At 39.1% G+C, this 983,067-nt stretch overlaps 2 protein-coding genes and 1 pseudogene across 4 annotated transcripts; all 3 read left to right on the plus strand.

Moving 5' to 3' along the window:
- Window positions 1-5,872: 5,872 nt before the first annotated feature.
- E2F3 (E2F transcription factor 3) lies at window positions 5,873-86,552 on the plus strand. Of its 2 annotated transcripts, none has more exons than XM_059940688.1 (7): window positions 5,873-6,271; window positions 74,440-74,551; window positions 75,773-75,992; window positions 77,313-77,471; window positions 80,401-80,515; window positions 81,824-81,959; window positions 83,122-86,552. In XM_059940688.1, exons 1-7 carry the CDS (start codon window positions 5,873-5,875, stop codon window positions 83,382-83,384), a joined length of 1,404 nt encoding a protein of 467 aa, XP_059796671.1. In that variant the 3' UTR covers window positions 83,385-86,552. The 2 variants fall into 2 exon arrangements, with proteins under 2 accessions (XP_059796671.1, XP_059796673.1); XM_059940690.1 differs by lacking the exon at window positions 5,873-6,271 and adding an exon at window positions 7,227-7,474 and having other exon boundaries at window positions 75,791-75,992.
- Window positions 86,553-124,542: 37,990 nt separating this feature from the next.
- CDKAL1 (CDK5 regulatory subunit associated protein 1 like 1) lies at window positions 124,543-772,729 on the plus strand. Of its 2 annotated transcripts, XM_059940691.1 has the most exons (16): window positions 124,543-124,597; window positions 125,433-125,476; window positions 137,540-137,714; window positions 138,974-139,086; window positions 226,411-226,495; window positions 291,989-292,085; window positions 310,435-310,483; window positions 339,291-339,411; window positions 401,522-401,625; window positions 502,596-502,762; window positions 536,693-536,838; window positions 599,190-599,370; window positions 642,312-642,374; window positions 735,669-735,752; window positions 738,744-738,908; window positions 771,719-772,729. In XM_059940691.1, the coding sequence occupies exons 1-16, from the start codon at window positions 124,545-124,547 to the stop codon at window positions 771,908-771,910; spliced, it is 1,839 nt and encodes a 612-aa protein (XP_059796674.1). In that variant the 5' UTR covers window positions 124,543-124,544; the 3' UTR covers window positions 771,911-772,729. The 2 variants fall into 2 exon arrangements, with proteins under 2 accessions (XP_059796674.1, XP_059796675.1); XM_059940692.1 differs by lacking the exon at window positions 124,543-124,597 and having other exon boundaries at window positions 137,545-137,714.
- A 193,699-nt stretch (window positions 772,730-966,428) lies between these two features.
- Window positions 966,429-967,278, plus strand: LOC132374289 (large ribosomal subunit protein uL18-like; annotated as a pseudogene).
- Window positions 967,279-983,067: the final 15,789 nt, after the last annotated feature.

Raw genomic sequence — 983,067 nt, forward strand, 5'->3', positions numbered from 1 at the left:
CAACCGGAAATTCAGATTCAGTAGATGAGATGGGCAGCGATGCTCTGTGCTGTAAGTTCATCCTAGATTCATTTAAAAACGCAAAGGGGTCTTCCCAGGTGGCGCAGTGGTTGAGAATCTGCCTGCCAATGCAGGGGACACGGGTTCGAGCCCTGGTCTGGGAGGATCCCACATGCCGCGGAGCAACTAGGCCCGTGAGCCACAATTACTGAGCCTGTGCGTCTGGAGCCTGTGCTCTGCAACAAGAGAGGCCGAGATAGTGAGAGGCCCGCGCACCGCGATGAAGAGTGGCCCCGGCTTGCTGCAACTAGAGAAAGCCCTCGCACAGAAACAAAGACCCAACACAGCCATAAATAAATAAATAAATAAAAATAAAATGTCTTGTCTATAGTTAGCATTGGACAAATGAAAAAAAAAAAAAACGCAAAGGCTCTATCTAAACAGTACCTTCCTGGTCTGGGCAAAGAACTGAAGACAAAACGCTCTACGCTGGTGCCCAAACTGCTATCTATAACAATAATGGTCAGTTTTCTAGGATGAGCACCTAGAAATTTTATTATTAGTGTTTGATGTGGTAATGGCTTAAGGCCATACTCCTCTTTCTTCCTAACCAGGAAAATAAAACAGAGAATGTTATTTCTATGTGGGCAACTAACTGAATTGCAATAGAAAAGACTTAGACTAGTTTTTTTCCAGACCCTAAAATTTAAAACTTTACACTCTCAATCCGATGTGACAACCAGATTTGGCTAAACTAAATTAGAGGCACAATTTAAACTTTAGATGTTCCAAAGATTTTCTGGGCTTGTGAACAGTTTCCTTAATCTCATAATATAATATAATAATATTATATATTATTTATATAATAAATATATATTTATTACATAAATGTATTTATATAATATAAATATTTCCAGCTGAATATTTAATATTGAATTCCCATATTATAATAAATATATTATATTTATATAATAAATATAATATTATATATTTATATAATATATATTAAATAAATATAATATTATATCCCATATTATAAAAATATAATAAATATATTTATGTAATATAAATATAATAATATTTCCATCTGAAGATTTAATATTGAATTCCCAGAAAAACTGTTTAATAGTATTGTTTCTTGGGAGTTATTTATATAGATCTTACAGATGTTGCCAAAACTGTATCCGAAATTGAAAATGAAGACTTTTAGAGAAAATTGTAATGTCAAGTTTTATATCTATAGTATGTATAATGTACATATATACGTGTATATATGTGTATATGTATATGTGTGTGTGTGTGAATAAAAATTCAGAGCTTGTTATGGTAACCAGCAGGATGAGAAGGTGTAGTAGGGGATTGGAAACACCCATCAAGTTATTAGACAGAGGGGTGGCAACGCTAGCTGTAGCAATGGGATATAATGGGATATAATGTAGCAATGGGATATAATGGGATATAATGTAGCAATGGGATATAAAGTCGTACAGCTGACTGTGGCCATCGATCTCTAGAGCATAAAGGAATTACCTGGAGGGACTTGTTAAATGAGATTCTTGTGTCCTGCCACAGGGATTCTGATTGGTTGTGAACCTGCACTTTTATAAGCTCCTTGGGTGAGTCTGCACCGGGTGGTCAAGAAGTGATACTTTGAAGAATCTTCAACAAGCTGGCGATAAGTTTCATCGATGTCCAGTAAGGAATAATATCTTGGCAGCAATCCAAAACAAGTGAGTAGCAGCTAAGAGGTCTGAGGTTCAGGTAGGCAGGCTAACAGACTGCATTAGTTTCTCAGGGCTGCCATAATAAATGACCACACACTGGGGAGCTGAAAACAACAGAAATTTATTCTATCACAGGTCTAGTGGCCAGAAGTCTGAAATGAAAGTGTTGGCAGGGTTCCGCTCCCTCCAGAGGCTCTAGGGGAGATTCTGTTCCTTGCTTCCTCCAGCTTCCGGTGGCTGTTGGCATTCCTTGTCTTCAGCTCCTCATCCTAACCTCCGCCTCTGTCTTCATGTCTTCACATGGCCATCTCCTCTCTGTATGTCTCTCTTCTGGGTGTCTCTTTTTTTTTTTTTTTTTAATTCAGATAGGAGCACGAGGCTTTGTGTTTCTTTCTTTGTTATAAATTTATTTATTTGTTTATTTATCTTTGGCTGCTTTGGGTCTTTGTTGCCGTGCGCGGGCTTTCTCTAGTTGCGGCGAGCTGGGGCCACTCTTTGTTGTGGTGCACGGGCTTCTCATTGCAGTGGCTTCTCTTGTTGCAGAGCATGGGCTCTAGGTGCGCAGGGCTTCAGTAGCTGTGGCTTGCAAGCTCTAGAGCACAGGCTCAGTAGTTGTGGCGCATGGGCTTAGTTGCTCCACAGCATGTGGGATCTTCCCGGACCAGGGCTCGAACCCATATCCCCTGCACTGGCAGGCGGATTCTTAAGCACTGTGCCACCAGGGAAGCCCCTAGGTGTCTCTTATGAGAACACTTGTCCTTAGATTTAGGGCCCATCCAGATAATCCAGAATGATCTCATTTCAAGATTCTTAACTTAATTACACCTGCAAAGACCCTTTTTCCAAATAAGGTCACAACCACAGGTTCTAGAGATTAGGACAAAGACATGTTTTGGGGGGACAGGCACCATTCAAACAACAACACAGGCCAATTCTGGGACAACTAGCTGCCTTGGGTCACTGTCAGAGCAAGGGAAAGGGTGGTGGTGATTGGCAAGAATAGTCTGGCTCTAGTGCTAGAGCAGTCTGACCTTTGCGGGAAGGTCTTGGGAACTCAGACTTAGTAAGCAACCAGAAGCTGCCCATGAACAGATGAGCAGGTTAGAGTAGGATGAGCAGCAGAGCTGACTTTATTACCTTGAACTTCGGAGTCAGGATTCTATAATCCCTACTAACCAAGACATGATCGTGCTCCTGCCCTGTGATAAAGCTAAGCTGCCACAGTAAGTGGACATCTGGGGCAGTATAAAGATTAGAGGCTGGGAGTCAGCTTGGACTACAAAGAGCTGCAAAGCACAATCACACAAACAAGTAGAATCATAAGTACCTACCACTTATTGAGCACTTGCTGTATACCTGGTAAAGTGCCATTATTATTGCCTCTTTTCATCATAATCTTGCAATACCGGTACTACAATATGGGTTCCCATTGAACATACAAGAACACAGGCTTTTAAAGATTAAAGTTATATAGCCAATAAGTGGCAGAGCTAGAATTTAAACCAGATCATTCCAGCTCCAAAGCCCATTTTCTTTCTTCTAAAACATGCTACCTCTCCACAAATTAATAGCCTGCCCCAAATTGTAGCATCTCAACTTCTAACACCTCCTCTTCTCTCTTTGAACCCTTCCCACCCCATCCTGTGGTTCACTAGGCATAAAATGTCAAAACATCTGTTTCTCTACTGAATACCCTACGTTAAAAATTATAACTTGGCTAAGGTAGAATGGTAAATATTTCAAAGCTTTCTAAACCAGAACCACAGGTGTGAATCTAGATGGTGAACACTTGCTCCCTTGTGACTGTGTTATATCCATCTTACTGTGACCAGTAAAGAGGAGTGTGAGGAGTTCAAGCAGAGACTCTGTGCACAGTCCCAGGTCCTAGGCTTGTCTCTAATCTTAAAATGCAGGTCTTATAATGACTGTGCATGTTGCACCATTCCCTCCTCCCAAAATCCCCACAAGAGCCACCAAAATGCATGCTGCCAGTGACGTTCTACAGCTGGTGATATCCAAGTAGTTACAGTACAAGTTTCCTCCATAGTGACCCACAGTGGAAAGTAACTTTGATGGAACAAGGTCAAGGAAGTTGCTAATACCTTATGCCTCTAGCCCAACCAGCAATTGATGCCCCTTGAATACCACCTAATCTGCCCTAAAGATAGTGTCAGTTTCATGACACATATCATTTATGTCAGTAAATGTTTGGCTATTGGGCCTTGGATCCTCAATTAGCTTGAGTGCAAGACCAAAATATTCCTGAGCCTGGTGCAAGGTGTAACAGTACTTTGAGTTCACCCTATTTCAGGTAACAGGACTGAAGTAGTAAGGACTCCTAGCCTGAACTGACATATCTTGTCAGGCCTTTCAGAAGACTGAGCATATGAGTTTTGAAAATTAATAATAATAATAATAATAAAAGTCTTGCAAAAGGGCTTGAGGTATTGCAATGCTCATCACCCAGTGAGCACCAGATCAGCAGCTATTTTGTGCAGTTCTCAGTGACTGGAACTGTAAATGATGACCTGAGCTAGGTACACCTTTTCCCACAACCTGCCGGGGTCCCTTTTCCTGCTCAGTCTCACAGGCGCAATCTTCAATTTTAAGACCCATGAACACTTGCACAAACACAGAAGTCAATTTGACAATAATATTTTTCTGGTGGCAATTTCTAGCTTACTTTAAAAAATTCTTTTAAAATATTTTGGAATAGGTTTGGGTCGTCGTGTCAGAGAACTTGGTAGGATACCGAAATTGTAAAGTGCTCGTGCCCAGCGTGCAGCGTTTGTTAGGAGCAAGACGTCATCGTGGGAAGCACGTACGTCTTCGGATTACTGTTTGGCGGATTAGAAACACGCAAATCAGACCTAGGTTAGCCCAGATTAACTGCCCTGGGTGCTTCTGGGCCAGTGGGTAGGGTTTTGGGGGTGTCTGCTGGACTCAAACCAGTACTTGTGGTAAGATTTCACTCGGCAAAACATTCGGAGTTAATTTTTACTTAAACCCCATCCAGGCTAATAATGAAGCTACCGGTAATGATCTGGAATGGTAACTAAATGGTGCCCGCAATCACGTCAGTCGAACCTACTGCCCCCACGATTCTGTCGGCCCACATGCTTCTGTCCATCAGCCTCGGCCTCGGGATCAGCTCTCGCCGCGGCATTGGTCGGATTTCAGGAAGAGAGAAACCCACGATTTAAAGGGCTCAGTTTCCACCTGCCAGGCGTCGTTCGCAAGGTCCAACATGCCTTTGGCATATACTTGGGAGAATCTCTCGCTGTTGTTCATCTATTACACTGACTGGTCAAACGGAAGAGAGTTCCCGAAAGTGTCCCCTTTAGTCACCTTGACAATTTACAAAAGCGAAACTTGCGCTCTAGGTTAGATCCACACTGAGTCTGCGGGGCGCGGAGTCCCTGCCCAGGTCAGCAGCGCCCGCCCGGCTGGCGGGCGGGGACAGGGGCGGAGCCTGCACCAGGCGTGGTCTTCCGTGGGAGAGAAGGCGGACTTTACCCCCACCTCCTAAAACCCCTACTCCCTCCCAGCCAATCAAGGAAGCATATGCAAATAGGGCCCCTGTCGCCCCGGCAACCATGATGCACGGCAGCCAATGGAAACCGGCAAGTTGCGACCCTGCTCCGTGATTGGGACGGAAGGAAGGAGACAGAGGCCCAATGGGCTGTGGGAACGGTCCCCGGCGGGTTGAGGGGCGGGGATATGCAAATATGGTTTGAAAAGCCGGCGGGAAATCTGAGTTTCGCGGGAGGACCTTGGCGCGTAAACCGTATCCCTTCATTCATTGTCAGCAGCAGCTTCCTGGAGCCATTTTTCAGCTGCCGGCCGCAGCACCCGTGCTGCCGCCGCCGCCTCGCAATCCATTGCATCGGCCGCCCCCGACGCCTCCATCCCCCCTCGGGGCCCGATATCCGTGCGCCCGGGACCCTCCTCTCTCCAGAGCCCCGATTATTTTTGGCCCCCGGGGCCCGGGCGGTGCGGAAAAATAAAAAGAAAAGGGAGAGAAGGGGCTCGGAAGCGCCGGGCGGGGAGGAGAGAAGGAGAGACTTGGAAACTCCGACTGCAAATAATAAAGAAATTGAAAACAATACGTTAATATACCATAGCAATAAAAAGAGCAGGAGCGAGAGATGAGAAAGGGGATCCAGCCCGCCCTGGAGCAGTACCTGGTGACCGCCGGGGGTGGGGAGGGGGCGGCTGTCGTCGCCGCCGCCGCTGCAGCCTCCATGGACAAAAGGGCACTGCTAGCCAGCCCCGGCTTCCCCGCCGCCGCCACCGCCGCTGCTGCCGCCGCCCCGAGCGCGTACATCCAGATCCTCACCACGAACACTTCCACCACCTCCTGTTCCTCCTCCCTCCAAAGCGGCGCCGTCGCCGCCGGCCCCCTCCTCCCCAGTGCCCCCGGCGTGGAGCAGACCGCCGGCAGCCTCCTCTACACCACGCCGCACGGACCCTCCAGCAGAGCCGGGCTGCTGCAGCAGCCACCAGCGCTGGGACGCGGCGGCGGCGGCGGCGGCGGCGGCCCTCCGGTAATGCCCTCCCGTTCCCACCGTCCCCAGCCCGGGCGGGAGGTGGGCTCGCACCGCGCGGGGTGGTGGGCGCGCTGCGGGCCGCCCTGGGAGAGCGCGGGGCCGAGCGTCGTGGGCCTCGGCGGCTGCCCCTCCAACGAGGGTTTATTGTTAGACTTGTGTGTTCCCCCCCAGCCCCCGAAGGGTCTGGGGGGCTCCGCCAGGCAAGCGGGGCAGCGGGGATCGTCTTGGCGCGAACCACATCAAACACTCCGAAACTTTTCGCGGCCCCCCCTTCCTTTCCTGCACTTTTCCCTACCCCCACTCTCCCCTCCCCTCCAACTCGAAGCTTCCTCTTTCTCGGGCGTAGGAAGGGGTCACGCCCCGGATGGAGAAGGGGGTGGGGGAGGGAGTAGTGAACTGGGGAGTGGGAGACTCCAGGGGGGTGGAAACCGGGGGGCCCTGGGGGTGATGGCCGCCCGCCGGCCTCGGAGGCCCGTTGGCAGCCGGGGGTCCTTAAGGCGTGCTCGGAGTGCAGGGGCTTTGCCAGGCTGCGCTTGACACATTTTGGGATCTGTAACTCCCGGCAACAAAGGGGCTGGGGGAAGCCGAGGGGGGAGGTGGAGCTGGAAGCCGGCTGCAGGCCGGGGCGTGGGCTGTCTGGGGGTGAGGGGCTAGCGGGCGGGCGCCCCGGCCTGGGCGCATCCCGGTGGTGGCAGCGGCGGCGCCCGCGTGGCCCGAGCGCCCGGGCCTTCCTCGCCGGGCCCCGGGCCTGCCCTTGACCCGCCTCTCCCCTTGCCCCTTCCTTCCCCGCCCTGTCCCCCTCTCCGCCCCCCGGCGACGGAGGGCGGGGGCAGCCGTGTTCCCGTCCCGCCGCCTGGGTCTGTCCCTCTCCCCGGGACCCGCCGGTGACGTTTCGCACACGTGCGCGGAGGACGCGCCTGTGACTGGGGAGGAGGCGGCGGCGGGAGGGGGCGCTGGAGGGGGAGAGGGGGCACCCACTTCCTCCTGCTCGCCGGCTCCCTGGCCTGGGACGGTCCCGGCGCCCTCGCACCCGCCCCCGGAGCGGCCACCCTCCCTCTCCTCTCCCCAACCCCCTCCACGGGCGCCCGCCCTCGCCCGGCGCCGCCGGTCCGTTCGGCCCTCCGGGCCCCCTCTCCAGTCGGCCCCCCCCCACCTCCCCCCGGAGCCAGGCTGGTTTCGGAAATGCCCTTACAGCAGCAGGTTAGTGACCGGGACGGCTCGGGGGCCGCCGCCGCCGCGGGGGCACCGGATTCTGTTGGGGGTTGGAGCCGTGAGGGTAGGCGGTTGAGCGGGGTTTTGGAGTGGGAACGGGGGGTTGGGTGCTCGAGGGAAATGAGTAAGCAAGAAAAATCTAACTAAGTAAATGCCCGGCCTCCGGTTCTAGGAACCTCCGGGCAGGAGTGTCCGCCCCAGGGGGTGGGTATGGTGTTTACGTGTGTTTTTTTCTAGGGGGCCGAGGGATGGGCGATCGAAAACCGGAGGGGGGGCTTCTCGCCAATGGCCGAGTTGAGCTCTGTTTTCTATCTTCCTTCCCTTGTGCTGGAGGGGGAGGGGGGCGGGTCAGAGGGTAGGGTGTCTGTAGGATTCCCAGGCCACCCGCCACCCCCTCCCTTTGTCCCTGTAATTTATAAAGCGCCTTTGAGAGATGATTTAGGTCAGTATGCGGCTTCTCTTTTTGTTGATACTAGAAAGAAGTGTGGCCCGGAGGTCTTCCTCCTTTCTCCTTTTCTCTCCTTCATTCCCTTCCTCCATGCCTCCTGTCTTCACCCTCGTGGTGAGGCTCGGCCCCCACGAGGCTAGAAACGAACCAAACCCAGTTAGATAAATGGTTGGCTGATAATATCAGTCGTTGACCTCACCTTGTCTCGGCTCCGAATGGACTGAATTTTTGAAGAATCAAGATTTTGCAGGGGTCTTTAAGAGAGTGGGCACCGAGGCAACACTTTGGGGGATGAGATGGGTTTTGGAATAATGAAAAATTTTAATTAATACTCTTCCCAGTTTCTCCTCGAGTTGGATCTTAACTGCTTTGCAGCCCCAGAGATACTTGCTAGGGATGTGTGATACCGTCTCAGTCAAAGAAGCTCATGGTGTTTTAGTGACTAGGGTCTGCCAGCAGGGGGGAAAGAGTACAGTACCTGCTTACACATAACAGTATCCAGTGTGCCGGATTCTCAGACACGAGAATATGCCATGCTTTTATTAGCATTAAATACTATTACTGACTTGACCTAAGCGTGCTTGGATATATTTTAAGCATATTTGCCCCCTACAGGGTTCTGTCACTATATCATAAACCTAATCTGAAACAACCAGCTATTGACATACTTCTGGGACTTGATTCAGATTTATGGGAGGGTAGTTTTGACAATGGGAAATTGTGAGACGACCAGTTTGCGCTTTTTTTTTTTCCTTTTGAATTTTAGCCCACCTGGACCAGGTCTCTGAAACTGTCTAGCCAAACTTCTATGTAATTCATTGTATTTAAGTATTTAAAGTGTAAAAAATTACCCTCACCACCTTCCAAGCTACTTCAAAACTTTATCCTCCTTGCCATGAGATTATTATTCCAAAATCATGAGCACTGTATATAAAGTTTGGTTTCTAATTATATTAGAGTCTAATTATATTAGACTTCTATTTAAGTCTTGAACTTTTGTTGATATTCTTTCCCTAAGCAGGAGGGACAACATGGGGATAGCTAAGTGATTGGCTGAGCAAAGAGATCATTTAAACACTTTCCATCCAAGAAGAGGTTGAGAACTCCCGTTCAAGTGGCCACAGTTACAGACCCACCTGGTTCTGATTCCATATTCTGTCTCTAGAACAACCAGGAGCATATTCTTCACCTTTTTTTAATGTGGAAAATACATATATATACATATGTATATCTCAGTACTACCTTACTAGCTGTAATTGCCTCTGTCATTTACAAGTCATTGGATCTTAGGCAGATAACTTAAACTCTCACAACACAGTTTCCTCTTCTGTAAAACAGGGATAATAACAGTATGAACTTGAAAGTTCCTTTTAAGGGTTAAATATGATAATGCATGTAAAACAGCACAGTGCCAGGTAAATAGTAGATGCCCAATAAAATGAATATTCAGAAATTTATATTTTTTTGGAACTTAGAGAAATAATGTAAGACCATGTGCACACTGCCCCTTTGTTGACATATATGAGTAAAATGGTTAAAAGTTTTTAAAAATGATATGTAATTATTTATACCTAGTTAACTTGAGTTTATAAATCCATAAATCATGGCTCTCCTAAGAATGGATAAAATAGGGACACGTCAGTACCACAGGCCTATGTTAGAGATGGTGGTGATGAACTGCCCCAGCATGAGCTTGTGCCTTGAGTTGTGACAAATTTCGATCAACTCATCCTCACTTTTTTGCCTCGCTCCTCCCTTGATTGCATGGACCGGCCATCTTTTGCGTGCAGCCCATGCTTAGTGGCTTTTGTAGAACTGAACTCTTAATCATCACCATGTCAGAGACATGCACTAGATAAATTCAGTTCTAGATGGTGAGCTGTTGCACATGGAAGGAGTCTAGAGAAACCAGAGTCACAAGTGCTATATATCTTCTGGAACTGAAAGGGCTTCATCATTTTCTGCCTCTGCTAAAAAGAAGCTGAAATGATTTCATTCCGCTTCTAGAAAGTTTGGGATCTATTAATGCAAGAGACAATGGCCTGTCACATGTGATTTAATTTAATCCAGTCATAGCATCCCACTGATTAGACTTTGGGAAGGAACCCACAATGCTTGAAATTTCCCTGTAAGAATGGAGAAACCATAGGTGCTACAGCTGAGTCTCTTTCTTTCCTGTATAAGTATAAAAGAAGAAAAATGCTGGGTTCCTGTGGTTCTGTAGTCAATAATCTTGCTTCTGCTGAGATAGATGGTTGGTGCCAAGTTTAAGCTAGGAGAGAATTTTTAGTCACTACATACCCCAAAATGGAAGTTTTAATATAATGCAGTGCCCAGACTCAGGCAGTACAAATAGCTCCACTATAATCAGTACCCAGGGCACCACTCTAATCATCCTCTGAAACAAAGCACCCTTAAACGTGGCTCTGTGAGCTAAGGAACCCAAGCTTGTGAACAGGAAAGGATTTTTTTTTGTTGTCGTTTTTCTATAAATCGTCACCTTATGTAATACTTGGAAGAGTAGATTCTGAGATTAATGTTGTGCTGTGTAAAGCTAACGTCAAAACAGAAAATAATACTCTAAGCTTAGACATGAATAGATAATAGCACCTGGAGATTGAAAGGTTGGAGGGAAAAGTGGCTTTTATTCTCACTTCTCATAGGTATAATCCATATGGTCTTTTATTGCCATCCCCAAAGACACACCATCCATACCTTTAGCCTTTTTCCAAAGGACCTGGACCCACTTGGCAAGGCTTCAAACATTCATAGTTGATTTTTCTGGCTGGTTTTCTAATTTAACATGACTTAACATATATTCCATTTGTATGTCTCGTTTACATCCACTTTCCCAGGCTGACTGACTCCAATTCCTTTTTAATCACCTACTTTCTACTAACATTTTAAACTAGGAAGAATGAAAGATCAGCCACTGCCTGTGCTCATTAAATCACATCCCTCCTAGATGCCCATGAAACCACCCCAAATAGTGCAAGGCAAAGAAGGTAGATTGCAATTCTTATCAGATGCTCTGTTTCATTTTGGTTTTTAAAGAGAGGAACTTCCCTGAATTCTTTGAGGTACTAAGCATGTGGTTTAATGCATATTTTTCATGCTTGTTAGCAGCTTAAAAGTGTTTCGGGGACTGTATTTACAATTGCTAAGAAGCATTTTTTCTACTAATCATTTTTCATGGGACTAAGAAGGGAAGCTAACTGGGAAAGCAGTAAGTATAGGAAACCACTAATGGTATCTCCTTCCTCCTACGCTGACCTTCTCTCTGCCTCCCAAGAGTGGCTTGGAAAATGTATCTTACACGAGGAAAAGTTATACAACAGAAGGGACAGAAAGACAACAGCTGGGATGGGGTAAGGAATCCTGGAGGGCAGGAGTAGGGTTGATATAGAGGGATAATACATATAGCTTTGGGGCCAGTAAGAAGGAAATCGGTTTATTTTCTGTTGTCACTTTTGCTTCACATGCTCTCCTCCCAAAGCAATGCGTTTTTAGAACTCAAAGAATGTGTAAGTTACAAGGATGCATTCTCAGTCCGCCTCCAACCTTAACTGGGGGTCAATCTTGTTGCTGTGACGGCCACAGTCATCTACAATATAACTTTGAAGGGGAAGAGATAAAGCCCACTGGTTGCCAGGTTGCCATCACAAAGCCTGGGCCCCTTGCTTTGCTGGAGAACCTGGGTGAAACAGACCACTGCGTAGCTTTGTAAACTAAGGCCGGGGTTTTTGTCAGCGGAGGTTGATAGCAGTGAGAATGGACAGCTGATGGAATAGAGAGGAGATAGGAGGAAGTAAGAAGAATAAAAGTAATTGACTTCAGTCTGCTTTCTATTACTGTAGCCCAACCCTCTGGGGCTATTTCTAGTGTCCAGACAACATTCTTATAACTAATTCTTCTAATTAGCATAGGCAATAATTGATATTCCCAACTGTCTTTGAATCGTAACATGTGAGAGCTGTAAAGCAAGAGTCATCATCAGACCCAATCCCCTTCATTTTGCAGGGGAGGAAATTAAGACCCAATGCAGTTGTTACTTACCCAAGGTCACAAGCTAACTAGTGGCAAAGCCAGAACTGAAACTGGAGACTGGAATTCTTAGAAGCAGCCCCATTTGCCAAGAGAAAGTTAACTAAGTCTCATGTGCCCTATATGGGAAAATTGGGATGTGTAGAATACATTTTAGATTGCCTTCAGGAATGGTTACATTTTTAAAATAGACACATACAGAAGTGTCCTTTGAACAGTTGGCTTTAGAGTGACAGCTCATTCTCAAAGGTACAAAATAAGCCACGCTCCTTTAGATGTTCAATGAAAGGGAATTTTAAAAAATGGAAGGAATGACTGACTCTTATAGAAACATGATAGTAGCCTTCTTAAAGCTTTATTTGTTATTTGCAAATTTTTGTGGATATGACACTTCCGGTGCTCAAACGGTGAAACATACTTCACTGAGAATAGAACCTGAAAGGATTTTTGCCGCTCTCTTCAGGAGAAGGGCACAGTACAGCTCTGGTGTTGGAGGTTTGTCCTGGGCTGTCCACATCCTGGGTGACTGTTGTGGTTTTCAGAGGTCCTGGGGCCCTTGCCCAGTGACATTAGACCAGGTGCCCTTCCTTCAGGAAGATTGCTGGTTTAACAAAGTTTAACTCAGGGGAAGAAGTCCTCATCCCCTAAAAACCAGAACTAATTTCCTTAAAACGTCTTCTTTTCCTTGTGGAATTGAGAAAGCTTAAAAATAGAATCACTTCAAGCCCTGAAGCCTAAAAGTGAAACATAATCCAATGTCGCTGTAGTTCACCAACGCGTTAGGGGCGGGGATATATGGCTTGTCTATAAACCACAAACCAGAAAGGTGCCATGTGTAGGTGCGGTCTTAGATCAGGGAGCAACTGCTGGTGAGACCTGTAGTTACCAGTGAAGCTGATTTCCCCTGGAGGACTTTATGGTGGATGGAGTCCATCTCAGGTCGCAGAGGAGCTGAACGCCCTTGGTCCTCCCAGCCAGCTCATGTCTGGCTACCCAGGAGATCCCGGCGGCTCCTCCAGCACGCGCCTGACTGCTGAGAAGCGCTCCCCCAGGCTCTGGTTTTCATGATCCTGAAAGTTGCAGCTCTGGACACGGGGGGTCACAGGAGGTCAGCTCAGAGCCTATAGATTTCACCCCTCCCTTGCCCTTTTTCCACGTCTGATGCTTTGAGGCTCCAGAAATATATAACCAGAACAGCAGCCCTGTGACCCCATCCCTTCTGAGCCTTTCTGGGTCTGGCAGCCCTCAGGAGAGGTGAAGGCTTATATGTACCTAACCCACACCCTCCACCTAAAAGGCAAACGGAAGGGCAGCCAAGTGTACGAGTCAGACGATGGAGCCTGAAGCCAGAGTGTCTGGGTTCTTATTCTGTGTGACTTTGGGCAACTCTGCTTAACCTCTGCGTCTTAATTTCCTCACCTGTAAAATGGGGAAATCATAGTAGCTACCTCATGGGGATCGGGACCATTAAATGAGTTCATATTTGTCAGGTGCCTAGACCGGTGCCTGACCCATGGGAAGGATTCAGTAGATACGTGGTGGAATTGCCCTTTTCTTCCATGGCTGTCTCTTGGGCCCATCCTTTGGTGGTTTAGTTTCTGAACCAGCCCTTGCGTTCATCCAGACCCAGTTTACACCTCTAAAAATGGCGGTGATGAGGAGGAGTGAACCACGGGGCGGTTTTCTCCCAGCATACTCTGTAGGATCTTTGTATCTCTTTATAAGCCGTCCATGGACTTGGGAGACAGAGCAGAAAGATACACGTCTTATTACAGTAGTCCTTTCGGTAGTGATAAGTGTCATGACGAAAATCTTTATTTCTGTGATTACCTGTGTTAATAAAGTTGCACTCTTAACATGATTTCACTCCTGTACAGTAAACTAGGGCTTAAGACTGAATGGTGGAGATCAGGGTGTCTGAGGTGTCTGGGGCCCTGCAGGATTGGAGGCCCCAGTCAGTGTCGGGTGGGGGGGAGCTACCTGCGGGCCCCCCTGTCCCCTTCTCTTCTCCCTCTCTCAGTGCCTAGTTGTTTAGTGTGTTAATGCCTGTTCCTCCCACTTACCCCTCACCTCTCCCTCTGCCTGGCTTTTAGAAGGAGGCCAGAATCACAGCCTTCACGGGCTGCTTCCGTGACTTATCAAATTGATTACAACCTTTTTCCCTAGCGTTGGAGGTCCAGTGAAATCTCGCCCTTCCCGTTCTGCTTCCCATCCCTCCCCACTGGGGTCCTGGCATGGCACAGTGCTTACAGTGGCTGCTGCTTTCCCTCCGGTGCATTTATCTGCTTGTTCCTCTTGCAGCCGTCCTTCCCACCAGCCTGTCAAGGACGCCCCCTGCACAGAGCCTTCCCTGATTCCCCAGGCCTTGGGTCCCTCCCTTCCCTCAAGTTACTGCTTCCTTCCCATAGCACGTCTTAGTCTACCTTGTATCCTCATCAGTGGTGCCCTTGGCTTACTCTTCCTCCAAACCCACAAGCTTCAGGAAACCAGTCTGTGGTTTTCTCATCGTGTCGTCCTTGCAATGCCTTCTCCGTTGTGGACGCTCAAATATTCGACAAGAGGCGTTGTCATTAGGCACCCACAGTGTGCTTGGCACCCCAGTCTTCCTGTTGAGGATGCAAAAGAAGTATGAAGTGTGATCCACCCACTCTTGAGTTTATAGTCTGTTTGGAGAGACAGGCTTTAAACACAAGTTGAGTCGCAAGCAAGACTAAACAGGAGTCAAACAAGACTCATCTTGTCCTCGGTTGTACAGTATCGACAGGATGTGCCAGCTGGACCATGGGAATGGGCAGGCCATGGTTCCCATGGTCACCGGACCTTAGAGCACATTTGGGTGTATATTTGAATCATCTTGGCACTTTCGAGAAATACCCCTATCTAGACGTGAGTATTTTTTGGAAGTGTCCCAGGTCATTTTAACGTGCACTCAATTGGAACCGCTGGAGTAGGTGGACGGGGAAGGTTTGGGAGGCTGTTCATGGCTGGGGAAACGTCATGAAGCCAAGGTAGGAAGGCAGGAGGTCGGCTAGCATAAGGAGACCAGTTGGACTGGTGTCAATATGGGGGAATAATAGGACCTAACACTGGATACATTGGTAAAGTTGGTGTGGAATAGAGATTGCCTTCCTACAAGGGCCGGGCAGGGAATTAACTGGGGGGTATGGAAAGGTGGGGATAAGTAGTGTGGGAGTTGGGCTTGGACAAAGAAGAAATGCCCTATCAGAAGGCAGCCGAGGAGGGACCCCGCCCCAGGTGATGGCTTCCAGAGAGGAAAGCAGGTCCCATCTGTTGCCAGATCTTCCATTTTCTTAAAATGCCAGAAATCTACCAGCTCTAAAATGCAGGCTCAATTAAAACGGAAAATGTGCAAGCCAAACAAAATAGGTCTCTGGGCCAGATTTGGCTTCAGGGCTGCCACTCAGCAGTCTCTGGTCTATGGGATAATAATAGCTAATGTTTATCAAGTGCCCACGTGCATGGAGGGCACTAAAGTAAGTGCTTTATGCACATTAACACATTATCCACATAACCTATGAAGTGGGTATTATTACCATGCTTGTCCTGCACAGGAAGAAGCAGACAATGAGGGGTTAAGAGGCTGGCTCAGGGCTCCGCGGATGAGAGAGGCAAGTGAAATTGAACCCAAGGAGACTGGCTCCAAAGTCTGCAGACCCCAGAAACCTGGGCCAGGTGCACTGGTACCCCATGCCGACCCTTGTACCAGCTTCTGGACTTCCAGGTCATTGCCAAGGCAAACCATCCAAAGACGAGTGACCCAAAACCCAAAGGAGGTGAAACAAAAAGCACTCCCAAGGGGCTGAGAACTTAGGGGGTCCAAGCAAGCACTGTTGCCTGGCACCAACACCACTGGGAACCGGGGTGATATGCTGGGCACCCGGCCCTCAAGGGATTTACTTTACCCTATAGCAGGAAGACTTTCCATTCTGTCGGGTCTGGGGGCCTGCCTGGAACAGGTTACCAAGTGGACAGAAAGGCAGAAATTCCCCTGGGAAGAAAAGTAGGGCATACCATTTAGAGCATGGGTGCTACAGAGTTGATGATTCTGGAAGCAGCGCAGCAACAGTGATGGTGTGAAAGGCAAGATGGAAGTGAGAGACAGGCTAAGGGAGAAAAGAAATACAAGACCTTGACTCCCAAGATGGTTAGCTCCTGGGGCTGAAAGAATGGACACTGCTGAGCTTTTCCTGCATCAGGGTTTGCACCCCGTGGAGGGAATGGTGAGTTTGGAATGAGCTGGCTATGAGGGATGCCGTGGGCCACCCCGCTTTCTAAGAGGCTAGGACCCAGCCCTGGGAATGTGGTTTTGGCACAGAGGTTAAAGTGGAGGGCTTGATGAACAACAGACAGCCAAGCCTGGCCTCCTTAGCTTAAAAAAACAAAAAATTAACGTGGTGCTACGAAAACCTTTGATCATTTTCACTTCTCCTTCTATAATATGAAAACGAGACAGATTCATCAGGTTGATTTGGGGGATCGATACTGTCAGGGCTCCCAGAGACGAGCCATCAGATGTTATTTATGACATACTTTCCCAGGTCTGGGCCTGGCTCCTAGCTGCTCTGAGAAAGCAAAGAGCCAGCTGGAGAGTGCTGTGCATAAAGAAAGGTCACATAATTATGTCTTGAACTAAGATGGCTTTTTTGACCATTATTTCCTGTGCTCTCTGATTTTGCAGATTAAAAAAATATATATCTTGGATATATTTTCTTAAGCCCTAGCATATTAAAGTTTAAAAATGAAAGAGCCATGTAAATTCCAAGTATCTTTATCATTGATTTTTAAATATGTAACTTGTATTTAAGCCTAGTTGCAGTAACCCTTGAATTGACCAATTTTGTTGCTATGTTTGGTAGCAGGACTTGTGATGATCCCACTAATAATGTGGTAAAGTTTTCAACCTTTTCTGTTACTGTTTTCCTTGCTAGCATCTCAGATACTCTAATCCTGGGACTAGTCTTTAGGAGGGAGGTTTTCAGCTCTGGGGACCCATGGCATGGTCGTGGGGTACGGAAGGCTTGATATCTGGCTCCAGAAACGTGCTCTGTCGCTTATCAGCGTGTGACCTTTCACAAATTCTATGAGCTGTAGTTACCTAAAATAGTGTTCCTGTCTCCTTCAGTGGTTGGAAGAATTAAATGAGATAAGTTTATAGGACGTGTACTGTGTGTTCCTAACTTAGTGTGTTCACCCCGCTGCCCCTCCTCCGTGGTTAGGAGTGAATTCTCAGCATTTTTACCCATTTGAGGGAAAACAAAGTACAGGACACTTACTGAACACCCACTCTGAGCTGAATGGGTTCCCAGTATTCTGGGTGTTTCAACAACTAAGATGTTCTTCTGGCCCTCAAGGAGTTCATCGGGAGATAGGGGAGATGAAACAAGTTCTCCAATAACTAAGACAAGATAAAAGACAGTGCAGGCTGTAAGAGAATATCGATGAAGTTTCTTAGGCATCCAACCTGGGGCAGGGGTGGGACAGAGAAGGCTTTGAAACTGGAGCAGAGTTTAAGCACCACTGATATTTTGGCCGGATACCTCTTTGCGGGGTGGTGGGGGTGGGGGGGGTGGGGGTAAGGCTGTCCTTTGCCCTGTGGCTACTCGTTACTCTAGTGAGGACTCCTCACCAGATGCCAGTAGCACCCTCCAGTTACGACAATCAAACCTGTCTCTGGACACTGTCCAATGTCCCCCGAGTGCAAAATCGGCCCACATGTCTCCCCCGCCCCCTTCCCTGCCCTGTGGATGCACCACTGCACCAGCCCCTTATCAGGCGTGCCCAACCCCCGCATGGAACCCCAGCGCTGTGATTCACCGTCCCACTCTTGAGAGATGATCTAGAGAAAACGTGCTCTGTGTAGCTAGCCAAAGCCCTGCCTGTTTTATGATCAGGCATACTCGGAATGGGCCACTCGAAGCCCCTCCGTCACTTGGGGAAGAAAGGATCAAAGCCCGCAGTTCAGAGAAGGCCAAAGAAGTTTTGCATTTCTCGTTCACTCAGCTGGGTAACGAAGAGAGACCTTCTGCTTGGGACCAGCTTCTCCGTAGATAGTTAGGTGGTTTGGGAGCATTACTTCCTTTCTAACCCGTTTCCTCACCTGGTAAATGAGGAGAATCCAGGTTCTCACCTCACAGGTTGTTGTGAAAGCTGAACGCCCCGACGCATGTAAAGTGCTGGCTGTCGCTCCAGCCGCGTACTAAACACGCCCACGTGTTGGCTAGCATCGATATTATTACTGCTGTCGTCGTTGTTGCCATCATCGTCAGCAAGTTGAGCTTCCCTTTCAGGGCAATTCAGCTGTTAAACGCCATTCCCTTTGTTGCTGGTGTTTCCACAACCACTTCCCTTGCTCCTCCATCCCCACGCTGGCCCCAGTTTCCAGCACGGGCCATACTGATTCATTTGACTTACTTAGCAGTTATGTATAGGGCACCTAGTGTATGCCAGCCCCTGTCCTAAGCGCTGGGGATGCAGCAGGGTCGACACAGACAAAATCTCCTGCCTTCGTGTGGCTTGGATCGTGAGTGATGCAGATATGGCCGTGTAACAAACAACCCCCCCACCACCACCCCCCCCCTTCCTGTCTTTGATGGATCCTGTTCTGTTTTTTTCACAGCAGTGGTTCTTAAATGTGTAGTCCGGGACCAGCAACAGCACCTGGGAGCTTTTTAGAAATGCAAATTTGGGGTCACACCCGAAACCTACTGAGTCAGAAATTCTGGGTGTGACCAGCAGCTTGGGGTTTGACAGGCACCCCCCCAGGTCTTTCCGATGCCCAAGTTTGAGAGGCACAGTTTGGGAAAAGATACCTCTCAACGAGAAAGGACATGGGGAAGCCAAGGCCTGGATTGGGCTGTGTGTTACGCGACGAAGAGGGTGTTGCCCATACAGTGCATTTCCAAAAACAGCAGTGCTTACAAAAGATCTTAGGTGTATCAAGACAGCTCAAGACTGGCAGTGCCCTTTGATCTCTTCTGGGCCTGGCATCCCTTTTTGAAATGGGAGGACTCTGGGAGGATCCTGTGAGCCACAGCACAGAACTCAGTAACAGACATTCTTAGCCTTCTTTGGGCTTTTCAGCATCATCCCGTGAACAGGAAAACTGCTTCCCTCCCTTTTCTCCAGAGGCTTTTGATGTCTTTGTTTGACAATTATGTTCCTCCTTTTAATTCCTTCTCATTTAATCGTCCTCTTATCTAGCACCAGTAAAAATCCTTATATCTATAACTGAATTGCCAGCCAGATGTACCAGGCTTCTCTGGAAATGAAATGGTTGCTCTCCTTACATGTCTGGTAATTTGGGTATTTAAAGATATCGTGAGGAGTAAATGAAATGAGAGACCCTGGGCCAACGTCCAGCCTGGAGCTGGGCACAGAGTGTCCGGCCACTTGATAAATTCCCGCCCCTGTTCCCAACTCATTATGAAAACCAGTAAAGGCAATAAGTAGATACCACAGTTCTTTATGTGAAAAGCTTTCGACTACCCACAGTTTGAATGGGTATGAATAATCGTCATATAAATTATAACCAAAATCATGGACTCAGAAGTTCTGATCAGTTAAAACTTAAATATATATGTAATTAAATAAACTTAGAAACTTAAAAGAAATAGATGTTACCTGATTTTTTTTTCATGAAGATGAATTTTTTTTTAAAGCCCTAATCAGACTGACAGAAATTCTTTACTTCTGCACTAGCCCAAGATTCTGCTTATACATCTAAATTGATAGATTCTTTCTTTTTTTTTTTTTAAACTCTACAAAATATTTTATTGCTTGGATGTGGGAGATAAATTTAGGAAGCAGAAGAATAAATACTGGCTTTCAAATTTCTTTGCTAGTGATACACAGAATACAAAAGGAATAGTTTCACAAGTTACAATCAGTTCAGTTTGGGATACATTGTTTGAGTATGAGTCTGAAACACCAAGAAGCATCCTAGATATAGAATTAAGTTGATTTTTTTCATACAAAATTATCTAGCATAATACATTGATTAATCAATATAATGCCAATTTATAATAACACCAAGTTCTCATTATATGTGGGTCATTTCTTGAGCACTCTGAACTGTTACATTGACATACAGTACCTGCCCACTCCCATGACAACATTACACTAGTTTTATTTTAAAAGTCTTGTTATTGCATAAATAAGTCTCCACACCTTATCACTACCACATCTTCTTCCTCTTCAAAATTGTCTTGGCTGTTTTGGTTCTTTTTTTTTTTTTTTTATACAGCAGGTTCTTATTAGTCATCAGTTTTATACACATCAGTGTATACATGTCAATCCCAATCACACAATTCATCACACCACCCCCCCCACCCCCCCGTGGCTTTCCCCCCTTTGATGTCCATACGTTTGTTCTCTACATCTGTGTCTCTATTTCTGCCCTGCAAACCAGTTCATCTGTACCATTTTCCTAGGTTCCACATATATGCGTTAATATAAGATATTTGTTTTTCTCTTTCTGACTTACTTCACTCTGTATGACAGTCTCTAGATCCATCCACGTGTCAACAAATGACCCAATTTCATTCCTTTTTAGGGCTGAGTAATGTTCCATTGTATATATGTACCACATCTTCTTTATCCATTCATCTGTCGATGGGCATTTACGTTGCTTCCATGACCTGGCTATTGTAAATAGTGCTGCAAGAATATTGGGGTGCATGTGTCTTTTTGAATTATGGTTTTCTCTGGGTATATGCCCATAGTGGGATTGCTGGATCGTATGGTAATTCTATTTTTAGTTTTTTAAGGAACCTCCATACTGTTCTCCATAATGGCTGTATCAATTTACACTCCCACCAACGGTGCAAGAGGGTTCCCTTTTCTCCACACCCTCTCCAGCATTTGTTGTTTGTAGATTTTCTGATGATGCCCATTCTAACTGGTGTGAGGTGATACCTCATTGTAGTTTTGATTTGCATTTCTCTAATAATTAGTGATGTTGAGCAGCTTTTCATGTGCTTCTTGACCATCTGTATGTCTTCTTTGGAGAAATGTCTATTTAGGTCTTCTGCCCATTTTTGGATTGGGTTGTTTGTTTTTTTAATATTGAGCTGCATGAGCTGTTTATATATTTTGGAGATTAACTCTTTGTCCATTGATTCGTTTGCAAATATTTTCTTCCATTCTGAGGCTTGTCTTTACATCTTGTTTATGGTTTCCTTTGCTGTGCAAAAGCTCTTAAGTTTCATTAGGTCCCATTTGTTTATTTTTGTTTTTATTTCCATTACTCTAGGAGGTGGATCAAAAAAGATCTTGCTGTGATTTATGTCAAAGAGTGTTCTTCCTATGTTTTCCTCTAAGAGTTTTATAGTGTCCGGTCTTAACATTTAGGTCTCTAATCCATTTTGAGTTTATTTTTGTGTATGGTGTTAGGGAGTGTTCTAATTTCATTCTTTTACATGTAGCTGTCCAGTTTTCCCAGCACCACTTATTGAAGAGACTGTCTTTTCTCCATTGTATATCCTTGCCTCCTTTGTCATAGATTAGTTGACCATAGGTGCCTGGGTTTATCTCTGGGCTTTCTATCCTGTTCCATTGATCTATGTTTCTGTTTTTGTGCCAGTACCATATTGTCTTGATTACTGTAGCTTTGTAGTATAGTCTGAAGTCAGGGAGTCTGATTCCTCCAGCTCCGTTTTTTTCCCTCAAGACTGCTTTGGCTATTCGGAGTCTTTTGTGTCTCCATACAAATTTTAATGTTTTTTCTTCTAGTTCCGTAAAAAATGCCATTGGTAATTTGATAGGGATTGCATTGAATCTGTAGATTACTTTGGGTAGTATAGTCATTTTCACAATATTGATTCTTCCAACCCAAGAACATGGTATATCTCTCCATCTGTTGGTATCATCTTTAATTTCTTTCATCAGTGTCTTATAGTTTTCTGCATACAGGTCTTTTGTCTCCCTAGGTAGGTTTATTCCTAGGTATTTTATTCTTTTTGTTGCAATGGTAAATGGGAGTGTTTCCTTAATTTCTCTTTCAGATTTTTCATCATTAGTGTATAGGAATACAAGAGATTTCTGTGCATCAATTTTGTATCCTGCAACTTTACCAAATTCATTGATTAGCTCTAGTAGTTTTCTGGTAGCATCTTTAGGATTCTCTATGTGTAGTATCATGTCATCTGCAAACAGTGACAGTTTTACTTCTTCTTTTCCAATTTGTATTCCTTTTATTTCTTTTTCTTCTCTGATAGCCGTGGCTAGGACTTCCAAAACTATGTTGAATAATTGTGGTGAGAGTGGACATCCTTGTCTTGTTCCTGATCTTAGAGGAAATGCTTTCAGTTTTTCTTCATTGAGAATGATGTTTTCTGCGGGTTTGTCGTATATGGCCTTTATTATGTTGAGGTAGGTTCCCCCTATGCCCACTTTCTGGAGAGTTTTTATCATAAATGGGTGTTGAATTTTGTCAAAAGCTTTTTCTGCACCTATTGAGATGATCATATGGGTTTTTTTTTGGTTTCTTTTTTTGTTTTATAAATTTTATTTATTTATTTATTTATTTTTGGCTGTGTTGGGTCTTCGTTTCTGTGCGAGGTCTTTCTCTAGTTGCGGCAAATGGGGGCCACTCTTCATCGCGGTGCGCGGACCTCTCACTATCGCGGCCTCTCTTTGTTGCGGAGCACAGGCTCCATACGCGCAGGCTCAGCAATTGTGGCTCACGGGCCCAGCCGCTCCGCGGCATGTGGGATCTTCCCAGACCAGGGCTCGAACCCGAGTTCTCTGCATCGGCAGGCAGATTCTCAACCACTGTGCCACCAGGGAAACCTGATCATATGGTTTTTATTCTTCAATTTGTTAATATGGTGTATCACATTGATTGATTTGCATATATTGAAGAATCCTTGCATCCCTGGGATAAATCCCACTTGATCATGGTGTATGATCCTTTTAATGTGTTGTTGGATTCTGTTTGCTAGTATTTTGTTGAGGATTTTTGCATCTATATTCATCAGTGATATTGGTCTGTAATTTTCTTTTTTTTGTAGTATCTTTGTCTGGTTTTGGTATCAGGGAGATGGTGGCCTCATAGAATGAGTTTGGGAGTGTTCCTTCCTCTGCAATTTTTTGGAAGAGTTTGAGAAGGATGGGTGTTAGCTCTTCTCTAAATGTTTGATAGAATTCACCTGTGAGGCCATCTGGTCCTGGACTTTTGTTTGTTGGAAGATTTTTAATCCCAGTTTCAATTTCATTACTTGTGATTGGTCTGTTCATATTTTCTATTTCTTCCTGGTTCAGTCCTGGAAGGTTATACCTTTCTAAGAATTTGTCCATTTCTTCCAGGTTGTCCATTTTATTGGCATAGAGTTGCTTGTAGTAGTCTCTTAGGATGCTTTGTATTTCTGCGGTGTCTGTTGTAGCTTCTCCTTTTTCACTTCTAATTTTATTGATTTGAGTCCTCTCCCTCTTTTTCTTGATGAGTCTGGCTAATGGTTTATCAATTTTATTTATCTTCTCAAAGAACCAGCTTTTAGTTTTATTGATCTTTGCTATTGTTTTCTTTGTTTCTATTTCATTTACTTCTGCTCTGATCTTTATGATTTCTTTCCTTCCGCTAACTTTGGGTTTTGTTTGTTCTTCTTTCTCTAGTTCCTTTAGGTGTAAGGTTAGATTGTTTATTTGAGGGTTTTCTTGTTTCTTGAGGTAGGCTTGTATAGCTATAAACTTCCCTCTTAGAACTGCTTTTGCTGCATCCCATAGGTTTTGGATCATCGTGTTTTCATTGTCATTTGTCTCTAGGTATTTTTTGATTTCCTCTTTGATTTCTTCAGTGATCTCTTGGTTATTTAGTAATGCATTGTTTAGCCTCCATGTGTTTGTGTTTTTTTCCCCTGTAATTCATTTCTTTTTTTTTTTTTTAATTTTTTTTTTATAGCTACTTTTATTTTTATTTATTTATTTATTTTTGGCTGTGCTGGGTCTTCGGTTCGTGCGAGGGCTTTCTCCAGTTGCGGCAAGTGGGGGCCACTCTTCATCGCGGTGCGCGGGCCTTTCACTATCGCGGCCCCTCCCATTGCGGGGCACAGGCTCCAGACGCGCAGGCTCAGTAGCCGTGGCACACGGGCCCAGCCGCTCCGCAGCATGTGGGATCTTCCCAGACCAGGGCTCGAACCCGTGTCCCCTGCATTAGCAGGCAGATTCTCAACCACTGCGCCACCAGGGAAGCCCCTTGTAATTCATTTCTGATCTCATAGCGTTGTGGTCAGAAAAGATGCTTGATATGATGTCAGTTTTCTTAAATTTCCTGAGGCTTGATTTGTGACCCAAGATGTGATCTATCCTGGAGAATGTTCCCTGCGCACTTGAGAAGAAAGTGTATTCTGCTGCTTTTGGATGGAATGTCCTATAAATATCAATTAAATCTATGTGGTCTATTGTGTCATTTAAAGCTCCTGGTTCCTTATTTATTTTCATTTTGGATGATCTGTCCATTGGTGTAAGTGAGGTGTTAAAGTCCCCCACTATTGTGTTACTGTCAATTTCCTCTTTTATAGCTGTTAGCTGTTATGTATTGAGGTGCTCCTATGTTGGGTGCATATATATTTTTAATTGTTATATCTTCTTCTTGGATTGATCCCTTGATCATTATGTAGTGTCCTTCCTTGTCTCTTGTAACATTCTTTATGTTAAAGTCTATTTTATCTGATATGAGTATTGCTACTCCAGCTTTCTTTTGATTTCCATTTGCAGGGAATATCTTTTTCCATCCCCTCACTTTCAGTCTGTATGTGTCCCTAGGTCTGAAGTGGGTCTCTTGTAGACAGCATATAGATGGGTCTTGTTTTTGTATCCATTCAGCAAGCCTGTGTCTTTTGGTTGGAGCATTTAATCCATTCACGTTTAAGGTAATTATTGATATGTATGTTCCTATGACCATTTTCTTAATTGTTTTGGGTTTGTTTTTGTAGGTCCTTTTCTTCTCTTGTGTTTCCCACTTAGAGAAGTTCCTTTAGCATTTGTTGTAGAGCTGGTTTGGTGGTGCTGAATTCTCTTAGCTTTTGCTTGTCTGTAAAGCTTTTGATTTCTCCATCAAATCTGAATGAGATCCTTGCTGGGTAGAGTAATCTTGGTTGTAGGTTCTTCCCTTTCATCTCTTTAAGTATATCATGCCACTCCCTTCTGGCCTGTAGAGTTTCTGCTGAGAAATCAGCTGTTAACCTTATGGGAGTTCCCTTGTATGTTATTTGTCATTTTTCCCTTGCTGCTTTCAATAATTTTTCTTTGTCTTTAATTTTTGCCAATTTGATTACTATGTGTCTCCGCGTGTTTCTCCTTGGGTTTATCCTGTATGGGACTCTCTGCGCTTCCTGGACTTGGGTGGCTATTTCCTTTCCCATGTTAGGGAAGTTTTCGACTATAATCTCTTCAAACATTTTCTCTGGTCCTTTCTCTCTCTCTTCTCCTTCTGGGACCCCTATAATGCGAATGTTGTCCCAGAGGTCTCTTAGGCTGTCTTCATTTCTTTTCATTCTTTTTTCTTTATTCTGTTCCACAGCAGTGAATTCCACCATTCTGTCTTCCAGGTCACTTATCCGTTCTTCTGCCTCAGGTATTCTGCTATTGATTCCTTCTAGTGTAGTTTTCATTTCAGTTATTGTATTGTCCATCTCTGTTTGTTCTTTAATTCTTCTAGGTCTTTGTTAAACATTTCTTGCATCTTCTCAATCTTTGCCTCCATTCTTTTTCTGAGGTCCTGGATCATCTTCACTATCATTATCCTGAATTCTTTTTCTGGAAGGTTGCCTATCTCCACTTCATTTAGTTGTTTTTCTGAGGTTTTATCTTGTTCCTTCATCTGGTACATAGCCCTCTGCCTTTTCATCTTATCTACTAAATTGATAGATTCTTAATTGAATCTATCAATTGAAGAGTCATCTTCAGTTTACAAATGGTAATGAATTACTATTATGTTGATTATGTTAAAAGGAGTGTTTGGGGTGGATTGATAGTTCCTTTTGATAAAAGGCTGTGTCTTGCAAATGCATGTGGAAGATTATAAGGCTTTACTATGGCCCAGCTTTGTCCTGTTGTTCTCTTCTAAAAATGTCTCTCTGGCCATCAGTGGGCATTGCCACCCCCTTTCCCTCCACCTTCAGCCAAAACAACTTCTGGTTACAGTGACGGTTTTAAGTTTGCCATTTGTGGTTGATTATATTATAGAAGTTGGGAAAGTAAGGCGAGCAGTACTCATTTCTTGCTTCCTGCCTTGCTCGAGAGTGAGGATCAGCTTTTCTAAGTCCTTGACTTTCAAAGTTCACTGCTCTATCTGGTACGGGTGGACAAGGTGTGGCCCTTATGTGCCACCACCTCTGAAGGTCTAACATGACTCAGCGCCTGCCATCCTTTCCAAAACCAGGTCTGGGGACCAGGGTGTGGGCCTCCCCTCCGCCTTGCAGAGAGAGTAAAAGAAATTAGACTAGACCAGAGCCATGCCATCTACATAGTTGAGTTCTATAAATATTTTTTAGATAGATTGTTACATTTGACAGTAACAAGTTGCCGAGTGTTGGGCTCTTCTGAGTCTTGCTTTCCCTTTGCTGTAATGTAAGAATAATGGTACAATGGTCAGCTTATTGGCTGCCCGTTTCAGGTAAGGTAGGTCTCCGTCTCTTTTAGCACCTTGGAGAAGTGCTCTCAAAAGGACTAGATATAGACCCCAACTTTGCATGATTAGGGACTCAGATTTATTGCTCTGGGGACAGTTTTGTGTAAATCGGAGTTCTGAAAGCTGATAAACTAGAATGCAAACTTATTAATTTACCATGAGAAACGTAACTGCCAAGTGGACAGTTGCAGAAATTGGTATTGCCTTGGGTTTCCGATCAGAAGGTTATTAGCTGACTCAGAATAAAGGGGTTGAATTATCCTTTTAGTACCCTCCCACTGTGCTAGCTCCTCTCTGGAGCTCACCTGCAGGGGTGGGAGTCCTGCTGGCTGTTTAAGGAACATAATGGACACTGTCATTTACTCAGGTGTCCAGTGATGACTGTTATGAAACACTGACTTTGTTGCCCCTTCCTTTTTTTTTTTTTTAAGAAAAATACTTGCTTTTAGTACAACCTTGTTATTTAAAGAAATCAAAGATGGTATAAGTCAATGGAGTAAAATCTGAAATACTCTCTTCACTCACTCCTGCTTCACTTTCCAGAGGTAATCACAACAGCTTGGTTTGTCCCTTTTATATCCATTTGCAAATAGATATTTTATATAAAGGTGCAAATTGTGGCTTGCAGTTTGTACTTAGCAAGGTGTTAGACACATTTCCATTTTGGTATTCATTACACCTTGTATTGCCACCCGTTATATGGATATGCCAGAATGTAGTTAACTCTTCCCATTTGATTGTTATTCCTAATTTTATAAACAGAGCTACATTGAATATCCTTGTACATATGTTTTTGTGCATGTGTGTATTTCTGAAGGCTAGATTTTTTTAAAATTGAAGTATAGTTGATTTACAATATTATGTTAGTTTAAGGTGTACTATACAGTGATTCAAAATTTTTATAGATTATACTCCATTTAAAATTATTATGGCATCATGAGAAAATCTACAAACAACAAATGCTGGAGAGGGTGTGGAGAAAAGGGAACTCTCTTGCACTGTTGGTGGGAATATAAATTGTTACAGCCACTATGGAGAACAGTATGGAGGTTCCTTAAAAAACTAAAAATAGAATTACCATATGACCCAGCAGTCCCCCTACTGGACATATACCCAGAGAAAACCATAATTCAAAAAGACACACGCACCCCAATGTTCATTGCAGCACTGTTTACAATAGCCAGGTCATGGAAGCAACCTAAATGCCCATCAACAGACGAATGGATAAAGAAGATGTGGTACATGTATACAATGGAACATTACTCAGCCATAAAAAGGAACAAAATTGAGTCATTTGTAGAGACATGGATGGACCCAGAGACTGTCATACAGAGTGAAGTAAGTCAGAAAGAAAAAAACAAATATCATATATTACCGCATATATGTGGAATCTAGAAAAATGATACAGATGAACCGGTTTGCAAAGCAGAAATAGAGACACAGATGTAGAGAACAAACGTATGAACACCAAGGGGGGAAAGCGGGGTGGGGATGAATTGGGAGATTGGGATTGACATATATACGCCAATATGTGTAAAATTGATAACTAATAAGAACCTGCTGTATAAAAAAATAAAATAAAATTCAAATATAAAAAAAGTTGTTAGGTAGGCTAAATTTCTATATGTATATTGAATTTCTATCACAGGGCACATATAGTAAAATGCTGGACAGATAAAGCCAAATTATCCCCCCAAAAAGGCCGAACCGATTCATCTTCCTCTATTTTCTCATACTCTTTCCAATACTGGAATACATTAGTCTTTTGCAGTTTTGCTCATGATGGTTTTGCTAGTGATGCTGGATACTATCTCCTGATTTTTATTTTGTGTTTCCTTAATTATACTACTGTTATCACCACCACTGCTGCTATTATTACTGCTGCCGGTTAATATTTATTGAATGTCTTATGTGACAGGATTGTTTTAAGCACTTGACATGAAATTTACCAATTTAAAGTTTAACATCCCTGTGGATTTGGTATGATTATTGTTGTCATTTTACAGACGATAAAAGAGAGATGAATTAGTAAATTTAAGCGTCTCTGCTCACTTGGTATTTCTGTGAATTGCCTCTTTGAATCCTTTATCATTTTTGTTTTTAAGGCTGTTTATAGTTTTCTTACTGATTTATTGGGACTTTTCATGACCTATTGGAACTTTCCAGATATTGGACTTTCTCTGGTGTGTGTGTGTGTGCACACACGTGTGTGGTAAATATTTCTTACCAGTTTGTTACTTTTCTTTAAATTTTATCTATGAGATGTATTTCTCTGTACAGAAGTTTTGCTCATTTTTTAACATATAAAACTACAGTCTTTAGTTGATGACTTTGGTGGCTTGTTTTGGGAAAGCCTTTCCTAATCCCCAAATTATAACAATATTCTTTATTTCCTTCTTCTGACCTTATACTTTTATTATTTTGATATTTAACCTCTTTGGAAGGGGTTATGTGTATGTGTTAAAGATCTGACTTCATATTTTTCCCAGATGGATAGCCAGTTATACTAGTGCCATTCATTGAATGGTTCAGCATTTACCCATGAATTTGAAATGCCACTCTTGTCGTGTGTGTGTGTGTGTGTGTGTGTGTGTGTGCGCATGTGCAGGCTCATGCATGGATCTGTGTTGATCTGTACCTGGACCTTCTACTGTGCTCTGTTGATATCTTTGTCTCTTTCTAAGGAAATAGCATCCTTCTTTAAATACAGTAGCTTTATGGTACGTTTTGCTACAAATAGGGAAAATCCCACCCCCTTTCATCTTATACTTGGTTTTTTTCATTAAAATTATAGTTTTCATTATTACATTTTTCTTTACACATTCTTGCAATTGTACAGATTGGGGTTCTGTCTCCCCCATTCACTGTCAATTTGAGGTCATAAGAAAGATAATACTTGCCTACCTTATTGAATAGTTTTGTACACTGGGAGTGGCAATGAGCATTTTACACTTGTTATTTCATCTGATAAAGCAACCCTCCCTCATCTGTAGAGGAAGAAAGTGAGGCTCAGTGGTTAAGCAATTTGTCCCTGGCTACACTTCCAGACCGTGGTAGAGCCAGGATTCCAGACCAAGGGATTTCGAACCTCTCTTTTAATTCTGATGCTCTCCCCTCCACCCCCAGACACGTGGAGTCTCCTCATGGGATATTTACTGGCCTTTGGGATGGGTTATTAGGTGTCTCCATGTCTGTAAGATCTCTCCTAAGTACTCACCTATTGGGGCAGCAAGACTTGAAAAATCCAGCTTGGCCAAGGGTATTTGTTCCAATTTAGGAGGAGTCAGGGTGGAGCCACAGTGTAAAATACAAGTGAGAAGGGAGAGATCATTTAGCAGATGCTTCTTCTTAGGCTGGACACTTGTTTAACCTCTGAGATCAGTGAGTCAGGACGTGGTTTGTACAAAGGTGAGGAGGACACAGCCCTTGACATTAAAGTAAGGGGCATTCTAGTGGGAGAGGCCACATACACAACCCTGGGAGTTTCTACCTTTTCGAAGAAAAGGCAACACGTGTTGACTCCCTAGTGGAGAAACAAAGGTCTGCTGTGATCCTGAGAGGGGCTTTTAAACGGGGGCACTTTTCCTCTGTGTCTAATCCATCTACCTACCAGTCTAAGCCTTCTTTTCCCTCTGGTGGTTGCCTCTTGATTCAATTTCTCTCAGGTGCCTTCTGTGGATTCTTACAGGTGAACATCAGGAAAGTAATTTTCTTTAGAGAACGTTGCCTCCCAAACAGAAGTCCAGCTGAGCTCCCACCGGGAGCCTTGGGAAAGTAATCCTATTTAGTAGTAGTAGTATATTGATTTTGTGTGTAAAACGGACCCAGAGGCCTGTGACAGTGAGTCCATTTGAAATTATAATTTAAAATATCTAACAGAATAGCTGGGCAGAACTACTAGCCCAGAATGTAAATGATTAGATGCTTAGTGAATTTCTCGTGTGCAATAATTAAATTGGCAATTGGTAGGTCAAGTTTTGTTTTCGTGTCCTAAATCCTTTAATTTACCTTTTCTTCAACAATCACTGGTGTAAGGGTAGAGGCATAGCTATTAAATCTTAGAGACCTTTATAAAAATACATAGTTTTGCTTCCTTGTTTGTTTCATTAGCCCACTTTACCCAATCTTGTACAATAAAATAGAAGGCATTTCATCAAAGAATTCTTCTTTTTACTGCATGACTACACTCTTAATTTTGTGAAAGCTTGCAAGGTTTCCTTCCAGATTGAAAGGTAAACGTATAATTATTTTTTTACGTATTTAGCACTCGCTGCCCGACCTTGTTTCTTAGGTCTGCAGTTATGGCTGGTATGTCCATTCCCCGCCTCCCCGTTGCTAGTGTCTCTGCGGTCACCACCTAGTGTCGCTCTGGGATTATGACCACATGTGGGCCTCCTGGGGCTGCACTGGTGGTGACCACGCCGGTGCCGGTAACGCTGACGTCCTGGCTTCGCCTCTGCTGACCCCGGCTTTCTCTCACTCTGAGGGCTGAAGCTTTAACTCTGCCCACTCTGTTAGCTGTCGTTCTCCACCTTTCCTTTTAAATATACTTTCAGGTCTTCCTTCCCTTCCCCCCACCCCCCAATACGACTCACTACCCTGGCCGCCTGGCTTTTTCCATTCTTGACAAATGATCTGTCCACTGTAACTGTAGCTCCGCTGTGCTGATATCTGTTGAAATTAGACCTAGAATCTAAATGTGGCTTCATGAAACGATAGGTGAGACATTTTTCTCTTTGAGTAGTCTGTGATCTACTGGCACCCCAAACCACGTACCTGCACCTTCTCCACTGTGATATTGGGGGGGAAATAGGGAAAGTGATTTAGAATTGAAAATTCTGTATAAGGCACCGTGTTAGCTGTTTTCTGCATCTGCAGTAAAGCCGAGGGCTGTTCGCCGCCATCGCTGCCTGCTCGCCCACCCCCGCAAGCATACTGAACGGACTTCAACCTAACTGCGTTTCCTATCTTGTAATAGGAATCAAGAACCTTCCCTTTGTTTGCTCCTACAGCTGCTTCTTACCCTAATGAGACTTTGTAACCCAAAGCTTAAACGTTTCAGTGTGCTTTCGGGAATGAGTTACCCAAACACTTTGTATTTGGGCCTTTTTCTTTCAGAAGTTCAAAACAATAATTGGGTCCTGAAACTACTCCTGCAAAATAGGTGCGTGACGAATATGACTGTTTATGTTGGAGGCGGGCCAGACTACGCGGTGATTTCTTACATGGAACGGGAGGCCGCCTAGGAAAGAAGGATTAGCTGGGGCCTGGGCAGCACAGGGACTTGCCATGCGGTCAGACTTCTCAGGGGGACCTGGGGTCTGGCAGAGCTCACAGCCTGAATGGGCTGGATCAGTTCTCTCACATCTAGGCTCATTTGTTCTCTGTCAAATGTGAGTGATCTTTATGGACCCCTTCTGCTCAGATCTCCTGTGACTTTGTCCACTAAGCTACAGGGGTCCTTAGGGGGCCTCGGGGAGGTTTGGGAGCTCAGCGGAGCCACTCAGCTGCAGCCATACATTGGGAGTGCCACTGGAGGTGACTGGGACCTTAGCAAGAAGGGAAAGCCACAGAGGGCGGGATCTTCCCACCACTCGCCACCCACACCCCTTCCCAGCCAGCCTTGATGTCTCTCACTTCTCCTCTTTTAAAGTCCTAAGGGCTAATAATGATGTTTACTATTTACATTTGCATTCCTGATAGTACTCTTTCACAGTGAGTTGGCTCCAGTTCATTTTCTAGTCTAAGTAGATCTCAGAATCAGGGTGTGTTTCTTCTGGCCTATGAGATGGGCAGAGTTCAAGTACAGCAGGCCTAGGGGAATGTTACAGTCATTCAGAAATCACTGAATATCGCTGCCCGCCCGTGGCCAGGACTTTGGGCCCTGCCCTCCAACAACTCACTGAACTGCCTTTAAGTTCTTGCCGCGATTCTGAGAAATACTGAGAAATGTTATTTCCGGGTTACAGGTGAGGAAACGGAATGGAGGTCAGAGACATTTAGTGACTTGTTTTTCCCCTGAGATGAGAGAGGTGGTTAAGGGGTTAGACTTTGCAATTACTTAGGTTTAAAATCTCACGAGCTGTGGGAACTCAGGCAAGTTATTTCACTTTTCTAGACCTCAGTTTACTCATCCATAACGTAGGACAATTAATGGCCTGCCTCTCGGGGTGGATGGAGAGACTGAATGAAAAGGCATGTCATAGTAAGTGACCAGAACATAGAAAGTGACCAGAAGTTTAGCTCTTCCTAGATATGGTGAGCAGGTGGGAGAGATGGGACTGAAAACTGGTCTCCGGTCTAAACCTTGTGTTAGCACACAACTTCCTGTGCATAAAGAGAATTAGAGGCATCTTTAGATAGATAGACCCATTTCCTTTAATTATACTGTAAATATATTTAGAACAATTTTGATCAGCATGGATTTGGTGCAAATTTTGTTATAGTTGTTTTCTGTTTTTGTTTTTGTTTCTCTCTCTCTCTCTCCCCACCTCGGTCTGTTATTCTAAGCTGCCCTGAAATGATTTTTTAAAAATTGCTGGGAGCTCGGGACTAGAGAGAACCAAGACTCTAAATGTTCTCCTAGGCCAGTGGTTCTCAATTGGAGACAATTCTGCCCTCCTGGGAATGGACACTTGGCAATGTCTGGAGACATTTTGGGTTGTCATAACTGGGGATGGGGGGCTGCTACTGGCATCTAGTGGGTAGAGGCCAGGGATGTTGTTAAGCATCCCACAACACACAGGAGGCAGCCCTCCCCACAGCAAAGGATTATCAGGCCCCAAATGTCAGTAGTGCTGAGGTTTAGAGGCCGTGCTCTCAGGTAATCCCATTCCTATTGCAGTCAAACTTTCTTCCCTTATTGCAAAGTCATATAAGTCTTTTCAAACAAGGCATACACATTTTCTAAGGTATATTGGTTTTCCATGTGAAAAATCTTCAAAGTCCTGAAAATCTAGGACCATTTCTCAAACTGTAAGGGGAGGAGGAGGTTGGAGAGGAAATTGTTCAGATATTTCTCAAGGTGTGTAAAGCTTTCAAATCCAATCAGAAATTTTCTCAACAACTTTCTTTTTTGTGTTTCCCCTGCGCCCCCAGGATCACATAACCTACGTTAATGGCTTAGTTTTTGTAAGCACTAGGTAAACAGTGGCAAGCTATACAAATAAAATGTGTTCTTACTACATTTTAATTGCTCTTTTTTATACAAATAATGTATGGCTTTTGGTTCCTACACGTTGATTTCAGGGCAATTTTAGTCTTTATTTTTAAACTATTTTATTTCTCTCAAGTTAAACTACCCTAATTGTTAGAATGAGCCATCAGTTCTAAAATGCATCTTGTTTGTTAGAATAGCAGCTTGTTCTAACTAGTTATTCTTTGAGCATGTGGTTTATCGAGGTTAAAACAGGAGCTTTAAATTTTAAAGAGAAATTTTACTTTTAAATTCTAATTTTGATAATTTCCCATTCTGGAATATTAAGGTAGGTAGGATTGCCATACAGAATATAAGATGCCACATTCATTTTGAATGCCAGATAAACAAGTACTTTTGGTATAAGTATGTGCCGTGCAGTATTTAGGATATACTTATAATAATAAAAAATTATTTGCTGTTTGTTTGAAATTGTAATTCAGCTGAGTGTTCTGCATTTTTATTTGCTAAATCTGGCAACTCTAATGATAGGACTCAGAGTATTGGAAAATACCAGGAAATACCACTCATGTCTGGCATCTCCCTGCATAACTTCATCTTGGATGTTGTACTTTACAAAACTGTTAAATAATAAGTCTCAGACAATTATTTGCCAAAAAGATGGAAATAATTTTCTGAAGGCAATTTGGAAAATTTGTTCTGCAATCACATTCATTGGTCTATTAAGGGTAGCTTGAATAAACTAGAAGAAATCTCTCACCTGATGTTCAGAAGTGCCATATATCGGAACTTAAAACTCAATTTCAGAGGTGAAAGCTGGATGGGAGAGAATCCTTTCTATGGTTTGGCTTCCAGGGACTTAAATGAGGTGATTATACAAAATCTAAACTCTTGCTGCTCTTCGTAAGTGGTAGAATTCCTTTTAGAGCTGAAGGGCCAGTTACATCAAATGAAACAGGTGTGTTGTAAAAGACTTAGATCGGCTTTGGAAAACAGCAAAAAAGCCCAACCAAAATTCTCATCTAAAAGACAGAATTTGCGGGCTTCCCTGGTGGCGCAGTGGGTGGGAATCTGCCTGCCAATGCAGGTGACACAGGTTCGATCCCTGGCCCGGGAAGATTCCCACATGCCGCAGAGCAACTAAGCCTGTGTGCCACAACTACTGAACCTGCGCTCTAAAGCCCATGCTCTGCAACAAGAGAAGCCACGACAGTGAGAAGCCTGCGCACCACTCACTGCAACTAGAGAAAGCCCGCACACAGAACAAAGACCCAACACAGCCAAAAATAAAAACAAATAAGTAAATAAACTTTAAAAAAATAAATAATTTAAAAAAATGAAAGACAGAATTTGCAAGAGTCTGCTGAAAGCGGACACGCCCAAGTGAGTCTTCTTTAACGTTCTTTCCATTATCTACTGACACCCATATTTACCTCTTGGGAGGAAAGCAACTGTCATGGATGCCAGCATCTTTACATCTTTGTGGCCTCGAAATGGGTCCATTGCAGGATCTTGCTACCTTCAGCTGTTTTAAGGATGGTTTTGCCTCTGGAGGAAGAACCAGCTGTGTCAACTGTCGTCAGCTAACTTCATGTTTCTTCTGGGCCCACATCACATCCCCGTGGCCCACCCTATTTTTGGCCACCTCTGGTGCATGCAGTACTGCTTCTTGCTTTCTCCCAAATAGCTTCTCTAGTGCCCCGCCCACACGCACTGCAGCTTACAAGTCAAGGGCGCTAACATCCCTGAGGCAACCCTCCACCCCTTGGGAAAGGAAGGGGGCCAGGGGGTAAATGTCCCTGCCTCTCAGAACAGTCCTGGGGGCATTCTATTGACAGACGCTTCCTGGGAGACCCCAACAGAATTAAGCCCCTGTCGCCCATGGCCGTGAGCTGGTTCACACACTCTTCAATCATACACCTGCCTCATGCCCCCTGCTGTCTACTCCTGCTCCCTGGGATCACTTCCAAATAAACCACCTGCACCCAGGTCCTTGTCTTGGTTTTGGTTTTTGGAAATGTCTAACTGTAGACACCTGTTGTATTAGTTTGCTAGGGCTACCATAACAGAATACCACTGACTGGGTGGCTTTAACAACAGAAGTTTATTTTTCAGAGTTTGGAGCGTGGGAAGTCCAAGATCAAGTTCGGGTCTTCTAAGGCCTCTGTCCTTGGCTTGCAGGTGGCTGCCGTCTTGCTGCCTCTTCTCACGGACCCCGTGTGTGTGGATCCTGGTGTCTCTCTGTGTGTGCAAGTCTCCTCTTCTTACAGGGACACCAGTCGTTGGATTAGGGTTCACACTAATGGCCTCATTTTAACTTAGTCACCTCTGTAAAGACGCTGTCCCTAAATTCAGTCACATTCTGAGGTACTGGGGGCTAGGACTTCAACATGCGAATTTTGAGGTGGACACAATTCAGCCCATAACACCTGTGAAGAAGAAAAACTCCATCTAGAATACAGGCTACCCCACCATAATTATTTGGTCTCAAGTTTGTGGTTGTTTTCACAAGCTTTTCTGTCTTGTCTACCCTAGGACCTTAGAGAGGTGGGTCTGTGAATTTGGAGTGGAAAAAACTACATTAGTTGGCTATCTTGCTTTAACTTTGACGAGCAGCCTGTATGTGTCCACTTCTGCCCCGTACATTCTGGAGAAGACATGCCAGGCAAAGCTGCTGCCTCAGCCTGAAGGAGCTTAAAGTCTAAAGAAGAAAAAGAGACCATTAGACATACATCAGCAGAGTTCAGTTTGTTTGTTTGAGACAAGCTATATGATACAGACCATAAACTTAGAAGGTGAGGGGAGATATGCTGCTTCAGTGGGGTTGAGTTTCTTGTCCCTGAAGAAATGATCAGATTATGATAGGTAATGTTTGACTTAGGTGATTTTTGGAAATTCTGCCCTGAAATTCTCTGATTGAGAGATTAGTGTGGCCTGGAGCGTGTGAACATGTGATAGATGTGAGGAAGAAGGGAGGTTACGGTAGAAATGAACAGAGCCTCTTCTTCTTCCTCCGGGGTCTTGAAAGAGACCGGAGGGTCTGTGTGAGGGAGTGGGAGGAAACGTTGACAGGTTACAGTGAGGTCAGGTGTGTTGAAGAAGAGGGAAATTTTTTTATATGTTTGAGCAAGGGCCCCACAGCACAAAGGAAGATGCACTGGGCAGCGTTGTGTAGGAGGGAAGATGGGTCCAGGGAGGAGAGCAGCATTTTAGGGTAAGATAAGTTAGGAAGTGAGAAAGACCTGAGCCAAGCTTCTTTCTGCCTCAGAGCCTTTGCGCTTGCTGTTCCCTCTGCCTGGAATGGCCTTGGCCCACATCTTCCCATGTGACCTTGGCTCCTGGTCACCACTGACACTTCAGAAAGGCCCCTGCCATCATCCAGTCTAAAACGCCCCTCCCAGCCACTCTTTATCCTCTTTTCGTGTTTTATTTTCTTCACACTAATCTCTGTCTGAAGTTAGGATCTTCGCCCAGTACCTAGAATGTGGCCAGACAGTTACCACGTGCTCCATGAATACGTGCTAATGAAGGAAGAACTTGATTGGGCTCCGGGACCCTGGCCGTCGGGGTCGACTAGCTGTCCCACAGGCTTGGGTTTGGGTTCCTGTGCACTGAGTTGTGCGGTCTATTGCAGTGTATTAAAGCCCAACATGTTAACAAGTATACGTTTATTTTCAATGGCTGGCGGTAGGTGGACTCGCTGAGATTTGGGAGGTGGGAAGGTCACTCAAAGTTTCCTTGGCTCCTTCCTAATATTTTTTTTTTTGAGGTCATATTTACTCAGTTCAGTTCAGACATTTACTGAGTGCCTATCTCGTGCCGTGCATTATGCTTATTTATTTATTTTAATTTATTTATTTATTTATTTATTTATTTACGGCTGTGTTGGGTCTTCATTTCTGAGCGAGGGCTTTCTCTAGTTGCGGCAAGTGGGGGCCACTCTTCATTGCGGTGCATGGGCCTCTCACTATCGCGGCCTCTCTTGTTGCGGAGCACAGGCTCCAGACGCGCAGGCTCAGTAGTTGTGGCTCACGGGCCCAGTTGCTCCGCGGCATGTGGGATCTTCCCAGACCAGGGCTCGAACCCGTGTCCCCTGCATTGGCAGGCAGATTCTCAACGACTGCGCCACCAGGGAAGCCCCATTATGCTTATTAGGTATCAGGAATAACGGAATGAATAAGACCTTAAGGACATCACAAGCCAGGGTATGGTTCTTAACCTGGGTCCCCGAATAGAATTCTAGTTTCCTACTTTCTTTTTACTACCCTGTAACTGAAAGTTAGCATTTCCTTTCATTACGAATGTAGGCAATAAACCACAGTAGTACCGGCAGTACCTTTGACTTCGTCACCTACAGAAATCACAGATATTTTCATGTCACATTACACTCGTTGGCAGGTATCTTGAAATGCTGTGTATGCTCATCACAACTTCAAAATTACAGTGATTTTTGGACCTGCTACTGGATATTTTTATTGATTGCATTAGTAAAACACATAGATTACTGTATAAGTTTCTTTTTAATATTTTTTTAATATTTTGTATAGCTGTATTTCAATACAGGTGTTTCCTTTGTGATCCTATGTATTTTATTTTAGGTATATAAAAACATTAGTCTGAGAAGGGGTTCATAGGCTTCCCCAGAAGGCCAAGGGAGCTCACGGCACAAAAGAAGTTAAGACCTTTAGTGGAATTATGTTATAATAAATAAATAAATAAATAAATAAATAAATAAATAAGAGGTCCTATCACTTTATCTTAAATTATGATAGTAATTCCTATCAAAAATGATCCCACCCCTTGCTCTGGACTTACTGATTCTTTTTGAGTCTTCTTCCCTCCCCCAGGAGCTTGTATAATTTTGAAATGGACTTTTTGGTGAAAGATTCTTTTTGTCATAGTTTGATTGGAAGATGTACTCACCTTGACAGAACTGTAAGAGGATATTGCAAGCTTTGATGATTGAGCAGAAAAATCTTAGGAGAGCTGGTCAAAACAAGCTTGTCCTGCCTTGTGGGAGGGACAGAGCTTTCCAAATGATCTTTTGGTTTAAGACCTTAATTAAAAACAGCCTAAATTCACTTGTGGCAAGAATTTATTAAAGGAAAATAACAATGAGTAAATCCCTGTTGTGGTCTAAAGAAAGGAGCGATCCAGTGGGGGTCAGGAGGCTTGAATTCTGGTGAACTCGGTGCAGGGTAGCCAAGAAACCTCGGACTGGTCACTTAACAGTTTGTGATCCATATAATTAGGGGGTGGGATGGTCACTAAGATCTAAGAGTCTCTGAACCTGAAGACACTATGATTTGTGGTATATTTAGGTATAGTTTAACTGTGACATCAAGATGTCAGAAGAAAAATTTACAAGTAATACATCTCAGTTTTCTTTCTCATGGGAGAAGCCACTTAGATCTTAGACCCACTAAAAGCATCTCAATGCATCAGTGGACTTTTCAGTATTACCAAAAGTGTCCTGCTTGTTCTTTCTCCAGAAAGTACATAGAGAAATGCAGGTTTCTTCCAAAATGCCTTTATTAAATTTAACTGTCGTACCTTGGAGCTTCACGTCTGTGTCTCATTTAGGATCAGAAGGGGGCCAGGTAGCTGAATATCCTTTCCCTGCCCGGACACCCCATTCACTGCTGCAAACTTTATAATGCTTGTGGGCATCCTTGGAATGAGAGAGCACTGGGGACCAGCCACGGGTAATGCTGAGCAGAGCCAGTGACTTCTACTCTTCAAAATTAGCAAAGTCACACGCACATAATCAGAGCATGGCAGATGGAGAGGGGGTGGGGAATCTAGAGAGTGACCAGTTCCAGGCATAAGCAATGGAGGAGGGCCCTGGAATATGGCGCCAGAGCCAGAAGAGTTGGCACCGGCCCCGAGTGCTCTGTACAGCACTGATGGGCTGCTGGGTGTGGCCATGGATGAGTGAGGTTCTGCTGGATTATTTCAGAATATTTCATGATGGTTTTAATGTGTTCTTCCCAGCAACAGCTCTTTGAAGTAGGTGGATCCATTTTACAGAGGAAGAAGTTGAGACCTAGGTTGGTTATAACTTGCCCAAAGTCATGTAAAAACTTAAGTCAACCCTGAATGTGTGGCGACTTGAATATTGCTTGGACTTTTGATTTGATAGCGAGACCAGACCACTTTAGCATAATAAAAGTTGTGGAAGTTTACAAAGTCAATTTGTTAACTTAAGTAAAAAGAGAGAGGGAACAATGAACATTACCAAAATTCATTGAACTGCTGAATACTGTAATTAAAGGAATACCAGAGGTAAGAAGAATGGGCTCCTTTTGTTATTATAGAACAATAATAATAGTAATAGCAATTGTTATTACAGCTCTTTCTTTGCTTGCTTTCTTGTTCCTCTCAACCTCCCCTGGGGAAAAAGAGAACTTTACCAAAACTAAGATCGTACACTAAAGAATTGTCTTTGTAAAAGAGGAATGTTTGGGTTTTCTCTTAGAACATTTACGGTAGAATGGAGATTCTAGATTTTCTTCCTCTCTCTGTACATTAGAAGCTTTCTCTCATTAGCAGCCCTTTCCCCCCTCCTCCCTTAAACAAAAGTACCAGGCAGGAGTAGGAAGGCATGAAGGAAAGGGAACACAGTGACTAATTCAATCCCTTGAATTCCAGTAAAGTTCTAATACAGACTTACATAAAAGTGTAACAAATAAGTCAAAATAGGGAGCAGGAAAATCTTTCATACCTTTTAAAACATCAAAAATCAACATTCCCAAGTGGGATGTGCTACCGAGAAAACGAAGTCTCTTGGCTGGACCTAGCTGATATGGAAAGTAAAACATCAGTCATCGTGAACTACAGGTGACTGGTAATTTTGAATAGAATTTATCAGCTTTTGAAATGGCATCAATTTAAAAGGAACAGTCTTTGTCTCTAGGGCAAGACTGTTCTTATGCTGGCTTTCTGATACCCTTGATCTATCAGAAGAGTATAAAAATTGGCTGATGCAAATCCAATTTGGAAATGGAACTAAGCGGCACTCTAATCTACAGAAAACGTTGAATAATTCTCGAAACGATTGTTCTGTAGTGTTCATATATTGCTTTACTTACGTTGGGCAAAAGTTGGTAAAATGCATTTTAGAACTCTGTTTTTGTTTAGCTGGGGAGAGTGGAGAGCAATTGACTTGGAGAAGCATCTAGTATCCAGAAGGGAAAGAAAATCGACACTGAATTCTGAGTAGGCGTGAACAGAAAAAACTGAAGCCACTTAGTTTCACAGCCAACATGCTGTTGAAGGGCCTTTTAGAGATTCTTTACTCAGTCCTTTCGCTTTACTGATTAGGAAACTGAGTCAGAGAAATCCCTGACCCAGGGTCAGAGAGAGCCAGTGGGAAAGCTGCCTTCCTCATTACCACCTTCCCATACAAACTGTGTTCTCCAGCTGTGCTGGGTTATAAGATTTATTTAATGACATGTGTTGACTCTAAGACTGTGATGGTGAATACCTCAGATTTGACCGGGTAATGTGATCTTTTTTATTTGCTTTAAGTTAACTTTAGCCTGTAGCATGGTGTGTTGGAAAGGGCACTAAACTTGGATCTAGAAGACTTGGGTTCAAGTTTCAGCTTTGACCTTAGCTTTTTGCTTCAGCAATTCTGAGAGCCCTGTGTTCTTAATCCGTAAAATGGGAATAATAATACTCACCCAATCTACGCTCCACAGTTGTGAGGATTAATTAATGTGAAGGGCTTTGTAAAGTATAAAGTACTATATAGGCATAAGGGTATTAATCTCATGTTTTGGGTGTTAGGCTAAAAAGACATTTTCAAATTTTGCTTACTCTATTTGCATAATCATACACATTCTTTCTCTATTTTTACTCTGAGTATCCTTTTCCTTTAGAATTTCTAGATGCGAAGAATGATAGCATCTCTCTTGATCTGGCCTTTGTCTTAAGGTATATACATTCAAAGCAGTGCCTCCAGTGCAATTTGTCAGTTCTTTGGCCTATCTGAAATTTTTGATTCTTTGTTCAGTATATGAACTGCATCTTATAAGGCCATAGGACACTTCAGCAAATGTTCAGGCTTATATTGTGAAAATCCTAGCATGCTCTTCACTGGGGAAATGGAGAATTGAGTATGGTTTGTGATAGAACATCACCTTAAACAACCCACCTAGGCAACACAGATTGGAAGGCGATTTGGTAATTACACTCTTCCGTTCTTCTATGAATATAGCCGGTCTGGGCAATTTGGGCACCAGAGTGAATTTTTAGGCATGAATTATCTGGTTAAGTTAGCCAGATAATTGCCAGCTGTCTCCTTTGCTCTCTGCTCTGTAGACCCCAGCCTGAATAATTGTCTTCTGTTTACTCAGGCAAGCAAGTTGCTGGTTTCCATTTTCAAACAAAAAGGAACTACATATTAGAATGGTATTTTAATTGAGCTATTTTTCCGGCTGATTCAAAGGTCCCCCACCCCTTGCCAAAGGAGTTGCCCAGATGAGAACCCGCTAATTTAGTTGATTTGGGGGCTTCCCTCGTTGAGTCTGGGAAAGACTTAAATATAGTGAAAGAGATTTGGAAGTTGATGGTATGAGATTTTGTGAAATATTCAAAACTTATCTCAAATTCTGACCAAACATTTTTCTACTAATTTTCCTAACTAAATGAAAACTGCAGCTGTATAAATAATGATTTTTGTTTGAAAATATTTCTTCCCTTGTTTTTAGAACCATCAGGGGAATTAAATTATAAATAAGTAGCAGCAAAGAACTACTTTGTCAATGGGAAACAAAATGTAAAATCGCTCAAATTTTGAACTGAGTTCTAGAATGTAGACACCACCCTTCCACATGGGTTGACAAAGCAAGCTGCCCTTTCAAGAGGGAGGAAGAGGCTTACTCAGATGTTTCTTTTTGTTTGTGTGTATGTTCATTCTTATTTGCCCATTTCTCTGTTGGATCTGATTTTAATCCTGCAGTTCTTTCCTCATACTTTTAACTGATTACAAGTGCAGTGATGTGTCCCTCTGCACCCATCTTTTTTTCCTCGCATTTTTTTCTTAAAAAAAGAAAAAGAAAAAGGAGAACTCACATTTCACTGACCTCACAAACCTCATCCTACTTAAGCATATGTAAAGAAAATACCTAAATTGATGATCAGTACTGATACTTTCCTTTCTGTATGTTTGTGTTTTGTTTATAAACTCCAGTGGAGAAAGCAGTGACCCATCAGCCCAGCCAGGGTGCTCTACCCAGTACTTCATCTCTTGCCGTGAAACCTCCTTATCAAAACGTTATGCGCTGTCTGGACCCTTTGTCGTACTTTCTCGAAAACTCCCATCACTGTACATCAAGGACGCACTCACATTATTGAACTATGGGCTTCACGTATTTTGAACTCATCTTTTGTTTCGGAGAGTCATTTTTCTTATGTTCTTCATTCCACAACTTACCCAATGCATATTTTGTGACAGGGCTATTACTGCCAAAGAATTGGTAACAATTATTTAATTCGGTTATCCAGAAAAATTATAATAACCTAGGTTAATATTGTCACCATTATCTTACGTTGAACATTCTTTCAGAATTACTCAATGGAAACAAATGGTTGCTGTGAAGTTTTATCTTAGCCCTAGCTTACTTCCTATTAAGACAGTTATAAAGAGAAATATATCCATCAGTCTAAAGAAGAGAGGAGAAAATTCAGCCTTCATGTCAGGGAGAGTGAATGATTCACCCATCCACACATGGAAGGCTCAGCCCCTCTTCTGTGTCTCGGGCTTTTTAGTAGGAAGTCAGTGATACCAATACAAAAGCCCATTTTTCTTAGGATTTGGTCTGCTCTCTGGAGGCCACTGGAGGCACTGAAGTTTTCTTTCCATAATGATCTTCAATGTTGGTAGTTACCGTCTCTGTGAAAACTCATTAAGAATGAGTTCTTTTCCTTTGGAAGGGGAGGTCACATGCTGGAGCTAACAGTGGAATATCAGAACCGAGGATCACAAGCCTCCTGCTTTAACTCTGGTTCCCAGATTTATTTGAGCCTACTTCTGCCAGGAGTAATTTCAACCGACATCTCACAGGGTACAGACGGTCAAGGAAAGGGAAAGTGGTCAGAGGTAGGGGTGGGGAGATCCTGCAATCCAGTGATGACACGCCAGGGAAGGACCTGCAGGGGTGAGGGTATCCTTTGGGAATCCTTGTTTTGTTTGTTTGTTTTAGTGTGGTAAAATATATATATAACATAACATTTATCATTTTTAGGTGTATAATTAATTCAGTGACATTAAGTACATTTATAATGTTGTACAACCATCACCACTATTTCCAGAATTTTTTTCACCATCCCTGATAGAAACTCTGTGTCCACCAAACAGTAACTCCCCATGCCCCTCCACCCGCCGGTCCCTCGTAACCACTGTTGTACTTACTATCTCTGAACTTGACTGCTCTAAGTGCCTCATGTAAGTGGAATTGTAGAATATTTGTCCTTTTGTGTCTGCCTTATTTCACTTTGCATAATGTCTTTGAGGTTCATCCATGTTTTAGCATATATCAAAGTTTTACTCCTTTTATGGCTGTATAATATTCCTGTGTGTGTGTGTGTGTGTGTGTGTGTGTGTGTGTGTGTGTGTGTGCCCCAGTTTGTTTATCTGTTCATCTGTTGCTGGACTCTTGGGTTGTTTCCACCTTTGGGCTATTGTGAATAATACTGTGTAGAAGCATCTGAGTTCCTGCTTTCGATTCCTTTGTGTGTACACCCAGAAGTGGGATTGCTGGATCACATGGTATTTCCATGTTTAACTCTTAGAGGAACCTCCACACTGTTTTCCACAGCGGCCGCACCATTTCACATTCCCACCAGCCTTGCACAAGGGGGGAATCCTTGTTTTGACCCCTCTGAATGTCACGTAACTCGAATATGCTCACCAGGCCTCATTCCTCACTGGGTTTCCCATGAGGAACTGTTTTTGCTGCCTGGTGAGTTAGCTTTGGCTGGGGGAAAGAGCATTTTTGTTTTGTTGTTACCTGGTTGGGTATGGCAACAACCATATCTTTACGCAGTGTAGGAAGGCTTCCTGAGCCTTGGCTCTGGGTGCTGTGCTGCTCTGTGCAGTCTCCTATAAAGGGAGCCAGTTTGGTGAGGGCTTACCGTGCCTCCAGAAACAGCCTGCCCTGGAGTCTTTTCACGCGCCCGCTAACCATCCTCTTAATAGCTGCCGGTTCATCTAAATGAAAAATTTATCTTGTGCTGCTTGCCCAAAGGAAAGGCTCCTCACCTGCCAGATATTATTTTACCAATTATCTCGGTAACTTCTGTACTTTTTATTTCTTCAAACAAAGGTGAGAATTATTTGAGTCCCCGTAACCTTCAACTTTTTACACCTTTTTATTATCATCAGGTAGTAACAGTAAATTAAGCAAACTTTAGAATTATTTGAAATGCTGTAACACCTTCAATTATATGTGTGTGTGTGTGTACTTATATCTGGACACGACTCTTTTCCTTGATCAATGCAGGTAAAGCCTTTAGTGAACATTTAGGTTTCTCAGATAATCACTTTTATGGAAATCTCAGATCTGTTTTTTTAATTTAATTTAACCTTTGAAACATTTGTATGAAGTAGGTGGCTCTTGAGCACGATTCTTTTGGCAGATGAGGAAGGGAGCATGTCTGTCAAGAAGGAAAGCTGGACCTGCCCAAAAATTCCCATGGGGGTGCAGTGGGGGAGGGGCCAGTGTAGGCTGGGCACCACTGCCTGCGATGGGGGGTGGGTAAGCACGAGTTGGGGCAGAGATGTCTGCTTTCATTTCTGTGACTCTTTTCTCTGTAGCTGTGTCCTTCTCGGGTCCTCATTCTTTTTCTCTTCATGGAATTATTATGTTGGATATGGACATAATTATCCCACATCCCAATTCATCATTTCCCCATACCCTCACACTTTACAAAATACACACTTTCTTAATCTGGAATCCCCAGTGTGGTGTTATTAATAACGTTTTTTTTTTTGAAAACTGTAGTGTTTCAGATCCTGTGTCGGCCTGTGTGAATTCCCATGGCTTTATTGCCTATGGAACTTATTTGACAGTTTAATTGTGCGTACTAATATTGCATGTCTTCCATAAGTTAAAAGTTGATTATTTTATTTTATTTCTTTTACTTTAATTTCCTATCAGCTGTTTGATCATTGTTTAGCTTGTAAGCTTTTTCGATAAAAGTTCCATATTAGTGTCCCCATGGTGTCTGTACCACATAAGTTCCCCGATCAGGGATTGAACCCGTGCCCCCTGCGTTGGGAGTGTGGAGTCCAAACCACTGGACCACCAGGGAAGTCCCACAAAGAGATTTTTAATATTAGCTACTCACGATTCATCACAGGTTCAGCCTCTGTGAAATAAGCTTCGTCAGATCCTTGAGCTGTCCAGTGCGTTTTGCAGTAGAGCTACGTAGTTGACACATTGAATAGATTAAAGGTTTATCCATTTCTTAGTTCATCCTTTCACAAAACAAGAACACCTGGTATCTAGTATGATCCCTAGTGGGCCCTCAAAAAATATTAGTTTCCACCTCCACCTTAACTTAACTTGTAGGTCTATTTCTCTTTACCCCATTGCATGTGAGTTCCTTACTGTAGCTGATTCCAGAAGAAGAGGCAGGAAAGCAGTGTGAGTGCTGTCCTGGCAGTTCTGCCCAACTTGTTTACATCCTCACCCAGAAGCAAGATCCTTGGAAATGAAATGTTATGTCAAAAGAAAAAACAAAACAAATCAAAAACAGAGAAGACACATTTTCTTTCTTAACCAGTCAATTCAAGACTTTATATTAAGTCTTAGGAAATGTTGCAGAGTCAATCCAAAGGCCTTGGAAAGTCGCCCTGAGTCATGAATGGGTGTAGTTTAGGGCTGGGATATGGCATCAGGACCTCTGGGCTTTCATTCTGCTGCTAAGTTCCCCGAGGGCAGGCATCACCAGGGGACCCAGGCCCAGCACCGTTTGCCACATAATAGGTGCATGTTTTTGGAACTGAACTGCCTTGGCCCTGCCACTCCTTGGGCCCTTGGACAGATCACAGCCTTCTGAATCTCAGGTTCCTCCTCAGTCGGGGTGGGGAGTGGGGAGCAGGTCACAGTGAGTTGTTTCTTTTGTATGAGAATGAGTGTATTTTCTCCATCTTCTTAGACATAACATTTTTTGGCAGATGTCATCTGCCATTGATCTCTCCATTTGTTTATGAAACAGTGGTACCTCTTGCAATCGGGGGCTTCTTAGAGCCGAGGACTTTGTTTTCTCATCCACTCTTGGAGGGAAATTGGGCATTAGAAAGACGGGTTCGAGTGGCTACTTTGCCACTTTCTAGCTGACATTGCTTCCTTATCTGTGACGTAGGAGTTCAAGGAAGATGAAATGATCATTTTGAGCACCGAAATCCAACTTTCAGCAGAGGCTCAGTGCATGTTAACTCTAATTATTTCACCAAAAGCCTAGGAACTTACCCTTTAAAGCACGAGGAGCGCCTAATTGACACATACAGGGGTTGGGTAACATCATGGGCAGCGCTTAAGGTTGGAAGCTTTGCTGACCCCTGATGTAAAATATCTGTTTCTGGATTAGGAAATGAAAAGTGAGATTTGAAATCTACCCTCTGTCTTATTTTTGACAGGATAGACAACTTATACACTTAGAGGGAACCTAGAAAGTTAAAAGTAAGAACAAATAAATCTGAATGCCAAAAAAGCAGCTTCATAAAATGTCACTGTTTTACTGAATCTTTATAAAGAAATGCAGCCACCTTGGACCCAGAAGATGTTAGTTTTTTAAAATGTCTTCCTTGGATAATATCGGGATGCAATGTAATAAGTTAGATTAACATATTGTATTAGCTGTGGCTTCTTGTCAGGGAAAATAGGTAGGTCCTCAGAGCACAGAGGAGAGAGGAACCGCCACGTTATCTTGTTGAATGTCGTTTGGAAGGGGAATAGGACCAGCCACTGCCTCGTGTTCTACAGCTTTTGACAGACTTGGGGAAAGGGCCCGGCCTCTCTTGTGAGGTTTTTTTTTTTTTTCTTTTGCCCAAGGGACAAATGAGTTAAGCAGTGCTGCATTATTGGTTGTGTGTGTGTGTGTGTATGAGAGAGAGAACCACACACTGGCAGAGCTGATAAGTCTTGCCATTTTGCTTTACATCTGACAAGCCAAGCCACTGCCTTCTCTGCTTGGGCCTCTCAACAAGGCAGTTCCCCACTGCCCCAGACGGAGACCCACAGTGATCTTCTGGGATTCTTTTTTTTCTGAATGTCAGTGATTTGCACTGATCCAGACTCCAAGGGGAAGGGACAGAATGAAATAGAGAATTTATTTTTATATTATGTCATCTCGTGCAGAGACTGCTACATAATCAGAAGTCAGAAATCGAAAGGATTAGACTGTGAAGTCATTTTGCCCACGAGTTGGGTTACAACACATTCATTCATTGTAAGCAGTCACCAACAGAAGAAGGCACTGTCGTCCCCATAATTTATTCTTGCCAGTAAATTGGGTGTTCTAGTGACAGAGTAAGCTAGTGGAATTAAGCAACCTGGAGTTCCAGTCTCTGTTCATGAGTGCTGGGAAAGACCTCTGTGAGACCTCAGGTACCACCACCGCATTCAGATGAGTAAATGGAGGCCCAGGGAGGGGCAGTGACTTGCCCAGGGTCACACAGCGAGTTAAGGCCCTATCAAGGACTAGAAAACAGGCGATTCTTGATACTCTGTCCTTGGGTCTTTCTACTCCACTTCCTGGTGACACAGTGGATAGGATTTTACTCAAATTTCATTCCTGGGGGTTGATGTGAAAGGATTTTCACTTGTCCAACCCCATTCTCTTTTTCCAGGTAGATTACAGGTGGTGATTTTAGAAACTGAGCAAGGGATGCTGGGAAGGTAGTTTGTGGAGTGGGCTTTTTTTTTTTTTTTTTTTTTTGGTTGGTTTGGTTGTCATGAGTGCTCTCCCTGCATAGCCTAGAAACACCTCCAGAGAAATGATAATCGGCTCTCCAACAAGTGCTAGCGCGATGGCAGGTTCGTGCCCGCTGGCATATACCGTCCTGTAAGTCCCTGCTGCTGAGAGTCGGTACAGGAAAGGTCAGCTGACTTGTTTTCTTTCACTGAATCATGACAGAAAGTCATAGAACCATAACTCTGGTGTCTTGACATGTGCCCAGAATATGTTTGTCTTTATTTTTTTATTATTATTTTTTTAAAGTCTTTTTTTTTTTTTTAAAGGAACTCCCTTATTTACTTATTTATTTATTTATTTATGGCTGTGTTGGGTCTTCGTTTCTATGCGAGGGCTTTCTCTAGTTGCGGCAAGTGGGGGCCACTCTTCATCGCGGTGCGCGGGCCTCTCACTATCGCGGCCTCTCTTGTTGCGGAGCACAGGCTCCAGACGCGCAGGCTCAGTAGTTGTGGCTCACGGGCCTAGTTGCTCCGCGGCATGTGGGATCTTCCCAGACCAGGGCTCGAACTCGTGTCCCCTGCATCGGCAGGCAGACTCTCAACCACTGCGCCACCAGGGAAGCCCTGTCTTTATTTTTTAAAAAGTTTTATATAAGGTTTACATTAACTGTATAAATTTTATGTAGCAGCAGTCTGAACATAGAGGATGATTTTAAAATATGATATTTTAGGGACTATGTAAAAACTGGCATCTCTTCAGGGAGACATGGAGGTACTAAAAATTTGGTTACTTTGCCTCATTTGAATACTCTGTGGTGTCCTTTGTACAGTATCTAAAGGTGCTTCCTGGTTTTGCGTTAGAGAAAGGACAGGTTTGAGGGTTGGGGGGAGGGTAGAGTGTAGTTCTTGTCTGATCTGGGGAATTTCATATTTCTGAAGTCTATAATTAGGTGCTTCTGTTGGTTATTTATTAAAACAAAAGTGGGGAGAGTGTCACGGAGTGAAAAACATTCTATGGCAAACATCTGAGTGTGGCTTAAAAGCATGGGCTGCAAAGAAACGTAAATTCATTGGCTTAATTGGAGGAGAGTATTTATAGAAATTGAATGATACAGTAAAACTAAAAGCCTGGCTTCTTTCATCTTCAGAGACCTGCTGTAGTAAATGCTCTTCCGAAAAGCACTTGCCTGCAAAGTGGACTTTGCCATCTAACATCTGGCCTTCTAGAGGTCAGTAATTTTGGCCTAGCCCTATCACTTGACTTGTATTTACTAAGTACTTTTTTTGAGGGAGGTGCAGGGGCGGGGCTTTGACTGGTGCTGAAAACATGTAAAGAAAAAATATTCAGACACCAAAGTTTTCTCATGTTTTAAATAATACTACAATTTGATTTCAATCACTCTTAATAAAGGAACTTTTATAAGAAGGCTTACTTGAAAATCTTGCTCTCAGGCCTGTTCCCATCCACCCTACCCTCCTATTTCCATTAGTTTCTTGTGAATTCTTCCATTGTTTGTGCAAACTCAAAAGATTAAATATTTTTATTTTCCTCCTTTTCTTAGAAAAGAGGACAACTGTTATGTTATTCTGCGCCTTGTTTTCACATTTAATGATATACTTCAACGAGCCTTCCACGTCAGAACGTACAGAGCCACCTCATGATTTTTAGAGCTAAATAATATTCCATTGTATGGATGTGTCAGTTATTAAACCAGTCTCCTATGAAGAGTCTCATAGGTTCTGCCAGTCTTCTGCTGTTACAGACAAAGTTGCACGGGTATCAACTTTATGCACGTGCAACTGTAACTGCAGAGGATAAGTTCCTACTTACTGGCGATGGTGTTGATTGCCTTTCCACCGGATTGTTTCATTTTGCTCTCTTACCAAGAACTTATGAGAGCTTCACCAACAGAGTAAGTTTCCACACTTTGGAATTTTTGCCAATCTGATATGCAAACTCTATCTCAATATGGTGTATATTTGCATGCCTTTTTTAAAGAGTGTGAGGTCAGACATCTTATCTGTTTAAAGGCCATTTGTATTTCTTTTTTTGCAAACTGTATCTTCCTGTACTTGACTTATTCTTCTACTGGGTTGTTGGTCTTTGTCTTATTGATTTATAGAGCACTTTATGTAATAGGGAGATTAATTAGCTCTGAGACCATGATATGATCTCCAAATATTTTTCTCCGTTTATCATTTTCTTTAGTCTTTGAGGTTTTGGTTTGCCACATACAGAAGTTAATTTTTATAAAACATATTTTTTTCCATTCTTTCCTTTGTGGCTTCCAGATTGTGAGTCACAGAAAGCGTCCTCTTCTATCTACCTTCCACACACATGTATGAAATTGACCCATATTTTTTTGCAGAATTATGTAGAGATTTTTTGTTTGTTTTACATTTCAATATTTGCTCCATTTGAGGCTTATCCTGCTCTTCTGTAAAGTACAGAGTCAATTTTTTTTCCAGATATTACTCTATGGCCCTGACCACGTAGTTAAACAGCCCACCTTTACACCCACTTAAATGCCACATTGTGAAATAAACATTTTGTAAATGAAAAATAGCCAATATTCCTTTCTGAAACAAGAAACCATGGGTCAACGTTTTTTGGGGGGGGGAATGTTAAGATCTTTCTCTTTTAACTTAAGACAGCTCTTAAGCTCTCCTCCAAGGGTAACATTTGCTCACAAGTGAATGAATGAAGTTAACTGAACCCGTCTGTTCCTCTCTAAGGGAATGAGAAAATTTTACCTCTTGGCATAAATCTCAAGATTTATCTTAAGACAGTGTCTCGTTTCACTCAAAGTGAGTTTTCTCTTTATCACAAAGCCTGAAGCAAGGCAGGAACATTTGTGACTCCGGGAGTACCATCTGTGAGCGCTTGGAACAGGCGTCCTCAACATGTGGCCCTCACCCCAGCAGCATCAACATCACCTGGGAACTCGTCGGAAATGCAAATTCCCACCCTCGACCTACAGAATCACAGACCTGTGCCGTGGGGCCCAACCATCTATCTGCATTTAACAAGCCCCCTGGGTGATTCTGAGCATGCTCAAGTTTGGGACCCGTGGCCTTAGAAGTTATAATTAATCTCTTAATGGAAAATTGCAACCTTATGGCACTGCCTTTTAGGTGGACAGGTTTGGTCCTTATCTTCTTGCCATAGAAAAATGTAAAGACTGGTAGGAAATGACAACATCTGTTCTTTGACAGTGATATTCTTAGAGTAGAAAGCCTCTCTGGATTTTTTCCGGAAGTCATAGAGATATGTCACTAGTGCTTTGGACTAGTACATCTTCCATCCAAAATTCAGCCGACTGGGTCAGTGCTTCCCTTTGTCATATAATAAAAAACCAGCAAAACTGGTTTCCGTAATACGCTAGGAAGTTCTGTAGCACTGAAGACTTGTCTTACTGCTACAAAAGCATCATTGTTCCTTCTTGTCTCTTGCCCTTCTGCCTTTAAAAATAATTTGGTGACAGAACAGAATACATATTTCCCCCTGATGAGTGTTCACCACACCATAATTGTGCTTGTATTTGGCAAGGTAAGGCAGACTTTCCATAAATGGCAGTAACTTCTGAGCCTAATTGCCAACCAGGGTTTACCGTAGAGCCATAGTTCTAAAACTTTTCTAGACGTTAGACTCAGTTGCATGGCTTTTAAAAATCTTGCCACCCATGCAGCAACACGGATGGACCTAGAGATGATCATATTAAGTGAAGTAAATCAGACAGAGAAAGGCAAATATCATGTGATATCACTTATATGTGGGATCTAAAAAATGATGCAAATGAGCTTATTTACAAAACAGAAATAGACTCAGACATAGAAAACAAACTTATAGTTACCAAAGGGGATGGCAGGGGGTGAAGGGGTGGGGATAAATTAGGAGTTTGGGATTAACATACACACACTAATATATATAAAATAGATAAATAACAAGGACCTACTGTATAGCACAGGGAACTGTATTCAATATCTTATAATAACCTATCATGGAAAAGAATCTGAAAAGGAATATATATACACACAAATATATACACACACACACATATATGTATATCTGAATCACTTTGCTGTACACCTGAGACTAACACAGCATTGTAAATTAACTATACTTCAGTTTTTTAAAACAGGTTTAAATAAACAAACATTAAAATTTAAAAAAATCTTGCCACCCAGACCATACCCATATACCTAATCAGTATCTCAGGTGGGACCCAGGCATCAGAAATTTTTGAATGTTCCAGTTGATTCCAATGTATATCCAAGTTTGGGAACCAGGATTTGTGCAGTTATTTTGTAGTGATTTCGGTACCACAAGGACTGTAACAGTGACCAGATATCACATGCAAGAAAATGATCCTGAAAATACCAAATACAATCTGAGCAAGAAATAGCAACTTGCTTGAAACTTAAATCACCTGCTTTTTTAATTTTTTTAAATTTATTTTTGGCTGCGTTGGGTCTTCGTTGTTTCACACGGTCTTTCTCTAGTTGCGGCGAGCAGGGGCTACTCTTCATTGCAGTGCATGGACTTCTCACTGTGGTGGCTTCTCCTGTTGCGGAGCACAGGCTCTAGGTGTGCGGGCTTCAGTAGTTGTGGCTCGCAGGCTCTAGAGCACAGGCTCAGTAGTTGTGGCTCATGGGCTTAGTTGCTCCGCGTCATGTGGGATCTTCCTGGACCAGGGCTCAAACCCATGTCCCCTGCATTGGCAGGTGGATTCTTAACCACTGCGCCACCAGGGAAGTCCAAATCACCTGCTTTTTGGATGACTTTATCATCTTTCGAAGATTCCAGGTGGTAGCATGTGTTTCTCTCCGAATCCCCTGTATTTTGTTGTAATAGTCTTGCTGATTTTGTTGGCAGTGACAAAGTGCCAGGTGGGTCACTTTGGACTTTCCCACTGGCTCTGACGTCTAAGAGACGTCCCTCAGCCTCTCTCTCTGTCTCTCTCTCACAGACACACACACACACACACCTTGGCCATTCCTCAAGTTTAACGGTTGAAGGAGCTGGTGAGAGAGCAAGCCTTGTGTGTTTGGCTACAAATGAAGTCACAATCAAGAGACTTTTGGTATTGTTAAATTTCTACTTCGGTTCTAGGATGGCTTTTGAATTATATTTTCTTTACCTTATGTTCGTAACTAATCTAGTAAAAATTTCTGGTGAATTTAGCACTTGCCAGGTTCTGATTAGAACACACACACAAGGGCTCTTGCTCAGAAATGTAAATGCAAGTGAACAAAAGACGTGAACTTTGTTAGTAGAGAGGTTTCAGAGATGCTCACGGGCCTTGAGGCTCTGGAAAGTTCTCCAGGGATTTTTCCAGTCCTCTCTTCACTATGTACGAACAAAGAAACGGAGGCTCTGCAACTTGGCCAACGTTCTTGCTGTCCCTCCACAGTCTCACAGTTTAAAAAAAAATTTTTTTAAGTTATATTTTGCAAACTGACAAAAAGAATGATATAGTGACATGGTGGAAATAACACTCACTGTAATGTATCGGTTCTTGTAGTTTCTTATTTTATTCACCTTTATAAACTGCTCCGAGAATATCATCATAGAGAGCGTTCTCCTAAATTGGAATGTGATTCAAATAGCCCTGTCTCTTTTCCTCCCTGCTTTTTATGAAGCAACTGCCTACACCCACACGTCTTTTAGTGAGCAAATGCAATGTGTGAGTGCAAATAGAAAAAGATTTTGTGACAATTAATGTCATCAGTCCAGGAGTTGAAAAAAGTACCAAAGTAATTACAAGATTCATTAATCATATGTTTAATAACACTATCAGGGTTTTTTGGATTGGTTCGTTTTATTCTATAAGACTCTTTAACATCCTCAGATCGGTAAACTTTAACCGATTTGTAGAGATCAGGAAGTTTTATTTACCACACAGATAAGTTGTTTGTTACTATTTTTAATAATCAGGTACTGGGCTTCCCTGTCGGCGTAGTGGTTGAGAACCTGCCTGCCAATGCAGGGGACACGGGTTCGAGCCCTGGTCTGGGAAGATCCCACATGCCGCGGAGCAAATGGCCCCGTGAGCCACAACTACTGAGCCTGCGCGTCTGGAGCCTGTGCTCCGCAACAAGAGAGGCCGCGATAGTGAGAGGCCCGCGCACCGCGATGAAGAGTGGCCCCCGCTTGCCGCAAGTAGAGAAAGCCCTCGCACAGAAACGAAGACCCAATGCAGCCAAAAATAAATAAATAAAAATAAAATAAAAAATAATCAGGTACTTATTTTGCATTTGTAACGACCAATTGTAAAAAAGCTAACACAGGTCATAGGAACCTGTGGCTGAATTCTCAGGGTGAGACCTCAGGCGGTTCTTTGACGTTCCGCTTGGGGTCGCCCATCAAGAAAAGCAATGCATTTCAGGTTTGTGAACTCACGTTGCCACTCGCGAGATTTCCAGGCTGAGAAGCAGCGGGAGGAGGGGCAGTGGGGGGACGTGATGGAGGTGCAGCTTCGGAGATGAAGAGCGTTTGTGCTTCGTGCACCCACCTTGCCCGCATCTGGAAGTAAGTTCAGTTGTTCCTCGATTTCCCGGGGGGATTGGGTCCAGGACCCACGCGGATACCAAAATCCGTGGACGCGGAGCCCACTGAGACGGAGGGCTGGAGGGCGTACTGTATATAGACTAGGGGAGAAATTGTTCTCCAAATTGTCAGGTTCAACTTGAGTAATTTTTGTAATCTCTCGTTAGTCACCCAGTTAACATAACGTCTATTGAGGTAACATCCAGTGCCTAGAATTGTTGTAAGGTATATAGGCTAGAGGTAGTGAAAAGATAAACGGGTTAGAAAAAAACTCACTTGTTAAAAAAGGAGACAAGCTATATTGCCCCCTAAAGAAAGCCTGATTTGTTCCACCTGAGCTTAAGCCCTGTTCGGATAAATCGCTGCTTTTCCTGTAATTACCAAGCTGCTGAATAGAGCTAGGTCCTTGCTAAACTTTATAGTTTGTTATTGATTGTCATCATTAATGAAGGTTAGCATTTATCGTCATCTCCTGTACAACACACTAGCATTCTTTTTTTCCAAACTCGTTTAGATGAAAAACATTTTTCTTTGTCTACGTGTTCTTTGAATTCAGTATTATCAAGTTTGTACAGTTTTAGAGCTATTGTATCACCCCTATTCCATCCCACATTTTTCTTTTTTTTTTAAATTTATTTATTTATTATTTATTTGGCTGTGTCGGGTCTTAGTTGTGGCACGCGGGATCTTTGTTGCCGCACGCGGGTTACAGAGCTCTCGAGCTCAGGAGTTGCGGCCCACGGGCTTAGTTGCCCCGTGGCGTGTGGGATCTTAGTTCCCCGACCAGGGATCGAACCCGTGTCCCCTGCACTGGAAGGTAGATTCTCAACCACTGGACCACCAGGGAAGTCCCCATCCCACGTTTTTCATAGTATTTTTTCCTAGTATGTTTTCAAGATCTTTTTATGTGCATTTGGGAAATGAACATGATTTCACATGTATTCATTAGCAATCACTGCCGTAGGCCTTTCTTTTGATTTTTCTTCTGTACCTCAAAGGTAGTGGCTCATTATGAAGTAGAAAAAAGCTAAGACCTTTTTCTGAACCTTTATTGGGTAAGTGAGAGGCTTCTGAATCATGATCTCTATGAAAATGTTTGCCCACATTCATATAACGGGGAGTTAAAGTCCATTTCGTGTGTTAGAACCTGGGGAGTCAAAACTGCGAAAATGAGTGGAAGAATTTGACTCCTTTCAAAGAGTTGTATTTTTCCTATTTTGGTGGCTGTATTGTTTTGCCCTGTAGATCTAAAAAGAGAGGACCCATACTTTGTGTGCTCCAGATTGAGGGGTCTTTAAATCCTAGGTCAGGTGTTACCTAATAGCAGGAATCGCTCTGCTGCTAAAGCAGCCCATTAGCGGGACCCCTACTCACCCAACCAGGCTCCTCTGGAACCCCCCTCCCAGACCATTTCTCCACCTCCTCAGCCTTAGAAAGCTCGCTAGTGGTCCTATTTGGTGAGAAATTTCTGTTCTTTATTGTTTCTTTTAAGAATGTTGAATTCTCACCTGCTGTATAAAAAAATAAATAAAATAAAATTTAAAAAATAAAAGAGAAGAGCATTGGCACAAGAAGAGAAAATAAAAGAATATTCTTCTTCAAAAGTAAAAAAAAAAGAGAAAAAGGAGGAAGCCCCCAATTTCTCCTAACATTATCATTTTTTTTTAATTTGCCAAAAATGTTGGATACATGTATATCTATAACTGATTCACTTTGCTGTACACCTGAAACTAACACAACATTGTAAATCAACTATACTCCAATCAATCAATCAATAAATAAATAAATAAATAAATAAAATAGATAGCTAGTGGGAAGCAGCCGCATAGCACAGGGAGATCAGCTCGGTGCTGTGTGACCACCTAGAGGGGTGGGATGGGGAGGGTGGGAGGGAGACGCAAGAGGGAGGAGAAATGGGGATATATGTATATGTATAGCTGATTCACTTTGTTATAAAGCAGAAACTAACACACCATTGTGTAAAGCAATTATACTCTAATAAAGATGTTAAAATAAATAAATAAAGCTTCTGTGATAGAAAAAAAAAAAAAAAGAATGTTGAATTCTCATCTTAGAGCCAATACATGTCTTATCAGTATTACTTTATTCACTTTCCAAAGAATCCATTCTATCTTTTAAACTCTAGGAGATTTCTCAAAAACAGGTAGGCCTGTTGGTAAAACTGTAATTACAAAGGGGGTAAACTTGCCTTTTTTGTGGGTGGGTAGTGCTTTTTAAATAATCCATTCCACAGAAACAAGAAGCTTCTGTGGAAGTTACTGGGGAAAAAATAATTAGAATAATGGAGGCTCTTCCATCATCTGCCCCCCATCTGGGTGTTTTGGGGTGATTCTCCCATCTCAAAAGTTGTTGAATCCCATGTCTACCTTGTTGGGGATCATATGAATTGGGATCTATGTTATATTTCCCACAGTTGTTTGCTCTTCAGTGATCTAGCCAGCAAGAGCACCAGTGGGAGGAACGAACTTTACAGGGATTATCTGAAGAGACTTATGAATCCCAGGATAACCTATGAAAACCAAGGCTCCCTTATACCATTAGATGAGGAGACCACAGTCTGCCCTTTTCTATCTGCGGCTTCCGCATTCGCAGATTCAACCAACCTCAGATCAAAAATATTCAGGGAAAAAAATTCCAGAAAGTTCCCAAAAGCAAAGCTGGAATTTGCCATGTGCACCAGCAACTTTTACACAGCATTTACATTGTATTTACAACTATTTACATAGCATATTAGATATTATAAGTAATCTGAGATTATTTGAAGTATACCAGAGGATGTGCATAGATTATATGCAAATACTATGCCATTTTATATAAGGGACTTGAGCATCCTCTGATTTGGGTACCCTAGTTGGGGGTGGGGGTGGTCCTGGAACCAATCCCCTGTGGATGCCAAGGGACAATGGTGTTCTGAAATTCTCCTGTTGCAATATATTATGTTTAATATTGTGCTTCTGAATAGTCAGTGTATCTGAGAATTGACATCACTATGTTTACATTGATTTTTTTTTTTAAATACAAAGAAATTTTCATCTTAACAAATTAAGTGTGTTAGAGGACCCACCTTTCCTTAATTAAAATAATCTGTATGAAAGTACATGGTAGGCATTGGATACATTTTAGTTTCCTTTCTGGAAATTTCGGAGTTACCTAACTATAGGGAAGTGGAAAAGTGATATTATAGAAATGGTCAGTAATCCTAAAACCTAAAGTCTCCCATCCCCTCTTCCTTCCTTCTTTCCTTCCTGCCTTCCTCCCTGTCATCGGTCCATTCTTTCATTACACTTTGTTCTTTGTCATTCTTCACGGAGGCTTCTGTGCACCCCATCTCCCAGAAGCCCAGCCATCTCTGAACTCCTCATGTTCGCTGACCCCCACTCTTCTCACCTTTAACTTCTAGTTCCTCAAATTTGTCATTTGGCCAATCCCTGGTCCCTAGGCATTTTTGTTTACAACATGTTTCCTCTGTTAATATTCTATTTTCACCAATTTTTGAGATGAATCACAAAGATAGTATATTCTCACACACCTTCTAGCAGAAGTCTATAGAGTGTACCCCCTCCTCCACCCCTCACCTTCCTCCTCATTGATGGACTTCCTTTGAGGCCTTTTCTGTGTATTTTCGACAGTGGTTATTTTTGCCTTTACATAGGAGATCATAGGGCAAATACTGTTCTGAGTTGTTTTTTTTTTCTAACTAGATAAAGCCCAAGGTGGACCTCACCATAAAATAATGCAGCTACGTGATGTTCTATAATGTGGGTGTATAATATTGAGTGGTTTATTTAAGCATTCCCCAATTAATGGACAACGGACATTTAGGTTTTTGTTTTTGTTTTTTTTAACTTCCCCCTGTTAAATATAATGCTGTAACAAAATGATTGTACTTGCCTCTCTGTGTACATGTTTTTAGTATTTCTCTAGGATAAATTGGTCCCCAGAAGTACAATTGTAGGATCAAAAGGATGTGTATGTTTAAAATGTTGATCATGCTGCCAGATTACCCTCCAAATTGTTGGTCACATACCTACTTTTCTCTCACTAACTGACTCCTATTCATTGTTTAATTTTTCAAAATTTATTATAAAATGTTTCAGATACAAAGGGCAGAAAGAATAGCCCCATATATTGACATTAACAATGCAGTTGAATACTCTTTTGTTTCCCTCTCCAATAGTCTTTTTTTATTCTTGGCTCTTTGCACTTAACCCTACTCATACTTTAGTTCTACTTAAAATTATACCATGTACCTTATGAAAATATACTTCCATTTCTTCCCTCCTGGCCTTTATGCTAGTATTGTCATGTATTTTACTTATACATATACTTGATACAATTTACTATTTTTGTTTAGACAGTCAATTGTCTTTTAAAGGGATCTAAATATAATGGAGGGAAAACCTCCTATGTTTACCCGTGTGGTTACCATTTCTGATACTCTTAATTGCTTTGTATAGATCCATATTTCCACCTGGCATAATTTCCTTCTGCTCAAGGGACTTCTTTTAATATTTCTTTTAGTGCAAGCCTACTGGTGAAAATTTTTTTTGGCTTTTGTGTCTCTGAAAAAGTGTCTGTTTTGCCTTTGGATTTTGAAACATTTTTGCTGGGTATGGAATTCTGGTTTGACAGTTTCTTTCAATGCTTTTAAAGATATTGCTCCACTGTCTTCTGACTACATTGTTACAAATGAGAAACCTCCCGTCCATTTATTTCTTTGTTTGTAACATGTCTTTTTTTTTTTTAACCCCTCTGGCTGCTTTTAAGATTTTCTCTCTTTGTCACTGATTTTGAGAAATTCGATTGCGATGTGCCTTGGTATAGTTTTCTTTATATTTCTTGTGTTTGAGATTTATTGAGCTTGAATCTGTAGGTTTGTCATTCATGTCTCTACATAACTTTTTGAACATATGGAATATAGTTACATTAACTTTTATCTGTCTACTAATTCTAATATTTGTGTTAGTTCCAGGTCAGTTTCTGTTGATGGATTTTTTTTTTTTTTCTCCTGAATATGGGTGGGATTTTCATGCTTCCTTGGAACCCTGGTAATCTCTGGTTAGATGATAATCATTGTTGGGTGCTAGACATTTTTGTACTTCTGTAAATATTCTTGAGTTTTATTCTGAGATGAAGTTAAGTTTCTTACAAACAGTTTGATCTTTCAGGTCTTGCTTTGTTGGGTGGGACCAGAGCAGTGTTTATTCAAGGGTTAATTTTGCCTCACCAATGAGACAACACCCTTCTGAGTATTCTACCCTATGCCTCATGAATTATGAGGTTTTTTTTTTTTTTTAGTCTGAGAACAATCGTAGGAACAATGTGCCTGCAGTTTCAGGCCCTGTGGGAGCTCTAGGCACTGTTTTCTATTCCTTTCAGGAGTTTGTTTTTCCTAGCCTTGGGTAGTTTCTTCACATGCATGCACTGATCAAGGGTCTACTGAATCCAAGGTGCCTTCTGCGGATTTCCAAGTTTCTGTCTCTGAATATTCTTTCCTTTTTGGTCCTCTGTCCAAGTTCTAGCTATTTTGATCTCCCCAGACTCTCAGCAAAATCTTCTCAACTCAGGGAGTGTATCAGCCTCTACCTGGGTTCCTCCTTACTGTACTGCAGCCTGGAAACTCCCAGACCTCAAATACAGGATTAGAGTTTGCCACTAAATGAAAGTTGAGTGAGCAGGAAAGCAGCACTTTTTGGCCATCAGGTCAATTGTACAAGTATTGGATATTCCTGACATGATATGACACTAGCAGATGTCAGCTTTCAGTTCTTTGCATTTCTTAAAGTAACATTTTACTACTTTAAGAGGGAGTTCTTCAATTGGTTCTTAGGGTCATAAATCTTCCAAAACCATTCTTACTTCTTGAAGTCCATTTATCATGCTCCTGCACCAGGAGATAGTTTGTGAAACTGTGTCCTCCAGAGCCAAGTGCCCTGTCCTTTGGAGCCTGAGTGATAAACACATGCTCTTTTTCTGAGAGTTAAGGTACCAGCTGCTGTGCTGCAAGCCATTTTAGCAACTACATTCTGAAGTAAGCTTCTATGAACTCAACCAGTTTAGATTCTGAACAGTTACCCTCATGTGTTAACAGTAACTCAGTGGGAGAGAGTTTGCGGACAGATTTTTTTGGTGCTAGTTATGAAGTAGTTGAATTAATACTCTCTAAAATTGATCTGTCAAACCCATAGTAAGAATTTGTTTATAGCCCTTTATTGCACCTATAAACTATCTTTTTAGCGATGCATGGTTGAGGACATAAAAAGGAGTATCTTCGTGTGTTTAATTATCATTGTTTTCCATGGATGGTATTAGGTCCAACTATTCAAATGGATAGCTCAAATTTGCTTTTATTTTTAGTACTTGTTTCAAGTCCTCACATATAACACAGAGCATGACAGAGATGTAATTTCGTTAACCCAAAAGATGATTGGCTTTCTCACTTCATAAAATTTTAGTGTTTGGTATGAGCAACATAGATGTCCTTTGATAAAACATAATGAAAATTTGTAAGAGGATAATGATTTATCCCATGAGTCCACAAACTGTGGCCTGCGGGGCCATATCTGGTCCACTGCCTGTTTTTAAATAAAGCTTTATTGGAATACAGCCAAACCCGTTCATGTGTGGGTTCTGGCTGCTTTCTTGTTACAATAGCAGAGTTGAGAGGCTACAACAGAGCTGTGTCCCACGAGGTCTAAAATATTTACTACCTGGTCTTTTACAGAAAACGTTTGCCAGCTTCCTGGTTTATTGCATTACTGTTGAAGTGAGGTAAAATCTTAAGACCAAAACTGGGAATTGGAGAGGGAAGTAGAGATTAAATAGTACTCGAGTGGGAGATTCAAGTACACTATTGCAGGGAGACATCTGAGCAGCAGAATGAGAGCCTAAGCTTCCTAAGTGCCCAGCACTGAATATATTTTAAATACTTTTGCCAACCTCCACATTGGAAATTCAGATGTCTGAAGAGAAGAGTTCTTAAATTCCATTTTATGGACAATAACTACGTATTTAAGGCTAGCAATCATTTAAATGACAGAAGGACATGTTATGAACATATGAATAAATGTAGAACTGTCTTTTAAGTTAACGATTTAATTGCACAATTTTCCGTGCCGTGTATTTTTCTGTAAAAGCATAGAAAATCCAGACTTCGAAGGGAATAATAAAGCTTAAGCATTGCATGGGGGATAAAAACCTTTTGCCCACTCTGATTGAGAGACCTCTATGACTCACAGATCAAAAGGGTCATCATAGTGTTTCTTATTATTAAAAGTATTACTCATTTTTTCTTATTTCATCTGAGTAACATTAGGTCTATGTTACTTATTAATCAGGCCTTTCTCTTAAGCTTCTTACCCATTTACTGTTAGTTTGGTATAGATAGATAGATAGATATAGAATTAATCTGGAAAAGGTTTTCAGAGGTCTTGGCTTTTGAAGATCAACATCTAATTATTGGGGTAGAGACTTAGGTAGGAAAGATATTAGGGCTTCAGCATTTGCAAAAGAAACAATTGCCTCTATTATTTGAGTTCATTTACTGATATAAAGTGCCAGGCACAGTGCCTTATACTTAGAGACCCATCAATATCACTTGCTGATGAATGAGAATTAAACACATAGAGGGACACTTAAGGTTGAGAAAAGCAGATTGTCACACGTATTTATCTTCTTTCTCTTGAATCCCTATAAAAACAATAGTAAACAATTTTTTTAATCATTGAAAATCAGAAGGGGGCAACTAATGAGAACCTACTGTATAGCACAGAGAACTCTACTCAGTGATCTGTGGTGACCTAAATGGGAAGGAAATCCAAAAAAGAGGGGATATATGTATATGTATAACTGATTCACTTTGCTGTACAGTAGAAACTAATACAACATTGTAAAGCAACTATACTCCAATAAAAATTAATTTAAAAAAATAAAAGAAAATGAGAGGGGGGCTTTTCGTGGCCAAGATAATCCAACAGATCTCTGGAGCACAGAGAACTTGTAGAGGAACGGCGATCATTAAGTAGAACAGAGGAAGCCATGACCAAAGAGGGTATCCGTTGGCTCTGGAGAGTCACAGAAGCTCGTGTGACAAAACCAGAGATAAAAGGGGATTCTCATCAAGGTCTTCATGCAGAATTAATGTCCAGAAACCAGGAGAGTTTTCCCCAGACAAATAATTTTTTGAGAAATCTCAAAATAAATGGATTGGCTCCATTCTGTCACTTAAGGGCATCACCTCAACTTGAATCATACAGCACCCAGTTGTCGCTGTACTGTTTTATTCTCAAATGTGTGTCTTAAAGACACAAAGCTTGGCAAGACATTTGAGAAAAGACTACACTATAGAGTGAGACCAAGATTTTTTTTTTCTTTTTTAGGTAGGTAATTATGACTATGGAGAAAACAAATGAAACAGGAAACAAACGAAGACTTTAAAAGAAATAATTAGTGATGTTGGAGAGGCTATGCTATTCCTAAAACAAGAACAAGTTGCTATAAAAATAGGTTGATCAGGGAGCAAAACAAATGTTTTTGGAAACTAAAAATCTAGTTGCCCATTTTTAAGTCAAGTAAAAGCTAAATTTGATGTAAGCAAGTAAATAAATTTGATGTCAGTAAGTAGAACAACAACAACAAAAAAGACATGGAAAATAGAAAATAAAAGCTTTAGAGGATCAATCCAAGAGGAATAGGAATTCCAGAAAGATTAGATCAAGACAATGAGAGGGAATGGTTTACAACATAAATGTTTCTCACAGCTGAAGGCCAAGCACGTAGTTTCTAGAAGCCCATGATTTCCTCATGCAGTGAGTGAGAAAAAGATGCACACCTGAATACGTGTTATGAAATTTTACAATAAATGTTAAGACAGGCCTGGAAGCTTTCAGGGAGGTTAAAAATCGAATAGCTTCAAAGGAATGAGAATCTGGCTTCAGGTTTCTCATCATTAACACTGGATATCAAAACCCCAGGAGCAGTGCCTTCAGAGTTCTGAGGGCAACAGATGTTCAGCCTTAAATTTTTAGACAGACTATCAAATGTAAGGGTGAAATACGCATTTCAGATATATAAGGGCTCAAATTTTCTCTTCCATACTACTGTTCGGATATGTTCCAGGAAAACAATGGATTAACAGTGGGATCAGAAACTGACTCTATTGCAAGCAATTGGACACAACTCTGGCCAACTGAAGCAGAAAAGATGTTTATTGAAAGGATATTGGATCACTCGCTGAATTGTCAGGAAGATTAGAGAACTTGGCTTGGCAAACAGGCAGGAACAAGGAAGTATCCCTAGCCAGAACCACAGCTAAGACGTCAAACCACAGCCATCACCTCCGCTCTGCTGTTTTGCAGGAGCAACTCCAGACTCCAAATCTAGGGTGGGTGTGACTGCCTGTCCCAGCCTAGGTAACCCTAGCCCAGGTTCCAGGGAAGCTGGGAGAGAGGATTGGGAGTCTTCAATTTCTATGGTTGATTCAAGAGGGGGGAATTCTTCCCCCACCCCTCTTGAGCTCTTTTGGCTAGTCTGATGATTAAATTGACACAAGACAGATTAACAGAGGAGGAAAAAAACCAATTTAATTCATATGCACGGAGGTCTCAGAGACATGGGACCCCCAAAGTGACCAAAGCAGACTGTTTATATATCATTTTTAGACGAAGAAACAATTATTTGTGAAGATTTAACAAAACAAAGGGGCTTGTACTTGGGGTAGCAGACTAATGAAGAAGTAACAAAGTTTGTTTATACGGCTCCCTTAGCCTTGAATTCCCTAATTCTGATAAGGATGCTTTCTATACCTTCACATGGGAGATTTATTTCCCACTTTCATGGGCGACGGGGAGTCAAAGTATTTTGTTTTTTTTAACATCATTTTTTTTTTCCAGCTGTTTCTCAAGTAAGTTTAATTCAAAATAATCATTGTGTTATTGAGGCATATTTTGGGGTGGCCTGCCCTGGGCCCCCACAGTAAGAAGGTGGCTATGCCTCCCACCAAGACTGACAAAGTGGGGAATTTTCTAACCCACAGGAGGGAAGGGAAGGTTCAGAGGCTGGGCAGTCAAATAAAATGACAGATGTCCACCTCAGGCTTCAACACTGTATGTGGTGAGGGAAAACTGCAGAATGACAGCCATGCGATGGCCTGGAGAACCGTCTAGGGTGTAGACAGCAGGAGGTCCAAGAGCTTCAGAGAGAAAAAGTGGGGACTTGATAGAATATCTGATATGATGGAGAGTTGGAAAAAGTTGAGGATGTGGTGAAGGCAGATGGTGCCAGCAAGCGGGAAAGACAATCGGGAACTCCAAAGAAAACAGCAACGAACTTTACAAAAAGGAAACGCATTCTCAGTATACTGTTTGACTCTGAGGGAACGATATTTGTATAGTCAAAATGCACAGCACTGGCTTTTAATTTAAACAAAAATAATGATGTCACTATTGGGAGAAAGAGTGGAAGAAAGGTGGCTGTCTTATCATTGAAGGAAGTCTTCATAATAACTAAAATGGCTAAACCAAGAAATGTCTGTGTAAGCTTATTTTACTTAGAAATATGGAGGTGACCTCCAGGAAAAATAGTAAAATTTGTTCCCCTGGCAAGGTAGATCCCTGAACTAGTGGATTTTTTAAAAAATCATGTGCATCTATTTATTTTTAAATTGTTTTAAATTATTTTTTTTAATGATATAAAAAGGAAGGCAGTCAGCAGTTCATAAGTAAATGGATTCTATTCCAAAGTTATACATCAGTTTGAGATTCCTTTTCCTTTAGAAACATTCATATGTATGTGGTTAGATTCCCAAACTAGTCCACAAATACAAGTTAGAGTGAAGTTAAAACGCCTAGATCTGTAGTTTAAAAATCAAAAGGAGAAAAATGGTCAAGTTTGGGATCCATTCTAGTAATCCAGTGAGAAATGATGGGGGGATCTGGCTGGGACAGTGGGGCAGGCTTGGAAAGGGACATCTCTGAGAAAGGAGAGAGAATATTCAGCCCACCAACTGCTGGAGGCTGGGATGTGGAATGTAAGGGGAAATCTCCACCAAGATAAAATGCATACTAGCTACTCCTGGTGCCAGGTACCTCCGTCTGAGCTTCCGGCGTGCTGTTCAGTTCATCAGTTCTCTGAGATATATTGGTTTCTGATTAAGCTCCCCATCTAACAGCTCATAGAGACACTGCTCTTGATAGGTTCTGAGCTTACCTATTGCTGGGGGGAAAAACAACAACAACAGCAACTCCAGAGGAGACCTCAGAGCTCTTCATCTTAGGTAACCTTATATCAATGAAAGGTTGATGCTGGGAGTGTGGTTATTCGCCTGGCATGTAAGGGACCATGATTTGGCCCCTTCCTTATCCTCTGCATCAGAGCCCCCCTCCCTGCCACGAGCACCTCCAAACTGGGGCCCTTCCAAGTCTCTGTCCTTCTGGCTGTGCTTGGACAGCCTGCTTAAGACCCCCAACTCCCACTCCCTTTTTAAATGGTTAACCAGGTTGAGTTAATATATAGTCACAGCTGGAAACTTAAGTATTCTTTTCTTATAATCTTTGTGCCCTAACCCACTGACCTAATGGCCAGAATCCAAGTGGGTTTCAACTGTGGTCTAGTTTCAAGCTGGAGATCCCCTCCTTTGGGTTATTTCAGTATTGTATTTAATCTGGTCCTCATTCTACTGATTTAATCTCCATTTTCCTCTATTTCCCTTCTTCCTCTGTTCAAAATACCCTGTCTCACCCTTGGCTTTGAGACAAAATGTATCGTATATCTAGTTCTTTCCCTTGCCCAGATCTATTAACTGGGGTAAAGGGAGTTTATTTTAGTGTTCACAGTTTGTTAACCTACAGCCAGCATGCCTTTTTCTTGATTTAATTTTTTCCTGTGACTCAGTTGAATGGCAGATAAGAACACCACTTCCCTTCCCACTGTGAAAATAGGATGCGCATTCTGGTAGCATATCCCATTTCTGTTTTGAACCCATACCCGTCTGTACACATTGAATGGGTATAAACCACCAGACCTCTTTTGTTGAACTCCAAATGGAAAGGATTTTTGTTTTTCTTGTTATGCAAGAAACCCACACTCACTTTAAAGTGACTTAGTAATATTAAAAGTTAAGAAGAAGAAATAAAATCACCATAATCCTACCACCCAAAGATTAATACTCTTAAACTGTTTGTTATATATCCTGACTTACTTTCTTTTTATGCATATAGTTTCCCCACAGAAATAAAATTTTACTATTCACACTTTTTTTTTTTTTTTAATTTTATTTATTTATTTATTTATTTATGGCTGTGTTGGGTCTTCGTTTCTGTGCAAGGGCTTTCTCTAGTTGCGGCAAGCGGGGGCCACTCTTCATTGCGGTGCGCGGGCCTCTCACTATCGCGGCCTCTCTTGTTGCGGAGCACAGGCTCCAGACGCGCAGGCTCAGTAGTTGTGGCTCACGGGCCTAGTTGCTCCGCGGCATGTGGGATCTTCCCAGACCAGGGCTCGAACCCGTGTCCCCTGCATTGGCAGGCAGACTCTCAACCACTGCGTCACCAGGGAAGCCCCACACTTTTTTAAAAAAAAAACTTACATATATAGAAGTACATCATTATTAATTGCATAACATTCCATTATATAAATGTACAATAACTTACTGAAATTTTTCTTCTGAGATTGGGCATTTATGTTGGACATAAGTAGAAAAGTATAAATATTCAAGAAACTGGCTGTGCTGTTTTTAATAGACAGACCCTAGAAACAACATAAATGTTCTCAGAATGTATTCCAAAAAGTGGAAGTGTTAGTTTGAAAGATATAAATTTAATGTGTATATAGACATATCACTTTGTAAAACCCAACCAAATATTATAGAGCTATAAACATGAAATCATTACCTCATATTTAATTTTAGTTCTCAGAGATAATCTCCATTAACATTTGATGTGGATCTTTCCAGACCTTTTTCCTCATGGATACATGGAAAATTTCATATTGAGATCTATAGTTTTATAGTTTTTTTACCCCTATGAGATCATATTATACATAGCCTTCTGCAACCTTAATTTTTCCCCTTTATATTTCTTAAAAATCTTTCCAAACATGTAGATTAATCTCCAGCGTGTGTAAATATATATATATATTTAAGTATCCCCTTTACAGGTTGGTAATGTTGGAGCTTTGTGATTTACCTGCCAAGAGACTTTGGGAATTTATTCTTTGGTTCATTCAAAATAAATAAGTCAATTTGACTGAGTGCATGCCATATGCAAGGCTCTGGGAAAACTAAGTTACTTAAGACCTGAGACTGCACTCAGGTTCAGTGCAGAAACCTGGAGTATATATGTGTTATGATGGTGAAATCATGCCCCAGCAGCCTAGAAATTGCTATGGCAGCAAAGGAGTGACATCTCAATCAGTCCAGGGAAGTCGTGGTCACTGACAAATTATTTGAACAGACCTGGGTTCAATCCTGGTATCTGTGACTTATTAACTGAGACTTTAGGTAAATCCTTAACTTCTCTGCCTCAGTGCAAGATGGATATAGGAATGCCTACCCCACAGTGCCATCATGAATATTTATTGGGAAAGTGGTTATAGCAGAGGAGTGTTGAATGTCCATTAGTAGGTGTCTGGCTAAGTAAACAAATCATGGTATATTAATGAATACAGTATTATGAAGCTCTAAAAAATAAGGTCATTCTATGTGTACTGATAGGGACCAAACTCATGAGACATGTTATTAATAGTGTGCGGTTTGCTACCATTTGTGTAAAAAAAATTTTATAAGGTGTGGTGGTATAAAACTATATATATATACTTGTATTTACCTAGACTATCTAAAAGGATATCTAAGTAGCTTAGTAGTGCTTGCTTTTGAGGAAAGGAACTGGGGATCAAGAATGGGAGAAAGACACGTTGTTAATCAACTATACTCCAATAAAAATATTAAAAAAACTAAAAAGAGTGGGAGAAAGTTCTTTTTTTTTTTAATGGTTCTGAAACACACAGTCTGTTTTTTTATTTTTATGTTTTTTATTTATTTATTTATTTATTTATTTATTTTTGGCTCCGCTGGGTCTTCGTTGCTGCGCACAGTCTTTCTCTAGTTGCAGAGATGCGGGGCTACTCTTCGTTGCGGTGCGCGAGCTTCTCATTGCGGTGGCTTCTCTTGTTGCGGAGCACGGGCTCTAGGCGTGCGGGCTTCAGTAGTTGTGGCGCGGGGGCTCAGTAGTTGTGGCACACGGGCTTAGTTGCTCCATGGCATGTAGGATCTTCCTGGACCAGGGATTGAGCCCGTGTCCCCCGGCATTGGCAGGTGGATTCTTAACCACTGCACAACCAGGGAGGTCCCTGGGAGAAAGGTTTGCTACCCATGTATATCCATTTGTGCTGTTTGAATTACCACGTGCATTTTATGTAAAGGAAAGTTGTTTTTTTTTAATGATAAATAAAATAAAACTTAAGTTTATCATAAAGTAAGATGGTATCAATTTAATATAACTTTTCAAATATTTTTATGGCAATCTTTCACAATCATTTTATGGAGTGGTTATAAGCATGGACTTTGGAGTAGGCTTATTTACTGGCTGTGGGGATCTTGGAAAAGTTATTTAAGAGCTCTAAACCTCCATTTTCTCCTGTAAAATAGGAAATAATAATAACAACTATCTTATGGGGTTGTTGTAAAAATAAGATAATACAGTCAAATGGAAAGCAATTAACCTGGCGTATGACCTATTGTAAGCACTCAAATGTTGAGTGCATTATGGTTAGTACTAAAAGGCTATATCTAGGACTCTTGGTTGCAAGTGGTAGTAATCTAACAGTTTTCTCCTACCAAAAAAGGGAATTCTTCAGCTCACACAAATGAAAGTCTAGTAGATCTGTCTTTGGGACTGGTAAGATCTCGTACCTCCCTTGAAGGCACTGGGACTCAGTCTCTCTCTAGCTCTTAACTCTGCTTTCTTCTCTGTTGGCTCAGTTCCCAGGTAGCTCCAGGCTTACATCCTACCAGCCTGATAACTCCCAGTGAAAAGAACCCTGTACTTTCCAACAAAAATCCCATCATTGAGTGATTCATCCTGCTTTGGTCATGGGTAAACCACCCGTAAACCAGTCACATTCACCAGCTGACTGGACTACAGTGATTGGTGGGCCCAGATTAAGGTACTCACCTCTGTAACCTAGATAGTAAGGGCCAGCCTAAGATGTTGAACAGTGTCAGGCCTTTTGTTTTCAAGCCTGGAGACAGAGAAACCACCTGAACTAAGAACTGCGGAGAAGTTCCCCAAATGAAAAATTAGGGGCAACAAATGCCAGGTAGACAGAAACCATGGATGTTCCCCTCGGCCCACTGCTTGGCTGCCTGACGGTTACTCCTATTATTTTCATACGTACGTTTTCTGAAATGAGTAACAGTGCAACTGTTCCTTGCAGAGGCATGTTGTCATAGTTGGGGCTGAGGTCCTATAGTTAGCACATACTTCCTTTCTAGTAAAAGCCACCCTTGATCTGCTCAGGCAGATGCCGTGTGGGTGATCTATATAGCATCACTCATGTTCGGCCTTTACTCCTGCTTAGGACCAAATGGCTGGGCCTTCTGTTAAGCACCAGATATATTAGTTGCTTCACTGGTAGGGGCCATATAATATGAAGATCTGTTTATAAACAGGACAGCTCTCCGTTCAGCAAGATGTTCACACTAAGAGCAAACAAAAATTGAGATGACCAAGAGGAGATTTTTTTTTTGATTTGATTTTTTTTTATTGTGTTTGATTTACAATATTGTATTAGTTTTAAGTGTACATGGAACATTCTCTTGAAAGTGCTGACAGGAAAAAAAAAATCAACCCAGAATTCTGTATCCATTGAAAATATCCTTCACAGATGAAGATGAAATGTTTTCAGAAAAAATAAAACTAAGATGATTTGTCACCAGCATAGACTAAAATAAATGCTATAGGACATTCTTCAGGCGGAGGAAAAATGACCCCAGGGGATTACACAGATCTTCAGGAGCCAACGAAGAACAGCAGAAAATCTGAATACCAAGAGGAGATTTTTATCTGCGCTGGTGCTCTGTCCAGGGCAAGGGGGTGTAGGCAGAGACTACCTGCCCTGTTTAAGTCCTCCCTTCTGGCTTCCTGTTTGTTTTAACAAGCATGTGTGCGCGAACTCGCTAAGGTAAGCAATATGCTCCATCCTAGCCCTTCCCCAAAAGGAAGGCCAGTTACTGTGCCCGTCGTCAGATCTAGGACCTACAAGTACCGTGTGTTCCAGCTTAGTCCCCACTCACGCAGCAGTGGAGGAGAGGTAACAGGATAACCCAACAGAAACATCCATTTGGAAAAGAGGAAATCACACACGGTGGTCACCTCCCAGAGCATGTCATGTCCCCGTCAACAGGAATAGCAGGCACTTGGAGACTTGCTGGAGATGTGGCTTGCTTGTGGCGCCAAGATGGCCACCCCGATTGCTACCCTCTGGGAGGATTTTTCTGGGGCTGCCTTTCTTTCACAGCTCATTTCTTTTCAGTGTGAGTTTTATAGGTTTAGGGATTGATTCACTTAAAGACTGAGGTCTCATAGGCCTTTGCTTCCTCTGGTGCCTTTCAAATGTAGTCGATTTTCTATCTAGTATTGAGATTTGTCAACTCTATGGTTTGGTGCTTGGTTCCCAAAGTCACACAACCTGACTAGTCCTGGTCCTTGAAGTTAGATCGCAGTTTCTTAGCAACAGATCTTGGAATTTCCCCAGCCTACAGCTCGCTGCTTCCACAGGCCTTAGCCTCAAAGCAGTTTGAAACAGTAGCTGAGGATGGGGAGGCACAAACGACTATGCCCCCAGCCTGCTGGCCAGTGGGTGGTTCTTTATTGAGGGTTCAAGGAGAGTGTGGCCTTAAGGGGCCAGGAGCTCAGGGGCCCAAGCCCTTTTCCCATTTTGCCTTCCTTCTGTGGACTTTAGCAGGGGCAGAGAATACAGCTGTATATCTTCTTGGATTGCTCTCTACTGAGAAAAAGCCTCCAAAGCAAAGCTGTTTTCTCCTTCTCTACTTTTAGGTAAGCCTCTACAAAGCTTGTCTCTATCAGTAGTAATTTCCTGCAGGCCACAAGAAGTAACCAACACACCTGGCCCCTTGTTAGCAAGCCATGTCAGCTCCCCATTTCACTGGAGCCCGTCTTGACTCAGCCATTTCCACAGGTTGTCACATCCTCCCCACACTTTCAGGAGCCCAACTCAGAGTGCTTTGAGCTAAAAGGAGACTTTATTGGCTAATGTAACTGATGTAACTGAAAAGTCTGGGGAAGGCCAACTGCATGACCTGACCCAGAGTTTTGAATGATGGCCTCAGACCCCTTTCTCTCTGTTTCTCCACTCTGCTTTCCCCTGGGGAGGCCTCATTTCCAGGTAGCTTTCGGCTACCAGCTTATCAACCTTACTAAGAAGGCACACCCCTTCCTACCAGTAGTTCCAGAAAAGCTCCTGGGGTTGCCTTCGTTCACCCAGCTTTGGTCCTGTGCCAGAAGGACTGCAATCGCTGTGGGTGAGGGGGCGGATGGTGCATAAAGACCAGCCGGGCCTGGGTCACCTGTGTGCACCGGGGTCACCTGTGTGCACCAGGGTCACCTGTGTGCACCGGGGCACTCGTAGTCTGTGAGAGGGAAGGGAATGTTCACTGGGCCAACCGAAGCAACAGGCCCACACAAGGATTTGACAAGAGTGTTTGGGAGCAGACAATGAAATTAAGAAAGTTAATTTGCTCATTGTCATTCCTAGGCCTTTGGAGTGGTGATGCACTGCTCAGCAGAAAGATAATGTGTGCCACAAATGCAAGCCACATAGTAAAAAGATACATATATTTTCCATATATATATATATGGAAAAAGGTGAAATGATAATTTTTATAGCATCTTACTTAGTAATATTTTATGAAGCCGAAACAGCATCATTTTAACATGTAATCAACGTAAGAATTATTCCTGAGCTCTTTCAGCCTTTTTCGTGCTAAGTTTTGAAATCCAGTGTGTGTTTTACACGGACAGCACGGGTCAGATCGGGTGAGCTGCCTGTGGCTCATGGCTTCTTAGTGAACAGAGCAAGTTCAGCTGATAAGTTGTTACTTCCGTTTCTATGTCATGGGGAGTTATTTTGAAATTGTGAATCTCCTCATTAGAAGCATCTGCCCTGAAATGAGCCTAAGCGCACATTGTCACGTGGGTGTCTAGTTGGTACCACCCCCGTCTGAACACCCTTCACACCCGTGCAGTCAGGACTCAGCAGTTACTTATTTAATTACCTGGCTTCTCTCCTGGGCTCTGCGCACTAGGAACCAAGGGACTCTTACCTGTCTTGCTTACCTCTGTTCCCTTCGCCCAGAACCCAGGACATAAAAGGCATGAAGTGCATATTTTATATGAAAAATCAGATGAAAAACTTGGGTGAGAGCTTCTCGTTTGCCCAGTTTGATGACCAAATGGGGAAAGTAATCCTAGTTGAAACCCAGGATTGAGTGTTTGCGATATTTGTTATTCTGATGAATGAGCATTTGTAGTCTGTGACCAGTTGTGTTACTATTCAATCACCCTTTCTTTCACTGAATATATATATATAGAGAGAGAGAGAGAGAGACTGTGTGTGTGTGACTGAATTCCTACAGAAACCCAGGCTCTGTACCAACCCCTGGGTATGCAAAGATAAATCGGAAGCAGTCCCTGCCTTAAAGGAAATGAGAAACAGATAAGTAAAATAACTCTTACATCCAGCAAGTGTTATGATACCAATAAACACAGAGTGTTTGGGGAGCACAAGGAAGGGGGTTCAACCCAGGTCAGAGATGGAGACAGAAGCAGAGGTTTGCTGGGGAAAAGCGAATTTAAGTCCCATGATGCCTGCGGTATTCTTAGTCTCCAGCCCCGTGCCTGGCACGTATGTTGAATCAATGAGTAAATGAACGAAGCGGCTCCAGAGCCTAACCCTGAAGGATGGTTGGATTTGTCCATCTGAGCCCAGGTGGCGAGAGCTCCGCCTCCGGAGCCAGAGCCCCGGCTGGAGGGAACCGAGACCCTGAGTGAAATGGAGGGGGCCAGCGGGGGCTGGCGCGAGCCTGTGGCGTTTGGCTTCACTTGTGATCGTCCACATGACCAGCAACCAACGACTGTACTCTCTTATTCCAGGCAAAGCGCAGGCTGGAGCTAGGAGAAAGCGGTCAGCAGTACCTCTCAGATGGTTTAAAAACCCCCAAGGGCAAAGGAAGAGCTGCGCTCCGAAGTCCAGATAGTCCAAAAAGTAAGGATTCCATCATCTCTTCCTCTCTTGGGTGTGAGCTTCCCAACTTTCAGAGCTTGTGGCTGAAGGGATGCCAAGGTGTGGATAATTTTGGCATGTTTGGTTCTTTTTCATTTCTGCCTGTGCCTATCCAAAAAATAAATATGATGTCTGCAGACACCCAGTGAGAGGTTTACAGAGTCACTCTGGTACCTGAATACTGACTTCAGGGGAGGCCTCTTTTGATGTGTGCAGTTTCATTTTTCAACTCAGAATACAAGCTCTTTGGCACTGTTCCATAGTCAAATCTAACTTTAACTTTCCTTCATGGACCTTACTTCAGGGACCAGGGCTAGCTGGCTGTAGGTGATATCTATGCCAGCCTAAATCTCTAGTTCAGCATATGGCAGCATAAGAATTGAGACCAGTAAATTGCAGCTAGCTTCCATTTCCATCAAACACAATCGTTTCTTTTGGGAGAGAGAGAAAAGTAGGTTGGAAATAGCTAAATAGTCCTTTACATCTTTGGCATTTAATGCAAAGGCTAAATTAATTTAGACTTTGTCCTATCCTGTGGTGTATGAATTAGGCAATCCACAAATTGTGTGTTGTACTCAGTTAAACCCTTGACCTGTGCACCTACCTATAAGAGAATAAATGCAATATTAAATGAGGACAGTTCATTCCAGAGAGATGGGGAGACTGGATTGAATGACTTTTCCAGGTATTCTTCATCTATATTATTTGAAAAGTTGGTGAACGAGTTATATACACACAGAGACACTGGAATCTGAAAGGGCAGTTAGGATGGGTCTGTCTGGGCCCCATCATCAAATGCTGGAGAGATTCACAGCCGGACCCCATCAAATTAGGCTCCACATGTGCTGTTCCCATGAAGCTACAGCACTTTTTCATTCATTCAACAGAATTTTTGAGCACCTACTATGTGTGAGATACTTCACTAGACCCAGGGAGTAGGGTAAGCCAAAGTAGAAACTACTGAGAAATTCACAGTAAAACGCTTTAATCAAACAGGAGTTTTTTACTGTGCCTTCCTTCTCTAATAAAGCAATTTCATAGCTTTCCATAACTCACCAAAAGCATCAGCGACAACAGCTTTGCTTCCAACACTAATACCTGGGCTGCTGGGGGAATGGGGGCTTGCTTGACTGCAAAGAAACCCTTCATTTCTTTACCTTTCCCCCTATCCCCCCACCCGCTCGGCTTTTGTTTTTCTTTAAGCTCCAAAATCTCCCTCAGAAAAAACACGGTATGATACATCACTTGGTCTGCTCACCAAGAAGTTCATTCAGCTACTGAGCCAATCACCTGATGGGGTCTTGGATTTGAACAAGGCAGCAGAGGTGCTGAAGGTACAAAAGAGAAGGATTTATGACATCACCAATGTGCTGGAAGGTATCCACCTCATTAAGAAGAAGTCTAAAAACAACGTGCAGTGGATGTGAGTATGAGTCACGGCCCCCGCATTCACTGGCTCTGGGGTCCTTGCAAACTGCAGAGGGGTTTCTCCCAGGCCCAACTTTCACGCCCATGCCCACACTTCATTCCTTTTTTCTCCTACTTCTCTCTCCTTCTCTCTTCCCTCCTCAACTCCTTAGCCAGAAGTTCAAAGTCTCTTTACAAAGAGACCTTCTGTTTAGATGCTGTCAGAGATAAAAGGGTTTATATTCAATTAGCCTCAAGCAAGGGGATCCTGGGATTAAATGGAGCCCTGCATCTGTAAAGTAAAAGGCTGTTCATCTGTCACCATGATATCTACGTGTGTGCTCACATGTGTAATCTAATAGATGCTTACACAGGTCTGTGGCGTGTCTCTAACAGGAGTTTAGAAACTATCTGTGGCTGTGTATCAACACATCTGTGTGTACGCACAGTTGTCAGGTATCTTTATTGATGGTTCTCATTGCCGATTAACTCACTTTCTGTGTAAATTAAGTCAAGGTTCCTTCTGGAAAACCGGGATGATAATACTTGTCATCTACACACCCACATGTATGATTAAATGTATGATAATGTCGTTTGTGAATTACGGACAGAGCATCTGAACACCCAGTATATCAGAAGGAACTATGAAAGCATTATTGGAAGGAATAAATCTGTTATGGGTTGGCTTTGAAAAAAATATTACTTCAAACATGATAAAATGAACATGTACTTTTTTGGAATTTTATGACAATTCAGTGACCCATTTTAGCCTGTGGTTGAGACACACCTGTTGGGAACTGGTTTTTGTTCTTGCATCCAGCACATATACCTGTTTTCTTCACCTCCTTTTCCTTTTTAGTGGTTGGTATAAGACCCTCAGAAATGACCTAGGTCTCTCATGCTTCTTTTTTGGATGACGTTTGGTTGAATTTTGAACCATTCCATCTTTTTCTTCAAATTTTTCTATCTTGCTATGTCTTTCTGTCCTTTTTCCCCTGTTGCTTTTCTCCCCGCTGGGAGGCATGTGGCAGGAAGGAGCCGCCCCCTTTTGCCCTTTGAATTTGAGTCTTCTGAAGAAACAGGCTCTTCTGGAGGAAAGAAACCTGAAAATAGCAGTGTTTTTTCACTTAATTTCTATGGTGTGAAAAGTGAAGGACTTTACGTATGAAAAAATATGTATGAACGTTCTAATTTTAACACTTGGCTAACAAACAGTGTGACCTCCTGCATCAAGAGGGGACATTTACCCGAAGGACCGTTTCCCCCAGCCCTCCCATTCGCCCTCTCCCCTTTGGCCTGTCGAGCGGCCATGCAGAGCCTGTGTTTGGGTTTCCAGGGGCTGCAGTCTGTCTGAGGACGGGGGCATGCTGGCCCAGTGTCAAGGCCTGTCTAAAGAAGTGACCGAGCTCAGTCAGGAAGAGAAGAAATTAGATGAACTGATCCAAAGCTGCACCCTGGACCTCAAACTGTTAACCGAGGATTCAGAGAATCAAAGATATCCTTTGTGCCACCTGTTTGGCGGGGGTTAGTGCCTTCTAGACTGTTTCCAGAGTTGATGATCGGACTTTTATGCACAAGGTAGAATTTGACTCTAGTTTCATACAAGTAAGCCTGTGTGTGTTCAGTATTTATGGAATGATAGTCATTAGACTGCATCCTATCGTATCTCTTTCGATAGCCAGGTGGGAACTGTTTTTTAAAGTATTGTATTCATGTGTGGTTGGGACATACGGATACACTCAGAGCGTAAGGCAACACTATTAATGAGATATGTAAGGTGTCAGTAGTCATATTAATGATAACAATCAGCAGATTCATCTTGGGCTTCCCAGGTTTTAGGTGGGTGTTAGCTGTCACTGTTGCGGTTCTCATATTCGATTTTCTTTTCATCAGATATTGGGGGCAATTGGAATTTGTTGAATCTGTAATTGAACTATAGTTGAAGGAATTGAAAGAGTATAGAAGAATCGTTCTATAGTTTTTAAAGCACGTTATGCTGAATCACAACACCAAAAACTGATTTCAGAAACACCTCAAGGCCTAAGAAATCTCAGTTTATCCATTCATCCACAAACATTAGTCCTTGGAAGTAAAAATATAAAAAGCCAACTCTTGTTCTTAACTGGCTGACAATCTGTTGACCACCTGAGGAAAACTTAACTGTTCATCACCTCACTTCAGACCACAGAGGAGAGAGATTACTTCATCATGTTGACGAGAAGATTTTGCAATTTTCTCAGTTATTAGTAGAAGACAAAACCAGTATTTTAAATAATCCCATCTCTAATTTTAGTTCCCCATTTATCTTCTTTAGACAGAAAATAAAATGTGACCTGCCTAGTTTCTTCTAGTGTCTCATCTCTAGTAGGCTTTCCCTTGGAGTTATGGGGACATTTATTTTCCAATTTAAGCAGTTTTTTGAAACTCTGATTGTTCATTTCCTGTTGGCCAAAGGATTAACCTTGTCAGCTGATGATCAGTGAGCTGGAGAAAAGGTGTGATGATTCGACACCGCCCCCTCCCCCCTCCCCGTGGTGGCCAGAGTGGGCTTACACTGGAAGACATAAGAGTAGCTCTAGTTGGGCTGCTTCATACATTGTTTACTCAGGAGCCCCTTCGGGGAGGAGATATGGCTGTTACATGTGATTGGCAGCTTATAGCCTTGTCACCTACATTAGCTTTCTCTGGTGCCTTTGTTGCAGAAAATGAAAGCTTCCTTGCAGGGGGCTGCTAACCCAAGAAGCAAATTCAGGAGGGAGCCACAATGGAAGCACTTTTAAGTTTGTGAGATTAGAGAATATGTTTGCACAATCTATTTCAATTTGCCATCCAGTTCCGAATTTGGTACAGCTTGTTCACAAATGTGTTGAAATTTTCCTTCCTGCAGCATGTTGGGTAATTGTAGATGAGGTTTTATTTTAATAAGTGGTTGTCAAATAGCTCTTTGACAGTGGGCTGTGGAGTAAGTACCTAGTTATCAGTTTCCCCACTGTTCTCAGAAAAAATTCCTGTCAAGTCTTCTATGAAGACAGCAATTGGCTTCCTTGATGAAACAGATGATGACCTAAAACCCAGAATCCTGCGTGAGCTGTCCTGTCAAGCTCAACACTGAAATAGCTGTTGTCTGAACTACTGAGACTTAAAGATGATAGTCTGTGATAGATGCCCCTAAATGTACATGCAGATTTTGGGTGAATGTGCTTTTTTCTGGACAGCAGGTTCATAGCTTCATTCAATTTCTAATAAAAAGCTACTAATCTAAGGGACATCATTTCCTCTAGGCTTTCTAAGTCCTATTTCTGTATTAAACATGTTAGATCACAGACTCTATTCACTACATTATATTACCTCTGGAAATGCCTTTGTTGGGTTGTGATTTGCTGTTTTATCCTAGGCATTTTTTGTAAGTTAATATGAAAAGCAACTGGCTAAAGACATTGTATGTTAATTATGGTACTCCATGTCCCTTATAAAAGAAAGCTATGCGACCTATTCTCTTGTAGTACCAAGTCAAAGCCTGTCTCTCTAAGCAAGCTAGCATGAATACTTTATCATATAATAAGTACCATGTTCTTTCGTAATATCCTCTTAGGTTTAACTGTCAGGGCACTTTAAAGAATTGTTCAGTGCTCGGAAGTAACTACCAAGAGTACTGAAATATTATTTTACTCTCTTTTCCTAAATCATTTAGGTTGCAGATCATCTGGAAGCTGCTTTCCTCCTTGTGAACACTGAAATATTGTAGTTAATAATATCATACAAAGGGTAATTTTTCTAACAGAGAAGTAATGATACTCTTATCAGTAGGTAATATATAATCACAACCAGCCCAGGTACACTTAAGAAAACAAGCTCTCTCTGCCTGAGCAGTACTCGGAGTTCTTCCACTGATACATAGATTTCATTCATTCATCTGGGTGGCTGCTGACACTTTTTAGTAATCAAGTAGCAGATAGAAGTTACCGGTGTTTCAACAAAATTATGGTTAATAGGGCTTAAATTTTTTCTGTGAATTGGGATCTGCCATCATTCAATTTGAGTGACAGAGTACTTCATTGGAGTTCATGCAATACCTGTGCTCCAGAGGAACCTGGTTTGAAAATCCCTGACCAAATTGGGTTTCAGTTTTCTTTTGAGAGTTTATTTTAATTGTTCTGTTTCTGTGTTTATGTTAATATCTTAAGTAGCCATGAACTTAGAAATGGAAAGAAAAAAGCTAGACACTTCTTTTGTTGTTTAGAATAACAACCAGAAAAGAAGATTCATGGAAGATCCCATATATTTAAAGATCTAGAAGGAGAGACAGATATATTCTTCTAAGAAATAAAATACTTAAAAATTTTTCCATGCATCTATTTTGTTATTATCTTCGTAATGGTTACATCCGAGACGATTAGTTGGAAGATTTCCTTAACACTCATTACGTTAGCTTATGTTACATATCAAGATATTCGAAAAATTAGTGGCCTTAAAGACCAAACTGTTATAGTTGTGAAAGCCCCTCCAGAAACAAGACTTGAAGTGCCTGACCCAATAGAGGTAAGGAGATAACGTCTTTGTTCATCTGTAGAGATCTTTTTGGAATGCCTGGTGTTAAAGAATCATTGACTCCTGGTTAAAGTCTGTATTCTCCTAAAAGCTTGATAGTTCTTCCCCATCTGTTTTCCTTAATCCTAACTTTAAAAACATTTCAACAGTTGGATATGTATTGAGTGTCCAAAAAGTCTAGTTTTAACATAGCAGGGCATTCAACTCAAAGTGGTAAATGGGGCCCTGTCCCTCTTGTATTTTCTCTTTTTCATAATTTGTTATATGGTAGTTCTGATCCATTTGAACCGGTGGGGAATTTTACGTTGATTACCCTGGATGTGGTCCCCACCATGAACAGAGATATAAATGTTTTAAAGTAGCTCCCTAACTTATCTTAGGACATTTTAAGAATTTATCATTTATAACACATTTACTTTTAAGAAATCAAATGGGACTTCGGGTTAATTGATAGACTAGAATATTGTAAGAAAATAAGGAGCATATTTTTGTGATTGCTTTCAGATATTCTTTGATAATATAGGCCTAGACTATAACTATAAGATAAAGAAATGTAGTAAAAGAATGTGTAGAAAATAAAAAGAGAATGAAATTTGCAAGCTCCCATCTAGGGTAGAATTCTCACCTTAAATGATAATAATAGCTCTATGACCTAGATAAAGAAGAATTTTAAATATTAGTGTGCTGCATTCTCTTATTAAAGTCAGTTCCTAGCACTTAAGAGTACTATTCCTCCAGTGGCTATTAAAGTTCAACATAAAAAAACCCCTACTGTTAAGGAATAATAACATGGGAATGCTGTATTTGGAACACTTAAAAGACCTTCTAACAGTTTGCATAAAAGGAATATATATATATTTTTAAAATTCACCTCCTCTTGGCAAGGGTCAGCAAACTTTTTCTTTCAAGAGCCAGACAGTAAATGTTTTTGGCTGTGTGAGCCCTACAGTCTGTTGGGACTATTCAACTGCCCAGCTCTGCCATCATAGCATGAAAAAAAAGAAAAGAAAAAAAAAATATATCAGCCAGAGGCTACACATAAACAATGGGAATGGGTGTGACTCTGCCAATAAAACTTTATTTACAAAGCCAGTTAGTGGACAGGATTGACCCTCGGGCTGCAGTCTGCGGACCCCTGCTCTAGAGGATGACAGTCATTGACTGAGGCGGACTACCAGTAGAGAAACAAAAGGAACAATGAAAATTACCCTTACTTTCCATTTTTTGATGAAAATTACTATAGCTCTCATTTCCAAAAGAACTTTCAGTTTGAACTTCTCTCACTTCTTCTGTTCATAGAGCCTGCAAATACATTTGGCAAGTACCCAAGGACCCATTGAGGTTTATCTGTGTCCAGAAGAGACTGAAACACACAGTCCAATGAAAACAAACAACCAAGACCACAATGGGAATATCTCTAAACCCACTTCCAAAGGTAAAAATTCCACTTTTGTCATTTCGAAACTATGTTAAAAATGAATGTGGCTAGAAGGATCCTGTATCAGAATCACAAGTCTAGGCAAGAAACAAAAATTTCTGTTATTAATGTTATTAAGGTAACATTTTTTTAAAAAGGCATTCTGAATAGTTTGCAGAAGAAAATAATGATCTTCTTCAGGGCAAATGGTTCCTCCACCCACTTAATGGAGCCCCTACAGGCTTTTGCCATCAGCAGAAACCATTTCTTTACAGTGTTTTGGAAAACCAGCGGAAGTGAGGAGTGAAGCTATAAGCTGTCTGGGTGAATCACCAGCTACACTTGGCCGCACACCTCTGAGTGATACCGCAGAGACCATTAGAGAGGGAACTGAAAAAAGTTAGGAGAGAAAAGCCTTTTGCCAAAGAAGTTTTATCCTAATTTCCCCCGCAGTGTGATGGGGAGAGAATAAGGGAGGGAAACCCCAGGAAAATAAATCTAACGCATCCCTCCACTGTCCACACAGCAAGGGAAGCTTTTTGCAGTCTTTTTGATTTTTCAGATTGGAGATATGCATTTAATTTTCTTCTACTACCTCCCAATATAGGAGCAAGAATAGGAATGATTTAAGTGATCGGGTCTGACTTAATATTGAGGGGGAGAAAAAAATGCTACCTCAAATGGTAAAACAAAAGACCACTTTTTTTTTCCACCCTAGAACTTCAAAGTGGATGTGTCTTTTTATTTGTATTTTTAGAAGTATCTTTAATAAGCTAGTTGTTCAAAAAAAGACTAAGTTAAAATCAGTGATCTCTACTAGGGAGCCAACTTTTCAGTCTGTAGGTTTTGTTTTCTTCTGTTTTTCTTTACAGAATGACTAATTGATAGCAGGACATTTTTTTAAGTTTGTTAGCCTCTAATCTTTGAAGCTACGTGTATTCTTGTTTGCTAACCGTTGGTATTTTAAAAGATGAGTGAGTAAGACCAGAACACAGAAGGGCTTACCAGAGTCAGTGCGCACAGTGCCTGTTCGCATGAGGTGATCTATACTGTCATGTCATCTAATTGTCCTTAGCAAAGAGTGCATGCTTTTATAACAGCAACACGTACATGCTTCCCCAAAATTAATTTGATTTTTGCCTAACTTATTTTCTTCTTTCCACCAACTTTTTCCGTTCAGACTTGGCTTCAACCAACTCAGGACATAGTGATTGCTCGATTTCCATGGCAGACCTTTCTCCCTTGGCCTCCCCAGCCAACCTTTTACAGCAGACCGAGGACCAAATTCCTTCCAACCTAGAAGGACCATTTGTGAACTTACTGCCCCCCCTGCTCCAAGAAGACTATCTCCTAAGCCTTGGGGAGGAGGAAGGCATCAGCGATCTCTTTGATGCTTACGATTTGGAAAAGCTCCCACTGGTGGAAGACTTTATGTGTAGCTGATTATGCTTTGTGTGGACTTCCCTTATAAACCAATTATTTTTTTATTATGAAACCGAACATCTGTCATGCAGTGTTGTCCCTTCCTACCTTCTTCCTCCAAGATAGTATCATGAAGTAAACTACAAACTTCAGAACAAAGCTGACATTTTAATGAATTAAAAAAAAAAAAAAGTTGTCTAAACGCACAGTTGCAGGCTCCCTTGGGAAAGCCCTGCCTTGCCCCAGGCTCCAAAATCTCCTGGATGAGTCAGCAAGTGAGAAAATGTGCAATCAGGTGTCTCTCACCCGTCCTTTTCCTCCCTCCCTCCTGGATTGGCTTGCTGTGCCTGACGGATGGGCTGTAGACTGGGGTCTGGCCACCTGGCCCACTCGAAAACAGCAATCTTCCTTAATAGCATTTCAAGCCGTGCCTTCTTCGCAGAATGCATGTCTTTGGGGTCTGCTAATTTGGAATGGAACTGCAGGAACTGTAAACTTGAAGTCATGCAAAAGTATGAAATGGATTTCTTCAGCTCTTCTTAGGAATATTTAAATTACTGTCATAATTCAGTTTAAGCTATGGACCGCGTGTCCCACTAGGAGGTCAAGAGATCCTCCACAGCCTTTCAGATGAAGAAACTGTTTTCAAGTATTTGTCGCAGATACAGAAGAAGAGTTGAGTTCTGCCCCTCTGAGCTGTTGTGGATTTTTCCTGTCTCCATAAACCACTTCCACTCCCCTGCCCCCAATGTATTTGTAAGTTTGAAGTTGATTTGTAGCAAATGCCTACTTTGGAGTTCTTTGTGGATTATTTTAGATTTTTTTTTTTTTTTAAGCTGCCATTTAAGCATTCCTGTGGCACCCATCACCATTTCAATTTAATTGTTTACTTTGAAGCAGTTTTTGCTAATTCAAATTATTTAAGCAGAGGTAGAGAACCTCTATTGATCAGAGCATCTAAATGTGTGTGATCTGAGGTTTAACAGCCTCTGCGAGAAGCTTTGCCCCATCTTGCTTCCTTTCCCAGGAGGGGGCGCTTCGAGCCAGTGGAGCTCGCCGACAGGGGCGGCCCATCTGGAAGGAGAACCAGGTCAGATGACATAGCAGCCCCAAGGAGCAGCAGGTGTGGATCCCTCCGTCCTTGGGCTTCCCGGGCCCCCGGTGACCGGGGAAAGGGCTCTCTTACACTGCACTCAGGGAGACCACTTCTCAGGATGGGGTCAGATGGAGAGGCCTCTGGGGAGGAAGACATCCCCCGTCGTGAGTAGCGTTCTGTCAGCGGCATTTACTCCCGCTGGTGAGAACACGGAGCTCCCATTCCCCTTCCGCTACGAAGGAGTGAGCTGGACCGAGGGAAGTCAGGGATGTAGAAGAAGCAGGACAGGACACCAGGGCATCTCCCCCTTAACTCTTCAGGAATGGTGTCCCGAGTTGGAGGCTTCGTGACAGCTGCAAATCCTACCAGTTCTGTCCAAGAATGGCTTTCCCATTGGCCAGGGGGAGACGGCCCTCTCCCGCTGGGAATGTGGCAGAGTACCTCACATCCATTCCTTGGATGCTAAAGACTGTGGGAATGAGGGAGTCATCTAAAAAACAAACCTCAACGCAAAGAACAGTTAAATTGAAATGCTATGTGCCCAACACAGCGGTAGGCACATAGTAGGCACTCGATTCACGTGTTCCATTGAATGGCAAAGATATCCCTTAGGAAAAACACAAAACAAAACCGCGAAAGCCCTAGCTGGGTTAGTCTAGGTAGATTTCCACAATATGCAAAGTGGTGGTCGGGTCAAAACAATGACACCAGCACTTTAAACTATTTGTGTAGGTATGCATGGGTGTATGTTTGAGAAGAAAAACAAAGGTGCAGATCATCCTCCCTTTTCTTCGGCCTCCATCCCCACCCCCGTCCCCTCACACACACACTGGACTTGGTCCGAGATGAAGCATTTGGTGGGGGGGGGGGAAGGGGGAGCTTTGTGTCAAGTGCCTACTGGAAATGCACTGTGGGGTGTTTTCCTGTATGGGAAACCATTTATGCCAAGCTTTTCCCCATTTCCCATATTTATCTCATCTGGTTAGCTGCCTCTGCTTCCAGCTTTGTGTAATTCTCTTTGCCAGCTGCACAAAAGCTGATTTTTTCCCAAAGTCTAAAGACTGAGCTCACCTGACTAGGTGTTTGTGTGTTTGGTTGAATTTCTCGTTAAACCTTTTCGTAACGTGATGCCGTATTTATTGTTTTAAAAATGAAAGGAATCCTAATAAGTCTTAAAAGTTCCTTCATGCATAAGGTTTTCCCAGTTAATGGGCTTAACTGGTGTACATTGATTAGACGTCCATACTGTATTCTGTTTGCATTAGTCATTTTATTTTTGCAATAGTATCTGGCACACAAAGTGGGTTAGTACTACAGTATTTGTGTTACTTTAAGTACTGAGTATGCAGGTTTCCTGGTACCATTGAGTTGCTGCTATTAAAGCTCACACATGAAATGGCTAAAAGTTACAAGTGTGCGAATTATGACTGCGTGAGCCTTAGAAAGTAAACTGTATAAAGAGCAACACATGAGCTGTCAAACAGTGTTAGGTGTGTGTTTATATGTACAGATTTGTGCGTAGCAATCGTTTTATTTAAGTTGATACGCAGCCTACTCATATTTTCATTATCTAGCAATTTTGTACAAAAATAGCAATTAATTTGTAAACACTGCCAGAATATTTTCTAGCTGGTTTGTAATTTTTTAAGAGTGTTATTTTGTTTTTGTTTTTTTTTGTTGTTGTGTTCTTGTGTTCATTTTTGTTGTAAGTGTAGATCTGTAAATACAATTGCAGTATTTAAAGCTTTAGCTTTCAGGAAAAAGAAAGTAAGAACTCAGCGTGTGCATGACAACTCGTGTGTCCGAGAGGAGGGATTTGAAGGACAATGCCTTGCAGAGTGAGTCGGGTGGCAATTGTCAGATTGTGGGAATTTCTTTTCCTGTGGGGTACGTGATTTTGTCAAAAGGAAGTATTTCTCCCAAAATTGGGAGTAGGCAAACTACTAATCAGTTTAGCTTTGTGTTGTATGCTAGTTAAAAAAAGAAAATATGTAATATAATGTAAAAAAAAAAAAAAAAGCTTTTATGATGGATTTTGTAAATAGATTTGTTACAGGGTAACCTGTTCTCTAGCTGTGATCTTACCACTTCAAATGGGTGTAATTTGAATAAATTTTGTATGGTAAAGGATCAATAAAATGATTTTTTTTAAAGAGTTTAGACTTGTAGATAGATTTTCTTACATTGTCTTATGCTCCTACATTAATTTTATTTTTAAAGACATGCTTAGCAAGTTAAGGGGAACGTTTGAACAAAAACTCAAAACATTGTACGTCTTACCATTTAGTTGGGATTTGGGGAATATTAAGCAAAAAATTTTTTGAGCACCTGTGTTATGCTTGCCACTTTGGGAAGCAGAAGAACTTGCCATGTCTCTAATCACTTGGCAGAAACCACTACCAGGTATGGAGAAGGATTTTTACACTGAGAAAGTGACAAGTCAAGTTTTATTCCTCATAAGGAATACGAAGCCAGTCGATTCTATTTCTCAAGATTGGTAATTACCTTCCTTGTTCTAGATTCTGTATTTCTTGTAATGCCACCTATGAACAACTTCAGATTTTTTTGACTGCCATGTCACTCTTAACTCAGAGCTCATCATGTAAAAACTTCAAAATGTATATCGTATACACACACAGACACACAATCAATACACAAGAGTTAGTGTACAGAAAAGAAACATTCCCTGCCACCCCCCTGCCCCCGTCTACTCACCCCAGAGGTAACCACTATTTTCATTTTTCCTGTGTGTATCCTTCTGGTCTAGGTGTTTTCTAGGCATATATAAATGTGTGTAAGCATACAATTTTTAACATAAATCGTACTTAATACATATATGTTGATGTTTAGCTTTTATTTTTTTCCACTAAATAGCATCTTGGACATCTTTCCATGTTTGTACTTAGAGATCATGTTCACTCCCTTCGAAGGCTGCATAGCATTCCAGTGATTAAAATTTTATTTAATAATTTATTTACCTAGCTAATTTCCTGTTTGAAGATATTTTTGAAATAGAAAATATGTTTTATGGAATGCTTATACTATGCCAGGTACTATTTTTTTTTTAATATGGTAAAATACACATAGCATAAAATTTACCATTAGTGACATTTAATACATGCACCATGTTGGGCAACAATCACCACTCTGGTTCCAGAACATTTTCATCATCCAAAAAGGAAACCGCACACCCATTAACCAGTCATCCCCCCCCCAATCCTCTTCTAGTCCCAGCCCCTGACAACCACTAATTTCTGTCCCTATGGATTTGCCTATTTTGGTTATTTCCTATAAATGGAATCATACAATATGTGACCTTTCGTGTCTGCTTTTTTTCACTTGGCATTATGTCCTCAAGGTTCATTCATGAGGAAGCACGTATCAGTACCTCCTTCCTTTTTATGCCTGAATAATATCCCATTGCATGGATATACCACATTTCCATTATCTGTCCATCAGCTGATAGACATTTGGGTTGTTTCCACTTTTTGGCTATTGGAATGCCAGGTACTATTTTAAGTGCTTCATATGAGTGCTCTGTGGTTTTTCACAGCACACATCACTAGCTAATCCTATATACGTTATCACTCCTCTTCTAGAATGTGAGCTCAATGAGGAGAGGTACTTTGTATTACTCACTATTGTGCCCCCAGTTCCTAAAATAGTGCCTGGCAAATAATAAGCACCTAATACATATTTAAATGAATTATTTGTATTTAGCAGATGAGTCTGAGGTTTAAGAATGTTAATTAAAAGGTAACACAGTGATATAATGAGCTCAAAGGCTTTCTCACCTCATTTTGTACCTTATACTGGACTTTTTTTTTCTTCACATTTTTGTGTTTTATTTTTAGTTCTGCCTGGAGTCCTGTTTTCCCAGAGTTGGGGCACCCGATTTCTGTCATCCAGCATAGCCGCTGTCCTATCCAGGGGTGTGCACATTTGGTCAGCAGGTATTCTATAGTCAAGCCAGTGATGAAAGTTGAACAAAGTGAAACAGAAATGGATCCCTTCTTCCAGGTAGACTACTGAAAGTGGGGGGTGGTAGGAGCTAGCAAATAAAACAAGAATTGTCCATATACAGTTGAAAAATGTAGACAAGATGAATTTGAATCAATTGTGTAGAGCTGCAACTTTTCAAAAGATGAACATATGACTAGGATGTGTAAACAGTTTATAATTCAGAAACTTACCTGAGTATCGTTTTAAAATGGGCTCACTCTACTCTGGGGAGAATTGAGAAATCAGTCTGTAATACTGAGATAGAAAATAAAACCATTATTAAAAAGTTAATTGTATTCACTCAATGTCCATTAAGAGAAATATCAATAGTTGTTCATTTATTCATTCGGTCACTCTTTGAATGAACATAAAGTGATTACTATATGCCAGACACTGTTGTAGGTGCTGGAGTCCAAATGGAAAAAGACATAGATCCTATTAGCAAGAGGAAGCTTATAGTCTAGTGGGGAGAGGAACGAGTTTTAGCTAGGAGAAGTAAGTTCTGAGGGCCAGGTCTTAAGTGATTTTTCCTTCCAAAGCCATATTTGGAAGATCTGGAAGGATAGATGGTTAGAGGCAGAAATGGAAATGAAGATGTAGACTTTCTGCTGGAGAGCTTTACAAAGCAGGAAAGCTTCTGATCCAGAGTGATTAGAGACCTGTGCATCTGGATGCAGGAGGGCTTTTGCAGAAGACTGCCCAGGTAGGCACAACTCAAACGTGAATAAGCCAATGGATTCATTTTCTAGGATCTAGGGAGCTGGGGAGCCTCAATCCAATCTCGACTACAACCCGGATACCATGAAGGAAAATGACGAGATTAAATGGTAGGTCATGCCTTGGGATATGAAGGAGAATCCCTGCCCTGGCTACTTAGAATTAATCAGCTAGGGGTCAATCCAAAGTTAAAAGAAACACCATTGTGGTGCGCGGGCTTCTCATTGCAATGGTATTTCTGTTAACTTCTGATTGACTCCTAGCTGATTAATTCTAAGTAGCCAGGGCAGGGATTCTCATTCTTATCCCAAGGCATGACCTACCATTTAATCTCGTCATTTTCCTTCATGGTATCTGGGTTGTAGTAGCCCCCGCTCACCACAACTAGAGAAAGCCCACGCAGCAACGAAGACCCAACGCAGCCAAAAATTAATTAATTAATTTTTAAAAATAAATATATTTTTTTAAAAATTTTTTATAAAGAAATACCATTAATAGCAGGAAGTTGCAGTTATCCACAATGCAAAGAGCAAGGTTTTCATTGTGCCCTTAAACCTGGGACTTCAAGACTGAAAGACAAACAGGACAATTTCTTAAAATACTCTGGAATGTTTATAACACTAGAAATTACTACTATGCTTTGTTGTGTGAAGAGTACTGTCAAAAAGTTCTGGAGTTCCTTATGCTGGGGGATCTGGGAAGTGCTGGGGCAACCAGAAGGGACAAAGTCCTATGTCATCATGTGCTTTAGAAACAACACTGGAAACTCCTGCATGTAGGGCTTCTGTTGGGCTGTTGTAGGACTTGAGTATATACCATATAATAGAAAAGACAGAGTTAGTTCCTAGGGGAAAGGGAAGATGCATGTGGTTTCTCTTTCCTACATCAATTTCAGTGGCTGACTGCACCCAAGTCAGGAATACAGAAACATGGGCATTAGAACCATTTTTTAATTTAATTTAACCAGGGAATTCAGATAAACAAACCAAAAACATTAATCAAGGCCTAGTTTTTTTTCAACTCAGACAAAGCCATGTCAACTGGTAATGACCACAGAATCACAGAATTTGAGTTGGAAGGCAACCTTATCCCTAACAAGGAGCTGGTTTCATCATGTGACAATTCAGCGATCACGTTTTTGTTCATCAAGAAAACAATCTCCAGAATCCGAGTCCAATGCCCTTTCTGTGGTATCTATAAGGTCTGCTATAAGGTCTCTGATATCTATACAGGCACATCAGAAACCGCTTCTTCCCAGTTTTAGTCTTGGAACCACAGCCTGGATGACATGGTTAATTCGTCCTTCTAAATTAACATAAGCTTCTGGAAGATCTGTGTCCATATTATGCACTGGCACTGTTAATTTCTTCTACTCTCCCCCACCATGTTTCATGGGTGGATGCTATCATTATTCTCTGTGTCTCTGTGCACAGTAACAAATTGGGAGAGATGGAAACCATTGGAAGGCCAAGTTGGAGGACTTCTCAGTGGTTCTTTTGTCCTCAGTCTTTGATAAAAATGGATTTGCTCTGTTTAAACAGAGGAAGAATCAAATTGGCAACAGCTCCTAAATAGGATGTTCCATCTCCCCCTTGAAAGACTCAGACTTCTCTTCCTGTACAGGCTACTTTTCAGCTTTAGAAGCCTTTAAGACAGTTTTTCTGCATAATCAAATTCAGGGGCAGTTGCCTCAGCTGAAGCCTAAACTATACTGTGTCTCTCTCATCCTTGAATAGTCCTTAGCGTTGTACAAGGCTTTACAGTTTACAAAGTATTTTTGTTTGCCTTGTCTCTGCATCTAAAGCCATTTGTAACTGATGGCAACAGCTGCAGAAGTAACTAATCAATCGAAAAATGACAAACAGTATGTGGGCAGTGATATAAACAAAGGATGAAAAGCATTTAGCTTTAAGCCATACTCTGGAGACCAAGGAGCAAGAAAGAACACTGAAATTCTACAGGAGAGACCTGAAATAATGATGTCAGTAAATAAAAATTAAACCATGTCAATAAAGAGAGCATGTTTAAATGGGTTAGGGATGGGAATAGAGGTTGTATGTGCTTAGAAATGGGAGGAGACAGAACAAGACCCAAGATGCTTGAAAAGAGCCACAGCTAAATCCTATCCTTGGCAAGAAACCAAAGAACGGCTGTTCCTTTTGTCAAAGAGAAGGTACCATCACCATTGATTCAAAGTTTGGTTATCTATCAAGGGAATAAAGTGGGTGCTAAAGACAGGGGCAGGCATAGGGGTGTAATGAAGGAAAGGAGACAATAGAAAGTGTGGAAATAGTTCCCTTACCTGGTCCTGGGAAGGAGATAAACCAGCAACTGGGGGGAAAAATTAGTTATAAGTGAAGAAGAAAGAATTGGATAAGACTCCTGCTCTGGCAATACGGCTGATTAGATGGCCAGGAAACCCTCTTGTTACAAAAAACCTAGATTGCACAGAGAAAAAAAAAAACCTTTTTAATTTTTATTGTATTGCTGAGATTACAGGGAATTCCTGAAGACCAGAAGAATAAAAAAGAAAACTGAGCTGAAAAGAAAGGTTGAAGAGCCTGTAAATGGGAAAGACAGGTAAACCTTAGGTTGGCTACCAATTTCATTTCTAATACTGTTACTAGAATTGAGAAAAAATGTCTTAGGCCAACAAAGAAAGATTGAAGTACTGAACCTAAGACTCAGATTAAACCAGAGAAATTGGAAGAAGGCTCTAGTGCTCCAGGTCAGAGTCATCTGGCTTTCAGCAGAGCAAACACATACCCTTTCTGGACAAGACCTCCTTAACGCAGGACCACAGACTGCATCTACCAAATACAAGATCACAGTCACAGATCAACAAATATAGAAGGAAACAAACCAGCATTAATAGCAGAAGCAGGAAACATCAGATTTAGACCTCAAAGAATTCAAATAATGGAACTATCAGATATAGTATATAAAATAAATACGTATGAAATGCTTAAAGAAATAAAAGACAGTAACACAAAACGAGTGGTCAAGAAGAGATGATCAAAACCTGCCGCACAGATTAGAAAAAGAATAAAATAAAATGTTAGAAATTAAAAATAAAATTGTTGAAGAAAAGAAAAAAATGGTGGCTAAACCAGCAGATTAGATACAGCTAAAGAGATCATAATAAACTGGTGTGGTAAATCTGACAAAATTACCCAGAATGTAGCACAGAAAGAAAAGGAGATGGAAAATACAAATAAATTTTAAGAAATAGGGAGCAGGGACTGAAAAAATAATTTTTGTGTAAAAAATCCAGATAATAAATATTTTAGGCATTGTGGCCATAAGGTCTCTGTCAAAACTATATACTTAACTCTGCCTCTTTAGCGTGAAAGCAGCCATAACCAGTCAGCAAATAAATGAGCGTGGCTGTGTTCCAATAAAAATTATGGATGCTAAAACTTGGTTTTCATGTAATTTTCACTTGTCATGAAATAATATTCTTCTTTTGACTTTTCCCAACCATTTTAAGAGTAAAAATTGTTTTTTAGCTCACAGGTTGTACAAAAAGAAGTGGTGAGCAGTTTCTAGTACAACATGTGGAGTGTGGAAGTTGTCACGCCTGTCCTCACAACAAAGAAAAAAGCTGAACAATGTGAAAATCAACAACTCTCCTTAGATCTATGAGAGAATTGAGGTCCAGGACAAACTACCACCCTGAAAACTGGAGAAACAGGCAAATCCAGAGAACCAGAGCTTACCCAGAGCAGAAACAGCCACTGGAACCAGCAACTGGTATGAAAACCTCAAGGGTAATTGACTAGTTGTTGGGGTCTGGGTGTAGACTAGCTTGAGAAATGGAATCTCCGGAGGACCCATTCTTAGGACTCCTTACACCTTCACTAGTTTTCCCTCCAGGTGGGAAATAGGGAAACAGAGATGGGGAGCAAGGATTGGATTTTTTTTTTTTTCTGTAAAGAGCCAGATAATAAATGTTTTAGGCATTGTGGGCCATCAGGAGAAGGACCTCAGGGTGAAGATCTGAGAAAATCTCCCTCATGTTTCTGGTAGGGGGAGGGGAAAGTAACTATTTTGAAATATGCTCAGACCATTCTGTTCTCCTTAATAAAGGCCTGTCTTTACGGAAAACCATTTTGCCAGAGCCTATCCCATGTGGATTTTGCCAGAGTCTTACTGATGTGGGGGAAAGGAAATACCCAGTTCCAGCACTTTCTAGCCTTCCTGTCCCATCTAAGGGGGGAAAAAATGCTGAGAAGCTTGTGAAGGTCACAGCCAGAGGCAATAAAAGACTGAGATCTAATCATGGGATTACAGAACGCTTACCATTGCCCACACCTTACCACCACATTAATAGGGCTGTGTATAATCATAGGGGACTACAGTGGAAAGAACTGCAAGCCTCAGACTCTTTTTAAAAAGGAGTTTCTAGTAAAACCCAAAGACAACAGGAAAGGCAAAAACAATGATGCTAGAGAAAATTTTAGCCACTGACACAACAGCTACAGCAAATAGTACACACAACCTACCTCCTAGCCAGATAAACTTAAACCTCACACTAAAGGCCTATCTACCATAGTTCCTTTTACCCAATATATAATGTCTGAATTCCAGCCAGAAATTACAAGGCTGGGAATTCCCTGGCGGTCCAGTGGTTAGGACTTGACACTTTTGCTGTGGGGGCCTGGGTTTGATCCCTGGTTGGGGAACTAAGGTCCTGAGTGCCGCGAGGTGCAGCCAAAAAAAAAAAAAAAGAAAGAAAGAAAGAAATTACAAGGCACACTAAAAGGCAAAAAACAAAGTGAGGAGACAAAGCAAGCAACAGAACCGGACTCAGGTATGGTAGAGGTTTGAGAACTATGAGACTGAGAATTTAAAATAACTGTGATTAAGATACTAAGGGCTCTAATGGAAAAAACTGACTTCATGCAAGAACAGATGGGCAATGTAAGCAGACAGGTGGGCACTCTAAGAGAGAATCAAAAGGAAAATACTAGAACTTAAAAACACAGAAACAGAAATGAAGACCATCTTTGATGGACTCATTAGTAGATTGGACATGGCCAAGGAAAGAATCAATAAGCTTGAAGATATGTCACTAGAAACTTCCTAAACTGAAAAACAAAGAGAAAAGAGAATGAAAAAAATAACAGACTATCCTAGAACAGTGGGGAAATTACAAAAGGTGTAATATGCACTTAATGGGAATACCAGAAGGAGAAGAAAGAAAGAATGAAACAGAAGAAAAAATTTACCTAATAATGGCTGAGAATTTTCCAAAAGTAATGACAAACACCAAAACACAGATCCAGGAAGCTCACCAGAAACCAAGGATAAAAGGTCTAGGCCTAGGCATATCATATTCAAACTGCGGAAAGTCAAAGACAAAGAAGAAACCTTGAAAGAAGCTAGGGGTGGGGAGGACACCTTATCTATAAAGGAGCAAGGATAAGGATTACATTGGACTTCTCAGAAAAACCACGTAAGCAAGATGAGAGTGGAGTGAAATATTTAAACTGTTAAAAGAAAAAAAAAGACCAATCTAGAATTCTATATCCAGAGAAATTATCCTTCAAAAATCAAAGAGAAATAAAAACTTTCTCAGAAAAATAAACATTAAGGGGATTTGTTTCCAGCAGACCTGGCTTGCAAGATATGTTAAAACAAGTTCTTCAGAGAGATGGAACATGACAGAGGTGAGAAACTCAGATCTACCTAAAGAAAGGGGATTTGTTAGAGAAGTAACAAATGAAGGTAAAATAAAATATTTTATTTTTCTTACTCATAATTGAGCTAACAGATAATAGTTTGTTCAAAATAACAATGGCAACAATATGTTAGATGATCATAGCTTATGGATAAGTGAAATGAATGACAGAAATGTTATAAGGCATGGAAGAGAGGAATTGAGATACTGCTAGGAGATACCTGTACTACATGTGAAGCAGAATAGTGCTATTTGAAAATGGACTTAGATTACTGCAAATTCTATGGCAACAACTAAAAATTTTTTATAAAGAAGTATAATTGATATGATAAGAGAGGAGAAAAATAGAATCTTACAGAATACTCACTTAAAACCAGAGAAGAGAGAAAAAAAGTGGAAGACAAAAAAAGGGAGGGGGCAACAAATAGACAACAGTAACAAATACAGTAGATATTGATCCAACTATTTTCAATAATCACTTTAAATATCAATGGTGTAAATACACCAGTTGAAAGCAGAAACTGTCAGAGTGAAATAAAAAACAGGAGCCAACTGTGTTATTTATAAGAAATCCACTTTAAATATAAAGACAGCTAGATTAAAAGTAAAGGAATGGAGAAAGATATACCATGCAAATACTAACCAAAACAAAGTGGAGTCACTATATTAATTTCAGACAGAGCAATACCATTTGCATTAGTGCCAAAAAAAGCAAACACTTAGGCATAAACCTAATAAAATATGTGTGAGATCAACATGAGGAAAATTATGAAGCTCTGATGAAAGAAATCAAAGAGCTGTATAAATGGAAAGCTATTTCATGTCCATAGATAGGAAGACTAAAAATTGTTAAGATATCAGTTCTCTCCAATTTGACCTATAGATTCAACCCAATCCTAATTAAAATCCCAGCAAGTTATTTTGTGGATATCAACAAAGAGATTGTAAATTTTATATGGAAAGGGAAAATCCCCAGCACAGCCAACACAAAACTGAAGAACAAAGTTGGAAGACACTATCCAACTTGAAGACTTACTACAAAGCTATAGTGATCAACTCAGTATGACACTGGTAAAAGAACAGACAAATTGACCTGTGGAACAGAGAAGAGAGTTCAGAAATAGACCCACAAAAATATAGTCAACTGATCGTTGAGAAAGTAACAAAGACAATTGGATGGAGAAAGGATAGTCTTTTCAACAAATGGTGCTAGAACAATTGGACGTCCACATGCAAAAAAAAAAAGAATCTAGACACAGCCTTTACCTCTTTCACAAAAATTAACTCCAAATTAATCATAGGCCTAAATGTAAAACACAAATCCATAAAACTTCTACAGGATAGAAGAGAAGAAAATCTAGGTCCCCTTTGGTTTGGTGATGACTTTGAGATACAACACCAAAAGCATGATCTGTGAAAACAATATTGATAAGTTGGACACAGTTTGATATAATGGTACTGGTGCCTTATTCCTAAAATTACGTAGTGATGGGCTTCCCTGGTGGCGCAGTGGTTGAGAATCTGCCTGCCAATACAGGGGACACAGGTTCGAGTCCTGGTCTGGGAAGATCCCACATGCCGTGGAGCAACTAGGCCCGTGAGCCACAACTACTGAGCCTGCGTGTCTGGAGCTTGTGCTCCGCAACAAGAGAGGCCACGACAGTGAGAGGCCCGCGCACCGCGATGAAGAGTTGCCCCCACTCACCGCAACTAGAGAAAGCCCTCGCACAGAAACGAAGACCCAACACAGACATAAATAAATAAATAAATAAATAAATAAATAAATAAATAAATAAATATGTAGTGAGTTCACAGGTACTCATTTTATTATTAAGCATCAAAACTTACATTCATGCTGCACATAATTTTTTTTTAATGAATTTATTTATTTATTTATTGGCTGCATTGGGTCTTCGTTGCTGCACACGGGCTTTCTCTAGTTGCAGTGAGCGGGATCCACTCTTTATTGTGGTGCGCGGGCTTCTCAGAGCAGTGGCTTCTCTTGTTGCAGAGCACAGGCTCTAGGCGCGTGAGCTTCAGTAGTTGTGGCACATGGGCTCAATAGTTGTGGCTCACAGCCTCCAGAGCGAAGGCTCAGTAGTTGTGGCGCACAAGCTTAGTTGCTCCGTGGCATGTGGGATCTTCCCGGATCAGGGCTCGAACCCGTTTCCCCTGAATTGGCTGGCGGATTCTTAACCACTGCGCCACCAGGGAAGTCCATGCACATAATATTTTTGTATGTAAAATTATTACACAATTTTTTTTTAAATTTTGAGGTTGGGCCTCAAAATGTCAGAAGGATAAAGGTAAGGGATTGGCAACTGTGACAACCAACTGGTCTTTAGAGTACCCAATGTGATAGATCATTACCTGATATATAGCTGACACACCATAGATTGAGTTCATCTTTTTTTTCTGTGCTGTGCACTGCAATAAAGCCTTCTGATAGATAGATAAAAATAGGGAATTGGGCAGAATTAAGAGAAAGGCAAAGCTTTACAATTCATTATTTTTTTTAAAAGCCAAGAGTTAAATCAGAAACAGAATATTTAGAACAGAAGCAAGGAGACAGAAAAAACTAGAGTTTTACCTCAGCAGGACTATGGCGTGCTTTGCTTAGCCCTTGTTTGAAGTGCTGATGTGTGCAGAGTGCCAGGAACTGCCCTTGATAAAAACTGCTTTTCCTCCAGGCCCCTTGTCCAGCTGAGTTCAGTTACCTTTTCAAAGGCCCCAGGCACAACTTGCTTGTGGATAGGTGCCAGCAGGGTAGAGGCCGGTGAGAGCAGGAAGACCTGAGGAGCAGGAACCACCACTGATACTGTGCCGTATGCCCTACCCCTTTCGTAGTAATTTCATGAAAATAGTAGGCAAAAAACCAGAGTAAGAAAGGCCTTCTGAGCCATTCTTGCTGATTTATTCTTTCCTGCCTTTCTCACCTCCAAATTCCACAGCTTATATCGTATCATCTTTGCTTTCTCTTACTCCTTTCCTCCCTCAGGCCCTCTGTTTGTCAGGCCATCACAACCAGTGTGAACTTGACTTCGATGCACCTGCCCAGCACTGACCTCCTACCCCTGAGCCCAAATCCCCTCCCACCACCCAGGGTTTGTATTTGGCATCTTAGACCTTACTATTCCAATTCTGGCTATCACAACATGCATTAATGGAAGAGCAGAGACAATCAAACAATATTGTATTCATTATTTTCTGGAATTAACCATTCAACTCAGTTTACAATCTTCTTTGGGCCTCTCCTCTTTTTTTTTTTCCCCCATTTATTGTACTTTGGGGGAAATGCTATATAATCTATACATACTCTTTTCATCCTTTGCTTAGCTTTGTTTTTTGTTTTTTTTTGTTTTCAAAAGAGATTTTTATTTATTATCAACATTTGGCTTGATACATGAAGGTCTAGAAGAAACCAAAAGTTATTTTTGACTTTTTCATTTCAGTGATTATGTTTCAAAAATCAGAAACCCTACTATAATTGAGTAAAGCCTTAAAGCAGGTTAAGATACAGGTGTGTGGATTTCTTCACTAAGGTCTCAAGTTTCCTCCCAAGCAGTCAACCAATATTCATCATTAAGCCCCAATTCCCTAGCCATCTCTCACATGTTCAATGTGGCCTCTTATACACACGTGTCCAGTGCCACCAATCCACACATAACACACACACCAAGTCTCCAAGTCAGCCACAATGCACAACACCCTCTCAACATTCACCTGGTTGCTAATCAAGGGCCATTCTTCTTGACGCTGCCTACTATCTCTTTTTCCATTTCTCCCACAACACTCACTGCTCAAAACAAAAAGAAACAAGTTCCTTTTCCCTAACCGCAGGCGAAACAGCTTCTTTAACTCTATTCCACCCCAGCCCTCGCCCCCCGCTTATTCTGTACCCTGCCTTTATTACTCAGAAAGCACAAGGCCTGGTAAAATCTCACTCACCTCATGCTATACGTACCAGCACCCAGCTACTGGTGGACCCAGGACAGAAGAGCATCAAAGTCCTGCACCAGGCGTATTGTCACCTCATCCACCAGAGGCAGCTGCAGAGCCCAGGCCATCCTGGCTCCTTCCATACCCTAGAGACACCGTTTCTTGTACAAAGGCAAGTGCTGTGATTCTACCCCAATGGGGCCAAGACTAGAAAACTCTAAACCAAGATCTCCCACGCAGTACCCACCAGCCAGCCACCCCCAAGGCCGACCCTCACTGCCCGCACGCTTGGCTCCTTGCTCTTGGCTGCCCTGACTTCCAAAATCCGTCTCCCCAGTTCTCCGCAGCCGCGCGAGGCCCCTTTGGCTGACGTCTTCCCGACCGCCCGGAGGGCCTCTGGACTCCCCGCATCCCACTCGCTGGGCTCCCCCCTTGAGCTCGTGGTGGTCACCCGCTGCTTTCCAAACAGACCAGGGCAGCGACCCGCCGCCTACCCGGCGCTCCCACGCCGCTTTGGCACCTTTCCCTGCCCCCTTCTGCTGGAAGCCCCTCCCTCCCGGGTCCGTTCTCCTGCTCCCCTCCAGGCCTCGCTTCCCGTCATCCCAAGATCACTTCCGGTCGCCCTTTCTCAACCCCGCGGCTCTTAAGTGAAATCCAGGTTTCAGCTGAGCTGACTCCCCGCCCTTGGCAGCGCCCACGGCCTGGGAACAAGGATGGGGAAAGCCCAGCTCCGGCTTGAAACCCAGACTCGCCAGGCTCCTCCACTGCCCCAGCTGCTTAGCTTCAAAAAATTACAAAGGTATTCTCTTCCTGGTGAAATCACCGGTTTTGTCTTCTTGTATTTCTTTTGGCGATTCTGTGACATAACTGAAATAGATAGTACTAACGCTATGTCATTTATGAAAGCTTTTGTTTTAGGATGACTGTTTGTCTTACCAGGGCAAGAAGGTGACATGACAATAGAAAAGGAAATGGAGACAACTCTCTGGCCTCTTCCCTCTTCTAATTGGTCTGTACCACTTAGAGCTGCCATGCTCAGGACTGCTTGAGGGATACCGAATGAACATCACATAGAAAGCCTCAACTCTTGGGACTTCCCTGGCGGTCCAGTGGTTAAGACTTCGATCCCTGGTTGGGGAGCTAAGGTCCAACATGCTTTGCAGCCATAAAAACCAAAACATAAAACAGAAGCAATATTGTAACAAATTCAATAAAGACTTAAAAAAAATGGTCCACATCAGAAAATTTTAAAAAGAAAGAAAGCCTCAAGTCTTAGCATTAAGGACATAATAAAGTTCCTATTGCTTCAGTTATCAAAAATATAGTGGTTTCAATGTAACCTCCCAAACTTAATTATATAGCGGTGTAATTAAGGGGACTTTCCAGATGGTTCAGGAAAATTCTAACACCAGCCATGGTTATTGAACAGATTCAGCTATAATTCCCTTCTCTTGGTTCTCTTCTTGATCTCAGCAACTCTCTTACTTTACCTCACTTTTTAGCTCTAGCGCCACTAAACAAAGGGCTTCTTCTAGAAATCAACATATTTGTAGATCTGAGACAGCCTACATTTTAAAATGATTGGAGGAGAGTAGTTTAAGCTGGTTTAAAAAAAAAAATGCCTGGAGGTGTTTTGACAGCACATTGCAGTGTTGAGCACTTGGCTTTCATTATGCTGTGAGTGGTAAGAGATTGATGATAAGTGCTGAGTTTCTTTTGAAACTGTAAACAGGAAGGCCGGAATGGAAGGGATGTGGGAATCAGATCATATGATGACTTTTATAAAAGAGTGGTCTGTGTATATATATACATATACACATCCTATGGGTTCTGTTTTCTGGAGAACTAGACTAATGTAGCATCTGTGTAGTAGAAATCGTGTCTGTGCTTCCTCCAATATCAAACCATAGGGTCACAGGTGGGTCCTCTGATTATTAGTACGTGACCCCTCATTTCCTAGACTCAGCTGGCTGAATGCAGTCTCTTCTCCAGGAATTGGAATTGGGGCTAAGAGGAATTCATGTCTATTTCTTGAATGGAAGAGATGTAACCACTCAGAAGTGTTGTGTAGCCATCTTCTACATGAATTGAGTAGCAGAGGAAGCCATGGCAATTAAAGAAAAAGGAACTCCAAGGGTTAAGAGAAATGGAGATAAGAGACAAAGAGAGAGCAGTGAGTTCCACATGCTTCCTGAAGCCAGCAGCACTCTGGCCCTGAAATTCTCCTTATAATAAATTCTTCATTGCTTAATTGGGCTTCAGTTTGTTTGTATTACTTGCAACCAGAAGATCTTAACTAATATAATAACCTAGCATGTCAGACAGTTTGTCAGCCACTAGGGATATAGAGATTTAAAAAAAAGAAAAAAAAAAAAGGTATGGTTCTCATCCCACCACTGCACAACTCCCCACCAAAAAAAAAGTCCCTTCCTGCATGGAACCTCCAGTACCCAGGGGAGAGGTACACACGTAAGCAGATAAAGTCTACGTGGTATAGTAAGTGAGGAGATACTTTGTGTTACCAGATTTAGAAAACAAAAACAAAAGCAGGAATGCCCGGTGAAATTTGAATTTCAGATAAACAATGAACACATTTTAGTGTAAGTGTTTCCCAAATATTTTATCCGGCAACCTCAGAGATAGACCGTAGACAGATGTTAGAGAAGGGGGGCGCTTAACCCAAACAAGGGTGTCTCAGAAATCTTATTTTATTTATTTATTTATCTACCTGGTTAGTTCTTTTCTGGAGAAAGAATGCTTGGGTTGAGTTTGGAAGGATATGTAGGAGTCCGCCAGGGGAAGAAAGGCAGGAAGAGTACTTGAGTGAGAAAGAAAAACAAGAGGACTAAAGGCACAGAAGCGTGACACAGCAGTGTACGAGAAGGGAACGCAAGCATTTTGGCATCACCAAAGCTCACTAGTACAGGCAATGAGATTTAAAATGTCAGGAAGTGTTTAGGGATTCAGATGATAAGCTAAACACGATGATTTTCCATCCCGTGCATACGCCTATTGGAATGTCAGGAAAGATATTTTAAAAACAGTAATTCATAATGACACTAGAAATGTAGAAGGGCTGTAGGCAGCAGATAAAAGAGTTCAGGAATTCCTGGAAAACAGAACATTTATAGCATCACATTAGCAAAGCAACAAAATGGAGAAGCTGTAGCCAAAACACAAAGAGGAGAAAGTCGCTTCAGTGACATTTCAAGGGTGAGAATGGATTTTCCTAGGGAAACCCCAAGTTTGTTGTCCATAAATAGAAAAAAAGAAAAGAGCCTGGACACATCATAATGACAATTACTGAAAGATCTGACTTGGGACAGCAGGATCTGTTGGATCTCCCTCCCCTCCCCATGTGCTAGCAAAGTTTGTTCCCAGAATAAAGGCCTGAGAATGTTTTTCTCGAAGCATGGCAAGGAAGGGTTAGGGTTAGAGTTAGAATTATCATGGCTATTTGGGCCAGAGAGCAAAGCAAGAAGGCGCCAGAGGTAACTCTAGACTTTGGCCAAGACTATAGAGGGTGAAAGATTCCAAATTAAGGTCATGAGCACGGCTCTCTAAAGAGAGAATTGTATTTCAAAAGATAGAAGGCACCAGGTAAGAGGAAGGTGTCTCCAAAACCACAAGTCACCCTCAATCTCTCTCTCTCTTTGTATATAAAAAAATACATACAAACATGCATATATATTATGTATGTATTATCTTTCTAAACGACAAATACTCCTTCATAACAAAACTTTTTAAAGTATGCAAAGCCATGGTTTTGCAAAATATCAAAGGTGTCTGACTTTAATAGTATTGCATCTGTCTGGATACTCAGTTGATGGACCAATCATGCTTAAATGTGTAAAAACAATCTGTAATTCATAAATGATTATGTATTTATCCTATAACATTTCTTTTTCTTGACCATTTCAGATTATAATCAATATTTTCACATAATTTGTGTTCTATTGACAGTTATTATCTGAGGCGTTAAAAATAAAATATGATTATATTTGAAATGTACAAAATTGCAATTATTTTAATCAAAATGTAAATTAAAGTAAATATGAAAATTAATTTTTATATAGGTTTCAAATGTTATTTTTTCTTTTTTTTCTTCTTTTTTTATTATTTTTAAAATTTATTTTTGGCTGTGTTGGGTCCTCATTGCTGCACGCGGGCTTTCTTCTAGTCGTGGTGAGAGGGGCCTGCTCTTCGTTGCTGTAGGCGGGCTTCTCATTGCGGTGGCTTCTCTTGTTGCGCAACACGGGCTCTAGGCGCATGGGCTGCAGTAGTTGTGACACGTGGGCTCAGTAGTTGTGCCTAATGGGTTCTAGAGCACAGGCTCACTAGTTGTGGCGCACGGGCTTAGTTGCCCCACGGCATGTGGGATCTTCCCAGACCAGGGCTCGAACCCGTGTCCCCTACATTGGCAGGCAGATTCTTAACCACTGTGCCACCAGGGAAGCCCAAATGTTATTTTTTCTAAAGTGTTTTAAATTATTAAAATTAAATGACAAACTACAAATTAAAGTTAATGAATATTGAATTTTAAAATCAAATTATTTTTAAAGCTGAAATTTAAATATAATTTTTAAAAAATTTATTTAATGTTATTAGTTTTAAAATAAAATACACTCAAAGCTAGTCACATATTTAGTTTTCATGGTCCATCTGGTTGCCAATAGAAAGAATCAGCATCATGCGACATGCCTATTATGTCTAAACATGCGTGTATATGCAAATTTAAGAGTAATATGAATTATTTAATGTTGGGAAATTTAATTCACCTGTCGTGTACAATTGTTTCAAATGTTGAGCTAATTTAAGAGAACATTCAGATTCACAAAGGCAAGCAAGAAAATGGATGCTGAGCCCTCTTGCAAGAATCTACTGCATTCATCTTGAGAGGAATCTACTGCATTCATCTTGAGAGGAAGGATTTGTCACAATTACTAATTTGTATCTTCTCTTTCTTCAGTGTTTCTGCCTCTCAAATTCTCCCTGCTGAAACAATACCCATTTCCGAAATCGATAGGGCACAACTCACAAACATTCAGGACATTTGGACAGGATTGCCCTTTTTTGTTTCAAGGTCACGGACATGAGGAAAGGTGTTTCTCTGGGGCTTGAACAGTGTTAGCATGACAGCAGATGTTTAGGGTTGCAGATGTTCCTGGGCCAGGACTGAATGCCTTGCCTGAGTGGGAAAGGCACCTGTGTTTTCTTTAATAATTTATTTTTGTGCAGAGTCTTTTATGCCCAAGTGTCAGAGTGTGAATGCTCCTTTTGCCACATGACCCAGCCCTCACCTGCCATCATCAAAAATAGTTTTCTGTGATCAAAACTTGAACCCACTGATAGGTAACCAGAGAGTCTTATTTGGGTGTGGAAATAAGATGTTTAACCTAGGTCCACACAGCAAATATTAACAGGAAAGAAAAAAGTAAAACAAAGCAAGAACCACCAAACATCTGAGGAAAATCAACACTTTGAAAGACAAGCACCAAAGGCAACAAATAAGGGAACTAACACTAGGTTACACTGTGTTCATTAGAGGAGAGACAGGCGACAGCCAGATCCTGACGGGCCGTGCTGGTCCTGCTAAGGAGACTGGACTCTATGTAGCTGTCAGGGGGCCAGTGGCAGTTTCACCAGGGATGGGCTTCTCATATTTGTGTTGTAGACAGGTCACGGGCTGCCGTGTGAAAAACAGGTTCGAGGGGAATAAGATTAGAGGCAGGAAACTAGTTAATAGTCCAGATGGGAGTTGATGGAGGCCTGAACTAAGGCAGTGGGAGTAAAAATAAAAGAAAATCGTCTGAAAGTACTTAATATATATAATCATTAGAACATAATGACTGATTGGATGTAAAGAGTAAGAATAAAATCAGTCAAGGATAATATCCAGTTTCCTGGTATTTTGACTGTCTGGATCATTATGTTACTAACTGATTGGGAAAAAACAGGAGGAGAAACAGATTTGGTTAAAATTAAAATAAAAAAAATAATAGTTATAACAATAACAGCAAATAATAATAAAGATGGATGACATTTAATGAGTTTCTACTATGTCTCTATGATTCCATTTTATTCTTTAAAATATCTACATCTATTATTAGAGTTAATGCTACAGACAGTCTGAAAGATGGACACTATTAATTAGTCCCCTTTGACAGATGAGGAAACTGAGGGGTAGGAAGGTTAGGCAACTTGCCAAAACTCACAGACAATACCCTTAATAAACAGTGTTACTGTTATTGTAGCAACTAGTTTATTAGGGTTGTTTCTTTTAATGTCTGCTTTAATCTATTGCCACATAACCAAATACCAAAACCTATTGGCTCAAAACAACAATAAATATTTATTATCTCATACAGTTTCTGTGGGTCAGGAAGTGGGGAGCAACTTTGTTAGGTGGATCTGGCTTCAGGGGTTTCATGAGGCTGCAGTAAAGATGTCAGCCAGGGCAGCAGTCATCTGAAGGCTGGACTGAGACCAGAGGATTCACTTCAAGTTAGCTCACTCATGGTCAGTATGTTGGTGCTGGCTTTTGGCAGGAGGCCTCAGTCCTTCCCATGTGAACCTCTTCATAGGTTTGCTTGAGTGTCCTTATCACATGGCCACTGACCTCCCCAGGGTGAATGATCCAAGAAGGAAAAAGACGGAAGCTACATTGTTTTTTACGTCCAAGCCTTAGAAATCACACACAGTCATTTCCTTAATATCCTAGTGGTTATACAGATCAGCCGGATTCAATGTGAGAGGGAAATATATAAAGTTGAGCCTCATGGGGGTCATCTTGGACACTGGCTGCCATATGTTCTTAACCTGGCCTTGTGGCATTATGTCATAGTACCTTTCAGCTGTGCAATCTAGGTCTCAGCTCATCTGACTTAACCAACAGATAGATTTTTAGAGACAAGCATGTACTCCATACCCTTAAGGCAATCCTTTATTAATACTGAATCTGTCAACCAAGCTTTAGTCAATGTTGAACATCAGGAAATTTGACACTGTAATCGCTGACAGGTTCCTTGAGGCCAACGAACCTCTCTTGGTGGCTAACGGTATAGAAGGGCTAGCATAGCTGATCTCTGCCCACCTCCTCTCAGGCCACTCTCTTCCCATTCATGCATTCCAGTTTCACTGGCCCTTTTCCCCACCTTGAAGCCTTTGAATTTGCAGTTCTCTCTGCCTAGAATTTTTTCCCTTGCTTCCTCACACTCTCCCTCTCCTCTGGCTTCTTCTTATTCTAGGCTTCAGTTTACACGTCACTACCACAGAGAGAACTTTCCTGCTCATGTGGGATTCAGACGGAGAAATGGCCTCTCATAACTGGCGGCCCTGAACCACATTCTGCCATGAAGCAGGTGAAAAGAAATCTACTCTGCGTGAGGAAGGCAGCTCCACTAGCACCCACATGGGGAAGAAAAGGCACTATTTTTCTTGTTATTATAAAGGATGATAAAGACAATTATTGCTACCATTTGTCAGTACTTAGAGAGCAGTTGTACCCTTGTCCTCATCTCCTTCAAGAATTCATAAAAAAAAGAGTGACTAAAAGGGACTTTATTGAAGATGTCAAGGGAAGCATGAGAAGAAAACAATCTGCAAATAAATTTCTCTTAGATATCTCTGTTCCAAAGCAACTGATATATTTTATCCAATGTTGTGTTTTTACCAGCCAGCTCTTTCGGGGGTGGGAAGGACTTATTGGTAGAGTTGCCAACTGCTGTGGTGTAAATATTCCCACCATGGTTGATTTTACACTATGAACATGATGTCACTGAACACGCAGTTAGGAAGAAATGCCAACAATCAGCCCTTGGGAGCCAATAGGAGCCAGCTCCTATTCTTTTCTTCTTCCTCACAGATTTACCCCATCTCTCAGCTCCTAACCATCAAACATTGTGTATCCAAACCCTATTCAACATTCAGCAAGACAAAGGGCCTTCAGTCAGTAGGATTCACCCTCCCTAGAAGGCAGTATATTTTGTTGGCAGAGCTTGACTCTTGGGATCTTAGTCATCAAAGTATTTCTTCCAAACTCATGTACTAGATCATAAGAGAAATTCAAGGGAATGTTATCTCCTCTCTCTCCTTATACGTAGGTCATCTCATTTACAATCCCCATGGCTGTCATTTGGGATATTTTTATCTCAATTTTCCAATTAGGAAAATGAAGTTCAGGGAGCTTAGGTGACTTTCCCAAATTCACTGAGTTAGGAAGTGGAATAACCAGGATTTGAAGTTAGGGCTGTCTGGTTCCTTGTCTGGGCTCTTGATCTCTGCCTTACATTTTGTGTACCTGTGAACCATGCTGTGTTGTCAGGCCCTAGCTGGGAAGCACTGAGAGAGTTGTTTCTCAATCAGTCACACAGCCTTCCCAGGATGTTGCTGGAGAATTACAGAATTAACACTACAACTCAAACAAATAAAGTGTTTTAAATAAGGAAATTCAGAAAACTTTTCTTTGTGTCAGTTTTGTGCAAAACACAGAGCCAGATGGAGCTGTGAATATAAACCAGGACTAAGACCTTTTCAACATTTGTAGAAAAGCAATGATTGAGTTGTTTCAGGGCAAGTCTCACAGAGTGTTGCATCTTGGGGGCAACCCAGAGGATAATTATTAACTGGACAAAGTGTCAACATATCAGGTGAGAGCCTTAGAAAATCAGTTCATCCCCCCTGAACTCAGCTTTTGATGGAGAGCATCCATTTACCCTTCTTATTAGAGTGCTCATTTTATTCTTGCCTCCCCAGCCTTCAGTCCAGATGCTGCAGGTGGCCTTCATTCCATGTCCTACTTCCAGAGAGTTCATGTGGGATGAACTTTATGGCATGTGAATATTATCTCAGTAAGGCTGTTATTTAAAAAATAGAATTCATGCGACTTAGTCTGGCTAATTAGAATATTACATTCTCCTGGCTACTGTGAATTTGTTCAGGGACAGTTATGTAACCTAATCAAGCTAATAAGAAGAAATGAGACTTTTGCTGGGATTGTTGAAAGGCACACCTTTAAATTTTTTTTTTTTTTATTTGAATTGAATATGGGAAGATGTTTCTACAGGCAGCCATCTTGTTACCCCCATGGAGCCAGAGAATAAGCCCAACTTTTTTGAGACAAGAAATTGAAATGGCTTTTCCTGATGACATTTTGTTTAACCTTCCTCCCAATCCAGCCTTGACTGAAGCGATATCGTAATCAAGACTTCACTCACATAAGCCAATAACTTATCTTTCTTTATTTAAGCCAATCTGGATTATGCTTTCTATTATTTGCAATTAAAAAGAAGTTCTAAATGATGAAGAAATTTATACCAGAATTGGGGTGTAAAGGACACTAAACTGTAGAAACATCTAGGTTAAGGGTAGTTTCAGGAAGAGTGAAGGATCCTCTCTCCTGGGCTGGAAAGTTGGTAACTCTTAACCTTTCATATGAAGTAGGAAACAGCTGGTCGAATGACTGCCATGTATTTTATCTTGGGACTCAGACTGTTTATTGACAAAGGATGGAACATTAGAGAACAAAGTAGAACAATGTCAGAATTTTAGAGTGTATTGGCTATTTCTTGTGGCCTATGTTCTTATGCTCCAAAAAGGAGGGCTTAGGTTGAAAATGGTTCATCTGAAATCTAAGAGCCAGCATCAATGTTTTTAAAACACTCCTGACCCCACAGATTCTATCCAACCACCTCCCTTAATGTACTTCTTCTGCCTGAGAAAGTGGGCAATTACCATTTACAAAAAAGTGGCTGGAATGTAGGCCTGGAGCAGAATAGCCTCACCTACCTACCCCAGAACATCGTTTTGAACTCTTCAAGACAGATTTGGAGAGGAAGACCCCTAAGTTAAGGGTTGTAGAAGAACAACAGAGCACTGGAATCTGCTGCTAAGAAACAGAAGTCCATAGATCCAGTTCTAGACTCAGCTAGCTGTCTGGCTTTTTATTAGCCCAGAGAATTGCATGGAAGCAAAAGCTAATTAAACTCCAAGTCTGGCAAACAAAGACTAGTGACAATTTCACATCTAAATCTCTTGCCACACTATTAGTTGCTAAAGAGATGTGACCTCAGGAAGGGAAATCCTCCCCAACGTCCACCTCAAATGTGGCCATGGAGGAAAAGGGACCATTTTGGCCTATTAAGAAACTCACTCCATTGCCAGGATTGGAGACCTTGCTGTTCCTGTCCAGTAGTGTATAATGTATATGGACTGGAGACCACTGTATGTTTTTTTTCCTACTATTCCCTTTTCCAAAGAAAGGTTGATGGAAGCTTGGTAACCAAGACAGAAGATGACTGACAGATCATGACTTCACTTTTATTTCTGATTCTCTTCTCCAGGTACTTTGGTCCTGGGTATAGGGTGTTGTGTTGGTTCTAGTTTATCAGACTAGAGTAATGTCCATAAAAGATGAAGGGGGAGCAAGTTGGGTAGTGAAAGCCTTCAGTTGACAACACCGATCATACAAAATCTGGGTCGGTGCCTCGGACAGCTCTGTAGCAAAAACCGCAGTTAGAGTAGTCTGCACTGGACTGAAATGGTTACATATGAATAAGCCTGTCATGCTTAATTATCGCCTGGGGGGGTTGCTAAGGAAGAGCCTCGCCTCAGCTGAGAAGCTGGGGTGGATCCTGAAGGTGCTGCTGATGAAGCTGGCAGCTAATTGCACTCTTCCCAGCTGAGCAGCATGTACTTTCTTGAGAGCAGACGTGCTGGTTGCTCTTCCATAGCTGCCACAGAGTGATAACCAGTTGATTTGACTGTCCTGGCAGTTTGGTTCTCTCATTACCGTTAATACTATTATATATTGGGTATGTTGGGGTGTGTGTGTGTATGTGTGTGTGTGTGTGTGTGTGTGTGTGTGCTTGTGTTATTTTTATCATTTTAGTTGGGCTTTGCTAGATTATATGGAGTCACCCAGAGATCTTAGACATGTATTTCAATGGAGCAACTAGACAGGACTTTGAGTTGTCTTATTTTAAGGATGGAGAGGCTGTGTTTTGATTGCGTATGATATTCCTGTATAGAAGTGTGGGCACGTTTTAAGGTATATGTATGGAAAGAAGGGTGTGTGGGAATGTTGAGCTGCTGAAAGGAGTGAACTGGGTAGTGAAAATCTGTTTTTCTACCCGGCACCCATTCATCATTCCAGTTTTCCTCTGTGGGACCACGCTGTCCCACACCAGTCCAGGTGCTTTAGAGAGAACTTATTCCACCCTCGCCTCCAGGGGTGGGTGTGGCTCAAACAATGCACTGCATTGCCCTTGCCAGAGGGATTCTAAGGAGAGGCACAAGACCCAGTCAGAGCCAATGATATGCAATGAGACTTTTTTTTTTTTGAGATTCTTGAGTGAAAAGTAATTTTTCTTTTCTTCTGGATTTGAATCTGGAAATTGGCCTGGAAACTAATGATAGAGTCTGAAAATGAAAATGAGGTCAAGATGAATGACAGAGTCAAGACGTGGAGGGAGAAATTGGTCCTGGGTGAAATTATTTGAGGCTCTAAATCCATTTTTGCCTGAAGCATGAACCATCCTAAGATTTAAACATCCTGTTTTACTTAAGAAAATCTAGTTAGTGTGTATACACACACACATCACGCCCACACATGTATTATGTATATACACATGTATATACACATGCTGTTCCATTTCTATTTTCTTCTATATCTACTGCTATATATTAAAAACGAGTTCACACTGACATCTCTAATTCAAATCCAGTACCACAGGGTTCTTTCTTATTTTCTCTGTTTTCCTATTTTTAATTCTCTTGTTAGTGAGAAACTTGGCTCCCACTGTCCTCAATATATCATTTGCTTGATGCTCTTACATGTCACCAATCTCCCACTGTGGCCACCATGCCTCTTCCCCTGTCACAGACACCCTCCTCACCCCACTTGGAATCTGACACCCCACCCCCAGCCTTGGCAGACACTATTCTTACTCTGCCAGGGCTCTGATACTTTGTGCCAGGCTGGTACTGGTGCTGTCCTATACGGATATACTCTTCACCCAACTCCGACTCTGACATCCTAAGCTGGGTCACCCCTGCTGGGTAGTATCCACAGTATGGATGTACCATTGTTTCTTTAACCATTTACCTATTGAAGGACATGTTAGGTATTTCCACTGTGGGGTATTACAAATAAAGCTGCTGTGAACAATTGTGGACATGTTTTTGTGTTAACATAGGTCTTCATTTCTCTGGAATAAATGCCCAGGAATGCAATCGTTGGGTCATTTGATAAGAGCATGTTTAGTTTTTTAAGAAACCACCAAACTCTTTTCCAGAGTGGCTCTACCACTTTACCTTCTCATAGTCTAATGGCTTTTTCACCAAATTGTTCAAGAAGGGCAGGGCAAGGGAGGAAGACAAGGGAAGGGAAGGAAAAGAGGAAAAGGAAGAGATAGTTGTAAACTACCACCTACATTTAAGTCTATGTCTGGTTTCTTTAATTTTTTTCTTTTGATCTCGATTTCTGTTTTCATACTATTAACATATCATTTTAATTTTAGTCTATGGAATATTCTTTTATAAGAGCACTTTTCACCTGTTCTTTTTAGCATTATTCTTTAATATTTTGTCCATTAAAAAATTTTAAATCCAGGTTTACTGAGGTATAATATGCGTACAATAAAATTCACCATTTTTAGTGTATACAATTCTAAGAATTTTGACAAATGCACAGAATCGTATAACAACCACCACTATTAAGATATTGAACATTTTTAACACCTTAAAATGTTCCCTCATGCCCATTTATAGTCAGCCCTTCCTTTACCCCCAGTTCCTGTCGGTTGATGATCTGTTTTCTGTTTTTATAGCTTAACCTTTTCCAGAATGTCATACAAATAGAATCATGTAGTATGTAGCCATTTATGTCTTTTTTCATGCAGCATATTTGTGTGTATGTTGAGGAGTTCATTTTTCTTGCTGAATAATATTCCATTAAATGTATGTACCAAAGTTCAACTGTTTACTACTTGAAAGACACTGGGTTGTTTTCAGGTTTTTCTGGTATTTAAAAAAATGAATTTTATACACATTTCCTGATTTCTACAAAAATTCTTTTATAGTACTAATTTCTTTCCTTTATAATTTTATATTCCTTTTTATTTGCTTGCCATGTCTGTGTTCTTGTTTCTATTATTGTTTTTTCTCTTTATTGTGTTATATCTGTCATTTGTTATAGTAGTCTCTTTTTTAAAAATCAGCTGTTGATTTTACTTGTCATGTGTTTTTGTTTTTTTTAATATGATTTTTAAAAATTTATTTATTTTATTTATTTATTTTTGGCTGCGTTGGGTCTTCCTTGCTGCATGCATGCTTTCTGTAGTTGCGGCGAGCGGGGTCTACTCTTCATCGCAGTTCATGGGCTTCTTATCGCGGTGGCTTTTCTTGTTGCGGAGCATGGGCTCTAGGCACGCGGGCTTCCGTAGTTATGGCTCTAGAGCGCAGACTCAGTAGTTGTGGCGCATGGGCTTCGTTGCTCCGCCCGCGGCATGTGGGAACTTCCTGGACCAGGGCTTGAACCCTTGCCACCTGCATTGGCAGGTGGATTCTCAACCACTGCACCACCAGGGAAGCCCCTGTCATGTGTTTTAAATATCTAATTTACTTTACTATACTTTTAATATTTTTTCACCCAGTGCTAAAAAATTTTCTAAGATCTTAAATTTAATGTTTATTTAACTATTAGTAATAAAATAATTTTAAAGCATATATTTTCTTTTTTTTTTAACTTTTTTGTTTGGCCACACCGCACAGCTTGTGGGATCTTAGTTCTCCAACCAGGGATTAAACCTGGACCCGCCCCCCCCTCGACCCCCTCTCCCTGCAGTGGAAGCGTGGAGTCCTAACCACTGGACTGCCAGGGAATTCCCAGCATATATTTTCTTCTAAGAAGAGTTTACCTGCATTTCACAGTTTTTGAGAAGTACTTTATTATTTTTTTAAGTAGATTTTTATTGCGTTCTTACTTTTCTCCTTGGTAAGTTTATTGTTTAGGAGAATTAAATTTTTTCATGTAATTAGGGTTTTTTGGTTTTATATTTTTGTTATTAATTTCTGTTCTTATCACAACTGATGGCCTGGAAAACATTATGTATGCACTATAAATAGAATTCCTGCACCTCATTTAATTTATTACAAACATCAATTAATTCTGTATTTGAAGATGTCAGGACCTTTCATACAATACTTCATCCACTCAATCTCTCATATTGACAATGGAGAATTAAAATCTCCAGTATAATTTTGATTTTGTCAATTGCCTGTGTTTCTAACAAATGCATATACACCAGGGCTTTGACACTTGGTTCACATTCTCTACCTAATTTCTGCCACTTTTCCAGGTAAATTATACATTCTATTTCTTAGTGTCAGAGTTCCTTAATCTCTACTCCAACTCTTACTTCCTTTCAACAGCCCACTCTCCTGGCCACATCCTAGACCTTGTTACAGTTTGGGGCTCCTCTACCTTTGACATCTCACTCTCAGACCACATCCTTCCCCTTGATTCCAGGCTCCCACAAAGCAATAAACTCATGTAACCATGCCTTGTAGTCTCTCAGCTCTTTTCCTTCTTCCAGTTGGATTTATCCCATTTTGGATTCTCATTCTTCTCAATCCAATTTGACCCTCATTTTCAGCCACTTCAACTTCGTTCTCACTGGTACCTTCAATTTCCTTCTCTTCCTGTCCTTCTATTCTATCTGTCCTACAGATTCCCAACCCTGGGTCAATACATTCATCTGCCTTCTCTGTCAAGACATTCATTCAAGTACTTTCAGGGGCTGCCGAATCAGTAAAGATTCTTGATTGACAATGAGAAACCAACTGGAGCTAGCTTCAAGGAAGGAAATTAACATGAATTAACATAATTAACAAATTAACATTTGTACCCACTCCAGGACTTCTCTCTTTATTTTCATCTCTGTTTCTCTCTGCTCAACAGTTCTTTCTTCTCTCATTCTCTCTCTTTGGAACAGCTTTCTCTTCTCCACAGTTACATGGAAGCTCCCTTATAAACAACTCTTCTGTTAGATGTCAAAACTGATATTGGACTCTCTTAGTCTCAATTTTGGATTCACAGGGAAAGACCTCTGATTGGACCAATTTTGGTCAGAGGTCAACTCTAGACTGATCAATTAGGGACAGAAAGGCATGGTCATGTTTTATAAAAATGGCAGCTGGGGACTGTTGTTACCATGGGATAGTTGTTACCATGTGCTCATCCATGAATTTATGGCCAGGATTAGGATATGGTGATGGAGCTCGCCCAAGTTATATGTACTCGTAAAATCCAGTACATATTGTGGTCAGAGGAATACTAGGTTCTGAATGAACTGGTCTTAGTCACTTTCCCATTAGTAGAAGCTGAAGTAGTCCATGGCCACCTGAACCACATAGAATTAGAGTAGGTTCTTCTGTATAGAGAACAACAATGACTATCTGATGTAGTTGCTAAATGATAGATAAGGAAGCTGAGAAACTTCCTGGTGCATCTATTTATTGAAAGTTTAATATATGCAGGGCTAGGCTATGATCTGAGTAAGTTTTTACTCAGTATGTTTTTGTTGCTTTATTTGAAGTTTTAAAAAAATCTTACCGGGCTTCCCTGGTGGTGCAGTGGTTAAGAATCCGCCTGCCAGTTGCAGGGGACACTGGTTCGAGCCCTGGTCCGGGAAGATCCCACATGCCATGGAGCAACTAAGCCCGTGCACCACAACTACTGAGCCTGTGCTCTAGAGCCCCCGAGTCGCAACTACTGAGCCTGTGAGCCACAACTACTGAAGCCTGCGCACCTAGTGCCTGTGCTCCGCAACAAGAGAAGCCACCGCAATGAGAAGCCCATGCACCGCACCGCAACGAAGAGTAGCCCCCACTCGCTGCAACTAGAGAAAGCCCGCACGCAGCAATGAAGACCCAAAGCAGCCATAAATAAATAAATAAATCTATTAAAAAAAAATCTTAGAGTGTTAAAAATATCCCCATTCATTGCCAAATATCAAAATTTTTTTCAAAGTCAAATATAAATGACTTTAGATTATTTTGGATTAACCACACCATTGTTTCCCTCCATTAGCCAAGATAATCAGCAATCAACTAAATAAACTTATATGTATCATTTGTCTAATAATACATCACAATTTTGTCAAAACAAGTCAACTTCAGGGAATACAGTTTTGCTCTGAGCAAACTCATTTAGGATATGAATTCTGCCCATGTTTACATATAACATAATTAAATATATGCTTTGAAAATAAATGCTGTAATTATTCAGTGAGTGCCTTTTTTTCTAAACATTTTTTTCTGCCTCCTTACAAATCATTTACTGAGAAATTAAAGAAGGTAAATATAAGAATACAACAAAGAAGACAAAAAGTCTTGTGTCCTTTGTTTTTTTCCTGGCTTGCTTTTCCTTTTGATCTCTGCTATTACTCTCCAAGTGAACGGACAACAACCCCAGGGGGGTCTTTGAGAAATTTAGAAAAACCAAATAAACCAAATAACCCAAAACTGGACACTCCATCTTCTTCCTCCCCTCCTAGCTGTTGCAGTTTAAACCTGGTTTTTCTGTAGCTTCAGGGAGTATATTCTCATGAAGTCAGCTACTGCAAGAGTTGTTCTGTTCTCTGGCAGAGAGTTTCTGCCTAGTAAAGCCCTCCGTGGCTTTTATTATTCCCACTGCTCACTCTCAAAGACATTTTCTCTCCGTGGAATTGCAAATCTCTGAACTTCCCCTACAGATTTATCACTTGTAAGAAAGTATTTGGAAAGAAGCCAGTGAGAGATATGACTAATAGAGAGCATTTAATGAATGCATTTTTAAAAACAAAAGCCATGAGTATCCTATGGTTAAAAAGGAAAAAAAAGAAAAAGAGAAAAACGATTTTCTGTTTCCACATTTTCCTGGCAGTGACAACATTCTGATGCTTGCCAGTGAAATATATCTCCAGTATAATATTTTAGTTGACTCTTGGTCACTGCTAATGTCTTATTAGAAAGCTCTAGTTTTTAAAAAGTCACATTTCTTTAAATGTGTTTTTTAAAATAACATCAGCCAAATGTATTTGATTTTTTTAAACGAGGTGAACAGCCTTTATTTATTCTCCGAATATTTATATCTCAGTTAACTATGATATAATGCTTAGAAAATTGTCACTGTCCTTTCTCAGGAATATGACTTCAGCAGTTTCCCCCTCTCTGTACAGTACCGTCAATTTCTCCATCTCCAAGGGATTGTTTTCATTTAGCATGTCATCATGCTCTTGTTTTTCCTATGTTAAAAAAATTTTTCCTTCCTTTTGAACCCATTTTCTCCACTGCTACAGTCCTGTATTTTCGCTCCTCTTTGCAGTAAATCTTCAAAGTTGTCTGTAAGTCCTATCTCCAATTCTCTTCCCTTCCTCCCCCTTGAATCCACTTCATTCAACTTTTACTCACTCCGCTCCACCAAAACTACCCTTCCAGGTTGCTCAATTCAGTGATTTATTCTCAGTCTTCATCTTACTTGACCTATCAGCATAATTTGACAGTTGATCATTCCTTCCTCCATGATATACTTTTTTTTTTTTTAAACCTTCATTTTTTTTTTTTTTTAAAGTACTTTATTTATTCATTTATTTATTTATGGCTGTGCTGGGTCTTCATTTCTGTGCGAGGGCTTTCTCTAGTTGTGGCAAGTGGGGGCCCCTCTTCATCGCGGTGTGCGGGCCTCTCACTATCGCGGCCTCTCTTGTTGCGGAGCACAGGCTCCAGACGCGCAGGCTCAGTAATTGTGGCTCACGGGCCTAGTTGCTCCGCGGCATGTGGGATCTTCCCAGACCAGGGCTCGAACCCGTGTCCCCTGCATTGGCAGGCAGACTCCCAACCACTGCGCCACCAGGGAAGCCCCATGATATACTTTTATCATTTGGCTTCTGGGATACAACATTCTTAGTTTTCTTCCTACCTCACTAGTTGCTCCTTCTCAGTTTCCTTTGCTGATTCTTCTTCTCCCTCATCTTAGTATTGGAGTGCCCCAGGTCTCAGTCTTTGATCATCTCCACTTTTTATATCGATTCTAATCTCATTCAGTATTTTGGCTTTATATGTCATCTATATGCCAGTAACTCCCAAATTTATATCTTCAGCCTTAATTTCTCACCTAAACTTCAGAATCATAATTATAACTGCCAAGTTAACAGTCCAATTGGATGTCTCATAGATACCTCAAGTTTAATAGGTTTAAAACTGAGCTCCTGAAGTAATGCCACCCAACAGCAATGAGCTCATGTCCAGTTTCTAAATACCATTTCCCACTAAAAGGAACCACTACTCCTTGGAGAACTGGCTGATTCCAGGGATAGGGCAGAGAAAGTGCAAGGTGAGCCTAGGGCATCTTGTGGAGCCAGAAAATAAGGAAGTGCAAAAAAAAATGCAAGAATTCCCTGGCAGTCCAGTGGTTAGGACTCTGCACTCTCACTGCCAAGGGCCCAGGTTCAATCCCTGGTTGGGGAACTAAAATCCCACAAGCCGCACGGCGCAGCCAAAAAAAAAAAAAAAAAATGCAGACATGTCAAAAGAACACAGACACTAACCTGAAGGCCAATGGTTTGGCCAAGCTCATTTAATAATAAAAGTAGAAGGAGTAATGGAAATGGAAAATTACCATTTGTCAAATAGCACAGTAATAATTCTTGTCTACCAGAATCATTAAAGGATGCTAAAATGGTGGGCAAATACACTCTGGGAAACAGGATACTTATATACTCTAAAAGTATCTTCCCACAAGACACTTACTAATGCTAATGGGAAAAATAGTAACTTTACATTGCAGAGGCCATGTTCAAAGTACATCACTGGTAGATGAGACCTATAAACATCATGTACCTCCCTGATATGATGGGCTGCGAGGGGCACAGCATCACTTCTGTAGTAGTATTGCCAAAAATTCATAATCTGAATTTAGTCATCAGCAAACATCAGACCAACTCAAATTGAGGGACATTTTACAAAATAACTGATCTGTATTCTTCAACAGTGTCAAAGTCGGGAAAGACAAAGGAAGAATGAAGAACTGTCCTAGATTGGGTATCATATCAAATGTTAATAGTATCGTATCAATGTTAATTTCCTGGTGTTGATAATTATTCTTTGGTTATGTAAAATGTTATCATCTGGGGAAGCTGGGTGAAGGTTATACATGAATTAATTGTAATAATATTGCAACTTAAAAAAAAATCTAAAGTTATTTCAAAAGAAAAAAATAGTAAAAGGTAAACAAATTAAGAATATACTGAAACCTGATTTCCCCCTTCTGCAATCTATTCCATCTCCATTGATAGCAATTTCATTCCTCTTATAGTCCAGGCCCTAAACTTGGAAGTCAGCATCCTCTATTTCTCTTTTTTTCTCTCATACCCTAAATCCAGTCTACAGGAAATTCTATGGGTTGTGTTCTCAAATATGTCCAGAATCTAACCACTTCTTATCACCTCCTCCTCTTGCCTCCCTAGTCCAGGATGCCGTCAGTACCTGCCTGGATTATTGCAACAGCTTTCTAACTGACCTCCTTGATCCACCCCTCCTCTCAAAACCTTCTGAAGCCTCCCATTTCTTTCAGAGTAAAAGCCAAAGTTTGACTATGGCCCATGAGGCCACACATGATCTGGTTTTGTTCACTCTCTGACATCTTTTCCTATTACTTACTCCATTCCAACCACTCTGATCTTCCTGCTGTCTCTCTCTCTTTTTTAAAAAATTATTTATTTATTTATTTTTCTTTCAGTATAGTTGATTTACAATACTATGTAAGTTTCAGGTGTACAACATACAAGAATTTTGATTCACAATTTTTAAAGGTTATACTCCACTTATAGTTATAAAATATGGGCTATATTCCCTGTGTTGTACGATATATCCTCATAGCTTATTTATTTTATACAGAGTAGTTTGTTCCTCTTAATCCCCTGCTCTTGTCTTACCCCTCCCCCACTTCCCTCTCCCCACTGGTAACCACTAGTTTGTTCTCTAATACCTGAGCCTGTTTCTTTTTTGTTACATTCACTAGTTTGTTTTATTTTTTAGAGTCCACGTATAAGTGATATCATATAGAGTATTTGTCTTTCTCTGTCTGACTTATTTCATTAAGCATAATACTCTCCAGGTCCATCCATGTTGTTGCAAATGGCAAAATTTCATTCTTTTTTATGGCTGAGTTGTATTCCATCATATATATATATCACATCTTTATCCATTCATCTGTTGATGGACCCTGCTATCTCTTGAACATGGCAGGTGTGCTCTTCCCTTAGAGGCTTTCCACTGGCTGGTCCCTTTTACTTGAATGCTCTTTCCCCACGCATTCCTTTGCTAACTTCCTCATCTTTTTAAAGCTTTTGCCTAAAGGTCTTTTTCTCAATGAGCCTACCAATGTAGGCTTAAAAATTGCAAGTCCATCTTTAAAACTTGCAATCCTCACTCTTGGTTCTCCTTAATCTGCAGCAAATTTTTGGCCATTTTATCACCTCTGAGCACAATATATAATTTTTATTTATAAATATGATATATATTATTATATAACTCAGTAAGTTTGTTATTTGAGCCATATATTACTGAAGGACAGAGAAAACATCATATGTCTCTTTCCCAATCAGGGAGTTAGACAACTGTTATAAATTGTTTAAAAGCTAAGAGAATATGTAAAAATAGGATGAGCCAGGACTCTTGGTTGCAAGTGAAAGAAATCCACTCAAATTAGCTTCAGGGATCAAAAGGGGGGATTTACTTGTTCACAGAACTGAAGAGCTCAGAAGTAAATCTAGCTCCAGGCATGTGGATGTAGGGGGCTTACAGCTGTCCTCAGAACTTACTGATTTCTTCCTACATCGCTCAGCTCTACTTTCCTCTGAAATAGCCTGGGTCTCAGGCAGGTGTTCTCCACGTGGTCGTCCTGGAAGCTCCAACCACAGATTCTCCCACTTGACTGAGAGCCCAGAATTCACTCTGACCTGGCATGGGTTACCTGCCCTGAGGCAAGGGAATGTGGTGATCTCGTGGCTTTGGCCTGGGCCACAAAAACAGCCCCCAAACCACCCATAGTGAGAGTGGGAGAAGGAAAAGATACAATTAATTACAGAAATGAGCCAAACCAATTTGTGTAAATTGATAGAATAGTTGACATTAGAAGTATAGCACTCTGACCTCTAGTGGTTAGATTACATGGAGAAAATTCAGCATTAGCCCAAAGACAACAGCAGGTTAATTTATTTCACATTGTGTTTTATATAATCTTTTCTCAGTTTATTTAAGACCATCAGTGTCCTTCCCTTTTATCCTCTACATTGAAGCATTCACCTGTTTGGGGCAAATTTTCTTTTGGCCTTTCTTGTATCCTTTCTTTTTTCTCTATTTCTACGATCACCATCTTTTTCTTGGTTTCATATTTAGACCACTGTGATAATCTCCTAACTTATTTCCTTATTTTTAATCCTTTATGAAAACAAACACCTAAAAAGCCTTGCTTAAAAACTGCTTTAGTTGTATGGTGTCCAGCTGGGGAATTTACTCTGACAATTTATCAGATCCAATCAAAATCCCTGGGTCTAGCATTAATTTTCATGTGCCCCCTCATCCTTTTGTAATTAAGAAATTCCAGTTAGCTTTCCACCACATGCAGTGGGAAGCTAACATAAATAATAATATATTTGCATAATACATGTTGACCTGCTGAACTTTAAAAATTGAGAACACATACTTTCCTTATCTCATATATAATAGATTAATCCATTTTAAATTTCATTCTACTAAACTTACGTAATATTCTACACAGAAAATTTCATATACACTTACTATCATTTTTCAAGAGTGAATTAAATGCATGATTTATTTACCATAAAAAGATACTGATTGGAACAAATTTATAAGTACACTAGCTAATTACTCAAATCATAAGCTAAATCTAAAATATGTGCTCCTAAAAACAAAAAACAAACAAAAAAAACAAAAATAAGATATGTGCTCCTAAATTTTTTTAAATTAATTAATTAATTTTTTGTTTTTTATTTTTGCTTTGGGTCTTCGTTGCTGCATGCAGGCTTTCTCTAGTTGCGGCGAGCAGGGGCTGTTCTTTGTTGCGGTGCGCAGGCTTCTTATTGTGGTGGCTTCTCTTGTTGCAGAGCACAGGCTCTAGGGCACACGGGCTTCAGTAGTTGTGGAGCACAGGTTTAGTTGCTCTGTGGCATGTGGGATCTTCCTGGACCTGGGCTCGAACCTGTGTCCCCTGCACTGGCAGGCGGATTCTTAACCACTGCGCCACCAGGGAAGTCCCTGTGCTCCTAAATTTTTATAACTTTATTTTATTCTTTCTTGGTTAGTGGCTGAGATAGTAAGAATTCTCTAACTTCATTATTGCCCACATTTTCTCTTTGATTTTCACTGTAAAGAATATTAAAAGACTGAGTTAATTACTCTGAAGGTTTATAGATTTTATTGCACATTTCCCTTATCATTTTTTTCTTTTTTTCTCTCCAATGTTTTTCTTTATTTGAAATTTTGCATTTTTAATGAAAGTATACAGTCTCTTTCTTCTGAAGTATTTATATAGAGTAAAAAAAAAAAAAAGTCCCTGAAGTCAGACTGCTTAAGCTTCAGTTTTCTCCTCTGTAAAAAGGGGATAATGAGGATAATAATAGTTCTCCTAATTTATAGGATTACTTATAGAGTCATTGTGATGAAAACATTTGGTAATTCACATAGAGGGCTTAGGATGGTTACTGGCACACACACATAAGTTCTCAAAAAATGTTAGGTTTTACTATTATTTTATAGATTCACTTGCATTTTTAGCATGTCTTTGTGTACACGAATTGGTTTGTCTACCACCAACATTTATAAAGCATTTAATATTATATTGTTGGCTGAAAAAACAATAACAATATGGAGCGTCTATTCTTATGAAGTTTACAATCTAATTTGAGAAACAAAGCATAAATATTTAAAATTTGTAGACAAAATGTGGTATATACATACCATGGAATATCATTTAGCCTTAAAAAGAAAGGATATTTGATATGCTACAACACGGATGAACCTCAAAGACATTTTACTAAGTGAAATAAGCCAGTAACAAAAGGACAAATACTGTATGATTCCACTTATATGAGGAACCTATAGTAGTCAGATTCATACAGACAGAAAGTAGAATGGTGGTCATCAGGGGTTGGGGAAAAGGGGGATTAGGGACTTATTGTTTAACAGGTTGAGAGTTTAAGTTTGGGGAGATGAAAATGTTCTGGAGATGGATGGCTGCACAAAAATGTGAATGTACTCAATGCTACAGAACTGTACACTTAAAAACGGTTAAAATGGTAAATTTTACGTTATGTATATCTTAACATAATAAAAAGATTTAAAATTTAAATATTCATATGAAAGAAAATACTACAGTGTAACAGATAAACCAGTAAATTATAAATTATCAAATGTCATTTTATTTATAAAATGCATCCATTTATTTTTTGAATAAATAATACATCTGCATGGTCCAAAAATAAAAGGTACAAAATGATATACAGGGAAAAGCAAATCTTCCTTTAGCCACTCAGTTCCTTTTCCCAGAGACATGACTCCGTTACCAATTATTTATATATTCTGCCACAGATTTTATACGTGTATAAAACTGTAGTTGTAACTATAGTCATACACTCTATGCACTATGTTGCAAATTTCTTTTTCCACTTAAGAATAGATAGTGCATTAAATGCAACCTTTTTCTTTTTCAGGAGCTGTAGACACCATAAAGATGTTTAACCAATATCCTATTGAGAAGCCAGAGAGAGTTTTCAGTCTTTTGCTATTGCAAGCAATCTTTCAAAGAATAATCTGGCACATATGTCATTTTGTGTAACTGTGAGCATTTCCATAAGTTAAATTCCTAGAGGTAGTGTCACTGGCTTTTCAAATGATTCAGATTAAAAGTGCCTAAAGAGACAGATTTCGCCAAAGAAGTACTGGCGTCAGTTGCTTTATCCCCAAACTTGGAAACTTCCTTGTATCCTCTTCTTCTACAACTATCAATCTCTAAGTCTTGCTGATTTTTACCTCCTCAGTCTCTTCTGTCCTCCCTTTTCATTTTCCCATTGCTCACAGCCAACAACTTGATTTATGCTTTTCACTATTTCTTCATGTCTGAAATGTTGTCCTCAAACCCATCCTCCTGAGAGAATATTCTGCTCAGACATTTTCATGCTACCCAATACATCCAGGATTAGGTCTAATGTCTTTATTTTAGCAAACAAGGTTCACCTTAATCTGATCCCTGCACTTTCCTTTCCAGCCTTCTCTGCTGTCATCCAACTTTACTCTTTTTTGCTTTTATAATGTACAATAGTTTATAGTTTCAGGCCCCCATGCATTGGCCCTCACTGTCTCCCCAGTCTGGAATACCTTTGTCCATTTCCCTCACTTCACCCCTGGGGGAAGTCCTGATCTCTCTGTTGTGCTCCACAGGCCCCTTGCGTTCCTCTTCCATAGGGATTGCTATTCTCTACTGAAGCTATATCCTTGCAGTAGCCTGAAAGGGTGGTAGGGAGTTGTCTTTCTTCCTTTCTAGCTCCAGCATCCAGCAAGTGCATATCATATGGTATGCACTCCATGAAATTTGTTTGAACTTAACCAGATCTTGGGGAGAAGGGGTGCACTCATTCATTGATTCAACATGTTTATTGAGAGGCTATTAAGTGCAAGATTATGAGCTAGGCAGTGGGATTACCACCAAGAAGAAGGTGACCCAGGGCCTACTTTTGGTCTAGTGAAAGAGATGGGGCAACATAAACACACAATTCTAATTCAGCTGGGTGAAGACTGCTGTGGACCTTAGGTCTCAGTTCAGATTTTTTTTTTTGGATGAGCAAAGGGTGCCATTTTAGCTAGAGGGAAATACACTAGGAAAGTCATTTACAAAATAAGTCAATTGCCCCAAATCGCTGTGAAACCCCGTCACGCATAATTTCGACTTCCTGTTCATGGCTATTGTCTTCACTTTCTAAAGTGGAAATGCTTTTCTGGTAAACAAGGTCAGTGTCTGGGGTAAAGAATAATAAGGTGAGATAACTCATGTAAGGCAACCAGGTCAGAATCTGTATATACTCCATGAAAATTCTCTTTCTCTGCTAAACTGCTGCTCCTAGACTGTCTTCTAAGCATTAAAACAAACAAACAAACAAACAAAAAACACCAAAAACCTTGCTTGGTGTTAAATTATCTATATTAAGTTCAATCCAACTGTTCTTTTTTTACCCTTCTCCATTTTCTTTAATACGACCTATTTTCACAAAAGGTCGAGGAAGCTGGTAAAATGTAATGAAAAGAGCAGATTCTCTGGGAGTCCGGCAGAGTTGGGTTTAGCACAGAGGACTGTCACTGCTACCAGAATCACTTTGGGCACGTAATTAAACTCCCAGTTTCCTCTTTTGTAAAATAAGTATAATAATAAATAAGTGGGGAGATAATGTTTATGGAAAGCTCTGAACACAGTACCCGACACGTAGTAAGAGCTCAGGAGAAGTTAGCTATTAAACGATTCTAAGAACTCGAGGTCTTGAAGGTCTTATCTTCGTTCTGGCAACCAAGAGAATCGTTAAATGAAATCATTACTAAACCAAGTTGAACCTGAACGCGCACTTCCAGCGATGATGTAATTTGATCTCTCCGGGCCACCGTCTGCGAGCATGCGTAAATAAACGTGGCGGGACGTATGTGTCATGGCGAGCTCCATCTAAAGTCGCTGCAGTTTCCGGAGAGTGGCGTGTAGGTTCTCTTACTTTTGGCTGCTGGCTTGTTATTTCCCGACTGCTGGATAAGGGTGGCGGGTGGATCAGTGAGGGGCAGGGTTTGGTCAGAGTTCCTTTTACGGCGGAGCCTTGTTTCCCCAGTTTTAGTCTTTCTCGGGAGGTTTGCTGGTTTGTTTCGCAGTTAAAAGGGAACTTACCAGCTGGGCTGGGGGAATTGGGAGGCAGGTAGCGCTGCCAGAAGTGAGGACGGGTCTTTGGCCTTAGGTGCTGCAGGGCTGTAAGGAGTATTTAAGGGACCTCGTTGCTTATTGACAAATCTAACTTCATTCGTTTTCCCACTTTCTGCGTTAGTGAGTTTGTGGGATGGGACAAGGCTTTCACAGTTACCTAGCTTTCACAGAGCTGTATCTCAGAAATTTAAACTGAAGTTGGTCTGAAGATTAGGTGTCTTGATTTTTCACTTTTCCTTCTTGTTTACTGATAAAACCTGTTTCTGAATCTCGGGACGACACGTGTCTTTCGTGTGTCAGGTGATGTGGATACTTACTTCATTGCCATATTTCTGTTTTGTAGTTATCGGTATTACTTGAATCACGCAGACGTGTTGTAGTGCTGGATAGTATTTATTAACTACGGCCAGACGCTGGATCTCAGTCATAGCAAATGTGGCATGTTAACACATCTGTCCTAATCAGACAGAAATTGGGAGTAGTATGGAACATCATTAACCCTGCTGTATAAAGTAGCCTTTTATGGAGTTTAATCCCTTTTAGGTAGTTTTAAAGAGCCCTTACTGTGGTTTTGTGTAGTTGTTGCGAGCTTGCTTTTTCTAATCACTTTTTATTTTCCAGACTCATCGTTCAAGAAGATTTGAGACTAATTGCGAATAATCAAGGTACTCATTTATTTTAAGCCTTTTATGTTGGAGTGACGTGTTACATATTATAACGTGCAGAAAGGTAGCCTAATTTTAATTTCTTAGTGATTTTGCCACCATCATTATCTGGAAACGCCAAGATCTCCCTATTACTAAATCCAAGAAACGTTTTCATTCATTTTACTTAACTTTGCATTACCTGCATTGAGCAGCACTGACCATGTCCACCTCTTTCACATGCTCGCTTCCTTTTCCTTTTGTGACCCACTGATTTTCTTCTTCTCTAGTGGCTTTTTCTTGATCTCCATTATAGGCTGGTTCTCTTCTGTGTGGCAGGTAAATATGGAGTTTCTTAAGGCTTGGTCCTGTCCTCTTTCCAATTAGAAGAAATTCTGTTCTCTTTCTCTGGGTGAGCTAATGCACATCCTCATCAACATTGTTGTTCTCTTTTTTATTCTAGCCATCCTAGTGTGTGTGAAGTGGTGTCTCATTGTGGTTTTGATTTGCATTTTCTTTTTTTTTTTTAATATTTATTTATTTATTTATTTATGGCTGTGTTGGGTCTTCGTTTCTGTTCGAGGGCTTTCTCTAGTTGCGACAAGTGGGGGCCACTCTTCATTGCGGTGTGCGGGCCTCTCACTATCGCGGCCTCTCTTGTTGCGGAGCACAGGCTCCAGACGCGCAGGCTCAGTAATTGTGGCTCACTGGCCTAGTTGCTCCGCGGCATGTGGGATCTTCCCAGACCAGGGCTCAAACCCGCGTCCCCTGCATTGGCAGGCAGATTCTCAACCACTGCGCCACTAGAGAAGCCTGATTTGCATTTTCTTGATAGCTAATGATGTTGACATCTCATCATGTTATTGGTCGTTTGTATATCTTCTTTGGAGAAATGTCTGTTCAAATCCTTTGCTCATATTTTTCGTTGGGTTATTTGTCTTTCTGTTGTTGAGTTGTACGTGTTCTGTATGTATTCTGATACCACACCTTTAGCAGACATTTGATTTGCAAATATTTTCTCCAATTGTATGAGCTCTCTTTTCACTTTCTTGATAGTGTCCTTTGAAGCATGAAAGTCTTAAATATGGAAGTCTTAAATGTAAGTGCAGTCTTTTTTCTTTTGTTGCTTATTCTTTTGGTGTCATAACTAAGAAACCAGTGCTTATTCTAATGTCATGAACATTTACACCTATCTTATCTTCTAAGAGTTTTATAGCATTAGTTCTTAAATTTAGGTCTGCAGTCAATTTGAGTTAATTTTTGTATGTGATGTGAAGTAGGAATCCAGCTTCATTCTTTGCATGTGGCTATCCAGTTGTCCCAGCACCATTTGTTGAAAACACTACTCTTTTCCTCATTGAATTTTCTTGGCACCCTTGTTGAAAATCAGCTGACCAGGTAATATATTTTTGACAAGCATTCTAGATGATTTTTATGTAACAATAATTCTAGGACAGTGATTCTCAAACTTTAGTGTACATCAAAATCACCTGGAGGGCTTGTTAAAGATTGCTGAGCTTTACTCAGAGTATCTGATTCAGGAGATTTTGAGTGGGACCCCAGACTTTTCATTTCTAACAAGTTCCCCAGTGACCCCAATTGTGCTGGTGTGGGAACCACACTGTGAAAACTACTGGTGTAGGACTTTGCTTCACAACTGTGGCAACACATATGAGAATTACTGGAAAGTTTTAAAAAATATTGATGTCCAGGCTCCGTTCTAGCGATTGATTCAACTAGCCCAGGGCTCAGTTGTCGGTAATTGTCCATAGCTCCTCAGGTGACTATAATGAACACTCAAGCCTGAACCTTTGCTGTAGGAGAACAGTGGTTCTCAATCAGAGGTGTATAGTGGAATCACCTGGGCAGGTTTTACCTTCCCATCCTTAAATTCCACTCTGGAGAATGGGGCCTGGGTATTTGCTATTATAAAAGGTCTCCTAATAAATCACCTCTGTAAGTAACCAGTACTCTATATTATTCTCTCTTCATCATTTTCAATATCTCCTTTTTTCACTTACTGTTTTTATTTCCTTTATTAAACTTGATTTCCTCTGCCTTTGAGAAAAAACTTTATACGATCCTGTTGTTCCATTTAACTACTATCTTGCTTTCCTTTTATTCTCAAACTTTCATTGTTATTCACTTATTTAATAATTTCTGAAGGCTAACAATTCCATTTACCAGTTCGTTGGCAGTAAGAACGTGACCTAATTAATAGTGATGAGTGAGTTTGTTCAGGTGCTTATTATATGCAGCCAGGTTTAGGAACCTCTGCATTATATATTTGTCTCTTTTGTGTCCTTAGAGTGAATTTCTGGAAATGGAATTGCTCAGCAAAAGGATATAAGTTTTAAAGTTTGATATGTATTGCCAGATTGCCCTTCAGAAAGGGTATGTCAATTTTACCATGCTTTCAGCCAGCAGTTGGGTTTTTGTCAGTCTTTGTTATCAGTGGGGTAGATGGAAAATAACTCCTTTTTTAAACACATGCCCTCAGTGTGTTTGAGCATTCTTTCCTATGCTTAATGGCTATTTGCATTTCTTAAGTGTGTTGCCTTTTTTGGCTTTGCCCATTTTTTTCTGGAATGTTTTTCTTTCTTAGGGTTGCCTTAGACTCTTGCATTAGTTGTGCTTTGCCAATGAAGCAGAGCCATGTGGGGAGAGCTTGGTGTTGAGAGAGGGCCTAGGTTCTAATTTTAGCTCTATCAGTGGACAAATCTTTTAGCCCCTCTGGACTTCAGTTTTGTAAAATAAGAGGCTTAGCAGTGTTCCTTGCTTCCCTAACTCTGATATTGTATGTCTACTGCAGTAGACCCCTCTCAGCTCTCTTCTTCCATACTGTTTCCCTTCAGTGGATCCATAAGCAATTGTGTATGGGATGTAAATATTGTGTAATTAAAAAAAGTGAATATATGTCATTCAATTTATAATCCTTCAGTAGTTCTTTAGTAACATTGAAAGGCACTACCTGGTCTTAGCCTTTCTCACTTAACTTTGTTATTTCATAGAGTCATAGTTCATAGAAGAAACCGTAGGGGTTGGGTATTTATTTCACCTTCTCACCTACTGTAAGAATTTCCTCCTACGTTATAGAAAGACTAGCTAAATTCAGCTTAAGCAAGTGTTTATTTATCCATTCATTCAACAGGTATTCTGCGCCTGCTGTGGGCTAGGCATTGTTACAGGTGTTGTAGATATAGTGGTGAAAAAGAGATGACACCCTTGTTCTTATGGAGCTTACACTGTAGTGAGAAAGACAGATGCAGTTATATATATGGAGTCAGGTAGGTAAGTGTTATGAAGAAAAATGAAGCGTAAAGTGGGTTAGAGGCCGGTGAGAATGTGGGGGATGCCTAATCAGTGTGTGCTTATTTTAGATAGGGTGATTAGGAAAAGGCCTCTCCAAGGTGTCATTTGAGTAGAGAAGTAGGCATCAAGGCATACGAATATCTGGGGATGATATTCAAGGCAGAGGAAGAGCAAGTGTGAAGGCCCTGAGTCAGAAGCTAGTTTGGCCTGCTCAGAGAATGTCTGAAAGATTATTACAGTTGGGGCAGAGTGGGAGGTAGCAGAGGGGGCATATTTTGTTAGACTGGGTAGTGTACAGTAGAAAGTATTTATTGAGAAGCTGCAGTGTGCTAGACAGTTCTAGGCACCACCTGGGATAAAGCAGTGAACAAAGCACCCAAAATCCTTTACCTCTCCCCGCCCCCCCCCCCATCCCCCCAAGAGTATATATCCTAGTAGAAAGAGATAGTAACAAAATAATGAAGATATTTTCATGGAGGAAGAAATTTTCCTGTACCTTTCTAGGTTCTTCTGGCTGGTCTAAGAATTAAACTGACAGATTAACAGGAGGCAAATAAAACGAAAGTTTAATAACATGTATACATGGGAGAGACCCAGGCAAACAGTAACTCGCCCAAGTGGTTGAAACCCTTGCCTTAAACCCTTTTGTCTTCAGCTAAAGACAAAAGAGGATCTTGGGGGTAGTGGTTTGGGACCTCAGAGGGGAGGAAGGCAATTGCCATGCCATGGAAAAGCAAATGTTTGGTAACAGAGAGGAATTTTAACAGACTTTGCTAGGTTCCTCCCTGTCTGCACACGTAGTTCATACTCTAGTTATCTGTGGTGATTACTCCTTTCCTGGAACAGATGCTCTGTTTACATTCTTTTAGGCATTTACGGGGAAGGTCAGAGTTTCTTCCTGAATCTTTTGGTCCTTGATTGTTTTCAGCTCAAAATAATCGGCGTGGCAAGCAGACATTTTGGGGTGGCAAGTTTGCTCCCCTGTAATATCTAAGCAGGTGGTGAAGTGCTGTGGTAAGGAAACAAGGTGGGGAAGGCGGATAGGAGTTGTGTGTACCTGGTGAGGTGGGAGTTGCTCAGGAAGGCCTCACTGGTGACATTTGAACAAAGTCCCAAAGGGCTTGAAGGCATTCCAGGCAAGACGAAGACCTTGCAATCAGTGTGTGCCTGGTGGGTGTGAACTAGCCAGGATGCCCGTGTGGCCGAGTGGAGTGAGAGGGGAGAGTGGTAGGCAGTGGGGTCACAGAGGTAACAGGAAGCTGATTATGTCCTTGTAGAACTTTGTAGCAGTTTTTACTCTGGGGCTTTTTACTCTGAGATGGAATACCAAGGGAAGGTTTTGATCAGAAGCCTGAGAAGAATTTAGGTTTTAAAGGGATCCCTGGCTTACGTGCTGCAAGTGTCCTTCGGGAATTAAGGGTAGAAGCAGGGTGACTATTACAGTCATCCAGGCAAGAGTTAATGTTGGTTTGGACCAAGAATGTAACAGTGGGTATGGTCAGAAATAGATTCTGAACATATTTGGAAGGTCAAGCCAGCAGGCTTTTGTTGGTGGATTGGATTTAGGGTGAAGGAAAGAGAGGAGTCAGGGATGGTTCCAGGATTTTTGGCCTGAGTGGGTGGAAGGTTGGGGTTGCCTTTAAGTGAGACGGGGAAAGTTGCGCGAGCATCTGGTGTGATGTTGTTGGTTGCAGGTGGGGTGAGGTGGAGAGAGGATCAAGAGTTTTGTTTTTGACCTTTTAATTTTGAAATAACTATTAGACATTCAAGCAGGGGTGTTGAATAGGCAGTTGGACATCTGAGCCTGAAGTTCAGGGGAGGACTGGGGCTGGTTATATAAGCATACAGTTGGTATTTCAAGGCCTCGGGACTGGATGAGATCACCTAGGGTGTGTCTGTAACTAGAGAAGAGAAGTCCTGTGGGCATTCCACGTTGAGAAGTTGGAGAGATGAGGAGGAACCAGCAAAGGAGACTTGGGGAGTGGTTGACATGGTAGGAGGAGAACTCAGAGTGTGGGATTCCAGAAGCCAGTGAAGAAGATAGCTTTAGGAGGGAACGCGTGGACAATAGTGTCAGATGCTGCAGACCGGGTCAGGCGAGATGGCTGAGAATTGACCGCTGTGTACACTGTTGTGAGTCACTGAAATCAGGACAGCAGTTTTGGTGGAGTGGTCGGGGTGAAAGCCCGGTTTAGTAGAGAATGGGAGGGGGAAATTGGAGACAGTTCTTGCAAGGAGTTTTCTTTTAAAGGATAGAAATGTGGTGGAGATAGTAGGTAGAGGAAGTGGGGCCCGGATGAGGTTTTTGTTTTTCAAATGGGAGAAATAACAGTATGTTTATACCCGGATAGTAGTGATTTAGTAAAGAGACAATTAGTGATGATGCAAGAAGAGGAAGCATGGCTGGAATTCTGTGCTCGAGCAGGTCAGAGTAGAGGGATTGTTCTAAGGTGGGTGGGCAGTTCATTCACTGTAACGGATTGATATGTGGGCAAAGACCCATTTCACGGTAAGAGAATGAAGTCATCCATCTGTACAGAATGTGGGAGGGGATCTGAAGGTCGGCTTCATTCAGGCCTTCTGTTTTCAGTACCGTCTGCAGCCTCATGAAGAGGAGATCTGTGAGAAATTAATTTTCAGAAAACTCCAAAGATCAGCGAGTTTAAGTTTCTTTACCGCAGCTCTTCCCAGTCCTTGCTCTACTAATGCATACTGGGAACCTGTAAGAGGCAGACTTTCCCAAATTTATTTGACCACAGAACTATTTCTTCACTGATAGTTAACAAATAGAACGAATTTGGGAAAGACTAACCTAGTTCATTTCACCTTACCTATAGTTTGCTGAGTCGGCCAGGGCTCTCGTTTGCAAGAACAGAAACCCCAACTCCAATGAATTTAAGCCACAGAGGGAATTTATTAGCTCACGTGACTGGGCAGAGCAGGGCTGCATCTGGCTGCAGGCGTTGGTTGGACCCAGTTGCTCAAATAATGTCAGTGTTGCTCATTATCTCTCCAGCTCTTAGACGGCTTTCCTGCCTTGGGTAGGTTTCTGCTTTGTGACAGGCAAGATGGCCCCCAGTATCCTCAAGTTGACAGCCTCCTAACTTAGCCACTTCAGTGAAAGAGAAGCCAGCTCTCCTGTTAGCCCCGGCATAGAAGTTCTCGTGATGATTCTGACTGGCTCGCCTTGTCATGTCCAAACCTGAAACAATCATTGTGGCCCAGAGGATGAATTACTCTGGCAGGCATGGGTCTCATGTGCCATGGCTGCATCTGGGGAAGGAGGAGGCCTGTGACTGACAGTCCTACCCTGACCACGTGGTATGTGTGTTCACTATAATTTAAACAGTTCTTGATTGATTGCCATCTGGGTTATTTCTGATCTTTTGTTCTTCTGAGCAATGTAAAGCTAGCTGAGATTTGAACACAGATTTGTCTGATTTACAGGGCGTAGTTTGTCATACTTGTAAAGAGTGCATTACAGCCAAGGGCACAAAATGAGCCTGGCTGGAAATACTCTGTTAATGGAAAGATGGGAATCTGACAAATGAAGAGAAGGAATATTCATCAGAAAGGCTCGAGACCAGTGGAGAGTGTAGGACCCTTAATGCTGGTTTAGGCGACCTGGATGAAAAGTGGTCATTCCGGGTAATTAAGTAGGCCGTAGAGTCTCGCACAGCACGTGGGCTCAGGCTCATCTGCCATGGAGTCTTTGAGCTGCTTTGGGTAAGTTAGCTTCTCTGTGTTTTAGATTACTCTTCATTTTTTTTTTTATTTGGCTGTGCCATGCGGCTTATGGGATTTTAGTTCCCCGACCAGGGATGGAACCCAGGTCCTTGGCAGTGAGAGTGCAGAGTCCTAACCATTGGACAGCCAGGGAATTCCCTAGATTACTCTTTAAAGTGAGTATAACACCACCCCCTACCTCCTGGAGTTGTTGTGAATGGTTAATGAGGTGGTGCTGTGACGCATTTGCTTCCTGTCTGGACACAGTGTTAGCGGAGGTCTGCCAGCAAGTGTCCTCAAGGATCAGTAGATCTCATTTTCCTGTGCTTCGCTTTATTGTGCTTCGCAGATGTTGCCTTTTTTTGTTTGTTTGTTTTTGTTTTTGCACATTGAAGCTTTGTGGCAACACGGCATCCAGCATGTCTGTTGGTGCCATTTTCCCAACAGCATTTACTCTGTGTCTCTGTGCCACATTTTGGTAATTCTCGCAGTATTTCAAACTCTTTCATCATTGTTATATTTGTTATGGTGATCTGTAATCATTTATCTTTGTTACTGTTGTAGTTGTTTTGGGACGCCTTGAACTACCCCTGTATGAGATAGCGAACTTAATTGGTAAATGTGTGCTCCTACTTACACCAACTGGCCCTTCCCCCGTCTCTCCCCCTTTCCTCGTGCGTCCCTATTCCCTGAGACACACCGATACTGAAATTAGGCCAGTTAATAACCCGGCAGTGGCTTCTAAGTGTCCAAGTGAAAGGAAGAATTGCATGTCTCTCAGTTTAAATAAACTAGAAGTGATTAAGCTTAATGAGGAAGCCGAGATAGACTGAAAGCTAGGCTTCTTGTGCCAGTTAGCCAAATTGTGAATGTAAAGGAAGAGTTCTTGAAGGATATTAAAACAGATCCTCCAGTGAACACATGGATGATAAAAAAGCAAAACAGCCTTATTGCTAATATGGAGAAAGTTTGAGTGGTGTGGATAGATGATCAAACCAGCCTCAACGTTCCCTTAAGCCAAAGCCTAATCTTGAGCAAGGCCCTATAACTCTGTTCAATTCGGTGCAGGCTGATAGAGGTGAGGAAGCTACAGAAGAAAAGTTTGAAGCTAGCAGAGGTTGGTTCATGAGGTTTAAGGGAAGAAGCCGTCTCCATACGTAAAAGTGCAAGGTGAAGAAGCAAGTGCTGATGTAGAAGCTGCAGCAAGTTACCCAGAAGGTCCAGAAGATCTAGCTGAGATCATTACAGTGGCTCAGTGCCTGGTTTCAAAACTTCAAAGGAGAGACTGACTCTCTTGTCGGGGCTAATACAGCTGATAATGATAAGTTGAAGCCAGTGCTCATTTACCATTCCGGAAATCCTAGGGCCCTTAAGAACTATGCTAAATCTTCCCTGCCTGTGCTCTGTAAACGGAACAACAAAGCCTGGATGACAGCACACCTGTTTATGCCATGGTTTACTGAATATTTTAAGCCCACTATTGAGACCTACTGCCTAGAAAAAACATTCCTTTGAAAATATTACTGCTCATTGACAGTACACCTGGTCACCCAAGAGCTCTGATGGAGATATACAAGGAGATTAATGTTTTTCATGCTGCTAACACAGCATCCATTCCGCAGCCCATGGGTCAAGTAGTACTTTTGACTTTCAAGTGTTATTATTGAAGAAATATATTTTTATAAGGCTAAGCTGCTATAGATAGTGATTCCTCTGATGGATCTGGGCAAAGTAAATTGAAAACCTTTTGGAAAGGATTCACCATTCTAGGTGCCATTGAAGACATTCCTGATTCGTAGGAGGAGGTCAACATTTCAACATTAACAGGAGTTTGGAACAAGTCAATTCCAACTTTCATGGATGACTTTGAGGGGTTCAAGGTTTCGTGGAGGAGATAACTGCGGATGTGGTGGAATTAGCAAGAGAACTAGAATTAGAAGTGGAGTCTGAAAATGTGACTGAATTGCTGCAATCTCATGGTAAAACTTGGATGGATGAGGAGTTGCTTCTTATGGATAAGCAAGGAAAGTGATCTCTTGAGATGGAATCTATTCCCAGTGAAGGTGCTGTGAAGATTGTTGAAATGACAACAAAGGATTTAGAATATTACGTAAACTTAGTTGATAAAGCAATGGCAGGGTTTGAGAGAATCGACTTTAATTTCAAAAGAAGCTCTACTGTGGGTAAAATGCTGTCAAACAGCATTGCATGCTTATAGAGAAACTGTTCATGAAAGGAAGAGTCAATTGATGAGGCAAACGTCACTGTTGTCTTATTTTAAGAAATTCCCACGGCCACCCCCCTTCAGCACCCACCACCCTGACCAGTCAGCAGCCATCGGCATGGAGGCAAAACCCTCCACCCCCAAAAAGGTTATAATTCTCTGAAGGCTCAGATGGTGGTTAACCTTTTTTTTAGCAACAAACTATTTTAAAATTAAGGCATATGCATAGTTTTTTTAGATATAATGCTATTTCACACTTAATAGACTACAGTATAGTGTAAACATAACTTTTATGTACACTGGAAAATCAAAAAATTCATGTGACTCCCTTTATTATGACATTCGCTTTATTGCGGTGGTCTGGAGCTGAACCTGCAGTTATCTTTGAGTTATGCCTGCACGTTTCATTTTTCAGGTAGCTTTTCTTCTTAAGTATTTTATTTTAACATAATTGTAGATTTACTTAGTTATAAAAATTATGTGGAGATGCTGTACACTTCACCCAAGTCTCCCCCAAAGGTAACATCTTGCAAAACTGTAATATGTACAGTATCACAACCTGGATATCGACATGATGTGGTCAGGATGCAGAACATTTCCGTCACCACAAGGATCGCGCACACTGACCTTTATAGTCACATTCACTTTCCTCCCGCTCCATCCTCTCCTTAATCACTGGCAACCACTATTTTGTCTTCCATTTCCATTATTTTGTTATTTCAATCTCAAGTATGTTATATAAATGTAGTCATACAGTAGGTAACCTTTTGCAATTGGCTCTATTCGCTGAACATAATTCTCTGGAGATTCATCCAGGTTGTTACATGTGTCAATAGTTCATTCCTTTCTGTTGCTGAGTAGTATTCCATGGTATTGGATGTGCCTCAGTTTACTTAACCATTCAACCGTTGAAGGGCATCTGGGTTGTTTTCAGGTTTTAGCTCTTACAAAGAAAGCTGCTGTAAATATTTATTTTAGGTTTTTGTGTGACTGTCTTAATATTTCTCCTGGATAAACACCTAGAAGTACAGTTGCTGGGTTGCATTGTAGTTGCATGATTAGTTTAAGAAAATGCCAGATTGTTTTCCAGAGCAGCTGTACCATTTTATATTCCCACCAGGATTGTATGAGTGATCCAGTTTCTCTACATCCTTGCCAGCATTTAGTGTTGTCACTGTTTTTTATGTTAGTGATAGCTATGTAGTGATATCTCATTGTGGTTTTAGTTTATATTTCTCTGATGGCTAGTAATGTTGAATCTCTTTTCATGTGCTTATTTTTCCCTCTGGATATCCTCTTAGGTGAAATATCTCTTTGTCTTTTGTCTATTTTCTAACTGAATTTTTTTCTTTTCTTTTTCCTTTCTTTTTTTTACTATTCTGTTTTGAGTTCTAGATACTAGTCCTTTGTCAGATATGTAGTTTGCAAATATTTTTTTCTCAGTCTACAGCTTGACGTCTCATCTCTCAAAAGGGTCTTTTGCAGAGTAAAAGTCTTTAATTTTGGTGATGTCTGGGCTTGTTAATTTCTCTTTTTATGGATGGTGCTTTTGGTGTCAAGTCTAAAAACAATTCACTTAGTTCTAGATCCAGAAGACTTTCTCTTAGGATTTTTTTCTAAAAGTTTATAGTTTTGTTTTACATTTTAGTCCAGGATCTATTTGAATTAAGTTTTGTGTAAGGTGTGAGACTTAGGTGGTTGTTCATTTATTTGTCTATAAATGTCCAGTTGCTCGAGCAGAAATTATTGAAAAGGCTATCTTTCCTCCACTGAATTGTGTTTTGCAGTTTTGTGTTTTTTCGGTGTTTGTGTGGGGTGGAATGGTTATTGTCTAAAAGTTTTCTGTCTTGTTAGGCTGCCACTTTTCTGGTTCTTTGGCAACAGAACAGGCTTTTGTTTTGTTGAGGGCTTTTATTGTCTGTACCTGTTGGCATTTCTGGGTTGCTGGCTTCTTCAGCTCCAAGTCTGGGATATAGGAGGCAAAACAAAACCCAAGTAGCTCACCATGGTGGTGTTCCTTGGGTTGCAAGGTCCCTAGCCGGTCTGCCTTCTCTCCATCTTTCAAAATGTTCTTATGTTTATTTTACATATACGTCTGGAGTTCTAGTTGTACTTAGTGGGAGGGATAGGGAAAATATGTTTATTTCATCTTCCTGGAAGCAGTGTCCACATTTTCTTTTCTTAATTATAAAAATTTTGAACATTCAGGAAAGTAGAATTGGATAATAAACACCAACATGTCTATTTCCTAGATTTAAGAGTTGTAAATGTTTCCCCATGTCCTAATCTATTTTTTATTGTTTTAAAATAAATTATAGACATAATATTTACCTCCACATATTCAGTATGCATCTCTAAAAAATAAGATTTTAAACATAAAGACAGTACTTTATATCTAATGATTTATTGCAATATCCAAATACTGTCTAATACCCAGTTCATATTCTGATTTCCCTAATTGTTCCCAAAATGTCTTACAGTTGTTTGGACAAAGTAAGACCTGATCAAGAACATGAAGTGTGTTCATATTATCTTTTAAGTCTCCTTTAATCTTGAACAGTTCCTTTCCTGCTTTTTTTCTCCATGACACTGATTTGTTGAAGAAATAGTTCCAGTTGAACCCTGGAATGTCCCACTATCAATAAGATTTATCTGGTGTTTCTTTTACTGTATCTCCTGTATTTTCTGAAAACTTGAAGTTAAAATCTAAAGGCTTTATTAGATTCAAGTTTGGCGAGACTGTTTCACGGGTAATGTTATGTTAAACAGATTTTCTGAGGGACTCATACGCTTGAATCATTTATAACTTTTTTATGTGATAGAGAAGATGCCTTCTGCAACCTGTGATACATTCCTGGATGACATAGAAGATATTGTGTCACAAGAAGATTCAAAGCCCCAAGATAGGCATTTTGCGAGAAAGCACGTTATTCCAAAGGTGCGAAGGCGAAATACCCAAAAATATTTACAAGACGAAAACAGTCCACCAAGTGATAGGTAAGCTTTTCTTTTCTTTGAAATTATATTCCGTATCATACCAGGGGAGAGGCTGGCACTACTGTATATGATATACATAATGTCTCTTTTAAAAAAACCTTTGAAATTTTGAGAGGAAATATGTAGTGGTTTTTTTGTTTGTTTTGTTTTTAATTTGAATGGTTTTAAATTTAGCAAAGTCATTGACTAAAGAAGAAAAAGATGTCAAATTGCATGTTTCTTAAAGGCAGGGCCTAGGGCAGTATTTGGCACAAAGATAGCTGCCCCCTTGCACCCTCCCCTGGCTGGATTTCTTTGCTGTTACAGTAGTTGGTGTGTAATTGTTACTCCCACATTAAAAATTTTATTGGAATTTGTGATTCTTATGAGATAGTGGTGGTTCGGGCATTTGGTTTTTCTTAGCAAATTTACAAATACTTGTGGATCATCTAAAGGCATTGGGCACAAATTATTGTGCTGTTTACACTGTTATATTAGGTCTCTAGTGAAATTCTAATACAACGTAGCCAGAAAGGAATATGCAGTTATATAGTTTTAATATGCTTATATTTGTTTACCTAGTAAATTGTTGAGAGTTTTAATACACTTGATTATTTTGTTTGGAACAGATTCATAAGATGTATGAATTTAAAATTTGCTTATATTTTAATGAATGAAGTTTATTAAGTTTGTCCTAAACATGTCATTAAGGTAATGTCTATTTAATTATTAATTATCAGGGCAATCCAAGTTGAAAGTCCTTTTATTTCCTTTGTAAAAATATTACATTTTTTAGAACTCTATTTTTATATACGGAATGCTTTGAATAGTGCTGTAGGGTGACAGATTTTCATTTTGATTCAGTTATTTATATCTGTAAGTTATAAACTAAAGATTGTAACTAGTATATAGTAGTCTTTAGGTGTATTTAACTTTATTTGCCATTGCTGCTAGAACCATTTTCTGTGCTATTGTTGTTTGTTTGTACCTTTCCAGGAGTTGAACTTAGTGGTAGTATTTAGTAGTACTGAATGTAAAATACAACTCAGAGAAAAGATATTTTTTTTATAGTCTTAACTTAGAATTCTGTGCTGTTATTTTATCTTGTATTTAGATTTTTGGTGTAACAGCAGATTATGTATTAAGTTGGTGCATTTAATGAATAGCCTGTGAATGGATTGCAGTGAGTGAGTATTTTTGCATAATGGGCCCAGAAATTACCTAGTGCTTTTTATTTAAAAAATCCCTTAATGAGACTTCTTTTTTTAATTCATTAACAGCACTATTCCAGGCATACAGAAAATTTGGATACGAACTTGGGGCTGTTCTCATAATAATTCAGATGGAGAATATATGGCTGGACAACTGGCTGCTTATGGATATAAAATTACAGGTAATGAGATCTGTAATGTATTTTATTGATTAAATTTTTCAGAGCTAAGATTTTTAGAGATATCTATTCTAACTTCAGCAACTAAAGGACATTTTAGCATAACTTGATGATTTTAAGGGAAAAACAAAATGATACCTAATATATGTTGTCTAGATAACTACAGTTGACCCTTGAACAGCACAGCTTTGAGCTGTGTGGGTCCACTTATCTGGGGACCTTTTTCAGTACATACACTGTTATGTTTACAATCCGTGGTTGGTTGAATCCTAGGATGTGGAACCCTCGGATATGGAGGGCTGGCTATGGCACTTGAGGATATGCGGATTTTGGTCTCTGTTGCAGGTTCTGGAACCAATCCCCTGCACATACTTAGGGATGACTCTGTGTGTGTGTGTGTGTGTGTGTGTGTGTGTGTGTGTGTGTGTGTATAATATTAAAAAAAAAAACTTTATTTTGAAATAAGTTTGGACTTACAGGAAAGTAGTAAAATTGAGAGTTTGTATATGCCCTTTATCCAGGTTCCCCTAATCTTAATATCTAACATAATTGTAGTATAATTAATAAATTGGGAAATTAGTGTTAGCGCAATACTGTTATCTAAACTACAGATCTTGTTTGAATTTTGTCAGGTTTCCCATTTACATCCTTTTTATGTTCCAGGATCCAATCTAGGATCTCACCTTATGTTTATTTGTAATGTCTCCTTAGTCTCCTCCAATCTGTGACAGTTGCTCAGTTTTTTCTCATCTTTTATGACTTTGACACTTCTGAAAGAAAATCGATTATTTTATAGAATGTCCCTCACCTTGGGTTTGTCTGATAGAGTAAGGTAATTATGATTACCTTAGATTAGAGTAAGGTAATTATGCATTTTTGGCAAGAAGAGCACAGAAGTGATATTATATCCTTCTCAGTGCATCACATTGGGCAGGGGGCTTCATGATGTTAGTACACTACCCCTTGTCTGTCAGATTTCTCCACAGTAAAGTTACTATTTTTCTCATTGTAACTAATAAATATCCTGTGTCTCCTCAACCTCTTGCCTAGTAATTTTACTATTTGATAATTTTAGTATCTGTTGGTGGATCTTGTCTGCAACAGTTATTACTGTGATATTTGCTTAGTGGTGATTTTCTATTTTCTTCTTTTCTTCCACATTTAGTAATCAGAGTCTTCTGTAAGGAAGGGCTGTCCTTTCCTCCCCACTTTATTTGTTGATATCAGTATGAACTCATGAATATTTATTTTATTCTATAGGTTATAGTTCAGAGCTATCATTATTTATTTTGTTGCTTGTATTGTTCCAACTTTGGCCATAGGACCTTGTTTAGGCTGGCTCCTGTGTCCTTCAAACATGCCCCTATTCCTTTTTGAGCACTTCCTTATTTTCTGGCACCACAAGATATTCTAGTGTTGTATTTTCCCTTCCCCAGCCTCAGAAGCAACCACTTTTCCAAGGAATCCTGACCCCTTTCATTAGGAGAATAGTGTTTAGAACCAGACCAGAGATCTGGGCACTAGTTGTGCTTATTGCTACTGTGAAGTATCAGTGCTTCGAGGTCCTCTCAGTGGACAGAGTTAGGAAATATATATGTATATGAACTGGCACATACACACGTCTGTATCTGTTTCTGTTGTATGTACATTAAATGGGAACATAATTTGAATGCTTTGTGAGAGGCAGTGAATGGCCCAGTGCTTTATATGTGTTATCATGCTTAGTCCTTGTGATATAAGGACATATTAGCATCCATTCATATAGGTGAGAATGGAGAGGTTGTTTCTTACTTTAAATCACATGGGCGGTAAAGTCTGTTGCTCCAAAATATTGCTCTTGACCACTAGTCTATATCACATAGCAAATTGCCTTTGCGTGTGTAGTTGGCCCGTCCTAGCTTCAAGATGGATGTGAGGAGAAGGGCAGATTGGAAAGTTATTCCTTTCATAGCATTGTTTCCTTCAATAAGTAAATAACCGTATGTCATTAACTCTGTTTTTGATAACTCATTCTTTTTTTTTTAAATTTATTTTTATTTATTTATTTATTCTTGGTTGCATTGGGGTGTCGTTTCTGCTCGTGGGCTTTCTCTAGTTGAGGTGAGCAGGGGCTACTCTTCATTTTGGTACGCAGGCTTCTCATTTCGGTGGCTTCTTTTGTTGTGGAGCATGGGCTCTAGGCGCGCGGGCTCAGTAGTTGTGGTTTGTGGGCTCTAGAGCACAGGCTCAGTAGTTGTGGCGCACGGGCTTAGTTGCTGCACGGCATGTGGGATCTTCCTGGACCAGGGCTCGAACCCATGTCCCATGCATTGGCAGGCGGATTCTTAACCACTGTGCCACCAGGGAAGTCCTGATAACTCATTCTTTAGACAGCAAAATCAGTCTTAAAACAGGTAAAAACACTCAATCTGCTTTTAGAATTACTTCTCTGTGTTCATTAGTAATTTTTGTATAATTTAGCCTGTACTTAACCTTAATACATTCTGATGGTGCAGTTTGAAAATTAAGAAAATAGCCTTTAGGGTAACTTCCTAAATATTAAGAAAATTCAGAGCTTGACTTATCCTAGGTGATATTTAATATCTAACACATGTTAATTCATTTTAGCCTATTAGCAGGTTTTTAGTCTTATAACAGTACTCTTCTATGTAAAATAAGTCTTGATGTGTTTATACAAGAATATTAAACTTTGTTATGCAAACCTAATTTTCGTTTCATATTTGGGAATAGTAAAAAGGGAAATTGGTTTCTTAATCACTTGAATGTGAAATTTATTTTTCTTATTAATGTAGTTTATTTCTTTTATATGCCTGTATTACTTATATGTATTCGTATTAATTTTACATACTGTTGATTTTACCCACTTCAGAAATTTATCAGTTTTAATTCTAGTCTGGCTTGCATGCAGTGGACTATAGGACCACTTTCTTACTTGTCTAGAAGCCATAGGCCCAGAAAATATAAACATTAGCTTCCTTAAAATATTTAATAAGGAAATCTCTACAGATCTTTCATTTAGGTTAGATATATGAATGATTTCTGGATACCTATGCCAGTGGTCTCTTTTGTTATTGTGGAATAATGAGAGTTTATAAAAATTATTATTGCTTAATAGTTTATAATATTTCATTAGTCACATGTAGACCAAAAATATTTTCGTTTAACTCTGTAATTGATAAAATGAGATATATAATAGATTATGTATAATGTACACAGAGGTTACTGAAAACAGTATACAGAGAAATTCAGAAATCTCAGTTACCAATGGTAGATATTTTTACTATTTGGGGAAGAAAGAGAGATTAGGTATATACTTGAAATTGCTACTTCTAACTGTGTGAATCTAGGAGTATAATTACTCCATAGTAAGACCTCACAGAGGCTTACTCAGAGAAGTAAATGCTTGTTCGTTGCCTCTTTCAAATCCTTTTTATTTTGAGGAAAAGGGTGGTTTATAACTTATAAGATAATGCCTGCTTGCTTCTCATTTCAAAGAATGAAACCTGCTGAGGAAAAATGATGTCATTCTCTAAAACTCAGATACCTGTTTGCATGATAGAATTAAATCAGTATTATGGAAAGCAGTTAAACTGTCCTTGTAGGTACAGTGGCTTTTTACAGAAGTATGATTTGAACACATACATTTCATGAGTGTGTTCTTCAAGTGAGCAATTTTTATAGACTGACCCTCTACCCCCCAAATAATGCTGCTTTGGTTGTTGTTTTTGGATTATTTCTTTTGAATGTTGGTAAATTATTTTCATTGTCCTCATTGGTGGCAGATTTTTATATCTTGAGAATATATTTAGTGTTTGAATGGTCACAGGTCGTTTGAGGCCAAATCTGATGAACGAGTATTGTGGTATGATACTTATATGTTGGGACTCTTCATTACTGTGACATAAAATAGGATACATGCTGATTTTTCTGATCTCTACATTCTAGTTTTCTTTTTCTTCTTTAAACAGAGCATGGAAACATTTAGTTTTTTGTTTATCTCGTCTTTTCATCTCAACAGGAATCTCCTCTTGTGATAGGAAGCACAAAACTATGTTTCAACCATCAGCCTACTAAGTGGCACTAGTTTTGATTCTGTACTAAATTGTGTGTTATCCATACAAATTAAGTAGTGTTAATTTTGTTCTTGTTGTTTAAATCCTGAGCAATGTTTTCCGTATGTTTGAGAGTGAACTTGCATGGTTGATTAGATTCTTCACCTTTTACAGAGATAAAGAGAAAATCTAATTCACTCTTGTGAATTCTAAAATACTTTGGCTCCAGTTCCTGACTTTTTTAGCCTGGTATTATGTCAAAGTGAATGCCCACTCATAGTTAATAGCTTGCATGATAATCAAATTATTTTGATAAAAGTTTTAAGCTCAATTTTCTCACTGGTAGATGCGGGAAAACTTCATCTTTTTTTATCGTCTTTCTCTGGGAACTTGCGATCATTTTTCATCCTGTTCCACTTTTGGCCTGACCTTTTCAGGTCACTTAAACTTCTTGTTTGCATTTCTTGTAGCATGTAAGTGGTAGTACTTCAGCTCACATATAGTTGCAGTAATTTTTGTGAATAAATGCTCTGGAGTGCTCAGTTGTATTAAGATGACCAGTCTTTTCAAAATTGCTGGCATTCTGATACTGAACAACTTAAAAATATTTTTTAGTTTTAATATTTTAGAATTTTTTTTTCTAGGCCTTACTAATATTTTATACGGTCAGTGTTTAATTCAACACATCCACATATTTTTCACTGTCTTTACTCTTCATTCCATCTTGCACCTCAGACCTTTATCTGGAATCTTTCTGCCTAAGGTACACCCTTCAAAATATTTTAGAATTTTTATGAGTGACAAATTTACAGAGACTAACAGATTTTCATAAACTTCACTTTTGCTTAATTGCTTAATGATTCATATTGCCCTTTGAGATTTTGTAAAACTTTTTTTGATAATTCATTTAGAAACAGCTTGTGTTTAAACTTTATTTTTTAAGAAAATGGGCAGATGAGTAATTACCATGAAAGCTTCACTTAAAAATCTGTTTTTTTGCATTGTTGGCTCTGATTTTGAGGAAAAAACCTTTTTTCAGATGTTGACACTGGAACATGTAAAATAATGTTGGCTCTTTTTTTGGCTGTTAAAATTCTAGTTGGTTTGGATTAAAGACATGATGTATTTTTAGCTCTTGGACAATAGGTGGCAGTATTACATTACATGATCACTGCATCTATGCCATTAATATGAAAAGTGAATTTTGTGTTACAAATAGTCTTCTAATAAAATTATTAGAAGTCATTAAATTAGTTAACACTTTATTTTATTCTGACTTATTGCTTTTTAAACTTTTTAGTAGTACTTATATAAGAATCAGACAAATTGACCTTTTCAGAGGCAGCATGATCCAGCTCAGATACCAGCCCACCATATGTATGCTGGAGACCACATGTGAAATTATTCGTTCATTGCTTACTGCTTGACATCGTCGTTGCTCTGTTGCCCTGACTGTGCTTGTTCTAGAATGTGGTCATTGTCCTTTTGCCTAGAAGAGCATGCTGAAGTGGGAGTTTTTGAATCTGAGGACAGACATTTGATACCTTCACCATTACATTGCTTTCACACTTAACTAAAAACTAACCTTCACATAAGGTGCATCTTGAGTAATCCCCAAATCTATGAACATATATTAAGTTTAAAGAGGTTTAATATTAAAAGAGAATGGAGTAAATTACAGCACTTTAAAATTTCCCACTCATTCCCACTTTACCAGCATCAAACACATGTTTGATGGTTAATTCAAGATGATTTGAATGTCCAGGCATTTGCAGAGACTTTCCTTTTGGTTATTTCTTCATTGTAGCTTGGTGATTCTCAAATTTAACAGTTTCTAAGAGTTCTTGTACTGTGTTACATACACAAATTCGTGTATGTCATATGTATGGGTGATTTAAGGGCTTTTTGTGTATGCGTGTGTGTTGTGACTATACCTTTGATCACCTAATCTGATCATTAGCTGTAACTGCTTGTACAGCTGTATCTCCACTTGCCCTGCCACCATTCAGCTTACTTCCTCTGCTTAGAGATGGAGAGGCTGGTACCTCAGCTACTTCCTGTCTTAGGGTAATTTATCTTTTTTTTTACATGTTCTCTCCCATGGTGTGTGAGTTCCTTCTGTCTTAATCATCTTTACCTTTGGCATCTCAGAGACACTGTTGCTTAGTGATTAAGAGCAGACTGTAGCCAGCTGTTAATATTGAGCCAGACTGTAAAGCCAGCTACTGCCATGTATTAGCTTTATGACTTTGGGCAAATGACAATACCTCTGTGCTTCAGTATCCTTATTTATTTAATGAAGATGACTACAGCAGTCCTTTCTAAAGATTAAATATTAGTATGTACAAACGTGTTCAATGTGTGTCTGGTATTATCATCATCATCATCAAACTCAGTACCTGTCACACAATAGGAATTCAGGTGTTTTTTGTGTGTGCATTAGTGAACAAGTAAAAACAATGTTTTGACTATAATGTATTGAAGTAGTTTTATTCTTTCTTTATAGCAGAATAAAAACTAAAGTATACTCTAAAGTTTAAATAAATGTGGTATGTGGTATGTGTGTGAGTCCCTTGAGTTCTTCAGTAGAATCCTATTTAGTGGCTGTCAAGTCCAGTCTTCATGGTCCTGACATGTCTCAGATAAGATCCTCGTACTGTCACTTCACCTGACATGGACACTACAAATTATTTTGAATCAGAAATCTAATTTAATCCATTCTTATTAAATTGGAAGCAGTAATTGCTTTCAATTTAATGGGATTGAATTCAGTATTAGAAGTTTTGATATTCCTTCAAACATAATAAAATTTGGTTATATATATATTTCCATGTATTTGTGTGTATGCCTGTGCATTTGCAGAGAGAGAAGTGATCTTGGAGCATTGCTTGTATTCAGGTGAGTTATTTGCAGCGATTGGTAAGGGGGCATAGTATGGGGTGGCAGCAAGAGTGGCACTTACTCCTTCTTTTTTTCCCTTTCTGCCCAGGGAGAAAAGCAGGGAGAATTAAAAGTAAGGGCTTTCAAAGTGGGATTTCCATCCGTTCACAAATAGGGGAGGGAAATCAAGAGTCTCTAGAGAAGATCCAGAATGTTGTTTACTCTTGAGGGGGGCGCATCCAGCGCTCCCAGTGATGAAAAAAGAGCTGTGGGGTGAAAGGGAATCCTTTAAAAATGTATGCTTAGCATGTTTATATTCAGTCTTTCCCACTGAATCATTTTTAGAAATGGCTAGGTTTACCAATTTTTATGTCTTATACTGTGCTTTTTCTTGAATATGTCATGAACAAGATGTGAGGCTAATTAATGAACATTTCTGAGTTAATGTCTAATTATTGCATTTGATCGTGGAGTTCTGTTTCACAGAAGATGTAGTACTTCTGTCCCATCCCTCTGGCTCGCTCTTTGCTTTTACTCTTTCAGTGTTTTCAGTAACCATTTTAGCTACCATCTTATCAGCTGTTGTCTTCTTTCTTTCTTTTTAATTGAGTGGCAGTGTGCAGTAATTTAGGATGGGTTCATTACATATTAACTGATTTTGAAGTCTGCTCCATGAAGAACTACTGGATGACTGCACTTTGAGTAAAATTCATAGTAACAAATGAATCAAAGATAAAAGATCAGTGAGAATATTTTCTTTTTTCCATGTGAGAGCTGAATTGTTAGCTAGCTTACAAAAATAAGGGAGCTGTGAGGGTGTTCTAGAATAACTATGTTATGGTCTCATAAAAACTATTCAGGAAATCAGTGAAAGAGGTAAAAGTAGGAGACATTGAAAATGCTATACAGACATCTAAATATGAGATCAAATTAAGGCAAAGAAGCTTTAGGGGGAATATTTGAAGCTTATCATTTCCATCTCATTTGTAGCAGCTTTTAATCTGTGTCTTAGGTAAGTTGCAAATCGCATGCAAGCCATAAACAAGGGCTGTTTTTTTCCTGAGGAAAAAAATGAGAGAAGGCTTTGCAGTTTTCAGTGAAGGTTTTTTCTTTTGGCACAGAGGTAGGAAGAATACTGTATTAGATGAAGAGTTTTTGTGTTCGTGAAATGTAAACAGCTGTGAGAGTGTAGTCAGCGTTTGTATGTTCTTCATGTAGTAATTTAAGCATAAATATCTTTTCCTTGCAAGTATATACAAAAAACATTTTACAAATAAAATTTTGCAAAATCTTATTGAAGAATTAATGTTGAAATTTAAAAACTAGCAATTTCAAAATACTGATGACTCACCCATTCTTAACTGAGGGATATTTGAGTCAGGCATTAACATTTTCTGAGCCTCAGTTTTCTTTGAAATGAAATGGTGCTCTGCCAACCTCATGAAATTGAAAACATATAAACATGAGGTAATATTTTAGTTTTTGAAATATTTATGTTTTAAAATAAATAACTCATTTATTACACCTTAATGTTATTAAATTGTAAACTGATGTTTTTTTAATTTCTTGCTTTGCTCTCTTTCATCGCATTTAAAGATATTTTTGTACAATTTAGAAGCTCAATTCCTAAATGTACCAAAAGGTGGCACTGTTTACGTATATATAATATTTTGCTTTTTGATGAAGAAATGTGTTGCATGTTTTATCTGCAAATGTATTAAATTGAGGTTATATTTTTTAACATAAAATTTTCTGTTTTGTAAATGGATTTTTAATTCATGTAAGGTTTACTAGGACCAGGTTACTTTTTTTTTGGAAATGGTTTGGAAATTTAGATATTTGACAATCATCGTGTAGACATAGACTCCTGTATAATCCAATATAATTAATGGTAAAACCTTGTATTAATGTGACAAGCTAATGTTTCATGGAAAACATAGTTGCTTTTGTATAGCAAAAACCATTAATTTTTTTAAGCCTCTAAAAACTATCCAGTGATTAAAACATAACAGCCATAAATAAATGATTTGTGTGGCTTTTAGGTCATACCACATAGGTTTATCCATTCTGGAATGTTACTTTATGGTAAAAGTACCTTTGAAAATTTAGAAAAATCTTTCATTGCTTGAATTTCCTACCGGCAGTAGTGAGATGAAAGGAGAATCTAGGTTCTATGAATAGCTTCTCTAGGTGAAGAATGCAAAAATTAGATAATATGAATTTGACTTGAAGTGAGGATTATTTATATAAAGGATGTGGTGCATACATTTCCCATACAGTTAGGTGAAAACCTCCCTGATTGTTTATTCATGGAGCATATTACATCCAATGTAGTTTATGACCCCAGAAGATAATACAATTAGTATATTTTTATGTCCAATAAAAGCTATCTGTAGTTGTTTTTTAATATAAACAGAATTTGTCAATGATTTTTACTGGATGTAGAACAGCACAAAATGCTTCTGTTACTAATATAAAATGCTTGACTCTTGTTTTGGGTGTAAGATTAAAAAAATCTAAGATAATTTCAGGTGTGCTTCCACTGTTTCCTTTATTTAAAAGCAGAAAATGTTTGAAGTCAACATAACTTGTACATTTCAGTTTTTGTTATTTTTTCCTGAAGTATCTCTTTTTAAGGTACTAATCCTTAGAAATAAAGAGTTAACATCTTCCTCCATTAAAAACTCATCCTTATAACTCTGAAGTGACTGTCTCAGTTACTAAATGTATGTAGTTTGGGGGAAGTGAAGACACAATTGGCAGTTAGAGGGGTTCTTTTATGTTCATGAGAGTGTATGTGCTTATATTTAAATGTTCACTCTTATTGCTGCTTTTGTTGATGTTAGTAATAATGGTACATATGTGATTTGTCTGGATTGTTTAAAAATGCATAATTAAAGGAGGATTTGATTATTCAGCAACTGTTTCAGTAGCTGAAGACTATCATTTAGACATTTTCTTCCAATATTTGACAATTGTTCAGTGAGCTATGAACAGTATGAAAAATTGTAGGAAAGCATTGTAACACTACAATACTTCAGAGCCCACACTCTTAGGATATTCTTATTGTAGAGATTAATGGAGTGTTTTAATTATTTAGCAAGAAACAGATCTGTTTTTTAACCTAGTCTTTTTCTAGATGTAAAATTCTAGGGATTTGCTAAATAACAAAGATTATTTTCCTAAATAACAAAGATTATTTTCCTAAATGACTTTGTGTTTAGGGATTTTTGTAAGGACATTAGAAAGTGCAAAAATGCACTCAGAATAACTTTTTTAGAAAGCATGAAACTGAGAAAGACAGCTAAGTGTCCCCAACATGCTTTCAGCAGGTCCCCACCCCCTGCTCCCCCCCAGGCTCCCCATAATGGCACATGTGCTTCTCAGGGTAGGACCTGAAGCAGTAAAATGCGATATTATACAAGCAATATTTTTTTCCTAAAATACTTGTGATTAAAAGAAATCCAGTCAATCAGCATTATATATTTGTAAAAAAAATAGATCTATCATGCAGAGTTTGTCTGGCTCCTTTAGATGCCTTATAATAATGTGCTAATTTATGCTGATGATCTTACCTTATGACCCTTCTGTGTGGCCTAGATATGTTAATATGTTATAGCTTTTTAATTTTAGTCATCTGTGTTGGTTGAATATGCTTGTTAGTCCACAGTACCACTCACCAGTCTATGTCAAGGACTGGAAAAGAACAAGAAAAATTTATCTCAGAATCAGTTTCTTTAAGCATGCATTAGTAATGGAGGAAATTACAAAATAGACATAATTTATTTTTATTCTTTCTATAAAAAGTATACTCGGAGGGATTTTTTTCCCTTCTAATATTTAGCCCTTTATCTGAAAGTGTAATGTCCCTTTAGCTTAGCCTTGAAATTGTTGTCCCCCATTTCTGGTTCTCATCTTGATCTAAAAGACACTGATCAACTCAAATGCTTGAAAAACGTGGGGTAATTTTTAAATTAGCATACTTGGCATAACTGCGTAAGTATTTCTCAAACCTCTCTGAGCCTGTGATTCCTTGTCTCTAAAATGGGTTACAGGGTTGTTGTGAAAATTAATAAATGGTTGATAAACGTTAGCTATTATTATATTAAGTATTAATAAAGAAAAGTCACCATTATGTATGTTTTAAATTTGAGTCTCTGAAATGAACGGTAACTTAATGAAATTTAATTTAAATATGTGTTTTATTTATTTTAATCTATTTAAATGTCTTTTAGTTTTATGTATTTCTGTCTTGCACATCTTTTTCTGATGGTGACTGTTAATTAGGAAATGAGAATGGGATATTGAAGTAATGTATAATAGATGGCTTCCGGGGGGGAACCAGTGAGGCAGAAAGGAGTGATTTCATAGAAGGAATAAGGGAGTAGAAGTTGGAAGATTGGAGGTCTTGCTTTAAAGGTGACATGGATTATTAGTGAACTTACTTATCTCTTTTTTGGCTTCTTTTCTCCTTTTTTAAAAAAATGTATTTTATATTGGACTAGAGTTGATTTACAATGTTGTGTTAGTTTCAGATGTACAGCAAAGTGATTCCGTTATACATATACATGAATCTTTTTTTTGACTTTTTAATTCTTGCCTGTGAAATAACCCATTTTGACTGTTGCAGAAATATGAGGGTTGGGTGGGCAGGTCATGTTTTTTCACCTTTCTCTCACTCTGGAAGAGGTACAGCACTAGGTTAAGAAATATCAGGTGTGAAATCTTTCTCCAGCATTTCTCATTCCATTCCTCCTTATCCCATCTCCCCCAGCACACCTCCAAAGCAGGCTTTTCCTTAACCCACTATTACGACCAAGATTATCTTTATCTCTGCTTGTAGCACTCATTAGGCTCTACTGGAATTATTTGTTTACATAACTTTCTCTCCTGTAAGATTGAACTTGAGTACAGGGAGAGCCTTTTTTTCTTGTATTCTTAGTACCTATTACCATATTTGGCCTGTAATAAGCACTTGGTTCGTGTTCATTGAATGAATTTATATCGATGTTCATGTCATTCATGAGAAACAGGTAAAATTTACTGAGTGATTCCATGGAGTACAGAGGTGGTTTCTCATTTGTGTTGCCTTTACTATTAGGTGTAAACCACCGATGATTTCTTACCACCTGAAAGAATTAAATTTAGCATTTTTCTAGGTCAAGTAGTCTTTTATAAGTTTTTGAGACCCTTTTATGAGCCTGACCATAGTAAGTGGCCTTGTCGGTGCTTTACAAATGTTGTGATTCGTGGGCACCTTAAGTATAGATTTCCTGCTTAAAGTGACTGAACAGAATAGGCACATTGTTCTTTGTTAGTTTCCTCAATTGGTTCTTGTAATTTTCCTGTTTCTACTGGTGATACCTTAAGGCATCTGGCCCGTGTTGAGTATTTCTTCCTGACTCATCATTCCTTCTGCCACCTGCCAAAGAAATGCTTTTACTTTGGTCAAGAACATTTGGAGTGAGTTAGATTTCATTATGGGGTAGGTCATGGACCACCTGATAAGTCTAAACATGTCATACTAATTAGCATTGACTGGCTGCCACTAGAATGCTTAATTCTGGTGTTCTGCTTTTTAAACCTACAGGTGTTAATGGAGGATGGAAAAATCCTTTATCTGAATATGAAACTGGGCACCAAATTTGAAGACTTTTCCCCCACTCCCAGTATAATTTTACTTTGTGAGAAGCTCCAGTAGACTGTATTATGTTTAGTTTTATATAATCTTTCAGGATTGTTAGAATTTTTTCCTTAGGTATATTTAAGTCACCGCTTTTTAAGATAATTTAGAAAAGAGGAATTGAGGGTTGGCAATTAAAAAGGAAGAAAAATGGCTCATAGATCGTATGTAGAGGTTTTAACCTTTCATCCTGGAAGAGAGGGATACTTTGGGGCACTAGTGCTTATCATCTTGTATCTGAGAGCTGGGAGGCAGTTGAGATCTGTGCTGGAAGGTCCCCGGGACCCCCCGAAATAGGAATCCTTTGCAGTAAGAAAGGAATCTATTGGACTTACAAATGTTTGGACACATTCTTAGAATGCATTTTATCTGCTGCAAGCCAAAAGACGTTTACTCACATTTGAATGAAACTGTAGAAGGGAAATCCTGAATTTTCTCGAAAGCAGGGGAGGTTAGAGAACCTTAAAAGCGCAGTATCCATCCTTATGAACTGAAAGAGTAAAATGTCACTTATTGTCCTTTCTTTTAGTGCAATGTCTTTATTAGACTGTAGTAAATTTTACAGATATTGATAGGGGCTTCCATGGGTTCTTTTTCTACCTTTGGTCTCCCTGTCCTATCTTCCAATTAGATCTTAGATTCCCTCAAATATATTCTCCTGCTGTGGAAATCTTTAGAAATATTAGCCCCTTGACTGGGGAGGGACTACTTTCCACCTATATTTCTCGAAAGGGAAATGTACATAAATGTCTAGAAAGAGTTGTGTTGAGCTTAAAGAATAAGTACTAAAGGTGGGAGAAGGAACAAGAAAAACTCAACGTTAAAGCAGCATCTATTGAGTTAGACTCTGGGCAAAGCTGACCAACTTGCCTTGTGATCTTAGCCAAGCCATTTAGTCCTTCAGTTTACTTATATCTCAAATGAGTGAGTTGCACTCCAGTGTTCTCTGGTTCTGTATAAATTCATTCATTCATTAGATACTCATCGGGTGCCTGTGGTGCTGTGTGTTCATCAGTGAGCAAGGCAGATACGCTCTCATCCTTGTAAGAAGGCTTCTGTTTCCCCTGTCTCTGCTGACCTGTCTTTTTCCCATTCTTCCCTTATCTAGTAATTGGGTGGATAATGAGGAAATGAAGCAATTTGAAATGATTAATTACAAATTTGGGGACCCTGTCTGCCTATTTAGGTACAGAATGGATCAGTATTTTTTTGGGAAAAAAGAACAACTTGTAAAGACGATAGTTTATATACGTTAAAAAGGTTATTAAAATGAAGAAGTGAGTTATCTGTTAGTGGAAATAATTGGGTGTCTTAGGAGTGAGAGAAGTGAAAGAGAATGATCTTGTTTAAGTTTAGGTGTGCCAGGTATAAATGGAAAAGATTTATCCCTGACGTTGGAAAGTAATTTAAGAAAAAGTATTTGAGCTTTTTGGGTGTAGTTATGCTGTTGTATATGTTGAAGGTCAGATGTAATTTTTTTGGGTGGCGGGGGTGGGGGGAATCTCTTTGTTTTGAGTCCGCTCTAGTGTCTTGAGCTTTATGCCTTTAGTCTGGAGAACTGAAATTTATTATCTCACAGAAGGGGAAAATAATTTGAATAGAGTTAATTGAAATGAAAGGAGTAAATTTTTCTTTTTTAAGATTTAATCTTATTTATTTCTGGCTGCATTGGGTCTTCATTGCTGCACGTGGGCTTTCTCTAGTTGCGGCGAGCAGGGGCTACTCTTCATTGTGGTGCGCGGGCTTCTCATTGCGGTGGCTTCTCTTGTTGCGGAGCACGGGCTCTAGGCGTGCGGGCTTCAGTAGTTGTGGCATGTGGGCTCAGTAGTTGTGGCTCGCGGGCTCTAGAGTGCAGGCTCAGTAGTTGTGGCCACAGGCTTAGTTGCTCCACGTCATGTGGGATCTTCCTGGACCAGGGCTCGAACCCGTGTCCCTTGCATTGGCAGGCGGATTCTTATCCACTGTGCCACCAGGGAAGTCTCGAAAGGAGTAAATTTCTACTTAATTAAGAAATACACTGAGACATCCAAAATGAAGAAAACTCCCATATTTGGCTTCTGGATCTAAAATGATACTCTAGTCTGTGTAGGTTGGTTCAAGAGCATTTAACTCTGTTGGAGGCAGCCAGGTTAGCTTTGTGGAATTTAAAACTCTGACTTTTCCCTAAATACTGACGAAAGCAACTAAATTTATTGGTTATTAGGGAGCGAGAGTAAGTTCAATTTTCTCCAGACTTATGACAATTAGAGGTTGGTTCTAGCATATCTAATGCTTCAGTTTCAAGGCTACCTCTATTTGAGAGCTGTTTTGGGGAGATAACCTTGTAACACATACATTTTAATGAGTACATTACTTTTACCACCTGCTGAAGTCGACTTGGAGTGACTACTGACCTGAAGTGAATGCCTGTGTTCAATATTAATACGGCATGTCTGGATCCAGACAGCAATCTTTCATTTTGACATGCACATAGTCAAAGTAAATTAATGTTTAAAACCCGAACACTTTAAGTTCAGTCAGTGTGTGCATTCCATAATAATCCTTCAGAAGCAGTTTACATAGAAATGCTGCGTGCTTTCTTATACTTTATTTATCATACATACAGGTCCACATTATAGTATTCGTAACAAGATTTATCCATTGCTATTTTTGTGACTCACTTGTCTTGCGGTGGCTAAAGAAATTAATTATTTTAGGATTTAGTCTTTGCATGTTTTAAATAAAATTACACTGTTTTATATATTCATGCCTGGCAAGACCGTAGCCTAATTTCAGTTATCTTATTTTTAGATTTTTTTTTTATTAACCTAGTTCCTTCCTTTATTTCTGCTCAAATCAAACATTTTTGAAAGTATAGTAATTTTCAATAAACTAGGCCTGGAAATAATGCATATTTATGACTTTATGTATCAAGGATATTGCTGGAGGATTTTTCTTTTCTTCCTTACGTGCCGTTTTCTAACCTTGCTTTTATTGGTTAAAAAAAACATTCATGGCAGATGTAGTAATGGGAAAATTATATTAACATTTAAGTATTAAATTAGCCTGTAGCCAGAGTCTCCTACTAATATGATGACATTTAGTGAGTTCAGGATTTTAAGGACCACGCTGCACAACTCACTGTTGCACATTTCCTGTTTGCCTTTTTTGAAAAGTATGTTAGACCTGCCTTTTCAGATTGAAAATTTCCATTGTGGAATCCAATGTTGTTATTATTTTACCTTGCTTGTCAGTGTTTGTTATTTATGTATTAAGAATATGTGTATAGTGACCATAATGAGAATAATATGTGATTGGCGCCGTCTGCAAACAAGACAGTTTTCATAACACTTTTACAGCTTAATTTCAAAGAAAAATCTCAAGTTATATTTATTAGCAAACATATTTCAGCTAGGGAGTTTTTCATCCTCCAAAAAGATGGCAGATGGAAGTGAACCTAATATGTGTTAAAAGAAAATACGCTGCATTTATTTTAAATTTTATCTCTTACATCAGCATGATGCTTTTTATTTAGTCTTAGAGTTATAATAAATGCCATACTTTTGCTGTAAAAGTCAAAATTAGATTTCTTCTATGTCCGACAGAATTAATTTTCTGTTCAGAAATAAATAAAATATTTGGTTTAGGGCATAGACCATCAAATAACAGCTGTTAGATGACACTTCATACAGTTTTAGTGTCCTGGATCTTGAATATTCCTACATCAGAAAACTATGTGCTTTACCCATGGTACAGTGGGTTTAGATTGGATTTGGAAGCATTGTACAGAGAACACCTGTTGTTTCCCTTGAATGATGTATGCCCTACATACGTGACCTTTGTGACCCACCGCTCTTGCAGTGGTCATGGATTTGCACTGATTTGAGCACAGTCTTTCACTGGGTCCTGTTTTCAGTTCTCATGTGTGATGGCTGGCTGGCAGAATTAAACATCTGCCTTGTGGCTGCAGAAGGCAGTGTGAATGGCTGGTTCAAATTTACAACACTGGCTTGTTGAGTGTTACGCTGTCACTACCTGAATTAACTAGCTGTGGATAAAGTGTCTGTGAACATGCTCGTTTTTTGTCCTGCTGCATGGGGAATTTTTGTCCTGTAAATTTTCGTAAGAGGTTATATGAGTTTGGATTAACTGGAAAGTCAGCATTTTAGCACCACCTCTCTCCCAGAGACTTTGTTAGTGATTTCTACAAAAAGAGACTGTGTAAGAGATGATATGATCAGGCCTCTTATTCCTGATCTGATTTTAATTTGCTTACTTTTATAATTTTTCTACAAAAAAGAAAAAACCAGCCATATTCTACCTCTAGAAGGTTAAGGAGTTTAGCTAGAACGTATGCATGTGTAGGTTTTTATGGAGTCTTAGACATCTGTACAAACACACTATAGAGTAAGTGCATTTTTTTGAAGCAATAAGATCTCTCAGTAAGTAAGATGTATGGAGGCCCCAGAGGTCTTGGACTATTTTGTTTGAAGCTACCCCTATACCTCCATAGATAGATGACAAGGCAGACATTTTCTTTGGTGAAAAGTAGTTCCCAGCCAACTCTGATATCCACTTCTTGCAGCTTTATGGACTTACTTCAGAGGGCTGGCTACTGAGAGCAAAATATGTGCATGATTACATATAATCAAGGTTAATTTTTATCAAGGGTCACCATGTTTTTGCTATGGTCTGACAGTCATGACCTACATTACAAGAGCCCTGTGGGTCTGTCTGGTGTATTTTTGCTTGATGTCTGGGTAGTTTATTTCAGATGCTTGTCAGTTTCATTATATATTATCATTTGGGGCTCTTGCTGGATTTTCAGGTATTCCGTAAAAACAGTGCTCTTTGCAATTAGATTGTCATGAGGGAGCTTCTGTTTTATGGTGTGTAAACACTCTTTAATCTTGAAGGATGAGTAATTTGGGGGACACTTTCCATTTGTTTTTGTGTTATATTCACTTGGTACATTATTTTGAAATAGAATAAACTTTAGTTCTACAACCAAGATTCCAGATTTGGTTCAGTTAATTCATTCTTTAGCTCTTCTTGGGGAAAACATTTTGGAGTTTTCAATTCAAATGCATTTTCTTTGCTTAAGAAAAATCCAGATGAGTAGTTTATATCACAGCCAGCAACTAAGTGAGATTTATAAGTCAGAAATTTACAAATTTCTTCCCCTTTTGCCAGTACAAAGGGAATGATAGACATTGTTTTTAAAAAATGTGATTTAGGACATTTTGGTAACTCAAAGACAAAACTTAATGGCTGTTAAAGCTGGGTATTTGGTTTTGTAGTTTGAAATCATATTTAATTTTGGCCATATCTATCTTAGTAGTTTAAAGGATAAACAGTTCAAACAGTAAGAAAAAAGCAGTTTGTGTTTTGTCAGTTTTCAACTTTAGATATCAGTAAATCATTGCTGTAGCCTTCTTTATCTTTTGTTTGCACAAAAAACCTGTTAGAATTATGTCTGGGGGGACCATCTGGTGTGGTTCCCAGTCTTGTCAGTGTGATAAGGGATAAGCTGTATAAACAGGGGCACCAAAAAAAAAAAAAAGAAATGAAAAAGAAAAAAGCAGGCTGCTTCTAGGAAGGGAAAAGTATGGTGTGGGTTTAATTTTATAATGTACCCACAGAAAGTCATAGGATTTTGCTCATAGTCTATCAAGATTGAGGGTGTAATGTATTTATTTAGAAACCACTGGTCCATGTTATTTGAATGGTTTATCTTCACATTAATATTATATCTTCCTTTTTGATTACAGGGTTCCTATTTTGGAGGTCAGGTTTTTATAAGTTCTTTGAAAATATTGCAGTATAACTCTTGACATTGCAGTGTTTTCCAGACTGTCTGTTCAGTTTTTGGATTTTTTTTCCTAGCTATTAATTTTTCTCTGAGTTGAATCCTCAGAAATCATCCTATTCCTTTTTCATTTGCAATGAGGTCATGGTGCTTCATAAGGAACAAGCCAGTCATTTCCATGGCAACACATTATATCAAAACATTGCAAACCTGTCTTGCCCCTTACCTTTAAACTCTCAAGTGTAGGAAGAAGGAGGTGTGTAAGCAGTGGCATTATTCTTATAGCATATTGGATTACAGGAGGGTTGGCAGAAGGAGAGGAAAGTCAATTAGAAAAAATTAATCTCAAAAGTACCTTAAATTCACTTAGTTATACACATGTGGGGTGTGTGTGTGTGTTATGATTGACTTTATTTTGAATTAAACAGTTTTTTTTTTTTTTTTAACTAGGGCTTTGCTTTTTTTTTTTAATTATTAATTTATTTTTATTTTTGGCTGTGTTGGGTCTTCGTTTCTGTGCGAGGGCTTTCTCTAGTTGTGGCAAGTGGGGGCCACTCTTCATCGCGGTGCGCGGGCCTCTCACTATCGCGGCCTCTCTTGTTGCGGAGCACAGGCTCCAGACGCGCAGGCTCAGTAATTGTGGCTCACGGGCCTAGTTGCTCCGAGGCATGTGGGATATTCCCAGACCAGGGCTCGAACCCGTGTCCCCTGCATTGGCAGGCAGATTCTCAACCACTGCGTCACCAGGGAAGCCCAAACAGTTTTTTTAGGATGGAAAAATGCAGATTCCAAATAACTGATTTGAAGACTGATCATTTAGTGTTTATGAGAACAGTAAAAGAAGAAGAAGTAACTGAGTTATATTATCCATGTAAACATATTACACAGTCACTCCAGTCAGGAAAAGTCTACCTTTGCTTAAAGGCTCTAGCACATTCCCATCAGTCATTTTGGCTTAAGGCAGTATTATTTCAGCATGAGAGTGGTACCTTGAACTTCAAAGTGAGTTCTAGAATTTTGTCAGTTTTTTCTCCTGTGGGGAGGAGCTAGTGAGATGATGTGATTACCACTCGTTCATGGAATGGGAGGACAGTGGGTGTTGCATCATTACTGAAAATTTCATACACTTCAGTATCAGGTATTCTGGAGCACAGGAACATTAATTTTTTTTTTTTTTTTTAATAATAGCTACTATTTTTTTTTTAATTTTTATTTATTTATTTATTTGTTTAATTTATTTATGGCTGTGTTGGGTCTTCGTTTCTGTGCGAGGGCTTTCTCTAGTTGCGGCAAGTGGGGGCCACTCTTCATCGCGGTTAATTTTTAATAATTAAAAGAATTAAAAATAGTTTTTATTTCCTTGTCGTATGTTTTTGCAAAATTCCCAGGGTTAGCTGGTGTGACCTGTGAAGGTGGTTGGTATTGTAAGGCTTAGTGCCTGCTGTTTGCCCGTGTCCCCTGTCGCAGGCCTGCGCTGTATCTTCGCCAGTCCTCACTGTAGAGTCTACCTGTTGTACTCCCGGAGTTTGCACACCTGACTCACCCCTGCTGTTGGATGGCAGGTGCTTGGGAGGCAGGAGCTTGCTTTTGGATGGATGGATGTCGCGTGGAGCAAGTGTGCAGTAAACGTTTCCTGAGAGAATAGAGATCAGATTGAATGGAGTTAGTTGTTTGTGATGAACCATTTTTTTTTCTATGGCAAAGGTATATACTCCCATTTTTTTCCTGTGGATATATAAAGTGAAATTGGAATATGTCCTACACACCCCTTGTGCCTTTCCAGGCCTATCACACAGCTATCACTAGAGAACTCCTCAGCCTGTCTCTTTTCCCCATTTACTTCCGCTTCAGAGTAGTTAACCCTGGCAACTCTAAGCTGTCTGTTGTGGAAGAAGGAGCTGCTGGTGGGGAAGGTTTTCAAAGTCTACAGGCACTACTTGGTGGATTGCACTAAATTTTTTCATTACAAAATACTCGACAGAGAAAAAGACTAAAAGAATAAGATACAGAACAGCAATGTACTTCCAACCCAGATTTAGAAATAAAACATTACGGGTACAGCTAAAGCTCCCTATGTATGGAGTGGGGGTTAGGTGGGATTATATTTTTCATTCTGTCTGCCTGTTTATTCCAGAAAAGCTTCAGCCTTTAAAGGAAGTCTTCCCCTCCTCTGTGCTCTCAGAGTGCTACCCCAGGCCTATGAACCCGCCAGTGTGTTATGACCATCTGTTCAGATGTCTGTCACCTCTGCCAGGCTGGGCTTCACCTTTGTGTTCCCAGCACCACACACAATGATGGGGATGGAATAGGTGCTCAGTAAGTGCTTGTTGCATGAATGAGTGAATGAATGAATAGGTGCAGTTCTTTTCTAACAAATGCCATTTTAATGTAGGATTCTGTTTTTGCAAAACTATTTCCTTGTCTAGCCCATAGTTATAGTGCCTTGCTGCTCTGATTTGAACAAATTGAATTAAACATAAAATCCTGTAGAACAGATGCATTTACAAGTCTCTGCTCACACAGCTGCTGGTCTATTTAATAAAAACATAGCTATTTTGATTGAGTATTCATAGTCTTTCTTTTTGTTAACTCTGTTAGTATCGTAGTGTAAGCAGAGACTGCAAACTTTCTGAGATGAGTGGAAGAATGAGCCAGTGCTCAGAACTGGGAGAGACAATAGGAGATGGATGAGGTGGATGTCAATAGGAGGTGTGCTTTTAACAGGAAGAATAAATACGTGTATTTGTCCTCCCTGGACCGTAACTCGTACGTTCTTGACTGCAAATTTCTCAATTATTCTAATCTTTCCTCCTCTAAAATCACCTATGTTTATAACATCCCTACTCTCAATTACAAAGAGATATTTGCTTTTTAAATTAAAAATTCAGGTATAGTTTATATTCAATAAAATGTACAGGTCTTAAGCGTTCAGTTAAAAAATGTTTCCCATTTTGTACATCCATGTTCCACCACCCAAAGAAGATGGAGAACATTTCCATCACCCCAGGAGATTTTGTTGTGCCTCTTTCCAATCAGTCCTCCCTTTTCCTTCCCCTCTGTAGCAGGCAGCTTCTGATACTATCTGCTTGTTCTTGGGAGACGTACAAACAAAATCATATGGTATGTATCCTTTTGTGTCTGGCTTCTTTTACTCAAAATAATGTTTCTGAAATTCATATTGTTGCATATATAAATTCCATTTGCTTCTGACAACAAAATGTGCACACTAAAAACCAAATAAAATTTTATTTTTACCTTAAAGCTGAAAGATTGAGTTATGCTTTTTAACGAGTATTGTTAATAGAATTAATGACAACAACTCACATTTATGGAGTGGCAGCCCTTATGCTAAGTGCTTTGCATGCGTTATCTTATTCAGTTGCGTTCTGTGGTTATGTGTTTATTTAGTTCCCTGTGGCAGACCTATTTGGTGAAGGACTGTCTTGTGTTGTAAAATTCTAATTGTTTTCCACAGGACCATGCACTGTGAATGGCACGTATTGATGAGCTAAAATATGAACCAAGAGGAAAAGCATAAAAGGGCGATGGAAAAGTGGCATTGGGTAGGAAAAAAAGCAGTGCACTAGCGCAGTTCAGATTCCCCTTTCATGACTGCAGCGAAATAGCCTTTGTATATACGAAAAGTTGTCATGTTAAGACTTTTCAAAGATGCTCATAATAATATGATGCCGTTTTTTCTGTTCAGAGTTTTATCAGTCCAGCTTTGAGTTTTCACGTGTAGGTTTTGTTTTGCTGGCACTTACATAATACCTGCTATGTGCCAGACACTGTCCTAACTGCTTTACATGTATTCTCACAAATGGGCAAAGTGTGAATTTTTTCTTTTTAATTCCTGTTTTGCACATGAGGCCGCTGAGGCACTGAGAGGTTAAAAGACTGGACCAAAGTCACATAAGTCCTAAGGGTGGAGCTAGGATTCTTACCCTGGGTTAGAGTATGGGTAAAAATTTGAAGAAAAATTCTATACACGATATTAAATTCTTAATTTATCACAAATTTCATTAATCCTCATTTTTAATGCTGTTCCTCACAAAATGTAGGTATTAAAGTGACCCATGTAGTGTGACAGTCAGTAATGGCAGCTGCTGTAGCACCTTCAGATTTGAGCAGATTTACAGCCAGTACGAAGCGCCTGCAGCAGTCGTTGAAGTACAAATCTCCAGTTTGGGTTTTATTTTACTTACGTATGGTTTATACTAAATATCATGAAATTGCAGGTTTTGCCTTTTGCAGTAAAGTACAAGTCAGTAAACCTTTAACACCCCAGTTTTGGTTTAGCAATTCATGGTAATATCTAAAATGTACTTAGCTTTTACTGTGTGCTAGGCATTATTCTGAACGCTTTACATATATATTAACTTCATGTTAATCATGGTTTTCAAAAAAGTAATACTAAATCTTTTTGGGAAAATACAACAAAGCCGTCTTGCACACCCTGGGTTTGGAAAGCCCAGCACCACACCCCCAGTCCTTTTTAAAAAACATGTGCATACAGATGTATAAATGTATTTTCAAAAATAGACATACTGCAAATTTATAATTATTTCGGGGGAAGGAAGTACTTCATGTATCTAACCGATAAAATACTCTGATTGTTTCTTTCACAAGACATTTTATATAGACCTTTTCATATATGTGAAGTAAATTTTAACATGTTGCTTAACTGTTCAACGTATCTATGAGATACAGTGCTATGTGCTGAGGGAAATGATTTTAAAAATGAAAAGATTTGGTCCTTGTCTTTATTTTTTCAGTTATTGCAGGTGGCAAATAACGTATGATTCCAATATAAGGCGATGCCCCAGTTTTCCCAGTGACTAGATTAAATAAAGTGTTTTGACTAACTGGAATATATAAACTTTAGGAATGAAGATGAAATTGTCATCCTTATATTAAGTTATACATACATATTTAAAATTGCATTGTATGAAGTAGTTTTTAAATGTTGCTTTTCTCCCCTGGCTTTTCATGAAGCAATTTTATTTAAACACTTTGAGGGCATCTTGAACGTAAGGGTTTTTTTCCCCCTCCCTAGATCACTTTTTGAGTCGTCTGACACAGTTTTCAAGACTTCACTTCCATTCGACTTGTTTGAAATCCAACATATTTTGAATCTATGATGAGGACCCTGGAAATTTTCTCCCTGGTGCCTGTTCTCATAATTAAAGAACAGTTGGTTTTTTCTTTCCTCCTGGAGAAGCATATATGTTGATCTCTAAAGTGTAACCACTTATTTATTATAATGCTTTGTAAAAATTTGTCTTTGAAAGACTTGTTTACAGTGAAATCAAATACTTGCCAGTGTCAGGTTATATCCCTAGGAGTTAAGTAAGGCTTAAATCCATTGCAGCTCTTTTGACCGATTCAGGTGACTTCCCGAGGCTTCCAGGGATCCTGTTGCTCAGGGTAATGTCTTCTCCAAGTGATACTGTAACTCGGAATAAGGGGGTGGAGAGAATAAGAGCTCCTGGTAAAAAGAAATACTTGATATGGACTTTATTAGAAGTATAAAACAGTTTTCTCTTTTCTGAGGGATAATTGTTTTGGGAAAAATAAGCTGTGCCTTACATTTGGGCATTTTTTTAGAAGATAGCTAACACCTGTTGGAGAGAGTGGATAGGTTGTATTTTATCCCACTTTTTTCTTACTGAACTGTCGCCATTGCATACTTGCTTTTCCTTGCCATGAATTTGGTTCTTTTTACCTGATATTTTATTTGTACATTTTTCTGTTTCATATTACCTTGTTAGATTTTTCCCCCATTTTGTCAGATGAAGAACATTTATCACTGTTGATGTCTTCAGGACCATAAATATCTGTAACTCTTGTTTCGGGTGTTAGAGTAATGTTCTATCGCCTAAGATTCTACCAACTTGACCTCCAGTACATATTGTTGTATTTCTGGAATGAATGCTCCTGTGATCTTTGCTTGCACATTACAGCTTTGATATTTGAAATCAGAACTGTGCAGTGTGCAAAGACAAAATACACTCTTAAAATATTTGCATGATAATCTAAAGGACAAAAACATTTAGTAGGAGTGGTGGTAGAATGTTTCCAGGATCAACACTTGAATGCTGTGGGAGAAAAAAAATTTTTTTTAATGGATGGCAGGTGGCAGAATTGAAAAACAGGTTTTTATAATGGAAATGCTAAGAGTCTTAGCTATAGTGAATGGTATTGTTGCACTAGATATAGTAGATGTATTGCATTATCTTATCTAATCAGGCACTTTTGTTAGTCAAAGCTTCCCCCCCCCCCCCCCCCCCCCCGCAATTAGTTTCAGCAGGCTTGCTGCAGAGAATGATTCCTCTCAACAATCTGAGCTACTTACAGAATTTTTGAGAGACTGAGGATATTATTTTATCTTTGTCAAGTTTTAACAGATTTAATAAGCCTAAATTTATTTTATTAAAAATACTACTTTAAGCTAGGAAAGCAATTATAGGAAACAAGTCAGATGTATTCCAGATTAGAGGGGATATGACTTTGCCCCTCTAATGAACATCAGTAATGTTGGCTGCTTTCCTTTTTAAAATTTATTTATTTATTTATTTATTTATTTTTTAAACATCTTTATTGGAGTACAATTGCTCCACAATGGTGTGCCAGCCTCTGCTCTACAACAAAGTGAATCAGCCACACATAATTTATTTATTTTTAATGTTACTATTTATATTTCACATTTGAGATTTGTTTTCAATACCCTTACTCTTAGAAAGGGGCTCAGGAAATTTTGTTACATTTTATATAGTTAGTTTCCAATCTCATTCTCATTTAAAAATTTTGTGTAATTTCTGAAGGCTTTTTGTAAATAGGGGTCTGTAGTGTCTATAAGTCCGGGAGGCTAGGAGGGGAAAGACCACACAGGAGCTGGGTTTGGTCACAGTGAGGAAGGCACTCTATAGTATGCTTAAAGGCAAAGGGACTCAATTATATTCTAAGAAAGTAGAACCTGGTGGTCTGTTCTGAGTAAAGAGACCACTGTCTGGGCGGGGTGGGGGTCAGTCGAAATAAAAGTGGGTAGTTGCCATTTGGGGATTTTAATCCAACAGGCAGGAGGCACTTTCTGCATCTGCAGGCTGGAAATGCGTTTAATCCTCCCCCGCCATCCTGGAGCATCAGCATCGTGTGGGGAGGGGCGAGGGGGGGTAAGCTGTGGTTTGGTGATAGCTGTTACCCCTTTTCTTCTGTGTAATGTTGAGTGTTCTCGGTACAGAACGGACTGGTAAGTCCTGTGCAAGTCAAGGTTTAAGCTGAGGTCCCTGGGTAGTTAAGTAGTTCCAAGAATGTATTTGTTCAGTAGAACTCTTGAATGATTTAAGGTGTGCCAGCTTGCTAGTGCTAGGAATACAACGATGACTAAAACACAGCCCATTCCTTTGAAAAGCTATCAGTCTAATGAGGCACATAACTATTTAGAACCGTCAGAAGAGAATGTTCACACATTCCCAATACCAGATCCACCTACCTGCATGAATTTGCTTCACCTCCCTACTCTGGTCTCTCCACTGCCCTTGATGAATGTCCATGAGCCCATCTGAGGCCAACTGTAATCACTATGCACCCACCCCCTCTCACCTGCTTGAGGACATTGCTCCTGCAGTTTTCTTCTTCCTCCGTTGAATTATTTTCCCTTTTTACTGGATCATTCCTATCATCAAACATGCTATCTTAAAATGGTCTCCTTCCTTGACACCATATTTCTCTCCAACTATTCCATGTCCTTCTTCCTTTCTGTAGGTGGCAAAAACTCCTTGTAAGCAGTTGTTTATACCTGCTGCTTCCTCTACTTTCCCCAACTTACTCCAGTCATGCCCCTTTACTAAAAGTGCTCTTGTCCAGTTCATGAGTGACCTCTGTTTGGCCAAATGCAACTGTCACGTCTTTGTCCTTGTAGTCTTTTATCTGTTAGCATTTGACATAGCTGATCACTCTTCTCGAAATACACTGACTGGGCTTCCCGGACACCACTCTCTCTTGGTTACTGGTTCTCTTCCCATTTCACTGGCTCTTCCTTCAGTCAGTCATCTTTGTTGATTCATCCTCATTATTATGATATCTAAATGTTGGAGTGTCTCCAAGGTACTTTGTTTTACTTCCCCACCTATACTCATTTGGAATTTTATAGAGCACCCCAGCTTTTAAGTACTCTCTATATGCTGGCACTTCCCTAATATATATTTCTGAATCTAATCTTGCCTTTGAACCCTGGACTCTCTGCTTTATATCATTTGACCTTGGATTTTTAATAGACGTGTCTATTTAACATGTTTAAAGCTCCTAATCTCCCCCACAAATCTGCTCCTCCATAGTCTTCCTATTTCAGTACAAGGAATCTACCTATGTCCTTTCAGTTACTTGGGCCCAAAATTTTGGAATCAAGGATAACTACTCCTGTTTTCACACCCCACATTGAATCTATCAGCAAATCCTGATGACTCTACCTTGAAGACATCCAGAGTCCTACCATTTTTATCACCCCCACCTAGACTACCATCTTGCTCTAAATCAGTGTCATTTTTTTTTACCTAGATTATAGTAGTTGCCTGATTCATCTCCTTGCTTTTACCCGCACAATCTGTTTTCCACACAGCAGTCAGAGATTCTTTGAATACCATATTATTTTACTCTTCGGCTCAAATTTCACAATGCTGTCCAATAAAACTTTCTGCAATAATGGAAATATTCTGGTTTACATTGTCTGATATGGTTAAAACATTGTCTAATATGGTAGCCATTGGCCATATGTGGCTATTCAGCACTTGAAATCTGGTTAGTGCAACCAAAGAACTGAACTTTAAATTTTAATGAATTTAAATATAAATAACCACATGAGTAGAAGCCAAAGTTTTTATCATGACTTTTGAGGTGTTAGGTGAACTGAACCCTTTTTATTTCTCTGATTTCATCTCCTACTACCACTGTCATCCTAATTTTTTCTTTGAACATACCAAGTATGTGCTCACACTTGTTGTTCCCTCTGTGTGGAATGTTCTTCCTCCAGGTATCTACTTGTTCTGTTCTTACATTTCAGGCTTTGTTCAAATAAATATTACCTTGTCAGAGAGTCCTTCCATGACTCCCCTATATAAAATAACATCCTTCCCTTCTCTCTACCTCTAATTTTCTATATTTCCTTTGAGTAATGATCACCACCTGTTAGACTTATTTGTTTGTGACCTGTGTCTTCCTCACTAGAATGTAAGTTCTGTGAGAGCAGGGGGCCTCATGTCCCGATACAGTTGTAGCCCCAGAGCCTAGAGCAGTTGTTGGCACTCAGCCAACTTCATTAACTTATTTAGTTAATGAATAAGTAATTGGAGTCAAGGTGATAAACTCTTGTTGACTTATGAATGAAGGCTTCTTATAGATACAAAGGAATTAGTAATGACTTCAGCCTCAGGACTAGGACTACCTTCATAGAACAGTGAAATTTGAATTAGGCCTTAAGGAATGAGTAGAATATTGTCTTATTTTAGAAGAGATACTAAAATTATGTGACTTAATTAATATTTTAGTTTTACCTTGTTTTCAACAATGCTGACATTTAGGCAACTCAAATGAGTACACAAGTTCTGTTGTGTGGTGGGCACTGTGCTGAGCCCTGCTGATGCAAAGAAGAAGATTAATAAGATGTTCTTGCTTCCCTCAGGGAACTCATTGTATGTGATATAGTGGTGTCCACTGATTAGAAATAGAGTAAAATAATGAAAAGTTCAAGTTCAGCTTTTTCTATTAGCATTTTAAATGGTATATTGATTATTTAATAATTAAGAGATTGACATATAAAAATATATTAAGAGAAATGTCTATTTGATTCCGTCAGCACCTATAGTGACCATTCCTCCTAGTAGCTGATTTGCTCCAAGCTGTTGTTGATAGGGATTATTAATTTCTTTTTTCCCCACCTCTCTCCTCTTTTTCTCATTATGGGGTTGGGTTCTATAGAAAGCTCACCGGTACAGTAACATTCATCAGTTGTCTGTGAACTTTCAAAAATTACAAATCTGAACTGTTAAGATTTTCATTGCAAAAGAGAAGTGCTAACTAGGTTGATATGATAATCTCGGATTGCTGCAGAATAGATACTACGTGAATACTTGATGAATTTAATGCTTTTTAAAATCGAGTATAAATAAACTGAGGCAGTGTCTTAGTACCCTTTTCCTAGCATGTTGTGGTTCATTTAGGTGTTCTGGGTGATGAATGAGTGTTTCAAAAATACTTTCTTTTCTCCAACCCAAAGAGTATATTCCTCAAAGTCACCTTCAGCATCGCTCCCTCACCCAAGAAAACTCATCTTTCCTCCTAGCTGCCTATGTTACTCTTGTTTCTTTGAGCCCACCTTTGAATTTAGGACTTGTAAAATTATAAACATTTATAAATGTTTGATCTCTGTGTCCATGGAACAGCTTTAAAAATCTTCTTTAATCTCTGAGATGAGGCAGTCAAGAGTCAGGCATCTTCGATTATGGAATCTCTTTGAAGTTTTCTTTCTATTTCAGTTTTTCCCTCTAGCACTCCTACCTTCGGTGGCTCAGAGGTGGATTTTTTTCACTAAAACATTTTTTTTCCCCTTTTGCTTAGGTCTCTTTGGCAGTCTTTCAGAAGTTCAGAGGCAAAATTAGTAAAATTAGGCTTTGAACTTTGTTTATTGTTTTCAAACTTCACTTCTCTATTAAGATAGTCTCTTGAGATAGAAAGAGATCTCCTTTTAAAATATTTTCGTCTATTTTACATTGCTATTGCTGCTTCTGTTGTAGGTATAATAGCCCTAAAAACAAGCTGTTGTTTTCCTTGTCTAGACTAGAAAGCTCAATTAATCAAGATGTCTTGAGTCTAGCTACTATCCATTTTTGTTTTATAGAATTATACACTTAAGTTTTGAAATGAAAAATCTGAAATCTTATGACGCGGGATTTTCTTTTGTGGTTTTATATGAATCAAAAGCCTTGGTCCAGGGAACAATATGAAGACTCTCACTACACAGAAGGTATCTTGTTATTTTTTCATTCAGGTAGCCCTACGTGAAATTATTGGTAGTCTTTTTGTCTCATGAATATCTACTCTCCTGCACTGAGAAATTTGCTTTGCCTTTTGTTTTCGGATTCATATGTTTTGAATGTTCAGGGTAAATAGCATTAATCAGAGCTGTTAAATTACATGTATCATAATATCTTGCATATTTATGTTGGGCTTTTACTTCATTGATGGGTTTGCTTCTGCTTACTCCTTTATACTTAGTATTACACACACACACACACACGCACACGCACACACACATTCTAGTTTCATATTGCTTCCTGTTTGATTTTAGATGTAATTGCTACTCTTACTGAAAGCCAGTGAAACTGAGAGCCAATTGAAACTCTCTTTGTAAGAGAGTTTTTGTTTCTTTAATTCTGTAATTAATAATTATTGTTTCTCAAGTTTCCTTTGGCAGGTATTCTCATGGAACATTCCAGGATCCTATAATACTCCTTGTTTGATTAGAAAATTATTCATTACTTGCCTCTCAGTTCTTTAGGAAAATGCAGAGCCTCCCAGTTCACATCAGTGAGACTGAATTTCGGAAAAAGAATATACCACAAAAAATACTTATAAAATTATTTTATTAGGTGATTTTCTCTTATTTCAGTGAAATTTTAAGAATGAAGCCCAAATTTATGTTTTAGAGTTTTACAGAGTTACTCGTTGACTGTAGAATCGCATTGTGTTATTTTAGACATTCGAGGGGTGGTCTAGGAAAGCAGGTAAGAATGTGTCATGGCAACAGGCTGCCTAAGTCCAAGAGCCACTTCATTACTTATTTACTGTGTCACCTTGAATAAGTTGTTTAACCTCTCTGTACCCAGTTTTCTCATCTGTAAGTAGGGTGATAGTACCTATTCTATATGGTTGTTATGAATAATAAATGAATTTAGATTAAAATATTTAGGACACTGAGAAGTGCATAAAAGTGTATTGAGAGGAAACAGTACTATAGTAATAGGCAGCTGCTAGTACTATTATGGTTGTCCTTATTAGTCTTAATAGATCTGTGCCTGAATTCTTGCTTTGTCCTTGAAGAGTTATGCGACTCTCCCAGCTTACTTTACTTCACGTCACGTCTAAGTTTTCATCCTTAAAATGAAGATTATATTATGTTGTACCTAATAAAAGTCATCATGAGGCATAGAGACGCATATCTAAATGATCTACAGTGATCTACAAGCAGAGGAGGGCGCCATAACTTTATTACTGGTAGTTGTAGTATTAATATTTTTTTCTCTTGAAAACCCTGCCTGATATCTGTTTTCCTTTTTCCTGAATCTGTTGTAACGTTTCACTGCTAAATGGATATCTAGAGAGTTTCCAGAAAGAGTAACGCTTTTGGGATTCAGGGGTTTAGACAGAATTGAAATAAATGTTGCTTAATTGCCGGCTGTGAGAGAAGCATGGTGGGGATCGTTGTGCTTTCAGCAGGGAGTGTGAGGATGTGAGTGCTGGGCCAGCATTTCCCCCCGCCTTTATCTCCCATCTACTCTTCCTCCTCTCTGTCCAGTGATATCTGTTGTGCGGTGATTATGACCGCTGGAGTTACGGTGCAGACACTGTGGTGCCTGTAGTGTGAATCACAGCCCTTTTATTTTAGTGTCGGCATGGGGGCCACATAAAACTGTAAAGGCATTAAAGGATTAAATGAGTTTCAGAGGTACTGTTAGAAAGATGAAGTTGCACTTCCTTAAATTCTGACATTTGTAATGGTTACAGCTACAAAAAGCATTGGAATAATCTGGAACCTAGGGAAGGCTGTGGTGTGGGCTAGTTTTGTAGCAGAATTTGCTTTTGCTAATGTCACATACTGATTTTCTTTTCCCCAGAAGGCAAAATTGTTTCTAAACTGAAGCCTCAGCTTACTGAGCTTAATATTGATTTTGAGGGCTGTACAGTGATGACTGAAAAATAGGTTACAGCCATTTTTGAAGAGAGAATACGTTTGAACTTCTACATTAAGGATGGCATGTGCTGTGTGTCTGACACGTCTTGCTGAAGCAAGTCATTAATGACTTGACCTCCTGTCACAAGCATAGACACATGTTTTAAATTCATAAATGGTGGCCCACTGAGAAATGTCTGCTGTGTTCATTAAAATATACATATGAAACTAGAATCAAATTAAACATTTCAAACAGCTCATTTTATTAACTCTTAATAATTAATTAGTTTTTAGCACTGAGAATAAAGGTAATTAAAACAGATTTACTACATGCTATAAGATTTCTGCCTCAGGAAGATGAAAGGGGACATTTATTTTTCATACACTTAAACATTGGCATTTCTGCTTTTATTCTCTGGGGCTTTTGTATATAACAAAAGAACTTACTGAGTTTTTTAAATGATAAAACTATAATTGTAAAATATCTTTAATGCTTTTAAGTCTACCTAAATTCAGTTGCAGTCTGTTGGAATGTTAAAATTCCACCTTTAACTTTTGCAGTTAATAAAAAGGTATTTTCTGCTCCTGCGGGGTATTGTCACATCATTTTATTTACATTTTTCTTAATTTAATCTCTAGTATGATTTATATCTTTACATGGTTTAAAATACCTAAGACATAAAAGGATTCACAGGCAAAGGTATGTTCCTATCTGAATTCCTTATTTGCTCTGGTCTCATATCCTCTCCAGGTGAAAACGTTGATTAGTTTCTGTGTATCCTTCCATAGTTTAAAAAATGCAAACAAATACATGTCTTTGTCACATTAAAAAAGGTAGAAATCCAGACATATAAGGTAATAGATAATAAATGTTAGAAGATAACTTGGAAAGAACAAAGTCACAGTATTGTTATACTTGGAAATCAGTTCATTCAATTGTGTGTATCACCCTGCTCCCCTATTATTTCAGGTTGAGTGTACGTGTTTGCTTCGTCTTCAGAATAGAAAGTTCCTGGAGAGGACCTACCCTTTCTGGAACTGTTTCTGTTTGACCCATCCTATGCAAACTTACTCAGTCACGCAAACACTGTGTGCTTTATACAAATATTACCACCTGTATTTTTTATTTGTGTTTCTCAAAGGAGTTTTTGGTAAAATTTGCATAGTGATTCTGCTTTGTATATTGTTAAGAGTTCAAATGCTGTGGATATGAAAGACTATAGTGTATATCAAATAAAAAGGTACTGTGGCAGGCAGCGTTCTCAGGATAACTCTGTCTCAGGTATTCAAATCTAATTTGCATATTGAATCTAGACCTATGATTATTAACCCAACTCCATTTACAGTTGATGAAAATTTGCATAAAATTGGTTTTCTAGATAGCTTAAGGTATAGTGAGCAAAATGTTAACTCCTTATTTATGTAGCATGTGCAGCTCTGACTGTCATGATGAAAAACTAATCTAAGCACATTTGGTTTACTGACAATCTTTTCTGGAAATTAGCTGTGGTATCATGTCACAATGTCAGAAACATGTCTGACAGTTTTTGTCTTTTCATACTGGAAATGGTGGATAGCGTGTTTCAAATCCTAGAAGCTGTGCTGTGTCAAATCCTCTCTGTGGATCTTGGTAGGCAGATCATTCAGGAGAGGGGTACTATGGCTTGATGTGCTTTATAATTTTGAAAGAAATTACACTAATTTTGTTCACTTTATGTTGGCTCTTCCTTTATTTCTGGTGTTAACTGACAACTTCGCAAGCATTTGGTCTTTTTTGTTGTTGTTGTGTAGAGAAGGTGATTCTTTTTATTAAATATTGAATGAGTGTATGCATGTGTAATGATTTACTGGAGGCAGTGAGCTTATATAAATCTTTTCAGATGAAGTTCCTGGCTATTTACAAAGGTTGATTACTTCTTAGAACAGTGATTGCCTGAGATTTGCAAAGGCAGAGGAAAATCACACCTCTTATTTTACCTTTCTCCATCTGTTAAACCTACTGTAAATATATTGGTAAGGGTGTCAGGCCATTGAATAGGCCTCTGTATTTGAACGGTTTGATCCTATCAATTTCATTGAAGTCATTATCCTCTGTAAGACCTCAGGATGATATCACTTTTGAGGTAGTGCCTAAACAAACATCAGTCCTTAAGTAATACAATTTTATTAAAATTTTTCTCCTTTTATTATGAATAGTCTCTGTGCCTTTTAAAATAAGTTTTTAATAAGATGGTAATTGAATAATACTCAAGATACTTACTTTTACTTGTAAAGTTTTGGCTGCCTTGAACAAACCTAATGATGTCCAAAAAAACCTGAATGGATGGGTATATAAATGTAAAATATTTTGTAGCATTATTTATACATTATTTCTGGCTAGTGTGCACCCCTTAGTGTATTTAAAATATTAGATTTGTAAAATTCACTTTATGTACAATATTAGATTAGGATGTGTGTTACGTAAAGTGAGGCACGCCTCTATGAAACCTGGCATGTTTTTTTGTTCCCAGATTCTGTGGTGGGTGTGCTGAATGATAAACAGTCATGCTCTTAGTCAGATTGATCCTGGATCCCTTGAGGGAACTGGCAATTTCCTTTGGATGGCATTGCTAAATCTCCAGTTTTCTTCCTGACTTGCTCCTCCTGTGGCCCACACTTAGATTTCTGAGAAAACCTGTGTTATTGATGAATGCTTTGTACATGATTATAGAAGGCTCAGTACCTCTGAGAAAGAGCAGAAACACGTAATTAAATGCAAATGGTGGCAACTTGTTTAATTTTGAGTTAATGTGGGTTAATCCAACGCCATTGATCACTTGGGGGCAGCACTACTTGGGGTCCATCTAATAAATATCATAATGATTGTTAGTTTTTCTTTTAGATAATAAATGCTTGCTCTCCTCAAACATTAATTTATTAAGTTTGAGCAGACATTTCTTTGGAGAGAGAATGGTAAATGGTGATGAAAGTTTTGGGTTTAATAAATGGAAGGAAAAGAAAAACCCTGAGAATTGATTTAAATTTGTCCTTGGAGAAGTGGGAGTGCTCAGAGTTTCTCTGGTAGTGAGCTGGTAGTTGATGGGGATGAAGATGATGACATAAGCAACAATCTGGGAGCATCAAGCACAGGTATACTAATAACACAGAGCTTACAAGTTTGCTTTGTGCTTATTGCACTGTAGAATTGTAATGGAGGAAAGGACTCTTGACAGCACTCAACTGACACATGTAATAATAAAGCTAAGAAAACCGAGGCGCATAGAGAATGGAGGACATGTGCCAAGTTATGGAACTAGTTAGTGGCAGGTTGGATTCCAGGTCTTATTTGTTTAGCTCAGCACCTTTTCCTTCGCTACTCTCCTTACTTGTTTCTTGGTTATACAGAATTATTATTGGGCTACCAGATGGATAGGTATGATCGAGAAAGGAGGTAGGAAGACCTAATGCAAAAGTTTATTTCGCAATTCTGCTGCAGACCAGGGCTGCTGACAGTCAGTTAGTAACAGCAGCCAATGTAACATTGAGGGCTTTCCATATGAGAGGCAGGGGGCAAAGAGCTTTACATGTACTTGCATGTAATCCTCAAAAGAGATCTGTGAGGTAGATAGCATTGTTATACTATTTTGTAGATGCAAAAGTTAAGTCTTAAAGAGATGAAGTAATTTGCTAAAGGTAAGTATCTACTGAGGGTAGGAGCGCAGATTTTTTTTTTGGCTGCATCGGGTCTTCGTTGCTGTGCTCAGGCTTTCTCTAGTTGCGGCGAGCGGCGGCTACTCTTCCTTGCGGTGCGCGGGCTTCTCACTGTGGTGGCTTCTCTTGTTGCGGAGCACGGGCCCTAGGCGCATGGGCTTCAGTAGTTGCAGCACGCGGGCTCTAGAGTGCAGGCTCAGTAGTTGTGGCGCACGGGTTTAGTTGCTCCACGGCATGTGGGATCTTCCCGGACCAGGGATCGAACCTGAGTCCCCTGCATTGGCAGGTGGGTTCTTAACCACTGCGCCGCCAGGGCAGTCCCAGGAGCGCAGATTTGAACTCCTCTCATATCACATTCTGCTTCCCATTGTATGTCAATCACATAAGGGAAGACCTTTGCAAAAATCCAAAGCCGTTTCCAGCTCTAACATCCAGTGACCACTGAATTTTAATTTCTTTTCTTTTCAATTATAATGTGAAAGTTAGCCTATTGGATCTCACTTTAGCTTCTAAGAGGCGAGACTCTTGCATGTGGTAGAGTTCATTCAGGAAGGTCTGCCAATGCTTAGAAAGGGAGTAGTGAGGTTAGCTTGACATTATTTGGTCCTCAGGATTTCAGACTTCCCCTCACTGGTTAGTGATTTCTTTCTGAAGTGGTTTTAAACCATCTTTAAAATGGCTTATTTACAGTCTTTTGAGGATTGATGGCAAAGGGACATGTTACCCAATTTACTTTAGCTTTGAAAATTGGAATACTTACCTACCTTTTGTCTTTCTATATTTCCTTATTTCTCAGAGGTTAGTGATGGATTCAGCAGCCTCATCTGTTTGTTCTCTCATTATCCTGGGATATCAGTCACCTGGGCTGGATTTGGAGCAGTGAGGCACTTGATGCTTCTTTCTCATCTTGACCTCTAATTCCTTTTAGCCATGATTATTGTATTCTTTTCTAATCTGAAGAAAATGGTCACACCCAGTTTCTCAAGGCAAGGAAGAAAAACTCAGTGACCATCTTTTCTCTGAGTCTCCTTTATTGCTTGGGACTATAGTCCTGTCATAGTGATGAAATCTCAGAGGGGGATAGATTTAGGGAGTGGCATCCATTTGTTCCCACTGTGTTTGGAAACAGGGAGGGTACTATGAGCAAAGGTTGTATTCTATGATTTTTTTCCCTCCTGCTTTTCCCTTTTTCTCCTGATTATTTGCCTCTGGCAAACACTGGTAAGAATCACAGTGCAGACATCAAGTATTTGAAGGCATATCTATGCCCTCTTCTGCAGATAATGATTCTTTGGAGAAATAGCTCCTGGCTTGTATTGGGCCTTGCTTGAGACTGAATACGTAATCATGAGGTATCACGTGACCATGTGGCCTGAGCTTCCTACCATGAATTGGGTTTTGCCTAACCCATTTGGCCAGAGATTGGGAATGAACAAAAGCAATCTGTTATCAAATGGAAATGGTATATAACAGACCAAATTTGGGCAGGTATGGAAGGTATAAGTATGTTGTATGAGTAGGTGGCTCCGATGCCTTCAGTGCCAACTTTTGTTCATTGCTGCTGCTTTTTCAGTCTGTTCCTATGGCCTCCTTATGATCAGTTGAGCGAAGAAGAAAAAAACTTCAACCTGGTTTACAGATGAGTCCGCATGATATGCTGGCTGTCACTCAGAAGTAGACACTGCAGCACTAAAGCCCCACTCAAGACTAACCATGAATGACAGTGATGAAGCAAAGTCCCTACCGTGGGCAAACTTTGAGCAGTATATTTTGTCGCCTGCTATGTTTGGAGTGGGAGATGACCAGAGATAAAGACCTACATTGATTAATGGGCAGTTGCTAATGTTTTATCTAGTAGGAACAGAATCTGAAGATTGGTCACAAGGAGGTCTAGGGAAGAGGTGTGTGGATGGACCACTCTGAATATTCACAGACTGTGAAGATTGTTTCCCTTGCAAATGCCCACTGAAGGGCATCTACTGCAAAGAAGACTCTTACTAATGAGGTGCACAAAACGATGTATTCTGTGGATGTCAGTTAGCCTCTTTCTCCGGCCACCCTGGGTCTTGCTCAGTTGGCCTATGAAAAAGTGGCTGTTTTGGCAGGGCTGGAGGGTTCATGGTTCAGCGGTATGGACTTTCTCATAACAAGGCTGACCTGGCTAATGTTATTGCTGAGCGCCTAATCTGCCAACAGCAGGTTTACCATTGAGTCTTTGACATGGCACCATTCTCCAAGGGAACCAGCCAGCCATCTGCCAGTGGTTGATTATACCGGACCTCCTGTATCACGGAGAGGACGAAGATTTATCTTCACTGGAATAGTCACATATTCTGCATACGAATTTGCTTTTTCATCTATAACGCTTCTGCCAACACCACCATCTGGGTTCACAGAATGCTTCATCCACTGTCATGGCATTCTGTGTTGCGTTGCTTCTGATCAGGGCATTCATTCCACAGCAACATAGGTGTAGAATAGGCTCCTGTCCTTGGAATTAACTGGTTTTGCCACATACCCTATTACCTGAAAGTGGCTTACCTAATTGAAAGGTGGAATGGCTTACTGAATACTCCATTGCAGCACCAGTTGAGACAGTACTATGAAAGGATGGAGTTCTGCATTATAGGATGCAATATATACTTTGAATTATATGGTTCTGTCTCTCTCATAGTTAGAATTCATGGCTCTGGGAATCAAGGATTGAAGTGAGAGTGGCATTTCTATTATACCTAATAACACACTTATAGAACTTATGCTACCTGTTTTGGGAATACTGAGCTCTGCTGTTTTGGAGATCTTAGTCTCCAAGGGGAGAATGTTTCCACTAGGGGAAACAACGGTGGCTCCACTGAATTGGAAGATGAAGTTACTACTTGGCCATTTTGGGGTCCTTGTGCCACTGAACCAACAGGCGGTGAAAAAAGAGGCTAACTTACTCGCCGGAGTGATCGATCTTGATTACCAAGGGGAAATTGGGTTACTGTTATATTATGGAGTCAAGGAGACAAAATCTGGAATCCAGGGGATTTTGGGGGCGTTCCTCTTAGTATTTTTATTCACAGTAGTAAAGGTTAATGGAAAACTATGTCAGCCAAAAAAGGGCAGAATGATTAATGACTCAGATCTTTCAAGAATGAAGGTTTGGGGACTTCCCTGTCGGTCTAGTGGTTAAGACTCAGTGCTTCCACTGCAGGGGGCGTGGGTTCGATCCCTGGTCAGTGAACTTGATCCTGCATGCCATGTGTTGCAGCCAAAAATAAAAAAATAAAAAGAATGAATGTTTGAGTCATTCTGCCAGATAAAGAACCCAGAGCTACTGAGATAGTTTAATCTCTAGAGCTTCAATTTTTTTTTTTTTTTTTGGTTTGGTTTGGTTTTGGTTTTGGTTTTTCAGGTCTATGCTTAATTTCTTGAACATATGTAATATAGTTATAATAACTTTTTAATGTTTCTGTCTGCCAATTGTAATGTCTGTGTTAATTCTGGGTCAGTTTTGATTTATGGATTTTTCTCCTCATTATGGGTTTATTTTTCTTAGTTTTTGCATGCCTGGTAATTTTTAATTAGATGCTAGACATTGTAAATTTTACCTTGTTGGATGTGGGTATTTTCGTATTCCTGTAAATATTCTTGAGCTTTGTTATGGGATCCAGTTAAGTTACTTGGAAGCGGTTTGATCCTCTTGAGCATGACCAGAGAGCCATGCTTGGTCAAAGGCTCTGCTGAGGCAAGACCCTTCTGTGTACTCTACCCAGTGTCCCATGAATCATAAAGTTTTTCCATCTGGCTGGAGAGAACAGGCATTATTCCCACCCTGAGTGAGCTTTGGGCACTGTTACCTCCATTCTTTTGAGATTGTTCTTTCCCTAAATTTGGCTTGTTTCCTCACCTGTTTGCACTTATCAATACTCAGCTGAGTATTTGAAGAGCACCTTATGCAGACCTCTGGAATTCTCTTGCTTTGTAGCTCTCTTCTTTCCAGTTCTCTGTCCTGCAAATCATAGCAAACCTTGGTTTCCCCAGACCCTTAACTCTTAATTTGGATTCCTCTGGACTGTCTTGGTCAAATACAACTGAGACTGGAAACTCTGTGAGAGCAATAAGCTTGGGGCAAGTGAGAACCCATCTCATTTGTATCCCCTCTCTCAGGGGTCACTCATTGTCCTTTACAGTGTGATGTTCAGTATCTTAAAAACTATTGTTTTATATATTTTTCATGTTTTTTTGGTTGTTTCAGGTGGGAGCTTTTAGTATAGTGTTTGAGACCACATATTCATGTAACATTTAATAGGCTAAGATTAAACAGAACAAAACATACTGATTATTTAGAAAGTCAAAGGTAAACCTTTCTTCATAATGGGAGCCTGTTTTTAGCCATTTATAACCACTTCTTAATCATGGCAAGATACATTGTTATTGAAGATTTGTTTGTGTCCAGAGGTTTTCTTTATAAATTGTAGAACATAGAGAAGAGAGAAAGCAGGTAAGATTGACCTGATTTTCTCTGTAGGTTTGTGTTTGAAGGGAGGCTGAATGTATAGAATTTCAAGGTGATAGAGAAGGAGTAGAGTTTATCTGAGCACAAAGAATCATTTGTAAATAAATGCAGGATGAAAAAAGCAAAGAATCAAAAGAGCAGCTTTTAAAGCCCAGTATTCCTAGGGTCTTGTCTTCACGATGTATTTCTGTGTTTGTTACTTATTGATTTGAGATCTGTTTTATGTATGTTGAATTTATCAGGCTGAAGGAGTTGATCCACACATGCTACAGAAAAGTTGAGTAAGAAATGGGAGAGCAAAAAGCTAACTTTCATGAAGCTTTTCATAGAATCGATTTCAATTCAGGGTGAAAATGGCAAAACCCTGTGGCTCCCACTGCGGTTTTGAAGGGTATTCCGGCTGTTGGTGTGATTCTTATGAAATGAGGTTTTTATTTCTTTGGCTTCTTTTTGCCTTACTCCATGCCAGGTGCTTTACATATATTATCTCATCTTTTTCTCTTGACAAATCCTGTGAGGTACTGGGTATTAATCTCATTTTAAAGGTGGAGATTTTTGAGGCATAAAAGGGTTTAGGTAGTTTGTTTAAGGTCACTGCTAGTAAGTGAGCAGGGATTGTGCCTGGAACTTTGACTCATAGTCGAGTATTCTTTATACTTCATCACATGGGTTGTGTGTTTATAGTTGCTTTTTCTGAAGTTAATACATGAAGACTTTTTTCCTTGGGTAAAGAGCAAACACTGAAGAACTGAAAGTAGTTCGTAGGTTATCTCAGTTTCTTCTGGTCACCAAATTAACATAAAAAGGGAAGTATAGACTGAGTAGCCTGTCTAACCCAGGTTTTGTGTTTTCCCTGTTCTGACTAATGTACTTTTTGTTGAAATGCCCACACTTCTTTTGTTGAAATGACCATATTTCTAAATAAAATAGTTACATAATTTTAAATACCTATTTTAAACAGTTAATTATGCATTCTTGTAAATGATCTGTGATAGATTTTTGTATCAGGTAACACTTGGAGTCATAATGTTGGTATTACAGAAGAAAGATTCAGAGAGTCCCTTTCCCAAATAAAATCATCTGATCCCGAAGCGCAATTAAATAACACTGTAAAAACAGAGTTATTATGACAGGGGGTGGTGGCTACCCTTTTTTCTTGAGAAGGCAGTGGTTGTAAGAATAGAGTTGAATACATTCAATGCCAGCATGTATTCTTTTGTTTAAGCCTATTGCATTATGAAGAATGTTAAATAATGGTGTACTGAGATAGCTCTTAATAGATAGCTCATAGTACTTTAAGTCTGATTATGTTCTGTTGTTCCTGAAATAAGTTAACGTATGTGTAGTAGATATCACCATGTGGACAGACAGAAGGTTACTGAAGAACGGAGAAGTTTAGTGCTCGTCATATAAATGATGTTATTGCTTCTGGTAATGTCTAAAGCCTGTGGCCAAAGTTGAAAAGTTCTTGAACTAATAGAAATAATTCTCATTGTTTGATTGTGAGAGTGATATTGGCAATTGTGTACTTTTGTTTTCTTTGGTATATTCTGTATACTTTAGGAAATCAAAAAATTTAAGAAATTGAAGATCTTTTTTTAGTACTTTTTAGGTTTGTTCCTGGTTCCAAGTAGGTATCAGTTTATAAAACTGCATTGTACTATGTTTTACTCCATCCAAAAACAAACAAGTAAATAAAATCCATTGTGATATACCCTTGAACAAAAACATTATTTTGTTGCTGGCATATGGTTAGTCATTAGTTGTATTCAGTACCATACCTTCCTCATTTAATGGCACTATCTGTTAAAACTATGACTGATCCCAGTAGAGAGGAAGCCAGTTATTTTTTAGTTTGTGAACGTGGAGTAAATGAGAGTATGTCTGAAGTTGCCTGCAGTCAAGTACTTTACAAGTGGCTTAGTCAAACAATTGGAGCTAGTGCTACCTTGGGAAACCAGATCAGGAAAGAACATGATTTAGCATCTTTATGTACTCTTAGCAAGGGGTAATGCGTTATAAAAATTAAATAACACATGATTAAGTTATTCAAAAAGATTTGCATGATATGCTTTGTTTTTAATGCTGTTAAACCACGGGTGTTTGTGGTTTGCGATTGCAGCTAGTGTGCTGAGGGTTGGAAAAGGTGTTCTCACAATGAGGCAAAAACCTTTATAAGAATGATTTTTCACAGACTAGGATTTAGGACAATTTTGTACAGTAAAATAACTCTTAAAATTGTTAGACATTTATAAGTTGTTCCTTTTCATGTCAATGACTCTGTTCTGAAATAAAGTTTTGCACTGCATGTGTGAGGCTATAGCATACATTACAGGCCTTGCTGGGGTTGGGGAGACACTGGTTTGTTCCTCACGGCCCTGTGTGTCGGTGGGGGCAGTGAGTGTGTGTGCTGTGACTCTTTTGCTCCCTCCATCTGGGCTCTTGGAACAGTTTTATTATTATTTTTTAATAGTTTTGACTTTGAAATTACTTATGGTTGTGTTTTTGTCTGGTGTCCTCTTTACCCATCCTTCCTGCCCAGGCTCATTAAAGGACCAATAACCAATATTCAGGTTAGGGTTTTCCTTCCCTCTCTCTCCCCCTCCTTTTCCCCTTTCTCCCTTCTGTGAGTAAATCTTATCCAGATGATGAAAACAAAAATTAAGAAAATATAAAAGGGAAATATGGCAACAAAATTCAACTTTGACTTAGAATCAGTCTTAAATAATTGTGTCAGAAGAGGTCTGTGGTAGCATGACTGAACATGTTTCATACTTGTTGGAATGGGCATAATTTTTTAGACTGAAAATGATTTTCCCTCGGATCTTTGAGGCATTCCTTCCTTTTAGAATTCAGTCTATTTTTTTTTTAATGTCTTTATTGGAGTATAATTGCTTTACAATGGTGTGTTAGTTTCTGCTTTATAACAAAGTGAGTCAGCTATACATATACATATATCCCCATATCTCCTCCCTCTTCCGTCTCCCTCCCACCCTCCCTATTCCACCCCTCTAGGTGGTCACAAAGCACCGAGCTGATCTCCCTGTGCTATGCAGCTGTTTCCCCTTAGCTGTCTATTTTACATTTGGTAGTGTATATATGTCCATGCCACTCTCTCACTTCGTCCCAGCTTACCCTTCCCCCTCCCTGTGTCCTCAAGTCCATTCTCTACATCTGCGCCTTTATTCCTGTCCTGCCCCTAGGTTCTTCAGAACATTTTTTTTTTCTTTTTAGATTCCATATATATGTGTTAGCATACGGTATTTGGTTTTCTCTTTCTGACTAACTTCACTCTGTATGACAGACTCTAGGTCCATCCACCTCACTACACATAACTCAATTTCGTTTCTTTTTGTGGTTGAGTAATATTCCATTGTATATATGTGCCACATCTTCTTTATCCATTCGTCTGTCGATGGGCACTTAGGTTGCTTCCATGTCCTGGCTATTGTAAATAGAGCTGCAATGAACATTGTGGTACATGACTCTTTTTGAATTATGGTTTTCTCAGGGTATATGCCCAGTAGTGGGATTGCTGGGTCGTATGATAGTTCTATTTTTAGTTTTTTAAGGAACCTCCATCCTGTTCTCTATAGTGGCTGTATCAATTTACATTCCCACCAACAGTGCAAGAGGGTTCCCTTTTCTCCACACCCTCTCCAGCATTTATTGTTTGTAGATTTTTTGATGATGGCCATTCTGACCGGTGTGAGGTGATACCTCACTGCAGTTTTGATTTGCATTTCTCTAATGATTAGTGATGTTGAGCATCCTTTCATGTGTTTGTTGGCAATGTGTATATCTTCTTTGGAGAAATGTCTGTTTAGGTCTTGTGCCCATTTTTGGATTGGGTTGTTTGTTTTTTTGATATGGAGTTGCATGAGCTGCTTGTAGATTTTGGAGATTAATCCTTTGTCAGTTGCTTCATTTGCAAATATTTTCTCCCATTCTGAGGGTTGTCTTTTGGTCTTGTTTATGGTTTCCTTTGCTGTGCAAAAGCTTTTAAGTTTCATTAGGTCCCATTTGTTTATTTTTGTTTTTACTTCCATTTCTCTAGGAAGTGGGTCAAAAAGGATCTTGCTGTGATTTATATCATAGAGTGTTCTGCCTATGTTTTCCTCTAAGAGTTTGATAGTGTCTGGCCTTACATTTAGGTCTTTAATCCATTTTGAGTTTATTTTTGTGTATGGTATTAGGGCATGTTCTAATTTCATTCTAGAATTCAGTCTAATAGTTAAGAAGTCTGATGACAATCTGGTTTTTTCTCTCTCTAGGTATCTTTTCTTTCTTTCTTTTACTTTATTATTTATTTTAATAATAATATAATATTATAAATAATATTATAATTTACTTATAATATTATAAATATTATAATATTTATAATATTGCGTTGAGTCTTCGTTGCTGAACGTGGGCTTTCTCTAGTTGTGGCAAGCAGGGGCTACTCTTGGTTGCGGTGCACGGGCTTCTCATTGCAGTGGCTTCTGTTGTTGTGGAGCATGGGCTCTAGGCGCGTGGGCTCAGTAGTTGTGGCGCATGGGCTTAGTTGCTCCGCAGCATGTGGGGTCTTCCCAGACCAGGGCTCAAATCCATGTCCTCTGCATTGGCAGGATTCTTAACCACTGCGCCACCAGGGAAATCCCTGTAGGTATCTTTTTTTTTTTTTTTAGAAAACATTTAGGGCCTTATCTTTAGCTTCTGTGAAATATTAGAAGGGTATTTCCAGGTGTGGATGATTTTTTAGTTACCATACTTAGCACTCTATCAGACAGAAGTTTCCTGTGTTAACTCTAAAAAGTTTTAAATTTTATTCTTTATTTCCATACCTTTATTTTCTTTGTCTTTTTCTGGCAATCCTATTACATATGTTAGTCTTTGTGGACTGAACTTCTTTGCCTTTTAACTTTTCTTTCTTATTTTCTGTTTGTCTTTTTTGCTGTACTTTCTGGAATTTCCTTGACAGTGATACACTAAAAAATACATGTTAACAGTTAATTTTAGTGCATATTTAAAAATCCAAAAAAATAAAAAATAAAAATCCATATGTGCATTAATTATACCTAAAGAAATCTGTATTCATTCCACATTTTCATGGAGATTGTTAATATACTATTGAATTTGTATATACATATACAATGTTAGTTTTGTATGCTACTGATGACCACCTCTTTATTTTATCAACAGTAACTTCTGGGCTCATCTTTCATGCCTCTCTGGAATTTTCCGTCATTTCTTTGCTGTAGATTGCTTTCTTTTAACCACTTAACTGCCTTTGCTTTTGTTGCCTCCTTTCTAGCCCGAGAAAGTATGTTAGTGCACATCTACCCACCCCAGAATAATTTTCTTCCAGTTGTGACCATTTCATCATCTTACTTCAGTGCAGAGAAAGACTGCAGGCAAACCGTGCATTGTTCCTTGATAATATAGACTAGTAAATATAATGAGCAGTTGATTGTGCCTGCTACCTCTTTGGATGTAGGAGGAATTCTAATAGTCTGAATGAGAGCAAATTAGAGATTATTTTAAAGTGACAGTATCATTTTCAGGAGGCTAACTTTTTATTAGTATACTTTGGATAGGTAAGGCTTTCTTTGTGGCCCAGGACCAAGACATTTGTTTTGTATTTCAGTTTTAAACTAATAGTGTATGTAACTAAGACTCTGGTGTTTACTATTACTGTCATGTTTTTGGATCAGAGCTAGAATATTAAAAAAAATGTTTTTGAATGGATAATTTATTCACATGGCACAAAATTCGACAGGAACAAAAGGGTATAAAGTACTGGCTCCATCCGTTTCAGCTAATAAGTCTTTCTGAAGGAATCCAGTGTTAAAATTTCTCTTTCTATCTGTAAACAAGGACATGGAATTGTAAGGATAAATGTACATACATAATCACACATACACATATATAAACATACGTTTGTTTTTTGCCTCCTCCTTTTACCTAAAAGCTAGCATATAATACACATGGTTTTGCACCCTTTTCATTTAACAATATGATTTGGTGATCATTTTCTACCAGTTCATTACAAATTTCCTTATTTTTTGAAGTAGTATTATATTCTGTTTTAGAGATGTAGGATAATTTTTTTAACCAGATCCTTCATTCTAGACATTTGGTAGATACTGCCAGATTGCTTCCTTTGCTAATCTGATGAATGAGAAGTGATATTTCAGTGTCTTTGAATTTCTCATAAGAGCTATTTGTATCTTCTTTTCTGTGACCTATCCGTGTCCCTTTATTATTTTTCCATTGGGTGATGCTTATTAAATCGTAGGCCATCTCTGTTTGGGAAAGTAATCCTTTGTGATATGATTTCCAGATTGTCCCCTCTTTGTTGTATTTGTTGTTTATGGTTGCTTTTGCCATGAAGAAAGTAATTATTTTTTATACAGTTGACCTTATCAGTTTTCTTTTATTCCAAGATGATGACCGTAATTCTCTCATCGTTTCTGCTGTGACTTTTTTTTAAAGGTTCATGTCTTTTTTTAAAAAAAATTAATTAATTATTTATTTTTGTCTGCGTTCGGTCTTTGTTGCTGCATGCGAGCTTTCTTTAGTTGCGGCGAGTGGGGTCTACTCTTCGTTGTAGTGCACAGGCTTCTAATTGCGGTGGCTTCTCTTGTTGCGGAGCATGGGCTCTAGGTGCGCGGGCTTCAGTAGTTGTGGCATGTGGGCTCAGTAGTTGTGGCTCGCGGGCTCTAGAGCACAGGCTCAGTAGTTGTGGCACACGGGCTTAGTTGCTCTGCGGCATGTGAGATCTTCCCGGACCAGGGCTCGAACCCGTGTCCTCTGCATTGGCAGGCGGATTCTTAACCACTGCGCCGCCAGGGAAGTCTTCTGCTGTGACTTTAATGGTTTCATTTTCCTACATTTAAATCTTTGAGCTACATGGAATATATTTTGATTTCTGTGTGACATGTGGATCCAACCTTCCCCCCTTTCCCCAGATGACTAACCAGTTCTCCTGACACTGTTAACTGAGTCGTTTATCTTTTCTCCTCTAATTTGAAATGCTACCTTTACCATACACTAAATTCGTAGATACATTTGTATTTTATTTTCATATTTAAAAGTTATATTTGTTTATTGTGAAGGTTCAAACATACACACAAGTAGAAGGAATAGTTCATTGAACCCCCCATACCTATCAACAGATTCAATAATTAAGATTTATCTTTCTTTCATTATTTCTGTTTCTGTTGAAGAATTTTAAACCAATCCCAGATACTGTGTTATTTGACCCGCATATAACTTCTGCATGCAGCTCCAAAAATATGCACATTTTAAAAGATAAGTTAAATATTTGACTTTTTATTCCAAAGGTCATGAAGAACCTAGTGGCAAGACGGGAATAAAGACACAGACCTACTAGAGAATGGACTTGAGGATATGGGGAGGGGGAAGGGTAAGATGTGACAAAGTGAGAGAGTGGCATGGACATATATACACTACCAAACGTAAAATAGATAGCTAGTGGGAAGCAACCGCATAGCACAGGGAGATCAGCTCTGTGCTTTGTGACCACCTAGAGGGGTGGGATAGGGAGGGTGGGAGGGAGGGAGATGCAAGAGGGAAGAGATATGGGAACATATGTATATGTATAACTGATTCACTTTGTTATAAAGCAGAAACTAACAACAAAAAAAATATTTGACTTTTTATTCCAAATTCAAGAGAAAAAACATTTGGGGCTAACATTCGGTGTCTCTGTGCTTTTATTAGTAATCAGTTACTTCAGAGGGTGACATCATATTAGCCCTTGAGTTGTTTAGTATTGAGTCATCATGAAGCTTTCCTCCTGCACTGTTTTTTTTTTTGGAGGGGCCTGGCTCTGTGTACCGTGGGTATTGAAATGTTTTATTAGTGTAGAGGTGTCCCGATGATTTCACTAGTGGGCCGCATAACGAGCAGTCTGTGTGTAGGCTACATGAATAATAAAATTGTAAGCAGTGGTTAAGTATAGCCAAACGTATGGGTGGGAGCCGGGGAGTGATACACAAGCAGTTAAGATACATCTTAATCTATTTCTGACTTGTATAGAAGGCTAGTGCTAGAAATCGTTCTTGAGAATAAGGGTGTCAGGGCATATGTCCTATTTGATTCTAGAATTGTATCACTAAAGTTAGTGCTCGGTTTCAGATGTGTCAGTTTCATGTGAGAAAATACACTTCCATGATGCCAGATGGGTACAAAATGTTTTATATAACTATATATTTCGGTTTAAGTTATATTTGTTGATTAGATTCCATGGCTAGTATGTTTCCTTTCACTTTAATCTTCTTAAAACTGAGCTAACCTAATAGGGCTTGTTCTTGATAATTCAGTTATATCCTCAGATTTATTTCCAAAGGCAGCTTCAGAAACTTAAAACATGGCTCACATTCTTGTACATCTGTAAAACTCTTTTGAAAATGATAAACCATTTTCATCAAATAGCCCCGGTATTCACCAGGATTCACCAAATACCTTACAGTGATATAAAATGAATATAGAATTTAGTTATTATTTGCACAATTCATATATCCAGTTTGACTAGGAATTCTTCCCTTTTTTTTTTTTTGAAGAATTCTACAGTTCCTTGATTTTCTTCAGTTTTATTGTGTTTTATATGCCTTGTTATAATCTGTTACTATCTAGTGAGTCCCATAGATATTTGACTGGTTAGGTCTTCCAGAGCCCTACAATTCCTGAAAATGATCTGATAAGGCACGTTTTCATTTATCTCATTGGTTTTTACTATCTAGTCATTTGATTGAATTAAAGTCTCCATATTCTCCTTAAGCTTTTAAATATCCCCTTAATTTCTACGTGTGTTCAGCCAACTTGGGAAGGTTATAGCACAATCCCATAATGAATAATTTAGTGGAAAGCTACTCACACCTCTTATTTGACTTGAATAAACTGGTTGAATCTTTCCTCCCTTGTGTAAAATATAAGCAAATTATCTATGGCAGGTGTACTCAGTTTTTCCACATTAGACAGAATTTCTCAGTTTCCTTCTGGTAGGTTTTTATCTCTATTATTAATTCATATGTGCTGGCTAAATAGATGAAACAAAGTGGGGGTTGAAAATCTTATTTCCCACATGTATAAAAACATAGTTTATATTTGAGGGAAAACAAAAAACAAAAAACAAAACCTCCTCAATCTGTTTGAGGGGAATGGTAAAATCTGGAAAAGTATTATCTAGATACCATATATTTAACAAGATTGCTAAATTTTCTGTTTTTATAAATATAACCTTCTTTTAGAACTACTAAATTTAGAATTATTGGAAATAATTATTAGTCCAGATTCTTAAAGAATTTAAATATTTGTACCATTTGTTAAGCTTCTGCGGTGTGCTGGATCTGTCCTAGTAGCAACTTTTGTATATCATCTTTAACTTTGACAACAAATCCACAAAGTAAATATTATTTGCATATCATAGATGAAGAAACCGAGGCCCTAGAGGTTAAGTATCATCGCTGTTGTCACACTGCGATGTATGATGCGGTGTATGTGATTCAGTGAAGATTTAAAGCTACATTTCTGAATACAGAGCTCTTTCTTTTCAACATTTGATGGTTTCTACTGAATTCATGAAGATGAGAAAACTAGCACACTTAGATTTACTGTACCTATATTCCCTGCTTTTCTAACACCTATTTTAGATAGGTGTTAGGGGTGGGTTGGAGGACTTCAGATCTCAAAATAGATGAATATCTTTTCTTAACAGACTTAATTTTTTTGGACAGTTTTAAACTTAAAGAAAAATTGAGCATATGGTACAGAGTTCATATATATGCCCCTGTTTTCCCATGGTTTCCACTATTATTAACATTTATATTAGTATGGTATATTTATTATAATTGAGGAGCCAGTATTGATGCATTATTATTGACTAAGTCCATAGTTTATTCGTATTTCCTTTGTTTTTACCTATTGTTCATTTCTGTTCCAGGATGCCACCTAGGTTATCATGTTACATTTACTTGTCATGTCTCCTTAGGCTCCACTTGCTGTGACAGTTTCTCAGATTCTCTTTGTTATTGAAGACCTTTACAGTTTTAAGGACTCCTGGTCATTATATATTGTAGGATGTCCCTCTACTGGAATTTGTCTGGTGTTTTTCTCATGATTAGACTGGGAGGATGGGTTTTGTGGAGGAAGACCACAGAAGTGCCATTTTCATCACATCATATAATCATATCATATCATATCAACATGATTTATGAACATTGATGTTGACCTTGATCAGCTGCCTGAAGTAGTGTTTGTCAGGTTTCTCCACTGTAAAATTACTCCCCTGTACTCCACCCTTTCCGTACTGTGCTCTTTGGAAGGAAGTCACTTACGTGCAGCCTGTACTTGAGGAGTGGGAAGTTATGTTCCCCTTCCTTTATGTTTTTAGTTAATTAATTTTTTTAAAGAATTTTTTTGGGGGGAGTACTTCCCTGGTGGCGCAGTGGTTAAGAATCCGCTTGCCAATGCAGGGGACATGGGTTTGAGCCCTGGTCCGGGAAGATCCCACATGCCATGGAGCAACTAAGCCCGTGCGCCACAACTACTGAGCCTGTGCTCTAGAGCCCGTGAGCCACAACTACTGAGCCTGTGTGCCACAACTACTAGCCCGTGTGCCTAGAACCCATGCTCCTTAACAAGAGAAGCCACCACAACGAGAAGCCTGCGCACCGCAGTGAGGAGTAGCCTCCGCTCGCCACAACTAGAGAAAGCCCTGCACGCAGCAACGAGGACCCAGTGCAGCCAAAAATAAACAAACAAATAAATAAAATACACAACATAAAAAAAAAAGATTTTTTTTGGAATGTGGACCATTTTTAAAGTCTTTATTGAATTTGTTACAGTATTGCTTCTGTTTTTTTATGTTTTTTGGCCGCGAGGCATGTGGCCAGGGGATCAAACCCTCACCCCCTGCATTGGAAGGCGAAGTCTTAACCACTGGACTGCCAGGGAAGTCCCATGTTCCCTTTCCTTTAGACTGTAATATCTACATAATTCATTTGGAATTTTTCTGCATGGGAGATTTGTCTCTTCTCATTTATTAATTTATTCAGTCATTTATATCACTGTGAATGCATGGATATCATTTTATACTTTAGGTTATAATCCAGTACAACTTAATTTTGTTACTTAAGTTGTTCTAACTTTGGTCATTGGGAGATCTTTCAGTTGTTCCTTTGTCCCTTTGACATATCCCCATCAGTTTCTTTTTTAATTAAAAAAATTTTTTTTTAGTACTTTCTGGCACTACTGGGTTCTCCAGGCTTATTTGTATATTTTCTGCCCCATTTCTATGTTGACTTAAAGAACAATGCAAACACAAGAGTTGTGAGTGTAAGTTTTATTCAGGGTCTTGCTGAGGACTTTAGCCTGGGAGACAGCCATTCAACTCTGAGGAAACTGCTCTGAAGAGGTTGGGGAGAAGCCAGTTTATATATGATTTTTGGCTAGGAAATGTATGCAGTGAAGCATTTATCTTGGTAAGAGATTACTGCTGACCACAAAAAAGAGTATCTCAAGTTAATAATTTTAGTGTTTCTGTGTATGGGAAGATGCAGGAATCTGGGGTCATTGAAATTCTTCCTGAGGTATACTTCTAATTATCTATGGGGCTAATTTATCCAAAACACAGAGTGCCTTACCCTGATTTTTTCATCCTGAATTCCTCCAGGGTGCACTGTCGGTCAGCAGCTGCAGTGGGTTATCAACTCACCCTTGTAGAACTAGGTGGTGAGGAACATTCTTTGTTCACCCCCAGAAGCAGCCATTTCTCCGGGGAGCCCTGGTTCCTTTTAGTAGAGAGAGGTATTAGAAACCAGGATTGGGGTGCTAGGTGTACTGGTTGCCAGTGCTTGTCATTTCTTGTAGACCATCTCAGATGGCAAATCAAGGAAATACATATGTGTATACTAACCCATGTATATACACATATGTATAAATATTTCCATATGGATCTATATTAGGTTAAACATGAGTTCTTACCTATGTCTCCAGCTCTGGTTAGTATAACTCCTATTTTTAAAGTAATTTAAAAAAACATTTTACAAGTTTATGGCAGTTTTATCCTGTCCCACAACAGATACCCTTTTCTGTTGTTTAGCTTTGTTGTTTAGCTATATTTAGGTGGATTCAGTGTTCACTCCCAGTTGTTTCCTGTAAGGATTTCTCCATTCCTGTATCACTTTCATTCTTCCATGGATTATATAGCTTTTTTATACTCAAGTTGCCCCCCTGCCCCCCAGTGTTTATCGATACTGTATTTCCTAAGTTCTTACTCATATGTTTGAAATTTTTTTTTTAATAAAAATTGATTTCTATCATTGTGATATTCAAAAATTTTATCCATTCACCTTTCATCCTCATAGTACTTCTTTTATTTATTTATTTATTTATTGGCTGTGTGGCATGTGGGATCTTAGTTCCCTGACCAGGGATCAAACCCATGCCCCCTGCAGTGGAAGCGTGGAGTCTTAACCACTGGACCCTCGGGGGATTCCCTTATAGTTCTTTTTGATTTTGGATGGATAATGTGGGCAAAGGAGTGAGGGATAACACTGAGTTGATGATTGAAATCTTTTGTTTTCAGTTTTATATGTTTACTCTGCTTCCAGATGACATTTTAAAAAAATTTATAAAGTTTGGCCCCTTTTCAGTTTAGAACACTTGTGGTATTTTTCTTTGCTAATTTTATTTCTACTATTTAATTCATTGAGATTTGAAAAAAGATAGGTTCAGTGAGTCTGTGTTATAGTCTGCCATCTTTTCCCTTGACCAACACATTTTTTCTTGAAAGCCCTTTCCACTCTGCTTTACTGCTTCCTCAAATTTACTATTTACATTTAAGTACTATTGCAATATCTAATTGTTATCTTAGCTGTTATCTAGTACAACTCTCAATTTTTCAAGAACTTAGTTAGCTATCATTTTCATTAGAAACTGACATGTTGATTTTTTTTTTTTTTAATACTAATCTGAAACAGAAAGGAGACCAGTTGCATTTGCCAGGCTTTTTTCAATAAAATATTTGGTGCCTAAACATCTTTGTGGAGACTAATTATATTGTTTTTATATGGCTTTTTTGGTGAAGAAAAATGTATATTAAAGGTGTTTTGTTGATTAGTGAGCAATGAAATATAAATCTGTATATTTCCAGGGCAAAGCATAACTTCTCTTCAAATAGTTGTAGACAAGTTTTGTTGTTGAAGAAAGTCCATTCGTTTTTTAGTAACAACAGAAAAAGAGTTTAACATTGTAGTGAATTATATACCCTTGTTTTAGAAGAATGATAATTTTTGAAAACTCTTAAGATAATCAGTATATAAGCTAACTTTGTAAGCCAAGAAAGCAAACTAATAAGTTTATGCAGTGATCCATTTGGACCATGGACAGGGGAGTATGATATAATAATATAACAGCCTGCCAACTTAGACTTATTTTGTAACACTTAGGTTATTCAGTGTATTAAAGGTTTTAAAATGGGATCCTTTATAGTATACTTTCCCAAACTCCGTGGGAAAGGGAAATTGCTATGTTGTGTTCAAATCTTGTTAAAATAAAATCTTATTGCTATAATTTACAGAAAGAGTAGTGTACTGATTCAAAAATTTTTTTACGAAGTGCAAGATGCTTGCTGTATGTGTTTTACAAAGTAAATCAAGGTAGAGGTTAGTAATTAATAGGGAGGTTTTATTGATTTCTAAGCCAGGGTGCTTGACAAAAAAATAGTGCTATGTAATAGACTTTTATTTTATTCCTGATATATTTTGAAGTGCTTTTAAATACATTTGACAGCAGGAGTGTATAAGTGATTAAGGTTGCAGAGTCTGGAGCCAGATTGCTCAGTTCAAATCCTTGTTTTATCATTTGACAATGTGTGACCTTGGCCAAGTTACTTAAGCCCAGGTTCCTCATCTGTAAAGTGGAGACAACCATGTACCTGTCTCGTGGAATTGTTGTAGGGATTGAATGAATTTATGCCTATGAAACTCTGAGAGCCTGGCACAAGAATGTGCTGAGTAAGTGATAGTTATGATTTATATCTATTTATATCTCATTTTTAAAAAAGGCATATTGGTTTATTAATGTGCTTTCTCTGGGAGATTGGAGAACCGTTTCTATGCAGCTTATTATGGAATTCTTTTCTTGAAACTAGGTCCTGTGCAATCGGGAGAGTTTACCACCTAATTCAAGGGGTTTATTTTCAAAGTTTATGAGAAGGCATTTGGTGGTTTGGGGTGAATGCTAGGATGAGGGACTGGTCAGCTCTTGGTAGAGACCATTTTTTAGGAGTGGAGTGGTAGTATTTGGATCTGAGACCCATGGGGACAGCCTCTTTTCCCTATCAGTCAATTAAGAGGACTCATTAGGAAAACTCATAGTATTTTGTCTGTTTTTGTAAGACTTTTCCTCTCTCTTGAAGTTGCTTCTTTTTATCTTCTTACTCAGGAATAGGCTAGGTAGGTAATAGGGTGTCCAGCTGCTGCTCTGTCCTGTTTACACAATATGAAAGTCCTGCCTTTCTTTGATGTACTTGGATCCCTACTTCTTTTCACCTTAATGCTTTCTTAAGAACTCACTACCACCCTAAGCCCCCCAAACCATATGAAACTGGGCTATCATCTCAGATGAGAACGGAGGGCTAGACTTAATTTTAAAACATCCATTTCCACATATGAAGGGAGTAGTGGGGGGAAAAAAAAGGAGAGACATGAAATTTAAAAAAAATTTTTAAATTTAATTTTATTTTTTATACAGCAGGTTCTTATTAGTTATCTATTCTATACATATTAGTGTATGTATGTCAATCCCAATCTCCCAATTCATCCCACCACCACCCTCCTCTGCCACTTCCCCCCTTGGTGTACATACGTTTGTTTGAGACATGAAAATTTGAAAAGTATTTCAAATTATGAGATTACTTAGTATTAAAATTTTGTACATAAGCCTCTGTGTTTAAAATTTTGTATAGTACAGTATTTCTGCAGAGTTTATGGAAGCCAATTTTTGTTTGTTTAGTTGATTTTATTATATTCGCATCAACAACTGGTATTAGAGTAAGCTATAGCATAGAAATAGTTTCTTTGTAATAATGATTTTATTAAATTAAAAAAAAAATTTATTTATTTTTATTTTTGGCTGCATTGGGTCTTTGTTGCTGCACATGGGCTAAGCCGTGAGCGGGGGCTACTCTTCGTTGCGGTGCCCAGGCTTCTCATTGAGTGGCTTCTCTTGTTGCAGAGCACGAGCTCTAGGCGCGTGGGCTTCAGTAGTTGTGGCAGTCAGACTCAGTAGTTGTGGCTCGCGGGCTCTAGAGCACAGGCTCAGTAGTTGTGGCGCACGGGCTTAGTTGCTCCACAGCATGTGGGATCTTCCTGGACCAGGGCTCAAACTCATGTCCCCTGCATTGGCAGGCGGATTCTTAACCACTGTGCCACCAGGGAAGCCCAAAACAAAATTTTGTCTCTAATGTTTCTATGCTTTTTGGCACAGACCCTATGATTATGGTTTGTAAAATATTCCCACCTTCTTCATCTGTTTTCTGAGTAGTAGCATGATTTCCTAGAATACTTAGCACACTTAATTCAAAAAGGCAATATTTGGGCTTCCCTGGTGGCGCAGTGGTTGAGAATCTGCCTGCTAATGCAGGGGACACGGGTTCGAGCCCTGGTCTGGGAAGATCCCACATGCCACGGAGCAGCTGGGCCCGTGAGCCACAACTACTGAGCCTGCGCGTCTGGAGCCTGTGCCCCGCAACGGGAGGGGCCGCGATAGTGAAAGGCCCGCGCACCGCGATGAAGAGCGGTCCCCGCACCGCGATGAAGAGTGGCCCCCACTTGCCGCAACTAGAGAAAGCCCTCGCACGAACCGAAGACCCAGCACAGCCAAAAATAAATAAATAAATAAAAATAAAAAAAGTAGCTATAAAATTAAAAAAAAAAAAAAAAGGCAATATTTGTCTTTGCTATGGTTGCAATGAGATAAAACACTGACGCATTCTGGTTAAAGATATTATGGACAGTTAATTCCTAGGAAAATTATTTTATCTCTATTAAAGCATTTTGTAAGGATAAAACCATAGATATGACTGGTATCTATTTTTGTAACTGTAATATAGAAATAGTTCCATATTCTATTCCACTTCGGCAAACTTCTTTTAAATATGTTGTAAAACTTTTATTTACCTGGGTTCTCTTATCTATCAAATATAAAAATGGCTGTTAGAGAAAATTTATTGGTTAACTAAGTTAAAGCGTTCAGTCGATATGCATCCATTTTACCTTTTCTGCATTGGTTAGTTAAACAAGAATTCCAGTGATGTGTATGTTAGTCTAGAGTGTTTCTCACAGTTCTCACCAGGGAAATGTGTGAATTTCACTAAGTTAATTGAAAAGTTTTGAATGTCTTTGTGACTTATGATAAATTCCTAAACTTGGGGCTTTCTAATGAGTCAAGTTATGTATAGGTGGTGTGTAAAAAGTCAATATATTGCTCTAAGGTACAGTTTAATAAGTGTTTAGACATATTTGGCTTAAATGCGCTCTGTATTTTAACTCTCTTAAGTGATTTGTAATATTTGATCTATCTTCCCCGTGAGGTTAAGTAGAAGTAAGGCATTTACAATCAATACATTGCTTCTGGGTAGAGCATAACATAAACAGATTTGGCTGTAGTGAAGATTATAAAATATCATTGTAGAAGAAAATATAGACTGTTAAGTGAAAAAAATTAAGCGAGATTTTATAAAATTGGAATTGGGAGACTCTACATCCGTTTGACAAATATCGGCCTTTTTTTTTTTTTGGCTTAGCCTTAAAGCCATAGCACTGTCTCCAAGACCTGCCTTTATTGTGTTCCCTGTTACCCAACCATTAAAGTCTGTTTTGAAATCTGTGTTTTCTTTGCTGCAGTTACTTTGGGCAGAGTGGGGCTTGAGAATGTGGATTGAGTATATTTTTTTCCTGCTTCTTTTATTTTGTGATTATTTAACTTCTAACTTCACTGTTACTACTTTTTTTTCCCTTCTAGACTCACTGAGTTGGAGTAGTCTTATTCAGAAGCCTCCTTCCTTTATTGTTTTTCCTGATCCTTGTGTTGTACGCTGAAACTAGCTTCATTGCTTTATAAATGTTGGTGTTAGGAGAGATCATTTTCCATCTGTCTCATTTTGCAAATAAGCTTCCTGCTAGAAAGTAAGCTGGGTGGAAACAGAGGCCTTGACTAAATCACTTTGTTTTCCCAGCACCTGGTAGAGTGCTTAACACATAGTAGGCTCTTCAAAATACATGTTGAATGAAAGAAAGGAAATGAGATCCTGAGAGGCTAAGTGAATACATGTGGGGAATGTATAACACATACTATCAAATTAATATTCATTATAAAAGTACTCCAGAAGGCTTTAGAAAGATTAGTTATTATTAGTAGTATTCATACAATAGTAAATCATTATTCATACTTTTAAAGAATTTATCATTAGATAATGTAACTTGTATTTAGATATGGATGCTTTTCATTATATGTAACAAAACACCTAGTCAACAGTGGCTTAAACTAATGAGGATTTATTTTTCTTACATGAGAAGACGTTTGGAGGTAGGGATCTTGCTTACATTGACTTAGCTGCTCAGCAGTGTCAGGGCTGTTCTGTAAATTTCTTGGCCTTTCCTTCATGGTTGCAAGATGGTTGCGCCTGCTCGAGGCATCACCTTTCTGTCCGAGGTGCCACGAAGGGGTGTGGACTGACAGCAGCATCTCTCTTTTTACCAGGAAGCCAGAAGCCTTTCTGGGGCATCTCTATTCATTTTACCAGGAAGCCAGAAGCCTTTCTGGGACATCTCTATTCATTTTACCAGGAAACCAGAAGCCTTCTTGGGAACCTTGTAGCACAGCAGACTTCCCCTTAAGTGTTATGGCCAAAATTGATGCACATGGCCACCGTTAAGTGGAAGGAAGGCTGAGAAAGTGTGATTTAGCTTTTCCAGCCTCTGGTAGAGATGAGGGAAGGGAGAAAGAGTTTGGAAATCGGTATTGGGTTTGTTAACCAATAGTATCTGCAAAATATATCACTTTGGCTAGCCAAAATCAAAATATAGCCTTCTTCTTATGAATGCATTTTCCATGGAATACAGTTACCACGTTTCTGAGGGAGATGATACCTGTTCTCATCCATGATTGCATCTACCTCTTAGTCCAGGATGTCTGCTTGATGTGTACTTTTTTCTCCGTCAGGTCTGGTTGTAGCTCGTCTTCTGGTGACCTAAAGCTAAAAGAGAAAATCTGTGTTCCTTGTACAACCCAGAAAACTTCAGTGGATAAAGGAACAAGATAACTTTAATAAATCCTCCCACTTAGGAAGAAGGGGGAGAATTAAAAACTCAAAATAGTCACTGGTCCACAAAAACACCATACTGTGGAAGATGTTGAAGACTTCCTGTTCTGGCAGTGGATTAAATTCCTAAATAATGCATCTGCTGCCCCTGTTTTGTGTTCCCTGGGAGGGTCTACCTCGGTCACAAAGGTCTTGTTTACTGTGGCTATACAAGAAGTCTTAAAATCGGGTAGACTGATTCCTCCTACTTTCTTCTTCCTTTGCGAAATTGTTTTGGCTATTTTAGGGACTTTCCTTTTCCATATACATTTTCGATTAAGTTTGTCTGTGTCTACCAGAAACCTTGCTGGGATTTTGATAGGACTTGCGTTAAACTTACAGATCAATTTGGGGAGAATTGACATCTTTACTACGCTGAGTCTTTTAATCCATGAACATGGTAAGTCTCTCCAGGGATTCGGTCTACTTTAATTTATTTCAACAAAATTTTATAATTTTCAGCATACATATCTCATACATATTTTTTTAGATTTACACCAAAGTATTTCATTTTCGTGGATCACTTATATAAGTGGTATTCCTTTTGTTGATTTTTTTCACTTGTTAGTTGCTAGTATATACAAATGCAATTGAGTTTTGTTTGTTGATTTTATATTCTGTGATCTTGCAGAACTCAGTTATTAGTTCTCGGAGTTTCTTTTGTAAATTTCTTGGGATTTTCTACATAGGTAATTGTGTTATCTGCAAAAAGAGACAGCTTTCTTTACGATTTGTTTGTATTTTACTTCTTTTTCTTGCTTCATTGTGCGGTCTAGACCCTCTGATATTGTGTTGGATTAGAGAGGTGAGATGGGACATCCTTGCCTGGTTTTTGATCTTTCACCTTTAAGTGATATTAGCTATAGAAGTTTTGGTAGATATTCTTTATGTGATTGAGGAAAATACTTTCTGTTCCTAGTTTTCTGAGTGTTTTTATCACGAATGACTGTTGGATGAATTATAGATACTTAAAAATACTATAAGGGGGACTAAATTACTCTTTTTTAGTTGGAAATATGTTAGTGCACGAAGAGCAGAATGATAAAGTCTTTTACCTAATACATATAGTGCTTAAGGCACCAAAGACATTTTTACCTGGCTCTGAATCAATTTCACTTATTTCTCCATATTTAAGGAAAGATTTATGAATAATTACATGTGAATTTTTTTTCATTTTGGCTTTATTTATTTATTTTAACATCTTAATTGGAGTATAATTGCCTTACAATGTTGTGTTAGTTTCTGCTGTATAACAAAGTGAATCAGCTATACGTATACATATATCCCCATATCCCCTCCCTCTTGCGTCTCCCTCCCACCCTCCCTATCCCACCCCTCTTGGTGGTCACAAAGCGCCGAGTTGATCTCCCTGTGTTGTGCGGCTGCTTCCCACTAGCTGTCTATTTTACATTTGGTAGTATATATATGTCCATGCCACTCTCTCACTTCATCCCAGCTTACCCCTCCCCCTCCCCCTCCCCGTGTCCTCAAGTCCATTCTCTACGTCTGCGTCTTTATTCCTGTCCTGCCCCTAGGTTCTTCAGAACCATTTTTTTTTTTTTAGATTCCATTTATGTGTGTTAGCATACGGTATTTGTTTTTCTCTTTCTGACTTACTTAACTCTGTATGACAGACTCTAGGTCCATCCATTTCACTACAAATAACTCAATTTCATTTCTTTTTATGGTTGAGTAATATTCCATTGTATGTATGTGCCACATCTTCTTTATCTATTCATCTGTCGATGGACACTTAGGTTGCTTCCATGTCCTGACTATTGTAAATAGTGCTGCAGTGAACATTGTGGTACATGACTCTTTTTGAATTATGGTTTTCTTAGGGTGTAGGCCTAGTGGATTGTTGGGTCATACGGTAGTTCTATTTTTAGTTTTTTAAGGAACCTCCATACTGTTCTCCATAGTGGCTGTATCAATTTACATTCCCACCAACAGTGCAAGAGGGTTCCCTTTTCTCCACACCCTCTCCAGCATTTGTTGTTTGTAGATTTTTTGTTGATGGCCATTCTGACCAGTGTGAGGTGGTACCTCATTATAGTTTTGATTTGCATTTCTCTAATGATTAGTGATGTTGAGCATCCTTTCATGTGTTTGTTGGCAATGTGTATATCTTCTTTGGAGAAATGTCTATTTAGTTCTTCTGCCCATTCTTGGATTGGGTTGTTTGTTTTTTTGATATGGAGTTGCATGAGCTGCTTGTAGATTTTGGAGATTAACCCTTTGTCAGTTGCTTCATTTGCAAATATTTTCTCCCATTCTGAGGGTTGTCTTTTGGTCTTGTTTATGCTTTCCTTTGCTGTGCAAAAGCTTTTAAGTTTCATTAGGTCCCATTTGTTTATTTTTGTTTTTACTTCCATTTCTCTAGGAGGTGGGTCAAAAAGGATCTTGCTGTGATTTATGTCATAGAGTTTTCTGCTTATGCTTTCCTCTAAGAGTTTTATAGTGTTTGGCCTTACATTTAGGTCTCTAATCCATTTTGAGTTTATTTTTGTGTATGCTGTTAGGGAGTGTTCTAATTTCATTCTTTTACATGTAGCTGTCCAGTTTTCCCAACACCACTTATTGAAGAGGCTGTCTTTTCTTCATTGTATATTCTTGCCTCCTTTATCAAAGATAAGGTGACCATATGTGCGTGGGTTTATCTCTGGGCTTTCTATCCTGTTCCATTGATCTCTATTTCTGTTTTTATGCCAGTACCATACTTTCTTGATAACTGTAGCTTTGTAGTATAGTCTGAAGTCAGGGAGCCTGATTCCTCCAGCTCTGTTTTCTCTTTCTCAAAATTGCTTTGGCTATGCCAGGACTTATGTGTTTCCATACAAATTGTGAAATTTTTTGTTCTTGTTCTGAGAAAAATGCCATTGGTAGTTTGATAGGCATTGCATTGAATCTGTAGATTGCTTTGGGTAGTAGAGTCATTTTCACAGTGCTGATTCTTCCAATCCAAGAACATGGTATATCTCTCCATCTGTTTGGATCATCTTTAAATTCTTTCATCAGTGTCTTATAGTTTTCTGCATACACGTCTTTTGTCTCCTTAGGTAGGTTTATTCCTAGGTATTTTATTCTTTTTGTTGCAATGGTAAATGGGAGTGTTTCCTTAATTTCTCTTTCAGATTTTTCATCATTAGTGTATAGGAATACAAGAGATTTCTGTGCATTAATTTTGTATCCTGCTACTTTACAAAATTCATTGATTAGCTCTAGTAGGTTTCTGGTGGCATCTTTAGGATTCTCTATGTATAGTATCATGTCATCTGCAAACAGTGACAGCTTTACTTCTTCTTTTCCAATTTGGATTCCTTTTATTTCTTTGTCTTCTCTGATTGCCGTTGCTAGGACTTCCAAGACTATGTTGAATAATAGTGGTGAGAGTGGACATCCTTGTCTTGTTCCTGATCTTAGAGGAAATGCTTTCAGTTTTTCACCATTGAGAATGATGTTTGCTGTGGGTTTGTCATATATGGCCTTTATTATGTTGAGGTAGGTTCCCTCTGTGCCCACTTTCTGGAGAGTTTTTATCATAAATGGGTGTTGAATTTTGTCAAAAGCTTTTTCTGCATCTATTGAGATGATCATATGGTTTTTATTCTTTAATTTGTTAATATGGTGTATCACATTGATTGATTTGCGTATATTGAAGCATCCTTGCATCCTTGGGATAAATCCCACTTGATCATGGTGTATGACCCTTTTAATGTGTTGTTGGATTCTGTTTGCTAGTATTTTGTCGAGGATCTTTGCATCTATATTCATCAGTGATGTTGGTGTGTAATTTTCTTTTTTTGTAGTATCTTTGTCTGGTTTTGGTATCAGGGTGATGGTGGCCTCATAGAATGAGTTTGGGAGTGTTCCTTCCTCTGCAACTTTTTGGAAAGAGTTTGAGAAGGATGGGTGTTAGCTCTTCTCTAAATGTTGGATAGAATTCACCTGTGAAGCCATCTGGTTCTGGACTTCTGTTTGTTGGAAGATTTTTAATCACAGTCTCAATTTCATTACTTTTGATTGGTCTGTTCATATTTTCTATTTCTTCCTGGTTCAGTCTCGGAAGGTTGTGCATTTCTAAGAATTTGTCCATTTCTTCCTGGTTGTCCATTTTATTGGCATAGAGTTGCTTGTAGTAGTCTCTTAGGATGCTTTGTATTTCTGTGGTGTCTGTTGTAACTTCTCCTTTTTCATTTCTAATTTTATTGATTTGAGTCCTCTCCCTCTTTTTCTTGATGAGTCTGGCTAATGATTTATCAATTTTGTTTATCTTCTCAAAGAACCAGCTTTTAGTTTTATTGATCTTTGCTATTGTTTTCTTTGTTTCTATTTCATTTATTTCTGCTCTGATCTTTATGATTTCTTTCCTTCTGCTAACTTTGGGTTTTGTTTGTTCTCCTTTCTCTAGTTCCTTTAGGTGTAAGGTTAGATTGTTTATTTGAGAGTTTTCTTGTTTCTTGAGGTAGGCTTGTATAGCTATAAACTTCTCTTTTAGAACTACTTTTGCTGCGTCCCATAGGTTTTGGATCATCGTGTTTTCATTGTCATTTGTCTCTAGGTATTTTTTGATTTCCTCTTTGATTTCTTCAGTGATCTCTTGGTTATTTAGTAACGTATTGTTTAGCCTCCATGTGTTTGTATTTTTTATGTTTTTTTCCCTGTAATTCATTTCTGATCTCATAGCGTTGTGGTCAGAAAAGATGCTTGATATGATGTCAGTTTTCTTAAATTTACTGAGGCTTGATTTGTGACCCAGGATGTGATCTATCCTGAAGAATGTTCCATGCGCACTTGAGAATAAAGTGTAATCTGCTGTTTTTGGATGGAATGTCCTATAAATATCAATTAAATCTATTTGGTCTATTGTGTCATTTAAAGCTTCTGTTTCCTTATTTATTTTCATTTTGGATGATCTGTCCATTGGTGTAAGTGAGGTGTTAAAGTCCCCCACTATTATTGTGTTACTGTCGATATCCTCTTTTATAGCTGTTAGCAGTTGCCTTATGTATTGAGGTGCTCCTGTGTTGGATGCATATATATTTTTAATTGTTATATCTTCTTCTTGGATTGATCCCTTGATCATTATGTAGTGCCCTTCCTTGTCTCTTGTAACATTCTTTATTTTAAAGTCTATTTTATCTGATATGAGTATAACTACTCCAGCTTTCTTTTGATTTCCATTTGCATGGAGTATATTTTTCCATCCCCTCACTGTCAGTCTGAATGTGTCCCTAGGTCAGAAGTGGGTCTCTTGTAGACCGCATATATATGGGTCTTGTTTTTGTATCCATTCAGCAAGCCTGTGTCTTTTGGTTGGAGCATTTAATCCATTCACGTGTAAGGTAATTATCGATATGTATGTTCCTATGACCATTTTCTTAATTGTTCTGGGTTTGTTTTTGTAGGTACTTTTCTTCTCTTGTGTTTCCCACTTAGAGAAGTTCCTTTAGCATTTGTTGTAGAGCTGGTTTGGTGGTGCTGAATTCTCTTAGCTTTTGCTTGTCTGTAAAGCTTTTGATTTCTCCGTTGATTCTGAATGTGATCCTTGCTGGGTAGAGTAATCTTGGTTGTAGGTTCTTCCCTTTCATCACTTTATGCATGTCATGCCACTCCCTTCTGGCCTGTAGAGTTTCTGTTGAGAAATCGCTGTTAACCTTATGGGAGTTCCCTTGTATATTTGTCGTTTTTCCCTTGCTGCTTTCAATAATTTTTCTTTGTCTTTAATTTTTGCCAATTTGATTACTATGTGTCTCGGCGTGTTTCTCCTTGGGTTTATCCTGTATGGGACTCTCTGCGCTTCCTGAACTTGGGTGGCTATTTCCTTTCCCATGTTAGGGAAGTTTTCGACTATAATCTCTTGAAATATTTCCTCTGGTCCTTTCTCTCTCTCTTCTCCTTCTGAGAACCCTATAATGCGAATGTTGTTGCATTTAATGTTGTGCCAGAGGTCTCTTAGGCTGTCTTCATTTCTTTTCATTCTTTTTTCTTTACTCTGTTCCGCAGCAGTGAATTCCACCATTCTGTCTTCCAGGTCACTTATCTGTTCTTCTGCCTCAGTGATTCTGCTATGGATTCCTTCTAGTGTAGTTTTCAGTTCAGTTATTGTATTGTTCATCTCTGTTTGTTTGTTCTTTAATTCTTCTAGGTCTTTGTTAAACATTTCTTGCATCTTCTCGATCTTTGCCTCCATTCTTTTTCCGAGGTCCTGGATCATCTTCACTATCGTTCTGAATTCTTTTTCTGGAAGGTTGCCTATCTCCACGTCATTTAGTTATTTTTCTGGGGTTTTTTCTTGTTCCTTCATCTGATACATAGCCCTCTGCCCTTTCATCTTATCTGTCTTTCTGTGAATGTCTCTTGGTCATTTAGTAGTGTATTGTTTAGTCTCCATGTGTTTGTATTATTTTACAGTTTTTTTCGTGTAATGGATATCTAGTCTCATAGTGTTGTGGTCGGAAAAGATAATTGAAACAATTTCTATTTTCTTAAATTTACCAAGGCTTGATTTGTGACCCAAGATATGATCTATCCTGAAGAATGTTCCATGAGCACTTGAAAAGAAAGTGTATTCTGTTGTTTTTGGATGGAATGTCCTATAAATATCAATTAAATCCATCTTGTTTAATGTGTCATTTAAAGTTTTTGTTTCCTTATTTATCTTCATTTTGGATGATCTGTCCATTGGTGAAAGTGGGATGTTAAAGTCCCCTACTATGATTGTGTTAGTGTTGATTTCCTCTTTTATGGCTGTTAGCATTTTCCTTATGTATTGAGGTGCTCCTGTGTTGGGTGCATAAATATTTACAATTGTTATATCTTCTTCTTGGATTGAGACCTTGATCATTATGTAGTGTCCTTCTTTGTCTCTTGTAATATTCTTTATTTAAAGTCTGTTTTGTCTGATATGAGAATTGCTACTCCAGCTTTCTTTTGGTTTCCATTTGCATGGAATATCTTCTTCCATCCCCTCACTTTCAGTCTGCATGTGTCCCTAGGTCTGAAGTGGGTGTCTTGTAGATAGCATATGTACGGTATTGTTTTTGTATCCGTTCAGCCAGTCTGTGTCTTTTGGTGGGAGCATTTAATCCATTTACGTTTAAGGTAATTACCTATATGTATGTTTCTATTACCATTTTCTTAATTATTTTGGGTTTGTTTTTGTAGGTGTTTTTCTTTTCTTGTGTTTCCTGCCTAGAGAAGTTCCTTTAGCATTTGTTGTAAAGCTGGTTTGGTGGTGCTGAATTCTCTTAACTTTTGCTTGTCTGTAAAAGTTTTAATTTCTCCCTCGAATCTGAATGAGATCCTTGCTGGGTAGAGTAATCTTGGTTGTAGGTTTTTCCCTTTCATCACTTTAATTATGTCCTGCCACTCCCTTCTGGCTTGCAGAGTTCCTGCTGAAAGATCAGCTGTTAACCTTATCTTGATTGCCTTGTATGTTATTTGTTGCTTTTCCCTTGTTGCTTTTAATATTTTTTCTTTGTATTTAATTTTTGATAGTTTGATTAACATGTGTCTTGGCCTTTTTCTCTTTGGGTGTATCCTGTATGGGACTCTGCGCTTTCTGGACTTGGTTGACTATTTCCTTTCCCATGTTAGGGAAGTTTTTGACTATAATCTTTTCAAATATTTTCTCAGACCCTTTCTTTTTCTCTTCTTCTTTTGAGACCCCTATAATTCAAATGTTGGTGTGTTTAATGTTGTCCCAGAGGTCTCTGGGACTGTCCTCAATACATTCTTTTTATTCTGCTCCCTAGCAGTTATTTTCACCATTTTATGTTCCAGGTCACTTATCCGTTCTTCTGCCTCAGTTATTCTGCTATTGATTCCTTGCAGAGTATTTTTATTTTCAGTTGTTGTGTTGTTCATCACTGTTTGTTTGCTCTTTAGTTCTTCTACATTCTTTTTAAATGTTTCTTGTATTTTCTCTGTTCTGTTTTCGAGGTTTTGGATCATCTTTTCTATCATTACTCTGAATTCTTTTTCAGGTAGGTTGCCTATTTCATCTTCATTTATTTGGTCTTGTAGGTTTTTATCTTGTTCCTTTGTGTGTAACATATTTTTTTGTCCTTTCTTTTTTTTTTGATGGGTGGGGCTGTATTCCTGTCTTACTGTTTGTTTGGCCTGAGGCATCCAGCACTGCAGTTTGCAGGCAGTTGGATAGAGCCAGGTCTTGGTGCTGAGATTAGGACCTCTGGGAGGCCTCACTCTTTTTAATATTCCCTGTGGTCTGAGGTTCTCTGTTAGTCCAGTGGTTTATACTCGGAGCTCACCCCACAGGAGCTGGGACCTGACCCCCAGCCTGGGAGCCAAGATCCCGCCAGCTGGTTGCTGGGGGTTCCTCCCGTCCCCCTAGGTGTCTGTGGTCCCCCACTGGTGCCTGGTAGGTGCCCTAGTTGTGCGGAGACACACATTCCATGTCCTCCTAGTCCGCCATCTTGACTCCACCTGTCTCTCTTTGGATTTTAAAGTAGATATTCCTTTAATATAGACATTTACAAAAAACCCAGTTTGCCGATGTCTTTATTGATGCTGCCACTGACCTTGTTCCCATAAAACTGATGCTCCTTTTCCTGTCAGAGAAAAAAAACTTCCATGTGGATAGTCATATTCCTTGTTTTTTAATGCCTTTCATTCTCTTGCAGTTTTTTGGTGGCAGCCTTGTATTCTTATGTTGCCAAGCAGCCTGTCCGTCTGATTGCCTCTTGGTTTAAAAAAAAAAAACGATGTTTACAGAAAAGTTGCCGGAGCACTACAGAAAATCTTTTCCTTTCCTTTTCTTTTTCTAAGCCATTTGAAAGTAAGCTGTTCACTTTTGCCTCATCACCCCCAAATACTTTAGTGTCTGTTTTCTGTAAAGTTATTGTCCAACAAAAACCACAACACTGCCATCAAAAATGGGAATCGGCCCTCAGACCTCCCTACCATCTGTTCTTCACTCCTCACACAGGTTACCTCTGTAATGTCATTTATAGCAAGAGGATTTTGCATTGAGGTGTCATGTCTCCTTAAGACTTCCTAAATCTGGACCAGTTTCTCTCTCTTTCCTTGCCTTTTTATCATTGTCACTTTTGAGGAGTACAGGCCAGTTACTTGAATGATCCTCCCATGATTTGTGTTTGTCTAATGTTTCTCCTGAGTAGGTTCAAGTTAGGCATCTTTGGTAGGAATATCTTCAGAATTGATCCTCTTAGTGCATCCTATCAAGTGACACCTGACTTGGATTTGTCCCATTATTGCTGATGTTAACTTTGGTCCGTTGATTAAGGTGATGTCTGCCAAGTGTCTATACTGTAAGGTTATTTTTTTCCTGTTGTTGATAATGTATTTTGTGAGAGGGTTCCTTGAGCTATGTAAATTTCCTCCTCAAACTTTCACCTCTCTCGAGCTCCTGTACTCTGCACCTTGGTGCGTCCCTACAGAGATGGCCTCGTCGCCCCTCCCGGATTCCAGTGCCCTGTGAGCACACCCTCCGAACACCTCGCAGGGCCATCCTCCTGTGTGCGTACTTTCCTCACCCTGTTTATGGTCTGACAGCAGACACCGGGCAGCTGCTGCCACCCGCTCCACGCGGCGGCCCTCGTCACCTCCCCTGGGCTTGGGCACCTCAGGCCAGGCTGCCCTTACGTGCGTATGCCCACCTCACTGTGCTCCAGCTCTGACACCCACTCTGGGCTGCCCCCTGCAGGGATGCCATTCTTGCTCTTCCTGGGTGCTGAGAGCCTGGGCTGGGCTGCGCGCCTTGGTGGACGCTCTTGCTCTGCTCAGGCTCTGCCCCCTGGTGTCAGGCCACTGTCCTTTGTGACCGTCCCTCCCTTCTTCACTTCTCGTCCGCTGAGCCCCCATGCAGAGTCACCCTCCTGTACAGATGCCTTTCTCCTCCTGCTTGTGCTCTGACAGCCTCTTCCCCTTGGATGGGCTCTGATGCCACCCACCGCCCCCAGCGTGACTGCTGACCTTGCTCGGCCCCACCCATTGCCTTGTACGCAGTCAGTATGGAAGGCGGGGAGGGTGAGGGGTGCTCCAGTCTCCTCTGAGTTGTTACATTCTTATCCAGACCCCCGATGTTTGCTTTCTCGTCTCTGCTTTCTACTTCATAGCTCTTTATATGAGGAGTATAGATAATTTATAGCATTCTAAATATAAACTTTATTTTCTTTCTTTTTTAAAAAAAATTAATTAATTAAATTAGTTTTATTTTTGTCTGTGTTGGGTCTTCGTTGCTGTGCGTGGGCTTTCTCTAGCTGCGGTGTGTGGGCTTCTCACTGCGGTGGCCTCTTCCGTTGTAGAGCACGGGCTCTAGGCGTGCGGGATTCAGTAGTTGTGGCACTCAGGCTCAGTAGTTGTGGCTTACGGGCTCTAGAGTGCAGGCTCAGTAGTTGTGGCACACGGGCCTAGTTGCTCTGTGTCATGTGGAATCTTCACAGGCCAGGGATTGAACCCATGTACCCTGCATTGGCAGGAGGATCCTCAACCACTGTGCCACCAGGGAAGCCCTAAACTTTATTTTCTGTAGAGGAAAGTAGATGACTATAATCTGTGACTAAATGTGCAAAGCTTAGTTGTTGTAGGCACCACGAAAGAAGTAATCCCTATACATGGGAGTGAAGGCAACATTGCCATTTCCCTCAAAAGGGAAATTGATAGCGCAGATTTCAAAGTGCTTCAGTTCACCTGTTAGAGACACAGGTCGTCCTGGCCCTGCCTCCTGGTTTCCAGTTTAGGACGCCTCTCTGCAAGTCACAACATCTTTCTGTCCCTGTTTCCTCATCCATAAGATGGGGATCATAAATACTTCATGGGGCTGCTGGGGAGACTAGATGAGATAAAGTATTTGAAAATGCTTTGCAAAGGGTAAAATGCTATGCACATATGGTTATTTATTTCTAATTTATTGCATAGTCAAATGGAAATCTGCAGGAAATTAAGTCAAGCATTTTAATTGCACTTGTGATTTCTAGGTGAATTCTCTCTGATTCATAAGGCAGAGAAGAGGTCAGCATAGTTTTTGCTTTTCGCTACCACTTTAAGTCCATTGTTCTGTCACCATTACTCAGTCAGGCAAACACTCCTCTTTTGAAGTCCTGCCCACCCATTCTGCCTCTGTGACATATTTCCACCTCCTTGATGATTTTTACCCCCTGGTGTACAGTAGTCCTCCTCACTGCGGTTCCTGCTGTCTGTCATCTTTGGTGACATCAACGTCATTGACCTTATATGAGTTCTGTCATGCATTTACAATTGTTTGTGGCGCAGTTCTGCTCACATAGATCACTGGATAGTATCTTAAAGTGAACGTGTCTAATGCCGAAGTTACACTCTTTTCCCCTGACCTCCTCCCTACAGCTTCTACTTACGTTACTGGTGTTACTCTTTGCATTAGCCTTGTAGGTTAGAAACCTTAAATCTTCACTCTGTCATTTCCCATATCTAATTAGTCACTGAGTTCTTTTGTTTTTGCAGAAACCTCTTTCCCACTGGAGGCTTCCTTTTCCCATAATTAACAGCCTACCTCTGTCCCTTATTACCTAATCTCTGAACTATCTGTATAGCCTTCTTCAAGGCCAGTGTTAGAACCTTGGCTTGGCAGGTTCCAGCATGGGCCCCTCTTGAATAATTGGATGAAGCGAGGGCCCTTGGGGTCAAAGTCAACTCTCTGAGGGGCCAGCCCTTCCAGATGAGCCATTTGGATGCTATAGAACATGTCTCCAGAGACCTTACGAACCTTCAGATGGTTGGGATCAGGCTTGGGGAAGAAGCTCTGCCTTGTCAGGCCCAGACTCGTGCCTGAAAGCCTCTAGAATCTAGGAAGACCTGATGTTTAGAATATGAGTGCCATTATCAAAATACAGCTACTGTTAATATTTTGGTATATTTCCTTCTAATCTATTTTTTTTTAAATTTATTTGTTTTATTTATTTATTTTTGGCCGCATTGTGTCTTTGTTGCTGCATGTGGGCTTTCTCTAGTTGTGGCCAGTGGGGGCTGCTCTTCAGTGTGGTGCGCGGGCTTCTCATTGCGGTGGCCTCTCTTGTTGCGGAGCACGGGCTCTAGGTGCGTGGGCTTCGGTAGTTGTGGCTCGCGGGCTCTAGAGCACAGGCTCAGTAGTTGTGGCGCATGGGCTTAGTTGCTCTGTGGCACGTGGGATCTTCCCAGACCAGGGCTCGAACCCATGTCCCCTGCATTGGCAGGCGGATTCTTAACCACTGCGCCACCAGGGAAGCCCTCTAATCTATTTTTAATGCATAGGGTTTTTATTTTACTTTTTCTATATATGTATAAATTTCATAATGTGTTAAATGAAAAAATTATTTCTGTGATAATTTTGTAAGTGTAATTAAAAAAAATTATCAGTACACAGCGTTCCATAGAATGAAAAGTTGCTGCTGTTATTTGTTCTTGTTAGAACAAGATCCCCTGGAAGAAATATCAGATTCTCTATCAGAGCTTGACCCCAGCTTCTGCTGAAAGTAGTATTTCTCTAGAGTTAACTTTTTGATTGCTGACAAGAACTAGTCTGTTTGCCCTGGAAGTTTGGTCTTGATGCATACTCATTAACGCGGCTTTCTGCTGCCCTGATCTTTGCTACTTTGCTCATTTGTTCATTCATGCATTTCCCCTCCCCCCTCCCTTTCTTTCTTACTCTCTCTCCCTGCCCTGCCTTCCCCTCTTTGCTTCTCTCACTCCCTCCTTCCCTCTCTCACTCCCTTCCCTTCCTCCCTTCTTTCCCTCTATCCACAATAAGAGCATATTTTCTTCTAAGTCCTCAGCTTGGCTCTGGGGATTTAAAGGTGAATAGACAATTGAGGGACTCATACTAAAGGGGGGACACGTTTATGAATCTTTGTCAGGATGTGCCACTAGCTCATCTGTGCACACACGGGGAGCAGTGCCTTACTCTTTCTGAAGAGGGTAGAGAAGGCTTCCTGGGGTGATGACATGTACCTGAGTTGTGAAAGGTGAGTAGGAGTTTGCTAGGGCAGGTGGGTGGAAGAGACATTTAGGCAGAGGGCACAGAAGTGAGAACAGTGGTGATGGTGTGGCTCAAGCTTATCTGTAGTATTTTGTTATTGTTGTTGTGTTTTTTAAGCAGTTTTATTGAGATAATGATTCTCCTACCATACACCATTTGAAGTGTACAATTAAGTAGTTTTTAGTGTGTTCACAGCATTGTGCATTCATCACCACAGTCAATTTAAAACATTTTCATTGCCCCAAACAAACTGCTTTAGCTGTCACCCCTCAGTTCTCCTTGCTCACTTTCCCAGGCCTGGGTAATCAACAGTCTGCTTTCTGACTCTTTTGACAATTCATTTAAGTGGAATCATATGACGTGTGTTCCCTTGTGACTGACCTCTTTCACTTATCAGGTTTTCAAGGTCCATCCGTGTTATAACATGTATCACTACTTCATTTCTTTTTATTGCCTAATAATATTCTGTTTTATGGATCTACCACATTTTATTTCTCCATTCATCACCTGATGGATGTTTGGGTTTTTCCTACTTTTTGGCTATTAGGGATAATGCTGCTATGGACATTGATGTACAATTTTTTGTGTGGACATATAGTTTTATTTCTCTAGGCTATACATCCAGAAAAGGAATTTCTAGATCATATGTTAACTCTATGCTTAACAATTTGAGGAACTGCCAGACTGTTAGCTATACTAATAGTCAAATTAGCCATACTGTTTTACATTCTGATCAGCAGTGCATGATGGTTCCAATTTCTCTATGTTCTCGTCAACACTTGTTATTATTTTATTTTATTTATTTTTATTATAGTCATCCTAGTAGATGTGAAGTGGTAACTCCTGGTAGTTTTGCTTTGCATTTTCCTGATGGGTATTGATGTTGAACATCTTTTCATGTGATGATGATTTATTTGTATATCTTTGGAGGAATGTCTATTCAGAGCTCTTGACCATTTCTAATCAGATTATTTGCCTTATTTAAATCATGGAATTGTAATAATTTTTATATTGTCTCTAGTGTTTTGAAGCAAAATTAAGACTAGAATACTTTACTTTTGACTTTAAGTAGAAAATGACTCAATCAAAAGTTTGAATCACCTAAAAGAATGAAAATTTAAATCTGAAAAGTAGATTTGGAGATAGGGGATATCAATATTAATTTTCAAAAGTGGTAACATTAATATATTCCACAAGTCAAATTCTAGTTAAATGATCTTACTCGTTTTATTAAGCTAATTCTCCCTATTTATGTGCACTGGTGTCAGATAATCAAATACTCGCTTCTCTTAGGAAGTCCCCAGCTGCTCTGACAAATGGGCAAGGTTTTCTAATCGTTTCCTAATCTATTTCTCTCCCAAATTATCCTTTAAGGCAATGGTTTTTCTTCTCTTTGTCTCTTATTCTTTGTCTCAAATTGGTAAAACATACTTGTAATTTTAGAAAGTTTGATACTGTCATTTGGGGATATTATTTATGAATATCTGTCAATCAATTGAACAGCAGTTATTGGATGCCCGCTTAGGTATACAGTTGGCTCACTTTGTTTCTCTCCGGGAGTCATAGTCAAAATATATAACATTGGTGTGGTGTGGGCATTAACAAATCCGAATGGACACTGGCTTTAAAGTACTTCACTCACAGTCAGTTTCATTATTCCAGTCATAGATCTTTGTCATTCTTCTTTGTACTTTGAAGTCCAGTGAACCTATGCCTAGTCCATAGCTTTATTTTTGATCTGGATCTTTCCTCCCTTGGCAGTATCCTATGGATATTTCTCTTTTGATTACCAAACTGGTGATTGTTTTGACCCAGTAAGATTGCTGGGTCAAAATCCTAGAGGTAGCTCTGGTATTAGCGATAATAATATTCAGCAGATAACCTAAACTTCCCTTCAAGGAGATACTTCTGTATTCCAGAATTGGTCATGGAAGTGTACCATTCCAAGCAGATGAATCAAGTTATCGATTTGTGCTAAACAGTTGAGCATTGTATATAATCTGAATGGAGACCAGATGTTTTGCAAATTTGCTAGTGAGTGGTTTCTCTAGGTTGTTATGATTTGCTCTTTGGCTAAATAGAACTCTTTTCAATATACCACTTTTAAAATGTTTGAATCAGGAAGGAAATTTTCCATGGAATACATGACTGTAAAGATACAATTGGACTAGTCGGCTGCTCTGAAAAGCCATCTTTTCATTGTCCCCGAGACGGGCTCCCTGTCCACTGCAGCCACAGGTCTGTATGCCTCCTCCGCAGACATGGACTCAGGCTGCTTCATTGCCAGAGTCCCCGAACTGGGGCTTTCTTTTTTGTCTGCTGCCTTGGATCTCCGGTGTGCCCCACCGTGTCAGACACGGCCATGGACACCAGCTCTGAGATCATCACCAAGGACTTAAAGGAGAAGAAGGAAGTTGTGGAGGAGGTAGAGAGTGGAAGAGGTATACTGCTAATGGGACGGCTAACGAGGTAAATGGGGAGCAGGAGGCTGCCAGTGAGGTAGAAGAAGGTGGGGAGGGAGTGGAGGAGGGGGAAGGAGGCCGTGGGGAGGAAGAGGGTGGACTGAGGACAAGGAGGCTGAGGCAGCTATGGGCAGATGGGCAGCTGAAGGTGACGAGGATGACAGTGTTGACACCAAGAAGCAGAAAACTGATGAGGATGACTCGACAGCAAAAAAGAAAAAGTTAAACTAAAAAAAAAGGATGCGGGGGAAGGCCACCCTGAGCCATTCACTCCCCACTTCCTCTCTCAGAATCTAAACATGATTACCTTGGAGAAGAGAGGCCCCCATGCTGCCCACTGCGGGCAGAGTCACCTGCAGGTGACGCGTGCTCCCCAGCACCCAACCAAACCCACAACGGGAATTTGCAACAGGAGAAGAAAAAAATGCAGATCTTTCAGGGTCCTGCTTCTTTTCTTAAAGGTGACATGGAAGACAAACTTATGGTTACCAAAGAGGAAAACGGGTGGGGGGGGGGATGAATTAGGTGTTTGCTATTAATGTATACACACTACTATATGTAAAATAGATAACCAACAAGGGCCTACTATAGCACAGGGAACTATATTCAATATCTTGTAATTACCTATAATGGAAAAGAATCTGAAAAAGAACAGATTTATATATATATCAATATGTATATATTTGTATAACTGAGTCACTTTGCTGTACGCTTGAAACTAACACAACATTGTAAATCAGCTATACTTCAATTAAAAAAAAAGTGCTTTCAAAAGGAAGATTTGTTTGTATTTTAATTTGCATTTTTATTTTTGAACATACTGTTAGGGGTCAGCCATTTTTAAGGATCTTGGATGACCAGACCAGCCTTTGGAGTGTTCTCTGTCCTACTTCAGACTTTACTTGTTGTGTGACCATGTTCATTATAATCTCAAAGGAGAAAAAAAAACTGGTTAAAAAAAAAAACAAAGCAAAAGCAACAACAAAAACAGTCTTATTCCCAGGATGCCAGTAACTTTTTTTGGGTATGTACTTAGCTGTACTATAAGTAGTTTTATGAGATGGTTATAAAGGCCAAAGATAAAAGATTAATTTTTTCCCCTTTTTTTCTCTATGAAGTGACTGGTTTTTTTTTGGTCTGTTGATGTATGTGTGAAACACTATTGTCCAACAATAAACTGGTATTTTATTTTACTGAGTTCTTTAAAAAAAAAAAGATACAATTATATATTTTTAAACAACTCTATTTTTTGGTTTGTAGCAAATTCTCAATAATTAATTATTTTCTCCTTACCAAAATACAGTTGCAGTTGGCTGCCAATAGTGTGTATCTTATTCGCCCACTTTTCATTGTCCACACGTATAGATTATCCATGATAATCTAGTTAAAACAAAACAACTCTTGCTTCCCTTTGGTTCATTGATAGTTTTCATAATTGTTGTAATGGCAGCCGTAGGGAGGGAGGAGACTTATACAAGGGTGGCAGCCGTGGAGATAAATAGCAGACATATTCACATTCTTTGGAGGTAAAATCCTTTGGGAGTTGTTGGATTTGCTGCAGGAGATGGTGAGGTGAAAGGAATGATTAATGATGACTCCCAGGTTTCTGGTTCCAGCATCTGAGTACACCTAGATGTACTCTTAGATCTGAGATGCCATTTGTGGAGATGGGGAATTCTGGAAGATGGAAGGTTTAGTCATTTGCCTGCTGGCTCTCAGTTTCAATTCCCTGACTTCCTCTGTCCTCTGTATTGCATGGAACTGCATTTCAGTCTCCTTGCCTTTTGGCTTTTGTGGTTAGATTTGGCCAATAGGAGGCGCTAACGGAAGCCTGTCGGATGGAGTAGGGAGAAAGGAGGGTGGTTTCCTCCCACTCTTGTTGCTCTGGGTCCGGTTCCAGGAAGTGGCAGCTTCATTCCTGTGGCTTCAGTCCCTATCAGGCAGCTCCTCCGTTCGTTGCGGTGCTGCTTTCCGACGGCAGCTCCTGTTGCTGCTCTTGCCTCTGCCAGTGATCACAGCTTCTGGGCTCTTCCAGTCAGTCCCTCCAGCCCTTAGGCTGATGATGGTTTCCTGCTGTTACTCATCTCCTGGTTGCTTCACCCTTCCCCATTTGGTGAAGACATTTGGTGTCTTGGCTTTTCCATCGCCCACGTAACCACACTTCTGTGTTAATTTTTCTTTATCTTTACGCCTAGAGTGGTTTCTCTTTTCCTAACTAGAACCTGAAAATTTGAGAGTTCAGTTTTGGAAATGGTCTGTGTCCAGTTTAATATTTTTTCAGTCTGTTCCAGTGGAGATGTTACTAGATGAGTTGTATAGTGAGCTCAGATGGATGTCTGAACTGGGAGAATAAATTTGGGTATCACCTCTCAGTGCACTGGTAGTATTTAAAACCGTGAGAGGTATGGTTGGAATCATCCAGTGAATAGATGACAAGGGAACCAAAATCTAGTCCTAAGGAACTCTACTTCATGGAGGGCAGATGGGAATGGATAAAGTAGAGCAGCCAAGGAGGTAGGAGGAAAACAGGAGAGTGATGCTATCCACAACGTAAAGAAAAAAGTGTTTGACTGCATGGTGCGCTGTCTATGGCATTTGACATCCGTTCCCTTGGTGAAAGTGGTTTCCGGGGAATGGAAAGTGGTTGAAGGTCTTCATCAAAATGAAGTGGTGGAAAAGTGGATGGGAGGTGGCAGAGTATATCTGGTACAGAGAGACACGTCTTTCCAGATGTTTGACTATGGAAGGGAGTAAAGAAATGGGAAGATAGGAGGATTAAGACAAGCTACAGTTTTTACAGTTGCTTTTTTTACTTTGAAAATGCTAAGTTTTTGAATAGGTTCAAAAATAAAAAATAAGTTATACAAGGAAAAAAATCTTCCTCTTGTTTCCCATCAGTCCTATTCGACTCCCTCCTCCCCATCCCAGCCATTGCTATTTGTTTCTGATGTACATCCAAAAATTTTTTTAATATGAATACAAGCAAATGTGAATATGTATTCTCAGTTTCCAGTGGTAGCATAGTATATATATATTTTTTAGTGTCTTATTATTTTCTTTGAACAATGTGTCCTGAAGATCTTTTTATATTAGGACTTAGAGGTTATTCTTTTTTTTTTTTTTTCTTTTGTAAGTAGCTTATAGGAGTCTCAATTCTTTTTTTTTTAATTTAATTTTTATTTTATATTAGAGTATAGTTGATTTACAGTGTTGTGTTAGTTTCAGGTGTATGGCAAAGTGATTCAGTTATACATATACATTTATCCATTCTTTTTCAGATTCCTTTCCCACATAGGTTATTACAGATTACTGAGTAGAATTCCCTGTGCTATACAGTAGGTCCTTATTGATTATCTATTTTATATATAGTAGTGTATATATGTTAATCCCAAACTCCTAATTTATCTCTCCCCACATAGGAGTCTCAATTCTGAATAAACTAAAATGTCTTTAGTCAGTCACCTTTTGCTGTTAGAAATAAAGCTGCAATTAATGACTTTGCATCTGTGCAAGTACGTTTGTTATAGCTAAATTCTTGGAACTTCTTGGTCAGAGGATATGCATTTGCCATTTCGGGAGATCATGTCAAATTGCCTCCATAGCTGGTGGCCTAGTTTATATTCCCACCAGCAATGCGTGAGAGTGCCTGTTTCCTCACAGTTACATCAGTTCAGTGTGTTATCAAACTTTTGGGATTTCGACAATACAGGAAGTGAAGAAAAATGGTACAGTTTTTTGGGGGGGTGCAGTTTTAGTTTTCATTGATTAAGAATGGGGTTCAACATCTTTTTGTATGTTCAGGAGCCGTATGTGTTTCTTCCTTCGTAAACTGTTCATATTCTTTGCCCACTTTTTTTCAATTAGATTTTGGTCATCTCAACATTTGAATTTTACTTATTAGGCCTGAGGGCCTAAAGGCTCAGTGTGGCAGGAACATAGTAGCATACAAGGTGGGCTTTGGATAGAGGGGTGGGGACCAGATCATGCAGTCCCCTCTAAAGTCCATTTGGTGTATTTATTGCTTCTTAGTTTACAAACCTATTTAACACCTAGAAATAGATATCCTTTTGGGGATTCTTTAGACACAGTTACTTCTGAAGTAATTATATATCGGGATCAGCAGAGCAATTTAATCTGGAAAGAGAATGGGGGAATATTAGCAGTGTTCTGTTCTACATAGTAAGTAAACGGTCTGTCTGTCTAGCGCTCTGATTTTGATTATGACCAGGTCTGTTTCGCTATATAATTAATCTCCAGTAGTTACTGGTAGAGTTTTGCCAGCTATTATTTTTCATTTAGGAGAAAAAAATGTTCTTTTCCCTTCATACAGTAAACAGAGTTCAAGCTGACCCTTAGTTTCCTCATCTTATTTCTGCGAAGCGCTCAGCATGACTGTTTTAAAAGAACAAACTCATTATGCGTGTAATCTCCAAGCGTAAGTGCTTTCCCCAGGAGCTGCTATGTTCTACTTCACTCAGAAACACGCCGAACAGTCACCAACACTGCACAATGGAGGAGGGTCAGTTCTTGCTATACGTATTTCAGCGAGGGAGCTAGAGATACTCTGTCAGTCTGTCTCTCTTTCATTTCTCCTCTTCATCTTTCCTACACCTTCTTTTTCTCCCTGTCTTCTCCCCAGCCTCCCACTCCTCCAAGCCTAGCTGGTTAAAGGGAGCATTCTTTGTCATGGATCACTTTGCTTTTATAAAATAGATTTTGAAAGCATGGTTACTCCATGCTGTGCGTTTCCACAGTCCCTATAAAGAACAATAAATGAAATGTGGAAGGAAAATATGAATCTGTTGACTAGAATTTTTATTTTGCCTTTTATTGGTTTTAAGATTTTTTTCAATATGCTCCTTAAAGGTGCTTTAAAATTTTTGTATTATAGCATGCTCTATTCTCTGAGTTTTTTAGTAGGCATCCAATGGTTTGTATTACATAAATAAACTCCCAGCTGTGATTAAACATAATGGACATTTAAACTGTTTGGACTTGCCTTGCCTTCCAGAGTTCTGTGGTAAAAAATTCTCCCCAAATGCTGTTGGGTCCAAAATAATCAAGACTTTTCTCCCTGTTCGTTTTGTTTTTAGTGAATTTTTATTTGTCTCAGCTTGCTTAGCTGCCTTACTTAAATTATGGATTTAAGTAGTTTAAGGCTCCTCTTACTGTGTGAGGCTGCTCCTCTAGTTGACTTTCAGATGGAACAGTTGTGTAAGGTAAATGGTTTATCGTGGGTACTGTTGATATGAACCATGCCCATCTCTTCTGTAATGCCACCGTTATGCAGAAGGCTGCAGGGGGAAGGGAAGATTGGTTGCTTTGAAAGTCAGCCTGTGCTCTGCAGTAATGCTCCTGCACTCAGTATTTTTCTTTTTTTGAATTTTTGAATTTTATTTTTTTTAAATTTTTTTATATAGCAGGTTCTTATTAGTTATCCATTTTATTTGCACTGAGTATTAATTCTTTCTTTACTTGCCTGTTTCCCACTGATAACGGAAGGCCAAGAGCTGACATGTTCAAGATCTTGGAAATTTTGGAAATAGCCAAACAGCTCCTTTTGAAGCCTGGTTATTTGTCTTATTAGAAGTAGTATCATGAGGCAACTTCAAGGTCATGTAATACATTTTTTACTTTGTTTTTAGGTATTGTCTATATTATTTTTGATCAAGAAGCAAAGAGCCCCTAATGAGGCATTCTAATTTCCTTAAATTTACAGTCTCTGAAGTCAGTTTGTCTGGATTTCTCATCCTGGCCCCCTCTCTTACTGTGTGATTTTAGGCAAGTTACTTATCCTTTCTAAGCCTTAGATTCCCTCTCTGTAAAACTGGAGTGAAAGTTGAACCCACCTCAAATTGGGAGGATTAAATGGGAAAATAAAAAGGAGTATGACGTGCTTGGCTCATTGTTGGGTACATAATATGTACTCAATAATGTTAGCTATTATCATTATTGCTAATCAGATTTTTATGACTTTGGATTTAGAAGTAATTTATCTTGTATACATAAAGAAATAGTTTGGAAAGTAAATGCGTTTCGATTAAAACAAATAATAGTTTGTTTCTCCATCCTCACACTCAAAGTGGGTGGTGTGTCAATGACCATCATTTTCTTGGTTCAGTGAGTGCAAAAGCTTTTAGCAGTGGGGAGAAAAGTCCCAGAAAATGTATATCAGGTCACTGTTTTCATGATGGATCACAGCAGGAAAATAGTTTATGTTCTTACCTTAAAATGAAAGAACACTATTGATTCTGAGCCCTATGAAAAAGGATATTAAAAAAATTTTTTTAAAGGCTTGATTAGTTTTCTTTAGTTTAGTTTAAATGCTGTTAGAAATTCAAACAATGCAGACGGAGGTAAATTAAATGTTAATGTGTCCCTTCTCAGGGTTAAACTTTATAAAATTATAAAAGTAATATCCATGCAAGTTTAAACAAAAAAAAAGAGACTATAAAAGTGCATATTAAGACCATATTGGAGGCCAGCTGAACCTTCATCTTATTTCCAAGGGCAAACACCTCAAACGGTTTCATATTTATGCTTCGAGAATTTTTTTTTTTACTTAGAACAGGATTTCCTCTTTTTCCATTTTAAAACACAAGTGAAATACAAGACCTACTCTTCACTTTGCTTTCATCTGATGATATAACAAAGATTATTATAAATTAGTACTTACAGATTTATCTTGCTTTTTAAACAGCTGAATGGCATTTTAGCTGCAGTCTCATAATTTATTTAACCAGTCTCCTTATAATGGATATGTAGGCTTTCCAAGTTTTTTGCTTTGTCAGTAATCTTCCATGTGAATTTTAAAATTTATACGTGTGTACATATATATGTATATGTATATGTGTGTGTTTGTATATAAATATGTGTGTGTGGTGCAAGTATCCTACAAGCATGTGTAGGAGAAATTCTCATGCACATTTAAATTTTTGACAGCTATTCCCATGTTGCATTCCAAAGAGTTTCATCAGAATAGACTCCATCAGCAGAGTAGAGCTTGCCAGCTTCCCCATTCCTTTGCTAGCACTAGGTAGTACCATACTTTCTAATATTTTCCAATTTGGTATGAGCACAAAGGATCTTATTTCATTTCACATTAAAAAAATTCAGTGAGATCAGTGTATATCGGGGTAAAGTTCTAATAGAGCAAACATCTAAATGTAGAACCCTATGTGTATTAAAATAAAACATGGGTGAATTCCTTAATAATCTGGGAGTAGAGGAAACTTTCTAATTATGACTGAAAATCTGGAAGCAGTAAGGAAAGTTGGATAGATTAGCAGATACAAACTATTATATATAGGATGGATAAACAACAGGGTCCTATTGTATAGCACAGGGAATTATATTCAACATCATGTGATAAACCATAATGGAAAAGAATATGAAAAAGAATATATATAGGTATAACTGAGTCTCTTTGCTATACAGCGGAAAGTAACAGAACGTTGTAAATCAACTATACTTCAATAAAATTAAAAAAAGAGAAAAGTTTGATAAATTTGATATCCTGAATATAAAAAAGCATGAAGAAACTATAAAAAAAGTAAAATAACAAGCCGGGAGAAAATATTGTAACTTCTATCATAGACAAAAGATTAACATCCTCTTTGTGTGTGTGTGTATATTTGTGTATATTTGTAAATGAAAACTAGAGATTAAAGTGACTATTTATCCTGATAGAAAAATGGGCAAAAGATCTGAACAGATGGAAAACGGGGGGAAAAAACCCCCAACTCTGCAAAGGCCCTTAAACATGTGAAAAAATGCTCAACTCATTCTTAATAAGAGAAACGCACAGTTCAAATCCTACTGGCTTCCTGTTTCTCACCGCATTGCCCGAAGTACAGAGGTTTGATAGCACACTCCATGGGTGATACTGTCGATAGATGGGCAGTCTCATGAATTGCTCATGGGAATGGGAAGCCATGCACCCCTTATGGAGGGGAATTTATCCTTTGACCCAACAGTCACACCTTTTTGGACTTGATTCCACAGGTAATCTGGGAAAAATACAAAATGATATATGTACAGTGCTATTCATTGCGGCGCCATTTGAAATAATGAAAGACTGTAAGTAGTCAAATCTTGAGGTCTACATTCCATCTGGCTAGCCTCAAGTGTGTAGCTTTTTACCCCAGTACTGATATCCCAGCTCTGGCATTGGCAATATTTGGCTTATGTGCAGATGATTTTCAGCTGCGTGTCACGGGTTAACAAGGACAAGTGTTGGAGGACAGGTCTCACGGTAGGTAGAATTGTTTCCTGGGTCTTCTCGAAGTCTGTGCCTCCAGTCTTGGTGCCTTCTTACTGCCTTTCCCTTCCGTGGTCCGTTCTTGCCCATTTCCCTAGTCCTGTCCCCTGTGTTCTCCTCTAATTCTGTTTCCCTGTCCCAGGCACTGGAGAACCTGACGTGGATGCTCTGATTAAGGCAAGAACATAAGCTGTTAACCTTCTCTTAGCAGATAGTTAACCCAGTAACCTAATTACCTACTAGCAGTGGGATGTTTGAACAATTATTTTATTTGGGGTGGTGAGGTTCTAGAAACTGCACGTCTTCTGGTATTTCCCGATTGTTCTAGATGCTGCTGCTCTAAGGTAGACATGCCAAATACTAGCTTATTTCTTCTGTTTCACATGCATCTCACCCCCACCCTGCCTCCTATATTAATGTTTGAAGTTGGGATGTATCTTAAAACTTAAAAGAACAAAGAATAATGTTCCACCTCTCTTGAAGAGCTGTTACAAAGTTGGTTGTGTTTCTTGTTGTTGATGGCATCTTAAAACCCAGGAAATGTGTTCATAGGGGGCAAAACATGTGGAATCAGCATTACTTATTGGCAAATAGCCATATACGATTTTCCTCCTCACTCCCCTTTTGTAGTGAGTTTGTTTTCTGTGTTATTTAAAAACCTTAAAAAAGGGCCTTTGCTGGGTGATTGTAAGTTGGCACAGAGCAAGCAAGTACTCAAAATTGAGAAAGGAAAATGAAAAAGGGTGGAGGACCATCTTATTTTTTTTGGTAATAATACTAATATTTATACAGATATCTTTCTTGAACTCTTAGCATTTAACACAATTGATTATGTCTTTTTAATTTAATTAATTAATTTATTTATGGCTGTGTTGGGTCCTCGTTTCTGTGTGAGGGCTTTCTCTAGTTGTGGCAAGCGGGGGCCACTCTTCATCACGGCACGCGGGCCTCTCACCACCGCGGCCTCACTTGTCGTGGACCACAGGCTCCAGACGCGCAGGCTCAGTAACTGTGGCACACGGGCCCAGCTGCTCTGCGGCATGTGGGATCTTCCCAGACCAGGGCTCGAACCCGTGTCCCCTGCCTTGGCAGGCAGACTCTCAACCACTGAGCCACCAGGCAGACTCTCAACCACTGAGCCACCAGGGAAGCCCTGATTATTTCTTTTTAAAGTACTTTCTTCTCTGGATTTCTATGACACCATGCTCCCTAGTTTTTATCCTCTTATCTTATTGGCTGTTCCTTTTCCATGTCCTTTTCTCATCTCAATTCCATCAGACCATTGAACAACCCGATGTTCTGTCTTCTGCTTTTTCTCTCTCCTTTTTCCCCCCACCCTATATTCTCTCCTTAGGTGAGCACATCCATTCCTATAAATTCAGATATCTTTTTAGGGTTTAGATTCTCCCATTTGTGTCTCCAGCCTGGAAGACTTCTGTGAGCTTTGGTTTCATATATACAAATGGCTGATCAGTATTTCTAGTTGGACATTTAATAGGGATCTCAAACACAACATGGCCACAACAGAACTACCAGTTCTCTGTTCCCCAAATCCGTGCCTTTCCAAACCTCCCTCATCTCAATAAATGGCACCTCAGTAACTGATGCTCAGGCCAGAGTCCCTTCCACGTGTTTAGGGATCCTACATGATTTCTTCTTGCACGACTCATACCTGATCTAACAGTGAATTCTTTAAATTCTGCCTCCAAAACATGCCTCCATTCACTTCTCATTCTTGCCATTGCTATAATCCCAGGTTTCCATGGTCTTTCGCTTACTCTTAGACCAGTGTATCAGCTTCCAACTGATTTTCTTGCCTTTACTTTTTTCCCCACTTCTTTTACTTTTACCCCATCTACAGACTTATTCACAGTGTTTCCAGAATGGGATTTCTGAAGTAGGAATTAGTTCATGTTTGAAACCCAGTGGTGACTTCTCATTACTCTTAGAATAAATGTAATTTTCTTAACTTGCCAATATTATCTGGTTCCTGCCTACCTCTTGGACCTTTCTCTCCCTGTGTCCAATCACACTGGTCTTCTCTCTGTTACTGGAACATGACAAGTTTGGGCCTGTTTCATGGTCTCTGCACTTGTGCTATTTTCTCCTTGGAATGCTCTTTCTTCTGATCTTTGCGTGGCAGATTCCTTCCCATTGTTTAAGTCTCAACTCAGATTTAAGCTTCCAAGGGAGACTTATTTTGACCAGCAACCCCACAATTATTCTCTGTTCATTACTCTCTTTAATCATCTTAATATCATTGACTGGTACCTGAAATTATCTTGCTTATTTCTCTGTCTTTTGTTTTGATCAGACTTCCTCTTTAAGGCTGTAAACTCCTTGAGGGTGGAAACTGGCTTCACTCTCATATCCCTAGTACTTAGAACAGAGCCTGACACATAGTAAATCCTCGTTGTGTTTTGGTAGTTGACTGATTTATGCTCATAAGTAGAACAATCTTTTGACAATATTAAGTAAGATATATTAGCACAAAACTGAGTTCGGAAATAATTGGATAAGAAATTCCTGTGTTGGGCTTCCCTGGTGGTGCAGTGGTTGAGAATCTGCCTGCCAATGCAGGGGACACGGGTTCGAGCCCTGGTCCGGGAGGATCCCACATGCCGCGGAGCAACTAGGCCCGTGAGCCACAATTACTGAGCCTGCGCGTCTGGAGCCTGTGCTCCACAACAAGAGAGGCCGCGATAGTGAGAGGCCCGCACACCGCAATGAAGAGTGGCCCCCACTTGCAGCAACTAGAGAAAGCCCTCGCACAGAAACGAAGACCCAACACAGCCATAAACAAACAAACAAACAAACAAACACCAAAAAGTTAAAAAAAAAAAAGCAACGGCTGCACATTCCCCAATTAAAAAAAAAAAAAATCACAATGCCTGAGAGTGAAAGGCCTTTCGGTTTATTTAAAAAAAAAAAAAAAAGAAAGAAACTCCTGTGTTCATCAGAGAAGGGACATTGTCTTTTTGGGGGTGGTTACCAAAAAGTTAGGTAATTTTGTGGGCATTTTGGTATATTCACAGGATTCCTGTTGATTGCAATTACTGGATCACCAAGCAGTATTCACTTTATTTTGTAAGTCAGTACATTTCAACATTGGCAAAATTCCAGACAGCGTAGAATAATATGCCTTATTTATTGCTGGAGTTCTCCTTGAGAGGGCTTTTGTTGAAGTATGGGGAGAGTTGTCTGATGATTTTATGGTGACTGAAGAGAAGAATGTGCCAGGATACAAAGTTGGCATCTGGCACAGATAGTTCTGTCTTTTGATTTTTGTTTGTTTGTTTGAAGTAAATCTGTATCTCTGTATTTTTATCATTAGCTAACAGACATCCATGACTTTTTCTTATGTGCATAATACATTGCTCATAGTATTGCTTCATCTTTCAAAATTCAACATTCATTCAGTAAATACTTACTTAATGAGTATCTACCATGTACGAGGCACTGTAATAAGTGCTGGGGATATGGCTGTGAATAAGATAAAGTCTCAGCCCTAAATATTTGTTAAATAAATTGATGACTTTCTTGGAGTTTATTTCAGAGGATTGGTATGGCCTTCAGAGCTTTAGGAAATTGGTAGATGGCATCTAACAAACCATATGCATGTGGTCCCACACATTATCCCTCTGTCATCTTTTTTCTTGTACCTACTTGTACATTGTCTAGTGTTCTATGGTTATTTGAATGTCTGTTCTGTGCCCATCACTGTGTTAGGCCCTGGACATTCAGAGAGCAGCAGAAAAAAATGTTGTCTTCAGTGTCTCATAAATAGTAATAAAGACAGGCTGGAAAAATGAATTATTTTAATACAGAATTGTAAAGTGCAAGAATAGTCTAGACAGTCTACTGTGGGAGTGCAGAGAGGAGGCATCTCACAAACATCAAGCTGAAACTGAAGGATGAATAGGAGTTAGCCAGGTGGATAGGCAGGTGAAAGGGGTATGAGCTGTCATTCTGTGAAGAAAATAAAGGTATTCTAGGCAGATGGGATAGTGCAAGCTTGAGGAGTTTGGTTTGGTGTGGCTGGAAGGAGAGACGAATATAGGGAGAAATGAATGTCGCAGTTGAGGAGGTGGAGATCTGGATAGGTCTTGAATACCAATTGTAAATCACTGTAAGATTGAAAAGGTACTACGATCAGATTGCTACTAGAGGATTATCTTTTAGGTGGCATCGTGGAGACTAATTTGGAGGGAACTAGAAGAGGTAGGTGAATGCTCGTCATTTCCAAGTTTGAGCAGGCAAGTGGTGTAATCAGATCGCTGTTTTACGAAAGGCCACTCTGGCTGCTGGGTAGGAAAATAGACGACTGGGTGAGGGTGGGGAGTATGAATGGAAGGAGGGAGATGAGTTAGGAGGGATCCTAGTATTCAGCTGATGTATAGTAATGAGGAGCTTTCCTTTTCAAGAATTGAGGATCTTACCTCTTTGTAAAAAATTTACCATTTTTATAATAAAATGTTGGGGGAAAAGGTTTTGCCAAGTTACTAGAAGCTTGGATGTGCTCACCATCCCTCTCGTGTAATGCTCTCACTGGAAGCTCCATTCCCAGGTAGAGAATGTACACACAGACATCCATATGTCCTTAGTTCTTCATGTCTTTTGACCTTTGCTTCTGTTCTTATTGAAATACCATTGAAGGTGCTGCAGTTTTCAGCTTTGGTTTTCCTTTCATTGTGGTAATCCTATTTTAATGTATAAGTCCTTCTAGGCAGCAAGGTTGTTGGAATAGCATCAAGCACTTCAGGCATTTATGAATTCATTTCGAGGGACTTCCCTGGTGGTGCAGTGGTTAAGAATCCGCCTACTAATGCAGGAGACATGGGTTCTAGCCCTGGTCCGGGAAGATTCCACATGCCGCGGAGCACCTAAGCCCGTGCACCACAACTACTGAGCCTGCGCTCTAGAGCCCGCGAGCCACAACTACTGCAGCCTGTGTACCACAACTACTGAAGCCCACGCGCCTAGAACCTGTGCTCTGCAACAAGAGAAGCCACCGCAATGAGAAGCCCACGCACCGCAACGAAGAGTGGCCCCCGCTCGCCACAACTGGAGAAAGCCTGCGCATAGCAATGAAGACCCAGTGCAGCCATACATACATACATACATGCGTACATAAATATTCATTTCGGTAAATGTGATGGGTTTGGTTTGGGTAATTTGTTGTGTTGCTGGTGAGTTTGTTATAGTGTATAACAGTATCTAATCAAATTAGTGAGGAATAAAAGGCTCACTTTGATGTAAATCATTAACTTTTTCAAAGAAGACAAACAATATTTTTAGTAACATCTCAAGCGGAAGAATATTCAGTGTATAATACATGTGCTTGAAAAATATTAACACACAGCCTGAAAAGGGGCAATTAATTTCATGTTCGGAGGTAAGATTAGGCCGGTTTCACTTTAGTTTTTAGAAGTATTAAATACTCGCAAGTATTCAAAATGTTCGAAGAAAATGCTTATCCTCTTTATATTTTAAATGAGAAGATAATAGCACAGGTTATATATTTTAATATTTATTTCTCACCAATGTTTCCATGTTGAAGCAGTTATCTACTATATTGTAATTGCCTGTTTACTTGACTCTACCCACTAGCTCTCTCTCCTCTCCCCCTGCAGTCCCAGTGCCATCTGAGTAAGCACTTGGATATTTTTGGCTGATTAAATGTGATACTTACTTTTCTTTTTCATATTTATCTTTTTAATAGAAAATGCATCAGAGGCAGACTTATGGCTCCTGAATAGTTGTACTGTAAAAAATCCGGCTGAAGACCACTTTAGAAACTCAATTAAGTAAGTGGAAGTTGATTTTTTTCTTATCTTTTATAAGTGATGTAAGAATTAATTTTCAGGAAATTAGCTTTTAAAAGATTCCTAACATTACAAATACTCAGTATGTTAACAAAAGTATGAGTTGGACTTTGGGCATTATACTGTTTTGAATTTATCTGATAAGGAATGAAACTTTAAGGTAGACTTTTCTAATAGGTATTTGAGTATTTGTGAAGTTAGCTAATAGGTGATTTGAATATCTGTCAAGTATTAACAACATACTTTTCTCAGGGAATCCAGTCTGTACTTTTGAAACTATCCAAAGCAGTCCTTACCTCTTTTCTCTTCCCTGTCCATTAGCACTGTTCTAATAATGCCTGGCCATCAAGGGAAGTACAGTTTATTGGGGGAGTGGGCATGTAATCCATGGTTCTTGAATTGTTCCTCAAGTTACAGTGAAAGAGGTATCTTTTTTTCACATCTCTGAATCTTACTCCACCCACTCCACCCACTTCTTACAACCTTCATTCTATAAATTATTTCCTCATTCACCTCTATTTTCATCTCTCCAGCGCCATTGGTGCCTTTTCATTGGTATTTAAACAAGCTCAGATCTACTCAGCCCCATACACCCCTTTTAGCTCTGGTCCTGTTTTTCTTCTTGCCTTCCCCAAGAGACTTTTACAATTTTTGGCCGTGCTGCGCGGCACGTGAGATCTTAGTTCCTGGACCAGGGATCAAACCCCTTGCAGTGGAGGCGCGAAATCTTAACCGCTGGACCGCCAGGGAAGTCCCCTGAGAGACTTCTTAAGATTTTTCATTTCCTGACTTCACTCTCAAACTCACCCCGCACCACATTGGTTTTATTGTCAAATATATCATACATAAATGAGTTTATGAAACATGTGCAGTTTAAATAAGGTTAACAAACTTAACACCTAATATCTACCACCCAGCAGAAGAAATAAAGCATTGCTGAGACCTTAGAAACTGCCCCGTTGTCCCTCTTTCAGTCATATCCCTGAGATGTAACCTTTATCCTGACTTTTGTGGGTCATTCCCTTCCTTTTATTAGTAAATTTATCGTCTATTAAATATATCTCTAAACAATGTGTTGTTTAGTTTTGCCCTCTTTTAAACTTCATTTATTGGACTTATACTGTTTGTGTTCTGAGATTTGCTTCTTTTCCTTAACATTTTGCTTTTAGATTTATCCATGTTGATGGATGTAAAATAACTGGCCATTCATAGTATTTTACTGAATGAATTTGTCACAATTTATCCATTTTATTATTGAAAGAGTTTTGAATTTTCCCTGTGTTTTGCTTTCACGAGCACTGCTGCTCTGAATATTTTGAACATGTTTTCTGGTGCGGATGTGCAAGAGTTATTTTAGGATATGATATGTACCTAGGAATTATGGGTCACAGGTGTGTGCATATTCAAACTTTTAGGTAACGATGAACTTTTCCCCCAGCGGATGTACTGGCGTTCACTCCCACCAGTCATGGAGGTGTGTGGTTGCTCTCCGCTCTTGCCAGTACTTGATATGGTCAGGGTTGTAAATATTTGCCAATCTGGTGGTGGCGATGGTATCTCAATGTGGTCTTAATTTGTGTTTCTGTGATTACTAGTGATGTTGAGCATCTTTTTATATGTTTATTTGCTATTTAGATTTTCCTTTTCTGTGAAATGGCTTTTTAAATATTTTTCCCTGTTATTTTTTTATTATTTATTTGTGGGAATACATTAAATGTATTCTATATACTAATCCTTACATATTACATATGTTGTATCAATTGTGGCTTATCTTTCACTTTCTTTTATGGTATCCTAGGATGAAGAGAAATTCTGGCTTAAAATTTATCAACCTTTGCCTTTGGGTCTTTGCTCTTACTGTTTAAGAAGTCTTTCCTTACTCTGAAGTTAAGATAGTCTATGTATTTTCCTCTAAAAATTTCATGGTTTTTACTTCTTACATTCAGGTTTATAATTCATCTGGGGTTGGTTTTTTTTTTTTTTTTTTTTGGTATGATACCAGGAAGAGGATCCCATTTTATTTATTTATTTTCTGTGTAGACTCCGACTTTTTCCAGTATCATTTATTTTTTGAAAACCTGTCCTTTCTCCTTTTATCTATATATTATCTGCTCTGTCATAGGCTGAGTGTCCATAGATGGTTGGGTCTGTCCGTGGGCTCTCTATTTGGTTCCACTGATCTATTTCTTTATTTTGGTGCTTATTCTACTACTGCTTACCTGACATAGTCATAATTAGTATAGATTTATAATAAGTCTAGATGTTTGATAGTGGGAGTGCCTTTTTGTTCTCCAGTTTGAAGGAAGACATGTTTTTGTTTTTGAACATGCTGTATTTGAAGTTACAGCTAAATATTATAATAAAGTAATGGATAATATTTGATTTTTATCAAGTATCTTCTATGTGGCAGGCACTGTTCAAAGTGCTTTACATCAATTGGATATTATCTAGTTTAATTCTTGCAGTCTGCCAATGAGTTGTAGGTTCCAATTTTATTTCTATTTTACAGATGAAGCAGCATCTGTTTTGCAGATGAAGTTCTCTAAAGCTGTTGAGTTCATAAGTGGTGGAGGTGGGATGTTAACCTAGGTAGTCTCACTAGAGCCTGTGCGATGTTAAATTTAATACCAGGTAAAGAAGTCAGGTAAGCAGTTATAGAATTGAGGCAGATATCAAAGAGGCAACACTAGAGGTACAGATTTTGTATTGTTTCCATAGAAGCGATAGTTGAATATGATGGTTTCCTCAACTCAGAAATCATGGAAGGAGCAGAGAAGAGTTGTTACCTGAACGATGGTGGGAGGCTTAGGAGGGTGGTAGTGATGTGAGATGGAACAGGGGAGTTAGGGTCATGGTTAGGACCAGAAGAAGGGAGAATTAAACCAAGAGCAGAGCACGATGTTTACCAGGTGCTGCTTATTTTCAAAGAATGCCTTTTATGGGAAGTCTGTCATGTTCCCTGATTATCTACTTTTTCTCCTATAGGAGAGGCCTAAGATACAAAGATATTTTAGTGCTACTGATAGCCTCTAAGTACAAAACCCAGAGAATTCAGTTTGTGTGATTATCAATTTTAAAATGTGATTAACGGATACACTTCTAGACTGTTTCTAAAAGTTTACTTAAAAACTCAAATATAACTTGTGTCAATGGGTTTTCTTATATAAACTGTTGTGAATGCGGTTCAGGGTAATGATACGGTGTTTGAAAGATTAAGTGAGGTAATCACTTAAGATATGTTTGTCATTTTAACACTACAAAGCTAGTGGTAGAGAGCACAGGTTTCTTTAATGCACTCTTCTGCTGGCTTGAAAGAAAATTTAAAAACAGTATTATAGGTGATTAAGTATTTTTTTAAATGGTTTTGAAAGCTTTTGATAATCACAACTAGTTCTTGTTAACATAACACCTAAGCTAAAGTTGAATTTGTTTCCAGAATAAATATAATCCTGTAGAAGGCACAGTAACAATTAACATTGAGAAAATGTCAAATTCAAGTGACATTTATACATTTAAAGACTTTCAGTGAAAGATTACCTACTCTTGTCAAGCATTTTGCTTTATTTAAATGTTCCCCCCCTTTCACCACTGTCTCCTAGCAAAGCAAAACAAAGAAAAATAGTTCATAAACTTTATTACACCTTCAGTCATGCGACACATTTGTCTTCTCTCAACCTCTAGCTCCATCCTTTCCCTTCCGCCTCCTCACGAGCATGCATTTTTTTCCCCCATGACAGTGAGGCAACATTTAAATTCAAGGAGACCCTGATAGGGTGTTTCATCTCTCCTTGTTCAGCTGCACCTAATGCATTATGCTCATATTCACCCATTTTCAGGATGGGCTGGGGGCTATTTTTTTCTAACCTGAACCCCCTACAAATAATGATTGCTTCACTTTGCCACTTATTTCTGAGTGTTTGCCATCATTTCTGATCATCTGCTTTTGTCTCTCTTCCAATGTATTCTTTTTTTTTTTTGACTGTAGAAATTTTTTTTATTGAAGTATAGTTGATTTACAATGTTGTGTTAATTAATGCTATACAGCAAAGTGATTCAGTTATACATATATATACATTCTTTTTTTATATAATGTCCATTATGGTTTATCATAGGATATTGAACATCGTTCTCTGTGCCATATGTATTTTTGATATTTAATAGTTGTTTGTCTGTTATCAACTCATTTTATTTCTCTTGAGTTACCAGGCAGTAGACTTCTTGTTTTAACAGGAGAAAAGAAAGAAAACTGAGAGATTTACTATCTTTCATGTAATCAATGCATAAGATCCCAGAATTGTAAATTTGTGACAAGACAGCCAGGGCCTTTTTTTTTTTTTTTCTCTTGGTGGCGGTGGTCAAAAGTATTAGTTTTGCAACTTCACAGTATAAAAAATATTGGGAGTATTATTTAACCTTGGTCACAGAGAACATTGGCTTAAAATTATTTGGAAATTTTCATTTTATACAGTAATGCTGATAGTAAATCATTCTATTTTAAAGTAATTCCTTAATCTAGTCCAAGTTACATACCTGGCATGAAAATGCATACCTGTTAAACCGTAGGCTGTACTCCTCAGTACTTTCTACTAGTTGATCTAATTACTAAGGTTTTACAGCGTTTGTATTATTGATGTTCAGATTGATAAAACAGTAGGAGTTTTAAGTAGTAAAAAAGGAGTTAAGAATGATTTTTTTGGCTGCCTTTTGAACTTTGAAATGTTAAATGCTATTGCCTTTACTAATTTTGAAAAAGTCTCTAATGAGCCCCATGTTTTGTGATGGCAGCCTGTAGTATGCATATTCTTTCCTCTTGAGCATTTGCCAGTTGCCCTGTCCTTGTTTTATCCATTAAACCAGTTTGATTTAGACAATATGGCCTTAAACTTGAGGGGTTCTTGAGTAAACGAAAAAGATCAAAAGTTTCAAAAAAATAAAATTTGCTCTTAATGAGAGTATCAAATAAGAAAACTCCTTTGGTTAGTGCTTTATAGAAATGTGGGATCTTTTCCATGCCACCTAAAGGAGGTCATTCAGAGGCTGGTGAAAATAAACACGTCTTGTGTGTTCTATATAAATGACAGAAAGAATAGCCAGCTTGCTTTGATCACGGACTGTCAACCTCTGTTTGACCTTGTGCGTTATTAACCCAAATGGGCACTGTGGTTTAGCCACACTGATAGTAGATAGACGAGTCACTAGTTCTTTGAACCACCTTTGCCTGTAGAAATAAATGGTAATGTTGAAGGGATGGTTTAGATATCTCAGTGAAATTACTTGAAAGAACAATGGAAATATAAGGAGAAATGGACAAAGAAGAAAAGTGTATGTTGAGACAGAGGATAACCTGCTTTGTATGATATCTTCTGTTTAAAGGAGGGCTCTTTTTAGAAATAGCATTCTGTTGATCAAGTAAATTATTGGATATTCACTCCTATTATGAAAAGATTTTTTGCTTTATGTGGATTTAACTTTGAGTTCTTCATTGTAAATTGAAGTTGGGAGAGGCATCAGAATATTATTTCAACTTGAATTTGTAAAATAAATTGCCTTCAAAAAAGCTGACTTATTAAGAACAGAGAAGTGCTTTCCTTTTCAGTTAGTAATTATACAGTTTAAAAAAAGAAAAATACTCAACTGGTTCTGTTTTTAACTAGATTTGTTAGTAATCAGGTTATCTTTATTTTTTTAATTAAAAAAATTGGCATTGGGAGATAAAAAATAATACTAGGTTTTAGTTTGGCCTTTTGCAAGAAACAGGTTAGATAACGCAAGTTCTTTTGTTAAACTTATTTTTTAATGTTGTAGGTTGTGGATTTTTCCTTAAAACTTAGATATTTTTTTTTTCCTTTTTTTTTTTTTAAACATCTTTATTGAAGTATAATTGCTTCACAATGGTGTGTTAGTTTCTGCTTTATAACAAAGTGAATCAGCTACACATATACACACGTTCCCATATCTCCTCCCGCCCGCATCTCCCTCCCTCCCACCCTCCCCATCCCACTCCCCCAGGCGGTCACAAAGCACCAAGCTGATCTCCCTGTGCTATGTGGCTGCTTCCCACTAGCTATCTATTTTACATTTGGTAGTGTATATATGTCCATGACACTCTCTCACCCTGTCACATCTCACCTCTCCCCCTCCCCATATCCTCAAGTCCATTCTTTAGTAGGTCTGTGTCTTTATTCCCATCTTGCCACTAGGTTCTTCACGACCTTTTTTTCCCCTTAGATTCCATATATATGTGTTAGCATACTGTATTTGTAAAACTTAGGTATTTTAATTTTGGCTTTTCTAGTATGAAATGGCTTTAGTTCAGTAGCACTTTTATGTTATTGTTTCAAGTGTCATTCATTGTTTGCTTTTACCAATCACAGTCTCATGGTTCCAGCTATCCTTTCCCACCTTAAAGGTTTCCCTCTATATGGAAAGTTAGTTCAAAATATTGTACTGTTTAACTTAATATGTATTGTCAATTAAGTTTTGTCTAAGGCGATTGTTCTTCTCCGAACAGTGCTATTTTTAACCTGAGTTTACATTTCCTCCTACCATTTCTCATCTACTTCCACTATTTAGATACTATCTGTGTGTTGATTACTTCAAATTTCTGTTTCTGACCCTGGCCTCTCCTTCCAAGAACCAAACTTATATATCCATTGTATGTCCAACTGCTTTCTGGACTTTTCCATTTAGATGCCCCGTTGACACTTTAAATCATCGTGTCAGAGCCTCTTCATTGTCTACCTCACCTTTTCCCCAGCTAAGGTTCCTGTTCGTATTGCCTATATTGTTTGGTTACAAGGTCACCTATCAGATGGTCTGGGAGTTTTCTTTGACTCCCTCTTTCCCTCCCCTATTTTCCATCCTTCAGAACTGATTTTACTTCTAAAATATCTTTTCCTTCCTCCCTTTGATTCCTTCCTTCTCATTACTTTTGCCCAGTGTTGTTACTGTTTTGTTGCTTCTTGGAACTTGCAGTGAACCACTGTGTTCTCATGTTTCATCAGATTGCCATGAACTAGACACATATCTTTTGAATTTAATCCTTTCTCTCCATCCCTGTTGCTAATGTCTTAGTTATGGTCCTCAATATCTCTTGCTCTTACATTACAGTAGAAGTTAAGCTTGTTCTCAGCTCCTTTTCTGTTCCAGTTCATGCTTTCCTCTCCTTCACACCCTGTAATGGTTCCTTCTCAGCTACAAGATAAAGATATAATTTCTTAGTGTAGCAAGGTCTTTTAAAATAATCTGTTCCTTGCCTACCTCTATGGCCTCTTTTCTCACCACTCCTCCATAGAATTTTACTTCTTGCCTAAATTGTATGATTTTCCAGACATATAATGTGTTTGCATATGTTTTTCCTATTCCTTGGAACATGCTCTCCCTTTCCCCCAAAGGCGTGCATGTGTGCATGTCCATGCGCGTGTGCGTGCGCACGTGCACACAGACACACACACACACACACAGACACACACACACACACACAGACACACACACTCTCATGCACCCCATGTAATCCTACTTGGCAACCTAGTCATCTTGGGGGACTCATATCAAAGGTAATAACTGTGAGCAAGGTTATCTCCCTTGTAACTCCCACCCTTTACCTCCAGGGTCCCCAGAGTTAATCACCCTCTGTTCTGTGCTACTTCTTTATCCCGTACAAACATCTATTGTTGCATATTACATTTTATTATTTGTTTACATATTTGGCTCTCTACTAGATTGTGGTCTTGAGGTCAGGTTATTGACCTCAGGAAAATCCTTTTTTATGAAGTCTTTGACCCTCTGACTCTACCATGTAATGATTTTCCTTTTCTTGGGAAACAGATACCATTCATGGAGTAAGACTTGCTTGTCAGCTGTTCTGAGAAGAGACTCCCAAGGCACCTGTGAATCCCTTGTAGAGACAGGCTGTATATTTGCAAAAAGGGGAAAGAACATTCTAATTTGCAAAGATTGTACTAAAGGGCTCTCTTTTTAAGGAATCGTGCTGTTTTGCTTTTTATGTTTTGCTTATAAACTAGGAAGAAACCTGCCCCTTCTTGTCCTAAATGAGATAAGAAACTTATGCTTGCCACTGTTGGTCCACAGTTTCTTTCCAGAGTAAAGTAGTAAAAGGAGTGAGAATTCTTCTCCCTTCTTGGAGTATTGCTTGGTCATGCTGGCAGAAGCTCAGCTGTGAGTGGCAGGACCCTGTTCTTCCTGCCAAACTAAGTGAACTGGGTCTGCTTCAGGACCTTGGCCATTGGATTAATTGAAGCATCTCATCTTGAGTCAGAGGGTAACAAAGGTGTAGATAAAAATCAGGTAGTGTTAGACCTTGTTTTAGACACACAGTTGTACTCAACATGTGTTTGTACACTTAGGTTAGATTGATTGATTCTTCTTTTTTTGGGAAGAGTGCTTGGCATCATTCTGCTGTCAGGGCATCAGCAAGTCATTGCTAATGTATTATTTTGTGTTAAGTATATTATTAATTATATAACTATATTAATATCACAACACTTGTCTTACATTTGAGTATCAAATTGTCCAGTTTCAATGAATGAGCAAAAAACATTAAAAACACCAAAGTGGGAGAAAGAAATCAACATGGCTGTTGTGGGGTAAGAAGTAGATGTTTTGGAGAGGTTGACTTGATATAGGATCTTTGAGAGAGGAGTGGAACAGTAAGATCTATGCTTACGATGTTGTCTCAGTTGTTTACTGAGGGATCCTTGGTCCTTGGTACAGTGCCTGGTAAATATTTGGCACTGAGTTTTGCATTGAACTGAAAGCTGATTTGATGAAGACCAAATTTCTCTGGATAAGTTGCTGTTTATGTGTTAGGTCTTCTTACTGTCTACCATATGTGAATTCATATTATTCAAGTCTTAAGTCATGGGTCTGTTTAGTCTACTTTCTGTTGATGCTAGGACTTTGTATTGTTTTTTCCCTGTCAGCTAGTCTGGGGTTAATGATGGTATTAGAGGAACATGCTTTCTGTAAACATAAATGAAGAGTTCTCTGTTGATTCCTAAAGTGAGGGGTGAGAGTTACATAATTCAGAGCAGATTTTGACCCATTTCCTGTTACAGACTTCAGTTGTTTGTCCCCTATCCATGGAAAACATGGAGATGAATGGGAATGCAGGGAGATTATTACATGACAAATCCCAGTGAGAAATTTGATGGGGAGTAAAGGAGAAAGTATATTTTAGGATTGAATTCCTGGTTGACTTAAGAAAAATGAAAGAATAGTTAAATTTACAGTTGTAAGATAAGTTACTTAATTTGCAAATCAGGAACAGAAAAAGCAGTTTAGCTGTAATAAATCATTATTAAATGCAAAACTGAGTTTCATAGCTACCAAAAATTTTTTTGGAGAATAGTATTTTGCATATTTCATGATTACTGTTACATCAACAGTTGCTTTGTTTTTGGCATTTTAAGCAAGAGAGTAAGTGAAAGAGGTCAGAGTATTATGTACTGGCAACAGCTGGCTGATAGCATTGAATACTTACGTAATTAAATATATGTGTTGGCTGTTGTCCTAATAGCTCTGTAGGTGGAGGCCCCAGAAAGCATGCAGAAACTTGCTTCAGCAGGATTAAAGAAGAAATCAACATGATCTAAGCCTGTGCTTTCAGCCAAGAGTGATTTCCTATTGTTTTGGTTTGAAAGACATTCTACTTATTCTTGGTGTGTGTGTTTATACAACAGCAGAGAAAAAAAGACACTTGTGTTTTTTTACTCCCCTTCTTGTATGCTCTAAGTGTGAAAAACATAATCTTTCTTAACTTTTGGTCACTCAGTAGTGTTGTTTATTAACTGATAATAAATGAAATAAAAAAGTGTGACCTTTAAACCCATAGGACACAATACTAAAATATTAAATGTTAACTATTTCTGTTCCTCATTTATGGTTACAATTAGGTTTAGGTGTCCTCTGGGCCATATTAAAATAGTTACGTTGATTTTAGACTGCATTAAGGAATGGTTGTCTGTGATCATCGAAAATTGGATAAGGGGTGGCAGTGAAGGATAAACAAAATCCTCAGGTAAAATGCAACTCTGCCTTTAGTTAATAGTCTTATGTGTGGATGCAGATTCTACTCAGAGTACCTTATGTTTACCTCTATTACTGTTTTTATAGCTCAAGGGCTGAGGGCAGTCCTTGAGGCACCTTTGGGTACAGGCTTTGATGAGTGGATGTTACCTGTGTGGGATTAGGAAAAGATGTCGGTTCTTGTAGAGACAATCCCGCACAGCTGTGTGTGGCTGCGCCTATAAATAACCCTGTATTTTAATCATATCTTCATCTGTCTGTAACCCATTTCAGAGTTCCTTAGGGACAGCGACTATGTCTTTTATCTGTATCCCAGCACCTAACACAGTGGTTGACAACAATAGTTGAACAAATGAATGAACCAACTCATGTGTTTGCTTTCTCTGTATGTTTTTTCTCCTCACCCCCCCTCCACTCCCTGCCTCTGTCAGAACAAGTGTCTTCCTCCGTAGCTTTTCATAGAACTTCTTCTGTATCTCTTTCCTATTAGATTGCATTACTTAGAAATTAAGTTCAGCCGCATGTCATAGAGGACCCTAAAAGTAGAAGCTTAAATAAGATAGGGGGTTTATTTTTCTTTGCATAATGCAAAGTCCATAGTTAGGAAGTTGCTGGCTTTGGTTTACCAACTCAAGGATGTGAGGGCTAAGTCTCTAAAGTTTTATTGATCTTTCCATTATGATGTAAAATGGCTGCTACTCTTCAGCCATCATATGTACTTTACAAAAAGGAGGAACTACCAAAAGAGACAGTGCCAGCTGAGTTGGTCCCTCTTTTAAAGGCACTTCATTGGAAGTCCCACACAAAACCCTGTGTTTGCATCTCATTGGCTGGAGCCATATCACATGACTACCTCTATTTGTAAGGGAGGCTAGGAAATGTGGTTTATTTTCATTTGTTTTAGACTAGTCATGTTGTTGTTCCCAACAGAATTGGGGTTCTGTCAGTACTGAAGAAAGGGAGAATGCTCATTGAGTCTTAACTCGATGCCTCTGCTACAGGTTGTAGTCTTTGAGGCAAGATACGTATTTTATTTACCTTCTTCATTTATCAGGACTAGAGTATTGGATGAGATTCTCAACATATTTGTGAGCCAATGGCCCTTCTTTCTCCTGTTTACTTTATTCAGAATGTTTAAGAAACAACATAGTTGACATTTGAGAACTTTTCTTCTTTTTGGTTACCCTGAGCTGTCTCTGATGAAGTATTGATAATAACAATAACAAAATACACTGGAGAAGCTCATGGCTTAGATGTTGCATACACAAATAATAATAACAAAAAAGGATAATTGGGATTTTTACATATTTTCCACTCTTAAGATCTGCAGTGACCATATTTGAAATGGAATCTATGAGGAAAGTATGTATCTCTCATTGTTTCTGATACTCTGTTTTGTGATAATAATGATTATACACCTGGTTTAGAAACTAGAAATTTTACAAGAATTTAGACAGGAAGCAAAAGCAGAGTTTAAAATTATCACAGAAGGTCTTAACTAATTGGAAGAAAGGTTGAGACTTAAGTTCATTCTATAATTAACTGCTAGAAAACAGTATTTTATATAATTCTAAAAAGTTTGTTTCAGCTGAGAACAATGCTTCTTTTCACTCAGATGGAAAGTTAGTGTTTTACATTTAACTTGAAAAAAAAAAAAAAGTGGAGAATTTGATGTAACCAGTGAAAAGCTAACCAAAGGGAAGAGTCCTATAAAACTTGCTGTAGGGTTTCTGTAGGTTGGTGCCATTGGATATTATTAGAGAAAAGTTAAGAGTATCCAATCCTTATCCTAGGTTGTGAACAATCTGAACATTCTGCAACAGTGTCTTTTTGTGTCCTTGCAGAGATACTCTGCTGAACCATTGTTACAAACTGCCCAGACATATTTATGTTGTAATGACCCATTCTTTGGTGTTTTTCTTCTTGTGGTGAGTGAGTGAGAGAGACAGAGAGAGTGTGTGTGTGAGAGAAGGAGAGGGGGAGAGAGGGAGGGAGAGAGGGAGAGGGGGAGAGAGAGTGTGTGTGTGGGAGAGGGAGAGGCAGAGAGGGAGGGAGGAAGGGAATGGGTCTGCTTTTCTCAATGTTGGTGCATTAAGAAAGCAGTGACAGAATCACATGATACAGACAATTTTGGGAAAAACACAAGTTAAGGTGTATGTCAAGGCTCCTCTTTTACAATATGTTTTAGAAATCAACAACTCATCCTTTGTGCCAGCCAGTGATGTGCTTTCTAGCTCATAACTTTCTTTTCTAAGAAGGATCAGATAAGCAAGTTTATGGCAAAACTAAAACGTTTAACTTGATGCTTTCCTTAAATGCCTGTCAGTAGCTTTTGATAGTTACTGAAGGGGAAGACTTGTTTTGCTTTAAATGAGAAAATGTTTTGAGTCAACTTTTAAAATAATTTTTTTGTCATCGGCAGTTGAAATATTGATTAATTTGTTCTTTTGATGTTTTTACTCCTTTAATAAATAACAAAGGTTTTGGTGTCATTGATCATTTACATTTAAAAATGGTAATTTTTAAAGAAACACGAAAATAGGACTGACGGATATTCCATTGAGCAAATCCTGGGCACATGGTACCTTGAGTATATATGTTTCTTATCCCCTCATTGTCCCACTGGCTAAATAACTTTGGGCATCTTTTAGAGCCTTAGAACTCTGTGTTAGAGGAGAACACAGATGGAGTTGAGACCCTGGGTCCTGGGAAGAAGGTGCACCTGTGTAGGTGGGATTAGAGGAGGGGGCCTTATCTCTAGTCCTAGTGGGGGTGGAGAGGAGGGTAAAAGATCTAGAGTCTGTGGAGTCTTTTCTTCTCCTATAGGCCTAAGGCAGTGATTCTGAACCTTATCAGACCCAGTGATCCTTTTGTATAACAAATGTTTAGAAAAGTACCTTTTAGTAAAATTCATGAATAACATAACTTACCTATACACATTATTACAAATAACACAATGCTCTGAATATAATTAATATGGGGGGAAATAAACAGAAACATTGGTAATGTAATATATATTTCAAAATATAAATACTCAGGTACTAACACACCAGAAGACCTGTTGAAATCACCTGTATGTAGAATTACACTGAATGTGAGAGTGATGAATTCCATCTGATATGTGTATAGCCTTAACAGCTTAAATACCGACAAAGACATTGCCCTAGGGATGCGCCTTAGATTCTAGGACTAGATAATGTAAATATGTTTTTTACCTACTTGAATGTTTGATGGGAGATTCAGAACTCTTGCAGGACATGTGGAGTTCTTTGTACAGGACAGACATGTGCCTTAGAAGACACCTAGCACCTCTGACTTCTGCCCACTAAATAGCAGTTACATTCTCCAAACCAGTATCACAACCAAAAAGATTTGATAGATTTAACCCCTAGTGATTATAATTTCTGTATGGCCTGAAGCACCCAAAACAAGATTTAAAAAATCTATAGAGATTTAAAAATATATATAATATATGTGTGTATATATATACATATATATGTAAATATAAATAAGTGTATATATGAATAATATCAAAGAGCTCCATAAATGAGACAGCTTAATTAAAAAGTCTTCAAAGGGTATGAACAGGCAATTTATGGAAGAGGAAATAAACATGAAAAGTTTATTCATCCTTACCAGTGGTCAGAAAAATACAAATTAAAATGAGATACTGCTTTTTTGCTGAGTAGATTGGATTTTTCAGTAGAACTGGTGCTCCTAAGATTTGGGGGAAATGTTTGCTCTGATATTATTGTTGGTGAGAGTCTGAATTACCACAGTCTTCTAGGAATGTAATTTTTTGATAGGTATAAAAATTAAAAATATGTATACCCCTTGATTTAGCAATTCTTTGTTTTATGACCCTCTCCTATAGATATAAAAACACATGTCTGCAAGGACAGGGATATAAAGTCATTTATTGCATCATTGTTTATAACGGCAAAAAGTGTTACAGCAAATCTGACTCTTCTATTCCTCTCTCCTTTCCTCTCTCCTTCCCTTTATCTCTCCTCCCTCTTTCTTCTTCCCTCCTTTCTTCAACTAACTGTGTACCCTGGAATAATTCCCTACAGGTGTATATAAATCTTCCTTATTTTTATAGATTCATAGACTACTTTGTGCTCTTATTTATTTATGGATTCATAAATGTTCTATTTTATATACATGAAATATTATTTACTCATCTGTTGATGGACAGTGAGTTTTTTCCTAATAATTGGCTATTATAAATGTTGTTTATAAACATGCTTTGACTGGAATTTTATAGAGTATTAAACTTTTTTGTTTTAATTTGCATCTTGAAATAATGTCATACTGAAGTTTCAAGAACAGTGCAAAGACTTCCCATAGACCTTTCACCCAGCTTCCTCTAACGTTTAAATATCTTACATTACCATAATGCAATGATCAAACCAGGAAATTAATATTGATACAGTACTATGAACTGTTATACAGATCTTATTCAAAATTTGTCTTTTTTTTTTTGGTTCAGGATTCAATTTAGGATCCTACACTGCATTTAGTTGTCATGTCACAGTCTCTTCCAGTCTAGGACAGTTCTTCAGTCTGTCTTTGTCTTTTATGACATTGGCACTATTGAAGATTGCTGGTGAGTTTTGTTGTGGAATATTGCCTAATTTGAGCTTTCCTGATATTTCCTCATGATTAGATTCAGATGGTATGCATTTTATCAGGAATACAGGGAGTGATAGTTATGTGTTCTTCTCAGTGTGTCATACCAAGGAGATTCAGGATATTGTTAAATCTTTTTTTTTTTTTGTTAACTTTGACATACAGTAACTAGGTGTTAAATTTATCTACTTAAGGTGGTAGCTTTCAGCTTTCTGCTCTATAGTTACTATCTTCCCCTTTGGAGGTAATATGTATTTTGTGATACTTAGGTTTTATGCATATATCCTGTTTCTCATCATGTTTTCACCATTACTTTTAGCATCCGTTGATTATTTTTGCATATAACATTTAATACTGTGGTATTTATCAAGTGATGATTTTTCCGTTGCCATCATGCCATCTGCATTAATTAATTGGAATCTTACTGTAAGGAAGAGCCCGACTCTTCTACCCTCCCATCTGTCTGTCTGTCTTTGTAATATTGTCTTCATAGAGTCAAGGTTATTTATTTTAACCTTGGGCATAATCCCTTGCTATCATTATTTTTACTGCTTGGATTGTTCTGGATTTGGCCAATGGAAACTCCTCTAAGTTGGCTTCTTTCTGGTACCATAAGAGTCCAGGCTCATCTTGTACTTTCCTTGCTTTGGTTATCTGTCTGTATATGTATTAACAAGCATGAGGTCATACTGTGCCCTTTGATTCTATTTCAACTGCATAGGATTTATTTCTAGCCTAGCCTCCCTCCCTCCCTCCCTCCCTCCCTTCCTTCCTTCATCTTAGTTCCCCGACCAGGGATCAAGCCTGAGTCTCCTGCATTGGAAGCGCAGTCTTAACCACTGGACCGCCAGGCAAGTCCCCTTCCTTTTCTTATATGTAACTTCATTCTGTAACAGTGAGAAACGCAGCTCTCATTTTTTACAATGCATTTATGTTATTTGTTCAATCCTGTTAAACATCTTAAGTCCTTTTTGTCTTGAATCTTACATTATGTAGTCAAACTGCTGCTTTCCAAAGATACTGGAATTCCCTGTTTATTATCCCCATTACTCTCTTTCCATCCTATTCCCACCTGTCTCCATTAGCTTCTAGTTTATTCTTCCTTTTTTGTACATATAAGCACAAGTCAAGTTGTGATTCTTCTATTTCTACTATGTCTTCTACATTTATTAATTGGACTTTTACTATGAGGAAGAGTTGTTTTCTCCCCTGTCAATTTATTTAATCATTTATATCAGTATAGACTCATGGTTATTTATTCTGTGGGTCATAATCCCACAGAATAAATATGCAGAATTCTGTATGCGGAATCCATGTAAATTTTTAAAGTCTCCCTTTGTTTTTTACTTAAATGGTAGCATATTCTAGATATTCTTTTATTCTTTTCTTTTTGTAATATAGCCTGGAAACTCTGCATCAGTTGATAGAGATCATCCTCATTCTTTCTTACGGCTGAATAGTAACTTCATTGAATGGCTGTATCATGGTTCATTCAGCTTGTGTGGACATTTAGGTTATTTCCAATATTTTGTAGTTCCAAATAGTGCCGTAGTAAGTAAACTTGTGCACATATATTTTAGTATTATTGCAAGTGTATCTTCAGGATGAATTTCTAGAGTGACATGGCTAGGTTGAAAGGTAAGTGAATACATAGATATTACCAAAATACTACCCCCTGCCCCCCCCCCCCCCACCAAAAAAAAAATCAGTCTCTTGGATTTTAAGTTTCCTTCTTCTGAGGGCGCATTCCTGAGATTCTCCATTTCATATTCTCTGGTTCAATTTTAGATTGAAATCCCTTCACTCTCACCTTCTTTATTTTAAAAGGGTGGTTCCAGCATTATTTGGTCCATGAATATTTCTGTCTTACAATGCTGTTGTCAGTTGTGGCTTTAGAATTAAAGTGCTCTTTTCACATTTAATCCTTGTAGCTTGAATTCTATTTTGCTTTCTTTTGTACTCTTTTTATACCTTTGTCTGTCCCTTTAATTTAGCCATTCTGAACTATAATACTTTGTTTAAGACGTGTCTTGTGTATAGAACAGAGTTGGATCTTGCTTTGTGAGCCAAACTTAAAATTTTTTTCTTCTAATAAAGAAAGCCAAGCTTCTTTACATTTGTTGATATGACTGATATATTTTGTCTCTGTGGTGATATTTTGTGATCCTCTCTCTCTGTATATATTACTTTATATTTGCTGTGTTTCTCTATGAGATGTATTTTTTTTCCCTTAAATTAACTAAATGGTATTTAGGAATGTTTGTGTTTTTATTCTAGTAGTTACATTTGTCTTTATACCTTTTAAATGACTGTATTCCTTTTTTACCTATTTAATCATTTACCGTCTATTCAGTGTTAAGAGTTTAACTTCTTACTTTTGCCAACCAGTGAACTTATTTTACTTTCTCACTTCCTCTGCTTTTTCTTCACATTTTTTTACACCGTTTGTACTTTGTTACAACTTGTAAAATTTGTACATTAATCTTCAGCTTTCAAAGATTAATGTCCCTACTTTTATTTTAGTCTCATATCTACGGTTACATGTATAAATGGATGTATCACTCTGTTTTGCTGAAATTTCCCTAGTCTTCGGTTGGTGCATTAAGCTCATTCTGTAGTAGAATCTTCAAGAAGGGATTATGAATTCCTGTATGTTTAAAACTTTTTGCATAGCATTGATACTTGAAGGACAGTTTGATTGGATATAAAATCCATTATTCATTCTTTCTTTCATTGAATTTCTTAAAAAAAGCTGTTCTGTTGTTGCCTTGCATTGTGTTTTATTTTAGACAACTCTGATCCCAGATCAGATCCCAGATTTGCTTTCCTTTGTTCATTATTTTATCTTTTTTGCCCGGAGGCCTTGAGTATCTTTTCTTTATCTTTGAAGCCTAAGAGTTTACTAAGGTGTGTCTGGGAGTTGATTCTTCCCGGTTAATTCTCCCAGGTATTGGGAGAATTTCAATATGTAGATTCAGATCTTCTTTTATTTCTGGAAAGTTTTCTTGGCTTCTAGTTTTAAATATTGGTTCTATTCCTTTTTTTTAAAAAAAAATCTTCTGTTGGACTCCAGTTTTATGAATGTTATTCCTATTTCCTGTCTCTCTCTGACTGTTTTTTTAGCTTCTTTATCTCATTACATTGATTGTTTTACTGCATTTCTTCAATATTCCCTATTGCATTTTTATTAGATTTTAGAATGGTTCTTTATAGTTAGGTGGGATCATATTTGGGTGGGCTAGTTGGGAAGGCTTTTGAAAGAATAAGTCTTAATCTAGATCTCAGACGAGTTCTAGAATATTTATTCATAGTAAGAGAAGAACATTCCAGACATATCAGAAAAACACTAAATAAAAATCTTTGTATATTATATTCCTTGCCATTCCTCTTGCTGCCATTCTAGTTCCGGTCCTCTTCAGGTGAGACCTAGATTATTACTTGGAATGGAAATTATATGTGGGTAGTATTTTGTTCTGCTTGGAACTAGCTGACAAAGGGTTTGTTAAGATCAGGGGTGGTGAATAGAATAAATTAAATGACTATTTTTAAATTAGTAATTGTGAATATGAGATAAAATGAGTGGCACTGTTATCCATGGCCTGAGCCACCTTGTAGATTAGACTGCCATGTAGAGAGACCCTTTTAGCCATTTCTTCAGCAAGTATCATCATCCCTTATCTCTTATATGTTGGACGGTATACTGGGCACTGGGGCATGGCCCCTGTCCTCAGCTATAAATAAACCTCTTTAGAGCAGAGCTTTGTTCTGTGTTGAATGGCTTTAGAGGGAGGTTCTGGTGTAATTAAATTGTATAGTTTCTGAAAGATGAATGAATGTTGCTTTTGAAATTTATTGGAAGAACATCTTAGAATGCAAGGACATTATCAATTATGTCAATTTTTTAAAAAAACTTTATGATGATTGTACACTCCCATGTGTTAGTAGTTTTTAAAGATATGACATTATATTTGAAGTTAGTTTTCTTGTAAATATGTGCCAAATTAAGGAAAATTGAGGGTGAATTTCCTGACAGTGCTGTTAGCAATGTTTGATTTTTTACGTTCATTGCTCAAAGCGCTACTATTCGAGGACCAGTCTTTTTTATTTTTTATTTATTTATTTATTTTAAAGATGGTTAAAACTATAGACAGGTTGTCACTTACCTGGAATTTTTCTTTCAATAAGCAAGACTTGATTAAGACTGAATGTTGTCTGTCACTGTCTACATCTGTGATTCTCTTTATTCTGATTGAAAGAAAATCTTTACTTTCTACATGTAGCTTTATATAGAAATCTGGCTTGACAGGGCACTTTTTGGATCAAGTATTGAGCCTTAAAAAACCTTGAAAAAGATAATTTAGCAAACATCCTTCTGTTTAGCAAGGTGAGGCTGTTTATAATAGGGCAAAATTTAAACCCATGTTTCTTGTTTGCTAGCTTGCAAAGGGGTATTTTGTTTGATCATCTAAGTTTTCTGATATCAGGATGTGATTTTAAGGGGAGAAAGTAACAATTTTTGATACCAGTGATGCTAAAGTTTTTTTTTTTTAATTTATTTATTTTATTTATTTATTTTTGGCTGCATTGGGTCTTCGTTGCTGTACACGGACTTTCTCTAGTTGCGGTGAGCGGGGGCTACTCTTCATCGTGGTGCACGGGCTTCTCATTGCGGTGGCTTCTCTTGTTGCGGAGCACGGGCTCTAGGTGCGCGGGCTTCAGTAGTTGTAGCACGTGGGCTCAGTAGTTGTGGCTCGCGGGCTCTAGAGCGCAGGCTCAGTAGTTGTGGCACATGGGCTTAGTTGCTCCACAGCATGTGGGATCTTCCCAGACCAGGGTTTGAACCCATGTCGCCTGCATTGGCAGGCGGATTCTTAACCACTGTGCCACCAGGGAAGTCCCGATGCTAAAGTTTTTAATGCCTGAAACGAACAATCAGTATTTTGTGAGAAATGAGAAACAGGTTGGGAAGGATCCATGGTTTCAGTTTTGTTTGTTGCGTCACATTAGTTGGGGATCTTTAGCTTAAGCCTCTTTCCTGTTGGCCTGCTTTACCTCAACTGTTCAGTGTTGTCATGAATGCATTTACAGTTCTTCTGAACGATGGCCTCTCTTTGTAGATGAATCCCTATAAAGAACACAGGAAGTTGTTATAGCAACTCCTAAGCATGCTCTGGAGTCCAAAATGTTTCCAGGCAGCAACAGTCCTGTGCGTGCCGATCTCCGGGAAATCCAGTTCTTTCCTGCTGCTTAGTTATGTGTCGTCGCCGGCCCATGACTGGACAGGCTTGAGCCAGTATTTGCCTGGGTCTAAATTCTGTGTTCTTTCCATTTTACTGTGCTTTACAAATTTATTAAATTCCTACTTTATGCCAGGCATTGTATTAGGGGCCAAGGACCAAAAAATGACTAAGGCAGAGTACTGTCTTTATTTGATAGGAGAGACAGTGTGCCAGTTATCTGTTTATCATCTCTCAGCCCCCAGTTCAGCCTTCTTTGCCTTGCTTTGTGGGACTGGAACTGGACCTGGACCTGGACCCAGTAATAGTTCTCCTCTGTTAGCAGCTGCAGTCAGTAGAGGGTGCTGGTGGGAAGTTGCAAGGCTATAGTAGCAGGAAAGCACTTCTCCTCTGGGTTCCAGGCCTCTTTTCTTTCTTATTCACTGCAGAGCCAGGTGTGGGTGTGTGGAAGGCCTGGTGGCGTTCTGGTGACAGTACAGATCCTGCCTCCTTTCCAGGGACATTGCAGGCCATATCCCTCAGGAAACTCTGGTTCTGGCTTTACCGTACCGTCTGTACCTCCCCTGATCTTACATTCCTTCTCTGACTGGATAACATTTCTCTTTTATTATCCAGATCTAGCAGTGCAAGCACTTCCCTCTTGAAGTCTTCCCTGAACTTCCAGCCCAAGTTACATTTTCTACCTTGCACTCCTTTGAAGCGTCCTGTGTTTACCATAGTTTTATCATCCTATTAGAGGGGATTGTAATTTTCAGTTGGATGGTATTTCCCTCCTTCAAAACTGTGAGCTTTTATCTATTTCAGTATACCCAGCACCTAGCATAGCCTCCCAGATGCTGACTGAATTGATTTAAATCTTTTATTTCGCTCTTTACCTCTTCCTTCTACCTAGTAAAACATTGTTTCTGAGGGAAAATGATAGCTATCTTTTATTGAGCAGTACGTGAGGCACTTCTATGGACTTTGTCTTATTTAATTTTTTTTAAACTTGAGGAAACAAGTATGATTAGAGGGGTCAAGTATCTTGCCCCCAGGTTTACATGGCTAGGAAGTGATGGAGTTCGTTTTAAACCTGGGTCTGCATGTTCAGAAGATGTTAAAAGTTAAACAAGTTTTTGTATGTTTCTAATTTTTATTTTTGTTATAGTTAGTATAGATCTGTTAGAGTACCATAGTAAACTAGCATTTGGTTAATGATTCCTAGTTTTATTTATACTTAGAGATTTATTTGTTAGCAGGAAATTCTAATGGATAGTGTCTTCTGCTCTTCAAAATTGGAATTAATACATGGTTCTTTCGTCTCTCACATAGTGATTTTTAGGGGATGAAAATCAGGGGGTCAAAACCATAATGTCCATTTTATGACTCTTGTATAATTCTACCTGCAAATAAATGGTGTTTTCTTTGTCATTGATTGTTGTTTTTTTAAAGGTTTATATGTTGTGACATTGATTTTCAAAGTTATAGATGCTTTATCTCAGAATCATTCAAAACTGAATGATAAGGAATTCTGTTTTTATTGTATAAGACTTATGTTTCATAAAGCTAGTCTTAGTGTTAAAAAAACAGCTGATTTTTCAGAAATATTGTTGGTTGGTGATCCATAGACTTTTAAAACAATTTTTCTTCTCAATTATTTAAAAAAAAAAAAAAGGTGACTTGTAAAATGTTTGGAAAATGCAATTTGAAAGTCACCTGTATCCCTTTAGGCAGTTAACATGCTGCCGTATGACTTTACAGTCTTTATCTGTATTGGTTTCTCTTTTACATAGATGAAATTGTTTTGTGCTATTTTTGTATCCCACTTAAAAAAACATTTAAGTTTATTACTTGATTAATATTAATTTTAAATGGCTGTGTAATCTTTCATTTTATGGATAGTTTATGTACATTCTTTGGCTGTTGCTTAGATTTTATCCAATTTGTCATTCACTACAATAAATGTATTGTATCCATCAAATAAATGAACATCTCTGGGTGTAAGTCTTTGAGTTCATTTCTGGCTGTTGTATATTTTCATAATGTAGCTTAGATTTGCAAAGGTGGAATTTTAGGTCAAAAAATGAGCATTTCAAAAACTCTAGCTATACTTTGTCACATTGCTCTCTAGAAAAAGTCTGAGTTAGCCTCCTGTCCAGCAGTGACAGAGACACACTTCTCCCTCATGTGCTTTTGGAATTACGAATTTTGACTTTGCTAATTTAATGGGGATTGGGATGACAGTTCATTGTTTTAATATGCATTTCATTGATTATAAATAGAATTGAACATTTTTACATGTATTTGGGTTAGTAACCGTTTACCTTGTCTTTATTATAGACAGTGTTTTTCAAGTATGCTCATATGAGCTTCTTTGTATATTGAGAATCAGCTATAAGAGAACTTTTAAAATCAGGACTGCTTTACTATGCTAATAAAAACAGTAATCAAGAATAAATTTAACATTGAAATCTTGGGAGAAGGTTTTGCAGATCTAATGTGTGTTCATTTACTAATATTCGTATGTATCCACCTTGGTCTGCTTGAGTACTTTCATCAGTGTACAAAAAAAAGGAAATTGAAACGTAAAATAGATAGCTAGTGGGAAGCAGCCGCATAGCACAGGGAGATCAGCTCAGGGAGATCAGCTCGGTGCTTTGTGACCACCTAGAGGGGTGGGATAGGGAGGGTAGGAGGGAGGGAGATGCAAGAGGGAAGAGATATGGGGATATATGTATATGTATAACTGATTCACTTTGTTATAAAGCGGAAACTAACACACCATTGTAAAGCAATTATACTCCAATAAAGATGTTAAAAATAAATAAATAAATAAATAAAAAGGAAATTGAGATTATATGTTATGATAATTATTTTGCCCATACATAATGATGAATATATTTTTCAAATAAGATGAAATATACATTTCACGCAACAAATGCTATATTACTAGACTTTTTTAAAAGTAGGAAATATCCAAGGGAATAGGCAACAATGACTTTGAATTCTTTAGGGACTGTGGGTGGGTAAGATGCTTTATGACCTAGCTCCCAAGAGGTTTTGTGGCTCTCATTTGTAAGCTGCCATTCATTGTCCCACCTCTTGTCTTTGGCTCTCTCCAGCTTTCTTCCTGAATCTTTGGACTAGTTCCTGTGGAAAATATGAGTTCACAGTGGTGCCCTGTGGGCCAGGGCATCTCTGGGCCAGCAGACCCTGAGCAGCCAGTGCTGCTGAGAGCAGGTGCATGTGCAGATGGCGTGGTGGGGCCAGCCTGCCTTCTGCTTGGTGGAACTGGAGAAGGTGATTGGTCATGCAGCTTGCTCTGCATAATGGTCTGAGGCAAGGGAGCAAGTGTACCAGGCTAAGTGAAAGTCAGAGCTGGCAGAGCAAACATCCACACTTAATTTAATCTGAGTTTTATTAAACTTCCTTATTAGTACTCTTAAGCAGTGGCCTCCGCACATGCTGTTTTGCCTCCTTGCCTCCTCTCTTGCCCTGTATCTTCTGAGGGAGCTGATGGTAGTAGATACGGAAAGGGCAGAAAGCAGCTATCCAGAGTTGGAGAAGGTATTCACTTGTCAGTGCTCTCATAATTTAGAGTGGACTCCAAGGCAGTGTAAAGGCAGCTCCTTATGTGCCTCTGTCTGGTTTCTGTCTTTTCTTGTAATTATCTCTAAAATGGAGTACACATACCCCTAGGGTAGATAAAACAGTGCATTGGGAGTTGGGTGGGAAGAAAACAGTAAAAACTTCATTTTTATCTCATACTTTAAAAATTTCTACTTCTATATATCTTTTATAAAATACACAATCAATTTGTACAGTAAGACAAGTATATAATTTATAAATAAATATGTATAAATTGGGGTGGTATGCTCAAAAGTTTTTTATTTTTAACTTTAAGTTTTCACAGCATGAAGCTTTTAAATTTTGTAGGACTTTGTCTTATGGGATTTGTTGTATAGGTATGGTAACTTTTGCTTATTAATGCTAGGACATTGGTGAAACTGCAGTCTTTCTTGGATGGGATTTGACACCTCAGATTGGGACTTGAACCCCATAATCCCTGATTTAGGAGGGGACTCGAACCCACTGTCTTTTAATTGTCTTTAATTTAATCGTCTTTAACTCACCTGGTGTCAGGACTTAACTGAAGCTCAGATTCTTTTGTTTCACAGAAAGAATTCAGCTTGAGGCAAGGCCGTAGGCAAAGAATGAGTTTAATAGCATAGGACGCTTGTGAGAGATGTAAGCAGGCACACAAGGAAGTGCAGCCCTGAGAACAAAGAGGGCTACATTTTTGTAATCAAAGGAAAAGTGGGGAGAGGAGAAGACCACCTTCTTCCTCATTTGGGGGAAGCTGTCATTAGTTCCTCCTTTAACCCTGTATGGTCTAACTGGTACTGTCATGGTGCTATTTAAATCATATGTATATTAGCAAAAAGGTGGTAACATATATTAAAATATGGCAGTTCATCTCAGGTTTCGGTATAATGTCCCTTTTCACGTATATTCCTGTCTTGGACACAAGCAGGAATGCACCTCTTCAAGGACCATTCACTCCCTGACTTCATGTAACAAGATCCAGACCCCATGTCTATTGTCTTGTGTTTTAACTATCAGGACTTGGTGGCTTGAGTGTGCCTGGAACTTGAATGCGCCTGGTCTTCCTTCAAGGTAGTGTAGACTGTTGCTTGGTTACTGGGTTTTTTCCTTGAGTGGTCATTAGCTTAGGACAGTCTCCCAAACTCCCTTAAAATTCCCTTTCTGTCTTTAATCCCCTAGTGGGACTTTTAAACTAACTAATTATCCTACTCTGTCCCTATCATTGGAACATTTATATAAGATTACTGTCTACCTATTAAGAGTTTTTTGGTTTTGGTTTGTTTTTCCCTCAGAGTAAATCAGGCTTAATAGAGTACATATGAAGGCCATGAGCTCTTTGCTAGGATTTTACTCTGAATTTAAAAATGTCAAAAAGAGTAAAGGCTTCAGCGCTGGCTAGTGTGGATGCATTCTTGGTTTGTCACTCAACCTCAGAGCTCACCTGGAGTTTTGTAGCTGTTTTAGGCAGCTTTCTGTTTGGAGCCCCAAGCGTCAGGAGCTCTTGTGAATTCTGTCTACAGCTAATAAATAGGTGTAATGATAGTAATTTGTCTCTGGTTTTCTTCATCTTTCCTTCTTTTAAATGTCTGTTTATGATGTTTGAAACCACTCTGGCCTTTTAATTTGGTATTCCACAGAATTTCTGTATGGGTCACAGAGGGGTTAGTTATTTTTGGGAAGTCTGAAATTTTATTATTCTTGAGGTTTGAAAATCATGAAACCTGAAGTGAGACCATTGTAGAAAGGTTAGTGATGGGGATTATCAGCTGTGAGAATTTATAGTAATTCTCATTTTTGCGTTTTTTTCCGTAGGATAAATTATTTTTTGAGGCTTCATTTTTAGTTTTAGTTGTTGTTGTTTTTCAGCAGCCCCGAACATAAGAAAGAATAATCAAACCGTTTGGATAAATTTGGAAAATCAGTATTTTGAGGGGTCACAATTAAGAGAAGATGGGAGCTGCCAACAGTGGTAAGAAATGAAGAAAGAGCCAGAACTTGCAAGGGATCAGATCTCAGCTGATCTTTGTGGAGGGTGGCCCTTCCAGTTCTAAGACAGACTCTCACTTTTCTTCCTTCATTCTCATTTCCTCGACAAATATTTTAAGTCTGCAAATATTTATTGGCTCTTCTTGTTAGTCAGAAATACTAACCATTTGTGATAATTTACTGAATTGAGATAAGGTAATTCTTGTTTATGCAGTTCCAGATTACTGAAATCCCTTTGAGACTAAACTTTTAGAACTACCACCTGTTAGAACTTTTTGTGTGTTTTTTATCAAGAGGAAGAACAGTCACTTTCTTGTTTCCCAGAAACAAATAGTGAAGAACAGGACAAATGACCAAATTATCTTTCCAGATAGATGTGTTTCTTCCAGGGACAAATGTTCTGTACTTAGTTTTTTTAGTTGATATACTTCATATTAATGTACACTTAGTACTACACACAACAGCATTCTTACTTTCTTGCCTTTGGCTTCCCAAAAGGTCAAGACCACAAAAATACTTTTGCCTTCTCTTGTCATGTCTCATCCATTTAATGTGGATGATTGAAGTCTAATACTGAAAGCTTTTCGTAGGACCTAGTTATACTTGAACTTGGGGTTACTTAACTTAGAAAAATTCTAGTTTAATTAAACTTGTAGTTAATTCACTTGTAGTTCAGAACCTGCCAGCTACATTCATAGGAGTCACAGTTTTTACTCTGGATGCAGGAGGAACCCCTTCAATTCCATAGAAGGAGAAGAAAGGACATCTCTACCTGTGCATCAGGATGTCCTTCTTTAAGTTGTGCAGAGTGTTCTCCGCCCCCATCTTTTGCATAGTCTCCATGTTTATATTAATTTGTTAGGAAGCATCAACTCAGCAGAGGTAACAGGAACAAGAGCTACATTGATGCCAGGGCTAAAGAAGTCCTTTCTGTCTTGTTCATACAGCCCGAGAAAGTAATGAACTGTGTCATCATCCATGTACTGAAATACATAAAAATCATAATGAAGACCTTTGTCACTGCCTTTCACCTCTAGTGAAAAAGTAGAAAATGTTTTAAGTCCCTGTATAATGCAGAGCTGCCTCTTTTCCAGCCTGTAAGTTTGAAAAAAATAGATACAGTACATGTTTTTTAGGACTGTGTCTTCCTGGGAAAAAAATCAGGTTGTTTAGCGCCTTCAGAACTGGACGTTCTCATGCTTCTAGATGAAATTTGGTATTGATAGGTATGTCCAGAATTGTTTCTAAAAAGGTATCTAGGACATTTGGCCCACCTGCCAATAACCCTTTATCTCTCAGATGAAGGGCTTGTTGTAAAACTCATCTTCTAGGACTGTTCAGGTTATAGTTCTATCCAGATGTTCATAAATACACACAGTCTTCTGTTTTAGAGCTGAGCCCAGATGTCAGGTTATACTTGGAGGAAGTGGTATTTCTATTACTACTAAGGTGCTTTGGTTCTTCATATCTGCTAATTCAGTTGCCACCTGGTTTCCTGATATCTGTTCCTGCTACTTCCATCATTCTTTTGTTGTTCACTTTTTCTCTGGCCATGCAGGTATACCCTGGACTGCCACCCATTCTTCAGGATGCTGTGTGCAGCAATCCTGGTTTTCACTGATTTTATTTTGTTATTACGGTAAAATATACATAACATAACATTTTCTGTCTTAAACACATTTAAGTGTACAGTTCAGCGGCACTAAGTACATTCAGATTGTTATGCAACCGTCACCACTGTCCATATCCAGAACCTTCTCATCTTCCCAAATTGAAACTCTGTACCCATTAAACAATAACTCCTCTTTCTCCCCTCCCCTTAGTCCCTGGTAAACACTATTCTACTTCCTGTCTTCATGAATTTGACTGTTCCAGGTACCTCATATAAGTGGATTCACTGAAATTTAAAAAATAGATCTGAAAAGGCCACTGCCACATTTCTTGAATGTGTGGTTTAAATCACCAGTTAAGTTTGCTTTTCGTCTTCTCTTAGCTGTGGCCCCAAAGGCATTCCACAATGACTGGCCAGCTAGGAGCAAGAGAGCAAAACATGGAGGAGACCCTAGAAATCTTTGGCCTTCCTCCTTTTAATAAAAACCGATCCTGAGAAGTTATCTAAAAATGAAAGCATTCTTCCCCATATTTTTTCCAGCCCTCAGTGGCAGCAACGTTGTACTTCTGCAAAACAGGAAGGATTTCAAGTTCAGGCTTTACTTCGTCTCCAAGTCTCTAAAGATTTTTAAAGTTAGACTGTGAATTCTTTAAGAAATCAGGTAGCTAAAGGCATGTGAAATTAGTGAATAAAGTCCATTCTTAGAAAACAAAAATTAGAAGTTAGCCTCACATTTAGCAAGGACATTTTCTTTTGGTTTTCTCTCTAAAGTTAGTATATGGACATTTTAATTTGGAACTCCTTTTTAATCTCTAGCCATCATTTCATGCTTGGATTAGAGAAAAATTTGTTTTTATTTTAATAATTTTTTAAAGTAAGTATTTTAACAAAATTATTTATATTTTGACCAAATGTCTCTAAAGTTATTTTCAGTTTTTTGAATTTTATTTTATTTTATTTTTTATACAGCAGGTTTTTATTAGCTATCCGTTTTATACATATTAGTGTATATATGTCAATCCCAATCTCCCAATTCATCCCACCACCCCCCCCCCAAAGTTATTTTTAATAGAAGATATGTTAAATTGAAAGATACTGTCATGCGAGAAGAACCACAACTGATGGTTATATAGCATTTGAGTCAGTGCTGTGTAACCCTTTCAGTAACTTTAAGAAAGTAGTCCATGACCCCATCTCCTGCTCATTTTCCTTCCAGCTTTCCCCAGTTAGGACTTGATCCAAAACAGAACATGCTGAAGGATATTTTGTATGATGTGGGTACTCGGCACTTGCTTTTCATAGTGTTCATTTGTGATAAATTTTAGCATTTTCCCATGTTTGCTCATGAGGATTAAAAAAAAATCCCGCGTATTGCTTTATCAGACACTTGACTGCTGAGATGATCATATGACCTTTAGCAGCATTTCTGGTGACTATTTAGAAAGTTTTTTTTCTGTACCAGTTCATTCAGGATGAAAAAAATCATGAGAGAGGTGCAAGAGAAAGAAAATTATCCATTCTCCCAGGCTGGATGAACTAGACACTAAAAGATATAGTTCAAGAACTAGTGTAAAACATAGCTGAAGTAAACTGATTTTGTTTATAAAAACCAAACCAACTCCTCTGAGATGTGCAGATCATTCACGCCCTTGGATAAAATGGTTTGAAATCCAAAAATGCATTGTTCATCATTGTTTGAAAATAACGGCTTCTTGAAGAAAGGTTTGATTTCTGCTTTGGGTAAGGTGTTTGAAAGGTCAAGTGAATTGTATAATAGTTAAATTTTTCTCTGTTTTTAGAAGGTATGTGGTATTCATTTAGATCAAACGAGAAGGCCACTTGTTTTGGGGAAAATAGAACTTGTGTAATTTAAGGGAAGACTTATTTTAATGGAAAAAACAGTAATTGTTGGTTGACTTGATTCCTCAGGGCTGTATGGTCCTTAATGATTTCTGAGTCACAGATCATTTTAATAATCTGGTAAAAGCTAAGGACATTCTCTCCCTACCAAAAAGAAGCACATTCACAAACACATGGAAAGTTTTCATACAATTTCAGTTGGATTTCTGGAAAGCCATACATGGATGTCAAGTTAGAACATACACGGATGCCAAGTCTTTTCTCTAAGGGCTGTAGTGAGTTGACGTTAAGTCAGATTTGTCATTCACAACACTTAGTTTTTGCCAAACAAGTTTGAGGCAGGGGAGCTACTTCTCTACAAGTCTCACACCACATTCTGCCACACAGAGATATGTATTAATCATTCATTAGTGAAGCAAGCTCAAAACAGTTAATGCAGTTTGTTACATAAGCTTGATTGAAGGTTCAGATCTCTGTGGTCTTAGGTGCCTCGACCGGCACTTTGTCTGGAAGTTTCATCCAGGCAAATGCAGTGACATTTTAGAAGTAGGATTCAGTTACCTTTATATTCAACATCAGACAACAGAGAATCCTCCTAAACCCATGACTGGACACAGGACCTTCTAGAGATTAAATTTGGGGGGCTATCTCATAGGCTAAGAGCTATGGGCCTCACTAACTCGTATGCCCTGTCGATTCAGAAGTGTGTCATGTCTCTAAATTGTTTGGTCAGTCTATATGTGTCAAACACTGTTACTTTCAATAAGTGAAAACCCATTTGTGGCAAGAATCCTGCAAGTCAACAAGCTACTGTTTTTACCAGTAAAAACTCATTTCTGACGTTTAATGTACCAATTAGCAAACCCTGAGTTGTTACTTGAGATATTGATAATAGAAGTATTTACAGTAGCTGTCTCTGGAATTGGGATTCTGATTAGAGTACACTGGGATTTGCGTTCTTGACTAGGGCAACTGAATGTCCCCAGACTCCAGGTTTGGACTACAGAAACTACATTCTTTATGCTCAAGTATTTTAAACGAACTGACAGACATTGTAACAGCAGGTAATAATTTGTATGCTTTCTATCAATGAGACCCTTGTTTCATACTGACTGCTTTTAATCATTTTCCTATTGGGTTGATTTTAGTCCCAGTTTTGTGGTGTTCCAGTATGTGTTCACATGGTCCCTGTCTCATGGTGGGGTCTCCAATGCATTGCATTGTATGTGGCTATAATATTTTGGCTGCTGAATGAATTTTGGTCGAGTGAATAATGAACATTCAGAATCCCCGCTGAGCAAAACTTTAGACAATCTTTTAATTTTAGAAGAATTTTAGATTTACACAAAAGTTGTGAAGATAATGTAGAGAATTCCTGTATACCCTTCACCCAGTTTCCCTTATTGTTAACATCTTATTACATCACTATAGTGTTTTTGTTACAACTGAGAAATTAACATTGGTTCATGTTGCTATTAACTAAACACCGTGCTTTAATTCAGATTTCACTAGTTTTCCCCCAGTGTCCTTTTTTCTGTTCCAGGATTTCATCCAGGATTGCATTTAATGATCATGTCCTCTTAGTCTCTAGTCAGTGACAGTTTCTCAGACTGTCCTTGTTTTTGACAATTTTGAGGAACACTGTCTTGTAGAATATCCTTCAATTTGGGTTTGTCTGATATTTTTCTCATATTTAGAGTGGGGTTATGGGTTTTGGGGAGGAAGATCACAGAGGTGACGTGCCACTCTCATTATGTCATATCAGGGGTACATGCTAAATAATTTTATTTTTAATATTTCAATCTCAGAATGGAGAGATGGAGAGAGCAAGAAGGTGAAATTTAAATAAGTTAGTTTTGCCATGGTAAAAATTGTGGTAAAGGTAAGGCGAGGGCACTGAATCTACAGGAAAAATTTCAACTTATCTGGGGGAATTCAGCCCTTGGTATTCCTGTCATGCATTGTGTTGTATGTTGGAGAGTTGGTAGTATTTACTTTATTTAAATGCTTGACTGATATAAATCAGAGAAATGAAAAGGCCAGTGGTATATAGATAGATATACATCAAGGCAAACTGCAATAATCTTTAAAAAGTCTCTCAAATAACCAATTTTTTGAAGTCAGAATAATTCTTAATTGGATTTTTTTCCTTTGCGGCTATGTTTTTTTTCTTTCCCTGTGTTCTTCTGCGTTAGGGTTTATATTTTTCAAGCTGAGTTAATGATATTGAGAAACATTTCAAAGCATTTGTCACCAGAGTAGTTCATGCCTTAATTAATGGTGAGGTGGTTTTGCAGACAGGGGACACACTTTAATGTACTGCAGAGACTAGTCTTGTTAGTTATTGATTAGTGGCGAATAAATTACTGCCATTTTTAATCAGAAGAAAATTTCCTTTGAGGATAATTAATCAGATTCGTGTATTTCCCAACCAGTGTAGGATTATCATCTTTTTTAGCTACAAGAATGAACCTGCCTGCCTCTGCCCTGGATAAATTCAGGACAGAGCAGACAGGTTTCCAGGTTTGTATTTTGATCTTTACTTTTATTTAGGCAGATGAGAAGTGTACTTGCTTAAAAATTACTTCAAACTGCCTTTCCTGTTGAGTAGGTTTTGAACTACCTGCCTGACAGATGGTGTTGGAAGTAATTACTAAAATCGTGTGTTTACCTGTACATGGACATGTGTTCACCAGATGCACCCTGTTTACCCAGTGCTGCTGATTTCTTAAAGAAATATACACCTTCTGGATAGAATTGCATAACTTAGGAGAAGGAATAAAAGCTCGGCCAGACGGAGCTCTCCATCTCTCTCAGTTGCAAAATCAGCTGTACTGAGGACCATTTACATCTGTCTCTTCATGAGTAGTCAGATTAGTTGAAAGAACCACTTTCAGATATTATTTAGCTTTCCTTCTTTTGACTGACTTAGTATTTTTATTTTACCTGTCTACTGATTTAACAAATAGCCCCCTCAACTGTATACTCAACAGTAGTAAAAGTGATCAGTCAGGCTTTAATATGATGGTATTATATATTTTTATTTTATTATTCATTATTGTATTCTTTTATTTTATTATTATATTATTGTATTATTTGTACTCAGCATTTTAAAAAACATGTTTTCCAGATCATATGGTAAAGATATATCTATCCTCTCTATTTCTAAATTCTGATTTTGGAGGTCTGGCCTTTGGATTAAGCTTTTTTTTTTTTTTTTAACAACTCATGGGCAATTTCTTTATTCACGAAGATTGAGAACATCTATTTTAATGTTTTATTTATTAACCATCAAACCCTAATTTATGTTTTCCACCTCATTTCTATTTTACTTCTGTTTAAAAAAAAGTTTCAAAAACTTAATTATAGTGACCCCCTTTTAACATGTGTGCCTTAAGTGTTCAGTTTTGAAACTTGGTACATTTAACTGTCTATAAACCTTGAGAAACAAGGAAAGTCATTGTTTCAAGATTTTGACAGGTGCAAAACTGTAAATAATTACAGGCCTGGGCAGAAACTAGAACAGAAGTTGTACAGCAGCTGGCAGGCCTGACCTGTGACAGGTCTGACCTGAGTTAAGTAGCCTAAATTTTATGGCAAGCTCGGATTTGTTTTATAGCACGAAATTCACCTTCTGCTACAAGATTCCAATGATTGAGACTAGATATCAGCTGCAAAGGGAGAAACGTATACAGAATATTGAGAAAGAAGACTGTCCATTGAGCCACCGTTTGTGTGACGTTAGGACCAGATGGAATTTTTATAGATGAATTTTGAAACTGATTTACATGTTGACTGAAATAAATCACTCAACAAACACCCAAGGAAGCGGGGTGGTGGTCTGGCTTTTTTTTTTTTTTTTTTTTAAATACTTTTTATGTTATCTGTTTCTAAAACATCTTGATTTTTAGTCTTAGGAACATACTTGACTTTTGTAAAGAAGAAAGCAATTTTAATTATTTATATCTTGGGAATACCTGAGTTGTACTTTTCTCGGTCTTCATAGAGAATAATGCAGATTTTTGATGGGATTTGATCACCTTCAGGTTCCATTAGGCAGTTGCCCACCTTACAGTTGCCAGGTTTGTTGCCGACGCATGAACTGCCTCCCACCGCCCGCAGCTTCCACCTCCACGCACCACGTTGTTACTGCTGGGGAAGATTATAGTAACAGCTAACAGGAAAACATGAAGTAATACAGTTAGTAAAAACATGGTATTAGTAAAAATTAGTAAAATAAAAGTTTTGTTATGTTTTGGGCTACAACTTTTTTGGAGGGAAGAATAAAACGGCATTAAGTATGAAAGCATGATGTTATTTAATTAGTTTTACACATAATATTTTCAGGAATATATTTAATGCTTAAATGTGCACATATGGTTCATTGCGGTGTTAATTTAAACTTTGAAAACTGCTAAAAGTTTCAGTTAGTAGAGAAATAGTGAACTTTCATTTAATGATCAACTTATACATGAACGAACTCACGATCTTTATTGTTTTCAATTTTGGGAACATTTGAAAATAGCAGGCCTGTATTGTGGGATTCATTCAGCATGATGATTGAGTGTCTCAAGAATTAAGCACCGTTCTAGGCACTGGGATTTCAGCACTGAATAAAACACACTTAGTGAGCATCCATGGGCAGGGAGAGAAATAAACATTCATTGACATTTATTGAGCTGTACCAAATGCTCTTTTAATTCCTTGGGATATAGTAGTGAAAAAAGCAAATTTTTTGTCTTTTATGTGTTGACATTGTAGTTGGAGAAGAGAGATAATGTATACCTCTGGAGAAGAGAGGTAATGTATAATTCTATGACGAAAATGAAAGCAAGGTCTTGGGGGAGAGATTGGGGATTCTAATTTGGATAGGATGGTCAAGAAAGATTTCTCTGATAAGATGACATTTGAGCAGAGACTTAAATGAAATAAGGTAATAGCAGTGGGGATATTTGAGGAAAGAATATTCCAAGCAGAGGGAATAGCAGTGGGATAGGAATGTGCTTGGTTGTTCAAGGAACAGCAGGGAAAGGCCAGTGTGGCTGGTGGAGAAGGAGCCAGAGGAAGAAGGGTAGGAGATGAGTTTATTTTCTACTTAGTGAATGGCTCTGAATATATATATCGGGGTAAAGTCACATGGGACCAAGCTAAATTGTATATGAAATGACAGTGGTATAAAACAAGAAAATAAGGATCTGTGGAAGATGTCCCTAGATGAGATCAGGAAATAATAGAGTCAATTTGCTCATTGTTTCTGAAATTAAATCTCACTTGTGTGACTCTCCTTGCGATTTACTCTTTCAAAGTGGAATTCTACATGGTGTGGTCCATGCCCTGAGGTTTGTATAAATTGTTGAATTTATGGCATGGCAATACCCATTACAGGGTGGTGATCCGGTTAATTTGCAGCAAAGAGTATGAGGTTTGGAATAAATGGGTCAGAAAGCCTGACTAAAATGAGAATAACAATTCACATTCAATTAAAATGTGCATAGCCTGTAATAATTTTTCATTGTAGAAGGGTTAAGGGGAGAACAGAAGTAGAATGATAATTAATAGTTGTAAATTTAAAAGTCAGCTTTATTCCAAGTGTTAATTGGTCAAGTTCCTGAAATTGTAGAAACACAGATCATTGTGTTTATAATTGAGAGGCATGCTAGGTAGCTGACCTCAAGTGTGAACTAATTAACTTATGGCTTGTGTAATCTGCTTTAGCAAAAGCAGATATATAAAGATAATTGTTTTTTTTTTTCATTTTACCAATGACAATATTTATGCTTATGGGGTTTTAATTTATCGTACTATCACTGAGAACATTTTTATCGTGAATTCTTTCAATTTTAACATAGGTATCAATAAATGAAATTTTGTTTCAGGCATAATAGTATTACTTCAGCTTATTCACAAAATATTTATAAAGAACATCATCAATCAACTGTTAAAACTCTACCATATTTAAAACAGTGCAGGTTTTTGAAATGTAGTAGTAATGATTATTGAAATGCCATACAAAGATAAGACTAATTAAATCTGTACCGTTCAGAGAAGTATTTCACCAAGAGGGCCCCTACGTGTAAACAGATTGTATTAAAAAAAAGTTCTTTTGCAAATACTTGCTGGAATTCAGGACTCATTTTTACCCAGGAGTAATAGTATATATGGTATTTGATTTTCAGCCAAGCCCAAAATATATTAGGAATCTATACATATGTCATGGATTTTAGAGACAACTCTGGTGCAGTTTTGAGCAGATCTAATTTCTAGTAAGAACCTGTAGCTTTTCTTTTCCTTGGTGTACGTGTTTCAGCAGCACATTCCTCCTTGAGTCTGTTTAGGAATACTTGTCTATTTGTTGCGTGTGTCGCTTTGTCCCATGTGGTGGGTAAGGGGGTCTGTGTTCATAGGGTTGCTTCATGAATTGGGTCTACGGGTGAGGCAGTTATTGATGTCACCAAACATTTAATCCTGTCACTAGCTCTTCCCAGGGCAGCAGTTCTTACCCATGGGTCCCCATCCCCTTGATTCTCAGCCACAAGAAAGCTGAGGTGATGGGTAGGGCCATGGCCCTGACTACCCATTTGCTCCCCAAGTTGTAGGACAGTAGGAGGTGGTGAATGCCAGGTGCGGTGCTGGGACCGATACTCTCTCTCTACTTAACGGTCTAAGGTGCTTCCTCTGAAGATTCCTTTGCCTTAATTCCGCTGCTAATGAGGGGATACCCACCCCCCTCCCTAGCTTTGCCTGATGCAGGGAGGCAAAGTTGTTTGGGGCTGGGTGTTGGCTGGAGGGTGGATTGTGTGGTGGGGGAAAATAGGGAGGAAAGAAGAAGAATCACTCAACCTAACTTCTCTTACTTTCCATTAGGCTTTCTTGGTCCTTTTTGGTAAATTTGAGGTAGTGATCAGATGCCCATAGGCTGACCCAGCCAGCTTTTGCCTACTTGCCACTCTTAAATTTCTGTTAAATATATCCTATAAGTCAAATTCCAGTGAAACTGGCCACACCCTTTTCCTTACTTCTGACTTTATTTCAGATTTGTAACATCTTACCTTTATTTACTGACACCAGAATGTTTGTTGAATTGAGCCCCCTAATTTTACAACCGAGCAAAACAGTACCATCAAATATATAACCATATTTAACTATATATGTGTGTATCTGTGTTTATGTATATCATTTATGTATGTTATCCAAATTAATAAATAATCTAGGAGTACAGCATCTGTCTCACCTGCTGCTCTCTTTATGATGTGAAGGGATGAGTCACATGAGTAATTGTATTACTTGTGTAAAGTACTTGGAAGAGAGTTTCACTTGCCTAAGTCCTTTGCTGCATGTCATAAAGATGAAAAGTTTGAGCCATCTGTTACTTAAAAAAAAATTACCCTAGTATACCACCTGGTGTTTAACTAGGCCTCGGGATTTGTTCCAGATACAGCACTGCTTCATTGAACAAATATTGGGGTGAGTGGTGGGTAGGGTTTGGTGATTACTTCTGCAACTTGGGAGGGGCCCTTTTCACTAAGTCTTGAACAATATTATTTGGATCATTGTTATTTCCTATTGTGGTTTGCCTGCCGTTAAAAACAATTTTGTCTTAATTTTGAAAATTGGATATGAGGAGTAACATTACACAAAAACAACATTATACAATGATGGAGATAATGTTCTGTGCAGCATGATTTAATTTGGAGCAGTGGATGGCCACCTGCTAGGCCTTTGTTCTTGTGGCAGTCTGGCAAGTGGCCCCAGTGTTTTGGTTCTTTCGTTGGTCACATGGCTGTTGAGATCTGCCTGGTTTAGTTGCAAACCATTAATCTGGTAGCACAGAATGATGGAATATTTGACTACTGGGTGTTTGAAGTAAGAAAACAAATCCCTTTTAAAGTTGTTATTCAGCAATCACAGAATGCTTTTATCTTGTTGATATAACATCTGAGTCTTTACATTTTATCTAGGGGTAGCTTATTCTTATCTACAATGTAGAAACAGAAATCTAGTAGTATTTGGCATTATGGTAACTAGCTACCATATAGCACCTGTCTGCTTACCCACTGTGGTAGGGTAAGCCTGTAATTCAGTGACCAACCTGGGACCCTTTGAGCGTGACAGAGAGCCACTAAAAATTATAATGGGATAAGAGGCATAGACTAGGACATATGGGTACTCTATTTATAAGACATGGCCATTTTTATCATCCTCTGTGATCAGGAATAACCAAATATTCCATATGTTTTTAAGGATGATTTCTATATTTAAATTTCCTTAATTGTGGCTGGTACCGTGTCTCATACAAAGTAGGCACTAAATCAATATTTTCAAATTGAATAAATGTTTATGTTTTTAAAAAACTTGGGCTTCCCTGGTGGCGCAGTGGTTAAGAATCTGCCTGCCAATGCAGGGAACGCAGGTTCGAGCCCTGGTCCGGGAAGATCTCACATGCCACGGAGCAGCTAAGCCTGTGTGCCACAACTACTGAGCCTGTGCTCTGGAGCCCGCGAGCCACAACTATTGAAGCCCACGTGCCACAACTACTGAAGCCCAAGTGCCTAGAGCCCGTGCTCCGCCACAAGAGAAGCCACTGCAATGAGAAGCCTGTGCACCACAACGAAGAGTAGCCCCCGCTCGCCGCAACTAGAGAAAGCCCGTGTGCAGCAACAAAGACCTAACTCAGCCATAAACAAACAAACAAACTTAAAGCTTCCTGCTATTTAAAGATATTTATATTTAAAAATGTACATTTTACAACAGCTTTGGGTTAAAAATCCTCTATATTTTCCCGATATTCAGGCCCAGTCTCAGGCTTCTCCATAGTGATAGTACCCATTGGCCTATGATTTGAACTCTGAAACCGTTTTAATATGTAGTTTATTATAAAGGTAGGGAAAGCACTTAAAAATTGCAATTGCCTATTGTTCTGTCTAAAATAATTTAAAATACATACTAAGAGAGTGAGCCATTTAGTCAAGTGCTTATGACTTACCCCAGTAACTTATTTACTTTACCTTGTTACTTGAAGTTGTAGAACAGTTCATTGGTTACTTAACAGTTTCTTGAATTTCTTCTGACAAAATAAGGATGCCAAATTATTCAATTTAGTTATCTGGTAGTACCTAGTCAGAGACTTTCATAGTAGGATTGAAATTTTGAATAATTTTTTATGCTGAGCTTTAAGTTTGTGTTTATCACTTTAGAAATTTTCTTTGTTTTAAAAAATTTTCTCTCTCTTTATAAGCCTTAATTTATTTCATATAAGAAATAGAAAAGGGTGCAGGAATTTCTCTCCTTTCTACATGAGATAGTCAAATGGTGTTTCTTGCCCATCTCCTTTTCTATATGAGATAATCAGATGGTGTTTCTTGCCCATCTGGCCATCTCATGAGATGGATTTTCAACCCTGGAATGTGGGTTACAGTGTGGTGGGTTTTGGAACGTCAGTTGTGGTTTAGAGACAATCTGTGATGTGGGCTGGGAACTTTAGTGTTTTCTTCTGGTCTGAGATAGGTTTTTTTCTTTTCTGTTTTCAAAAGAGGTGTTAGAAGAGGCTGGGTTCTAAACCTTGTTAGTTGGTTTGACATGCTATTTGTCCTAGTCTCCTTGTTTCTAATATGAAAGAGTTGAAATAGATGTTAAATTCCCATTTCTTTGTGTGTGTATGTGTCCTGATGATTTCATAGTCTTGTTCTTTCTCCATCTTTCCCTTTTTCTTTTCTACAATTCAGACCTGATTTTTTTCTTTTTTTCTCTTGATCTTTCAGTTTTTTCTTCTTGTTCTCAGGTTTTGTTTCTCTGATTTTTTTTCATGTTGGTAAGAGTTCATGCAGTCTGCTTGTTTATTTCTACCCTAATTGTTCATAATATTCAGATACTGGTCATGATAGAACTTTCTCAGGTGCTTCCTGATTTTCATACAGCAGAACTAAATCCACTAGGGAGATATTTATTTACCTGTTAATTATCTTACCCTTTTGCAGTGGAAGGTCCCAGGGCAGGCATTCTGCTTTGTTTACAGCTATAACCTCAGAGCCTGGAAGTATGCTCGGTGCCTAATCACTATGTAAAGAAATGGATAGAAATGCTTTAGTTTCCCGATAGTTTATTAAGTCAGATATTAATTAGGGAGAGTCTTGGAGTTCCTTTGCTTTACAGAAAACCTGAGTCTTAGCTGGTATTTGAACCGTCTACTGAAGGGGAAAGTACTTTGGAGTCATTCTTCTCGTGATAACGTGGGCTTAGAGTCTCTTTCCTTTCTACTGCTTTTTGTCCCCAGACTTGATTTTACTATTTTAGTTAAGGTTCTTTTTGCTGCGAGTAGTAGATATCTCAACTGAAACTCACTTAAACAATAAGGAAGTGGATTATTCTCACAACAGGAAGTCCTGGGAAGCTTCAGAGTGAGTTGATTGCACTTTGCTGTTGTCATAAGAGACCCAGGTTCATTTGTTCTTTTTCCTCTTCCTTTTACATTCTTAGCTTCATCCTTAAAGCTGGTTCTTTCTGTGGTTATTAGGACAGGAGCAACAGTTGAGTCCCTATTTTACCAGTGGGAAAGAGGCTGGCTTTTCCTTCTTTGAAGGCCTGAGCAAGACTTTCTGCATGTATCATTGGTCCAAATTGGCTTCAGACTACTCTTTCCTGAACACTGGCAAAGAAGATGGAAGTATAGCAATTGACTTGGACTCATCATCTCTAGTGAAATAGATATTGGAATCAGCTACAACAGTCACTAAGATCTCATATGAATTAACCTTTTAAAATAAATTTCTGAAGACTGTTGATTTCCTGAGTTCCAGGTTAGTACTTCCCAGAGTAATTATGTTCATAACCAAGAGGATGCTGAGTGAAGTCAACATCATCATGATAATTGCTTCATTAGGGAAATTAGTGTTTAAATTAAAAGATGTGACAATTTTGTTCTGTCTTCCCAAAGTCTAATAAATATGACGTGCTACAATGTTTCTATAAAGTAGAAAGTAGATATGTAAAGTCAGAACCATGATTCCCCCTTAAGTGTATTTGCACTGATAACAATTGGTATGTTTAAATTATTTAAATAAAATGAAATCTTGTTGACTAGAAAAGTGGAAAAGATAACTAGGACATAGTGAAGCTTACTTAAAAAAATAAAAAGTCAATATAAAGGCAATGTGCATCTGTCACCTTAACTTACTAAAAGGTTTTTGATTTACTTGAACGTAACAGTAATGGATTATTTTTGTTTGGCCAAGAATTATCAGTAAATATTTAATGCACAACTTGGAAGCATTATGATATTGTGGAGAAAGTACTGAATTAGGAATTGGAACCCAAATTTCTAGTTCTGATTCTGACCCTAACTACCTATGTGACTTCTAGTAAAACATTCAACCTCTATGAGCCCTCATTTCCTTATCTGTAAAAGAGTTCCTCTTTAGTTTTCTAAAAATGTCTTGCGCTTCACTGGTTGAAACCATTCCTTTCCTGGGAATTTAGTGATATATCTCTTTCCTTTAGAGGTGTGACCTTTTTAGTGTAATTAAGATCATATGTGATTTAAGTTTATTTGAACAAGGAGGGACAGGTAAAAACTGAATCCAAGTTGTGAGATAGATAGGTGTTCTATCTTCAGTGCATATAGCTTATAGAAAAGAGTCTTTCTGTTCTGAAACATACATCAGAAAGGCAAGTATTTTGTAGATACATGTGCATTACATTTTCCCAACACTCCTGGTACCTCATTAGCCAAAGATGAGCTTCTAATGATGTCTGGCATCTGGAATGATGTCACACTAATAAGTTTGTAAACAAAATGCAGATGCATGGATTCCCCAGATCAACTGTAATTCAGTAAAAAGAGGTTTGGATTTGGAGTCTTAAGAGTAGGTTGAAATCCTGGCTCAGCTAGTTGAGAAGAAAGCCTGGTAGTATAGTAGAATGAGAATATGGACACTGGAAGGTGTTTGGTTTTACCACTTACATTAATACATTGTGATGAACCAGGACATTTCAGCTTGGATACCTTTGGCTTTCAGTAGCAAAAGACTCAACCAAAAGCAGCTTGAACCGTAAGGGTTTTATGATCTCACATAACAAGAAGTCTGGAGGTTGTCAGTTCTAGTTCGATTCATTTCATGGCAACAACGTCTTCTATGAAACACGGTCCTTTTGATGATGCTGTTCTTTCTTTGTGGCAATATTGCTATAGTAGCAGTTTCAGGTATTATGTGCACTTATGATGACAGCCAATGAAGAGAGGTATTACTCTCATAATTCTCTTCTTAGTAGAGAGGAGAATCATTCCCCATAGTGCCAACTGCATACCACTGGCTAGAATTGTATCCCAAAATCAGACCTAAAAGTTACTTACTGGCAAGGAGAATGAAGACATATGACTGACTTAGACTCTTTTTTAACCTGCCCTGGGACTTTGGGAGACTCTTTCCTGAGCACAGTGCCTCAAAGGATTGACAACAAACAAAATCAGGTCTTTGCGAGCAAGAAAAAAAGGCGTGGGTTGGGAGAAGGGATCTGAGTTGGAAAGCAATAGTGAGCGTACCTTGCTTCTTAGAATCTAATAGGAGACGCACATAAACCAAGAGATTGTGATAACAGAATATGATACAGTCTATGACAGGGAAGTGTATAGGGCACTACAGAAGAATACAAGAGAAAAACTTAAGTCCTAAAGTTGCAGTGGTTGGAAAAGACTTTTCTGGAGGAAATGGCATCTAAGTTGTTACCTGAAGAATGAGTGGAAATCAGGCAATTATTAGTCATTGAACCGCGCTCCCTTTTCCCACATTTATAAGAGGTCAGAACCTAGCCATCATGGTGTATCCAGGACTATTTTAAGAAGAATTTTAGGGCAAAAGTTGTGGATTCAGTACCCAATCAGACTTAAGCCCCATTACCTATAGCTATAACAACTAATGTTCAAAATGATCCTTATTCTTCAAGTGAAAGTTATATAATAATTTTCAAAGTGCCAAATATTTTCGGTATGAAACACTCTTTTATCTTTGTAGGAGTCTAAGAATCAGAGGACTTGTAATTGTGCTGCTCTAACCTCTTCTGTAAAAATCAACCATTACTCACCTGATGCCCTGTAGTGAGAAGTGTTTAGTAGACCAAAACCTAGGATGGCTTTCATTATTCAGGAAGCACCGGTGAGAGACCTTTCCCCTTTGATTATAATGCAAAGCATATACAGTTGGCCCTTTGTATGGAAGGATTCCACATCTTTGGGTTTGCATCCGCAGGTTTCAATCAACTGTGGATTGAAAATATGCTGGGGGGTTGGGGGGGATTCCAGAAAGCTCTAAAAAGCAAAACTTAAATTAGCCTAACGGACAACTGTTTACTTAGTATTTACAACTATTTACACAGCATTTACATTGTATTAGGTATCATAAGTAATCTAGAGTTGATTTAAAGTATATGGGAGGATGTGTGAAGGTTATATGCAAATACTACGCCATTTCATATAAGGGACTTGAGCATCCTTGGATTTTGGTATCTGTGGGGTCCTGGAACTAATCCCCCCTTCTTACCGAGGAATGACTGTACCTGGGATTAACCATTCTGCTATGTTATTTTACCTTTACGTGCATTCTTTAAACTCTTTCTTCTTGAGTTTCAATTGAATTAATTAATTAATTTAGAGAGAAGACTATCAAGTGTTTTTCCTTCTTCTAATGATTAGGAAGTGAGAGTCCATTTTCTGTCCTCTACTAGTATTTTTGCATGTTTTTCTTCTCTTTAAATAATACCAGTATCTTATATTCTTTAAAAATGATACTGCTTCCTGAGAAGAGTACATGAAGTGACTCATTTTTGGCTCCTAGTCCTTATTCTCCACAGGCATAGACATTGTATTAGGAGATGGATACTCTATTTTTTTTCTTGTTACTGGGAGAATGTTTGCAAGATTAACCAGCAGGTATTTCAAGTAGGAAAAGGGTGTGGTAGAGTTTACAAATAAATTCTTTTTTTTTTTTTTAACATCTTTATTGGAGTATAATTGCTTTACAATGTTGTGTTAGTTTCTGCTGTACAACAAAGTGAATCAGCTATACATATACATATATCCCCATATCCCCTCCCTCTTGAGCCTCCTTCCCACCCTCCCTATCCCACCCCTCTAGGTGGTCACAAAGCACCAAGCTGATCTCCCTGTGCTATGCGGCTGCTTCCCACTAGCTATCTGCTTTACATTTGGTAGTGTACATATGTCCATGCCGCTCTCTCACTTCGTCCCAGCTTACCCTTCCCACTCCCCGTGTCCTCAATTCCGTTCTCTACATCTGAGTCTTTATTCCTGCCCTGCCACTAGGTTCATCAGTACCGTTTTTTTTAGGTTCCATATATATGCATTAGCATACGGTATTTGTTTTTCTCTTTCTGACTTACACAAATAAATTCTTGATGAACTAGGACTCATACAATGTACAATGGTAATTCTTAATTAAGAATTTATAATTGATATTGCCTTATGTTTTAATTTTCTCTTTCCTCATCTTGCTGAAAACAAAATAAAATTTAAGTTCAAGAAATGTAATAATTACAATTGAAATAAAAATTTCGGGCATGTTCTTTATTGAGCCTTTAAAATACCTTATCACAAAATATTACAAGGTGAGTACATGGGAGAAATCAGAGTCACCTATTTGGGTTGGTTACTGTAAAACCCAAATGTGAGAAATATATTATCTTCTATATTAGCAGGCTATTTAAAAATCCATCTGTGATACTAATTTTGATCATATATGAACTTTTAATAAAATTTACCCTCACTTCTTTAAAAAAAGAAAGAAAACCTAAGTGTAAGGAAAATGATTTATAGGATATTTATAAAGCATTTAATAGAAAAGACAGATTTTTTTCCACTTGTTTTGCAGGGGGGAGATCAGGAATTCTGATTGGATCATGCTTAATTTGAGATGCTTACGAGATACCTAAGTTGATATGTTTGTATATATGAGGTTGAGGTTTGAGAGAGGTATCTGGGAATCCTTATCCTGGTATATAAAGCCATGAGACCGAAAAAGTTCGTGTAGGAAATTAGGGTAGATAGAGAAGGAGAAGACCAAGGACTAGGATCCAGCAGAGGAGGCTCAGTCGAGGTGGAAGAAACCAGGAGAGTGTTTTGTCTCAGCAGGCAATTGAAGGATATGTTTCAAGAAGAGGGATTGATCAGCTGTGTAAGTACTGCTGAGAGATTGAGTCAGATGAAGACTGAGAATTGATAGGCTGGATTTGTCAAGGGTGGTTCTTGATGAGCAGTTGCAGTGGAGAGGTGGGGATATAGGACTGATTTGAGTGGACTTAAAATAGAATGAGAGAGTGAGACAGAGTACAGATTGCATCTTAAGGGAGGTTTGCTATAAAGGGAAGCAGAAATGGAGCTAGAGCTGTGTGGGGAAAGGTTTAGAATCAAAGGAGAGTTTTTTTGTGTTTTTAAGATTGGATGTTACTGCGTATTTGTATGCTGTTGGATATGATCCATTATAGAGGTAAAAATTGCTTAGTAGAAGGAAAGAGGGTAATTATGGGAGCAGAGTATACAAGAGGGACCGGGATCTAGCACACAAGCAGAAGCATTGGGCTTACATGGCAGTAAGGACAGTGGATTTATTTTAACAGATGTTGATACAGAGCAGGTAGTTTGATAGATGCGGTGGCGGAAAGAAAGAGCAATTCTCTTCTGATTGCTTCTGTTTTTCAGTGAAATAAGAAACAAGGTCATCTGCTGAGAACCTTAACGGAGAGAGGCCATGTTAGAGCGACATAAAATGCTTGCTTTATTTTCTAAATAATATTTAGGAAATATATTCTTCCCTTAGCTGTTGAGTTTTTGTTGTTGTTATGGTGGTTAGCAATCTATGCCCATACATTTTATTTAAACAGGGAGAACCGAATTTCACTAGGACTTGTATGGTATAAATCAGATTCTACCTTCTCCCCTCCCACTGCCTTTTGAGTATGGGGATTTGAAATTTAGTGACCTTATGTTTTGGTCCTTCTCCTTGTTCTAGTTCTTTAATTTTTCAGTGGTAGAGAGGGAAGATGGTTTCATTGAGTTCAGTTATGTTTTGCAGCATGTACTTGCTTCCAGGACTTGGGAGTAGTTGAAAATGCATTCCTAATACAGTGAAGTGTTCCAACTTCTGAAGCTCTAGTGGCCTACCTACCCCTCTGGTGAAAGTGACCCGAGTGGAGACGTGCTTTTGTTCAGGTTTTAAGTGAAGTCTTGTCCTTCTCCTTCAGTAGGTGTACAGATCTGCATTTCTTCTGTTTTCTTTGAGTACTTCACAGTATCCCTTTTTTGCTTTAAGTAGTAGAGACCAATGTTAACTCCTCTTTTATTCTTGTGTTCCATTTTTCAGCTTGCTTCTCTGAACTTCATTTTCCTCATTTGTAAAGTAAGAATCCCTCACAGGTTCTTGAAGATTTCATGAGGTAGCATGTGATGTATGTGAAAATTGCTCTGGAAAAGCCTAAAGCAGTATAAAAAGCAAAATCCTGTTGTCATGATGATAATTTTTGTTATTCTCTAGAAGACATGGACCATCATTTAGACTCTTGGGTTTCACCTTACAGGGGCATTCATTTCTTGTTTTATTATTTCTTATTTCTTTTCTGTTAGGGGCTTAACATAGTGACTTGAGTAGTATTCAAGATTTTGATGTGTGGGGTTGAAATTTGAACACTGCAAAACTGGAGGTGGGAGGAAGGAAACTGAATTTATTGCCTGCTTTCTTTTTTTTTAATTCTAACTTTTTAAAGCCACAAACTTTCCCTTTTACCACAGTTTTACAAATGGATATGTGAAAGCATAAGCCAGAATTTAAAATATTAAAAATGAACTTTCTTCTTATATTTTCATTTGCTAATTTTCAAGTCTACTACAGATCAGCTGGGTGTAAAAAGATTGAACATACATTGCAGCTTTTTGGGGGGAATTTTCAAAGAAATTTTTCTTTTTATTCTAATTAAATAAAATTTACTAATTGAGAAAGAAAAAAATTTCTAGCAATGTTTTTTGCCACTGTGGTATTTTTTCTTAATCTTGGTGGCAAATGCTACCTTTTTGGGGCAGATATTTCTTATGTCAACCAAGATATTTAGTGCTGGAATACGCATCAGGGTTCATCTTGTTTAACCATTTTCATGTATATGTGAGAAAATTAAGGCTCAGAGACAAAGACGATTTGTCTTGCTGTCAATTCATGGTACAGCTGGGACCTGAATTTAGGTCTCTGGACAGCGTCAGATTTTCCTTCTTGAACCGCCCTGCCACTTAAAGCTCACAGTTGTGTTTGCAGAAAGAATGAGAGAAGTTGCCCATACACAGTGCAGGAGAGCAGACAGAGGTGCATTCTGTGCACTTTTCATGCTTTTTAATTTTCCTGTCCTTTCAGTGGTATAAAGGGTAATTAATTGCCACAAAATATAGAAAATAAACAAGTTTTTGTGATGTTCTCTTAGAATATCTTCAGTAATAATTCTGACTTACTTGGTCTTTTCAGTGTCATTCCATTTACCGCCAACAAAGATGGTCAGAGGACAACATACAGTTTTGTTTCTACAAGCGTGCATTGGGGTTCTTCCAGCTAACTGTGACATCCTGTTTACATACCACAGGTTAAAACCGCTTTCATGTGGGTTCTGAGATATAGGGAGTTTGAAAAGGCTTTAGAGATGGCTACCACAGTTTTACTTCTCTTCTCCTTTTTGTTTACTGGGAAATCTCTGGTTATTTAGTTCTAGAGTATTTTTTATTAGAGATTTATTTTAACTTTGTTGTAAAATGCAATGATAAGTTTTAAAATTGCAGAACAACGTATAGGTTAGGGAACTATTTTAAAGCAGAGACCCCTGTCACTATCCCCCCAGTTCAAGAAGTAAAACGCTGCTAGCCACTCTGGAAACCCCCTTACATCCCCCATCACAGTCAGAGCTCTCTCCCTACCCCCATAGATGAGCACTGTCTTGACTTTTTTTTTAATTAATTAATTAATTAATTATTTTTGGCTGCATTGGGTCTTTGTTGCTGCGCACGGGCTTTCTCTAGTTGCGGTGAGTGGGGCCTACTCTTCGTTGCGGTGCACGGGCTTCTCATTGCAGTGGCTTCTCTTGTTGTGGAGCACGGGCTCTAGGCACACGGGCTTCAGCAGTTGTGGCACATGGGCTCAGTAGTTGTGGCACATGGGCTTAGTTGCCCTAGGGCATGTGGGATCTTCCCGGGCGAGGGCTCGAACCTGTGTCCTCTGCATTGGCAGGCGGATTCTTAACCACTGCGCCACCAGGGAAGTCCTGTCTTGACTTTTATAATAATCACTTCTGTATGGCTTTATCCCTTATGGCTTTATCACCCATGTTTTGTTTTTAGACAATGCAGTTAAATCTTGCCCATTTAAGAAAAAAACCTGAAGTGTATTTTAAAATCTCTCTTAATCAATAGGTTTCCCCTTCTAAGCTCTTTCTTTTCCTTACAACTTACCTGTTGAAGAACTTGGGCCTTTTGACCTGCGAGCTCTCCATAGTCCAGATTTTGCTGATTGCATATTCAAGTGCAGTTCAGTACCTTCCTCTGTCCTCTGTTTTTGCTGCAAATTGGCAGCTTGTATAGAGCCTTGGCAGGATTTTAGGTTGAGTTGTATTCTTTCATTGGGAGGCTCGTAATGTGTGGTGGTTTCTCTGTTTTCGATGCTACCAGCCGTTGACGTATAACGCCGTGAGTCATTATTTCTTTGGGGTTTGGAAAATGATGACATTCTATTATATCATCTTGTCAGAGATTAGCTGTAATAATTTGATAAGGAGATGTCTCCCCTCATCAGCTATTTACTCATTGGTAGAGTTTATAGAGAAAGGCAGGATAAATTCTAGATTCCCTTATTTACCCGATTTCTAAGATAGTAAATTGGATCCTATCATTCTCAGAAGGTGACTGATAGTCCCCCGCCCCTTTTTCTTTTAAAGTATGATTAGAAACTCATGATTTTAAACATATTTGGGCTTCAGTCAATTGCGATTCTTACCCAAGTTCAAATTGTCCTGTCTTTGGCCACTGTGATCCCCTTCAGGTTGATTTCTGAGTCCTTTTGACATGACCCTGGTATTCTTTGATGGCTTCCTTGCTCTCAGGTGGTTTGATAAGATGTTCCAAGCTCATCGTGGACGTTTCTCATCCCAGACATGGAATCAACCATTTCTCTAAGGAGCCCTGGTTCCTTCAGTGGGAAATGGCATTTCATCACCACACCTGGGTGCTTTGCTTCTGTCGTTGGTTATTGTTCCTAGGCTTTTCCAGTCTTTTCAGTGGACGCATCCACACTCCAACACAACTTTTAAGACAAAATACCTCAGGAGTTCATATTGACATTTCCAATTTACATTTTTTTTTAATAAATTTATTTATTTATATTTATTTTTTTGGCTGTGTTGGGTCTTCGTTTCTGCGCGAGGGCTTTCTCCAGTTGCAGCGAGCGGGGGCCACTCTTCATCGCGGTGCGCGGGCCTCTCACTATCGCGGCCTCTCTTGTTGCGGAGCACAGGCTCCAGACGCGCAGGCTCAGTAATTGTGGCTCACGGGCCTAGTTGCTCCCCGGCATGTGGGATCCTCCCAAACCAGGGCTCGAACCCGTGTCCCCTGCATTGGCAGGCAGATTCTTAACCACTGCGCCACCAGGGAAGCCCCAATTTACATTTAAGATTATAGATTTTTACCTTAATCTCATATATTACATATATATTTCCTTCCTTCTTCACCAAGAATCCTAGTTCTCAAGAACATAGGGGATGATAGAATTAGAATTATCCCATAGTCCTCATTAGCTTTATTCTGCTTTATTTATTTATTATTTTTTCCCTCCAACCAGTTTTATTAAAGATAACAAAATTCTGTATACAAAGTGAGCTAAACCTGTTGCTTCAAACATGACACTTCCCTGAACTAGCGTTTTGATAAGTCAATCCATAGAGTGTCAAAAAGCAGCTTCCTATAAAGTTAATAGAAAAGTGCCCAGTGCACATTACATGAATGGCCTAATTACTGGAACTCTAATAGTTCTGTAAGATAATTAACGTAAGGTACAATTGAGTCTCTATGACAAGGTGCTGGAGAACTGATACGGGATGTCTTATACATACAATAGTTTCAGAATAATAATAGTACTTGTACATACATCACCAGTCATGATTACTGAAAAAGTTAAAAGGATTGTTTTGCAAATGCTATATCCCCATTCTCCTCCCAAATATTTTTAATGGGAATTCTGTATCTACATTGTCAAATCATATAGTCATTACATACTCAGTTTTTCACTTTCAACCCTTATTTGATATTCATTCCGTAAATAACTATGTATTTAATGCCTGCCACAGAGACCCCATGTAAATACCCTTCTAGTTATTTTTGGTGGTTTGAAGTATGTTTTAGTAGGTTCCTTAGGAAGGGCCCCTAGGAACAACAGTCTCTTAGTCATGATATGTTGATACTACTTAGTGCTCCTTATACTGTATATACAGTCAGTTTTGCTGGATATAAAATTCTTGGGTCACCTGTTCTTTCTGGCATAGAGCACTGGTTTCAAAGTCTGGTGGCAGTGTAATTTTTTTCCCTCCTTGTAAGTAATGCTTTCTTTTTGCCTAGAAGCTCAAAAGAGTTTTTTCTTTTTCTTAAAGTCCAGTAATTTTATTAGAATGTGTCTTGGTGTTGGTTGTTCTTATTGTTCTGGGGTAATGTTCTCAGGTATATAGTATAATCTTCCAATGTATGGACAAAACTTTTAAATTTTTTGATGTAAATTTTCTTGAATTATAATTTTTAGTATTCCCTTCCCTTGCCTTCGGGTTTCTTTTTCTTCTTCAGGAACTCCTCTCATTCATATGATAGATTGTCTTTGCCTATCTTCAGGAATTGTTACTTTCTCTTGAATCTTGTGGTCTTGCTGAACTACCTTGTTAGTTCTAGTAGCTTTTTATTCCTTTAGGATTTTATCCATATTCAGTCATTTCATTTGTGAAGAAACCCTTTTGATTCCTTTTCTCTGTGATTGTATGCCTTTTCTTTCCTTATGCCTTAGCAAGGGCCTCCATTACAATATTGAATAAAAGTGGTAAGAATGGGCATCCTTGCCTTGTTTCTCATCTTAGGGAGAAAACATGATGTTAGCTGTAGGTTTATTATAGATATCCTTTATCAATTTGAGGAAGTTCTCCTCTAATTTTAGTTTGCTGAGACTTTTTTCATGAATGGATTTTGAAATTTGTCAGATGCTTTTTCTGCTTTTGTTGAGATGATCATTTGGTTTTTCTTTTTCAGTGTGTTAATACAGTAAATGTGGTTCTATTTTTAGGAGCTCTGATTCTAGTTGTTTGCTTAAGGGGGTGCTAGAAAGGATGATAAGATCACGATTGGCTGAGGAATGGCTTCCTCTTGTGAATATGGGAGTTCTTTCAGGTGTGGTGATTGTGGCCCTGTGGTGGCTTTAAGTCATTCGGTGGCACTGCTCTGCTTACCTGGTTGCAGTGCTAATGCTCACAGGTGCACATATAAGACCTTCTGCTTTTATGTTGAGAGCTGTACTTGAGGTCATAACCTGTAGGTAACTCTGGAAGCCAATTGCTGTGAGGACAGGGGACTCAAATCATTGTTTGTCCATCTTTAATTATGGAGATCAGCTTTTTCTAGGCTCCTTTCACCTTTGATTTATAGGTTTTCTTTGGAAAAGTCACTTTTTTTTTTTTTTTTTTAAAGTTTTACACAAATGCTCCATGACTTTGGTTGCTCGTGTTCCCTTTCCCATGTATAAATTACGTCTTCTCTGGCATTTTGGGAAGGCACAGAGGTGTTTCTGTTCATTTGGTCATCTCAGCTCTCTGCTGGGATCAAAGTACATAATTTGGCTTTACCTTTTAGAAGGAGTAAGAATATAGTAAATTTCCACACCTGTTTTTTGTGTTTTAAGTAAGGCACTGGCGCCAGCGGCTGCTGTGGTTCCAGTTGTAACCTGCTCCTCCACAGCAGTTTTTCTGCAGTAATTCTGAATATAATTCTCTTATTTCTTTCAAGTCCCATTTCTTTTTTTTTCTAGCTTCAAATTAAGGATTTTTTATATTATTTATGTGACCATAACAGTCTAATTTTTTTTCATGTGTAAAAATACAGGTAATATGTAGTACCTTATTAGTTCTGAGATAAAAATGAGGGAATATCAGTCTAACAGAGTGTTGGTTTTCTCTCTTTTTCTTATATATATATAGGTATGTATGTGTATACTCCTGTGCATTAGTAAAATATAGTTACTTAAAGGGCCAATTAATTGATTAATTTCAGTAGAATTCAGAGAAAAATCTCCAGAGGGAAGTGGAACCTTTAAATTAACCACAGATGTCAGCTAGCCTTAATAATTAAAAAAGCATCCCAAGAATGACATGCTTTGTTTCTACATATAAAGGGAAATGGATAATTAATAGGATTATACAGTTAAAGCAAACCAAATCTTTCTTTTCATCCTTAACGTATATAATTTTTCACCCCACATATTTCATACTTGCTACATAGTGATTGTTCCATACGTATTAGTTGATTAAATAAAATTTTTTAAATTGCTGCAGTCCTTTGTGTTGTTTTTCATGTATACATACAGCCTTTTCATTGTTTTTTCTGTTCCCCCTGGCGACAACATTGAACATGGAAGAGACACTCTGAACATGTTGTTTTGTGTGGCTCAGAGGGAGCCTGTAGTCTCTTTCTGTATGACTCTGCTGATAATAATGAAGTAATAATGAAGAAATCCTCTCTTTAGTTTATTATGGTATACTTTGGTTTAAGTCGTGTTGCTAAATGGTGAATGTCATTTGCTTGGTTATTTCAGTTGATAATTTGAATTGATGTCAGTCTGACATTGGTATCAGGGTGATGAAGTTTGTCCTTTGCTGGCATTGCAAACAGGAAAAACTTGACAGTTTTTTTTCCCCATCAAAATGGATTTTGTTTTGTACATTGATGTTGGTAAATGGGGCATTTTCACGTAGAAAGCAGTGTTTGTTTCACTGAAATTGCTTTGCTTTCTGGGACTGGAGTGGAGTAGTGGCTCCAAGGTTTGTCTGTGACCAACTATGTTGGTTGCTGCTATAAAAAAATCTTTTTTTTTCTTGTTAAGTTAAAAAAAAAAAAGTTGTATTTGTGATCAGTACCTTTCTGAACTGAGGTCAGAGTAATTATAACTAATAGCTGTATTACTTTTCTGAAGATAAAATGAAAATTTTAAACAATTTTTAAAGAAAGAGTGATGGAGGGGACGAAGGAGAGAGTTGAAAGGAAAACCGTGCTGTTTAAACACAAAGAAAATTGTTCTTAAGAATATGATAGTAATTCTTATGAACTGTTTATTTGATTTATGAAAGAGTCTGAGGACTTACCGTAAAATTCAAATGTACATAAATGGTGTTGACACTAATCAAAGGTAGTTCCTCTGATTGGATTATCTGTGCTTCTGATGATGAAAAAGATGGATTGCTGCTTAGTGTTGGCCTTATTAAATTTTAAGAGCCATAAGCATGGCTCTTAATCACAACTTTAGTTAATGATTGATTCTAGTATTATTTCCTGTTAATTGGTTTTTCATTCGTTTATTAAGTTGCAAGAGGTTTCTTGAAAATGTACTGTGAGGTGTGTAAAATGAATCATATCTAGGCATTGCCCTTAGGGAGCTTATAGTCTTGTAGGGGAGAGAAATCTATTGGAAGAGCTATTGATTGATATATATCTATTGATATAGTATCAATACTATAGGTCAGTGCTGAAGATTGTAAATCATTTGCCATAAGAACAGTACTGATAATTCCTTCTGAATTAGCTAGTTCAACTTTAAAAATAAGTTTTTTAATAGTGCCCTGAAATACTGATATTCTCTGCCTCTTGCGCCTCCAATGAAACCTCTTGATCATGCAGGAGTTAGAGCTGGCTGAAACACAGTTAAGCAGCTTGGCTTAGTCTCTTCTGTTGCCTCAGTCCTGTAGGTGTAAATTAGCCAAAGACACAACTCCCGCAGATTCTTATCTTTTCCAGGGCACAAGTGTCTCTTGCTTGGCCACTTTTTAATTGTATTATTTTAAATAACGAAGCACTTTTCTGTTACCTCCTCCAGGGGATCAGTTTTTCCATTAACTAATACCTCTTTGGAAAAGTGACTTTGAAAAAGATGTAAAAACTTGAAAATTTTGTTTAGGAACCTTTTATAAGTGTTTACAACAGCTTTTTACTCAGACTGTTTAAGTCAGTTCTAAATTCTAATTTTTTCTGGGTCTCCCACCAGAAACCAGGTTGGGATCTAATAGTACTGTAGCTCAGATTGTATTCAGGTTGGAACTCTATATAAGACCAAGTATGCATTTTCCTTCAGAACTTTTATCCCTGTAATCCCATTTTTTAAAAATAAATTTATTTATTTATTTATATTTATTTTTGGCTGCATTGGGTCTTCGTTGCTGCACACGAGCTTTCTCTAGTTGCAGTGAGCGGGGGCTACTCTTCGTTGCTGTGAGCGGGCTTCTCACTGCGGTGGCTTCTCTTGTTGCGGAGCACGGGCTCTAGGTGCGCGGGCTTAGCAGTTGTGGCTCGTGGGCTCTAGAGCGCAGACTAAGTAGTTGTGGCACACGGGCCTAGTTGCTCCGCGACATGTGAGATCTTCCCAGACCAGGGCTGGAACCCGTGTCCCCTGCATTGGCAGGCAGATTCTTAACCACCACCTCACCAGGGAAGTCCTGTAATCCCATTTTTTTTTTTTTTAAATTTATTTATTTATTTATTTATTTATGGCTGTGTTGGGTCTTCATTTCTGTGCAAGGGCTTTCTCTAGTTGTGGCAAGCGGGGGCCACTCTTCATCGCGGTGCGCGGGCCTCTCACCATCGCGGCCTCTCCCGTTGCGGAGCACAGGCTCCAGACACGCAGGCTCAGCAGTTGTGGCTCACGGGCCCAGCCACTCCGCGGCACGCGGGATCCTCCCAGACCAGGGCTCGAACCCGTGTCCCCCGCATTGGCAGGCGGATTCCCAACCACTGCGCCACCAGGGAAGCCCTGTAATCCCATTTTTAATTGGAACCAGAACTGTAAATTTCCCTCATTCCTTGCTCAAAATATAGATTCCTGTTGTAATTTAATTTTGGTCTTTCGTGGTGAATGTGATAATTAGAGTAAACTATAATGAAATATGAAAATTGGATGGTGAATTGAATAAATGTAACAGCTGATCAGGGCATCTCTTTTCAGTGTCACTTTATTAAGGTCTTCCTATATACTGATATACCTCGGAATTTTATTTTAAAAAAAACTTCTTTTCTTTTTCCTTTCTCTCTTTGCTCCTTTCCTCTGTTGAACGGTATTAACTTCTAAAGTGTTTGCTATGAGTAGAGTATTGGTGTATTGATCTTAGGGAGGTGAAGTAATTACAGATTTGCTTTTCATTTTATGGGGATAATCTCCATAATAGGAATATACATGTCATATACTTTAGGTTATTTTTTTTTATGTTACTTCTTTTAAGGAAGGAGTGTTTTATTTACATTAACTAGCTTATCAAGAAGAAAATAACTGATTCAAATACTAAGTGCTGTGCAAGTCCTAAATGCAGTTTTTTGGGTTTTTTTTTGTTTGTTTGTTTTTACATCTTTATTGGGGTATAATTGCTTTACAGTGTTGTCTTAGTTTCTGCTGTACAACAAAGTGAATCAGCTATTTGTATACATATATCCCCTCCCTCTTGAGCCTCCCTCACACCCTCCCCATCCCACCTCTCTAGGTGGACACAAAACACCGAGCTGATCTCCCTGTGCTATGCAGCTGCTTCCCACTAGCTATCTATTTTACATTTGGTAGTGTATATATGTCAATGCTACTCTCTCACTTCATCCCAGCCTCCCATCCATCTACGTCTGCATCCTTACTCCTGCCCTGCCACTAGGTTCATCCGTACCATTTTTCTAGATTCCATATATATCTAAACGCAGTTTTAAATGTAGTGAGGTATCATATATACAGTGGTCTGATTTTCACTAGCCTCACTCATCTTACTTTGCCTTGGATCTTGAAGTTACATAAAAAAATCCACTGAACCTTACACTTCATGATGTAGGGTAGGGAAAAAAATACATACATCTCTTTGTATGTACGCTCTTAGGTTCAGCAACTGGGGCATGTGAATCAAAGTGATAAAAGACAGACTAACGGGAAAAACAAAACAAAACAGTTGTAATTATGCAAGTATGCAGGAGTTAGAATTTGGAGATTATATACCATCTTAACAAAGGGGGTAAAGAGTGGAGAAGAGTTTAGACAAAGGAAAAAGGGGCTTTTTGGGGAGGTGTAAATTATGAGAAGGTGATTAGGAAATATATGATAAATAAGGCTTTTTAGTAAGGCTTGTTATGCAGGTAAGAGTCTGGTGATAAGAGCTGTCTCTGGAGTAGTTCTCTTCCTGGTACTAGAGAGGGAGACACCTTTACAAATGGAAATTTATGTCCTGCTTTTATCCAGATGGGAGAGGGGAGAGAGCTTTTTTCCTGAGTCTGCTGTTTCTTAATTGCCTTCATCTCAAAAGAATTCTTATTCCAAAGTGGCATATTTTGGGGTGGCATATTCTGGTCCCCTTAAATGAGAAAAGAAAGTTCTAGGTGATTGATAACATTACACCAGATATTATGAGGCCTACTAATCCTTTATTTGAGCCTGCAATAACTCCTCGCATTTGAACTCAGAGCACTAAAGTTATTTTGCAGCATTTCACTTAAAAAAATATAATATTAAGGTATATTTTATAATGTACATAATACATTAATATACATTAATATAGTACTCCATGTGTATGATTTATATACAGTTGTATGTATTTATGTATTTGAGGTCCATCTCTTTTTTTTTTAACTGGTGGGTACCTTGATAAAAAGTTTGGTGGGGCTTCCCTGGTGGCGCTGTGGTTAAGAATCCACCTGCCAATGCAGGGGACACGGGTTTGAGCCCTGGTCCGGAAAGATCCCACATGTTGCAGAGCAGCTAAGCCTGTGAGCTGCAACTACTGAAGCCCACGTGCCTAGAGCCTGTGCTCTGCAACAAGAGAAGCCACTGCTCTGAGAAGCCCGCGCACCGCAACGAAGAGTAGCCCCCGCTCGCCGCAACTAGAGAAAGCCTGCGTGCGGCAACGAAGACCCAACACAGCCAAAAATAAAATAAATAAAATAAATTAAAAAAAAGAAAAGTTTGGTAACCACTGCTCTGTAAATTTATTTGTTCTTTTTGATGTTCTAACCTTGTACTTAAAATATTGATTTGTATGTCTGTTCAGTTTGCATATTTCAAACTTTCTTTTTTGGTCTTTTTAGCTTCCTGTGTATTGCTTGAGGCACAAATTCCTCTTGATATCTGACAGACTTCTAAGCATATATTGTACGCATAATAGACACAAAATATTGCATTAATGAATTTGTGAAAATCATATATAAAATGAAGTTTTTGATTGTTGTCATTTATTCCAGAAATTTTTGTAGATTCATTGCATGGCAGTTAGAAATGGTGGTGGAAGATTGAATAGACAAGTTAGAAATATATTGAGAAGTAATAGCTGACACAACAGAAAGAGAAGAATCAATATATATGGCTTCTTGAAATTATTTATTATGGGGCCGTACAACCTTATGGACCTTGGTAACCCCTGGCTTAGGACATCATTATATCAAGGCAAAGGGCAGTGCTGGATGACTGCCAGTACTGTCTTTACTTTGACCTTGGGCAATCTGCTTAATCTTCTAATCCTCAGTTTCCTCTTTTGTAAGTGAAATGATAGGGCTAGAAAGTTTTGGATGTCTCTTACAGATGTGAAATTCTATATCTACTGTGATTATTTAAGGCAATCAACTATAGGTTCAGTTAGATTCACTGTATCTTGTGTAATAAGAAATGTAAGCATGCCATGTATTTTAGAAACATTTCCTTGAGAATGGTTACATATGTTTTGCCTGGCATGTAGGCCAGTGTGTAGGGAATAAAGCTTTGGGAGGTGAAAGAAGGCAAATTAGAATGAATAAGTGGAAGCTATCTAGAGGTAGAGTTTAATAATAACATATGGACAAAAACATGTGTACAGTGATTAAACAGGAAATTTTGAAGTAATGAACTTCCTGCCATTGAGGAAGTAAAGCAGAAGCCACAGGACCATTTATAAGGAATATTGTAGAAAATATTAAACATCTGGGTAAAATTTATTTAACTGGGCAACCTTCCTATCCAAGAGGATGTCTGGGAATGTTGAGGAGCACTGTGAGGTTACCTGAAGTAAGTTAGGGAGGTAAATAGGGAGGAATATGGCACATAATCCTCTGAAATTGGTCTTTATCCCAACATGATGGCTCCCGAGAAGCTGGTCCCGATGCCCGACCACAGATGCTGGGGAATCTTTCCCTTGCCCTGTTTTGGTGTCAGGCTTTTGAAAACAGTGTTATGAGTGTCTTCTTTATTTTCTTAATTCCTTATCCAACAGAGATAACTATTATTTACAATTTGGAATATTTCCTTTCAGAATCCCTGGCGGGATTCAGAGAGAAGCATCTTCCCGTAAGCCTAAGGAATCTTTCCCATTCTCTGCCCTTGATTCCCTTTGGAGCATGACGCTACCCAGGCCCGCCTGGTGCTTTCTTACTGTGTTTCTTATCCTCTCGTGAGCGTGCAAGCACAAGTCACCCATCTTCTGATTTCTGCAGGAGGTTCTTCTTCCTGCTTCTTGCCACCCCTCCTGTCTTTGGTCTCTCCCCCTTCCCCCATCACTTTTCCCCTGTAGCTTTTTAAAAAAAACATATTTATACTTCTCATTGAAATTCCCTTTTCTATAATGAACCAACCTTCCTTACGCTGTTAACCTCTTCACAGAAGTCTATGTCCTTGTCAATTATACCTCAATGAAGCTGGGAAGAAAAAAAGTCCATGCGCTATTCTCACCATCTTTCTTAAAGTCACAGAATCCTTTCTTCAAACACAATATTTCACAGACTGTTGATAGGTGGAGCAGATGAAAGCACAGTAACGGGATGTAGGAGGAAGAGGAAGTCTCTGGTCCTGCTTGCTCAGCCCCCTCTGTGTCCCTGACCTGGTCCCTCAGGGACATCACTGGGAGTCAGCGTTCCACAGCCCTGCATTCAGAGAAGCCGCGTCTCCTTCATAACTGGGTACCCTTGGGTCTCTTTACACGGGCACATGCTTCTTCTCCCACAGGGCTGCTCGCAGCTATCCTCGCGACCTCGGCATCTCTGTTCTTCCCCTGCACGCAAAAACCTGGGTTGTGAGGCCTATTTCTTCCTTTTCTCACTAGATTGAGAGAACACCTTGAGGGTAGAGACTATCCTTTTCTTTTTTTTGTTCCCTTGTGTTTAGCATGTGGTGACTGACTGAATGGTAGAATGGAAAAATAAAATGCTGAATTAATGACTTTTAAATAAATAATAGTTCTTATAGGTGAACCCAGGAACTTGTATTGCAGTAAGCACAATAAAGGAAACCTATTGAACCTGAAATCAAGTGGGAATTTCTTCACTGGTTTTATATGGCCAGTTCATCAGGGAATGGCAACTTGTTATATCCAGATACACTTTAAAGAAATGACTGCTGTGTCTAAAAGGATTAACTATTGTACTATGATAATCTGCCTCAGGTGCCTACTTTGTTTACCACTGTTATTAAGTGTTGAGAAACTTTTACCCTTCAGACTCCTCTTTTCTAGTGCGATGAAGACCATTCCCCGTGTGGTAACATTCTTTCTTCTCATGGGGCATAAAATGTGCAATTACGTTTTTAGCTTTGTTGGTTAAAATAATATTCAGTATTGTGACCCTGAGATTAAACCCCAGTTACTTTGGATTTGAATGTCTCCAGACAGCCCCAGTTACCTATTTGAATATATCTGTTTGCATTATTTTTTAGACTGATAAATCCTGTCAAGACTTAGAGTAACCTTATTTTCAACTTCTGATGGCTCCTAGCCTAACTCTGCAAGTCTTGATAACAGTCATGTCTGGAGACAGTTGCATTGTTGCTGCAAAGTCTTTCCTCCTTGACTGGTTGTTCCAAAATTTAAAAGAAGGGCATCGTGGTTATGGAAATAGATCACAAACATAGATCTTTAGTTGTTTTATCTTAGATTATCTGCCGAGGTGTTTTTATGAGTTTCACATGGCTACATGCCTGCACATAAATACTTAAAATAGTGTCCTCTCACTTGAGTATTTGAATGCAGACAGTACTCACTTGCAGAGTAGTTAAGAGTGCTTGCTTTGCATAGAAACAGATTGGTTTTGACCCTTCTTCCAGTACTGCTGTTTTTAGAGTGGTATCAATATACATTTAGAAATTAAAAAATCAGATGTATATTTAAGAATAGTTTTTCATAAAAGAAAATTTTGACTGAAGACTTAGATATTACTATGAGTATTTTTATATAGGTTAAATATCAGTTTGCAGGAAGGATATAAGGAATAAGAGAAATGAACATGGAGAAGAAGCAACATTTCCTCTTCACCTGCTACTTACAGAGAACTGAGTTTTTCTTGATAGATCCATGAATTTACTACTCTTCTATTAGACTGTGATTTTGTTCACAAGACTCAGGAAAACAAGAGCTGTGAAATATTGAATTGTGTTTCTACTTTGAAGACATTCAATATATTATAATCTGTGTCAATTTCTGTGTTGTTTTAATCAAGAAATGTTTGCTCCAGTGTTTATTACACAATCAAAGCTCAAGTTTGATTTGTGTTCTGAAATGTAGGATTCAGGGACTCAGGAGATGCTGGCTGCTCATCCCAGCTCCAGCACTAAATCCACAAAGTGTGGAACTTTGGACCTCGACCATTGCGTCTTCTTGAATGTCAATTTTCTCATCTGTGAGATAATGATATTATATCATCTTTATGTGTTTTCTATGATGCTGTGAATTTTAAGATTCTATACAAATTATTTCTTTCATTTGGTGCTTGGCAGAAAAGAACAAAAAGTTTCTTTATGTTTTCTTTATTACTCAGGTTAATGCTCTAGACAAGGATACATCTCTGTTTTAATTTAGAAATGCGTTTCAAGAAAATATGAATGATTATATTGAATTAACTTTACATTCAATTTTCATTTAACTGTATGTGCTGCCGAAGCGAGCGCTCAATTTTCATTTTAATTGACATTTCAAGGCTATCTAAAATGAAAACATGGAAATTTATAGTATTTTAAAATTTCTTAAGGTATTATTCTTATCAGCATTCATATGTTAAAGGATAAGGCTTTAAAAAATATGTCTGTGCTGGGTACATTTCTAAAGAAGAAATTTTCAGGCCTTATTTCAGGCTTATGAACCTGAACAAAGTTTACTAAACAAGAAGAACAGGATGTAAGAAAGGAATGTTTAGAACAAGAACACTCTTTGAGAAATTGCATTAAAACTTTTGGTACTTTATTTGGTCACAGAGTGTAGCATCAATATTCCATAGCTGGGGTATGATTTTTGGATTATAGTTCTGGTCTACCCTAGCATTTTAAAGCCAAATTCAATAAAAGCATGAAATAATATTTTAAATAAATTATTTAAACCTCTCTATTTTGAAATTTCCTCTTAATTTGCTGGTGTTCTGCTTACTCCCTAAAATCAGCCTTGGACTGTTCTTTCATGACCTGGTCTAGTGTTGATAAAGTTAGCAGAATGCTTTCCCTGGGTAGTTGTATATTGGCTATACTGTTTTCAAATATGTTGGTGACCTTGATGAAGTACATATAAATGCTAATCATGATTATTATTGCTGTTATAGTATCGTTGGTGGTGATATTACCTTTTTTTGTTTTTGACACTAATATTTTTTAGCCTATGGGAATGCTTCTACATTGCTAAAGAACCTTACAGTTTTGTACTCAGTAAGGATTCTCTCCACACCTTTAGGGATTGTTGCATCCACTATCATCAGCCATCACTTTGGAATACATTTCAAAAATCTACCCCCAGCTCTATTGCCAGCCAGCTGAATTGCATCCAGAGACTTGATGGGCATTAGCAGAACCTCAGATTTGGTGTGTCCTATTGGAATTTCCTTCTATCCCAGTACTCAGCTTCTGCTGACAGCTAGTGGCACCACTTTTCTTTTATCTTCTTAGACTAGGGATCGGCAGCCTCTGGCCTTTGGGCCAAATCTGACCTGCTGCTTGTTTTTAAAAAAGTTTTATTGGAACAGAGATGTACCCATTTGTTTAAGTACTGTGTCTATCTGCTTTTGCTCTAAGGTGGCAGAGTTAAGCACTTACAACAGAGACCTGTGATCACCAAAGCCTGAAGTAATTTACTCTCTGGCTCTTTTTAGAAAATGTCTGTTAATCCCTGCCTCAGACTCAAAAGCTTGACATCACCTATGATTCATCCCTGGGGTTTCTCAAGTATATTCTAGCAGGAGAACTCATCTCCTTTTAACTTTTTTTTTTATCCTCCACATGTGTTCAGGTCCTCACATCCTTTTGTCTAGGATATTAAATGAATTTCCCCAACCACTGGCTTCTTTTCCCCGTGTATTTCATTTTGCACCTTGCCACCAGGGTCCTGTTCTCAAAGTTTGGCTCTACTCTGTGTCCACTCTGCCACCAAAATTTAAAGTTTCCCCACTGCCCACTACATTGGAGCCTGTCCAGCCTTTTTTGTAAGGCTCCTTCCACAATATGAGCCCTATGAGTCTCCCTTATATAGAAATTCTTTCTATAATGAAATGCTTTCCCCTAACTTCCTCCCTTCTTGCCTTTGTCCGTGGTGTAACAACTGCCTGGAGCTTTTCCTGACTCCATTTCACCCTCTCCGACTCCTTCTCCCCTTAAAATCCTCTCAACTTTTTTCATAAAGCTTTTTACTGTATTTTTCTGTGTGCATATTCTTTGTCCCTCCATGATATGTTGCCTGTACATCTTTCTGTCACGTTAGGGCATTTTACTTGCTGCTGTGTTGTTTATGTCCTTTTACATCTCATCTCATCCATTATAAACCAGAAGCTCGTCGAGTGTAAAGTGCCTATCTTCCTCTTACTGTGGTCCCTTAAACACTCACTATCATGTCTTAGACATGCTTAATAATTAAGTAATTGAATCGCATTACTGGAAGCCAGCTTTTTTTTTTTTTTTATAAATTTATTTTATTTTTATTTATTTTTGGCTGCGTTGGGTCTTCGTTGCTGCATGCGTGCTTTCTCTAGTTGTGGCGAGCGGGGGCTACTCTTCATTGCGGTGCGCGGGCTTCTCATTGCGGTGGCTTCTCTTGTTGAGGAGCACGGGCTCTAGGCATGCAGGCTTCAGTTGTTGTGGCGTGCAGGCTCAGTAGTTGTGGCTTTCAGGCTCTAGAGCGCAGGCTCAGTAGTTGTGGTGCACAGGCTTAGCTGCTCCGCGGCATGTGGGATCTTCCCAGACCAGGGCTCGAACCCGTGTCCCCTGCATTGGCAGGGAGATTCTTAACCACTGCGCCACCAGGGAAACCCTGGAAGCCAGCTTTTTAATTTGGATTTAATAATTGGTTACCTCACAGACCCTTGAACATTTGGCAGTGATTCTAGGTGCATAGCTAAAGTTTGTGAAGAAACCAGATGTTATTTCCTTGTACATGTTATTAATGTAAATGGAAAGATTTTTTTGTTTGATAAGGTATTTCACATTTACTACAAGAAAACTATTTGTGTGCAATGGTGTGCTTGGTACTGATAAAAAAAAAAAAAAGTAAAACCAAGTGGCAGAGCCAGGCAGTAATTCTCTTGGATATGTTAAGCAATCTACCAATGTCAGATTTTCTTGATTCTGTTAACAAGCTTTTTCAGGATTCCAAATGGAAAAGTTATACCAGAGTACTTTAAGAAGTTACGGAATTGAAATGCTTATGGATGCTGTTAAACTAGTATTTTGTCCTCTGCCCGTTCATTCATTTAATCATTCTCTGCATACTTCCCAGGGGTTTTGGCGTGGCTGTTGATCACCCATAGCTAGTTCTGTTAACCATCCCCTGCCACCTTTTTTAGGCTTTCAGTTCTGAATTTGTAGCCTTGAAAAAGTTGACAGAAACAAAAAAGGGTGCCAGGCATAGAGACTTTTCGCTTCATGGTGGTGTAGTCTGAAAGTTACAAGTCTAGAAACTGGACTGCTGACTCCCTTAGCTTTCTCAGTTGGTTTCAGATACCTAGACATTGCCCGGGGTGGGGGGGCTCAGAAACACAGTTGGTGTACAAAACACAATACCCGAGCAACCAGTGGAAAAAAGTAAACAAAGCATCACAAGTCCCAAACCCACGTACTTGAAAAAGAATTGAAGACTTAAAATTTTAATATAAATGGGTAAAGAATATGAATAGTTTCTAGGAAAAGTTGTTAGCTCTGCTTGGTTTACCACTGTCTTCTAGCACAGAATCAATGTTTGCTGTATGCATGTGTGCCCAGACAAATGAGTAACACCCACATAAAATATATCCCAACTTCCTCCTAAGTAAAGAAATGCCTAGGGGCTTTCCTGGTGGTGCAGTGGTTGAGAATCCGCCTGCCAATGCAGGGGACACGGGTTCGAGTCCTGGTCTGGGAAGATCCCACATGCCGTGGAGCAACTGGGCCCGTGAGCCACAACTACTGAGCCTGCGCGTCTGGAGCCTGTGCTCTGCAACAAGAGAGGCCGCGACAGTGAGAGGCCCGCGCACCGTGATGAAGAGTGGCCCCCGCTTGCCACAACTAGAGAAAGCCCTCGCACAGGAATGAAGACCCAACACAGCCAAAAATAAATAAATAAATAAATTAAAAAAAAAAAAAAAGAAATGCCTAATAAAATAACCAGACATGTACACCTTTGAACCAACATTTCTACTTCTTAGAATTTATGTTAGGAAAATTTAGCATAGATTTCACATCTAGGTTTTTATAATCCAGAAATACTGTCTCAAATATTCAAAGATTATCTATCCATCCACATGTATTTGTATGTGTATGTGTGTGCATATGTCTATATGCATGTGTATTGTGAAAAAATTTGTAATAGTGAAAAATTGGAAATAACCTAAATGCCTATCAGAACACAAATAGTTAAGCTATAGTATACCCACATTGTAATGTTTAAAAAGGATGAGGTTCCACCGCTGGGTATATATCCAGGATATATAAATAATTCATATATATATATAAATAATTCACAAAGATATGTGCATCCCAATGTTCTTAGCAGCATTGTTTACAATTGCCAAGATAAGGAAGCAACCTAAGTGTCCCTCAGCAGATGAATGGGTAAAGAAGATGTGGTGTATAGACACACACACACACACACACACACACACACACACACACACACACACACAATGGAATACTACTCAGCCATAAAAAAGAACAAAATTGTGCCATTTGTAACAATAGGGATGGACATGGAGGGTATTATGCTAAGTGAAATAAGTCAGAGAAAGACAAATACTGTATGATATCACTTATATGTGGAATCTAAAAAATAAAACAAGCTAGAATTTAACAAAAAAATAACAGATACATAAAACAAACAAGTGGTTACCAGTGGGGAGAAGGAAGGGGTTCGGGCAAGGTAGGGGTAAGGGATTAAGAGGTACAAACTACCATGTATAAAGTAAATAAGCTATAAGCTATGGGGATATATTGTATAACATGGAGAATATAGCCAATATTTTATAATAACTATAAATGGAGTATAACCTTTAAAACTTGTGAATCACTATGTTGTACACCTGTAACTTCAATAATATTGTACATCAACTGAACTTCAATTAAAAAAATAAAATACAAAGAAAAGGGATGAGGCTGATCTTTAACTAAAGAAACAAAAGGAAAGATACACAAGGTGTATTGGATGGAAGTTGTAAAACAAAATATTGTTTCATCTTTGTGTATTTATAGTGAACGCAGGTCTAGTTACACATCATACCTGCATATGAGAGGGATTGTCTAGACATAAGCATAAATAATCTATAAGTTGCAGACAGTCTCTGAGGAACAGAAGTGAGGAGATGTGTGAATTCTCAGGATAGAGGGAGTATTATACCTTCTGTTTCTTACTTTTCAATTTTTTCAATGTATATTTTACTTTTATACTAGACAAAAGACTGGGAAATCATATAGTATGTTTTAATATTAATATTTAAAATAATGAATGATTTAAAATAATTGAATGGCTAATGTCTATTTGGAAAATGTGGTTTTCAAGAACGATTTATATCCTTGAATATTCTATATAAGTAAAATTTTTTGTTTTATAATGAGGCTGTAATGAAAGACATTATCAGATTGGACTGCCATTGTGTTGTTTATGGTGTGATAAATAGACACATAGTTCAGAAGTCTTATTATAATACATTTTTTTGAAGCAGTTGTAAGAAAATCCTGTTTGATGCTAGATGGGCTTGTTATGTTTTAGGGAACTTACGTGCACTAACATCAGTTTCCAAGGGTATGCTTGTGAGGAAAAGAATTAACACTGTTTTCAATCTTTTAGAAAAGCTCAAGAGGAGAACAAGAAAATAGTGCTTGCTGGATGTGTTCCTCAAGCCCAGCCTCGTCAGGACTACCTTAAAGGGCTGAGCATCATAGGGGTAAGCTTGCACCTGATAGGAAAAAAGACAGTCCTACATTGTTAAAACTTGTCATGGCTCCACATTTTGTTTTCTATTTCTAGGTTACTTACAAGCTAGGTTACACTTCTGGCTGTCCTTAACATACTTTCCCTATTGCCACGGAAACTTTGTCATGTCTGTGTAACGTCTGAACCTAGTGCGAAAACATATTCTAGGTTCTCTCATTTAAAAAGAAAAAAATCACACAATAAAAAGCCATAGTATGGAATTTAAGGTCGTTAATTATAGCCTGGTCTTTGTGTGTCCAGCACTATCTCTTGCCATATCATACTATATAGGTGTCTTTTTTGGAATGTCCCACTTCCATCTTACTCATCCCCCAAGTCGTGGCTTCACCATTACCCCTTCTCTCAGCCTGCCCTGACCGCTCTGCGCAGGCCTCGATAATCCTGTCTCTGGGTTCCCTTCACTTACTATGCAGTTAACCTTTCATTTGTTCTCTCAGCATTTCACAGAGTCGTATTTTTGGGGTTAACTTATGTGGTTTTTTGAATACAGCCCACCTCTCTTTTTGAATTATTAGCTCCACGCTGACAGCTTTTCAGTCTTTTTTTTAAACTCCCACCACGTTTCTCCAGCCTTTCCCAAGGTGCCTGAAATACAGTAGGCATCCTTTCAATCAGTGTTTGGTGACTGACTGAATGAAAGAAGCTTCCTTCTGTACTTCTGTTGTTGGTGTGCTTCTTCCCCTGTTGGGCAGTAAGTTCTGTGAAGTCAGGGGATGACTACTTACTATAATATCTTCCTTATTCTTCATGGACGTCACTGTTCACAAATGCCCAGAGGTAGTTAGCATTCAGACAGTACTTGCTGACCAAATGGTGGTGTTTCATCCTTCCCTCCATTCTGCTATAGCTGTACTTGCTGTGCTTAGTAATGATCTTCTTTTAAAGAGGCTCTATTAATTTAAAAAAATATATAGAAAGATTGTATGCTCATGGAAAAAATTGTATGAAAAATTGGCATCTGGATTGAGACTTATTGGATTTTTTTCCTTATTTGATATACTATTGATAGGTTCTTATACTGTATTCTCAGTGTAGTGAACGTGTTTTCTGCTGTGAAGTCCTTACCCCACTGGCAAATTTAATAATCTTTGAACAAACATTCTCATGTTAAACAAACAGAACCTGAATGTTTGGGAACTTTAGTTTGTTTTCACCACTTGTCTGTTTACATTTTGATTTCTCTTGGTTTAAGGAATGAACTGAATATGGACTCCTGAGTTATCTTTTCATGTCAGACTAACTTTCTCCATAAACATAATCCTGCTGTGTTAGGGAAATAGAAAACTAGTTAGAATTCTGTTTTCGAGATAAAGCGTGGTAAAAGCTTGGAATTCATCTTTGAGTTCATCTCAAGGAATTAAGTTCCCAGAATAGTAGAATTTCTGTAGTATGGCAAAAGTCTCTTCTCTGTGTACATTATGGTAACATTTCCCTGAACTCCACTGTGTGTTGTGAAGAGCTTAGTGTATGTGAGGATGTTGGGGAGATTCTCAAGGTGGTGGGAGAGAGGATACCCAGTGCTGGTGATACGGAACACTATTTTCAGGGATGATGTAAACTCGTGGGTGTGGCAGATAAACATATTTTTTTCCCATTTAATCTAGCATGCTTTCTGTTTTGTCTCTTTGTCTCATTTTATTACCATTAAAATTCTTTATATTTATTTAGCTTCTTTGTAATTGGAGAAACAATACATGTTTGAAAAAGTGAATAGAAAGAAAATTCATAATCCTCTCACCCTAACACAATAATTATCCCCTTCAAACTTTTAACCTCTGCATATTTTACTTAATTGTAATCTCAAAACTATTTTGTGTCCTTATTTTTCCATGCGATTTTATTCCATGAGCTCTTTAACCATTTTTAAGTCCTGTGTTAATTTTCTGCTGAAGGATATACCACAAGTTACTTAACTGTTCTTAATTGTTGGATATAAGTAGTTTTCTAATTTTTAGGAAATGTACATCATACAACAATGCTCATAAAGGGCTTTTTAAATTAAAATCAGTATATTGTGAAAAGTTTCCAAGAGTAGAATTGCACTATCAATAACAACATTTCGGGGTTGTAGTTTAATTATATCTTCAGCATTTGGTATTATTACTAAAGTATAAGATTGTTCTTTGTCAACATCATTTTATAGAGCATTTTTATCTGTGGCAGCTATATGACATCTATCACAACTGACTCTTTATATATAAAAATTATGTACAGGAGAACTGAAAAATTTGAAGAAGATTTGGAGAAGGAAACCAATATTATTTATAATTGGCGTTTGGAGAGATCTATTTCTGAATATAATTGTTGAACTGCTACAAAATCAGAAACCTTCTGAAACATAGTGAGTTACAGTCAAGTAAAGAAATGAATTATATTGGTTTACACAAAGAAAAAACAATGCTGAAGTGTAAAAAAAAAATGTGAAGGTGTTTAAATTCATTGACTTGGGAGCCTGTTTTTAGGAGGATGTTTAGAATTGTATTGCACAGTTGATTTACAGGCTGTGTGAAGACTGTTATTCCTTCACAGAATTTTCCTTACAGAGTTTCTGTGATGGAGGGCGTTAATAGAGGTCGAAGGAAGACCAGCTGTAACTGTATTCTGTGCTTTCACCTCCTGCTAGGATTTGTCTGTGTTGCACCACATACAGGGAGGATGGTCTGCTCTGTTGACCAAGTGATAGAAATAAAAGGCTGCCTTTAGATGGTGAGCAAGGTACTTATTGCACACTTGAGTTAAAAAGACAAGTCTGTCCTATGTTTGCAGGTGCTCCTGGACTAAGCATTTAAGAAGATGTTTAATAAGGAAGAATGATATTTGTTACCATTGTAATGTTAATTTCCACCCATATCAGCCTTTAGAAATGGGACAGTTAATTTGTTTCCATAATCAGAGAGGGCAGTGTGGTGAGGGCCCTTAGTAATTGGTGATTTGACTCCTGGGCTTTATATTATCATCTGTGGTAATGTCTCCTGAATCTAGTTGTGATTAATATTATCTGTGTGGTGGGACGGAGAAAGAAAATAACAGAATATCAACCAGAAGTAATACCTATCAACCTCTGGGTCCAGAAGAACTGGCTTTGGTGGCAGTAATCTTTAGGCTTCTCCCATCCGGGTTTTTTTTTATAGCGGGAGAGGAGAAAGAACAGATTTGAAAACGTATTATGTGTTGGATAGAAAGACCTTTTTTTTTTTTTTTTTTTTAAATCATTCAGGGCCACTTTGGACAGAAGCTCTGATTCTTTTAAATTTTTTTTTTTAATTTTATTTATTTATTTATGGCTGTGTTGGGTCTTTGTTTCTGTGCGAGGGCTTTCTCTAGTTGTGGCAAGCGGGGGCCACTCTTCATCGCAGTGCGTGGGCCCCTCACCATTGCGGCCTCTCCTGTTGCGGAGCACAAGCTCTAGACGCGCAGGCTCAGCAATTGTGGCTCACGGGCCCAGTTGCTCCGCGGCATGTGGGATTTTCCCAGACCAGGACTCGAACCCGTGTCCCCTGCATTGGCAGGCAGATTCTCAACCACTGCGCCACCAGGGAAGCCCCGAAAGACCTTTTTTTAACCAAAACTTTTCCCCTAGCATGATTAAATGAAGTATATCCAGAATATAAATTTATAAAAACATAAATTTATAGGTAATCAGTGCAGAATCAAGATCTTTTTCATTTTTATGGGATCTTGAAACATTTTACCTTATAGTGAAAATTTTCATTTCTCTCTTTTATTCAAATAAAATTTATTTATTTACTTATTTATTTTTGGCTGCGTTGGGTCTTCATTACTGTGTGCAGGCTTTCTCTAGTTGCGGCTTGCGGGCTCTAGAGCGCAGGCTCAGTAGTTGTGGCGCACGGGCTTAGGTGCTGCACGGCATGTGGGATCTTCCCAGACCAGGGCTCAAATCTGTGTCCCCTGTATTGGCAGGTGGATTCTTAACCACTGCGCCACCAGGAAAGTCCCTTCATTTCTCTTTTGACAAATACTTATGGTTAACTATTCACCTTGGAATTAGTTTTCATGCAATGTCACTTTTTTTTTTTTTTAAATCACTTCTCTTATTTGTTTACATTGGTTACTCTGTGTCCAGCTGTAGATAGTTCCAAGATGTTGTGACTATACCTATTGAATGCTACTTTTCTTCTCTTTAGTTTGTTTTTTGGCAGGAAGGTTTCTTTTAGCTTAGTCAACCAGAAAGGATGTTCTGTTTTAAAGTCTGGTAGCAAAAAAGAATAATAGACTTCAGAGCTCAGAAAGCCAGGCTTTAAATCCCAGGGCTGCCACATTATTGTTTTTTCTATTCAGCTAGTACTTACTGAGTGCCTACTAAGTGCTAGCTACTGTTCCAGGTGCTAGGAATGCAGTGGTATATAAAATCACCAAAGATCCCTGTCCCCGTAGAGCTTACATTCTAGTTCTTGGGGAGAGAAATCTGGTTTGAGCCTAGAACATCTTCAGCCTCCTGGAGAACGTGGTGGGATGGGTCCCTAGACGATGGGGAGATTGATCAGTTGGGAATTTCTCTGTAAGGTTCAGATGGAAATACACTTTATGTCCATCAGCTGGGAGTTGTGTTAGGAATAGATGGCTGAAATAGTATTTATTTGCTTGAGTTCTGCTTAAGGTAGTGTTATTTCTCAATTCTTATAGTAGTCATTATTGATAGGCATGACATTTATTAGGAAGGTTGGTTTTTATTCTGTCACAGGAAAGCATGTTTACAGAATGGTACATTTTGTGTAGATTTTCTGAGCTAATAAAGACTGCATCTGAAATTGGTCTTGGCATTGATTCATTAGGCTTATCTTTGTATAATATCTCTAGAAATCCTAAATAAACTGTGAATTAATAAACAGGTTGTAACATTTAAAAACATTTTTAAAACATGCAATTCAAAACAGAATACACAGTTAGATGCTGAAAATTTGTATATGACAGAACTTCCTGATGTGCCAGCTGTGAGCCCTGCAGGCAGATGCATATTTTCTTTGGAGAGCTGAACAAAAATGTGGTTTAACACAGGTGTCCACTTATCTCAGGGACTCTTACCAGGTTGATTTGCAGTGGTTTAAACATCTTTTCAGGCAGGCTGCTCTAATCCTGAAAAGTCAGACAGCATGATGACTCTTTCATATGTGAATGCTAATTTTGAAAATTATGTGTATAAATAAAGCAGCATTTGAAAGAGGATACGTTTTAGAACATTTCTATCATATTACTGTATTCCAGAAGGTAAATAAATTCATGAAATGGAATAATGTCACGGTAATGGTGGCATCGATATTGAGGGCAAAATTTTAGAAACTCTCCTTCTCCTATTTGTCTCTACTTCATGTCTTCTGATATTTCTTCATGTCATATTCCATTTTTTTTACCTTTAATTATCAAAATGGCAGTATTGTAACAGAATGACATGTAGATTTAAAAGCCCATTCATTTTTGTACCTTCCTAGATCTGTTGTTTTTACTTTTTCATGGCTTCCTCTAATTTTATCTATATGTGTATACATTTTTCACCTACTGAATTATAAAAAGGTAGTCTAGCATACTAGGAAGAGCATGGATTTAGGAGCTAGGTTACACAGGTTCATATCCCTGCTCCACCACTTACTAGCTGTGTGACCTTGTACAAGTTACTTAACCTCTCTGTGCCTCAGTTTCTTCATCATAGAATGGAGGTAATAATAGAACCTAACTCCGAGTTTTGTAAGTTTTAAAGTATTTAATACACATAATGTGCTTAGCATGGTCCCTGGCACATAGTTAGTGCTCTGTATTAGCATTTTAAAAAAAATTTAATTATCTTACTAGTAGAGTTAACACTGAGCACAGCTGTGTGCCTGGAATGAAACTATTTGCTAGAGATACAGAGCTGAATAAAACTTGTCTGTTCCTTAAAGACAGTAAAATCTGAAGAGAGCTGCAAATAATCATGATAAATATGCATAGGGATAAAGTCTGGTGGGCACACAGAGGTTGAAACCGTTCTTGACCTGGGTTTCAAAGGGTGAGTAGTGGTTTGATGAATGGAGAAAGGAGAGAGGGCTTTTGAGCAGAAGCAGTAACGTATCTAAGGAAAAGCATGTGTGCTTCAGGGTGCCTGGAAGGGAGAAGGAATAGCAAGAAGTGCACCCTGATTTGAGTGTAATTTGGAGGCGCTAATTTTAAGAGGTATAGCTTGGAGTAGTGCAGATGAGTGATAAATAGGGTGGAAAGAAGGAGTTTGCATTCAGTGAAATGCTTAAGTCAGAATCAGCATGACAGGGTGAAAGAATGAGGGGGAGGGTAGGGGTAAGATAGTGTGAAAAGGTAAGTGTCAGAAGCAGTATAATCTAGTGGTTATTTCTATATGCCCTTTATTCATTATATGTTAATTATTTTCTTGTAGGTTATTGATACTGATTTTTTTGTTATTTTAAGTATGATTTATTGAAATATAATTAACATATAATGAAATCACCTCTGATGAATTTCGTATAGAACATTTCCGTTGCACCGGAAATTTCCCTTGTCTCCTTCTGTGGTCAGCTCCCCCACCTCCCACCCCCAGCAAACAGTAAACACAGCCCTCGGAAACCACTGTTCTGATTTCTATCCCTATAGTTTTGCCTTTTTCAGAATGTCAAATAAATGGAATTATAGGCATACCTCAGAAATATTTTGGGTTTGGTTCCAGACCACTGCAGTAAAGCGAACATCACAGTAAAGCAAGTCACACGATCTTTTTGCTTTTCAAGTGTATATAAAAGTTGTGTTTACACCATACTGTAGTCTCTTAAGTGTGCAATAGCATTATGTCTAAAAAATATATCCATACCTAAATTTTATTTTATTTAAAAAAATTTACTTGGCTGTGCTGGGTCTTAGTTGCAGCAGGTGGGATCTTCACTGGGGCATGCGGGATCTTTAGTTGCGACACGCGGGACCTTTAGTTGGGGGCGTGTGGGATCTAGTTGCCTGACCAGGGATCGAACCCGGGCCCCCTGCATTGGGAGCATGGAGTCTTAACCACTGGACCACCAGGGAAGTCCCCATACCTTCATTTTAAATAATGCTTTATTATTAAAAAACGCTAAGCATCATCTGAGGCTTCAGTGAGTCACAGTCTTTTTGGGGGTGGAGGCTCTTACCTTAGTGTTGATGGCTGCTGACTGATGAGGGTGGTGGTTACTGAAGGTGGGTGACTGTGGCCGTTTCTTAAAATAAGAGAACGCTGAAGTTTGCTGCATCGACTGACTCTTCCTTTCATGAACAGTTTCTCTGCAGCCTGCAATACTATTTGATAGCATTTTACACACAGTAGAACTTTCAAAATTGGAGTCAGTTCTGTCAAATCCTGCTTCTTTGTCAACTAAGTTTATGTAATAGTCTAAATCCTTTTTTGTCATTTCAGTAATCAATTAAGTTTGCTGTCTTATGTGGGCGCCGTTCATGCTGCCGTAAATTAATTACAGTAGTGACATTAAAGACCACTTATCACACATCACCATAACAAATATAATAATGATGAAAAAGTTTGAAGTATTGTGAGGATCACCAAAGTGTGACACAGAGACAGGAAGTGAGCAAATGCTGTAGGGAAAATGCTGCCAGTAGACTTGCTCCATACAGGGTTGCCATAAACCTTCAATTTATAAAAAACTCAGTATTTGGAAAGTGCTGTAAAGTGAAGTGCAATAGAATGAGGTATGTCTGTATGTGTTACTTTGTTTCTTTTTTCACTTAGCATGATTCATTCAGTACTCATACATGTTGTGATTATTATCATTATTTTTTTTAACATTTTTATTGGAGTATAATTGCTTTACAATGGTGTGTGAGTTTCTGCTTTATAACAAAGTGAATCAGTTATACATATGCATATATCCCCATATCTCTTCCCTCTTGCATCTCCCTCCCTCCCACCCTCTCGATCCCACCCTTCTAGCTGGTCACAAAGCACCGAGCTGATCTCCCTGTGCTATGTGACTGCTTCCCACTAGCTATCTATTTTACATTTTGTTGTGATTATTAATAGTTTGTTACTTTTTATTGTATGGAATTATTTCACTGTATGGATGGACCACAGTTTGTCTATCCATTGAGCAAGTTGATGGAAATTTGTGTTGTTTCCCGTTTGGGGCTATGAAGAGTAAAGCTGCTGTAAACATTCGTGCACAGGTCTTTGTGTGAGTTATGTTTGCATTCTCCTGGGTGAATACCTAGGAATGGTATTGCTTGGTCATATGGTCAGCATCTGCTCAGCCTTTTAAAAATTGCCAAAGTGTTTTCCAAAACAGCTATACTATTTTGCATTTCCACCAGCAGTTCATTTGCTTCACATCTTGACCAAAGCTTGGTACTCCCAGTTTAATTGTAGCTGTTGTACTAGGAATGAGTAGTATCTCATTGTGGTTTTAATTTGTTTTCTCTGTTGGCTAATGATGTTGAGCATATTTTCTGTGATTGTTTGATATCCATATATCTTTGATAAAGTGTTCGAATTTTTTATCACCTTCCCCTCTTTTTTGGTGACCTTGAGTTAGGAAACTGTTTCTTAGGTAACCACATACAGCTATTTCTTAGGACACAGAAGAAAAGAAATTGATAAATTGGACTTTATCAAAATTAATTCCTTTGGCTCCCCCAAAGATACCGTTAAGATGAAAAGATAAGCCATGGACTGGGAGAAAACATTTCCAAAACACATATCTCCTAAAGGGTTTATACCAGAATATCTAAAGGACTCCTAGAACTCAACAGCAGGGAATCAACCTATTTTAACTTGGGAAAATTTGTGTGTCTCTTTATCATTTTTCATTGACTTTTAAAATTTTGATATATTAGAAACTTGGAATTTGAGGTAGAGGGGAATGAGTGGGTAATTTCTCCTGTGGTTTCAAAACTTAAACTTAAGTTTCCGGGATCTAGGAACAGGTCTGATAAAGTATATATTTTTTCTTTTTCTTTTAGACCTTCTTTTTTTTTTTTAATTATGGAAAGGATTTGTTCAACTCTTCACTCTGTTTGCAGTTTACTGTGGTGGACACTTACAAGCTCCATAAAGCCAGGGATTTTGTTTGCTATTATTTTACAGCTTTACATATTTTACATTAGTTTCTGTACTTAGTGCAGCGTCTGGCTCAGTAAATACTTATTGAGTGAATATTTGTTAAATATCAAGTATGCATTTATATTTTTCCGTATTGTTCTCAGTTATTCCAGCAGCATTTATTTTTAAAATTTCCTTTCCCTCTTTGATGATGCTAGCTCTTATCATGTTTGTTTCTTAATTAATGTATGAGTTTCACATGTCCCATAACAAATTACCACAAACGCGGTAGGTTAAAACAACACGCGTTTATTATCTTACGATTCTGGAGATAAGTCGGGCATGGGTTTTACTGGGCTAAAATCAAGGTGTTGACAGGGCTGCATCCTTTTCTGGAGGCTCTAGGGGAGTCTTCTTCCTTGCCCTTTCCAGCTTTTAGAGGCCACCACATTCCTTGACTTGTGGCCCCCTTCTTCCATCTTTAAGGCCAGCAATGCAATGCCATCTCTCTCTGACCCTTCTATCTTGATCTCTCTCTCTATCCAGGGATGGGAAAGATCCTCAGCTTTTAAGGACTCATGTGAATAGATTGGGCCTATCTGGATAATCCAGGTTAATCTCATCATTTCAAGGTCCTTAATCTTAACCACACCTGCAAAGTCCATTTGCCATGGAAGGTAATTTACTCTCTGGTTCTGGGATCATGACTTGAACATCGAGAGACCATTATTCTGCCTACTACATGCAACATTGTTTACCAGTTGATGTTTTACATCCCTAATGTGTATTTCTGTTTGAATTCTAGTACTACTGTTTTCAATTTTAGTATTACTTTATATATAATTTTTTACTTTATAACATGTCCTATCATTTAATATAGCTATAATATTCTAATGTCCCAAAGAATGTTTCTCTATGTAATTGAATTTAGCATGTTGATTTTAGTTTCTTAAATATGCCCCACCCCCACCCCCTTCGAGAAAGTTTTATAGGTATTTTAATTGGATTTAAGGGGGCAAAGTTCCTGGTACTGATCCCCATTTTGCTGGCATCCATCTAGCCTGGCCTCATCTTTCACTTAGTAATTTTTATCTCTTACTCAGTGTTCGTCACTCACTGGTACCATTCAGGTAGAAAATATGCTTTTAGTGGTGTGTGGAATGTGCTGTCATATAACTTTTGATGAAAGGGCTATTTGTACCACTGGGGAAGAATTTTTCTCAATGAAGAGGTGAAAGAAGATGAAACTGTACTGGCAGATGAGAAAGTTTTTTTGAAAAAGTTAAACCACATGTAGCATCAAATGCTCTTTTGTGTAACATGAGTAAACTTGTTCATGGGCTTGTGAATTCAAGAAATCTTTCTTCCAGCAGAGTTAGCTAGTGACTGCTCTGGACTTCTCCAAATTTAAGAGATTTGGAAATTGAGCTCTCTTCCAATACCATTTATAGAGGTAGGGACTTCCCTTAACAGCTTGAAGGAAAATTTTTTAGAGAGAAAAATATTTTTTTTACCATGAAGTCAGTATTGAACTTTAACCTGTCAAATGCTGATTATTGGATCAAGCTCCCATTATGGTAAAAGTGAAAAATCTGAACATGCATTTAATGGAAAAGGCTTTTTATAGTATAGTTCTTAACAGAGGTAGAAAGAAAGGCATTTTTTTCTTTTAAAGGTTGATAGAATTTTTAGGTGGTTTTAAAGTGTTGGTCTGATATTTCTTAATTAGAATGAAATGACAGGTTGTCCTAGTTTATTTATATACAATCAAAATTAAGAGAGCTAATGAGAGAGTTCCTCTGTATCTGTGTTGATGTGTATCTATAATTTATTAACCTTTGTTACTCCTGAAAGGATTTGAAGTGTCTTGGGATAAAATCAAGGGGTAGTAAAACCCCAGCCAGATTCATACAAGTATAAAAAGACTCACACCAAGTAATAGAGAAATGTGGATAAAGAGTGGTCTTTGCACATTTTTGATAGAATTAGCCTGAGCGATGCTACTGAGATTGTTCTGTTAACCCTCTGATCACTTCCTTTCTCAGGTGGAATGTAAAGTGTAACCGGCACCACATGAGCTACAAGGTCTCACATAGTCTTCCCTCCCTGATTATCTGACCTCATCTCCTACCACGATGGCCCTCATTCGCCATCACTTCTGTCTCTCAACCCCTGTATGTGCTCTTCCCCCTGGAGGTTCACGTTGGTGCTTCTGTGTTATGGTTCACGTCCCAGCATTAATGCTGCCTGTCCGGAGGTTGACCTGGACCACTGTAGCAAAATTGCCCTCTCCTCCTCCAGCCACTCCCAGATTTTATTTTCTTCGTAGCATCTATCATGATAGGAAGTGAACATTTTCAGTTGTTTACCTGTTTGTCTCCTCCAAATAGAATGTAAGGCCCATGAAGCAGGGACTTGATATTTTCACCATTAGATCCCCCATTCCTAGAACAGTCATAGTACTTGGTTGGTGCTTAATAGATATTTATCAAGTGAATGCATGCACAGCAGAGGTGATTGGTGGGTGAGCGTTTGGGGGAATAGTTGTTGCCTCGTTAACTTGAAAGTCCAAGTTCAGTTGGATATCATTTTGTGATCAGTTAGTAATGACCTCGGTGTGTAAAGGAAAAGGGAAATTCACAAAACGTGCCCCTTATGTGCCATTCCTAGATAAGATATACTAAGACCACTTGGCTAGAATTTAGCAGGATACCTTCATGCCTTAGTTCCCTCAGCCTAGGAAATAACAGTAAGTGTCTACTGCCGAGGGATGTTCTGAGGATTAAAAGTGATGGTGCATGTGGTGTGTTAGCACGGAGCGTGGGACATGGTAATTGCTCAAGAAATGTTAACTATCATGCTGTTATTAGTAGTCTGGTTGCAACTTATCTAGTTGCTGGTTGTTCAGAAAAAAAGATACTTCAAGTGCATACTAAAGCTGAACTTCTGACTGCAGGACAGTATTAGCCTGTTCCCTGACTACACTTTTATTTTAGCCTAGTTGGCAAAATTGTGTTTGAGGTGTGTGTTAGTTTCCTAGGGCTTCCTTAACACGTCACCACAGACTTGGTGGCTGTCTTAGCCATACTCTAAACCTGCACTTTCCAGTGTGGTTGCCAAAAGCCACAGGTGAATATTTAAGTGAATTAAAATTAAAATTCAGTTCCTCAGTCACAGTTAGCTGTGTTTCAAGTACGCAGTAACTACATGTGGCTAGTGGCTACCATGTTGGAGAGCCCAGTGTGTAAACATTTCCGTCCTTGTAGAAAGTTCTGTTGGATAACACTGCTCGAAACAATTACGAAACTTCAGAATAGCTCTTTTATTTGCTTTAGGTGGCTTTGTATAGGTTTGTTTCTTCAATATATGTTGAGTTATAAATTTGGAGTAGTTCATAATAGCTGAATAGAATATTTTTATGGGTTTCTCTTAAAAGTTCTGCAGCAGAATGACTCATTAATATTATTTATGAATTGTTTATTCGCCAACTCCTTTCTTCATTGTCAAGATCATATGGAGTCAGTAATAGAACATACCGCATGTCTTTTTTTTCCTGTAGAGTTATAACTAAGTGCCTGAAGGACACAAGATACTCTTTTATTTATTTTATTTGAATTATATGCCAGAGACTAAGCGCTTGTGTATTCAGGACTACAATTTATAGTGTTAATTAGGAACAGCTTTCCTTTTCTTCCCAGAATGAATTCAATATATTCCTCATTACTGTATGTGAATCTTGAGTTTGTTCTCACTCAGGACTGCTTTTTCTTCTCTCCCTGCCTCCCACCCTGTTCTTTATGCCTCCCAGCCTCTGCCTCTTCCATTTAATTCCCCCTCCCCTGACTCTTCTCTTTCTTCACGGTCTCCTCTTCTTTCTTTTTTTCTCCCACCGCTTCCTCCAGTATTCTCCTTACTAGAAATGGAAGTGACACAACATTTTCTTTAACGCATTTAATGAACATCCCCCCTGCTTTTTTGTAATCAAATGCTTTTTTCTCTTTTTCTTAAAGTTTGGTAGAGCCTTCCTTTTGAAGTCCTGGTTCCCCCCCACACCACCCAGCGATTACTGATCAGGTGTAGGCAATATCTATTTTTCTGCCTTAAAAGTGAATGTGATAATCAAATACTTTTTCAAAGTCAGAGGATATATTTTCAGCTTGATGCATTTCAGAACTGATGCATTCATGTCAATTCTGTGTGACCATTAGGGTAAAAGAAAATCTTCATCTCTTCAACACCCACACCCACGCACACACTTAAAGTTTTATTTTGACATAATTTCACACTCACAGAAAAGTGGTGAAGATAAAGAATTAACATATACCATTTACCCAGATTCCCCGCATGTTAATATTTTACCAAATTTACTTATTCTTTTTATATATAGACATTTTTTCTGATCCTTTTGAGAGCACGATGTAAACCTGATGCCTCTTTACTTCTAAATATCCTTGTATTTAAAAAACAAGGCTATTCTCTTATATCACTATAGTCTAATTATAAAAACCAGGAATTTAACATTGCTAAAATACTATCAGTTAGTGTGCAGACCTTATTCAGATCTTGTTAATTGTTCCAATAATGTCCCTTATAGGGAAAGAAAGATCCCAGATCTAGACCCAAAGTTACATTCAGTTGTCAGGTCTCTTAAGTCTCCTTTAACTGGAACATTTCCTCAGTTTTTTCTTGAGTTTCATGACCTTGACATTAGAACATTTGACCACCCTCAACCTTTTTTGGGGGGGATGGTGGCAGTAATAACAGCCCTTTTGAGATATAATTCAAACACCACACTATTCTCCCATTTAAATTGTGTACTTCAGTGGTTTTTAGTATATTCACAGAGTTATGCGACCATCACCACAATCAATTTTATATTATTTTCATCACTCCAAAAAGAAGCACAGTACTCCTTAGCAGTCCCTCTCATTTCTTTCGCCGCCCGTCCATGGGTAATCACGAATCTACTTTGCCTCTGAAAATTTCCCTATTATGGTCATTTCATATGCGTGGAATCAGACAATATGTTGATTGATTTTTTTCCTTTTTTCCTCTGGCCTCTATCCTTTAGCATAATGTTTTAACATTATTAATACTTCATTTCCCTTTATGGTTCAATGACACTTTGTTGTGTGGTTATACCACCTTTTGTTTATCTATTCATCAGTAGATGGGACTTGGGTTGTTTCTACCTTTTGCATATTATGAATAATGCTGTGACTATTTGTGTACAAGTTTTGTCTGGGCATACGTTTGCATTTCTCTTGGGTATCCAACTAGGATTGGAATTGCTGGATCATATGGTTTAATGGTTTGAGGATCTGCCAGACTGGTTTCCAGAGCAGCAGCCCCATTTTATTGCATTCCCAGTAGCAAGGTGTGATGTGGGTTCCAATTTCTCCATATCCTTGCCCACACTTGTCACTGTCTGTCCTTTTGATTATAGCCATCCTAGTGGGTATGAAGTAGTATCTCATTATGGTAAAATATACACAACATAAAGTTTACTATCTTAATCAATTTTAAGTGTACAGTTCAGTGGCGTTAAATACATTCACTCTGCTGTGGAACCATCACCAGCATCCATCTCCAGAACATTTTCATCTTTCCAAACTGAAAATCTATGCATGTTAAACAGTAACTGCCCACTTCCTCCATTGTGGTTTTGATTTGCATGTATTGGTTGGTTAATGATGTTGAACATCTTTTCATGTGCTTATTGGCCATTTGTATATCTTTCTTGGAAAAGTGTCTCGTCAGATCTTTTGCCCATTTTTAAATGGCTTATTTGTCTTTTTATTGAGTTCAAGGAGCACTTTATATATTCTAGATTCAGGTCTCTTATCAGGTATATGATTTGCAAAAATTTTCTCCCATTTTCTATGTTGTCTTGTTATTTTCCTAGTAGTGTCCTTTGATGTACCAAGAGGTTTTAATTTTGATGATGTTCAGTTTGCCTTTTTTATCACTCATTCTTTTGATATAATAGTAAGAAACTATTGTCTAATACAAGATTCATCTAGATTTATGGCTTTGTTTTCTTCTAAGAATTTTATAGTTTTAGCTTACCTCCAACTTTTTAACCTTTTAACTCCTCCCTCCACATGTTATTCTGACTTTTCTCCAGGGTACCTGCTTCTTATTTGGTCCATGTGCTACAAGATTGGGTGCAGTACTCCCTTTGAACTGTGATGTCTCCAACTGCATAGGAAAGCATTTTTGTTTTGGTTCCATTATTGAATTATTTCATATTGTACTTCTTTTATTCTGTCTTTTCCTCAACTGATATGTTGGTCATTCACCTGCATTCACTGGGAAATTTGATCAACTCTTCCTTCCTTATCCTACCTATATTTCTAATATCGTGGGCAATCTGAGTGTCCATGTGGAATGTCTCACCAACACTCTAACCTTACTTCCTTACTTCTCAACTCCAGTGGTTATCACCTTTATCAAACTCTTTCAGCAAATTGTTCTCATGACTAGATCTTGGACCTTGCTGTTCTTCAAAAATACTAAATGCCTGTATCTCTACTCTGTTATAACCTCCTATTCTCTTTTCTCCTTTATCTCTCTCCATCCTCACTCCTCTTTCCCACCTTCCCTTTCCTTTCTTCCTTCCTTCCTTCCTTCAACCCCCAGCCGCTTTATTTCTCCTTTCTGGCTCTGCTTCTTTCTCTATCTAACCTATACTTAAAGTTTCATGTTATCCAGCAGAGATAGTTTCCTTTTTTCCGTGTCCTTCACATCTGTCCTGTAAATCTCTGTGCTATTTCCCCAGCCTTTTGAACCTTCCTGGCACTTGTTAGATGTTTAACAAATGATGAGTGAATGAATGAATGATGGAATGAACAAACCTTGGGTCAATCCATTTAACTGTTTGGTTCCTACATAAGATCTGCTGGGCCCTGAGGAAAATGACAGCTATACATGGAGTCATTGTTAAAAGTTCATGGTATCTAATTTCAACTGGTATCTCAATACCGTAGCAATTTTTATGTGTTTCTAGTCTTCTCTCTCTCTCTCTCTTTTTTTTTTTAACCAGGTATTAAACTTTTAACAGGTATTTTAAGCATCCACTCTGTTCTTATTTAACAGTATGCTTTCTCACTCATGGCAGATGAACTTGCTTCTTATTTCACTGAGAAAATTGAGGCCAACAGATGGGAATCTTGTTTTATACCCTCTTTGACTTCTACAAGAGTAATAGCATCTGTTTTCAGGCTTCCCTCCTAACCCCTTGTTTCAGAAGATGACTTGGCCCCTCTCCCATTCTGGCTTGTGTCTCTACTACCTGTGTTTTGGATCTTACCCTCTCTACTTCCTGAAGGACCTAGCTCCATCAATTATTTCTTCTATCTTCAATTCCTTTTAATCTATGGCCTTTCTCTCCTCAGCATGTAAACTTTAAAAAAGAAAGGAAAGAAAGAATTAAATATACTAACACATGTATATTCAATTTTTTTTTTTTTAGCTATCAGGAGTCCTCTTTCTCTTTTTTCTACCCAGCTTTTTGTAAGAGTTGTCTGTATGAGCTGTCACCATTTTCTTATTTATGATTCATTACTACTGAACTGGGTTCATTGACCCCCTTATTGTTAAATCAGGTATACCCATTTTAGTCTTTATGTTACTTGTTATCTCTGAAGCATTTGACACTGTTGGCTACTTCTTCCTCTTTGAACTCTCTATTATCCTGGGTTTGATCACATTCTATAAGGAAGCCATGTGGATTCTCTTAATAAAACCGGAACTTAATGGTTCCAGTGGTTCTAGGTGGACACATCCATCTCCAGTTAGGTAGGTTTGTTTAGGACTAAAGATCTAACTTTCTCTGAGATTTACTTTGCCTTTGACAATTTCTCAATAATTATTGTTACTACTACCATCATGCTGGGCCGAGTGGTCACAGGCAGAGCTGGATTCAAGTGTGTTCTCTCAAGTCTTCCCTTATTTCCTGTAAGGCACTGAGGCCAAAAGAATATTTCAAAGAGATGTGACATTGCATTTTAAATAAAGTGTTTTTTAAAAGGTTCTTCTTGTCTCAGTTGAGTTCATTGCAACATCATTGTATAATAATGAACGATTAGGAGTAACAAAAATGCTCATCAGTAGGGGAATTCATCACTACTGAACTGTATGAATGCATTATGTTATATCCATATGTGAGAGAGTAGGCAGCTAGTAAAATGAATGAAGTAGACCTAGATGTATTGATGATGTATAGAAAAAAAAATCAAGTGGAGGTCTGTTATTTTATCTGTCATCTGTCTATCTGTCTCATAATTTGTTACGGAAGAAAACGCTACAGAACAGAATTATGTGTAAATGTTTAACACTTGGTGTCTACTCATCAAACCGTTATGAGTGATTTCGTCTGAGGAGTGGAAATGGAGGGTGTTATGAGTTACTTTATTTCCTTTTTATATTTATATTTTGTGATAAAACAATAATGATTCTGAGGATTTTAAATGTAGAAGAAATATCAACTTATGACCTTTTCTTACCTGTCTTGCTCTCCTTCCTCTAGCTTCTTGGGCTACAATCTTTGCTTTTTTCATTTTCCTTCCAAACTGTAGCCACTCTAACTGAATCCCCTTAGTGGGCTTCTCCTATCTGAATCCTGTTTATCCCTCAAGAGTCATCTCTGATTCCCTGAGAAGCATTGCTGGATTACTCAGACGTGTTTTATTATCTTCCCTTTGTGTTCCCATGGTACCCTGGGAAATCTTCCTTAGTCACTTGTGTCTAGGGCAGGAGCTGTTATTTGATTTTGTATTCCATGGACCTGAGCGGGGTACCCAGCACATGGTAGAAATTCATTAAAAAGGGTTTCAGTGTTAAAATAATAAAGCATAAAATTTGGAGTAGATCTTCTTAATACCAGCATATGTCCTTTTGTGTAGGTTGTCATATTATGCTATTTTCCTTGAAGCTCTGTGTGAAGATACATGTTTTACTTAAACTGCAATTTATATCTCAGGATGTGTTGAGTTTATGTTGATAGGCTATCCTAATAGAACTCCAGGCAGTTTATTTAAATGTAATATTATTTCTTCAACAATTGGAGGACAGGAGAGTGATAATTTCATACTTCATTGTAACACAAAACAATACGGAGTATTTCTTATAATATCTCCAAATGCATTAATTAAAGAAAACTTGCATTTGTGTGCTTCGAAATGTGTTATGTTGACTCAAGCAGAAGGATAAACAAAAATTGCTGTTTCTTCTGCATGTAAATTGCTTGTCTAACAGTTTGTTTTCTTTTTAGGTTCAACAGATAGATCGTGTGGTAGAAGTTGTGGAGGAAACAATTAAAGGTAATTGTTGAAAGTCAGATAAGCACATGTATATATTATTTGAACTGTATTATAAAATACTACTTAGTTAACATTGTTAAGTATTTTTATGAAAGTTATTTGTTGGACAAAAATCATAAAATTTTGTCCTTGACTGCTTTGTGCATTGACCAATCCAATAGAGGAGGCATATATTTGGTTGGCTTATAAATGTCAGGTATAGTCTTTTTAAAAAATCTTATTTTTATTTTAGTGTAAAATAGATTTAATTTGAACCTCAGATCAGGAAGACAGAATTTAATTTTAAAATAAGGAAACAGCTTTATTTTCAGTTTTATTGAGATATAATTGACATTATTTGCTTGTTTTTATATCACGTAATTAGTTGTAGTTATCCCTTCTGAAAGTACTTTAAAAGTAGTATTCAATTTTGATTCCTCTTCTATGTATAATTTTTGTAGTTACAGAAAATAGAATTATGCTTTGATTGTTTTATTAGCCAGTGTTCTTTGAAACCACTGAGGAGTAAACCATTCTTAATTCTGTGGATTAATTTGTAAATATAGTCTACTTTAAGTGAATTGAGGTTCTCACTTAAAATTTTAACCATTTTTTTTAATAAATGGGAATTTGTGTTTTAAAAAAAACAGTCTACTTCCATCAAATTGAGATTTTTAACCACATACTTTTTCTTCTGGCTTGTATTTACTACCTTCCACATGCTGTTATTCATTAATTTTGAGTCTTTAATTTATTAGGTGACCACAGAATATGAGAATTTTAGACTATACCTTAGTCTTCCTTGAAATCCTGAAATAAAATGAAATATCATGATTAAAAATTTGTAGCATTGATAACTTTGAATTTTTTTTTTCAAACTATACCTCAACCCCATCTTGTAAGGTCTACAAGTATCATTACTAACATTTATTGTGCACTTACAGTGTGACAGGCACTATGCTAAGCATGGAGTAAGTCATTGAATTTTACAACAGTACTGTGAAGTAGAGTGGGTACCTCTGTTTTCCTCATTTTTTAGAAGAGGAAGTTGCAACATAGGGGCACACAGGTAGTAAGTGGCATAGTTGGAATCTGAATCTAGGCAGTCTGATTCCGATGCCTGTGCTCTTAAATTTGACACTACGTTCATACTATACCATGATTGCTGTGCTCTCTCCTAGTTGAGAATCACTGCCTTAACGGTTCAGTTTAGCTTCTTAAAGCAGTGCTTCAGGATGCTTGAGGGTATTGTTGCTTGAGTACCAGGCATATACTAGCCACTAAATATTTTTAAAAAACTGAATGACAGTAAAGATCATACAGGAGAAAATCTAGGTGACCATAGGTATGGCGATTACTTTTTAGATGTAACACGAAGGCATGATCTGTGAAAGAAATAATTGATGAGCTGGACCTCATTAAAATGAAAAACTTCTGCTATGCAAAAGTCTGTATCAAGAGAATGGGAAGACAAGTCACAGGCTGGAAGAAAATATTTGCAAAAGACATACCTGATGAAGAACTGTAATCTAAAATACACAAATAACTCTCAAAACCCAACAACAGGAAAATAAGCAACCTGATTAAAAAATGGGCCAATGACCTTATCAGAAACCTCACCAAAGAAGATACACAGATGGAAAATAAGCATATGAAAAGATGCTCCACATCATATGTCATCAGGGATGACACCAACCAGCCTGTTTCCTCCAAGAGTTAACTCATTAATACAAATTCAGATTTGCTTGAAAGGGGCTTATTATGAATAACAAAAGATGCTCCTCTCACCCTATCACTCAGGAAATCATAAGAGTTTTAGGAGATCTGTATCAAGAACTGGGGATGGTGACCAAATATGTTATTTCTTATATCACAATATCACAGAATGCCTATCACCTCCAGGTTGGGTTAATTAGGGATAGCATCGCACTGAAGAGTTTTGCTTCAGTGGATTTATTGGAGAGACTGTAGTTGGGTTTAATTGTGATAGTCTACAGCAAGAGATGAGTTGAAGATGAAGTTGCTGTGGGTGTTCACTGGCAGGTTGGTTTGAGGGTGAGAAGATTGATGAATTAAGTCTTAGTAATACAACAGGAGAATTTCAGAGATGGGAGAAATAATTTTGTTAGATGCCCTTAGTTTGCAGATGAGGAAGCTGATCCAGGAAGGGGTTAAGGGACTCATCTGAGATCTTCTTGTTAATGGAGATCTGGGCCTGTCACTGAAACTTCCGTTCTTCACTTTCTATTTCTACTGCCAAGACTTACAAGACAGCACAAGTTAGTGAAATAATGTGGTCCTTGTAACAGTTAACTACTTATTGGTTGTTTTTCAGTAAGTTACTTTTCTGAGACTCAGTTTAAAATGGAGAGGATTAAATGGAGAAGACTTTTGAGAGACCTGGGATGCACTAGGGGAAAATTCATGTTAATGTTTATTTCTTACTCTCCCCTTAATACTTAGGGTGCAGGAATAATCTGACTGACCTTCGATTACAGTCATGCTCCTTTCAATCAGACTGTATATACAGCTGTCATTTTCTGGGAATATCTCACTCTCCTGTATGTGTACCTTCAGTGGTTGCCTGTTACCTACCAAATTAACTTGTGACTTCTGCCTCATTCTACCATTTCCACTTTTTCTTCCATTAATTCTGTACATACACCTTTTGCTCCAGTCAGCTGTACTGTTTGATATGTCTTGTATATTATTTGCAATTTGCTTCACATACATCTTAGGATCTTACACAGAAGTGGATAAGTTCTGTTTCCCTCCAGATCCATTCCCCACCCTTCCCCACCTTGATGTGTGTCCATGGAGGCAGACCTGTGTGGACTGCATTGGTAGGATCCTTGCTACCTGGCATCTAGTTGGATTTCTGCAGTTAGAGGTTGGGGGTGTGACTAGAGTGTGAACTGGAAGGATTTGTTCCCCTCTCTCACTCCCTTCTTCCCTGCCCATCCTAACCTGAAGGTCACAGCTCCTGTCAGGTGGCCCTCTCTATTCATCTGTTTCTCCGGGTTCCTGTAACTCTTCCTTTCCTTTGCTTTTTCAGACCCAGGGGTGAAAACACACCCCATTGTTGCTAGCCTGAGAGGATTGCATTGTCTCTTGTTGGTTTTCCTAACCTTGCCAAACTTTAGTAAATAGTCCCTTTATTAAAATCTCTTCAGTTATGCAGTGTGCCATCTGCTTTGCTGGGACCCTGATTGATAAATGCTCCATGGAGAAGAAGGCTCTGCCCAGGAGGGCCAGATGGAATACAGCCTGACTAGAGGATTCTGCTGTAACTGTCTTGTTTCCACATTTGATTCCTGTGGGGCTGTCTTCATATGTCTTCCTTGAAGGGGGTTTGGACACACAGCCTCTGCCACAGCCTGTTTGCATTCTTCTTGTGGTATACAAAATAGTATTTTAAAAAAAGGTATTAATAAGGTACATTGGTGATAAAAACATTTAAATCTATTGTAATTACAAGAAAACCAAACAAAGCATATTCCCTTTGTATCTGTCTTGGTTGGAACAAACTGGAGAATTTAAGATATGCTGAATGAGTTCTCACTGTTTAACACTAGTGGCCTGAAAATTCCATCCATTTATAGCATTTGCTTTAGGAGACACCCTATTATAACGACTTTGGGATTTTCTTTTGTATCATCTTGATAGTTGAACAAGATATGTAACTAAAGCTAAGGGAAGAAGTACAATATTTAAAGGATTTACATTTCTTTCTTTTTTTTTTTAACATCTTTATTGGAGTATAATTGCTTTACAGTGGTGTGTAAGTTTCTGCTTTATAACAAAGGGAATCGGTTATACATATACATATATCCCCATATCTCTTCCCTGTTGTGTTTCCCTCCCTCCCACCCTCCCTATCCCACCCCTGTAGGTGGTCACAAAACACCGAGCTGATTTCCCTGTACTATGCAGCTGCTTCCCACTAGCTATCTATTTCACATTTGGTAGTGTATATATGTCCATGCCACTCTCTCACTTCGTCCCAGCTTACCTTTCCCCCTCCCGTATCCTCAAGTCCATTCTCTAGTAGTTCTGCGTCTTTATTCCCGTCTTGCCCCTAGGTTCTTCATGACCATTTTTATTGTTTGTTTTTTAGATTCTATGTATATGTGTTAGCATACAGTATTTGTTTTTCTCTTTCTGACTTACTTCACTCTGTATGACAGACTCTAGGTCCATCCACCTCACTACAAATAGCTCAATTTCATTTCTTTTTATGGCTGAGTAATATTCCATTGTATATATGTGCTGCATCTTCTTTATCCACTCATCTGTCGATGGACACTTAGGTTGCATCCATGTCCAGGCTATTGTAAATAGAGCTGCAGTGAACATTGTGGTACATGACTCTTTTTGAAGTATGGTTTTCTGAGAGTATATGCCCAGTAGTGGGATTGCTGGGTCGTTTGGTAGTTCTTTTTTTAGTTTTTTAAGGAACCTCCATCCTGTTCTCCATAGTGGCTGTATCAATTTACATTCCCACCAACATTGCAAGAGGGTTCCCTTTTCTCCACACCCTCTCCAGCATTTATTGTCTGTAGATTTTTTGATGATGGCCATTCTGACCAGTGTGAGATGATATCTCATTGTAGTTTTGATTTGCATTTCTCTAATGATTAATGATGTTGAGCATTTGTTCATGTGTTTGTTGGCAATCTGTATATCTTCTTTGGAGAAATGTCTATTTACATCTTCTGCCCATTTTTGGATTCGGTTGTTTGTTTTTTTTGATATTGACCTGCATGAGCGGCTTGTAAATTTTGGAGAATAATCCTTTGTCAGTTGCTTCATTTGCAAATATTTTCTCCCATTCTGAGGGTTGTCTTTTCGTCTTATTTATGGTTTCCTTTGCTGTGCAAAAGCTTTTAAGTTTCATTAGGTCCCATTTGTATATTTTTGTTTTTATTTCCATTTCTCTAGGAGGTGGGTCAAAAGGATCTTGCTGTGATCTATGTCATAGAGTGTTCTGCCTATGTTGTCCTGTAAGATAGTGTCTGGCCTTACTTACATTTAGGTCTTTAATCCATTTTGAGTTTATTTTTGTGTATGGTGTTAGAGAGTGTTCTAATTTCATTCTTTTACATGTAGCTGTCCAGTTTTCCCAGCACCACTTATTGAAGAGGCTGTCTCTTCTCCACTGTATATTCTTGCCTCCTTTATCAAAAATAAGGTGACCATATGTACGTGGGTTTGTCTCTGGGCTTTCTATCCTGTTCCATTGATCTATATTTCTGTTTTTATGCCAGTACCATATTGTCTTGATTACTGTTGCTTTGTAGTATAATCTGAAGTCAGGGAGCCTGATTCCTTCAGCTCTGTTTTGCTTTTTCAAGATTGCTTTGGCTACTCGGGGTCTTTTGTGTTTTCATACCAATTGTGAAATTATTTGTTCTCGTTCTGTGAAAAATGCTGTGGTAGTTTGATAGGGATTGCATTGAATCTATAGATTGCTTCGGGTGGTATAGTCATTTTCACAATGTTGATTTTTCCAATCCAAGAACATGGTATATTTCTCCATCTGTTTGTATCATCTTTAATTTCTTTCATCAGTGTCTTATAATTTTCTGCATACAGGTCTTTTGTCTCCTTAGGTAGGTTTATTCCTAGATATATTATTCTTTTTGTTGCAATGGTAAATGGGAGTGTTTTCTTAATTTCACTTTCAGATTTTTCATCATTAGTGTATAGGAATGCAAGAGATTTGTGTGCATTAATTTTGTATCCTGCTACTTTACCAAATTCATTGATTAGCTCTAGTAGTTTTCTGGTAGCATCTTTAGGATTCTTTATGTATAGTATCATGTCATCTGCAAACAGTGACAGCTTTACTTCTTCTTTTCCGATTTGGATTCCTTTTATTTCTTTTTCTTCTCTGATTGCTGTGGCTAAAACTTCCAAAACAGTGTTGAATAATAGTGGTGAGAGTGGGCAACCTTGTCTTGTTCCTGATCTTAGTGGAAATGGTTTCAGTTTTTCACCATTGAGGACGACATTGGCTGTGGGTTTGTCATATATGGCCTTTATTATGTTGAAGTAAGTCCCCTCTATGCCTACTTTCTGGAGGGTTTTTATCATAAATGGGTGTTTAATTTTGTCAAAAGCTTTGTCTGCATCTATTGAGATGATCATATGGTTTTTCTCCTTCAATTTGTTAATATGGTGTATCACACTGATTGAGTTGCATATATTGAAGAATCCTTGCATTCCTGGGATAAACCCCACTTGATCCTGGTGTATGATCTTTTTAATGTGCTGTTGGATTCTGTTTGCTAGTATTTTGTTGAGGAATTTTGCATCAATGTTCATCAGTGATATTGGCCTGTAGTTTTCTATCTTTGTGACATCTTTGTCTGGTTTTGGTATCAGGGTGATGGTGGCCTCGTAGAATGAGTTTGGGAGTGTTCCTTCGTCTGCTATATTTTGGAAGAGTTTGAGAAGGATAGATGTTAGCTCTTCTCTAAATGTTTGATAGAATTCGCCTGTGAAGCCATCTGACCCTGGGCTTTTGTTTGTTGGAAGATTTTTAATCACAGTTTCAATTTCAGTGCTTGTGATTGGTCTGTTCATATTTTCTCCTTCTTCCTGGTTCAGTCTTGGAAGGTCGTGCATTTCTAAGAATTTGTCCATTTCTTCCAGGTTGTCCATTTTATTGGCATAGAGTTGCTTGTAGTAATCTCTCATGATCGTTTGTATTTCTGCAGTGTCCGTTGTTACTTCTCCTTTTTCATTTCTAATTCTATTGATTTGAGTCTTCTCCCTTTTTTTCTTGATGAATCTGGCTAATGGTTTATCAATTTTGTTTATCTTCTCAAAGAACCAGCTTTTAGTTCTATTGATCTTTGCTATTGTTTCCTTCATTTCTTTTTCATTTATTTCTGATCTGGTCTGTATGATTTCTTTCCTTCTGGTAACTTTGGGGTTTTTTTGTTCTTCTTTGTCTAATTGCTTTAAGTGAAAGGTTAGGTTGTTTATTTGAGCTGTTTCTTGTTTCTTAAGGTAGGATTGTATTGCTATAAGCTTCCCTCTTAGAACTGCTTTTGCTGCATCCCATAGGTTTTGGGTCATTGTGTTTTCATTGTCGTTTGTTTCTAGGTAGTTTTTGATTTCCTCTTTGATTTCTTCAGTGATCTCTTGGTTATTAAGTACTGTATTGTTTAGCCTCCATGTGTTTGTATTTTTTACAGATATTTTCCCATGATTGATATCTAGTCTCATAGCGTTGTGGTTAGAAAAGATACTTGATATGATTTCAATTTTCTTTTTTTTTTTTTTTTTTTTTTTTTTTTTTTTTTTTTTATATGCATAATTTCTTTAATGTTATGCTCTCTTTTATTTTCTCAGTTAGCTTTCTCTGGACTCTTAATTAGCTCCTATAAATTTCTTGTGATTGTTTTTCCTCCTATTTTTCTTTTTTTTTTTTTCCACACACACACACTGTATTTTATTTTTACAAGAGATAAATCGACTGACACCAAGCATTGTACATGGATGACCACAACAAAAGCAACAATGATTGCAATTACCAAACATGAAACACACTCATACTATGTCATAGTATTAACATTCAGTCCAGTAATCCTCCACTGTAACAGCTCCTTTACTTTGCAGTGAAAATTGATTTGTATATTCTTTGCCTCTGAGTCCTTGTGGAATTTTTTTTTTTTTTAAATTCAGACAGAAAGTCACAAAAATTATACTCATGCTCATCAGTTCACTCAGTCCCATGTAATTAATTTTTTTTTTTTTCATCTTGATCTTTTGTTAGCACTTTTATGAGTTCATCAGTTTTTCATTAGAGTTCTGAAAATGCTTATTCATTCAGTTCAGCAGTACAGTCCGTTACCAGAAACCTGTACTTGTCAGAGTCTTTTCCATGTATTTCTTGAAGATGAAACCCTTTTATAGGAACATATTTGCAAAATCATCAGAGTACACCCAGAACTGTCTGTAAATGACAAAAGACTTAAAAATGACCACGGTTAAAGATTTGATGACAGTTCATAATAATGCAGTTGACAAGAAAATTAGTTATTTCTGAGATATACATTTTAAAGTAATAACTAGGATTATTACTTATAACATTATACCAGAACATATAAGATTTTTAGAAATTTCATGTAATGTCTGAAACATTTTTATTAACATATTTCCATACATATTTCCATACAAGTACAAATATAAGATTTTTAGAAATTTCATGTAATGTCTGAAACATTTATATTAACATATTTGCATACATATTTCCATACAAATACAAATATAAGATTTTTAGAAATTTCATGTAATGTCTGAAACATTTATATTGACATATTTCCAAATATACTTGATACAATTTCAATTTTCTTAAATTTACCAAGGCTTGATTTGTGACCCAAGATTGATGTATCCTGGAGAATGTTCCATGAGCACTTGAGAAGAAAGTGTAATCTGTTGTTTTTGGATGGAATGTCCTATAAATATCAATTAAGTCCATCTTGTTTAATGTATCATTTAAAGCTTGTGTTTCCTTATTTATTTTCATTTTGGATGATCTGTCCATTGGTGAAAGTGGGGTGTTAAAGTCCCCTACTATGATTGTGTTACTGTCGATTTCCCCTTTTATGGCTGTTAGTATTTGCCTTATGTATTGAGGTACTCCTGTGTTGGGTGCATAAATATTTACAATTGTTATATCTTCTTCTTGGATTGATCCCTTGATCATTATGTAGTGTCCTTCTTTGTCTCTTGTAACAATCTTTGCTTTAAAGTCTATTTTGTCTGATATGACAGTTGCTACTCCAGCTTTCTTTTGATTTCCATTTGCATGGAATATCTTTTTCCACCCCCTCACTTTCAGTCTGTATGTGTCCCTAGGTCTGAAGTGGGTCTCTTGTAGACAGCATATATATGGGTCTTGTTTTTGTATCCATTCAGCCAGTGTATATCTTTTGGTTGGAGCATTTAATCCATTTACATTTAAGGTAATTATCGATATGTATGTTCCTATTACCGTTTTCTTAATTGTTTTGGGTTTGTTATTGTAGGTCTTTTCCTTCTTCTGTGTTTCTTGCCTAGAGAAGTTCCTTTAGCATTTGTTGTAGAGCTGGTTTGGTGGTGCTGAATTCTCTTAGCTTTTGCTTGTCTGTAAAGGTTTTAATTTCTCTATTGAATCTGAATGAGATCCTTGTTGGATAGAGTAATCTTGGTTGTAGGTTTTTCTCCTTCCTCATTTTAAATATGACCTGCCACTCCCTTCTGGCTTGCAGAGTTTCTGCTGAAAGATCAGCTGTAACCTTATGGGGATTCCCTTGTGTGTTATTTTTGTTATTCCCTTTCTGCTTTTAATATTTGTTCTTTGTATTTAATTTTTGATAGTTTGATTAATATGTGTCTTGTCGTGTTTCTCCTTGGATTTATCCTGTATGGGACTCTCTGTGCTTCCAGGACTTGATTAATTATTTCCTTTCCCATATTAGGGAAGTTTTCAACTATAATCTCTTCACATATTTTCTCAGTCCCTTTTTCTCTTCTTCTAGGACCCCTATAATTCAAATGTTGGTGTGTTTAATGTTGTCCCAGAGGTCTCTGAGACTGTCCTCAATTCTTTTCATTCTTTTTTTCTTTATTCTGCTCTGCAGTAGTTATTTCCACTATTTTATCTTCCCGGTCACTTATCTATTCTTCTGCCTCAGTTATTCTGGTATTGATCTCTTCTAGAGAATTTTAATTTCATTTATTGTGTTGTTTATCACTGTTTGCTTGCTCTTTAGTTCTTCTAGGTCCTTGTTAAACGTTTCTTGTATTTTCTCCATTCTATTTCCAAGATTTTGGATCATCTTTACTATCATTATTCTGAATTCTTTTTCAGGTAGACTGCCTATTTCCTCGTCATTTGTTAGGTCTGGTGGGTTTTTACCTTGCTCCTTTATCTGCTGTGTGTTTCTCTTTCTTCTCATTTTGCTTAACTTACTGTGTTTGGGGTCTCCTTTTCGCAGGCTGCAGGTTCATAGCTCCCGTTGTTTTTGGTGTCTGTCCGCAGTGGCTAAGGTTGGTTCAGTGAGTTGTGTAGGCTTCCTGGTGGAGGGGACTAGTGCCTGTGTTCTGGTGGATAAGGCTGGATTTTGTCTTTCTGGCTGGCAGGTCCACATCTGGTGGTGTGTTTTGGGGTGTCTGTGGCCTTATTATGATTTTAGGCAGCCTCTCTGCGAATGGGTGAGGTTGTGTTCCTGTCTTGCTAGTTGTTTGGCATAGGGTGTCGAGCAGTGTAGCTTGCTGGTCATTGAGTGGAGCTGGGTCTTGGTGTTGAGATGGAGATCTCTGGGAGATTTTCGCCGTTTGATATTACGTGGAGCTGGGAGGTATCTTGTGGATCAGTGTCCTGAACTTGGCTCTCCCACCTCACAGGCACAGCCCTGATGCCTGGCTGGAGCACCAAGAGCCTGTCATCCTCATGGCTCAGAATAAAAGGGAGAAAAAAAGAAGGAAAGAAAGAAGAAGATAAAATAAAATAAAGTTATTAAAATAAAAAATAATTATTAAAAAAATTTTTTTTAAGTAGTTAAAAAAAAAAGGAAAGAAAGAAAGAAGAGAGCCACCAAACCAAAAAACAAATCCAGCAATTATAACAAGTGCTAGAAATTATACTAAAAAAACAAAAAAAAGAAAAATGGACAGAGAGAACCCTAGGACAAATGGTAAAAGCAAAGCTACACAGACAAAATCACACACAGAAGCATACACATACACACTCACAGAAAGAGAAAAAGGGGAAAAATATATATATATTATTGCTCCCGAAGTCCACCTCCTCAATTTGGGATGATTCGTTGTCTATTCAGGTATTCCACAGATGCAGGTACATCAAGTTGATTGTGGAGATTTAATCCGCTGCTCCTGAGGCTGCTGGGGGAAATTTCCTTTCTCTTCCTTTTTCGCACAGCTCCCAGGGTTTAGCTTTGCATTTGGACCGGCCTCTGCGTGTAGGTCGCCTGAGGGCGTCTGTTCCCACTCAGACAGGACAGGGTTAAAGGAGCAGCTCCTTCGGGGGCTCTCTCTCTCTCAGGCCGGGGGGAGGGAGAGGTACGGATGCTGGGCGAGCCAGCGGCGGCAGAGGCCTGTGTGACGTTGCACCATCCTGAGGCGTGCCGTGCATTCTCCCGGGGAAGTTGTCCCCGGATCACGGGAGCCTGGCAGTGGCGAGCTGCACTGGCTCCCGGGAGGGGCGGTGTGGAGAGTGACCTGTGCTCGCACACAGGCTTCTTGGTGGCAGCAGCAGCAGCCTTAGGGTCTCATGCCCGTCTCTGGGGTCCGCGCTGATTGCCGCGGCTCGCACCCGTCTCTGGAGCTCGTTTAGGCGGCGCTCTTAATCCCCTCTCCTCGCACACCAGGAAACAAAGAGGCAAGAAAAAGTCTCTTGCCTCTTCTGCAGGTCCAGACCTTTTCCCGGACTCCCTCCCAGCTAGCTGTGGTGCACGAGGTACATGGGGAGTTTCTTGCCTTTTGGGAAGTCTGAGGTCTTCTGCCAGCGTTCAGTAGGTGTTCTGTAGGAGTTGTTCCACATGTAGATGTATTTCTGATGTATTTGTGGGGAGGAAGGTGATCTCCACGTCTTACTCCTCTGCCATCTTGAAGCTCCTCCTACATTTCTTTCTTTAAAAAATACTCATATTCACCTTAGTCTTGCTTTACATGGTCACTAAAGCCCCCCCTATTTTTTGGTATAAAAGCTTTGAAGGAAATATAAATCTGGGTATTTGTTCTGATATGTAGTCCTCTAAACAAAAGAAATCTTAAAAAAATTCTTTGTAAAAGATAGTCAAACCAGATAACTTAAGACAAATGATTGCAAATAAATATTGCGTATTGAAAATAGAAAAATGTTTCTACTGTTAAGTCATATTTCTTCTCTAGTCAGTCTCTAATAAAGGAGGCCTCAGTTGTTTTAATATGTTTGCTGGTATTTCATTTAGTCTGATTTCAGATGCCTCCAGTGTTGGTAATTCAAGGCTTTCCCAGTATGGTACAATCTGAAAGTTTTATTGATTTTCCATTTCCCCTAACTTCTCAGTAATTGATGTGAACTTGGATTAGGCTGACCTAAATTCCCAGGGTACTTCACCAAACAGCTCTTTCTTATTTAACACATTGCTATTAATCTTCACTCTGTCAGAATTGTACTTTGCATTTGATACTAATTTAGAATATAAACTTTTTGTAAATTGAGACTGTAAGGTGGAACTATCTCAAGTGTGGTTTTATCAGTGTTAATGACTTAGTAACTTCTCTTACGATGGAGATTTACTTGAAGATGTTTCCACACTTAATGAGTAAGTGAACTGAGCTTGGATATGTAGCATGGTACATCTGGGATAGTATTGCACCACAAAAGCACATCTGCTATTTCAGTATTTGCTTTTCAATAAAATAATTTTCTTTTTTTTTTAACATCTTTATTGGAATATAATTGCTTTACAATGGTGTATTAGTTTCTGCTTTATAACAAAGTGAATCAGCTATATGTGTACATATATCCCCATATCTTCTCTCTCTTGAGTCTCCCTCCCACCCTCCCTATCTCAAGTGAATAAACTGGCAACATAGAGTAATTTGATGGCTCAGATGTAACTAGACAGGAAATTTAAATCTGATTTTCTCTTTTTTCTTGAAAATTTTGATAATTAGAAGTATTTAATAGTTTGTTACTTTTTATTGTCATAAAGCACCGAGCTGATCTCCCTGTGCTATGTGGCTGCTTCTCACTAGCTATCTATTTTACATTTGGTACTGTATATATGTCCATGCCACTCTCTCACTTTGTCACAGCTTACCCTTCCCCCTCCCCACGTCCTCAAGTCCATTCTCTACGTCTGTGTCTTTATTCCTGTCCTGCCCCTAGGTTCTTCAGAACAATTTTTTTTTTTTTTTAGATTCCATATATATGTGTTAGCATACGGTATTTGTTTTTCTCTTTCTGACTTACTTCACTCTGTATGACAGACTCTAGGTCCATCCATCTCACTACAACTAACTCAATTTCATTTCTTTTTATGGCTGAGTAATATTTCATTGTATATATGTGCCGCATCTTCTTTATCCACTCATCTGTCGATGGACACTTAGGTTGCATCCATGTCCAGGCTATTGTAAATAGAGCTGCAGTGAACATTGTGGTACATGACTCTTTTTGAAGTATGGTTTTCTGAGAGTATATGCCCAGTAGTGGGATTGCTGGGTCGTTTGGTAGTTCTTTTTTTAGTTTTTTAAGGAACCTCCATACTGTTCTCCATAGTGGCTGTATCAATTTACATTCCCACCAACGGTGCAAGAGGGTTCCCTTTTCTCCACACTCTCTCCAGCATTTATTGTTTGTAGATTGTTTGATGATGGCCATTCTGACTGTTGTGAGGTGATACCTCACTGTAGTTTTGATCTGCATTTCTCTAATGATTAGTGATGTCAAAATATGCTTTGAAAGGATACTCTTACGCATCATCTCATTATGTGTAATCTCTGATGTAGTTACTATAGTCTGAGTACAGTGGAAAAAGTTGTGCATTGGCTTTACATGTTGGGAACACTTCCCCTTCTCACTGGTATAATTAGATAGGTGATAACTTCTGCCTTCGAATAACTAAAGGAGCCAGAAATTTATTGCTGTTATTTGTTTTTTTTTCTCATGAGCCTGTTTGTTTTAAGTTTATGTTCTGTGTTAATATGTGGTTACAGGTTGGTAAACATTGCATTTTGCCACCTTCTTAGATGTGTCAGTTCATGTCCCTTTCAGTCTTCTTTCCCTTCTCTCTCCTCCTTTGTTTCCCTCAAATAACCAGTCCTCTAACTTTACTTATTTATCCTCTGTATTTCTTATATGTTCTAGAATGGACTTCTTTTTATTCACAGTATCTCTTTTACGTAGCATTTTTTCTAGTCATAATAGTTTTAGAAGTAAGACCGGGCAAATTTCTTTATGGTCCCATGGTCCCAAACAGCAAAGTTCTACCATAAGACTATAAGTTGATTTTTCACATCACTTTATTTTATAATAGCTAGTTTGGAATAATGGCTGGAAAGGACTGTTTATTAGAGAAACCACCATGTCTTGTCTGTATTTCTCTAACTTTATAGCTTTATTAGCTAAATTATCAGTCCTGTTTCTAGCCACAGAAACACTAAGCAGTCCCAGAATTATTTATCTGCTCCAAAATTGCCAATAGATGCTCTTGAAAGAGTCTTCTTTAAACATTGAAACTAGTCATGTTTATTTTATTTTTTAAAATAAAAGTAGTTAAGTAACTTTAATTTGTCAAATATTTTTTCTGCCATTAAAACTTTTAAAACTCAAATAAATGCATAAATGTGTCCTCCAGGTGAATTCTGCTGTGCTGGCTTCAGACTTGTTTTATATGTTTTGGTTTGTCTTAAAGTTAATTACCCTGCTTTTGTGTGTTCATCACTTATATTTCCCTTTCTGTTCAAAGATGCATTATCTTATGGTTTCCAGCCACCTTTTTATTAATAATGGAATTTATTGATATGAAGACTTGGGTATTTCATTAACTTTGACTTCTTCATTCCAGAGTGGAAGTGGGGAGGGTGCATAGTGTTGAATAGTTTGTTAGGTTGATGGTCTTGTTAGAGTTTGCACGTAACACTGTTATAATGGTTCACTGGATTTGATTGTTCAAAACAAGGAAAGGAAATTACTTTAAGTTTGAACTTCTCAGGCTTCCCATGACCCAGCCCTTGTGTTAGTGGTCCCACTGATCTGTCTGGTAAAGTAGCCCCATCCTTCCTTGTTTAAATATTAACAGGGACTTGCCTGCTGTGAAAATTGGGCTTACATGTTAACTCTTTGCAAAACTTGATTCTGCCTTGGCAGATTCCATGAAGGTGAGACTGCAAGTATTGTTGAATTCTCTAAAAATGCATTACTATAGTCTAGACTTTTGTGAGAACTGTTCATATTAAAACAGTTTATAAAGTTTGAACATTAATCATGTTTGTGTATTAATAATTTTCATTGCAGGTATTTGGTATTCTCAGATATAACAATCTCTGAGTCCCACAGTTCTAATTTCTATTTATTCTAATAGGATTTATTTAGTAAACAATGACAAGTAGATCAATTAATCCTGTTTTGAGGCTCTCATAGAAAACATTAAAATTAATATAATAAAAAAACTTTAATGTACTTAAGTTCTTCCTTTATTGTAACTACCTTTGTAGAGAATTGGCATGTGGTACACTGCTTTTATACTCTGCATGCATATATGTGGTTTATTGCATGTCTGGAGAAGCTTTAGTCTTCATTTAAAGAATCTACTATTTTTGTTTAGTAAAATATAATGAGAATAGTTGGACTATAAACTTAGAGAAAATAATCCTAGAAGCTTTATTATGTTTTTTAAATAGAGGGTGAAATTGTAGGTTGATTGTGGTGTTTTCTGTTGCAGTTTGACTGTTCTTTAACACAGTAGTAAATTGTACTGTATTGGTAATTCTTCTTTGGTACTTTATAGCTGGGTTCTGTAAAAATAGAAATACAAAGCAGAAACCAGGTCATGTTAGAGGTGCAGTATCTAAAACTCCAGTAGCAAAATATACATAAAATTTATGACATTTTTGAAAATTTTATTAAAAAACAAATATTGATATTTTATTGCCAGTAAAATCATATAACACAAAGAAGTGAAAAAACTGGCAACATAGAGTAATTTGATGGCTCAGATGTAACTAGACAGGAAATTTCAATCTGATTTTCTCTTTTTCTTGAAAATTTTGCCAATTAGAAGAATTTATTTAATGAGGCTAGTTGTAGGGTATCTTTTATTAGGTGATACCATTGACCTTTCCTTAGAAAACCTAATATTGTTAGCACTTGGTATAGAGAAAGAATGCTCAGTTGATACTAAAGTTTTGTATCTAATGTTTGGAGATGCACATCTTTTCTTTTAAAAGTTCATTCCATGACACTCTACAAAACACACAGCATATGTGTAGCAATTACTTCTGAGACTGAGAGAATAAACACTAATTTCACTTACTTATTAGTTTGGAGGTGGGGTGACTCATTTGCAGAATCTCCAGTTAGGATATCGACTATGGATGGATTTTTAAGGAGAAGTTTATCAGTACTTCTGTTTTATAACAAGGCATACATTTTATTGAGTAATAAAGAAATAGTAACTGAAATGTCTTTGTGAAAGATGGTTTCTAACACATTAAATCTTTAGTGTAACTCTGAAAATTCCAGTGCCCCATTTCTTTAAGCTGCCCTGAAGTCTGGTGCTGTGATGGGCTTGAATCATGGATTGAGGATGTGAAGGGTTATGTTGAATTACTTGGTTCTGCTGCTAACAGCGTCGTGTTTAAGAACCCACGCAACCTCATTGTCCTCAGTTTCCTGGGCTGTAAATTGTATGACATGGAAGGTCCCTTCAGCTCTGACATTCTAGAAGTGTTGGAGTCTGCAATATAAAACTGAGTTTCAGAGCCTGTCATTAGAATGAGACATTGACATTTTGGACAGTGATCTCTAGCAAAAGTTATTGTAATGTGACTAGCTTTTTCTTGCGTCCTAATCTCCACATGCCAGAGTTTACTTTTTCTTTCCGCATACCTTCTTACTTACAAAATGAATTTGAAGGCGTTTGTGGCAGACATGCCATGCATTTTTCTTTTGTATGTCTTTGTATTCTCTAGTGAAGAGGGTCTTGATTAAAGCACAGTTCCCTGACTCCTTTGCCTTTACTCTATTCCCTGGTAATGCCATCCTAGGTGGTGATAAGTGGTGTACTTCCCAGTGTTGCTTAAGAGTTTTGTGCTTCTCTAAAGCAACTTTCATTTCTACCCTGGGGCATATTTATTTTCGGGACTTTGAGACAGGCAGTTTTCATCTTGGTGACTGGGATTGTTGCGGGGGTGGGGGGGGTGGGGTGGGGGGTGGGGAAAAGTAATTTGAGAGGTTTTAATGCAAGGCGTGAACATGACCTGCAGCAGTGATTCTCAAGGGTGTTTGCTTGGAGAGGGACCCTTAGCCAGAGTGGGAAGATGGCAGGGTGGCTTACCTGGACCTGGGGAAGCTGGAGGGCTTGGAGACTCTGCCATGTGGCCCTTCACCTAGATTCATTTGCCATGTGAGCCACTGTCGCAGTGGTAGGCATCCTGTCACTCAGGTGTCCTGGGCTGGGAAAATAGCCATGGCTCTCTGGCATCTATGCCTAGACTCACCCAGGGTCAGGTGCAGTTCCTGGTACCCTACTTATGCCTTCTTTCTCTTCCCTCATATTCAAGAAATTGTATCGGAACGCAGTGAGTGATTTGAGAGGGATGACCTTGAATCTACTTTGATTTATATATTTAAAATATTTAAAAAATCATTCGCAAATCTGATTATCATTATCAATGCAATTATTTGTGACCTATTTCCTAGTTCTCCAGAGGTTTAAAAATAAATGGGATCTGACTTTATATTACAGTGATTGAAAGTTTTAAAAATCTCCTTGCCTTCTTGCTTTTGAGAAACGTCATTAGCATTATAGGTCTTGATAAGATTACAGTTGCATTAATTATAGTAGCAACTGTAATTACCTTCTGTCTGGCTCTTTGTAGCTTACCCTTTCGTATACATTAATTCATTTGTACTCCACAGGAACCCTGGCATTACTGATTATCCAGCGAGGCAGCAGTGTGCTATAATTTGAAACCTACTCCTCTAATCTCAAGTTCTTTAGGTTCTATTAAGCTGCTTACCTTGAATGGAGGGAAGTGAGAAAGTGAGACCCATTTATTGTTATCTCCATCCCTCCTGCCTATTGACTAAGGTCACGGCTCAGCCATTTCTAGTTCCCTTTCATATCCTCACTTACACGTTTTGTTCCTTCATGTTTCTTGTTTCCTCTTTGATTTCTTTTTCCCTTTCCTCCTTCTCAGTTTTACTTGCCATTTTATTTTGTGCCAACATAAAAACTTTTTTTGTAAGGAGTTAATAAAGATTTGCTGTATTTTTTTAAAAAAAATTCTGAAAAGAATATTTTAGTCTTACCTTGCTATAAGGGTGCTTAATTTAGGAAATGAGTGAGTAAATGTATTCCTTAACTGTAAGCAACCAATAAAAAGCTAATCTAACCAGTAAAAACCTAAAGAGATTCTGCAGAGAGAATTCTCTTGGGTGTGTTTTTTATAGGTAATTTTGGAAGGTTTTAAGGTAAAACACAGTTTATACTGTTTTTACTGTCAAATGATTAAGTCAAGAAAACCCTTCCATGTTTTTTAAGGATATGGCCTATGTTCTAAATTCTAGTTTTGTATTTAGGCCAGATAAGTATTGAAGCTGTAATCAGAAGGATTTTGTCTTTAACATTTCACAACCAACATTAATTGTAAATTCTTGAATTAAGGTTTGTTTGTTTTTCAGTGTTCAATACTGAGGTTTTGAATTAAGCTTTAAAAATAAGGTTTGGCCAGTCTTTTGATTAGAACTAAGAATGTGTATCTCAAACCCACATAATTTCTACCTCATAAACTATGTTTAGAGGCATTTAATTTTTGAAGGTGGGGTTTTTCACAGTGGAGCTCCTTTATGCCAAGTCATAATAAATCTTTTCAGTGAATTCTGGTTTTAGCGATAGGCTGGTTTAAGAAGCAGAAGATGAACAGACAGGATTTGTAGCAAAGATCTGTGCTTGCCGTGTTAGCAGTGTTGTGTCCAGATGTACTGGGAAATCTGTGTAGTCGTGTATGTAACTTGTATCTGGCCTGCTCAGCCTCCCACACTACAGTGTCATTTCTCCTTGAAGCCTTTCCTGATCTTTTTTTAGGAGAGTTGACCACACTCTCATGGTGATCTACTGTCCTTAAAAACACTGATCAGACCATGTCTGACATTTCAGTCCAGTTATTTGTTTACAAGTTGTTTTCCTCAAGACCATAAGTCCCTTTAGGGCAGAAGTCATTGTGATGACTCAGGACAGAATAGGTTTTTTTTTTTAGGGGGGGGAGTTGGGTTTGGGGAGTCTTTATGTTGTATCTAAATATTGATAAAATAATATTTCAAACCTACTTCATTTTTTACTCATCTGTAGCATTTTGGAACTTTTGTTTCGGTTATGCATGTGCATTAGTGTATTGTGTTGTGATATAAAATGTACATCCTCTTTGTTTTTCGTACATTTCTACACTTATTTCACTGTCCTCATTTCTCCAGAAGGGCAGTGGTAATGCCAGTCACAAGGGGTTGAGGACTAAGATTGTGAATTTAAAGCCAACAAATAAGTGCCAGCTGCCCCTTCCTTGACTTCCTCCCTTTAGGTTGCCTTTATACTGCCTCCCACCACTCCTCGGTGACATTTTATAATGATTTGAAGAGTAGCAGGAGGAGCCTGACATTTTCATTCATGATTGGATGTGGGGATTTGAGCTATATGTGGCTTACAGGTTCCTTATTCTTGTATAGTATTGTTCTCTCTTTTTTTTTTAGGAGCTTGAATGCCATCTGTTATTAGGTCTGTTATCTCTGCTTTCATCACCTGGTGCAGTAATTTGGGGAACATGGGTTTGAGCATGAGCAGTGATTAAGTTTTTGCATTGCTGCCATGGATGCTTTACTTACTGAAACCGAAGTACTGAGTAGCTTTATTGCCATAAACATTAAAGCCGGGGAGTGGGAAGGGTAAGCTGGGACAAAGTGAGAGAGTGGCATGGACATATATACACTACCAAAGGTAAAATAGATAGCTAGTGGGAAGCAGCCACATAGCACAGGGAGATCAGCTCGGTGCTTTGTGTCCACCTAGAGGGGTGGGATAGGGAGCGTGGGAGGGAGACGCAAGAGGGAGGGGATATGGGGATATATGTATACATATAGCTGATTCACTTTTGTTACACAGCAGAAACTAACACACCATTGTAAAGCAATTATACTCCAATAAAAATGTTTAAAAAAACACCCCAAAACATTAAAGCCTTGGAGCTACTGAAATTTAGAATTCAGGAGATCTGTGGTGACCTAAATGGGAAGGAAATCCAAAAAAGGGGATATATGTATACGTATAGCTGATTCACTTTGCTGTATGGTAAAAATTAACGCAGCATTGTAAAGCAACTATACTTCAATACAAATTTAAAAAATAAAAAAGTAAATAAATAGAGTGTGGGAAAAGAAAAAGAAATATATAGAATTCAGAGGAGCCTACTGTAGCAAGACAGCCAACCACCTGAGTTCTTTCAAGGGTCAGTACTGAGGTGAAGTTACTGACGTGCGACTGCTTTGACTTTCGAATATTTTGATGTACACTTGATTTAGATTGTGAAAAATAAGTTGGCACCGTATAAATCTCCTCCCACTGTCGTAAAAGGTATATCTGCTTGCAAAAGATGTAATTAAATCATAAAATTAAATGCTTCTGGTAGTTTGCCTCCAGAAGGTATCTCCATTACTATAGGAAGACATCTTGCTTATGTGGATTATTTATTTTATGTATTCTTTGTCCAGTATGATGACTTGAAAATAGTTGTCATTAGTTGTACCAACAATGCTGTACGAATGGAAGAAAAAGTTGCCTTAGAATTTTCCATTCCAACATGTTTTCATCTTTACATCTTCCACAGTTCTGGATCATACATAAATTTCACGTCATTATAATTATAGTGTAGATACTTTTTTGTGCAAGAAGAGTTTTGATATTAAATAACCCTCAAACTTTTAGGGGATTTAAACTTTGTATTCTGTCCTTATCTTAGCTCCCTCTCCAACCCAAAACTCTGGAAATGCACGCTGGTAACATCAGGACCTTAGTTGGCTCTCTTTGCTTATACTTTGATTCACGCTTTGAATTCTGTCTTTTTGGACAGTTGATTCTTACCATTCTTCTCTTATTTTAATATCTTTTTCTAGGTGTCATTGTTCTAGTTAACATTTAAAGTCTTCGTAATTGCTGAAATCTTAGTAGCTAAAATTGGCTCTTGAATTGTAATGATCTTGTGTTTTGAGTCAATTCTAGCATTTCGGGTAAAATTTTCCAACCCAGACTAGCTGCTTCTTTCACTTAACCCAACTTCTTTGTTTTACTTTGCTTTCTTCTTTTAAAATGAAAATATTTCAAGAGAGTTACTTAAGTGTGACTATTAGAGAATGCTTGCTTTCTTGGGAGGAGCCTACATATGAGGAATGACATTGAATGGAGTAGAGACAAACTTTGGCTAAATTTTTGTTTTTTTGTGTAATTAAGTAGTTAAAAAGCCTTTGGAGGCTATGCCGAGTAACAGCTCCAAGCACATTGTAGAAAAACAGTAAACTGAGCTTTCCTTTGTAATATTCTTAAACAATATTCAAATTGATGGGGCTCTATTAAGTGAGAATTGATGTCTGTAGTGCATTTACTCATTTTTTTGTTTTTGTTTTTGCTTGAATATCTACCAGTCTTCTCTTACCCTCTGCCCCAGCATTGGGTTGGGTTTGCTTTTATTAGGAAGCTTTCCAGCAGGACAGCCCAGAGCTTAGGGTTCAGATAGGTCTTCAGAATGTCTGTTAATAGGACTGAATTTGTGTGAAGTGAGAGCAGTTAGTAAGAGATGAAAAAAACTTGGCATGAGGCCTCTCTGGTGGTAGTGGAGGTGGGTGGTCACATATTAAGGAAACAGTGAATGGCCTTTAAAATTAGGTGAGAAGAATGAAGTATTGAAGGAAAGTCTGGCTGTTTATAGAGCCTTTAGAAGAAAAAGAAATTAAAGGGAAAAGAAATAAACAACTGGAGTCCAAGTTGCCAGATTACCGGTGCTTCTATAATGTGTAATGATACTCTAAGGCTAACTTGTACAAATGACTTTAGCTTTGAGAACCAGAGGGGGAACGATTGGTTTGTATGTAGAAACATAATTTAATTAATAAATACGTATTTTGTAGGTAGTCCTATTTCTATCAGTGTGTGTGTGTGTGTGTGTGCGCATGTGTGTTTACATATATGCTTATATTTCACGGGTTGGTACTTTTCTGCTTTTGAATGACCATTATAATTGGCTTCCTGACATGTTGACAGACAGGGCTTTCTAGTATGTATGGGTGGGATGTTTTTCCTCAGCTCTAATAATGTTCAGTGCACTTAGCACTGTGGGATTTGGGAAAGATTATTTGCTCATGAAGATCCATAAACAACACTGAATATTGATTCAACGAGTATAGCCATTATTGTACAAAATATGCCTTTTTTCGTATAGGTTTTTCAGTGTTATGAATTCACAAGTGTGCATTTAATAGTGAATTATATAAAACAAACTAGCTTTTGGTTCAATACTTTGTAATATATAATAATTTTAGCTAAAAAAATAGTAACATTCTTTACTGGATTAGATCAAATGTAAAAACGAGCACAGAATCAGGGTTTTGTAGCTGATTTATAAATAACTGCTGAAAGCCTCAGGCTTAAAATTAAATTTGGTTTAACAGGACTGAATTTTATGTGACACTTGTAAGTAACAACTTAGAGAGATGTTTATTAAAGATGGTTAATAAGCCCATTGAGACATATTTGACCGTTATTTAGAGGAGATGAAATGTGAATTTACATTGAAAATAGGAAAGATAAAATCTCGGAAATAGAACATTTGAGTATGTCCCATTCTGCATATAAGGCAATCTTCTTTTTTCATCCTTGGATTAAAATCGCATATGTCTATTTTAATAACTTACATCTTTATCCCTGTCTCCTCAGTGGTCTCATGTTATTATCAGTTTATCTGGTCACACTGAGCGTCATTGTTCCCATCTGTTCCTATTAATACTTCCTCCTTTAATTTCTTATTACGTGTGATTGAAATGATGTAAAAACCAATATTTTCACTCTCCTTTTCTTTCAAACTCTGTTGTCCTGATTTCTTTTCTTCCTCTCCTTCTCTTCAGTCTAGCCACAAAGGGTGAGGAAATTCGCAGTAGTCACAAAATAAATCGCTACTCATTGAGCAGTGTTCTTTTTCCTTCACAGTGCTAGGCATCAGTGGCTAATCAGAAGGGATTGTATAGAGAAGCAGTGTGTGAGTGTCTAATGGTGGTCCTTATGGGTTGGTCCCTTCATAAGTATAGCATGTTCATTTTCAGTATAAATTTGCTCCAAAAGTTTCCTTTTTACCTTTCACATTTTTATTCCTTCAGCATGTTTCCCTGTTCCTGAGTTCTTGTTTCCTTTCCTTTTCGTCCCACAGATACACCTTCTTTAAGACATCTCCTTCAGTTTTATTATTTATTATGTCAAATTTCAGTTTGTTTTAGAGGGTAATAATATTGATAACTGCACATATAATGGGTAATGATTTGTAGTATATGTTTTTATTCTGTGGTCTATAGATTTAAGGAGTTACTTGGAAATAGCAATTCTGTTTGCAAAAGGGTTTTTTAAAAAGATGGTATAACAAGTATAAAAGTTCTATTCTGCTAGTCTGTTTTTTAAAAAAATAATCATTATGTGGTTGAATTTCCTTTCTTTCATCTTTGACCAGATATAATGAGGGACTTTTATGTTATTTCCTACTTTGTTTTTAGTGTGGTATATTTTTCAATTAAAAAAAAAAAGACTATTGCTAGGTCTGCCACTCTTTAATGAATCATTGGATTGGAAAATAACTCATTGTATCATCAGGCAGGATATGTTCCTTTATTTGCATGTAGATAGTTGGAGATGAATAATTTATCAAATGTTATTAGTACAGGCTCATATTGCTGAAGTCTCAGCAGGATATAATGAAATTTGTCTCAGGCTAGTATGAAAATAGCATGCCTTTGCATAGTCATTATTGAACTTTTGGCATCTCTCAGAGAACTATTATGTTATCATGCCAGTCTTGCTCACCTCTTCATTAACTGGACTTGTGATTGAAGAGCTCAACTTATCTTGAAAATCTGTGAAATCTGGTATGCCAAATGCTTGCTTGAGTCTAACTATGTTTCTCCATCAGAGCAAGAATTTTCAGAATGAATGAAGTACTTAATGTTTCTTATTAAAGCAATTAGTACAAAAAGGCCATGACTGATGGTTTTATTACTTCTGGTCCTGAAAAGCTGTCTGTACAGGAGATGTTTAAGCAGTATATCTTTCTGAAATGAGGGGTGATGAAACATACATATAATTGCTTAGAATCTTATATCTGTACTAATTATGTATTTGAAGTTATTTTAAATAATTGCTTTTAAAAAGTGGGCTTTGATTAGCTTGTGGCACGACTGCGTGAGAAGGTCAACAAATCTCCCCACAAGCAACAACAAAGCTGGACAGATGGTCAAAAACAAGCCATTCTGGCATTCTGGAAATTGGCTAAAAGCAGTCAGCAAACTGAGAAGTGTTTATTTGTGCAAACAACTGAGCTTTGGGTAAGAACAGTGTGAGTCTTTGGTGTTTGTGCCTGGTGCTACTGCCGTTTTCCTTCCTCAGCTCTGTGGGCAAGGTTGTTCAACCAGGACAGGGCAGGCTGTAAAAACCAGCAGCTTCACTGCTGCTCCCAAGAAGGCTCAGTTGACTTGGAGGACTGTTAGGGAAAGTGAAGATGTTCATGGCGCGTGACGGGGGGTGGGTGGGGTGGGGGCCTAGGGGATGGGGTGTCTCTGGCTCTACACACCTGAAGTTGTAGGCCTGTTTGGCAGAAGTGGTAGACAGACAGACTAGCCACGGATTTAGCAGAGACTTCTGGGAGGTGAGACAGAGGGAGGATGCTTGATAAGTCTTCGCAAACTGTAAGTTGACTGGAGGTTGTGCACATGCACAACAGGGACCAGAGTGGGCCCAAGCTGCCTACACTTATCTGTCGGCTGGAGCTTGTATGCACATCGTGAGAAGGTGGGAGAGGACCCAAGAAAGCCCAGGAGAAAGTAAAAGGTGGGGCAGACTTGAAAATGGCCCTAAGTTTGAATGCTCTCGGCTCATACACAGATCAGTCAACACATAGTTAGGAATCTTACTGGTTTAAGGTGTTTGAGCATATGCGTGACCAGTCCTTGACTTACCTTTGCTATGCAGATACAGAATTGACTGCTGGGAAGTTACGCTTTGGGGGGAAGAAAGCCAAAAAAGCTAAGAAAGGAGATTAATGACCATTCATTGTGGAGACATAAACTTCATAGGCTACCCTTTGGGGGATAGATATGAACTGAGAGTTGCTACAATATATTACCTAAAATTTCTAGTATTTAACAAAATATTATGATACATACAAAGAAACCAAGTATAACCACATTCAAGTGGGAAAAAAGCAGTCAGTATCGATTGTCGTTGAGTGGCCAGAAATGTTGGATTTAGCAGACGAAGACTTGAAAGAACTAAGTGAAATGATGTTAAAAGCATTTAAGAAGGGCTTCCCTGGTGGTGCAGTGGTTGAGAATCTGCCTGCCAATGCAGGGGACACGGGTTCGAGCCCTGGTCTGGGAAGATCCCACATGCCATGGAGCAACTAGGCCTGTGAGCCACAACTACTGAGCCTGCGCGTCTGGAGCCTGTGCTCCGCAACAAGAGAGGCCGTGACAGTGAGAGGCCCGCGCACCGCGATGAAGAGTGGCCCCCGCTCGCCGCAACTAGAGAAAGCCCTCGCATAGAAATGAAGACCCAACACAGCAAAAATAAATAAATAATAAATTTATTAAAAAAAAAAGCATTTAAGAAAAGGATGATGACAGTGACTTGAATACAGAATCACAAAATGATAGAAATTATAAAAGAGAACCAATAGGAAATCTGGAGTTGAAAAGTACAGTAGCTGAAATGAAAACATTCATTAGAGGGGGCTCAACTGCAGATTTGAGAGGGCAGAAGAAAAAAATCTGTGGATAGACCAAGAGAAATGATCTGATTTGGATAGACGAACAGAGGAAAAATGAAAAGGGCCTCAGAGACCATTGGGACAACATCTGGCACACCAACAAATGTGTCATGGGAATCACAAAAGAAAAGGATACAGTAAAAAACAGCAACAGCAACAACAGTAGTTTTAAATGGTACTGGATGAAAACTTCCCAAATTTGATGAAAACCATTACTTTTGGATCCAAAAAGCTAAATGAATTCTATGTAGAGAAGTCCCAGATTTCCACACCTATACACATCGTAATCATTGTAGAAAAAGAGGGAAAATCTTGACAGCATAAGAGAGAAATGACATACTGTGTACTGGAGAACAACAAGATTAATAGTCGACTTCTCACCAGAAGCTCTAGAGGTCAAAGACAGTGGAGTGATATATTCAGTGCTTAAAGAACAAAACTGTCAACCAAGAATTCTATTGATATATCCAGCAAAAGTATCCTTCCCAAATGAAGCAAAATAAAGACATTTCCAAATAAAAAATGTGTTGCTAGCAGACTTGATTTACAAGAAATACTGAAGACAATTTTTCAGGCAGAAAGTGGTACCAAATGGAAATCCCCAGGAGGAAATGAAGAGTGCTAGAAGTGGTAATTATGTGGGTAAATATATAGTACTTTATAAATATATATTTTTCACATTTTTCTTTAAAAAACATACAATTGTATAAAACAACAATTGTAGCACTATATTTTAGGGTTTATACAACTATATATGTTAATATATGTGATGGCAGTGGCACAAAGGAGGAAGAAGGAAAAGAAATGATTCTGGGACGATTGACTATCCACGTGCAAAAATAAACTTAGACCTTTATTATACACAGAAAGTAACACAGTGTATCCTAGACCTAATTATAAGAGTGAAAACGATAAAACTTGTGGAAGAAAATGTAGGAGAAATCTTTGTGCTCTTGGGCTAGGCAAAGAGTTCTTAGATATGACACCCAAAGCATGAGCTGTAAAATAAAATATAGATAAGTTGAACTTCATTATATTAAAAAAACTTTAATTTTCAAAAGATGCCATTATGAAAGTGAAACTATAAGCCACAGACTGAGAGAAAATATTTAGAAATTATATATTTCACAAAGGTCATATAACCAGAATATGTAAAGAATTCTTATAATTCAATAATAAGACAAATGCTGTAACTAAAATATTGACAAAATACTGGAGTAGACATTTATATTAGTGAGGGTTCTCCAGAGAAAGAGAACCAGTAGGGGGGTGTGTGTGTGTATAATGAGATGTATTATAAGGTATTGGCTCCCACCATTAAGGAGGCTGAAAATTCCCAGTGTCTGTGGTCGGCACGGTGAAGACTCTAGAGAGCTGATGTGCAGTTCCAGTCCAGGCCCAAAGGTCTGAGAATCAGGAGAGTTGATGGCGTGAGTTACAGCTGGCAACTGGGCAGGTGCGAGACCCAAGAAGAGCTGATATTTCAGTCTGAGTCTGAAGGCTGGAAAAGACCAGTTACTCAGCTCAGTAGTCAGACAGGAGGAGTTAGTTCCCTCTTACTCAGCCTTTTTGTTCTATTCAGGTCTTTGATTAATTGGATAATGCCCACCAGTGTTAGGGAGAGCAGTGTGCTTTACTCAGTCTACTGATTCAAATGTCAGTCTCATCCAGAAACACCCTCACAGACACACCCAAAATAATGTTTGGCTAAACGTCTGGGCGCCCTGTGGCCCAGGCAAGTTGACGCGTAAAAATTAACCATGACAACATTTTACCAAATGGGAATACAATTGGCTAATCACACGAAAAGGTGCTCAATATCGTTAGTCATTATGGAATGCATATTATTCATTCAAAGCACAATAATATACCACTACACGCCCACTAGAATAGCTGTTGTCAGAAGTTACAATATGAGTGAGGTCTTGGTGATGTGGAGAAACTCAAACCCTCATACACTGCTGGTGGGATATAAAATGGTAGCACTTCTTTGGAAAAGTTATTTCTTATAAAAGTGAATATAAATTTACGACATAACCCACAATTCTTTTCCTAGGAATCTTATCTAAGAGAGGTGAACACATATGTCCGCATGAAGATCTGTATTCATATATTCATAGAAGCATTATTATAAAAGGTGTTAATTGGAAACAGTCCAAATGTTCATCAGCTGGTTGATAGATTAACAAAATGTAATATGTTTGGTATGGGAGCATGGATAGACTATAAATAAGCTTGAGAGAGTTTTGGGGGTGATGGAAATGTTCTAAAAATGGGTTGTGATGATTGTACAACTGTATAAGTTTATTTAAAATCATTGAATTGTTTACTTACAATGGGTGAGTTTTACAGGATGTACTTTAGGAAAGTTATAAAAAGTAATATGTATGTATACAGAGAAAATGATAAGTATGGAAAATAATAATTGGTGAATATCAAGGAGATGGGAATTCTTCTATTCTTCCAACTTTTCTGTAACTACAATTAATTCAACATTTTAATGGGTCTTAGAAGTGTTCTGATTCTTTTGTAATGTTTTTAAAAAAATAAGTTTAAAAGCTTTTGTTTGTTCTTAAAAATCCAACCCTAGAGTGTCATTTTATCTCAGCTTTTTAATTCTTTACTTCTTTGATTTACAGTTTGCTTTGAGCAGATGATCTGCTTTTGTACTTGGCCTGCAGGGCCAGTGCCCAAGTGAACCCTTCCTGCTTCATATACTTACATATCTGGTCTATGTTAGGGACCATTCATACCTGTGGAATGACACTCTGAGGATATTTCTACTTCTCTCATCTGTGCAGTATGAATGTGCAAATATTCTAAGCAAAGCACTTTTGACTGTAGGACTTGAACACCGCTGCCTTTCCCTTTGGTAGTATTTCTTAGGTTCAGTGATCGTATCTTCTCTGGGTTGTTTTTATTTGTTTCCATAAAAGAAAAAGTTAAATGCAAATATTAACACATTTGTTGAAAGCAGTAAATTAAAGTGAAGTTGTGACTCATGCTAACGTGTATTTCTATGCTTTATTTGAAGGTCACTCTGTGAGACTGCTGGGTCAGAAAAAGGATAATGGAAAACGGTTGGGGGGAGCACGACTGGATTTGCCAAAGATTAGGAAGAATCCACTGATAGAAATCATTTCCATCAATACTGGGTAAGCTTCTCTCTAACTCATAAAATATTCAATATACTCCATGAATTTTCCTGGCTATATGACATAGAAAAGTAGTTGAACATTTCCATGGGAAAGAAAAATCAAAAATGAATTTTTAAAAAAATCAGACATGAATATTGTTCCCTCTAAGATGTTCCCTGTATGCAGTTGCACTTATATTTGCAGCAAGTGTTTTTTTCTTTGATTAACATTACTCTAACTTCTTTTTGGTAATAAATGTGGATTTTGTTTTCCAGCTCTGCCCTTGGTTAAAATCTTTTTAAGAAGAGTATTTCATTCTGTGAAATGGTTAATACACCCATCATCTTTGACGATTTTTTTCAATAGCATTATAGTAGTAAATATTGCCCAAGATCCTAACCGAATTTTGATTATTAACTATCTGAAATGAATATTTTTAAATGTTACTTTTATGAGCCTTAAACTGAAGATAAACATCGTGACTGAATATCAAGTATTCTTTAATTGCCATGTTGGTCTGAAGTTCTGCCTGATTATAACTCCTGGTATAAATCAGTCATACTTGGTTTTATTTGCATTTGTTGAATTTGGTTCTTTTAAATAGTGACTCCATTTGAAAAAGTTACTTATTTCCCACTTTAATCTATATTATAATAGTCTGGTAATAAATTTAAATTTAAACCTCATGAAAGTCCCTCCATTCATGCAGCTGCCTCACATTTCCCACAGATTTAAGCCTTCCTGCTCCTTTTAAATTTTAATCTTCCTTCTCTCTTTTTAAAAATTGTCCTCCTTTTGCCCTTTGCTTTCTTCATGCTCTTTCCCACTGAGAACAGGTGAACTTATCTTTCCTGCTCCAGCATCTTCCTACCTCTCTCCAAGCCAGTGCCGTCCTTTCCTCCTGCACTGTTGCAGCTGTGTTGTCACTGGTTGTCTTTTCTCTTGCCTTATCGTCCACCTCTGGTTCATCCTTCCCGCTGCCGCCAAAGACCGGGGACTGTTGAAGAAGACATTTGGCTTTTCCCTAAAAACCCTTGGGGACTTTCAGTTGACTTCGTGAACTTGTCCAGGACCAGTGTCTGGCCTTCAGTGTGGAAGATTCATAAACCTGGACTCATCAAGCTCAGAGATTACTAGCGACTAAGTCAGAATTTAACAGTCAGAAGCGTAGCTGTCACATTGACCAGAGAATCTAATATATTCTCTGGAGCCTGAGCCAAGTTATGGGTGTAAGGCTGTTCGCTGTTCCCTCTGTCTCAGTCACTCTTCTCCTTCCTTCACATCCTGCATTGCTGCTGCTGCTGTTGTTTTTGACTCCTGCATTCAAATTCCTATTAAAATTGCGGCATCCCTACCTTTCCTTTCCTCCATATTTACCTTATTTTCCTTTGTAACATTTCTCAGTATTGAAATAGACATATGTCCATTTATGTTGTAATTGTCTCCCCTCACTGGCATGTAATAAGCTCCATGAAGGTAGGGAATTGATTTTCTTTCTTATCATTGTATCCTTAGTACACAGAAGTATGTACACAGTACGGATTTAGTAAATGTCCACTTAATGAATGAATAATTGAGTTCTATAATTTGAAAGTTGAATGGGATCATGTTAATTTCTTGTTGCAGTACAAATTGCCTTGCCCCTTGCACAGTAATACTTGGAGTTTGGCTAAGCGTACTTTCTCCTAAACCATGTCTTTAGAGGGGCAAAGTCTAAATGTTTCTGATAGTCTCATTTAAAAAAAAAAAATGCAGGACTGATCAACTCCTTTTTGACTCGCACATTCCTTTAAGTATGTTATTATTTTAGGGCCTGTCAAACCCTTTTGTATTAGAATCCATTATTTTAGGATCAAGGTGACTTTGTAGCTACTTGTGACCTGCTGAGTGTCGATTTTAACTGTTTTCAAAGGTACTTTATATTTTTAGTCTCTGTACTTCTCCATTTTGTCACTCCCCACCTCACACTCCAGTATTCAGTCTCACTGAACTACTTGACATTCTCAGCCTCAAGGTCCTTCTCTGTCTTGACTCCAGGCCTGTCTGTGTGCTGTAAGGATCCCCTGGTGTGTCTTACCATTTCTCCACTTACTTGTGGGTAATCCTGCCATACGCACTTGTGTGCCCCTTTCTTTGGGTGGCTGCTTCTTCCTCCCCTCCTGACCAGGCTAAATACCTCCATCTTTCCGTTGTGCATCTACAACATTCCCTATTTACCTTGATTATGGCACTTCTCAGGATGCATAATTTATATTTTCTACTTAGTTATGAGCTTCGTGAGTTCAGAAAGTATTTCAATTATCACTATTATTATCTCTGACTTCAGGGTCCAGTACAAAGTGAGTACTCAATAAATGTTGAATTAATATTGTATTTTCAAGCCACTACTAATTTATTTTGCCGTATATTTTTCAAAATTTCCCTAGCATTAAGTTAAAATTTTTCATATATTTATAATTTGAATTTTTCTTCTCTTGGATTTAGTGTTTCTTATAATGAGGCTATAGACTTTTTTAAAGCTCACTGGATATTTCCTTTCACTTTCTCATCTTCTCACATCTCTCATATTACAGTATAGAATTGCCCTTAGTAAATAAATTAGCAAACATTCTTTTGCTGTTAAGAGAATTAATCTGTACTGTCACTCGTTGAGATAAGAGTTTCTGAATTTCTCTGACTACTAATCATTTTCCTGAATCAGTTGGAGCCTTATCACTTGTTCTCAGATGAAAGTCTCTCCATGGGTGTTTGTCGACAGTATCACTCTTAACATCTTTACCTTGAATTTTATTTTTTTTACCTCCAGTAGAGCTCATTGCTTTTTGTCATTTACATTTAAATGTTTTAAAAGAGTTCTACGGATAATTATTTCTTTCAAGCGAAAAATTATCATCTCCATCAAAATCTTACACTTTTCAAAGTTTTATGGCTTTGAAATTAAATATGGATATATAAGTTTCATATAAATTTTCTGTTCATCAGTTAGGGAAAGGATCCCATTTGCAGCAATTTTTATTACATGTATTGGTAATTTAGCAAAGTTACTGTTAAACTCTACAGAGTTGTTATGCTTTGTTACGTTTCTAACTTAAAATGTAAAAGGAGTATATTAGTCGCTTTAGCCAAGGAAGAAGTTGAAAATTTCAGATCATGCTAGATTGTGGATGAGCTGAGACCACTACTTATTTGATCACATTGTGTATAATAAGAGTACCTTTAGTTCTTAAATAACATTTATTTTTTCTTTCCATACTCTCAATTTTATGTTCAGTTATTCATCCTTCTTATGTTTGCTGTATTGCATATATAAATTTGGTCTACTCGGTTCCTTGTCTCAATTTACAACATTCTTTTCTTTTGAGGTGAGCCTTCTGAGGTTAGCTGCCCCTTGTCCAATATCACTCTTATTTCTAGACTGTCCCTTATGGGGTAAGTACTCCCTGTAGACATGAATAGGCACATGTTTGTCTAGTAGGATGATGAGAGCTGTATGGACATGACTCTCAAATGCAGGAGAGAATGAAGTTAATCATTGCTAATGTATATTGAGTGCTTAATGTGGGCCAGACAGAATTCTGTGAAATGTATATTTTTTCCTGTATTTCGTCCTCACAACAGCCTTGTGAGATTTTTCAGTAGATGAGGAAACTAAGTTACAGAGCGGTTAGGTGACTTCACATTGTCATGCAGCTAGTAGGTGACTGAGACTGAGGCTTATCTATTGCGCCCGTCAGACACTTTTGTGGGTTCACAGGAGCAAGAGATCATATCAAGTGTGGGAACAGAATAATCTTTGCATTATAGTGACATTTGAAATGAAATTTCAGCATCTATAGGCCACCCACATTTCTTGCTTATGGTTCCTATAGCAACCGAGCCAGGAAGGAATGAGAGCCTGGGTGGTAGTTTTGGGAAGGAAAAGCAAGGGTGGCAGTACTGTGTAATGGTTAAGAAGATGGGCTTTGGCATTCTCCAATGGATTTATTTGTAACCATGGATTTGGAAGTTTGTCCAAAGAGTGGTTGGAGATACAAATACAAGGCTAAAAAGAAGCCTTAGTTGGAGGGGTGACAGTTGAGGTCAGTGAAGGTGAATGGTCAGTGCCCATGTATAGGAAATAAGAGGAGAGAGAGGAACTATCTATGAAATAAAACTAGTCAGTGGCGAAGGTTTTATGAAAAGAAGTGTCTAACTATCGATTACTTCTGATTCCTTGAGGAGAAGTAATGCCAGGTTAGGTGAATCATTTTCGAAAGAGCCGGAAATTTGCAAACCACGTTAGAAATTAGTAGGCTTTGCTACAGGAGGACTGCTCTTTGGAGGAGTTCTGCTATAAAGTGAGAGACGTGGTTTTTAGAATAGAAGGATATTTCTATCTGAGCTTGTTTAGAGGCAGAGGGGTAAGGATTAGAAATATATTGACAGGAGAAACTGTTTAAACAGGAACAGTTGTGAACGTAGTTAGAAAGGTAAGTGTTGGCGAGAAAGACCTTCATGCTTCCTCAGACATAAGAGTAAAGGATGTGAGTAAGTTTAAGTGTAGAACTTATCAGTTCATTTTTCTTAAAGGTCTTCACTGATTTAATTTAGAGAAAGGTGCTCAGTTCCTCCATGCTGTCAGGCAAAATGGAGGGTGGAGGGTTCAGTGTCATGTCCCTTTATGTTTTGGTTAATATACTATGGCCTCTTTTTGACTCCATTGACTTGAGATACAGCCAGTTCTCGATCAGAATCCCCCCTCCTTCCAAGATTTGTCAGTTTTCTTCTTCCCCGATTTCCTCCCTTTGGTGATGGTGTTCAGCTGATATTCTACCCTACAGATTTTCTATAAACTGGAAGCTATGTCTAATCTGAGATTCTAATTAAAAATTTGGCCAGAACTAATCTTGTTTCTGGGGTAAATATATGAAATTTGAAGTCATGCCAGAGTGTTCCATTTTTTTTTCATGAAATTCGTGGAGTGAGGTCATGGTCCTGATGCACAACAGAGTAGGAAATCTGTGGATATTTATGTAGACAAGTATCAACCAAGTGCCATGGTCAGTATAATAGGGAGTCAACATGTGCATAAACGGAAAAAGTGAGCTGAGGTTGAAAAGCTCAGTTTTTGTCAGGGGACCCCATTTGTGTGATTGCCTTATTTTTTTTCTAGTAGTAAGAATGGAGTGTGGGGCTTCCCTGGTGGCGCAGTGGTTGAGAGTCTGCCTGCCAATGCAGGGGACACGGGTTCGAGCCCTGGTCTGGGAAGATCCCACATGCCACGGAGCGACTAGGTCCGTGAGCCACAACTACTGAGCCTGCGCGTCTGGAGCCCGTGCTCCGCAACAAGAGAGGCCGCGATAGTGAGAGGCCCGCGCACCGCGATGAAGAGTGGCACCCGCTTGCCGCAACTGGAGAAAGCCCTCGCACAGAAACGAAGACCCAACACAGCTAAAAATAAATAAATAAATAAATAAATTTATTAAAAAAAAAAAAAAAAAGAATGGAGTGTGGAGACAGAAGGTAATATAGGGGACAAAAAGTTAAAAATCAGAAAATGGGCCATAAAGAAAATCTCTGCTTCATTTTGCTGTCTCTGTCACTATCAAAGTCATCATTTTGACAATCCCTTGGCAATTTTCATTCTTCCAAAGCCAAGAGTTGGGTGCCGCTCAGCAGTTCTGATATAAGGTATATCATTTTTTAGGTACTACTATCAGATTATCCCTAGTTTGAAGGGGTAATCCTCCCCAGGGCTAAACACATCGTAGAAAATACCATCTGACACTGTAATACTTTACTGATACTTTCTCTTTTAAAATTTATCATCTTTCTTGTTATTTGCCATCTGCCAGACATAAAATGATGGTATATGGGAACCTTTAAGGGGAATCTAATTTTCTTTGAGATTACATACTTGAATTTATTACATTTTTTTAAAGTATCTGTTACTTTTCCCCCTGTGACATCTTAGCTTTGGGAAAACAAACTAACTCGGATATTTCAACTTTTTTTCTATAATGTCTGGAATTTATCAGTCCCTATTCCAGGGCTAGATACATAGGTGAATGAATGAATGAAAGAGAAAGAATGCAAATTTCTCTCATAGAAGTGAACTTGTTTTTAGAGAAGTAGGATCATTCCTAATAACATTTTGCTATCTTTCTGGTTCTAATGATTAAAACATGAAATAATTATTAACTAGATATAATCACAGTGCATTTGAAAATATTATTATTATGTGCTTACCACATTATCAGGTATGGTATTAGATATTATGACATATACAAAGATAAACATTTCCCAAGTCAACAGGTAACTAACATTGACTGAAATAATCCAAAAAATGCGGCTGTAAACACAGAGTTAATTGCAGCTCCTGTATGGGGAGGATTTGGGTCTTGTTCTGTTCCACGTTCTGGGGAATGAATGCTTTTAGGTGCCAGCATGACACTCTTCTAAGGGTGAGAGTACACAGCAGTGACTCCTGAGACCTCTGAATGTAAGCGGTGTGAGATACTCAAGTATCCTCTTACTGCCCCTCTATGAGATGTGGCAGCAACATAGTAAAAAGGTCTTCTCCTTGACCTTTGTCATCAAACACGACTACTGCCATTGTCAGTACACGTGTGGAAAATATAAGCCTCAAATGCTACCTTTTAATGTTACTCTTTAAATTACAGCTTTCAGAAAATTACTTTCTATTAAAAAAAATTTGGTGGTAAAAATTTTATTGGGTTAGTCAAAAAGTTCGTTTGGGTTTTTTGTAACATCTTATGGAAAAGCCCAAACCAATTTTTTGGCCAACCCGTAATTAGAAGTGTTCTTTTTTTTTTTAAAAAAATATTTATTTATTTATTTATTTTTGGCTGTGTTGGGTCCTTGTTGCTGCGTGCGGGCTTTCTCTAGTTGCATTGAGCGGGGGCTACTCTTCGTTGCGGTGCACAGGCTTCTCATTGCAGTGGCTTCTCTTGTTGTGGAGCACGGGCTCTAGGTGCGCAGGCTTCAGTAGTTGTGGCACGCAGGCTCAGTAGTTGTGGCTTGCGGGCTCTAGAGCACAGATTCAGTAGTTGTGGCGCATGGGCTTAGTTACTCCGTGGCATGTGGGATCTTCCCGGACCAGGGCTCGAACCTGTGTCCCCTGCACTGGCAGGCATATTCTTAACCACTGCGCCACCAGGGAAGCCCTAGAAGTGTTCTTATAAAGCTTGAATTAAGGTTCTAAAAAGATCCTGTTAGAAGGTTGAATATATGCAATATCACACTTGTATTAGGGTGAATCTTTTTTAACATTTTTGGAGAATAAAATTTTGGATATTTTATTTTATAATCCCTTTGAAATGACTACATGTTTAGTATATTCAATGATTCATTAACTTCTTATATCTTAGCGTGGTGTCAACAAATAAGTATTCTTTTTTTTTCTTAGTTATACTGTACTGTTCTGTTTACATGTCCTGATTGTAATAACCGTGGCACTATTCTGAATCTGCTCTCTTGAGAAAAGCTCCCTCAGCCTCGGTGCTGTCCTTAGAGACATCTATTAGGTCCTGACACCTTTCTCCAAGAGGCAGTATCTCAAGATAAAACATTTTCCAAAAAGAATTCAGCAGACTTAATAGTCACTCATTTATTTAAAAATTATTGGTCAGTATCACTTCTTTATATATTGGGCGCTGATGACTGTAAATTAATGTAAGTCAGTTTTGTCATGTACAACTCTTAGAGGTGTTTTTGATAGACAGTAGTACCTACCAATGAGGATTAGTTGCTTCTCTACAACCCAGTTGTCAGGTTATAATGAAAGCAAGTCCCAGTCCAAAATCTGCAATAAGAGTTCATTAAGCAAGCTGGCACCATCCACCTGTTCTTATAAGCTTGGTGAAGTCCTAACTCTTTCTTCTTTGGGGTGATTAAATCAGACCTTGCGTGAAAGTTTCACTTGAACCAGATGAGACAGTATTGTCAGCCTCAAGCAACCAGAATCCTCTATGCAGTGTCTGGAGTGAGGGTAAAGGAGGGACCAAGACAGAATAATATCCTTAATGGTCCAAGCCAGTGCTACCCAAAGTGTGATCCATGGACCAGTGCTGGGTTATTAACTATTGATGACTGGTCTGTGACAAGTATAGAAATGGAGAGTAAGCATCTTAGAAACTTTTAAGATGGTTTAACGTTGCTGCAATGTCTTATAATTCCTTTTCACTGTATTTTACAAAAATACTGGTTTATAAGAGTTTGGGAATAAAAGTCCTGATCTGTCCCTATAGATAGTTTGAGAAACACTCGTCTCAGCTACGGTGTTGCAAAATTCTTTACCCTCTTCTGGCAAATATTTTAGCCAGTCAACTCACTTGAATGTCACTGATTTCACCAGTGAGATCCCATTTCTACTATCTTTTATGCTGTTAGGTAACCACTTGCGTTTAGTAGTTAACCACTACTTTCACAGATGCAAACTTATTTCTGTCACTTATTATGCTAATTTGCAAAGCCTCTGCTGTTGACCAGGGATAAAAGACAGCTAAAACATACCAGTAAGCTCTGGAAGGTAGCCTTTCTAATTAAATACTAGCAAATTGTAGCTTAAAATAACACACATTTTATGTTACACCCTTGACATTCAGTTCTTTCAAAAGTAAATGATAGAAGTCCGAACATGGCCCATGTGAAACTTGAATCTAGAGGTTGTAACTGTTCTTGTGGCACGTCCCTAAGATGCGTAAGTAACTGCTGTTATTATTCTTGATCTTCTGTAAGCTTACGGAGGCCCGGAAGCTTATCTCTTAGTAATGAGCCTGGAATGTGGTACCAGCCTATTCCGGAGAAGACAGTAGAGTTTATGGTACATTGGAGAGACCTCTGTGGTCTGGGTTTGGAGTCTTAGACACTGTTATTTTCTAGCTGCGTGACTCAAATAAATTGGGTAACTTCTAAGAGCTGATCTCTTTCGTAACACGTACTACCTACTGTATATGTAGCCTGACACATTATGGGCATTTTAATAAGTGTTTTCCTTAGAATTGTGACCTTGGTGTATCCTGTTCTCTACCAGCATTCTCCAAGACCCCCTCTCCCTTTCCTTTCTCTGCATCGTTTGTACTATTTAGGCCGGAAAGGTGATGGTACTGGAATTTAACGTTAGGAGTTTATTCGATTCATCACCAGCTCCTCAGTCTCCTATTTCATTTGTTCAGTTTTGAGTGAATGTTTGACAAATAAATGAAGAAAAGTTAATCTTAGTGTCTCCTGGAGCTTTTAGAACAGTCTTGTTCACAGTATTCACTTAAGTATTTTAGTATTTCAGTAACAGCAGGGTTACTTAAATGCAGAAAAAATTTTCTGGCTGAGCTGCAGTATAATTCCAATTACTTCTCTCTGGCTATAGATGATTGTTTTGTAGAGAAAAATGTTAATTTGGGCCATGAATGAAGTGAAACTTATCTCAAACAATTAAATGTGTGAAATTGAAGTATTTATGTCAATTTTGAACTTGTTACATTTTTACTTTTATCCCAAAGCTAGTTGTCCTGAAATTTGCAGCTGTTTTGATATCTTCAGTGAAATCCCCAAATACCTTGTTTTCACTTAAACATTGTGCAAATAAAATTTTAAAGTAATCTTATTTTTAGTGCATTATAAAAACTGTATTTGGGCAAGATCATTCATAAGAACAGTGGATGGCACTATTGGCTCATACCTGTGAAGTAATTATCATTAAGTTGCAGAACTTTGAAATGCAGGTTCAATAAATGCCTTTAAGTAAGTGGCCCAGTTAGAAATTTTAGACAGCATTAGCATGGGGATTTAGTCTTAAATTTTGTAAATTCTTCTTTATGTAACCATTATTTTATATAAACTTTGAAATGAATATATAACTTTTCTAGTAATTAGATATAAAGAAAAGGCTGATTTTTAAAAGCCATTTCAAGTTCTAGTATGTTACAGAATATACCATTGCTGTAACTAAAAAGTGCATCTTACTTACCATTTTTCTGATAAAATTACTTAGTTTGGGGAAGGTAGAATAACTTTGAGTTTGGATAAAAATCAAAATTTAAAGGTACTCAAATTTTGGCATATCATTAAAGAAGCCTTAAAGTTAATTGAGTAGAATGGTTCACACTTTTTTCAGGTTAGTTCATAGATTGTATGGTGAGCATATACATTAGTTATAAATACTTATAGATGCTTTTATAGTTTAGAAAGTTTATTATTTTATTTCATGTGTAAAAGTCTTTTATGTTTGTTATTTAAGAAAACTAAAGAGCCCTGTTTCTGGACATTCATTTATTCAACAAACATGGCTGAACGTTTGTTAAGTGCAGAGTATTGACAGGTACCTTCGTTTGGTGTCTGCCCTTGAGAATCCAGCAGGAGAGAGAGTAAAACAAGCAGAAAACAATTAAATTATATCACTGTAAGTAGAGTAGTACAGGAGTGAACAAAGTTATTTACGAGCATGATGGATTGTTTGGGTGAGTTAAAGGAGCTTCCCTAGAAAGTAGATACTGAGGCTGTCTCTCACAGTTTATCTCATAGGTGGGTTCAAAGGCAATCTAAGCAGGTGCCCCTCTTCCCCCCCCCCCCCCCCCATCAATAGTGGTATTGAATTGTGAAAGGCAGTGTCTTATACAGAGAATGATGAGTGGATCAGTGGGGTGGTGTTTCGAATTAGGGAATGGTAGGAGGAAGGCTAGAAAAGAGATAGCTTGAGATTGCATGGGTTCAAACTTGGCCTTATCATTTTATCCTTTGCTGTGTGATATTGTATAAGTTATTCAACCCCTCTGTAGATCTCAATTTTCTCACCTATAAAATGGGGATAATTATAGTGTTGTGAGAATTTAAAGAGATCATCCATTTAAAATAACACAATGTCTGGCACATAATATCTATTCAGTACAATTACTATCAAGTTTATTACTATCACAGCTATGCAGAAGGCAGACCTTGGGCCCAATTAGATTGCAGTTTGCTTAAGACCACAGAGCAGTAAGTGGCAGAGTCGTAACTTAAACCACATCATCTAACCAGTTCTTTTTCCAGTAAACCACAGGTTCATTGGCTTCTAGCCCAGTTTTCTATCCTTGCGTTGGAACTGTAGTTGTTTAGTTAGTTGAAAGGAAAGCCAGTTAGAGCTAAAGTTTGATACTAATCTAGAGGTTAGCCAACTAAACCCAAAAAAGACGCTATGGGCCCCAGAATTTTACAAAGAGAATGGAAAACATGGGCCGTCAAGTGTAGGTGGGCTGGGAGAATTTCTGCTCTTTTCTTATATTGTACTGTGTCAAATGCCTCTTAAGATGCATTAAGTTTATCCAGTGGGATGGAATCTGAATTTCCTATTACGATGTTTAAAGGATAGGACCGCCCAGTCATATAGATTTAGAGATAGTTGATAAGTGTACCCTCTTGTCTGGTTGTCTTTTTTGTTTGTTTTCTTGAGTTAGGGTGCACTTGGAGTCAGTACTTGAGTTAGGGTGGACTTGGAAGGGCACAATAGGAGTGAATGAATGGATGTTTCCAAAGAGCTGCCATCTGTCAATTTTCCTATTGCTTCAAGAAAACTTGTTTTCCAGCCATATCAGGAAGGGGGAAAAAAACCCCCAATACTTGTGTTGTCCAACTTTAAGTATAATTGGACACACATGTGATTGTGGATAAAGGCCTGTCGGTTTTTTCAATACAAAAATAATATATATCTCATATTTATTTGTGAAACCACTTCGCTTTTATTTTGCTACATCTCAGCATGGTAGCACCAGTTGTTTTATTTTTGCCAACCCTGACAAAGCAGAATGTTTTGTTTGGCTTTTTAAAAAGGCAGCAGTGCATGTAGTTAAGATCTCATTTACTTTATCTGATGAAGTAGTCCCTGAGGAATGTGTATTTTTCTGTAAATCCACTAAAGACACTGGGTTTAAGGCAAGGTCATCTTTTAAAATCCTGGTTTTCTATTTTTAAACAATGTATATAGCTCTGTGATTTGTAATGTGTATTTCTGTGGTTCTTTTTAGGTTGTCCTTAAAATAAATGTTAATGGTGAGAGATAATATGGATTTAGGAAGATCTTTCTACCTTGTAAAGTACCTTTTATTTTTCCATTACTGCTCTTGAGGAAAACAAACTGTCTGAAATGAGATTTTTAGTCTGTTCTCCTCCTCCCTCATTTCCTTTTCCCCATCTCTGTTTCTCTCTCCCCCCCGCCCCACATCTATAAATTTATGAGAACAAGGTATGTACAATGGATTTATTTATTTAGGACCAGTAGCCCTTCTGACTGGAAGATATCCCCAGTCAAGATTGGTGGTCGTCTACTTTATTCATTGGTTTGTGCACATATTTATTTGTTTATTCTTTAGTCATTCACTCATTTATTCAACAAACATTTACAGATATCTGTATCAGATAACTCTTCTAAGTGCAATAAAAGAAACAAGGTTTACCTGTTTTATCACTGCCCCCATGAGTCTTTTATTACTAGCATAGTTCCGTTAACTGGTAAATAACTCTGTTTTAATCATCATGGAATATAATAATCATCAGGTTTTAAAAAAATATGTGTGAGACTTAGAGCTATGTACCTAGAAATGACCACAAATACAGAGAATGAATAAAACAGGACTCGTACGATATATGATGGCTGAAAATGGGCTTGTACAACAAGTAGTGTATAACTTACGTAACAAGTGAGGTTGGGGGGGCCTCTTTGGTAAATTGATTACCATTGGGAATTCCATCACCCACTGTCACATACTGTTCTCACTCTGGAATTCAGGCAACCCGTGATCCTTTGAATGTTGAGTCTCTGCCTACTCTGTTAAATTAAACACCTGATTTCAGAATGGAATTGTCAAGACCCTTGTTTGCTTACTCCAACTTCTTTCTCATTCTTATTTCTCCTATTAGGTTTATTTTTTCATTTTCCTACCTTCTCAATTTTATACAAAGGAAGAAACAAAGTAATAACAATAAAAGCAAACAAAATTTTGAAAAAAAATTTTTTTTTTTAGCCACGCTTGTGGGATCTTAGTTCCCCAACCAGGGATTGTACCCGGGCCCTCAGCAGTGAAAGCACCAAGTCCTAATCACTGGGCTGCCAGGGAATTTCTGAGAATTTTTCATAGTTTTAAAAAGATCTCTGTGTCCAGTGCTCATGAGGAGAGAGTGGGGGCGAGGTCCTGCTGGTGCTGAAAGCCAGTCTTAGTGATATTTAGTGATGCCCAATGGTTGCTACTTGGCAGTTGGCAAAATGCAAGTTTTCTGTGTGAGTTGACTTGCACTTACATATTTTGTTTTTCACAGTAATATATCAAATGATAAATTTTCTTAATTTTGTGGCTTTTGTGTCTAAAATTTCTATTTGGAATATAATTGACATAATTTAATACTCCATTAACTTTAAATTCTGTGATAGATTTTCAAAGGTGAATGATGGAAGTAAGAATAATACAGATATTTCACTTTCTTCTTTTTTTGATTTTTAATTTGATTATCTTATTTTTGCCTATCCTGATTCAGAATCCAAATTTGACTAGGGCTTGTATGTATTTTCCTGATACACTTCACAAATGCTCATTTGAAGCCGCATCAGTGTGGCTTGCCTAATTTTTTAGTTTCTTTTCTTTATCTTTTATGCTTATATCTTAATGGTTCCTAGACAGCTTTAATTAATTGATCCTGTCATGTCTATATTTTCTGATTTCTCTTGTCTTGCAGTCTTTTTATCTTCTTTAAATTATTGCTTTGTTCCCTTCCCATTCTCCCATCTTCTATATCTCCTGTCTATTCATGAGGTGCCATTACCATCAGGATACGTTGATCACTAGAGTAGTTTGGTCTTCAAGTATCACCAATATGCTATTTTCTTCTCTACATCTGATATGGAATTACGGGTGTTTTTTCTGTTTGTTTTTTTGTTTTTGTTTTGTTTTTTTTGGAGAGTGGACCATGGCAGAACCTTTTTCCTGAATGGAGATACAGTGACAACAGCCAGAAAGTAGCTCTTATGATCTAGACTAGATTATCCGTTCTTTTTAGAACACAATACTTCATAAATTTACCTTTGTCTTTTTATTTTCTTTCTGTTCTGATGGTCTTAACTGCAATTAACTTTGACATGTCTAATCTGTACTCTTACATATTAAAAAGCATAGTTTTTCAAATATATTTCATTAGAATGAATTTACAGAAGTGGAGTTATTATGTCAAGGTTAAGAACCTTTTTATGGGTCTTGGAATATAAACTCAAATTGCTTTCCAAAGCATTGTCATTTACAATGCTAACAAGAGGGTACATATTTTACTTCACTATAGAGTCTTCCTTATTATTCCCGTTTTATAGAAACTGAGGTTGAAGAGATAAAATAATGTGCCCAGAGCTACCATCTTAGTATAGATATAGCTAAAATTTGCAGCCTCATTTATTGAATGTGAGAGGCCATTTGGCCTAGTGTTAGGACTATTAATTCTGGAGCCAAATTTCTTGGGTCTAAATCCTGGCTCCAGTGCTTACTGTGTAACTCTGGGCAGGTTTCTATGTGTGTCAATTTTCTCATCTCTGAAGTGGGAATAATAATAAAAATAATGTGTTTCCTAGGCTTGTTGTGGGGATTAAATATATCTATATATAGCTTAGAAAAGCATCTGGTAAATATAATTACTATATAAGAGATTGTTACCATTATCACTATTATTAATTCTTTCTAAAACAACATAGGCATTTTGGGTTATCAAATTACTGAACCATTCAGACATTTTTTTTGAGTGGATAAAAGAAAGAAAGCAAGCCAGCCAGCCAGCTAGCCAGCCAGACTAGAACCCACATCTTTGGCTTTTATATAATTATGTTTTACTAAAAGCCTCCTTATTTTGAAATACTAGATGAGAAAGAACTAGTCAAACTTAAATATGTCTATGGTAGACATATGGATTTGTCCTTTGTAACGTTTCCCTGCCAAATGTTTGGATGGATTGTATAGCAACATGATAGTTGGCACAGTGAGCGGCAGTTTGATTTAAGCTATTTAGTAATGGGTTGTACTGCCTGAGATCTTTTGCCAACTAATGAGAATGGTCTGAGGCCTTTTTTTATAAGGGATGGAAAAAAAAAAAAAACCTTTCAATTAGGGATAGGCTTTGCAAACTATTTAATAAGTTTCTTTATTATTTTTAGCCCCATGGCCAAATACCAACTGCCCACACACCTTCTTAATACAAATCTATTCTTGGATAATTAAAGATCCTTTTGGCAGGTTTATATTTTCAGAGACTGTTAGAGCTAGAAAGAATTTTAGATATTTAAAATCTTTTTTTCATACATTATGAAACTGAGGCCCATGGGACCCAACAGCCTGAAGTCAGGTGGCCTGCCGATTGCACTCACTTCTGGAGAATTTGGTTCGTGACAAACAGAAAGAGACTCCTCTGACAGGTGGTAGACCTTCACCTTTAGGGTTTTAGAGCTTGGTGGGGGGGTTAGAAGCATTTGTGGTCTGCAGGATGTCATAAAAATGATATTTTATTTTAGCTTGCGTTGAACTAAATAATAGATCAAAACATCAGAAAATGCTATTGCTTTGGCCATTAATGTTTGGCAAATAAACAATGGAAAACAGTGACTCTTTCTACTAAGTGAATTGGGTTACATGGGTTAAAGAGGCTATTGAGACTTAAGATTCTCTTTTGATGTGTGAGAACCTTCACAAGAACTCCAGACTTTACATCTTCTTGTGTGCCTCTTCTTTTCACTCATTGTTCGCCTTTCCCATCAGTGTTTCTGGTTCTAATCTTTACCTTACATTTATTCCTGTAGGTTTATGTGTTTGTATCCCTAGCACCTAATAGTCACTAGCATACGGAACCTCTCAAAAAATATTTTATGACTCAATAATGGTATGTTTTCATTCAAAGAGTCTCTTGCTGTTTGCTGAGTCTTGACCATGTATCCCAGCCTTTCTCAGTTTGTCCTCTCTGAGAGAATTAAACCTAAACTTACAACCCAAATGTTCTAGACATTCACTGTGGTTAATGAATTCTCTTTTCTCCTGGGCATCTAGATTGGTAAATAGCCGTGTACCATTCTTGGGAGATTGGAGAAAATGATCACTTAGATTATTTTTTGTAGTACTTAATTATCTTGCCACAGTGGTTTAGAAAGGCTAGTTTATTCACTTCATCAGACCTCCTAATACCCTTCTTAAAGCTTACTTCTAAGAAGTGTCATCGTTGATTGACTTCATTTTGATGCCAGTTTTTTTACCCCACATTTCCTTAGGTTGCATAGACTTAAGTTTTTACTAAGGGTGGTTGCTAAGTTTGCTTTATGCTGAATAAGTTACAGAAAATTGTCTTAGTCTTTTAAAAGAACCAGCAATAAGTGTGTAATGGAGCTCACATACTGCTGTATTTTTCTCATGTAAAGCATATACGGCTTGAATGTCAAACTGGTCACTGCTTGGGTGAGCTTGTATGTGAGACATGCTAGGACCATGACAACACAGGTTCTAAGTGCAAAGGAAGGAGACTAGTGGAACTAGTAGGTTGAGTATCATTAACACCAATGTGGCCACTCCAACTGACCCTTGAGAGTCAGCCCTGTTTTTAGGCATGACATCTAAGACTAGTAACTATCTGAGTTCTTCCCAAAGGGGGTCAGTAGTAGATGTGTCAGGGCTCAGTTGTATTGTTACCGAGTTCAAGCTCATACTGCTCACCGCGTGACAGACCAATAAATCAAGAGACGAGTTGTTGGGGCAAGGAATAGCGACTTTATTCGGAAAGCCAGCAGACGGAGAAGGTGGTTGGCTTGTGCCCCAAAGAACCATCTTGCCTGAGTTAGAATGCAGGCTTCTTTTATACTAAAAGGGGAGGGAGTGAAGTCAAACATTTCCTGGTTCGGGTCGGCCTCTGTAGGGGATATGTTAATTTCTTCCTCCTTGCAGTCATTCACAGGTGGGCCTGGTCAGGATGTTTCCTGTGAGCTAAACAAAGGTATTTTAACTTAATGCTCATTACCTGGGAGGCAGGGTTCCCAGAGATGGGCCGTTATGTATAATTTAAGCTTACAGGCAACATTCCTTTAGTGATTAACTTGTAATAGAATACAAAATCTTCTTCCCTATTACAGTATGAAAATAAAAGAAGAAATAAAACCATACCTTTCCACAGATGACATGATTATTTACATAGAAAGTCCCATGGAATCTACCATAAAACTCCTAGAACTCGTGAGTTTAGCAAGGATACAGTGTAAACCCACCAAAAAGCAATCCTATTTCCATATATACTAGCAATGTACAATTAGAAACTGAAATTTTAAAAAATATTTCACACAGCTCTAAGAAAAATTAATTAGGTATAATTTCTTAGGTGTAAATCTAACAAATCATGTATAGGATCTGTATTTTGAAGACTATAAAACAGAAGGAATCAGAGAGGACCTAAAAAATAGATATATGAAGTTTATGAATTGGAAGACTCAACATAGTAAAGGTATAAATTCCTCCCAAGTTCATCTATAGATTTAAAGTAATTTTATTGCAAATTCCACTTGGATTTTTTTTGTAGGTATGGACAAGCTAATTCTGAATTTTCATTTTATATGGAAAGACAAAGGAACTATAGTTATCTAAAAGAGTTTTGAAAAAGAACAAAATTGGAGGAATCATACCACCCTATTTTAAAACTAATTATAAAGTAGCAGCAGTCAAGACAGTGTGGTAGTGGTAAAGGGATAGACACTTAAGTCAGTGGAAACAGAATAGCAAGACATAGGCCCACACAAATTGGCCAATTGATTTTTGACTAAGGTGCCAAGTCTCTTCAAGGGGGAAAGAAGTATTTTCATCAGAATGTGCTGGAACAAATTGAATATCCATGTGAAAAAAGAAAAAAAGCTTTGACCTAAACATATATATATATTTACATATATATATATATATCTCCCCCAAAAGGATCAACTGTCTAAATGTAAAATTTTAAATTTTAAAAATTATAGAAGAAAACAAAGGGAGAATATTTTTGTGACCAGACCAGTGGTTAGGCAAAGAGTTCTTTGACATGATACCCAAAGGACGATCCATAAAAGGACAAAAGATGGACTTCATCGAAGTGAACAACTTTTGCTTTGTGACTGGCACTATTAAGAGAATAAAAAGCAAGCTGCAAACTGGGAGAAAACATTACATACCCAAGCAGTACCAGGTGTTGATGGGGTTACAGAGCAGCTGGAGTTTTTGCACACCGTCAGTGGGGATGCGGAAAGGTACAGACGCGCTGTAAAACAGCTTTTCAGTTTCCTTAAAAAGTTAACCATGGACTTACCACGTGACCAGTAATCCTACTTCTGGACATGAGAAGTGAAAACTTAAATTCACAGAAGAACCTGTACACAGATGTTTGTAGCAGCTCCCTCCCTAATGGTGCAAAACTGAAAACAATTCATATGTCCTTCAGGAGTTGAATGAATATACTGTGTTACATTCATTCAATGGAACACATTACCAAGCACTAAGAAAAGAATGAATGGTTGATACCCTCACCATCTTGGATGAATCTCAAAAGCATTGTGCTGAGTGGAAGAAGCCAGTCGTAAAAGGCTATAACTGTGTGATTTATTTATATGACATTCAAGAAAGGAGAAAACAAATGATGATGGAGAAGAGGTCCATGAGTTCCAGTGGGTAGAGGTGGGGAAAGTCTGCCTATTAAGGGATAGCAAGAGGGAGTGTGTTGAGGGATGGAACTCTTCTGTACTGTTATTGCCACGTTGGTTCCGTACGTCTATATATGTGCTAAAATTCATAGAACCGTATACTCTACAAAAAATCAGTTTTACTATGTGACAATTATTTTAAAAATTAATTGGCCCTGTAAAGAAAAAATATATTTAGAAATGTTTAGATGGGGAGTTAAGAGATTGAATTTTGTGAAAAATGGTTTATACCTCATTTAAGTAGGAAGCAGAGTCATCTGGACAGAGTGGGAGATGGATTTGGGTCTGTATATTTGAGAAGAACTGAGCTTTGGAACAGTTGCCAAGGGTAAATGAAGCATTAGTGAATTTGTCCTCAGTACTGAATGGAATATTGTCACCTCTAGGTAATATGAGGTGAATAATGACAGTTAAATGGCAGGTTTATGTCATGATTTGATCTATTAAATAAAACTTTTTAATTACCTGGTGTCATTTCCCATTAAAGAAGACTTCCTTTCATTTTGACAATTCCTGCTGGTTGCCATTTGTTGGTCAGAAGACAACTTTGAGAAGTATTCTATTGTTGCTGGAGGTGGGAATGGGCAAGGGTGGAATTTGGTTAGAACAAAAACGTCCCAGTCACAGAATAATTTTGTTATCAAATTAGATGGCAGAGCATTGTGTTTATTATCCAGTGGCACTGTGCTAAAAGAATACAACATGCCTTGACATTACCAGACTAAGCACTTATCACAGTATTCCCAATTCACAGGAAAGCAGCAATCAGAAAAATTAGACAACTTAAAATGGAGTATCTGTTCCCAGCAGAATTTCTTTACAAAAGGAAAAAAATGAAAATGAGGCTGCAACCAAATTAAGTTTCTGATTAGCACTTTTATTAGCCGAGCAAAAAAAGCCACTCATCAATAGTGACTTAATTAAATCATGTTTGATCGTAACGCTGTGTCCCGTGAAAATAAACTTTTAGATGTTAGGTGAGAACAGTTGCTCAAAGATTTGAGGACATTGGGAGCTACGTCACTAGTTAATTAGAAAACAAGACAAATGATTTCGTTTGGTTTTCTTTGGGCCTTGATTAATCAACAGATGTTTCCAGTGCTTCTCAGTTGTTTATTAGAGGAATCAGTGATGAGTTTGTAGTGATGGAAGAATGAGCCTCTCTGAATAGACTGTGTCCAACAATCTACAGGTGAGAATATTTAGGCAGAAAGTAAGAAAGCACTAATTCAGTACAAGCTGAAGTGGAATCTGCTAAGATGTGTTGAAAGTCTTAGACAAGTTTACAAAGGGGAAATTGTAGGGTGTGTAAAGCACATGGTTATTCATTGTGTTATTCAACAGCAGAAAATATTTGAGGAAAGTATTTGAATCTTGTCATGTATTATTGAACCAGTGGTGTCATTGGTGAACTTCACTTTTTCTCACAAACTTAGCCTTTCTCAGTTCCATGAAATTTTGTCAGAATCTAAAGCTAAATATAGTGACTTGCCTTACTACACAGCAGTTAGTGACTTAGCAGTGGCAAAGTTTTACTCTGATTTTTTTTGAGGTGAGGGCTGGAATTGAAATTTTTCTGAATGGGGAGAACCACTCTTAACTACTATTACTGAACACTAAGTGGCTTTGGAAATTAGGATTTGCTAAAGATTTGATAATATTTCTTAATGAAATTAAAGTGAAAAGGTAAAATGGAACTTATATATAAAACTAATACTACAGTAAATTCATTTTGTTAGCAACTAATGTTTGCATCACAAGTAATGTCCAGCTACTCTCTATGCTTCATGTGCTGTCAGGACTTAAACCAAGAAGCACACTCTCCATTCCCACCTAGATTTGTAGCAGATACATATTTTGAGCTCCAACTACCATCCTAGCAGCATTTTTTGGATCTCAGTGCCAGAGCAAAGGAAATTTCTGTACTTCAAAATCCATTTAAGTGTGCAGTGAGGAACTCCCACCTAACCTTCATTGGAAAGGATTAATCTGCCTTGTAATGAAAAGCTAAAAGGCAAATATCAAGAATAGAATTCTGTAGATGCCTTCCAAGTGGTGAATATGCTCAATTATAATCATGCTTGTGTGTTGCTATTAGTATTTGCCATTACTGATCTGTGTGAAAAGACATTTTCAAAGATAAAATAAGTAAAATCTCTTCACATATCTGTCTTAACAGATGAACATTTGCAACTGATTTTGATGATAGGGGACATTAACTTTGAACTGAAATTAAGTAAAATATTGTCCTCCATAAAGAGTTTCATTCTTCTCATTAGTAGACTTGTATTACAAAAAAATGTATTCTGTTACTGTATTTTGAATTTTGTCAATAAAAATCTTATGGAAATTTGTTTTCTCTTATTATATAAGTGCTTACATAATAATCTTGATATTGCCTTTTGGCCTGGAAAGCCTGGCCTGAAAAAAATATTTACTATCTGGCCCTTTATAGAAAAAATGTGCTACCCTTTTGTTAGTTGATTGAAATGTGGAAAGGGGAGTGATGGAAACAGGAGACACCGATGCCTGTGGTTTCTGACGTGACATTGCCATGATGTTCTTGCAGACAGGAGTTCAAGAGAAGAAGAAGTTTGGTGGTGAGACAAAGAAGAGTAGTTGAATTTTGGACCTGTGTTTGGGATGCCTGGGGGAGATTTTCAGGAGCCAGTTGAAAATTTGGGTCTGGGTTTCAGGAGAGAAATTAGGACTAGATGTGTTGTCATTAGTATAAGTTGGTAATAAGGGTGTGGTTTTAAATGTATTTTGTATTCCTTTGGAAAATAAGTATATTTTTCTACTGTGTTTTCTATTTTGAAACAAGCCTCAGTTTTCATGGAGTTCCTGAAATACAGACTCTGGTCACTAAGTAACTACTGTTCTTTGATTTTATAGTAAGGAGGATATTTCACATTCTCTTCTTGACTACATGATATAATTCTCTTTCATTACATATACTTTTCATTCTCATCCAGAAGATCTTTTTTGAAGGCAAAAAGCATACGTGCATTTTGGCTCCATCAATGTTGCTTGCAGAAAAACCACAGTGTTTTTATCAGGGGGAAAGCAAAAACTTGTTTATAGTGGAAAGCATAACAAAATCTGTGATCTTTTTGCCTGAGGACTCTTTCCAAAACAACTTACTGTAACAGACATCTAAGGTCAGTATTTCCTAATTAAGACTGTTTAGCTAGAGCTGGGGCTCCCAGTCCCAGCCATCACCCATAGGGCCATTCCTTCCTTACACAGCGGCACCCCACCCCCCCAAAACACACACACCACACACACACACATTCCTTCCTTAATGCAGTGTGTATTTCAACTTACTAGTCAGCATCTGGGGGCCATACCTTTTTTAGCTTAAAATAATATGCTAGGAAAAAGATGTTTTACTTCATATCACTAGTGATTTTTAAACTATTATTTTTACCTTTTTCTGAAAACAAATTTAGAAATCCAGTGTGCCGAATAGGAATACCTCTTCAGTAGCCAACTGTGAGCAGAGAATTTACTGCATTGGTATTTTTGTATACTAGGAATAATTTGTGTACCGGGAGCACGTGAGGTGAAGCTCTGCCGGAGGAGGCAGCACACTTCTTTTTGTTCTTGTCTGCTCTCTGCAGAATGCCTTATTCTAGTGAATGCTCAGGAAATATTTGTTTGGTTGAACTCAATAAAATCAGCAAAATAGAGGATTAACAATTGAAGAATAAATAAATTTAGAAAGGAGACACAGATGAGTCGCTCTGGTTCCTGAAGAGTGACAGAAAATTGGGGATTGGTTTGGCTCATCCTTTTTATTTTTAGCTGACTTTTTTTCTCTTTTAAGAATGTAACTCCCTGAAGAAAGATAATATTATTTTTGTGGTCTTATGAATAGAAATTACTAAGGAGTATTCACTATGTTTAGTATATGAAAAAAATTAATAAATACAAAATAGAAAGGGAAGCAGCAAGTCAGTTTAATGGTGCATCTAAACTTTTAGTTAGATGTCCCTATAGACTGATAGTCATCCTTTATTTTGTATCCTATTTTTCTACCTTTTACTCTTCCACATTTCCTTTATTTTTTTAATTATGGAAGATTTCAAGGTGTAGAAAAGAGAGGGTAATATAATGAACCCTCAAGTACTCACCAGGCTGCAGCGATTACCAACTAATGGGCAATCCTATTACTTCACCTGCCTCCCCCCGCTTCGCCCCCCCATCCCCTTGCCTGCCCTAGCACAACTTGATTATTTTGAAGCAAGTTCCAGACAGTGTATTATTTAATTGGTAAATATATCAGTTATGTATCTCTAAAGAAAAGATCTTGTGCATTCTTTTTCCTTCCCATATTGGTGGGGTCAGGGGGAAGAGAAACCAATCTAATACCATTGTTACACCTAAAATAAAATTTATAGATTTCCTTACTATCAACAAATACCTAGTCAGTCTCAAAACTTCCAGTTGATGCCCTTGTTCATTCTTCTTCTCCATCTCCCCCAACCATCTTTACAGTTGGTTCTTTTCAATCAGGACCCAAAGGCGATCCACACACTGCTTTTGGCTGATATATCTGCACCACCACAGCACTTGGTTACGTGTCCAAGTTGGCCATCAGGCTCACAAGACTCACGTGATTTTAATCTGATACTGCTTTTATGTCAGTTCATAGACGGACCAAGGGCAGGAGACATAACAGGTGCAACATTTTCATCTCATCAGGAAGCCTGGTCTATCTACTCTAATATACAGCTTATTTTAGCCTTCACCTGTATTGAACATTACAGCTGCCATGGTCAAGAGCGAAGGTGTGTGGATGCCACCTTGACACAGCGATGACTCAGACTCAATTTTTCACTAATTTTTTAAACCATTCGGTTAAGTAGGCCCAGCCGTGCATACCATTTCACTGAATACAGGGGCAGTTCCATGTAGCAGATGAAGCAGACATAACGTTCTGAGTTTGTCTTAACTCTGATATTTCCAAGTAGGAGAAAAGGGACATTGAGGTTATTCCCAGGAAAGTGTGCATCAGCCCAGGCCAATGTTAACCCTTTACTCACATGGTCTCTTATGTATCTTTTCATCTGTTGTTTGGTTTTTCTCTTGCTTTTTTAACTTAGGAAATCATTTCATTTGTCCTACAATTTCTCACATGCTGGATTTTGCTGATTATATCCTCACTGTGTTATTTAATATGTTTCTTTATTTCCCAGTTTCTGCTGTGAACTGGAAATTAGATCTAGAGGCTTGATCAGAGTTTAGAATTTTGGCAAGAATACTTCATAGCAGGTGGTGTGTACTAGTTATTGAATCATATCAGGAGGCTTACTTCTAGCTATCTTACTTTTGTTAATCTATGCTGTCTTAGTCTATTTGGGCTGCTATAACAGAATACCACTGGGTAGTTAATAAACAACAGAAATGTATTGCTCACAGCTCATGAGGCTAGGAAGTGTAAGATCAAGGCATCAGCATGGTCACCTTCTGGTCAGGGCTTTCCTCTTAATTCATAGCTGTTGCCTTCTTGCTGTGTCCTCACATGGTGGAAGGGTCGGGTCAAGGGATCTCTCTGGAGCCTCAGAATTATAAGAGCACTAATCCCATTCATGAGGACCCCACCCTCATGACCTATTCACCTCCCAAAGGTCCCACCTACTAGTACCATCACCTTTGGAGGTTAGGATTTCAACATTCAAATTTTGGTGGAACATACATTCAGACCATAGCATGAGGATTATGTTGTTAACTGAATCCAACCTATATGAAGTTTCATCAGCTTTTTACTTACTGGTGGAAAAATAAAAATAAAAAAATGCTAACAAAAACAGAAATACAGATCAATGGAACAGGATAGAAAGCTCAGAGATAAACCACGCACATATGGTCACCTTATCTTTGATAAAGGAGGCAAGAATATACAACGGAGAAAAGACAGCCTCTTCAATAAGTGGTGCTGGGAAAACTGGACAGCTACACGTAAAAGAATGAAATTAGAACACTCCCTAACACCATACACAAAAATAAACTCAAAATGGATTAAAGACCTAAATGTAAGGCCAGACACTATAAAACTCTTAGAGGAAAACATAAGCAGGACACTCTATGACATAAATCACAGCAAGATCCTTTTTGACCCACCTCCTAGAGAAGTGGAAATACAAACAAAAATAAACAAATGGGACCTAATGAAGCTTAAAAGCTTTTGCACAGCAAAGGAAGCCATAAACAAGATGAAAAGACAACCCTCAGAATGGGAGAAAATACTTGCAAATGAAGCAACTGACAAAGGATTAATCTCCAAAATTTACAAGCAGCTCATGCAGCTCAACATCAAAATAACAACCCAATCCAAAAATGGGCAGAAGACCTAAATAGACATTTCTCCAAAGAAGATATACAGATTGCCAACAAACACATGAAGGATGCTCAACATCACTAATCATTAGAGAAATGCAAATCAAAACCACAGTGAGGTATCACCTCACACCTGTCAGAATGGCCATCATCAAAAAATCTACAAACAATAAATGCTGGAGAGGGTGTGGAGAAAAGGGAACCCTCTTGCACTGTTGGTGGGAATGTAAATTGATACAACCACTATGGAGAACAGCATGGAGGTTCCTTAAAAAACTAAAAATAGAACTACCATATGACCCAGCAATCCCACTACTGGGCATATACCCTGAGAAAACCATAATTCAAAAAGAGTCATGTACCACAATGTTCATTGCAGCTCTATTTACAATAGCCAGGACATGGAAGCAACCTAAGTGTCCATCAACAGATGAATGGATAAAGAAGATGTGGCACATATATACAATGGAATATTACTCAGCCATAAAAAGAAACGAAATTGAGTTATTTGTAGTGAGGTGGATGGACCTAGAGTCTGTCATACAGAGTGAAGTAAGTCAGAAAGAGAAAAACAAATACCGTATGCTAACACATATATATGGAATCTTAAAAACAAAATGGTTCTGAAGAACCTAGGAGCAGGACAGAAATAAAGACGCAGACGTAGAGAATGGACTTGAGGACACGGGGAGGGGAAGGGTAAGCTGGGATGAAGTGAGAGTGTGGCATGGACATATATACACTACCAAATGTAAAAAACGATAGCTAGTGGGAAGCAACCGCATAGCACAGGGAGATCAGCCTGGTGCTTTGTGACCACCTAGAGGGGTGGGATAGGGAGGGTGGGAGGGAGGGAGATTCAAGAGGGAAGAGAGATGGGAACATATGTATATGTATGGCTGATTCACTTTGTTATAAAGCAGAAACTAACACACCCTTGTAGAGCAATTATATTCCAATAAAGATGTTAAAAAAAAAAAAAGTCAAATAAAGGCTAGACAGCCGGCTGCATCACGGGTAGGCAAATATATCCTGTAGTGTGTCAGATAAATATGTTAGGCATTGTGGGTCATATAAAATCCCTACTGAATAATTTTCTTTGTGTCATTTTACATCTCTTTACAAATGTAAAAGTCATTATTAGCTCCCCGGTCATATGTAAACTGTGTGAAGCCAGATTTGACCTACTTGCTATAGTTTGTCACCCTTCATCCTACATCCATTCTTTTTATTAAGCATTGCAAAATTATTAAATTTTAATTCACCTACCATTGCTTCTTCACCTTTTAGTTGGAATTCCTATGAAAATAATTTTTTCCTAATTATTTGTTTACCCTGACATACAGTTCCTATAGAAAAGGCAGGATGAATGCCTGATTCTTTTTCCCTTTTAGTTACTGGCATTGGAAAAATAAGTTGGTTCCCTAGTATTCTCTAAAAGCAACTATTACGTTTTGTTTTGCTTTAAATTTTTAACCAAGAATCATTACACACTTAAGGATTTTTTTTTTTTTTTAATGTCTTTCAAACCATTGCATGTTGGCTAGTGGAGGTTCCTTCAAGTTGGGTCCTGGGCGTTTTTGCCTTGGTCTCAGTGATCTTTCTAGTGTACCAAGTAAAGAGTTGGACATATGCACCATCACCACAATCATAATGAACATTTCACCCCAAAAGTTTTCTCATGCTCCTTTAAAATCCAATCCTCCCTCCTTCCCTATCTACAAACAACTGATCTACTTTCTGTCACTAAGGATTAGTTTGTATTGATATTTTGTAGAGTTTTATATAAATAAAATCATATAGTATGATTTTTTCTAACTTCTTTAATACAGCCTAGATTGTTAGATTCATTTATATTGTTGTCTGTATGACAATTCATTTATTTTTATTGCTGAGCAGTACCCATGGTAGGGATATTGCAAAATTGGTTTGTCTGTTCATTTGTTGATGGATACCTGAGTTATTTATTTTCTGATTTCAAATAAAACTGCTTTGACCGTTATTGTGTGAGTCTTCCCATAGACAATTGTTTTCATTTCCTCTTGGGAAATATCTAGGAATGGATTGGCTGAACTGATTGTACCATTTTGTCTTTCTGCTAACAGTTGTTGACAGGTGCAGTTTTCTACGTTGTTTCCAACACTTGATATAGTCAGTCAGTGTTAGCCATTGTAGTGAGTATGTATTTATTTCGCAGTGTGGTTTTAATTTGCATTTCTCTAATGACTAATAATGTTGAATATGCATATGTCTTTTTAGGTTAGTGCCTGCTCAAATCTTTTGTCTTTTTTTATTGGCTTGTGTGGCTTACTATTCAGTGCTGAGATTTCTGTATATATGTTGGAGACAAGTTCTTTATCTCATATATGTATTTTCTTTCCTTTTCATTTTTTTTTTTGCAAATATTTTTCTTCCATTATGTGATTTGTCTTTTGATTTTCTTAACATTGTTTTTTGAAAAGCAACAGTTTTAAATTTTTATGAAGTCTAGGTTATTATATTTTAAAATACAATTTTTACTTTTTATTTTATTTAAGACATCTTTGTCCATCCAAGACCACTAATATTTTCTCTCTTTTTTTCCTAGAAATTCTACAGTTTTAGCTGTTCCATTTAGATATATTATCCATTTTTGGTTAATTTTTGCATGTTGTGTGAGGTAAGGGTTGAGGATCATTGTTTTACATATGAATATACAATTGTTCCAGCACTGTTTGTTGAAAGTATTATCTTTTCCCCACGTCTTTGAACCTTCATCAGTAATCAGTTGTCAGTAAATGTGTGCATCTATTTCTGGACTATCCTGTTCTACTGATCTGTATGTCTCCCTTTGCACCAATTATACACTATGTTGATTAGTGTTGCTTGAAATCACATAGTTTGTCTTCCAACTTCATTGTTCTTGTGAAAAATCAATTATACTATTGTAAATCATTTGCGGTTTTAGAAAGTTTAGAATCACCTTTTCAGTTTTTACCAAAAGAAAAAAAAAATCCTCTTTTATGATTTTTAATCAAATTGTATTGGAGTTATAGACCATTTTGGGGAGAATTGACCTCTTTACAATGTTGAGTTTTCTAATCCCTGAGGATGATATATTTCTCCATTTACTTATATATTCTTTAATGTCAGTGATGTTTTATAGTTTTTCTTAACAGGTATTACACATCCTTTGTTAAATTTATTCTTAAGTATTTCTTTTGGGGGGATGTTATTATAAATGGTATTTTAAAATATTTCAATTTCCAAATGTTCATTACTATTATATAGAAGTATAATTGATTTTTGTTTGTATCTTACCATCTTGCTAAACTTACTTATTAGGTCTAGTAGTTTTTTGTAGGTTTTTTTTAGAGTGTCTTACATAGATAATAATGTTGTCTGCAGATAAATCAGTCTTCTTTCTTTATGATCTCTAAGTCTTTAGATACTTTTTCTTGCCTTATTACGCTAGCTAGGACTACTAGCCTAATGTGAAATAGAAGGATAAGAGTAGCAGCTTTTTTTTTATATCTCAAGTGAAAAGTAGTGGTCTTTCACAATTTAGTATGATGTTAATTGTGGGCTTTATGTTGTTGAGGGAGTTTGCTTGTATTCCTAAATTTGCTAAGGATTTTAATCGTGAATGGATGTTTAGTTTTGTCAAATGTTTTTTCTGCATTTACTGAGATGGTCATATGCATATTTATTCTTTTTTAGTCTTAATATGGTGAATTACATTAATAGATTTTTGAATGTTAAACCAACTTTGCTTTACTGGTATAAATCCCCCTTGGTTATGATGTGTAATTATTTTATGCATTTTTGGATTCAGTTTGCTAAAATTTTGCAACGAATTTTAAAGTCTATTTTCATGGAAAATGTTGGTCTGTAGTTTTCTTGAAGTCTAGCTTTTATATCATGGAAATGCTGACCTCCATCTTTTTATTGGTATGTTTAGACCACTTACATTTAATGTGGTTATTGGTGTGTTGGATTCAGTTCTCCCATTTTGCTGTTTTCTGTTCATCCCATATGTTTTGATTTCATTTGTCCTCTTCTCCTGCCTTCTTTTGCATGAAATGTGAATTTTTATTTTATCCCTTTATTTTGGTCCCATTTTCTTAGTAGTTGCTCTACACAGTTTACCGTATTTATATTTACTACAATTTACTTCCAGGTTATACCATTTTAGATATAGATTAAGAACCTTATAGCAGTATATGATTGCATCCTCTTTTCCTTCTTTATTCAATTGTTGTCCTACATTTTGCTTTTTTATATATTGTAAACGACATAATAAATATATCCTATCACTTCAACTTGGCCAGAAGCAAAAGTCTTTTTGCCGTTGTTTCATTTAGCATTCTTGCTTTGGTATTCTTGAGAATGGTTGCAGTTTTGGTTTTTGAATTCTTTGTCAGATTTCTGAATTATTGTCATGTTTGTTTAATAAGAAAAGTATTGGATAATTTTCTTATTTTCCTATGTTTAGGAATAGTTTATGTAGCAGTGGTGGAAGGAGTTTAGATTCTCTGTTTCTGCTCTAGTAATAGGGTCTTTTGTGTTCCTGTGTTTTCGGGGATCAGTTTTGCTAAATTGTATGTTTCTAGAAGGCATTCATTTTATCTAGATTTTAAAAATCATTTACATAAGTTTGTGCAGAGTAGTTTCTTATTTCTAAAATTTTCTCTGTTTTGATGGTTAATTCTTTCTTGCCCTTTCTGATTTTTGCATGTTTTTTTCTTTATGCCTTGCTTCCTGATTAGCTTATTGTTTGTACACTTTTTTTATGGTGTCATCTTTATTGGCTTTTATTCTGATTTTAAAAGTAAACATGTTTATTGAAAAAAGGTTTAGAAAATTTGGAAGAATCACAAATAATAGGATAAAAATCAGCTACTCTACCACCCAGATATAGCCTTTGTTAACAGTTTGGTAACATTTTGTATGTTGGTATGCATGTAATTAATTGCATATTAATTTAACACAGTTGAGATCAGTTTTCTGTGCACATACTTGTGTTAATTTCCTAGGGCAACCATAACAAAGTACCACAAACTGGGTGGCTTAAAATAACAGAAATTTATTCTCTCACCATTCCAGAGGCCAGAAATCCAAAATCAAGATGTAGGCATGGCCATGCACCTTCCAAACATAACTTTAATCTCTTCATCTTCACATGCCCTTCTTTCCTGTGTGTTTGTGTCCATATTTCCCTGTTCTTTTAAGGACTGTAGTCATTGAGTTAGGGCTCATCCTAATCCAGTTTTAGCTCATCTTAACTTAATTATATCTGCAAAGACTCTATTTCAAATTAGGTCACTGTCACAGGTTTTGGGTGAACATAAATTTTGGGGGTACACCATTCACCCAAGTACTGTATTCTGTTATTTTCCCTTCTGTTTATTTCAAGGCCTTCTTTGTACTTTTATTTTTATAAGTGAATTTTATGGTCTACTGCTGGGCACCATCAGTGCTAGAGTATATCAGCAATGTGATGTGCTAGCAGCCAATTATACTTCCAGTCTATCCATAAACACAAATTGCCATCATTACCTAACAAAGTGTCATCATAGGAAAGAGAGGCAGGGCTCATTAAATTTTCTTAGAGCTTATATCCCAGTTAATTTTAGAAGATGAGACTGTTCTTTCTCGTATTGTTCTTGAAAATAATTAAAATGTATTATATCTAAGTGAATAGAATGAACGTGGTGTTTTTTAAACCTGAATTAAGAATCATACAAAAGCAAATAGATTTCATCAAATTGTATCATCAAAAAACTTAAAAAAAAATTGGTGGCTTGAGTGGTTTTTTTGTTGTTGTTGTTGGTGGTGGTGGTGGTTGTTCCTGGACCTTTTTCATGATACCCATCCTGGTCCTCACATATCCTATAACATTCTCTAGTTATCTTCCACATTTCTTTAACAAATGTTGATCTATCTCTGTTGCTATTTTTGTAACTCAAAAGTCAATGCCTTTTCCTTATGATGAATTAATAAGTATTTATTGTGTGGCTGTTTAACATGTTACATTTTAATTAGTCTAGATACAGGATTCTGGAGGGCAGTGTATGGGCAAGGACCCAACATTCTTTGAGGATAGTACGTGCAATGTACTGTGTGATATTACATGTTATTTTTGCTCATTTCTTAAAACTGACTGAAAGGTAAGTATTACACCATTTTCAATATTAGAAACATGAAGACAAAATCATATCACTAGTTATTGGTATAATTGGAACTGTAATTTAGGCCTTAATTTTCAAAATTTTGCTTATAGCACTACCGACTTAGGATTTTTCAACTTTAGGGTGGTGTGAAGGTGATACGCATTCAGTAGAAACCTTACTTCAAACTTTGCATTTTGATCTTTGCCCAGGCTAGTGGAGGGGGCGCAATGCTCTCTCTCAGTGCCGGGCAACAGAGGCGAGCAGCCCCCAGCCAGCCACGCCATCACGAGGGTAAACAACTGGCACACTTACAAGCATTCCCGACCCAGACAACCATTCTGTTTTTTACTTTCAGTACAGAATTCCGTAAATTACATGAGAGATTCAACACTTATAAAATAGGCTTTGTGTTAGATGATTTTGGGCAACTGTGGGCTAATGTAAGTGTTCTGAGCGTGTTTAAGGTCGGGTAGGCTAAGCTATGAGGTTTGGTAGGTTAGGTGTATTAAATGCATATTCTCAACTTAGGATCAATTTATCAGGACATAACCTCATCATAAGTTGAGGAAGGTCTGTAGTTCTTTTTGTTAGTAAATGTACAAGCAGGGTCCACCGTAGAGACAGGAGATATATATAAATGTCCTCTATAAAGTCTTCTATAAGGCAACCCATTTTTAAGAGTGGAAGTGGAATTTGCTTAATTAGTTTTTTCTTTAAATTATTTAAATTCTCAGTCATATACTATCTCTTCATCATCATTATAGGTTTAAAACAATTCTCTGTTTGTCAGAAGGTTGGAGAAAGTCATGGTCAAACTGCTTTTATTTTATGCTACTGATTTGTTTTATGTTATTAGATTAAGTAATATGGGGACTTCTAGGTGTTTTAAAAACCTGTCTTAAAAAAATTGACTATTTATTGTTTTTTGAAGGGTAATGATTGATATAAAGTTGTCCTCTATCTCCAGCAAGCACACAAATGCACCATTTGTCTAATCAGCTTTGTGTGACCCAAGAAAGCACAGACTTACTACTGTTATACTGAGAGGTTTTATGCAACAAGGAACTTTATCATAGGATTTTTGTGAAAAAAATTGCTTGATCTTACAGAATGCTTTATGAAAATAATGGTATACTGGATGAACGTGAGTATAACCTGAAGTGCCTGGCTTTCAAAGAAGCTTCCTATTCCTGAAGAAAAGGTCTTTTACTCTTTTCCAAGCCTAGTGCCCCCACTCCCCACCCCCTATCCCATCCCTCCATCCCCACCCCCAGCCCATCCCCGTTCCCACCCCATCTGCATTCCCATCCGCATCAAGACTTACCAAGTAGTCATTACATTATGGTTCATACTGTGGTGTCAGCTTTTCCCAAAGGTACTCCCCTCAAACTACTGAGTCATATCTATGATGATGGCTTATTTCAGAGCTTTCACAATCTCTTGTTTGGTCTTGTGGGGCCAGATGTTATACTGTCACAACCAAGAGTTAGATTATGGTCTTTGATAACATGTCTTAAACTTGGAAGTTAGCACTATTTCTTCACCTGAGGAACGTTTCTGAATTGAATCTTATAAACTGTTCTATGATAGTAATGTCATGTGTCTCAGATTTGTACCTCAGTCATTACTCACATACTGTGGAGCAATAAACTCAAATTATTATAACATTATCGGGTTGTCAGTATTTTAAATAGCAATCCAGTATCAACTAATTATCTTTTTTGTCCGAGTGTTTTGTATTTAAGAAAAGTGATAAGGTTCTTCTCATTAAAATTAAGCTAATGTTACTTTTCTACCTCCTATACTTGAAATCAGTTACTTAGAGGAACTGTAGATCTATATTATAACCACTGAAAATAAAGAAGAGTGACTACATAATTTCCCATTCAGGGCTTCTACTTTATAAGGCTTCATTCAGAATCAGAGTAAGGTTTGTTAGAACAGATGCATTAAAATTACATAAACATTTAAGAATTCATAGTAAAATTCTTATCAATATATTACGCTCTACCAGTACGGTGCCCCTGTTGCTATGAAGTCACAGTGAGGTGCTGTGGTACGCTAGGGAGTAGGGAGAGAGGCTCTTTGTTCGTCCTCTAGTGACACATCTTGATGATTGCATATGTTTAGAATGTAGGTTTTATAGAATGTTTTAAAAATCTTTTCATCCTCTTATGTGTTATTAACTAATACAGGATTATGTGTTTCTCCAGTTTGTGGATGATGCAAGTGCTTGATTTATGCTTTATATTAAAAGAATCATTTGGTTGAACTAGAGTTAATAGTGTTTACAAGTGACTCACTTGATCTGGTTGTTGAGAACACTTTCTGACAGTGCCATTTTCAAATGGTGTTTTCTGTATTTTTGGCCTTCATGTAGCTAGCATATATTGTTGCAGAACTTTGATTTATATGTTTGCTGTTTTATTTCTCCATGTTTTGCATGCTTAAATGTTTATCTAGAGTATATATTTTTTTACCTGTATTGATGGATAGTTTGTTAAAGATGACAGTCTGCTGGGCTATCCAAAAAAGTTTCAGGTAGGTTATAAGCAAACATCTCTTTTAATTTGCTAGGCAAAATAATTAAGAGTATATTTTTTGAAAATCTGATAGGTGTGCTTTGTAGGTTTCTTCTGACTCCAAGTCTCTATGAGTATAAGGATTTCGAATTTTTTGAAGAAGTGGCAGACTATTCATTGTTGTTGGCAAATGTATTTCTTGTGGATTCATTTAGGGCTCTATCTCCTGTATTTCTGATGGTCAAACTGATACCTGAACTTTGCTTCACCCCATTGGTGACAGAAAACACCAACTAACTACATACTATCCTATGGTGACCAGGTGATCGAAATATTCATCTTATGCTGTATTGGAAGCTTTGATCACTAAACAAATGAGATTTTTCTATACTTGAAAAAAACGCAGTGTGAAGATTTATTTAATGTATACGATTTTTTTTTTATATATTCTGCTTTACAAATGGATTTTTATGATAGAAATAGGAAGATAGCAGTAAATCCCATGTCAAAATGTTTACTTTTCGTTTTGGTTGAATATTTAAGAGGCTATCTCATGGACCTTGTCTGCCCCTATTGGTGATGCCATGAGCTGATATGGAGGCTGCTTAGCACCTGTAGTTGCCCCGGCTTCCTCTACCCAGAGAACACTACAGGGCTGAAGTCTCGGGTGTAGCCTGCCATGGGGGCCAGTGGATTCCCTCCAAGAGTCCGTGCTTGCTTTCTTTTGGGCTCCTCAGAATTCCCGAAAGTAAGCAGAAGTTCTTAGGGATAAAAATGTATAGAAAGCATTGTCACTGCTCACAGCTCCTCACAAGTAAGGGTTGTAGTAGTGCTGGCAGCAGAGGGTGTAGGCTTCTGACTCTATAATCACACCTCCTTTCGCTGCCTGTGGTGACGCCAGTACATTCAGTCTTGTTGGAGTCAAGTTTTTATGCCTGGAAGCCATTTTCTTTCGTGGTGGTGGTGCTGGAGGATGAGGACGAGGAGGAGGAGCCCTTCTGCTCTGCTTGTTGGTGAGAGTATAGATTGGCAGCCACTGTGTCACTATGGAAAACAGTATGGCGCTCTAGCTGTGTCTACTTAGTGCTCAAAACGTGAACTTTGTAGAGGGTGTGGTACTGGTCTAAGACAAGGTACATGCAGAAATAGAGAGTGTTTAGAAACTTCGTCAGGTTTTTTTGTTTGTTTTGTTTTTGGCACTTTAGATTTAAGTAATATTACATTGTGTCACACCCTGTGCTTTTATGATACCTCTCGTCAACTTCTAGAGTATGACTTGATTCTTCTTGGCAATACTTGTGACGTGAAAGCACATCCCTTAGTGACAGGCTGTATTTACTGTAAATACTTTAAAAACTGTTGCTGACAATACACGTCTAATTAATGAATTTTTAAATGATCCCAGTTTACAGTTACTAACCCAAGTTGATTATTTGTTATGACTTAATGAAAGTGTTGCCAAATTCCAAATATGGGTGGTTACATAGGCCCCCAAACCTCCTGCAGTCCATTCTTATGGTATTTCTTTAGGGATTTGTATCTCCTCTCCATTCTGTTTTTTTAGATAAATTTTGGGAGATTACTACCTTACATTACATTATATTTGGGGCAAAGTTAACTGCTTTCTTTTTATTCACACAGAGGACCTGAATTTGGTCCTGGAAGAAGTGTTCTTGCAACATGTAATTATTTAATGTCCTCTTCAAACAGGATCCACGTTTAAGTAGGTGTAGCAACTTTCCGTCTATCTGCAGCCTTTCTCTTTTGAGTTAGAAATGGAGTTCTGTGTAAGAATTGCTCTCAGTGGAAGCCAGTCCCCTGTCCTGGTGACCTCAGCCTGGTTGTCCTGAGGAGAGCGTGGCTGTCCTGAGTTCATGTAAGTGCAGGGGAACCTGCTGAATGGAGAGTCAGTGTGACAAAAGGCTGTGACTTTTTTTCTGCCTAAATATAGTAGTTTCTCACTGTAAGATATTTCATCCTCTGATTTACAGTGTTTCTCTTTGTCTTTCTTTCTTGCTTCCTTTGTGAAACTCGCTATTTTCATGTGTTTTGATTTGGGGGGAAGTTATAAATGGAATTGTGTATTTCGGAGAAGGTCAGATTTAGCAGGCATCACTCATCACATGCCTATCTCCCTTTTTTATTTTTAAACGGCACACGATGTCTGACTCGCACGTGGTGTTTCTTGCTTGGCCGGCTGGTGCCAGACTCTGTGTCTTTTGTTTTTAAGAGATAAACGTCTGGTGGTTTTTGTTTTTCTGTGAGACACATGTGAGTCATACTTATCACAAACTATGTCCTTCTTCCAAACCTCTAATTATTTTGGACAACTTATCTTAGTGTCTAGAAGCTAATAGGTTAAAAATTTCAACGTGTGTGTCTGTTTATAAAGGTTTGCTGAATCATCTATACTTTTCATTCCTTCATAGGTTGATACAGTTATATCTTGGTTGAGTATCTACCAATGCTGTTGGCACTGACTTTGTTTTTATACTTCTGTATTGATTGCAAAGTCAGGAAAAGACTTTTTAAAAGAAAGTATTGCTCAACCTCTGTGACTTACATCCTTCTCAGTCACGGGCAGTACCAAAAATCTAGATTTCATTTGTGTGTTTAATCCTGTGAATTACCCTCTCTAGCTCAGTGGCTCGTAGTTTTAAAAAGCAAACAGTACTAATGATCAAAAAAACATCTGAAATATTTCATATAACATTATTGAAAAACTTGTTCAGCATTATCAAACTCATCTTTGTTTCCCCAGTATATTATGACAGGTAGTATGTGTAATGGTTAAGAGAGTGGATTTGGAAGCTGGCCTGTCTGGGCTTATATACTAGCTCCACCACTTAACTGGTTCTGTGATGTTTGTGATATTTGTCAAATCACTTTGTCTCTATGTGCCTCAGAAAAAATAGAGACTAATAATAGTACCTACCTCATAAGGTTGTTTTCAGGATTAAGTTAATATATATAAAGTGCTTACAACAGTGCCTGGCCATGCCAGATAGGTGCATATAAGTCTTAGCTATCATTAGTCATCTTTGTGATTGTCTAGTTTTACAAATGGTTTGTTAATAACAATAAGAATTTATTTATTATATATTAAAAGTATGTACTAGGATTTATGTTTTTTAAAGTTAAGAATTTCCAGTAGAAACCATTTTTATCTGTAACTCTTAAGAAATAAATTATAGCTAAACACTTCATTATCAAGGACTATTGCAAAGTAGTGTTTTAAACATTAAAAGAAAAAGTCCATGGAGTTGTATGCAAGGCCAAGTAATGTGATTTTGCCTTTTTTAGCATTCTGTGTTCTTTTAACATTTGCTTCAGTTCCTAGTTCAAGACATAAAAACATCTGATTTTGAACAAAGTAGGCACTAAATCTTGTATGTCTTATTATCTAAAACTTCAGTTTTCATTGAGTTACTACTTAAGTTTTTTTGACTGTTGATACACTTCCATATTATTGTTTTAAATAGTCTTTTTTTATTGGGAACATTTCCTTGAACATTCACTAGAGTATCAAAAGAAGTTTTTGTTTGTGGTTGGAAAAAATGTCTTTAACCTGCCAACAGAACTTAAAATTGCATAAGAAAATGGGTGTTGATGCTGAGAAATGGTGTGTAGGCAGCAGATCTCTTGTTCTGTCTGAAAACAGTGATGAAACACAAACAACAAATGTGGAATTGCTGCTGCTCTATTTTTGTGTGGGAAAGACAACTTCAGAGTAGGAGAAAACTTTCTGCTGTTTTAATACATCTTTATTATATTTAGGCGTGGGATTTTCTTGGCAATCATTATAGGGATCACGGAAAGCTAATTTCTATAAAAAGTACTATGGTGCCTGTTTCATTATATTTGTGTTGAAATTTAGCAGGAGTTTATACCTTGGGATTCATTGTTGATCTTTAGGTAATCTGTGAACTCTTCAAATTGTCTGTAGAATTTTACTTTGTTTTTGAAGCTTTCATGGTGCATTGTTATCATTAATCAATTTTTTACTCTTTTTTTAAATTGTAGTAAGGTGTATATAACATAAAATTAACCATTTTAGCCATTTTTAAGTGTACAGTTCAGTGGCATTAAGCACATTCATATTTTTGTGTAATCATCACCATTGTCCATCTCTAGAACTTTTTGATCATCTCAACCTGAAACTCTGTACCCATTAAACAGTGACTCTCCATCCCCTCGCCTGCCCCAAGCCCCTGGCAACCACCATTCAGCTTTGTGTGTTTATGAACTTGACTACTCTAGGTACCTCAAATAAGTGGAATCATACAACATTTGTCCTTCTGGTTCATCCATGTTGTAGCATGTGTCAGAGTTTTATTTTTTAAGGCTGAATAACATTCTGTTTTATGTTTATGTATTCACCTGTTGATGGACATTTGGGTTGTTCTACCTTTTGACTGTTGTGAATAATACTACTATAAACATTGGTGTACAAGTATCTGTTTAAGTTTCTGCTTTCAATTCTTTTGTATATATACCCAGAAGTGGAATTGCTGGATCATATAGTAATTCTCTGTTTAATTCTTTCAGGAACCAGCATACTGTTTTCCACAGTGGCTGTACCATTTTATTACCACCGTCTACAGAATTTTGTATTGTGTACATTTTTCTTGAGAAGTAATTACGAGATTTCATCAAAGCCTCAAAGTGAGCCATTGCCCTAGTATTTAGTCCTTATCAGGTTTAATTCCTACATACCTAATACAATGAATATTGTATTACAAATATTAGTTTTATTAGGCCACCTACTTGTTTCCTCATTCCACCAAAACTTCCTTGGGAAGATGAAATGCACGGCATTACCTTTCAACTTCAGTCATATAAGTTAACATCAAAATAGGTAACCGTAGGACTAGGTAGACTCTTGTGTTCAAGTAGTCCTGAAGAACAGAATTATTTTTCAAGCTCACCAAAAGACTGAGATGACAAAACACAAAAAGTAACATCAAGTATTTTACCTCAGGTCCTTCTATACTGAGAGTATGGAAGTGGACTGACATTAATGATTTTGATTTCTCAGATTCGTGGAAGAGACTGTGGGTCAACAAATACTACTGTGTACCTTTAAGTATATGGATAAACTGTTTTTAATGTGAATCTGATAATGAATTTATGTAAATATTTTAACAGTAGTTTTGTTATTCTTTACTTTAAAATGGATTATTATCAACCAATGACATTATCATAGCTGAACATTTTTTCACATAACTTTAGAATGAGGGCTAACAAAAATAAATTAATTGATTGATTGTAGAGGTATGACTCCCTTTTCACTTTCTCCAGACAAATAAAAGAAACCCAATGACAAAGAAAAGTCCAACAATATCTTTTGTCTTATATCCCTGTAGCACTTGACAATGATTATATGAAGTCGAGCATGATAATTTGAGATACTATTCAATATTCTTCTGTTCATTATACTTTATTTCCTAAGGCAGAGAAATTGTGCCATAGAAGATTTTTTTTTTTAATAAATGAATTTTAGAATCATATATTTTGGGACCAAATTTAAAAATCCAAAACAAACTAAAGAAAATTGCATATGACATCTAATATAATAAGGCTGCGGTACAAGAAGTTGTCTCCCCCAGCGTCAGTGGTGAGGCTACCTCAATCCACCTTTCCTCTTCTCCCGTCAGGATTTCTGTTGTTGATGGGACTGGGGCCCATCTCAGTATTGTCTTTGGGCAGGAGAAAAGGTTGACAACAAGCAGTACAGTTAAACTGCATTTTAGGAAGTATGCTTTTTTTTTTCTTCTTCTTCAAATTAATTAGCTGAATCACTGGGTCTTTGTTTCTTATTTGTAAAATGAGAGGATTGATCTAGAAGGGTGTACTTGCTGACGTTCTTTCTAACTCTGATTTTCTTCTTTGTGTGTGTGGGGTGGCGAGGGAGTATGATCCTGGAGTCTTAGAAACACTCCAAATTCTGAAACCTTGCAAATTCCCCAAATAATCTTTGTAGAGTTTTGATAATATGTCTATGCTGTAATTCTTTCCTAGTTTGAAGGCAGGGACTATCCATCTTGTAAACCTCATATCTCCCAATATAAGGCATTTCTCAAAGTTGGCACCTAGAAAAATTGCAAATGCAAAGAAAATTGTTCATGTTAAGGAAGGTATAATATTATTGTGGCAGACACCATTTAATTGGTTCTTTGAAGCTCTTAATGGATTTTGGTGCATATATTGGTTATTTGCATCCATATATTTCAACTGCAGATCATAAATAACTTAATGATAATGAAATATAATGACTTGCATAATGCAAAGTTAAGAGATACACCTTAATCCAGTGGTTTTGTTTGCATTTTTCTGTGTTATTTTTGGCAACCTTCCTCTGGCTTTCAGACCCTCAAACGGTCTTGAGTGCAAACCTGTATTTCATTATCTCTAAAAGAAAGGAGCTGTTTTTAAGAACAAAATATTTTCCCCAAAGTCTCAGTGCATTTTATTGATATGAATTTTATCCTTGTACATTTCTGAACTAATTCGTTTCCATAAGAATGCCATGTGCTGATTGCCTTAGTTCTGAGTTCCTGAACTTATTTATTGGAAAAGGAAAAGGGATTTCTCTGTAATCATGCCCTACTGTAAAATTGGTGCTAGAGCTGGTTTCTCTTGGGTTTTATGGATGACATGAGGGAGGAATCGATTCCTGAACAAAACCAATGTTCTTTGAGGAAGGGGAGTGGGCATAAGTCCAGGGCGGAAATCTAACAAGATGCCCTATAATTCACCCTTTTCACTCCCAGACTTCCTCTTATACATGTTCTTAACTAAAATTTGCCCTTCAACGAAACACCCTCACCACCTCCCAAAACAAGGACATTTCAAAGTCTTATCCAGTTCCAAGACCAGGTCCTCTTTCTCGGGTCTGATGGAACCCCTCATGGTCTTGCCACCTAAGGCTGAAGAATAACTTCCGTATGTCTGTTCATAATGCTGGAGCAAGAGCAGGATGACAGCGATAAAAGTTCCCATTTTTAAAGGAAGATAGTGGAAAACTACACACATTGGCCACTCTTTCATAGTCCAGGAACGGCGAGTACTCCCTATACCAGCAGGAAGTTAGTTTCTTAGTCAGTGTATTTGACAGCAAGCGATTTTTACCTCTGAGCGTATCTCCTTTTTCCTTGTCTTCCATAGCACATCTGGGATGGCCTCTGGGAAGGACTGTCCATTTGGGAACTGCAGCTTCTAGAAGCTGTCCTACAGTGGACATGACGTTGAAGGGAAGGTTCCTTCAGAGCAGTGTTTTTCCGTGTGGTCTCAGGACCGGCAGCACTGGTGTGACCTGGACAGCAGGTTCTTGGCTGTCACCCCAGACCTGCTGAATCAAAATAGGGGCTCCCGCAACCTGTCCGCTCACAGCACCTCCTGGAGCATTGGGTCTACCGAGTTTTAGAACCGTTGACATAGACATTCAGCAGGTTTTGTGGTTTCTTTGGCAGATTAGCTCCCTTAAAATCTAAGTAGACTACTGGTCTGTTTATGGTCAGGTGCATTTGCAGTAACCAGAGTCATCCTTTCTGAGCCTCTTAGGGCATGAAGCCTCCACCCAGGCCCTGGGACCTTAATTTAAAGGCCACTGCCCCATCTTGGGCTCTGCTTGCTCCTTGCCCTTAGGCTGCATTTCAAATACGTTTTCACAATGAAGTGTATTGTCTTCTTTGTTAGGCAAGGGCAGGCCTAGTGGCTGGAGGTGCTGGACGGACAGCTCTGGGGGTGGGGTTAGGTGTCTTCTAGGCTCCAGTCTCATCCCCAGTGGAATCTAACTTCCCAGCCTCTCTTTTCACAAACCTTAGCTTGGCTTTCACAACTTGGCTTTTTGTTTGTTTGCTTGGTTTTTGTTTTAACTCTGCTGGAGTCCATGTAACCAGACTTTTAGCTTATTTGGGTTATAGAGGCAGAGAGGGCCTCTTATAGCAAAGATCTTTTTTCTCCCCTCTCTGCTTTTGCCCTAAGCTTATCTTTATCTAGGCTACAAGTAAGCAACACATGTCATCGTTCTTAATTTCTGTACCGTTTTAAGTTTCTTTTACCTGAAGCAGCCAAGTAATAAATGCCTGAAGTAATCATGAAGGCCTTATTAGCTCATTGGTTAAGAGTGCTGATGTTCAACTCTCCCTTTTGGGGTTAGAAACATGTGCCACTAACAGGGACAGGAGGCAAACAAGAAAAAGCAAGTCCTTTCTCTCTTGTTCAGCCTTCCTGTCTCCCTCTTTTGCCCCCGGCTCTCATGGCCTCACTGGGACGAGTGTGGCAAAGCGTGGAATCTATAGACTAGTGCTCAGCAATAAAAAGCAGTGAGCTCTTGATACACTCCGCAATATGGATGAAAAAAGCCAGACAAAAAGGAGTACATACTCTATGTTTCATTTATATAAATCTCTACAAAACTAATTTATCGTGAATACCAGTTTATAGTGAAAGAAAGAACAGGTACTAGGTACTGGGTGGGGAGGTGACAAAGGGACTGGAGGGAAAGATGATAGAGAGACACAAGAAACCTTTGGGGTTGATGTATTTATATGTTAACACTCAGCAAATTGCACATTTTAAATATGTGCAGTATATTGTATGTCAGTTTTACCTCAATAAAGCTATTAAGATTATTAATATACTTACTCATTAAAATAATACCTATTCAGCAATTAAACAGGGCCTCCTCCTACCCACTAAAAAAAAAAACAAAACATCCAACCCCTTCAGTGTTCTTAAAAGTAAAGAGGTGGGTGCAAACATTACTTCTGGCTTTTAATTAGTCTGTGTCCTGTAAACCGTTTTCAACCTCAGTTTTCTTCTCTGAAAAACAGAGCTTTTACTACCTGCAAGGAGGCTGGGAGAGGGAACGCTTTGTGAGCTTCGAGTTCACACTCTTCTCTCCTTCCTTCCTTCTTCTGAGTGTTGAAAAGATACCCCGTGGGATCCCGCTCTGGCCTCCTTTTCCTTCTGTATAATGGAAAGGTAAGGTGAGGTTAGATTGCCCTTGAACAGGCCACACATGCATTATTTGGTTGTGAATTTGTTGAGTAGCTGTGTCATTAGTTTGGAGATGCCCTCAAGAAATGGCAGTGGGAAAAGAAGAGCCTTGAAGTAAATCAAAAGGATGATCGTGTTTCAAAGGCTGTTTGATTTGCTGAATTTCAGTCAGTAGCTTACAACACATGTAATAAATGTGCATATTATAAAAATATCTTCTCTTAGAAATAAAAAGGCAGCAGCACCACCAAGGCAATCATATCTAGAAACTCAGCTTAAACTGCAGCTATTCTGTGGCAAGTTAAATGGCTTTACAGTAGAAAAGAAATAGATGCTCTTGTTCCTGTAGTACGTGTTCCATTGGGGGATGCATCTGATGAACTGTGACTTTGAAGGGTCTACAGCTGTTGTAGGTTAACATTTTTGTAGCTAACGAACTACTTTTCTTGAAATAAGGACAAAAAAAAATGTTTATTTTCTCGGCAGTTAAAAGATCCAAAAATGTAAATAGTTTCTTTTTTTTTTTAGTCTAATTAACATAAGAGGAACATATTATAATGATATTTTATTTTTATTTTTCTTTAAATTTTATTATTATTTTTTTAAACATCATTATTAGAGTATAATTGCTTTACAATGGTGTGTTAGTTTCTGCTTTATAACAAAGTGAATCAGTTATACATATACATATGTCCCCATATCTCTTCCCTCTTGAATCTCCCTCCCTCCCACCCTCCCCATCCCACCCCTCTAGGTGGTCAAAAAGCACCGAGCTGATCTCCCTGTGCTATGCGGCGGTTTCCCACTAGCTATCTATTTTACCTTTCATAGTGTATATATGTCCATGCCACTGTCTCACTTTGTCCCAGCTTACCCTTCCCCCTCCCCGTATCCTCAAGTCCATTCTCTAGTAGGTCTGCATCTTTATTTTATTCCTGTCTTGCCCCTAGGTTCTTCTGACCATTTTTTTTTTTTTTTAGATTCCATATATATGTGTTAGCATATGGTATTTGTTTTTCTCTTTCTGACTTACTTCGCTCTGTATGACAGACTCTAGGTCCATCCACCTCACTACAAATAACTCAATTTCGTTCCTTTTTATGGCTGAGTAATATTCCACTGTATATATGTGCCACATCTTCTTTATCCATTCATCTGCTGATGGACACTTAGGTTGCTTCCATGTCCTGGCTATTGTAAATAGAGCTGCAATGAACATTTTGGTACATGCCTCTTTTTGAATTATGGTTTTCTCAGGGTATATGCCCAGTAGTGGGATTGCTGGGTTGTACGGTAGTTCTATTTTTAGTTTTTTAAGGAACCTCCATACTGTTCTCCATAGTGGCTGTATCAATTTACATTCCCACCAACAGTGCAAGAGGGTTCCCTTTTCTCCACATTCTCTCCAGCATTTATTGTTTGTAGATTTTTTGATGATGGCCATTCTGACCGGTGTGAGATGATATCTCATTGTAGTTTTGATTTGCATTTCTCTAGTGATTAATGATGTTGAGCATTCTTTCATGTGTGTGTTGGCAATCTGTATATCTTCTTTGGAGAAGTGTCTGTTTAGGTCTTCTGCCCATTTTTGGATTGGGTTGTTTGCTTTTTTGATATTGAGCTGCATGAGCTGCTTGTATGCTTTGGAGATTAATCCTTTGTCAGTTGCTTCATTTGCAAATATTTTCTCCCATTTGATGGTTGACTTTTGGTCTTGTTTATGGTTTCCTTTGCTGTGCAAAAGCTTTTAAGTTGCATTAGGTCCCATTTGTTTATTTTTGTTTTTATTTCCATTTCTCTAGGAGGTGGGTCAAAAAGAATCTTGCTGTGATTTATATCATAGAGTGTTCTGCCTATGTTTTTCTCTAAGAGTTTGCTGGTGTCTGGCCTTACATTTAGGTCTTTAATCCATTTTGAGTTTATTTTTGTATATGGTGTTAGGGAGTGTTCTAATTTCATTCTTTTATATGTAGCTGTCCAGTTTTCCCAGCACCACTTATTGAAGAGGCTGTCTCTTCTCCACTGTATATTCTTGCCTCCTTTATCAAAGATAAGGTGACCATATGTGCTTGGGCTTATCTCTGGGCTTTCTATCCTGTTCCATTGATCTATATCTCTGTTTTTGTGCCAGTACCATACTGTCTTGATTACTGTAGCTTTGTAGTATAGTCTGAAGTCAGGGAGCCTGATTCCTCCAGCCCCGTTTTTCTTTCTCAAGATTGCTTTGGCTATTCGGGGTCTTTTGTGTTTCCATACCAATTGTGAAATTTTTTGTTCTAGCTCTGTGAAACCTGCCATTGGTAGTTTGATAGGGATTGCATTGAATCTGTAGATTGCTTTGGGTAGTAGAGTCATTTTCACAATGTTGATTCTTCCAATCCAAGAACATGGTATATCTCTCCATCTGTTTGTATCATCTTTAGTTTCTTTCATCAGTGTCTTATAGTTTTCTGCATACAGGTCTTTTGTCTCCTTAGGTAGGTTTATTCCTAGGTATTTTATTCTTTATGTTGCAATGGTAAATGGGAGTGTTTCCTTAATTTCACTTTCAGATTTTTCATCATTAGTGTATAGGAATGCCAGAGATTTGTGTGCATTAATTTTGTATCCTGCTACTTTACCAAATTCATTGATTAGCTCTAGTAGTTTTCTGGTAGCATCTTTAGGATTCTCTATGTATAGTATCATGTCATCTGCAAACAGTGACAGCTTTACGTCTTCTTTTCCGATTTGGATTCCTTTTATTTCTTTTTCTTCTCTGATTGCTGTGGCTAAAACTTCCAAAAAAATGTTGAATAATAGTGGTGAGAGTGGGCAACCTTGTCTTGTTCCTGATCTTAGTGGAAATGGTTTCAGTTTTTCACCATTGAGGATGATGTTGGCTGTGGGTTTGTCATATATGGCCTTTATTATGTTGAGGTAAGTCCCCTCTATGCCTACTTTCTGGAGGGTTTTTATCATAAATGGGTGTTTAATTTCGTCAAAAGCTTTCTCTGCATCTATTGAGATGATCATATGGTTTTTATTCTTCAGTTTGTTAATATGGTGTATCACGTTGATTGATTTGCGTATATTGAAGAATCCTTGCATTCCTGAGATAAACCCCACTTGATCATAGTGTATGCTCCTTTTAATGTGCTGTTGGATTCTGTTTGCTAGTATTTTGTTGAATATTTTTGCATCTATGTTCATCAGTGATATTGGCCTGTAGTTTTCTTTCTTTGTGACATCTTTGTCTGGTTTTGGTGTCAGAGTGATGGTGGCCTCATAGAATGAGTTTGGGAGTGTTCCTCCCTCTGCTATATTTTGGAAGAGTTTGAGAAGGATAGATGTTAGCTCTTCTCTAAATGTTTGATAGAATTTGCCTGTGAAGCCATCTGGCCCTTGGCTTTTGTTTGTTGGAAGATTTTTAATCACAGTCTCAATTTCAGTGCTTGTGATTGGTCTGTTCATATTTTCTGTTTCTTCCTGGTTCAGTCTCGGAAGGTTGTGCATTTCTAAGAATTTGTCCATTTCTTCCAGGTTGTCCATTTTATCGGCATAGAGTTGCTTGTAGTCATCTCTCATGATCCTTTGTATTTCTGCAGTGTCAGTTGTTACTTCTCCTTTTTCATTTCTAATTCTATTGATTTGAGTCTTCTCCCCTTTATTCTTGATAAGTCTGGCTAATGGTTTATCAAATTTGTTTATCTTCTCAAAGAGCCAGCTTTTAGTTTTACTGATCTTTGCTATCGTTTCTTTCATTTCTTTTTCATTTATTTCTGATCTGGTCTGCATGATTTCTTTCCTTCTGCTAACTTTGGGGTTTTTTCTTCTTCTTTCTCTAATTGCTGTAGGTGTAAGGTTAGGTTGTGTATTTGAGATGTTTCTTGTTTCTTAAGGTAGGCTTGTATAGTTATAAACTTCCCTCTTAGGGACCCTCTTTGGGTCATTGTGTTTCATTGTCATTTGTTTCTAGGTATTTTTTGATTTCCTCTTTGATTTCTTCAGTGATCTCTTGGTTATTAAGCAGTGTGTTGTTTAGCCTTCATGTGTTTGTATTTCTTACACATTTTTTCCTATAATTGATATCTAGTCTCATAGCGTTGTGGTTGGAAAAGATACTTGATACAATTTCAGTTTTCTTCAATTTACCAAGGCTTGATCTGTGACCCAAGGTATGATCTATCCTGGAGAATGTTCCATGAGCACTTAAGAAAAATGTGTATTCTGTTGTTTTTGGATGGAATGTCCTATAAATATCTATTAAGTCCATCTTGTTTAATGTATCATTTAAAGCTTGTGTTTCCTTATTTATTTTCATTTTGGACGATCTGTCCATTGGTGAAAGTGGGGTGTTAAAGTCCCCTACTATGATTGTGTTACTGTCGATTTCCCCTTTTATGGCTGTTAGTATTTGCCTTATGTATTGAGGTACTCCTGTGTTGGGTGCATAAATATTTACAGTTGTTATATCTTCTCGGATAGATCCCTTGATCATTATGCAGTGTCCTTCTTTGTCTCTTGTAATAGTCTTTGTTTTAAAGTCTATTTTGTCTGATATGAGAATTGCTACTCCAGCTTTCTTTTGATTTCCATTTGCATGAAATATCTTTTTCCACCCCCTCACTTTCAGTCTGTATGTGTCCCTAGGTCTGAAGTGGGTGTCTTATAGACAGCATATATACGGGTCTTGTTTTTGTATCCTTTCAGCCAGTTTCTGTCTTTTGGTTGGAGCATTTAATACATTTACATTTAAGGTAATTATTGATATGTATGTTCCTGTTACCATTTTCTTAATTGTTTTGGATTTATTATTGTAGGTCTTTTCCTTCTCTTGTGTTTCCTGCCTAGAGAAGTTCCTTTAGCATTTGTTGTAAAGCTGATTTGGTGGTGCTGAATTCTCTTAGCTTTTGCTTGTCTGTAAAGCTTTTAATTTCTCTGTCAAATCTGAATGAGATCCTTGCTGGCTAGAGTAATCTTGGTTGTAGGTTTTTCTCTTTCATCACTTTAAATATGTCCTGCCACTCCCTTCTGGCTTGCAGAGTTTCTGCTGAAAGATCAGCTGTTAACCTTATGGGGATTGCCTTATGTGTTACTTGTTGTTTTTCCCTTGCTGCTTTTAATATTTGTTCTTTGTATTTAATTTTTGATAGTTTGATTAATATGTGTCTTGGCGTGTTTCTCCTCGGATTTATCCTGTATGGGACTCTCTGTGCTTCCTGGACTTGATTAACTATTTCCTTTCCCATATTAGGGAAGTTTTCAACTATAATCTCTTCAAATATTTTCTCAGTCCCTTTCTTTTTCTCTTCTTCTTCTGGGACCCTTATAATTCGAATGTTGGTGTGTTTAATGTTGTCCCAGAGGTCTCTGAGACTGTCCTCAATTCTTTTTTCTTTATTCTGCTCTGCAGTAGTTATTTCCACTATTTTATCTTCCAGGTCACTTATCTGTTCTTCTGCCTTAGTTATTCTGGTATTGATCCCTTCTAGAGAATTTTTAATTTCATTTATTGTGTTGTTCATCTCTCTTTGCTTGCTCTTTAGTTCTTCTAGGTCCTTGTTAAACGTTTCTTGTATTTTTTCCATTCTATTTCCAAGATTTTGGATCTTTACTATCATTCTGAATTCTTTTTCAGGTAGACTGCCTATTTCCTCTTCATTTGTTAGGTTTGGTGGGTTTTTGCCTTGTTCCTTCATCTGCTGTGTGTTTCTCTGTCTTCTCATTTTGCTTAACTTACTGTGTTTGGGGTCTCCTTTTCACAGTCTTCAGGTTCATAGTTCCCGTTGTTTTTGGTGTCTGCCCCCAGTGGCTAAGGTTGGTTCAGTGGGTTGTGTAGGCTTCCTGGTAGAGGGGCCTAGTGCCTGTGTTCTGGTGGATGAGGCTGGATCTTGTCTTACTGGTGGGCAGGTCCACGTCTCGTGGTGTGTTTTGGGATGTCTGTGGCCTTATTATGATTTTAGGTAGCCTCTGTGCTAATGGATGGTGTTGTGTTCCTGTCTTGCTAGTTGTTTGGCATAGGGTGTCCTGCACTGTAGCTTGCTGGTCGTTGAGTGGAGCTGGGTCTTGGCGTTGAGATGGAGATTTCTGGGAGATTTTCACCGTTTGATATTATGTGGAGCTGGGAGGTCTCTTGTGGACCAGTGGCCTGAACTTGGCTTTCCCACCTCAGTGGCACAGCCCTGATGCCTGGCTGGAGCACCAAGAGCCTGTCCTCCACACGGCTCAGAATAAAAGGGAGAAAAAAAAGAAAGAAAGAAGAAGATAAAATAAAATAAAGTCACTAAAAGAAAAAAAATTATTAAGAAAAAAAATTATTTTGCGTAAAAAAAAAAAACAAATTAAAAAAACGGACAGAGAGAACCCTAGGACAAATGGTAAAAGAAAGCTATACAGACAAAATCACACACAGAAGCATACACATACACGCTCGCAAAAAGAGAAAAAGGGAAAAAAATATATATATATTGTTGCTCCCAATGTCCACCTCCTCAATTTGGGATTATTCGTTGTCTATTCAGGTATTCCACAGATGCAGGGTACATCAAGTTGATTTTGGAGATTTAATCCGCTGCTCCTGAGGCTGCTGGGGGAAATTTCCTTTCTCTTCTTTGTTCGCACAGCTCCCGGGGTTCAGCTTTGGATTCGGCCCCGCCTCTGTGTGTAGGTCGCCTGAGGGCGTCTGTTCTTCGCGCAGACAGGACGGGGTTAAAGGAGCAGCTGATTCGGGGGCTGTGGCTCGCGCAGACAGGACGGGGTTAAAGGAGCAGCTGATTCGGGGGCTGTGGCTCACTCAGGCCGGGGGGAGGGAGCAGTACGGAGGAGGCGGGGCGAGCCTGCGGCGGCAGAGGCCGGCGTGACGTTGCACCAGCCTGAGGCGCCGCGTGTTCTTCCGGGGAAGTTGTCCCTGGATCACGGGAGCCTGGCAGTGGCGGGCTGCACAGGCTCCCGGGAGGGGCGGTGTGGAGAGTGACCTGTGCTCGCACACAGGCTTCTTGGTGGCGGCAGCAGCAGCCTTAGCGTCTCATGCCCGTCTCTGGAGCTCGTTTAAGTGGCGCTCTGAATCCCCTCTCCTCGCGCACCAGGAAACAAAGAGGCAAGAAAAAGTCTCTTGCCTCTTCGGCAGCTGCAGACCTTTTCCCGGACTCCCTCCAGGCCAGCTGTGGTGTGCTAACCCCTTCAGGCTGTGTTCACGCCACCAACCCCAGTCCTCTCCCTGCGATCCGACCGAAGCCCGAGCCTCAGCTCCCAGCCCCCGCCCGCCCCCGGCGGGTGAGCAGACAAGCCTCTCGGGCTGGTGAGTGCTGCTCGGCGCCGATCCTCCGTGCGGGAATCTCTCCGCTCTGCCCTCCGCACCCCTGTGGCTGCGCTCTCCTCCGTGGCCCCGAGTTTCCCCCCTCCGCCACCCGCAGTCTCCGCCCGCGAAGGGGCTTTCTCAGTAGTTTCTTTGAGAATTTACCATGTGTTATATATGTTTTAGTTGCCTTTAATATTTTTCTTTTATCATGGTGGAATTTAGATGCCTTAGGATATGACATTTGGTAATGGATATCAGAACATCAGTAAAATCGTGTATATTAGTCTAGCAAATTTTGACTTTGTATATCGAAGTTGGATGATCTAGGGCTTCTTGGTTTCAAATCCTAGCCTCACACCTAATTAGTAGCCTTTACTAAGTTACTTAGCCTCATTCTGCCTCAGTTTCTTCATGTGTAAAAGAAGGTCGATAAAAACATGAATCTCACAAGGTTGCTCTAAGGATTAAAAGTGATTTAATACATCTAGAGTGCTTAGTGCCTTGCAGACAGTAAGCCTTGTGCAACTGTTAGCCTACTATTATTATTATGTCAGCAGTAGTGTTGTGTTTTTAAGAATCTGTACTTGATGCTAACACATATATATGGAATCTAAAAAAAAGATGGTTCTGATGAACCTAGGGGAGGGACAGGAGTAAAGATGCAGACGTAGAGAATGGACTTGAGGACACGGGGAGGGGGAAGGGTAAGCTGGGATGAAGTGAGAGAGTGGCATGGACATATATACACTACCAAATGTAAAATAGATAGCTAGTGGGAAGCAGCTGCATAGCACAGGGAGATCTGCTCAGTGCTTTGTGACTATCTAGAGGGGTGGGATAGGGAGGGTGGGAGGGAGATGCAAGAGGGAGGGGATATGGGGATTATTTATACATATCGCAGATTCACTTTAATATACAGCAGAAGCTAACAACATTGTAAATCTATTATACTCCAATAAAGATATTAAAAAAAAATCTGTACTTGAAAGATTATTTCTTTGCACACTGTATACAAATTGAACAATTTAAAATAAGATGTTTATTAGTTTGGAAATCGAGTTATTGGGGAACATTGTGAGGCTTTTTAACACATACTAGCAGATTTGTCTTCAGAAAAGTTATACTAATTTGTACTCTCATCAGCAAACTCTAGAGCCCCTGGAAATGGAATTACTAAGCCAAATTAGAATGATTTTATCTTGATAAATTTTAAAATGAACGAGTTTTCCCTATTTAATGTAGAAAAAAAAGTTAAATAGGACAGGAGATATTTGGAAATATAAGAAAGAATTTTCCAGTAGGATCTGTTGGAAGCCAACAAAATAAACATTTAAAGGTAGGTAAGAAATCTACTCTGGGAAATACTAATAAACAGCATTTCCTATCATTTGTTTTGTACTCTTTGGGAGTTGTGGGCGCTCAGGTACCTGGTCTGATCTCCAACATTTGGATAAACTATCTTACTGTATTGCATCGGTTGATTCTTTTAAACAAAGGTAACATTCCAGGGCTTCCCTGGTGGCGCAGTGGGTGAGAATCTGCCTGCTAATGCAGGGGACACGGGTTCGAGCCCTGGTCTGGAAGGATCCCGCGTGCCGCGGAGCGGCTGGGCCCGTGAGACACAACTGCTGAGCCTGTGCGTCTGGAGCCTGTGCTCCGCAACAAGACAGGCCACGATAGTGAGAGGACCACGCACCGCGATGAAGAGTGGCCCCCGCTTGCCGCAACTAGAGAAAGCCCTCGCGCAGAAACGAAGACCCAACACAGCCAAAAATAAATAAATAAATAAATAAAATTAAAAAAAAAAAAGTAGCATTTCGTACCTTTGTGTCTGCCTGTATGACTAGCCCTACTGGGGAGCCAGAGGCTTCTTAGGATTCACTTTTGCCTCCATCAAAGGGTGACTTCTTTAGGATCATATACTCCATGCGTATCCCCATCTCTTGGGAAGGAAGTTCTCCTTAACTGGTATATGGCTTGTCTGTAAAACATTCTCCTTCAGTGTTCCCATTCGAGTTTTTGAATTGAAATATTTCTTCCATTTGAGGTTCATTTTTTCTTCTTTCATCCTAATGTTTCTGAAAACAGCATGATTCTTTAGAAAGGATTAAATTCTATATTTAATTGGGATAGCTTTTATCACTCCTTGTCCCAGAAAAGAAAGAAAAAGAGCTTTTATTGAATCAGTAGGGGTTCTTACAATCATTCAAGGAAATAGGTGTAATATGTATGAAGGAGAATGCTGTACACTAAACAAACCATTGTGCACCTGAGGCTTGAGTGGGAAAAGCTTTCCTCTTGGAGGTTTTGGTGGTTGGCTTGATAGCTAGTGACTTTACATTAGGCACCTACTGGTCCCCTCATTTTTTTGGGGGGGCGTATGCTGCACGACGTGGCATTTAGGATCTCAGTTCCCCAACCAGGGATCGAACCCGTGCCTCCTGCAGTGGAAGCACGGAGTCCTAACCACTGGACCTCCAGGGAAGTCCCTGGTCCCCTCATTTTATCTCTGATATATGGTATTTTGTCTTGGCCCTGCTTTAGAATATAATCGCCGAAGGATCGCCGAAGGGGAGAGATAGGCATTGGATTTTACTTATTTGATTATTATAATGCTAATTGGAATTGTAGCTCTCACATTTAGAGGATTTGTTGAAGTGAAAATGGTGGGTAATTGGGAATTCCCTGGCAGTCAAGCAGTTGGGACTCCCTGCTTTCACTGCCAGGGGCCTGGGTTAGATCCCTGGTCAGGGAAATAGAATCCCACAAGCCACATGGTGCGGCCAAAAAAACCAAAAAAAAAAAACAGAGTTGGGTAATTGCATAAATGCTTAGGCTTTACTTTTCCATTTCAATTTAAAACACCTCCTCTCTCTTCATTATGTAATTACACCATTATTTGACCCAAATAATTTATTTTCCTACACAGGTTAGAAAATTATCTGAGTTTAGCTTTCTAGTTTCAACACAGTTGAAATATAAGACTTTTTTTTTTCTGTTCCCAGGATGTTTTGACCCATGTTCGAACAATACCTTTTATCCTAGGCGCCAAAATATGGTACCTGTTATATGTTATAGAATTAGTTTTTGCCAGTGTTTCCTGTGAGATTTCACGCCGGCAGACGTCAGCCTCCAGAGCCACTAAGGAAGCAAAAACAATACCTCTCTGCTGATACTCCTTTACTTTTCAATATAGTCCTACATGGCAGAATTGTATTTTAAAAGGAAGAATTATATGTATATATTTATAAACCTAAATATACACATAATATATAAACATAATATATATGTAAATGTATATATGATTTACACACCCACTATATAAATAAAGTCCCCTACCATGGTAGCAGATAAATAGTTGCCATCAGAGTCCCTGTTTCTTTTTCAGCTTGGACATTCATAAGTTAATTCAGATCAGCAGCACAGAGTCACTTTGTATGGGTTCTCCAGTTCTAATGGCCAATCAGGTAGTTTTGCTTCACTAGCAAATATTATTTGGTGGCTACAGCTATCTCCACTGCGGTCTTTGAAAGGTATAGAGATAATAGCTTAGTCTTAATTGTTTGTACTGCTGTCATTGTTTTATAAAACTAAAAATAACAATGTAGGTGGAATAAAAGAAAATTTTTGGAAAAGTATGTGCTCTGTGGTTGTCAGAATTTCCTCATCATTCACCATGCTATTTTGGTAAACACATTCAGAAAACAGTTGTTGCTGTTATGGGGGTGGGACTTTGTCCCCCAGGGAGTAAACCACTAGCTATAAATAGAACACATTGAAAATCCAACTGTGATTATTATTGTTGCTTATTAATTATATTCTGTGTTTGTATCAGTTGGCATGTTACTCGATTTAGGCTAATATTCAGTTAAAGCCATTTTTCTGCTATTTTTGCCTGTACCTCTTCAATTCTAAAGATTATCGTAGACCAGAGAAGACATAAAGATGGCCAAAAAGCACATGAAAAGATGCTCAACATCGCTAATTATCGGAGAATGGAAATCAAAGCTACAATGAGGTATCACCTCACACCAGGCAGAATGGCCACCATCAGAAAGTCTACAAGCAATAAATGCTGGAGAGGGTGTGGAGAAAAGAGAACCCTCCTGCACTGTTGGAAATCCACTTCCAGAAATATAAAATTGTCAAGCACACAGTGAATCACATACATACAAGTATAACCTGTTCAGCTCAATTCAGGACTACTTGAAACTGTGTGTGTCAGATATCATCCATTTAAAGTTACTTTTCCCGTGAGAATATCAAGCTTTTATTTTATGTGACTTCTAGGTTATAATGTTATTATGTAAACATTCAAGGAATGGAGTGATAAATTACTCCTATTAATAATAATAATAGCTGCTAACATTGTTGAAGTGCATTCATTGTTTTTTTTTTTAATTTTTTTAAAAAATTAATTAATTAATTTATTTTTTACTTTATGGCTGTGTTGGGTCTTCGTTTCTGTGCGAGGGCCTTCTCTAGTTGCGGCAAGCGGGGGCCACTCTTCATCACGGTGCGCGGGCCTCTCACTATCGTGGCCTCTTTTGTTGCGGAGCACAGGCTCCAGACGCGCAGGCTCAGTAATTGTGGCTCACGGGCCCAGTTGCTCCGCGGCATGTGGGATCCTCCCAGACCAGGGCTCGAACCCGTGTCCCCTGCATTGGCAGGCAGACTCTCAACCACTGCGCCACCAGGGAAGCCCCATTCATTGTTGAATACTACATTTAGTAACACTGAAGACTTAAAGAGAAATCAGATATTTTATTTTGTATCAGATTTTAATATTTATATATTTTAAAATATAAATATATCTTTTATTATAATAAAAATATTAAAATTTAAAACATTTTAAAATATAAAAATACATAAACACTATAGGGTAGTTTAACTTTTTAAAAAAATGTCTTTACTTGGCAAAATAGAAAGTTTGCACCCTATTTGGTTGCCAGTTTTAAGTGTGTGCATTTTAAATTTATTGCTCTACACTACAAAATTAATGAACTTTGAGGACTTTATGCTAAGTGAAATAAGCAAGTCACAAAAAGACTTGATTCCACTTATACGAAAGTACTTGGAGTAGTCAAATTCATAGAGACAGAAAATAAAATGGTGGTTGCCAGGGCCTGGGGAGAGGGGGGAAAATGGGGAGTTATTGTTTAATGGGTATAGAGTTTCAGTTTTACAAGACAAAAAGACTTATGGGGATGGATGTTGGTGAACCTTTTCTTTCTTGAGTTTTTGTTTTTTCTTTGCTTCATGAGGCTTCCATATGGAAGGCCACAATATGATTTTTCCAAGGTTTTGCTCTATGAAGGGCTTATTTTGTAAAGTTTGAAGCTTTGAGAAAGATTATGCTCTGTCAACTGATTAAAAATAAGTAAGGATTAAATTATGTGAGTGGCACAGAATGTTAGTTTGAAGTGTTAATGTTATTGTTAAAACAATAGTTTCTGCATATTTAAAATTATCTTTGACCCTAAGCAGAGAGAAGCAGAATCCTGAGTCACATAAGCTTATTTTTCGCCTTAAAAAAAGGGATATTAGTGTGGGTGAAATTTTAAAAGTATAACTCTGATTTTTAAATTATTCCCAAACTTCTGATATCTATAGATGGTCTTTAGAAGAAAAAGCCTAATGTGTTAAAACTTTTAATTTTTCTTTGCTTTATGTGGTTTTGGTATCAAATTGGCATGTTGTTGTGCATTTGAACCCTTTGAAATATTTTAATTTTAATTTTAATTGTGAAAATTTATTGTTATTTCACATATTTAGTTTCTGTAATTTAAAAATATTCTACCACAGATGCTTTTTAAGACTTAAGTTATACTGCTAAATTAAATGCCCAGTCTGTCTCTGCTTTTGAGGTTTTTAGTTATTTCTTGGCCTATGGCCATATAACAACCTGTACAAAGATGAGTAGGTGGGGTGTGCTACCTTTATCCTTCTATCACAACAGGCTATGTCTGTTCAGGATTTAGCCTCTTCCTTGCAGTTCAACAGCCATCTCTTTTTGGTTTTGGCTTTCAACAGTCAACCCTCAAAGATCTTTTGTTCTGTGACGGTTAAAGAAACTGGCTCAGTGTTCTTACTCTTAGACAATTATTTAATTGTTTACAGATAATTGAAACTACTAAAGGTTTCTATGAGGAATCCCTTTATTTTGTTGGAGGCTTGTCATGTCGAAATGATTGGTCATCATAATTCCTGGTGTTTGAGAAGATTGTTTTTAAACCAAATAGCATCAAAAAGCTCATTCTTTTCTGATTTTGTATTGGGTATTTTTCCTGTGTATTATAACAAATATCTCTCCTTTTTAAATGTAAGACATAGCAGATTTAATGCTTGATTAGTGCTGTTATAACATGCTTATAGAAATACTCTCTATAGAAATTTTCGCTTTATTAAAATAATATGAAGTATTACTTTGGTAATTGCAGATAAGGATGAACCCATCTTATACAATAAAGAGTTTAGAACTTCAAAAGTATATCACATCAACAACTCTAATTAACCCCAAGGGAGCAATTTAGTGAAGAATATTTTGAGTTCTTAATGTACTATTTATACTTACTGGCTTATTTTGATTATTATAAATGTTTCCAAATATCACCTTGTTTTATTTAAATGTTTTAGTACATTTTCATGAGTGATTTTCCATGGGGGATACATTTCCACCTTTATTAAGTGAGCCAGTAGGAAAACATGATTTGGTTTCCATAGTTGATTTAAGTCAACCTATCAGCAACACATCTGTTCCATAAAGTTAGGTACCCCTGGAACATGATAGTGCATAATTAATTCCTTACAGAATTGTTTAGAACAGTTGCATTAAAGTTACTGATCACTTACTAGGTGCCGGCAGTATTCTAAGTGTTTTATGTGTGTTAATCGATTTATGTTATAAATATTTAAAATACATGTGTCCCTTCCCCTTCTCTAGGCTAGTGTCCCTTAAGAAAGTTATTTTTAAGAAATAGCCCAAGTTAGAAATAGTATTAGCTTTTATCGAGATTGTCCCCTTAATTTATGGAGCTCTCCATTGGGAATAAGTAGTATCAAGGGTAGAGAGAGCAGATTCCTCAGAACGGTGCTGATTCAACTTGAGTGAATGGCAGTCATGAGGGGGGATCCCAGGTGAATGAATAAGGGGTCTTTTGCATCGAGCCCATCATGAAGCCACCGAGGAGAAGGACAGAGAGAGGAATCAGCTTGGAGGACCTGAGCAGTAGAATTTAAAAACCATGGCAAGACAAACAAGGTGACATATTCTGCCACAGAGCAGCAGTAGGATGAAAAACAGAACTTGTAAACAACAACGGTGAAATAACGAGTTTGGGCCAGTGGATGGACAAGAAGCCTAGCCTTAGATTTCCAAAGAATAAAGGAGAGAAACAGGTTTTAAACAAATAGTTCCATACACAGGATGATGAGTACCAGCCATATCTTTGAATATATGTGTTGTATTACTTTATATCTCATGTCAGATGATTGCCTATCTTACTATTATTTCTTATCTGCATTTGTCTATAGCTAGGATATATGATACATATTTATTCTGGGGAGGCAGCTTGGCATGGAAACAGGAGGGAATTTGAAATTTGGCAGGCTTATATTTGAATTTTAGCTGTTACATGTCTCAAACAAGCTACTTATCTGATTTTTCCCCCACGGTTTTACTGATATAATTGCCATATAACGTGGTGTAAGTTTAAGATGCACAACACAATTATTTGATATATGTATATATTGTGAAATGTTTACAACAGTTTTAGTTAACATCCCTCGTTTTATCTAATTATAGATTTTTTCTTGTAATGAGAACTTTTAAGTTCTATTTTCTTAACGCTGTTCAGATACACGATACAGAATTGATAACTACAGTCACCATGCTGTACATTACACCCCCAGAATTTATTTATTTTATAACTAGAAGTTTATAACTTTAGACCACCTTCACCCTTTTCCCCCAACTCCCACAAATCCCACCCTCTGGTGATCAACAATATTTTCTTAGTTTCTTTGAAGTTGTTTTTTTTTCTGTTTTTGTTTGTTTATTTTAGATTCCACATACCAGTCAGATCATATAGTATTTTTCTTTCTCTGCCTCACTTACTTCACTTAGCATAATGCCCTCAAGATCCATCCATGTTGTTGCAAATGGCAGGTTTTCCTTCTTTTTAATAGCTGAATAACATCCCATTGTTTAAACGTGTCACATTTTCTTCATCCATTCATTTGTTGAAGAACAGTTGGGTTGTTTCCATGTTTGGCTATTGTAGATAATGCTGCAATGAAAATGAGGTTGCAGATACCTCTTTGAGATAGTGATTTCATCTCCTTTGGAGATAAACCCAGAAATGGAATTGCTGGATCATATAATAGTTCTATTTTTAGTTTTTTGAGGAACCTCTGTACTGTTTTTCACGGTGGCAGTACCAATTTACACTCCCACCAACAGTGCACAAGGGTTCCTATTTGTCTGCATCCTTGCCAGCTGTTGTTAACTCTTATCTTTTTGATAATAGCCTTTCTGTCAAGTGTGAGGTGATACTGTGGTATTGATTTGCATTTCCTTGATGATTAGTGATGTTGAGTATCTTTTCTTGTACCTGTTGGCCATTTGAATATTTTCTTTGGAGAAATGTCCATCCATATTATTTGGATGTCTTAAAATTGGATTATTATTATTTATTATTGAGATGTATGAGTTTTTAAAAATATATTTTGGGGGCTTCCCTGGTGGTGCAGTGGTTGAGAATCTGCCTGCCAGTGCAGGGGACGCGGGTTCGAGCCCTGGTCTGGGAAGATTCCACATGCCGCGGAGCGGCTAGGCCTGTGAGCCATAACTGCTGAGCCTGCACGTCTGGAGCCTGTGCTCCGCAGCAAGAGAGGCCGCGATAGTGAGAGGCCCGCACACCGCGATGAAGAGTGGCCCCCACTTACCGCAACTGGAGAAAGCCCTCACACAGAAGCGAAGACCCAACACAGCCATAAATAAATAAATAAATAAATAATTTAAAAAAATATATATATTTTGGATATTAACCCCTTATCAGATATTATGAATCCCTTATTGTAGAGTAATAATCATATATTATTATGAATTTATTATGAATCAGATATATGGTTTGCAAATATTTTCTCCCATTCTTTTGGTTGCCTTTTCATTTTGTTGATTGTTTCCTTTGCTGTGCAGAAGCTTTTTAGTTTGTTGCAGTCCAACTTGCTTGTTTTTGCTTCTGTTACTTGTGCTTTAGGTGTCATATCCAAAAAAATCATTGCCAAGAACAGTGTCAAGGAGCTGTTTCCCTGTGTTTTCTTCTAGGAGTTTTATGGTTTCTGGACTTACATTTGTCTTTAATCCATTTTGAATTAATTCTTGTCAATTGTATAAGTTAGTGATAGTTTCATTCTTCTGCATGTGAATATCCAATTTTCCCAGCACTATTTGTTGAATAGACTGTCTTTTCTCCATTGAATATTCTTGGCTCCTTTGTCAAATGTTAGTTGACTGTATATGCATGAATTTATTCCTGGGCTCTCAATTCTTTTATGTTGGTCTATTTGCCTGTTTTTACACCAGCACCTACTGTTTTGATTACTATAGCTCTATAATATCATTTGAAATCAGGAACTGTGATGCCTCCAGCTTTGGTGATTTTTTATTTTTTCTTTCATCAATGTCTTAAACTTTTCATTGTACAGATCTTTCACCTTCTTCGTTAAATTAATTCCTGGGTATTTTATTGTTTTTGCTGTTGTAAATGAGATCATGATTTAGTCTTGGTGGGTTGTATGTTTCTAGTTTATTTATTTACTCTAGGTTGTTCAGTTAACTTTTGGTGTGTAGTTGTTCATAGTATACAGTATCTTATGCTCCTTATGCTTCTTTGTATTTCTGTGGATTGAGCTGTATTATTTGAATTTTTGTAGCAGATTCTTCATCTGTAAGATGTAGATAGTAACATCAACTCTAGAGGAGTTAAATGAGATAATGTATGTAAAACATCTAGCAAAATGCCTGGTGCTCCATCAGGCAAACAAACAAACAAACAAAAGTGAGTTACTCTCCCAAGGAGAAGCCAAAAAAACCCAGTTTTCTTTTTGCCCTTGTTATGGAACAGATGGAAATTGAAAAGAGAAGACATATAACGATTGGGAGACTAGAACCTCTATTCATAAGAGAGAGGCCACAATTTGTGTGTGTGTGTGTGTGTGTGTGTGTGTGTGTGTGTGTGTAAACGGCTTAGGAAGAAAGGAATGTTAGCTGTTTAAGAACATGTGGTCAGTTAAAAATCAAAATGTGTGTGTTGTTTTACTTAAGAGCCCTGTGCAAAAATAATTAGAAATTAAGCATTACATTGTTGCCTCCTGAGTTCAATGATTTATATGTATTTTAAAGTCATATATTAACAAAATTATACATTGGCCAGTTATAATTATTAAAAGTTCAATTTTCCTCTGTTTGAAATTTTAAAGCATTTGTATGATGATGGTCTTTTAAAACCTTGCTATTTATTATAGCAATTGAATCACTGAAGAAATGTTATTATTTGTGTTGTTCAATGTTATTGAGCCTTATCTTTCTGGCATAGGAATATTTTATTATGTGTAATTGTTTTTCTTTAATTTTATAATAAGAAAATTTATTTAAACTATATTTTTAAATTATAAGAGTAGAATCAACATTTTAGTTTTTTTAAAAAATTAATTAATTAATTAATTTCTGGCTGCATTGGGTCTTCGTTGCTGCACGTGGGCTTTCTCTAGTTGCAGCAAGCAGGAGCTACTCTTTGTTGTGGTGCGCAGGCTTCTCATTGAGGTGGCTTCTCTTGTTGCAGAGCACGGGCTCTAGGCGTGTGGGCTTCAGTAGTAGTGGCACACGGGCTCAGTAGTTGTGGCTCATGGGCTCTAGAGCGCAGGCTCAGTAGTTCTGGTGCATGGGCTTAGTTGCTCTGCAGCGGGATCTTCCGAGACCAGGGCTCAAACCCGTGTCCCCTGCATTGGCAGGCGGATTCTTAACCACTGCACCACCGGGGAAGTCCAACATTTTAGTTTTTAAAAGACAATTCTGTATCATGTCTGAAGTATTTTGGGAATTAATCCTATTTCTTGATTTTTTAAAATTAATGTTGTCATTATTCTTCTTTACTTTGACTAATATAATCCCAAAGAGCATTCATTGGACATGTTTTACTATTTTTTTCTGATTTCAAAGAGTTAAAAATATTATCTGAAGATTCCTTAGGGTGTACTTTCTTATGAGAATTCTGTACTGCCTATTTATTATTTTTCTAAATTTTATTTATTTATTTGGCTGCATTGGGTCTTTGTTGCTGTGCGTGGGCTTTCTCTAGTTGCAGCAAGCGGGGTCTACTCTTCATTGCGGAGCACAGGCTCTAGGTGCACGGGCTTCAGTAGTTGCAGAACGTGGGCTCAGGAGTTGCAGTGTGCGGGCTCTGGGGTGCGTGGTCTTCAGTAGTTATGGCGTGAGTGCTCAGTAGTTGTGGCTCGCGGGCTCCAGAGTGCAGGCTCAGTAGTTGTGGCACATGGACTTAGTTGCTCCGTGGCATGTGGGATCTTTCCGGACCAGGGATCAAACCCATGTCCCCTGCATTGGCAGGCGGATTCTTAACCACTGTGCCACCAGGGAAGTCCCTGCCTGTTTATTCTTAAATCATTAGTTAAAAGTTAAATGAAAAGCTTTTTCATTTATGAATAATACGGTATATTTAAGTGATACTAAAATTTTAGTTTTATGATAGCCAAATAAAAATGTCATTGGTTTTAAAAAATGTGAATCTTTAATTTCTTTTGATTTTGATTAACCATTGTAAGCATTTATCCTTTTTGTTTCCACATTAATGTGTGCATTTGAAGATAATATGGGATTTGTACAATCATTCTTGAATAGTTGAAACTTAACAGAATTGCAAATTGCAGATTTCTGTGCCTGGTGGAAATAAAATAAATATGAAGCATGGTAGATATTCATTTTTTATATCTCTTACATAACCTGGCAAATGATACTAAAACAGCACTTTGATGTATGTTTTGGATATTTTTTCCCCGTGTTAAGTGTGCACTGTCTTTAAAAATTTAACTTTATTTATTGCTGTCATTTGAACAGGTGTCTCAATGCTTGTACCTACTGCAAAACTAAACACGCCAGAGGAAATTTGGCCAGTTATCCAGTTGATGAGTTAGTAGATAGAGCCAAACAGTCTTTTCAAGGTAAGAGTTTCTAGAATTCTGTGTGATTAGTCTTTTTAATAAATTATAATAGTCTTCTAAGTAACACTTCACTTTAGATACATGCTTCTTTAGCTTCCTGAAGAGTTTACAAATATTTCAGCTTATCTAATAGAAGATGTTACCAGATTCAGGTTATAATATTCACATAACTCCCCTTTCACCACTTTTCTGTTTTCTTATGACTCTAAGGTAAGTGATGTATTTTGAAATTTATCACCTATCTTTATATTCCATGGAAGAGACAAAAAAATAAAAATGAAAGCCATGACCTTCTGTTGTGTGTTAATAAGACTTTTGTGGACTGAGTGAAATACTCAAGATTTCTCCCTCTTTCTTTGGTAAGTTTCAGACCATTTAGAAAATAGAGCTAATAAGGGTTGCCAGGAGTCTTGAAAAGAGAAGGTAGGTTTTACTGTGAGCCAGTAGAGATAACCCTCCTCATCCACAGGACTGCTGTGGGGCAGTAAATATTGGTACTGGTAGAGGGTCCTAATGAGAATAATTTTTGTGTGGGTGGCCAGCTACTTTTGAGTCATCACTTGCTGGAAAATGTGATTGCCTAGGTATCTCTCAGCATATAGTAAGACTTATCTGTAACACGAGTCTCAGTTGCGTTGAGTCACAGTTGTGTTGACACATAACCATAAATTGCCCCTTTTGTCTTGGCTTATAATACATGTATATAACATTGATGTGGTTTTTTTTTTTTAAATTTTATTTATTTATTTATGGCTGTGTTGCGTCTTCGTTTCTGTACGAGGGCTTTCTCTAGTTGCAGCAAGCGGGGGCCACTCTTCATCGCGGTGCGCGGGCCTCTCACTGTCGCGGCCTCTCTTGTTGCGGAGCACAGGCTCCAGACGCACAGGCTCAGCAATTGTGGCTCACGGGCCTAGTCGCTCTGCGGCATGTGGGATTTTCCCAGAGCAGGGCTCGAACCCGTATCCCCTGCATTGGCAGGCAGATTCTCAAACACTGCGCCACCAGGGAAGCCCATTGATGTGTTTTTATAACCAACATGAGATAATCTATTGTCTCATAGTCTTATGGGTTAATAGTTATTGGCAATGTACTTTTCCTTTTAGCAAGTAACTTGGAGTGCTACTTTTAGTACTTCACACCCTGAATCTCAGAATGTATGAGTTCCAAACAAACTTATTCAGTCTAAAGCTTTTATCAACATGAATTTGAAATACTCTTTATAGCAGAAAGAAAAACACCCTTGATTAACCTAACACGTCTCAACAATTTTTTTCTACCTTTATATTCTTAGCACAGTCCCCTCCTCTGTTCACATTCAGCTTGTATTGAAAGAAATAAATGGAAACTTACTGACTCTTGCAATTGTTCGCTTTCAGAGCCAGGTAATTGTCTAATCTAAGGAAAAGTCTGGGTGGTTGTCTTTTCTGCAACATGGCTACTTTGAGGATTTTTCAGAAAGGGCATGAATTTACACAGAAACCTACTTTATTTGAAAAATGATCCCTTTGCTGGCATTCTTACTTAGTGTTTGTTTTTCCATATATCTGTTGGATAATGGAGATATTAAAACTCTATGATCTATCCACCTAACTCTGCAAATTGGAAGGCATTCAAATTACAAATACAAGTGACTTTGCTGGTTAAGGTGAGTGATTCAAAGAATATATCAGAGGTTAGCAGTGACTTAGTGGCTATTTATAGAGAAAGTATTAGAAGAGGTTTATTTAATATTACTTTCATCATCATCAGTAGATACATACGTGCTTGGTTATTCCCAACCAAGGAATGTATGCAGTGTAAAGTTTTTCTTTTTCTTTTTGTTTTGAATTTTATTTTATTTATATTTTATACAGCAGGTTCTTATTAGTTATCTATTTTATACATATTAGTGTATACATGTCAATCCCAATCTCCCAGTTCATCACACCACTTCCCCCGCAGCTACTTTCCCCCCTTGGTGTCCATACGTTTGTTCTCTACATCTGTGTCTCTATTTCTGCCTTGCAAACCGGTTCATCTGTACCATTTTTCTAGGTTCCACATATATGCGTTAACATACGATATTTGTTTTTCTCTTTCTGACTTACTTCACTCTGTATGACAGTCTCTAGGTCCATCCACGTCTCTACAAATGACCCAGTTTCGTTCCTTTTTATGGCTGAGTAATATTCCATTGTATATATGTACCACATCTTCTTTAGCCATTCATCTGTCAGTGGGCATTTAGGTTGCTTCCATGACCTGGCTATTGTAAATAGTGCTGTTATGAACATTGGGGTGCATGTGTCTTTTTGAATTATGGTTTTCTCTGGGTGTATGCCCAGTAGTAGGTGTAAAATTTTTCTATTGTCTTGTTATCTGTATATTAGGGTTGAAATGGAAGGCTAGTTTTCGGACTGGCAGGCTCATTTTATTGCTATGTGGAACTGTTACTAAAATATCGAGGTCATAACTTTCTAGGTAAGCCAGTGTGTTTAGGCAATTTTAAGTCCTAAGATGCTCTTTGCCATAGGAGAGTTTGAATTCAAAACAGTGCTCTGCTGCTTACCAGCCACATGATCTGGCCAAGGTACTTGACCTATATACAAGCCACTGTTTTCTCATTACTGTGACATTAAGTGTTAACTTGTTTGAATTTGAGATAACTTACATGAAGTAATTGATTGTGTCCTTATTATGAAGAAGTCATGTTACTTAAACTGAAGGAACTTAAAATAAATCCAAGAAGAGGAGTCTAATTTTGAGTGAGAATATTGGAACATCTAATATTGGAACATTTAATGATTAGAATCAAAAGACAAAGTTTCTTTTGCTTCTAAAATATGTCTTATGAAAAACGTCTCTATAGATAGAAACTAGTATGACAATTACCTTTTATTTTCTTAATTTGAGAATTGCAAATTCACGCTAAGGATGGTCTTATAATTTCACAATAGGAAATAGCAGTCTATAAGCTCACATTTTAAAGACATTGAGTTAGCAGCAGTGTCTTCTTTTCTGCAGAAGACATTGCGATCATAATGGTCTTATAGGATTCCTATGTTTGAGTTTTAAAATTGCGAAGAAGGGACTTCCCTGGCGGTCTAGTGGTTAAGACTCTGTGCTTCCACTGCAGAGGGCGCAGGTTTGATTCCTGGTCGGGGAACTAAGGTCCCTCACGCCACGCGGCACGGCCAAAAATTTTTTTAAATAAATAAATAAATAAAATTGCGAAGAATAATTATGAAGTTAAATGTAATAGAAGAAATAACCCGTTTTTCTTATTTCTGTGACTTCTGCGTAATTCGTTCTTTAGTAGTTCAGATATTAGGAACGTTTGGGGGGGTGGTCAGAGCTCCTTAAATTCTACATTATACCATTATTAAATTGTCCTATAATCAATAATAAATATTATGATTCTTTGAAAATTTACTCTAAGATGAAAAGTCTAAATATTCTGTCAGTAAATTTTAGTGCTATGTTTAAAGCTGTCCTGTCAGTGCAAGTTAAATTTCCCAACTGAAAATTGCATTTCCTTTCTTTCATTTTCTTGAAGTTTTAGATGACTGTGTGTCACAAATACAAAGTGATTTAAGAAAAAACTCTACACCAATTGTAAAATAGGGATTACAGTCCCGGTTGCCTGTCACGTGACAGACTATACAATAAGATCACAGTTTCTTTCTGAGTAGCATATTTATGAAGCATTTTATATTCATAAACATTTATTTCTTAGAAGTCTAATGAGTGAAGAGACTAGGGTTAACCCATAGGCAAGGGAGCATTCAGAAGAGCTTCTGAAATAATAATGAAATCATTCTGGATATAAAATGGTTTCCTAAAGTACTAAAAATATACTAACTATACATTCAGCTGCCAGGAATGAGAAAGGGAGCTCATTAACTTTTGAATGGATATCATTAAATAAAATTGTTTATATTTTTGAATGGAAACTTTAGTTTACCTTTTATAAAAAAAATATAGTTTATATTTCATTGGTTTCCTAGCATTTTGGTTTTTTTCTTTTTCTTTGACTTATCCTAGCCCCTTGACATTTTCATTGACTATTTTTACCTTCTCAGTGTGTGTATCAATTTTGTGGGCCATTCTGCATATGAGTGTAATATTTACCAGGTTAATTTCTGGGTATCATCACATTGTTCTAACAGACCATTGGGAAACCTCTCCCCTCACTTCCTCACCTATGCCAAACTTCAGGTTTTAAAAATTCCTAGTCTTTGGGGGCTGGGGTTTGACATGGTTGCATTTTAGACATCTAGAAAAACATGCCAAGCAATGACCAGGACTTTGTTGGGGCCAGAATGAATTTGCAAGCTAGTATTTTCTAGGATATTTGTATTGATTTTTGTCTAGCAACTAATCAATCAGTTTCAGTTGTATAAGTGATGGAGCAAACCTTTTTAAGTGTGCTGGGTGAGTGGTGTGGAAACACCTTTCACTGCTGTCTCTGGAATCAAAATGTAGAGATGATGGATGATCTGTTTTTATAGCTCTCATGTGCTTTTCTAGATCTCATTTCTGTGTTGCTACTTTTTTTCTCCCTCATAAATCTGAATGTCCCCCACAAGATAAGTGGCATAAACCGGTTATGGAAAGGTAAATAAATTAAGATGAAATATTCAGGGCAAGGAGAAAATTTCTTGATGCTTAGTGATTTCAAGATTAATGTTGGAATTTTATGAAATGAATTCTGTTTTATTTCAAGACTTGCAAAGATACTGTCTATTGTGTATGAGATTAATTATGCAGTGCAGCTGGAAAACATTGCTTCCTGCCCTTTTAGATAGGAAAGGATATGAGCAATATTTGATTTTCTGGTGTATGAACTTCAGATTGTTGAGCTGTATGGTTTACATGAAGTTGCATTTGACTTATCACCTTTAGCAATGAGTACTGTATATTGATTTTCATCTAAGCTTAAAAAGAGACCAATAATTGCATCCTATTAATTTATATGGCAGTTATTTAAGTGTCTTTTATTCCTTTATCTTTTCATTTGTGCTGTGTTCAAATTGAGAAATCTATTTCTTCTATAGGATTAATAATGTTACTGTACATATTTGTTATACATTGTCAACTTCCAAAAAGGGATTTTAGGCAGCTTACATTAAATGATTGTATGTAAATAGACCATGAAAATAAAGGGTGTATGAAATGCTGTGTTATGTTTCAAGAGGGAAGATAATTATACCAACTGGTGAATCTTGGCTGTCCCAAAGAATAAGGAGATAGGGTGATTTATATAATTTGATTTGAATGTATAAATGGAAGGATATATTTTTTAAAATTTATTTATTTATTTATTTATTTTTGGCTCTGTTGGTTCTTTGTTGTTGCACACGGGCTTCTCATTGCGGTGGCTCCTCTTGTTGTGGCAGGCGGGCTTCTAGGGCGTGTGGGCTTCAGTAGCTGTGGTGCGTAGACTCTGTAGTTGTGACTCGCGGGCTCTAGAGTGCAGGCTCAGTAGTTGTGGCGCACAGGCTTAGTTGCTCCACAGCAAGTGGGATCTTCCTGGACCAGGGATCGAACCCGTGTCCGCTACCTACATTGGCAGGCAGATTCTTAACCACTGCACCACCAGTGAAGTCCCAAGGATATAGTTTATAATGAGAAATCTACATGTTTCTAGGCTGTAAACACTAAGAAGAATTATTTTCTTATATCCTTTTCTGAGAGACTGACAAATATAATAGAAATGCCTTTAGCTGGCAATGTGTAGAATTTTAAGATATAGTTTCTACATTGTCTTTTCTTCTGTTGATTCTTGCAAATCCCCCAATATAATATTAAACTATAACTTTTAAAGACATTTTAATGGGGGGAGCTAAATAAATGTAATGTACATAATACATATAACTTGATAGGGAGATCTGGTGCCTAAAGAGCTGTTTATCAGATATTTAGCTTAAATAAGCTGAGATTAATCACTCTGATTTCAGAGAATGTTAGTTCAGGCTATCTGTGGCAGACCAGAGTATGATTTACTTGGTTCTTGCCTCTTCAGACCTTTGAGTTTCTAAGTCAGTGGTGTTCAGAGTTTTCTTAGCAATAAAGGAACTCTTTCTTCAAATGAATTTTGAAAAGTGAAAGCAGAACTGCCAGGATTGAAGTAGAGGTGGGGCCCTGTTTAATGAGCCCTTGCTTCTGAGGCCTTTCCTCAGAACCTTTAGGATTCGGCCTGAATTGGCTGGTGTAGTTTAGTATTTCTCTGGTGTATCCTTAAATACACCAGTCCAGGGCTGGAAGATGTTTTCTTAAAGGGCCAGATAGTAAATATTTTAGGCTTTGTGTGCTACAAGGTGTATGCTGCAACTGTTCATTCTTGTCCTTCTAGCATAAAAGCAGCCACAGACAGTACATGAATGAATGGGAGTGGCCGTGTTCGAATAAGGGTTTAATGGTCAACTTTGGAGAAAGCTAACTTAAAGTAAATGAGACGTTATTGGGAACTTCCTATTGTCTCTAATATGCTAATACACATCATAAATTCATAAGAGACGGATGTAGTCTTTAGAAACTAATGTTGATCTAGAATAGATTAGTATTATCAGTCTAGCTGTTCATTTTAGTCACTTGGAAATTTTATAAAACCAGAACCACACTGATGTCTGTGTCCCATTGCTGACAACTGCACCATCATTTCTGTGGATTGGGAGGCCCTGCATTTTCTAAAATATAGTTGATTCTAACGTATAAGCCAGAGTTGAGAACTTGAATTGAGAACCACTAGTTTAGATAATTTTTTGGTTGAAGTTATTAAATGAACTGACCCCCCTGACCTCTACTGAGAGGGATTATGAGGAGGAAACCCTGGTTGATTAGTAAAGAATGAGCCATGTAGCACAGGGAACTCTACTCAGTGCTCTGTGGTGACCTAAATGGGAAGGAAATCCAAAAAAGAGGGGATATATGTATACCTATAGCTGACTCACTTTGTTGTACAGTAGAAACTAACACAACAATAAAGCAACTATACTCCAATAAAAATTAATTAAAGAAAAAAAAAAAAAGAAGAAGAATGAGCCAGGTTAGGGAGTTTGGCAGGGCAGAACAGTGTGTTGTTTAATTTGCAGACACCACCCTGCTAGTAAATGGCTGGTTTCAAAATCCAATGGTGCTTATTTAGTGAAAAGGCTCAGTGATTTTTGTTATCTCCAGGTATCACAAAAGGGTCAGCTGGCATTTTATGAGTGTTTACTGTGCTGTATGGGAATTAAAAAGGTGGAAAAGATGGGGTCCTTGTCTCCAAGGAGCTCCTCCTAGTTTAGGAGGACAGAGTAGCCAGTTGGACTAATGAAAATTAAAAGTACACAGAACCAGGAAGCAAGTCTTCAGATGGCAAAAACCATTGAGCCTTTTAACTTAAATATCTCTGCATTTTGAAAACATCCGTTATCTGTCAGGGTGGTGTCAGCAAATTGACAGCCCTTGTGCTGCGCCTCTGCCTTCCCAACTCCAGGCATCCTTTACTGATCAACCAGGCTTTCTCCGCAGAATCCCTCTTAATACAGAGTTCTTATTAGCCACTGCTTAGTATTCCAGATGAAATCCACTTGCCATTCTTAATCTTAAGGTTTATGTGATGCTAGATGTCTATGAAAGAAAGAAACCAAACAGTGACTCTTTAACTGAAGTAACTATTGGAACTCTATAGTTGTTATTTTGCCATTCATTCAGCAAATATTTATTGAACATTTATTAGAAACAGTTCATATTTCTCCTGATAGGCACATGCTTTAGAAAAGCGGTGATAACAATATATTATTATAATCAGCCTTTCGTTACTTCTGCCAGTAAGATAGGGAGGCCAGTGGTGCGGTTTGCTTATCTCTGCTGTGGGAAACAAGGATGCAGTCCCAAGGCTGTTTTACGAAATGACATCTGTTCATAATTCTCTAAGCTTTCGTAGTTCAGAGTACATGTAATCCAAAGTACGGAAAATTTGGAGCTTCTGGGAATACGTTTTGATATCCATCCCCCACCGTTACTGGTGAATTTTATCTTTTTTTACTCTATTTTGTTCCACAAAACAACCTGCAAGTATGCAAGTAAGTATGAAAGCCATATAAAATAAAGAGACCTTGGGAAAACATACGAGGAAAGTCAAGACTTGGTGCGGCATTGGAACATGGGAAAGTAGGCTATAGTCAGATAGGCAGTTTCGACTCTGAGCTTCTCTTAAAAGCTTATAGTCTATAAGGAATAAAAACAACCCAACTTGGCATTAGATTTGAAAGAAAATGTTCACACGTGAGCTCTTATAGGGAGCACCGAGAGATGCAGGAGGTCTCAACAGCGTCCCTTTAACACTCAGACTCACTTACCGAGTTTCTTCAAGTTGTATGTTTTGGCATTCCTTGTTAAAACTTGCAGCCGTGCCCCGTAAAGCATAACACTCTGGAAGGATTTCTTGGGAGGCTAAGACAGTACATTCTGAGTATTTGGTACTGTAGTGATCTGAGCCCACTTCCAGAGCCCTTGGGCACCACGAAGGAATCCTGCTGTGGAGGCTGCTAGCTTAGGGTCTGCACGCCCGAGGTCGTTTTGTGAGATGATATGTCAGAGAGCAGGAAGAAGATACTAGAATTTGTGTGGATCTGTATTTTCTCTTCCTTAAAAAGTTTTTTGGTGTATGTTTCATGTTGTATATAATATATTAGCACAGTAGTGCTTGAGTGTCATTAATAAATACATCTCCCTGGAGATGCATTTAAAAAAATTTTTAAGTGATTCCGGAGAGTGATTTTCTAAAATATGGAGACCACTGATTTAGAGGAACAAATAGCCTGCCCATTTTCCACTGGAAACCCAATTCTTTCCGCCAGGCATTTGGTTTCAGCAGGGCAACAGAGTTCTTTGCTCTCTGTCAGGGTCCTAAGGTGCCTGTATTCTGTTTTGACTGAGTGCACATCCATCTGCTTTTGAGATCAAATAAGCAAATAATGAAGTTTGTGCCCTTTGGAGGAAACCTGAAGTACTTAACAAAGACTCTTGCCGAGCATCTGCTCAGAGGCAGGCTCTTCGTCCTCGGCAACACATGTTCCCGCTCTCCTTCCATCTGGGTTTCAGGTCACTGGGGGACTGAGCCAGGAGGGCATCGGGCCAGGCACGGGTGACAGTGTGTGTGTATTTGGGTTTAGTAGGTGCTCAATAAATGTTGAATGAGTGGCTAATCCTGAATTGATTATACTCGATGAAATTCCATATGCGACTTGGAACCTGCAATGAAAATAAAGCCTGGAAAAGCTATATTTCTAAAGTGGGCAAGAGATATTGCTTAGTTTCAGCTGCTCTTCCTTCACAATTGAGTACTGTGTCTTATAACACAGGCTTGATTTTATGATACCAGATTATTTGTGGTGGTGGCAGCTTTCCAAGATTTGCAACAGAGAAATAATTTACTTTTGGAAAGTAGTTCCTGATAGTTAACGGGTATCTGTCATTTTACCAAATGAGTATATCCGTGTAGGTCTGTGTTTCTAGTTATAAATAAATATTTGCTCTGATATTTTTCTTCTATGAAACAGAATTCTGCAAACGATTTTTGGTGACAAGGGGACAGAAGTTAACCAAGGGTTTGCTTTCAGAGTTTAAACTGAGGCTGATCTGTCTCTGGGATCATTTTGGTGAACTTTAAAGGCTGCAAGTTAGTTTTGGAAGGTTGTTTAATGGGATTTTAATAGCCCTGGAAAGATGTGAAAGTGATACTGCTACCTGGTGGTTTGTAAACCTGACCTTTGTGAGATGTTTTCTGGGCAAAAGTACTACTTTGTGATGCCAGCAGCATTTATTGATTCTGCAGAGTATGCAGTTTTCTAACACTGGCTGTCAATTCATTCCAGCTGAAAAATTATTAAATTTCTTCTCCTGCTTGTGTGGATATTAAATTGCAGTAAACATACTTGCACAATGTCAGGTGCGGCAAGCACAATTTTCTGCGTGAAAAAAATGTTTGTTAGTGGGACCTTGGCTGCTCAGCAGAGGTTATAAATTTCTGTATTTCTTTTTATTTGTTGCTCTCAGTTATGCTTTTTATTTCTCTTCGTGAGTTCCAACACATTTCTTGTTATTTGTAATATAAGAAAGAAAAGTTTGATTTAGACTGCTGACTTTAAATACTATGCCCTTTAGTTCATTTCTGGTATGGGTGAGAACCTGGGGGTAAGAGGATTTAACCAGTGAAAATATAATTGGGGCAGAATGAGAAAGATCTAATGAAAGAATGAATTGAATGAAAAAGGGAAGGAATGAAGGCTTAGATGATCATACACTCCACATAGATCTTTTTGACTTGTTGAATTTTAGTTAAGGAAGGTGAATGATGGTGAGGTAGTAATAATCATCTATGGAAGCGGTTCTTAAACTTTACTGTCTCTGAGAATAACCACTGGACCTTTGGGATGTGTATTTAAAATGCAAGTATCTGGCCATATTTGCTATTCAGTAGGTCTGCCATAGACCTGGGAATTTACATTTTCAAATGAGTCGCTCCAAATGACCCAGGTATAGGTGTTGTGAGGACCACTTCTAGAAACTTGTCTAGAGAACCTTCTTGATTCCCAAATACCGAGTCATTTGATCAAAATATTGAATGGAAGTGGAGAAGAAACGTACCATTTACGGTCAAGAATATCAGCATAAACAACGTAAGCTACGTAAATGGTCTTCTACATGTTCATCTTATTAGGAAATACATATTTGATTTCTCTAAATACCTTCCTCAGTGGGTGTGAAGTGACAGGCTTCAGTGGTGGGTGTGGGGATAGTAGCAGTGTTTCCTGAGTCAGGCCTGATACAGAATGTGTGTGTGTGCATGCGCATTTGATGCGGCATGATTAGAGCCCAGAAATATGGTGGAACTCAAAAAAGTAGCCCAGGAATTCATCAAAACAAAGAGATCTGAGTCAGAAATCAAAACCAGAGTCTGAAACCAGAAAAGTAGAGAGAAAATAAACCCAAGCACATGGGGAATAAATAGGAGAAAATCCTAGCTAATTAATTAGAGTGGGCCATATTGCTTGCCACTTGCGGAGTGTGGGACTTGATTCAGGGATAAAAGGCTATGTGTGCAATGGACAAAACCCACTTTTGTCATAAATAGTATTTGAAATATTTAAGCTTAGTTGATTTTATGTTTCATAATTACTTACAGATTTTATAAATACATTTTAGAATCTAAGATTTAACAAACCCAGGGAATCAACAATTCCTGTTTTCTTCTCTCTGAATACCATGTGGGTAGACTATTGAAAAATCCTGGTAGACTACTACTCCATGGCCCTCAGTGAATCACTCCTCCTAGTATTCATGCTTCGTGTAGATAGACCCCTTCCACATTGACTATCTGCTTGTCATGTGGCTTGCTTTGGCCAATGGAGCATTAGAAAGCATTATGCAAGCAGAGTTTGATAAGCACTTGTATACTGGGGCTTGTTCTTATGGAATGTTGGAGCCCTAAGCCACCTTGAGGGAGGTTGAGCTACCCTACTGGCAGTATCATATGGACAGAGAGATGCATAGTCAGCCCACAGATATTCTAACTGAGACTCCAGATGTGAATGAAGAAGTCATATTGAATGTTCCCACTATCACACTGATCCAAAAAAAAAACCTGCCCAGCTGAACCTAATCCACATTGCAGAATTAGGAGCAATAATAAATTATTGTTTTAAGCCACTAACTTTCTGTGTAGTGTGTTTTGCAGCAATAAGTATATTTTGTTAGATACTTTAAAAATATATTTTAGTATTAAAATGTCATAATGTCATTATTATATTTACAGTACCTTTTATTCAGTATAATATTATTGTATATATATATTCAATAAATATATTCAAGATTGTTTTCCATTAAACTAAATATGGTGGTAATAATAGGATATGGTTTAAACAATTACTGGCATATCACCAGGAATTGTTAAGCATAGAGGGAGTTGAAAATCACAGGGCCATGTAGCTTATAGTCTGTAATTTAGTAAGCCATTATATCACTGAGTGATAAGAGCAGTGATTCAGATAAGCCTTAGCTACTATGGCATTTTGGTTAAGAACAGAAAGGGTTAAATTCTGTTTCCATAGTTTGTTAGCTCTGTGCCCTTAAGAAAACTGTTTATTCTCTCTCAGGCTTAGTTTTTCGTCTGAGAAATAGGAGTAAAGCATGCTCATTAGATAATCAGCATGAATATTAAACAAGATAATGTAATGCTAAATCTGATACTTTGAGAATAATAAATGGTTGTTATTATTGTTGTTGTTGTTCTTAACGATATAGTAAGAGGGCAAGAAGGAGGAAGGGGAACAGAAAAGAGAAAATGCTGTTGCCATTTTATTTTTCTTTTCTGTATTTTTCTGTTCTGTGTGTATTCACATGCTTTCACATGCCCATGCCTGGCTGTTTTTAAGAAGAAACACTGGCCTGTAGATGTGCTGCTCACACTTTAAAGGGCAGACAGATTACCTGGAGATTTTGTTAGCATGCAGATTTTGTTTCTAGTGGGTCTTGAGTGGGGCCTGAGAATTTGCGTTTTAAGTTCTCTGTTGATACTGGTACTGCTGGTCCTCATGACCTTTCATATTTTAGTCTCAAATCTCCTCTTCAGCCGTCATCTCTCACCATTCATCATTTGTTCTTCAGTCACACAGAACTTTTTCTTCATACGTCTGTGATAGTGCTTACCAGGTGTAGTTAAAGTGACTTGTTTAAATATTTATATTCTCGACCTCCTCTGTGATCTCTGTGATAAGGACTGCTTGGGTCTTACTTATCTTGATATCACAATTAATGTTCAGTAAATGTTTTTTGATACATGCCCTTATGATTCTCATAACTGTAGACTGGAAACTTCATCTTTCATCTTACCTACTAGAAGTAGTAAATGTTCTCAGAACCTTTGAACCTATGAACCTTCTCAATATCTGGCTGTGGATCCTGGAGTCTGAAGGAGTAGTCAGCCAGTATCCTTGACTGCTAATGAGAGAGACATGGATTGTTCACAGATGGAAGGTAATTTAGGGAGGATTACGTGGATTGGGCACAGTTCAGACTGTTTCTTTTTGTGAATATTAATGTACACCCGTACTATATCATATAAGCAAATAATGGCCAACTAGATAATATTTGAAACAAAGTGAATGTTCTGCATAGGAAATGTTGAAGAAAACTGGATTTAAAAAGATAATATCTGTTTTCTTTGAAAAATGGGGTTGCTACGTATTATATACAAGTGAATTCATTTCTGTTTTTGTATCTATATTTGTTCACTCTGGCTACATCTGTGCTTTATTTTTTAGATTAGAAATAATTTATATGCAATGGTCTGACCTTCATTTACAGTTGTACTGACTTGGAGATATAATTCACTGTGTAATTAGTTTTAGTAAAAAGGGAGGGGGGTAGGAGAAGCTTGGCACTATGTTAAGTGGAGAATAATTGAATAAAGGTTTTAAAAATAATTCCTCTAACTGTATTAGCCCAGCATTTGAATGTTTCCAGCAGTATTATTTCTGCAACTAAATTTTCAAATAGTATATGCTTTGTATAAATTCATAAATATTTCAGTGGCATGAAAATATACCTCTCCCTATGAATTTCAAAAATCTGTAAATTTGTTTGCTGTGATTGACTGACGTTTTTCTTTTTGATGACTAGTTCTTGATTTAAAATGATGCTGTTTAAAATAACTTACTTTTGCTTAAATACAGGAGAATGAGGTTTTCTGTAGCACTTTAGCCAAGGTTAGTGTTGGGTTTAATCTTAATTGTTATTACTATTATTTGTTTATTTAACAAACATTTGTCAAGTACCTATTAAGTGGAGGATTTGTGATAGTGAAATGCTGTTTACAGTTTACATTTTTTGTAGTGAATCCTGGAGCATTTACAAGAAGCAATTTGTGATTTGTAAGTATGACTTGATAGCAGGTTATGAAGCAAAAACATATTTTTCTTCACTAAAATACAGAATTTGATAAAATATAAGTTGCTGCTTAAAAGAGGCTGGCTTGTTCAGAATAATTTATATAAAAGGAAAAATAAATGGACCCTTGGACCAGTGTATTTTAGGTAGGGCAAGATATTTTTCAGATTGGGTGTCAGCTCACTCTTGACATCTGATCACATATTCAGCCACTATATTGCTAATTATTCTTAAATATGGACTTCAGGAAGCCAAATTGCCATCCCTAAGCAAAGAAAATTTTATTTTATGTGCTGCCTAGTATTCATTATGTTCTCCTACCAAAAACCATAAAATAGAACCTTTGCACATCACCGATTTTATTCCTTGTTTTATTTTCATTCTTATTTGTCATACTGATTTTTTGTGATGAATACAGGTGTGATTATAAATATAATTCAGACATTATGCTCTTTCGTGGGCCTTTATATTAATAAAATTGTCTAAGAAGTGGGTGTCAAATGATGTTCTTCATACTTTTACGTGTAGCTTTTCAGTTCATCCCTACATTTGCTTAGTGGATTACAGCTGCTGGTGCTTTTTGTCCCTGTTTTACTGAAGCACAGAGAGGTTACACTGCAAGTCTGAGGGAGAGTGATAAAGTAGAGGTTTCCTGATGGACAGGCCATTGTACTTTGCACTATAGCATGCTGCCCCTCTGGGAAGATGTTGTACTCAAATACTTGATATTGCAAATGCATTGGTTGCTATAGTGCAGTTTAGTTTATTATGGTAACTGGGGTCATTTCATCAGTTGGGATCATTGTGAGACAGGCTCTTAGTGGAACTGCAATCATAATGTTCTTGAATGGTGGCACTGACACATTTCACAGGTTTTCAGTTTCATTGGCGTCGCTGTTTCAAAAGATTAGATACCTTGTAAAAACAACAGAATGCTGAAAATCAGACCCAAGCAGTAATTTTAGGTTCTAGGTACCTTAATATACTAGGAGAAAGTATTTTAATATGTGTGTCAGTAAATAGACTACATTTAAGTACATTCATTAAGTAGTTCATTAAGGTACATTTAAAACTAACTCTGCCTAATTTGTAAAAATACCTGTTCTTTTCAAGTTTGGAGATTAAAAATGTTTAAAAGAAAATAAAACTGTATTTCATAGTTTAGAAATGTACGTAAAATGAATATAGTAATGATGTTAATGATGCGGAAAGATTAGTTCTACTATATGTAACTATTACCTTGAGGCTTTGGATCCATGAAGATACTTAAAGTTTCCAGTGTACCCATCAGAGTAGCTTGATTGCCTAAAATCTATGTTCTCCTCATGCCACGGATTTGCATTAAATGAACTGTGAATTTTAATTTGAAATGTATTTGGAAACCAATTCCTATTAAAAAGTGGATTTATAGCTTCAAAACTGGGTACTTCAGAAATGCCAAGTAAATCCAGTTCATCTTCAGTTGCCAGTTGTGTCTGTTTTTAATTTTAGGCAATTGCATTTGTGACCCACTCTTGTTCGGCTTTACTTTTTGAGAACCAGTGCTCCAAAGAAAGAAAAAATAAACCCACTTTTGTTCCTAGTTTATTTGCAAACCAGGTCAGACGCCCTTGATTAGCTCTCAGTCGGAGGATAATTTGAACCTTGACAGATTGAACCCAAACAGCAGGGTTTCTCCAGTCTGGCCAACAGATAGAAAAAATAAAATAAAAGCTAATTCCAGTTCACAAGCCGTACAACAGGACTGAATAAACGTGCAACTGTTAATGAATAGCTATTTCAAATATTTACAAAAGGCCCAAGAAAAAAGAAAAGATTAGCATCTTAGGCAGCTGTTCTAAGGGAGCCCTATTAAAAATAAACATGATAAATGATGCTCAAGAGCTAATATATCTATCAAATATCAAATACATTCAAAGAAAAAAAACACTGTTTCAGAAAAAAAAACTATTAAGACTCTTTGGAGCATGACTATCTTGCTTTGTGGTTTACACCAGAATTTTATTTTTATTGTTTTTTAAATGTATCTTTTCTAACCCCTCAAATATTCTTAGGGATGCTATTTTATAGATAGTCAGGTTATGGGTAAGTGAATGGAATCATCTGAGTGGTATCCATTGTGATTAAATTGGTTAGAAACTTTAAAATTCAGCTATATATCGTTTGAATGAAGACACACTGTTAATTGTTATTTTATGGGATTGCAGATGATATAATGGTTTGAATATGACCATAATAACATTTTAGCATCATGGCAATTGTGCTAGGAAATGCTACATAAAGATGGAAATTATTACTGAAGCAGTAAGGTGTTGGTTCCCAGCACTGATTACAAGTACAGTTATTATTGTCTCTGTGTGCTTTAAACAGTGTTTCTACAAATCCATCCTAGTCTCCTCATGTAAAGTACCCTTTTTGCGCTTAGCTAAAATTAAACTGTACTTGCCATGCATTAATGACTTGTATAGTAGACTTTTGGCATTCAAGACTTACCATGTGTGTTTTTAACTATTTTTTGATACTTCGAAAGTGTGGAAAGAAGCAGTCTGAATTTTCTGATGCTTGTATTTGTATTTGAGTAGCTGTGTTTCGAAGCTAAAGTGGAAGATCAAGTCATTTATCTGATGAATGAGTTCAGCCAGCAGCTCAGCATTTATTTCAGTGTGATGTGGAGTAAGTCTCTTGTAATTTTTTAGTTGTAAGTGACTAGATCTTTGTTTCTGTGTCCAAGATGTCACCTAAAAGAAAGCCAATTACTAGTGGTATAACCTTTGTGGGTTTGGAGATGATAATGATCTACTGTCTTAATAAATTAATATTTGAAAAGTTTGAAGAACTTAATTATTTTGATTTGAGGCCATTTCTAATTTGTAGAAGTGTGATTCTTTGCCAGGAGTGTGGATCATTTTGTGGAAGTTCAAAAGCCATGCTCCTGAATGCAGTGCAGCCTGTGTGGGAGTGACGTCTGTGATGCACGTATAGAGCAGCTTGGTCATGACCTCAACCACAAGTCAGTTCAGATGGTCATGACCTCAACCACAAGTCAGTTCAGATGTGTTGATGTATTATTAGGCCCACTGTTTGTTTTCAGGCTGGTTTCTGAACCAGTGCAGGAGTATGGCCATCCTTAGTCCCTTCTACAGAGGGTATGTATTATTTGGGGAGACCATGGTGAAGGCTGACAAAGAATCATGGGATGTCATTATCCGGCCGTAGTGTTTCTCTGACTTCATAGTCCATTCCCCTCCAGCAGGACCTTTATGGACCCATTTCCCCTATCCCCACCCAAATTGGCACAATTGAATGCTCCATAATAACCTATCACCTGGAATAGCCTTTAATCACCGTTAATTCATTTTTGCTCTCTAATGGAAGGGTTAGAAAATGGAAGGGATATGACTAAAGAACATAAAACGCGTGTATAAAGGGGGCACGAATAAGTAGTAAGGGGATGAGGAAGAAAGCTAGACAAATCAGTCCTTTCTTTTGAGCCACATGTTGCCTCTGTGTAATAAACAATGTTATTATTATATTGCTGTTTAATTCTTTGAAATATACACACTGCCTATACACACACGCACAGGAGGGGAATTATATTATGATTTATACATAGAAGGAGAGCAGTTTCAATTTGATGTTTTTATGGTAACTTTTTTATTTGTACTTTTGTTGAAGGGGTACTAAATATCACCCCCATTCTAAAAGTGGTTTTAGTGAAATCTGAGAGTGTCTGTTCCTTACTTCAAAAATACTTGCATTCAGACTCCATTGATAACACTAAATTTTCATGTTGTTCTGAAGTTATATTAGGCCCTTAAACTTCGACTCTCTTTGTACTTCATCATTGTAATTTACACACTGGGTTGGTACATTCTCTTCAAGACAGTTTGTCTTGCGTCTCCAGCTGCTCCCCAATAGCCATTGTGCTGAATAAGCACTTATTTCAGTATGTCCTTGATACAATTAATGCAGGCATCTGCAGAAGCGGCGGCGGCGGCAGCAGCTGCAGTGCCTTATGGAAGCCAACTTCTGCTTAGCATTGTGATAAAAGAAATAGTTTTGAGCTGGAAGCTAATGTTGGCTTATTTTTAGCATAAAAAGAGTTGCACCTGCCAGGGCTAGCGGAGGACTGAGGTTTGTTGATTACACGTTCTTGTTAGTACCATTGTTATTGGTAAAATGGGGATGATGTCATCCTTATCAAACTGAATTGGCACCCTGTAGAGTGACAAATAATTTACCCTCTGCGGTTTTATCAGCATGGGCCGCATGTTAGAAGCAACCGGAGTGCTGAGTTTTCACAGCTGAATGCTATGGAACTGCAGAGGTGTATGAAAATGAAAGGGATTGATACTTGTCATCAGTGCACATAGTAATGGCCAAGGTGTAATGAAACATAAGTGCACATTTAGAGTAATTATGCTGCTACCAGGTGGGGCCCTGGGGCTTTGCATGTATAGAAGCTGCTTGAGGTGGTAGATGTGCAGCGAGGAATCCTGCAGCACCATCTGTTAGATTCTCATTTTCTCATTAATTCTTCTGTCCTCTAAGTCTGGGCTACATTGACTTTGAACAGCACTTCATCTGTTCAGTATCTCATCTCATTTTCGTTGGGAGTTGCTTTCAACAGTGGTATTGATATGATGTAATTCACAGTCTCAGCTATGTGAAATATATTAAAACCAATCATTGAGTTGATTTTTTTTTTTTTTTTTGAGTAAAGCTCTCTTTAGTAACATCTACATGACTATCTCATTCTAAATGATTCACCACTTTTGTAGTTATTTTTTAATAAAATAATTAAAAGAGCTGTTCACATTGACTAAATGCACATTGTTCTCCAAAATGTTTTATAAATGAGATTATTTTATAAAAAATTACAAAAGTGCATCTTTTGTAATTTTTTAAAAATTACATGTCTTATTTCTACAGGCTGATGTAATTTTTGTCTCAAATATAACAAAAATTTATTTTTCAATCAAGCTGAGGAATAAGTTATTTGTACAACAATATGAATATACTTAATAACCCTGAGCTGTACACTTAAGAATGGTTAAAATGGTTTTTAAAAAAAGAATAAGAAAATGATACTTGAAGTTGTATATATAGGAAAGTAAAATGCTTTAAATGTGCTAAATGAATTTTATAAATATTTTCACTAATATTAAGAAAAATATTTTTAAGGCACCTAGCATGATGTTGTAGGTAGTTCACATATGACTGCTTTCTTTATTAATGTGAATTTTAATATCATGAAAAATTTTAGTGGAATCTATAGCATACATTCATGTAACACGAAAAGTAACAATAAAGTAGCATCTAATGGCCAACTTTTTTTATACCATATATTATTTTATATCAGGGTTCAGTGTATCAGAATAATTTGGGCAATCTTCTGGAGTCTCTGCTTGCATCTGACTGACATTAGATGAGCGATTTCACAATCTCTTTAATAAATACAAGTGTAATATTTGTATGGTCTGAGTGGTTCTCTAAGAGCTTTCTATAAATAACAGAAATACCCCTATTTAAATTTTCCACCAGGAGAATCCCCATGCATTTTGTCATTCCATTTCCATGAATTTTCCTAAAATGGAAAACGAGAGGAAGACACATTAGCTTCTTCCAAAAACTACATGAACGCCCCCAGCTATGCCCCTGCGGTCAGTGTTTGTCAGTGGGCTTGCACAGAGGCTCGGAGAGCTTTTCTGTCAAGTGACAGTGCTGCCATCTGAACGTCCCTTCGGTGGATCTCAGCCTGGTAACCAGCTGCCTCCAGCTCCATGGAAGGAGAGAGTTAAAAGCAATTTACTACCCAACTAATTTTTTTTTCACGTTTATCTTGAATAAGGCTCCTAAAACATTAATAAAATGTATCTCATTTCCGCCTCCTTTCTATTATAAATTCATTTAAGGCAGCAAATGAGAAGAGGTTGAAAACTCCTTGTAAGTTATCTCTTGGGAAATTACTTGATTATTACTTAATATGTAGTGTGGTGGTGGACAGAAAGTATGTCAGCAATACTTTATTTCTCTCCTAAAGTTTACTCATTTGTATTCAGAGCATTTAAATATCAGGATTTTTTTTTTTTTTTTTTTTCTCATACATTCAACAGACATTAGCTAGATCACCTATTTACTAGGCTGTGAGCTTAGCAAAGGCCAGGCAAGAGGTCAAATTATTTGAATCCTGGCTTGGCCACTAGCCAGATATGTGACTTTGAACTAGTAATTTAACCTTTCCAAGCCTCAGTCTTCTCATCTATAACCTGGAAATAAGAATTCTTTACTTTGCACAAATTGTGAGAATTCATGATAATGTATTCCTCACAGAGTGCCTGTGAATGGGCACTCACTGGATGGTTGCTGCGGTGACGGCTCTTTTTACTAACAAGTATGATTAAGAACCTATACCCCAATGTTTAGATTATCTTCACAGAAACCATTGCACAGGAAAACACAAGAATAAGTCATCATCCTTTATTTACTAGCACCGCATATTCCTCAAAGGCAAGGGTAGACATATACCTGCACAGTTCCAAGATACTTAATAGATTAGAAATGCCAACTGAAGGGTATTAATCAATTAGGAGAAAGACTTACATGTATATCCCTTCTCATGATGGTATTTTTAAATACATAAAATACATAAGATATTAAAAGAAAACAAATTATATTGAAATATCATCATCAGTGTTCAGAAAGGACATTTTTGTGATGTGTGTTTCTTTATCAATACATTAAATAGCAAGATGCAGCTATGTGTCGAATAATTTTAATAATTTCCTAATAGTGATATTTCACAATATCTGGAATAACTGTAATGTGATATGAAACTATAATTTCTTATGGACAAAAATCACAGATACTGCAAATACCTGTAACTTGTTGGCATAATTGTAAAAATGCAAAAATTTGGCAAAAGATTAATGAAAACAAAGTTGTGACTTTTTTTTCCCTCATTCAAGTTCGCGCATTCATTCCTTCACCCCTCAAGTCTGTCATACCTTCAGGGTTTTTGTACTCAAAATAAGAACCCCTGGTGGAGTATAGGTAACTTTCAACTAGCTTTCCTAATAAAGGAAAAGATGTAAACAACAACGACAGAAGCTAATACACACACTTATCAACATCAACAAAATCCAAAAATGACTCAGACCAGCTGGTTTGTGTTGTATTAGTCCTTCACCAAGACCCCTGATCAGTGGGCTCTTCAGTGCTACCTCTGTCCGTCCCCTCCTATAACATTAGCTTTGTCTTACAGTCTTATACTCAACTGTTCCTTGTTACTTATGTTTCCAAATGTACTTACTGTTTTATTTGAACTAGAATACAAAGTTTCCATGAAATCAATGTAATTTCCTGTCAAATCTATCTGTGTCACAGGTCTATAACATTCACTTACTTTACAGACAAAATATCTGTCTCTTTACCTGTGAGCAAAGAATGCTTAGGAACACAGTAGGCTTGGAGTTCTCAAACAATGTGGCCTGAGCTTTAGGGGATGCCTAAATTGAAATCCTGAAATTATTTTGCCCAAACATAGAGCAAAAGGAAAGCTCCAACCATATTCCTCAGAGATTGTAGTTACACAGTTTTATATATCTTTAATTATAGAAGATTGTAGCCACAAAAGTATACCATGTTTTAAAAAATATATTCAGCAACTTGTATTATTAAAAATATTTTAATTTAAAATGTATACTTTAGAGCAGCAGTACTTTGTTTTTTTAACTCTGAAAAGCTTACTTTTCCTAATCTGCACTTTTCTGATTATAGTTTTGATTATCAAAATTGTACTCAGAACTAAGTAAAAGTAATTTAGTGAGAGTCATCAGAGTGCAGAGAAAGATTAATTTTGGCTTTTAAGATGGTGCGGGATTTTCTAGGAGTTACCTTTAATCTAGGTTTCAAAGAACATGTAGGATTTGGTAGATGGTAATGTGGGAAAGGACATTTCTATTCTAGGCTGCAGAAATAATACGAGCAAATACTGAAGGAGATGGACATGCATGTTTTCGTTAGGAACACAGCGCAGTATGGATAGCTGGGTGCATGGCGGTGATGAGTCTATAGAGGCCCAATTATTGAAGCTTTATGTCCACAGCTAAGAAGCTTAACCATTATTTTGTAATTATTGGAAGGAAATAAAATTTTTCTTTTTTAATCAGAAAGAACGTAGGAACAAATCTACATTTTAGGGAAATAATTCAGGTTGTATAATAATATGAGGGATGATTAGAAAAGGGAAAACATTGGAGAAGAATGAGATTATTAAAGGCTGTTCTGTTCAAATGATCCAGGTGAGAGACTTGAACTTGGCACTGGGAATTTTGAAAAGGATGAGTTAGAACCAAGGGATACTTTAGAATACAGATTTTTCAAAATTGGAGGATGGAAAAAATAAACACACAGTCATAAATGACTGAAATTTGTAGTCTGGATGATTGCAAAAGGAAATGGAAATTGAAACAGGAGCAGCTTGTTTTAGAGGAAAAGGCAGTTTTAGGCTTAGGCTCAGTGTAGTGTTGGAAGTCTTTCTTTGTAGAAAAACATAGCTGTCCATTCCAAATTCTCATCTGGTGCTCTCTTAAAAAGTTCAAGTTTACATGAGGACTGGGGACTCAAACTTAGAAGCAGAAAACTGAAGAGATGCCATCTGTTTTGCAGCGGTTGAGTAGGATGAGATTTAAGAAGATATCGTTGATATGACAATTAGGAACTCATTGATTACCTGAAGAGAACAATTTCATTGTAGTAGCCATCCCCAGACTTTAGTGTGCCTAAGAATGGCCTTAGAAAGCTTGTCCAAAATGTAGATTTGTTAACTCTTTATCACAGGTCTCTAGGACTAGGGCAGTGCCTGGAAATCTGCTTTGAAAAAGCACTCAGATGATGATGATGATGATGGTGATGACAGTAGCTGATATATATATATATGTATATATGTGTGTATATATGTATATGTGAGTATATATATGACTTTTTATATGCCAAACACTGTTTTAAGTTGATGATATTTATAATCATGGTCTCATAAGAACCCTATGAGGTATGTACTGTAATCTCCCTATTTTACAAATGAGAAAACTGAATCACAAAGAGTTAAATAACTTGCCCCAGTGTACACAGCCCAGAAATGGTGATTCCACAGCCTGTGATCTTGACCACCATGTTACTCCCAGTGAGTGCTGAGAATCAGTAACTTAGAGCACGGCCCATCAAAGGCAAGTGAAGGAAGCCCACTGACCCAGCCTTTCATCTACCAGGGCCCTTAGTCACTGTATTTATTTCTGTGGGTGTTTTAAAAGGCATTGCTTTGTTTCCTGTTACAATTCTTGTAACACTGTTTTGACCTTGCTTAATTTTTAATATTCTTTGAGCCTTAAAAAATGTGAGTGACCAGGTTTCTCTTAACTTGCAAGAGGCCCTGGGCGAGTGATTGCAGAGGAAGTTGGATTGCAGTGAAATTAGTAGCTAAGGGGAGGCAAGGAAATCAAAGTAGCTAAGGTTTGGAGGTTAAGGAGTAGCACCTGGCCCAGAAGCCTGTGTAGAAGGATCTTAAGGGTGGCAGTCCCAGGTGAGGAAGCTGTGGTTTTAAAACAAGCATACTGATTCCACTTAGAGTTACGCTGTTTGTACTGCCTTGAAGGACATTGGGCCAGGGATACAGAAGGAAACAATTGGGGTTGGGAGTGGGGACAGGGGGAGATTGCTAAAGCCCCATAATAACTACCCTTTGGTGCCCCCAACTATGGAAAAAAGAATGGAAATGGTGTGGTAGATGATGAAATTGTATGGAGGGAACACTGTTTTTACATTAGGGGCTATTTACGCATGTTTCTGTATGACAAGGAAAAAGGAGGTGGAGATAAAGATTTTGGTCTTACTAGAGAGATGGATCTTACGTGATGGGAGAGCAATTTCGAAGGAGATGGGAAAGGATAGTAAGGTTAGATAAGCAAAAGAACAGGAACACTTGTTACTGTGACACGAAAAGGGAAAAGGAGAGTTCGTGTCAAAAAAAAAAATAAAAAAGAGAAATTTTGAAGTGATGGAAGGAAGGTTAAAGACTTTCAAATGTTCTCCGGCTCTTTTAATAAGTAAGTAACAAGGTCATCTGCTCCCAGGAATCACTGGGGATTTGAGGAGTATGGTTGTATATCACCTGATAATTATACGTCTCTGTAGACCTTTGAAATTGGTAAGAGAAAAAATAATAGAAGCTCTTAGAAGATGTTTCAGTATTTAGATTTAAAATATTTCATCTTCACTGTTGTTTCTGAGATATGTTGGGGGGGGTTGGAAGACTGATACCAGGAGGGGGCAGCAGCGCTATAAGCATTTAATTTGGGTACATATTTCCTTTCTCTGTTCACTTGGCTTTAAAAAATTAAGTAATAATGTGTTTTCTGTCCCCATTACCTTAACTAATGAAAAAAAATGAGCCTATAAAACTATTTAATAGTCTTACAATTTATTAATTTACTAGTCTCACATTGCCAAACACAGCAATTGTGGAAAGTACTGAAAATTATCCTTATATGTAATAGTTCGGTTTGAAAAATTTTGGTATGAAGTAGGCCTAATTTTGTCCCATCTCTGCGTGTGGCTTGTATAATAAGAAATTCAAAAAAAAAGCTCACCAGCTTAAATAGCTTTTAAGATATAAACTGTGGGAATATAGGACTAATTGGGCTTGTTGAAAGAATTTTTAACATATAAACATTAATTTTTATTGAGCACAGACTGAATTGAAAAAGGCTAAACTTACATGTTAAAATAATTTGGCGATCTAACTGCAGATTCAAAATTTCTGAAAATGTAAATAAAATGTTAGGCAGTGTTTTGCCATCTGTAATGAATTAGCATTCCATTATACCAGCTGCTGCTGGGGTTTTGAAGCTGACTCAGGATCGGAACACACTGGTGGGTTGGTTGCGGCTGATAAATACAAGAACCTGTAGTTTAGACCGACAGGGCTGGACTGGTGATCAGAGAAGTCACTGCACTTTTAAGCAGCAGAGGTCCTTACACTTGGGGCAGGAGGTAAGGGTATACTTTGTGTACAGATGTTACAGTACGAATGAGGAAGATGGGTACCACCACTTGCTGCTACGGGGTCAGAACATGCAGGCTATCACTACTGTTGAGCATGGAGTTATCCTTGGAGGAAAAAACTTGTACCCGTCTTTTATCTAGTAGACATATTTTAGGCTAAATGGCAGTATTTGTACATTGCTGGGAAATTTTATACTCTAGATTAAATTCCCTAATATTTTTTTCTTCTTGTATTTCATTTCCAAAGCTTTTATTCTGAGCCTAGAGGATATAATGATTTCTTGGAAAGAATTTGAACTTTGAAGTCAAACATACCTAGATGTGAACTCAGAGTCTGTCATTTCTTAGGCGTGTGATCTTGTCAAACAAGTTGCTTAAGCCTTCTGAGCCTCAGTTTCCTCATCTGTAAAAAAAAAAAAAAAAAAAAAAAAGGATGAGATCTACCTGGTAGAATTGTTGGGATGATTCTTACACCTTGGAAAGCCACCTCAGTCTGATACTGTTTCTATAGCCCTGAAAACATGGAAATAAATGAAGAAAAACAACAATGGCTCATGTTTGGTCACTATGCCTTTCTGAGGGAATAAGCCCTAGCCAGGTATCTGTTGATTTCCTACACCATGTTAAGATCTGTGATACTATGGGTAGTAACCAAGAAACAGATGTGAAGGTTTAGCATTTACTCTATAATAATGTGCCTAAATGGCACTATATTCATTTCACAGATAGGAGATTACTTATACGGTTAGTAGCCTTTTATTATTTTTTCCCTTGGTGTAGACTTATCAAAAGGACAAATGTTTACTAAAAGTTTGTTTGCTTCAGAACTGAAACATGTTGGTGTCCTAAATTCTTACATTGTTAGTATCATACACATTCAATACATTCTGATTCTATAAGTAGTAACACAGATTTAGAATTCAATGTATAATCATTTTGTTTTCTTTCCTCATTGAAGAGGATACTCCATTTTAAGTGTTTTGCTTTATCACCTTTAAGTAACGAAAACAATTAGTTAAAAGATTGACCAGTTCCCAGTATAACACACACACACATACACACCTGTGTGTATTCCTCTTACCTCTTTACTATCAATCTTTTTACAAATCAGTCTTCTATATATTATAAATGTATGTGCTAGCCAGAACCAGCTAAAAGTCAATACACTTATTCATTCAACACATTTATTTAGTGTATTGTATGTGCTAGGTATGGGAAGACATAGCTGTGACTGTTACAATTCTGGCCTCATACAGCTGACATTCTAATGGGAGTGGAGGGGAGATGGTGTGGACTGCTGTGAATATAGAAGAGTAGACAAGCATTTATATTGTGATCTGATTAATGCTGTGACAGGGAAGACTAGTGTGGTTAGGGAAGCCTTCCTGCAGCCAGTGGTACAAAATATGCAACACTTCACCAAAAAATATATTTCTAACAGCAGTTAGGACTCAGGGATGTGAAAATGCCTCCCTTGTTCGATGGCCGTAGTGATTCTGACCCTGACAGGTTTGTGCATGCCATATAGACACCTGTGCAATCTAAGACCTGACCAATTTAGGGAATTTTTAGTTAAATATAGTGAAACTATCCTGGGAGTTTTCAGATCTTTCTTTGTCTAAAATTTCTGTCCTGTTCCCACCATCACAGAATCTTCAGGTGTCCTCCTGGGCTGACCAGGACTGAGATGTACCGATCTGGCCATTATACAGGCCTGCCTGAGCTCACTGCCCTGGAGCAAAGACCTGTGTCATAGATTTACTAGTGACTCACTGTGTATTACTCTGGCTGGCCCTGACTCTGCTTCCTTAGTGGGAGTTCAGTGTGAACTCAAGAGAGCCTGTTTGCGACCCTAAATTGGTTCTGTGTGCATTTCTCACCATTACTCATCCACGCATGACTCATGGCTCGGCTCTCATTTTAAATGTGTGCATTGGGGTCACTCTTAATTGAGCCTTCCTTCTCTTAGAAGCAGAATGTCATACTTACCCTGTGTTGACTCAGCCCTTGAATGTTTGAAGTGTCTGTATTTGGCTTTGTATGGTTATAATCCTAGCTCCTTAGCCTGGAAATTTAGGCCACTTGTGGTCTCTATTTCCAGCCATAGGCCTAACCACCTCACTTCCTGCTGCTCCTGTCAAGCTCACCTACTTATACTTTTCCACATGTGTTTCAAGCTTTCCCACCAAGATGATGGATCTTTGCTGACCTGGTTTCCTTCCTTCCTCAGGCCGAGTTCAAAATTGCCACGTTGATTTTGGAATTTGTGGTGATTTCTCCAAACAGAAATAATTTCTCTCTACTCAAGACTGTCATATATTTAATAATATTTTATGTTTTTGTCCATATCCCATGTACTGTCTCATACATATAGGTTCTAAGTAAAATTTTGCTGGTGGAAAGGAGTGGGGAACTAGACTTTAGTAACTGAGAACAGCAAGATTGAATGCCCTTCTTATCTGTTATCTAATAAGCTTCTCCCTGTTCCCCTGCAGACTTTGATCTCCAGCAGCCATTTCTATGCTAACCTACTCTGCCCTCATTCCTACATATAGCAAGCAGCTTTGCACGGTTATCCTGCACTCCTTCAATTGTTGAATAAGTCAATAGATCTTTAAAGCCAACCATAACAACTCTATGTTTTAAAATACATCTCTCCCATCAGAGATTGTTTCAGTACTAAGAGGACAGAGAAGTATCTACACAGTCTTAAGACTGACGTTCAGGTGGGCTCTGCTCCCATTTTTGTAGACCCAGAAAGCCACTAGTACCACTGACAAAGCCAGGCTCCCTAAAAGGGGCAGATAACACTTTGGAAGTGGGAGGAAGGTGCAGTAAGAATCTCCATATGGTTTTAAAGTATTGGTACTCCCTGGTTAAGATGAACAGAATACACCTCATGGGTTTAAAATGGCTCATATATGCTTAAAAAAGCTCTCAATAAATAATATTTCCTGCCTGTTACATACAAGGTGCTTGAACAGTTTTTATGCCATTTAATCTTCAAAACAACTTTTTTTGGTAATTATTATTCCTGCTTTTATAGATGAAGAGCCTGCGAGTCAAAGATTTATGCAGGGAGCAAAAATGTATGTCCTGGGGTCAGGCTTATTGCTGTCTCTCTCTGCTTGGTGTTTTGAAATTAATTTAAACTTCATTCTCCTTTTTATCAGCAAATTCCTTCATATCCTTGCTGGATTTCGAGACTTTTTGCCCTTGACCTCCTCTGACTTTTCTTACCTCTCTGGTTTTAGAAGTCATCCCTGATTCCCTGGACTTCCGGTTCCTATTCTGTGCAATAATCCCTGCTATTTGCTGCCTGTATCCTGGAGTGATATTTAGTGAGAGAATTCCTCGCAGTCAATTAAAAGGTTTGCCCTGACTGTCCATTTCTCAATTACAGCACAAAACTGAGATACTGATTATCCTCTCTCTATTCCTACCCTTCCCTCATTTTCTGTCTTACCATCTGTGTAACATCTTACCAATGTTTTACATCTGTGTGCCTCTTGTCTTCCTCAGTTTCAGGCCTCTCTGACTGTTATGAGCAGGGTTGTCTGCCGTGTTCTTGCCATTGCTTTCCAGTGTTTAGTTCACCAAGATAGTTGTTTTATTTTTCTCAGAGGTTGTGACTTTAGTAGTTATTATTATCAAATATCTTATTATTAAAATGTTAAATATTTTATTATTAAATAAAGATTATTATTTTTTATTTTTATAAATAAATTCCATGTCTTCCACATCACACACAGAGAAGCACTCCGGGATATTTTATTATATTGGAATTTTTGTAAGTAATTTCCTTATGCATCAACATGAAGAAGTTTGCCGAAGGCTCCAGAATACTTAGAATGGGAATGTGAGGTAAGAGTGTAAGCAGTTCTATGTATTTTATGTTATGGGTTTGTTTTTTTTTTTTAACCCCATCAAAGAAACTAAATTCTTTCAGCTTTTACAGTATTTTAATGTAAAACCAAGATGCTATATCATAATACTGGTCTTTCTGTTATTTATACATTTCTCTGTGACCTATATATCTTATATGGGCTATATAAAGCCCCCTGAATTCATATATAATGTAGGTCTGAAGACATATTTGAAGCTCGACTATTTAAAAGTCAAATTATTGATTTATATGTTCTAAAGGGAGGAGGGTTGCTAAATAAGTTCCCATAAGGCTTAAAGAAACAGATTATAAAATTACTTATTGTTGGTTCCTGCAACACCTGAGCACCTTAGCAGGTGGGAGAACATCCACAGGTGACTTGGCTGGATGGGTTTGGGGGCTTCCTTGGCAAGGGATCACCAGCTCTCTGAGGATTGGGGAAGTTATCCAGGCATCTTCCTTAACTACTCTTTTTCCATCTGGAACTTATGTCAGGATAAAATATATATATGTGTATATATACATATATATCCTTAAGTATAAATTATATGTATGTAAAAAACGAGGATTTAATATGGTGTCCTTCCCGATAGTTGCTAAGTCTTTGTCCCATCACTATTCATTAAATAGACTAGCAATTCTCCAGGTGTGATCCCAAACCAAACAACATCAGCGTCTTGGTTCTCAAACTTTAAGCAATATCACAGTCCCCTGGAGGGCTTATTTAACACAGATTGCTGGGCCCCGTCCCCAGAGTTTATGATTCAGTGGGTCTGGAGTAGAGCTCAAGTACTTGAATTTCTTTCAAGTTCGAAGATGCTGCTGCTGCTGCTGGTCTGGGACTATACTTCAGGGATTACTGGAAAAGAGACCGTCCTTCCTCCATTGGTGTGTTAGTCCTTCTTTACCATATATGTTTATAAACATATATTCTCTCTCTATGATACATAACTCTATAAACCTTCATTTTTTATTCTTTATTCTGTACGTTTCTTATTAGGATTTTGTTTTTAGCTTACTCTTCTTGTGAATGGATTCTCTTTTTTGGTTATGTTTTCTATCACTTAGAAGATCACTTGCCCACTTAGATGGGCAAGCTATTGATTTTGCTATATTTATCCAGACATTTGATTGAACTTTCTTATTACTTATTAATCCTGTAGCTTTTTAGTTAGTTGTTTTGGGCTTTCTAGGTAAATAGCCATATTATCTCTATTTTTCTCTTTGAATTCTGCTTATTCTAGAAATGGCTCTCTATGAAGTGCTTTTTCTTTCTGCTTAGCATGTTGCTGTTATTTGTTATGGTTTTATTTCTTAAGTCTGTCCTTATTAATTAATTAATTTATTTATTTATTTTATTCAAACAGAAAGTCACAAAAATTATAATCATCCTCATCAGTTCACTCAGTCCCATGTAATTAATTTTTTTTTCATCTTGATCTTTTGTTAGCACTTTTATGAGTTCATCAGTTTTCCATTAGAGCTCTGAAAATGCTTATTCATTCAGTTCAGCAGTACAGTCAGTTACCAGAAACCTGTACTTGTCAGAGTCTTTTCCATGAATTCCTTGAAGATGAAACCCTTTTATAGGAACATATTTGCAAAAGCATCAGAGTACACCCAGAACTGTCTGTAAATGACAAAAGACTTAAAAATGACCATGGTTAAAGATTTGATAAAAGTTCATAATAATGCAATTGACAAGGAAATTTAGTTATTTCTGAGATATACATTTTAAAGTAATAACTAAAATTACGACTTATAACATTACACCAGAACATATAAGATTCTTAGAAATTTCATGTAATGTCTGAAACATTTATATTAACGTATTTCCATACAAATAACCCAAAGAAAGTTAAGTATTAGTTGTTTTGTTTCTTTGTTTTTTTATTCTGTGGGTTCTTATTAGTTATCAATTTTACACACATCAGTGTATACATGTCAATCCCAATCGCCCAATTCAGCACACCACCATCCCCACCCCACCGCGGTTTTCCCCCCCTTGGTGTCCGTATGTTTGTTCTCTACATCTGTGTCTCAACTTCTGCCCTGCAAACCAGCTCATCTGTACCATTTTTCTAGGTTCCACATACATGCGTTAATATACGATATTTGTTTTTCTCTGTGTGACTTACTTCACTCTGTATGACAGTCTCCAGATCTGTCCACGTCTCAACAAATGACTCAATTTCATTCCTTTTTATGGCTGAGTAATATTCCATTGTATATATGTACCACATCTTCTTTATCCATTCGTCTGTCGATGGGCATTTAGGTTGCTTCCATGACCTGGCTATTGTAAATAGTGCTGCAATGAACATTGGGGTGCATGTGTCTTTTTGAATTACGGTTTTCTTTGGGTATATGCCCAGTAGTGGGGTTGCTGGGTCATATGGTAATTCTAGTTTTAGTTTTTTAAGGAACCTCCATATTGTTCTCCATAGTGGCTGTATCAATTTACATTCCCACCAACAGTGCAAGAGGGTTCCCTTTTCTCTGCACCTTCTCCAGCATTTGTTGTTTGTAGATTTTCTGGTGATGCCCATTCTAACTGGTGTGAGGTTGTAGTTTTGATTTGCATTTCTCTAATAATTAGTGATGTTGAGCAGCTTTTCATGTGCTTCTTGGCCATCTGTATGTTTTCTTTGGAGAAATGTCTATTTAGGTCTTCTGCCCATTTTTGGATTTGGTTGTTTGTTTCTTTAATATTGAGCTGCATGAGCTGTTTATATATTTTGGAGAGTAATCCTTTGTCTGTTGATTCGTTTGCAAATATTTTCTCCCATTCTGAGGGTTGTCTTTTTGTCTTGTTTATGGTTTCCTTTGCTGTGCAAAAGCTTTTAAGTTTCATTAGGTCCCATTCGTTTATTTTTGTTTTTATTTCCATTACTCTAGGAGGTGGGTCAAAAAAGATCTTGCTGTGATTTACGTCAAAGAGTGTTCTTCCTATGTTTTCCTCGAAGAGTTTTATAGTGTCCGGTCTTACATTTAGATCTCGAATCCATATTGAGTTTATTTTTGTGTATGGTGTTAGGGAGTGTTCTAACTTCATTCTTTTACATGTAGCTGTCCAGTTTTCCCAGCACCACTTATTGAAGAGGCTGTCTTTTCTCCATTGTATATCTGCCTCCTTTGTCATATATTAGTTGACCATAGGTGCGTGGGTTTATCTCTGGGCTTTCTATCTTGTTCCATTGATCTATGTTTCAGTTTTTGTGCCAGTACCATATTGTCTTGATTACTGTAGCTTTGCAGTATAGTCTGAAGTCAGGGAGTCTGATTCCTCCAGCTCCGTTTTTATCCCTGAAGACAGCTTTGGCTATTCGGAGTCTTTTGTGTCTCCATACGAATTTTAAGATGATTTGTTCTAGTTCTGTAAAAAATGCCATTGGTAATTTGATAGGGATTGCATTGAATCTGTAGATTGCTTTGGGTAGTATAGTCATTTTCACAATATTGATTCTTCCAATCTAAGAACATGGTGTATCTCTCCATCTGTTTGTATCATCTTTCATTTCTTTCATCAGTGTCTTATAGTTTTCTGCATACAGGTCTTTTGTCTCCCTAGGTAGGTTTATTCCTAGGTATTTTATTCTTTTTGTTGCAATGGTAAATGGGAGTGTTTCCATAATTTCTCTTTCAGATTTTTCATCATTAGTGTATAGGAATGCAAGAGATTTCTGTTCATTAATTTTGTATCCTGCAGCTTTACCAAATTCATTGATTAGCTCTGGTAGTTTTCTGGTGACATTTTTAGGATTCTCTATGTAGTATCATGTCATCTGCAAACAGTAACAGTTTTACTTCTTCTTTTCCATCTTGTATTCCTTTAATTTCTTTTTCTTCTCTGATTGCCATGGCTAGGGCTTCCAAAACTATGTTGAATAATAGTGGTGAGAGTGGACATCCTTATCTCGTTTCTGATCTTAGAGGAAATGCTTTCAGTTTTTCACCAATGAGAATGATGTTTGCTGTGGGTTTGCCACATATGGCCTTTATTATGTTGAGGTAGGTTCCCCCTATGCCCACTTTCTGGAGAGTTTTTATCATAAATGGGTGTTGAATTTTATCAAAAGCTTTTTCTGCATCTATTGAGATGATCATATGGTTTTTATTCTTCAGTTTGTTAATATGGTGTATCACATTGATTGATTTGCGTATATTGAAGAATCCTTGCATCCCTGGGATAAATCCCACTTGATTGTGGTGTATGATTCTTTTAATGTGTTGTTGGATTATGTGTGCTAGTATTTTGTTGAGGATTTTTGCATCTATATTCATCAGTGATATTGGTGTGTAATTTTCTTTTTTTATATTATCTTTGTCTGGTTTTGGTATCAGGGTGATGGTGGCCTCATAGAATGAGTTTGGGAGTGTTCCTTCCTCTGCAATTTTTTGGAAAGAGTTTGAGAAGGATGGGTGTTAGCTCTTCTCTAAATGTTGGATAGAATTCACCTGGGAAGCCCTTTGGTCCTGGACTTTTGTTTGTTGGAAGATTTTTTTTGTTTGTTTTGTTTTTTTTTTTTTTTTAATTTTATTTATTTATTTATTTATGGCTGTGTTGGGTCTTCGCTTCTGTGCGAGGGCTTTCTCTAGTTGTGGCAAGCGGGGGCCACTCTTCATCGCGGTGCGCGGGCCTCTCATTATCGCGGCCTCTCTTGTTGCGGAGCACAGGCTCCAGACGCGCAGGCTCAGTAACTGTGGCTCACGGGCCTAGTTGCTCTGCGGCACGTGGGATCTTCCCAGACCAGGGCTCGAACCCGTGTCCCCTGCATTGGCAGGCAGACTCTCAACCACTGCGCCACCAGGGAAGCCCTGGAAGATTTTTAATCACAGTTTCAATTTCATTACCTGTGTTTGGTCTGTTCATATTTTCTGTTTCTCCCTGGTTCAGTCTTGGAAGGTTATACGTTTCTAAGAATTTGTCCATTTCTTCCAGGTTGTCCATTTTATTGGCATAGAGTTGCTTGTAGTAGTCTCTTAAGATGCTTTGTATTTCTGTGGTGTCTGTTGTAACTTCTCCTTTTTCATTTCTAATTTTATTGATCTGAGTCCTCTCCCTCTTTTTCTTGATGAGTCTGGCTAATGATTTATCAATTTTGTTTATCTTCTCAAGGAACCAGCTTTTAGTTTTATTGATCTTTGCTATTGTTTTCTTTGTTTCTATTTCATTTATTTCTGCTCTGATCTTTCTGATTTCTTTCCTTCTGCTACCTTTGGGTTTTGTTTGTTCTTCTTTCTCTAGTTCCTTTTGGTGTAAGGTTAGATTGTTTACTTGAGATTTTTCTTGTTTCTTGAGGTAGGCTTGTATAGCTATAAATTTCCGTCTTAGAACTACTTTTGCTGCATCCCATAGGTTTTGGATCATCGTGTTTTCATTGTCATTCGTCTCTAGGTATTTTTTGACTTCCTCTTTGATTTCTTCAGTGATCTCTTGGTTATTCAGTAACATATTGTTTAGCCTCCATGTGTTTGTGTTTTTTACGTTTTTTTCCCTGTAATTGATTTCTAATCTCATAGCGTTGTGGTCAGAAAAGATGCTTGATATGATTTCAATTTTCTTAAATTTACTGACGCTTGATTTGTGACCCAAGATGTGATCTATCCTGGATAATGTTCTTTGTGCACTTGAGAAGAAAGTGTAATCTGCTGTTTTTGGATGGAATGTCCTATAAATATCAATTAAATCTATCTGGTCTATTGTGTCATTTAAAGCTTCTGTTTCCTTATTTATTTTCATTTTGGATGATCTGTCCATTGGTGTAAGTGAGGTGTTAAAGTCTCCCACTATTATTGTGTTACTGTCGATTTCCTCTTTTATAGCTGTTAGCAGTTGCCTTATGTATTGAGGTGCTCCTATGTTGGGTGCATATATATTTATATTTGTTATATCTTCTTCTTGGATTGATCCCTTGCTCATTATGTAGTGTCCTTCCTTGTCTCTTGTAACATTCTTTATTCTAAAGTCTATTTTATCTGATATGAGTATAGCTACTCCAGCTTTCTTTTTTTTTTTTTAATATTTATTTGGTTGCACCAGGTCTTATTTATTTATTTATTTTTATATTTATTTTTGGCTGTGTTGGGTCTTCGCTTCTGTGCGAGGGCTTTCTGCAGCCGCGGCAAGCGGGGGCCACTCATCATCGCGGTGCGTGGGCCTCTTCACTATCGCGGCCTCTCTTGTTGTGGAGCACAGGCTCCAGACGCGCAGGCTCAGTAGCTGTGGCTCACGGGCCCAGTTGCTCCGCGGCATGTGGGATCCTCCCAGACCAGGGCTCGAACCCGTGTCCCCTGCATTGGCAGGCAGACTCTCAACCACTGCGCCACCAGGGAAGCCCTCCAGCTTTCTTTTGATTTCCATTTACATGGAATATCTTTTTCCATCCCCTCACTTTCAGTCTGTATGTGTCCCTGGGTCTGAAGTGGGTCTCTTGTAGCCAGCATATATTTGGGTCTTGTTTTTGTATCCATTCAGCATGCCTGTGTCTTTTGGTTGGAGCGTTTAATCCATTCACATTTAAGGTAATTATTGATATGTATGTTCCTATGACCATTTTCTTAATTGTTTTGGGTTTATTTTTGTAGGTCCTTTTCTTCTCTTGTGTTTCCCTCTTAGAGAAGTTCCTTTAGCGTTTGTTGTAGAGCTGGTTTGGTGGTGCTGAATTCTTTTAGCTTTTGCTTGTCTGTAAAGCTTTTGATTTCTCCATCGAATCTGAATAAGATCCTGGCAGGGTAGAGTAATCTTGGTTGTAGGTTCTTCCCTTTCATCACTTTAAGTATATCATGCCACTCCCTTCTGGCTTGTAGAGTTTCTGCTGAGAAATCAGCTGTTAACCTTATGGGAGTTGCCTTGTATGTTATTTGTGGATTTTCCCTTGCTGCTTTCTATAATTTTTCTTTGTCTTTAATTTTTGCCAATTTGATTACTATGTGTCTCGGCGTGTTTCTCCTTGGGTTTATCCTGTATGGGACTCTTGGGTGTATCCTGTATGGGACTGCGCTTCCTGGACTTGGGTGGCTATTTCCTTTCCCATGTTAGGGAAGTTTTCGACTATAATCTCTTCAAATATTTTCTCTGGTCCTTTCTCTCTCTCTTCTCCTTCTGGGACCCCTATAATGCGAATGTTGTTGCATTTAATGTTGTCCCAGAGGTCTCTTAGGCTGTCTTCATTTCTTTTCATTCTTTTTTCTTTATTCTGTTCTGCAGCCGTGAATTCCACCATTCTGTCTTCCAGGTCACTTATCCGTTCTTTTGCCTCAGTTATTCTGCTATTGATTCCTTCTAGTGTATTTTTCATTTCAGTTATTGTATTGGTCATCTCTGTTTGTTTGTTATTTAATTCTTCTAGGTCTTTGTTAAACATTTCTTGAATCTTCTCGATCTTTGCCTCCATTCTCTTTCCGAGGTCCTGGATCATCTTCACTATCATTATTCTGAATTCTTTTTCTGGAAGGTTGCCTATCTCCATTTCATTTAGTTGTTTTTCTGGGGTTTTATCTTGTTCCTTCATCTGGTACCTAGCCCTCTGCCTTTTCATCTTGTCTGTCTTTCTGTGAATATGGTTTTTGTTCCATGGCTGCAGGATTGTAGTTCTTCTTGCTTCTGCTGTCTGCCCTCTGGTGGATGAGGCTATCTAAGAGGCTTGATGGGAGGGACTGGTGGTGGGTAGAGCTGACTGTTGCTCTGGTGGGCAGAGCTCAGTAAAACGTTAATCCACTTGACTGCTGATGGGTGGGGCTGGGTTCCCTCCCTATTGGTTGTTTGGCCTGAGGCAACCCAACCCTGGAGCCTACCTGGGCTCTTTGGTGGGGCTAATGACAGACCCTGGGAGGGCTCACACCAAGGAGTACTTCCCAGAACTTCTGCTGCCAGTGTCCTTGTCCCCACGCTGAAACAGAGCCATCCCCCGCCTCTGCAGGAGACCCTCCAACACTAGCAGGTAGGTCTGGTTCAGTCTCCCCTGGGATCACTGCTCCTTCCCCTGGGTCCTGATGCACACACTACTTTGTGTGTGCCCTCCAAGAGTGGAGTCTCTGTTTCCCCCAGTCCTGTCGAAGTCCTGCAATCAATTCCCACTAGGCTTCAAAGTCTGATTCTCTAGGAATTCCTCCTCCCTTTGCCAGACCCCCAGGTTGGGAAGCCTGATGTGGGGCTCAGAACCTTCACTCCAGTGGGTGGACTTCTGTGGTATAAGTGTTCTCCAGTCTGTGAGTCACCCACCCACCAGTTATGGGATTTGATTTTACTGTGATTGTGCCCCTCCTACCGTCTCATTCTGGCTTCTCCTTTGTCTTTGGATGTGGGGTGTCTTTTTTGGTGAGTTCCAGTGTCTTCCTGTTGATGATTGTCCAGCAGCTAGTTGTGATTCTAGTGTTCTCGCAAGAGGGAGTGAGAGCACGTCCTTCTACTCTGCCATCTTGGTTCCTCCTCCTTATTAATTTATTTTTAATGCAATCTTAAATCTCCTATTTCTGCATCCAATTTAAACATTTTTTAAAATTTACATACTTTAAAATTCATTCTGTTTGGAAACTGTAACTGGTACTACAGTCAAGATACTAAACAGTTGTACCACCCACAAAAATACCGTGCTTGCCCCTCTGCAGTCCAGCCCTCTTCTCATTGCAAGCCCTGGCAACCACAAATTTGTTTTCTGTCCCGATAGTTTTGCCTTTTCCAGAATGTAATATAAATAGAATCATATAGTATGTAGCCCTTACAGTCTAGCTTCTTTCACTTAGCATAACATATTTAAGATTCATCCATATTATTGCATGTTTATTCCGTTTTATTGCTGAATAGTATTCCATTGTATGAATGTACCATAATTTGTTTATGGATTCACCAGTTGGAGTACCTTTGGGTTGTTTCCAAATTTTGGCAATTATCAATAAAGCCACTATAAAAATTCACATACAGATTTTTGTGAGATAACATCCTAGGTAGTTTCTGACTTTCCTCACCAGTTTTTCCTTTTCATGTTGTCTTTACTGCTATCATGTCTTCTCATAATGGAGTCAGTGTCCTTTTGTGTGTTGTTAAGAACAAGTTTCCAAAACTGGAAAAAAAAAATCTTCTTTTATTTACATTTTATGTTGATGAGAATTTGTCTCTCTTTGGCACTTTGATTTTTTTTTTTTCTGTTTTGCTGCTGAAATTTTTGTTCTGTGTTTTCTTTGCTCATCCTTTGTAAGAGAGAAGTCTACAGTCGTTTGTGAGGTATAGATGAAATTAGATACTTTAAGTATTACCATGAGTTCTGGCATAGATTGCTATAGGGCCCCACCTATAATTCTTCCAACAGGATCTTCTCAAATCCATATTGAAGGATAAAAAAACCGAATTCTCAGTAGGTGGCTGAATGGGAAATGGAGCAGCAAGGAACTGGATTTGAGCTACAGGCATGAGCCTCCTCTCACCTTCTTTGCATGCATTGTTTTCCCAGTTGTTGCATTTTAGTCAAGACGAGGATGACTAATTCCAGGCAGCTGCCCCTTTCCCACATGTGGTAGGCAGACTTGAAATATGGTCCCCAAAATTCTCACCCTCTGCTGTACATGCCTTACATAATTCCCTCCCCTTGAATGTAGGTGGAATCTGTGAGTATGATAGGATATTCCTCCAGTGATTTTGTAGCCACTAGCCAAAGTGGCAATTCAACATTGAAATGTGGCTGATAGAACTGAGCAACTGAATGTTTTTATTTATTTAATTTTAATTAATTTAAGAATAAATAGCCATATGTGCTTGCTGAAATATTTGGAATGAAGTGTACTGATGTCTGCATCTTACTTTGAAATGTATAAAATATTAAGATGGATAGTTATGTGGGAAAGCAAGTATGGTAAAATGTTTCTATCATAGAATTTAGATGCTGGTTATATGGAGTTCATTATACAATTATTTCAACTTTTTCTGTATATTTGAAGTTTTATAATGTGATGGGAGGAAATCTTTCGAAGTACTTTACTGAAAACTTAATTATAACCAATAAAGAAAAGTCCAGGACCAGATGGCTTCACTGGAGAATTCTACCAAACATTTAAAGAAAAAATAACACTAATCCTTCTCAGACTCTCAAAAATAGCAGAGGAGAGAACTTTTCCTAACTCATTCTCTGAAGCCAGCATTGTTACCCTGACACCAAAACCAGAAAAAGACATTAGGAGAAAAGGAATTACAGACCAGTATCACTAATGAATATAGATGCAGAAATCCTCAGCAAAAGTACTAGTAGATCAAATCCCACAGCATATTGGAAGGATTGGACGCCACCACCAAGTGGAATTCATCCCAGGAATGCAAGGGGGTGGTTAAACATAGAAAATCGATCAATGAAATACACCATATTAGATAATGAAGGGGAAAAGAAACATATCATAATCTCAGTTGACACAGAAAAAGCATTTGACAAAATCCAACACCTCATTTTAATTAAAAACACTAAAAGAAAAAATTCTAAAAATAGAAGGGAACTTCCTCAGCACAATAAAGGGCATTTATGAAAAACCCTCAACTAACATCATACTAAATGCTGAAAGACTGAAAGCTTTCCCCCTAAGATCAGGAACTTGCTTCCACTACTGCTGCTTAACATTGTACTGGAAGATCTAGCAAGAGCAATTAGAAAGGAAAAAGAAGTAAAACACATCAAAATTGGAATAGAAGAAGTAAATCTTTCTTTACAGATGATAGGATCCTATACACAGCATATACCAATGAATCTAGAAGAAAGCAACTAAAGCTAATAAATGAGTTTAGCAAAGCTGCAGGTTACAAGATCAACACACAAAAAAGTCAGTTGTTTTTCTGTGCACTAGCAATGAACAATCCAAAAATGAAATTAAGAAAGCAGTTCATTTACAATAACATCTAAAAGAATAAACACTTAGGAATAAATTTAACCAAGGAAGTGAAAAAATTGTACAGTGCAAACTGTGAAACATTACTGAAAAAAATGAAATAAGATAAAATAAATGGGAAAACATTCACGTTCATGGATAGAAAGCCTTAATATTGCAAAGATGTCAGTATTATCCAAAGAAATCTACAGATTCAACACAATACCTATCAGTGTTCCAAAAGCCATTTTTGCAGATACTCAAATTCATGTGGAATTCCAAGGGGCCCTGAGTAGCAAAAGCATTTTTTAAAAAAGAATAAAGTTGGAATACTCATACTTCCCAACTGCAAAACTTACTATAGAGCTACTCTGATCAAAACAGTGTGGAACTTGCACAGGGACAGACATTCGGATCAATGGACTAGAATTGGGAGTACAGAAATAAACCCATACCTCTATGGCCAACTGATTTTTGGCAAGAGTACCAAGTGCATTCAATGGGGTAAAAATTAGTATCTTCACCAAATGGTACTGGGACAACTGGATTTCCACATTCAGTAGAATGAAATTAGACTCCTTGCCTAATGCCAGAGAGTTAAAACAATAAGACTCTTATTGTTATATAAGACTGGGAGAAGATATTCATAATACATTTATTTGACAAAGGATTGATATCCAAGATTAAGAATTCTTAAAACTCAGTAATATGAAGACAACTGAATTTTAGTTTTTAAAAAAATTTTTAAAAATTATATAATTTTTAAAGGCTGCTTTCCATTTACAGTTATTACAAAATATTGGCTGTATTCCCCACATTGTGCAATGTGTCCTTGAGCCTGTCTTACACCCAGTAGTTTGTACCTCCCACTCCCCATCCCTGTATTGCCTCTCCCCCATCTCCGCACTGGTAACCACTAGTTTGTTCTCTATGTCTGTGAGTCTGCTTCTTTTTTGTTATATTCACCAGTTTGTATTTTTTTGGATTCCACATCTAAGTGATTTCATGCAGTATTTGTCTTTCTCCATCTGACTTATTTTGCTGAGCATACATAGTGCCCTCCGTGTCCATCCATGTTGCTGCAAATGGCAAAATTTCATTCTTTTTTATGGCTGAGTAGTATAGACACACACATCTTCTTTAGCCATTCATCTGTTGAAGGACACTTACGTTGCTTCCATGTCTTGGCTATTGTAAATAATGCTGCTTTGAACATTGGGGTAGTACATGTATCTTTTCAAATTAGTGGGGGTTTTTTTGGATATATACCCAGGAATGGAATTGCTGGGTCATATGGTAACTCTGTTTTTAGTCTGTTTATTGATTGATTGATTGATTGATTGCTGCATTTGGTCTTCATTTTGGCGAGTGGGGGCTACTCTTCACTGCGGTGTGCAGGCTTCTCATTGCGGTGGCTTCTCTTGTTGCTGAGCACGGGCTCTAGGCGCATGGGCTTCAGTAGTTGTGGCTCGCAGGCTCTAGAGCACAGGCTCAGTAATTGTGGCACGCGGGCTTAGTTGCTCCACGGCATGTGGGATCTTCCCGGACCAGGGCTCAAACCCGTGTCTCCTGCATTGGCAGGCGGATTCTTAACCACTGCACCACCAGGGAAGCCCAAGGTCTTACAGTTTCTTTAAGAAGTAAATGTACACTTACCTCATGATCTAGGTATTATACTCATTTACTGAAGAGAAAGGAAAACAAATGGTCAGAAAAGATTTGTACAGAATGTTTATAGCCATTTTGTTCACCATAGCCAAAAAATTGGAAACATTCCATGTGTCCATCAATAGAAAAATGGATAAACAAAGTGTAGTTTATTCACACAAGGGAATATCATTTTGCAATTAAAAGGAACCACTGATAGAAGCAAAAATGGATTTATCTCAAAAAGTGCTAAGTCAAAGAATCATTACACACAAAATACTCAGGGTGTGTTTTCCATTTACATGAACCTCTAGAACAGGCAAAACTAATCTGTGGTGGGAAAATGTTCAGTGTATTGCCTCTGGAATGTGGCTGGGGAGGAGGTGGTAGAGATTGATTGATTAGGTGCATGGGGATCGCTTTCCAGAGGAGTGCTGATGGTGTCTTGAGAGTAGTTTGAGTTCCACAGGTGGTATATATTTGTCAAAACTCACTTAAGATCTGTGCATTTCCTTTTATGTAAATTTTGCATCAAATAGAAAAACTCTAGTCAGTGCTAAAAAAGAAAATTAATTCTAAGCTTCTAACAATTCAGTGGCGTAAAACAAAACAACTGCGTGTGTTATGGGGCTGTTACCACTTGCCTTGGGCAGTGAGAGCCTGGTGTTTTACAGCGCACTCACCATGTATCTTAAAAGCAGGTGCTTTAAGCTACATCTTGATGTTTCTGACTGCTTAATTATCAATTTGTAGACTCTAAGCAAGATGCACAAACGCCGTATATGGAAGCTTTCCTTTCTCAAGAACTTCCTTTCTAGTGATAAAATTGTCAGGACCCAGATTTGAACACTGTAAGCAGTTGTGAAGAAAAAAGTTCTTTTGGCGATTTAAGTGGAAGAAAGTGTGCAGTATATAATTGGATAAATTTTCAGGGATGACAGAGTGTTTATAAAACCATGTTTTTCTGTCTGTGTCCCTTGTAATTTCAAACAGTCTGATGGAAGAGAACCTTCTGGTGACAGCCAAATTTTTCTCTCCTAAACTTTCCAGTGTTTCTGTAGCATTGCTTAAAATAAGAATCACCTGGAGTGTGGGTTCAAAATATATTTCCTACACTCCTCTCCTGGACATTTTGCCTCGGTGTGTCTGGATGAGAATCATGATATTTGTCTTTTTAACAAGTACATCAGACAATTCATGTCAAATTGTTTGGGAAACACTGCTTTCAGATTGTAGGTAAAGGCATCAGACCTGAAGTACTCTTGTAATTCTTAGTGGTGACCAGTAATAGCTTAATTATTCAATAGAACAATAATAAAAATGGTAAGATAATATTACTGAATGTTACACAGTTACTGTATGTTACACTTGTGAATGCTTCATTTGTATTACCTTGTTTAATCCTCAGAAAAGTAGAAGGTGCTATTATTATCTCATATTACACATGAGAAAATAGGTCCAGAGAGGACAAATAATTTGCCCTTGGTCACAAAGATAGAAGGTGACAGGGTCAGGCTTTAAACCTAGAGATTCTGGCTGCAGAGCCCATGCCTTACCCAGCACTTCGGCCGCAAAATGGGTTGTTGAAAAAATATTTTCTTCTTTTTGAAGGTTGGAAGGAATTTTTCTCCAGTAGTGTGTTGAGGTATAATGGTAGTCCAGTGCCTCTGTCCTTCCTCTCTTATCTCCTTACTGAGTCACCAGTGCTTGTGACCTTGAACCGCATAGGGGTTGGAAGGCTTTGGCTTGAAGTGTGACATGATCACTTATTAACAGCAGAACCTTGAGCATGCCTCAGCCTGTCCCTACCTCGAGTTCCTCACACGTCCTGTGCTGGTCAGATCACGGGAGGCGATGCCGAGTGGCGTATCACTCATCCTCCACTCGCGTGACGTTTCACCCTTTGCTGCCCATCCTGCTCATTTCTTATATACATATGGGGCTCAGCTGCTTTTTTTGATGGTTGTCTATTTTTCTTTTTTAAATTTAGTCTAATCTCCAAACTCTTTTTCTCAACTCTTTCAGTTGCTGTAGCTTCCTTTGAGTTGCTCTGGTTTTGTGTCTCTCCTCTTCTTTAGCATTTTGTGATTTTTGCTTATTGTGTATCTCTGTTCAAATAAATGTTTCCACACCACAACCCTGAGGAAACCTTACCCAAAAGTAGAACTCAGATTTGATTAAGGCAATGCAGAAGATGTGGGGACACAGGAAACTGCATTTCAGGGATGCAGTCAGTAAAATCCGGCCTGAGGAACTTTACAGGATCAAAGACACAGTTTCTTCAACAAATGAGGGGAAGTGATAGGAAGAGAGATGGAAGGGGAACCATACAGACTAAAGGATTTTAAAAGAAAATTGCAATGTGTGGAGTGCATGTGGATCCTTATTCATACAAAGAGTTTTCGTTTGACAGTTATAAAATTGAATACTGATGATTTAGAAAAATATTTAAAAACTTTTTAGGTGTGGTAATAATGAAATATTTATAGATGAAGTGACATATCTGCAATTTGCCTCAAAAATCCCTGGGAGGGGTTGGAGGGGGGCGTGTGTGGATGGGTGGCCATGGGTCTGTATGGGTTGTATTTATTGAAGCTGATTGATAAGTACATGAGGGTTTTATTATACTGTCTACTTGTATATGTATTTGAAATTTTTTATAATAAAAAGTTAAAATGAAATATGTGCTTATAATCCTTCTTTGTCTGCACAAACCTCCAGAATTAATGAAGCAGTTCTTACCTTAAAATTAATTCTTTATAAGGAGTTTTCGTTTACCTCATACTAACTATCCACTTCTACCTTGAACTGCTAAGATCTTGTTCCAGCATTTTCTGACAGGATCTTTCTAGATAAACCAAACCTTCAGGAAGCAGTTGCCCTAAGCATCTGTCAGTAGAGTCTGATCAGATTGATTAAATTAAATGAATTCAACTGAGGCAAAGTCAAGCAGATGAGAACCTCCTGGTCTCCACTAAACATCTGCTCCTGGCGATGGGCTTACAAAGGTCAGTCTTCCTTCTTTACCTGAGTCGGATTTGAGGGAGCAGGTGCAGAGTCGTTTGCTTCTTTTGTCCTGCACCTGCCTCGCCTCGGGTGAGGGGGAACAGCTGTGGAAAGCAGAATAGCGTTACTCTGTAGGTGGTGGGTCTGGAATGATCCCAAATAGGCAGTTCTCTGTGCAGCCTCATTTTTAATAGCTGATATTTTTGACTTGGCATCACAAAAGAAGCACATTAGGACATCTGAATAAGGTACTAAATTCTTTGAGGTTTTGACTGGAATCAGATAATCATGATTCATTCCACTACCTGCACCGAATGCAGTTTAGAGCCTACTTCCACGAGGCATTTGCTGGCCTTTTCCTTGCCTCAGAGCAAAAGGACAGTAGGGTTCGGTGCACCTGCCTCCCTGCCGTCTAACTAAACATTCTTGGCATATTCAGTTTAGGTCTCATGCCTGTAGCAACTGTTTCTTTATAATTAGAGTAAAGAGTAAGGGATATTACAGGATATGTTAAGGCTGAATTGTTTGAGTGGGGAGGGCCTGACTCGGGAAGATAATGTAAATTTTTTAAAGTGTGTTTGTCTCATTGCATAATTTTTATTTGTGTACAGAGTTGCACTTATGTATATTCTTTTTAAGGTTTTCTTTCTGGTAGCATGTAGAATGTATAATGGTTAAGTAATTGACTTCCACAGTCAGATGAATCACTGTTCTCCTATTTGCTGAGTCTACATGACTTTGAATGACTTATTTAACACCTTTATCCTCAGTTGCCTGTCTGTAAAGTGAGGAGAGTGACAGAACTAACTTCACTGAGTTGTGGTGGGAATGAAATGAAGAAATGTATGCAGAGGGCTTGGCAAGGGATTGGGCTTGAAATAAGTGCTCAAATGATGATGACGATGATGTTGATGCTGATGGTGGTGGTGGTGGTGATGGTGATGACGGTGGTGGTGGTGGTGGTGATGATGGTGATGGTGATGGTGATGACGGTGGTGGTGGTGGTGGTGGTGGTGATGATGGTGGTGGTGGTGATGATGATGGTGGTGGTGATGGTGGTGGTGGTGATGGCGATGATGGTGGTGATGGCGATGATGGTGGTGGTGATGGTGGTGGTGGTGATGATGATGATGGTGGTGATGACGATGATGGTGATGGTGGTGGTGATGATGATGGTGATGATGATGGTGATGGTGATGATGGTGGTGGTGGTGATAGTGGTGGTGGTGGTGGTGATGATGGTGATGATGATGAGTAGTAGGAGTAGAATAGTATTATATGAGCAAAAAGATTGCGTGTATAACTTTGAACATTTCTTACTAGATTAGAAATTAACATTATTTCATGCTAACAAAACACACCTTGCTAAAGCAGTCAAGTGATGTGATTATAAATGAAATTAAGTACATAGAAAAGAAACATGTTGCAACTATTTGATATGTAATTGTGTACTGAGCCCATTTTAATCAAGGTGAAAATGGAATTATTGCCAAGGATAATGGTGGTTCATTTGCTTATTGGCTGCATTCTTAGTATCTAAAATGTCATTTTGGAGTCAGTCTAATACACTAGTTTCCGGTTCAGCATATTATTGACCTCAACTATTTGATTCTTTAAAAATTCAGCTTAAGTGTATTTTTAGTCAAGTATTATTTAGTAAATTAATATACACATTCAAGAAAAATTCTTTTATTCTTACCATACCACGCAGATGGTCTTCATAAATCAACAGTGATAAATTTACCAGTGTTAGAACTTGGGAGAATTAACCTCTGATCGTGCATTCTGCACTCTCTTTGCTGTGCTTTCGATCATATAGTAAATAATTCTTCCAGTGGTATCAGAGGAAAGCACATTAACACCTTAAGTTTTTAAAAAGTCTTAAATTTAAGCAGTTTTTAAAAGAATTTTGAATGATAATCTTCTTTGTAAAGGCTGCTCTTCTAAATCAGAGATTCTCCATTTGGGGAAGTTGGAAGAAGGTTTTTTATTTCATGTTTGAGTGTTACAGGTATAATAACTGACTCCACATTTATAGAGGTGAACCACTCATTTATAGAGGTAACTTATTTTTCGCTAAGTTATGTACTTTCTAACTTGAGTTTTGACAAATAAAAATAACACATAAAATACATAATTAATATATCAAAAACTGGTGAATCTTTCACAGAGAATGAACAAGTGTTAGTATTGTCACATGCTCTTTAGGGTTTTTTTAAGAAATAAAATATTACAGATAAAGTTGAAATACCCTGTCATTTCCTACCAGGTTTTATTCTTCTGCTTCTCTACCAGAAGTAACTGCTGTCATGAATTTGGTGTTTATTGTGTGTGTGTGTGTGTGTGTGTGTGTGTGTGTGCGTGTGCGTGTGTGTGTTTTGTATGTTTATAATATTAAAAAATGGTTTCATACTCTCAAATATTTTTCAACTTTTCTCTTTTCACTCAACATTTTGTTTTATAGAGCTATCCATGTTGGTCCATATATCTGTTTCACTCATTTTAATAGCGCTATAGTATTTCATTTTATGAATTTATAATTTATTCATTTATCTGGTGATAGACATTTGGATTATGTTCAGTTACAGTGAAATCGCAATGAACATCCTTATGCTTATTTCCTTGCGTACACGTGTGGTAGGTATTACCTCTAAGTGAAATCTTGGGTTAATGGATATGTTTATTTTCAGTTTTACTGGATATTAACTCAGTGCTCTCATACAGTCCTTCCAGAAGTGTATAAGTTATTTCCATTTCTCCACATCCTTACTATTCATTTTTAGAATTCAGAATCTAAAATTTCTATCAGAAGAATTGTGTGTGTAAGCTGATAGATACATAGATAGGTAAACAGAGATGCGTTTGTTCAGTAGGTATTTATCATCATTGTGTGGATAATTTCCATTAGGAGATTTCAGAATTTGCAAATGACATCTAACATTGGCTGTTGTGAGAGGTCAGATAAGTCTCTGTCTCTTTAGCTTTGTTTAACTGCCACTATTTATAATCATTCCTGGAAAGAATGGGAATGGCTTCCCATAGTAATCGACCCTAGTGCAAGCACCTGTGTGTCCAAACCACACTCAGGCACATGATTACCCAGTGGAAATATGCGTGTTTTGATAGTCACTCCTTAAAATTGTGTTCCCCAGCTTTCTTTACCCCTTTTGAGGAAGCTAAAAGTCTAATTTCCTTCGCTCCACTGCAGATCCTGACATGCTGCCACTCACAGCAGGGTCTCCAACATCACTGAGCTAAGTATGTCAAAGAAAACTTAGCATTCTGGGCATTGGCTGAAAGGGAACACTGCCAGATAAAAATAGGAAACACTGCCAGATAAAAATTAAGAGATTGGGATTTGGGATTTGGGATTTGGAAATGGCTTTTTTTTCTTTTGAAATCACTTTATGAAATTTAAAAATGGGATTCAGCAGAATCGATAGCGAAGTCTTGGTAAAAACAAATTAGTAAGTAAGACACTTACATTATGTCCGGTTGATGTAAAATGCATATTTTCACAGTTGCTTAGATGAGTGTTTTCCACTCATCTAAGAGTGGAAATAAAGAGTAAAGAATACTTTAAATCAGTAATGAAAGCCAGGGATTGGGTTTTGTGGTTTAGAGATAAGTATATATAGTTGGGTTTGATTTATGAACTCATCAAATTAATGTGGTGCTTTCATTTTTCAGTTAACATTTCAACGTAGGTTAGGTTTCTGTGCCCCATTTTTGCAGACTGAGACTGCTAGGTGTGGCAGGGATCACCAGGATGAAAACTCCATCCCTCTCCTCTCCCTACCTGTCTCAGAATAAATGTATCTTCCAAAGAGAGCCGTGGCCTTGGAACTCTGTAGTACATAGAACTCAATCAGGTTAAAATGGTCTTGAGTTCAGAGGATGGTCTCAGAAATCATTTTTTACTCAGATCTACTATCTCCAAAGGAAAATAAAAAAGGCCTTTAGACTTGGAACTTCTGTTGGTAAAAGTGAATTTTTAAAAAAATTTCTGTTTGAAACTTATATTTAAATGATGGATGAATATGTGTTAGGATCTGCCAGGTAGTGTGTTGAGAAGTGTGGCAGTCTTGTCTAAATGTACTTAATAATTTGGAAACTAACTATTAAGTTTGATTGTTTCAGGATTCCTACACTACTAATATAGATTCAAAATGGTCCTAGACAATTAAAGTGTTCAACAAGCAACCAGTTTTCTGCTGGAGACATGATTCTCTTTATGGAAAAGACCACCTTCTTAGACCAAAACCCACCTAAATATAAAGGGTAGATGAGGATGAAGGCTGCGATTATACTTGTAATCTCCTAATGCCGTAAACCTTGAGATAAGGGTGGAGGGACAATTTAGGTTATTTTATACTGTTGGGATGAGCCTTGCTTTCCAAGAAGACCCCAATCTATACCCTTTAATTAAAGATGATTTAACTGGAGATTTTTTTAGAAAGGAGCTAAGTTAAATGAGCACCACAAGAAAAGCAGCTGTCTTTTCTACCCTTTAGTTGAAATGAAGAGCCCATGAGTGGGGATGGGACAAGGCAGGCTCAGATGCAGAATTGATTAGCATGCCATGCCTCTTAAAGGGGAGGCCGTCCACCTTGCCCCACACCAGACTGAGCGTGAAGCCATATGTCGTGGCCTCTTTGACCTTAGGAATCTGGGAGCAGTCAGGTGCCTCAAGTAACATATATCTACAATTTAGTAAAAGCAAATATGTGTTAGGAAAGTCTTCCTAGAAATAACTCTAATTTTATATTTCTTTTGTACCAGATCTTCAGTTTTATATCAGATGATAAGTCTGCTTTTCTAGTAAGGGACCACAATCTTATCCCAGTTATTTAGGGGAAAATGGTGTCCCTATGTGTGTATAGAAGAAAGACTGATTGAAATAAAATATCTAAGTAGTTATCTCTCAGTAATGGGATTTAGTTATTTTAATTTTATATTCTATAGAATTTATTACAGTGAGTGTCCAAAATCCTTTTTCCACAATCAGTGTGAATTAACTCCTCCCATTATAAAATAATTAAAAATACATAGTTAAAGCACTTAATGGTTTTAATGCTGCATAGAAGGTAAGAAGATATGTGATGGCTGTGATGTTTTTGTGGTTTATTCATTTTACAGTTAAATGGCTTCAAAACTAATAAATCAATGTTTAAGATTGGATTATATGAATGACTCAGTCAAGGTCTGATGAATTGATGAAATTAAGTTTCTAAGTCTGTAGAGAAGTCCATGAAAAATGTAGTTACTCTTCAGGGTACAGTCTTGTTAATCAACAGACTTTTACTCATTCACTTCTGGGCAGAGAAGGATAACCGAGCTACTTTTGGGTATATTTCACTTTGTGACAGTTTATGACAGCTGGGTTCTGTAATGGGGGACACCTTGGGCTCTTTTTCACTGTTTTTACTTGGTCTGAGTTTGTTTCATTTGCTTCTGGGTATCTCAGCATATGCCGTCCTGTACTGCTTGTCGTTCTCTGTACCTCTAGATATTCTCCTGGTCCTTAGAGGTGCACTGTTTCTGCCCCGCCCCCTCTTTTTGTCTCTCTTCATGTTCCTGATGATTTTGTAGCCCTCTCTAGTTGGGGTATTCCAGATGAGATTTTTAGGCGGGCTAGACCATAATGACTGGAGCAGACTCACTAAGTGTGACTGTCTTCCTGAGAGTGGCTTCCTGCTTAGTTTTCTTTAGCTTCTTCTCAGGAGTGAACACATTTTTATAGGAATGCTATCATTATTCTAAAGTGGCCTACTCTTGGCTAATGACTGTTTTTCTTGACATCTGAAATCTAACAGATAGAGACCCAATTCCTCTTTCTAAATACTATGGATTCGATAGGACTAGGAACACTTATTGAGAGTACTGATAAACTAAACATTATTTAAATGCTCCTGTCATGAAAATTATTGAATAAAATAATGTTCTGTAAAGTTAGTCATATATATTTTTTTAATTCTCTAACAATAAGATTCTGTATTTAAAATAATCTTATGATGAAACTTTTAATAAAACAATTCCCTCCTAATTATGTTTGCTCAAAATAGCTTATTGCTAAGATTAATGGCTCCCAGGGTTCCCTCTATACAAAATATTAGTGCCAAGAGTACTTTGGACATCATCTTACTAAATTCCACATTTTATTTGTATGGAAATTGAGAGCAAGAGGGGCTAAGTGACTTGCCCATGTTATGTAATTATGTAACTAGTTCTAGTGAACTCAGTACAGCAAGACACAGTCTCCTGGGATCCTTCCTCTTCCAATTCTTTAGCTACCACATGACACTACATCCTGTTAATGGGATGTTATTTTCAGGGCAGAGTGTGTCTTGTTCCTGCTGCAATGAATCTTATTAGCAGAACGATTCTGCTTTTTAAAACCATTTATTGGGCATATAATATCTCCAGGTATTGTGCTAAGCAATTACATATCATTAATTTCATTTTTATTCTTACAATAACCCTGTGAAGTTGTCATTACTAACCACATTTTATTGATGAGGAAACTGAATCAAAGGGGTCCGGAGAGATACGACCAAGGTAATGCAAGTATTTACTTTTTATGACCATGCCGTGTAAGCTTGAAGCACTGATGAAGTGTTTGGTGACTAGAGATGTTGCCTGGACCCTCTGCTCTTAATACACTAGGGAACAGTTTAAGATTTACACTTGACCTGCTCAATATTCTAGTCCTTAAATTTTACCCACGGTAACTTTTCTTCAGAGGAAGTTTGAGATTGAACAGCGCCTCCTCCCTTACCCGTATAGGATTTGGCACCTGTGCTGCCTTGGGATATTGAGTGTGTGGCCCAACCCTCATAAAAAGTGGTAAGCAAGCATGTACATGGAATCACACTAAAGCCGTTTTCCGAGACAAGTAGGTAAAATGGTGTTATGAAAACAGTGTTTTGGGACTTCCCTGGTGGCGAAGTGGATAAGACTCCGCACTCCCAATGCAGGGGACCCGGGTTCGATCCCTGGACAGGGAACTAGATCCCACATGCGTGCCACTACTAAGAGTTTGCATGCCACGACTAAAGAGCCCGCCTACTGCAACTAAGACCCGGTGCAACCAAATAAATAAATAGATAATTTAAAAAAAAAATCGAAAAAAAGAATGCTATTTAAAAAAAAAAAGAAAGAAAACAATGTTTTGATATCTTCTGTTATTTAAAAGATAGTCTCCAGACTGCTGTGGTAATATACTTTAGTGCTGATGATTTCGCGTCTTTGGTAAATTGTGAGATGCTCAAGGCTTATATCCTAATCAGCACTGTCATGTGGCCTCTTATGTTTTCACTTTAGATAGTCCGTGCTCTGATGCAATATGCAGACGGAAGTACCAGCACCGTAAATCGATATTGCTAGTGGCACATCATATATAGGCTATTTGAGGGAAAAAGGTTGCTGTTAAATTTAATGATGAGGTTGAGTGTCATTAACTGTGTGCTTATTTAAAGAGGGTCCCTCCCATCCCAGACATCTGCTCCCTTCTCAGAAATGTCACTTTTAAACAACACCTGTAGGTTAGAGTCATTTCCAACTTTCTCTTCATGGACTCACCTTTCTTTTGCTAATGGATTTCTTGGTAAAGGAGGAAAACACAAACTCTTTTGCAAAATACTACTGTAGCATCTCTGCCTAAGTAATGCGTTGTAGAATGTAAGAGAATAGGCAGCATTCCTTAAGGAAATCTTTTATGAACATGTGATAGAATATTTTATCATTTGTGTAGATCTTTTTCCCTGGAAGTTAAATATTAAAATTGTATGGAAAATCATTGTCCTGTGGGTTTTGTGTAATCTATAATAGTTTCAACTGCAATCATGTACTGAAAATCAATGGGACGTGTCCTCTTCCATATTCATGACGAGGTATTGTCCATTGGAGCTCAGGTATTAAAATGTGAGCATTTAGGTTGCTTTTGAAATTCAGAGATGACAGCCTCACTGATGCTTGCTCTGTGTGGAGGCAGGTGCGGGGGGGAGCTAGTGTGTGAGTTCTATGGTTTAAGAGTCAGATGCAATGTCAAGTAGGCCTTTTGGTGATGTACAGGTATAAAGATGGAGTCTTTATTTGTGACTCTTACCTTTTATTGCAGAGTCTGTTTTTTTCTCTTGAATTAGTGTTTAATATCACTATTCAGTTGTGACATATATACAAAAAATTGTATAAATCTTAAGTGTACAGTTTGATTTTTACAAACTGAAACCAAGAAACATAACATGTAACCAGCACCCAGATTAAGAAACACCGGCATTCCCATCAACTCAGAAAGCAGTTTCTTATCCCCCAGTCATCCACCCAGCGTAACTCCTTTCCTGAGTTCTAATACATTGATTAGTTTTGCCTTTATAAATGGCCAGAGTAAGGGTTTTGAACTTTACTTAAGAACAAAAATGGGAAGAAGTCATATCAGAAGGTTTGAGGCAGTGGCGTGACATCATTTGATTTGCATTTCTAAAAGATCAGTAACTGCGGTGTAGAGAAGGGGTCCAGAGTTTAAGTGGAGGGACCAGATAAGAGGCTATTTGATGAAATCACCTGGTGGTATGACCTAGGGTCATGGCAGTGGAGATGGAAAGAAAGGGACGGATTCAAGATGTGTGCGTGTGTGTGCACACACACACACATGTGTTTGCCTACACAATTGGCTAGATTAAATAAACAGAAATTAGATGTTAAGGCATGAGTAAGTGGCGGGGGGAGCGTTAATATTTCCCAGGTTTATGGATGAGGTCTAATGTACTGAATGAGAAAGACCGGAAGAGGCAGGTATTTGGCCGAGAAGCTCTGGAGGTCCAGTTTGGGCATGTTATTTTTAAATAGCTGTGATTGTCAAAGGGGGATGATCAAGGAGGTAGTTGAATACATAGCTATATCTGAAGTTTGAGAAGGAGGAGTTTGAGCCGGAGATCTGAATTTAAGAATTGCTGATACAGATTACATTTAAAACCATGGCTATTAATGAAATAAACCTCTTAGAGATGGAGTATAGAGTGAAAAGAAATGATAATATTTGAAAGGTATGGGATACAAAAAAAGGGAGGCAGAGAAAAGAAGATGCAATCCAAAAGGCAATAATGGAAGAATGGCCATTGGCAGTGGGATGACAGCAGGTCATTTAGGCAGTCCACATGGATGACAGATGAAGAGTGTATAGAGGTAAAGCCCTCCTGGGAGTTGAGGGAAGTAGTGATACACTCAGTTGTGATGTTAGGACCTTTGCCCACGAGTCATCCCTCTGTCTTATACTGTGGCTGTCACTGTATTCTATAGGCTGAATGGCACTTAGCTGTAATAGGAAGCTGCTCATTTTTGAGGGAAAATGGGCAAGTTTGAGGTTGTAGATAGAAAAGCCAAATTATTTTTGATATATCCTTTTGCCAGTCCTACTCACCAAAAGGCTATGCCCAATTTCTATTTGAACAACCAAACTTAACCCCACCTGTTCTCTCTCCACTTAACACACACACACACACACCCCTTCAATGCTGAATATCTTAATTTTGATATCAAAGCTTTTCTGAGGATGTTAGTCTTTGAAACACTAGCTCCTTTAATCTTCCCAAGCATCATTCTTTGGAGATGTGTTCTTGAGTAAAGTGCTGCTGGAATTGGTAAGTGCATGTTCATTACTTTACTCAGCCTGAGTTCCTTTGAGACTTTATAATTGAGCATTCGTAATATGCATCACTTCAGAAGTCTTCAGAGATCAATCTTGATGTTCCCTCTTTTAGCTTTGCTACTTTTACAGTGCCCTTATATACTTATTGGAAGAGATGAGATGATTTTCTGCTCCTGTATGCTTTAGTATGATTGTGCAGTCACGATTGTATTTTCCATATAGTGCACGTAGTAACTGAGAAGAAGAGAGGATTCTGGTAATGAAGGTGCTGCTTCTAAATAGAAAATGTTTTATTTGGAAGTGCTTATAACCACCCCTAAGGAACAAATGAAACTCTGTAGTCCCTATGCAGTCATATCTAGGGCAGAGTTGGGCTTGCTTTATTTTGTCATGATAAACATAAATCCTTTTAGGATTAGGAATTGTAGTCTCAAAAGTGACTATGAAGAAAAAATAGTAATTAGGAAAACAAAAAACAGCCCTAGGCAAGTTCTCTCACCACTGTGGTCTAGAAGGTATGTGTATCAGTTAAGGATCTATCAGGGGAAGCAGGACCACTGGGAGCTACGGGATATAAAGGCTTTACTGCAGGAGCTGGAGTCTCCACAGCGTGGCGGGAACTGAGGGACGCAGCTCCGGGCTGGAGATTGGCAGTGGGCTGCAGGCTGCTCCTGGTCAACAGGGTCAGCTCGGACGCAATTGCTGGAGACGGAAGGGAGGAGAATGAGATGAAGCTGGAACCTGCTAGCGTCTCTGCGTCTTTTGTCAGCACTTCTAATCACAGTGACCTTCATTCAGAGAGAAGTGGCTGCTGCCTTACTTCTGCTTCCAAATCTCACGTGAGCGCCTCCTTGGGCTTAGCTTTAACTCAAGGGCCGAACAGGGAAGGAGCAAACTATCACAGGATGGAATCTGAGTAATGGGGCTCCTGAAAGTTGATATATTTTCTCTACCACTTCAAATACCAGAATTATCGAATGGCGATAAAAGAAATGTTAATGTATTTTTCACTAGAAGACAAATGACATCTTGAATATGCAAGGTCAGCTTAGTAAGAATTGAGTACTGTCTGTTTATCAGATTTAGATGGACCTAAGTATAATTACTTGAAAATATTTAGCATTGATTAAAAATATTGTATTTAATATAAGAATTATAAATACAAATTTAATTGAATGATTACAATGAATTCCTTCCTCAATCTTCACTGGTAGGCAAATGAAAAGACACACTGGACCAGACATGACTCTCTCTAGATTTTAATCCTAGCTGTATTATAAACCAGCTATGTGACTTGGCATAAATATTTAATTTTTTTATCTTTACATTCTTTATTTATGGGGATTAAAAGAAATAATGTATGTGGAAACTAAGAAGCATTATACAATCTTCAGATATTACCATGTCTTTAGGGGAAAATTTTCCTCCAGTCGACAAGAGGTTAACTTATATAGTAAACATTTTTATCCTAAGTAATGACCGTCTAATGAATAGACTCTCTGCATTACATATTAAGTCTGATTCCATTGAAGTCTGTCTCCAAGCAATTGTAATGTGACAGAATATTTTTATTAAAGTTTAAATACTCTTATTTCTTGGTTATTTTTCTAAAAGGAATCTTCACTTATATTTTCAGTGGAAGTACTGGTTTAGCTTCATTAATAAGAAAATTATTCATTTTTGTGAATATATCCTGTGTGTCTTGTTGCTACAGTATATGTATCTGAAGGAGTACTAGGCATTGGATCTGTTCTAATGAATTGTCAAATTTTCTGGTTGTTTCCTCTTTGTTGTTGCTGTCTCCTTTCCTAGTAAACAAAACTATATTAAATAAAAGGTAAAACACTGTAAATTAAAATCCAAAAGCTAAAAAAAGCTGTAATGTGATAAAAACATGTGTGCATTTGTCTGTGTGATTTGTGTGTATGACGTGATATGTATAATGCGTTTGTTGAATTTAAGCCTCCCTGGGACAGAGTTCAAATTGCACAGAGCTCAGAAATTTTTACAGACATCTAGTACAAGAAGAAAATTGGAGTTGGGTAATCAGAATTGATGAAGGGACCAAAAGTGGGTCAGATTTTCCAAAGAATATATCATAGTTCAGCACCTCTTAGAATTAATCCAACAAGTCTTGACTCATTCACTGTAATTTAGTCTTGTAAACCAATGATACTTTGCTTAAAATGGCCACTAGTCATATCTAGACTATTATTGCATATGCAGTCAATGAGATTTATCTAAATGCTTTAGGTGCTTCATTGAAAATCAACTTAAAACACAGATTTTATTTTAATATGGTACTTGCCCTGGTGGTTTTGTTCTGTTTCTTCCAGTGTCTGAAACATACGTCAGTACTTTGAGCTGTGCCCAGACCACCCAGCACCTACGTGCAGCTCTGCCCTCAGGGTCTCCGTGCGCGGGGAGACAGGTGATGTCCCCGGGCGAGGGAGGCTGAAATTCTGGAGGCAGTGAGAACATGCTCCGGGCTGGCCTCAGGCGGAGCAAAGCTGCAGTGCCAGGAGGGGCAGAGCCGCAGGTGCTCGTTTCCGCCGGGGGGTGGGGGTGGGGGGGGGTGGACTTGGTGGTGGGGCAGTCTGAGTTTAGCAACTTCAACCTGGTGGAGTCAGCCCGGTGGGGCGCAGTGTGACTCACGCAGTCATCACACCGACTCCCCCCTCCCCAGAAGGTAAGCATTAACTGTTTGTGGTTATCAGATAGTCCTGTTTCCTCCATTCTCATGTTCTAAATTAGAACAATGTTTGTCATTCCCAGCTGTTTATTTCTGGATGTTGTTTTCACTTTATCATTCCTCCTCGTAGTTCTTATACTAACAGCTCTTCGACTGTTCTCTGTCCTCATCCAGCCCGTTGTTGCCCAAATGTCTTTGATAAGAATCATCTTGGCTACTGGTTAAGCCTCTGGTTTTCCAGACTCTTCCCATGGAGGGTCCGATTCTGTGAGTCTGGGTGGAACCTGGGAAATTGTGTGTATAACAAGTACCTCAGGTGATTCTTATGGTTTAGGTAGTGCTGCCTGACCTTGAGAGATGAGCTCAGTGTGGCAAGGCATTAGCAAATCCATCCATGGGTAGGTTGCCAGCTTTAGCAAATAAAAATACAGGAGACTCATGGGACATACTTATACTAGAAATTATTCATTGTTTATCTCAAATTCAAATTTAACTTGGTGTTTTATCTGGCAGTCCTACCTTTGGAGAAAATAGATCTGTGCTGTAGAAGCAGCTGTTTGAACTTGTAGCTTGGGGACCAGATGAATTCTAGCCAGGAGTTAGAAATCTCTTGGACATAAAATGTAGGTGCCACTTCAAATGCTCTGTGTGTCCCCTGATTTGCTGGAGCATGGTGTTATGGGTGAAATCGCACCCCCTCCCCCAGATTCATATGTTGAAGTCCTAACCCCCAGTACCTCACCTTATTTGGTGGTAGTGTTGTTACAGAGTTAATCAAGTTAAAGTCATTAAGATGGGCCTTAATCCAGTATGACTGGTGTCCTTATCAAAAGGGGAAATTTTGTTGACAGGCACTCACGTAGGGAGGATGCAGTGTGAAGATGAAGGCGGCTGTCAGGGTGTTGCCAGGGAACCCCAGAGTTGCCAGTAACCATGAGAGGCTAGGAGACAGGCATCAGACTCTTTTTTACAGCTGTTGTAAGGAACCAACTGTGCCAACACCGTGGTCTTAATCCTCTAGCCTCCAGAGTAGGAATTTCTGTTGTTTAAGTCACTCAGTTTGTGGTACTTTGTTAGGGCAACCCTAGCAAACTAATAAACATGCAGTACAGAAATTGTGCTGATGAACTTTCTCTTGCCTTGGTGTGGAAAATCTGTGGAATGTAGGCCTGACAACTAGCATGACCTCCATTTTACAAATGTGAAAGCTGAAGCTCAGAGTGGTTAAATGACTTACCCAAGCTGACACAGCAAGCCATTGGTTAAGGTATTCATATTTACCAACATTTATTAACATATAAATATGGAGTAATGTTTATTACCAATAAAGTAAAAGGTAATAATAACCTTTGTAGAGTGATTGTCATGTGCCAGACACTTCATGTGCATTATCTAATTTAATCTTCAAGATAACCAGTGATTAGGCACTGTTCATTAGCTCCATTTTATGGATGAAAACTGAAACTGAGTAAGATAAAGTGTTTGGGCACAGGCAAATAGTAGCTACCAAGAGGAGGAACCAAGAATCAAGTCCAAGTTCTCTGGTTCCAAGCTTTATTCTGTATTACTTCTAGACAAGAGAGATGCCAACCAGTTGTATAACTCTGCAAAGGACTAGATGAGAGTAAAGAGGCTATTTATTTAGTTGGGTTTTTTTGGCTCTAGAATTATGTAGTTTGGTTCACATCCTCATTCTGATATGTGCATGTGAATTAGTAACCTTTGATGTGGGCAAGGTCACCCAAAATGCCTTTGTTCATGAGTTTTACCAAGAATTAGAAGAATGTGATACAAGTAAGGTTTTCATCTTATTATTTATGCGCTTTCTGTTTTGTTTTTAGACCAGGATAGACATTGTCATATTTGATTTCTCGGTATTAAATTCCTATTAATGCTTAACAGTTTCCCTACAGGATTGCTGTCAATAAAACCTTCCTGACGCAGGAAATAATAAGACTTTACTTCTCTTTTCTTCTTCCTATTTCTTCCCCGACACCTGAGATTTGTGATGCAGACTTATTTCTTTGGGATTTCACTGTAATGTGTCTAGTCCAGCATTTTAACAGTTAATGTGTGCCTAGCACATTGGAAAGGAGGATTTCTCACCAGAGGTGATTTCTGGCATGCAGAGTGTGTGGCTTCTGAGATTTATTATTTTTATGGGGTGGAGAAGTTTCTCCAGGCATTTCTGTGAATGAGAGATCAAAGTCAGATGGATCTGACAACTTTCCTCTGAGAAGGACCACCCAATAGTTTGGTAGTTCTTGTGTTTTTCTACTGCATGGTGACTGATGTTCTCATGACCCACTGCCATTTGGTTTTGAGTGAAAGTGTATGAAGAAGCCCCTGTTTGTGCTCTTCATTTTTACCAGGAAACTATTGGGTAATTTTATTGTTATTATTATTGTTTAATTCAAATTCATAAAAATTTCCAGGGTTCTTCTCCCTCCAACCCCCCCCCCCAACTTCTCCTTAGCTACTATTTGTTTGTTTTCCCTTCATCTAAAGTGGAGTTCAGTGAATCCTATTTGACTCCCTGCCTGGGTTGGGGAAACAGCAGGCTTTCCTAGATTGGGTCCTGGCATCAAACTAGGAGACCAGCTTCACCTTCTCTTGAGGTGAAGTTGGTCTCCTAGTTTCTGCTGATGAATAGTTTTATCAGGGAAATGGTGTGTTGATCTGGCCTTCAGTTCCTAACCAAGGGGAAGGCATTCAGGAGTCTAGATGAATGAGGAGTAAGGGTGATGGTCTAATTTAGGAATAGCTGAATGAGGCAGGTAATCAAGAGTGAAATCAGAGGTACCTTGTGAAAAACAGATAGCCCAGCAAGCAGGATGTCAGTTGGAGGTTAACATGGTCAAATAGTTGATCTAAGAATCAAGTTTACTGGAGGAAATTTCTGAGGATCTCGCTTTCTGTCTTCCCTTGTGGGAGGTCACTCCTGATTCTAAAGAGTCCATGTTTCACCCAAATGTCACCTTCTCAGGGAAATCTTCCCTGACTGTCCTCTCTAAAATAGCACCTGCCACCACCCACACCCCCATCTTTTAATGTCTATATAGATTTACATTTCTTTATAAGAATTATTATACATCTGTTCATTTCCTCCCTCTACCCCCCCCCAGCCCAGTGTAGATTCCATAAGAGTTTGGACTGGATGTTTTCTTATTGCTACTAACCAGAGCCTAGAACTTAGTAAATGCTCGATAGAAATTTGTTGTTGAAATTTTGAATGACTGTCTTAATGGCAGAGATATTAACACTACCTGTCTGGTCCTGCATTATTTTCTAAAATGCTACTATTTAAAACAGGTTTTAAAAGCATAATAATAGTTTTCTGTAGTTTCATGTAGCCCCCTAAAAAGGTCTTTAGTAGCCATTTGAAGTAGTACTCAATTTTCCCACCTTCTTAATGTGAAGATTGTCTCACAGCTCTGCTACCACTTTGACAAAATTTACATATCATTTGTAAATCTAAAGCATTGCTCATAATGCTCACCTCCAAACTCACGGTGTATGACTGAGCATATGTTTTACTTAGTTTACCATGGTGGTTGTAAAATTGGAGATAGGGTAGTCTGTTTTACTCCTTCTTGTAGAATTTACTTGCTAAAATAATAATGGACTTTATTTTTTAATAAATTTTTTGAATTTTTATTTATTTGTTTGTTTGTTTGTTTATTTATTTATTTATTTATTTATTTATTTATGGCTGCGTTGGGTCTTCATTGCTGTGCGTGGGCTTTCTCTAGTTGCGGTGAGTGGGGGCTACTCTTCGTTGAGGTGCGCAGGCTTCTCATTTTGGTGGCTTCTCTTGTTGCGGAGCACGGGCTCTAGGCACGCGGGCTCAGTAGTTGTGGCTCACGGGCTCTAGAGCACAGGCTCAGTAGTTGTGGCTCACAGGCCCTAGAGTGTGCGGGCTTCAGTAGTTGTAGCGCGTGGGCTCAGTAGTTGCGGTGCACAGGCTCTAGAGCGTGCAGGCTTCAGTATTTGTGGTGCGCAGGCTCACCAGTTACGGCTCGTAGGCTCTAGAGTGTGGGCTCAGTACTTGTGGTGCATGGGCTTAATTGCTCCATGGCATGTGAGATCTTCCCGGACCAGGGCTTGAACCCGTGTCTGCTGCATTGACAGGTGTATTCTTAACCACTGGACCACCAGGGAAGTCCCTAATGGACTTTACAGTAAGGTGTTCTCACATCATATTTGCTGCATCTTTATTAAATTCTTAATCTTTTGTTAGGCAATATGCAAATATCTGAAAGAATATTAATTTATTAAAAATTGATTTGCATTTTGAAAATCACAGATTATTTAATAATGGGAAAAAATTTAAAAGCAGTGATGAGAACAGATATCTCTGCTTGTTTCCTAATCTTAGGGTTCTGTATTACTCAGAGTTCTCCAGAGAAATAGAACCAGTTATACATACACACAGGCAAACAAAGGTTGAGTGAGTGAGTGAGTGAATGAGTGAGTGAGTGAGTGAGGGAATGAATGAGTGATTTAAGGAATTAGCTCAATGCTTGTGGGGACTGGCAAGCCTGAAATCTGCAGGGCAGGCTGAAAATTCCAGCAGGAGGCAATGCTGCAGTCTTGAGTCTAAAGGCTATTTAAATTCTTTTCTCTTCTGGGAACCTCAGTCCTTTGTCTTAAGGGCTTCAACTGATTCGAATAGATTTACCCACATTATGGAGGGTAATGTGCTTTACTCAAAGATTTAAATGTTAATCACATCTAAAAAATACCATCATGGCAACATCTAGACTGGTGTTTGGCCAGATAACTATATACTATAGCCTAGCCAAACTGACACAAAAATTAACCATCACTGGTAACATATGACCCAGCAGTCCCACCTGTACATGAGTATACATGAGTGTTCATAGTGGCTTTATTTGTGATAGCTCCCAAATGGAAACAACTCAAATGTCTTTCAACAGATGAATGGATAAACAAACTATGTCCTTACAGTGGAATGCTGCCCTCCAGCCTTGGGAACCACTGATCTTTTTGCTGTCTCCATGCTTCTGCCTTTTCAAGAAGGTCATATACTTGGGGGTCATATAGTATGTAGCCTTTTCACATTGGCTTGTTTCACTTATTAATATACATTTAACTTTCCTCCATGTCTTTTCATGGCTTGATAGCTCATTTCTTTTTAGTATTGAATAATATTCCATTGTCTGGATGTAGCACACTTTATGTATCCATTTACTTACTGAAGGACATCTTAGTTGCTTCCAGGTTTGGGCAATTATAAATAAAACTGCTATAAACATCAGTGTGCAGTGTTTTTTTTTTTTTGGTTGCGTTGGGTGTTAGTCGCGGCACTCGGGATTTTCCGTTGTGGCGCGCAGGCTTCTCTCTAGTTGCGGTGCATGGGCTTCTCTCTGGTTGTGATGTGTGGGTTTTCTCTCTCGAGTTGTGGCCTGTGGGGCCGTGTAGTTGTGGCACACAGGCTCCAGAGCATGTGGGCTCTGTAGTTTGTGGCACGCAGCTCTCTCGTTGAGGTGCGCGAGCTCAGTAGTTGTGGTGCGCAGGCTTAGTTGCCCCGCGGCATGTGGGATCTTAGTTTCCTGACCAGAGATTGAACCCACATCCCCTGCATTGGAAGGCAGATTCTTTACCACTGAACCACCAGGGAAGTCGCAATGTGCAGATTTTTATGTGGACATGTTTTCAACTCCTTTGGGTAAATATCAAGGAGTGTAATTGCTGGATTGTATGGTAAGGGTATGGTTAGTTTTGTAATAACCTGCCACACTATCTTCCTAAGTGGCTGTACCATTTTGCATTCCCACCAGCAGTGTATGAGAGTTCCTGTTGCTCCATGTCCTCGTCAGCATTTGGTATGGTCAGTGTTCTGGAGTTTGGCCATACTAATAGGTGTGTAGTATTGTCTTATTGTTGTTTTAATTTGTATTTCCCTGATGACATATGATGCGGAACATCTTATGCTTATTTTCCATCTGTATATCTTCTTTGATGAAGCATCTGATAAAGCCTTTGGCCCGTTTTTTAATTGGCTTGTTTATTTTCTTATAGTTGAGTTCTAACTGTTCTTTGTGTATTTTAGGTAACAGTTCTTTATCATATATGTCTTTTGCCAATATTTTCTTCCAGTCTGTGGCTTGTCTTCTCATTCTCTTGATACTGTCTTTTGCAGAGCTGAAGTTTTTAATTTTAATTAAGTGCAGCTTATCAGTTATTTCTTCTGTTTTGCATCTAAAAAGTAATTATTATACCCAAGGTCATCTAGGTTTTCTCCTATGTTGTCTTCTAGGAGTTTTATAGTTTTGTGTTTTACATTTAGGTCTGTGATCCCTTTTGAACTAATTTTCGTGAAGAATGTGTCTGGGTTAATTTTTTTACATATGGATGTCCTGTTGTTCCAACGTCATATGTTTGAAACACTGTGTTTGCTCCATCATATTGCCTGTGCTCCTTTGTCAAAGATCATTTGACTATATTTATGTGGGTCTAGGGCTCTCTGTTCTGTTCCACTGATTTGTCTATTCTTTGATCAATACCCTGCCTTGATTGCTGTAGCTTCTTAGTAAGTCTTGAAGGTGAGTAGTGTCAGTCTTCCAACTTTGTTCTTCTTCTTCAGTGTTGTGTTGGCCATTCTGGGTCTTCTGCCTCTCCATATAAACTTTGTTGGGTGATAGCTTGCTGGGATTTTAATTGGGATTGCATTGAATCTATAGATCGATTTGGGAAGCATTGACATCTTGACCATATTGAGTCCTCCTATCCATGAACATATAGACTATCTCTCCATTTATTTAGTTCGTCTTTGATTTTATTTATCAGAGTTTGTAGTTTTCCTCATATAGTCCTTATACATAGCTTCTTGTATTTATACCTGCATACTTCATTTTTTGGGGGTTGCTAATGTAAATGGTATTATGTTTTAAATTTCAAGCTCTACTTGTTCATTGCTGGTATATAGGAAAGTGATTGACTTTTGTTTATTAACCTTGTATTCTGCAACCTAGCTATGATCACTTATTATTTCCAGGAGTTTTTCTGTCAGTTCTTTCAGATTTTCTACTTAGATGACTATGTTACCTGCAAGTAAAGACAGCTTAATTTCTTCCTTCTAAGTCTGTATATCTTTTATTTCCTAGTGTTTGTCTTTTACACTAGCTATTACTTCCAATATGATGTTGAAAAAGAGTGGTGAAAGAGGTTGCCTTGTACCTGACTACACAAAGAGATTTAATATGCCATTAAATATCACAAGCTTTACCTGATTTAAAACTTTCTTTGATAAAAGTACTGTTAAAAATGTTATTTTAAAAAGGAAAATGGCAATCATAATAATGAATTTTGCTGAAAGATATGATTGTAGGCTAGTTAGATTTGGGGGACTATACTCCAGTAAACAAGTCTGTCTGTTTCCCTCTAATGGGAGAATTGTAACACATGCTCCTTCTTGCACATCAAAGAAAAGCCACAAAGAAGAGTAAGACATGCTCATTCTATAATTCTGCCCACATATAAGTACTATGAAGTTTTATGTGTGCTTCTAATCATTCTTAAGGCTTATACAGTCATCCTGCCTATCTGCAGGGATGGGTTCCAGGACTCCTGCAGACACCAAAATCTGCAGGTGCCCAAGTCCCTTATATAAAATTGCGTAGTACAGTTGGCCTTCCGTACCCGCAGTTCCACATTCACAGATTCAACCAACCGTAGATCAGTTTTGACCAATAGTTGGTTGAATTCCCAGATGCAGAGCCCACAGATACAGTGAAGGCCCACTGTAAATGCATATCGTTTGTTTTAGGACTTCAGCCTGGAGGTGATAATCCTCTTTCTTCCACTTCTCAGTCTCTTTTAACTCACTTATATTCCTATCCCTAAATACAGTTTTTCACATGGGAGGCGACATAAAATGGTGCTATGTTACGGAGCATTAAGAAACAGGAGTCAACCCATCTTTGTTGTGTTTATCCATTCTTGTTGCTGAGGTGAGCAAGAATGAATTAGCCAGCACTTAGTTTTCATGGACATTCCTACCCTCTAGTATTGGCCAATAGCAATATTATGCATATCTTATCCTAGAATCCTTCACTTTATGAGTCAGAACAAAGTGTTCATGTTACAGAGGTGGTTCCACTTGAATACACATGTTTAATGATGAAAGTGATTTTCTGTGAGAACTCAGCAAACACTATTATGTCAGTAGTCATTGAGTTACTAAAGATGAAAGGAAAAAGGAAAGAGGAAAGGGAGGATTAAAGGGAACAGAATTCGCCAAGGTGTGACGTAAGTCAGTAAGGGGCCTAAAGCATCAGCTGTGCCTCTACAGTTTGAAAAGGTTGAGGGTGACTAAGAGGTATTGGAAATGTTGGCCCTAGGCAGTTAGGAACACTACAGATTTTCTTCATTCTCTGTGATGGACTTAAATCATGATTGGAGAGACTGCTGGAGCCAAACCATATTTGTTTGCTATATTTATGATTTAATTATTTGCTCTAAAACACATCTCTTTTCCACGATGAAGGGCTGAAGACTGTTCATTTTCTTCTTTATGTGGGTGTTTATCTGGTCTTAGCAATTTATAGCCTGTCCAGTTGGCATTGGTTATGTTTGCTGGCTGCCCGGTACCTTTTGAACGCTCTTACTGTAGTCTGGGATGTTTCCAACCTTGTGAGAACTAACTCCCCAGGATGGAACTGAGAAGACTAACCTCCTTTGCCCTAGGACACCGGACTGTGACCTAGATTCCACCTGCAAATCTCAATTCTGAAATGAGCAACTTGAGGCTAGAGGCTCCATCTGTAATCCATGGTTGCTAGCCAGGGTGGCAGTAGTGGCAGCCTGCCCTTGGGGATGGCAGTGTTTGCGGGGTTGAATTCTTGGTGCAGCAGAAACACTGACATTCTCATTAGGCCTGTTTTGTACTATGTTGTACATTGTTCTTGGAAGCTTAGTATTGAGCCTCATTCTCAGAATCCTTTTAATAAACCCCTTTTCTTTGTGATTACTCAGAATCAGCTGCTGTTACAACTAAGAACTTGAATGGTATCAATTCTCAGTTAACGCTGTGGAGCATCTTATTAGGGTGTCAGACTGAATTTAGCCTGCCTGTGTTTCAGTGACAGGTAAAGACAGAGGACAGGGTCTAGGCTTAGAACTTGAAAAGAATAATACCATTTTTAGGACTAGACCTAGAAAAGTAGGCCTGTAAATGAGGAGTGACGCCTGGGTTCAAGACAAAGGTTTGAAAATTCCGTATGCTACCACATATATATGGAATCTAAAAAAAAAAAAAAAAATGGTTCTAAAGAACCTAGGGGTCAGGACAGGAATAAAGACGCAGATGTAGAGAATGGACTTGAGGACACGGGGAGGGGGAAGGGGAAGCTGGGACAAAGTGAGAGAGTGGCACGGACATATATACACTACCAAATGTAAAATAGATAGCTAGTGGGAAGCAGCTGCGTAGCACAGGGAGATTAGCTTGGGGCTTTGTGACCACCTAGAGGGGTGGGATAGGGAGGGTAGGAGGGAGACGCAAGAGGGAGGGGATATGGGGATATATGTATACATATAGCTGATTCACTTTGTTATACAGCAGAAACTAACACACCATTGTAAAGCAATTATACTCCAATAAAGATGTAAAAAAAAGAAAAGAAAAAGGTAAAGGTTTGAGCCCACCATAGGAAAAGCTAACTCCAAGACAAGGTGACGGTAGAGATCAAAGTCAGTAAAGTGAATGGAATATGTTAGATTCATGCTTGAATGACACATTGAAATATGGGTACTTTTTGTCTTGGTTTTAGAAAATTTTAGATTTCAATACCTTTTTTTGATTCTGACTTCCCTTTGTCATATTTCCAAGATTTTAAGTCTTAAAAAGTTTCAAAGATTCAGACTCTTTGTCTACCATATACAGAAGTGACTAAACCAGAATTATTTTTGCTTTTAGTATTACGTACTGCCATTCACACTTTCATTTAGTTGTTTTTAAAATAATGATGCTAATTTTTCAGTTATTAGTGAGTAGTATGCCCAAGGAAGCACTTAAAATGAAAATACACTTCCAGAAATTGTGGACCTATGGAACTGTCATTCAGATACTCTTAGTTTAGTAGATTTATTCCAATATTGAGAGTTTTACTTACCTTTTATAGAATGAACTACTAACTCTTAGTTTGGGAATATGGCCATCAGGAGGTAATGTTACTTTAATAATATGGTCCATACTGCTAAGTGCCTCTCTTTCTTGAGATTCAGATGGTTGTCTCAGTTAAAGCCCCTGTCATACATATGCAACTGAAAGTTTCCTTCTTAAAAATTTCTTGTTAAAAAATAAAATGATAATAAAAATGGCTTACATTTATTTAGTGCTGATTGGGTCCAATCACTGTGTTATATGTTTTATAATACATAAATGATGTGTGAGCCATACAACACCCAGAAAGACAAGTTGTTATCCCTATCTTATCAAGAATATAAGACTCAGAGAGCTTACGTGACTTGCTCATGGCTCTCCAGGTCTGTTTTAAGTTGATGTTTCAGAGTAAAAAATTTTTTTTTTTTTTGGCTGCACGATGCGGCATGCAGGATCTTCCCCAACCACGGATCGAACCTGTGCCCCCTGCATTGGGAGCGTAGAGTCTTAACCACTGTGCCACCAGGGAAGTCCTCAGAGTAATTTTAAATTAAACAAAAGGAGACCAAGGTGCTTTTCTTAAGAATCTCTACTTGTTATCCTAAACCTGATCTCAGAGTCTTAAGAAGAATGGCCCTGTGGCCCATCCTAGCTTATATCTTCAGAGAATAGTTTAACCTGTGGACCAACTTTGTGGCTTGATTTCACAGACTACTATCTTGCAATGTCTACTAGCAATGTCTACTAAGAATCACTTCATTTCACTCCCTATTGGTGAAGTAATTCCTCACAGATTTGAGCTGCACTTTCTCTAGTTTCCATTCTTCACGCATGGCCAAAACAGCAAAATGAGTAAGAAAGTGCTGTGTGGAGAATTTAAGCCCTCTGACTTGTTTCTCAACAATTGCAGATACCTCCACTATTTTCTTGTTTTAGGAAGGAAAAATAAGTCAAACTTTTCAGCTTTTCCTCTCATACTGGGAGATGCCAGGCCTGATTTGCACTTGCTTTAGAGGCCCTAATATATTTATTTGTATGCTGTTAACTGTGAATGAAGTGTCTCAGATAGATTTTCCAGAGCAGTAGTACTTAAAAGCATAGGATATTTTGAATAAAGTGTAATAGGATATTTGAACAAAATTCAACCTGGTTTTGCGATAAGGGCATACATTCTGAACCAATGCGGAGAGAAGAATGACATCAAACTTCTTTCAATCCTCCCATGCTCTTTGGGGAAGAAACTTGGTATTTGAATAGATCATCACCCCATCAACATTCAAAGGGTCTGCTTCTCCTGCCATAATGAATCACATATTCAAAGTGCAGACATAAAAGGAAGCACTGTAAAACATTTTTTGTATTTTAGGCTGTAAAGAAATTGTGGTTTTGAAGTTTTTCTTTCTTTACCCTCTTCAGTATTCTTGATTTTGGGAAGTTTGTGTGGGGTGACAGAGGAACTTAACAAAACAATGATCTCACCTGAGAAACACAGAAGTCAGACAGAGGGGACAGTATGGAAATGAAGATTTTAAGTCATATAATAATCTAGTAACATCTGGTAGTGTGTGTGTGTGTACTGTTTTGTGAAAGATGACAGGCAAGCTGCGAAAGAGTGGTGAGGGTAAACTGAGGTTAAACTGAGGGTTCCTTAATTTCCCTGTGCATTGCATTCCATATTAGGCTTTAATTGTTTGAGTCAAACAACTCCGAGCTTTTTCACCCAGAAAAACAGTCCGCAGGTTGTAAGATCTGACTGAAGACTGGGATGAGAGTAGAGAATCGGAAGTTGACTTTTATGGCTTGACTTTATTCAAGCAATAACTCTCCCTTCGGAAGCTTTTGTTCATTACAAAAGTAGGTTGTTTCAGTCAGTCTAAATAATGCACAGAAATTTCCATCATTTATCAAATGGCTTGTAATTTCAGCTGCATCTATATACCATTTGAGCTGATATATTAAAATGAATGACTAGCATAATTTATGTTTAAGGTATATGTCTTAAGCATTAGGCACAAGAGTATTTATTAGGTGAGGAGGTATTTGACTCAAAACTGTTTTATTAAGGCAGACTAGAACTTATAAAAAAGATAAAGTAATTTTAAAAGGTATTTAGAGGGGAAAAGCATGTACATATAAACTTAGGTATTTATTTAAGGTGTTCAAAATTCTAACAGAGAAAATTGGTTATTAACACACTGACTCGTTAAATAGTTAATTCTCTAGCTTACATTATAAATACTACATTAGTGATGTTCCACATTGTACTTATTATAGAATATAGTATTATAAGAGCAAAAATCCACAATACCTTGTTTAGTAAATTTTAGGGTATATTGATTTTTACTTTGAAATGAGGATACATTTACATATCATTTTACATCTAAATGAAGATGCATCTTACAATTGAGGGAATTTTGTAATTATTTGGAAATATTTTGTGGTGGTTTTTTCCCTTAGAAGCACACTTTATAAAGTGCGTTTTATTTTACTCTTTCTCCAGCTTTATTGATACGTAATTGACATATAACAAAAAAGGTGTATTTTACATTGTTGGTGTCTTAGATTCCATTATATATAGTAATTGTCTTTTTCTTTGGGGGGGGTTATAGTTGCTTTGCAATGTTGTGTTAGTTTCTGCTGTACAGCAAAGTGAATCAGCTCTATGTGTACATATATCCCTCCCTCTTGGACCTCCCTCCCACTTCACCCCCCAATCCCACCCATCTAGGTCACCACAGAGCACTGAGCTGAGATCCCTGTGCTACATAGCACGTTCCCACTAGCTAGCTGTAGTGTATGTATGTCAATCCCAATCTCCCAATTCATCCCCCCCTTTCCCCCCACCCGTGTCCACACGTCCGTTCTCTACATCTATGTCTGTATTCCTACCCTGCAAATAGGTTCATCTGTACCATTTTTCTAGATTCCACATATATGCATTTATATATGATATTTGTTTTTCTCTAATAGACATATCTATAAATAAGAATTGTGAAGATACTAGAACCTCAACCAATAGTCAAAATATCAAGCCAATGATATTGGTTAGTAAGTACTATGACATTTTGAAGAACACTTCCAATCAATTTTGTTTCTTTCTTTTATGATAGAGTAATGGCCCATCTAAAAATGTGGAAAGAAATTAATGTTAACTATGTAGACATCAATGAAAATTTCTGCAAGTTCCATTATATTTTTCCCATAATAATTTTAGGAAGATGAACTCAAACATATTGAAGGAACTTCTATAGAGCTCTATTAATAGCCTGAGGATGGTTTTCTACAGATGATATCATTAGCCTGGAACAATATTGCCCTTTATTTAGTAAATGGAATGAAAAACATACAGAGGGTATTGATGCATGACATCAATATGGGAGAAATTGGTGGTGTCAAGAGAATGAAAGAATCTAAATTAACCTAGAAGATTTGGTCCAAAACATCAATAGGTGTGTAGTATGATGAACTGTAAAATCGTTTCTGTAAAGAATTGAGGCTTGGCACTAACCCTGCAGGGGAGTGGAAGATAATCTGGGCAGCTCACTTAGATTATGTCAAGGATATGTTGTTCTTGTCAGAGTTACCATTACTTTGGGGTAAACCATATAAGTATTGAGAAATAATCCTCTGTTACACTCTGGAGAAATTCAGTGAAAATGGGCTAGAAACAGAGACCTCTGAGAAAAATTAAAAGAAATTGAAATGGTTTGATTTAAACAGAAGAATCAAGAGATTAAGAGTTATAAGAAGAGGTACCAGCTGTTCTCCATTTCTATTAATAGAGAGTAAGAATAAATGGATATTAATGAGAGTGGGAAATAAGCAGGTTGGTTGTTGTAATAGTACCAGAAAGAAAAAGGAGAGCCTATCCTTGGAAATTTTGAACACAGTACGTAATTGCGCCTGGCAATAACTATGTAGTCATTTGATAAATATGTATTGAATGTCTTCCATAGAAAGGTCTAATGTTAGGTGTTGATCCCTGTTTGAAGATAAGAGACTAAACTAGGGACTAGATATGCAGTGTCCTTCCTAGTTCTGTGACTTTCTTGAAAGTAGTTAGCAGGCTAAGTGAGACTTCTTGAAAAATGGAAAAACCTGTGTGGTATCCATTCAGTGAGGTAATGTATCAATATATTATATACAGAGTCAAGAATAGAATGGTTCTATAGAGTTAGTCACCCTTTGATATCAATTAAACTGACGTTAATATCTAAGTGTCTTTTGCATATTCCTTAAGAAATGTCAGGAGAAGCAAGAGAAGGTTAGTAATGCGGCTTCTATTTTCTTTGTCATTATTTACAGTGTATTATGTACACGGTGTAATCCCTCAGCCAACTTTAATTTCATAAGCTATTCGTTGTGTTTAAACAGTGCCTTTCTTATATTAAATATTTATGGCAGTCTTTGAGAAGAATACATTAAAATGACAGATGGGGGTCGTTTGAAACATTTCCTTGATTGAAGGCAAGGGACCCCCTTGTGAATTTATAGTCTGCTTTCAAAGAAAAGTTCACAGTGTCTGATAATAACCCAAAGAAGCAAGAATTCCACCAATTCCCAGCACTGTGATTTCAAAAAGCAATGGCTGCAAACAATCTTCATGCTTCAGCACCTCCCATTTTGAAATTGTTTGCAAGGGCAGTGAAGAATGATGAACAAAAGCATTTACAGTTATATTGCCTATTAATAATTCAATAAGAGTACACCTATTTTGCATTAATATTACTTTTTCATTGATTTTTATCCACAATAACAAAGATAAGTGGAAAATCAAATTTTTGACTTATGTTGGACAAGAAGATATGTCCTAAACTCTAGAATTCTGGAACTTGAAGGATACTCTGGGAATCACATCCTGGGTTTCCTAAAGGAAGGATGAGCTTTTTTGCTTTACTCTTTTCTATTTGCCTAGGTAACCAGTAAGCCTGAATAATGGTTATTTATTGAAAATGTTAACCGGAAATAATGGGGGTTTTTTTCCCCTTAAGAATGATGTCTTCTAGTTTAAACTTAGAAGAACTTTATATCTTTAATTACATTACTTTCTTTAGTAGTCATCATAAAACCTATTCTCTTTAATAGGAGCTTTGCTGAATATAAAAATTAATTATGTGAATTTTTATTAAAATCTTAGATGGTTATTTATTAATTCTCTCATTTGACTGTTGATAATTAGGATGCTTCTTTCTTAACCACCCTTACTCTCTTTTTCTAAGCGAACAGCCTGTGTTTGATGTAAAAGGGAAATGACTGTCTCTGAAAAACTTATTTTAGCTTTATCCAGCTATTTCATTAATGTTTTATGAGAGCTTTGAAAGTCTCTGACCAAAGAGAAATTATGACACTTGTAGTATTGTAAGTCAGTTGCCAATCAATAGTGGCTATCCTTGGTTGATAGAGTGATTATTTTACAGTTACACAGAAAGTAAGTATGTGTATGTGTGAGTACCATGGGCAGTCTGGTAATTTCAGACTCCCTTTAAATTTATATTTTTCAAGTTATTATCCAACAGTTATTTAGTGAGGATGTGAAGCAGCTGTTTTTCTAGTGGTAAAAATTGTATATCTTTATTTTTTTAATGGTTTGTTATGTGTATGGACTGTAGCATCACATTTTAATATATAGTTGAAGAATTCTTCCACACATGTGCTTTCAAGAATCTGTGAATCCCCTGAAATGTCAAGCAAAATGTTGTATGGGGCTAATTTCTGGAAAGGGATCCATAATTTCCATCAGTGTCAAAGGCAATCTCTAACCCAAAAGAGTTGAGCTAAGTAAATAGCCTGGTCTAATCTTATTTTCCAGATGAAGAAACTGAGATCCAGCAAAATCAAGTGACTTATTTAAAGGGAGACAATATTGGAAGAGCTGCAATTAAAATCCTTTCTCCTACCATAGACTGTCCCTGAGGTCTCCTATATTCTTTTAAAAGTTAGATGCTCAGAACCTGGAATTGAAAAAAATTATGGACCTTTTCCATACAAAAAAATCTATTCAACCCAAAATAAATATGAGCTAGAGACCTGAACTTACAATATCTCAGGGATATTTTTTTTTTTGTTTTTTTTTAATTTTTATTTATTTATTTATGGCTGTGCTGGGTCTTCGTTTCTGTGCGAGGGCTTTCTCTAGTTGTGGCAAGCGGGGGCCACTCTTCATCACGGTGTGCAGGCCTCTCATTATCGCGGCCTCTCTTGCTGTGGAGCACAGGCTCCAGATGCGCAGGCTCAGTAATTGTGGCTCACAGGCCTAGTTGCTCCATGGCATGTGGGATCTTCCCAGACCAGGGCTCGAACCCGTGTCCTCTGCATTGGCAGGCAGATTCTCAACCACTGCGCCACCAGGGAAGCCCAGGGATATTGTTTTGAGTTCCATCTTAGCTTGAAGTTATTATCTGTAGAAGATAGCCAGTACTGATTACATTTTGTAAGAGAAAGTAATGCCTCCTCCCCTGCCCAATTTTAACCCTATATAATGGAAATGTAGCTTCTTCTTCTTCCAGCATTTGTTGAATAAATCTTGGTAGTTCCAGATAATAAGGAGGGTTCCCAGTAGACACTGAAAGGATCCTTACTTAAAGGCCCAAGCTTAGTGGGATGACCATCCTGGGAGGATGGTGACAACAAATGGTTTAATATATGCAACTACCCGTTGGTTGGGTTTTCTTTGGGGGTATTCCTGGTCTTCTTGGGGAGAGGGCACATAGAGATATTATCCCATTCTTTCTGGTAACAAAGGCTAGCCTTGGGGGCAAGGATAATAGTTACTAGTGCAGTGCAGTGTAGGAGAAAATGGCGGAGGGAACCCCAAAGAGCAGAGGTGGTCTCCAGCAAGAACCATAGTAGGGAAAGTAAGATACAGTCAAGAAGGCAGTGGGATGAAGATGTTCTGAGAAGGGCAGTTACTCACAAAGAAGAAATGATAGCAGGTTGGATGTTTCCTGTTTAATCTGAATCCTATTTAATTTTAAAATAATCTTTCTAATTATTTTGATGTTCGTAGCAGTGATTTTGCTTTTTATTTGGCTTTTCATTAACATTCATAATTATTAAAATAGCTTTTTTGGGTTTCATTTGTAGCAGGCAGGGCATGGGCTAGGTTTATTATTTTTATTTTTACTTTTCGATGGCTCACACCAGCCCTGACTGAAAGTCTGCACCTGTTTACCTCCGCGGTCACTGGCAGGTGTGTTCTTCCTCATGGGCAGGTGGGCTGCCGATGGCCCCTTCCTGCATAGCATTCAAGGACTAACTCACGTCAGTGTCTCCCATTTGGACCCCAAAGAATACAAGGACAAAAGGCTAGAGATTTGGCACCTTGTTTTTTTAAAGGGTGTCAGCTCCTGGCTTATGATTTGAGTATTTGTTTAAATACTCTAAAACTGTATTTTCTTTTTTCCTTTAATTTTTAACTCGTCTTCATCAAGTTCATATTCAAAAAAATTTATCAAGTTGGTTTGGATTTTCCAGATCAAAAGTGTAAGTAATTTCTGGACAAAAAGTGCCAAGAAAAGCTGCTTTAAAACAACAAATCTAATTTTAAAAAACACATAATGAGTTAAAAAGCAGACTCAAACCAAACTAACGAAAGCTCTCTAAGAGAAGTCAGTTGAAGTTTCTAAGCATTTATTTCATTGCTTTTTTAACTCCTTGACTGTTAACACTATAAGCGTGAATTTGAGAAAAATTAGCTTGTTTTTGAACTCTATAAAAAGTATTTTTTTCTTTTAATTAACTTTATTGTTTTTAAAGTCCTGCATCAAGCTCTATTTCTGTGCTTGGGTAGTTCCCATTTGCAAATGGGGCAATTTCTGCATATAAGTCTGAACAGGCTGTGCCACAATTATCCTTTTTATTGTAACTTGACTGTCAAAGAAGTAGTTTTCTTCTCCAAATGGAAATTCAGAGTAACTCAAATGACTTAGTAAACATACTGTCATTTCCAATTTCCAAAGGCAATGGCCCCTGGTCCAGCAAACAAAACCCACGTTGAGACCTGAAATAGATCCATATCGCCTCATTGTTACTTTGGTATTTCACATGATAATAACAGTTGCTAATATTTGTTGTTTACTCTGTGCCAGGCAGAGTGGGAATTGCTTTGTATGGATTGTTGCATTTATCTTTACATCACCCCCTGTGAGGTGTGGGTGTGATTATCTTCATCTCACAGCTGAGGAAACCTAAGCTCTGAGTCATGTAGTTAACTTACTCAAGGCTACCCAGCTAGCAAATGGTAGAGTCAGAATTCTAACCCAGACTCTAAGCTTGCTGTAACATGAGCATCTGTGCTATATTGATACACAGGGATGTACATTTATGTATGTGTGTGTGTGTTTCTTGTTATAATTCATCTTTGAAGCCACTTCAATTTAGAGGAGTAACTATGCATAGTAATTGGCCTCGTGGGCTTCTGCTCCTGTGCTGAGTTTTTACCGGAAAATTTGCCGTCATTGAATTGTCACAATCCAATGTCACTATGCCCACTTTGCAAACAAGACATGGAAGATTTTATGTGGTCATTGTCACTGACTAGGAAGAGGCCAACCCAGGGATTAGAACCTGGTCTTTCTTACAAATATCGTATGATATCGCTTATATGCGGAATCTTCAAAAAAATGATTCAAATGAACTTATTTACAAAACAGAAACAGACTCATAGGCTTAGAGAATGAATTTATGGTTACCAGAGGGGAAAGGTTGGGAGGAGGGATAGGTTGGGAGTTTGGGATTGACAGGTACACACTGCTATAATTAAAATTGATAACCAACAAGGACCTACTGTATAGCATAGGGAACTCTGCTCAATATTCTGTAATAACCTAAATGAGAAAAGAATTTGAAAAAGAATAGATACATGTATATGTATAACTGAATCACTTTGTTGTACACCTGAAACTAACACAACATTGTTAATCAACTATACTCCACTATTTAAAAAAAAAAAAAAAAAAGAACTTGGTCTTTCTCCAAACAAAGCTATTTTTCTATTTCTGGTTAGGAATATCTGGACAAGCCACCCAAAAGGATTAAAGTACAATTGAAGGGTTTTTGTTTGTTTGTTTGTTTTGTTTTGTTTTAGTGTGTGATGGTATTTGTCTCTGTGGGATCTGATTATCTTTAGAACACTTTCTAAAAAAATATTGCCTAAATATTGGGAAAATTCATTTTGAAAAAATTTGCCCTTTACTAGAAGGTTAAATATTTGAATCATTTCCCTCCTTTCTGCCCCATCCCTTTCCTTCCTTTAGCAAATATTAGTTAAGTAGTTATTATGTGCAATGGTCATTGTATGAAGAGCTGGGAGCACCTAAAGAAAAAAACACACATTCTGACCTGTAAGAACCTCCAAATGCTTTTTGAGCAACTACTGTCTACTACTCGCTTTGAAGTTTACAAATGAAGGAGTAAAAATTCATAAAATCTTCAGAGGCTTGATTTTACAGTATAGTTTATCTCCACATATTTACTGTGCATCTCAGACATTGAGATCTTTCTCTGTGCTTTAGTGCCCACACCTAACCATAAAATCTGGCCATTGTATCACATATTATCTCTCCCAATTCTGTGTTTCTCTCAACTGTAGTGGAAAGCCTGTACATCATGGTGACACACGAACCATTTGCAAGCTCTTGTTAAGAATCTGGAGCCTATATTCCTTTTGGGGATCAGTAATTGGGAAGTATGAAGTCATAGTGTGAGTGTTAACTAAATTCAAGGAGGGAATTTTAAGTCTTTAAAAGGCGTGAAATGGTATTTGTTTGAGAATTTTGATAATATATTAATTGTTGTTGCTGTATACGCGCATGAAGCCTAACCTAGTGTTTCTCTAAGTGTGGTTATCAGTTATCAGCAGAGTACATGGCCTTAGACATCAACCCACACTTACTTCATTAGAATCTCGCCCACCCCGCTCAGATTTTTAATATGCTTTGTAAGTGATTCTTGAGCACAGTAGCACTTGAAGCCTATTTTCTTGTTGATTTTGTATGTATTTAAGCAGAAGCAGAAGAAACTCTGGTTTGAGTAAAAAAGAAATTACAGAGGGATACTCAGTGACTTGTGAGCCCTGAAGGAAGCCTCAGTAGATCTCTGTAAATTAAGTTGAAACAATGCCATCTGGCCCAAAGACATGCCTTCCTTAACAGATGGTAGTTTCTTCAATGGTTCTGAGTAGGATGAGGCCAGAATTCCCTAACACCAGATTCCAGAGCTTGGAAAACTCCCACTTCTTAAAGAATCTAATTTCGTAACCAACACCAAAAATATTCCCTTAAAGAAAAATGGAGGGAGAGTATTTTTCTACTTAGTTCCAAAGAGACCTCTTTTTCTGATGAATTCACGTAATCCTCACAGACGCCTCCTAGGGGAACCCAGCAAACAGTGTTAACTTTTTTGTTATATACTTGCTATGAGCCAGACCCTCTACTAGATATTTTTGTGTTATTGAATTGAACAGTCAGGTGAGACGGTTATTATTTTTCCTTAAGTCAGTTAAATAACGCCCAAAGATACTGAGTTAATCAGCAAAGGATTTAGGAATGAAACCTTGGTTGGCTGAGTTGCAAAACACATCTTCCTAAGGCAAGAAAAATGGAAGACATAGCTTCCCACTCTGAATCCCACACACAGAAAGTTGCATCCCATGAAGCCACCATGTTTCCAAATTTAGCAGAGTAGGTTGAGTGAAAGGACTTTCTTCATCTCTCCTGAAAGAGGGGTCATCTCCTTTCTGAATTTAAGTGTTTACCTTACCCATGAGAATATAGTACCCTTTGCCTCAGGACAATAAGTTAATTGTTTTGGTTTTAAAGGTCTTTCCTTCTGGCTCTTACAGAATTAGAATAAACAGAAGTGATGTTTTAGTCAACAGTGTTATACATCAAATAGGTGACAGTGTCAATGTGAAAGCTAGATGAGAGTTGACTCTAAGACAGTGATGAGACGTTTATGAACTAAAACTAGGACTCAAAATTAAGAATGTCTCTGCAACTGTAACTTTAGCACATTTGCCTGAATGTTATAATGTATTCACTGTAAAGTCTAGAAGCCTTATAAATATATGACTGGCAGTTGCCTTAGGCAGAAATCTTTTACTGATGTAATGAGATAAAAGTAACTAAGCTACATGTAGACTGATGGGTAATTAAATCCATGTGAAGCATTTTGTGACTAATTGCTATGTTCTAATCACAGATTGCTTTCTATTTGTCAAGGTAAGTGTATATAATTACACAGTCCTTATTTTCTTTAATCTGAAATCATCCCAGTTGGGGGAATATTTTTAAGCATTCTGAATCTTACAATATTCAGTACATTTCTTGCATAAAGATAACTTGCATATTTTGTAATTTGAGGGCCTTTTATAATAAAATAGCTGTTAGGGTCACTGACAGCAATTCTGTGGTCAATAGAGATTTCTACAGTCTAGGTTCATTGTTCGTTTTTAATTTATTTTTTAATAGTAAAGCTAGTTTGTTATTTACTGAAACCGGTAATGTTCAAAGCATTATATGGACTGTGGTGCCGATCGCAGTAGTTTGGAAAAACCAAGAATCAGTAAGTGATGTGAAAGGATTGCAGTTGAAAATGGAACGGAGGATGTGGAATGGAGAATCTCACGCACGCGCTCTCAGAACGATGGCATTTAACTGAGAGAATGATTTCCCGTAAATGTCTGATTTACGGAAGACCCAGTCTTATCTCTTGTATAATATCTCCTAGACATCCGCCAAGTATCCCTCCCCATCCTTAAACCACTGAACTTACTGCTTGGACTCAGGCTGGACTCCCCCCTCTTTCCACTCCTTGCCCATAAATACAGCAGACTCCCCTGTAGCTCCCTGCAGTGTGCATTCTCCAAATGTGATTCCTCTGCTCTTCCCAAATAAACTCAATGTCTGGTAATTTGAGGTTGCCTCCATTTACCTCTTTATTTAGGTTCACCGTGGATTAAAAAATAGAATATTTTGAGTGACACAGGTAGAATAAATAAATAGCTTTGGGGGTGGGAGAGTCTCGGTATGGGAGAGCAATACAGTTCAAGGCGTGGCTATGACTGCTTGGCACATTAGAGCAGGTAGACAGCCATCTCTAGAATCAGGACCAGAGGGGATTTGGACACCCACCTGAAGTATGGGTTTTCCAATACAAGTTGCCTCTGCTCCTCTGTGACGCTAGACAGTGTGCTTCTAGGATGTAGGACCTGTGTCTTGTTCATCTTTGGTCTCTAAGCATGGTGCCTGGCATATGGATCTCATTTGGTTAATATTTGTGGAATTATTATGAATAACATGAGCAAAAGGAATCAGAGATCATTTTCTGCAGATTATCTTCATTTGTGAGTGCCGCTTTTTCATTTTCTACTTGGATAGACTTTTCTGACCTTTAAGGCATATTATAAAGCCATTGCATTAAAACAAAACAAAACACCTGTATTTAATTTACTTTATACATACTTTTTATTAAAGTGTGTAACATCATTTTTTATTGCTAATGATTTTTAATAGCCTTGCAATTTATAATAAATATTCTTTAGCTTTGGTCTTCTCTAAGTGGTAACTATTATGAAAGGCATAGTTTTCAAAGCTGAATTGTAATATATTTGTTAAAAAGCCAGATACTTTCCCCTCTTATCCTTCCCACTGTTTTTCCTGCAACTGTTAAAGCTGCCCTGTGTGGGGTATGGAATTGGGCTCCTGTAGCTGCACACCAGACCTTCTTCCCTGCCATCTCTATGGAAGAGTGTGTTGGCAGCTTCCAGGGATTGGATTCTCTCTTATTCAGATACAAGTGTTATGTTGATGCCTTTACGCCACTGTTCCTTGTCCTGTAGCTTCTCCTTTGTATTAGTGCATATGTAATAATAAATATAGATGTAATATATTTTATCTTCGTTATATCTAAGTTTAATACCTCAGAAACGTAGAATATTCTTTCCTGTTGCATGTTGACATTATCATTTTTACATCTCCCTGGCCTACTCGTTATGGTTATTTACATGATAGGCAATATCTTGTAAATATTTAGCTTAAGAATATTCTGTACATTTAATTTTTAAATTCTCTTTCACAGCTCTGTCATCAGTTTTGTTTATAAGTGCCTTAGGAAACTGGGAAAGTTCACATAGGGCTCAATGGTGACTTCCTAATAAATACTACTTTGTGATGTTAATGGCAGTACTATGACATGTTTCAAAAAGCAGTCTTTTCGCTTCTAACAGCAAATAAATGTATAACATATTTCTTCTTTACGTAGTGTGTGCAGCTTTTTATTTGAAGATGAGTTCTTCAAATCCTGTTCATCTGATGGATTTTTTAAATAAGGTGATAATTTATAGAAGCATCCTGACATTAGCTATTTTAAATCAGGAAACTGTACTCATTGCTAAGGGAAATGGGTTCTTGATTTGCATTAGACAAAGAGCAGGTTGGGTCTGCCCTATGTAAATTTCACTTGAAGCCTCTGCATTAAAGTGGTAAGCAAAGGTTTCACAGATACACACTATTCTCCTGGTAACAAATACCCTGTCTTGATCTTCTTCCTTTTAAACTTTTATTTTGAAATAAGTCTGGTCTTAGAAAACGTTGCAAAAATGCTATAGAGAGGTCACAGTCTTCATCCAACTTCCTCAAGTGTTAATATTTTACATGACCATAGAACATTGATCAATAGCAGAAAATTAACATTGATGTCATACTGTTATGTAATGTATAGACCCTATTCAGATTTCACCCATTACCCCACTAAAATCCTTTTTCTGGTCCAGGATCCAATCCAGGGCCTCATATTACATTTAGTTATGTCTCCTGAGTCTCTTCCTCTAGTCTGGGATAGTACCTTTGCCTTTCTTTATCTTTCATAACCTTGATATTTTTGAAGTTACTGGCCAGTTATTTTAAAGAACCTCTCTCGATTTCGGTTCGTCTGATGTTTCCATGTTATTAAACTCAGATTATGTATTTTTGGCAAGAATACCACTGCAGATGATGTTGTGCACTTTTCAGGATATTCAGATTCATGATGCTGAGATGCCTGATTACAGGTGGGGTTAAATTTTTTCACTTAATGAAGGTGGTATCTGCCAAGTTTCTCCACTGTGTAGTTACTATTTTTCTGAGTTAGTAAGCATCCTATGGGAATACACTACAAGACTATGCAAATAACCTGTTTCTCCTCATGCTTTTGCCCACTAACTTTAACATTCTTTGTTGATTCTTACCTCCAATGATTATTACTGCATTGTTCGCCAGTTGGTGATTTTTCTATCTTTCCTTTTGCAGTTAGTAATTGGAATTATATTATAAGGAAGAGTTGTGCTTTGTCCCCTATTGTTTTTCAAATATTTATTAATGTAAGTATGGATTCATGAATATTTATTCTATACTTCAAATTCCATTACTCTCATTATTTATATTACTGCTCAAATTGTCCCAGATTGGCCATTAGGAGCTTCTTCAAATTGGCTCCTGTGTTCTTTAGATATACTATGAGTTTTTTGAGCATTTTCTTCCTTTCTGGTACCAGAAAATGTTTCAGGCTTGTCTTGTACTTTACTTACCTCAGTCCTAGAATCTACCATTTCTTCAAGCATCTGTTGTTGTTTTTATGGGAGAATGGTGTTTAAACCCAAGATCTGGTCACTAGTTATGCTCACTGCTTCTGGGGTATCATCATCTGGCTTGATCTTTTACATTTCAAATGTGTGGAGTTCTGTTGGAACTGAAAAAAGTGCACCTCTGGGCTTCCCTGGTGGCACAGTGGTTAAGAATCCGCCTGCCAATGCAGGGAACACGGGTTCGAGCCCTGGTCTGGGAAGATCCCACATGCCACGGAGCAGCTAAGCCCGTGTGCCACAGCTGCTGAGCCTGCACACCACAACTACTGAAGCTTGCATGCCTAGAGCCCATGCTCTACAACAAGAGAAGCCACCGCAATGAGAAGCCCGCACACTGCAACGAAGAGTAGCCCCCGCTCGCCGCAACTAGAGGAAGCCGGTGCACAGCAACGAAGGCCCAACGCAGCCAAAAAAAATGAATTAAAAAAAAAAAGTAAATAAATAAAATAAACTTAAAAAAAAAAAGTACACTTCTGTATATACTGATGATCTTCAAATGATTCTCTAGTGGAACTCTGCTTTTCCTCCTGTTAAAATAATGCTGTTTTCTTTTTCCTCATTTTCCTCAATATGTATTAAGTCAACGGATTGAATTATCTCAATTGTCAGTATTTTTCAGAAAACTTTTTCTCATTGTTTTTGATGGCTATCCTCTACTTGGCTGGATGTATAAAAGATGACAAATTAGTGCATAAATAGAAAACAAGTATTAACAGAAGCTCAAACAATTTATTACAATTATTTTTACAGTCTGTTCTGTTTTTTCCTGTTAAATACATATATTCAATATATTTTAGGCATCTTTTGATGGTGCAGTTTTCTACTATAATGGGAAAAGCATTTATATTTTGTGTTCTGTTTGAAATACTATGACTTTCTGGTGTTCCTACCACTTAAACAAACCTGAGACCTGCACTTGTAGGCTCCTTGTTCAGTCCCACATGTTCTCATCCCCGAATCTTCCCCATCTCTTCTGTTTCACGTGTTCCTTTCCTCCTATCTTTTTATTAATTGAATAATTCAATCAGCAAATATTCATGGGATGCCCGTGAAGTCTCAGGCACTGGTCTATTGCAGGAGATACATCAGTGAACAAAACAGGTGAAAATCTCAATCTTATTGTAGCTTTCTTTCATCCTAGTTGGAGGTCGGGTAGAGAGACAATCCACAATAAATATAAATAGAAGTAAATTATAGTATGTTAGAGATATTTCTCCCCATATTTCCTTCTGCCTGCTCCTCCCTCCTGTGCTGTTCACCAAGTCATTTCTCTCCATGGATACTGTTGGAAATCTTTAAAATAAACAATGAATGAAAGAGACCCTCTCTAGGACCTCAGCTTAATCCCCAACCAGCTGAAGTCACATGAAATAATGATGGCAAGAAATCATTTTCCCTCATGAGGTAGTTATTTTAAAGTGGCATTCTGTTTTCCTCTTAGGCTAGAGAAGAATTAACGTTCTATTTTTAAATATTGAATATTAGCTATCTAGATTAGCCTCACATAGCAGAATTTAATAAAGGTCATTGTGCTTAATTATGCTTATAGAACCACTTATTTTAAAACACACTGATTTCATTGGTTGATTTAGCTTCTAAGTGTTTTGTAAGACAGAAAAAAAAAACAAAACAACTTTACCAGTACTCATTTAATGACGGAGATTGTTAGCTGTCATTGAAAATTTTAATTGTAAAATGTTTCCAAAATATAGAAAACTATAGAAAACTAACACAGTTAAACACACACACACATACACACACACACACACACACACACACACAGTTACCAGCTGTATCAGATCCTAACATTTTATTATATTTAATTCAGACTTTTTTTTTAATAAAGAAAGAATTTTAATGTTGAAGCCTCTTGTGTGTATCTCTCCATGGTCGCATTTCACTCCTGTCTCCTCTGGAGTTAATGATTTATTGTTATTTCCATCGTTTTCTTATTCATTCTTTCTTCTTCTCCTGCCTTCTTCTGGATTGAGTATTAGGATTCCATTTTTATCTCCACTGTTGCCTTGTTAGCTATAACTCTCTGATTGATTTACTGATTGATTGAGTGATTGTGACTGTTCTAGGGTTTAAATACTATTCTTTAGAGTAGTGGTATGCTGGTAATGAATTCTCTCAGCTTTGTCTGAAGTCTTTATTTTGCCCTTATTGGATAGATATTTTTCTATTTTCATTGAATCCAAATTCTAGTTCAGTTTTTCAGTGTTTTGAGGATGTCTCTTCATTACATTCTGGCTTGCATAGTTTCTGACAAGAAGTTTTCTACCATTTTTATATCTCTGCCTGTGTACAATGTCATCTCCATCCTCAACTGCTTTTAAAATTCCCTCTTTATTTTTTAAAAAAGAATTTATTTATAACGTGCTTTGGTGTGGTTCTTTATGTTTATTCTACTGAGGTTGATTGAGTTTCTTAAATTTTTAGTTTAGAATTTTCATCAAATTTGGAGAAAAATCAACCCTTATTTTAGGGAATCTAATTATGCATGGGTTATTCGGCTTGGTATTGTTCATTTCATGCTCATTCTCAGTGTTCTTTGCCTCTTTGCTTCCTTTTGGATAGTTTCTGTTACTAGGTCTTGAGCTTCATCTCTAGAAGTTCCAGTTGGGTCTTTTTCTAGAATTTTCTGTTTATTTTCTCATCATGTTCATGTTTTTCGAACATGTGAAAGACATTTACAATAGCTGTTTTAAAGTCCTTGTCTGCTAATTTTATCATCTCTGTCCTTTATCACTCTGTTTCATTTGGTTGATTTTTCTCCTCATCATAATCATAGTCAGTATTTTCTTTGTTGTCTTCATGTCTGGTAATTTTTGTTTGGCTGCCAGGCATTTTGAATTTCATTTTGGATTTTGTTGTGTTCTTTTATAGTGTTTTGGACTTTGTTCTGTTTTAGAGTTAAAATATTTGAAAGTGCTTTTATTTATTTATTTTTTGAGGCTTTCTTTTTAATGTCTGTTAGTATAGGTCCAGAGCAGCTTTTAGCTTAACACAAATTTTTCTTTACCACTCAGGTGGTTACCCTTCTTGAGGACTCTATCTAATAATTTGTGTATTCTGAAGCCTTTCTTTTGGTCTGTAGGAACACGAACTGTTCCTGGTCCTGTGTGACTTCAAGGAATTGTTTGTCTTACTGCTTTTCTATGATTATATACCCAGCCTTGGGATTTAGTTTCCTCTCTTGCATTCTCAGCCAGAAACTTGAAGGGAGCCCTCTGCTGATCTTTGGAGCTCTGTCTCTGTACATCTCTCTCCCTGATAATATTTAATCCTGTAAAGGTAGTTTTTTGAACTCCAATTTCTGTCTCCTCAACTTGGCAAGATCATCAGGCTCTACTTGGTTCCACTTTTCTGTGCTTTGGCCTAGAAAATGCCTCCAGGCAGTAAGATGGGCAGTCACAGGACTCACCTCATTTGCCTTCCTCAAAAATCATAGTCCTGCACTGACTATTATTTCTTGTCTGATGATTGTTGTTTTATATATTTTGTCAAATTTTCTAGTTGTTTATAACATTAAGGTAATTTTTATAACAGTTAATCCTTCACGTGTAGAAATGGAAGTCCTCACAATATTTCTTTTTAATTAAAATTATATGTTGTCATTAATATGGCCAGAGTCCACAGTTAATCCTGGATATTATACATTCCTCTACAGAAACAGACATATTGGTGGATATAATTTTGATTAGCATAGCTTGGTCAAGTTACAGAGCTAGGTTTTGGTTATATGTTACTCTATTGTAATATATATTAAAATCACCTTCTATCAATACCATGTGCAAATGTTTGTAATGCTTTGTTCTTAGAAATTTTAAGTTGAAGAGGTAGTTGATTATTAAATCCTTGATGTCTGGGGAGTGTATCAGACCTTCCTATTCTGATTCATCTTCTTCTTCTTCTCAAGGCACAACCACCAACTTCTCCATAAAACTTCCAAACTTGTAAATATGTTTTTGTCCTAAAATTGTACTGTACCCTTTCACTATGTAGGAACAGCACTCACCCCTTTCCCCCTTTTTTACTTTTTACTTGCCAGAGCATAAATATCTTCTGATCTCTGTGACATTATACCCGGAAAGGGCACAAGTTATCCTTCCAAGACTATTTTAACCAGCCTACTTTTTGGCCAGTTGCCAATTATAGTTAAAAAGAGTAAAACTGATCTGAATTATTCTGTTTATCATGATAGTTACTTGGTGAGTGTGTAGGAGATTCTTAAGGACGAGCCTATTTTTCCTTTCCTTTTCCTGCCTCATAAGAGAGGGTTCTATTTTACTTATTTTTATTTGTCTTTCTTTCTGAAGTTGTTGTAGTGGTTCAACGTCTCTGAAGACTCTATGAGTTTGTGGCAGATGCGGGTTTGTTGGACATCAGCTTCGATGATGCTAAGTGATGGGCATGGCCCAGTAGTAGTACTCAGGCTCTGTGGGGTGAGAAGAAGTAAAAAGGAGAAGAGATAAAAGAATGACACCACTTACTTTCCCTCCAGGTGCTCCCAAATGGAAAGCATAAATGTTATACTGGTCTCGTGTTCCTTTTACTTGTTTCTATTTACGTATGTGAGTCTTGTTTCATGCATTTTGGTCATTTATAATAAATTCCCCCTCCAAAAAACAGTGAAAGAAAAAAATTTTTTTAAGTAAGACTAGACAGTGGCATTTTCTGTTACTTCTTTTCCTGTCCCTTCTTATATACCAAATCTAGTGATTTGAGAATTCTGACACTGCTTTGAATATTCATGAGCATCAGCTTGAGAGTTTCTTAAAACATGGAGTTATTGAGAGCTTTCACTAGCAATTATAATAGGCATCTTGCATATTCATCACATACAGTAGTTAATAGGTTATTGACGTGGAATTTTTGCTCTCTTAGCTCTACCCTGTGAGCTTGAGCCCCTTGCAACAACTTCTGTCACCAGTGGCTCCCATTTTACAATTCTTTTTCACCACACATCCCTTACCCACTTTGCCCCAACCACACGGACCACTTTGTGGTCCCTTGGGAACTATAAACATGCTCGTTCTGGGTCTTTGCACTTATAATAGCCCCTCTGCTGCAAGTGCTCTTCCTTCAGATCGCTAATCTGCATGGCTTATTACTTGGTTCCTTCAGGTCTCGTGTCATCCTGAGTTGTCCTTAACTATTCCCTGTCAGCAGTAGCAATGTCCTTTCCCAACCACTTTATCACTCCTTCCTTTGACCCTACTTTCAAACATTTTATTAGCACTTACTTTCACTTGACAATATATTCTTTATCTCTCAGTTTACTGTCTCTCACTTGAATACATTTCATGAGGGCAGAAACCTTGTCTCTAGATCTGGAACAGTGTCTGGCACATAATAATACTCAACAAATACTTGCTAGAAGAAGGATGAGTGAAAGAATGAGTGATGTTATATTTGTATTACATCAATGCACCTTCAAACTGAACATAAGAATGTAGTAGAAAATAGAAAACTCTATTTGCTGTTTAAATACTTAAAATATTAATTGATAAGTTTTATATTCAAAGTGAAATTTCCCTAATTATAACTACAGAACTTCACGTCCTATTTGACTGTAGATTGGGTGGAGTTCACTTTTCTTTTTTAAATTTATTTATATTTTTAACATCTTTATTGGAGTATAATTGCTTTACACTGTTGTGTTAGTTGCTGCTGTATAACAAAGTAAATCAGCTATATGTATACATATATCCCCATATCTCCTCCCTCTTGTGTCTCCCTCCCACCCTCCCTATCCCACCTCTCTAGGTGGTCACAAATCACTGAGCTGATCTCCCTGTGCTATGTGGCTGCTTCCCACTAGCTATCTATTTTACATTTGGTAGTGTATATGTGTCAGTGCCACACTCACTTCATCCCAGCTTACCCTTCCCCCTCCCCATGTCCTCAAGTCCATTCTCTACATCTGCGTCTTTATTCCTGTCCTGCCCCTAGGTTCTTCAGAACCATTTTTTTCCTTAGATTCCATATATATGGGCTAGCATACGATATTTGTTTTTCTCTTTCTGAGTTACTTCACTCTGTATGACAGACTCTAGGTCCATCCACCTCACTACAAACAAGTCAGTTTCATTTCTTTTTATGGCTGAGTAATATTCCATTATATATATGTGCCACAACTTCTTTATCCATTTATCTGTAGATGGACACTAAGGTTGCTTCCATGTCCTGGCTATTGTAAATAGAGCTGCAGTGAACATTGTGGAACATGACTCTTTTTGAAGTATGGTTTTCTCAGGGTATATGCCCAGTAGTGGGATTGTTCGCTAATATGGTAGTTCTACTTTTAGTTTTTTAAGGAGCCTACATACTGTTATCCATAGTGGCTGTATCAATTTACATTCCCACCATAAGTGCCAGAGGGTTCCCTTTTCTCCACACCCTCTCCAGCATTTATTGTTTGTAGATTTTTTGACGATGGCCATTCTGACTGGTGTGAGGTGATAACCTAATTGTAGTTTTGATTTACATTTCTCTAATGATTAATGATGTTGAGCATTCTTTCATGTATTTGTTGGTAATCTGTATATCTTCTTTGGAGAAAAGTCTATTTAGGTCTTCTGCCCATTTTTGGATTGGGTTGCTTTTCTTTTGATATTGAGATGCAGGAGCTGCTTGTATATTTTGGAGATTAATCCTTTGTCAGTTGCTTCATTTGCAGATATTTTCTCCCATTCTGAGGGTTGTCTTTTCATCTTGTGTATGGTTTCCTTTGCTGTGCAAAAGCTTTTAAGTTTCATCAGGCCCCATTTGTTTATTTTTGTTTTTATTTGCATTTCTCTAGGAGGTGGGTCAAATAGGATCTTGCGTGATTTATGTCATAGAGTGTTCTGCCTATGTTTTCCTCTAAGAGTTTTATAGTGTCTGGCCTTACATTTAGGTCTTTAATCCATTTTGAGTTTATTTTTGTGTATGGTGTTAGGGAGTGTTCTAATTTCCTTCTTTTACATGTAGCTATCCAGTTTCCCCAGCACCACTTATTGAATAAGCTGTCTTTTCTCCATTGTATATTCTTGCCTCCTTTATCAAAGATAAGGTGACCATATGTATGTGGGTTTATCTCTGGGCTTTCTATCCTGTTCCATTAATCTATATTTCTGTTTTTTTGCCAGTACCACACAGTCTTAATTACTGTAGCTTTGTAATATAGTCTGAAGTCAGGAAGCCTGATTCATCCAGCTCTGTTTTTCTTTCTCAAGATTGCTTTGGCTATTCAGGGTCTTTTGTGTCAATACATATTGTGAAATTTTTTGTTCTAGTTCTGTAAAAAATGCCAGTGGTAGTTTCATAGGGATTGCATTGAATCTGTAGATTGCTTTGGGTAGTATAGTCATTTTCACAATGTTGATTTTTCCAATCCCCGAACGTGGTGTATCTCTCCGTCTTTTTGTATCATCTTTAATTTCTTTCATCAGTGTCTTACAGTTTTCTGCATACAGGTCTTTTGTCTTCTTAGGTAGGTTTTTTCCTAGGTATTTTATTCTTTTTGTTGCAATGGTAAATGGGAGCGTTTCCTTAGTTTCTCTTTCAGATTTTTCATCATTAGTGTACAGGAATTCAATGGATTTCTGTGCATTAATTTTGTATCCTGGTACTTTACTAAATTCATTGATTAGCTCGTAGTTTTCTGGTAACATCTTTAGGATTCTCTATGTATAGTATCATGTCATCTGAAAACAGTGACAGTTTTACTTCTTCTTTTCTAATTTGGACTCCTTTTAGTTCTTTTTCTTCTCTGATTGCTGTGGTGAAACTTCCAAAACTATGTTGAATAATAGTGGTGAGAGTGGACAACCTTGTCTTGTTTCTGATCTTAGTGGAAATGGTTTCAGTTTTTCACCATTGAGAACGATGTTGGCTGTGGGTTTGTCATATATAGCCTTTATTATGTTGAGGTAAGTTCCCGCTATGCCTATTTTCTAGAGAGTTTTTATCATAAATGGGTGTTGAATTTTGTCTAAAGCTTTTTCTGCATCTCTTGAGATTACCATATCGTTTTTCTCCTTCAGTTTATTAATATCGTGTATCACATTGATTGATTTGCGTATATTGAAGAATCCTTGCATTCCTGGGATAAACCCCACTTGATCATGGTGTATGATCCTTTTAATATGCTGTTGGATTCTGTTTGCTAGTATTTTGTTGAGGAGTTTTAGATCTATGTTCATCAGTGATATTGGCCTGTAGTTTTCTTTGTTTGTGACATCTTTTTCTGGTTTTGGTATCAGGATGATCGTAGCCTCATAGGATGAGTTTGGGAATGTTCCTCCCTCTGCTGTATTTTGGAAGAGTTTGAGAAGGATAGGTGTTAGCTCTTCTCTAAATGTTTGATAGAATTTGCCTGTGAAGCCCTCTGGTCCTGGGCATTTGTTTGTTGGAAGATTTTTAATCACAGTCTCAATTTCAGTGCTTGTGATTGGTCTGTTTATATTTCTGTTTCTTCCTGGTTCACTCTCGGAAGGTTGTGCTTTTCTAAGAATTTGTCCATTTCTTCCAGGTTGTCCATTTTACTGGCATAGAGTTGCTTGTAGTAATCTCTCATGATCCTTTGTATTTCTGCCGTGTCAGTTGTTACTTCTCCTTTTTCATTTCTAATTCTATTGAGTTGAGTCTTCTCCCTTTTTTTCTTGATGAGTCTGGCTAATGCTTTATCAATTTTGTTTATCGTCTCAAAGCACCAGCTTTTAGTTTTATTGATCTTTGCTATTGTTTCCTTCATTTCTTCTTCATTTATTTCAGATCTGATCTTTATGATTTCTTTCCTTCTGCTAACTTTGGGTTTTTTTTGTACTTCTTTCTCTAATTGCATTAGTTATAAGGTTAGGTTTATTTGAGATGTTTCTTGTTTCTTGAGGTAGGACTGTATTGCTATAAACTTCCCTCTTAGAACTGCTTTTGCTGCATCCCATAGGTTTTGGGCCGTTGTGTTTTCATTTTCATTTGTTTCTAGGTATTTTTTGATTTCCTCTTTGATTTTTTCAGTGACCACTTGGTTATTTAGTAGTGTATAGTTTAGCCTCCATATGTTTTGTTTTTTACAGTTTTTTTCCTGTAATTGATATCTTGTCTCATATAGCATTGTGGTCGGAAAAGATACTTGATAACAATTTCAATTATCTTAAATTTATCGAGGCTTGATTTATGACCCAAGATATGATATATCCTGGAGAATGTTCTATGAGCACTTGAGAAGAAAGTGTATTCTGTTGTTTTTGGATAGAATGTCCTATAAATATCAATTAAGTGCATCTTGTTTAATGTGTCATTTAAAGCCTGTGTTTCCTTATTTATTTTCATTTTGGTTGATCTGTCCATTGTTGAAAGTGGGGTGTTAAAGTCCCCTACTATGATTGTGTTACTGTAGATTTCCCCTTTTATGGTTGTCAGCATTTGCCTTATGTATTGAGGTGCTCCTATGTTGGGTGCATAAATATTTACAATTCTTACATCTTCTTCTTGGATTGATCCCTTGATCATTATGTAGTGTCCTTCTTTGTCTCTTGTAATAGTGTTTATTTTAAAATCTATTTTGTGTGATATGAGAGTTGCTACTCCAGCTGTCTTTTGATTTCCGTTTGCATGGAATATCTTTCTCCATCCCCTCACTTTCGGTCTGTATGTGTCCCTAGGTTTGAAGTGGGTCTGTTGTAGACAGCATATATACGGGTCTTGTTTTTGTATCCATTCAGCCAGTCTCTGTCTTTTGGTTGGAGCATTTAATCCATTTACATTTAAGGTAATTATCAATATGTACGTTCCTATTACCATTTTCTTAATTGTTTGGGGTTTGTTATTGTGGGTGTTTTCCTTCTCTTGTGTTTCCTGCCTAGAGAAGTTCCTTTAGCATTTGTTGTAAAGCTGGTTTGGTGGTGCTGAATTCTCTTAACTTTTGCTGTCTGTAAAGGTTTTTTTTCTCCGTCGAATCTGCATGAGATCCTTGCTGGGTAGAGTAGTCTTGGTTGTAGGTTTCTCCCTTTCATCACTTTAAATATGTCCTGCCACTCCCTTCTGGCTTGCAGAGTTTCTGCTGAAAGTTCAGCTGTTAACATTATGGAGATTCCCTTGTATGTTATTTGTTGCTTTTCCCTTGCTGCTTTCAATAATTTTTCTTTGTATTTAATTTTTGATAGTTTGATTAATATGTGTCTTGGCGTGTTTCTCCTTGGATTTATCCTGTGTTGGACTCTCTGCACTTCCTGGACTTGATTGACTGTTTCCTTTCCCATGTTAGGGAAGTTTTCAACTATAATCTCTTCAAATATTTTCTCAGTCCCTTTCTTTTTCTCTTCTTCTGGGACCCCTACAATTCGAATGTTGGTTCATTTAATGTTGTCCCAGAGGTCTCTGAGACTGTCTTCAACTCCTTTCATTCTTTTGTCTTTATTCTGCTCTGCAGTAGTTATTTCCACTATTTTATCTTCCAGGTCACTTATCCGCTCTTCTGCCTCAGTTATTCTGCTACTGATTCCTTCTAGAGAATTTTTAATTGCATTTGTTGTGTTGTTCATCATTGTTTGTTTGCTCTTTAGTTCTTCTAGGTCCTTGTTAAACGTTTCTTGTATTTTCTCCATTCTATTTCCAAGATTTTGGATCATCTTTACTATCATTACTCTGAATTCTTTTTCAGGTAGACTGCCTATTGCCTCTTCATTTGTTTGGTCTGTTGGGTTTTTACCTTGCTCCTTCATCTGCTGTGTGTTTCTCCGTCTTCTCATTTTGCTTAGCTTACTGTGTTTGGGGTCTCCTTTTCACAGGCTGCAGGTTCGTAGTTCCCGTTGTTTTTGGTTTCTGCCCCCAGTGGGTAAGTTTGGTTCAGTGGGTTGTATAGGCTTCCTGGTGGAGGGGACTGGTGCCTATTTCCTGGTGGATGAGGCTGGATCTTGTCTTTCTGGTAGGTAAGTCCACGTCCAGTGGTGTGTTTTGGGGTGTCTGTGACCTTAGTATGATTTTAGGCAGCCTCTCTGCTAATGGGTGGGGTTGTGTGCCTGTCTTGCTGGTTGTTTGGCATGGGATGTCCAGCATTGTAGCTTGCTGGTCGTTGAGTGGAGCTGGATCTTAGCATTGAGATGGAAATCTCTGGGAGAGCTCTCGCTGATTGATATTTCATGTGGCCAGGGGGTCTCTGATGGTCCAGTGTCCTGAACTCGGCTCTCTCACCTCAGAGGCTCAGGCCTGGCAGGCTCATGCCTGGCCAAGACCCTGTCCGCCACACAACTTTTGGCAAGTCTGTGGTCTTCTGCCAGTGTTCAGTAGGTGTTCTGTAGGAGTTGTTCCACATGTAGATGTATTTTTGATGTATTTGTGGGGAGGAAGGTGATCTCCACGACTTATTCCTCTGCCGTCTTGAAGGTGCTCTCTCTTCACACTATTCAGTTTTGAAGTGTTCCATACTCACAGATCAATCAAGGAAAAGCTTAAGGGCAGATTTAGGGAAATCTTCCATTACTCCTGTTGCTAGAGGATCCACATTTCATCTGGAAAGGACATAAATCTGGCAATGTCACTTCAGGCCTAGCCTATCCACCTTTTTTTCCTTTGTGCTTAGTCTGTTTCACTTGCTCATAGCGGGCCCTGTGCAGAGGCCTTGCCCCTGGCCCTTCAGACCAGAGTTCCTTGTGAAACGACTGAGCCGACACCTGAGCTCGGTGTGTGTGCTGAAGCTCCTCACAGAACACTCAACTCAAGGTGGTGGCGGGCCGTGTGCAGAGACACTGTGTATGCCTGGAATTCCCTTTTGAGAAAGACCTTTAGGACCAGAAAACGTTAATCATAAAAATATTCTGTTCTTGTAAAGATTTAAGTTCTATTTGTTCTTCATTCTGTAGTTGAGTTCAGTGGCCAAAATAACACAAAATCTTTTTGCTTCTTTAATTTTCTTTACCCTTTACACTATTCTGTAGCTCTTTAAGTTTGTCATGGAATCTAGATAAATTTCTGTCCATCAACATGATCAGCTCATATTAGTCTTTTCTGAGAACAGGTACTGCATTACAGGTATCTATCTATTCTTTCCTCTTCCTACTTCCTTTTATATCTGTACTATTTGGACTGCTGGGAGTTGAGCCTCTTGTGCTTTCTTTTAATAATAAGATAACATCTCTCCCCACATCCTACTGAAATACCAGAGAGTCCTTTCACAGACACAGCCGTCTGTGTTCTCTCTAGGAGTGTTTAAAAAACCCATATATGGAGTAGAACACACTGGTATTAAGAGGATAAACTTAATCTGTTGCATTGAGGCTTATTGCAGATTTTGGAGCCTGGGGAGTCAGATACCTTGTTTTCAGAAAGTGTGTCATCATTTTGTGGTGTTTAATTTGTTTTTAGCTTTCCATTATTTCCAAATTCTTATGGAAGTATGGAAATAAACAATTTTTATCTGATTATGACCTTCGAAAAGAAATAAACGGGTTGTTTTTATTTAGCAGCAACGTTATCAATTTATGCCAACAACAGTTTTTCTGAGTATGACTGTAATCACAGATGTCAGGATGCTCTGGAAATACTGTCTCTTTGTTACCTCTTATTATTCAAGCACTAAAAAAGATCATTTTAAAGTTTAATTGATTTATGGGTAATTGGTCCATCTGAACCTACATGTAAGCGGAAAGTCTTACTTCTAAGTAAAAGATGGTTTTTATTCACGTGCCATGCTATCCAACGATCGCTATAGGGTAATAAGGAACTTTGAGTAAGATTGCTTAGAAGTTAAGATACTATGCAACAGACTTTGCAACATTCAAGCTACATTTTCATATTTTCCAAAGAAAATTCATCTTGATATTTCCTTATTGCCTAATGCAGAACCTAGTACACTGCTGTGTACACTCCGTGTGTGTGTGTGTGTATGCATGTGCATACATGTATGTTTATATATACCTTTGTGGGGACAAGGAAGAGGTGCTTGTCAAGTGTTAGCTAAATTAAACTTAATTAGTCATTTTTACTGAACGCAATCTTATTAAATTGATTCATGGAACCAAAGTTTATTGAGTGCTTCCTATGTGCTAAGCACCATAATAGGTCCTAGGCATATGTGTATTAGGAAGATTTTTGCATCTCTGCCCAGAAGATGCTTGCATCCTATCAGGAGACACAAACAATTAAGCCAATAATTATAACACATTGTATTACAGAATTTTGTACAAGATGCTTGGAAGCACAGGAGAGGAGCATCTGAATTAGTCTGGTTGGTCAGGAAAGTTTCCTGGAAGAGATATTCATTATGCAAGAAGAGTGAAAGGCATTTTAGACAGAGGGAACAGCAAATGACAGAGCATAGAGTTCTGACTATGGTGTCGTCCAGTGTTAGGTTTACCTGCAATAGTGGTTGTGTTGTGAGAATGTAAGGGAGAATGTTCTTGATCTTAGAAGCTATGTGCTGACATATTTAGAGGTAAAGTGCCCTAATGTCTGCAACTAATTCTCAGATGGTTCAGGAAATAAAACAAACAAACTTGTATTTGTGGCTGTGGAGAGAGTGCTCACAAATGTGACAAAATATTTTTCCTGGGTTTAGGTGAAAGAGGTACAGGGATTCGTTGTACTACTCTTGAAACTTTTCTTGAAATTTAGCAGTGTTCAAATAAAAAGAGGAGGGCTTCCCTGGTGGCACAGTGGTTACAAATCTGCCTGCTAATGCAGGGGACACAGGTTCGAGCCCTGGTCCGGGAAGATCCCACATGCCACGGAGCAACTAAGCCCGTGCGCCGCAACTACTGAGCCTGTGCCCTGGAGCCCACGAGCCACAACTGCTGAAGCCCACATGCCACAGCTACTGAAGCCCACACACCTAGAGCCTGTGCTCCACAACAAGAGAAGTCACCACAATGAGAAGCCCGCACACCTCCACGAAGAGTAGCCCCTGCTCACTGCAACTAGAGAAATACCGTGCACAGCAACGAAGACCCAACGCAGCCAAAAATAAATAAATAAATTAATTAATTAAAAAAATAAAAAATATAAAGAGGAAAAGAAAACCCTTCAGGTCACTAATAAACTTTTTTCAAAAGTTTAAAAAAGTAGTATAAACATGATATAATTGAAGAATTACCTAATTAATAACTGTCTTCTATGGTGGCCTATTAATTGGGTATTTATCAGTGATAGATCATTATTCTATAAAAGATAGCCTTGACTGGATCTGCTGTGATGCTATCTTTAATAAAATTGTTATTTAAGTCCTTTTTTTATCTAAATGGGAAACATAAGACCATTGAGTGTCTAATAATAGGATCAGAAGGGACCAAAGGAGTTATACTGTCTATTTCACTATTAAATGAATAAGCTAAATAGGTAGAAGGCTGCCTGTGTATATTATTACTTAGAAACATTGCCATTGAAGAAATTTCCATGACCTTTCAAATGCTTAAACAGAGGGTCATATTCATTTGTGAATTGTCTAAGATTATTTTTTAAGAAGAAAGAGCCCATAAAAATCTAGTTAATATACACTGTGACCCTTAAAAGAGAGAATGGGGAATTAAGAGCAGAGAATGTAATGCATATTAAATAAACATAACAGATAATGTATAATTCATATTCCTTATTGGCCATAGAAGAAAATGGATAATGAAGGCTGGGATGGATGGTTGTGAAAGACTAGGTGATGGAATTGTGGGAGGAGGGAAAGGCAAGGCTAGTAGTGGAGAGTGGAAGACAGAGGAAGAGAGAGAACACATCTTCTGAGGAAGAAAGATATAGCAGACTTTGAGGTGTTTTTTTTTTTTATTGAAGTATAGTTGGTTTACAATGTTATATTAGTTTCTGGTATATAGCAAAGTGATTCGGTTATACATATATATGTGTGAGAGTGTATGTGTGTGTGTATTCTTTTTCATATTCTTTTCCATTATGGTTTATTATGGGATATTGAATATAGTTCCCTGTGCTATACAGTAAGACCTTGTTGTTTATCTATTTTATATATAGTAGTTTGATTCTGCTAATCCCAAACTCCTATTTTATCCCTCCCCACTGCCTTTCCCCTTTGGTAACCATAAGTTTGTTTTCCATGTCTGTGAGTCTGTTTTCTGTTTTGTAAATAAGTTCATTTGTGTCATATTTTAGATTTCCCATATAAGTGATATCATATGGTGTTTGTCTTTCTCTGTCTGACATACTTCACTTATTATGATAATCTCTGGGTCTATCTATGCTGCTGCAAATGGCATTAACTCTTTTTTCATGGCTGAGTAATATTCCATTGTGTATGTGTATGTACCACATCTTACCCATTTATCTGTCGAACATTTAGATTGCTTCCACGTCTTGGCGATTGTAAATAGTGCTGCTATGAACATAGGGGTGCATGTATCTTTTCCAATTATAGTTTTCTCTGGATATACATCCGGGAGTGGGACTGCTGGGACATATGGCAACTCTATTTTTAGTTTTTTGAGAAACCTCCATACTGTTTTCCATAGTGGCTGTACCAGTTTACATTACCACCAACAGGGTAGGAGGATTCCCTTTTCTCCACATGAGGTGATTTTTTTTAATAATTATGTTTAATTGATGTAGATTTTCTTACCATCTAGTGTTTTTTAACTATTGATCCAATTAATCACTGTTTACAGTTTTTATATTTTTATAATCTGTATTTTTAGAGACTCTACTCATATGGAATAATTGAAACAATTTATTATGATGGAAATTTTCCCCAGTGATAAAGCAAAAGCTACCAGAGAAATATCACTTCTCTGACCAGATAAAATCAATCTTCACCCATATTTTAATTTGTTACAATGAAGCTCATACACAGGAAGAGTTATAGTGAGTTATAATCTTTTGAACTTGAGTTTTGGCAAAGTTTGGTTTTTCAGAAAGGATTTTCTTTGTTGTGAGACTATTTTACTGAGAATATTATCTTTCTTTTATTATTAACCTTTTATGTCTTCTACTTTTTCCATCCTCTGTCATCTCAAATTACTATGAAGTAGATATCAGAATGTAGCTGTTGTAGCTGCTCTCTATTCAGGGAAAAGTAGTGTTAGAACTATAGGCTGATCTGTAATTACTTGGGTAAAATGATAGTGGATTCCAATAACTTAACTTTTTGAAGCGTTTTCCTTTGTAAGATGCATTTCATTTCTTCCTAGTGTTTGCTTTTTTTTTTTTAACCAAAATTAACACAACAAAAGGATGATAGATGATCTTATGAACCTAATGTTCATTAGAAAAGTCAGATAGACTGAATAATTTAAGGAACATGAACAAAAGTCAGGTAGATGAACAATTTTAGGAAAAAGTAAGATTCCTCCTTGGATGTTTAAAAAAAGCCTCATTCCTGTCTCCTGAATTTCTACCCACCACTTTCTTTTTTTGCATGTATTTATTACAGGCATGGGAGTTTTTACTGGGCATTCACTTCTCTTATCTCAATTCTTCCTGCCTGCTTCTCTTATATTTTCATGTGTTTGTTTTTCTGGCATGTATTAGTCAAAATCCATGTTACAGTGTAGATGGGGGTCTCTCTCACTGGGGTTGACATCATACCCACGTCAAGCCAGCTCAGTTCGCCCTTGATCTTGGTTTCTAAGGCTGTGTTCTCCAGTACCCATCCGCCTCCACATCACCACTGATAGGAATGTATATGAAGTTCCCAGGATGTCTGTCAAGTGTCCCTCACCAGCGCCTGAGTAATAGCCAATCTTAGATCACAGAAGTTTAATGATGAATCCATATCTGTCATGAGCGGGAAGAGCTGCAGGGCACATAGTAGGTAAGGGCTTAATAAATGTTTGATGGATTAATAAAGAAATGAATGTGCAAAGGAATGTAGCTCATAACTGAAGTCCTTAAGGAATGAAGCTGTTTAGGCAAGCACTTCTGTCCATAAGTATAGCCAATTAAGAGTGCAGCTCAAAGCATGCATGTGTGTCCCAATATCCATTAGTGATTACAGACTGCAGCCTTCGGTTTCCCTGGTGAATTCATATGCAAGCTGACCTGACAGGCACTGCTTGCACTATGAATAATCACAAGACTTTGGGATTCCACACTGAGCTTCACCTTTACTATGAAACGGCTTTCTGTGGCCTAACTGTGGGAGGGATCAGCTCTCATTAGAATGAATGCTTGAAATATAACCTTACAAACCTGAACTTTCTCATGTTAAGAGCAAAATCACCTTTGATAAATTTTTGGATTGAATTGGCAAGGCACAGTTCTTCTCAAGTCCAAGGATTTCACATTTTGCACACGCTTTCTTATTTCATTGTGTTTTAAGCCAGGTTGCTATTATGGAGAGCATTTTAGAAGCCTTGATCTTGGAGCCATCACGACCATTATTCCTGTTGTTGCTGATGTGTAGTGTTACAGCTGCTTCCTCTTCATGTGATTTAATTTGAAGTTTCAGCCCACCAGGGGGCTGTTGGTCCCCACCTATGCAGCTTGAAGAGCTGGATGCTGTTATTCCCATTCCTATTCATAGCGATTTTTCCCCTTCTGTATTCATCTAGCAACAGCAAGGCACTGTTCCAGGAACTCGCGCTCTCTACATAAGGCGTAACATGGAACCATTTGGATGGAAAAATTATAAATTAAAATTATTCTGTTCATTTTAAAATATTCATATTGTGTTGCTCAGATGCCAGTAACTGGAAAATCATGGATAATGTCCTGTTTTTATAACCTCTTTCAGAGTGTTTTAAAATCCATTTATGTTGTTACTTAGCCATCTCTTTCCTGGAGTGGATTTTGTGATAAGATTTTTTAAAAAAAGGCTGTATGAGTCCAGTGTCTGATGGCATATGTAATATTAAAATACAGATAATACCACTAATTGCAACCAGTTTTTTTCAATAGAAAAATATTTACTCCATGTACAGAGAATATTTATAAAACTATAGAGCTACAAAGGTAGCCTGTGGACATGCCAGATTATTTACTTTGAGGATAAAACTTTTTATTAAATGATTAAAACTAAGCAAAGGTTTATTAATTTCTGAAACTACATATTTAAATTAAGAAATCCCATATATTCATAACATTATTGATTTTCAAATATTAAAAACATCTCTAACTTTTAAAATGGAGCTGTTTTTTGTTGTCTCCTGTTCTTTAATTTTGGGCAACTAATTTTATTTCTATCCTTGTATTTTCCATGTTGTCTGGGTGTGGGTGAGGACGTGCTTGTCTCAGAAAGATAGTAAAGTGGGGAAAAGTGAACATGTTTTTATGGAAGTTGGCTAGTTTGTTGATAAAGTAAATATATCTGTTCTTCTAAAGGAAAGAATAGTGACTGGAGATGTTAGCTTCACGTATTGATATATTTTTCCACCTCTGTGGAACATGTTAAAGAGAGTGAAGATCTTTCCTTTTTGCTTCTTTGTTCTGTAAGTTTTAAGTTCACATTCACATAGAAGCTATGTGTTCTATTTGTTGGCTAGGAATATTTAAATGTATTTTTGAAATTATTCTGTTCTGTCAACTAAAGACAATTTAAAATTTTAATTTTAAGACTCTTCCTAGAAACTTCTACTTTTGGTTCAGGCTGTCTTCTTTGTTTGTGTGCCTTGTGTGTGTGTTGAGGTTCTTCAGAAGCAACAAATCACGTTAGCATGAACAAATTTCACAGGCCCATTTCACTGTTTATTTTAGCCTTGTGAATCATTTGGCCTTTTAAAACAGGCTAATCCTTTAATTGAATATGCCTTCAGAAAGATTCTGTGTGCCCTGAAAACTTGGGAGGCTCTTGCTAACTCTGCTTTATTTATTTTAAGTAATTCTAGGTGATCCAGAAGTATTTCCTTTCAATTTCTGGAAGAATGTTATTGCAGGCCGGTAATATTGGAAGTCAGGATTCTTTATAACAACAACAACATGGAAACATAGATATATTTTTATAAAGTCTGATTGATGGAAAATAGGTTGCAACCTGTTCTATTTTTAGTAAACAGCTTTTTCAACACAGATGCGTAGTTTATACAGCAGCCAGCTTCTTTGAATGCAGCAATGTAATGCACTCTGTTCTTAATTGAATTAAGAAAACAAATTAGCATGGTTACTACAGGAGAAATGGGTACCTCATAATTAATAATTTGTGAGTCAAACTTTAACGACACTTGACATTTTCCTTGGGTCGGTGACAGACTGATCAGTGAGCTAACTGCTGGTGGTACCTATTTTGTGGAGTGACTGTTCCAGTTCCGGGGCTTTTGCTATTCAGTAAACTAGGTATTGTCTGTGATGGGACTAAAGCTTTAGTCTTGATCAAAGTGCTTTGGAGGAAGCATGGTTGAACTGATTGGCTGTGAATGTTAATCACTCCATAGGACGCACTGATAATTTACAGCATTGTTGTAACCCTCTGGTGTTCATAAAATGAACTTAATGACCCAGTGCCACCATGGGATAAGCTGCTTTTTCTCTGCAATTGAATACCCAGGCTGCCTGCATATCAGTGTTGAGAAATACTGCATTAAAAAGAGTGAGCAGCTGTATGATGAAGGAAACGGCTCTGCAACAGATTTGTTAATTATCTCCTTTGATTCACAGAGGGTGTTTGTGAAATATGGTTGACCAGTGAAGACACAGGGGCTTATGGCAGAGATATTGGCACCAGTCTCCCCGCACTGCTGTGGAAACTGGTTGAAGTGATTCCTGAGGGAGCAATGCTGAGGCTTGGCATGACAAATCCGCCCTATATTTTAGAGCATCTGGAGGTAAGGAAAAGCACCCCATTTCCATGCTGGCACAGAGACGAACCAATCCAGACAATGTGGCAGCCTCAGCACCATCACATGAGTTTCATTTAAAACCACTTTCACATTTTTTTTTTTTTGTGGTCCCACGTTACCAAGAATGAATCAGGAATTTCAAGTCCCTTCTTTGTCAGTCTGCACATCTTGTTTCTGCTTCCTCACCATTAATTAATGTTGCCTAGATTTTCCAGTATTTGCCATCTTGTCCCAGTTCTTTGTTTCTTCCTTACAGCCCTTCAGTTTTCCAATGCATAAATTTGCCTCAGTTCCTCTGTCTATAACCCTTGTCTATTTCAGGACTGCTACTACGTTGCATTGATTTTGCAACCAACTGTAACATTGCATTATCTGAACTACTGTTAGCCCTACCAATAAGGATACTGTGCAGTGGCGTTTAAGGGTGTTTCAAATTTGATTCTTTTGTCTGGCGATAGTTAGGGGAAAAATGAAATCAAAGAGATGTAGAGCTTTGTAGTCTTCCACTTGATTCTCTTGTGGTCACTGTGAAAAAAGGAGTTATGATAATGCAAGATCCCTGGTTTTGTTTTTATACCTTCCACGGATGAACAGTGTGCCTACCCTCAAGTAGCTTACTATTAAACTAGGAAAATGGACGTGTGTACAAGTAACTGTGGTACTTGATGACAAATGATAAAATAAATATGAGCAAAGAATATGGACAGGGGAACAACCATATAAATGAAAAAATACATGCTGGGATCCATGATTATTATTTGAGAAATAAGATTATGCTATTAGGCCCATAGTTAAGAATAAGAAATCTAATAAGTGCTGTTGGAGAGTCATGTGCAAAGTACAGAAACAACTCACTTATGTTTTTATCAGTTGTGTTCTTTGCAGTTAGTTTGTACAGAAAAATGACATTTCAGAATTCTAAAAGCAAGTATAGTGGCTGAAATTTAATGTGAATGAATATTCAAAGATTATTTCTGTTGATTTGATTTGAGGCCTGTACTTGTTGAGGTTGTTGTTGAAAAGCCACCCTGCTATCAGCAAACTATTTTAGAAATTCTGAAAACAGAGTGGATCGCAATCTGATTGTTAATTATAAATATCTAATGAAGAAATTTAGCGATCTCAATTTTGTTATTCACATTTTCCCAACCAGATCTTTTTAGTAAAGGTGTGTGATTTATATGTTAACTTTGGTACTTTGGACAGTGTGTGACTATTATGATTTGCTATTTAAAAGTAAGCCACAGGCATGTCAGTTTTTACTTAACCCTTTGACGTGGCACTTGAAGAAGCAAGTGATTCTCTGTAAAAATCAAATCTGCTAAGAGCTATAGCAGTCTTGCTATGTTTGCAGTAAATGTGAGGCATCCATCATGAAGATCAGGAGATGTGCTGGATATATGGTGGGTAGGAAGAGAAGTAAGCCCTGCCAATATACAGCTGATAACACCCCCGTTTCTTTGGATTTAAAAAATCTTATCAAATTTCAAGGGAACATTAGTAGCTAGAGTCAGAGCAGTTCAGGTGGGGCTACAGTCAGAGAAGTTCAGGTGGGGAGTAAACACAAGGGGAAAAAAAATCATGTATTGGCTCTGTGATGAGAAACCTAATATCTCTTGGAATAAACTCAACCCTTTAGTTAATTGCAAGATTGTAGGAACCAGTGTCGCGTTTATAGCAAACCCTAATGCTCAGCATCTAAAGTAGTGCTAGAGTTGTTGACCTCCGAATAGATGCTCCAGAAGAGCTGCTAAAAATCAACAGAGGATGGTAAATGTAGCTTTGCGCTTTACTGAAAAAACACAAGTGTTTAGTTCATAGATTGTCGTTAGAGTGATGACAAGTTACAATTGTCATAAAATTACCTTTTAAAAATTCTTGCTTTAAGATATCTATAAGGTTGGCCTTCCCTCCTACATTCTCATTTTCACGAGGCGAGGACCTTGTCATATCTATGTGTCGATCTACCCCACCCACTAGTGGCTCAATAAATGAATGAATAAAAGATGAATAAAGGAAGAGCCTTTTTCGTAAAATAAATTGTAGAGCCCACTCTATCATCTTGAACTTTGAAGTCGTCTGGCCAGAAAAGCCAGCACAAGATGACAAAGTAAATGAGCTTCAAGGGTGAGAGTTTGTCCCAAAGAAAGCCACCCATTCCCCTCCACTTGATATGCAGGGAGTAATTCCATCCTGTGGTTCCACAGCAAAGGAGAGAGCAGTCCAGAGGAATCAGAACCAAAGGAGACAAAGAAAGAAAGATGCGCTAGAAAGAAAAAACCCAAGTATCTGGAAGCAAGAGCTTTTCAAGTCTTCCTCTGTCGCTTTGACAAGACCTGCACACCTTGGTGGTGGTTCTCTTCCTCCTCTGAGTGGCAGAGCTTCAAGCTCGCAGTGTCCTACAAACACATCCTTCTGTAACAGGAAAGGTATCTGAGCTCCACAGGCATCACTGGCTTCCAAGTGTGAAAAAGGACATTAGGGAAGGGAGCCAACCCCATGGAGCCTAACCCCACACCTACAATGCATCGTATTTCCCCATTTTCCTCTCACTAAGCTGAGACTGCTCTGAAGAAATTACTTGACTTACCTAAAGTGCTGAAGAGAATTCATCAATAAGAAAAAAAAAGAAACGGGAAAAGCTGAAAACGGGGGAAAAAAATAACACCAGTGAATGACAGGTGATGATTTTTTTTTTAACTGCCAGGATAGAAGGAAGCCACTCTTGAAAAACTACTCTGATGGTATAATACACTTACGGTGAGGGTTTCTGGCGAATTGTATGGGTAGGACCCAGCCTTCTTGTGTTTCTGGAAGATGCTTCACGCTACAGACTTTAATTATAGAGCACTTCACGGGGCTGTTTTCCTTCCTCTTGGTTATGTTCACTTCACATTCACCTGACTCTTGAGATTTTTCTCTTAAACTCTTTTACCAGTTTTTTTTTTTTTAATTGCACAGTTTAAAGGGGAAATCATTTAAAGGAAAATACCAAAGTTTCTATCATTATTTAAACGTATGGTGTGGAAAAATAGGTCTGTTGAAAATACATTTTATTAAATCTTCCAAGGGACAGAAGATATCACACTTAACGTAGGATGCACGTCTAACTTTTAATTGAGAGTCTGACATTATGTGTGGCACTTTATGTAGTAGATATTGAATAAATGTGTAATGAATAAAAGGAAAGGAGGGAGAATTCTTAATCCCTAACAGGCAAAGTCAAGTATCTAATTGGAACACCTACAAACCCTATTTTTAACTTGTCACTGCCCTAAAAAACCATATGGGATTCATTTTAAATGATGACATAAGTGTCAGAGATATCTCAAACATATCTATATATATGTATACCATATATATATGGTGGGAAAACACCCTGGAATTGAAGAAACATAATTATAAGCTTATGTAATACTTATTAAATTTGGATATGAGGTAGAAACAATAGATAAAACAGTAGATTAAAAACTATTTTACCTCATCTTAGGTCTGTAATACCTCTTCATTACCCACAGAATAAAGATAAGCTCTTTATCATGACATGCAGGGTCCTTAAGATGCTTCCTCCATTGCGTCCCTGTTTGCTCTTCCCTTTGCTACCCTTATGAGGCCTCCTGTGTAGCCTGTATTTTTTTAACCATTTTATACTCCTGCTATTTTTACTTTAACTTTTTCCCGTTTCATACTTACCACGTGATGACAGTTGTTAGTATTGAGTTAATCAGATACACTAATATTTGCTACTGTTGGGTTGGCCAAAATGTCCATTCAGGTTTTTCTGTTAAAAAAACGGGTTCTTAATGGAAATACATATGTTGACTAATATATTGCCCCTATAGTGGCACATAAGAGATATTTTCCCTCTATGTTTGCTTTCCTGTTGATACCGCTGAGATAATAACACTGGCATATTCCTGTTTAGTGAACTCTGACCTTCTAGGTGGAGCAGCTTGTGAATTTTTTTTTAATTAATTTATTTATTTTTATTTATTTATTTTTTAAATTTTATTTATTTATTTTTGGCTGTGTTGGGTCTTCTTTTCTGTGCGAGGGCTTCCTCTAGTTGCGGCAAGTGGGGGCCACTCTTCATCGCGGTGCGCGGGCCTCTCACTGTCGCAGCCTCTCTTATTGTGGGGCACAGGCTCCAGACGCGCAGGCTCAGCAATTGTGGCTCATGGGCCTCGTCGCTCCGCGGCATGTGGGATCTTCCTAGACCAGGGCTCGAACCCGTGTCCCCTGCATTGGCAGGCAGATTCTCAACCACTGCGCCACCAGGGAAGCCCACAGCTTGTGAATTTGATTACTCTTGAAACTACATTGCTTAGTTTTGCCCTCTGTGTTGTAGGTAGCCCACAGCTAAGGTATTAATTCAGACTGAACATAACACATATGGACCCAGCCAGGTGTGATGTGGCCAGTGACAGTGGTGCAATGGCTGCTGGTACCTGGGCACCAGAAGGCGCTGGTAACGTTATTCAACACTGCTTAATAATAATCATAATAACGTCAGTACAATTTCTTGGGCATTTATTATTTTCTAGAAACCTTACTGCTTGCTTTACACATATTATCTCTTTTCCTTCTTACAATAAGCTAGCTATATAGATATCATTATCCTTATTTTATTGATTGAGAAGCCTTTAATAATTGGCCAAATTACATAACTAATTAGCAGCTGAACGGGTTTCTAATCTTGTCTGACTCTAAAATGCTTTCTACTGTACTGCATCTTCCATAAAACCTGCTCAGATATTTCCCAGATTCCTTCCATGCTTTGTCAGACTCTGTCCAGCCTATCTCTGTGGGCACTCATCATGGTTCATCATTACTTATTTACACGTAAATCCAACAAAACTGTTATCATCTTTAGGAAGAGGCTGTATTGTTTGTCTTTGCATTTCAGTGCCTGTGATGACATGCACTTAATAAATGTGTATGGAATGATGTGATGGCTCTAAGTTGAGCTGTTCTTTGACTGCATGTCTTATACATATTGAGGTACCTTCATATCTGGGCTGAGCATCTAGTTTTGGAAGGGTTTGTGGATGGTTGTCACATGTGTTTCTCACTTATGAGTCACACTTTTGTGAAGAATTACTAGATGGTGGAGGAGAATCCATCTAAGGGATATGCTTTATTATTTGCCCTGCTAAAATATTGTAGTGACAGATAGTATCTTTAGGACTACCTAGAGCAAATGAGCTCATTATATGATTATTGAATTTGTAGATTATCTAGGCTTTTAGCTTCTTTCTTCTCCTTCCTGCTTCTTAGCTTTCACTGCTTTTTGTAGTCTCCATCAGAGAAGTCAGCAGTGGATGGTCAAGGAGGAGAAATTAAAATCAGGCAATTTGTCTTGTTTTTCATTTTATGGGTTGGCTGGTAGGGAAAAGATATTAAAGCTGTTGACCAGAAAGGGATATGGGAATTATCTGTGGATTTTATTTATCTAAGCTATTCTGATTCTCCTTGTGTTATGAATAATTTAAAATAACTGTTATCTTCCTTGAAGATGCCTGTATGTCTTAAAGTCATATCAGAATTTTAGTGCATCACTTAACAGCCTGGAACAGAGAGGGCAAGTTGATTAATTTGGAGTGCAAATGCTTGTTATTAAGGACTTTTCCTACATTCAAATTATAAATAAAGCAAATTCGTTATTTTAAAATTTCTATTACTCTGTAAAATATTGCTGAGAATACTGACACTCATATTCACATTGATGTGCTACATTTTATTCAGCTTGAATTAAAATGTATAAGTTCTTTAAAGATTTATATTTAGTATATTTCTGTTATTTATATTATATGTGTTACATTGTGTGAGGTTAGCCATAGTGGTATTTTTTTTTTTTTTTTTTTTTTTTTTTTTTTTTAAAGATTTATTGATTGATTGATTGATTAATTGATTGATTGCTCTGTTGGGTCTTCGTTTCTGTGCGAGGGCTTTCTCTAGTTGCGTCAAGTGGGGGCCACTCTTCATCGCGGTGCGCGGGCCTCTCACTATCGCAGCCTCTCTTGCTGCGGAGCACAGGCTCCAGACGCGCAGGCTCAGTAATTGTGGCTCACGGGCCCAGTTGCTCCGCGGCATGTGGGATCTTCCCAGACCAGGGCTCGAACCCGTGTGCACTGCATTAGCAGGCGGATTCTCAACCACTGCGCCACCAGGGAAGCCCCATAGTGGTATTTTAAATGTTCCATCTGTTTTTGGTTGAGAAATCTTGTAGTCACTACAAGTCACTTTCCTGCTACCCTTGATTTTTGTATGTTTACTTCTATTTAAATGACCTTATGTTCCAATCCAATAGTACATTTAGCAAAATTAATTTATCTGGTAAGACAGTAGATATCTGTCAAGGACTTTTGCTGCATGGTAATTTATGAACATTAATAGTATGTTTGGCTTGGCAGACTTTTGAAAAATGCCTCATAGTTTCAAAATAATAGCAAACACAATACCTGCTGTGCTTATGTTTCATCAAAGCAATACAGAATTTCCAAATTGAAGTCAACAGTTCACATGGGGTCTTTAAACTTTTTTTTTTTTCCTTAAGGCTTATACTTTCCAGGATAATAGAAAAATATGTAAATAGATTTTGTGCTGTTGTATACAAACTATTTCACCCTTTTGGTGAATAGAAGGACATGCTCAGTGATTCGTTTTGAGCAAGGAAATGGAAAGGAAAAATCCTTTATTTCTGCCATCCACGTACTATAGCTTTTGGAACTTGTCAGTGTGGTTTGTGTGACCGTTGGTACCCCGTTTCTTACTGATTAGAATCATCAGCACTTTACTTCATTCTTAACCTGGCATTTGTGGATAGATTTCAAGAGGTCAGTGAAACCTCTAAAACTGGAAACCAAAGTTTGTGCCTATCTGAAAATTTAGGGGGAGGAAACCATCAAATATTAAAAGGATTCATATACTTAATAAAAAGCTTATCAGGCCTAATTATGAGAGCTGAGAGCAGCCCCCCTGGAAAGGAATGGGGGTTATGCCCCAGCCCCATGTGCCGAATGACTTGACTCCTTGTGATAAACCATGAAATTTAAATGCTACTCCACATAAGCATGATTGTGGGCTCCACCCCACATTCCAACTCTGCTCCTCCTTGGAGGGATCTGGATCTGAGCACCAGCAAAGCTTCAGTCTGGGCCTTCTACCAAAACATTTGCACCTCTGCGCCTCCTTGTATCTCACCCCGTTCCATCCTGTGATCCTCACTTGTTCCCGCTTCAGGCTTCAGCTCCTAACCCCAGCCCTGCCCAAGAAGCCTCAGCTTTTCTTGAACTCAACAACTCCTCAGAAAGACTTCCATAGCTTATTGCTTCTGACTACTGAGCTTCAGTTTGCAATGTTCTGTCTGGGTGATTAAGCCTCAGGGTAACATGCAGGCCAGAGGACCCAGAAAAGAAATGAGCTCTTAAATAGATAGACTTGATCTCGACAAATAACTCCTTGTTGCTGTCCTCACAGCCACAGACTCATCAGTTTCATCAGGAATTTTATTTTATGCTTATCATCTCAGGTATGTTTTCGGGGGAAAATGAACTATTTTGTGCATGAATGTTTCTCATGTTGAAAATATTGGGTTTCTCTGTCTTTTGGGGGAGAACAATGGAAAATGCCTTGTTTTAAGATTCTATTTATATGGCCAGCAATAATTTATACAGAGACCCACCCTGTGGGCCTCCCTGCTGCCCTCAGTTACAATTTCTGAATTACCAGATAGCATGGATGGGAGTCTAGATCCAGCAGAGGAATATAAATAGTCAAATTGGCTTTGGTTATCATAATATGATTTAATCCACTTTGTGATAAAAACTATCTGAACTTTGCAACCACTAATATCATCATTTTATCTCTTGCCATTGGCCTAAGTTTATTGCCAGTGAAATCCAGAGACATACTGATATTCATTGCCAAAAGAGAGGATCATTTTCCTGAAAGGAAAAGAATGTAGGGACATAGGGATAAAATATGGGTCAAGATGATAAGTAAAAAGGCCTCAGCAAATGCTTTATAAAGAAACTGGTGTCATAGTCAAACATCTGGAACCACGTCTGTGTGTGTGTGACCGCGTGCACGCGCTTGCGTGTGTATGTATGTGTGTGTGTATATATATATATATATATATTAGGTTGGCCAAAAGTTTCATTTAGTTTTTTTCTGTAAGATGGCTCTAGTAACACTTAGTTGTCTTTAACTTCATCCTAAACAATTTTGTTAGATTGTATGTGACAGCTGTCATATCAGCGTGCATTTAAAAAAAGACATCAAAATTGGTGAATTTTTAAAATTTTATTTATATTTTGGCTGCATTGGGTCTTTGTTGCTGCATGCAGGCTTACTCTAGTTGCAGCGAGCGGGGGCTATTCTTCGTTGCGGTGCACAGGCTTCTCATTGTGGTGGCTTCTCTTGTTGCAGAGCACGGGCTCTAGGTGCACGGGCTTCAGTAGTTGTGGCACGCAGGCTCAGTAGTTGTGGCTCGCGGGCTCTAGAGCGCAGGCTCAGTAGTTGTGGCGCACGGGCTTAGTTGCTCCGCAGCATGTGGGATCTTCCCGGACCAGGGCTCGGACCCGTGTCCCCTGCATTGGCAGGCAGATTCTTAACCACTGCGCCACCAAAGAAGTCCAAAATTGGTGAATTTTTGTGTAGCCATTTTAATATTGAGGATGGAAGAAAAAAAGCAACATTTTCGGCATATTATGCTTTATTATTTCAAGAAAGGTGAAAATGAAATCAAAACGCAAAAAAAGATTTGTGCAGTATATGGAGAAGGTGTTGTGACTGATTGAATGTGTCAAAAGTGGTTTGCAAAGTTTCATGCTGGAGATTTCTTGCTGGATGATGCTCCACGGTCGGGTAGACCAGATGAAGTTGATGGCGATCAAATCAAGACATTAATTGAGAACAATCAGTGTTATACCATGCGGGAGATAGCCGACATACTCAAAATATCCAAATCAAGTGCTGAAAATCATTTGCACCAGCTTGGTTATGTGAATCGCTTTGATGTTTTGGTTCCACATAAGTTAAGCTAAAAAAACCTTCTTGACCGTATTTCTGCATGCGATTCTCTACTTAAACGTAATGAAAACGTTCTGTTTTTAAAACAAATTGTGATGGGTGATGAAAAGTGGATACTGTACAATAATGTGGAAAAGAAGAGATCATGGGGCAAGCGAAATGAACCACCACCAACCACACCAAAGGCCGGTCTTCATCCAAAGAAGGTGATGTTGTGTATATGGTGGGATTGGAAGGGAGTCCTCTATTATGAGCTCCTTCTGGAAAACCAAACAATTAATTCCAACAAGTACTGCTCCCAATTAGACCAACGGAAAGCAGCATTTGACGAAAAGCGTCCAGAATTAGTCAACAGAAAACGCGTAACCTTCCATCAGGATAACGCAAGACCGCATGTTTCTTTGATGACCAGGCAAAAACTGTTAAAGCTTGGCTGGGAAGTTCTGATTCATCTGCCATATTCACCAGACATAGCACCTTTGGATTTCCATTTATTTAGGTCTTTACAAAATTCTCTTAATGGAAAAAATTTCAATTCCCTGGAAGACTGTAAAAGGCACCTGGAACAGTTCTTTGCTCAAAAAGATAAGAAGTTTTGGGAAGATGGAATTATGAAGTTGCCTGAAAAATGGCAGAAGGTAGTGGAACAAAAGGGTGAATACATTGTTCAATAAAGTTCTTGGTGAAAATGAAAAATGTCTTTTATTTTTACTTAAAAACCGAAGGCACTTTTTGGCCAACCCAATAAAGCAGAACACTTTAATATTTCAGAATTGTAAATATAATTCTAGGATACTAGAAGCCTGGAAATTTACAAATTTTGATTGTGGCATACAAAATATTCCTGTTTCATCTTTTAGTATTCTAGTGTACATTTCAGTTTCTAAAGGAGGGCATTAGATACATGATGGTTTAATTTGCATCTTAAAAGAAGTTTCACATTGCTGTTTTCCCTGGATCCTTAATTTCATAGGAGTAGCTAAGAAGGCTTCTATGTCACCTGTCGAAATTAGTATAGTTCAAACTCCACAATACACCATCTGTGGGCTTTATCTTCCTCATTAATTTAGGAAGTCAGTTATGCTCAAACCACTGAGAAAAGCCGCCTTCGACTTGCCTTCATAAGCACAGAGCATGGCTAACACATAAGGCATTCAATGTAGTTTTTTTCTTTACACTTTTCCTTTGGTACTAGGATCATTTCTGTATTGATTCTTTGCTCTGATAGCCTATGAAAGGCTACCCTAGGCCATTGCTAATTCAGCACTTAGTAAAATGAAATCTTCGTATTTTATATCAGGTGGGTAATGGAATTTTCACGTGATTCATGGTGTAGAACAGAAAGGTTGGTAATGAAGTTAATGGTTCAGGGAATACTTGAGGGACATTCTGCATATTTTTCAGAAAGTAAAATGCAGTTCCTTACTTTGCTTCTGTTTATTTTTAATATACTAAATTGTTTGTTGTTTTTAGATCCAATATGCATCGGTTCTTTCTCCCACATCTTCCTTTGTCTACCACAAAAATAATCCACATAAAAATGTTAAGCTTTCAAATTTTAAGTCCAAAATTCTTTAATGTCATTTAATAGTAAATGATGATTGTGTCCTAAATTGGAAACATAAGCATTTTTATATGAATAAGAACAGCTTTATTTGTATTTGTTGAACAGAACTATCAAATAGATTATAATGGGCATGAATAGTGTATGTGTAATGAATCATTTTTAGCATCAGAGGATGCTGCATGTGGGCCAGAGAAGTCAAACTATTTAGAGTAATATTGAAAGTTCTCTAGTTATTCATTAGTTCAGGTGGAAAAAAACTATTCTGTCTCTTTTTGTAGAATACATTTTTCTGTGTTTTTAAAATCACTGTGAAAAGTTTGCTGCTTGTAAAGCATTGTTTGACCAGAGAAAGTATTGTGGGTTAGAGTGTCTCTAATATATGGCAACAAAGAAGTAACTTCCATATTTACATGTTAAAATATATCTAAAAAGCAAGCTTTACATCAATTTTTTATTATACAGTCATATGGAATGTCATCCTAAATGCCGATCAGTTGAAATTTCAGACGTTAATCTTTTCATTAATTGGCTACTATATAGTCAAGCTTTGTCTTTCCACCTCAATAGATCCTTGTTATTTTTTTCTTCCTCTATTCCTCTATTACTGCCTTTGTATTAGTTTCCTAAGGTGGTTGTAACAAAGTACCACAAACTGGGTGGCTTAAAATAACAGAAATTTATCCTCACAGTTTGGGAGGCCCGAGGTCCCAAATCAAAGTGTTGGCAGGGTTAGTTCCTTCGGGAGGCTCTGAGGGAGAATCTGTCCCGTTCCTCTCTCCCTGCTTCTGGTGGTTGCTGGTAATTCTTGGCATTCCTTAGCTGGTAGACATATCACTGCAATCTCTGTTTCAGTTTTAACATGGTATTCTCCTCTCTCTGCGACTAAATTTCCTCTTCTTTATAAGGACACCAGTCATTGGATTGGAGTCCGCCCTAATTCAGTATGACCTCATTTGAACTTGATTACATCTGCAAAGATGCTGTATTTCCAAAGAAGCTCATTTTCACAGGTTCTGGGGATGATGACGTCAACGTGTCTTCTTGTGACACACAGTTCAGCCCACAACAGCCTTCTTCTGTGGTAAATAGATATTCTCTATGTGCCATTTTAATTCATATATATAATCTTTAAAATTATTTTTTTAGTGGTTACCTTAGTATCTTAATCTATAACAGTATAGTTTAGGTTAATATCAACTTTGTAACAGGATACACAATTTTTGCTTCTATATATAGCTCAATTCCCTCTCCCCTTCTTTATGCTGATGGTATCAAACAAAGTATATCTTTGTAAAATGTACACCTATCAATGCATTCATAATTAGTGCTTTATGCAGTTGTCTTTTAAGTTAGATAAGATAAAAACAAGAATTACAAACAAAAACCACATTTATACTGTTACCTTTGTAGTTACCTTTACCTGTGCTCTTTATTTCTTCATGTGGATTGGAGTTAGTGTCAATTCATTTCAGCCTGAAGGACTCCATTTAGTATTTCTAACACAGGTCTCCTAGAAAAGTATTCTCTCAGTTTTTGTTTATCTGGGCATAGCTTAACTTTTTCTTCATTTTTGAAGGATGGCTTCTCTAGATACAGAATTCTTGGTTAACAGTCTTTCAGCACTTTGAATATATCATTCCACTGCCTTCTGGCCTCTGATTTCTGATGAGATATCAACTGTTAATCTTACTGAGGATCCCTTATACATGATGAGATGCTTATCTCTTGCTGTTATCAGGATTCTGTTTTTATCTTTCAGCGGTTTATGAGATAGCTAGGTATAGATCTCTTTAAGTTTATCCTACTTAGAGTTTGTAGAGCTTCTAGGTTACGTAGATTGTTTTTCTTCAGATTTCTGAGTTTTGGGCCATTATTGCTTCAAATATTTTTCTGCCTTTTTCTTTCCTTCTGGAATTCATATTATATGTATGTTGGTATGCTTGATGGTGTCCCACAGATTTCTGAGGCACTGTTAATTTTTATTCATTGTTTTTTTTCTGTTCCTCAGACCAAGTAATCTCAATTGACCTGTCTTCAAGTTTGCTGATTGTTTCTTATACCAGCTCAAGTCTCCTGCTGAGCCCCTGTAGTGAAATTTTTACTTCATTTCTTTTACTTTTCATACCAGAATTTCTATCTGGTTCTCCTTCATAATTTGTCTCATTATTGATATTCTTCATTCAGTGAGATGTCATTCTCATGCTTTTCTTTAGTTCTTTAAACATGATTGTCTTTACTTCTTTGAACATATTTAAAATGGTGATTTAAAGTCATTGTCTAGTATGTCCAGAATCTGGGCTTTTGCTGGGAGAGTGTCTATTGATTGCTTTTGTGTGTGTGTGTTTTTCACATTTTATAATTTTTTGTTGAAAACTAGACATTTAACTATACTTTTAAATATAATGTGGCAGCTCTGGAAATCGAATAGTCTTCTCTTGACAGGATTTATTGTTGTTGTTGTTGTTGTTTGTTTAGTGACTTTTCTTTTTTATTTATTTATTTATTTTTAAAATTTATTTATTTTATTTATGGCTGTGTTGGGTCTTCATTTCTCTGCGAGGGCTTTCTCTAGTTGTGGCAAGCGGGGGCCACTCTTCATCGTGGTGCGCGGGCCTCTCACTATCGCGGCCTCTCTTGTTGCGGAGCACAGGCTCCAGACGCACAGGCTCAGTAGTTGTGGCTCACGGGCCCAGTTGCTCCGCGGCATGTGGGATCCTCCCAGACCAGGGCTCGAACCCGTGTCCCCTGCATTGGCAGGCAGATTCTCAACCACTGCGCCACCAGGGAAGCCCCGACTTTTCTTAATTCAGTAAAGTCTGTACTTTGTTATGTGTGGCCAGTGAAGTCTCTGTCAAATTAGCTTAGTAGTCACCTCATGATTGGACAGAGATTTCCTTAAATGCCTGGAACCAATAAGTCTCTGTCTTTGCAGAGGAGCCCTTTGTTCATATTGGAGCATCCTTCAATGCTCAGGTTGCCTATACCTCCATCTTTACCTGCACTTCCTGTTTGTGTAGAACCTCAGACTTAGCCAGAGGTGAGAATTAAGGGCCTTCTCATGTCTTTACTGAGCAGGTGCACAGCCTGGACATGCACACGTCCTTGTGCATGCACATGGCCTTCTAGATTCCCAGGAATGTGTCAGTGTGTTTCAATATCCCCTCTGGACATCACATTCCCTAGCTTTTCCTTTTATGCTTTTTGATTTGCTTATTATTTGCTCTGTTATTTGCAGCCCCAGGCAGCCATGATGTTAAGCAATTGCAGATGATTATTTTTGACAAATGCCCCTGGGAAAAAGGCTTTTCTACTGGGTGAGTGCCAGGTCAGGTTAAATAAGAAAGCCATGTGAGTAGAGTCTTCCATGAAACCACTGCACAGGGCAAATACTGACAGTTCTTCTGGGAATGGGGCTTTGAAGGAGCTCCAACCCTCTTCTGCCCCGTTCAGTGGCTGCCAGACTGCTGGTTTTCACCATGATTGAAGGTTGTTGGTTTCCAAGGCCACCACAGAACTGGGGAGTGGGAGGTGAGAAAAGGGCCAGTTTAAAATGCCACATAGCTTTCTATTCTTACCAAGATTGCTCCATTTTTCTTGAATAAACACTCATCAGATTGCTGTAAGCCTTTAGTTAATTTCCAGAGTCCTGAAAAAAATTATTTCTGACCATTTTTGTCACTGTCCTCATTGCCTTTTATGTAGGAGAGGATTTTCAGAGGTCTTTACTCTGCCATTCCTGCTGATGTCATTAAATATTACTTATGCCTTAAAATGGGCTACTTCTATATCTGTCAGGCCATAAGTGTATGGGGTTAGCTCAGTATTCTTCCTTAATTTTTGTGTTCCATGTCAAAGGTACCGTCAGTCACTTGTGGTTCCATCTGCCCTTGTAAAGCTTTTGAGGAGGAGCTCATGTCATTAGTAGGTTACTGACAGCAGAAGATCACTATTAATTGAGTCTCTCAGTGGCCTGTAACAAACAACACCCTCACAGAAAGCACAGAGATTTAGAGACTAAAATGCATAATTCATTAGATACTTGTAGCTGTGGGCACCACACAGAGGATACTGTGGCTTACTCAGACGGAACCTTGCATATGACATTTAGTTGCTTCCCTCTCTTTCTTGATTCTTTTTCTAAAAACCATACCCAATACTACTTTGTTATTTATATTCTAATAGATAGTTCAACTTCCACAGTCACTGTCTTTTATATTGTTGAAGCTACTGTAGATCTCTTCTCATGAAAATGCTTTGTTTTGGGGACTTCCCTGGCGGTCCAGTGGTTAAGACTCCATGCTTCCACTGCATGGGGCACGGGTTCGATCCATGGTTGGGGAATTAAGATCCCACATGCTGTGTGGAGTGGCCAAAAAAAAGAAAGAAAATGCTTTGTTTTCTTGAGAGATGGTGTCCCTATCACTATGCCATGTTCCATCCTCTGTGTAGTCTTCCAGAAAGCTTTGCACATCAATTGATTAGGTATTTGTTAGTCAGAAAGATGTTTGCTGTTGATGCTGCTTTACTAAACTAAAAAGATATCAAACTTAGAATTAATAGCTATAGACTCTAGAGTTTGTAAAAAAAACACTGGAAAATACTGGTAATTCGAGGATATGTAACTCCAGGAATTAAAGAGTCATTTTGAAATTTGCAGTACATTGTTTTACTGTCATGAAAATAAATGCAGAGTTTAAAGTTCCTCAGTTTCTTTACCAACATTTTTGTTGAAGTATCTTTATGATGTTTTTATTTATTATCCTTCTAACTTAATGGGACGTGACCGTACTGAAGTGTTCACAGAAGTAGAAGACCTGAGTCTGAATCAGTTTGTCATTAATCTGACAAATTCGTTGACTCTTGATCACTCTATTTATATTTCAGTCTTTTTAAAAAGAAACACCATTTTGAAGGGGCTGAGCTGAGTGAGATAGGTTTAAATTTTTTCCATTTGACCTCTTAATTCTGAGCCTTCTAAAATCTTTGCAAACTCATTTTACTTGATGTGACCTAGAACTTAAAAGAAAAAAAATAGCATTTCAAAGAATTGTTGTGCCATTCCATTATCTGGTATTTGGTATGAAATAATCATCCCAATACTTGCTTTGACAGTTGTATCATATTTATATAAGCCTGTGTCAGAGAGGCCTGGAACCCAAAAGCTTTCTGTTTCTCTAGTGAGTGTGGGGAATCACTTACTGAATTTGCATCCTCTACCTAACACCTGAGAATGAAACATTTCTTTTGGATAGCATGGCCCTCCTCACTTGCAAATGCTTTTCATGTTGCAAATGATACAGTAGAAAAATGAAATCTACGGAAAACCATGTCAAGAAGATCTCTCTCTTATTCAAGGAATGATTATTGCATAGACGGAGTATTCTGGTTCCCCACCTATGACCCTGGAGAGAAATCGGGGGCATCATGTTGGGGGCTGGCTTCATGAGGCCTCAGACATACCTCTAGCATTCACTCTCAGTCTCCCTGGGCTTGGGGCACTCTCTGTTCTCTTAGTGAGTCAAGTCTCCCAGGGCACCAGCTACTCTTCTTTTGTATATGGGCATACCTCATTATTTTGTGCTTCACAGACATGGTGCTTTTTACAAATTTAAAGGTTTGTGGCAACCCTGCATTGAGCAAGTCTATCGGTGCCATTTTCCCAACAGTGTGTGCTCACTTCGTGTCTCTGTGGCACATTTTGCTGACACACATATTGCAAATTCTTGAAATATTTAAAACTTTTTCATTGTTATTATTTGTCATGGTGATCTGTGATCAGTGATCTCTGATAAAACTGTTTCAAAAAGATTACGACTTGCTGTAGGCTCAGACGATTGATGATTAGCATTTTTTTAGCAGTAAAGTATTTTTTGACTAAAGTATGTACACTTTTTTAGACATAATGCTATTGCCCACTTAATAGACTACAGTATAGTATAAACATGACTTTTCCCACCCTTTTTTGTTTTTCTTTCCAACTTTGAGATATAATTGATATATAATATTGTGTAAGTTTAAGGTGTACAATGTGATGATTTGATTCAAATATATACTGTGAAATGCTTACCACAACAAGGTTAGTTAACACATCCTTCACATCACCTAATTACCACTTTGTTGTTCTTGTTATGGTGAGAATATTAAAGCTCTATTCTCATAGCAACTTTTCCACTATACAATACAGTATTGTTAACTATAGTTACCATGCTGTACATTAGATCCCTAGAACTTAGTACCTCACAGCCCTTACTATTTCTGTAAAGAAGTTGTCAAAAGAAAGCAGGAATAACAATAACCTACTTCTGTTTCTCCATTCTTCTATACTTCCATTCTTTGATATAGTCCTGAATGAGCTGCTTATTTGTGTGGGGCACTGAGCGAATTTTTCACATTTCTCTGACTTTTGCTGTTTTCACATATCACCTGGGGCATAATAGCAGTTACCCTGTACGAAGAATATTCAACAATGTGTCAGCAGTGCCCTGTGGGATGCTATATAAATGTAAGATTTTGTTTTATCTGGATTAGAGTAACATTGGTAGGACAATGAATTAATATCTTAGAATAGTACCTGACATACAGAAAGTACTTAATAGTTTCAGCTATTAATATTACTATTATTATATCAGAATTTTGGAATTTTACCTTAAAATAATGTATCAGATCTGAAAGTATATAACTTGTTCTTTATTTTTCTTTATGAAGGTATCTTTTGGATCAGGCCTGTACAACTTTTAAGGATTTGCTTATCAGAAATCTCATGATTAGTAGACCAAGATGAAATCTAGGGTCCTCATGGGGAAGGAGAAAGAGGTCTAGTGAGGGAGTGAAGCAGGACTCATTGAGGAAGTGAGAGACTTTCCAGGGTCTCTGGGGTAGGAGTGGCTTATAGGTGACTAATCACGACGAGCAGAGATAAAGGGATGCCGTGACTCACCTGGGCTCTGCTCTAGTGCTGCCATCTGTCTTCCGCCCATCACAGTGTCTGCGAGAGTCAGCCATGTTGTTTTGTGTGTTGAGAATTTGTTGCAGGTCCATTGCTGCGAAGCGTTCCATTGTGTGAATACATCATAGTTTGTTCAGCCATTTTCCTGGTGAACACTAGGGTGATTTCCAGCTTTCAATTATTATGAATAAAGCTTACATGAACGTTATCATACATGTCCTTTGGTGAACAGGTGCACTCATTTCTCTTAGGTATATACGTAGGAGTGGAATTGCCGGATCATAGGGTTGACATATGTTTGGCTTTAATAAAACTGCCAGCCATGTATGAGGGTTGCCGCTATTCTCTTAGATAGACTTTTGAATGGGAAGACCCTTCAGCAGATGGCCTAGCATAATATTCCCCCTATAAGGTGAAATGTTGGGATTGGTTGTGAGTTGGTTTTTTCCGGTAGGTACTTGATGTAATGCCTGTTCAAGAGAATGAAAACCTTCAGAATGTACAAGTTTTATTTATGTTAGATATGTTTGTATGATGGCAGATTGAATAATTGAGCCACATGTTCTGTTAGAATGCATTTTGGTATAACTTAATCTACCTACAATACAATACAATTTAGAAGATTTATATTTGAGAGGACACTGTTCTGAAAATCTGAAGACCTTGGTTCCAACCCTAATTCTAGCACTGTGTAACTGTGTGACCTTAGGCAAGTCATGTAACCCCTTTAAATCTTTGTCTTTGTATAGAAGTAGTAGCAGTGGAAGAGGAATTTGATATATATATCACTTAGTTTTCTCATTCTATGATTTTTTAATAAGTCACTTAGAGTTATTATGTTAAATTATTACCTTACATATCTAATTAATAAATTAATGTAATACATTAATTTTCATTAACTCAGAAAAGTGATTACAGACTCAAAGACATGGAAGTGACTCACATTTTAGACTACTGAGACTATAGGATCTACTAAACCAAAAATGTCCTTTTAAAAAAAAATTATTTATTTTTGGCTGCATTGGGTCTTAGTTGCTGCATGCAGCCTTCCTCTAGTTGTGGCGAGCAGGGGCTACTCTTCATTGCGGTGCGTGGGTTTCTCATTGCGGTGGCTTCTCTTGTTGCGGAGCATGGGCTCTAGGTGCAAGGGCTTCAATAGTTGTGGCATGCGGGCTCAGTAGTTGTGGTGCACGGTCTTAGTTGCTCCGTGGCACGTGGGATCTTCCCGGAACAGGGATCGAACCCATGTCCCCTGCTTCGGCAGGCAGATTCTTAACCACTGTGCCACTAGGGAAGTCCCCCAAAAATGTTAAGTTCTTAAAAAATAAAAGCTAACAACTTTTCTGGCAACTACTTTGGTTTTGTAATATATCACAGATGTGGCTACTCAGCTACTATGTAATCAGAATCCTAAAGGACATTCCACATATAATGTTGCAAACGTTCAACTTTGGACTGGGTTTTGTAAAGTCAGCTTGAAATAGATTCAACCCATCTGTGGCTCCTCAGATCCTACCTACACTGATTCAGAGTTTCACATGTGGCTAGTGTTTTTCTTACAGTTATTAGTGTCATGGTGTAGGGAAAAGGGCAATCAGCTGTTTCTGTTATGATTAAAGGTAGAAGTTTCCTTTCACAGTCTTGCCGTTTCAAAATTTGATTCCTTTATTACATCCAGATGGGACTAAAGGAAGCCTTATATTGTACTTTTTCTTACTGCAGAATATATAATTACATCGAGCAATGCAAAATACCTTGTGAAAATATAAACAGGAAACAGATGTTAGGTTAGACATACAAATGACTATGAAGTTGAGCTGTTTCTGAGACTACCAGGTTTTCTTATTCTCTTTGGGCTATAAGTTACTAGTTTTATTACTGAGGGATGAAATATAGTATATTCTCTTTGAAATGGACTGTGGGAATTGATCATGTTGCACATTTTAATGTTGAATAAAAAATTAAAATGAATTTCATCATCATTTTGGTATTGGTTGTTGTTTGAGAGAGATGACTAGTAAAATGGCTAGTGAATATGGAGTTTTTTGTTTTTTAGGATTGTAGAGTCTATGTTTTTTAGAAGATCTCATATTTTGGACAGGAGAATGAAGATAAGTTTGGATACTAGCATAGAGTTTGAGCAGTGTCATCTGCTCTTCAACTGATTGGCCTTGTCATGTGACCTCCTTGTATCTTATTTATCTTAAAAATGGCTTTAATTTTAGGTACCTATAATTTAGTAATACTTATCATAGGTCTCTCATATTTGCAGATGATGACAAATTATTTTTGGTTAACTTCATTAAAAATTCTCCTGTATAAAAAGTAAGATGCCCATCGATGGATGAATGGATAAAGAAAACAACAGCCTGGATGGACCTTGAGGACATTATGTTAAGTGAAATAAGACAGACAAAGACAAATACTGTATGATCTCGCCTATATGTGGAATAAAAAGAAAAAAGAGAGAGCCCATAAAAACAGAGAACAGATTGGGTAGGGAAGTAGGCAGTGGGCAAAATGGGTAAAAGTGGTCAAAAGGTACAAATCTTTGGTTGTAAAATAAATAAGTCCTAGGGATGTAATGTACAGCATGTGACTACAGTTTATAATACCGTATTATACTGTATATTAGAAAGTTGCTGAAAGAGTCGATCTTAAAAGTCCTCTTCACAAGAAGAAAAACAATGTGTTGATGTGTTGTGAGGGATGTTAACTAGACTTATTGTGGTGATCATTTGCAATATATACGCACGTCAAATCATTATGATGTATACCTGAAACTAAAATGTTATATATCAATCATATCTCAATTTTTAAAAAAATGACTTTGCCAGTTTTGTTTGTGGTTGTACAACTGTACAAAGTTACTCAAACTGTACACTTAAAAAAGCAAGAGTATAATCTTCAAGCTTAAAATGCAGAAACTTAGGTATAAACTATCTAAAGTTGAGGTTTCCCTGGAGGCACATAGGAAATCATTGAAAAAGCCAGAATGAGAATTGTGAATACTGAGTCTATAGTTTGTCTCGCTTAAACACATTGACTCTTGGTTTAACTGCCATTCAACTCAAACAAAAAGATACCAACTGTTTTTTTATATATGATATGGCGGGGTGGTGGGGGTAATTGAAATGTAAAATGTGGTAATTGCCTAGTAGAGATACAAAGCGCTTTAAATGAAAATTGAAAAGAGATGATTAGTTCTTTGTATACATTGGGAAACACAGGAAGAATTGATACACGAGGTGTGGATAGTTTTTGGTAGGCAGGGGTAGCTTGGAAGTGGGGAGTTGCGTTCTAGGCTGAGGTTGACATTTAAACAAGGGTGAAAAGTCTAGAGCATGTCCCAGGCAAAACGCTAAAGGTCCCTTTTAGGTGGAGATGTGCTCCCTGGGAGTTGGTATATGTTGAAGGAAAAGAGGAAAGCTATCAGGGAAGATGAGATTGGAAAGAGGGCAGAATGCCAGACTAAGATGTTGGGACTTGGTTTTGCAGACCTGTGAGTGGTATTGAAACTTTTGCTTGGTGTTACCCCAAAATAATTTTCTAAAATTATGTGCCACCTCATACATTTTTTGATTGACATTGAATTTTTTTTCATGCTAAGTTTAAATAGCTGCAGAAGAGGTAACCTCTGGTATATTTTAAATATAGAATTGTAAAATAAAATTGTTATATCACTCTTTCAGATGTATTCAAATAAATATTAAAAAAATAGGAGAATTTACATCATTCTCTTTTTTTCCCAGAATTTGAATTTCCTTTTTCTCTACAGGATTCTATCTAATATATTTTTAAGCTTGAAAGTCATCTATTGATCATTCTACCACCCTTTTCTGTATCAAAATGTATATATAAATTAAGACATTGTGACTGCAAGGCTCTAAATATTTTTTTAAAAACACTTTTTATTGAATTGTCATTAGATTAGTAGTAGTACACAATTCATCAAAAATAGTATACATACTTCTTAAGCATAAATATAGAAATTTATTATAAATTCTGCTTTTAATGAAATGGATGTTGAGGGTGGCAGCCATGGGAATTCATTATGTTGTTTTGAAAAAGACAGCTTCACAAGTCCCTACTTGGTGACCTGAAGGTGTTCAGTAAAAGTGAGAGGGAGGTGTGAAAGGAGGACCCGCATGAAGCCTTGACCACAGACAAATCGGTTTTATGAAAAAGTAGAAATGGAAATTAAAGACCTGGACATGAATTCATTTTTAAATGACCCTTGCCTGCTAGTTTGTTTCCCTCCAGGAATACTCTGTGCCCATTTCAAGGCCCAATTTACACTATGGTTTGTAAGAAAGAAGTTGTGAGACCTGGACAGTGCCAAGTTATGCTCAGGAGGTAGATATGGCCAAATATCAGAGACTTCTGAGGGCTGAGTAGTAGAAGAAACACATGGCAACTAATGGGGTGTAATGGATGAAGGTGAGAAATTCAGAGGTTTTGAAACTGATCAGGAAAAGGTTGTAATGCTTCGGCAAGGATATACTGCTTTCATTTTTTTAAATTGAGCTATAGTTGACATACAACCTAGTTTCAGGTATACACCATAATGATTTGATATTTGTATGTATTGTGAAATGATCACAATAAGTGATAAGAATAGACAACCAACAATCTGTTCTCTGTATCTATGAATTCTTTTTCTTTTTTTTTTAATTTCACATGTAAGTGAGATCATACAGCATTTGTCTTTTTCTGTCTGATTTATTTATTTCACGTAGCATAACGCCCTCAAGGTCCATCCAAGTTGTCACAAATGGCAGGATTTCCTTCTTTTTTTGGTCTGAATAATACGTATACCACTGTATATATACGCCACATTTCCTTTATCCATTCATCCACAGTGAGTTCATTTTTAAACGTCATATATATAATCAGTGCTTGGGAAAGTCATTCAATAGTTTATTAAGGGGAAAATAAACACCCAGATGGGAGTATCCCATTTGTTTTTAATTTTTAATGAGTAGTTTTAATGTATAATCCTTAAACTACTAAGGGATTGGATTTTCCTGTCTTCATTTCACTCAGCTGAAGACATTTCATTTACTCAGGGCAGCCTCTTGGGAGAAATTTCTTCATATGGGCTGTGTTCTCCCACTTCTTGACACCATTTCTGGAGAGACACTGAGTATTATTTGTTCAGAATAAATTATTCTTCTTATTTCACAATAATCCCAGCTCTTTCTAGATCTCCTATCTGAACTGTGCCCATTTAGGTAATTCTGTGGAGAGATTATTTAGAGTCCTTTGAGGATGGGACAAAGGAAATGATCTAAACATTCTATGGAAAACTGTTGATGGTGCCATCACTTTCCACCAGCATTCATTTCAGCGTATTGCACATTTTGTTAACCTCTCTTGGACATAGTTCTCTTTTTTCCTATCTGTCTTCTAGATTCTTGATCTCTAGCTAATTTTGAAATATTAAAAAAGACAGAGTACTTGATTTGGAAATCCTTTTTCTCACCTAAGACGGAAGGAAATACTTAGTATGTAACATGGTATCTTATATCTCCTTAATCATTGTTATTTAGACCCATCTTTATCCAGTTTTGAAGCCAGGTAAACATAATATATTAACAATATATATTTATAACATTTGATCACTGGAAAGATGAAGTTCAAGGCCTGCTCTATCTTTTTTTAAAAAAATACTTTAATCCTATAAAAATGGCAACATTTAAGATCTGAAAATACTTATGTATCAAATGATTGCTTCTATAACCTTAGGCAGAACCTTGGTTCTGCCTAAGGTACGTCAGATTTCTATATTTGCAGAGGCTACAGACTTTGACAGAAAAGAGAAAAATAAAAATCTTCATTTCCCTCTCTAATCTGAAGAAATCTATTTTAATTGCATAGTATTTTAACTTCCATTTGATTAAAAAATAACAGAACATTTAAAAAATAGCTCAAGTCTTAACAGGTAAATTTGGCTCATCACATGGAATTTTTTCCTGATCTTTCTTTATAGGTTATACAAGCTATCTGATCCTATAACTTTGGAACCACAGTGCTTAAAAGAGCAGCAGATTCAAATCTCAGAAAATATTCTGACTAGGTGTTCTTAGACAAGCTAGCCTACCATGCAGTAACTGGAAATGCTTTCATTTCAGATCCAATTAAAGAACTGACACGCGAAGCCAATTTTACCAAGTGAAAACAATTAAGGTAGAACAAGGAAGAAATAGGCCCCTCTTTGTTGCTTTATAAAAATTATATACCCATTTATCCGTTTGACCTCAAATTCCATATTGTTCAGTAACAAAAGAGTGCAAAGATCCTATTAATTTATTATATTTTAATTTCAACTAATGTAATAAGAAGCATTTAATTCATGCATTTTGAGACATTTGGAAAAAATCCACACATTTCTAATAAATCAAACATAAGGAGAATTTTGCAAACTGAAAATTTTAAACTCTTTGATTTTATTTTGGTCTTGTTTTGGAGAGACAGCTCTCCACTGCTTATTTCAAGCCCTGCTCCCAGAAATGACTTGTTAGTTAACACTGTCATGTGAATTAATTAGTGCTGTTCCTCAGGAATGATTTTAGATTTAGGGGGGACACATTTGTGAGACACATTTGATGGAATGGAGTGTAAGGAAGTAAAAAATCTTTTCCTCTACCTTTCTTAGGTTCTCCAGATGGGTTTCTGTAAGTTAGACTAGCCAAAGATAGATAAATAGAGAAAAACAGAAGGTTATTAACATGTGCTTCCCACTCATATGCATGGAAGCACCGAGCAGTCAGTAACCCCAAAGGGTGTTTAGAATTTGGGTTTGTATACCATCTTATGCTAAAACCAAAGAAAACGGATTTGTAGTTCTGGGTGAGGAAGACTAGTTATGGGAAGGTGACCAAGAAAAGTATGGTAAACAGGGATTGTTTAGAAAGGTTTGTTATGCATATTTAAGTCTTGTCTTCACCATTGATAGGAATTGTTAAAATTTTGTTCTCTTCTTCCTAGTATGGAATTTCCATATTTACATCTTTTTCCCCAAAATTTCTACCTTTAAAAATGGAAAATTTGGGACTTCCCTGGTGGTGCAGTGGTTAAGAATCTGCCTGCCAATGCAGGGAACACGGGTTCAAGCCCTGGTCCGGAAGATCCCACATGCCGCAGAGCAGCTAAGCCCGTGTGCCACAACTACTGAGCCTGCGCTCTAGAGCCCGTGAGCCGCAACTACTGAGCCCGTGAGCCACAACTACTGAGCCCGTGTGCCACAGCGACTGAAGCCATGCACCTAGAGCCCATGTTCCGCAACAAGAGAAGCCACAGCAATGAGAAGCAAGCGCACCGTAAAGAAGAGTAGCCCCTGCTCACCGCAACTAGAGAAAGCCCACATGCAGCAACGAAGACCCAATGCAGCCAAAAAAAAAAAAAAAAGATGGAAAATTTATAATTAGAAATTCCTTTTACAAAAGGAAAACAAAGGCCCTGTTTTTAGACCTTTTCCTGGGTCTGCTGGTTCTCAGTGGCCTTTAGCTCAAAATAATCCATATGTGAAAGAGGCATATTTGGGGGTTGGTAACTGAGAGTCAGGGTGACTGTATTTACACTCCAGTTGTACCACTGTGCCTTGGACAAGGTTGTAACTTCCCTGAGTGTTAGATTCAGTAAAACTACTCTCTAGGTTTGTTCAGAAATTTAAATGAGATAATGAGTGTTGTTACGGAACTGAACTTGGATCTGCTCCCCTGACTGGCAGCAAAGCCAGTCTCCTGGCATCAGGGATGAAGGAAAGTACAGCATTCATTGCAGGGTGCCAAGCAAGGGGAATGGGCAGCTCGTGCTCAAAAGACCTGAACTCCCTGATGGCTTTCAGGGAAGGATTTTTAAAGGCAGCATTTGGGGTGAGGGTTGCAGCTCATGGACTTCTCTCTGATTGGTTGGTGGTGAGGTAACAGGATGATGTTTTGGGAATCTTTATCATCAACCTTCTGGTTCCAACCAGTCAGGGGCCTACTGCTTGTGATCAGCATGTAATCACCAGCCTCCACCTGGGTGTGGGTCTTAGTTTCTGCAGAACAACTCAAAGATTTGTGTCAGATTGTTATGTATATCCCTTGAGGAGGAACTAGGACTCTGTTTTATCTCTAAACTATTGTTTAAGCTGTTACTAGTTTTCTTGCGTGACTGCTTTTCCTTTGTTTCTGCATTTTCTCACTTCCATAATTAGTAACTACTTGAGTTTGCTGTTTGGAATTTGGGGGAGGCCTAGGGAACTAAAGCCTTTTTTTCTACAAACAAGAAATGGGGATCACAGAGGGGCTTTCATATCCAGGAAGGCCCCACCAGAGCTCTGCAGGTTTCATTGTGAATCAGCAAAATGTCTAGCACATAAGGATGCTTATCACTATTATTACTGTTACTACTGCTGCTGTACCACTTGATAGTATTGTGATTTGGAGAGTGCTGAGAGCTTTCTTCTTCCCTCTAATAATCATTCCAATTAAATGACTTCTTCTGGTCCATGTTTTTAAGAATTCCCTTACATTACAATAAATTTGGGAATGGGGAAAGAATTGCCCATCCCTCTTTTCTCCTTTTACTTTCATTCTCATTTTTGTTTTTGTTTTTGAACAAAGAAATTTCTTTCAGGTCTATTTATTTTTTTTACTCTCTCATCATAGCTCCAGGGACAGAGTTGCTCAAATGGTAATAACTTCTTCAGGAATGATTCTAAGGCATTTTTGCTGATTCTTATCTCTGATTCTCCTTTGTTTGTTGTTTTCATATTCACATTTCTCTCTCCTGTTATGCTAATGTGGAATGAGCCCCTTGAGTATAAGTGCCTGGGTGATTTGAACCCTGCTTAGAAGAAAGGTTTACTTCTTTCATTTGTGAAGAAATTGAGCTCACACTGAATGATGTATTGTTAAGAAATATTATTAACTTAATATTTTGTTCTTTGAAAATCATTTTACTTTCTCCAAACCCACCAGATGGTATCAAATATAATTTTATAATATAATTGTTTCAAGATGATAGTGACAGTATTGCTTTAACTATGATTTATTTTTCTCTTTCTATTTTTGTTTTTCCAAAACTTTAAAAATGAATATATATTACCTTTATAATACAGAAAAACATTCGTTTTTAAAAAGAACAGTGTTTTTCATTATTTTATGTACACTAATTACCATATGCATCTTTATTTTAGAAGTATGTAACAGGTTCAGCCTATAAGATCTGTGAGTCCAACCCTCAAACAAACAATTCTCTCTTTAAAGTGATTTCAACAAATGTTACAGTTGGTATATTTGATAAAAGAGTAAATAGGTAGAGAATCATTAAGTGGTCCCCAAGTGTACTCCTTATTTTTCCCAAATGTACTTTTAAAGGTATAATTGTATTATTAGACTAAAAGAAGCAGAACTGATATGACAGGTTACTGGATCATTTTACAAGATATACAGCCTTATGTCTTATGTGTGTTACCTGTTGACTATTTTTGAGTGTACAGTTCAGGGACATTAAGTACATTCACAGTATTATGCACCCATCACCACTATCCATCTCTAGAGCTTTTTCATTGTCCCAAACTGAAATTCTGTGCCCAGTAAACAATAAACTCCCCATGCCTCTCTCCCCCACTTATCTCCATGAATGTGACTCTTCTAGGTACCTCATGTAAGTGAGATCATGCAATATTTGTCCTTTTGTGTCTGGCTGATTTCACTTAGTATAGTGTTTTCGAAGTTCATCCCTGTTGTAGCAATGTTATGTTATTTTAAATATCTCTTTTTTAGGTAGTTTTACTCTCAGTGCCAGAGCACACTGTACAGACTTCAATTAGCTCTTATTTCCCTGTCCTACAATTTTACCATACATGCTCATACCCCAAGAGTATACAGTGTTTTTCTCTATCTCTCCATTTCCTTGCTTAATGCCTGGCACTTAAACAGTTAAATTACAGTTGAATGAATGAATGATGGAATAACCCAGTTGATTAATCAAAATGGTTATTTTAGAGTAAATCCTACAAAGAATTCTAGGTAAAGGTCGAACATCAGTGCCTGTGTTCTAGGAAATCCTATCTCTGGAGTCACCTTCAATACTCCAGAAGTCATATAGGTCAAGATAAAGTAAGATCAGAGTCATATTTCATCCATTATTTCATTAATGACACTGTAACAGCCACTAAGTCAATTACCAGTACCTGCATTTACTTTCAGCCATCTAAAAATAAATTATCATTAATAGCATCAGAAAGTGAACAAGGGAACACAAAAAGAGAACACTTCCAATCCTTATATCCCAAATGAAAAGGAGTGGATATTGTGAACATATTCTAATTTACATTTGATCTATAACTTAATTATAACAGGAAATTCACTTCTAAACTGCAAAGAGTTAACATTTCCAATATTTGCATTAAAATAAGTTGAGACAAAACATCTGTTCTAATTAGCTTTCATAGAAATGTTAAAAGGACTTCAGTCCCCCTTTACCATTACCACTCATCTTAGTGTCAGAGTCAATAATCAGACTTCACACTATGAAGATAAGAATATACATTAATACTAATGTCAAAATGCTAAGAGTTGTAATTATACACACATTTATGTTCAACTGGTATTATCAGTGTTTTGTTTTATTTTTAAATTATTATTCTGCTCTGCTAATGCCAAGAAATCAAAAGAGTTCTTGTATCTGGATTGTTGTGATGGTTACATGAATCTACACCTATGTTAAAATTCATGAAACTGAACACCTAGAAAAAAGTCAATTTTACTGTATTAATTTTAAAATAAAATAACGGAGAAGAAAACTAACAATAAACTCTGTTGTGATTCAAACACTATATAACATGCATAGGTGTATGTTAAAAATTATGTATATATAAAGTATATATGTTTATATATTATATATATATATAATATATATATATTTAAAATATAGTTGCCCTTTTTTCCATTTAAAAAAAAAGACCATGTCTACCAGACACTAAAAGGACAAATCAATACCTGATCAATTTCGTGGGGATAATACATGCAACCCAGTTAGACGGAGTGTTCAACTCAGACAATTCTATTGGCTTCTCTTAAATATGACGTAAATAATTAAAGAACCCAATGGGAAGGCAGATGTTAAAGATTTATTTAGAAATATTTAACTCTTATTTGTTTATGGTCTGATTATCCCAAATGATGCTAACTTTACGTAACTTTCGTTTTGCACGTCACGCGGTAGTTAGAAGAATGTTCTGGTGATTTCACTGCTCTAGTTACGGTTGCTTGGTATGTGAAATGATGCAGCTAAACAAGTATTTATTAAACAGCAAACTGTGTTTCTGGAATGGGGATGCAAAGAAGGCAGTAACCTCTTTTGCATTTTATAAACAAACATGTAAACACAACTGCCTCCTTGAACGGGGAAGCACTCACTTGTGTCTGGCACCCGACTGAGTATTGATACTTTATGTATCTCATCTGACTCCTCCCTCCACAGTGCAGGTATTTTTATTATTTCTATGGTAGATCGTATCACCGTTTACCAAATATTCTGCTTTCCCTCTCCGTGGGAGTGTGAGAATCTCTGCCTAGTTAAGCTCAGGAGCAGCTGTGTGACTTTCAACAACCAGTGAAATGCGGGAAGAAGGTTTAAGCCAATGATTCTCTGTTCCTCTCCCTCTTCCACATTCACAGTTTGCAAGTGGAAGCAACTTGAGCAAAGCTTTATTAGCCAGTCCATGAAAGATATGTAGCATGAAGAAGAATTACATTTTTGTTGTTATAAGCCACTGAGATTTTTTTTTTAATTTTTAAATTTATTTTTGGCTGCATTGAGTCTTCGTTGCTGCACGCGGGCTTTCTCTAGTTGTCGCGAGCGGGGGCTGCTCTTCCTTGCGGTGTGCAGGCTTTTCACTGCAGTGGCTTCTCTTTGTTGCGGAGCACGGGCTCTAGGTGCACGGGCTTCAGTAGTTGCAGCACGCGGGCTCAGTAGTTGCAGCGTGCGGGCTTCAGTAGTTGTGGCGCGCGGGCTCAGCCACTGAGATTTTTGAGATCGTATGCTATACAGCATAACCTAATGCATCCTACTGATACATTGTTATTTTATGAATGAAGAAAATGAACATTCGGAGACATTTAAATAATTTGTCCGCAATGAAGAGCAGTAAATGAAATAACTAAATGTAGAACCTAAGCCTGTCAGACTGCTGAGTCCTTTTTCTTAACCAGTTTTCAATAAATACTGGAATGGAATTGTATATCAATTACAAAAGTAGAACAGGGGATGAAGAAATTAAGCGTTGTATGGGCCACAGAAAGTTCCACCCCAAATGGAGTTTAATCTTGAGTGATAAACAAGAAATTTCCAGGCAAACTGCACCATTCTGTGAATATACTAAAAAACATTTAATTGCATACATTTTATGAGTGAATGGTATGGTATGTGAATTATATGTCAAATAAGCTATCTTTTTATGCCTAAGGGTAAATGGTATAGTTTGTCTTTTTTTGGGGGGGGTATTTTCTTGCTTCAACATATATCTTAGATTAGCTGAAAAAAAAACCCATAGCAATGTTACATAAAGTTTAGCATTTTAAGTATGCAGAGACAATACTTCCTAACAAAGCTATAATCTGAGAGGGCTTTCACTGTGAATGCAGAGACATCTGAATGCAAGTATTAATATACACTGAGTGACTTTGTTCAGCTGGTAGTATATATATTCAGAACCAGGTAGAATATGATGATTAATTTGATGACTGCTGGACAATAAAAGTGAAACTTAACATTTATTTTAAAAATGCACCATACATAAATTGCTTTTTTAAATTAAGCCTGTTTTCATTCATTATTTTTTCTTTGCTTTTTAAGTTCATTAAAAAAATCACAAACAGTGAGATGAACTCCAATTTGTAATAGGAAAACCCCATGTGAAAACACCAGATAGAAATACTGTTTTGTTGATCTGTTAGACATTCTCTGGTCTTTGCCTATAAAATAGTCACCATCTATTTTAAGCAGCCTTGGTACATCAACCCTTAAATAAAAAATGACCATATATTAAAATAGATACTATTTCTATGCTAGTTGCTACCAGGGCTCCTTAAAACACACACATGTGCATGCATGCACACACGGACCTACACAGGCCTGTGTGCACACATGTCTGCACACATACTTGCCTGTCTACTCAGACTCTCTTACCCAGCTCTGAGCTTAGGGTTGCTCATGGCTGCTGCTCTTGCGCACACCATTTATAAATTATTTCCATAAGAGTGTACATTGTCATTCCAATCTGAGGCTCCAACAGACTTTTAGAATTATAACCCATGGTGGGGCTACCTATAAAGAATCTGATCTTTTCTTAGATATACATTTACTTACATATTCATATATAATTTTTCACTGTTCTAAAATTAAAACAGGCTGATTATCTGCTTGTTTACCTGCCTGAATATGTGCTTATTTACCTGCTTTAACCAAATGGAGCTAATTGAAAATTTGTCTTCCTATCAAATAGCAATTATATTTTCAATCTCTCTCTTTGTATCTTGATGTAGTTTTGACTCAGATCTACGTTTATATGTTTGGCGGTGTACTCAGCAGTCCTAGCCATTGTAGAGATCCAGAGAGGAGTAAAACATAACCGCAGCCTTGTCCACCTTCCATCTGGAGATGCATGACCCATGTTGCAAAGTAGAACCAAGGAGATATTTTGGTAACACCAGGAACAGGTTGCTGAGGAATCACAGAGGAGGAAGTCATCTCTTGCACCAGAGAATCTGTAACTCTAAGCTGAACCTTAAAAATAGAGAAGAATTTTGAACGGGGAAGTAGCCCAAAGGTTACTCTTAACCAACAGTGCTGAGTGAGAAGAGGGATAAAAGGAAAAACAAAAGAAAAAATATGTACTTTGTCTCTTTGGGGTACATTAATCTATGTTAAGTCGTGATTCTTTTAGTAGAAGAAATACAGACTTTAAATAAGGGGCAAGTTTATTTTTATTTTGTGTTCTGGTGCCTACTATTACAAAGTCTGTAGTATGAAGCCGAAGATAATTACTAGCGGGAAATCTTATTTTGAGAGCCAAAGGGGAAAAAAACCCACCAAATTTATCCTACTTGTTTGCTATTAACATTTTAATTTGAAAATTGTCATACTATAATAGGGCAGTGCTTCATCTAGTGCAGTATCCTGTTTATAGGAGAAGGCCACCTTGAGTGTTTCCAACAGAAACTGCACCCTTTCTGGCCCTGGGTCATGTTTACTGGGAACCCCTTTCAAATTTAGATTTTGCAAGTCAGTACAAGTTATCTCTCCTTCACTTACTAGGTAAGGAAACTGCCTTGTTGAAAAGCTATTCTGTTTATTGATAAATTCCTGTTCATGTGTCTGAAAACGTGTTACCATGAACTTTAAATACTCTCCAAGGAAGAAGAATGTTAGATAATTTATGTATTGAGCGCCAACGCATAAGCACATACTGGATTATCTTATTTTATTTTTACAACGGCCTGGTAGCCCAGTGAGGTGGGTATTACCACTATCTCCATTCTCCAGATGAGAAAACCAAGGCACAGAGATTGAGAGTAAAATTTCATTTCACAAATTGTGTTATTTGTTAAGGTGTCATTTTTTTTTTAACCACAGTATGTATGTTGAAAGTTAGTTGAAGCTGAGTCCTGCGCCTTTAGAAAACAGAGATTTTTGTATAATTTGTTTTTCTCACACTGTTCAAGAATCTTGATATTCAAGTGTGAAAAACCTGAAAGACAGAGAATCTAGCAGGAGGACAACATATTTATTGTAGAGTAGGTAGTGATAAATGTTGCCCTGCATCCCACAGCCTTATTATACATGGAAGGTGTTGAGTAAGGAGATGAAGAGCCTTCTAACTAAATACCCAGCCAAGAAATGTAACACTTTTGTGAAGGAAATCTTCAGATGATGTGTTAGCCAGTTATTTTGCTGCTAAATAAGAAATTCTTGAACTTCAGTTCCAATTTAGTAATCTATATATAACAAGGTATATCCCTATTAATTCCTGGAAGAGAAGGTCAATAAAGGATATCCATGAGTAATATCATTTGGTTATTTGAATCTCTTAGAAGGATTTTTTAAACCAACTAAGCTGCTCCTAAGAAGATGGTTAGTTTGTCACTCTTTTCTTCCACTTTGGTAAAAATACTAATATTATAGTCAATGGAAAGAAAATGAAGGAATGAAGGGTATGGGTGATACATATGCATGACTGGCCCCTGAATAGCTAAGAGAGGTGACTGTATGGAATTTAGGTGGCTCTTTGACTCCATGAGATCCCTCAAAATACTGTTCTAACGATAAAAGGAGATGACAGACGTGAAAGTATGGTACAGTACTTTGAAAACTGAAAATCACTGGACACATGCAAGTTATTAAAGAGCAGTTCCTTTCTTGACATTTTTATCTCTGTTAGACCTTTAGTGTTCTCTCTCTTCTCCCCCCCTTTTCCCCTCCCCCTCTTTTTCTCCTTCCTTCTTCTCCCCCAACCCATTGATGGGCCATAAATTAGTCACATTTTTCTTCTTGCTCACATAAATCATAAATGGTTTCCTTACCACCGTTTTCCTTTTACCACTCTTTTTTCTACCCACTTTGTATCCTTGGAGGAATTTAGAACAATCTCTGAATTTCCTAATTTGTTTCACTTAAACTTGCTCTCTTTAACTTTGCAAGACAGATTCTTCTTTCTGCTCTTTCCTTATTTCTCTTCTTTGGAGCTCTGCAGCTTAAAGGTAGATAGCAGTAGGTGACCACTGGTGAACTTGTTGGCTTCATTGTCTGATACTCTGCCTTTTGCATAGTAGATACTCAAAAATCAGTGTTTGCTAACTAGCTAAAAAAGAAACAGGTGAGTTACAGATTTCTTTTTCTCCTTTAGCGTTTAAAAAAAAAAAAAAAAAGTGTTGACTTGCCCTAAATTTGGGAACTTTATTCAAGTACACAGGATTCTACAGCTTTGACCGTTTGCCTTAAATGTTGCTACTTCTGCTGCTAATGTAACAGGACAGAATATAACACTGCTTTGAGGGAAGGGAGGAGTGGTGTTTATTTTGAAGTATGCAAAAACCTTTTTTACTCTCTAGGCACTACATGAGTTTATGTCTGTTTTGTCACCTAAGAGAGGCAATGACTGTGAGGAAATAACACTTCTGTGATATCCTCCGAAAGTCATGTTAAATTCCCAGATGTCATCCTAGAGTGATGCCGGTGGACTTTCACTCGAGGAGCCTAGAAGATTGGTCCGTTTTCAGCTGTGTGTCTTTGCTTGCACTCGTGAGAACTGATCTGAGGGAAACCATTCTCTGATTTGTTAAAGTGATTGTTTTCTCCTTCCATCTTTTTCAAGGAAATGGCAAAAATCCTTAGTCACCCCCGAGTCTATGCCTTTCTGCACGTACCAGTCCAATCTGCCTCTGACTCTGTGCTCGTGGACATGAAAAGAGAATACTGCGTGGCTGATTTCAAAAGAGTAGTGGATTTTCTGAAAGACAAGTAAGTCTGTTAGCATTTAAGAAAATAACCATCTCCTTTTTTCTTTTAAAAGCATGTGGCAAAAATGCACTTACGGTAGCCACAATTAAAGGTACCAGAGAGAGGTGAGGCTTTCGAAGCTTTCAAAGCCTTTAAGTTTTCCTTAGACACCCTTGATGTGGTTTCTTCTTGCCCCTCAGTTTTATCCACCTTCCATCTGTGCATCGCACCCCATTAATTTGTGTAAGGTTGCCAGTCTTCCTAAGGTAATGTGCACTGTGATCATTTCTGTACCTGACCTAGTAGATGAAAACTGCTTTAGCTTTGCTCTGCTTAAATCTCCTTTAATGTGGCTTTTTGAAGTTGTCAACTGATTTTGACGTGGAGGTAGGTCAAATCATGTCACTGCAAAAGAGATAATTTTCTATGAGATACCATTTTTTGAAGAGTATCTGGGAATGTCTTTGCTTTTACACACTTATCCTTGTGGTTTTCTTGCAGAATGGGATTTATGAGGAGATTTGGGGATTCTGTTTTTTTTAAGTTCAAATTGCCATTGACCAAAATTAAGGCACATTTACACAATCTCAGACATGAATGATAATTTTGCTTCCACAGAAAACACTTGCAGCCTATAATTATATTCTTCAAAATCCTACTTCTCATCATCACCAAACGTTGAATGCCTTCTGTGATTATAAAAGGCAGGAAATAATGCTGGCCAAGGTCATACAGAATGTTCTCGTCTGGGGCACTGTTCTCCCCGCTGGGGCTATGTCATTTATCTTGGCATATTTGTGGCCTGGGTCTTTCTACTTTCCATAATTTTTTCCCAGAGCCTTTTCCTCTGTTGTTTTCCTAAATTAAAATACAACTCTTTATTTCCATCTTCTTGTTTATAATTATGTACCTTTGTACCAAGTACTACGTGGATATGATTGCTTTATACAAATTGTAAGCAATTATTTTTTCCACCTTCAATTAGTCACTTATCCTGACTACATACAGATCTTTTAAAAATCTTTTTCTTCTTCTGCTTACTTTCTCCTTCCTTCTTCATCTTCCCTTTATGTGTCTAATTTTTTTTTTCACCTCTAGGCATTTCTTGATTATCCTAACCACCAGAAATAAAAACACTTGGTGTGCGTTCAAGCAAGTACAGCTAATTGTTCGAATATTCAAATCAGTGAATAGAAAGTATATTTAGTCTAAGATTTCATAGTTATAATCGTTAAGTATATACAACTTTCAAAGTTGAAAACAGAATAATGATGGATCTCTAATACTTCCTGATCTTGAACAGAACTGAGAGCAAGGCTAAAGAATAAGGATTTTTACATTAGATGTCTGTTGTTGGCCTGTATCCCTCCTTTGCATTTATTCTAGCTTATTATAGGTAAACTTGTCTCATGTAAGAGAGTCCTTTTGGGCACGCTGGTGCTGGTGAATAGCATGTTTTCAGAATTGCAAATAATTGGTTACACCTGTGAAATTTCTTGCCTTTTGCTTACTAGAGCAGTAGCAAAAAATGCACACAGTCCTTACCTGTGGCACAAGATTTTGCCGAGTGTAGACATGCAGCCTGTTGTGCAGAATGGACTAGAACACTTTCCAAATAGTTGTGTTAATGTGACTCAGTGAGGTTAAGGAATCGACACCTCCTTTTACCTCCATTTGGGTGAGTGCTGACTCAGTTGTTTGGGGAATTAATGAGGCTACTTAACTGGGCAACAATTTCCCAACAAGTTTTTAGCCTTTTATGTTACTCCAAAGATGGACCTTTTAAATCTGTTGCATTTTGAACAGTTTCAACAGCATCCGTGAGCTAAATAGGGGTCAAAAGATGATCCCATCAAAGTATTAGAAAATAGTACTAAGCTCATTATTCTTTCTTTGGATTCTGAATTACACTGTGGCATCCATGTGACTTTTCTAGAACTATCCCAACTGTCTGGAAGACTCCAGAACCTACCTAGGGATCTCCAGTATTTCCAGCACTGGAAGTATCAGAGATCCCTGGAGAGGAAATTAGAGGTGCCTGGAGAAGACAACCTATCCCACCCATCCATCCACAATTTCAGTTTCAAGTGCTGTGACTCCCTGGGATTGGAGAATATGAGTCTAGCCAGTGAGCATCTCCAGGTGATTTTTTAAAAATTAACTCTGTACTATATATAGTTTCAGACAGTTCATCAGAACCAAAAAATTGTATGTTTTGTCCCATCTATCCTGTTGCTTGTAAAGAGTACTATAGCCTCAATCTTGTGAGGACTCTGTAATCTAACTTTACTCTTTAGTGGAAAAGTTTTCCTGTCCCCTCAGGGAAGTTCATCTATCCAGTGAATAATTTCCAACTATGATGGACATTTAGAAATAAATGAAATATTTTAAGCACTCCTCTGCTCTGACATTTGCTTACTTTTCCCTATAAAAACTAGCATAGCTTTATGCCAAATAGATTCATGATTCTTGGAAACACTGAAGTTTCAGGGGTTTCTATAGAACCACTAGTCTGGATAACTGATCCAGCATAAAATTGTTTTGTTCAGTGTTTATTAAAATTTAATACAGTATTGTCATCCTTAGAAAGAGGGTCTGATATTACCACATTGCCCTAGTTGATGCCTAACACTAAATTCATACAATGGCTCTCACTTAAAATGGAGTGTCTGGTGCTCACTCCTTCTGTTTTTTAGAAGGAGTATAAATGTGGCCCTTTTCATTTGCATCTTTTTTCCTCTGAAGCCTTTGAAGTCTTTTTTGTAATGAACCTTTAACAAACAAGAGTCTCCTTTATTTATTTTTTTCTCCAGCAGTTTGAGGCTTCTCACATACTCATGTTATGAATTTAGGGATGAGGTATTTCCTGATCTGTTTCCTCAAAAAATCCAATCTTTAAAACAACCTACAGCATTTAAGACTGAAATCCACACTATGGGATTTTACATAAAGCTGCATGCTTTTAAGCTGTTAGTTCAGCGGTATTCGTGGTGCCATGTTTCTCAAACAGTGGAGGTGAAGTCTTTTTAGTTAATTTTCTTTACAGTTGAAATTGGCCCCTGTTTTAGCTGGGAGCAGTAGAAGTTTACATATGAGCCAGCTTGAAGCTGATTCATTATTCTCTTCAGTTGGTTGAAAGTTGGCAGCTACTCCCATAATGGCAGCTGGATTGAAGATAACCTGGTAGTGTTAGCACGTGTGGAGGCATATGGGAATGTACTAAATCAGGCAACCTTTGCAAAGAAAAGTGTCTAAATTACTTAATATACTAATTTAAAACGGCTGGTCATGAGCAGACAATCATATGACTGAAATTATTCTATTCAAATGTATTAATCCTGTTGGAAAATTAAGTCCTTTGATGTTTTTATTTAAATGGATAAGATGATTTCTTGAAATATGTAATGGGATTTATAGGGATGTGGAAGAAAACTGCATAGAACAAAGCAAGAGATGCGATTCTGGTTTGAGAGAGATTTGTGTTTTTATAATTTTTAATAAATACCTCATAAATTTTACTGTTTTCATTACCTGTCACTTTACTGGCTTCTCTGTTGTCTTTTTAACATAATACTGGGATTTTAAAAAGTAGAAAACTTGAATCATTTATTTTTATTTTCTCGTGTAATTTTAAAGACTTACTTCCCAATGAGAGGATTTTTCACTGTGATATATGGCAAGGATGTAATTAGGGTTCCCAGGACCTTGGGGCCTTGGACATAAACTTTAATTGGGTCCTACTCCATTTGAGCAGCGTTGAATTTACACAATCACTCCCCAACATAAACTGTATATTCACATATATTTTTAAAAAATGACAACATGCAGAGTTCTTTTCTCAAGAATATGTTCTAATGCTGAGTAAAAGAATCGCTTAGTCCTCAAATTCACACATGAAAGTGTGAAAGAAATATGCAAGAATGTCCTATTGATAGATACATTTTAAGAAATGAAGTGGTTTATGAATTAAAAGACCTAACCGTTTACACAAATTATTTTGTTAAAAGTCCAGTGACCTTTTGATTTATGTTAACTAGACCTTAAACTTGGGAGACAAGGTTCTTCTCCCTCACTCAGTAATTAAAATTTGAATGAATTAATGACCAGTTTGTTTTCACTTGCAAGTTGCATGGATCTAAAGTAACTTGCACCGTACTGTTAGCGTCTTTGTGTTGACTTTTAATTCCATGGTGTTATCTATATCAGAATTTACAATTATCATTTGTCAGTGTACTGTGTACTTCTGGATTAATTTGTCTTGTGTCCCATACTAACCCTTTTAGCCCTGTGATATCCATTCACACACCCCTAAGTTTACTATACCCAGAGATTTCCAAGTGAAATGCCACAACCAATAACTAATGAGTACTCAGGGGTAAAGGGGAATCTTTTTGTGGGGAAAACAAACTAGAGGGGAAGTGGCAGCTTTGCAGAGAAAGTTCTGTCCTCTGACCTGTCCACTGTACGCTCAGACAGTGAAGGGGCACAAGGGCATGAAGCTGGGGTCAATCTGGCAGGATGATTTCTCTGAGTCACAGTTATATCATCCAGCCTGTCCTATTTCCTACTTTTCCAATCTATCTGCAAAAAAGTCGTGCTCACTCATTAGTATCCTGAGTTCTTTTTCTTCCTTTCATTAGTCCCTGTCATCCGTGTGTCCATACTGGAGCACAATCTGATAAAAGGCAAATTATATTAAACTTGTATTTTATTCTGTTTATTTTCCCCCTCTGTCTAGTTTTATTCCTAGTGGCTTGGAAACGTAAATAGCAATATTTGTCAGAATAGAAGAAAAGAAAATTGCAAAAAAAAAAAAAGAAAAAAGAATGATTCAACAAGGATTCAATAATTAAGTTTTCTTCCAGATGCATTCCCAGATGTGTTTCTGTTTGCTGAATAACCACCTCCAAAATAATTTAGGCAAAACACTTCCCTCCAAGATGTTTTCTGGCTCTTTTTCATCATCCTTAATATCTTTAACTAGGTTGTTATTTTGGGAGTCCCTAGGGTCTTGTTCACGCTTTTATCTTTTGTCAGATTTCTTTCTGAGGTAGTGAAGTTCTGTTCTTTTCCCTTCTCTCCCTTGCTACTTTTAAACTTTTTCAAGAGAATGAATACATATCATTGGAAGAGTTATCTAGTAGAAAATCACTTACTTTTTCCTATTTGAACATGGTATTATATTTATATTTGGAAGATTTTGACATCATGTGCTAAATACCGTATTATTGGGGGATTACCCCAAATTTGATTAATTGGTTTGAAGGTAATTAAATTTTCTATTGATTTAGCTTTCTATTGTCCTTCTAGCCTGGTTCAGAGAGAATTCTCATCACCACTCATCTCTTTCCATCTCCTTTTGTAATATGATTGTGTTATTCCTTTTAGGAACTGAGACGCTCCCTTCCCTTAATCCTTTGTATGTTTTCTCTACCTCAGCGTTTTGATGTAAACATTAGAGTCTGTCAAGTCATATACTAATAGTAAGCATTTTTCCTTTCAGAGTGCTTCTTTTATTCCACAGGGCTCACATATTGTCAGGATGTTGTCACAAAAACCTTGGCAAGTATCTAGGTTAGATATTTTTAATCTGCACTTTATAGAGTGAAGGTCAGGGTTCACATGGTTAAAAAGATTTGTTGAAATCCCATAGCGACTTAATGCATAATAGGACTAGGTCCTCAGTTTCTACTGTGTAACAATCTTCCAGCCCATTCTAATAATACCTGTTAATTAAATGATTCACTTTTTCATTTATCTGTTTTGTGCCCAGCACTATAATAAATGGAACAATAACAATATCAATAATACTACTTAACATGCTAATAGTAATAAAACCAATAACTAATATTTTTGAGTTTCACTTTTGTGCCAAATACTGCTATGAAGGCATTGCATATATTAGCTTATTTAATTTTTAAGGCCCAAAGATGTTCAGTAATTTCCCCGTGGTCATGCAGTTAGTGACAGAACGTTGATGAAAACTCAGGCCATGTTATTGCTGAGCCAGTACTCTATTTTTGTTCTCATCTAAGGCATGTTGCTCTGGGGATGGAGACAGTAAGGTGGACTCAACAGATGCTGAGAAGATAAAAATTTACCGTGTGCGCCCAGAAGGGAAGATGAGAAAGGTAGGCATGAGTGTCAAGGATGGCTCCTCGGTATCTTATCTCAAGACATAGTAGAAGAAGATGTAGTTAACCAAGATAAGGAAATGAGAAGAAGGAGGAAATTGGGTGGAAAAGATAATGGCTTTGGTTTTAGACATATTGAACCTGAAAGGCCTGTGTAGGCAATCCAGAGCTGCTCCTGCAGGCTATAGAAAATATGGGTCAAGAGCCCAGGAGGGAGATGAGGGTCTGGAGAGAAATACTTGGCAGTCATCAGCATTTGAGGAGTAGACGAAGCTGTGGGTGATGAGATCATCGAAAAGAAAGAAAACAGACCAAGAACAGAAGTCCAGGGAACGTCAATACTTGAGTGGTGGAAAAGGAAAAAGGATCCTGTGACAGAGGCTGAAAAGGCACAATCAAGCCAGTGTAGGAGGAGACCCAGAGGGAAATAACACCAAGGAAGCCAAGGGACATTGCAGTTCTAGGGAAATGAAAATGGTAAGGGTCAAATGCCAACTGGAGTTGCCTCCTATAAGCAGATGTGGGGCTAGGTGCTCTGGGTTATATGGGAAAATAAAAAGTATTGTTAGATTACTTTCTTTACCAAATACTGTAAGTGTTCAAAAGCTACTGAGTTGTAGTCATGGCTAATATGAGAACAAGTCTTCCTGGCCCTTGGTTGATGGCCGCATCCTCGGTTCCTAGCACAGTGCTTGGTTTGTCCCCCTTGACCTCCATATGGTTGCACTGTGTACATGGCAACCAGGGGCACAAGAACAAGAAGCAGGGATAATGTGTATTTGTTGAAGAATGGCACTTACTCTGGAACCAATAACATTAAGGCTTAGAGTAGTATTTCTCAGTCTGCTTTAATTAAAGTTCTCTTTTCATAGGCAAGAAAATCCCCTGATGTTTGCAGAGAAACTGATATGTTCCCTTTAGTGGAAGATAGTACTCTGCTTTCCTAGAGATTCAGTGTTCTGTGGACCCCTGCTGGCTAATAGCTCACGAAACTTATTAGACAACATTTATTGAGCATATAATGTGTCGAAAGTAATGTGCAAATTATAGGGGTTAACTCATGTAATTTTCACCGTGGCACACAAGAGATAGGAAATATTATTACCCCCACTCTACAGGTGAGGAAATTAAGGCACATAGTTAAGAGACTTGCCCCAAGTTACTGTGCTAGTAACTGGCAGATTCAGATTCAGGCTCCAGCCTGTGATCCTCCAAACTTTACTTGTTGCTATCATGGCATCTAGCTTTTTCAGGTAGGATAATTTTTAGAAACATTAGGGATAATGATAATTTTCCAATTAAAAATTGTACTATACTTTTAAAGAGAAATTTTAAAATTTTACATGCTTTCTCTTAAAAATTTAATACCTCTTTCTATAGTCAGTATGCCCTTTTTAGCTTTTACTCCCCATCCAGGTGGAGTCACTGGGTTAAGGGGGTGATAAGTTGTTTGAATGTGACCACGTGGAGGAAACCTACAAATAGAAGTAATGAGTGGCTTACCTGTAACAACATCTTTAACTATAAGCTGTACGTTCTTCATGAAGTGTGTATATAAGCAAATAAAATGCTGTACTAATGGTTATGTGTTGCAGAGCTATCATCCTACATAACCTGCTTGTTGTAAACACTTTGTAAGTCCTCATTTCTACCTCCTAGTTATCCTTTTCCCTAGAGCCAAGTATATTAAATATACAGCTCCAACTCCTGCTCATAAGCAGCAGCAGTTCTTAGCACTGATCATTTTCTCACTTGCTGCTGCATAAGGAGAGAGAACCAGTTATTGGTCACTCTTGCCTCCCCTTTCTCATCCTTGTCATCATCCTCTGATGGACATTCACTGAGTCCTCATTATTCTATCCAGGACCTTCCATTCTTAACAGAAACAACGAATCAAGGGAGCATGTATAGTGCATGTAATTTTGACTGTTCTACTAGACTTTGCAGTACTATTCAAAAGGTGCCAAAACTAAGTCAGCAGCAAACAATGGGGAAAAGATTAGATAATGTAAACCACAATTGTTTTTAAAGTTTGAATCTCAGATTATTAAAATCTGACCAATTTAAATTAAATTCTGGAAATAAGACCAAAAAACATCACTGTGAATTAATTTCAAAGGAGCCAGAGTCTTGCATTTATTCAACTATTATTAATTGGTTATAGAATATACGTTAGGCACTTGTTAGGTGTAGAATATGAACACAGTAAAACTTGATAACTGTCTTTTAGGGACTGACATTCTTAAATCATGGATAATATTATATAAATACTTGTAACTACAGTGTTTGGTAAGTATAGTGAAACTCTAACGTTAATTCTGGTATAGCGGGTGGGGACGAGTATAAATGTTTATTATAGGCTTTCCATGAATAAGAAAGAAATACTGAATTACAGGTCTTACACGAAAACCAACCTCTTTTCCTTAGACAATTATACTTGTAGGTTTGAGTTTCTTTATGATATCATAAAACCTACTGCTATTGAAAAAGGCTTTAACTAGCTTACACACACACAAGTATACTTATGTATATAAAAGTCATAGTTCAGTTTGTCTGCGAGTGACAGAAAAAAAGTAATGGCATAAAGAAAGTAGAAGTTTATTTTTCAGTCATGCAAATGAAGTCCAGACTAGGCAGTAGGGCTTTATAAGGCTCCGACATATCAGGGATGCAGGCAGGCTAAAGCTTTCATCTCATGGTCCAACATGGCTGCTTGAACTCCAGCCATCAGATTTGCATTCTAGTCTGTAGGAAAGTGAGAGGCAAAGAAGAGTTTGTGTTCCTTCCCTTTAAATGCTTTCTGCAAGTCACACATGTTACTTTGATTATATCCAATTGGTCAGAACTTAGTCATGTGTTTGCACTTGGCAGAAAGAAAGGCTAAGCAATGTAATTTTTATTTTGAGTCGCCTTGTTCCCATTTGTAAACAAAGAGCTCCGTTGGAAATAAGAGTAAGTGAGATAGTGGGGAGCAACTAGTAGTCTCTGTCTCAGTGGTTCCCATTTGATCACTCTTCTTGCTACATATAGAACTTATCCTTTGTCTAAGAGAGATAACCCTTTGTCTAAGAGAGATAACCCAAGCCCCATCTAGTTACCCTGTCCTACTGTACCAAGATCTATGGTTGATGCGCTACCCTTTTTAGAAGGTCCAGATGTGGCTTTCTGTGGACTGATGGCTATAAACTAAAGGGCAACCCAATAAATTCCCCATTTAAAATGGAGTAAAAATAAGATGATTATAACTTTTAAAATTCCCATTTGAAAAATGGGAGAATGTGAAACACATATCAGCTACTATTCGATGGGTATTAACAAACCCTGCTTGGTAGAAATCATGAAGGTTTTCTGCCCTAGCACTGAAGGACATTCTTCAGTTATCCCATCTGATGAGCCCTGATTTCCCTCTGTGAGAGAAACTCCCTAGTTGATTGACCTTCACGGCCATATCTGTGAAAGGCATTAGGGAGTCTGATCTTCTGCCTGGGTTCTAACACTTCCATGCCTGCTTTCTTCTGGTGCTGATTAGAGACATGGGAATTGCTTTAAGAGCTGTACATGATATGCAGATCATCCTGGTGTATCTTTGGCAGCCCAGTTCCCTAAAAAATTTAGTATGCTTTCAGTCTATTTGTTTCTTGTCAGTTCCATGAACAAGTGTAGTCGAAAGTCATGTCTGGATATAGTTTTGAACCTGAAGACTCTCTTATTTATTGACCTCTGACCTCAGTTTATCTCCTGCCTCTGAACTTACTGATGACTCCTTTCAGACCATCTGAAACACTCTTAATCCCATCACTGCCAGAAAACTGGGCCAGTGTATGATGGGGCACCAATTCTGTCTTCCATGGTATTGTAGCCAGTGCTTGTGATTGCTTCGCTTGGCTTTTGCAAACCTGCAAACCTCAAAATCACAGAATTCTCAGTCAAATTAGAGTGTAGTTCATAAACAGAGATTTTCTGAGAAAAGCTCTGTTTTGTTAAATCTCAGCTTGCAGCTGGCCAGTCCTCATCTGTGTTCCTTGTTGCTAGGAACAGTAAGGGGGAGCCAGCTCATATTTAAGGTTCTGAATCATTTGTAGCACTTCTACTGCTGCAGCCTTAGTTAACATTTGGTCTGTCTTCCAAGGTTCAGCAGGTGACAATTTGACCAAATATTTTGCAAACATATAACGTTAATTAGCTTTCCAGCCTGCAGTATGGGTTCTTTCTACCTGCTGCCCAACTAAACTAATGCCATACTTTTAGGTTCTATCACATGTAGCACTTCATTTTAGATAGGATTGGTTTTGGCTGTGAATTACCAAAAACATAAAATAATATCTCAAAGAAGATAGGTGTGTATTGCCCTCTCGCATTTAAAGAAAAAATTTAGGAGGTAGTAATCTTGTGCTGGTGGGATGGTCCACAGCAGCAAGGACTCAGGATTGTCTTGTTGCTCAGCTCTCCTCAGCCTGAGTTTCTGTATCATGGTCCATGATGACTGCTTAAATCCATCCATCAAGTCTGCATTCCAGCCAACAAAAAGGAGAAAGAATTGAAGAAGGGTGTACCCCTCCTTTCCTTAAAAGTTACATTCTTGGAAGTTGTACAGGACACTTAAACTTATACCTCATTGATTAGAACATGGCCATCCCTAGCTGCAAGGGAAGATAGGAAGTAATAGTTTCTTCCAGGCGTCCATGTGTCTAGCTAATAATCTATTTCTGTGGAAGATGGCGGGAATGGATATGGAGGGGTCACCAAAAATCTCTGTCACTACATGTACTTTTTTAAAAGTTCTCATGTTAAAGTTTGATAACTGCCCCTAAAAAGAGTTGAATTTGTAATCATAATTCTAAGCATCTAATTATTTTTTCTTGGGTATCATACCTTCTTTTGCACATGAACCAGTTGATATTCTTCGTTTTATATTGTTGCTGGTGGGGTTGGTGGTTTCATTTTTTTAAATGTACATATACTGAGACCACCTCACAAACTAAACGATATTTTGGCATATTATCAGTTGTCTATTTTGAGTGATTATCAGAAAATGCCATTTAAGACTTGAAGACTTAAAGACATTTAACATCTTCATTTTTTTTCTAATATCAAAGATCAGTGTTATCTCAATTTTTCTTGTCCTAGATGTCCTTTTTGTATACATTAGCAATTGCCTCAGCCTCATGGTGAGTCCCTTCTTGTGGTTCCGTACCTCCTAGGGCATATCCTTCTACCCACTGCTTCTATCTATCACACTAGATCAAAAAGTAAATGCAAAAGCCTTAAGTGTATTTCTCCTGCTACCATCTCCAATTCAAGATGACAGTATATTGGAGTTGGCATTCTACCAGAATTACTAAATACTTTCATGTTAGAACAGAAGAGACGGAGAGGAGAAAATCACATTTTTCTTTTATTTGTTGGGGCAAGCTTATTTCCACCCCAGGATTTCCTCTCCTTTTGTGTGGGGTTACTTGCATGATGTGCTTTTGCTTTATTTATTTTAGGTGTCTTAGATTCTTAAAGGAATTTCTTCCTTATAAACTAATCTATTTTGATCAATGAAATCAGTGGTTTCTTGTTAATAGCCTTTAAAGTGAACAGATTTCTTTTCCCTTAATTATTATTTAGAGCAAGTTGTTTTTAGTCTAACTGTGTAAATAAGACCAAGCATCAAACACCTTTTAGAAAATACTGTTTTAATTCAACTGTCCAGTAATGCCTCTTTTTCATATACTTTTCCCTAATTTATTGTGATTCAATGTTTTAATTTTATCGTTGGAAAAAGTATTATTCTTTTGAGTTTTTCCTTGAAAAAATTTATTTCATTGTCTAGTTTGCTCTAACTCTTTCAACTGTTAATTCTTTTTTCTCCCTTTTAAATACTTTGTGCTTTCAAGAATCATGATATAATTAAATTTTGAAGAGTGTTTTTCTACTTATAAAAAAGTCAGAATTCATCTTAACTTTTATAGTGTAATTCCCTGAATTTTTTTTATAGAGATAAAAGAGACTAAATTTGATGGGAAAGTCTACAACATTAAGAATCCTGGTACATAGGAAGCTTTTAAAAAAAAACTATCAAATTTTAATACATTTTCAAGCAATATTTTCATGCGTAAAAGATGTGTGTTTTCCCTTTCTGTAAGCTAAAATAAATCTCCATTTTTTTCCCCAAATAAAACAGCAACAGAAACAAACAAATAGAAAAACAGCATTTGCATAAAAACATTACGTCATGACTTTTTCTCTGGATATTACTCACTGAATAATTATATTAATTTCTAATACTTATTGAGCACTTAAAAACGTCCCAGTCACTCTTCAGATTGGTTTATATATATGAACTCATTTAATTCTTACCACAACCCTGTGAAACACGTATTTTTGACAATCACATTTTAGAGATGAAGAAACCAAAGCACAGAGAACTTGAAATTACATAGCTAGTAGGTGATGGAGAAGACTTTGAACCCTGGTTGCCTGGTACCAGAGCTAGTGCTTTTGAACTATTGTGCTGTACTATCGCACGTGCTATGCTCTGAATAAGTACTGCTCAAAAATTGGCTCATAGACCAGTGCCTGTTTGCAAACTCTTTGTCTTTGATGTACAAGATTACTGAAATTGAAAGTAAGCGCTTAGATTTTCTGGTAATTTAACATTCCCAAGACATCATATTTATGATATATTTTTTAGTAATTCACCTTAGTTGTGTTTTTAGAAATGTATCAGTCCATAATGAATTGAAAAGAAAACTGGTTATTCTCCACAAATAGTTCAAGAAGCACTGCTCTAAGGAGAGTAGCTTTTATAGCTGTTAGGTGCTTTTAAATTCATGATTTCATTCAATTCTCACAATGACCCTGCAAGTTTATGGTGCTATTCACATGCTTTAGGTTGAAAAACTAAAGATCAGAGAAGGTACATTTGTGATGGATCTGCAATTCTAAGCCTGGTCTTTATTCTATACAGTATAGAAACTATATTCTCCCATCCCTGGTGACATTCATATTGAAACATATAAATTTGTTGAAGCCTTTCAAGATATTTTTTCTGTCAGTTATCTTCATAAAAGAGAACTTAGATTGAATAAGTAAGCTTTTTTTTTTTTTAATTTAAAGATTCTTGAAACCTGGAGAATATAAAGAGAATAATACAACCTGGTCATGTATTAATCCTTTGTTAAGATATTATTTTTATTGTGAATTATTAGAGGCAATTCTTACTTTAAATGTATAGCGGCAACCCTAGTTTCACTTATTAAGATATTTTTATTTTGACTTATTGGAGGCAATTGAGATCTTGCTGCTGCCTCTCGTGGTCATGGCAGAATGTAAGGTAGCGTTCCCTCAGTTTCCACATCTATAAAATAAAAACGATGAGCTAACTTATTTAAAATTCCAGTCTAACTGAAGGTTTATATCATTTTCCCCCCTTTTCTTAGCTTTCTCCTGATGAGTTTTAGTCTTTTCTACTTTCCAGTTACTCCTGTTCTCCAGAAACCCCTTATGGAACCTGCATTTTCCTGTGCCCTCGTTCCTCCTCACGGCCCACTTTCTCTGAAGAATGACCACCCTGCTGCCTGCCTCCCCTCCCCCGCCTTCCATCCACTCCTTGATCCTCTGGGGTCTGGTTTCTGCCCACTCTCCTTCAGTAGGTCTACTCTTGTTAAAATTCCTCGTTGCAGACTCCAGCAGGCAGTCGTCTTTCATCCTTAATTTTCTTCTCTTAGGTTGACCAGCTGCCTCCTCCGTGAATCGGGTTCAGTCTCCATCAGTCCTCGCCCCGCCCTTCCCCCCACCTTCACACATGTGCATCTGTCTATCAGAACGCTTTTCAACGAGAGGGCTCCACTTGGGTGTCCCTCAAGCTCTCAGTCCCCACCTTTCACACTTACTCTTCCTGCCATTCTCTTTATCTTAGTAAAAGACCCCCCTATCCATCCGTCCAAGTCAGAAGCACAGTTTTTGTGGACTTTCCTCTCTCCTTTTTCCACCCAATCTAATCTGCCACCAGCTCCCGTGAGTTTGATCGCCCACACGACCTGTGTCTGACCCTTTATCCCCACTCTCACTACCCTCATTGAGGAAGTTCTATGAATTGTGTTGCCTTCTAAATCCCTTCCAGGCTCACTCCCTCCAATCCACCCTTCACTTCATTGTCAGAATGTTCTTCCTTAAAATACAGACCTTGTATTTTTTTAAGCCAAGTTCTTCCATAGCTCCCCATCACCTTCAGTACAGGAAACAGCAGCAGTAGTCTTATATCGTCTACCACTTACTGATGTGTACTGCCAGAAATGCTGCAAAGTATTTTACATGCATAATCTCCTTACACTTTATCTATCTCCATTATGATGCTTCCCCACATTGTTCTGTGCTTGTGCATGTTTCCCCCCCCAGACACTCCCCCCACCCCGTACAACTTCATGAATGTATCTCCAGCACATACTACAGTGCCTAAAACATAAACCCATTATATCTTTGTTGAATGAAGGATTTCTGTTGTTGTTGTCATAGGACTGATTTGTGTTGTAGGATGTGGAGATTTTGAATCCTGTAGTAGAAAAGCCTACAGGAAGGACAGCAAAGGCTTTGCTGGCTAAGGCAGAATACTTGTCCCAAGTCAAGGGAGTCAGAGGCCCTGTAATGCAGCCCACCCGCCTCTTTCATCATCACCTGAATGCACCAGGACTCGAGAAAGGGTGAAAATGACTGTCTTTATGCTTTGATTCAGTGCATACAGCCTACTACTAGCAGCCTCATGCCGACATGCACCATATTTTAAGGAAAAATAATTGTATCCTATAGAAAATAACCTTGGAAAGTCAGTTCCCTTCCTAGCTCCGCTGTCTCACTCTTCACTGCTGACCCCTTTCACTGAAAGACAGTGATTTCATTATTGTTATTGTAAGGTAGCTGGCTCTTCCAGACTATTTTATATTTCTTAAGTGATCAACCTTCACACAGCATGGTATCCTATGTTTAGCAGCAAAAACTATTCTTCTTAATTCCCTTTCTTGGGTGTTTAATTTAAAATATATAAAATTTAATTTAATTCCTCCATTCTGAGGTGTTCTGAAGGGTGTAAACTGAGATTATGAACACTTTTAGTTCAGGTTACCAATAGGAATTTGACATTTATATGAATAAGAATAATATCAAGAGTTACAAAAGCTAATATAGAATTGCAAGGGCTATCAAGCTCTGTGCTTGAGGCCATAAATTGATTGCCAGCAGGGGTCAAACAGGAGTCTCTGCTTTCTCTGTACGGTCTCCCTTGGGTAAGCCATTGCAGTATTTGGTGCACCAGCAGAAAGGGCAGAGAGAATTTACGCCTTCTTCAAACAAATTGCTAGAATATTCACTGCTTAAGATAGGTGTGGATTAATAGGACTTCTTACTTAGACAGCTAAATATAGAGCCCAAGATTATTTTTCTAGAAATAATATCAAGCCAAGGGAAATAAATCTAACAATGTAGGCAAGTATATGCAGACGGGCTCTGTTTGGTCCACACTGTATGTTTCAAGACAGGGTTTTATATTTCTGTTTTTTGCTATAAGAGCTGCTGAGAAAAAATAAACACTGATTCCAAGTGAACTAATTTGGTCCTAATTACCGAAAACAAAATGCTGAAACCAAAGTTGATCCTTAAAATATAAATATGTATATGTTGCAATTTTTGATTATGTCTGTTTATTTCATGTCGCCTTAATGGAATGTATTCTTATAAAAATGTTATTAAAATATTGGAATAAGCTTCTATCTAAGTAATAGAAGTTATACTTAGATATAAAATAGAAGGATTGTCTACCCTTTTGCAAATATTATGACATTGAGTGCTTTTGATAAGGATGAACTCTTAGGTCAAGCAAACCTTTAATAGCCTAAAATTGAATAATACAAGCTTGTACATTATTATTACTTTTTGTTCCTTATTGTGGTAAGGGTGTCCTTTGTGAAGGTAGGAAGTGAATTCTTTTTGTTCTACAGTCCCTCACAGTTTATTAAAATGAAGTTACATCCATATGTAAACTAGGTGTGTTTTCTTAGTGGCAAAAGGGAGGTTATACCTGGACTACCTTATTTTATCTCTGTTGCTTTGTCATCTGTCATATGTCTCATGCGTTCGGTGTTTGTTTTGTTTTTAACTAATTGGTTTCTATTGTCCTCATCACTGAGTTATTCCTTTTCTTTTCTCTCTCTCTCAGTTTTAGGAGAAACTATTTCTTCAGGTACCCATTTGTTGCAATACTGTGGATGTATTATTATTTTTTTCCTAATTAAGATCCCATGTGGTATTCTTTCTACTGCTGTGTCAGGTGCTGTGGACAGAATTAGAGTTTCTAAAGGAGTTTTGTTTTGCATTAAAAAACAAACTGGAGGCTAGATGGCATAAATATTAGTGGCTTAGGCTATCATTAGATAGATATAGGAAATTTAAATAATACCTTTGCCAGAAGCCTCAGAAGTCACTCAGTTGTAGCAGTAAATAGCCCCATGCTTCAGCTGTTGTATATGGTCAACTGCTGTCTTGTGCAGCGTGCATTATGGTGATCTTTTAAAAAATTTTTTCTTAATTAATTGGATGTACATGGGAATCACCATCCATACAGCAATAGGCAAAATATAACCTATTTAAGCCTGTCTTTCAAAATGTTTCATATGCCGGCAGGCCACTAGGAGATGCTAAATAACAATATGGCTATTTAATTTACTTATTTCAACTAGCGTTGAGGAAAGAATCTTAAAAGTTGCTTCTAGCTTAATTTTTTTTTTTTTTACCATTTTATCTTTTATCAAAGCATTTTATTTATACAGTGGCCATTTTCTCTTTCCTTCTTTACCCCCCAAATATTTTATCTCTAAAATAAAAATGCTTCTTTAACACCAGTATCCTAAATGATATTGTTTAGAAGTTTTAGAAGCTGTGGTGCTAACCTCATTAGAAACAAATGTTTCTTTCATTTTTTTTTCTTTTTCTCTTTTTCTTTTATTCTTTACTCCAAAAAAAAAAAAAATTAAAGGAAAAGATATGTGGTTTTTGCCAGTTTAATTAATATGATCATGAACATGTGGAATTAGAAGGCAGCTTAGAAATCAGTCTGTCTTTCCTTGTTTTCAACCAAAGCCCAGAGAAGTTTTTGGGTTTTGTTTGTCTGTTTGTTTTTCCATTTTACATATATTTAATGGCCAAGTCAGTCTCTGGTTTTCTGTGGCACCACCTGACTGCCACAAAAGGCTCATTCTCTGAAACTGTCAGAAGTCTATAAGTTGGTTGTATTGGAGATAGCCCCATATCTTCAACTAATTTTTGCAGTTTTTGACAGAAAGGAAATCGAGCAAATTCACCGGTATTATGATGTTTAAAGAAAAAAAAGAGTCAAAAGAATGCTAAACTTAAGTATCTTAGGAACCTCGCTACTTTGGTAGAGATATTCAAGTGAGGTGCTCTCATACTTTTATTCTGAGCAAGAATTTTTTGTGGGAGTGGTCAAAATCAGAATATTGGAGCACAGGCCTTAGGTTTAAATCCTGACTGTCTTTGTCATATTGACCCAGTTACTTAACCTGTTGGACCTTGGTTTTCTTATCTGTAAAATGAGGATAACAATACCCTTTCTTTAAGGTTGTAAGACTTAGATGAGATGATACACATTGAGATAGACTTAGGACAGTGCTTGGTATGTACTTACTAAATGATCGCTGGTACTTTTCTTCTAGTAATAAAAACAGCAGCACAACCACAACACAGAACAGTAGTTAAGTGATACCTAAAAAATAAAAATAATTGATACATGTTATGTAGAAGCCAGTGTACTTGGCTTATGCAGTCTAAGATACACACAAAGTCAGTATGGAAGAAGAAGAACTCACTGAAAATACTTTTCTGTTTTATTTTCTTCTGCAGGTTTTTAGAAAATGTCCCCTTAAGCTAAAAATGTAGTTTATTTGGCAGAACTCATCCAAAAGATTGAGAAAACAGGGTGAGGATGCAACAGCTACATATTAATTAAGGTCTACTAATGTCTCTAAGAATGGTGCTATGAATTGGGGTCACATTTTTTTTTTCCAGGACCAGAGTTCCCATCACCATTTCGAGACCTTTCTCCATTTATTCACTCCAACCCTCGTTCAACCCCCAGTGGTGCCAGGCCTCCAAGCCTTTCAGTCTTTCCTCTTCATTGTAAACCTTTGCTTTCCTGGAACACCCCACAGTCCTTTCCACCGGTAGTTAATTTCGTAGGAAGTCATTCCTGTTGAAATGTTGTTGGTTTGATAATGCCTGGAAACTTCTTTCCTAAATAAAATTTGCATTTGCCTGGGGTCTTTACTGACTTAAAAGAAGAAATAACAGGGACTAGGTTAGGAACTCTGAAGAGTCAATATGCAAGATATTTTTGTTCAGAAAGAAATTTCAGAAGTTGTATGTTTTTCTAATGGACCCACCAACACACTTCAGAAAAGATACCAGTTATGTGGAATAGTCCAGACTCTCAGCACTGCCTCCCCTTTTTGAAGCTCCCAGGTACAAAATTTTGTTGCATTTAAAAGCAGAATTAGTTCTCTTACCTCTGGATGGTGTAAAACATTATCTTGTTCCACTATTTTAATATAAATAAAAGTATTGTCCTGAGTTGCTGCACAGGTTTGTGCCAGCCCAAGAGTTAATTTTGTGCGCTACTGAGAGGGGGTAAATTATCTTCACGACCTCTCATGGTCTGGCTGCTGCCCAGAGTCCTGGGAGATGTAATCAGTTTCAGTTAATTCCAAACAATAGACTGTGGCGGGGGCTCCAGTAAGTGGCGGGTTGACTGCACCCAAGCTGTTGATTTAAGTTGTCAAGGGAGCTTGACTCATCCTTAGACCCAACACCAGTTTGGGTCAGCTGACTTATCTGTAAACCATTACCAGTAAAGGAGGCTTCTTTTGTGTGTGAGGAGGGAGGGGATGACCTCCGGTGCTGTTAGCCCTCCTCCTGCTCACTGCCGCCTCCACAGCCTGGCCCTGAGGCTCTTTCTGTGACTTTTCATCTGCTCAGGCCTCGGCTTCTTCATACCGCTCATGCCCATCACTGGTTATCCAGCCACATTCGTGCCTGAGGGAGATGCCAGTATATTGTGCACTTTGTGTAATTTCTGTTCATTTCTACTCATCATCACTCTTGTTGGTGATGTTTAATAAGAAGTGCATTAGTAGTCACTTTATCATATGCCACATCGATATTGCACTTCTTGACTCTCGTAGGGATTCGTATCTGTCCAATATATTTTAGGCTAGGGCAGGGCAGGAATTGCATTGCATCAGCATTAATCATCCTTGTTACCTTTTGATTAGATCACTCAGGTTAAATACTGGTTGGAAGAGTGATCTAAGGTTGAAAGCATGAGGATAAATATGGGCAAAACATTAGCAGTTTGTTTTAACATGATTTTTTTTTAAGTTTGAAGGTAAATGTTTCTCAATTTGTAATTCAATTTTTTTCTACCATTTGCCTTTGAAAATAAGTTGCAGCAATTTGAAGTTGAGACACAAACACAAATGGAAACTTGTTGCCGGTTTGATACCAGTTTAAATTTGTTTACTCTGAGGTGATTAAATTCTATATATAGGTATGTTTGTTTCAGTAGGTCCTATTAAAGGGTACTTTTGTTTAATGGGGAGGTACTGTGAGGAACTGGACCCCAGAGGGTGAGCCAAAGTGGCTGTAACCTCACACACCCCTGTTAGTGCCTGACTCTGAGTCTCAGGAAACCTTGAGGGCCATGCTTTGATAGGAATTGCCTTCGTGTTCTTTCTGGAAATTAGTTTTTGGTTTGGAAAGCCAGAAAGCTCCAGCTCTTTAAGTACATAAAGTCAAGTGATTTTCTTCTTCCATACCCTTATCAGACTTTGTACCCTATCTCTTTCCTGTTATAATTTTGAAAGTCCCCAAATCATTTAAGAGATTTGCTTCTCAATCGTAAATGAGTCCATTTTCTAATGACTAGAATTTTGTCTTCTAGAGAATGTCTGCTACAAATTTCCTTGGTTTTTATTTTACTTTCCAGTTTAGTTTTCATTTATCTTAGAACAGAGTGCAAATTTTCATGAGAATAGAAGCAATAGACAGAATGGCACAATATATTTTTATTTACCATAGATCATAGCCATTTTGCTTTTCTATGGCAAAATGGGGACAAATCCATCATGGCTCTTTCATCATTTTCTGTATCATTCACTTTAATGGGATGCATTAGTTGCTCACATGGTATGACATGGGAAAGGAAAGTTATGATTGTTTTCTTTTGGTTTACATAATATCTTCAAATGAGAGGAAACTGTCCTCATTTGAAGAATGTATCATGAATTTTAGTGTGTGGCATTTCCTTTTATATTAATTTGTAAATACATATGTAATAGAGATAGTAAAATAACAAGACGTGGCAGTTCTATTTTGGCCAACAAAATAATATGATATACATATTAGGTTTGTATCTGCTAGGTTTTACTTTACTGTTATGAAATGAGGATTAACTTCAGAGATGAGTCGATAAAAAGTATCAACATTAGAAGTAAATTTTTTCTGAGATAAAGTATGGAACAGTTTGACAGGTGACGTGAGTCTATGTAATTTTAACATATATTAGCAGAATTTATCTATTTATACCTGTACTCGGGAATTGAGTAGTTTACAGAGAAACACGTGAAATGTAAGATTTTTTTTTTTTAAATGCAGTTGAAGAAATCAAGAGAAAGGAGAAAATTAATGTAGGAAAGATAAGATGATGCCAATGGTCAGGTTATTATTAAAAATACATGTCCTCCAATCTCATGCACTTTTCAGGTTGGCTCTGGTTAGTTGTCACGTGTACAATTTGTCACCCCATCCCTTCTCTTCCCCAAAATTCTTTCTGCTTTTTGGATTATTAACGTGCGCTAAGATAGTATTTTTTATAGTGTAATTAATAGTCAGACTCACTTTTTCTGATTAAGCATGCTCTTATCTACATGCTTTTCTATATGTTTTCAGTTCGTTTTTCTTAAAGGCGTACTTGTCTGCTCTAGTTTTTTTTTTGTGTTGACTTGGTTTTGCTTGTTTATTTTTATTATAAATTTAAGCAAGTTTTAAAGAAATGCAAAGGTGGATGAATGTTCTTGTTACCCCTCTTCGTCTAGAACTTTCAGGCCACCCCTCTGACTTCTTTCTCCATTTGGAGACAGAGAGATTTTGGTCTGTTTATTTGGGGATAGGAAGGTAATGAGCAATGAAATGGAGACAAACAAAAACAATTCAAACTATTATTTTCTCTGGGCCTTGGAAACGAAAGTTTTAAGGGAATTATTAGACTATTTAAGTGCTCTAATCATTCTCTTTGAAATAAATGAATAGTAAACTGATTTTGTGAACCCCTGTTCCTCTTTCTAGCTGCAGAGGAATTTATCAAGAGATAGAAAGCTTCATCCGAAACTTCCCTGACAGGTTGCTCATTCATCTGCTTGCTTTTTGTTGGTTTATGTATGGACATGGAAGAACTTTGTAGAGAAAAAAGAATACAGTGGAGGTTAATTTTCAACTATTTATATTGTTCTCTGAATTTACAACTGAACACCTATTAGTTTGTAGTCATTTCTCTCACATCATTCTTTTGAATACACATTTCCATGATTCAGTGTTGTCCATGTATTTATCATTTTTAGAGGTTATATAACCTGTTGGTAAGTTTACATTCCATTCTTTACATAGTTTTTCCTCATTGTTAAACATTTGGATTGTTTTCAATTTCTAACTATCATGTAAAGAGTTGGCTAAGAATTCCTTTCCCTTTTTTGAAGTGGAGACTATAGAAGCAAGTGAAAATTCATTGTACAGTTGTGGTTCTTTTTTTTTTTTTTTTTTTTTTTTATTTTTGGCTGCGTTGGGTCTTTGTTGCTGCGTGCGGTCTTTCTCTAGTTGCAGTGAGCGGGGGCTACTCTTTGTTGCGGGGCGCGGGCTTCTCATTGCGGTGGCTTCTCTTGTTGCAGAGCACGGGCTCTAGGTGCGCGGGCTCAGTAGTTGTGGCTCGCGGGCTCTAGAGCGCAGGCTCAGTCGTTGTGGCGATCGGGCTTAGTTGCTCTGCGGCATGTGGGATCTTCCCGGACTAGGGCTCAAACCCGTGTCCCCTGCATTGGCAGGTGGATTCTTAACTGCTGCACCACCTGGGAAGCCCAGTTGTTTCTTGGTGTCCCCGGGGAATTGGTTCCAGGACCCCCGCAGATGTCAGAATCCATGGAGGCTCAAGTCCCTTATATAAAATGGCTTAGTACTGTCGGCCCCCACGGGTTCCGTATACTTGGATACAGATGGGCAACTGTATGTATTTGCAATTAATATATTAATGTTAGATAATCCAAAATTATAATATAATACAGTTGCATTTTTTCAGTTCTGTAAGTAAATTATATATCCTTATATATTCAAAATACACAGTATAATTTTGTTCATTTTATGGAATTCTTTTGAAATAGGCTGTGAAGGCATTTATTTGATTGGGAATCAAGAAAAATAGGTTTGTTGTTGTTGAATTGGAAAAACTGATTTAATCTTTGTAGTTTCAATTTGAGTCTCATCTTTTGAATGCAGGGAGTAGACTAAGCATGCTCTAAAGTTCACTTTTGCTCTGAAACTCTACCATTTTAAAACTTGGAACACGGTTTTACTGTTTTAAATGGTTATACATGAATATTATTATATCTTTGCTTTTATGATATATTCTTGGTCTTATCTCTAATTTACTTAATGTCAAGTCACAACCAGAAGGGCAACAACCAATATCTTTATGATTCCTATGAGAAAAGGCAGACTTTTATAATGCTTTTTCCAGGAATTCATTTTGGAGAAAAGTGGAAACTACCCATGTGTGAAACCAAACATATATGCAGTCTGAACTAAGACGTTATCAGAGAAAATGGCTTCATTTCTAGACACTTGTTTATCTGTTATTGGACATGATTTTATACATTAGCTTGTCCATTTATAATAATGACTGGCTGCCAGAGGGTGAACTTCAGCCTCCCTTGTGTTCTCTCTTTCCTGTTCTTCATCCTTGTCATGAACTCTCATCATTTGATCTCTCCTAATTCTCCAGTCTTCTGGCTTCCAGCTGGCCTGGACCCCATGGTCCTCTCTTTTAGTGATATTCTTTGATAACAGCTTTGGCATTTCTTTACTTCTAATCCTACCCTACCACTAACCTTGGCCCTACTACTAGCACCCACTTCTCCCCCTCCAGATTGCTAAATGTGCCTGTAGAAGTCTGGCTTTAACCTTACTAAAGGAGTCATATTTTTGGGGGGCATTGGGTGACTTTTTTTCTTTTAGGAGTCGTATTTTTAAATCTTTATTGAGCCTTCTTTGCTATTCATCTCTGTTTTCTTTTTCAGTCTGTTTCTCCATATTCATATTAGCCACATTCAATTTTTTTCATCTCTTTCAAGTATAATACTCCAACTTTACCTGACCTATTTGGCAGTAAAATGGTACCTCCCAACAAGTAGCACCTTAATTCCCCTCCCTGTTGAGCTCAGAATGTAGTTGTATACTGATCGGTTTCCACATCCTTCCTGCCTAAGGATTTGTCACTCCTCACTCCCCTCTTCAGCTGGACTGATGCAAATCCTAATGGGCAGGGAGGTGAGAGGCGAGGCAGTGCCAGGTTCCCATGTCGACCATGTTTTGGAAAACAGAATCTGTGGGGCAAGAGCCAAGCAGAGTTAGCTGAAGGCTTTGGTCCAGGGGTCTGAGGTGGAGATCACTAGGCCTGGGGTGCTCAGTAGGGCCAGAGACATGAAATACAGGTGGACTAAACCCAGGAACTGAGGAAGAGTCGGGGAATCCAAGAAAGGAGCAGGTGGGCCCAGATGCTAGGGAATCTGAAGGAGGCTGGTGTGAAGGTCATCTGGGCAGAATGGAGTCACTGTGGTGAAGTAAGCCCAGGGGCTGAGTCAATGAAATATCTTGTTTAGACTATTGAAAGAACTTTCTAATAGGTCTTTTTTTTTCTGACTCTTGACTCATCTCTCCCATTTCCAACAATTATAGTAGTTAACATTTAAGGATTGCCTCTGTGCCTGGCAGTATCTTAGAACTGTGTGGATGTTAATTTCATTTGATCTTCCCAGCATTCAGCTAGTTAGGTTTTATCCTCAGTTTGTAGACTAAAACATACAGCCTTAAAGAGGCTCAAGATTTCTCAGTAAAACTGGGGTGGGGCAGAGACGCTCAGGATCACACAGCTGTTTACCAGGTACCTGCGAGACCTTTTAACCTGGACGTCCCACTGACGATTCAAATTCAGCCTCCAACAGAAATCATATCCCCTTCCCCAAGCCAGCTTCACTGATTTAAGGCTTTATTATTTCTCTTCACTGCACTTAGGCTTTCAAAGTTGCTACAACTTAAAATTTGGAGATAGTGAACTTGATGCTCTTCTCCTCCTTGCTCCCTACATCTGGCAATTAACTGGTTGTCACCAACTCTCTGTCTCTCTCTCTCTCTTTTCTTTTTTTTTTTTTTTTGTAATGTCGATCACTCTCTGAATGAACAAGAGAGAAAAAGGATATAAGGTGAAAGTCAGAGTAGAGAGTGTTGGAAGTCAGACTGATGGAGGTGGTGGTGGAGAAGCACTGTTTCCTGGGAGACTGCCTATGAAACTTCTGTTTAGGGCTTCCCTGTAGGATAAGTACGTTATGCTATGTGGGTTAAGTGCTCTAACTTCAAGGTTGTATGAAGGTATAAGCATCAGCTTCCACTAAATCCCTCCTTCTGATGCTTTCCTGAAATCATCTGTGGAGATGTCATGATGAATTTCACTCTTATTTATTTTTTAATAGGGAATGCATGCCCATGGGAAAAAAATTCAAAAAGTATAAAGGGGGGGATACATTGAAAAGTAGGTCTCTCACTCCAGCCACTCAGTTTCTCCTTTTCTGGGGTATTTTTAATTGGGGGGAGTTGATTTAATTACTCCCTTGGTCCATTCTCTTTTCATTAAAGCTGACAAGTGTGTTAGTGGATGTCTAGGACCTCCCTTAGTTCATTCTTTGTGTCTTCATTTTCTGTTACTGAGTAACAGATTACCACATACCAAGGCCCAGTCTCTTTCAGTGTATCATTTGCATGACTTTTGAATACTATTTGGAAAATGCTTCAGTGTCCCAAGGTTTCCCGAAAGTGTGGAGTCATCTAGGCCTTTATTCCTCCATTACCTGTGGTGACTTTTTTTTCTCTGTTTGCCTAGGACCATCCTGGTCTATGCCTGTTGTCCTAGCATGTTTATTAATAGCACCACACTTTCACTCCACGTCTGTGTTTGGAGGATGAATAACATAGACACACTACCCATACCATTTAGCTCCCACAAGGCCCATCTTTCTTAGCTCCTTCTTTCTGTAATGCTGATGCTGTTTATACACTGACAACCCATCGACCTTAAAGCTCACACCATCACATCGTTTGTCAAATGATCAGTTAAGGAAAGGATGATTAACAGTGTCAAACACAGTAAGTAGGTCAAGTGGAATTAGGACAGAAAATAACATTCATGGATTTGCCAGAGATGAGATAATTTCATCACTGTGTTGAGGCAGGGGCCAGGTTATAGTAGGTTTTCCAGGAAGCTAACCGTGAGGAAGTAGAAGTGGCAGTGATAGACTGTTCTTGCAGAAGTCAGGAAAGGAAAGGAAGAAGGGAAAATATTTGGAACCAGTTAGGGAAAAGGGATGGAGGATTTAGGCAAGACAAGCTGGGTGGATTTGTTCCTTAGTGTAGGCGAGCCATGGTATAGAGAAGAGTATGATGGTACTAGAGCAAGGAGCAAACATGACAGGAAGACCCATCAGGGGTTCTAGAAAAATGGAATCCAGAGCACAGTTATAAAGGAAACAGTAAATGTGTTCCTCGGAACCTGGAAGGAAGATACAGAAAATTATACCAAACTACACTGAGATATGTGGATGAAGACGAAATTCTGGTCCTGCCAGATGGTCTCCATCTTCTCTCTTAAGGAGCCAGTGTTATTTTCTGTCACCATAGTTGGTTTTGCAACTGGTACTCTTACGAGTTTCCCAGCTTTACATTTGAGCCACCACTGTCTTATCTCTGGAGATTCTAATATCCTCTAAGTATTTTTAATAAAAAAAAATTTGGAAAATAAAAAAGTGTTTGGAATTACACCTGTTTAATTTCAAGTAAGTGGCCAATTAAAGCAGCTCATAGATGAGCTAGTCTGATAGACTTTATTTTACAGAGATGAACACAGTTTTTTAAAGCACATGTGTAGTTTGATCCCAAGGCTGGTCTGTACCTAATATAGCTAGCCAAATCTCTAAGGAAAACATCTGTTTTGTTATCAGGCCAACACAAACTGCCTACAAGTTCAACACATAAAAGACTTGTTCACGTGAACATAGGGTTACTTTAATACAGCTGTTCGTTCATCCAAGCAAAAAATGGATAATCTAATCTCAGCAAATTATTTTTGTTATTTTTTAAATAACCAGTTTTGGTTTGACTTAATAAATATGAAGAAATAAAACATGAGCAATTCATGTATGACATTTTCCCTATGTAAACAAAAGGCTCAAGGGTACAGAATTTTATTTTAGGAATTTTATTTGTGAATTGTTAACTCAATTACTTTTAAAATCTTTTAATCTATAAATTTTACAATACGGTGGATTTGTCTACATGGCATGTATAAAGATATAATGTCTTTTACTGGTGCTCATTTTAATGAAATAGACCAAATTAGCATGTTAAGTACTTTTCATATTGAAATATTTATTCTGTTAATGTATGTGCATGTTGATGTTTGTGCTTGAGATTCAATACAGATTTTATTTCAGCATCTTTCTCTCTTTATCAACAGCAATCTTAGGCAATCATAGGAACATATCATCACAGGAACATATAATATGTAATCAACATTAAATATTGCCTAAAGAGTTAAGTTCTCAATAAGCAAGATTTTGAGACCCATGATTGGAGACTGGGCTTGTTTGAAATCTATTGAAATTCTCTTTATAGAATTATTCAGACCAAAGTGCAAGCAATCCCTGAGACAAAGCACAGCTTGCCTAGTACCCTCCTGGGAATCTCCCCTACTCTGGTACTTTTCTTTACTATTAAAAAAATTATATAGCTGCCATAGATTTTGCTTTGAACATAACTCATATTTGAGAGGAAAACTTTACTTTCATATATATTTATACTCTTCAGGGTCATGAGAGAAGCATGTAGTGTAGGGGTCAGCAAGCTTTTTTGGTAAAAGGCTAGAGAGTATTTTAGACTTTGTAGGTCAAGAAACAAAATCAAGGATAATCTATCTATCTACCACCCATTTCTAAGGAAAACCAACTTTCACAAATTTTTATTGATGAAAGTAAAAATATAATAACAATGTATACAATACTTAAAATATTGACCAACTACTAGTAAGAATAGAATTACTTTAGTTGGATAACATTTCACTTATTGGGGTACAAACATTAATGTTCCCTATCATCAAACTCAATCACTAATATTCATTTGTCAATGTTGATGTCTAATGAGATTTTATGTATTTCTTTTTTGAAAATATCTTTTCACATAGATACATAATGCCAAATATTGGTATCAATTCATGACATCAGTATATCATGGTTTTAATTGAACCTATTTACCACTTTTGGCATTTATAGAATTCTGTTAGATCCTTTTCTTGATATTTTCCTTTTATCAAATTTGTCACTTCCAACTGAAGGTTGGGTGGAAGCTCCTCTCAATTATACAACTAAATGGACTTTCAAATGTGGACATTTCCCTTGCACTTGTATTGAGATCAGAAAAGTGCTGCTCAAACTGTAGTTTGAGCTCAGGAAATGAATCTGCTGCAAATTTGTGTGAGATGGAGAGCATGCTTTCACTTTTGACAGCATGTTAAGTGTATAAAGCACCTGAACATTACTTGTGATTTAAACAAGTTAGTTGTCGTTATAAATGACTTCACTGCAGTATAAGTTTTGCATAAAAGCAAAATTTGCCATGTAATAGGTTGAATTCATTACGAAACATTATCAAATCTATAACAAAATCTAATTTTCAAGACCGTTTGATAATAGTAGTTGAAGTTTCTTCTTGTCAAGGAAAATTTCAGTTATCAACCTTGATCTCAAAAAATATCATGGTATAACTTTACCACTGCAAAGCCTTTGAAGTGGTATGTGGTAGGATGAGGCAAAATATTCAGCTTCTGTTTATGACAAAAGGTCATGGAATTGATGAAAGTTAAGTTCACAAGAGTGAATGAAATTGACTATTGACACTACTGGCTCAATAACATATAAGATTCAAATATTTCCACAGAGTACCTGCTCATCAATACCATAGGCTTTTATTCTCACAGGCTTGTAAATTTGTTTACCTAAGGCTTTTTTTGTGTTTCATACATTATTTTTACCCAGCATCAGTTACAACACATCATAGCCGATTCCACTTCAGGTTGTAATGAATTACTGTTTTCTCAACTCCTTTGAAAACATTCTTGCCTATAGGTGTTCCATGCAGACTATTCATAGAGGTTAATTTTCAGTCACTTCAATTTTGGCATGGACTTCACTCATAAACAAAAATAACTCTGCAGTACTTGTAGCACCTCTTAATTCGTCAAAGCCAGGGATCCCCTGTCAAAATCATTTACTTTGTTTTCTAGTAGACTGTTGCCGTTGGTCGCAATATCCTCAACTCCTTGTGGGTAGAACATTGAGAAGAAGGAGGTTGTGGGAAGAGATGACCCCAAAGGAGTTAGGTTGGGTTGGACCTTACTTGCTTGCCATTCATAAAGGCTGGAGACATATCTTCCAGGACATTGAGGTTTTTGGGATTTTTTGTTCGTTGGGAAGGGAAGGGAAAAAAAGAAATCTCAAGGCGAAACCCAATCTGTAACAGTTAAATCTGAAGTTGCTTTGGTTGAAAAGTCAGGAGGTGGGAGACCTAGAGCCCCGTAGTCCTGAAGTGCCGCTCAAGCCCTGTCCCCTTAGCCTTTCTTGCAGAACAATTTTGAAAACACAGTTTTTAGCACAACTGGGGAACATGTGATAAGATGTACTTTGAGCAAAGTGCCTTTGCATTACAAGAGGAAGAGGGAGGAAACTTGTTTGATCACCTGTTATGTATTAGACACTGTTATGTATTAGCTAATAAGTCTTTTAAAGTATCTCACTTAATCCTCATAGCAACATAACTAGTAGATATCATCACCAATTTGTAAAATGGGGAAAAGAAGGTTCAAATCTATAGTTAGGGTTTTTTTTTTTTTTAAGTATTGTTATTTATAGGATCTCGGCTCTTAGGAACAGTGCTATTCAATAGAGCTTTTTGCAACGATGGTAACGTTCTGTATCTGTGCTGTTGAATATGATAGAAAGTAGCCATATGTGGCTATAGAACACCAGAAAGGTGGCTGGTGTAACTGAGGAACTGAATCTTAAATTTATTTGCTTTTAATTCACTTTGATTTAATTAGGTAGATAGCATCTACTATATATTCAGAAGTTCAGCTCTCGATAACAGTCACATTCAAACTGGTTTGTTCTCCAGTGATTCTCTCTTACTTTCACTTCCTTTGAAAAATTCTTATGTGGCTTATATTTATCTTAGACTATTTTGTTAAATGTATCACATAAGTATTTGATTTCACTTATTTCAGCTAAAAAAGCTGATAATCAGGCCTCTATAAAAATTATTTATGGGATTTGATTTTTCCTCCTTAAAAGGGGGACTAATGAATCTTTCACTAATTCATTAATATTTAGTCAGCACCTACTTTGTGCCAAGCACTGAGCTGGATCCTGGGAATGTGGTGACATGTTAAGACAGTCAGTGTCCTCAAGGAACTTACCAGTCCCAGTGGAGAAAGCTTAGAAATAACAAGCAATTATAATGGAATATTAGAAAATACAGAGAGTTTGGCAGCTTGGAAAAGGCACTGAATATAGTCTAAGTGCAGGGAAGTTTTCCTAGAGGAAATGCCCTTTATTTAGAGGCCTGAATAATGAGGGAGAGTTAGCTCTGCCAAACAGACTTGGAGGAGCAGTAAGGAGAATGTCGTGTGTGTGAGGTCTATAGCTAGAGAGCATGGGGCTTCGAAGAAGGGGATGGAAGTCAGTGGGGTGGCCTGTAATGCATGATGTGGAGCCCATATGATGTACTCTACAGGGCTTAGCTTTAGGGCACACAGCAGGGCAAAGAGGGCAGGCATGGCTGGCTGGGGGCAGGGGACGGGGTAATTAGCACAGACTATAAACCTAGATGACATCTAGAATTTTAATAAAAAGCAATTTTTTTCATAGTGGTTATGACTACACTTACTAGTTGTGCTTACTTTCATTACTATCCCTTCATTAATTAATTCAAGCTTCAGAGAATTTTTGGAACCTGTCAGTAAGAAGAACTGTAAATCTACACTTTAAGAGACTAGATATCCTCTGAAAAAGCTGATTTTCCTCCTGTACCTTAGAAATCTCCTTTTTGTACAAATCTGAAATTCCTCTTAAAACGGTCATTTTTCTTAAACTGCCCTAACATATTATAGTACCTAAAAGGCTTATTTGAAAGATGACCAGTATATAAAGCTTTTCCCCTATCAGTTTTTTAAAATTAATTTTTATTGGAGCATAGTTGATTTACAACATTGTGTTAGTTTCTGCTGTTCAGCAAATTGAATCAGTTATACATATACATATACATATATCCACTCTTTTTTAGATTCTGTTCCCATATAGGTCATTACAGAGTATTGAGTAGAGTTCCCTGTGCTATACAGTAGGTCCTTATTAGTTATCTATTTTATTTTATTTTTTTTTAAATTTATTTATTTTTGGCTGTGTTGGGTCTTTGTTGCTGAGCGTGGGCTTTCTCTAGTTGCAGCGAGCGGGGGCTACTCTTGGTTGTGGTGCGTGAGCTTCTCGTTGCAGCGGCTTCTCTTGTTGCAGAGCACGGGCTCTAGGCGCGGGGACTTCAGTAGTTGTGGCTCACAGGCTCTAGAACGCAGACTCAGTAGTTGTAGCGCACAGGCTTAGTTGTTCCACGGCATGTGGGATCATCGTGGACCAGGGCTCGAACCCGTGTTCTCTGCATTGGCAGGCAGATTCTTAATCGCTGCGCCACCAGGGAAGTCCAGTTATCTATTTCATATATAGTAGTGTGTATATGTCAATCCCAGTCTCCCAATTTATCCTTCCCCCCCCCATCAGTTTTATACTTAATCTTTACTTTCCTCATCTATGAATAAAGAAAATATTAATTGTCCAGTATATTTAGCACAGGTTTAGGTAGTAGCACTACTTAAGAATGAATACTCATGAATGAGTAGATTTAGTCTCACATTCAGCTTCTTCCTTGAGAGCGGAGTCTACAGGAGCTGCTTGTACATGTATATCATGTAAAATAGTATAAATTAATTAGATGTTTGTTGATAATATTGATAACTAGGAATTTCACTCAGCAATTGGTTTTCTTCTTCTCATACTGTTAACCTAATGAGTAATGGGCAGGATTTTCAGCAGCTCACCATTAAGCTTTATGTTGATGGTGAAAAGCCAGCTTAGAAATTAGCACCTTGTAAAATATAGGGAACATTTAATTAAGGTCTCTACCTTCATACTTGTATTTCAATATGTTTAATTTCTTGCCAAACATTGATGAACTTCATAATTCCAAGAGGATTTAATTAGTTTTAACTTTTGGAAGCATGTCTGTAAAAAGTGTAATCAGAACAGTATTATGCCTTCAGAAATCACTCAGATATTTTTTCCAGGACAAATGCAGATTATGGTTGAAACGTGGGGGACCAAGCCATATGAACTAATGTCAGTCAATAAACATGCCATATAATTTTCTCTATTTTGATGTCTTCTATTCCATTTTTTCTGTTCATGCATGATGGTTTTAATGTTTTACATGGAGGAGTTGTAAAAAATTAGTGTAGTTTCAGTGGCTGATTTTGTGCAACAAACATTAAATCAGTTCCCATGAACAGACCCCTGGTGAAACCCTTAATAAATGCAAACTTTATTTTTAGTAATGACCTTTCGTAATGTGAGCCTTGATCCGTTGAGATGCTCTTCGCTTTTGATGCATCTCCAAATCCCTTTTTTTATGCATTTTAAATCAACACACGCTTGCTCTGAATTTATGCATGTGGATAGACGGAGATGTAATTTAAACACATCTGTTCAAATATGCATTTCAGATCAACTTGGTGCCGGTTCTCATAATGCGATGAAGTTTTTTGACGGGTATTATATCCCTAAAGCACACAACAGATGGTATTTATTAGAGAATGAATAGAAATGGAGTTTAAAGTTGTTGAGCTTTTTGTCTTAAGTCATTCGTTTTTTAGTCATAAAACAATAATGGTCTGAAGTCCTGTGCCCTTCTGATAAAGCTTTGTGAGAGACTGTTCTCTTTTAGATGAATGTCTCTTTGTCAAGTTGAGATTAAAAATATTTTTTTGTTGAGGAGTCACCAGTGCTGAGAAAGTTAGATAAAAAAGGGATAGAGTAAATAATAGCTAGTATCTAATTATTAATAGCCTATAATTTATAAGTCATATAAATAATGGATTTAAATAGATTGAATAGCTTCATTAAAAATCTTCATCACTTTAGGCATATGTCAATGAATAGTTTCAGATTTATTAAATAATATTGTTATACTTTAGGGTCCTTATTTCAATGCTAAAAGTGAGATTTCTTTATTAATCTTCAAAGCTAACCTTTCCCCACCCCCCCCCCGAATACTTGTACTAAAAAATAAATGACATATCCATAAAATGGTGGTCTAAAATTAATATAAAGAAATTCATTGCCTTTCAGATTTACCATTTTCAGTTGTGAGTTATATCTAAGTGACTGTCATTTCAAGAAATGCAGAAAAATATGACATAAACACACACATTGTTTTTTCCGTAATTCCTTGCACCCCTCGCTCTTTGAAGCATCGTGCCCCGCTGTGTACCTCTGTGCCCGCTCCTGCAGATGAGAGGCTGACGAGACCGCAGTGGCTTCATGAGATGATGAGCCCTTGATAGGAGAAGAGCGCGTATCTCAAGGTTTTCAGAGGTGTAATAACTAGCTTTTAGCACTTATTTCATTCACCAGAACTTATAACATTGGGAACCAGTTCCAAAGAGCTGAATCAAGGATAAGAAAACAAAATCTATATATGCACGCCTTTTTCCTGCATTTGATAGCAAGCTATATTCTCATGTCTATGATCAGATGCAAGTAAACCAGACCGAGATTACTCGTGAGCTATTATTGACTTCTACAAACAACAGCACAAATAAGTCTTTTTTTTTCCCCAGAGATTTAGACAGAGGGAGTGCAGAAGGAAGGTAATGATTTGTAAGGTAACCTGCAGTTATGTTAGGTGGTAATAGAAAACATTTTAAAATATTTGAAATAATATAATTGCTTTGTGCTGGGAACACGTACATGAATAAAAGATGTTAGCAGGTGTCCTGCTAGTATGGAATCTCATGCTGTTGTATTTATTGGAAATATGCACACCATCAGCAGATTTAAATTTGTAAAAAGTCATCGAAACAGAAGGTTTGAATAAAAAACTCAGGCTTTTAATCATGTAACTCCTTTAAACTGAATTTCCAATTTAATAAAATAGAGTTTCTGTATCCAGTTACCTTTCTATCTTAGATTTTTCGCTATTATTCTGAAAATCATATTTTTCTGGGTATTTTGGATTTTTCCCTTTAAAATACTTTAACACATAACATAAAATAATTGCCTATAATATATGATGTGTCCTTGCGTAATTTGGTAACGGTTTTTGTAGCGTTTCTAATATTTGATGATTAGGGACTTAATGTTTAATGTCTCTCTTGGTTATAATTTTTATGGCAAGTAGCATACAGACTTGGAAACATCTTTTTATTACTGTCGATGTACAAAGACACATTTTCTTGTTTTTCATGTTCATCAGTAAAATTTATTTTAATACAATAAATTACATGGATAACACAGTTTCAGCTTTAGATAAAGGAATAGTCATCTACTAGAGTGCAATTTGCTTTCTGGTAAAAGTGTTTTTCTTCTTTTTTATTTTTTCCTTTTGCTCTAGTTTTATTCCCTTAATGTTTTGAACTGCACGGGAAATGTAGAGTCAAGGTGCTCAAGTCTTAATCCATTTTGAGACACTGTGCCTCCCTTCCAGCATTTCTTACATTGTGGTCCTTGTGCTTATCTTTCAACTTTATCTTTTAACTTTCTTGCCCACTGTACCCCACCACCACTACCACTGTTCACCCCATCCCTGCTCCTCTGTTAACAAACACTTTTTTAAATTGACATATTATATTAGTTTCAGGTGTACAACATAATGATTCGGTATTTGTATGTATTGTGAAATGATCGCCACAATAAGTCTAGTTAACATCTGTCCCTATACACAGTTACAAATTTTGTGTGTGTGTATGATGAGGACTTTTAAAAAGATCTACTCTCTTAGCAACTTTCAAATACTATAGTCACTAGGCTGTACATTACATCCCCATGAACAAACATGGTATTAGAACTGCACCATGGACTGGGAAGATAAAACCCAGATGTGACGTGCTCCCAGCCCTCACTGCGCTTAGAGTTCATCAGTTATACAACGAACACTTCTATAGTGACGCTGGATACTCTGATTGGATAATCTGGTCTGGATTCATGGTCTTACTTTCCTTCCATTCACTTCCAGGTTTAACACCCTGGAGTCATGTTGACTCTTGTTTTTTACTGTCTCCCCTCCCTTCCTCCACCACCTGCTTCCTCCAAGTCAATCACCTAACAATCACAGATGGTCATACCATGACTCACACTCCTTTCCCCTTTCCATCTCCACTCTCACCATCCTAGTTGGGGCCATCATTATCTTGTGCTCTATCATCTCTCTCATCTAAGGCATTCTTAAGGCATTGCCAGAACCATCTCACTGATACACAGTTTTAAAGGCATTGCTCCCCATTGAAGCCTTTGGTAGCTCCTTTTTGCCAAACTTCAACATGCTGGTCCTAACCCCCTTTTTTAACTGGAAGTTCCACTACACCCTTTCATGCATACTGCGTCCTATGGTGTTTGTTGTTTCTTTTTTATCTGAAGCCTTTGCTCTTGGTTTTCCTCCTGTTGAAAGTCTTATCTTCTCTCTGGGTCTGTCCAGTGTCCAATACAGGAGCCACTTGTGTCTTTTGAGCAGGTGGAGAATGTAGCAAGTCCAAATTGAGATCTGCTGTGAGTGTAAAATACATACTGGCTTTCAAAGACTTAGCAAGAAAAAAAGAATGTAACATATCTCATTAATTTTTATATTGATTGCATGTTGAAATGGTATTTTGTATATATTGTGTTAAATTAAATAGTGTTAATTTCACCTGTTTCTTTTTTAAATGTGACTACCAGAAAACTCAAAATTACATGTGTCGCTCGTGTTATATTTTTATTGGTTAGTGCCACCCTGTACCGTCTGTCTCTGTCCTCTGAGCTCATCTGCCACTTTCATTAAAGCTACTTTCGTCTCTCTCCCCTCTGCATTTGCATCGCTGTAGGATTTATTTTCAGTGGTCACTTATTCATTGTGCAAGGGAATTATGGCTATTTATCAAGAGATAGTATGCACATTGAGTGAAGAGCTCAGAATTTGGAACCAAGATACCTGGGTTCCCATCACATTCTGACATTTACTAATTTGGTAACCTGGGGGAAGTCATTTAACCTTTCTGAGCTTCAATTTTTCTCATCTGTAAATTAGAGATAGTAGTAGTACCTATCTTACGGGAGTCCTGGGAGGATTAAATGAGTTAATGTATAGAAAATAGTCAGAACACTGCCTGTCATAAAGTGTAATGTAAATGTTTTCCATAACCACTAAAATTACTACTACTACTTCTACTACTGCTACTGGTATATACCTGACTTATCTCTGACTGGGGTCTCTGAAGACAGGTATAGTATCTTGCTGTCTTTATATTGCACGGTTCTAGGACATAGAAGGTCCTCCTTATGTGATATTGATTAAGTTGATTATCGATTCAGTTGATAATATGGATTGAATTGAATTTTCCCTGGGAAATTATCAAAGCCCAAAGTGACTCTTCTGCCTACATTTTTTTCAAAAAGAGAAATTTCAATAGAAGGGTGACCTACATGAACATTTAAGGTTCTTTCAGTCCCCCAAAATATGTGTTATAATGGTTCTTTATTCTGTTTCTTCTGTCCTTGGGGATACTTCCTAGGCAGTACTCCTAGAGATACTTCCAAGACTGCCCTTCCCTCCTTTCATAAAGCATTTATACACACTTAAGAATATGTCATGTCTGCGTGTTTTCACCATTTGTCTCTGCACTCTCGAACCTCTGCAGATTATTCTGTTCATCGTCCCTATTATAGTGGTGATGTGTGCTTTTGCATTTTGCTATCTCAGTGTCATTTTCTCATGATTTTCTGTCACATTCAGTTTGTTTATGTTCACATTTTATAGAAGTATCATCATACAATTAAAAATTATTATTCAAGGCTGCCTGGGAAACGTGACTTGGGTTCAGAAGCAAATAGCTTTGTGTAGGAAGCCTGTTGTCAGACTACACAGACCCTGTCTTGGACCTTTAGGTATGATGAGATAGCCATTGGTTGTGTTTTACCACCTGGGGTTTCTTCATTTACTTTTTTGATCAGCATTTGATTTGTTAAAGCTCTTTGCTAAAGGACTGGCTTGCTGTAATTGGAGCTACATGCATAGACTGAAGTGGACTGTAGATTCTAGTGCTGTCACACTTTGTTTCTGTTGATTTCAGCAGATTCTACATTAGGAGGTGGCAGTCTGGGGCTCTGTGCACCTTGCCATGCCGACAAGCCTCTGCAGTTTTTCCCTGTGTCCTCCCCCACCCCCGCCCCAGTCCGTGTTAGTCCTGATTTCATGTTCTCTAAGGCCCATAATCCCATTTATTCCACCACCCCTCCCTTTCCCATCCTTCTCCCTTGTATTAAGCCTGGCACTGTTGGCCACATCACTGTTCACCTCCACCGGTGACTGGAAATGCTACACAGCCCTCTGGTGTATTCTGATTCGATTTGTTTGGCCCCTTGGTTGTAGGTATTCAGTTATCGTAGGTTGGATTGAATCAAATTGTCTTCAAATCAGGCTTTCATCTGGTAGATCTTACCACACCAATGCCTATCTGATAGACACTTACACCCTCTGTTTATGTTGGTGCTCACAGACAAAAATTTTTGGTGGTCTAAGATCACAGCACAAAAACCTTTTGCACAGGCTGTGGTTCCTGAGAATTGTTCAGTTTTGCAGGTTTGAGAAGCAGCAGTTAGTGTTCAAATCCTGATTCCTCTCTGCAGATACTTTGCCTCTTGGAACCTCTGTAAAGTAAGTATATCACCCCTTCTTTCTCAGAGGGGTATTTTGATGTCTGTGAAGTAACACAGAGAAAGGAGTATTAGCATGTGACCCATTGTGGGTCTTTAGAGCCGTTAGTTGGATCTGAATTATATGAAAGACAGAGATACTTTGGGTTCTGTGCCAGGCTATGAACTGTCCAGGACTTGAAATCAAGCACCACCACAGTTATCTAAATATTCCTCAGATTCTTTTGCCAAAAATTTTGCAATCAGTGCTACTTTCTAGACCTTGCGTGGTTTGGGACATGATGTGAAGTGTTAAAAATTAACAAGATTGTTTGTTTTCTCACTGCTTCTCTGAGCCAAGGGCTAGTTCTGTCTGCTAATGTTTCTGGTCTCATGGGGGCCTATCTCTCCTCATTTTGGCGCCGCTGAAAATGTGTGTGATAAAATCTGAGCTTTCATGAATACCTTTTTGCTGGCTACTGGCACAGATATGCTATCCTGTGAGGATTTTTCCCCCTACATTTCTTTTCCTTGGCTAAAAGGATTAGTACCTGAGTAAAGCACTAGGAGTCAGAAAACATAATCCCAGACCTGCTCTCCTGTTAACTCGCTCCATGACCACGGACAAGTGACCTCATCCTCAGTGTCCTTGTTTTTTAACGTGAAAGTAATAATCGAATAACTGAGGAATACTGAGTAGATAACGTGTTAAGTGGGTACTTTTGTTATGTAGTAGTTGTAGGCTCATCAGATGGCACCCGTGCTTCTAGATGAGAGTCTCAATCAAGCCACTCCATGATGACACCTGATAGTTATTGTTTCTGAGAAAGGAGGCTTTTGGGAATAATTGTATCTGGCACCATTTGATACTCACTGCCCACCATCGCTGGGTGGCAGTTTGTCATTTAAAATCACAGACTCTGAAATCAGACAGATCCAGACTCTACTGCTTATTGCTGGATGGCGTTAGGCAAGAGACTTAATATCTCTGTGCTTCTGCTGCCATATCTATGAAGTGGAGAAAATATTACCTTTCTCATTAACTGCTTTGAGGATTGAATGAGTCAATATATGAAAAGCACTTAAAGGAATGCCTGGCACACAGTAAGTGTTCAGTAAGGTTCAGAGAGGCTGGTGTCAGAAAATGCCACGAGACCAACCTGGTATTGAGCTAGTTCATTTGTGACTAGTTATGTCTGCTGCCCTAACGATGACTTTGGGGATCTTTGTAGTGTCCGGGTGTTCCCTCATGTAGTGGCTTTGTTCTTGGTTTTTGGAACGTCTCTTGGTTTAGGATCAGCTGCCATCAGCATCAAAGCAGCACCCAGCAGCCCAGCACTGCTGAGCCGGGGGTGTGAGCAGGCTGCCTCCAGAGAGCTGCTGTGGCTGGAACTGAACTGGGTTACTCACTGTCGGGAAGGGCCCCAGGCTGTCTTCAGGATCACAGAAGCCTGTCTTAGGCGGTGCTGCGTGACTGTGGAAGGCTGGGGAACAACCACTGCTGACAGACCAGCCAGGCGTGGCGTGAGACGGGATGGAACCGCCTGTTTGGAGGCAGAGATTTGGGCCAAACGGGGGATCCAAAAGGCAGCGCCATAAAAAGTAACAGGCCCTTCCCATAAAAGCTGCGATGTTTAAGGAACAGACACATTTCGTGTGATTTCTGTATGGAAAGGGCTCTCGGCCACTTGCTGCCTCTCTACCATCGCAGCCCTCATAGACGTTGACTATCAAGAACTCTGCCGAGAACATACCATCCAGTTGATAAACGATTTTTGAGTGGTGGAACTTACCACCTTCAAAAATACACGAGAGCAACTGTAACGTAGAATTAGAATGAAAACTCCTCTTCTGAGTCTCATAAATCTTGCTTCAACATCAAAGATTCCAGCTTGAACCCCGTTTCCCCAGATTTTAAACTGAAAGTTGCAAATGAACTCAGGTCATTTAAAATAAGCTTTGACCCCTTGTAAGTGTTTTAATTATTTCTAGAAATAAGAATTTAAGGTGAAACAGCTGTTAGTGAACTAATACATTTTTTTAAAGTGCTCATCGGAGAACCGATGCCCTCACTGTAAGCAGGACAGATCAGCTCCAGTGGCCAGTGTCTGGGCAGCATCTGTATAGCTTCTACTCCAAAGAGAAGCATGTCACTTAAAAGCCCTGTGATAGCCCCTTCTCGTCCCTTGCCAGATAGGCAAGGTCAGAAGTTCACTTCTCGGACTTTGAAGTAGAATGCTGAGATTGATATTAGTCAGTACAGGGATTAATTATGAATAAAGCCCATTGCTTTGTTGAGTTTATTTATCCATCGCCCCTGTCTTTCTTCCCAGTTCTCCCTTGCCCATCACCTTTAATTCAGTGGACACCTTTATTGAGCCTCCGCTATCTGTGAGCTGCTGCCTCCTTGCTGCAAGTATAAGAAAATGAATATGACCCCATCCTAGTTCCACCAGCTGCTTATGGTTTATTACTAGGAGGCATAAGACAAGAAAACAAATGTGAAAGGTGCCAGGTGCCATCGTAATCCGGCTTTCACAGAGGTATGAAGGAGGAACCATGAAGTCGAGATGCTGAGAGAAAATCAGGAAAAATTTTGTCGGAGAGATGGGTCATGAGGGAGGACTCGTATAGATAGGTGCTAATAGACTGTGCACCAAGATTCCTCAGGGAGAAAGTATTCTGATTTGAACTGTATCAAGAAGACTTTGGTGATAATGAAAAGATTGATTAGGGCTGCGTTTTGGAGAGCATCATATGCCAGCTGATGGCCCCCATATACTCACCCTGGAGCGTCCCTGGGAGTACTTACCAAAATCAGAGTCATGATTTTGTTTGGTTGTTTAAAATAGCTTCAGGTAATAAATATTTTTGGCTTTGTGATTGCAACTGTCACAATTACTCTGTTCTTATAGCCAAAGCAGCCACAGTCAGTATGTACATGAATGGGTGTGGCTGAGTTCCAGTGAAGCTTTATTTATAAAACTAGGCAATGGCTAATTTTGGCCGATGAGCCATAGTTTACCAACCTTTGATCTGATTTTGAGAGTAAACTGAATTTAAACAAAACAGAACATGAGTTCCACTAATAAGGGATAAAGAAAGTAATTGTGAATAATCTAATACTACTGTGTTTTGATTTGATGGCACTTGGCATGCTCCCTCTCTGTATTTTTCCAGTATTTACGATGCTACTATACAACTTGCATTTTAGGATGGTATAGACTCGAAATGTGATATCGATGAGTACCATTTCTTGCTGATAATGATACTTCCATTTAAAGTAAAAATGTGCCTAATTTCTTATTTACAGTGGACTGGATTTTAGAGGCAACCACCTTACGACTATACCATTTTATAAATTATTCTTCCTGAGACCTGATGTTTAGTCACCTTCCAATTATGTTTTCCTATTAAAGAATGCTATGATCTGGGTTTGAGTCACTAAAATTTCAAGTGATTTTTTTTTTCAAAGTTTAATTTTAAAGGATTTAAGCAACTTGCCCAACTTTGTAGTTTTTGCCCTGTCCTGATACTCGTTTAATTGGTTCTGCTAATGTGAATGCCCTTTCAAATATGAAAAAAAATAAAGCAAGAGGGAAACGTTGATTATTTCAGTAATTGGATTTTCTCTTGAATAAAATTATTTCACCCACTTTATCTTTCTGACTGAAGGGATGGGGGTGGTTGACCAATTTTCTTTCATATTATTGTCAGAAGCAGACAGAGGTATGGTCTGTTCCAAGGTATCAGAATAGCATATTGGGTTTGGTTGTAATTAATTACCGATGCTGAATATACTCTGGCCCCTGCTTTCATTCCTAAATCTAAATTTCCACTGTGTGCAAAATAATTCCATCCAGGAAGAATTCTAATTACTTTAGTAATTATCATCTTATCTCTAAATGGAATTCAGACATTTGCTGCAGTTTATGAATGTTAGAAATGTTTCATTTCCTTTTCACCTTGAGTAACAGAAAAATACACATTACGGAATCTGGCTTCATTGAACCTTATAATTCATGTCACCATAGAAACGGAAAAACTCATATAAGAATTGTGTTAACAGTACCATAGAGAGTAAATACCTTCACTTTAACTGGCAATATCATAAAATGATTTTATAACAGATGTGTAAAACTTCTGTGAAATTTAATATGGTTCCTTTTAAATATTATAACAATATTATCCAGTTTGCTTACTTTTAATTTTTAAAGCAGTATCTTTGGTCTCATGGAAGGCTTTGTGCCTACTCTAACATGTTTGCTGTGGAAAGCAAGCACGGTGTTACAGGATAAAAAACTTACTTAACATAGTATTTATTTAGTTTTTAGTTAACAGTGATGATTCATTTGATTTTTGCTCGAAGCCAAACTGTATATTCTGGATTTAAACCAGGTTTAGAAATGTAACGGATGACACCAGATTCCTTGGCGTCATCTCCATCTGCTGGGCCCCCTGTCTTTTTTTTTTTTTTTTTTTTTTTTTTGCCCTGTTTGACAGCCACGTTTCTTTCTGAGTTTCAGAAACACTTTTTCCCATGTACTTGATCAGTTTTATCACAGATATTTAACAGTTAGTCATTTTTTTACCATTTTATTTTGTTTTCAGTTTTAATATTTTTTAATTGAAATATAGTTGACTTACAAGGTTGTACTAATTTCTGCTATACAGCAAAGTGATTCAGTTATACATACATTTACATTCTTATTTTATATTCTTTTCCATTATGATTTATCATAGGGCACTGAATACAGTTCCCTGTGCTATACAGTAGGGCCTTGTTGTTATCCATTCTCTGTGTAATAGCTGACATCTGCTCACCCCAACCTCCCACTCCATCCCTCCCCCAACCCATTTTTTTTACCATTTTAAATCCCGATTTCTTAGAATTTCCAGAAATTTGCAAAGCTTTAGCAAATCATTTGTCATTTTATCCATGTTCCTTTCCTTGTCTGAAACATATTACTTTTTTACCTCAAAAAAGTAAAATTGTGCCAAATTTAAACAGTAAACCATCTGAATTTTTTTAAGCTTCTTAAAAGATTTTATTACTTTCAAAGAGAAGGAATATTTAAAAAGCTAACTGCTACTAAATTTTTCTCAGAGTGAGACCTTGAAAGGCTATCTTTGTTTATAAATATCACTTAAATTACTATGTGAATTATATATTAGCATGTAGATTTTGGCTACTATTGAAAGCAGTTTCTTCAAACAAGTAGGTTAAACTGCTCTCTAAAGGTCAGAAATGTTATACGTCCTGCTTTGAAAAAGACCACAGCTATTTATTTGTAGGAATATATTTATATTCTTATTGTATTCACGTTCCAAAAAATAGGGTTGACGTTTTTCTAAAGGATTTTACCATTTATTTCTAATTTTATTCTCAGAGAATGTGGTCTGTGTAAATGTGATCTCATTAAGGTAGTAGATTACTGATTATTTTGATTAAGGTCCTATTAGGAAGAAAAACTTTGCAAGCATTTGCTACCAGAGGATATTTAGAATTCAAACCCAAGCCTTTCAAGGCGATCAGTGCTATTTCCACTACTCTACCCTGGTGGTTATGGAGGCATTTAAAACCTAAATGGCAGAGGAGCTTCAAGATGGCGGAAGAGTAAGACGTGGAGATCACCTTCCTCCCCACAAATACATCAGAAATACATCTACATGTGGAACAGCTCCTACAGAACACCTACTGAACGCTGGCAGAAGACCTCAGACTTCCCAGAAGTCAAGAAACTCCCCACGTACCTGGGGAGGGCAAAAGAAAAAAGAAAAAACAGAGACAAAAGAATAGGGATGGGACCTGCACCAGTGGGAGGGAGCCGTGAAGGAGGAAAGGTTTCCACACACTAGGAGCCCCTTCGCGGGCGGAGAGTGCGGGGTGGCAGAGGGGGGAAGCTTCGGAGCCACGGAGGAGAGCGCAGCCACAGGGGTGCGGAGGGCAAAGCGGAGAGATTCCCGCGTGGAGGATCGGTGCCGAGCAGCACTCACCAGCCCGAGAGGCTTGTCTGCTCCCCCGCCGGGGCGGGCGGGGCTGGGAGCTGAGGCTCAGGCTGCGGTCGGATCGCAGGGAGAGGACTGGGGTTGGCGGCGTGAACACAGCCTGAAGGGAGCTAGTGTGCCACAGCTAGCCGGGAGGTAGTCCGGGAAAAGGTCTGGAGCTGCTGAGAGGCAGGAGATGTTTCCTTGCCTCTTTGTTTCCCGGTGCGTGAGTAGAGGGGATTCAGAGCGCCACTTAAACGAGCTCCAGAGACGGGCGCGAGCCGCGGCTATCAGCGCAGACCCCAGAGACGGGCATGAGACCCTAAGGCTGCTGCCGCCACCACCAAGAAGCCTGTGTGCGAGCACAGGTCACTCTCCACACCGCCCCTCCCGGGAGCCTGTGCAGCCCGCCACTGCCAGGGTCCCGTGATCCAGGGACAACTTCCCCGGGAGAATGCACGGCGCGCCTCACGCTGCTGCAATGTCACGCTGGCCTCTGCCGCCACAGGCTAGCCCCGCATCCGTGCCCCTCCCTCCCCCTGGCCTGAGTGAGCCAGAGCCCCCAAATCAGCTGCTCCTTTAACCCCGTCCTGTCTGAGCGAAGAACAGACGCCCTCAGGCGACCTACACGCAGAGGCGGGTCCAAATCCAAAGCTAAACCCCAGGAGCTGTGCGAACAAAGAAGAGAAAGGGAAATCTCCCCCAGCAGCCTCAGGAGCAGCAGATTAAATCTCCACAATCAACTTGATGTACCCTGCATCTGTGGAATACCTGAATAGACAACAAATCATCCCAAATTGAGGCGGTGGACTTCTGGAGCAACGATATATATATATATATGTTTCCCTTTTTCTCTTTTCCCGTGTGGATGACAGGGTGTTGGTGCTCTGACCAGGCATCAGTCCTGCGCCTCTGAGGTGGGAGAGCTGAGTTCAGGACACTGGTCCACCAGAGACCTCCCAGCACCACGTAATATCAAACAGCGAAAATCTCCCAGAGATCTCCATCTCAACACCAAGACCCAGCTCCACTCAACGACCAGCAAGCTCCAGTGCTGGACACCCTATGCCAAACAATTAGCAAGACAGGAACACAACGCCACCAATCAGCAGAGAGGCTGCCTAAAATCATACTAAGTTCACAGACACCCCAAAACACACTACTGGACACGGTCCTGCCCACCAGAAAGACTAGAACCAGCCTCATCCACCAAAACACAGGCACCAGTCCCCTCCACCAGGAAGCCTAAACAACCCACTGAACCAACCTTAGCCACTGGAGACAGACACCAAAAACAACGGAAACTAGGAACCTGCAGGCTGCAAAAAGGAGACCCCAAACACAGTAAGTTAAGCAAAATGAGAAGACAGAGAAACACACAGCAGATGAAGGAGCAAGGCAAAAACCCACCAAACCTAACACATGGAGAGGAAATAGGAAGTCTACCTGAAAAAGAATTCAGAATAATGATAGTAAAGATGATCCAAAATCTTAGAAATAGAATGGAGAATATACAAGAAACGTTTAACAAGGACCTAAAAGAACTAAAGAGCACAGAAAGAGAGATGAACAACACAATAAATGAAACTAAAAATTGTATAGAAGAGATCAATAGCAGAATAACTGAAGCAGAAGAACGAATAAGTGACCTGGAAGATAAAATAGTGGAAATAACTACTGCAGAGCAGAATAAAGAAAAAAGAATGAAAAGAATTGAGGACAGTCTCAGAGACTTCTGGGACAACATTAAACGCACCAGCATTCGAATTATAGGGGTCCCAGAAAAAAAAGAGAAGAAGAAAGGGACTGAGAAAGTATTTGAAGAGATTATAGTTGAAAACTTCCCTAATATGGGAAAGGAAAGAGTTAATCAAGTCCAGGAAGGGCACAGAGTCCCATAAATCCAAGGGCACAGGATAAATCCAAGGAGAAACACTCCAAGACACATATTAATCAAATTATCAAAAATTAAATACAAAGAAAAAATATTAACAGCAGCAAGGGAAAAACAACAAATAACATACAATGGAATCCCCATAAGGTTAACAGCTGATCTTTCAGCAGAAACTCTGCAAGCCAGAATGGAGTGGCAGGACGTATTTAAAGTGATGAAAGGGAAAAACCTACAACCAAGATTACTCTACCCAGCAAGGATCTCATTCAGATTTGATGGAGAAATTAAAACCTTTACAGACAAGCAAAAGCTGAGAGAATTCAGCACCACCAAATCAGCTTTACAACAAATGCTAAAGGAACTTCTCTAGGCAGGAAACACAAGAGAAGGAAAACACCTACAATAACAAACCCAAAACAATTAAGAAAATGGTAATAGGAACATACATATTGATAATAACCTTAAATGTAAATGGATTAAATGCCCCAACCAAAAGTCATAGACTGCCTGAATGGATAGAAAAACAAGACCTGTATATATGCTGTCTACAAGAGACCCACTTCAGACCTAGGGACACATACAGACTGAAAGTGAGGGGATAGAAAAAGATATTCCATGCAAATGGAAATCAAAAGAAAGCAGGAGTAGCAATATAGACAAAATAGACTTTAAAACAAAGACTATTACAAGAGACAAAGAAGGACACTACGTAATGATCAAGGGATCAATCCGAGAAGAAGATATAACAATTGTAAATATCTATGCACCCAACAACATAGGAGTACCTCAATACATAAGGCAAATACTAACAGCCATAAAAGAGGAAATCGACAGTAACACAATCATAGTAGGGGACTTTAACACCCCACTTTCACCAATGGACAGATCATCCAAAATGAAAATCAGTAAGGAAACAAGCTTTAAATGATACATTAAACAAGATGCACTTAATTGATATTTATAGGACATTCCATCCAAAAACAACAGAATACACTTTCTTCTCAAGTGCTCATGGAACATTCTCCAGAATAGATAATATCTTGGGTCACAAATTAAGCCTTGGTAAATTGAAGAAAATTGAAATCGTATCAAGTATGTTTTCCAACCACAACAGTATGAGACTAGATATCAATTACGGGGAAAAATCTGTAAAAAATACAAGCACATGGAGGCTAAACAATACACTACTTAATAACCAAGAGATCACTGAAGAAATCAAAGAGGAAATCGAAAAATACCTAGAAACAAATGACAATGAAAACACGATGACCCAAAACCTATGGGATGCAGCAAAAGCAGTTCTAAGAGGGAAGTTTATAGCAATACAATCCTACCTCAAGAAACAAGAAACATCTCAAATAAACAACCTAACCTTACAACTAAAGCAATTAGAGAAAGAAGTACAAAAAAAGGAACCCCAAAGTTAGCAGAAGGAGAGAAATCATAAAGATCAGATCAGAAATAAATGAAAAATAAATGAAGTTAAAAATAGCAGAGATCAATAAAACTAAAAGCTGGTTCTTTGAGAAGATAAACAAAATTGATAAACCATTAGCCAGACTCCTCAAGAAAAAAAGGGAGAAGATTCAAATCAGTAGAATTAGAAATGAAAAAGGAGAAGTAACAAGTGACACTGCAGAAATACAAAGGATCATGAGAGATTACGACAAGCAACTATATGCCAATAAAATGGACAACCTGGAAGAAATGGACAAATTCTTAGAAAAGCACAACCTTCTGAGACTGAACCAGGAAGAAATAGAAAATATAAACAGACCAATCACAAGCACTGAAATTGAAACTGTGATTAAAAGTCTTCCAAGAAACAAAAGCCCAGGACCAGATGGCTTCACAGGCGAATTCCATCAAACATTTAGAGGAGAAGAGCTAACACCTATCCTTCTCAAACTCTTCCAAAATGTAGCAGAGGGAGGAACACTCCCAAACTCATTCTACGAGGCCACCATCACCCTGATACCAAAACCAGACAAAGATGTCACAAAGAAAGAAAACTACAGGCCAATATCACTGATGAACATAGATGCAAAAATCCTCAACAAAATACTAGCAAACAGAATCCAACAGCACATTAAAAGGATCATAGACCATGATCAAGTGGGGTTTATTCCAGGAATGCAAGGATTCTTCAATATACGCGAATCAATCAACGTGATACATCATATTAACAAATTGAAGGAGAAAAACCATATGATCATCTCAATAGATGCAGAGAAAGCTTTTGACAAAATTCAACACCCATTTATGATAAAAAGCCCTGCAGAAAGTAGGCATAGAGGGAACTTTCCTCAACATAATAAAGGCCATATATGACAAACCCACAGCCAACATTGTCCTCAATGGTGAAAAACTGAAACCATTTCCACTAAGGTCAGGAACAAGACAAGGTTGCCCACTCTCACCACTATTATTCAACATATTTTTGGAAGTGTTAGCCACAGCAATCAGAGAAGAAAAAGAAATAAAAGGAATCCAAATCAGAAAAGAAGTAAAGCTGTCACTGTTTGCAGATGACATGATACTATACATAGAGAATCCTAAAGACGCTACCAGAAAACTACTAGAGCTAATCAATGAATTGGGTAAAGTAGCAGGATACAAAATTAATGCACAGAAATCTCTTGCATTCCTATATACTAATGATGAAATATCTGAAAGAGAAATTAAGAAAACACTCCCGTTTACCATTGCAACAAAAAGAATAAAATATCTAGGAATAAACCTACCTAAGGAGACAAAAGACCTGTATGCAGAAAATTATAGGACACTGATGAAAGAAATTAAAGATGATACAAATAGATGGAGAGATATACCATGTTCTTGGATTGGAAGAATCAACATTGTGAAGATGACTCTACTACCCAAAGCAATCTACAGATTCAATACAATCCTTATCAAACTACCACTAGCATTTTTCACAGAACTAGAACAAAAAATCTCACAATTTGTATGGAAACACAAAAGACCCCGAATAGCCAAAGCAATCTTGAGAACGAAAAATGGAGCTGGGGGAATCAGGCTCCCTGACTTCAGACTATATTACAAAGCTACAGTAATCAAGACAGTTTGGTACGGGCACAAAAACAGAAATATAGATCAATGGAACAGGATAGAAAGCCCAGAGATAAACCCACGCACATATGGTCACCTTATCTTTGATAAAGGAGGCAAGCATATACAGTGGAGAAAAGACAGCCTCTTCAATAAGTGGTGCTGGGAAAATTGGACAGGTACATGTAAAAGTATGAAATTAGAACACTCCCTGACACCATACACAAAAATAAATTCAAAATGGATTAAAGACCTAAGTGTAAGGCCAGACAGTATCAAACTCTTAGAGGAAAACATAGGCAGAACACTCTAGGACACAAATCACAGCAAGATCCTTTTTGGCCCACCTCCTAGAGAAATGGAAATAAAAACAAAAATAAACAAATGAGACCAAATGAAACTTGAAAGCTTTTGCACAGCAAAGGAAACCATAAACAAGACCAAAAGACAACCCTCAGAATGGGAGAAAATATTTGCAAATGAAGCAACTGACAAAGGATTATCTCCAAAATTTACAAGCAGCTCATGCAGCTCAATATCAAAAAAAGAAACAACCCAATCCAAAAATGGGCAGAAGACCTAAATAGACATCTCTCCAAAGAAGATATACAGATTGCCAACAAACAAATGAAAGAATGCTCAACATCATTAATCATTAGAGAAATGCAAATCAAAACTACAATGAGATATCATCTCACACCGGTCAGAATGGCCATCATCAAAAAATCTAGAAACAGTAAATGCTGGAGAGGGTGTGGAGAAAAGGGAACCCTCTTGCACTGTTGGTGGGAATGTAAATTGATACAGCCACTATGGAGAACAGTATGGAGGCTCCTTAAAAAACTATAAATAAGACTACTGTATGACCCAGCAATCCCACTACTGGACATATACCTTGGGAAAACTATAATTCGAAAAGAGTCATGTACCACAATGTTGATTGAAGAACTTATTACAATAGCCAGGACATGGAAGCAACCTAAGTGTCCATCGACAGATGAATGGATAAAGAAGATGTTGCACATATATATACAATGGAATATTACTCAGCCATAAAAAGAAACAAAAGTGAGTTATTTGTAGTGAGGTGGATGGACCTAGAGTCTGTCATGCAGAGTGAAGTAAGTCAGAAAGAGAAAAACAAGTACCCTATGCTAACACATATATATGGAATCTAAAAAAAAGTGGTCATGAAGAACCTAGGGACAGGATGGGAATAAAGACGCAGACCTACTAGAGAATGGACTTGAGGACACGGGGAGGGGGAAGTGTAAGCTGGGACAAAGTGAGAGAGTGGCATGGACATATATACACTACCAAATGTAAAACCGATAGCTAGTGGGAAGCAGCTGCATAGCACAGGGAGATCAGCTCAGTGTTTTGTGACCACCTAAAAGGGTGGGATAGGGAGGATGGGAGGGAGGGAGATCCAAGAGGGAAGAGATGTGGGTATGTACGTATATGTATAGCTGATTAACTTTGTTATAAAGCAGAAACTAACATGCCATTGTAAAGCAATTATACTCCAATAAAGATGTTAAAAATAAATAAATAAAACCTAAATGGTTACCTGCTAACATTTTTTTGATCATTATCATCACTCATCAACAAATAGGTAGATGTAATTATTCCTATTTACAGGTGGCTCAGAGAGAGGAAGCAGTAATAGTACCACTAGAAAGAAATCAGATTTAAATCCAGACAGATTTGGGTCCCCATTTTCTAGCCACATTTCACAGATTATCTTACTTTTCTGAGCCTCAGGTCCCTCTTTCACAAAATAGGGATGACAACACATCCCTTCCTGGTCTGCTGTGAAGACCAAGTAAAGTAATGAATGTAAAGCACTTATAATAGCAAGTGCCATATAGTACATGCTTAATAGATGCCAGCTTGCTTTTTTGTTCCTTAAGAGACTAACAGAAATGGGGAACAAGACCACACCAACTACCTTGAACCTGGACTCTTCTCCTTCTATTACACGTATAGTCCCTATTTCTGCTCACATTTCTTTTGTATCTGGTAGTGTCGATAAGTGTTAGTAGAAAATTTTAGCAGGAGTGTATGATCAGAGTATAAAAGACACTAAAACAAAGTTGACATGACATGATCATGTCATGTTTGATAGTTTGATATTCTTCATCACAAAAAAATTAGAAGACACTGACATGGTGAAGTGATTTATGTATAAAGTATAAGAAATTCTAAAATGTTCTAGATATGAACAATACTCCAGCTTCAGCACCGCCTGACAAAAGTCCAAAAGTATCTAACGAAGGAATTACACCAGAACTGAGTTTGTTTCTGGAAGTCTAATTATGTTAAAAACAACTGCACAAATAAAAACTGTTCAATACAAGTTGACAACTAAAAATAAACTAAATAAAACTAAAAGAATAAAGTTAAAATAGCTCAGACAAGTTTTTACGTAGAAGGAAACTTAAAGAGCAGTTCTACACACAGTTTTCTGTTCGTTAAAGTTTGCTGAAGTGTGTACATCAATGAGATGAGTACCTAAGTGACACAGATAAGAGATAAGACTGATCCTTCCTTTACCATTTAGTGATTCTGTGATGATTGGCAATTTCTTCTACCTTTTTGAATCTTATTTCCCTAATGGTGCTTTCCCTATTTCCCACAGGGACAAAATAGAATCTATCTTATGTGGAGGTTGTATTAAATAAGATGTAAGTTGTTCACATATTGCCTGGCACTTAGTATTATATAATAAATGATAGTTGTTGTTACCATCTCTCTGACAGGGTTACAATAATAATAGCTAAAACATGTCAGGCAGTGCGTAGCAGGCACTGTCCTGAGCAACTAGTGTATATACTAATTCATTAATCCTCTTATCTGTGAATACTTTTACTATTCTTATTTTATAGAAGAGGAAACTGAAGCATACTAGTGCTAAATAAGAAACTTGCCCAAGAGCATGCAGCTAGTTAGCGGCAGAGCCCCTCAGTTACACATGGGAAGAGTTTTCTTCTAGATATCCATGTTAAAAAATTAGGGATGAACTCCCAAGCCACACCAGTCTTTCTTTGTCCTAGTGACTCATTATGGCTTTCCAACCCTTATCTAAATGTTTCAGGGCTTTTTCTGTTTTCAGCTCAGGTCCTTTAAGAATTTATTTGTAAAATTATGAAAATAAATTTAAAGCTGCTGAAAGGTGTCTTAACTTTATTTGAAGATGTCATGTTGTTTCTCCCTAAATTTCCTCTTTTGGTGTGAACAGAATGATTGCTCGTTGTCATAAATCAGTAGTTGGGAAATAAGTCCAAGTTTTCCTCCTTCTAATCCTTCCTGATAGCAGGCTCTGAACATAATTCCCTTTCAACCTTAACCTTACCTTTTATTATCTTTGCCTTTTGCCCCTATTTGGCCATATTTAATTCTTGGACTATGCTTTGTCAAAAGCTTAGCTAGTAGGGCTTCTTAGAATAAAGTATGTTCTGGAGCAGGGGTTCCCAACCCCTGGCGGTCCTCGGCCTGTTAGTAATCGGGCCGCACAGCAGGAGGTGAGCGACGGGCGAGCAGGGAAGCTTCATCTGCCGCTCCCCATCGCTCGCGTTACCGCCTGAACCATCCCCCCCTCCCTCCCCCTGCCCCCCACCCCCATCCGTGGAAAAACTGTCTTCCACGAAACTGGTCTCTGGAGCCAAAAAGGTTGGGGACCGCTGTTATGGAGGATTGCATAACTATCTCTCTATCTTCAGAAAGATGTTTTTTGTTCTAGTTTTGTTTCTTTCACTTTTAAGAGGGTTGCTGTGGGTATGATTCAGATACCATCCAATAAGCACCCAGTGTAAGAGTATGTTTAAAGATTTTTGGTGAGTGTATACATTTGTGCAACCGTCATCACAAGTCAGTTTTAGAATGCTTTGGTTATGACACAGAGTTTCTTAATGCCTATTTGGAGTGAATCCCTGCTCCCAGTCCCAGGCAACCAATGATCAGTTTTCTGTCTCTCTAGTTTTGCTTCTTTTAGAAATTTCATGTAAATGGAAACAATAAGTAATCCTTTGTGTCTTCCTTCTTAGGATGTTTTCAGGGTTCATCCATGTTGGTGCATGTATCATTAGTTTGTTCTCTTTTATTTGTAAGTAAATTTCCATTGTATGGATATGTCACATTTTGTTTATACATTCACCAGTTGATAGACACTTGGACTGTTTCCAGGTTGAAGCTATTAATGAAGAATGCTGCTGTAAAAATCCACATACAAGTCCTTGTGTGGACATATGTTTTAATTTCTCTTGTGTAGATAGCTAGTAGACTTTCTTAGTCACAGTAAGTGTGTATTTAACTTTTCAAACAATTGCCAAACCATTTCCCAAAGTAACTGCACCATTTTAAATTCCCACCTACAATGGATAAGGGTTTCAGTTTCTCAATATGCACATCGATGTCTGTTGTTTTCTAGTGTTTTTTCAGTATAGCCATTCTCCTGGGTATGTGGCATCTTACAAGGTTTTAACTTGCATTGCCCTGATTATTAATGACGTTGGGCAATTTTTTATGCACTTATTAACTATTCATATATCTTCTTTAGTTAAGTGTTAAAATCCTTTGCCCATTGTACAGTTGTGTTGTCTTCCTGTTGGTGAGCCATAAGAGTTCTTAAAGTATTTTGTATACAAAATATACGAATCTTTTTATCAGATATATGATATGTAAATACTTTTTCCCTGTCTATGGCTTCTCTTTCTGTTTTCTTAATGGTGTATTTTCAATAAGTCCAATTTATCAGTTTATCCAATTTTTTTTCATAGATTGTGCTTTTGGTGTTGGTGTTATAGCTAAGAAATCTTTTCCTTACTCAAGTCACAAAGATTTTCTTCTGGAAGGTTAGTAATTCTAGCTCTTACATTTATATCTATGATTCATATAGAAGTACTTTTTGTGTATAATGTAAGGTAAGGTAAGGGTCTAATAAGTTTTTGGGGGGGGGCATATGGTATCCAATTGCTCCAGCACCATTTATTGAAAACACTGTCACCTGCCCTCATTGAATTGCCTTGGCAGTTTTGTTGAAAATGACCCATAAATGTATGGGTGTATTTTTGGACTCTATGCTGTTCCACTGATCTGTCATTATACTGCTACCCCACTGTCTTGATAGTGTAGCTTTGTAGTAAGTCTTTTAAGTCAAGTTCATCCATTCCACTAAGTTTGTTCTTTTTCAAAATTGTTTTGGCTATTTTAGGTCCTTTGCATTTCCATATAAATTTAGAATCAGCTTGTCGATGTTTTCTACAGAAAAACATCCTGAAATATTTTGATAGTAGTTGCATTGAATCTTTTTTTCTTACTTATTTATTTATTTATTTATTTTAACATCTTTATTGGAGTATAATTGCTTTACAATGTTGTGTTAGTTTCGGCTATATAACAAAGTGAATCAGCTATACATGTACATATATCCCCATATCCCCTCACTCTTGCGTCTCCCTCCCACCCTCCCTATCCCACCCCTCTAGGTGGTCACAGAGCACAGAGTTGATCTCCCTGTGCTATGTGGCTGCTTCCCACTAGCTAAATATTTTACATTTGGTAGTGTATATATGTCCATGCCGCTCTCTCACTTCGTCCCAGCTTCCCCTTCCCCCTCCCCGTGTCCTCAAGTCCATTTGCTACGTCTGCATCTTTATTCCTGTCCTGCCTCCAGGTTCTTCAGAACCTTTTTTTTTTTTTTTTTTAGATTCCATATATATGTGTTAGCATGCGGTATTTGTTTTTCTCTTTCTGACTTACTTCACTCTGTATGACCGACTCTAGGTCCATCCACCTCACTACAAATAACTCAATTTCGTTTCTTTTTATGGCTGAGTAATATTCCATTGTATATATGTGCCACATCTTCTTTATCCATTCATCTGTCAGTGGACACCCAGGCTGCTTCCATGTCCAGGCTATTGTAAATAGTTCTGCAATGAACATTGTGGTACATAACTCTTTTTGAATTATGGTTTTCTCCGGGTATATGCCCAGTAGTGGGATTGCTGGGTCATATGGTAGTTCTTTTTTTGCCCTGAATCTTAGTATCGATTTGAAGAGACTAACCATCTTAACAACAGTGTAATCTTCCAATCCATGAAAATGATATATTTTTCAATTTATTTAGCTGTTCTTTTATTTCTCTCAGCAAATTTTAAGAAACTTTAAATTATCTGTTTCTATGCTCAAATTTATTCTTAAGTATTTTTATGCTGTTGTGAATGGAACTGCTTTCTTGATTTCATTTTCTCATTATTCATCACTAATATATTAAAATACAATTGATTTTTTTAACTTTTTACTTTATATTGGCGTATAGTTGATTAACAGTGTTTTGATAGTTTCAGGTGTACAGCAAAGTGATTCAGTTATACATATACCTGTATCTATTCGTCTTCAAATTCTTTTCCCATTTAGGTTGTTACATAATATTGAGCATAGTTCCCTGTGCTGTACAGCAGAAAATATAGTTGATTTTTATATGTTGATCCTTAGCTTTAGTGAACTCATTTATTCTAGTAGATTCATTAGATTCCTTAGATTTTCTATGTATGAGATTATGTCACTTGCAAAAAAAAAAGACTTTTTCCTTTTCAGTCTATATGCTTTTCATTTCTTTCTCTTGCTTTTCTGCACTGATTATAATGTTCTACTCCACTAATATTTTGAAGAAGTGAGAACAGAATTCTCTGCCTTGTTACTATTCTTAATGGAAAAGCATTTAGTCTTTCACCAATAAATATGATAGTAGCTGTAGATCCTTTATCAGATTGCAATAGTTTCCTTTTGTTTTTTCTTTGCTGAGAGTTTTTATCATGAATGGGTGCTGGACTTGTAAACTGAGTTTTCTGCATGTACTAATATCACCATGGAGTTTTTATCCTTTATTCTTTTCATATGGCTTATTGCATTAATTGATATTTGCACGTCATACCAACCCTTGCATTTCTGAGATTAAAAACATGGTCATGATATACAATACTTTTTATGTGTTTTGAGGCTCACTTTGCTTACCTTCTGTTAAGAATTTTTGTCTCTGAGTTCATGAGAGTTATTGGTCTGGAATTATTTCCATCTCTTTCTCTGGTTTTCATACAGGCTACTATTGCTGGACTTGTAAAATGAGTTTCTCATCTATTTTTGAAACAGTCTCTGGGATTTCCCTGGCAGTCCAGTGGTTAGGACTCAGGTCTGTCACTGCCAGGGCCCCAGGTTCGATCCATGGTTGGGGAACTAAGATCCCGAAGCAAGCTGCATGGCCAAAAAAAAAAAAAAGGAAAGAAACAGTCTTTGTAGAATTAGTTTTATTCTCTCTTAAATGTGAAGTCATCTGGGCCTGCATGCCTCCATTGTTTTGTGTTGTTTTCTTTGGTGACAGTATTTTAAATTACAAATTCAATTTTTGTAATAGATAAAAGGCTCTGCAGATTTTCTGCTTCTTCAGTTTTTATAATTTATGTCTTTCAAAGAATTCTCCTGTTTCATCTAAGTTTTTAATTTATTGGCTTAAAATTGCTTACAATATACCCTTAGTATCCTTTTAATGTTGATAACAACTGTAGTGCTGTCCCCTCCTTCATGCCTGAAGTCGGTCATTTGTGTCTTCTCTTTTCTTCTCAGTCTACTAGTATTTTAGTAATTTTATTAATTATTTTTAAAGGCGCACCTTACTTTTATTGTTTTTTCTCTATTTTCTATTTTATTGACATCTTCTTTTACTTTATTATTTCCTTTATTTTACTTTGGGTTTGATTTGCTCCTGTTTTGAAACTTCTTAAGGTGGAAGCTTAGATTGTTGTTTACCTCTTTCTAACACAGACATTTAAATCTATAAATTTCTTTATAAGCACTGCTTTAGCTGTATCCCATATATTTAGATATCGTATATTTTTATTTTCATTCCATTCAAGATACTTTTTATTCCCTTTCTACTTCCAATTTAGCTTCCCTGAAATTATGGAGTAATTGTCCTGGAATTAATCTCTATAGGACTAAAAAATGTTTCTTTTAATCATGTGTTTTGTATATGCCTAATAATTTTAATAGGTCTGATTCTTTTACTGATCATTTTTACCGCTTTCTTTTGAGGTAGATAGTGTGTGTGTTAGTCTCACTTTTTTCACATGTGGAATTTGAAGCTCATAATTTATTGATCTAAAGAATGAAATAGAATCATCCTTTTTATATTTTTGCCAGTGAAACACCAAATTTCAAGTGAAAGTCTTGAGGTGTATTAAAGTACAACATTTTTTGTAGTATTTCAAATACAGTATGGCGTGTATATATGTATGTATTTTTAGTCAAGGTGAATAATTAAGTATTTTAAAATATTTGGGGCTTTCTTAAATGCTGGCCTAGTGCCAGCAAATAGGTAGTACTATACTTACGTGTCCCTGATCGATTTTCATAACTAATCATACAGCTCAATGCAGATGCATAATTGGAAACTTTCTCATTAATTCCATTCCCAAGTTATTTAATGAACTCTTTTTGCAAGTAAATAGCAAGTATAAGTCAGAAAATAATGGGTCAAAACTTCTCTTATTTAAGCTAATTGGACATTTTCATTTTCATCATTCCTTCAGAATTAATACTACTATGAAAATGTAAATATAGAAGGTCTTTTAAATTTTAAAAAGGCATAATACCTAGTAATTATATTTATTAGACTCACAGCTTCAATAAATTTGTGGAAATGATCATTTTTAAAAATTTTAGTAATTTGAAAATTCATACCGTCGCAAAAAACAGCATTTACTCACAATTAGCATATTAAATATTTGGATTAATATTCTATTTTATGCCTCTTAAAATTTCCTTATAGCCACTTAAATCATATGCATACAATTAGTTTAGAATTTGGTCCACCTCAAACATTTTTGATTTTTCTTATGTACTGAAGAGAATATTTACTAATAAGCAAATTAGCAGTGTCAATATGAGATATTTTATTTGGTTCACCTAAGGAGCCCAATTATTTTGAAGAACCTAAGTAGCATGATTTGCATATACAAAATCAATGTATAGATGAGCTTCAATATTAAAGTGTAGTCTCTACTTTGAAAACATATTTTGGGTAATCAGTTTATATTCTTATATAATTTGAAACTTAAACTGCTTTTACTTTTAAATACTAACTTAGGTCTTTCACGAATTCATGGTGTCCTATCCCCACCTCTGTTATTGGTCACCTTTTTGTGTAGATTATCAAATATATTTATACATTGAACATCCCCTTCCTTAACATTTATGATGACTACTGTAAAGGTTTGTCTTTTCTTTTTCACTATGGACTTTAAGGCCAAAGTAAGCAGGTGTTACATAATATTGAACTCAACTACATTGGATCAAGAAGGATGTGGGGTGAGGGGGGGGAGGATCAGTAAGGTACTTTCCTTTGGGAATACCCCATAATCTAGTGCCAAGTTCATTCCAATTCATAGCCTGGAACAATAACCAATTGTCTTTGTCGCTGCAGTGTTTCACAGGCAATTTCTCAGATTTTTTTTTTTTTCCTGATTTCTTAGGGGAGATGGACTCTTCTCTGTCACTTCTGCTGTGATCCATTACTTTTATTTTTAGGTGTGGATTTCTTTTGTTCAGAAATAGTTGTAAGTCAGCTGTAAAAAATTGCTAATTGAAGATATTAACATAATTCTATTTCACATGCTTTAGTTAGTCTAGAAAATAGTCTTTTTATTTACAATTTACTGTAAAAGTATATTTTTTATGGTTTTCAGCAGTAATTTTGATAATTATCCTTAAAAGAGAAAAAAAAATTTTATAACACGATAAAATTTTTTTAAATAATTTTTTTCCAAATATACTGTTAGATTTTTCTGTATGTATATTGTCTCATTTTCTATTTAGCATCAGATAGAAAAGTTCCAGACCTTGGAACTTCCCTTACTAATTAAAGTTCAGCCAAGTTAATAGCTGGGTGAGACTAAGCAGAAATCAAGAAAGAAATATTTTTAAAAATAAATTGGTCATTCTTTCACACGGAATATTGTAGCATACTTATGGAGAAACTCAATGGCCAAAGAGAAATGACTTCCAAGATGCTAACATATGGACCTATTGAAAAACAAATGGAGCTTGTTACCCAGTCACTGTGATGAAAAGCTTTTAGTGCTTTATTCTTAAGTATTAAAGGGCAGCAAGAGTCACTATTTATTACGGCAGGTCTCAGTCATGAATGAAAGGGACCAAAATCCAAGAACCCATAGGAAATAGATACAGTTATAGTGAGCAAAGGAAAGATTGTGGATAAACTGTAATTGGTATCCTCAAAGAGTTAAGAAAACATGTTGCATCTCTAAAAAACAGTAAACTGTGAAAAGGAAAACTGGAAAATGAGAAAGAGCTCTTAGAAATTTAAAATATGATAAACAATTAATTTTTTCAATTGAAGCATTGGAAGATAGACTCAAGTAAATCTTTCAGAAAATTTAACAAAAGCACAAGATGGAAAATAATAGTGGAGCAGCTTAGAGGGTCAATCCTGTAGTTTCAACATTCCAAGGAGAGGAGCTGCAGAGAGAGAAAAATGATTTTAAAAATAGCATAAACTTAGACCTATAGACCATGAGTCTCCAGATTGTACCCTGTACAAATATTTAAATACTTAATCCAAGACCTATTATCATGAAATTTAAAAACATTGAAAAAAATTAGTAGCCTAAAAGCGTTCAAAAAGATAGTGGGGCACATGTAAAGAAGTTTGCATCAGAGTGAATCTGGACATCTCCCTAACACCATACACAAAAATAAACTCAACATGGATTAGAGACCTAAATATAAGACTGGACACTATAAAACTCTCAGAGGAAAACATAGGAAGAACACTCTTTGATATAAATCACAGCAAGATCTTTTTTGATCCACCTCCTAGAGTAATGGAAATAAAAACAAAAATAAACAAATGGGACCTAATGAAACTTCAAAGCTTTTGCACAGCAAAGGAAACCATAAACAAGACGAAAAGACAACCCTCAGAATGGGAGAAAATATTTGCAAACGAATCAACGGACAAAGGATTAATCTCCAAAATATATAAACAGCTCATTCAGCTCAATATTAAAGAAACAAACACCCCAATCCAAAAATGGGCAGAAGACCTAAATAGACATTTCTCCAAAGAAGACATACAGACGGCCACGAAGCACATGAAAAGATGCTCAACATCACTAATTATTAGAGAAATGCAAATCAAAACTACAGTGAGGTATCACCTCACTCCTGTTAGAATGGGCATCATCAGAAAATCTACAAACAACAAATGCTGGAGAGGGTGTGGAGAAAAGGGAACCCTCTTGCACTGTTGGTGGGAATGTAAATTGATACAGCCACTATGGAGAACAATATGGAGGTTCTTTAAAAAACTAAAAATAGAATTACCATATGACCCAGCAATCCCACTACTGGGCATATACCCAGAGAAAACCGTAATTCAAAAAGACACATGCACCCGAATGTTCATTGCAGCACTATTTACAATAGCCAGGTCATGGAAGCAACCTAAATGCCCATCAACAGATGAATGGATAAAGAAGATGTGGTACATATATACAATGGAATATTACTCAGCCATAAAAAGGAACGAAATTGAGTCATTTGTTGAGAAGTGGATGGATCTAGAGACTGTCATACAGAGTGAAGTAAGTCAGAAAGAGAAAAACAAATATCGTATATTAATGCATGTATGTGGAACCTAGAAAAATGGTACAGATGAGCCGGTTTGCAGGGCAGAAGTTGAGACACAGATGTAGAGAATGGACATATGGACACCAAGGGGGGAAAACTGCGGTGGGGTGGGGATGGTGGTGTGCTGAATTGGGCGATTGGGATTGACATGTATACACTGATGTGTATAAAATTGATGCCTAATAAGAACCTGCAGTATAAAAAAACAAACAAACAAAACAACTAATACTAAACTTTCATTGGGTTATTTGTATGGAAATATGTTAATATAAATGTTTCAGACATTACATGAAATTTCTAAAAATCTTATATTTGTATTTGTATGGAAATATGTTAATATAAATGTTTCAGACATTACATGAAATTTCTAAAAATCTTGTATTTGTATGGAAATATGTATGGAAATATGTTAATATAAATGTTTCAGACATTACATGAAATTTCTAAAAATCTTATATGTTCTGGTATAATGTTATAAGTAATAATCCTAGTTATTACTTTAAAATGTATATCTCAGAAATAACTAATTTTCTTGTCAACTGCATTATTATGAACTTTCATCACATCTTTAACTGTGGTCATTTTTAAGTCTTTTGTCATTTACAGACAGTTCTGGGTGTACTCTGATGCTTTTGCAAATATGTTCCTATAAAAGGGTTTCATCTTCAAGAAATTCATGGAAAAGACTCTGACAAGTACAGGTTTCTGGTAACTGACTGTACTGCTGAACTGAATGAATAAGCATTTTCAGAACTCTAATGAAAAACTGATGAACTCATAAAAGTGCTAACAAAATATCAAGATAAAAAAAAATTAATTACATGGGACTGAGTGAACTGATGAGGATGAGTATAATTTTTGTGACTTTCTGTCTGAATTAAAAAAAAAAAAATCCCACAAGGACTCAGAGGCAAAGAATATACAAATCAATTTTCACTGCAAAGTAAAGGAGCTGTTACAGTGGAGGATTACTGGACTGAATGTCAATATTATGACATAGTATGAGTGTGTTTCATGTTTGGTAATTGCAATCATTGTTGCTTTTGTTGTGGTCATCCATGTACAATGCTTAGTGTCAGTCTATTTATCTCTTGTAAAAATAAAATACAGTGTGTGTGTGTGTGAAAAAAAAAAAAGATAGTGGGGCACATGTAAAGAAGTTTGCATCAGAGTGAATCTGGACATCTCATCTCAACCTTGCCAACTTAAAAAAAAAAAAGGGAACAATACAAAATTCTGATGGGTAATACTTTTCATTTTGAAGGGCTATGCACCCCACACTATCAGTCAGTTGTGTGTGGATTAAGACATGTACAGAGATGCTAAAACAATAACAAAATTTCCCTGCCACTCTTTTTGATGAAGCTTCTGAAAGAATGCTCCAGCAGAATTAAGGAGAATAGAATAGTCAAGAATTAGGAAGACATAGGATCCAGAAAAAAAAGGGGGGGGATTGAAAAGAAAACCAAGGAACCACATTCAAGGATGACAGCTGGTTCATTATGAAAGCAACACATACTTGAAGAAAGTTGGGAGTGGCATTTCCAGAGAGAAAAATGGAACTGGTAAATTATATAGTACATTGAGAGTTTAGAAAGTAGTATTGGTTTTTGATAGAACTGATGGATCTTCTGGAAAACATTTACATAGGTACATAGAATATTAAGCAATTTTTTTAAAAAAAGGAGGCAATTATTAACTCTAGGAAAAATTAAATATGGCAAAAGAAAACTTACTGATAGTATACCAGTTGGCTGTGAAAGTGAACACTATCTGAGCATTTACACCAATGGAAATACTATTAACACTATTAATTTAACTAAAAATTGAGCAGTGATTATGTTGGGAGGGGAGGGATAGAGTAGTTTAAAGAGCTGAATCCTCATTGAAGTCTGCAAATATTGCCTAATAGTAAGTCTAGAAATAGAATAAGCATCAATATTAAAATATAGAAGGATGAAGAAACATCTGAAATTTTTTAAAATGGGTATTTCCTGAGGATGATAGGGGGCCGTGTTTTCCATAAACTTTTAGTATTTAGGGCATTTTAAAACTGTTTGCAAATGTCCCTTTCCTAAAAATAAAATTTAATTTTAAAGGAATAGTGGTATTTAAAATGTCAAGGAAATAGAATAATTATGGACTGTAGTCAACTTTGTACATTTTTGTTTTATTATTTTCTAGAGTTCCTGGAATAACTATTGCTACAGACATTATCTGTGGTTTTCCTGGAGAAACAGACCAAGATTTTCAAGAAACAGTGAAACTTGTTGAAGAGTACAAATTTCCAAGTCTCTTTATTAACCAATTTTACCCAAGACCAGGAACTCCCGCTGCAAAAATGGAACAAGTTCCAGCTCAAGTGGTAAGATACTTTTCTTGTAAGGTATTATATTTAGCCAACAGCTATAAAAATGCAGCTGTGTTGCCTGCCTTAACACAACTAGCTCATGGTATAACCAACCCTTAAGTTACAAAATACGGAATGTTTGTTCCCAGTTGGGGTCAGGGGCAGGGAGACCTTGGTACATTAAATGACCTTAGGTAACTATAATATTACCTTTTTTTTTTTCTCTTGAAGAGTGAGGTTCAGATGACACGGGGAACATTTTTTAAACTAATATCTAGTACTAACTGTTTATAGGATAAAACCTTGGATCTTTCACAATAAGGCAAAATTTAAATATCTGTGAGCAAAGGAGGCTTCCCTGCTTCTTAAGAGATGCTTTTCATAATTTGTTACTTTCTGAGGGTCCCCTGGTTTTCCTACTTTTCCATGGGATAGATATGATGCTGTCTGTCTATTTCGGATGTGTGTTGCTTTCACAGTGAACCTCAATTTAATTTCCTTCTTACATGTTCATAGATATATTAGAATAAGATGACCTAAAATAAATGTGAAAAAGTTTGAGAGCCAGTAAAGGCAAACTGTTTCCCAGAACGCACCAGAAATTAATGACCTCAAACAAACATTTAGTTTCTAGATTCATTGACCCAAGATGAAAAAATGTTAGTAAGCCTTAAGAGGAAGTAGAATTTTTTTCACTGAAAATTTTCTGCTTTGTTTCTGATTACTAAAACAAATTGTGTGCTACCATTAATTTTTCATAAACATAAAAAGAAATCAAATGAACTAATTACTTTTTATATCTAAATTACAATTTTTATTGACATATAATTTGCATTCAGCAAAATTACCTCTTTCCGGCATATAGTTCTTTGAATTTTGATGAATGCATTCACTAGTGTAACTGGTCCCACAATCAAGATACAGAACGGTTCCATCAGGCCCCCCCTGCCAAACTCCCTTTTACTTTTTTTGTAGTTATCTACTCTCTCCATCCCCAGCTCCTTAACAACTACTGTTCTATTGTCCTTATAGTCTAATTCATTCTTTTTTAAACTTCTTTAATAAAAAAGTTTTTAAACTTCAAAATACCTGCAGAAAAGTGTACAACTGTATGTTTTCATAAAGTGAATACTTCCATGTAACCCTCAGTCTGATCAAGAAATAGGACATTAGCAGTACCCCAGAGGTCCCCATCATGCCTTTCTCTTTACTATCCTCTCCTATTTCCCAACAGAAACCACTATCCCTCATTCTGACATATTAGTTTGACCTGTTTTTAAACTTCATATAAATGAAAGAATTCATCAGTGTTTGAATGTTGGGTTTTTAAATTTGACATTGTGTTGGTGAGAGTAGTCTGTTTTTGCTAGTAGCTGTATCTCATTCATTTTCTTTGCTGTATAGTATTCCATTTATGCAAATCACAATTTGTCCATCCTAATGTGAATCAAGAAGAATTGGGTCTTTTCAACATTCCATTGTTAGTATTGCAACTAATACAGCTGTCAGCTTTCCTGCTTGTATCTTTTATTTGACTCGTGTATATAAACATTTCTGCTAGGTGTTTAGCTAGGAGTGTAATTGCTGGATCATAGGAAATACAATTACTCTCCTCTACTAGATGCTGCCCAATAGTTTTCCCAACTAGTTGAATTTAGAGTTCCAGCAGCAGTATATCTAAAAATGCTAGTGACTCTGTATCCTTGCCAACAGTTGGCATTATGTTTTTATTAGTAACCATTCTGATGGGAATGTAATGTAATCTTTTTTTTTTTTGGCTACGTTGGGTCTTCGTTGCCACACATGGGCTTTCTCTAGTTGGGGCGAGCGGGAGCTACTGTTCGTTGTGGTGCATGTGCTTCTCATTGCAGTGGTTTCTCTTGTTGCGGAGCATGGGCTCTAGGCACGTGGGCTTCAGTAGTTGTGGCACAAGGGCTCAGTAGTTGTGGTGCACGGGCTTAGTTGCTCCGCGGCATGTGGGATCTTCCCAGACCAGGGATTGAACCCGTGTCCCCTGCGGTGGCAGGCGGATTCTTAACCACTGTGCCACCAGGGAAGTCCTGTAATGTAATCTAATTGTGGTTTTTATATCTCCCTGTCAACTATTGATACTGAATACCTTTTATATGTTTATTGGAGATTTGGATACACTTTTTCATGAAGTGCCTGTTCACACCTGTGCCCCTTTATCTCTTGGCTTACCTGTTTTGTTTGTTTTCTCCCCCGTTCCTTCCTCTGATTTATAGGAATTATTTGTGTTTTCTGAATAGAAGTCCATTGTTGGTCATGGTAATTTAAGTACCTTCCATTCTGTAACCAGTCTTTGCACTCTTTTAATGGTGCCTTTTGAAGAGCATTCTTAATTTTATGTAGAATTTATCAATATTTTTCTTCTTGTTTTAGTGTTTTTTGAGTCCTGTTTAAGATTCCCTTCCCCACATTGTCATGAAGATACCCTCCCCCGCAAAAGGTACTCTTAGAAATTTTATGATTTTGCCTTTTACTTTTAGATCTTTTATCCAACTGGAATTTATTTTTGTTTAGATTATGAGGTACGGAGGTCAAGACTTTTTTAAAAATATAAGGATATCCATTTGAGTCATCACCACTTATGGAATATCTCATCCTTTACCCACTGCTCTGCCTGGTCACCTTTATCATAAATCAACTATCTCTACATGTGGGTCTGTTCTGGAACTTTATTCTGTTCCTTTGGTCTGTTGATTTTTCCACAAAATCACAAAGTTAATTACTGTAGCTTTGTAATAAGTCTTGATATTGACAGTGTAAGTATTCCAAATGTTTTTTCCTTGAAAATTGTCCTGACTATTCTTGATCCTTTGACTTTCTAAATTTGTCAACTTCCACCAAAAAATCCTGCTGGAATTTTAACTGATATTGTATTGATTCTATAGATCATTTGGGGGGAAATTGACATTGTAATAATATCAAGTTTTTCATCTTTGAATAAAATAGAGCTGTTAGTTATTTTAATCTTCTTTAATTTCTCTCAATAATGTTTTATAGTTTTCTGTATACAAGCCTTGCATATCATTTGTTATTTTTATCCATACATGTGTATTCCCTTGATATTATTAATCATTTTTAATTGTTACTACTATTTAGAAATAGAATTGATTTTAACACATTTACCTTTCACCCATCAACTTTGCTGAATTTATTTATTCTAATAGTTTTTCTGTAGGATTTTTTTTTCTTCCAATTTTTCTGTGTATACAATTGTATTATCTGAGGATAGTTGCAGTTTTACTTCTTCCTTTTCAATCCTCATAACTTTTATTTCTTATTGTATTGCCTGGAACTTCCAGTACACTACTGAATAAAATTGGGTAGTTTCCTCTTCTTTCCTAACTCAAGAGTGGAGTTTACAGAATTTCACCATTCAGTATAAAAGTTAACTGTAGTTTGGGGATTAGGGAAGTCCCTTTCTAAGTCCTAATTTACCGTGTGTGTGTGTAAATTAGGTAAATTACGTCTGTGTGTGTGCGCATGCGTGCTTTAATCATGAATAGAATTAAACTTTTATCACTTTCTTTTCATCTATTGAAATAATCATATGGTTTGTTTGTGGTGTTAAGTCTGTTAATATTGTGAATTCTACTGAATGGCTTTTGAATATTTAAGTCAACCTTGCATTCCTGGGATAAACTTCTCTTGGTCATGATGTATTATTTTTGATATGTTATTTCAGTTAGTTTGCTCAAATTTTGTGAAGAATTTTTACACCTTTGTTCACGGAAAATTTTGATCTGTAGTTTTCTTGTGATGTCTTCTTAATTTTGGTTTCAGAGTAATGTTGGCCTCATAAAATGAGTTGGGAAGTATTCCTTCCTCTACATTTTGCTGGAAGAGTTTGTATAGTATTTCTATTATTTTCCCTTAAATATACCTAGAATTACCTAATGTATTAAGTGGAATTGTAAGATGGCCCCAGAAACTCCCTCATCCCTTCCCCCCTCATTAGGGTACATACTCTATGTAATCCCTGGGGCTGTTAATTTGCTATTTGCTCTACCCTTTGGTTTCTTGGTTCTGCCCTCTGAGTCATTTTTCCTTGTTCATGAAGGCAGTTTCTCAAAAACGTTGTGGCTCTTCCCTGTACTTCGCTGGAGTTTATTCCATTAGACAAAAATCACATCAACAGATCTTTATGATATGAAACCTTCTCTACCTTAGCCCCCTGCTGAGTACTTTTCTTTGTGTTTTTCCTCCTTGGAATTCCTGGAGCTTCTTTACTCTGCCCTGACCTCTTTCGTCAGCTTTGGGAAATGTCAGCCATTCTCTCTTCAGGCATTTCTTCTGCTCCATTCTCTCTTTCTCTTCTCTTCTAGAATTTCAGTTATACATGTTATGATATCTTCGTTATGTTCCCCAATGTCTAATTGATCCTTTTCTATATTTTTCCTTCTTTGTCCTCTTTCTGTTTCTGGATGTTCTCTCCTCACCTCTTTTCTAGTTTCTTGCTGTTCACAGTAGTGGATAGCAAGGTGAACAGCAGCAGTAGCGTGTGTGGTCCCTAGAGAAGCAGCACCACTGCCCACCCCTGGGGCTGCTGGAAATGCAGGCTCTCAGGCCCCACCCCATCCCAGACCTTCTCAGTCATTCTTTATCTCCACATGATTTGTCTGTACATTAAAATTTATGAAGTGCTATTCTAGTTTACTAATCCTTTATTCATCTGTTTTTAATCTGCCATCAAACCCATATATGGAATTTCTCATTTTAATTTTTTTACTTCTAGAACTACAATTTGATTCTTTTTTTTTTTATAGATTCCAGTGTTCTAGTGAAGTTCCCCATACTTTCCTCTATATTTTTTGAACATATTTAATCAGTTACCTTAAAGCCCATACTGAATTCTCCAATATCTGGATCTAATGTTGGTTTGTTTGTATTGTCTTTTTTTTCTTGATTTTGATCATTTGTCTTCTCTTTCCATATACCTGATCATTTTTATTATATGACTACCATTGTTTATTTAAAAAAAAAAAAACAACTATAGGGTCTAGACTGTAATGTATCTTCCTCTGGGAGTATTTAATTTTGCTTCTGCTAGACTCTAAGATAAGGACTGAATATTTGAATTGACCTGAGATTGATTTTTCAAACGATTTTTCAGTCTTTCTGAGGATTGGGTTATTTCTGGCTTGCCCTTTCTTTTTGAAGGCAGGCAGGGGTGTGTTGGTTTTTAACAACTGACATTCAGCAGGATGGGTTCTGATTTATAGCTTTTGCTGATTTCCATAGTATTTACTTCCACTCTTGCCAGTTTCAAATCACCAATGTGATGTCACTGAACAGCACATGAAATTGGGAAGAGATGCACATAATCAGCTCTTGTGAGCTGGTAAAAAGCCTGAGCCAACATACCACCTTAGTGGAGCTCTTCAGGATCTCAGCTGAAATTCTGTGGTGGTTAGCAGGGCCTTTTTTTTACGGCAGGTCTTCAACTCTAATTTTTGTCTCTGCAGGATCATGAGAAGGCTTAAGGCTCTGCACAGTTTCTCAGCCTCTTAGCTTTTACTTGGCTGCTCAGTCTCCCAGTCACTGCTTACAAATTAATGAACACCCAGAAGGGAAAAGTAGATCCAAATATTGAGCTTCTCTCTAGGATCTTAGTTCCTCAGGTTCTCACTGCCTTGGTAGCTTTTTGATGTTCAAACAGTACATATTATACATTTTATTCACCTTTTCTAATTGTTCTTGGCAAGATCATTGGTCTGATACAAGCTGGTTTGCCTTAGCCAGAAGCAGAACTCATTGCATAAAATCAGCGTTCAGATGCTTTTTATTTTGCTCTTTTATCTTTTAAACATAGCCCCTTAGCATCTTCCTTACATTTTTAGACTTCAGTCACCCAGTCCTGGCATAGCAGAACCTTTTTTTTTTTTTTTAGACTTTATATTTTAGAGCAGTTTTAGGTTCATAGCAAAATTGAGTAGAAAGTACATAGAGTTCCCATATACTCTGCCACACACACACTACAACTTCCCCTGGTATCAACATCGCACACCAGAGTGTGGTACGTTGGTTACATCGATGAACCTACAGTGGCACATCATTATCACCCAAAGTCAGTAGTTTACATTTCAGTCTACATTCTTTGCATTTGTGGAAATGTGTAAAAACATGCATCTACCATTATAGTATCATACAGAATAGTTTCCCTTCTCTAAAAATTCTCTGTGCTCTACCTGTTCATCCCTCCTCTACCCCCCAACACCTGGGAACCACTGATTGTTTTTACTGTATTCATAATTTTACCTTTTCCAGAATGTCAGATAGTTGGAATCCTAGAGTGTTGTATCCTTTTCAGATTGGCTTATTTCACTTAGTAGTGTGCATTTAAGGTTTCTCTATGTCTTTCTATGGTTTGATAGCTCATTTCATTTTAAAACAATAGAAATTTATTGTCTGACAGTTCTGAATACTGAAGTCCAGAGGCAGGCCCCTGCTTCCTCTGGACCACGTAGGAAAATCCTTCCTTGCCTCTTCCTAGCTTTGGGTGGTTTGCTGCTAATCTTTTTCTTTTGCCTGTAGCTGATTTTCTGCCTTCATTGTCACATGGTATCCCTGTGTACCTCTGTCTTCACGTGGCTATTTCTTGTAAGGGCCCCAGCCGTATTAGATTAGGGACCCACCCTATTCCTCAACTCAACTCATTACATCTGCAGTAACCCTCTTTCCAAATAAGGCTGCATTTTGAGATTATGGGGGTTAGGACTTCAACATATCTTTTTTGGGGGGAGATACAACTCAATCCACACACTTCTCTAAATTTCTGTAATTATGCTCTAGGTAAAAACTAGCCTGGAAGAGTTTCATCTTTATAAAATTCAGAATCTTAAATAAAAGGAATTAAGTATTAATGATGAAACTCTTTGATGACCTGCCATCAAAGAGAGGATATATCATGTGCATTGAATCTCCCTGGTTTTCCTAAATTTATCAAAAATCAACAACTGTCTACCCTAAGGTAGGTACTTTATGAAACTGCTTAGCAACTGGACGTCACTAAAATAAAACACTGCTACAAAATAGATATCCATTCTTTCTTATCTAATTTGTTTCCCATTTCCTTGCCTAAAAAATCAACAATGAAGATGGGCTCTAACCCCTTATTGGAAGAAGACCACAATATCAGTTACTTTCAAACAACACTTTTTATTCTGTCTTTAGAATGCCTCTTAGTGAAAATATATTGTTTTCTTAGGTATATTTTATTTCCACTAAAATCAACCCCCCCCCCAAATGTTCTTCTCCGATAAATGACATGAATAATTTCAGTATACTTTTCCCTTTCCCATAACTACTTTTACATGAATCCTAGTATTAATATAAGTAAATCTCAGTGCTTTTCATGCTTTATAGTAGAGCTCTGATAAATGAACTAAATTTTGTGTATTTTTTAATCATTTAAATCATCAAATGGATAAAAGCACCATACAGTTGAGTTTTGCATTTGCATAGGTGGGAGGGGCAGATTTTTTGTCAGTGCTTTATTGCCTGCTGAAAAAAAAGTATAACCCTCTTAAACTGATAATGAAAATAACTTAGGCAATGTATTTTCATGATCAGGATAGACTAAAATTTTTTTCTTAGCTTTTGCAAGCTTATTAATATATAAGATTTAATAGTGGAATCACTTAAGCTAATTGGGAGTAACCTTAGACTTTTAGATGAAAGGTCAAATTTGCATGTTTACAAATTTCTATTTCATTGAGTCTTCCTTGAGTAGTCTTCATCAGTCTTAAGTAATTCTATTAGTATTTTAAAATTATGGCTGAGGTTCTTAGTCTGCCTAGAAAAGGTAACTTAAGTTTAAAAAGTCATTTGATTCTTACCTATCAATTCCAGACTTTGTTTTTAGAAAATTTTGATGAAAAATAATGAAGTTGTAATGAAATCTTTATTTTAAGAGGCCTGTGACTTGAGAAAATAATTTTTAGGTGATGAGAGTAACTTTGGAATTTCATATTAACATTTAAAATGTTAAATTGTGACATTAAATCCACCTGCTTGCTTGTCTTACATCTTGGAACTAAGATAATGTCTTTAGATATATGTTAGCACAAGAGAATCATAACTCACTTACCTGCAGTTTCGAGAACATTTACCCTAGGGATAATGAGGCCACAGTAGATGCTTCCTGCCTCAGCTTTGAGGAGTGTGGGTGCATGTTTCTGAGACACCTGGAGGGCCATCCTTGAGATCGATCCAGGCAGCTTTGCTGAAACTGTCCCCAGTAGATTTCCCTGTGATGAGGGAGTGAATTTTTGCTGGAGGTATTCAAACCAAGGCCAGGTGACCTCTTGGAATAGATGTTGAATAAGAAATGTTCTTAAATCATATGCAGGTTTAAGAACAATGGCATATAATGGCTCTCCCAAATTTAGCTGCCTATGAATTCTTTAAAAAAGCAAAATAGAGAAATAAAGCAGACAGAAGGAGCTTTGTTACCTTCTCTAAATGTTTTTAAAAGCTTGTTGTTTCTGAGTATGATCTAAAGTTTAACAACTCAGTATTTTAGAGACTATCAAGTTGCCTTAATGGAAGGAATTCTGGTATTTTTGCCTTACTTGATAGTATAATTACATTATTTACACAGTCTCTGATTTTCAAATTAAAGTTTTTCCTTGGGGGAGAGGTAAAAATATTTTCAAGAGTTTTTATACTCTAGATTGTCCATTATACTTTATTCTAAATTGATTTCCAAACATATGTCTAGGGAAGCCCCTTTTCTCAAGATTATTTTCATTTTGACTTCTCTTTTCAGAAGGAATATTTTGGGATTCTTACACGATTGTGTTCGATTCTTCTAGTGAGTCTTTTTTTTTTAATTTATTTTATTTTTATTTGTCTTTGGCTGCATTGGGTCTTTGTTGCTGCGTGTGGACTTTCTCTAGTTGCGGTGAGCGGGGGCTACTCTTTGTTGGGGTGCATGGGTTTCTCACTGCGGTGGCTTCTCTTGTTCCGGAGCACAGGCTCTAGGCACGCAGGCTTCAGTAGCTGTGGCACGTGGGCTCAGTAGTTGTGCCTCGCGGGCTGTAGAGTGCAGGCTCAGTAGTTGTGGCTCATGGGCTTAGTTGCTCCATGGCATGTGGAATCTTCCCAGACCAGGGCTCGAACCCATGTCCCCTGCATTGGCAGTTGGATTCTTAACCACTGTGCCACCGGGGAAGCCCTCCAGTGGGTCTTTTAAGTTTCTTTTTTCTGGACATACCATTTCTCTTTTTATTTCCTCTTTTGGTAGGGTGTTTAGCCTGACCATAGTTTTGTTTTTAATAGATTTCAGCAGATCACTTAACAGAGCCTTTTATGATGACTGTAGTAACATTAGGAAGTATGAGCTAGATTATAATCCAGAGAGGTGGTTGGGAACAGCCTACTTTGTGTGAGTTTTTATACAGATGGTATTCGTTTAACAAATGGAGAATTGAATTGAATGATCTCTAAGGCCCCTTGAAACTCTTAATAATGTTTGATTCTTTATCATTTGGCTTTAAGGCCACCTTTCAAACCATGTTTAGAAAATTTAGGTGCTTTATTTTTCTAGATCATCGGCCTAAATATGTTTTCGGCATTTCCCTATTCTTTCACCTTTTACTTTACTGTGAATCCAATGACTTTTTGTTTGTATAATCAATAAATTGAATGACTTCTTCTTGAATGTGAACTAGGAATGTTAAACATAATAATTAAATTAGTTGATTGTACAGCTCAAAATGGCGGCAATGAGACCAGCTGTGGTAGAGAGAATAATTGGCCCCCAAAGATGTCCACACCCTAATCCCCAAACCTGTGGATATGTTACCTTACAGAGTTAAAAGGACTTTGAAGATGTGATTAAGTTAAAGCAGTTGAAATGGAGAAATTATTGTGGATTATCTGGGTGGGATCAGTGTAATCACAAGGGTTCTTGTAAGAGGAAGGCAGGAATGTTAAAGTTAGAGGTGGGGAGATGTAAGGCCACAAGCAGAGATCGGAATAATGTGCTTTGAAGTTCAAGGACAGGACCATGAGCTAAAAAATGCACATGGCCTCTAGAAACTGGAAAAGGCCAGGAACAGATTCTCCCTTAGACACTCCAGAAGGAACACAGCACTGCCAGCACCTTGATTTTAGCCCATGAGATCCATTTTAGGCTTCTCGCTCCCAAAACTAGGAAAGAGGTAGCACTAGTGAGACCACTATTTATTTTTACTGCCACAGGTGGATTTTCTTTTTTTCTTTTTTGTTTCATTTTGTTTTGTTTTTTAAAAGCTTGCTCCTGATTCCTCTCAGCCTAAATCATTCTTCAGAAAATCCCAACCTTCTCTCAGTGTATGCTCACCGCTCCCCCTAATTTTCTGCCCTCTGACCTCTTGCCTGCCTGCCTGCCTGCCTACCACAGAAATCTGCCTAACTTTTTATTAAGTCCTGATGTGACATTAACAAACTAAATTCCATTATCACATAAATCAGCTTTCATGTAGTCAGACCCACAGGACTAGACACGTGTAGACTGTAATTCCAGGATGGAGCCATGTTTTGTTCAGGATGGTAAAGATAGGAAAAGCACAGATTTTTGTTGATACCTGAAACCCTTTCTTATGACTCTTCTGTTAAATACAAGCCATTGTAAGAAAAAATCAGGGATGGCTATACTTTGGAACCATGGGTTTGTCTTGGAAATCCTAGTATTCCAAGTTTTCTGAAATAACCCAACTTTAGGACAATGAAGAGTCAGATATGATTTGAGAGCCTTGAGTTCAGTAATAGCAGTCTGAATTTGTACTTCATCGTGACCTTACAGAAAATCTTTTTTTTTTAAACTTCTGTAGAAAAAAAGTGCACTTGACTTGTTTCTTATGATATTTTAATTTCTTGCTTTCATTTTGGCATTTATTTTTATCCTGCTTCTTTTATGAATTTATAATCACCAAAACAGTGGGAAGATATGTGGGTATAAGTTTTTCTCTCAGATGCTGAATGGTGGTGGGTATTAGGGTTGAGAAGGACTGAGTGAATTTATATTAAATAAAGGAATATAAATTCTATCCTTTGCAAAGTCATCTTTATTATATTTTAGTCTGACTTTTTCAGTGATGATTACATGCTTTGCTTTATATAAGTTTCAGAAAAGTTAGAAGGATCTACATAATTCTTTTATGCCTTTTATATGAACTTGATTTATTAAAATTGTAATATTCAATTTGAACTCACTTTTTATTACCTATTATTAATAACAAGTTTAGAACTGAGTAGACTTTGGAGTAACTTCTAAAGATAAAGAACCTTATGATCTATCTTATTTTTTGACCTTATTTTTTTCTGTGATAACTATGGTTCATTAATAACTCCATATTTATAACCTTCCAAGGGATTTATAAGTGTAGTTCCAAGTATTAGAGCTAATGTTAAATGTGTATTTAGGTCAACAGAATATATTTGGTAATTTAATATGACACTCTTTTCTAACTCCTGCCTCTTAGAATCATGCTTATTTCATAATTAAGGACTAACAAATCAAATATAACCAGATAAGCATTCAAATGGATAAAACTGTACTCTACTAATTACGTTCTGAGATCATATAATCTATGATGAATGTCCTGATTCTTTATTTTTGCTACTCATAATAAAGCACCTTTATAGAAGTGATATGTAAGATTCAAAGGGCAGGGAAAAGAAACTTCCATTGTTTGAATGTAACACACGCCAGAATCGTATAGTCTGTGCTTTTCGTGTACTTTGTCCTGTGTTATTCTTCCAACAATACTTTCAGGTATCTGGTATTATTTTTTACTTTACAGATGAGTTAGCTGAGGCTCAGAGAAGTTAAGTAAACTCGCCCAAGGTTACATAACTACTAAGTGAAACACTGGAGACTTAGACTCCATTCTTTGACTCTTTGCTCCATGCTCTTTTTTTTTTTTTTAATAATTAATTTTTATTGGACTATAGTTGCTTTACAATGTTGTATTAGTTTCTACTGTACAGCAAAGTGAATCAGCTATACTTATACATATACCCCCTCTTTTTTGCATTTCCTTCCCATTTAGGTCACCGCAGAAACTGAGTAGAGTTCCCTGAGCTATACAGTAGGTTCTCATTAGTTATCTATTTTACACATAGTAAACAGTAAAATAAGTATTTATCCCAGAAATTCAAAATAATTTTAGAACATTTTGACCAAAAAAGTGTTGGTTTCCAAAGTTGTTTTCTGTCATAGCAGTGATTTTTTTTATTTATAGGCCCTAGAAATTTTTTTTATTTCCTAAAAATGATTTTAAACTTTACAGAAAAGTTGTAAGATTATATCTCCAGTATACCCTTTACCAAGATTTATCAGTGTTTTTAACATTTTGCTGAATTTGCTTTCTCTCAAGAAACAGACAGAGACTTAGACATAGATTTTTCCCCTGAACAATTTCAGAATAGATTACAGACAGACATCATGCCCCTTTACCCCTTAATATTTAGTGTGTGTTTCCTAAAAACAAGGATCTTATATATAATCATAATATTGTTATCATATTCAGGAAATTTAACACTGACACTGTACTTTCCCTAATCTACAGTTCAGATTCCAATTTTGTCAAGAATCCCAACAGTGTCCTTCATAGCTGTCGTTTTTCTGATATGGGACTCAGTTCAGAATCTTATATTTAATCTCTTTAGTCCTCTTTAATCAAGACAGTTCCTCGGATTTTCTTTCTTTCTTTTTTTTTTCTGATTTATTTAGTATTTTACCATATTGTCTATACTTGAAAAGCCTCTGGAAAAGAAAAAGAGTTAAATATCAATTGGAATTAATCCTGAAATTAAAAAAGAAAACAACTCACCAAAAGTCCCCATAATAGGCAGAATAATGGCCCCTCAAAGATGTTCACTTCCTTTTTTTGTTTAAATTTTATTTATTTTTTTATATAGCAGGTTCTTATTAGATTTTCTTTATATTTCATGACATAGTGACAATTTTTAAGAGTACTGGCCAGTTATTTTATGAAATGTCCCTCAACTGGGGTTTGAATTTTCCTCATGATTAAATTCATGTTATATATTTGGCCCTGTTAAACTAAATAAATGATGTTATGTTCTTCTCAGAATGTCACATCTGGAGGCACATGATGTCTTTTTGCCCCTTATTGGTGATGTTAATTTCGATCACATGGTTAAGGTGGTGTCTGGTTTCTTCACTGTGTACTTATCTATTTTTAGCATAAGAATGTTTACTCTCAAGTATTTAATAGGATGAAAGATAGGAAGAAAAAACAGGCCTTGGAAACTCAAAAATCTTAGTGGTTTAATTCCCACTTTCAACTTTATGATAGCTTGGACTGCTACAGTTATGTAGTCTAAAAGATTTTTCATTTCGGGGACTTCTCTGGTGGCACAGTGGTTGAGAATCCACCTGCCAATGCAGGGGACACGGATTCAAGCTCTGGTCCAGGAACATCCCACATGCCGCAGAGCAACTAAGCCCGTGCACCACAACTACTGAGCCTGCGCTCTAGAGCCCGCGAGCCACAGTTACTGAAACCTGCCTGCCTAGAGCCCATGCTCTGCAACAAGAGAAACCATCGCAGTAAGTCCACACACCACAACGAAAAGTAGCCCCCGCTCACCGCAACTAGAGAGAACGCCCGCAGGCAGCAACGAAGACCCAAAGCAGCCAATAATTAATTAATTAATTAATTAATTATTGTAAAATTGGGTAATATTTCTTAAAAAAAAAAAGATTTTTCATTTCTTAGTTTAAATCTATTCTAAATCTTTCGATTTTTTTCCTATCAGTTTTTAATCCTTAGGCTACAATATTTTTAAACAAGATACTTTATTTTTTCCCTTTTTTTTAGTGAAGTATAATTGATTTATAATGTTTTAGGTGTACAATGAAGTGATTCAGTTTTATGTGTATGTGTGTGTATTCTTTCTCAGATTATTTTCCATTATAGGTTATCACAAGATATTGAATACAGTTCCCTGTGCTATACAGTAAATTTTTGTTGTTCATGTATTTTATGTATAGTAGTAGTATGTGTGTTTGTTAATCCCAAATTACTAACTTATCCCTCCCCCCAAACAAGATACTTTATTTTTTAATTTTTTTTTAACTTTTTATTTTATATTGGAGTATCGTTGATTAACAATGTTGTGTTAGTTTCAGGTGTACTGCAAAGTGATTCAGTTATATGTGTATCTATTCTTTTTCAAATTCTTTTCCCATTTAGGTTGTTACTTAAGAGTATAGAGTTCCCTGTGCTGTACAGTAGGTCCTTAAACAAGATACTTTAAATTGAGTGTGCAGTGTCAGAGAGAGGAAACTGAAATTGGAAAGGCAGAAAATTTGTTTCCTTGAAGTGCCTGTATATTTACACAGCAATTAAGTACATGTAGAACTTTCATTCTCAAAAACTGTGCAGATCAAAAACTTGTGTGGATCAAGAGGAGCTAGGAAAATTCATGGATGAAATATCTTTAACATTTAGGGGGAATTCATAGGTTATGAGTGACATATTTCTCCTGAAATGCTATGATACTCACCACTCTATTGGCTTGTTACTCAGTGTCAAAGTCATACCGTGGGAGTCAGAAATACTTTCCATGTACCCTGTATTCCTTTACCGTCTTTCCTCTGGACCTTTGTTATCTGTGAAGTCAAAAAGTGACCTCTCAGACTACTTTCTGGGTGATTTGAACTTGTTATTTTAGGACATCAAATGTGGAGGAAGAATCCTATATGTAAATTCCAGTTGGTGGGATTAAGTTATGCTTATTCTACTTGGAAGCAAGCCCAGAAACATATGATTGAAATCACTGGGGACATTACAGAGTTAATTCCAACATCCAGTAATTGATGGATCTCTTCCCAACTAATTTGATATTAAATCTTAGAGAGTCCAGGAGCCCCAAGACCCCCAGGGAGCATCCCTTTTTGTTCACTTTATGCTATTAAAATGAAAATCAGTGAGTTCTTCAAAGGTCTAGAAAGGTTATCCAAATGGATAATTTGTCAGGTACCTGAAATCCTATTCCATTAGAGAACCTAAAGACCACTGTGAAGTAGTTTAATTTGATTTATCTTCTGTTAGCAGCCAGAGTTAACAGGGACAGATTGGAAGTTGAAAGAAGGCTCTCTGCCGGCACCTCTCATCAGTGTGATGTAACCACAGCAGGCATAGTGCCCATGATGACCAAAAACATGGCTCTGGGGAGTAACTTAAGTCTCTTGATCACTTTGGCAATCAGATTTGCTAATTTAAAAATTATAGTTAAAGCTACAGTTAGGATAACATTAATTAATCTATCTGGTATCAGATAAGCTTCTGTATGCCAGGAGCTGGGTGCTACACCAGGTATCAAGATGATTCCTAGGCGTTCCTTATTCTGAAATAGCATAATCCAGAGAGAAGAGAAAGATGGTGTAAATGGCAGTACTACAGGGCAGTGTGTCTTGACTGCTGTAAGAGTGATACAAAAGGCTGTTAACACTTAGAGGCTTGTGAGTGTGATGATCAAGGTCACTGTCAGAAACTTTTAAGCTGAGGTTTTTACTCTATGAAAGATATTAGAAGTAAGGGACAAGATGTTTCTAGAAAATGATGAGTTTAGATGAGTTTAGTTCTTCTAAAATGCAGGGTTTATAGTAAATCATGAGAAGGACCTTTTAGAAGATGGATTGGGGCCAGTCAAGGGAATTCTGACTCTGTAATCACACCCAGACTCACAACCTTAGCCCCTGGGAACCTAGATAACGATCACAAGCTGAGCCATCAGAAGCACATCATCTGGGACTTCCCCGGCGGTCCAGTGGATGGGTAGGACTCGGCACTTTCACTGCCGTGGCCCGGTTTCGATCCCTGGGTGGGGAACTTAGATCCTGCAAGCTGCACAGAGTGGCCAGAAAAAAAAAAAAAAAAAGAGGTACATCATCTGTACTTCGTAGGCAACATCTGCTGTTTGGATGTTTTCGAGCAGAGGAGTGACGCAATTTCAGCAGTATTGTAAGAAGATGAAATTAGGAAGAATATGCAGGATGCATTCACATGGAGAAAGCCTGCAGGCAGGAATTGAGAGGGTAAGGAAATAGTGTTGCCATGAGGTGACAGAGGTCTAAGCGTTGGTGGTGAATTTAGGAGTAGACAGAAAAGAAGGAACAAGAGAGACTTTACAGGAAGAATCTATGGCTTGTAGAGGATGCTGGCAGCTTACACCTTGTATAATGTTCACCATGTACCAAGTACATTTTTGATGCTTTGTGTGTATCGATGCATTTAATCTTCACAACAACCCTGGGTAGCGACTGTTCTTATCCCCATTTTACATTTGAGGAAACTGAGGCACAAAGAGTATAAGTAACTCACTCAAAGTCACACAGATAGTGGTGGAGTTAGGATTTAACACCAGGCATTCTGGCTCTGTACGCTGCTTCCTAGCCATGCTATCAATAATAAATTATAGTGGCAAGGGAGAAAGAAAAGCAGTGCCTAAAATAAAGCTCTGACTTAATTAAAATACAGAATTCTCAATTTCTATTTTAAATGTATAGAATTTTAGAGCCAAATTTTTACTCATTTAAAGGCAAAATGCTTTAACCAGCGTGACAACCTTGAAGATGTAGGAATCTGTGCTCTGAGGCTTCACATGGTAAAATTATTTACCCAGTGTTTCATCCATGGAATAGATAATAGGGCCCAAATGGGTGAATGGACAGCGGCCATAGGCAGACCGCAGTGCTGCTCTAGCTATCGTAAGGCGTGTCTGTAAGTGTTCAGGGTCAGAATCTGGCATTGAACCCCAGGCACCTCCCTTTGCCTTCCCAACAGTTGCCATGTTTTCTTTCACCCCCAGACCAGCTTCAGATAAGACCCAGGGTTTAAAACCTTCATCGCTATGCCCAAACTCCTTTGTCACTTTGACTTTTTTGCTGATCTCTGTTGAAAACAGAAACACAGAATGAAAACTTGGAGGAAGTTTACAAAGGTTAAAAAATATAGTCTCTCATTTTTAATTCTTAACTATCTTACTAGATCTAGATGTCATTGTCCTAAACAAATATTTTTCAGGAAAGATTTATATGTCTATCACCGATTAGGATGGTGTCCTGAATCTCTGTGACCTACTGACTCTCTTGCTTGTGAATTAGTAAGGTGTTACTTAACCTGACCATATCTGTCCACTTATCCTTCCATAGGTCTTGTGGATTCTTTCTCTTCAGCACTTAAGCCTAACAAAACAATGAGTAGCATAAACAGCATGAAACTGTGGGCAAATTATGTGCTCAGTCTATCAAAGACTGAGCAAGTGATGCCAGACATCATTGGAAATAGGATGAGATGGGGAAGACTGTTCTTTATTAGAACTCTTCCAAGGGAGAGGGACTGTATGTGTGTTATAACTAAAACCGTGAGAAGCCACCTGGAATGAGCCTTCAGACTCCCAAAGGATCTGCTTTGAGCAGCCTCTTAAAGAGGGAGCGCCTGGTTCACTTCGTGTCTTTTGATTTGCCCAGTGGCGTGAACAGGCTAGGACACCACTCCCTGTGTTACTGTCTTCCACCCCCTCCCATCTGGTGCTCAGCTGGCCCTCTCAGAACATCAAACATGTCAAGAATATTGGCTTCCATGGACACCAAATGAGTAGTTTATAGGAGATTTTATCTATCTCTAATTCTAGGTCAGTGGTTTTTAACATTTTTTGAGGGTCTGATGATACACACACACATATATATATATACACACGTATATATAATATTTACTACACATACATACATGCATATATGTATATACATATGCATTCTTCCCAGAAAAAAGCCAGTTTTCCCAAAAAGGTCAATGTTTTTGGAGTATATAGATACCCTGAAGCCATCCATAATAAGGACCAATGTGCACAGTGATTTGTGTCACCTGACCGGCTTACTCCTGTCTCAGTTTACTTCCTGTGCACAGTAGGACATTTCCTCATAGATGGGAGGCACCAACAATGAATGATTGTTGAATGGAATGAAAGATTAAATGTGGACTGACCACATAATTGCTGAAGAAGCTGCATAAAGACACTAACTTTGATAAACAGGTTCATTCATGAGAAAAACATACTTGAACATCTGGTTAGTGAACATGCTTCATATAAAACCTAGCAGAGAAAAACAGCTCAAGAACAAAGATAGTACAGCACTTCTAGAATCTGGACTTACAGAGATCTGAGACAGAACGAAAAAGAGACCATTATAAGATTTGTGCAATATGACCTGAAACTGGAAAAGAATTCATAGAAGCAGTTTATAAATAACATTTAAATGTAATTGAAACAACGCACATGATCTACAGGTTAAATAATTGGTTAGATGTTTTTTGTTGTTATTGTTGGGTTTGGGGGGGTATGGGAGTTCTATCAGAATGTAATCGTCATTTATAATGAAAAAAGTACCGCCCGATTCCAAACAAACAACTTAAAAACAAAGTTATAGAATATAACTTGTTTAAAAGTTCGGAACTATATATACCTTCATCATTTACTAATTTCTGTCGTTAATGTTAGGCTCTCCAGTACTGGTTTTTTTTTTTGGCAACTGAAGCTGTGTTACTAAGAGTCTTGAAAATTAATGATATAAAGTGTGTTAAGTAACACCTTCTACATTGTGGATCCTGAATCACACACTATGCAGTCTTACAATATATTGTGCTTCTGGAAATTAAAATTATAGCATTAACTTTCCTTGATTTTTTAAAATAATGAAACAAGAAAAGGATAAACTGGCCTTCTTTATGAGGTCAGCAGGTGGTGAGGTGAATGCTCTAAAATTCCCATACCTTGAGGAGATTCTAGAGGGATTTGAATTGTGCTGGCGTTTCTTGGCCTGGTTTAGTCCATCCATAGGCTTCAGAGGGTCTGGAAACCAACTGAAGTTGTGTGGAGCAGTGAAAGAGTCTATATAAGTTTTTTTTTTTTTTTTTCCTGGAGGAGGAATTCATTGGTTTTCATTAGATTTTTTTTTAATAAATTTATTTATTTTATTTATTTATTTTTGGCTGTGTTGGGTCTTCATTGCTGTGTGTAGGCTTTCTCTAGTTGTGGAGAGCAGGGGCTACTCTTTGTTGCGGTGCGCAGGCTTCTCATTGTGGTGTGCAGGCGTCTCATTGCAGTGTGCAGGCGTCTCATTGCAGTGGCTTCTCTTGTAGCGGAGCATGGGCTCTAGGCACGCGGGCTTCAGTAGTTGTGGCACGTGGGCTCAGTAATTGTGGCTCATGGGCTGTAGAGTGCAGGCTCAGTAGTTGTGGCGCACGGCCTTAGTTGCTCCGCGGCATGTGGGATCATCCTGGACCAGGGATCGAACCTGTGTCCCCTGCATTGGCAGGCGGATTCTTAACCACTGTGCCACCAGGGAAGTCCCCATTAGATTCTTAAAGGGATCCTATTCCACAAAAGGTGAAGAACCAATCATTTGTTAATATCTCAGTTTAAGAAAACAAATTTTAATATAGGTATTTTTTTTAATAACCTGTGTTTAAAAAAATTCAACTGAGTAAAATTTAAGTATCTTGTTGGCTTTATTCAGTAATTCATGAATTGGGCAGCATCCAGTCTAGCAGGTTGAGAGGCGGTCTGAGGAGCTTACAGAATGAAGGACTTTAATAGGCAGAAGAGAGCAGGATCAAGGAAGTTTTACTGGGCAAAAAGGCAGATTGGTTATTGCAAGGTTACTTTCCTTACAACAGATGGCAGGGGTCTATCAGGCAGATGACCTCACTAATTCTGATCAGGTGATTTCTGATTCACTGGTTCAATATTCCATTTCTGGAAGAGCTGAAACTATAAATAAGTCTTGGTTTGGTGACATGAGGCTTAGCACAAACTACTCCATTTTGGGCCTGTTGCCTTGTTTTTAACACCTGTTTAACTGTTAAAATTATCAATGCTTAGTAATCTTTTAATCTTGAAGGCCTGGAAAACGAACAGTTTAAAAGATTAAATATTATTTAAAAATAAACTTCTGTTTTCTGGTTTTTAGAAAAGATAAAATTCCCATGCCTTAAAAACTGTGCTTTCAGGCCCAGTCTTCCGTGGTAGACCCCATGTCAAGCACTCAGGTCTGATATAAGGGACCCAAGTAACCAGGCATAAAGACTTGAAACTTAATACTCTCCCGTATTTTTTTTTTAACATCTTTATTGGAGTATAATTGCTTTACAATGTTGTGTTAGTTTCTGCTGTATAACAAAGTAAATCAGCTATACATATACATATATCCCCATATCTCCTCCCTCTTGCGTCTCCCTCCCTCCCGCCCTCCCTTATCCCACCCCTCTAGGTGGTCACAAAGTGTCCCATATTTTTTAAGTGTGGGATTGAAGGTTTTTGCCAGCCCTAACTTGTAATCACGAGGACTGCCTTTATGATCTTTTTCTCCCGATTCATTCAGCACTGTATGTATTAGGTTCCTATGTGCCTGACACCGCAGTGATGCACAATGTGGCCAGGACGCTCCGCTCACGGTGCACAGGGAGGAGAACAGCAAGCAAAAGCTGGCAAAATACCAGAGAGTGTGTAGCAAATTAAAATAGATGAATAGAATCAGTAATGGCTGGATGGATCCTTTGTGATCCAAAGGCCACAAAGTTACCGCCTCTGCAGAGGTGATAACTGAATTCAGATCAGAATAGGCAGCCAGCCTTGTCAAGATTCTAGGAAAGATGATTCTAGGCAGAGGGAATATCTCACCCAACAGCCTTTGAAAGGGATGGTGTGGGAAACAAAGAGGAGAGCGATGTGGCTGAAGTATCGTGGGTGAGGCAGAAACTTGTAGGAAATGAAGTAGGTGAGGTGGACAAGGGTCAGATCATGTCAAACTTGATAAGCCAGGGTAAGGGACGTGAAGCAGGAGAAGCCATAAATGTAATACTAATTCTGTAAAGTAAGATTTGAGGATACTGGAATTCTTTGCTTTTGAACATGGATACAACCAGATGAAATTGAAATTTCTATGTGAACTGAAGTAATGGTTAGAAAACAAAAGCTAACATTGTTTTCCGATGTTGCTGTACACCATGCCAGTGTGAAAGTCATCATCATTCTTTGACTTTATGGAGATATATATCTAGTCATTTATGACGAAAATTTATGAGGGTCTCATATATTTGTAACTATAGCTACACAGACATTTGTTACACTTTAGCTTGAGATAAGATAATAAATACAGCTGATATTATTGAACTGTCACAGTTAGGTTAATTGGAAGACTAATTAAGAAGTTTGCAAGCTATCGTTTATTGCGTGATTACTATATGCAGACACTGCACCAAGCATTTTATTGACATTTCATCTTACCTTTATGGCTGTCCTACAAGGAATGGTATGTATATTAAGACTATAGGTTAAGCCTGTCTGTAAGTGCCAGCTAGACCAAAAAGGTAATAAGCACAACTGTAACACCTCTGATTGTTTTTTTATAACTGGAACACACAGTTTCTTCTCCCTTTGAGCAGAGTCTTCAGAGAACACAGAATCTGTTGTGTTTGGAAAAACAAAGAGTTGTAGCATGCAATTTTCAAATGCCCTTTGCCAGTAGAGACTGATCTTATGCGTTATGGCATTTATTTACTCATGCACAGCCTCTAGAACAAAAGAATGCTACTAGTGTATGTATTAAAGAAACATAAACAGGGACTTCTCTGGTGGCGCAGTGGTTAAGAATCCGCCTGCCAATGCAGGGGACACGGGTTTGATTCCTGCTCCAGGAAGATCCCACATGTTATGGAGCAACTAAGCCCATGCGCCACAACTACTGAGCCTGCGCTCTTGAGCCCACGTGCAACAACTACTGAGCCCACGCATATAGAGCCCGTGCTCCACAACAAGAGAAGCCACTGCAATGAGAAGCCCGTGCACCACAACAAAGAGTAGCCCCCGATCGCCACAACTAGAGAAAGCTCGTGCACAGCAATGAGGACCCAACACAGCCCAAAATAAATTAATTAAATAAATTCATTAAAAAAAGAAAAGATACACAAACAGAATACATACAAATCAGGTGAAGCGTGTACAGAACGTGTGTATTTCAAATAGCTATTGTGTCACTGAAACTGCCAGCCACAAATTTAGTCTTGTCATTTTGTTCACACACTGGGGAAAAATTAGTTTGTTAAATGTTTCGTGTAACTGTACTTGTTTTACCAAGCTGGAAAGTTGGAGCTTTTTAATTCTAGTTTTCATTACCTGAATATCAGGCTATTTTTTTCATATGGTATGCATAGTATCTCATGACTGGAGTTTGCTTTGTTTTATAGTATCTGTACTCCTTGTATTTTTCAAGCACTATTTTGAAAACATGATGTATTTCTCCATTAAAAACACAATAAAAATAAACAAGAAAAAAGCAAAAAGAAAATGTCTAACATTATCTAAAACTTCTTCACTTTTATACAGTGGATTCTAATGTTAGATGATCATTTACTATGTTCTTTACATTGATTCTTTTGTAAAAGAAGTTTATAAGTTACATGTATATATGTACACTAAGTGGTTTAAGGGTTTTTTTTTTTTTAAGAGTACTAAAAATTTTTCAAAGGATAAGTTTGGCTTCAAATTTGAAAAGAAAATTCAAGACAGATATAATTTCATTCTGTCCCAAATCCTACTAAAACTACAGCACAGAGATTTTTATTTCAGGCATTATTAACCTACAAGGATAAAGAAAACAGAAGAAACAACAGCAAAGTTGCTGTGACAAGGAGATAGACAGTTGACAACTAACCTCACCACCCCAGGGAAACCTAAATACCTACCTGGTGGGGAGGAAAAGCCCAAATCCAAACTGACAATCAACTTAGTGCATACCACAGAATTCTTTTTTTTTTTTTTTTTTTTTGGCCGCACCTCACGGCATGCGGAACTTCCCCAACCAGGGATCGAACCTGTGCCCCCTGTAGTGGAAGCGTGTTGTCTTAACCACTGGACCACCAGCGAAGCCCCACAGAATTCTTAAGTGGCCCAAGAATTGGCTGGCACCTCTGGAAGGGAGAATGAGGCAGGAAGGGAGATGACTAAAATGAAGAAGATTGTTTAACAACTATTTAAGAAGCAGTTAGATTTCTCTATTTCCTCCCCAACTAAGGCTTCCAGGTAACATCCCTTCACCTACCCTGACAGAAGACGGGAAGCTTGTTCTCTGAAGGAGATATGTGTTAGAGTTCTTTAGAGAAAGAAAACCAGCAGGATGTGTATGTAGACACACACACACACACACACACACACACACACACACACACATATATATGGAGGCTGAGAAGTCCCAAGATGGGCAGCCAGCATGCTGGAGACCCAGGGGGCCGATAAGTAGTTCCAGTTCAAGTCCAAAGGCTTGAGAACCAAGAGGGCCAATGGTATAAGTTCTAATCCTAAAGCTGACGGATTCAAGACCCAGAAAGAATCGATGTTAAAGTTCAAGTGCAGAGGCTAGGAAAGACCAATGTCTTTCAAGTCCAGAGACTAGGAAAGACCAATGTCCCAACCCATCCAGTCAGGCAGGAGGAGTTCCCCCTTACTTAGGCTTTTTGTTCTATTTGGTCTTCAAGTGATTGGATAAAGCTCACCCACATTAAAGGGAGCAAATCTCCCTTACTCAGTCTACCAATTCAAATGTCAGTCTCATCCAGAAAACCCTACAGACACACCCAGAATAATGTTAGCCAAATGTCAGGGCACCCCATGGCCTAGTCAAGTTGACACATAAAATTAACCATCACAGGAAGATGCAAGGTCTCTGGACTGGTGGCCACGGGGCACAGTTGAGGGTAAAGAAGATTCTGTCAGTATATGGACATCACATGTCTCCTTGTTCATTTAGCAGATAGAATGCTGGCAGTCATACATGCCTCTACCTTCCCAGCAAGAGTTTGGAAGAGTTTCTTTGGGAAACCTGACCAGTCCAAGACTGAAAAGATGTTGACATCAGAAGTTCCAGAATTAAACAGTCTAGCCAGATCATCCTATAGTAAGACATTGACAAGCCCGGGCATAGGCTCAGAAATTTCAGTCAGCTTTTTAGTCCCTATATTAGTCTCCTAGGACTGTCGTACTAAATTCCACAGACAGGGTGGCTTTAAACAACAGGAATTTATTTCTCACAGTTCTGGAGTCTGGAAATCCAAGATCAAAGTGCTGGCAGGGTTGGTTTCTGGTAAGACCTCTCTCCCTGGCTTGTAGACGGCCACCTTCTCGCTGGGTCCCAACATGTTCTTTTCCCTCTGAGTGCGCAGAGAGAGGGTTTTCTATCTCTTCTTCTTATAGTCCTATTGGATTAAGGTCCTGTCCTTATGACCTTATTACCCTTAATTACTTCCTTAAAGGTCCTAGCTCCAAATGCTGTCACATTGAGAGTTAGGGCTTTGTTGTATGAATTTGGGGAGAGACACAGTTCAGTTCATTATAGTACTTTACCCTTAAACTTGAATAGGCAATCAAAGATTACCAGACAGCTGAGGAAAGCCATTAACTGACATGAAGAATAGGGCCAAAGCAAACAAACAGAAGTGGGATGAGAGAAAAAAAAAAAAAGACACAGAACTATGCAGGGAGAATAAAACTTTTTAAAAATTCCTTGCTATTCTCAGAGAAATGAGAGAAGGTATTATATTCCTGAAACAAGATCAGGATGCCAAAAATAAAGATTTAGAGAGCAAGAAATATTCTTAGAAATTAAAAGCATGGTAGCAAAATGAAAAATTCAGTAGAATTAGAAGATAAAGTAGAAGAAACCTCCAGAAAGCAGAACAAAAGGAAACAAGATAGAAAATAGTAGGGGAATAAAAGGAAAATTAGAGGCCCAATCCAGAAGGGTCCAACATTCAAATAATAGGAATTCCAAAATAAGTGGACAGAGAAGGAAGGAATTGTCAATGAAATAAGTCAAGGATATTTCCTATGACTGTAGGACATGAGTTGCCAGATGAAAAGCCATCACCCTGAGCCCAGCAGTATGTATGAAAAATAGACTACACTAAGACAAGAGAGAAAATCCAAGTCAAATTCAAAGGATCTGGAATCAGAATGGCTTCAGACTTCTTAGTGGCACCCAGAAAACAAATGAATGATGCCTTCTCAATTCTGAAGAAAAATGCTTCCCATCCTAGAATTTAATATCTCACCAAAGCATCAATCAGGTTCCAAGATAGCTCTTTTTCAGGAGGCTTTTAGAGAATTTTGGGGCATCATCAAAACAAGAGAGTATGCTGAGAAAAGATATAAGATAAAGGAACAGACAACTCAACACAGATGAGAGGCAAGCAAAATCTCCAGGACCATGGTAAAAGAGAGAGCCATGAATCAGAGTTGGAGAGAAACCGGACTAAATATTTAGCCTGAGGGAAAGACTTGAAGAAGACGAAAAGGATAGAGTATGAAAAGGATAGTGTGAATGAACTCTTTGAAGAGTGACTTAGATAAGTGGAAGGGAATTGGGGATTGAATTAGCAATAAACGCATAGAAAATTAAGCAAATGAGAAAAATGACCTTTTCTTTAAAACTCCAGAGAAAACAAAATATACATGAAAGGAAATATAATCATAGTTGTTACACAGCTGAATTCTGAATGGCATGTGTATGATGTCATCATATCGGGAAGTGGGGGTGGGAAATATACAAGTAAATGGGGTGGGCAGGGGGAGGTATGAAAGCTCATCTTCCAGAGTGAGAAATCAATACATAGTATTTAATACTAAAAAATTAACAATAGCAATAAAGATATGTTATTTAGCAATATGATAAAAGAAAGGATAAACTTAAAAGAGTTGAAAAGTAGTTACTTCTAAGGAAGCAAAAATAGGAAAGGGCAGCTGGGAAACCGTTGAGGTTGACTCTTTTAGATCGTATGTGTGTGTAAGTGATTTTGGAAAACAACTGAAAAGATATGCAAATGTCTCGGGGAGGTTAGGATTAAGAGGGTTGCTAGAACCAAACAACATACACAAAGAAGAGATTACATCAAGGCGAACTCTCCAACCTAGAAACTTGTTGAGGTGCACATGAGTATAAAGAGGTAGGAAGATGCTGGCATTGGAAGAGACAAAGAACGACGAAGAACATATAGCATCCCTCTGCAACTAATACGTTCATAAAGAACTTCCGACCTTGCTCTGGAATTTTTTAAAAAATAATGAAGTTCATGGTCATTTGCTCTTGGTGATAGAGGAAGCCAGTATATCCAGTCACAGGGTGAAGGGAAGGCAGCTAATTGCTGTTAAAATGCATGGAGTGTTCAGTAAATCTTTGAGTGAATGGATGAATGCTTATCATTGAACTATAGTTATGAATACTCTGAAAATATAAAGCACCATATAAATGTCAAAAAAAGAGTTTGGACTTTGACATTGATTAAAGTTACTTTAAGCGTAACTCCTTTAAAATCATCATAGTTAGGTAGTTTATTGAGCTTTTTCTAAGATACTCTTGTCCTTTTGCATTGTAACCATTCATGTATGTTTAAACCTACAGGCTTTTTTTTTTCACCTTAGGATCATCTACCAGTGAAAAAGCAGAAAGCACACAATATTCACAATAAGTGAATGTCTTATTAAGGGTCTTAAGGGTCTTCTCACTTCTTAGCTCTTCCTCTTTGGAGAGAGAAAGAAAGAGAGGCAAGAGATGAGAAACTGACAGGGACACGAGAGCCTTATCCCAAGGCTGAGGAGGAAGGCCTACTCTGAGCCCTGAGAATATGCCTCAGCTGGTGGGCAGAGGCCTCCTAAGAATAGAGAGCCTGGCTGATGGGATAACAGTCCTACAGCCTCCAAGGAGGTCTGGGATCCTGGACTTAGTAGGAGCATCATGTTCTGCCCATTTTCTCATTACTTAAAAGGATCAGGCCTGTCATTTGGTACAGAAACCTACCCTCTCTGGGTATTTTTTCCTGCTTGTGTGAACATGGATTAATTTCTCTGAAAGCTATTATGTAACATGAATTATGTTTAGCCGGAGCTGTCTGAAGTGTTGGAATGGGCACAGGGCAAACCTCAGCCACTTTATGTTCCTCCTGTCTTGCCCTTTTTCTAATTTCCTAGGCCTCTACCGCCCACCCACCCACCCTGCACCGTCCTTGCCAGTGGCTGAAAATATTGCTTGGCTTAGAGCCAGCCTCAGAAACTTTCATCCACTGGCTGTTTGCCTAGTAACCTTGCTCTACAACATAAAAAAAAATCGACTGATTTCTGAACTGACATGAGGATGAGCGAATGGAGAAGATTGAGCTGTATATTAAATTGTCTTCTGGTTATCAAATAAAGACTCTCTGTCATAAAGGCCAAAGATAAAAAAGAAAATGTGTATGTTTAATACATGGAACAAAAATAAGTCTATTTTTGATGTAGTACTGGAGGAGAAAATAGGTCAAAAAGCCCAGCCACCCCTGAAATGAATTTTAGATTCTTATTATTGATGTGATGGGGCAGAGAGAGATATCGGTGATGGTTGAGTTGCTGATAGAAGTGATTTTTTTTACAGTAGGTGCTAAATTAGATGTAGAAAGTAGGAGCGTTATCAAACCTACATTGTCATGTCTGACCTTCCAGGTCGCAGTTGTGGAATCATAATAAAAACGAGTTGTGGGCTTATCTAGCGATTCAGCAATAACTGGCACAGAACAATTTTCAAGCTTCTCTTCAAATGTGGTGATACCAGAGGTTATTTGGGGTCATGAAAGAGATGCATTGGTTTTGATCAGTTTTTAGAACTGTAGAGCAGCTTATCTGTGGGTCAGAGAAATTTAGTTTCCTCCATTCTTTTTTCATCATTTTTCCCCTTGGGTGCGATGTGGATTAGCCTCTGGAAGCCAGGATGAGGCTCTGAGCGTTAATAGAGTTTGTGCAGGTCCAGACTGTACAACCCTATGTATTTCACAATGTTGGGCTCCAAGCTCATTGAATGTTAGATTAATAAAAGCGTGTTACCATCTCTCTGTAAATGAAAGGAAGAAAAGTATGTAATGACAATACAGAAAGACAGGACTCCAGGGCACTTATTAGAAAAACCCACCCCACATTTATTTTATCCACTCGCAAAATATTATTCTCTCCTAGTTACATCTCTAATATGACTTCCTATTTTTACTTTTTTTCAATTATATAATTTGTCCTTACTAAAACAATTTACAGGCTCAGGCATTGTAACAATAATAAGTAGAAAAAAGTTAAATGAAACCATTTGTCCCCGCCCTCTCCCTAATTTCAAGTAGTTTATAGCATAGTAAACCTTTGAAGATAAAAATAAAGACGGTGTAGCGCATAGATGGCAGCAGATTTGTTCCCTCCACTGTTTGCTGGGTTGTGGTGATGAGCCAGACTTCGAGAGAGTTTTAACACTGTAACTGGTAATTCTAAAATACTGCAGTGAGAATAGTTGTCACATGTTAAAGGAATTTTTTAAATTTTAGAAATAACAGTGAAACTTCTCATGCATTGGTAATATTTATATGTATGATTGGTCTAGAAATTCTAAAATTGTGTGAAAACAAATTTTATAGGAATTAGATTAAACCCAGTTTTCTTTCCTTTGTCAAACTGCTTAGCTTCAGAGTAACCACAGGGGCAGGGTGGGGGAGATGGAGGACTTCGGTGGGGAGGTAATATTTATTCTTGCACGATCAGGTGTTTGGGGTATGTTATAAAAGCTAGTATCAAATGTATGGATAGCAAACCAGTTATCTGACTATATTCTGAACTGTTATTGGTTGTTTTATTTACCTATTTATTTTTAAGGTAAAAGTAATCCATGACTTATAGTTGTTGATTTTGTCCTTTCCTAATATTTTTCCACCTGGCAAAAGATACTGGTGTTGTCATTCCCCTATCCTGTATATAACTTGTCAGAGAAAGGAGCACGCGTTTATGAGAATGCAGACATGCCAGCAAAAAAAAGTTGTGCATATATATAAGTTGACTCAAAAGCGGAATTCCATGGAAGTAAGTTTCAAATTCTGGAGTTTTTACGATTATCATCTTAAAGTACCATTTATGGTTATAAAAATAATTCTATCCAACATAAAATAAATTTGCATTTGACTTAGTAATCTGTGTACAAACCATAAACAGGTCATTCATTAGCACAGCCACTTAATGAGCAGTGTTACACCAAAGGTTAATACCCAGAATTTTTGCAATTCATTTAGCAAACATTTGTTTACTGTGTTCCTGGTTGTGGTTAAGTGTGGTAATTATTTCTCCCGCTAGTTTATAAGTTCTGTTGAGTCCAGTGGCCTCATCTGACTTGCTGTCTGTCTCACCAGTGCTTAGTATGGCCCCTGCAGCATGATGGGCACACAGTCAGTGCATCAAATGAATGAATAAGTGATACTGTTAAACCTGAAGGTTTTTTAAAAATTTATTTTATTGGAGTGTAGTTGATTTACAATTTTGTTTTAATTTCTGCTGTACAGCAAAGTGATTCAGTTATACATATATATACATTCTTTTTCATATTCTTTTCCATTATGGTTTATCATAGGATACTGAATATAGTTCCCTGTGCTGTACAGTAGGACCTTGTTGTTTATCCATTCTACATATAATGGTTTGCATCTGCTAATCCCAAACTCCCAATCCATCCCTTCCCACCACCTTGGCAACCACAAACCTGTTCTCTGTCTGTGAGTCTGTTTCATACATAAGTTCATTTGTGTCATATTTAATTAATTTATTAATTAATTTATTAGTAGTAGTAGTTTTTTTTGGCCATATGGCATGTGGGAATCTTAGTTCCCCGGCCAGGGATCGAACCTGTGCCCCCTGCATTGGAAGCATGGAGTCTTAACCCATGGACTGCCAGGGAAGTCCCTGTGTCATATTTTAGATTCCACATATAGGTGATATCATATGGTATTTGTCTTTCTCTTTCTGACTCACTTTGCTTAGTATGATAAACTCTAGGTCCATCCATGTTGCTGCAAATGGTATTATTTCCATTTTTATGGCTGAGTAGTATTCCATTGTATAAATGTACCACCTCTTCTTTATCCATTCCTCTATGCATGGACATTTAGGTTGCTTCCATGTCTTGGCTATTATAAATAGTGCTGCTGTGAACATAGGGATTTAAAAGCTAATTTTTAAAGCTCAGAGAATGTATTTTAGGTATAGAGGGTGAGAATGGAGACAGAAAAACTGGTGGGAGGCTCTTATGAGGAATCAGAATAGCAGCTATCTCCTCACAGAGGTATAACCAAGGAACGCTGAGGTGGCCTCAGTCCACAGAGGTACCCAGATTACGCAGGGGGCAAGTGATTAGAGTCATGTGAAGTGGGGGGAGCAGGAGTCCGTAGGGAGAATGAGGACAAAGGAGGATGGGGAAGCTGAGGTTATACAAGTTGAGTGTTGTATTCACAAATAGAGAGCCTGGAGGGAAAAGGTGACTTGGGTGGCTCATTTGAGGGTGTAGGAGGCTCAATGAAGATTAAACCAAAATGTTGTGGGATGAAGGGGGTGGCAGCATTTATTGAGCAGCTCCCACATGCAAGGCACTTTAATAAAGCCTTGTGGAGGGAAGAGATGCTACCCAGACAACCAGGACATGGCTTCTGCCCCAAGGAGGCAGTGACACACCGGAAGAGTGGTGAAGCCAACTGTGGAAGCACGTAATTTAAAAGGTTCTTTCTGTTTGGGGGGATCCAGCAAGAAGGGATAGGATCTTTGAACTGGGCTTTTCAGAATGAATTTAATACATGGAGATGGTAGGGAAGGGGTTCCAGGCCAAGGAAATAGCGTTAGCAAGATGTGAACTCAAGAAAATGTGGGGTCAGCCAGGAACAAGACATTCTTTGGTGTTAGTGGGGAAGGTGGGCCAGAGCCCTAATGCAGTACTTGAGACTTGATTCTCTGAGCAGCGGGAGCCCTTGCAGGTTTTTAAAGAGGAGAGTGACAGCAGATGACCGTGTGTTAGAAAACTCACTCTGGCCTTAGGACAGAGTTGGGTTAAGCACTGGTTCTCAACCCTGGCTTCACGTCAGCCTCACCTGCAAAGATTTTTAAAATTCCAAATCCCAAGCTGCACCCCAGATAAATTAAATCAGAATCTCTAGTGATGGCACCCAGACATCTGTATTCTTTAAATCCCCCAGTGATTCCAGTGTGTAGTCAGGATTGCACGCCAGTGATTTAACGCAGGGCTCGGCAGACTCTTTCTGTCAAGGGCCAGATAGTAAGTATTTTTGGCTTTGTGGGCCCTAGGGTTTCTGTTGGAGCCATCCCAGGCGGCCATCGTCCACAAAGGCAGCCGTACACAATATGTGAATGAATGAGCGTGGCCGTGTGCTAAGAAAACTTTACGGAAATTCGAATTTCATATAATTTTCACAGGTAACCAGTATTCTCGTTCTCTGGATTTTTTTTCCCCCGCCATTTGAAAATGTAAAAACAAACTGCAGACTGTACAAAGCTAAGCAGCAAGTCATATTTGGCCCACAGACCCTATTGTGCCAGTTCTTGACTTAGAGGGTGAAAATTGGACTCAGGTAGTCCAGGAAAGAAAATATTACTACAGTAATCCAGATAAGAGGTCAAGTTAACTCTCTTTTGTGGTTCGTTGGAAGGGCAGAGTGAAGATAAGTGATACTGAATGGATATTTATAGCAACTCATGTTCTCATGTGCTACTTTTGAGCACCCAGAAGTTACCGTACAAAGGATCTTGGAAGGAACCATTGTGTGTGGTGTGTAGTGCTTAGCCCCCTTTGACTTTGTCTTTTTGCAGGGATTTGTTTTACATTGAAAGGCTGTTTCTTTTCCAACTACTTGTAATGGCTTTTCGTTGTGGCAACACCTAGCACCACAAACTGGTTAAGTCTCCTTCCTTATGTGCCAGCCATGCTTTTGTTTTCAAAGAATGACCTTTCCTTGCAAACAAATGTTCTCTTTAGAAAGTAAGGTGAGGGCTTCCCTGGTGGCGCAGTGGTTGAGAATCTGCCTGCCAATGCAGGGGACACGGGTTCGAACCCTGGTCTGGGAAGATCCCACATGCCGCGGAGCAACTGGGCCCGTGAGCCACAACTACTGAGCCTGCGTGTCTGGAGCCTGTGCTCCGCAACAAGAGAGGCCGTGACAGTGAGAGGCCCGCGCAATGCGATGAAGAGTGGCCCCCGTTCGCCGCAACTAGAGAAAGCCCTCACACAGAAACGAAGACCCAACACAGCAAAAAAAAAAGTAAAATAAATAAATTAATTAATTAAAAAAAAAAAAAAACAATGGGGGGTTCTTAGTTATACAGCAGAAACTAACACAACACTGTAAAGCAATTATACTCCAATAAAGATGTTTAAAAAAAAAAAAAAAAGAAAGTAAGGTGAGCTTGATATAAGGAGATATGGCTACTTACATTTTATTTTATCAGGTACCACTGCATTAATGCAGAATTCCCTCTTTGCATTTTCTTCCAGCATTTGTTGCTCGGTTGAGGATCTGCCAGGATAAATGGTGCCACTGCACCTCCACCTCCCGCACTATGAAAACGAGAGGCTGATTATTGCACCTTCATTCCACTGAGGTTATTTTAGAAACCGTAAGGCTAGGGAAAAGTCTCCCACTGACACTGCTGTGCTTTAAAATCAGTGGTACATTTCCACGTTGGCCTGGTTATTTTGAGCACCATTACAGTCGGGTGAACAAATGCACTTACCTATTTTCTAACTTCCCCTCTCAGAAGTCTGCTGTTTCAGTGTCTTCCAAGAATGGAGGTTATACTGGGCCCCCCACTGTGAAGACTGGAGAAACTAAAGAACGTGTTAACTCTCCTTGAATTTGCTGTAACAGGAGGGAGAGAAGGAAATTTAGGACCACAGCCAGCAGCATTCATTGTCATTTCCGTTATCTTGCAGATCTTACTGGAAAGTGAGAGGTGAAAAAATAAATAAAGCTTTATTTTTATTTTTCCTACCATGCTCACAGTAGAGTTGTTTCTCATAGAACACAGAAGTATTATATATATGAACCATATAAAGGAAAAGCAGATGATATTTTGAAGTTTGTGTGTTTCCCTGAGTATTTTGGGTTATTTTTGATCACCAAACATACTTCACATCACTAACTTTTTTAATTGATTTCTAAATTTGGGGGTCGACTGTTTAAATTCCAGGGACTTGTTTTTCCTTCTTCTCAGTGATCTTGAGTGGTTCTCATCATCTTAGGGACACCAGCCAAAAACCTACAATATGAAAGTGAGGTTGTGATTGAGCGCTGATAATGTCAAACGCTTTTAATTAAGCCTCTGGCGTTTTATACATTGATAACAAAATAAAGGTTCAGATTTATTAAATTAGCTTTCCACTTATTTCTAAAGAGCTCTCACCGCGTGGGGAACAAATACGTAACAGCAGCCTGTTCTGTGCAGCCGAAGCCTCAATGTGCCCCAGAGGAATTCCTGCATAGAGTCCATTTTTAAGTAAAGGAAGAGGTCAGGAAATAAGGCAAAGCTATAGGCATAATATGGAGATTAAGAAGGGGAATGCCTGATAGACTTCACAACCCAGGATGGCAACAGCTGAAAGACAGTGGGGAACTGACAGAGAAGAATAGACGTTAACAGTTGGAAGCGACCTTAGGGATCATCTTGGCTAGTGGTTCTCAACTTTGGCTGCTCATTGGAAAACTCAAGAACTTTTAAATAATACACTTGTGTAGGTCCCACCATGCCAATTAAATCAGCATCACTAGGGATTAGGACTAGAGCATGCATATACTTTAGAGGCTCCCCAGTGATTCTAACCTGCAACCAGGGTTGAAAGCCACTGGCCGAATCCAACTCCTTCATTTTACATATGAAATCCAAAGCAGATACCCGGCCCAGTAGTCAGAGAGGTATTATTTGCTTGGATTTTAACCTTAATCTTCTTGTGTCCTTATATTCCCTATGCGATCATATCCCCTCTCCCGCTTTAAATTACACCAGTAGGCTCATGACTGCCAAATCTCTCTTCTTTTTTTTTTTTTTTTTAATTTTTATTTATTTATTTATTTATGGCTGCATTGGGTCTTTGTTTCTGTGCGAGGGCTTTCTCTCGTTGTGGCAAGTGGGGGCCACTCCTCATCGCGGTGCGCGGGCCTCTCACCATTGTGGTCTCTCTTGTTGTGGAGCACAGGCTCCAGACGCGCAGGCTCAGTAATAGTGGCTCACGGGCTTAGTTGCTCCGCGGCATGTGGGATCTTCCCAGACCAGGGCTCGAACCCGTGTCCCCTGCATTGGCAGGCAGATTCTCAACCACTGCACCACCAGGGAAGCCCTCTTCTTTTTTTTTTTAATTGAAATATAATTGATTTATAATTTTGTGTTAATTTCTGCTGTACAGCAAAGTGATTCAGTTATACAGTACATATATATACATATTCTTTTTTAATACTCTTTTCCATTATGGTTTATCACAGGATATTGAATATAGTTCCCTGTGCTATACAGTAGGACCTTGTTGTTTATCCATCCTACATATAATAGTTTGCATCTGCTAATCCCAAACTTCAAGTCCATCCCTCCCCCTTTGGCAGCCACAAGTCTGTTCTCTATGTCTGTGAGTCTGTTTCTGTTTTGTAGATAAGTTCCGTTTTATCGTATATTAGACTCCACATATAAGTGATATTATATGGTATTTGTCTTTCCCTTTCTGACTTTCTTCACTTAGTATGATAAACTCTAGGTCCATCTATATTGCTGCAAATGGCATTATTTTGGTTTTTTTTTTATGGCTGAGTAGTATTCCGTTGTATATATGTACCACATCTTCCTTATTCATTCATCTGTTGATGGACATTTAGATTGTTTCCATGTCCTGGTTATTGTAAATAGTGCTGCTATGAACATAGAGGTGCATGTATCTTTTTGAATTACAGTTTTGTCTGGATATATGCCCAGGAGTGGGATTGCTGGATCATATGGCAACTCTATTTTTAGTTTTTAAGGACCTCCATACTGTTCTCCATAGTGGCTGTACCAACTTACATTCCCACCAACAGTGTAGGAGGGTTCCCTTTTCTCCGTACCCTCTCCAGCATTTGTTATGTGTAGACTTTTTAATGATGGCCATTCTGACCAGTGTGAGGTGGCACCTCATTGTAGTTTTGATTTGCATTTCTCTAATAATTAGCACCACATCTCTCTTCTTAGCACCATACACTTATATCTAACTTCCTTCAGATTAACTCTCCAAATGTCACTATATTCAAAACTGAACTCCCTCCCCCGCCCCTCACCTCACCACTCAAACCTGCTTGTCAGTCTAGATTCCTCATCTCAGTGCAGGGTACCACTCTCCCCCCTCAGCTGTCTGCGTCAGAAATCTTGGAGTCTTCCTCTGCTCTCCCCTGTCTTGTACTCCTGTCTAACCAAGTGCGCCTGTCCTGCCTCTTAGCTATTGCTCACGCCCATCTCGCCTACTCCCCTTGCCCCTCGCTTCCTTTGGGACGGTGTCATTTCTTCAGAACCACTGCACCCTCTTCTCACAGTCTTCGGCCTCTAGCCTTGCTCCCATGCTCCATCTCTAACAGCATAACAAAACTCTTTCTGCAACTCTAATTTGATCATTTGTCACATTTCTTGCATTGTGTGCTCTAATCATTTAGCCATTTCTTTGATTCAACAAAGCTACGTCTTTTTTCTCTGCCTCAGCATTCCTATACTCGACCTACTTTCTTACAGTATAAAATGGCATAATCTATCTATAGACTCAGTTCTTTTCTTTCTGCTTTTATCAAAAGCTGACCTCCCCAGTACACCATACTATTTTCCCTCCTCAACCAAATGCTGTCCCATTTCAGACTGAGTTTAATGGGCCCCACATTGCCCACACGCTGACTAGGGGAACCTGCCCCTGCAGGAAGTATAATAGAAGAGCCCAAGGTAAACATCAGACCTGCCTCAGCCTCAGACCACATCCTTGGGAGTCAAGGCCTTCACTACCTCTGAAGGTTTCCTGGCTACTTCATTTCTTATCCCTGACTTCAGTGTCTCTTACTGCTTTTTGCTTAGTCCCTGTTCTCACTGTGATTCTCCCAGTTCCTAGTTCTTCACCAACAACGCTTTTGATTCTCAGTCTTTGTTATTACCTTGCAACTCTTGGCTGTTTCCACCCTTTTGCCTCAGGATACGGTTCCTGAGGCGGAATGCCTGTCCTTTCCCAGTCATGTAGTAACTGACCAGTCCTTGATCCCTAGCCATTATTACCTGGAATTTTGACTCCAGCCCCTTGGAATGTATTTAGAGCCACAGTCTCCTAGTCCCCATGGCACCGTCATTGCCTCTTGTCTTCATTGCCCCCGCGTGACACAAAGGTCAGCTATTCAGAACCTGATCGTCCAATTGGTGAGTTTCCTTGGCTCCTTATCCTCTCACTCTTACTTTGCTGCTGCTACTTGCCACGTAATCAGTTAACCACTTCTTAGGCTCTCTGCCAGAAAGGGAGCAGGAAAAAATAAGTGTGTTGAAACTCTCCTTTCTTAGCATATCATTTATACTTTAAAAAAACAAAAACAAAAAGGACAACTTATTTTAGTAGTTGCCCTAGAATTTGCAATATACATTTACAACTAGTCCAAGTAAAAGAAATCCACTTTTACATAGGATGATAAAACTTCACAGGTAGTATGAATACCTTGTAACAACAAAATAATCCTAATTCCTTCCGCCCATCCCTTGTATCATTGCTGTAATGTATTTCACATATACTTAAGCATACATAATCAAATACATTGTTGCTATTATTATTTTATCTAACTGTTATCTATTAGACCAATTAAGAATAAGAAAAATTAAAATTATTTCACTTTCACTTATTCCTTCCTCAGTGCTCTTGCTTTCTTTATGTAGATTCAGATTTCTGACATATATTATTTTCCTTTTCTCTAAAGAACTCCTTTTAACATTTCTTGCAAGGCAGGTCTACTGGCAGCAAATTTCCTCAGTTTTTCTTTGTCTGAAAAAGTCTTCATTGTTCCTTCATTTTTGAGAGGTAATTTTGCAAGGTACAGAATTCTAGGTTGGTGGATTTTTTTTCTCTCAACACTTCAAATATTTCACTCCATTCTCTCCTTGCCTTCATGGTTTCTATGGAGAAGTTAAAGGTAACTCTTACCTTTGTTCCTCTATAGGTAATGTGTTTTTTCCCCTCTGGCTTCTTTCAGGATTTTTTTCTTTATCTTTGATTTACTATAATTTGAAAATGATATGCCAAGGTGTAGTTTTCTTGGCATGTGTCCTGCTTGGTGTTCACTGAGCTTCCTAGATCTGTGGTTTGGTGTCTGACCTTAGTTTGGGGAAATTCTCGGTCATTCTTGTTTCAAATATTTCTTCTTTTCTTTTCTCTCTTTCTTCTCCTCCTGGTAGTCCCATAACCACATATGTCATACCTTTTTTAGTTATCCCACAGTCTTTGGATATTCTGTTCTCTTTTCTTTCAGTCTTTGTTCTCTGCTTTGTAGTTTTCGAGGATTCTAGCAATATATCATCCTCTAGCTCAGAGGTTCCTTCCTCAGCTATGTTCAGTCTATTAATAAACCCATAAAGACATTCTTCATTTCTGTTGCATTATTTTTGATCTCTAACATTTCTTTTGGTTCTTTCTTAGGATTTCCATCTCTCTGCTTACATTGTCCATTTGTTCTTGCTGTCTGCTTTATCCATTAGAGCCCTTAGTGTATTAATCAGAAATGTTTTTGATAATTCTAACATTTCTGTCATGTCTGGTGGTGATTTTTGCTCTGTCTCTTCAAATTGTGGGTGTTTTTTGCCTTTGGCATACCTTGTGATTTTTATTGATAGTCGGATGTGATGTACTGCTTAAAAGGAATTGCCTTTGGTAATGTGGCAAGATGTGAGAGGTGGGGAAATATTCTGCATTCCTATGATTACATCTCAGTCTTTTAGTTAGCCTAGGCCTCTGGACTGTGCACTTCTCGGTGTTTTTCTCTCCTCTTAGGTGGGATAGGATGGCTAGGTAGGCTGGAGTTGGGTATTCCATTCCCCAGGTCAGTTAGGCTCTGGTAATAATACCGTAGCAGGTTCAGCTTTGATTAGCTAGTTTCTCCTGAGGGCAGACCTTGTTAAAAACAGAGTGCACTGGTGTATTTCAAAATGGTTCCTTCTCCCTCTCCTGCTGGAAGCCCAAGGGGATTTTCTCTGATATTTACTGTGGGAACCTCATTGAGCTTCTGCTAGTATATCTCACAACATTGTGAGGGCCCCTACTACTGAATCCCACTGGAGTCCTTAGCTCTTAGAGCTGTTAGCACCGGGCCGCCAACAATCCAGCAATTACAGTTCCGGTTTTCCTGCCCCAGCACTGGTTCCCACAGGGATTCGCTCTGCCCTGGGAAGCTGCATTCCCGGTGATTGCCTGTTGGTCTCTCCAGTTGCAGGGGGGTGGAGGGGGGCAGGCGGGGGAGGGGCAGTAGTTTTCCCTGAGTTTGTGGTTTTTCAGTCTTTTCAGCTTATTACTTGTGAGGACAGAGTGGTAATTTCCAAGTTCCTTACCTGCGGAACCAGAAATCAGAAGTCAGTACATTGAAACTCAAACTTGCTGTTTTGTCTCCTTACCACAAAGTATGATGAGGATTTGTTGAAACATTTATATTTTATTATAATATACCTTAAGCACATTGAACTCTCTGAAAGCTTGTAGGTTTTATCATTTTTGAGAATCTGTATGTAGAAATGACATTCATAGCGTTATTACGGTTTTACCTTATAATCACACTGTTTTATTTGAGAAAACTTTAATCTACAAGTAGTGAATGGGCACAGAAAACACTGAATTCGTTTGAGGAACCAGGAGAAGTTAAATTGGTGGATACTGTTAAAACTCAGTTGATTGTGTAACTTCACGTTCAAAATACAGGTTCTCATCACATGTGGGATGTCTTTCAGATCCGAGCTCTTTTGTTACCTTTGATAAAAATTGAAATAATTACATCATCTGGAAATCGGAACTGTTAAAAATCCTCCTTTGGGGCCTTTAATTTTGTTTGGTTTTGTCTGAAAGGGAGTTTAAACATGGATATAAAAGGGGTTCATCAGTGTTTTCTGTCCTTGCAGAGTGAAATTCAAAGTTCCTATAAGCAGGAAATGCCTATAGGATAGAGATCTTCAGATGTTCAGCTTGTCAGAAATGTAGAAACTTTACCAAATTTGCATACTGCCTCATTTTAAACCCAGCTGCAACCCACAGAGACTGCAGGACTCGGCATGTAGTTACTTTTTACCATCCTCTCATCTCTGTGGCCAGGACCTTGAGATTAATGACGAGGTGGACTTGAAGGCACCTCGTACTGTTCTCGGGGAGATGTTTGCCATACTCATTGTACTTTGGCCACCCCCATTCCAAGTTCATCACACAACTTGTTTGACACGTTTACTTTCTGAACACTTGGAGAATTAACAGGTGGTTGCATAACTGAGATGTTTATTTTAACAGGCGAAAAAGTGGGAGGTAATTTAGACACACACTATGATGCAATAGGAAACTACCTAACTATTCCATTTTTGGCTCAGCTTTTCGTTTCAGTTAAAACTGCTGACAGCAAGGCTCAACAGGTCTTGTAGCTTCGTATTGTTAACATTGTCTGCACGTGAGGAACTGGCTCAATAGCAATAATGACCATGCTTTAGTTACTTGTACACGAAACCTTCTCCTTGGCTTTAGCGCTAGAACTTAGTAAAGGGTCTCTTCTCAGAGTTTCTGCCATCCGCAGTTACATTGTGAATACAGAAGGCTCTAAAAGCCCTACATCTATCTCAGCATGCTCTAGAAAACAACTTGTAACATTCTCTGTCTGAATATAGAATGGTCAGAAGGCAAAATCCTACAAACAAGACAGCAAGACAGCTAATTGTTATTTTCCTTGATATGTTCATCCTGATGTGTCAGGATATCCGTTAGGGTTGATTCTTGAACTGTCTTCATTCAGTGAGCAGAAAGAACAAGGAATTTTACTGGACAGTTAGTTGTTCATTTGGTTTGGGGGTCAAGGGACTATTGCCAGAAGTGGACGTGGTCAGAGATAGAGATTCTAGGTGAGAGATGGCTGACTTTTTCTGTAAAGGGCCGGATAGTAAATACTTTAGGATTTACGGACTATAGGGTCTCTGTTGCAACCACTCAACTTCTGCTCTTGTAGCGTGAAAGCAGCCATAGATAATACATAAGAAAATGAGAGTGGCTGTGTTTCGGTACAATTTTATTTACAAAAGCAGGCAATAGGCTGGATTGGCCCAGGGGCTATCATTTGTCAATCCCTATTCTGGATCCCAGAAGATACAGTTCTGGGCTATATGACTCTGACCTCACAGGGAAAATAGCAATGGTGTTCAGTTAACTGGACTAGTAACATATAACCTTCAATATTCATAGCCAAGACTTTACTGTAGTTGTATATAATAAATTTGTTGTCAGAAAAAAAGGGCATTCTTTCCTCACTGTCTTCTTTTGGGGCTTAGTCTGAATAGTGTTATTTGCTTTTTATTTATACCCTACTTTCTTCCCAAAATAATAGAAGGTATATTTAGATTTTAGCTATCAAAATAAAGATATAAAATCCAAACCCACATAAAAAGATCACATGAAAGAACCTCTGAATATTCCTTATCCACCTGCCAACTCAAGCTGGTAGCTCAACCATTTTAGGGACTGATTGGTCCTTGGGACACCTCCTAAGTTGAATACTGATATGCTGCCTATTTTATCTTCTCAAGCATAATTTCCTTTCTGAAAAAAAATTTCCCCAGTGTTTTATATTGTCTCTTACCAAAGGAAGTGTTAATATCCGTCATTTTTCTTCTGATTGAAGTATAAGCCAAGAACTGTTAAACCAACTAAGTGGGTGTATGGAAAGGAAAGAGAAAATTATAAGCTAATGAAAACTTTGGCGGGCAAGTGACCTGTTCAGAACAGATTCCAGGGCTCATAGAGCCAGGGGACTGTTTCCAAACTGTTAGAGATACATCTCTGCTCTCTAGAGAAAAGGAGTGTTAGATTATTTTCGAGCCCAGTGGTCAGAAGCACAGCTCAGAGCTGGACAGAGGAGGTAGGAATTTTAGCTGAGCTGCAGGGAGAGATGACTGTTAGTGGGTGTCAGAATGTGGAAACAGGCCAAGTGAGTTGAAGGACTGCTAACTGGAATTGTGGCTCCAAAGACAGTTCTGAAGTAGGGAACTAATCTTTGGGAAAACTGTGAGTGTATACAAATGACTCTAACACAAGGTCCTAATTCATATCAGCTCTGACTGCTGAGCCAAGTAGCTGCCCAAGGTGATGTAGAACCTATGCCGGGGATCTGCCTAGACTATGGCGTAGGGGAGGTGTGACAGATGTGCTCATGAGGAGGCTGGAGTTTAAAGAAGGAAACACTTCCCTAGGAAACATGGGTACCAGGCAAGCATTAACAACATCAGAGTAGAACCTGGAACAAGATGGGGGCAGCATTAAGGACAAACAGGCCACTCTCATGACAGAATTTTAAGATGTGGTAGTGGGCTAACTCTATGATGTATAAAAAATAAATACAAGAAATAAATTCTATAATCAGCAGCTGGGATGATGTTCAGTATCTGTTTTTAAAATGTCTTATCTATTTTCTAAATTTAAAAATGTTCTCACCTTTAAACGAAAAAGAGAAATTAAGAATTTCCAACCTAAGCCACAATCCCTTCTTCTCTTTCACTCTTGATGAGAGGACACACTGGTCTAGTGTTTGGGGGAGGGGACAGCTTGACAGTTTCTGTCAAGGTAATAAACATGCATCCTACTTGATCCTGCAACCTGACTTCCATAATTTATCTTTTTTTAAAAAAATACACACACTCAAGCTGGCAAAGATGTTTGTGCAAAGATTATCATTATATTTATAAACTGAAATGCATTTCAGGAAAAAAGTTCAGATTTCAGAAGTTTTTGGATTTCAGAACTCTGTCTAAGGGATTGCAGAGCTGGATATATAAGCATTTAAGTTTGGCAAGGATAAATTGTGAACAGGAAAAAAGTAAATTTCAGAACAGTGTATACAAAATGATTCCTTTTCTTTGAAAGTAATAGTAATCAATTGTGTGTGAAGATATATGCACAGAAGGTCTGGAACCATCCACAAAATTGCTCATGGCGGCTATGGGGGGGTGGACAGATCACAGTGGATTAGTAAACAAGCTGATTCTTAGAGTAACTCTCACAAGGGAACCGCATGCTTCTTCATTGTCACAGACACAGACACATTAGAAGAAGCCCGGCTTCTTCTAATGACGAAACATCATTGGAAGTGAAGAGAGGCTTCTCTGTTCATAACTGTATCTGAGACTTACATGTCATCATTACCGATACAATAGTTTTATGCCTAACTCAGGTATATTCATTTATTCATTAGTTTAGCAAGTATTTATTGAGGGCCTACTGTGTGTGAGACACCATATATATAACAGTGCCATATATACATATCTATGTCACTGTACAGCAGTGACAGAGCAAAGATAGCCTCACAGCTGCAGGCTCCAGCAGACAGACCCAGGCTGTGACCAGGAAGCCTGAAGTAGGCATATTGCTTGTTTAAATGGATGCGTGCTAGTGCCTAACTCAGAGTAACTGAAGTTGGTATTGCAATGAAATTGAAAGTGTCCTAAATATGCTTTTCTTTCTTTTCATAGTTTCTTCTTCATTTTAGTCTCTGAATTATGCATTTATTATAAATAGAGTTTTAATTATGGAACCTTCTAGACGGAGGTTGCCTCACTGGTCTGTGACAGTGACCCACATAGCCATCAAGTGGCCTTGGTTTCTGGTTATATCCATTTGTCCCAGGTTGACAGTGTAGCACCTCAGCTTGCACAAAGGAGGAATCTCTAAATAAACAATGTTGTAAAGCAGATACCTACATACATACAGACAGACAGATACACATGTGTATATTTTTGCCACCAGTGTACTCACATGTTTGTGTTTTCTTTCACAGAAAAAGCAAAGAACAAAAGATCTTTCTCAAGTATTTCATTCCTACAATCCATATGATCACAAGGTAAGAGAAGAATGTTATCAGTGTTCCTGGGTAGTAGAAGTCCTTCTGAACGTATAGCACACTTTTCACCAGTATATAGTGATTTTGAACTACAGTTACCAATTACATTTATATTTCAGTTTTAATTTTTTAACTCTTTATCTCTTGTAAAGAAAAGAGAAGATCTGTATTTCTGAACTAAAATAATTCTATTTTATGCATATTAAAATCTAGTTACATATCATCACTGAAATCTCAAAGACTGTGAAAAGACAGATTTGGGAGTGTTTTTTGATTGGTGGGTTTTTTCTTTCCAAACAGTGTAGTAGACGAACCTGGCTTTGGAATTGGTAGAGACAGTTGAAATATTATCTGCCAACTGTTGGTTCTCCATTGCTTCTGACAGAAAGTTATGTTTCTAAATAAAAATCCTAACAAAAAGCAGTGCCGAGAATCATAACTGAAATATTCACTCCCGAGAGTTTTGCTGCACAGAAGACCGAGTAGTGTAATGACCCCTGCATCCCCATCCCATAGCTTCATAGACCCATGGCCAGTCTTGTTTCATTTATACCCACACTCCCCACTTCCTATATTTGAAGAATTCTCAAACATCTCTTCACTTATAAGTATTTCACCATATATTTGTAAAGGATAAGTTCTCTTTAAAAAAAAAAAAAAACATAACTTTTTAAAGAAAACGCTCAACACCACATCTTCATGGGGAAATACATTAAAGTACTCTGAGACTTGTACAAAACTTCTATATCATATAAGGTTCCAGTAAATCTGTTAATTCGAGGTGATTTCAGAAGCAAACAAAACATTCGCACAGTTGAAATGCTAATATAAACTTAAATCTTTATCTATGAATCTACAAGGAGACATGTGGTAGGGATTTTTTAACTAGCCAAAATAAGTAGTGTGAAAACTACTCTCCTCATTTGAGAATACAGAGATGTCTGGATTCAGGAGGAAAAAATTGTGCCAGTTGTTCATAGAAGTTGAAAGAATTTGAATAGCTTCTAGTGTTTCTATAGTGAACAGTTGACTTAAGCATCAGAAATTTGTCAGAAGAGGTGTTTATATTCCACGTGACCGCGGCGATATACAAGACTAAAAATTTTATCATTTCAAGTTACATTTTTCAAGTTAAATCAGTTCACTTTGCAGAATATGGCAATTTGTTTGAAAGCGATTGAGCGAGCCAGGCATGTCTGACAACGCAGGCTGAAGGTGCAGGCTGATAAGTAGTACAAGAGCAAAAGGAATGAGATTGGCCAGATTTCTGATGGGGAAGTTGCATTTTTTTTTAGACGATGCCATTTTAATAAACATAAATGCAACAGTGGCTGAAGTTAACATTTAACAACAGCAACAACAAGAGGCTATGACAAATCAAAGTTTTTGCCTGACTTGTCTAAATTTTGCCCACTTCGAAAATTTTTTTAATTCACAGTTAAGGGAAATTCCATTATTCTTTTATTAGAACTCTTAATGGAACTTCACCATTCACAGCTTCTCCCAGCTTCCTCTTCATATCCTTTGTGGCACTGTATCAAAGTCACCTCAGATGATTTTGGCTTCCCTTGTGAAGACTTCATTCCTCTACAAATTAGTCATCAGGCAGTGAGGAATTGAATGTAAAATGCTAGATGGAGTTCCTTTTGATCTTTGCTTTAAGATCGGTAATAAATTATTGTTAAGTAGCTGGACTGCTTGATGAGTGGTTTTTCAAGCTCCCAAGGTTTAGCCTGTTGGCATTCTGTTTTATTCTATATGTGTAGTAAAGGAAAAGGGAAAAGTTTTCCTTCTAGCTCCTGCCCCTTACTGCCTCCTCCGGATTTTCTAAGCTCCAGCCAGGCAAGTCTATCCGTGTTACTTTTAACTGTGTCTCTTGTTGGTCAGTGTCCCCAAAGCCTAGAATCACAGGGATTGAGTAACGTGCACTATTTTCTCAATATTAGAATGTTCCTTTTTTCCCCATAAATAAAATAATAGAAGGCTGTGATTCGAGTTACTTTGTCACTTTTAATTACCCAATTATATTCGAACAAATTCGTTTTCTAGGCAGAAAAAACGTCAGTGTAAAACGTTTTGTAAGATGTGGTTAAAGTTGGTTTAAGCATCTCATGCTCAATGAGATTTCTGGAGTGATCTTCAGGTTAAATATATACATATGTCATAAATAAAAGCTTATATAAAGCTTATATAAAATAAAATATAGGCTGTCTGGGATTTGCTTTAAAAAAGAATCAAAGGAGGAACGTGGGTAGTGCACAGTAAAATAAGGTTGGCCATGTGTTGATGATTATTGAAACTGAATTATTGGTTTGTAGGGGTTCATCATTCTACTCTGTGTATTTTTTTATATGATTGAAATTTTCCATAGTAAAAATGATGCAAGAAGTAAAATAAACTATGGTCTGCTCCTGGGAGTGAATGTTGTGGTATTCTTTTCCTCTCTAGCTAAATTTTTTTAATTGTTCATTTTTCCCTTGATGTAAATTTGTACCAAAGAAGGAATACGCAGCATTTCAGTGGGTTCATTATGCTGAGTAAACTCAGAAATGCAACTCCTGTTCTAGAGTTGGCATAATTTCCTGGGACTTCATCCCAAATTATAGTGGGTCACTTAAATGATAGCCTTGCCTACAAGAAACTGTTAAAACAGTTGTAATTACAAAGGGGCGTTGGTACCACCGTTTTGTTCTCAGTGAGTCAGTTATATTTGCTCTCCTTTCCTTCCCCCCAACCAAGACTGCTCCTGCCTGACCCCAGACACAGGAAAGTCACCAGGTTAAACAAATTTGTTGTTTGAGTGAAGCCAGGTGCATTTCTTAATCATACTGTAAAGCCATTGTTTAGGTTGTAAATGGTCAGTTTGTTTTCTCTTAGGTGCTGTTGCAAAAAGCAAATAAAGCTTAGGGCAAAATGAGCATTCAAAATTAGTCTTAAGAAAAATACCTGATTTGTTTTTTTAGACTCTAAGACAAATTTTGCTGGAGAAGGGACGAATTTCAGTTTGGATTGTTATCTCTGGTCCCATGTCCATTTTTTAAAAAATTGTTTTTCGGAGTTCTCATAATACAAACTTACACAGAAAGGCTTGACCAAACCTAATTCCCACATATCTATCCTAATAAAAGGGAACATTGGTAAAGGGAATCCAAAGCAGCAGGTAATCTGATTGTATTTTGAACATTATATTCTTTCCTCTGTTATTTTAATAAACACATAATAAACATAGCTTGGAATTTCTGAAAACACATCATACTAGCTACCAGGAAGATTATAGGGACAGAGGTCTTCCACTTCACAGGCAGCCAACCTGGAGTTGAATTTTTCCTTTGGAGAAGTCACAGGTAAGTAGAAGAGGCTGTAATTAGAACACTTTTATTAAAAGTATGCAAATTAGCATATGCTTTTTATCTTCGGCCTGATGAAAATATTGCCATGCATATAAAAGATGTCTCTCTCTTTCTTATTTCCTTCCTTCCTTCCTTCCTTCTTTTCTTTCTTGTTAGATTTTATCAGAATTATGTGTTTGGAGAAATCTAGGTTTATTAGCTAAACACAGATGTTTTTTATAATCTGCTATTGTAAAAAGCTACTATAAAATATGAAAATACTTGGAAAGAAAAAAGTACACAGTTCCGTTTAGATCTATAGTGGTTTTTAACATCTGCAAAATTGAATAAGTTCCTATTCCATTATTCTTTTATTAGAACTCTTAATGGAACTTAAGGGGCAGAGATTATTTAAACAAATAATCTATATGAATTAATATATACTTGACCATTAAAAGTGAGTTGTTAACAGGTTGTCACTGTTACAGTTTCTGTATTTTGTGAAGTGGGCTTCTCATTTTCTTTTAGTGACTGTTGTTGTTTTAATAATTTTCTACATTTGTAAAATGTTCTACATTTCCTACATAAATCAACGGACAAGTAGAAACATTATTATATGGCTCCTGTGTTGGTGCAATAAACTTTTCTTTGTCTTTTGGTGACCAATTTTTTTTTAATGACTTTTCTACACACATAGACATGTATCACTTGAACTGTAAACAAACTCACATGTCCAAAAAAACAGCTGCGTGTGAATACACTTGATAAGTTAGCATGTGAATAGATAGAAAATCACTCACTCCGAGGGATTTTATGTAGCAATCTTAGCCGTCAAAAACACAGCCGGGGGGGGGGGGGGCTTCCCTGGTGGTGCAGTGGTTGAGAATCTGCCTGCCAATGCAGGGGACACGGGTTCGAGCCCTGGTCTGGGAGGATCCCACATGCCGCGGAGCAACTGGGCCCGTGAGCCACAATTACTGAGCCTGCGCGTCTGGAGCCTGTGCTCCGCAACAAGAGAGGCCGCGACAGTGAGAGGCCCGCACACCGCGATGAAGAGTGGCCCCCGCTCACCGCAACTAGAGAAAGCCCTCGCACAGAAACGAAGACCCAACACAACCATAAATAAATAAATTAAAAAAAAAAAAAAAAACACAGCCGGGAACCTGAAAGTAAGCCAGCCTAGGCCCAGACTGTCAAAATCATCTAATTCTCTCTCCCCGCCTCATTACTTCTTCAGTTCTCCATCCACAAACAGTCCAGTTTTTTTTTTTTTTTAATAGTTCTAACAAACATAGATGCCTGGCTTCCCAAACCACAGTCAACCCTAGCAGCAGTTAAAAAGAGGGTAGTTATTGCTTCAAGAAGTCAGAGCTCCATTAAGAAGTGGCGGCATACAAAATGAAGGCAAGCACAAGGCCATAAAAGCTCTAAGTCATTAACAGAGGGACTCTAAAAGTGCAGCTGCCCAAGTCCACTTCATTTGGACCCAAATATCCCTATAATACATTTTTGTAGTCCCAGAGTAAAATAATAGGACCAAAATTATATCAAGAAACAGATGTTTTGTTTAAAAATAGTAGAGATGTGTATAATCTATTTTTACAAACTATTTTACGAATAAATTTCATTTATCTTGAAAACTGTCTTAGGAACAGCTGGTTCTTAATAAGGTTGGATAAATGAAGTATGTATTACTATAGAGAGTGGTTTAATAAAAGAGAAGTAGTGAAAGAGTGGTTGAACATGTATTGGTAATTGGGTTAAGGACAGAAAATATGTGTGAGCATAAAAAGTGAGAAGGGTAGAATCAGTCTTCCCCCAAATTATTCATTCATATAATTAGATACTGTAAAAATATTAAAGCCTTTGAGAATTATTATAAGATATTTTTATCCTAAAGATTACTCTAGGCCTAACTTGAGTGAATACTTGTAAGTAGTGAATCAGTACAATGCATTTTTAAAAAAATTTTTATTTATTATTTATTTATTATGTTTATTTTTGGCTGTGTTGGGTCTTCGTTTCTGTGTGAGGGCTTTCTCCAGTTGCGGCGAGTGGGAGCCGCTCTTCATCGCGGTGCGCGGGCCTCTCACTATCGCGGCCTCTCTTGTTGCGGAGCACAGGCTCCAGACGCTCAGGCTCAGTAGTTGTGGCTCACGGGCCCAGTTGCTCCGCGGCATGTGGGATCTTCCCAGACCAGGGCTCGAACCCGTGTCCCCTGCATTGGCAGGCAGATTCTCAACCACTGTGCCACCAGGGAAGCCCCAGTACAATGCATTTTTAACTGAAGTATTAAGTATACAGAAAAAGTTGATATGTATTTCCCTTATCCACCCTTCTAAGACTACCTTAAGAACTGTCATGAATACAGCCACTTGCAGGAATTCATATCTCCTAGTGCACAGTGAACTATATAATAAAAAATGTAAAATTATATTTTCTGTGGCTTCATTTGGGCAGGAGCCCAATCTATTCCAGAAGTCTTGGGACAGAAAAAGTCTTCAGTTATACACCCCCCTTTCTTCCCTTAAGAGATTAGTAGTCTCTATGACATCAAGTTTCATAAATACATATATCATACCTTAAGCAAAAGGGACGGTTTTGTTTCGGAAAATCATGTATTGATTTACACTTCTCCATTAATCAAATATGTCTAGTGATTTAAGATAAGAGTTACTTTATCCAGCTCTTTATGTTTGAAGAATAATGGCCATTTGACTCCATCCTCAGGCAGCTACAATACTGTCAAACCTTCCTCGTCCCCTGTGCTTTGAATAACATCATGCAGCAGCAGAGTGCTGTGGGTTGTGCTTTAGAGAGGGAGATGCAGACTTGGATTATTGCCTGCTGGCCCTGTTGAGCTTTGAGCTATCTGCTGTCTGGAAACAGCAAATTCAGTTTTTAATGGATCCGGCACTCTACGATAGCCAGATTTTCATGGCACATGCAGAGAAAGAAACAAGTTATTGATTTGGCGTGTTTATGCCATGCTTAAAACAGTTCTCTGCAGCAGGTTGGCCAAAGCCATTTGTGCACTTACCTCCGTTCCCCATCTCTGGCAAAGACTAAAAAATGTTTAAAAAGTAATTTTCGGGATGTTGCTAAATATCAGGAACAATTGGATTAGCTTCTAACTGTTTGAGTTCCCTTATTGTCACGTTAACATGTGTCATACTAAAACCATGCTCAGGTTATGGCCTTGAAACACAAGGAAGTGAGCGCTTCAGTAAATATTAAACCCATTTCATTGGCTCCATGAACTCCACTCTAAAGTCGGTTGAATAACTCAGCCTCAAAATAATGGACATACTAAAAAGCTCTTTTGGTGTAAAATCTGTGCTTCCTTCTCTAGGTGACCATATAATTGTTACCAAAGAGGCAGATATAGTTAGCTGCTTCCAGCTTCAACAACAGGTATCTCTAGCCACGCTTTTGCTTCCTGATGAATGCCAACCTGATCCAAAAGCATTTTCCTTATTTTTAACTTTCCTCAGCTTGTGATTCAAGTTGAGTAACAGGTCATGTTTCCTTGAGCCTAACTTTGATACTGTACCTATGTATTTTTTTCTTTTCCTTCTAACATGGCATTGTTCTAAAAATCAAACATTATTCTTTTACATGTTGATTTAATTTACCTTGTTACTGTAAATGCAGGGGTAGGTGGTATGGAAGTATGTGTAAATGGCAGAGATTTTAGTGATGTTGAAATGATATATCCAGGGACCCATAGATGTCAGAATTCTGCTCTGGCAGTTACCCTGAGGATTGACAAGGAGACTGGAATCTGATTGGACCTTTATTATTATTGTTATATTATCATTATTATTATCATTATTATTAAACTACTTACAGCACGCCCTGTAACTGGTAATATTCTCCAAGCTTTACATATACACATAACTCATTTAATCTTTATACCAACCCTGTAAGTACTGTTATTATCCCCTGTTTTATAGATGAGGAAACTGAGACACCGATTAAGTAACTGCTCCAGGTCACACAGCTAGTAAGTTATAGAGCATTCTAGCTCCAGAGTCCATGCTTATCACCCCTATGCCGTGAGTAGCTGCAAATCTGCTGAGTAAGACGCTCTGATAAAGGTGGACTGACAAACACAGCTTAAGTTCAAGGTCCAGATGGGCCTTCTTACCCTGCCTCTTTCCCTCCAACCCCTAAATCTAAATAGGCAAACTCTATGTAGAAACAGAGGTAGGAGAAGGAATAAGGAGAGAGAAAGGACGGCAACAGTCCAGGGGAAGAGTGTCAAGGATTCCATTGACTGGCCTCCCTGTAAAGCAGACAGTAAAGCAGCCAAGCTTGTGCTGACCACGGCCGCCCTCACCTCCACTCTTCCCCTGTCTGATTAATTCACCATCAGCCTGGGGCAAAGGAAGCTTGACTTAAGCTGTACATCAGGGCTGATATCATCAGAGACTAGCAGATGACTCTTAAGCGCTGTCGGGCACACTTTTTCTCACAGAGCCCTGTTCACCTCGCTCTCCTTTCAGCTCCCCTCTGTGAGGGTGGGAATGGGGCAAGTTCCAGCCAAAGGATGGGAGTTCTTTAGGGCCAAAACAACAGGGGATGTCCAAGCCAGGGAAATAGGGCACGCCAGCCTAAAACCCTGGAGCCCAGAGAAAGGTTAAGGAGAGAATCAACTGAAGTCCAATGGAGATGGGAAAATGGCAGTAGGGCAGGTTAGAAACTGGTAGACTGCTGTCCTGTTCCATCTCTCAGGACACCAGCTAGCATTAGTGACTTATTTCATGGGCAGGTGGCATCATGAGGCAAAAGTCAGAACGTTCCCCAGGTCCTGACTTAATGTCCTGTTTAGTAGCGTATTCTCTTCCCTCCACCTTCCCGCCCAGCTACTCCCAGGAAATATCAGCAATAGGGAAAAACAAAGTTCATGATCAAATATTTTGCTAACATTCAGTATAAAAGTACTGATAAAAAATTAATCAAAAGAAAATCTAAAAGGCAACAGAAGCAAAAATAAACAAGTGGGACTACATCAAACTAAAAAGCTTCTGTACCGCAAAGGAAACTATCACCTAAATGAAAAGGCAACCTAGCAAATGGAAGAAAATATTTGCAAATCATATATCTGGTAAGAGCTTAATATCCAAAATATATAAAGAACTCATACAACTCAATAGCAAAAAAACCCACAAACAATCCAATTGAAAAGTGGGCAGAGGATCAAAATAGACATTTTACCAAAGAAGATATACAGATGACCAACAGGTGCCTGAAAAGATGCTCAACATTGCTAATCATCAGGGAACTGCAAATCAAAACCACAGTGAGATATCACCTCACACCTGTTAGAATGGCTGTTATCAAAAAGTCAAGCAATAAGTGTTGGCGAGGATCTGGAGAAAAGGGAACCCTTGTGCACTATTGCTGGCCATGCCTCTGTGGAAAACAGTATGGCAGTTCCTCAAAAAATTAAAAACAGAACTGCCAAATGATCCAACAATTCCACTTCTGGGTATTTATCCAAAGAAAATAAAAACACTAACTCAACAAGATGTATACACCCCATTGTTCATTGCAGCATTATTTACAATAGTCAAGACATGGAAACACAACCTAAGTGTTCATCGATAGATGAATGGATAAGGAAAATGAGGTGTGTGTATATACACACACACACACTGGAATATTATTTAGCCATAAAAGGGAGTCTTGCTATTTGCAGCAACATGAATGGACCTTGAGGGTATTATGCTAAGTGAAATAAGTCAGGCACAGAAAGACAAATACCGTATGATCTCACTTAAATGTGGACTCTAAAACAAAACAAAACAAACTTACAGATTAAAAAAAAAACCAGATTGATGGTTTCCAGAGGCAGGCTGTGGCAGGTGGGAGAAATGGGTGAAGGGAGTCAAAAGGTACAAACTTCCAGTTATAAAATAAATAAGTCATGGAGATGCAATGTACAGCATGGCAACTATAGTTAATAATATTGTATTGTGTATTTGAAAGTCGCCAAGAGAGTAAATCTTAAAAGTTCTCATTGAAAGAAGAAAATCTTGTATGTATGGTGACATGTTAACTGGACCCACTGTGATCATTCTGTAGTATATACAAATATTGAATCATTATGTTGTACACCTGAAACTAACATAATGTATTTCAATTATACCTCAATTTAAAAATAAATAAAAAAGAAAATCTACATAGAAATGGCAGTTACTATATTTTAAATTATTTATCAGGCCTAAAAGTATCTCAGTTTCTACTGTCATTGATTGTATACTGCCTCTACGAAATTCACTAGCATAAGGAAGAAATCAGCAGAGGAAGGGAGAGGAACTGCATTGCACCAAGAGCCAGAGTATGTGCATGTACCACTCATCCCCGGGCTGCTTGCCTCTGACTGCTCCAGCAGTCACCCCCATGCTGGTCCTCTAACATCAGTCTTTGCATGCAGTTAAAACATATCACCAGTCCTTTCCTTCTTGATACATACCTGCCCCAAACCTTTTTTCTATGTCTCACCACCAGTGGGCACTACCACTTACCAACCTTTCCCAACAGCAGACTTAGCACACCCTCCACTTGATATGTTAGGCCTGTTGCATGTTGGGTTGCCAGTTAGCAAATGAAAATACAGGACATCCAGTTACATTTGAACTTCAGATAAACAGTGAGGGTTTCGTTTGTTTGTTTGTTTTTGTTTTTTAGTATAAGTATGTCCCATGCAATATGTGGGGCTTATTTATATTAAAAATTTATTCATTTATCAAAAAAAATTTATTTATCTGAAATTCATATGTAAGTGGGTGTTTTGTTTTTATCTGGCAACCCCAGTTGCATGTACATTACACTTTTCACTTCAGCAAATTGAGATAGATGAAAGGGAGAAGAATATCCAAAATGGAACAAAATAAAAAATGATTTTAAAACCTCCCCTGTATATAATGTGAAGGATATGAGCAAGTTTCTTCCTACTCCTAACCCCATCGTTGTATAATGTGCGTGGCCTCCCTGTCAAAGGCTGACACCAATGTCAGACATAGTTTTTCAAACATTCACAATTTTAATTAAGAAGATAAAACAAGTTACTCATTTAACTTTTGTTCTCTAAAATCTTATGACCATGTTTTATCTTGGGAAACCTGTTTGGAAAATTGCTTGGAAGACACAAAGAGAAGTTAAATTAAAAAGTGCCCGTACCTTATTTTCAAGGAAGAATTTTCAAACCCCCCCTGAAAAGTACACTTTGTTTCTCAGCAATACATTTTATCGTAAAATATATTAATGACTTCTTTGTAGCTGAAGTTATTTTTATTGAGATGCACTAAAAAGCGTTAATGCCATTGATGCTTAAAGCAAGTAATGCAGGCATCCACTAGAGAAATGAGGAAGCTATTACTGATTTTTTTCGTCTCTAGCTCTGCCGCTCAAGTTTTCAGATGGTTGAAAATCCTTTGATTGGTGCAGTGTGGGTTGATGCTGTTTACGGAGTTGGCTCCCCAGACCTGGCCTCTGTCTTCCTAGGCACATTATTAACAGCGGCTAAAGGCCCCCGTCTATGTACCACTCTCCTACGATCACCAGCCTTCGATACAGATTCTGACTTGCACAATTTCCAGAATTCTCTTGACAAAGAATAGTGGAAATGAAAATATTTCCATGGGCCAATAATTCATTCTCTCCAGGGTTTCTGTGCAAGGTTAAGAAGACATAATTACAGTTAGCATCTATGATGCTTTTTTAATGTATACGTTAACACTCTTCTCTTGAAATTAGAAAGCTAGAGACTTTTGGTACCTGGAAGAAAATAAGGTAAACAGCTTTTTCTAATGATTGTTAATATTTTCCATTATTCAACACTGTACCTTTGGGTGCTTTTCAGATGTCCAGAGGTATTTTAAATGCACGTGTCAAATAAAAATAAAGGAGCTTTAAAAGCTCAAGTTCTTTATAATTTAGCTCTATCGTTATACAGCACACACATGGGTAAGAAAGGAGAATATTCCATTTTTAATTACTGTAAAGTATAATAATCCAGTATATAATCATACAACAGAAGTCTCTAATTCAATTTAGGCCTTTTTTTTGGAGGGGGGTAATTCTAAAGCTGCTTTTTTGTCTGTATTCCTCACTCTTTATTTCATATCAGCACTTTCTTTCTCTAATTTAATTTGAAACGATGTAGTTAACGTTTTACGTTTGCCTCCCTCCCTGTAACTCTGGGCCTGTGTGCTTCCTTTCCATTGGTTTTCAGTTTGTCTTTCTCCCTGCGAGCTGATTACCTTCGCCTATCCATTCTTTGTACTCATATTTCCTTACTATGCCACATACGTTTACATCTCTCCACCCAATTTCTCAGATGGTTTTGCTTTTTACCCTCTAATATGTTCCTGCTTGGAGTGTATGGGGTGTAATTCTTGGGATCTTCAACCCGGTGGCATATTCTGGAACTTTACTTCCTTACCCCTGGAGACAGTAACACAGAAAATCAACACTGGGTCCGTCCATTCTCCCTACTTAAACTAGAGAGCTCATGTAATCCCACTGCCCACCTCTTGTACACGTAAAGAAAAGTCTCTCTTGTCCTGTTGAATTCTTACTCATCTCTCATGACCCAGTTTAATTTTACCTTCTTTGCATCCTTTCTGGTGCTCACAGAAAATTGTTGTCATGCTATCACTATGACATGCATATGTCTGTATTATTTTGAGTTGTCATGCTCTTAGAATTCAGTGCCATTCAACAATCATGATTCTTTTCCTAGGGGACAGGCATAAATGCTTATAACCCTATAGGGCAATAGAGGAGTTGGCAACAAACATTGCATTGTAATTATTTTGCTCTGTCATATATTTATTGTTGATATAACTGTTTCCTCCTGTTACACTGAGGATGTCTACAGGACAAAGATCATATCTCACTTGTCTTTTTTCCCCCTCTCCAGGGGAAGACCCTGAATGGTGGACTAGAATTTAATGTGTCGTATATATGAAGTGTGTTTCGTTCTTCTTGTGCTCTAGAATTTAATGTGTTGTATATATGAAGTGTGTTTCATTCTTCTTTTGCTCTACATACCATAACTGTACAAAGCACTTACACATTATCCCACAGCAAATACAAGGTGAAAACTCAGCCTTTTAATTCCCAGTTTGGTGCTCTGTCCATGTCACTACACAGTCGGAATGTTCCAGTAGTAATGAAGACCACAGCTGTGGGAGGATGCACTAAGTTTGTTCTTGGTTTTTAATTGTAAAATAGGTAATATACGCACTTAAAACCATGTTCAAAGAAAGTCTCCCTCCTAACACTATCCTACAGATCCCTGTTCCCCTCCAGAGGCAATCACTGTTTTTGGTTTTGTGTATATGCTTCTAGAGTGGTTTTCTGCATATAGAAACACATACCTTCCTATGTGTCTTTATGTAGATACATGCCCTTTTTAATTCAGATGTTAACATACTACAAATTCTTCTCTTTTTCACTTTACAGTGTATCTTGGAGATGATTTCAATCAGTACATAAAGAGCTCCTTGTTCCTCTTTTTTTTAATGGATCTTTATTGGAGTATAATTGCTTCACAATACTGTTAGTTTCTGTTGTACAACAAAGCAAATCAGCCATATGCATACAAATGTCCCCATATTACCTCCCTCCCATCCTCCCTATCCCATCCCTCTAGGTCATCACCAAGCACTGAGCCAATCTCCCTGTGCTATGCTGCTGCTTCCCACCAGCCAACTATTTTATATTCGGTAGTGTATATACGTCGATGCTACTCTCACTTCGCCCCAGCTTTGCCCTCCCACCCCATGTCCTCAAGTCCATTTTCTGTGTCTGCCTCTTTATTCCTGCCCTGCAGCTAGGTTCGTCAGCACCATTTTTTTCCCTTAGATTCCATATATATGCGTTAGCATACGATATTTGTGTTTCTCTTTCTGACTTACTTCACTCAGTATGACAGACTCTAGGTCCATCCACCTCACTACAAATAACTCAGTTTCATTTCTTTTCATGGCTGAGTAATATTCCATTATATATATGTGCCACATCTTCTTTATCCATTCATCTGTCAGTGGACATTTAGTTTGGTTCCATGTCCTGGCTATTGTAAATAGTGCTTCAGTGAACATTGTGGTACATGACTCTTTCTGAATTATGGTTTTCTCAGGGTATACACCCAGTAGTGGGATTGCTGGGTCGTATGGTAGTTCTATTTTTAGTTTTTTAAGGAACCTCCATACTCTTCTCCATAGTGGCTGTATCAATTTACATTCCCACCAACAGTGCAGGAGGGTTCCCTTTTTACCACACCCTTTCCAGCATTTATTGTTTCTAGATTTTTTGATAATGGCCATTCTGACCCGTGTGAGGTGATACCTCATTGTAGTTTTGATCTTCATCTCTCTAATAATTAGTGATGTTGAGCATCTTTTCATGTGCCTCTTGGCCATCTGTATGTCTTCCTTGGTGAAATGTCTATTTAGGTCTTCTGCCCATTTTTTTAACTGTATTGTTTGGTTTTTTGGTATTTAGCTCCATGAGCTGTTTGTATATTTTGGAGATTAATCCTTTGTCTGTTGTTTCATTTCCAAATATTTTCTCCCATTCGGAGGGTTGTCTTTTTGTCTTGTTTATGGTTTCCTTTGCTGTGCAAAAGCTTTTAAGTTTAATTAAGTACCATATGTTTATTTGTGTTTTTATTTCTGTTACCCTAGGTGGTGGGTCAAAAAAGATCTTGCTGTGGTTTATGTCAAAGTGTGTTTTTCCTATATTTTCCTCTAAGAGTTTTATAGTGTTTGGTCTTACATTTAATTAAGTCTTTAATCCATTTGGAGTTTATTTTTGTGTATGGTGTTAGGCATTGTTCTAATTTCATTGTTTTACATGTAGCTGTCCAATTTTCCCAGCACCGCTTATTAAAGAGGCTGTCTTTTCTCCATTGTATGTTCTTGCCTCCTTTGTCATAAATTAGGTGCCCATATTGTCGGCTTTATCTCTGGGCATTCTATCCTGTACCATTGATCTATATTTCTCTTCTTGTGCCAGTTCCATACTGTCTTGATTACTGTAGCTTTGTGGTATAGTTTGAAGTCGGGGAGCCTGATTCCTCCAGCTCCTTTTTTCTTTCTAAAGATTGATTTGGCTACTTGGGGTCTTTTGTTTTTCCATACGAATTGTAAAATTTTTTGTTCTAATTCTGTGAAGAATGCCATTGGTAGTTTGATAGGGATTTCATTGAATTTACAGATTGCTTTGGGTAGTATAGTCATTTTCACAATATTGATTCTTCCAGTCCAAGAACATGGTATATTTCTCCATCTGTTTATGTCATCTTTGATTTCTTTCATCAGTGTTTTATAGTTTTCTGAGTACAAGTCTTTCGCCTCCTTAGGCAGGTTTATTCCTAGGTATTTTATTCTTTTTGTTGCAATGGTAAATGGGAGTGTTTCCTTAATTTCTCTTTCAGATTTTTCATCATTAGTGTACAGGAATGCAAGAGATTTCTGTGCGTTAATTTTGTGTCCTGCAACCTTACCAAATTCATTGGTTAGTTCTAGTAGTTTTCTTGTGGCATCTTTAGGCTTTTCTATGTATAGTATCATGTCATCGGCAAACAGTGACAGTTTTACTTCTTCTTTTCCAATTTGTATTCCTTTTATTTCTTTTTCTTCTCTGATTACTGTGGCTAGGACTTCCAAAACTATGTTGAATAATAGTGGTGAGAGTGGACATCCTTGTCTTGTTCCTGATCTTAGTGGAAATGCTTTCAGTTTTTCACCAGAGTATGATGCTTGCTGTGGGTTTGTCATATATGACCTTTATTATGTTGAGGTAGGTTCCCTCTATGCCCATTTTCTGGAGAGTTTTTATCATAAATGGTGTTGAATTTTGTCAGAAGCTTTTTCTGCATCTATTGAGATGACCATATGGTTTTTATTCCTTAATTTGTTAATGTGGTGTATCACATTGATTGATTTGCATATATTGAAGAATCCTTGCATCCCTGGTATAAACCCCACTTGATCATGGTGTATGATCCTTTTAATGTGCCGCTGGATTCTGTTTGCTAGTATTTTGTTGAGTATTTTCACATCTGTGTTCAGCAGTGATATTGGCCTGTAGTTTTCTTTGTTTGTGACATCTTTGTCTGGTTTTGGTATCAGGGTGATGGTGGCCTCGTAGAATGAGTTTTGGAGTGTTCCTCCTTCTGCTATATTTTAGAAGAGTTTGAGAAAGATAGGTGTTAGCCTTTTTCTAATTGTTTGGTAGAATTTACCTGTGAAGCCATCTGGTCCTGGGCCTTTTGTTTCTTGGAAGATTTTTAATCACAGTTTTAATTTCGGTGCTTGTGATAGGTCTGTTTATATTTTCTATTTCTTCCTGGTTCCGTCTTGGAAGGTTGTGCTTTTCTAAGAATGTGTTCATTTCTTCCAGGTTGTCCATTTTATTGGCATATAGTTACTTGTAGTAATCTCTCATGATCCTTTGTATTTCTGCAGTGTCAGTTGTTACTTCTCCTTTTTCATTTCTAATTCTATCGATTTGAGTCTTCTCCCTTTTTTTCTTGATGAGTCTGGCTAATGGTTTATCAATTTTGTTTATCTTCCCAAAGAACCAGCTTTTAGTTTTATTGATCTTTGCTATCGTTTCCTTCATTTCTTTTTCATTTATTTCTGCCTGATCTTTATGATTTCTTTCCTTCTGCTAACCTTGGGGTTTTTTTGTACTTCTTTCTCTGATTGCTTTAGGTGTAAGGTTAGGTTGTTTATTTGAGACTTTACTTGTTTCTTGAGGTAGGATTGTATTGCTATAAACTTCCCTCTTAGAACTGCTTTTGCTGCGTCCCATAGGTTTTGGGCCGTCATGTTTTCCTTGTCATTTGTTTCTAGATATTTTTTGATTTCCTCTTTGATTTCTTCAGTGATCTCTTGGTTATTTAGTAGCATATTATTTAGCATCCATGTGTTTGTATTTTCTACAGTTTTTTTCCTGTAATTGATATCTAGTGTAATAGCATTGTGGTCAGAAAAGATACTTGATAAGATTTTAATTTTCTTAGATTTACCAAGGCTTGATTTGTGACCCAAGATATGATCTCTCCTGGAGAATGTTCCATGAGCACTTGATAAGGAAGTGTATTCTGTTGTTTTTGGATGGAATGTCCTATAAATATCAATTAAGTCCATCTTGTTTAATGTATCAATTAAAGCTTGTGTTTCTTTATTTATTTTCATTTTGGATGATCTGTCCATTGCTGAAAGTGGAGTGTTTACGTCGCCTACTATGATTGTGTTACTGTCGATTTTCCCTTTTATGGCTGTTAGCATTTGCCTTATGTATTGAGGTACTCCTATGTTGGGTGCATAAATATTTACAGTTGTTGTATCTTCTTCTTGGATTGATCCCTTGATCATTATGTATTGGCGTTCTTTGTCTCTTGTAATAATCTTTATTTTAGTGTCTATTTTGTCTGATATGAGAATTGTTACTCCCGCTTTCTTTTGATTTCCATTTGCATGGAATATCTTTTTTCATCCCCTCACTTTCAGTCTCTATGTGTCCCTAGGTCTGAAGTGCTTCTCTTGTAGACGGCATATATACAGGTCTTGTTTTGTATCCATTCAGCTAGTCTATGCCTTTTGGTTGAAGCATTTAATCCATTTACATTTACGGTAATTATTGATATGTCTGTTCCTATCACCATTTTCTTAATTGTTTTGGGTTTGTTTTTTTTTTGTTTTGTTTGTTTTTTGGGGGAGTTTGTTTTTTGTAGGTCTTTCCTTCTCTTGTGTTTCCTGCCTAGAGAAGTTCCTTTAGCATTTGTTGTAAAGCTGGTTTTGTGGTGCTGAATTCTCTTAGCTTTTGCTTGTCTGTAAAGGCTTTAATTTCTCCGTTGAATCCAAATGAGATCCTTGCTGGGTAGAGTAATCTTGGTTGCAGGTTTTTCCCTTCCATGACTTTAAATATGTCCTGCCACTCCCTTCTAGCTGGCAGAGTTTCTGCCAAAGGTCAGCCGTTAATCTTATGGGGATTCCCTTGTATGTTATTTGCTGCTTTTCCCTTGCTGCTTTTAATATTTTTTCTTCGTGTTTAATTTTTGATAGTTTGATTAATATGTGTCTTGGCATGTGTCTTCTTAGATTTATCCTGTATGGGACTCTCTGTGCTCTCTGGACTTGATTGACTATTTCCTTTCCCGTATTAGGGAAGTTTTCAACTATAATCTCTTCAATTATTTTCTCAGTCTGTTTCTTTTTCTCTTCTTCTTCTGGGACCCCTATAATTCGAATGTTGGTGCATTTAATGTTGTCCCAGAGGTCTCTGAGACTGTCCTTAATTCTTTTCATTATTTTTCTCTTTGGTTGTTATTTCCACTATTTTATCTTCTAGGTCACTTATCCCTTCTTCTGCCTCAGTTATTCTGCTATTGATTCCTTCTAGGGATTTTTAAATTTTATTTATTGTGTTGTTCATCATTATCTGTTTGCTCTTTCATTCTTCTAGGTCCTTGTTAAACGTTTCTTATGTTTTCTCCATTCTATTTCCAAGATTTTGGATCATCTTAATATCATTACTCTGAATTCTTTTTTCAGGTAGACTGCCCATTTCCTCTTCATTTGTTTGGTCTGGTGGGTTTTTACCTTGCTTCTTCATCTGCTGCCTATTTCTCTGTCTTCTCATTTTGCTTAACTTAGTGTGTTTGGGGTCTTCTTTTCGCAGGCTGCAAGTTTGTAGTTCCTGTTGTATTTTGTGTCTGCCCCCAGTGGGTTGTATAGGCTTCCTGTGGAGGGGTCTCGTGCCTGTGTTTTGGTGGATGAGGCTGGTTCTAGTCTTTTTGGTGTGCAGGACCGTGTCCAATAGTGTGTTTTGGGATGTCTGTGAACTTAGTATGATTTTAGGCAGCCTCTCTGCTGATGGGTGGGGCTGTGTTCCTGTCTTGCTAATTGTTTGGTATAGGGTGTCCAGCACTGTAGCTTGCTGGTTGTTGAGTGGAACTGGGTCTTAGCATGAGATGGAGATCTCTGGGAGAGCTCTCGCCGATTGATATTACGTGGGGCCAGGAGGTCTCTGGTGGTCCAGTGTCCTGAACTCGGCTCTGCCACCTCAGAAGCTCAGGCCTGACACCCAGCCAGGGCACCAAGACACTGTCAGCTGCACGGCATCTTGACCCCCAGGAAAGCTGCTCACTGGGCGCACCACCACAGTGGGTATCTGAGCAGCTCGCTAGGAACAGGAAATGACACCACCGCTTGGCCTCGGGCACCTGAGGGACGACCTGGATGCTCCAGGGGCACCATCCAGGGCAGGTCAAGACGCTCCGTAAATGTTAATTTAAGGGCTGAACATAATTTTTTTCAAGGTCTGATTGTCTCTTATACTCTTGACTATGTATCTCTTGAAACATCTTCTGTATTCTGTGCACTCATGGAAAATTTATAAGTTTGTATGGACAAGCAGTGGTCCCACTGGATTTCCACATTTCATATTTAAAATGTATCTTTTCTATTCCCAGTTATGTTACATTTATATAAAATTAAGGAGAATGGTTTGAAAGCAGGGTGTGCTTTCTTCTGTGGCTGAGTGAAGAGTGTGCAAGCTCCTCTTAAGGGTGTGATGCCTTTTCCACACCAAAGGTTCACAAACTTGATGGCACATTAGAATCAACAAGGGTGCTTTAAAGCATACTGATGCTTGAGTCCCACATGTCTGCACAACTTGTTTGTGTCTGTGTGTGTGTTGCATTGCTTCCAAATGTTCTAAATGAGCAAATTATGCTAATTGGCTTCATTATCAAGTTATGGGTTCCCATCTCAGCTGAGCCCGCAACCTTAATCCTTTTCTTTATCTGCGCTCAGCTCCCTTTCCCATTTCTCCTGGCACTTATCCTAAACCTTTAGCACTTTTCTTAGTCCTCCTGTCTCACCCCTACCTGTAACCTGCACGTGCACGTGCACGCGCACACGCACACACACACACACACACAGAGCCCCCTCATGAATTGGTCTTCTGTTTATATTGCTCAAACAGAAGACCGAAGTCTACCATTTTCAATTTCAAGTTTTACCCACATTGTACTTAATCTGATAATGTGACATATCCCTAAGGATCCTAATTGACTTATAGGATATTTTATTTAAAGTAATGTTGTGAATAACTCAACTCATGCTGACTTAAACAAAGAGACAATTTATATCTATAATTTATTGGCTTTCTTAATTGAACTGTCAAGGTAGATTTTTGCATTAAGCAAGGCTTGATTCAGGACTCAAATGGAGTCACCAGTAGCAATCTTTGCTGTGTCACTTGGCAGGGTTTGATATATCAGCCATTCTCAGACTCATCTCCGTGGAGTTAGCAGAGTAGCTATGGCAGCCCCACTGCTCACACTACCAAATACAAAGGAGAGAGAAGGCCACTGTCCTGGAAAATCCAGCCAAAGTTCCATCAAACCTGATTGATTTGGGTTGTGTGCACTTCCTTGAGTTGGGGGTCAGTGTGTTTATTCAATTAAGCCAGTCAGGGTTCTCACCCCAGGAGCTGTGGGTGCTGTTAATGCCCTCAGACTGCACTGGCTACAGCATGAGGGATGAAGGGACAGTGAATTCCCCAAGGAGTGAAAGATGAATGCAGCAAGGGCAAACAACACATGTTTACAGTCATGCACATTATCATAATATGGTCTGTCTATAAGGATTTCATCAACATCTGAGCAATGTATATTTAATTTGAAGTGTCATGTGTAGATATAGTAAAATTGCTGGGTCATATTGGACCATTTTGACTTTCTGGTGAAGTGAATGCAAAAACAGAGTTATAATATGTTCTGTTTTTATAAGCAACATAAGAAATCACTCTCTGCCATTGAATTTGTGAGTTTAATATTTTTTTACAAGTAGTAAAAATACTCCACTAAATATTAGACGTATGGTATAATGGAGTCTGAAGAACTGACTTCAAATCAATGTTCTGTCACTTGACTTTGGATAAGTTATTTTCTTATCTGCCAGATGCAGATATAAGTAATACCTGTCTTATTTATCTCACAGAGTTATTGTGTCAAATGAAATGATATTGTATATGTTAAAGCATGTAATAAAAAGGCAGAGTTAATTGTTATTTATTTCACTATCTCATCAGGTTGAGTTTACCTGATCAAAGAAAATATCATTATAATTAAAATGTAATTCTCTTTTACTAACATATTGCCTTCATTACTTAAAACCTGTTTTGTTTTTATTTTTGGCTTTGTATAAAGCCTCAGGGTGGCTTATATAAAAAGTACATAATATATTTTAGGACAGAATAAGAAGAACTATGTTGTTTACCCATAAAATCTGAGTCATTGCTACAGTTAAGACTAAAAGCCTGGGCTTCTGGGAAGCAAAAGCAAATAGATAAACAGCTAAATGCACAGCTTTCATTTTGTAATAACAGAAAGTATATCACTCAAGAGGAGTGACAATCTTTTCTTTGGGCAAATCTCTAAATAGAATATATCCCATCAATCTTTCTGTTAAGGGGCATTGAACAGCATAATGGACTATTGTACCATAAAATTTACAAAATCCAATAAGCTTTTAAACTATTTTGTACAATTTTGAAAAGAGAAACACTGAAGCCTGGGTTTTAATAGGCCATTTATTAGCTGTGTGACATAGGCAGTTTGCTAAACTTCTCTGAGTCTCAGCTTTCTCATCTCTAAAACGGAGATAAAAAAATAATACCTACCCCATGGAGTTATTATAAGGAATAAAAAAGAGAATGTATGTTGAAGAGATTGGTACAGTGCTCTCAGTGTTGTACTTAATAAATGTTAGATGTTACAATAATAATTATAAATCTCATCAGTAAACTTGTATTGCTGTAATTAGATATCAGTAAAAGAATATCAGCAGTGAGGTAATTTTATTGCCATTAAAGCCTGCATGTGATTGGATACTAGAAAATATCACCAGGGCCCTTCAACTGGATAAAAATCTAACCAGCTGGAAGTCTAAAGGAGAAAAGTGAAAATAATTGCTTCGGTTCTCTCAGAACCGAAAATAATTGCTTCGGTTCTCTCAGAAAATTAAAATTTTCTGTTATATATATATATATTTAAAACGAGTCATTTTAGAATAGCACTGAAGTACTCCAAGATAGCATAACAGTGAAAAGCCTGTGGTGTGAAGGGTCAAAAAGCTAACTAACATGTGGGAACCCAAAGTAGACCTCATAATTCACACTTTCACTGACAGTACCTGCCTTAGAATGCTACTTAGATGTGTGCTGGCTTCTTAGCATATAGTGGCCTAGTTGAAGTGGTCCAGCCATTCCTTTGTATAAGCAGTATTGTCTTGCAGGATGCTATCTTTAAATTGTAACTCTAGTTTCCCATTCCCTCCCACCACCCCCCAAAAAAGTACAGGGAGAAAAAATAGAAAAAGTGTACTGATAACTCTAGATATAACCCAAAATAAGATTACTTAGATTATTTTACATGCTAATACATTGGTGATAGTTGGTGTTTATCTTTATCCCTTAAATTGTCAAAGTAATAGGGTATATATTTAGAATCATTAATGTTAGCACTGAGAGGAATTGTAAGGTCAAATTAATACAGTTCCTTCTTTTTTCTTTCTTTTTAATTTAGGTGTGGAAACCAAGGCCCACAGGGGTTAAGGCCCACAGGGGTTAAGTTCCACAGGCAGTTAGCTAATTAATAATAAAACTATACCTTAAAGTCAGATTTGCCAACTGCTAGTCTGAGAGGCCTTTCATTTCACCACAAGGTGTTTTGGGGGTTTTTGGACATTGTTGTTTATTTTTGTTTGTAGCTGTTATTGATTTTCAATATTTGCATTCTGCAGCATAAGAGCTCCCTTATTTCTAATTATTATGGGATTCAAAACTCCAGTGAACTCCACATTTTAGCAAACTGGACTTAACATTTTAAGCCCTTGAGGTTGACGTGAAGTTGATTTGCTTGACTAAATGTGAATTTCCAGGTTACTTGGCCAAGCATACAGATCACAAGAGACGTTATAGTGGTACAGTATAATAACACAACTACTATTCTTGGGTTACGTAGACCTCTTTGAGGTTTGTATGAAAGAAAGCAACTGGAGTTGCCCTCTTCATTTCTCTACTCGTAGAAAGCCACAGAATTGGCCAGGCTGGTGGTAGGTCCTCTGTTTCCTGGAGACCTGTCCATGGCCAGCACCCAGGGAATACAGTGGTTAGGGTTGGGAAAGCAAAGCTGTGAGAGGATGGTATGACAGAAATCGCCAGTGCAAGGATGGAGAGGACCTGCCACTTAGAAGTAAATTTGATTTCTCTTTTGTAATCAGTAAGTCCTCTTCTCCCTGGTTTTTCCTCTGCACTAGCTGCCACAGTGGAACTAAAAGGAGTGTGTTCCCAAAGACTAATTTACCATACAGGGTAGTGCTTATGATTGTACCAAAGTTCAAAAAGCAGTTACGAAATAGTGTATTCAGTATAATGCCAATATTAGGTCTCTGTGCTTCTGAATTGCCTACCTTTTATATAATATGACTTCTATAAGAGGAATGAAAGGAGTAAATATTACTTTCTTGTAAAAAGGCTTTGACTGAGCTAGAGAAAATTTGGATGCCTCTGGATTTTTCAAAATCTGATTTTTTTATCTGTATCGTCTGCTTTAAATATAAACATCACTAAATTTTGGAACTACTGATGGAGGACAGATAACTGCATTTTGGGGTATTTATCTCAATAATATCTAGTTATAGAAGGAGGTACAGTTTCTGTATCAGTTTAATTTCCACCTCTTGTTGGACCATTTTGATGGTATGGTGTTGTATGTTTTGATCATAACTATTTTCTTTCACTATATGCATCTTCATTACTTTGGTCTGGCCCATGTGTTATGTATAGTAGAAAGTCACCAGAAACAAGTCAAAAGGAACTTGACTAAACCACCCGATATTCAAGTTTCGGTAGAAGTAAAACAGAGAAACATTTCATGGGAGGGAGTTACTGAGAAAGATAAATGTTGTTCATGTCTAACACTGGAAAAATGAAATAAAATGAAAACTAGATGGCTGCTCTGAAATGCTTTTGATCAGTTCAGAACATTTAGTTATTTATGTTAAATTTTCACTAATTTGAAGTAGTTTCAAGGGAGACCTGAAACTGCATTAATCATATCCTGAACTAAGAAAGTATAGACATGTCTGTTTTAATGTGTACCCATATATAATGTGACATTAGTTACTAATTCAGCCTGAAAAACAGTCATAATGTATGCAAGGTCCAAGTTAGTGAAAAATATTTCTTTTTAAATATTTTAAGGGAATATTTAGTTTATTCTAAAATAATAATAATAGATAATAAATAAACTTGAAAGCTTATTACTTTCAAGTAATTTTGACTAATTTCAAGTAATTAGATAAATTCAGTATTCCAAGGAGGAGTACCTTGTGATTCTTTTTATGAGTAGATAAGAGTGATACATTTTCTAAGACATCAATAAGCTTTTTAAAAGGAAATGTAGTTATTTAACCACAGAAAAGTTCTTAACCTAGCTGGTAATTAAAGTAATACAAATTTAAATTATAATAAAGTATTATTTTCACCTATAAAATTACTAAGGTTTTTTAATAGAGACTACCAAGTGCTGGATGAGAATATAAATTTTAGAGCCTTAAAATTCATATCATTTAGCTCAGCAATTCCGCTTCTGAAAATCTATTCTAAGGAAATACTTCTTAAGACAGAAATACCACTTTTCACAAAAATGTTCACTGTATTATTAATGATAATAGGAGGGAGAGAGAAAAAACTCAAATGTTTGCCATTAAGGAAACTGATTATGTAAGTAAATCATAATATGTGCAGTAGAATAATACCCAACCAATAACTATTACTTAGAATTTATAACAATGTGAGAAATGGTCATATTGTTAGGGGAAGAATGCTAACAGAATTTTACATAAGTTTGGATGTTTTAAAACAACAAAATATTGAAGATAGAAACACCAAAAATTTCTCCTTAAGGTCTTATTTATATAAATATGCATAGTCACTCCTTTTTCCATTATTGCTACAAAAGTAAAAGTAGGCTGTTCTCTTTCCAAATTATCTCATGTGTCAAGTTCTGAGGGTCATAATATAATTTTTATCTTAAAGCAGAAATGTCTTTAGATAACAGATTTAAGTTTTCCAAATATTTTTATTTCCATTAGCCTTTTAGATGTGTAGTTTTCAATATATTTAAATATCTCATTTTGCCGCATAACTCTTCTGGAAGAAGCACACATTTCCTGGAATTTTCTCTTGGCCTGCACATCTGTCTACCTCCCCCAGCTCCACAAAATTAGAATTCTGAGATGGTATTTCAGTGGCTCTGAGGAATTGGAACCTATATATTTGTTTTAATTTTTTTTTTTTTGGTCCTACCGTGCCTGGGGATTATTTAACATTTTCTAAGCACACATGATCCATTTACAAAGACAAAGCACCTTGTGTTTCTGTAGTTATTTTTATGTAAAGCTATTAAAGGAACAGGAAACATCTTTCGACCACCTTTCTCCCTACAACCGCCCCCGAAATAGTCATTAGTATTAAACATAACAGAGACTAAAATTGTTTCCCATAGGTCCATGGAGAAAGGCTGCAAAGTAACACTAAAGCATTTGGGGTTATTTGTAATAAAGCCTGTGTGAGAGAAACAAGATGCCAGCTCAGGCAGACAGTGGCAGCTGCTTTGTTACTACGTGGCACCGTCCCATCCTAAATCAAATGGGAAATGGATACTGTTTGACAGATACTGTCATCAGTGCAAGCATTATTAAAATAATTAAAAAGCTTCTAAATTTCTTTTTGTTAGTCCTAAGGACAGACTGTTTGCTTGCTGGGGCTTTCCCAGCTCTGATGCTCAGGGCTCCAGCGACGAATTCCTGCGCCAGATTTTTTATCCAGCCAAGCCTGAGCTGTGACTTTTTAATCCCAGTGGGACAGTGCAGCTATGTTCTTGGCATTTTCTGCCTATTACCAGTTAGGGTCTGTGAACAGAATCTCCATTTGTGAGAACCTCATTGTGGAGGGCACGCAGTGGTCTTTTCATTTTGATTGATGGTTCTGGTTCTGCACCATCTGGCTTCTGATAGGCTGCATTAATCATATCCTGAACTAAGAAAGTGTAGACACGTCTGTTTAATATGTACCCATACATAATGTAACATTAGTTATTCATTCAGCTTGCAAAACACAGTCATAATGTATGCAAGGTCTTTATATAGTAAAACATAAATATTAATATGTGACCCATTAATGCTGTTTTTACTTGTACTAACCTCCCACTAGTACATTTGTTTATGAAGATTGAGGAATTAAGAGAAAGAAGACCATGTGCACATTTACATGAACATGTATAGTTTTGCTGATGTCTCATATGAATTTAGAGTGATGTATGCCTATAATACTTATCTTGCCCATATTTACTTTATATATCTTTCTAACTGCCTCTTAAAATGCAGGTTAAATGCAAGCTGCAACACAGATTCACTTTTTCTCATGTGAACTGCTTGCATCAAATGTAGGTCACCCGTTTGCTGGGGTCGCTGGGGTTGTATGTGGCCCTGCTCTTTTGTGCTGCCTCCGGCTGGGCCCACTTTTGACAAACTGTCTCCTGCTGTGTAATAACGTCCAGAAAAAAAAAGAGAGAGAGGATAGGAATTCTCAAGTCAAAGAAAGTTTGCTCCAGATTTAGGACTATCATACTTCTCAGTAGCTTAAATTTGGTTTTAGAAATTTGCTAGGACCTTTTCCAGTTAAGAGAGATTTAGTGTGCATTAATCATAATCCTTTGAGTACCTCGAGAAGGGAGGGTGAAAGAGGATTTAAATTCTCCTGGGAAGTTACCTTGTACAAAATTGCTAGAGCATATTTCTTAAGGTAGCAAATTAAAACCATAACTTCATAAAACACATTTTATGTTTTATTAATTATGTTTTGTCCTAACAGCACCATATTCCTTTGTGGCTACATCTTATATGTGCCTTCAGTTCAAAGTACGTGTTTTAATGAATTATACTCCTGAAGAATGAGTGAAGGTTCAAGCTTGTGTGCAGCAGAATGCAAAATGCAGTCCACACTGTAACAGGGCTGAGTCCTGGAAGAATGTATGGGGCACAAGGCCGAATGATCATGGTTTTTGTTGAGAAAGAAGTAAACTGCAGTTTCTGTTTGAAATGTCATCTCGTTGAGATTTAACTTGTCACATAAGTGCTATGAACAATACCAATAGAAACTATATAAAATGTCATCCATGGGTCCAAACGGACCTCCAAAGGGTTTATGCTATTACGGTAGCATGATCTAGAAAGCTGGGAAAAAAATCATTTTTAGGAGTAAAAACAGTAACATAAAATATTCATCTCATCCATTTCTTATCTTAAAGCTATTTTTAGCTGTTTCTTCTGGTAATTTAGATCCCATTATTGCTTAATTCATTCTATTAATTGATTTTAAAAAAATACACTCAACTGCCAAGAACACTGCATTGAAAAACTAGAGAGCAGAAGATCTGTGATAAACAGAACTATGACCATGAGAACACCAGTGTAGTTGTAGGGATTTGTGAAAAACTCTGATTTTGCTAAGGGAAGGCAGGGTTCATGTTTTGGCTGTGCCACTCGACTAGCTGGACAGTATTGAAAATGGGTTCAAACTGGCTGGCCTATTTCCAGATTAATCCTCCTTCTAAGACGTGATAGTCTTAGTGAGCTTTTCATCTAAAAAAGAAATATCTTCAATAACCTCAAACCTGATTTCTTATCTTGAAAATGAAGATCATCCCTGCTCTATCTACCTTTAGTGTTTGTGAGGGTTGAATGGTATAATGTGCATGTGTTAACTTTTAAATACTTCAAAAATATATGCACTGTCATTTTGTGCTGATTAAACTTTCCTGGATTTCATCTGTTATATTCATGAGAGTTTGCACAGTGATATATTCATGAGAGTTTGCACAGTGATATATTCTCGTTCTATGTCACAGTAAATTTAAGAACCAGTGAAATGATGAACACATGCGTTTCCTGGTGCCTGGGTTCCTCTTCTTGTATAAATTCCCTCTAGAGTTTACAGCAGAGGTTGAAAACTATTTTTTCCTGTAAAGGACCATATGCTAGTGAAATACAGCATAATTTCATTTCCTTCTTCAAGCAACATCTAAACTATTGGACTGTGCTTCTTTAAAATTAAGGACATTCATCCTGAAGCTCTGACAGGAATGAAAGGGTAGGACTCTCAGAGCAAAATATTTCATTAGTACAGGAAGGCGATGCCAGAAAGACAGCTTTCAAAGGCCAGTGCTTCAGTTCTCTGCCGGAGAACTGGGGCCTTGCAGAGGGAGGGCACGAACAGATGGACAAGTTACAAACTAGACAGCTTTCCCCTTCCTCCACAATTCGTCCTTAGATTTTGATTCAAAAGGCAATAAAGTCCCAGAATGCCAAATAAACCTCCTTCAAATAGTAAATACAAGAACACAAGTGGTTTTTAAATTTGTAACATTTTAATGAATCTTTTATGTTTTGGCATTATCATGAATATAAAAACATTTATATTGTTATTGAATTTTAAGCACTTTTTCATGTTGCCAGCTTGTCAGAGGGACAGCCAGACATGTGTATGGTTCTGCAAATCAGGGGAAAATAAATTACATTCAAGGCTGCATTTTGTGTTTGCTTTGACTTTAGGTGAAATCAGGTGCCTCTCTGTATACTGAGCCAGTATCGCAGGGCAGATTTTAATGTCTGTAAACAGTAAGTCTTGCCCTGATGCCAGCATTGTCCCCATTAGGGACTCAGAAGTCATTATATGAAATTTTGTAATACTCGCATTTGTTTATTCAGTCACTGTAGGCAAGGCACTGGAAACACAAAGAACAGGGTATTGTGCGGCCCCAGGTCTCGACACGTGGTGCATTGCGGGGGATAGAGTTGAGCAGCTAATTTTAATTCTAAAAGCCACACATAATGGCACTCACACCACTGTTATCAATTACTCTATTATAGTAATCGTGCTAGTAGCACACCACAGATACAGTTTAAAGGAACCACATTCTATGAAACTTTGAAAGCACGAGGAATTCAGTACTAGCTTCATGCCTGAAGACAGTTGTGGGAACCAAGACTCATTCATTATTTGATTCAGATCAGTTTATTCCTCATTCTCCTAAGACTTAAAATGCCCACATTTTTTCCCCTAAAACTCATATTTAGAGGTTTGTCTAAATTGTCATGGCCCTTGTGCCAATTCACCAAGAGCGTAATGGTCCCAACGTACCTCTTTGGGTTTCACATCTGGCTTAAATTGAAACTAAAAACCTAGCACATACCTGTGCAAATAACTTTCCAGGGCTTTTTCCTTAATGGCACTATACTCTCATGTATTATTTCTTCTGACGCTATCTCAGATCATAAAGGTAATACTGAGGAATTACTTCCTAGCTCTCTCTCCTCTACCACAAGAAATTATTTGCCCTTGTACTCTTCCCCCAAGGCCTCCAAGGTTATTGATAGTCCAGACTGATGTCTACCATTTCCATCCCCTCACCGCCACCAATTACTAATGTGTCCTGCGCCATATCCATAGGCGTGGAGTAAGTACACTGATTGGAATAAAAAGCAGAAAACTCTATTGGGAGGAGCTGGAGGGTGGGACAGTCATGCATTATGCAGAGTTTGTCAGCATTATTGTGAACAAAAGGTCACCAAGACTCATCTCACTTACAATAGGGAAAGAGCGTTTGCTCTGTAGAATTCTACATTTCATAGTTAACCTAGTATGCTGTAATTATTTAGTTTCAAGTTGAAGATACCATTCTTGCTGAAAAAAAAAAGCTAGTTATTTTCAATAATAGTTGATCAACGTGTGTATTACTAGTTATGAGTTATTTCAGTTATTTACAACCTGTACTTGACCTTCACTGCCAAAGGTGGATTTATCATATTAAGGAAAGGAACTACTCTTATTTTCTTTTTCACAGCCTGTTACCTGTTTTCAAACTACCTATTTTCAAAAGGGAAAGCATGAAAAAGCCTTGAAATGAAAAGCACAAGTTTAGCCTTGACTAAAGTCTTCTTCTAAATATATGAGATATTTATCTTTTGAAAGAGTCTTTTTTTTTATGATTTAGGATTTTTTTAAATAAAATGCATATAAAAATGTGAATTGGTTTTCTTTTCCAAAGTGATAATTTCATTAGAGTTCTTCATTAAAAGAACCTATTCATGGGGTAAAATGACAGCATGATTGCTGTTTAAGCTCATTATTTTCAGATGGCAGAAAAACGAAATAATAAAAGGAAAACCTCTTGCACAGTTAATATAAAGGTTAGACAAGATAAGAAGATGCTTGTCAGAATTAAATAATGTATAGGCCAGGGTGTCCCTATTTTTCCCAAGAGTAGAAAGTCTTAATATAACTTTCCATTCCACATCTATTGTTTATAAACATTTCTAGAACAGCTCTGTGTAGCATGCACATATGCCTTGTACTCCTCACAGTTTCCTGCTTTCTCCTTTCAGTCTCATTTCAGTTTCATTCTTACTGTTTTATTCCTTTTCCCCTTTCTCCCTTTAACAAAGCAGTTCACTTTCAAATGTGTTACTGGGACCATATTTTGGTTCAAATGATTCTTGTTGCCCTTAACCCCAAAAGGTCTGGGTAAGTAGTTTGTTTATTGCCATCTATATTTTGTCACGCAAAAGAAAATGATTCCTTCAAGCAAATTCAGTGGCTCAGTCATAATAACCCACATTATCAGGGTGTGTGTGAGTTTGGGGGAAACCATTATTTTATCATTTCAGCTACAGGCAACCACAACCCACAGTTTTTTAAATGCCCATCCTTTAAGGAACATAATTTTACTTCTAACATTTCTGTAATCCAAATTTGCCAAAACATCTGGGCAGCATGGTGAATATGAGAAAGAACAAGTGATCTGAAGTTCAAGAGAACCTGGCGTGGAATGTGCATTTTCCCCTTTACTAGCTGTGAAACTTTGGGCGCATTTCCTAATCTATCTGACCCTCTCATTGGCCATCTGTAGACTAGGCGAACACAGTGTGTAGTTTTTGTGAGAAATAAACCTCTCCAAACAACTGATTCATTGTACGTAAGTACTCGTAAAGTCTCTTACCCATTTCCTTTCCCTTCCTGCTAAACAATTACTGTTGAATATGCCCAGTAGTCCGGACACTTGGAAATACTGAATTATTGAATATTTTCATGTTTTATTTCTCACGCCTTTCCATGGCAGTTGAGAAAAATACATTGTAATGAAAACATACACACCTCACGGCTCGTCTCAGTCAAGGCCATCTTTATACATAAATTCAAAGTCCATCCCAGCCTCTTCTGGCAGTTACCTTCCCCCTGCCCCGCTGCCTGACCTTCTCATTGCTCCCAAGCTCCTCCCCCTCTCACTGTCTCCTGTCATCCACACAGCCCAGCCGCGTGCAGTAAAGAAGGTGTAAACACAGCATTACCAGGTATAAATGATTGAAAAGCGTCAGTATGAGAATCTCTCCCGCTATTTTCATTTTAACAAAAGAGACAAGGACTCAAGCCCAAGTATTCACTACTGATTGTTGATTCTCCTGTGTTAATGAACCTTCTTATTTTCTAACAGACTTTCTGGAACTGGTCAGTTATAATGTCCCTGAAAATTATAACTTGAAATTGACCTTTTACCCTTTGACAGGTTACTTTTGATGACTTGTGACCCCAGCAAAGAGATCCACAAATCACTGGAAACTGCCCCTTTCAGGCAGAAGCCCATTACACTTTGTGACCACGTAGTTCAGTAAAATGCAGTGTCCTCAAGGAAGAGATTTGGGAGGAAAAGGGAATGGCAGCCACAGCACGACTAGAAGTAGTTATTTCTGGTCATCAACATGTCCTAAGAAAGACATAATAGTGCTGGAGATGGTAGAGAAAAATAACATCCACCTTCAGTGCGAAATCAGTAGTGTTGTGCCTTTTCTCAAAATCTTCACTTACGGAAAATGTATGAAAATCTTGTTCATTATTAGGATATACGTTGCAGGCAAGAATATCTTTGTTTCTCTCAGGTAGATTAAAATTGTATCTTATTCAAAATCCCTAATAAGGGAGAGACTGGGAAGACTCATAGGTAATTGTTGGTAATCTCAGCTTTCTTCTGACTTTCTGCTTCTTACTTTGTTGTACTCTTCTGATAGAGGATGTGGTCAGATATGAAAGATTAAGGAGGAGTAAAGAGGAATCCAGTGAATGGCTAAATGTTCCCGTGAAACATATGAATAATACTCTGTCAAGCACTGGATTATATACTGCCTTGTGTGTTTGCTTAATTATGTCTTGGCAACTAGATTATAAATTTCTCATGGGTAGAGACTATGTCTTATATTTTCAAATGCCTTAGAGGAAACTAGGCTAGTAGTTGACATTTAATAGGTTCTAAGTAGATACTTGCTGAGTGGAACTGAATTTATGGTAAAGTTACTTAGAGATTCCCTATGGAGGCCAGATGTAAACACTAGAGGAGTCTGATTTTTCTTTGGAAAAACTTGGACATGGCTGATGTGGTTTTCCTTGGACACACCTTTTAGGATAGCACTTTAATTCAGGCCACTTGGTTCCACTGCATCTTCCTGAGAGACTTGTCTACTTTTGACCAAATCATGCGTCTACCCAAGGTTGTCAGCCAGGGTTGATGTCCCTCTGTGGTGGCGTCCTGGCGTGTGGTGCCGAGGCGCCAGGGGCGCTCAGCATCCTGAGTGTTGCACAGCACCGTCCTTCACGCTGAAAACTTGTTGTGTGCATTATGCCACTACTCCCTGTCACTAGGAAGCGCTAGATTCCTTAGTTTTTCCCTTCCTGCTACTCATACCTCATGTTCACCCCTCCTGCCTTGTACACTGTGTCTAGGCTTTACTCAGCTACTTGATTCTTTTTTTTTTTTTTTATAAATTTATTTATTTATTTTTGGCTGTGTTGGGTCTTCATTTCTGTGCGAGGGCTTTCTCTAGTTGCGGCGAGCGGGGGCCACTCTTCATCGCGGTGCGCGGGCCTCTCACTGTCGCGGCCTCTCTTGTTGCGGAGCACAGGCTCCAGACGCGCAGGCTCAGTAGTTGTGGCTCACGGGCCCAGTTGCCCCGCGGCATGTGGGATCTTCCCAGACCAGGGCTCGAACCCGTGTCCCCTGCATTGGCAGGCAGATTCTCAACCACTGCGCCACCAGGGAAGCCCCAGCTACTTGATTCTTGATCATGCCAAGCTCTGTCTACTTTGTTATCTTTGCAGGTTTTGTTTCTTCTGCTCTTGTCCTACCTTCTCCTCTGGTGAATGTCTTCTTCTAACCTGTCAAGCAACAGCTCCTCCAAGAAGCCTTCGTTTGTTTCAAACCCAGACTGGGATAGGTGGCACTTTCATGTGCTTTTCAAAACACCCTGTGCCTCCTTCTGCCGTGACATTTTCCCCAGTGAATTGTGGTTATGGGTTTGCTTTCTGTCTCTCTCACTAGACTGAAATCTTAAGAACAAGTTGGATACCCCAGGATCTCACCAAGTGCCTGACACATACTGAGCACTTCATAAAGAATTTTTTGAATGAGTGAATCAATCAGTGCAATTTTCAGATAGGAATTAGTTCATTCAGCAAATATGTATTGTGTGCTTTTCATAACTAAGAAGAGCCTTGGCATGAGGCATACGAGGATATCAGCACCAGTGGCGGCGTGGATGGGGAGGAAACCTTGTGCAAGGAAAGGAAAGAGATCAGGAGAAAGGATGGAGAGTTATCCTTACCGTGGGGCCAGCTCAGGCTTGATTCGCTCAGTAGCTCTAAGACCGAGTGTGGGACATGAGAGCACAGGGAGCTCGGCCCGTGCTGTTCCAGGCAAGGGCCTCAGACCCAGCCGGTCCAGAAACGTATGGATCTCAGATGCGCTAACTACAGAGGTGAGAGTAAGCATCTAAGAATTAGGCAAAACAACTTATAAGTAAATTGGTTCCTGATACATCTGAAATGTTGTTCAGTAAGGAAGAAAGGAAGGAGGGAAGAATTTTTTTAAGCTGCTCTTCAGCACAGATATTCGAACATCACTGGTCCAGGCAGTCCCAGCATAGTGATGCGTTTGTTTCACACCAGGCTCCAGGCTGGGTGCTGACAAAGCAGGAACTTACTGCTGATTCCTCCCTTCCTTTCTTCCCCTCCTGGCAGGGGGACTGGTTAACTTGAGACAGAGGCAAGTGGTTAGAATTAGGGTCCTCTGAGTACCTAGAGTTCTAGGTAAGACACTAGCACCTGACCAGAGCTGCAGTACCAAGCAAAAAACCAAAAAAAAGAAAAAATCTGTTTATTTGGATCAAGTCAGCCTGTCAGCAGTTTCGGGAGAGCTGAGACTCCACAGAAATCGGGGTACCCAGTTTTCAATTCAAGCAGCAGGGTTTGTGGTAGCACATCTCATTCTAACCCCTACCTCCTGGTGAGTTGGTGGCCACCAATGCACTCTGCACCCTGACAATGATATAGCTCAAGAACTAAAGGAGACTGGCTGGATTCATAGGCTGGGAACCCTCATGGGCAGCAACTGAGCAGGTTATGGGAGGTGGTAGCTGACATGCCTAGGATGTGAGGAGCATTATGCCAGGTATTACGAAGATTCAGAGATGAACAATTGTGTTGATAATTTGAACCAAAGCGCATAGGCAAGAATACAAATAGAATGCTTTAAGAGAAACAAGCACAAATTGTAGTAAGGCATTCTTAAAGAATAAATATGAACTAGTTTGTGTGCAAATTAAAGCAAGAAAACATTACTTTTACAAAATTATTGCAAGAAGTTAGAGATGGTATTGGCACTAGTACATTTATTGACTGTTAAATAACAAGCAGTATGACCCTCATAAAGATTGTTTATGTGTGGCAGGGTTGAAGTGCCACAGGATAAAACTCATAAGCTTTACTTACAAGAGTTCTAACTCGTGTAGAAAAAAAAAATCCTGCCAGACAGCATGTCTGCTTTGTTTGGAATAGAAACATAAATATCTAATTTGCCTCATTACGGAGAAGAATGCATGATCTGGGCAGCCTGAAGCCAAATAATCATTCCATCAGTCTCAAAATGTAGGGAACGTAATTAATTTGCTGATTCGGCCTAATCCTTATTCTCAAATGGTGAAACCGAAATCTGTAAGTTCATATATTATTGAGTTATATTTTACTTCTTAAAAGCTAAAAACACAGTTTTGCCAGAAGATCAAAAATAAAAGCAACTAGGATTAGGTCAGTATACCCTGAATTGGGAAAGTCAAAAACACACACAGTAATTAATTTCTAAAAGTTTGTTTTTCTGTCAGCATTTCTCTATTTTGTAGGGGTTGTTTTTGTTTTGTTTTTTTCTATTTTTGTGTGTGTCATCAAAGCAAGTGTGTCTGTGAGGATGACTGTGTCTCATGAGTGCGAGGTGGGACCATGCAAACCTTTCATAGTAGCATTTCATCCCAAAAGCTCTTCTGTTCATTTTTCTGTTGCAAAAAACGAGGGTGACTAACAGCCCACACAAAAGCTTTGTGTTTTTAAACAAAATTGGCTTGATGTTATTTAAATGAGAAATTGATATTTTGTTTTTTACATTTGTCAGGCTTTTATTTTTTAGCTGGTGTCTTGCTAGATGTTTCAGTTTCCTGGTGGAGTTGTAATAAATGAAAGCAAATGCATTTTTATTAAACCATAAAAATGATCAACTATGCACTCTTCTAGAGAACGCTCATGTGCAGCATAATTGTTTAATACTGTTTTCTTTCCACATTAAGTCAACCTGAAAAACTATTGATTTTACCAAACCCTGTTTCTTAATGCCATAATTCTCCAGGCCTGTGTCTCCGGGGACCCTCGTCAGGAGGGTAATTGCGTGTCTTGCTGCTCTCTGTTGAACGGCCAGTGACAGGCCGTCTGGAACAACTCAGGTCATAGAACAGTGCATTTCCCCATGCTGAACCCTCTGCTGTTCGCCACAAAGGAGCCCCCCTCATTTATGGCTAAGTGAAGAGGGAGTTCGAAGGTGGAAAACACCAAAACTTTCATAGGCATATTATTTTCAGAAAAGACTGGAATACCATTCTATGTGAAACATTAATTTTGCCTTAATTTATAGAGATGTGCCCAAATCGTCCTAGTAATTACTTTCATTTGTATAGTACTTTACACACAGCACTTTACATATGAATCTTCTCACCACGAAGCCCTGTTCGCTTGAACAAGTTATTTCACTTCCTCGAGCCTCAGTTTTCTGATCTTTGAGAAATGGGCATAAAATTGCGAATTGTCCTCTTACCCCCACAGAACTGTGAAGGTCAAATGATGTAGCACTCAGTCAGGCAAGCGTTAGGTATTTTCCCTCGGCTCGAGTGAAGTCACACACATCCGTTAACAACTGTTTTTAAAGCGACCACCGCGCAGTAAGTCCTGTGCCCTGAGCAGGAAGCCCAGTGTGATGCAGGCACTGGGAGTAGATCCTGCGATGAGGCAGGTCACACTGAATCACCTGTCATTTCTTCAACACGAAGGAAACAAGTGCCGGCGAGCCGGGACGCGGGGGAGGAGCAGCCAGGAGAAGGCCACCACTTCCCATATTTTCTAACATTTCCTGTTTCGAGTGTTCTTATTTGCTCTCCACCAGAGGTGGCTTCAACCACGCACGCAGAGTGGCTTCAACCTCATCAGATGCTCAGAATTAGTTCTCCAGTTTCGCTCGGCTTGAGCACTGGGTAGTCATGCCCCGTTGGGTTACTTGGAGCCGTATGTATCTGTGAGGTCTGCACAGGTGGGTGGCGTGGAGCTCCTGCACACACCAGACTCACAGCCTCTCTTTCCATTCTCCTTCTCAGGACAATGTCCTAACTGTTGGAAGTGTGCAGATTTTCATGTTTGTTCTTAATGATGAAGAGCAGAAAGTCTATACAATTTTTAAGTTAAAGTAATAATGTAAATGTCTTCATTTACTGAACTGATCTTTTCACGTTCAGAATATCTCCTTTGTAGTAACTCCTTAAAAAAAAAAAAAAAAACAATTCCAAGAGCTTGTAACATTATTAGGAGAAGAGATTTTTTTTTTTCCTCCTGTTAGCGACATCCCAGAGAACTGGAATTCTCTATTAACCCGTAGGTCAAGCATCCTTCCTGACACACATCTCTTTTATTCTACCTCAAGGTAACTCCTCATTGGTAAAGGAGCAGTTTATTCTTAACTTGATTCCTGGCCTCTTTTTAGGGAGCATTCGAAGTTAATCTCAACAAAGAATAGTAATTCAGATCGGCAATCTGTGGTGTTAGGGAATCAAGAGAAATCGAGTAATCTTAGCCTGAGAAAGAGCCATAGGGATCATCTGATCTAACCACTGCATTTTGCAGTGAGGCAGCCATGGCCCAGAGAAGCTAAGTGTCGGTCTAAAATCACGTGGCTGGGTTATGGCTGATCCTATAATTCGATACACTAGGCAACATAAAGAGTGATAGTTCCTAAAGGTTATGGTGGACTAGAATGTAACATTTTTTATAAAAACAAATACACGTGAAAACTGGCTTGGAGACTTCGCACTTCTAAACTGGTGCCCAATATTATATCTTTCTACTGTCCTTAAATGGGTCTGGACTGTACGTAACACAATTGCCTAGTAAAAGAAAACGTATCCTCAAGTATGGCTCTGGGAGTCAGGGACCAGGCAGTTGTCTGAGCTCCAACATGTACTTTCTGGGTCTTGGGGGTTTTCCCTGCTCAGAAATGAGGATGGCTGACATGACCGACTATCAGCTCCCTGGGGTACCATTCTTCCCTAAAAATTCCCTAAAAATATTGCAGTTGATGTCCCGTAGCCCAGAGGAAAAAATGGTTTTGGTTTCAGACCCCAAGCTCTCGAATCTATCCTACAAATTCCAAAGTAGGTTCAGCTCAAAATCAATATGGAAAGACCGGACTAGTCTTGGTTGCCTTCACTCTTAACCTTCTGAGTTTTGAAGTGAGGAGGAAAATATGTAGAATTATTTCTAGAGCCTCTAGTGTTATTCCTGGGTTAGACTAGTCGCACTAAGATATTCTTGAACTCACCTTCCTACCCAGGGTGCCTTCAAAACTCTGCTCTTGTCCTATGATCGAAATAAACGTCATTTCTCCTACACTTTCCTATCCGATCCAGGTCCATATCCACATTTTGGAGAGCCTGCATGGCCCATCAGCAATAATGGCTGTGGGTGCCATGACCAAAGGCTCTTCAGCAAACACAGGCAGGGAGTTGATTGGGCGAAATGTCAATGCCCTAGAACCTGCCAAACAACAAATAGTTTTCTGCTATGACTATCTCACAAGATCCAGGTGAGGACCAACTTGGGTTCTTTTTCATACATGAAGTCATTTTTATTGAGATGCTTCTTGACATATAACAAAGAGTGACATCATTTAATACAGAGAATGCTCAGCAAGGTGAAAGTCTGGAAAGTTTAGGTCTTCAACTTTATGGTATATTGGTTTTTACTTTTAAATATGATTTTCACCTTTAATCGTCTGAAAAGTAGCACCATGTGAGTAACTGGCTTTCTCGCCAGACTGGCAAGTAGAGAGAGCGTGGTGGAGATTAATGGGACCTGTGGAGTTTGGAGGCCTTAGTGGACTCGCTGAGAGATCAGACCATCACACAAAGGCTTAGAGCTTGAACTAATAAGAATAACAAAGCCTAACCCGCAGCTCTGTCCCCCTTGTCCATTCACAGGAGCCTTGCAGGTTGTATGCGCCAGCTCCCTAGTTAGTGCCCTGCCACCAAGACCAGCCTCTCTCCTTAGTCATGTGGGATTCTGACTCTACTTTGACTTGAGAAGAAGCTAATTATGGCTTGATTTTTTTTTTTTTTTTGGAAAGAATGATTAATAATCACTTACATTTGGTGGAATGTAATCTGTGGAGGCAGCATTAATGTTTTTACTACCTTATGAAGCAACATAAGGAAGAAAGGAAAAACAAAAAAACCCTGTATACTGTTTTGCAACAAGCTATAAAATGATGTATTTAATCTTGAATAATTAAACAAAAACATTTTTATTCACATAATGTTACAGTCATATTGCTAATACCAGCTTAATGCTTACTTTTTAACTAATTCATTTTCTCATTTGTGGCAATTGAGAAAGGTTTATTAAATCTAATGACTGTTTTAGGATTAAGTAGGGGAAAAGCATGTTCTAATTACAGGGATGGATAAAAGCAAACTAATTAACCAAAAACGTGTATTTCCTTCCTGAGGGATGTCTGGTCAGGCATATCCGAGATGAACTCGGGTTACCTAGCTCCTGAGTTTTTTAATCATGTTTTTAGATTGCATTTTTTACACCATCTGTACCATTAACACGACTGTAATTTCTGTCACAGTTGGAAGCTTCAGTTAATAAATGTTTTGTTTTGGAGGGGGAGGGGAGGCAGACAAGAAGATGGGAATGTTTATGAATGAACCAAAGGAAGAGACTGTGTCTTAACGGAGGGGCCTGAAATGAAATGCTGGACATTGGTGACTGGGGCTTTGGTGTTGCCCTTCTGTGCCACACATTATAGCTTACGTTTACTTGGGAAAGTAGTCTTAATTCATCCTTTAAAAAAAAAAATCTTATCTAATAGAAAGTATAATCACCAGCTAATAATAATAATACCTAAATAACCTCATTCATGTATAACAATATATACAGAAGAATAGGTAATTATTTTATGAAACTCAGAAGCATTGATTTTTCAGTGTTTTGTATATCCTGAGCAAAGCACAGGATCACAGTACTACAGTTTGAGCTCCAAATAAATTATTTTATCCTTTTTTGAAAAAATTACAGGTTTTCTGGATATGCATTCCTTTTTTAGCTAGCGACTACCACCACAGGCTTCTTTAAAGCACACTGATTATGTTTTCACAACTGGAGAGAACAATCAGAGGTTTTAAAGCATCTGATTGTAATTTCAAAGAGTGGTGGTGTACTGATAAAATGTCCGCAGGAATAGATAATAAAGTTGGGGGGCAAGGGTCGGGAGAGACAAGACACAACGCGAGCTGCAGATTGTTGCCCAAAACCAAGTACACATACTTTTCAGATGGGAAAGATTACCATTCATGACGAAAAAATTATAAACTCTATGAAGACCCTATTTTTAGTCAAGTCCTAGAATACTAGGATGAAATTTTACATCTGGAAGCCGAAGCGACATTAGATTTCATACTGTGAAGGAAACATCAGTATGTATTGTGTGCCTGGTATCTGCTGTGTGCTTAGGGATACAGATGATAATGGTAGGAGTCTCCCTGAAGGAGCTTACAGCGTAAGTCAACATTTGGGGCACTAGGAGTGGCAGCAAAATAGAAGTTGTAGTAATTTACTTACAGAAAAAAATTTTTAAGGAGAATTTTGGTAGTAGTGGAAATAACACTTATCTGGTTGTAATAATTTGTATATACAGTGGCCTTTTGACATTTGCTGGCCATATCCTAGAGCCTTTGTGAATCCTCAAATTCCCAAACAACCTTATAGCTTATAATTGCAACCCTAAATTATGCTAATAAAAGTATTTGAAAATTTAGAGTGGCACCTTCAGGCCTGTCTGAAAGAGACTGTGTACATTGGCAGTAAGGAAGCCACATAAAGATGTAAAACACTGGGAAGTTGGCTGTCTTCACTCTTTAAGTGAGTCCATCCCATCTACCAATCTTGAAGTAATTTGGGAATTCCAAATTGTGTGTCACCAAAACAGCAAATAGATAAATGTCCTGAACATCCCAGTTCGAACGAGTAGTAAGGATCTCACACTCATTTGAAAGAATTCTCACATTAATTGTGCATTTACCAAACAGCACACACTTCCAGGAGCAAGAAAAAAAAAAAAGGCTGTTGGGTATTCATAAACAAGGTACACAGGTATTCCTTACTCACTGTGCTAAAAGTCAAAACTTGCAGTGATTCCTTCGAGAGCATCTGGTGGAAGCTTGCTTTCATGGCCTTCAGTCCAGGACCATGTTCTCGAGCAATATGTTCTTTTTAACAGAATTCCACCACTGAAGGGACCGGTGCAGATATGACTTTTGTTTTCATGGAAGTTTCCCTATATAACCAAATCTTCACCCATAAAACAAAACCTAGTTAAGATAATGAGGGCAAGTGTAGTCAAAGCCTCCATAAGTTTGCTTGAAACTTGACTCTTAACGTCAGTTAACCAAACACTCTTATCAATAAAACCAGTAACCTTGGAATTGATCAGATTAAGCATTCAAGTCAACTTAATATTTAAAACGCTTTCAGATAATTGCCACAAAGCCTTATTAAATACATCAGCCCAATTTCAAGGTTGTCCTGTCAACTTCATCCTGACAGGCTTTTCCATATTCCATTGCTGGCTTTCTAACTTACTTTTCACCAGACCCAAATCAGAGTAATGAAAACAGTCAAACTGCTCATAAAATGTCACATTACTATGAGAGCACACATTATTTCTACAGATATTTTCTGTCAGTCACTAGATCACTACTCAAATGACAGCAGTGCCTGCCTGGAACTTGCTTTAAAAATGACAATCGCATACTGTAAAGACTACTTCAGCAGTAAAATTTACTGATTTGTCCCTTTGATCTCAGCCTACAAAAGATACCAAATGTTACTCAGGAATAAATAAAACATTTACAGAGAAGAGGAGAAAAGGTTATATGCTTCATTTTGCTTATCAATGTCATTTCCAAGCCAACAATTTTATTAGGGGTAGGGGTATGGTGACATGCTATTTTTAGTTTGTAGGGGAGAAATGTGACATTTAGAACAAATGTCATAGCATTTCTTCAATAAAAATCCATGCTGTCAGCTGCCTAGCTCTAGAGAATTATAGAAAAGCTGGACTGAACCAAAAGAGAAGCAACAATAACTCGATTTTTAGCTTAACCCTCTCAGACCCAGGCTCAGTGTGGACCAACATTAATAACAGTTTTTGTTGTGCAGCTTGGGGACGCAGGCCTGTATTTGCACAGAGTGTTTCTTGAAAGAATCTGTTCTGTCTACTTAAGAAATGACCCTGTGTTCAACCAAAGCTTTGTGACCTGTTGTATTCAGTGAACCTTGAGGAGAAGCAATCTCTTCACAAACAAAAGAAGAACTCAAATACCTACTAAAATAACTATTCTAAGACGAAAGCCAGAAAATGACTTTTTATTGACTGTAAACAACAAAATGAGCAGCAAAAAACAGTAGAGGAGATAATTACTAGAGTTTAATTACAAAGAAATAACATGTAATGAATGTAGTTCTTGTTATGGAACTTTTTGCCCTTATCTGTCCCACTTTTTTTGGCATCTGTTCACATTCTACCATGAAATATCTCTGGGTTGTTCTTTAACTTCTCAGGACAAGAGCCATATCTTACATTTCTCTCAATTCCCCACTGTGCCTAGCACAGTTCTTGATAAAACTATTGAACAGTTAAACCACTGGTTTGGGAAATGTGGTCCATATCTAATTTTTTAAAACTTTCTGGCTCTCCCTAGCATGCCACCCCCGCCTCCAAACACACACAGTGATGACTTTCAGGTTTTGCCATTTTTAAGGTTCAGATCCTACTCAGTCCACCTTGACTCCTTTGGGTAATAATAGTCAACTTTGCTGACAATGACCTATGCACTTTTAAAATAAGGATCGTTATTTCATTAAGTGAGAAGATGGAGACATTGGGGACTTTCTTAATGTTCTTTCCCCTTGTAAATAATCCTGTGCTTTGTTCATGATCTTTCCTTTCCTTCCTGTCTCAAAGAGGTTCCTCTCTTCCTTGACAAAGCTCTTCCTTCCCTTTGACTCTCAATCAGGTCTCTCCAGGCTTTCTTGGAATTCTGTCATTTGTCCCCAGGAGTCTCGAGGTCTCCCCTATTCTGGGTCTCCTTCCTTTCTGCTTTCTGATGGGCCTAATAATAATCTCCACTTTAACCTGCCTTCTTCTCTAATGCTAAACATGAATGAACACTCAGTAGGTCCCAGGCATTGAGCCAGGTAATAATACACATGGGTAGATACACTTTCGAATAAGGTAGAATCCCTTCTCTTAAATAGCTGACAACTGCCAAACCGATTCAGCAGGTAATCTGTTCTATATACCACCTCCACAAACAATCATTCAGCAAACATTTCCTGAGTCAAATTCAAGTGACACAGTGATGGCTAATGACAGTCCTTGCTCTCAAGGATCTCATAGTGTATGCAATTCCTAGAGCCCATACCAGCTCTACGTCTCATTTTGAACTTGTACTTGTTTCCTGTCCCAAATTCTGAAGTGTATTTTTTTTTTAAGATTTTTTTGATGTGGACCTTTTTTTTTTTTAATTTTATTTGTTTATTTATTTATGGCTGTGTTGGGTCTTCATTTCTGCGCGAGGGCTTTCTCCAATTGCGGCAAGTGAGGGCCACTCTTCATCGCGGTGCGCGGGCCTCTCACTATCACGGCCTCTCTTGTTGCGGAGCACAGGCTCCAGACGCGCAGGCTCAGTAATTGTGGCTCACGGGCCTAGTTGCTCCGCGGCATGTGGGATCTTCCCAGACCAGGGCTCGAACCCGTGTCCCCTGCATTGGCAGGCAGATTCTCAACCACTGTGCCACCAGGGAAGCCCCTGAAGTGTATTTTATATGTATCCAGAATGCTTAATGTGGTTTTTCTTCGGTTTTGGTGGAAACATTTTGAAGGCAAAGACTGTTTTTCCAAAACTGAATTTTTTTTTTTTAACATCTTTATTGGCGTATAATTGCTTTACAGTGGTGTGTTAGTTTCTGCTTTAAAACTGAATTGCTTTTTATCTTTCATGGTCATTGCCTGACAGGGGACCCTAACCCCAGGGCCACCTACTGCAGCCACTCAGGCTGTGGACTGTTCAGCTCCAGGGGGACCAAACACATCTCAGTCTAAGTGGCTCTTGATGCTCAAGAAGTATTTTTGTCTGACTCTTGGGATGCCAGCAATTTATGAAACATTGTTTTGTTTTCTAAAAGGCATCCTTGAATCCTTTCTTTCTCCTACTCTTTTTAAACTCTCCCACCCACCCAGTACATAAAGCCATGGGAATAATTCATACTCAGTGGTTCAGAAGTAGGTGATGTTTTGAAAATTCATTTTTATATGAATTAGATACATATGATTTAGTAATCTGTATATGACCCCAATTGTATTCCTAACCTGTTTTTTCTAATAGTGTTTGTTTTGGGGTTTTTTTAACATCTTTATTGGAGTATAATTGCTTTACAATGGTGTGTTAGTTTCTGCTGTACAGCAGAGTGAGTCAGCTGTATGTATACATATATCCCCATATCTCCTCCCTCTTGCGTCTTCCTCCCACCCTCCCTATCCCACCCCTCTAGGTGGTCACAAAGCACTGAGCTGATCTCCCTGTGCTATGCAGCTGCTTCCCACTAGCTATCTATTTTACATTTGGTAGTGTATATATGTCCATGCCACTCTCTCTCTTCGTTCCAGCTTACCCTTCCCGCTCCCTGTGTCCTCAAGTCCATTCTCTATGTCTGTATCTTTATTCCTGTCCTGCCTCTAGGTTCTTCAGAACCTTTTTTTTTTTTTTAAGATTCCATATATATATATGTTAGCATACGGTATTTGTTTTTCTCTTTCTGACTTACTTCACTCTGTATGACAGTCTCTAGGTCCATGCACCTCACTGCAAATAACTCAATTTTGTTTCTTTTTATGGCTGAGTAATATTCCATTGTATATATGTGCCACATCTTGATCCATTCATCTGTCGATGGGCACTTAGGTTGCTTCCATGTCCTGGCTATTGTAAACAGAGCTGCAGTGAACATTGTGGTACATGACTCTTTTTGAATTATGGTTTTTTCAGGGTATATGCCCAGTAGTGGGATTGCTGGGTCGTGTGGTAGTTCTATTTTTAGTTTTCTAAGAAACCTGTATACAGTTCTCCATAGTGGCTGTATCAATTTACATTCCCACCAACAGTGCAAGACGGTTCCCTTTTCTCCACACCCTCTCCAGCTTTTATTGTTTGTAGATTTTTTTGATGATGGCCATTCTGACCGGTGTGAGGTGATACCTCACTGTAGTTTTGATTTGCATTTCTCTAATGATTAGTGATGTTGAGCATCCTTTCATGTGTTTGTTGGCAATCTGTTTATCTTCTTGGGAGAAATGTCTATTTAGGTCTTCTGCCCATTTTTAGATTGGGTTGTTTGTTTTTTGATATGGAGCTGCTTGTATATTTTGGAGATTAATCCTTTGTCAGTTGCTTCATTTGCAAATATTTTCTCCCATTCTGAGGGTTGTCTTTTCGTCTTGTTTATGGTTTCCTTTGCTGTGCAAAAGCTTTTAAGTTTCATTAGGTCTCATTTGTTTATTTTTGTTTTTACTTCTATTTCTCTAGGAGGTGGGTCAAAAAGGATCTTACTGTGATTGATGTCAGAGAGTGTTCTGCCTATGTTTTCCTTTAAGAGTTTGATAGTGTCTGGCCTGACACTTAGGTCTTTAATCCATTTTGATTTTATTTTTGTGTATGGTGTTAGGGAGTGTTCTAATTTCATTCTTTGACATGTAGCTGTCCAGTTTTCCCAGCACCACTTATTGAAGAGGCTGTCTTTTCTCCACTGTATATTCTTTTTTTTTTTTTTTAATTTAATTTTATTTATTTATTTATTTACAGCTGTGTTGGGTCTTCGTTTCTGTGTGAGGGCTTTCTCTAGTTGCGGCAAGTGGGGGCCACTCTTCATCGCGGTGCGCGGGCCTCTCACTATCGCGGCCTCCCTTGTTGCGGAGCACAGGCTCCAGACGTGCAGGCTCAGTAGCTGTGGCTCACGGGCCTAGTTGCTCCGCGGCATGTGGGATCTTCCCAGACCAGGGCTTGAACCCGTGTGCCCTGCATTGGCAGGCAGATTCTCAACCACTGTGCCACCAGGGAAGCCCCCTCCACTGTATATTCTTGCCTCCTTTATCAAAGATAAGGTTACCATATGTGTGTGGGTTTATCTCTGGGCTTTCTATCCTGTTCCATTGATCTATATTTCTGTTTTTTGTGCCAGTACCATACTGTCTTGATTACTGTAGCTTTGTAATACAGTCTGAAGTCAGGGAGCCTGATGCCTAGCTCCATTTTTCTTTCTCAAGATTACCTTGGCTATTCGGGGTCTTTTGTGTTTCCATACAAATTGTGAAATTTTTTGTTCTTGTTCTGTGAAAAATGGCATCTAATGGTGTTTTGACATGACTTTTTAACACTTGTTATATATATTGACAACCTCAGTGGCAGGGTGGAGGTATGTGATTTATTTTTATCATTAAGCGTTGTCATTTCTAACCATGGATTCTCAAATACAAAGGAAAATAATTGCTCTTGTATGGATTTATTTAAGACTGTAATGAACTAACCTAATGTCATTTGAACTTGGGTTGCTTCTGCTTCTATTCTGATGTCAGTGAACATATGTCACATTTCTTCTATTATGGCAGCTGTATAATCATCAATAGCAGTATTTTATATCAATCAAAATATAGGATATCTCACCTTCATCTTTGTGTGCACATAGGGGGTTGGGGGGGTGTCATGGTGTTAGCTAGGAACAGAATTCCTCTTAGGAAAGGAAATAGCTTTGTCTAGGAAACTATTTCGATAAGCAGTTTAATGGACAAAGAAAGAACCTGAGACCACGAATGAGAAGGAAAAAAGTTATGAAAGATAGAACTGAATGCTCGGCAGTAGAAAAATAGAGGGGATTTTTCTCTCACTATAAACAGAAGAAAGAGTGATGAAAGAGGGGGGAAGAAGTGGGGAAATAATTAATATTTTATTAAATTAAATAATTAATAATTAATAGGTGATTTGCATTTTCTCCCTGTGTGCCCTTAATCACAAAACTAAGTCAGAAGACCAAAAATTGGGAACTAGATGTGACCTTGAGAATGCAAGACCCCCAGATGTTGAAAGTCATATGGAGAAGGGCACTGTACTTTTTTTCACAAGACAAGGTGTGGAAGTTTGGAGCCTAGATCTGAAGGGGTAGGGAGACCCCAGATGACATCTTAGTTTCATATATATTCATTCCTGGTTTCCTCATCCACAAAATGGAAATAATAAAAGTGTGTATTTTCTCCATTCTCATAACCTCCCATTTTTGCACTTTTTACATTTTATTGTTATTGCTTCCTTCATTTTCTGTCTTGATACAATGAAAGCTCTTTAAGAACAGGGACTGTATCTGCTTACTGTATCCATAGTGTCTAGGACATTTAGAAGGTTAATGAGTATTTGTTGAATGAGTTAGTAAATTCACTTATAAGTCACTTTGCAAGTTTGTGATTATTCATTATGTTCAAAAGACCCATTTCCCATGCCTTAGTATTTAATCTTGCCGGGAATTAAATTCATAAAATCTGTGAGAAGGACAACCTGCCAGTATGTATCAAAGCTTTCCAAGTGTATAGAGGAATATATTAAAAGAAACAGTCATGAATTTGAGTAAACATAAATCTATGAGGAAGTTCATTGCAGAAATGTTTGTAATAATAAAAATGTTAAAAAAGAAGAAAAACCCTGAATATCCAGTAATGGGTGATGGATTAATAGATATGCTACACTCACAGGATATAAGGCCATGCAGCCACTGAAAATCATGTTGTAAAGGAATATTTAATGATGAGGGAATGTTTATTGATGTGTCAAAAATGGAAACAGTATGATGAGATAACATGTATCTTTGATATCAGTTTTATTAATAATTACAGTATATTTGCTTAGAAAAAAATAAGACTGGTAACATACACCACAACATAACAGTAGTTATCTCTAAGTGACAGAATCCCGGGTGATTTTCTTTTTTGGTGGCCTTTCTGAATTTTTTGAAGATTTCTAAAACAAACATGTAATGCTTTCATAAAGAAGGGTGGAAGAAAGGAAAGTTTTCCAGTGCCATTTTGTGGGGTGATGGGACAAGCCCATGAGGAAGGAATTGAAAGGTAAATGGAAGGTGAGGAAAGGTGACAGTGTGTACAAGGAAGAGAGGTGGCTCCACAGTTAAGAGTAGCAGCCACCAAAGAACTTGTTTGGTGGGGTTAATAGAACTCAGATAGCTAGAAAGGTGCAGAGAGATCCCTGGAACCGGAGGAGCAAGATTGGTATGCATACCTTTGTCATGGCTTTGACATGGAATCCTCCTAAGAGTATCAAGCCATGTGAAGTAGGTAGGAAACAGAACCCTGGTAGGCTTTGTCTAGGGGAAGGGTCTGCACTCTGCCTGGGTGGGTTTTTTTTCAGCATAGGATTTAAGCACATTTTAGCCCTATATTCCTTTGACTCTTAACATGTGTTTATTGATTTCTTTTTCTGCACCTTGTTCTTTGTTTCTGCAATGATATTTTGAGAGACAGTGGGTAGAGTGGAAAGAGATGGGCTTTTGAGCTTGGCAGAATTCAGCAGACAGGAGTTTGATCCTTACTCTTTCACCTCTGAGCTCTATGACCTTGGACAACTTTGCTTCGATGCTCTGAGCAAGTAGTGTTAAAATGAGGCTAATAACAAGTACCTTGCAGGGTTTTAAACAAGATAAACGTATGTAAAGTCGCTAGCGCAATGCCCTTCACGGTAATAGACAGCCAATAGGTGTTAGCTGTTGTTCTTAAGATTGTATTTTCTTATTGTTCTTGCTTACACAAGCACAGTATATCTTATAATTACAAAACCATATGCTTGTGTTGATGTCTTGTTTTGTTTGTAGTTTTTAAAATTTTTTTTACTTAAGTAGTGTAAAGAAAAACTAGTCAAAATCTTTAAAAAGTTCACATCTTCACCAGTAAAAGCAAGATGCCTTGTTCGTTCTGAGTGATCCTAACCAAAATCAATAGCGTGGTGATACTTCTATTTCGTTATGACATCTACCAGTCACCTAAACTGGCCTTCTTGAAACAAAACAGTCTTTGAGAAATGCAAGCACACCCCTCAGCCTTGTTATGGAAAACTGGCAGACACCTGGATATGCCCCGAGGGACTGTGCTTTCACTTCTCACTCCATAAGCAACAGCCTTCTGTTGTGAATTAAATCTTCACAGTCAAAATCTGCGTCTGCATGTGCTTGTTTATTTGGAAAAGAAATGTTATTCAGAGGCATTTTATTTGTAATAGTTACGGAGCAATATGAGAGTGAGCGAGCTGAATTTTGGTATAGTGCTCTTTCCATGGTAAGATTGCTCGCCAGCATTTGTTTTTCTTTCTGGCTTAACTATCGTTTCCTATTACGACAAGGGACAAGTTATATTTTATACATACGTGTGAGTACGATGACTTACATGTGCCGGTAACATGTATGGATACTGTATGTATTCTGTATGTGAATTAATGTATATAATATCTGAGGCTATGCGTGTCAGTGAACTGGTTTCTATTTACACAAGAAAATTTTTCTGGTTTCGCCCACCCTTACTTTATCCGAGAGGGTAAATGCTGTTCTCTTATCTCACATCCCAAGCTGAGCTCAGCATCTGGAGAAGCTTAAGGTCCCAGTGCATCAAATTATCGTGCTCAAACTGTTGTTTATTACATTTTGTCCTGTCATTCCAGTGACAGAATGTCAAAGCTTTTCTTTCCGTTACCTTCAGCTCTCAGCATCTGCAGAGATCTGATGTCCTGTTCCTGCTTTACTCAGGGAGAAGAACTCAAATGCTCAGGATGAAGGCTACAAGCCACAGGACTGCAGGCACCGGTTAAGCCCTTTGCTAAAGCTCAGGGGGGATTTATGCCCCGCCGTTTCCCTCCCTGGACCACAAAAGCGTACTCCATTTTATGGATATCTGGTAGTTTCTTACATATTTCTATCACTCTTCTTCTGAGTAGCGAATAACCACAGGCAAATCATGGGTGATACCATTCATGATAGTATTGATAGGGTAAGTCTAGAAATTCAGTGTGCATTTCATCACTAAATGTTTCTACAAGTATGTGGCCTGTAATCTGAGTGATTTAACTTGGATAAATGGGAATATTGTATCCTATAAAACTCAGTCTGGAATAGCTAAACATGCACATGAATTTCCCATTGAATGTTTAGAATCTTCGACTTCTAGCCTTTTTTTTTTCAATTAGAAACATGTGTACCTAATTGCGTATTTTTAGTTTTACATAACTGTAATCGTATATATCATTGTACATGATTTGTCTTTCCGGGATGAATTTTTGTCCTGCCAAAAGATGCTTTCATTTCTAGGATAGAATGCAACTTCTCTTACTCAGATAAGAGAAAATCTGCCAGTAGTGAAAAACACCACACTGATTACAGGCGAGCAAACATTTGTATATTTCTACTCAAACTCTCCTTTGGCCCAGGCAATACTCCTCTCTCACCTGAACTTCATCAATCACCTGCCACCTCATCTCTCTGCATTCATTCTTGTTTCCCCCTCAAATCTATTCACTCAAGGGAAACTAGAATGATCTTTTATACCAATAAATCTGATCATATCACTTCTCTGCTTAAAACTGTACAATGACTTCCCATTCTTACGGAAAGCCCTTCTGCGTGTGAGGCTGCATCTCTCCCCATGCTCCCCTGGCCCTCTCTGCTCCGAGCACACCTTGCCTTCTTCTGCTCCCTCAAGCAAACACCATTCCTTCTCCTGTGCTGCTTCTCTGCCTGAAATGCTCTTCCTGCCCTTCTTCACCGCATTAGCTCCTGGTCACCTTGCAGATCTCACCCCCAGAGCTTCCTCAGAGAACACCTTCCCCAGACCTCTCTGACTAGGCCTGATCACCATCATGGTTAATAACAGGTGACACTCCTCTTAAACACACATCAGAGTTACCATTTTACATTTGTGTCGTTATTTGATCACGGTTCATCTCCCTCACTAGATTGTTAAGTTCCATAAGAACAGGGACCATACCTGGTTTTGCTCACCATGGTATCACTAGAACCCAGCCCAAAGCCTGGATACGGTACCTGCTCAGTGGAGACTTGTAGAATTGAACGAAGACAACCATATCTGTAGTATATTCTATTTTATGAAAGTATACCCTCAGTCCCCCTGGTTTACAGTTTTCACAGATATCCACTAGTTGTTTTTTTTTTTTTATTGAAGTATAGTTGATTTACAAGCTTGTGTTAATTTCTGCTGTACAGCAAAGTGATTCAGTTATACATATATATACATTCTTTTTTATATTCTTTTCCATTATGGTTTATCACAGGATATTGGATATAGTTCCCTGTGCTGTACAGTAGGACCTTGTTGTTTATGCATTCTGTATTTAGTAGTTTGCATCTGCTAACCCCAAACTCCCAACCCATCCCTCCCTCCCCGCCTCACAACCACAAGTCTGTTCTTTACAGATATCCACTCTTAACAGTGACACCTAATTCACGTAATTATCACTCTGTTGAGATCTTGCTTCCTTTGTATATTTGTTTTGTAGTCTGCAGTGTAGACTAGCCTTTTAAAAATTTTAAATCCCTGCTCCAGGCAGGGTTTGAAATGCGAAAAGTTCCCTCTAGTTTCACCCAGCATGGATTGGGTTTGAGGATATGTTTCCATAAGAGACAAGAGGGGGAGATTATTGACTTCCTAGCAACTCTTGAAAAAGATCTTTGCAGTGAGGCCTGATTATTTTCATATCCTGTATTTCCAGAACAAGAGATGTTTAAAAAAAAAAAAAAAAAAGAACCCCTGTGACACCAAATGTATAGGATTTGTTCCTGTGATTTTGGATTACCTTTTGCTTTTGTCCATTTGTGACAGTTCTCTAAGGGAGCACTTTGCTTATCTGGGCAGTATGTAGCATATTTGTGGTCTGTAAATATTTTTGTAGATCTACTTTAAACCACATAGACCTAGGCTTGAGAGTTTCAGTGAAAGATCAGTAAGAACCTTTGGCTTTGAAATGACATCTGAGCATCTTGCCTTTTCATTTTCATTCCATCTTTTGGTTTCAAGGGGAAAAAAGATGTTTTATTCACTCTACTTTTTGGATACATATGTATTTTTACTTAAACAGTGGCTAATTCAGTCAAGAAAATAGCTGTTAATTAGAAGATGCAAGTTTAGGAAAAATAGGAGTCGATTATAATACAGGAAGCCTAGGGGTTACGGTGAAGGTAGGGTCAAAGGTGGACAGAGAACATGACCTTTTGGTGTTACCAGCTTGATTTGCGTGTCACAAGCGCAGAGTAATTACCTTTCTCCTCTGAGTTAAGAGACTGTGGAAACCTTATATAAATGGGCCCGTCCTCCTCCTGTACTTGACGAGGCTACATTTCTTTCTCCCCTCCAAAGATAAAGTATAAGACTGACATTATCAGAAGAAAAATAATGTTGGTTGCTGTTTTTTTCTAAACAGCAGCAGATAAGCAAAGACCATTTTCTAAGTGACAGTGACTTCCTGCTTCATTAAAAGATTATTTATGTTCTGTGGAAAAACACTATTTAAATGGTAGTTTCAACAAGCAAGTTGTATCTCTCTTTCCAATCAGTGTAGGAGATAAACTGTTAGCAATAATGAAGAGACGCCCACTGAACTGAGAATATACTATTTGGAGATAAAGATCTTTGGGGTGGTTTTAATCACTTTCTGCCTTTCAAGAGAATTTGTCCACTTAATATATTTATAAGAGTGATCTTAATTTCAGATTTATAATGTTTCCGAATATATGTTTTTGAATGTACACATAAAAATTAAATTTAGAGGAAAGAGTCTCTGAAATCACTCTTCTGTAAAGCTGACTATAAACTCTGCTCCTCTGTTGCTTCCATTATGGGATTGGAGTAGTTAAGCAGACATAATATAACACATAAAGGAATTTATTAGGCTTTTATTAAAGCTTGATAATTTGAGTTTCAGATTTTAAATCTCAAAGGGCTCATAATTGTTGTCATTTTCTACTAAAAGCCGCATTTAGAAAGAAGTTAAACTGCGGTGCAAAAGAAAAGATGTGTTTGAATGGAAAGTACAAAGTGCCATTTTCATTAATTCAGCGTTTGAATGTGAGCGCCTATTGTGCCTAGCATGAGGCTTTTAATCAGTAATAAGACACTGCTTCCCTGAGTTAATTTATGCTGATATTTTCTTGAAACCGTGTTACTTGCAGGAAGTAGACATTGGAGATGGAGATGTGCCTTGGTAGGAAGGGAGAGATTGGTTTCAGACTCCAAAAATGTGAGCGACTAATTTGCCAGACCAATTCAAAATCTTAGAAAGGTTTTCAATTTGATTATTGACTCAAGAAACACACTGGGACAGTTCCAGGACTCGGCAGGGTGAATTCAGGTTTGTAACACTGAACAGCCGTCTTCAGGTTAAACAGTGTGTCCTTGCAGTTTTAACCTTTGTTTCTAAAAATTCTGTCTAAAAAATATTAGTGAGTATGGTATCTTTGAGTCTTTAGGATCTTTTTTCTGCATATTAATTTGTTTGGTACTGAAATTCTCTCTGTGGATATTGTAAGGAACTGAACTTCACTGACCCCACAAAATTCACTGAAATTTTGCCTCTCTGATTATGAGCCTTAATTTACTGCTTTCTCCCAAAAGTCTACAGAACATCCGAAAGCCTTTCCTAGTGGCATGGTTGTCAGGACAACAGATAGGATATACCTCCTCTCATCGTGTCTCCTTATGGATTCCTAATTCCCCATAAAGCTGCATATCCCTGGGGTCACGAAAATAAACATCTCCCCAAGAGAGGCAACGTTTTAAAATGTAAGAGACCCTAGAACTGAAAACTTTGATGGAAAAGGGATAAACGGGGCTCAGAACTGTGAGATTCATTCCACTGTTTTGCCTAGAACCAGCCCTTGCCCAAGATTTGAGTTGGATGAATTCCCGTTAATGGAGGTTTTGCTCTAATGTTGAAAATAAAAACAAAACTGCCGGGATCAGTTAGAACTGAGCATCACATTTGTAGTTTCCCTGCCCCTTGTTTGCTTTCAAGGACCAAGAATAAGACTGTTGATGTCTCATTTACTGGTGTCACACCTAAACCCATCTATTATAATCCATCAGGGTGGACTCGCTGCACACACACAGGGATATCAGGGTGTCTGTCTCACAACACACAGAATTTGGCCTTAAATTCATGCCTGATGTAGGGAGCTAGCAAATGGCCCTTTTCACCTCTGCTCCACTCCTCATTCAGTCCTGCCTTATGAAAAAGTTACTTCTCTGGAGATGCCTGAAGCTGAGGTGGTGGTTTCTTGGCTCTGGTTGTGTCCACCTCCTTCCTGGGGTTTGTGTAGTAATCTGTGCCACCTCTCAACATTGCAGAGGCCTCACATACATCCTTCTCTGCTTTTGGTTTTTTTCTTTAAACATCTTTATTGGAGTATAATTGCTTTACAATGGTGTGTTAGTTTCTACTTTATAACAAAGTGAATCAGCTATACATATACATATATCCCCATATCCCCTCCCTCTTGCGTCTCCCTCCCACCCTCCCTATCCCACCCCTCTAGGTGGTCACACAGCACCAAGCTGATCTCCCAGTGCTATGCGGCTGCTTCCCACTAGCTATCTATTTTACATTTGGTAGTATATATAATTCCATGCCACTCTCTCACTTCGTCCCAGCTTCCCCTTCCCCTTCCCCTTCCCCATGTCCTCAAGTCCATTCTCTACATCTGCTTCTTTACTCCTTTTTTCCTCTCCTGCCCCTAGGTTCTTCAGAACGGTTTTTTGGGGTTTTTTTTCTTTTTTTAGATTCCATGTATATGTGTTAGCATACAGTATTTGTTTTTCTCTTTCTGACTTACTTCAGTCTGTATGACAGACGCTAGGTCCATCCACCTCACTGCAAATAACTCAATTTTGTTCCTTTTTATGGCTGAGTAATATTCCATTGTATATATGTGCTGCATCATCTTTATCCATTCATCTGTCGATGGACACCTAGGTTGCTTCCATGTCCTGGCTATTGTAAATAGAGCTGCAGTGAACATTGTGGTACATGACTCTTTCTGAATTATGGTTTTCTCAGGGTATAGGCCCAGTAGTGGGATTGCTGGGTCGTATGGTAGTTCTATTTTTAGGTTTCTAAGGAACCCTCCATACTGTTCTCCATAGGGGCTGTGTCAGTTTACATTCCCACCAACAGTGCAAGAGGGTTCCCTTTTCTCCACACCCTCTCCAGCATTTATTGTTTATAGATTTTTTGATGAGGGCCATTCTGACCTGTGTAAGGTGATACCTCATTGTAGTTTTGATTTGCATTTCTCTAATGATTAGTGATGTTGAGCATCCTTTCATGTGTTTGTTGGCAATCTGTATATCTTCTTTGGAGAAATGTCTATTTAGGTCTTCTGCCCATTTTTGGATTAGGTTGTTTCCTTTTTTGATATTGAGCTGCATGAGCTGCTTGTATATTTTGGAGATTAATCCTTTGTCAGTTGCTTCGTTTGCAACTATTTTCTCCCATTCTGAGGGTTGTCTTTTCATCATGTTTATGGTTTCCTTTGCTGTGCAAAAGCTTTTAAGTTTCATTAGGTCCCATTTGTTTATTTTTGTTTTTACTTCTATTTCTCTAGGAGGTGGGTCAAAAGGATCTTGCTGTGATTTATGTCATAGAGTGTTCTGCCTATGTTTTCCTCTAAGAGTTTGATAGTGTCTGGCCTTACATTTAGGTGTTTAATCCATTTTGAGTTTATTTTTGTGTACGGTGTTAGGGAGTGTTCTAATTTCATTCTTTTACATGTAGCTGTCCAGTTTTCCCAGCACCACTTATTGAAGAGGCTGTCTTTTCTCCATTGTATATTCTTGCCTCCTTTATCAAAGATAAGGTGACCATATGTGCATGGTTCATCTCTGAGCTTTCTATCCTGTTCCATTGATCTATATTTCTGTTTTTGTGCCAGTACCATACTGTCTTGATTACTGTAGCTTTGTAGTATAGTCTGAAGTCAGGAAGCCTGATTCCTCCAGCTCCATTTTTCTTCCTCAAGATTGCTTTGGCTATTCGGGGTCTTTTTTGTTTCCATACAAATTGTGAAATTTTTCTTCTAGTTCTGTGAAAAATGCCGTTGGGAGTTTGATAGGGATTGCATCAAATCTGTAGATTGCTTTGGGTAGTGTAGTTAGTCATTTTCACAATCTTGTTTCTTCCAATCCAAGAACATGGTATATGTCTCCATCTGTTTGTATCATCTTTAATTTCTTTCATCAGTGTCATATAGTTTTCTGCATACAGGTCTTTTGTCTCCTTAGGTAGGTTTATTCCTAGGTATTTTATTCTTTTTGTTGCAGTGGTAAGTGGAAGTGCTTCCTTAAATTCTCTTTCAGATTTTTCATCATTAGTGTATAGGAATGCAAGAGATTTCTGTGCATCAATTTTGTATCCTGCTACTTTACCAAATTCATTGATTAGCTCTAGTAGTTTTCTGGTAGCATCTTTAGGATTCTCTATGTATAGTATCATGTCATCGGCAAGTAGTGACAGCTTTACTTCTTCTTTTCCAATTTGGATTCCTTTTATTTCTTTTTCTCCTCTGGTTGCTGTGGCTAAAACTTCCAAAACTATGTTGAATAATAGTGGTGAGACTGTGCAACCTTGTGTTGTTCCTGATCTTAGTGGAAATGGTTTCAGTTTTTCACCATTGAGAATGACGTTGGCTGTGGGTTTGTCATATATGGCCTTTATTATGTTGAGATAAGTTCCCTCTATGCCTACTTTCTGGAGGGTTTTTATCATAAATGGGTGTTGAATTTTGTCGAAAGCTTTCTCTGCATCTATTGAGATGATCATATGGTTTTTCTCCTTCAGTTTGTTAATATGGTGTATCACGTTGATTGATTTGCATGTATTGAAGAATCCTTGCATTCCTGGGATAAACCCAACTTGATCATGGTGTGTGAATCTTTTAACGTGCTGTTGGATTCTCTTTGCTAGTATTTTGTTGAGGATTTTTGCATCTATGTTCATCAGTGATATTGGCCTGTAGTTTCCTTTCTTTGTGACATCTTTGTCTGGTTTTGGTATCAGGATGATGGTGGCCTCATAGAATGAGTTTGTGAGTGTTCCTCCCTCTGCTATATTTTAGAAGAGTTGAGAAGGATAGGTGTTAGCTCTTCTCTAAATGTTTGATAGAATTCGCCTGTGAAGCCATCTGGTCCTGGGCTTTTGTTTGTTGGAAGATTTTTAATCACAGTCTCAATTTCAGTGCTTGTGATTGGTCTGTTTATATTTTCTATTTCTTCTCGGTTCTGTCTCGGAAGGTTGTGCTTTTCTAAGAATTTGTCCATTTCTTCCAGGTTGTCCATTTTATTGGCATAGAGTTGCTTGTAGTAATCTCTCATGATGCTTTGTATTTCTGCAGTATCAGTTGTTACTTCCCCTTTTTCATTTCTAATTCTGTTGATCTGAGTCTTCTCCCTTTTTTTCTTGATGAGTCTGGCTAATGGTTTATCAATTTTGTTTATCTTCTCAAAGAACCAGCTTTTAGTTTTATTGATCTTTGCTGTTGTTTCCTTCATTTCTTTTTCATTTATTTCTGATCTGATCTTTATGATTTCTTTCCCTCTGCTAACTCTGGGGTTTTTTTGTTCTTCTTTCTCTAATTGCTTTAGATGTAAGGTTAGGTTGTTTATTTGAGATGTTTCTTGTTTCTTAAGGTAGTATTGTATTTCTATAAACTTCCCTCTTTGAACTGCTTTTGCTGCATCCCATAGGTTTTGAGTCATTGTGTTTTCATTGTCATTTGTTTCTAGGTAATTTTTGATTTCCTCTTTGGTTTCTTCAGTGATCTCTTGGTTATTTAGTAGCATATTGTTTAGCCTACATGTGTTTGTATTTTTTACAGTGTTTTTCCTGTAGTTGATATCTAGTCTCATAGCGTTGGGGTCAGAAAAGATACTTGATACAATTTCAGTTTTCTTAAATTTACCAAAGCTTGATTTGTGACTCAAGATATGATCTATCCTGGAAAATGTTCCATGAGCACTTGAGAGGAACATGTATTCTTTTGTATTTGGATGGAATTTCCTATAAATATCGATTAAGTCCATCTTGTTTAATGTATCATTTAAAGCTTGTGTTTTCTTACTGATTTTGATTTTGGATGATCTGTCCATTGGTGAAAATGTAGTGTTAAAGTCCCCTACTATGATAGTATTTTTGTCGATTTCCCCTTTTATGGCTGTTAGCATTTGCCTTATGTATTGAGGTGCTCCTATGTTGGGTGCATAAATATTTACAATTGTTATATCTTCTTCTTGGATTGATCCCTTGATCAGTATGTAGTGTCCTTCTTTGTTGATTGTAATAGACTTTATTTTAAAGTCTGTTTTGTCTGATATGAGAATTGTTACTCCAGCTTTCCTTTAATTTCCATTTGCATGGAATATCTTTTTCCATCCCCTCACTTTCAGTCTGTATGTGTCCCTATGTCTAAAGTGGGTCTCTGTAGACAGCATATATACAGGTTTTGTTTTGTATCCCGTCAGGCAGTCTATGTCTTTTGTTTGGAGCATTTAATCCATTTACATTTACAGTAATTATTGATATGTATGTTCGTATTACCTTTTTCTTAACTGTTATGGGTTTGTTTTTTGTAGGTCTTTCCTTCTCTTGTATTTCCTGCCTAGAGAAGTTCCTTTAGCATTTGTTGTAAACCTGGTTTGGTGGTGTTAATTTCTCTTAACTTTTGCTTCTCTGTAAAGGCTTTATTTTCTCCGATGAATCCGAATGAGATCCTGGCTGGGTAGAGTAATCTTGTTTGCAGGTTTTTTCCTTTCATCACTTTAAATATGTCCTGCCACTCCCTTCTAGCTGGCAGAGTTTCTGCCGAAGGTCAGCTGTTAACCTTATGGGGATTCCCTTGTATGTTATTTGTTGCTTTTCCCTTGCTGCTTTTAATATTTTTTCTTTGTATTTAAGTTTTGATAGTTTGGTTAATATGTGTCTTGGCATGTTTCTCCTTGGATTTATCCTGTATGGGACTCTCTGCGCTCTCTGGATTTGATTGACTATTTCCTTTCCCATGTTAGGGAAGTTTTCAACTATAATCTCTTCAAATATTTTCTCAGACCCTTTCTTTTTCTTTTGTTCTTCTGGGACCCCTATAATTCGAATATTGCTGCGTTCAGTATTGTCCCAGAGGTCTCTGAGACTGTCCTGAATTCTTTTCATTCTTTTTTCTTTATTCTGCTCAGCAGCAGTTATTTCCTCTATTTTATCTTCCAGGTCAGTTATCCGTTCTTCTGCCTCAGTTATTCTTCTCTTAATTCCTTCTAGAGAATTTTTAATTTCATTTATTGTGTTGTTCATCATTGTTTGTTTGCTCTTTAGTTCTTCTAGGTCCTTGTTAAATGTTTCTTGTTTTTTCTCCATTCTATTTCCAAGATTTTGGGTCATCTGTACTATCATTACTCTGAATTCTTTCTCAGGTAGATTGCCTATTTCCTCTTCATTTGTTTGGTCTGGTGGGTTTTTACCTTGCTCCTTCATCTGCTATCTGTTTCTCCATCTTCTCATTTTGCTTAACTTACTGTGTTTGGGGTCTCCTTTTCTCAGGCTGCAGGTTCGTAGTTCCCAGTGTTTTTGGTGTCTGCCCCCAGTGGCTAAGGTTGGTTCAGTGGGTTGTGTAGGCTTCCTGGTAGAGGGGACTGGTGCCTGTGTTCTGTTGAATGAGGCTGGTTCTAGTCTTTCTGGTGGGCAGGACCGCCTCTGGTGGTGTGTTTTGGGGTGTCTGTGAACTTATTATGATTTTAGGCAGCCTCTCTGCTAATGGATGGGGTTGTGTTCCTGTCTTGCTAGTTGTTTGGCATAGGGTGTCCAGCACTGTAGCTTGCTGATCGTTGAGTGGAGCTGGGTCTTAGCGTTGAGATGGAGATCTCTGGGAGAGCTTTCGCCATTTGATATTACGTGGAGCTGGGAGGTCTCTGGTGTACCAGTGTCCTGAACTCGGCTCTCCCACGTCAGAGGCACAGGCCTGACACCCGGCCAGAGCACCAAGACTCTGTCAGCTACGCAGCTCAGAAGTAAAGGGAGAAAAAAAAGAAAGAAAGAAAGAAAATTAAATTTTAAAAAGTTATTAAAATTTGAAAAAGTTATTGAAATCAAATCTTAAAAAGTAATTAAAATAAAAAAATTAAAAATAATTATTAAAAATTTTTTTAAGTTAAAAAGTAATAAAAAAAGAAAGAAAGAAGAGAGCAACCAAACTAAAAAACAAATCCTCCCATGATAACAAGCACTAAAAACTATACTTAAAAAAAAAAAAAAAACCCAAAAGAATCCTAGGACAAATGGTAATAGCAAAGCTTTACAGACAAAATCACACAAAGAAGCATACACATACACACTCACAAAAAGAGAAGAAGGAAATATATATATATATATATTGTTGCTCCCAAAGTTCACCGCCTCAATTTGGGGATGGTTCATTGTCTATTCAGGTATTCCACAGATGCAGGTACATCAAGTTGACTGTGGAGATTTAATCCGCTGCTCCTGAGGCTGCTGGGAGAGATTTCCCTTTCTCTTCTTTGTTCACACAGCTCCTGGGGTTTAACTTTGGATTTGGACTCGCCTCTGCATGTAGGTCGCCTGAGGGCGTCTGTTCTTCACTCAGACAGGACGAGGTTAAAGGAGTAGTTGCTTCGGGGGCTCTGGCTCTCTCAGGCCGGGGGGAGGGAGGGGTACGGCTGCGGGGCGAGCCTGCGGCGGCAGAGGCCAGCGTGACGTTGCAGCAGCCTGAGGCACGCCGTGTGTTCTCCCGGGGAAGTTGTCCCTGGATCACGGGACCCTGGCAGTGGCGGGCTGCACAGGCTCCCGGGAGGGGAGGTGTGGAGAGTGACCTGTGCTCGCACACAGGCTTTTGTTGGCGGCGGCAGCAGCCTTAGCATTTCATGCCCGTCTCTGGGGTCCACGCTGATAGCCGCAGCTCGCGCCCATCTCTGGAGCTTGTTTAGGCGGTGCTCTGAATCCTCTCTCCTCACACACCCCACAGCAATGGTCTCTTGCCTCTTAGGTAGCTGCAGACTTTTTCACGGACTCCCTCGCGGCTAGCTGTGGCACACTAGTCCCCTTCAGGCTGTGTTCACGCCACCAACCCCAGTCCTCTCCCTGGGATCTGACCTCCGAAGCCCGAGCCTCAGCTCCCAGCCCACACCTGTCCCGGCGGGTGAGCAGACAGGCCTCTCGGGCTGGTGAGTGCTGGTCGGCACCGATCCTCTGTGCGGGAATCTCTCCACTTTGCCCTCTGCACCCCTGTGGCTGCACTCTCCTCCGTGGCTCCGAAGCTTCCCCCCTCCGCCACCCACAGTCTCCGCCCGCGAAGGGGCTTCCTAGTGTGTGGAAACTTTTCCTCCTTCACAGCTCCCTCCCAGTGGTTCAGGTCCCATCTCTATTCTTTTGTCTCTGTTTTTTCTTTTTTCTTTTGCCCTACCCAGGTACGTGCGGGAGTTTCTTGCCTTTTGGGAAGTCTGAGGTCTTCTGCCAGCGTTCAGTAGGTGTTCTGTAGGAGTTGTTCCACATGTAGATGTATTTCTGATGTATGTGTGGGGAGGAAGGTGATCTCCACGTCTTACTCTTCCGTCATCTTGAAGGTTTCCTCCCTCGCTGCTTTAAGCTGCATCCTGGCCTCTTAGTCTTCACAGTAACGCAAAACAAACACCAACTTGTTTGGAGCCACAAAGAGAACCGTCTGTAGTTTGGGGATATATTCTTGATTTCAAGTTGCCACCTTTTCCTCTTTCCTTGCTTCTTTCTTTTCCACCCTAGCCCCTCCCATTCTCCCTTGACGGTTCTCTAACCAGATGGCCAAAATCCCTATTCCGTGGAGGCTCCTAAACCACACACATTGGTTAGATGAATATCAGGAAAAGTACATGGAGTTGAGTCCTCAAGCAAATCTTATCGTAAACTTTGTGGTCTTAAAATGAAGCTATTGTTTTAATTACTTGGGCTTCCGGCTCCCAGTCCTGCCCCACTAGCTCTGTCTAAATTATAGTCCCAGAATGGTCTATCCCAGTACTTAGCATTTAGTGCTGGTCCAGGATAACGTTTTCACCAGTCTGACTTAAGGAAAATAAGGACAATACAATACAGTAAACTTAAATTTACTACTTAAAAGATTCTTTTTAAAATCCCTTTCTATTATGAAATGATTGTGATCATAAGTATTACATTTTCAAAAAACTATGTCCCTACTTGTAAAATAAAAAGTGGTTAACCTTATAAACAAACTGGGTTGGTTTTTTTTAATAGCTTTACCCCTCTCCCTCTGCAATTTTACTAGTGCCCCTGCTCTGTCTAATACTCTACGGCACCCACCATTATCTGCAAGTCCGCGTGCTTCAGCACAACACAAAGGCCTGGACCGGCCCCTGTCTACTCCCATCGTTTCCCGCCATTTTGTGTTCTGAACTAAATTGGCTGGATGGCATTCATTCCTAAAAGTACTAGCCGGGTAAAAATACATCAATGATGGTATAATATAAACTGGGAAACTTATATTCATAAACACAAAGTCAAAAAATTCTCAGTGCCTGAGTTTAGATCAGAATGCCCTTTCCTCTTTCATGGCTTCTTTTCTGCTTGAAACAGCTTTCCCACTTTTTGTAAACTTTAACTTTCTTTTTGGTTTGGGTTTTTTTTTGTTTTGTGTTTTTTAATTGCTGTTTTTCACAGTGGCTGCACTAATTTACATTCCCACCAACAGTGTAGGAGGGTTCCCTTTTCTCCACACCCTCTCCAGCATTTATTATTTGTAGACTTTTCGACGATGGCCATTCTGACTGGTGTGAGGTGATACGTCACTGTAGTTTTGATTTGCATTTCTCTAATGATTAGGTATGTTGAAACCTGATTAACTTTTATTGATCCTTGAAACCTAACTACCAGCTTCACCCTCAGTGTGCCAATCTCTGTGCCCTATACCTATGCTTGCTACTTTTATCAAGAGCATGAACACATATTGGAAAGAATCTCTTTCTTACATCTGTCGCCATCACTAAGCTGGAAAGTTCCACGAGGTAAGGGATCTGGCTTCTTCATCTTTGTGACCTTTGCACACACTCTGAAGACTTTGTGAACTGAAACAAATGGAATAGACAGCTAAGATGTGGTTAATCAGAATAGAAGCAAAACTTTTTCTTTCCTCCTTCCCCAAGTGTCTCTTCAGAGGAGCAAACTTCTTTCCTGACTAAAACCCTGTTGCATAGCAGCTGACTGTAGCTTTGGTGGCAGCAAAGATAATTTCTCACATCCCCTCTCTTCCACTTTCTGTTTCATGAGAGGGAGGGCCACCTTGTCTTTATTTAAATTACTAGACCCTTCTGAGAATTTCTGAGCAATCACTCCACTCCGGAAATCAGCTTCTTTTTTGCCGAGCTCTCCTAAAATTTGGTGCTCCAGTGTTTGTGTGGTGGTACGGTAAAATAATAGTATTGTTGTTTAGGGTTCTGAGGTCAGACTGTAAAGAGCCAAAAAATACTTGATTGCTAATCGAAATATCAGATTATTTTTATTGGCTCAAAATAGTCTAAGATGATAAGTTATTAGCTTCCTTTTACCTTTTATATTTATAAACCCCTTTTCTTTATGTTGCTTTATGGAGAAGGAAATATTGACAAACTCTCTGGTTTCAGAACCATTAGAAGAGACTAGATTAGTAAATTATTGTGCTGACATATTGTTCTCATTGTAAGAATATTTTTCGTTTTATTCCATCGAAATTTATTTCTTCAGAATTGACCACGTCCCCAGCATGTGGCAGATACTGAGGGGAGAGGATGAAGAGAACACTGATCATTGCCCCAGACAGGGAGGCTAGTGGGGGTCAGCGCTGTGCATTATATTAATAGAACAATTACAGAAGAGTGGGTGGGATGCTGTCAGGGTGATAATTGCGAAGATTGAGGGCCTTAGGTACCTGAGGACGGGGTGACTGAAGAGAAGTTTCACAGAGGAAGGGACGCCTGAGCTGAACTTAAAGGCTATTTCAGTGCTTAGGGGGTCATTCTGGAAGCAGACTGCCCAGATTCATATCCTAGCTCTTCCACTTACTACCTGTGTGACCTTCAGAAAGTAAGTTAACCTGGCTGTGCTGGTAGTTTTCTCATAAGTAAATGGAGGGTAATTGTAGTACTTACTTCACAGAATTTTTGTAAGTATTACACACATTAAATGACACGTGTTACATGCACTAAGCACTTAGAACAGTGCCTAGTGCAGCTTTTACTACTATTAGGAGTTGACCTGATAATTGAATTAGGGAAAAGGAGTAAATGTAGGGGTACAGATGTGTGAGAGAGCATACCAAGTTCAGGGAACCTCATGCAGTTTTTCAATATTGCCCCAAAAGGAGGTAGTACACGTAAGAGTAAAGGGAGGTGAGAACTGTACAAGCATATGCGATTTGGACTTTATCCTGTAAGTGACGGGAGACCCATTAAAAGGCTTTAGGTGACTGGGTTTGGACTTTGTAAAGAATATCCTCCTGCCAGTTTTAAGGCTAGAAAAGGGAAAGACAGGGAGAGATTGAGGATAACATAGATTGTGTAACATGCCAGGCAAGAAATGGTATAGACTTACAGGAGCGGCAGAGGAAAGGATGCTACACTCCTCACCCAGCAGTTTTGTAAAAGGCTAATTGCTTTCATACCTTTTGATGGGCCAGGTCCTTTGATACACTAGTCGTCAGCCAAATCAAACATTAGTACAAGCATATTGTCCTCATCTCAAATTTAACTATTGAAAAACCTTTAGGTGGACAAAGGCTTAGCTTTTAATAGACTAATCAAAGAGAGCATAGTGGAAAATTATTATTGGAAGGGAAAATTTTAGACTACTGTGAACTATTTGGAACATGAATTTTTTAAACTAGAGGAATAATCAAATAACTCCAGTGAAGGAGAAGCTACTAAATATATGGTACCACACTTTGTCTCATATGTTGCTCCTAAACACCTGTTTATTATCTGCATCAGTTCTGGTCTATTATGAGGGTGGATATGAAAGTGGAAGATGGAAAACCCAGACTACTCGGTAACTATGAGTATATTCCTTAACCTCTGGGAGCCTTGCTTTACTTTTTGGTGTCCTGGAGATAATATAGTCATCCCCTGGTATCCTCGGGGGATTCCAGGACACACACACACACACACACACACACACACACACACACACTCCATACCAAAGGGTGCTCAAATTCTTTATGTAAAAGGGCATAGTATTTGCATATAATATACGCACATACTCCTGTATACTTTAAATCATCTCTAGATTACTTATAATACCTAATACAGTGTAAATGCTATGCAAATAATTGTAAATACAGTGAAAATGCTATGTAAATAGTTGCCAGGCATGCAACAAATTCAAGTTTTGTTTTTTGGAACTTTCTGGAATTCTTTTTCCAAATATTTTTGGTCTGCAGCTGGTTGAATCCATGAATGCGGAACCCGCAGATACAGAAGGCCAACTGGATTTCAGATAGCTGTCATGAGAAACAAATGTGATAATGTAGGTGAGAGCCATGTGAAATAGAAAAGCGGCATTTGCCAAGCTGTGCATCTAATAGGGGCTATTTTAAGCTTTTTGTTTATCCTCTGGTTCTTATAAATTTGGGTTTGGTTTTAGTGGAGTTTTTGAGCCAGGTGAGAAAGAGTTTGAGTAGTGATGCTGTTAAATTTTAATTTTTGAGTTGCTTTTCCAAAGTATTTCTGCCACATGCACTGTCAAAGCTGACAGTTGACTGACTTAATCACTTGTAATGAAAGTGCCACTAACAGTAACCATGACTAATTCATATGAACCATGGAAGGGCTATTTAATAAATACCAGAAAATATTTAATTAGCTTAGAAACAAAGACAGCAGCTAGTTTATAATAGATACGAGGACCTTACCTAACAATGGCTACTCAACTTTGTCATTCTGCCTAGGTCACTAGAGTTATTTAACAATCTTAGGCCTCATTGTTATCAAGAATATGTACTCTGCTCAGAACAATTTTATGGTCTCTGTATTCTGTTCTGTGACCTTTCTTTGACACAGTGAGAATGCCTCCTCTCAGATGACTGCTACAAATCTTGTCAACTGATTAAGGGACCAAAATCCTGAGTATGTTTACATGGATGGCCAGTTGACGGCACCTTGTCTACATATTCTTCTGTGACATTGAAGTAAATCAGGATTGTTATAGATTCCATTTGATTTAATTTAATAAACTGTATTTACCGTGAGGCTTTATGAGCCTTATCCAGGGAGACACAAGGACCTGTAAGCTGATGTCAGAATATATTGGGTTGGCCAAAAAGTTCTTCTGGGTTTTTGTAATAGCTTATGGAAAAGCCCAAAAGAACTTTTTGGCCAACCCAATATGTCTGAGTCTCTGAGGACTTCTTTCATTGCCTTCTATAGATGTCTTCAGAAGCCCTTGAAACTGTTGTGTGTGACAGACGCTAGACATAGCCTAGAAGGTGCACTAGATTATAAATGGCTGTGCAGAGCTGGCAGCACATTATTGCTTGAGAATAAGTCTGAGTCGTGGTGAGGTTCTAGCCAGGATGTGTTTGGGATGTATCCCATCTGTAGCCACAGCTTGCAGGTAGGAAGCATGCTGACTAGTGACTTGAGTACAAAAGCAGAAGATGAAATGAAGTCAGTCAGTGTATCCTTTGAGAAGATAATAGACAACTGGGGCTTCCCTGGTGGCACAGTGGTTAAGGATCCGCCTGCCAATGCAGGCGACACGGGTTCGAGCCCTGGTCCGGGAAGATCCCACATGCCACAGAGCAACTAAGCCCGTGCGCCACAACTATTGAGCCTGAACTCTAGAGCCCGCGAGCCACAACTACTGAGCTCTCATGCCACAGTTACTGAAGCCTGCGTGCCTAGAGCCCATGCTCCGCAACAAGAGAAGCCACCACAATGAGAAGCCCGTGCCCCGCAACGAAGAGTAGCCCCCGATCGCCGCAACTAGACAAAGCCCACGCACAGCAACAAAGACCCAACTCAGCCAAAAATAAAATAAATAAATAAAGTTAAAAAAAGAAAAATATAATAGACAACTTTTCACACCAGTGAACTCAGGCTTCTTTTCCTAGTGAAGAACCGAATTCCACGCAGGTAACGTCCAGGCGCTCAAGCCCTTTCATCAGTGATGCTTACGAAGGGCATTTGAGATTAAAGCAATATGGGATCATGATCAGGGTGCTGAAGTGTCAGGCAGCCTGGAAGACAACTCATTTGAGCAGATGCTCTACAAGCAACACATGGAAGCTACAGAGAGTTTAGTTTTGAGTCACTTTGGGGAAGAACCTTTAATGCTGACATAACTACACATGAGGACATTTTTGTGTGTAATTGTATATTTCCCTGGACTCGAAGCTATTGTCTTACAAATCAGAAAATAATACACCACAGTTTGGAAAAGTTGATAGGAGTAATTTAAAAATAAAATGCATACCATCTGTTTCTAAGGGCTAAAGGGAATATTCTGAAAATCAATGTGATTTCAAAGAGCTATAAAAACAATTTCTAATGTACCCATAGCCCAGGTAAATAGCAGGCTTTTAGCAGTTTTCTTTTAGGTAATATATTTACCCCCAAACCAAGAGCACTTCAGTATTTTTCTGTATCTCTCCATTTTGGTTTTTACTTCTCTCTCTCTCTCTCTCTCTCTCTCTCTCTCTCTCCCTCTCCCTCTCTCCCCCCCTTTCCTCAGAGGTTCCTTTCTCCCCTCTTCCTCTTTATAAATATCCTCCTTCTCCAAAACATAAATATGTAAGTATATTCTTTCCTGCCTGAGACAGAAGCTGATTTAATGTGGATGGACCTCTTGGGCTACAAGACAAAGTTCCAAGTCCGTGAAGACTTGTGAGAAATTCAAGTGAGAGGCAAGGAAGAAATTATTTATTTAGAGAAAGGAGACACCTACACAGGATAGTTTTTATCCCAATGAAAGTAATACGGGAAGAAACAAAATAAGATGGTCTACAAGTTGGACATTAAAAATATATAAGAGATTGGAATATTTTACAAAGTGCACCCCATGACAGTAATATTGATGAGCGGATATTGCAAACGTTGTGCACCTGTGTCCCCACTGAGACCCTGTATTGTTTTAAAAGTGTTATTTACCAACTAGCCTAATCCTTGGTGGATTTGTCAGTCTTCTGACAGGAGGAAGAAAAAAAAGAAAATCCATCAAATTTTTGCTGAATGTAGACGAATTCATACCTAGCAGTGAGAGAAGCAAAGTAATAATGAAGACAGCTAATGATCTGTGGAACATACAAGTAAAGTTTAGTTTGTCCGATAAGATGCCTAAAGCATCCCCGCTGAGATCATCGCCAGGGCCATATTGTATAGTTACAGCAGACGGCCTGGTCGACCAGGAAAACATTTAATATTGTGTAAGGCTGGACTTACGGGGAAGATAACAGAAGTATTTTCATTAGTCATCTTATTTCATACACATTATCTACTTAAGGACTTTTTTAGGTTTCCTTTCTTCTTCATGAAGTATGGAGCAAAAAATCATGACACTGTTTCTAAAATGTTTCTGATGCACTGAATATGTTTCACTGTTTTCACATGGAAGGTAGGGAAAACTTCCTGCCGTTTACAGAGGCTGAGAAAGTACCATGACCTACCAAAACAGATTACATTGCTTTTAGCCAACATAATTCAGCTGTTTAGAGACTTGTAAAGTAATGGTTGGTTTGCAACTCTGTCGTTCACTGTCAATATTCTTTAAAATGGCCATTTTCATTAGATGTATTTCTGGAAGCACAATTATTAGGTTTAAGAGTACAAATGTTACTTGGTTAAGGGGTTCTTGATAAATACTGCCAAATTGCTTTCTTGAAAAGCTGACCAATGTACATTCTCACCCCAGCCTAGTCTTCAGTTTCAAAGATTAATTTTGGGGGGGGACTGATGAATGATTCTTTTAATGTGCTGTTGTATTTATTTGTCTTATATTGCGTCCAGATTTTCTACATCTATACTCGAAAGTAAGAATAGTGTATAGCAGTGGGTCTTGATCTGGGGGAAGCCATGATTCATTTGAAAATCTCAGGAAGATCATGAGCCTTCCTCTCAGAAAAATCAACATACCAACAAAACGCAGATTTTTCATATTTTAAGGGTACTGTGGAGAGTCTTCCCCTTAAAATATTGTTGCTCCCATTACACTAAGTGCTTTGCATGGATTATTTTATTTAATCCTCACAATCTGGGGCACCACAAAGGAAAGCAACGCACTCAAAGTGGCATAACTATCACAGTTAACACTTGAACAACATGGGTTCAGGCTGCCCAGGTCCACTTATGTGTGGATTTTTTTCCAATAAATACATCCTACAGTACTACACGACCCACAATTGGCTAAATCGGCAGACATGGAACCGCAGATACAGAGGAAAAACTGTAAAGTTATTCAAGGATTTTTAGCTGGTGGGTCGGTGCCCCTAACCCCTGTGTTGCTCAAGGGTCAACTGTAAATGGTAAAGCTGGGATTCAAACTCCAGAACCTGTCCTCTTATCCAGGATATTATACTATATTGAGGTTAAGACACCTTGTCTTTCTTCTTTTTTTTGCCTTGTTTTGTCAGGTTTTTCTAATAATAGTAATGCTGCCTTCCTAAAAATCTAATGGGGTAATTTGCCATATTTTTTGTGTGCTCTGGATCTGTTTCTGTAGCGTGAGGTTATCTGTTTCTTAAAAGTTTAAGAGTTGACTGCTAAGAAGCTTTCTTGCCTGGAGTCTTTTAAGAGGAAATTGTTCAATAACCTTTTTAATTGCTTGTATGTATATCAGTTTTTTTAAAATGTTCAGTCAATTTTTATAATACATTCCTACAATAACTACCTATGTCACTGATTTTCTTTTTCACCTTTTTAAGCATAGAGTTGTATGTGATGTTCTCTTAATTATTACCGTGCCCTTTTCATTCCTCATTGTTTTCTTTCTTTCCCTTGATTGCTTTGGCTAACGTTTTGTCTGTTTCAGTATTGATTTGTTGTTGTATTTCATTTTGTTTTTGTGAGCTCCTCCCCCCACGCACAAACAAAACTATGCTTGAATGATTAATTGTTCCTATTTTTATATTTTCTATTTCTGCTTTTAATTGTATTCCTTTATTCTGCATTTCTTAGGGTGTGGCTGTTGTTGGGCTTGTTGTTCTTGTTTTTCAAATTGCTAAACTTCATGTTTGTTCCTTGTTCTGTTCTTCCATGTCTACTGTGTAGTGTTCTGATCTTTCTTATTTTTAAGTTGATTTATTTGGAGTTTCTCTTTTCTCCTTGATCTAGTGACTATTGAGCAAAGTGTTTTTAATTTTCATATGTATTTTCATAGGTTAATTATTATTACCTTTTTAAAATTTTATTTTTGGCTGCGTTGGGTCTCCGTTGCTGCACGCGGGCTTCTCATTGCAGTGGCTTCTCTTGTTGCGGAGCACGGGCTCTAGGCGTGTGGGCTTCAGTAGTTGTGGCTCACGGGCTTAGTTGCTACGTGGCATGTGGGATCTTCCTGGACCAGGGCTTAAAGCTCAAACCTGTGTCTCCTGCATTGGCAGGCGGATTCTTAACCACTGCGCCACCTGGGAAGCCCTAATTATTATTAAGTTTTTAGATAATAGAATCCTAAGTTCATTCCTTCAAAAAGTTTGACCATTGTAGAGAGAAATGAACATGTTGACACTCATATGAGAAGAGTGAATTTACATTTTAAAGTCTATTCAGTTCAACAGATATTTATTGATTGCCCACTGTGTGCCAAGAGCTATGCTAGGTAGTGGGAACATGCCAGTGAAAAGATAGAAATAGTCTCATGAAAGTTTTATTCTGGTAGAGAATGAAGACAAGTGCACAATTACAGGAAATACCGGAGAATTAACTGAAAAACTAAGAAGAAAATTGGGTATGAGCCCAGCTACAAGATCCCATCAAAACTAAAATTAACAGAAAAGGACGGTTCAAATAAAAGTAATGGAAAAAGATCCCATTCACAATAGAAACCAAGCAAATACATGTACCAACAAATAAATCTAATAAGAAATGTACAAAATCTTTATGATAAAAACTGATATGTTTTGAAGAATATGGAAGACATATTTAAATTATAAAACATAACACATTCCTGAATAGGCACTTCAATATAATGCTAATGTCAGATGTCCCCATATTATTCTATAAAGTCAATATAATCTTAATCAAAAGCCCAACAGGGTTTTTTGATAAATTTTGCTACAAAAGAGTAAATACTTCTATATAATAAGTGATAAAATTAAAAGATAGGCAGCAAACCAGGGAAAAATATTTTTAATAATTATAATTCAGTAATTGTAATTCAATAGAAAAATGGGCAAATGCATTCAATAAAGGTATGGGAGATGTTCTATCTCATTGGCAAGTAGGGAAATGAAAGTTACACCAAAAATATTTGTTCACCTTTTATGCTACAAAGTTTTTTGTGTTTAGTTGATAATATACCATGTTGTTGGGTATAGGAAAGAAAGCCCCGTATGCTAAATGGGAAAGTATACATTGATAAAACCATTTTGGAGGGCCATTTCGTTTTATATATGAAAATCATAGGGACTTCCTTGGTGGTTCAGTGGTTAAGAATCCACCTGCCAATGCAGGGGACACAGGTTCCAGCCCTGGTCCGGGAAGATCCCACATGCCATGGAGCAACTAAACCCATGTGCCACAGCTACTGAGCCTGTGCTCTAGAGCCCGCGAGCCACAACTACTGAGCCCGCGTGCCTAGAGCCTGTGCTCTGCAACAAGAGAAGCCACTGCAATGAGAAGCCCGTGCACCACAACGAAGAGTAGCCCCCACTCGCCTCAACTAGAGAAAGCCCACCTGCAGCAACGAAGACCCAATGCAGCCAAAAATTAATTAATTAATTAATTAAAAAAAGAAAATCATAACTGTAAATATTCTTCCTTCGACCTAGTGATTCCACTTCTAGAGAAATGCTCACACACGTGTCCAGAGAGGCATGTATTGCGTTGGTCATAGCCAAAAATTGAAAACAAGCCAAATGTCTATTAATAGGGAAGTAGTTAAATAAATTATGACATCTTCATTACATGGCCTCCTGTGTACTAATTTGAAAGATAAAGTAGGGCTTTATGTGGTAACTTTCTCCTGAGCGCAGTGGGGAACCATCATAGGGTTTTAAATGGAGGCATGAGATGACCAGATTTGAGTTTTTAAAATATCTCTCTAGATGGAATATGGGAAATGGATCAGAGAGACAGAAAATAGAGGCAAGAATCCCATTGCCAGGCTGTTAATCCAGTCGAGTATTGATGGTGGCCCCATGGTATGGCAGAGCTGAAACTGTTGTTACACGGCCAAAAATATACTCAGGTGGAAAATCATTTTGTATTCTATTTTAATGTATGTTTGTTGGGCAGCTCCTATGTACAAAGCAGTTTCCTAGGCAAGGATGATAAAGTAGGTTTCCTGACTGTAGTATCTATTTCCTAATAGGTTAAAATTATAAATCTATTAGTTTTATTGTTTGCTTTCCAAATAAGGCCTTTCACCCCCTTTTTTGAAACAGTGGAGCTCATCTAGGTGACCACGCTAGCCTTTTTGTCTTGACTGTCAGGAAGCTCAGAGATGAATTCAGCGCTCAACTACAGGGACCATATAGCTTAAGTTTAGGGTATAATTAGCTTCCACTTTTTCCTCCATAGTTTCATCTTGTATTTTCATTTTCAAAAGCTGCATGGTTAAGTGTTGTTTTTATTGTACGCAGATTATCCATTGTTTAAAAACTAGACAGGTTTAAAATTACTGTTAAAAAGCAAAATTCAAATGAGTAAATTTTAAAGATGTTATTGGCTTTAGTCGACGATTCATGAACCGAGCAGCGTCCAATCTAGCAGACAGAAAGGAGCTTCAAGGAGCTGTACAAAATGAAAGACTTCCGTAGGCAGATGCGAGTGGAAACAAGGAAGTTATATTAGCAAAAAGCAGACTGGTTGTGGTAAGGTCACTTTCCTTCAGGGAGTGGTAGCGGTCTCCTGGGCAGGTTACCTTGCTAGTGCTGACCGGATAATTCCTGATGGACTGGTTTAAGATTCCATTTCTGGGAGAGGCCAAAACTGTAATTAAGTCTTGGTTTGGTGATGTGGGGCTTAGCATAAGTGACTCCATTTGGGGCCTATTATCTTGTTCTTAACAAAATAAATGCATTAAACTTACCATTTTAGCTGCATATTCTCTTTGATTCCCTTGGTGACTTTAAAGGTGTCATTTGATTTTTATCTCCTAAAGTTGTGAATATTTCATATTGGTTTAGCAAAGGTCTTCTAAAAAGAAACGGGCCATTTTAAATCCACAGCAAGCTACACGGAAATTATCGGCTCCCCAAGATAAATTAAGCATTTATAACATTACTTTAACACTGTAACTTGACTCTAAAATTGAAGAGGTAGCATATAGCATGGTAGTTAAGAGCTCAGGCTTTACAACCAGACCACCAGGTTTGAACACAGGCTGTGCCTGTCACTTACCAACAGTGGGACTGCAGGCAGGGACTTTGTCCGTCTGGGTCTCAGACTCCTCATGAGGAAGTCCCTACTGCATGAAGTTGTTTTGAGCACTCAACTAGCTAATATTTGTAAAGCACTAGCTATAGGTATTTGTTAAATTAAAAAAAAAAAAATGAGATGAAGATTCTTTTTTAGCATACATCTTTAGATGGAAGAGAAGTTTGTTTCATTTAAGGCTGTATGGTAAGAGGAGCACTGAAGGCTTAAAGCTTTGATTTTGGTTTTTCATGCATGCAAATATACTTCTAAAAGAAGAGAGCATTTTTCTATACATTAATCAATTTAAAACCATAGATTGTTTTATGAATGTTCATGCTGATTAATTTGGTGTTAATGTTGCAAGGCCAAACAGTGAAACACGAAGAAGTGAAAAGGCTGGCATTTAAAAAGATGTGCAGGGGCTTCCCTGGTGGCGCAGTGGTTGAGAATTTGCCTGCCAGTGCAGGGGACACGGGTTCGAGCCCTGGTCTGGGAAGATCCCACGTGCCGCAGAGCAACTAGGTCCGTGAGCCACAATTACTGAGCCTGCGCGTCTGGAGCCTGTGCTCCGCAACAAGAGAGGCCACGATAATGAGAGGCCTGCACACCACGATGAAGAGTGGCCCCCACTTGCCACAACTAGAGAAAGCCCTCGCGCAGAAACGAAGACCCAACACAGCCATAAATTAATTAATTAATTAATTAATTAATTTTTTTAAAAAAAGATGTGCAAATAAGACAAACGAGGGGTATGCTCAGTATGCAGCTGTCTCCCCAGTGGTGAAATTTTTAATCTGCTTGGGATTTTTTGTAAATTACAGTCTAAATAAAGGAGTAAAAACTATTGCTTTGAATTCATGTGTATAGATAGCCCTATATGAAGGATGACACATGCACTAGAACATGAACTCTTAAGAAGCCCAAGACAGCTGAGGCAAAGGGTCTTCCTGCCCCCGTGGTCTGAAAATGTCTTCACAGGATGGGATTTCATTTCTGAAAAGCAATCCTCACAATCCCCTCACTGTTAGAGAAGAATTATGATTTTGAAATCCACAATTCTGCTGTTCATTTGAATTATTTACATAGGCAAGACTTCTCCTTCTTAAATTAGAATCATAGTGAAACATGATTTTTTTTGCACTTTTGGATATTCGCAGTTAATTTAGGTAGACTTGAACAGAATGGAAATCTATAAAATACTGCCTTTTTTTCCTTAATCTTTATTTTATATTGGAGTATAGCTGATTAACAATGTTGTATTAGTTTCAGGTGTACAGCAAAGTGATTCAGTTATACATATACATGTATCTATTCTTTTTCAAATTCTTTTCCCATTTAGGTTATTCCAGAATATTGAGCAGAGTTCCTTGTGCCTTGTTTTTAAAGTTAGGTCTCGGGACTTCCCTGGTGGTCCAGTGGTTAAGACTTTACCTTCCAATGCAGGGAGTGTGGGTTCGATTCCTGGTCAGGGAGCTAAGATCCCACATGCCTCGTGGCCAAAAAAAACCCAAAAACATAAAAAACAGAAGCAATATTGTAACAAATTCAATAAAGGCTTTAAAAATGGTCCACATCAAAAAAATCTTTTTAAAAAATAAATAAATAAAGTTAGGTCTCTTCCCTTCTACTGTGGAGAAGGTCTTTTTTTTCCTCCACTTTAATACACTGGCTTATTTCCATTTTGGGGATATTTAGTTTTTATATATCAGGATAATCACTGTTTTGATAAATTGAACACACACACCCCCCCACACACACACATTTTATTTTGTAGAGGGTATATTTGTTATCAAATACAAGGAAGAACTAGTTCCAGTTTGTAATGATTATGAATTTTTCATAGATTTGATTTAATTACCTAATTCTATTTGGAAATTTCAATTCGTATTACTATTTTTCTACCCTCTTTTCATTAACTTCTAAAAGTGAATGCATAAAAAAGTAGGTGTTTTGAACAAAACCAGAAGACTTGATTTATAAAACCAAAGGCTTGATTTAAAGAGTGTGATATGATTTTCAACCTGGCTAGGTATTATTTAAGGTTTTTATCTGATCTACTTTTTCTCTTTTAGTAACAAGGCGATACATCACCTCAAAAATGCCTGCTGGATCTACTCAAACATTTGTTCTATAAGGAAATTGAAGAATCATCATTTACTGATATATTTGATGATTTTCCAAAAAGATAATGCAAGCAAATACACAGAGTAATGGTTTTTTTTTTTAATTGTTGTTTAAATTTATTTATTTATTTATTAATTTATTTATTTTTGGCTGTGTTGGGTCTTCGTTTCTGTGCGAGGGCTTTCTCTAGTTGTGGCAAGCGGGGGCCACTCTTCATCGCGGTGCGCAGGCCTCTCACTGTCGCGGCCTCTCTAGCTGCGGAGCACAGGCTCCAGACGCGCAGGCTCAGTAATTGTGGCTCACGGGCCCAGTTGCTCCGCGGCATGTGGGATCTTCCCAGACCAGGGCTTGAACCCATGTCCCCTGCATTGGCAGGCAGATTCTCAACCACTGTGCCACCAGGGAAGCCCAATGGTTTATTTCTGATAAAAATTTTCTCAAAGCCTAGCAACCTAACCAGAAATGTTGCATAAACCAATATACAAAGTGACATTTTAAAATGTATTCTGTAGTATTTTAGCTGATATTTTTATATATGTTTCTTTGATTCTAAGATAGTTGGATGTAAGCTTTTCTCATTTCATAGACGACCAGAGTGAGTAGCTTGTCCAAACCAAAGTCAGAATCTCACTTGAACTCAACCTGTTTTGTTATCACCCCTTGATACTCTGTCTAGTCTGTCAACTAAATAACGAAATGTCACTTAGAAGATAGGAGCAGCCAGTGTTGCAAGCACAGGACAGCAGAGCAAAATGAGAGATGAAGATTCAAGGGGCAAGCGCACAGTATGCAAGGCGAGGGCAGTGTACTGGGGAAAGAGTAAGATGAGAGAGAAAAGGAAACCGTCATGAAATTACATTTCTTACCATCATTCTAAACTATATGACAGCAGTTACATATATGTTTAAGGATTTTTTTTTTTTTATAAATGGGTTTTTTATATTTTTTAATTTTTTAAATTTTATTTATGGCTGTGTTGGGTCTTCGTTTCTGTGCGAGGGCTTTCTCTAGTTGTGGCAAGCGGGGGCCACTCTTCATTGCGGTGCGCGGGCCTATCACTATCGCGGCCTCTCCTGTTGCGGAGCACAGGCTCCACACGCGCAGGCTCAGTAATTGTGGCTCACGGGCCCAGTTGCTCTGCGGCCTGTGGGATCTTCCCAGACCAGGGCTCGAACCCGTGTCCCCTGCATTGGCAGGCAGATTCTCAACCACTGCGCCACCAGGGAAGCCCCTGTTTAAGGATTTTTTAATAATATAAAATTCTTCCACAAAGCCCCATGCCTATTTTTCTTTATAAATCCTTCGCCATTTATGTTGTGAATGCACTGATAGTGGAAAAGACATCAATGTGCTCTTAATATGGATGTGCCCTGTGTAGATTTTGAACTCAAATAATGAAGAGGAGGCCACACTTTTTAGCTTTTTTAAAAAAACTTGGTTTTAGTGTTAATTTTAAGTTGTATATAAGGCTTTTTAATTGAAAGAAAGGAGGGATCACATTGTCAAAGATGATCTTGTTAAAAGTCATTGCAGAAGGAATTAATCTGATTGAAAATGGTACCCAAAAAAGTTTCCAACCCAGGACGGCTTCCAGACAATAACTTACTCACTTGTACACCATCTGGGCCTCTGTAGTTATAACGGTGTTATCAGTATCACGGACAATGCATTTTCATATAGCAGTTGTCACTTTCTTAAGGAATGGCACCTGCTCTCATTTAAGTGAACTGGCTGTGTTTGCATCTGACCGAGGACCCCAGAGGACCCACCCAAGCACGTGAGAGCTCAGCTCTGATCTCCAACCAGGTTCCCTGTTCTTCCTGTAATGCCGGGGTCACTAGCAGAGCACACAGCTTAGGGAGTGATTCCAGCCTGTCACATTTTTCTGAATTTTTACCCAAACAACATTTCAACTTGAAAAGTGTGAGAAGAGTGCTGTCACGATTAGTTTTAAAAGTTTATAAACTTATTTGCCAGTATCCGTATTATCTTTTAACCTAGGACACAGCAAGTGATAGACTCATTAGCAGGGCAGTAACTTCCCTGCTGTTGGCATGGCGCTGCTCGCCTTTCCTCACCTCCTTTCAGGGTGAGCAAAACCCTCAATATCTTTGCAAAGAGCGTCTGGGATTTTCAAAGACAGAGAAGGAAATAAGGTGGTTGGGTGGGGGGCATGATGGGAAGGGGAAGAAAGAGAGAGAGAATGAGACCTTAATAGAAATATTACCCAAAACAGGCTTATAAAATAAATGCCCTGATTCAACAATTCATTATCATGAGTTTGCTTGTTAATAGTGAGATGTTTCCTTCGTTTATCAGTCTGAGGCCTTATTTAACCTCAAGACTAATGCTAAACAAAGTCACATACTGAACATGAAGATGCCTAGTTAGGAGCAAGTAGTTTCGGGAAGGGAGGGCATTCCCCGCCCCCCCCGTGTTTGCTAGGAAATGCTGGGCACGGGTATATTTTAATAATTAGCCTTAAATTTATTTTATATTTCTTGCCTACTGGCTTTCTGGCAAGCTGAAGAATTTGGAAGTAATTGTTTATTCATAATAATACATCTTTGTATTTTTAAAAAATCATAAATAAAATTTTTCTGACTGAATATTGTAAGCTATTAACTATCACCTCCATAAAAATGGGATCACTCAGCTTCACCGTTATACACTATGTGACTTTGGCTAAGAGCACCGCAGTGGGCCGTAGTTTCCTTGTCTGTAGGGAAAGGATAATGTCAGTACCTACCCTAGAGGGTGTGTGGTGGAGAAATTCGGTACGCCATTGCATCGCTGGAACAGAAGGAGTGGGGGGGGGGCAGTGCTTGTGCCCTTGGTCGTGGTAGGTTCTAGAAGTAAGTAGAGAACTAATACAAAGCAGAGAACTCAAGGTGACTATTTTGAGAAAAGATCTCAATAATTTTCCATCTTTCTCTACTGGTTAGTGAATGATAATACTGAAAATTTCTCTAACATTTCCCATCTTTTTCTGCTTTACTCTGTTGTGTGCTAATTACAGCACCTCTTATTTTCTTATACCTCTTCTGAAGGGCCTTGTTTTGTGCTGTCTTCCAGACCCACAAATTAAGTAGCAGAGAAATGGTGCAGCATTGTAGACTGCAGAGAACACTTGGGCTAGGAAGCTTGGCGCCTGGGAGCTGTATCTAACTCACTATTAACCTCGAGCAGGTTACTTAAATTCTTTTTGTTTCTTGGTCTCTGAGTTAGAAACAACAAATGTATACCTGAAAATGAAAAATAGGGAACTGTTATCAACATCCCTCACCAGAGTGGTACATTTGTTACAAGTTATAAGGGAGATACACGGGAAGTCTCTGGATCCGCCTCTCAATTTTGCTATGAACATAAAACTGCTCTAAAAAAAATAGTCTCTAATAAAAATAAATAAATAAGGAACTATGTGAAGTAAGATTATTACAGCTGCTATTTGCTATGAAGGTGGTAACAGAAAAATGCATTTCTTCTATGTCCCTTGGAATAAATTTGAGAAGTAAATCCTTTGAGAATAACCTCACTGATGATTTAATTCCAGTTTAGCCATTTTTAAAAAAGTATCAGTACATGACAATCTAATTGCAAAAATATAACTATGTACTTGTTAAAAGAGCTGGTTCATTCATTTATTCATTCATTCATTCAACATTTATTGAGCACCTGCAGTGAACCAAGCATGGTGTTGGCACTAGAGATATAGCTGCAAATAAAAGAAACAAAATCTCTGATCTCATAAAATGTAGAATCTTGTGAACTTGCATCTAGGTATTTATTTCCCTTAAAAAAAATTTAAGGTATCAGCTTGCTCAAGGTAAGTAGGATATTTTGCTCTGCTGTAGTGCCATATGTATGTACTGTTCTTAAACTTCCCACTGTCCTATGTAGTATTTCGTAACAGAGAATTGTTTATTATTATGATTCTGATATGTTAATGAAGAGGTACTCATTTGCAAATAACTGTTTAATATGTAATTAAGATCTGGCAGTTCTCTTAAAAATAAAGACAGTTAAAATGCATAGTCACTGGCCTGCTGTAGTAAATATGCAATTGCAAGACATTAAGTAAGGCATATCCTATTTATCACTTTTAATGAATCTTTCACCCTAGTCCCACTGTAAGCCCTTGACGGTATTCCTGTTATCCCACCCATATGCTTCTAAAGGCATTAACTGTTCATGGGTCTGTGCATGCCCCAGTATAAAATCAAAATCTCTAGGGTGTTTTTGATCACATATAAGCAAGCTTAAAAAAAAAAAAAAAAATTATCATTACCATATCCTCATTAAGATGATGGGCCCCTGACCATATCCTGATGTTTGCTTAGCAATCTGAAATTCATGTATGCAAAAGGAATTTTTCTTATCCTTTTGAAAGAAGAATGATAAATATTTATATAGCCTTAACTCTTTCAGGCAGGCACAGGATCATGTTTTAGAAGTGACAAGAAGCTGCTCAGGGTGTTTTTTTTTTTTTTTTAAGCATAATTCATCTTTCCAATAGCTACTGAAAAAATGAATTGTGGGTTTATCAATATTGGACAGTTATCTTCCTTTCTTCCCATTAAATATGCTTTGTCTTACCTCTCTGAAATCCTTTTGAGTCAAGGCTTTGAAAAGGGAGCACAAGAGTTATCTCTGCTTTTTGGGCAGGATTCCTCAAGAGAGATGACGGCAGGCCCAGCAAGACAGCAGACCTGGGCTCCTTAAGGTCCAGGTCCTGCAGCCTTCTGCTTTGTTAGCCTGTTTAGCAACAGTCTACATACATTAAATAATCCTGCATCCATATGCTGTTGCTTTCTAAAACCTATGCCTATTCTGAAGCAGTAATTGGATAGAGCCCCAAGATAGTTTTCTACTTAGATTTTTCTCTTGACTCCTTCAATCAAGATATCCAGCAGTAATGCTGAACTCATGAATGTGTTTCAGCTCACAGAGCTAACCTTCTATAGTAAATGAAAGATGCATGAAATTTGGGAATATACTCCTGGCGGTAACAGGAGTACTATCAGCTGTAATGCCAACAGTAATCCAACTTTTCCAGCACATATACTGACTCCCAAAAGCTAGGTCATTAATCTGAAGACAACTCAAGATTCAAGCCAGGTGATTATTTTAATTGTTTCTTCCAGACAGGTAAACCGAATCCCCAAAATGTTACTCCCATTCATTCTTCCACTCAGCCTTGCCTTTGGCAAATGTTGTTAATCCCAGGCTATGTGTCAGCTCTGGAAGTGAAAGGAAGGAATACTGGTGATGAGACTGGTGCCAAGCTGTGCGGCAAGGGCCAGCCCCTGGCCGTGTCCACGGGACACTACTGCTGCTGCCACCACAACCACTGCCCGCAGAAGCTCCCTTCCCATCGTGCGCCCTTAGCCTTCACTGCAGGACAGACACCTTGCTGGCCCTGCCTCCTCCATGGATCTGTGGGCCAGAAGTGGCCTTTCAGGTTACTGGTTTCAACCCCCTTCCCCCTTGTTTAAGATGAGGAAACTGAGGCCCCAAAGTGAAATGATTTGTTTGGAGTCAAACAGCTAGTTAGTGGCTCTTGTCAGTTTGATGACTGTGTGTCGCGGCGTGTTCCTCCTTGGGTTAATCCTGTATGGGACTCTCTGCACTTCCTGGACTTGGGTGACTGTTTCCTTTCCCATGTTAGGGAAGTTCTCAGCTATTATCTCAGGCCCTTTCTCTCTCCCTTCTCCTTCTGGGACCCCCATAATGTGAATGTTGGTACGTTTGATGTTGTCCCAGAGGTCTCTTAAGCTGTCCTCATTTCTTTCCATTCTTTTTTCTTTATTCTGTTCCACAGCAGTGATTTCTACCACTCTGCCTTCCAGCTCACTGACCTATTCTTCTGCCTCATTTATTCTGCTGTTGATTCCTTCCTGGTGTATTTTTCATTTCAGTTATTGTATTCTTCAGCTCTGTTTGGTTGTTCTTTGTATTTTCTAGCTCTTTGTTAAAAACTTCTTGTAATTTCTCACTCTGTGCATCCATTCTTTTCCTGAGTTCTTGGATCATCTTTACGATCATTACTCTGAACTCTTTCTTGGGTAGATTGCCTATCTCCACTTCACTAAGTTGTTCTTCTGGGGTTTTATCTTGTTCCTTCGTCTGGAGAATGAAAGGCTTCTTGACTCCCTGGTTAGTACTTTTCAAGCTCTTCTCTTCTTGGCCAGGGTTCTGTCTTAAAAAAGAAGGAAATTGTACTGATGTACCCAGATACCTCTGTAAGATGTCAGACCAGTAGACTCAGACTGTGGTGATGACCAGAGATCTAGTTACTGACTGGGAATTAAAATACCAAATTGTTGTACTTTAAAAGATAAAGCAGGATAGACTTCCTAATAACGTGTTGTGTTTGAATACTACTTTTTGGCAAAACTTTAAGGTGGAAATAGGCAAGAAGTTAAAAAACAAAAACAGCGTGATCTATTAAACAGGAGAAGTGGGAGGGAGGATTTTTAAAAATTCACTCTTCCTGAAGGGTGGAAGGTGGAAACCAGCTCTTGAATGTTGAGTAGTTCACCAGAGAGAGAAGGGCCTTTTAAGATTTAAGTAACTTCTCAAGTTTTATTTTAACTGTGTGCTGCCATGTGCAGATTGTGTATAGCATCAAAATGTCTCGCCGCACGTCTGCTGCCTGTGATGTGAATGACCTGAACATTCTCAAGGTCTCTCAGTTCCTGCAAGGCGGCGACTTTGCAGCAGTGTGGACAATCCAGGCGCGCTACGTAGGTTCAGTAGGCTTTCCCGGCTACGCAGTGCGTTGGCTCAGTGTTTGCTCTTGAGTCTCTCTAACGATTGCAGAGGTTCCTGGCCACCCCTGTGGTCAACAGCTTTTCCTAGGGCAGCTCACAGACATGGCAGTGTTTGGGTTTACATAGACTCTGTAATATTATGTTTGGCAGGAGAGACCATTAAAAAACAAAAATCAAAGGAGCCCTCATAACTAGATTCCTTTTTGAAAGGTTACTGATCAAAAAATATAGCTCAGAACTGGAAATTGTTTGGTTTAAATAACTGCATCCTTTTCTCTCTCCTCCCCACTCAATCCTTCCCCCAAAGTGGATTGATATGAAAAAGTACATAGGATTACTTGAAGCTTTCATCTTTCTTAGTGATCACCCTGGAAGAATATTTTTTTATCCTTGGTTTAAGTGGAATCTTTTATTCTTGGTTTAAATTTATACAACAACTACCCACGTGTTCACCTGCAACCTCAATTTCCTTGTGTTGAATTTCATATATTTTCTCAGTTGTCTATCATCAAGAGGAGATGGGGAGAGAGGATAGGTCTGAACCAGACTGCTCTCATTTAAGTTCCATGATGTATGTATGTATATGTGTGTGTGTGTGTGTGTGTGTGTGTGTGTGCGTTCATGCAGACGTGCACACGTGCATGCGCACATACTCAGGGCTAATTACTGGTTGCGATAAATTTGGTCGAATTTCAATTTAGCTTCATTAACTCTGAGACAGGGTAGTAATATCAAAGGGGAAAAACAGAATAAGTGAAGAGAAACAAATAGATCATTTTCTTTACATAAAGATATTTTAGGGGGAACTGGTATTCATTTTTTAGGTCATCATTGCTGTTTCTCAATATTATATACCTATAAACCGCATAGTAGGACTTGGTGTGCTTGAAGAAGCTACATTTTCACAGCAGGAGAGGAAAGCAGAATAAAGCATTGAGATGCAGGTGCACAGTAATACAAGTGGGCTCTTTCCCTGCAGCCGCAATGCCTGGCCAAGAAAGCAGAAGCTCTCAAGCCCAGCTCTCAGGGTCTCCCAGAGCTAAGCCAAGAAGCATAGGGGTTGGGGCGGGGGGGGGGGGGGGGGGGGGGGGAGCAGGAGAGAATAATTGTTATTCAGTCTTCTTTAATGAGATGTATTGCCCGCTGCTGAAAGATTGTGGCAATGTCTTTTGTTATGCTAATTAGGCACCATTAGAGCTTGGATGTCTTTGATTTCTGCTTAATCCATTCTGCTTCCTCTGCCTCCATCCGGACTGGCAAATGGTTGAAAGATGGTGGGTGTACTGCACGTGTTATTTATTGCTCACATCTATGCTGAGTTCTCTGGTAATAGAGTTGGTAACAAAAGATTTATCTTACCGAAGGTGGTACATATTTTGGACGTTCATTTTGGCTTTTTAAAAAATGAAGTTGAGAATGGTCTGTTTCTGCCTTTTAAGTTCAAACATCATTTGCTTTTGCAGCCACACAAAATGGGAAATGACAGATTGGGAAATTTAGATGGCCTCTCTTTGGTTGCCTGATTCCCCGAAAAACAATAAGCAAGTTGATCATGCCTTAAGCTTTTGGAGAGGCTAGGGTCGACCAGAAAAATGGAAACAAGATTAACTTAAAGGTCAAAAAGAGAACTTTAGCAGTTCAAAATTCCTGCCTTTAACAATTTATAGATATGTATGCATTCTTTCCTAAAATTAAAGCATTTCATTTACATGATTAGTGCAAATTTAAGGGTATTTGTGGTGAGTTTAAAAAAAAAATTTTAAATGATCAATCTGGTCCTTAAAATAGTGAAAGGGGGGATTTCTGTTAAATTTTTTTAAACTACCTAATAATGTTTTAGGGCAGTGCTGTCCAGTGGAAATGAACCACAGATGTTATTTTAAATTTTCTGGTAGCTATGCTAAAAAAAAGTAAAAAACAGGTGAAATTAATTTTAATATATATTTTATTTATATATCAGAAATATCATCATTTTGTTGACCTACAAGAAATAGGCTGCCATTTGTTTCTCCAATAAAAATGGGTTTATGACGGATCAACAGAGAATTGCAGTTTGGGGTCTACAACCACAGTGAGCCACATGCAAGTCCCCACACAGCAAGGAGAGGAGAACTCTTTTAAAGAGGGGGAAAGGAACTTAGGATGAGTATAGTAAGCAGAGAGTTCACTGGAGGAATTGAGAGTTCAAAGCACTATTGTGGCTTTTCATTGGCTGAGTTGTTTTGGTCTCTCATTAGCAGAGCTCTTGCCAGGAAAGAAGAGAAAGTCTTTCTTCCTGTTGGGCTCTGCAATCCTCATAAAACACAGGACTTCCCCTTCTGGCCTCCCGACTCTAATTTCATTGAGGTTTCATTGAGGTTCTGTTGATTAATTTTTACAATTTCAACATGCGTGTAATCAATATAAAAGTAATGAGCTAGTTTATACTCTTATTTATGTTAAGTTTTTGAAATCTGGTAAGTGTTTTACACTGGTGTGTGTTTCACAGCACATCTCAATTTGGATTTGCCATGTTTCAGGTGCTCCACAGCCACTTGTGGCTGGTGGCCACTGTACTGGATGGTGCAGCTTTAGATTAATTCATTAATTTACCACATGCCTAAAAGCAACTGTCAGGATAAAATCCATTTTTAAAGTTATGGGTCTTCGTTGCTGCACACGGCTTTCTCTAGTAGCGGCGAGCAGGGGTTACTCTTCGTTGCGGTGCGCGGGCTTCTCATTGAGGTGGCTTCTCTTGTTGCAGAGCTCGGGCTCTAGGCGTGGGCTCAGAAGTTGTGGCTCGCGGGCTCTAGAGCGCAGGCTCAGTAGTTGTGGCGCACAGGCTTAGTTGCTCTGCGGCGTGTGGGATCTTCCCAGACCAGGGCACGAACCTGTGTCCCCTGCATTGGCAGGCGGATTCTTAACCACTGTGCTATCAAGGAAGCCTTTGAACTAAATGATCTTTTAATTCCACCACCCACACAGCTCTGAATTCATAATTCAAAAAATTCACATTTAGAGCCTGAGTACGCTAGAACCTGTCCATCTTCTTCTATAAATTAGTATTTGAAAAGAAGCCTTCTTTCCCCCCAAAGAAAATTAGGTGTCCTGTATACCACACCCACACCTTTTCTCTCCAAATGTCTGAATCTTTCTTTGAATTCTTCCAAGTCTTGTACTGTTTTGATAGAGTATTTGGTAGCATAGGAGACTGAAGGTGCCTGGTGCTCAGTGCTTTTGGAATGAGGGCTTTGGGCAACTGTGAGGTGAGTTGGCAAGTAATTACTGCACATTACTAGATTACATGAACACTAAATCTCTCTCTAAAACTCAGCTGCCTGTCTGAGTTTGTAATTTGGATTATTTATTGTGTCATCAGTGAAAATTCTAAAGACACTTTCCAAGAAGGTAGCCTGTTCAATAGTTCTAAGATACAAGGATGGTCACCTTCGTGCCTATGTGAAAAGCTCATCAAAGAAAATTGGCCCAGACTTGCTGAGTAATGACTGATAGGGACCAGTGGGAAAAGATCAGGAAGGTAGAAGCAAATGGAGATAATTGTTCAATCTTGGAATTGAAATTTTAATTAAAAAAAGGGTTCCACATACATATCCCATATTGGCCCCACTTGGTCATCCCATTAACAAGACCTCTTGAATAGATATTACTGGCAACATCTGGTTTTAGGGCTTTTGGTAGTTTTAGATGTTGAGCAGTTTCCTATACTGCCTGGGCATTATAGAGCTTGCCTAGTCTGGGAAAAAATAGAGGTAACATACTTGCGCCGAGTCTGTGATAAGGAAAGGCAACTTGTTGGAGTTTGTCAAGAGAATGTTCTAGAATACCAAAAATGTACAGGCAGGTAATTAAAACGTGGCTGGTTTTCAAATTGGAAGTTCAGTCAGCTCTCAGGTACAGATCTCTAATGCTGCAAAGGGATCAGGTCAGCATTTGTCATGTACGTATTTGCTGTCTAGAATGACTTTTACCAGATCAGTAAAGCACTGTTACTGTACTGTTATTGTTGGCTGTCAACCAGCAGAAGCAAATGGCTTTGTTATTAAGAATGGCATTTGCCTCCAACTGGGAAGAGCCTCCCTTGGGTTGCCTTTCTCTTACTGGGGTGGGCACATGGCTAGAAGGAAACCAGCCAACAATTGAAGACAAAAGCACAAGGGCCATTGTTAGAAGAAATTTCGTAGTCTGATTTGATTCAACAGAACCACCTTGGGTCTGGTCTTTGTAACTTTCATCATTGCTTTGGGAGGAAGGACTTTCAAAAAGCCAAATTGTTTTTCAGTTTTTCTTTGGTGTTTAGGTTATTTCTGAAATGTGAAGAAGGAATAATAAAGCCACTAAGATACTTATGGCAATTACTAGATAAACATAAACACTTTAGAGGTATGGATATTCTACCTCAAAGGAACATTCTTTCCCTTTTGAACACATTTAATTCTAATAATAGTTATAGCTAAAGAATATGTGTTTCTTCACACAGAGGATAGTGTTTTTTAAAAAATCTAATAGAATGTATTTCCTGTCATTGTTTAAGAGTCGGATACAAGTCCAGCCCCTTTCACAATGAACTGTCCCACATCTTCTCTCAGGAATCCTTAAGTAGACCAGTAAACTGATGGCAAGCATTTTGAATACGATGGACTTAGAGGCTCATTACTTGTTTTCTATGCTATCATCATTTTTGACACACATTCCTGTGTCATGGCCCTATTTCATTATAGAATGGCGTTGTGGAGTAAGGATGATATTAAATTTTAATGTATTGCTATTATTACTGTTGACTGTTTTTAGCGTTAAGTATGCCTGCTTCTTTAATTCCAGCCTCTGCAGGGCCAGAAAACAGAAGTGTGCATAAACAGTCAGGAAAATTACTGTATACCGTGGAGACCCAGCCTCGCATGTTCTGCCTGTTGTGAATGATGAATCAAAATGGAAAGGTTATCATTTTCATTAGCTAGGAAAGAACAAGACCATACTTTTCTCCAAGTGTAATTACAGTGGTTCACTGGCAACATTACACTGCAGTAATTAAGTCTAAAGGTGTATGTGAGGGCAGGCTTTTGCACAGACACTAGAAATATTATTTCAGAGTTTAAGGTCACAGCCTTGTGTTTAACATGTTCCAGGCAGCTTAGGGGAAAAAAAAAAAAAAAAAAAACTAATTTGACTGGAGGTAAAGAAAGACATTTGACATTTCCCAGAGTCATGCATTCAGAAACCAGTCAGGTAGAAAAATTGTATTTTATTATCTACAATTAAAAAAAAAAAAAAAAAAAACTTAGCTGCAGAAGTAGCATGTCAGAATACTGTATAGGATAAACATAGATAAAATTTAAGTTTATTAGGAATGTGCTGTAAATAATTATGAGAGCTTTTGATATGTGTGTTTTAAATCTGTATTTTTCCACCTAAGGCAATTGGACAGAAAAATTAATTGCTAGAAACTTTTCAGGGGAAGCAAAATAATTCCTCTACCTTCTTATAACTGTTTTCAAGAAATAAATATTTCTCTTACACAGGTCTTCTAATATATATCTGTCCTTTGTGAATGTTTTTTGGATACTCTGAGTGGTTATACTGAATTAATTAAAATCTCTCTAACCTAACCCTTCAGAGTAGAAAGTGAATTGCAGTTATTTTCTAAAGCCACACCTCAGGCTTTCTGTTTAAGTAAAACAAAAGTGAGAAGAAGGGGAAAAAAAAAAAAAACTAGTTAAAAGTAAGATTTACATAAAATTTATACTTTAAAGCCATATATGGGTTTAAAAGAAACTCTTTGCTTCTTCTAGTTCAAGGAATACTTATACAAGTAACATTTCTTACTGGGTTAAAGGTAAAAGCCCAAGTACTCTTAATGTTTTTGTTAAATTTCAGTATTGTCTGCCTGTCTTGAAGCAATTCTTTTTAGTTTCTCTCTTTAAATCCTTAAATAGCCATACAGAGTATTGTTTGTTTTAGGACAAATGGAGAAATAGAATGTGCTTGAATGAACATTCATTCAGCAACCAAATTCTGTTGGAAACCACTGCTTTTTTAATGCAAGTGTGTGTTTTCTGTGTGTTATCTGGCCATATGGTTAGAAGTGATGTTTCTCACCACTTCAGGCACTTGGGAAATTTGAAGCATAGATGTGACACAAATAACACAGCCAAGCTGATTATGTAATGTACTGTAAAATCTACCCCCAAATTGAATTTTAAAAAAACATTGCTTTTTGTTTGTCACAGATGTTTCTCTGCTCAAGGAAAAGCCATGCACTGCAGAATCAGAGCCATGATGTTGTACGTTTTCTGCAGCTAGCAATTAAATAGGAGACATCAAGTAGCAGGAATGCTTCCAAGACTTCTTTCTGCCACTGAGCAAATCACCGCATCTTGCTGGACCTGTTTCCTCTCTGTGAAATCAGAGATTGCTAAGCTCCCTTCATGTTCTTACCTTCTTTGTCTATTTAGGGGAATAGGGTCTTTCTTTTCTCCCTTTGTGGTTTAAAAAAAAAAAAAAAAGCATAAGAGCTTTTCTCATATCTTTTCAACAAAGCCTAGAAAGTTCTACTACACTCCTTTCATGGTGGGAGCCGTAGTTCCCATCACCTCTGTGAGATCAGCGGTAATGCAGGAACCTGTGGACTTTTTCTGTACCTTCTCTTCCTTCAGTGACCCAATCTGTGAAATGGAGGGAAGGTTTTCACAAGACTATTTCTATAGTTCATTTTTCATAAAATGTATTTATGAAGTCAGGTTAAAATGTACTAAGTGAAGTTCTGCACGTCCTTGGAAAAGCCACTGTCTTCACTGACATCTGATGAATAAATTACAAAGTACATCTAGGTTGTTATAGTAGGTACCAGGACTGACAGCCACTTTGAAAAGTCCTGACAAATGTCCTGAAAGTCAAGCTTTGTAAATGGAAATTGAGTTTCCCATAAAAGTGCAGGGGGTTGTATTCCCAGCCCTAGTTCTTTTTTTTTTGTTTTTTTAAATTTTATTTTATTTATTTATTTATGGCTGTGCTGGGTCTTCGTTTCTGTGCGAGGGTTTTCTCTAGTTGCGGCAAGTGGGGGCCACTCTTCATGGCGGTGCGCGGGCCTCTCACTATCGCGGCCTCTCTTGTTGCGGAGCACAGGCTCTAGACGCGCAAGCTCAGTAGTTGTGGCTCACGGGCCCAGTTGCTCCGCGGCATGTGGGATCTTCCCAGACCAGGGCTCGAACCCGTGTCCCCTGCATTGGCAGGCAGATTCTCAACCATTGCGCCACCAGGGAAACCCCTTTTTTTTTTTTTTTTTAATACATTTATTTATTTATTTTTGGCTGCGTTGGGTCTTCGTTGCTGCTCACGGCTTTCTCTAGTTGTGGCGAGCGGGGGCTACTTTCGTTGTGGTGCGCGAGCTTCTCATTGCGGTGGCTTCTTTTGCTGCGGAGCACGAGCTCTAGGCACGCGGGCTCAGTAGGTGTGGCTCACGGGTTCTAGAATGCAGGCTCAGTAGTTGTGGTGCATGGGCTTAGTTGCTCTGTGGCATGTGGGATCTTCCTGGATCAGGGATTGAACCTGTGTCCCCTGCATTGGCAGGTGGATTCTTAACCACTGCACCATCAGGGAAGTCCCCCAGCCCTAGTTCTTAAACTCTAAAATGCTCTAGAAATTAAAGAAGCATTTTATTTAATCAGCTATAAATTATATACCTGTAAAGAAAATCAGAAGGAAAAGAGGTTATTTTAAAAAGGGCTTTGTTGGGAAGATTTTGACAGGATTCTTCGGGTTCAGGTCACTGAATAGCTTTATGAAAGACTTTGTAAATGTTTCTTGATGGGTATTAAGATCACGTTGTTACTTTAAGTGCAGCAAGAAAGTACCTGTAATTTGCAGAGGGCTCTAAGCATACAGTTACTGTGAAAAAAAGAGACAGCCTGGATTTAGAGTACATATTCATCTGAAACCTTGTGAGCAGACCAAATCTACCATGAATGACAACTGAGAATTTTGGAACTGGGAGTCTGTTCATTTTTTAAATTACTCAAGCAGTCTTGTTGTTAACTTCCTCTTCAAAGGGCTTGTCTTAAGCCAGCGATGTAACCTTGCCTTCCTGCCGGAGGTTCCAGCTGTTAGGGAAGGTTCGGACAGGGATGGTGAGTAGCCCAGGAAGCCGCCTTCTCAGCAGAATATCAGCATGTCAGCAGAGAGTAGATGTTGCAGAATCTCAGAGAAGACACAGTGTACACCCATCGTTCTCTAAGACAAACTGGTCCCTCTAGGGCAATGGTCCCCAGCCTTTTTGGCACCAGGGACCAGTTTTGTGAAAGACAGTTTTTCACGGATTGGGGGGCTGTAATGCGAGCGATGGGGAGCAGCACGTGAAGCTTCACTCACTCGCCCGCCACTCACCTCCTGCTCTGCGACCCTGTCCGTGGCCCAGGGGTTGGGGACCCCTGCTTTAGTGGATTAGCTCTGCCTTTAGCATAAGAGAAAGCTGGGTGGCTGTAGTCCTAGTGGCCTAAGGGTAACGGTTGCCCTTTTTCTCCTGAAGTCCTGCTTTTTCCTCTGAGAACAGGACTTCCTTGCTGGATAGCAGAGGCATTCTTAGGTAAATCAGGATGATTATCCTAAATCTTGTTATGTGGTCTTTAACCATACTGGGTTGTCGTGTGGGGCTGGGGAGAAAATAATTGGAGAGTAAGGAGGTGGCTCATTTGAAAAAACATTTGAGGCTAATAATACGTTTGGCCCATAAGTTTCCTTATTGTCACCAAGGCAAAGTTGCCTCTTCCAGAGTTCCAGCTGAAACCCGCCCCCCCTTCCTTAACTTCCTTGTTGTTTTTAAGGTTATTTGAAACAGTTGATTCTCTTAAAGGTCATATTTGATAATTCACTTCATTGCAACTTCTTTCTTAAAAAAAAGTACTGCGTAGGGCTTCCCTGGTGGCGCAGTGGTTAGGAATCCGCCTGCCAATGCAGGGGACACGGGTTCGTGCCCCGGTCCGGGAAGATCCCACGTGCCACGGAGTGGCTGGGCCCGTGAGCCACAACTACTGAGCCTGCGCGTCTGGAGCCTGTGCTCCACAACAAGAGAGGCCACGATAGTGAGAGGCCCGCGCATCGCGATGAAGAGTGGCCCCCGCTTGCCGCAACTAGAGAAAGCCCTCGCACAGAAACGAAGACCCAACACAGCCATAAAAATAAATAAATTAATTAATTAATTTAAAAAAAAAAAAAAAAAAAAAAGTACTGCGTAGAGCATTTATTATTTGTTTTTGTTGGATTTTTTAGGGGTTGGGGATAGACTGCGTCAGTTTTTCATCAAAGTCCTATCTTGCTTATGTTCATTTTTGCTCAGTAGCCTCTGGGGGACTTTAAGAGCCTCACCAATGAGACAGAATCCATAGTTGAGGGGACCAAAAGGGTGATTGGAGAGGTGTTTGCCACTATAAATTACTGCCCGTAGCAATTTTCCTGAATCCCTTTGGCAAATAATAGTTAAATACTCACATACAAATAGTTCTCTGATGGTTGATCAAAAGCCCTGCCCTCTACTGTATAAACATAGCAAGTCTTTCTAACTCAATATGTATATATTACTGTCATCGTTATTCTCTCCAGATAAAATGGAATAGCCCAAAAATGATTACTACAACTGTCCACGTTAATTCCAACAAGAGGAAAGAAGCGGCATACGTTTTCAGTGGCTCTGCTCTCTCGTATTGTTGTTAATTTCCTGAAAACTTAATGTTAGATGAAGTGTAATTGCAGATTTCCTTAAGAACCATTGACAGATACTTATCTTAAGTTATAAGCAACTCACACTGTGAAATGTGTGCAAACATTCTAAGTTTCCTTCCAGTAGAATATACTTCAGTGAAACCCAATATTCATCAGTCTTTTTTAATAAACAGGACCATTAAAGCTCAAAGTAGAAGCTGGGAGTTGTTCTTTTGTTTCTCCTTGATCTTTAAAAGAGACAATAGTGCGGGAACTTTTCACTGGTTTTCAAGGAGTGAACTAAGTTAAGTGTTTGATAAGTATCCTAGAAACCTTACAACCTTCGGCTAAGGGGGCTACATTTGAATGAGAGAGTGAAAAAGAGCAACTTATGGTGTTTTTAGGTATTGGCATTGTATAATGGACAGAAGAGTTTGGTGTTCTTGTTTTTTTCTTTTTGTTAGGTGGTCTATTTAGTGCAGCTGTGTTTATGTTTCCTGAGTGGTAACTGCCTGAACATGGTGACAAGTCCCTACATATGAGAATAGGGATTTCGTTTAAAAAATCTTGCCAATGTGCTTTAACATAGAGGGTTGTATTTATCAAGTAGCAATGGCAAAAATGATTCCAGGCACAATTATCCAATACAGCTGGTTTGCTAAATCAGACATTTTGACCATGTTGTAAAAAAAAAAAAAAAAAAGTAATGATACTTTAAATGTTGCATTTCACAGTAGAATGAAGTTGGAAATAGTAGACTATTTTGAAATGGTCGCATTGCTTTAACCAACGTTTTGGCTGATTTAACTTCTTGGTTATTAAAAATGCATGCTTAGGGCTTCCCTGGTGGCGCAGTGGTTGAGAATCTGCCTGCCAATGCAGGGGACACGGGTTCGAGCCCTGGTCTGGGAAGATCCCACATGCCGCGGAGCAACTAGGCCCGTGAGCCACAATTACTGAGCCTGCGCGTCTGGAGCCTGTGCTCCACAACAAGAGAGGCCGCGATAATGAGAGGCCCGCGCACCGCGATGAAGAGTGGCCCCCACTTGCCACAACTAGAGAAAGCCCTCACACAGAAATGAAGACCCAACACAGCCAAAAATAAATAAATAAAAATTAAAAAAAAAAAAAATGCATGCTTAGGTCGTAAATATAGATCCTGTAGAGAATTAACAGTCCCCTATTTTTGCTGTCTTTCTCTTAAAAAAATAAAAGGAATATGGGGTCATGCCTGCAACAAAAAAGAGACAGTTGCCCATGACAGAGAAAACGTATATAACAAGTAAATAACTGAATTAATCATAATTTCAGAATTGCATGTAACGTGAGAAATGTTTAGGTACAGGGACTTAATGACTAGTTTTTAAGGTATTTTCTTTAGTGTTACATCCCTCATAACTCAAATTAATGTTTATTACCACTTTCATATTGCCAAAATATTTTCATGAATTTGGATTAGAAGCAGCTTGTTCTGGCTTGTTTTGCAACTTTGTTTCAAGAAAAACAAAGTGATATTTAGAAGATTTTTGTATGTCTTAGAAGCCTTAATTATCTAACTTATGTTGAAGAAGGAAATAAGATCAAGTTTTGTTTCATAGTTCTGTAAGAAAATAAGATTTTGTTCTACACTAATTTTATATTACTACATAGATAATAATGTCTTTCTGGAAATTTGAATCAGTGATTCTTGTATTGGCTGTTAAGTAGCTAGCAATCTGGAGTCTACTTTAAATTCAAGAAGACACGACTTACTGGTCCATAACTATTTGGGTTGGCATTTATTTTGGATTCTCAGGTGTTTGCCCTGATCTCTCCTGTTTTTCTCCCCTTCTCTCCACAGATTGGTGAGAGACAAAGAGTGTTAGTCACAGAAGAATCTTTTGATTCCAAGTTTTATGTTGCACACAATCGATTCTATGAGCAGGTAAGAGATAATCCCATGTTCTTAGGGTTTCTCCAAAATGAGAAAGACTTCTAAAAGTAAATCAATTTAAGCAAAAGAGACTTAAAGCAGGGGGGAGGTGTAGAATCTTGTCGCAAGAAGGCTATTTTATAGCATCAAGCCAACCAGGCTAACATGGGGCTTATCTTTGTGGCTTAATCTCCAAAACATTCTATACAAAGGAATAAGTGTGTTTTAGTCCTCATTCATCTTTGACAGGACCAGCCTCTGGCTTTGCGGAGTTTGGAACAGGCAATTCTCACTGCCAAAATCCCCACAGCCTGGCAACGTGGAGGGGAAAGTTCTGTCCAGAAGACAGGAAGGATGTCTGTACCGGCGACATCAGCCTGGAAGGGCAGGGATTCCCTGTCCCTGTCACAGCACTCACACAGGCTTTTGATTGGTTGGTCTGTTGGTTGGCTTTTTTAGTTTTGTTTAGTTTCAGGTGTTGTTTTTTGGGGTTTTTTTTGGTTTTTTTAACTTCCACATTGATAAAAAACGCTGGGGGCAAAGGGAAAAGAGTCTGTTCGTTGGACTCAACTCAAGTCTTGCGAACAACTCTGGAGACCAGCGTAAGGATCAAACCAACTTCACTATGAGAGTTTTGTTCGAGGCCAACCCGAAGGGCTCCCCACTCCCTGCCCGTTAAAGTAGCATGCTTTGCCCCACCAGCAGCCAGACTTCTATTTCAGCATTTGGGATTCCACTACCCCAGGTGGTACAGCAATTCAAAAGCGATTGAAGAAAACAGTGCCTCCTTCAGGGGCCGTGGACCTTGGGAAGGGCCAAGGAGGAGGTGTCATATGCTCCTCCAGGTCAGAGACTCTCATAAGGGCATAGGGTGAAATCCTATGGGTTTCCAGGCATGGGTCATCCCTGGATCGTATTCGCTTTTCTTAATATCAAGTGAGTTTTCCTACTTTTCTTTTTTTTTTTCCTACTCTCATCAAATGACAAGTGAAATTTTTTTCTGTGGGTCATGGCTTGGGAAGGCTCTTCAGGCCAGCCTGGGCAAGTCACGTAAGGGATGGGCAAGGGAAGCCGACCACCCATGTTAGAAAGCAGGGAAGCAGGAGCCGGAGGGGCCTCCAGCGTGGATGGTCCACGTGGAATCGTCTCAGACTGGGCACTGGGTCCTCAGGGAAAGCGGGGGAGCTTTTCATGGCCTGGACTGAAGGTGCCCTGCTCGGTCCCCAGTAGAGACTACAGTTGAGGATGGATTCCGAACACTGCATGTTGGAGCTGAGTCTGTCTTCTCCGTTTTCCACCTCAGTAATTGACTCCAGAGGGCCATTTTCCTATTCAGGCCAAACTTCTGCTCAGCCCTCGGGAGGAGCTTGATTGTATTTCGGTTGCCTCTTTCCTCTCCTTTCTCTTGCCATCTGGGTTTTCGCCTCAGCAGGGAACTTTTTTCCCCTTCATTTTAAAGGCGATGGCATGCCTCATTAGCTGTTTCCTCCAATTTAAAGCAGTCGAGCTTTTTCCAATTATTAAAACCGGAGGGAAAAAAACACTGAGCCCTTCATTCAGATCAAGGCAGCAGATCAAGGAGAGTTATTTTCCCTGAGAATAGTACCAGATCTCCCAGGGATAGTTTGCTCTAGAGATTTTCTTGTTTTATAAAAACTGATTTAAAAGGGCTTTCATATCCTGATACTAAAGCTCTTTTAGTCCATTTGCTTGCCATGAGTAATCCACCACCCAGGTGACTTTTCTTCCTATACTTTGATGAAGCAGTGTACTCAGTGGCCATAAAAAATCAAACTCAGAAAGACCAAGATCCATTTCTGCCTCTCGGAGAAATTGGCTGTGGAACTTCTGGCTCTCATCTGATTTTTTTTTTTTTTTTTTTTTTTGGTCTCTACAACCAAGCATATCAAAGATTTCATGGGAATTATTTTTCTACAAAAAGTTGACTTCCAGAAGATTGTATCTAGATATCAAAGTATTGCTGGATTAGAATTAGTCTATTTATTTTGGATTATGACTTGAAAAGATTGGCAAGTAGCTCAAGTACTGAAATAGAAGTGTGAGGGAGACATAATACATACAAACTACCTGTAAGTCCAAGAGGAGGGGAAACATTTGCTCGAGGTAAACAAGTACCTCCGTCAGTAATCTCTGGTGGAAAGGGACCATCTGACAGTTTCCTGTGAGCCAGCCAAAGTACCCTTCAGAGGCCTGCTTCTACATGGAGGTAGAACTAACAAATACATGCTTTTCATAACAGAGCGAAAGAAATGAATGACAGCCATCAGTTAAAGGAGTCATTTAGCTCCAAACACCAAGGTCTGGAATATTGAAAAGGTGGCTTTGAAATGTTCTTCCTCTTCCCCCAAAACACACACACACATGTGCACTTGCACACACACATATGTACCCAAACATGCGGGCCTTTATTTGAAGTGGCTGCTCAAATCCTGACTCTGACAGCGAACCTGGAAGGTATTAAAAGTATAAGGCTTTCATCGGTGTTGTCCCAGTTTTCTTCATTGCCTGGGACAGCCAAGAGCAGGGTATCAAAGGCCTGTCCAAGAGTGACTGGCTGATGCCTCGGGCGGTTCCAGGCCTGCCTTCCACGTGCCCTAGGACCACAGGCATCCCACAAGGAGAGAGCGCTGTCTGTAGCCCCTTACCCCTCCCAGAAATGCCTCCCCTTCCTGCGAGATCCCCAGGTCCTTGAGCATCTGGAAGATAGAGCCCACTTAGGAAGGGATCCCCAAAGAGAAAAAGGACATTAAGGGACAAGTGAGGAACTCTGAATAAAGTGTGGACTTTAGTTAATAGTAATACACCAATATTGGCTCATTAATTGTGACACATGTATCATACCAACATAAGACGTTAATAAGAGGGACACTGCGTCTGGGGTATACGAACTCTCTGTGCTATCTTAACAATTCTGTAAGTCTAAAACTGTTCTAAGATAAAATTTTATTTTTAAAAATTAAGCCTTCTCTAATTTTTTTTAAGGTTTTAGTGCCAAAGAACCCCACATTCATGGGGAAAATGGTCGAAGTGAACGTTTATGAATCAGGAAAACATTTTATGAAAGGGCAGCCAGTTTCAGATGCCAAAGTATACACGCCATCCATCAGCAAACCATTAGCAAAAGGAGAAATCTCAGGTTTAACAGAGGTGAGTAGAAGATGCTTTTCCTTTCTACCCTGCTAGTAAAACAGCAGCTCTGGAAGCACAGTGATTTCCCACCATGTTTCTGTTATCATTTATAGTACCCTTTTTATGTATGCATGAGGCTTTAATCCTTTCTGACAGATTGAAATCTGAATTAGAAAGATGCATTTATGCTGATGCCTATAGCTTTGCTTCTCTGCCTGTGAAGGGAATAAGCTGTTTCTGCTTCTAGGCTAGAAACAGAGGGCAAAAGCCATTATTTTCAGGTGAAAGATTTAACACGGAAGATGATCTGATCCAGTATGTTTCTGTGTCAGTAGATCCTGAGTGGAAGGGGGTAAGGAAAGGATAATTTTTGTGCTTTGCAAAGCTGTTTGTAATATAGTAAAAACCTACATACAGTTAAACAGGCATTAAACCATGTCAGTATATGTGGTTATGGTGCCTTTCTCTAGGGTGTTAGCTGAATATCTGCTTGAGTAATGTGGAGTGAAAATTAAACATTTTTTTCTTTCTATAAAAAAGTAACCTGACCCCTATTTTATACCTTGGTAAATACGGCTGTTTGCCAAGCTCTCTCTTACATTTCATTGAGCTACAGCTGTAAAAGCTGATGGAGTGTGAAATGAAAATGTGTATCACATTTCTAAGCATCATTTGATGTCCTTTCTTCAACACAATTGTTAAGTGCTCCCCAAAAAAGTATATAGCGATGACTTAACATTCAGAACAATGATGAGTGATATTTATCTGGCTATATAACTCCAAAATTGTTTTAATATATGTATTATCTTTTCCCTCAAAAGAAATGTCAAGGGCATGTTAATTAAGCTTTAGGATTAATGACAAAGAAGTTCATATTATTTATATTCTCGCTTATTGTGCTGGTGGACTCTGGAATCCAAATGTGACTGACACCTCTCATGAGCTTGACGAGGACACGTGAAGAAGCCGTGTGTACAGCCATCTGACCGATTATGGAGTGACGTAGGCCAGCCTTTGTCCAAACCCTGCCAAGCGTGTCACCCTGCTCAACCAGGAGTGAACTCTCACACTTGATGAGCATAACCGTTAATGTTTGCTGTTGTTTAGAAAAAAATCATACATCATACGTGGGGCTTTGGATGGATGGCCAGGAAGGAACAGTGTAATCCAGCATTTAAATTATATTGCTAAAGATTCGGCTTTTGACATGTTAACTACTACTTCAGAAATTTTTAAAGGAAGTGGCTTTTAAAAATTTTTTTTCTGTTTTTCCTCACGGTATGTTTTACAAGGTTGATTTTAAATCGCCACAGTGAAAAGGATTTTATGACAAATGGCAGTGGTGGGCAAATTATTATTTCAAGACCCTGCCTGCTTTAATTCCTTCATGTAAGCCTATTGAAAAGGGTGGTATTTTTTTTTAACATCTTTAATGGAGTATAATTGCTTTACATTGGTGTGTTAGTTGCTGCTGTATAACAAAGTGAATCAGCTATACGTATACATATATCCCCATATCCCCTCCCTCTTGTGTCTCTCTCCCACCCTCCCTATCCCACCCCTCTAGGTTGGACACAAAGCACCGAGCTGATCTCCCTGTGCTATGCGGCTGCTTCCCACTAGCTATCTATTTTAGATAGTAGTGTTTGGTAGTGTATATATGTAGCGTTTGGTAGTGTATATATGTTCATGCCACTCTCTCACTTCGTCCCAGCTTAGCCGTCCCCCTCCCTGTGTCCTCAAGTCCATTCTCTACATCTGCGTCTTTATTCCTGTCCTGCCCCTAGATTCTTCAGAACCATTTTTTTTTTTAGAGTCCATATATATGTGTTAGCATACGGTATTTGTTTTTCTCTTTCTGACTCTGTATGACAGACTCTAGGTCCATCCAGAAAAGGGTGGTATTTTAAAACATCACATTAATAATACACAAATAAGGAAAAGCAGTACCCTTTCACTGGTTCCTTAACTGTAATGTTGCTTTCTAAAGGGGCAGCCCCATTTAAATTCCATGGGACAGCTTTTTCTATTCTCCGCTGCCTCCCTCCAGCCTGGGAAATGGTGTCATCAGTTCTCTCAACAGGCCTCCTCTGAGCTGGGATGACCCAAAAGCCCTAGGTGAGACGAGGATAAAGGTCATTTGACTGCTGGCCCTTCTGGGCCTCTGGGAATTATAGTTTGATCGCATGCATGAGGCCAAAGGGTTAGGAATATTGATTTGGGCATTTACATTAAGGGGAACATCAGGCAAGTCCTTTATCACCATTTGAGACTTCATGTAAATTAATGAACATAGCTTTACGCTTCATTATTTGTCTGCTTTTAAAGACATGCCAAACTCAGGGTCAAAAGTCCTTCCTTAATGAATTTGTCCTGGTGTTACAAATGGTTTTGCTAATGATATGAACCAAAATAAATTAAGCAGGAGGAGAACAGCTTCCATTTTTCTAGGATTTAGAAGTAGATGATAGAGGTTATAATCCTGTCTCAGACATTTTGAGTCTTTGAGTACTGATAGAGGTGCTGGGACTCTTTAGTGAAAAAATGAGCCTCACCCTGTGGATGAAGTGTGACCCCGGAAGCAGTTACACCTGAGTTTGCATCTGTGACTTGCCAGTTTACCCTGGGCCTGTGACTCCTCCGAGCTTTAGTTTAGTCTGTTAAATGTGACAATAATGTCTGTTTCATAGGGTTGTTGAAAGGAATGTATTCAATAGTGTATGTAAACCACCTAAAACTATTTTTGGGACGTAGTAAATAGTTACTAAGTGGTTATTTTCCCTTTCCCCCAAATCTAGCTTCTCTAGAAAGAGCAGAGTCTGCAGATGACCGTGGTACTATCAGCTTTGGTCTTGTGATCATGCAGTGCACATTGTATTGGAGTGGGGGTGATCTATTAGGGTAATTTATTCAGTGCCAGAGACACCAATCCCGTCAGAATTTCTGTCTTCTTAAATTTTCTAGGCTTTTTCTGAGTTTTTCTAGACTAATAACCTCCTCATACACACTTTGTAAGGAAACCTAGAAAGGCCAAAGCATCTAAAGCAAAATATTGTATAAAAAAAAATTATTTTCCATAGTAAATGTATTTCCTTAATTGAGAATTTTAGGATTATTCTTTAAGTATTTTAGCCCTATGCTACTTTGGACTTACTTTGTCTCACTTTAGGCACTGTTGACCTCTTTCGATAAAACTGGTGAGGGGTACAACAGACCAGGAGGAGAAGCACAGGCTGGGTGTGAGTTACGAGATCTGGATTATAGGATTCTGGCATTTGCAGTAACAGACTCTTTGACCTTTTGTATGTCACTTAGGTTCCCTGGACCTCGGTTGTCTCTAAGACTCTGTGATTGAAATATTTCATTTGACAAAAATGGATTGAATGCATACCCTGTGGCAGGACTTTGAATTCTAATTCTGTACTGTAAATATTAATAGAAATCAGGCCTTGTTATTTTCAAATAATAATAGTTACATAAATGCCCATAACATGGTGGGAAAGGAAAGCTATAGTAAAGTCAAAAGCTTACTGTCCTCTCAGAAATGATATTCTAATAAAAACAGCATATAGTAATATCTTTTTATGGTTATTACTATTCCTCTTTTCAGTTCAGTTAGAGGAATGGAGGAAGAGGGGAAGGGGCGAATAGGATAGAGAGACAAAATTAGTCTGATTATTTTTAAGGAAGGTGGGAGCCAAAATGCCACCTCTAACCTAATAGGGAACATTTTAAAATAAATATCATTTAAGGGTAATTAATTTCAGAAAAAGGTTATGTAATAATTATCCAATGGAAGGCATTGTAGAGTTCAAAGGGATAAATATAAATCAAAGAAAGGATAGATCATGCCCTTTTCTATGGAAACTGTCAGGCAACTTTGTTCTTAGGGGGGAGAAGAGATGGGAGGAAGCAGGGGACACATAAATTTTCATAGACGTTCCAGGACAGTGATTCTCAAGTGTGGTCCCCAGACTTGCAGTATCAGCGATAAATGGGAACTTGTTAAAATGCAAATTCTTGGGCCCCAACCCAGGCCTGAGCCAGAAATTCTGGGAAAGGGACCCAGTAATCTGTTTTTTAACAACTTGTCCAGGTAATACTGATGCAGGCTGAGGTTTGAGAGCCCCTCTTCCAGGAAAATGATTCTCAAGTGGGAAGGAGTGTTTGATATTTGTAAAAACAGTATGTTTACTGAAAGGGGCCAAAAGAGTAGGAACTTGGGGAAAAACAGTTTTGCGATGTTTTAAGAGTATGATATTTTTACCATGTTCTCTCGTGGAACCTAAATCTGTGTTAACACATCCAATTTAATGTGATGATCTTTTTTATACAATTCATGTTTCTTGGAAAATTACTGTGCTGTTCAGGCATTCCATCTGAAGAAAATCTTTGGGTAAACAGGACCTAGTGTCACCTGTACCAAAATCCATGACTATTTGATAATATGAAAAATCATCTGAGAGCCATCATCAAAGAGTAGGATCAAAAAGCTGTTTTGCTTTAACTCTATTCTGGAGAATTTCTATTGCAGAAAATTTCAAGCATATACGGAAGTAGAGAGACTAGTATAATTATCCCACCTACTTATCGCTCACCTTTAACAGTTATGTCATCTCTGCTCTTATTCACCCCCATCCCGCCTCTGATTCTTTTGAAGAAAATCCCATTTATCATTTTATTTCATCGAGGTATGTATCAGAAAATATCTCTGAAAGATGAAGACTCCTTTTAAATACAGTATGAAATCTAAAATAATTAGCATCAATTCTTTATCCAGTTAATGTCAACACAGTGTTCAAATTTTGCAGTGTTTTAAGCAGTTTGTCTGAATCAGAAGGCAAATCAGGTCCACTCATTGCAATTAGTTAGTATGTCTTGTAAGTCACTTTTAATCTATCGGTGTTCCCTTTTCTCTCTTTTTTTCTCTTTTTGTATTGCAGTTTATTTGTAGAAGAAACCAGGTTGTTTGTCCTGCAGCATTTCCCACAGTTTGGAATTTGCTAATTGTATCCTCTGATACAGGCTTCTCTGGTTCCCCACTTGTTTTATAAATTGGTAGTTAGATTTAGAGGCTTAGTCAGATTCAGGTTTGGGTTTTTGACAAGATTACTTTGTGTGATGCTGTGCATTTCCATTATGAGGCATAGAATGTCTGGTTGCCTCTCTTTATGTGTCAGTGGTTGATGAGCATTGCCTAGATTCATTGAGTCATTAGGGGTTTCAAAATGGTGGCGTTCTAATTCTGTCTCCCCTTCCTCATTTATTAGCTAAAAGCACTTCCATGAAGAGAAACTTAGCCTTACTCATTTTTGTTTACCCTGAGGTACATTTCTGACAGGAAAGGTGAGATAAAGGCTTGATGTCTTTCTCTCTGTTTACCAGTTTTAAAAATTTGAGTTGATTCTGTAACATCCTCCAAAAGTAGCCAATGAGGGTTTTTTTAGTATTATTATAAACTCATGGATTTTGCATGTTTGATATGGTTTTATCCATTGCAGTTATTATATTTAATTGGTGCTCAAGTAGTTGCATTTTTGGAGAGTGGAAGCTCATCAAATTGGCTCCTCAATCCTTTGACACAGCTCCTGAAGTCTTTGATAGTTACTTTGCTTTTTGATGTGACAAGATGTTCTAGGCTCATTCTTTGCTCCAGCCCGGGAATCAGCCATGTCTCTAAGGAGCCTTGGTTTCTTTTAGTTAAACAAATGATATTTAGAGCCTACAGTGTGGACTATTTAATTGGTCATTATATTTATACCTTTCAGCAGGTGGAGCTACAAAATCCACCCCCCCTTTTTTTTTCAATTCATACTAATGCTCCCATCCAGGTCAAATTCTGAAATTTTCTGTCTTGCACCTGTAACTTCTTTCTTCCATCCCAGTTCACAGTAACACCGCGTAATTATTCATTTGTTTTATCCTATAATATTCACGTAACTGCCTAATAATAACTATACCAACACGATCACCAACAATATGATTACTGAAAGCAGTTTAGGTGGTGGTGGTGGTTTTTCCGCTGTTTTTGTTCATAGAGTGCATCCCACTAGGGATGTACAGGCAAAAAACGGTTCTAAAGGCACCCGAAATAATTCTTCTTCATATAGTTATACCAACAAATCAGTACATAAGTAGGAGTATTCGTTTTCCATTTCTTTGAATTTTTAACACTTAATTTTGTTTCATAATTATGTAAAATACTTTGCAAAATCGAACCTACAAAAGTGTTCTGAGAAGCCCAACTTCTACTACTCCTGTCATGTCCACCCTGTTTCCTTTCTTACCTATTTAAGGAACTGTTTTTGTTTGTTTTAGTTTTCAGTTTATTCTTCCAGTGGTTTGTCTTAACAATGTAAACATTTATATATATTACATACTTTTTATTACCTTCTTCTTAGATAAATGGTGGATACTTTTGCTATTTTCACTTAGCAATATATCTTGATGGTTACTGCCTAACTGTATATAGAAATTCAATGAATGTTTCTAATGATTTTTCTTAGGCTGTTAAACAAAATACGTGAAAGTCTATATTGCTCTAGCACCTGAGTTGAATAATATTACCCTGTATGAAACCCAATACCCTTTTGGTCAAAGAAAAGACAGGCAGAATTACCTTATAGAGAGGACTGGCTCCTAGGCCTACAGGAGTGGACCGCAGCCTGATGGAAGGCATTAAAGTGGCCAGAGAAACAATAGGCCAGAGGATAGAAGTGGTCAGACATGCAAGCAAAACAAGGAAGGTCCAGAGCCAACACTGGCAGAAAACACCTGTGTCCCAGAAAAGAGGCTGCTTTGGCCGGTGGACTTCAAAAAGTCAGAAAACTATCCCTGTTTAGAAATGAATGCATCTGGTTACCTTAGCCTGGTACCATTATACACGTGATTCATTTCCTTCCCTTTGTTGAGTCCATGATCACCAGGCCACCCTCTGAATATTGTTTGCCTTTCCTATGCAAATCTGCCTTCCTGCAGGAAGAAAACAGATTTGTTCAGCCCCCTGTAAATGTGCTGTTTATAAATTGGCGTTCCAGTTTTATACACTGGACTCCTGAGTCCCATCCACGTGATCCCTTCTGTAGATGCTGGGCGGTTGAGTTTCTGAGCTTTCAAGGCTGTGAGCCAAACCCCGGGCCATGTTAAATCCCCTAAGGGAACAAATGCCACCCCATGTGGCCTCTGGAGAGATTGCAAGGGATTTTTCCTCTCTCTGTACCTACTCTGCATTGCCATTGGCTAAAGACTCCACGCCTACTGCTATGACACAAAGCCGGTATTTATGGAGTGTTTATTATGGGCTAAATACTGTATCTTACACGCGTTCACTCACAGTATCCCCATAATGCTGTGAGGCAGGTACTATTCTTATCCCTATTTCAGAGGTGAGGAATCTGAGCATCAGTAACTCAATAAATAATAACAACTTATCCAAAGTCACAAAATTAGAAGGTGGGAGAGGCAAGCCAGGATTTATTTCCCAGTCATACCAATTTCCAAGCCTGTGTCCTTGGTTTTGAATTGTGGTAGCATACATATATAACATAAAATTTACCATCTTAACCACTTTTAAATGCACAGTTCAGTAGTGTTAAGTACATTCACAAGTTGTTCAGCCCATCTCCAGAACCCATTTGTTTCATCTTATAAAACTGAAAGTCTATACCCACTGAACAACTCCCCATTCACCCCTGCCCCTGACAACCAACCTTCTGTCTCTGAACTCACATATGAGGAATCATAACAGTATTTGTCTTTTTGTGCCTCGTTTCTTTCACTTAACGTAATGTCCTCAGGGTTCATTCCTGTTGCTGCATGTGTCAGAATTTCCTTCCTTTTGAAAGCTGAATAATATTCCATTGTGTATTTATACAACATTTTGTTTATCCATTCATCCATCAGTGGACACTTGGGTTGTTTCCACCTTGTGGCTGTTGTGACTCACGCTCCTGTGAATGTGGTTGGACAGATATCTCTTTGAGATTTTGCTTTTAATTCTTTTGAGTATACACCCAAAAGTGGAACTGCTGGATCACATGGTAATTTTAACTTTTTTAGGAACTACCATACAGTTTTCCACAGTGGCTATGCCGTTTTACATTCCCCCCAGCAGTGCACAGGGGTTCCAGTTTCTTTCATATGCTTACCAGCCCTGATTATTTTCTGGTTTTTTGGTGGCAGCCATCCTGATGGGTGTGGGATCAAGCCTGGGTTTTTAATCCCAGGCCTATACTACCTTTCCTTTTTGAGTTGCAGGAGTCTTATTTGACAACTTCTGGACAGCAGTTTCCTTTTATATAACAGAGAAGCTTACACTAGGTACAAAAAAGGAGAGAAAAAGAAAGTGATGAGAAATTGGAGAGTATTAATCCTCTTCTCTGTGTTCTGTTAAAAGTGGTTCGAGTTGTGAGTTTGCCTTAGGAATACATGGGAATGTGAGCACTACTGCTGCTTGGTAAAGACGAACCAGATTTACTGCTGACGTTCTTTCTCCTTTTATGGCCCATGTTATAACAGATCACTTGAATCCTCCCATTTCTAGGATCGATACTTAAGAAGTCAGAGCTATTTTGTGCCTGGCAGAAGAGAGAGAAGAAGAAAATTCTCTCCTAATTCTAAACTTAAAAGTAGTCAGTTTTATTCCAAAGTTTTCCTCTTATTAGTTTTATTCCTAGTCATAGAGAATTGCTTTAAAGAAAGAAGAGGTAGCGTGGCTTTGTGAAAAGAGCTCGAGATTTGGAACCTGTCAGGTGTGGGTTCAGATTACAAGTACAATTCCTGTGATGTTGTACAGCACACTTTCTTCAGTCTCTGTCTTCATCTGTAAAATGGGCATAACTAATTCGCAGAAGATTAAATTAGATAATGTGGACAGCGTGCCCAGTGCATAGTACATATGTTGATATTTGATAAAGGGATTCAGTAAGTATACCTTTAAAAATCAGTGATTTACTGGCTTCTATTTTAATATTTTTACTTTAATTTTCTAAGTGGTACTTTGCTTCCATTGGTCGTCACTGTACAACACAGTATAGCAAATAAGAACATGGGTTCTGGGTTCTGATCACCTGCGTTTGAATCCTTGTTTCACCACAAGCGTTAGACCTTGGGCAAGTTACTCAACCTCTCTCTACCTCAGTTCTTGCCTCTGGAAATGGGGGATCATAATAGTACCCACTTCATAGGATTTACATGGAAATGGCTTAGCAATCAAGAAGTGTCAGCTACTGTTACAGTAAATGTTGGCTACTGATAATTAATAATAATTATCATTATTAATTTGTGATACATGCTAGGGCATCATTTTACTTCAAGCAGTGAAGGTAAAAATTGCATAATCTTTTATCATTTCAAATGTTATGACCGTCAGCCATTGGTTTCCTACAAAATGGCAAATGAAACCAGAATCACTTAGGGGTTCTTCCACACAGTGAGAATGACAAATTCACAGAAAGAGGCTCAGTAACAATCTTACAGCACTGGCTGTTCTTACTGACAGGCATTTCTTCCTCTTATTCCTTGTGCCCCCTTTGAAAGGAGAATATTCTAGAATGGAGACCTGGGCCTACCCTGTTTCTCACACGGGAAGGGAGGACTGCCCCAGGGTGCCTGGCTGCCACCTGCTTCTCATCTGCTGGGACTTTGATCCTAATAATGGATTCACTTGAGCAGTTAGATAGCTCAGCACCAACAGAGCCAGCTGCCCTCAGAAAGGAAGCAGAAGTTTTAAAGGGTGGCATGGTTTGCCTCATTACCAGACAAAGGGCCAGCAGGATATTCAGGTGTACTGAGTTTTATGTACAAACTATACTATATTTTCAGAGCTTTGACCCTTAGAAAAGCATTGTTAAAATGCTTTCCTCTCCATCTAACATTCATTTCCAAAACTACTGAAGTGAAAGGGTCTATTAGTTCAGGGCCAGATTTGAAAGCGCATGAAAACTGCATTCATGAGGTTAAGAAATGGCTTAACAATTAAGTTAAAACAGTTGAGAGTGGATCTAATTTCAAACAGATCAGCTAACCGTGTTAGAAGTAAATGAGGGTGTGTTCCTTCCGATTTTTCCTTCCACCCCCAAGATACTGGCTCCAATCCCGAGCAATTTTTCCTAGTTGTTTTTTTTTTTTTTCCTTTTTAACTTTATATAATATTGAATTCTTCATTGCCCACATGTTAAGTTGTTGTCACAATTAAAACTGTAGCACATTTAATATTTAGTCCATTTCTTCCTTTCATATGGCTTCTAATTAGTTTCATTTGCAGATCCATTAGGACATATTTGGGTTTCACAGTCTAGATACACAGCTTTTATTCTATGCCCCTGAGCTGTATTTTACTGGGCATCACAGCTGAACTTGTATGATTATGTCAGTTCAAAAGGTCTTCAGTATGTTTGCAATACCTTCCATGCACCAATTTGAGTACCATTCAGAGTATCATCAGAGCGAGCTGATGCTAAACAATTAGCTTTCATTTCACTTGCATCAGTAACTGTGCGATCGCTGACGATAATTTTCCCCCTCCAGAGGCTTGTCGCTGGGGCATGGGGAAGGGAATTGCATGCATCAAGGAACTAATTGTGCCTCGATGATAATAATAATAGCTACTGTTTAGTGAGCCTCTACTATGTGCTTGGTGTTGAGGTTTTTTACCTGTATCCTCCTTTTATTATTCTGGCCTGGGTTAGAGCAGCTAGAACACATGAAGTGTTCTTTTTTTTTTTTTTTTTTTTTCTTTTTTGATGTGGACCATTTTTAAAGTCTTTATTGAATTTGTTACAATATTGCTTCTGTTTTATGTTTTTGGTTTTTTGGCCACAAGGCATGTGGGATCTTAGCTCCCCGACCAGAGATCGAACCCACACCCTCTGTACTGGAAGGCGAAGTCTTAACCACTGGACCGCCAGGGAAGTCCCATGAAATGTTCTTTACATGGCTGTGCACACTCACAAAGAGACATCATAGGGTGGGATTGGGCAGGCACTTTCCCTTCCTCTCTGCATCCTTTGCCGACAGTCGGAGAAGCAGGTAGAAGGAGCTTGAGGCAAGGCCACGGGCAGACTCCCAGAGCTAGGAATGGCTGAGGGCAAGAAAAAGAATCAGGCCCCCCAGCCTGAATTACTCACAGATTGAACATACAGGTAATGCCTGGCTTCTTAGGATATGTTTTAGTACTTATTGAACATGATATTATCTAAGCACCGGACTAAATATTGGAGAGAGAAATAATGAATATGGTCTCGGCCTTTGAGGAGATTTTAGTCTGAATGTTCTTCTGGTAGTACTGCTATTCTGTTGTGACCCTTTTGGGGAGGGATTGGGGTGAGAGAGAGGGTCCTATGTGGGTGCACTGGCTACCCGATGTGACATCATTGCTCTGGTGATTAAAGTTTTATGGATGATTCTTACCACATCTAAGGTGTCCAGAATTGCTCTTTTGTTCTCTCATTTTGACTACGTTACTTTTCAGACTTTTTACTCAGGCATCAATTACCAGTGCCAAAGTATGACCATATGTCTCGGTTTGTCTGGGATGGTCCTGGTTTATACCTGTTATCCTGGTATAATTAATAATAGTGCCCATTTTGCATTCTCCACAGTATCCTGGTTTGGATGATAAATTATATGGTCATCCGATCAATTCATAAAGTAGACCCAGCACTATGCCAAACACTGCTTGGGACCAGCAGTCTTAAGGTGTGATCCTTGCCCTCAAGGAGATGGAACTGTAGTTGGGAAGAGAAGACAGGTGCTTATAAAACAAAATCTGTAATATGTAAAATGCTAAATTGAATGACATCAGATCATAAGAGACCGGAAGATAGGAGACCTCTGTAGACTTGGGGTATCAGGGAATGTACAGGTCAGGGTTCTTTGAAGACAACAGAAAATAGCTCGGTTAGTTTAAACAGAAAGGTGTGTAAAAAGGGATACTGGGTAGTCCACAGAATCTTTCGAAGGGCTGAGAAGCAGACTCTTCGCTGAGTTTTCTGACAGTAACACCCAAACCACATAGAAGCTGCTGGTAAGATATGTTACCTCTGCCCCTCCTGCCCCAGCAAGATAGAAGCCCCAAGCCCTGACTGCTTCCTCGTGAAGCTTACTTCACGATCCAGGTCTCAGACCTGTTGCATCTGAGTGTGGAGGACCGGGGTCTCAGGTTTTGTACCCTAGGGACAAAGGAGGATGGGAAGTGTTTCTTGGAATCTGTATAAGCGAGGTGGAATTTACAGTGTGGAGAAGGTCAATGTGAAGAGAGTATTCACACAGTTCCCACTACAGAGGGTTTCGTGGATGTGATGGGATTAGAATTGGACTTGGAAGGTGAGAAGGACTTAACCAGGGAAGTAAAGAAGGAGATTTTTCTCAGTGCAAAAGGAACATGAGTCAAGTGACAGAATGCACAGGAATAAATCTGGCTTTCCTTGGGCATCTGTAAGCAGATGTGGGCAATTGGGAGCAAGTGTAGAATAATGTTGATTGTGAAGAGTGGGCCCTCTGGACTTTGAAGTAAAGTAGCACATTATACAATAAAGCACATGTATTAGTCCATGATAACTTAGGCTGTGCTGCAGTAACACATTAACCCTGAAATCCCATGCTTAACACGAGAAAGGTTTATTTCCTACTCATACTACAGCACATCTGGCATCAGGGATTGTCTGCTCCACCCAGGCACTCAGGGACCCAGGTTGCCTGTCTGGAGAACCAGCCTCTTCACTGCCTCAGCACAGGAGTGGCACAGGATATTTCTATTTATGTCTGTTGCCCAGAACTATTCACATGGCCCCACCCAATTTCAAGAGTTTGGGAAATACATACTCTGTATAAATAAGATGGAGAAGATATGGGTGAATACTAGAAGTTTCTACCATGCACGTTGGCACGTTTTTGAGCACCAGCAAAACAGTGAAAGTAACCTGTGTGAGCAAAAGTTCACAAGAGCAGGGCCACCCGGTCTGTTCTGTTCACCACCAGCTTCGGGCCATAGCACAGTGCCTGGCTCAGAGTTGGTGCTCTGTACATACTTGTTGAATGAACTTGGCTGTCACTGATACGCAGGGTGGAATAGAGAGTTTCTTGACAAGAGGCAGGGAGGTTGACAGTACGTGATAGGTTGATATCGTCTATTACTTCAACTTAGGACATTAGTATATTCTTTAAAGGCTAAAAAAATCACAGTCAAGCCACCCAACCTGCTCTTTGAAGTCATTTGACATCTGGATAAGCAGATTGCAAAAACCCCTTTTTAAACTGATGTTAATCTTGCAAATTTAAATTCTTTTCGTGGGAACTGTAAGGATGAGTACTTTTAGAGCCAGGCATGCTTCTAACCATAAATTTTCAGCCTATTTCTCCTGTCATATTCAGAGTACTAACTTTGAGTTGTGCCTAAAATAATAGAACCATGAATATCTTTGTTTTCTAACATAGTTTGCCATGTTTGAAATGTAAAGGGCTTTGGAGAAATAAATTTTCTCCTGTCCCTCAATCTCCCCAGTGTAATTCTATAAAATTACTGAGAAACATAAATGCACAAGCCATGTGTCAAGTCAACAGTTATCCGGTAGGAAGTCAACCTATAAAAATAGGATCCAGTAACTTTCAGATTTGCCACCACTTGAGAAAGAAGTCCAAAGGACAAAAAAAGCCAAAAACTGTTGCAGATTTACTTTATCAAGGTCCGTATTTTCCTTCTAGAGGCCCCTGGCTCCCAGGGATTCTCTCCTGCAAACATCCACTTTGAAAGAATAGAGTATCCCTCAAGCACATACACTTTGTGGTCTTACTGTGTAGATTTCGGAATTTTGGTTTTATCCCTTACAACTGTGTGCATTGGCTGTTCACTTACCATCTCAAGGTATGTTTCCTCTTCTATAAATTGGGGGTGATAGAATCTATTCAATAGGGTAGTTTTGACAATGAAGTGAGGTAATGCATGGGAAGCACTCAGTAGTACTGGCACGGAGGAAGTGATAAATGACTGTGTGGTACGAAGTTGGTGGCATGCTGATGATCACTGAGGATTTATTTGGGCCTCGTTAACTGAGATGCTAATATCGCATCCATGACATATATACCGTGAGAAGAGGAGATGGTCATTGGTCTTTTCAGTCATATTTATAACCAACAACAGCATTTTTTAAAGTATAGTTACCTAAAACAAATACTTGGTGATCGTGTTTCTAAGTTTCCCCTTTTCATTGACTTTGAGTGCTATTTCTTTTCTGCTATCCTTCAGATGAGGTCAGTTCCTCTGAACAGTCACAAAGCAACCATAGTGTAGGATAGTGTAATTTGCTACAGGCTTTTTCTTTTAAATATTCTTGTAGGAGGTGGTTTTTCCATGCTCTGTACTATATAATCTGAAAATAAACACAAACAATCTGCCTAATTGGTCTCCCTGTTTCTACCCTCTATAAAAATCAGATCATGTCTTTCTTGTGGTCAAAATCTAGGGTTCCATATGACCTAGGATATGTACCCAGCAGAATTAAAAGCAGGCACTCAGATAGATACTTGCTCTGTTTGTTGCCAATTGTATTGTATGCCAATGTTCATAGCAGCATTATTCACAATAACCGAAAGCTGGAAACAACCCAAGTGTCCATCAACAAATAACTGGATAAACAGAACGTCTTTGATATGTTGATATGTACATACAATGGAATTTTGTTCAGCCATAAAAAGAAATGAAGTTCTAAAGCATGCTACCACATGGATGAACCCTGAAAACATTATGCTAAGTGAAATAAGTCAGGCACAAAAGAACAAATATTATATGATTCCACTTATACGCAAGATCTAGAATAGGCAAATCTGTAGAGCCAGAAAGTAGGTTAGAGGTTATCAGAGGTTGGGGGTAGGAGAGTTGTTTCTTAATAGTTACTGAGCTTTCTGTTTGGAGTGATGAAAAAGTTTTAGAAATAGACAGTGCTGATGGTTGTACAACATGGCAAATGTAATTGCCACTGAACTGTACACTTAAAAATGATTAAAATGGTAATTTTTATGTTATATATATCTCACCACAGTAAAAAATATTAAAAAAAAGTCTCGGGTTTCCCATCACACTCAGAGTGGAAGCCAAAAGCCCTGCAGTGGCCTACAAGGCCTAATGCCTTGCATACTCCTCCGTCGCCTCTCTGACATCATCATTTACCCTTTTCCCCCTCGAACACACTGGGCCAGCCACACTGGCCTCCATGCTGCACCTGAGATGTGAACACACCAGGTTTGCTCCCTCAGGAGGGCCTTCCCACTTGCTTAGACCATCCGCGTGGAACTTGCTTCTATTAGATGCCCACATGTCATGTCTGTCCTCTCCTCCACCCAGATCTCTGCTGAAACCCACCTTATCAATGAGGCCTTCCTGAGGAGCCCTCTGTTGAATAGCAGCCCCCACCATCTATCACACCTAGTACCCCCTGTCCTTACTCTGTTTCTCTCTATGGTACATCTCACCATCAGACATACCAAATATGTATGTTTCTTTGTCTCCAGCTAATAAAATGGAAGCGCCATCCATGAGGGCTGAGCTATTTTGCTTTGTTCACTCCTTTGTCCTTAATGTCTGGAATAGTGCCTGGCATAGAGCAAATGCTCACTCAGTGTCTCTTGAATGAATGAATGAGTGAATGAATATATTTGTGCTGGAGATATACGTGTATCCCTTACTTCAAAAAGACTGCAGAACCAAATATCTGGTCATCCTATATATTAGTTAGCTATTGTCACTATAAATGCCTCATATATAACAACCACAAAACCTTAGTGGGGTTCAGCTAATCTCGACTGGGCACACTCGCACATCTGCAGTCAGCTGTGGGGTCTCTGAGCGGATCTTCTGATCTCAATGTGGCTGCTGACATGCCTGGTGGTTCAGCTGGCAGCTGGCAGGTAGCCACAACTGGGACTACTTGGATGAATCAGCTCTGCTCCATGTGTCTCATCCTACAACAGGCTAACCTGGAAACGTCCTCATGGTAAAGGCAGAGGAACAGGAACAGCAAACAGAAATGCACAAGAGCTTTTCAAGCCTTGGCATACGGCATGTTTGATAACATGCCATTGGCCCAAGTAAGTCACGTGACCAAGATCAGGGAAAGCACTAGGCAGTTATGTGATAAAAGGCACAGCTAGGGGAGCACGAAGAGTTGGGACCATTGCTGTATTCAGTCTGTCGCAGCCTATGAAATCCTGGACTTTTTTGCTTGTGAGCTGCACATCGTTCCACCCTCTTTCTGTAGCCCCACATAAATTACATGCTGCTTTAGCCTTTGAGCCAGTCATCCCAGCTCTACAACTCAATGTCTTGTTTTTAGTTACTGAGTTGTGGAACTGGAAGGGTTAGATCTAGTGTTAAAAATAAAACAAAAGAAACCCCTCATTTTTCACATAAAAAATCTAAAAGTTAGAAGTTAAGGCTCTTTCTCATGGTCTTTGATTAGGAAACTTCAAGTTCTCTGAAGTATGGCAGTTATTCTCTGAAGTGTATGTACCCAGCAACTAAACATTATCACCCGTAGGGCCTGTGGTAGGCAGAATAAGAGCCTCCCAAAGGTGCCCATGGCATGATCCTTGGAACCTGGGAATGTCAGGTTACATGGGAGGCAGGGGATTTAAGGGTGCAGGTGGAATTAAATTTGCTAATGAACTGACTACAATCCTGCAGCCTGTGGAACAAAAACCACATTCACAGAAAGACAGACAAAATGAAAAGGCAGAGGACTATGTACCACATGAAGCAACAAGATAAAACCCCAGAAAAACAACTAAATGAAGTAGAGATAGGCAACCTTCCAGAAAAAGAATTCAGAATAATTATAGTGAAGATGATCCAGGACCTCAGAAAAAGAATGGAGGCAAAGATCGAGAAGATGCAAGAAATGTTTAACAAAGACCTAGAAGAATTAAAGAACAAACGAACAGAGATGAACAATACAATAACTGAAATGAAAACTACACTAGAAGGAATCAATAGCAGAATAACTGAGGCAGAAGAACAGATAAGTGACCTGGAAGACAGAATGGTGGAAATCACTGCCGCAGAACAGAATAAAGAAAAAAGAATGAAAAGAAATGAAGACAGCCTGAGAGACCTCTTGGACAACATTAAACACACCAACATTCACATTATAGGGGTCCCAGAAGGAGAAGAGAGAGAGAAAGGACCCGAGAAAATATTTGAAGAGATTATAGTCGAAAGCTTCCCTAACATGGGAAAGGAAATAGCCACCCAAGTCCAGGAAGCGCAGAGAGTCCCAGGAAGAATAAACCCAAGGAGAAACATGCTGAGACACACAGTAATCAAACTGACAAAAATTAAAGACACAGAAAAATTATTGAAAGCGACAAGGGAAAAACAACAAATAACATACAAGGGACCTCCCATAAGGTTAACAGCTGATTTCTCAGCAGAAACTATACAAGCCAGAAGGGAGTGGCATGATATATTTAAAGTGATGAAAGGGAAGAACCTAAAACCAATATTACCCTACCCGGCAAGGATCTCATTCAGATTCAACGGAGAAATCAAAAGCTTTACAGACAAGCAAAGCTAAGAGAATTCAGCACCACCAAACCAGCTCTACAACAAATGCTAAAGGAACTTCTCTAAGTGGGAAACACAAGAGAAGAAAAGGACCTACAAAAACAAACCCAAAACAATTAAGAAAATGGTCATAGGAACATACATATAGATAATTACCTTACACGTGAATGCATTAAATGCTCCAACCAAAAGACAGAGGACTGGCTGAATGGATACAAAAACAAGACCCATCTATATGCTGTCTACAAGAGACCCACTTCAGACCTAGGGACACATACAGACTGAAAGTGAGGGGATGGAAAAAGATATTCCATGCAAATGGAAATCAAAAGAAAGCTGGAGTAGCAATACTCATGTCAGGTAAAACAGACTTTAAAATAAAGAATGTTACAAGAGACAAGGAAGGACACTACATAATGATCAACGGATAAATCCAAGAAGAAGATATAACAATTATAAATATATATGCACCCAACGTAGGAGCACCTCAATACATAAGGCAAATGCTAACAACTATAAAAGAGGAAATTGACAGTAACACAATAATAGTGGGGGACTTTAACTCCTCACTTACACCAATGGACAGATCATCCAGACAGAAGATTAATAAGGAAACAGAAGCTTTAAATGACACAATAGACCAGATAGATTTAATTGATATTTATAGGACATTCCATCCAAAAACAGATTACACTTTCTTCTCAAGTGCACGCAGAACACTCTCCAGGATACATCACATCTTGGGTCACAAATCAAGCCTCGGTAATTTAAGAAAATTGAAATCATATCAAGCATCTTTTCTGACCACAATGCTATGAGATTAGAAGTCAATTACAGGGAAAAAAATGTAAAAAACACAAACACATGGAGACTAAACAATATGTTACTAAATAACCAACAGATCACTGAAGAAATCAAAGAGAGAATCAAAAAATACCCAGAGACAAATGACAACAAAAACACGACGATCCAAAACCTATGGGATGCAGCAAAAGCAGTTCTAAAAGGGAAGTATATAGCAATACAATCCTACCTCAAGAAAAAAGAAAAGTCTCAAACAATCTAACCTTACACCTAAAGGAACTAGAGAAAGAAGAACAAACAAAACCCAAAGTTAGCAGAAGGAAAGAACTCATAAAGATCAGAGCAGAAATAAATGAAATAGAAACAAAGAAAACAATAGCAGAGATCAATAAAACTAAAACCCAGTTCTTTGAGAAGATAAACAAAATTGATAAACCTCTAGCCAGACTCATCAAGAAAAAGAGGGAGAGGACTCAAATCAATAAAATTAGAAATGGAAAAGGAGAAGTTACAACAGACACCGTAGAAATACAAAGCATCATAAGAGACTACTACAAGTAACTCTATGCCAATAAAATGGATAACCTGGAAGAAACGGACAAATTCTTGGAAAGGTATAACCTTCCAAGACTGAACCTGGAAGAAATAAAAAACATGAACAGACCAATCACAAGTAATGAAATTGAAACTGTGATTAAAAATCTTCCAACAAACAAAAGTGCAGGACCAGATGGCTTCACAGGTGAACTCTGTCTAACATTTAGAGAACAGCTAACACCATCCTTCTCAAACTCTTCTAAAAAATTGCAGAGGAAGGAACACTTCCCAAACTCATTCTATGAGGCCACCATCACCCTGACACCAAAACCAGACAAAGATGTCACAAAGAAAACTACAGGCCAATATCACTGATGAACATAGATGCAAAAATCCTCAACAAAATACTAGCAAACAGAATCCAACAACACATTCAAAGGATCATATACCATGATCAAGTGGGATTTATACCAGGGATGCAAGGATTCTTCAATATATGCAAATCAATCAATGTGATACAACATATTAACAAATAGAAGAATAAAAACGATATGATCATCTCAGTAGATGCAGAAAAAGCTTTTGACAAAATTCAACACCAATTTATGATAAAAACTCTCCAGGAAATGGGCATAGAGGGAACTTACCTCAACATAATAAAGGCCATATACAACAAACCCACAACAAACATCATTCTCAATGGTGAAAAACTGAAAGCATTTCCTCTAAGATCAGGAACAAGACAAGGTGGTCCACTCTTGCCACTATTATTCAACATAGTTTTGGAAGTCCTAGCCATGGCAATCAGAGAAGAAAAATAAATAAAAGGAATAGACATTGGTAAAGAAGAAGTAAAACTGTCACTGTTTGCAGATGACATTACTATACATGTATAATCCTAAAGATGCCACCAGAAAACTACTGAAGCTAATCAATGAATTTAGTAACGCTGCAGGATACAAAATTAATGCACAGAAATCTCTTGCATTCCTATACACTAACAACAAAAGATCAGAAAGAGAAACTAAGGAAGCAATCCCATTCACCAATGCAACAAAAAAAATAACATACCTAGGAATAAACCTACCTAAGGAAACAAAAGACCTGTATGCAGAAAACTATAAGACACTGATGAAAGAAATCAAAGATGACACAAACAGATGGAGAGATATGCCATGTTCTTGGATTGGAAGAATCAATATTGTAAAAATGACTATACTACCCAAGGCAATCTACAGATTCAGTGCAATCCCTATCAGATTACCAGTGGCATTTTTTACAGAACTAGAACAAAAAAGTCTTAAAATTTGTATGGAGACACAGAAGACCCCGAATAGCCAAAGCAATCTTGAGGGAAAAAATTGGAGCTGGAGGAATCAGACTCCCTGACATCAGACCATACTGCAAATCTACAGTAATCAAGAAAATATGGTACTGGCATGAAAACAGAAATATAGATCAGTGGAACATGATAGAAAGCCCAGAGATAAACCTGTGCATCTATGGTCAACTAATCTATGACAAAGGAGGCAAGGATGTACAGTGGAGAAAAGAGAGTCTCTTCAGTAAGTGGTGCTGGGAAAACTGGACACCTACATGTAAAAGAATGAAATTAGAACACTCTAACACCATACACAAAAATCAACTCAAAATGGGTTAAAGACCTAAATGTAAGACCGGACACTATAAAACTCTTAGAGGAAAACATAGGAAGAACACTCTTTGACATAAATCACAGCAAGATCTTTTTTGACCCACCTCCTAGAGTAATGGCAATAAAAACAAAAATAAACAAATGGGACCTAATGAAACTTAAAGGCTTTTGCACAGCAAAGGAAACCATAAACAAGACGAAAAGACAACCCTCAGAATGGGAGAAAATATTTGTAAACGAATCAACGGACAAAGGATTAATCTCCAAAATATATAAACTCATGCAGCTCAGTATTTAAAAAAGAAACAAACAACCCAATCAAAAAATGGGCAGAAGACATAAATAGACATTTCTCCAAAGAAGACATACAGATGGCCCAGAGGCACATGAAAAGGTGCTCAACATCACTAATTATTAGAGAAATGCAAATCAAAACTACAATGAGGTATCACCTCACACTGGTTAGAATGGGCACCATCAGAAAATCTACAAACAACAATTGCTGGAGAGGGTATGGAGGAAAGGGAACTCTCTTGCAGTTTTGGTGGGAATGTAAATTGATACAGCCACTATGGATAACAGTATGGAGGTTCCTTAAAAAACTAAAAATAGAACTACCATATGACCCAGCAATTCCACTACTGGGCATACACCAAGAGAAAACCATAATTCAAAAAGACACATGCACCCCAATGTTCATTGCAGCACTATTTTCAATAGCCAGGTCATGGGAGCAACCTAAATGCCCATCGACAGACACATGGATAAAGAAGAAGTGGTACATATATACAATGAAATATTACTCAGCCATAAAAAGGAATGAAATTGGGTCATTTGTAGAGACATGGATGGACCTAGAGACTGTCGTACAGAGTGAAGTGGTGGTGGGATGAATTGGGAGATTGGGATTAACATGTGTACTCTAATATGTATAAAATAGATAACTAACAAAAAAAAGAAGTTAAACTTTAAAAAAAATTGCTAATGTACTGACTTCAAAATAAAAGAGATTTCCTAGATTATCCAGGTGGGTCCAGTGACATCAGAAGAGACCTTAAAAGTGAAAAGGCTCCAAGAGAATCAGAATCAGAGGGATGAGAATGCTGACTTTGCAGATGGAAGGGGGTCACAAGCCAAGTAACATAAGCTGGAAAAGGCAAGGAGATGGATTTGTCCCTAGAGCCTCCAGAAGGAGGACGACACCTCACTTGATTTTAGTCCAGTGAGACCCATTTTGGACACCACTCATGTGGTGATGACAGGATTCAGTTTCTTACGGGTTGTTTGAGGTCTCAGTTCTTTGTTGGCTGTTGTTAGGAAGTCTCCCTCAGTTCCTTCTCATGAGGGCTTCTGCATAGGGCAGCTTGTTTCCCCCAGAACAAGCAAACAGAGAGAGTGAGAAAGGTAGAAGCCACAGTTTTTAGTATCCTAATTTCAGAAGGGACATCCCATCATTTATGTGGAGTGTAATTAATTAGAAGCAAGTCAGTAAGTTCAGTCCATCGTCCCAGGGAAGGTGTTACACAAGGACGCGGCTACTAGGAGGTGAGGATCGTTTGGGGCCATCTGAAAGGCTGCCTGCCACGCTTTTATAGTGATATAAATAATTAGATCTCTTAATATTAGTCTTCTCTCAGTTATTTTAGTGACTTTTGGTAGAATCATCATTTTTTATTTTTAAAAAACTATCCATATTCAAAGTAGAAAGGGAGAATGGGCATACCTTGGAATGGATATTTGGAAGAACACATAACAGAACTTTGGAAGTGATAGGAAAATAGGTAGAGATGTGAACTTTTTTCAGATGGCTGAATTTAGTGTACTTACCGTGAGTATGTACCATGTAATTTTTCTTAACTAGTTTATCTGAACTTTGCAAGATGAATAAACATCACGGTGATCTGAAGGAAACATTTTACATGTTAGCTCGTCATTTGTGAGATGCTTTGAGACAGAACAAAGCACCTGCCATCTCCTTTATTCATTTTATGCAGTTCATGGAGCTCAGTGATGCTAAAACCGTATTTCCAGTGTCACTGAAAATGATACTTAGGATGAGAGGTTTGCATTGTGATAGCGGTTAACATCACCCGTGGGTTTTTTGTTGTTGTTGTTGTTATTTAAAACACAAACATCTGCCAACACACCCTCATGGTTACGTATTTGGACAAAATCCTTAGGAGTAATTATTTTGAGTTGAATTGATTAAAGATTAACTTTAATGCACCCAGTTGTTATGTTCATCTGCATCCCAGTTCACAGCTTGCGGTGTACACTTCATGCAACGAGGATGGTTTCGGTTGTGGTTTAAGAGATTATCAAGGACTTCATTGTCAGTGAACCATTTTGACCCAATTTACTTTTTCTTTAACTTTGCCACACCTGTGGAGCAGCTTTAGTTTGTACTAATGCTTAGTCCCAGCCAGTAATTCGGAACAGATGAGTTCTGATTTCTACCACTGTCATGAACGTTGTGATCACAGACTTCATAGCTCTAAGTGAGCCTTTTGGTCTGTGTGCACGCACGTGTGTGTGTGTGTGTGTGTGTGTGCATCTGTGGCTGATATTTAGTTAGCAGAAGAGAGAACTATACTATTAATTTTGGATCTGATTCTCTACCCTACCTGCCCCGCCCCTCTTATTTTGGTAAGTGTTAACAAGTAGAAAATCAGGAAAGTGTAAGCTTATTTGAATGGACATTTGGTGCTAAGTTCAAGAAAGCTTAAGAAGGTCAAAGAAGGGGACTTCCCTGGCGGTCCAGTGGTTAAGACTTCGCCTTCCAATGCAGGGTGTGCGGTTCGATCCCTAGTCGGGGAGCTAAGATCCCACACGCCTCGTGGCCAAAAAAAAAACAAAACAGAAGCAATATTGTAACAAATTCAATAAAGACTTTAAAAATGGTCCACATCAAAAAATCTCTAAAAAAAAAAAAAAGGTCAAAGAAGAGGAAGGCATTCAGATAGAAGCCCGCAGTGGAGGGTTGAGAAGGCATTACAGAGACTGAGCAGTCACCTTTGTTCATCTCTTCTTCCCAGGGACTCGTGCAGCAGCGCGTGTTAGGGATGCTCATGTGAAGAGGTTCCTCCTGAAGTTTATATTTTAGGGATAAAATGCACTTGCGATAGAGGTACCTTTCCGCTATGGAGATAATTTCGTATTCAAAGCAAACTCTTCAAAACTAGGAGATTTAGAGGTTCCTTTCGAATAGTGTACTGCGCTGCATAATGTATATTTTAAGACAATTTCCTTGTATTGATCACATATTTGGTTTCGATAGGTTTTCTGCATAGGCCACATGTTCAGGCTTGGTTGAGAAAAAGATGATTCTAAACTCTAATTTATCTGGAGTTACAAGATATCAAACAATTTTTTCTTCCTCCCTGTTAGCTTCCACTTCAAGCTGTAACAGTGCCTCTGAGCCATGAGAAAAATTTACACATAAGAAATATTTTGAATTTATTAAAAGAAGTTCAGAGCTTAAGAGTTACTTTCAGATCTCTTGAGTAGGGTGGAACACGATCTTACAGGAAATAATTAGGATGGGCAGGTGCCGAGCTTTGGGTTTTGGTAGGATTATTATCTCTTTCTTTCATTTAGCGCTGTTCAGGTCAGAGGGTTGGGCATCCAGCAAGGGAGGGATCGCCGAGACCACGCAGGGACACGTCAGATCTGTTCCTTTGGTGGACGTCAAGCCAAAATTATTCAGAATATAATCTGAAATGCACTTGATCGTATGGCAGACAGTTTAATAATTTATGTTTGGCCTTATTAGCAAAGCCTTGGGTTTACTCTGCTATCACCAAAATAAGATTCAAAAAACTAAAATAATAGTGGGTTTTTTAGAGTGTGTGTGTGTTCTGGTTTAAAACTTTTTCTTTGCGATTTTAATGATCTGATAAACAAGTACACATTTGAGGTGAGGGGGAAGAGGAAAAATTACATATGAATAATTGCTGATTTAGAATTGCTCATGCCCAAAAGTGATACAGAAAGGCTGACAGTACCGTGCTGTCATCGTGTGAGTCTGTGACAGAGATTTTCAAATGTCAGTTTTCTCCCCAAATAAATGATAAGGTGTAATTGATTCCAAGTTTAATTTGTTGATCCTGTTACATGATGATATACCAGTAATGCTAATGGACTATACATATAACATTCTTTCCAGAGACTGCAAGAGCTAGAAAATACTACCATCTTTGGTTCAGAGATAATGGGCACTCCTAATTATGTGATATTAAGATGCTCCCAGTTTGAGAAATGTCTAGAAGCATAGTGGAGGAAGGTACCTTGGCCCTTGTAATCCCCTGTCCGTCCTGGTATCCGGTAAAGACATGAAGCACAGGGACAAAGTTGTCTGTCAGTCCAGGAAGGGAAGCTGGCATGTGGAATGTGATTGCTGGCCCATGGCAACACCTGCAGGTGGCAGGGACCGAAGAATTCATTTAAAAGCTGCACTGCAAGCTGGGGAGACAGGTGGCAACTCTCTTACAGGGATGTCTTTTATTTGAGCAGAACCAGACCAACTGTTCCTCATTAAAACACATTTTGCAACATGTTCTAATGTGAGCAGATCAAGTATGTGTGCATGTGGGCATGTGCGTGTGTGTGCAGAGAAAACCCGGGACGTGCCATCCACAGGTCACGTTTACAGAGTCTCAACATGGCCCAGAGCTGCAAGACAGGTCGCGTGCAATGTCTCTGCCTGACCTGAGGCTGGCTTTCCTGGAAGGGCCTTCTCTAGGGAAACACAGAATAACACCATTATCTCCATGTAAAGTGGAGAAAGTCTGTTTGACAGGAATCTTGATACTGGTAGTTATTTTAATAATTATTCAGTGCCTTGATTTTTCTCATTTCTTTGCATTGCACTATAAATGCATCTCTGATATGTAACTGCCAGGCTAGACTTAATACGTCTAAAGCCAAGCCTCTCCTCTGCTTCCGCATTTACACCTACTGTCTGTAAATTGGGTGAATACTTAAAGTTGGGAGAAACTCGTGTTAACTACTTTACTGGGCGGTTGGGAGGATTAAAGGAGAGAAAGCATGGCGAATAGAGCCCTGCTGGACACATGGGGAACGTTCCAGAAACACTGCTTCTACTTAGTGTTTTTACACAGAGCTTGTCGTCCACCTTTCTTGCTGGATCGTTATGCCTCTGGTTCTGCAACCGTGTCACAATTTATAAACATTTTTGATGAGGAGGAACTGCAGGAGAGGCCGCTGAACAGGGTGACTTTCTTCCATTGGAAGGGCAAGTTCATCAGCTCCCAAGAAAAGAATCCTTGCAACTATATGAAAATATGAACACAGAATGCAAAGGAACAAGTAGAAACCCAAATATCCCTTCAGAAAACGTTGATTGACCACCTTCTAGGTACCCTTTCCTTCAGGTCTGTTTCTTTTGGCTGAAAGAGCTGTGAGGAGGACAAATAAGGGTGGCCCTGGAGGCCTGTTTTCTTAGCAAGCAGTTTTCTCAGCGGGTCTGCGTTAGCTCCACAGAAGGAAAGGGCCTTAGAGGAGGCCCAGCCCTGGTGGCCCCTGTCTTCCTGCACCAGGGAGCTTCAGGATCAGCCGGCCATACAGTTGCCGGGAGGCACCCTGCACCCCTTTCCTGGTAACTGTGTAGAGCCCGAGGCTTCTGCTGGAGCGGGTTCTCTTGTGCAGCTCGCTCAGCTCTGCCTGAACTGAGCGCACTTTCTGGTGGGACGGTGCGAGCTTGGGGGATCACATGTGCCGTGAGTCCCGTGATGAGGGCCAGCCAGCAGGACACACAGCCCACAGAGTGGGAGCCCCCAGTGCATCTGGGCTGTGTGCTGGTGAGAGAGGTTTTGTCCAGTCGAGATCTGACGCGTCAGTAAGAAGAGGGGCAGGGGCGCATGGTGGGTGGAGGCGAGATGGCAGGGTCAGGCGGAGAGCAGAGCAAGGGCAGAGCCGTGGCGGTGACTGCGACTTGTTTTCTTCCTTTTTAGTTTCCTTGAAAGCAGCGTTACAACAGTATTAGATATTGGAAGAAAAGGCAGACATAACAAGGGCCCGTGGCACATCTGACAGGTGAATTCCTCTTTATAAATGGTGGTGTCCGGGTCTCCCTTCTTATATAGGATGGGTTTAGTTAAGAGCTTTTCCAGAAGGCTCACCCCACAGACTGAGAGCCCGGGGAGTAGGAGGTGCCAGCTCTGCGGCGGGCGTAGCTTCTCCCTCGTGGGTTAGAGCTGCGAGGACAGCACCCGGGACAGGACGTCACCCTCCCGGCCCTGCTGGCAAGTGCTGTGGGAGGCTCTGCTATTCTCCGTTTTCCACGCCACACTCCTGCAATGGAGGATAACGGTGGCCCTTCATCGAAACCTTCTGTATTCCTGGCACTCTGCCCGGGCTCTGGGCATGCGAATTCTAACCCTTTCAACCACATCTTAAAGTAGATATTGGTATCCCTACCTCACAGAAGAGGTAACTAGGCCTGGAGAGCTTAAACCACTTGTCACACAGCTGATAAATATGTGAACTTGGATTCGGTTTCTGGTCTGCCATGCTATTCATTATACTATGCACCTCCTGATGATACGTATAAGAAACAAAAATAGTTTAAATTGATAAACCATATTTGAAAAGCAAATAAAATAGTGACTTTGTAATTTTACAAAAATAATATCTGAGGCAGTTTGCATATTTCGTTAGGACCATAAAATACCATGTTTCATCTTCACTGAATTTTAAGTGTTCAAGACACAATGTATATATCTCGTTTAATCCTCATAACAACCCTATGATGTGCAGATACTTAACCGTATCTCACGTGATTCTGTATGGAGGCAAAAGAGAGGATAAATTATTTGCCCAAGAATTCTCAGATGGCGCTGGGATTAGAGCCCAGAGCCCATGCACTTACTGCTTCTAGAACAGGTCCCATTTGTTTCTCGGGTGATAAAAGTGCCCAGGTTAAAGGCCTCTCCTTCCTTTCCCTAGCAATACATGTATAACTGCTAGAGAAGAAGGAAATAATGAGAGGTTGACTATTGTTACCATCCCAACTGTCTTTATCTTTAACTGATTGAAATCTGATCCCTGAAGGTTCTGAACATCAAAGTTGTTTTTGGTTTGGTTTGGTTTTTTTGGCATATATATGTGATGCTACTCTAATAGATTTATTACTTTAGTAGGATTTGATAAGCTATACTTTTGAAAATTAGAATATGTTTAAGAATTAGGAAGTATGTTTAGAAATTAATCAAGGGAACAGTGAGATTTACAAGGGGGGAAAAAATGTTAATCAAAGTTAACACTTTCTTAATGTGTCCTTAGTCTACTATGACTGGATAAATACATGGATCTTTTTGATTGAACGAAGGTCATATCCTGCTTTGTTTCTATCTGTTTTGTAAAAGGCACTTCTAAATGGAATTTGATTTCTTAAGAATTATAAATCTGAGAGTTGATGTTTGAATAGTTTTAGTAAATAATAAAATTTCTTGTATTTGTTGCATTATAGCTTGAGAGATACAAGTGTGTCTTAAAGTTCAAAAATTAATAACTTGGTAATGTTTAAGAGGTTTATGGAAAGTTTGAGCCTTCTGTTTACTTTCCAGAACTATTGACTATGCCAAGTTTTTCTCTAGTCAATTTTATACATTGTTCTGCGTGTGTGTGTGTGCGCGTGTGTGCGTGTGTGTGTGCGTGCGTGTGTGTGCGCGTGTGTGCGCGCGTGTGCGTGTGCGCGTGTGCGTGTGTGTGTGTGTGTGTGTCTAAACTTTATCTTGCTGTTGGTTATGTATCATCACTTCACCTGTAAACCCTTTTTATTTTCATTACAGTCTAGAAATACTACATTATTTTCTGTTCATGAATGGTGCTTCTGACTGTGTGGAAATCGAAGCAGTTGTGCATTTGTATGTTTGAGGATCTTGGACTTTATGAGAAAGTCCTTGTATTTCCTGTATTTCTAAATTACTTTTCCTTCAATATCCCAGTGGTAGTGACAATTGAAATGTACAAAGCTAGCTGGCAACAGATTACTCTGTCTTCTGAGAAACTTTTTTTCAATCTTATATTTAAAAACATATCATCAAACTCCCTTAATCAATATGGTGAACCGGTACAGGGTGAAGATAATAAAAGAAGCACAGCATGGTAGAGGCAGGCTGCATTTTCTCTCTCCTGCTGTGTCATCAAGCTCTCACCTTGATCTTAGGGAGAATGGCAGGGTGGGCTTCTTGTGGGGCTGCTTATGGATGCCACGGTACTCCATACGGTTCTGTGATGCAGACTTGCTCCCAGGGACGGGAGAGCGGCTTGCCACCATATGGGTCAGTTATGTTCAGATGTGTTAAATGTTTGAGTGAGGGAGGGAAAAATCAGTGCCCAAGGAAGAATGACTGTGTTGAACCCAGCCACAGATAATCCACAATGCTGGTTTAATAGGTGCCTTTTATATTTTGAGCAAAATTTTATGGCAAATGAGTTGGAAGGAACAGAGGAAGAAATTCTACGAAACTCTTGTTAAAAGTTGAAGGGTATTTTCAGGCTGAGAGCACAGGTACTTTACCTGTACTGCACCTTTGTGAAGCAGAATGTGTTAAAAAACCCAACCAAATGCTTGATGCTATGAGACTCACCTAGTCCTGCCCGGGGCAGCCTGACCCCTGGCCCCCTACACCAGTGATCACCGAATGGCAGCTTCTGGGATTGCAGGCACAGAACCAAGGTTCGTTATTCTGAACTGGGGGTGGGACAGGGGCAGATCTTCCCTTAAGCTAGTAGAGCTTAAGATTCAGGGCCTGACACTTTGACGGACCCCTTCCAAGGCCCTGTTTCTTAATTTTGTATTGATTTTTTTTTTTTTAAGAGAAAGCATCAGGCCCCACAGTGTCTGGATCTGTGACCCTCCTGAAGTCATTTGCAGGGTGTGAGCGAGGCTGTGTGTATATGTGCACGATGCCTCCACAGTTTTCTGGTGGAACAGTCTGTAGTCCTCACTGCCTTCTCAAAGCCATCTGTGACTTAAAAAGGTTAAAGAACTCAGGCCTAGGAGAACTTAATCAACCTCTTAGTTCTTGTAAACCCAGGCTTAGGAAGTGATGGTTTAATTGCTAGAGGCAACAACTCAAGACTTGTCTACAGTTGTGCGCATCGATCACCAGAGACATAGCTAAGCATGTTTTTGATCAGTTGTATCTCATCTGGAATACACATCCTCATATCCGTTCATTCACTCATTCATTCGTTCTTTCATTTCTGAGCACTTACTGAGTACCTGCTCTGTGTTTGCCGCTGTGCAGGTTCCAAGAACCCAGAGATGAATTAGGCAGCCTCTCTGCTTTTGAGGAACCCACAGAGCTTCCGTTATTTTAGCTGTAGAAGGCTGCATTCTTTCCCAAGGTTGAGTGCTGTCCTTGAGACCTTGGGGCTATTTTTAACCAATCAAAATGAAAGCCTGTCAACATATTCCCAGCTCCAAAATATCACTCAGAAAGCCAATCTTACAAGAGAGCGGTTTCCCGGGGCAGGTCTGGGTGCAGCCGTCGCTGCTGCGGGGACCACGGCTCCGTCTGTCCAGCTGTGACCTTCTTGTCAAGGGCCCCCAGTGCAGGGAGAGCAGCAGGGTGTCAGCCCAGATCTCTGAAGAGTCCAGAAGTAAATGATGGCTCGACTGCCATTGGGGTTGAGAGATTTATCCTTGTGGACAAAAGCTATATTAATTTTGCAATCAGTCTCCTACAGTCAAAGCAAGAATTCTTCCATATCTATCACAGGCAATTAGCTGGTGGAAATTGGGCTGTGAAAGTTCTTCTCATTTCCCCATTCCTCTTCTTTGTCCCTCCATTACCCACTCACCTGAACTCAAGTACTGTTGATTCTACATTAAGTGTCTGTTGTTCCCTCCTTTCCGTGCCTTCTGCCATCCTCCCAACACAGGTCCTCAGCACTCTCCACCTCATCTGTCGCCACAACTTGCCCCCGGATTCTCTGCCCCCATTCTCCCCCCTCCCCTCAATCCACCCTGCACCTTCGTGCCAGAGTTACCTTCTGTAAAGCACACTCCCAGTGCTTCTACTGTGCGTGGCGGGGCTGCCTTTCCACACAGAGGCCGAAGCTGTCCCCAGAAGATTGTTCGAGAGGGCGGAAGGAAAGAATAAGCCACGTGAAATGGTTGTTCGGAGGCATCTTGAGCTTCTGTGGATTTCTTGCACTTCCACGGCCGTGCCTCTGGGTCGCCCCCTCCTCCCAGCCCCGCACTGTTTCTTCCATCCCGTATTCTCCTTCCCCACCCCGCCTCCATCTCTCAAAATGTTATTCAGGTTTCAACAGGGGAGACACTGATTCTAAGGCCTGTGCATAAGGTGGAAATCTTATATCATGGAATCGAAATTACACTTTGAAACAGTAGAACCACCCTGAGAGTGGCCAGGTGCCCCGGTCCCCTCCTCCCCACACCTGCTGAGACGCGTCAGGGAACAGAGAGCAACTACCAAGTCTCACCGTCACGTCTCCTAGCTCCTCGTGCTCCCTCCAGGCAGGGTTTCCCAGCCTTTCCACGTCTGGCGCATGGCACACCAGAGTGGGTGGAGAGGTTGCGCGTGGGGTGGATCCCTGTGGCCACTCAGACCCCCTCAGGTGCCCCCTGAGGGTCGGGGCAGCCCTCCTGCAGCCGTGCGCCAGCCGGGAGGCCCTGTCCTGAGGGGCGTGTTTGATGGATAAAATGGCTTCCGTGTTTTGTTCCTTTGTCATTCTTCTTTTCCTGAGTGGATATGGTTGCATCCCTAAAAGTTAGATACATTTGTGATATGACTCCACTCTACATAAATTCTACCCTTCGTGAAGTCTGCCTTGATTCTCCGTAAACACTGTTTGTCTCTTTCATATAGTTTGTGTATAATCTGGAAATTTATGAACTTGGTCTGACCCTTCAAGGAAAGGAACTATAACTTGTACTTAACTTGGCCTACCTGGCCTATGGTAGGTGTTTGAATGTGCCTGTGTTGAAGGAGTGAGTGATAGCTTCTTCTTACATCAAACTAAAAAGCTTCTGCATAGCAAAGGAGACCATCAACAAAATGAACATCAACAAAATGAAAAGGCAACCAGCTGAATGGGAGAAAATATTTGCAAATCATATATCTGATATCTGATAAGGGGTTGATATCCAAAATATATATAAAGAACTCATACAGCTCAATAGCAAAAAAAAAAAAAAAAAAAAAAAAAAATCTGATTTTAAAAATGGGCAGAGGATCTGAATAGACAGTTTACCAAAGAAGACATACAGATGGCCAACAGATGCGTGAAAAGATGCTCATCAGCACTAATCATCGGGGAGATGCAAATTAAAACCACAATGAGATATAACCTCATACCTGTTACAATGGCTGTCATCAAAAGAGATAAGAACTAACAAATGTTGGTGAACATATGGAGAAAAGGGAACCCGCATGCACTGTTGGTGGGAGTGTAAATTGGTACAGCCACTCTGGAAAACAGTATGGAGTTTCCTTAAAAAACTAAAAATAGAACTACCATATGATCCAGCAATTCTACTTCTGAGTGTTTACGCAAAGGAAACAAAAACACTAACTCAAAAAGATACATGCATCCCATGTTCACTGCAGCATTATTTACAATAGCCAAGACATGGAAGCAACTTAAGTGTCCATCAATGGGTGAATGGACAAGGAAGATGGGGCATATGTATACAATGGAGTATTACTCAGGTGTAAAAAACGGAAGTCTTGCCATTCACAACAACATGGATGGACCTTGAGGGCATTATGCTAAGTAAAATAAGTCAGAGAAAGACATAGAATCTGAAAAAACAAAACAAAACCGAATATATAGATGCAGAGAGCAGATTAGTGGTTGTCAGACACGGGGGTGGCAGGTGGGTGATGGGTGAAGGGAGTCAAAAGATACAGACTTCCAGTTATAATGTAAATATGTCCTGGGAATGTAACGTACAGCATGCTGACTATAGTTAACAATACTGCACTGTATATTTGGAAGTTGGTTAGAGAGTAGATCTTAAAAGTTCTCATTACAAGGGAAAAAAATTGTAACTGTGTTGTAACTAGACTTACTGTGGTGCTCATTTCACAATGTATACAAATATTGAATCCTTATGTTGTGTACCTGAAACTAATACAATATTATATGTCAATCATATCTCAATAAAAAAAATAGCTCCTTCTCGGGATCCTTTGCTTGACTGATGCCACATTAGCACTTTTTTTCTTTCTTATTTTGCATCCTTAATGTCTTTCGTTTTCCTCTATGTTTCTCTCTCTATAGGAATTCAGAAATAGGCTTGGGAACCACCTGAATTCAGTATCCCACACCTTGGATGCAACTCAGCGAGACTCGGCGAGTTCCAGAATGGCGCTACCATTGCAAAGGCTACACCAGGACTGTGCACTGAGGATGTCTGTGGTCCTGGCTCTGTTTGCTTTTCTTTTTGCTTTTCTGATCAAGGTCTATAATTAAAACACAACTAACTGAAGCATCTGTGAAGAAGAATAATGGGTTCGATCCCTGGTTGGGGAATTAAGATCCCACGTGCTGCACGGTGTGGCCTTTAAAAAACAAAATCTGTGAAGAGGAATAAATTTCTAATTAAAATCTTCAAAGAAAAGGAGAGCGACCACATCAGTTCTCAAAGGGCAGTAATTTATACTGTCTCCTTGCCCTTCAGCCACACTCTTTAATGAGGCTTACCCAGTCTCACCTTGAGTTGGACTCATTGGTTATTTGACCTAAAACCCAACAACAGCTGCCATAGCATGTCTTTTCAATTAAGCTCCCCTTGGCTTATTTTTAGCAAGAAATGCAAGTGGTCGCATTTTCTTTAAATCACCAATCTTCAAGTCAGAACCTGTTTGTACCGTGGGTCTGGTCACCTCTTCCTTATGTGGGAAGAATTTTCCATTTTCAATAAACATTTTTACGTGTATCTTTCTCTTTATGCTTTGTTTGGGGTCACGATGCTACTACACACATCTTATTTTCCACAGCAGATGCGTTCCTGAAAAGTTTACATGGAAACCTGTTTCTGGAACTTGAATCCTTTCAGAATGTACAGGGAGAGCCTACCAATTAAAGGGCTCCTGGCAACATTTTGAGAAGCCTGAGGAACCAGCCACTTCTTTAGCTCCCGCAGACTTTTCAGAGACTGGACTTGTCGGAAACAAGCTCTGCCTCTTTTCTGACATTTTCGATTGATTCCATCCACTGTCTATTTCTACCTGACATCACTGGCCTTTACTAAATGAAGTGATTTCTTCCACAATAAAAGGAATTGGTGTAACAAGCAAGGCTCACGTCTGTCAGCATCTGAATAAGTTACTTGGATTGTATAGCGCAGGGAAATCAGGCGTCCAGTTGTTACCACAGGACAGTTTTCATTTTTAAACCCCCATCCCTGTTCAGCTCTTCATTTTATCTCAAAATGTTTCAACCTCTTTTGTATCTTTTGAATCCAGATTAAAATTAAATTATATCGCAAGTCGGTGAGTTAAAAAACCAACACGAAAACCTTTAGTATTAGTACACTTCTCCCGACCCTGGTATGTGCTCCTAAGAGATCACATTTAAAATGCAAGGGTTTGCTCCTGCTTCCCCTGAGTGCTGCGGTGACATGTCCACTTGGGATCCCCCTGTTCTGGCAGCGGCAGGAGAGACATGTGTTGGCAGAGAATAGGAGCCTGCTGGGTGCTTCCTTTCTTGAGATATGTGCAGTCATTTCTTTATTAATAAACGGAGTGGGTTCCAGCGTGGTACTTATTTAATAAAAACCTAGCAGAAGTGGAAATGCTACCAAAAGCCTAGAGTCACACTATGTAAGACATAAGAAAAGCTTCGCATCTGGGACAGATTGGAGACAGAAAGCTTTTTTTCTATTTCTGCTGTCTCACTCTTTTCCTCTCACCCCCTCATCCGCTTCTTTCCTCCCCTCTAGCTCTGTACCTGTCTCTCCTCCGCTCTCGTCCCTTCATTTTTTCTTCTGTGAGTGAGAGTGATACACCCAGCAATCCGATAGCCCCACAGCCCCTCACCAACCGCGGTGGGGATTCTCAGGGATTGTTCAGCCATACGGGATTGTCCCCGCGCCGCCCTGGCTGTTACGTAACCCCACGTAGGCTGCGACTCCACTCTGCTCTTCGGTCCGGAAAGTTTAGAAGCCCTGCAGCAGGGACCAGATCATACATGATAGCAGTCACCATATTGGGGACCAGTTGGCAAGGGGGTGGCAGTGGTCTGGAGATCCAGCTTGCTTCTTCCATGACCTCCTGCTAGAGGGATAAGAGAGAGAAGCGTGGGTGGTTGTCAACCACTCAGTTGTCTCGTAGACAGAATTCTGAATGCGACTGAGCCTGGGAGCCATAGGGGTAAGTGTGGCATCAGTAAAGCTGTTTCCTCTCCAGCTCCTCTCCTTCCTGCCTGTAGTGTGATGGCACATCTACCCTTTTGGGGTTAGGCCTGATGGTGTGACCTGTTCTGGCCAGTGCAAAGGGAGTGGAAAGGTCCTGTCTTTCTTTGGGGCAGCCATGTTCAAATCCAGCCATGTTCAATGCCCTGTGTTCTCTGCACCATAGACGTCCTCGTGGACACACATGTCAGGATGCAGCTTCCTCCAGCCCGGGTCCCTGGGGGAGCGCGAGGAGCAGTGCCTTCTGCTGGCGTGTGCTGGACGTTGTGTGGAACAAGAAAGGAGCCTGTGTTGAGCCCCTGAGATTTGGGAGCTGTTACCATAGCGTGAGCAAGCCTATCCTAATTCACACAGAGTCAGGCATGGTAGAACCGTTGACCTGCAGTTTGTAAACATAACTGTTGTTATGCTTTATATTTTCTTTTCATGTTTTTCCTTAGTACCAAAGTCTTTTTGTTTTTTCTTTAATGCAACCCTCTCTACTAAAAAGGAAACCTGTGAAGAGATCTGTCTTCGTTCATTCAGGCTGCTATAGCAGAATGCCATAGACTGGGTAGCTTCTAAACAACAGAAACATATTTCTCACAGTTCCGGAGGCTGGAAAGTCCAAGATCAAGGTGCCAGCAATTCGGTAGCTTGTGAGGGCCCACTTTCTGGTTTATAGATGGCCGTCTTCTTGCTGTGTCCTCGTATGGTGGGAGGGGCAAGGGAGCTCTCAGTCTCTCTCGTAGGGCGTTAATCCCATTCATGAGGGCTCTACCCTCATGACCTAATCACCTTTCAGAGGCCTCACCTCCCACCATCACATGGGGGATTGGGTTTTAACATATGAATTGGCAGGGGGTGGGGAGGACAATATTCAGTCTATAGCAATATCTTTTGAATACTTTGGCCAATTTTTTTCTTAAATTCTTTATTAGAGTAAAACAAACATATGAAAGTGCACAGACGTATATATAAATACGTGCATAAATCGTAGGGCGGCAGCTTGATGGATTTTCAAAAAGTGAACACATTGTAACCAGCACCAAGTAGGCTCTCCATGCACCTTCCCAGTCACTAACTCTGTCCCCCAAAAGGTAACTACTATCCTTATTTCTAGTCGTAGATTGGTCTGCCTGTTCATGAACTTTACATAAATGCAGTCATACAGCAGGTGCTGTTTTGTGTCTGCCTTTTGCTCAACGTTGCATGTGAGATGCATCCAGGTTGTCGTGTGTGGCAGTAGTTCATTCACTTTCGTTGCTGAATAGGATTCCGCTGTATGAATATACCACATGGTAATTATCCATCCTACTTTTGAGTTGTTTCTAATTTTTTGGCTATTAGAATAATAATGCTATAAACATGTTCTTGGGTCCACAGAGATGTGCATTTGTGTGAACTTATATCGAGAAATGGAAATGCTAAGTCAGGGCGTTTGCACACGCTGCCCAGTGGTGTTTGGAAAGGGTTGTGCCCATTTACATTCCTGTCAGCAGTATCTCAGAGTTCTGGATGCCGTCCACTTGATGCGAACTCTGCCACTCTCCCCACTGTTTCTTCTCTCTGTACCTTTGACTTTGTTCAGCAGACCTTGTCTCTGTTGTCTCTCATCCGTGAGGCAGCCCTGTTTTGATAATAATGATAACACTGATAACCATCAACTCCCTAGCCTTTAAACGTGTCAGACAAAATGATATGGACTTTACAAGTGTTCAGCGGTCCTGAAAACACAACCCTGAGATAGGTACTATTATTCCCATTTTGCTGAGAAAAAGAAAAAATCTAAAACACACAAGACTAAGTAACTTGCCAGGGGCACAGAGCTACTAAGTTCTAGAGGCAGAACTTGAACTCAGCCTGACTCCAAAGCCTGTGCTTCTAGGCTGTATACTCTTCCCGCTCCCATGACCCCATCTTCCACCTAAACTTGACCTGAGCCAATAGACGGGTATCTAGTATTAACTCTGTGGATGCCTAGGTTCTGGGGGAGCCCAGCCTTTCTCTCCATGTCGTCCTGCTCTAAGAATGTGCATGGTACTTGATTCACTCTTAAAGATTTAACAATCAAGTTTCTTTTCCTTCCTTCCTCCCTCCCTCTCCCTCTCTCTCTTTCTATCTTCCCTGGTTCATCAAGTGCAAGACTGTCAATAGGATAACGTAAAAATTCTTTGGTCAAAACTTTGCTTTGTTGCTGGGAAAATGTGTCTAAACATCAGATTTCCATATGTCGTTCAGTCAAAACATAGGCTTTTCCATTGACTTCACTCCAGGTTGAAAATTTCAGTGTATATTATAAGATGTCTTGGAGGGAGAATTAGAGTTACAAATGAAGCTCCAAGAGGCTTTATCATTATAAAATAAGCATAGGGGAAAAATGTAAGAAGGAAGAGAGGTAGAGAAGGGAAGAAAGGAGGGAGAGAAAGAAGACAAGGTAAATGATAGGAGGGTAAATGATATTCTTAAGGCTTGCCTGGCCCCTAAGCCCCCCAGGGTGCTGCACTGAACTCACAGGAGCACCATGGGATATTTTACATTTTTGAGGGAAACACAATGACATCTGTCAGATACCATGTAAAACTATTAGCTCAAAATAGTTCACAGTTTCAACATTAAAATGCACAACATTTTTTGATGTTACCGTATCTTTGTAAGACTAGGTTTTAGGTGGTGACTGTGATAAAAAAAGCAAGTATCAAGTGAAAAATCAATGTTTAACAAGGAATGAAGGGGATTTTATTTCAAGGTTTGAGAAGTTGTGCAGTGCCCAAAAGATGCACACCTCCCATTAATAGATAATTATGGCAATTTTAGAATGAAATAGATATATTTATTTCAATTTACATGTATTATTTTTTTCAAATAGTTCTTGTAAGATATTAAGATACAAATATTTCTTAAGTTATTAGGACCTACCTACTTAATAACCAGAGTGGTTAGCTGTTTCTTTTGGCCTAGGGGTGCCATGAATCAAGAAAGCTTGGGTTTCTACTCTATGATACAACCTAACTTAGAGCATCCATGCCAAATTTATATTTTATCTGGGGTCCTAACCACTTCTCAAAGTATTTTTAGTTTTTAAAAGTTAATTCATTGATAGCACATTTGATAAATTTATACTTGCTTTTCCACTGAGCTTGATTTTTATGCTGTTGAAACCATAGAAGTTGAGTTAAGGAACCATGAAGGAGTTAAGGACCTGAATCAACTGGGTTCAGATCTCAGTTGTTTCCAGTACAAGTCTGAGGAAAATAGTATAGGGAAAGAGCATGAGATTTTTGACATCAACAAAAGTTTGGTTTAAATTTGCAGCCAGACCACTTCTTTCTGAGCCTCATCTGTAAAATAGGAACACAACTGCATTGCAGTGTCATTAAAGATGAAATGAGATCACATGTATCAAGTAGTGTGTCCTAGGCACACATCCATTCTTCCCCTTTCATGGTTCCTTTAGCCATTTAAACATGAAAACCAACTTTATAAATAAGGTTAGGTGTTTTAAATTTTGTTATTAACACATGACCACCCAAAAGAATTATATGTGAGATAAAAAGATTCTTGCCGGGCTTCCCTGGTGGCGCAGTGGTTGAGAATCTGCCTGCCAATGCAGGGGACACGGGATCGAGCCCTGGTCTGGGAAGATCCCACATGCCACGGAGCAACTAGGCCTGTGAGCCACAACTACTGAGCCTGCGCGTCTGGAACCTGTGCTCCGCAACAAGAGAGGCTGCGATAGTGAGAGGCCCGCGCACCGCGATGAAGAGTGGCCCCTGCTTGCTGCAACTAGAGAAAGCCCTCGCACAGAAACGAAGACCCAACACAGCCAAAAAAATAAAAAATAATAAAATAAAATAATAAATAAATTAAAAAAAAAAAAAAAAAGGATTCTTGCCTCAAGGGACTTAAAGTCTAATTTTAACAAATGCAGCAAAAGAAGAAAAATTCAAAGAAAATGGATTGCAGCTGTATTTGAGGAGATCAAATTAACGAATGCTGTGGAGCACAGATTTGGGTGGCCAATCTAAGATCAAGAAGGGCATTTTTCCATGGCCAAAGATTAAAAGAGCAAAGAGATTAATAGGGAGGCCTAGAAGTCATGCCCTTCCCCACCCTACCTTGGGGTAAAAGGAAGTGCAGACACTATTATTCTTCATTAGTTTTTGGTCAATTATTTCCTACCAGTACTGTTTCCTAGAGCTCTATAGCCAAAATATCCCAACTGTGTAGCAGTTGAAGCAAGGAGTTTCATTTGGTCTCTTATGGTCTTCCTAATTTATGGGCATCTGAATACACTTACAAGTACTGGTGAGGCAAGTTCCCAGAAAAAGAAAAATGTAGGGGGAAAAAACCCAGAAACCTTGGATCAAGGTAAGGGAAAACTTGGAGTTCAGAAAAGCCTGAAGAACTAGGAATTTTAACTCTCAGGTTTATCTAATCTGCTTTTAATATATGTAATTAATCATAATAACTATAGATGTTATCCCAGACTGTCCAATTCCAAGGTCCAAGCTTTTAACTTCTGTTTTTAACCCCTGGTTTCCATAAAGAGGAATAAAACACAAGTGCTTTTTAAACAGACCTAATGATTTTCAAATAGATGTAAAGGAAGTTGTTTCCTTATGACTCAATGTACTTGGGTCCAGCCTTTGTGACCTGAAGCATACTATCCACATAATGTATACATAAGTAATGAAGTAATGAGTCTAAGTACAAATTCCAGCTCATTTTAAATTCAGTGTTATCTCCCTCAAAAGGTCACTTTAGAATGACTCTGTTGACACTCAATCCTGAAAGAAATTCCTCATGCTATCTTGTGAATCTTTGCCCCTGCAGGAGGAATTTATGTGACATTTTTACTCTTGCAAGTGTAATTTACTTTGAAATAACTAGAAATAATTTAAACAGTGAGTGAAGCATAAGAGTGAACTAGGTATATTGGTAGGAGTCCCTGGGAAAATTCTTTTGCGGGCCTTGGCTCTCTAAAGAAGAGACCTTGCAGCAAGAATTTTTTTCTTTAAACCCTAGACTTTCCCCCCTGACCAGCATGAACAAAGAAAAGTCCAGGAGCAGGTGGCTTCACAGGTGAATTCTACCAAACATCTAAAGAATAATAAACACCAATTCTTCTTAAACTCTTACCAAAAAATGGAAGAGGAAGGAACACTTCCTGTCTCATTCTATGAGGCCAGCATTATCCTGATATCAGAGCCAGATAAAAAGACACTACAAGAAAATTGCAAACTAAAATCCCCTATGAATATAAGTGCAAAAATACTCAAAATATTAACAAATTAACTTCAACAGCATATTAAAAGGATTGTTTACCATGACCAAGTGGCATTTATACCAGGAATACAGAGTGGTTCAATATAAAATCAATCAATTTCACATCACATTAATTTAAAAAGGGGGGCATGTGATCATCTCAGCTGAAACAGCAAAGACGTTTGACAAAATCCAACACCCTTTCATGACAAAACTTCTTAGAAAACTAGGAATAGAGGGGAAATTCCTCAACATGATATTTATGAAAAACCCACAGCTAATACTATACTCAGTGGTGAAAGACTGAAAGCTGCCCCCTAAGATCAGGAACAAGACAAGGAGGCCCACTTTCACAGCTGCTAGTCAACATTGTACTAGTAGTTCTAGTCAGAACTGTTAGCCAAGAAAAAGGAAGAAAAGGCATCCAAATTGGAAAGGAAGAGGTATTTGTAGATGACATGATGATCCTATGTATAGAGAAGTCCAAAGAATCCACAAGGAATCTACTGGAGCTAATAAACAAATTCAGCAAAGTTGTATATTACAAGATCAACATGCAAAAATCACTTGTTTCCTTTTGGATTGTTTCACGGTCCAAAAAGAAATTCAGAAAGCAATTCCATTTACGATAGCATCTAAAAGAATTAAATACTGAGGAATAAATCTCACAAAAAAGGTAAAAGATTTGTATGCTGAAAACTATAAAACATTGCTGAAAGAAATTTTTACATATCTAAATAAATGAAAAGATATCAATGTTCATGGATAGGAAGACTTAACGTTATTAAAATGTCAATACTACCTAAAGTGAGCTACAGATTCAATACATTCCCTATTGAAACAGACTTTTTTGCAGAAATGGAAAAGCCAACCTTTATATTCATATGGAATTTCAAGGGATCCCAACTAGCCAAAAGAATTTTGAAAAAGAATAGATTTGAAAGAACACTTTCACTGTTCACAAACACTTTTCAACTTCAAAACTTACAACATGGCTACAGCACTTGAAACAATATGGTACTGGCATAAGAACAGACATATAGATCAATAGCATAGACTAGAGATCTCAGAGAAAATTATTCCCATAATTGGCCAATTGATTTTTGATAAGAGTGCCAAGATCATTCAATACAGGAAGGACAGTTTTTTCAGCAAATGGTGTTGGGGGAACTGGATATCCACATACAAAAGAATAAAGTTGGACCTTTCCTTACCTTTCACCATATATGAAAATTAACTCAAAATGGATGAAAGACCTAAATAAAATTAAGAATTAAAATTATAAAATTCTTAGAAGAAAACAAAACATTGGGAGAAATCCTCATGGCATTGAATTTGGCAAAAATTTCATAGATGTGACATCAAAAGTATAGTCAACAAAAGAAAATTTTTAGATTTCATCACAATTAAGAACTTATGTGCATCAAAGGGTACTATCAAGAAAGCAAAAAGACAGAATGGGAGAAAATATTTACAAATCATTTCTCTGACAAGAGATTCATATCCAGAATATATAAAGAACTTCTATAACTCAACAATCCAAAAGCAAACAACCCAATTTAAAGATATGCAAAGGACTTGAATAGACATTTCTCCAAATAAGTTACATACACAGCCAATAAGCACATTTGTTCAACATCTTTAGTTATTGGGGAAATGCAAATCAAAATCATAGTAAGATATTACTTCACACCCATTAGGATGGCTACCATAAAAAAAAACACAAATAAGTAAATAAATAAAACCAAACCAAACGAAAAATAAAAATGTTGACAAGGATGTGGAGAAGCTGGAACCCTCATACAGTATTGATGGAAATGTAAAATGTTTCAGCCACTGTGGAAAATAGTTTGGCAGTTCTTCAAAATTGAAACCTAGAACTACTGTATAACCCAGCAATTCCACTCTTAGTTATATATCCAAAAGAATTGAAAGCAGGGACTCTAATACATATCTGTACACCAATGTTCATAGCAGCATTATTTACAATAACCAAAAGGGAGAACCAACACAAGTGCCCACTGATGGATGAATGCATAAACAAAATGTAGTATATACATACAATGGACTATTACTCAGCCGTAAAAAGGAGTGAAATTCTGACATGCAACAACACGGATGAACCTTGAAAACATTATGCTTAGAGAAATAAGCCAGACACAGAAAGACAAGTATTGTATGATACCATTATATGAGGTACCTAGAGTAGATAAATTCATAGAGACAGAAAGTAGAATAAAGGTTACCAGGAGCTGAGGAAAGGAGGAAAGGGAAGTTACTGTGTGATGGGTACAGAGTTTATGTTGGGTATGATGAAACAGTTTTACATATAGATAATGGTGATGGGTACAAAACATTGTAAATGTATTTAATGCCACTGAATCATACACTTACAAATGGTTAAAATGATCGGTATTATGTTGTACACATTTTACCAAAATAAAAATGGCATTGTAGTCTAAAAATGTATGGTGAATTTGAGAGACAACGTGGCTAGAGTGAAGGCTATATAAGAGAAGTGCCTAGAAATTAGACTAAAAGTAAGCTCAGGTTGTGAAAAGTTTTGATCCCATTCTAAGGAATTTAGACTTTATCTGATAGTCAAGGAAGAGCCACTGTAGGCTTCTAAATGGGCTTCTGAACATTGCAGGCTCTGAAGAGATTCTTGTCTGAAAAGATAAGCAGTGACCGTCTGGAGGCTGACCTGTTCTGTTGATGACCCAGGCCAATGGGCCCCCGTTTCCTGACCCTATAGCACCACCTTCGGAAATGTACAAGGTAGTCATCACTTTTCAGGGGCTATGAAGCAAGGCTTAAGGAGAGTTAAATCTCTGTCCTTGGTTTTGAGTTTTTTATCTGCTGCCAAGCTTCAAATCTGTCCATTTCCAAGAGGACCACTAGCAAGCCTCACTTAGCCAGTTGGTGATGATTCCTATCATGGCTGTTACTGACACTAGTGTTGCTAACATGGGGGTTTGCTTGTTTTACAGTTGTTGCTGTAACACGGAACTGGATGCGTGGGTCCCACCATTATCTCAATTAAGAAAGCTCCTCAGTAAGAGTCAGGCTCCTGTCTTATAGTTCAACGCATTTGCTCTTTAATCTTTGCTTTGCGCTGCCACACTGAGGAGCTTCTGGGGACCTAGCAACCCTCTATCCCTCCAGCACCTGCTACCTTCTCGGCTTAGCTCCTATGATTCAAATCAGCGACTCCAGCTTTCTGGGTTTGATCTTCTGTATCTCAAATTCTATTAATACACCTGTTCAGTTAAGAATTCACATGCTCTATTCTCAACAAATGGATGAGAATACTTAACCAAAAACCCACCTGGGATAACTATCTCGGGCCGTGATCTTAGAGAGCAGATGCTCCTGGGATTTTGTTTCTCTGTTTTTTGGTTTTTCAGTCAGTAGGATTTCTGCAACCTTACTTGGTGTCGTTTGAAATATAAGGGAAGGGCTTCTGCCGCCATAGAACCCTCATGGTCCACTACCCTCAATTCCAAACTTCACAGGAAAACTCTAAATTCGTGATTATTGGCCCATTGAAGTGTTAAAACTTTTCATGTCTACAGGACCGGGAAAACTAGGCTATAATTTGGTATCAACTCCATGTTTTGGGCCTGAGTAAGTAAACCTGATTCTAGCACAGTCTCTTACCCAGGAAACAATGGTGAATAGTCAATATCATGTCTCATTTGGTTCCATATCCGAGAATAAAATCGGAAGTCAAACAGAAAATGAGATGGAGCTTATAGAGTCTGGGTCCCATCTAGAGAAAGTAAAGGAGCTGTTGAAATTTACTTTTAAATGTATTACATGGAGAGGCATTCAGGATGGCTTGGGTTTTGTGTCATTGGAAAGAGTGACCTGAAAGCCTCTGAAAGGTCTGCTCTAGCTGTTGCCCTTGACCTCTTCTCACTTTTCCTGTTTTTATATCTTTTTTGTCTCTGATTGTCCAACAGCTTTTCTTCTCCTACATCCCTTCCATGTGTAAGATCTCTAACCCTATTCACGCAGGATAAGATTCTCAAGCCTCCAATTTAGATCCCTCTTCTCTTTTTCCCCCTTAACACAGCATCCTCCAAGATTTTTGAGGTTAGAGAGGTTGAAAGTTCCAAAGCAGTCTGACAAAAAGCACAAGTTGGTTGGATCCCAGTCTAAAAAATTTAATCTTATCAAACCAGCTTGCCTTGGGCAATCAGAATTATACCAGCTGCAAGAACATTCACTAGCTAGAAATGTCGTATTTCAGGTTGAAGAATATTTTAATGCCTTTAGACACACAAATCAAAAGGAAAGTGGGGGAGGGGAGAAGCAATTTAACACCAGCTTTCCCTCACGCTATGGGGCAGAGTCAAGCTGTCTATCTGAGGAGCTGCAGTAACTCCAATTAATATTAAAAGCAAAACTTGTGGCAACCCAACATTGAAGTCACAAGTGTAAACCCCCAGAAAGCCACCACCGGCTGCCTTCTGGTAATCAGTCCTAAACAACCTGTGTTTCTCTGCAGCGTGTCAGGGAATTTAAACTTTCCTCCAGTACTGCTGGAAATTTGAATTGAGATTTGAATAAGTTACACAGAAAGACTGTTCTTTCTCAACACTTGATGAAAGATTGGGATCGCTCTGTGTCTCTCTGCTTCACCCAAGACTCGGTCTTGCTTGAAAAGCAGGAGTGGTGAACCCTGCAGGTCAGCCTAGAATAAGACAAGAGGGGCTCATAGGAACCATAGAGTTGGACCCCCTTACCTTATAGATGGCAAAACTGAGGTTAGAGGAGTTCAGTGACTTGTCTAAGATCCATCCCTCTAGCCTGGAGCATTTCTGAACAGGAATCCCAAGTATTTTCTTTGTTATTGAGAAGCTTTGGGACTTACCTGTGTCCAGAGGTGTATCATAACTGAATGTATCTCTTGAGGCTCCCCTCATGGCTAAGAGAATGCCTATACAGCCCGATGCCAGTTTGGGCCAACTGCAACTGTTTCCATCCCCTGAGTTCTTAGTCCCAACCCCAGAGAAGGCAGTGGCGGTGGTGGTGACTGGGGCCACTGCGCTGAATTGACCCAGATTCACTTTTGTCTCTCCACTGGAATGGGCTTATAAAAAGTTGAGTTATAAAAAGAAACTTGAGCGGAGTTATAAAATTCATATTCCTCACACTCCTGAGTTTATACACGCTTTGCTACAACTATGTTGTATTGAGGAATATAGTGATCACTCTTCTTGATTTTAGGCACCAGATCTGGAATCTCTGCCTTCCCCACACCCAGAGCAGTGTGGACCTTCGCATTTTCCTCCTAAGATTGACCCAATGGCCCCATTTACTCTCAGACAGGTTTGGTGTCTTGGTTTGGGCCAGATTCCCTGCAGCAGCTTCTGACTGTTCAGTGCACACAGGTTATGGACCACCCACCAGAGTCACTTAAAGCGCCATGGGCCCAGGACTGCCCAGTGTTTCAGGGGCCGGATTTTCTCATTCCATAATTCTGTTACCATAAACATTGCTTTCATTATATACAACTTGAAAAGATGAAACACCCTACTTCATCTTCTGTCATAGGGAAAATTTCTCAGCACTTAGTGGTTGAGTTAAGATTTGAGGCCTTTGTGACTGGAGCGAGGAAACGCTCTCCAAGGCCGTGAGAGAATGAGACTGAGCCACAGTAGTTGGGGTCCCTGTTAAATTGTTGGGTCTGGAACAGGAAGTTAATGCAAAAATCCAGGAATGGAGATGGCAGAAGGACCTGGAATGTCACAGAAATGAGGAGAAGGGTCCTGGATAACTACTTCTGAGGAAGCTGAAGTCACTGTAATTTGCCATTATTGGTTTTTGGTTTGTTTTTTGTTTTTGTTTTGTTTTGTTTTTAAATTTTGGCTGTGCCATGTGGCTTACGGGATCTCAGTTCCCCGACCAGGGATTGAACCCAGGCCACAGCAGTGAAAGCGCCAAATCCTAACCACTAGACCACCAGGGAACTCCCTGACATTATTGGTTTTGGAAATCATGCTCAAGCGTCGGTTGGATTGGCACAAGAGTCAAGGCAGATGGAAGCAGTAGCCAAAATACCTTTGGTGCCTGTAGCAGTAATAGTAAAAGTAAATAGCATTATCGTCATCGTCACAGCAGCTACCATTTACATACAGCCAGGCACTTTCCCCAGCACTTTAATATATTAGCTTATTTAATCCTCATAGTCACTCTGAACAGTTACTCTAGCTGAGGAGACTGAGGCACAAAGATGTGATTTGTCCAAGGTCATTAGCTGGTAAATGGCAGAGCCAAGATTATAACCCAGGCAATCTGGTACTACAGTCCTATTCTCAACCAGTTTGCTTTAGTCTCTCAAGCTAGAGAGGGTGGGCAGAGTACACACAGATGCCCTCAGACCATGAACGCAGGAGGTGCTCCAGGTAATGTGAGGGCACTGGGAGAAACAGAATCCCTTCTGGCTGCGGGATGAAGACTTCCTGAAGCGGAAAGACAACTTGGCAGATGTTTGGTGCTATGTACCAAGCACTGTGCTTGTCATTGGGATAAAAGAAGTGAACGGGACAGACGCTGTCTCTACCTTTGTGAAGCTTGGGGGCAATTGTAACCCAGCTACTCGAGGTAGAAAATACAGGGAATCATCAGAGCGTGGGAGGGACATCTAACCCAGACTGGGGAGGTCCATGAAGGCCTTCTAAAGAATGCTAAGTACATTGAAAGGGGCAGGCGCAGGTGTCATGAGATCGTGGGGCAAGCAAGGAGTATAAACCAGATTGCTGAACGGTGAGGGGATTTAGCCAGGCAGAGAGGTGAGATAGAATTTGGAGGAGACTGGAGTAGAAGATTGGCAGACAGGAGTACCTTTAACAGAAGTTATCCTACATGGAAGGACCTTCTGAGGGCAAGTTCTCTTTCCTCGGAAGAGTGAAATATAATTCCTAAAATTTGCCCTAAAAAGCATCAAACAAGGAAAAGTAAAGCCCACAACTGAATTTTTTCCAATGTCTAAAACAAAAAAGCCACAGACTGTATCTATGTAAGCAATTTTGTTTAGCTCCTCCTCTTTTCTTTGTCACCCTCTGTAGCAAAAAAAATTAAGTTCAGAACCTCTTAGTACTTATCAGAACCTCCCCTATCTTCAGAAGGTGGCAGGTAACAAGTTTTTCCCTTTGCAGATAATTTTCTCTGTCTCTTAATGTTTTGTAATCAGATGTGGTAGCTCCAACTTCTCTTTATTCCAAACATAGCCAGGAAGGAATTTCTCAGACAGTTTAACTTTTGATAGCAGGTAATTTTAATCCATTGCAAACATCAACCTGACATGGACTTGCTATCTTCATTATTTTAATTACTCTTTGGGGCCACTTACCTCCCCCCCTCCACACCCACCACTCCTTCCAGGAAGGAGTGAATAGAAATTGGCAGCTTTAATCTTATCATGCCATGGACCAGATAATTTTTGGCTTAATAATGATATCATTTAGCTTCATACCTTAAGTAATGAAATTTGTTTGTGCAACTCTTTATCTTAACCAAAAAAAGAGAAAAAGTTCCTTTTTTTGATGGGAGGTCAGTCACCTCTGTCACACTGCTGTCTGTGCTGTTCTGAACAGCTGACAGTTTCTGTTAATTTACTTTCACTCCCCAGTTCAACCTCCCATATGGAAAGCTGGAGTGATTTTTGAATAACAGCAAGTAATATCTGATGTGGCAGCAACTGGCAACTCTGACACTGAGCTTGGCTGTGGCCATTACCCAGGATTCCTCACTTCTCCTTGAGAAGCAATTACAATTTCACAGGCTGGAATTAAAATTCCCTGTGGTCTGCAGTAGAGCAACTGACACTGTCAAAGTGATTTCAGGCTGCTAATGTCTTGCTGGGGTATAAGTAAAAAAAAGAGTTCCTCCTCTTGGAAACGGAGGTCTGTCAACTTTAAAACGCCGACTCTTTGATATGTTTTAATTCACACTGAGGTCAGTGGGCACTGCCTCCTTCCAACAAAACTTGTTAGAGCGCTAGATTGCGGAACGGGTGTTTTCATAATGATGGAGCAGAAGTAGGGTTTGGGGCAGGAAGAAGTGTTCAGACTAGCAATGAAAATGGGCTCCAGCTATTGTATAAACCAAATGAGGATGTGGAAATAGGGGCAACTTCTGAGCTTTAACCTGGGGAAGGACACAGAGGGCACATGCCCTTTATGGCGGTTCTCTGACAGGTCTTCATGGAGATCCTCTTCTGGCCCAGCCCTGTAAGGAAGAACCAGAAGTAGTGTGTTTTAACAGAAAGCTCAGAGCTTTGGGCATTAGACCTGAGTTCCAATCCTGGCTTCTCCTCTTATTGTGTGTTCTTTCACAACAAAATTTAACTTCAAGACTCAACTTCCTTTTCTATCCAACGGGACCCATAATACCGACCTTGCAGGGTTGTGATGGATCAGATGTGAAAAGTATTCTGCGCAGTGACCTATCCATAGTAGATGCTGATTAAATATTACCTGTCATTAACAAACAGAAAGGCTTTGTTCGATCGTGAAGTTTCTCAAACCTCAGGACTTTTGTCACAGCCAAGTACCATCAGCAGAATTGCTTACTTAATAGCTTGCTTCCAATCACTCACTTTGGATACTTAAATTTATCTATTATAAAAGAAAACGTTTATTACAAATGGCAACCCTCTGTCACTTGCCATCCATAGAAGGTTACCATTTTCAAAGAATGAAAAATAAAGAAGTGTTAATATATCCTACTTAGCATTGCTTGAAGAAGGCTCAGGACTTGAGGCGTACAGCGGTTGGTTTAAAAAACAAACAAACAAACAAAACCAAAAAGAGGAGACGAGAGAAATAATAGAGAGGCATCCAAGGTATTCTTGCCCCAGTCTGAGCCTCTTGCCTTCCCTGAGGTCTCAGTCCTCCTTCCTTATCAGCTATTCACCCCCGCCTGCATTTACGGACCTGATCAATTTCCATGAGATTGCTTGTTTCATTTCCTGTAGCCTCATTCTTTCATTTGAAAAGAGAGAAAGAAGCATCTAGCAGAGAAGTGTGTCAACCCCTCTGAGTTTTTCTTTCACTCTACTCCCCAGACCCTGATGTGAGTTTACAAGTGAAAACACATGGGTAAAACTCATTTTCTTTCTGATGAAGAAACGTGGAGCACCTGTGAATGAGAGTTGGCAGTAATCCAGTGACGCCCATTCCACTCCTGAACTTCTCAGTGGTCAAGGGCCTTGAAGGGGCAGAGCCAGTAGATGTTTCTCCCACACCCTGGTTTCATTCCCTCCTTCCTGAGTGCCCAGCTCTGCAACACAGGCCTGAGCAGGGACGCTTCTCGTTCATTTTCATGTTGTCCAGTTACACCCTGGGTTAGTTGGTTTTTTTTTTTTAATTATTTATTTTATTTATTTATTTTTGACTGTGTTGGGTCTTCGTTTCTGTGCGAGGGCTTTCTCTAGTTGCAGCGAGTGGGGGCCACTCTTCATCGCGGTGCGCGGGCCTCTCACTGTCGCGGCCTCTCTTGTTGCGGAGCACAGGCTCCAGATGCGCAGGCTCAGTAGTTGTGGCTCACAGGCCCATTTGCCCCACGGCATGTGGGATCTTCCCAGACCAGGGCTCGAACCCGTGTCCCCTGCATTGGCAGGCGGACTCCTAACCACTGTGCCACCAGGGAAGCCCCCCCTGGGTTAGTTTTGATCTGATCAATTTTTCAAAGGAAAATTATGAAGCAAGTCTTTTCTCTACAGCTACCAAATCACACTGTGTGGTTTTATCATCTTATTTTCCAAATTAACCGTTATCTTTTGAAAGAGTTTTTCTAAAATTTCCCCACCAAGCCCATGTCCCTTCTGGGAATAACAAGGCTTGTTTCAGCTACATTTTTAAAACTGTACTTAATGAAAAGGTCATCTACAGACAAAAGTCCAAGGCTAGCCTTAGGGTGGCTGCATCAGTATTCCTGGGACAAAGGAGAAGTCAGATGATGAGAAATTTAAATTTCTACTGCAGTCTTTCTACTTAGCTCCTGTGGTCACCTCTTGGGGTGCTCCGACAGCTCACATACCCCAGGTAACCAACAAAGGCCAACCCCTTGGAAAGTCTCATCCGACCATTCTCAGTTGTATTGTCCACAATTTGATCCCAAAGTGAATCTAGGGGGAAATAATTACGCAAAGGAATGGAAGTATTTATGACATTGAATAAAAATTACATTTAGGAGGGAAAAAAAGGTAATAAAATTGTCCTGAAAGAAGGCATGCAAAAACAAGGAAATTACTGAGATTAAGTAATAGATGGAAAGTAATCCTTGGATTCATCTTTTATGTAGAATGATCAGTTAACATCAGGCAGTGTCTTGGGCCAGTGGTTTCCATGAGTACAGAGGTAGGACACCTATTTTTCAACTTTTCTGGGGATGACTTCCACCTTTTATTTTTAAATGGAAGTGAAATTGACATAACATAAAATTAACCATTTTAAAGTGAACATTTCGGTGGCATGTAGTACATCTGCATGCTGTGCAACCACCACTTCTGTGTACAGCTGACTCTTGACCAACTTGGGGTTAGGGGCATCAACCCTCAGTGCAGTCAAAAATTCCCATAGGGCTTCCCTGGTGGCGCAGTGGTTGAGAGTCTGCCTGCCGATGCAGGGGACACAGGTTCGAGCCCTGGTCTGGGAAGATCCCACATGCCGCGGAGCAACTGGGCCCGTGAGCCACAATTGCTGAGCCTGCGCGTCTGGAGCCTGTGGTCCACAACAAGAGAGGCCACAATAGTGAGAGGCCCGCGCACCGCGATGAAGAGTGGCCCCCGCTTGCCACAACTAGAGAAAGCCCTAGCACAGAAACGAAGACCCAACACAGCCATAAATAAATAAATTAATTAGGAAAAAAAAAAAATCCCCATAAAACTTATAGTCAGTCCCCAAGGTTGCTCTGTATCTGTAGTTCCTCCATATTCACAGTTCAACTAACTGTGAATCGTGTAGTACTATAGTATTTACTATTGAAAAAAAATCTGTATATAAGTGGACCCGCACAGTACAAACCCTTGTTGTTTGAGGGTCAACTGTATTTCCAAAACTTTTTCATCACCAGAGACAGAAGCTCTGCACCCTAAGCAGTAACTCTTCATTTTCCCTTCCCTCAGCTCTTGGTAACCTCTGTTTTACTTTTTGTCTCTGTGAATTTTGCCCATTCTACGTACCTCATATAAGTGGCATCATATAATAATTATCCTTCTGTATGTGGCTTATTTCACTTCACATAATGTTTTCAATCCATGTTGTAACATGTATCCGGACTTCATAATTTTTATGGTTGAATAATATTCAATTCTATGTATATACCATGTTTTCTTTTTGTCCATTCACCTGTTGGTGGATGTTTGGGCTGTTTCCATCTTTTGTCTATTTTGACTAGTGTTGTTATGAATATGTGTGTACATGTATTTGTTTGAGTTCCCGTTTTCAATTCTGTTGGGTACATATGTAGGAGTGGAGTTGCTGAGTCATATGGTAATTCTATGTTTGACTTTTTGAGGAACCGTCAAACTGTTTTCTTACAAGTCCACCTTGGCAACTCATTCTGTTGGATTATGCATTTCTGTTTCCTTAGATCCTCTTAACAATCTGCTTTAAAAATTTCCTAACATATCTAGAAATTTAAAATACAACAAGCCCCACGTAGCTACTACTTACCTTCAATAGCCGTCAACGTTCTGCCACACCTGTTTCATTATTTCTCTCCACACACTACCTCACTTTGGTTTTCTGGAGTATTTTAAAACAAATACCGTGCATCACGTAATTCCCCCCCAACCTCCACCAAAACTTAAGTACACAACTAAAAATAAAGAGCAGCATCTTCTTACATTACCACCATAACCAAACTAACACTAATTCTTCAATATCAACCAATGAATGGTCTATATTTACATTTCCCCAGTAGTCTTAAAATACTGTCTTGCCTTTGATTTGTTTGAATCAGAATCCAAACAAGATCCAATGTATTTCATTAGTTTATATCTGAAGTGGCGTTCAAGTGGTTGTAATCTCCAGGTCAGGTGTCGTATAGAATGTTTCCACTCTGAAATGAACCAATTTCTTCCTTGTGGTGTTGTGTAAGCCTCTCTTAAGGTTAACATTTTATTTCTGCAATAGTGATATAGTCAATTCCTATAGTATTCACTCTCAAGCTTTAAAACCAACCGTAGTAGTCACCTGAGATGCTTTTTTAAAAATGCAGATTCTTGGCCCTTGTGCCCCTTCCCTCGCACACCCCTCTGCTCCCCAGACTCTGATTGAGGAGGTCTGGGTTGCATACCAGAAATCTGCATCTTATGCACGCTCCTCAGGCAACTGGGGTGCAGGTGGTCCCTAACTACACGGTAGAAGCGTCACCTTTATGGTGAAGTGTGAATGGACATTTACATATTTTAAAGTCACTTTTTATTCCGCACTTTAACCGTATGTTTCAATTACCCAACTAACTAACCGAGTATAAGTAAGAATGTTGCTACTCTAATGCTACTCAAGATGAACCAGAAATAACCACCCAACATTCACTGTTCTGATTCAGTCATACCTTATTTACCCACAACTTCATTATCCAATGAAAGGACTAAACTCAGGTCCCCATCTGGGCCTGACAAGGTACTGATTTCCTTCGCCTTGAGGTGTATAGGGGAGGCCCGGGATAGCTGATGGGGTATCTCAGTATATCCCCAGTATGCTGTATGATATTATCATTTTATCTGCATTTGTCATTTTTGCATATATTGGTGTGAAATAGGTCAGAAAGCACTGGAAAGGGTGCTAAATCAACATCTGGCCGATCTTGTAAACTAATTTTCTCTCTCATTCCACTTTAAAATAAATAGCAGGCAATAGATAGATAATGTCAATCAGTGTGAACAACGAATGCCTTATTTTGGGCATTGATATATGCTCAATGTTCTTTTCTGGGTGTTTCTCACTAGCAGCTATAAGTGCTCAATGGTTTTCAAGAGTTTTATATCTTTATGTGCATGTCCTAATACTGGAAATACTGACATTGTAATGTGTACTTGTGTAACAAATTATTTGGACTATCTTAACAAAACTATGTTTATTGTTATACAGCTATAGTGTTAACTGCCTAGCAACTATTGTTCCTTTCTTAATTTGTTAAAACACTGCCACATACAAAATTACTCCGTCAAATAATTTTGTTTAACAAATACTAATCTTATAATTCATTTTCTATGAACATATGCAGTATTTGAACTGACGGAAAGCTTTTAAATAACTTTGGGGATAACTTTTAAATTACCAATGGCATTTGCTTTGAATTGTGATTCACTTCTCTGGGGAGAAAATTTATTTTGATAAGCTCTTAAAATTAATCAAATTCTCTGAAGTAACTTTTCTTAAACATCAGTATTCATATTTTATAGTTATAAAGAATAATACCTACATTAGCATTTGCTATTACTGTCCAACTATGGATTTTTGAAAGAATTGTCTGTGAGGCCCTTTAATTTATTTTAGGTTTGTTTTTTTTTAAACATCTTTTTTGGAGTATAATTGCTTTACAATGGTGTGTTAGTTTCTGTTGTGTAACAAAGTGAATCAGCTATACATATACATATATCCCCATATCTCCTCCTTCTTGCGTCTCCCTCCCACCCTCCCTAACCCACCCCTCTAGGTGGACACAAAACACCAAGCTGATTTCCCTGTGCTATGTGGCTGCTTCCCACTAGCTATCTATTTTACATTTGGTAGTGTATATGTGTCCATGCCACTCTCTCACTTCGTGCCAGCTTCCCCTTCCCCCTCCCCGTGTCCTCAAGTCCATTCTCTACGTCTGCGTTTTTATTCCTGTCCTGCCCCTAGGTTCTTCAGAAGCTTTTTTTTTTTTTTTTAGATTCCATATATATGTGTTAGCATACAGTATTTGTTTTTCTCTTTCTGACTTACTTCACTCTGCATGACTGACTCTAGGTCCATCCACCTCACTACAAATAACTCAATTTCGTTTCTTTTTATGGCTGAGTAATATTCCATTGTATATATGTGCCATATCTACTTTATCCATTCATCTGTCGATGGACACTTAGGTTGCTTCCATGTCCAGGCTATTGTAAAGGGTGCTGCAATGAACATTTTGGTACATGACTCTTTTTGAAGTATGGTTTTCTCAGGGTATATGCCCAGTAGTGGGATTGCTGGGTCGTATGGTAGTTCTATTTTTAGTTTTTTAAGGAACCTCCATACTGTTCTCCATAGTGGCTGTATCAATTTACATTCCCACCAACAGTGCAAGAGGGTTCCCTTTTCTCCACACCCTCTCCAGCATTTATTGTTTGTAGATTTTTTGATGATGGCCATGCTGACTGGTGTGAGGTGATACCTCATTGTAGTTTTGATTTGCATTTCTGTATTGATTAGTGGTGTTGAGCATCCTTTCATGTGTTTGTTGGCAATCTGTATAACTTCTTTGGAGAAATGTCTATTTAGGTCTTCCGCCCATTTTTGGATTGGGTTGTTTGTTTGTTTGATATTGAGCTGCATGAGCTGCTTGTAAATTTTGGAGATTAATCCTTTGTCCGTTGCTTCATTTGCAAATATTTTCTCCCATTCTGAGGGTTGTCTTTTCGTCTTGTTTATGGTTTCCTTTGCTGTGCAAAAGCTTTTAAGTTTCATTAGGTCCCATTTGTTCATTTTTATTTCCATTTCTCTAGGAGGTGGGTCAAAAAGGATCTTGCTGTGATCTGTGTCATAGAGTGTTCTTCCTATGTTTTCCTCTAAGAGTTTGATAGTGTCTGGCCTGACATTTAGGTCTTTAATCCATTTTGAGTTTATTTTTGTGTATGGTGTTAAGGAGTGTTCTAATTTCATTCTTTTACCTGTAGCTGTCCAGTTTTCCCAGCACCACTTATTGAAGAGGCTGTCTTTTCTCCATTGTATATTCTTTCCTCCTTTATCAAAGATAAGATGACCATATGTGCGTGGGTTTATCTCTGGGCTTTCTATCCTGTTCCATTGATCTATACTTCTGTTTCTGTGCCAGTACCATACTGTCTTGATTACTGTAGCTTTGTAGTATAGTCTGAAGTCAGGAAGCCTGATTCCTCCAGCTCCGTTTTTCTTTCTCAAGATTGCTTTGGCTATTCGGGGTCTTTTTTGTTTCCATACAAATTGTGAATTTTTTTGTTCTAGTTCTGTGAAAAATGCCAGTGGTAGTTGGATAGGGATTGCATTGAATCTGTAGATTGCTTTGGGTAGTATAGTCATCTTCACAATGTTGATTCTTCCAATCCAAGAACATGGTATATCTCCCCATCTGTTTGTATCATCTTTAATTTCTTTCATCAGTGTTTTATAGTTTTCTGCATACAGGTCTTTTGTCTCCTTAGGTAGGTTTATTCCTAGGTATTTTATTCTTTTTGTTGCAGTGGTAAATGGGAGTGTTTCCTTAATTTCTCTTTCAGATTTTTGATCATTAGTGTATAGGAATGCAAGAGATTTCTGTGCATTAATTTTGTGTCCTGCTACTTTACCAGATTCATTGACTAGCTCTAGTAGTTTTCTGGTAGCATCTTTAGGATTCTCTATGTATAGTATCATGTCATCTGCAAACAGTGACAGCTTTACTTCTTCTTTTCCGATTTGGAGTCCTTTTATTTCTTTTTCTTCTCTGATTGCTGTGGCTAAAACTTCCAAAACTGTGTTGAATAATAGTGGTGAGAGTGGGCAACCTTGTCTTGTTCCTGATCTTAGTGGAAATGGTTTCAGTTTTTCACCATTGAGAACAATGTTGGCTGTGGGTTTGTCATATATGGCCTTTATTATGTTGAGGTAAGTTCCCTCTATGCCTACATTCTGAAGAGTTTTTATCATAAATGGGTGTTGAATTTTGTCAGAAGCTTTTTCTGCATCTATTGAGATGATCATATGGTTTTTATCCTTCAGTTTGTTAATATGGTGTATCACATCGATTGATTTATGTATATTGAAGAATCCTTGCATTCCTGGGATAAACCCCACTTGATCCTGGTGTATGATCCTTTTAATGTGCTGTTGGATTCTGTTTGCTAGTATTTTGTTGAGGATTTTTGTATCTATGTTCATCAGTGAGATTGGCCTGTAGTTTTCTTTCTTTGTGACATCTTTGTCTGGTTTTAGTATCAGGGTGATGGTGACCTTGTAGAATGAGTTTGGGAGTGTTCCACCCTCTGCTGTATTTTGGAAGAGTTTGACAAGGATAGGTGTTAACTCTTCTCTAAATGTTTGATAGAATTCGCCTGTGATCTTTCATTTGTTTAAGATGAATTCTCCCACCTACTTTCTAAAAGGAGGATCTTTGTATCCTCCTGCAATCACTATTCCTGACATTTACAAAATAATGAATCTCCTTTTTCTATTCATTATTAGCTTTTTTTCTAAGAGGTTTCAATACCAGCACATTTCTGATGTCATGAGTCACAGAAAATTAATTAAGAAAAAATAGAGGTCATAAGTCCACTGTCCATTCACATGAGGAAAGCACCAGAAGGAGACCTTAGCTCACTGTCATTCATTCACATACCAGAACTGTCGTCCTCACAGCTGTCTATTTTCTTTCTCCCTACACTGTGACTTACTATAACCAGTCATCTTACTATCAGAAAAGATTAGAGAAAAGGAAAGAGATAAGGAGGAGAAAAATGAAAATATTGGAAAATTGGAAAAACTTTTCAATTTACTATTTAATTTCAAAAATTGCTTTTGATAATTTTTCAAAGAATTTGAAATAACACACAGCAGGTCTAGAAGAATATCTCAGTTACGTCTCAATTCTTGCCACTAGCTAGAACCAACACTTATAAAACCACTCCTAGAAGACATGTATTGTTCTTAATCAAGGGGAAAGAAACCAACATATGCTTTTTTTCATTTTGCCGGACACAATAATAGGCACTTTAAAGGATTTGTCTCATTGAACATAATTAATTATATTTAGAGTTATCAAATTTTGGAAATAGTTCACCAACCCATATAGAGTTGAGACAGGACCTGCTAATAATATGAGACAAAGACAAGTTAAAAATGGTCGTATTTCCTTTAAGGAAATCCCTAGGGATGCCTGATAAAACTCAGGGAAGAAACCTAGAAGTAGAGAGGAGTTGAACTTCGTAACGAAAAAAATACTGTTTACGAAAACCTAACTTTTAAAATGCCCTATATATAATTAATCCTTTTGTATGGGCTCTGACAGCAAAACTGCCTTAAACCAACTTCCCCACCTAGTGGCCAGCACAGGAAGTTGTTTAAAAAACGTTCCTCTTTACAGTTTCTCTCCCTCTAGGGAAGGGTTCCTGTTCCCCTCCTGACATATCCATCCTTCCTCCTTTCTTTCTTCCAAACAGTTAATGATATCTATTATGTGCTAAGTTCTATTAAGTGATGGGAACATGAAGGTGAAAGAAACACTGTCTCATCCACAAAGAGCTAAACAGTGTTTAGCAGAAAGAAAGCCACATAAAACATAACATTTTGGGGGGTGTTAAAGAAATATCCTGTGCTCAAAAATGCTAGGAAAACAATGGTTTTATTGTTTTGCATTATATACATATATACATGCATTATATATATATATATACATTCATATATACACATATATATGTATATATATGAAATAAATGGCGCAGTCCTTAATTCTAGAGCCATGAAGATTGGCAAGCAGCCAGATCCAAGAAAATTTCAAAAAGAGGCGTGGAACTAACAAGTGATGAACAAGAGGAGAAAGACAAATCAATGTATTTTCCAAGTAGGTTATCTCTAAAATATAAACGAGCTCTGCTATGATGTTTCTGTTTCTTCCCACTTTGTTTTTAATTCACAGTTTCCACGTTGACTTCCTTGTTACTTCTGCTGTGGAAACCTTCTCCTATTAGTTTATCTGGTCCCTGTCTTCTTTGGAGGGTGTATCGTCCAGTGCAGGAATGTGAGGGAGAAAGAGCTTCAGCAAGTGAGGGAGGGATCGTCTCGCCTACAAGAAGTCTGTGCATCAGTGGTGCTGTGGCCCCCCCGTGGCTTCAGAATCCCAGATTCCTTCCAGCTCTCTGCAGCAACATTCTTAGTGTGCGGCGGTTGTGTCCTCTTGGTTATGAGATGGGTATCTACTCTGTAGCCCCGCATTTGTGCTTTAGGCAAGAATAAGGAGAAGAACAACGGCCAGAAGCACTTCTAGTGGCTTTGCCTATTTTAAAGAGTTTTTCCAGAATCCTAGCTCTGTAACTGCTGCTTATGTCTCATTGGTCAGAAACATATCGTATGTCTAGTCATACTTGCAAGAAGCTGGGAAATGTAGTGTTTTAAAGCTGGGTACATTGTCACTGGAACAAAATCGGTGTTCTGTTAGTGACGAATAAAGGGGAACGTGCAAGTTGTGCAGGTAACTGGCAGTGAATGTCAGGACTCTTTCCAGGCTGCAGTGACTCTCCTTGAACGGTATTCCTTCCCGTGACCACCTCCTTCATCCTTGTTTGATTCCACTGCTCCCAGCCTCCATCAGGGCAGTGCTCTGCCCACAGGAATCTCCCAGGGGATGTAAAAATCCCACAGCCAGGTCACACCCCAGACCACCCACATCTCACACTGGTTCTCAGCGATGGCTGCACATTGGAGTCACCTGAGAAGTTTTAAGAACTACTGATAACTTGGTGTCACCTGCAGAGAAAATAATGTAATTGCTCTGGGGAAAAGCCAGGGCAATAGGAGGCGTAAATGCTCCCCAGGTGATTCTAATATGTAGCAACGTTTGGGAACCATTGTGCTACCAGTAAGCCCCAGCCAGCAATAGCTTTTCATGCTCCCCAGGTGATTGCAATGTGCAGTCACGCCTGAGAACCACTGTACTAAGGCAGAAAGCTCACGGGTGCTGAGCTGGGAGCTGCCCTGGGTTACCCTTCCCGTTCTTAACGGCTGGAATTTTGGAGTCTGTATCACTTGCGTCTGTAGACAGACCACAGAGAGGAAGCTTTTCAAAGACAATGATTAAGAAGAAAGAATAATCTAATCTCTACAAGCTTGTAAAACACTAGTCATCGACACAGAGATTTGCGAAGGACTTTTCCATCCTTGGACATTTTTACGTCTTCCATCCCTTCTCTGTGCAAGGGCCCTCTCAACAGCTAGGTGAGATTTACACCTTTTATTTGTGGGTGGTGGGGTCGGAGGATACTGTGGGTAAGGGGAAGGCAGCAGCCCTTCTGGATTTAATGAATTTTCTTCCCGGGGTCTGTGGGTAAGGGGAAGGCAGCAGCCCTTCTGGATTTAATGAATTTTCTTCCCGGGGCCTGTGAGTTGTTCAAACTCTTACCGGGGATTTTGTTTTCAGTGAGTTCTTGTCTGTGGTCATACTATCCTGCTAATGCTGGAAGGGTGAGAGTGCGTTGTGTTCAAAACCTGACTGCTTTGATTTTAGATGGAAATCAGAACAAGCAGGAGTCTGGTTTTTTCCACTCATTTATAATGAATAGAAATTAAAATTTAATATTATTGTTTCATGTATGTTTGAGCTGGATGATTTCACCTGTGGCAGAATATATTATTTCAGAGGCCTAATTAATGATTTTAACATGCTTTTAAAACATTTCCAGAGCTTGACCATTGGCCCAAAAGCTTGTTTTAGGGATAGGGTAAGCTAAAGCCACTTTTGAGAAACACAGTCAGTTCTACAGCAAAGATGAAGGAGGTAAGACTGAAGACTCCCTGATAAGTAGTATGAAAGGAAGTTTTGGAATTGAGAACATAGATCTGGCTGTCAGAGTCAAGGTGGAACCAAATAAAGGAGAGAGTTTCTTGGATAATTCCCCATAATGTCACCCTGACACATTATATGTATATTGGTTCTTCTTGGCATTCATCCAAAGGTTTTAGAGATTGGAGTATCAAAACGAGTTTGTTATAATAAAAGGTACTGTGTTTTAAGTACCTGTTTTGTACCAGGGGATTTTAGGCCCATTCTGCGTCTTATCTACTCCTTACAACAGCCCTTTTTACAGAAAAACAATTGAGGCTCAGAGGAGTAAAGTGACTTGACCGAGGTCACCTGTGTGGTAGGTGGTAAGCAGCAGAGCTGGGGTTTGAAACCAGGTCTCCCCTTAGGGGATTCCTTTAATTGCGTTATTTAAAGAAAGAGGAGGAGGGGAAAAGAAGGAGAAGGAGGAAAAAATCTGAGACAGTGTTACAGCAATCCTCAACCATCTGTGCCTAATTTTTCAAAATATTTTTATCTGATGACTCCACCTCAGCATTAGTCATTTCATCAGCCATGGTAAAACTGGGGAGTCGTGACAGGCCCTCACCAAGTGTGAGCTGAGTGTGTGAATGTGGTTTATGCCATCTCCTCACCACAGAGTGAGAGTCAGTGGGACCAGAGCAGACGTGCTCAGTCCTGTAAACACACAGTTGTCCTTTTTGAGGAAGAGGACTTCTGTTTGTATCATTGTGGAGCATCCTATCTTTGGTGGAATGACCAATGGCAGCTAAGATTTGGAAAAGTGACAAATACGGCCTCAGCATCTCTTTCTATGGTTCCTCCGTTATGACCGTCTTTGAATTCATACTCAGTAGGAACTTATTTCGTGCCTTCTGTGTGTCTAGCGTTATCCTGGGCGTTGTGCACATCCTAACCATAATTATCAAACCAGAAATTTATTCTAAGTTAATTTCTATTTGTAAAAAAAATTTTAAAGCTAAAGTTGATCTTAGGAATTGCTGTTGGCTGCCAGTTGCTGACCAGATAATATCTAAACACCTTAGCTTGGCATACACAGTTCTCACCACATGCTGCCAATTGCCTGACCAACCTAATCCCTTACCAGTCGTCTCCATGGCAACTCACTCCAGCTCCTTGGAGACTTTCATTGTTTTCTGGGCCATGCTTGGTCCACTGCTGACTCTGTGCCTTTGCATATACTATGTCTTCTGTTTAGAATACCTTTCCCTCTTAACCTGTATGGTGTATTCCTATTCATCCTTCAGAGCCTTATTTGCACATCCCCCCTCTATGAGTAAGGCCTCCCTGACTCTTAGGCAAAGTAAGTTGCTGTCTTCTGTTTTCATGACTCCGTTCCCAAAGTAAAGTAAATATAAAGTCTATGACGATACTTCCTATTGAAACGTCTCTCCCAATGGAATTTGAAAACTCCAAGGGCTGGGACTGTGTTTTATTTATCTTTACCTGTGTCATGCCTGTCTATTGTAGGATTTCAGTAAAGGTTTTTCTGAATAAGTTAATAAAATTACACAAAATTGAAACCCTGTCAGAGAACCTAAGATGTGGGAGGGTTCATAGGGACAGGAGAGATGTTGGAAAAAATATCATTCCTAAATGTGTAACTTTGAACAGATTTGGAGTGAGATGATGAGTATGAAGGAAATAACCAGGGCACTTAGACATGATTAAAATTAATATATTGCATAAAATTTATAAATATAAAGAAAGTCAAAGTAGAGATGTAGTGTCTGTGGACTTGAAACTATTTGTAGAGGCTTTGTGGAGGAGGTTAATTTGAAACCTGTGCTTGAAAGAGGGATGGAAGGATCTCTTTAGTTCATGGGAAAATGGTCTCAGAAAGCCATTTGCATTGAGGAAAAAGAGACATGAATCCAAAAATGTGGGTAAGCTGAGTGCCTGGTGCCTGGCAGGTCCTCAGTAGCTGCGTGATTGTGCTGGAGCGTTTTGGAGTATCCACCATGTGCCCCTCATCTACACCACGTGCCCTTCATCTACTCCAATTTTCAGATCATTGAGAACACACACTAGCAGTCAGATGAGGAACAGAGTTATCAGTTTCATTACCCAGAGCACTGGGTAAACCGGGGGCCATGTGCCCTCCACACCCTGAACCAAACCCCCAAACCTGAACGCCAGATGGACTTCCTGCTCCCTAAGTCTGCACGATGGAGGCTGGTTCCCACCTCTTGAAGAGCCAGGTCTGCAACAAAGATGTTTAGTCATCAGAGAAATTCACAGTCACCTAATGAACCCAGTCGGTAGCACAGCAGAGAGAGCTAGAGAGTGGAGGAGAGAACTATGGGCTCCTAAGTCAGCTTCTAGAAGCCAGACCCTGCACACTAAGAACCACAGGGACCTGGAAGAGAAGCAGACTCCCTGCCATCCTCACCGGCCTGTGAGGAGGTCTTGGGGGAGAGAGGGGCGACGGAGGCTGCTTCCTTCCCGCTCCAGAACCAAACTGACCTGACCCGCTAGTGCCCCAGCCTCCCCGTGCTTCTTCGGAAGGGTGAGCAGAGTGTGGAAAGAGGGGCCACCCGTGTTCACCCTACACTGTTGCCTCCTCAGAACTGGGTTTAATTCCTTTCCCCTCTGTGGAAACGTGGGCTGGAGGTGGGGTGGGAATAATCATTTCTGCAAAAGACATGCTGAGCAGGAGGTATGTTTGACTGTCCTGGGGGTGGCAAAGGCTGGTGCAGAAGGATGAAGAGGCTGGGGCTGTGCATGGGTCGCAGGAGCTGAAGGGGGTGGGGGCAGAGCAGAGGCTGACTGTCACCCTGTAGCTCGGGGGCACCAGCCATGAGGAAAGGTTGTGTTGGAAGAATAGTCCTGCTTAAAGGTGGTCAGAAGAGAAGTCTCTAGAAAAGGAGGCAGGACCCATCAAGAAGTTGGAATGAGTCGGTCATCTGTCAAGGTCAGTTAGTTGCATCAAGTCTGAAAGTAGCTGGGAATGTTGGGGCCAGTTCTTCCCTTCATCCGAATTTGTGAAGGATTTGGTAACCCCACGTGACCTTGCCAAAGGCCCTCCAGTATTAGCAGAATCAGTGTGTAAGGGCTGAAAAGGACTCGAAGACCAAGCCTCTTATTTTACAGATGAGAAAACAGAGGCCAAGAGGGATTGATTTGCTGTCAGCCTTACAGTTTGATTACTCCCTCCAAAAGCATCATAAATGTCCACAATTGTTCTGTGGTGACAATCAAAAGACTATCTTTGTCATTTTCAAAAGGTGTCAGGTTTCGGACATGAGACAGACCTTTGATTTACAAGCACGCCTCTTCACGTGACAGCCTCCTTCAGGTTCATCATTAGCTACTAAAGTTTTTAAGGACATGGAGCTGTGAAAGAAGTGTTAAACTGTACAGTTAGTGGAAGTAGGTTGTGCTAAATTGGATATCTGCGAGAAGCTTTTTGAGCCATAAGAGTCAACATTTTTCTTTCATTACCTTTAAAGTCTGTTTATGTGGAAGATAAGGAAAAGCCTGGCTCAGGTACTCATTAAGAATTAGTGGGAGGGGCTTCCCTGGTGGCACAGTGGTTGGGAGTCTGCCTGCCAATGCAGGGGACATGGGTTCGAGCCCTGGTCCGGGAAAATCCCACATGCCGCGGAGCAAATGGGCCCGTGAGCCACAATTACTGAGCCTGCGCGTCTGGAGCCTGTGCTCCGCAACAAGAGAGGCCGCGATGGTGAGAGGCCCGCGCACCGCGATGAAGAGTGGCCCCCGCTTGCCGCAACCGGAGAAAGCCCTCGCACAGAGACTAAGACCCAACACAGCCAAAAATACATACATACATACATACATACATAAAAAACAAGTACCTTTGCATTCACTAAAAAAAAAATAAAAATAAAAAGAATTAGTGGGAGGGTTGAGCAAGAAGGAATAACAGAAAGGGGTCTGAACAGAGGACCTAGCACTTCATTTATTTTTTCTGGAATTCACTCGTCACACTAATAAGGGACCAGCCTTGATATTGAGGACACAGTGAGGAAAGCCGTCTGTGGCTGGTGCTTCATTCTTTCTCGACCCCATATGGTTTAACAAACAACCTTCAATCTCCAGATGGCACTCCACAGATTGGCATCATCAACACTCCAACAAAACTGGAAAACGGGTTTGTTCCTATGCCATCTGTATTTTCAGGGTCTTCTTTGTAAGTGCTTAGTGTTTTCAGCCTTGTTCCCTGCTAGGGTCTGAATGTGACCCCCCAAATTCATATGTTGAATCCTATCCCCCAAAGGTGATGGTGTGTGGAGGTGGGGCTTTGGGGAGGTTATTGACTCAAGAGGGTAGGGCCCTCATGAATGGGATTAGTGTTATTTTTTTCCATCTTTATTGAGAGATATAGTTGACATATAATATTGTATAACTTTAAGGTGTACAATATGATGATTTGATACATGTATGTGTTGTAAAATATTTACCACAATAATGTTACTTAACACATAAGTACCATTTTGTTGTTATTATGGTGAGAACATTAAAGCTCTACCCTCTAAAACTTTCCAAGTACACAATATCAATATAATATTGTTAACTATAGTCACCATGAGTACATTAGATCCCTGGAACTTATTCATAGCTCAAAGTTTGTACCCTTTTGCCCAATATCTCCCTATTTCACTCACCTCTCAGACCCTGGTAACTACTGTTCTACTCTGTGTTTTTCTGAGTTCGATACTTTTAGATTCCACATATAAGTGAGATCACCCAGTATTTGTCTTTCTCTATCTGACTTACTTCATTTTGCATAATGCCCTCAAGGTCCATCCACATTATTGAAAACAGCAGAGTTTCTTTCCTTTTCATGGCTGAATAATATATTCCGTTTGTTTGTTCTTTCATTCTATCTATCTATCTATCTAATCTATCTGTCTATCTATCTCACATTTTCTTTTATCCATTCATCCTTCAGTGGACATTTAGGTTGTTTCCATGTCTCAGTTACTATGAATAATGCTGCAGTGAACATGTATGCAGGTATCTCTTTAAGATAGTGATTGTATCTTCTTTGGATATATACCCAGAAGTGAGACTGCTGGATCATATGGCAGTTGTTTTTAATTTTGTATAGAAACTCCATACTGTTTTCCATAGTGGCTGTACCAATTTATGTTCCTATCAACAGTGCACAAGGGTTCCCTTTTTTCCACACCCTTCCCAGCATTTATCTCTTATTTTGTTTTGTTTGTTAACAGATGTGAGGTGATATCTCATTGTGGTTTCGATTTGCATTTCCCTGATGATTAGTGATGTTGAGCACCGTTTCATGTGCCTGTTGGCCATTTGCATGTCTTATTAGGGAAAATGTCTATTCAGATTATTTGGCCAGTTTTTAATTGGATTTTTTTTTTTTTTTTTTTTTTTTTTTTTTGCTGTTGAGTCATATGAGTTCCTTGATTATTTTGGATATTAACCCCTTATCAGACATATGATTTGCAAATATTTTTACTCATTTTGCAGGTTGCTTTTCATTTTGTTGTTTTTTTCTTTTGCTGCACAGAAACATTTTTGGTTTGATTATCGTCTCACTTGTTTATGTTTGGTTTTGTTGTGCCTTTGCTTTTGGAGTCATATCCAAATATTCACTGCCAGGATCAATGTCAAGGAGCTTTCCCCCTATGTTTTCTTCTAGCAGTTTAACAGTTTCAGGTCATACATTCAAGTCCATAGTCCATTTTGAATCAATTTTTGTGAGTAGTGTAAGATAGGTGTTCAATTTCATTCTTTTGCATGTTGATATCCAGTTTTCCCACCCCTAGTTATTGAAGAGACTGTCCTTTCCCCATTGTATATTAGTAGCTCCCTTGTCAAATATTAATTGACCATATAAGAATGGATTTATTTTCAAGCCCTTAATTCTGTTCTATTGGTCTGTGTGTCTGGGTTTTATTGCCTGTATCATACTGTTTCGATTACTACAGCTTTCTAATATACTTTGAAATCAGGAAATATGATGCCTTTAGCTTTGTTCTTTCTCAAGATTCCTTTGGCTATGTGGGGTCTTTTGTGGTTCCATACAAATTTTAGAATTTTTTTTTTATTTCTGTGAAAAATATTATTGGAATTTTGGTAGGGATTGGATTGGATAGCTGGCTATGGGTAGTATACATTTTAACAATATTAACTCTTCTGATCCTTGTACATGTGATATCTTTCTATTTGTGTCTTCTTCAATTTCTTTTATCAGTGTCTTATAGTTTTCAGTATATAGATCTTTCACTTCCTTGGTTAAATTTACTCCTATGTAGTTTATTGTTTTTGATGCTATTGTAAGTGGGGTTGTTTTCTTTATTTCTTTTTTAGATAGTTCATTGTTAATGTATAGAAATACAAGTAATTTTTTTATGTTGACTTTGTATCCTGCAATTTTACTGAATTCCTCTATTTGGTCTAACAGTTCTTTGGTGGAATCTTTAGGATTTTCTATGTAAAAGATCATGTTCTCAGCAAACAGAGACAATTTACTTCTTCCTTTCCAATTTGGATGGCTTTAATTTCTTTTTCTTGCCTAATTGCCGTGAATAGAACTTCTAGTACTATGTTCAATAGGAGAGTTGAGAGTTGGCAAACTTGTCTTGTTCCTGATATTAGAGGGAAAGCTTTCAAAGTTTCATCATTAAGTATAATGTTAGCTGTGGACTTGTCAGGTATGGCCTATGTTATGTTGAGGTATGTTGCTTCTCTATCCATTTTGTTGAGAATTGTTATCATGAATGGATGTTGAATTTTGTCAAATGCTTTTTCTGCATCTATTGATTATATGATCTATAAATGATCATATGATTTTTCTCTTTTATTCTATTGTGCTGTATTTATTGGTTTGCATGTATTCAACCATCCTTGTGTTCCAGGAATACATCCTACTTGATCCTTTTAATGTGCTATTGAATTTGGTTTGCCAGTATTTTGTTGAGAATTTTTGCATCTGTATTCATCAAGGATACTGGCCTGTAGTGTGCCTTTCTTGTAGCATCCTTATTTAGCTTTGGTATTAGGTATGCTGTTCTTGTAAAATGAGTTTGGTAGTATTCCCTCCTCTTCAGATTTTTGGAAGAATTTGAGAAAAATTGGCATTAATTCTTCTTTAAATATTTGGTAGAGTTCACTTGTAGAGCCATCTGTTCTGGGCTTTTCTTTTTGGGGAAGTTTGATGACTGATTCAATCTCCTTACTTGTTATTGGTCTGTTTAAATTTTCTATTTCTTCATGATTCAGACTTGGTAGGTTGTATGTTTCTAGAAATTTACCAATTTCTTCCAGGTTTGTACACCCAAAGGTGGAAGCAGCCCAATTATCCATTGACAAATAAATGGGTAAACAAAATGTGGTCTATACGTACAATGAAATATAATTCAGCCTTAAAAAGGAAGGAAATTCTGACACATGCTACTACATGGACGAACTTTGAGGACACTATGCTAAGTGACATTAAGCAGTTTGTCCTTAAGGACATTATGCTAAGCCAATCACAAAAGGACAGATGTTATATAATTCCTTTTTTTTTTTTTTTTTTTTTACTAATTTATTTTATTTATTTATTTTTAGCTGCGTTGGGTCTTCGTTGCTGCACGCGGGCTTTCTCTAGCTGTGTCGAGCGGGGGCTACTCTTCGTTGCGGTGCGCGGGCTTCTCACTGCAGTGGCTTCTCTTATTGCGGAGCATGGGCTCTAGGCGCATCGGCTTCAGTAGTTGTGGGTCGCAGGCTCAGTAGTTGTGGCTTGCGGGCTCTAGAGCACAGGCTCAGTCGTTGTGGCGCACGGGCTTAGTTGCTCCGCAGCATGTGGGATCTTCCCGGGCCAGGGCTCGAACCCGTGTCCCCTGCATTGGCAGGCGGATTCTTAACCACTGCGCCACCAGGGAAGCCTATAATTCCTCTTATATGAGTACTCAGAGTAGTCAAATTCATAGAGATAGAAAGTAGAAAGATGGTTTCCAGGGGCAGGGAGGAGGGGAGATTGGGGAGTTGTTTCGTGGGTACAGGGTTTCAGTTTTGCAAGGTGAAAAAGTTTTGGAGCTTTGTTGCATGACAATGTGAATATACTTAACACTACTGAACTATACACTTAAAAATGATTAAGATTGTAAAAATTTTATGCCATGTGTCTTTTGCTACAATTAAAAGTAAAACAAAACAAAACATATAACTCATTAAAACTGAAATGTGCAGTTAAGATTGTAGTAACTTTTTTACTATAGTGAAGGAAAATGCCTCTTAGAGTATCTCCATAATTCCTTTTTCTTAAACCACTTAAGTTCACTTCAATTGTGAAGCACATTTGATTCCTCTCCATATTCTCTCCCAAGGACTTTTTAAAAAATTGTTTCACCCAAATGAGGGTTTTTGCAGAAGTTCTCTTGGCCCTGATGCCCAGAGGTAGTGAATTCAGTAATGAATGCCTGTTGAAAACCAGTAATCATCTCAGCTTTCTTGATAAATGGAAGCATCTTTACTGTGACTTTGTACTGCAGACTCTCTCTCTCCTTCTCACCTTGGGTGGCTGGTCAACCAGTTAACTTCAAGTTATACTAGGGCCACATCCATTCCCCTACTTACTGCACATGCCTGCCTTTTTTTTTTTCTTTTTTTGTAAATCATATCATGGATCACAAGGGCAATTGGGTGAGAATGTGGGGTGGTTAGCACCAATCAGGCAGAGCCAACCATTGGGGTTAAGAAAATATTTGTTGCATGAATGAATCAAGGCATGAATGGGACTTGAGAATGAATCTCATAGCCATGTGGAGGATGGGTAGTATGATTGGCATATAAGGAGGCCTACAGCATGCTTACAGTTGGTCACGGAGTGGGAGTCATAAGCATATAGCACAGAGTGCATGTGGGCCTCTGCTGGCTGAGAACCACGCTCTCAAACGATGAAGAGCTCACACCAAAAAATGACCCGATGGGACTTCCCTGGTGGTCCAGTGGTGAAGACTTTGCCTTCCAATGCAGGGGGTGTAGGTTCGATCCCTGGTCAGGGAGCTAAGATCCCACATGCCTTGTGGCCAAAAAACCAAAACATGAAACAGAAGCAATATTGTAACAAATTCAGTAAAGACTTTAAAAATGATCCACATCAAAAGCAATCATTAGGGAAAAAAATGACATGATGCCAGTAACTCCTCATCAGCCTTTCCTGTCCGGTCAGCGTCTCTCATTTTCTCACAGGAAGGGCTTGTGGAAAAGCTGCCTCTTCCCAGCACCATCGCCAAACAGCTTCAAACAGCTCTGACTCCTTGCTGTTCATCTCAGAGTTAAACTAAAGCAGCGAGGTCTCTCCTTTCTGGGACCAGCATGGCCTTTAATAGGGTTAGAGAGACATATCTCTTCTCCCTTGCCCATGTTTAAATTGGGGCTCGAATCCGGTCATCTCCAAGACCCCAAGGGGAGGAAGGAAGTCTGTTTAAAGGGATGCTTGACTTTTCCATTCACAAGGATGTTGTACTCATTTCCTAGGGCTTCTGTAACAAATTACCTCAAATCGTGTGGCTTAAAACAAAAACTTAGTCTCTCCCAGTCCTGGTGGCCAAGAGTCTGAAATCAAATTGCTGGCAGGGCCATGCTCCCTCAGTAGTCTCTAGTGGTGCATCCTCCGTGCCTCTTCCTGCTTCCTGTGGCTCCAGGTGTTCTTTGACTTGGGGCCTGCAGAATCCCATCTCTGCCTCTGTCTTCACGTGGCCTTCTCCCCTGTGTGTTTGAGTCTCTCACACCCTCACTCTGTCTTCTTCTTATAAGAACACTAGTCATCGGATGTAGGGCCCACCCAAATCCAGGATGATCTGATCTTGAGACCCTTAATTACATCTGCAAAGATTTTTCTTCCAAATAAGACCACATTCACAGATTCTGGTGCTTAGGACTTGGACTTCTCTTTTGGAAAGTTAATATTCAACCCACTGCTGGTGAAAATGTTTCAGCTGAAATGGTGGCCGATAAGCTAAAACCTCTTTGGAGCAATGTCGGCTTAGTCCTGTTCTAACTCGCTCTGTTCTCCAGGGCTTAGGCCTCCGCAGACCGGGCCCATGAACCAAATCTCATTCCTCTCTGCCACCCCTTCCCCAATCTCCTACCAACCTGCCTACCCGCTCCCCCTGCCTGCCCCCATTCTCTTTCCTTTAGGCAGAAAATACCCTTTTAAGCATATGGGCCTGGAGAAGTGAAGCAATTTGTCAAGGTTATACCACAAGTTAGCAGGACCCGAGTTCCAGAGTCCTAATCCAATGTCCTTTCTGAGATAGTTATTTTAAAATCATGTTGCGGCAGTTATGAAACATGGGGGGTGGAGCTTTCGCATTAGAACACTCAGCTTTCTGCATTCCTGTCAGCCTTTCCGGGCTGTTTCCAAAGAAACTTATCAGCCTGTCAACATTCTCAGCAGCCCCTCTTACCTTCCCCGTGTCACAGGCACGACAAAGTGCAGACAGACTCGCTTCGCACAGCCTCCTCAGCCAGTCGCTATGGAGGCGATTTCTCCTGTCTCTCGTCCAAGGCGTGTGATGGCAGCGACTTTCAGGCAGCCGAGCCACGCACGAGCTCTGTGAACTACGCTGTCAATTTTTATTTGAATCCGCCTTTATTCACAGTTTGATTTCATTTAGGACTGGCCTCGCTTCCCGTTCAAATGCCAGGCCTGCGGCCTCACACTAACTGGCAGAACTATCTAGTCATCACTACAAAGAACCAACTCTGCCCCTGGACTCTCGCATGGGAGTTTGGCTTCTGTGTTAACTCCATCTTCCTGGGCAGCTCTCTGTCCTAAAGCAACAGTCAAGAGAGAGAGACAAGGAATTTCATCTTTACTTTCTGTTTCTGGGAACGACGCTGGCTCGGAAATTGTTTCTTTTTCCTTTTCTCAGGTCAGGTTTGCTTTCTCGTGTCCTTGAGGAGTAGGAATAGAGAGACCACATTGTAGATCTCTGAGATTATAGCCCCTGGGAAAAGATCTTAAAAGGGAGATGAATAAAGTATTCTGAATCTGGCCTTTGAGTGCTTATGAAGTCAGAAAATGCGTTCTTTGGTAAAGGATTCATCTCAGGACACATGTGAAGGCTAGAAGCCGATCTCTTGGCAAACACTAAATTAAAAATGTAGTATAGGGAACAGAAATGGGGCAAAAGAAGCTCATTTCCATTACATTTTCAGTTTGGCATCTCAGAGTGACCAGCAGGAGATACACCACAGCCAGGAAGGGCCAGGATGCAGCTGCTGGCTGCTACCTGAGGGAACGCGCCTGAAGGTTGTTCCTGTTGTTTTGCCTGTTTTCTCTGACTGACTTGATATAAAGCCACTCTAAGAGTGCGCCTCTTTGTAAAGCTCATTCACAGTTGTTGCTTGTGGCGGTTGTTTAAATCAGAGAAGTTTAAGCCTAAGAAAAGCAGCGGCAAACCCAAGATCACGTGTGAGCTAACTTGGACGCCAGGCTTCAGGAAGGGCCGTAGGATAAAATGAGTTGGATACACACCAATTAGCACAGGTCACGGACACCAGAGCAGAGGAGGTTGGAACCAGGTTGAAACTAAGCAAGTATGAAATGAAGCTGGGAGCGGAGGACAAAAGCAAAAAAGGTATTCAGATCTTTGTCTTCTTCCCAAAAAGGGGCCAGAAGTCAGAGTATGCTCCACACATGCATATACTCAAACTAAATCACATAGGCCCCATGAAAGGAGGCCATGTAGATTGCTAAAGTTCCCCACACTTTTCAAGCTGAAATACTACCTTCTTCTCCCAGTCTTCCCAGGTTCCCCTCACCAGTTATTCCAAATCAGCAGTTTCTTCTCATCTATAACCGTAAATGGGACTTTGTACCTCTCTTGAGGCACATGGAAGTGATGAAACTGAGGCTCAGAGAAATTAGGAAATTCGCTAAATTCACACAGTAAGACTCAAAGCCAGGACTCAAAACAAGTAATTCCAACTCCATGACCAGTGTCTTCTCTCTATTGGGGGTAAGATCAATAAATATTTTACATACATAGAGTTTGAGTTGGCAACATGGCACCCATTTGGGGATATGCAACCAGGTAACAATGGGTCAAGATCTAGAGAAAAGTCTAGGCTAGCAGTGTCCATTTGGGAGTCATTTGCTTGAAAGCTGTGAGGCTAATGAGAATGTGCAGGGAGAGAAAAAAATGAAGGAAGCCAAAAAGCTTGATAATAAGACCTAAAGGAATTCCCCAACTTAAGGAGTGAAAATGTGGACAGGCAAAAAAGGTGGAGCAGTGAGAGAGGTGGGAAGAGAACCAGGAAAGGCTAGTGCCATAGGAACTCAGTTAAGAAGGAGGCAGTGGTCAAGAGGATTTAATTTGAGATAATGGTTTGTGGGAGATAAGATCCAAGAAGGGTCTATTTGAGTTAAAGTTAATGAAGCAGTTGACCTTAGAGGTCTTCAGTTAGACCTCTTTTCTGAATTCTATACTTTTTAAAAAAAATATATTTATATATTTATTTATTTATGTTTTGGCTGTGCTGTGCAGCATGTGGGATCTTAGTCCCCTGACCAGGGATCAAACCTGCACCCCCTGCACTGGAAGCGCAGTCTTAACCACTGGACCGCCAGGGAAGTCCCTCTACTTGTATGTTGAAGTATTTACTTGACTTCCCCAAAGCACCTCAAATCATATATTCAGATGTCCTGAACTTACGTCTTCCTCCCTGCACTGAACTCCCCAAATCTAATGCTCTTCCATGGTCCTTACTTCAGTGAATGTGTCTATCATCTATTCTGTATCCAAAGGTAGCTCTTGGTCACATCTTCTTCCTCACCTACGATATATAATCCAACATCTTCCTAGCTGCAAGGGAGGCTGGGAAATTGCCTGGAGTTGGCTTGGACCAGGGCTTGGCAAATGTTTTCTGTGAAGGTCCAGGTAGTAAATATTTGAGGCTCTGCAGGCCATATGCTGTCGTTGCAGCTGCTCAAATCTGTCCTTGGAGTGTGAAAGCAGCCATAGACAATAAGTAAATGAGTGGGTGGGTCTTTGTTCCAATAAAATTTTATGTACAAAAACAGGTGATGGGCTGGATTTGGCCCAGGGGTAGTTTGCCAGCCTGTGGCTTAGACAAAACATAACCTGCTTCTAAGAGCCAGCCACACTGGAGCTGTAAACAGCCATGATTCTGTAGGCATGAAGTCAGTGGGGACCGGCTATTGGTGGACCATTAACAGTGCCTGCTATGCCTGGGCAAGGCTATTCTCTTTTCAGACGTGGGAACTGCCCCTTCCTATGACTAACGGCAACAAACTAACCATTGGAGGTCTTTGTTGAATCATGGAAGCCGTAGTTTTGGTTTTTAATAAAAAGTGCAGTTGAGTGTTTTCTTCCCTGACTATTGCTCATTAGAAGAGTTAGTCACTAATCAGTGACTTTGGCAAAAGGACCCACCAATCCTACAAATCATCAAATTAGAAAAATTTTAAACTGATGCTCTGGCTCTTGAAGCTTTATGGAGGGAGAACTAGGATTGAAATAGCTGGAGGGAGCTGTGAGGCCAGGACACCTGTGCTGGGGTGTATGTTAATTTGTTTGGAAATATTTATCTATGCACACATAGATGGTGCACTTGATGAGTAACTATATTTGTGCCACACTTACGTGCTTTTTCTCCGCCTTTAACGCAATCAGTGCACATTATAGAGGATAAATATGCAAATGTTGAATAAAGCTTGAATTTTTTGATTAAAAAAGCTAAATAAGGGGAATTATAAGTACCCAATTTAACATTTTAAATATGAAGTGAAATGTTCTCCTTCATTCCCATTCATTGCCGTGGATTTTGTTGATATTCGTCATGGAACTTGATTATTTTATGCCGATCTGTTTTTAAAGGAGTTGGCTTGGGTTTTGGTGAGATCATGGGGACGAAGGTAAGTAAGGCTGGGAGGAAAATGGCTGTCTAAAGAATGACTCTTTTCCTGTCCTGGGTGATGTTGGCACACGAAGCAGCTTACGGCTTGTGTACTTGCGAAGAATATCAGCATATAAATAGTTAGGAATTAAATTTCCAAAAGGAAGCATTTTCCCCACTCAATTTTCTCTTAATTCAGAAAAATTACTTTTAAATTGATGTAACACAGCAGCTTATAACAGTTACAGTATTCTCCTCCAGGAATAAATGCAGGCTTTTCTCTGCTCCCTTTTCAAATTGGTAAAGAAATGCTCTCTCTTCAGGCTTTGCTCTTTGTGAAGAGGAAAGTGAGCCTCTCTACTGGCTTGGGATTAAAGAGTTCACATTGCAATCGGTTGATTATTTATTAAACACTTCCTCATGTGGGATTCAGTACTGTCCATAATTAAATTACAAAGATCCATGCGAGGATCTTTGGAGTTTAGAATCTTCCACGGTCTATGCAGCTGGGTGATCTTGGCCAAGTGGCTGGTCATGATAGCATAGTAATTATACCTTATAATTTTGCAGCAGTTTATTCAAAGTATTTCCACCTGTGTGTCCTTGTTTGATTTGAAACCTACCTCTGGGCCTCAGGAAGAGAATGAGTCAGGCTATTCCTATAAGTCCCTTTTGGAGCTACCACTATGAGTTCAATAATGTGTTTAAATGGGGAAGAAAAGAACGGGGTAGACTAATGATAATTGCACCGAATTTAACCCTAATTGACATGCTAGTGTGAACAAGTAGTAGGAAATCTAGTATACAATAACTAAACAATGCTTTGTCCATGCTTACCAATAAGCTTTCAAGATTTATAAAGCTTTTCACTTAAGGTTCCCTGGTTTGGTCACTTTCTAAGGGAAATTCCTCCTATAGTTTTTCTTACCTCTAGTATTTTATACCAATTACTCTCATCATAGTTCAAGGCATGCAATCACATTCCAAGAATGTGAAATTCTTCAGAAGCTGAGACCCTTCTACGTCAATGGAGGGAGTACAAGTGTTCAAGAAGTGACAGTGATCTGATGGCATGGGCATTACATTCATAGCAGTAGCAAAATTTTAACCCATGTCCCTTACCTGTCTTTTCTGAAATGAAAGGGCTGACAAGATGTTACATCATAATACCCCCATTTAAACTCAATGTTGCTTTCATTTACACCCAAGTGAGGAAAGTATATATTAAAATTTTAAAAAACAAATGCTTCATTTTGGAATAATTCTAGATTTGCAGAAAAGTTGCAAAGATAACAGAGTTCCCATACACCCCTCACCGAGTTCCCTCTACTGTTAACATCTTACATTATTACAGTACATTTGTCAAACCTAAGCGACCACTGATACACTGCTATTAATGAAACTCCAGACTTTGTTTGGCTTTTACCAGTTTTAGGAAGATAATTTTAAATCTCAGATGTCTGCGTCTGTGTACAGGGGTCAGCTCAGCTGTTTCAAGTTCTATGAACCTGAGTTGATGCCATTGAATCACAGAATGGCATATGAGTAAAGAATTTTAGGATCTACATAGTGCTAACACATTTGTATAAATGAGGGAAATAAAGTCACTGGGGAAACAAAAATCACACAGGGCCAACATCACTTCAGTTGCACAGCATGTTCTGCCCAGACAGCTCTGACTAGTGGCCACTTAGGTCTTGGCTGACCTTTTCTTGGTGAGAAAGAATCCTTGTATAACACAGACACACCTTCAGGACACATTGAGTTGAAAAGTCCCTTCCATTGTAACATGCAGAAAGATCCCAATTCTCGTGGTCCTTCTAATTTGTTCAAGGAGAAATTCTATGGCAGGAGCCGTGACAGAACAGGTAGGTGGAGTTTCTGAAAAGGGTGTGATTGAGGTATACTTCCAGCTTTAAACGCTACAGCAGAGAAATGAGTCATCCTAAAACTCTTAGGGTTTCCTGGCAGTAGGCACTTCATTTGGGCTGTCTGTGCTGGTTAATTCTATGGGTTAATTTCAGGTACGCGTAAGGTGGTGTGATCTTGCATGTCAACACAGAAAGGAGTGCAGGAAACACTCTGTCAACACGCATAACCATTAGTCTGTCTACAGCTGATGCCTTTAAGCCATCTTGTTGAGTATCAGGGCAACCCAAATACATTTCTCCTTAGCAGTACAGATGGATACCAGGAAACCGAGCAGATGCATTGTAGCTAATCAGGCAGAGGCACAGCAGGCTAACTAAAAGCTAGGATTCACATGCCTTCGTGAACCTTAATTAAAGAGCTTGGTGCCTTCTTTTGTTTTATCTGTTGCCAGTGTTTGGTCTCCTATTGTGACAGCTTTTTTTTTTTTTTTTTTTAAGTAATCATCAATTTGCTGTGATAATGTAACGGGGAGACAGAACAGTACTGTATCTGTGAAAGAGCAGTAATGGTGGTGGCCGCCTAAGAGTTAAAGAGCTGCTGCTTCTGCAGCTGCAAACCAGTGCTTGCAAGAGCCAACTGAAAGGGAGGCCAGAGAGAGGGGGCAGGGATCTGGATACTTCGGAACCCATCCCGCAATCGTCTTATGTCTTATGCAGCAGCCAGCAGAAACCAAATGTCCTTAAGGGAGAGAGCGCTAAATTATTGAGCAAGCTCTCAACAGCAAGCAAGTGGAAAAGGCATCTGCAGATTTGTGTTTCACGCCCCAGTAATAAATACAGTTTTGAGAGAAGAAATCCGTCTCAGCAAACGCACAGGGCTGGGGACAGATTCTGCTCACAGCCTCTTCCATGTTGCAGAGACTTGAGGCAGAGCTTGTTGGCTGGGCTCATTGCCCTTCCATGTGAGCTGTGGGAAGGGCGGGGGGTGGAGAAGAGATACCTCAACTCATAACTAGGCTTCCTGTCATGGACAGAGTTTGAGAGAAGGAAGCCAAGGAAAAACTTCACGCTGTGGAGAATGTATGAAAATGTATCTCCACACAGGGTCTCTGTTGCCCCTCAGGGCAAGCTTCTTGAGGGCGAGAACCCTCTCTTATATGCCATCCTCTCTCTAGTTCTTTGAATAGTGCCTGGTGCATAGTACTCTACTCAATATATATCTCTTGGGTCTAGTTTTGTAGAAGCTTCTAAATGACACAGTCTCATATTTGTTGCTGGAAGGCAATGGAAAGAGACATTGCATCCTAATAATCTGCACATAAAGATAGTTGGGTCCTTGGAAAGAGCACTGGATTAGAGAGACCAGAGACATGCAGAAATGAGGGCATTCAGAAGGTTTGGGCAGTGGGCCTATCTAGTGTGAGTCAGCTCTGTTTTAAAACCCCCTAACATGGTGCCCCGAGTCTGGCTCTTCAGAGGCGCTGTGCTTACTCACTCATCACTAAGTGCGTTCAGTCACAGTGGCCCGGGCTCAGTGACCTCATTCACTCGTCCTGCAGTGCCTGCTTGACCTCAGCTCCCTACTCCTGTGCCCTGGCCCCGGGACCATCTGGCTTCATCTTCTGGATCGTGATATCGACCTCAGGTCTGCCATGTTTGGGTGACCCATTGGACATTTCCCGGCATGCTTCTCTATAGAAGATAATAGATCCAAGATGGTGATAGAAATGAGTCTTGACATGTGTGAGTTGACACCTGGTGTTCAGTCAATTACAATTAGTAAGTTATTAAGTCAGGCCAGAAACAAGCATGGATCTGTCTCATTATAATCTTGAATCTCACAAGAGACCAACTGACAAACCACGTGGAGGATTTATGTAGCCCACATTTGGAGAAGCCCAATATGCTCTTTATCGTAGTGGAAAAAGACTGGGGAAGAAATCATTCTGTGACCCTCTTCTCTCCATTGGCTAACAGGTTTTTCTTTAAAGCATCTATCTTTAAAAATTTTTCTAAATGCTTTATTATCATTGCTTAGTCACCTGTGAACCACAGCGTATGGGGCTCTTAGAAGAAACATTGACATTGTATGTGAGTGAAGACTGAACTGGTTGAAGGCGCCTTAATTTTCCTTTAAGATAAATCTTGAAACATATAATTTCATGTTCTTGAATTTTTGACCTATATTGCAGACCTACACTACAGGATGGAAATTTTGGGTGTAGATTGGCCATTTTGACTGGACATAATAGTTGGCTGGCCTGGAGACCCCTTGGATTCTGGAAGTCTTCAGGTCCTCAGCCTACAGCCCATGTGTTAATTTATGTTTATCGTGCAAATATTTCTGTACTCCCAAACAACTTCAGATTTGCTTAAAAAAAAAAAAAAAAAAAAAAGCACTTCCAGAATCTGAGTGCAAGTTTGGGCCCATATTCGTTCTATCCCCATGCGCACTATCATTTATGTATCTCTAAAAGGCTAATGCTGATTGGTTCTCAGCAGAACATCTTGGAGAAATACACCCCTATGCACTCTCATCAGTCCTGTCATGGTATTTCTAACCTTGGCTGGGATATGTGTTCATCATCTACCAGTGACTCAGCATTTGAGGCTAAACGAGCACGTTGAATTTGCTCCAGGGCATTTGGAAATGCGCTGGAGTTAGGAGTTGGTATAACGCTTGCGTTTTTTGTTCCTCATTCTTACCATTCAGCCAGAGACAAACACTGAACTCCCATTGGGTGAATGCTGACCATCACCCTGGAAGCTGAGGACAACTACATAGAACAGAGAGGTCATGGTTCATGTCTGAGAAGAATGTAAATGGCAGAGAGAGAAACTAAAAAGGGAAAGTGACAGAAACAGGGAAAGTGACAGAAACAGGTTAACACTCCCACAATACAGTCTTACCATTGTATTGATTTGGAAATAACCTTTCCAGAAGATTGATTCAGGGGGCATTCTACCTCTTCTAGGATACAAGGGCTTCAATTTTCCTTTTGCCACCCACGTCTATCTGAGTCAATTGTCTCGCTAATTCATTAGATGATTTTTTTTAAGTTGCTGAGTTAGATTTGAGCTACATACGCTCTAAGTTGGTGAATAATATTATATCCACGAGCTTAGGACCCATAAAGGAGGTGGAGCAAGGAACAAACTCAGGATGCTCTTCTTTTAGTCCTCCCTCCCTTACCCACCCTGACCCAGCCCCACATGGACTCTTTATTTTGAATGTGCATGGAGTGGCAAAAAATATTAATGTGACCATTGGAATGGGGTGAATAGAATACAGTAGGGGCACAGGCTTCTCCCCCCTCTTGCCTTCCTGCTGCCTGTCTCCAGTCCACATTCCTGCTCATCTAACCCCTCCTGACTCGACAAAACCCAGCCTCTTGGGAAATCAGGACCTCTCAGGCTTATGATGTGACTGTGTCCCGAGGGCTGTGGTCCTTTGGCTTTTTTCTTTCCTGATTGATTGGAAGTCCTTTTCCCACGGCTGTCTCACTGCCCCCTCCCCACTTTCCAGATGGCTCTGGGATGCTTCAGAACCCAGGCAACTGTCCTTGGCATTCTTCCTCTGAACCTCTGCAAGGATGGCACAGTCCAGAGTTGTTTGAAGCCTTCCCTAGTATTTTGTTTTGTTTTTTAAATTTTTATTGGAATATAGTTGCTTTACAATGTTGTGTTTCTACTGTATAGCAAAGTGAATCAGCTATACGTATACATATATCCCCTCTTTTGGATTTCCTTCCCATTTAGGTCACCACAGAGCGCTGAGTTCCCTGTGCTATACAGTAGGTTCTCATTAGTTATCTATTTTATACATAGTATCAATAGTGTATATGTGTCAATCCCCATCTACCAATTCATCCCACCTCCCTCTTCCCCGCCCCCCCCCCCCCCCCCGGTGTCCATACCATCTCTACATCTGTGTCCCTAGTGGTTTTAAGCACAAGGAGACAAACCTGTATGCATTTCCAAAATGGTTTGGAAAGCCCAGGACAGGGCTGATTAGGGGGAGCTCGGCCCTGTGATGCATGCCTTCCCCTTACACAGGTGGCCCTAATATTTGCAGTGCTTGAGATTAAGTGGTTGTGTGAGAACTTCCCTTTGTGATAAACTGTTTCTCTGCCCAGATCTTATTTCATGAACAAAGTTCCTATTTTTGAACATCTTCTTTATAAATATCTTGAATTCAAGGGTCTCTTAAGAGTTTCCAGGTATTTAACAGAATCTCAGGGATCCAGTCAGTAGCAGGTGGGTTAACTATTAGAACTGTTTAAGTAGTTAGGGTTCTGAAATGGAATAAGCTGGGTGCCTCAGGAGGTGGTGAGTTAGCGCTTCATGACAGAAGAAGTTAAAGCAGAGGCCGGTGAGTGTTCTATGGATAAGATAGAAATGTCTCATGGGCACAGGTGGCAGGTAGTCCCTGAGATGGCCCCCAGTGACCCCACCTCCTGGTATGCATGCCATGTGTAATCCCCTCTTCCTAAGTGTGGGTTAGACCTAGTGAATTTCTTCTACTAAATAGAAAAAATGATGGGATATTACTTCTCATGCAGGCATACCTCGTTTTACTGCTCTTTGCTTTATTGCATTTTTTACAAATTGAAGGTTTATGGCAATCCTTCATCAAACAAGTCTATTGGTGCCCGTTTTTCAAAAGCATTTGCTTACTTCATGTTTCTGTGTCACATTGGTAATTCTCACAATATTTCAAACCTTTTCATTATTATTTGTCACAGTGATCTGTGATCAGTGATCTTGGATATTACTACTATGACTCACTGAAGGCTTAACATTTTTTAGCAGTAGAGTATTTTTAAGTTAAGGTCTGTACATTTTTTAGGCACAATGCTATTGCACACATATTAGACTACAATATAGTATAAGCATAACTTTTATATGTACTGGGAAACCAAAAAAATTTGTGTGACTCACTTTATTGCAACATTCCCTTTATTTCTGTGGTCTGGATCTGAATCCACAATATCTTCAAGGTCTGCCTGTATTACTTTGCAAAAGACCATGACTTGTGTTTTGTTCATACTCCCTCTCTTGCCGTCTCCTTTGCTTGCTTGATGAAGTCAGCCCCCGTATTGTGCGCTGGCATATGGAGAGGCAAGGAACAGAGTAAGACCTCTGGCCAACAGCTCATGGGGAACTGAGGGCTCAGTCCAACAGCCCAGGAGGAAATGTCTTCTGCCAACAATCTCCTGAGTGCGCTTAGGACAGATTCTTCCCCAGTCAAGCCTTCCGTTGACTGCAGCCCCTGCCAACACTGGGATTGCAGCCTGTGAGAGACGCTGAAAGCAGAAGACCCACGTAAGCTGCACCTGGATTCCTGACCTACAGAAACTGTGAGATGATAAATGTTGTTGTTTCAAGCCACGGAGTTTGGGAGTAATTTAAGTAGCAGTAGACAACTAATCCGGCATGTTGAGTAATTGACCTCTGATATCCCTCCCGGACCTATAGGATTTTACGAGTTTTCAGGGGTTAAAAAAATGAGACTCAGAGGTATTGACTGTATTGATATCTAAGCTGTGCTTTTTTTTCTCTCTCCTCTTTTCTTATTAAGCCCAATAAATAGTTGTGCTTATCTGTTGGGATTCATTTTTCCTTGTATTCAGGCTTGTCAGCTGGCTGAAACCTTATTATGCCGGCCAGAGAAAGTGAAGTAATTCAGGCAAGAGTCTTTGGAAATCCTAGGAAGTCCAGCAGGAAAAGGAAGATACCATCTGGTAGCTAATGCAGTGTGCCTTACATGTAAAGTAAGAGTGATCACAGCTCAAATAAGCAGTCCTGAGGTGTCATTGATTGCTCTGGGTCTGAGCAGTGCTTTCTAATCTAACCTATTATTTTCACCTTTAGCACCAGGGCCCATCAGCGCTGGCACTGAATGGTTCCTTTAGTCATCCATTCAAAGAGCTGCCACAATTGCTTTCTGCATAGATATATTTGTGACCTAAATTCTACTGGTTCAATAAGAGAATTACAGTGCTTTACTGTGACTTGAGGAAGCCCCATCAAGGTTTTGCCACTACAGTTCGGAAGATCTATTACTCTGCCAGACCAGCCCACTGAGTTAATGTTTTATATTAAGATTTCTAGGCTTTATTCCTAGAAACAGAGGCAAGTGTCATGCTAATGCTTGATGCTGTTGAAAGAAATAAAAGATTTTGTTTGAAATTTAGGTGATTTAAATCAAAGAAAAATCTCAGCACGGTGAACCAAATTCACCCCCTTTCTCCACCAGGCACATGGGCGGACTTCACCATGCTTGAGCAGTGGTGTATTTTAAACCAACAAAATGGTCTAGAAGACAGACCCTAAGGAGTTCAATCGTGTGAAAAAATCGTCCTGTGCTCTCAGCATATCAAGTACTTAGAATCCATTAGGAGCAAGCCCAACTGCCTGTCTATGCTTCTAAGTAGTGTTCTGATTGTAAATTGTGACTAGCAATTTATCTTGGGGTGGCGGTGGCGCGAGAACAGGAGACGTTGAGGGGGATGTGATGTGATGCTTGGGGGAGTGCAGCTGTCACCTTTAATGTCTTGTCCCGGTGGCCTGGTGTCATGGACTATTTCAGCCTTTGAGTGTGTGCCCAGCATGGTGGTTCTTATATTCTACTTTAAATAAAGCTTCCACTTGCAAAGATTTCCACAAAATAGGTTATTATATGCCTCCTGTAACATACCAAAAACGATAGCTTTAAGGGTATAGCTGAGGGAACAGAAACCCAGAGGTTAAATCTTTAAAAAAAAAAAAAAATTGTGATAAAATACATATAACGCAAAATTGAAAATCGTGATTAAATATAGAACAGAAAAATTGACTATTTTAGCCATCTTAAAGTGTGCAATTGAGTCACATTTATATTTCGTATAAATGGAATCATATAATATGTGGCCTTTTGTGTCTGCCTCTATCGGTATTTCATTCCTTTTTACGGTTGAATAATATTCCATTGTATGGATGTACCACACTTCGTTTATCCATTCATCAGTTGATGGACACAGATTAAATGCTTTTAACATTAATTAACAGCAACATTAACTAAAACTATGTTAAGTATCTACAACCAATTAATAGATGACAGTATTAGTAATAATGACCATTTAGGACTAAACAAAAATGGAGTTCTTTTCTTAGACAGCAGATCACAGGAATGGGCTCCTTTTCCTGAAAGCAAGATTCAGGATTTATCTCTTAAAATGCTGAGACAGAAACATACTTGAAAGATGTGATTATCTTGAAAATGGATCCTCTGAATGCCATAGGATGTTTTTATTGGTTCTGGCATTGGCAAGCTGGGGAATTACCATGGGGAAAACTCGGTCCCAGTAGCATGATTGTGGAAAACTTTTGGGAAGGTTCTAGGAGGAGGGTCCAGGAGCTCTCTCTTAGGTTATGTGTGTGTGTAGGCTCTGTTCCACTGCCTTTCTGGCTAGAGTTTTATCGATGTTCATGAATGATTCTGCCTCAGGCATGCAAATGATCTTCCCCTATCAGAGACATTCTTGGGTTTGGGGTTTCTGTTACTCGAGGGTCTGACCGTTACCCCCAGTATGACTGGCACTGTTGAGCCTGGAAAATGGGATGGCATATAGGATGGGAGAACCCACAGCCAGAGAGCCTGGCAGTAGGTCTGAGATGGAGAGGTTGGGTTGGTGTAGGTAGAAGCCTCTCTAACCCATGATCCCATGAGGACAGGCACTATTCTGGTGTGTAATCATAAACCTTGTGTTTAAAAAATGAGCTGATTGGGAAACTTCTGAGGGTAGGTAGACCTCACAGACAAGAGGGATGGGAACACATTTTGTTCTGTAGTTCACACAAATGTCAGTTTTAATCAAGTCAGCCTTGTGCATTCAGAGACTCACACCAGAGTCATCTTTCAAGATATTTCTCAAACTCCGGCTGTTGCATCAGAGGAGAAAAAAAAATGCCAGCTTCTTAAATTGGGGAAGTGGGAACAGAGGTGTCAGTAATTGCGTGGTTCTTTATACCTCCTATAGATTTTATAAAAAATCATATGTATCTTTTGATTTTGAAACACATGCCTAAAGTGTTCTGCACACACCGAGCAGTTACAATTAAAATGAATAATACATGCTTTTACTTTTAGAAAAATAGCCCATGCCCTTAATTAGATGACCGTGTGCACTGCACGGCATCTGTTTGCGTGGCGCTTGCCAGAAAGTCTAATGAGCAACGTTGAATACTAATGTCCTGTGTCGCCCACTGCTGCAGATCCCAGATGTGGGCTGCCACTTCCACTCCAGTTTCTAGGACTGGCATTTCTCCCTGGCCCATCTCTGCAGTTATTAAGACAAGGTCCCAAATTGGCTCGTGTCTGCAAGTGAACAGTGTATGAATCAAAGTCAAAGTGATTCACAAACTGAGAACATGATCTACCAACCTGTGCAGGATGGCTTCTGAGGGAAGCTGCACTGTCTTTCTAGAAGTGTGTTATCAGAGTGCCTTGGTCACGGTAATGCAGCACATCCTGGAGTAAATGCACATGATTAAATATGACTATAAGTGGAAAAGGAAACTGACATAGAATCTGGAACACGTTAAGCGCTCAATTCATGACCCTTCATTCTGAAAGCATCGGCACAAGGCTAAGTCAGGGGACCTAGACTATTTTCCAGGTGGAAAGGGTATAGACGACTGAAGCGTATGCCAGTCTTTTGGGCACAACCTGCCAGACATTTGTATATTTCTTTGAGACATGACCAGAAAAGTTTAGTCTGATGCCATGTGGATTCTGCACACCTCTCATGGGGAAGCTTCTGGATGAAGGCATTGAATTTGGTGAGACACTTTAAGGTGTTTCTAGAGCGCAGCTCTTCATATAGAAAACTTAAATCCTTTCCAACCTCTCTCCTGAGTGGGCGTCCCATCTATGTTTGAACGTCTTCACTAGCAGGATCTCACTACTCTAATTTCTGAAAATGAAACATTTGCCCTATTTGTACTTTATGCACAGGAAACTCACCAGCTGCCATTATTCCTCATAATACTCCACCAGAGTGATTGCATGATGGATCAGTTGCATTGATTGCAAATCGTGGGAGGAAGGTTTCCCATAAGTTTCTTACCACTTGTATTAGTTTCCTAGGGCTACGGTAACAAAGTACCGCAAAGTGGGTAGCTTAAGACAACAGAAACGTATACTCTCACAGTTCTAGAGGCTAGACATCTGAAATCAAGGTGTCAGCAGGACTATACTCTCTCTGAAGGCTCTAGATCAGGAGTCTTCCCTGCTTCTTGTTGACCCTGGTGTTTCTTGGCTTGTAGATGCATCACTTCAATCTCTACCTCCTTCCAAGACTTCATGTGTCTATTAGCCTGTGTCTCTCCTCGTCTTCTTTCAAGGACACCAGTCATATTGGATGAAGGGCCCATGCTACCCCACTATGACTTCATCCATACCTAACTGATTACATCTGCACTGACTCTATTTTCAAAGAAGATCACCTTCTGAGGTACTGGGGGTTAGGATTTCAACATATCTTGTGGGAGGACACAATTCAATCCATGACACCACTCAATCTTTTTCCATGTTCAAGAAAGGAACTCAGCCCTGATGAATTATTAGAGAGAAGATGTCTCAAGAATTGTTAAAGACTAGGGAGCTATGAGGCTATCACCTGGACCTCTTATCCCCGGTGGTATTACAGAAGGTTTTGCAAAAAGAGACAACATTGCTGATTAAATGATTGCTTGCTGAGTGTTATGACTTTATTCCCTATTAGATTTAATCCATATTAGATGTTCTTTTGTTCAATTTGAGTAGCAATGCTGCTGTGTTTGTCAACCTTTTCAAACCCATATAATTCTTTCTTACTTTATCCTCTGTGTATCCCCAACAGCTAAACCAATTTTATTGAGCTTTGCTTTTGGAGTTTTTGTGCATAAACATTTGATCAATTAAGTGTGTTTTGCCAACTACACGTCTGGTCTTCGTATTCTGATGCCGCCTTCTGAGAGGGAGCATGCGTCTCCGCTCCCCCTTGAGAATTGCTGCAGTAATATAAGTGGCTGTCATTAGGATGGGGTGAGCGCAGAGCTTGCTGAAGAGCTGTTCATACCCCTTTTCTGTACCTCAGTACAACATTCCATCACGTCTGAGGGCAGGTGCTCCTCTACATGATTAGTTAAGATTTCTGCTTTGTGAGAGATGATCAGCGTGGGAGAGGGAGGGGGAGTTAGGCAGGAAATGGGGGTGAAAAGAGGGGAAGACCACCTTGGTCATCAGGATTATATGAATGACTCTGGAGGTGCCCGAGATGAGAGACATCAATCACTTCCACATCCATGTTGCCTGAATTATTTGCCAGGCATTTCTGTGGTAGGATTCCTGGTCTCCAGGTGGAGTGGAAAGAGATAGTCCCAAATGAGGTTGGAATAAGGATACTGGTAAGTGAGAGGGTCTAGTGACAGGCGCTCATGCATTCATTGGATGGTTGACTCAGAAGCTTTAGGGTAACACTGATTATAGTATATCCCCCTTCCTTGTTGGTGAAATAAAAGAAAACGCTACTTCCAGTTAACTATAGGCTTATCAGTTATCATCAACACCATTTACCTACCTTTCTTAATGAGGCTAAATGGTTAGTTTTTGATAACAACTTTGTGAATTAATGAGTCAAATCTGTGGTTTTGGGAACAGTTAACACCAGTGAGGGAAAATGTGAAAACAAATTGCTTATTACTGTGATAGTGGCAAAGTTTTGCCAACTCCTGGGAACATCTGCTTCCTTTGAGAGGGCCCTGCCCACACAATTCTCAGCTCTACACATGGATGTGGTTCGCCCATTGTTGGAGAGTCGGGTGTCTCCCTCTTTCAGTGACTTGGCTCTAAGGAGAAGGAAAGAGAAGAGAAGGGATGAGTGAGGCAGTAAGACTAGGAGAGCTGGGACGTACTTTTCTGTTCTCCTTTGGGGATTCCATTTAAATCCTGTAGAGAAAGCATTACCCAAACCCTTAGCGTTCCTGGAAGAACGGAGGAAGTTTGCACCAGGAAAATTTGCTACATACTTAACTCGCTTTCTATTCTTGGAAGCAATGCACAGCAGGGCAGATGTGGTGGGCACCCTAGTACAGCAGAAGCTGCAAAGCCTCAGAATGGCTTCCTCCCCTTTCCATTACATTGCTTGTGACTGCAACTCCTTTTACTTTTGTGATAAGCAATTGAGAGCCCACTGGTGTTTCTCATCTACTAGGAGAAAAAAGTGTGCTAGACAGAACTGTGAAATCAGGATTTATCTGCTGCATTAAAATATAGGAACCAACTTGTCAAATTCTCTGAGAACTAATGAGAGTAAAATTATCATAATGTGTTCTCCAAATAAAAAAAATATACATATATAGTAAAAAAGCAAGAAATGTTTATTGTAGAATATTTAGAGCATGCAGAAAAGCTCTAAAAAGAAAATAAAAACTGCTTTTAATCGTACCACCTAGTGATAACCATTGGCATTTTGACATGTATTGTTCATGAAGACACACACACTCCCAATTTGGATTATATTATTCATACTGTTCAGTGTTTCCCCTTAACGATATTGTTAATGTTTTCTTAAGGTGTTAATTGCTCCTCTAAAGCTGATTTTAAGTGACCAAATAATATTTCATTGCGTGGTTGTGACATAATTTATCTAACTAACCTTCTAATTACTGGACATTTAGCTTTTCTCCAGTTTTTCACTATGATAAGTGATGGTACAATAAGCATCCTTGTATGAAAGTGTTAGTGCAAATCCTTTCCAGATAATTGCTTTGTTATGTTCTCTTCTGTATTTTTGCTGTTTTTTCGATACATATATATTCACTTAGCAATAGCAAGTTTAACTTGTACTTATGTATTATATTAAGGAAGCTCTTATTTGCTCCCGTTCACAAAGCAAGTGTATTTTCTATTTTAAAAGCACTTCTTAAATAGTTAGAATAAACTTTAAAAAACATTAGATTCAACTACAAGCACACTGGAGCACTGGGCTGTGAATTGGTCTGCTCAGAGTGCCGTAACAAAATAGCATAGAGTGAGTGGCTTAAACAACAGATAATTAGTTAGAAGTTTAAGATCGAAGTTCTGGTTGATTCACATTCTGGTGAGGGTCTTCCTGGCTTTGCAGATGGCCACCTTCTCTCTAGGTCCTCGCATGGCCTCTTCTCGGTAAGCACATGCTTATGGATAGAGAGTGAACTCTCTGGTGGCTCTTCTTATAAGAACACTAATCCTGTTGGATCAGGGCCCCACTCTTATGACCTCATTTAACCTTAATTACTTCCTTAGAGACCCCATTTCCAAATACAGCCACACTGGGGGTTAAGGCTTTAACATGATGAATTTGGGGGGAGACGCAAACATTCAGTCCATAGCATTCAGTGCTCTGCCCGCCAGGACCACTGGGGTTGGTGGTATCACTCCCACACTCTTCAGGGTGGCCTGCCCCTTCCCTCCCACCGTGGCTCTCTGCTGGAAGAGTCCACACAGTTCTCTTTGGTGGCCGTCTGGCCCAGTGAAACTGAAGAGGGGGCCCACTTCTCTGAAAATCAGGGGGAAGCAGTCTTGCCCCTGAGCCTGTGTGATGGGAGTGGCAGCCCTGATGATCTCTGAATAGCCTTTGAGGTCAGTCTTCCTTTTTCTTGAATGATAACGCATGTTAACAGCCATCATTCATTTTGTCCCATTTTCTCTGTTTCATTGAGTCCCAGCTGGCAGTGTTTCTGCAGGTATAATCCCATCTCTGATGCTAGCTTCTGTGGAGTTGGCTGATTAAATCCATGGTTCACACCCATCCTCATGGCCTTCTCAAATGGTAGTTCAGCCACACCCTCAGTGTCTTCAGAACATGCTTCTTCATTTTTTTGCAATATGGATAGGTTGAGAATTTTCCAATTCTTCAAGCTCCGATTCCTTTCTGCTTAGCAATTCCTTCAATTTATCGCTCTCCTCTTGCATTTTACTATGGGTGAGAAGGAGAAACCAAGATGCTGCTTCCACACTTGGCTTAGAAATCTCCTCAGCTCAATATCCAATTTTATCACTTGCACGTTCTACCTTCCATGAAACACTAGAACACAGTTCAGCCAAGTTCTTTGTCACTTTGTAACAAGGACTGCCTTTCCTCCAGTTTCCAATAACCTTTCTCCTTTCTGTCTGAGGTCTCACCAGAATGGCATTGAATGTCCATATTTCTACCAACATTGTTTGTGATGATATATGTATCCTTTAGGAATATGGAGGCTTTCTCTTTAGCTCTCCTCTTTTCTTTCCATGTCATCACCAGAATTGCCTTTAATATCTAGATTTCTAGCAACAGTCCCTTCATAGCAATCTAAGCTTTTCCTAACATGCACCTCAAAACTCTTGCATCCTTTACCCATTATCCAGTTTCAAAGCTAATTCCACATTTTTAGGTATTTGTTACAGTGCCACCCACTTCTTGGTACCAAAATCTGTATTAGTCTTCTTGGGCTGCCATAAGGAAATGTCATAGATTGGGTGGTTTAAACAACACAATTTCGTTTTCTCACAGTTCTGGAGATCAAGGTTCCAGCTGATTGAGTTTCTGGTGAGGACTTTCTTGCTGGCAGAGATACTTGCCTTCTCTATGTCCTCACATAGACTTTACTCAGTATGTACGGCGAGGGTGTGGGGGTAGAGTGAGTGTGCTAATAAGTGCTATGGTTTCTCTTCTTATAGGGATACTAATCCTATTGAATCAGGGCCCCACCGTTATGACTGTATTTAACCTTAATTATTTCTTTACAGACCCCATCTCCAATTATAGCCATCTGGGGTTAGGGTTTCAACATATGAATGTTTTAGAGGGACACAAACATTCAGTCCATAACAGACTGAGATTTCTGTGTGTGTGTGTGCTTTGGGTGTCACCTTTTTTTTTTTTTTACATCTTTATTGGAGTATAATTGCTTTACAGTGGTGTGTTAGTTTCTGCTTTATAACAAAGTGAATCAGTTATACATGTACATATATCCCCATATCTCTTCCGTCTTGCGTCTCCCTCCCTCCCACCCTCCCTATCCCACCCCTCTAGGTGGTCACAAAGCACTGAGCTGATCTCCCTGTGCTATGCGGCTGCTTCCCACTAGCTATCTATTTTACGTTTGGTAGTGTTTATATGTCCATGCCTCTCTCTCACTTTCTCCCAACTTACCCTTCCCCTCCCCGTATCCTCATGTCCATTCTCTGGTAGGTCTGCGTCTTTATTCCAGTCTTGCCCCTAGGATTTTCATGACCATTTTTTTGGTTTGTTTTTTAGATTCCATATATATGTGTTAGCATATGGTATTTGTTTTTCTCTTTCTGACTTACTTCACTCTGTAAGACAGACTCTAGGTCCATCCACCTCACTACAAATAACTCAATTTCATTTCTTTTTATGGCTGAGTAATATTCCATTGTATATATGTGCCACATCTTCTTTATCCATTCATCTGTGATGGACACTTAGGTTGCTTCCATGTCCTGGCTATTGTAAAGGGTGCTGCAATGAACATTTTGGTACATGACTCTTTGAATTATGGTTTTCTCAGGGTATATGCCCAGTAGTGGGATTGCTGGGTCGTATGGTAGTTCTATTTTTAGTTTTTTAAGGAACCTCCATACTGTTCTCCATAGTGGCTGTATCAATTTACGTTCCCACCAACAGTGCAAGAGGGTTCCCTTTTCTCCACACCTTCTCCAGCATTTATTGTTTGTAGATTTTTTGATGATGGCCATTCTGACTGGTGTGAGATGATATCTCATTGTAGTTTTGATTTGTATTTCTCTAATGATTAATGATGTTGAGTATTTTTTCATGTGTTTGTTGGCAATCTGTATATCTTCTTAGGAGAAATGTCTATTTAGGTCTTTGGATTGGGTTGTTTGTTTTTTTGATATTGAGCTGCATGAGCTGCTGGTAAATTTTGGAGGTTAATCCTTTGTCAGTTGCTTCATTTGCAAATATTTTCTCCCATTCTGAGGGTTGTCTTTTGGTCTTCTTTATGGTTTCCTTTGCTGTGCAAAATCTGTTAAGTTTCATTAGGTCCCATTTGTTTATTTTCGTTTTTGTTTCCATTTCTCTAGGAAGTGGGTCAAAAAGGATCTTGCTGTGATCTATGTCATAGAGTGTTCTTCCTATGTTTTCCTCTAAGAGTTTGATAGTGGCTGGCCTGACATTTAGGTCTTTAAGTCATTTTGAGTTTATTTTTGTGTATGGTGTTAGGGAGTGTTCTAATTTCATTCTTTTACATGTAGCTGTCCAGTTTTCCCAGCACCACTTATTGAAGAGGCTGTCTTTTCTCCATTGTATATTCTTGCCTCCTTTATCAAAGGTAAGACGACCATATGTGTGTGGGTTTATCTCTGGGCTTTCTATCCTGTTCCATTGATCTATATTTCTGTTTTTGTGCCAGTACCATACTGTCATGATTACTGTAACTTTGTAGTATAATCTGAAGTCAGGGAGCCTGATTCCTCCAGCTCTGTTTTTCTTCCTCAAGATTGCTTTGGCTATTCAGGGTCTTTTGTGTTTCCATACAAATTGTGAATTTTTTTGTTCTAGTTCTGTGAAAAATGCCAGTGGTAGTTTGATAGGGATTGCATTGAATCTGTAGATTGCTTTGGATACTATAGTCATTTTCACAAAGTTGATTCTTCCAATCCAAGAACATGGAATATCTCTCCATCTATTTGTATCACCTTTAATTTCTTTCATCAGTGTCTTATAATTTTCTGCATACAGGTCTTTTGTCTCCTTAGGTAAGTTTATTCCTAGGTATTTTATTCTTTTTGTTGCAATGGTAAATGGGAGTGTTTTCTTAATTTCACTTTCAGATTTTCATCATTATTATATAGGAATGCAAGAGATTTCTGTGCATTAATTTTGTATCCTGCTACTTTACCAAATTCACTGATTAGCTCTAGTAGTTTTCTGGTAGCACCGTTAGGATTCTCTATGTATAGTATCATGTCATCTGCAAACAGTGACAGCTTTACTTCTTTTCCAATTTGGATTCCTTTTATTTCTTTTTCTTCTCTGATTGCTGTGGCTAAAACTTTCAATGAATAGTAGTGGTGAGAGTGGGCCACCTTGTCTTTTTCCTTATCTTAGTGGAAATTGTTTCAGTTTTTCACCATTGAGGACGCTGTTGGCTGTGGGTTTGTCATATGTGGCCTTTATTATGTTGAGGTAAGTTCCCTCTATGCCTATTTTCTGGAGGGTTTTTATCATAAGTGGGTGTTGAATTTTGTCAAAAGCTATCTCTGCATCTATTGAGATGATCATATGGTATTTGTCCTTCAATTTGTTAATATGGTGTATCACATTGATTGATTTGCGTATATTGAAGAATCCTTGCATTCCTGAGATAAACCCCACTTGATCATGGTCTATGATCCTTTTAATGTGCTGTTGGATTCTGTTTGCTAGTATTTTGTTGAGGATTTTTTGCATCTATGTTCATCAGTGATATTGGCCTGTAGTTTTCTTTCTTTGTGACATCTTTCTCTGGTTTTGGTATCAGGGTGATGGTGGACTCGTAGAATGACTTCGGGAGAGTTCCTCCCTCTGCTATATTTTGGAAGAGTTTGAGAAGGATAGGTGTTAGCTCTTCTCTAAATGTTTAATGGAATTCACCTGTGAAGCCATATGGTCCTGGGCTTTTGTTTCTTGGAAGAATTTTAATCACAGTTTCAATTTCAGTGCTTGTGATTAGTCTGTTTATATTTTCTATTTCTTCCTGGTTCAGTCTCGGAAGGTTGTGCTTTTCTAAGAATTTGTCCATTTCTTCCAGGTTGTCCATTTTATTGGCATATAGTTGCTTGTAGTAATCTCTCATGATCCTTTGTATTTCTGCAGTGTCACTTGTTACTTTTCCTTTTTCATTTCTAATTCTATTGATTTGAGTCTTCTCCCTTTTTTTCTTGATGAGTGTGGCTAATGGTTTATCAATTTTGTTTATCTTCTCAAAGAACCAACTTTTAGTTTTATTGATCTTTGCTATCATTTCCGTCATTTCTTTTTCATTTATTTCTGATCTGATTTTTATAATTTCTTTCCTTCTGCTAACTTTGGGGTTTTTTTGTTCTTCTTTCTCTGATTGCTTTAGATGTAAGGTTAGGTTGTTTATTTGAGATGTTTCTTGTTTCTTAAGGTAGGATTGTATTGCTATAAACTTCCCTCTTAGAACTGCTTTGGCTGCATCCCATAGGTTTTGGGTCATCGTGTTTTAATTGTCATTTGTTTCTAGGTATTTTTTGATTTGCTCTTTGATTTCTTCAGTGGTCTCTTGGTTATTAAGTAGTGTATTGTTTAGTCTCCATGTGTTTGTATTTCTTACACATTTTTTCCTGTAATTGATATCTAGCCTCATAGCGTTGTGGTCAGAAAAGATACTTGACACGATTTCAATTTTCTTAAATTTACCAAGGCTTGATTTGTGACCCAAGATATGATCTATCCTGGAGAATGTTCCATGAGCACTTGAGAAGAATGTGTATTCTGTTGTTTTTGGATGGAATGTCCTATAAATATCAATTAGGTCCATCTTGTTTAATGTATCATTTAAAGCTTGTGTTTCCTTATTTATTTTCATTTTGGATGATCTGTCTATTGGTGAAAGTGGGGTGTTAGAGTCCCCTACTATGATTGTGTTACTATGGATTTCCCCTTTTATGGCTGTTAGCATTTGCCTTATGTATTGAGGTGCTCCTATGTTGGGTACATAAATATTTACAATTGTTATATCTTCTTCTTGGACTGATCCCTTGATCATTACGTAGTGTCCTTCTTTGTCTCTTGTAATAGTCTTTGTTTTAAAGTCTGTTTTGTCTGATATGAGAATTGCTACTCCAGCTTTCTTTTGATTTCCATTTGCATGGAATATCTTTTTCCATCCCCTCACTTTCAGTCTGTAGGTGTCCCTAGGTCTGAAGTGGGTCTCTTGTAGACAGCATATATATGGGTCTTGTTTTTGTATCCATTCAGCCAGTCTATGTCTTTTGGTTGGAGCATTTAATCCATTTACATTTAAGGTAATTATCGATATGTATGTTCCTATTACCATTTTCTTAATTGTTTTGGGATTGTTATTGTAGGTCTTTTCCTTCTCTTGTGTTTCCTGCCTAGAGAAGTTCCTTTAGCATTTGTTGTAAAGCTGGTTGGGTGGTGCTGAATTCTCTTAGCTTTCGCTTCTCTCTAAAGATTTTAATTTCTCCGTCAAATGTGAATGAGATCCTTGCTGCATTGAGTAATCTTGGATGTAGGTTTTTCCCCTTCATCACTTTAAATATGTCCTGCCACTCCCTTCTGGCTTGCAGAGTTTCTGCTGAAAGATCAGTTGTTAACCTTATGGGAATTCCCTTGTGTGTTATTTGTTGTTTTTCCCTTGCTGCTTTTAATATTTTTTCTTTGTATTTAGTTTTTGATAGTTTGCATAATATGTGTCTTGGCGTGTTTCTCCTTGGATTTATCCTGTATGGGACTCTCTGCACTCTGTGGATTTGCTTGACTATTTCCTTTCCCATGTTAGGGAAGTTTTCAACTATAATCTCTTCAAGTATTTTCTCAGTCCGTTTCTTTTTCTCTTCTTCTTCTGGGACCCCTATAATTCGAATGTTGGTGTGTTTAATGTTGTCCCAGAGGTCTCTGAGACTGTCCTCAATTCTTTTCATTCTTTTTTCTTTATTCTGCTCTGCGGTAGTTATTTCCACTATTTTATGTTCCAGGTCACTTATCCGTTCTTCTGCCTCAGTTATTCTGCTACTGATCCCTTCTAGAGAATTTTCAATTTCATTTATTGTGTTGTTTATGATTGTTTGTTTGCTCTTTCGTTCTTCTAAGTCCTTGTTAAATGTTTCTTGTATTTTCTCCATTCTATTTCCAAGATTTTGGATCATCTTTACTATCATTATTCTGAATTCTTTTTCAGGTAGACTGCCTATTTCCTCTTCATTTACTTGGTCTGGTGGGTTTTTACTCTGCTGCTTCATCTGCTGTGTGTTTCTCTGTCTTCTCATTTTGCTTAACTTACTGTGTTTGGGGTCTCCTTTTCGCAGGCTGCAGGTTCGTAGTTCCCTTTGTTTTTGGTGTCTGCCCCCAGTGGCTAAGGTTCATTCAGTGGGTTCTGTAGGCTTCCTGGTGGAGGGGACTAGTGCCTGTGTTCTGGTGTATGAGGCTGGATCTTGTCTTTCTCGTGGGCAGGTCCACGTCTGGTTGTGTGTTTTGGGGTGTCTGTGGCCTTATTATGATTTTAGGCAGCCTCTCTGCTAATTGATGGGGTTATATTCCTGTCTTACTAGTTGTTTGGCACAGGGTGTCCAGCACTATAGCTTGCTGGTCATTGAGTGGAGCTGGGTCTTGGCGTTGAGATGGAGATCTCTGGGAGATTTTCACCCTTTGATATTACGTGGAGCTGGGAGGTGTTTGGTGGATCAATGTCCTGAACTTGGACATCTCCCACCTCAGAGGCACAGCCCTGGTGCCTGGGTGGAGCACTAAGATCCTGTCATCCACACAGCTCAGAATAAAAGGGAGAAAAAAAGAAAGATTGAAAAAGATAAAATAAAATGAAATAACATAAAATAAAGTTATTAAAATAAAAGATAATTATTAAAAAAAATTTTTTAAGTAATAAAAAAAAAGAAAAAGAAGAGAGCAACAAAGCCAAAAGACAAATCCACGAATGATAACAAGCGCTAAAAACTATACTAAAAAAAAAGAAAATAAAAAAAAAAACAACGGACAGAACCCTAGGACAAATGGTAAAAGCAAAGCTATACAGACAAAATCACACACAAAAGCATACACATACACACTCACAGAAAGAGAAAAAGGGAAAAATATGTATATATCATTGCTCCCAAAGTCCACTTCCTCAATTTGGGATGATTCGTTGTCTATTCAGGTATTCCACAGATGCAGGGTACATCTAGTTGATTGTGGAGATTTAAGCCGCTGCTCCTGAGGCTGCTGGGAGAGATTTTCCTTTCTCTTCTTTGTTTGCACAGCTCCCGGGGTTCAGCTTTGGATTTGGCTCTGCCTCTGCGTGTAGGTCGCCTGAAGGCATCTGTTCTTTGCTCAGACAAGACGGGGTTAAAGGAGCAGCTGATTCGGGGGCTCTGGCTCACTCAGGTCGGGGGGAGGGAGGGGTACGGATGCGGGGCGAGCCTGCAGTGGCAGAGGCCGGCGTGACGTTGCGCCAGCCTGAGGCGCACAGTGCGTTCTCCCGGGGAAGTTGTTCCTGGATCACGGGACCCTGGCAGTGGCGGGCTGCAAAGGCTTCCGGGATGGGCGGTGTGGAGAGTGACCTGTGCTTGCACCCAGGCTTCTTGGTGGCTGTAGCAGCAGCCTTAGTGTCTCATGCCCGTCTCTGGGGTCCATGCTGATAGCAGTGGCTCGCGCCCGTCTCTGGAGCTCCTTTAAGCGGCACTCTTAATCCGCTCTCCTCGCACACCCCGCAACAATGGTCTCTTGCCTCTTCGGCAGGTCCAGACCTTTTCCCGGACTCTCTCCTGGCTAGCTGTGGTGCGCTAACCCCTTCAGGCTGTGTTCACGCAGCCAACCCCAGTCCTCCCCCTGGGATCCGACCGAAGCCCGAGCCTCAGCTCCCAGCCCCCGCCTGCCCCGGCAGCTGAGCAGACAAGCCTCTCGGGCTGGTGAGTGCTGGTCGGCACCGATCCTCCGTGCGGGAATCTCTCCGCTTTGCCCTCCGCACCCCTGTGGCTGCGCTCTCCTCCGTGGCTCCAAAGCTTCCCTCCTCCACCACCTGCAGTCTCCGCCTGCGAAGGGGCTTCTAGTGTGTGGAAACCTTTCCTCCTTCACGGCTCCCTCCCACTGGTGCAGGTCCCGTCCCTATTCTTTTGTCTCTGTTTTTTCTTTTTTCTTTTGCCCTACCCAGGTACGTGGGGAGTTTCTTGCCTTTTGGGAGGTCTGAGGTCTTCTGCCAGCATTCAATAGGTATTCTGTAGGAGCTGTTCCACATGTAGATGTATTTCTGATGTATTTGTGGGGAGGAAGGTGATCTCCACGTCTTACTCTTCCGCCTTCTTGAGGCTCCTCCCAGACTGAGATTTTGAAACTTAAATACAAGTCCCTATCTTTGTATAGCACTTTTTATCTTTCTAAAGCACTTTTATGTATGTTATCTCATTTCATCTGAAATAAGTTCTATAATCTTTGTTTTCCTCAGGTTACCTTCTGTAAAAATTAATTTTTTTCAAAATAATACCTGGATAGTTTTCAAAGTCAAATAATGATAATAAAAGCCTTATAACAACAGTTAAATAGCCCCTCTCTACCGACCTGTTACCGCCCCCCCAACCCTACCTTTCTAGGTCCAGAGTTTCAAAGGTAACCATGTTAATGAATTTTGACATGTTCCTTCATATTTCTAAATACTGTGCCTATGTATTAATTATCTATCACTGCATAATAAGTTGCCACAAACTTAGTGACTTAACGTAGCATACCTTTCTTCACTCATTATTTCTGCAGGTCAGGATTCCAGCACAGCTTCACTGTGTCCTTTGCACAGGGTCTCAAAAACTGTAACCAAGATGTCAGCTGAGCTGTATTCCATTCTAGAGCTCAGAATCCACTTCTAAGATCATGGGCTTATTGGCTGAATTCAGTTCCTTAAAATTGTAGGACTGAAGTCCCTGTGTTGCTGGCTATTGGCTGTGGCCTGCTCTCAGCTTCTTAGGGCTACCTGATATTCTTTGCCATCTGGCCCTCTCACTGCTTTCAGCAGAAAATCTCTGTTTAAAGACCTTTATCTGATTAACTCAAGGGCACCAAGTATAATCTCCTTTTGTTCACCTTGAAATCAACCGACTTGGGACCTTTGCCATATTCTACTGGCCAAAAGCAAGTCACAGTTTCTGCCCACACTTAAAGGATGGGGAATATACAAGGACATGATACTTTGGGGCCACCTTAGAGTATATCTGCCACAACCTATAAACCTGTATGGGATTCATCAATTTTAAGTATTCCTGAATTCCTTATTTGATACATAGTATTTTAGGTCTTATACCTCCCTTCCTCTCTCAATTTAGTTATATCACTTAAAAAATTAAATCCATGTCTGAAGCTTTTCTTATTATGTTATGTAAATTTGTGGTGGACATTTGTCATATTGTGTAACTGCAAAGTCTCCTTTGAACACTGTTGCTGTTTTTGAGAGATTATCTGCCTAATGAGTTCACCCTTGAATTCCTCCCTTATCATTTAGCTTCTAATGTTGCCATTGAGACTGAATTGTCCAAACTTCAAATGTGGAAGCCCTAACCCTCACTGTGATTATGTTTGGAGGTATGGCTCTTAGGAGGTAATTAAGTTTAAATAAGGTCATAGAGGTGAGGTCCTAATCCGATAGGATCAGTGGCCTAATAAAAAGAGAGAGAGAGATTTCTGTTGTTTAAGCCTCCCAGTCTGTGGGGTTTTGTTATGGCGGCCCAAGCAGACTGACAAAGTGCCCAGTGCTGCTCTGACTCCTGCTTCTTTGTATGTAACCTTGGTTTCTTCTCTAGAGGTGTTTAGGGTCTGTTGTTTCTAATGTTCTGAAATATGATAATGCATCTTGATGTGAGTCATTAAAAAAAATTCACTTAGTGGAAATTTTCAACTTGAAGATTCAGCTTCATTTATTTCAGTTTTGGAATTTTTCTCTTGTATTATTATATCTCCCTCATATTTTCTCTGCTCTTTCTGGAATTTCTGTTGTCTGGGTATTGGACATTCTTGTCTAACCCTTAATTTTCTTGCCTTTTTCCTCCTATTCTCCATTTTTATCATTTTTTAAAAGTCTGCTTTATCTTCCAGTTGCATTTTTAAATTTGTAAGTTTGGCTCTCATATTTTTAGCTTCCAGGAGCTCTTAAATGCTTCTTCTTCTTTTTCTTAAATACATCTTATTCCTGTTTCCTAAATGTAATATCTTGAAATTTTCTTTGGCTTTCTGTTGTTTTTATTTCCTCTGAGTTTTTTTTTGGGGGGGGGGCAGTTATTTGTTTATAGCCATTTTGGAGGTGTTCCTCAATAAAGGCCAAGAGGAGACCAGGGTCAACTTGTTTCCCATACAGAATTCCGAACAATGTCCCTGTATTTATATCCTGTCTCTTACATATCTCCTTCCGGCTGCAGCTGCCTCCAGTGAGCTTTCGTGGGTTTCTGAGATGCAAAACAGCTTATTTCTCAGCATTGTCATCCCTGCTAACTCCTCAGTTTGACTCCTCCCTCCTCTGCAAAGTATTTACCATTCCTTCATTTTCTTTCTGTCTTTATTTATTTTTATTTATTTATTTATGTGGCCGTGTCAGGTCTTAGTTCCTGCACGCAGGATCTCCGTTGAGGCAGGCGGGACCTGTCATTGTGGCGCATGGGCTTCTCTGTAGTTGTGGCGTGCATGTTTTCTCTTCTTTAGTTGTGGCGCGCAGCTTCCAGAGCGCATGGTCTCTGTAGTTTGTGGCACACAGGCTCTCTAGTTGAGGCACGCGAGCTCAGTAGTGGTGGCACGCAGGATTAGTTGCCCTGCGGCATGTGAGATCTTTAGTTCCCTAACTAGGGATCGAACCTGCGTCCCCTGCATTGGAAGGCGGAGTCTTTACCACTGGACCACCAAGGAAGTCCCTCTTTCTGTCTTTATATGTTGTTGTTTCCATTATAATTATCTTCTGGTTTCATTAAACATAAACTTTGTGTTTCCACATCTTTGTTGTTTTAGGGTGGTTTGAGGGATTATTTTCAAGAGAAGGGGGCCACAAACATGTTTACTCTACCATCTAGATCCAAAAGCACTCCAGACCATTTTAGAATGTTTTTCTAGTTCTCTGGTAGGAGGGCCAGAGCTTTTGAGCCCCTTTTCAAGATAATAGAGTTTAAAGCCAGGAGAGGGACTTTGTGTGTCTCACAGCAGATCAATGGATGTAGAAGAAAACTGGAAAATCTCAAATCCCAATGAGGATTTTTCTGAAATGCAGAAAATGGATAAACGGTCTATTTGAATTATGGAATTTCCTGTTTGATAATGCCCGTTGCTTGTAACTGGTTGGTCAAAATTAGATTTCACAGAAACATTATGTTTTGATTACAATGTTAGAATTCTACAGCAAGACATGCAATATGATTTGAAGTCCTCAAACTCCCTAACTGTCAGACTGAATTTTTGTAAGCCATACTTGTTCACCCTTTAGAAAAACAGAAAACTTGGCAATGCTCTTCTGGCCAGAATGAAGCAGAGTGGCAATAACCATGTCAGATTTAAACTGGGGAATGGTAAAATACTGCCACTTTCTTCAAAATAATCAAGGTGAAGGCTAACATTCCCCAGTGACCAGGGAGAAAGATCTGGGGCTTGGCTTTCGGCTTCTTGAGGGTTCAAACTGGTGTTCTGGTTCCTGCTCTCAAGGTTATTGAAGGAATAATATTTTTAAAAAGGCTTAGTCATATCATGTTTGTTATTTACTGAACTCCAAACAGTCTATATGGTTTGCATTAACAAGACTTCTGCAAATTGTGTGGAAGGGATTTAAAATAGTTCTTTGACTTATAAGAAAATGAGCCCACAATTCCTGGCTCCTCAGAGTTCCTTGTGGGAGCCCTGGTGTAAAATGATCTTTTACATGCCTGGTTGGAACTATGAGTCCAATAACATCTGCATTTTTAAAAAATAAACATTTTGCATGTCTAACTGAAATTTTCTTTTTCAGCTTTTTTTTTAGTACTAAGTAGATTGATTTGTTGTATATGCATTCTAGTATGCAGAGAAAAATTGTCAACAGATTTAAAATACATATTTGAGGAGATTCTGTGGTGGTGACTGTGTCGCTAGTTTGGAGTCGGGGCTCTCCACATTTTTTTCCCAAACATTGTTGTGTGTTAAAGGAAAGTTCTCAGCTTACAGGTGCTTATGGCCAAGACAGTGTTTTCCTACAGGCAGGACCCTCCCACGTGACTTTAGGCTCTCAGAAAATGTCCCTACCTCTCCAAATAGTTTAGGACAATATCACCCTGCTAAAGTTTCTTATTCTACATCTATAGATCCATTCTACACTTCAGCACCTTTGGGAGAAGTAACACATTTCCAAAGGCACAAATGTCCCAGACCCGATGGTGAATTTGCTTGTTAGCATGGACGTGACAGAGAGGAGAAGCTGGAAATGCCCATAAAACAGAAGGAAAGGGCTTGGTTAAAAGGAGGATTTTGTAGCAAGACAGACAACCACAAACTACTTAGCTGTCAGACTCAATTTTTAGAAGCCCAAAGCCAGAAAAGTTGCAGAGCCTAATGAAGACAAACTTTTCCTACTTGTCAGTTTTGCTGAGGACAAGCCCTGAAGATGGGCTAGGAACAGGAAACTTTCCTGTCACGCGTGGTGAAAAGGCAGAATGACAAAGTAGCAGACCGGACCCTGGAATGTGGTTTCTCTGAACATCAGGTGAACTCTGGGTTAGAGAGGGGAACTCTTTTTTCCCCTCCACTTGCCCAGAACAAGTTCCTAGGCATATCTGGGCCTAATGAACAGGATTCCTCATCTTGACAATGCGGCTCCAATTGGGAAGAATGGGAATTACACTGTTAGAAGTATTTGCTTACAAAGAGTTTCTAACACTTTGTAAAGTACAACTATTTCTTTAAAAGAGTGTAAGTGACAGAAAACAAAAAAATCTTAGCTAATTTGAAAGGAAGTGAGGATGGTTGTTAAAAGTAATACTTTAGAAACAGAGTCCCAAATTCTTTGTAACTGTTTAGAGAAAAGATTCTGGGTCATGACATTCTCCAGTTTAAAAATGTTCTTTATCTCCCCTCTACTGACCACAGTCGTTCTTTACCTATATGAGAATTCTTTTAAAAAGCTCTTCCCAGGAAAATGTGTGCATGCACACATGCACACATGCACACTCTTTAATTATAACTTTCAGGAGACTTTAATATTTTCATATGAAAAACCATGACCTACAGAAAATGTCCAGTTTCTAGCCTGCATTCTAGATCTTCCATAATTTGGCCCCAATGCACTTCTCCATTAAGGAATTATTTTTTTGAGACGTGATTGTGCCTGGAGAGTATGCTGAGATCTAAGCTACAGAATGTGTGATGGTCTCCAGACACTGCAAGGGAAGATATCATGAGGTGGAGGGCAAAGTGCTGATATGGGCATTAAGTTTTGTGACTTAAATAGTTTTGTAACTCCTAATGGTGTGACCTTCGGGGGGTGGAAATGTCATTTAATCTTTCTGGGTCTCAATTTCCTCATCTGCAAAACTAAGAGTGGTTCAGTGATCTCTCTCTTTTCTCATACCTCTGAGCTTTTAGACTTTATGATTCCCGGTTATCACCACCTCATATGGGGCCGGTCCCCCTCCCAGGAATTGTTTATCAGGCTGCTTACAATATGAGGGCGTTATAGAGGTTCTAAGCCAGAGAGCATAGGACCCTGACCACCTTGTAGGGAGGCAGGTCCAGGATGTATCTGAGTACAGATCAGCTTCTGCCCCAAGTCTGTCTGCCTCCAATTCTCCCCTTTTCTGGTGTCCCTTTTTCTGGGTTCTTTGAGCTCTTGGCCAAAGAGTACCCACTGATTTATCGCTGGGTAGACCCAGTGTCTGTGGACTCCCTGCTGCTTTTGATTCCTCTGAGAAGTGGGTTTTCTACCTCTGATGCATTTATCTACCTGGCCCTTCCAGTCATCACATCCACTCTGGGCAGAGATATCTTGCCCGCCTGGTCAGTTGCCCTGCCCCTCTCTGCTGCTGGCTCCTGTGGCTGCCCGTATCTCAGTGTGACAGTGATATGGCCGGAGAACGGAACGACCAGCCCTTCTTAAGGGCATCTCGCTTCCTTTGTCTGCTTGGGCTGCCATTACAAATTACCATAGACTGGGTGGCTTAAACAACAGACATTTATTTCTCATGGTTTGGAGGCTGGAAGTCTGAGAGTGGAGTGCCATCAGGGTTGGGTTCTGGTGAGAGCTCTCTTCTTGGCTGGCAGATGGGTACCTCCTCACTGTGTGCTCACATGGTGGAGAGAAAGGGGGCTCTGTTCTCTCCCTTTTCTCATAAGGATACTAGTCCTATCATGGGGGTCCCATACTCATGACTTCCCAAAGGCCCCATCTCCAAACACCATCACACAGGGGGTTAGGGCTTCAACCGAGGAATTGGGGGAGGGACACAAACATTTAGTCTGCAACATTCTCCTCTCTGACTGTAGACTGAAAGAGGATAAGAAGTGACTTCCAAAGAAGAGTACACCTGAAACATTGTAAATCAACTATACTTCAATAAAATAAAATTCTTTAACTCAGAAAGAAATAATAGGGCTTCCCTGGTGGCACAGTGGTTAAGAATTTGCCAGCCAATGCAGGGGACACGGTTCAAGCCCTAGTCCAGGAAGATCCCACATGCCGTGGAGCAACTAAGCCCGTGTGCCACAACTACTGAGCCTGCACTCTAGAGCCCGCAAGCCACAACTACTGAGCCAGCGTTCCACAACTACTGAAGCCCGAGCGCCTAGAGCCTGTGCTCCGCAACGAAGACAAGCCACTGCAAAGAGAAGCCCGTGCACCGCAACAAAGAGTAGCCCCCGCTCGCCACAACTAGAAAAAGCCCTTGCACAGCAACGAAGACCCAACACAGCCAAAAATAAATAAATAAATAAATAAGGAAAAAATAATAAAGTCCATTTTGTCTTTAAAAAAAAAGAGAGAATTTGGGGCAGAGGTAGAAGAGGATTAGAAGTAAGGAGCCTGAGGGTCTTCGAATTTGCATTCACCTATTATTTCCAGTGTTTGTAATTTTAGCTTTAGAGACCGTTTTATGACCCTCATCCAAGCACTCTGATGAACATGTAACTTTCACACTGAAACATCTTTTCAGTTGAGAGGAGAGGTTTTCTGGGATAATGTTGGGCTTCATTTTGAAACAAATGGTGGCGGTAATTGAAATAGAAATTAAACTATCCTCCTCCAGGTTCTATAGAACTTCTTTTTCTTCGAAGAATCACATACAGATTTCATTCATCCTCTGGCAAAATTATGGCTGGAGACAAGTGTCTGTCATAGATGACAAAAATGTAATCTCTAAATAATTTCATCCTTGGCCTCAACAGAAGCAGAGTGTTTCTGTGTGGTCGCCTTTCGGAGGAAGGTCAAGATGAGCAGAGACCACCAAGCACATTTCAAGGAGGATATTAGATTTCACTGGAGCCAGGAGCTCAGAAGTGAGTTATTAGAGTTTTGTTTACTATACCCTCTGGCTATATCCTTAATTAGGTGGAACTGATAAGCTTGATAAATTTTGAACTATTGCTTTCTGTTTGCCAATAACAAAATATTACTGTGTAGGATGTTAGTTATTTTCCGCATCAGACCCCTTCTATTTTCCTGAAGATATCATTAGTTTCCATTTCAATAGGCCTTTTGTTTAGAGGGAGAAGAATGTCCTTTTTACCTTTTTTAATTAAAGCACCTTGGTGACTAATATACAATTTCTTGAGACTTTACTCTGACCCCAATTCTCTACTTCCTTCTCTTCAGGGCTCCAAGGTTTTACTCTCTCAGGTGATAATTAGATTAAGGAAAGGACTCAGACAGGTTATTTCTTCCCAATTCTCACACATTTCTTAGCTTATATTTCCTTTTTCTATTTCTTCTTCCTTCCTTTCTTCCCTCCCCTTCCCTTGCCTCCCCCTTCCTCTCTTCCCCCCACCCCCAATTTCTTCTTTCTTTTTCCTTCAACTGTGAATTAAGCAGACCCTACTGTCAGGAATCTCATACCTATAAACATTATATCCCTATTATAAAATGGTAAAAAGATATATGGGCAGTATTTTAAGGAACCCCAAACCACTGGGAGTAACAGCAAGAACAACAACAAAAAAACCATAGAAAGCAAATATGTGTTTGTTTATGAATCAATTGCATACATAGGTTTATACATACAATTAAACAGATATGACATGTTGGAATATTTTCTTAGTGATGTCCTGAAACTATAATTATAATCTTAATGAAACAGTCAAGTTTTAACAGGTCCAAGAATAATTATTTTACTGTTCTGTTTGGAATGCAAACTTAGAAGTCTAAGAGTTCAATTAATTATCCCACAGTTGAAAGAGTTTGAAAGTAGAAGGATTTTCTTCAAGAGTGTTGTTTAATATAGATTTAAGTCTGGGTACAGTTTCTGCAGGCCAGAAAGATATCCTCTTGCTAACCCTGTCATTCAAATACACCTAGGAAGAATAGTCCAAGTAATCACACCTAGGAAATGAATCAGCTTATTGAGAGGTAAAGGGAAACACCTGGATGTCAGAAATGAACAGCAAACGCAGCAAATGAGATTGCCAAGAATATCTGTGGGAAGGAATAAATCAGCAGCTATTCAAGGATGAGGTTCATAAGTTGTTGCAAGTTACCCTCAAAACAGAAGAATGTGAAACAATAGGCTAAAATGCTCTTTCATTTTACACAGAAAGATTGGTTCTAGGAAGAGGCTATTTAGGAAGATGGCATTTGAATCATTTTTGAAAAAGTTTCTGCCTTTCTGATTTATATCAGAAATTAGACTTCTGGACAGCTTTTAGTTTCAGGATGTTTTCTGTGGTAACTAACATGTTTTCCTGTGGCTGGGCCACTTTGAGAGAAGTAGAAGAGAAGGTTGAGGTAGAGAACATATGGGAAGAAAATATCAATAAAACTAAGGGTTAGAAATAGCAAATATATGGGTAAATGTAAAAGACTGTGTAAGTGTAAAAGACTGTATAAATATATTTTTTCTTCTCTTCTGTTCTTCAAAAGACATTTAAAATTGTATAAAGCAATAATTATAGCCCTGTATTTTGGGGTTTATGACATATATACATGTGATATATGTGGCAATAATAACGCATAGAAAGATGAAGTAAATGGAGCTATACTGAAGCAAAATTTCTATATTTTACCAGAATTAAGTCAGAATCAAACTAAAGTTATATCATTATAATTTGAGATACATATTGTTATCCCTAGAGCAACCACTACAAAAATAGCTTTTAAGAAAAGAACTTAAAAAAATATAGAGAGGAATTAAGATGGCACATTAGAAAATATCTATTTACTACAAAATAAAGTAGTAAAAGAGAAATAAAGGAACAAAAAAGATAAACCAGTTTGCAGGTAAGAAATAGAGACACATATGTAGAGAACAAACGTATGGACACCAAGGGGAGAAAGCGGCGGGGGGTGATGGTGGTGGTGTGATGAATTGTGTGATTGGGATTGACATGTATACACTGATATGTATAAAATGGATAACTAATAAGAACCTGCTGTATAAAACAATAAAATAAAATTCAAAAAAAAAAAGATGAGTTATGGAAAACAGAAAAATGACAAATATAAACCCAGCCAAATCAATAATTACATTAAATTTGAGTGGACTAAACATTCCAAATCAATGATTACATTAAATTTGAGTGGACTAAACATTCCAATTAAAAGGCAGAGTTTGCCAGAATGGATTAAAAAGCAAGAACTAACAATATTCTGTCTGCAACAAATACACTTTAGAGTCAAATGCACAAATAGATTGAATGTAAAAAGGTAGAAAAAAATATACTATGCAAATAATAACTGTAAGAAGCTTGAGTGGCTATATTACTATAAGACAAAACAGCCCTTAGTCAAAAATTATTACTAGAGACAAAGAGGGACATTTTATAATGATAAAAGAATCAATAGATGAAAAAGATATGACAATTACAAATCTATACATATGTAACCACAGTGCCCCAAGATATAGGAACCAAAAACTGACAGAAGAAAAGAAATGTCAAATTGAACAGAGATTTCAATACTCCTTTTTCAATAATTAATAGAATAACTAAACAGAGAATCAGCAAAGATATAGAAGACTTGATTAACACTATCAAACTTAAATGGCCTAATGACATTTATAGAACACTCCACCCAGCAACAGTATAATATATATTATTTTCAAGTACAAAAGGAATACTTTTCTGGATAGACCATATACTATGTCATAAGAATAAATTTAAAAGAATTAGAACCATTCAACCCTAACAGAATTAAAGTAGAAATCTTTCACAGGAAGATATTTAGCAATTTCCTATTATTTGGGAATTAACACAATTATAAATAACACATGAATCTAAGAAGACATCAAAAGGGACACTAGGAAATATTTCGAACTGAATGAAAATTAAAACACAACATACAAAAAGTTATGGTTGCAGCTAGAATAGTACTTAGGAGGAAATTTATAGATTTAAATACCTATATGAGAAAAAGAGGTTCTCAAAATAATCCTCTAAGCTTCTACTGTAAACCAGCAAAAGAAGAGCAAATTAAACCCAAAGCAAGCAAAAGGAAAGAAATATAAACTCAATGAAATAGAAAGCAAAAACACAATAAAGAAACCCAATGAAATCAAAGTTGCTTCTTTGAAGAGATGAAAAAAATTGATAAACCTTTACCTACACTGACCAGGAATAAAAGAGGGAAGACACAGGCCATTAAAACCAGGAATGAAAGAAGGGACATCATTGACCCTACAGAAATGGAAATAATTATAAATGGGATATTATATAACTTTATGCCAATAAATTAGACAACTTAGAAAAGATGGACAAATTCCCAGACAGGCATTAATTACCAAAGTTAACTCAAGAAAATAGAGAATCTGAACAGAAGGATAAGAAGTAAAGTGTCTGAAGTAGACATTAAAAATCTTCCTACAAATAAAATCCCCCTAGTTCCAAGTGGTGAATTCTATCAATTATTTAAAGATGAAATAATACCATTTCTAGACAAATTCTTTCAGAAAATAGAAGAGGAAGGAACATTTCCCGACTCATTCTTTGAAGCCAGTATCACCCTGATACCAAAGCCAAACAAAGACATCACAAGAAAAGAAAACTTCAGGCCAATATTCCTCATGAACATAGATGCAAAAATCTTTTTAAACATATTAGCAAACTGAATCTAGCAACATCTAAAAAAAATGATGATACATCCATTGCCAAGTGAGATTCATCTCTGAAGTGCAAGGTTGGTTTAACATCCAAAGAGCAATTAACATACCATATTAATTCAGTAAAGGACCAACTCCGCCGCATGATAAATGATAATCATTAAATGCAGAAAAAGCATTTGGCAAATCCATCTCCCATTCATTATGAAAACTCATATTAAACAAGAAATAAAAGGGAACTTCCTTAACTTGATAAGGGGCAGGTATGAAAAATCTACAGTTAACATAATACTTAAAGTGAACTGAATGCTTTCACCATGCCCGTTCAACAGCATACCAGAGGTTCTAGCTAGTGAAATAAAGCAATAAAAAGAAATCAGTGGCATCTAAATTGGAAAGGAAGAAGTAAAATTGTCTTTGTTTGCAGACAACATGATCCCGTATTAAAAAATCCTAAAGAAATTACACAAAATCTACCAAAACTAATCAAGAGAGTTTAGCAGGATTCCAAGATAAAAGATCATAGTACACAAATCTATTGTTTTTCTATGTATTTGCAATAAACAATCAAAAATTGAAATTAGGAAACAATTCCATTGATGGTTGCTTCCAAAAGAATAAAATACTTTGGGGAAAAATTAGCAAAAGAACAAGTCTCTTAAACTTAAAATGGAAAAACATTACTGTCAGAAATTTAAGAAGATCTAAATAAGTGGAGAGACATTCCATGGTCATGAATTGGAACACTCAGTATTGTTAAGATGACAGCTCTCCCCAAATTTATCTATAGATTCAACACTATCTATATCAAAATCCCATCAGGCTTTTCTTTTTTTGGGTAGGAATTGGCGAACTGATCCTAAATGTATATAAAAATGCAAAAGACCTAGGATAACCAAAACAATTTTGAAAAAGAAGAACAAAGTTGGATGACTTACACTATCCAATTTTAAAACTCATTATGGAGGTATAGTAACTAAGACTATAGCATTGGCATAGGATAAACATACAGATCAATGGAACAAAATTTAGCATCTAGAAATAAACTTTTACATTTACGGTCTTTTTTTGACAAGAGTGCAAAGACAGATCAGTGGGAGAAAGAACAGTCTTTTCAACAAATGGTTTTAGAACAATTGGCAATTTTTTCCATAGGAAAAAAAGAAGCTTCCACCTAGACCTTACACCATACACAAAAAATGAACTTAAAGTAGATCACAGACTCAGATGTAAGAGCTAATGCTCTAGAGGAAAACATAGGAGAAAAATCTTTGTGATCTTGGGTTAGCCAATTGTTTCTTAGATAAACACCAAAGTTACCTTCAATTTAAAACTGTTGATAAATTGGACTTCATCAAGATTTAAAACTTTTGCCCTCTAAAGACACAATTAAGAAAATAAAAAGGCGTGTCGCAGACTAAGAGAAAATGCTTACAAATCTGATAGAAGACCTCTACCTAGAACACACACACACGACATATGTCTTATAAGATAGTTATCTTATATCTTAGAAAATAATCTTATATATATCTTAAGTATCTTATATCTTATAAGATATATATATCTTACTGTACATCATATATTTGTGTATATGACCGAGGGCTTGTATATGGAGTGTATTGTTTTAAACTCTTACTACTAAATAATAATAAGGCAGTATCCCAGTTAAAAATTGGCAGAAAATTTAAATAGTCATTTCACCAAAAAGATATAGAAATGGCTAATAAGTACTTGAATAGGTGCTCAACATCACTAGTTATTGGGAAAATTATAATTAAAACCACAGTAAGATACCACTAGTTATCCACTTGCATGGCTATAATCAAAGTCTAACAATACCAATGAGGTATTGATGAGGATGTGGAGAAACTGGGACCGTAATATATACATTGTTGGAAGATAGGTAAAATGGTATAGAGCCACTTGAGAAAACAATTTGACATTTTCTTAAAAGCTTAAACATAGACCTAACATACATCAGTAGTAACACCCTTAGGTATTTACCCAGGATAAATGAAAACATATTTCCGTACAAAAACTTGAATATGAATACTCCTAACATCATTATAATAGCCCCAAACTGGAAACAATCCAAATGTCCATCAGCTGGTGAATAGGTAGACAAAATGTGGTATATTCATACAATGAAATCATATTCAGCAGTAAAAAATAATGAACTATTGATACACAGTACAACATGGATGGACTTTCAAAACATTACACTAAGTGAAAAAAGCCAAGCAGGAAAGACTACATGATTTAACTTATACGAAATAAAAAAAAAAAAAGCACATGTATAGAACAGAAAGCAGATGAGTGGTTGCCTGCGACTGGGATTGGGGATGAGGATTGTCAGAAGTCAGGCACAAGGAACTTTACAGAGGTGTTCTAGAACTGGATCATGGTGGTGGTGTGATAATTACCCAATGACACAAATGTGCCAAAATTATCAAATTTTACATTTACAGTGAGTGAATTTTATGTAAATTATAACTCAGTAGAGCTGTTTTAAAAAACACCTTAAGATTAGATATTCATGGAAGAGGTTGCTCAGTAGAACTATCAAGAAATTTTCTAGAGAACCTACAGAATGGAAGAAAATATTTTTCAAATCATATATTTGATAAGGGATTAAAATCCAAAATATTAATTCAAGAACTCATGCAACTCAATAGCAAAAAACAAAAACAAAACCTAATTTAAAAATGGACAGAGAAACTGAATAGATATTTTTCCGAAGAAGATATACAAATGGTCAAGAGGTACGTGAAAAAGTGCTGGACATCACTAGTCATCAGGGAAATGCAAATCAAAACCACAATGAGATATTATACCTCACATCTGTTAAAATCGGTGTTATCAAAAACAACCCCTCCAAAAGCAAACAAAAAAACCTGAGAGATAACAAGTGCTAATGAGGACGTGGAGAAAATGTAACCCTTGTGTACTGTTGGTGAGAATGCAAATTGGTGTATCCTCTGTGGAAAACAGTATGGAGGTTCTTCAAAATATTAAAAGTAGAACTACCATATGAGCCAGAAAACCTGCTTCTGGGTATACATCCAAGGGAAGTGAAAACAGTATGTTGAATAGATAACTGCACTCAGATGTTCACTGCAGCATTATTCACAATAGCTAAGATATAGAAACAATCTAAGTACCTGTCAACAGATGAATGGATAAGAAGATGTGGTACATACATACAGTGGAATATTATTCAGCCATGAGAAAGAAGGAAATCCTGCTGTTAGCGAAAACATTCATGGACCTTGAGGGCATTATGCTAAGCGAAATAAGTCAGATAGAGAAAGACAAAGACCGTATGATATTACTTATATGTGGAATCTAAAATAGCTGAACTCAGAGAGTAGAATGGTGGTTACCAGGAGCTGGGGGATGTGGGAAATAGGGAGATGTTTGACCTTATAATGGGTATGAACTTCCCATTATAAGATGAATAAGTTCTGAGGATCTAATGTACAGCATGATGATTATACTTAATAATACTGTACTATATACTTGAAAGTCGCCAAGAGAGTAAATCTTAAATGTTCCCACCACACACAAAAATACTGTAATTACATATATGTGATATGATGGAGGTGTTAGCTAATGCTGTAGTAAGTATATCAAATCAACACATTGTATACCTTAAACTTACACAATGCTGTATCCTCAGTTATGTCTCAGTACACCTGGAAAAAAATTTCAAATCTCCTTTATCTCTTAGTTGGTTTTTAAAACACTTGACATATCTGAAGTTTGTTCTGGCGTCAACCCTTATACTACAGTAAGTGGTATAGTTCACCAACTAAGTTTCAAAATATATTGTATAATTGGGTAATTGGTACCTATGCTGATGACATGTATTTAATTCCAAAATTCTTGTACAGAATATTTATCACCTACTTCCAATATTTTATGAATTTCACTGTGGTTTTTAGAAATAACCTTTTGCAATTTTGTAGGCGAATATATTTAGTGGGCAATAGGAGAATTAGCTCTGTAGGCTGTAACTGCTATCTCGTCCTTCTTTGAATTGGTTGAAGCCGTTGTGGGCTAGCCAGGAAAAGATGTGTTGTCAGAAACAGAAGTAATTGGCCTTTCTCTGTGACTGCTTAATGGGATCTTACATTAATGTGTATTAATGTATCCAAATTAGTGTCATTTTTTAAAGCAGTACAAGTTTAGAAACTGAACCAAGAGATTGCTGTAACTTCCTTTGTTTTATAGAAGGGAAACCGAACTGAAGGTTGATTATAATGTGGCTAGTTTGCTTGTATTGTAATTACAATTTGTGTAGCCCATAAACTCAAGAATAGTGAGATTCTAGGATTATTCCATTAGAATCTTGACGATGCTTCCAATGCATGAAATATATACATATATTCTCTGCCTTGCCCCTCCATCACCCCAATGCACACAAACATATCATTTAGCATAAAATTGTATCTGATTTCTAAAAAATACACATGCTAGAAATTCTATCCCAATGGCGTCTACCACCTAATCACTCTGAGACTAAAAGCTTATTAAAACAATGTTGGTTAAATGTTTCTGTTGCTCAAACCAGTTTTGACTTTTTAAAATAAATATTGGGTTGGCCAAAAAGTTCTTTCGGGTTTGTCCATAACATCTTACGAAAAACCCGAACGAAATTTTTGGCCAACCCAATACAGTCAGAATTTGTCTCAGATTTTTTAAAATAGTAAAACTGACAAATCTTTGCCCTAGGAGGGTGGCTTGTTTGTTTGAAAACAATTGGGATTCTTTTAGGGCCAAATTTGATGATTAAGATGGTTTATCAGGTTGGAGAATATAATTTTTAATTGGAAACGGTATATTTGGATTAAGTACTGAGGTGTTTACTTCTGTGATTTACGAACTATTTTAAGGAATGGAAGTATCTATGGATATCAGAGCATTGCTTTCTTTTACGGAGATGAGTTTTCTAGTTATGTGGAATGGAGGAAACCTTTTCATCCAGCAGTTACCATATAATTCCTGGGAATCATAAAAATCATGTTGTCAAACTGAGTTGAAAGTTAGATACTGTGATGATATTTTCAGAATCCTTGGAGAGCTGGAGAGGGTCACAGCTCCCCTCTCCCCACAGCTGGAGAGGGTCACATGGGGCTGAAGCTCCTGCTTCCCTTCCCCCACCCCTTCCCCAGTCCATCTTCTATTGGGTATCAAGAGTAATCTTTTAAAATGGTAAATTAGTGTCTTCTCACTTTGAAATTTTCATTGGTTCCCCCAAATCTAGAAGTTTATAACTGCTGGCCTTACTAACTTGAGTCTTAAGTGGGGTCATTCTCAAGTGTCTACAAAGCCCATTAGGGAGGGGTGGGGGATGGCTTCATATGAGCTCAGCGTGGCTCCTCTGCCTTCCTTCCTTCCGGCTGTGGCTCTCTCAGTCAGCCCTGTCTCTGTTGACATCTCCAGGGCTCTGAGAGGGGCTGCCGGGCCTCGGCTGTGGTGCCCAGGAGGTCCACCTTCTCTCCCCGTTGCTGGAGGATTTTCTCCTGCAAATACCATTTGTTCACCCATCTCTGGCCCTCACTCCCTTTCTCCAGCTGGAAGTGCCCGTCTCTTTGAGAGGAAAGGCCCGCTGCGGAGGGACCAGGCTCTTAAGTGAGACATTTTTGCCACTTTCCCCCAAAGCCCCTCCTCCTCCATGGCACGCAGCTACTCTGGGAGAGGCAGGGATGGGGTGCGGATTTGAACCTCATACTGTATCCTGACCCCCTTTGCACTGGTGTCACTCAGGCTCCGTCACCTGCTCCAGCCCGTTCCTCCAGGTTCATCCTTGACTTGGTGAGTTTCTGTCAGCATAGTTGTTCGTCTGTCATCTGCCGGCTCCGTCCTTGAGCTGCCCCATTCCCAGAGCCCATCAGTCATGTTAGTGGGTGTTCATCCCCAATCGTGGACAGGGGGTGTGTGTGTTCCTTCTCATGGGGCTCCTGAGCCCCCTTAGAACGCAGAGTCTGTAACTGGATAACTGTTCGGTTATCCCTAAATACGCTGTAGTAATTAAGGAGACACTGACCAGAATGCATAGCGCCCGGTGTGGGTAGGTGAGTATCAGCTCTTCGCAGACACAGGATCGTTTGCATCCCTCACGTCAGAATTGTCCTGGCTCCCCTCTACCTCCCCAGGCTCCTCCCCGTCCATCCTCCGGCCATCCTGAACTACGAGCAATTCTCTAATAGCTCATGCACGCTGCTCTTGTTCATTTATCCAGAAAGACACTTGAGCACCTGCTGTGCTCTGTGATCAAGAGACGGAATGTGACAGATGCAGGTTCTAGAGGTAGCACGGAAGAGCTTACATTAATAGTGGGGAAGGCGTAGAAATAAACAATCACATAAGGAAGAAAATACCATACAGTATTGGATACTGTGAAGAAAATAAAGCACACTGACATACCAGAGAGGGTCTGGTGAGCTCCTCACACTGGGGACCAGGGAAGGCCTCTCTGAGGAAGTGACAGTCAATCTGAAATCGGAAGGACTTCCGTTCCCCTTGAGCACGTCTTGTATAAAATACAAATGTAGGGGAAGGATGCTGGTTTGCTAAGGCTATTGTAACAAAATTCCACAGACTGGGTGGCTTAAAGAACAGAAATGTATCTCTCAGAGTTCTGGAGGCTAAGAAGCCCAAGGTCAAAGTGTTAGCAGGGTCAGTTTCTCCTGTGGCCTCTCTCATCAGCTTGCAGATGGCTGCCCGCTTGCTGTGTCCTCACATGGTCTTTCCTCTCGCCATGCATCCCTGGTGCCTTTGTGTGTCCTAATGTCTTTTCATAAAGACACCAGTCAGATTGGATCAGGGCTCACCCTAATAGCCTCATTTTAACCTAATCACCTCTTTAAAGGCCCCATCTTCAAGTACAGTCACATCCTGATGTACTTAGTGGCTGGGGTTAGGGCTTCAACATATGAATTTGGTGGGGGGCGGGGGCGTGGGGAGGTGAGGTTGGGGCAGAGGACACAATTCAGCCCATAACAGCAAGTTAGGAGTCTACTGCAGAGTCTGGAGGAGAGAGGACAGAGCGTCTACTAGGAGGTAGCATGAAGTTAGAACTAGATGGATTGGGGATGTATTTTGGGGTAAAGTCAACAGGAATTAATGATTAGATGTGAGCAGTGAGGGAAAGAAGGGGCTCAAGAGTGACTCCTAGGTTCTAGCTAGAGCCACTGGACGGACAGCGGTGCCATACCTTCCTGCAGAGAGTTTCCTGTGGCAGGAATCCCCTTTCATGGGCACCCACCCCAATTCCTAGGCACCCTACTCTTCCGTCTTGTTCTGGCTAACTCCTTCCTTTTCTTTAAAACTTCAGCTTGAGAGTAACTTCCTCAGATAAGCCTTATCACCCTTTCTCCCCCCGAAGAGATATGCTGGGTGAGTGCCTCTCCCCTCCCCTTCCTTAGCCCTCAGTAGTTACGCCTGTGCACTCACACCAGTGTCTTCTCATGGCTGGTTTGCTTGTCTGTCCCCTCCCTTAGACCATGAGGACAGCAAACCCTGTGCTGTCTTTCAGGGCCTAGAGCAGTGTCTGCCCATGGTCCACAAAGAATGTTGAAATAAAATGAAGCTACTTGCTTGGTTTTAGTGGTCATCCTTATACCTCCCAGCTGCCACTTGACAGTGGCAAGTTTTGACATTTAGAGAATTTTTCCATGTATATCTTTCAACATTGACTGCAGCTGTGCCCTTTAAGGTGCTGATGATGTCCATTTAAATGTGCGTTTATTTGAGATGGCAACATCTGGAGCAGAGGGGGATCGGGGAGAGGCTTGGAATGAGTAGAACACACTGTGATTATTGTTCCATCTCAGATCCCAGGTGCTTTAAAGTCTTCTCAAGTCCTTCATCGGCTGTATTGATTTAGAGAGATTTTCTTTTCTTTTTTTTTTTAAAGTCAGCAATTTTCTTTTTTTTTTTTTTTTTGTAATATTTATTTATTTGACTGCATCGGGTCTTAGTTGCGGCACACGGGATCATCGTTGCGGCATGCGGGATCTTTCGTTGCAGTGCTCAGGCTTCTCCAGTTGAGGCACGCGGGCTTCTCTCTAGTTGTGGCACACGGGCTCTCCAGAGTGCGCAGGCTCAGTAGTTGCGGCGTGCAGGCTTTGTTGCCCCATGGCATGTGGGATCTTAGTTCCCTGACCAGGGATCGAACCCACATCCCCTGCATTGGAAGGCAGATTCTTAACCACTGGACTGCCAGGGAAGTCCCGATTTAGAGAGATTTTTTTTTTTTTTTTAAAGGATTTTCTTTTTTTTTTTTTTTTTTAATTAATTAATTAATTTATTTATTTTTGGCTGTGTTGGGTCCTCGTTTCCACGCAAGGGCTTTCTCCAGTTGCGGCGAGCGGGGGCCACTCTTCATCGCGGTGCGTGGGCCTCTCACTGTCGCGGCCTCTCCCGTTGCGGAGCACAGGCTCCAGACGCGCAGGCTCAGTAGTTGTGGCTCACGGGCCTAGCCGCTCCGCGGCATGTGTGATCTTCCCAGACCGGGGCACGAACCCATGTCCCCTGCATTGGCAGGCGGACTCCCAACCACCGCGCCACCAGGGAAGCCCTAGAGAGATTTTTGAGCACAGTTTTCTCAACCTTATTGGGATTTTGCAAGTACGTTCCCTTCATTTGTTTTCACAGGCACCTTCAGTACAACATAAGAAATGCTCATATGATTCCTTTACAAATAGTGCCTCCCTTAACTTCCCCTGAATTATTATTTCTTACACTGCCAAATGCCTGCAGTGTAATACAGGCAGTACAGACCCATGGACGAGCGAGCCCTTCTCTTGGCCTACACAGATTTTGTACGTGGGATAGACTGATACGCGCGCCAACGTGGAAATCTACCAGCACTCAGGGCCGAACTGGCAGGATTATGAGAGTGAGACTTTGAACCAGAGACCCTGCTCTCAGTTACCGGGGAGTAATCAAAGCTATCAGAAACACCTCTGATGGGCACTAGGCTATAGGGAAAGCCTCTCCGTGTGGGTCTCTCTTTGTGCTTTCTCCTTCCGTCTCCCTCTCCCTTCCACATTTTTCTCCTGCACGTGCCCCCTCACCGTTTCCCACCTCTTCTTTCTCTGTCTTCTCGCTTGCTCCCTCTCATCTGTCCCTATTGGGGAAAAATCGATGAAGAATTACTGTGCATATATCACACATCCTATACATATATGTTGTCTGTACATACAGCAGAATTACATATGTTGCTTGAATGTATGATGCAAACCTTCTCATTTCCAATTTTTAATTTTAAAATGGGTAAGTTAAATATTTTATATTTTTTTCCTCTCTCCAAAACCTTTTTTCTTTGTTTTTAATGTGCATGTGAGTCTTTCTTATTAATTTATTTTTCTTTCTAAGAATCAGTTTCCCTGCCCACCCCACCCCCTCCCTCATTCCTGCTTCAGGCTGAGCAAGAAAGAAGGAGAGGCATGAGATGAAATGTGATGGGCGGGGGGGAGCTGAGGGGCAGGGAAACCAGGCCCCAAAGAGTGGGTGCCCTTTCCCCTTTGCACTTGGCCCAGCTAGAGCTTTGGACCAAAAGCTTTCTTTGAAATGGGAGCTTCGTTTTCCTCAACAAAAACAGAAAGCCATCTTTCCCGTTACAGAGGTGCTTTGCTCTTACCCAGTGGCATTTTTTCAGGGAGCGCTTGACTTGCCTGCTCAGAGCTCGGTGCCGGGGAAGCCTTCTCCCAGCCACACTCTCTCTTGCGACCGTGAATGAACCAGAAAATTCTCTGAAGCGACAGGACCCGGCAGATAGAGGCTTGATTTCTTTTGTGTGCGCATGTGTGTTATGCATAAGAAATCATTATCTTTCCATAGACTGGGGTCATTCTCTTCCCTCTTTTACTACAGACCTATAAATTTAATTATTTGGTCACTGTGGCTTTAATTAAAACGTCGTACTTATCTTTAGAGGTTTCCTTTTTAAATTTCTAGAGATTAGGATTATCCACAGCATGTCAGCTCTTTTTATGTCCATGTACTATATGGTTTCTATAATGATATAAAAATGAATTACTGAGATCCTAGAAGCTAATCATATTCTGCACTTCTCTCCTAATAATCCCAGATTACATTCATCATAAATGTCAGCAGCGTCTCTAGATGACTTCTTGACTTTTGACAAAAAGCCTTCATCTTGGCCCTTTAAATTCCAAGGTCAAGGAGAATGTAACATTCAGAATAATTATTAGCATTATTTTACGTTGACATTTCCTCCCTGCTTCTAGTTTAACATTCCACCCAGGCAATGAAGACGAATGCCATCTTTCGATTCACTGGAGGGAATTGCCCCAATTAAACCTGACTTAAAGGCTATTGGAAACGCTGTATTAATTTGCCGTTCTTCTTTAAAATAGAAAATATTTCATGAAGGAGAATTTTCATTAAAAGCATTAAGGATTTACCATGACATGAACAAGCAATTTTTGAATTGACTTCTTTTCTCCCCAGGCTAGAATAATAAGCACGGTGCACCTCGGCCAGACCAGGGTCTCCCTGTCGGTGGGCATTCCATCTGGATGAGCCTCCTTTTCCTTTTAGCTCAAAGGTCATCATTACCGTTTTGTCACATCAGAAATGATTAGAGGTGTCTTTTAGAAATCCTGGCCTTTCCGCGGAGCAACTAGGCCCGTGAGCCACAACTACTGAGCCTGCGCGTCTGGAGCCTGTGCTCTGCAACGGGAGAGGCCGCGACAGTGAGAGGCCCGCGCACCGCGATGAAGAGTGGCCCCCGCTCGCCGCAACTACAGAAAGCCCTAGCACAGAAACGAAGACCCAACACAGCCAAAAAAAAAATAAAGAAATCCTGGCCTTTCCATGTAGCAGGGCCTCCTCCCTATATTCCTTTCCCCGAACCCCACCCTTCTCCACTTTAAAAAAAAATGTCAAGCTAAGGTTATTGGGGCATGTTCTAAAAAAACCTCTAATGCTACACTTGCTATTTAAGACGGGGGTGATGAGCTTCTTCCTAGAACATAAGCGTCAGGAAGATGGAGCTCTTCTCTGACTTATTCAGTGCTGTGTCTCCAGCACCTGAACCGGGGTCAGGCAAAATTTTTTTTTTTAATTAATTAATTAATTGATTAATTTTTGGCTGCGTTGGGTCTTCATTGCTGCACGCGGGCTTTCTCTAGTTGCAGCGAACAGGGTTTACTCTTCATTGCAGTGCGCGGGCTTCTCATTGTGGTGGCTTCTCATTGCGGTGGCTTCTCTTGTTGTGGAGCATGGGCTCTAGGTGTGCGGGCTTCAGTAGTTGTGGCACACAGGCTCAGTAGTTGTGGCTTGCGAGCTCTAGAGCTCAGGCTCAGTAGTTGTGGTGCACCGGCTTAGTTGCTCTGTGGCATGTGGGATCTTCCCTGACCAGGGCTTGAACCTGTGTCCCCTGCATTGGCAGGTGGATTCTTAACCACTGTGCCACCAGGGAAGTCCCCAGGCAAGTATTTCTGACGTGAATGAAAGGAGGCCGTGAAACACAGGGCCCGAGACTGAGCTCTGGAATCCAGACTGGGATTAGATCCCAGTTTTGCCATCTACTGATTTTGTGCCATCTTGTGTCCACTGGCAAGTTATGTCATCTTTCTAAGCCTTGGCGTCTTCATCTGTAAAATGGAGATAGTAGTACCAGCTCCATGGGGTTGTTGTGAGGATTAAGTGAGGTAATGCTTGTAAAGTGCTTAGCTCTGGGCCTGGCACACATTTCAGTCTTCTGAGTGAGGCAGAGATGGGTCAGGGTTAATACCCCGCCCTCCCTCCTTAGGTCTGTCACCTGGCAGTTGCCCCCAGGGTGCGGGGCAAACTAAACATCCAGGTGCCAGTTGGTTTGGGGCTTCTGCTAAATCTCTGCCATTCCCTTTCCAAGCATCTCTTGTAAAATTGTAGGACTCTAACCCCCTCCCTAGAATTCTAAGGCAAAATTCCTAATCCAGTCCTGCTTGACTGGTGCCTATTCCAGCCGCCCATCTTAGCTTACTGCCTGCAGCAAGTTTGAATCTTGGATGCTTGTCTCTTTGGACTGCACTTCTGGACCTGGCTCACCTAGATCTCACCTACATCTATGCCACTGCCTCACCTTCCCAGCTGACCTGGGCAGCGTCCTCTGGATTTTGCCTGTGTTGACCTGCCTGATCCCCCATCTCCTGTGACCTGTGGCCTGACATGGGACACATCCATCCCCCTTCAGTCTGGCCTGGCTCTTGTCCTTGTCCTTTCATACAGCCACCTGCCACTTGGCATTCCCTGATGTCTTCACCTGCACAAAGTTCATATTGCCTTGTATTGGGGCTTGTCCTAATGTCATGTTCATTTTAGGCAGAAACATTTCTTCCCTAATGCTACTTTCTCAAGTAAACAAACAAAATATTTTGAAGTTTTTCAGACATGCCAAAAATAAAAAGAGAAAGAAAAAATGCAGAGATAAAATAATAACCCACCATCAACATATAACAAATGTTAACACTGAGCTGTATTTGCTTCATATTTTAAAAAACTGAATGGTGCAGATACAGTCAAATCCCCTTTCCAGATCCCTTCTTGGTACCATTTCCTTCCCTTTCTCCCTCCTTGGAGGGAATCACTATGCTGAAGTTGGTCTCTTCCCTCCCGTACGTGCTTTTATACTTTCACTATGCATTTATGTGTCCATAAATTATATCCTACGTTGTTTTTGGTTTACGGTTTTATATAATTTAAAATTTTACGTAGTATGCTGATTGTATCTGTTACGGGTTGAATTTTATCTCCATAAATTCCTCTGTTGAAGTCCTAACACGCAGTACCTCAGAATGCGGCCTTATTTGGAAGAAGTACCCTTGCAGATGTGATTAGTTGAGTTACGGCGTGGTCGTACTGGAGTAGCGTGAGTCCCTGTGACTGGTGTCCTTATAACAGAACATCCTGGGAAGAGACAGAAACACTTACAGGGGGAAGATGAGGTGTAGACACAGGAGAACACTTTCAATAAGTCAAGGAACACCCAAGGTACCAGGAGCAAATATTCCCTCGCAGCACTCAGAAGGAATCCTGCCTACCTCTTTTTTTTTTTTTTTAAGTGAACATAATATCTATTTTCATTATGAAAACATTAAACTTTGGCACGTTGTTTCATTGCTTTTCAAAAACCTGTTATCTGACTTAAACCTACTCAGCAAAAATGCCAATAAATTATATAAACTATAGTTTGGTTCTTTTTAAAACTAGGAACATGATATGTTTTATAATAAACAGTAATACTAATCTGAGTTGTATGAACTGTTAACTTGTAATTCATTTTAATGTTTAGCGTAAAATAAAACCCTCACCAAACACATGCTAATACACTGCTGCAGAAGTTTCTCAGAAATGCCCTCCTCTTCACTGTGTGCCAGCATCCTTCTGTTTCTTCACTGAGGTACAGAATGCAGACAGATCAAGTGTCAAGGCACTCATTCTAAACTGTCCTATCCTGCTCATCTTAGGAGTCGCATTGGATGAAGGGCTGATGCTATATTATCCCCCAGACCATGCTATCTTGCCTTTAAGTAAATCCATTTCTTTGAAAGGAAATCATTAACTAAGAACTCCATATTGAATTCAGAAACAATGGTTCCAACACCCATTAAATCAAATGTGTTAGTTCTTAAAGTCACAAATTCTGAAAAGTAAAAGTAGCAGACAAATACAGAACTTATATAAGCAACCAATGAACTAAGGCAAATAGCATTACCACCACATGCCTTAAAATATTATATTTTTGGTGTCTGTAGCTCTCTGCAAATTGTATTTTGGGACAGTTCAGATGAATTTTAGTGAAAGATGTGTGTTCTGCATAAAGTGAGAGTAATAGGATTATCAACAGGGATGGCATCATTTACAAAAATACATCAATAGTTGTATTAGTGAACGTTCTCCACTTGGTTTCCAAATCTGTATTTTCTGTGGGGCAAACCAAAGCGTTGTCTAAAGATTCCATCTTCAAAGTTACAAGATAACCTCTGTCATTCCTAGGGATTGTAAAGTTAGATGTGACCCTGTTCCTTGCCATCATCTTCATCTTTGTCAGCCTCATCATCTTGGTCTCTGGATTCAAGTTCATCTTCTTCTTTAACCTCTTGATCTCAGACTCCTAGCCTCCAAAACTATGAGCAAATAACATTTCTGTTGTGTAAGCCACCCGGTCTGTGGCTTTGTTACAGCAGCCTTAGCTGACTGATACAGTCTCCTTCTGCAAAGTTACAGTCTTTGTCTCAGAGGTATGCTTTCTAGGTTTAGCCATGTTGGAAGTAGCAGCCCACCACTCCCATTTTAAATATCAAATGTGATAAGGTTAGCTGCTTTATACAGAACATAGCCCAACAACACATGCAGCTCTTGTTTATTCTTTCCACTAAAAATGTACTGAGCACCAACTATGGGCTAAGCCCCAGGGGTGGGGGCAGAGCAGGGAGGGCTAGTGAGCGAGGGGGAAAGGCATTTAGGAATGAAGGGGTGTAACCTGGGGCTTTGAACATCACACCAACAGGGAAGGGCAGTGGAGAGTGCATTTGGTGGCATGAGCATCTAAGCTGGTAGCGTCTAGGGAGAAGGGGGCTATTGTTTGGAAGCGTCGTACCCACAGTTGGTGAGATGCTCACTCCTCTATTGCAGGGCTTCCCACACTTCATCAGAATCCCCTGGAGGCCTCGTTAAAACACAGACTTCTCAGCCCCACTCCCAAAGTTTCTGACTCAGGTGGTCTAGATGGGGCCCCATGATATGCATTTCTAACAAGTTCTCAGGTGATACTGATGCTGCTGGCCCAGGGAACACACTTCGAGAACCATTGGTCTTTTGCATTTGATGACTCTCATTGGAGCTTTTGTAACTTTCTTTTTTTGGAGTTAATTTGTAGCAGGATTCAAAAATATCTGTGTCATATCTTGGGTTGTAAGATGTTTGCTCTGATTAGTCTTTTTTTTTTAAGTTTCTGGTAGGGTTTGAGAAATTTCACTTTATGTCAGTTTCTTAGTTTCCAGTTCCCACAACATGCAGGGAGGATAGGTTCAAAGCCCACACCTGTACATATTACAAGTTTGGGCTTTTATTTATTTCTCACTGGTGATCTTCGCCGTTTCCCCTATTTTCCTTCGAGTTCAACTCTCCCTCTATATTTGTAGATGTTATATCTTATCCAACATTTGGGTATTTTTGTAACTGGAGGAATCAAGGCCACATCAGGTTCATCTGCCATGTTGCTGGACGTTCAATATTATGTTATGAAATCCATTTAACACTTTCTTGCATCCAATTCAATTCACACTCCTCCCAATGATTTTTCATAAGACAGTATCATCACCCGCAGGTTACAGATGAAAAACTAAAGATCAGAGAGCTTAAGTGATTTTCCCGGTGTTACACAGCTAATGAATTGTGGAACTTGTTCTGAAACCTAACACCAGTGCACTTTCCCTCCACTTTGGCACCTACTACAACCTAAGTGTAGTGGTAGCATTTCTATAAGGTATGAGAGTAATGTAATTGTATAGGATATAGAGTTATTTAAAAAGCCATACAATATGCTTGAAAACTCTCCAAGTTTCAAAAACACTGCTAAAATTCTTCCAAGTAAAGCTGTCAGATGCTGTCAGGAACATCCACATTTGACTGTTTCTCTTCCATGGAGCTAAAAGCATCTTTTGAGAATCTGAGAAAACTTTTTTTCCATACCATCCATGCCATCAGTCCCATGAGACAGATTTTCATCTCTGTTTATGCCTGAAATTTAGCAGAAATCCTCTCTGTTTTCTTCTAGTAGATTCTAGTGCCAGCATCTAAAGGATTTTCCTCGGTAGTATATAATCTTGGAACTCTTTAAAGTGCATTGTGTATTATGGAAGGAGGAATATGGAAATCTAACTTATCCATTTGGAAATAAATTTTAGGCTTAGCTTAGAAATAGATTTTAAGGTGGGTTTTCTTCTTATATCCACTGGCTTGGGTATAAAGAGGGTCCTTTCTGGAGAGGAACTTTCCAATGTGGATGCAGCTAGCAGCTGAGTTTGCTTACTATTTGCTGCTCTGGAATCTATAATTGTGATCTTTTGAACTGTCTTGATCTCTCACTCCCAGCCTGGGTCAAGCAAATTGCAGATTATCCTTCCTATTGGGAACTCTAGAAGGATCCTCTAGTTTCATTTAGATTCTCTCCATTTCTGTCCCATTTCCATTCACCTCCCGCCTTTTTGTCTTAGTCTCATGTACATTTCTTGTCAACACGCCTCAGGCCCTGCCTTTCCTGAAACTCATTTCCTGGCAGGTCTCGAGAGAGCAGTAGTGGATTTGCTCTTCCTTCCTGTAACTGCTGTCTTTCTCTCTTCACATGGTCTGCTGGAGGGCCTCCCATGACATTTGCAGCCCAGCTTTTGCAATGTTCTGGACCTTACCGGGTGTGTTTTACATACTAAAATTACAGATTTCATTCTACTGTTGCCTACCCTCCTGTAAATCTGCTCTGTTTTCCTTACTAGCCTTTTTTATTCTGTCAGAAGGAATTGTTAGGTTGGTAGGCAAAACGTTTCCAAGCCAAAAGCCTTCTCTCATGAATAGCAAAATCATTACAATTTGCTTAATTTTTAAAGTGTGTTTTATTTTCATTAAGTAATACACAAACTTGTCATAAAAAAACAACTTGTTAATGGGAATTTGTTTACTGGGTAGAGAGTTTCAACTTTGCAAGATGAGAAAGTTCTGGAGATCGGTTGCACCATAATGTGAATATACTTAACTATATACTTTAAAATGGTTAAGATGGTAAATTTATGTTGTGTGTGCTTTACCATGATTAAAAGAAAACGCCCAAACACCTTATCTTAAATTTCATATATTTTTGCAAGCTGTCCCAATCCTTTTAGGAACAAGGTGTCTGCAAATGAATATATAAGATGTCTGTATTTCCACCGTTTCATTCTGTCCTTCTGATATTGGCATACAACACCCACCTTTGCTTCTACACCCATAAGTGTTTTTTAGGGACGCAGAGCCACAATTACAGCACAGTCCTCCCTCGGCATCCACAGGAGCTTGGTGCCAGAAGTCCCCACGCTACCAAAATTGGAGGACGCTCAAGTCCCTTATGTAAAATGGCATAGTGTAGTTGGCCCTCCATCCGTGGATGCAAAACCCATGGATACGGAAAGCAGCCTGTACACATTTAAGGCGGAAGCGTTCTTCTTACTTGCCTGACAACGCTTCTTCTTTGTTGACCTTTCAGTGCCGCAAAGTAACCCTGTCCAGACAGAGGTAGATGCTCAGGGCATGAAGCCTTCTTTTTGCTCCTTGGTGCCAGGATTATCACATTACAGTAGCACCCCCTGTCCGTGTTCTCAGGCACACGCTATGCTGTGGATAATCATGGAAAAGAAAGTTTGGGAGTAATGTCTTTGGAGTAATGTCCTCTAGCTCTGTTTTCTTCTAATTTATTAAATGCGAAAAAACAAGGTCGGGGTCAAAGCCCACGTGGTGTCCTCAGCACAAAAGGCGTTTCTCAACAAAACTGCTGGAAGCATCATGCTGACAAGAAGTCATGGGGATATTATCAAAGAAACTTTGAGATGTGGTCGCTTCCAGGGAAAAAAGATGCAGCTTACACCCGCCGTGTGTCCTCCAATTATTACCTCTAGCTGCACCGTGTTGCTTGAGTGCTACCCACACACACAGCTGGCCCTAGTGATGCCGGGAATCTGTTTAATTGTATAACGTGCTTTAAAGCTTCTCAGGGGATTCAGGTGATTATTTCAAACGGCAGGATTATTATTATTATTCTTTTAGTGGTTGAAGGGATAAAACAAAATTAGAAATATAACAACACTTGGATCATTTTTGAAGTGCATCTATTTTATTTTCTGCCTGAAACCAAAATGCTCTTGGCAAAGTCTGTCCCTGAAATGACAAATATCTTAAGTCACGGAGTCCAAAAGAAGGCAGGGGGCCCAGTGTGCTAGAAACCAAAGCGGGAAACAGAAATCCAAATTTGAATATTTGACTGTGATTGCCTGGATGAGTGAAGCCTTGGACAAAATAGAACTTTCTTCATGTGGGGAAAAAAAACCCACAAAAACACAAGGTATTTATTGCTACCTTCTTACTTCACAGTGATGCTTGGTTCCAACAGCAGCTTTGCAAAGCATGAGAAGTTACCGAGGTTTCTGCATCTGGGAGCTAAATGCTCTTGGAGTTTTTTTTCTAAACACGAAACATCTAAGCAAAAACATCCCCTGAATAATTGCTGTGAAGGTATTCAGCTTCTCAGATGGACTTTAAAAGTCTGTTAGCTTACCAAAATCTTCCATTTTTCCATTCCTACTTATGTGTATTGAGGGGAAATCAGCAGATGAAGCCACTATATTCATCATGTACTTTTACATTTACATCTTCTTTTCTTTACACTTATTTGGTGAATCCTTGTTTTGTGGCTCACTTTTTGAAAGTCCTAGCCCTTGGATGTCTTCGAATAGCCAGCCTCCTTTGAACCCTGAAACGAGTTTGTTAAGCATTCAGGATATGGGGGGGGTGGGTGTTTTTTTTAATCTGTTTCTCAATCCTTTCTATGCCGTAGGGTATTAAAAGCAGAGAATAATGGAAAATACGTACATTGTGCCAGGCACAATTCTTAGCATTTTAAATAAATTAACTCACTTAGTCCTGCTATAGGTTCTATCGTTTCTTGCAGAGAAGTAAACAGGCACAGGGAACTTAAGGAGCTGCCCCTGTGTTTTCTAGGTAGTGAGTGAAAGAGCTGGGCCGGGGACCCAGGCCGCGCCCTGGTCCACTGAGTTGGACTCGCTGGGGATGGGCGCTCCCCCACCCCCCGGTGATGTGCTGGGGAAGGTTTAACAACGAGTTCTCAGACAAAAAAAAAAAGTCCTTGTTGTTAACAGCCTCTGCTGATTTCCATGGCTCAGTCCTCTCTGGGGCCCATTTCAAGCTGCCAGTGGGAACTCAGCTGGCTCCCCAACTTCCTGAAGATGGAATCATCGGCTGTCGGGAGCCAACCTGGGGTGGCTCCAGGGCTCACCTCTGTGTGTTCTTCAGCAACAAGGGAAGGACGGTCTGTGTGCTGGGTGCGGCCGCCCTGACACACATCCCTGAGACTGGCCGTCTAGGGCGGCTTTTCAGGGAGAGCCGGCTGCCTCTGTACCTGTGTCCCCAGCCCTCTCCTGACTTGTGGCTTCCCTCTGCCCACAGACTGGGCAGCACTGTGCCTGGAAGTCAGGGCCAGGCCGGCGGGGCCCCCGCTCAGGTCAGGTGCAGGACGGGTGGCAGCTTGCTTAGGCGACACACGGGAAAGCGAATGGCGTCTTTTTGGAGGAAGAGTGAGGAGAGAAGGGCTAAGTGGCTAATGAGAAGAGGCGAGGGCCATACAGAGCTGACGGGGAGCTGACACACGCCCATCAGGGTTCCGTCCTCCTTCTCTAGGTGAGGGTCTGGCCCCGTGGGGGTAGCTGCCTGTCCTAAGGGAGCTGTAGTTGGTTTACGGCAGATCCAGGTCTCTTGAGAAAAGGAAATGTATTTTAAGAATATTAAGAGGGATGTGTGTGAATACCTCTCCCCCAGGCTGACTTTCATTGGTATCTGATCTTAGTTTACAGAAGGGGCGGGGGTACACTGGCATCGAACTGTCAGAGACACACAGCAGGAAGGGATGGTGGGCCTTGGTCACCAAGGGTCCACAGAGGACGATGTGGTTTGACCGCTTTCCACACTTAGGTTAAGGCTCTTACTTTGAGTCTTTGGGGACCGACCCTGTGGCATTCACATTGCATCTCAACACCACTTTCCTTGAGCCCCCAGATTGGGCCTGGGCTTTGCTCGATGTCCACAAGGTCCTTAGAAATAGCTTAAATCCACACAAATGGAATCAGCCCGTGACTTTTCTGAGGGCAGGGAATGGGGAGATTTGTGTGGCTTCTGTTGAGTTTGCTCAACATGGAAAAGGAATTTGGGGTGAAACACACAAGAGAAACAGAGTAGGCTTTTGTAAAATTTTAGTTGTTAATTTATTTGTTTGGTCTTTTGGGGAGATGTTTTTGCTGCTAAGGAGAAATCTTCCTTGTGATCTGTTGTCAGTGGCTTCTTTGTGTTCACGTTATACCACTTAAAGGGCCGCATTTCAACTCTGCTCTCTGGATTGCAGTCTTGATTTCCACTGAGAGAAAAACCTCATTCGATTTCATATAACATTAGGGGGAAGAACTGCTCTGAGGGTGTGAGTGGGATGGGTGTGGGCCTCACCTGCAGCACAGGCCAGTGAGGCAGGAAATGACACTCTTCATCATTCCGTTCCTGCCTATGCTTGGTTCCAGCCCAGTGGCCGGGCACCTTCATCATTCCTGCTGAAGCTGGACGGGCTTGTTACACCTCTCCCTGTTTCCAGAGAGTTCTCTCTGAGCTCCAGACAGAATGATTAATGGCCCTTTGGGTCAACCCTAAAAGACAGAGGAGACAAATATACCTCATTCATGGGGAAACAAGCCCCAGGACATACATTATCTAGGAAAAGTGAGGTGGCCAATGAGCTATTTCATTAGGTATTTATCAGCTTTAGTGTTTATTTTAGGACTTTATTTGGTTTCTATATACATATTTATATGTATGTATATTTTAAAATATATATAGATGTATATGTATATACTTTATTAAAAATAAGAAGAAAGCACTACATACTAGAATATTATTCATGAATTGCTTTTCTTATTTCAAAAGGCAGAGAAGACTTAGATAAAAGTAGGTTTAACAGAATCCAACAGCACATTAAAAGGATCATACACCATGATCAAGTGGGGTTTATCCCAGGAATGCAAGGATTCTTCAATATACGCAAATCAATCAATGTGATACACCATATTAACAAATTGAAGGATAAAAAACATACGATCATCTCAATAGATGCAGAAAAAGCTTTAGACAAAATTCAACACCCATTTATGAAAAAACCCTCCAGAAAGTAGGCATAGAGGGAACTTACCTCAACATAATAAAGGCCATATATGACAAAACCACAGCCAACATCGTTCTCAATGGTGAAAAACTGAAACCATTTCCACTAATATCAGGAACAAGACAAGGTTGCCCACTCTCACCACTATTATTCAACATAGTTTTGGAAGTTTTAGCCACAACATTCAGAGAAGAGAAAGAAATAAAAGGAATCCAAACCGGAAAAGAAGAAGTAAAACTGTCACTGTTTGCAGATGACATGATACTATACATAGAGAATCCTAAAGACTCTACCAGAAAACTCCTAGAGCTAATCAATGAATTGGGTAAAGTAGCAGGATACAAAATTAATGCACAGAAATCTCTGGCATTCCTATACACTAATGATGAAAAATCTGAAAGAGAAATTAAGGAAACACTCCCATTTACCATTGCAACAAAAAGAATAAAATACCTAGGAATAAACCTACCTAAGGAGAAAAAAGACCTACATGCAGAAAACTATAAGACACCGATGAAAGAAATTAAAGAAGATACAAACAGATGGAGAGATATACCATGTTCTTGGATTGGAAGAATCAACTTTGTGAAAATGACTATACTACCCAAAACAATCTACAGATTCAATGCAATCCCTAGCAAACTACCAATGGCATTTTTCACAGAACTGGAACAAAAAATTTCACAATTTGTATGGAACCACAAAAGACCCCAAATAGCCAAAGCAATCTTGAGAAAGAAAAACAGAGCTGGAGGAATCAGGCTCCCTGACTTCAGACTATACTACAAAGCTTCAGTAATCAAGACAGTATGGTACTGGCACAAAAACAGAAATATAGATCAGTGGAACAGGATACAAAGCCCAGAGATAAACCCACGTACATATGGTCACCTTATCTTTGATAAAGGAGGCAAGAATATACAATGGAGAAAAGACAGCCTCTTCAATAAGTGGTGCTGGGAAAACTGGACAGCTACATGTAAAAGAATGAAATTAGAACACTCTCTAACACCATACACAAAAGTAAACTCAAAATGGATTAAAGACCTAAGTGTCAGGCCAGACACTATCAATCTCTTAGAGGAAAACATAGGCAGAACACTCTATGACATAAATCACAGCAAGATCCTTTTTGACCCACCTCCTAGAGAAATGGAAATAAAAACAAAAATAAACAAATGGGACCTAATGAAACTTAAAATATTTTGCACAGCAAAGGAAACCATAAATAAGACCAAAAGACAACCCTCAGAATGGGAGAAAATATTTGCAAATGAAGCAACGGACAAAGGATTAATCTCCAAAATTTACAAGCTGCTCATGTAGCTCAATATCAAAAAAACAAACAACCCAATCCAAAAATGGGCAGAAGAACTAAATAGACATTTCTCCAAAGAAGATATACAGATTACCAGCAAACACATGAAAGAATGCTCACCATCACTAATCATTAGAGAAATGCAAATCAAAACTACAATGAGGTATCACTTCACACCAGTGAGAATGGCCATCATCAAAAAATCTACAAACAACAAATGCTGGAGAGGGTGTGGAGAAAAGGGAACCCTCTTGCACTGTTGGTGGGAATGTAAATTGATACAGCCACTATGGAGAACAGTATGGAGGTTCCTTAAAAAACTAAAAATAGAACTACCATACGACCCAGCAATCCCACTACTGGGCATATACCCTGAGAAAACCATAATTCAAAAAGAGTCATGTACCACAATGTTCACTGCAGCACCCTTTACAATAGCCAGGACATGGAAGCCACCTAAGCGAGATGAATGGATAAAGAAGATGTGGCACGTATATACAATGGAATATTACTCAGCCATAAAAAGAAACAAAATTGAGTTATTTTTAGTGAGGTGGATGGACTTAGAGACAGTCATACAAAGTGAAGTAAGTCAGAAAGAGAAAAACAAATACCATATGCTAACACATATATATGGAATCTAAAAAAAAAAAAGGTTCTGAAGAACCTAGGGGCAGGACAGGAATAAAGATGCAGATGTAGAGAATGGACTTGAGGACACAGGGAGGGGGAATGGTAAGCTGGGACAAAGTGAGAGAGTGACATGGACTTATATATACTACCAAATGTAAAATAGATAGCTAGTGGGAAGCAGCCACATAGCACAGGGAGATCAGCTCAGTGCTTTGTGACCACCTAGAGGGGTGGGATAGGGAGGGTGGGAGGGAGACGCAAGAGGGAGGAGATATGGGGATATATGTATATGTATAGCTGATTCACTTTGTTATAACGCAGAAACTAACACACCACTGTAAAGCAATTATACTCCAATAAAGATGTTAAAATAAATAAATATAATAAAAATCTGTTTCTTACAATTCAAATAAAAAGTAAGTTTAAGCAAAAAAGAAACTAAAAATAATCTATATTTTTAAAAATCACACAAATATACCACTATTAACAATTTGGTATACATCTTTCCAGTTATTTATTGATGCATACAGAAACATTTCTTTAAACAATGAGGATTATATTGTGCATACAATGTTATAATTACTTTTTAAATCTTAATATGTTGTGAGGATTAAACAGGATAAATTATTAAAAAGTTTTAACACACTACTTAATAGTATCCACTAAATAAAAGTTAGCTGTTATAGTCATTATTATTTTCCTTCTGTATCAAATATCATTACCTATTTTGTTTCTAGTTATAAACAATCCTATAATGAAAATTTCATGGACAGATCGTTACACACAGCTGTTATTATTTCTTTAATATTGTTCCTTGGAGGAGAATGGCTGGGTTGAAGGATATTCACTTATTCATTAAGCAACTCTTTATTGAGTGTTTACTATTTGCCAGCAACTGTCTTAGGAACCAGAAATAACAACCAGAATAACAAGACATACTTGGTATCTGCTCTGGTGGAGCTTATACTCCAGGGAGAAAGGAAAAATAATTAAACAATTACAGAGAATTTTATGAAGAACAAATTCAAATTGTCAACAAACATAAAAAGATATTCAGCCTCTCCAGTAGAGAGGGAAATGCCAAGTAAAATATTAATGAGGTGTCAGTTTACACCCATTAGAGTGACAGAACTAACCAACAAACACCTAAAGGCAGCCAGAATGTGGAAGAGATGGGTGCTCAACCTTTTAAGAAAGTAATCTGGCCACATCTATAAAAAATAAAATGCGTAGCACTCCCATGGAAATAGTATTTAAGAACATACATCTGAAGAGGATCACAATGTGCCACCCCAAAATGTGCCACTTTGGAAAAAGGATTATTTTGAGCTGGAGGAGTCACAGGAAGAACTCTCTGCCCTGCCCCTTTCTGCCTAAAGCAGGGTACAAATTTCCCTTTGTGAAGATACCTCCCCTCCCCTCTCTCATAGCAGAAAGAAAAGATGACTGTTAGCACTGGGGACAGCACTGACTTGAGTCTGCATAAACAAACCTTACAAAAATAACCTTTATCTTCCATTAGTTTTCTCTGTATATTTACCTTCCTACAATTTACCACCCCTGTTAGCCCAAACTCCTTTACCTTTGTCTTGTCACTTCTCCAAACTTTATCACCTTTTGTTAAAATGGTATATAAGCCCTCAGACCTAACCACTTCTTCAGGTTTCACTTCTTTACTGTGTAATAAACTTTTCTCCTGTTAATCTGTCTTTGTCAGTTTCATTCACAGGCCCCAGGAACTGAACATAAGAGGTTAGAGGAAAGGAGTTTTTTTCCCCCTCCCCTAAACATTCAACAGTGTTTATTGCATCTTTGTTCATAGTGGAAAAAAACTGGAAACAAAGAGATCAAAAGAGGAATCATGATATAGCCACTCCATGGGGGTTTTTATGCATTTGTTATTTCTTGCATGATATTATCGCATATGTGTGATATTATAGATATTTATATATATATATATGCATAAAAAATTAGGAAAAATTAGATTTAGGGATATCCATAATATCTTATTAAACACAAATTAAAAAGGAGGAAAAAAAAAGTTTCAGAGTAAGAAACAGGTATGATTCACTTTCAGTGAAAAATAAGCCACCAAACTCGAATATATGTATAAGCTTGTCTATTTATATGATCAAGGAGAAATGTGTTTACAGATACCTGGCATGGTATTAATATTGGTTACTGTGAGGGGATGGGATTGAGTAGATGATTAGCTTTTTCCTTTCACACCTTATCCTGTATTACTTCTGTAAAGTATCAAATAAAGAGAATTTTAACAATGAACAGTTTTATTACTAATAAAATACTACAGAGAAGATTGAGAGTGTTCCAGGAACTAATAGCAGAAGCACCTAGCACTCCTCCTCCAGCTTCGATATGTACCATCTGTCTGAAGGGCTAGATATAGGCCAGATACTTGTCCAGGAATAAAGAGCCCATGATGGGTGTAAGTAACAAGTTGTGGCCACAATTACCAGTTATTGTTTTTAGACTGTGTGATGTTATCCACCTGCCTAGCTGCATTTCTTGAGCTCACTGTAGTTAATGAAAGAATTTTAATAAAATTTATTTATTTATTATTTCATCAATTTTTTTTATTGAAGTGTAGTTGATTTACAGTGTTCTGCTGTACAGGAAATTTCTGCTGTACAGCAAAGTGATTCAGTTATACATATATATACATTCTTTTTTTATATTTTTTTTCCATTACAGTTTATCATAAGATATTGAATATAGTTCTCTGTGACATACAATAGGACCTTGTTGCTTATCCATTCTATATATAAAAGCTTACATCTGCTCACCCCAACCTCCCATTCCATCCCTCTCCCGGCCCCCTCCCCCTTGGCAGCCATCAGTCTGTTCTCTATGTCCGTGATTCTGTTTCTGTTTCATAGATAGGTTCATTTGTGTCATATTTTAGATTCCACATAAAAGTGATATCATATGGTATTTGTCTTTCTCTTTCTGACTTACTTCATTTGGTATTATAATCTCTAGTTGTATCCCTGTTGCTGCAGATGGCATTCTTTCGTTCTTTTTTACGGCTGAGTAGTATCCCATTGTGTATATGTACCACATCTTCTTTACCCATTCATCTGTTGATGGACATTTAGGTTGTTTCCATGACCTGGCTATTGTGTATAGTGCTGCTATGAACATAGGGATGCATGTACCTTTTTGAATTATAATTTCATCTGGATATATGCCCAGGAGTGGGATTGCTGGATCATATGGTAATTCTATTTTTAGTTTTCTAAGGAACCTCCATACTGTCTTCGATAGTGGGTGCACCAGTTAACATTCCCACCAACAGTGTAAGAGGGTTTCCTTTTCTCCACACCCTCTCCAGAATCTGTTATTTGTAGACTTTTTAATGATGACCATTCTGACCGGTGTGAGGTGGTACCTCATTGTAGTTTTGATTTGCATTTCTTTAATAATTAGTGATGTTGAACATCTTTTCATGCACCTCTTGGCCATCTGTATTTCTTCTTTGGAGAAATGTCTCTTTAGGTCTTGGGCCCATTTTTCAATTGGATTGTTTGGTTTTTTTTATTGTTGAGTTGTATTAGCTGTTTGTATATTTTGGAAATTAAGCCCTTGTCGGTCACATTGTTTGCAAGTATTTTCTCCCATTCTGTAGGTTGTCTTCTCATTTGTTTACGGTCTCCTTTGCTGTGCAAAAGCTTGTAAGTTTGATTAGGTCCCATTTGTTTATTTTTGTTTTTATTTCTATTGCCCTGGGAGACTGACCTAAGAAAACATTGGTACGATTTATGTCAGAGAATGTTTTGCCTATGTTCTCTTCTAGGAGTTTTATGGTGTCATGTCTTATGTTTACGTTTTTAAGCCATTTTGAGTTTATTTTAGTGTAGGGTGTGAGGGTGTGTTCTAACTTCATTGATTACATGAGGCTGTCCAACTTTCCCAGCACCACTTGCTGAAGAGACTATCTTTTTCCCATTTTATATTCTTGCCTCCTTTGTCGAAGATTAATTCACCGTAGGTGTGTGGGTTTATTTCTGGGTTCTCTATTCTGTTCCATTGATCCCTATGTCTGTTTTGAGGCGCAGAATTTAAAATAAGTTATCTGTAATGCAGAAGAACAGTCAGCTTTCAACTCTGGGGCATTCCACTCTCTGGTTCCCAAGCGTTTCCTCTGTACGATGGGTACCTTCTCTTTACCCTCCTTGTAGGATTGTCAGCAGGATCCCATGAGATAAAATAGATGAAATTGCCCAGCGCAAATCTGTCACAAGGTAAATCCTCACGACGTGTTACTTGATCTGAACCTGCCCCCTCCATCTCGCAGAGCCGTCCTGAAGACCCTGGGAGGAACAGATGTGCGGATGCTTTGGAAAGTGTGAGGCATACTACCCAGGGGAGCCAGAAAGCCAGCGCTAGAGCCCGAGGGCCTGCGCAGCCGCTCCGGTTCTCAGATATGCTCTTTGCGTACTTGCACTGCACAAAGTTGAACCAAGTTCAAGAAATTGGTGACTCGGCTAACGGCCTGGAGAATGAGGAACTGGATGAGGCGAAGTGCTTCAGAGGAATGTCTGGCACAGAGTCCTTATTTCCAGCACTTTTCAGCGCTGGCAGGTGTGAGATTGTGCAGTCACTGGGAGCCTGGCCAAGGAGATTCAGCGCTCGCTGTGGAGTGCGGAGGGGCAAGTCCCTCGTGGGCCGCGGGTGCTGCGGAGAGCCAGTCGAGGCTTGGCCGGTCGCAGAGACAGAGCGTGCTAGCCAGCTCCGAAGGGTGGGGAAAAAAGTGACGAGACAAAGCTTGTCCCCTAGCATTCTTTTTCTAATGTTCTGTGTGTACCAAGTGTCTCATAGCACGAGGTGAAAATATCTGAAAAGACAAGGAAAGGGGAAAAGTACTGGTTTCATATTCATGAAACTGAAGCCTTTGAATGTCATCTTTTCCCCCTGTATCCACCTAAAACACGGTAGCCCTCCCAGGCTTCTTTCAAATCCAGCTTTAATCGTGCCACACGCTGTTTTTGTTGTATGCTTTGACTTGAGGTAGAAATCTACTGCAGAACAATTCCCAGGCCCAGTTCTTCTGAGAGAAGAAAGGGAGCTAGTGTGATGGATGGGAACCCACATGTGCCCCAGCTATGGAAGGGGAAGGAGGCAAGGGCAGCCCTGGGTCTGCAGGTAGGTCATGGTCAGAGCACAGAGGTCAACAGATGAGACTGTGACTGAAACATGTGTACTTTGCTTTTGAGTTCTGAGGTAAAAGCCTTTTCCTGGTCGGCCTCCTTTCTTACCTCTCTCTGCTCTGTACCTTCCTGGCCTGATGACCGCATTTTCTCAAGTTGAGTCGTGGTGGAAACCCTGTGAAATAACTGACCTCACACAAAATCCCCTCCTGTCTTCGCATCCTGTGGTCAGCGGAGGTAACCATAGATAGTCATTAATTAACCTTTTAGCGCTGGCTGTTTCTGCTGGCCCCAAACACGCAAAGACTTTGGAATAAAAATGGCAACTCAATAGTTTCCTGGGTTTGTGTAAACAACTATTCAGGAAAATGGAAGGTACTGTGTATTCAATAGCTTTTCCAAAAAAAAAAAAAATCAGTCACAAAACTGCTATCGGTAGAAAGTCAGCTCTTTGGGGGGATTCTAGGCTTGGTTCTGCTGGAGTTTATGAGGGCAAGTAGCTTTCATTTTTCTAGTATGTAAAATGAGGAGGCTGAATTAGGAGATTGCTATGGTTCGTCTTCTTTCAAAAAAAAATTCTATGATTCCACGATTCTTCTGCCTCAGGCAACAGTTTGGGATCACCAGATTGAACAATATTTGGGACATACTTACTCTCAAAAATCGTTTGCTGTTTATCGGAAATTCACATTGAACTGGGTGTGCTGTACTGTATCTGGCAACACTGCCGCGGTTACCTTTTCGTTGGGAGGAGAGCGGCTGACCCTGGTTCTGCTCCTTGCCTGGGCAGAAGGCGGGGCCGGTGGAAGGTGCTGGCAAGAACGGGCTCCCTGCCACCCCGTCCCACTGGCTCACCCCGGCCGCAGAGCAGGAGAAGGCCCCGCTGACCCGCTCAACTTTTCTCATCAGGGACACAGCAAACTAAATCCTCTCCAGATCTTTTTAGGCAGAAAAGCTCAAACTTATATTTAATTTGGCCACATTTCCAATCAGCGTTAACAAAACAAAACACGATAACAACTCCTTTTCAGTATAAGGAGACATTTTCTTTTTTCTTTCTCCATGGAATTAAGTTCTAGCACATAGCCAAGGAGGTAGGTCCTCCTCGACAGAAAATCTTGGACATTGTATGCATTGGAATAAAAGTCACTTTGTGAGGGTGATATGCCCAGCACCTCGGTGAAAATAAAAGTGCTCTGAATCTAGAAGTAGGATTTGCCATCAGAAGAAAAGAAAGATGAGATTTACATCTATGTAGCGTTTGATAGCTTATACATTTTTTTCTTACATTGTTTGAATTAATTTTTACAAATAACTCAATGAAAGGAGTATTGTGTTAATTCTATTTTACGGGTAAGGAATTTGGCTTAGAAATATTACATTTCTTCCCCCAAATCACCCAGCAAGTCAATGGAAGATGGGGCTCCAAGCCCCATCCCAGGTCCTCAACCATAGTTACCTCTCTCCACTCTGCTGCCGTGCCGTGTACGAACTCTTTTTGTAGAAGTCACATATTTCTAGCGTCCCTGTGGGTTTAGAAGGAAAGTTTCAGTGCTTTTCAATGCTTTTGGCAGAATGCTAACATGCCAGTCCCTACTCAGGCCCCATTCTTCTGGGCCAGTCCAGCAAGCCAGGACAGAGGCTCTGAGAACTGGCTGATCAAAACCAGCTAGCCCAATTAGCATTATTTCAACAGATGAGGAAACTGCGGCTCAGATTGTTGAAATCAGAGCAGGCAAGCCACTGCGCGCCCCCTTTCCCTCCAGTGATCAGGCCCTGCTCAGCCCGGGCAGCTCGGGAAATACTCAGAAAAGCTCACGTTCCAAGTAGAAATGGCTTAAGAAAAAGGACACCTGCTTCTCCTTTCTGTTGCTGATATGGGAACACACCCTGTGTGTGTTTGGTGACTTAGTAATAACTCAATTGCCATTGGTCCAATTCACTTCTGCGGTCTCGGGACGGACAGACTAGGCTGGGTTCCAGGCGTTGTTTATGCCAGGAAACTAGAAAGTTGACCAGAACTCTCAAATAAGCTTCGCCATGCTGCTCTGAAAAAGATCTGCTAGTGTTAGGGTTTTGAATAGTAATGGCATAGTCTAAAATGTTTTCCTGTTGTATTTGAAAGTATTACATGCTACTGATTTTATATAGTAATTAATTAATTAGCTAATTGAGCTCCTGGAAAATAAATCACTCACAATCCCTTACATTCTGTATGTATAACGTTTGTATTTACTTATTTATATGTTTTATACATTTACATATTTTTTGATCACTTATGGAGAAGAAGAATAAAAACTTACTGAAACCACATTGGACCAATGAGTTTCAGAAAACACACACTAGCTGAGATTATGCAGTGACTTTTTAGATTCTTCTTTCACCCTCATAAATTAAAAAATCCCTTGAACAATTTTTAAAAATCATAACAGAAAGGAAACCTTCGTTGCCCAAACCTGCATCTAAAAACCTATCTCCCCAACTGCGTAAAAGCCTCATTTCTTTCTAGCTGTTGACAAACAACACATATTAACATAATTGAGATAATTAAGGGCAGTGCCAGGTACTGTTATCCTACAGGCTTCTGCAGTGCAGAGGCTGCCAATTTCCGCTCCCTCCTAACAGCCTGAAGGCGTGGAGATTAACACCTACAAAGTGTGGTGGCTTGAATATAGATGAGGGGAGAGAGACCGGCTGCTTCCTTTGATTAAAACGTTAGAATAATAATTATTACAATAGTGAAATGGCTTCAGCCTTCTGTTAAGATTTTTTTCTCTCTCCTCCAGTTTACTATGTATCTCTGAAACTTTTTTTTTCTTTCCCCCATATGGCAAATTACTATCATTGAAAAATCTTATACTTCAAGTTGAGAACACTTTGTACGGATTGAGTTAGTGGTCCCCAAGACAGGGTAATTTTCACTGTTGCTGAGGAGAGGAAAATATTACTTCTGGAGAGCCAGCAGGCATTTTATTAAACAATTGTACCAGCTGGTAACAAATTATTGCCTTTATTCGGAACTACCATTTGGAAGTCGGATGCATTCATTCCAGTGGGAAGTAAGTGAGGGGACCAGCTAGGGTTCTCGTGTTGGCGGATTCCTTAGCAGGCCAATCTAGACCCAAATCAGGACCAACGTTGAGACTATTGGCTACTGTTTTTACATCAAGGCTGTGATTGCTTTTAACTTGGAAACTGATTCCACTGTCCCTCTTTTCTCTGTCTAAGGTTCTGGAATACTTAAGGAGGTTTAGAGGAAGGGTAATACACATACTGTGCAGAATCCAAATGCAATATTAATGTACTCCTTCTTCAGTTGTGATTTCTACAGAATTATTTCATATGCGCTATTGCTGCAGCCGCTAGATCCCCTCTGTGGTATGAGATAAGAGACAACCACCACATTTTTGCAAAGGACAAAGAAATGCTGGCTTTATTTCTAAAGGTCTTGTGATCCAGAACTCGGTTCTGTTCTTGGAAAAAAAAAAAAAAAAAAATGCTTGGCCAAAAGTAGCCTGAACCATGTTATCAGCTAATATCTCCATGCTGTATTTTTAGTGGGCAAATAAAATCTATCAGGACAGTGTAATTTAGAAGGGTGGAGAGAGCTGCATAATTTCCAGGGCAGGGAAAAGAGGACTCTGGTGCATTTTTGGTGGAACTGATCTGTTTTGGCAGTAACTTACAGCTTCCTTTTTTTTTTTTTTTTTTTCCTTTGCATAGTCTCTCTCTCTCTCTCTTTTTTTTTAATGGAAAAGTACAGCACAAGGCCCTGAAAGTTGAGAAGTGATTACTGAGAACACTGCCTATTGCTCTTTTAGTAGAATTTGTTTTCTGCTGCCTTCTTGCTGGATACCTGTTTATTAAAAAAGTTAAGCACCTTCCTGTCAGAAACTTAATTGAATTGGACTTATTCGAATCCTGGGGGAAAAGTGCAGTTTGGTCATTTCATTCCCTCAAAATTTGCCATACCTTTTGACCAAACTGATTAAAACAAGTATGAGTTGGGAACCCAGATAATTTTCTCAACCAAATCATCCTTCTCAGTCCTCCCCTGGAGTCCACCTTTTCCTTGTAGTTTCTCAAGGGACATAGAAATCAACTTTGGGTAAACCAGCACTTTTTTGAAGATGGTGAAAATGAGACAGAATTAGAATATTGTATTAGATTGAATGGGAGCAGGAGTAGGGAGGGTTTGCACTGTAGCTTCCAGACCCAGGAAGTTAGCCAGATAGAATCCCGTGTCCAAAGCTCTAACTATAAAAGATGTGGTCTCACTGTTCGGAGCAGAGTGAGAGGATGGAACCGAGTTTAGTAGCATCACCTCCATTCTTTCTCTGTGAAACACAAGTCAAGTCCCAGGTGAAAGCTGGTGACCACCTCCAACTCCATTTGATTTGGCAGGCTGGTTGGTCCTGTGAGAAGATGCCTTTCCTCTTCCTCTCTACCTGCAGTCCCTCCTTCTCCCCAAACAATCTCCGCCATGAAACCAAGGCAGATGCTTCTTGCCTCTTCTCCATTCAGGGGAGGAGCTGAGATCAGGTCTGTGTGGCAGGGCTTGTAGGAGGTCTTATACTTGTATGAGGAGATAGAGAATTATGGAAGCTCAATAGGAATATATATCTGTATGTGTGCACGTGTGCATTTGAAATTTAACTAAAAGTACATTAAAAGATTAAGTACCTGTATTCATTTCCTGGGGCTGCTGTAACAAATTGTCATGCACTGCGTGGCTTAAAACAACAGAAATTTATTCTCTTACACTTCCGAGGCTAGAAGTCCAAAAGCAAGGGGTCAGCAGGGCTATGCTCTCTCTGAATGCTGTAGGGGAGAATCTGTTCTTTGCCGCTTCCAGCCTCTCGTGACTGTTGGCATTCCTTGTCTTGTAGCCGCATCACTCTAATCTCTGCCTCCATCTTCACATCACCTTTTCCTCTGTGTCTCTATGAAGGATACTTGTCACTGGATTTAGGGCCATGATGATCTCCTCATCTTAAGACTCTTAATTACATCTGCAAAGACCTTTTTTCCAATAAGATCATATTCACAGATTCTGGGGATTAGGAAGTGGGCATATCTTTTGGGGTCTACCATCTAGCCCACTGTAGTCCCCCAAACTGATCATTTGCTCATAGGAAAACGTTTGGAAGCAGGTGCAATATTATAGATTGGTTGATTGATTTGCATAAATGTCCTTCTTTCTTTTGTATGCCTTAACTTGTTCCAAAAGGTTTTAAGGTAGATGCATAAGATCATACATTGTTTATGAAGAGAAATGGTTTTTATTCTATATTTGTATTATTCTTGCAGATACAAGCTATGGTCCGTGGGATTTGCATGCCCTTCTCAGGCCCCTCCAGGCACAAGGAACGCTCATTCACAAAAGGAGAGAGAGGATGTTTCTGCTACTGTCTTGCCCATGTTCTACCAAGGACCTTGTCATCCCCATTTTGCCAAATCTGGTAAGCTTCTCGCACAAGCTCTTTCAAAGGCAATGATTCTCTACCTTCGTTCAACTGTAGACCCTCATTTGCTGTTTGTTGACTCATACTCCTTAAAAGAGATGAGGAGAGAAATGTCCTCAGCATCCCAGAATACTCGCTGGCGAGTTGGCCAAAGATGAAGAGACAGAGGACCTCAACTGACTAGCATACATTACTTTGGCCTGCAACATACCATGCAGCCACCAAACTCAAGTGAGACGTGGTGACCAGGCTGTAAAATGAAAACCATTCTCCCTTCTTCCATGTGCTTCTTGCCCCTATTCCCTGAAGCTCACAAGCCATTCCTCTCTGCACATCTTCTCCCACAAAGTGTAGCACTCTTAGAACAGTAAGTCAGGATCCCTCGTAGGGGCCCATCATATTTTAAACTCTACCTCCCACAAATATGCCCTGGTGTGCTGGTCCCTATTCTTGGATTTAGTGATAAATGGTGAGTGAAGCCCTCATTTAGACTTGAGCCTCAGCTGTGGACTCCAGTCCTGGTTTTATAAGAGAAGCCAGCACTGGGGATTTAGGAGCATTTGTGCCATTATTAAGACTATGCATTTTGATTCTTGTCCTGTGATTTTGCCTTGAGTATCGTCCATTCCAGAATCCTGGAGGGAGATGGGGTATTTGCAGTCAGGATTCAGACATTCTTGGATTTCCAGTCACAATGCCTTCAAAGTATCATCAAACCCTCTTGCAGAGGACACTCACTTCTTTGATTGGCTCAATGAAATATTATACTGATTATAATTGACATCTGGCACATTAAAAAGGAGTATTTCTTCAGAAACTATGGGCTATAACCAAACCCCGTACAGCATCTTGGCTAGGGCCTATGCCCTCTACCCAAGAGATCGTGAAGGAAAAGTGGCCCAACCATCAACTTGGATTGTGACCAATCAGATCAGCAATTCCTCCTGAGAAGGAGAAAAAGCAGAAGCAGATATGGTATTGGGCAGAGCAAAATACATTTCCGTCCCCACTTCTTTCAGTTACCTTGTTTGTATTGAACTTGGGTCTAGGGTATGATGGTCCCTATTTCATTCTGTTACCACTCTGCTGGGTCAAGGTTTGATCAAAATCCACAGTCTTGGGAGGACCTTCAAGATGGCGGAGGAGTAAGATGTAGAGATCACCTTCTTCCCCACAAATACATCAAAAATACATCTACATGTGGAACAGCTCCTACAGAACACCTACTGAACACTGGCAGAAGACCTCAGACTTCCCAAAAGGCAAAAAACTCCCCAGGTACCTGGGTAGGGCAAAAGAGAAAAGAAATAACAGAGACAAAAGAATAGGGACAGGACTTGCACCTCGGGAAGGGAGCTGTGAAGGAGGAAAAGTTTCCACACACTAGGAAGCCCCTTCACTGGTGGAGATGGGGGGGTGGGCGGGGGGAAGCTTCGGAGCCACGGAGGAGAGCACAGCAACAGGGGTGCAGAGGCAAAGCAAAGAGATTCCTGCACAGAGGATCAGTGCCGCCCAGCACTCACCAGCCCTGCTCACCCACGGGGACGAGTTGGGGCTGGGAGCTGAGGCTTGGGCTTCGGAAGTCAGATCCCAGGAAGAGGACTGGAGTTGGCTGCGTGAACACAGCCTGAAGGGGCTAGTGCACCACAGCTAGCCGGTAGAGAGTCCGGGAAAAAGTCTGGACCTGCTTAAGAGGCAAGAGACCATTGTTTCGGGGTGCGCGAGGAGAGGGGATTCACAGCACCACCTAAATGAACTCCAGAGATGGGCACAAGCCACGGCCATCAGCGTGGACACCAGAGACGGGCATGAGATGCTAAGGCTGCTGCTGCAACCACCAAGAAGCCTGTGTGCGAGCACAGGTCACTCTCCACACCGCCCCTCCCAGGAACCTGTGCAGCCTGCCACTGCCAGGATCCCGTGATCCAGGGACAACTTCCCCGGGGGGAACATACGGGCGTGCCTCAGGCTGTTGCAATGTCACACTGGCCTCTGCTGCCGCAGGCTCGCCCGCATTCCATACCCCTCCCTACCTCCCGGCCTGAGTGAGCCAGAGCTCCCGAATCAGCTGCTCCTCTAACCCCGTCCTGTCTGAGCGAAGAACAGTTGCCTGAGGGTGACCTACACGCAGACGCGGGTCCAAATCCAAAGCTGAACCCTGGGAGCTGTGCGAACAAAGAAGAGAAAGGGAAATCTCTCCCAGCAGCCTCAGGAGCAGCGGATTAAATCTCCACAATCAACCTGATGTACCCTGCATCTGTGGAATACCTGAATAGACAATGAATCAACCCAAAATTGAAGTGGTGGACTTTGGGAGCAACTGTAGACTTGGGTTTGCTGTCTGCGACTGATTTGTTTATGATTTTTATGTTTATCTTAGTGTAGTTTTTAGAGCTTGTTATCATTGTGGATTTGTTTATTGGTTTCATTGCTCTCTTCTTTTTTTTATTACATTTTTAAATATAATTTTAAAATTTTTTTATTTTAATTATTACTTTAAAAAACTTTTTTTCTTTCTTTTTTTCTCCCTTTTCTTCTGAGCTGTGTGGCTGACAGGGTCTTGGTGCTCCGGCCGGGTGTCAGGCCTGAGCCTCTGAGGTGGGAGAGCCGAGTTCAGGACGTTGGACCACCAGAGAACTCCAGCCCCACATAATATCGTTTGGCGAGAGCTCTCCCAGAGATCTCTGTCTCAAATCTAAGACCCAGCTCCACTCAACAGCCAGCAAGCTACAATGCTGGACACCCTATGCCAGACAACTAGCAAGACAGGAACACAACCCCACTCATTAGCAGAGAGGCTGCCTAAAATCATAATAAGTTGACAGACACCCCAAAACACACCACTGGACGGGGTCCTGCCCACCAGAAAGACAAGATCCAGCGTCATCCACCAGAACACAGGCACCAGTCCCCTGCACCAGGAAGCCTATACAACCCACTGAACCAACCTTACCCACTGGAGGCAGACACCAAAAACAACGGGAACTACGAACCTGCAGCCTGTGAAATGGAGACCCCAAACACAGTAAGTTAAGCAAAATGGGAAGACAGAGGAATATGCAGCAGATGAAGGAGCAAGGTAAAAACCCACCAGACCAAACAAATGAAGAGGAAACAGACAGTCTACCTGAAAAAGAATTCAGAGTAATGATAGTAAAGATGATCCAAAATCTTGGAAATAGAATGGAGAAAATACAAGAAACGTTTAACAAGGACCTAGAAGAATGAAAGAGCAAACAAACAATGATGAACAACACAATAAATGAAATTTAAAATTCTCTAGAAGGAATCAATAGCAGAATAACTGAGGCAGAAGAATGGATAACTGACCTGGAAGACAAAATAGTGGAAATAACTACCACAGAGCAGAATAAAGAAAAAAGAATGAAAAGAATTGAGGACAGTCTCAGAGACCTCTGGGACAAGATTGAACGCACCAATGTTCAAATGATAGGGGTCCCAGAAGAAGAGGAGAAAAAGAAAGGATCTGAGAAAATATTTGAAGAGATTATAGTTGAAAACTTCCCTAACATGGGAAAGGAAATAGTCAATCAAGTCCAGGAAGCACAGAGTCCCATACAGGGTAAATCCAAGGAGAAACACACCAAGACACATATTAATCAAACTATCAAAAAATTAAATACAAAGAAAAAATATTAAAAGCAGCAAGGGAAAAGCAACAAATAACATACAAGGGAATCCCCATAAGTTAACAGCTGACCTTCAGCAGAAACTCTGCCAGCTAGAAGGGAGTGGCAGGACATATTTAAAGTGATGAAAGGGAAAGACCTACAACCAAGATTACTCTACCCAGCAAGGATCTCATTTGGATTTGAAGGAGAAATTAAAGCCTTTACAGACAAGCAAAAGTTAAAAGAAATCAACACCACCAAACCAGCTTTACAACAAATGCTAAAGGAACTTCTCTAGGCAGGAAACACAAGAGAAGGAAAGACCTACAAAAAACAAACCCAAAACAATTGAGAAAATGGTAATAGGAACATACATATCAATAATTACCTTAAATGTAAATGGATTAAATGCTTCAACCAAAAGGCATAGACTGGCTGAATGGATACAAAAACAAGACCCGTATATATGCTGTCTACAAGAGACCCACTTCAGACCTAGGGACACATACAGACTGAGAGTGAGGGGATGGAAAAAGATATTCCATGCAAATGGAAATCAAAAGAAAGCTGGAGTAACAATTCTCATATCAGACAAAATACACTTTAAAATAAAGACTATTACAAGAGACAAAGAATGACACTACATGCTGATCAAGGGATCAACCCAAGAAGAAGGTATAACAACTAAATATTTATGCACCCAACATAGGAGCACCTCAATACATAAGGCAAATACTAATAGCAATAAAAGGGAAATCAAAGGTAACATAATAATCGTAGGGTACTTTAACACTCCACTTTCACCAATGGACAGGTCATCCAAAATGAAAATAAATAAGGAAACACAATCTTTAAATGACACATTATACAACATGGAGTTAATTGGTATTTATAGGATATCCATCCAAAAACTACAGAATACACTTTCTTCTCAAGTGCTCATGGAACATTCTACAGGATAGATCATATCTTGGGTCACAAATCAAGCCTTGGTAAATTTAAGAAAATTGAAATCGTATCAAGTATCTTTTCCGACCACAACGCTATGAGACTAGATATCAATTAAAGGAAAAGATGTGTAAAAAATACAAACACATGGAAATAAACAATACACTACTTAATAACCAAGAGATCACTGAAGAAATCAAAGAGCAAATCAAAAAATACCTAGAAACAAATGACAATGAAAACACGATGGCCCAAAACCTATGGGATGCAGCAAAAGCAGTTCTAAGAGGGAAGTTAATAGCAATACAATCCTACCTCAAGAAACAAGAAAAATCTCAAATAAACAACCTAACCTTACACCTAAAGCAATTAGAGAAAGAAGAACAAAAAAACCCCAAAGTTAGCAGAAGGAAAGAAATCATAAAGATCAGATCAGAAATAAATGAAAAAGAAATGAAGGAAACAACAGAAAGATCATTAAAACTAAAAGCTGGTTCTTTGAGAAGGTAAACAAAATTGATAAACCACTAGCCAGACTCATCAAGAAAAAAAGGGAGAAGACTCAAATCAACAGAAATAGAAATGAAAAAGGAGAAGTAACAACTGACACTGCAGAAATACAAAGAATCATGAGGGATTACTACAGGCAATCAAATGCCAATAAAGTGGACAACCTGGAAGAAATGGACAAATTCTTAGAAAAGCACAACCTTCTGAGACTGAACCAGGAAGAAATAGAAAATATAAACAGACCAATCACAAGCAGTGAAATTGAGACTGTGATTAAAAATCTTCCAAGAAACAAAAGCCCAGGACCAGATGGCTTCACAAGCGAATTCCATGAAACATTTAGAGAAGAGCTAACACTTATCCTTCTCAAACTCTTCCAAAATATAGCAGAGGGAGGAGCACTCCCAAACTCATTCTACGAGGCCATCATCACCCTGATACCGAAACCAGACAAAGATGTCACAAAGAAAGAAAACTACAGACCAATATCACTGATGAACATAGATGCAAAAATCCTCAACAAAATGCTAGCAAACAGAATCCAACAGCACATTAAAAGGATCATAGACCATGATCAAGTGGGGTTTATCTCAGGAATGCAAGGATTCTTCAATATAGACAAATCAATCAATGTGATACACCATATTAACAAACTGAAGGATAAAAACCATATGATCATCTTAATAGATGCAGAAAAAGCTTTCAAAAAAATTCAACACCCATTTATGATAAAACCTCTCCAGAAAGTAGGCATAGAGGGAACTTACCTCAACTTAATAAAGGCCAAATATGACAAACCCACAGCCAATATTGTTCTCTGTGGTGAAAAAGTGAAACCATTTCCTCCAAAATCAGGAACAAGACAAGGATGCCCACTCTCACCACTGTTATTCAACATAGTTTTGGAAGTCTTAGCCACAGCAATCAGAGAAGAAAAAGAAATAAAAGGAATCCAAAACAGAAAAGAAGAAGTAAAGCTGTCACTGTTTGCAGATCACATGATACTATACATAGAGAATCCTAAAGATGCTACCAGAAAACTACTAGAGCTAGTCAAGAATCTGGTAAAGTAGCAGGATACAAAATTAATGCACAGAAATCTCTTGCATTCCTATACACTAATGATGAAAAATCTGAAAGAGAAATTAAGGAAACACTCCCATTTACCATTGCAACAAAAGGAATAAAATACCTAGGAATAAAACTACCTAAGGAGACAAGAGACCTGTATGCAGAAAACTATAAGACACCAGTGAAAGAAATCAAAGATGCTACAAACAGATGGAGAGATATACCATGTTCTTGGATTGGAAGAATCAACTTTATGAAAATGACTATACTACCCAAAGCAATCTACATATTCAATGCAATCCCTATCAAACTACCAGTGGCATTTTACACAGAACTAGAACAAAATATTTCACAATTTGTATGGAAACACAAAAGACCCCGAATAGCCAAAGCAATCTTGAGAAAGAAAAACAGAGCTGGAGGAATCAGTCTCCCTGACTTCAGACTGTACTACAAAGCTACAGTAATCAAGACAGTTTGGTACTGGCACAAAAACAGAAATATAGATCAATGGAACAGGATAGAAAGCTCAGAGATAAACCCATGCACATATGGTCACCTTATTTTTGATAAAGGAGGCAAGAATATACAGTGGAGAAAAGACAGCCTCTTCAAAAAGTGGTGCTGGGAAAACTGGACAGCTACATGTAAAAGAATGAAACTAGAACACTCCCTAACACCATACACAAAAATAAACTCAAAATGGATTAAAGACCTAAATGTCAGGCCAGACGCTATCAAACTCTTAGAGGAAAACAGAGGAAGAACACTCTTTGACGAAAATCACAGCAAGATCCTTTTTGACCCACCCCCTAGAGAAATGGAAATAAAGACAAAAATAAACAAATGGGACCTAATGAAACTTAAAAGCTTTTGCACAGCAAAGAAAACTATAAACAAGACCAAAAGACAACCCTCAGAGTGGGAGAAAATATTTGCAAATGAAGCAACTGACAAAGGATTAACCTCCAAAATATACAAGCAGCTCATGCAGCTCAATATCAAAAAAACAAACAACCCAATCCAAAAATGGGCAGAAGACCTAAACAGACATTTCTCCCAAGAAGATAAACAGATTTCCAACAAACTCATGAAAGGATGCTCAACATCACTAATCATTAGAGAAATGCAAATCAAAACTACAGTGAGGTGTCACCTCACACTGGTCAGAATGGCCATCATCAAAAAAATCTACAAACAATAAATGCTGGAGAAGGTGTGGAGAAAAGGGAACCCTCTTTCACTGTTGGTGGGAATGTAAATTGATACAGCTACTATGGAGAACAGTATGGAGGTTCCTTAAAAAACTAAAAATAGAACTACCATACAACCCAGCAATCCCACTACTGGGCCTATATGCTGGGAAAACCATAATTCAAAAAGAATCATGTACCACAATGTTCATTGCAGAACCCTTTACAATAGCCAGGACATGGAAGCAACCTAAGTGTCCATCGACAGATGAATGGATAAAGTAGATATGGCACATATATACAATGGAATATTACTCAGCCATAAAATGAAACAAAATTGAGTTTTTTTTGTGAGTTGGATGGACCTAGAGTCTGTCATACAGAGTGAAGTAAATGAGAAAGAGAAAAACAAATACCGTATGCTAACACATATATATGGAATCTAAAAAAAAAAAAATGGTTCTGATTAACCTAGGGTCAGGACAGGAGTAAAGACGCAGACGTAGAGAATGGACTTGAGGACACAGGAACGGGGAAGAGTAAGCTGGGACGAAGTGAGAGAGTGGCACTGACATATATACACTACCAAATGTAAAATAGATAGCTAGTGGGAAGCAACCTCATAGCACAGGGAGATCAGCTCAGTGCTTTGTGACCACCTAGAGGGGTGGGGTAGGGAGGGTGGGAGGGAGGCCTGCGGGAGGAGATATGGGGATATATGTATATGTATAGCTGATTCACTTTGTTATAAAGCAGAAACTAACACACCATTGTAAAGCAATTATACTCCAATAAAGAAGTTTAAAAAAAAAATCCACTGTCTGTCTTAGGTGGGCTGCCATGGGGCCTTAACCTGTCTGATAGCTCAGTCTGACATTTCTTCTCTGAAATGTCTTCTTCTCTATAGCTTGTATTTATTCTTAGTCAAGGATTTCCTAGACTCTGATCCAAGAAGCATGAGTCCTGAGAGGTGTTTTGACAAGAAGAATGAAAGGGGGTCTGGCATCTAATATGTTTGGAAAACTCAGCATGCTATAATCCCCTCTTGGAGATTCATAACAAACATTAAAAGCCTCCTTAACCTTGGTTACTGTGGAGTTTCCCAAGCTTAGTTGACTCCAGAAGTCCACTTTCACAAAACACCTATTAAGAGCGAGAGACACATTCTGGAAAATACTGGCCTGGTAGAAGATATTTTGGATTTTGAAACAAAAGGCCTGTGTCTGAGTCTCCTCTGTGATTTCCTAACTGTTGGCATCAGATAAGTCACTAGTGACCTCAATTGCATTGAATATAAAATAAGTGTATATAGCACTGTCTTACCTTACGCCTACCAGGGTGGTGAGAAGCAAAGATGTCTGTGAAAGCACTTTTAAAATTATAATGGCTGTTCAAAAATAGTTATGTATATGTAGATCTAGACCAGCACACTAAATCTGTCCCCCTTCCTGATTTTGTAAGTAAAGTTTTATTGGCACACAGCCATGTTCGTTTGCTCACACATAGTCTGCGGCTGCTGCTACACCAACGGTGGCAGAACTGAGCCGCTGAGACAGAGGCCACGTGGCTTACGAAGCCCCAAATGTTTATTATTTGACCCTTTATAGAAAAAGTTCACTGACCCCTGATCTATAATAAAAGAAGTCATTTATATTCAAGGGCTTGTTCTGTGTGTGTGGGAAGAGAGTAAGGCAAAGCCCCAGCCTGGATTCTTGTCTCAGGGCACCCAGGTGGCTCTGACCCCCTCCCTCACCAGGTAGATCAGGTGCTAAGGCCTCCAGGACTAGCAGGAAGGTGGTGGAATAACTGCACACAGACTTTCTCTAGATAATAACTTGGGCGACGTACATGCCTGGACACTTAAAGTAGATTGTGGAAGGTTGCCCAGTCTACCCCAGTAGACTGAGGAGAAAGAGGTTGCCCAGTAGAAAGAGGAGCCAAAGGGCCTGTCACTCCAGGCCTCTGGAAGGGGCAGAGTGACGGTTTGTCACAAATGCATTATTGCAAATTGCAACCGAGGACAAGAGTGTTTCTGTGAGTGTCTAAATTCCTTAGGAACCAGAGACAGGTGTTCACTTGAAAGTGCACTTCTCAAAGGATTAGCAGAGCACTGAAATGTCACGGTGACGCTGCTTAACATTTCATCCTCAGGTCCCGCCTGGTGTGTGAGCTGGTGTTTTAGGAACCCCAGGTCCCTACCTCTCAGACTGTTGGAAACACTCAAGAGAGATCAGCATTCTGAAAATCCGTCTCAGTGATTTTTCTGGAACTCGGCATCCTGAACTCAGCTGCTTTACGTTCACAGACCAAGAATGCAAACAGTGAAGCACAGAGACATTCCTGGAAGGAAGAATGCTCTCCACTTAGTCGGCGGGTGAGTAACATGATAAGAGCTTTAAGGCCAGGAGCTGGATGGTGATCGTATCGCTAAGACCCCTGTTTCTGGTCTCCGCAGTCATGAGCTGCTAACAGCATCTGGCGTCCGTAACTCCTGGTTGCGGAATGCTGGCAGGGCTATTTGTGGAGCCTGTCTCTGAGAGCACACTTAAGACACCTCATACATCTCCAGCCTTCCTCCCTGGCTCACGTGGGGCGTGTGCCGTGGATCTGTGCATGACGGGGCGGGATGAAACGGGCCGGAGAGTCACCATGACATTTCAGCGCTCCGTTCATCTTTTGGGAATTGCTCTTGAGGGTGCGTACTTACCTCTAATCCCTGACGATTTTAGAAACTCTAAGAAACAGAGTGACAATCACAGCGTGGGGGCAGACTAGCTGATTATCATTCTGCCTGTTCTCCTCTAGTAGAGTCGTCAACTTCCCGTAGCAGTTTGGAGGCAAATGGACCTTCCTTCTGCTGGGGGCTCACGGCCCTCTACAATCTGGGGACGGTCTCATTCCCCAGGACTCTCGGGCCTCCCCCTGCGGGCCAGAGTGTTTCTGTCCCCGATATTCCACCCTCTCCCTTCTGCTCACCTCACTCAGGCTCTTGTCTTCACCCCGCCCCTCAAGCCCCATCTTCAGGAAGCCTTTCCTGACATCTCTAAGCCCTTTTATCTGAACTCCCTTGGAACGTAAGCTCTATATTGCAGTTTAACATTTAATTAGATCTTGTGATTTAGAGCCCACTTTAAGTATGTATGTATTTTTACTCTCCTCTCTCCAGAAAGAAACATCCACTTCTTGAAGGCAGAGACCATTTATTTCCTCTGACCCTCCCTCCCCACCAGTCTAAAATAGTGGTTAGCATATAGCAGTTTGTCAGTAAATGCTGTTGAAAATGAGAATTTTGAAGATAGGTTTAGGGGTCTCTCTGATTCCTACATTTAGAAAAAAAAACATGACAGGTTTCAGAGAGATATAGCAGCAGTACCAGCTTCAGAGTGTTAGCCATGTTCATTCTAGGACTCAGATGCACCTGGAAGACCATAGGTAGGCCACCAAGACCTATCTGCATTTGATCCAAGGAGTTTCTTAGGAAGGGACTCACCCCTGGGGAAGAGAGAGTAAAGGGTCATGATATTTGGACAAGGCCTGTAGGCCAGTGAGGGACAGAAGGGGTTTATTAGTTTCCTGGGGCTGCCATAACAAAGTACCACAAATCGAGTGGTGTTAAACAACAGAAATTTGTTCTCTCACAGTTCTGGAGGGTAGAAGTCCAAAATCAAGATGTTGGCAGGTCCAAATCCTCTTCGGGAAGATCCTTCCTTGCTGCTTCTGGCTCCTGGTGGCCTAAGCATTCCTTGGCTTGTGGCTGCATCACTCCAGTCTCTGCCTGTCTTCACATGGCCATCTTCCCTCTGGGTGTCTGTCTTCACATGGGGTTCTCTGTCTTTTAAAGGCACTGGGCATATAGATTAAGAGCCCACCCTAACGGCCTCATCTTAATTTGATTGCATCTGCAAAGACCCTATTTCCAAATAAATTCACCTTCACAGGTTCTGGGGGTCAGGACTTCAACACATCATTTTTGGGGATGTAATTCAGCCTATAACAAGAGACATCTTTAATGGAGAGTTGTGTGTTATTCTTTAATACTACTATTCCTTTCTTTAAAGTCTTTGAGAAGTCAGTAAAAGCAAATCTTTATAAAGCATTGAATTTATATTCTTATATACAGTCAGCCTTCAGTATCTGCATGTTCCACATCTGCACATTCAACCAACCACAGATCAAAAGTATTTGTAAAAAAAGTTCCAGAAAGTTCCAAAAAGCAAAACTTGAATTTGCCATGTGCTGGCAACTATTTACATAGCAGTTACATTGTGTTAAGTATTGTAAGTAATCTAGAGATGATTTAAAGTATACAGGAGGGTGTGCATAGGTTATATACAAATACTATACCATTTCATATAAGGGACTTGAGCATCTGTGGATTTGGGGACCTTGCGGTTCCTGGAAGCAACCCCCTTGGACACCAGGGCTGACTGTCTTGGGGTTAAGTGACATACTAGTGAGGTTACGAGCATCTTCTCCCCTTGAGACTGGCACTTGGTGGAAACTAAAAGGGCAGCCGGGTCTGAGCAGAGGAGCCCAGCCTACACCAGGGGTGGGAAAGCAGTAGAAGCAGAGGTTGCAGAAGGAGGAAGAGGCCAAGAGGACTGTCCCCAAGTGCGTGCCGGGGGGGAGTCGGACCTCACCGGAGACTATGAGCAACACTCTTCCCTCCTTTTCCGCCTGCTTCTAAGCTCCCCTCCCACCTCCAGATTTCTTCTGTGGGCTGTCTTCCTTGTTTCTCCAGCTCTCACAGTCCCATGCTCTCTGGGCTTCACTGATACCCTTTCTTCCTTGTTCCAAGAGCCTATCAATCCATTTTATTTAAAGGAAAAAAAAGAAATGATTTTCTCCTGTAGGGAGTGTCATCTATGTCTTTATGGTTCTACTGACTCTGTTTTTAACTGCGCAGCTTTCAAGGAGAGTACCTTTGCCTTTACCAATGAACAACCATTGCTTGTACTTGGGAACCTATCTCATTGCCTGGTGCCAATTTCTAGAAAGTGTGAAGCCCCTCCCGCCCTCTGGTTTCCCTCTCTGGTAATGGGTAGAAGGTGGAGATGACCAGATGCTTCCAGGTGGCACAGATGCCCTCTGGCTGTAACATCTCTGAACCCCTGCCCAGAACTGTGTGGGTCAGAGCTGTATGTACCTGTTGTTGGCTGAGCTGCCTTTTACACGTCCCCAGTGAGCTCTCTCAGCCTCTTTATTTGGTCATGGGCATCCTCTTTTCCGACATAAAATAGGAATTAGGCTAATACCGGCCTCTCAGTCTTGAGGCCCTCATTGGGTGCCTGGGGGAAGAACCTGAGGTGGAAAGCTGCGCCTGTTGACGTGGACCCGCCGGTCCTGGGGCGTCTGCGCTGGGGGTGACCCCAAGGAAGGTGGCAGAAGCCAGGCTGCCTCTGCAGCAACCGCAGCCCTGGCATGCCCCACAGAGCCACGCCTCTGGGCATCTTGTGACTGGCAATGCTGGCTGCTGCTGGTGTCAGAGCCCCTCCTAAGGGGCGGAGCGGGTGGGGAAGAGATGAGCTCCCCCTTCCCCTCCCTGGCCATTCAGCTCCGAGCTGTGCCCTTGCTCACCCCCCTGTCACCCGGGCCCTCGGCAGGCCGGCGCTGACAGGGTAGCAGGACACTGTGGTCACAAGCCCGCCAGCCAGACCCCACTTGATTCTTTTGCTGGGTGTATAATCAGGGCATTAGAGGGAACTCGACAAACAAAAAGGATGAAGCAAAGTCCTGAGATTCGGGCCAATATTTAGGAATTGAAAAAATCTTTGCTAGCATGAGAGTGTCTGTTGCTGATATGTTCTTGCATATGTTTGTGCTTACATATTTACTTACAGAGGCTTAATCATTAAATCATGTTATCCCCTAAAGATGTTCTCAGCGGCAACAAATCTCTTGGCATGAGATATCATAGCAATAAAAACTACTCATGACAGGCAGAATGCTGCTGGAGTGCAGAAGATAAATTTTAAAAACTAGGTTAAAACAGTAGGAGGCATGATAGTCTAGCAGAAATTAAAATGGCAGTCAGAGATTGTCAAATCTTCTTTTCCTGAATAATCACTGCACTATTTTTAGCTCTTAATTTTTTCATGTGTAAAAATGATGGTAACATTACCTTTCCTCCCAGTTCCTGCCCAGAGCTTCCCCATCTTCCTCAAGTCTGGAATCAATATAATGTTTAAAAAAAAAAAAAGAAGAAAGAGAAGAAAACAAACGCTTGTCATTAATTGATAGATAGAGAAATTGATTCAACAAATTGGGTTCAGAATAAATGATAGGAATGAGGGAGAAGGAAGGAAAAAACTTTAGGGATACAAAGCACACTTTCATGTTTTTAAAGAGTTTCTTGTCACATGAAATTGGCTGTGATTTTTTTAGGCTAATATCAGTTAGTCAAGATTAATAATAATACTGACAATTTGAGTGGCCTGTAATATGTGTGGCAGCCTGGCAGATGCCCTTTTTCATTAATTACTCAATCACACCAGCTCCCTGAGGAAGGTGGAACACCCCCTGTTTTATAGATGAAAAGACAGTGGCTCCAAAGACCAGATGAGTTGCCTAGGGTCACATGACTAGTGGCCATTGGAGAATGGCCAAGATAGCATGCAATGAGCTGATGGAAATATCATGGATCTTGGATATTGATGTTCTGTGGGCTGCTCACTATATTCTGGCATCTTTACTCTCCCCTTCCCCAAGAAACTTGCTCTTGCACTGGGCCCTATGTACCTCCTGGGCTTCCAAGGCCTTAGCTAGTTACCCAAGCCCCGATAGACTCAGAACAAATATAGCCTTGTCCTATGGGCAAAGCCGGAGACCAGGAGATTATGTCAGCGTGGCTGATGGACCAATCAATGCTCCAGTCACTCAGAGGCCTTCACGGTTCCTGGCTTTCCCTTCCCGTGCAGAGGCAGGCCGAAGGGGGACGGAAGTGAGGCTGCCTCAGCTGGCAGACCCTGGGGAGTATGTGCGACCAGACTGGTACCTGGCTTCACTTAGCCCTAGGGCTTTACGTGTTCCAAAAGGACAGCCTGTGAGATACACAGATGTTCTTTGTTTTTTTTTTTTTTAATTTTTATTTTATATTGGAGTATGGTTGATTAACAGTGTTGTGTTAGTTTCAGGTGTACAGCAAAGTGATTCAGTTATACATATACATGTATCTGTTCTTTTTTAGATTCTTTTCCCGTATAGGTGATTACAGAGTACTGAGTAAAGTTCTCTGACCTACACAGTATGTCCTTGTTGATTAGAGATGCTCATTTTAATCTCTGTTCTTGAGTGGTTAGTATATACTCTGGTCAGGAACACCCACCCCCGGGGTGGTCTGTTAGATTCGCAGCCCTCTCTGCTCCACAGTCCAGATGTGTGTGACTCCTTCAAGGCTTTGCTTCTTGGCCATCTCCATCAGCAGCAGAGGCTTTGTGATTTAGCGCAGGAGACGTTGGGAAACATTTTTCCTTGTCAGGACAAGTGGTGTTGAAGACGCAGGGACTGGCTAGAGCAGTCTCCAGGCCCCTCTGCCCTTGCCCAGATGGGGCTGAAGGCTACAGTCAGCCTGGTCACAGGTACTCCTCAGAATGGCATTTTGTGTGGCCCTGATACAGTCACCTGATACCCACTGGAAAGTAAACTGAATCTTGCTGTTAGGGTTGAGGAGTACATGCCTCAAATGAGAGTTTTTCAGAAAGTGCTTGTTGGGCTGTACAAATAGGCAGAGGCCTGGGATTTTACTCACCTTCCAAGAACACGTGCTGGGACTGCACGGGTGCTGGGTGCCTGTTGGCTGGGAAGTGTTTGCCGAACCAGTCTGGGATTTACTTTCATTGTGACGTGTCCCCAGTGGTGAGTGTGTGTGTGTGTGTGTGTGTGTGTGTGCGCGTGTGCACACCTGTTATTTCACTAGTGGGCTGGAGTTGCATGCACGGGCCCGTGTGGGCTGGAAAGAGGTCTGTGCACATCGCTTCTCAACCCTATGTCCAGTGACATCACAAACTAGCTTAAAATCCACCACGAAAATGAGCAAATACTACCAATCAGGGCTTTTTTTTCCCTGGGAAAGCTGGTCATTAAACATTTCCCGAACACCACTGCCTGTAGTCTCTGGAGGCTAATTGAGAATGTCCAAATTGGTTTAGGAGAGTTTGCAACATCACTAAAATAAATCAACCTGCTTACCTCTATTGTTAATCCATAATGATGCTCGAAAAAGGTTTTAATTTGTCTTATAAGAATCCTAGGGTTTTTAAATATATATGTATTTACAAACCAGGTTTAAAAATGTTAAAAGCGACACACTTTTTATGAAATAGTAAGACAATACAAAGAAGTAAAAAAGCTGGAAATTATCACCCTTAGTTCTACCACCCAAAGATAATAATTTTTAAACATAGATATTTACAAAGTTAAGTCGCTTGACCAAGCTTTACTTTTAAGAAAGAAAACCAAAAAGAAGGGAAGCCCTCTTCTTGATTTTGTTGAAATAACCCTTATTCATCGTGGAAGGCCTGTTGGAAAGGTTAATTTTCAGTCTTTCATGATCACTTAAATGAGTCACGATTCCAAAAAGAAAACCTGCTTTTCCACAAACTTAAAACAAGTTTGAAGTTGGCCCTCCCTTTGTCTTGGATTTCAGTGTTCAAAAAGTTAAGATACTGTCTGACTTCAGCGTGTTTGCTGGAGTTTTAGGGGTTATGAAATAATAAGATAAACTGTCCTCCGAATTCTCACAGTTTGCTGCATCTGAGCTCCCTGAGAAACTGTCCTCAGCAAGGAGTTCAGTCTTTGGAATCATTGAAAAATGAAGCCCCTTCTGATTGCACAATGAGAAAGTCGGAAGTAACTGTGGTGAATTCAGGGACCCACAAAGTGCAGTCATCAGGGCCTGGCCGGGTTCAGACGCGCACAACAGAGCACATTAGCTGAGATGTGTTTGCTTTGGCACCAAGACTATTTTAGAAATAAATTAAGGATCCAAATGTAATAAAAGTAGCAGGGACAAGACTCTCTCTTCTTTTTAAACAACACTTGCAACCTGTTACCCCACGTTCCGATGCTGTCACACTGCAGTTGATTTGAACTGCACTGATTAAGTCACATGAGGACATCCGACCCCCTAACATTATAGGGCACCACCATTATCCCTGTCCTGAAAATGCACCCATGTGAGCTCACCCCTGATGGCTTGTTTAAAGTCATGCTTGTGACTCTTCCAGACCTGTAAGATAATTTTTCTATTCCAGAACTTTAAGATGGGTCCATAGCAAAAGCTGGGCAGAATATTGAAGGCTGTTGGAATTATACAGAACTTGGAATTGGGGTCCCTGACCTCGTGTTGTCTGCCCTCTAATGGGGGATATAGGGCAAGCATCAATTTATAAGGCCCAGCAGAACCCAGATCACAGAGCAGGTGCCCTAAAAGCCATTGATAAAAAAGCTTCCACTCACCAAGAGTGAACCTAACGTAAACTATGGACTCTGGATAATAATGACGTTTCAATGTAGGTTCATCAGTTGCAACAAATGTACCCCTCTGCTGTGGAATGTTGGTAGAGGGGGAGGCCGTGTGTATGTGGGGCAGGGAATACATGGGAACCCTCTGTACTCTCTGCTCAATTTTGCTGTGAACTGCTCTAAAAAATAAAAAGAAAAGCTTTTTAAAAAGCTTCCATATTCAAAGGGTAGGAAGAGTCAACTGCCAGAGCTATGACACTTCTGGTGGTCACATGAAAGCCAGACTCTGAGTATGTGTTCAAGGGTGCTTTGGACCCTGAGTCATTAGAAATGAGTTTTTAAAAAGGAAAGAAAGACAAGGAGGAAGGGAGGGAGGAAGCAAGGAAAAAAGGAAGGAAGGAAAAAAGGAAGGGAGGAAGGGAGCTCATTTGAAAGACTGTTTCCAGTAAACCCACCAACCATTGATCTGTAAAAGCTTTCAGTTAAAAGTAATGAGAGAGAGAGGGAGATGCTGCATTTTCAGTATGTTTCCTTTGAGTACATTGTTTTCAGAAGATTTAATTTATTCTTTTCAGCGTGGTACAATAGAGAGGGGAATAAAGGTAGAGCAAGGGAGACAGTCAAAGTCCAAGAGATCTGCAGTGTGACTCCTTCCTGCAAATCCACAAATCTCCAGTGAAATCTGTAAAGAAAACAGCCCTAAAATGCCTGCCTCAAAGTAAGCAGAGAACAGGCTAAGTCTTGTGTTCTGGGTGTCTTAGGGTGTAGTAGGGACAGCTCCCGAGGGTTTAGGAGAGTGAAGGCAAGAGAGAAGCATGAAAGAGAATATGAGTATCAAAGGAAAAATAATTTGATTAGTGCTGGTTTTCTTAACTATGGTAATGGTCAGTTTGAGGAATATTGTTACAGCCAGAAGGATCCCTCCGGTGGATATACTATACCCCAAACCTAGAAACTGCTGACATCAACACCAAAACCAGATGGTAGTTTCTAAACTGGTTTAATAATAGAATCCAGAGTTATCACACAGAAGAATTTCAACTACTAAACCAGTTTAATCTGAAATGATGCTCAGAAAGTATAATACTGACAGAGGGGATAGCTCCAGTCATATGGGAAAGTACTCATGATCCATTAATCTTGGAAGATTATTATAGAAACAGAGAAATCACCTGGGGATTGACTGTTTATTGTTAGGTGATAAATTGAACCACACTGGGAGGAGGTCATGACATCTGCTAAGTACTTTGAACTTGGCCAGAAAACCACATATCTCTTCTTGGTGACTCACTTCTCCAAGATGATAGGACTCACTGCTTTTCAACTTATTCATAATCAGACAAGAAAGAAGGTGGCAGGATTTTAGTATGATGCTCAAAGATACTTGTGGGAGAAACATATTATATATGTATTACCTTTCTCTTCTGCTAGATGTGGAGCAGATCTGAAACATTTTTGGGTTGGGTCCATGGAGACTGGGAAGGATGATGGGGGAATGCAGGTATTTCAAGGGATGGATAATTGATCCCACACACATTCAGGGCGTCTGAGGTGGCAGGGCCATTGTGGGGTAGGGGTGGGGTTCAGTAGGCGATTACAGTGCTGCGATCCCTATTGATAAGCTTGGCACCGAGGGAGTGGAGCCAAAAATGCGGCCACTTGACCTTGAAGGGATTACGTAGACCTGGGGAAATAGTAGCAATATGACTCCCACAGGCTGAGGATCAGACCCTCTTCCATTTTCCCAGGCCCAAAGACATGTTTTACAACCAGGCTAGTTACAGCTGTCTAAGCATCTATATCAAAATCTACCTTCATCTGCCTCCTTCCATATCTGTTTCCAGCCAGTGTGATCCATTCCCATCCTTCCCTAGGGTTAAGCTCTTATTGTCCATGACATGAGACCACTACCTGCTCCAGCTGGACTATTTCAGAAATCTTTAGCTCAGTGTTTCTCAACTGTGACTGCAAACTAGAGTCACCAGTTTTAAACCTAACTGTACTCATGCTCCAAATTTGGACTCAGTTGTTATGGAGAGAAATTGATTATTGAATGTAGATTAAAGCATAGCCCAGGTGATTCTAATGTATAGCCGGGGCTGAGAACCATTGCTTAGCTGAATCTACATCTGGGTTCTGGGTAGGGTTTACCTGATGCTTTTGTTGTATTGACTTCTATTGAGTTGACCTTGTATTGATTCTCCAGTCTGCCTAGGTTCTGACCTTTGATAATTTTTTGTCATGTCTCCCAACCTATTGCCTCCTTGGCCTCTGAAACTTGCATTCTCCTACGCAATCTTCTTGAATATGGCTTTTCCTGCAGAAAAACCCAATCATATCAAGAGGCGTATTAGTAGAACCTTTGCTTCTAGAGACCAGGACATGATTTTCTGGTTCCATCTGCAGTCTCTGGCTGTGAGACATTAAAAAAGAGAAGATGTGGCCAAGGGGGGCCCTGGTATCACAACCCCAAGGCTATAACAATGTGTCTTTAGGGGTCTTGCTGTCTTCATGGCTCCCTGAATTCAAGACCCAAGAACTGGAAAGTGTGTGTGTGGCTTCCAAGGTTCTCCAACTCAGAGCCAGCACTCCGATTATCGAATTTTATGCATCTCAGAATGGGTGGAAAAACAGGGTGATCAAAGTTCACACTTTGCCGTAGTAAAATGTCCTCCCAAATGGGGCAAATTTTTGTTTCTGAAATGCCCAGCCTCTACTTTGGGACTCTTGTGTGTTGTTTAAACTTCATCATTTCACTGTTGAGGACACAGAAAGGACAGTGGGTGGCTTCCAGAATTTAGACCAAGGTGAAACTCTCATAAACCTTTATTAGGCCTCACAAATCCCTTCCCTACTTTGTGTCTGTTATCCTCAGGCACAGGCTTGCCAAGGTGACAGTTTAGAAAAAAGAGTGAGAACTTCCCACATCTCAACAACTTTGGTTAAAATCTCCAGGAGTTCTGGTCTCTTGCAAGTGAGAGGTTAAAAAAATGCTTAGGAGTTGTGAACTCTTCCTTTGAAATTCTCATTTGCCTTTGAATATACATACTCTTTGTCATAATATAGGAGAGTCACCTATATTACCCACAGCTCAGGCTGACTGGGAAAGATTTTCAGTTCTGCAAAGCTAACTTGGTGTTTCGTAGGATTATATCTTCTTTCTTAAGTCTTTTCGGGATGCAGAATGCTTGGTTTTCCTGAGCTCAGTTTCTGAGATCTGACGTACCACCCCTAGGTTATCAATCTGAAATATAACTTTAAAAACCTGCATAGATATGGTGTTATTTGGAAAAACAAAAAACAAAAACCCAACTCCAAAATAGACTTATAAGTGAAGTTGTCCTCAAAAGGTATTGAATCATATATTTGCTAAGTTAGAAATATTGTTTAAAGCAGCTTTATTCGTTCAATTACTCTCTGTTCATTATGCAAAGGACCTATACAATTTTAACAATAGTTTTCTAGACTTCCACTCCTTTGTAGTTATGGGTAGTGGTGCTAATTTTTCAAGAAACTGGAATGGGGATTTAAGGTATGGGTTGAGGCTGCCTGGTGAAATTCAATGAAATCAATAGGAAGCTCCTATGTTTGCATTCTGAGCATTGGAACTAAGGAGGTGTCAACACACATACATTTCCCAGTAATGAAACTTCAAGATGCGCTCCTTAATGGAAGATAATCAACTGCAATGCAAATTTAATGAACTCTGATTTTGAGTTGCAAACCAAACCCAGTATCCCACAGAAGATTAATCTAGTCAATAATCTCATTTGAAGCCTTAAGCTGTGAGAACCATCCCGGCACTGACCAAATCTGCCTCTTCAGATGCTCATGGGAGGTGACCATCCTTCTCAGGTTTACTGCCTGTTCCTGCAGTATTTTCTGCATATTTCACTACTGGCTCAATGCTACCACTCTTCATCCTTAACAGGGGTGCTATCGAACTTATAGTAACCACCCCTAAAATGTTAACCTCCATAAGACTGTTTGGGAAAAAAAAAAACCCAACTTGATCTGAGCTCATATAAAAAAAAAAAAAAAAAAAGAGGGGGAGGAGAGAAGATGGCGGAAGAGTAAGACGCGGAGATCACCTTCCTTCCCACAGATACAGTAGAAATACATCTACACGTGGAACTGCTCCTACAGAACACCCACTGAACGCTGGCAGAAAACGTCAGACCTCCCAAAAGGCAAGAAACTCCCCCCGTACTTGGGTAGGGCAAAAGAAAAAAGAAATAACAGAGACAAAAGAATAGGGACGGCACCTGCACCAGTGGGAGGGAGCCGTGAAGGAGGAAAGATTTCCACGCACTAGGAGCCCCTTCGCGGGCAGAGACTGCGGGTGGCAGAGGGGGGAAGCTTCGGAGCCACGGAGGAGAGCGCAGCCACAGGGGTGCGGAGGGCAAAGCGGAGAGATTCCCGCACTTCCCGCACGGAGGCTCGGCGCTGACCAGCACTCACCAGCCCGAGAGGCTTGTCTGCTCAGCCGCCGGGGCGGGCGGGGCTGGGAGCTGAGGCTCGGGCTTCGGTCGGATCGCAGGGAGAGGACTGGGGCTGGCGGCGTGAACACAGCCTGAAGGGGTTAGTGCACCACAGCTAGCTGGGAAGGAGTCCGGGAAAAAGTCTGCAGCTGCCGAAGAGGCAAGAGACTTTTTCTTCCCTGTTTCCTGGTGCGCGAGGAGAGGGGATTCAGAGCGCCGCCTAAACGAACTCCAGAGACGGGCGCGAGCCGCAGCTAACAGCGCGAATCCCATAGCAACAGGGGCGCAGAGGGAAAAACGGAGAGACTCCCGCACAGAGGCTCGGCGCCGAGCAGCGCTCACCAGCCCGAGAGGCTTGTCTGCTCCCCCGCCGGGGCGGGCGGGGCTGGGAGCGGAGGCTCGGGCTTCGGTCGGATCGCAGGGAGAGGACTGGGGTTGGCGGCGTGAACACAGCCTGAAGGGGTTAGCGCACCACAGCTGGCTGGGAGGGAGACCGGGAAAAAGTCTGCAGCTGCCGAAGAGGCAAGAGACTTTTTCTTGCCTCTTTGTTTCGCGGCGCGCAAGGAGAGGGGATTCAGAGCGCCGCCTAAACGAACTCCAGAAACTGGCGCGAGCCGCGGCTATCAGCGCGGACCCCAGAGACGGGCGTGAGACGCTGGGGCTGCTGCTGCCGCCTCCAAGAAGCCTGTGTGCGAGCACAGGTCACTCTCCACACCGCCCCTCCCGGGAGCCGGTGCAGCCCGCCACTGCCAGGGTCCCGTGATCCAGGGACAACATCCCCGGGAGAATGCACGGCGCGCCTCACGCTGCTGCAATGTCACGCTGGCCTCTGACGCCGCAGGCTCGCCCCGCCTCCTCTGTACCCCTCCCTCCCCGCGGCCTGGGTGAGCCAGAGTCCCCGAAGCAGCTGCTCCTTTAACCCCGTCCTGTCTGGGCGGGGAACAGACGCCCTCAGGCGACCTACACGCAGAGGCGGGTCCAAATCCAAAGCTGATCCCCAGGAGCTGTGCGAACAGAGAAGAGGAGGGGAAATCTGTCCCAGCAGCCTCAGAAGAAGCGGATTAAAACTCCACAAACAACTTGATGTGCCTGCATCTGTTGAATACCTGAATAGACAACGAATCATCCCAAATTCAGGAGGTGGACTTTGGGAGCAGGATATATTAATTTTTCCCCTTTTCCTTTTTTTTTTTTTGTGAGTGTATATGTATATGCTTCTGGGGGAGATTTTGTCTGTATAGCTTTGCTTTACAATAGCTTTATTTTACTTCACTATATTATAGCTTCTTTCTTTCTTTTCTTTCTTTCTTTCTTTCCTTCCTTCCTTCCTTCCTTCCTTCCTCCTTCCTTCCTTCCTTCCTTCCTTCCTTTCTTTCTTTCTTTCTTTCTATTTTTTCTCCCTTTTACTCTGAGCCGTGTGGACGAAAGGCTCTTGGTGCTTCAGCCAGGCATCAGGGCCGTACCTCGGAGGTGGGAGAGCCAACTTCAGGACACTGGTCCACAAGAGACCTCCCAGCTCCACGTAATACCAAACGGCAAAAATCTCTCAGAGATCTCCATCTCAACATCAAGACCCAGCATCACTCAATGACCAGCAAGCTACAGTGCTGAACACCCTATGCCAAACAACTAGCAAGACAGGAACACAGCCTCATCCATTAGCAGAGAGGCTGCCTAAAATCATAATAAGGCCACAGACACCCCAAAATACACCACCAGACGTGGACGTGCCCACCAGAAAGACAAGATCCAGCCTCATCCACCAGAGCTCAGGCACTAGTTCCCTCCACCAGGAAGCCTACACAACCCACTGAACCAACCTTAGCCACTGGGGACAGATACCAAAAACAACGGGAACTACAAACCTGCAACCTGTGATAAGGAGACCCCAAACACAGTAAGATAAGCAAAATGAGACGACAGAAAAACACACAGCAGATGAAGGAGCAGGGTCAAAACACACTAGACTTAACAAATGAAGAGGAAATAGGTAGTCTACCTGAAAAAGAATTCAGAATAATGATAGTAAGGATGATCCAAAATCTTGGAAATAGAATAGACAAAATGCAAGAAGCATTTAACAAGGACGTAGAAGAACTAAAGAGGAACCAAGCAACGATGAAAAACACAATAAATGAAATTAAAAATACTCTAGATGGGATCAATAGCAGAATAACTGAGGCAGAAGAAAGGATAAGTGACCTGGAAGATAAAATGGTGGAAATAACTACTGCAGAGCAGGATAAAGAAAAAAGAATGAAAAGAACTGAGGACAGTCTCAGAGACCTCTGGGACAGCATTAAACGCACCAACATTCGAATTATAGGGGTCCCAGAAGAAGAAGAGAAAAAGAAAGGGACTGAGAAAATATTTGAAGAGATTATAGTTGAAAACTTCCCTAATATGGGAAAGGAAATAGTTAATCAAGTCCAGGAAGCACAGAGAGTCCCATACAGGATAAACCCAAGGAGAAACACGCCAAGACACATATTAATCAAACTGTCAAAAATTAAATATAAGGAAAACATATTAAAGGCAGCAAGGGAAAAAAAACAAATAACACACAAGGGAATCCCCATAAGGTTAACATCTGATCTTTCAGCAGAAACTCTGCAAGCCAGAAGGGAGTGGCAGGATATACTTAAAGTGATGAAGGAGAAGAACCTACAACCAAGATTACTCTACCCAGCAAGGATCTCATTCAGATGTGATGGAGAAATTAAAACCTTTACAGACATGCAAAAGCTGAGAGAGTTCAGCACTACCAAACCAGCTTTACAACAAATGCTAAAGGAACTTCTCTAGGCAAGAAACACAAGAGAAGGAAAACACCTACAATAACACCCAAAACATTTAAGAAAATGGGAATAGGAACATACATATCGATAATTACCTTGAATGTAAATGGATTAAATGCTCCCACCAAAAGACACAGGCTGGCTGAATGGATACAAAAACAAGACCCATATATATGCTGTCTACAAGAGACCCACTTCAGACCTAGAGACACATACAGACTGAAAGTGAGGGGATGGAAAAAGATATTCCATGCAAATGGAAATCAAAAGAAAGCTGGAGTAGCAATTCTCATATCAGACAAAATAGACTTTAAAATAAAGACTATCACAAGAGACAAAGAAGGACACTATATAATGATCAAGGGATCGATCCAAGAGGAAGGTATAACAATTGTAAATATTTATGCACCCAACATAGGAGCACCTCAATACATAAGGCAAGTACTAACAGCCATAAAAGGGGAAATCGACAGCAACACAATCATAGTAGGGGACTTTAACACCCCACTTTCACCAATGGACAGATCATCCAAAATGAAAATAAATAAGGAAACACAAGCTTTAAATGATACATTAAACAAGATGGACTTAATTGATATTTATAGGACATTCCACCCCAAAACAACAGAATACACATTTTTCTCAAGTGCTCATGGAACATTCTCCAGGATAGATCATATCTTGGGTCACAAATCAAACCTTGGTAAATTTAAGAAAATTGAAATCGTATCAAGTATCTTTTCCGACCACAACGCTATGAGACTAGATATCAATTACAGGAAAAGATCTGTAAAAAATACAGACACATGGAGGCTACACAATACATTACTTAATAATGAAGTGATTACTGAAGAAATCAAAGGGGAAGTCAAAAAATACCTAGAAATAAATGACAATGGAGATACGACGACCCAAAACCTATGGGACGCAGCAAAAGCAGTGCTAAGAGGGAAGTTTATAGCAATACAAGCCTACCTCAAGAAACAGGAAACATCTCGAATAAACAACCTAACCTTGCACCTAAAGCAATTAGAGAAAGAAGAACAAAAAAACCCCAAAGCCAGCAGAAGGAAAGAAATTATAAAGATCAGGTCAGAAATAAATGAAAAAGAAATGAAGGAAACAATAGCAAAAATCAATGAAACTAAAAGCTGGTTCTTTGAGAAGATAAACAAAATTGATAAACCATTAGCCAGACTCATCAAGAGAAAAAGGGAGAAGACTCAGATCCATAGAATTAGAAATGAAAAAGGAGAAATAACCACTGACACTGCAGAAATACAAAAGATCATGAGAGATTACTACAAGCAACTCTATGCCAATAAAATGGACAACCTGGAAGAAATGGACAGATTCTTAGAAATGCACAAACTGCCGAGACTGAACCAGGAAGAAATAGAAAATATGAACAGACCAATCACAAGCACTGAAATTGAAACTGTGATTAAAAACCTTCCAACAAACAAAAGCCCAGGACCAGATGGCTTCACAGGTGAATTCTATCAAACATTTAGAGAAGAGCTAACACCTATCCTTCTCAAACTCTTCCAAAATATTGCAGAGGGAGGAACACTCCCAAACTCATTCTACGAGGCCACCATCACCCTGATACCAAAACCAGACAAAGATGTCACAAAGAAAGAAAACTACAGGCCAATATCACTGATGAACATAGATGCAAAAATCCTCAACAAAATACTCGCAAACAGAATCCAACAGCACATTAAAAGGATCATACACCATGATCAAGTGGGGTTTATCCCAGGAATGCAAGGATTCTTCAATATACGCAAATCAATCAATGTGATACACCATATTAACAAATTGAAGGAGAAAAACCATATGATCATCTCAATAGATGCAGAGAAAGCTTTCGACAAAATTCAACACCCATTTATGATAAAAGCCCTGCAGAAAGTAGGCATAGAGGGAACTTTCCTCAACATAATAAAGGCCATATATGACAAACCCACAGCCAACATTGTCCTCAATGGTGAAAAACTGAAACCATTTCCACTAAGATCAGGAACAAGACAAGGTTGCCCACTCTCACCACTATTATTCAACATAGTTTTGGAAGTGTTAGCCACAGCAATCAGAGAAGACAAAGAAATAAAAGGAATCCAAATCGGAAAAGAAGAAGTAAAGCTGTCACTATTTGCAGATGACATGATACTATACATAGAGAATCCTAAAGAGGCTACCAGAAAACTCCTAGAGCTAATCAATGAATTTGGTAAAGTAGCAGGATACAAAATTAATGCACAGAAATCGCTTGCATTTCTATACACTAATGATGAAAAATCTGAAAGTGAAATTAAGAAAACACTCCCGTTTACCATTGCAACAAAAAGAATAAGATATCTAGGAATAAACCTACCTAAGGAGACAAAAGACCTGTATGCAGAAAATTATAAGACACTGATGAAAGAAATTAAAGATGATACAAATAGATGGAGAGATATACCATGTTCCTGGATTGGAAGAATCAACATTGTGAAAATGACTCTACTACCCAAAGCAATCTACAGATTCAATGCAATCCCTATCAAACTACCACTGGCATTTTTCACAGAACTAGAACAAAAAATTTCATAATTTGTATGGAAACACGAAAGACCCCGAATAGCCAAAGCAATCTTGAGAACGAAAAATGGAGCTGGGGGAATCAGGCTCCCTGACTTCAGACTATATTACAAAGCTACAGTAATCAAGACAGTTTGGTACTGGCACAAAAACAGAAATATAGATCAATGGAACAGGATAGAAAGCCCAGAGATAAACCCACACACATATGGTCACCTTATCTTTGATAAAGGAGGCAAGCATATACAGTGGAGAAAAGACAGCCTCTTCAATAAGTGGTGCTGGGAAAATTGGACAGGTACATGTAAAAGTATGAAATTAGAACACTCCCTGACACCATGCACAAAAATAAACTCAAAATGGATTAAAGACCTAAGTGTAAGGCCAGACACTATCAAACTCTTAGAGGAAAACATAGGCAGAACACTCTATGACATACATCACAGCAAGATTCTTTTTGACCCAGCTCCCAGAGAAATGGAAATAAGAACACAAATAAACAAATGGGACCTAATGAAACTTAAAAGCTTTTGCACAGCAAAGGAAACCATAAACAAGACCAAAAGACAACCCTTAGAATGGGAGAAAATATTTGCAAATGAAGCAACTGACAAAGGATTAATCTCCAAGATTTACAAGCAGCTCATGCAGCTCAATAACAAAAAAACGAACAACCCAATCCAAAAATGGGCAGAAGACCTAAATAGACATTTCTCCAAAGAAGATATACAGATGGCCTACAGACACATGAAAGAATGCTCAACATCATTAATCATTAGAGAAATGCAAATCAAAACTACAATGAGATATCATCTCACACCGGTCAGAATGGCCATCATCAAAAAATCTAGAAACAATAAATGCTGGAGAGGGTGTGGAGGAAAGGGAACACTCTTGCACTGTTGGTGGGAATGTAAATTGATACAGCCACTATGGAGAACAGTATGGAGGTTCCTTAAAAAACTACAAATAGAACTACCATACGACCCAGCAATCCCACTACTGGGCATATACCCTGAGAAAACCATAGGTCAAAAAGTGTCATGTACCACAATGTTCATTGCAGCTCTATTTACAATAGCCAGGACATGGAAGCAACCTAAATGTCCATCGACAGATGAATGGATAAAGAAGATGTGGCACATATATACAATGGAATATTACTCAGCCGTAAAAAGAAATGAAATGGAGGTATTTGTAATGAGGTGGATGGAGTTAGAGTCTGTCATACAGAGTGAAGTAAGTCAGAAAGAGAAAAACAAATACAGTATGCTAACACATATATACGGAATCTAAGGAAAAAAAAAAAAAAAAAAGGCCATGAACAACCTAGTGGCAAGACGGGAATAAAGACACAGACCTACTAGAGAATGGACTTGAGGATATGGGGAGGGGGTGGGGTGAGATGTGACAGGGTGAGAGAGTGTCATGGACATATATACACTACCAAATGTAAAATAGATAGCTAGTGGGAAGCAGCCGCATAGCACAGGGAGATCAGCTCGGTGCTTTGTGACCACCTAGAGGGGTGGGATGGGGAGGGTGGGAGGGAGGGAGATGCAAGAGGGAAGAGAAATGGGAACATATTGTATATGTATAACTGATTCACTTTGTTATAAAGCAGAAGCTAACACACTATTGTAAGGCAATTATACTTCAATAAAGATGTTTAAAAAAAAAACAAAAACAAAAAAAACAAAAAAAAAAAAAAAAAGAAAAGCTCCTTCTCAACCAAACTCCACTCCAGTTTAATGTAGGCATCCACCCCTCCACGGAACAGCTCCACTTTCCCCCCTCCGTCCTCCATCAAGCCTTGGGGAGCTTTTCTTACTTTCCTTGAAGCACAAAGAATCTCCCTTGGCCCCTCTGTCTCAGAAACTGGGGCTATTTGCCCTGTATCAACTCTTCAAAGTGGAACTTCCTTCCTTGATCTCATGGCCCTTTATCCTTCAAAGGTCCCCAGAAGAGGCCACCTGCAGAGTACTCTTCTTTCCAATGTAAAACTACTTCCTGTGATTACAGGTGCTTCACCTCCCATCATGCCTTTTTAGGAGTGGCCGACAATCAGTGGGACCAGGATGTCTTTCTGGCTCTTTTGATAAGGCACCCTGGTGCCAGGCCGAGCAGGCAGCAGAATATGTAGGTCTGGAAAGTAGGAGAGAGATCACAGCTGGAGCCCTGGGGTTTGGTCATCCCCACATGGAACTATTCATTGACATAATTGCTAAGGTAAGATTCTCAGTCAAGGAGATGGAAAATGGAAACAAAATTCCATAGCACCCTGAATCCTTTAGAAGGTGTGGATGAGCTCCATGGGGCCTGCTCCTCTGCAGGTGAAGGAGAGAAAAAAAAAAGGAGAGACAAGTGTAGCAACTGGAAAGCCATACCATGTAGAGAATGCTCATGGCATAGAAAAAGGATGTGATGCAGTTTTATGCATCTTTTCTAAGTTAATGACAAATACAGGTTATTAAGCCTTTTGAAGAGTATTTTGGAAGCAAATAAAGCCTTCTGTAGAAGTTAATTTCTAAAGATTTATAGACTTGGTGCTGAACTACTGTTCTTACAGTAACTGCATAAGGGAAAAGAAGACTTAGCACTAATGGCCTGGAAACAATAAGAGGCTGCCATAGCGTGGTTGGTGTGATTTGTGGCTCACAAGCCACATGTGGTATATGCATTGGGATCAAGACTTGAGATGAGGAGAGACTTCTTCTGAAGCCACATTTGGATTAAAGGTTATTCCCTCCCTGCCCACCCCCCCAACCCCCCCCAACCCCCCCCCGCCGCCCAGTTCCTTAGAGGAGAAAGAATTGAAGGCATGCGATAAAACCCCCTTTGTAAACTTTACAGTTCATTTTGTTTAAGTAGTCACAGTGTGCATTGTAAACTGAATCTGGGTTGCCAGATTTAGCAAATAAAAATATGGGACGCCTAGTTAAATTTGAATTTCAGGTAAACAATGAATGATTGTTCTAGTGTATATCTGTCCCGTGCAGTATCCGTTCTGGATTTTATAGGATAACCCTAAACTGAATCTAGTTCTCATTAGAGTGTCATATTCAACATTCTCAACAACACCTCCTGTTTTCCTCATGAGGATCCCAGTGAAAAGCCTTCTGGGCTTCGCTGTTGTCCTCTGCATTTACTGGGTGTCCTCAGTAGCTCCACCACATGCTGCTTCTCCAATTTCTCTATAAAATTTTCATTCCCTTGTATACCAGTGGCTTAAGGAAACACTCCAGATTCTTGCCTCCTGAACCTGCTGGATCCTTCATGCGGTTTTTCTCTTGTTGACCCTTTTCTCCTAGTTTTTTCTCTTCCTCTAGCCACTGCCCCACCACCTGGCTTTTCAGATGGTCTCTTGCTTTCCAAGATGACCCTCCCCTCATCTGTAGATGTCCTCTGCCTCACACTCCAAGCTGGGAGCCAGCCTTGCCCACTTCCAAGTGGGAGCTGATTTTGGGGGTTGTAGCCAAGATGGCGCACTGCACCCTACTTACCCCAGTTAGCAAGACCAACAGATCTGATAGATCCTCCCTAACTATTCAAGCCTAGAATTTCATTTGGCTCACAGTGGCCAAGATGAGAAGTCCCTCTTACAGAGCCCTGTCTCTTTAAGGGTGAGTTCTGCAAGGTTTCCACAGTGAAGGCTGCTCTCCAGGCCCTGGGGGAGTGAGGGGCCTGTTCTCAGCAATCACGTGGTTAAGGCAGAAGCACATCTGAGAGTATTTTTACAATATTTTATTTTATAATACTAGGATTTTGGGGGAAGGGCATTGCACAGTTTTCTTAGGAGCTCCAGACTCCAACTCAAAGCCTCATTCCAAAGAGCCCTTTCATATTTATTCACCCTGAAATAAAAAGATTTTAATTTGAGCTGACAATCTCCACATTTCATTAGCACCGAAATCAAGTAAAATCAATTCATGTCACCAGGATTGTTTATCACAGAGGAGGAATAAAAATATATATATAACCACATAGTGGCAGATTTCACCCAGTGGTTATAGAGAGAAGATGCCTCTCTTTGCCTCTCAGTTCCACAGAGTACCCTGAAACTGCTCTACCTGGTTACCTCTGTGGGGTTATCTCAGCATTTCTTGTGACCTAGAGCCCTAAGAGTTCTGGTTTGGTCCTCTGAGGCATGTTTACCGCTGCCCAGGCTGGCAGTGATAAATGCCATGTCTTTTTTGACCAGAGGTTATTTCTGCCAGAGCTCTGCTCAATTCTAACAGCTCAGTAGCTGGGTATAGTTTCTGCAATGGCCCAGGGTGGGTTAGATCTGGGCAGGATGGGGGCAAGCCCCAGGAACCACTCCTAGCTAGTTAAAACATTATTTCCATGTGAGCTAATGCCATTCCTCCAGCTTTTCATGGAAACAGCTCAGAATTATCTAGCGACATCTGGAATGACTCTCTCTCTCTTTTCCCTCACAGCGTGAACACTGTCAGAGATTTTTACTTCATGTGACTATTTGCCCTGTAAATGTGATTATCGTAGTGACTGCATTTATCCACGTGGACAAATGAGTTTGTACACGTAAAAATCTTTGGGGCTGAAGCCAAACAAGGCCCCTCTCCTTTGCCACCCTTCATTCCTTCTAGCTCACAGCTATTTTTACAGCAGCTTGAGAGTCTGGAGTTTTGGGAACAAGCCAAGTGTTTTGGGGTGTGTCTGTGCAGATTCAAAGACCTTTGGGGAAAAAAGCAGCAAAAGAAAACAATTTTCCTTTCCTTGGTTTCTAAGCATTTCTGTTCATCTGCATCATGTATGTGAATGTTATGCTAAGTTGTTTTACATTTGGGGGAATAGACTGTATTTTAATATTCTCTGTAATCTTGGTTCTCATTTCCTTGCAAGCCCTTTATTCTACTGCCAGATCGCTGACCTGTCTAACCTTTGCTGCAAGGATAAACTCTGACCTTCATGGAAATTCCACCATCTCAGGAAAGGAAAACTTTAGCTCCAGCCAGGCCTAGAATCTTGCAGTGAAAGGAAGCTGAAGTGAGATTTTTATTGGAATAGGCACTATCAAATGGTTTATTCAAAGTGAGCATTTTAAAGAGTTTCTTTTTAAAATAATTGACTCCAGCTTTATTGTTTTAAAATATGTAACTTCAGATGGTGCCTGGAAGTAGGCTGTAAAAAAAAAATTAGTAAAATAATAACAAACTCAGTGTTTTCTCATAGTGTACGGATCCTAAGTTCAAATCTTCAAATTTTAACATAATGACTACAGTTCTTAATATTACAAATATGAAAAGCTACTTAATCAATTACTGAGTCTTTCTCTTCCATATCTTCCCATTTCCCTTCCCAGTTCTGAAGGGCGTGTTTAGTCACTAAATACATTGTGATATTGCTTTTCCCAACTTTTAATTCCATGGGCTATGGAGGGTTTATTAAAATGGGTGTGATTCCCAGTACTGTAGAAAAAGTATTCTTTTTGTGGGGAGGGAGTGGTAACAAGCCATACAATTACACTTACTTGCCTAAGTGTTATTTGATTTCCAGAAAGAATTTACTATTAGTCTGAGATCAAAGAGTCATTAGCCAAGATGAAAGGTGAAACAGAAGTCTGCAGTAGTTAAATTCAGCCTCTGGGTAGAGTTGTCTGCTACTGGTACAGGGACAGTGGGACTATCCCGTGGAAGAACAGAATGGGACCATCTTTCCAGATCCAAGGTCTGAGGGGTTCTAGAACGTGGAATAGATATCACTATTAGCTGGCTGAGAAAATAAGGGTCAACAGGTGAGACACTATTAGCATGAGTCCCTTAGTGCACGTACTTTCTCATTGGTATTTCATGACCCCTCTTCCCTCCATCAGAAGCAGGAGAAACAATGAAACAAATATCTGTATTGAGCTTCTATTATATGCTGGGAGATATTTCAAAAGGGAAAGAATGTGTTCTCACCTGGCCTTGCTAGAGAGCTAAGCCACTTTCACATGAACTCAGAGCCTGGCAAGGACGCATCTACCTTCCAACCGAGTAGTTGGTGATATTTATGCTCTAGGATATGACATCACGATGATCACGGTCTCCTGAGGAGTTGTTAAAAATGCACTTCATCCCCTGAGATTCTGAACTAGTCAGTAAAATACGAGGCCCAGGAATCTGCATTTTTAGGAGCACCCACAGTTTCTAGATGCAACCAATCAAAGCTGTCCTCATTTATACCAGGCTTCATCTGTTTTTAAAAAATGTTAGGCAGGAGAAAAGGGCTCCAGCTGAAAAGATTAGTTCCGAAACCATGCACTGAAAGATAGTCTTGAGGATTAATGGATATTTATATATATGTATAAATATATGCATATATATAATACTAAATAGATATACTCTTTATACTTATATACTAAATATATTTAGTTTTATGTACCTTACTTTTAATATTTTAATTATATACACACATAAAATATATATAATTAAGGTACATATAGACACAGGTTTTATTTAAGGCTGGAAAATACTAATGCTCCTTAGTAAGGATCATTATTTTTGTACCACACGAGAATTATTTTTGGTAAAAAAAATCCAGCAGGGGCTGTTTCGCAAACTCCTTTGGCTGGATTTGTTGTGAAGGCTTTCTGTGGCAGAAAGCCTCTGTGTTGTATGTATATAAGGAGGTTGTATGCGTGTGAGGAACGTATATAAACCGTATATATTATATATAATATATACATGTATATAAGGGAGAGGGGAAGGAGCAGACATCTGTACAGGTTGAATTTGGCCATTTGCTCCTCCAACTGCATGAAGTACAATTGTTATAACTGAACGTGGGTGGAGGTTAAAACTCCTGAAAGAGTGGTGTCACATTCTTGATACCGACAGCTCTTTTCAAAAGCTCCGCGGCAGTCCTATTTTCAGAATTTCTAAACTGACATAGTTTTGAGGTGCCAGCTAGTTAGAGAAGACAGAATATATTAATAGACTCAGGTGGTAAGATCCAGAGGTATGACTTTAACCTTATAAATAAGATCCCTGGTTTTCAAAATCCACCCCCCCCCCCATCCATCTCCAGTTTCCCACACGCCTGCTGATGGCTCATCAGTTCCCAAGTTCCCATAATTGAGGACAGTGCCTTCCGCTAAAAAGTATCCCTGCAATACATTAGCACATAGACTGCGGTGCAAGCAAAGCACAAGAAACAGACCTCAGCCCTTACTCCCCGATATTCTTATGCAGTGGGTCTGGATGAGGACAGGAATTCGCGTTTTAACAAGCACCCAAGGGCTTTCTGAGGGGACGGATACTTGGACTACAGCTTGAGCCAGCCCACGTTACAGCGTGCACGGCTGATGGTGGATTCCTTCTCCAGAGCAGAGGGAGCCCTGGGTCCACGCTTCATGGCAAGTGCAGGGAATATACAAGCTCGGGCACAGCAACGCCACCTCCATGCTTTCTCAGGAGTAGCCCTTGATAATCATCCATACAAGACAGGTGTTTAAAATATAGAAACAGATGAAAAAGACTAGAAAGAGCTCTTCACCTTCTTAAGACCATTATGAGTAAGATCATATGATGGGACCATTTTTTACCGGGGGAGGAGGGTTCCAAGCCTTTAAGTTTGGAACTCAGTGAATAAATACCAGCGACGTTTGTTCTGCAGAGCAGACGGGGCATGGAGAATGAGCTAGAGGATGTTCCTCTGGACACCATCCCGGGATAGCTGGGGACACACACCCTCTCTCGTCCATTCTCCATCTCTCCTCCACGTACACTTGCACTTCTGAGGACACAGACACTGCACTGTGAGGAAGACTGATTGGATCTGTGACCCGGAGTCAAGGGAGTCAGCTGGGGAGACGGCTGGGCACGAGGTTGAACTTACGGGGAGCAGCAAGGGCCTCGGAAAAACTGAGTGCACGGAAATGGGGACGGTCCTGGGTCAGAGGGACCGGCCTCCCCGGCCAAGGTGGTGATACCCAGGAAGACCTGAAGCTGACTGATCGTGATTCACGTCTATAAGAAAGTTGTAGCAAAGTACAGTAGGGAGGGACCACTTTGGGTAGAAGGTTTTAGGAAGGAATAGCATCAGCTAGAAGGACCTTGAAGGAAGAAAGGGATATAGATGTCAGATGGGGGAGCCAGGGAAGGGGCGAGAGCTTGGATGCTGAAGGATGCTTGGACTCTTGTGGTCCAGTCTGTTGTCATAGATAAGGCTGAAAGGCCGGCTGGGAACAGCTGTATGTCAGGCTAAAGGTGTGTCCGTGTGTGTCAGTGATGTGATGGAACAGGTGAGTACTGTGATCAGGCCCAGGTTTTAGGACGATCGATCAGGAAGCAGCGGATAAGATGGACTCATGCAGGCAAGAACGGAGTCAGAGACATGAAGGAGATTCTTGCCACAGTAAAGGGAAGTGTTAAGGAGGCCTGAACTAGGGCAGTGGCATTTAGGGCCTTTGGGACACTTGCACTGGCAGTGGAGCTGGACCTGGTTAGGGAAAATTACCAGTTCGGTTTTGGACCCGTTGCACTGGAGATGCCGGCAGGCTGTCCCCGTGGAAATGTCCAGCTGGCATCTGGAAAAGTGGGCCTGATGGTAGGAGCACTGGGTTAGGGAACAGAGCCTTGGGAGCTGCCTATGGTTAGAGACAGGAGGAGTGGGGAGGAGACAGGAAAAGGAGGCGTTCCCCGTGTGAGGGACTGCTGTGGCGCAGTGTGATGGGACACAGGGAATCAAAGAACCTCAAGGAAGAAGTGGCAGCAAACAGTGTCACTTGCTGCAGCAAGGCCATGGCTGATGATCCCTGGGATCGGGGCTACGGTTGGTGTTAGCGATGCAGGCAAAGTACGGAATAACTCGTAATCTAGGGTCAAAGCAGAAGAGCAGTTTATGCTTACACCAAGGGAGTAGCGTAACTGAAGGAAGGATTTTTTAAATATTCATTCATTCACTCATTCATTCATTCATTCATATTACTGTCAGAAAGACAGAGGTCTGTTTGTCAGGGAGGTCTAAGGAGAGAGTGCAAAGGTTGAAGATATAAACAGGCCGTGTCCGGGGAAATGGCTCAGAGAGGGTCAGAAGGATGGAATGAACAACAGCGTCGAGCGCAGGCCTTGGCACAGGAGGGGCCCACTTCTTCTTCAGAGACAGGACGGAAGTTGCTGGTGAAGGTACAGAGGAGTTAAAAGAGAAAGGGTGTTGTTTAGTGGGTACAGAGTTTCAGTTTGGGATGATGAGAAAGCTCTGGGAATGGATGATGAATGTACTTAATGCCACTGAATCGTACACTTACAAGTGGTGAAAATGGTAAATGTTATGTTAGCTATATTTGATCAGAGGGAGAGAGAGAAAGGGTGAGCTCAGTCTTGCAGTCAGGTAGGTAGGGAGGGTGAGAGCTGCGAGCCCCCGAGGGCGGGGATGGAGGGAGAAGAGCTGTGAGGACCCGTACCAGGCAGCACAGGAGCTGGGCACCAGAATGGCCCAGGTTCAGGGGTGATGTGGGAGGTTCTCCTTTTCTTGGTAAATCTTTTTTTTTTTTTTTTAAAGGAATTCCTTTATTTTTATTATTTATTTATTTATTTATTTTTAGCTGTGTTGGGTCTTCATTTCTGCGCAAGGGCTTTCTCTAGTTGCGGCAAGCGGGGGCCACTCTTCATCGCGGTGCGCGGGCCTCTCACTATCGCGGCCTCTCTTGTTGCGGGGCACAGGCTCCAGACGCGCAGGCTCAGTAGTTGTGGCTCACGGGCCCAGTTGCTCCGCGGCATGTGGGATCTTCCCAGACCAGGGCTCGAACCCGCGTCCCCTGCACTGGCAGGCAGATTCTCAACCACTGCGCCACCAGGGAAGCCCTTCTTGGTAAATCTTAATCCTGTCACGTCCATCCTTTGCCTAATATTTGTCAATGGTTTCCCATTTCTCGGAGGATAAAATTCTAACTCTAGCAGGACCGCCCAGGCCTGGCATGAGCTGAACTCTGCCCACCTCCCTAACCCTGCCCCCCACCACTCCCCTCAGACCCCTCCCTGCAGCCACACAGGCCTTCTCAGGTTCCTGGATGGACGTGCCGGGCACACTTCCTCCTCAGGGCCTTTGCATGTGCTGTTCCCCCATGAACGGCCCCCCTCATCCTGCGGGTTTCAGCCTGGGCGCCCCCTCCTGGGGAAGTGACCTCCCTCTTCGCGCATCATCCCCGATCACAGCACCCGGTCACTTCCTTCACAGCACTTGTCACATTGGGGAGCGATGTATGTATTCGTGTGTCAACTTGCTCATTCTCTGTCCCCCCACTAGTCTGTGAGTGTGATATCTGTCCTGTCTCTTCCCAACAAAGTGTTCTCCGCACGTAGCAGAGATTTGCTCGGTAAATATTTGTTGGATGAATGAACGAATGAATAGATCAATCTCTTGACATTTTGCAACAGTGCCCAGCAGTCTGGGCACAAGAGAAAAGAAAACAGAGGGTGGTGATTACATAGGACTAGGAATGACTTTGGGGAACATGTGCGAGAAGTTGGGGGCAGGCGGAACTTACCAGATTCAAGAGAAACAGATGTATGAACCCACTAGGACCTTGAATAGACTGATTGAGATGAACGTACCCAAACAAGGAAGAGATGCAGATGCCCAGGTTTATTGCATATTTGTGCTCTGCATAGCAAACTGAGCGTGATCGGGCCAACAGACACATTAGATTCATACCCAGATTTCCCGAGTGCCGAGATGGCCTGAAACATCAACAGTAGTGAAAGCTACTCTTGGGCACTTGCTCCAAAACAGTGCTTGCACTTTGCACATTAGCTTGTTTAATCCTCACAACAACCCTCCGTGGTGAGTACTTTTCTGAAGATCGGACAGTGAGCAAGATAGCAGAGTCCCCATTCAACTCAGGCCTCTCTGTCTATGGACACTGGGGTTTAACCGCTCCTAGATTGTTACCAAGCGTATGGGGTTCCATATTCACAGTCACTACTATCAAGGAGATGGTAACTTCAAAGCAATCGCAGGACGATTGAACATGAAGGTAAAACCCTCAGAAGGTTTACAGAAGGCATATCTTCTAGGTGCTCATGTGAGACAAAGAGTTGGTCCCCCGCACAACATTTAATAACCAAATCACTTGCCCTGGGGCCTAACATCTTTTCTTTTGCGAAGTATTGTTTAAAAATACTTTGTCCAGAGCACACCCTTCAGTGATTACTTGATTGGAAAGCCTCTATGGAAACGCCACATCTTGCGTCCCACTGGCAGTCATTCTTCCTCCTTCTTTTAAGCACCAAATGCTGTCTTTGGCACTTTGCAGATTGGACAGAAGGTTTGCCTTCAGGGGCACAGAGTGAAAGCCATAATTTTCTGCCCCACTTAGTGCTATACGCAATTTTCATTTTCTGTTTATAAAAATTATTAGCACCAGTAGTATAGGAGCAGCTTTTGGGGTGGAGTTTTGTTGAAATTTCAGCTTGGGAGCTTGGAAGGAAAAATAAGATCAAAGTGGAGTAACATGAGGAAATGTAAATATTAGGGAAACGGCCTGGAGAGGATGGTGAAATGCCAATCCATCTGACAGCAGATTTCCAAGGAGAACTGTATTTTCATGACCAGTTCACATGTAAATAGTCAACGGAATGGATTATTTTGGCAAAAGTGAGTTCAGAAAATCTGCTTGATAATATTCATTCAACCTGCTTTGCTTTCCTGTTGACGTCAGTATTTTCCAGCAAGAGCAAGTGCTCAGAAGCCACATGGAAGGTGCGAACCCCAGGCAGGAAGCCTTCCCAGCACCAGCCTCCTCTGGGTAATGGAGAGACAGTTCCCTTCGGGATCTGCTAGAATGGTTTTGAGCTTTGGCAGTAATGATCATGAGGCCGTAAGAAATCGATTGGTGCTGGGAGAGACCCCTGCCTCCTTTTCTCTGAGCCCATAGTATACAGATGGTCTTATCAGTAGTAGATATTAACATACTTAAGGGTTCAACGTAGAATCACTGTTGCAAGGCAGAGGAAGTGCTGATGTTATGGCTCCGTGAATTATTTCTCCTTATTTCCATCGACCTCTGTACTGCTCTTGGAGTGACGGCACCACACGTTCGGGTAAAAGTAATGTAAAGAACACAGTGAGGCGGTTTTGTAGGAACCATAGGTCGAAAACTGCTCTAAAGATCACTCTCATCTTCATCAGACCACAGCTGTGTGGGAAATATATTAACCCATTAATAACCTGAGGTGGACAAGACGAACCGAGGGGGGAATGCCTGAAAAACAATACGTTTTGACTGTATTCCCAAACAATGGAGATTTCTATTCATTCCTATGAGACTCTCACACATCACTCTGTAAACAAAGCTGATCATGAAACCTGTGGGAAGCAGTCTAAAGTTTAAATGGGTACCCACACTCTTCTATTCACATAGAGGGGGCCCTGTTTCCAAATCATGGGGATTTTAAATATAAAGAGGTATTGGTTTTCCAGGGCTGCTGTAGCAAAGTACCACAAACTGGGTGGCTTAAACAACAGAAATGCATTGTCTCACAGTTATGGAAGCTAGAAGATCACCAGGATCCAGGTGTCTGCACAGTTGGTCCCTGCTGAGAGCCATGAGGGAGACTCTGTCCCAGGCCTCTCTCTCTTAGCTTCTGGTGGTTGCCGGCCATCTTTGGTGTTCCTTGGCTTGTAGAAGCATCTCCTTGATCGCTTCACATGGTGTTCATCTTCACATGGTGTTCTCTTTGTGTGCACGTGTCTGCGTCCAAATGTATCCTTTTTATAAGAATGGCGGTCATACTGGATTAAGCTTCACCCAACTCCAGTATGATCTCATTAACTAATTAGGACCCTATCTGCAAATGAGGTCGTGTTCTGAGGTCCTGTGGGTTAGGACTTCAACATATGAGTCTGGGGAAAACACAATTCAATCCATAACGAAAGAGTTGGTCTCTTGAATTAGGAGCTTATTAATTAGTTTATAGGATATATAGGCTCTTGATTTCCACCCCCCCCCCCCTTTTTTTTTTTTTTTTTTTTTTTGCTGCCCAGTTTCTTATAATAAAAGTTAGGTAAAAAGGGAAAAAATAAAGTTCAAGCCAATGTGTCTCACTTTGTGGCACGAAGCTTTGGTAACAGGATGGGGTCAAAACGAGGCTTTTAGTTCATGGTGTGTATAAGCAGCTTCCCATCACAATGATAGATAAGGGAGTGGTGGCTGAATTATGGATAAGATACCAGACCTAATTATAATGACAATGATGAAGTAAGGATTGCAATCCAACTTAAAGTCGGGAGCCATAATATTGATATGTCTTCTGGCAACAGTGCTCACTGCCATGTGATTTACTTGTTTGACACCTTCGTCAAGTGTGTATAGGTGGCAGGTTCTATTCTAGGCTGACCTTGGGGAGCCCACACTCCACGGGACGGAGCTGGAGCATCCCTGCCTGGAGGTCCAGGACCCAGGACAGGGCTGGAAATAGGTTGTGTTTCGTTGAACAGACTGGGGCAGACTGGTGGGCTTCATACCAACAGACATGCTTGTTTGCAGGTCAAAAGGTGATGTAGCTCTTATTTTTTAAAAAAACAAAAAAATAACCAAAAAAACCTTTTTCTTCCCACGTCTCACCACCTCATTTTCCTTCTAACCCATTCTCAAGACCTCAGTCATGTTAGACATGCTACTTTGCCCCATCACTCCATCTCACTAACTTATTTTAGAGAAAATAGTTTTAACAGCTTTCTCCAAGGGAAATTATTCTGAAATTTCGACCACCAGAGTTTTTCCAGAACATTCTAAAATGCAGCAGTAACTTCTGAAGGTATCGAGGAGAAAATGTTCAGAAAACGAAATTGCATTTTGCTAATTGCCATGCTGCATAGCTCTTAGAGGGCTGTGGTGAGGATTACGGGAGAAAGGCACCAGAGTGGATTACAACACAGAGCTGACCTTTTACCACCCGGCTGAAGCTTGAAAAACAAAACCAAATCCCATCTTACTAAACCATACCTGCGTCTTTTCTGGGAAATACCCCAGAATACAAGCTTGTTTGTTTTGTGAGATGGTTTCCCTTGCCTGGGAGAACAGTCCCGAAACTCAAGTCATAATGTTCTCATGCTGCATAAGCATTTTGCCTCCTCGGATTGGGCTTGAGGCCTTTTTTCCCCTTCCTTCTCCAACACACATCAAATGCTTAGGATCATAGTTTGTCCTGGGCAGGTTGTGCAATTTTAATCTTATAAATATGAAAATAAAAGGCACAATTAGAGCTAACACAGGACACTTTATTTTTAAACCAAAGGAAGCAAAAACAGCAACAGGAAAGAAAAGAACCCAATTAGGACTGTCTCTGGGGCAAATGTCCATTGGTCCCAGTTTCTTCTACTTTTCCCACCCTTTTCTCCATCCCCATCCCATCCCTCTCAGCCTTCTCGATCTTGTCTGCCTCGGTGAAGCTCTCATGTTCTGATTCAACCCCAGCTTCGGCCACTAAAATAATGAAACTTAAAAAACAGATTTAATCTGATGTCTTTGTGACAATGCATTTTTCACTCTCAAGAATAAAAGGGACTTTGGAGTTGAGGAGATGCTTTAGCCAGTGAGTAAATTGCTGGTGGTGTCGGGTAAGGTGGCCCCAGAGTGGCAGTGGCCTACTGGTACAGACCCCATTAAGAATAATGGCTAATACTTACTAAACTCTTATTGTGTGCGTGTATAAGAACTCGTTTGTATTTTATAACAGTCCATAACGACAGGTAAAATGGTTTCATTTTACAAGGGAGGAATTTGAGGGGGAAAGAAGTTAAGTCACTTCACAAGTTACTCAGCTCTCCTGGCAGAGTTGGGAAAGGAACCTGGGTCTTTCTGACCAAAACATTACCCATTGCTCTCTATCTAATAATAATAGGGCAAGAACCAGGAGAACAGGGAGGCAGAGATCTGTTTGTGATCTTGAGAGTAGAGTTATACAAGATCCAGAAGTTGGAAGTGCCAGGGAAAATCATTAAGTTCCAGTATTTTCCATTCTCCTTCAGCCATGGGGCAGGGTGAGTGTGGTTTCTACTGTCAACAAGGCCTGAGAAAATGTTACAACTGAGGTTTAAATATCAAATGTGTGCATACAATGGAATATTATTCAGCCTTAAAAAAGGAGATCCTGCCTTACGCAACCACGTGGATGAACCTGGAGGACATTATGCTAAATGAAGTAAGCCAGTCACACAAGGACTAATACTGCATGATTCCACTTATATGAGGAACCTAAAATACCCAAAGTCATAGAAACAGAGAGTAGAATGGTGGTTGCTGAGGACTGGGGGAAGGAGGGAATGGGGAGTTGCTGTTTAACGGCTATAAAATCTCAGTCTTGCAAGATGAGGAAGTTCTGCTGCAGATCTGCTGTGAGACGTTGAGCCTACAGTTAATAATACTGTATTGTACATTAAAAATCTTATGGGGTAAGATGAGGGTAGATCTCATGCTAACTGTTCTTACCACCATAAAAACACCACCACCAAACAACCTCAAATGCATAATGGAGCCAATCAACCTTTTCCAGCAATAGGATGGGGGTTAGGGGGCAGGCAGCGCGGGAGAAAGTCAATGATTAGATGGCGCTTGAGTGGTGGATTAGAGAGGCAAAGGATCAGAAGAGGACACAAGGGCATGGAGGGTCCTGACAAGAGAGGATGTGCTGGAGGGCTCCAGGGTTCCACACAGGCAGATGAGGAGACAAAGGCAGCCACTTGTCTTCTCACCATTTCCCCGGCCTTTCCCTCTTGCTGGCAGCCTTCTGGTTGTAGCATAGCTTCTGTGCCTGGGAAGCTGACATGCCTGCTTCCTAGTAGGAGGAGGATAAAGAGAGGTGTCTGCCCCCTTCTGTCGGGAAAACGCTGTCAAGGACGTCCCCAGCAGCGCCGTGCTTGTGTCCCATTGGCCAGACTGACTCGTGGCTACCCCAGGCCAGGAAGGCTGGGAGAACCAGTAAACCAGCTGGGGTTATAGCTACAAGGAAGGAGAGACTGGGTGAGCGAGCAACGTATCTGCTGCTGCTGTTGCTGTTCGCACCTTCGTGTAAATAACTTATCAGTTGGCTTTTTTACCTGAAAGCTGTTATGCTATAGGAAAGGAATCTTGGCAGGTATGTAGGACAGAAATAGACCTAAGGTGAGGAAAGGGAAGGATAGTTTCGTGTACCGTGTGCTTTAAGAACACAGGTTTCTGAGGAGTTCCAAGTGCAGATCGTTGTATAAATAGAAAGCAGCCAGGCAATTGAGGGGCCCAAGGGCCGAGTGATGGGATGGGGTGATGAAAGCAAGATGTGATGGCAGCAGTGATGAACCCAATTTATAATTATAATTTTCCCAGGATTGGCAACTTTTTCTGGTGTCCCAGTTGCTAAACAACTTCTCCAATGCCTGTTTATTTGGTTTTGTTTGTTTTTGTTTTTATTGCCATGCAAACTAAACTTCACAGATGCCTGCTGTCAATAAGCCACACCCAGGACCCTTTGCAGGCCATTAAGAAAGATGCTAGCGACCTTCAGCCTACAGCACAGCTAGGGCTGCAGGCGGAGGGGCCGAAGGAGCAGGCCTTCCTGGCTTCAGGTCACTTGCCTCTGGGACTTAGCCTGGTCATCACCGAGCTGCATGGCCTCAGGGGTATGAGGCCAGGATGAAGCTCCTTCACTCAGCTGCAGACTGTTACTTAGTTTATCAAGAACAAGGCCAATCATGAATTAGCTCAACAGGAAGAGCCAAAAGGAGGGGGAGATCCTGAATCGTTGCCTTTACTTTCTTTTCTCTCATTTTTTTTCCCAGTTAATTTTAGTTCAGTTTCATCTTGGAAGTTCCTTTGGCTGCAGAGGCGTGGGTTTTCCCTGCAGTGAGGTCAGGGCACTGGGCTTGGGGAGGATCATTTACATTCTTGGTCTCCCGATGGATGGAGCTGCTGGCAGCTCTCAAAGGCAGACAGTGACTCTTTGTGGACACCGCAGTGGGTGACTTGCCAAAGGTCATCTACGGAGATGGGGAGAAGCCACCATCCTCGGGCCTCCCATTTGAACTTGTGGCCCACAGGAAACCCAGAGAAAGGTTTGCCCTTTTAGTGTAACTTCTGTTATTTCCAGTTCAAGCATTTGGCACTGAACTGCTGGAAGATGGTTTTTAAAATTTGCCCTATTTAAAGAGATTCTATTGATTTATCATGATATTGCTGCTACTTCAGATTCCTAACATATGCATAAGAGTGATTTATGAAAATGTTTTTATCTTCTAAAATTGTAATCATTGAATATTGGTATATTTTTCTCCTATGTCCTCAATGATTTCACTCCATAATGAGCCCTGATTGCATGGACCACCCATCCCCCCTTTGAAAGTCAAGCTCTCCATTCCAGGCTAGGTTTTTGTACCAGATAATTTGATATTACACTCTCATCCCTTTTAAACTACAATTTTTAAAAAAATTAAGTCAAATTTTAAAATATTTTTATTTGGAGAAAGTCACATAATGAAGACAGTTCTACTTATTTTAGATTTTTGACATTCTAGTGAGATTACCATGTTAAAAGAGTTTAATTCATCTTCTTAATTACCAAAACATATTTATAGGTGCTGTGTTAGACAGTGTATAAAGGAAAAAATACAGGCTCTTCTGAGAAGTAGTTTTCATTCTAAGGAGTGAATTGATATTTTCTATTCAAGTCCATAAAATTAATTTCAAAATGATTTGAAAATTACCTGTCACACAATTGACTTATTTTTAGGTTCATCTCATGGATCTTTGTAGATCCCTCCATTGTATCAAGTGCCACATGGAATTCCAGCTCTCTGTTTACTTGCTTGTCTCCTCTGCCAGCCAGTAAGCTACCAAAATGATTTTGGATGAATATATAAATGGCTGGGAATGGGAAGGAGAGTAAAATTAAACAACTAATAATGAGTTAAAGCAATCCTTTAAAAGGCGGCAATTACTGGAACAGAAGTGCACGGTTTAACTAAGGCACAGTTGCGTTAAGATAGCAGTGTAAAAACACATGGAAATATTTGCATCTTATTCCCCCCAGATTTAGTTAGGGTCCTTTTGGCAGTAGAGAATAGCAAGAGTGGAAATGAAGGTTTCATTTTCCGCCCACCAGTATTTACTTATCCATTCAATTCACAGAAGTCCCACCTTCCCTCACACACTCACCATCTCTAGTGGGTCCTACTGCGACAGCCTCCGAGGTTGATATCCCTGGCCCCTCCGCTCAGATAACCTTTCCAAATCATGGGCCTGAATATGTCATTTCTCCTTTAAAAAACACCCAATGCCTCCTCATCATCTTAAAAGAAAGCCAAGCATCTCAGCATGCCCTGCTGCTGGGCTCCTCCTCACTCACCCCCATCTACCACCAAATGGACCATATACGTTAGTTATTGTAAATTTCTTGCAGCCCTTGAACTCGCCATGTTGTTTCACACCTCCGTGCTTTTTGCACATGCTGTTCGCTCTGCATGGACTGTCCCTCCGCCCTTTGTCTTCCTATAATCCCATCTTCAGCTTCTAAACTGGGCTCAACAGTTAAGTCCCTTGAGAGCCCTCCCTTCTCTCTCTTCCTTTGTGACTGAGTTTATCTGCTTCTCTTGTAACATCTCTTTGTCCATTGGTGTTATTTTGTGCATGTGGTGATTGTTTCCTGTGCACTGGCAGGAACTGGGTCGAGTTCATCTCTGACATAAGGATTCACACATTATCTGACATGTTGCATTTGCCTGATTCATATCTGTGGGAATGACTGAGTGAAAGAGTATTTGTAGACTTTGTTGAAGAGGTAGGGTTGTGGGAGATTTTCAAATGGTGGCGATGAAAGGTGTAGAATGTCCTTGAATTCCAAGTCTCTGTGGATTTAAGTTCCAAATACTGTATATTAGTTTTAGGGAAGCCTTCTTTCTAGTCCTAGAGCATTGGTTCTCAAAGTGGGATCCCCAGATCAGCATCATCAGAGTTACCTGACACCTTGTCGGCAATGCAGATTCTCGGGTCCCATCCCAGACCTGGGCAGGACCCAGCAATCTGTATTTTAACAAGCCCTCCAGGTGATTCTGAAACACACTTAAATTTGAGAACCACTGCCCCAAGGAATAAGGAAGTCAGGATTGAGCAATATGCTGGTTTCCTAGCTTGAATTCAGTGCAGACGAGTGAGTTTACACAGGCTCACCGATGTGAGGAAAACCACTAGCGACTCTGTTCAATTTACCTAGGTATATAAGACACCCCCTTCAGATCTACTTACCTTTCTTAGCCTGGGTTTCCTACATCCCTCAGTTTCTAATGGCAAAACAGAGTTCTAGAAAATAAGATCTAGAACATTTGGTTAACAGGGAAAGATATATCAGGAACGAAAAGAGCCTGTTTATGTTGGAGCAAGTGCATTGGCCTCAGGGTCTGCTGTACCCACTGGGGAGAGGGAAGGACACAGTGGTACCTAGTGGACGGACCATGGCTTTGAAGTCAGGGATACCTGGATGAGGATCCTACCTCCAACGCTTAGAAGCTGGCCAGCTCCTTGACCTTCGCGGGCCGTAACTCCATCAAATGTGAAAGGGGAATTACAGTCCCTATCCTCTAGGGGAATTATGAGCATCAAATGGGACACGACATATTCAGGTGCTCAACAGATGCTCGCCCCTTCCGTCCCCTACCACCTGGTGAAAGGCCTGTCCTGGACCAGATTCACAAGGGAACGAAAGGGTAGGGCTGAATCAATCAGTGCTACAATCTGAGGCTGGGCTACCCCATGGCATTCCAGCAAGGTTGGGTGACAGAGAAACCCTGGTAGGTTGCCAGGTGAAATACAGGACACCCAGTTAATTGTGAATTTCAGATAAACAACGAGTAACTTTTTAGGTAGTACTTGTGTGTCCTCTGCAACATCTGGGACGTACACTAAACAATTATTCTTCATTTATCTGAAGTTCACATTGAACTGGCTGGCTTGTATTTTTATTTGCTATATCTGGCAACTCCGACTCTCCTTAGGGTAGAAGCAAGTTCCATGGCAAGGCTTTCTGCCCCGTTCCCTAATGTTTTAATAAAGGTCATCCCTGAGCAGAACATTCTGGGTACAACCTAATAAGGAAACTCAGCACTGGGAGATACTGGGTGATGTGGACCCGAAGGGGAGGCCCAGCCAACTGTCTTGGGAATTTGGGAGGAGGGAAGGGCTACTGCTGAGGATTCTTGCCTCTGCCAGGAGAAGAACTGGAAGCCGCCTCTTGCCCCCCCTCCCACTCCAGGCCCCTCCGGAGGTGGAGTTGTGGTCGTTGCCCCATTTCTGTGCACATGCTGCACAACTTTAAGTCAGATGAGGGATTAAAAGCCATAGCCATCCTTGTTAGGATTCGATGGTGTTCATTCTTATTTTCCAATCTGGTATTAGTATGGTAATGGGACTCTATTAAATCTAACAAGCGAGTTGGATCTTAAAGCTTTTGCTTATTTCCACCCCTTTGAACGTGCTTAGCAGTTGAATTATTTAAACTAGGAAGAGCCAAGGGAGTTAGGAAGGAGGGCTGCCTGCCCCAGGCGGAGCCAGAGGAGGGTGCTAAATGTGGTTATCAAGAGATCAAAGACCAAGGAGAGACTCCTTTGATCTGGGGCTTGTCAAAGTTGCAGTTAGATCTTTGAGACTCTGCATTTGGCCCCTGCCTCCTCCCCACCCTTTCTTCTTATTTCTTCTCTTTTCCTGGACACCTGGAAGTGCTAGACCCAGGCGTGCCCTGGAGAAAGCCGTGTGTCTGAGTGTGCTCTAGGACACAGGAGACATAACCTCTCCTCGAGGAAAACCCCTTTTCTAAATGCAGTTGCTTTCATTCATCATTTTTGAGGGGAGAAAAGGTAAATGTGAAATCCCCCAGTTATACCTGCAGATGCATGTCCCAGTGTGTGAGCTGATATGAATCATACTGTGGTTTCAGTGCGTTTCCTTTGATACAAACAGGAAAGGTACCAATTGGCTGGGACTCACTTTGAGTTGCCTGGATTTTCCAAATGTTTGGAGTGGCGGGGCCGGGGTCGGGGGGGGGGAGGCAGGAGGCGGGGGAACCCGGGGGAGGTCTGTCACATCTGAGCAAAGGCTGCTGTATATCCAAGCCATATTCTACCTCTTCTGATTTCTGTGACTTTTATTTTCTAGATAACATAGGACTACACAACCACATTTAAGAGCCCTGCTGTGTCTTCCCTTTACCCCGAAAAGCTGCTTGTCAGGGCCCTTAAGATCTTATTTATGGCAATCCTCTGAGCAGCCTCGGTCTCATTCTGAGAAGTTTTTACACAACTTGTACGAGTCAGGAAAGTACAAGAATAATGGGTACATTTCTGCCGATGAGTCAAACACTTCATCCCTATCAGTCTGTGCAAGATACAGGATGTCTGTGGTTTTAACGTTTGCGTCCTTAATGGACAAGATTTGATATGTGTGTTTCCTAATCCCGAGCTATTGAAATATTGATTCTCATCCTGACCTGGCCTCCTGGGAACGGAGCCAGTCTATCTGCATCTCTGCGCTCCACATTTAGACTGTCTTCCTGCTGGCCTAGACTGTGAACACCAGGATGAGATTAGATTTGCTGCGGGTGGGGCGGCTGGGGAGGAATGTAAATCCCAGTGAAATAACTGTCTGGCCTCATTTCTATTTGACAGAATGGGGCAGCTATTCTAGACGTTTTTGGCCAGTGTTATCATGTGTTTACCCTAATATCCTTTTTGCCTTCTTTTCCCCGTAGGTGATTTTTTCAAATTTATTTTATTGAAGTATAGTTGATATACAATGCTGTGTTAATTTCTGCTGCCCAGCAAAGTGATTCAGTTATATATATATATATATCTTCTTTTTCATATTATTTTCCATTATGGTTTATTACAGGATATTGACTATAATTCCCTGTACTATACAGTAGGACCTTGTTGTCTTATTTGATTTTAATGTATACAGGCTGTCCAGTGAAAATAAGAAAAGAAATCCTAGCTAAAGATCCATTTGAACTTCCGAATAGGATTGTCTAAAAAATGTAAAGTATTTTACAAGGAATTGCAGAAAGATGAATAATTTATACCACGTCGAAAATATCTTCTGACATGGAAAATATTAGAAGCCTTTCTGCTATTTGTGTGATCTTTGAGTATTGATGAAAGATGGTTTGGAACCAAGCTGTCACAGCCTGGTGCTGGGCACAGAGTCTGATGGGCTCTAACGCCATCCTATTTGAAGATGGAGGCGTGGGGAATGTGTGTGCCAAGCGACCATCCATCATCATCATCAGTCCAACCCCTTTGCGCCATGACGACACTTAAGAAATAGAAATAGAACAAAGGTGAACCCCAAGGAGACTAACAGGCCCTCGCACATGTTTAATGTCTTCTTAAACATTGCTGACTCCCTCCCTTCATCCCTCTCTCTCACACCACTTCCCCAGTTTGCACCCACGCATTCATTCACCTGGACCAGGTGATGACTTCCTACCGTGCCTCCCCTTGCGCAAGCTTGTGCCTTCCCATATTCATCCTCCATACTATTGCCAGACTGAGGTTTTGAAGATACCCACTTGTTTACAATCCTCTAGGGGCTCCCTACTAGCCAGAGTCCCATGGCCCTTTATTAACAGATACAGTCGTCCATGACCTGACCCACCTCTGTCTGCAGACTTGGCTTCCTTCCAAACCTATCTGGAACTTCACTTTCCAGAAATACTGAAATGTCATGTTCCATGTTTGCCTTTGCACGTGTAGTTTATTTTTCTTGGAGGTTCATTCCTTCCTCTCTCCCTTTTGGAGACTCCCCTCAAGGACATCTCCAGGAATCCTTCCTCATTTGCCATCTCTTCCTTCATTAACTTCCCTTCCTTAGCAGTATCTGTGTTTGCCTCCATCTCTGCCCTCCCCGTATTTACTGATTTCTTTTAGCCCATTCATCTCCTTGACTACGCGGTGAACTCCTGGAGAGCGGGAGCAGGCCCTATTTACCTTTGTGACTTACTCAGTGGAGCAGAGAAGGTGCTCATGAGGGGTCTTGACCGAAATTTAAGATAGGATGCTGAGAGTAGAAACAGGAATAATAAAGGCAAAAAGAAATGGGCATCAGTAACATTTTGATTTTGGTGGATCCTTTAAGGAAGGATTATTATCTCCATTTTATTGATGATGAAACTGAGGGTCACAGAGATTAAGTTTGGCCAAAGGTCACAGACAGCAATTGGGGGAGCCATAACCTGAGCATGAACACCTAGAACAGCTCCAAGAAATGATCAATAAGGATCAATAAATATTTGTTGAATTGAACTGGTTGCTAGAATATCTGCCAGCATTATTCTTGAGGGGGTTCATCATCAAATCACACGTAGGAAGAGAATCTTTAAAGACCATCTAGTTTCTTTTGGTAGGATTTTATCTTAATACCAATTTGATATAGTAAAATTAGGTAACAGTCTCCTGGATTTAAATATTCATTCATTAGTTCCTTCGGCAAGTATTTATCAAGTATCTTTTATATGCCAGGCACTGTACTAACACATGGGGGTGTGATTTAGGGGAAGAAACCTGCCCCAATGAGACTTTTCTGGAAAATAATCTGTCTAGAAAAATCCCTGTAATAATGTGGAATGAACTAACCATTGACTCACCAGTGGTTGAGATATTGTACCAACCAGACTCATAAAAATCATGCACACTAGTAGACCCAAGTCACTGAAGCCAGGAGCACTTATGACTCACCCAGGACTTCTGGATCTTTTTGGGTTTGTTAGTTGGAAGAGAAAGGACTCTAAGCAGCCAAGGAATTTATTGAAAAGATTAGTTGGCTCCGAGAACCACTAGGACAGCTGAAGGACCAGGCTCAGGAACTGGGCAGAATCAGAGGGAGGCAATGCATCAGATTTTTGGCTAACATCCCTCTGCAGAATGGGCCAGTGGGGACACTGCTGCCACCTGCCAGTCACTGTGGTCCGCATGGCTGCTGGTGCTGAATTCTGATGCCGCTGGTACCATTACCACCACTAGAAAAGAATTATCCTATGTCCCCACATCTCGTTATCATCAACTTCTCTTCCTCATGTGTACATATACTTGGTAAGCCCTGTGCACACTTAAGTCTGTACCTTGGCTGGAAAGGATGCTGGGAATGTGGGTACCCCACCTCTGCAGCAACTATAGAGGATCAGGGGCTATGCCTCCCCAAAAGACTTATGCATAGGAGAATTCTCCAACATAGGAAGGGCATCTAGACAGAAAAACAGTGTCCACTATAGTCACTAATTTTAAATCTTAGGATTGAGGTATCTCACCAATGGCCACATCATACAATATGAAAACGAATAAATATTTATCTTTGTTAACACTACTAATTGAATTCCTGAACTGCCTTTGGTAATCAGCATCAGTGTTTTACAGAAATAGTGGTCAAAGTTTTACCACGTGCCTTTCTTTCTGGAAATAATAAAAAATGGAACAATAATATTTTGTGACAATATCTATTTTCCTCTTTCCCTTCCTCCCTTCCTCCCTTCCTTCCTTCCTTCCTTCTGAAAACACTTATCAGGTGTCTACTATATACGAGGCACTGTGCTTGTACTAGAAAATCAAAGATAAATAGGACATACTTTTTAACCATCAAGTTGTCCCTAACATCATGGAGGAGAGACGGACATGGACAAAATAATTACCCCACAATGTTAGAAGGGCTAGGATAGACATCTAAAAAGGGTTCAGTCGGGACATGAAAGGTTGTATGTTCATCTTTACCCTGTGGAATTGAGAGGTTAGAAAAATCTTCATAGACAAGGTGGTACTTGAATTGAGTCTTCAAAGATGTAAGTGGTCACCTGGAGAAAAGGCAGAGGGACATTCCCAGGTGGTGGTGCGGGGGGACTCATGATGAGCGAAGAGGGCATGAAAAATTGCTGACTAGTCAGCAACTCTGAGAGCTTGGAATCGCTGGGACATAGTGTTTGGGGAAATGGCTGGTGGACTGTGTGAAATAAGACCTGAATGAAATAAAATGAAAGGCGCTCCTTGCATGGAAAGGGGTTTGGAGCTTATCTTGATGGACCACAGAGCCACTGAAGGAATAACATGATCCAATTTATATTTTCAAAAGATCACTCTAGTGGCAGTGAGGAAAGAGATCTGGAATGGGATGAAAAACCAAGGGGCCAATTAGGAAATTATGACAGTCCAGGTGGAAGATGGTATAAGATCCTATAGTACTGTCATAGCAGTGGGAACGGAAAAGAGGATACAAAATAATTTTTTAGGAGCTGGAATCTGTAGGACTGTTTATGGCTGAGGAGAAGGCTGGTGGTGCCCTTCCTTTAACAGAGAACTCAGGAGGAGGAACAGGATTTTGTTTGGGGGCGAGAGGGCTGGTTGGGTGGAGACTGAGATGACTCTCTATGCTTTAACCATGTTGATCATCTAGATGGAGATGTCATGTTGGTGGCTGCATATAAAGGACGAGAGCTCAGGAGAGAGATCTGGAATTAGGGTCAAAAATAAGAGTTCCATCTCTGTAGTTACCCTACTAAGAAATCTCTAGGCTCTCCTAGTTACTAGAGGAAACCTGATAACATATATTCCCAAAGCGTGAAACTGGAAAATTCAGGCTTAGTCTCAAAATTCCAAAGTTGGAGCTAAAGTTTGCACCTTCCTAAATCTCGGAGTATTTAAAGCAAATAATACCGTAATTATTGGGAGTTGCATTTATGACAAGGGAAAAGACACTGGGTTCGCAGTCACGTCTGTGTCTTCTATGGAAACTCTACCCATTACTTACTTTGTAATGGGGGTGAATTACTCTGGACTTGATTAGTTCTTCTCTGCAAAATGAGAACCAATTTATCTCTGTAGTCCTTTTTGGTACTAAATTAGCCTGAATGACTGGAGTCCCATTTTGGATACATATGAAGCCTTTTGATTTTTAAGTTAAATCTAGCTTGGGCCTCCAGAGATTGACAGGATACCCAGTCTCTCTAAGTTATCCAGATCACTTAGTTCTGGTAATAGACACCTCTTGGAGAGAGAACTGCCATATGTGACCAGTCCATGAGGTAGCCCTCCTGTGGCCGCTCTTGCTGCATCACTGCCTTCCTGTAGCCCCACGTGGTCACAGCTCAGGGCTCCCATCCTCTCCTGTGACGATGCCATTGCTGGTCCAGATCTTTGTGCCGAGTGGTTCTTTAGGACAGGATGATGATCACACTCTCACGGTCCACAGCTCTTGGTGTACATTTCCTTGCTTGGCTGTTCCCACCACCCCAGTACACCCGCATTATCGACCTACACCAGAACCACCTTTCCATCACTCTGCTCTTGTGGAGTTGGGGTTACATTTCTAGGCTCCCCTTTGCCATCATGCTGAGACCCCCTTTGGAGGCCCTTGGTGTCTTTTCCTGCCAGCAGACCTCAGTCAGTCTACTCCAATCCACCAGAGACTAGTTTGTGGATACCTACTTACTTTACTTTAAAGTTATTCTTCCCAGAGCCATGGAAACCTCCAAGAGGACTCGCCATCTCTAGGATAGAGACGAGATTGCAAATTTTAAATAACTACCTACTTTTGTTAAAAAATAAAAGTTAACAATTCTGATTAACCAGGCACCCATTTAACATTACATGTCTCTGTAAACAAGGAACAACAGTAAGAGAAGGGAGGGACCCAAAAGGAGGGACTGGGAAAGAACTCTGAGAAGTGAAACTTTTGTAGTCAGCGTCCCATTAAGCAGATACAGTCCCTGGTTAGAAATCATTTTGTCAGGATCCAATTTTTCAGCTGAGGCTGTGGGAAATTCCTGTGGTGTGTGGGTAAGAGGGTGTCCGTCATCATGACAGAAGGGATAGATAGAGCACAGCCACCCACCCAGCGATCAGCTCTCCGCATATGGCGGCCACATGCCCAGAACTGCCCTTCCTGCTTCTCCCAGCTTGGATATGAAAGTGAGGGCCAACCACAGACTGCCTGGGGGTGGGGGTGAGGCTGGGAGTGAGAATGTCCACCCCACAGCATCACAGAAGAGCCAGCAAGTGGGAGTGCCTCTGAGACTGCTGAGTGATTTTTCAAAGAGAAAGGGCAGCTTTGCAAACAGCGTGGGGAAAGCAAGCTGGATTGATGAGTAAGGAGCAAAACATTCTAGAAAAACATCACCATTTCTTGCACAATCAACCACTGAATATGTGTCATCAAACACGAGAACATCCTTACCTGGCAATAACACAGCTGAAATAGATCATTTAAGTAATTTTTCATTGTGACTGAGCCCAACATGGCCTTTAACCATCCCGTAACAAGAATACTGACACAGTAGCCTGAAGTACAGAAAAAGTTTATTTTCTTCATAATCAGATGAAAGTGTTGTGGGTACAGAGCCAGAGAACAGGCTCATATTGGAATTTTGGGGTGCCTTAAATTTAAAACAGCTCTTTAATTTTTTTTTTTTTTTTTACAGTAACTGTACCATCCTAGTAAACTTCTTGAGATGAAATGAAGAATTTAGGTTTCACTGGGAAATCTACATTCATCTTAAAGAGGGTACACAGTATCCTCAACTTTGTTATTCTCTGAAGATGAGTTCTTTGAGAATTAGGATCCTGTTTTTGCTTTGTAGTCATCGCATGTGTCAAGGAAAACATTAAAGACAAAGTCACAGATTGACTTCAGCCACAACAGACTGATGTACAGAGCGTGAAATATGCAGTATGTGTAACTCCTGAACCCAGCATCCTACCTAATGAAAACCCCAGGAAGATGACTTGCTGATCCTTGGTTTCATAATTAGAAGTTTTGCAGGAACAAACCAAGTCAAGAGAAAAGGTACACTTTTATAACTAGTGGTTGCTGTGATTAAAGTTATTAGTTAGGGAAGGGCTATTACTCGGGGCAAAACAATCAGAAGGAAGTTTTAGCAATTAAGTCAAATTCACTGTGGTTGTGAGGGTTTGGGTTTTTTGTCCCCCCTTTCTTTCTGGAATACAAAACAACCTCAGGCAAGTGTTCTGTACTTCTCAAAGAGCATCTTGACTCCACAGTGGCTGGAGAGCAAACAGCGAACAGTGAACTGTGCTGTTGATTCTATCAGCAGGTTAATTAAGAAAGCTGTTAGGGATGATAAAAAAAAAAAAAAAAAAAAAAGCCAGCACATTTTCAATTCATATTGACAAAATCCATGACCTAGGCAGAACTGATGTTTGTTCAATACTAGGAAGACATGCTAGAGGCATTTAGAGGAAAAGGCCGACACAGAAAGCTGAAAGTCCAGTACAGGGTGTCCCCTACCCTATTAATAATGTTAGCAGAACTGATCGTTTGAAATTCCACGTGCTTTTTCCTCTCGTATAAATTATGTCAGTGGAAGTGTTCAAGGCGTCAGATTCACTCTGAAAAACCCAGTTCACTCATAATGGAGTCGTCGTGAAATAGGGCTAGTTTGGGAGTTGGGAGACTGGGTTCTAGTCCGGGATCTGAAGCTAATGTGTTACGTGGTTTGGGACAGTGGGTTTGACTCTGCATTTCGACTTCTAGACGGTGTGTGCCTCCCATACAGTCCAGTCTCAGGAGCACAGAAAACCCACCTTCCCCGTGTAGCATTTTCCACTGGGGGAAATCTGTTCACAACTCCCGTGTGGGATGGTAGGAGTGCACTGCTCTCAGGTCAGTGGCGCTGAGTGGGACCACCCTTCTGCAGGATGGAATCACTCCATCTGCTGCTGGGGGGCTGGGCAAAGACTGATGAGGAGTTTGAGATGAGGCCACATTGCAGGTTGTCCTATGTTTGCAAACCCTGAAGTCAGACCTTGGTCAGGAAAAATCTCCCAGTTCCCTAGTTAGGCTTTTATTTCATTGACCTTGGAGTTGGCTGTCCTGTTTCTCTTTCCATGGCCATTAGTCATTCCCAACCCCCCCCCCCCCCCCCCCAGAATTTATCCCCTTGGAAACACCACAGACTGTTTCCTCATGCTACTGGCAAGTTACAAGTGCTTATGGGATTGCTTTAGGGGACATGGAAAAGGGGTAGAAGGGAGTAAAAGGGTTCCTCCTAGACCTGGCATTGGCTCTTGCTCCCTGATCCCTTTCTCCCTTAGGGAGGACACCACTGGTGAGTCCCCAGTCCCCAGCTGGGACGGGCCCCGGGCAGGAGGCACCACAGAAAAGAGAAAGCAAGAGAGAAGGGACCTCTCTCAGGAGGCTCTAGGATATAAAGGAGATGTAACTGACAAACCTCTGACTGCAAATGAGGTCAGATGCACTCAACGTGTTATTTTGACACAGTTACTCACCACCTCAGAGTTGAGTTAACAACATCATTTCTCAAGGCCTTTTCTATCTGTCAATATTTGAGCACCTTTAGTGACTTAAGCTCTAAATTTAATCCTGTGATATTTTGGACCCTTTAAAAGTCTGGTGGTAAAAGATACAAATATTGACTCCCAAAAGTGAGTTCAGAGATTTGATTGAGAAATTAAAATACACTTAAATAATCTCACTCACTCTGGTTTGTAGAAGCAAGGATATTGTGTATTTGGGCGAAGTGGCTAGATGGCGTATTGAAAAACCCAAATGAAAACGAGAAGGAGAGAGACCTTATAAGTTACATGGAAGGACCACAGGACATCCCTGGGAAGGTCTTAATAGCAAGAGTAAAATGGACAGTAGGAATTGGAATGAATAGAGTTGGAAGAACTGAGCTCAGAAAGTATAGAAGGAGATGGAAGCTCAACTTGAGGAGCTAAATACACCACAAAGTAGATAAAAGCAGAATCTCAAAACTAGGATCTATGCCAGAGACACAGACAGGGACTCTTTATTGCTTTTAAAGGATGACAGTTGAAGTAGCATGGGACTTTATCGGTTATCTATCTCCATTCCATCCTGTTTGCACCTCAGATTTGCTTCATATGATGGTAAAGCTTAACTTGTACAGTTATTTTGACCAAATGCCAGGCAGAAGGATGGAGGAAGGGGTGCCACTAAAAATGGAAAATAAGGGAAGCTAGTGAACATTTGACATTGTTTTTTTTTTGACAAGTAGTCATACTACTTTCAGGTACATGTGCATTTTCTCCATTTTCACAACCTCTTTCTTCTAAGTCTCTAAATATCATTCTCTGATTATATCGTTTCCCTGCTCAAAATCCGTAAGTCTTTTCATGTCTGTGGAATAAAGTCCAGCTATCTCAGCCTGGCCCTTGTAAAAGCTCTTAATTATCCAGATCCACACGTGTTAAACTAAAATATATAGCAGACCTATGCCCATACATAGAAGGCATGTGACAAGTGTTGGTCCCCTTAGTGGATGTTAGTTGTTTCCATCTGGCATCTATTTCTTTTCCTCCTTCCTTTATCCTAAGATAACCCTTATTTTTCTTAGATCTCCCTTCATCCAACACTTGGAAATGTGTCTCAGGGGAAAAGGGAGGCTCTGGTTGGTCTAAGAATAATCCAAATCCCCTTGCTAGTGACTGGTTTAGGAATGTGCTTATAACACAGTTCTGGCCAATGAGATGGGAGGAGAAGTGTGTCAGAGGCCTCTGGAAGTTTCCTTGCTTTTGAGAGAGTCTTAGGGAGAAGCGAAGTCTGTCTTCGGATGCTTTCTGTTTGACTGGGTTTCCTGGAAGTAAGCCAACCCCAAGAAGAACAGAGAGATATAAAGAACCTAGGTCATTAACGGCATCCCCAAGCTGCTGAAGCAGCTACTAACTCTCAAGTCTTCCCTGCCTCTGGAGACCCTGTTATATTAATATGATACAATTTTCTATTTTAAATCAGAGTCAGCCTTTCAGCTACTTGCAGCCAAAAGCATTGTACACAATCTTGTTCCATTTTTATTTTCTGTTTCAACCTAATTGCAATCTGGATCTTTACCACTTCAGGGTCTCCAGCCAAATGCATCTGCGCTACTCTATAAATGCTCCTCAAACTCCCTCCCTCCCTCTACCCATCTACTGAAATCCTCACCATTAAAAACCTTATTAAAACATCATTACCACTAAGAACTCTTTCCTGATAACCCACTCTCCTCCCAGCTGCCAGAAAGTTTTCCCTTCTTTGAATTCCAAAAGCCCTTTCCTTACACCTCTTCAGTCATTCTTCCTATTCGGGCATCATAGTTATTCGTGTGAACGTCATGTCTTTTTCTAATTGGAAAGTCCTGGGCTGTATCATTTATAGTTTTGTAGTCACCTCCCATCTAGAATAGAATCTGTGTTTTATATAAAGCACTTGAAATTTGTTGAAGGAATCAGATATTACTAGACTGATTTACCACCCACCCTCTGAGAACTCCATGGACACTAATTGGTGTAGTAATAAAGTAAGAACACTAATTACGCAGTTGATTCTTTAAAATGTCGCCTCCGTGTGAGAAATGTACAAAATGAAATTTTTAAAGAATCTGGTCCCTCTAGTAGGGTGATTGAGTGAAATTTAATGATGACAATTGAATGACATTGTAAACAATAGTATCAGTTCACTTAGAAAGCTCTTTGCATTTAACATGCAAGAGTAAATCGCCTAAGGAGCTTGGCTATGGTTTTTTCAGTTGAGTGGAACAGTCAGATGCCCAAATTTCAAAAGCAAAACGGAAACAAAAGACAGTGCAGAAATTGTGCTCCCAACTCCTCTGATGAAATATTGGCTCGTCGGATTTACAGTACTGTGACAAACCTAACGAATTAGGAAACTGACATCTTGGTTTGAGAGGAAGGCAATATATTGTACTGTTAAGTAGCAACAGAATAATGACTCTTAAATCAGAAATCATGGGTCAATAAACTTGCATTTCTCTTTTATGGGATCTTTTAAAACAATGACATTATTTGTTGATCTCTGATCCAAGTCTGACTGTAAGGATACAATTAAGATTGGAGAGACATTTTAACTTCATCATATTTTATTGATTTTAATTAATTTGAAATATTTTATACATGCAGAAAAACACAGACGCTAACATTTCAGACACCCCATATACCCAGCATCCTGATTTAACATGATAATATTTGGCTACATTTGTAATATTTATTTTATATTTTAGATCTCATCCTTTTGTGTGATACTCAGAATAAAGTTCTACTCAGATTTTGAATTCACTAATTCATTATGATTTTCTTGAGTTTTATTTTTAATTTAGGCACAGTAAAATGCACAGTAAATAAATGTAAGTCCAATGACCTTTGACAGACCTACACACCTGTGTGTAAATAAACATCCCTATAAAGATGTACATTTTCATCACTCTAAAAAGTTTGCTCATGCCATGTTGCAGTCAATCCCTCTCAAGAAGCACATCCTGTTCTATCACAGCAGATTATTTTTGTCTGTTCTTAAATGTCATTTAAACGAAGTCATATGGTATATTCTCTTCTTTGTCTGACTTCTTCAGCATGACAAAATGGGTTTAAGATTTATCCATGTTGTCACGTGTTTTAGTAGTTTTCCTCTTTAGGTTGTTTAGTAGTCTTCAATTGTATGAATATACCACAATTTCTTTGTCCATTCTCCTGTTGATGGACTTTAGGGTAAGTTTTGGATTATGAATAAAGTTGCAATGAACATTCTTGTGCATGTCTTTTGTGGATGTGTGTTTTTATTTTCTTGAGTTAAATACTGAGAATGGAATTGCTGAGTCATAGGGAGGTACATTTTTAACTTTATAAGAAGCCAACAAATTTTTTTCCATAGGAGTTGTACAATTTATATACCCAGCAATGGTATGAGCGTGCCAATCACTGCACATTCTTGCTAGTATTTGATGGTTGTTAGTCTTTTTTTTTTTTTTTTTTAAGAAATCTCCATTTTAATTAATTTATTTATTTATGGCTGAGTTGGGTCTTCGTTTCTGTGTGAGGGCTTTCTCTAGTTGTGGCAAGTGGGGGCCACTCTTCATCACGGTGCGCGGGCCTCTCACTATCGCGGCCTCTCTTGTTGCGGAGCACAGGCTCCAGATGCGCAGGCTCAGTAGTTGTGGCTCACGGGCCCAGTTGCTCCGCGGCATGTGGGATCTTCCCAGACCAGGGCTCGAACCCGTGTCCCCTGCATTGGCAGGCGGATTCTCAACCAGTGTGCCACCAGGGAAGCCCTTGTTAGTCTTTTTAATTATTATTTTTTTAGCGGAAGGAGTGGCTTCTCATTGTGGTTTTAATTTGCATTTCTTTGTTGACTAGGAAAATTGAACACTCCTTCATATGTTTTTCTTTTATCATTTTAATCTACTTTGGTGAAGTGTCTAAGCATTTTGCCCATTTGAAAATAAGTTTTTCTTTTTTAAAATGTTAATTTGTAGTGGATTTTATGTATTTTGCATTCAAGTCCCTTGAGATATGTATATCTACTTATCTATTTATATATACATAATTTTTCTCTTGTGACTTCCCTTTGTATTTTCTTAATGGTACATTTTGATTAGTAGAAATGTTTAATTTTTACTTCTCCTTTCCTACTTTCTTTGGAGTTAATAAAAATATTTTTTAGTATTCTATTTCCTCTATTGACGTTTTAAAAGACAGCTTTATTAAGGCATATTTGACATACAATAAACTATACATATTTAAAGTGTACAATTTTATGTTTTGCCATATGTATACACCTGCAAAACCATTACCATAACCAAGATGATAAACGTGTCCATCACTCCCGAAATTTCCTCAGTGCTCCTTTTATAATCTTTCTCCCCGTCTCTTCTCCTCCCTGTTTTCTTTTAACCCCATGCAGTAACTACAGATATGCTTTCTGTCACTGTAGATTAGTTTGCATTTTTTAGAATTGTATACAAATGGAATCATACTCTATATGCTCTTTTTTGTCTGTCTTCTTTCATCAGCATAATGAATTTTGGTTCATCCTTATACCTGAGTATATCAATAGTTCATTACTTTCTATTACTGAGAAATATTCCATTTGTTTATCCATTCATCTACTGATGAACATTCAGATTGTGTTGTTTTGGGCCATTACAAATACAATTTCTATGAACATTTGTGTGCAAGTCTTTGTATTGACACACACTTTCTTTGTTCTTGGGTTAATATCTGGTAGTAGAATGGCTGAATCCTACAATAGGTATATGTTTAAGAAACTGTCAAACTTTTTTCCCGTGGTTGCATCATTTTATATTGCCATCATCAGTGTAGGAATGTTTCAGGTACTCTATATCTTCACCAACACTGATATGGTCATTATAATTTTAGCCATTCTAATGGACATTTGTGGCATCTCATTGTGGTTTTAATGTGCATTTCCCTAATGATGAAGGTTGAACATTTTTTAAAAATTTGCTTATTTTCTTTGGCGAAGGATGTGTTCAAATCTTTTGACCATTTTTAAAAATTGGGTTGTTTTCTTATTATTGAATTTTGAGAGTTCTTTATATTTTCTGGATACAAATCTTTTATCGGACATCGTTTGCAAATATTTCTCCCAGTTTGTAGCTGGTCTTTTCATCTTCTTCATTTTCTTCTCATAAATGGCAGAAGTTTCTATTTCTGATTATGTCTAACTTAGCAATTTGTCTTTTTAGGGATCTTGCTTTTGTTGTTGTATCTAAGAAATCTTTGCCTTACCCAGGGTCACAGAGGTTTTCTCCTATGTATTCTTCTATAAATTTTAGACTTTTGGTTTTATATTTAGATCTGTGACCCACTTTGAGTGAATTTTTGTATTGACAGAAGTTAACTTTTGCATATGTATATCCAATTGTGACGCAACATTTGTTGAACGTCTATTGACTTTTTAGGTATTCCTCTTCGTATTTTTTTTTTTTAAACTGTTGCTCTAGGGATTTTATTATGCATTCTTAATTTGTCATAGTCCACTACCACTTCACGTGAAATATGAGAATCTTGCAGTAGTATAATTCCATACGCTCCCACTCCATTCTTCATGAATTGTCATATATTTTGCTTCTACTTATGTTATAAAAATCCACAACAAAATGTTATTATAGTTAATTTAAATGATCAATTTTGTTTTAAAGAAATTTAAAACATAAGAAAGCAGGTTTTTCAAAATGTACCCACGTATTTACTAAGAGTGGTGGTAGTGACCTCTCTCTGTATAACTGAGTTTCCATCTGTTGTCATTTCTCTTCAGTCTGAAGAACTTCCTTTAAGAATTCCTTGAAGTGAGGATCTGCTGGTTATGAATTCTCTTAGCTTCCTTTTATCCAAAAAAATTTTTTTAAACCTCATTTATTGAAGGATATTTTCACTGGCTGTTGAATTCTAGGTTGACAGTTTTCTCTCTGTGTTTTATACATACCATTAGATTGTTTTCTGACCTTCATTGTTTTCTGTGAGTAGTAGTCATTCATAATTCTTATCTTTGTCCCCTGACACACAGTGTCTCTTTCTTTTCCTCTGAATGCTTTATAATTTATCTTTGATTTTTAGTACTTTGTGATATGCTGAGGTATGGTTTTCTTAATGTCTTTCATCAAATTTGGAAAATTCTCAAATACTATTGCTTAAATATTTTTTTCTATTCTCTCTCGTCTCCTTCTTCATCTCCACTTACACTGTGTTAGATCACTTTATATTGTCTCACAGGTCACTGAGGCTTTGTTTTTATTTCAAAAAATTTTTTTTCATGTTCAGCAATTTGGAAAATTTCTATTGAGCTGTCTTCAAGGTCACTGATGCTTTCTTCTGTAGTGTCCAATTTACTTAATAGTAAATTGCTTCTCCAGGTGATCTTTTATCTAAGATTTTATATTTTTCAGCTTAATATCCATTGGCTCTTTTTTATTGCTTTTATATATTGACTAAGATTCCCCATCTCTTACATCATAGTTATTCATGCTTTATTTCACATCCTTAAGGATATTTATAATAGGTGTTTTAAAATCCTCATATACTAATCCTAACACCTGGGTCTTTCAAGGTCTGTTTCCATTTTTTCTCCTTGATTCTTTGCAGGTTTAATAATTTTTTATTGCATGCTAGACATTGTAGATGATACATTATAGGGAGAAGTGATTATGTTGTCTCCCTTTAAAGGGTGATAAGTTTTGTTTTGGTGGTATTGAATAGTGACATCATTGGTAGATCTTGATCTAGTCAGACTTTGTTTTAAGGTTTCTTAGAATAGTCTATTACTATTTTTGCCCTAAGTCCTAGGGAATGGCTTTTATTCTAGGACATAAATTTTACTAAGATATGGCTTTTCTAGGGTCTCAGTTGAATGCCTGATGTTTTCAGTGAGGAGTGTCCACTCTGGCTGGGCCACAATCCCAGATTCTCCAAACTCTGTGTGCTCGCTAATATCTCTGTTCAGCTCTCAGCTTCCCAGCAGCAGAATTCACAGAGTCAGGCTTTGTACATGTGCTTCTCAGTTCTTGCCCAGGATCTGAGGGAGTGGCCATTCAGTTCTCTTGGGCCCCAGCTCTGTGCAGCTACCCCCTTCTCTGGCCGTGCCCCCACGAATTTTAGCTGCCTCCAAAACACATTCTGAAGAAGAGTGGCAATATGGACAGCTCTATCTTATTTCTGATTTTAACAGAAATTTCTTTGGTAGTTCATTGTTAGCTTCCAGTAAATATTCTATCTTGTTTTAAAATCTTCTATTTTTATTTTACTTAGAGATTTCATCATGAATGCTTACTGAATTATATCAATTACTCTTTTTTTTTTTTTTTTTTTTTATAAATTTATTTATTTATTTATTTTTGGCTGTGTTGGGTCTTCGTTTCTGTGCGAGGGCTTTCTCTAGTTGCGGCAAGCGGGGGCCACTCTTCATCGCGGTGCGCGGGCCTCTCACTGTTGCGGCCTCTCTTGTTGCGGAGCACAGGTTCCAGACGCGCAGGCTCAGTAGTTGTGGCTCACGGGCCTAGCCGCTCCGCGGCATGTGGGATCTTCCCGGACCGGGGCACGAACCCGTGTTCCCTGCATTGGCAGGCGGATTCCTAACCACTGCGCCACCAGGGAAGCCCATATCAATTACTCTTTTATCATATATTGGTATAGTCCTATATTTTCCCCTTAATTTATTAATGGAATAAATTATGTTGATAAAATTCCTAATGCTCATTCTTAGGTTTCCGAAATAAATGCTTATTTTATACACTGATAGGTATGCTTTTCAATTTTTCAAGCCTTTAACATTTAAATGAATAAAACAGAATAATAAGCTTTAAAATACAGGGTGCTTAAAAAAAAAAGGATAAATACTTCTTAAATTTCAGTCACTTTGCCTTAAACATACAAAGGCAAGTTGATTATTAACAGTTAAAAGAAATTTATACTGTGTCTCTCTACTTGTGCTACTAAGACAATTACATTCAGCTTTCTTGAGGTATAATTGATGACAACTGCACATTAAAGACTATCGTCTTTGATATTGTGAAAAGAATTTAGAATCCTAGCTCTACCACTTATGAACAAAGTGACCTTGTTTAACTTACCCTCTCAGAGCTTGTTACCTTCTCTGTAAGATGGGGGTGGAAATCACACCTACCCTGCAAGGTTAACGTGAGCATTAAGTGTGATGATGGGTGGGGGTGTGTTTTGTAAGTGCTAAGCTATTGTTGGTGGCTTTTTTTTTTCTTTTCAGAATTGCTCTACTCTATTTCTTTTCCCTCCTTTTTCCCCTCTTTTAAAACATTAAGACTTCCGTGTCTTTTTAAAAGCAATTTGAAGTTCACAGCAAAATTGAGATGGAGGTACAGAGATTTCCCATATACTTCCTGTCCTCACACATGCATAGCCTCCCCATTATCAACATCCCCCACCAGGGTGATGCAGTTGTTACAAATGATGAACCTACATTGATACATCACAATCACCCAGAGTCCATCCTTTACCTTAGGGTTCACTCTTGGTGTTGTACATTCTGTGGGTTTGAACAAAAGTATAATGACATGTATCCACCATTATAGTATCATACAGAGTATTTTCACTGCTCTGAAACTCTTCTGTGCTCTATTCATTTTTCTCTCTCCAAACCCCTGATAACCACTGTTCTTTTATTGTCTCTGCAGTCTTGCCATGGAGTTTTTTTTTTTTTTTTTTTTTTTTATTTATTTATTTATTTATTTATTTATTTATTTATTGGCTGCGTTGGGTCTTGGTTGCGGCAAGCGGGATCTTTCGTTGCAGTGCGCGGGCTCTTCATTGCAGTGCCAGAGCTTCTCTAGTTGTAGCGTGCACTGTCCAGAGCATGTGGGCTCTGTAGTTACAGCATGTGGGCTCTCTAGGTGTGGCACATGGGCTAAGTTGCCCCGCAGCATGTGGGATCCTAGTTCCCAGACCAGGGATCGAACCGGCGTCCCCTGCATTGCAAGATGGACTCTTAGCCATTGGACCACCAGGGAAGTCCCCGCCGTGACTTTTCTTTATTACCTGTGGTCCCCAATGACTACACAGTTGACAAGGGACATTGCTTGTTAAGGAAAGGGCGGCAGGAAGGTTCTCTCTTGAGCCTTGCTTTCACTGTCCACTATTGGATTTCCTGTCCTGGCCGCTGGGCAGGACCCCCGCGGGTCCTGTTATTGTTTGGAGAGGCATAAAATGGAAGAAGAAGTCCACTCTCACTTCCTGAAAAAGAAGGAAAAAAGGAAAAGGGAAGAGAAAATTCATTTGTCCCTGAGAGGAAAAGGAGGAAAGAAATTTAAAGGAAATTCACTTCTGAAGACTAGGACTGTAGCAAAAGCAGAGTTCTCACCCTGCTTCCAATATCCCTGTTAGGACAATTTCATTGTTTTTCCTAAAGAAAGAATGGGAAATGATTTTAATACTCCAATTCAACTACCTTAACATTTAAATAAATTTTTAGAGGCAGGCTTGGAAACCTAACCATCTAAAGAATTTTTTTTTAATGCATTGTATATTAAACAAGCATACAAACAAAAACCTTGCAAAGATGTTTTGTAACTTAATTCACCTTTCTGTCTCTACCCAGATGTTTCATATACGCCTCATCAGCTCAAGCTCGAAATGCCTAAAGACATGACAGCAATGCTTGTGAAGGGTTCTATTGAATGGCTGAAGAATGGTGATCAGACATCAGGAATGTATAGCAGAGGAAAGCAGCTGCTCTGTTTTGGAACCATGGAAATGCTTTGGAATGGTTTTCGAGGAACAGTCACCAAACCTCCAGGTGAGTGTCAGATACTCAGGGCTGCCCTGACCCCAGACAATAAGAATAATGGAGAGTTGTGGACAATTTCAGAGTTGAGAGTGTGCAGAGAAAATCCCAATAAGGCTACCCTTGGCTAGGTGGCCAAAGTTTTACATGTACCAAAACATATTAAACAAATGTGCACATATACCCTCAGCTTGTGACTCTGGGCAGTAAAACTATTAAATTGCAATATTAGGACTCAAGTATATTCACTTGAACTAATTTAACTTATGTTTCAGATAATGAGTCAGTTAAGTTCCTGGAATTTCGCTCCTCTTATTTTTCTTTCTTCTGAATTTAAATCCTAGTTCACCTAAGAGATTTCAGTATTCTGGGAGATCTGATTTGTCTAAAATAGATGTAAAGAGAAGCCCTCTATATTTATAACCAGACCAGAGCATGGTCAGTGGTGAGAGAAACATCCCCATGGTTCAACTCTATAGCCCTGAAGACAGCTAAAAGAGAATTTGGGTTGGTAGGCAGCTATCTGTTGATAGAATGATGCACTTAGAAGATCTTCTGCTTTCCATTTGTAATGTTATCTGTTTGGTTGGTAGCCAGTTTGTTGTTTTTCAGGAAAAATTCTGCAGAGATAAACATATGCTTCCATGTTGCTATTCTTCTGGTTTCTACAATCCAGGACATAGGCCTGCCCACTATTTCATTGATCTCCCTTTGGAGACTCAAAATTGATTTATTAAGTTGAATTAGCTTGGGTTGATGCAAAGAAAAGTCAAAAATTGTGATGGAAAAAGGATTCAAAAATAATGGTGGAAAAAGGATTAAACAAATCAAGCAAATCAAGATGGCGGGAGAAAAGGAAAAAAAATAAGAAGTGAAAATGATGATTGATGTTGATGTTGCTGTTTTAACTGAGAAATTTAAAGGCTGCAAAGCGTTGAGAAATCAAATTAATGACCTGGAAAATAAACTCAGATTAAGAAATGTCAGATTGGAGGATAATCTTGATGGGGTAGAAGTAGGAGAAACAATGACTGTTCCCCCCCCTTACCCACCCCCCCCCCCCACATAAAACATTGCAAAACTGCTTTGGGTGAATAATTTTTAATTCCTTCCACAAGCCATATCTTAATTTTGCTAAAGCTTGATGCCATGACAGAAATCTGTAGTTTATATGTGAGATGAGAAATTCTTACAGGGAAAAGATAAATATCTTAACTTCCTTTGGCCTCTGATGACGTTTTGTTTCTGTGGAGAAGCTGACAGAGCTACTGGCTTTGATTGTTTATGATTATGTAGGGCTTAAACCAAAGTTGTTAAGGGTACTAAACATTATGAGTCAAATGCTTATCTGGCTAACTCCAATTATCATATTTAAGTCACATACTCCCTTGAACTATTATCTTGATAAGTATCTTTTCAAGATTGTGCTGAATCAAAAGAATTTTTGAATAGTAAAGAGAAAAGTATTTTAGAGAGGATGTGAGAGGCAAAACGTTTTCTTTGTTCCTGATCCTACTTGGAGATTCCCAGAAATTGTTCTAGAGTCACAGTGGCTGAATGGCCTTTTTTATTAATGGGACTGGGTGTGGTGCGTAATTATTACGCAAATAATAGATAACAGTTGTTGAACCTCTACTCTATGCCAGACATAGTTCTAAGTGCTTTATATGTATAAATTCAGTTGGTCTGCACTACAATCAAAAGTGGTAGGTATGGGACTTCCCTGGTGGTCCAGTGGTTAAGACTCTGCACTTCCAATGCTGGGGGCACGGGTTCAATCCCTGGTCAGGGAAATAAGATCCCACATGCCGTGAGGCACCACCAAAACAAACAAACAAAAAGTGGTAGGTATGATTAGTGTCCCCATTTTAAAGATGAGAAGAGAGAGCTGCAGAGTTAGATCATTGCCCAGGTCACCCAGCTCTTACAAAAGAGGCAGGATTCGTATCCAAGTTATCCTGGCTCCACAATCCACCTTTTCAACCACAATACTGTGGTTCTAAGTTATTTTAAAGACACTGGGATTTTTAAAATAATCTATTTCTGGCCATGGGTGTAAAAATATATTCATGTATCCCAGGAACAGTTTTGTTAGCAAGAGGAAGTCTCTTTTTTGTTACCCATTCATTTTAAGTCAGTTTAAATACAAAACAAGTCAGAGTTTTGCACTGCCAAAAAAGAGTACAGTAAGATGTGGAGAAAGCCAGAGAAGCACGTGTTCAGAGGGACTTTGTGTTACCTTCCTGGCCTGAATGGGATCAAGGTTGATATTTGCCTTTTTAAAAAAGATGGAGCTAAAATTTAAAGAACTGATTTTTCTTGTTTTAATTCATTTTATTTCTTTTGACATTATGGCCTGTTTAAATTACACAGCAGCTGTGAGTGATAAAAGAAATGCTTCAGCTCAGAGCAGGGAAGAAAGAACATGTTTTAAACCATGGAGTCAGAAGGTGAGAGACTCCCGGGTTACCAGGCGCAGAGCTACTCTCAGAAGAATGGGATGAGTTGGTTACTGCACCCCTCAGCGCAACAGGAAGCGCAGTGTCTCCCAACATGATGGAGCTCTCAATACCACAGCGTTGGAAAGAGCCTTTGTTTTTTTCCACCCAAGGGATCATTTTAAATAGTCTCTCAAGATGGTTGAAGTGGCTATAATCTGGTCAATGTTCCTCAAAGTGTGGAGAGTACCCGTGGAGCAAAACAGAGAAGAGATTGGAAGCAGAGTGGGAGAGACGAGCCCCACTTCCAACCCATCCACTACTACACCCATCACTTTTTTCTTCCTGCCTTGCAAGGTACAATGTTGCTACCAAAGTGCAAGAAAGTGTCTTTGTGAGTTTGAGAGCTCAAACAGGTGAGGGGGAAAGGCACCTAAAGTAACAGTGGTAAGAGTTTAGAAACAATATTAAAAGCCGTGGAATTACATCAAAACTCAGTAGGATGGAATTCCATCAAAAGTACACATCTTGGAGCCCACTCCTTGGAGTCAAAGGAAGGCTTAGCTTAGATCTCTATTTTCTACATTGATATTAGGAAAAAGGTATGGTTTCTTTCTTTTTACAGTGTTTCCTGGCTACAGAAAAAAAAATTCCTCAAAATTTTGCATGCAGAGAGATGGATTAAATAACTTTAAGAGTTATCTCTTTTCCAAAGAGAAGGTGTTCTTGCAATTTTATTAATTAATTTATTTATGATATCATAGGTTAAGCCCGTATTTAATGAGAATGCTGATCGATGAAACCATGACCGTATGGCGATTATTACAGTGGACCAAGATTCCAGATTTTGTGCTTGAAGACACGGGCAAAGCAGGTACAAGTTCTCTCAGCAGATATTTTTATTTGTGAAATGGGACAACACTTCTGTTTGCTTTTCAGTGGTGAGAATTAATGCAGTGCATGGTACTGGGCTTGACAACCTGTGAGTAGAGATTTGAGGACTTAGGTGCTGCAATGAGCACGGTATTATTATCACTTGTAATTTTCTAAATTATGGAATTATGCAGAGCGGCTCTGACTGCAGATTGCACGTGAAGCCTCTGAAAGGCATTTTACTTCATGCTTTCTGGGGTGGTAAAATTGTGATCAACTTTATGCAGATCCAAAACAAAGAGTAGAGTTTGGGTTAGATTTCATATGAGACACGAGAGTTTGGATGACCCTCATTTTCAATATAGTCAATAAAATGCCGTTTACAACTGAGATGAAGAATTAAAATTCTACTGAAGATTTACCTTCTTACGAGGTGTAGTCTGTATATATTTTCCAAAATTATGTGCTTTATGATTTTGTCATAAAATTAATGCCCATTCATTCAAATATAGAAAAATAGAAATAAATATGTCTCTCTTAAAGAGTCAAGTACCTTGACCAATTTCACAAGTACTGGGAATGGAAGCCGAGTTAGGAAACCCAGGGAGTCTGATTTCCAAGCCAATGCTATCTTTGCAACGTCACAGTTTAGAGTTTAGCTAATTTAATATTTTGCTTTTTGTTTTCACTTAACATTGTGCCAAAAGCATATTTGATGTAAAACTTTCTTAGGGGGAGGTATAACATTCTGTCAAGTACCCCAACAGTGTTTTTGAACATTTTTTAAAATATCTTGCGAATGTCAGTATTCTGGGTGAAGATCAAGGGTGCTGGAAGGTTCGCACTGTGTGTCCGCACCCGGCTGGAAACACAGGCTTACACAACAGCCTTGCCTTCCTCACACCTGGCTGGGGTTTTGCAGAGTCAGTAGGAGGAGGCGATGACCACAGCTGTCTTTATTTCTAGGAAGTCAGACAATGGCTTAGTAGATTTTACTTGGGAGGGAGAAAGAACATTTAAGAGGAATATTTAAATCATAAGAGAAAGAAATGGAAACTTGTTTCTTGGGGAATCGCTGAAGAAAGAAAGGAGAAAAATCCCATCTATCCAGCATGGTTAAAGTGGCCCTTTGCACTTAGATGAGTGTATCAGGGTGTAAATTAGTTGTTTCTATGCCTTAGATCTGAAGGGAATGGAAAAAAGTCAAAAAACAAAACAAAGCATAGGAAAAAGGATAATTCACCATAATACTCTCAAAAGCCAAAGCTGACTAACACTAGCACCCAGGTTATTCTAAGACGTGGATTTTCTGATGACAGGACTGGGAACCCTCCGTTCCTCCTAGGTGTCCCCTCGACCTCCTGGGAGGCCTTCCGCCCACTGCCACTCTGCTCTCTCCCAGGAAGCTGTTGGCTATTACTTCATCTGCTCTTTTCTGGGCTCCCCAGTTTCCTTCCAGCAGATCACTCCACTCCAGCAAACATACAAATCTTCCTTGTCATGGATGCACGTCCTATGTAGATTTACTCTATAGTTAGTGAAGTACCAGACTCATTTTACAGTTCATAAACTAAGTTTGGATTCATGCTCAACCTCGCTACCAAAGCTTATGCAGCTAAGAGCTGCAGCTCACATCACGTGCCCTGAGTTGCCCCTACCTCTGCGCCTATCACCCATCAGCGAGATCTATTTTCTCTGCAGAAGCACATGCATTGCCCCACGCTGACAGTCACTGGTTTTAGCATTGGCTAATCACCAATACCGTTGTGTTAAGTGAGATTCATAGATGCTGATTGCTTTTATTGCATAAATTACTTCATTATTAAAATCAGGTCATTTGAGTCCCTAGACCATTAACATGAAGGTTATTAACATAATTTCATAAGCTAATAAATCAAGCACAGGAAAAGAATTAAAGGGTTCTTAGTGATAAGTGTTTCTTCAGAGATTAAGGAACACAATTTTCTTATGCATATATTAACATTTTACGAGTGGGTTCTTGCAAGAGCGGTTTTTTCTCTCTGCATACATGACTCACACTCTGTCTTCTTCATACTTAGCCTCTGAAACTCATTTTCAAAATTAAGGTGGCTTTCTTTTCTCCTTTTCAAAGAACTATAAAGCAATTTTCTTTTTTTGATTATGAATGTGTAAGTATACACAGAAATTTTATTTTTTTAACATCTTTATTGGAGTATAATTGCTTTACAATGGTGTGTTAGTTTCTGCTGTATAACAAAGTGAATCAGCTATAAATGTACCTATATCCCCATATCTCCTCCCTCTTGCATCTCCCTCCCACCCTCCCTAACCCACCCCTCTAGGCGAACACAAAGCACCGAGCTGATCTCCCTGTGCTATGTGGCTGCTTCCCACTAGCTATCTGTTTTACATTCGGTAGTGTATATATGTCCGTGCCACTCTCTCACTTTGTCCCAGCTTACTGTTCCCCCTCCCTGTGTCCTCAGGTCCATTCTCTACGTCTGCATCTTTATTCCTGTCATGCCCCTAGGTTCTTCAGAAGCTTTTTCTTTTTTTTTTTTTTTTAAGATTCCATATATATGTGTTAGCATACAGTATTTGTTTTTCTCTTTCTGACTTACTTCACTCTGTATGACAGACTCTAGGGCCATCCACCTCACTACAAATAGTTCAATTTTGTTTCTTTTTATGGCTGAGTAATATTCCATTGTGTATATATGCCACATCTTCTTTATCCATTCATCTTCTGTCGATGGACACTTAGGTTGCTTCCATGTCCTGGCTATTGTAAATAGTGCTGCAATGAACATTGTGGTACATGACTCTTCTTGAATTATGGTTTTCTCACGGTATATGCCCAGTTGTGGGATTGCTGGGTCATATGGTAGTTCTATTTTTAGTTTTTTATGGAACCTCCATACTGTTCTCCATAGTGGCTGTATCAATTCCCACCAACAGTGCAAGAGGGTTCCCTTTTCTCCACACCCTCTCCAGCATTTTATTGTTCATAGATTTTTTGATGATGGCCATTCTGACTGGTGTGAGGTGATACCTCATTGTAGTTTTGATTTGCATTTCTCTGTTGATTAGTGGTGTTGAACATTCTTTCATGTGTTTGTTGGCAATCTGTATATCTTCTTTGGAGAAATGTCTATTTAGGTCTTCTGCCCATTTTTGGATTGGGTTGTTTGTTTTTTTGTTATTGAGCTGCATGAGCTGCTTGTAAATTTTGGAGATTAATCCTTTGTCACTTGCTTCATTTGCAAATATTTTCTCCCATTCTGAGGGTTGTCTTTTCGTCTTGTTTACGGTTTGCTGTGCAAAAGCTTTTAGTTTCATTAGGTCCCACTTGTTTATTTTTGTTTTTATTTCCATTTCTCTAGGAGGTGGGTCAAAAAGGATCTTGCTGTGATTTATGTCATAGAGTGTTCTGCCTAAGTTTTCCTCTAAGACTTTTATAGTGTCTAGCCTTACATTTAGGTCTTTAATCCATTTTGAGATTATTTTTGTGTATGGTGTTCTAATTTCATTCTTTTACATGTAGCTGTCCAGTTTTCCCAGCACCACTTATTGAAGAGGCTGTCTTTTCCCCATTGCATATTCTTGCCCCCTTTATCAAAGATTAGGTGACCATATGTGCGTGGGTTTATCTCTGGGCTTTCTATCCTGTTCCATTGATCTATATTTCTGTTTTTGTGCCAGTACCATACTGTCTTGATTACTGTAGCTTTGTAATATAGTCTGAAGTCAGGGAGCCTGATTCCTCCGGCTCCATTTTTCTTTCTCAAGATTGCTTTGGCTATTCGGGGTCTTTTGTGTCTCCACACAAATTGTGAAATTTTTTGTTCTAGTTCTGTGAAAAATGCCATTGGTAGTTTGATAAGGATTGCACTGAATCTGTAGATTGCATTGGGTAGTATACTCATTTTCACAATGTTGATTCTTCCAATCCAAGAACATGGTATATCTCTCCATATATTTGTATCATCCTTAATTTCTTTCATCAGTGTCTTATAGTTTTCTGCATACAGGTCTTTTGTCTCCTTAGGTAGGTTTATTCCTAGGTATTTTATTCTTTTTGTTGCAATGGTAAATGGGAGTGTTTCCTTAATTTCTCTTTCAGATTTTTCATCATTAGTATATAGGAATGAGAGATTTCTGTGCATTAATTTTGTATCCTGCTACTTTACCAAATTCATTGATTAGCTCTAGTAGTTTTCTGGTAGAGTCTTTAGGATTCTCTATGTATAGTATCATGCCATCTGCAAACAGGGACAGCTTTACTTCTTCTTTTCTGTTTTGGATTCCTTTTATTTTTTTTTCTTCTGATTGCTGTGGCTAAAACTTCCAAAACTATGTTGAATAATAGTGGTGAGAGTGGGCAGCCTTGTCTTGTTCCTGATCTTAGTGGAAATGGTTTCAGTTTTTCACCATTGAGAACAATGTTGGCTGTGGGTTTTTCATATATGACCTTTATTGTGTTGAGGTAGTCTCCCTCTATGCCTACTTTCTAGAGGGTTTTTATCATAAATGGGTATTGCATTTTGTCGAAAGCATTTTCTGCATCTATTGAGATGATCATACGGTTTTTATCCTTCAGTTTGTTAATATGGTGCATCACATTGATTGATTTGCATATATTGAAGAATCCTTGCATTCCTGGGAAAAACCCCACTTGATCATGGTGTATGGTCCTTTTAATGTGCTGTTGGATTCTGTTTGCTAGTATTTTGTTGAGGATTTTTGCATCTATGTTCATCAGTGATATTGGCTTGTAGTACTCTTTCTTTGTGATATCTTTGTCTGGTTTTGGTATCAGGGTGATGGTGGCCTCGTAGAATGAGTTTGGGAGTGTTCCTCCCTCTGCTATATTTTGGAAGAGTTTGAGAAGGATAGGTGTTAGCTTTTCTCTAAATGTTTGATAGAATTCGCCTGTGAAGCCATCTGGTCTTGGGCTTTTGTTTTTTTGGAAGATTTTTAATCACAGTCTCAATTTCAGTGCTTGTGATTGGTCTGTTTATATTTTCTATTTCTTCCTGGTTCAGTCTCGGAAGGTTGTGCTCTTCTAAGAATCTGTCCATTTCTTCCAGGTTGTCCATTTTATTGGCATAGAGTTGCTTGTAGTAATCTCTCATGATCCTTTGTATTTCTGCAGTGTCCGTTACTTCTTTTTCATTTCTAATTCTATTGATTTGAGTCTTCTCCCTTTTTTTCTTGATGAGTCTGGCTAATTGTTTATCAATTTTGTTTATCCTCTCAAAGAACCAGCTTTTGTTCTTATTGATCTTTGCTACTGTTTCCTTCATTACTTTTTCATTTATTTCTGATCTGATATTTATGATTTCTTTCCTTCTCCTAATTTTGGGGATTTTTGTTCTTCTTTCTCTAATTGCTTCAGGTGTAAGGTTAGGTTGTTTATTTGAGATTTTCCTTGTTTCTTGAGGTAGGATTGTATTGCTATTAACTTCCCTCTTAGAACTGCATCCCATAGTTTTTGGGTCATCGTGTTTTCATTGCCATTTGTTTCTAGGTAACTTTTGATTTCCTCTTTGATTTCTTCAGTGATCTCTTGGTTATTAAGTAGTGTATTGTTTAGCCTCCATGTGTTTGTATTTTTTACAGTGTTTTTCCTGTAATTGATATCTACTCTCATATAGCATTGTGGTCGGAAAAGATATTTGATACAATTTCAATTTTCTTAAATTTATGAAGGCTTGATTTTTGACCCAAGATATGTTCTCTCCTGGAGAATGTTCCATGGGCACTTGACAAGAAAGTGTATTCTGTTGTTTTTGGATGGAATGTCCTATAAATATCAATTAAGTTCATCTTGTTTAATGTATCATTTAAAGCTTGTGTTTCCTTATTTATTTTCATTTTGGATGATCTGTCCATTGGTGAAAGTGGGGTGTTAAAGTCCCCTACTATGATTGTGTTACTGTCGATTTCCCTTTAATGGCTGTTAGTATTTGCCTTATGTATTGAGGTGCTCCTATGTTGGGTGCATAAATATTTACAATTGTTATACCTTCCTCTTGGATCAATCCCTTGATCATTATACAGTGTCCTTCTTTGTCTCTTGTAATAGTCTTTATTTTAAAGTCCATTTTGTCTGATATGAGAATTGCTACTCCAGCTTTCTTTTGATTTCCATTTGCATGGAATACCTTTTTCCATCCCCTCACTTTCAGTCTGTATGTGTCCCTAGGTCTGAAGTGGGTCTCTTGTAGACAGTATATATATGGGTCTTGTTTTTGTATCCATTCAACCAGTCTATGTCTTTTGGTTGGAGCATTTAATCCATTTACATTTAAGATAATTATTGATATGTATGTTCCTATTACCATTTTCTTAATTGTTTTGGGTTTGTTATTGTAGGTCTTTTCCTTCTTTTGTGTTTCCTGCCTAGAGAAGTTTCTTTAGCATTTGTTGTAGAGCTGGTTTGGTGGTGCTGAATTCTCTCAGCTTTTGCATGTCTGTAAAGGTTTTAATTTCTCCGTCAAATCTGAATGAGATCCTTGCTGGGTAGAGTAATCTTGGTTGTAGGTTTTTCCCCTTCATCACTTTAAATATGTCCTGCCACTCCCTTGTGGCTTGCATAGTTTCTGCTGAAAGATCAGCTGTTAACGTTATGGGGATTCCCTTGTGTGTTATTTGTTGCTTTTCCCTTGCTGCTTTTAATATTTTTTCTTTGAATTTAATTTTTGATAGTTTGATTAATATGTGTCTTGGCATGTTTCTCCTTGGATTTATCCTGTATGGGACTGTCTGCGCTCTCTGGATTTGATTGACTATTTCCTTTCCCACGTTAGGGAAGTTTTCAACTATAATCTCTTCAAATATTTTCTCAGACCCTTTCTTTTTCTCTTCTCCTTCTGGGACCCCTATAATTCAAATTTTGGTGTGTTTAATGTTGTCCCAGAGGTCTCTGAGACTGTCCTCAATTCTTTTCATTCTTTTTTCTTTATTCTGCTCAGCAGCAGTTATTTCCTCTATTTTATCTTCCAGGTTATTTATCCGTTCTTCTGCCTCAGTTATTCTGCTATTTATTCCTTCTAGAGAATTTTTGATTTCATTTATTGTGTTGTTCATCACTGTTTGTTTGCTCTTTTGTTCTTCTAGGTCCTTGTTAAACGTTTCTTGTATTTTCTCCATTGCATTTCCAAAATTTTGGATCATCTTTACTGTCATTACTCTGAATTTGTTTTCAGGTAGACTGCCTATTTCCTCTTCATTTGTTTGGTCTGTTGGGTTTTTACCTTGCTCCTTCATCTGCTGTGTGTTTCTCTGTCTTCTCATTTTGCTTATCTTACTGTGTTTGGTGTCTCCTTTTCGCAGGCTGCAAGTTCGTAGCTCCCATTGTTTTTGGTATGTGCCCCCAGTGGCTAAGGTTGGTTCAGTGGGTTGTGTAGGCTTCCTGGTGGAGGGGACTGGTGCCTATGGATGAGGCTGGATCTTGTCTTTCTGGTGGGCAGGACCATGTCTGGTGGTGTGTTTTGGGGTGTCTGTTACATTATTATGATTTTAAGTAGCCTCTCTGCTAATGGGTGGGGTTGTGTTCCTGTCTTGCTAGTTATTTGGCATAGGGTGTCCGACAGTGTAGCTTGCTGGTCGTTGAGTGGAGCTGGGTCTTAGTGTTGAGATGGAGATCTCTGGGAGAGCTTTTGCCATTTGATATTACGTGGAGCCGGGAGGTCTCTGGTGGACCAGTGTCCTGAACTCGGCTCTCCCACCTCAGAGGCACAGGTCTGACAGCAGGCGGAGCACCAAGACCCGTCAGCCACACGGCTCTTTCAGGTACACCTTGGATGATGTGGACTCTGAAAATCCAAGTTACAGCCAAGATTCCATTCCCCTGTGGTTACTCATCTGGATCACAGATATGTAGGGCCTGTCTGCCCTGATAGGCCACCTCCAGTATCTTCCCCATAAGCATCTTTGCCATAAACATATAAAGCAATTTTCAACTGAATCCATTAGCCTTCTGTGATATGCACTATCTATAAAATTCTTTTTTCACACTTCTTAGACTGCAAAAGCTTTGGGATGGCGGGGAAAGCAAGGTAGAGTTGGAAGGAAAAATATCTTGGATTAGTCTTAGGTAGTGCAATTTTCATTCTAGGTGAATTTCAAATGTATTTCTAGATTTAAGAGGTTCTAGTGAAGTTCTAATTATCTCTCTGATTACAACACATACTGAGGTTAAGCGTTCTTATCAAATGGTGCATTAAAAATGGGTTTTATTCCCAGGCTGGATCTAATAGGGTGAGATACTGGCCTGAACACATAGAAATTGGTTCCCTCATTCATTTCACTTACCAGATTGTGAGAGATTCTGAGGGTCGGAACCATCATTATCCAGTGCAATGATGTTGCCTAGAAACGAAGATATGTTCCAATGTAAATTAGACTATAATAACTTTATCCTTTGTGCAATTTGTGTAATGTTTTTGGCAAATAGCAACTGATGGATCATAATTGAAATACGTAGACTGTTGTTAGCAAAGCATTACGTGTGATTTTACTGGTGAATTGGGGAGATGGATGGGCCAACAGTTCTTTCTAAGAACAAGTGTAGTGATCACACCACACTTTTTCCTCTGTAATCTTCAGTGACTAAGAATATTCCCCTGAAGAAAGCACAAACTCCCCTGGACCTCCTCCTGCCCACCTGCTTAAAACCTTTCAACAGCATCTCATTGCTCTTAGGAGGAAAAAACATTTCTCAGCGTGGCCCACAACCCCACATGGTCTAGCCTGCACTTATTGGTCTAGCCTCATCTCAAAGCTGGCTTTGCTATTCTGCTTGCTTTCATTTCTTCATAAGCACTTTTCCCTTCCCATCACAGGGCCTTTGCACAGGTTTCCCTATCTGATTATAATGTTCCCTGCTCTCTGAACCCATTAACTTCTATTCATTCTTCAGATCTCAACTGAAGAGCTACTTCCTCCAGGAAGGCTTCCCTGACTTTTGTGATTAGGTCAGATCTTTTCTGGCTGTGATAATACCATGAATGGCTCAATTACATGTTTGTCACAATTGCCATTTTTTAAGTTTTATAGTGTGTTTTTTTCTACTGTAAGCATGTTTACATGGTAAAAAAAAATCAAAATGAAATTAAAAGATATATACTGAGCTATCTAGCTTTGATTTCTGTTCTCATTTACCCCACAACCTCTCCTTTTATAGACAAACAGTTTTTTTATTAGTTTCTTATATATCTTTCCAGTATTTCTTTTTTGCAGGGACAAGTACAAATATGTATCTTGTTTCTCCCCTTTTTGACACAAAAAATAACATACTTTATGCGTGTTCTACAACATACTTTTTCTTCCCTAACAATGTACTCTGGAGCTTATTCTATATCAAGACATAAAGAATCTCTCTGCTTTTTACAGCTGCGTAGAATTCTACTGTGAAACTCTTGCACTGTTTCTGGAACCAGTTCCTTATGCTGGCAGTTGGCTTGTTTTCAGTCTTTTACTATTACAGATAATGCTGCAATTAATAACCACATGTGCATGTCTCTGTCTTTTCCACATGTGCAAGTTCTATGTAAATACCTACAAATAGGATTGCTGGGTCAAAGGATAAATGCATCAGTAATTTTGATAGAAATCACCACATTACCCTTCCTGTGGGTTGTACCACTTCCCACCTTCATCAGCAAAACATGAGTGTCCATTTCTCCACCGCTTCACCAGTCGTGTTGTCCAACTTTTGATTGGGAGGTAAGAAATTGTACTCAGGGCAGTTTTAATGTGCCTCTGTCTTATTTTGAGTAAGGTTGAGTATCTTTTCATGTGCTTAAGGGCCATTTATAGTTTCTGTGTGTATGAACTGACTGTTCATGTCTCTTTGCCCATTTTCTGTTGGGTGCTTAATCTTTTCATTCCTGTTATCTAGGTGCTTTTTATTAGTTGATATTAACCATTTACCTGTGATGTATGTTGCAGATATTTTCCCCAGTTTGTCATTTGTCTTATGACTTTCCATATTGTGTTTTCAGATAGATAATATCTCTCTCCTGCTAAGACACCAGGGAGGGCAAGTCCCACAGGTCTTGGGCTACCACTATGTCCCCGAATCTGTTTCTTCATCTGTAAAAAATGTGAACCTTGTTGTAGGGCCCCTTCACCCCTGAAAGTCTATGATTCCATTTTCTCTTCTTACCTTTTGGTTTATTAAGGTTCCCCTGCCTTCCCCTCTCCTCTGCCAACCCCCCCGCCTTCCCCTCCCTCTGCCTCTCTGCACTTGGGCTCAGGGGTCACACATACCATTGGGAAATGTGGAAACTCACATGGTGTTACCTGAGAAGTGCCTAGAAGGGCTCCCTCCCGCATATATCCCACCTGATTTTCATGTGAAATTTCACCATTAGTGATACATTGTCTTCTCAATTCCCACTAACTTTATTCAGCTCTCTGTTACTTCTTATCTGGACTTAAGCTGGTCTCCAAGTTGCTCTGCCTAGATCACTTCTTTTCACCCTTCAGTCTATGTGCTGCCTCCAGATGACATTTCTTATAGAAGAGCTTTGATCAGGGTACTTTCTAACTTTCTTGTATTGTCCATTTCTTGTATTGTTAAAGTTCCAAGTCCCTTCGTGATAAGATCTCAAACTATATTTTCAGCTGCAAGTCTCATTGTGCCCTTCCTGGTACCTTTCCTTCAATCACGTAGGCAACTCACTGTCATCCATCTCCATCCTCTTCTCAGGCTGGTCCTTCCATCTGACATGTCCTCCTTTCAACCAGGTCTAATTCTACCTACAAAGTATTACCCATTTCTCATCATCTTCCTCTCAAGCTGGGATTAAACTCTGCTTTCCCGCTGCCCTCATAACAGTTTGAATAAAAGATCATACTGCATGTTTTTCTTGGAAGGAATGTTCATGGCTCTCTACTGGAGTATAACCTTTTTGAGGGTATATTTTTTCATCCTCATAGGGTCTGTAAGTAACAGTCCCTAGGGCATTTATTGCCCAGAATTGAAGCAACGGTCAGTGCCAGGAACTTTAATTTTAATTTAATTTGTACAGTACTCCTGGGATGGTAGCAAGTTAGGTAAGAGTTAATTAGTTTAGCAGATTTGGTTTTTTCCTCTTAAATTATGGTTCAGTAAAATATTAGTGTATACCTTTGTGTGTGGGCATGTGTGTGTATGTTTATGTGTGTGCACACACACAAGTGCCCACACCATTGCGTGCTTATGGAAAGGGAATAGTGTTGAAAGGGAGGAAAGTATATAGAGGTGAGAATAGAGGGGAACTGAAGAGAACATTCTTCACTTTATGGTTTTGCCAAAGAGCAACTGCACTCTTTCCTGAAACAGCCCACCTCTTTGTCCTGCCAAATTATATCTTTCCCATGTCTTTGATTTTGGATAAAATTTATCCATGGAAACTTTTCTAGTTAACCCATAACCACCACACCCCTTGCATCTCTCTGATAGGTTAACACATTCTGCATGGATGTGTTAAGACATTACTGAAACAGTCTAGTGTATCTTGAAGCTATCTTTTATCCATCTTATCGCCTCTTTGTCCTTCCTGAGATAGTACTTCCTAATTTAATCTTACAGCCTTTCCAGAGGAATAGCTCATGACTATTTGAGAGTGAAAGAATTCTGCAGGATATTTGATCTGGGTCAGACCCTAGTGCTCATCTCCATAACCCTCTCATTTAGCTGTGCCCATGGCTGCCTGGATTGAAGACTACATTGTTGCAGCCTCCCTTGCAGCTAGCTGTGGCCACGTGACTAAGTTCTGGTCAGTGAGATGTAAGTAGAAGTGCCACATGTAACTTCCAGAAGTGATTTTTAAAGCAAGAAGGTGCTCCCTTTTAAGCCCTCTCTCCTTTCCAGTGGAGAGGGGTGTCAAAATAATGGATGAAGCTTGAGGGACCATCTTAGACTATGAGGTGTGATCCCTATGCTAAAACTGGCAGTATAGCAAGATAGAGCCTGCGTCTGTGATGATTTTCTGCTGATGCATTTCTAGATACCTGCCCCCAGTCTTCTTTTATTTATTTATTTAAAAATTATTGATTGATTTATTTGGCTGCACCAGGTCTTAGTTGCAGCACATGGGATCTTTGTTGCCACGTGCAGGATCTTCAGTTGTGGCATGCGAACTCTTAGTTGTGGCATGTGGGATCTAGTTCCCTGACCAGGGATCAAACCCAGGCCCCCGGCATTGGGAGCGTGGAGTCTTAGCCACTGGACCACCAGGAAGTCCCCAGGCTTCTTTTACATGAAAGAGAAGTAAGACATTTGCCTTGTGTAGGTCTTCATTATTTAGGGTTCCATTATTCACGGCCAAACCTAATCCTAACTGAATATAGTCATAAAAAAAGAGCAAGATCTGGAGAATTAACAACAGGCCTCAAACAAGATTGACATATTAAAATCACTTTGGTGTGATAGTACCTCTCCTTATTTAAGACATTCCCAGGAATTTGAAAGAAAGGAGCAAAAAAATTCCAGGCTGGCATGGTTGCACAAAACAACCTACCCAAGAAGGTTCTTGTTGAGAATGCAGTGACGTGGGCATTACATCCAGTAGAGAAACTGAGCTCCAGGAAGGAAAGTGACTCTCCCTAGACCACCCACCTCGTTAGTTAGGTTCTGAACTCTCCTTCCTTGAGGCTCCTAGGCCAGTTCTTTTGCCTCAGCACGTTTTATCTGCAAATTTAATCCACTCTCCATCGGGAAAATTGGTTATACCCTCTGAAACTGGGCTGAAGCGGAGTGGAATATTCATCTTAGCTATAAGGCCATGGGTAATCAAACACTGAGCTTTCATCTACCACCTGCAAAAGAGAAGTTTAGCTTTCAAAATGTCTGCAAAAAAAGTTCTTTCAAGTTGTGTCTTTCTGACTGTAGGAAATGAGTCCTGCATGAGATGAAACATGATAAAACACTTTGTGTGGGGCTGAGAGGTGCAGTGGAAGCCAATACTCTCCTGTCTTCCCCGTGGAGTTAGAAATCTCTGGGTCCCAGGAGTTGACAGGTGGACCAGTCACAGTTACAGTTACAAAGTTGTGCTTGAGATCATGAAATGGAAACATAAATACGACAAACATTTTCTTTGGTACTAGATGACAATTTCCCAGTGCACAGAGCTCTTCAGAAAACAATATTGCTATTTAAAAAAAAAAAACAATATGCTGTTTCTTTCTACTAAATCTTTCCGCGTATTTCTTATTCATTGCAAATTTCTAACACCTGTCTGTGTATAAAGGTGCTAAATCCGAGTTGGATATAACAAATCCTCATATAATGGGAGTTGTGCTTTTTCAAAGGCTTTCCTCCCTGTCGTTTCAGGAAAGTTGCCTATCTTAGAATCTCAGGTTTTTAACACTGACAGAAACCTCTTAGTTCAATATATAAAGAATCCAATCCCGTCATTTATAAATGAGAAACATTGAGGTCCTAAGAGAAGAAAGATTGTGCTACAGACTAGCTCAACTAGCTCTAGGTCACAGAGCTAGTTGAAGTTTTAATAAGTATCTCTTCAACTGCTTTTAAATCTTTGCAGAGCTGATTAAAAAGATATATAGGACTTCCTTGGCGGTGCAGTAGTTAAGAATACACCTGCCAATGCAGGGGACACGGGTTCAAGCCCTGGTCCGGGAAGATCCCACATGCTGTGGAGCAACTAAGCCCGTGTGCCACAACTACTGAGCCTGCGCTCTAGAGCCTGCGAGCCACAACTACTGAGCCCGCGTGCCACAACTACTGAAGCGCATGTGCCTAGAGCCCCATGCTCTGTGACAAGAGAAGCCACCGCAATGAGAAGCCCGCGCACTGCAACGAAGAGTAGCCCCTGCTCGCCGCAACTATAGAAAGCCCGTGCACAGCAACGAAGACCCAATGCAACCAAAAAAAAAAGTTTATTAAAAAAAAAAAAACACTTAAAAAAAAAAAACAAATATCTTTTCTTCTGTTTTCCAAGCCACCCAGCAGTCCAGATGAGATCTCAGGTTTGGAATCATAAATATGGGACAACAAAGTACTACAATATACAATTCATCAAATATTTTTCTTTTACCCTGAAAGAACAAAATGTATCATAACCATTCATTCTTTCTCACCTTTGTCGTCAGCTTTCTATGCATGGGTTGAACTGGCTGTTCTTTGCACTGAGGTGTGTGTGTGAAGATGTCATGTATTAACAGCTAATTAGGAGCATTTCGGAGCAGAGGTCGGCCTCGCTAACACAACCAAGTTTCTGTGTCACGGTGGTGCTGGATGCAGCTGCTGCTCTTAGGTGTCAACAAAGAAAGCCCAACACAGTGGAGACGTTAGCCTAGGGCTAGAAGAAGCCTTCTGAGAGCAGCCAAAGTCCTCATTTTGGAGCCTGCCACGTAGCTGTGTTGGCTGTTGGTCTGAGCAAACTGCTAGCTGCCCGGAGGCCCCTAGTAACCCCCTGCTAGCTCCCAGCACCTCTTATATTTACATGGAACAAACTACAGGCCCCCCAAAGGGGCAGCAAATACTTGTGAAAAGAGCCGTAGTGCTAAGAGAAGGAGACTGAGATTGTAACCACCACTCTGCCTCTAACTGGATGATGTTTCCATCCCATTCGCCTGCATTGTCAAAACAGTAGTTGGACAAGCTTTCAGTCCTCAGAAGTTATCAGGAAAAAGTAAAACAATTAATGAAATAGCATGCTTTGGGGGAAGGAGGAGAGAGAATGACATATTAATATAACATAACTAGGAGGTGATAAAATCTACATCTTCTATACATGATTTATCTGATTTACTACAGGCAGTATCACTAGTATATAAAATATCAAAGTTCTGTTTGATGCATTCCAGGGAATTCAATATTTTGCCTTCATTGAAATTGATTAAGGTGTGGTACTTTTCACTTTTCATTTCAGACATTTAGAATGAGAAGGAGCTGCTTTTCTAGCTTCAACTTAAGAAAAACAGCTAATGAATTCATCAGTATTTATTCAACAACAACTCAGTTTGCACAGGCCTGTGCTCAGAGATATTGGGATTAAAGCTTGGACCTGCCTGATTCTTGGAGTACGTTTTAGGCAGCATGTAATTCATACAAATGCCCTATTGAGCACCTATTCTAGATGAGGCAAAGAAACCTGCTTTGACATTACTATTTTGAGATGGCCACTTGGTAATTGCCATCTTTACTTCCTTTCTTTTCCTTCATAGGGAACACAAAAATTTCAGAACTCTTGTCACTGGTGTTTAGTGAAAACTAATAGAAACTGATTGTCATACAGAACACAAAGGGTATAATTGGTTTCACAATTACTTAGTGCTCCCAAAAAACAAACCATAGGGACTTCTAGCTAAACACGGCAGATAAAACAAAACAAAACTAAACATGACCGAATCTCCATTCCCTCTCGAAGCCCCACTAAGATGACAGAGAATGAAAAAGCACACATCAATAAGGACCATGGGAACAAAAGAGGAAATAGCACTATTCTGAAAGCCAGAAAGCAGATGGATGGGCAATAACTGACTTACTAGACAGGAGAAAGCTGAATGGCAAGAGCCTGTAAGAAGCAAAGCCAAAAATCAGGTTTGATGGAGCCACCGAGGCCCCAAGAGTCTCCGCAGTAGAGGCACCAGCTGCCCCCAAAGGGGTGTGGGCAAGACTGACACCAGGAGGAGTGATTAAAAATCTGTTTAAGGAATACTTGGACCTGGATTCCCCATGGTATCCTGCACTGCCAGTGACTATACCTTCTCAACTCAGTACAAGACTGAAGGTTTCTTCTCAAAAGAGGTTGAGTGAGACTGCTCTGGATGAGGGAATACTGGACACAGCTGAGGGCACTCGTGACAAATAGAAACCAGGGAGGCTAAGAGGGGCATCTGCAGACCAACTAGTGGCACCGCCAGCACCATTTGAGCCCCGGAATGCTGTATGTGCACTGGCAGGAGAAAGGAGCCTTCCTCTTTGGGTGAATGGATCAGCCCAGGAGACAGTGGCTACAGGTACTGGGGTAACTGTGGTAAGGGTGATGTCCACATCCTAATCCCTGAAGCCTGTGACTGTGTTAGGTTACATGGCAAAGGGGAATTAAGGTAGCAGATGGAATTAAGGTTGCTAATCAGCCAACCACAATAGGGAGAGTGTCCTGGGTTATCCAGGTGGGCCAGTGTCATCACCTGGGTCTTTAGAAGTGGAAGAGAGAAGCAGAAGAGGTCAGAGTGATGTGATATGAAAAAGACTTGACCCACTGTTGCTGGCTTTGAAGAGGGAAGAAGAGGGCCAAAGGTCAAGGAATACAAGTGGCTTCTAGAACCTGGAAAAGGGAAGGAAATGGACTCTTCCCTGGAGGCTCCAGAAAGGAATGCAGCCCTGCTGACAACCCAGCTAATTTTAGCCCAGCAAGACGGAATCAGACATCTGACCTCCAGAACTGTAAGATAGTAAATTTGTGTTGCTTTAAGCAGTCAAGTTTGTGGTAATTTGTTACCATTGCAATAGAAAACTAGTGCAGACACAGACTGTTGGGGGAACCCAACAAAATACCTGATCACCCTACGGTGAATCTCATTTGTTGCAAATCCCACACATACACTTTCATTCCTCAGACAGGAACTTTTTTTTTTTTTTAATTTGTTTATTATTTATGGCTGTGTTGGGTCTTCGTTTCTGTGCGAGGGCTTTCTCTAGTTGTGGCAAGCGGGGGCCACTCCTCATCGCAGTGCGCGGGCCTCTCACTATCGCGGCCTCTCTTGTTGCGGAGCACAGGCTCCAGACGCGCAGGCTCAGTAATTGTGGCTCACGGGCCCAGTTGCTCCGCGGCATGTGGGATCTTCCCAGACCAGGGCTCGAACCCGTGTCCCCTGCATTAGCAGGCAGATTCTCAACCACTGCGCCACCAGGGAAGCCCCTCAGACAGGAACTTTTTAGGACTTCTGCCACTAACTTTTTAGGACTTCTCTTGAAAATGGACAGCCAAGGAGTAACAGATATTTGAAGGAAATATCTAACATAAAGGCAAAGTTCAAAATTAATAAACACCACAGAGGGAAGAGACCATTCAGGGAGCAGAAGAAAATGTAAAAAACAAACAAAACTCTCAGAGAAATAAGAGAAGATAGTGCATCCATGAAACAAGAACAGAGTGCTCTTGAAAAGGAACATTCACAAGACTTAAAGCACTCTTAGAATTTAAAAATATAATAGAATAAATAAATATTAAATAGAATGGTAGAGAAATAAAGTTTTAAAAACTCCAAAAAAGAGGTCAATGGCAACCCATCGACATGGATCTCTGTTAAAGATATCAAGAATAGGTCTTACTTTAAGAGATACCAAGTAAAATTTGAAAGAAAACAAGAGGGTAAAATTGATTGCTATGCTCAGAAACACTTGGTAATCCAGGACAAAAGTTAAGTACAGCACAACCAAATAAAGAATGATCATCCATGTAACCAACAGAGATATCATTTGTCAAATCTCTTATGCCTGAATAGAAGGGCATATGATAGTCTGCGAAGATAATGCTCATGAACTCCCAAAGCATGGTGTGATGGTTGGCCTGACAGATATGCTGCGGCATATTGTCCTGGCCTCCTGCTGGCCCGCAGGCTTCTCAGTTGGTTTTGCATGGACAAGATATAAATACAATGAGGAAAGCTTTGATGGTCAGCCTGATACCTTCACCTGCTGTTTGAACTAAAATTTTGCCAGAACTACCACTGGAAATAAAGTTTTTGGGGCTCTGAGGGGAGTTGTGGATGGAGGCTTATCAATGCCTCACAGTACCAAATTGTTCCCTGGTTACGATTCAGAAAGCAGGGAATTCAAAGCAGAAGTACCTCAGAAGCACATTGTGGCTCAGAACGTTGCAGATGATATGAGTTACCTTATGGAAGATGAAGAAGATGCTAACAAGAAACAATTCTCTCAATACATAAAGAACAGCATAGCTGCAGACATGATGCAGGAGATGTACACGAAAACTATACGACTGTATGAGAGAATCTGGCCTATCAGAAGAAGCCTAAGGAAGAAGTTAAAAAAAAAAAAGAGTTGGAACTGTTCCAGAATGTCTCTTGCTCAGAAGAAAGATCAAGTAGCTCAGAAGGCAAGCTGCCTCAGAGCTCAGGAGTGGACCACTGAGAGATAAATCAAACCACAATTTTCTATGAAGATTTTTCAGATAAAGACAGTAAACTTATTGACAAAGCAGCTAAAAACACCACCACCAACAACAACAAAAACCTTCATAAAAGTAAAACAAATGAAAACAGTTTTTAAAATAAGAGAAAATAAGATTAAAAAAATAATCTGTAAAGGATATCCAATAGAAGTCCCACAATAAGTAGAAAAGTTATTAGATTGAGTCAACATGCAATTAGATGAATGAAAAAGGAGCCCCACTGAGATATATCATTGTCTTTTTTTTCCCAGAAGTCCAGTAACAGAGATGATTCTTAAAAATTCTAGAGAAGAAAACCTGATTATGGACAAAGGATCAGGCATCAGAAGGTCTCAGAGGTCTTAAAAATAATATTGGAAGTAGAAAAGCAGTGCCTTAACAATTCTGAAGAAAATAATTTCCACCTTAGAATTTCCATCCACGCTGTTAGGTCTGCAGGTGGGGTAGCATTTCAAACATTCAAAGTCTCAAAAAGTTGCTGCCTATGCACCCTTTTCCAGGAACCTACTAGAGAATACCCTCCAAAATAAGGAGAAAGAAAGAGGACACCAGTAGACAAGAAACAGGGCGTTCTACAGAAGAAAGTAGCCAAGGGAACCTCAGAGTGATTACTATGCAACAGGGCCAGAGAAGACCAAGTCCAGATTGAATAGAAGGATGGAGGGCTCCAGAGGGATGACTCCAAGGGGGTGGGGGAAGAAATTGATCATTCATCTGTTGTTCTTAGGAAATGTATACTTACTGCAGAATTTGGAGCTGAATAACTGGCAAGCACATAGAAAAGCTTTGGCAAACAACTCAAAACAAGACAATTATTTACTCTGAGGATCAGAGCAAAAATCCTCATGTAAGAAAGAAAATATAATCCTAGTTCACTATGAAATCTAGTTATAAGTAAACGTCCATCATTATAATAGGGTCAATATTAAATACTCATTTAACTCTGACTGGTGATATATGCTATGTCTATGTAAAGAGAATGGTGGTGAGGGAAAGTACCTATGTGTACATATACTACTTGTGTGTAGTAGATTGCAAAAATGGCCACAATTTTCTTCTCCCTGTATCCTTCACGATGAGACTTTATAGCATCTCCCGTCAAGAGGTGGAGTCTATTCCTCTTCTACTCAAATCCAGCTGGCCTTGTGAGAGAATGAAGTGGGAGTACCAGAAAGCCAGTTCTGAGCCTGGGCCTCAGGAAGCTGCATGTGCTTCCACTTGGACCCTCGGGACCCTGCCCATCCTCTGTGTGAACATGCCTGGCCTCACCTGCTAGAGGATGGAAGACCACGTGGAGAATGGAAGAGCCACCCTAGCTGAGGCCACTCTGGTCAGCCAGCCCCCAGCCACCCCAGTAACTGACCACAGCTGACCATGAGCTCAGCCAAGACCAGAATTGCCCAGCCCAGTCCAGTTCAAACGGCTGATCCACAGAATTGTGAGTACATAAATGGCTGGTTTAAGCCAGTACATTTTGGGATGATTTGTTACACAGCAAAAACGAGTTGATACTATGCGTATGTATGCCTGTATGTCTATAGGAGGATGTTAATGCAGTAAAGTGAAGTTTTTGTGTTCTATAGTGGGAAATCATTACATCTATCTAAATTTGAAAAAGCAAGCAACACAAGAGAAGCAGGTTGTTTAGAACAATGATGACAAAAGCAGTGAATGGATTTTTAAAATGGATATCCAAGGAGTGTAAATCAGGGGTCGGGACGGATAGAGGTTTTCATTACAGGCTGTGTAGAACTGTTTGATTTTTAAAAATTAAGTACACATTTCATTTTGATAAAACTGCAAATTAAGTGTATATAAAAAAGAAAAATAACTAAACTTCCCAGTTATTGGTAGTCAGCTGGTGTAGCGCATCGGCCATTGCCAGCAGTAGTCATGAGTTCAACAAATGCCCCAGCAGCGGGAGGAATTTCCTACTAACACCTTAAGCCACAACCAACCCAGTTTTCCCTTTTGATTAGTATTCAGTCTTCTAGCTTGCATACTTGTGGTTAGTACACAGTGGGAGAATTGGAAAAAAAGCACATGAAAAGTTAGATGCCGAGCCTCAGACACTGCAGGTGTTCTTCACGTTGGTAGTCTCCATCCTAACAGAGTCAAATAAGGACCACAAACATCAAAACATAATGGAAAACTAGCTGCAACCAAAAGCAGGGCATGGAAGAACTAGTCACTAAAAATCATTCTGTGGTAACATTGTTGAATTGGCCTGGGGAAAAGATGGAGCAAATCACCATGCTCAACACAGCGAAGTGGCACTATGAAATCAAAACACACACAACTGCAGCAACAATATCTATTGTCAGACAGTCACCCTCTTCTTCCCTCATAGTATACTTTCTGTGCTTTAAATATACTTTTTTCTTTGTAATGATTCTTTTTAAGTCTGTTTATAGAATTCTCTTTCCTCTGTTACATTGGGAGAAAGTAAGTGATATTTTGAGAAGACACAGAAGGTAAAAATAAGATGCTAGATTCTAAGTGATGTGTTTATTAGTCAGAATAGATAGATGCTGTAGTAATGAAAAAACCCAAGTCTCTAGGACTTAACATCACAGGCTACATCTTCAAAGTTAGGTCTTCAGAAGAACTCTGGTTATCTAATTCACTCAAGATCCGAGCTGATACACCCTGCCATGAGCACTTCCTCTCAAAGCTGACCGGAAGTGACACTCATCACTTCTGCTCGTATTTTTTTAGCCATCTTCACATGGCTGTGTCTAAATTCAAATGGGTGGGAAAATGCAGTTCTACCAAGTACCCAGAAGGAGAACTGGAGTATTTGTGACATATGCCAACTCAATATGCTATTCTCCCTGCTGTTCAACATAGTCATACGTCACCTAGAATATAAATGAGTTATGTGTATTTTTAATCCAAAGTATAGGAACTTTTCCTCGATGTGTTTTACTCTGGAAAATTATTGTGCTTTAGAGGCAGATGATGCATCTGACTAAGGGGGAGGGCCTGGGAGGTTACATGAGGTTTGAAAGTTATGTAAAGTAATGTGGTTTCCTTTTTTTTTTTCTTCCTGCGGTTTAATGATGCAGCACAGTATTTGTAGACCAATCCTGGTCTTCCTCAAGTGGTTTCTATGACAAGATAATTTTCTTTCACCCGATCACTAACCAATTTGCTTTTGCTTCCAAGTAGAGCCTTATTTTTCCCTAAATTTTGAAGACTGTGACTATAAGGGCACACCACTTTGTGCCTGTTTAAGAAATAATCGGGGGACTTCCCTGGTGGCACAGTGGTTAAGAATCCGCCTGCCAATGCAGGGGACACGGGTTCAAGCCCTGGTCTGGGAAGATCCCATGTGCTGCAGAACAACTAAGCCTGTGCACCACAACTACTGAGCCTGCGCTCTAGAGCCCACGAGCCAAAACTCCCGAGCCCGTGGGCCACAACTACTGAAGGCTGTGCACCTAGAGCCTGTGTTCCGCAGCAAGAAAAGCCACCGCAATGAGAAACCCACACAACAAAGAGTAGCCCCCACGTAGCAATGAAGACCCAACACAAACAAACAAAAAAATTAATGAATTAATTAATTTTTAAAAAAAGAAATAATCCGAGGTGGCCTGGATGTAAAAATGCTAATGCATGCATGAGAAAACTTTATTTATTTAAATCTCAAAGCAACAGTTGCACTTTGAGAAGGAGAGGTTCAGGTGAGCAGGGTCTGTGGATCTGGAGGAACAAAGTAGAGTTTTCAGATGAGACACTGGAGTGGGGAAGGTGGGGAGTAGGTTTCCATCCCTGGGGACAAAGGAAGGAAACTTATTTTCCTACTGTTATTTATTTTATTTTATTTTATTTATTTATTTATGGCTGTGTTGGGTCTTCGTTTCTGTGCGAGAGCTCTCTCTAGTTGCGGCAAGCGGGGGCCACTCTTCATCGCGGTGCATGGGCCTCTCACTATCACGGCCTCTCTTGTTGCGGAGCACAGGCTCCAGACGCGCAGGCTCAGTAATTGTGGCTCACGGGCCTAGTTGCTCCGCGGCATGTGGGATCTTCCCAGACCAGGGCTCGAACCCGTGTCCCCTGCATTGGCAGGCAAATTGTCAACCACTGCGCCACCAGGGAAGCCCCCTACTGTTATTTTTGAAGAACTTCAGGGATAAGCACTGGGCTTCTCTCTTGCATCAGGATGGAAATAGAGAAGTAGGGGTTCTAAATATTTAGCCCAAGTCCCAAAACCCTTTGATCCTACAGCTTCAAATGTGTCATGCGTCGCATCCAAGTATGGTTACACTTCCTTGCTAAAATCCAAACATCCAGAAAGCTGAAATAATCAGAACTCTTTATTGCCTGGCAGTAAGAAAAAAACACATGGCAAGTAAATCAGTTGAAATCAGGCACACCTTCAAAAGAAAAGCAATTATCAGAATGTTACAGGGTTGGGACTGATTTCAGCCAAATCTCTTAACTTCTCTAAAACATATGGCACATTCAGGCAGAAATAAACTTCGCTGAGATGAACCATTTACCACATGTGGTTCATTTTGAACTCTAAAATCTTTATTATGGAAGGTTCCATCTAGTCAGAATTATAAGCAATAAGTTCTTTAACATGAGACCTAAGGGGATCTGTTGTGACTATTTGTTGTGGATACTCAGACCCATAAGTATGTGCCTTAAACTTCAAACCATCTATTCAGGGTTCTGAGAGAACCCTCTAGTTCTTACTCATGAACATGCGGGTGACATGTGACAACCAGTGGTCTGAAGGAGTGATCTGAGCTGGTCTGCTAAAATCGCCTCCATTTGAGAACCATGGGGCTAGACCACTGCTGTCTTACAGAAATATGATGCAGGACGTAAGTGTGGGCCTCAGAAGTAATTTTAATTTTTCTAATAGCTACATTAAAGAAAGGTAAAAATAAACTAGCAAAATAAATTGTAATATTTTTTATTTAACCCAATATATCCAAAATATTATCATTTCAACAGGTAACAATATAAGAAATTATTCATGAGGTATTTTCCATAGTTTTTTTTCTTCCCCTGCTAAATCTTTGAAATCTGCTGTATAATTTACACTACAGGACATCTCAATATGGATGAACCTCCCTTCAAGAGCTCAGTAGCTACACGTGGCTAGTGGCTATCTTGTTGGATAACACAGGTCTAGATGGCTGTTAAGGACTTTGTGTTTGTCCCTCCAAAATTTATGTGTTGAAACCTAACCCCCAATGGACGGTATCAGGAGGTAGATTTGGGATGTAATTATGTTTAGATAAGGTCATGAGGATGGAGTTCCCTGGCCCTCACCCTGCCGTGCTGGGTTAGTGTCCTTATAGGAAGAGACTAGAGCTTGTTCTCTCGGCCATGTGAGGATACAAGGGGAAGACAGCTGTTTGCAAACCAGGAAGAGGGCCCCACCAGACACCAGTTTTGCCAAAGCCTTAATCTTGGACTTCAGCCTCCAGAACTGAGAGAAATAAATGTTGTTTAAGCTCCCCCAGTCATGGTATTCTGTGATAGCAGCCTGAGCAGACTAAGTCAGTGGCTTTGCTTTTTTCCACTATCAGTTTGAATGCCATGGTTCTGTCTCTGTAGTTAGAATGTAAGTATTAGAAAGGCAGGGACCAAAACTTATGCTCACAGCCGTAAATCCATTGCCTAGCACAGTGCCTGATGCAAAATCAGCACCTATTCTTAAATGAATATGAGTACACGTATGCACTCTCTGTCAACTGTGTCCTCTGCTTGCTGTGGTGATGGAAAGGGCAGATAGAACACAGGCATTTCTGCTTAGTCACTTCATGCCAGTTTTGTGTGGGTACATTTGTACCTAAAGAATTGCCCAATGAGAACTAAAGATATGACTTCTTTGATTTTTCAAAAAAAATTATATTCGGGGGGAGGGTGAAATAGGTAAAGGGAATCAGCTGTATGATGATGGATGGAAACTAAATTCTGGGTGGTGAGCCAGCTGTAGTGTATATAGAAGTAGAAATATAACGTCGTACACGTGAAACTTATATAATGTTATAAACCAGTGTTACCTGAATAAAAAAATAAATTTAAAAATTATATTCAGAATATGTTTACTGTTAAATACATTGTATGAAACAGTAAACATCGTTATTGCCAATTTATCACAATGTTGGGTTAATTCAGATTCTCTACCAAGCATTCTGGAGGAATGGTAAATTTGTAATTTTGTTGTTTTGTTTCATCATATTAGGTTTTTGGATGAATCCTATTCTAACCCTGGTTAATAGAACTGTGTGCAACAAAGAGGGTAAAAGAAACCTCAGTGATGGCCATTCTTCCCTGTAAAGACCTTTTTTTTTTTCATTTAAGAGTACCATTTAGAGAATTAAAACAGGTCGCAGGGTAACACTTGAATATGAGCTAGCATAGCTGGGTCTATTTCTTCCTCGGTACGAATGATCTCTTCTTTGTATGTGTTTTCCTTTGTGTTGTTTCATCTGTGAATCTTCTTTCCCAACAACCATCTCCAAAAATGCTGATGAAATAAGACACCTCCACAGCAAATGATTTTCCTTTAATTCTTTCATTCTAAAACAGAGAGTTTTAGAAATTTTTTAATATCATCTCCTTTCCCAGTCTTCAAGATCAAACTTCTTTGGGGTGGGGAGCTTTTTAAAAAGATTAAAGGGACAGAAAATGTAGACAATGGAAATGACAAAAAATATAATAAATAAAGAGGAGTATGAGATTCGGGACATTTCCAAACAGGAAATAAAAAGCAATATGGAAGTGTGTCAGGCAGTTGATTAGTAAACATATGTTATTTTTCTTGAAAAAGAAGTCTTAAAGAACTTCACCTCCAGAGATTATATTTCATTGGCTCTGGTGTGGGTCCTGATCATTGCATGTTTTAAAGTCTCATGGGTGATTTTGATGATCAACCATAGTTACGAACCAGTGGTTTAATTTCCTATATAAATTAAAAGAGGGGGTATGTAATAGGGAGATATATCCTAAAATCCATTGTTTTTCTCTTGTGAGACCTTCTCTGGGCAAAGTGAGGTCTTGTCCAGTAGTGGATCCTGGACATAAATGAGGGTTAATGAGAAATACTTTGAGCTAAAAGTGAAGACAGCTAGGTTTGATTTTGTTACTGACAACCTGTCTTTAAACAAGTCATTTATTCTTGCGATCAGTTTTTCTACCTGCAAAATGGATTTTGCAAGCAATGGCCCTTACTTTATGTTTGTTGAAACTGCGATTTGAAATGTATTTAGGCTGTGGAAGTTACCTTAATTAAAACTGTTATATCAATAATTACTCATTGGTATATAAAACAAAAGATCAGACTTGCTTCTCAGTATTTCCCCCCAAACATTTTCTTGCTACTTTATTCATTGGTGGAAGATCCTTTTTAATGTTCTCATGAGAAATCATCCTAAAACTTAGTCTAAGGATGGAGGCATAGACAAACACAGCAGGATCACAGATACATAACAGAGATAGGCACAAATACACATGGTTTCTCTGATCTCTAGTAAAATCTCAAATTAACACAAAATTAGTTCCAAAAAATTATTTCTTTATTGTTTTATAGTATATTTTCAAATATATGTGTTTTTTTCTTATTTGGATAATATTTCATAATTAATGCATAAAAATTTAAAGCATTTAAAGCATTCTTTTGTTAATATTTTTTAAATGGTAGGGCTAATTTCAATGAGACATAAAAGAAAACTGTGGTTAATAACTAAGTATGAAAACATGGCTAGTTAGAATTAATTTGCATATGTAAACTTAATGTTTATTTTATTCAAATCGAGAAATTTGCATAAAAATTGAAGGGCATTTCTTTTATGTCATGTTTTCATTTTGTTAAAGCTCTGATACTTTATAAATATCGCAATGGCTCCAAGCAGTTATTGTTCTGATATTACAGGGTGTTATAGTGATAGCTCAAATTTTGTGGTGAATTCATTTTCGTGGAAAGCCAGTATTATATACTCCATCAAGTGTGTTTAGGATCTATCTTCAGAGAAGATAGATAGAAAAAACACATACTTACGTATCTATGTAAAATCAGAATGATCTAGAAAGATGGAAGGTAGTATCAGCCAGCATTGGGCTGTCTTGCCAAGAGGATACTCCTCTGATTGGTTTATCACTCATGAGAAGAGGTGCACACGTGGAAGCCATCTCAGATCGAAGCCAGCACATATGCTTCTTGTAAAATACCACCCTCTGAGGCAGTGGAGAAAAGCTCTTTATTCCCATCCCCACCCCATTTCCTGCAACTTGTGAAGTCACAGAATTTGGGGAAATAGTGACGCTTCCTGGCCTAGATTTAGCACCATCTGGGAACTAGAATGAGCTGCCTGGTGCTGCTGCCACCACCGCTTTCATCTGCCACATTCTCGGAAATTCATCACCCATAGGGTGATTCTAGCCAACGCAAGTCACTCTCATCCACGGGGAAGAGAAAGAAAGACTAGGAAGTGAGTCCTGCCCAAGACATCCTCCTGGCTGCTTCTATGTGCTACCACATCCTGTAAAAAGGCCTTAGGCTGACTTCCAAGGCCACCAGTGATTTGGCTCCACCCTGCCCGCTTCTCTCCACTGCCAAATTGGTCTCAGGGATCTCTGAACAGACTCCTGTCTGCCTCTGTCCTTACTGAGATTGCTGCTCTTCCCTGTTATCCTTCCAGGGGGCAGCCCAAGTCTCAAATCTCCGACAAGTCTCCCCTGATTCCTCCAGCTCACACTACAGTTCCTCCCTTCTGACCTTACAATTTTCTCTGTAACAAGTAAATTAGAACCTAATTACATGCTAGGATGTATTGTCTTTTGACTGTTTCATGTGTCAATTTTAGTTCCCCAATTAAATTGTAAGCTCCAGAGGATAACTTTTGTGTCTAATGTCTATTTGCTAAACTCTCACTTTCCCTTTCTTCTGGTAACCATCGGAGTTCTAAGTCCTTAATAGGTGTTCAATAATTCATAGCATCTTAGAGTTGGGACTTTTAAATCCAGATAATAGATGGGCAAATAAACTCTGCTGTATTAGAGAAATAATCACTTCCATAATGCTTTGCCCTCTTCCTTCCTCCCTTCCTTCCTTCCCTCCCTCCTCCAGTCTTTCCTTTCTTTTTTCCTTCCTCCTTCCCTCCCTCCTTCCCTTGCTTCCACGTTTATGCTGAGTTGAAATCTCTCCACTTTTAACTTTTATTAATTTATTCATTCAACCAAGATTCTCAAGCACCTACTGGGAGGTGGACCTTGCCAGGCTCTGGGGATATAAAGGTGACTATGACCTGGCTCAGTCTCCTGGGAAAGGCAAACCAGTGAACACAGGGCAATGTGAAAAGAATTATGCTGGAGGGAGGTTTAAAGTTGCTGAGACAGCACCTACCTCCCCCTCTGAGGTCACAGCTTTGCAGTCTTGCAAGGTCAAAACAGATCATTACTAAGGCTTAACCAGCATTGATTCAATTGTGAAGACCTACTACAGATTCTTAGCAGGGAAATGGCTAAGGCTGACTTAAAATCATACAAGGAAGTTTGCAAATTATGTACCAGTTGTCTTTGCATCATTTTCTTGATAGAAGCGGCAATCTGGGAGATGTTGTTTTGTCACCAACTTCTGCAATTTCTAAGATACTTTATTCCTTCCTGGGTTATCATAAAGAGTAGAGGTAATGTATGTAAAGTATCTACTGCTGCAGTAATGACAATTATGAGTAAAATAAATTTAGTATTATTGAGGGCTTACTACTACTATTGGATACTATTAGATATTCGCAGAGATAGATGCTATTTTAAGCTATTTATCGTATCAGCACTTTTAATTCTCACAAAATCCCAATGTACTACTATTACGGCTGATTTATAAGTGAGAAACTGAGATTTAGAAGGTTAAGGAAAGTCACTCACTTACTACGTGGCAAAGCTGGGATTCAAAACTGGGCAGTCTGGTGCCAGAGCCCAGCACTCTGGCTTTTGCTACTATTGTCTGTAGGGCCAGTAGAACAGACATTTAAAATAGAAACTGTCTTAGGAAATTCGGTACACATGCTCTTGGTAGTTTCCAGTGGGTGGGCTAAGCAGAAGGGACAGAGGATCACGTGTGAACGTGTAAGAGGGGCGAAGTGGGGATTAAGAGGACAGCTATTGGGCTAGCGCCGTCTGTCATGAATTCCAGCCCTCTTGCCCTTGCTCACCCATGGCCACCAACTCACACACAAACTCCTGGGGCCCACTTGAGCTCCTAGGCAATGCCATTTCTCTTCCACCCTGCTGGTCTGCTATCAAACTTCCAGATATCGCTTGCCTGGCTTTTAGAAACCAGCGTTCCTTTCTTGTTTTCTAATTCTGCCATCTTTACAGCAAACACACAGCAGTTTGGGAATTCTGTCTTCCCCCTCCACCCTTTCATCTTCAATTTCAACCAGGACCAGCAATAGATTCATTAGATAATAAAAGCTAACAGCATGTTATTCCCAAATATCATTGTTTAAAGTAAAAATTACAGTTGTCCCTTGGTATCCACAGGGGACTTGTTCCAGCACCCATGCAGATACCCAAGTCCAAGGATGCTCAAGTCCCTTGTATAGAATGGTGTAGTATTTGCATATAACTTATACACATCTTCCCTTAATACTTTAAATCATCTCTAGATTACTTATAATACCAAATACAATGTAAATGCTATGTAAACAATTGTAAATACAATGCATATAATTTTTAGCACATGGCAACTTCAAGTTTTGCTCTTTTGGAACTTTCTGGAATTTTTTATTTTGCATATTTTCCATCCAAGTCTAGTTGAATCTTGGGATGCGGAACCCACGGATATGAAGGGGCTACCATACTCTTTTATTTTAGTAAAACCCCAGCTTCAGGGTACCGCTGAGGACTGGCTGCCAGAACAGAGGTGAAGAAGCTTCGGGGGCTTCTGGAAAGTGGAGCTGTGGGGTGGGCCTTAGGTGAAGATGAGGAGGCCATTGCAGGTGGGGTGGAAGAGAAAGGAGCGTCTGGTTTCTCTCTCACTCTCCTCCCTTCGCCCCTTACTTTTATCTATTCTGATGTCATAGACGCTGCCCTTGCCCAGCCGGGTGAGATAAGGGGTCATGCCTGACAGTAGCAGCCAGAGGCTGGTGAGGGCAAGGGGCCGGGCGGCTGCTCTAGGTCTGCTTATGTGCAAGGGACAGATAAAAACTAACTGGCCCAGTGAATTGCACTGGCCTGCATTTTTCTTTTTTTTAACAAAATTCAAATGCCCCATTTTAACGTTTAGAAATTAGACATACAATGCAGAATCACTGTAGAAAAATCAGGATGACTGTTAATCTAGACAGCACTTTTTCTGATCTCTTTTTGTTACATCCAAATAGTGGAATCTGTGGTCATCTCAGCTGCCCACTCATCATTTGTGGTTTTATGCTAACTTCAGATTTGAGGGATAATCTTAGATTTATTTATTTATTTATTTTTACAATAAATTTATTCATTCATTCATTCATTCATTCATTGGCTGCGTTGGGTCTTTGTTGCTGCATGCGGGCTTTCTCTAGTTGCGGTGAGCGGGGGCTACTCTTCGTTGCGGTGCGCGGGCTTCTCATTGTGGTGGCTTCTCTTCGTTGCTGAGCACGAGCTCTAGGCGCACGGGCTTCAGTAATTGTGGCATGCCAGCTCAGTAGTTGGGGCTCGTGGGCTCAGTAGTTGTGGCATGCGGGCTCGGTAGTTGGGGCTCACGGGATCTAGAGAGCAGGCTCAGTCTTTGTGGTGCACGGGCTTAGTTGCTCTGTGGCATGTGGGATTTTCCCAGACCAGGGCTCGAACCCATGTCCCCCACATTGGCAGGAGGATTCTTAACCACTGCGCCACCAGGGAAGTCCCATAATCTTAGATTTAGATTGCCCTGGGTTCATGAATATAAAGGACTAAAGTAACTCCTTTACTCCTAGTCCAGGCTAGAAACAGAAAGTAGAATAAAACCTATCAAAATAATAACAAGGCAAGACAAACTTTCAGAACCAGCATTTTAGTTTTTTCAATTGAATGTACGCACAGCCCAGTTTCTTTCTTTCTTTCCCTTCCCCCTCCCTCCCTCCCTCCCCTCCCTTCCTTCCTTCTTTCTCTATCCCCCTCCTCCCATCTCTCTCCAGCAATGATTTTGCCAACCTGTAGAGAAACGAGTTGTCTCAGGAGCATTAAATATTATAACTGATAACAGTGAACTATGAACAGGGAGCTGGGCCAGAATTTCATACAGCTGAAAAATAATTCCATGGAGGGCTAGATAATATGAGGACAGAGGAATCCTGAAGTGATAATGGGAATTGTGTTCAGGTAACCTTGAATCTCAGAGAGCGGCTTGCAAGGAAAGTCTGAAGCTGATGACTGCCTTTTATGTGGAGAGAAAGGGAAAAGGGATTGATTTACTGCACAAAGTTCACTCATTCCTTGGCCGGCCACTGGGCAGAGTTTTTGGGGACAGGACACCTCGGGACTGGAGTTTTGGGGATTCCATACACCACATTTGTATTGTGCTAGGTGCCATGGTGGATAAACACTAGAGCTTGCCTTCTTCTTAAGGAATCATAGTGCCCCCAAAGTGCCTTCTGGTTCTTGGTTTGCCAAGTAAATGTGTAGAACTGTATCCTGTGAATGTGAAGATGGGGAGGGAAATCAACAAGGGACCTAAATTCTAAGCCACATGCCCAAAGGAAATGGTCTTCCCATAGATAAACACCATGTTTGTAATTGGAACCAAATCAACTACAAGCCTGTACTTTGCTTCTTGACTAATGGCAGGTAACCTTAGGAAAAAAAAAAAAGATAATTACTAGAGGCAGAATAATACAAAATTAACAATCACAGAGACCACTTTAAGGGGAAGTTCCTCCCCTGGTTCCTTTATTTGTGTATTCCACACCTGCTTTCCCATTGCTCAAAAGGTAATTAAGAGGTGATAATGATATGTATCCCCCTTATCAAAGTCATTAACACATTATTATTGTTGTGAGCAGGCTAGCTATTGCTTGGTCCGTGGAGATGCCACTTTAGGAGAAGAGTCTTTATTGCTCTACCAGAGATTTCTGCTGTGATGAAGAAATTACAGTTTGGGGATGAATTAGCAGGTTACATTCTCTGTGACTCTTGAGTGTCTGATTTCCCCAAACCTTGTGGGTTTCTGAGAACCCCCAAGGCCATTCTGACTCTCAATTTAACCAACAGCTTTCCTCCTTTCCAAGCTGTTCTCTGCCAATCAGGGATGGAACTACCTCCTATCCATCAAATTGCACATCTATTGTAGTTGAAGATTTGGCTCAAACCCCCCTATCCTTGGTGCCTTCTCTGAATCTATACTCAGATAAAGACTCTACAAATTCTCCTAACATCAGTTGGTTTCCCTGCTTTGGTGAGCAAGTGCTACCATGTACAGATTCACTCAGACTGCAGTAAAGTTTTGTAATTATGTAATCTCTTAAACATCTTGGGAAAATGTGGGAGTATCTGCTTATGGAGCATCTCACATTTTAAAGATATCTACAGATTGGAGAGGAGAAGGGGCAAATGCATTCAGATTGGTTCTGAAATCTCCTAGGCTTTGTTAGATTAGAAAATGGTCTGTATGATTTTTCTCAGATTTGTGTTTAAATTGTACGATCCTTAAGGGCAGAAGTGTATCCGATTTGTTGATCATAAACCTCCTTAGAACCAGAGTTACGGCAGCTTAAAAATAACTTCAGATGTATCCAAATAAATGTATATATTTTAAGAGTCAAATATTACTAAAGCGCTTTAAAAAATAAAGACAAAACCCACAGTTATTCTCCTGCCCCACCCCCTTTACCACTAGTCCCTGCAGGTAGCTACTTTAATTTTAGCAGTTTCTTCTGGTATTTACTTCCATATTTCTAAGTCATATATGTGTCTGACTAGATCATTATTTAGTGACTATTACAGTTGGGGAGGACTTAAGTCTCCTATCCCACAACACTGCTTCCTCTTGTTCCCTTTTTCGGTTAAATCAATATTCAGGATTTATATTATTATAACTGTATAAATAATATTCACTACTGAGCTAACATTACACTATAATTACCTTTCCTTTCTTGTACAACGTTTTGTTTTTCTTGGAGTTAATAATTGCCTTGTTTTTTCCATCAGCCTGGCTTTGTATTTAACTATCCCCAACTTTCAACAGTATCCCCCAAACTTTCCACATAGTAATATAGAACAGGGAATCTATCAGAGTCTAAATACCTCCTTTCTGGGACCCTTGACGTCTTTTTTCCAACCTAGACTGGTTTTTCTCTTGGGCTCCTCTACCACTGTTCTCCCAGGACTTCCGCTGCTGTCATCTTGTTGATTCTCTTCACCTCCTTCCTGTGCTGGAGCCTCTCCTTCTTGGTTCCTTCCTGGTTTTCCTCTTTCTTGCTTTACTCCCTCATTTTGGTGGCACACCCTTCCTGAGAAAGGGTGCATGTGAGGTAAATTTACTGAGAGCTTTCCTGCCTGAAAATATCTTTATTCTACCCTTGCATTTGTTTGATAGTTTGGCTGAAATTTGAATTCTAGGTTAAAAATAATTCTCACTCTGAATTTAAAGGCATTGCACCATTATCTTCTAGCTTCCAATGTTTCCATTCACAAGTCTAATGTCATTCTGATCCCCCAAGATTTCTATGTGAGTGTTGTGTAGTTCTGTAGTTCTGAAATTTCAAAATGATATGCCTTGGTTGTGTCTTATTGTGTTGGTCATTAAGTGGTCCTTTTAATCTCAAATTCCACATCCTTTTGGATCTTTTAATCTAAAGATCCATATCCTTCAGGTCTATGAAATTTTCTTGTAGTGTTTCTTCAATAGTTTGTTTCTCCCTATTCCCCAACCCCCCTGATTTCTCCTGTGGAACTCTTATTGGTCAGTTATTGACCCTTCTGGATTAATCTCACGTTTTCTTATCTTTTCGCTCACAAATGCCTGCTTTATCTTTTTGTTTTGCGTTCTAGAAGACTTCGCCTACTTTGTCTCCCAAACTTTCTACTCATATTTTAAAAATATCAGGGCCCATATTTTTAATTTCTAGGGAATTTTTCGTGTTCTAGGATTGTTCCATTTTTTATAGCACCTGTGCTATATTAGAGATGCAATTTTTTTTAACCTCTCTGTGGATGTTCATCATACTTTATTTGAAGTGTTCTTCTAATCCCTGCATTGTCTCTCTTCCCTCTGATTTTCTTGTTTTCTGTTTGCTGGTTTTGTCTCTCATGTTGGAGGTTGTTCCTCAAATCTTGTGATCCTTGGCTACAAGGATCATGTGAACTACATGTGAACTGAATGCTCTGTGTGTATGTAAGGCTCACCAACTGAGGGATTCACTATAGAATGATGGGGCAGTAAGCCAACATTTTTATTAGTGTATCCCTGAATTCTACAGGTCTTTTCCTTAAGCCCTTTAATTTCTCAACAGTAGGACTTTCCAAAGCTCTTTCTGTGGATTATAAACCTGGCTGTGGCCTTCTGGGTGGTAGGTGGGAGGAGGCTAGAAGAGTTTGGTGATCAGACTTTTGCTAATGGCCCCTGTTTCTCTGTCTTCTGTGCCTTGGGTCCCTGGTTCTGAGCCCGTTTGGTTCAATTTTTTGAGAGAATAAGTCACCTGTCTCTGGAGGTGGGAGGTAGGTGATGATGAGACCTAAGGAGCTAGCTGCCTTATGTTGACTTTCAGTCACCCTTGACCTCATGCCTGTATCTTCTGCATGCCCCACACCTCCAGTTCCTGAGCCTTCCCAGAG

Source organism: Balaenoptera ricei, chromosome 11 (genome assembly GCF_028023285.1).
Source record: "Balaenoptera ricei isolate mBalRic1 chromosome 11, mBalRic1.hap2, whole genome shotgun sequence".
In the NCBI taxonomy this organism is placed as follows: domain Eukaryota; kingdom Metazoa; phylum Chordata; class Mammalia; order Artiodactyla; family Balaenopteridae; genus Balaenoptera; species Balaenoptera ricei.

What these genes read in the sequence shown, in the direction of transcription:
- E2F3 (XM_059940688.1), top strand. Translation starts at nt 5,873, where the DNA reads ATGAGAAAGGGGATCCAGCCCGCCCTGGAGCAGTACCTGGTGACCGCC. An exon ending in AAGTCCAGATAGTCCAAAAA is followed by an intron (nt 74,552 to 75,772) that starts GTAAGGATTCCA and finishes TTTTTCTTTAAG; the next exon opens with CTCCAAAATCTCCCTCAGAA. An exon ending in GAGGATTCAGAGAATCAAAG is followed by an intron (nt 77,472 to 80,400) that starts ATATCCTTTGTG and finishes AACACTCATTAC; the next exon opens with GTTAGCTTATGTTACATATC.
- CDKAL1 (XM_059940691.1), top strand. Translation starts at nt 124,545, where the DNA reads ATGTGTCATGGCGAGCTCCATCTAAAGTCGCTGCAGTTTCCGGAGAGT. An exon ending in ATATTTTAGAGCATCTGGAG is followed by an intron (nt 502,763 to 536,692) that starts GTAAGGAAAAGC and finishes ATCTTTTTCAAG; the next exon opens with GAAATGGCAAAAATCCTTAG. An exon ending in ACAATCGATTCTATGAGCAG is followed by an intron (nt 735,753 to 738,743) that starts GTAAGAGATAAT and finishes ATTTTTTTTAAG; the next exon opens with GTTTTAGTGCCAAAGAACCC.